General features: G+C 41.7%; 9 protein-coding genes and 1 long non-coding RNA gene across 40 annotated transcripts; 3 read left to right on the top strand and 7 right to left on the bottom strand.

The window, feature by feature from the left end:
* Positions 1-146,082: 146,082 nt before the first annotated feature.
* LOC127058975 (uncharacterized) lies at positions 146,083-147,720 on the bottom strand. The gene is made up of 2 exons (XM_050969538.1): positions 146,782-147,720; positions 146,083-146,281 (listed from the first exon to the last, which is right to left on the bottom strand). The coding sequence occupies exons 1-2, from the start codon at positions 147,679-147,681 to the stop codon at positions 146,261-146,263; spliced, it is 921 nt and encodes a 306-aa protein (XP_050825495.1). The 5' UTR covers positions 147,682-147,720; the 3' UTR covers positions 146,083-146,260.
* A 142,536-nt stretch (positions 147,721-290,256) lies between these two features.
* Positions 290,257-353,526, top strand: SLC39A10 (solute carrier family 39 member 10). Of its 5 annotated transcripts, none has more exons than XM_050969501.1 (10): positions 290,257-290,426; positions 313,635-314,699; positions 318,053-318,260; positions 326,350-326,465; positions 327,902-328,120; positions 330,541-330,703; positions 337,957-338,316; positions 339,787-339,867; positions 345,445-345,635; positions 350,262-353,526. In XM_050969501.1, exons 1-10 carry the CDS (start codon positions 290,271-290,273, stop codon positions 350,418-350,420), a joined length of 2,718 nt encoding a protein of 905 aa, XP_050825458.1. In that variant the 5' UTR covers positions 290,257-290,270; the 3' UTR covers positions 350,421-353,526. The 5 variants fall into 5 exon arrangements, with proteins under 5 accessions (XP_050825458.1, XP_050825456.1, XP_050825457.1 ...); XM_050969499.1 differs by having other exon boundaries at positions 290,258-290,426; positions 326,296-326,465; XM_050969500.1 differs by having other exon boundaries at positions 290,259-290,426; positions 326,296-326,465; positions 330,580-330,703.
* An 8-nt stretch (positions 353,527-353,534) lies between these two features.
* DNAH7 (dynein axonemal heavy chain 7) lies at positions 353,535-628,824 on the bottom strand. 8 transcript variants are annotated; one of them, XM_050969448.1, is made up of 64 exons: positions 628,715-628,824; positions 615,980-616,045; positions 614,223-614,331; positions 612,934-613,087; positions 610,464-610,557; positions 592,195-592,375; positions 591,713-591,788; positions 585,681-585,806; positions 580,009-580,128; positions 577,528-577,711; positions 576,066-576,245; positions 574,202-574,498; positions 565,361-565,488; positions 565,019-565,097; positions 561,395-561,619; positions 558,084-558,230; positions 555,648-556,333; positions 548,846-549,032; positions 539,553-539,746; positions 538,101-538,299; positions 533,602-533,742; positions 513,251-513,463; positions 508,973-509,082; positions 507,836-508,004; positions 507,293-507,395; positions 507,052-507,179; positions 503,680-503,892; positions 490,191-490,289; positions 487,694-487,942; positions 481,870-482,019; positions 480,390-480,572; positions 479,370-479,546; positions 478,926-479,057; positions 475,813-476,037; positions 472,117-472,314; positions 459,565-459,720; positions 458,729-458,897; positions 455,619-455,745; positions 449,971-450,190; positions 447,423-448,295; positions 441,723-441,952; positions 440,334-440,664; positions 433,987-434,333; positions 419,142-419,322; positions 407,211-407,396; positions 404,929-405,092; positions 403,668-403,822; positions 402,414-402,604; positions 397,570-397,703; positions 396,781-397,116; positions 390,250-390,376; positions 388,692-388,886; positions 380,087-380,179; positions 371,682-371,858; positions 369,338-369,499; positions 368,070-368,270; positions 366,785-366,946; positions 363,598-363,783; positions 362,635-362,772; positions 360,900-361,130; positions 356,863-357,015; positions 355,578-355,755; positions 354,370-354,473; positions 353,535-353,936 (listed from the first exon to the last, which is right to left on the bottom strand). In XM_050969448.1, exons 1-64 carry the CDS (start codon positions 628,727-628,729, stop codon positions 353,730-353,732), a joined length of 12,051 nt encoding a protein of 4,016 aa, XP_050825405.1. In that variant the 5' UTR covers positions 628,730-628,824; the 3' UTR covers positions 353,535-353,729. The 8 variants fall into 8 exon arrangements, with proteins under 8 accessions (XP_050825405.1, XP_050825404.1, XP_050825406.1 ...); XM_050969447.1 differs by lacking the exon at positions 610,464-610,557 and adding an exon at positions 595,417-595,510; XM_050969449.1 differs by lacking the exons at positions 610,464-610,557; positions 612,934-613,087; positions 614,223-614,331 and adding exons at positions 595,417-595,510; positions 597,887-598,040; positions 599,176-599,284.
* Positions 628,825-637,625: 8,801 nt separating this feature from the next.
* Positions 637,626-669,495, bottom strand: STK17B (serine/threonine kinase 17b). Its single transcript, XM_050969529.1, has 8 exons — positions 669,365-669,495; positions 662,831-662,997; positions 656,193-656,405; positions 648,723-648,867; positions 646,986-647,112; positions 645,300-645,348; positions 641,018-641,197; positions 637,626-639,086 (listed from the first exon to the last, which is right to left on the bottom strand). The coding sequence occupies exons 2-8, from the start codon at positions 662,950-662,952 to the stop codon at positions 638,813-638,815; spliced, it is 1,110 nt and encodes a 369-aa protein (XP_050825486.1). The 5' UTR covers positions 662,953-662,997; positions 669,365-669,495; the 3' UTR covers positions 637,626-638,812.
* Positions 668,783-674,905, top strand: LOC127058985 (uncharacterized). The gene is made up of 2 exons (XR_007776519.1): positions 668,783-669,012; positions 671,359-674,905. It is a non-coding gene; the product is annotated as an uncharacterized LOC127058985 (long non-coding RNA).
* Positions 674,906-692,075: 17,170 nt separating this feature from the next.
* HECW2 (HECT, C2 and WW domain containing E3 ubiquitin protein ligase 2) lies at positions 692,076-947,382 on the bottom strand. 4 transcript variants are annotated; one of them, XM_050969456.1, is made up of 29 exons: positions 947,182-947,382; positions 870,222-870,576; positions 815,965-816,072; positions 804,273-804,367; positions 798,142-798,217; positions 791,045-791,214; positions 788,819-788,961; positions 777,222-777,322; positions 772,868-774,223; positions 771,157-771,252; positions 766,397-766,547; positions 765,881-765,984; positions 763,936-764,060; positions 761,846-762,031; positions 751,460-751,594; positions 746,962-747,064; positions 744,846-744,942; positions 736,129-736,212; positions 731,625-731,734; positions 724,406-724,526; positions 721,343-721,456; positions 712,264-712,416; positions 710,072-710,170; positions 707,816-707,945; positions 707,229-707,375; positions 706,400-706,514; positions 705,342-705,427; positions 703,636-703,748; positions 692,076-694,855 (listed from the first exon to the last, which is right to left on the bottom strand). In XM_050969456.1, exons 2-29 carry the CDS (start codon positions 870,511-870,513, stop codon positions 694,744-694,746), a joined length of 4,722 nt encoding a protein of 1,573 aa, XP_050825413.1. In that variant the 5' UTR covers positions 870,514-870,576; positions 947,182-947,382; the 3' UTR covers positions 692,076-694,743. The 4 variants fall into 4 exon arrangements, with proteins under 4 accessions (XP_050825413.1, XP_050825414.1, XP_050825416.1 ...); XM_050969457.1 differs by lacking the exons at positions 870,222-870,576; positions 947,182-947,382 and adding an exon at positions 824,353-824,553; XM_050969458.1 differs by lacking the exons at positions 692,076-694,855; positions 703,636-703,748; positions 705,342-705,427; positions 706,400-706,514; positions 707,816-707,945 and having other exon boundaries at positions 707,266-707,375.
* A 36,781-nt stretch (positions 947,383-984,163) lies between these two features.
* Positions 984,164-1,028,941, top strand: CCDC150 (coiled-coil domain containing 150). Of its 8 annotated transcripts, XM_050969474.1 has the most exons (28): positions 984,194-984,261; positions 984,447-984,616; positions 984,857-985,077; positions 985,204-985,382; positions 986,743-986,811; positions 989,541-989,657; positions 996,279-996,408; positions 1,000,888-1,000,931; positions 1,002,074-1,002,166; positions 1,003,349-1,003,456; positions 1,006,135-1,006,259; positions 1,006,535-1,006,712; positions 1,007,178-1,007,246; positions 1,007,995-1,008,087; positions 1,009,737-1,009,820; positions 1,011,479-1,011,586; positions 1,011,693-1,011,755; positions 1,017,239-1,017,367; positions 1,019,173-1,019,342; positions 1,021,103-1,021,196; positions 1,022,029-1,022,198; positions 1,023,303-1,023,429; positions 1,024,101-1,024,295; positions 1,024,884-1,024,952; positions 1,025,039-1,025,200; positions 1,025,714-1,025,800; positions 1,026,940-1,027,059; positions 1,027,516-1,027,741. In XM_050969474.1, the coding sequence occupies exons 2-28, from the start codon at positions 984,471-984,473 to the stop codon at positions 1,027,642-1,027,644; spliced, it is 3,279 nt and encodes a 1,092-aa protein (XP_050825431.1). In that variant the 5' UTR covers positions 984,194-984,261; positions 984,447-984,470; the 3' UTR covers positions 1,027,645-1,027,741. The 8 variants fall into 8 exon arrangements, with proteins under 8 accessions (XP_050825433.1, XP_050825431.1, XP_050825432.1 ...); XM_050969476.1 differs by lacking the exon at positions 984,447-984,616 and having other exon boundaries at positions 984,164-984,261; positions 1,027,516-1,027,742; XM_050969475.1 differs by lacking the exons at positions 984,194-984,261; positions 1,027,516-1,027,741 and adding an exon at positions 1,028,091-1,028,941 and having other exon boundaries at positions 984,349-984,616.
* Positions 1,028,942-1,033,912: 4,971 nt separating this feature from the next.
* GTF3C3 (general transcription factor IIIC subunit 3) lies at positions 1,033,913-1,063,098 on the bottom strand. Of its 6 annotated transcripts, XM_050969504.1 has the most exons (19): positions 1,062,952-1,063,098; positions 1,059,532-1,059,634; positions 1,058,017-1,058,213; positions 1,056,826-1,056,949; positions 1,056,056-1,056,247; positions 1,053,068-1,053,233; positions 1,052,138-1,052,285; positions 1,050,914-1,050,986; positions 1,049,802-1,049,894; positions 1,048,619-1,048,722; positions 1,047,886-1,048,057; positions 1,047,072-1,047,274; positions 1,046,181-1,046,282; positions 1,044,927-1,045,062; positions 1,043,674-1,043,911; positions 1,043,016-1,043,206; positions 1,040,816-1,040,940; positions 1,035,220-1,035,372; positions 1,033,913-1,034,695 (listed from the first exon to the last, which is right to left on the bottom strand). In XM_050969504.1, exons 1-19 carry the CDS (start codon positions 1,063,051-1,063,053, stop codon positions 1,034,573-1,034,575), a joined length of 2,745 nt encoding a protein of 914 aa, XP_050825461.1. In that variant the 5' UTR covers positions 1,063,054-1,063,098; the 3' UTR covers positions 1,033,913-1,034,572. The 6 variants fall into 6 exon arrangements, 5 of the variants coding, with proteins under 5 accessions (XP_050825461.1, XP_050825462.1, XP_050825463.1 ...); XM_050969505.1 differs by lacking the exons at positions 1,033,913-1,034,695; positions 1,035,220-1,035,372 and adding an exon at positions 1,035,834-1,036,381; XR_007776507.1 differs by lacking the exons at positions 1,033,913-1,034,695; positions 1,035,220-1,035,372 and adding an exon at positions 1,042,240-1,042,309 and having other exon boundaries at positions 1,040,852-1,040,940.
* A 4,867-nt stretch (positions 1,063,099-1,067,965) lies between these two features.
* Positions 1,067,966-1,070,309, bottom strand: C10H2orf66 (chromosome 10 C2orf66 homolog). Its single transcript, XM_050969549.1, has 3 exons — positions 1,070,291-1,070,309; positions 1,069,744-1,069,884; positions 1,067,966-1,068,148 (listed from the first exon to the last, which is right to left on the bottom strand). The coding sequence occupies exons 2-3, from the start codon at positions 1,069,864-1,069,866 to the stop codon at positions 1,067,966-1,067,968; spliced, it is 306 nt and encodes a 101-aa protein (XP_050825506.1). The 5' UTR covers positions 1,069,867-1,069,884; positions 1,070,291-1,070,309.
* Positions 1,070,310-1,089,326: 19,017 nt separating this feature from the next.
* On the bottom strand, positions 1,089,327-1,150,312 carry PGAP1 (post-GPI attachment to proteins inositol deacylase 1). Of its 5 annotated transcripts, XM_050969494.1 has the most exons (27): positions 1,150,097-1,150,310; positions 1,138,630-1,138,783; positions 1,132,925-1,133,100; positions 1,132,118-1,132,289; positions 1,130,020-1,130,180; positions 1,128,269-1,128,321; positions 1,128,048-1,128,114; positions 1,123,109-1,123,214; positions 1,121,608-1,121,663; positions 1,121,442-1,121,525; positions 1,117,357-1,117,406; positions 1,114,963-1,115,014; positions 1,113,326-1,113,403; positions 1,112,219-1,112,294; positions 1,111,828-1,111,901; positions 1,111,677-1,111,728; positions 1,110,317-1,110,383; positions 1,107,520-1,107,628; positions 1,107,046-1,107,084; positions 1,102,218-1,102,311; positions 1,101,457-1,101,547; positions 1,101,002-1,101,199; positions 1,097,350-1,097,485; positions 1,096,392-1,096,442; positions 1,092,110-1,092,342; positions 1,091,549-1,091,653; positions 1,089,327-1,090,165 (listed from the first exon to the last, which is right to left on the bottom strand). In XM_050969494.1, the coding sequence occupies exons 1-27, from the start codon at positions 1,150,238-1,150,240 to the stop codon at positions 1,090,027-1,090,029; spliced, it is 2,817 nt and encodes a 938-aa protein (XP_050825451.1). In that variant the 5' UTR covers positions 1,150,241-1,150,310; the 3' UTR covers positions 1,089,327-1,090,026. The 5 variants fall into 5 exon arrangements, with proteins under 5 accessions (XP_050825451.1, XP_050825452.1, XP_050825454.1 ...); XM_050969495.1 differs by lacking the exon at positions 1,101,002-1,101,199 and having other exon boundaries at positions 1,150,097-1,150,311; XM_050969496.1 differs by lacking the exons at positions 1,089,327-1,090,165; positions 1,091,549-1,091,653; positions 1,092,110-1,092,342; positions 1,096,392-1,096,442 and having other exon boundaries at positions 1,097,389-1,097,485; positions 1,101,002-1,101,077; positions 1,150,097-1,150,311.
* Between the last annotated feature and the right edge of the window lie 3,121 nt (positions 1,150,313-1,153,433).

The raw sequence follows: 1,153,433 nt of genomic DNA, 5'->3' as shown, positions 1-1,153,433 counted from the left end.
TACCAAAAAAAGTGTGTTCTTCACTCAGGTTAGCTAACTCTAGCAGTCAAACCACGACAACTCGGCTTTTAACTTGGATTCACAGCTCGAGTTAAAGCCTACAGGGGAGTCCATGTCTAACCTGAGTTACCTAACCCAAGTTAACAACACACCTTTTTTTGGCAGTGTAAACATGCCTACAGCCTTGTGTGTCCCATTCAGTCATAGGGCTTCTAGAAGGATGTTCAAAGTTGTTAGTAAAGAATTTTAAAGGTGACAATCTGCCATTTTTGTACTGGTCTTATCAGGAATGTTACTTGAAAGCCAAGCCAGCTAAAACTAAATAGAAACAAACAAGAGACTCTGTAATAATAAAAATGACAGATGCTTTCTGGGTATCTCTTGAACTAAACAATCCCAGACCTTAGCCAAAGCTCTTGCAGCTAAACTTTGAATGGGAAGGTATCGTATGGGTAGTAGGAAATCTGTGTTCAAACAACTGCTATCAAAACACTTGTCATACATGTTAAGGAAGGAGAGGGGATGACTGGGTGTCTGCCTGACAGAATTCTGCCAAATGCTGGTCACAGTGAATCTCAAACACTCCTGGCAAACAAGAGGCATCTGATAGTTGTGTTTTTTTTAATACCTGATTTATTAAATATTTGCTCTAGAGTAGATTTTCCACAGTTGTCTGCTTTGCACTTGATACTGCTGTCTGACGTAGACACATCAAACTGTGTCCCAGCACACATGCTGCTCATCTGCCATATATACCCTTCAGCCTTCTTTAATTGAAGCAGAGTTTGCACTTTACTGGGATTCCACCAGGACAAAATATGGGCAGGCAAAATGCCAGGGCTATCCCCACCGGAAAGCCAGATGTTATCTTCATTGGCTGGTTTGCTGGTGAGGTTTGCCAAGGGGGGGAAGGGAAATTTGTGCCTCTTTCTTAAACCACATTCTGAGTTTCATTCACCACTAAGTTGTCAGCCTCAGCTTTTGAGTGCCTACTAGCTTCACTTTCCAGAGTTGGTCTGGCATATATGTGAAAGCAAAAAAAAAGTAGAGCCCATCAAAATAATTGCAAACCTGGGGTGGAAAAAAGAATTCCAGTGAAGCTTTAAACGCAGTCTAAAGTCCTTAGAGACGCAAGATGGGTGAGGTAATAGCTTACATTGGACCAACTTCTGCTAGTGAAAGAGACAAGCGTATGAGATACACAGAGCTCTTCTTCAGGTTCTTCAGGCTTCTCACTTAAGATGTTCTTAAAAGGCAAATACTGTTCTCAGAACAAAAAACACATGATGTTTGTGCTTGTTAATTGTGTTTGTTTTTCTTATGACTAATTTATTAAGGACAATTGAGAAAGCAGAAGCATCTCAACTGATTTTCCATTTGTTTGGCTATTAAAGTTCCTCTGTGAAATGTATGTTTATTTAAAGTATCTCCAGCTACCCACTTACAATGCATTTGTTAAATTAGTTAAGAGACTTTAATTGGGCATTGGGGATTAGTTGTGCTATTCCCAAATCTGTTTACTAAAAATACATGAGAACAGTGTGCAATTTATTTATAACCTTGTTATATTAGGTCATTACTAACATCAGAGTTTCCCTTACCATATTTTTAATGTACCATATTCATAATTCAAGCCATGTTTGCTCATGTTTTATATAGCGGCCTGCAAACAATTTAGAGTGAAATACAGTAGAACTACCTGTTGAATTTGAAGTGGGTTTCCAAAAAATGCAACAATATTTAAACTACAATAAACAGTATTGTCTTTCTTTCCCATTTTCACAGTTCCTATATCTGAAACCTTATTCTGGCATATGGGACAACATTATTTATTTATTTATTTGTTTGTTTGTTTTGTTTTGTTTAGGCCTTCACCTATCCCAATACCCCACACCTTTTGCAACACACAAAACAGATAATCTTCATGACAATATGGAGTGTTGTTATAGCCACGTCAGTCCCAGGATATCAGAGAGAGATAAGGTGGGTGAGGTAATATCTTTTATTGGACTTCTGTTGGTAAGAGACACAAGTTTTCATGCCACACAGAGCTTCTATTGGCTCTTTCACCAATAGAAATTGTTCCAATAAATAATATTATCTCACCCACCTTGTTTCTCCAGTATCCTAGGAAGAACACAGCTACAACTACACTGCATATAGTGGTTGATTTGATCAGTTCTCCACTCCCACAATCATATTGAGCTGCCCCCCCAAACCCCAAGAATCCAACTATGCCATTTCAGAATCTACACTCTCTGAGTTTATAAACCCATATGTCTTCCAAAAGCCTGCAGCAAGAAATAAGTCTTGCAGTATATGTGAAAGGTTAACAAATCTGGACTCTGGCAGACCAAGGAAGGAAGAAAAGGAGGTGCTATTCTGGGCAAAAATTAGGCCAGAGGTATAAAATGCAGATTCAGAGATGGATTTTGAATCTCCCCAGAGTTCAAGTGCTCTGGTTCAGCCTATTATGAAGACAGGATGTGACACTACACCCCATATTATCATGGGGGTATGATTATGATATGATTATCACATAATTATGATGCAATTTGTGCAGGATGAGTCATGTGAGGTGTCATTGGAATTTGCTGTGACTTGCTGAATATGATTATCCTATTTGTGTGCATATATAACTTTTGCATCTGAAGTTATGAATATTTATTATGTATTTGTATTTCAAATGTACTTACTCTGATAACACCCACAGCTAACCTTTCAGATACAACAGTGAAGAAACCAGACAGTGCTAATGGCTCATCAACCAAGATAATCGGCGGTGGAAAGACTTAGTCTTCCTGTAAACATTCTAACCAGCCTGTAAGTAATGGCTACTATGACTCAGCAAGGGCATGTCAACAGAACTGATGATACTGAATTCCATTTTGGGTACCTGTGTTTTTCCACAAACCGGGCTGGGAACTGTTTTTGGACCAAAGTGTTCCCACCATATGTTAAAGCTATATAAGGTGAAGTATGACATCATTTAGGGACCTCGCTCCCCACAAGTGAACTCCTGGAAATATCTCAGGAACAAAAACTGAACTGGGGGAAGTGCTGGTCCCAGGCTAAAAGGATTTCTAGCCTGTGTATGGTGAGAAATTGCTAATTCAGATCCAATCTATCTAGTATTTTAGGCTTAGTTTGTGTTTTATTTATTTGCTAGGTAATCTGCTTTGATCTGTTTGCTATCACTTATAATCACTTAAATCTATCTTTCTGTAGTTAATAAACTTGTTTTTTGCTTTATCTAAACTAGTGTGCCTTTGAGTGAGGTGTCTGAAGAAAAATCTCAGCTTGGTTCATACAGGCTTGTTGCATATCTTTCCCACATCGAGGGGGGAGTGAACTATTTATGAGCTTATATTGTACAGATCCATGGGAGATGCAAGATGGTATAATTCTGGATTTATACTCCAGCAAGGGGAGGGGAGCCTAGGGAGCTGGGAAATTGCCTGGTGTCTGGGTGAGTGGCACCACCTTCTGTCATGTTGAATGATAACAGGACCTGGTGAGGCTTGCGTGAAATCTCCCACAAAGCAGTGTGAGCAGGGCCAGCCCAGTTGGGTGGCTAGAGGGGTACAAGGGTTCCCACGGCTCCCAGACTGCACCCCAGGGATGACAACCTGTCACATAGGGATTATTTGCTGGATTCAGACTGGGATCTAAATTCAGATTTCTCATTAAAGCCTTCTCATAGTTTGGAGTATTTGGATCCAGGGTTTGGTTCAGACCCTCCTCTAGCCAATTCTTGTTCAATTAGAGTTGATTTTGGCTAGGGCAATGCTCCTAGAAGCATGAAACCCCCTTGACTTTTCATTTGAAAAGTAGGGGAGCACTATGGGAAATAGAGACATCCCTAAATATACTCTTCCATGAAGAAGTAGTAGCCTCTGGTAGACAGGGTAGGGGAATAATTTACCTTAAATGTGGAAAAGTGTATAACAAACTCATGGATGAATGTGTCATTTTAATCCTTAACAACAGACAACCAAATCTATTTTACATCAGCTACAGTTGAGCAGAGAATGGTAATTCTTTTTCACAGAGGATTTCAAAATTTTGAAATTTAGTTTTTGTTCCAAGATAGATGAAAAACAAAAAAATTGGACCTTCTCCACAAAATAGAATCAAGCAAAATAGTGTTGTGAAATGTCAAAATGGTTCATTTTGATAATTCCTCCTGGTAGGCTGATAGAGGCTTGGAGTTTGGAAGCTCTGGGAGCACCAGCTGAGCCAGAAGCTTCTTAGCTTGGGAACTGGTGTTCCCAGGGCTTTCATGGTCTTATCTCCCCATAAGCTCTCCAGGCAGGCTGACAAAGAAGCCTGGAAGCCTGAGCTCTCCACCAGCCTACCGGGCAGGCTGCTAAAGAAATGGCCAAGCAAGCTGGCAGAAGACAAAGCAAGAAACCACATAGGTTTCAAAAGCTACCTGTCAAGCAAAGTTCCATAAGAGCCCTACCTGGGTTCCATGAGAACTTTGTCAACCTCTAATCATCTCCTTGAAACATTTCTATTTTGATAAATCTGCACTCTGACAGAAAACAATTATGTCAGAGAATTTCCAACCAACTCTAACATCAACCAGCAGCAGTAAACTGCTCACCATCTGTTCAACTGGAGAAAAGTGCTTCGGGTGAATCCTGACCCTACTGAAGTCAATGGATTTCACACTTAATGTGTAGTTCAGGTAAATGTACTCATTGTTATACATGAAGTCTGCAGAAAACTCAGTAGCAATTGTGTTCCTTCACCCTTGTGAAGATCTGTATCTACAAAGTAGGCTGCACCTGGACCAGCCCAAATAAAAGCTTGCTGGATAGATTCCACTTTTCTCTGTAACTATAAAATTCAGAGGAGAAGTCATGATATAAAGGGAAGCTGAACTCATGGTTTCAGCTCTGATGTTATCTCACACAGAGACAGATTCATGACAGTTGTGGGGGTTTTTAAATGTATCTTTGCAGCTCCCTCTGGGATCTTAATATCCTTCCAGAGGGAGCATCCAACTCCTGATCCTCTCCAACACAGGGCCTTCATCTTGTAAGAAGCTCCAGGCAGGCAGATCTATGTATCCACACAGAGCCTAACTGAAGTCATGGGGTGTTGCATGGGAATAGAGTCCACCCACGTGGAGCAGCTTGCAGAACTGAGTCTTAAGAACTTAACCATTATAACTTTCCAGCACCAATTCCTTCTTAGTTTTGTTAAATCCAGCTCCTGCTGACATTGGTCTGCTATGATGTAAGGAGCGAATAAGTCTACAGTAGATGGCTGTAAATGTTAGCAAGGCATTTATTTGAACTCTATATAAATCAGATTGCTTTCTTCCAGAGGAAATCAGCAACGTGCTGTCTTGATATACATTTACTGAACATAACATTGGATGAAGCTTTGTTTAATTTTTTACAGATTACAGAAAGGCAACTTGTTATACAGAACTCTGTGATACCATTCTTCCAAGTAGTTTGATGCATTGCTAATCAAAGGGCCAAATCCTCATCTAGTGTAAATTAGCAGTGCTCCATTGAAAGAAATTGACCTGAGGATCTGGCACAGTTTATCCTACCTTTAATCAGCAAAACACGACTAAAAAAGCAGTATTATATACCAAAGCAGAGGAAAGGAGTAATGCAGTTAAAGTCATGCCAATAAAGTTTTACACCACCCCCACTCTTTTGTGTGTATACACACATACACAAATATATATACACATACACACACACACACACACACACACACAGAGCATCTATAAATGCACATAAATACATATTTGCTATATATGTAAATTTGTCTGTTTTCTTAAATGTTATTTTAGGGTTATCCATCACCTGTTCTGATCTGAGTTTCAGTTCTCATTATTCTTCCATCTGAGCTCAAGAGCTTAAACTTGTATGATGTAATTTGGTTAACTATGATGTTCCACTGATTAAACCACTCCACTTGTTTGTCTGTTAGCTGTTGTATTTTTCCTTTAATTTGGAAATACTGGAATAAATCAGTTTGCTTCCAGATCCTGTTCCTGCTGAAAGACTCTGAAGATCGTCTGGTACATTAGATGATTGGTTTGATCTTCAAAATGTTTTCAGAAAACTTTCACCCAGGCAAAAACCTTTATTTTTAAAAGTCCTCCAAGTGCAGAGACTATGAAATAAAAATGAAACAAGCCTAATGAGTCCTTTTCGGGTTTATGGCTACAATCAAAGAACAAGAGGCAATAAGGTGATTGATAGTACTGTATATCCTGGCATAGAGTATACACATAAGCAACTCATGGGAGAATATTTACTTGACTCTGCAGGAGGCTTTCAGTTTCTGCTTCAGCTAAATCTCCTCTACCCTCTAGTGCCCCAGGAATAACTTTTATGTGATTGTTCTTAACAGATTGTAGTCTTGTAAAAATATATCCTTCAGAGCTCTTGGAAAAGCTGGAGATTGATTTAATTAGCAAAAATGGTGATTAAATCACTGAGTGGAGTTTAAGTTCAACAGGTTGTTTTTTTTTCCTAGCTATCATTTTATATAGCTTGAAGCAAGTGAAACAGTCATGGTCTCAAAGCTTCAAACACTAGGCAAAATAAAAGGTGAAAATAATTAATTAAAAGTGGCAAACTCTGGAGACCTTAGCAGGGAGCATCAACAGAAGCCACCTTGGTGAATAGCAAGACCACCAACTAGCAACCAATATCCTTACAATGCTCTTGTGATAATTTAGCACTCCAAATCCTGACAGCCAGGATTCATACCCATCTGGCAATGCTGAGAGACAAACACTCATATATCAGATGTGCTGCAGAGCTAACATTCCCACACAAAGAGCTACAGTCATTCTGTTCTGATTTCAAACAAGCTCCAAATGTAGCGGATTTCCTGATGTTATTGTCCACTATGCAGTATGGAGATAGAAAAATTAAAATAAAAGGCAGCCATTCAGAACTGTAGGAAAAAATTAATAAAAAGCCAAGCTGCCCACAGACAATCTGCTGAAGCAGAGATCATGCCAACAGTACCTGAAATATCTACTGAGAACAAGAAAAGCATATTTCCTTCCTTGACAGAAATGACCAGAATTAAGTCTCTATTGTTGAGGACAAGCAGAGATACCATAAAATTGCAAGCTGCCTAAACTCAAAGTCCATTGAATGAATCTATAATTACGCGTGACTTCCACTGAAGTCACCCTTGCAGAAGAAGTATATTTTCAGTGGTGGGGGAAAAGTCTCCTTTATAATGTAACTGTCATTGATTATACTTTGGCTCCCTGCTATGTAATTTTGTTTCTAAACTGAACAACTATCAGTGCATGATGTAGTGTAGAAAATGTCCCTTCTGAGGGGGTACTCCAGCAACTGCACATGCAATTAAAAGAGATGTCTGTAGTTCAAGAAATGTACTTTGGGTGGGGCTGAACTGTTCACCCCTTCCTTCAAACAGGCAGCAGGAACGGTAGTGGCTCCTGTAGTTGGAGCAGATGACTTCTGGGGGTCTATCCCTGACTGATACACTCAGTTTATGACCATAGTGAAATCAGCCAGCACAACAATGTGCCTTTATTGTCCCATCTGTGAAAGGGGAATAATAATATTTTCCTCTCTCACCAAAGTATTTTGAGGCTTAGTAATTGGAAAGTGTTTTAAGACTCTCAGGTGAAAGGTGCCATACTTAAATAGATGCAAAGCAGTAATATAGTAATGATGATTATTAACGACAAACATAAATGGGGTAGTTGTGTCTTCATAAGAGTGTTGGCCACGAGTGCTTTACCATTTTATCAGGGAACTATAGTGTATAAGATTCATTTTAAAGAGACAAGATTTTTTTTTAAACTCCCTCAATGAGTATATAACAATAAATCACTACTTGCCATGGAAATTATCTTCTCTGATCAGAGAGTATGTATGTGAGGTAGAATTAGAATACTGGGCCTCATCACACTTTCTGGCTCTGTGCAAGGAAGTTGAAATCTGAGCCACTTGTCTGCCACGGCATACAAATAAGGAATGATACAGTCACAGAGAGGAACTGATTGATAAAACTAGATTGCATCTCTCAAAGGTTGCTCTTGATTTCCAGTTCAATCATGGTAGGGGGTCAACACTTCATGAGTAATAATAACCACTGCTAATTCAAATGACTGGTCTCACAGGTCTGTCATTATTTGGAGTCCTGCTCTTGCAGTGGGGGTGCGCATGTCCCCTTACAAATTCCGTGACTTGTCAGAACTGCAGTCTCATTCCAGTATCCTCCTAACTTTTGTTAGCAATTACCCTGTGTCTGGGGGCAATGTGTTACAGAAGGAAAATAAAAATAAATAGTCAGCAGAGACATCCAAGAAGGACGAGACAAGAGAGGTGCCCGTATAAATAACGCATACAAGCACACACACATTCAGATATACACATAATAACAGACTTCAAAAAGAACTAAAAACAGAAAACAGGGAACCATTTAAAAAGAAAGCATTGAAGACTACAGGAAACAAGATAGTCTGGGATAGATACTTAGTAATAGGAATAAAAAGGTAATTTGTTTTAATATGTGTATTTTATCAGTGTAATAAAAAATGTACCCAGCACAACCCTGCGAGTTCAGTCTTCTAAGCTCTACCACAATATAAAGAATAATAGTGATATGTCTCAACTCCAGATCTTGATTCATGTGAGTTTTTAAACTATAGAATTTACAGTTTTTTCATAGCTCCCACTTTTTCAATGCCCAATGGGATCATAGAAGAGAATATAATATTAAATATGCAGTGTAAATATGTATATGTGCATGCAGGGGTTAAAATACACTTGCACACTTAGGCCAAGATTTTTCAAACTTAAGAACCTAAAGATAAATACCTTAATCCATATTTAAGACCTGAAGAAGTGGCCAGATTTTCATAGGGGGGTCAGCTCCTGCACCTACTTTTTACTTCAATATTAATTAGTTCATAACAATGTATTTAGGTGCCCAACTTTGTGTCCATGTTTTAATTTATTATCCATATTCCTTATTTACAGCCACACCCACACATATATATACATGTACATGTACATACCACACTTTCAAATAATGAGCCTTCTGAGGTATACAAATGATTAAAAATATAAAACATCAAACTCTCAGCTTAACAACACCTCAGAGGGGAACGGCATGAGCAGGAAAATAACACTAGACCAAATACTCAGCCTAACAATTCCCCAGTGGAGTATGGCCGTCTAGGAAAGTATAATAATGAGATCAAATACAAATTACAATATGAAAAGTGAAAATTCAATATGCAAGTATGAATAATACAAAATTGCATTAGTAAGATGACATCTTCTATTAGCAGAATACCATACAGTACATGAAACCCCTACTGTAAGTGATACTTCCATGTTCTATTATTTTTCCCTGATTTCACTGCACTACAATATATCTCAAGCTAAAAGGTGTGTATGTATTAACGTAACAAAATACTTTATTGTAGAATATTAGGCCATGCTAGCAGAACCTCCATTTTCAGCTCTTTTTCTTTGAAATTCCCTTCAGATTCTCACAGAATTACCATACATTATAAATGTTCACTATGGGCTAGATTTGCCACCTTTACATTGAGTAGTACCTTATTTCACAAGTAATCCCACTGGACTAGATCATTGCCTTGCCTAAACAGCCACGCAGGGGTGTAATGTGGAGTAAGATACATACAAACCATATCCACACACAGCCTCCCTGCATGTCCACTGCAGGTACACAGAGAGGGGCAAGGAATAGGCACAGCTGGCTTCTTCCTCCAATGCATCAGCCACTACAGCTAGGAGTAGCAGAATGCTATTCCTGGAAGCCAAATTCTCTGGAGTTCTCCCTAGACAGTGCAGCCACATGCTGTCTCTTACACTAAACAAGGGGTGTGAAGATGTGAAGCACTCAGAAAGATACATCATTTTCTCTCCTCAGTGCTGGGTCAGCTCTATTAGCCCTCTGTCATGGAGGCAGGGCCACATGCACCTTTCCTTGCCACTCTTTTGCAAGAGGTCTCTCCCATCCCTCACACGTGCACCAAAGCAAGGGCCAGCCACCATTAGATCCTGTGGGATCAGAATAGATTTCACCTCTCTAGCCTATGCCTATCCTGCACTCTCCTTCTCCATCTCTTCCCTTGCCTCCAGAGGACCACAACAGATTTAGATATGAATTAAATGTGTTCTTGCAACAAATGTCTTCATCTAAATAAAGATAATTTAGGTTCTCCTGGTGTGGAATTATATATTGCAGAGAAACAGAGCTGAGTGTTCTCCTTTAATCTGATTTGTAATTCTTCAAAATGCTCTTTGCTGAATTTCCTCTCTACAAAAAATTAAATCAATTTTTAAAAATAATTCAGCTTTCCTGCAGATAACTTCTCAGGCTGACTTTTACCTGTGTATTTTTCTTCTCCTGATTGATATCCAGTATTCATTCCAATCACACCAGTTTAAATCGGTAATAATATTGTAGATATGATTGAAGAGAATGATTTGCCCCTTGCCTGCATAGATGCCAAAGAAGTCAAGCTTTTCTTCTACTCCTATGGTGAGAAGTTTCTGTATAGCACTGTGATGGTGTTCTTTGGTTTCTATGCTAATTCTCAGTCCTCATTTGTATTTCTGTATCAGACTCAACACTGCGGGAAATGCTCTTGAGCAATTTGTTTTCTTCAGTCATTGTCTTCTGTTCCATTCACCCCTAGAGATTGAAGGGAAGTCTTTGACAGGTAGACAAACCCCTATGGGGAAAAACAATCCCTAATGTCAGACTGAAGTCAGCAGGTAGTCAACTATAGTTAATGCAGAGAAAGAAGAGAAACAGCAAAAGGAAGATATCTGAGAAGTGTTGGTATTCAGACACAGTATATGAGACAACTGCGTATCAACTTACCTGAGGGTACCATGGGTCCTGGGAGACTTCCATATTGTTATCTATATCTCTTCCTAAAAATTCTGAGCTGCAAGGTGGTATTTCCTATTGAGATGTCAAAGCTACATACAAAGCTTTATTTACCTTTGGCTGCAGTAATTTATGCCATCCAAATAAAAACATTATCAAAGAAGGCTGCAGTCACTGATCTGAAGTTTACTCAGGAAGTTGAAATTCATGATTACTCAAGGATTGGAATAGCTTTTGTGTTTCATAAAATCATAGAAATGTAGGGCTGAAAGGGACTGCGAGAAGTCATCGAGTCCAGCCTACTGCGCTGAGGCAGGGCTAAGTAAACGTAAGGTACCCCCAAGTTAGGTGTTTTTCCAACCTGTTCTTATAAACCTCCCATGATGGAGTTTCTACAACCTCATGTGGAAGACTATTCCAGAGCTTAACTACCCTTCTAGTTAGTAAGTTTTCCTAATATCTGACCTAAATCTCCCTTGCTGCAGATTAAGCCATTACTTCTTGACCTACCTCAAATGGACATGGAGAACAGTTGATCACAGTCCACTTTACTGATAGCCCTTAACATATTTGAAGACTGTTATAAGGTCCCCCCTCCGTCTTCTTTTCTTAAGACTAAACCTTTCCACATAAGTCAAGTTTGATAAACCATTTATCATTTTTGTTGCTGTCCTCTTGACTCTCCAGTTTGTCCACATCTTTCCTAAAGTGTGTTGTCCAGAACTGGATACAGTACTCCAAATGAGGCCTCACCAGTTCTGAGTAGAAGTGGGACAATTACCTCCTGTGTCTTAAATGCAACACTCCATTAATATACCTCAGAATAATATTAGCCTTTTTTGCAACTGCATCACATTGTTGACTCATATTCAATTTCTGATCCACTATAACCCCCAGATCCTTTTCAGCAGTACTACCGCCTCACCAGTCATTCCCCATTTTGTAATTGTGCATTTGTTTTTTTGGTTCCTAAATACTTATTTTGGTTGCATTTCATCTTGTTGAATTCAGACCAAGTCTCCAATTCATCAAGGTTGTTTTGAATTCCAATCCTGTTCTCCTAAGTTCTTGCAATTCCTTTCAGCTTGGTGCTATTTTCAAAATTTATAAGAATACTCTTCACTCCATTATCCAAGCCTTATTGACCATATTGAATAGTACTGGACCCAGCACAGAGCCCTATTAACCCCCATAGACATGCCCTCCATTTTGAAGCAAACCATTCTGAGGGCAGTCTTTCAACAACTTGTGCACCCACCTCATAGTAATTTCATCGGGACTGTATTACCGTAGTTTGCTTAAGAGAATGTCATATCAGACTGTGTCTAAAGCTTTACTAAAATCTAGATTGTATCACCTCCACAGCTTCCCCACATCCACTAGGCCAGTAACCCTGTGAAAGAAAGAAGTTAGTTTGGCATGACTTGTTCTTGACAAATCTATGCTGGCTATGCCTTATAACCCTATTATACTCTAGGTGTTTATAAATTGATTTATTTAATCACTTGTTTCAGTATCTTTCCAGGTATCAAAGTTAGGCTGGTTTGGAATTAGTCAATCTTTTCCGGCTACTTTGATTCATCTCTGAAAGAGGGCCTGGTTTAAAAATATGTAAATAGGGAGAACCTGGAGACAGAAGCAAAAGGAATCTCAGCTTTTTTTTTCACCTATGGCGAAATTCAAAGCCCAACCATTTAAGTCCCAAGCTTTTATTTTGGCTGTCTCCAGATTTTCAAACAGCAGCATCCTGGACAGCATAAATACCACCACATCCATGGAAAATCCATAATGCCTGTGCTTTAAGCCAGCCCTGAACTCAACATACATGTGTATATTCAATAGCCTACAACTGGACACAGAATTGTGAATTTTTGTTTTTTCATAAATATGGTTAAAATGTTTTTTCAGTAAAGGTTTTTGCAAAATAAATGAAGAGAGACAGACACTATTAGGGCATGCGGTTCATCATGAGGATACATAGAAAAGAAGCAAATTTGTCTACATCAGAATTTGCTATTCGAAATAGAACAGTAAACCCAGAGGCCCTGATCTCTCCGACATTCAAGGAACTTGAATAAATTCCAGCAATTTCAAGTTTCCACTTCAGAAATAATATCGCCTTCATTATTTTCTAATTCACCACTTCTAAGCAAGAAGAATTTAGGTCAGTGTTGAGTCTGAGTTACTGCTGATAACTGTCACCAAATAAATCTCTGCCCCATATTCATTCTATATGAAAAATAAATGTTCACGGGGCCAGGAAATTGACAATCTTTCTGAGACAAGAATCTGTTAGCAAATGTATTTGCATTTTGAAATTACTTTTGAAGAAACAGTAATGGACTTGCCACATTGAGCCTGAGACACAGAAGACAGCATCAGAGGCCCAGCCATATTAGGTTGCTTTGGTCCATAATATCTGTACAGTGCGTGTGAAGTTCATCTTCAAATAATAGACAGGTGTGTTCAGTAGCTGTGGTATGACTTCAAATGTGCAGAACATGAGAGGGATCCTAAAAATTAAAGGGATAGCTAAAGGATTTATTAAATAGTTTAGGTAAACCCTAGTTTGTCATTTTAACCATTTGATTTATTAGTTTGCTTAAACCCTAGTTTGCTATTTTAACCATTTGTAGCTTTGCTACCATAGGTTCAGTTCCTTTTAAAATATGACTATTTTCTGTAATAGATTGTCAATATAACAGTAAAATATACCTAAGGAATGCTCCTTGAAATAAATTTAGGATATTGTAATGGTTCAAACCAGTGGTAAGCACCCTGTGGTCCATGGGCCGCACATGGCCCATCAAAGTAATCCATTGATGGGCCACAAGACAGTTTGTTTACTTTGACTGTCTGCAGGCATGGCAGCCTGCAGCTCCCAGTGGCCGGGAACAGCAAACTGATGGGCTGCGTGTGGCCTGCGGGCTGCAGGTTGCCCACCACTGGTTCAAACCAAGGCCAGTAAAGGAATCTGCTCTCATACTATTGAAGAGGGACTCTAGACTTTTAATTGTTGTTTCCAGTGTTGTAGTGTTAGAGTGACAAGGTGGATGAGGACTGTAGTATCTATTATTGGACCAACTTCTGTTGGTGAAAGAGACAAGGTTTTGAGCTACGCAGAGCAGTTCTTCAGAAGTTAGTCCAATAAAAGATGCTACTCACTCAGCTTCTCTCTTTAAGACTTCTAAGATGTTTATCCATTACCACTTCCTGATCAGCAAAGAAAACAAAAGAGTTAGTTGTTTTTGGAGTCTGGAGAGAGGTGGAGAAAGACGCCAATTCAGCCATCCATCTGTAATCATCACAGCATTTAAGCACATGCCTAACTTTAAGCATATGTTTAAATCTTTTTTAGGTCAAAAGGACATAGGGACATGCTTAAGTGATGTCCTAAATATGAACGGATACAAACATGTGCTTACCTGCTTGGCTAAAATGGGGCCTAATTCTGAAGTACATTGCCATGTAAGCCTTTAATTGGTATTTATATGTTTATCTCTCTCTTTACAGTCCATCACTACATTTTCTCTATTATATACAAAATATATAGTGGTTATATTATTATGCTGAGCTTGCCTAATTGCTCTTTCTGCATGGTTATTAAGGATAAAACATAAAAATTATGAAGAATATCTATGTTCTTTCAAGTGCACATCTGTTTCCTTTCAAGTAACAAAAGTGTCCAAGATACCCAAGTATATTAATTAATATTCAATTCATCATTTTTATATATTATTTGTTTGTTTGTTTCTTGTATTCAGAGTTCAGAACAATGCAGGGCTACTATTGTACCACTAGAAGGAGCAGTTTAGCAATGTAATTATAGACTAGTCTATTAGTTCTAGTATTTCTTTGTAGAAAAGAAATAAGCCAATATGACTCCAAAGGAGAGAAGGTAAGCCAAAGTATTTTGAACTTCCGTGTATATTTTGAACTGGCACAAAACAAATAAATGGTTTAACTTGAAAAATCTGTTAGATGTTCCACTTTGCCATACAAATTAATGTTTAGGATAATCTCCCCAATCTATCTACCTACCCACCCTTAGTGAAATCCTGGGCCCACTGCATGGGAGTTTTGTCATTGGAACCAGGATTTAGCCCCTAGTCTCCAAAGGGTTCAGTGTGGTCAATTTCTTCATTACCCAAACTAGATTTTTGACTTCTCACATTTACTCCCTTAATTAAATTAGTGACCATTCTTTTCAGTAAAACCAACATGGCTAGTGTATGATGTACTTTATACATTAAAGTAGCTACTACATGTACTTTTTAAAATAAATGCTGTAAAAAACTTTCCTTTTTATTCAGCAGTAGTAGAAGGTAGTAGAAATATCCAATTACCGGTATTTGCTTTTTAGAACAAATCATTAGTATGTTTACAAAACTGCCTTCTCAGTAATCACATTATTTCTTTTTTAAAATATACAAATTTATGCTTAATGTTTATTCCTCCCAGTTACACTACAACGGAAGCAGCCCTCACCCCACCTCTCCTTCAGCTAAGATGCAAATTGTCTAAGAAAGAAGTTCTGTCAAAAATGTGTGAAATCATTTGAATGTGGAAAAGGATAGTTCAGTTTTTCAAATTAGGGATAATTGAATGCAGTTTGTTAGAATGTCACCTAAAGGCACATGACCATGTGAATAGGCATATTTTTAGCTTCCTAAAGCAAAGCAATCCCTTGAATCATTTGAAAGAATTGATTTCTATGTCTTTTATTATCACAGAGCTGTAAAAGTTAGAGATGAAAAAGACCTATTAGTTCATCCAGTACCCTGCAGTATATTGTCAGTAATTTTTTCCAAGCCAATTTTAAATGACTCATGCAAAGACACTTCAACTCTTTCCCTTGGGAGGCTATTTCACAGTCTAATAGACCTTAATGTAAGGAATTTTTTATATATTTTTTCTTTCCTTTCACCAGACCCATCCCTTTACTTCTAGTCAATAATTCTGCTTGCTGCTTGGGGTAAAGTCCTGGCCCCACTGGCATCAATGAGAGTTTTGCCATCAAATGGGGTCATATAATAATTATGTGTAAGTATAGAAAGAATATAAATGTCAAGGGTGAAATTTAGGCTCCTTTGGTCTTTTATTTATAAATGTGACTTTTTAATAAAAGCTGAAATCAGATCACACTAAGGACTTGTCTAGATTAGGAAAAATTTTCACCAGTGTAACTAATTAGGTGCAGACCCCTAATGTAGACAAAAGGGAGCTTACAACAGTATAAATTAGCAGAGTGAGTCACACCTGCTCTCCACTAGAGCAGAGCCACACACATAGAGCCTTAAAAACACAGTGTTTTCATTCTCAATATTGAGGATACAGACCCCAGGGAGACAGGCCAGGAGATTTTGCTTTTACATTTTGTCCCAATGGCAGCTGAGAATATGTCTCCTTCACTAGATGAACAATACTCTGGGAAGCTGACTTTTTATCATGTGGAACTAAGGGCCCAAGAGAAAGATAGAAGGAAGTTGTGATGGCCATGACTGCTCAATAATGCACCTTGTATGTGTGGTTTGGAGTTTTAGGGAACTATACAGAATGTCCTGTGCTGGTCTTCTGAGAATGTTGGTATTGCACCATAGTGGAGAGTATTGTTACTTTTCCATAGACAGTAAGCTCATTGGGGCAGGGAGTGTCTTTTACCATGTATTTGTACATAGCCTAGAACAAAGGTCTAGGCCTTATCTTTGTTTGGGTTTCTAAGTGCTACTGCAATACAAATAACTATAGCGAATCAAAACATTTCAATCAAACTTGATTTTTAATGTGAAAAGGCCTTTGTTTGGAAATGAAAGGGTGTTTTTATTTTCTCAATGAAAAACTGAAAAATAAAACCTTGTATTTATTATTATTTTATTTTTTTAAGTTTTCGGTATGCCATAAAATAAAAACCAGAACATTTCCACAAAGTTTTGGGAAAAAATGAAAAATTGTCACTTCTTTCTAATGCTTTTTCTGAAAACACTTTTTTCATTACCAGCTCTTCAAATAACCTATTATAATATTAATAACACTGTTGCTCATTTCTTTAGCCAGGGAAATGACTAGGATTGCAGCAAGACTGTCACGAGACCCATATATATGGCTGCCTCAGACAAAGGCAGTGGTGTATCATGAATAGGATTGAAAAGGCCAAGTACTGTCGCTCTCCCATTAGGAAGTGCAGCCAGATATAACACAGTAATGAGAAGAAGATAATGTGCTTCATCCTAGGAAAAGAACACGTCATCTGCTTGGTGCAAGAGAGAACGGCATAGGACTTGCTTTGGGGAAAGCTTTAAAGTGCATGGGAAGTACAACTATGCCTCACTTCAGAAGAAGAGATTAAAAGCAGTTCATTATGTGGTGTGTAGAAAAATCTTCAAAAGGCTTAAAATTAGCCTTTGATATCAGCTTGATGGAAAAGCCTTTTTCATTGTATCTGCTTTGTAATCTTTCAGCTGTCTTTCTGAGAGGCTACGCTTCATGCCTTACTGGTATGAGGCTATAATGACACCTTACCATTGGCCATCAAGTAGGAGTGAACCTGTGATCAGAGCTGTGTGAGTAAGGAATTTTTGTTGTTCATTGGCAATTCTGAAAAATATGGGAGAAAAAATGTTTGGGGTTGAAATGAAATTGAATTTATTTAAAAGTGTCAGTGAATAGAAAAGTGAAAAGAAATCCATTTTGAGTCCAACAAAATATTGATTTCTACTAAAATAAAATGTGTTTATATTTTGCGTGTTCTTTTACACTTTTAATTTTTAAAAATAAATTTGAAGGGAATTTCCGAAGTCATTTTGAATCCAAAAATCAAAATGTTTCATCTTGAAAATGCCAGAACAAAATATTTACGCTCTTTCAGATTGTTTTGGGGAGAGGATCTTCTACTCAATGAAACCCAAATGAATTCATGAAATGAAGTTGCCAAATCTGCATTTTTTGTTGAAAAATAGTTTTGGATGAAAAATTTTGCCCAGGTCTACCTGTGACTTTCCATGCCAACAAGTACAGGCCTTTCATGTGAGCTAAAGGTGTGACTCCACTGGCTGTTCTGACAGATATGGCAATTTCCTGTAATCTCTTTGGGAGATATTATTTAATTACATTTAAGTGTCTTTGGAATCCATTGTATTATATGTATTATTGTGGGCCTGAATGATGAAAGGTTTATATTGAACAATCTGGCCCACAAAAATGAACTTTTTGGACAATACAAGTGAAGTGGATTTCCTGAGAACTATCTAGAGGGAGATGAATACAAATCCCCCACCCACTCCATCCTGCCACTGGCTATGCAAAAACTATTCCCTCTGACACTATGCCCTAAGGAAAGGGTGATTGATGATTACCTGGTCCCAGGGTTCCAAAATCAAAAGGACCAACTGTATAAAAGAATGACTTACAGATTCATGAGTGTTCTTGTTCTGAGCTAACAGCTATCATGAACTTGTAACCACAGAAAAAACCCTGTGTGGGGTTTGAAGGACTGATCACCTGCCAGACCCATCATTGGTGATCTCTGGTAATTAGCATGCATTCAGGAATTTTTGTAATAGTTTTTAATATGTTTTCTCTCTGATGCTTTCATCTTAAGAATAAATGTGCTTGCTTAGAAAGGGCTGTGTGGTAACTTTTAACTGTGGCAATAATGCTTTTTATAGCCTCTGAGGAAAAAGAAAAGCAGGCTACTTAGAGCAGCCTGATGTGCTGGGGAACTCCATGTAGGCAGGAAACTTCAAAGCAACCTGGAAAAACCCTGGTCAAGAGGGAGAGAGACATGGGTCTCCACCCAAGAAAGGCTGAGGAGCTCGAAGCCTAGAGTGGGTGTCCTTGGCAGACCAGAGAGGGGGAATACTGATATAGTTGCTGTGAGACTTTCTTGGGGCATACAAAACTGTAAGCCATTTTGTTCCCCTTCTGCCTCAGCAAGATATAGCTTTGTTGGAGTTTAAACTGTGTGTTATCTCCCTGCTGCTCTATTCTGTCCACCTCACTAGCAAACTCCTTGAGATGCTGCAGGCTTAACCTTGCCTTATAGGTAACAATGAGTGAACCCCCATTTCCGAACCCCCTGGAAAAGAGTTCCTCTGCAGTACCCAGCCCCTATCACTGAGCAATCCCAGAAATTACCAAATCCGCTGCCTCCAGAGAGACAGTGCACACACCAGCCTGTTAGTTTAGCTGAGGAACCACACTTTACTTTAAGATATACCGCTGACGTGATTGTATGGTAAAATAAAATAATAAATGTATTAAAGAACAGGGATTTACATGATAGTAAGCAAGAATAATAGAAACAGAAAACGGCTACAAATAAAACATGCTTATTAGTGTCTAAAATTTAACAGATTACAATCCTGGCCTCAGGCAATTTCTCAGTTACAGCCAGTTTTCATAGTCCTCAACCCAGATGGCTGCAGTGATCCACCATTCACAGATCCCAAAAGTGCTGACCGCTTTGTTCCCCAAGTGATGGATAACCTCAGTGTCTGTTACCCCTCTTCTTATAATTCAAGAAACCTTTGAAATGTGTTTGGGAAAGGAACCCCCCAGGCAAACTTCTTCTTTCATCCTGCTTGTTTCTCTGGGTGCAGGATCCAAGTCCCTTTTTCATCCTCTTGTCAATTAGCTTTTTCCATTGGTTTGATTGCTTCATCTTAGATGCAGCTGTTCTTTCATTGTCTCTGGCTTACAAAGCTTGACTCAGGCAGACTGATAAATCCACATTTCCTTGGCTAAGGCAAACCTGTTCATCCACTCTACTCAGATTTTTTGGTCTGAACAGATTTTAGACACATATTTCCAGCACAAATACATAACTCTTTACATACTAACCATAGATACATCACATAATAATATTAGTGACCTGAAACTCACCAGTTTTCATTTGATACCCGACAAGTTACTTTTTGGATAAAATTTATGACAACAGTGTAGTGTCAGGCCTTCTAAAATTTGTATTTACAGAACAGTGAGCACTTTGACATTGAGGGGTTGTTAGGGTCACAGTTGACCTGAACTGTGGCGGCTGGTAGCAGTGGTAGCTTACATCCTCTCTAACCCAGATGTAAGAGGAGATCAAAATAAATATAGTCACTTTGTTACACAGATTGTTTATGGAAGAACTGGAGAATAATAGGAAGTTACCTAAATTTAGTTCTGACTACCATAATGAATACAGACAATTGGACAAGTGGCTGGGAGGCAGGTGGTTTTCCTGGCTCTGTCACTAAGAACGATATTAGTAATATATACCTACCGTCCAGTAATATTGTAAGAATTAATAAGTGTTGGTAAGGTACTTTGAGATTCTTAACTACAAGATGCTAGGGAAGTGCAGAATATTGTCAGAGAAGCTCATATTGTTGTGCTCACATTATTCATACCCCCAGTGGAAGAGTAGGAATGGCAGATTGCATAAGTGGAAGTCAGAGATCTAGTATATTAAATGTCACTGAATTCCCCAGCCCGACCTTTCCCTTTGAGCAGCTCCCACTAGGCAAATGTTACCATAACCACTCTTCCCATCCATTTGCTACCAGTCTGAGAATATAATAGCAAGAGTGAGCTCTTAAGACACTGTTGAAGATTTTTGAAAGATTTGGTCTTCAAATTGCCCCCTTTCATCTGGCCTATAGACAGACCCTAAACACATTCTTCTCTGCTGGTTTCTAGGGCAGTCTGCATTTCCCTTTTTCTCAAGCTCCTCACTGACTACCAGCTTCCATTCTTAAATTAGCTAGGAAGCAGCTTTAAAAAAAAGACCAGAAAAGCAGAAACCATCAGTCAAATCTGTTGGGGCTTCCTGCAACTTAAAAACAAACATTGCTTGATTTCTACTTGCTGTAGCAGAAAACAGAAACACAAACATGTTTACCCAGCTTCTCCCTCTCTGACTCCTGCTTGGGTATTGCTTTAGAGTGAATGCATTCATTAGCAGGGTTGACTGACCATTTTCATCATTCACTTCAAATGTGCACTGATGTGTCATTAATTAGGATTAAACAGGAAATTGCCATATAAATACAAAGGCTATGGGAGCCTATATATGGCTCATTAAGCTAATATAGCTTAAGAAATTGACTGGACTTTCAAATGTGTTAGCAACTGTACACTGTAAGAATAACTGATTAAAACTCAACTAACTTACTCGCCAGCAAATAAGAAAAGACCACAGTATATTTTCTGCCTCAAAATATGATGAACAATGCAAAAACACAGAGAAAATGCAGAGCCAGAAGCCAAAAAATTGAGCAAAACACATCAGGTACCAAACAAAAACTATGAATTTTGCCTTTATTCTTTGCTTGTTTATAGGAGCACCCATAGTGTGTTAGGCACAATACATATCAAAAAGAAGTCAATGTCCCTGCCCCCAAGAGCTTACAATAAAAAGCACTCTGCTACTAGAAGGAGACATATGAGCTTCATTGCAAGAAGCACAGAAATCACCTCTTAAGGTGCATGATTTTGACAGATTTCAGTTACTAGGGGGTGGATCGGTGGTATGTTTTAACAATGGACGTTTTGGAGCATGAGCTTTCGTGGGTGAATACCCACTTCCTCAGATGCATGTAGTGGAAATTTCCAGGGGCAGGTATATATATGCTAGCAAGCAAGATAGAGATAACGAGGTCAGTTCAATCAGGGAGGATGAGGCCCTGTTCTAGCAGTTGAGGTGTGAAAACCAAGAGAGGAGAAACTGGTTCTGTAGTTGGCAAGCCATTCACAGCCTTTGTTCAATCCTGAGCTGATGGTGTCAAATTTGCAGATGAACTGAAGCTCAGCAGTTTCTCTTTGATGTCTGGTCCTGAAGTTTTTTTGCTGCAGGATGGCCACCTTAAGGTCTGCTATAGTGTACCAGGGAGGTTGAAGTGCTCTCCTACAGGTTTTTGTATATTGCCATTCCTAATGTCTGATTTGTGTCCATTTATCCTTTTCCGTAGAGGATAAACTGTCCAGTTTGGCCGATGTACGTAGCAGAGGGGCATTGCTGGCATATGATGGCATATATTACATTGGTGGATGTGCAGGTGAATGAACCAGTGATGGTGTGGCTGATCTGGTTAGGTCCTGTGATGGTGTCGCTGGTGTAGATATGTGGGCAGAGTTGGCATCGAGGTTTGTTGCATGGATTGGTTCCTGAGCTAGAGTTATTATGGTGCGGTGTGCAGTTACTGGTGAGAATATGTTTCAGGTTGGCAGGTTGTCTGTGGGCAAGGACTGGCCTGCCACCCAAGGCCTGTGAAAGTGTGGGATCATTGTCCAGGATGGGTTGTAGATCCTTGATGATGCATTGGAGGGGTTTTAGCTGGGGGCTGTATGTGATGGCCAGTGGAGTCCTGTTGGTTTCTTTCTTGGGTTTGTCTTGCAGTAGGAGGCTTCTGGGTACACATCTGGCTCTGCTGAAACCAACAGGACTCCACTGGCCATCACTTTCACAGGCCTTGTGAATACTGTGATATGTTTTTTTACAAGAGATGGTGTGCAGCCTAGTGAGAACATTGAGTCCGAGGTGCCAAGAGAAATGAAATGAAGATGTGAATCCCAGTGGCCCTCTTCTTTTCTACAGATGGAAAACATGGGTACACCTTCAAAATGAAACATTACCAAGTGGAAAGTCATATATATGGGCACTGCCTGTTTGTGTTTCCATTAAGGTTTTATTATTTTGAATTAAGGGCTTTTGCTGAGTGATTTTAATTTGCCTCTGCTAGTAAGTAGATTTTAAAAAAATCTAAAAAAATTACATCAAAAATCTGCCCTAAAATATTTAGTTTGTGATAAGGTTGTGTAGCACCAACTATAACTAATACCACCTCAAGTGCTATCAGCCAGTTTTCTTGATTTATATCCTCTGTAGGGATGGACACACAGGTCTGGATAAAATAAGGACTTTAGAAAGTTTGGTTTGGATAAGGATCCACAAGTTGGGATACTCATCTGAAGTTTATCTTTGGGTCTCTTGTACTAACTGGAAACAGATTTCCCATCTCAGCCAAAAATGCAGAGGTGTGAGAGATTGTTGACATTGGGCCATTATCATTGGGTCACTCTTCTTACTCTTCACTGCACCTCTCCCCACACCAAACCTGCAAGACTTTATCAGACAAATAAAGGTGGATTCTGGCAGCATTGCTTTCCTTTCAGGCTAGGGAGCCCCAGGGGCTGGTTCTCAAGGAGGTGGCTAACACAAGAACTCCTGAGAACTATGCTGCCAAGTTCACATTGTCTGAGTGGCTCATGACTGTGAGTGCCTACCTCAGGGCAGACTGTCAAAAAGAGGGGTGACACCCCAAACTGCTTGTATGTTCTGTAATTAGATTTCACCAACCCAGTAATAAATGTGAACTCCTGGATCACTATATCAGTCTTACCATGGAGTCACAGGCGGTCCTCTTAGGCTCTCCTGTATATCTGGCCACCCAGGAAAGCTGGACTTAGTGATAAATGGTCTCAAAAAACATTCAGGTTGCTTCCAGTCCCTAGAGACCAGCCACTTACCTCAGATTAATTGTTACTGTAGATCTTACAACAAAGACAATGCTTGTAGCCAATCCTGTAATAAACTATATAAAGGTTTATTAACTAGGAAAAGGATATAAAAGTTGTTTACTGGTTAAAGCAAGCAAGCATACACACACACGAGTTATCATCTATGGTTCCTAAAGATGACAGAGACGTGGTAATCTGCCAATTCAAAATGTCTTTCAGGGCAGACCCCGGGGTAGCCACTTGGGATCTCTGCCTTAGTTTAATGTCTCTGGCCCTATGAGACCTCAAGCAGCAAAGAGATGAAAAATTCTCTTGTGACCCTGTTTTATCTTTTACATTTAGGCTTTGTCTGCACTTTTGTCAACAAAGCTTTTGTTGGTCAGGGGGTGTGAAAAAATACACCCTGACCGACATAAGTTTCACCAACAAAAGCACTGGTGTGGACAGCGCTATGTTGGCAAGAGAGACATAGCTACAGCCGCTCATTGGGGGTAATTAAATTATGACAGCCGGAGAGCTCTCCTGCCAGCATAGAGCGGCTACACAAGAGACCTTACCATGGGGTAGCTGCAGTGGCACAGCTGTGCCACTGTAAGGTCCATATCACAGACACAGCCTTCATCTTCCAGTCTATGAGACAAGCTCCCTTGCACATAGCATTTCCAAGGTGTGATATGGTCACTCACCAATCCTCTCTGTTGCGATGTCCCTTAATGGCCTTTTTAATCTCACTAGGCCTCATGAATGGGAAGGGGGGGATGATGCCTGTTTTCACAAGTTCAGAACAAAGATTTTAAAAATTGTAAAGCAAAATGTACATACTTCCTTAGAGCATGAAATACAGACATTACAAGTGAGATTAATGCACGCAGCAACTGGCAAGCATTTCAGAGAGTCTAAACACTACATTCATTCTATAAGATCAATACCTATTTTGAACAAAACTAACATACAAGTGAGTTGGTTTGGTTTCTAGCTATGAGATTGTCAGTTCTTAGCTAACGCCTACGGGCTTGGCCAGAGCTAGCACTTGGTTTATCAGTGTCATGGGAGCCAAGGAAAGGCAAGTGACATTATGGAGGTACTGGTCCTCCACAGATAGCACAAGATCCTCTGGTTTGAGCAGATCAGAGCATGTCACTTTTACAGCAGCAGGAAAGAGCAAACCTTGTTCCCCAGTGGCAGCTGTAAAGGAAACCACATCGATGAAGATTTGAGGAGCTTTTTACAATGTACATGAGAGTAACCCCAATAGAGGTGAGCAGGCTACAATGTTATGTTCATCAGTAGAGTTTGGAGTTGAAAGTTATTCCATGTATCACGTATGAAAACATAATAACAGCAATAATTCTTGTCTGGACTGGTTTTCTGTTATTTTTGCTCTGCAACTGTCAATATGGGGGATTGTTTTATTGAAGGTGGCCCTTCTCAATTTCAGACTCAAAGACAGCTGTAACACCTCCCTGTTGAACTGAATACAGGACACTTTACAGGGAAGTCCATAGTCAACCACTTACATTAATGGGAGCATTGGTTCCACCCTAAAGAAGTTGACAAAATGGGTATTAGATCCTTTGTGCCAACAACAGAGACTGGAGCTACATCTGAGCACTCTGGCTGAACATGCCATTCCTCTCCCTAGCATCAGAACTGCCTCTTCTCTGCATTTGCTTCTTTCATTCCCCATCTATCAGGGGAAAGTCCCTGTGTTTTAATTAGTTGTGAAAATATCTGATGCTCTTTCCCATCCTCCACAGGCTACTTACTGATGATGTAGGATCTTATCACTATGGCAATTGGAGTCAGAAACCAGAGTTCCAACCACAAGGTGATGAGGGCAGTTTCTGTCCTGGAGTCATTGTCACAAGTGGGACTGCATTTCTATAAGTCCTTCCTGGCTCCATAGGGAAAAAGTTGCAGGGCGCACCAATAAACCTATTGGGCTCATACAGCTTTTTGCCAAACTTTCGCAAGCTCAGATTGATGAGGGTTGCAAGACTGATTGTCTGAGTCCTCTTTAGCGAGGCATTAGGGGCTCTTGTCAAAATTTAATCAACATTGGAATCTTTATCCAGTGATGACTGGTTTTCAGAATGCAGAATATTAAAATCATCACACTCCTGCTGTGTTAATCAGAGACTTTCAAATAGCTGCATTAGCATACATTGTTTGAATAAGTACTTTCTCTACATGACATTGGCCTTTCCAGTCTCGGGCTCAAAGATTCAGTAAGTTGTCTCAGTAGTACTGGTGATATTTGTGACAGAAGGTGTGTAAAGGCTGTGTGATATAATGGATTCCAAAAGCAATACTAATAGAAAATCTCACATAGAAACTCAGGTGACCCTACTACTTTAAGACGGAAGGTTAAAGGTGATTCCCTTTCAGAGCCAGCCAACTTGACTGATGAGCTACACTCCAGTACAGACTTCAGTGTAATGGAGAAAACAGGAAATAAACCACAAAAAGATTATTTGAAAATATAGAGTTATAAATACCATTAAATGCTATCAAGCCGTTCCTTTCATAGCTATTTCCACACATTTCAGAGGCCAGCCAAACAACGGGACCTAAGAAAATACCAGTACATTAGAGGATAAAAATCTCCACAGATAAGATTCTAAATAATTTGGTCTTTGCTGATATGCTATTACTCCTAGGGATACTGTTCATGGATAACAAAGGAATGACCAAAGCCAGTAGGGCTGCAGGAATACTATAAATCTATTTTAAAAGTTATACAATTCTCAGCTCAATATTTATTGTTTCACCCTCCATTAAATGGGAAATGCAAACACATCAGATATCTGCTATCTACGAGCATCTCTGAATTTTTCACCTAAAATGCAATTTATTCATCTTACTATGGTAAGAAGGGATGGCATAATCCATTCGTACAAAATAAGAATTGACGGAACCTCTGCCTATCCTTAGAATCAGGGCCTGATCCACTCCAGCTTCGCATCCATGTAGCTCCACAAATCCAGTGCAGTTGCATGACAATGAGACTGAAATTACATGTTATTGAGCATAGAAAAAAGTTCATTACCAAATATGCCCTGCCACTTGTCCACATCATTTTTTTTTGGGTCCTGGTTCTGCTCACGACTGAAAACAGAAGTGCCAAAATACCATCAGATAATTCCATGTTATCACAGGAGCATTTGCTCCTCTGCAGAGATACTCACATGTAAGGGACCGGAAATGCTACATTGTTTCCTTCGCATTCTCCCCTCGTAGGTGGGATTTGGCACACTCACGTCTGGAAATAACAGATGGTTTTCTCCCCAAAACCAGCAGATCCCCTGAAAGCTGCCAGGGTGGGCCTTGTACTTTGGTCTTATGTTTCTGGACTGTTTAATGTTGCTTTTTAATCCCCTCTGGCCTCTTGACACCAAAGTTGCCAACGGAGCAATGCTAACAGGGGTTCCTTCCTTGGCCAGTGCCTTAGAACCTGCCCCTGGGGGAGGTGTCATAACACAGAGAAGGGCATGAGTTAGTGGATGTTGATATGCTCAGCTATATCTCAGCCTCTAAAATCTCCCAGGGCAAGAGGGATAATGCCATCATCTTGGCCCAGCCTTCTCCTCAGCTGCAGGTCCTGACTCATACAGGTCCCTCACATGGTGGTTTCTGTAGATTGAATCAGGCTGTATACTGCTAAAGGGATTGAAGGAGGGGGACATCAAAAAGGATTTACCGTACCCTAATTATGATCTAGCACCCTCCGACACACCCCTGCCTGGCCCCCCTAGTATTTATAAGCCTGTGATCAGAAACAATAATGGGAGTAAACGGTGTTTTAGTTTTGGTAATGCTATCAGCAGTGAGTTTTCTTTTTTAATTATGAGCTAACAATGCTTTGGAAGATAAGGACTTGACCTTTATGGGACTCCTACCATTCCAGAGAAAACTGTTTGGTATATTCATTAATTCACTCAAGAGGAGGCTCATGGAGCTTAAATGCCAACTGAACATGTGAAATATCAGGCTATAAGTGAAGTTTGCACAGCTGCCATGCTGGGTTAGCAGGGAGCAACTAGCGCCGCAGCTCAGAATAATAGGTAAACACAAGCTGGAATCAAAACCACATTTTTGCTATTTGTCCCTAGCCCTGGTTCTCTCATTCCCATGTTTCTCTTTTCTCTCCATTCCTCCTCTTTTTTTATCTTCCCCTTTTCTCTCCTTTTTTTTGATGAAGTTAACCTGTTTATATTTAAATTGCCTTGAAAGAGGAAGTCAACTTTAGTTTAGTCCATTCAAGCCAGTTACAATAATAAAAATTTCAGATTAAACCTTTTTAAGCTGGGCTGGTTGTCCTATAATTTGATTTGTGAATTGATATGGCTTTTTAAACATTTCTAGTAAAATCAGAGACTGTTTACCCTTATCATAACAGCTGGAATGCAGAGACAGACTAAACTCTTGGATATTATAACTATGTAGGAGATATTACAGAGTATGTAAACATTTACATTTTTTATTTAAAAAACTAGAATTATATATAATTAACTTGGCACACATTAAATGGATTAAAAGCTGGCTAACTAATAGGGCTCCGAATGTAATTGTAAATAGGGAATCATCATCGATTGGGTGTTTTTCCAATCCTTCAGGGATCCGTTATTGGACCTGGAAGAAAACATAAAATTATTCCTGATAAAGTTTGCAGATGACACAAAAATTGTGGGAGTGGTAAATAACAGAGAGGACAGGCCACTAACACAGAGCAATGTGGATCACTTGGTAAACTGGACACAAGCAAATAATATGTGTTTTAATATGGTTAAATGTAAATATATAATCTAGAAACAAGAATGTAGCCTATACTTAAAGGATGGGGGACTTGCTCCTGGGAAGCAGTGACTCTGAAAAAGTTTTGGGTGTCATGGTGGATGAGAAGCTGAACATGAACCCCCGGTGTGACGCTGCAGCCAAACGGGCTAATGCCATCCTTAGACACATAAACTCTCAAGTAGGAGTAGACTGGTTATTTGATCTCTGTATTTGGCACTGGTGTAACTGCTGGTGGAATACTGTGTCCAGTTCTGGTGTCATTCAAGAATGTATGTAATTCAAGAAGGATGTTGAAAAATTGGGGAGGGTTAAGGGAAGGTCCATGAGATGATTAAAGGAACAGAAAACATGCCTTACATTGACAGATTCAAGGAGCTCCATCTATTTATTTTAACAAAGCGAAGGTTAAAAGGTGACTTGATTACAGTCTATAAGTACCAACATTCAGGGAAAATATTTTAATATGAGGTTCTTCAATCTAGCAGAGAAAGGCATAACACAATCCAATGTCTGGAAGCTGACGATAGACAAATTCAGATTGGAAATTAGATGTAATTTTTTAACACTGAGGATAATTAAACACTTGAAGAATTTACCAAAGGTCATGGTGGATTCTCTGTCACTTAAAATTTTTATATCAAGATTGGATGTTGTTCTAAAAGATATGTGCAAGGAATTATTTGTGGAGAGTTCCATGGCCTGTGTTATAGAAGAGGATAGACTAGATGATCACTATGATCCCTTCTAGCCTTGGACTCTATGGGTATGTCTACACTACGAAATTCGGTCTAATTTATAGAAGTCGATTTTTTAGAAATCGATTTTATATAGTCGATTGTGTGTGTCCCCACTTAAGACCATTAAGACCATTAATTCAGTGGAGTGCCTCCACAGTACCAAGGCTAGCATTGACTTCCGAAGCGTTGCACTGTGGGTAACTATCCCACAGTTCCCTCAATCTCCTCGACCCATTGGAATTCTGGTTGAGATCCCAATCCCTGATGGGTCAAAAACATTGTCGCAGGTGGTTCTGGGTACATGTCATCAGGCTCCCCCCTCCTTCCTCCCTCCCTCCATGAAAGCAATGGCAAACAACCATTTCTCGCCTTTTTTTCCTGGGTTATCCGTGCAGGCGCCATACCACAGCAAGCATGGGGCCTGCTTAGCTCACCATCACCGTACATCTCCTGGGTACTGGCAGATGTGGGACTGCATTGCTACACAGCAGCAGCTCATTGCCTTTTGGCAGCAGACAGTGTACCATTATGTTGGTAGCCATTGTCGTTGTACTCCTGGGTTCTCTTTTAGCCGACCTCGGTGATGTCGGTCAGGGGTGCCTGGGCAGACATGGATGCTCCTGACAGACCTCAGTAAGGTCTGTTGGGGTGCCTGGACATAAATGGTAGTGACTCCAGGTCATTCTTTTTTCAAGTTTTGTCTCCTAGAGATTCAGTCCTGCCTGCAGTCATATTGCACCATCTTCTGGCAAGCAGCCAGGAGACTACAATGGCTAGCAATCATACTGCACCGTCTGCTGCCAACCTAAGATGTATAAGAGAGATGGAGTGGATCAAAACAAGAAAGAGACCAGACTTGTTTTGTATCCATTTGTATTCATTTGTTCCCCCCTCCCTCCCTCCATGAAATCAATAGCTGACAATCGTTTTGGTGAGGTCTGTCAGGGGCACCTTGAAAAGTTTAATGGAGATTCTGTCCTGCCTAGAATAGTGGGAGAAGGGATAGCTCAGTGGTTTGAGAATCAGCCTGCTAAACCCAGGGTTTTGTGGGGGCCATTCTGTGTGACAGTTGTGTGTGTTTCTCCTTGATGCAAACCCACCCCCTTTGTTGATTTTAATTCCCTATAAGCTATGTCATCAGTCGACCCTACCTTGGCACTGCTGTGGGTCCCTGTTATAGCCTCTATCCTTCATGCCCTTGGAGATTTTTTCAAACGTTTGGGCATTTCGTCTTTTGGGACTGAATTCTGATAGCAAGGATTTCTCTCCCTATACAGCAATCAGATCCCACCTCCCATTCAGTCCATGCTGGAGCTCTTTTGCGATTCTGAGACTCTGTCATGGTCACCTCTGCTGATGAGAACTGCACCCACCTGCAGATTGCCACACTGGCCAAACAGGAAATTAGATTCAAAAGTTCGCGGACCTTTTCCTGTCTACCTGGCCAGTGCATCTGAGTTAAGAGCGCTGTCCAGAGCAGTCACAATGGAGCACTCTGGGATAGCTCCCGGAGGCCAATACTGTTGAATTGCGACCGCACTAGTCCATACTACCCCAAATTCAATCCAGCAAGGTCGATTTCAACGCTAATCGCCTCGTCGGGGGAGGACTACAGAAATCGATTTTAAGAGCCCCTTAAGTCGAAAAATATGGCTTTGTTGTGTGGATGGGTGCAGGGTTAAATCGATGTAACGCTGCTAAATTAGACCTAAACTCATAGTGTAGACCAAGGCTATGATTCTGTGAACACAAGCCAGTCCTGTACAATGGCTAGTGATACAAAAAAGCCACCAACAACACAGATGAATTGGTGCTGATTTGCTCTTAAATACAGTAGGTACCTAAGCAGAAAATCTCAATTTTATACCTTGAGCTCAGCACTAATTTTTAGCTTTCTCTGCTTCAATGTTAGGCTACTCATGTAGAAGGAGCTAGCACTGCTTTGGCAGTTTAAAAAAACAAACTGCCTACCTTGATCAGATCTTGAGAATTATCAGTCCACAGTGTGAGATCTCATCACCACTTGATTTTCATTATGCTACATGAAAAGGAGTCTTAACCTACTGAGCACCACAGATGGGACCCATTCAAATAAGCATAACGCTTCCCAGTAATCGATTTTGTAAGGCATAAAGACAGACAAGGACCGTCGAGCTAAATTTACAAACTCGGGTGCCTAAATTTAGGTACATGCCTAGCTATATCAATGCTCTGATTGTTGCAGGTTGTGAGCTCGCACATTTCACTTCAGTGAGAACTGTGCTTGCTCAGCCTCTCTGAAATGGGGCTCTTGGTTCACATTCACAGGGCCATGTGAATGCTGCTTTTCTGGACATGTCCTGAATGGATGAATGAATGAATGAAAGGAAGAAATTACGTGAGTTTTTAATACAAGCTAAACAACTGACACTGAAATTTTTGGAAGTATGTAGCTTTGCTGTAGAGGTGGTCAGATACCGTGGTGAAGAATACAGTATAAATACATATAGTAAACTAGGTGAAAGATTATCTGGTTTGTGACATGAAAAGAAATGACACACTGCAAGATTTAGAAGGTAATATAGAAAGGATGTTAAGGTAAACATTTGTTTATCCTTGAGGTTTGGTGAGCTTCTGTGCAAGATGGATGGATTTTAATACTGTTGACTGAGAGAGAGCATGAGTTCCTCTGAGTATGAATTTAAATTCATACATTCTTCTTGTATTGATTTGAAGGAAAAAAGCTAATTCTGGAACAAATCCCTGTAACTGTTCTTTAACAGAGTACTTCAAAATGAGGAAGTTCAAATTTTATACAAAGGTCAAATTTTATATACACCTTTCTGCCCTTGTGTCTTTAAAAGATCCTTTTTCCTGCTTTTTTTCTACACCTTTTCCCCTGGAAAGGTCTAGATGAAAGCTTAAACAGGCCTACATTACTCAATGGTATTTTGATACCTAAATCCCAATGAAATCAATCCATAGGAATAATTGATTTCAATGGGAATGAGGTGCCTAAATACATTTGAGGATCTGGGCCAGATAGTATGACCAAATCCTGCCAGTCTTACACATGCAAATTGTCCCATAGCAATAAAAAAGGACTTCTTGTGCATAGTAAGTAAAGTCAGAAAGATTGGTCTCTGTAAAATTTTTCCTCGTTTCTTTGCTTCCTTTTTCTTCTTTTAAATCTGTGACAATGGACACTTCAAGCTTAGGCTTCACAATCTGGCATGCAATTCAACTTTACATTACACAGAAATGGTAGAAACTAGTTTCTAGGGAAGTCTTTTCAAAACTGGATGCTTATGATTAGAAATTGAATCTAGAAAATTGATAAGGGAAGGAAAAGACCACAAGACATCCTCCATAACCGTCACAGTTAAGTACAATAAGGAGCTTTTTAAATATATCATGAACAAAAGAAGTCCTAGCAAAGGTACTGGTTCATTACTAGATGGAAATAAGAGCATTGTTAGTAATAATGCAGAAAAGGTAGAAGAGTACAATAAATATTTCTGTTCTATATTTGAAAAAAAGCCAGAGGATGTATTCATATTGCATGATGATGATAATAAAATACTTTCCATTCTAGAAGTAACTAAGGTCAATGATATACTTAGACATTTTAGATCAGTAGGTCTGGATAATTTGCATGCAGCAGTTTTTTAAAGGGCTGGCCACGGGGCTCTTGAGAGCATTAATGTTGATTTTTAATAAGTCTTGAAGCACTGGGGAAGAAAGTTAATGCTGTGCAAATATATAAAAAGGGAAAACAGATTATCCAAGTAATTATACACCTGTCAGCCTGATATTGATCCCCTACAAAATAATGGAACTGCTGATACAGAACTCAATCAATAAAGAATTAAAGGATGTTAATATAATTAATGCTAATCAACATGGTTTATAGAAACTAGATCTTAATATCTTCCTTTCTTTATAAAGTGTAGTTGTAGACATGTATGTCCCAGATTATTAGGATATCTTAAAATGTATCATTTCTTCATGAGATTGCAAGTTTTATTGATAAAGGTAATAGTACTGATATAATATACTGAGACTTTCTTAAAGTTGTGTCATAATTTGTATCACATGGCATTTTGATTAAGAAAGCAGTACAATGCAAAATCATGGCACATATTAAATAGATTAAAATGTCTAACTAATAGGTCTTAAAATGTAATTGTAAATGGTAAATCATAATCAAGCAGCTCTGATTTTAGTGGGATCCCACAGGGATTGTTCACAGCCCTATGCTAGTCAATATTTTTATCAATGACCTTCAAGAAAACATAAAATAATAATTGATAAAGTTTGCAGATGACACAAATATAGGGGGAATAATAAATACTGAAGAGGATATGTTACGGACACAAAGTGATCTGAATCTCTTGATATGCTGGGAAGAAGTACACAATATGCATTTTAATATGGCTGAAGTAAATGTGTATCTCTAGAAACAAAGAATGTAGGCCATAGTCACAGGATGGGGGACTCTAACTTGGGAAGCAAATACTCTGAAAAAGACTTGGGAGTCTATCATAACCTTAGTCCCAGATTTGGACCTTAGCATCCAAAATATGGGGGTTAGCATGAAAACCTCCAAGCTTAGTTACCAGCTTGGACCTGGTACTTGCTGCCACCACCCAAAAAATTAGAGTGTTTTGGGGCACTCTGGTCCCCCTGAAAAACCTTCCCTGGGGACCCCAAGACCCAAATCCCTTGAGTCTCACAACAAAGGGAAATAATCCTTTTTCCCTTCCCCCTCTCCAGGTGCTCCTGGAGAGATACACAGACACAAGCTCTGTGAATCCAAACAGAGTGACTCCCCCTCTCTGTTCCCAGTCCTGGAAACAAAAAGCACTTTCCTCTTCACCCAGAGGGAATGCAAAATCAGGCTAGCAAATTCAACACACACAGATTTCCCCCTGATTTCTTCCTCCCACCAATTCCCTGGTGAGTGCAGACTCAATTTCCCTGAAATTTCCCAGAAAAGAAAACTCCAACAGGTCTTAAAAGAAAGCTTTATATAAAAAAGAAAGAAAAAATACATACAAATGGTCTCTCTGTATTAAGGTGACAAAATACAGGGTCAATTGCTTAAAAGAATATTGAATAAACAGTCTTATTCAAAAAGAATACAAATTAAAGCACTCCAGCACTTATATTCATGCAAATACCAAAGAAAAGAAACCATATAACTTACTATCTGATCTCTTTGTCCTTACACTTAGAAACAGAAGACTAGAAAGTAGAAACTACTTCTCCAAAGCTCAGAGAAAACAGGCAGACAGAAAACAAAGACCTTAGACACAAAATTCCCTCCACCCAAAGTTGAAAAAATCCGGTTTCCTGATTGGTCCTCTGGTCAGGTGCTTCAGGTGAAAGAGACATTAACCCTTAGCTATCTGTTTATGACACGCCCCCCAAATTGCAGACAGTGGGGAAGCTCACTGGCGGCGATTTCCTTCTAGAACTTGAAAATAAACAGATTACTACAACACATAGACCTTTACATATACTACTAAATATATAACTAACAGACTTCTGCATTTTAAGAACACTTATTAACTACTGAATTCTGGGAAACTCTCACGGGAGAGTGCATCAGCAACTTTGTTAGAAGCTCCTGTGATGTGTTGAATTTCAAAATCAAAATCTTGGAGAGCTAAACTCCAACGAAGAAGTTTCTTGTTGTTCCCCTTGGCAGTATGAAGCCACTTTAGTGCAGCATGGTCAGTTTGTAGTTGGAACCGCCGTCCCCAAACATATGGGTGTAGCTTTTCCAGGGCGTACACAATGGCATAGCATTCCTTTTCACTGACTGACCAGTGACTTTCCATCTCAGACAGTTTCTTGCTGAGAAACACGACAGGATGGAAGTTGTGATCTGTTGCTTCCTGCATGAGCACTGCTCCTATACCACGCTCAGATGCATCTGTGGTTACTAGGAATGGCTTGTCAAAGTCCGGGGCCCTGAGCACAGGGTCAGACATGAGCATCGCCTTAAGCTGGGTAAAGGCCTTTTGACACTCATCAGTCCACTTAACGGCATTTGGCTGGGTCTTTTTGGTCAGGTCGGTCAATGGGGCAGCGATTTGGCTGTAGTGTGGTACAAATCGCCTGTAGTATCCGGCCAAGCCTAAGAAGGATTGGACCTGCTTCTTGGACCGTGGGACAGGCCACTTTTGGATAGCATCCACCTTGGCCTGTAGGGGGTTTATGGTTCCTCGACCCACCTGGTGCCCCAGGTAAGTCACTCTGTTTTGGCCTATTTGACACTTTTTGGCCTTAACAGTTAGTCCTGCCTGCCTGATGCGCTCAAAGACCTTTTCCAGGTGTAGTAGGTGTTCGGGCCAGGAGTCTGAAAAAATGGCCACATCATCGAGGTAGGCAACTGCAAATTCTCCCAGTCCAGCTAGTAGACCATCTACCAGCCTCTGGAAGGTGGCGGGTGCATTTCGAAGGCCGAAAGGAAGGACATTGAATTCATACACCCCCGCATGGGTGACGAATGCTGACCTCTCCTTGGCAGGTTCATCTAGTGGTACTTGCCAGTACCCCTTCGTTAAGTCTATAGTAGAGATGAACTGGGCACGTCCCAACTTCTCCAATAGCTCATCGGTGCCTGGCATTGGATAGTTGTCCGGACGAGTTACAGCATTTAGCTTACGGTAGTCCACGCAAAAGCGTATTTCCCCATCTGGTTTGGGTACCAGAACCACTGGAGATGCCCATGCACTGGTAGATGAGCGGATTATACCCATCTGTAGCATGTTCTGGATCTCCCGTTCTATAGCAGCTTGGGCATGAGGAGACACCCGGTAGGGTGGGGTTCTGATTGGGTGAGCATTACCTGTATCAATGGAGTGGTATGCCCGTTCAGTCCGTCCTGGGGTGGCTGAGAACAATGGGGCGAAGCTAGTGCACAGCTCCTTGATTTGTCGCCGCTGCAGACGTTCCAGGGTGGTTGAGAGGTTCACCTCTTCCACGCCACCGTCTTTTTTCCCGTCGTAGTAGACACCGTCAGGCCACTCAGCATCATCTCCCTGGACTGTAAACTGACAAACCTGTAAGTCTCTGGAATAGAAAGGCTTGAGAGAATTAACATGGTAAACTCTAGGTTTTAGTGAGGAATTGGGAAATGCTATGAGGTAATTTACAGTTCCCAGGCACTCTTGGACCGTGAATGGCCCTTCCCATGATGCTTCCATCTTATGGGCCTGTTGCGCCTTCAAGACCATAACCTGGTCTCCTACCTTGAAGGAACGTTCTCTGGCATGTCTGTCATACCAGGCCTTTTGCTCTTCCTGAGCATCCTTTAGATTCTCTCTAGCAAGGGCTAAAGAGTGTCGGAGGGTGCTTTGCAGATTGCTTACAAAGTCCAGAATGTTAGTTCCTGGAGAAGGCGTAAACCCCTCCCGTTGCTGCTTCACCAACTGTAATGGCCCCTTAACCTCGTGACCATACACAAGTTCAAACGGTGAAAACCTAAACTGGGATGTGGTACAGCCCTGTAGGCAAACAGCAACTGCTGCAACACTAGGTCCCAATTATTAGAGAATTCGTTGATGAATTTTCGTATCATGGCCCCCAAAGTTCCATTGAACCTTTCCACCAGGCCATTGGTTTGATGGTGGTACGGGGTGGCAACCAAGTGATTCACCCCATGAGTTTCCCACAGTTTTTCCATGGTCCCTGCCAGGAAATTAGACCCTGAATCTGTAAGGATGTCAGAGGGCCAACCTACCCTGGCAAAGATGTCTGTTAGGGCCAGGCACACAGTGTTAGCCCTGGTGTTGCCTAGAGCTACTGCTTCTGGCCATCGGGTAGCAAAGTCCACTAAAGTCAGTACGTACTGCTTTCCTCTGGGTGTCTTTTTTGGGAAAGGACCCAGAATATCCACAGCTACTCGCTGAAATGGGACCTCAATTATGGGGAGTGGCTGGAGAGGGGCCTTGACCTGGTCTTGAGGCTTTCCCACTCTTTGGCATACCTCACAAGACCGGACATACTTGGCAACGTCCTTGCCCATCCCCTCCCAGTGGAAGGACTTCCCCAACCGGTCCTTGGTTCTGTTCACCCCAGCATGGCCACTGGGATGATCATGGGCTAAGCTTAAGAGCCTCCCCCGGTACTTAGTTGGAACCACCAACTGTTTTTGCGGCTGCCATTCTTCCCGGTGTCCACCAGAAAGAATTTCCTTGTATAAAAGTCCTTGGTCTATAACAAACCGGGATCGATTAGAAGAGCTGAGAGGCGGTGGGGTGCTCCGTGCCGCCGCCCACGCTTTCTGAAGGCTGTCATCTGCTTCCTGCTCAGTCTGGAACTGTTCCCTTGAGGCTGGGGTCACCAGTTCTTCCTCAGACTGTGGACTTGGGCTTGGTCCCTCTGGAAGCAATGTAGGTGATGGGGTTGTTTCCGTTGCTGGTGAACCGCTCTCCGCTGGTGCACCTGAGGGTATTTCAGGCTCTGGCTGAGCCTTTTGGGTATGGCTGTCTGTTGCTTCTGCCAGTTGTGGCTCGCTGGCGCCCACTGGCGTTGAGTTTGAAGATGGGGTTGCAATCGCTGGTGCTGGTTGCTGTTCCAGTTCCGGGCCTGGGACTGGAGGTGCTGTGGCTGTTTCAGTGGTTGGCATGGAATCTGGGTCCACTACCTCTGTCTGGGTCTCTGGTAACCCAGACGGGGCGTCTGTGGACGGTTCAGGAACAGGAATGGGTCTGGAAGCTTGCCTGGTTTGGCTACGTGTAACCATTCCCACTCTCTTGGCCCGCCTCACCTGGTTGGCCAAGTCTTCCCCCAGTAGCATGGGGATAGGATAATTGTCATAGACTGCAAAAGTCCACATTCCTGACCAGCCTTTGTACTGGACAGGCAGTTGAGCTGTAGGCAAGTCTACAGCTTGTGACATGAAAGGGTAAATTGTAACTTTGGCCTTTGGGTTGATGAATTTGGGGTCAACGAAGGATTGGTGGATAGCTGACACTTGTGCCCCCGTGTCTCTCCACGCAGTAACCTTCTTTCCGCCCACTCTCAAATTTTCCCTTCGCTCCAAGGGTATTTGAGAGGCATCTGGGCCTGGGGATCTTTGGTGTGATGGTGGTGTAATGAATTGCACTCGCATGGTGTTCTTGGGACAGTTGGCCTTGATATGTCCCAGTTCATTACACTTAAAGCATCTTCCATCTGATGGGTCACTGGGCCGAGGTGAGTTACTGGAGACTGGTGAGGTGCAAGAGTAGGGTGTCTGTGGCTTTACTTGGGTGGTATGTGGGGTCTTTGGCTGTCCTCGGTTGTAGGGTTTATGGTCTGTGTGCCCCCTGGGGTATTCGTTCCCCTTGACAGTAGCTTTCTTGCTTTCTGCCACTTCCATCCATTTGGCTCCAATCTCCCCCGCCTCAGCGAGATCTTTGGGTTTTCCATCTTGTATGTACCGTGTGATGTCTTCAGGAACACCATCCAAGAACTGCTCCATTTGTATGAGGAGGTGCAGTTCTTCCAAGGTTTGAACGTTGTTTCCTGTTATCCAGGCCTCATAGTTTTTTGCAACGTAGTAGGCGTGTTTGGGCAATGACACCTCTGGTTTCCATTTTGGGTTCTGAAGCGCCGACGGGCATGATCTGGGGTTATCCCCATTCTGTATCTGGCCTTGGTTTGAAAAAGTTTATAGTCATTCATTTGCTGCTTAGGCATTTCAGCTGCCACCTCTGCTAAAGGTCCACTGAGCTGTGACCTCAATTCTACCATGTACTGGTCTTCGGGGATGCTGTACCCAAGACAGGCTCTTTGAAAATTTTCCAAGAAGGCCTCGGTGTCATCACCTGCCTTGTAGGTGGGAAATTTCCTGTGCTGTGGAGCAATAATTGGCGCCGGGTTGTTAGGGTTGGCTGGCACATGCAGCCCAGCTTTTGCCAAGTCCAGTTCATGTTTTCTCTGTTTTTCCTTCTCTTCATTTTCTTTTTGTTGTTTTTCCATTTCTCGGCGGTGGGCCACCTCTTCTTCTTCTTGCTTCCTTCTGTGGGCCAACTCTTCTTCTGCTTGTTTCCTTCGGTGGGCCACCTCTTCTTCTTCTAGTTTTCTTTTGTGTGCTGCCTCTTTGGCTGCCTGTTCTCTTTGGTAGGCTGCCAGTTTGATTTGTTCTTCTCTTTCTTTCATCTCCATCTCTTTTTGTTTTATTTCCAGTTGTCGCCTGTGTTCAGCTTCTTTGATTTGTTCTTCGGCCTCAATTTTTGCCTTAGAAGTCATGATTCCTGTTTTCTTGTGTTGGGGTGCCCTCCGGTGTTTATCTTCTGAACTGCAGGTTCTCTGTTGCCTCCTGAAGTCTGCCTAGCAACAGTGCCTTTAGCTAATTTTCAATGTTAAGTAAACCTGAAAAACCACTTTATTTGCATGCATATAGTGCTGGTACTGACTCTCAATGGGAGTGCTATTGTGTGACAAAAGACCCTTAACAGTCTGGTAATGGCTTCTTGCTTAACATGCAAGCCACAAACTGCCAGAGAGAGCAGAAAAAAAAATTCTCTCTGGTTCCCTTTTAAAACCAACTGTTTCTCTCTGCTAAAAAGCCCTTAGCAGAGAAAAGAAAAATATAATATTCCTACTGGCTTCTGGATTCTGTCTATCATCCCACCGCTGCTACTCATATCATAACCTTAGTCCCAGATTTGGACCTTAGCATCCAAAATATGGGGGTTAGCATGAAAACCTCCAAGCTTAGTTACCAGCTTGGACCTGGTACTTGCTGCCACCACCCAAAAAATTAGAGTGTTTTGGGGCACTCTGGTCCCCCTGAAAAACCTTCCCTGGGGACCCCAAGACCCAAATCCCTTGAGTCTCACAACAAAGGGAAATAATCCTTTTTCCCTTCCCCCCCTCCAGGTGCTCCTGGAGAGATACACAGACACAAGCTCTGTGAATCCAAACAGAGTGACTCCTCCTCTCCGTTCCCAGTTCTGGAAACAAAAAGCACTTTCCTCTTCACCCAGAGGGAATGCAAAATCAGGCTAGCAAATTCAACACACACAGATTTCCCCCTGATTTCTTCCTCCCACCAATTCCCTGGTGAGTACAGACTCAATTTCCCTGAAATTTCCCAGAAAAGAAAACTCCAACAGGTCTTAAAAGAAAGCTTTATATAAAAAAGAAAGAAAAAATACATACAAATGGTCTCTCTGTATTAAGGTGACAAAATACAGGGTCAATTGCTTAAAAGAATATTGAATAAACAGCCTTATTCAAAAAGAATACAAATTAAAGCACTCCAGCACTTATATTCATGCAAATACCAAAGAAAAGAAACCATATAACTTACTATCTGATCTCTTTGTCCTTACACTTAGAAACAGAAGACTAGAAAGTAGAAACTACTTCTCCAAAGCTCAGAGAAAACAGGCAGACAGAAAACAAAGACCTTAGACACAAAATTCCCTCCACCCAAAGTTGAAAAAATCCGGTTTCCTGATTGGTCCTCTGGTCAGGTGCTTCAGGTGAAAGAGACATTAACCCTTAACTTGGGAAGCAAATACTCTGAAAAAGACTTGGGAGTCATGTTGAATAATCAGCTGAATAATCAACCACAGCGATTGGACTTGAAGCAGGAATTAATTCAGGGAAGTTCAATGTTATGTAGGATGCCAGACTATATGACAGAATGGTCTCTTTTGCCTTACAGTCTATGACTCCATGAAAATTCATATTTAAGCATCTAAGTAAGTGGTCTGGTTTTTATAGGTACTGAACAGATGCAACTCCCACAGTATATCATTTTTGGAACTACATCCTGAGTACTTACTACCTCTGAAAATCAGCCCACTTACTTGGATACTTAAGGATTCAGATGACCAGGGACGGCTCAAGGCTTTTTGCCGCCCCACGCACGGCAAGCAGGCAGCCTTCTGTGGCATGCCTGCGGGAGGTCCGTTGGTCCCATGGCTTCGGCACACCCACCGCCAAATTGCCGCTGAATCTGCGGGACCAGCAGACCTCCCGCAGGCAAGCTGCCGAAGGCTGCTTGACTGCCACCCTCGCAGGGACCGGCAGGGCACCCCCCGCGGCTTGCTGCCCCAGGCACGCGCTTGGAGAGCTGGTGCCTGGAGCCGCCGCTGCAGATGACTCAGATTAGCCATCTAAATTTAACAGAGCTGTCTTGGATACAATAACCTCCTTACAAAAGTGTTAATGAGAGGCTGCCCTAGTGATGGTACTGTATTGTTACACATAACCTTACAAGTTATTTTTCACAGCACGCAAGAAAGTTTTTAGTCTTGGAAGAAAATGCTATGTTTTTGTGTGTTTTGTGATGCAGGCTTTGTAGAGGATCTGGGAAAAGCAGCAAGGGAGTTTGTCATCTGCTTAATCTCTCTAATTAGAGCTAATTCTTGAAACAGAGGAGCTCACTGGGAGCCAGAATTGTCTGACATCCCTGACTCAGAGATTGGTTGCATGCCGTTTGTGACCATCTCTGTTCTAGGAGTCATGTATGTACGTGAGTAAAACAAGTTGCACTAAGAATATATCAAACTTACCTGAGTACTCCTCCAATGGGAAACTAACATACAGAACCTTAACATCTGCTACCACTCAGCAGAGGCGTATGAGTACTATTAGCATCTTTTATCTGCTGGCATTTTTGCTTTATAAAGTTAAGAAACAAAAAGTAGGACAGGTGTCAATAAAAACAAAAACTTGGCTACAGATTTATAGAAACCAGAACTATAACAATAAAAGGCTCAAAAGGAGCAAAAGGTTTTGATGAAACATCTGCTAGACTTCAATAAGTGTGAACCATCCATTCTAGAGCTTTGTTCCCTTTGTGACTAGAGTTTCAGTTACAGTCAGGAAGTTCTAATATGTAAATAGGATATGACATGAAAACCTTTTTTGGAATATAAGAAATCCAATGGGTCTTGACATTCTTGCATCTCCTTAGCTGAAATCAAGCTGAGTCCATAAGAGGAGGAATGCAGATATTTTTGAAAATCAGTCTCTGCATGGGAAACTGAAGGAGACTGATTTTCTGCTGTCTTGCATTGTAGCCATTTACTTGTGCGCAGTGTACACAGCAAGTGTGTGCTCACTTCCCCACTCACTCTCATCATTGGTGGTAGTTTAGATCTTTTTAATACTTTAATGCAATCATCAGGGCACTGATCTTGCGTAGACTTACACAGAGGCTTCATTTTAAGCACACGAATAGTCCCACTTAGTCCTACAAAGTTAAGCATGTGTTTAAGTGTTTGCAGGAAGGGCCCATGTTCTCAAACCCTTTATTCATTGTACTGCTAATGTTAGCGCTTATAGGCACAGGAATAGTCCCATTGAATGGAAAATCAGACCCATATGGTCCAGAGCTATGGATGTGATCCAAAGCGCATTCAAGTCAATGGTCCTACTTGCATATTTAAAGTTTGTGATTAAGTCCTTTGCTAGGTCAGAGTAACAGGTCAGTGCCTCCAGTTCTTTGTATGTGTGGTGCTGGTAACAGAACTTTTAGGCGAAATAACCATATTAAGAAAGAATAAGAATAAAAATCCTTACCTTAAAAAATGTGAACCCAACCCCTAAAAACCTCAGAAACCAAAATGTAAGAGCTATTTCACGCTCCATAGTTCCTATATCGTTTCAGCATAAACATTTCGTAACGTGGGGGCCTAATCCAAAACCCAGTGAAGTTAATGGAAGTCTTTCCATTGCCTTCAGTGGCTTTGAATCAGGTCCATATTTATGGATTATACAGGCCTGATTCTCCACTCAGTCAATCCACTGATTTGGGTAGAGCTACTCCTGATTTACACCAGTGGTAACAACTGGAAAGTCAGGTTCTGGGTTCTGTGTTACAGTTCTATTCATCTCTATGCCCTGTTTGATTATGTATAAACACAACAAAAATCCACCAGAGTTTAAAACTCATAGATCACAGATGTTACAAAGGGTCACCATAGATCAGAGGTGCAGCCAGAATCCACAACTCCTATTCCACCTTCTCATGAAGACAAATTGTGTTTTTAAATTCTTGTAATGAAGTTACATTTATCACTTTCCTGCTGCCTTTTCTTTCCATCCTCTGCTACAATCCTGTCATCTTTACAGCTGATGTCATTGAACTTGAATTTTTCTTCAGTCATACTACCAACTAAGTGAGATGAATGAAATCAATATTCTTCCCTTTACAGGTGAAATGAGTTTAGTGACACATAATAGTAGTGTACCTTCTTCTCTTTCTCCATCTCCATGCTACTATCCATCAATGTGCTGAGCTTGGCACATGAATGAACATATGTTAATATGAGATTTCAAGCAACAGTCTCCTCTAATGTAATGAAATCTTTCAATCTTCGATCTCAAAAGCCTATTCCTGGATCTACACACCTTCCTCCTCCCCCAGAATTTATAGCTATTATAGTTACACTGCTCCGACTGTGCCCAAGTTGGTTAGTGTGTTCTGTGACTGATGAATTGACCTGGAGGCACTCTACACTGAAAGGGCTGACCACTGCAAAAGGGAAATGCCCCAGGGAATGGAAATGTAAAACTTGTAATAAAAAAGTATTTAATTTTTCTGTAGTCTGCTGGGTTTCATCCAGAGCTGTGCTCCATTAAAGGGAGGCCACTTACCACAGTAAATGAAGCCTTGCTATAGTCCTTGTCAGAACTGTGACTCATGTGACTCTGTTCTGAGAATGAATGTACCCTGTAGATTGACCAGTAGGGGACACTGAAGTGTCATGCCGCTAACATTGCTCCACAAGGACCAAAAATGCCACCTCTTTAGCTCACCCCTTCTCACTGGCTGCTCAGAAACTATGACTTCCATCAACTTTGTCTTTCCTTAAAGTTTATTGGATTAAAATCATCCTTGAACAAGGCCTATCTATGCACCACTTAACCCCCACTTAAACCCTCTTTTGGATCCTTAAGTGATGCCTATGCTTTGGGCTGGCCCTTTGCACTGGAGTACATTTCATCCATTACATATATATAAAACAAACCATGGAGTTTTTAAAAAATAAGTAAACTGCTTTAATGTTACATTTGTGACTGATGGTGATGAAGAATTACCTGTTGTCTGAACTTTGTAAGTTGAAAGCATGATCAAACAGCCTCTTTAGCTAATCACGATGCAGGATTACTCAAAAAAGTTTCAGAGGACCTTTGTTTGTGACATAAAAAAACATGTATGCTTTCTGTGGGTGAAAACATGCCAGCTGGAGCAAACTAATGAGCCCCCAAAAGAGAGCATCTGTACAGCTTGAGTTTGAATGTTATCCAGCCATTTGTCTTAGATTGACACTGTAACAGCCATGGTAATGGAAAGCCTCCCTCCGTGACAATGCAAACAGTATCATCCAACAGTAATTGGCAAACCATAAATGTCTAAAGGTTCCGTTCAGTTTGGAGAAGCACCCAAAAGTTCAGAAGCTTAATTAAATTGCCTAATCCACTAAGGTCTGCAAATTTCAGCCAGAAATAACATGAGAAAATGGCTTGTTTATAATAGTCAGTGCTGTTCTTGTGCTGGCCAAAGACAGCATGTGCATTGCTGAACAAAAATAATTTTACTAATCAATCCCTCTCAAACTTCTAAAAAGTCAAATTTCAGTCTGGGGCAACAGTTCAAATCTATTCATATTGCTCTGGATGCAGTTCATTCTTCTACGTCAGCTTCAATTCATTGTGCATTTAATTCTCAAAGACAGTTTTTAATTATTAGTTTTTATATTGATGTATGCAGCCTTGTACTTTAGATAAACTGTGCCATACAGACAATAGGAGACCTGCTCATATACTATACTCTGTGGTCCCAATCTAAATTCCACTGAAGTCACTGAAAAGACTCAGGCTGACACCCCTGGAAGATGGTCCAGGCCCTAAACGCCAACAGGAGGCACAGTCAAACAAACACAGAGTGCGAAATCTTGGTCCCATTGAAGTCAGTGGCAAAACTCTACTTGACGTCAACCGAGCCAGCATTGTACCCAGATGAGGCTTGATCTTTAAAGCTGTGAAGCTTCAAGGAAAAGATGGGACTTCAAAAGTGATGGTAGGAGAAGGAGGAAACCAATTGGCCACTATTAATTGGGAGGCTTTTCCAGACATAAGGGGATGAACTGGAAGAGAGCAGAGGCAAAGGAGACAATACAGATAGTAAGGATAAAAGCTTGAATGTATCAAAGAGACTGGAACAGGAAGTAGGCAAAGATGAGAAAGGAGACAGCAGAGTGCAGGAGGTCAGACTAGATAATCATGATGATCCCTTCTGACCTTAAAGTCTATGAGAGTTAGGCCTGGTCTACACTACGCATTTAAACCGATTTTAGCAACATTAAACCGATTTAACGCTGTACCCGTCCACACTAAGAGGTCTTTATATCGATATAAAAGGCTCTTTCAATCGATTTCTGTACTCCTCCCCGACGAGAGGAGTAGCGCTAAAATCGGTATTACCATATCGGATTAGGGTTAGTGTGGCCGCAAATCGACGGTATTGGCCTCCAGGCGGTATCCCACAGTGCACCACTGTGACTGCTCTGGACAGCAATCTCAACTCGGATGCAGTGGCCAGGTAAACAGGAAAAGCCCCACGAAATTTTGATTTTCATTTCCTGTTTGCCCAGCTTGGAGCTCTGATCAGCACGAGTGGCAATGCAGTCCCAAATCCAAAAAGAGCTCCAGCATGGACTGTATGGGAGATACTGGATCTGATCGCCGTATGGGGAAACAAATCTGTTCTATCAGAGCTCCGTTACAGAAGACGAAATGCCAAAGCGTTTGAAAAAAAAATCTACAGGCTACACAGTGCTGCGTGACAAGTGTAACAGGAAGCCAGAGACTCAAATGGACGCTCATGGAGGGAGGGGGGAGTACTGAAGACTCCAGCTATCCCACAGTCCCCAGAAGTCTCCGAAAAGTATTTGCATTCTTGGCTGAGCTCCTAATGCCTGTAGGTTCAAACACTTTGTCCAGCGTGGTTCAGGGTATAGTTCGTCAATTTACTCCCTCCCCCCACCACATGAAAGAAAAGGGAAAGAAATCGTTTCTTGACTTTTTTCAATGTCACCTTATGTCTACTGAATGCTGGTGGTAGACATGATGCTGCAGCAGTGAAGAGCAGTATCCGCTCTTCTCCCCTCCCCGGTGGCAGATGGTACAATATGACTGCTATCTGTCATCACCATCAGCCTGTGCTTGATAACTGCTGAATACCCCTGGCTGGCCTCAGGGGCGCCTGGGTAAAAATAGGAATGATTCTGGTCATTCTCAGTAGATGGGACAGAACGGCTGGTAACCGTCCTCATCATAGCAACTGGGGGCTGAGCTCCATCAGCCCCCTCCCTTTCCTGTGTAAAGAAAAGATTCTGTACTGCCTGGACTATCATAGCAGTGGCATGCTGGGCTCCTCTCCCCCGCACCGCTTAATGTCCTGCCTGGACTGTCATAGCACCAGGAGGCTGCCTCCCCCTCATTTTATCTCACTAACAAGTCATTGTTTCTTATTCCTGCATTCTTTATAACTTCATGACATAAATGGGGGGACACAGCCACGGTAGCCCAGGAAGGTTGGGGGAGGAGGGAAGCAACGGGTGGGGTTGTTGCAGGGGCACCCCCCGTGAACGGCATGTAGCTCATCATTTCTGCAGGATCTGACACGGAGCAGCTGTGCTGTCTGGTACACTGCTTCTCTAGTACACTTGCCCCATATTCTAGGCAGGACTGACTCTATTTTTAGAAACCATAAAGGAGGGATTGACTCGGAGAGTCATTCCCAGTTTTGCTTTTGCGCCCCCGGCCGATCTCAGCCAGGGGCACCCATGATAGCAGCAGACAGCACAGAAGGACAGATAACCGTCATCTCATTGCCAAATTACACTGGCAGCAGACAGTACAGGACGACTGGTAACCATCTCTGCTATCATGCAAAAGCAAATGAATGCTGCTGTGTAGTGCTGGAGTATTGCCTCTGTCCACGGCATCCAGTACACATACGGTGACTGTAAAAAAAAAAGCTGAACGGGCTCCATGGTTGCCGTGCTATGGCGTCTGCCAGGGCAATCCAGGGAAAAAGGGTGCAAAATGATTGTCTGCCGTTGCTTTCCTTGAGGAAGGAATGACGGACGACATTTACCCAGAACCACCCGCGACAATTATTTTTGCCCCATCAGCCACTGGGCTCTCAACCCAGAATTCCAATGGGCGGGGGAGACTGTGGGAACTATGGGATAGCTACGGAATAGCTACCCACAGTGCAAAGCTCCGGAAATCGACGCTAGCCTCGGACCATGGATGCACACCGCTGAATTAATGTGCTTAGTGTGGCCGCGTGCACTCGACTTTACACAACCTGTTTTATAAAACCAGTTTATGTAAAATAGGAATTATCCCATAGTGTAGACGTACCCTTAGTATATGGAGCCAACGCAGACTACGTTTTGTGTACTTGTGATGGGGGAGGGGGTTTTACCAAGTGCAGAAGCAATAAAGTTTGATGTGTGGTTTTGTTTTGTTTTTTTTACTCCTAATCATGCCTTTGGAGTATTTAATGCCTCAATAGACAGAAAAAACCCTAGGGTCCCATGCTCATTTCAATTCAATTAAAATATACAGGCTTTGCAAAATATACATCAATAGGGAGCCACATTTTGCAGAAATAATTGCTTATTCATGCACTTTTTAGCTCATTATACAAAGGCTCATGGAATCCAACTTTAAATAAAGACTGTAAGAGAACAAAATTACAATGCCATCAAGAGCCTTCATGAACTAGATACATTCGGTTCTATTAAGTTTTCTTTATGTACTGTGAATCAGCAAAGCATTCAGCCTCAGCTTTGAGCCATGATACTTACTGTAAATCCTGAAGGCAAGTATTTTCTGCCAGGGCACAATGTAAGTGAACTGTGGGTTTTAGTCTTCGCTCTGCTAACCCAGACTTGACAGAAGGTGTTTCTTGCAGCCATTTTGGATTTCCTTTGACAGCAACTATAGAGAACATGGGGGAAATGGCATGTAATACAGTTCAGTGCTACAGAGCATCATCAGTCCATGGGATATCCTTCCAGGGATATATGAATGTTCCTGAGAATTTTGTATTCAAACTAGAATGTATTTGATTATATAAATTTGCGTTGTATGCAGCAATTCTGCAAGGTGCTGGTGGACATATAAAATGTTCAAATGCCGAGGACGTGGGAGTGGAATTCTTTGCAAACAGCATGATTTTGAGTGTGATTATTCTCACTTCACTCTTTTGTATTTGTTTTTTCTTTAGCAACAACGGGGCCTGACAGTGATCAAGAGCTTGCGATAGACAAACACCAGAAATAACAGGTGTGATTTGCCGGTCAGAGAATCTAATCGATCACCGTCAAAATACACTACAGTTCTCTCCAGCCTCAGAATCTCAGTCCCAGCAGTTTCACTTTGGTGGAGCCATAAGATCTACTGGGACTTTATCTACATGTCCAGTCCCACACAGATGTCACTTAGAAGGTGAGCCTCTGTTCCACATTTTATCTGCTTTCGTTTCGTTTATGCTACTCACAGGGCAGGACACAAGAAGGCATTAGACATATCAGGGCCAACAGCTATGTCCTCACAGAGTAGCAGCAACTCTGGGACAGAGAGACAGGGATGCTGATGAATTTCAGAAGCCTTAACATACACCCACCTGTTTGCAACCAGGGACACAGATTCTGGACTAGACCTAACAGGTTGCTGACTGGAACGACCACAGTGGCTGCCAAATACAGAAATTTGGTTCAGAATAATCTTCACATTGTGACTGCAGGACAGCAATGCAGACAGTCAAACATACACAGTAAGAAAGTTGGAGGGTGGACTGCGACCTTTTACTACCCTCCATGGTGTAGCGGTTACATGGTTTAACAATCTAGATATCAGCTTGTGATGCATACAAATAAAAATGAACCAGCAGCTCCAGGGAGCAATTAATTTGCTGGCTAAATTTTTCCAGGCCTGTGGTTGTCTTTAAGGTCTAGCTCATTAGTTGACAGACTGTAGGCATTGAGCTATAGCCTGGAACTAGCAAGCTTACTGTACAGCGTGACCTATGAGAGAGCCGCAACGGATGGACTTAGGAGCGGTTGTTGAAAACGGACCTTTAAATGTCATCTCCAAGGTTTTCTGGGGTCAGTTTAGTTGGAGTATTGTTTGCTATGAATTTCAGACCAGGGTGATGACAATAGGAAAGGAATCTCACTTTTTTTTTTAAAGGTAAAGAAATAGTTTAATGATGTTGCAATTCCTGCAAAGGTCTGACAAAGTGCAACATAGATCAACAATAATATTAGTGATGCTACTGTTACCACTTATTCAATTATTAATGTATTTATTTATCTAGCCCCCCCAAATGATATAACAGAAAATATTGAGGCCGGTCCCTGGTATGAATTCCTTACACTCTCAACACCAGTAAACACATCTCTTTATACAGAGATATTTCTTAGCTCCAGTACTCAAGTTGACTCGTTTTGAACGGAGGATTGGGTCATAGTGAGAGACTTTGACAAATCTCCATTATAAATAATGGTAAATGATATTGGACTTGAGCTGACTCTCACTGAAGTCGGCAGAAAGACTTCAACTGATTTCAATGAAAGTAATGTATAAATAAGATTAAAAATATCTATCACATCTATCAGTCATGTGCTGCAGTGAAAGATAATGTGAAATCATTCAGGTCCATGCTATAGAGTCATTTCTTTGCCTTAGCTACAAGGTTACAAGAGCTGGAAGAGTTTTGTTTTGCTTTTCTTTTTTTACTTTCTCACAACCCCTCTAAATCATTCTGTGACGCGAGCTAGCTCCAGTATCTAGGTGGCTGTAATCAGCTCCAGCATTACAGTTAATATCAGAAAAAGAGCACTTCAAGAATCAACTGGGATTATTTTGTGGACAATTAAAGTGGTGTGAGCACATAGCCAATCTCGTCAGAGTGCTATCAATTATTCTTTCAGGATGTAGCAAAATGTAAAAGTCTTTCCCAGCAACACAAACTTCTGGTTTAATGAGATCTGCAAAGAAAAATGTCTACGGTCTTGTAACAACTGATTTCTTCCAGTATTCTGTGAAATTTTAGGAGGAATTTAAAAGAAAAAACAAATGTGACAGGTTAGTAAAAATAACATTACTTTTAGAGATCAAATATAGTGGGGACTCAAGTTAACTTTTCTTGCAGAATGAAATTTTGTAACATGCTTATCTGATGTATCACAAGTTAATTCAAAAGCTGGCATACATCATCGCTTTCAGATTCTGCTCAGAGAAATAATTTGGCTTCTCTGACAGCGATTAAACCGTTCCAAGCAGTTTGTATATGAACCATTTATTGTTAACAGTTTGACTGCTGTTACATATATGACGCTACATGAGGCTAATGGTATTTAAGTTCCTACCTTATATGGGCATTGTGAGGATTAATTTATTAATTTATTAATGATTGTAACGTGTTTTTAAGATGAAAACCAGTAGATTTGGGGTCGGGAAGGAATTTTCCTCCAGGGTGGATTGGCAGGGGCCCTGGAGGTTTTTCGCCTTCCCCTGCAGCGTGGGGCGTGGGTCGCTTGCTGGTGGATTCTCTGCAGCTTGAGGTCTTCAAACCAATTTTGAGGATTTCAATAACTCAGTCCTGGGTTAGGGGTTGTTATAAAAGTGGATGGGTAGGGTTCTGTGGCCTACCTTGTGCAGGAGGTCGGACTAGATGATCATATTGGTCCCTTCTGACCTATGAGTCTATGAGATTGCAAAAATGCTAAGATTGCTATTATTGCTTACTGTCATTAAAGTAATTTCCCAGCCAGATAGAGGATGTTGAAGAACTATATACATTTTAGGCTAGCCTTCTACCATGTTTCCTGCTTGGTGTTTATCATAGAAATTCAGGCTTTGTCAGCTCTGTAACTCTGTGGGCAGTTAGAGAGCATGTGGGACTAAGACATCAAAAGATACATGAGTGAAAGTGAAGCAATTGAGAGGGAAAGAGATTTTAATCAGTTTGCTTAAAATTTGAGTGTGGGAGAAGTTATTTGCTTTTGTCTGTTTATTTTAATACCTCCTTAACTCAAATTCCCAATAAACATTTGGGAGAAAAGATGTCTTTGCTAAAACTTCAGTGCCCACACCCCTGCAATTGGATTAAAGTTGTATTAGAAATATGATGAAATACATTTGAGACTTTCAGTGAGTTGTTCAGCAAAACCAGAGGAGATCAGACAGGTCATTCCTCAAATCACTAAGATAAAAGCACTCGCAGGAATAAAATAGCTTTTAAAAATAATCCTATTCACAAACCTTTCTGACTTTCTTTATACATCATAGAGAAGGAAAGAAAAGGGAACAAACCCAATTCTTTTCCCTTTGCAGGTCATCTGTAAAGATGATATAAGAACTCAACTAGTTTTTGGTGCTCCATTAACTTTCAAACAAAGATAGAGCAAAAAGAGGGCCATTGAGCTTGCCAGGAGTGCTGAATGCTTGGCAATAGTAGTTTAGAATTAAAAAGGCAGGCACCTTGTGTTTCAGACAATCCAGCAAGGAATGTTATTTATTTGAAGGTAGTGGGAGTAAAAATGTCCTAAATTATGGTACTGGTTGGTCTATAGTTTTTTTATTATCCTGTCATATTGGAAAATTCTGCTTTTCAGCATTTTAAAGTTAAGAGCAAAACAAATTTATTTCAGCATATCTGTCCTTTCAATGTTTTTCTTCCTCTCACTTACACTCAGGTTTCAGACTGAGTATTAATCATTTCCCATCTCATTTCTGAAACAGTGTGAAACAACTGTACACTCTAAATTCAGATCAAAGAGAGCAACTGTTTTCTACCTTGTGTTTGCAAATCTAAAATCACAAGAGATCAAAAAACTATTTAGTCAATGTTAATTTTGGTATCATTCTAGAAGAATGTTTTTGTAGTCTCTGACATTTGTCTACAAGTTAACTAGATTCTGTGGTATTTTGGTAATGGTGACCATCAATATAGTTTTTGATAGTTTTCATCTGTTAGGAGGACCCTGCAAACTTTGTTTATATTGATTCCATCCAACAGTCTGGTTATTAAAAACAAGAGTGGTGCCCCGGAAGCAATTTTAAACATATAAATACACACAGAGAGACATTAGTGAGCAAATTTTCATACAACCTATAAAAATGCCTATAATATTTGTGGGTACATTTGTTTACGTGTGCAAAGCCTTGAATTTGTGAGTGAACATCAGGTCATTTCTGCATGCAGGCCTGCCAAATTGTGTGTGCAGTTAACCAGTTGGCATGCATAAATTCCCATGTACATACACAGATGTGGGCAAACCCACTCTCCTGCAATATCTGTGAGCATAGTTTTAAAAGAATCTATCAAAGTTGAGCCCTATTAACCAGGGTTCGAATAATGTCCATTTGATTGGATTTATTAGACAGCTAGGGTACGTCCACACTACCCGCCAGATCTGCAGGTAGCGATCGATTTATCGTGTCTCATCTAGACTCAATAAATCGATCCCCAAATGCTCTGCCGTTGACTCTGGAACTCCACCAAGGCAAAAGGCGGAAGTGGAGTTGACGGGGGAGCCGTGGCCATCGATCCCGTGCCATGAGGAGGAGGTAAGTCAATCTAAGATACGCTATTCTCGTAGTTGAAGTTGCATATCTTAGATCGATTCCACCCCCCAGTGTAGACCAGGCCTTATATAGCACATAACGAAAAGGACATAGTTACCACAGTCCATGAGAACTTTTCCTCCAGCCAATGAAAAATCTTACCCCAGCCTCTCTGGTTCTGATTACTTACAGCCTGGTACAATTATACTCAGGATGTTTACGATTCACTTCCTGTTAGTTCATTGTTTTTTAAATACAGCCCTATATGAATTTCCAAACTTTCTGTTCATATTTCTTAAATTTGAAACTGCCTGTGTGGACTTCTGCTGCTGGCTCATTGTTTTTATTGTTAATACATTAGATTTACATATTCTTGTCTGTTATGGTTAGGACATTGCTGACTAAATCAAAAGAGCAGGGCACTGTGTTAAAAGTCACTATATCTTTCAAATAATAATTTTAGCAAGATGGTAACTTCCATTTCTTAGCATGACTGTAAAGCACTATGATACTTAAGCTCACCAGCCAGTCACAAGGCCTTATGAAAACAAAGAGGAGTCTAGCGGCACCTTAAAGACTAACAGATTTATTTGGGCATAAGCTTTCATGGGTAAAAATCCCACTTCTTCAGATGCAGTAAACTGGATTCTTTTACCCACAAAAGCCATTGCCCAAATAAATCTGTTATTCTTTAAGGTGCCATCAGACTTGTTGTTGTTTTTGTGGATACAGACTAACAAGGCTACCCCTCTGATACTTAAGGCCTTATGAGAGACTGACCCATCAGTCAGCAACCCATAAGAAATATGTGGGCTTAGAACTGTTAATCATAGGCACTGTGCTATGCTTGGAGGATAATACTTTTCCACATGTAGCTTCCACATGTAGCTTCCATTGCTGTTGTCTGCTAACTTCAAGAAATACAGTGCTTACAAGTTTGGGATATTAAAAAGATGAAAGAGTGGGAAATTTTTGCTTCATTTAACCTCTCTGTCCCAAAGTTTTTTCAGCTGTAAAAGCTGAGATTATAATACTTACCTACACAGAGACGTGTTAGCTAGTGAAGACTAACTATTAATGTTTGTAAAGTATTCGAGAGCCTGGGGTGAAGGGTACCAAATGTTATTTGTATGTCCTATATTATTTTTAAAAGCATATGCTAGCTATCTGTGCACAATAAGTATCTGTGATTTTAATCCTCAGTAAAAATATATTAACTCCACACATTTCATTTAGGCCAAACCCTAGCATGAATGGGACCAGGATCTCCTGCTTTTGAGTAACACACATTCCATCTCCTAAGTAAAGATTGCGTTTTATTTACTTAGTCTACATGCCCATAGTGCTACCATTCAAAGTAGAAAGTCTTTATGAATTGCAGTACGGTTAGCTCTTAGACAATATCATGTTTTTCAGTTCACAAATCAGCTTATCAAAAGGGATGTGTACAACACTGGAAAATACAAGGTTCTGATCTTCAGTATGCCAATAGAAAGGAGAAATGCCAAAAAGCCAGAGGGAATTTAGAGCCTAACCAGGCAGTGGCCCAGATCCACAATTGATTGCTGCTCCTGCTGAACTTGTTACTACAGTAATTAGGAAGGCACTGTCTGAATTGTGTAATTCCTGAACTCAATGGGATACAGCAGTTCCACTTGGATTATGGGCCCATGAACTTCTGCAAGTTTGATAAGTCTTGATGTTTCAGAAAAGAATCAGAGGTCGAGATAGACTCCAAGCATTTCATAGATAGACCAGCATCAGTATAATGTGGGTGCACTACAGAAAATTTCACCTAGAGGCACTGAGCCAAATTTATTCCGATTACAGCCCCACTGACTTGAATGAAGATTATGGCCCAGAATTGTAAAATGTATTTCAAATCAATGGGGCAGATTCTGCCTATGACTGAGATCCTGGCATAGGGGGCATGTCAGGATTGGAGTTGGGAGGAGCAGTGGCTAGAGCATCTTGCACCCTATTTGTTTCCAGCTGATGGGTAGCCCCTTCTACAGCAATTCATGTCCCCAGGCAGAGCCATAGCCAGCCAAACAAGTAGTAACTGGAGCTATGTAGAGGAATATTTCGAGGGCTCCACGGTCCCTTTCCTATAAACACCCATCTTGAGACTTGAGCAAAATGGAGACTCTGTATTGATCCAAAAACAGAAATGAAAAGGGTTATCTGGAGGCAAGATAGGGAGTTATTCCCTGGAAACCACTGTCATACGTCAGTGCAATTTCTTTATTTCAGAAAACTAAGACATTCCAGTGGGGAGCAGGCACTGGTGGTGCCAGATCCCTTTATGGGGAAAGCCAGTGGGACCCAGCTCATTCTGTCTCCATGAGGATGTATAGAAAGGACTTCTAGCGAGGAATCTTTTCTTCTCCTGTCATGTGTTGCTACTGCCCAACTCGCTGCTGAAAAGGCCGAGAGTCCCTGAAACTCCCCAACCAGGCACGGGCTTCTCCCAGTATTATCATTATTCTTTCTATTGCATTACATTAGAAGCAACCAGAGGAAAGAAGTATTAGTATCCAGCTTTTTATTCTATGTTGGAAAAGAGAGATCAAGGACTTGCCCAACATCACCCAGGAGATCTGTATCAGAACGAGGACTTGAATGCGGATCTTTTGGGCCAAGAGCTCACTCACAAAACCAGTCTTCCTTTCCTACCCCACTGCTCCCACTTTAGGCATCCTTCTCTGGGGAGTTTCCCCCCTAAGCACTAGGGAGGTTTGAGGACCCCCGAGCACTCACCCAGGCCAGAAGAAAGGAGGTGGATCTCTCTGTGTTATTGGCAATGGAGAGGGAGCTCTGGTTCTTTAAATCGCTGTTTATATATAAACAGTTCCAAGACCTTGTATGCCAAGCTTCAGGCCACAGTGAACTTGAAAGGTATTACAAAATAAAGACCTAAAAGTGGGTTTATAATAGAAACCTTGACAGACCTAATAGCAAAGCAATAAGCGGGTGCCACTATAATTAAGAGCAGTGACCCTTTTAAAAAAAGCGTTGCCAACAGGTAAATAAACTGCCGTGGTGCAGCTCACCTCATTAAACACGAAAGTTTGGGAAACGATTGGAGAACAGCATCAATCAGCATTACTCCAGACATCAGTTATAAAAGACAGCTACCTGCTGTGGGATAAATGCAGGGCATGTATTATTAAAAACAAGGTCTCTTTGTTGTTTACCTGCAGCACAAGTCACAAATCTAAACTGAAGAATGTCTACTCCATCTATAATCACAGGCTTTATATAATTTCTGGCCTATATTTCTTATTTTTCCCTCCAAAAATCTATAAGATATATTATTTACTAAGCACTGTCGATAGAGTAAGACTCAGAGAGCCAACCAGTGGAGCTTTGATCAGTCTGTCAAATAGGCCAGGAATGCCAGCATAATTCTGCACAGTCTCTCTTTCTGTTTAATGCTTTCCATTTTGCCACCACTCAGAATGTCGAAGTAATTGTCTCCTGTGAGCGTGCGGACAGATCCAAGCTCATGGATTATTGCAGTCTGTTAAAACTGTTTTGTTTTCTGTGTGGTGATGTGCCGCGTGAGCATGTGTTTCTTTCAGACAATTAGGAGACTGACTGCAGCACTGCGAAAAGGACCTGGCTGCTGTGATACTGACTGAGTCTCACTGAGAGCCCTGCCTCGCTCGAGGATTGTAGAAAACAAATAGTTTGCTTGGAAAAGATCCAGAATGCTTTTTTGTTGTTGTTTACTTCTCAGGATTGTCTGGTGCTGGTCACTTAGTTCACCCGATTTACCCTGTATGCAAGCTCTTTGGAGAGACGGGATGGGCTTGGGCTTCAGCCATAGGAACTGGAGTCAGGAGGTCTCATATTTATACCCAGCTCTTGCGCTGTATTCTTGGGCAAGTCACTTAATCCCTCTGGCAGCTCAAAGGGCTCGCAAGTGGCCTCTTGGGGATATCCTCTGAGCAGGCACAAGACCTCTACACTGGATCTGATCTCACCCTCCAATGTAAATAGCAGATCCGTTCAGAGGGTCTGTCAAGAGCATGGCCTGATAGCTCTGAACTAGGGCTATTCTCTGCTTCCAGAGCCCACAGGGAGCCAGGTAGGTGGCCCCTGCACAAGCCAAAAATATGTTAACTCCAAAGATGATATAAAAAAATCAAGCCCTGTGCCTCAGTTCCCCCATCTGTCAAATGAGGATAATAACATTTCCCTTCTTCAGGGAGGTATTACGTGGTTTAATTATTAGTTTGTACGAATCCTTGGATAGATCTTAGAAATTTCAGAATATTACATTACAGTACAACAAACACAGCAAACACAGGACACAGGATGTGCATATTCATTACTTAAGATGTATTCTCAAAAGTAAGTGCTAAATGTTACTGCAGCACAGGAGAGCCTTGTGCACTAATCAGTGATTTGAGTTTTACATTCATTCTATTTGCTCATTTAAACTAATGGGCCCAGGTTCTGGGCTGAGTCCAAGGAATGCTCAAAGCAGATTGGGAGGGAGAGGGTGTAATCAGGTGGCTTTAAGCTTCAATTCATATGCACGCATGCAGCCTTATTGTACTGTATTCATCAGCATCTGGACATCACTGAGAGGAAAGATAGGCCTCTTTGAAAATGAAGTGAAACAACTTACCACATTATGATGTCCAAACAACATATCACCACTGTTCCAAGGTGTTATCTTTAAACACAGGGTGAGCGAGCAAGCGAGACTGCTAAATCAGTATTAGGAAAGACGCAGCCCATTCAATAGCAAAAAGCAGTGTACGCCTTTACATGTGGGACCATGAGTCTTGGGCTAACAATAACTTAGTAATTACTATGTCTAATTATTCTTGTTAAACTGTATTATTATTATGTCTGCTTTTATAATTCATTTATGTATATAATGTCTGAATTGTGCTAGGCACTTTACAGGCACGTAGAAGGCAAGTAACATACCTACAAAGTATTCCTCTACTCTTGTTCTGTCATTTTAACTCATATCCCACCTGCAAGATTTATGCAGGCAGGTGAACCACATTGTCTGATAATCACATTTGCTCACAGGCAATCTGTTCACTATGATAAATGCTAAACTGATTTAAAACCTAGCTTGCCGCTGTTCAGAAAAGCTGGATTCACCTATCTTGTTTCTGCTGTCACTGATAAACACAGATCGTGCTATGGGACTCATGCTGCACTGTAACATTGTTCTGATAAACAGAGCCGTGGTCCATGTGGAATGCCACTCTTACTTCCTCCTGTGTCGAGGGGGGGAGGGGCAGGACAGAGGAAATAGTTGATGTAAATGGTGGGTGAAGGGATTTCCACCTGGACTGTGAGTCAGCATGCCTTCAGGACACAATCCTATTACCCATACCAGGCAAAACTCCCATTATGTCCCTTGGAATTGGTTTTGGGCTTATCATGCTGATTTTGCTATGACCTCACCCCTTCTTCTTGTTTGCTCTCACTCATCAATGATCTGTGGTTCTGAGTTTTCCCGTGCTTTCAAGCTTGGAAGATTTTGGGCTGGGTGCTTTCCTGTAAAGTGCTGAGTGCATCCATGAGGTACTGAGCACCCTCAGCTCCATACGCAATAGATTCTGCCCAGCTTAACTGCTTGATTTATTCTTCTTGATGGTTACGTCTATACAGGTTTTTGAGCTATCTTTTGACCTTAACATTGACATGAAAAGGAAAAAAAAGATGCCATTATGCCCTTTCTTATGTTTCGTTATGACGTATAAGTTTCAGATACTTTTCTGCTTATTTTTAATCTAAGGCCTTGTCTGCATTCAAAGTTGCCCTGCTTTAACTTTCGATCAGGTTGAGAACTGCTATAGTTAACTAGTGCAAAACCTATGTGCACACTTTTAATTCAGTTAAATCTGCCATATATCAATTTAGCTTAACTCAAAACCTTAAAGCTTAACACTTTACCCGCTGGGGAGAAGAGCCATCTTGCTCTGCAGGAGGATGGGGGATCCTTTGCACCAATTTCATATCCCTGGGTTCTTTGTTGAGGAATCTGTTCGTTTGGCCTGACACATAGCCAGAGGAGTGCCAGTCAAACCTGTGAACTCCACAAGAGGCTTATAAGCCTCAGACCTCGGATTATAGGCTTTGAGGGCAGAAAGAATTTATTTTTCCTGCAGGTTGCCACATTTTCAGATGGGATGGGGCACAGGCATCCTGCAAGCACTTTAGGGTGATGGGAATCCAGTGTATTGCACTGTAGCTCGCTGCAGATGCTGTGTTCCTTCAGCAAAATGGATGTATAGATTAATTTTCTTCAAAATAGCATCTATGAATTGATCAGTGTCCTTTGAAATGGCAGACTGGTTGATGCCTGTTGTGCTCTCTGCAGTGGTTTGAAAGGAGCTTGAAGCTAAAAAGCATAAGGCACTGTAATTTTGACCACTAAACAAGCAAAGCATAGCTTCCGGCAGGTTCACTTGCTTAATCCATTTTAACTCCTCACAGATTGCTTGTTTATCAAACTGGCTGCTTTGATAAAGCTGCTGATTGGTGAGCTCTGGAGCGGAGTGTCTTTTGACTTCAATTTATTCAATTCCAAGAATGAGGATATCTATTTCATCTTCCAGATCTTCACAATACTTTAATTCAGGGGAAACAAGTTACACTAGCAACTCCTTTCGCTTCTAGCCTGAGATTTCTTTCAGGCTTGTTGATTCATTATAAATCAGGTTAATAAATTAACCATCTTTTTTATTCCCTAACCTTGCACAGTTATTTAATCAATTGCACATTTTTCCCTTCTGGAAGCAAATAGTTAAGACGAAATATTTGAACCACTCCTGTTTTTATGTTCAGTTAGGGATGCACACTTTTGGGTCTGTATTGATAATGCTGGTCAACTACTGTTGCCAACCAAACAGAATAGTAGTCAGCATATGCAGTGAAACCCATTGCAAAATATTGTGATACTTTTAACTACTATCATTTGAATTCAAGGTGCAGACATTCAGGTACAGTCTCAGACTGACACCAGTTCAAGGGCTGATTGCTAATAGTCTCCAGGCACACTTCAGTGAATAAAAGAAAGATTTTATTTAAATAATCATGCTATAGATTTCATTTTCCAGTCCCTAAGAGAGATTTGTTGATGACTAACATTTCAGCATCTTGCCCTTTCTCAGAGTCCTTTGCAGCCAAAATTTGGATCAACATGTAACTATTACTAAATATGCACACACAGGGCTATACTGTGGCATTAAACCACAGCTCTGCATTGGGGATGTGCAAAGCTGCACCTCTGCAGCCAGAGCTCCAGGAGTCCCTGTGCCCCAGGACGTCTCACAGCTCTGAAGAAGTACAGCCACTGCATGCCCATTAAAAAAGATGCAGCATGTACTCCATCAGTGCCCAGACAGCTCTGCCCATTAGTAAAGAGCGAAGGCAGGTGTGACAGAGTGTGAGCGAGTCAGGGCCCTGTACCCCTGGCTTCCTGCAATTCACCATGACTCTCAGCCAGCCAGTAAAGCAGAAGGTTTATTTAGACAACAGGAACACCATCCAAAACAGGTTTTGGAGGCACAGACAACAGGAACCTCCCCAGCTAGGTCCATCTTGGGGTCCCAGGAGCATCATAGCCTCCTTGGGGGCGGGGGGAGTCAGAGCCCTGTCTGTGCTTCCCTCCATTCCCCAGCCAGCTCCTGAAAAAAAACTCTCTCCCTCTCCAGCCTTTGTCCAGATTCCCTGACAGAGGTGTCACCTGGCCTCCAAACCCATCCTGGGTTCTCACGTTACATGCTTAGGTATTTTCTCTCCAGCGAGTCTCCCATCCTCCAGTGCAGATCATCCTCCCAGGCCAACACCACCTACTCAGCATTCACAGACCACAGTAAGAACAGTCCAAGTTCGTCACAGCAGGTTCACAGCTCAGTCTCTCCTCCCTTTTGTGTGAGCTAACAGTGCACTAGCCTTGTGTACCCCTTGCATGACCATGGTGCCTGACACCTGCAAAAGAAGCCCAGAAATGGAGGAGAGCCCTTCTCCCCTCTCCTTACCTCGCTGTTTGTTGAGGAGAAGAGCACAATCCATTATATACCTGCCCCGCTTTGGACCTGCTTTGGCCAATCTCTATTTGAAGTAGTAATGAGTAAACACAGCAGGAATTTTCTTTTGAAAACCCAAAGCCAGATGATGTTAAAATCTGGGTCTCATCTCATCTGAACCTTCAAACTTCCATTGGCAGGAGAGGAGGAGTGCTGAATAAGATGATTCTGGCTTCGGCCAGCTTCTATACCTAGAGAATTTCTGAATTATCCAATGTTTTTTCTTATTATTACAAAATGACATACACTCATCTATGACCAGGGCAGGCTCCAGCTTTTTTGCCGCCCTAAGCGGTGAAGTGGAAAAAAAAAAAAGATAAAACCGATCGGCGTCACTTCGGCGGCAGCTCAATCACGCCACTTCATTCAGCAGCGGTGGGTCATTCGCTCCCTCTCTTCCTCTTCGGTGGCACTTTGGCGGCAGCTCAAAGAGGAGGAGAGGGACTGAGGGACCGCCAAATTGCAGCCGAAGACCCGGACATGCTGCCCCTTTCCATTGGCCACCCCAAGCACTTGCTTCCTTCGTTGGTGCCTGGAGCCAGCCGTGTATAGGACTGAGCTCACTGCAGGGAGTCACTGGGAGAGTTGTGGCACATGAGTCCCTGTTAGAGCATGCTCTGTGTACCATGTGCTCAGAGGCAAGAGCCGCAGGCATTCTACTCCAGACACTGGACTCTGCAGGACCTAGCTCTTGGCTAAACACTCACATCCTTTGAGTAACGAAAGAAGGATTCTTTACCAAGGTGGCAGAGAAGATGCATAGACCTTAAGAGGAATGACATAGATATTACAACAAAAGGTAAACATGCTAGCTCCTAACTCAGCCCTAGTGAGCAACTCAAGAGATGGTAGAAGGGTAACCATGCCCTTCGAGGCTTCTCAGATCTAATACTTGAGTTGCCCCTTCTCCCTCTGGGAGGAAGATTAAGGATTGGTCAGTCAGTCTCATGCTCATGATCAACAATGCAATCCCAAGTGATTCCCAGCTGGCCTCTTGGGGGCATATTTAAACATCTGGATCCTAAGTCCGGCCTAGCTCTAAATAAAAACTGTTCAGAACAACGAAATATCAATTTCTGACTGTATTGGGAACACCCTGGATTTTCAGACTCTATTGTGACGTGTCTGAGATGTGCCTGGTGCCATGAATGTTCTGTCTGTGTGAAAAGCACATTTGCCGAGTAGTGTAGAAGCTGACTCACAGGAAACTTTCTGTCTGTAAAGCAGCTTAACCCTTTAATTTAATTCAAGCAAATAACCTATTTGAATTTCATATGTCACACAGGGTTAATCCATTCTCCACAGTGAAGTGCAAAACTTTCAGACATAACATATTCTGTTCCACTGTCAGCCATATAAAATATTGTTTACACTCCAGGCCTATTGCTTCAGGAAATTATTGATGAGAGCAGCTGCTCCTTCACAAGAAGAGTAGAACATCCTTTCCTCTGTGACCAGGGGCACTTTCCAGCCACCTTTACTTTATCACCATGCCACAGAGGCATGCAAGATTGAATTTCAGACTGAATTTTTTTTTTAAAAGTGCTTAGGAAATAAACTTTAAAACTTCAGTTGGGAACCTCTGTGAGCCAGCTCCCTCTGCTCCAAAGGATTTGTTCAAAACAAAATGAAATTCAGAGCATAAGATATACAGTACAATCAGCATCCAACTTGAAATGCACCTCATTTCTGCTGAGCTGAACATTATAATTACAATTATAACTCTGCAATGCTTTATGCATAAATTATTCAAATTGGGCCACATAGATTATTCAAATTTTATCTCCAAAAAACACTTCTAAAAGCTCACTAACAATCATTTTACAAACTCATTGCTATCAAATGCCAAGCCACTAAAGGCTTAATATAAAAAAAAAATTTAGAACCAGTCCCTACACAATGACTTGACTTATTTCAAGCTGAATGAATCTTGGGCTTCATTTTTTTTGGTGGTGGTGGAGTTGTAATGTCTCATACTGGAGTTTAGTATAGCAAAAAGCTAAACCCCCTCAATCTTTCATTTCCAAATGGTCAAGTATGGTGCCCACACCCAACAGTGCACTTTAGAAATCAAATGCTTCTTTACAATTTGTGTATAAGATTCATATTGTCTCCCAACAATGCCCCCTGGGCTAGCTTGGAAATATGCAGTCACATCATGCTGCCATATGGAAGTTGACACCACACTGATGATGACACATATTGTCATTCAGCTGAGCCAGTAGCCACAGAGGAATAATAATATCACCATTCTGAAAATAGCTCTTTGAAAATGAGCAAAAAATATCCCTTAGGGAACTGCTAATTCCTTTTGCTTACGTTCAGAAGAGCTATTTAATTTCTCACCCAGTTGCAGTATAACTGTGGACAAAACTTGACCATCTTCTCTACTGTTATCCTCTCATTGGTACAACACCATCTAGAGGGTTTCCCTAACAACATATGAGGAGGATCCAATGGTTGCTCTTGCCTCGTGAAAAGCATTGCTTACTCAGTTACTGATAATACACTTAGGAGCACTTTTCAGCAGATGCCAACTTCCTGTAGTGAGCATGTATGCTTTACCTTTGCTACCACTGCTTGATTCACATGTGCTTGAACTTGTGGCTTGGTGTGATATTGCTTTTATATGGCAAGGGATGTGAGAGATTTTGGACAATGAATATAAGTCAATGCCTTTAGTCTTAGTCCAAGCTCTGATCATTGTACACTGCTCCACTAATAAAAAAGTAGTCCTACAACTGGTGAGTCTGACTCCTGGAGGGTTACTATTGGATGTCATACAGCCACCATAACAACCCCATGCACGACCACTCCTCCCAGCTGCCATGGGTAAGAGGCATGGCCAGGTTATTCAGGGGACCCTAGATGCTGTGCGTTCCTTGGAGCCATTGGTAACTGGTGCAGGATACAGCAGCATGTTAAGGGGGTTCCTCACCTGCCAAGTGGTTCCAATAGAGGGAAGGTGTAAAGCTGGGGTAGGCAACCTATGGCACGGGTGCCGAAGGCGGCATGTGAGCTGATTTTCAGTGGCACTCACCCTGCCCAGGTCCTGGCCACCAGTCCAGGGGGCTCTGCATTTTAATTTAATTTTAAATGAAGCTTCTTAAACATTTTAAAAACCTTATTTACTTTACATACAATAGTTTAATTATATATTATAGACTTATAGAAAGAGACCTTCTAAAAACGTTAAAATGTATTACCGGCACTTGAAACCTTAAATTAGAGTGAATAAATGAAGGCTCAGCACACCACTTCTGAAAGGTTGCCAACCCCTAGTGTAAAGGTTGCCTTCATATCACTCCCTCTGCAGCTGCTCATTGGCTGCAGCTCAGGATCTGACCCAACATGAATAAGGAGAAATCAATCAAGAGGATAGGATGAGACTTCTGTGTACAAAATATTTTCTTCAGCTTGTAGCATCTACATTTGCTGGTTATATTTAAAATAGGATTATTGTTAAAAGGTGTTGTATTAAGAGGTTATAAATTGGTTGTGTATGTAGGCTGAAATTTCTTTTCTTATTAAAATAGATTTTCAGCATATAAATTAAAGTGTCGTGTTAAACCTGCTCTGAATTTTCTTTGAAGGGGAAAGGAGAGAAAAAAAAGAAAAGCACAACACAACTGATTATTGTTTTCTTTTTCTTTCCCCTTAGGAATCCATATGAAGATTTTCAAAATACAGTAAGAGAACAGACAAGCTTATAACCAGTTCAAAATCAAATCTCCTCATAGCTAATGACTCATTGGGATGATGCAGTTGAGGGGTGTAAGTTTCATAGCCAACAGTACACAAAGGAGTGATGTGGTGAATGGTATGTCCAACCACCCTGGACTGCCCTCACCCAGGGGAATAGGTACCTATTTTGTAGCTGGATGAACTAGACCTTTCAGGGTGAGATGGAACAAGACGCAACTCCCCAGCATTCAAGATGGTAGTCAGGCACTTTGACTACACAGCCACCACACTCTATGCTGTTTAAATACACCAAAACACACAGCCAGCTCTCCAGAGAACATGCACCTGAACAACAGTGTGGTTAATATTGAAAACAGGCACAGTTCCCTTTTATCGTTATGTAAACAACCTTCAGCTCTGTTTGCATGTCAGCTCATTAATTCAATAGTTATATTTTCTTTTTTTTAATTCCCTCATCTGATTGCTGGAAGGAAGGAAGGAAGGAATTTCCAGACTGGATCATACCCAAGGTCCAGCTAGTCCAGTATCTTGTCTTTGACAATGGCAGATGCTTCAGAGGAAGATGTAAGAACCTTGCAGCAGCAGGCAGATGTAGGATAAATTGCCCTCTGCATAGGTCTAATCTCGATCTCTAATAATTGGAGATTGGCTTAAAGCCTGAAGCAATAAAATGCATGCACTCACTTAAGGCTGCACGTTTAACCTTATCTTTGGCATTTCCTGACTTTTGAGCACTTTGCTGTGGAACCTTAATATTGGATTTAAATACATTTTACATTTTGGGCTACATTGTAGTCCCATTTATGTATCCACAGAGGGGTATAAAGTAGAAGAGGCCCCTCTCATTTACACTGCTGATTGGCCTCCCCAGGCCTTGCTGGTGTACAGTGGTTAGGGTGCTACATACCCACTGCTCACCAAGTGGGTGAGGTATGGGCAGAGCTAAAGGAGCTGAGTTATTATTATTTATTATTTGTATTGCAGTAGCACCTAGGAGACCTACAGTTGGACCAAGACCCCATTGTTCAAACTCAGAGCAAAAAGATGGACCCTGCCGCAAAGATCTTACAATCTGAGTATAAAACAAGGGGCAACAAGTGGGGACAGACATATAGGTGGGGAAGCACAATGAAATAATTCGACCATATTAGTCATCGTGAATCATAATATACAGTAGTCTCAGCCTCCTAACCATTGCGATGTGTTTTGTAGGCATCACAGCAAAGGGAGTTTTAAGGAGGGATTTGAAGAAGGACAATGAGGTAGCTCTGTGGATGTTTACAGAGAGGAATGCAAAAGAGCCAGGTGACGTGACCAAAACCAGTGCTTCTCAAAGTCGGTCCACCACTTGTTCAGGGAAAGCCCCTGGCGGGCCGGGCCTGTTTGTTTACCTGCCACATCCACAGGTTCGGTCAATCGTGGCTCCCACTAGCCACTGTTCACTGCTCCAGGCCAATGGGGGCTGCGGGAAGGGCGGCCAGCACATCCCTCGGCCCGAGCCACTTCCTGCAGCCCCCGTTGGCCTGGAGCGGTGAACCACAGCCAGTGGAAGCCACGACTGGCTGGAATCTGCAGACATGGCAGGTAAACAAACCGGCCTGGCCCACCAGGGGCTTTCCCTGAACAAGCAGCGGCCCAACTTTGAGAAGCACTGGTCTAAGCAACAGGCTAGGAAAATGATCTTTGCAAAAGTGTTTTGAATGGCTATGAGCAGGACAAGATCGGGATTGCTAAAACCAGAGAAGCAGATGTGGCAATAGTCAAGACACAAGGTGATGAGTGCCTGGATTAGAATTTTGGCCATGTAGATGGAAAGGAAAGTCCAATTTTTGGTATGAACCAGTATCAGATTATCACAGCTCTAGAGCACAAAGCAAGTAGGGAGGGATTTGTGCCACTTGGAGGCACAATTCCTTCCCTGGGTTGGCTTAGCTGTGCATTGCTTCATACTCAGGGCAGATCATTATTACATAATTTAACCATTTATAATTATTCTCAAACAGTGAACTCTCCTTTAATTCTAAAAGTTCTTACTCTATACACATGAAAAGATTCAGGCTGCTACATTCCTGCTAGGGGATTTTATAAGCAATTCATTTGGGACACAAAACCTTCACTGTGTATTTTTTCAGTGGAATGTTGTAGGGTGATGGGAGGAGTCTTAAATATAAATGGAGAATAGAACTAAGAAATGTGCGCAGGCACTCATGAAATACCAGCCAAATATTTAATTGCACTGTGATATATACTCAGGCAGTAACATCAGTCTGATGTGAATTAAACAGGAATACCAGTTTTTCCCTCTGTTCTCTCTAAATTATTTGAAATTCTGACTTCCTGCTATGCAGGGTATAAATCCATTTGCCTGTGCTGCTAACCAAGTACGATCAGCATATGATTATAGTGTGAAACGTACTGTATCCAGCTATTAATATAACTATTAAGTTTCAAGGTCCCCTGCCTAACTACTAATATACCTTTGAATAAGAAATGTTTGAAACAATCCTAGGTTGGCCTCTATGTGCCTATGAATAATATGCACTTTAAATAATAACTATATTTTGTTTCAGTCTTTATAATCAGACTTTAAAACAATATTTATTCCATTTAGAGATTTCTAACCTGAACAGCAGGTAAAACATGCTAACATAAATCAGCATAACTCCAGTAAAGTCAATGGAGCAACGCCAATTTACACCTGCTGAGGACTGACACCAACACTGTCATCCTTTAAGTTTTTCACCATTTCATCTTTTTGTGCTTCTTATCCTGGGCTTCTATAAAATGAATTTGCAAGCTTTGGGTGGCAAAAAATGAAGTAATATTATCCTCATTTTACAGACGAGGAACCAAGATACAGAGAGAGATTAAGTGATTTGCATAAAGTCACACAGGACAGCTACATCAGAGCTAAGAGTTAACACAGATCTCCTGAGTCCTCATCCTTAATGACAAGACCATCTTGCCTTCTTCCATCCTCTTCCTTACTACCAAATACTTTTGCATGGTTCAAAACTGCAGAACACAAAGAAGGTCTCTATGGATCTCTAATGATCCATGGAACACAGTTTGAGAACCACTAATCTGAATACTGAATCATAAAAATGTTACATAAAACCACATCTTAAAGACCTTGGTTGTCCCTCTGAGCCAGATCCTGTTCTCACTCACCCTGTGGTATACCCAGAGTAAGTACACTGACTTCAGTGGAGATATTCCAGTTTAGATCAACATAAATGTGAGATCAAAATCCATTCATATGTATCCTCCTGGTTACTACTGCTGGTTCATCATCTGCTTTCTGATGTCTTATTCTGCAGTTACATTACTTGTATATATATTTAAATGATTATATTGATGCCAATATGACCTATGCCAGGCATTTTCTGTGATCTCTCTCCATACAAGCACCGTCTTTCAAAGTGTGAGAGCCCAGAATGCCCAATTAGGGTAATAAGAGTTGAGGTTTCTCACCATCTTGCAAAGGATGACCTCCCAAGTTTGGGCCCATGGAGAGAGAGAGAGAGAGAGAGAGGATGAACAAATGCCATCCCTTTAACCTGTATGTGTTTGTATCGTTGAGGTTATGCGGGATTTGGACAACCAAAAGCCATTGAAATGGGAATTCAGCATTCCAAAAAATTGCTGTAGTGATAAATAGTGACAAGGGGAATTCTACAGAGAGCTCTTGGACTTCTTAGAAAGCTGAGCTCATCTGAACAATATGCCTTTTAATACAGCAAATGATGTATTAAAAATATAGGTCACACCTGATATGGAAATGTACTTTGGAAATCAATAACTCTGAAAAGAATATGGTACTGTGGTGGATAATGAACTGAACATGACCACTCAGAGTGATTTTGTGGCTAAGAGTGCTAATGCAATCCTTGGATGTATAAGCAGGGGTATGCCAAACTGGAGTAGGGAGTTGGTATTTCCTCTGTATGCAGATTAGCAAGAACTTTGCTGGAATACTGTGTCTAGTTCAGTGTCCCCACTTTAAAAAGGATGTTGAAATATTGGAAAGAGTTCAGAAAAGAACTACAAGAATGATCAGAGTTATGGAAAACCTGCCTTACAGTGAGGGACCTAAGAAGCTCAATCTGTTTAATTAGGAAAAGGTTATGAAGTGATTTGGTCACAGAAGTTATGGCCAGGATGCAGGAATTTCTGAGTGTGGTTTGATGTCCTGTGTTATGCAGGTCAGGATAAACAATCATAATGGTCCTTTCTGGCCTTAAATCTATGAATCTATGATGTTCCTTATGTGGCTTTGAAAATCTTAATTTTAATGGCTATTGACATAACCCCTGAGTTTGTGTATATATCAAATTAAAAACTGGACATTGATATTTTATTCACTCATTATTTTGGCCCTTAATTTCTATCATGCTTACTTCACAGTTTCTGAAATGTTAGTGTACACCCATAGTATATTGCACCATAAATAAGCATCATTAAATAGAATTATAATACATGACTATAGTTTAATCATGGTGGAAAATTACTAGTTTATATTTCCTGAAACTATAGCAACTCCACAGGTGTAATTTTGGTACAAAAACAATTGTGTTTTACTGATCCAGCGTGACACAGATAGGATTAGAGTAGTGCTATTTCATCAGTTGCACCTTTTTAACTAATAGTATGTTGTTTTCTACAGGCATTTATTTGTAAACCTCTGTTTCAATAATCATTTTCCACTCCTTCCACTTAATCCTTGTTCACTGGGTGCAAACTGGTCTGGCATAGTGATCTAGCAACATACAGGGGAAGTTGTCCTGGACAGCAGGCCAGAAAGTGATCTGCCTTTGGTTGGTTGCTTGCTTGCTTATCCCCTACACAGTTATTTTTTAAAATGACACTGCTTTTAAAAAATGTTAATGTCGGCATCCAAGCACTGGAAGTAAATGTATACTAAAATACAGATGAAAACATCTGCAGTGGAGGCAAGAATGTTTATGACAACCACCATATTTTCATCTTTGGAAGAGGTTGTTAGAAATAGCAGTGAGAAAAATATATATTTTAAAATACTTGGAGGTGGTCCTGACTGCAACAAGAGTTCAGTCTGTGCAAGGACTGCAATTCCTATTCAGCAGTCCACCTCTCTTCAGCAAAGAACTTCAACATGTGCTTAAGATTAGGGATGGACTTCAGCAGATGCTCAAATGCTTTGCTGAATTAAGACCAGCGCGAGCAGGCTTCTAATGTGTTTGCAATTCTCAGAAGAGTCCATTTTATCCCAACATGTCTTTCCAAAGCTAAATTAATGAGAACATGATTTTAAGAGTGGGATTTTCAAAAGCATTTAGCATTACACAAGTCTGTTCCCATTAAAGTCAGTGGGAGTTCTATCATTGACTTCAGTGGAAGCAGAATTAAGCCAACACTGAATGTTGTTGAAAATCCCACACTTAAAATCTAAATACATTTTACATCATATTCTTATTCTATCACCTATTTTTATAGTCTCAAATCAAAAGTTGTACTGTATAAATATCTGCAGATTGTTTTTTAAAAGCTAGGAAACATTAGTTTCAAATAGCAGCTGTAGAAAATTTAGAACATACACAACCACACTTTAAAAAGTTAATCTCCCTTTCTGAGCAAATGATCCCAATGCAATTTTGCAGTGATGCTTGTTTACAGGCATGATTAATATCACTTTGATGCCTGAATCCATGACTGATGGCACAGGAAAGAAAGACTGCCTCTTCTAATAACCCCAGAACTATCAGAGGAAGGGGATAGCAGAAGATCCAGGCCACTTGGATTATGTATCTCTTAAATCACAGCCTAAAGAAAAATGAATATACAAACACATTCAGCTTCAATCTGTACAAAGTTCTCCATCGCAAACTGAATATAGGGTGGTCTATATGAGAATGATAATTTACATCACGGAGCTAATTCTGAATTTGGTTGCATGGCCTTGCAGGGGCGAAAGGGAAAGTATGAAATCTCCTTGGTCCCCTGTGTGGGCTAAAAAGAACGTGGGTGTGGGACTACATGAGCAAGTAAGGATACATAGCCACAACTTTCCCTAAGAAGCAGACAGGCAAGGAGTTAGCAATGACCAGTGTCCAGTACAGCTGAGCTTATACAGGGCTGTCATAATTTGTTGCTACTATAGGCCAGCAGCAAATTATTACCTTTCTTTCTGTGCATCACTGTGAGAGGCACAATTTCTTCCCTAGGCAGCCCTTCGGGTGGCACAACTATGCATCACCCACACACAAGGTTTGCAGCAATGCTACAGTCTAGGCCAAGAGCAACTGTTTTTTCATCTCATCTTCTGTGGAGAGGAATATAATAGTTCCTGCTTATAGATCTGGAGGAAGAGCCAAAGCAATACCTGCTGATCCTGGAGTGTCTGGCAGTGATGGGTGAACCCCAACAGCCATCTTATCCAAGCTATATGTGATTCTCTTCAAGAAATAGCATTGCATTCACTGCAAAGGGTCTGCAAAACCCAATATAAAAGCCAACAATATAAATCAGTTCAGATAATTTCAACTGGTGAACATGAGTTTTCAATTCCTTTGCAATAAAAGACGAAGGAAGAGAGCCAATAAAACAATAAATGTGTCCAACACTTTATTTTTTTTAAATATCTATCTCGGCCCTAAAATTTGTCTAAAACCATTTCACCATAATCCTGTAATAACTGTTTGTTATGTACAATGCTTTATAGATTCCAGACTCCAAATCATTTCAGAAAATTGAAAATAAACCTTAACTTTATATTCAAACTTCAAAGTCATTAGCCAAGGAAAGTAAGAGGCTTCAGAATCATCTCTAAGCACAGTAGAAAACAAAGCCAGTTCTATTCCAATCATAATGGCTAATGGCTAACTATTTCACGTATCTTCTTGATTCATCCAAAATTCCATCTAAGATTCCTTGAAGTAGATTGCAACCTTTCCTTTTGTATTCTTTAATTATTTATTCTGGACAAAACCATGCCACAATGCAGTCTGAATAGGCTATTAACCAGGCTACACTCAGATTTATGTTTCCAAGGGAAAAAGCTTCCTTGGCTGTATTTTTCAAACTCTCAAAATTCCAAACAAAGTGGGGAAGAGCTGAGAGCAGGATGAACACCCACCCAATACTTTGTATCCCTTGAATTCATGATAAATACTCTCAGTTTGAATTGTAGGGAGTTATTATACTCACAGTTATCTCAGACTATGGACATTTTGCACCTACTTTAAGTGCTGAAACTTTCCGTCATTCAGGATCTGACATTTACTTCCCAACAAAATTGTGTGAAGAAAATACTAACTCAGCTCTGAGCTCAGTCCATCTGCTGCACATTTTCACCAGGTAACACAGTGGTCTGCCCCTTTAAAGGGTCAGAGGCTTGGGGCCAGCCATCCCTGTTCATTAATTAGATGCAACTGATAGGACAAGTGTTCCCTGTAAAGGGATGGGCTGCCATTAAGGTGAAGGAAGAAGAAGCCCCTTGGAGAGGCTGCTAGAGTCCCCTGAGAGGGAGGCAGTGGGAACCTGTTGGGGAAAAGGGCCTCCAGGGAGAAAGCCCTGGGAGGCAGTGCTAAGCCAAAAGAGTAAGGAACAATTCTGCAGATCCTGGGAAGTAGGGGCAAAGAGCATTCTGAAAGAGTGCTCAGGGAAGGGGCACATTTATGTTTTATTCTGTTTAGTAAGGACACAGTGTGACCATTGTTGAAGGTTAGTGTAGAGAAGGAATTTTGGTGGTAGCAGAAGATCCTCTGTTTCTGATTTCTAGTCTAGTGGGTTTGGGCTCCGAGGACTTGATTTTTTTTAGACTTGAAAGGCTTCTGTTTGTCTTAATAAATGAGCCTGAACACAGGCATGATTGAAACAGGATGTTTGTGAAGTCCGTATTCAAGAGCCTGCGCAGGGGCAAACAGGTGCAGAGTGCACTTGCCACAAGGGAGCACTATGAGACTGGGGTATCTCATAACACACCATATTTCCATTTTCTTTTACATTGCCTTTCACACCAGAACACCCAGACTCTTGACAAACTGTTTGACTTTCACTGTAGTTGATTATATTATGTAAGAAGACATGATAAAAGTAGGTTTGTGTCCTGAGCACACAGCCTTCTCACTAATGCTAATAATGGTCCCAATTGTCACCCCTCCCTTACTCATAATATCGAGCAACAGTTCACACACCTACTCCTAGTTAAGCTGGTGAGGTCAGGCAGTAACTGCTCACCAGTGGAAGTAAGAGGGTCCCTGAGAGCAACTTGAGAGCATAACTGATCTTCATGAATAACATGAAGCAGGGGAACATTTTGTATGGAAACATAAAGGTGAACTTCCAAAGGAATAACTTAAAACTGAGCAAAAAGAGGTGAACTTCTCAGCCTCCCTGATTCCTCTTTACAACAAATCAGCACGCACTGCATCTGTGGCAAGCATTGTTCATAAATGATAAGCGCGAGCAGTTATCAACATTTGTCTCCAGAAAACAAACCCATTCACAACACACTTAAAGCACAGTCCTCTTCCCGGTTTATTCACTGTTATCATTCCTAGCCTTGTCAAATGACTTTCCCTCATCACAAGAAGCTTACAGGCTAGTTTTCTTGTAGTGTGGTTATTAGACAGTCAATCAGTAAACCTGTGAAATGCAAATGAGAGCTCATAACACTTCCAGCAGTCTTCCCAACATTGACAGCGAGCATAAAAGACATTTCTCAGGGAAATCAAACCAAATTCAGCTGAATGAGCTGTTTTCTTTGTCATTTACCTCTTCTTTTTAAAGCAGCAATGCTTTTACCATTGATTTTGAGAAGTACGTTTTTGACTAAACTCGTATCCTGCGGACTGACCTTTATTTTATTGTTCCTGTGTTTCTGTCACATTTTAATGTTTTGGTCTGTAATGATAGCCTTGAATAATGGAACCGTTTCTGAAGCAATTTTCTCTCTGAGGTTTTTAAATCAGTCCCGATTCTTTTAGATCATCAGAGTAAAGCACTTAAAAAAATTAAAGGAATTCTCTGTGAGCTGAACTAGAATTTGTATGCTTCTTCATTCTAACAGGTGGACAAATGTTTGTTATGTGCCAAATTTTCACATTACTGGTCATTAAAAAGGCTGTGCTAATGAAATAGCATCCCATAGCCACATATACATCTGCCCAAGAGACATCCTGCCTTCAAAGAACAGATTATATCTCATGTCCGACTGGCCAACCACACCACACAATTCTTTTTGCTGCTCCTCTCGATAACAGCAAAAGGTTAATAAGAACTATTGCAGATAGAAGCGCACCCATCTGTGAGACTGTGAACTAACCATGTCCTCTTCCAATTAATCACCCCCCTTTGGCCATAATGTACACGCTGCCACATTGACAGTTCCTAGCTCTTATGCATAATGGCAGGATGTCATGTGGCCATGCACAGATGTTGGCCTTCTGATTTATGGCATCTTTCTTCTTTTTTTCCCCTTTGGATATCTAATGGTAGGATTTTTGCCTGGTACATTCTAATGGAGGAAGAGAAGGTTTACAGTGAGAAATCTTTCTCAAAAGAACATTTGTCTATAAACAGATGGGGGTTTGTTATTTGTGTGAAACTGGCATGGTGGGTGCTGATATTTCCCAAAGGAGCGAATGTCTGTGATGGTGGATATTGGGGGACATTTAAAACTTAGTGGGCCTAATTCTCCATTGCCCTGTATCTTCTGCAGTCATTTATACCACTACAAAGTGAATGCAAGATCAGTGCAAAGCATTACCCAGTGACAAATAATGGTCCATCTCATTCTACACAAGGTGCAGTTCAAAGGAGAATCTGACCCATACATACAACAGCAATATAGCTCACATTTAACAATTTGTGTGCTTTGCAATACTGGGGAAATTCACTCCTTATTCCTGACCCTGTCTCAACTGCATTTGCATTACAATATGCCCCTGAAGATGTGAATTTGTCCTCTTCCCTTATTTCCTCCCAAGGTTTCCTTTAAGAAGTTTCCAGAACAAAACCAAATAAATCAAAGGTTTTTCCTGTAATGTCCCCTTCTGTTCTGCTGAGCTGACAGATTCCTGTTTGTATGTTTGCAGAGAAGAAACAGGAGTCTCTTGAACTTCCTTCATTTCCCAATATTTACAGCTGTTTCTCTCCAAAAAAAAAAAATGCACCTGTCATAACAAAAAAGATACTTTCTTTGAAGAAAAAAAATCAATAATAAATCAAAAAGAATGATAAATGAACTAAAGGGGAAAGCAGTTTTTTTTTTAAATTATATTCACTGATCTCCATCCAGTCTTAATGGAACATTTAAGGAAAACAGTTAAGGCTGTTTGCCTCTGTGATTTCATTATTTGTCTGTGTTCAAATAATAAAGAATCAGTATAAACCGTGAAATAAACCACTGACAAAAAAAATATTCAAACACCTTATGATAAATACAGTCTGTGTCCACATACTAACATAAACACAGTGACTAAACAAGGTGACACTCTTGACTGTGCCTTTGAAGACTATTATAGTGAAACTTTTTTCACTATTCAAATCAAATTAGACTTGAAAATTAGGGAAGCAGGTGAATTTGGGATTCCTGTATAAGGATGTGTGTACCATAATTTAATTTGTGGGTTGTAATTATCTGTCCCAGTTGGTGAGGTTTATTAGATTCCACCCCCAGAAGATTCCCTTCAATCTGTTTATTGGATATGTATTATATATCCAATACACATATGTATATTTTATATATATATATATGTCAATTTATCCACAGCCTAGAACATCTACTGTGTGGGGGTGGTATTTTCTCCATACTTAAAGTTGTAACCAACTTCCATTATAAATCTCTCTTTTGGGCCCCATCATAATTTTGCCTTGGGGAATTAGGTTTACTTGCAGGGCAAGGAAAAATGCATCTGCAAAGTCTGAAGAAAATTCAAGGAGTTTTTGAATTACTGGTCCTTAAAAAGCAATCCTTATTTAATATGTCCCAATGAAAGCTGAAGAAAGTGTTAAAGACTCACAGAATAGACATAGACTGTAAATGAATAGGAAAGCAAGGAAGGATTGAGAATTTTACACATTACGGGGATAAGGCTGCCATAAATCTGGCTAAGCAGTTCCTAATGGTTGACAACAGTCACTGTAAATGAGCAGATCTGAATCAGGGCGCAAGATAAAATTAGAGCAGGGACAAGAGATAACACATCAACTGCTGAGTAATGGAAATAAAACTAATTACAATTCTTCTGCTTTATAAGGAAAAAAATAGTTCCAGTCATTTAATCCCCCATTTTCCCCAATTCCTCTGTAGAAACAATTTTAAAATGTAAATAATGGACAGCTGCAAACATAGTTTGTCCTGTATTTATATTTCTGAAGCAAACAGTCAGCAACATATCAATATAAATCTTACAGTTTTGTCCTCCTTACTGATATATATTAGAAATGATGCTCAAGTAAAATTATAACAGGGGATTTTTACCTCACTTGCTACCCCACGAAGAGTAACCTACCATTATAAAAGCCATAGCAAATTAGTGCCACCCCCTCTCCCAGAAAAACACCCTTTCCAAAAAAAGCTAGATAAAAGATATGAGCTAGAAGTATGAGAGTATGAAAATAATTGTTTTTTTAAAACGCTCTTATGGTGCACGTGCTCTCTGATTATATGTAGATTTAGCTCTATGTATGTATTCAAGGACTCTAGATATTACAAACCTGCCACTGTGATTACCTCTCACATATTGTACCTATGTACAAAGTGGACAGGTAGACATCTCTAGCAGCCTGCTTGCTTTTTTTTTAATGGTAAAATATTGAACATGTGTTTCCTTTAGATGGGTGACAGTCATGCCACAACATATACTAGTATAGTAATCCTAGTATCAGGGGTCCCTAATATACACTCCTCAGAACCACATTTTCAAATCCCAACAACACACTGAGCCTTTTAGCCCTCTGAGACAGATACATTGAGTCCCAAGAAATAGGTGTCCTGTGTTTTCTGCTGTAAAGATCCAATGGGCCTTTTTATAAGAGCAAGTGCCAGAATCCAAGGCCAAAATTTCCCTGCCTTTTGCCAACCTTATGCAGGTGTGGTGTATGAGGGTTGGTTACTGACCTCCACTTCAGACAGGGCTGCATTTCAGTCATGTGATATCCCTTTATTAACACTCTAATAATATAATAATGATTAACATGTCTCTCCCACTTTCCAGCCAAGGTTGTCAAAGCATTTTACAAAAAATTAAGCCTCACTTGTTAATTAATTAAAGCTATTATGAAGTAAGTAAGTAGTAGTATCCCCATTTCACCAGTGGAATAGCTGAGGATGCATTTTTCCAGAAATGCTTTCTTGAGGTGGCCCATGAAGAGTTTCACATATTGGGGAGCTATCCTAGTACTCATGGCTGTTTCCACCATTTGGGCAAAGTGGTTGTTATGTGTACAGTTGTTATGGGTGAGGATGAAATGGTTGAATTGGGCAATGAGTTTGTATTGGATATCTGAGTGTTGTCCTTTGTCTTGTAGATATTTGAGGCATGCAGCAATGCTGTCATGGTGATGGATTTTGGTGTATAGGGAAGCAATATCCTTGGTGGTACGGATGTTCTTCTGAGGGAGGCTATTAACGTTGCTGAGTTTCTGGAGGAAGTCAGTTCTGTCATGTAGAAAACTTGTGTGGTGACTAGTCTGAGGATGGTTTTTATGATTCCTGATACTCTTTCAATAAGAGTACCATGGCCAGATACGATGAGCCTGTACTACAAAACCAGTGATATACCTGAGATACATCAATAATATTTTCAATCTCTGGACAGACAACCTAAATTCCCCCATCAATTTCCACCACAACTTCAACAGCCACCACTCATCTATCAAACTCTCTCAAGAACACTCTGTCACCAGCACCAATTTCATGGATTCCACGATCAGCTTCAATAATAGAATCCTACAGACAACTATATTCAAGAAACGCATGGATCACCACACTTGTATCCACAGTTCAAATAACCAGCCAGAGACACCAAGAGATCTGTTATCTACAGCTAAGCACTCAGCACAGCATATGCTATGAGGAGAAAGTCCAGGATACACACCTTAACACACTTAAAACTGCCTTCCCCAAACAAGAACCCTCCACCAGTGAAGTAGAACTCATCATGGAACAAGGCACTCAAATACCCCAAGAGAACTGGCTTCAATATAGAAAAAAAAACCTCTAACAACACATGGTTTTCACATACCATCCCACATTGGAAGCCATACTGAGTATCATTAAACAATTACAACCCATACTTTTGGGGGACCACATCCTGAAATAAATATTTCCTGAACCCCCTCTTCTGACCTTCAGACCATCCCACAATCTCACCAAGCTCATCATCAGAAGCAAGTTCTCCACAGGCCAGGACATACCAACTCAAAGCAGCACCAGACCCTTCCAGAACAGCAGATGCAAAACCAGAAGACATATCTTCACTGCTTTGATAAACAACATGCCCCACAACACACCTTTCAAGATACATGGGTCCTATATATGCCTATCACTACATGTGGTATACTTCATCCAGTGCATCAAATGCCCCAACAAAACCAATGTGGTAGACAATCCCTGCCCTCTCAAATGAACACACACAAGAAAATGATAGAAGACAAAACACCCTATCAACCAGGGATACATTTCACAAAGCATTCACTCCATATCCACAACACTTCAAAAGAAGAGCTTTAATTCAGAATTCTGTTAGATACTAAAAATCATGGGCTCAGCAGAAACACTGATATTATGAGTCATTATAACAATTTATAACCTACTAACCCTACTTTATCCTATGACTGCAGAGATGTTAATTGCCCACATAATTTAAATGGTTCCTTGCAACATGTGTTAACACCTTATGTTTAACAATCTGTCTCAGCTTGTATTTAACTCTGACTCTCTGGTTACCTTTTCCAGATCTGAAGAGCACCGTGAAGCTCAAAAGCTTGTCTCTTCCACCAACAGAAATTGGTCCAATAAAAAATATCTTACCCACCTTCTCTCTCCCATATCCTGGGACCAACACAGCTCCAACAACACCTACCACATTCTGAAATTTGTCATGGATATGGGGTTGCCAATTTTGATTGGTCATATTCCTGGAGGTTTCCTCACATGACATAATCTTTAATTAAAGTTTTAATCTTTAATCCCTGGTGACTCCAGGACAATCCTGGAGAGCTGACAACCCTGAATGGATTAAAAAAATTCATTCAAAGTTTCTAACAAAAGGAAAATATGTCAATTTCTTTCACCATTTTTGGCAAAATATAATAATTTTTTTGACCAATCTATCATTTCCCCTCTCTGTGCCTCTTTTCACACTTCCACCTTTGATCCATCTTTTTAAACTGTAAGCTCTTTCCAGCAGAGGCTGTTCCTTAGTATGTTGTGCCTGGCACTATCTCGGCTAGGGCTTTTAGTCACTACTGTAATGCAAAAAGATATACATGTACAGCTCAAATCTTAGCACCTTTCATTTCATATCTGTGGGACGAAAAGAGAGATAGTTTTGCTGGAGTAATTTCTTTCAAACAGTTGGGAATCTGCCTTTGGTATTATGATATCTTATACTCAAAAAACAATACATGTATATGTCATTCTAAATTACTTTTATTTCAGATTCAGGAAGCACAACAAAGAAAGAAAGAATAAATATAAATTCTCCAGGAAAAGAGAACATATTTCACTCTATAAGATGCTTTGCATCAGAACTGAAATACTAAATGGAAGCTACCCCTGCAGCCTCCTAGAATGTAAAGGTGCAGTGCCCAGAAAACAAAATAATAAAAGCTGCATATTTACATACTGAACAGTTGGCTTCATTAGAGCCAGCACTTATTTCAGTCTCCCGTAAGTCCTAATGGTCTGTGGCAGACCCAAGAAGTGAGGGCAACTGAAGAACTTTGCACCAGGAAGAGCAGGAGAGAAACAGTAATATTTTATTTTTCTTCTTTTTTTCTTTCAGGTTTGGTTCTATTTTATTACAAGTTTCTTATTTTAACAGAACTGACCTGGACCCTAGTGTGGGTCCAGTTTAACCCCTAGAGGAAGAAGTGTAAATGTCGACAAAGCTACATAGATTTATATTACCTGAGGATCTGGCCCTTTGTCTTCACTTCCTGATTTTCAACATTTCCATCCTGCCTCCTACATTTCACAAGTTACATGGGCCAAATCCCATGTTGTACCCTGAGAGCCCAGGAGATGATCACATTGGACACTTTTATGCCACCCTTGTACCCTTCCAGATTCTAGACTGTTGTGAGAGTCAAAATGCCCCCTGTGTAAATTAGAGCAACCCTTGTGCTGATTATGGTCTGCAGAGAAACTCAGAATCCCTTTTAGAACTTAATCCTGCGTATACTCCCCATAGCATCACCTACTGCCCCCAACAGTGCCTCCTGTGCTAGGATTTGCCAGGGTGTCATGGGACCATCTACACTGGTGCTACAGTGCTCCTGCATTAGGAGAATCCTTCCCCAGTCCCTTGTCTTCTACCACCCACACATCATGTACGGGCTGGAGTGGGAACCAGAATTAACACAAAATAAAATTCTCCAACCTGTGCCGCACAGAGAACATGTGCATTACATTATATTAGCTCCACAATATGCATAGAAAACTGAACTTGGTGTTGCAAGACTTTCACCAGCTTCAGGCAGTAGCGCTTTGATTCATTAGACAGGAGCTCAACCAAAGAAACAGGGAAATCGCTCATGTAACTCTTGATCATTTTAAGTTCTTTTTGAACACTAAAATAAAACACGATTCAGTGCCCTAGCAAAGAGGGTGGAAGATGACTATACACACTGGCATAAGCACAGCTGCATGTCTGAGGGGAGCCAGTGCAGCAGAGATGGGAACAGTGGGAGATGTGGCTTAATAGCAGCTTGCATTTAGAAAGATGGGGAATATTTATGAAAAGCCACTGAGAATGTGTTTATGTTAATATCCTGCTAGGCACCCGACTTGATCAGGTGCATGAGTTTGTCCTTTTCTCCCTCTATCTTGTTGAAATGCAGGGCTTAGTTTTCTCTCAGGCTTTTGTCTTACAAAGTGTATGGGGAGTTAAATATAGGGAGGGTGTGGGATTATTCTAGGACAGGTCTTTTTAGAAAGCGTTAAACAGTGTTTTTTTTTCAATTTTGGCCCATGTGCCAATTCCACTGCATTTAGGGGTTACAACAGCATTAGTAATTTAGCAAATTTCAGATCAGATCATCAGGAAATGTAAATTAGCGCAGCTCTGTTGAAGTCAATGAAGCTATACTTGATAGTATTGATCTATACTAGCTGACTTCAGTTAAGCTACATGGATTTACGTCAGCCAAGGATGTGGTCCTTTATGTTTTAAATAAATAGTTTCACTGTGGTATTTTTGTAAATTCCAACCAACCAGGTAGCTGTGGGGTAAATCCTTACATTTCAAGGGGGAAAGGTGTGAAAAATACAGGGCAACACATATCTTTCAGAGATATCCATTACAATGTTCTATTAACAGTACAGCTCATCCTCAATGCAAAATCACACGCAGTATTTGATCGCATCGAATGAGCCTCTGCATTTTTACTGCTGAAACATGGAACATAATATGACCCTTTTTAACTTAATATGGGTGTCAGGGCACTAGATAATGAACATCCCTTTACATAAGGAACAGGTGGTCACCATACACCAGATCCAGAATTGTTGTTGCCTTTATTTTTTGCTTTAAACAAGTATTGGAACTCAAAGGACAGCAGTGGGATCTTCATTAGCTCTGGCATTAACACAGCGCCACCCATACTGCTCTAGTTCCTTGCCCAACAATAGGGGATCATTTAAAATGCATTTCCTGCTTTGGATTTTGTACTTTTAGCATGTTTACTTATTGCTTTTCTGCATTGCTCCCATCTTACTTTTCTACTGAGCAAATGTGAAAGGCTGCCTCCTGCCTGCATCTGACACAGATTCTTCTAAGAATGGAGGAAGTTAGGCTTTTTAAAAATCTCCCCTGGATCAGCATGAGCAGAACAGAGAGGTGGATTCTTCAAAGAGGAAAGAATTACTTCAGATGTAGGTGGTGGAAAGCTGGCTTTTAAATGCGATCAGCAGGATGAAACACAAAAACTAAATGATAAATAATTCCTCCAGAGCAAAGGAGTTTCCTTCCTGTGCCCTCCTGAGGAAGGCATTTCTGAAAGTTCTGATGTGAACTCTTAGAATAAGGTTCTGATTTAATTTTTTATTAATCAAAATCTTACATGAAGCACATGCAATCCTGGGTAAGGGTTATAAAACGGTCACCCATAGCCACTTGCCATTATTCTTAGAACACTACATAATATGACCTCTGTGTCCATAGCATTCCCCCTAAATCCAAGGAACTATAGATTATTTTTTTATCTAAAGGGGAAATGTCGCCTTTTTATAAGAAGGACTGTTATATTTGTCCTTTCACATCCTCCTATTTTAATGTCCTGTAGTTTAGAATCAGTACATAAGAGCAGGAAGAGGAAAACCAGCTGAAAGCAAAAAATAGGTTCAAAAGGATAGTAAAGGAAAAGCAAGAAAATCAGAAAAACCCACAAAATTAAGCTTCAGCTATGTACAGCGAAGTAGAACTTCAATGCTATACAATATCTGGATCAGAGAGCTACACAAATCAATTCATGTAAAAGGGGTTATTTTTAATTAAAATGTCACTATATGGTATATGTGCAATTAAGACAACACTGATCATTTTTGAAGAATCCCTATTTATTCCTTCCAAGCTGACAGTGCTGTTGAATGCCCAATAGTTCTCACTAAGTGGATCAAAACCATCTCATATGTTTGATTTCTAATTCAAGCATATTTTTTCAGCTATGCCTCGTTGGAATGGATGTAAGTGCTTTTAAGACCCATAACAGAGGGACTGTTAAACCCTGCAAAAGAATTCCAAAAGGGAAAGGTGTCCCCTCTGTGGTATCATGCCTACTCTCCCTCACACTCTCAGGTCTGGGCATTGGTACTGGGGACAGGCCAGGGAAAGTATATGCATTACCTCATAGGGTTTCCATATATAGCTTACTATTAAGTCATTAATTTTTCTGTATGCCCCCCATAGGTGCTGGAATTAGAGGTGCTGGGGGTGGTGCACCCCGACTTGAAGTGGTTTCCATTATATACAGTATTTAGGGTTTGGTTCAATGGTTCTCAGCACCCGCACTATAAAAATTGTTCCAGCACCTCTGATGCCCCATGCATGCTCTGGAACAAACACATACCAGCCTCTCCCTACGCCCTCCCTCACCAGCTGGGTGGACATCCAGGGGCTATGGCCAGCAGGATTGTCCTCAGTGCGGTCCCATAAGAGTTGTTCTGCCAGGGAAGAGAAGTGGGCCAGGCAACCTGGAGCAGCTCTTTCCCTCCTCTCCCCCCAACCCCCATTCAGACAGCCCTGACCTCTAGCACATCCCTTGAGATGCATGGGTCTCAGGAGTTAAACTGCCCACTTCATCCTAATCATGGTGTTTCAAGTCTCTTAGGCATTTTGTTTCTTTTGTACCCAAAGGAGCCTACACAGCAGAAGCCCACATTCTGTGGCACGGATATGGGCCAACAAGAGGCACAGAAGCTGGGTCCAGAGCCTGGAAGGACTCAGATCTGAATCTTTGTCCCTTGTGGCTCCTAGCCAACATAACTTTTGACTGACCATCCTGTACCTCAGATCTGCTCTGCCTCAGGCCCACCCCCACAAAAGGGCTGCTGATCTGCCCACAGATCTGCCCTTCCCTTCTGCTCCTTGAAAGGCATGAAGAGTAGCATCTGAGAACTTTGCCCTTATTCAAGACAAGTCATAATGAATGTCAGTGGAAATTACAGGTCCTCAGACCTTTTTAGATTTTGACTATTTCTTACTCCATGAGCTCTCAACTTGCCAAGCCCCATTTGCTACATTACTTGCCCTTTAAAATGTGACACAGTGATGGACAAAATAAAAAGTAACAAAGGATGGCAAGTCTGATCTAATGTGAGGTTCAAGTCTTTAATATAGATAACACTTTCTTACCTCAGTCAGCATTCAGGGCTCAGTCCTGCAAGATACTGAGCAAATTTGACCTCAGTTTAGCAAAACACTTAAGCATGTGCTTATCTTTAAGTGTGTGAATAGTCACATTGGATTCAAGGTTCCAATCCAGGGAAGCATTTAGATGTGCTTAAACCCATCCCTATGGGAAGAATGTACATGCACTTGCTTAACTTCAACTTTAATGGGACTTAAACACCTGCTTAGAGTTAAGCAGGTATTTAAGCGCCCTTTGTGAAGACGGATGCTTTCCTGAATCAGGGCCCAAGTGGTTAAGCATTTTTTTTTATTGGGGTCAGAATACTCAGCATCTTGCAGAATTAAAGGCCTTAAAATACTTTTATTCCAATTATAAATCAGGTGTCAATTCCTGCCGTCTTTACTGAGGCAAAACTCTCACTGAAGTCAATGGAGTTCAGTTGCAATTGCAAGTGCTCAGCACCTCTGAGGATCAAACCCTTAATCTACTTTTAGCAAATTAAAATTCTCCTAGACTCGTCTGTCTCACATATGCCTTGGGATGCATTATCATAAAAAAATCTTTTAAATAAAAATGTAGAGTTTTTATTTCAGGTTTCATATGGGAATTGAATGTGATTGTTAAGGTACTGCAAGGTAAAACATTAGTGACAATCTGGTTGCAGTTTTCTGCAAACAGCTTTTCAATCAGAAAAATAAAATGGGATTTAGGACAGAAAATAAGGAAAAATAAAACCATTAAGAAAATGTAAAGGGACCATATGGAGATAGTTCATGCACCAAAATTTAAGGTTTGTTAATAAATAAATTAAAGTGTTTTTAGAAATGTTTTAATGATTATGTTATTTAAATGAGTATAGATCTTTTAGGATTTAAACCTTCCCCTAAAGAATTTGCAGGCCAAACATAATAGCCTTTTGCTGCAAGTAAAACTGACTAAAAGCTAAAAAGGAACGTATTAGCCTGTTTTCAGTATCCAGAATGAGTGAAATGCAAAATTGAGCACACAGCATGGGCAGTGAACATAAGCTACATGTTTATAGTTTGGTCTGGCTAAGAAAGCGTGACCCATTCTGTTTACACAAGGTCTCTGAACTAAGAAGAACCTTCCTCAACCTCAGAAAGATGGAGGCGGTTCAGCAACATAGGTTTAATCAGAAGTCATCATGTCCCTGTACAGTGAGTTCATTAGTCACCTTGAGAGGGCTTGGAGCTATGTGCTGCCAGTCCCTTTTAGGACCACCACTACCCTGGCCATATGTGCCACCAGGTCCTTCCCTAGAACCATGGGGGACACCACTGTTAATCTGCTGCCTCACATTGCCTGAAAGATTTACTCAATACCGTGAGGAGGGGGGCTACCAGTATACAACTTTCCCCAGAAAGAGACAGCAGGGAGTCTATGAGGCAGCACATTTCCTTTCACTGATAGTTATAGTGAACACATATACCTTTCATGGCTTGCATTACTCAATGAATTGTGTGTGTGTGTGAGTGAGAGAGAGAGAGAGAGAGACTCATTTGCATTTTATGTTCCTTGTGACCAGATTTTCTGGATCCTGCCATGACTTCTGTGTGCTAAGCAAGTCATTCCACCCTGCATTGTTTGAAAGCAGAGCCACTGAATCCAGATTCATCCTGGGTGAATAGGAAGGGCTCTGTAATATTATGCACACTATTCAGACTCATTCAAGAACAATTACAGACATGATAGTTGTAAAAAATCATAGGGCCTGATTCTCATCACACACCAGTCTTACACCAGTTTAACTCCATTGACTTCAGAATAAGTAGAGTCAGAATAAGGCCAATATTAATAATTTACCTCTTTGCCCTTTTTCAGGTGATAAAGGGCATCTCATTGAGAACCTGGCTCCAGATCTCCATAGTGAATCCTCAAACCAGGGCATAGTATAAGTACATCAGTGACCTCACATCCACCAGGTAGTCTTACAGTGGCAGTTGGCCTTCTCCAATGAGATTCAGATGTCAGATTACATCTTGAGTTGTAATATTACAAACTGGAGTCTTAGTACAATATGCACCCAAATAGTTTAGTGAATATTCCTGGTGTTGTGTATGTGGAACAACACTGTCTTAGGATGTGGAGTACCTTTGCTTGAAAGGACAGACACAAATGAATTCCTGAACCCTTCTAAGGTTAAATAAATTTAGGCATGAAGAGTCACTAAACCTGTATCATCAGGTGAGCCAAAACCTTTGCAATGAAGAAAAACACGGCAGGTTTCTTAGCAGGAAAATACACTGAGAAAATGGTTACCATGTTTGTTCCAGCTCATATGCTTATAAAGTATTTAACACTTTAACTTTATACCTGATGCATTTCAAAATGATTTGCCTCCAAGGGGAAAAAATTCTCTTTGTCATCCCACCACGATCCCTATTTCAAAATAGAATTTCAGATATACATCATACATTTATTTAAAATATGAATATTGTTCTGATTTTCTGCACCGGCCCTAGCAGCAGGATTTCACTCTAATTTCATTTATGCCCCCATTCCCAAAAATGCTTGATGTTTGGGGGTGAGGGAGGGTGTTTTTGTTTTGTTTGTTTTAATATAACATTAAAGTCAAACTCTTCCCGGGCTTCTGAGCTGACTGTCATTCCAATTCACCAATTAAAACTGACTGCAGTACAGAAGAAACAGGTATAGAGAATCCACTGACAGCAGCAGCAGCAATCTCATTCACAGGCATATAAGCCTAAGGGGTGAATGTCAGGAAACTTGCAATCTATTAAATGCATAACCTAGTTACGCAAAAAATATTTCTTACTACTTGTCTCTTCTACTAGCAGGTTGTGGTTTAAAAGAGGCCATTATTTTGTGAAATCTAATTTGGTTTACTACACAGAAAATGTATTAGTTGAACAGAGATATTCTTCTGCCTTGTCTTGGATCAAGTTACAAGGCTTATCAATCCTTGGGCTTCAGGGCATAAGCGGATCACCTTTTGGGGTGAGGAAGAGATTGCCTTCCATGGTGAAGCAATATACAGTATGGTGCACTATAAGGGACTAATTCTCCTCTCTCTTGCACCTTGTGTAGTTGTCTACACCAATGCACAGAAAGTGTAAAGTGATTGTAAAATGCACCATTCTGATTTGATAGCTTTTTACACTCGCTTAGCTTGGGGTAAACCACTGTACAAGGTGCAAGACTGTGCTGAATCAGCCACTGAAGCATTATAGTTTCCTTGAAGCCTTCAATATTGGCCACTGTCAGAGTCAAGTTACCAGAATAAATGGACTGTTGGTAAACTCCAGGATGGCAGTTTCCATGTTCCTGCTCCCATAAACAATCGCGGCAGAAATGCAAACACCTTGGGCTTGATTCCAGTTAGTGCACTGTAATTTCATTATGTTACCAAGATTATTCCTTTAACAGTTCTTCATTTGAAAGGGCTTTTTGTGGTTTGGTCTAGTATATGCAAAATATATTCTTTCAACTTCTTTAATGTCTGTATAAACACTTCACTGCTTGTATACAGTACCTACTAAATAGAGATGGACCTGAGCCACAGAATTTGCTTCTGGCTCTGGATTTTTAATCACTTCCATAAAGGATTCAGATCCAAGCTTTGGTTTAGTCCACTCTACAAATGGGGGCTAGCTACAAACTGCATAAACCAGCCCATTTCCAAAGTTTCGGTGTTTGGATCCAGGATTATGACTGTAGTCCCCTGTATCATAAATGCATGCACAAAAATGTCCACAAAGTGGCTGGTTCAGGCATAATACCTGAGAGTGTACTGAAAGTCCCTACTGCAATACCTACAGCAAGCAGGACACCTGGTGTTAGGAAAATCTGATAGTGCTAGGAATATCGTTACCATCTTCAGCTTTAATCCTGAGACGTGTCAGGGGGAAACACCACTAGTGATATGAAGGGATTCATAAATCCCTGTTACACTTGTATAGCATCCTTTCTGCGAGGATTTCAAAGCACTTTATAACTTTAATTAAATAAACAATTATTTCCATTCCACATTTACTACCCAGATAAGTCCTGTGTCTGAACCATATGTTTTGAATTTATGTCATTTTGCCTTCCACCAATCGGTCTTGTGACAGGGTGTACAGACTCTGTCCAGGAGAGGGCTTACCTCTCTCCCTCTGGCTACAGAAAAGAGCACAGGTGCTGGAGTTTGAGAGGGGCATGACTGGGCCAGCTGTAGGCCATTCATTCATTTCCCCATCCCCAGCTCTATAAGAGAGATTGTTTTCAGATGCAGGGGGTTTGGCAGGCTTTTCAGGGAGCGGCATATAGTTTAGAAGGGAATCAGAGGAGTTTTCTTCTCCCTGGCTGGGGCATGGCCCAAATAGGCAACACTTTAGATTATTGCTTTGGGCTTAGCTGGAACAAGTCATGGCCATATGCCTTTTCTTTGGCTGAGGGAAGCCCTGTTGTATTTGTGCTGTGCCCTTAATGGGGAAGGAGGTTGTTTAAATTTACTCTTCTGTTTTTTACAATAAAATTCACCCTCAAGATGTTTAAATTCCACCTACATGTGCAGAGACCCTTCCTTCCCAGACTGGCCTGCCTCAGAGCCAAATTCAACTGGCTTTACTGGAATTGTTTCTTCTTGAGCAAGGGATAGATCTGGCCCCTAGTCTCCATTAGTCAGTTCCATGCAGGGTTGTTGAATCCAGGAGCTAAACTATCCCCCAAAATGTGGTGAATTTTACAGGAAAATCTGAATCCTGTGATGATACCCACAGCTTTAACTGGGGAAAGAGGAGACCCCAATGCTGCAGCTCTCGCATGCGCACACACACACACAGACAAAACTCCCAGTGAAGTCCTAGACAAAGCTGGAACACAAAACACTCTAGCCCAGATTCACATGCACCGCAGCTCCCATGGAAAGACCTGAGGCTAAGCCTTCTATGTTTAAATTCCAGAAGCAGTGGCAAGGACCTTTCAATGGTGCAGCAGAATATGATTTTTTTCTTCAGATTATTGGGTGTAGACACTGCAGGCGGAAGTACCCTATACATCTGTCATAAACAGATAGCTAAGGGTTAATGTCTCTTTCACCTGGAAAGGAGTAACCTGAAACACCTGACCAGAGGACCAATCAGGAAACAAGACTTTTTCAAATCTGGGTGGAGGGAAGTTTTGGGTGTGAGTTCTTTGTTCTTTGTCTTGTGTCTGTGCCCTCTCGGCTATGAGAGTGATTTTTCTATCTCCTGGCTTTCTAATCTTCTGTTTCCAAGTTGTAAGTACAAAGATAGTAAGACAATAAGGTTTATATTTTTTTCTTTTGTATTTACATGTGTGTAGTTGCTGGAATGTGTTAAATTGTATTCTTTTTGGATAAGGCTGTTTATTGTCTGAACTGCTGGCTCTGTTGTCTCCTAGGGTTTGCCTAGCAACAGTGCCTTTTTCCCTTTCTTCCTCTAGCTAATCTTTTAAATGTAAAGTAAACCAGAAAAACCACTTTATTTGCATGTGTATTGTGCTGGTACTTGACTCACAATCGGAGTGCTATTGTCTGACAAAAGACCCTTTTGTCACAGCTTAAAGTTTCCTTGCTTAATATGCAAGCTACTGCCAGGAGAGAACAGAAAAAAAAATTTCTCTCTGGTTCCTTTTAAAACCAAACCCTCTCTGCTTAAAAGCCCCTAGCAGAGAAAAGAAAAATATAATATTCCTACTGGCTTCTGGATTCTATCTATCCCACTGCTAACACCATGTCATAACATTTTTCCCAGATCTGGACCTTAGCGTCCAAAATATGGGTGTTAGCATGAAAACCTCCAAGCTTAGTTACCAGCTTGGACCTGATAACGCTGCCACCAGTCAGGGATTTATACAGTGCCTAGCTCACTGTGGTCTCCCGAAAACCTTCCCTGGGGGACCCCAAGACTCAGATTCCTTGAGTCTCACAACAAAGGGGAATAAACCATTTCCCTTCCCCCTCCTCCCCTCCAGGTGTTCCCTCCCTGGGTTCCTGGAGAGATATACAGAAGCAAGATCCGTGAATCTAAACAGAGGGACTCCACCCTCCCTGTTTCCAGTCCTGGAAAACACAAGTACCGAGAGAACTAATCTCTCCTCCACCCCCTTCACCCAGAGGGTATGCAAAGTCAGGCTTAGTAAATCTAACACAAAGAGATTTTCCCCCTGACTTCTTCCTCCCACCAATTCCCTGGTGAGCTGCAGACTCAATTCCCTGGAGTCCCCACTAAAGAAAAACTCCAACAGGTCTTAAAAAGAAAGCTTTATATAAAAAGAAAGAAAAGGACATAAAAATGGTGTCTCTGTATTAAGGTGATAAATACAGGGTCATTTGCTTAAAAGAAAAAAATGAATAAACAGCCTTATCCAAAAAGAATACAATTTAACACATTCCAGCAACTACACACATGTAAATACAAAAGAAAAAAATATAAACCTTATTGTCTTACTATCTTTGTACTTACAACTTGGAAACAGAAGATTAGAAAGCCAGGAGATAGAAAAATCACTCTCATAGCCGAGAGGGCACAGACACAAGACAAAGAACAAAGAACTCACACCCAAAACTTCCCTCCACCCAGATTTGAAAAAGTCTTGTTTCCTGATTGGTCCTCTGGTCAGGTGTTTCAGGTTACTCCTTTCCAGGTGAAAGAGACATTAACCCTTAGCTATCTGTTTATGGCAACATCATATCCCACTTTCCTATGATATGGCTGTTGTTCCATGCTATGGAAAGATCCCTGCATGGCATCACCATTGGCACCATTTTTGTTCTCCCCCACATGGTAACATCTCTCTGGAATGTTTGAACGCTCTTGAAAGGGAAGTCATAATGTCACTTGCTGAGGGGGCTCACAAAATAGGACATGATACCTAATGTGCCTCAATCGTGACCTAGATCACCTAGTCTTGCGTTATTTCCACTTCTGATACTGTGTCTCCAGATCAAGCAGCTGTTTAGGTTTCTAGTTAATTAGCATGCAAGTAGTAAGGAAAAAACTGATCTTTCTGTGGCCTAATTCACCAGCTTCAGTTCAATAAGAGCTTGTAAAGTGCCATGCAATTAATAAGAGTGTAGAAAGAAGTAAAGGTCTCACTTTCGAGCAAGAGAGATTAATTTCACAGAGAGGCACTGGGTATAATTTTAGAAGTAGTTAATATGCACTCTGTGGCACAGGTACTTAATTGAGCCATTTCCCCCATGTTCTACCAGTGCGTTAGGACAAGAATATGTTTAATAATGTTTTCTTTTGTATTATGTTTCAGTGTGATTATTCATCAAACCTGAAATGACACCTAGGCCTAATTGAACTTTCCTAGATCCTCCAGGAAGTCAGAATTTGAATTATCTGCATTTGTTCTTGTTTAAGGGCAGAAGAAATTGATCATTTCCTAGCAGTAATAAAGATAGTTAAGAATGCGCGCACATACAAACACACACACAAACCTACAGTGTCTTTATCTTTCTATGGAGATACATGTTTTTCTCTGGAACTACATTTATGCACATCTGATATTTTCATGTTATATAGAATAACCAGAGATAATACAAATGTATGTGCAGATTTTATGGAGCATAGATTTTTAGGCTCAAGAGCTTTTATTTTCAAATTAATGATGTCTCTAGTGCTTCTGTTTGTGAAGAAACCCTTCAAAAACCACTTCACTGTTGTATTTTTGAGTCCTCAGCCATACAATCTCAGGGTCCTGCCTAACACACAGTTGGTCCTCACTGAAGTGATTAAGCACACTGATATCCATGGGACTACTCCCTTGAGTACACATTTGCAGGATTGGGTCTTGAAGAAGTGGAGCTAAGACAAGTGTAAATGTATTTCCCTCATTCATTTCAATGGAGTTTTGGGCAATGTGCAAACAGGAGAATGTCCTGAAGTCTTAGCTGTTGCCATTGTACAGAAGGCAAAGCCAAAGACACAGGAAGAGACAGAAGCTGCAGTGGTGCATGCAACTAGAAATATGAGACTGTTATTTCAGATGTCCCTATTATTCCTAACAATATAACAGAGCAAAAATTGATGTGTAGAAATATGTGGGGGCAGTGGTTGTTGCTATGTCTCTTTTGCCTCCCCATTATAGTCCCTGATCCAGCAGGAGTGGTTCCATGAATATTCATGCCTATGACTGAAATTCACACCAGCAAAATCTGATTGCATAAATGTGCACAGAAAGTGAATGCAAAAGAGGCAAGGAGTAAATTCATCTAAAAGTTCAAACAAATATTAAAGGGAAATATACTTCACTATTCACCCAATTCTGCTTGAAACACCTCAACTTCAGAATGTTCATGGAGCTCCAGGTGGAGTTTAAAAAACAAAAACCCAGCTTCATCTACAGTTTTCAGCTGCCAAATGTGTTCTAAGAAGTGCTGATGTACATTGGTCAGAGCCAACCCAAGGCAGGTTTCAAGTGTTTTTGGGGATCAGTCTGGACATTCTGCACAGCCCTACTGTTCCCATTGCCATCAGCTACAAAGACTTGAGCCTCCCATTATCCAGCTTGTGGGGCTTTGTAGGGCTATAAAACTCGATCCACAGGCAGCTGTCCACTTTACTAACCTAATAAATATTTTTAAATGACTCTTCTCATGTGTATATCTGCTGTTACAATATAACAGGTGGGCCAAATAGAACAGAGCGGAGAATAAAACATACAGAAATTCCATAGATTTTTAATTTTATTTTAAAGACCTTCATAAATTTTGTAGTTTAGGGGGAGGTACTTACAGAATTTGCTCCACATGTCAAATACCCCAACCATAATTATCTAGAGGCCAGATTTCAGCATTCTGGGCACCTCTTAGCAAATGCAAGGACAGTTAGGGATTTATGAAAATACACATTTTAAAGAAAATCACTCTGTATTTGGCATGATTTTAAGGGCCAAGGGGGAAATAATGAAGTCATCGGTATCACTTTGTAGAATTCTAATCTAAGCAGGGAGAATTTCTTCATTTTCTCTTTAAAGCAGTAGGCATAATTATAGCACTAAAACTAAATATTAAAAAAAATAATAAATTGATACTTTTTTTTATTTTATGCTAAGTCCAGTAGGCGTCTGGGAGTGAGTTATAGTTCTCATTCTAATACCATATTTTCCCTGCATCCAGACTCCTATCATATGCCCACTATTTCAAACCCTTTCTACCAGTACAGACACATGGATAGAGAGCAACCAGTGGAGCACATTAAAATCAATCTTTGATAAACAAATGCTGTTTTTCTGGCCTACTTGCTTTCCTTTCCCCTCTGCTCCCACACACTGTTTTCTGAGGGGTTTATATGGTTCTCAGAATGTCTTCATGCCCATAGCATTTCATTATAACGAGAAAAGCCAACCTCCTATCAACAGTCTGGCTGAAACATAAAAAAAACTCATGAGAGAGAGTTAGGAAACATTATTTGAAAATTATTTTTAGAAGTCATGTGGAATAATCTTCTCCCTACCACATACATTGGGGGGAAACACTAGCCCCACTGAAGTCAATGGGAGTTTTGCCAGGATTCCACCATATGACACAGATTCAGAGATTTGGCTGAAGACAGGATGCCATCTAACTGTGTGGTCCAACCCCCACAGAAATCAGTGGGGGTATTTTTATTGGCTTTGATGGGAATTGGATCCAAGCTCAGAGTGCAATGATAAATTCATTTTTATTAATAACCAATTAAAAAAAGATCCTGAGTTAGAAGGGAGAAAAAACTATCATAAAGCGATAATGTTTTTTTTTAAAGCAACTGTATATTCTCCCTACAATCATCTAAATTTCTTTCAATTTGTTTTAGCAGCCGTATCATGTATGCCAGCAACTGGAAACTCATCAGCCTGAAAAGCTAGTGGCTATGCCTTTATTTTGAGAATTAATATGATATATCTTGAGAAATGAACAAGACATGCCTGATTGGTTAAAAAGTGTGCATTTATGTAAAAATTTTCAGCTGGCTGAGTCTTTATGTGGGAAATGCCAGCATTCTAAAGTTTGATGTAAAGCTAATGTCATGGGTTGTTTTAATACAGCAATGTATCAGGGAATATTGTTTCGTTAGAAGAGACATTTGGAAACATTAGACAAAGTACAATTATAAAAAATGAAATATTTTCTATAGCACTTTCTACTCAAATGTTCATCTTCATCGTGCTTTACGGCAAAATGGCAAGCAGAGCTGAATAAAAGGCTGCGCACACTGAAATCCATAGGTACTTCTCATACGTTTGTGTGTTATATATTGTATTGTGACAATACTACAGCTGGATTCCAACTGCAGTGCAGTTTAATGTACCTTTATTGTGAAATATTTACTTGAATTATATGAAGCAATATGGTGCTTGGGTTATAGAAACATCCCATCTTTTTTCTTTATGCCATTAAAGAGTTTTCTCATCTTCTTCCTTTACATTTCCTCTGCTCAGGAAAGAAAATATTGCTGTCACTTTCAGTGGTGCTTGCTTTTCATCTCACTGCTATTCAATGGCTTTTCAGGTCTCTAAGTGGTATCCAATTTATTTGTATTCTGATGCCACTTCAGCGAAGCATACCTCTCTGTCAGCTGAGTGCAAGCTTTAGGTGTTTTGTACTTGGAAGATATGATATAAACAAATTGACAATATCAACTGCAGCCAATCATCTTGCAGGCAATTTCCACCTGTCTGCTGGAGAGCATTATTCCTCAAATTCATTCCGCACAACCATTTACTTTCATCCAAGTAGAGCTGAGGTTACTTTCTCTGGCTCTCTCAGACCCGGGAGCTTGATTTACAACCCCTTGGAATTGTGTGGAAGACTCACGTTAAACATGAAAGGAATTCTCTGGAAGACCCTATTGTCTGCATGACAAAAACACTGGAGACAACAATTGCCTTTACCCATTTCTCTTCATTTGCTCTTCTTCCTTTATATGAGGGGTTTTTCAGTGACTTCTCTAGGTTCTGCCCTGTTTAGTTGTTGAATTTTATCTCTCTGTCTTTATGGTCTAAATAATGCCTTCAGTTGAATCAGTGTGAGACCTTTCAAGTCATAGTCTTTGCACTAGGGTAACCGAGGGCAGGATTTGGACCTAAAATTGCATGTTTTCTTATTCGCAGTTTTCCACTGGGGCTTCCTGAAAAGATATGAAAGGTGATGATTTTGGACGGTCTCTCAGATTCTCAGTTATATGTACTCAATGTTCCTCCTCTGCCATTTATTTTTTATCTAAATGATAATGACGGACAGACAGCCAATAACCTTTCGTAACTTTTAACAATGAAGTACAAGAATTTGCACATTTCTGGAAATTCCAGTCGTTCTTTCTTGTGCATTACTGACTGACTGAAGTTGCCTCTTGGCAGGAGAATTATAAACAAAATGTGTGTTCAGACCTAAAGTTGGGATCAAGCAACAAGATTTCAGTTCAGATTTGAAGAACCCCAAGTTGTAGAAGCAGCAAAGAGTCCTGTGGCACCTTATAGACTAACAGACGTATTGGAGTATGAGCTTTCATGTGTGAATACCCACTTCGTCAGATGCATGTTGTAGGGCGGTCCTTTTCAGACTCAGCCCCAGCAGCCATCCCTGGACCCGGACCCAGCCCCAGTCTGGACCTACTGGGGCTGGGGGAGGGGTGCCTATCCTGCAGCCCCAGCCCTGGAGCTGCCACAGCAGGGAGAGGCACCTCTCCCCGCAAGCCCAGGTGCTGATGTGGGAAAGAGAGCTGGGGGGGGAGTCCTCTCTCCCCGCCGTAGCCCCAGAGCACCATCCTTTACCCCAAACCACTCATCCCCAGCCCCACTCCAGAGCCCATACCTCCAGCCAGAGCCCTCACCCTCTGCACCCAACCCTCTGCTCTAGCCCTGAGCCCTTATCCCTGTCCCCACCCTAAAGTCTGCACCCCAGCTGGAGCCCTCATATCCCTGTTCCCCAACCCTCTGCCCCAGCCCTGAGCCCCCTCCCATACTCCAAACCCCTCTTCCCCAACCCCACGACATGAATTTTGTTATGTGCACCAATATGAAGGTGATGTGTCATGCATCACCTCCATATTGATGCGTATAAGAAAATGCATTCCGCACATGGGTGGGAAAAATTAGAGGGAACACTGCTCCTGGTCCATGACTGGGGTTTCCATGTCCTACCCAATATCAATAAATAAATAACAATAGTAAAATAATTAATTATTATTAATAGTAGTATACTATAAATTTAGAACATTTGTTTTAGATACCCTTTTAATTTACCGAAATGCATTTATTTATGATTCAGTAGGAATATTATTTTTAATTAGATTTGTTGAATTAACTAAAACCTTTTGTATATAATATTATGATTTCTTAAAGCTTTGTTATATTATCAGTAAGATAGTATAACACTTAGACTGTAATATGCATATTTACAGGCTAGCTAAGTCATGATATCAATCAACTTTAGTAATATAGTAACATTAAAATAAAGTGTTGTCACATATTTTGAGATTTACTGATACTGAAAGCCCTGGCACTGTGTAACCAACTTTTTCAGATGTCACTGTTGAATTGTAGTCCAGGATTTGATTTTGAAAGAGGTTTATTTGTTTATGTTTCAACAGTTATTGCTACATTTCCTTTTTCAATACTTGTACAAACTTTTAACAAAAACTGCCAGCAATAAACACAATTTCTTCAGTCAAGAAGACAATCCTTTATTTTTCTTTCTGAAGACAAGCCTTAATTACAAAATAATTCTACAGGCCCCAGTGTAATCAAATATATATTTCATTAAGGAAAAGCCTTACCAGAACTTGAAATCCAGAGAGACCAAGGTTTTGTATGTATTTCTGGATAAACAAAATCCCACTTTTCAAGTCAGTGGGAGTCTCTCTTACTTTTGAAGCTTCCATTTGGAAGCTTGAGTGATGGTGCGGCTTTTCATATGGCTAATCTTCAGCTGCAGCCCTTTTAAAACTGAAGACACTGGTATGACATTGTCCTTATACAACAGTCACCTTAATGGAAAAGTATGAAAATTCCTGAAAGGCACAGAGACTTAATTCTGGAAGCATAAATTGTATGGCACTACAGTTCTACCTCAAAGATCCAGCAAATATGATTAGATCTTGTTTATGTATTGCCTTCATGAATGGCATGGAGAACAAAGACCCCAGAAGATGTCTCCTGATACATTAGTTTCATGTACCAAGATAAATATAAACAGAAGTCTATGATATATTCTCAGTAAGCAGAAAAAATGAGTGGACTAACAATATTATTAATTTGCATGGGTATTTTCATCAACCTCACTTTTAATCAATTGCAGATGAAGTCAGAGTGGAATTCAATTTTCTGGTGGTTTTATCTGAACCTCAGGATAGCTATATTCATCACACTTACACATACCAGCAAGGACTAACCATTAATCTGCCCCAGACTTTAACTGCAATGAGTAAGTAGTACAAAAGAATAATCAGCAGGGAGCACAAGAAAATCAGATTAGTTACTATCAATGTGAAGGTAATGAAATCTAGAATCTGCAATTCTGATACTTAAAGTTCACATTTAATCATGTACTTTCACACGTTATCTGTTGAAAGGTAATGGGCAGTGTCATGACATCCATATTCTAGAGAGCTGCAGTGAGCTGATTTCCAGAAATTATTTCTTCTGTTAAAAAGAGCATCCAGGTTTCTTGAGATTTCCCTATATGTCTCCTTCAGATTCACCTGAATTACATAAATGTAAACTATTTCAGGAGGCAAGTTCTACCCCCAGGACACAGCTGAAACTGCAGATTCCATGGGGTGAAGGAAGAATGAATCTTGAGCTGCAGAGTGGAAGTGAAGTTGTCCTTCTGCTGCTGCTGAAAGCTGAAAAAGCCATTAGAACTCCACCACCATTGCTTTACAGGAGAAATGGCCAATGGATCCCCAATGCAATGGAGAAACGTGGCAGGCTGTGGGAAGCTGTCACACAGTGTCCATACACTTTTCAAAGCATAGGTTCATGCAGGGCCGGTGCAATGATGTTTCGCGCCCTAGGTGAAACTTCCACCTTGAGCAGTCCCTCGTCCCTGAGTTCCCTCCAAGGCACCCACCGTGGCAGCTCCCCATCCCCCCCCGCCCTGAGGTGCTCCCCGAGGCAGCTCCTCCCCTCTGCCCTGAGGCACTCCCAGTGCCCCAGCTCACCCCTGCTTCACCTCTTCCTGAGTACACCATCGCTGCTTCACTTCTCCCGCCTCCCAGGTTTGTGAGGCCAATCAGCCTTGGTGCCGCAAGCCTGGGAGGCAGGAGAAGTGAAGCAGCCACGGCATGTTTGGGGAGGAGGCAGGGAAGGAGTGAGCTGGACTGGGGAGTTCCCCTGTGTGCCTCCCCCCTCATTACTTGCTGCAGGCGGCCCTACCTCCCCGCGCTTCCCTGCCCCAGCTTCCTCTGCCTAAATGCCGGCGGCGACCGGGGCAGCCAAATATCCGGCCGCCGCAGTTACTGCTGAAGAAAATGCCCCACCGCCCAAATCCTAGCAGCCTAGGCGACCGCCTAGGTCTCCTAAATGGTGGCACCAGCCCTGGGTTCATAGGGGGCTCCTCTGTCCCTCTGCCCCAGGGTGTATATGTGAGAGGTTAGGGACTATGCAGATCCAACAGCCAACCCGTCCATGAAAAGGAATCTTGGCACCAGCAGAAGCAACTGGCCTTCTGAAACTGTTCCATGACCTGAAGGATTGGGAGATATTTCTTCCCTTCTTCCCACTGATCCCTTCCAAACCTCTCTGTTCAGGTCTTGGATAAGCATGTGCTACTCTTACTGTTGTCAAAGGAAGCCCTGCACATGCATCTGAGGCCAGAATTTGTCCATGGCTGTGTTGCATAAATCAAACCAGTTAAGAAGAAACACTATTTCCTAATGATGTGACTGAAACCAGCAGGCAAGAAGAAAAAGGGGAATCACTGTGACTCAGACCTTCCATCCCCACCGATCTCACTGTGTAACTGTGACAATTTGGCAAATTTGTCTGTACAAAATATGAATTCTGGTTGATGTTATTGCAATGAAAATTGTTGTATCATGGAATGGATATATGTGATTGTGGGAATTAACCATTTGCTGACAATGCTGTAAGCATGTCTCTCCCAGGTCAAACATAAGGAGAGACTTTAGCCTTAATGACTGTGCTCTGAACTGAACAACTGGTAAGCTAAGTAGGTTGAGTGGAACTGGGATAAGCTACTTCCTCCATCTGTCTGCAGGGGGCTGATGCCTTGAAAAGTGGCAATACACCAGCAGAAAAACAAAGTAACCAGGTGTTTATATGTCCCCTGTACTAACTCTAGTCATTCACTGAGACAGGACTAGGAAGCTTTAAGCAGGAGAGAGAAAGAGATGGGCATGCTTTTGTAGCAAGAGAGTTCCAGTAGAGAAAGCTAGTTCAGCTGGAAAGACTCCATGATTTGGAAGAGAAGTCATGAGCTGCAAGGGAAGGATCCTGGATACACAAGAGAGCTCTGCCCAAGCCCAAAGAACTCACCAGAGTGGTGAGGAACCTGAAGCAGGGACATGCATATGGACTTATTTAGACTTAGAATCTCCTGTGTCTAGTGGCACGAGACAACCCATTTTCCCCATTGCTGTCTACCCAGAGCAAGATGTTTGACTCCATCTGAAGTTGTCTCCATGATGACAGCATCTTTACAATCATCCTGTGATAGGTCTTTTTTGTCCTCCATGCCTTCTCTTCCCTCCAGGTGGAATCCAATCTAAGACATACCTTATGCTTCAGCTATGGAGTAGCCTGATGATTTGGACAAACCACAGTAGCTGTCTCTGTCCAATTACTGACTGTGCGGTCTGCTGACACGTGTGGCACAGCACTTCTCATTGGTTACATGATCTCTCCAATGAAATCCCATAATTCTTCTTAAACAATACTGATGGAATGTGTTCAGCTTCCTGTTTTCTCCTCCTACCATCTGCCATGTTTCTGAGATATACAATAGCGTTGGAAAGACAATAGCATTGTGCAATCTTATTTTATTATCTTCTTATTCTTCCAGTGTTTGACAAATGGGAAAATGATCCATTGGTATTATCAATTCTTGCTTTCACTTCTTTAGTCAACTAGCTCTTAGTAGATATTGTACTTTTCACCAGATAGATGTAGCTCAAGTAGTCAGCCCTTAACTACAGTCTATCAGGGCTGGCTGGGGCTTGGGCAGAGCTCAGGCAACCAACAAACACACAGTCTCTCAGGGCTGGCTTTGGCCTGGGTGGGGCTCAGGCAGCCAGTAAACACAGTCTGTAAAGGTGAGTGGTAAGGGAGCTCCTGTCCTTGCACCGGGTATGGGGTCCACCACCCCAGGGTGGGGTGGCAGCGGGATGCGGGCCCACCCAACTTCACCGTGTCCCAGCCCAGGAACCTGGCAGGGGCAGGATTGGCTGCTCCTGTGTTGGTGGGGATCCAGCCTGAATATGCAAACTGAGCCACGCTGGGCTCTGCAGCCCACTGCTCCTGGCTGCCCCTGGGCTACTTCCTGCCTCCCTGGGGTTTGGTACCTGTTGCCTCCAGGTCTCTTCCAGCTCTTCAGGGTAAACTGCAACAGGTACTCCGGGCCAGTCATTGTCTATATCTGGGGATCGGGAACAGCCAGGCGCAGGCTCCTCTCTGGGCATCTGGAGAACAGGCCGAGTGTCCTCCTCCATTGCAGGCTCTCCTCTAACTGTGCTGCAGGGCCGGCCTCTTATACTCCTGGCCACACCTCGGTACTTCCGGCGAGGGTGGGGGGTGCGATCTAGGCTCCATCCTCCAAGGGACGTGTAATGCTCCCTCACTCTCCCGGTTGGAGGGAGGCCACTCAGGCTCACTACACTCCTTATTCAGCAAAACTCTCATTAACTTCACTAAGTATTGAATAGGCTTTCCAGAATTTGACCTACTGTCCAGAGGTATATCTGTTATAATAATGGCCGGAAGCCTGTAATCTAGCTGGTTCTGAATTAACTCCCACTTATAATAATGTATTATTTTCTGCTTCACCCTCATCACATCTTTTTTTTTTGCATTCAGATATGACCACAGCTGTAATGGCTTTAAGTCCTCAACCTTTAAGGAAATTTTAATTGGGAGATTTTTCTTCTTATCTCTAATTTATACCCTAGAGTCTTATTAAAATGCTGGTGCCACTTACAAACAACATCCTTGTGCCTGGTATTCACTGAATCACTTACACTTAACCTCTAACCTCCCAAATTTAACATCAGGCTGATATTGCCATAAATGAGACTTATTATATAAAAATACAGGTATGGTTGAATGTAGAATGGTTGTTTTTGCCACTTTTAAGGCAAGGGCTTTTTCAACAGTACATACAACCTATGACAGAGTCTCAAGGCCCCCTGTCATTTCTTCCCCTAGATATTTTTAGACACAAAGGTCATCAGCCATAAAGAGATATTGCTGTCAGAAACATCTTATGTATTAGTATATCCATTATGTAGGTTTGGCCAGCCGCCAGTCTTTTTGACAAAGGAAGGTATTGAATCTTATGTTACTGGTAAGGATGGGGAAAAAGCTTTCAGTATTGATAACTTTCCTGTTTCTCTAAAACAGAAAGCCCAATGTCATTAAGTAAAAAAATACAACGATCAGACTTCTTTTCTTTTACCCAGATGTTTACAAGGAAAAGACCATGGGCTAGATCCTCAGATGGTGTAAATTGACATTTATGAGGCTACCAGCATTGGTTTGCACCGAGGCCCTAATCCAGCAAAATACATAAGTATGTGCTTAAATTGAAGCACAAGTACTTCCATTGACTTCAAGTTGCACTTTACACACTTATAGTTAAAACACATACTTAAGTAATTTGATGAACTGGGATCCAGGTGATGATCTGGTCCCAAATAAGAACAAACATTTTATTAACCCCTTTTTCCTGACCGTGTGCTTTTCCATATTCACTCTGGGCTACTCACAACTCAGAAGATTCCCTCACTGTACAATGACTGCTATTATTTTTATTTCAATTGTGGTCCCTCTTGTGATTACCTCTTACTTTGCTATCTCTGTGCTCTGCAACTCTCTAATGTAGATTATAAGCTCTTCAGGAAAGGGAAAATGTGCGGGGGATTAAATCTGTATAAAGCACAGTGGAAAGTTATGCTTTTGTATAAATTAATTATTACTACTAGAGAGGTTCTGCCATCCCTACTCTCAGTGCTGAATGCAATGAAGACAAGGGTTCAGAGGGTCCCATTGCTGGCCAGACTGGAGTGGGATTCCCCTCCATGTCAAATACCTAGTGTGGAGGGGCCCATTCACCTAAGCAAGGCTTGTCACTGCAGAGAAAACTGCCATGTGAGTATCTCATATCCCCTCCCTAGGGAGCTGTGATGAATTGGGTGTCTCTGCAGACATTAAGGACAGGGTAGGTAGGGTGCTAATGCTAACAGTTTTGAGAAGTTTGAAAAACATGCTTTGTTTTCCTTACTCATTTTTCTGAAGTCTCTTCCGGGACCCAACAGTAAATGCAATAATTTGCATTACTCTTTCCTAAGAAGTCTCATTTCCACTGGACTAAAGTGAGCCTGCATGAGCAATGTGGCCATTGGTATGCAGAGCATGCTGCCGTCTTAGTGCCTTATTTATAGCACTGCAGCCTCTTTTAAAAATGTAAGCCTGAGTCTGAATGGAATTTATATCTCACAATGATGTGCTTTAAAAGATCAATTATCGCTTGCCCTGATGAGAAGTTAAGAAAAAAATACAGTGGGAGGAAATAACCTGTTGTAACAGGTAAGCAAGTTTAAAATGGCAAGCTCACAAGCTAATGCTCTGCATTGCAAGAAAATAGGAAATATTTATGTGTGTGTATCATTCATCACTTCTCTCTCCCTCGCTTTCTCTCTCCCAAAAAACACAGTGCGTGTTTGTTTTCCTAATACTTCCTATGTACGGCCCAGATTGTGGCTGGCTGCTGTGTGGGTTCTATTGTAGACATGATCTTTATATGCTGAAGCTCCCAGGAAATCCCATCGGTGCAAAGAGTGGTGAACCTTTCCACTGTCCTTATCCTAGGGTTATAGTGTAGTGCCTGATTCTGCAAGTTGCCAAGTGTTTCCACCTCCCATGTAACTCCTGGTAAAATTTTTAGGTATTATGCCCCACACATTAAACGAGATGTCCATGCTGAATGTTAGACATATCATAGCTCATGCCATGACCTTCTTTCATGTTCTGAGAACTAGAGATGTCCTAGATAGCACCTCACTGGATGAAAATTAGACAGAAATTGTTATATTTTTACTCAGGGATGGTCTACACTAAAGCTGTAAGTTGACCTAAGTCATGCTACTTCGGTTACATAAATTATGTAACTGAAACCAATTTAATTTAGGTTGACTTACAGCACTGTCTACACTGCAGTGTCAACGGGAGATGCTCTCTCGCCAACTAGGGTGACCAGATGTCCCTATTTTATAGGGACAGTCCCTATTTTTGGGTCTTTTTCTTACATAAGCTCTTATTACCTCCCACTCCCTGTCCCGATTTTTCACATTTGCTGTCTGGTCACCCTACCGCCAACTTACCTTACGCTTCTCATGGATCTGGAGTACAGAAGTCGATAGGAGAGTGTTCTGCCATCAACTTATTGAGCCTTCACCAGACCCACTAACTAGACACCACTGCATCGATCGCAGAAGTGCCAAGTTAGCCATAAGTGTAGACAAGCCCTCAGCCATTAGTCTTGGTTTAAGCAATGAAAGGAGGGTAAAATAAAACCAGGTAAGATACAAATATAAATTCCACATCTATAACTGGGTGTTTTTGAGCATAGTAAAGATTTATAGTTTCAGTTTTAGTTTTGGGTGCCTTTGCTTTCTGGTTCCAGCTGGGTGCTAGAAGTAGAAAGCTCAAACTACCATGATATAGGCTATTCTTGGAGCACATGTAATCTAGCACAAGCAAGGTAATATCCAACAGAGGCCAAGGAGAATTTGCTCCTGTGTAGATGCAGGAATCTGGTCATTTGGCATACTACAAAGAAGCAGAATATATAATATAATATAATATAATATAATATAATTAATATAATTTTATCCCATTTGGAAACTGTATCAAACACACTGAAATGAAGCAAACTACACAAAAATGTATGGAGATGTATAAATTACAGAAATCCTGAAGGCTGTCTAAAAATTTTCTACTTATAAAAGCCCAATTAAGGAAAATGAAGGAAGAAAACTAGGACTTCTGGACTTCTGAGTAGTGTAATAATACTGTCTACTCATGTAGTATCTTTCATGTGGGAATCTCAAAGTATTTTACGAACACTAGTAAAACTCCAAGTCATAATCCACCATAAGGTAAATAAGTGTTCATAAATCAATTTAATAAATTAAGAAACTTGACCTGAATATGCCTTGTGAGTGACCAGCAGGTGCTCAATAACTTCCAGGATTTGGACTAATAGAAGCATTGATGACACTTCCATTTAGCAAACTGATATTCTCTCAGTACTTAACAGGCTCTGAGGTTCAGACTGTCTCTTCACACTCTGTAAGCATAACTATTCCATGAATTACTACACACTACAACACAGCTTCCCTATTCCTAGGAGTGATGGTCCCATGTCACTCAGATCTGAACACCCCTGCAATTTGAGCGGAGTTAGAATATTATTCTAGATCCAAAATCTGCAGTTAGCTACTGTAGCCCAATCTATAGATGATGTATTAATTGCAGATCTTGAAGGACTGGCTGATTTGAGGATTGAGTCTCCAAATATTTCTACATGGAAAAAGCGCATTCCATCTCTTCCCCAACAGGAAGAATGCATCATAAACCATGAGTGCAAACCTGCAGAACTGTTCCTAAGCAGATGTAACATTAGGAAACATTATGGTCCTCTGTATACTAACTAATAAGCATTCAGTAATTACTTCTGTTTGAAACTGATCATGCAAATAAGCAATCTGATAACTAATAAATAAAAGAAGCCATGTGTTCTTACATAATGTAATCAGTTCCATCTTTCAGTACTGGAAGCCCTTCACAATCATATATTGCTACACATGAACTCACTCATATTTTAAACTTTCATCTCCATCTCACTTTGGAGTCCAACTGGCAAATGCTCAGTTTTCAGGTTTTGTGTACTGAGAGTAATGCTAAATTCAGAAAGCATGTTATAAACAAGTAAAGGGGCTAATGATTTTGCACAGTCCATAAGAACAAGCCACTTGTGGAGATTCACATAAAAATGTTTAACGATTTATTAGCTTGGAAACAAAAAATCCTTCACCCTCCTTTCTCTAATCCATCACAAACACACATACATACATGAACCAAATAGTTCTTTCATCTTTTAGAAAAGAGGGGCACTTTTTTTATTTCCTGGAATAATAATTTGGCCTAGTTGGCAAATCCATGTTGAACCCTGCAACAATTCATCTGGAGTTGAACTATAACAGGTTTTTGAAAGGCTACATTATAACAGATCAATAAAAATATAAAACATATTGGGTGAAATCCAACTGAAGTCAATGAGAAAACCCTCAACAGTCAACAGGAAATTGGAATTGCACATTTGCTTGATTGTTGGAGTTAATTCTGCAGTGGCAATGACCACAAGTCATTCATCCATAGTCCAGAGTCCAGAAAGGTCAGAATGCAAAACCGATTGGATAAATTAAACACGCTATTGAGGCTCAATTTAAGGTAGTTACAAAGTGGAGAGGTGCTTTTAATTTTATTAATACTATACTGTAGTGGCACAAAATAAATAACAAAAGTCTCAAAATACATGATTTGTTATCAACTGTTTCACCAGTTCTACGTACAAGACCATGTTCTTGCCAGTGCTAGGTAAAGCTACGTGTGTTCGCTATTGACCTCAAGAGTGTGTCAGCAAGAGCCTATGAGGAAAGAGAAATTGGAAAGGCCATTGCTATTTTTTACCATTACGCTAATGAGAAGTCCAAAAAAGACTTTTCCTGGGTAATTATTTAGTCAGCAGTAACTGCAATACTTTCTTGAGGAAATAGAGAGACAATGATGCATGGGTTTATGATTGGATTTTGGATTGGGTATGCTATACCTAGTGGTTAAAGTAGATTGAAACAGGAGCTGGCATGGGGAAGCACTGCACATCCAAGCCAGTGAGAGGCTTTCCCATGGCCGTTAGCATAGAGGAGGGAGTTGTGCTGCCCTCTTACTTTAACCTCTGTTTGTATCTTTGGCCGTATGCCTATTCACATTGAAGTCCATGGGAATATTTCCATTGACCAATTTTTTCAAAAGCACCTAAATCCCAATGAAATGTTACCCAGGGCTGGCTCCAGACACCAGCCAAGCAAGCTCATGCTTGGGGCGGAAGATTCTAAGGGGCAGCATTCCGTCCAACCCTAGGGCGACATGGCCGCCCTTTTTTTTTCTTTTTTTTTTTTTGTTCGCAGCTCTGGCCGCCCGTACGGGGTACCAACATGGAGGAGGGAAGTGCCTTTCTGGGAGCCAGCTGCACACTCCGTCTGCTCTAGCCAGTGCCAGGTCTGCAGCAAGCCCGGCAGCCCATGTCCTTTCCCTCCCCACTGACCAGAGCGGCACGGCGGGAGGGGCCGAGTGGTAAGTGCTCTGGCTGAAGGAAGCCCTGGCTGCCCCCCTTTTCTCTCTCCCCCCCGCTCCTGCCCCCTCCCCCTTGCTAGCCGGGGCATGCACTTCACTGCCTGGGGCATGTCTGCAGCACAGGGAATCCCGCTAACCGAATGTTTGCACCCTGGATCCAGCCAACCCACAGGTTTGTGGGTTTGGGTTTTTTTGCTTCGCTGCTCTAGCTGCCCTGCAGGTTTTTGTTTTGTTTTGTTTTGTTTTTTGCTTGGGGCAGCAAAAAAGCCAGAGCCGGCCCTGATGTTACCCATGAGATTCAGTGAAATCAGCGTCAGACCTTTTCATAATGGGTGGTCTCTCAGTACTTAATGGCAAATATCATATTAGTTTCAGTTTCATTCACACCTCCAAATGGGAGTTAGTTTAAATTTTTCAGATATACACATACATGTTGCACTATTGTTACTGGTTTTACAAGTCAAATATAAAAACTGGTTCTGGTATTAAGCTATGTCCCTTAAACAAGACCACGAGGGAGCCTCTAGTTAACACAAGATGGAAGTTGACATTACAATGCCTAATGGGAAAAAGAATCCTTTTCCTTAGTACTAAGTGGTTGTTCACTCAAATATGGCCACATTTCCCATAGTGCATCAGAAAAAACAGACTAATAAACAGTTCACACGGAGAACTCTCACAGCAAGGTCCAGATCCTGCCAGCACTTATACACCCTAACTTTATGCATGTCAGTAGACCCCTTGAAGTAAAAAAGACAAATTAAGCATATGCATAGCAGTTTGCAGGATCAGCACCTTCTATGCCAAATCCTGACAAATGCTAGCTTGATAAAAAAATGGAAAGACTGGACCAAATTCAGCCCCGGTAAAAGAAAGAGACACGACTCCCACTGGAGTGAATGGGAATTAACCTGTTTATGCCAAGGATGAGTTTAGCCTGTGCTGTGGTACAACTGTCAGATCAGTTCAGTATACATAATTTTAAAATGTCATCCATCAGCTAGACCTTCCTTTACAGCACTAGGATCTGAGACATATTTTAGAGAACCGCAATGTGATTTTGTGTTGTCAATGGAGCTGTCTTTATTTCCGAAGCAGTTTTTAAATCACAGGATTATCTCTACTTAACCATGAATGCTCAATCTCTTTTTCACTCACAGAACAGGGGTGAACAGCTTCTATCTAATTTGACAGCATTTGGTCTCCGTGTAACACTTTACTCTTTAACGTTTTGATACGTAATTATTTTTTTAAATAATATAGTGAACAGCGATATCTGTTTTGTTCTTGGACTGGGAGCATGTTTAGATCACTGTATTTGAATTCCCTTGAGAATTTCCACACATCTTTAAATTAAGAAGAAGGAAGAAATATTTTTCCTTGCCTCTATCATGAAGCAAATTTGCTCTCACTACACAGATGAATTCACACACCCCTCAAAGCAAATTAGCTACTGAAATATTATAAATCACCTGACTCCCCTCTCTGATCTAGCAATATCCTGTCTTAGGTGCTACCATTCATTATTGCTTTGGTTTTCCTGCCTTGTCACCATGTTCATTCCTGCAAATCAGTTTCAATAAACCAAAAGGGGCACAATTTCTAAGACAGACTATGCAAGAGTCTCCCCGTGACTTCTAATTAAAGGGAGTAGGTTCCAGAGTTATTTGCATTGTACAGCTATGTCATTTTTATTGATTTGAGGGAATGGGGGTTGTAATTTCCAAGAGTTTTCTATCTTTACTGACTGAGTTGTTGTAAAGTAGGAGAGGAAATGTTGTTTTCACCAGAACTGGCCTTTAGGCCTACAAAGCCTGTAGCATCTATTTGACTTTTGGCACTCTCTATATGGTGAGGCTAATCTCAACTTGTAAGTTTCTAAAACTTTTCATAACAAAGATGGCCTTGAAAATAAGTTCCAAGAGCTCTGCCTTAGGCTGTCCAGGGCTCATTGTTGGAGCCTGCAAATCCCATCTGTTATCAAAAAGGTACCACAGTTATTGCTGGTCTTAAATACGGGGAAAGCTGAGATAAACTTTGATTCCACCATGTGGCAACTATTGGGAAATTCTGAGGTTTTTTAATGGTGACCTCTGTAGTTAAATTACTGATTTACATTGTTTTGTTATATCTGAGGCCAGTAACAGAACAAAGAACTGTGGATGCACAGATAAGCTGAAACAGCATGATGTCCTGTTTTCTAGGGAATGTACAGATATTTCTGGTAAATATAACCTGCAGCAGAAACTAGTTTTTCTATTGGTGATTGTGAAGCAGTGTCTACAGCCAATTAATCTTGTGACAGGCTGTACCTGGAAAAAAGTCAAACCTGATAAGCTTTAATTGATGATGAAGCACAGCCTGGGCAGAGGCAGCTGGGAAGGGACAATATAAAACCAGAAAGTAGAGAACAAGAAGAGGTGGTAGAAAGGAATACTGTGGTCACTTCTTAGAGAGGAGGAGTGTGAGTAAGAGAAGAGGAGGAGGAGGAGGAGGCCGAGGCCTAAGTCTAGGCCAAATGGGAGTAAGCCCTGGGATCCTGCCTGGGAATACAGACTCCACCAAGAACCTGAGAGGGGATGAAGTAACTACTGGATGCAGGGGAAATTCAAGTGTTAATCCAGAGGGAGGCTAGAAGATACAGATGGGAGTAGAAAAGGAGTCCAAGGAAATAGTGACAGGGCCTGGGAGTAAACAGACTGTGGAGTAGTGACTGAGTGGGCCTGGGTTCCCCTACCAGCCACTGGGGAAGTGGCACGGCTGAGGCAGATTGTCCAGTGGGACTTTTGACACCCTGGAGGGGGAACATGTAGTGACCTTGCTGGAGGGCCCAGCCACAAAGAGGGAGCACTCTGAGTTATGGAGAGAGAGAGAAACAAACATGGGGCAAGCAACTAAAGGAGGAGTGTGTTTGGTTGAGAGCTAATCCCTGGAGGCACCACAGCGGTGTGTATCCTGTGACAGGGATATTAAATGAAATATTTTAGCTGTGTGTCGATAAAATAGGAGGCTGTGTTTCAGGAGACATGATAAACAAAACTCTGTTCCCACCCTTCCCAGTGTAAATGATAAACGAATTTGGTCCTTTGTTTTCATTTATACTGATCATACCAATCACTGGTGATGACCAGTGTTTTGCTTTGATTCACAGAATAAAAAAGCAGTGTTCTCTAGTGGGTAGGGCACTCAACTGGAAGTCTTGAAACCTGTGTCCTATTACATGTTATGTGAACTTGGGCAAGTCACTTCCCTTCCCTGAGCCTCTGTTTCCTATTCCGTCCTTTGTCTGTCTTCTCTATTTAAATTGTAAGCTCACCAGAGCAGAGACTGTCTCTTTCTATGTGTATATATATTACTTAGCACAATGGGATTCAGCATACTACAGCAATACAAAAAATAATTCCACTTCTCACTAGGAATGAAAGTTGGTTATAAGTGTATTTTTGTAACAATGTGACTTGAAGCTGCTCTAAATATACTGTGAAGCAGCCTGGTCCCTAAATAGTCCTAGATCCAGGGAGTTTAAAGATGACTTAAAGCCATGTTTGCCTACTCCTCCAGTCTTGTCCTACTGACAGCTTGGCTGGACTGAGGAATCTGGGCCCAGAACTTTAGTAACAAAAGAGTATGTAAGCCCGTTTGTTATAGAACAAAATAGTGACCATAACCTGCTGCATTGATAGTCAGGAAAAGGGTAATTACAATTTTTAAAAGGCCTTATTCTGTAAACATGATACTTCAGAATACTTCTGACTCTTGATCTTCTATTTAAATAGATCTTTTAGGAAACAAATAGCCTATGTTATCACTCCAAAATTTTCAGTCAAGTTCAGCTATATAGCCAATCCAAAACTACCCAATATTCAGACTAATTCAGTCTTTCAACCTCTGACAATCTTTGCAATAATACCTCAAAGATCCCAGCATCAGCTTCTCCTAGAAAAGTCTTGAAACCTTTTTCTTAAATCCTCTCTTAGCTAAAACAAGTTGGCAGAATCTAAGGAAGAAAAGTTTCTATAAATCCTTAACTGAGTAAAACTGTTTGGTGGTTGCAGATGAAAAGATGGGTTGGAGAGAGAAGAGAGGATTAGAAATAAATTCTTAGCTTTATTTTCCAAGACTGATGCTTTTATCTTCTTACCAGTTGCAGATCTGTCAGAAAACCATCAGTTTTGTGTATCTATGTGGGCTAGATTTTATCTGCATCCATCTTGCCTAAGGACACTAGAAAAAATACTTGTCAAAATGGTTGTACTTACTGCAGTATTTTTTCATTTGGCAAGATATGACATTTTTTAGATGAGACATAAAACTAAGGTCCTGACCACATATGATCTTTGAAGTTCCCTTGGCACTTTTTTGCAATGGAAGGAGTATTAATTCCACCCTCCTGGTCAAACTTTCAGTGTGAGTGTTAATAGTCTGTCTCCCTTAATTCCCTCTGCAGTTTTAAGTGGATATGATATTCATTTTCTTTCCCTCTTTATTGTCTAGTGTTGCAATGTGTTATTTGACAGGGGCCATATTCCATCCCAAAAGGGGCTGCATTTCTTGGATGGGTAAAATGATTCCTGTATTTGTAAAAATTTGTAAAGTGCTTTGAGATCCCTCTGAATTAATGAACATCATAAGTTTAAGCTGTTATTAAGGATACACTGAAATTCATATAGGTTTCCTAAATGGCTAATAGATGTTTTAAGCATGCTACAGATATTAGTATGTGTTATAGATAAAGATAATCATCTACATCACTTTCTACTGATGTAATTATAACTCATGGTTATAGGCAAGCTACTGAGCTGCTAGACTCAACTAAACAGTTGATTAACCATTTACTTAAAAACAAGTAATCAATTATTAACACTTTATACACATACCCTTAATATAAAGTATGACTCTCACATTTATTTCCAGTAAGGTCCCCCCATACCTGCCATCCTTAAATCTACAGGAACTAAGGACCATCATAAAACTCATCACAGAGCAAAAGAGGGAGTATTAAAACAGTCATTTCCCTAGTAGAAAGATACTTTTTAGTCTCTTCATCCATCATGGTAATTTTTTCCATAAAAGGAAATTTGCAGCAGCTCCTATTAAAACTGTATTTAACTGCTCACACATCAACATTTTGTATATATTTTGTGTCATAAGACTATTGTTACATCTCATCTTTACAGCAGAGAATATCAATATCTGGCAGAGTGCAGAAAAATTTGTATCTACTGCTTGTATTTTAAAGGGCTATTTTTCTTTCCAAGTATGAACCGCCTTTATTATTAAAACTCATATGTAGTTCTGGATGGAAGGAGTCATCTGTCTTCAGTGCCCCTCCCCCCCAATTTATGTACTGAGATACCCTACAAGAAGGTCTAAAAACTTCCCAGGGGACCTACTTAAAAGATAAAGTTCTCTTCTGCGTGGGATTTTTTTCCTCCATGCAATTTGCAAGAGACTTCAGAATCCCACAGCTTCAGTACTACTGTGAATGAGGGTCTTTCTTTAATAACAAGATAATGTACAATATCCTTCATACTTAAGATGTCTTATTGTGCTTTTAGTATAATTGTTAAACTTGTAAGAGAATGTAAATTTTTCTGAAGCTCAAAAGTGCTCAACCTGGGCCTGATCCAAAGTGAACGGGAGTCTTACTCTTGCATTTCATGGGCTTTGGATCAGGCTTGTTGAGCATATTTTTATATGGATTTTGGACAGGCCCATTGAGACTAAATCATATAATATTCTATGTAATATAATTTTATAAAATAAAATGAAAACAGTCCTACATCATATATCAGATGGTTGATGTGCAGAGTTTGATGGAATCAGATCTCATCTTCTCTACCTATTTTTAAAATAAATCACATACATGGAATTTTTTAACATTAACTTTTGGATTGTATGTATAGAAAAAATAAACTGAAATCCTCATTTATTCAGTAAAATTCAATCAGTGAAAAATTTCCAGTTATCTCTCTTTATGAATTTGTTCCATTGTGTTTTGTGGAACTTGAGTAATGTTCAAGATTGTTTTATTTATCTTATCTTTGGTTTCAATTCTGAGAAATTGTAATCTTGAACTAAGTCTGAAATGTGTCTGTTTTCTCAGGGATTGGTGGTGCCTTTCCATCTTTTGACTGGAACATCCAGCAGCTGAACAGTTATGTGGTCTCCAATTAAATGGAATCATATAGCTCTGGAAGAAGTGTTGGAGGTCCATGAAGATGGGGCCTTTTTAAAAAGAACTCTGTAAGGGGAACTCTCAAAGAGGAGAAAATTTGCTACTGAAATGCTAATGAATCAAGTCTCTAAAGGCAAAGTGATAGGTTTCACATATTTGAAAGTGCAAAAGTATTCAAATGTTAAACACAGGATGAGATGAGATAAAGGCATGTGCAGTGAGACGTGTCCTATTTTAAATCCTAGAGGAATATGTTAAAATATATTAATCTTCAAAGCATTTGGAGATCCAGCTGTGTACATTTGTTGCAGTTTCTCAGCCCAGAGAACTGTAGACCTCAGATTATGCTTGCAACATTTTAAAAGGCTTTGTGTACCTTTAAGACAAGATTCCTCCCTCTTCATTAATTGGAGCTAAATACAAAATTTACTATTTTTGAAAAATAATTTGTGCTTTGAAACGTGGGAGGCAAAAAACCACCCACATTAATAAAGAATTGAAAATGATCTAGCAGCAATGTCTTCCTTGCCCATAAAAGGGCCCTGATCCTGCAAATCCTTCCTCAGGAGAGCATTTCTTACATAAATACACCCATTGACATCACAGGGACTGCTAAGGGTTTGCAAGATCAAGTTTATTTCACTGTTTAATTTCAACAAGCAATGGTGTCTTGTAAAGTAGGGTTATAATCTGAGTCACTGGGCAAAGCAAGGAATTTGTTTTTTCTCTTTCTCATACTGTTCCCTACAAAGAAATTCGGGCTCTAGTTCAGTAAGGCAGCTAGGCACATGTCTAACTTGATAAATGTAGTAATAATAATTATAAATTAGCACTTTTCAGCAGTAGATCTCAAAACACTTGATAAATGAGGTCAGTATCATTATCCAGCTTTTACAGATGGGGAAACTGAGGCACCATAACATGACCTGCCCGGGCTCACCCAGCAGGCCATGAGCAGTCAGGAACAGAACCAAGTCCCAGTTCAGTGCTCTAGCCACTAAGCCACACTGCTCTGAAGGGAAACTGAAATGAGATGACTCACATGCTTAAAGTTAGGCTGTGCATAAGTACCTGGCAGAATCAGAGCCTCTAGCCTGAATAATACCTGCATGTCAAATTTTCAATTACGGTCTTTCAGGGTCTGTTCCAAAGCCCAGTGATGGGCCCAAATATGCAGCTTGTAAACATTACCACAAAAGCACCTTTTGTGTCACAGGATTAAGAACTTGAAATATAATTTGTCCTAGTTCCAAAGAAAAGACTCTCCTTAGCACTATGACAGTACTGACTTTAATTTCTATTCCTCACAGGGTTAGTTAACTAATGAGTAAAACTATTATTTATTTTTAAACTTATACTGCATTAGCAGGACAAAGCTGGGGCAGCAATGAGGAAAAATAGCTCTTGTTGTTATTTTGTATACAGGGGGGAACCTGACAGGTTAGCCTACTGGTTCTCAACCTATTAACCATTGTGGACCACATATGCAGCTCTCTATGTGTTATGTGGGCAGCATCCACACAATATGTATACTTCCTGTATGGCCCTGAGGATGTCACATGAGTCATAGCTGTCTGCTGATTGGGCTGCAAGCAGCCCGCAGGGCACAGGTCGAGAACCACTGGGTTAGCTATATGAATGGTCAAACTGATTAACACATAGCTAGATTTAACCTGATTCCCCTTAAAGATCCTAAAGCCGCTCATGAGTGTAATATGTGTTTAATGTAATATACTCTAATGTTCCTTTACATTTTTGTAAGTGCAATTGGAAAAACAGTATATGGCTTTAATTTATTTCTTTTACAAACCATCCGCATTTTTGCCAAGAGAACAAGGATTGAATGGGCATGGAGTCTGAACTCTCATCTCACTTCTAATGGCTTCATTCCAGATCAGGGCTGATCCACATGCGTTTTCAAAGGCATGTGAAAAATGAATAGAAGAAGCAAGCACCTCAGTCCCCCTTTGGGCCTTTGAATATCTTCTTCCATCTACGCAATACACAGCCCAAGGATAGAGGGGTGCCAATATGTGGCAGCTTTCAAAAGCACTAGATGCACATAAAATGTTAACATTAGACATGGTAAGATATAGGCCAAAATCTCTGCAGGCATAGTTCCGTTGACTTGGCTACACTAGCAGAGAATTAGACCCATAAACTCTGGCAATTATACTGTATATTGGGTTCCTTGGACTTCCCATGTCCAAAGCCATATAGAAAAATATCTTGTTTCTATTTTATTGATGAAGTAAAGGAGGAAACACAGTCTTGTGACTTTGAAGAAACTTATTTTGGGGCCTCCTTAATCTAGCTTTAAAATATATCAGTGCAACGTCTATCATGATGTGCCTTATGTAGCACAGAATACATTTTGGAGCATAACTTTTTCTGAGGGCTAGCTCATGGTCCATTAAAACTGTTCTCAAAAGTAAAAGTGACATCTGCCAAAAATGCCTATATATGGTATAACTAACTTTGATTCTGAATGTGCAAGGCTGGACCTCTGCCTCACAGGGAATATTTTTGTGGTTTTGTGGATGTATACGTGATTCAACAGCTACTCCACTCTGAGACTTCTTCAGTGCCTAGCCCAAGACCTTGATGTTTCTGAATATGTCGGAACTTGAAGAGCAAGTTCTCAAATCTCAAACAAACTAATGTTTACTCGTGGGAAGGAGGGAAAAATGATCCATGAAATTCCCATCTGCCTAGCAAAAGAAATATCTGTACATGGGCAGTGGGTGAACCGCTGGCTTAGGGAGGCTAGCTCCCCCAGTCCCACCCCTTCTGCCCGAGGCCCCTTCCCTTCCATACCCATCAGAGCCCAGTCCCTACAGTGGCTGCTGGCCCTTGCCCAGCACCCTCTTCCCCCTGTCCCGCCCCCCAGGCAGGCAGGCGGCTTTGCCGGAGTGCCTCCAGCCCCAGTGCTGGGCAGGCAGTGAAGTCAGAGCACCCCGAACCCCAGTGCTGAGCAGGCGGCACGATCGGCGCACCCCCAGCACTGGGTAGGTGGAGAGGTCCCAGCGCCGGGAGGACGGGCGGCATGGCACAGCCCCAGGGCACACCACAGCCCCCAGTCTGCCTGCCCCAGAGTCTGGAACAAAGGGAACAGCAGGCAGGATGGGGACTGGGGGTGGATCATGGGTGGGGACAAAAGCCTTCCCGTGCCTACAATACCCACCACCCATGCATTTGTAATATTCATGACTGGCATGAGTTCAGGAGAAGCAAAGCTTACAGTTAGTAATCTCTGGCCTCTGAAGTGGTAATACCTGTTGACCAGTAATGGCTATGAATCGCAGTTACTAGAGGCTTTACTGAAGGGTGGATTCTGTTTGTCAACATGTATTCTACAAGTAGGACTCCAAACATTTAACAGTTTTTTAAAGTTGATATGAAGGGCTAACATGAAAATTGAGCTAGTCATAGATATGTGCTGAATGCCATTAAGTGACCAGGCTATGAGGGCCATTCAGCGCATAAATAAATTCAAACTGGAGCCAGGGTCACTGTGTGCACAGCCACACAAGTGACTGGAGTAATGCATGTTTCTGAACAAGTTTGACCCCTCTCTATTATAAAACACCTTTTATTTTCTTATTCTGACCTCAGCTTGTTAAGCAACTATAAAATCTTTCATCATTCAAATGTGTGTGCTTTAATTTTCCTCTTTTGTTCTCTGGATTCCACAATGTTCTTTCCTCAGTGCCCCTGAACCAGCTTTATTAAAATGTGAATAGTAGACTGTATTGCAGTGGTTTCCTAAAACAAAGCTCTTTCCAGGATGGTACAGTAGATTAAGCAATTTACCATTCCAAAGGAAAGGTAAATTCCAGATGAAAGAAAAGGAGAGATCATGTGATTTCATAGGAAAGTACTTCTGAGAAATTTGTTAGCCTCTCCAAAAACTGAAGTGACAATACTGTGCCTAGCAAATTTAAGTGTGTCCTAGCAAAAGAACCTATGTCCAGGTGCTGGATCTACAGTAATGTACACCAGCAGTTCTCAATCTGGGGGTGCCGCAAGCAGGTTTCTGAGAGTCCATCAAAATAAGGCAGAAAGCTGGGCCAGCATTAGACTTGTTGAGGCCCAGGGCAGAAAGCTGAAGCCCAAGCTCTGCTGTCTAGGGCTGAAAGCCAAAGCCCAAGCAACTTAGCTTTGCCAGGTCTCCAGTGGTTGCTACCCTCTAACGCTAGCCCTGACTTTTAATCTGCTGGTTATGCAGAAAAACAGTTGATGTGGCAGGCACAGGTGGGCCATGGAATTTTTACATCATGTTGGAGGGTCTTAGAATGAAGAAGGTTGAGAACCCCTGATGTACGCCTGCTAGTTATATATATATATATATATATCACCAATTGGTAACATATTTATACCACTATACTTTGGGACATGCAGAGTCAGCAATAACTGTATTAGCTAAAATAGCTAATACAGTCATATTATAGTAGATAATATGACCAAAAATGACTGAATTGCTAATCTGGAGACAATGGGACAAATTCTCTTATGGTGTAAATAGTCAAAATACCACTGAACACAATAAAGATGCACCACTTCACACTAACAGAGAATTCAGCCCCAAGTTTGACAGAGCTTACAAAAACTTTACACTTAACTCGATGGTATTTATGGAACGTGATAACTTTTGAATACCACCTCTGTTTAATTTTAAAATGTCAGGGAATGGCCTAGGTATGAAAGATCAGAAGTTGACTGGGGAAAGGAGGAGATTAGAAAACCACAAAAAGGGAAATGGGTGGCAAATGTAGCCCCATCTATTTTTCAGTACAGTCACAGCCTCTACCACTTCTGCAATTTTCTATCAATCAAAGAACTTGTTGCTGTTACCTATTAACACTTTCCAGCATAACAATATCCTCCCTTCTCCCTGCTGATCCTCCTAGTAGTTTAACACACTAACATGCTGTATGACTTCTCTCCCAAGCAGAAAGAGACTAACAATGGTGGGTAGAAAGGAGGAGTGCATCCTGCCTCTGAACGTGAGGGGAGAATGGGAAACCCTGATATGGGGGGAGGGAGAATGGAGCACACAGATCCCCCACCCCCAGTATGGCGGATGGGGGGAGAAGGCAGGTGAGCGCACACAGCAACTCACATGAAGGGAAAGTGGGACTGGGGAAAAGGAGTTAATGAGGGTTTACACAGAGCCCTTGCAGGTGGAGAATGTGGGACCCTGCTGGGGAAGTGAGGGCACACAGAACCACTGCCCTGGGGGGCAGAATGTGGAAACCTGCTATATGAGAAGGGGAGCAGACAGAGCCCCTGCCATAGGGGATGCTGGAATGGGGAGGAAGAGAGGCGCACAGATTCCCTGGCCTGGAGAAAGGGGGAACAGGGAAAGGAGAGTGCACACAGTGGGGGAGAATGGGGACTCTGGTAAGGAAGGGAATGAATGGGAAGCACACAGAAACCCTGGCAGGGGAAAGATTGAGGGAACTGCAAAGAGCTGTTGAAATACAGGGGGAAGGGAGGGTGGCGCAGAGGGAACTTGGGGGGGATGAGAGGGATAAAAGGAACTCCTGGTAGCAGCAATTAGCTTGGTTTACACAAGCTAGTGAAACGTATGCCCTCCCCACCACCACCTGGCTATGGTAACCCTTTGCCATCACCCTATTGCAGCTCATTGTGCTAACTGTAACTTATATTTCTAGAAATGTCTTCTGTTGAAGATGTCAATAAGCCAGGTCCAATTAAGACTAATATTTGGTTTTGTAAAATAATTACATGTAAAAAACAACCATAATCTATACACTATTAATTCCTAGGCTTTTTAAAACAAAAGTAAAGTTACAGATACTCATACAGAGATAGCTGTTAATTTTTAAACAACTTCATATGAACATTGAAGTTATTTTTAAACATTTAAAACCCAGGAAATTAGAATTTGGAACCCTCAGTCTAAAAAAAACTACAAATCAGAAAATCTGGAAACACTGTTACATTCCCAACACCAGCCTTGATTGCTGATTATTCAAGTCAGAAGTGTAATGAGTAATGTATATGTCACATACCTGTGTTTTTCTTTTTTTTTTTGTAATTATTCTTAATCAAAATGGAGAACTACCAAACTTGTCTGTCTAGATATTTATTTTCTATGTTATCTTGTAATCTTTAAATAAATGCACCTTTAAGAACATAAGAATAACCATACTGGGCAATGGTCCATCTACTCCAGTATTCTGTCTTCCAACAGTGACCGGTGTCAGATGCTTCAGAGGGAATGAACAGAATAGGGCAATTACTGAGTGATCCATCCCCTATTATCCACTCCCAGCTTCTGGCAGTGAGAGGTTCTGGGACACCCAGAGGATGGGGTTGCGTCTCTGACCATCTTGGCTAATAGCCATTGTTGGACCAATCCTTCATGAACGTATCCAATTCTTTTTTTAGCTCAATTATACTTTTGGTCCTCACAACATTCCCTGGCAATGAGTTCCACATATTGATTATGTGTTGTGTGAAGAAGTATTTCCTTATGTTTGTTTTAAAGCTGCTGCCTATTAATTTCATTGGGTGATCCTTGGTTTGTGTGTTATGGGAAGGGGCAAATAACACTTCCTTATTCACTTTCTCCACACCTGTCATGATTTTATAGACCTCTAGCATGTCCCTCTGTGACAGAATATACCCCTGCATTCATACCGTACACACTATCCTAATAATCTAAAAAGTATGCCTTGTAAGGTATCATTTGAAAACTCAGATTTGCTGGGCAGTATTGTCCTGATAAACATGTGTGGCAACATTGTATGTGAAGTATTAAGATTCCCCTGCATGGTGTTATTAACACATGTTCCAAACCTCACAGCCCTGCTGAAGAGAAGTTGGCAAACAAGTCTGTCCTAAACAAAGGAATGTGTGCTTTGGTTAATTTGCATTTAAGAAGGAAACAAAGGAATCTCAAACAGGTGAGAAAAAAGCCAGCAGGGAACATCCTTCCATATAGACTCTTTGTCTCCTAGTGCCCCCCTGGAAATGTTTCTCAAGGGGGGGACTGACACTATAAAAAGAAGGATCAAACACACCACGGTATACCTCTCTCTCCCCCTGCCCATCACATTCACTGCACCTGAAGGGACAAAGGAAGCAGTCAGTGGACTCTGGGGGAGGGGTTCTGACCTGAGAGGTTGGTCGGTAATCTGCTGGAACAGGTGGTGAGAAACTTTGCTTTGATAAATTTGTTAAGTTAGGCATTAGTAAGCATCATATTTATCTATCTTTTAACCATTTCTGAGCTTTATGTCTCATTACTTGTACTCACTTAAAATCTATCTTTTTGTAGTTAATAAATTTGTTTTACTGTTCTATCTAATCCAGTGTGTTTAAACTGAAGTGTCTGAATAACTATTTGAGATAATAAATTGGCATGTTGTTCCCTCAAAGGAATAACATACTTAAATATTTGTACTGCCTAGAACAGGGCTGGGCAGTACAGGACATACCTTTCTGGGGGAAATTCTGAGACTGGGAATATATTGGGGCCAACCTGCAGTATAACCAGAAAGCCAGAGTGTAACCCAAGTGTGTCTGGCAGACTACAGTTATGCACAGACACTCAGGGTAGACTTGCATGCTGGAAGATTGTTTGTGAGCAGCCCATGTGGGAGCTACTTCAGCAAGGTATTATAAGGCTCCCCCACTGGTCTGGACTATACCCTGATATGTCACATGCCCCTTAATCACCTCTTTTCTAAACTGAACAGTCCCAGTCTTTTTAATGACTCCTCAGATGGAAGCTGTTCCATGATCCTGATCATTTTTGTTGCTCTTTCTGTACTTTTCCAATTCTAATAATCTTTTTTTGCAATGAGGCAACCAGAACTGCATGCAATATTCAAGGTGTGTGTGTTTACTGTGGATTTATATAGTGTCATTATGATATTGTATGTCTTGTTATCTATCCCTTTCCTAATGGTTCGTAACATTTTATTAGGTTTTTTGGCTACCACTGCACATTGAGTGGATGTTTTCAGAGAACTATCCACAGTGACTCCAAGATCTTTCTTGAATGGTAAAAGCTAATTTAGACCCCATAGTTTTGTATGTATAGTTTGGATTATGTTTTCCAATGTGCATTGCTTTGCATTTATCAACATTCAATTTCATCTGCCATTTTGCTGACCAATCACCCAATTTTGTTGAGATCCCTTTGTAACTCTTTGCAGTTTGCTTTAGACTTCACTATCCTGACTAATTTTGTATCTTCTGCAAACTTTGCTACCTTACTGTTTACCCATTTTTCCAGATCATTTATGAATATGTTGAACAGAATATGTTGAGGAGCACTGCTCTTTACCTCTCTCCGTTGTGAAAACTGACCATTTGCCTTTTGTTTCTTAACTTTTAACCAGTTGCTGATCCATGAAAGGATCTTCCTTCTTATCCCATGACTCCCTACTTTGCTTAAGAGCCTTTGGTGATGGACTTTGTCAAAGCTTTCTGAAAGTCCAACTATATCCACATGATTGCTGACACCATCAAAGAATCTAGTAGATCGGGGAGGCATAATTTCCCTTTACAAAAACCATGTTGACTCTTCCCCAACAAATCATGTTTATCTATGTGTCTGATAATTCTGCTCTTTGCTATAGTTTTAACCAATTTGCTTGGTACACAAGTTAGGCTTACTAGCCTGTAACTGCCAGGATCGCCTCTGGAGCCCTTTTCAAAAATCAGTTACATTACCTGGTGCAGAGGCTGATTTAAGCAATAGGTTATATACCACAGTTAGTAGTTTTGCAAATTCATATTTCAGTTCCTTCCAAACCCTTGGGTGAGTATCATCTGGTCCTGGTGATATATTATGGCTTAATTCATCCATTTGTTCCAAAACCTTGCGAGAACTTCCCTCATGTACTCTGGAGTGAAGAACGATGCAAAGAATTCATTCAGCTTCTCTGCAACAGCCTTGTCTTCTTTGAATGCTGCTTTAGCACCTCGATTGTCCAGTGGCCCCACTAACTGCTTGGTAGGCTCCCTGCATCTGATTTACTTAAGAAAAAATGTTGCTGATAGTTTTTTTGTCTTTTTCTAGTTGCTCTTCAAATTCTCTTTTGGCCTGCATGATTATACTTTTACACTTGACTTGCCAGAGTTTATTTTCCCTAGTAGGATTTGACTTCCAATTTTTAAAAGATGTTTTTCTGTCTCTAACAGGTGGTTTGTTTGTTTTTTGGTCCTCTTATTGTTTTATTTTTATTTGAGGTTTACATATAGTTTGAACCTCTATTAAGGTGTTTTTTAAAAGTTTCAATGCAGCTTTCAGGCATTTCACTCTTATGACTGTTCCTTTTAATTGCCATTTATATATAATTGCCATTTATATATCTTCCTCATTTTTGTGTAGCTCTCCTTTTTTAAGTTAAATGTTACTGTGGTGGGTTTCTTTGGTATTTCCCCCTGACAAGGATGTTACATTTTGGTCACTATTACTGAGTGATTCAGTTATATTCACCTCTAGGACCAGATCCTGTGCACCACTTAGAACTAAATCAAGAATTGCCTCTCCCCTTGTGAATTCAAGGATTAGATACTCCAAGAAGCAGTTATTATTGGTATCTAGAAATTTGATCTCTGCATCCCATCCTCAAGTGGCATGTTCCCAGTCCATATGGTGTTAGTTGAAATTCCCCATAATTATTGGGTTTTCTGTTTTGTAGCCTCTCCAATCTCCCTGAGCATTTCACAGTCACCATCACCATCCTAGTCAGGTGGTCATTAGTATAGTCCTACTGCAAAACTCTTTATTAGTCAAGTGTTGAATGTCTATCTATAGAGATTCTATGGCACAATTTGATTCATTTACGATTTTTACTATATTTGACTCTTATGCTTTATTTCACGTATCTTGCCACCCACCCAACCAGTGCAACCTCCTCTGTCATTGTCATTGTACCCTAATATTGCTGTGTCCCATTGATTCTCATTGGTCCATCAAGTTTCTGTGATGCCTTACTATATCAGTATCCTCATCTAATACCAGGCACTCAAATTCACTCATCTTAGTATTTAGACTTCTTGCATTTGTATACAAGCACTTTAAAAAAATGTTAATATTTAGTTGTCTGCCTTCATATGATTTAATTAAATGAGGCTTTTTTTCATTTGACTCTCTCTCTTCATTCTTACCTCTACTTTTATCAACTTCTATCCCCTCCTCTTTACTAGGTACAAGTATTTCTGAGATATGAGTCTGAAAAAAAATGTAACGTACATGTACCAAAGAGTCTCAGTTTATGGATTTTATAAACCACACTGGGTGGGCCTACAAATCTGTAATGTTTAAACTTTCCCTTTTTCCATTTACTTAATTCAATCTAATACACCGTTTTAAAAATGATGGACTACTTAGGCTTTTGGTGACTGCTGTTTTTGCCATTAAAGATGATGAGTTGTTTTAATGGTCGACACCATTTTCCTGGTAACACTAGTTTTATTGTTATGCCATATTGGGATCTGAGGGGAATAAACACATCATCATCATCTTCCATAGTATACTCATTTGCATAATCAACTCAATGATCAAAACAACAGGTTGAATGCACATTTGAATCAATTAGATAGACAATTCCAGCTGTTTTGAGTCAAAAGGCTGAATGCAGTTGTAAGTAAAAATGATAACACTTCCTCTGTTCAGTGGCTGCACCCATTGCATTTTACTTCTGCAGTTTCTACAGCAGACTGGCAATATTTTCTGCCCTTTGCTAGGATGATACCATAAATGTGCAGCCACATTGTACTTGTACTGTTACATTCCGCTGCATGGCATCACAACACTCTCAGATAGGGCTTGTTAAAGTAATTGATTAAGTTGACTCCTTAATGTACGTTTTGATGGTAGAAAACACTATAGTTAAGGCTACAAAACAGTTTCAATTATAGGTCTGTCTGCATGGAGCTCACGTCAGGATCCGGGCTATAGATCTTTTTCCGCTTATTCATAACCCTTTCCCCTGCTTCTGTACCTCTTGTCTATTTCAACTGTAAGCTCTTCAGGGCACGAAATGTCCACTGCTCTATTGTGCCTAGCACAATGGGACCCCATTCTTAGTTGGTCCTTAAGTGCTACCGTAATAAACACAATTAATATTAATTTATAGCTTTTTCCAAAATTTTCCATTGTGGCTGAAATAAAGGTAAGCTGATTTTGGAAGATTGGAGGGAACCATTCTGGGTTTATATGAGCATGATGAAAGAAGCAAAACCTATTTTCCCCCCACTTCAGAAAAGCTGTAAGCATTATTTTTTTCCAGGGACATAATACAGTAACTTCTGAATTCTGGAATGGCATCTTTGCACATCAGGACCCTCAATCGGGGTTACATGCTTTGTTAAGTTTGGAAAAACAAGAATGGAAAATAAAGTTAGTAACATAGAAAGTACACTGTGGGGACTCAGTATGCATAGCAGGAATTTCTAGAGTTCTGGGTTGTACTGTTTAGTTCCGAGTCAGCATGAAAGCACAGCTAGAAAGTGTAATAGTAAAATCCATAAGGCTAGACAGTAACTTACAATGTACCCTGAGCATGGGACATCATGTAGCTGCATTTCCCTAAGAGCTGACCAGAGAAGGCAAGGCACAATTCCTCCCTTGCTCTTTGGGAACAAATAAGTTATTTCACTCCTTTTTGCAGAGCATCTTACCGCCGTGGGGCTGGCCAGCTACTCCATGGCCACTAAGTTGAGGGGCACAGCCAGGAATCCACCTAGTCCCTGTCCTTCTCCACTCCCTGCCTGTTCGTTTCTTCCCAGTGGAAGGCCTTATAGGCAAGCTGCCCTTGCTCTTCTCACCGCAGCCAGGCCAGCCTGAATAGAGCTAAGCAGGACAGTAACCTTTACTTCTCCCTTCATCCCTGGGTGGCCAAGTAAGGGCTATGACAATCCAGCACAACTCCCGTGATTCAATCTGGTGATTAAAATGGACAAATTGTGCTTTACTAGATATTCACTAGTTTGTAATCTTTCCAGAACATTCCCTTGCCAATGAAACTTGACCCGTTTTAATCAAAAAATATTAAGGATAAGTTTTCGTAAAGTATGAAGTGAATAGGTTCCACCATCTTTGAGTTAAAACAAAAAATAAATATTTTTGGTCTCTACTCAAAAAAAGAAAAAGTTTAAATTTTTAATCTTGTTGGGCAGGTAGTCCTCACTGAGGAATAGAACCAAGAGAAAGTGGACGAAAATTGGGTTTGAAATTCAGAAGCTACAGATGTTTCTTTTTAAAAGGAAAGTAAATTACTCTTTTCCTTTTGAAAAAAAAAACACAATATTTCAAAGCCTGTGTTGCCCTTTCAACCTATTCTGCAAATCACGTCATCCAGCCATATCATAGCTGAAGCAAAATTATGAATTTCATCCCATGTTCCTCACTACCAACCTGACAAACTTATTCAACTTACTGAGATGTTAAAGTATGGTTTCAGTTAGAAAAATGACTACATGGAAATGATTTGCCTTATTATTCCACAGGTCTGCTTCCTGTGTGTTCTAAAGTAGATCTTTAGCCCCAAATAACATATACAAGGTTTTGTTATTGTTTTCTTTTATTTCTCATAGCAATGCATCCCCAACATAGTGTTAGCTGGATTCTTTGCTGGTTCTTGAATCATGAATAGGTTTGTTAAAACAAAATATTTTTATTAGTAATGTTACAGAAAGCAAAGAGAATACAGCTTGACTTACTATACCAGGATGAATTTGAGAAGTTGTTTTTTTTTAATCGTAAAAAGAGTCCATTTGTTATGGAAATCAGTGAGAAACAAAACATTTGTGGAGCCCATTTTTAAACAATCATGTTTTGGAGTAGAATTTGGCTTTAATTTCAAAGCCTTGAGTGGAGCATGTAAATAAACTAATGAAGAAAATAAACGTAATTCACTGATAAAAAATAGTTGCTAGGTTTGCAGAAAATTGGATGTCATTAGCCAATTAAGTAGCATTTACCAATTGTGTAATGAGCATATGCAATACAATTTTTGGTTAATTTCTACTGCAGGCTTCTTCCACGTGTTTAGAGATATATTTAAGGGATATATACAACATTGGTGTTGGTATTATATTAAATAGAATATTTAATGTTAAAATGCTAACATGAATAAAAATAATAATTAGCTCTTAGTGGGGAAAATGGTAGTCTGAGAAAATAGTTGCTTTCCAATGGAAAACAAAAAGAAAGAAACAAGGTAATAGAAAACTGGCTGGGAAAATGGTAAAATAAAAACTGGGATAGGAGAAGTTGGTATAAAAATAATATGTGGAAAAACTTGATTCTGTATCTTGTTTCAGAATCTTTAAAGCTTAGTAGATGCTGCATAAGCCTTGTCCCTACTAGTAATTTCTTGTAAAAAAAAATCCCCATCATTGCTAACACTAGTGCAGCTTCACTGAGCTTAGCACTTCTGGGAGCTCAGATGTAACAAGGCTCCCAAGATTGTTGGTATTTTTAACACCATGTTTATTGGGGTCTGCTCTAAACAGGTTTAGATAGCATGATGCTAAATGCCATGGAAACCTTGTCGGCACTAGGCTGAAAAATGTGCTAAGACTGGTGGAGTTGTGCAAGTGTTAGCAAGGACAGGAAACAATGTCTAGTTCAGTCAATGCTATAGATGACATCAAAAGGAGAACATGCAGCATCAGAAGACAACACAAAATGCATACCCACAGATGATATCTCAGAAAAGTATCTGTCACTAAAGCAACATGCCAAGATCTGATGATGTATCAGCACACTGCATGTATCATCACACTGTATGTTGCTGACCTGTCAAGCATGCTAGGCTGGTCTACACCGGGGGAGGGGAGGTGAATGTAAGATACGCAACTTCAGCTACAGGAATAGAGTAGCTGAAGTCGAAGTATCTTATTTTGACTTACCTCCCATCCTCACGGTGCTGGATCGATGGCTGCGGCTCTCCCGTTGACTCCGCTTCCACCTCTCACCTTGGTGGCATTCCGGAGTTGACAGGAGTGCATTCGGGGATCGATTTATCATGTCTAGATGAAACACGATAAATCGATCCCTGATAGATCGATCGCTACCCGCCGATCCGGAGGGTAGTATGGACACGTTATGTTAGGGAAAAATCATCCCACTCCAGGTACGTGTTCTACTAGTTTAGTACAATTCTCTGTAATATAGTACCAGAGGGGTAGCCCCGTTAGTCTGGATCTGTAAAAGCAGCAAAGAGTCCTGTGGCACCTTATAGACTAACAGACGTTTTGGAGCATCTGATGAAGTGGGTATTCACCCACGAAAGCTCATGCTCCAAAACGTCTGTTAGTCTATAAGGTGCCACAGGATTCTTTGCTGCTTCTGTAATATAGGTCAGTCACCAAAGTGCAGCTTTCACTAGTTACTTTTCATAAAACTGGGCCATTAGGTTGTATAATCTAACGACCAAACTCCCTCAATTTCCTGATTGAGTTGCTTTCATTAATTTAGCAGAACACTTTTCTAGTCAGATGGTTGCATATTTTGCTAATTGAGTTGCAGAATTTAATAATTGAGAGATAATTTACTGCACTTTTTTGTATATACTGTTAGTGAAGATGAATACTTTGCTGATTTAGTTTAATTTGTCACAGATCCGGGCACCTGCTTCTCTAGCTGAGCCACTGCATATCTCAGCTGTGGCATTTTCAAAGTACTTTGGCAACTGAGCTGCATCTTCACCCGTTGAATGGCATACTTCAGCTGCAAAGTTATTTACAAACTTTACTGATCAAGCTGCATATTCTAGGGCTGAATTTCCTATAGACAACACTTTGCAGATGGAACTGAATACTTTACTAATCATGGGAGGTGAATGAATTTATTTGATTAGCACTAATTTGCATTATTTGCTGATTATGTTCCTCAGTTCCCACCCTGAAGAGCTGTGTTGTGTTGCTAGCGCTAGTTAATCATGTATCGTGCTCCACTTCAGAGACGAAAGCATTTCAGTGATGGGAGAAGTGATCCTTCCTCTATCTACAAATCCTTCCTAAAAAACCCTCTCCTGCCATGTCATGCTCAAGAAGTGATATAAGTTGAAAACAAAACAAAAGCAAAAGATTGGTTATAATTTAACCAGCAAGATGAGCACAAAATAAAACTAACTATATTTTACGATTGTAACCTTTGTCCTTTCTCATCCTGCCACATATTTCTATTATTTTTATTTATATTATTTATCACTTGTATGAGAGTTGCAGTTGCAAGCCCCTCCAAGATTGGAACTCTCTTGTGCTAGGTACTGTACAGACACTAGCAAAAAGCAGTCCCTGCCCCAAGCAGCTTACAATCTAAACAGATAAGACAGCGGAACAGAGAGGTGCAGTGGCTTGCCAAAGATCACATGGTAGGTCAGTAGCTGAGCTCAGAGCTGGACTCAGGTATCCTGAGTCACAGACCAGTGCCCCATTCACTAGATCAAGCCGCATCTCTTTCTTTGGCCTTTTTATTTGTTCTTTAAAGTGCACAGCACACTTTAGTTGCTGTGTAAATAATAGAATACATGGGAGAGAAAGAAGGATGTAATTTCTCCTTATAAATATGTACTTGTCCATTTATGTATGCCATTTAAAGGTATAAATGCTGTAGAGAGCACCACAGGGTCTTGATGTAATGGATGAAATGTATCTACTGTAGTAAATAACAATTATCATCAACGGGCCAAATCCTGAATTCCTTCCTCAAGCAAAATGGGAGTTTTGTCTGAATAAGGGACTTCTCAGTACCCCAGTTGGAGTTGAGAGTTCTCAGTACCCCAGTGGGTCTGGCTTTTCATACACAAAATTTACATTTAATCAGGAAAGATTTTATACAATTCCTGGCATGAGAGAGAGCCAACAAATCAGCAAGACCTGCACTGACTGGCGGTTTGCATCAACCCTGCTCCCTCTCCCTGGCAGTCTCTTCACTTCAACATCACTCATCTTACCCTCTTTTCCCCTTCCCTGTCCTCTCCTAAGTAAATCCACCAAAAAGAAATCATGGAACTAACATGATGTTTGTAGCCATCACATTTTTCACTCTGCTTGTATGTTCTGTCCCTTCCTCTACCATGTGTTTGTCTTGTCTATTTGGATTGTAAGCTGTATAGAGCAGAGGCCATCTTTTTGCTCTGTTTCCACAGTGCATCCAGAGTGCCTAGTCCATGACTAGAATGGTGTCATAGCTCCGCATTCCAATAAGCCACGAACATTTGGCATTAGATCAGTGGGAAGGACTCAGAACCGTATATACAAACACAGAAACAGCTAAAATGTGAAAGTGGACAAGTAAATTGTAATTCATTCAGTCCGTTCAGGAAAGAACATAAAATGACAAAGCATAAAACTGCAAACAAGAAAATATGCAGTTTGATTAACAATACAATAAAATATGTAAATAGCTTCTGAACTACAAAGTATGCAACTTGATCAGCAAAATGCATACAGACTGAGCTATGAACATTTACAGCAGGCTAAAAATAAAAGGAAATTTATGGAACCGGAAAGACTTGTTACTTTCCTGTTCCTTGTCTCAGACAGCAAATCTTTTCATATCTGACTTTGGCTCCAAATTAAATCTCTCTCACAGCTCTGCAAGGAAATTTTCAACCAAAAACAGTATGTCACATAAAGATTTCACCAAACCAATGATGATTCCTTATCTGATGTAGGTCAGAGTCTCTTGTCATAATCAGAGTTTCTTAGTTTACAGAGAGGACAACATTATGATTCAGAAAAAGGTGAACCCAATCAGAAGTGAAACTAAATTAAATTTACTTCTCACCAACATAAAGGAACTGACTGACAATATGAAAATCACAGGCAAGTTTGGTGTAAATGACCATGATCTCCTAGATAGTGAGGAATGGACTCCCAGAAGTCAGTATTTTGTTTTGAAATCTGATATGCTTCTACTTCTAAGGAATTAAGAAATAAAGGGGCCTGATCTTGCACTCCAATAGTGTGACAAACCACCCATTTGTCATAAACAGATAGCTAAGGGTTAATGTCTCTTTCACCTGAAGCACCTGACCAGAGGACCAATCAGGAAACCGGATTTTTTCAACTTTGGGTGGAGGAAATTTAGTGTCTGAGTCTTTGTCTGTCTGCCTGCTTTCTCTGAGCTTTGGAGAAGCAGTTTCTACTTTCTAGTCTTCTGTTTCTAAGTGTAAGGACAAAGAGATCAGATAGTAAGTTATATGGTTTCTTTTCTTTGGTATTTGCATGAATATAAGTGCTGGAGGGCTTTGATTTGTATTCTTTTTGAATAAGGCTGTTTATTCAATATTCTTTTAAGCAATTGACCCTGTATTGTGTCATCTTAATACAGAGAGACCATTTGTATGTATTTTTCTTTCTTTTTATATAAAGCTTTCTTTTAAGACCTGTTGGAGTTTTTCTTTACTTCAGGGAAATTGAGTCTGTACTCACCAGGGAATTGGTGGGAGGAAGAAATCGGGGAGATCTGTGTGTTGGATTTGCTAGCCTGATTTTGCATTCCCTCTGGGGGAATAGGAAAGTACTATTTGGTTCCAGGATTGGGAACAGAGAGGGGGAGTCACTCTGTGTAGTTTCACAGAGCTTGTGTCTGTGTATCTCTCCAGGAGCACCTGGAGGGGGGAAGGGAAAAAGGATTATTTCCCTTTGTTGTGAGACTCAAGGGATTTGGGTCTTGGGGTCCCAGGGAAGGTTTTTCAGGGGGACCAGAGTGCCCCAAAACACTCTAATTTTTTGGGTGGTGGCAGCAGGTACCAGGTCCAAGCTGGTAACTAAGCTTGGAGGTTTTCATGCTAACCCCCATATTTTGGACGCTAAGGTCCAAATCTGGGACTAAGGTTATGACATGGTGTAGCAGTGGTGGGATATAGACAGAATCCAGAAGCCAGTAGGAATATTATATTTTTCTCTTCTCTGCTAAGGGCTTTTTAGCAGAGAGAAACAGTTTGGTTTTAAAAGGGAACCAGAGAGAATTTTTTTTTCTGCTCTCTCTGGCAGTTTGTGGCTTGCATGTTAAGCAAGAAGCCATTACCAGACTGTTAAGGGTCTTTTGTCATGCAATAGCCCTCCCATTAGGAGGCAAGTACCAGCACTATATGCATGCAAATAAAGTGGTTTTTCAGGTTTACTTAACATTGAAGATTAGCTAAAGGCACTATTGCTAGGCAGACTTCAGGAGGCAACAGAGAACCTGCAGTTCAGAAGATAAACACCAGAGGGCACCCCAACACAAGAAAACAGAAATCATGACTTCTAAGGCAAAAATTGAGGCCGAAGAGCAATTCAAAGAAGCTGAACACAGGCGACAAATGGAGATGAAAGAAAAGGAAGAAAGCATCAAACTGGCAGCCTTCCAAAGAGAACAGGCAGCCCAAGAGGCAGCACACAAAAGAAAACTAGAAGAAGAAGAGGTGGCCTACCGAAGGAAACAAGCAGAAGAAGAGGCGGCCCACCGCCGAGACATGGAAAAACACCAAAAAGAAATGGAAAAAACACCAAAAAGAGAATGAAGAGAAGGAAAAACAGAGAAAACATGAACTGGAGTTGGCAAAAGCTGGGCTGCATGTGCCAGCCAACCCTAACAACCCGGCGCCAATTATTGCTCCACAGCACAGGAAATTTCCCACCTACAAGGCAGGTGATGACACCGAGGCCTTCTTGGAAAATTTTGAAAGAGCCTGTCTTGGGTACAGCATTCCCGAAGACCAGTACATGGTAGAATTGAGGTCACAGCTCAGTGGACCTTTAGCAGAGGTAGCAGCTGAAATGCCTAAGCAGCAAATGAATGACTATAAACTTTTTCAAACCAAGGCCAGATACAGAATGGGGATAACCCCAGATCATGCCCGTCGGCGCTTCAGAACCCAAAAGTGGAAACCAGAGGTGTCATTTCCCAAACACGCCTACTACATTGCAAAAAACTATGAGGCCTGGATAACAGGAAACAACATTCAAACCTTGGAAGAACTGCACCTCCTCATACAAATGGAGCAGTTCTTGGATGGTGTTCCTGAAGACATCACACGGTACATACAAGATGGAAAACCCAAAGATATCGCTGAGGAGGGGGAGATTGGAGCCAAATGGATGGAACTGGCAGAAAGCAAGAAAGCTACTGTCAAGGGGAACGATTACCCCAGGGGGCACACAGACCATAAACCCTACAACCGAGGACAGCCAAAGACCCCACATACCACCCAAGTAAAGCCACAGACACCCTACCCTTCCACCTCACCAGTCTCCAGTAACTCACCTCGGCCCAGTGACCCATCAGATGGAAGATGCTTTAAGTGTAATGAACTGGGACATATCAAGGCCAACTGTCCAAAGAACACCATGCGAGTGCAATTCATTACACCACCATCACACCAAAGATCCCCAGGCCCGGATGCCTCTCAAATACCCTTGGAGCGAAGGGAAAATTTGAGAGTGGGTGGAAAGAAGGTTACTGCGTGGAGAGACACGGGGGCACAAGTGTCAGCTATCCACCAATCCTTCGTTGACCCCAAATTCATCAACCCAAAGGCCAAAGTTACAATTTACCCCTTCGTGTCACAAGCTGTAGACTTGCCTACAGCTCAACTGCCTGTCCAGTACAAAGGCTGGTCAGGAATGTGGACTTTTGCAGTCTATGACAATTATCCTATCCCCATGCTACTGGGGGAAGACTTGGCCAACCAGGTAAAGCAGGCCAAGAGAGTGGGAATGGTTACACGTAGCCAAACCAGGCAAGCTTCCAGACCCATTCCTGTTCCTGAACCGTCCACAGACGCCCCGTCTGTGTTACCAGAGACCCAGACAGAGGTAGTGGACCCAGATTCCATGCCTACCACTGAAACAGCCACAGCATCTCCAGTCCCAGGCCCGGAACTGGAACAGCAACCAGCACCAGCAAGTGCAACCACATCTTCAAACTCAACGCCAGAGGGCGCCAGCGAGCCAGAACTGGCAGAAGCAAAAGACAGCCATACCCAAAAGGCTCAGCCAGAGCCTGAAATACCCTCAGGTGCACCAGCGGAGAGCGGTTCACCAGCAACGGAAACAACCCCATCACCTACATCGCTTCCAGAGGGACCAAGCCCAAGTCCACAGTCTGAGGAAGAACTGGTGACCCCAGCCTCAAGGGAACAGTTCCAGACTGAGCAGGAAGTGGATGACAGCCTTCAGAAAGCTTGGGCGGCGGCACGGAGCACCCCACCGCCTCTCAGCTCTTCTAATCGATCCCGGTTTGTTATAGACCAAGGACTTTTATACAAGGAAATTCTTTCTGGTGGACACCGGGAAGAATGGCAGCCGCAAAAACAGTTGGTGGTTCCAACTAAGTACCGGGGGAAGCTCTTAAGCTTAGCCCATGATCATCCCAGTGGCCATGCTGGGGTGAACAGAACCAAGGACCGGTTGGGGAAGTCCTTCCACTGGGAGGGGATGGGCAAGGACGTTGCCAAGTATGTCCAGTCTTGTGAGGTATGCCAAAGAGTGGGAAAGCCTCAAGACCAGGTCAAGGCCCCTCTCCAGCCACTCCCCATAATTGAGGTCCCATTTCAGCGAGTAGCTGTGGATATTCTGGGCCCTTTCCCAAAAAAGACGCCCAGAGGAAAGCAGTACGTACTGACTTTAGTGGACTTTGCTACCCGATGGCCAGAAGCAGTCGCTCTAGGCAACACCAGGGCTAACACTGTGTGCCTGGCCCTAACAGACATCTTTGCCAGGGTAGGTTGGCCCTCTGACATCCTTACAGATTCAGGGTCTAATTTCCTGGCAGGGACCATGGAAAAAACTGTGGGAAACTCATGGGGTGAATCACTTGGTTGCCACCCCGTACCACCATCAAACCAATGGCCTGGTGCAAAGGTTCAATGGAACTTTGGGGGCCATGATACGAAAATTCATCAACGAATTCGCCAATAATTGGGACCTAGTGTTGCAGCAGTTGCTGTTTGCCTACAGGGCTGTACCACATCCCAGTTTAGGGTTTTCACCATTTGAACTTGTGTATGGTCACGAGGTTAAGGGGCCATTACAGTTGGTGAAGCAGCAATGGGAGGAGTTTACACCTTCTCCAGGAACTAACATTCTGGACTTTGTAAGCAACCTACAAAGCACCCTCCGACACTCTTTAGCCCTTGCTAGAGAGAACCTAAAGGATGTTCAAGAAGAGCAAAAGGCCTGGTATGACAGACATGCCAGAGAACGTTCCTTCAAGGTAGGAGACCAGGTTATGGTCTTGAAGGCGCAACAGGCCCATAAGATGGAAGCATCATGGGAAGGGCCATTCACGGTCCAAGAGCGCCTGGGAGCTGTAAACTACCTCAGAGCATTTCCCAATTCCTCACTAAAGCCTAAAGTGTACCATGTTAATTCTCTCAAGCCTTTCTATTCCAGAGACTTACAGGTTTGTCAGTTTACAGTCCAGGGAGATGATGCTGAGTGGCCTGACGGTGTCTACTACGACGGGAAAAAAGACGGTGGCGTGGAAGAGGTGAACCTCTCAACCACCCTGGAACGTCTGCAGTGGCAACAAATCAAGGAGCTGTGCACTAGCTTCGCCCCATTGTTCTCAGCCACCCCAGGACGGACTGAACGGGCATACCACTCCATTGATACAGGTAATGCTCACCCAATCAGAACCCCACCCTACCGGGTGTCTCCTCATGCCCAAGCTGCTATAGAACGGGAGATCCAGAACATGCTACAGATGGGTATAATCCGCCCATCTACCAGTGCATGGGCATCTCCAGTGGTTCTTGTACCCAAACCAGATGGGGAAATACGCTTTTGCGTGGACTACCGTAAGCTAAATGCTGTAACTCGTCCGGACAACTATCCAATGCCACGTACCGATGAGCTATTGGAAAAGTTGGGACGTGCCCAGTTCATCTCTACAATAGACTTAACCAAGGGGTACTGGCAAGTACCGCTAGATGAACCTGCCAAGGAGAGGTCAGCATTCGTCACCCATGCGGGGGTGTATGAATTCAATGTCCTTCCTTTCGGCCTTCGAAATGCACCCGCCACCTTCCAGAGGCTGGTAGATGGTCTACTAGCTGGACTGGGAGAATTTGCAGTTGCCTACCTCGATGATGTGGCCATTTTTTCAGACTCCTGGCCCGAACACCTACTACACCTGGAAAAGGTCTTCGAGCGCATCAGGCAGGCAGGACTAACTGTTAAGGCCAAAAAGTGTCAAATAGGCCAAAACAGAGTGACTTACCTGGGGCACCAGGTGGGTCGAGGAACCATAAACCCCCTACAGGCCAAGGTGGATGCTATCCAAAAGTGGCCTGTCCCAAGGTCAAAGAAAAAGGTCCAATCCTTCTTAGGCTTGGCCGGATACTACAGGCGATTTGTACCCCACTACAGCCAAATCACTGCCCCACTGACCGACCTGACCAAAAAGACCCAGCCAAATGCAGTTAAGTGGACTGATGAGTGTCAAAAGGCCTTTACCCAACTTAAGGCAACGCTCATGTCTGACCCTGTGCTCAGGGCCCCGGATTTTGACAAGCCATTCCTAGTAACCACAGATGCATCTGAGCGTGGTATAGGAGCAGTGCTCATGCAGGAAGCAACAGATCACAACTTCCATCCTGTCGTGTTTCTCAGCAAGAAACTGTCTGAGAGGGAAAGTCACTGGTCAGTCAGTGAAAAGGAATGCTATGCCATTGTGTACGCCCTGGAAAAGCTACGCCCATATGTTTGGGGACGGCGGTTCCAACTACAAACTGACCATGCTGCACTAAAGTGGCTTCATACTGCCAAGGGGAACAACAAGAAACTTCTTCGTTGGAGTTTAGCTCTCCAAGATTTTGATTTTGAAATTCAACACATCACAGGAGCTTCTAACAAAGTAGCTGATGCACTCTCCCGTGAGAGTTTCCCAGAATTCAGTAGTTAAAAAGTGTTCTTAAAATGTAAAAGTCTGTTAGTTATATACTTAGGAGTATATGTAAAGGTGTATGTGTTGTATTAATCTGTTTATTTTCAAGTTCTAGAAGGAAATCGCCGCCAGTGAGCTTCCCCACTGTCTGCAATTTGGGGGGCGTGTCATAAACAGATAGCTAAGGGTTAATGTCTCTTTCACCTGAAGCACCTGACCAGAGGACCAATCAGGAAACCGGATTTTTTCAACTTTGGGTGGAGGAAATTTAGTGTCTGAGTCTTTGTCTGTCTGCCTGCTTTCTCTGAGCTTTGGAGAAGCAGTAAATGACCATGATCTCCTAGATAGTGAGGAATGGACTCCCAGAAGTCAGTATTTTGTTTTGAAATCTGATATGCTTCTACTTCTAAGGAATTAAGAAATAAAGGGGCCTGATCTTGCACTCCAATAGTGTGACAAACCACCCATTGAAGAAAATGTGGACTTTTATGGCCCTATACGAAGCAATAAGAAGAAGTATTAATATAGACAAATGAAAAATCCCAAATTCAATTAATTCAAAAGACTTCAATAAAACAATGTTAGGAACGAGAGGCAGCCAATGTGTCTTTCTGAGGAGCTGCTCCACGGTTGCCAGCCCTCAAGGATTGTCCTAGAGTCGCCAGGAATTAAAAATTCATTTTTAATTAAAGATTATATAATGTGATGAGACCTCCAGGAATATGTCCAACCAAAATTGGCAACCTAGCCAGCTCAGGGACCACAGAGTAAATAATAGTCCTGTACTGAAACCTGAAAAAGGCAGAGGGAGCAAAGAAGAACAATCAAAGCTAGGCAAGGATTGTAGGTAAAATCAAAGGGTAGCTCTGAAGCGGAATTAGTTAAAAGTTGCTAAAGTGGGTAAGGAAATGTGTACTGAATGATTCAGCAAAAAAAAAAAATTAGGATCCTGCAAGGTCTTTTCATCAAAGGACAGTTTTTATTAAAAGAGAGCAAAATAGGAACCCCCAATCGCCTCACATTGGCCTTGATCTCAATCCCTTGTCCCTGGGTATGCAGCCCATCTTTCCTAAATGCATGCTCCTCCCTCAGCCTCTCAGGCAACCACTCTTAAACCTTGTGCTGAACATGTAACTGTCCTTGCTCAGGCTTTCAGCTAAACCGTGACCAACACTAGTTCAGCTGCACTCACTGCAGCCACACATTGTTGTAGTGGATTGTTGCAGTGTCACTTTAAATTTCAGGGGTTTTCCTGGTCCTGCTGCAAGTTAGGGGGCTCTGTAGAGATGTGTGTGATGTGGACTGAGCAGCAGTCAGCTTGAAGATCAACAGTTTTGAATAAGTTATGATCGATTACCCCTCTCTGTTTTATGTAGCAGCCTGCTTTTGTCTCTCCCTGTTTTGGGGTTCTTGTGTGTTATTTTTCTGAATTCTAAGAAATAAAGTAGTGTTATGTTGCAACCTACCAGCAAGAGTATTTATGTTTTTAGCTAACTTCTGTGTGTGTTTGCGTGCCCAGAACAACTGACAGCAATGACTGGATTTTGTATTATAGATAAATGGTGCACAAACTTTTCCAGTCACAACCCCTCTTGTCGCCCACCTCCTCCATGGCCACCCTTATTTCTGTGCTGCTGCTGCTGCTGGTGGCAGCGGTGCCTTTGGAGCTGGGTGGCTGGAGAGCGGTGACTGCTGGCCAGGGCATTCATGTTATTTGCAGCACGGGAGGGCTATTTTTTTTAATCCCACTCCCATCATGCCCTGCAATACCCACTCTATTTTTAACCTGCTCCCAATATTATGGCAATGGGTCCTGTGGGACTGTAGCAGGGCAGAGGTGAACCCCATAGATGCCCTGCTAAAAATGCTGGCCACACCCTGCTTCCAGGCACAGTGGCCAAGTGCAAGGGCCCAGACACTCAGCAGGGAGCCCAGCTGCAGGCCCTAAAGAGGGCAGGCTCAGAGTAATAGGCTGAGCCAATTAGAGACAGCTGGGCTGAGGACTATGAGGCCTATATAAGCATTGGGAAAAGCTCAGTAAGGGGCTAGCCTGGGAGGAGGCAGAAGGGCTGGATCTCTGCCTGGATACTGACTGAGGTGAGCCTCAGGGGCCAGAAGACCCTGGGAAGGGTCCATGGTGAGACAGCTGTTAGGGGAATTGGGGACTGCATGAAACACTGTAAATAAAGACATGAGGGTGCAGCAGTTGAGAAAGGCTTTGGGACTCTTTATTTGACCAGCCTGGGCACAGGCATGAGAGGGTGGAAACGTGTGCAGACCCTGTGATAGGGACCACAGGATCCCAGTTTCTTTGCACCCCTCCTGGGGGGCGCACAGCCCAGTTTGTGAACCACTGCTGTAGATAGTCTTTATAGTCCGTTCCCTAATCTGAGGTTAGACCTTTGTGCACCAGAGACCTAATAGCACCTCTGCAATCTGTCACTGGGAATAAGAGGAGCTTTTTACAAATATATCCAATGTAATAGGAGTACTAAAGAGAAGGTGGGGAATGAACTCAACATTGATCTAAAATGGCAGAGATAACTGCTTTTGTAAATCTGTCTTCAACCACAAAAAAAGCATTATTTACAATTAATGACAGACCTTATAAAGTAATAAAAGACTTTATAAAATAGCTATTTATAAAACAAAGCCAAAACAGTACTTGGAAAAAGTGACCATATACAAATTTGGGTACAATGACTCAGATGTTTAGAGATTTAAACAATGAAGTTAGTGAAAACCTCCTGATAATGATTCTGGAAGCCTCATTGAGACCCTGACCATATCCTTATCCACATTGGACAACAGAGCTGCCATGCACAGAAATGAACATCCATTTTAAAGAGTAGCATCTGTTCTACTGCAATGTGTGAAGTACAAAAGCCCAAGGAGGAATTTTGACTGATTCCACTAAAATTTGTTCCTAGATGTCCCCTGCTGCAAGGCCCCTACACACCTCCTTGTCTCCAACAAAAAAAGTGCACTTTACTGCACAGTCCAGCCTGAAATTTGTTGCCAAAGGGAAAGTATTATATTGGAAATTGTCATAGCTCTAAAATCTAACCTTTTTTAAACTAAAATTAAGAAACATTTTTGCAAACTAGATGATGAAAAGTTTATGGTGCCCCTAATGACAAAAAAAGCTACACCACACTAGCCCATGCTAACTAAGAGTAATAGCATCACACTTTATGTCCCAACAATAGGAGCCATTACTCAACCTACCTGCTAAAGTGTACTATTATCTGATGAGCCATGATGAATTTTTTAAAAGTTGGGGGCAAGTCAAGAATGGACCTTGACTGGAACAATGAAATTGCAAAAGTACATGCTCATTAAAAGTCAGATAAATGCTAGAGTCTGAGCTCAAAGTCAAAACAAAGAATTGGAGTCACTATCTGCCATATATTGCACATAAATCCAATATGATTGATATGCCCCAAGGTATTTCAGTGGCAATGGAAGCTGCCAGATTTATATTTTTAGGAACAGAAGTCCTCCACTCACAGAATAAGTACAAGATGGGCAGCATTCTGACATTGTCCTGCCAACTAGGCAGGAATAGGAAGTTCATTTTCCATGCCTATTCTAATCTTGATTTCTCTGCTGAGTCTGCCAATAGTATTAGTCCCAATCGTCTTGTTTTTTTCCAAAGTGTTTACCTTTTTACTAGGAAATTGGATTGAGACCTACCAAACAATGGGCGGAAAATAGCCCTTGGCTTATGATAATGCCTCTTGGCCCTGTAATCCAGGTCACAATACAAAGTCTCCCAGAAGGAAAGTTGTGACAACAGCAAATGGGTGCAAGGTAACTTCCAGTGGGTGTCTGCCTCCCACCCCTTCCCAGCAAAAGAACATGTTCAAGGCTGCCAGAAGACTTGTCTGGAGTAAGAACTCAGATTAGCAACACAGGCCCAGGAGTAGGACCCAAGTATATGAATTTGCAAGCACTTTTTTGAGATAAAAGCTATGTTCTCATCTACATATACATATATAGTATGAGCCAGATGCAAAAATCCCTGAACTCAATGGGACTCTTTCCATTGACTTCAGTGGGTTTTGGATCAGTCTCTAAGAATTGCATGTTCATTGAATTCATCTACAGTTTGATTATAATAGCAGATCCTGTGACTTTGGGTTATTTATATTGTCAGGTTATTTTACTGGAAAGCCCTTAGTATACCACAGAGCTTGAGATATACTATTTTACAAAACATTAGGAGAAGGTGAAAGGTAGTTTACTTCAGAGTGCATATGTTCAATGTCAAAACAGTGCATTTCAGAGACAGGGAAAAAGCATATGTCTGTGTAATTTTGCATTTTAAACACCAGGAAGGTTTTCAGACAATAGTTTCTTGATTGCAAAACTGCTGTAGATGGTTCATCCCTGTAACATAATTGGTCTGCTGGCATTACACCCATGTTACTTCAAGGGATGAAAATAAAATCATAAACTGCTGTGTGAACCTGAAATGGGCACCTTTAAGTTTAATCTTCCCCTTAATGTTGTAGAGTCCATAAAATATGCATTAATTCAAGTTTTTAATAGCTTTTATCAATCCATATTTCTTCTGCAAATGGTTGACAATATCTAATAGGTAAGGTCTCTCTGCAGTTTCATCCCCGTGATAAATCTTATTCTCTTCCTTTGTTTTAAAGTTACTCATGCAATGTTTGGTTGGTTGAAGCATACAAAGCGATTAACAATTGCAGCACTGCTGATGTTATCAGGGCTAAGGCAGTTAATAGACTACACAGGGGCAGTGAATAGTAGATATAAACTACTCCAGCCAGCTGACTATTAATATAATTACATTGAGAGCAAAAAAAAATGCTTTGTAAAATGTGAAAATATTGCCCTCAGAATCATCATCGTGTACTGCACATCAGTTAATGGTTTTCTACCAATTATGTACTGTTCCTTTTTGCCTATACCTTCAGTAATATCCTTCAGCTTACTGCCTCTTTAATAAACTTTCTGTATTATATTGGGGGAAATTTAGTGAAAGAAATTGCATTGAATATAATGAAGCAATCTGAGACATACAAATTGACAATCACAAAACAAAAAAAAATGACAACAATGAAAAGGTTTACCAACTGCAACTACAAAGATTCAGAATGTGGCCCAGGAAGTTAAATGTATCACATACTTTAGCAGTCGATTAAAAAAAAAAAAATTAGATGGACCAGATTATGGCTTAGATGACATGCCCAGTGGGGAAGTAAGAATTTATCCCTTGTGTGCTACCTGGATCTAAGTAGAGGCCTGCAGCAAACTGCTACCTTTCTCCTGAAGCAGGAGAGAATCAGGGAGGGAAATGAAGCTCATAGGAGCATGTGTGAGGCACAGTACCTGTCAGGCCTACACTTGGTGGTGCAGTTTCCATAATACCCTTTCCTCAGGACTGTGCCTAATGGCAATATCTAGCCTGAAGAGCTGAGATTCTACTGTAATCCAGGACTATTTTATACTCCAAAACTATTTCTTATCAAGCTTTTTCATTCTTACTGCAACTTCTGTAATAAAAGGTTTAACTGAAAAATAACCACCCCAATGAAATAGATGCAATTGATTAATAGTACACAAGGTGTAATTAGACTGTGGAACTCATTGCCACAATATATAATTTAAGCCAAAAAGTAGTTAAATTCAAAGAGGGATTGGACATTTATATGAATAAAAATAATGTTCAAAGTTATGACTTAATTTTAAAAAATGTGGAGGGGGGCGGGGAAGCATGCTTCAGTATTTCAACCAAACTCAAACTATAAGGGATTAGGATGAGACTTTAATTGGGGGTAATTGCCTGCTGTGGGGTTCTTACATCTTTCTCTGAAGTATCTGGTTCTGGCCACTGTCAGAGACAGTACACTAGACTAGATGGACCTTGGATCTGACCCATTATGGCAGTTCCTATATAGTAGAACCTCAGAGTTCAAACACTTAGGGAAATGAATGTTTGAAATGCTGAACAAAACATTATGGTTGTTCTTTCAAAAGTTTACAATTGAACATTGACTTAATGCAGATTTGAAACTTTACTATGTATGCAGATGAAAAATGCAGCTTTTTGACCATCTTTAATTTCAATGAAACAAGCACAGAAACAGTTTCCTTACCTAGTCAAATCTTTTTTTAAAAAAAACTTTCCCTTTATTTTATTAGTAGCTTGTATTTAACACAGAACTGTACTCAGGGGCATGCACAACGGGGGGAGGAGCAAGTAGGGGCACTGGCTCTCCCAATAATCATCAGAGGCACAAAACTCCTCCCAGCCCCAGGGCTGTGGAGGTGGGTGGGAGGGAAGAGTGAGCTCTTGCAGGAGCTGGGGTGAGGGAGGAGGAAAAATTGAGCTTCTGCTGTGGCCAGGGTGGCATAGAACATGCCCCACCAACAGGGGTCAAAGTTAAATTTCTGCACATGCCTCTGACTGTACTGGGTTTTTTTGTTTGTTTGTTTTGTCTCTGCTGCTCCTGATTGTGTACTTCTGATTCCAAATGAGATATGTGGTTGACTGGTCAGTTGGTAATTCTGGTGTTCGTAACTCTGAGGTTCTACTTTGGGGGAGTGTTCTCAACTTCCCCTGTGATGCAGCAGCTATTTCCCCAGCTGATCCTTGCTGAGTAGCTTAATTGCAATTATTGGACACCACTGGGAAAGGATCAGGGCAGTATTTAAAAAGAGAGAGAGCGTGTACTGTTGGAAGCTCCCTTTGGGGGGGAGGAGGCCTGACAGAAGTCTGGTGGAATGAAAAAGCTATTGCAACAGGCTTAGCCCCTGTAATGGGTCTCAACATGGAAGCAAGGCTCTAGTGAAGGCAGCCCTAGGAGTCAGCATTTAACTAAGGAATGGAGCATAGGAGAAACTTAAGAGGGATGAATGTTCAAGTATGAGGGGGGGCAGAAGTGATTTAAATATATATTTCCACTTTGTGTGTGTTAGGGAGAGCTTCAGGAAAGACCCCTGTGAGCCCCTGCTCTGGAAGAAGGGTGAATCTTGAGAGATTGGTGCCTAGAAAGACAGAGAGGTCCTGTACAAGAATATAGGTACATAGTGGGTCCAGGAAGAGGCTGTGGGGAAGATCTGCAGACAGGCTGAGATAGAAAGAAATCCAGGCAAAAAGTTGGAGAGGGAGGGGGGATGGTTTCTGAATAGACAGACCTTGTTTGCTTACTACGGGGTTCCTGGGTTGAAACCCAGAGAAGAGGGGGGAATTAGGTTTTCCTACAGGCCCACTGAGATAGGTGGGATGAAGACCCCAGTGACTAGAAGTAGAAGGATTAGTGAGTCTGTGAGGTCATTTAACTTTTGTTTGTTGACTCTCTGGTACCCCAGAAGGGGTAAGACTATAAAGTGACTCAGCTGGAGGGCTGAGTCAGGAGAAGATGTAGTCCATTGCATAGATGTCCAGAATGTTGACAAAGAGTGAGTTCTACATTGTACATGTAGAACACCACAGGTAAAATTCAGATGACTGCTGGGCCATCCCTCAATCTTGCAGAGCGCTCTGTATAGGCAGACTCCTTTGCCTGCATGAAGATGATTATGGATTGAGAGCCTTGATTTGTGATGGTGGAACTACTAAAAGATGGAGGTGTCTGATGTGTCACAGAAGATCTGTGGAATTTTATGGCCCCGTAACCCATTCTATAGGGAGTGAGGTAACCTTCCACCCCACCCACCCTTTGGCAGAACAATCAGAAAGGAATCATCAAAGATTCTGTGAGGCAATCCAACGAAGATTTGTTCCCCTGAGATTTTTGTGTTTTCTGTGGGAGGCTCCTGGGTGCAAATCAGGGTTTTGACTGTATGGTTTTTATGACTGAGCCACCGAGGTGAGAACCTAGAATCACTTTTCCACAATTAATTAGCATAACTGCTAATGGGCTAACATAACCGCGCACCTCCCTCTTTCACAGATGCACTGTGTTGTGGGAGTTGACATAAATATGCTGCAGACTTGCTGCTTGTAGTGTTGTTATTGCAATACAGACAGATGTGGGTCTTTAACACTAAAATAAACATTTCTACTGTCTTAAGCTTAGCTCGTTCTAAACGCCTAGGAGTACTCTGCTGGTTGCCAGTCAAGCAGTTAGTTTTCTGGAGAATCAGAATGCTAAAGAGTTAGTTTGATAGGGCCATATTCAACTCATTCCTTCTCCTTGACAAGGTAACAAATATCAGCACATCCATACTGAGGAGTATGGAAGGGAAAGTGCCAGCATGAACTCCCTGCTGGAGGGTGGGGGGAAGATGAACAGGTTCCAAGGGCAGAGAAACAAGGTTAAGGAATGGTTGTTCTGTGCAGCATTGTTCCTCCCTCAATCCTATACAGGTTCCTGTGTAAGCCTATGCTGCTGACTACGACTTCATCGGAATAACTCCAGGTTTACACTAGCGTAACCTAGAACAGAAACTGGACCCAAGGTTTAAAGGACAATATAAGAAAATAAGGCAGCCAGACTACAGTATCATCTTTCCCATGCTGCATTTTGACTGTATAAATGATATGTCCTATAAGATTGTGTGATTCAGAGACTGGCTTACCTGTGAAATAAATTTTCTTTAAAATATACATTATTTTTATCAAATCAGCTGGTTTCTGACAGGCTGAAGTTTCTTTAAATAAAAAAAAAGGTAAATAATGCATGACTCTCCAGCAATTCAACTGCTTGGCACAGATTTTATGTGGCAGAATTTTCAATGAATTAATTTACATTTATATCAATACACTAAGTTAGCTACTGAGGGCTGCTTCTACTTACAGTATATGTTATGAATCAGATGAAGTAGGAACAAATCAAACAATTGTGTTTAATGGCTCACGTTTTGCAAGCTACAGTGTAAGAGATTATAAATGGTAGTTCTCTTTATCTCAGAGGCTGCACGCTCTTTACAGAACATATCTGTACACATCCATCCTCTGGAGAATGGCTAGGTCATCTACTTGAATCCTAGAACATCTGAATTTTGTTTCCAAAATAAGGCTGGTGAAATCCTCCCCAGTCTGACAAAGTTCCTGCTGTCATAGAAACAGTTCTGAGTTGACCCAAACATGGGTTAGGAGTGACACCAAGTGGTAAGATATTATTTTCCTCTGTGAATTCCTTCTAAATATACCTCCTATTTTTGTTTTTGACACTTTGTTCTTTTCTTTAAAGCAAACAGCCCTGATTATAACATTTTAATTTTTCGTCTTAAAATTCAAAGTAATATAGTGGCTGGGAAACTAAACATCAGACGTTTGTATGTGAAGAAAGATAGACTAACGAATCATTATAAAGTCTGAGGACTTCAGGTCCATGTGATGCTATTAATATAACATTTCCCTGGAATAAGACAGTGACTAGCTGATTTTTAATTTTATGTATGTGGTAAGAGACATGGCATCATTTTCATGGATGAATCGTGGAATAGGAGGAGTTTTTCCTGTACTGGAATTCCATTGCTATAGAAATCAGTGACTTCTTTTTTTGTTTTTTACCCAGCAGCAAAACTTCTTGTCAGGGAAGAAATCTTCAGGCAAGAAATCTAGTAAAGTGAGGACAATGACAAATGCTCCATCCTTCTTCTCAAATGGCATCCTAACAGGAAGTCAATGGAATGTTTTTCCACAGCAGAATCTCTATGAATGGGAGCCCATCAGTAGCCTGCTAACAACATTTCTGAGAAACCCACAATTTTATACCACTGGATCAGATCCTGCTGCCGCAAAACTCTCTCTGTTCCTGGATGTAGGCAGTAAAATTACTTCTTTGTTTGTGGGTGCTACACACCCCTATATTGCCTGGTGGCTGATTCTTCACATTATTAACAGCAGTGGGTAATCAAGCAATAGTTAATTATTGTTCCTATGAAGGAGAAAAAAGACCTACTAGTATAGGACATATTGTCTCTTGGGGCAATATACCAGCATTAACTCTGAAGTGACTTTCTGACTAAGCTTCCTAGCTAAAAACAGTATGTAATGTCTACTCTCTCCTCTTCTGTGTATAAAGCAGGTAAGCCAGGAAGTGTTAGAGAATCAGAGAAGACAGGCAGGCAGATACATATTTGTATCCAGAGGCTGACCTAACAAATCAAGACTGTTATTCTGAATAGGAGTCATTGGGAAGTATCTGAATTAATGGCAAGTCCTATAACACACAGATAAATTAGCCGTTATGCAATTAGTTGCATTAAATTGAAGCCAAGAACAGATCATTTAAAAATCTGTGAATCACCTATGTAATTATTTCATTAATCGGTTGTACTTTCTAAAAATAGCACATCCAAATAGCAATTGTCACTGCAAACATGAGATTGCTCCCAGAGGGTGAATACTGGCATAGGTAACAAGCTCGCTACTTTCATATAGGACTGTGTGCTGCTGCTGCTGAGTTGGAAGGTGACCATGCTGTTTTAGATGATGCCCTTGTGTAACCCTTCTGCCCCTCTAGTTGGCAGCAACAAGGGCCGGGTTCAGTATCCAGGGGTTCCGTTTCAGTAACACAATGCATAACCGGCTCGAGCCCCCACCCAGTGACCTGGGACACTCACATACCACACCCCCCTGGGCGCCTCTAGGAGGCAATACTTCCCCTCTCGCAAGCACGGAGTCTGAGTGTAGCAAAATCTTTTTTAATAAAGGAAGGAATCAATGCGGCATCCCAGTGGAGAAACACCACAAACAGGGTTATAACACAAACCATAAACAAAAACCCACCTCCAAGTACGTTTGGCACTGTCCTTTTTCCGCTTAGGGTTTTAAGTCCAATCACCCCAAAGTCCAACAACCCAAAAGTCTCTGGTCAATGCCACCCCAGAGTTCGAGAGTCTATCTGTAGAGGTCCCTCCCCCCAGCCTGGGTAGAAAGGGGCACCTTACGTGGTCCAGGGCCAACTGCCCTGCCTCTCCGTGAGTTCTGCTTCCGCCTTCTCCATGAACTGCTCCGCTTTACCAGCCGTCCTCAGGAACTGCTCCGCTCCACCAGCTGCTCTGCAAAACTGCTCGGCTCCGCTCACTCTGTGGGCCGCTCCACCCGTCCCACAGCTACTCCGCTCTGCTGCCACCAGCTGTCCCGTGATCCGCTCCAGCTGTCCCCGCAACTGCTCCACTCCGCCAGCTGCTCTGTTCCACAGCATATCTTCAGGCTCCCCCACTAGTTAGCACAGTACTCAGTGCTCTCAGCTCAGTCATTTCAGCTTTTTTTGTGATTTCAACTCTTAGTGATCTCAGCTCTTAGTGGGGGAGCCCCAGTGCTAGTGCACCATTAGCCCAAAGTGAGTTCAGCTCAGTAACCTGTATTTAGATTCTTGAGGGAATAAAAAAATCAACTCTGACATTCCACAGTGGAGAGAGGAGGGGGTGCAACTGGTGCTTCTGGCTCCACAAGGAGACTGCGCCACCAGGCACAGATACCTGTCCCCAGCCTCTCTCAATTCTCTGGGTTTTGGAACCCATGTCCCATGTCTAGCCAGTACCACCCAACTGAGGGTGAGCAATTTGTCACCAAGCAGTCCCACAGCTTGGCAGTCTGGGATAGGGTGGGCGTGCCTATGCAAATACACTCTCTCACATTCTTTCCACCAGATGTCAGGGTAGAGCTTATCCTGACTCTGTTTACATCCTCCCCCCAGCCAAGAATTTGTCGTCCCGACAAATCACATTCCCTACTATACCAACTTATTGGTCCCCTCCAAAAGGCATTAGATAGCCCACTTTAGCTTTCACAAACCTGTGTGCTAAATGTATAGGCTCCTCACTAATCACCCCAGGTGCATCGTAAGTTAACCGTTTCACTGGTCTTATTACCCTGTCTCGCCTATTGAGAATCTCTGTTGCTATGGTAGAGGGGACATCCTCTTGAGTGATGGATGGGGAGGTTTCCTGTGAGTTCCCCTCGGGTACTGGCATAGGCCCCTGCATTTCTAGTTCTAACAGTGGAGGGTCGCAGGTGCTCTGGACATCCTCCATCTGTATGTCACCACTGTCCAATAGTCTGTGTAAGTCATTACACGGGGGTCCCACCAGTGGCTCAGGGATGTCAGGAATGGGCCTAAATACTTCTGCCATAGGGTTTAGGGTGGAAGAGGATGTGCTCTCTTCTGATTCAGCGGATCGAGACTGAAATCTTGTCTTCATCCCAGGATACACCATGGTTGTGTCTTCCTCCTCAGACTCACTGTCAGATGTGCCGAATAGGGGTAGGTTAGCTGCAGGAGGCCGGCTGTCCACATTGGAAGGCGGCTTTGGTACAGCACCTTCGTTCTGCCCAGTTGCCCTGTTGTGGCCCATCTCATAAGGGCTGCCTACCAATTCTCCCACAGGGAGCAAAAGGTTTCTATGCACGGTTTTGGTCTGCCCTGGACCCTCTTCAGGTTTTATCTTGTAGACCGGCAGGTCTCCTAGCTTTTCCATCACTAAGTAAGGTATTGCCTTCCATCTGTCAGCTATCTTGTGTTTGCCAGCAATACCCAAATTTCGCAGCAGGACTCTGTCCCCTGGCTGGAGCTCTTGCAGACGTACCCTAGCATCATATCGATGTTTGTTGCGGCCTGCATTCTTCTGAGCTGCAGATGTAGCTAAGTGATAAGCATCCCGCAGCTTTTCTCGTAGACGGGATAGATATTGCTGGTGAGTTTCATAGCTATCTCCATCCTCGGATACACCAAAGCACAGGTCTATGGGTAATCTTGGTTCTCGCCCAAACATTAAGAGATATGGGGTGACTCCCGTAGCGTCGTTCTTTGTGGCGTTGTAGGCGTGCACTAGAAATGCGACATGTTGGCTCCAGGTTGCCTTCTGCTCTGGCCGCAAAGTCCCTAACATATCTAACAGGGTTCGGTTGAACCTCTCTGGCTGAGGGTCACCCTGTGGGTGATAAGGCGTTGTCCTTGACTTTTTAATTCCTGCTATCCTCAGCACCTCCTTCAGAAGGTGACTCTCAAAGTCTCGTCCCTGATCCGAGTGTATCCGGGCTGGGAATCCATAAACTGAGAAATATTTTTCCCACAGTACTCGAGCGACGGTAGTGGCCTTCTGATCACGTGTGGGATATGCCTGCGCATATCGCGTGTAATGGTCGGTCACTACTAGGATGTTCCCAATATTCCTCTTGTCCACTTCTAAAGACAAGAAATCAATGCAAACCAGCTCCAGAGGTTTGTTGCTGGTGATGTTCTTCAGATATGCAGCCCTCGTGGGCAGAGTTTTCCTTTGCACACATCGCGCGCAGGTCTCACATTTCCAGCGAACATCTTCAGCCATCCGTGGCCAATAGAATCTACTGCGGATAAGTTCCAGGGTCCTCTCCATCCCTAAATGTCCAAAGTCATCATGCAGGGCCCTCATGGCCAGGGCTCTGTAATCTTTTGGCAGCACTAGTTGATTCCGTTGCTTTTGTAGAGGGTCTGTGGTCGTGCGGTGTAGCACTCCCTGAATCAGTTTTAGTTTGGTCCATTCTCTCAATAGTAGTTTGCCCTCTGGGGTAGGTGGGACAACCTCAGCGGGGCCTCGCCCCTCTCTTTTGGCAAGTAGTGTATCACGAATGTCAGCATCTTGTAGTTGGGCCTCTTGCCAGTCAGCCGTATTGAGCATGGGCAAGGGAGATTGGTCCAAAGCAATATAGTTCACTGAAGTAGAAGGCACGCCTTCAGGGGGTAGGCCCAAAGCTTCAGCAACACATCCATGAAGGCTCTCAGGGGCCTCCGGCTCTCGGCGACTCACACTGCAAATAGCTCTCACGCCATCCGTGGGTATCACAGCAACATCAGGTGCCTGCGGACGTCTGGACAAGGCATCTGCATCTACATTGCTCCTCCCTGATCGGTATTGAATGCTGAACTCATAGCTAGCCAAGGCAGCCACCCATCTCTGGCCTGTAGCATCCAATTTAGCACTTGTTAACACATAGGTCAGTGGGTTGTTGTCTGTCCACACCTGGAACTGAGCACCGTACAAGTAGTCTCGGAATTTCTCAGTGATGGCCCATTTCAAGGCCAAGAACTCCAGCTTGTGGATGGGGTAGCGAGTTTCATTGTCAGACAGTCCTCGGCTGGCAAAGGCTACCGGTTTGCGTTTGCCTTCCACTTCCTGATACAGTACTGCTCCCAGACCCTCCAAACTGGCATCAGTATGCAGGATAAACGGTTTGCTTGGGTCAGCAAAGACTAGGACGGGAGCATGAGTTAAGCGAGTAATGATTTCCCGAAAAGCTCTCTCACATCTTTCATCCCACCGCGGCCCAAATGGTTCGAAGGGGCCATAGTGTCTCTGCAAAGGCGGCTTTGGAGGCCTCCGCTTATTCTGGGTCTTAGATTTGTTCTTGTTGGACTGGTATCCCCTGGTAAGATCATTCAGAGGTTTTACAATCGTAGCATAGTTCTTCACAAATCTGCGGTAGTAGCCACTAAATCCAAGAAACGTCTTGAGTTCTCTGTAGTTAATGGGACGTGGCCAGGTAGTGAGTGCTTCTATTTTATCGGGGTCAGTACTCACACCCTCTTGGGACACGATGTGACCTACATACTTCACTGAGGTTTGGCAGAACTGGCATTTATCGATTGAAAGCTTCAAACTGTATGCCTCCAACCTGTCGAGCACTTTAAGAAGTCTTTCTTCATGTTCCTCCAGGGTTCTTCCAAACACAATCAGGTCATCCAAGTAAACTAACACCTGCAGTAAATTCATGTCTCCCACGACTTTTTCCATAAGACGTTGAAATGTGGCAGGTGCTCCAGAAATCCCTTGGGGCATGCGTTCGAACTGATAAAACCCTAATGGGCAGATGAAGGCTGTCTTCTCCTTATCTTCTTCACCCAGAGGGATCTGGTAGTATCCACTCCGAAGATCCAACACAGAGAACCACTGACTACCCAGCAAACAGTCCAAGGCATCTTGTACTCGAGGCATGGTGTACTGATCAACTGTAGTGCGCCTGTTTAGGGTGCGGTAGTCAATACACATCCGGATTTTTCCGCTCTTCTTATGAACGACCACAGTGGGTGAGGCATAGGGGCTTCGTGACTCTGTGATGATACCATTCGCGATCAGCTCTTGAAGATGATGGCGCACGTCTTCCATCTCAGAGAGGGCAATCCTCCTAGACCTCTCCCTGAAGGGTCGGGGATCTTGTAGCCTGATATGGTGTTCCACTCCCTTTGCACATCCCACGTCCCACTCATGTAGTGAGAACACCTTGGATCTCTCGCAAAGCTTCTTCCTCAGGCGATCCTTCCACTCCTCAGACAGCGGTGAGTCCCCGAAGTCAAACTTCGCAGGATCTATCATTGGAACTTCAGCTTCACACTGGGGTCTCACAACGCTTTCAGGCTCAAAAATGTCTGCAATCTTCTGCCCTGGTTTTACAAACACATCACGGCGTGTTTCATTAGCAACCAGTAACGTCACCTCCTCCTGGGCTTCAGCAGGTAGGGTTATGACTCCGCTGAGAACCAGCACTCCTTCTGGGAGCCCTCCCTTGGTTGGCTGCTCTACCACAGCTAATGTTCCCTTACTGCCTTTTAGGCAGGTACTCCTGACAATCACCTCCTTTTCTGACATGGCAGGCACCACTAAAGGGACCGGGCCCGCATACCTCAGTGCTCCGACTGGCAAATCAGGCATCACTTTTCTCATGTCCTCAATTTTTCTGTAAGCCTCGGCACAGTGTGTGTGTATCACCAAGGTATTCAGATATTGGTCTCCTGCTTGCTGTCTGCAGTAATCGGCCAGTATCCTAAAGAGGCTGGAGTTGGTCCCTATTAGCACAGACACATCAGAGGCTCCTTTGGGGTCAGGGCATATTAAAGCAGCAGTGTCCACCTCCTGTCTTACCCCAGCAATCTCTTCTGGGAATTCCAGGTGTACTATGACATAGCCCTGATAAGGGTATTCATCCATGCTGAGGCCACACAGACCAATGCCAGTCAGTGGCTGTATGGGCAGGTGCCTAAGCATCTGTTGGTAGAATGACTGAAATATAATAGTCACTTGAGATCCAGTGTCAACCACGGCTTTACACTCCGCCCCTTCAATCCTCACCATGACCTCTGCTCGAGGCCCTATCAGTCCTGCAGGGATCCCAGCTGGTTGGTCTCTTCTGGGGGAATCTTCAAATCCTCTAGGCCTAGGTGGTCTCCGTCCCTGGACCTTCTGGCAGCTACTGGATCTCTCCCAACTGATCCTCAGCTTTTCATACACTAAGGAGGGGTTCTCTTCCTTATGGCAGTTAGCAGCACTGTGCCCATCCTGACCACACCGGTAGCAAAAGAATTGTCCTTTCTCCATTCGGTGAGGTGGGACGGTGACTCTAGATACTGACTTCTCTATCATCACAGTCTGAGGCTCCTTATTCCTGGAAGTCTTAGCTCGGTCAATGATGCTTTGCAGCTCAGCTATCCGTTCTGTCAGGACCTGCATTTGTTGGGCAAGTTCCTCTGTGGTGCTCACCATCAGTACACTGGCCATTGGCGGTGGCGTCGTACTGGCTGGTTCCAATGTTTGGGCTTCCCAACACTCGCTGGCTGCCTGCCTTTCTTCTTCTTCCCTGACCTCCTTTATCAGCTGGGAGTAACTTGGGGGATGTTCCTGCCGTTCTCTTAGTCGGAGATGAAGTAGGATTGGGTTCCGATACTGAGTCCCTCTTACAACTTGAGCCAGTCTGGTCTGATCCATCTGCTCAGCAGTCACTGCTCCCCTCATAACAGCTCTCTGAAGTAGTCTCTCCAGCCTCTGTATATAGGCTGAAATTTTCTCACCCCTTTGCTGTCGGGAATTAATGAATTTACAGTAACTGTCCTCAGGGCCCTCTACGCTCCCAAAGGTATTATCAAGGGCCTCTAGGCAGTCCTTCACACTGACCTCAGGGTCAGTGAGCTTCAGGGTGTGAATTACATCTAATGCTGGGCCACTAAGGCTCTCTATTAGACATCGTCGCTTTTCTACATCGGGTACGGCCCACTCCCGCAGCATTTCAGTAGTATGCTCCGACCAGAGTTCAAACTCCTCTTCCCCATCAAATAACCTTAACTTACGACAAGAGTTTGACGTAGCATAGGCCAACACAATCTTTTCCAATATATGCCCCAGTGCTTTTGCCCAATCATAGGCTGAGTCTGCCGCCCCTGAGCTAGAGGCTGCAGGACTGGGGCCCAACAAACCCGACATATTAGCCATTATACAAACAGTAGTTTCCTCAAAATATAAACATAATTATTTCCCAATACAGTGGAACACTCAACAAGTGCTTGCGAGGGGTACTGACCCAGGGATCCCGGACGAGCCCCCAAAAATGTAACCCTTCTGCCCCTCTAGTTGGCAGCAACAAGGGCCGGGTTCAGTATCCAGGGGTTCCGTTTCAGTAACACAATGCATAACCGGCTCGAGCCCCCACCCAGTGACCTGGGACACTCACATACCACACGCCCCTGGGCGCCTCTAGGAGGCAATACTTCCCCTCTCGCAAGCACGGAGTCTGAGTGTAGCAAAATCTTTTTTAATAAAGGAAGGAATCAATGCGGCATCCCAGTGGAGAAACACCACAAACAGGGTTATAACACAAACCATACACAAAAACCCACCTCCAAGTACGTTTGGCACTGTCCTTTTTCCGCTTAGGGTTTTAAGTCCAATCACCCCAAAGTCCAACAACCCAAAAGTCTCTGGTCAATGCCACCCCAGAGTTCGAGAGTCTATCTGTAGAGGTCCCTCCCCCCAGCCTGGGTAGAAAGGGGCACCTTACGTGGTCCAGGGCCAACTGCCCTGCCTCTCCGTGGGTTCTGCTTCCGCCTTCTCCATGAACTGCTCCGCTTTACCAGCCGTCCTCAGGAACTGCTCCGCTCCACCAGCTGCTCTGCAAAACTGCTCGGCTCCGCTCACTCTGTGGGCCGCTCCACCCGTCCCACAGCTACTCCGCTCTGCTGCCACCAGCTGTCCCGTGATCCGCTCCAGCCGTCCCCGCAACTGCTCCACTCCGCCAGCTGCTCTGTTCCACAGCATATCTTCAGGCTCCCCCACTAGTTAGCACAGTACTCAGTGCTCTCAGCTCAGTCATTTCAGCTTTTTTTTGTGATTTCAACTCTTAGTGATCTCAGCTCTTAGTGGGGGAGCCCCAGTGCTAGTGCACCATTAGCCCAAAGTGAGTTCAGCTCAGTAACCTGTATTTAGATTCTTGAGGGAATAATAAAAATCAACTCTGACATTCCACAGTGGAGAGAGGAGGGGGTGCAACTGGTGCTTCTGGCTCCACAAGGAGACTGCACCACCAGGCACAGATACCTGTCCCCAGCCTCTCTCAATTCTCTGGGTTTTGGAACCCATGTCCCATGTCTAGCCAGTACCACCCAACTGAGGGTGAGCAATTTGTCACCAAGCAGTCCCACAGCTTGGCAGTCTGGGATAGGGTGGGCGTGCCTATGCAAATACACTCTCTCACATTCTTTCCACCAGATGTCAGGGTAGAGCTTATCCTGACTCTGCTTACACTTGTGATCTCTCTGATTACTTTGTTACATTGACAAGAGAAGACCTAATGCAGCAGAGCATCACTGTATGCCAATAGAGTTAGGAGAAGGAAGTAATTCCACAGTTCCAGTAGCGGCAGTTGGTGGGTGTGGGTAAAAGGTGAATTAGGACTCTATACAAAGGAATGTACCTCAGTTTTACAGAACTGTCCTAATGGCCAAGCTGATTTCAGTGTTTTAAATTTGGGATATTTCCTCCGTTTAATTTTTGGCATTTAATCTCATTTTTTTTGCAGTACATTTATTGTCTTATACAATGGCTTCCCACTGCTTTTAAATAATGGCTATTAGACATTGATCATTATTTCCATTTTCTTACCACAACCAGTTTTGTATCAATGATCAATATGAATTCGTTATTAATCAAATGGTATAGATTTTTAAACTAGACTTAATAGTCAATAGAAATTAATAATGTCTCACAGCAACACAGTGTCACTTTCTATCATTCAGATTTGTTATGATAGGCCATATATAGTACATTTGAAGTGAGTCCTTAGACATCCTGGGCCTCATTTTCCTACACAAAAATCTTAATTTGGGGAAATTGTCCATCCACATTAGCATTTGATTCATGAAGAATGAAGATCCTCAATCCCAATATTCCAGCTTTGATCATTGTTTGTGATTTGTAAGGCAACCACAACTTGCACTTCAATTGTCCAGAAAAGGTTCAGCAGCCATTTTCTTCTTGAATTGCCAGTCTCAATAGGACACCACTACAGTATAAGGAACTGGCAGCAAAAATCTTTGCTACAACAATGTCCAGAGCAGATGCTATCACTTCCAGGAGTGAACTTCTAGCATTTATCCATGACAGCCAGAAATGCTTAAGTTGGTGGGTTCTCCACAATTTTTTTAGTTATAGTCAAAAATTAAAAACCCTAAATCAACCAGCTGCCTCACAAGCTGACGCCCCACCTGCAGGTAGATCCCTTCACCTGTTCCTCCACCTTCTCTACCTTGAAGAAACCTAGCTGGTACGCTACTGAGCATTGGTGTCAACATGCTGGCCACCCATGTGCTGAGTAATTCTCCTACCTGTCTCTCTCCCCACACACATACCCCTCCACCATTGAATTGTGTGCGCATTACTGTATTCCAGTCAGGGCACTCACAACACCAAAGCACACAGATTCTTACACAGTTCTGGGCACTGTGGGGTTTGGAGTGTCCCAGACTCTGTCATAGTAGGTTTGACAAAGTTCAATATGGAGGCAGACGTATGGCTTGACGGAACCCCATATCAGAGGCAGATGGACCCTATGTTCATCTTTAAGTTAGGGAAGGTGCTCTCGAGTAGAGCTGGTTGACGCTTCGTTTTTTAAAAAAAAAACTACTTTGGCAAAAAACTGCAGTTTCAGGGATATCAAAATATATTTTTGCATGTTGATTTTTGTCAAATTGTTTTGATGAAAAAATTCTGACAAATGAAATGAATTTTCACACCGCATCAAGGATGAATCATCCTGCAACATAAACCCTAATTCCCCAAACCGTAGTGTGCGCACCAAAGGTTACTAGCCCACAGATATTTCAAACTAACTCTACCAAGTTATTTTGAACAACACTTACATCCAACCATTCTTCCTTTTTACTTTTATCTGTTTTCTTTGAGTAGCTACATTTGCTCCCAATTTTTTAAACTGTGGCTACTATAAACTATGACTAAGTTGCTGATTCAGTCCCCTTTTCAATCAATGAGTTCTCCTTGCTGGAAGACACACATGCATGGCCTAAATTTTCAAACGTGACTAAGCTGATTTTTGGGTACCTGTTTTTGAATACTTTTAAAGGGTCCGAATTCCCAGAACATACTGAGCACTTACCCTCTGACAGTCAGGCCTCTCTAAGGTGTTTAAAGCTGAGTCCCCAAAGTCACTAGTCCCTTCTGTGTAGGCAAGAAAAGAATCATGGCATAAATTTTCAGATCAGGCATTTTGGCCGTAGACGTTTACATTGTTTTACTACTGATTTAAAGGATTATGATCACATGGTGCATCAGCCAATGATGGCATTGATGTCAACTACAAACCCATTTCTAACCTGTCTCTTAAGTGCCCCTCATGTAGAGAAGCATCGCTCATTTTAGTCACAAAGTCACCTACTTTCCACACAAATGTAGAGTTCCCTCACTTTGATTGTTGAAAATGATTTACAACAGGAACAAGGAATCATGACACTAAGGTTTATAGAAAGAATTATTTACAGTAAAGGAAGGAAGTTCTACAACATTATTAGTTTCCCACATAAATAATCTCCCTAATTTTGGTTATCTACCATATATTTTGTTCCACATTTGGGCCTTGGCAGCTGAGGTATTTTAAGGACCTCTGACTGAAGGGGAGACCTCAGATATAGCACATAGAGAAAGGAAAGAATTGTGAGTATAAGGAATGATTTCTCCATTTCACAACAACAAACTACAACTAGTCCCCAATCTTTCACTTGAAATCTGTATCTCGTAGAAGTGAAGTCAGTGTGATAAGACCGATCAGCAAAAGTTTTGAGAGGATTCTATCTGTCTCCATCTGACAAAAGGGAGCAGATGTTTGTGTTTAATTATTCATAAGCCATCTACTTTAGCTTCTGGTTCCTGCATGTAAATATCAGGAGTATTCCAAGCCTCCAGGCAGTAGCCATTGGAAGACAAGTATTAAATCTGGTTGGTGTTGTAGCATAAAGCAGATCATAAAGCAACTTTAAAAAAATATTATCCGAGGTGGAGGAGAGCACACTCTGGTTTGGTTTAATTTTAATTTCAAGTCCTACAGAAATAAATTGCCTTCTGTTTCAAGATCCAGGCAGGTTTTGTGGCATAGGAGCCCTCATATGGTATATTTCTTCACTTTGAGGGTCACTTAGCACTTGCTGAGGCTGTTTTACCTAAGAGAGATTTTTGAATGTTTTCATACAGCTTGCAGAAATTATTAAAATATGTCATGAGACAGACTCTAAATCAACTGCAAGCATTTTTGAATCTCTCCTATATAGAGTATAAAGGCTGCGAGCTGTTTAATATTGGCTCAGATGCCAAAAGGTGCAACAACCTAATCAGGTGCAGCAGAGTAACCATGAAATTTTATAGTACTATCAAGCAGTTTTGACTGTCTCATGATTTTTTGTGCCTTATGTATAAAAAGTCCAATCAACCCTGTACATTTTTGGTAAGTTCTCCATTGACCCTAGCAAAGTAGATATGACACATGAAAATTTCAGTTATTCTTGTGACTACTACTCAAGTATCACTGGGAAGGTATTAAGAAAAACTCAGAAAAAATATGAAACAGTTCCTGGCTCCAGCAGGCACAGAGAGGATGAATTTTGCCAACAGGCTTTAAACATCAGCTTTTTATGGGGATAATATTCCATTGACAACATTTGCTGGCTTTCACGAACAAAGGTTGTATTCATCTCCCACCCCACCCACTATTGTTTTGACATGGAATTCTAAAACTCAGATTTTGCTGATGAAGAACAACTCTACGACCTCAACTCTTAAATTTTTAAAGGGTGGTGCAGGACTTATTCATGTGATTCATTAACACAACTGGGAATTATGTAGCTAGTTCCCTGGGCTGCTGTTTGAAACTTTGCACATGTCTTCACATAAGGCTTAAAGGAGTGTTCCTTGAAATGACTTAGCTAACATGAGAATGATATCTTGTAAAATACTAGGGCATCCAAGGCAACTTTGATGCAGTGGTAGTTTTACCTTGATGTGGCTGGTCAAAGGGAACCATTAGTTGGGGGCTAACATTTACCTCAACTAGTGACATCAAGGTAAAAGCACCACTTGCCTTCTCTACACTAGGATTTTGAGATGGCTACCTCATGTTAAGCTCATTTCAACGCAATACATATAACTGATTATAAAAGTTTTTGCCTATGTTAACACTGTCCCAGTGGACTAATGTTTCCTATTCCCACTCTCACTCATTTCAGGTATCATCCAAAGCTTTAAACTCTAGTTACAGGACAAGGAACATTTTGCCTTTGCTCTTCTTCTTTATTTTAAACTATTGATGGGTGGTTTTAGAACACAAGAACAGCCATACTGAATCAGACCAAAGGTCCATCTAGCCCGGTATCCTGTCTTCTGACTGTGGCCAATGCTAAGTACCCCAGAGGGAATGAATAGAACAGGTAATCATCAAGTGATTCATGCCCTGTCGCCTATTCCCAGATTCTGGCAAACAGAGGCTAGGGACACCATCCCTGCTCATCCCGGCAATTGATGGACCTATCCTCCATAAATTTATCCAGTTCTTTTCTGAACCCTGTTATAGTCTTGGCTATCACACATCCTCTGGCAAACAGTTCCACAGGTTGACTTTTCAAAGATCAGTACAGACTGCATCAATTAGACCCATTTCCCAGCAAAGCATTATAACATTGCTTTTTCTTTGTATTGCATAATCTGTCTTTACTATCTGGAAACAATATTATTGCCTCTCACATAGCTTAAGCCAAAGCTTTACGGTGTTCTGTGAAAATGCTCCATGTACACATGTAAAAGTCCCTTAAGGGGAATATTCTCAGGACCCTAAAAGTAGCTGAACATATTGAAACCTGACAGTAATAAAGTGTTATAAAAAATGAGAATGACACCCAAATTTCCATCTCAGTAATGCACAACAAATAAACGGTAAAGGCTAAAGTCCTCAATTAAGGGTGTATATATAGACAAAGCCTGATACTCGGAAGGGCCTCCCCTGAGTAAATCAATAACATGGCTAGCTGCTAGTCTGTTCTATCTCGGGGACTCTCTTTCTGCCCTGCCACCCCCACCAACATGATACAGTTCTGTGGCGATCTGGAAGCCTACTTCCGCCGTCTCCGACTCAAAGAATACTTTCAGGACAACACTGAACAGCGCACTGATACACAGGTGCCCTCCCACCAACAGCACAAGAAGAACTCCACATGGACTCCTCCTTAGGGTCGAAATGACAGTCTGGACCTCTACATTGAATGCTTCTGCTGAAGTGCACAAGCAGAAATTGTGGAAAAACAACATCGCTTGCCTCATAACCTAAGTCGTGCAGAACGCAATGCCATCCACAGCCTCAGAAACCACCCAGATATTATCATCAAAGAGGCTGATAAAGGAGGTGCTGTTGTCATCATGAACAGGTCTGACTACCAAAAGGAGGCTACCAGACAACTCTCCAACACCAAATTCTACAGGCCACTTCCCTCAGATCCCACTGAGGAATACACTAAGAAACTGCAACATCTACTCAGGACACTCCCTACACTAACACCGGAACAAATCAACATACCCTTAGAGCCCCGACCAGGGTTATTCTATCTACTACCCAAGATCCGCAAACCCGGAAATCCTGGACGCCCCATCATCTTGGGCATTGGCACTCTCACTGAAGGACTGTCTGGATATGTGGACTCTCTACTCAGACCCTATGCTACCAGCACTCCCAGCTATCTCCGTGACACCACTGATTTCCTGAGGAAACTACAATACATTGGTGACCTTCCAGAAAACACCATCCTAGCCACCATGGAAGTAGAGGCTCTCTACACGAACATCCCACACACAGAGGGAATACAAGCTGTCAGGAACAGTATCCCTGATGATGCTACAGCACAACTGGCTGCTGAGCTCTGTGCCTTTATCCTCACACACAACTATTTCAAATTTAATGACAATATATATCTCCAGATCAGTGGCACAGCTATGGGCACCCGCATGGCCCCACAATATGCCAATATTTTTATGGCCGACCTGGAACAACGCTTCCTCAGCTCTCGTCCACTCATGCCCCTTCTCTACCTACGCTACATTATATTCTGGACCCATGGGAAGGAGTCTCTGGAAAAATTCCACCACGATTTCAACAGCTTCCACCCCACCATCAACCTCAGCCTGGACCAATCTACACGGGAGGTCCACTTCCTAGACACCACGGTGCAAATAAGTGATGGTCACATTACCATCACCCTATACCGAAAACCTACCGACTGCTATGCCTACCTTCATGCCTCCAGCTTCCATCCCGGGCACATCACAAGATCCATTGTCTACAGCCAAGCACTGAGGTACAACCGCATCTGCTCTAACCCCTCAGACAGAGACCAACACCTACAAAATCTCCACCAAGCATTCTCAAAACTACAATACCCGCATGAGGAAATAAGGAAACAGATCAACAGAGCCAGACGTGTACCCAGAAGCCTCCTACTGCAAGACAAACCCAAGGAAGAAACCAACAGGACTCCACTGGCCATCACATACAGTCCCCAGCTAAAACCTCTCCAACGCATCATCAGGGACCTACAACCCATCCTGGACAATGATCCCACACTTTCACAGGCCTTGGGTGGTAGGCCAGTCCTCGCCCACAGGCAACCTGCCAACCTGAAACATATTCTCACCAGTAACTGCACACCGCACCATAATAACTCTAGCTCAGGAACCAATCCATGCAACAAACCTCGATGCCAACTCTGCCCACATATCTACACCAGCGACACCATCACAGGACCTAACCAGATCAGCCACACCATCACCGGTTCATTCACCTGCACGTCCACCAATGTAATATACGCCATCATATGCCAGCAATGCCCCTCTGCTATGTACATCGGCCAAACTGGACAGTCTCTACGGAAAAGGATAAATGGACACAAATCAGATATTAGGAATGGCAATATACAAAAACCTGTAGGAGAACACTTCAACCTCCCTGGCCACACTATAGCAGACCTTAAGGTGGCCATCCTGCAGCAAAAAAACTTCAGGACCAGACTTCAAAGAGAAACTGCTGAGCTTCAGTTCATCTGCAAATTTGACACCATCAGCTCAGGATTAAACAAAGACTGTGAATGGCTTGCCCATTACAGAACCAGTTTCTCCTCCCTTGGTTTTCACACCTCAACTGCTAGAACAGGGCCTCATCCTCCCAGATTGAACTACCTCATTATCTCTAGCTTGCCTGCATATATATACCTGCCCTGGAAATTTCCACTACATGCATCTGACGAAGTGGGTATTCACCCACGAAAGCTCATGCTCCAAAACGTCTGTTAGTCTATAAGGTGCCACAGGACTCTTTGCTGCTTTTACAGATCCAGACTAACACGGCTACCCCTCTGATGCTTTCTCCAAAGCTACCTCCCACCAAGCTCCCTTCCTCAGGGATGATGGAAGGGTTAAACCAGTACTCAGCCAATATCACTGCACATTACTAATTGACAAGACATAAATGACTATTCATTATTTTTCAATGTGATTGTGCATGAAACTTAAGAAAACCACTTACTGAAATCATCAGGGCTATGCATGTTAATACTAGCGCTGTTCCCTACTAGAGGGTGTGTATGAAAGAACTATTGAAGCAAGGGAAAATAAAATTACTTATCCCCTTCTAGAAATAAACTGTACAGTACAAGTAACCAGCAGAATTGAAGCCCATTTTTCTCAGTGCTTTGTTTTCTAACCACAGACTGGGTAAATTGAAGAATGAGCTTGACTGAAGCTGTTTCAACAAGTAGATCCCCACCTAATATAAATATTCACTACCAATAATTAAAACTGTCTTGCCCCCGTTAGGATTGAATCCTGTTCCCTTTTAGATACAGGTGCAAAGCTTGAAAATGAGTAGAAGCTCCATGCAGAGAGGCCACAAAAGTCTTGAACCCCCACTCCATATCATGGTGTAGGGCTCTGCCTTAGGCCTCTACATATTCTCTGTTAAATTCTACAGAATGATTCAAAAACACATAACAGTTCTCCTCATCTATGAAATTCTATGCAACGTTTTCATAAGGGACTTTTAAAATTGTGGTTTTTTTCCACACATCTACTTTTATTCACTAAAGTAAGAAGTATTGTGAATACCTTGCAATTTTCAATGTTAGCAAAACGCCAGTTTTCTCCATACTGTGTCTGCCAGAACTAAACCTAAATCACTCTTTTAAAATGTCTAAAAGCATCTCCAAAATTCCCTATGAAATCACATATTCACTGCAGACTTGTCCTTGTGACTGAACGGTACTTTGCATTCTGATGTATTTTAAGGAATGATTCATAAAGCCTGAAGACTAATTTAGAGATTTTTCTGTAACATTTTGTAAATCCTTCATTTGGGTTCCCGTTCAGCACTTGTGGGCATTTTTTTAGGCTGTGTGGGTGAATGTATGTTGTAACACTGTAATTTAAACTGATTAACATTCCTCTTCTTGTAGCAGTAAACCTTTTATATATTCAATTAAAAAACAGAAGACATGGCCAACTCCATGAAGCTGCCTTAGGAACGGAGTCTCAAGCAAGGATTATGAAATCAGTGCCTGCATTTAGACGCCAAAATTAAGGGAAAACGTTTTCATTTGTTCTGACTTCCTATAATGTGAAATACTTGGATACCTACTTGAACTACCAGGATCTTTCAGCGTGATAATTTCCTTTCATAAAAGCTACCAGACCTTCATGGTCCTCAGCACTGATAGACATTGGCCTAGTTCTGATGCAGGAGTGAAGTGAAAATGGAGGGTGTTTTGGCTGGAGAGAAAGAGAAATTTTAATTGAAAACAAAGTTTTGCAAAATATTCATTTTCAACAAATGAATACGTTATTTCATTTAGAAAAAATATGACCAGATCTACTGGTGATAGTGGTAGACAAACCCTTCAACTGAGGGAGCTCAGGAATTCTTAGGAATCACTCAGAACTTTGAGGAATTGGGCCCTCATCTTAGACAGTACAATTAAGCTGGTTGGGTTCACTTTCTGGTCATAATCAGTTTCATATTCAAATTCTCATCGACTAATACAATCTGGCTTGGTTTGCTTTTTTTCAACAGGTTTAAATTCAAGCAAAATCCCCGTTTTTCCTGAAATCAGTACATAAACATTTCTTGAAAAGTTTGTATTCAGGTTTTGTGTTTAAAAAACCATAAAATCTCAATCTCGGGCCAAAACTACTTACTGTCTCTTTAAATCCTGACATCAATCTCTTGTGTATTTCCCTCAGAAAAGCAACTTTTATAAGTAAATGCATCAGTGTGTGTGTGTGCTGAAGCTAACTTCAGCAGTTGTGGGGTTTGTCACCTTTCTTTGATTGAAGTTAGCACTATCTCAGCTAGGTTAGGCGCTCAAACAGCAGCGGCGGATTTCCATAGGTCTGTATCTTGAGCAGCTGGGCTGCACTTGGCTGCACAAGTGTGAATGAGCATCGTCTAGTAAAGGTAGAATTCCTCTGCAGGGACTTCACTTCATCATCTGAATACTTCAGCATCTTTTCTGTTGCATAGACTTGAAACAAAACATCATGGATTTTAAAATGTAGCTTGTTTTGTTTTAAATGACTTTTCAGCAGACTCAGAGAGCAGTTTGTAATAAGCATTTGCAATCCTTATTCACTCTGTACCACCAACTGAAAAGGCTCAAACTGAAATAGCTAAACACCTATACCAATGATTTGTTTAACTCCCCTTGTACCTGAAAACTGCTGGTAAAGGGACTGATTCTCTAGTCACAATGGTATAAATAAAGAGAAATGCCACTGAAGCAAATGGAATTATATCTGTGTAATACAGTGTGAGAGCAGAATCAAGGTAAAAGGAGTTAATTCTTACTAAATTATCACTGAAACCCATGAGATCAAGCTAAGAGAGCGAGCACATCCTAGAAACCTTTATTACGACTCTCAGCTGTGACAGGAGCAAATTCCAGTCTCCCTTCCAATGGTCTGGATCTGGGGTAAGTCCATTCACTCGAAGGGACTTATGGATTTAATTCAGCTTTACATTAATGTAACAGACATCAGAAGCCATCCCTCCATCCATGAGCACCCAAAATCTTATACAACACTCCTCTCACTGGTGAAATGCTGTGATAAGATCAAGTGAGCATTGTAAAACACATACATATAAATCCGCTAAAACCTTCATTAAAGGTTAAGCAAGTATCCTCCTCCTTGCATAAAAAAAATTATTATTCATTTCCCTGGAAGTTTGGCAGATATTCGGTTTACAAAATAGGTCAAACTTCCCAAGTTATGGGCATATTTCTGAATCAGGGTGGCCCATCTCTATAAATACATTTAAAAAAACATTTACACTTTTCATCCTTTTAGCCTTACCCTCAATGAAATGTAGTATCTCCCAAAATAATTCATTTCTTACCATAGGAGGTTCAATACTGCTAGTTTGCCACACACACACACACACACACACACACACACACACACACACACACACACACACACACACACACACACACACACACACACACACACACACACACACACACACACACACACAGAGCTTGCATTGGTCACAATGGAACATTTGCAGTCTGGGGCTCAAGAAGCTACCTTACCAATGGGCATCCTTTTGTAAACCAGCATGTGTGGTTTGGGTCTAGTTCTCAAATGAGAACTAGCAAAATTTAGAAACAAGCAAGTTGACTCCTCTAAAGCCACTTGTTCACCTCTCTGTACTGATTGCACAGTGTGCTGCATTTATCGTACTGATTAGGTGAACTCTTCAGGACCACCGATTTCATTCACACTGCAAAGCACCTCAGTGGCTGCACCTCAGTGGTGTTAAAGAAACTGTTGCTTTTTCCTACTGTGTTCAGGAAAACAGGACTTTGTGTACATTCTTTGTAAATATACATCCCATGTAAATCCTGTTCAGATTGCACTAAAGAAATACTCCATCAATTTCTCCTCTAGTAGAAACATCCCAGCAAGTCCCTGAATACTGGCTAACTGCTCGGGCCAAGGTGCAACAAGATTTATACAGAGACAACAGAAATCAGAGGAAAAAGATGAAACTGAGATTCAGAACCTTATGGCAGCTCTGCCACTGACTTTATTATCATTTATTATTTGTATTAGCTAGAATCCCTGTCTAGGGATCAAGTAGTAGGCAGTTCAGAGCCCATAACTTACCACAATACGGAAACAGTGTGGTTCTGCTCCTGTGGCCCCGGTACTTCTTGGGGTGGCTTAATAGAGTTCCTTTATTCCTCTGCAAGTGGCAGCAGGGGAAGAGCATGCAATATTTACCTCAGCAGCTGATGTGTATCTGCTTGGGTGAGCGGGCTGGGCCTCTTGCACTTTCCTCCTCCTGCCATACACAAAGATGTCTACTAGAATAGGACTGGTAGAGCCCCCCAATGCAGTGGGTCTTGGAGTTAACCAACTGAGATGCACAGGAAGCTCTTTCATCTGAGGGCTATTTGTGCTGTTTATGCCCCATCTCAAAAAAAGATGTATTGGAAAAGGTTCAGAAAAGAGCAACAAAAAATGATTAGGGGTATGGAATGGCTTCCATATAAGGAGAGATTAATAAGACTGGGCCTTTTCAGCTTGGAAAAGGAGATGACTAAGGGGGGATATGACAGAAGTCTATAAAATCATGACTGGTGTGGAGAAGGTAAATAAAGAAGTGTTATTTGCTCTTTCTCATTACAAGAACTGGGGGTCACCAAATGAAATTAACGGGCAGCAGGTTTAAAACAAACAAAAGGAAGTATTTCTTCACACAACACATGGTCAACCTGTGGAACTCCTTGCTAGAGGATGTTGTGAAGGCCAAGACTATATAACAGGGTTCAAAAATGAACTTGATAAACTAATGAAGGATAGGTCCATCAATTGCTATTAGTCAGGATGGGTAGGGATGGTGTCCCCAACCTCTGTTTACCAGAAGCTAGGAATGGGTGACAGGGGTTGGATCACTTGATGATTACCTGTTCTGTTCATTCCCTCTGGGGCACCTGGCATTGGCAACCATGTGAAATTTGTGTACAGTCGTATCTGTTGCTGCCCTCTGCCAAGCCCTGTCAGAGATGTTAGTCAGCAGAGAACCAGATGGTGCCATAAATCAAAGCTAATATGAAAATGTTAATGCATTCATAAGCAGAGATGGCCAGATCAGTTCAAACAAAATATAGACGGGCCTTGTCCTGTGTGGAAGAAAGTTCAGCTAAATTTTTCTTTCTCATTTTCACACACATCTACATGTCCTGGATCTGACTAGAAGAAGAGCACTGGAAATCCGGCAAGGAAACCCCAGTCTCATGAGTTTTCCAGTTATAAGACAGGAAGATATTTCACTTCCCTCTTCACTTCTTGGGCTGTGCAGCACAGAGGATGCTTTATTTCAAGCCTGAGGCTTTACAGCTTATTTTCCCAGCTGCAATCCAATCTGGTCGTACTAACATTTCTTTTTTTTTTTTTTCTCCTCTATGCTTGCTGTTGTCTTCCATAAACAAAGGGCAGCCATACATTTTTGGTCTGACTTTTATTTTAATTAAGGGGATGGGAGAGAAACACACCTAAGAAACAAAAGTAAAAGTTCCCATGAAGTATTTGTGTGTCTTCTGTAGAGCATACAGCTACAGTATAACATTGCAGTGTAGATGTTTGGGCTCAGGCTGGAGCCTGGGCTCTGGAGGCCTGGGGCCTTCCTGGAGTCTCAAAGCCCAGGCTCCAGCCTGATCCCAAATATCTACACTGCAATTTTTATCGCCCTGCAGCATGAGTCTGAGTCAGTTGACCTGGGCTGCTACAGGTGGTTTATATCTGAAGATATAGATATATATCTGAAGACACCGAGGAAGGAACTCTCACTCCCATCCCCTGCAGTCTGGCTGCTTAATGGTCTGTGATGATGCATATGTTTATATATTATTATGGCATTGTAAGTAATGTCTCCAGGGAGAAGACCTGACTAATGTAAATCCTGGAACAAGTTATGAGCTTCAAAGGACTATTTGAAATAATATTTACTTTTACAATTAAATGGATTTCTCTAGTACCCCCTACTGGGGAGGAGTATGCTGATGAAAAGTCCTCCAATTATATAAGAACTCAGCCTTTTGAAGCTTTGCCCTGAGGAAGGGACCCCTTGCACAGATCAAAAACCCAAACAATATAAAGAAATTACTCTCAAATTCATGGCTGTGCTTGGTCTGAGCCAAGGCAGTGATGAACTTGTTACCACAGGAAAAGCCCTTGGTGAGGTTTTCCCAAGAGAGATGATGGCTAGGGAGACAAAAGTCTAAAAATAGGTGTCCTTGCAGGACCATGAATGGAGAATACAGATGCAGGTGGCCTGAACTGTACCACAAGAATAAATAGTTCAATCCTGATTTGTCAGAAGTTGTGAGTATGTCAATCTCTAGGTGAAGTCAATGGCAGCCAAAATCAGTGGACATTCTTGAAAGTTTAGTTGCTACTGACTTGACCAAGACCATCGGGGGAAGTCAGAGTCCCAAGTAGAATATAAGTATCCCTTGGTCTTAACCCTGTGCTGAGTCCATCACACCACACTGCTTATCTCGCTATTGAAATATCCACCCCATGCCTTTCTGTATATGGCTAAGATTGCATGCACCACAGCAGGTAGGATGGACTTAAGTTGTGGGGGAGACATCAAAAAATTATTTTACAAGTCAAATTCAAAATACTAAGGCACATCACTGAAACCTTTATACTATATGGAGTAAAATGAAATGGACCAGTCTTGTCAGCATCTGAGTGCAGTGCACGACAGCTAATGTGATGAGAGGCAATTAACTGGCAAGCAGCAAGCACCTTAAAAAATTCATGAGGCTTCTGCCTCTCTCCTGGTCCATGTACAACAAGCAAGCCTGCAGAAAATGTTAATATGGGAACTGAAGCATTAAAAGTTATGTGCAAAAGGATCCAGTGCTGCTAATAAGGTGAAACCTCCCCTACTTTGTGATCTCTTTTATATAGAGAGCAGAAAGGGGTCCAGGCTGGACTAGTCATGTGCATCAGAGCTGGAGAGGGAAAAGATGGAGTGAGGATTAAGCACTGCAGCTGTACAAGCAACATTTCCAAGTGCTTTTGTTTTCAAGAAGGAAAAGGGGGTAGGCTGCAAATGTTAAGTAAATGCATTAGAATTGTCCATGAAGGATCAGAGCCGAATTAACACCCATGAAGAATGAAGTCTTCTTCCACAAGACCAATTTAGCACAGGCAGTAGCAGTGGGAGCTCCCCCACCCCCACACATAACCTTTGTCCCACCAATGTCTGAAATCTGAGCTGGAAGGAGCCGTTCAGCTTACCCACACTTATCCTTGGCTTTTCTGCTGAGACTGCTGACCCAAAAGGCCCAATATGATGATGGGTCTCAGTGATAGTTTTGATATGTCTCTTTCTCAAAATCGTCTCGGGGGGGTTGCCCCTTCCCTACAGAATGAAAAGGAAGACATTAGCCTGTACACCCATAGAAGGTATATGCCCGAAGACCACTCGAGCTGAGGCCCTGTGCCTCTGCATTAGTTCTAAGAGCCTTTGGCCCCCCACTTCAGCTGCCAGGCATGGCATATTGGCATTGTGCTACCAGGATTTCCTCTATAGCTGGCTGCTCTTGGAACTCCCCTAAACGGAGTTCCCACAGTATGGGAAGGTTTAGGGACACTATAAAACTAACACCCCCTGTAGTTCCTTTAGAGGGGTTGGTGGGAATGATACTTGTTTCCCCATTCCAAACCCACCCTCCTTTGACCCTTATTCACCTCCCCACCCATTTACAGATGGGTGGATCTTGGGCCGGGTGGAGTGGGGGTTGAGGGGAAGGCAAGTTATTCGATCACTTTATCCTCTACCAGTGGTGTAAAACACTGGAAGGGATCATACACACTTACAGGGCATGCTTACACACTTACAGGGCATGCTTGGTTATGCCCTGTAAGTGTTGGCATTGTGTCCCATTTTCCAGTGTAGTACATGTTGCTGTGTGTCCCCACTTTCACATGGCTGCATGCTGAGGAGCTTTGAGGAAGCTGCTCTGAATAATTATAATGGAAATGCATAAACTGACTTGACTGATGTCTGAATAATGCATACTGATTAGAATGGAAATCTGAATGCCTATGAATGGGATCTGTCCCTATCTAGTATTTGACAGAGCCTGGGTGAATGCCCAACTCATCCTCTTGCTGTAGTTTGGCTTTACTAGTAACCCAAAAATAAGAAACAGCAACAACTTCAGGCTAAGCTTTTTCCCTCCCCGAATATGGCTGATCCAAAACGTTAAGCTGCCAGGTGTACTCTGCTCCAAGGAGATATTCCCACCCTCTATATATCCTGATTGGAGCTGATATGATGCCCTTATACAATGCACGACTACCACACAGGATGGATCCGAAAAATGAAGACCAGCATTACACTGAGAAAGACGATGAGAAGGGCAGATATCAGCCCAGCATTTTGTCTCAGCTATGTGGGTGTAACTCTATCTAAGCCAGTCACAGAAAGCTAATAGCTTCCAGAAGAAGTCACACACAGGGGAAGCTGAAGTCCCATGGAGGATCTTCCATTAATTTCTGAACTTGTTCTCCAATTGCTAAAAGCCACTGGGGACCACATCAGCATCAAGCTAGTTTATTTAAACAAAAACAAATGTTTATCTATTCCTTTTTTTACATGAGAAAGTTAATAGTGCATGGAACAGGAGAACATTAAAAGTTAGAGTAAATGAACACATAATAGGTTTATATTATGCAAAGCAAAAATGATGCAAATTACATCTCCAAACAATCAACATTGTAAGAAACATGACAAAATAAAATTTAGAAATCTGAAGAATCTGTTCAACAAAATGCTGGCTACAACAGTCCTACTGACACAGCTGCTCTATTTAAAAAATAAATTTCTGTAAGAAGTTGTCTTTTACATAAATGGAATATTCATAAATCAGTGACTAGTCCAACCAAAGCTCTTCTAAATGCCTGGTTCATAGATTTACAATGCATCTTTTTCAATGTAAGTTACCATAGTTACAGCATAATTCTGGGTGGAATATCCTTTCATTACAAATTGTTACATATTATATACAAAGAGCTTAAATACATTTTTTTTCAAGCTCAGTCTGAGATTAGAGTGGCTTTAAAGCAGAACTCTGTGGCAGAGCCTGGAGTATAATGAGGACAAGCTAGACTGAGCCTGAGAGGAGTCAGCTCTGTGAATGGCATATACAGCTCTGCCATCCAGAGAAACCCGATTCCTCCTCCTATCTTGCTGCAGGATGGAGAGTACTTTACTGCAGCCCTTTTCAGGGCACAGAATACCTCCCTGCCTTGTGCCCAGCCAGCTCTGCTGATTTATATTTTGGGAGTGGCGTGCAACCACTCATTACCCACTTATTACTAACTCGCTCATAATGGGTTGCACAGCCCTGTTCTCTCCCTCTCTCCTCCCTGTCTTTTCCCTGATTCCCAGAGCCACCACCCAGGCAAGGCTAATACTGCCATACAAGGAAGTAAAGAATGAGGTCTTTATTCCCTTGCAGGCCCTGTAGTTCAAAGACACAGTAACAATACCACTGCATCTGACGAAGTGGGTATTCACCCACGAAAGCTCATGCTCCAAAACATCTGTTAGTCTACAAGGTGCCACAGGATTCTTTGCTGCTTTAACCATACCACTATAACCCTGTAACATTAGAGGATAGAAAGACCCCAGATAATAATATTCTTCAACTAACATGAAAGGATTTCTTCCATAACATAGATTCTTCTCTTCTGATGTGCACTAAAATACCAAAGATCTGAACTTCCACTGGCTGGACCTTTCTTTCTAATGAGCTATGAGCATGTCTCATTGTCTAATGATATGATTATCTGAGCTCTAAATTATCAGGTACATTTGGTGTTGCATGATAGGTTCTGTTCACAGGGATTCTACTGTCCTTTACATAGTAGAGGATCTGTTCCATTATTATATAAACTGGTAGATGAAATAATTTTGTCCTGTGTCATGTCTAGCCTATAAATTAGGAGATCCTCCCCTCACTTGTCAGTGTTGACCCTGAATGATTTGCCATTCTCTGAAATAACACTTCACACCCAAACACATATCCAATCATCTTTGTCAAACCCATCCCATGATATGGTCAAATTTCACGGTTGTCAGGATCAGGATAATACAATCTTTTCTCTTTTTGCAAGGTCATTTTAAGGAATTGAGGATTTTGATTGTGCTAGTAGGGTCCATGTTTTTAAAACAATGCTGAAATAGGGAGATAATAGTCAAAGACCTGCCACAGCCGGTTGCTTCACCTTATGATTTAAAGGACTTTTGGGGACTAAGGGAGGAAAAGAGCATTGCAAGATACCATTGTTGGAAGCTTTGAGCTGGCAACTCTTATGCAATGCTTTGCTTCCACAGACAACCGCCATTCCAGGTGTTTTACAAGCATTGGTTTCACTAGTTGGTTGCAGCACTGAAATCGACAGCTTGTGCTCTGCTAATGCTGAACTGGTGCATATGACTGGAAGCCACAAGCATTGCAAATGCATTATCTCAGCCAGTTCTCCCCATCCACTCCCACAATGCAGCATCTCTTTTCTGGAGATTACCCAAAAGCATCTGGTCCCAGCAGCACTGTTGGAACTATGGAAGGTTTAGGAGCCACCAACTGCCTTGTTATGATCACAGTTGCCAAGCACATTGTACTTTAGATGTTGCTTTTTTTTCTTCCAGGCCCCCAAAGTGACTAGGGCTTCATTGTGCTAGGTGGCACTGCACGGAATAAGAGAGGGTCCCTGTCCCAAAGATCTTACAAATCTAAACAATGTGTGACAAAACTGTCCCATTGACAATAACATGGCTGGATGAACAAGCCACTCTATTACTAGGCCAAATGAGAATCCTATTGCTTTTATAAAAGCAGCAAAGAATCCTGTGGCACCTTATAAACTAACAGACGTTTTGGAGCATGAGCTTTCATGGGGAAGTGGGTATTCACCCACAAAAGCTCAGGCTCCAAAACGTCTGTTAGTCTATAAGTTGCCACAGGATTCTTTGCTGCTTTTACAGATCCAGACTAACACGGCTACCCCTCTGATACTTGACACTATTGCTTTCGTAGTATCAATGTCTCTCCCGCAATGGTTTTTCGCTTAGTCTATGTGTGAGACGATACTGTCTAGAACACAGATATGCAGCAAAAACATTAGAGTTGTGCAAATCATTATGCACTGAAAAATTTTATGAACTAGGAAAATGTGGTCATTTCTCCACTTTTGTGCAATTACAAATCCAGTAGGGTTTTTATGATTGTGCTGTTGTTTTAAAGGAGCTGTACAAGGAAGAACAAGGAACGAGTATGACCCCACTCCTCAGCTATAGCTGAAGACTTCACAGCAGAGCTCTGAAGGACAGGGTCAAAAGCTTGCTTTTGGGTCCCCCTTGTATTTGATAACCAGGCGTGAATTAGACCAGACTGAAGGAGGCCGTGGTTCTAGGGCTACTCTACCACAAACTTTCAATATGTGACCTTTGGCAAATTAGGTAAGGTTAGATTTTCAGAGGCCCAAAGGACTGGTAGGTGCCCAACTCCTATTGAAAGTCAATGGGAATTAGGCACCTAACTGCCATTTGTGTTTTTGAAAATCTACTTCCATTATGTAACAGTACCAAAATTTCCACATCTGTAAAACAGGGAAATTCTTTGCTGATCTAAATGGGAGTAACTCCATTGACCTCAGAGGATTTTGCCCATTTACACCAGTGGAGTATCTGATGCAATAATACCACACCTACCTCACAGAAGTAGTGTTGGGAGGAACATTCACTGGTGTTTCTGAAATGCTTAGAGATTTTCAGATGGAAGGCACTGTGCTGATTGCATCTAAATGCAAGAAGAGCTGTTTTCCCAGTTGCAAAATGAATTTGCCTTTTGATCCTCTCAGTTTTCATTTTTAAAAAGCATCTAGTCAATTTCACTAGCAAAATCTGCTCTTCACTTACAGAAAAACTGGCAAAAACTTCATTGTATGAAATGTGACTTTCTGTGTGTGTGCGTGCATGTCCCTCTTCATATATTCATCAAAAAGTGAAATGTTGACAGTTTTGGTTAATGTACAATGTTTTCAGATTGCTCTCTAATCAGATTTGGAGACCAAAATGGAAAAAACTAAACTACTCATTAATCTCACTTGTGAACCCATCATTCATTGGCATTCTCTGTTTTCAGTACTTTTATGCCTTGCAGAATCTACCCACATAGAAGACAAGATTCTACTCGCATTATTTTCTTTCTTTATCTTTTAAAGCTCGGAAAATCTAATCTCTGCTTTAAAAAAAAATCTGTCTTTATTAAGTTACCTCTGTTTTATATAATTTACCATAAAGTTCATTAAAGACTTAATTAATTTTTCACCAATCTGAAACAGTCTTCTCATTGCTGTTTTTCTCAGCTGAGATATAATTAAATTGGTTCGACTGTTTAATTTGGGGAGCAAGTCATTTACCTGCCCTATCACCAGGTTTACAATAATTACATTTTGCTCTGTCAAATGTTAAATGATTCCCCTCCCCACCCCCATCAGTTCCAGTAATTAGGGTCCTGTATTTAATACTTAGCACATTTCAATCACTGTATTTTATGTTCTCACTGTCATAAGGCTAACTAGGTCTTTGTCCTTCATATAAGTTATATTTTAAAACTACAGTGACAAAGAAGCTTTCCATTGACCCGTGTCCTTAAATGTATCTCAGATAGACTAGTAATAACCAGTCCTGGAATTCTCTTGGTATTTGTGTTCCTTTCTCTCAATAGCTCAATGGCTCTATTTTAGGACAGGGATATCAGAATAACCTATCAAGCTATAATATATTTCAGATCACAAGTCAGAACAGTGATTAAGACAGTTTCATCTCTTGTGAAACAATTGCAGGTCAAATAGTGCTAAGGCCAATCCTGTAAAAGGAGACTCATGACTCACATCTGCAATGCCATTTCACTAATATGCAAGAGGTTTTAAAATGTACTATTCACACAGCAAAATCTCTGAATGCCAGCAAGTATCTCAAAGTGCTGAAATGCCATCATCGGAAGCAAAACAAAGCAATAAATTCTGAATTAGGAACACGGCACATCAGATGAGTGGTCTATCTAGTCCAATGTCCTTCTCTGGCCCCCATTCAGAAAGCATGCCCTGCCCCAAGGGGAATTTTTCTTCCTACCCACCATCTGTTAGTAGTTGTTTATGCCTTGATGCCTGAGGCTTTTTGCAAGCATTGCGTACATATAAAAGGGGTAAAAAACAAGTGTGATGTCATGGTAGGAGTCTATTATAGATCACCTAACCAGGAAGAAGAGATAGATGAGGGTTTTTTTTAATAACTAACAAAATCAACTGAAGTACAGGACTTGATGCTGATGGAGGACGCCAGCTACCCAGACATGTGCTGGGAAAATAATATAGCAGGGCACAAATTATCCAGCAAGTTCTTGGAATGCATTGGAGACAAATTTTTATTACAGAAGGTGGAGAAAGCAAGCAGGGAAGAGGCTATTCTAGATTTGATTCTGACAAATAGTGGGGAACTGGTGGAGAATTTGAAGGTGGAAGGGAACCTGGATGAAAGTGATCATGAAATAATAAAGTTCATGATTCTAAGGAATGGTAGGAGGGAAAACAGCAGAATAAAGACAATGCACTTGCAGAAAGCTGGCTTTACCAAACTCAGAGAATTGGTAGGTAAAATCCCGTGGGAAGCAAGATGAAGGGAAAATAAAGTTCAGAAGACTTAGCAGTTTTTTCAAGAGACATTAAGAGCACAAGAGCAAACTATCCCAATGCACAGGAAAGATAGGAAGTGTGGTTAGTGACCACACTAGCTTAACCAGGAGATCTTCAATGACTTGAAACTCAAAAAAGATTAATACAAAAAGTGGAAAGTAGGTCAAATTACAAAGGATGAATATTAAAAAAAAACACACAAGCATGTAGGGACAAGATTAGAAAGGTCAAGGCACAATACACAATTACACCAGCTAGGGACACAAAGGATAACAAGAAAACTTTTGACAAATACATTAGAAGCAAGGATAGGGGTAGACCCATTGCTCACTGAATAGGAAAAGACACTAACAGAACATGCAGCAAAGGCCAAAGTGTTAATGACTTTTTTTTTTCAGTTTTCACCCAAAAAGTTAGCAGTGATTGGACAGCTAACATAGTGAACATCAGTGTAAATGGGGTTGGATATGAGGCTAAAATAGGAAAAGAACAAGTTAAGAATTACTTAGGCAATTTGGATATCTTCACACTAGCAAGGCCTGATGAAATACATCCTAGAATAATTAAAGAACTGGCCGAGAAGATTTCTGAGCCATTAGTAATAATCTCCGAGAATTCATGAAGGATGGGAGAGATTCCAAAGGACTGGAAAAGAGCAAATAAGGGGAATAAGTCACCTTAACTGGTCTATAATAAGAAAGATAATGGAGCAAATAATCTATCAGTTTGTAAGCACCTAAAAGACAAAGTGATAAGAACAAATCATGTCCAACTAATATGCTTATTAGACAGGGCAACAAGCCTCGTGGATGGGGGCGAGTGCAGTAGATATAATATATCTCAACTTTAGTAAAGCTTTTGAAACTGTCTTATATTAACTTCTGTTGGAGAAAAACTCAGTTCTCCCTTTTTTGTTTGGGTGCAGCAAAATCAAATACTTCATTATTTCTCCAGCAATTGCAATAGAGGGAGGGAGTGCCCTAGGACACAGGGTCGCCCCAGTCCCGGACAGGTCTCTCAACAGGTAAAAATTACAGCAAGCATTTATACCTTTGTTACAGACAATAACAAGCAATAATACAGATAATAATAAGCAACAGCTGCATTTTGTTTATACATAGGCCATCCTGCTATCTTATTTTTCTCATTTCTAGAAGATGCCAGTCTACATATTTGGTTATCAGTGCAAGGTCGTGACAACTTCTCACACAGTTCTTTCCCACTCGCCTCACACCATCCTTGCTTCTACAAGTCACATGTCATTAGGGTTACAGCTGGCCTAACTCTTGTTAACTGCTAGCCTGACTCTTGCTAACAGACTGACATGCATTAAGATCCCCTACAAATCCTTGTCAATTCTTTCCCTACTTCCACACTTCTCATAAGCAAACTAGGGAAATGTAGCCTAGATGAACCTATTCTAAGGCGGATGCACAACTGTATTCAGAGAATAGTTATCAATGATTCCCAATCAAGCTGAAAGGACAAATCAAGTGGGGGCTTGCAGGGATCTGTCCTGGGTCCCAATCTCTACAGTGTCTTCATAAATTATTTGGATGATGGCAAAAAGAGTACACTTATAAAGTTTGCAGAAAATGCTAAACTGGGAGAGACTGCAAGTGCTCTGGAAGATAGGATTAGAATTCAAAATTATCTTGACAAACTGGAGAAATGGTCTGAAATAAATAGCGTGTAATTCACTAAGGACAAATACAAAGTACTACATTTAGGAAGGAATAATCAATTGCACAAATACAAAGTGGGAAATGACAACTGCCTAGGAAGGAGTACTGCGGAAAAGGATCTGGAGGTTATAGTGGATCAAAAACTAAATATGAGTCAACAGTGCAACGCTGTTGCAAAAAAAGCAAACAGCATCTTATGATGTATTAGCAGAAGTGTTATAAGCAAGACACGAGCAGTAATTCTACCACTCTACTCAGCCAGGGCCACCCAGAGGATTCAGGGGGCCTGGGGCAAAGCAGTTTCAGAGACCCCTTCCATAAAAAAAATTGCAATATTATATTCTCATGGGGGCTCCTGTGGGGCCCAGCGCAAATTTCCCCACTTGCCCACCTCCCCAACCCACGTGCGGCCCTGGGAAAAATAAACCCTCCGCATCTTGGCACAAACCCGGTTTTGAGAAAACTTCTTTACAAGGTATCACTGGTTCTCAGCATCAGCTAGTGCTAAAAGGCACTAAAGCTCATTCAAAGGGTTGGACAAATATTTTCCATTAAAACTTTTTTTTGATCGAAAACTCAGGGTTTTTAAAAAGCAGAAAAAAATCACAGACAATGTCTGCTTTCCTTCAAAATTTGTTGTGGTTTTTTTAATTGAAAAGCTGAAATTAGTCTGCCAAAACCTGAATATGGTTTGGGGTTTCAGCAGTGTGTGGCCAAATATTTGCTGCTTGCTGTGTTTGATTGTTTAAAGAAACAATAAAATTCTGCTTAAAAAAAATCCAAAACTTTTGAACCACCTCAGCTTGTGACCAAACGCCTGAGCCCACCCAGTCAGAGATTTTTCCAGGTTTCTAATACTCTGCTGGCTTCCTTGACTGGTATCTGTCTCCATAACTTTGGGTTCATTTAGGTTAGAACATAAGAACAGCCATACTGGGTCAAACCAAAGGTCCTTCCAGCCCAGCATCCTGTCTATCTACAATGGCCAATGCCAAGTGCCCCAGAGGGACTGAACCTAACAGGTAATGATCAAGTGATCTCTTCCTGACATCCATCTCCACCCTCTGACAAACAGAGGCTAGGGACACCATTCCTTACCCTTTCCGGCTAATAGCCATTAACGGACTTAACCTCCATGCATTTCTTTGTTTCCTAGAGACTGGCTCCATGAGGTCCCTCACAAACTGGAGACGGTTACTGTGGGTTTGTCTTTAGTACAGCTTATGTACATACTCCACGAACTGAGCATTTGAGCTTGTTCCAGAGTCTAGGATGAGCCTATGTTATGAAAACTGAAATGCTCAAAATAGCACATGCATGTGAATGGACACAGGGTGCTAAAATTAAATTAACCCAGTCATTCTCAAACTGGGGTCGGGACCCCTCAGGGGGTCATGAGGGTATTACTGGGAGTCGCGAGCTGTCAGCCTGCACCTCAAACCCCACTTTGCCTCCAGCATTTATAATAGTGTTAAATATATAAAAAAGTGTTTTCAGTGTATAAGAGGGGGAGGGTTCGCACTCAGAGGTTTGCTTTGTGAAAGGGGTCACCCGGACAAAAGTTTGAGAACCACTGAATTAACCCCTCTTAAGTATCAGGGAATGCAGGGGAGGGGGTTCTCCCTTGGTAGGGTTGGGAAGGAACTAGGTGGTGTAGGATATTGCTCTTCTCATGTGATCCCTCCTCCTGTGGCTAATTTTAAACGAAGATACCCTCCCCTGACATGAATCTCCCTAAGGCACTGAAATTAAATATAGACTATAATTTGGCACTTGGCAAGTGAAAGGGATGGTAGCCCTAATGGAAAACCTAACAGCTTGGCTCTTCTGAAAGCCTCAAACTGCTGAATGAGCTTTAGGGTAGGGAAGGCTGTGCCTCCCAGACAGCCTGGCCCTGCCCCCTATCCGACCCCCACCCACTTCCTTCCCCTCAACTGCCCGCCCCCTCAGAATCCCCGACCCATCCTGCTCCTTGCCCCCTCACCATCCCCTAGAGATCCACACCACCAACCTGGGACCCCATCCCTGCTCCCTGTCCCCTGACTGCCCTGACCCCTATCCACCCCCCCGCTGAGTCCTGACAGACCCCTGGAATGCCCACGACCCAACCCCGATGTTCCCTGTCACCTGACCGCCCCCCCAACCTCTGCCCACTCCCTGTCCCCGGGACTCCCTGCCCCTTATCCAACCCCACCCACCCCGGCCCCTTACCCCCGGCTCCCTCCTCACCCGGAGCCTCAGCGCATCCAGGACCACCCCTGGACAGATGCAGCATGGCTCTGGCAGGGCCCCTGAGCTCCTCCCACTCAGAACTGCGTGGTAAGGGGACGGGGCTGCGAGTTCCACCCTGAGCGGAGGGATCTCAGGCCCCGCTGGAACTCTCAGCCCCGCCCCTTGACCACGTGGCTCTGGGCGGGGCAGAGCTCAGGAGCCCCATTGGAGCCATGCTGCAGCACTATTCAGGGACACTGCTGGATGCGCTGAGACTACAGGTGAGGGGCGGAGGCGGGGTCCAGCCGGGGTGGGAGCCTCAGCCATTCGCTTGGGGGCCACTGCGGAGCCAGGGGCCTGGGGCAAATTGCCCCACTTGCCCCCCCCTCTGGGCAGCCCTGTACTCAGCACTGATAGTACTGTATCCAGTTCTGGGTACTACACTTTGGGAAAGATGAGGACAAATTGGAGAAAGTCCAGAGGAGAGTAACAAAAATGATTAGAGGTCAGGGAAAGATTGAAAAAAATGGGTTTATTTAGTCTGGAGAAGAGAAGACTAGGTGGGGAGGGGACATAAGTCTTCAAGTACATAAAAGGTTGCTATAAAAAGGAGAGAGATAAATTATTGTTCTTATCCATTGACGACAGGATAAGAAGCAATGGCTTTAAATTGCAGCAAGGGAGATTTAGGTCAGACATTAGGAAAAAACTTCCAAACTGTCAGGGTAAAGCACTGTAACAAATTACTTAGGAAGGCTGTGGAATCTCCATCATTGGAGGTTTTTAAGAACAGCTTAGAAAAACAGCTGTCAGGGATGGTCTAGAAAAATAATACTTAGTCCTGCCTCAGTGCAAGGGACTGGACTAGATGACCTACCAAGGTCCTTTACAGTCCTACATTTCTATGATTCTATACAGGGCCGGCTCCAGCTGTTTTGCCGCCCCAAGCAGCAAAGAAAAAAAAAAGAAAAACCCGATTGAGCTGCCACCAAAGTACCGCCGAAGAGAAAGCTTGGGAATGAAGGACCCGCTGCTGAATTGCTGCCGAAGATCCAGATGTGCCACGCCAATAACAGATGGAATGCCACCCCTTTCTATTGGCTGCCTCAGACACCTGCTTCCTTTGCTGGTGCCTGGAGCAGGCCCTGATTCTATGAAAAACCTGCTTTGTTTCTGGTAATTGCCACAGTTAGATATTCTTCCATTTGTCCTTCTTCATTGGTGTTTGTCCTTGTTCAGAACGCAATAAAACTACATTAAAAAGTTATACTAATTGGATGATTGCTGTGAGGCTCCCACCAACACAGTATTTGGAAATATAACAGACTTTTTTGTTCCAAAGAATATTTGTTAAACACAGAAAGTAGAATAATATACTCTGTAGACACAAAGACAGTGTGGAACATTAAGGTGAACTTTGCTTGCAAACAGGGTGACCTGAGGAATCGGTATATTCTCTAATATCTTACATTCAGTGGTTTTAATTCCCAGTTCTGCACTGTGTTTGACAGACCATTCATTTGAAGGGCTTCTGGGATATGCAGGTGACTCAAGTTCAGAAAGTTATTTTAAGGATATGTTGCTTGTGTTTATTTTTTAATGCAAAAGAGAACACACAGAGAGGAGCTAAGAAAGACCTTTCGCACACAAAGAAAATTATGCTTTCCAGAAGGAGAATGTTTTGACATTTAACTGAGTTTATTTTGGGATACATTTCCTTTAAACTCTAACATTGGTAACAGAGGTGTCTCAGTTAACACTACTTTTAACTTTCACTGAAGCAGAGACTCCTCTTGACAAGTGGAGAACTATTATTATAACTCTGATTGTTATTTCTTATTCTTGCTGTTATTATTAATAGCATTTTTCTCCTAGGTAGCATCTTTGATCTGAAAGTGCATATTTTTAACAGCGAGGATAATTACTCATCGGAACAATTTACCAAGGGTTATGGTGGATCATCACTGCCAATGTTTTAAGTCAAGAGTGGATGTTTTCCTAAAACGTGTGCTCTAGTTCAAACAGGAACTAATACAGGGAAGTTATGTGGCCTGTGTTATGCAGGAGGCCAGACTAGATGATCACAGAAGTCCCGTCTATGAACCTCAGACAGTGACAAAGTAAGAAACTAAACATAGGAGTCTTACCCTCTGGTCCCTTGAGCCTAACCATTAGAAACGTTGCCTCCAACGTTGCTTCTCTACCATATTCATAACCTCACCTGCATGGAAATCAGATTAGACTAGTCAAGGACTAAACAAAATGTCTAGACATACCTCAGATGCCCCTTTGTTTAGAAAAAGCTCAGTGTGTGTGTTTTTGTTGCAGTTTTCTTTGTAAGTTTTCTCTAATTTTGCAAAACTTCCTCAATAAAAATGCCAGGCAGTGCGCCATCCTGCAAGTGTTCTGCACAAGTAGACTCTGCACCTCCACTAAACATCATTAACTTCAATGCACACAGCTGTCTGCCTCTATGGAACAACTAAAGAATGGGCACCTAAGTGATATGATCTTGTGACAATATGGCTAAGATTACCATACTTAGACCCAGTTCTGCAACTGACTTCACTGGAACCCTGCATTGGTGCAGCAGTCCACCTGCTCACAAGAAGTTGCCGAACAGGGGTCTTAAGCTGTACTCTTAAAATGCTGCAGTCGCTAATTATAAACATAAATAAATAAGGCAAAGATGAACACAGAGAATAAATGAGTAAATTCTAGGAAAAGTTAGTTTTTCCATTTATTTTTTTTTAACAGCCTTTTACCATATGTCCTCTAAGTTACGGTCTTTTTGCCACTCTAAAGGTAACAGCCATAATATTACCTGGTTGACTCTTTGTTGTGCAAAATAAAAGAAAATCTGTAAAATAAACTGCAACAACAACAAAAGGTTTACAAAGTCAGAAATTTCACAACTGAACATCTAAAGGAGAATGAAGTCTCCTGCATAAGCATTAGGGTGCGATTTTCAGAGATTCTGAGCACTCCCAGCTCCCATTGATGTTGATGAGAGTTTTAAGTGCTAAGCGCCTCCGAAAATCAGATCCTAAGGACTTTAATAGCCAGAGGCCTTTAGGATAGTTTGAGGGGATTAGAGAAAGTTGGAGGAGCTGAGCAGGAGGCAGTTCCCAAAGGCATTGTCAGTAAATCAGAATGAATTGAGAAGCATTTGGGGAAGGTACATCTCTGGCTGCCTCTGTAACATTTCTCTCCACTCCCACTTTTGCTTCATAAACAGAGCTTGTGCTAGCCAACGTGCAGCTGCATGCAGTTCATCTTCTTCTGCTAGCCAGCACAATCATGCCTCCTAACCTCATGCCAGCTGGCCAGGTGCAGCTGAGGCTCCCCTGCTCCTCCCATTCCCCTGTCAGCCAGACTGTCTGCCTGTATACCACTTTCCTCATGCCACGCACTCCTCCAGCCACTGCTAGGTTCCCACTCCCTTCCCTCCCAGCTGCTCCAGCTTCTGCCTTGCCCCCTCTCCCAATACTCAGGTTCCCCAGTGCTTTCCTCTCGGCTTTACTGTTACTCCTATTCTCCCCCCAGCCCCCTATCCACCCAACAGTTCTGATATTAATCCAGTTCTTCCATCTGCTGCTCAGACTCATTTGCCTACAACCCACCTCACAACCTCCAAGGGACTCCTCCAGCTGCCAAACATTCCTCTACAACCTGACACTGAAAATACAGGGGTGAAGGGAAGCACATCCACAACTCCCAGTTAGCAGTAGACACTTTGCTTTGTTATCCTTGTTTTCCGGTGAAAGCCATCCTGGCAGAAGTGTACATGTGGTTTGAGCCAGTCCCTATGTAAGCTTCATCATACAGCTCTTCCGAGGCACTTCAGTAATGACCTGCTGTTCCACACTGGTTTGTTCTATGCAGAGAATGATGATCTGCCAAATCGCATGCTGATTTTTTTCACATAGACAAACATCCAGTAGGGAATAACATGAGTTCATGAATCTCTCTTACTAGAAAGATAGAAATCCAGGTCCCCAGAGGTGACAGCCTAGTGCATTATCCACTCCACCACCTGGTCCTCTAATAACAGGTTATTTCTCCAAAGAACAACTTCCTTCATGTTCACAAGGTTTTCATTTAGCTTCCCTTAATATCGTTATGAATATTTTAAACTGGCCTACACCAGCGGTACTTCTTACACACATTATTTTCCTGGGGACCAGGTTCACAATTTCCGTACCATTTATTTGAAAATATTTTAGTCAGAATGACTATATGCATCTGTAATCCACCTAAGTATTGTTCATTCTCATATACCAGTGCATTGGGCTACCTCTCCACTGCGTCTGAGTACCGTGGGAATCAATGTGCAGCTAAGTGAAAAAAGCTAAATCTGTCCTGCATCGAGTCGTGCAGATTTTCTCACTGCCTCTGTCATGTTGTTTTATATTTTAAGGTACTCACCTGGCACCATTTGCATTCCACATTCGAAAAAAAATATGCACTAGCTAGCCTAGGAAATCTGTCATATTTCCCCTTCTCCCTCCTGTTGTTTGTTGAGCCTACTTGCTATAGCTGAAAGCATATAATTGCACTTTAGGTGTGGAAAAAACATACCACTGACTCACTGGCTGTTATCCAAGTGATCTACAAAAAGCAGTACTAATACACTTCAAAAATGGGCTGAAGATAAATTGGTTTCTGGCCAATTGTCAAGTCATTTCAATGCTTAACATGGCTGTCATGAAAACACTTGACAGTATAACTGCAGTCATTATTTCGCTGGGTACTTGATTAATCCTTTCACTAGTAGTTTGGATAGCATAACTATCTCTGTTTTCACTGTAATTCAGAATTAATTCTCCAGACCAGTGTGTGTGTTTGTTGGTGTTTTGATATTATTTGTTTTGAAACAGCTTTGAGTTATTTATTCAACACTCTTTTTCTTTTTCTAATTTTAAGTAAATTTTAATTTTCATGAAAGGTATTAGGATTAAAAGACCTAGAGAAAGAAGTCCTCTGTGTAGTTATACTAAAGGTACAGCATCTGCAGAAGTAGTGCAAGATTCCTCGCACTGTTCTATCAATGCACTTCAGTCCTGTTCTGGATGGCTGGGGAAGAAGTGATGTCTCAGTATGTGCAGGACAATGGACAGTCAGCTAGTTGGTGACAGCATGGCTGTATAGCTAGAAGGTACTGCTGCCAGGCTCTTGCTCTCTAACAGGGGCTCTGATGGGCTCAGTCAGCAAAACCAATTGTGCTTTGTGTGGCCTTAGGCCTAGTGACTTATGAAAAATGAGAACAGGGAATGCTGAAGAAAGGGGAGGTTGGATGGAAGAGGGAACATGATGTCTTTCTGGGTACCCTGCCTTACTATGGAAAGCCAATTCCAGGAGAGCTGGGTATGGAAACTAGACCTCCTAGTTTATTTGGAGGAAGCTGCAGAACCCACACTATGGATACATTGATGGGGGGGAGCAATCTGGAAGTTAGGGCATGTATCAGTGGCTGCCAGGGCTTGAGCTAGGAAGGAGAGGTCTCTAGAATGGCAAAAAGATGACCAGGCACTTGGGTCTCCCCACTTTCTAACAGAGATAGGTGATGGGAGCCACGACGGTGACTGACAGAGTGGAGGAGATAAGGTGGCAGCAGATCGGTGTTGTGTTTCTACCCCAACATTCACTAGAATCCGTACTGGGTTTCTGCAGTTGTCCCAGGATTGTTTGTGTGCGCTAGAGAGAAGAAACTGTCTCTCTCTAATCCAGTCTTTTTAACATTTTGGTATATTTTGGAAACATTACTTGTGTTCCCTGTAAGAATTCCCTGTGTACTTTGATTAAAAGGAAGTGAGATGCTGAATTTTACACAAAAGAAAGAAACAGTTAACTCCCTGAAATTCTTGGCTTAACTGAATGCAGCAGCTATCTCTCTGGTGCTGCTTTTTTCAATTCTGCTTTAAAAGGGAAAGGGGAATGAGTTTAAAAATGTTAACATTTGTCCTGTGATGACTTTCTGCAAGCTGCTGAACAGGGTATTTTTCAAGTACTGAAAATTTCAGCAGGATTGCCTTCCATTCTAATCAGGTGAAAATGGGATACAGTCCTTTAAATGTGTTGTGCAAAGGCAAACTCTTTAAAATCTGGAGCCTAATGTATTGAACAGCAAGCAAAAGAGCATCTGAGATTTTTTTTGTAAATTATTGCCAGAAATGAAGCATGTGAGCATCTACATCAAAAAAACAGATAAGTGCTCAGTGGTAACTGATTAATTCTGATATTTTGATGCTACCATGCTATAAATTAAACCATATTTAGGACCTCAGCTTTCCCCAATGAAGTCAGTGATAAAGCTTAGTGGACAAAACTCAGGAACAAGCCCTAATCTCTCTGATTTGCTGTGTGGTTGCAGTTGCACAGAATAATTTTTCATAGATAATTTCACTTCATATTTTATACTCCAATCCTGCAACTCCCTCACTGTACCAAGTAGAGCCCCGGTGAAATCAACTTCAGTTCCAAATCCGTGCACTGCTTATGAAAAACTTTAACTATTGGTCATAATTATATGATAATGCACTTGCTGCAGAGCAGCTGGGAAGGATTTGTTCTCCTGGAAGAAGTTAATTCTTTGTTGGGAGAGGGATGAAAGGACACACTGAGACCAGTCTTTCCTAATCTATTTTTAGTTAAATGCCGCAGTTCATGTTAGCCCACCTTTTATCAAGGCAATATCAACAAAACAGTTCTAAAGATTTCAGTTCACAGCCCCTTTTTCAGAATTCCAGCAAGAGCACCTTTGAACATCTTTGCTTAGATAGCCTGTTTCTGTGTCAAAACTGTCTCAAGATACGGCTTTGTGTGGGTGTGTCCTAATCTCTGCCCAGAACTCATTAAAACTCCACGCACTTGGGTGGTTGCTACAAAAACACCTGGGATTTGATGTCGTTGTGTTTGAGGGTACAAAATTGGGGCCAAATTGAGACTGTTTGGAAAATCAGGGCCACAATATATAGTTATCAGCAACAACATAATTTCACATCAAACAGAAATATTCTGTACTGAGTGTATGAAATAGTTTCTTGTAGTTTTTAACAGCAGCAAAGAATCCTGTGGCACCTTATAGACTAACAGACGTTTTGGAGCATGAGCTTTCGTGGGTGAATACCCACTTCCTCAGATGCATGTGCAAAGTGGGTATTCACCCCGAAAGCTCATGCTCCAAAACGTCTTTTAGTCTATAAGGTGCCACAGGATTCTTTGCTGCTTTTACAGATCCAGACTAACACGGCTACCCCTCTGATACTTGTAGTTTTTAGTGCACTCTTAATTAGAAGTCCTCAAATTTTCTTACAGCTAATTGTTATTTTGATTATGCTGAATTAAGTAAAAAAGATCAAATCACATAGATTTCTTCTTCCTTTTTCTGGTCTTGATAATAGGCTTTTATTTTGGTTTTTGTATGGGAGAATTAAAGTGTTCAGCATCTAATTAATAAGTCAAACTATTACTGAATGCAAGAGCAACTTTTAAAATGTTGAATAATACACTTTTTAGCAATGGTACATAAAGAGAAGTAAATGAACTTAGCCAAGGAGTTCTGGCCCCCAAGCTGAGAAAAATAACCTATTATGAAGAAGTGGGCTTGAACTGAAAGCTTGGATATGAATGTAATCAAAATTTTGAGAAACATTGGATCCAGATCAAAATGTCTCAGCAAATGATTATTTTTGTAATGGCCTACACCAAAGCCCTAGATTTGAACACACCCAGTTGTGATGAGGTGTTCTCTCCACACCCCACCTAAAGGGCTTAAGATAGCTTGGAAGAGGCTAACCTGGTAGGCTGCGTCTGCGGGAGAATTAGGCTGCATAGACAAGCCCTAGTGGAAGATGAATCTCAGCTGAGCAGATGTAAGCTTATACAAAGCTAGGAAGCTGACAACAGAAGGGGCTTCAGGAGAAGTAGGCTTTAGTCACTTCCTAGGAGTTGGGAGCTTGAGTTTGACCCCATGAGTGGGCCAGAACATCAAAAAAGAGAAGCGAAGTAGGAAGGAGCACTGGGAAACAGCAGTGGGGCCTGGGAGCTAGCAGACCAAGGTTGCTAGATAGAGGATCCCTGGGCTAGACTCTGGAGTAGTTCGCAGGCCCAGATTCCCCTACTTGCCACTGGGAAGGTGGCATAGTCTTAGATTAGAGGAAGGCCTGTAGAGGTTGTTGGACAGTTGGTCTGGAGAGACTTTAATTCCACCCTGTCATGGAAGGGGAAAACAACCTAGTGACCTGGCCAGAGGGCCAAGCCACGAAGAGGGAGCAGCCAAACCCATGAAGAGAGAGCATGCTGAGTCCTAGAGAGTGGAGCTGCTGAGAGAGCAAAGGAAGGAAAGGGGCATTGGACATGGATGGAGCTAATCCCCAGAACAGCCAGGAGGAGCTGCCAGAAGGTGAGTGTCACCATGGCACTCTTCTGACAGATAGTTTGGGCCCATCTGTCCTATTACTCAAAAGATACTGTGGATTTTTTAGCATATAGGAGAAGAAATTCAAATCTATGAGTAGTGTGGGATGAGATTTTAAAATAAGTAGTAATCACATTTTTCCAGTATCCCATTTTATCTATTTTGCATGCCTTTCTTTAAGTGGAAATAAAATATTCAATATCCTATGATCAAACAGTTGCTCCAAATGAACAGTGTTTGAATAATGAATCTATTGAATTCAGTCTAGGAGTTATCATCTGTGACTCCCAAAAGTAAATTCTCAAAAAAAATTATTTATCTTTTCAATAGTACAAGAACAGTTTTATTCTAAAATTCACTGAGAAGGACTCTACCTCCTCTTAATCCTTCCCTAATAATAAAAACAAGGAAATCTGAACTGTAAGTGATAGTAATGTAAATTAAGAGCAATGTCCATACTTGTTTGTAATGTGATACATATTTCATATAAGTAGCTCACATACATACACATGTATCTTGCATCTAATACATATTTGGAGGTAATATCTATGTGATAAATTACAGAGCTATGTGATATATTCACTTATCATGCACCTCTGACTGCTTTGCCTGCCCAACAAATCTATCTCCCTGGGCCTTATTCTAAAGTCCCAACTACGTCATCCGTTTCAAACAGCCACCGTTTCAAAAAAATCTAGCCTACAAGAGAAATATTTCCACTACCCCATTGTGGAACTTCCCCTAAACTTGCACCTGCCTGCGACTCAGGATGGGCACTATTTAGTCCTGGACCAGTGATCGTTTTATTAGGCATAAAACTCTCATGACTCTAAAATCCAAAATCTCTGGATGCTTCCGGCCTAGACACATTAAATATAAGCCTCCCCAACCTCAAACTGGCTCCTGTTCCATCTGTGGATCCTGCTCACAGGAAAGACATCTCCAACCTGGCTACCTGCTCATGATGAGAAATCGTTCCCCACTGCCTCACAGTTCCTGCTCAGAGGAAAGCACCCCCTGACATGGCTCCTTCTTTCTGAGGTGCACTCTGACAGAATATCCCACATGCAAGCACCCTCCTGAAGGGTGGAGACTCCTCCCGTCTGCCCTACATGTTATTTTTTTTAAAGTTATATTGTCAGCTTGAAAAAGGAAAAAAGGGGATCTGAAGCAGGGGTAGAACCTACCCCGCTCTCCTCACTCCGAAACGTCTTCACTACAGGATTTTCTAGAAAATTTGCTTCTCCAGCAAGCCCTCTGCCAGATTTGCAAGTTGCTGCAACACCGTTACTATGGTAATTATATGATAGCAGCTCCCCCTGCTGCTAGCACAGAACAATACTAGTTTCCGATAAGCCAGTGGTTTCAATGAGTTTACTCAAGATTTATAGTAACTGACATCAGAGTTTGTCCCATTGTGTGTCTTTTGAAACAGTGAAGTTTATGAATGAAGTGAACATGAAATGAAAATTCCTGTCTTGAGACTGCAGATATTGCTGCACTTTGCTATAAATAATGAACTCTCATATCTCAGTGTTTAGCTGACTAAAAACTAAAACAATTTGCTTGCTTTTATGCAAATAGCTGTTTATTTCCTCCCCTTCCCCTCTTGCACATTTCACAAACTAAACCTAAAAATCCCTAAGAGCTTTAAGATTTTTAAAAGTTTTCAGTGAAACCCACTGGCAGCTAACATAGCAACTGAGATACTGCAACTAGACTCCATGCTGTAATCAAGGAAGTGGTTTGGGAAATAAGGAAACAATGTTTCATAAGGAAAAATTATCTTCCCATTTACTGACTCATCTCTAGTGACCAGTTCTTTCAGATTATCACAGAGAAAAGAGCTTTTGAGTGCCTGAGCTGCCAGAACCACTAACAGCACACACATGTCGAACAGTGAAGTAGCAATATCAGTAGCGACATTCCACATTGTGATTTTTAAATGTATGGAATAGGTGCCCAGAGCACAGATGGGCACCTATGGAATGGGGGGGGGGGGAGTGGAGGGTTGTGTATGGAATTTGAGAAATAAATAAATATGAAAAATATTTAATATGAATCTAAAAAAACACTTGAAACTTGCCTGTTTTAAAGTGCATAGTGCTTAGACAAACAGGCTGTGAGGATATATGTATTGTACCAATAAATGCATATAGAAAGCCAGGCCAAAAGAGGGCTGGAGAAGATTCCAGACAGAAGCTCTAGAGTGAAGCAGAGAAACAGAATAAAAACACAAGAATTTCTTTGCAGGATCAGGGGTCGCTGAAGCCCAATATCCTGCCTCCCACAGTAGCCAGTACCGGATGCTTCTGAGGAAAGTGCAAGAAACTCCAAAAAGGGAATAATCTGCCTAAAGAGAAAATTCTTCCTAAGACCCTCAGTAAAAAGTTGACTGATGTCCTGAAGCATGAGGGTTCATATTCCCTCCAAACTTATGGGCTAGTTATTTATTTTAACCTTAAATATATGCAGTGGTAGGTAGATGATGCTGTGAATATCCTTTCTCCCATAAACACTTGGCTTGTTCTTTCAGCGCTGTTGCTGCTGGGGTTTGCTGATAAAGTCAATCTCTGGGCCCTGCCTCCATGCCCTCAATTCTCTTCTACACACCTCATGTCCTTTTTGGTAAAGCTGGCAAAAAGGCTGCCAGTGGATTTACTAGCTGGCATTCTCACTGGGTGACTTAGATAGCTGCAGAAAGAAGACAATTCATCTCACCACAGACTTTTAGACTAGTAGTCAGCCCATTGTTTATATGTACTGAGAACCCACTAGACCAACTTTAGGAGAACAAACATGGACAAGGGGGTCACAAGGGAGCAGAGCCATCATAAAGTCTTCTCTCTTTCTATCTCTCTCTACTTTTCAACAGAATTAAATACCAATAAATTCCTCATTTCTGAGTCATTTGTAGCCCATTTCTAGTAACAAAAAGTGTCTTAAACACAAGTGTCAGATAATGATTAGCTGAGTATCAGAGAGATGAACAAATCAAAATCCTGGATTTTAAATACTCTCCTCCTTCCAAACATGCAAGCTACTCAATCTGAATCTACACATGGATCCACATGTAGTGTCTGGCCATTCTCTCTTGCAGTGGACCAAACCAAAACCTGGGTCTGAATACCTCTGAACTGGGTTGATATCCAGAGCTGGATCCAAATTTGGTGACTCAGTGTGTATATGGGAATCAAACAGCTCTTACAGACTGAGGAAGAGAGAACACTCACATTTTAAAGATGAAAACAGGAATCATTCTGACCAGCCTAAAATCCATTCTGCAGTGAAGTACTTGAAAACATGGTAACTCTAATCCTATGATTTCTCTTACTAATGAGAAATTACTAAAAACTAATCTGCCAAGTAGCTATCAGTAATATGTGCAGAATATTAGCTGCATGCATATGAAAATTCCCTTTATTCTGCTTTTCCCTGTTCTGCAGCTACCTTTTCTTATAGTCACTGGCAAACGAGGAATAGGAAAGCTAAACTACACAGTCTATGCAAAACCTATTTTGCCTTCTACTCATTTATTAGGTTGGCATTTTCATTCATAGGAAAGCACTGCAGGAGGCCGTGCATTTGTTTCCAAGCTTTCAGGCATATGAGTGAAACCTGCTATGATTATGTTAAATAGCTGTGTGTGCAAAGTGTTATGCAGTAGATCTCCATATTGTTTCTTTTCCCAGTTTCTATCTCTTACCTAATGTGGTAACGTTTTTTGTGGGAGGGGTTTAAACAAGTCAAAAATAAGAATTCTGTCATGTGGAAGTGAATTGCACGACAAACTGGGTCAGCACCAGCAGGGTTGGGACACTGAGCTCTACAGCACAGACTTTTGCCACTGGAGCTAATGGAGTGACTGATGGTGGTTGGCTGGTACACTTTACATAGCTCAGACACTAGAAGTGGGGGGAGGCATATTTTACCAGTGGGTTTTACAGCTATTTGCTGACAGCAGAAGACTCCTGAATTCAGTTCCAGGTTCTAGAGAGGAGTGTGCTCTACTGGTTTATAGACCCTTCTGTCCTCTCCCCACCCCAAGCCTGTCTTTGTCCCCCCAGCTCTATCTTTGCACCCTAGCTACTGTTCTGACCCCCTGTGTTCCTATCTACCTGCTCACCCCTTGGATCCTGCCCCTACTTGATAGCAAGGGAAAAGCAGTCAGCAGGCTCTGAATTCTTGTGCCTGGTGCCACATTACCCTATGATCACCAGGAGCAGGGCTTGTAGGAGAAGTGCTGCTCTGCCCCTGCAGCCCACATTGGAGCATGCTCCGTGCAGACTGAATTGTTAAAGAATTTAGCTGACATATTCCAACAAGTCTCTAATTAACATGCACAAACTGAGATTTTTTCAAAGGCTAATAACTTTGCCCCATGGGAGCCCATGCCAAATTTTCAGACCCTACTCCAAAGCCAAGAGACCTAGTGCTTCTGAACTAAACAGTTGTAAGAGTTCTTTTTAACATGGGCAAAACAACATATTTTCTCCTAATCTCATTCTCAGAAACAGCTGAATTGTTTTAGCTGAAACTTTCCAAAGACCGTTAGCCTGAGGCAGACACTCAACAAGGAAAATTTCACTCCAAATTAGTAATATTTGGCAATCTTGTAAGCAAATGAAAAGATAGGAGATAGTATCAAGCAGCTTGTATTATAGGCATCACCACCAGCTCCACCTGTCATTAGGATCACAGTTATTTTTCTTGGTTAAAAAAAAAATGGATAGTGCACACTACTTTCCCTTACAGCTCTAACCAGTTCAACTGGCTGATACAGAGAGTAAAAAGATAGAACCCCATTTTCTCTCTGCACCATTGAAATGCTAGGCATGGGCAGTCCTGAATTCAGGAACTGAAACTGTCTCTCAACATTGTAGGAAGAGCATAAGGCATGTGGGTGGTAAGGATTCTTGAACTGAACACCCACACAGGCTGGCCTTATATATAGTGATGTCAATGAGCTTTGAAATGAAATACTATGGTTGTCTTTAAGACTATTCTATAAAAAGAACGTTAAGGTAGGTAAGATTATTCCTGCAAAACGTGAACTCATAGCAGAGCCTGGAATTAGATTAAACAAACTGACAAGTTGCATATATTTCTTACACTCTTGACATTTATTTAACATTTGTGCTCTAGTTGGATTAAATCATGGACAGCAATGTCTTGTCAGAAAAGTGCACTGTGGTTAACATTGAGTAACTGCCCTTCTAAGTAACTTCTGTTACTTCTAAGATGATAGAAGTAGTTGCTTAGTTTCCATTATACAATTATTGGACTTCTAATTCTTTTATGGGCCATAATCTGACTTCAGGCCTTTTCCCATCCATAGCTATAGCTCTAATTGAGTTTACTAAAGAAGTGAATTATGCAGTTGTCAGTAAGAAAACTGACAGCCTAATTTTTCTACTTCTCAGAAGCTAATCATGCAAACAGCCATAATATCTGGCATAATATATTAGGGAACCTAGTTATTTGTCTGTCAGTTCAGTAGTTTATCTTCACTGTCTGTCCATCTCTACATTAATTTACAAGTTTAATATTCCTTCCTGAGAGTCAGGGAGATTCAGTAAAGGGAGAAGAGTTAGTGTCAGCAACAGAAACTGGTTTAGTTACCTGCACTAACTTGCAGGTAACTTGCAGATAACTTGCAGGGAGGATTGGGCCCAGTGTTGGGTCTGAGGAGCTAGGCTGCAGGGGAGGTGAAGACTGGGGCTTCTCAACCTGTAGCAGAAAGTAAAAATAGCAAAAACCCTCCAGGAGGACAAAAAGCATGCCAAAAGATTCCAATTCAGTTCTCTCGAAGAAGAATTCTTCTGGAAATCTCTTCCTGTGAAAAGTCTCACTTTACAGACGTTTCATCCCAGTTAGGGATTAATTATTTTTTAAAAACATAATATGTTTGGTGGCCAGCTCTAGGCATGCAGGGGTCAGGGTGCCCATGTGTGCTATCCCTGCCTCCAGCAAAATACTTTCTGGAGCTTGCCTGGGTGCGAGCTCCCTGACACCACCAGTCTGCTAGCCACTCAAACAGTCTCCTCAAGGCTCTGCCTTGCAGCTTAAAAATAGATGCACCTCAGTCCCCATGCTCCTTGGAGTGTTCACCTGTAGTATCCAGCCCCTGTTACTGGCTACTCACAAAAATACCAGGTTTGCAGTCCCAAAGGGGTCAGTGTACACATTAAGTTGTTTGATTCAACTGCGGATCAGCTCCTATATAACTGTGGCACTCAACCTTTCCAGACTACTGTACCGATTTGTCTTGTGTACCCAAAAGTTTCGCCTCACTTAAAAACTACTTAAAATGTCAGATGTGAAAATACAAAAGTGTCAGCACACAATTACTGAAAAAAATTGCTTACTTTCTCATTTTTACCATATACTTATAAAATAAATCAATTAAAATATAAATACTGTACTTATATTTCAGAGTATAGTATATGGTATAATATAAACATGTCATTGTCTGGATGAAATTTTAGTGTGTACTGACTTAGCTAGTGCTTTTTATGTAGCCTGTTGTAAAACTAGGCAAATATCTAGATGAGTTGATGTATCCCCTGGAAGACCTCTGCATACTCTCAGGTTGCAGAGAGAACCACTGCTGTATAACATCACAACACTGAGATATATTTATAGTGAAAACAAATTTATTATCAAAGATTAAGATTTAAGCAATCATAAGTAAGGATAATGACGAAAACAGAAATAGTTACATATTTAAAAAAAAACTCTAAACTGCAAATGTAGGTCTGCATTTATCAATGGTTACCTAATCTATATATTAAAAGAGATTTTTCTCCAAAGGTTTAGTCTTTTGCAGAGTTATCTAGTTTCAGACAAAGCAGAATCCAAGCACTTTATGAGGCAGGGGTTTTCCTCAGTGAATGGATAACAAAATGTCTCCTTGCATTCTATTCATACTCTTCAAAGTTCATTTTATGCCCACAGAGACAAGACAACTCCCTTTGGTTTAGTATTTGGTGTTTTCCCACCCTTGTTGACTTCATAGGTAAATTGGGCTCCAATTGTGTTGGCTTACAGTGTTTAATTTAACAGTGAACTGCAATAGACAGGTGAATATACATCCTAACTCCTGTCTGGAAGAAACCTGTTTTTCTCTTTGGTTGGTGTCTTTAAAACATATTTTCAGTACATATACACAACTACTTATTAAACATTAGTACATACAATGATTATGAGAATCAGTATGATATAAGATTTTATTTGAGACCTTACATAGATAAATACTATGAAAGCAGTGTGCTAGTTGTAGTGAGTTTTCCAGGTCAGCTAAGAGTTGCTGCTGTAGAACAATAAACCCTTTGCCAGTTGATACTGAGGGATTCTTAGGGTCACAGAGGGAAATCTTATGGACACAGGATGTTCATTTCTTATCTTAAATGCTTGTCTTTTTTTCACCAGGAAAACATCTCTCTCGCTCTCTTTCTTTCTCTCTTTCTTTCTCCTCTCTCTGGTTCAGGTTTAGCCAAATATTCTTCATCCAGGTGCTGATTACTCTCAGACACTGAGATAATTATAAGATGGTGTTATTAATGTGAGAGAGATTGCAACTGCATGCAATATCTTTGAGGACCATATTATACTGTATTTATGTATCCCTGTAAGCCAGGGATTGTAGGCAATTCCAGGGAGGAGGATTACCACAGCTCTTACAGGAACCAAAAAGTGTGTCGGGGGGGAGGGGGTATTAAGGCAAGTCACTGAGACTAAACAACTCCAGAGAAGTTCCATTCCTTGAGGTGGTTTGCATATACTGGTTCTAACTGGGTTTTCCGGAGGCTAGGAAACAAAGAAAGGGCTTTTGATATAAAAAGATGATCTTGAACTGACTCATGGTCTTCTTTCTGATCCAGCAAATGGAAAGGATCCTCTGGGGCCCTCAACCCTTGCAGAAGTATTGGAAAGACTTTGGACTACTAGGGCCCCATAAGACTGATGGGTCATCTCCGATAAGTTTTTACCAAGAGTATAGGAACACGTTTTTTTTATTGTTTTTGCTGTAATGCTTTTACCTTAAGAATAAATGTGCTTGCTTAGAAAGATTTGTGTTGTATCTTGCAACTGCTGGCAATGCACTGTTCATAGCCCTCAGAGAAAAAACAAAGCATAGGCACTGGCCTTTAGGCAGACTAGCTTGCTGATATCACAGTCAATAGCAGGTGGCTGAGCTGCCTTAAAATCCTGGTCACCAGTGAGTGGGACAAGTGTCCATGACCAGTGACAGGTGATGGCTGGAGACCTGATACCTGTATGGGCACCCTGAAACTATGACAATTAGCATTTGAATGCTGTCTGTGTGTTGCTCATACTTGAGCCAAACACTGATGCATGATCTCCCGCAATGGCATCATGCAAATGTTGAATAAAGCAAGGGAAAGAAGTGAACCTCATGGGATTTCAGAGGTGGAAACCCTAGAAGAAGTAGTGTAGTTGCCCATTACAACACTCTGAGTTCAGCCAAAGAGAAAAGATGGGAGCCATCTCAGTGTTCTCTTGTTCAACCCTGCTAAGTCTCTGAGGCAAGACAGACGTATGTGGTGGTGGGAGGTATCAAATACCGTGGAAGGCTCTATCAGAATGAGTTTAGATGTATGCCTTTTATCTCTGGATAAGGAGAGGTCACAATCTCCAATTAAAAACTGACCTTGACTGCTGGCACATCTTCAAAGTCTAGGTTCCAGTTACACAGAAGACAGTATAAAAGAATCCACCTTATGATATGCTTGCATGTCAATAACATTAATTATATTTCCACAACCACAGTGACAAGGAGAAGATGTGATGTCTTTTCTTTTAAATTAAATCCTAAAACTTTCATTTTGTTACAGATAAATCATTCTAAAAGAATTCTCTATTGATGACCACACTTTAGAGCTTCTGGTGCCCTAAGTAAGAGTGAATTAAAGTTCTGTCAAAAAAGTATAGGAAAATCAAACCAAGATTCCTTGACAAAAGAAAGTATCTCCACATAAGCAAAAATTAATGTGCCACAGGGAACTTATAGGGGGGAAATACACTTACAATAAAGCTGTGCAAGGAAAAGTAACTTTAAAAATAGCACCATGCGATATCATAGATCTGCTCTACTTGTATGACTTACAAGACAAATCTGCTCAGTCTACTAAAAAAAAGGTAAGTTTTAGATATTGTCAGCAACACTGCGGAGAGGACACTGGTGTGGGCAATAGAAACAGATTCTATTCTCCCTCATGCGTCATCCGCAAAACTGTTAGTTCTGATTCCAGAATCTTTTTCTGTTGATCATTAGATACAAAGAAAAAAAAATAATTTGATGTTCAGATACTGTCTTGGGTTTGCTGGGCTTACAGTAGAAAAAAAATCTTGTTCAAACTACAACTTTAAGGAAAACTGAACTCATTGACATTCCATATTTGTCATTCATCAACGTTTTACTGACCAAACTCCACATTAAGTGCTTATAATTGCCTGAATAGCCAGTTGCATGCAATAAAAATACAGGGTATTCTGCCAATAAAATTGTTACTTTTTACATAGTTTTGCCACATAGTTCTGTGGTCCAAATTCTGCTCTTGATTACACAGTTGAACCCCCATTTAATTTGAACCACTGTTGCAAATAACCATACTAAAGTTCTAACTAGGATAAGAAATTGTTATACTAAGGAGACCCACAATGATTAACATATAGTCATTCTCTAATTTAAAACAATTTATGTAGTGAATACTGAAGAAATATTTTTAAGTGGTGCCCTTCATTTAAAAATGTATGCCAGTGAGAAGGGCATTGTATCTAATTATTAATTAATTCCAATCACATGTAAGCAAATTAGGAATGTTCATTTTCAAGAGGGATTATGCTTTGTATTTTCTAGTAGTAGTCTGGATTTGACATTTGTAATATTGTCTTGCTCATGAGAGTTATTCAGGAGCTTTTAGGTGATCAACAAAGGAAGCCAGTTCCTATTCTGGTACAGTCATTACAGCTTTCTCCTTCTGTAGATCTTAGTTATTCAGATGAACTGTTTGTGTAACATGGCACCATAGAAAGGAATGGATTGTCCATATTGCTGAGTTGGTTTAAAAATAGGCTGTCAATTATTTCTTCAGAAGTTGAAGTTTCTGGTTTTGAACTCCAGAGTAAACAATTTGTGCCCTGACAACTGAGATTGGTATAACTTCAGATGGAAAAATTCAGTTTTGCAAAATGAGTATTTTCTGTCAAAAAAGCATTCTGACAGAAACTTCCCAACCAGCTCTACTCCCACCCTTTGAGCATCAAGGCAATCTGCTGCCTTCAGACCCCCTAGGGTATGTGTACACTGCAACTGAAAGTGAGCCTTCCAACCCAGGGAGACAGACTCATGTTGGGGAAGGAGGGGCTTGAGCTAGCACTAAAAATAGCTGTGTGAATGCTGCAGCACCAGGAGAGGCTTGGGCTGGCCCAAGCTCAGACTAACCTCACCCCTGGGTCCAAGCTCAGGTCACTAGCCTGAGTCTCCACCAGTGCAGATCCTGTCTTTCCAACAGGAATTTGGACAATTAAATATATTGGGATAAATTATTCCAAGGTTTGGAATTTCAGTGCAGTTTAGCAGGTAAGTACGGTTACAGTTGGGATGAATTGGGTCCACTATGTTTAGTACTGATTTGAATGGCATGGGGAAATTTGAGGGCAGCCTTAGGTTGAATAAATTCATCTCATCCTTCTGAGTCCCAGACAGGACTGAAACAGATCTTCTTCTTCAGCTATCCCTTGATGAGAGGATGATGTCTGCCAAGGGGGTCCATTGGTGGGTTTTTAAGTGGCTGAGAAGCCCAATTCATGCCCTGCAGATGTAATCTTGGAGGAGACATAGTTTTTGGCTGGACTGTTGTGCCCTTTCTTTCCTCCTTTGTCACTTCTCAGTCTCATGAGCATGTCAGTTCTCCTCAAAGTGGGCTGTGGCTTGGTGTACGGTGTGGCACCACTGTGTTCTGTTCTGAGCTGAGTCCTCCCAGTTTGTTGAGTTGATGCCTTCCTTTTTAAGGTGTGTTTTCCATATGTCTTTGAAGCACTTCTGCTGCCCTCCACAGATATGTTTAAAGTGTAATAGAAAGGCTGTTCTACTATATTTCTGGCCAGAGGATTGCAGGAAATATTGTAAATCTTATGAAATTTCCAGTCCAGTTTGGCAGACTCCAGAGGTTCAGATAAGCATCTGAACTTTGGGCTGTTTAACTCTGGACTCTGATACTGTAGGGATTCTTCTATCACTTATTTTCAGATAGGTTTTTGACCTAATGAGCCTTGGGGTTAAAACCCAATTTTAAAATATTCTAAATCATTATATAAAAGAATTAATTGGTCTTAGTAACAAGCACATTATCGCTTTAAACTGACACCTGGGCCAACTGGATATTTTCAAAAAGGAGCAGTTAGCAGCTAATACAAAGCACATACTCCATGCAGCACTTTGGAAAGCCACCCATTACAGGCACATTCTCATCACAGTGCTCAGGCAGTTCTGCAACGGCTCCCATTAACACACTCACAGGAGCAGTGCATGCAGCTCATACTGTAATGACAATTCTGCATGGTGGAATTCTGAATTGATGACCTAGTGTGACTTTGTTACTCTGTTACCAAATTCCTCAGGGAAACTTAACCACCTAAGTATTACTGTTGAAGCCCTTCAGAAGTCTGAACTAAGCCCTTTTTCTCCTTTGATTTGTGTGCTGCAGCATGCAAAGGGTTAAACACTGAGGTCTGATCTACACTAGAAAATTAGATCTGTTTAACTGCTTCAGTCAGGAGTGTGAAAAATCCACACCTCTGAGCAACACAGTTAAGCCTACCTAAGTACCCATGAAGATAGCCCTAGAAAATTCTTCCAATCCACCTAGCTACTGACTATCAGGGAGGTGGCTTACCTACACCGATGGAAGAACCCTTCCCATGATCCTAAGTACTGTCTACACCAGGGATCGGCACCTTTGGTGCACGGCCCATCAGGGAAATCTGCTGGCGGGCTGGGACGGTTTGTATACCTGCAGCATCCACAGATTCAGCCGATCGCAGCTCCCACTGGCGCGGTTCACCGTCCCAGGCCAATGGGGGCTGTGGGAAGCGGCACGGGGCAAGGGATGCCCTATCATACACAAGGAAAGCCAGGATTTGTGTATGCCCTAGCGCAGTGGTTCTCAAAACCGGTCCACCACTTGTTCAGGGAAAGTCCCGGCAGGCCGGGCCAGTTTGTTTACCTGCCATGTCCGCAAATTCGGCCAATTACAGCTCCCACTGGCCACAGTTCGCCGCTCCAGGCCACTGGGAGCTGCGGGAAGCAACACGGGCCAAGGGATGTGCTGGCCACCTTCCCGCAGCCCCCATTGGCCTGGAGCGGCGAACTGCAGCTGGTGGGAGCCGCAATCAGCCAAACCTGCGGACACGGCAGGTAAACAAACCAGCCCGGCCCACCAGTAGCCTGAACAAGTGGCAGACCGACTTTGAGAACCACTGCCCTAGCGTACACAAGGAAAGCCAGGATTTGCTCAAGAGCAACTTACTCCAATTTCAAGCAGGTATAATGTGCACTGGTGCAAATCAACACGTGATGAGGGCCAACTATTTACGGATCTTTCACACCCCTGGGTATAATGGACATGAACTAGAGGGCAAGCTTGGGTGCAAGGAACAGATACACCCGTAAGAAGATTTGGGTCCAGATCCTCAGAATACTTTAGCTGTCTAACAGGAGTTAGGTACCTAAATAATTTTGAGAATCTAAGCCTTGGGCCATAGCTGTTTGTCCTATCACTCAGGATATGTCCACGCTAAAAATGCTACAGCAGTACAGCTGCAGTATTTGGCTGGTTAGATTATGCCTACCCCACAGGATTGGTTTGTTTTTCTGCTGGATGTTTTACAAATACCCTAAGCCTCAAGGTTTTCTTATGCAACATTATGCCTGGTGTGATAAATTATGAGGTAACCACCTATAATGAGAGTGCTGGCAGCAGGATCAAACCCCATAAACAGTCTTCCTGTAAATCCATATTAAAAATCAATATTTCAGATAACTTTGTCAAGGATAGAATGAGAGTCAGTTTAAAAGCAAAGAAAAGAGCAGCAGCATGAGTGACAGCTTTACTAAGACATTAGGTTTCACCTTGGGCCAAAAGCTAGTATAAGTGAAATAAAATTGCCAGTAATCTTCTTGGTCATTAATGCTTAATTATGCATTTCATTATGTGAAGTTTTTATTGTAAAGGAGTTCATTAGTAACAATTAGCCTGCCTCTCTATTCTAATTTGTATGCACCTGTCCCTAATTACAGTGGAACCATATCAATACTAGAAACCACTTAACCCTTTTATGTTCTGTGGATATACACCGGGGTGGGCAAACTTTTTGGGCCGAGGGCCCCATCTGGGTATGGAAATTGTATGGAGAGCCATGAATGCTCACGAAATTGAGGGTTGGGGTGCGGGAGGGAGTGAGGGCTCCGGCTAGGGGTGCAGGCTCTGTGGTCAGTCCAGAAATGAGGAATTCAGTGTGCAGTAAGGGGTTCCGAGCTGGGGCATGGGGGTTGGGGTGCAGGGACCGAGGGCTTCGACTGGGGGTGCAGGCTCTGGGGTGGGCTGGGGATGAGGGTTTGGGTGCAGGAGGGTGCTACATGGAGTTGTGGCCAGGCAGCTCTGTTTGCTGCCCTGTCCACAGGCACCGCTCCTGCAGCTCCCATTGGCCATGGTTCCCGGCCAGTAGGAGCTGCAGGGGCAGCACGCGGAGCCCCTTGCTGCCTCTACATAGAATCATAGAATATCAGGGTTGGAAGGGACCTCAGGAGGTCATCCAGTCCAACCCCTGCTCAAAGCAGGACCAATCCCCAGATAGATTTTTGCCCCATATCTCTAAATGGCCCCCTCAGGGATTGAACTCACAACCCTGGGTTTAGCAGGGCAATGCTCAAACCACTGAGCTGTCCCTCCCCCATAGGAGCTGGAGGGGGACATGCCACTGCTTCCAGGAGCCACGTGGAGCAGGTCAAGCCCCCAACTCCGCTCCCCAACCGGAGCACCAAAGTGGAGCAAGCCCCAGACCCTGCTCCTCGGCGGGAGCTTGAGGGCTGGATTAAAATGTCTGAAGGGCCAGATGCGGACTCCGGGCTGTAGTTTGCCCATCCCTGATATATACTATACCAGTTGTGCTGCGCTGACATAGAATATACATCCTGCTACCTCTTGATGCTTTTTTGCACCATCAGATCATTTGCTGAATACCAGCTTCAACTAGAATTGCTAAGCAAACAATTCTTTTTGTTCCCAAGCCAAGCTGAATTAATTGTGTGTTTGATGTAACCACTGAGCATCACACTGAAGAGAGAAGGCATCTGAATGGATGTTTAGATCTTTCTAATCTATTTTAAATAAACTTAATATTCATGTTTCCCCTTTTTCTCTGAATATTATCTATCTTGCTTCTTGAGTTTGTGTTATTTTTATGTATCATGGCAGGACACAGTATATGTACCAGTAATTGGACTTGTTAAAGGCAACCTGTAATGGCATTAGAATTTAATTCAGACTGTGTTTGTGCCTCGTGAGACCCTGATTTTTATGCTAGGAATGGTAATAAGATATCGACAGTAATGAACCTAGACTCAGAAGTTATATGCGAGACGATAGTTATCAAAAGCAGCAGAGTCCTGTGGCACCTTATAGACTAACAGAAGTTTTGGAGCATGAGCTTTCGCGGGTGAATACCCACTTCATCGGATGCACGTAGTGGAAATGTCCAGGGGCAGGTATATATATGCTAGCAAGAAGCAGGCTAGAGATAACGAGGTTAGTTCAATCAGGGAGGATGAGGCCCTCTTCTAGCAGCTGAGCTGTGAAAACCAAGGGAGGAGAAACTGGTTTTGTAGTTGGCAAGCCCTTCACAGTCTTTGTTTAATCCTGAGCTGATGGTGTCAAATTTGCAGATGAACTGAAGCTCAGCAGTTTCTCTTTGAAGTCTGGTCCTGAAGTTTTTTTGCTGCAGGATGCCCACCTTAAGATCTGCTATTGTGTGGCCAGGGAGGTTGAAGTGTTCTCCTACAGGTTTTTGTATATTGCCATTCCTAATATCTGATTTGTGTCCATTTATCCTTTTCCGTAGAGACTGTCCAGTCTGGCCGATGTACATAGCAGAGGGGCATTGCTGGCATACGATGGCGTATATTACATTGGTGGACGTGCAGGTGAATGAACCAGTGATGGTCCTGTGATGGTGTCGCTGGTATAGATATGTGGGCAGAGTTGGCATTGAGATTTGTTGCATGGATTGGTTCCTGAGTCAGAGTTACTATGGTGCAGTATGCAGTTACAGGTGACAATATGCTTCAGGTTGGCAGGTTGTCTGTGAGCGAGGACTGGCCTGCCACCCAAGACCTGTGAAAGTGTGGGATCATTGTCCAGGATGGGTTGTAGATCCCTGATGATGTGTTGAAGGGGTTTTAGTTGGGGACTGTATGTGATGGCCAGTGGAGTCCTGTTGGTTTTTTTCTTGGGTTTGTCTTGCAGTAGGAGGCTTCTGGGTACATGTCTGGCTCTGTTGATCTGTTTCCTTATTTCCTCGTGTGGGTATTGTAGTTTTGAGAATGCTTGGTGGAGATTTTATAGGTGTTGGTCTCTGTCTCCAGAGGCAGATCACATCTTTCCCTGAGATTTAGTTATTAAAAACAAATTGTTCATCTGAATTTTCAAAAGTACTGTCACTTGATAGATATTGCAACTCTGCAAGCTAAGAAAATGGTATAAGGTAAGATGAAACCTCAGACATAAACAGGAAGTCTCATCACCTACAGGAAGCTAAAAGCATTTCAGGTCCCGGCACTTCAGGATTCCCTCTACATAAGAGAACCCAGTAGCATTAGGCCTCCCAGGTTATTGAAGTGGATTGTTTGTTATTGAAGTGGATGGGTGAGATTTTGTGGCCTGCATTGTGCAGGAGGTCAGACTAGATGATCATAATGGTCCTTTCTGACCTTAAAGTCTATGAGTCTTAGTGCACAGTATGGCAGCCAGAAAAGATCCTTATAGCTGTGACAGCCTGGCACAAGTGAAGTGCCAGCCTTTATACCTGGGAAGGGCAAAGGTTGCTTAAAATCATCCTTGCATCCAGCCCCAGCCCTGTGGTTGAGGGCAGTTCAGACAAACCAAAGAACTGGGCCCATTGTTTCAAAACTCATCCTGGTCTTAGACGACTGAAACTGATCTCCACAATTAAATGCCAGTGAAAATATGAAACTGCATTCTCCTCTTGCCAGCTCTGGAAATCATCTCTGTATTAACCTTTGCATTCAGGTTTAGTTATCATAGGACTTAAATGGAAAGGGCTACTCCAACCAAATCGGAGGGGGTCAGTGAAAATTATAGACAGCAGGCATTAACAAACAGGATGAGTATGTCATCCCCACCATCTGCTTTGAGACCAAGGGGTACCAAGATAACTTCTGGGCCACATAACATTTTTTTAAAAAGTCCTATCTACTGCCACTTACTTCATAGAATCATGTATAAATCCACCTCATCCCAATGCTCTGGGTTTCTTGCTGGGTCACCCACCCACTTTTTCAAGCAGTAATGACATTGAAGTGGCCTCAACATGAGGAAGATTTCAATATCGCCTTTCCCCTAGCAAGCCCACATTGTATTCTTCTCTGCTTTTAGTGTTTGACTGTGCAGAGCAGAGAGAGGAGTGATGGATTAGAGGCAGTGTTGCAGGACAAGACTGTGACAGTAGTGAAATATTAGCAGCACTCTCTCCAATATGGTTAGTCTGATAGAAATACCTAACTATTAAAATCTGGACCTGAGAAACTCTAGTAAACCTGAATACCAAGAATAATCCTCATCTCTCTTAGCAACCCTGATGAAAACACAGTTGCAGTTACCATTTAGAGATAGAACACACACCGGTAACAAATCTACAGTTGCTCATCTGCATGAGAATTTTCTTTATACAGATTTCTTTTAATCTATTCAAATTAAAATTGTATATTATACCCAAGAGTGGATATTCTCTTGAGCTCCAAACCTACACAAATTCCAAGTTAAAGAGGTCTATCTGTGAAATCAACTTGGGGAGAAAAGTGGAAAAATTGCCTTTCTATGTAGGAGATTAAGATACTCACATGGTAATGGAACCTCCAAGGAAGAACTGAGTTGTCTAGCAAGTACACGCTAGAAGCAAGACCAAATTCAAACACTCCCAAATTTAAGACAGCTGGGTTAGAATCTGAACTATGTAGCTCAGACCCATCTCTAGTAATCAAGAAACCATAAAGTAGTGTAAACCAGGCCTAAGACCTAAATTCTGCTCTGAGTTTAGAACAAGAAATATCCATTGGAGTCAATGGAGTGTTGGGTGTGAGATAAAAACATACCCAATAATGATTATTTAAGTGCACTGTGTGGAAGCATATTGTCAAATTTTAACTTTTTTCTGAACCCTTAGGTGCTGAAAAGAACAAAATCAAAGAAACTGAATAGTTCTCTAAAAGTAATGAAGAATTCCACAAACATTATTTATTTAAAACCTTTATTTAGGCAAACAATCTCCAAAAAGAATATTTTGTTCGCATAAGAACAGCTGCAAAAATTAATTCAGCACAGAATCACATTTTCCATATATGCGATAGGCAATTACAATTTATTACCACAAGAAAATATTTAAGAACAATTCAAAAAGTAGGAGAAGTAGTCACAGAATCTAGTTTTCGTTTGTTTTTTCTTCCTTGAGAATGAATTCAGTGTTCATGAAAGTGAGGGGGACTAATAAAAGTAGACAGTATTGGACAAGCATTCCCTGTTCTGTCACTGCACCTCCGTAGCGAGCTGCAAATATTCCCGCTATTCCAGTCCTGGACCTCATACTGAAATGTGTAGTGGTCTTGTGATGTGCACAAATTACATCTCAAGTCCCTTCTTCCTCTGTAGCATATCCCAGGGTAGTGATGCAGTACTAGACTTTTGTCTGGTTTTGGATCAATCATTAAGACTCCACTGCCATAAAGCAACTAGAGATGTTCATTAATCTTCTGCTCCAATAGTTTTATCTTTGATGAAGTAAAATTGATTTCCTTATCTCAGCTCATGAAGATCTGAATGTGTTTCTGTCTTGATTCCTTGCCCAGGTTGGGAAGTAATGAGGAGGCTGTGAAAGCATCAGCTTTTAGGGTTCCAGAAATGGCAACTTTAGATGCCACAGCTTCAGATTAACACGTGGACAGATTGTGTAATGCACAACAACTGGATAAGGCTAGGAAACTAAAGAAACCAGTTTTCTGTTGTGCAGAAATAGGGATTCTGTCAGACAATGAATACTCTACAATATAGAAAATTGAGCTCAGTCCTGGGGGTTAACTACCAAACAGATGCCACTTATCTGCAAAAGCAGCATTACTTCACATACTCCTATTCCTGCTGGTCTGGGATAGGAGTGCCCACAGAATCCTCACACAGCCATCATCCCAATAGTCAAACCAGAAACCCTAGCAGTCTAAGCAAAAAGGCGGATGCAATGGGGCTGTTGGAATGTCAGTGGCTATTCCCTCTATGAGCCCTAACCCTGCCCGGCAATTCCTTTCCCCAGCAGACCTGTGGAGTGTGAACTCCAATGTACGGATAATTGGGTGTTATTTTAAGTAATTGAAATATAGAGTGGGCCCAGGATTATTTTTAATGATTTCACCTTTTTCCTCTACATAGGTTACTTTTGTCTGCCTTGAAGTTTTAAGCAATCAATCACTTCAATGTATCTTTTATAAAGGTATTAAAAGATTAAACAAGCAGTTAAATTACTTTTAAGCAAAATATATGAATAGCTAATTAAACATAGTTTTCCTAACCTAATTTAATATAATAACAATACAATAGCAAATCAAGGTTATAATTGAAATATAATCAGTAAATCAATGGTTTAGTTTATCTGGCTCGCCAATTACTACAAGAAGTAATTAAATCAAATTGTAATAAATAATTTAAGGAAAACAGTTCTCAATTTTTCATGGGAAAGTTAAGAAGGGAAGCAGTTCTTTTTGATTTAAGCTGTTTAGCTAAGAGTCTGTTAAAGGCTGAGACCAGTCCTTGTCTTGGTTTTAAAGTATAGCCTTCAGGTGATTTCCTCGTAACTCCTTTGGCTGCTCTCTGTTCATAGAACTCACATCAAGCTTTTGTTTATCTAGTCTATATCCCATTCCCTCTTTAACACAATATCTGTTTCTTTCTGGCAGTCTTGCACAGATACAAAATGAGTTCTAGTGTCTCATTCTTGTAGCTGTTTTAAAATGAGAGTGGTTTAACCCAGAGATCTTACTATTTAGATAACAGACTTAGGGATTTTCTGTCTACTTCAGGGAACTGTCAGACACACACACACACACACACTATCACACTAATGGGTATTAGATACCGCCATCAAGAGTCCTCAAATTGCTCTACAGAAGGATTTTTACATCTTCTCAAAATCTTTAAACTCACGTGATTGGTCTTAGGGTATGTCTACACTGGGAGAGTTACAGCACTGGCAGGTACAGCGCCGCTCAGAGAGCACTGAAGGGAAACCACTGTTGTATGTTCACACTACACAATAGCGTGTTCACATTGCGGCACTTGAAGCAGTATTTGGAGCAGTGCACTCTGGACAGCCATCCCACAGAACATCTCTTCCTCTTCTGCTGCTAAGAGTTGTGGGAAGGTGGAGAGGATTGTGGGGCATCCTGGATCCTGTCCCAATGCCCCATGATGCATTGCTTCCCATCCCAGCAACCCCTGTGCTCCCATCCACATTTGGTGCCATCTTTCAATGGTTTGCGTACTGCATGCTCTGCCTCTTTGGTCTGCAGGAATGGATCCCGCACTGTTGAGCAATATGCTGCTTGCTCTCACTAACACAGCACGAGTTTCATTGGAGTTATTCCTTAGACTACAAAGGCAAGAGGAGTTTGACAGTGATCTCACCATGTGTACTAGCTACAACATGAGATTGCGTGTAGCATTCATGGACTACAGTGGAACGCCGCTTTTGGGCTTGGGAAACAAGTACTGAATGGTGGGATCACATCGCCATGCACGTCAGGGATGATGAGCAGTGGCTGCAGAACTTCTGGATGAGAAAAGCCACATTCATGGGACTGTGTGATGAGCTCACCTCAGGCCTGTGACACAAAGATACAAGAATGAGAGCTGCCCTGCCATTGGAGAAGGGCGTGGCAATTGCACTGTGGAAGCTGGCTACTCCAGACTGCTTCTGATGCTAACCAGTTCGGAGTGGGAAAGTTGACTGTTGGACTCATGTTGATGGAAGTGTTCAGGGCCATTAATTACATCTGCTCCAAAAGACCGTGACTCTGGGCAACGTGTGTGACATTGTGGATGGCTTTCCACAAATGGACTTCCCTAACTACGGAAGGGTGATATATGGCACGCATTTTCCAATTCTGGCACCAGACCATGTAGCCACTGAGTACATTAATTGGAAGAGATATTTCTCAATGGTTCTCCAGACGCTTGTGGATCACTGTGGGCATTTCATGGACATTAACGTAGGCTGGTCCAGAAAGGTGCATGACATATGTATTTTTTGGAACACTGGCCTGTTCAGGAAGCTACAAGCTTCTTTCTTCACGGACCAGAAGATCACCGTAGGGCAGGGGTTCACCATTCCCAGCCAGCGGGAGCTGCAGGAAGCGGTGGCCCAGCCCACACCACTTCCCGCTGCTCCCATTGGCCAGGAACAGTGAACTGCAGCCACTGGGAGCTGAGAGTGACCGTACCTGTGGACGCTCAAGTAAACAAAGCGTCTTACAGCCCACCTGGGGCTTATCCTGAACAAGCCACAAACCAAGTTTGGGAACCCCTGCAGCAGGGGAAGTCAAAATGCCTATTGTGATCCTGGGAGACCCTGCCTACCCTTTAATGCCATGGCTTATGAAGCCATACATGGGGCACCTGGACAGTAGCAAGGAGCGGTTCAACAACAGGCTGAGCAAATGCAGAATGACTGTTGAGTGTGCTTTTAGCCTTTTAAAGGCCTGCTGGTGCTGCCTATCTGGGAAGCTGTACCTGACCGATGACAATATTCCTATGTTTATAGCCACGTGCTGTACGCTCCATAATATTTGTGAAGGAAAGAGTAAAATCTTCACTCAGGGATGGACCACTGAGGTTCAGCACCTGAAGGCTGAATTTGAATAGCCAGAGACCAGGGCTGTTAGAGGGGCGCAGCATGAGGCCATAAGGATTAGGAATGCCTTGAGGCAGCAATTTGAAGCTGAAAGCCACTAATATTTGTTACTATGATCAGGAATGCAGTGCTTGTAATGCTGGGAGGTGATTGTGCAGACGATCCACTATGAAGGTTTAAGAAAATTGCCCGTTGCTTTGCAGGGATCTGTTTGCTTTCAATTAATAGAATGAAGATTGCTTTCAACCCAACACAATTCTTTTATTCAAAAACAACAACTGGAGGGGAGAGACAAACAAAAAAACACTTCAGCACATGCATCAGAGGGGATGGGGGAAAGGAGAGTTTCAGGAAGAGGTGGGGTCCTGGCATGGTTAAAGATTTGTGTATGTCCAGGTATCATATCCAACCTTCTCCTTTTGAGTACAATGCAGCGGGTACTGTACTTCAGCAGCGCTACACTGCAGAGGGACTGGTGTTGAGTGCAGTGGGTACTGGGAGTCTGCAGGGCTGGACTGTGACAGGGGAGGAGTGGAATGCCGCAGGCAGGGCTGGCTTTAGAAACTGCGGGGCCCAATTCGGCAGTGGTCCGGGTCTTCGGAGACACTTCGGCGGTGGGTCCTTCACTCGTTCTGAGACTTCCTCAGCACTGAAGGACCCGCCACCAAAATGCAACCAAGGACCTGGAGCGAGTGAAGGACCCACCGCCGAAGTGCCGCTGAAAACCGCCACTAAGTGAGTAAAAATTAAAAAGTTAGGCGCTCTTCCTTAGGGCGCGGGGCCCTCTTAGGCGTGGGGCCAATTCAGGGGAACTGACCCAAAGCCAGCCCTGGCCGCAGGTACAGAGTGGAATCAGGAGGTTGATAACAGTGTGTTGGAGGTGTTGGGGGGGCGCATGGGAAAGAGTTTTGCGAAAACAGCTGCAGGGGAGCGCGGGCACAGAGCTCCTCAGTTTGCAGTGCTAGTAGTGCCTGGAGCGTGTCTGCTTGGTGCTCCATAACGTGTAAGAGCCACTCCATGGCTTCGTTCTGTCATACTACATTCTTCTTTCAGTCCCTCTTCTTGCTGTCCCACAACTCCTTCAATTCTTGCTTTGTGGCCACGCAGTGCATTGTGACATCACACAGAAAGTCCTCTTTAGTTCTTTGTGGCCATTTTATAATTCTGCACAGCCATTTAGCTGTCAATAACAAAGAGGGAGGCTGGGCTCCCAAGGTCATATCTGTGAAGCCAAAATGCAACATTTTACAGCAGCAGTATTGTTTACAACACAGAGACCACTGATTCAGTGATTTAAAATACAGCCACTATTCTCATACCTGTCACTAACTGGCTATCCCCAGGCAAGCACACATGAACCACAAGACCCCCAAAATGGTGAGTAACCACAGGGGCAGGGGAAATCAGTGTTTCAGTGGGCATGTGGCTCTTGGGGAGATCCAGCAGCACTGTAGGTGGGGCCTTATAATCATTACTGTCTTCACATTTTCCACAGGCTGTGTTCATTATGGAAGATATCTCGCTGCTGAGGGTGAGCAGGGAATCAGGAGAGGGTCTTCTCCAAGCCTGCGGCTTCCACTCTGGCCCTTATGCAGCTTGCCTGTGTGCAGCAATGGTGTCCCTGCCCACCCACAATGATAGCAGAGTGGTGCAGGAAAGTTCCCCTTAATGAGGCAAGAAACAAAGCAGCTCTGCCAAAGAACCTGTGGCTTCAGATTGTCCAGTATCTCCATGAGAGTTTTCTGCCTCAGAGATCTCCAGATTCCTGTGAAGTGAGGGAGTCAATCAACACCCTGTTCCACCCCTCAGACTCGGCATGTGGTGGTACATGCATCATACAGACACAAGCCTATTTCCTGCAACCCTCCTTTCCCCAACAACTCGCTTCAGCGATTCCCAAAATCAAAGGGGCCTCCTCTCCTGTTTGCACATCGCCAAGCTCCGACATCTGTGACTGGATGGCCTCCTCCAGGGTAGAGAAGAGCTCCTGGCTGCATGCACCTCCAAGTCATCCTCTGCTTCTGGGTCTCCCTCCCCATCCACATCCTCATCTAAGTTTTCCTCCTCCTGGCTCTGTCCACTCTCAACTGGCACGCAAGCCACCAAAGTATTCACAGGGGCCTTCACAGTGGGGATGGAATCACCACCGAGTATCGCGTCCAGCAATTTGTAGAACCAGCAGCTCGTGGGTGCAGCACCGTTGCGGTGTTTTGTCTCCCATGCCTTGTGGTAGGCATTTCGCAGCTCCTTCACTTTGACCCTGCACTGCAATATGTTCCGATCATGGCCCCTTTTTGTTGTGCATCGTGAAATCTGTCCATAGGTATCATAATTCCTATGGCTGGAGCACAGCTGGGACTGGACAGCCTCCTCTCCCCAAATGCTGATCAGGTCCAGCAGCTCGGCATTGCTCCAAGTGGGTGATCGCCTGGTGTGTGGAGCAGGCATGGGACCACTGCACACATTCCTGAGCAAACAGGAAGGGGACTTTCAAAATTCCAAGGAATTTAAGAGGTGGGGTTCACAACTGGTCACCTGAGCAGGAGCGCCGCCAGCTTTTTTGGTGCCATAGGCGGCGGAAGTTCCCACCCCCAAAATTGCACCCCCAACAGAGGCGGCAGAAGTTCCCACCCACCCCCAAAATACCGCCAACGACTGGGGCGGCTGCCTCCCCCCAAATGTTAGCGTCCTAGGCAATCATCTAGGTCGCCTAATGGGTTGCACCGACCCTGCACCTGAGGGCATGACAGTGGAGTTCAAACCAATGACCAGAGAGGCGAGAACAGGCATTGTGGGACACCTGCCGGAGGCCAATCACAGCACTGTAATGGACCAGAGTATCTACACTGGCACCATGGAGCTGTAACCCTGGCACAGAAAGCTCTACGCCTCTCGTTGGGGTAGTTTTTTTGCAGCGCTGCAACTGCACAGTTTCTGTGCACTAAGTGGCTTGGCAGAGTGTACACCTCAGGAGTTACAGCGCAGAAAGCTACTTTACTGCCAGTGCACACAAGGCCTCCGTTTGGAACTAAGTTGACATTTACTGGTGTTTCTGTCAGTGACAGGATGAGATTGGAGCTTTTCACCTGCAGGGGTGTGATAGAGCTTGGTCTTTGCTCTCTCTCAGTTGTAGACTTCAGGCTTGACTTAAGCATTGGTCAGCATCTCTCACCTCTCCTCCTTTGGATAGCCAGTCCAGGGAAGAGAGTGGGATACAACTTCATATGCTGTTATTGTTGCAAGAGAGCCCCCACTTTCCTCCACATGGTTAGGGTCTTTTGTAGGGATTAGTGTCCTTTTACTCCATCTCAGAGGACACCCCGATATCTTCAAAGGCCAGTTAGGGGTTACAATCTGGTAGCCATAATCTGATGTGAGTTAATGGTCTGCGATCACATTGAAGGTTCCAGGTTAGTGTGTGTGTGTCTCATATCAATTCATTGATAACCATAAACAGATGTCTCTTGAAAACAGGATGCAGGAATGTGCCATGTGACAAGGAGCTGGGAGGCAAACTTCTGTTTAGAACCACAACATAAATGTCTTAATTGTTTACATGTAATTTATGACTTGTCAGCACTCTCATACCCACTCATTCCCATGCAGCCTTGTGACAATAAGTTCATTATGACACTTACTCTAATAAACTTTTGCCTACAAGCCAGAAAGCTACATTGAATATGTTTTAGTAATGCTAAGTTTCATTAAATAGTTACGCAGTTACTCCGGCCTAAATCTAAATATGGCCTATGTTCCGTACATCAAGTTTGGGGGAAGACAGATTTGACACAACAGTTTTGTCCCATTACCCAGCCATATGTAAAAAACAAAGGTAATTTGGAGTTGCCCCAAGATATTTGATTTGAGCCTTTCACTGGTGAGTAGAATAAAATAAACAAATCTCTGCACTCATGTTTATAATTCCCACTCAAGCAATCCAACAGCCATATCTACCAAGGTGAACATATGCAGGCATACAGTTTGGTTGACCTTGTTGTTGAATAACATGTAGCCAACACAATGATCTTCCCAGAGAGATACATAGGAGGAGAATATGCACACATGATATCAGAAAACCAAAACAGATCTCTCACTCTGCTACACTAAAGGTAGTCTAGTAAATTTTTCAGCTTGTAAAAAGAATGCCAGTTCTGCCTGGAGAATTAACCTGGCATTTTTAAACTTAATTCAAAATTAAATAAATCTGATATTTGGACAAAACTGCCAAAGGAGCTTCAGAGCTTCTTTTTATCTACAACCCAGTTTCAGAAAGCACTTAAACATGTGCTTAATGCACTTAAGCATGTTCGTAATGCCAATTATTTCTGTGGTGGACTTATTTGCTTAAGTGTGTATCTGGACTGGGACCTTGCTCTACAGTTTTAAAGGGACACTATGAAGATGTATATCATATTAAAAAAAATCCTTATTTATGTCACCAGTTCACTGTTTGCTAGATTGATTTTTGAGGCTCAGCTGGGCACTCAGTAATGCCTCTCTCAAACTATGATGTGATTACTGGTGTAAGCAGAGTCAGGATAAGCTCTACCCTGACATCAGGTGGAAAGAATGTCAGAGAGTTTATTTGCATAGACACGCCTACCCTATCCCAGATTGCTGAGCGGTGGGACTGCTTGGTGACAAATGATTCACCCTCAGTTGGGTGGTACTTGCTAGACAAGGGTCATGGGTACCAAAACCCAGTGAAGTAGAGAGGCTGGGGATAGGTATCTGTGCCTGGTGGTGCAGTCTCCTTGTGGAGCCAGAAGCACCAGTTGCACCCCCTCCTCTCTCCACTGTGGAATGCCAGAGTTGATTTTTTTATTCCCTCAAGAATCTAAATACAGGTGACTGAGCTGAACTCACTTTGGGCTAATGGTGCACTAGCACTGGGGCTCCCCCACTAAGAGCTGAGATCACTAAGAGTTGAAATCACAAAAAAGCTGAAATGACTGAGCTGAGAGCACTGAGTACTGTGCTAACTAGTGGGGGAGCCTGAAGATATGCTGTGGAACAGAGCAGCTGGCGGAGTGGAGCAGTTGCGGGGACGGCTGGAGCGGATCACGGGACAGCTGGTGGCAGCAGAGCGGCTGGCAGAGCGGAGTAGCTGCGGGACGGGTGGAGCGGCCCACAGAGTGAGCGGAGCCGAGCAGTTTTGCAGAGCAGCTCATGGAGCAGAGCAGCTGGTGGAGCGGAGCAGTTCCTGAGGACGGCTGGAGGAGCAGAGTGGAGCGGAGCAGTTCGTGGAGAAGGCGGAAGCAGAACCCACGGAGAGGCAGGGCAGTTGGCCCTGGACCACGTAAGGTGCCCCTTTCTACCCAGGCTGGGGGGAGGGACCTCTACAGATAGACTCTCGAACTCTGGGGTGGCATTGACCAGAGACTTTTGGGTTGTTGGACTTTGGGGTGATTGGACTTAAAACCCTAAGCGGAAAAAGGACAGTGCCAAACGTACTTGGAGGTGGGTTTTTGTTTATGGTTTGTGTTATAACCCTGTTTGTGGTGTTTCTCCAATGGGATGCCGCATTGATTCCTTCCTTTATTAAAAAAGATTTTGCTACACTCAGACTCCGTGCTTGCGAGAGGGGAAGTATTGCCTCTTAGAGGCGCCCAGGGGGGTGTGGTATGTGAGTGTCCCAGGTCACTGGGTGGGGGCTCGAGCCGGTTATGCATTGTGTTACTGAAACGGAACCCCTGGATACTGAACCCGGCCCTTGTTGCTGCCAACTAGAGGGGCAGAAGGGTTACACTGGATATATAAGAACATCACAATTCCATGCCACCTCAAAACTGCTTGAAGTGACACAAACATCATGAGACTTACTACCATCCCTAAAGATGCCAGGACACAGTAGACTACTGCACTAATGTTTAAAAATCCCCATGGAAACTGGGGGAGTTCTTGGCAGTCTGCTCTTCATTCTTCTGGTAATGCACTCGTGTCATATTTGACTTTCAGTGGTCATGGATATTTAACATGCTTATAATGGCCTTATTCACCAGATGGTTGTATCACTGTTTTGATGATAGGCAGTTGCTGGGACCCAGTATCTGAGATGCAGGTCAAAGACACTGGAAACTAGATTTGTGTTTTTTATGACACTCTGGACTCTCAGACTACACCTGTGATTCCCCCTCCACTCCTACTGGAAAAACATTGATTGTGGTGGCATGAGGAATACCCACATTTAAACCTGTGGGTAGGGAGTTTACCACAAACCTCTCAATGCAAAAGATACTCAGAGCTTGAGGATCACCTTGGGAAGAAGAAGAGAATGTGCCCCAACACCACCACAAATGGCTAGGACACATAGCATCAGGAGCTGCAGGATTGTATTGCATTGTACTCCACCCACAGTCCACAATTTGCAGGCACAAGCAAAGTTTGTTCAAAGGTATCAAAGAAAGACTGAGCAAGCTCCCCTGCCCCACTTAATTGTTTGGAGAGCAAAGTAGTCATCAGTGACCCCATCCCACAAAAGGGAAACCTTGAACTCTTTCAAAGAGGATGAGATGCTCCATTGGCTGCCAAATAAGGTGACATTGCTCACCGTGGAGTAGCTTTGTGACTTCAGCAAGTTCTTTTTGTGAGGTTGATTCTTTTTTGCACAACACACAATTTGTTCAAAAGTTTGGTTAGTGTTTTCTTAGTGATTTTTTAAAATTATACACTTAATTCTTCATATTATAATGAAATTTATTGTGGATTGTAAATCTATTTTTTCCCTAAAATAATGTGTATATTGGGCTCTCAGAGCCCACTGATGGGCTCGATGTGTTTCTCAGGAGCCCCTAGTTACCAGGCACTGAAGAGCTATATGCCTTATTTTGGTGTAAATGTAGTTTGCAATTACCACTGTCTAAACCCACTTTCATACAGTGTAATTGAGAGCAGACTCAGGCCCCCAGAGGACTGACAGTGGTGCATTGTGAATGAGTCCTAGGTCCACTTGTGGGAAAGAATAAAATAAGGATTGAACAGCTGTCCCATTCACTATGCATTGTCCAACCTATTCATTGAGTAAATTAACCCTAATGCAGAGAAGCAGCACGTTGCCGACGCACCATGTAAGATACATATAAGACCTCAAAATAAGATGTAGATGAGCCTAAATCAGTGCATAATATGTTGGCCCTCTATAGTGGGGTGAATTTCACTCTGAATAAGGCACAGATCTTATGGAAATAACAGCATGTGATTGAATATCACAACACGTATGTACAAGGGGACAGAGTTAGGGCTGCCTGAGAAACCTTAACTTTGGCATTTCCTATGCTTCATTTGCAACTGTAATGTTCCCTAACACGGATTTTAAAATAAATATATATTAAATAATATTAATACAGGACTAAAGCAGCAGTCCTTTATTCTGAAAATGTCATCAAAAATGAAGGTAAATACACCTACCAGTGCAAGAAAACTTTCATAGTTACAGGGAGAAATCAGTGAGCTGCAGCAGTTCTCTTAAAACCTTATTACTTCAATGGATCACGTTGATGAAGACACTAATAATTATAATACAAATACAGCACTCAGAACAATGTAAAATCACCCATCATATAATATTCAGTAAGTCAACTTTATTACTACACAGTTACAATTACTGGCATTAAATAGAGAAATATAAGACACATACAGAAAGTAATTGAGATAAAAGAGCACAGACTGGCATAGTACTGTGGAAAGTGATGAGCCACAATCATTAATCTCAACAATTACAAACACAGAGGGCAAACTAAGCTCATCTTATTTAAATGACGAATCATGTTAAAGTTAGTGGTCCAAATTCATCCCTGTGGTGCAACTCCACTTGGCCTTAATGCCTTCTTGATTTAAGGCATGCAGGATCGGCACCATAGTCACACCTACGAATGCTGTATCACAATTTAGTGAAATCTCTCTGTTTTTTAAATGAACTGCATTCAGATTCATTAATATACAGCCTGGGATTTTTTTGATTTCCTGAACCCATTGATGAGGAATCCCAGACAATAGTTTTTAATGTGTTTGGCTGAAGTCCCGAGATTCACAAAAGGAAATCTTTGGACTCTGGTGAAAGTCTGCGGGTGTGTGTTTAACAGTGAGTAGCCTCAGCTGTGAGTGAAAGGAAAGAGCATTATGAGGATGGGTTAGAGAGTTATTTCTATGACAGATTCATCCCTCATTGCTGTAAGGAGGTGCAAATTACCAAACTGGCTCACTGCACCCTGGGATTTCTGGATTGAAAGCTTGTCTCTCTCACCAACAGAAGTTGGTCCAATAAAAGATATTACCTCACCCACCTTTTCTTTCTGTGCTCCAGGAGGAATTCATCCACAGGTAAGGGCAGGCCTTGTTTCCACCACTACTCTTCTTCAGGAGTTAGAAGCTGCTCAGTGCATCTACACATCCCCTACCACCTTAGTCAGACCCCTTCCCCGGCTATGGCATTGCATTATTGGAGCTGCACTGGTTGGCTGTGGGGTGAAAATTGCATCTCTCTCTGTACCCCTGGTGATGACTCTGACCTTGGGTAAAATATTTCACAAAAGCAAAAAGAGCTTTTTTGTTATTGTGAGAAGTTTCTTTGTTCCTTGATGTTTCAGCCCAGCTTAGACTTGACAGTGTTAGTTTCTGCTTATAAAGCAGGAATCACTGAATGTAAAGGGTGAATTGTCTCCAGTATTCCCCTGAAGGAATAGGGCGATATTTCAAGAACATACTTACATCAATTTTGATTCAGACCAGTTAGCAGCATTTATTAGAATGAAGTCAAATCTGATGCAAGTTGACTTCTCATCCACTTCTACAAAGGATAAAATAGACCAACTCTTGGAGTCAGTTTTAGAGGACAATTTAGAAATGGTGGTGGTAAGCACTGCATACAAAGAGCTTCATGCAATAAGCTAGTTGCAGTGCACAGCAAAAAGTTGTACTGATCCAATAAAAACAAGGAATCATGCTGCAAATGCTTGAGTACCATCTGCTGGCACTTTATCCGTTACCTATTTACACATCTACAGATATCCTCGAGCACTTCTGTATCAGGTGGGGAACTGATTTTTCTGAGCACCCACAACTCCCAGTGCCTTAAATGGCAGTTGTGAGTGCTTAGCATTAGAGTTGGGAGAAGTGTGTCAGATGAATGGTTTATTCAATGAAAAATACACTTTTGGATCCAAAATCATTCGCAAATTTGGTGTGAATAGTTTCCCAAAATGACCATAGGCAGAGGAGGAGGCTGATGGTGCTATTTCTACTGCCCACCCACCCCGTAGCCCTACCCCTTTATGACTTTAAGCCCAGTGGTTAGGGCATTCTCCTGGGTTGCTGAAGAGCCAGGTTCACATCCCTGCTCTAGAACAGACCAGAAATTGACTTTTTCAATTCACCAAAAATTCAAAAAAATGTCAGATTTGGTTTGATTCAAACCAATTTTCATTTCAGGTTTCCTGAACTGCCACCAAATCAAAAAATCAGCTATTCGCCCAGCTATGTGAAGCATCTCTGAACAATCAGACTCTTAAATATGGAAGCAGAATTCCTGCTGGAATCAATTGCAGTTGCATGGGAGAAGCAAAAACAGAAGTATATCCTCTGAGAGAGAGCCTGATCTGGTGTCGGTAAGCACAGCTCCCATTACTTCAATGGAACTACACTGATTAATGCCCACTAAGGAGCTGGGCCAATTTTTCTAGGTCTGCAGCTTTTCAGGACAGGCAAGTCTTGAAATGAACAGAGTTCATTGCTCTTGGATTCTGAGTGTTCTGCCTTTTTTTCTTTTACATTTTAAATGATTGTGGGCTAAAGATATTTTTGTCTTTTTGAAAATGTGTTAACGTTTAGTTCATATAGTTCAACTGGCTGCTGCTATGTTGAATCAGGTCTCTGTAATACACCTGTATCAGACTCATGTTCTAAAGTGTGTTTAAACAATTGACCTATGAGTTAGAAAATGTCTGATGTGTTTGTTTTCCTTTTAGAAATAGTTAAGGAAGAACCTTGTGTTTTTTTTTATTTTCCCTCTACTTACAGCCTAATGGAGATATTTACAACTAGGGAAGGCTTTTAATTTTTTAAGTGTTGTGAATCCCTAGTTTTGTGATCGATTATTGTCATATTGGAACCATTGGGATGCTGATTGTTGCCCATTATGCAAATGATTAATAAAGAAATATATGAATTAAAAAGGGACACCCTCCCAGTCTACAGTAATGTTATAAAACTTTGTCCCAAGATCTGTGACGGCACATCTGTTAGGGTCTAATCCAAGATCCACTGAAGTTAAGGGAAACATTTTCATTGACTTCAGTGGGCTTTGGATCAAGCCTTGTGAGTTAGACTGATGAGTTATTGGGATAGAGGTACAATGTTACCAAATTCTCTGCCCATGGTTTTGAATTTGCTGGAGACAGAAGTATTAGTTTTTCTAACACTGGTCTTTCACAAATTAGCTCAGTCCCATTCTGTTATTGCAGGATAACTGATTTTTTTCTTATTCTACTTAATAACCAGTAACTGATTCGGGGACATAACTCTAAATGTGCTGCTATGATTGAGAGTTATTAGTTTATAATCAGATTATACAAATGATTATACACAAAGTTTTAGTCCCATTATGAGTGTATTTTCAAAGTCTTGGGTAAGAAGTTTGGAACTCCCCCACCCCCATTCTATCATTTGTAAACTTATTACATTAGTAACAAAACACAAAAAATAATTTTTACACTTCAAAGAAAATGTTAGAAATATTAAAAAAGTTAGACATTAGCATAACTCAGACAAGAAATTTCATGTAACAGGCTGCCAGCTTTATCAGCGTCATGTTAAATGATCCCATCCTCCATTTGCTTCATTGAGTCTTAATAACGTTTGCCTTTCTTCCTGAAATTAAATCATGTTAGCGTGACAAACACTAGAAAAGAAATCTCCTGGGTGATTTACGGGAATGATTTACGGGAACTTGGTACAATGGCTTTATATAACCCCTAATCCTGGAACCTTGGCCACGACCTTCATTAACCAGAGAACTTCACTAGTTATTAAAGAAGGATGAACTTCAGATGTCACGTTTACATAAAGAAGACATAAAATAAAGGGATGGCAAGAGAAGCAGAGTCAAGGAGAGGAGGTATGGAATGTGTATTTAGAAAAAAGAGGCTTGGAAACTAATTTCAAAAGCAAAATTGAGTAACTACTTAAGAACAAATTCTGGATGCTGTGCACAACCTGAAGAAGCAGGCTATAAGTGGGACGCTCCACTGGGGATGATAGGGATGGGAGAAAAGAATGCTCCCCATAGGTCACAAAGTGACAACAGAACAACTATGCAGCCTCTACTGAATAGTCCTCTTCTGGCAGGTGGAGCTAGGGAGTGGACCTGACAAATTAAAGTCTCTGCTGTCTTGGGGCCTGATCCTGCACCCTTTGAAGCCAATAAAAGTTTTGTGCCCAAGATCAGGCCTTTGGAGATAAAGGAACAAACACTATTGTCTCCAATGGGTGATATATTGAGTTTATATTAGATCCCCCCTCCACAGAGTGACTTGCTCACAGTTCTTTCCTTGTGTAACCTTAGAATGCAGTTTCTTTTACAGCCTGATACAACTCCAACTGAAGTCAATGGGAGCTTTTCTATTGACTTTAGTGAGAAATGGATCAGGCCTTTCCTGTCTTTCCTTGGCTATGAGTGATTTGTGCCCTTCTACTTTTATATTTGCTCTGTTTGGTTGTTTTCTTGCTATTAAAAGAAAAATGTTTTCAAATCTTTGGGTATGTCTACACTGCTTTTTGGAGCCTGCAGAAGCAAGCCTCCTAGCATGGGTTGACAGACTCAGGACAGTGGGCTTTAAAAATAGCGGGGTAGACAGCACTTTGAAGTTGCAGCTCTGGCTGGAGTTCAGGAATGAAGAGTAGGGGGGGAGTGGGCTTTGGGGCCTGAGCTGTAGCCTAAGCCAGACCTTCAAAGAACTGCTTACATAGTTATTTTGAATGTGCTATTATTTGCATGAGCATTATTAGCCCAAGTCTGTTAACCCGGGCTGAGAGGCTCCAAAATGCTGTGGAAATGTACCGTTTGTGACCACAGTACTAATTCCATATGTTGTTGTTTGTATTACTGTAATGCCTAGGATCCCGAGTCATGGATCAGGGTCCCATTGTGCGAGGCCACTCTTTTGCTCATGAGCCGCTAAGTAAACACACTGAAAACAAAAGGAGCTGCCTGTGTCTGCCATGAAATTCTTCTGGGTTATTCTGCAAGATCTTCAATGCCATACCAATCTTCTGGGCAGCCATTTGTAGCTGGTTATGCGCTATGCACAGAATGTGTACCGAGAATCCTATATAAAACATCTGTGGCAAGGATAAGATGACTATGTGAACATTATTTCTCGAATAGGGTTTTGTCTCTGAGCTGCACTGAAGGACATTCCCACTGTATTAGCAAATTCCTACTTTTGCATCCGACCTTTTATCATCAAAATGGAGAACAAAGAAGAATAAATTTTGGAGTAGAGTCAAACTTCCAGGCAAATAATCAGTGTGTACAGACTGGAATTGACAAGGCTGTGAAAATTATGTCTCTGAACTGTAAAAACTATTCAATAAGCTACAGTGAATATCACTGCTGAGTATCATTTTACGCTCCTAAATTCCCAATAAGCCTTATGGAAAATGTCTTTCTAATGTGGAATAGACAGAGCTTTTTGGAGAACTAAAACCCCACACACATGCTAAATTCTTCCAAAGTAATTCATATAGTCGGCTATGTGCAGTTTTCACAGCCTAGTGGATACAGTAGATACTTAAGGGATAACTAAACTTTAGCAGCTGTCTTGTGTTGCATCACATTACTCTGCAATGGAAGCAACGGCACACAACATATGACCTCTAAAATGTAAAAAACAGTACATCTTATTCTTGCTGCTGAGAGTTGGGTTTGAAGGTTGGTATCTAAGTCCAAGTTATGTTTCTTCAATCTTATAAATTAGACACTTTCTAGAAGTTAGATAAATTGCTCAGGAACATTTCACATCTAAGCATCAAAAAGTCCTTCCATGGCAGTCCCCCTTGTATTAAAAAAAAAATAAAGACTCCACTTACTGGCAAGAGACACATCATCCTTTGTCAGCAAACATGATGTTAATTACAATCTGTGTATTTCTCAGACTTATTATGTTAGTTTCTGAATAGAGTAAGCATGTTAAATAGGCTCTCATCAGATATTTTTGGCTATGGCAATGGAGGCAAGTCCCAACATGGGAAATAATCGCAAGCATTTCAAACTGGCAGATATGAAAAATCCCCAGGGGCTTACAATACCTGTTGAAATCCCATATAAGTAACAATAATTTTTAGTTAGGAAAAGTTCTGAATGTGGAATCTTCTTTAAGGAATTGATCCAAAGCTCACTGACTCAACAGAAGTATTTCTGTTAACTTTAATGGAGTTTGAATCATGTCTTAAATTTGTGAGATTTCATTGGGACCAAAATGGTCATGTCATATGTACTCCATGCTCCTAAATTTGAGTACCCTTAAAAGCTCTATAATCTGTCGGGGAAATGTCTTTCCCCATCTTCACTAGGAAATAATATTAAAAAACAAAATAGTCCATGCCCTTGAAATATTTATTCTCTTATAATGATCCACCCAACAGGAGTACAAAATCTATTCCCAACCAGAACTGTCCTTCAGCTATTGATGATATGCATGATACCAAGGAAATCAATGCACCAAAGCTATTAGACCTGGGCCAAACATGTTAAAATTTGGGATTCTGAAAACATTTTTTCATCAAATTTTCTAACTTCAACCAAAGGAAATGAATTTCTTGTGACAATGTCATTTTTCAAGCAGCTCTAAAACCATGCCGGCTGCTGCTCCATAAGGAACAGAAGCGGTAAAAGCAAATAGAAAAATGACAAAACATATAGGGAAAGAGCTTTCTTTCAAGCTTCTAACAAGGACTGGCTACTACAAGCTGCTGTTGGATGCTCTCATCTGGGTTCTCAGAAAGACTAGGCCTTGAACAAAACTGTAAAATTTATAAAGGATGTGACTGTGTTGTTTTAAACTGAGATATTGAAAAAATTACAAAATTGAGATTATATTTAGGCCTTGACTGGGCAATCTAATCCATACAGGCAAACCCTGCACTCAGGGAATTGATATGAAGAGCCAGATCAGGGAAGTCAATGAGGCTCCACACAGGAGCCGCCATCTGCAGATTGCAAGACTGTGGCTTAATACAATATTCAGCACTGGTGGGGAAAAATTCTGTCAGCAAAACATTTTAAGATGGGTAAAATGCCAAAAGCCTAAAAATTAGGGATGATTAACTTGTAGGAGGGAGGAGCAGGAACTGAGGTCATACTATGCTCAGTGCAGAAAAAATACCTTTAATCTCCCTGGTGAAGCGTGTGAGTTGAAAGGTATTAATTTAATGCATGTACAACTATAATTATAGTACCTCCACAAATGAACTTGTAAAGTACAAATTATTAAGGGAATATTTTTTGTTATTAAAAATTTTACAGACAAAGCCTCTGAGTCATACTGTCATAACTGTATACATAAATTACCACTTAACACTGGTGTCCAGTGAGAAAAATAACATTTGCAAAGGTCTTTAACATGAAATGAGGTGAGAATTTTTTTCAAAGATAGCCTCAGAGGCTGGTAGGAGTGGGAGGGGCTTGGGCCTATATAAACCAGACCCAGCTCATTCTATGGGAAAGAGAGGATAAGGTAGCATTCTAGCAGGCTGAAGTAGTGCTTGGGGGAGGGAAAAGAAATTACTCCAGAAAGGGGCAGGAGAAGAGACAAACACCTGCTGTGGAAAAGGTGCTGAGTTTGAGAAGAGTTGGGCACAGGCTGGGGCCTGCCTCCGCAGAAAACTGTGCTCTTGTTGTAAAGGTAAGAGGACAATGAGACTAAAGACTTCAGTTGTAAGTAATGATAAACTATATACTGCTCTGTCCCTTTTATAATTATTAGTATGTTAATGATAGTCTACCAAACTGCCTGGAGCTGGTGAAGATGCACTGGTTTATGTACTCTTCACCCACACTGTGGGCTAGCTGATTTAAAGGAGAAGTGCTAAGGTCTAGATTGCTTTACAAAATGGTGTGAAGTCTTCTATTAAAATCTCAAGAGGCTATTATCCTATTCAGTAAGGCTGGGGCATTAAGGCAATTCTTTCTATATGCAGCTGAACCACAGTCAGAAGGTGGTAGGGTCCCAATCAGCTTGCTTGCCGCTTCTGTAGGAAGTTTAAAAAATTAGTTACAGATTTGGCACCTTAGGGTAGTACCAGCAGCATAATTACCCTGTTTTTACTTACAAGTAAAAACATTCAAGGAAAATAAGAAAGTATCTAGTCAAAATTATTTTTAAGTAAATTTTAAAGGCTAGAATTTACTGAAACACTAGTAATTATTTACAACTACAACATAATTAATTACAAATATTCTTCTGTAACTTTTGTATTAATAATAACCACATACTTTACTGGTTTTTAAGAAGAGTCTTATTTCATGGCAATCACAGATTTTTATAGTACATGTGAGACTATCCCATCTTTAGTTTAAACTTCCATGGTATCTAACTTTTCATTTGAGTCTTCACAAGATCAGCACTCTTCTTCACGTGCCCCTATGAAATGACAAAGAGGAAGGCATTTTATCTTGTAAATGAACAGTTAGACATTTTGGAGTGATGGTTGAGGGCTGTACCTTGTTCATTAGCACAATTACTGACCTAGCCATAATTAAATGCACACTGCATTGGAAGTAATATGCTGTAAATAGCAATGTACCAGGGCACCTAAACAGCAATTTAAATGCATCCATTTTGGTGGTATAAGCATTTAAATGCATTTGTCATATTAGAAACAATTTCTTGCCTTACTCAGCATCTCTATATTTTATGTACTTATTTACTCTTATCAATACCACTGGTGCAATTTCTTATTCTAATGATAACATCAAAGTCACTTTACCAGGAATCTTATTTTCCATAATTGCTTCTCTGCATTAGAACTTTTCAGAAATGTATGGCAACCTGACATTATTTTGTGGGGTGATATTGGAAGTTGAGGAGAAATCTCCTAGTCTTCACCACCTCAAAAAAAATTACCTGAAAAAGATGGTATAATATTTTCATGTTGCTTGCAGGGGTAAATTTTCAAGTGTCTTTTAAATCAGGAATTGAGTCTTTTGAAAAATCAGAACTCTCCTGCGAAGAAACAAGATGATGCTATCCCAGTCAGTCCAGTGCAGGTAGTATGTAGGATTTTCCTGAACAAAGTTCATAATATTTACAGTAAGTACTGACATCAGAAAAAATCTCCTAATAGCAATGATTTAATATTCCATATCTCCTGTATCAGGTTCTGCTGCTTTTAATTCTCTGAACTGTCAGAATTTTGAAGGACTAGGATGAATGTGTTGTGAGGAGGAGGCTTGCTTTATCTGTCATTTACTTAGTTTAAGATGCTAGTGGTGGTCTGTTTGTGTTCACTGGGCCAGGCTCATGCTGTTACCACTAATGTAAACGCTGGCATGGAATGTTGGCAATAGATAGAGATTGTAGTGGTGGAAAGTCCTCTGAACAGCAATGGTTGTAGGACCCAGATCAGCCCAAAGAGTGGGCAGCAGCAGGGAGGAAGGCTATGTTGATTCAATGTCTCTCCTCAGCACCCTCCTCTGGTGGGGCACCATTCCCAGAACTGCCCCTGATTGAAAACACCAAGAAAAGACAATAGTAGTATGAACACCCCCTGCCCACTGTATAGGTAAATCTCACCTGAGGCACAAAGAAACTAGTTGGCGCAGGGTAAAAATGTTGTGAGATTAGAATCGGACCCAAAATGTATGGAGATACTTTCTCTGTGAATCGGTCTGTAGAGCAAACCACCCTACAAAGAATTGTGGAAGTATATCTTGGAAAGTTTGAGCTCACTCCAATATCAGAGGTTCTAAACTTCCCTACAACCTCAGATTGATGTTCTGAGTTGTGCCTCCTAGAGGGGCAGCTTAGAAGATGCAGCCCAGATAGTGGGGAAGGCAAAGTTGCCTTTATGTCACTTTTGCTCCATCAGGATTCTGGGTTACTCCAGGGACCAAAATTGCCACCAACACAAATTAGAGCAAGCCCAGGGATGCTCTAGTTTATAGCAGCTTCCTGAAGGCTGTCAGATACAGCCCCAAGCAAATTAGAATCACAGTAAAATCAAATACTATGTAGACTATCCTTCTTCTACCCCCAGCATGCCCTCTGCACCAGGTTCTTGGGAGAGGGCTCAGTATCAGGTCTCTTACAGCAGACTGAAACACTGCCTGCACCTGTGGAATTCTTCCCTGGCCCTTTGTGTCACAATCTGTTGCTGAGTCTCTTTGAAGCTTGCACTCTAGAGTTAAGGCCTAGAAGGAATGACCTGAAAGAGACCTGAGATCAAGATAGAAATGATGCAGCCACTTCAAAATCATTTGAATGTGAGAAATCCATTGGGCTGTGAGGTCCAGGGGGAAAGAACCAAGCAGAGTCTCTCCAGCAAGGAGACCAGATGCAGAACTCCTTTAGCCAGACACTGAAAATGGCACTCATTCATTTCAAATACATAGCGGGTTGGGGCTAGATAGGCACCCCCGGCCAGCTCTGTTGTAGGAAACATGGAGCCCTACAAGTTTACCATACCTTTGCCAACATTGAAAAACCTTTTGAAGAGGCAAATATCTAAAGCCTCAATCCTGTAAGTTACTCCATGCCAGTGTTTCTCAAACTGGGGCAGCCACTTGTGTAAGGAAAGCCTCTGGCGGGTCAGAGCAGTTTGTTTACCTGCCGCGTCAGCAGGTCCAGCCGATCGTGGCTCCCACTGGCCATGGTTCACCGCTCCAGGCCAATGGGAGCTGTTGGAAGTGGCGTGGGCTGAGAGATGTACTGGCTGCCACTTCGGGTAGCTCCCATTGGGCTGGAGCAGTGAACCGTGGCCGGTGGGAGCTGCGATCAGCCGGACCTGAGGATGGGGCAGGTAAACAAACCAGCCTGGCCCACCAGAGGCTTTGCCTACACAAGTGGAGGCCCCAGTTTGAGAAACACTGCGCTATATAAATGCTGGTGGTATTCTCGTGTGCCATTAATGGACATATAGACTACTATATACTAGGAAGTATGTTTATTTTCAGTGTATGATTCTTAAGTTCATGGTATCCCTTGAAGACTCCCAATATTCTGTTCAAAACTAAGATTGTGAAAAGTATGTCTTTTTCACAAAGATAATTAATTTCTGCAAGAAATGCATACACTGCTTTTCATATACAAGCTGGTAACACACTTAAAGGACAGCAGTACTTTTTGTAAAGATCTTTAAAGCAAGACCACATGAAGGTATAGGAATTGGTTAGGCACTTTCATTAGCCAGAGGTAGTTCAATGGCTTTTGTAAGTGGAGCAGTTATTTCATGATCCTTAGCTAGCAAGATGAACAGTACTGTTGATTTAAATGAAATATTTTATCATCTTTGAGTGTAGAAATACTCCATGGAACATGACAGTATATTTTTGCTGGTTTTTGAAAGCTGGTGTTCTAAAGGCATCTATCTTTAAGGCTAGTACCTAGCAAGGCTTTCTCTACTAATTAACAAAACCTGTATAGGCCTGACCAGCTCCTGTGGTTTAGCAGCTCAGGTGCTATAGGGCTTCTAAAAAGTGTAGAGTCTTTGCTTTACCTTTTAACCTATTTTATAATAGTTTAAAACTATATAATTTGAGACATAAAAGGAGTTCCCTGCCCTTGCTAGAAGATTTTTAACTTTATTCTAAGTGAAGTAGTAGCACCACTTCCTTTATGTAAGCACTGGGAAAAGAGGGGACTGGAAAGCAAGAGGAGAAGAGGCGGGACCTGTAAGAACTAGCACCCAGCATACAGACATCCAGGTAAGTATAATTTACATTCCTTTATTTCTTGAATAGTGCCCAAAAAAGTGGCTAAACTCTGATTGTATGGTTCCAGCAATGCATTAGAGCATGTATTGCAACAAAATACACTATTTTACTATACCAGCTTTAACTCTATTTGCAAGAATCCTCTGTATTTCATTTAGCTCACTGGCTGTGTTCTTTTCTTAGGGTCCAATCATGCGAACACTCACTAGTTAACATATGAGTGAGAATTATACTTGGTTGTGATTGCAGGTTTAGGACCTCTCTCTGTGTATTTGAGAGATTTTGTTTTCTGAATCATGATCAGATGTTTTTGTTCTTAATTGCTCGAAAGGTCACTTATTGAACATGTATTTTATTTGTAAGGAACACATAAGGAGTCCTCTTTTTCTTTTCTATTTTATGTATCTTTCTATAGTTCAATTTTCCTCTTTTACAAAGGTGGTTCATAGTAAACTAAATTATTGTACAGAGTAAAAATCATGCTAGAATGCTTGCGAGGGCATGTGTATGTTTGTTTTTATCAACACTTCTGAGATTCTTTTGGAGACTTAAGAGAAATAACAGTCCAGTAGTGTATTCATTTTATGTACATCAACAAACTATTAGCTCTGTCATAACAATCATGAAAGACTTAGGACACTCTTGCTGGAAGCAGGAACAGGATCATTCTTTGTTCCTCCATGACTGGTACTGGAACAATTTGTACAGTGGGGGTGCTGAACCATTGAACCAAACTGTAAACCTTGTATATGAGGGAAACCATTTGAAGCCAGGGGGTGCAGGAGCACCCCCAACATCCCTTGATCCAGCATCTATGCTCCATGAATAGCAAAAACTCAGTATGATCGTTGTCTGTTATCTGTGTTTCACTGCCAGAAAATCCCTTTACTTTCTGTTTGCCTGTTGACCATATGGAAGCAAGTGTCTTATGGGTTTTATGAAGTGTTTACCATGAGAACTTTTGCCTCTATCATGTTGGGAAAGAAACTTTCTGTTCCTTCTACTGCTGTAAATGAAAGTGTCTGTTTGCATTAGCTATGCTTTGAAAGCTTGTACTCTGCAAAAGTTCACCACCCAAAGATAGATAATTTTTAACAACAATCTTGAAATAACTCTTTCTGAAGTCTACTCTTACTGGCATATTAAACCCTGTTTGGTTTATGGTTTTGTTTTGTTTTTCTGTGTCCTGTAAACTTCCTCCTGCCCTTGCTATTTAACCTCGACTAGTCACAAGATATCTGCCTGTGGTCACAAGGAAGGCCCTATTGCGTAACAGCAAAGTACTTGAAGTTTTGAGGGATGGTGATATGAACAAACACTTTCCAAAATAGATGTTGGAAAGGAACTTTGTCTCAAATGTAAAGCATGCACTTTTTCATGCAGCAGATTTTGGGTTTTATTCAGCACCTTCCATACTCAAGGTATTCCAAATTGTTTCAACAGAGCAATGAGTTAGGATTGATTAGCCACATTTATACTGTCATATTTTACACATGAAAGTGTATGTACATAGATTAAACCTATGTTTACTGAGGAGATAAATATTTGCCATACTAACAGTTGTTCCTTACTCTTGTCAAAAGTGTTACCAGATCTCTCTCACACTTGGCCAATAGAGTTTGGTTCACTATCTAATCTAAAAAGACTGGGGAAACTAACAAGTCAGTGCATTTTCCCTGCCTTCCTTCCCCCCCTACTTAATATTTTACTGCAGTGCCAGCACAAGGTATGAGCCTAAGTTCTGATAGACAAATTGAACTCGAGTCCTTCTGAGGCTTCCTGCTCTGGCCCTTAATTGTTTTAGTCTAGAGATAACAGTGCTCCATTATGAGCAATACTTAATGGGACCCAGTCCTGCAACTGGATCCCTGTTGGTGGATATCTACATCTGTATGGTGACCCATGAAAGTCAGTGGAAACCCATTTGTTAAAAGAAGAGCTAAATCTTCTTCGCCCACCACCACCAAACAAAGCTCCTTCTTGAGTGTTGGGAGAAGTTTAAGCCTGACTTCTCACTTTGTATGGATAGCTGTAATAGACAAAAGATCCTGTTACCAAAGTATTCCCTAGTCAATGAAATATTGAGGGACTGGGGAGGAAGCTTGGAAAGATGGAGCTTTCAGAAAACTACCATACAGAGTCTTTGGATTAATGGAGGGCAGGAAAATTAATCCAGACCTCCAAACAATGCAGTTAAACCAATCTAACCCCCAGCATAGACAGCACTAGGTAATGGGAGAATTCTCCCATCAGCCTAACTACTGCCTCTTAGGGAGGTGGAATACCTACATTGACAGGAAAACCTCTCCCATCAGTGCAGGTAGTGTCTTCACTGACGTGCTACAGCAATGGAAGAGCAGCAGTGCTGCTGCAGCATTTTAAGTGTAGACAAGCCCTTAGATAGCTCTGTTAATGCTGGTTTTGGACTTAACTTTAAAAATGTTTTTTTAAATGTTTGTAGACATGCAAATGTATTGGAATTTCTACTGTTGCCATTAATTAGCAGTACTTAAACACAAAGTGGCCAGGCTGTGAGCTGGTATAAACCAGCATGGCTCTATTGACTTCAAGCCCCAGAGGAGGATCTGACCAAAGGCATGATGCACTGCTTTTTATTTTCTTTTTTTAATTAAATTACCCTCAATATTTAGTGCAGTAAGTGGGTTTTCTCTGGCAGATTACTCATCTAACATCAGACCTGAGCCAGTCTTTTTTATTTTTATTTTTAAATTGCATCTCAAACCTGTAAGCCTTAATTTTGACAACTCAGCAGCTGTGAAACTTCCCAGTTTTCTGCGCTGACACAGAGTCCCAGAGTCTGCAGTAGAAGTGGTCTTTCAATTTCACATTGACTCTCTTGATGTTTGTCATTTTAGAGCTTTAAGAAGTTTGCAGTGCCTGGATTCATTAGATAAGGGAAATGGGTAATCTAAATCTTAGCAAACCTTGGCTGCCACAGAGATTCACTACTGCAAATTTCTTTCAAGATTAAAATGGAAAGAAACCCCATAGGTCTCTGTCAGCACTGACTTCTGATGGCCACTGTTATAACAACTGCTGAAGCTGGTGTCTCGATTAAAAAGTCTATTTTAAGTTTCTGTATCTTTAAAAAGTGTTGTGTTTTTTTTTTTAATATATATGCTGAGTGCTGTGGAAATGCAGGAGGAAATGTGGATTTAAAGTTCAGTTTGCCAGTCACATGAGAAGAGATTTCATTTTAAAAGGAGCTTTTCTGGATGAAAAGGCCAAAATCTGCTCTTGTTAAAAGCAATGTAGTCTGGAATAAATCCCTTGCATTCTGTGTGTCACTCTAAATTTATACTGGTGTAATTTAGATCAGAATTTCTCACATAATGATTAAGAGCACAAAAAAAGTCTTGGGACTGACACCAGCTGCACTGCATGTGGCAGCTCTAGGCATCATGGTCTGTAAGTAGGTTGTTAGTTTCTTCACCATAATCTTATAAATAGACATGTATGTGGACTTTTAATTCTTTCTTCAAATTGAAGTGAAGGAGCACAAGCTTGTGGCTCTGTCAGTGGGCTTCAGCAGGTTCTGTGTTGTATATCTGATAAGGTTTTTTAAGTGATCTTTTGTCTATATATTTTATTTTTTAAAAAAAAACTTAAGTACTGAAGCTGGGATTAAGGAAGAGAAGTTTCTTGAATTTGAAGCCCAGGGTTGGTTGGTTGGTGGGTTTTTTTCATAAAACTTGGTTGATATTTGAAGTCAATTGCTTCAAATCAAAGTATGAACATCCTATCAACTGTAGACAATAGGCCAAATTCTAACTGCCCCTTAAACAACTTCCTTAAAGTCAATAGGATTGTATAGGGTGGGTAGTCAGTGCAGAGAATAGAGTGGTACTTTATATCGAGGTAGCAAAATATGCATCCCTTGCTCATTTTGCAAGGAAATCTATAGGGGATGCCTAAGAAGGATCTCTGTGCCTGAATTTCTCAACCTGTGAGAGCAATGGTGGGACAGCTAGCATAGATGTGGCCACCAGCATTTCAAGACTAATGTCATCTTAAACTGGCTCAGAGCAGGTTTACACAAAATGATTTAGATGCTGGCAGCTACCAACACCTTGTCTGAACAGATGCTCCAATAATGAATAGTGATAGCAACTCTTGGTGAGCTAATTTTTGGCCAAAAATTAGCTCACTTTAGACAAGGCCAAAGAGGAAGTCCCCTGAAAAGGTCACAGACAAAAGAAAGCAGTGTCTTATTCACATGGGGAATAGAGGCAGGAGGAGTAATATTGTAATGGTGATGCAAGGAAATTTAGGACAAACTGCTTTGGGACTTCTTTCCTGTGGAGGAAAAGGAGAGAGTGTTCAGGAAGCCTGAAAGTTTCTTCCCTCTCTGCCCAGAGGGAGGTCAAATCACAAGGAATAGAGAGAATGTTCAGGGCTGATGGAGGAGGACTCTGAAGCAGTGTAACAGCTGGCAATGACTTCAGAGCTGCCATGCCATTAGCATTCCTACAATGTAGAATTGCAGCAAGGTTGGTTTCCGAATGGAGAAAATATGAGAAATTTTAGTGCAGCTACTCTAGCTTTTTGTTGTGTTATCTAATGCTTAACGAGGGGAGAAGAGATAAATAGCAAGGTTTACATGGAGAAGAGAGCCTTTCAACAATGCTTTTGCAATGGGTATTTCAGGGAACAAAACTGTTGCATGTTGCCATCATCTGATGTAGGGATGTCATGGAATTGCAGGCAAGAGGCATCAAATCAGGACAGACTCTTGGAATGTTGGTTGGGTTTTGGAGGGTAGGTTTGTCTTTTAGGACACTGGTGAGCAAAATGTAGATGAAGGATCACTGAACTTTTATCCCTAAACTGAATACTGCCAGTTCACTGGAAAGAAAAAGCAAACTTTTCACTCTGGTAGTAAACCTCTGTCTTTGCCAGTAATAACTGAAGGGAATGAAGAACAGGTGATAGGAAGGAATGCAGTGGGAAAAAAGGAAACGCCATATTTAGTACATACAGTATCGGTGATTAAACTTGAGTCTCTTGCCAGTTCTGTTTTTGCCACTTCTGTTTTGGGATCTGAGTAAAACTGTGACAAAGGCAAAAGATTTTGAACATAAACACTAATTTAAAGCTCAGAAATCCTAAGGCAGTCTAAAAGATTGGATGTAACTATCAAGGTCAGGTGGTCCTCTTGTAACATACTGGCTCTGTGTTTTGTGTGGGTGACAGTGGTGGTTCCGCTCTAAGGGCTTGCCCTGTGGAGAGAATAAGTAGCCTACTTTTTCTTTTTCTTTAGTTCAAATAGTAATGACCTGAAGGATGATGGCGGCTTTTTTGGTTTCTTTTAGCCAAAGCCTCACTGCAATCTTACCTGGAAACAGACTTCGGTCTTCTGATTATGAATTCATCACACTTCCTCTTCTGTGTTTGTATGATCCGGTAACTAGTTAATGGACAATAACTATCAGTTATGTGATGCTCAAGGTGGCCTAGTACAATGAATCTGTTTGAGGTGAACATTGCAAATTGCATTGGCTGTGCTGTAACAAGTGACAAAACTACTTATGTTATTCATGCAACACAATAGTGTGGTAGTCCTAAAGCAATTGGGGTATACATGGATTCACTGTTATATTAGATCTTAAACCCTAAGAAGAAATTCTATTTTATAGTGCTAAAGGATGCTGTGTAAATCATCTCACATGAGCAAAATCAGTTATAATAGCTTACCATCTAAGAGCCTAATCCTGCAATTCATTATACTTCTGTGCCTACACAGAGCCCAGCTAACATGCAGGTCCTAATCCTTCAAGTCACTCATAGTCCAATGAGTGGGGATGACAAACTATATGGAGGGAATAGGGAAAGAGAGAGAGGATGAGGGTTACAACAATACTATTACATGGTTATTCAGTTCAGACTGAAAGGTATGAGGGCCAAGTCAGACTACACAGGACCCTGAGCAGCAGCTAGTAAGTATATTTTTGCTGCTACTTCAAAGAACACAAGAAACCGATATCTCCTGTGTAGCAGTGGTGGGCTGATAGAAATAGTACAAGGGGGGGAAGAAACATTTAAAACATCTGATAAGGTGGGACTCTCACTGGCTGTGCTTGCAGGATCCATTGAATGCCAGAAATAAAGTACATAAGTTGGCAACTTAAAATTATATCCAATACTGCAAAGTTATTTCTGTGACTCTAGTTGTTGGAGAGGGCAATCTGACACTACAGCAGAACTAATAACACTGGTCTGCAATTTTTGAGAAGTTGTCTGCTTCAGAGATAAAATGTGCTATTTATTATGTATTTTGATGTGCTGAATTCAAATATGACAATTAAAACTGGCTACTGTTTCTAAGATATTTAAGTTTTTACATTTTATGTATATGTATATTGTGTAGATAGTAGAGCTTTAATCATAAATTGTAAACCTAGGTCTTTTCATGTGTTTATGGTTGCTTTACATGATAATATTTCAGCTGTCCTGTTTATGTAACACTTTAAAAATCAGCAAAAGGGTTCTATAAATACAATTTATTATGAAACAAAAGGCAAAAAAACTATTATGTACATAGTTTAGTCCTATTCAGGGTCTACTCGGTGCTTCTTGGCTTGTCTCTCTTGTATTCATTAAATGGAGCATCTCTTATCACTGTCCAGCAATAGTCTGCAAGCATTGATGGGCTCCATTTGCCCTGATAGCCTGCCAGGAGATTCCACTGCTGTAGTCTGGAGCCCAACAGCTCTGCCTTACTCTTGGGTAGTTCCAAATCCCTGACAAGGTCTTTCAGTTAACCTTGTGTTAGGAGGTGTGCTTCAGAGGAGGAGGATGGGAGAAAATGTGGGTCCTGTGACATTGATGGTTCAGGACCAGAAGTTTCATCCTCTTCCTCTTCCTCGTCTGACTCAAGTGAGAATGATTCTGGTGCATCAGGAACCGGCAGCCCTTCTCAGTAGGGTACTGGGCGTATAGCTGATGGAATGTTTGGATAATGCACAGTCCACTTTTTCTTCTTTGACACACCTTTCCCAACTGGAGGCACCATGCAGAAGTAACAATTGCTGGTATGATCTGTTGGCTCTCTCCAAATCATTGGCACTGCAAAAGACACATAGATTTCTTTTTCCTGTTCAACTACTGGTGAAGATTTGTTGCACAAGTGTTGCAGCATATGTGTGGGTCCCACCTCTTGTCCTGATCTCCAATTTTGCAGCCAAAAGAAAGGTGATAGGCTTTCTTAACCATAGTGGTTATACTGCGCTTTTGTGATGCAAAAGTCACTTCACCACAAACATAGCAGAAGTTATCTGCACTGCTCACACAAGTACAAGGCATCTCTGCTCACTTTGGCTAAACAGAAATGTGTCCCTTTGCAAAATCAAACACTGACAAATAAGAGAGCACAACACTGTATGATTTCTAGAGCTGATATAGGGCAATTTGTTCAGCAGAGTGATGTAAGCTTCGTTATGATTGCATCATCCATGACTTCTAGGAATAACATGATGCAATTCATATCATGAATGATGCAATACCAGCTTCAGATTGCATCATTCATTGTCTTGCCTAAAAAGCAAGTACTGTCCAAACCCAGTCAAAGATTTATTCATAGATCCAGTCAAAGATGTATTTTAGTCATTTCTGGTTTAAATTGAGATCCCTTCCCTTTATAACTCACTTATCCTCCGCCATTCCCAAGTCAAGGGTCGTATATACTGACCGAGTAGCATATCATGAAAACTAGAGCCAATTAACAATTTTAAGCATCATTTTCGTTCTCAGTGACCCAGAATTAATAGAGTTGGACTACATTTATTTCAGAAGCATTTTGGCTGTAGAGCAGTGTAACATGAACAATTAATGCTCTGTTTATGGGCTGTGCTTGTATTTCTCTGTAAGATTTTGGACTTTATTCATACAAGGTGAAAACTTGAGTTCAAATAACAGATGTGTGTGTTTTCTACTTGTGTGACCTTGAGCTGCTATAATCCCCTATTTTTACTAATGTAAGGGCCCAATCCTGCACAGATTTATGCATGACACTAACTTTCAGGGTTGCTGGAACAATTTTGTATAGTAAGGGTGCTGAGAGCCATTGACCCAAACTGTAAAGCCTGTATATAATGTAAACCACTTCAGGCCAGGGGGTGTAGCAGCTCCCCTAGTTCCAGCACCTGTGCAACTTTACTCAAGTGCTTAGTCCCACAGAACTACTATGCGATTATTCACATGTACGAGGTACCTTGCGTGTTTGTGTTCACAGAATCAGGACTGTCATTACCCAAACTAATTGACAGTAGTGATTGTAGAATCTGACTGGCTCTTTCAGTATCCCACAGTTTGTCAATGGCAACATCAAGGTAAAACTTCCCTTGTTCTCCAAGATGCTCAAGGAAGTTTGTTCAGCTTGAGGTGGTCTGGTTTAGAGCATTTAAATGAACAGAAATGTCAGTTTACTTTCCTAAATACTTGCTTTGGTTTGTGCCTTCTCCTTAATCTCTACTACATTTTATTGAGCTCCTTGGCTGCTGTATAGTACCACAGTAAAAGCAGCACTGATAACTCAAATGCTGCTGCCAGCTTTCTCTGTGTATTTTTGCCAATATCTAGCCTTAAGCTATTGAACTCAAGGACTAAACCATGCCAGAACAAAGCACCTGGACATTTGTCAGCTGTGGCTTATTACCACTAACTTTGAGTGAGTAAACTGACATTGGTATACAAGAGGGTAAGGGGGTGGGGGAGGCAATGTAACTTATTTAGGATTGTCTCTGCATAAGGAAACTAATGTTTACAAAGTTGTGGGTTTTTTGTTTTTTTTTTTAACCCAAATACTGTCAAATATTTTGAAGCCTAGATTTAGCCATGGAATCTGTTTTTCAATATCTCATGTATTAGGTTTGAAGTGTTTTAAAGACAGACAAAATAAAAATCGCAGATCTTCTTCTCCAACCTCTTTCCACGAGTTACATACATGAAACGAGGGGGAGTTAACAAGGTTTGATATATCCCCCTCCACTTGCTCCTCTCGTTGCATCATATTTCTACACACAAGTTTGTATTTTATTTTTTTTAATTGAGGCAAGGAATGATTTTAGGGTTAAGGCACAGCCTCAAGTGGTACGACGCAGTTAGCAAAAAATGAACAAACTATACTATTTAAAACTACAAAAGAAACCCAGGTAAAGAACAGGACATCTTGCAGGGCAGATGTTAATGCTCTTTTTGGATCATACTATAACAATAGGGGGGGATTCTTTGAAGTAATTCTATCACAATCACAAAGAAATCTACTCTAGATGGAAGATAACAAAGAAAACTTAACAATATGGGGAATAACTTCAATGCTTTTAACAAGTATGCAGAAAATCTATAACCTCTCTTGCAACTTTGCATAGCTTTCCCTTATTTCCTCTTTGAGGTCCGTTTTAAATTGGTGTCCCTTATTTCTGAAGCACATGGAATTCAGAAGCCTACAGTGTTGAAATACAGGAGTTATTCTGTGAAATGGAACGAGACTGTCATCTGCTTTAGGAAATGAGGGCAGCTGATTTGATTTAGGCCCTCCAGGTTCAAAACACAAGAGGTGTACAAGCTCCAAGCCTAATGCCCGTGCTCCCCCATCCGGGGGATCATTCAGGACGGTGAGGCAAAGGAGAAAATAGAATGTATCCTATAGATAGGTGAGTGTGCATATCAACAGAGGAAGTTGGGGAAAAAACATGAAAGTTTCCTGTTAAACACTAAGAGATGGAAATCTGAAGTGCTCCAGCAAAGGCCATGATGGGAGAGGGGGGAGGCATCCTGATTCCCTGCTTAGGTTGTCACCTTTGGAGCTTGTATTTAACATAAAATAGCTCATTTTCTCCACAACTGGAGCATGAGCAGTGAAATGCTAGTGCAATCCGCAGTCTGTGCATGACCATCATTGGAGTCTCTATGAGCCAGGATCTCTGTGGTTGTAGGCTGAGCAGCATTTTGAAGACATATTCTGTCTTAAGGCAATAACGTAATGCTGAAGGGAAAGAAACCTGGACTTGAAAGACTGGGAATATTCATTCTGGATTTCCTGGTTTCTTTAAGTGAAAAATAACAAACTAACCATTGTGTTAATGTAGCGTGGAACTCGTATCAGTTCTATGTACACAGCACTAGCAAGGCTTGAACCCCTGTAAAGCTTCACCATTTCCACACTGCCGACACCAGAATTTCAAGGTTTAATTTGGATCTGTACTAAACAAAGCTACATCTTCCAGATAGTAATACTTGAGGCTGTAAATTGATGCTTTATAATTGAACAAAGCACACTAGGTATTCTTCCAGTGACCAGAACAAGTTAATAAAATCTTATAGGAAGATTTCAGGGGCTGTAACACTAGTCGGTGAAGACTATGGATACTGAGCCTTGTCATGAGACTGCAGTATTATAACTCTGACCTGTGACTGGGGCCAGGGAGTAAAGATCAGTCTCTTACCAGCCCTACTACATCACCTTCTTACCATGTCACTGAAGTTCTACTGTACCTCACATCTATCTACTTCTGGTTTCACTGTACTACATCCTTACTAATTAAAAGTGGTTGCTAATGAAAGCTACAGAACTATTACTTCCTTCTAAATTTTCTTCAAAAACTGAAAGTGTAATGTACTCTGGAAAAGCTATAGTCTTTAGTCTCAGCATTCTTTTGCTCATATTAGGATTTGTCCATGAACACATCTGCCTTACTAATGTGCATGGCCCTTTGACTTCAGTGGAATTAGGTAAGCAAGTAAAGCAAGCAGGATTTCACTCTTGGAGGTTTAAGGTTTTCTAACATGCTTTTTTGTCTCCGCTTTCTTAAGTGCAGCTGTCCTCTTAAAGTAATTGTTACAAAGCCTCATGGTGCTTTTTTTTAATATACATATGTACTTCAACAGATCCCGTTTTGATGTTGTCATTGACCAATAAAGTGGTGATGGTTTTTCTTCTGACTGCCAGCCCTGCAAATTTAACCTGGGATTTAAGAGTCAAGCTGAGTCCTTTCTTTCCTGTTCATCACCAATCATAAAGGTTGGCAGGCCAGATTAGGCCTACGTTGACAACTCAGTTAAACTTCGTGGAGTTGCAGCTGACTAGAACTGAGCAAATCGCTCTCCCAGTGAGGAGCAAGAAGCAGTCAAATCTGTAGCTCTTTTCTAGCTGTGTCTGATTCAATGCAGCTGATAAGAGTAAAAAGCAGTAAAACTCTGTAAGTCGTGGGAAGCTGATAGGATGTAAAATTCATTGAAATACTGGTTATTGTGAAGTATTTGCTTAGCAATATTAACTCCTGTCCTGGAAAAAGATGTGTCCTTTGGCTAAGTGGATAGAGCCCAAGAGGAAACCAAACCCAGTTGTTAACCTGGGGGTGGAGGGTGAATGTCTCGGGAATAGGAACAGGAAGTAATGTCCATACCTTTCTGCATTAAGCTCTGTTTGAAGTCCACGGTAGACAGGTGACCACTGTCCACTATCAGTGGCTTCAGACATCTGCTGTGATACATAGGCGCCCAGGAAACATCAAGCACCTATCCTGAATGTAACTGAGCCAGTCAGCCACAATAGAAGCTTGTCACACATTTGTGGACAGGACTCAAGTATTCTGTGCTGTGGCTTTTCTCCATGTCCCTCTGTCTTTGCTGACTGAAGTGCTCTGTCATGTGTGGTTGTTTCTTCTTTCTCTCTTTAAAGACACAGTGTGACTAAAACAATTTGCTGACTCCATTTTTTCCCTTGCCACAGTGGTGGTAGGTGGAAGCAGCCTGAGATACCAGGTGACCAAATACTCTAGCATGGATATTGCTTGCTATTGATGGCAGCCTCTGTATGAAATAGTACTATGGTAGTGTCTTTGGGGTTTGTCACAAATTATTATTCAATAATAGTATTCCTATATAGCACTCTACAGGTTGAGGTCTGTACAAACTAACCCTGAAGATCTATGAGGTAATTGGGGATTATTAGCCATATCTTAGCGATGACCGTAGGGGAAGAGTTACAGTAAAGATGATATGGTGGCCACATTCCTTGTTCAACCAGTAAGGAGAAACAGGATAAAGCATGTGAGGTTTGTTTTGTTGTCACTCCCTTCCCCCTACTCCCCTTAATTTCCCCCTGGCTGAGCATGTACCCTCCAGAGTCATCACACTAGCTGACAGGATTTTCTGGTGAACCCATTAGGCGCATGTATAGCTGTACCAGTATACGCTCTGTATAGATTCCAAAGCCTTGACTAAACATTTTATGCCTTAAAAAAACACTGTTCCTTATACACCCCATATTGCCAAGAGATCATAAAGAGCTTAATCCTTTTGTATAAGAATTTACTCCTTCATCAATATAAATGAAAACAGGGTGAAAACCTGCACACATTCTCACACTGTGTTTCCAGCAAGGATCCTAGTTAGGATGACCAGATGTCCCAATTTTATAGGGACAGTCCTGAGTTCAGGTCTTTCTTATATAGGCTCCTATTACCCACCCCCTCCCCACTCCCTGTCCTGATTTTTCACACTTGCTGTCTGTCTGGTCACCCTAATCCTAGTATACAACTGTTGGCTAGAGGGAAGCTTGACAAGTGGAACAGTTCCTCCCTTCTCTTGCCAGTCTCTCTGTTTGGGGGGGGGGGAGGAACAGGGACAGCTTACTTCAAGCAGAGATGTACAATACGACAAGCAGTGAGACAAAAAGGAGATGTTGAAACAAGCATATTGCAAGCACTAAATGCAGCTGTTCATAGTAATAAGCTATCCCTGTGTGTTATGTTCAAATATGTATTGGAATTGCAACTGAGCCACAGATGTTCTGTTTATAGATATAGTAGCAGGAGAATTTAGGTTACATTCAGAAAACTTCCCTCTTCAAAATTTCCCCCTCCCCTTTTTAGGAAGGGGAAGAAAAATAACTAAAACTAAATGAGCCCAGTACCAAAGAGAATAGAATTCTCAGCAAACAAGTATCATTGCAAGAAACTAGTGTCGAGCAGAGCTCAGAGCACTACTGCAATTCCACTGAAATTAGAATGTCTGAGGGTATAATCTGACTCAGGTAACACTGACATGAAACTTGCACAAGATGTCCTACTCTAGCTATGATTCAGTGAACAACACAAAATATAAAATACAAAACTGGAGGAAACATTGTCACTTAACTCCAGGGGAAAATGAATATCGGAGGGTGAATATTAGCAGGGTGGGGTGGCACCAATGTAAACCCATCAGCACTTGCAAATTATCTGTGGCACTGCAATTTTATTTCTCTTGTCAAAACCTGAGTCGTCATGGCATGATCGTATCTGTGACTAACACTGAATGTGAAACTGATCTTGCACTCTAGTAACCTCAGCAGCTTTTCTCTGGAAGTGAGTGAGGGCAGAGCCAGATCCAACTCCTGTATATCTGTTCATTTTTATCAGTAGCATATAGAGAGCCCAACTGAGATCATGGCCCCCTTGTGCTAGGAGCTGTGCAAACACAAGTGTGTCAAACATCGGAAACACTAAAATGAAGAAAACTTCTTGGGAATGTGCTGCTGGTTGCTATTAAATCTGTAAAAGGACAATAGATCTGTGCAACTTTTGCAGCTCTATAATGCATGTGAGATCCTGAAATTAGATGGGATTTTGTTCTTGTTGAGGTGTTTTGGTGTGTATTTGTATTGGATATTTTTGGGGGAGTGGGGTGTGTGTTTTCATGTAGCTGTCTCGGATGTGCCCAGTGAGCTTTCTCAGCCTTTAGGTGAAAGAATGGCAGGTTAAATTTTTATAAAAAGAGTAAGATCTTTGTTCAGCTAAACTGAACAAAGAGGGCCGAGGGATGTGCTGGCTGCCCTTCCTGCAGCCCCCATTGGCCTGAAGTGGCAAACCGCAGCCAGTGGGAGCCGTGAGCAGCCAAACCTGCAGACACAGCAGGTAAAGAAACCGGCCCGACCCGCCAGGGGCTTTCCCTGAGCAAGCGACAGCCCTAGTTTGAGAACCACTGTTATACATCTCTCCACTCTCTTTAACCAGCTAGATCTTCCATAGTTTCTATACTGAGGAACTGGTATCAACTGAAAACTTCTAGTTGTGTGGAATTTCTTTTGGTCCTTTATCCTGGTCACAGCCTGCCCTTCCTCATCTGCCTCAGTTAGACTGTGTGACCTCTCCTCCCAGAGGTCCTGTTATTTTCTTTAACTTTCTCATAGCCCAGCTGGAGCACCTCCTGCCTTACTGCAGCACTGACTTACATCACATTTGTTGCCCCCACCCTATATTACTTGTGATCTACAAGCAGATGATTACACTCCTGTCCCATCTGAATGGTATACAGGCCGCAGAAAGTAATTAAGTCCAGGGTCTCAGTTTGGGACCACACTGAAACATGAGACTAGGCCCACGTCCACACTACAGGTTAAAATCGATGTTATTAAAATCGATTTTATAAAGCAGGCTTTATAAAATCGATTTTGCGCGTCCACACTAGGGCTACTTACATCGATGTTGAGCGTCCATGTTCCCTGGCGTCCATCTTTTCCCTGAGCGTTGCACTCTGGGTACCTATCCCACAGTTCCTGCACGGGTCCCTGGCCTTTGGAATTATGGGTTACTACCCCAGTGCATGATGGGGCCAAAATCCCCATCGTGGGTGGTTCTGGGTACAGCCTCACCCCCTCCCTTCCTGTCAGCGGAACACAGTCACTTCGCGCGGTTTTTACTGGCTGCAGTGAGAACACCATTTTGCAGCAAGCATGGATCCAGGTCTGCTCTTATCCTTGATCGCGAATGCTGTAAATAGTTCACGCATTCTCGTGCTATCCATGCTGAACCATGAGTCAGAAATGCAAGAGAGAATGCTTGACTGCGGGGACGACAGTGATGAGGACTTGGAGAACGAGTTTTCCGACACCCCAGGCCCCTGCACTTTGGAGCTCCTGACGGTTATGGGGGAGGTTCTACCCATTCCGTGCCGCTTTTCGGCACAGGAAACAAGCACTGACTGGTGGGACCGCATAGTCCTGCAGATGTGGGACGATTCGCAGTGGCTGCAGAACTTTCGCATGCGTAAGAGCACTTTCTTTGAACTTTGTGACTTGCTTTCTCCTGTCCTGAAACGGCATAATACCAGGATGAGACCAGCCCTCACAGTGGAAAAGCGAGTGGCAATAGCCATCTGGAAGCTTGCAACGCCAGACAGCTACCGGTCAGTCGGTAATCAATTTTGAGTGGGAAAATCTACTGTGGGGGCTGCTGTGCTGGAAGTATCCAAAGCAATCATTAAGCTGCTGCTTCGAAAGGTTGTGACTCTGGGAAACGTGCAGGCCATTGTGGATGGCTTTGCTGCAATGGGATTCCCTAACTGTGGGGGGGGGGGCCATAGATGGAACCCATATCCCTATCTTGGCACCGGAGCACCAGGGCGCCCAGTACATAAACCGCAAGGGGTACTTTTCGATGGTGCTGCAAGCCCTGGTGGATCACAAGGGACGTTTCACCAACATCCACGTGGGATGGCCAGGAAGGGTTCATGACGCACGTGTCTTCAGAAGCACTACACTGTTTAAACGGCTGCAGCAAGGGACCTACTTCCCTGACCAGAGAATAACAGTTGGAGATGTTGAAATGCCTATAGTTATCCTTGGGGACCCAGCCTACCCCTTGATGCACTGGCTAATGAAGCCATACACAGGCAGCCTTGACAGTGCTCAGGAGTTGTTTAATTACAGGCTGAGCAAGTGCAGAATGGTGGTAGAATGTGCATTTGGCAGATTGAAGGGAAGATGGCGAACGCTTCTTACTCGTTCAGATCTTAGCCAAACCAATATCCCCTTTGTCATTGCTGCTTGTTGTGTGCTCCACGATCTCTGTGAGAGTAAGGGGGAGACCTTTATAGCGGGGTGGGAGGCTGAGGCAAACCACCTGGCCGCTGATTATGCGCAGCCAGACACCAGGGCAATTAGAAGATCACACCAGGATGCTGTGCGCATCAGAGAAGCCCTGAAAAGTAGCTTCCTCATGGGCCAGGGTACAGTTTGAATGCTGAGTTTCTTTTCCATTGATTACCACCCTCCCCATGTATTCAGTCCTGCTGCTGCAAGCTGCCTTCCCTGCACCCTTCCACAACTGCTTGCTTACGGTAATTAAAATAGCCGTCTGTGTCTGTGGAAAACATTGAATTCTTTATTAAGACAGTCACTGTAAGCAGCGCACCCTCCCTCTTGCATTTAGAAGCCTGGAATAGAATTACATTAATAGGGTTTTTTTGGGAGGAGAATAGTAAATGGCTAGGGTTAGGGAGGGATGTAGGAAGGAAAGACAAAGTCAGTTAAGGGAGCCCAGAAGTGGCTTCATGGACCAGGGAACGGTGTGATTGGTATGTTTATTTCCCTGTTATTACCTACCTCCCCATGTCTTGACTCTGGCTGCTGCAAACGAGCTTCCCTGCACCCTTCCTTAACTGCTTGCTTATTGAAAATAAAGTTACTCTTATTTGTTAAAGAAATTGAGTTCTTTATTAAAAATCAGACCCTTTCAGCAATCAATCATCATGCTTGCTGTTACAATCCTGTGCATGAAATTTCATAACTTGGGGTTCTCTGGGGAAGGGAGTGAGGGAGGTTTGGAGGAAGGGGGAGGGAGGTTGGTAAGAAGAAGGCGCATCAGAGAAGACATAACAAGATTTATCATGGACCATGGTAAGGTATGACTGCTTAGTTTATTTCCCCTGTATTACCCACCTCCCCATGTGTTAACTCCTGATGCTGCAAACTAGCTTCCCTGAAGCTTTCCAAAGCTGCATGCTTTATTTCTTTAACAACCCACCCTCACACTGCCTTTGAATAGCATGTCCTGAGAGTACAGTAAGTAAATGGTGCCAAGGGAGAGGTTTGGGAGGAGTACAGGAGGGAAGAAACATAACATTAAGGGGTTATCAATGTAATGACAGACTTCTGATTGGACTGTCCACGGGTGTAGTTGGCTGGTGCAGATAGCCTTCCCCCATGCGTTCTTACACGCCTGGTTCTGGAAGGTGTGGGACAGGGTGAGTACTGAGGGAGGTTATACATGGGCTGCAGAGGCAACCTGAGACCCCGCAGCTCTTCCAGCATATCGCGGAGTATGTCAGTCTGATCACGAAGAAGATCCAGCATTGCTGCCCGCCAGCGCTGATCTTCCTGCCACCTGAAATCATTTTTTAGCATCCCTCCTGTCTTCGCGTTGACTGGCTGCCTCCCTGTACTTTGCGACCAATTGTTTCCAGTCCCCCTGCTGAGCTCTCTCAGTACGGGTTACTGCCATAATTTCTGTGAACATCTCCTCACGCGTCCTCTTTTTTCTTAGCCTTCTTATGTGACCTCCCCGTCGGACAGGAGAAGGGAGAGGGAGGCTGGAGAAATGTGCAGCTGTGTGTGGGGGGTGGAAAGAGTGATAGAAGAATCATAAGAGACACATTTCACAGAACAATGGATACAGTCTTTCTCAGTGAACTGTGCTATTCACCGTACCTTGAACATGTAACTTTACCACAAGGTCGCCTTAGGATTCTTTTAATACTTATTGCTTGTGGCTGAGGACTGAGATTTCAGCTCAGACGCAGGTCAGGGGAGCACACAGACCGTGTCCGGAGACAATGGTAAGTTATTTGGTAGTGAACCGTGCAGTGGCTTGTAGTACCCTGCACCCCCTGCTATTATCAGGTAGCATGAACAGTATTGGGGCAAAGTGCTTTAAGGAACAACACTGGTTTCTTTTCTTAAGCCATGGAAAAGGTGCAGCACAGGGAAATACAAGTTCCCTCCCACAATCATCTGTGCTGCACTTTGGAGTTAGCTTTAATGCCATCTACCTAACCCCATCCCCCCTCTGCCATGGCAATTAATAGCGATGATTCATGCTGGCCAAATGCTAGGGGACACTGCCCCGTAGGAATGAATAGCTTTCTAACAACCACCACATGGGTCATTGTTTTAGGAAAGGTTTTTTCATTTACTGGGTCAGCACAGAAGAAAGGAATGAATGGTCATCTCTGTTCCCTTACTAAAAGTACATTACTTTCTAACAGGTGACCATGAACGATATCACTCTTCTGAGAATAACAGACAGAGAAAAAGAAATTATGCTTCTTGAATGCCAGCAGTCCCCAGGTCCATTTGCTGCTAGGATATGTCATGCAATGATTCCTGATTACGTGCTGCAGGCATGGCGTGGTAAAGTTTCATTTCATGGCGGACGGAATAAGGCCGCCCTGCCCAGAAACCTTCTGCAGAGGCTTTTGGGGTACCTCCAGGAGTGCTTCATAGAGATGTCCCTGGAGGATTTTCGCTCCATCCCCAGACATGTTAACAGACTGTTCCAGTAACTCTAATTCCAGCTACTGCATGCAAGCACTCATGGCAAATCACTCACTAAAAAAGGCTTGCATTCATTCAGCCTACGCTTTTAATAAAAAAAAAAGTGCACTCACCAGAGGATGATTCCACAGCATCATTTTCTGTGCTACTGGCTTGAGAGGGCTGGCAGGGTACTTCTGTAAGGGTTAGGAAAAGATCCTGGCTGTTAGGGGGAATTGAATGCTCTGTGCTCTCTGCTGTTTCGTCCTCCTCTTGGTCCTCATCGTGATCTTTGCCGCCCTCTAAATCTTCGGCAGTGGCAGAGATCACTACCCCCACCTCTGAATCCATAGACAAGGTGGGGGGGTTGTCGTTGCACAGTTCCCCAATATTGCGTTCAGCTCCTCGTAGAAGCGGCATGTTTTGGGGCCAGATCCTGACCTGCCCTTTGCTGCTTTGGTCTTCTGATACACCTGTCTGAGCTCCTTCACTTTCACCCTGCACTGCAATGAGTCTCTACTGTGTCCTCTCTGCCTCATGGCATTAGAAATCTTTTCAAAGGTTTTCTCATTTCATCTGCTGGACCGCAGTTCTGAAAGCACTGACTCTTCTCCCCATACTGCAATCAGATCCAATAACTCCTGTGTGTTCCATGCTGGAGCTCTTTTCCTATTCTCAGGAGATTGCATTGTTATCTCTGCTGCTGAGAGCTCCACGCTGGGCAAACAGGAACTGAAATTTCAGAGTTCCCGGGGCTTTTCCTGTTTACCTGGCTAGCAGTAGAGTTCCTTTCCCTGTGCAGAGCGGCCACTGGTGCACTATGGGATACCTCCCGGAGGCCATTAACTTCTGTTTCCGTCCACACTAGCATAAAATCGATTTTATAAAATCGATTTTAGGGTTACTCCGCTCATTTAGGTGGAGTACAGAAATCGATTTTAGGGACCCTTAAAATCGATTTACTGTACTCTGTAGTGTGGACAGTTACAGCTTTAAATCGATTTAAAGCTGTTTAAATCGATTTAAAGCTCTAGTCTGGACCTGCCCTAGGACTGCTGAATAATCAGCAGTGCAGTCATATCACACAGTTGTATGAACTCGCCACAAGGTAGAATTGCAAAGGACAGCACCTGGCTGCACATCAGCATTTAAACAGTGAAGTGTCATCCTGTCCGGAGGACCCTGTTGCGAATTATACCTATAGATCACGTGCAGTTTGTGTATAGGCTGAGACACATGAACAAATTTCAAGACTGCAGAGTATCCAAAAGTAATAGTTTTATTACGCTCGAGCATGGTACCCTCCTGCTAGTCAGAGAGGGGACCTAAAGCTCAGTTTACACAAAGATTATATACCTTTTAACAAAGCATGCTGCCCTTGTGCACCATAAGCTTTAGCCAATACACAAGCCTTTTTCTTATCTACCACCTATCACCTCTAGGCACATTCCCCGTGCTGCCTAGTGTTACAACTACTCAGGCATGCAGTTAGGTTTTTTCTCTAACTGTTGCCCTTATCTCCTTTCCTCCAGATGGCCCCCCCTTTTCTAGTACGTGATGTGCTCACTTCTAGCTAATGGCGGGCCCAGAATACAAAATGGAGTTACATGTGCTAACTCACATATGCTAACTCTCCTTAACAACCCAGAAGGATATACAAGTAAAGAGAGAGGCTAACCCAGTTAGCCAGCAAAGCAGCATGGGATATCAGTGGGAGGACTCCTTAATTGCATCTCTGTCCTAAAACCTACCTGCTTTGTGGGTAAACTCCATTCTGCCTCTCTCTTAATCCACTTCCAAAGGATTGAGGGTGTCTGTGGCTGTTTTTAAGGGGGTTGTTTTTAGTGGGAGGGGGGTTAATATCCAGATGCCCCAGGATGGCTCTCTTAATATACAGTAGTTTGCCTTCAGTGCTTAAAAGCTTCTGAAAGCTTGCAATAACTGCAAATAATAGCAGCAAAGAATCCTGTGGCACCTTATAGACTAACAGATGTTTTGGAGCATGAGCTTTCGTGGGTGAATATGCATCAGACATGCATCAGACATGCATCTGACGAAGTGGGTATTCACCCACGAAAGCTCATGCTCCAAAACGTCTGTTAGTCTATAAGGTGCCACAGGATTCTTTGCTGCTTTTACAGATCCAGACTAACACAGCTACCCCTCTGATGCAAATAATAGATACATGGTGGGTGAGGTAATATCTTTTATTGAAGCAACTTGTGCTGGTGAGAGAAACAACTTCTCAGCTGTGTAAGATTGTGTCTCTCTCACCAATGGAAGTTGATCCAAGAAAAGGTATTACCTCACCCACCTGTCTCTGTAATACCCTGGTACCACCACAGCTCCAACAACACTGAATATGTAGCAAATAAAAGATGCACCTCTGTACACTAAAGCAGGGGTGTCAAAGCTGCTTGGATTTTAAGTGCCTGAGGCAGAGTCTAGAAAAGCTTCTGAAAATGAAAAATATTCTTAATCTGATGTTAAGGGTTGTTTGATCTTTTGTAACTTGAAAAGTCAAAGAAGCCTCTATAGGTCTACAAGAGGCAGTAGCACAGACACTTAATTGATAGTCCATTTAAAAACTCCCATACGTCTCGACATTTGGCTATAAGGCTGGGATTTTCAAGAGACCAGATGCCCAAATTCCACTACATTTTAGTGTGATTGGAATGTTTAACTCCCTTAGGCTTTTTTGAAAGCCCCAGCCAAAGTGATGTTCCCAATTGGGAGTTCAAATCTAAAGGTATATCTGACTCTTGTATGCTAGACTAATGCAAGCTACCACTGTAATCACACATAAAGCCATAACCTTTTATATTGGATTGAATAATAGTCACTATTATTAAATAGCCATTTGAAGATAGAGTTATTTCATCTTCCTATTATGTCCTACCTTGATTTTTTTTTTTCCCCTTCCAGAGACATTAAAGATAACTAGCATGGGCCAAATACTGCCATTCCCATTCCCGTGTTGCAAATCCCAAGTAAGTGGGCTTTGCAAAGGAGATCTAAGATGGGTTTGGGGAGGAATCTCCAGTCCATCCCCTTCCAGTTATGGTGGATTGTCATGGAGCAACTGCACAGCCACCACTTCAACTCATAGATTGGGGGAATTGCTACAAGGGGATTTAAATTAGTGGATTTGCATGTTTGTGGATCTACCTACTCTTCCTCTAACCAAATGTGAAGGCTGCCAGAGCCATGCATGATATTTAGGTTGGGGAATTCCCCTGTATGGTAGAACAGTGGGAGGGGGGGACTTACTGTGTCTCCACTGAGAGGATAGGTACCAGCACATGTTCCTTTGTCTTAGTTCTCCTTGTACCTGAAAATCATGTACTTCCTCCACATGTACTATACTCTCCCATCAAGCACTTCCTGAAAGTAAAATTCTTTAAATTCCTACATGCTACCCTGTGCATATGCATGCTACTCTATTCCCTACTGTGCTAGCAAGAACTGCAGGCAGTCTTTGGGGCATGTAAACTGCTGCAGTCCCCAGCATTGTGACACTGCTGCACAGGACAGACTTGGTTTCCGTCCATCTTATAAGATAAGGTGAGAATTGCTGGAAGCGAGTAGGCCTCACTTTTTTTTTCTTATCGCTCCTCCTTTATCTCCATTAAACTGATAAAGCTCAATTTAACCCCATTTCCCCACCCAGTGACCCCTTCTGCAAGAGAGCAGGGGGATGGAGTGAAGGAGGTGGAGGGAGGGGAAAACTTTGAATGGGCTCAGAAGGGAGTATAGGGGAGTAAATAAGAGGACTGGCTTTTTTCCACTATCCCCTCCTCAAATGCGTTTTTTAAGGAATCAGTATTTTTCTCTTGCACATACCCACCCCTTGAAAGAAAGGTGTGTTTTAGGATGAAGTCCAGATCAGTCCACAATTAATTCCTGTTTGTGATAATATATTTGAAGAGCAGTACTTGTAAGTACAAAGGATGAATGTAAAACTCGGTTTAGATCCTGTAGTATATAATGTAAATGGCAGACATAGCACACAGATATCGCTCTGTATTTGCATACAGCAGAACCCCATCACTGAAGAGCAGTTGCATTCTTCTGAACCAGCCATTAAATTGAGACAATTGTTTAAAAGAATGCTTGTCACTCAATCAAGTGGAACCAAATTAAAGCTATATGTTGTTGTGTGTATGTAATATAACATCAGGGCTATAGATAGTTCTGAGTTACAAAAGTCTGATCCAGAACAATTCATAGTTAAGGGGCTTTTGGAGGAGGAGGCTTTGCATGGGGCCCATTTCTAACAGCAGTATCTACGCTAAATCAGGCTATACTAGTAATTCCCTGTACTGCCATTCACAGTTTACTCCTGAAGGAATTCTGTGCCTAACAATTCTGCACACAATATTTTAAAATTCTACAAATTTTATTTATCAAATGTGGAGGCTCCAGCATGGCAGTGGGTAGCATAGGCCACTGGGTGCATGGAGGTGGGAAATCACTCTGCAGTGCCCTCCGTCCCCCCAGGACACTGACTCGGTAGTGAAGCTGTACCCAAGCCTGACACAGCGCAAGGGCCGGGGCTGCCCCAGAAAAACCCCAGGGCCCTGTTGCTCTATGCCTGGTGCACCAGGTGTGGCCAGGCAGGCTCAGCCCAGCAGGAGCCAAGTGTGGAGGGGCTTAGTGGGGGGCAATCTGAATGCACAGGGGCTTGTTGGGGGAGGGGTTATGAGTGCAGGGGTAACAGGATGATGCAGGAAGTCCCAGTGAAAATGGTTGGAGCTCAGCAGAGGGGATCTGGGTGTGGGGGGATGAGGTTCAGCAGAGAGGTCAGGGTGTGAGGAGCTCGGCAGGGGGGTCCAGGTAAGTATCCTAAGTAAAAGGGGGTCCAGGTAAGTAACCTAAGTTAAGGGTCATGGTGCTTCAGAATCCTGGGTGTCTGTTGGCTCTCGCTATCATGTATCTCTGAAGAAAAACTATAAACCAGAAGGCTCACACCATCAGTGGTATCCTGTGGAATATGCAAGAGCTGCCCGAGGAACCCCTCATCTTCAGAACCCCAGAACCTGCACTCCGAGCTGGAGCCCTCACCTCCACCCCATAACCCAAATCCCTGCCCCAGCCAAGATCCTTCTCGTGCACCATGAACCCTTCATTTCTGGCTGCACCTCCAGACCAGAGCCCCTACACCATCCCACACCCCAACCCTCTGCCCTCTTCTGGAGCCCCCTCCAGCACCCCAAATCCCTTATCTGTAGCCTCACCCCAGAACCCACAGCCAGAGCCCTCATTCCCTCACACATCTCAATCCCCTGCCCCAGCTCGGTGACAGTGAGCAAGGGTGGGGGAGAGTGAGCGATTGAGGGAGGGGGGATGGAGTGAGTGGGGGCAGGGCCTCAGAGAAGGGGCGGCGCAGGGCAAGAATGTTCTGCAAATAGAAAGTTGGCAACCGTAGGGGGAGATGGCATTAATCTCAGAGCATAGTTATTTGGACTATGCCCACTTCCAAGAGTAGTGGAAGATAGGAAGACTGCACCTGGAAGATGTGTTTAGAGGCTCAGATCCAGGACTGTGCCTAAACTCATCCGTGCACCTAGCAAGTTACAGGTAGGTGGGATGCAGCCTTTGGATCCCCTCAGAGTAATCTAGAGAGTGTCCAGGGAGACCTCAGCCATAACCGTGACACCAGAGGCACCGCCTGCTTTTGGACTAGTCTCTGCTTTTATCCTTAAAAGGGCTTCTAGGCCACACTTGATGCTGAGAGGGCCTTAAAAATGTAACATTTCTAAATGTAGGTTTGTCAGACTCCTTTCCTCCCCACCCCCCAAGTTATCTACTGCCCCTAATTTTGCTCCTCCCATACAGAGGTGGGCAAATAACTGACACTCTCTTCAGTTCACTGGCCTTTAAAAAAAAAAAATAAGTAGCTTAAGCTAAACTGAAACCAAATTTTCTAGTGAATCAAAAGCTTAAGTTTGAGACAAACACCATTTTGTTTGAATGAAATAGGTTGTTTTGAATCAGGGCACTTTTAACTTCTGTTTAAATAGAAGCAAAGGTGAAGGCTAGATTTACACAATGGGTTGCAGTTGTTGTTAGGCCAGCGAGTGAGACTAACTCTCCCTCTAGCCTAGTAGTTAGGGTATTCATCTGTGAGATAGGAAGAACTGGTTTTCATACTCACTCCAGAGAGGGGGTTTGAACTTGGACCTCACCTACATCCCAGTAGAGTGTTCTGAACTGAGGGGGGCTAGCACCACTTTTTGTAAATAGCACCTTAAGTCCACCTATGAATATAGCTCCCCCCATCCAAAAAACCCCTACAGTGGTAATTAAGAAACCAGCAGGGAGGGGTGGATGGGAAATCAGGAAAGAGAATATGGTAGGACAAGGGGGGTGAGGCAAAATACAATCTGGGAGTGAGCAAGTGGTGGAAAACAGGGAATTGGAAGTGAATTGGAGAACAAGTGGCAGAAGAATGGATGAGGTTGGTCAGCTATAAAAGCAGTGAGGATGAAATTTAAATTAAGGAATTAATCAGAAGGAAGGTGCACACATTCTAAACTAGCAAATTGTAATTATTTCTCTGGCAGATGTTCTACAATTTTGTGCAAGGGGGTGGGGGAGGGAGTGGAGAGTGTAAATGGGAAAGGTTCTCAGAGTGCTGGTTAACCACCTGGCAGAACGGTTATGCAAGTGTAACAGCAGCAGTAAGGGCCAGGTTCCATATATCTAGAGTCCCTCTTGACGTATAACTAAACTGAGTTGAGTCTTAACGCAGAAATCGGGAAAATTAAATGATCCTTCCCGGTGTCGCTTTAACAGGCAGAACTTCCCTACCTGCAGCAGCACTCTGACTGTGTACAAATGAGGAAATCTGTATGAGAGGCAGAAACAACAGAATATAGAGGCCAGTATAAAATATTCCCACCACCACCACCCTTTCAGTAACTTGGCAGTAGTCCAACTCCATTCTGACCACCAGTAATGACATTGACAGGTGGTAGTTCCTTGGATGCATCTTCATTAAGGTGCTGGATACACAGCACCTCACCAGAGTCCACTGCTCCTGTCCTCTGGGATGTCTCTTGCAGTGACGCCCTCATGGGAGAAGAACCAAGACCACTTAGTATCTCTGAGCAGACCCCTGCTGCTCAGAAATGAGCTCTCTGCTAACCAGTGCTCCGTGGGTTGCACTACCCATTCACACAAAATTGTATGTATAATTGTGACCTCCTGAGGTTTGCTAGATGAACTGTGGATAGGCAGCCCATGAAAAGGGAATAGAGCTTCATTTACACCCAAAAGAGGGCAGAGAGAGCAATTTAACTTGTGGGGCTTTTGCCCATAGGGGTCACACTAGCTGGCTGACTGTGCTGGATTTTGTAGTTCAATAACTGCAGCTTGGAGCCCGAGGTTTGTTTGGAGAATTGTCTCTTGGAATAAAATGTTATGCCTTGAACCCAGTACTGTCTTCTGGCCTCCTTTTCTTATCCTGAAAAGGAGATGAATGAGGAGCACAACTAATCTAATTTTCCCCATCTCCCTTGTATATAAAATGGTGCACTTAAGTTGGGGGGAGAAGGCAAAGAATCATCTTGTGGCTCATTCCAACAATCCAAAAACCTATTCTATGAAAAATGGTGTGATCAGGATTAACCAGTGTCAATGGAGTTGAGGGGAGGCGGGGAGTAACTGGAACCTTTGATAAAATTGTTCTGCAAGCTCCCCCTAAAATCTTGAAGGTTGATCCATGACACCTTCGCAAACAAGAAGAAATAATGAACTCTTCTTTTCTGTTGACTGTGCTTTGTTGATGGAAGAGTTCTTCCACTGACCTAGCTGCTGTCTCTCTCAGGGAGGTGGATAACTACAGAACCCCTCCCGTCACTGTAGTGAGTGTCTACACTGAAGCGCTACAGCAGCGCCATGGTAGTTTTTTATGTGTAGACAGACGCTCAGTGTGTCACCTTGAATAAGCTCACCCAAGAGGCTCCTACTTTGACTGCTCTGTAGAACACTGATGCCCCTAATCTATCTCTTACAGACACACATATGGAAGAATCCTTTTTCCTGTCTAAAAAAGGAGCTGACATTCTTAGGAGTGTTATCTTCACTGAAGGGAGATAACCTTGAAAAGAGAAGGTAAAACATGAAGACATGGTATCCAGGACGTTTCTATACAACAGGGGTAGGGAAATGTGGGGATCAGTTGGGCCCCCATTTGCCTCCTTTTTGGACTGAGGAAAGGAGGCCACAAGATGGTACTAGGGACAAGGTGTAACTGCTGCCAATGCTTCCAACATAAAACCTTTAGGCAGACTTTATATCCAAACTTTTTTCTTATTCCTCTTAATATAGTCAGTTTATGATTATGTCAATTTTTAATTCAGTAAAATAAAGATTGTATTAACAAGTGTAATACTTTGAAATCTGAAACATTATGAATGTCAAATATTTACGAATGGGAAAATCTCTAGAAGGTTCTAAATTTTATGCAAACTTTTTTAAATATGCTCTTCTACCTGCCCTCTCTCTTTGGCCTCAGGCTTATTGTACCCAAGGAACGATGATATCTTGGTATGAAACACCATTCTGTTGTCTTAGTTATTCACTGAAGAATTAAGCAATAAGATATTGCACTGTGGAAGTTCCTTCAGGTATAGAAAAATGGCTGGCCTTAAACAGACCCATCTCCTGCATTCTTTGATTCTCCTGTCCTCTTTCAGTTGGGAACCTGTTCAGAGAAACTGTATAACTATTCACTATTTCACCAGTACCGCAGTCTCTTCTTATCTTAAATCTTGCATTGTTCTTATTCCTGTCATACAGAGACTGCACAGTTTCATTATTTTAAGTAAAGATACTGATGTGATGTGCCAGATGCATTCATTTATACATAGCCCCAGACAATAAGAAAACTCCCCTTTTCAAGAATAGATTAAGTTGCTAATCCCCTTGTCTGCAATTTCTAGGCTTTTTTTAAAGCTGGTATCTCCTTCTCCTTTTGCAAAGACTGTCATCAACAAAATGGGGGAAATAATTTGGAACAACTAAGAGAATGCATGAATAATTGTTCAGCTAAATCATGCAAAATCTTGTAACTTTGCTCTTATTCATAGGCTCTAAGTAGTGATTGGACATGATTCTGCAACCCCTTATCACGCTGAGTAGCACTTATATGAATAACACTATGTGACTTGCTTGAGTAAATATTACTCACTGTGAAGTAATAGTTGCAGAACTGGCCCCACTTTCTGTAATCAATAATTCATTATATAGTATGCCAGACAATGTACTATGTCAGTTTCTCAGAAGAACCTTGGCATCTTGGCCGTTCCACTAGATGTCCCAGAAAAAGGAATCAGGAACTCTTACAATCCCAGGCTTCTTCAGCACCAATCCATCTTGAAAATGAAGGGAAGGACTTTCAGTGCTGCTGATAATCAGTATATTAACTAACAAATGCACACCTTGGAGGGCGGTGTTCTCACTAGTAAAACATGCAATAAAAACTAAACTGGATAGGCAGAACCTAATCTCTTATATTGGATTTTGGCAAGAATAATGATGCAAACTGTAACATGCCTACTCTTGCAAAAGATTGCTAATAACCATATATAGTCAGAACTTTGATCTTGCATCCAAAAAAGACATTTCCAGTGGCAAAGTACTCTCTCTTAAAAACATGCTGGGGCATCGGTTTAGTACAGACTCACAGTTTGTCATGGGATGCTACTGAATTACCCATGCTTCTTTCTGCAGCAGGATTGTCCTGAGACGTCTCCCATCCAAATACGTACTTAGATTTAATAAACTAAGTACTAACAGGAAAACAGCTCAAGGCTGTATGGCTGCTGCCACTAACTAGTGTCATGTCAAGCAAGCTCCTCTGCTGAACAGCTATTGTGATGACCTCATGCTGCAAGGAAAAAGACCTCAATAGTGAGGAGAGGCAGTGTGGTCTAGTGGACTGAGTGGAAGGGCTTAATCCCAGCTCTGTCACTGACTCTTTCTGTGGCCTTTGTCAAGTCATGCAGACCAAAGTTTTCAGACTTGGATTACTAAAACTAGGGGTGTTGATTGTCCCAAACACCCAGTGTGGGAGCTGCAGATTCTCAGCAGCGCTGAAAATCATTTAGGTCCCTACATGTGGATTTTTTAGGTGGCTAGTTTTATACATGTATGCTTGAACCTCTTTGCCTCCATTCCCACATCTGTACAATGGAATAATATGAAACAGGTAACCCGTTTTAATGCTTATTAAAATGCCAAGTAAATCCTAACATTTGTCCCACCACACTACAGTGGCTGGGACCCAGAAACCAAACTTCTTTGAACAAGTGTCCCCTGCAAAACTTTACTAAATGTTGGCAACTAAGTACAGCCCCCCAACAAAAAATGCTTGAGTGGATAAGGGGTTTGGTGGGGGGAAGAGTTCTCATAGGGAGGAAAAGCAGTGGTGGAACCCATGGGTTGAGGGGGAATAGAAAAAAGAGGAAAAGGTGGAGGAAAGACAATGATCCAGAAGGGGACAGATAAGTGTGAATTACAAACAACGCTGTATTGGAGTCGGTAGAAAGAGACCATGTAATGGGAAAGCAGGGAGGAGTGGTGGGGAACAAGGAATGGGATAAAAGATAAAAAGGTGAAAATATGAGGGGGGGGAAGCTGTTGCTCTTCAAGGAAATTATAGGACATAGGAGGGAGGGTGAAGGAAGAAACATGGAGACAGAAGAATATTTTAATATTCTAATTTTTGGGCATCTCTCACTATCCTACCTAAGCACTATAGCAAGAAAGGTAAGAGTGCAGTGGAAAAATTCTGAAAACCACATGGGAATTTACAAAATGCAAAGATCTTGGGTTTTAGTCACTGCAACTTTTATCTATGCATTTGGTTATTTCATTCAGAAGTAAAGTCAGTTTAGCAGAAACTTGCAGGGTTGTGTGCAGGGATTCAGCTAAACAGCCCATTAAAGTTAATGAGAGTCAAACAACTAAATCTCTTTGTACTAAAATATTGAACGCCTACCCCTGAAAGTCTGACTGCTATCACAGAGCTACTTAAAATTTTTCCCCTGTTCATATGATTAATCCACTGTTTTAAACTAATTTGGCATTCTAAAAGAGAAGTTTGCATAGAATAATTGCTCAATATTCTTGCTTCTGTGCATGCTGGCATATCGCCCTTCTATGTAGTCAAAAATGCTGTGCTTTTTTTTTTTTTTTTTTTTTTTTTTTTTTTTTTTTGCTTTTTATATAAAGCAAGGTCAAACTCCAAGGAGTTCTCATCTGTTGTAATGTTAGCCATTATAAAGCAAAAGCAAATTGCCAGTGCTTTTATACATTAATTTTCTTTATTGTTATGGTCTTAGGGCCTGTCCTTGTGATTCTTTTTGTGTGTGTGAGTGTTCTTTGTTTTGTTTTTTTAAAGGGGGGGAGGGAAAGATACCTGTTGTGTTCTTGATGATTCATTCCTCTTGCCAGGGAAAATAAAATGCAACAGGCATGTTTCCCTTCAGTATATCCTTACCTGGGGGATGCATTCTGGGTGACTAATTGTAGCCCTCTTTCAAGTAGCGCAGTGGTACGTTAATTACAACAAAGCTTGTTCTCAGATAAAAGAGCTAGTGGATACTTTCATTGTTTTTTATTGCACATTAAAATAGTTTGGCTGGATCAGATTACGCTTGCAATCTTTAGCTTTCATACAAACAGAATTCTGTTCACATGTATTTCTTCATACAAATCACTGAAACAGAAGAACTTTACAGGTAACCTTCAGAACAGTGTAAACAGATGGCTTCCAGTACTGAGGTATTGGGCTACATGGTGCTGTGCTGAACCAGCTTCTAAGCCTTTTTTTAAATTTGTGAATTAACATCTGCAGTGCCCTATCTTTCTATGCATCTGATGAAGTGAGCTGTAGCTCACGAAAGCTTATGCTCAAATAAATTTGTTAGTCTCTAAGGTGCCACAAGTACTCCTGTTTTATCTTAATAGAGACCACTCCAAACTTTACTTTTCTCTTCAGTGGATCTGTATCAGGTCCAGGAATGGAATATTTTTTTTGGGGGGGGCGGGTTTTGTGCTCTCTGGGTTGGGGTTTTATTGCAGGGTTCTGAGTTCAACCCAAACTGATACTTGCTTGGAAAAACTCTAGCTGAAGTGTTTCCATTTCAACTCAACATTTCCAAGACTATCTTCACAAGTAAAAAGGCTAGAAACTTTAAAATGAAAACTGAGATTCTGATTTACATTTCTAGATCCCCTAAGTTAGGAGAGGAAAGCTAGTTCTCTTTGCAATTACTTTGTCCAGCTAAATAGAATTCAACACAAGATGTTAAGTAAAACCAAAATTGGCTGATTAGCCCTTAAACACTTATTCCTGATTTTCTGGACTGAAGACTGTGTAAATTCAAAAAGGAAAAGAACCTTCCTAATAGATTATATAATAATGCTGCCAGACATAGGATACTTGTTCATTTCAGCACTGTCCCGGGACAATGAATGACAGATGCTTTTTAATGTAAACAGATGTAAATCAGTGAGATTGGAACAAAGAATAGATGTTTGCTGATCAGAAAGGTGAAAAACGCTTTAAAGCACAAGGGAAATAAAAACAAATTATGCATTCAGCACCATGTGTATCTGAAAGGGAAAAGTGGGTTGGAGAGAAGCTTACAGAAGGATGGGGTATATATACCATGCTAAGGAAAATGCAGAGTTGTTTTTAAGTCAAAGGAAATCTGATGTTTATACTCTTTAGACCTTACTTAACTACACAACATGCCTTTAAATGGTAACTTAAAATCCATTTTGTATTGTATTTTAAAACATAGCCAACAAAATGTTTTCTCCTATCTTAACATCCAGGAACTTCCAGAGCAGAACAACCTTACCATACAAGACCTGGATTCTGAAAACACTTAAGCATGTGCTTTGCTTTAGTATAGTGAATAGTTCCATGAGACTACTCAAACTAAGCACATGTGTAAGAGTTTTCCGGATTGGAACCTAACTTTCTTAGTAGGTATATGTATACAAAATTTTATATATATATATAAAAGATATATATATATATCTTATTGTCTGATTTTGATTATCCTAAATTTTTATTATATATATAATAAAAATTTAGGATAATCAAAATCAGACAATAAGATAAAGGAAAGCGGGAGAGTCAGCTGTGTTCCTCATTCACTTTATTGTATAAACTAAACCTTTTGAGATCCAGAAAATCTTTGTAACCTTTGCCTTACAATTTTTAATACACCCCAAAACAATTCTTGCATATTTGTGTATATAAATACAATATCATGCAAAGGAAGCAGTCATACAAGTACTGATCCAAAGCCCACTAACATTCCTAGAAAGTCTCCAGTTGACTTCAGCTGGCATGTAGCTTGGTCTTTAGACCTTCCTGCACTGGGGAACATCTCTCCTACAGTTTGTTTGCCAACGAAGTAAATGTAACCATCACAAAATGTACCAAATCCTGTATTGCCTGGCATTAACAGTAGTTTCTGTTTGCACTATTTATCAGATTACTGGAGCAGGGCAAAAGTTTTGGCCTTAGGGCCACATCTGGGTGGGGAAATTGTATGCAGGGCCATGAATGTAGGGCTGGGCAGGCGGTTGGGGTGCGGGAGCGAGGGTGTGTGTGGAGGTGCGATGTGCAGGAGGGGGCTCAGGGCAGGGGGTTGGGGTACAGGGGGCTCAGGGCAGGAGGGGTTCAGGGTGTGGGCTCTGGCTCAGCGCCCCTTACCTCAAGTGGCTCTGGGGTGGCAGCAGCGCACAGCAGGGCTAAGGCAAGCTCCCTGCCTACCCCGGCCCCGTGCTGTTCCTAGAAGTGACCAGCATGCCCAACAGTGGCTTCTGGGGGTGGGGTGGGGCAGGTGGCTCCGCCTCGTGCTGCCTTTGCCTGTGGGTATGACCCCCCGAAGCTCTCATTGGCTGCAGTTCTGTGTTCCTGGCGAGGGCAGCACATGGAGCCCTCTGCCACCCCCTCTCCCAGAGGACTCAGGGACGTGGTGCCGGCCGCTTCCAGGAGCGACATGGGGCCAGGGCAGGCAGGGAACCTGCCTTCGCCCCACTGTGCCACTGGGCTGGCAATTTTGCAGGCCAGATTGAAAGCCCTAAGGAGCTGGATCCGGCCCACAGGCTGTAGTTTGTCCTCCCCTGGATTAGACTGTTTGTGCACTGATATATATTATCAGCTGCCACTTTTTTTTAACAGAAGAGAACTGCAACCGTCACTTTCTGTGTGAGAATGTTTGTTTGTTTTTTCCATTGATCTCCAATTGATGATTATGGTGGTACAAATTGTATTATGAAAGAAATATGAAACCATATTAGGAGCTTCTGTAAAAAGACTATAAAATATGACCTAGAACAGCCAGACTTTAGCTTCCAACCATGTCTCTTCTAAAATGAGATCATAACTGCATATCATTAGAAGAGTTAAGATGATTAGCCCTTAAGAATGGTTTTGTAATGAGGGAAGTATAATTGGGTTCAGTTAACTGAACAAATCCAATTTAATTAAAATATCAGTTGCCTCTGTTTTGAAGAAAAGAAAATGTCTGTATTTAAAATAAAATAACAAAACCCAGATTTGTCTGTGCTTACTAAATTGCTTTTAGTATTTATTGCTAAGGATGAAAAATAAACATCCCATACACATAGGATACCTAACATGCATAGTTGATAGCTAGAAGTGATCATACTAATCCTATTTTGTAAAGTGCTCAGCTTATTCAACAGATGCACAAAGAATATTGTTAGCATAGCTAAGCTAATTAACCTGTAATAAGCTTGATTTTCAATAGTCAGGAGGTATAAATGCTAGGAAAAATGAAACTCCCTTGGCTGTTAAAGACTCAACATATTTCCCTCTAATGCAGAAGACAAGTTATTTGGTCCAATACATAAAGTAATTCACCACAAGGATGTAATACCTATAAAATTTAGATTTTGCTACGACAGGGATCAGTTTACACGGTGTGTAATAAGGAACGCTGCACCTCACCTACACACCTTGCCAATGGTGTGCTGAAGACTTATAGCACAGGAGCCGCAAAACAGCTGCTGGAATTCACAAAGGAAAAAAGGTTACAGAGGAAAACTTTGGCATTCTTGGTCTCAAGAATGTTCCATTTTAGAAGCTGGTACTAAGCAAATGTTGTCAGTTGTACTCTATTCAAATTAGTCTCCATCCTAATGAGCACTATCACCCTGTAACTGAGAGAAATTGGTGCCTCCCGATGACAGATGAATGGTTGTGGAGATCGTAGTGAATTCCACTGGCTTGCATGAAACTAGACACCTAAGTAAATGGTCTGTGATCCATGTGTTATACGTGCAGAGTGTTTGCTTCTCCTTGTACCCCAAATGGTATCAAATCAACTTCTGTGGCACTTCTGAAGGTGAAAGATGGCAGTCTCATCTGTATGCTTGACCTATACACAGGCTTGTGCATTAATCTTTCTCCTCCTCATCTGAGGGCAGAGTTCAGATTTCTCCTAGATAGATAATAGGCATATAATGGGAACTAACAAATTTCCTTCTTTTACAACTGCTGAGCAAACAGTTAGCTGTTGGACAATGGAATGATGACAGATGAGGCACAATAAACGTCAACAGAATTCTTAACTAAATCCAGTTGCAGAACCAGACCTTGTCCTTGCACCCTCCATTGTGATAATGTAAAATAATTGGACAGAGTAACTGTAACTGAGGGTGGAATTTTATCCATGGTGATTAGTGCAAGAACCACAGGCAGCTCAGCTTGCTTTTTCACACTTTCAGGTTGAGTCTGGGCCACTGTCAGAAAGGGAGGAAAAAAACATCTTTTCATTTGCAAACTGAGACAAAAACATGGAAACCCCAGAGGCCATTTTTAGAGGATCATGTTCCAGAGTAGACCTCCATTTTTACAATTACTATGGACTTGCTAGTAAAACATACTATAGGAACCAGTCCTTCAGTAATAGGAGCCAGACTAGATGACTATCTAATAGATCTCTTTCAACTCTACTTTATTTTATTTTGTTAATTCAGTAAAGTTGCAAGTCCCACTGAGCAACAAGATGCAATTTCCTTTTCGTAGCATATGTAAACTGGGTTTTGAAATTTCAAACTTGACTGAGATAGTATGCAACCTAGTTAGTAAATTACACAGTAGCTAAACTGAAGTACTTCACTTAGCAGTGTGGTATAAGTAGTTTGTAGCTTGGTCAGAAAAGGGTGTAATTTACCTTGCAAAATTGATAGCAGATCTTTACTGATCAAACTAGGTGATCAATACACTTGTGCATTCTTTCTGAAGTAGTGAAGATGTAGTTGAATCAGTGAAGTGTACATAACTGTGATGAATCAGAGACATGCTGTTATTTCTAATAACACATCATAGTCATTTGTCACAAAATTCATGCATTCAGAGATGAGGGCATATGTTCAGAAGTAGCTCAGAAAAAAACAACTAAACTATATTAATATCTCTTGACACCTATTCTGTGGAGTGATTTTACCACTTAAAGCACACAGTAAGCAATGTGACGCTGCAGGCAGAGTGGAGGAAGCATTAAATACCCAAACCTAATCTCACAATATTACAAATACTAAAATTTTTTTGAAAAGGTACAGTAGATTTTTTTAGACTTTTTTGACCATATTTTTTCTACAGTACATTTTAAAGTGTCAATGGATTAAGAAAGCTGTTAAATATTTCAGTATGAAATTATGTAATCACTCCAAGATCATTGTAATTTTTAAAATGTGATTTAGCAGGGTAGGTGGCTTAGGCCATGGCTACACTTACAGTTCTGCAGCACTGGTAGTTACAGCTGTGTTCGTACAGCTGTGTAGGGCCAGCGCTGCAGTGTGGCCACACTGACAGCTACCAGCGCTGCAGTGTGGCCACATTTGCAGCATTTGCAGAGCTGTTGGGAGTGGTGCATTGTGGGCAGCTATCCCAGCATTCAAGTGGCTGCAACGTGCTTTTCAAAAGAGGGGGGTGGGTGGAATGTGACAGGGAGCGTGGAGGAGACAGAGAGAATGGATTTTTGGAGTTGACACTGTTCTCAGCTCCCTGCCTTGCAAGTTCTAAGGACTGGAAGACACTGAACAGTGCCTACCTTCAATCATTTTAAAAGTTCTGACCCCCTTCCCCCACCCCTCTCTCATTCACTAAATGCAAATTATGCACTCCTAAATAGCCACCAGATAAGCATCTGCTCAACACGGGACTTCCCCCTCCCCCTCTGCCCTGTGAGCGTGCTGTTTCTCTCTTCAAGCAAACAGCTGTGAACATTCCAAAGTAATTCCCCTGCCTGCCTCCACTCGCTCAGCAAACAGGAGCTGTGGTTTTTTTTCAATAAGCAGTTTGGCTGAACTCCAAGCTCTCCCATTCTTCCGGTTTGTTGTGGACAGGAATTCTGGGATAACTCCTTATACCCCGGAGGTCAATAAAAGCGCTGGTGGGGTCCACACTTGCTGACCAGCGCTGGAATCGCTACACCCGAGGCTCGACCGGGTGTACAGCGCGCTGCAACCAGGGAGTTGCAGCGCTGGCCGTGCTTTGCAAGTGTGGCCACATCCTAAGTTGCAGCGCTGTAACCCCCTCACCAGCGCTGCAACTCTCTAGTGTAGCCATGGCCTTAGTATCCTCACTACTCACAGATCAAACAGCAAGGAGTCTTAGTGGTATGAGAGAATTTTGCAGCCTCTTTGCAATGCATACTTGTTTAACTCTTCATTTATTTGTTAAATCCCATACAAAGTTGTTACTTTAATACCATTAATTGTGTGTGTTAGAAAGAGAGAGAAATGCCCATTGGCTAGCCCTCTGAGGACTTTTGGGCAGATTTAAAACAAAAGCAACATTTCTTAACTTTAGACTCCTGTTAATCTGACTGTAAAGAGGATACTCCTCAAATGTATAACTATCACAGTTAAAAAAAAAATCAGAAGTAAAATCCCCAACCAACATCTGTCTCTGGCTCCTATGATCACACTATCTGTGTGGACTAGCACTTGGGACTGAACCAAGAATCTCCAGAATTAAATTAGTTTGTACAGTTTAAACTAAAAAGCCAGAGTCTGTAGGTGGGGGTTGTAACAGACTAGTTTCTCTGTGGATTTGGCATCGATGGGGGCATGTAACACATGTTGACTGATGTGTTATGTGAGCAGCTCTAAACAGAGCTAGCCTTTAATATAACATCCTAAGCAATTAGATGGACTCAGTACATTGCTGTATGCTGTTTAAATATTGCCTTAATAGTAAAGTGCAGTATAAATACAACATTAAGAGGATTTTGCTTAAGCTGTCTAAAGGTACAGAGTTCTAACCACATATTATTTAGGCAGCAGAATTCTGTACTTCCAGCAGGAGCAGGAGTGGGCCCTTTATTCTGAAATTCCATTTTCTGTGATTGTGGAGGGGAAATTTCAGAAGCACGTGAAAGTAGATCAGAACTAGAAAGTTTTGCTGGTATAGCTATGTCAGGTACGGGGGGTGATTTTTTTGATTTTTTTTTAATATTCCCACCCTGCATACACCCAAACATAGCTATGCCAGTAAAAGCCCAAGTGTAGATACAATTATATCTATATAAAAGTGCTTATACTGGTATAGCTTATGCTGGTTGTGGGAATCATACTTTCATATGGATACAACTGCATCTATATTAGGAGGATTTTGTGGGTTTCGCTATACTGGTATAACTATACCAGCAAAACCCTATTAGTGTAAACTCGGCCTGAGTCCTGTGTTCAGAAGTGATATAGAAGCCCAAGTCATTTTTAAGTGCTTTTGAAATTTTATCCTTTGCCGACATAGTGCCAAACTTTGTCCAGACTTGGGCCTGGTGTGATAAATTTGAACAGGTGTTACACATGCTCTTAACCAAGAGCATAATTTCACCAGTAATATCTGAATAACTATGATGTAAATTAAACCACACAAAGAATGTAGGTCATGATTCAAATCTTAAGTTCACCAGAGTCTTTCCAGTAATTTCCTTGGGCTTTGGATCAGGTCCTTGATTACCAAGATAAGTAAAATGACCTTAATTTGTCCAGAGCATTGCCAATGATTTACATACTAGCTAAATAAAATCTAATTTGTCCAGATATGTTTTAAAGAAAGTCTTACCAAAAAAATTAAATATGATTAAGATTTAAAATACTTACTTCTAAAGCTGACTTTTCACTCTAACTTATTTTCTTGAAGTATCATGACTTTCTTTCAACCAGTAAAATCAGCCCATTACTTTTCTTTTCCTATTCATTTCTGACATCCCTCTCCAAATTCCCTTGTGTTGTTTTTATCTCATATATGCATTTTTTTAAAAATCCATTCCTATTCATGTAATGTACCTCTCCATGTTTTCGGTAAGTGAGTATTCCAGAATAATTACTTCTCCCCTCACTTGCATTTCCTTTATCATCTTTTACTTGGCTCCGCTGACATTTCTTAGCATTGTCAATTATTGTCCTCATTCAGTTTTTCACCACTCTTATTTTCTATACTCTTTTTATTATTCTCTGACTCTTCCATTTGCACACTTATATATAATTACAAGTGTAGATGTTTTGAAGAAGCAATTGTCCCTAAATTACTGAATGCATTAGGCTGGGATTTAACCAACAGACTTTCTATTAAAGGAAGGACAGGCGTGTAGGCTAGTAGACAAAGCATGAGACTGAAAGTTAGAAATTCCAGGATATAATCGTATGTCTATCACTGAATTGATGAGACTTTTGACAAGCCACCTTGACTTTCTGTGGTTCTGCTCCCCTACCTATAAAATGGGTGTGATAATCTTAACGTTCATCACATGGGTGCTGTGAACCTTCATTGTTTATCTTTATAAAGCTTTGAGACTTGTTGATGAATGCTTTTATAAAATACAGATAATTATTCATAATGCAAATAGGAATGATGAAGTCATTGCATGCAGTATTTGGAAAAAAATAGGTATAGATGTTTGTACAATGGCCTAGCTAATAATAATAATAGACTTCTGCTCTTTTGAGTAGGGAACTATGCTAAACTATTTGTTCTTTTCTTCCTCCTTCCTCATCATTGGTTTTAAGTCATTTTTTTTACCTCCTTTTTACCTTTTCACTGTGGCATTCTCAGACATGACAGTGACAGAGTTGACTCTATTCTTCATCAGGTGGAAAGACAAACAATGATAATGCAGTTTAATGTTTGTTTGTTGAGACCTGGGCACCTCTGCCTCTAGTAATATGAAGTTCTGATTGATGAGTTTGGTAATGGGTTCGTTTTAAAGATAAAGTAGACAAAAGAGCTTCCTGAATTTTTTTTTGGCTGACAATGGATCCTATTCCAAAGGATGAGAATGCACCAAAATGTACTCTTGTATCAGAACTCTAATTTCTATTAATACATTACTTTATTCCAGAAAATTACCTAGACTGTGTTGCAGTCTCAGAATTACCCACTGACTGCTATCTGTGGAGGTTGATTGTTCCTTTTGGGGGTGAGGGAAAGGGAGAGGTTCTACTTCTGACATCTTGAGCTATGGCCATTAACATTTCTTGTTAACAAACCTTTAACTTCCTCAATGGTTATAATATCCACTTTTCTCTACAGTTGGGCTAGAATTCTTTTCATACTATTTTGACTACCAATGAGAAACTGAACAGAATTGAGGGTTTTTTTTTTCCCAATCCATTCCCTTCCCTCTTCCCCCCCCCTTTTTCCCCCCCACCATCTTCCCACCCCCCAGTCATTGCGTCGCCTTGGCTTGAGAAATAACAATGCTTGTACTAGTGCTTCTGATTGGACAGTTTCCAAAATACGTGTAAGGACTTGGTCAGGTTTCTTTAGTTAGTCATGGTTTAGTATAACTACTCATGAAGGTGTCTTGTTTAGTACTAGGTTATGTCACTTATGCCTTGATTCTGCATTCATATGTGGGTAGATGATTCCTTAGTCACTGAAGTTCCATGCAGGAGCAAGGTCGACCTGTCCAGCTCTGGTTGGAGAGGAAAAGGCCACAGTCTTCACCAAGTGGATGTTCCTCTTCCTGCAGAAGGGAAGAGGGGACTAGGCCTATATGGGAATATGTCTGAGGAGGAGTTCTGCTCCAACAGGCTCTTATCCTTAAGCAAGTGAAGGCTCTTCCATGCATACTCCACACATGTGAGGCTCTGTGGCTGCATCAACACTGAGAATTTTATTAAATTCTTCCACCATAGCGAGAACAACTTCCCAAGTCTTCTCAGAGATGCAACACTAAGAGAATGATAGGGGTGAGAATCGTGAGGGTGTGTTTGGGAGAGACGTATGTCTGTGACAAAAGAATATGACCATTCCCATTTCCTAACAGCCTGAAGATTTCCAAACTATACAGTAAGTTCCCTCAAAGCCAGAGAGACACAAACTACTCCATAGCTCAAGTCATCTTCCAAATTTGATCACATGCATCAAATGAGTCACATTGTACAGTGTTCTCAACAGCTTTCTTCCTGGCATTCTTCTGACTCCGAAATAGCCTCCGAAGCTTCATCGTAATGTGGCTTCAGCATATCTGCCATCCACCTTTCCAAAACATAAATTAGAAAGCAAAAAGCTTCTTGACATTGCCAGTTCCCTCAGGCGCTCTTCTCTGTTCTGGATTACTTTCTACTTTCTCTCTCTCCACCTGAAGCTTTTATTTTCCCATGATTAAAGCAGTGAGCATATAATCAGGTGTCATATCTAGCTCTTTAATTTTGTTTTTAATTGCTCTGAAATAATCTTGAGTTGTATCAAGGCTGTTGTGAAGCAAGCCCATACCATACCTCATAATTGTGTTTCTGAAGCAGAGCAGTCCTGCCTGCTAGTCCTCAGATGTTTATACTTCAGCTAAGTCCTAAAATGTTTCTGTAGTCAAAGAACTTCCCAACAAATAAATAAAATTAAAACTTTAATCAGAGTAGCCCAGTGTAACTTCATATTCTAACACAGGACAGTCAGCAGAATGTTACAAACTCAAGTCTGCAGAAATAAAATGAAGCCACAGCAATTTGTCTATCACCAGTTTGTGCATCGGTGCCATTTAAAATGTTTTAATCATTATTTTTAAATGGATGTATGTGTGTACATCAACACAGCCCTACAACCTGAATTACATGCAGGAAAGTGAATACAGTGACCCCAGAGGGCACTGCCACCAAGGTGGATGTAGGTTACTTGAGCTTTGAATCAACCCATGAAGAATTGCCAAACATCATCCCCTAAACCCCATCATCCAACCTGAGGAAATATGGTGCCTGACTACTGAAACCCCCAAGATGCCCTCTAGCTCTACATCTTCCTTTCCAAATCTGAAAGTACCAAAAAACAGAGGAGCTCTGCCTTCTACAAATGAAATGATGTCTGAATGAGCCTGATGGAACATAGCTGATGGCTGTACTACAACAGGTGGCCGCAGATAAAGCAGAACAGAGAATTTCTGAAATGGAAGATGATTTCAAAGAGAACAAATTACAGGTTTATGAACAACTGTAATGATATTAAGACCAAGCTAAAAATCTCAAAAAGCCACTCATGACAATGTAACATCAGGAGTGTGGGGTGCCCCTGAGGGAACAGAAAGGTAAAGCCTCCAAATTTGTCTCTAAACTGCTAATTAAGATCTGCCAGTAGTTTTGATACAGAATGGGCACATCAGACACTTGTCCCCAAGCCAGCTCCAGGATGTCAGCCTAGAGCACTGATTGTGAAGTTCCTAAAATTTACCACTAAGGCACTTAATGTTATAGAAATCCAGAGGAAAAAAGGAACTGTTATGGAAGAATAATAATTAAAATACTGTTCTTTCAAGATTATACCCATGTTTTGGTCGCAGTGAGGGCAGCTTTTAATCAAGCAAAAAAATTAGCCAGGAAGATGGACTTAACATATTTTATTCAATATGTGGCAGTGCTCTGTGTTAAGAATGGCAAGAAGATAGTATCATTCATTTCCCCTCAGGAGGCAGAAAAATACCTCAAAAATCTGCAAACTTCTCCCTCGCATCTGTGGAATGATCCAACTCTGTGGAATTTTATGTATTCCTCTCTGAGATCGGATATGGCTGCTCTAAACAAGAGCTCACGCGCTCTCTCGATCAGATTGAAGAATTAAAGGGTTATTATCTATTTACTTCCTGTTGCCTTAACTCATGGGAAAGACGCATCAGTGTAAATATCTATTATTAGATTGGTAATTATATATCATTGCTTTATTAGATCATGCTTCCTTATGGACTAATGTATCAAAGTTCTTTTGGCACCTAGAAATCGGTTTCTGCCATGAAAAAATGCAGAATTTGCATTTTTGTAGCAAATCTTTAGTTTTTACATTTTTGTGAAGGAAAAAACATAAATTTTACTCAAAGTGCCAATGTTATTTATTCAATTCATGCAACTTCCCCTTCTTGTGGTTGATTTTTTGAATGCGCACAGATAAGGACCAGATAAGATAATAAAAAATGGGAATAATCAAGAGAATTGGCAAAGAGCTTTGTATCCCTTATTTTAAGATTGGTGGGGGGGAGGGGGTACTCAGGTCCCAGCTGCTTGAGCCCCAGCTGCCTGGAACTGACCGTCTGAGCTGGTGGTTCTGTTAAAAAGGAGAGCTGGATGATGGAGGCTTGGATAAACAGGGTTCTATTGTATATCAATAAAACATTGTGTTTAACTGATACCTATATAACTAGTGGCTAGGGAAACTAAAGTTCAGCGTTACATTTCAATCATGGAAAAATGTGGATTTTTATGTTTTTTTTATCAGAGAATTTTGAGGATTTTTTATCATGGAAAACAGGGATGTTTCGTGATTACTATAATTGTAATGCTTGGGGGCCATTGGGGCTGTGAGGATCTCCAACTTTCACCAGATTCAGCCAACCCCCTCTGGGTGTAAAGTGTATCTTTGGACTGTTTAACAGATTCTCCTTTTTGATTGTGTGGTACTAATGTGCATTTCTCTCTCCACTATCTTTTCCAGTTTGTTTTTTAAACTTATTTAATTCCTCTTTTTGCCCCCTCCTGTTACTGTCTCATGGGAGTTTTCTTCTCACTACTCTAGAATATGTACTGCGAAGTGGACACATTAATCAATTTCAACAGTTTTATTCAAAACTATATTTAGCTGAAGAAGGAATCAGTAAAGATGCCTTAGATAACTTATTTAGTAGATTGTTTCTGCCACAGATCTCTAACTCTCAGAAAGAACTTTTAGATGCCCCTCTAGAAACTGCAGAACTGACTCAGATACAAAAGGAATGAAGGTTGAAAAGATCATTTTACAAAAGGTTCTCTGAAAATTGAACATGTAGTTTAGTGAACATGTTATGAGGCCAAGAATGAGTAAACTCTCCTGCCTCCTCTAAGAGAGAAGCTGTAATTTCCATTATTTCTAAAACTGGGCAAGACCTTGAACTATGTAGTAACTACAGGCCAACTTCTTTAATCAATTGTGACACTAAGATTTTTAGCTAAAGCTCTTGCTATGTGGCTGAACAAAGTTCTCACACGTTATACACCAGGGGTTCTCAAACTGGGGGTTGGGAGCTATAACCTCCAACCGAAACCCCGCTTGCCTCCAGCATTTATAATGGTGTTAAATATACTAACAGTGTGTTTAATTTATTGGGTGGGGGGGTGCACTCAGAGGCTTGCAATGTGAAAGGGGTTGCCAGTAAAAAAGTTTGAGAGCAACTGTTATATACATAAGTCAGGAAGGCTTTCTTCATAATACAGATGGCTCAGATAACTCACATCAATGGATTGATATAATTGCAAGAGATTCTGAAGAACATTTAGCTGTCATTTCTTTAGACTTTTGACTGCATAGCCTTTTGTGTTAGCAAAATTTGGATTTGGTAAACAATTTATTGCTTGGATTAAGCTTTTATACTCAACATTACCAACGATGTCAAGTATCAGAGGGGTAGCCGTGTTAGTCTGGATCTGTAAAAGCAGCAAAGAATCCTGTGGCACCTTATAGACTAACAGACATTTTGGAGCATGAGCTTTTGTGGGTGAATACCCACTTCGTCAGATGCATGTCATACCAATGATATTATTTCCACCCCATTTCCATTACAGAGAGGTATGAAATAGGACTGCCCCAATTCTTCTCATCCATTTGGTTTAGCTCTAGAACATTTAGTCATTGCCATCCAAGCAAATCAACATACTCATAGTATCAGGGTGGGCCAAACAGAACAAAATTATGGTTAATGCGGATGACGCTCTTGTATTTGTATCTAAGCCCGAGGTTTCCATTCCTAACTTTCTAGCCACTATTAATAAGTTTGGACTCCCCTAAGGATATAAAATTAGTTATGGTAAATCCGAAGTCTTAGGCATTAACAAAAATGCCCTAAAGGCCTTTTCTCAAACTGGGACTTTGAATGGCAATACTCTGATATGAAATATTTAGGAATACTGACTCCCAAAAAATATTCAGGACATCTCTAAGAGAAATATAGAACCAATTATTGCCCAAGTGGCTAACAATTTGGGGAGATGGAGTTTAACCATCAGTTTGTGGGGTACAATTAATATATTGAAAATGAATGTCCTTCCCGGGATCTTATTATTTCTATTCCTCAAGCTTATTTTAAGAAATTCTGAAAATACTATTGAATGTTAGTTTGGGGCACAGTAAGAAATCAGACTGCCTATGAATAAATTACAGCTCCTCCTATCTGTGGGAGGATTTCATTTTCCCTACTTGGAAAATTATTATATCTCCTTTTTGTTAAGCCAGGCATCTTTGTGACTATTAGCTGTGAACACACAGACCCCACCTTGGGTTCAAATTGAATGAGAACTGATACACCCTGTCCCGTTTCAGGCATTGTAGCATCTAATTATTATAGACTTGAGGGCTCCAGTGAGCTTCCATAATAACAGCTGTGAGGCAAGCTTGGTCAAACTTTAGAATCCATCCATTCTTCCATGTAGAGTTGGCCCTATGGAGCAATCCTAGTCTTTAAAATCAGTGGCAAAACCTTGATGCATATCCTGGCTAATTGACAATTGTCCGGATGCACTGGGAGCTCCAGAACTTCAAGTTGAAAAGCCTTGCTTGCTGCCTGTTGCTCAGCAGGAGCAAATGTGTGAGTATAACTCCAGATGAGTGACACTGCAAACACTCCGTGCACCGATTGTCCAAGTCTGCCTCCCCTCTGCTTGTGTTATGGGAGAAGAGCATCAGGCCTAATGTTACTCACTCCCCCTTTTAGTCCCTTTGGCACAGTTATCAAGCCTCTCACAAACCAAAGGATAAAAGAGGTGGCTAGGGCAATGAGGCTTTGCTTTTGGATTCAGTTTCAGTCCTCTGCTGAAAAGCACTGCTACTGCAGGAAAAGAACGCGCTGATACAGCAGGGAATTCAGTTACTCTGTGAAAATGGTAACTGAGTCTATCTACCATTCCTTTTCTAACAAAGAAATCGCTGCTGGAGTTCAAAACTGTCTTGACTGAAATCTGGAAAAGCACCTTTTTTTTTTTTTTAAGTGTACCACTCAGTCCAAAAATAAAACCAAAATATTCCAGTAGACTTTCAGTAGTCTGCTCTGATGCCCATACATACCTGCTTTCTGCTTCCCTTGCAGCAAGAGTTAGCTAAACAAAGAATATTTTGTTAATGATTCTAGTGCCCAAACCAGGCTCAGGCGTTATGTAACGTAGACCTTGGCTACACTAGCGCTTTACAGAGCTGCAACTTTCTCGCTCAGGGTTGTAAAAAAACACCCCCTTGAGCGCAGCAAGTTACAGCGCTGTAAAGCGCCGGTGTAAACAGTGCCCCAGCACTGGGAGCGCGACTCCCAGCACTGTAAGCTAATCCCCTCAGGGAGGTGGAATACCTGTAGCGCTGGGAGAGCTCTCTCCCAGCGCTGGCGCCGCGACCACCCTCGCACTCCAAAGTGCTGCTGCGGGAGCTCTCCTGCGGCAACTCTTTGGAGTTTCGAGTGTAGCCATGCCCTTAGTCATTATTAACCAAAACCAGATATGTTAACTCCAGATTAACTGAAAACACAGGAGCCTGATCCAATGCCCACTAACATCATAGGAAAGAACCCCAATAACTTCAGTGGACATTAGATCAGGCCAAAGGGAAGCAAAACAATTATCACCATAGGAGAAAACAAATTTTTGTGGACACGAGGAGGAATATTCTTGTGTATTTCTAAGACTGTACTAAAGTCAATGAAAAGTCACTTTTTTTAATTTACAGTATCCTTTTAAATGTGTGCAATGAGCAATGTTTTAGAAATGAAAACTTAAATTTTCAGAGACATGAAATAGTAGACAGTGCTGCCACTAATTCTCATTAATACATTGACTGTTGAAATCATTTCTAAAATAGATTAATGGATTGCAGAATTTGTACTCCCACTGTGTAAGAGAACATAGCTATTTATCTGTACTAATATAGATTACAATGTTAGCGTTTCTCAGGTTGATACCAGCAAAGTTGCAAATGAGGTGTGGCGTCACACATTGTTGACCTCTGTAGCCACTCTGCAAAGGCCAGGAACTTGCCAGCACAACAACCGATAACATTAAACATTACAATCAAAGGGGACAGAATCTAATAACAATGTCAAATTCAGTTTGACTGAGCTAAATAATTTCTAAGCATGTCTTCTTGTGCTCTAGCTATAAAGTTGTCCTCAGGGCATAGTTTGCTTTCTGCTCCTGCTGTTCTGTCTTAATCTGCTAAACCTCTGCCCCTAAACTCATTAGAATATTTTATTTCCTGGATATAAAATACTTGATCCATTCATTTCTATGCAGGACCATCTACTTTGTGATGATAACATATCACTACTGTATTGGATGCAGTGTGGTGTCTTTTTTGTGTTTACACAGAACAGTGTAGAAATTACTTTGACTGTGATTTATAATAGGGTGTCCAATTTTACCACATTAAAAGGAAATTGTACAAGTATATCCTTTTATTTGTGGGCTGGCCTCAAGAAAAGAGGTTTCTAATGGCTGTTTTGGTACTTGGTGTCTGTGAGGGTGGGACAAGTGTTCATTACAACTCTAATAAGGCCAGGAAACAGAAAGTGCCTCTGAACAAACTACTCTAAAGATGTAAATTTAAAGCCATTACATTTAGACCCAGATTGATTTTTTTTCCCCCAAGTTAAAGGAGTCTTCAGATTCCAGGTTTTGGTTTAGTCGGTTATTGGTGGAGAAGTGAACTGTGAAAGTTAGATTTGCATCTCGTTTCTGAATTTCATTTAAATTCATAGTTGTTCAGATCTAGGTCTTGGGGTTCTAGCCCAAGTCTTCTGTAAATGGCTATGATGTTGTTTTCCTCTGGCATGGAAAATGGAATAAAATATACTAAAGTTTATAAACAGACTTCCAAGGGATCTTACCAAGGTCAGACTGAAGTGGTGTGATCTAAACTCTGCTATGAAAATGAAACCATATGTCCATTATCAGGTCACAGTAAATTTTTTTGTTCTATGAAGGCTAAATTCATCCCTGTGTGGACCAGTATTGCTAAACTATTATCCCTTGAGCAAGAATACTAAACATGCTGTAACAGAAAAGCTATATGGCTCTATAGTGGTTTTCATCTAAGAATTAGAAGGAGGGAAGAGAACTTGGTTGAGTCTGTTCCTTTGGCTATCTTTTAAAGAAAAACAAATATCAAAAACAAATATAAAAAGACAACTTTATCACCAAAAAAACTTTTCCAACTAGATATAGGAGAAGCCCTTGATGGCTTGAGTTTTGTAAAACCACCTAGAAGTTTTTATTAGGGCTATCAAGTGATTTAAAAAAATTAATCACAGTTAATTGTGCGATTTTAAACAATAAGAGAATATCATTTATTTAAATATTTTTGGATGTTTTCTACATTTTCAAATATACTGATTTCAGTTACAATACAAAGTTTACAGTGCTCATTTCATTTTTTATTACAAATATTTGCACTGTAAAAAACAAAAGAAATAGTATTTTTCAATTCACCTCATACAAGTGCTGTGGTGCAATTGTTTTGTTGTGGAAGTGTAACTTTCAAATGTAGATTTCTTTTGTTATATAACTGCACTCAAAGACAAAATAATGTAAAACTTCAGAGCCTATGTGAATCCATTCATACCTACTTCTTGTTCAATCAATTGCTCAGACAAATAAGTTTGATTACAATTTGCAGCACATAATGCTGCCTGCTTATTGTTTACAATGTTACCTGAAAGTGAGAACAGGTGCACAGCCAGCATCGCAAGATATTTATGGGCCAAATGCGCTAAAGATTCATATGTTTCAACCACCATTCCAGAGGACATACGTCCATGAAAATGGTGGGTTCTGCTCAATAACAATCCAAAGCAGAGCGGACTGACACATGTTCATTTCATCATTTGAGTCAGATGCCACCAGCAGGTTGAATTTCTTCTTTGGTGGTTCAGGTTCTGTAGTTTCCGCATCGGAGTGTTGCTCTTTTCAAACTTTTGAAAGAACACTCCACACCTCATCCCTCTCAGATTTTGGAAGGCATTTCAGATTCCTAAACCTTGAGTCCAGTGCTGTAGCTATTTTTAGAAATCTCACATTGATACCTTCTTTGCGTTTTGTCAAATCTCCAGTGAAAGTGTTCTTAAAATAAACATGTGCTGGGTCATCATCCGAAACCGCTAGAACATGAAATATATAGCAGAATGTGTGTAAAACAGAACAGGAGACATACAGTTCTCCCCCAAGGAGTTCAGTCACAAATTTAATTAACACATTTTTTTAACTAGCATCATCAGGATGGAAGCATGTCCTTGGAATGGTGGACGAAGCATGAAGGGGCATCGTTTAGCATTTCTGGCACGTAAATACCTTCTGTCTGGGTTCGTTCAAGAAAGCATGTGTGGGATGTTAAAGGCCAAGATTTTTCAAAACTGGATGCTTAAATTTAGGCACTTCCCATTGAGATGTTGGCCCCAGAAATTTAAGCATATAGAAGAAGTATCAACTCTTGGTCTTGTCAGGGCAACACCTGAGATTTCCCGTCAAGCTCAGTCTTCTATAGGATAGTGCAGGGGTCGGCAACCTATGGCACGCGAGCCAATTTTTAATGGCACGCGGCTGCCTGCTGGGACTCCGCGTGCCATTAAAAAATCCTGCCCAGCCAGGCTCACTGTCCTCTGCCCTTCGCTGCCCCCGCAGGGGCAGGGAGCAGAAGCATAGCCGTGCGTACGGAGTGGGTAAATGGCCCCACTCTTCTGGCATGGCAAGCCCCTCCCCCGCCTTCTCCCCTCCCCTGGAGCCCTGCTGCCATGCGCAGCACTCTGTGGGTTGGAGCTGCACGCTTCTGTGGGGCAGCATGTCTAGCTCTGTGTGGAGCCTCATGGTAAGGGGTCCAGGGCTGGGGGGGTTGGATAAGGGGTGGGGGCACTCAGGGAGCAGAGGGGGTTGGATGGGGCATGGGAGTCCCAGCGTCTGTCAGGGGGTGGGGGGTGGATAGGGGTCAGGGCAGTCAGGGGACCGGGAGCAAGGAGGGTCCTGGGGGGGGCAGTTAGGGTGGGGGGGCGTTCAGGGGACAAGGAGTTGGGGGGGTTGGATGAGTTGGGAGTTCTGGGGGTCCTGTCAGGAGGCAGGGGTGTGGAGAGGGTTTGGTGAGGCAGGGAGCGGGGGGTTGGATGGGTTGGGAGTTCTGGGAGTCCTGTTAGGGAGCTGTTGGATGGGGCATGGGAGTCCCGGGGGTCTGGCTGGGGACGGGGGTGTGGATAAGGATCAGGGCAGTCAGGGGATAGGTAGGGGGTAGGGTCCAGTCCAGGGACAAGGAACAGGGAGGCTTAGATAGGGGGTGGTGTCCTGGGGGGCAGTTGGGGGCAGGGGTTCCAGCAGGGGGTAGTCAGGGGACAAGGAGCAGCAGGGTTAGGAGTTCTTAGGGGGGTAGTCACCCAGCCCTCTCCCCTGAGCCGACTCCCCCCACCACACACACACACACTGCCCTCTGCCCCGCACACACCCCAGGCCCCTGCCCTGAGCCCTGTACCTCCCTCATACACACCCAGCCCTCTGCTTGACTCCATCTTCCCCCACCCCCCAACAACTCTAGCCCTGACTCTGGCACCCCTACACATACGCAGGCTCCCCTCTGCCCTAACACCTGCACCCCCACATATACCCAACCCTCTGCCCCCAGCCCTCTGGGTCCCGGCCGCCGGCCCCACATGGCCTGCTGCTGGTCGGGGGTTCTGGCTGCCGGACCCTTGCCAGCCAGGGTCCCGGCTGCAGGCCTCGCTCAGCCCGCGGCTGGCCTAGGTGAACAGAACCCCAGACCAGCAGCAGGCTGAGCGGGCCGGCAGCATAAGATCAACATTTTAATTTCATTTTAAATGAAACTTCTTAAACATTTTGAAAACCTTGTTTATTTTACAATACAACACTAGTTTAGTTATATAATATATAGACTGAGACCTTCTAAAAAACATTAAAATGTATTACCGGCACGCAAAACCTTAAATTAGAGTGAATAAATGAAGACTCAGCACACCACTTCTGAAAGGTTGCTGACCCCTGGGATAGTGAGCGTTCTTTTACTTATTTGATATAAGAGTTCAACACCATATTTCCCAATAGTGCATGTGACAGAGGCTGAAATTCAGGAAGGGGTTTAAGCTTATGCCGAACTTTAAACATGTGAATAGTCACGTTGTCTTGAATGGAATTGTTTACATACTTAGTCAGTGGGACTATCTGCATGCTTGAAGTCTGGTACATGCTTAAGTACCCTCTGGAATTGAAGCCTGAATGAAGGTTTGTGTAGTATTCCTTTGCAAACTTGCTCGATCCTCATTTTCAAGGAAAAACTGAAACCAGACAGATTTTCACTGGGGCTTACTCAGAAACCACTGGAAATGACTGTTTCCAAATATGGAAACCAAATAATCATTTCCCACATCCTCTTGGAACTTTGATCAGCAGACTGATTTTCCTGACTTGTATTTATGGTTAGCTGAACAAGGTTTTGCCTCCACTAGAGAAAATCAATATAAGGATTTTTAACAGATTGGTTAGGTGGAGATTTTCTTTCCATCCTAGAGAGTTTGTAAATTTTCAGTAGATTGCAAAAAAACTGTTTCACTACTGTAGTTATTTCAAAATGGCATTGGGGAAAAAATTACAGTGCCAGCTTCCAACCATCATCCTCACTGTCATTTACGTGATTTGTTTTGTTTTAAACAAAGACAGGTGTCCAAAGTTGAAATAATTCTCCAAAAATGTTCTAATAGTCAGCTTTTGGGGGGGCGGGGGGGGAAAGGTTTGTGGTATCTACTCTGTCCTTGCTAAAATATGACAAATAAGAAATACATTGTTGCCTCTTCTCTTCCTAACCCTATATTACCAAAGTTTTTGTAAGAATTGAGTTCCAAGACAAACTTCTTTGGGGTTAAAACCTGACACATAATTTAAAGAAAAGTACAGGATCAAACTATCATGGAGCACTGAGAGGGAATTAACTGTAATGATGCTGCTGGGGACCATTGTAGTGTGTGACTATATATATACACTCTTTTTTTTGAGTAGGACAGTTTTCTAAAGCCTCCTAGGCATTCTATGAAAATTTAATAATCATCTTGGATTTAAATGTTAATATTATTACAAGTATAATGTATCTGTCACTGTACCTGGAGGTACTTTATGTAGGTTAGAATGGTACCAAACAGCTTCTCAAGGACAGAAAATATATACTTTGTTCCCCTCTGCAGCAGTGAGGACATCTCCTCTGAGAGGATCTACGGGAACAGATAGCAGTTAGTAGATTCAAAGGCCTGCAGTGGGACGCTTGAAGAGGGAGAGGTGGCTTATTTACTTACTTTCACTTAGCCCTTATCTACACCAGACATATTCTGCCTGTACAATCTCCTGCCATTGCTACCACTGCTTCAGCTCCACCATTGGGAGTGCAAGTATAGACAAGACACCACTAGAATCTTCCTAAAAATGGATTAAGTTGAGTTCTGACATAGGGTGACCAGATGTCTATTTTATAGGGACAGTCCCAATTTTGGGGTCTTTTTCTTATATAGGCTCCTATTACGCCCCACCCCTGTCCCAATTTTTCACATTTGCTGTCTGATCACCCTGATCTGACAGGACTGAATTGCAGAGGCAGTGGTCTTGTTATTGGGAGCACTTTCCTTCCTACTTCTTCGTGAATCTCCCCATTGGCACAGATAGCCATTGCATTTCTTCAGAGTGCAGTTTGCTGTGGGGAGGCATCGTGGAAGAGACAGGCTCTGAGATAATGGGGCCTACAATCAGTCATTCTTTTCCCACTGTTTTACTAAGGTTCTTGGAGTTCGAGAGACAGTAACTAGAACCCTGAGTTCCCACCCCTGCTCCCAACAAAGAATCTAGATATAATATGCCAACTTTCTCTCCTCTGCCTAAAAGTTGGACAGTTATAACTTGCACTAGCTGGTGGTTCCAAATGACCTTCTGTATTGACCCCGTTCAAGCATATTGCAATACGCTAATCTCACGTTAACAAAAGCACATGGCAAAAAAAAAATGCATGCTGGCTTGGTCAGCTGAAGGTGAAAGATTGTTTCTGGCTGCTGCTATCTGGGGGTCCAGATATTTGTATCAGGATCCCAAAATCATGAATTACTTTGACAATAGGCAGATAGGCACCCTTCCTTTAAGTTCTTGAAGATGTTCACCCATCTTCTGGCAGATATACAGACACTGACACGCACATGAAATGAACTTAAATTTAGGCTCAGTCTGGTAAAACAGAACTCAGTGAATGCCACCAACAACCTTGAATTGTTTTCTGCTGTGTCACTCAGCAATCTGTCCTCAAAGAAATTGCCTTGTCCCCCACTGTTGTGGTTGGTTTTGCTGCTCTGATGATAATGGAGAACCGTGCATCCTGTGTATTTGTAATGTTCACGAGGACAGTACAGAGCTCTGCAGGCCTCTGTACTTCTGTCAGAGATGACAAACACTGAACAGTGTCATGCGAGTTTGTGGGATCTTAAAAAAAAAAAAAGATATGCATGGCATTATGAGATGGAGAACATTACATGCTGGGAACTTGACCCTTAGCACCCAGGGATCCTTCAGTAAGTTATCTGTATCTCACAACACATTGCCAAAACTTCCCCAGAAGGTATTGCACTGGAGCGTGGTACTTAACACACTGGGATTCTTACCTGTTGTGCATCACACTTTGCATCAACACAAGAACTCCTGATGAGAACATATAGCACTTACACAAGCTGCCAAGTATGCATGCACAAGCAATGCATTAACTTCGGCAGCTGTATGCTGATGTCACTTGTATTGATCAAAGTTTGTGATGTAGATGAGGCCTATGAATGAGGGCTGATACAGTCATATCTGCATGGATGTGTGTCCTCTTATCTTCTGCCCACAGGAGACTAATGACCAAAATGAACATTGTTTCTGTGTTGTCACTTTGGCATTCACAAAAACTGAAGACTCTCACTCATTTTATTTTCTTTAAAAACAAAAACTATACTTTTTTAAAGCTAAACTTTAGGTGAAATTTAAAATTTTCTGCATAAATTCCTGGAAAAATGCCACTGCCCTATTCCCAATAGCTGTCAATTACACACTGCAATCAACTCATGGCTCAAAATGTTAAAACAGCTGTGAAGCAATTTTAACAATTGATCTTCTGTAAAAACAGCAAAACCGGATTCAGCATTACCATATTGTTTTACTAGCTCAAGGTTCAAATTCAACATAAAAAAGCTGTTGACACAACTCCTTCAAATACATTCAGTTACAGAAGGAGCTGCCTAGATAGCAAACATTCCAATGGAGGGAGGTGACTATATGGGGCAATGCAGTTCCCTGTAATCCAAGAAGAGGGAGAGAGAATGAGACAAGCCTCCTGAGCGGTGAAGTCTATATTCATATAACTTCGTAAGTGGATTGAGCCCTTCTGTATGCCTGAGTGTTAATATCAGGGATGCGCAAAAGTCTGATTCACAAGCCTGTAGTTATTTTCTGACTCACTGCATCAAAGGAGCTGTAGAAACAAATCTGTTTCTGTCTAAGCAATGATAGCCATAATATTGTTAACATCTATGTTCTCATTTAAGGCAAGTAGAATAGTTTTATAATGATAACAAATGTAACTCCTGACACAACTCTATTTCATTTCAACTGTTTCTCTATTGCTTTTATAAAAACTATGGAATAGGCATAGCCTAAAAATTAATGTTAACAAATAAATCAAGCTATTGCTATCTAAACTAAATACATTAGTGTAATTGGAAATGAGCTCAAGCTGAACTTCAGGATTTGAATTTTGGGAGGGTGTTTTCAGAATCTGAATAGTGATCCATGTCTGAATTTGACAATGGGCCAAACCAAAAACCAATGTGTGCACATGCAGGGGAGCATGACCTTCATTGTGGTTATCAAATGGTTGTATATAATGTTCCTATTCTAAACTTACTTTAAACAATGCAGTAAGTGCTGACTTGTAGTTTAGTTTGAACATCTGTTTTATTTTAGGAAACATCTGGAAGCCTACTGTTTTTCTCCTTCCATTCATCGTATGTTCATTCACTAAACTATATCACCTTGTCCGTCAGAAAACAATTATCAGCATTTTAGTCAACTGGAAATTCAACAGATTAGGCTTTGAACTGTATGCTTAAATTTCATTTGCAATTAACAAAGTGGCATTGTTTCTAACATTGACACCTTTAATCATAAAAGTGATTCTATGCTCGATTTCTGGAAAGGTAAATCCTTCAAAAAGTAAAGCCATGAAAAAAAAATAAAAAATACAGGTGTCACATTAAGCTCTTAAAGCACTATTTAGACCTTTTAAATAATCACAAGTTTTCAAAAGTGTTGAATGCCCAGCAGCTTTCATCCTAATTGAATTGGCCTCGTTAGCACTAACCCCTGACTTGGTAAGGCAACTCCCATCTTTTCATGTGCTGTATACTTATACCTGCTTACTGTATTTTCCACTCCATACATCTGATGAAGTAGGTTATATCCTATGAAAGCTTATGCCCAAATAAATTTGTTAGTCTCTAAGGTGCCACAAGCACTCCTCATTTTTACTAATACAGACTAACATGGCTACCACTCTGAAACCTGCTGGGCATTCAGCACTCTTGGAAATCAGGTTACTTGTATAGGTTCATAAACATGGATATAGTAGCTTAACAATGAGACACATCTCTAAACAAATCTGGGGCTAAAAAATTATGTAAATCCATGTCCATTTCCTTAGGAATATAAAATGGGAAAATTATACGTTAGGTATTATGCAGAGATGCGCTTTACACATTTAAAATAAATGCACCTGCCACAAATGTTACAAGGACCATATATGTTTATTAAAAGATGACACCATAAAGATTAAGTACCTTCCCACCCAAAGTCCTGAAATCTGCTACCACCTGGCAAAGGGGCAGTAGTATTTATACTTGTATTAATTTTCAATCTCAAATTACCTCCCTTAACATTTGTACAGCTTTTCTGGTGTACATTCAGGAATGCAAAACTATTATACTTTAATTTAACATTTTCCCTAAGAAGATTTGGAATGCACCATTTTTACCAATATGTAGTGCAAGTCTGGCTGATTTTATCTTCTTGAAAAGCCTCATGATGACTTCAGCAGAGCTGCTACTGAAAAAAATTATTATTCAGTTACGCAAAGGCTAAACTCAAGCATGAACCTCTGTTCTTGGTTGACTTTTATGATGAGATAGCTACTGAATTAAAGGAGGGAAGATTACAGTGGGAACATGTAGAGGGAGGGAAAGAAGATAAATGATGTGAATGAAATGAGTAGGTGGTTTCAGCCAAGTTCCTTGTGGACATGTGTTCACAACATAATTGACATAATTATTGGCAGTCTCAGAGGACAAGCTAAGAATTGATACTCACCTGTATGTATCTATAACATCCTTAATGCCTTCCTGTCCATTCTCTCTGTTTTTATCCTAGTAAACTTGTGGTTCTGCCTCATTTTCTTTCAGCTAAATGTTTGAGGCAAGAGGGCTTGGACCCAAAAAAAAAAAAAAAGCTTCTGCAAACATAACTCTGTCTCCTTCCTCAACTCAACATTTTGAACCCTGGCATCAGCCTTGACCTTGACCTTTGCTTCTTTTCCCACATCTCTGAAGTCGGCAAATCTGCCAGTTGTCAACTTCACCATTGTAGAAATCCTTCTGCATGGCTTCATCTTTCTTGACTTAATTGTTGCTACTCCCTTCTGTGGCTTCCCCAAAAGCTACCTCTCAACCTTGACATCTCAGGATAAATATGTGACCATACCTCCTGCCATCCTTAAGCAACTCTACTAACCCCACATTCATTTGAGGAACCTATTCAAAACTGCTGCTTCATTTGCTACAATGCTCTGTGGACTTGCTGCACAAACTTTCAGTGTTGTATCTATTGGGTGTCTGGGAAGTGGGCGGGCGAGGCCCGCCCACTGCTAAAGGATCCCCCCTCAGCCTAAAGGGAGGACCCACAGGACCACAGAACCCACTGAGTTCGGGGGACAACTAATAAAAGAACAGGGACAGGAGTGAGGTCAAAGGGTCATAAGAAGGGAACCTGACGGGGACACCGAGCAGAGAACCCCGGACAGCGCCCACTGCTCCTCGAAGGCGTCAAGGGAGCCAGTGGACGCCGCCCAGAGGAACTCCGCCCGGATGCGTGAACGGACCATGGATCGGAAACAAGCCCCACAGTCGCCGGGGTCTCCATCGGCCAACCTCCTCTCTCTGGTCGCGTGGATGGCCTTTTTTGCCAGGGCAAGGAGGAGGTTGACCAGGAGGTCCCGGGACTTCGTGGGGCCACGGATTCAGTGTTGTAATGGGGTGGTTTCCAAGGTGTGAGGCCAGCCAGCCCCGTTCATTTATCACACCCAGCTGGGAAGGGAGAAAGTTAATATAAAAGCTAGCAAGTGGCTAAATTGAGGGAGATGGGCTCCTGCAAGGGAGAGAGTGGGCTGGATATTGAAGGTAGAGGTATGGCCTCCTTTGGCAGTGAAAGAGACAAAAGGAAAAGCCTCATGGTGGGCAAAGGAACTGCTTCTTGTTTTGATGTTTTGCCTAAGTTTTTTACGTTGAATATAATTGTGTCTTTAAGGAGACACATAGGTCTATAAGTCTTTCCTGGGCTGGGGAAACAAGCCAGCAGTTTCAGGGGAGACTAAACAAATGTATGTAAGAGAAATTTGAGTGTGGGTCTCTTTTGTCATTCTGTATGATCCTGCATCTTGAATCCTGTGAGAGTCCTGTTGCTAAAAGAAGTTGTCTCCCAAAGTCCAATTAAAAAAAAATTGTAGTTACATTAGGCAAATGGGATTTGAAAAACAAGAAGAAAAAAAATTAACAAAATAAAGTTAGCACAGTGAGAAGATTTCTGTTCATATACTACCTCAAATCCCACTTACAAATAACAGCTAGCCCTGCAAACTCAAACTGGGTTCTTTCCAGCTTGCATATAACAAAGGCTCTATAGCACAAATTAGTTTCTCAGTTACACCTGTGTAACCTTAAATCTTCACTGGAATTTGCATAGGAAACTGATTGGAACATAGTAAATAATTCTGCTGAGGAACAAAATAGAATAGAATCTGAAGCTCACTCAGTTTAGCAGGGCTAATAGGAGTAAAAAGTAGCAAAAACTTAATTTTGTCACTATAGTGAACTGATCTGACTCTGAATAGATGTGGGGAGTAACTTGTTGAAGATGCCACTTTTACATAGTCACTTTTAAAAGTAGAATTTCACTTAAAAACTGATCACCAATAAGCCCTACTACCTCTGAGGCTCACAACAGTATTTGGAAAAGCAGCAAAGAGTCCTGTGGCACCTTACAGACGTGAATACCCACTTCGTCGGACAGTATTTAGGTAATTCCCAAACAGGTCACCAAACACAGTTCTGTGTATGGCTCTCTCTAACTCTATCCCCATCACTGCTCATTTCCTTGATGGACCCTCGACTGAAAGTTTACAACCACTTGTGCAAGCGGTCAAACGTCACGCTAGAGATTATACACCCTGAAAGCCTCCCACTGATATGAACAATTTTAGGGGGACTCCCTACCTAATCTGTGTCTAATGTCCTCTCCCAGCATCATTCCGACCGCGTACATTGTCAATGTGCATCACACTACCACAGTGGATGTTAGAAAGTGTAAATAAAACAACAGACCAAATACAGATACAGCAGAAAATACATAGAAAGAAAACTGGAAAACTTCTACCAGAACAGCATATTTCAGCTACAGGCCAGAAAATTATTCAGTAGGGTAGGGCGAATGCTTTATATGCTATCCTCTGCTATGCTACTGATCAGCTATTGTCTACTTACTTTTGAGCCAAAGCTCTTTTAACACTTTCTCATTTTCAAGCATTTTATTAAATTCCTCTTCATGCTTGGCCAGTGTGGCTTGAGAAGGCTACAGAAGTGTTACCCATGTTTATTAGGTTTAAGCTCAAGGAAACGATCAGATGACATCTCTGTGAAACTTCCTACAGTAGGCGCTATCTTCTCCTAGCGCTGGTGGGTGCCCCCCCCCGCTCCACCTCTGCCCCACCCCAATTCCACCCCCTCCCTGCCCCTATTGGACTCCTTCTCCAAATCCCCGCCCTGGCCCTGCCTCCTCCTGCGCGCACTGCTTTCCCGCTCCTCCCCCCTCCCTCCCACAGCTTGTTACGCCGCGAAACAGCTGTTTTGCAGTGTGGCAAGCACTGGGATGAAAAGCGGAGACACGGAGTGCTCAAGGGAGGAGGCAGAGGTGAGGTGAGGAGCTGGGGCGAGGAGCTTGGCTGCTTCACCCACCAATTTTTCCCCATGGGTCCTCCAGCCCCAAAGCACCCACGGAGTCGGTGCCTGTGCTCTCTAGCACAGCGGCTCTCAACTTTTCCAGACTACTATACTCCTTTCAGGAGTCTGGTTTGTCTTGTGTACCCTCAAGTTTCACCTCACATAAAAATGGACTCGCTCACAAAATCAGACATTAACATACTAAAGTGTCAAAAGCACACTATTACTGAAAAATTGCTTACTTTTCATTTTTACTATATAGCTATAACATAAATCAGTTGAATATCAATATTGTACTTGCATTTCAGTGTATAGTATATATACAGCAGTATAAACAAATCAGTCTGTATGAAATTTTAGTTTATACTGACTTAGCTAGTGCTTTTTATGTAGCCTTCTGTAAAACTAGACAAATATCTAGATGAATTGATGTACTCCTTGGAAGACCTCTGCATATCCCCTGGGTACTTATACTCCTGGTTGAGAACCACTGCTCTAGCAGGCTGGTTGACAGTGACCTACAGAAATTAAATATGTCTCTGATTTTTGGCTCAGTCTGTCACAATGAATAAAATACAACCAAAGATGTTAGTAAAATTATTGAAAATGTGGGAAAGGGCACTGCTACTTAGGGAACAGAAACAAAGAACTAATGTAGTATTTTATTTGAAAAAAAAGTATTCAATAGCTGTAAAAGGAAATAAGTGAAGGAACAAAAGAAGCATAGGAAGAAAGTTTTTGTAACAGCAAAATCCAATCTGTTTAGACTGCAACTGGTCATCTCTCATGTAAGCAAATCACAAAATTATTACAGTAAAATAAAGTCAAATTTTATAGAAACATATAACATTGCTTCTCAACTGCTATATATTTTCACTTAATGCTCTAAGAACAGCCATACTGGGTCAGACCAATAATCCACCTAGCCCACTGTCTGTCAGTGGCCAATGCCAGAATCTTCAGAGGGAATAAACGCGGAAGTTTTGATTGATCCATCCTTTTTTATGCAGACCAAGCTTCTGGCAGTTGGAGTTTTAGGGACAACCAGAGCATGGGATTGCATCTCTGACCATCTTGGCTACTAGCTATCAATGGACCTATCCTCCATGAACTTATCTAATTCTTTTTTGAACCCAGTTATACTTTTGGCCTTCAGAACATCCCCTGGCAATGAGTTCTGTAGGTTGACTTTGCATTGTGTGAAGAAGTACCGTAGTTCCTTATGTTTGTTTTTAAATCTGATGCCTATTGATTTCACTGGGTAACCCTAGTTCTTTTGTTATGTGAAGGGGTTAATAACACTTCCTTATTCACTTCTCCATACCATTCATGATTGTATAAATCCCTATATTCCCCCTTTGTCATCTTCTTTCCATTCCAAACTGAACAGTCCCTGTCTTTTTAATTTCTTCCCATATGGAAACTGTTCCATATCCCTAATAATTTCCGTTGTCCTTCTCTGCACCTTTTCCCATTTTAATATATCTTTTTTGAGATGTGGTGACCAGAATCGCATGCTGCATCCAAGGTGTGGGTGTAGTGTGGCTTTGTATAGTTGCATTATGAAATATTCTGTTTTATTATCTATCCCTTTCCTAATAGTTCCTAACATTTGTTAACTTTTTTTTGACAGCTGCTGAATATTGACTGCTAGTAAGACTTAATGCTTTTGTTTCTCAGTTTCTCTGCTCCAGTCAGCATTATCTAGCCATTGTTCAACATCTGGTCAGTGTTCTGTGTCATCCTCACTGAATCCAGGATGTCCGAGATACATGTTTACATATGACTATATACAAGAAAAATTAGTTTCCTTATAGTGAGGTAGTTACCTAATAACTAAAAATCCAATCTTTATAAATCAAATCCAGTACAAACCTATACATTGATTTATGAAGACTAGAGTTTTAATGAATACATTTGTTATATGTAGCTGAATTAAATTTCTTCCTAATACTCTATAGCAGGTGTATCCTTATGGCACTGTGTAAAATATTCATAAAATATTAAGTGATGTGCATAACACTTTGAGGGGGAAAATAAATAAAAATATATTCAATTAAAATGAAATTTTCCATTTTCTCTGGCTTTTTTTTTAAATGGCAAGCCTATTTTCAGTGTTTTTTCCCATCTTTTTTTCACCCTTAGACTTTTGGCTAGGCTGTCATGTTTCTCTTAAAATCAGCTTTGTTTTGTTAAATAATGTGACTTTTTTGTTTTTCTACCTGATTTCAGGTACAAATGAGTAATACCATTGACTTCAGCTTATGTGCATACTTCCCCCCCCCTCAAAATTCTCTGCATATTGATTAATATTTGATGATAAAATAGTAATCACTGACTTCCATATAACTATTTGCATGTTTAAAGATAAGCATGTACCTGAATGTTTGCCAGATCAGGGTCTAGTTTTACATGCATGATTACATGGCTGTGCAGTGAGACACATGCTGTCCATTTATGTGTCATAAATTTTGACAGTGGCGTAGCCAGGTGGAGGGAACAGGGAGAGTGATCAAAAAAAAAAAAAAAAAAAAGGGTGCCACCCGCTGCGGCGCTTTTACTCACCTGGCGGCACTCCGGGTCTTCGGTGGCACTTCGGCGGCGGGTCCTTCACTCGCTCCAGGTGTCTTCGGCAGCACTGGAGGACCCATCACTGAAATGCTGCCAAAGACCCGTGGAGCGAGTGAAGGTTATGTTGCCGAAGACCCAGAGCGCCGCGGGGTGAGTAAAAGCGCCACAGTGGGTGGCACTTTTTTTTTTTATTGCTCCCCGTTCCCTCCAGGTGAGTAAAAAATTAAAAAGGCACCAAGAAATTGATGATGTGCAACTTGTGCTCAGTGGGGGAGTGGATGCTGGCCCACTCCCCCCCAGCTACGCTACTGCTCATTGAAATCAATGCAAAGCAAAACTTCCATTGACTTCAATGGGGCCAGGATTTCACCCCATCTTTCAAAAATGTAGCCATACGTCTGCAAGAATATCTGGGTCCAAATTCCCCTAAACTTTGATGTATTAAAAATCTGATCCAAATTTTACAATTTGGGTCAATCTTTCCAACAAGATCATTTTTCTTTTAACTGTTTTTCATCTAATCTTTAAAATTTTTAAACTTAATTTAACCTTATATTGCAATAAATAGGGTTTGATATAATTTTTAAAGATTTCTAATCTCTTCCATGGTGGATCACTGTATGCTTTGCATCTTGTGTTTTGGGTGCCTCTGGTGGCCTACATCCTTTGTGCTATTATCATTACCATTAATATAATTATCACTCCTAATTTAAATGGAGGCATTTTTAGTGGCTATCGTATTGGTGTTTGCCACCAGTCATCTTATTACATGTGTATAGTTAACAGTACTATGTATTAGTACCTTCACTGTTAAAAGGAATACAAAAGAATAAACCCACTGCAAAGGACAGAGTGTAATCAAACTCGCTGAGTTCCAGTTTTGTTTAAGTATGGATGTACTGCATAGTTCTTGCTTTCTTTCCTAACTTGATGCCTTCAGTAACCAAGGAAAAGAAACAGTAGAGAGAGACAGTTTGTGCAGCTTTTGAATTTTTAATAAATCTTATTTGCATCCATTTTTAAATGAATATAAAAAGCCCAACAAGCCTTGGATGGTCAACCCTCTGTCTGCTGACAATGCCATTTCCAGTTTCAGTCCAAAGTGTGGCATTTTTTGCTCTTAAAATAGCTGTTTGGGACTGAAGCTGCTTTGAATTCAGTTAAAACAGCACTTTGAAAAGATCTTTCTAGTGTGTAATGGTTGTGTAGAGACTAGAGTTTCTTTTCAAGCCACTTAGGCCTTGGCTACACTGGCGCTTTACACCGCTGCAACTTTCTCACTCAGTGGTGTGAAAAAAACACCCGAGTGCTGGAAGATACAGCGCTGTAAAGCGCCAGCTAATCCCGATGAGGAGGTGGAGTACATGCAGCACTGGGAGAGCTCTCTTCCGGCACTGGCGCTGCGACCACATCTGGCAGCGCTTTGAAGTTTCGAGTGTAGTCAAGCCCTCAGTTATGGTTCAGGATGAACCAAGCTGCTTTAAAGGTAGCATATGCTTTAGCCAAACACCAACTGAGCTCAAGAGGGTGAAGTGGGTGAAACCAAATAACCTGTGCCATACATGAGGTCAGACTAAATGATTTAATGGTCCCTTCTGACCTTAAAAGCTACAAATACCTGTTTAGAAACTGCTGTAGTTAAACTGGTGCAACCCCTTACTGTGATGGCAGTCAGACTAACATAAAGGTGCTGGTTTAGTGTAAGCTTATGTGGGGTAAATCTATAACACTATACTATACCAGTACAGACTGACACCTTTATAGCAGCATAAACACCTCCACAGGGAGTTGCACCAATTTAATACATCAGTTTCTAAACTGCTAAATCAGTACAAAAACTGGTTGCAGACCACCCCTTAAACATGAAAGGACCTGTCCACATTTGGTATATTTGTTTCAATTTACCTAATAGGCTTTGACCTGTCATGATTTTTTCTTGTCTTTTTTTTTTTTAAAGAATGCTTGATTACCTGGACTTTAAGTGGAAAAGCAATCATACCCAGACAAAAAACTGTATCTTGCAATCACATACACATTGCAAATACTGAGTTATTGCCCAGTAACAAATTCTAATGTCAGGTAGCAGATATAGGATACTATTCTGCATTCCCTACTCTCAGTGGGCATTTTGGTCGCAGAAGGAAGATGGGACTAGGGCTGTAAAATAGCTTAATATCTATGCAATATTTAAACTAAATTTTCATTAAAGGACCCAATATTCTGCAGGTGTAAAAGGGCAAAACTTCATTTAACTCTATGGCGATGAACAACTCTACACAAGCAAACCGGAGTGTGATGGAGGGAGTTGCAGTGAGAGGCACAAATTAAGGTCAGAGCCTTGTGCTGTGGTTTGAACTGGTCTCCAGTAAAACCCGTAAAGCGGGTAACACTATTCTTCTCCTCCTCCTCCTCCTCAAAAGTACAGAAAAGCAGAAGCTGAACCAGTTTAATTTAAAGGGGTTGAACAACCGCTGTAGCTCACCTACCGCGGCTTTTGCCAGCGTAAAGCAGCTCTTTGGGCTCGCTCCCCACCCCTGGCCGGGGTAAGGCCGAGTCGCCGTATGCCAGCTTTAGTGATCTGCGCCGGAGGCGCCCAGCGGCACCCCTTCAACAACACGAGTTTGCTGAACTCGGGCTGCAGCCCCAGGGGCAAAGTCTCCGGGGGGCGGGCTGCAGCCTCGCGACGCTCCCTCCCGCTCTCCTGCCATTTCGCGCGGTGCCCATCACCGTGGCGCCTCCGCCCAACGCCAGCGTCTCTCCTGCGGGCAGAGGTGCTGGGCACGATCACCTCCCCCCACCGGCTGTACGGGGACTGCGGCTCCCTCTCCCCTCCGGGGCCGCGCGGGAGCGGGGGTCACGCGCACCCTACTCCGAGGGCGACTGCACTCATGCGGTCCGCAGCCGGCGCGCGCACACCGCACAAAGCAGCGCAGCATCCGGTGGAGCTGCCAGACTGCGCATGCGCCTCTTCCTCCTGAGTAAACTAGCGATGAGCTCAGCAGCCGCGGGAGGGAGGAGGCAGAGACTAGAGGAGGTTATGCTACGCCGTTTACGTAGAAGAGGGCGGGGGGAAGCCCGCATTGGCTCGGCTGAGCCAATGCGCACGGTTTGTAGCCGTGTGCGTCCAGAGCGCGGCTGGCACGGCGTAAGTGTGTTTGGTGAATGGCGTAGCGCGGCGGCTGCGGAGGAGGAGGAGGCGCCCCGGCGGTTTGGTACCGAGCGGAGAGGGAGATGCACACGGCACTCGAGTGAGGTAGCTATAAAACCCCATTTGTTTACATTCCCTCCCCCACACAACCGGCCGGCGCTGCCGAGAAGGCGGCGCTCGGGTCTCGGGCCGGCTGGGGAGGGTGGGGCAGCGGCCACCATCCCTGCGCGGGCTGCGAGGCTGCATGTGGGGGGCAGCGAGGCCGCCGCCGCCGCGCCTCATCACGTGGCGCCGGCAGGAGTGAGACCCCGCCGCCGGGGCCGCCTCAGTGAAGGGGCGCGGGGGAAGGGAGGGGGCTGCTCCATTGAGTCTGTCCCGAACTGCTTCCGGCCGCAGTGCGGGCTCCCCCCGCCTCCCCGGTTGCGGCCCGGGCACCCCCGGCCCAGCGCAGCAGCAGCCCTGTAATGGAGGGGGCGGGGGCGGGGGCGTCGGCGTCACACAGGATCTCTCGCTAGAGGTAACGGCCCGTATGTTGTGGCTCCGCTGAGCACGGTTTCTGCCGGCTGTGAACTGCCCCAGGGGCTGTACCGGGGGGACGGCACCAGGCTCAGCTTTGCAAGCTGTAGTGACCAGAGTTGGGGAGGATCCCAAATGGGGCTTTCAGCCCTAGCGCTCTCTGCACACCCCAGAGCAACAAACCCAGCTTCCAGCCAGGGCTGCATGGGTGGGCCTCTTCCCCTTCCCAGGGGAGCAGACTGTTTGCTGTTGGTCTCCAGCCTGCATATCCATTTTGTTATGCTCCCACCTCTGCAGCCAGGTGTACATTATAAACGTATCAGAGGGGTAGCCGTGTTAGTCTGGATCTGTAAAAGCAGCAAAGAATCCTGTGGCACCTTATAGACTAACAGTTAGTCTATAAGGTGCCACAGGATTCTTTGCTGCTATTATAAACGTACACCAGTATAGCTACGTTTTTCAGGGATGTGAAAAATCCACATTTGAGAGTCATATTTATACCAACCAAATCCAGGGTGTAGACAGCACTATGTCAAAGGGAGAGCTTTTCTTGTCGACAAAGCTGCTGTCTCTTGAGATGGATTAACTACACCAACAGGAGAAGCTTTCCCATCCACATATAGCATCTTCACTAATGTGCTGCAGCTGTGCCAGTGAAATGTTTTAAGTGTAGACCTGCCCTAAGTTAGTGTGTATTTTAGGCATTCCCAGCCAGCCATCATTATGCCTCATCTGCAGTATGTACTTTGAAGGACTACACATGGAGTACCTTCCTTAGAATGAAATAGAAGGGAACACTAGTTTGGGGTCTGAGTTAGTGCAACTTAAGTAGCATGTCTAGGTCATGTTTATTTGGGGAGCATGGTGAAGGTGGGTGATGCGTATACTTTTCAGTTTAAGAATCTTGGTTTGCTCTGTTATTGGGGAAACTTCTTATCTTGAGGTGCATCTCAGGTAAATTATGTGTAACTTTGAACAATGTCAAAAAAGCAAGAGCTAAGTGGTACTGCTGGAGGTGAGGGGAACTTGGTTGGCCACTGTCACTGAGACAGCTTCTGTAAAATCACCAGTCACAAGCAGTCTACAGGAAAGAAAAATAAGGTTAAGGTGTTACAGCAATTAAACAGCTGTTGCTAGCCTTCCCCCTCACAGGGTCTCTGAGCTGCAGTCCAAGCCTGAGAAGAGCTCTGTGTGGCTTGAAAGCATGTCTCTTTCACCAGCAGGAGTTGGTTCAATAAAAGATACTACCAACCCACCTTGTGTCTGTAATATTCTGGGACCGACATGGTAATAACTACACTACATACAACTTTTAGAAAATGTGGAGGGAATAAGTGGTTAAGCCTTTTCTTGTCTGTCTTGCCATTTTTCAGTGCTTGAACTGGTTCTTGAAGCAGAACTCCCTGATAGTAAATCATGTTGAGATGCTGTTTGGGATACAACTCTTTTAATAGTCTCTTGCCCCCCTCCTGCTGCCCTGTGCTTTTTTTGTCTTCTCAGTTTTATTCTCAGCTATTTTGTCTATGCTGTTTTTTTTTCCCATCTCCCTTCCACAACTCAAAATGCCACTCAAGGTAGATACCGTTTTAGCTTCTAACACTACAAACATTTCACACATTTAACCTAAATAATTACTCTTAATTTCCCCAGTAGACCACTATGGGCTTGTCTACATCACACAACTTTTAGCAACAAGACTGTGTCGACACAGCCCTGTCGCTAAATGTTGGCATGTGTAAACGCTCTTTATCGGCACTTTTGCCGACAAAATACTTCCAGCCCCACGAGCAGTGTTCACACTGCCACTTACTGCGGCAAAACTTTTATCTTTCAGGGGGAGGGGAATTTTTTAAAGTACATGTGAAAGACAAAAGTTTTGTCAACAACTTGGCTGTATAGACAAGCCCAATGCCATGCTTTTTCCGTGTGAGAGCAGCAGCCTGAAATCAGCACTGAAAAATACATATTGAAGGTATCTGGTTAGTGTTGAGAACTAGCTGCTCTTTTAAGTGACATAAGTGGTTCAAGGGAATTGTATGCTTTTTAAATTTAAAAAAATGTTCTTTTGGGGACTGACATGCAGAATAACTAATGTGATACAAGATGATTGGAAATAGATAACATTACATTTTCAAAGGGAATACACTCAATAGACTATCCAAGGAATTTTTTTTATTAATACGTTCTCTTTTGGAGACCATAAGAGGTTGCAAAACTGCAATAGAACACTTATTCCAAAGTAGGTGTCCATACACATACACAGACTAGCACCATATACAAATAACCAGCTGTTAATTCAAAACAATTTAATTATTTTGGTGCAGATTTTAGCATGGGCCAGCCCTAGATATCTTCATTTTGCATTTGAGAAGAAAAAGTAAACAGTATATTTAGTGAAAACTTAAAATTTATTTTCAGTAATCTAGGGATCCATTAGAAATGTACTTGCAAATGTGTTTTTAAAAAAGTTGAGTTCTTTAATGTTGCTTGTGTAGTCGCAAAAAACACCTCCATGAGGGGAATAACTACTAACACTGGGAGCTGTCCACACTGTCACTTTGAAGTGCTGAAAGTTGCAGTCCTCAGAGGTGTTTTTTCATACCTCTGAGCGAGAAAGTTGCAGCACTGTAAAGTGCCAGTGTAGACAAGCCCTTAGAGAAGTGATTTTGACTCCATACTGAGGTTCTACTTTCTTGTGTGTGTAATTCTTTTTAATATGGAGCTAGTCTGCAGTATGAATAAAATCAGGGATACGAAGGGAGAAATGGTTCTTATAACCAGCAGCACTTTCATCTTTGTTTTCTAACTGGCATCTTTAGGTCACATTTGCTTTACCACATTACGTGATAATCAACATGGAAAAAAATCTATTAGACCTCTAAAAACCAGAAACCAGTGGAAGATTGGCAGGAAAAACCCAGTGCCTCTCCCACTAGCGTCTGGAAGGGAGAGTCAGTGGGATTGTTTGCACGCTGGTGTATCTGGTCCATGCCCAATCTTGGTTATAAAGGGTCTAATTAGATTTAGAACTCACTCTGCTCCATTTACTAGCTGCTGCATTACCCCTCTGATTCCCACCTCTCCATGTCCCAACCTCTCTTTCCTTCTGACCTCCACCTGCTGTGAAGGAGGAACTACTTTCCTCTCTTTTCCCTCCAGCTGCTGGAAAAGAATAGCGAGTTCTAGGCTATGGCTACAGCGTATATCGGCTCGGGGTGAATAAACATAAGCAACACCGACATAAGTGCTTGTTTGCACAGCACCGTATTGGTAGGCCAGTGTAGCTTCTGCAATTCATAGAGGTGGTTTTATAATGCCAATGGGGGAGAGTGCTCCCATTGGTATAAACAGATGAGGTGCAGCTGCGGCAGCACTGTATATGTAGACATGCCCTTAGTCTTCCTCCTGCTATCACTTTTAATGTCTCTGCTGTGGCTTATAGCTTTCAGAGGAGCCTAGTGAATGCATTCGCTGCTTCAGGCCAATGGGAGCTGCTGGAAGTGGCGAGGGCCGAGGGATATACTGGCTGCTGCTTCCAGCAGCTCCAATTGGCCTGGAGCAGCAAATCGCAGTTAGTGGGAGCCACAATCGGCCGGACCTATGGACGCCACAGGTAAACAAACCGGTCCGGCCCGCCAGGGGCTTTCCCTACACAAGCGGTGTCCCAAGTTTGGAAAACACTGCTTTAGATAATATCTGCTGTCTTTTGTATTAATACTTGTACCTTCTTACCATTAAGCAACGTTTAAAAGAAATCTTTTTTTTAAAGATGTTTAAAACACATCAGTACTCAAAAGCTAGGAAAATCAGTTTGGGCTAGAACTGTGTAACTCACCTGATTATTCGTTTATGTTGTGCCTCCATAACCATTCAGCTGCGAACTGTTCTTAAGGGACAACGCTCAAGATCTTCAAATGGTGAGGAGACTTTTTTTTTTTTTTTTAACTAGTCATAACTGATATTTATTTGCTAGTCTACGTGATCTGAAATCTAGTGGTCACATTTTACTGGAAGTTGATGAGTGACTATGACTATGTTCCAAATATGTGACTGACTCACTCTTTTAGCTGAGATATTTCTAGACTTTTTGTGCCAAGCTGTAAGGTTAAAAATATCCTACTAGATCTTTTTAAATGATTAAAAATAAATATGTGAGGATTTTATTTATATAGAAGTCCAATAGGGTGTATAAAAATAGGTGCTTCAACAGAGGCCCGATGTCAGATTTTAGTCCAGGCTATAAACACTTTAAAAATAGAGATTTATAATGGAAACTGAAAGATCCTAGCTATAGCTGCTGGCAAATGCTGCTATAATAAAATATGAAGTCCACATAGACGCTGTTATCCTGTGAACATGCAATGATCACCCAGTTTGTAGTAGTTATGTAAACAGAACTCTGCTAGCCTTTCATTCAGGGCTATAGTGCTATGGTCACTGGTGCGTGGATTAAAATAATCCTTCGAGATATGCATGGTAACTGAAAACGTAATCTGATGCACTGCTGATAATTGATGAGTATCTAATAGATAGCTTTTCCCTTTAGTAGATCTAATTGCCGATGATGGTGCATGTAGTCATTTTTAGTATTGATAATCCAAGCTATATGTAGCATAAAGAAAATGTAACTTTGTTTAATTTTTCTTTTTATGAGTAGCGTTAGTGTGTCATCTTAATACTGGTTTTTCATTTGAAGTGGAGCTAAATAGCGCTATTTATCCAATGCTGTCTGGTTATAAAGTTGCTCAGAACGGTAGCAGTATGTCAGTTCTACAGCTTTGAATGTTATAATTAGCAGTCTTCTCTACTGGGCAATTATCCTGTGCGTACAACTGTATGTTTTCTATGATGATGGCTGGTAGACAATCCTCCAGATCTAGTGCAGAACAGTGGCATTTCCTCATTTCATACTGCACGCAAACTAAACCAGAAAAGCTTCCCTAAATGCTTAAACTGAGCACTCAGTATCTAGGTTTTTAATAAATAATTTTATTTTATAACCTGAAAACCCTACCTAGGAATTTACTCATGGAAGGTGCCAGATTGACAGTCATAGAAAGAGAAGTCTTCTACTTACTGTTGCCTCAACCCACCTGAGCATTGATCTGTAGGGGGACCACTTGTAGGGGTAAGAACAGGAGTCAGCAACCTTTTAGAAATGGTGTGCCGAGTCTTCATTTATTCACTCTAATTTAAGATTTCGCGTGCCATTTAACATTTTTAGAAGATCTCTTTCTATAATATATAACTAAACTATTGTTTTTAAAGTAAATAAGGTTTTTTAAATGTTTAAGAAGCTTCATTTAAAATTAAATTAAAACGCAGAGCCCTCCGGACTGGTGGCCGGGACCCGGGCAGTGTGAGGGTACGTCTACACTATGGGATAATTCCGATTTTACATAAAACCGGTTTTATAAAACAGATTGTATAAAGTCGAGTGCACGCGGCCACACTAAGCACATTAATTCGGCGGTGTGCGTCCATGGTCCGAGGCTAGCGTCGATTTCCGGAGCGTTGCACTGTGGGTAGCTATTCCGTAGCTATCCCATAGTTCCCATAGTCTCCCCCGCCCCTTAGAATTCTCGGTTGAGAGCCCAATGGCTGATGGGGCAAAAATCATTGTTGCGGGTGGTTCTGGGTAAATGTCGTCAGTCATTCCTTCCTCCGGGAAAGCAACGGCAGACAGTCATTTCGCGCCCTTTTTCCCTGGATTGTCCTGGCAGACGCCATAGCATGGCAATCATGGAGCCCGTTCAGCTTTTTTTTTTTTTTTTTTTTTTTTTTTTTTTTTTACAGTCACCGTATGTGTACTGGATACCGCGGACAGAGGCAATACTCCAGCACTACACAGCAGCATTCATTTGCTTTTGCATGATAGCAGAGATGGTTACCAGTCGTTCTGTACCGTCTGCTGCCAGGGTAATTTGGCAATGAGATGACGGTTATCTGTCCTTCTGTGTTTGCTGCTATCATGGGTACCCCTGGCTGAGGTCGGCCGGGGGCGCAAAAGCAAAACTGGGAATGACTCCCCGAGTCAATCCCTCCTTTATGGTTTCTAAAAATAGAGTCAGTCCTGCCTAGAATTTGGGGCAAGTGTACTAGAGAAGCAGTGTATCAGAGAGTACAGCTGCTCCGTGTCAAATCCTGCAGAAATGATGAGCTACATGCCATTCACGGGAGGTGCCCCTGCAACAATCCCACCCGTTGCTTCCCTCCTTCCCCAACCTTCCTGGGCTACCGTGGCAGCGTCCCCCCCCATTTGTGTCATGAAGTTATAAAGAATGCAGGAATAAGAAACAGTGGCTTGTTAGTGAGATAAAATGAGGTGGAGGCAGCCTCCCGGTGCTATGACAGTCCAGGCAGGACATTAAGCGGTGCGGAGGAGAGGAGCCCAGCATCCTGCTACTATGATAGTCCAGGCAGTACAGAATCTTTTCTTTACACAGGAAAGGGAGGGGGCTGATGGAGCCCCCAGTTGCTATGATGAGGACGGTTACCAGCCGTTCTGTCCCATCTACTGGGAATGACCAGGAATCATTCCTATTTTTACCCAGGTGCCCCCAGCCGACCTCACCTGAGGCAAGCCAGGAGCACTCACAGGCTGATGGTGACGACGGATATCAGTCATATTGTACGTCTGCCACCAGGGAGGGGAGAGGAGCGGATACTGCTCTTCACTGCTGCAGCATCGCGTCTATCAGCAGCATTCAGTAGACATAGGGTGACATTGAAAAAAGTCAAGAAACGATGCCTTTCCCTTTTCTTTCACGTGGGGCGGGGGGGGAGGGAGTAAATTGACGAGCTGTTCCCTGAACCACACCAGACAATGTGTTTGACCCTACAGGCACTGGGAGCTCAGCCAAGAATGCAAATACTTTTCGGAGGCTGCTGTGGACTGTGTTATAGCTGGAGTCCTCAGTACCCCCTCCCTCCCTCCATGAGTGTCCATTTGAGTCTCTGGCTTCCCGTTACACTTGTCACGCAGCACTGTGTAGCCTGTAGATTTTTGTTTCAAACGCTTTGGCATTTCGTCTTCTGTAATGGAGCTCTGATAGAACAGATTTGTTTCCCCATACAGTGATCAGATTCAGTATTTCCCGTACGGTCCATGCTGGACTCTTTTTGGATTTGGGACTGCATTGCCACCTGTGCTGATCAGAGCTCCAGGCTGGGTAAACAGGAAATGAAAATCAAAATTTTGCGGGGCTTTTCCTGTTTACCTGGCCACTGCATCCGAGCTGAGATTGCTGTCCAGAGTGTCACAGTGGTGCACTGTGGGATACCGCCCGGAGGCCAATACCGTCGATTTGCGGCCACACTAACCGATATGGTAATACCGATTTTAGCGCTACTCCTCTCGTTGGGGAGGAGTACAGAAGCCGATATAAAGAGCCCTTTATATCGATATAAAGGGCCTCATAGTGTGGACGGGTACAGCGTTAAATCGGTTTAACGCTGCTAAAATCGGTTTAAATGCGTAGTGTAGACCAGGCCTTAGTGCCACTGAAAATCAACTCACGCATGCCATAGGTTGCCTGCCCCTGGGTAAGAGGATAATTGAGCATCCTACCATCCTAATCATTGGCCTCTGCATGACACTTAATTAGTATGCTAGCTAGTTTCAGTTGCGATGGCTGTTTTTTGTGATATGGATAGTTTGCCTCACTAGATTTTTATGCTAAAATATAGTTCACTTATTTCATGTACAGCATGATACATTGGGGACACCTGTGACACAGCAATTAAACACCTGTGACTGGCCTAGGGCTTGGGCTGTGGGGTTGTAAATGTGTGCATGTTTGGACTGGAGCCTGAACTCTGGGACTCCACAAGAGGAAGGATCCTAGAGCCCGGGCTCCAGTCTGAGCCCAAATGTTTATGCTGTAGTTTTTAGCCCTGCAAGCCCAAGTCAGCTGACCTGGGCCAGCCCTGGCTGTCACTGGGTCTCTTATTCCAATATAGACATACCTATAAACCAAAGACTTTTGGTCACTACTAACCTGGGCTGCATTTGAAGTAGTTATTTAGAGGAGGCTCTGTATTTTTTTCAGCAGTCCTTGGATTATTCATTTGTCCTTTACTCTCATTTACTTGTACATATCTTCACTGAAGTGAATGGAATCTGAATACATAGACAATGAGAGAACTTAGTTTTTAATAATGATCTGCCCTTAGCTAATGTCTAAATCTGGGTCGGCAACCTTTCAGAAGTGGTATGCCGAGTTTTCATTTATTCACTCTAATTTAAGGTTTCATGTGCCTGTAATACATTTTAACGTTTTTAGAAGGTTTCTTTCTATAAGTCTATAATATATAATTAAACTATTGTTGTATTTAAAGTAAATAAGGTTTTTAAAATGTTTAAGAAGCTTTATTAAAATGCAGAGCCCCTGTGGACCGGTGACCAGGATCCGGGCAGTGTGAGTGCCACTGAAAATCAGCTCATGTGACGCCTTTGGTACATGTGCCATAGGTTGCCTACCCCTGGTCTAAATGTTTGTGAATATATTGTACATTTGGTTATTTTGTTCACATTTTCATAGCAGGGAAACTCTCTTACTTGGTTCTTGTATTGAGACTCAATACTATAGCATGAGAGGAGTGTACATAAAATAAGACAAAATATATTCTGTTACTAGAATTCATAGACTCTTAATCATGAGGAAGGTATATGCATTTCTGACTCTTGAAGTGTACAAATCTAAAATACCAACAGAGGGTCTTTTTTTGTTTAGTGGATTCATGGCACAATCCTTATGTCAAGTGACTTCACTGAGCGCATGATATGTTTGAATAATGCAGAGAGGAATGTGTAAAAGAGTTTATAATGCTTGGAATTAAGAAACTGCATGAATGCTCCTAGTGAGATGAGTTAAGGTAAAGAGATGTTTTCAGACTTTTAAAAATGACAGTAGCTTCAGCTAATTATTGTTAATTATATACTTAAATAAATGTTTTTATTTTGTACTTGTGTAATTAAATTAGTGGTATAAAATGATTGTATTACACCACAAGTAAATGGTTCTAGTTAAATGTTGTAAAAATACTTTATCTGTCTTCAAAAGACATTATTTGACTTCTGGCTCTCCTTTTCAGGGTTTCCAGTATAAAAGGGCTACATATGTTGATTTAACATTTTTCTTAAGAGAGCAAAGAATTATGGTACTTTTAATCTTTGGACAGGAATGTTGGCTCACAAAATAATAAAACTTAATAATTTATTAAGAGGCACTAATTTTTTATATGGTGTGTAGAATGTATTTTTTTTAGTAAGTGCTTGCAGTTAAAACATATTAAAATTGAACGAGGAAAGAAGCACAATTGCATTTTTGGAGTTAAAAACCAACATACTACTATTACATTTTCAATCTAGTAGTAAAATTGAAATATACAAAGTGTCATTTCCTCAGAGAGTGTTCTGGCAGCGTCTACTGAAATTTAGATTACTCTTTTACTATAACTTGATTGCTTACTATAAATTCACAATATAGGTTTGAAATTACCTTGTAAGACAAGATGTTAATTGTATATTATAACAAGGGGATTCTCAAAGAGAGAGAGACTTATTTCAATTCAATGAAGCAGCCATATACCTAGCTGTGTGTCAGATAAATATTAGACAAATACACAAGGGACAGAACAATTCTGGGATTGTTACTTAATTTTGGTCAGCATCATTTGTGTAATCTTGTGCTTTACAGTAGCTTCCAGTAGTGATGGAAGAACACCATGATGACCCCTGATGTATTATGCTTTTCACTGAGCACACTTTACAACCCTAGTCCACATACCCTTTTGGATGGGTGGGTAAGGGGGAGGTGGAGAAGGACATTTGAATTTCTGATGCCTTCAACAAATACTTTCCTTTGACTGCTTGGTAATGACCAAAGTGCTATCAAAGAAATTTTCTCCTGCTACCATGTACCCAGAAAGGTAACTATTTTTTAATACTGAATTTACTTTACCTGTAAAGGTGCAATCTGAATGATGCAGAAAATACAAACAGCTTAACTGAGAATTTCTTTGTTTAAATCATTAATGAGAAAATATGAGACAGTAAGAGAATCTGAGGTGTCCTTTGTCTCTTATTATTTTTTACATGTTGTATTTGATGCACTATTATGTTGGCTGAAGATATGATAATCTGCTAGGCATGTGAAATTACTAAAAATAGTAGTCCAACCATAACACAATTATCTAGGGCATCAGGTTATGGGATTTTTCCAAACCTTGGAGTCAAAGTCCAATTGAGGACTGAGGTCTCAGTAGCTAGACATTTGCTGTTTCTACTCCAAATAGATGACCTGTGCAGAGGCACAGGTTGTAACTTTAATCTGTCAGTGATGCAGAATGAGGAAAGGGACAAATTATCTGAGTGAACAGGTAGCACAAAAAGTTAATAAAGTGGCTCTATAATAGGGTGACTAGAATAAAATAACCTGTTATGCACTTTAATATGTATAGAAATCAGAAAATATGGGTGTGATACTCTCAGGAGCTGAGCACCTCCTACGAGGTGTTAAGCATCCTCAACTCCAGTGGAAGTTGAAAGAGCTCAGCACTTCTCAGGGTCAGACTGTAATGTCACTTATATGTAATAATTAGACTAAACGTTAGATGAGTGTGGACATACAGTAAAAAGATTCTTTATGTGAAACATTTGATAGCATCATAAATATTGACACAGGGCGGATTGATTTAAATCAAAGCAATTTACATTACCAGTTTTTATCATGATTTAAATCAGCAATCAGGAAACCTTGATTTACATAATCAGTTTTAATCATGTTTTACATTTGTACTTTTTATTTATTTTCCTAAAGGAAAGTTAATTCTCATTGGCTGGTAATCATTAAAATATGTTGATTTGCAATGAAATATAACCATTACATTAAATTTGGTGCTAACTTTTTGCCAGCCATGAGGATACACATTTATTTAAACAATTATATAACTTACCATACATTTATTCAGATTCCTAATTTTTACATTTTTTACTATTTTAGAAGAAGGTGAATAATGTGGTAATTAATTTTTTTACTTGTGATTAGTGTTAAGCTTGATTTGGATGGAAACATAAATTCAGTTGCACAAAAGCATAGTAATTGATTTTTATTAAATGAGCTGGAAACATAAGAAAAAACTTTATCAAAACTTTTTTGTATTTAAAATTAAGTGATTTATTAAATAAAGGAAATATTGCCAGAAGTTAGTGAATTGAACTGATTATTTCTAATCAATGTCCTTCAAGATTTTAGAAGCAGTAAATCTCATCCTTTCGCACTTAGTTTTTATTCATAGATTGGAAGAAGAAAACAGGCTTTTCTCCTTTTTTCAAATCCAATTGACTTCTTAACTTTGAGTGAACTAGTCAACTGAACTAGTTGAATATATTGAAATGAAGAAAATAATCTCTGCACCCTTGGAAGAGGGTTACTGCTGTAGAAAGTTGGTTTAGCACTTTCAACAAACTCTGGTTTCAGGTGTGTAGCCAGTGACTTCACCATTGTAGTTGTTTAACTTTCTTTAAAACTTAGCAGCAAATATGTACTAGATTTTTTTTGTATTTAATTTAAATGATTTTTAATAGATTTATGCCTTAACATGGGTTGTCAACTTCCAATCTAATTTTAATAGGCTTATTTTTAAAATAAACCTATATTTAACTTAAGTTAAAAAAAAAAGTTATCAATCCAGATTGAACATACCTACTTCAATTTCTTTCAGACAGATTTTTCCATGGAGTATAATTTTTGCTGATGCTGACCGGTTTGACTTAGTCTACCAATTTACTACTGTTGTTTGAACCATCTGTTTTACTTTTCAGTTGGCATTAGTTAATGAAATTATAGGCTTATATACAGTAGATGTAATCTGTAGGACTTTTCAGAAAGGCAGGACAGACAGACAATTATGTTTTGCATTTACCTTGGATAGCTTGCAATGCTCATAATCAAGTGTTTTGAATTTTGTAATAGCAAATAGCAAAATTACCATCAGATGCTACGGTTTACTTTAAACCATTGATTTAAAACACTTCTAAAGATGATTTGCAAATGCATTTGACACACAAGAGAACTGTGGTATGCTCTGAATAATAAGGGGAAATAATTAAGGGACAAAAAATAAACAGAAAACCCCTTCCTGTCTTTTATAAGAAAATCCATGATATCCAGGCCTTTCTGATTTGCTATTTGCAACTTGGCGTGACATCTCAACAAGATCTTTACTGTTTTCTGTTATCCTGAAATTGTAGTAGAGAAGAGTCTACCTACGGATTAATAAAAAAGTTTAGAATAATAGAAAGCAGTTAATGTTAAAGTTCTGGTATTCTTAAATATTCTTTGTTTAAAAAAGCTTTCAAATTATAATATTGTATTCAATATTGTAATAAATAGCACACATGCCACTCAAGTTATGATCAGACTCCAGCCTTTGCCAAGTTTCATGGTAAGTATGACATCAATGAAGAGCTTATGGGGATCTCTTTCAAAGCAGGAACTTGGTGATCCATAGTGTAAGTGATATGAAAACAAAAAGATAAGGCAGGGTTTTAAACATGGCAAATGTATGGAATATACCTTTGAAAGCTCCTGCTCACTTGGGGTATTTTTGCTCTGCTAACACATTTGACTCGTTTTTTAAATAATCTTGCCAATTATCTATCTTTTTAAAAAGAAGGAAATGAACTACGCATTGTACATGTTAATTATAACATGCCTTATGTTCTGCTGAAACAAAAATACTTGAATTTTTGGATTTAATTTCTGTCCAAAATTGTCAGGAACAGCCTGTTGACCAATACCTATTCAGTTATCATTGACTAAAATTATTAATGCAGGCTTTGCACTGGGAACCACTGTCTGGTACTGTCAAAGTATTGGAGACTTATTGAACAGGGGTCTTTCCCTACAGAACTGGATTAAATCACTAATAAAATTGTATGAAAATAGACTAGACATTTCATCTGGTCTTGGAGTAGGAGACAGAATCATGCAAAGTTGAGAGGAAAGCAGAAGTTTTCCCCAAAGCAGAAAATAATGACTGAAGTAGGGAAGAGACAGAGTTAAGTGGCTCTGGGAGTAGAAGAGGAAATATTTCCATGCAGTTACCATGATGACATGGAATCAGTTCAGCACATAGCTTTGGGGAACCAAAATCCTTTAAAAAATATGATCACAATGAAGGGAGAGGCAGTTCATATCTGGCCTTTGGACTCTTATCATCACGTGCTACCAGAAGCATTAAATGAATATACAGAATTGTAATTACTGTATAAGCCAGCCACGTACAATGGATTAAATTACATGCAGAAGACTAGACTAGAATAGATGCATCTAATTATCTTACAGATATTTCTTTCCAAATTTTTCATATAAGCTAGCTAATCATAATTAAGGCTACGATTTAGTCACGGATATTTTTAGTAAAGATCAAGGACATGTCATGGGCAGTAACCAAAAAAGTCTAAAAATACCGCTAACTTAATCTGGGAGGGGTGGGGGGGTTGCTCCAGCGGTCGTTGCTGCTTATATTTGTGGGGGCAGCCTGGGGTCCCACTGCCACCACACCCGGAAGGGGCAGCTCAAGGCCTTGTCGCCACTGCTCATGCAGGGGGGAGCCCATGGCCCCACTGCCACTCCTCATGGCAGCGGGGGGGGTGTGCATGGCCCCACTGCCACTCCTCCAGGTGGGGGGCAGCCCGGGGCCCTGCCACTACTGCTCCTGGACCGGTGCCTGGGGCCACCGGAGCAGTAGCCAGTGCAGCTGGCCCCAGGACAACCCCAACTGTTCTAGTGGCCCTGGGGTCAGCCACACTAACCGCTGCAGCTGCGGAAGTTATGGAGGTCACAGAATCCGTGACCTCCATGAAAGACTCGCAGCCTTAATCATAATGCATTGTCTAACATGCTTTTTCAAGCCAATCATGATGTGTGGCAATAGAATGTACAGTAACATGGTGATGGGCCCATGGAAAGTGCACATAGGTAGTTGCATAGTTAAAGAAACGCTCAACTTGAATGTTTTTAAATTGACCGATAGATGCTCTGTTAGGATTTTTCCCAATCTATTTTTAAAAGAAAATTCTTTTTAAAAATGTGTGTACGTTTCTTGCTTCACTGTTGATATTTATAGAGTTCATTTCAGAAAGGGAGATACTAACTATACAGGGAGAAACATTGAAATTCACCAGACCCAAAGTGCTCAGGTGCACAAAGTAAACACACTGAAAAATAGAGTTCTTTGCCATCTTTTGGCTACAGTAATCCTATGTGTTACAAGTAACTATAGTAGATATAGCATTTTCAGATGATGACTTTTCAGTTGTGTCCCTTCAAAGTTCTGTGTTCTGTTACTGAATATGGCAAGAAGTAACGTTTAAGTGAAGTTGCACTTGCATTGTGGGTGCATAGGGGCAAAGAACTGAGGGCAGAATAAACACTTGCCTCGTACAGTTCTAGCACAATCCTGAAATGGTAACCCTAAGGCTTTTTAAAATAATCTTCACTAAAATGGAGCTAGGAAGATTGAAGATATTTTACAGTAATCATATGGCCCTGGAAGTTGTCAGATATTGGGGTGGAATGAGTTGTGATTGATAAAGGTTTGGTACACAACTTTTGTAATAACCATCAGTCTCTACTGATAGGAGCTCCAGGATGAAATAATGTGATTCTTGTAGGATATAAGTCTTAGACCTGGATGGCAGTGTGTGAGGAGGCTTTTTTAGTGCTTTGATAACCTGTAGAGAAGAAAGATGTCCCAGTAGTTATGATTAAGGTGTTAGTCTGGGATTCAGAAAACCCAGGTTCAGTTCTTTGCTCTGCCTAAAATTTCCTGTGATTTTAAGCAAGTCAGCTTCAGTTCTCCATCTGGAAATTGGGGATAATTATACATTCTATCCCCACAGGGGTACTGTGAGGATAAATACATTAAAAAGACTGAGACACTCAGTACTATGATATAAAAGCCATACGAGCATCTAAATTCTGACTTTAAAAACTAAACTCAAAATATGTGGCAGTGATGTTAATTTTTTTTAATAAGTAGTAGAACCTGAGAGTTACAAATACCTCAGGAATCGAGGTTGTTCATAACTCTGAAATGTTCGTAACTCTGAACAAAACATTATTCCGTCAAAAATTTACAACTGAGCATTGACTTAATACAGCTTTGAAATTTTACTATGCAGAAAAATGCTGCTTTTAACCATCTTAATTTAAATAAAACAAGGACAGAAACAGTTTCCGTACTTTGTCAAATCTTTTTATAAACTCCCTTTATTTTTTTAGTAGTTACATTTAACACAGTACTGTACTGTTTTTGCCTTTTTTTTTCTCTGCTGCTGTCTCTGTACTTCCAGTTCCAAATGAGGTGTGTGGTTGACAGATTACAGTTCGTAGCTCTGAGGTTCTGCTGTGTATCTGTTGGAGCAATGAGGTAGTAGTGGTGGCTATAGCTTATACCCTTTAATTTGCAAACAGATATACAGATATATTGTACACCATAATCATTAGGAACTTACTGGATCAAAGCCTAAAGTCCCATTTTCAAAAGTGATTTTTGCACGTAGGACCCTGAAGTCATTTTTGAAAAATTTTCCTGAAGTCATTGGTGCTAATCACTTGCTTAAGTGCTTAGCTGGATCATGGTCTTACTGAATGTACAGTTATACAAGAAAATGTATTTAGCACTTACAGTCTGTAAGTCTTATGATATATATGAAGGTTTTGGTAGTGTTTTTATTCTTAAACTGCAACAATGGAGGCATGTAAAAATTAAACACATGCCTAAGACAGTGCTGCCTTTCCAGTGACATAATTCAACATGTACAACAGTTCCCACTACTGATGAGAAAATAAAAATATCTCCATTACTTTTTATAAATAGTGGCAACATTCATGAATCTAGTTTAGAATTAAGGAAAACTCTTTTCTGTAATCTTGAGTAGGAAACCCCTCTAGCATTGTTACTAATGTGGTAGTTATCACATACTGCAGTCATTCTGAAGTGACCATCTAACTCAAGGAACTGCTTTTAATCTGTATTGCTCTGTTAATTGATACAAATTATTTATTTACAGCACATATGTGGTTATGGTTCACTTTCTTAAATAACACATACATGAGCACTAAGCTTTTGATGGAGCATTATAAGACACTAGAATATTGACACTTTTCACTTTCCAATGTTTTAGCACTACAAGGCTACAAAGTATGCTTCCAAACACTATGTTAATTATTGTCTCCCAAGTATTTTCCTAATTAAACAAATATTCTTTTCCCACTTCACCAAGTATTTCACCTCACCTTTTTAACCTCTCAGTTACACCTCCAAGTCCATCTACTCATGCACAGAACTCACATTTGCCATACAAAATGGATAATTATGTCTGCTCAAAATTTTGTTCTTTTCTGGTAGCTGGTTTACTCTTCATAAATTTTAGAGGTGGTGAGGTCGTCTGGTGACTGGTGTACTGTAAAAGCAGGGTAAGTGCTAGATTCTCAAATGGTGTAGCTCCATCAGATGACCTAGTGGTTTTTTTGTTTTTTGTTTTTTTTGGAGTCGGGGGGAATATTCCCACAGTTAAGGGTAGGAAACTACAAACTTCACTTTTCCTTATCTGAAAGTATGAGTGCTCTGTTAGGATCTAGAAATTTGACTAATTCCATGAGAAATAATTCCTGTCTGGAGACAAAGCATCAATTTTGTGACAGTTTTAACAGCGGTAATAGATTATCTGTTTTACAGTACTCCTAACATGATCTTTGGGGCCTTTCGGAACTTTTGTTTATAATTTTACCAGTTATCTCTATATAAGAATTAATAAATGAGCCTCGGAGTAGCCTTGTTTCTAGAGGAAGCTGGTAGTAAGACCAGCCCCATAAATTATCTGTTAATGACACTTGTGCAGTGCAGATGTTGCTGGTTATATATGAAAGACTTTGAGACTCTAATGCTCAAATCAATATGCACAACTGCTAGTGGAAGAAAGAACTTGAAACAATCGAAAACATAACTTGCAGTTATTGTATTGTTTGAGTATAGCTCTAAGGGGGCTATATACTTAGTGGATTAATTATGGGTAATTTTTAGGTATCTGGGGTAGTTTTCTTTAATTAAAATAAAATGTAACAATTTGGGCTAACATTGCTGTCTGGATTTATTTAAAATCAGTTTTCTTGTGTGCTTGGGACACTTTACCTTTCAAATACTTCACATTTTAATCTTTTTAAATGTTCATGGCATGTTTAGTTATGCATAAATACTTCCTACCTGTGCTAGGTTTTATCTGGTATTAACATAGCAAATACAACTTGGAACATTTAGTTAGTGGCCTGTTCTTGTGAAGTCCAACTGAATTGTAGGTCTTCAAATGAATGAGTATTACATAAATCCGCAACCAGTTTCACTGAAAACAAGGGCAGAAAATGCAGGAGATAGGTGGGAAATAGAGTAAAATCAGATATAATATTTAACTGTTTTTACATCCATAGAAAATATTTTTTCCTAATGGTATATCCAGAAGTTTGTATCAGCCAAAGACTTCATAAATTAAACTAAAACTGTAAGTTAACTCATTTTAAATGAATTTCCTATAATGATTTTCAGTAGTAGTGTATTCCTTTCTATTTATAGGTTTTTTTTTTAAAATCACTTGTCTTCTGAATAACTAAGCCCTGGCGTGATACGAATTAATGATTCTGTCTTTGTTATAAGTTTGACATTTAGGAAGTTGAAAATAAGATCCATATTTGTTTTTGAAGTGTCACCCTTAAGAATCCACTTAAAAGCCAAAGAAGAACAGCAATATGTGATCTGAATGTGTCGAGAAATTGCAATAGTAAGATGTAGACTGACATTCGTTAGTGAAGTAACTTCTAAATATTTTCCTTTTAAATTTAGACATTAAGATTTTTTAATCTAAAACAATGTATATATAGTAATTATTAAAATTTGATTCCCCATCTCTCTTACCATGTGGAATGTCTCTGCTACCAAGCCAGATCCTTGGAATTGTATTGCCTGTGCAATGACAAAACACAAATGGAAATAAATGAGTGAGAACACACACAGTGAACTAGGTCATGGAGCAAACCCACTTAAACTGGATATAAACTGTTGAAGTGAAATCAAGTTTCTAGTTCCTACTAAGTCATCATTTCTTTACAATTATAAGGGATTACCATTTGATTGCTATGAGCAGTTTCCACAGTACTTTCTCTGTTTTTAAAGAGTCACAGTCAACTTTAAAAAACCACGCTAACAGAATTTCTGCCTATGACTTCTATAACTGAACAATATCAAAAACATTTGTTTCAGTTTGTTTGCTTTGTGCATTTATTTAACATCACTATTTGTGCTGAGATCTTGGCTAGCAGGTAGCAACCTCTTTCAGGTCTTTCTTTTATAGTCCATTAAGAACATTGCAAGATCTTTGTTAATTTGGCATAGAATTGTAAATTTCATTTTAAAATAATATTAAGAAATGTATCTCTATTTTGTGTAAACTTGAATTTGTTTTTTAATAGAAAAATGTTTTCCTACTAATATCTGCTTATCCTACAGTTATCTGTGCCTGTATTTCTCCTGTCCCTAAATCCCAATTTCCTTTTAGACAGCCATTCATAACAAATTATTTTTACTGTGGAGCCTAGGGACTTAATCATAAATAAGTTGCTGGAAGAATCCTGTACTGAACAATTTAGAACCTCTACCCAGAGGACGCAACCTAGGGTGTCATTGCCAATACAAAACTAGGGAGGTTAAGCCTACTCTGTGGGGGATGCCTAACACGTAATCACTTGTTACATTCCTGTACTCTAGGATAGGTGATGGAAACCAAATTTTATTTTATTCTGAACCTATTTTAGTTCAAGTCAGTCTGAATCATAAGTTGTAATTTTGCAATCAGTGTTAATAATGTGTCTGTTTTGGAGGTGTCCAAGGACTCAGACAGGAACTCTCCATTGAGCTTCTTAAGCCTATTCTTTCTTCCAATCTGTTCTCCCTCTCCTCCTCTCCCCCCCCCCCATCTTGTGCCCTTATACTCCTGGGGAGATTTGCAAACCAGTTTCAGTCAATTTTTCCGTGTTGGAATAAGCTAGGTGCACAGACAAACCCCTCCATCCCATTGAAATGTGTTAGAATTTATACATACTTTAGTATTATAGCATTTTATATATATGAACATATAACTGTTGTGTGGGGCTTATAGAAGCTGGGATCGGAGCATATTTTCTTTGATAAAAATAGGGCGTGACGGTAAAAACAACATAATTTTTAAAAAATTGACAGCTGCTGCTGTAAATAGACTGAAAATTTGGAACAGAATAAATAATCATGTATTTATGCTTGAGACTTGTAAGCTCCTCTCGTCCATGTATTGAGACTTGTACATAATATAAATACTTCATTAGGAGTTTTATTTTTCAATTGAGTATTTATTGATCCTGATTTTAAATAATTTTATGGTTGTCAACGCCAGGTGCTGGAACTTCAGAAATGAAGCAGATTTACATGAGTGATTTGGTGAGCTTATATTGGCATCAGGTTATGATCACAGGTCACTTAAACTGTTTATCTTCTCTGAATAAGGTACCAGTCAATACTAACCACCACCATTAGAGATGCATGACTTGCATCATGTATTGGTAGCACTGTATGTGATAGTCACATGAAAAAGGTCACAAGGCTGGGGAAAGGATTATGATCATGCTTTAGACGTGAATTTCCTTGTAGGAATATTTTAGTTTTGATCACATTTTAAAGAAAAGGGAGAGTTTTGATATCCCTTTGTGCTTTAATAGATAGACGGACTCTGATGGTAAACAAGAAAAAAATACTAATCACAAAGAGCCTTCTGCATTAATAGACTTAAACAGGCTATTCTTTGTTAGACATTATCTTCAGTTGTATATTAGATTTTCAAAACAAATAATTATTGAGGGCTTTGTTTTTATTTTTGCAAAGACTCCAGCTTGAGTAGAATGTGATTGCCCGCCTCTTTTCATCTTTCCTTGTCCTCCATTCCCTTTATTGGCTCCATGCCTGCCTTTGCTGCCTGATCAAGACCTTGGATCTAATCTTCAAATTTAACAGGTCTTGACTACATTAGCGGGATTGGGCCAGATCATTAGTTGGTGTAAATCCATTTAAATCAATGGAGCTATGCTGATTTACCTCACCTGAGGATCTAGCCCACTCAGATACACTTGTGCTTTTCTAGCTCAAAGCAGATTACAAAGTCCAGAATGAAGCATGTGAGAGCCAGAGTTAAAGCTTTCTTGGTTAAAGGATCGCAACTGTGAAATGAGCTTCTCAGGGAAATCACAGTAACACAAAATGTGACCATACTGCAAGCCTTCCTCGTTGGAAAAAACCTTTCCACTTGTCATAAACAGATGGTTTAAGGGCTAATGTCTCTTTTACCTGTAAAGGGTTAAGAAGCTCAGTGAACCTGGCTGACACCTGACCAGAGAACCAATAGGGGGACAAGATACTTTCAAATCTTGGTGGAGGGAAGTCTTTGTTTGTGCTTTTTTGTTTTGTTCGCTGTTCGCTCTTGGAACTAAGAGGGACCAGACGTGCAACCAGGTCTTTCTCCAATCTTTCTGAACCAGTCTCTCATGTTCAAAATAGTAAGTACTAGCTAGAAAAGGCGGATTAGTCTTATGTTTGTTTTCTTAACTTGTGAATGTGATTTTGCTGGAAGGATTTTTACCTCTGTTTGCTGTAACTTTGAATCTCAGGCTGGGGGGGAGGGAGTCCCTCTAGGCTGTGTGAATCTGAATACCCTGTAAACATTTTCTATCCTGATTTTACAGAGATAATTTTTACTTTTTCTTTCTTTAATTAAAAGCTTTCTTTTTTAAGAACCGGATTGATTTTTTTCCTTGTTTAAGACCCAAGGCGTTTGGGTCTGAACTCGCCAGGGATTGGTGGGGGGAAAGGGGAGGGCGGAAGGTTAATTCCTCTCTGTTTTAAGATCCAAGGAGTTTGGATCAGTGTAGCCTCTCAGGGTAACCCAGGGAGGGGAAAGTCTGGGAGGGGGAAAGGAGGGGGCATGGTTTATTTCTCCTTGTTTTAAGACCCATGGGGTTTGGGTCTTGGGTTCCACAGGGAAGGTTTTGGGGGAACAGAAAGTGTGCCAAACACTATATTTTGGCTGGTGGCAGCGTTTTCAGATCTAAGCTAGGTATTAAGCTTAGAAGGGTCCATGCAGGTCCCCACTTTTGAACACTAAAGTTCATACTGGGGGAAAAATACCTTGACACCACTATACCCAGAATAACATTTATAACAACTTATTTCTTCCCATGACTGTGGCCCCTCAATTCTTCCCCAAAACGAATACTCCAAGCAGAGCTTTCTGTAAATGGAGAGGGCAGAAGAGCCAAAGAAGCCTGCCAGAGGCATCACTTTTGCCAGTATGTTAACCTGAGAAAGTGCTTGGGCATCATTATGGTGGACACCAATACAAAACCTTAAATAGATGAGTGTGTATATATAGGGCATTAATGACACTTTTAAATGATTCTATGAGTCAGAAAGTTGGCTATGTGAAAATTACCCATCTTATTGACAGATTTGATCTCTGTGGGTCAGATTCGTCCCAGTGCAGGGATGGGATCAGAAGACAGATTGTTCCTCCCTAAGGGTTGCTGGAGGTGATTCTGGGCATTTGACCAAATGACTTTAAAATTGATGAGTATTTGATTAAATGACAGAACATATCATTCTAGACAGGTGATGGAACAGTTGTTTTATAAAATTCCGACTACAATTTATTATGAAGTTCTTAATAAAATTTTATTAGAACCAAAATCTGGAATCCCATTCTAATGCAGAAGCATCTTCCTCACGCATTTCCTTCAAACCCTATGGCTGTAGGTAGACTGGCATTATGTCAAATTTTTTGCTTCTAAAGCTGGAGCCACTGGAAGCTCTCATGAGGTTGAATCTTCACCTTTCATGTCTGTGGGGCTGGGAGTGGGGATTTTTCAGGGATTTCTGTGCACATGTATGCTCTGCAGAAGGCCACCAGAAGAATATCTTCAGTGTTTGCTGCATTATGCTCTGGCCGGGCATGTCTTTATGTTCTGCAACTAGATGGTGGAAAACTCAACTGTCAGGACTCCTATTCGCCACACTCCTTCTATGGGCATGGAAGCTTTCAGCAGTACTTTTCCTTTCTTAGAACAAGGCAGAATAGAACTGGGACTTCTGTGTCAGTGCTATAAGGCTCATGACGAAGGTTTACCAGGACCTCCTGGCTAAATTATTCTGTGGGCACTATCAACTAAAATGATCACTGTGGTTGCATACAACTTTGTATCTGTGCTGGTGGGTGCCCCATGTATCCTCATAAATGACAGTGAAACATATCCTGTGATTTGAAGGTGCTATGGTATAGAGGTGCATTCATAAATATGTGCAATATAATTACTGTTTTTGTCATTTTTCATTATTTAAATGCAGATATTTTTCTTGAAACCTCATCACTGTATGGACAGTATAAAGACTTTGAATTTCTGCTATATATTAGTTTTCAAATAGCCTATAACAAAGTAGGCTCCACAAATATAAATACATGCATGAGCAGGGCTTTCATAGAAAATACTAGAGTGTGTGGGTGTTTGTGGGTGTTTTGTTTGTTTTTTCCTAATTTTATTGATTTAAAGCTTTTTTATCAAGGTAAGATTTACATACAGGTATAGAGATGGTTGCATTGGAAATATTTAAATAGCTTTTGTTTTTTTCATTTTAAGTGTTTTTCTTTTGTGTTTTTCATAGGAAACAGAGATGAAGGTACACATGCACTCAAAATTTTGCTTCATTTGTTTGCTGACATTTATCTTTCATCAATGCAACCATTGCCATGAAGATGGCCATGGCCCTAAAGAGAGCCATGTACACAACCATAATGACTGTCAGATCTCGGAGGCACCATGTCTCCAGAATGGAGGGGCAGAATCCTCACCAAGTAGACTTTCAGTGCTGGAAGCTGAAAATAAACAAAAATACTACATTGAAAAACTTTTTATCCATTATGGTCAAAATGGAAGATTGTCATTTTTTGGTCTTGAAAAACTGCTAACAAGCCTTGGTCTTGGAGAGTTAAAAGTAGTGGAGATTAATCATGAGGATATTGGCCATGATCATGTTTCGCACTTGGATGCTTTAGAAGTACAAGAAGGAAAGCATTCTCATTCTCATAACCATCCTCATTCTAGTAGCCACTCAGGTCCAGAAAACCAAACTGTGAATGGTATATCTACAAAGAGAAACTATAAATGTGACCCTGAAAAAGACACGATAGAGTCATCGGTGAAACCTACCATTAAGCGTGTTCGTGACAACAATCGCCGCCGCCACCACCACCACCACCATCATCATCATCATCACCTTGACCATAATGGTACTCATCATACTCATAATGATTCAGTCAGTCAGAGTGAACATGGAGAGCCAAGTCATGAACCTTCAACAGAGACAAACACTACCCAAGAACAACCTGAGAGAAAACTACAGACACGTAAGAACAGGCGAAAGGGAAAGAAATTCAGTGAGACATCAGTAGATACTGCACAAGATTTTGCTCAAGACCATGATCCAGGTGATCAACATAAGCACAATCATGTTAATAAACATGATCATGTAGACGATGCATCTCACTCACATGTACGCCATAATGACCAGGCCACCGGTCATAGACACCAAGATCCTACTCCTGGTAACGAGGATGGACATCGCCATACCAGCAAGCGTGAAGCGCCTCATAAACAGATTAGTGTAAGAAACATCTTTTCAACGCATAGTCACAAGGATCACAGTGAGGATGAACATCAACGTGAAGAGGTGAGTATAAACCAGAACTGGTATGCACACAATTATTATTGTGACACTGTAAGAAGAGTAGTACTTACAGACAAAACTAGTACTAATAAATGAGTATGACTGTTATACACAATCTAAGTAACAGTATAAAAGCACTAATAAGTTTACTACTACAGTTTTGGCTCAACTGCATGATTTTCCATCCCCCGTTTTGTCTTTACTCTTATCTCCTCTGTCTCCACATTTGAGATGCTTCAAATATCCTAAATCTTCATGCTAAGTATGTTACATTTCATATATTTAGAATTATTTTTTCTTATACAGGTTTCATAAATATCATTTTACATCTCCTCCTAAACCTCTTACATCTGTAATGATTTTCAAAGACCTTTTTGACATAGATGCTTTTCAGTCTCTCCTCAACATGTTCCCAATTTCAATCTTTATGGTCATAAACTATGGCAGATGAAGTGAAGTAAATGTATCACTAAATAAAGTCTAGCTTCTATACCAGGAGTTGGCAACCTATGACACGTGTGCCAAAGACGGCACGCGAGCCAATTTTTAATGGCACACTGCTGCCTGCCAGGATTCCAGCGTGCCATTAAAAATCCTGTCCAGCCTGGCCCACTCTCCTCTGCCCTCCACTCCCACTGCGGGGGCAGGGAGCAGAAGCATAGACATGCGCACGGGGTGGGCAAATGCCCCCACTCTCCCGGCGCGGCAAGCCGTGGGGTCCACACTCCCGGCCGGAGCATCCGGCTGAGCGGAACAAGCCACCGGCTCCTTCCCCCTTCCTTTGAGCCCTGCCGCAGTGCACACAGTGCTCTGGGGGCTGGGGCTGCGCACTCCTGTGGGACAGTGTTTGGCTCCGTGGGGAGGCAGACACACTCCCCGCTCAACCGGAGCCAGGCTGCCACGTGCACAGTGCTCTGAAGGGCGGGGCTGCGCACTCTGCTTGGACCCTCATGGTAAGGAGTCTGGGGCCAGGGGCGTTGGATAAGGGATGGGGGCAGTCGGGACAGGGAGCAGGGTGAGTTGCATAGAGGGTGGGATCCCGGGGGTGTGGTTAGGGGTAGGGGTCTCTGGAGGGGGCAGTCAGGGAGCAGGGGGGTTGGATGGGGTATGGGAGTCCCGGGGTCTGTCAGGGGGCGGGGGGGTGGATAGAGATCAGGGCAGTCGGGACAGGGAGCAAGGAGGGGCCTAGGGGGTGCAGTTAGGGTGGGGGAGTCTCTGGAGGGGGTGGTCAGGGGACAAGGAGCTAGGGGGGTGAATGAGTCAGGAGTTCTGGGGGTCCTGTCAGAAGGCAGGGGTGTGGAGAGGGGTTGGGGCAGGCAGAGAGCAGGGGGGTTGTATGGGTCGGAAGTTCTGGGGTCCTATCAGGGGGCAGGGAGCAGTTGGATAGGCATGGGAGCCCCAAGGGTCTGTCTGGGGGCAGGGGTGTGGATAAGGGTTGGGGCAGTCAGGGGACAGGTAGGGGGTAGAGTCCTGGGGGGGCAGTTGGGACAAGGAGCAGGAAGGCTTAGATATGGCGTGGGGTCCTGGGGGGGGCAGTTAGGGGCAGGGGTCCCAGGAGGGGGTAGTCAGGGACAAGGAGCAGGGGAGTTGGAGGTTCTGAGGGGGGCAGTCACTCTGCTCTGAACCCTTACCCCCTCCACAGACACCCAGCCCTCTGCCCTGAGCCCTGCCACCCCCCAGGCCCCTGCCCTGAGCCCTGTACCTCTCTCATACACACCCAGCCCTCTGCCCCGAGCCCTGCCCCCCTCCCGCCCAGGCCCCTGCCCTGAGGCCTGTACGGCCCTCATACACACCCAACTCTCTGCTTGACTCCTTCACACACACCCCCATGACCCTAGCCATGACTCTGGCACCCCCAAACATATCCAGCCCCTCTGCCCTGACACCTGCACCCCCTTCACATGCCTCCAGCCCTCTGCCCTGACTCTTGCGCCCCGCCCCCATACCCAGCCCCCCCATGCAGCCCCAACATCTCCACCTCCAGCCTGAGCACCAAACGGGAGCTGCTGCACCCCCCCCCCACATTCCCACCTACTCCCCTCGCATCAAATGGGAGATGCCCAGGTAAATGCCCCACTCCCAAACCTCCTGCCCCAACCCTGAGCCCCCTCCCTCATTCTAGCTCCTTCACCTCCAGCCCTGTCCTCAGTTTACTCCCATCCTCAGCTCAGTGCAGAGAGAGGAAGAGAAAGGGCCAGAACCAGGGAGAAAAGTAGGTACGCACTGTATGTGGGCAGGGCCGGGACCCTAGGACTGGCAGCGGGCTGAGCGGATCCGGCAGCCAGGATCCCGGCTGGCAGGAGCCGGTGGCCGGGACCCCTGAGCGGCAGTGGGCTGAGCGGCTCAGTCCGCTGCCGGTCTGGGATCCTGGCCGCCGGCCTCACACAGCCCGCTGCTGGTCTGGGGTTCTGGCTGCCGGACCCTTGCCAGCTGGGGTCCTGGCCGTAGGCCCCGCTCAGCCCGCTGCCAGCCTAGGTGAACAGAACGCCAGACCAGCAGCGGGCTGAGCAGGCCGGCAGCATAAGATCAACATTTTAATTTCATTTTAAATGAAGCTTCTTAAACATTTTGAAAACCTTGTTCATTTTACAGTATAACACTAGTTTAGTTATATAGTATATAGACTTAAAGAGAGAGACCTTCTAAAAAACAGTATTACTGGCACGCAAAACCTTAAATTAGAGTGAATAAATGAAGACTCGGCACACCACTTCTGAAAGGTTGCCGACCCCTGTTCTATACTATATAGTGTATAGTTGTCTCTTCATACTCCTTCCCATTTTCATTTTTGCTTCTTTACCTCTCTCCAAAGGCCCTTAACTATTCATTCCCATTAATCCTTGATGTTAATCTTTCTCCTTTAACTCGCAAAAAAAGTTTTATTGATTTAAAGTACTAAACAGAACAATGCAATATGGACTGCATAATCAATTTTAGGATTACATTTAAAGTGAAAACACCAAACATGCAGCGGGGAGTTGAGAAATGATGGGATTCTTATTTCAGGGTTATGCTCTCTCTTCCCTATGGCAGGCATTGTTTGTACTGCTGCTTTTCATTGATCTTCCCATGTAATTGAAAAATGACATTTTATTTTCAGTGACATTAAATACTGCTGAACATCGGAGGCTGTATATTACGTATAGTTTCATAGCCTCTTCCCCCCCCCCCCCCCCGGTTTAGTATACGTCTGTGTTTCAAAGGTGATGTGGTGTTGGTCAACATTTCTCCCTTTTCTGTGCAAACCTTCAGAATGAATTTCTAAGCAGCAAACAAACTCTTTAATTTTCTACAGCTGCATATTCTTTAGTGAAATCACTACTACATATTTAATTTGTTGCTTAAATTGCTTTCAGTGTTTAAATGTCACTCAACTACTGTGGTACTATGGTCTTGGAACCAACTCCCCAATATCTCCTGACTTGTTTACGTACCTGTGCCCTGCATTGCTGTATCAGATTGACAGAAGACTTTGTATTGAGCATTACGATAATTTGCTGGTTGAAGACTTGAAGAAAGATAAAAGTGAAGCAGCTACGAATAAGGATAAAATAGGTGCATCAGGTAAGATAGTATCCATATGCTCTTAGAGAATGTTATGACTCTGTTATTTATTTGATTTGTATTATCATAGTGCCTGCAAGCCCCGGTCATGGACCAGGACCCCACTGTGCTAAGTGCTATACAAACTCAGAAAAAAGATAAATCCGTACATAGGGAATTCAGTGTTTTTTTTGTTTTTTTTAATTAGTGTTTCATTTTATTTGAATATCAATTCATATGACTTAATTATCACAGTAAAAGAATGGTTGAAACTTGACAAGTGATCTTGTTTTGTAAATTAAAATTGAGATAAATACACTCTCAGACTTAGGGGAAGTAGCAGTTGAGAGGAAATGTGGCTGGAGTGCAGCTGTGTTCTCCTGCTGCCATGATAAAACCTCTCTCCCCCTCCCCCCCCCAATATACCCTCATATCGGGGCACGAGAGTGTCTAGGGTACATGTGCAGTCCGGTGAACACTGCTGATGGGAAAATCTCTGATCAGTAGCGTACAGGCGTATGCACACCCTGATGTGGTGCACACATAGGGGGACACATCTCAAAGAACTCGAGGTACTGTACAAGGAAAGTAACCTCTCCTTCCACTTCAGTTCTAGCATTGATCTTATTTTGCAAAATCGACAATTTTGATGTAGCAAGCTGAGAGAATTTAATTGATGGTTTCTGGTTACAGTTTACACTTCTGTGATTTAATATCATTTCATAGTATCAAAATAAAATGTTTTTCATTTCATTTCACTGCTGATGTTTTTGTAATACATGTTGGAGAATTCCCCAATGAGATTCCTCAAAGGCATTTTTTTTAAATTCTTCACTTTACCTTGAGAAAAAAACAATATAGGCTTTTCTTCCCTTTTTTTGAAGGTAAGCTAAGTATCCCTTTTCTAATGGTTTTTAAACTTAAAAATACTTTAAAGTTGTAATCTGTTGTTTTGATGTCCTAACAAGGATTGTCTTTTTAATTAGGGTTTACTGTGGCCATTACCCATATAGTCTAATGGAACTGTAGTATTTCCAGTAGGCATAATTATCATCTTAAAAAAAATTGAGGGAAATTGCCTTTGTTTTGAAAATAAAGATATTGTCAGTCACAAGGTCTGGGCTACAGATATGCCAGATCTCACAAATTGAACATGAGAGTTGCAATTTCTGTGTAAAATTAATCCTCACTCATGATCTTGCGATAGAAGTCTCAAATGTCAGAATTAAATCCTAACATTTGAGAATGAGGCTTAATTTTACTTAGAAGTACTGTCAGCCGCCCAGAATATGGTAGCCATTTTATTAGTCACCTGTACACAGAATCTGAGAGTCCTTAGGTTGGCGCAGAGAGGCAAAAGTTAAGCTGTAGTCCATCCTGGCCAAGCCAGTCCCATGGTGACCTAGCCAACCTGTAATGGATTCCATTCCTGGCTCTGTCCCTCCCTGTCTCTCCCTTCGTTATCTCCGGTCTGTGTCACTGAGTTCCTCCAAAAGGACTACCCTTCTTCCAGTCACCTGATGCCTTGTTCTCCAGCTCAGTTTGCATGTCCCACTTGCTGGAGTTTCCTCTTTTTAGGTGTTCATTGTTCAGTCCTTGGGGCTTCCGTTTGTCATGCTGGACTCAGTTGATTTGGGTTGGTTTCAGCCAGTTACTTAATGATTCTATTCATTCTGTCCAGACACCAACACACCTACTGTCTTCTGTGCTGTTCCAGGGGCAGTGTTAATGCTTTTGCACTCACGTGGTAGCAATGCACAGGGAAACTGAGGCATGTTTAGGATTATAAAAAATATTACAGATTATTCCCACTTTTTCACAGTTACTGGTAGTGAATATTGGTTAGTTGATTGCAGGTGCTTATTAGAATGGTAAAAAAAAAATCAAGCTTGTATTAATTATGTCCTGATAGATGTTAATAATTGTTGGGAAGGGTGCCCTTCTAGTCATTATTTTTAATGACTGCAGCATCATTAAGAAAGGTTAACTTGTTCTATATAAATCTCCCATAGTGACACAGCTACTACCTCATTAACTTTGTTCAAAGATTGCTATAAACCAAATGTGCTATATGGTGGGTATGGTAGCAGATTGTTTGTTTCACAAGGTAGGCTCATTTTAGTCAGAGTTGACCCTAGCTTAATTATCAGGAGGGTTTGTGAAAAAGCCGCTGAGCATTTTCTACCAATTAAAATGTTGAAACAGTGTGGAAAACTGTCATCTTATACATGCTTTGAGCCAAGCAAATTACAAAGCTTCCATAAATGAGCGCTTCTTTTTGAAAGAAAGTATTTTCTATTTCAATAATAAGAAAGAGAGCTGATGAATAACTAAGCTTGAAGACCTTTACCATTTTGAGTGACCTAATTTGCAAAATAAGTGAAGCTCATTGCAAACATTTAGCACTTCTTATGGCATCTGATATCTTGAATGCAAATAAAACATTTTGCCAGTTGAATGTAATGGTCTGTGAATTGCTGGTTTGCAGTTGTCTGAAAACAAACTCCTTTGTCATTTGTAAAACCGTTTGGGCTTGAGGCAGGGCAGCTTGATTAGATAATGATGTGAAGCTTTCTGTTTGTCTTCTGTTTGTCTTCTGTTGTCTCATTCAGGGTATGTCTACATCTACAATTTTGCAGCGCTGGTTGTTACAGCTGTATAGGGCCAGCGCTGCAGAGTGGCCACACTTACAGCAACCAGCGCTGCAAGTGGTGTTAGATGTGGCCACACTGTAGCGCTGTTGGGCGGCTTCAAGGGGGGTTCGGGGAACGCGAGAGCAAACCGCAGGGAAGGAAACCTGCTTGCTCGGGGGTTCGGGGAACGCGAGAGCAAACCGCAGGGAAGGAGACCTGCTTGCACGGGGGTTCGGGGAACGCGAGAGCAAACCGGGGAAGGAGACCTGCTTCCCCGCGGTTTGCTCTCGCGTTCCTCGAACCCCCCTGCAAACCGCAGGGAAAGAAAACCTGCTTGCTCGGGGGTTCGGGGAAAGCGAGAGCAAACTGCAGGGAAGGAGACCTGCTTGCTCGGGGGTTCGGGGAACGCGAGAGCAAACCGCAGGGAAGGAGACCTGCTTGCTCGGGGGTTCGGGGAACGCGAGAGCAAACCGCAGGGAAGGAGACCTGCTTCCCCGCGGTTTGCTCTTGCGTTCTTCGAACCCCCCTGCAAACCGCAGGGAAGGAGACCTGCTTCCCCGCGGTTTGCTCTCGCGTTCTTCGAACCCCCCTGCAAACCGCAGGGAAAGAGAACCTGCTTGCTCGGGGGTTCGGGGAACGCGAGAGCAAACCGCAGGGAAAGAAAACCTGCTTGCTCGGGGGTTCGGGGAACGCGAGAGCAAACCACAGGGAAGGAGACCTGCTTGCACGGGGGTTCGGGGAACGCGAGAGCAAACCGGGGAAGGAGACCTGCTTCCCCGCGGTTTGCTCTCGCGGTCCCCCAACCCCCCTGCAAACCGCGGGGAAGGAGACCTGCTTGCTCGGGGGTTCGGGGAACGCGAGAGCAAACCGCAGGGAAGGAGACCTGCTTGCTCGGGGCTTCGGGGAACACGAGAGCAAACCGCAGGGAAGGAGACCTGCTTGCACGGGGGTTCGGGGAACGCGAGAGCAAACCGGGGAAGGAGACCTGCTTCCCCGCGGTTTGCTCTCGCGTTCCCCAAACCCCCCTGCAAACCACAGGGAAAGAAAACCTGCTTGCTCGGGGGTTCGGGGAACGCGAGAGCAAACCGCAGGGAAGGAGACCTGCTTGCTTGGGGGTTCGAGGAACGCGAGAGCAAACCGCAGGGAAGGAGACCTGCTTGCTCGGGGGTTCGAGGAACGCGAGAGCAAACCGCAGGGAAGGAGACCTGCTTGCTCGGGGGTTCGGGGAACGCGAGAGCAAACCGGGGAAGGAGACCTGCTTGATTACCAGAGAGGCTTCCTCAGGTATGCTGGGATACCTGCTTATTCCACGGAGGTCAAGAAAAGCGCTGGTAAGTGTCTACACTTGATTACCAGCGTTGGATCACCAGCGCTGGATCCTCTACACCCGAGACAAAACGGGAGTACGGCCAGCGCTGCAAACAGGGAGTTGCAGCGCTGGTAATGCCCTGCAGATGTGTACACCTCCTAAGTTGCAGCGCTGTAACCCCCTCACCAGCGCTGCAACTTTGTGATGTAGACAAGCCCTCAGTGTGGTGAGAGTGAGACTAGCACTAGGAGTATGTCTTAGGGTATGGCTACACTTACATTTGTGCAGCGCTGGGAGTTACAGTTGTGTTCGTACAGCTGTGTAGGGACAGCGCTGCAGTGTGGCCACACTGACAGCTACCAACGCTGCAGTGTGGCCACACTGACAGCTACCAACGCTGCAGTGTGGCCACACTGACAGCTACCAACGCTGCAGTGTGGCCACATTTGCAGCATTTGCAGCGCTGTTGGGAGTGGTGCATTGTGGGCAGCTATCCCACAGAGCACCTCGTCCCATTTTGGCGCTGTGGGTTGTGGGAAGGGGATGGAAGGGTGCGGGTCATTCCGCTTCCTGTCCCAATGCCCCGTGGTGCATTGCTACACATCCCAGCAGTTTGGCGCCATTGTGAGTCTGCAGCTCGATTTCTGTTAGAAATGGAGCCCGAGCTGCTGAGGACCTTGCTGATGAATCTTGCCAGCACATCACGTTTGGCAGTTGAGCTATTCCTTCAGCTGCAAAGTGACAGTGCGGAGTCAGACGATGATATTGATTCACCTGACGCGCAAGACACTAAATTGCTTGTGGCAGTAACGGACATGCTCAGCACCGTGGAACGCCGCCTTTGGGCTCGGGAAACAAGCACTGAGTGGTGGGATCACATCATCCTGCAAGTCTGGGATGACGAGCAGTGGCTGCAGAACTTTTTCGGATGAGAAAAGCCACTTTCATGGGACTGTGTGAGGAGCTCGCCCCCACCCTGCGGCGCAAGGACACGAGATTGAGAGCTGCCCTGCCAGTGGAGAAGCGGGTGGCTGTTGCAATCTGGAAGATGGCAACTCCAGACAGCTACCGATCGGTCGTGAACCAGTTTGGAGTGGGAAAGTCGACCGTTGGAATAGTGTTGATGCAAGTTTGCAGGGCCATTAATCGCATCCTGCTAAGAAGAACCGTGACTCTGGGGAACGTGCAGGACATTGTGGATGGCTTTACACAAATGGGTTTTCCTAACTGTGGAGGGGCGATAGATGGGACGCATATTCCTATTCTGGCACCACCCCACCTGACATCTGAGTACATTAATCAGAAGAGGTATTGCTCTGTGGTTCTCCAAGCGCTTGTGGATCACCGTGGGCATTTCACTGACATTTACACAGGATGGCCTGAAAAGGTGCATGATGCACGCATCTTTCTGAACAGTGCCCTGTTCAGGAAGCTGCAGGCCGGGACTTCTTTCCCAGACTGCAAGATCACAGTAGAGGACGTCAAAATGCCCATTGTGATCCTTGGAGACCCTGCTTACCCCTTAATGCCGTGGCTCATGAAACCGTATACAGGGAAGCTTGACAGGAGCAAGGACCGGTTCAACTACACGCTGAGCCGGTGCAGAATGACTGTGGAGTGTGCTTTCGGCCATTTAAAGGGACGCTGGAGGTGTCTTTATGGGAAGATAGACTTGGGGGAAAGCAGCATTCCCGTTGTTATATCCGTGTGCTGTATCCTCCATAATATTTGTGAAGAGAAGGGTGAAACATTCAGTAAAGAATGGACCTCCGAGGTTCAACATCTAGAGGCTGAATTTGCACAGCCAGAGAGCAGGGCTACTTGAGAGGCCCAGCACAGGGCTTCCAGGATTAGGGATGCCTTAAGGGAGCAATTTGAGGCTGAAAGCCAACAGTAATGTTTGGTGCCTTGCACGGGTATGAAATGCAGTGGTTACAATGATTTGCAGTGCCTGTTTTTCCCTTGGGGTACAGTATTTTTCACTTTCTGCAATAATAAAAAATGTTTTAAAAGCCAAGAAATCATTTATTCAAAATACAGTATATAAAAGGGCAGGTGGGGGTAGGGTGCTGAACTGTACATTCAGAGGTTTGAATATGTCCTGCCTGGATTGCTGTGCAATGCCTGCTGCACTTCAGGATTAATATGCTGCATGGTGATGGGGGTTGAGTGCATAGGGTAAGGGTCGTAGTTCTCAGGGCTGGTAGGTGAACGTACAGGTGTTGGGGGCAGCTGGTGGTGATAAGAACCAGGCTGCTGGAGAAAGGGGTTTTGAGCAAACACTGGGGCACAAGGGAGAGAGCTTTGGGAGGGGGGTGGGTTAGCACAGTACTGATCTGCCTGCATGGCTACGAGAGACTGCATACAGTCCGTTTGGTGCACCAGGAGGCTTATCAGCTGCTTTGTGCTTTTCTTGGTAGCCAATTCCTTTCTCCTGCTTTGTGTTTCCCTCCACTGATGCATTTTCTCTCTCCAGTCCTGCAGCCTCTTATTCTCTCTGGCATATGATTCATAACTGCTTTCACCAAATCTTCTTTTCTTTTCCTTGGTTTACGCCTCAAGTTCTGTAGTCTTTCAGCAGATAGGATTCAAGGACACTTAAAAAAAACAGAAATAGAAACATTTAATACAGAGGCTGCATTGTATATTATCACAGCGAAGGAGTTTGTATACTATCTGTAGCATCATTTACACATAGCAAACATAGCACAGTGAGGCCACAGCAGCAAAGACATGGTGAGTAATTGGGTGAGTGTTTCTGCCGTGACTCACCTGGGAAGGGGAGCTGCTTGAGTCTGGGCTCACTGGGGTTTCTGTCCATTGGTCTGGTAATTGTGCAGAACATTTCCTTCTCTCCCTATACTCCTAGTCCTGTCTTTCCATCTTCATTCCCTCCCTAAAATGTAATCAAGTGTAGTCTGCTTTTAGTTAAAAGATGAATTCAGGAGTGGCTGGGATTCCTCTCAATTTGAACAAATTGAAACAAAAATATATCAGTTATTCTGGGGGATGACCTATAGGTGAGGAGAGGGGGAAGGGAGTCAAAGGATATAATTCCCTTAAAAGCAAATTTCCATTTCAGCAATTTAATAACCCCATTTTCTTCCTTTTTTTATTTTTATTTTTTTAGTACTTTTGTCTTATGTACATCTTGAAGCTTTCCTGGCATCTTTATTGCTGGCAAACAGCTTTTAATTTTGGGAGTGGGATTAGAGTTAACTTTTAAATTTTCTCCCTCAAAGGCTGGGCCTTGTTTCTTTTTCATAGCTGAAAATTATATATATAAAAATAGTGTGTCAGATAAGGAGCAACCATCACGTGGCAGAGGAGGTGTCTCTCTATTCCACACAAATCTTGGATAAAAATCTTGTTAAAATTAGTGGCAGGTAGGAAATGTCCATAAAACATAGCCTCATTTCTTCTAGCTTACTATCTTTCTGCTCCTCTGTGTTTTTATATGTTTAATTAATGGACTAGAGAACCAAGCTTTTGCAACTCTGCATTAGGAAGAATAACTGAAGTCTAGTGCTCTCCTAGCAAATTGGCTTCTTTAATGCCCTCTAGCATGTTTTATTGTTGAAATAAACCTTTGAACACTGTTTACCTGTGTAACTAAAGATAAAGGGAATAAATACAAGATTTTATTTCTTTCCATGTTAAAATATTGCAGTAAAATAGATTATCAAATTCTCACTACTTTTGTACATGTAAAAAGTCTCTAGTCCACAAAGTATTAACTGCTTGCTAAACAAATCAGGGGCTAAATTCTGATTTCTTGCCCCAATATAATCTACAGTTCTTGGGGTGAGAATAGAATTTGGCCCTAAAACTTTCTCAGAGAAGTGAAAACATTGTTTAAAAGGTTTTAATAGACAAATTATAAAAGCCCTGAAAACTTGAGTTTGTAATGAGAAATAGTGATAGATGCTTAACTATAATGGTTCTGTATGGGCTTACATCTTACATTTTTAAGCATTTTGGACGTTTATAAAGGCACAATTTAGGTTGACAGATCACTTTCTTATCAGTTAATAGAATGTCATTCATCACTTACAGGAGTTGTCTTCATGTTCTGTTGATAAACCATTCTGTATTAATTTTTTCCCTCCTACAGCCTGGCTTTGTGGTATCATTTCTATCACTGTCATTAGCCTGCTCTCCTTGCTAGGTGTGATCTTGATACCCATCATTAACCAAGGGTGCTTCAGATTCCTTCTAACCTTCCTGGTTGCTCTTGCTGTTGGAACACTGAGTGGAGATGCACTACTCCATCTGTTGCCACATGTAAGTACCACTCCCACACACGTTTTAAAATTCCTAGAGGACTATTCACTATTAACATCAACACTGATTATTTGTTATGCTCATTGGTTGGGCTGTAGATTGGGACTGTAAAGGAAATTTTAAAGCAGCATTTTGTTAAGTTAATTTGACCTCTGTGTGTTTCTTTAAAAAACATGGGAGTGTTAAAACTACTGAAGTATCAAGAGTATGCTGAATTTTTCAATACGCATGATAAATGTTGTAGACCTTCTATTTTTGTTTCTTCTTGAAACTTCTGGTTTCCGAAATTTTGGAAAGGTACTTTGGGAGGATTCTGGTTTGAAAACTCATGAGGGTGGGTCACAAGTTACCAGTTCCCAACTGAATATTTTTTGTATGTGCTTTTAGTAACAAGGATGTAAACCTGGTTTTGGATCTTTTTTGTTATGAACTGTGCCCTGTCCTTATTTTGTTTGGGTTTATATGTTGCAGAAAATCTAATTCCTCAGGAGTGTTACCAGGAAATTGCTCATAAATCCAAGGAAAATGCAGTTTTAATGAGTTGCAGGATATTGACATTTATTTGAAAGGAGAAAACAGAGAGAATGTATTCTATTAATTTCTTTGGCCCTGGACTATAAAGTTCACATATTGTTTACTTTGCATAATCCATGATATACATGTTCTAGGGATGTATGTGTTGCTAAGAGTTTTTGGAAGTGTGTTTTGGGTTAGAGCTAAAGTTGTTGGATTGTTGTTGCTGCTAATGATGCAGGAACTGTAAGGATAATCGACTCTTGTATGTTAACTGGTTATTTTAAGCTTAGGCCTGGGCTACACTGGTGCTTTACAGCGCTGCAACTTTCTCGCTCAGGAGTGTGTGAAAAAACACACCCCTGAGCGCAGCAAGTTACAGCGCTGTAAAGCGCCAGTGTAAACAGTGCCCCAGCGCTGGGAGCACAGCTCCCAGCGCTGTAAGCTAGTCCCCACGGGGAGGTGGAGTACCTGCAGCGCTGGGAGAGCTCTTTCCCAGCGCTGGTGCCGCGACCACACTCGCACTTCAAAGCACTGCCGAGAGAGCACTCCCGCGGCAGCGCTTTGAAGTTGTAAGTGTAGCCATGCCCTTAGTTAATGAGCAGGGCCAGATTTACAGTTAGTTTGCTTCATACCTGAATGGTACAAAGGAGCTGAAGTCTGTCCTTCTAACTGCCTTGCTGAAACCTCTCTAGGGGAATGTTTCTATTGGTAGCCATTGAAGGCAGGTCTTTCAATGAAACAGTTACTATATTTGATGGACCTTTTCTGAAGGAAAGAGACTTTTTTTTTTAATGGGTTTTTGGTAGTATTTTTTTTTTTTTTTAGCAGCACAACATCATGCGTCATATGGACCTGAAGTCACTTCAGTTTACTGAAATTGCAAATTCACACTGTGCTTTTTCCCTCCCCCCCCCCAATAGTCGCAAGGAGGCCATAACCACAGTCACCATGAGGACCACGGTCATATTCACGAGCACAGACATTCTCATGGACATTCCCATGGGCATGGAACAGGAAATGAAAGCTTTCTGGAAAAATATGATGCAGTATTGAAAGGGCTCGTAGCTCTTGCCGGCATTTATCTTTTGTTCATCATTGAACACTGTATAAGAATGTTTAAGCACTACAACAAACAAAAGGTATGTGCCACATTTTCTCATTCTCCATGCCGTCATTTAAGATAATACTTGGTCAAAATGCATCCTATAAAAAAGCCAGAGATTTTCTTAGAAAGATAAATTCTTAAATACTCTACTTGGAAAGCGCTCTGAATGGTGCAGTTTGAATATTTTGTAAAAACTATTAGCTGTTACTCACCTATTTTCATTCTATTGATAGCATGTGAAAAACTTGACTGGACCCTTTACTATAAGGGATTGCTTTTCCAGCTGTAAATGACTCTGTTCTCGTCCACAAGATTTGGATATCTTGAATTGTCTCCTGCACATAACAGTCATAATAGACTAGCACTAGCCAAGATGATGGCTGAGGAGTGCTTAAGCAAATAAGGATCACAGCATATTGTTCCAGAATCGGGTGATCTGCTTGCGAAAATGTGAACTGAAGTATATGGAACATTCAGATACTACAGTAATAGGGGTCAGATCTGTACCTAGGTAAATAGGCTGACTTAAGTGACAGGCTGTCTTATTTTAAGAAGAGATATTACTGACACATTCAGCTGAGGGAGCTGTACTCCTTGTAGTGTATTCAGTTAATCTGGTAGTGCCTTGTCTGACTATAACGTGGTGGTGTACAAAATTATGAATCCATTTGCAAGGCTTCTGAATCATCAGGAGTTTCTCTCCATAAGAAAATATCAAGAACTACAGACCTTACATTTAAAACTTGACTAGCACTCTTTTTGTAACACTCTTTGTCTAAAAAGGATATGGTTTCCTCTCATAGTGCTTTTTCACATGAAAGGCATTTATTTCTGAGAAAATGTGGCAGAAGGGGATGAAAGTGGAATGTACTGAAGGGGTTGTGACCCCACCTGCCCTGCAACTTGGGTTCCTCACTATTCTTTGTGGCTGTAGCTTCCAACATGGGCCTCTCACAAAGGGGGTGTGTCTGTGTCTAGCTACAGTCCTGATCCAGCAGTTCTGACCCCAGCAGCCTGTCAGCTACACATCAGACACACTCTGGTTTCCAGCAGCCTTGATCACTACCTCCAGGATGATCCCAACATGCTCCAAGTCCTGGATTTTCCCCCAAAATGTGTATTCTGCACTGCCTGGTTCTTTCCTGGATAGATATTAGAGGTCCATTGCCCCTGTAAGGGATCAGTGGAAAGGTTTGCTGCTTTAATTGGAGTTACCAAACGATTCGGTTTAAACACAACACTGAATTAGTTTTGATTAAAGAATAAAACAAGTTTATTTATCTGCAAAGATATAGATTTTTAAGTGAGTACAGGTATAAAGCATTGAAGTCAGAAATGGTTACAAGAGAAATAAAGATAAAATGCTTCCTAGTAACTGAAACTTAACAAACTAGACTTGTTTCAAGTTAAAATTCTTACCGCATGTTCCCAGCAACATAGGGGCATCAAATTCTCAAGTCAGGATCTGCTCTCAAAGTCTGAAGGGCTGGTTTCTTTGTCATCTGAAGTGAAAGAGAGAGAGATAGAGAGAGAGAGAGAGAATACTTGGGGTGTTTTTGCCCTTCACTTTTGTAGTTCAGTAACCGCTTGAAATGGATTTTCTTGAGCATTACCCCTAGATCAAGTTCCTGCCTGCTGTGCTGATGCAGATATGGAGTCTGCTAGTGAAAGAGGTTCCATGTTGTCTTCTAAAATGCTGACTGATCTGTTCCTGCTCCCCTTCCCTGCCAAAGAATGACCACTTGATAGCTGATTGTCAGTAAACTTTGACATCTGGCTAGAGGCATCAGCTTGTCTTTTGTTTTTAAGAAACAGGTTTACCCCTCCCCAGACTTGTCTGGTAAACATATTTCCATCGTAACTTTATTTTATATTCATAACTTTACATATAATGTTGCAATATACATTTCAATATGATATTATTGACCAGCAAGTTATTAGTTTTCAAGTGATACTTCACAAGGTGTATTCTGTACAAAGTTTATTACAATTGTGCGTAGGCTATGAGTATAGGGTGCATGGATTTACATATATCTTCCACTAAGATTAATGAATTAAATCCTCCAAACTGGTGTGGAAAACCTGTGGTCACAGCCTGTAGTCTTGGTCATAAAGCACACCAAACAGGAAGGGAGCAAATTTTCTTCATTAAATGCAAATTTTAAACTTGAACAAATTAAACGAATGTAACAGTTCTGTATGGGAAGTGTCTCTTGGCTAATACAACAGGCATTGATGGTGTATTCTGTATATGAATTGTGCTAATTTAGGAAATTGTTATTTGATTATGTAGGTCTGTGGTCTATAGCAGAAAATTCCCATAATCTGTAGCAGTGATGATCTTCGTGAATATCTGAAATTCTGTAATTCTGAGATTCACATCAAAAGATAATCTTAATGAATATTGAAGTGATATGTATGACACAACTTCAGTGAATCTTCCTTTCCTTTCAGTTTTGTTACAAACTAGACACTGACAGTTGTGTGTTTCAGTCTAAACAGAAGTGGTGCAAGGAAAAACAGAAGACTGAAGAATCGCCAATTGGAAGGAAGCTTTCAGAACACAAACTGAATAATAGGTCAAATGCTGACTGGCTTCAGCTCAAACCCCTGGCAGGTAGACATTAATGTTGAGAATTTGTCCTTGACATTTGAGACTCAAAGCAAAGAGTGTCACGGCATGTAACCTATCGTTTTGTATATTGTCACCTCCTCTCTGTAAATCTTTGTTAATAAGACTAGTATTACCCAATCAACTGTCCTCATATGAGACTGCAAGCCCCAGCTATAGTTACAGAAACACTGAAACACTCTCTGCTATGACAGCCCTTGGTGTGTTAGGTGGCTTTACTTTCCTTTACTACAAGATGGGAATTTGACCTCTAAGGAAAAATAAAATATTCTTTTCACTTAATTGTCAGAGTGCTGATTTAGACAAATGAATTTGAAACCACCCAGTAAGTCTCCCCCACTACCGCCATAATAAAAAACAAAACAATTATTTTGTTTAACTATTATAGAAGCCTACATCTTTTTTTAATTGAAATACCATTGTCATTGTAAGGATCATCCCACTTAGATTAAGGTCCTTCTCTTGAAATAGTCTCAAAATAATATGTGAGAAACTGTCCAGTTATTTTTTTCTGTCTGATTTAAGAAAATGTCAAAGAACATTTAAGAGTTGCTTAACCCATTATTCTTCTTCGAGTGCTTGCTCATGTCGATTCCAATTAGGTGTGCGCGCGCCACGTGCACGTTTGTTGGAAGATTTTTTACCCTAGCAACACTCGGTGGGTCGGCTGGGCACCCCCTGGAGTGGTGCCGCTATGGCGCCGGATATATACCCCTGCCGACCCAACCGTCCCTCAGTTCCTTCTTACCGCCCGTGTCGGTCGTTGGAACTGTGGAGTGCGGTTTTACTGACCTCCACCTCCCTAGCTACTCATAGTTCTCTAGTTACTTTTTGTGTATATAGTTCAGTTATATAGTTATTGTTAATTCTTATCGTTCATAGTTAGTGTTATAGTTAAGAGGGGTTCAGGGATTAGCCCCTTCCCCGCACCCGGTGCCGGGGCCCATGCCCGGTTCACTGGGTTTCAAACCGTGCTCAGCCTGTCACAAGCTGATACCGACAGGAGAGCCACACGACTCCTGTCTTGAGTGCCTCGGGGATTCTCACCTGGCAAACGAGTGTCACATTTGCAAGGCCTTTAAGCCGAGAACAAAAAAGGAGCAGGATTTTTGGCTAAAACAGCTCCTCATGGAGGCGGCTCTTACCCCTTCGCCTTCAGCACCGAGCGCTGGACAATCGGCGGGCAGAAGCGCCTCCTTGGCACTGGACCGCCCGGTACTGCCAAGGCCTCTCGGCACGGCCGTCGCTGGCACCGAAGTCGACTTGGCATCGCTCCCTCTCCCTGAGATCGAGAAAGCCTAAGACTCCGGTGCAGGTGGCACGGAAGCAGCAGCAGCCAGAGAGCTCGTCTAAGTCCAATCACCTGGCACCGACACCTGCCGCGGCACCGACACCTGCCGCAGCACCGACGATGTCGATACCGTTGATTCCAGTCCCATAAGGGCTGTCGATTCCGGTGCCTGTCAGCTCCCCGGCGCGAGCTGTGGTTGAGCTTACTGTTCCATCCACGCCGGAGACATTCTCAACGGCGAGGGATCTGATTGCCATAACAGAGTCGACGCTGCCTCAACCCCCGGCATCGCCGGTGCAGGTAATACAGTCTATCGGCAAGCCTGCCTTGATAAGACCATCCTCTGTTGGCACAGCAGAGCGGCACCGTTCACGATCACGGTCCCACAGACATTCTAGGTCCCGGTGCCGCTCCTGCTCCCGTCTCCGCTCGCAGTCTCAGCACCGCTTGCAGTCCTGGCCCCATTCTCCTGCTCGGTACCAGTCGCACTCACGGCACCGTTCAGTATCCCGTTCGCCGGCCCGCTATTCTCGGCACCTCTCCAGCTCCTGGCACCGCTCCAGGCACCGTGACTCCCGTAGCTGCTCCCAACGTCGAGTCTTGAAATCTCGGTTGACCTCCTGGCACTGCTCTGGTCACAGGTACCGATATCGTTCCCGGTACCAGTATGCCTCCCGGTACTGGTCCCCGATGCCGAGTAGAGCAAGATCCGTTAGAGACAGAGAGACTGCCCAGGGCTTTTCAACCCCTCCATGGCCATCCAGACACACATCAGTGTTGTCCCACGCGGACAGCTCTTATGCACAGGACTGCAATTCTGATGTGCCCACCAGAGTCTTCCAAGAGACCCAGGACCAGGACCAAGGTCCCCATCAGTGGTCATCGTGGACACCTTGGGTGTACCACCAGGCCCAAGGCGTACCAGTAGTTCTGTCCCGCTCTGTCCCATCAGAGCACCGAGTGCCAGAGGTGACAGTTAGCCGTCCCCTTCCGACTGCTATGGAGGAAGCCCCAGTTCACCCTCCAGACTCCCAGGTTCCACTGGAGCAGGAGGTCGCCCAAGAGCAAGAGGCCACACAGGACCCGCTCATCCCCGGCATCTCCTCTTCCTCTTTTCCAGATGAGGCGGTGGCAGGAACATCCTCCTCGGGCCCTCCTCCAGTCTACCTGAGAGCCCATCAGGACCTCCTGAGGAGAGTAGCACTCAATATGAACCTCCAGGTGGAGGAGGTCCCGGAGGTAGAGGACCCGGTAGTGGACATTCTGTCGGCAGATGCCCCCGCCCCCCCCCCCCAGAGTGCCCTACCGTTTATTCGGACTCTCCAGGCCAATGCCAATACTATATGGCAGTCTCCAGCCTCTATTCCTCCTGCAGCCAGGGGAGTCAAGCGTAAATACATGGTGCCCTCTAAAGGGTACGAGTACTTATATGTCCATCCTCCCCCCTGCTCACTAGTTGTCCAATCTGTTAATGAGAGGGAATACCATGGCCAGCAGGCGCCAGCCCCGAAGTCGAAGGAGCCTAGGCGAATGGACTTACTCGGCCTCAAAGTGTACTTGGCAGGTGCCCTACAGCTCCGAGTGGCAAATCAACAAGCCCTGCTTAGCTGCTATAATTATAACACCTGGGCGGCGGTGGGTAAGTTTACGGAGCTGCTCTCTCAAGACTCCCGCCAAGAGTTTTCTGCCCTCTTGGAGGAAGGGAAAAAGGTGGCCAGAACTTCCCTCCAGGCTTTGTTGGATGCAGCTGACTCAGGAGCCAGGACTGTGGCCTCGGGTGTTGCCATGAGGCACATCTCATGGCTTCAGGTTTCAAGCCTCCCACCGGAGCTCCAGTATACCATTCAGGACTTGCCATTTGATGGTGAAAGTCTCTTTTTGGAAAAGACTGACTCGAGGCTGCAAAGCCTGAAGGACAACAGGGTCATAATGCGCTCTCTTGGCATGCATATGCCGGTGACCCAATGCAGGCCTTTCCGTCCCCAGCCTCACCGCCCATACTCTGCACCTACACAGAGACAGGACTTTGGCAGGCGGCGCGGCCTAGGTGGTCATAGATGACAGTCAGGACCCCAAGGGGGCCAAAATCAAGGTCCCTCGAAACCACCAGCGGGACCAAAGACGAACTTTTGAAGGCGCACCTGAGAGCGGCATACCAGTTACAGGCCAGGATCCTTCTCCTCCCGTCTCCAACCGTCTCGCCTACTTCCTCCCGGCGTTGTCCCAGTTAACTTCAGATCGCTGGGTCCTACACATGGTGGAGTATGCGTACCACCTCCAATTTATTTCAACCCTGCCCTCCCACCCTCCAATCCTGTCCCTCTTCAGGGACCCCTCTCACAAGCAATTCCTCTTGCAAGAGGTGCGGACGCTCCTTGCCATGGGAGCTATAGAGGAGGTACCAAAGGACAAAAGGGGCAAGGGTTTTTACTTCCGTTATTTCCTAATGCTCAAGTCGAAGGGAGGTCTCAGACCTATCCTAGACCTGCGAGAACTCAACCAGTTTATGACAAAGTTGAAGTTCCGCGTGGTATCCCTGGGGACCATTATCCTGTCCTTGGAGACTGGTATGCCTCCCTTGATATGAAGGACGCATACTTTCACGTCGCCATTTTTCCTCTGCACAGGAGGTACCTCCACTTCGTAGCCAACCATCAGCACTTCCAGTTTACGGTCCTGCCGTTTGGCCTTTCTACAGCCCCAAGGGTGTTTACAAAGTGTATGGCCATAGTTGCCGCCTATCTCCGCCGACGTCGGATACACGTTTTTCCGTATCTGGACGATTGGCTCATCCGAGGGGCCTCCGAGACACAAGTCACCCAGCATGTGGGCATCGTCAAGGACGTATTCACATGTCTAGGCCTGATGACCAATATAGAAAAATCCACTCTGGTTCCCATGCAGAGGTTAGACTTCATAGGAGCCATTCTGGGCTCCAATCTAGCCTGGGCCTGCTTACCACAGCCGCGGTTTCAGGCGATGGCAACTATCATCCGAGGTCTACAGAATTTCCCGACGCACCTCGGCTCGCACTGGGTCACATGGCTGCCTGCACGTTCGTGGCCAAATACGCCAGGCTCCGCCTCCGTCCTCTCCAAGCTTGGCTCAACTCGGTATACCGCCCAGGCAGGGACCCAATAGACACGATAGTCACCATTTCCCTGAGCACCCTAGGCTCCCTAGACTGGTGGCTGACTCCCTCCCTGGTGTGTACAGGGCTGCCGTTCCATCCGCCCCAACCCTCAATGTCCCTGACGACAGAGGCGTCATCTCTCGGCTGGAGTGCTCAGCTTGGACACGGTACTCAAGGCCTCTGGTCATCTCTGGAGCTGGCATTACCCCTAAATGTCCGAGAACTGAGAGCAGTCCGCCTGGCGTGCCAGGCATTCCAGCAACATTTACAAGGCCGTTTTGTCTCAGTGTTTACAGACAACACAACGGCCATGTACTACATAAACAAGCAGGGAGAGACACGATCGTCCCCCCTTTGTCAGGAGGCCATCCAACTCTGGGACTTTTGCATAGCCCACTCGATAGACTTGGTAGCGTCCTTTCTCCCAGGGGTTCGGAACACTCTGGCGGATCGACTCAGCAGGTCCTTCCTGTCTCACGAGTGGTCGATCCGCCCGGACGTTATTCATTCTGTTTTCCAGAAGTGGGGATTTCCCCAAATAGACCTGTTCGCTTTCTGCGCAAACAGGAAATACCAGATGTTCTGCTCCTTCCAAGGTCTCTCCTCGGGATCGATCTCGGATGCTTTCCTGATGCCGTGGAAGAGCCAGCTGCTTTATGCCTTCCCACTGTTCCTGCTGGTTCACAAGGTCCTGCTAAAACTCCGCAGGGACAGAGTGCGCCTAATCATGATCGCTCCAGCGTGGTCCAGGCAGCACTGGTACACCATGTTGCTCGACCTGTCGATAGCCAACCCAGTTACCCTGCCACTCCACCTAGACCTCATAACTCAGGAGCACGGAAGACTTCGCCACCCAGACCTACAGGCCCTTCACCTCACGGTGTGGCTGCTGCGTGGCTAAACCAGTCAGAGTTACATTCCTGTGCATCAGTACAACAAGTTCTCCTGGGTAGCAGGAAACCTTCCACCGGTCAACGTATCTGGCCAAGTGGAAGCGTTTCTCCTGCTGGTGCAAAACGCATAATCTTACTCTCACTGAGGTCCCGATTCCCTCTATTTTGGACTACCTCTGGTCTCTCAAACAGCAGGGCCTAGCAGTATCATCACTGAGGGTACACTTGGCAGCCATCTCTACCTTCCACCCAAGGGAAGGTGGCCGTTCCGTGTTCACACCCTATTGTTTCGAGGTTCCTCAAGGGCTTGGAGTGCCTATACCCCCAAGTATGCCGCCCAGCCCCGACCTGGGACCTCAACCAGGTTTTAACCAGACTTATGTCTCCCCCATTCGAGCCTTTCGCATCCTGCTCGCTACTCTACCTGTCTTGGAAGACAGCTTTCCTCATAAGCATTACATCGGCCAGACGAGTCTCCGAGCTTAGGGATCTTACGGTGGATCCGCCGTACACTGTGTTCCACAGGGACAAGGTGCAGTTGCGACTACACCCAGCATTCCTCCCTGAGGTGGTTTCGGCCTTTCATGTTAACCAGGACGTCTTTCTCCCGGTCTTCTTCCCGAAGCCACACTCAACGTGATGGGAGCAACAATTGCACTCCCTGGACGTCCGTAGAGCACTCGCATTTTATATTGAGCGCACAAAGCCCTTTCGTAAAACGCCCCAACTCTTTGTCGCGGTAGGAGACCGAATGAAAGGCCTACCTGTTTCCTCTCAGAGGAACTCATCTTGGGTGACGGCGTGCATCCGCACTTGTTATGATTTGGCTCATATTTCCCCCAGCCACATCACCGCGCATTCTACCAGGGCTCAGGCTTCATCTGCTGCCTTCCTGGCTCGTGTACCTATCCAGGAGATATGTCGCGCAGCCACCTGGTCTTCGGTCCACACCTTTGCTTCACTTTATACTCTGGTTCAACAGTCCAGAGATGATGCAGCCTTTAGCTCAGCAGTTTTGCATTCTGCAACATCAGACTCCGACCCCACTGCCTAGGTGAGGCTTGGGAATCACCTAATTGGAATCAATATGAGCAAGCACTCGAAGAAGAAAAGAGGATTACTCACCTTTGTAACTGTTGTTCCTCTCTCTCTCAGCTAGATTATTTTATCACTTCGACCTGAGCTAACACCAGCAAACTTATTGTACCTGGAACATGCTAAATACTTTCCAGAATTTGATTCACCTTTTTCCTTGTTCTTTGTTGTCATTGTGACTTCTGAGTAAAATTAGTTCTGGCACTCCTGTAAAACTAATCACACTGATCTACTACATTGTGAAATGAGCACTTATAAAAAAGGGTGCAGAACAAATGACTTTAAAGAGCTGCCATGTTCAGACACAGAGGTTGCTGCACTCCAGTGGTGGTCAGATTACCTGTGTGTGCGCATGCATACAGAAATAACCATGTAAAGTTTTCAGTGCACTTTGGCCTGTAAGAGATTTTATTATTGTATTCTTGACATATTTTTTTCTGCTTTTAACTCTGCTAAAACATGAGCTTTTTCTAAATATGTCAGTAGCAAATTATCAGGTACAAGCTAGGTCAGGCTGAAAGTGGTTCTGTGTACTGCAGATGATTTATTGTGCAGAACAGTTGCATTGCATTGAGATTTCTGCATGACCTGCAAACATTCCACAGTAAACAGCAACAAGAGAGAATCCTTTGTTACTCCAGCTGCATGCGGAAACAATGATCTTTAGCTTGGGAAGTGTTGGAATGTTTAATAGGCTTCTATGTTTTCTTCTTGTGTTTTAGCAAAGCAGTTGAGTATCTGAAAACATTGATATGCAATGGCATGCTTGCTCATGGTTTCTTACTTAAGAATAAATGCACCGTGTCTCTCTCTGGCTTTAATACAGGTGCCGATGACTCAGTTGTATCTGAAGATCGACTTAATGAAACTGAACTAACTGATCTAGATGGCCAGTTGGAATCCCCTCCTAAAAACTTTCTCTCTATAGAAGATGGAAACCATGTGCATCATTCTCACAATGACATCTCTCTCTCTGTTCACGGCCATGGTCTTCATGATGCAGAATATGATGACAACCATAGAGAGGATAAAACAGCTAGGAAACACAACCATCACTGGCATCACAAACATTCTCATGGTCATTGCCATTCTGGAAAGGACCTGAAAGATACTGGAATTGCTAATATAGCTTGGATGGTAATTATGGGAGATGGCATCCACAATTTTAGTGATGGTTTAGCAATAGGTAAGTAAATACAAGGTGTTGAGCATATTCTCTATGGCTGTACCTACCATAGGTAATTTTGGTAAAATTTCCCATTGGTAAAGTTCTATAGGTGATAGTAATATCAGGAGGACTAGTACAGACAAGGCTCCAGGTGGCCACTAGCATTTTGTTTAATCTTGCTCAGAGCAGGTTTGAGAACCTTGGTGTTTAAAAATGCCAGCACTATGGTGCAAGCCTTATATATACTAATTTCAGAAAGGGGAACTACACAAAAATGAGGAAGCTAGCTAAATGGCAATTAAAAGGTAAAGTCATAAAAGTGAAATGCCTGCAAGCTGCATGGAAACTTTTAAAAACACCCTAATAAAGGTTCAAATTAAATGTGTACCCAAACTGAAAAAAACATAGAGGATTCTTGTCAGTTTCTACACTACAGAGGTACTCCCAATGATGTAAGTTGCCCATTACATTGACTTAATAACTCCACCTCTGCGGGAGGCATAGCGCTTAGGTTGATGTAGTTAGGGCAACTCAGTGGCCTGATAGCTGGGTCTGTGTGCCCCCACCCCTGCCCTGAAGCTGACAGCCTGAGCTGTTAAATGGGTGCCGGGCTCACAGCTGGACATCCCTGAGCCCCAGCACGGACAGCCCAAGCTGTCAGCCAGGTGCCAGGCTCACAGCTGGAATCGCCCCCCTGCCCTGGAGCTGACAGCCCAGTTGTGAGCCCCACACAGGGCTCAGCTTCACAGCAGGGAGCCTACCAGCAGTGAAATTGACATTCTTGTCAGCTTCACAGCTGCTATTGTTTCACATTTTGTTTCTGGCTCCTGCTGTCAACCCTGGGGCCGGGGCGCCAGCTGTGAGCCCAGCACCACACTGACAGCCAGAGCTGGAGAGGAAATATGAAATAATAGCAACTGTAAAACTGAGAAGATTGTCAATTTCATTCCCGGTAGGGTCCCTGCTGTGGAATTCAGCCTCATGCTGGGCTCACATCTCGGTCAGCCCGGGGGTGGGGCTCTAGTTGTAAGCCCCCTGTGGCTATTGGTGCCACACTCTGGCTCTCAGTGCCCCACAATTCTCCACTTTAGTCGGTGTAAGCGCTTCCGGTGAGAATGTGCACCACCAGCAGAAGAAAGGCAGTGTGGATGTCAATAGTTGATTTAATTGCTGTGGTGGCTGTAGGTCGACCTAATTTAAGACAACCTAATTTTGTAGCATAGACAATCCTCTAGAGAGAGAAATTGGAACAGAAGTAAGCAGTTTTTATGGCTTTTTGGGTTCTGTTATAGCATCATCCATCCGGATTCACCCAGATCTTACTAGTGTCTTTGGAAGTAGAAAGTCCGCTGTTCTGAATATTTCACATGTATGCTGAAAAATATTGGAATCTCTGCAAAGGAAACTCAGTACATTACCTATCTATTGATTATTGTTTAGCATAGCCAATAAAATTAAAATACAATTATTTGCGTCTTATTTTTCCAGGAGCAGCTTTTAGTGCCGGATTGACAGGAGGAATTAGTACATCTGTAGCAGTGTTTTGTCATGAGCTTCCCCATGAATTAGGTAATTAATTCTGTAAACTTCAAATGTGGTTGTTTTTAGTCTCTTTGACATTGAATGAAAAGCTGCTATATGAAAAATATATCCACAGGTCATCACAGTAGTAATGAAGGTAAACAAAATGCAGTGTGAAAACCATTAGCGTGACCATTTACACCAGTAGAAACTCACAGAACATGATTATACAATTTACTATGCCATTTATTCAATGTGTATAATCAGAACATTAGTCTGTATTTTACTAGGAATCTAGTGCCATCAGTATACCATCCATTCTGCATGTGAAACTTTCAGAATGCATGTTATTAGAATGTTCTTACTGAATACATTTGAGTACATTGTTGGTTGGTGACATACTTTTGAATTTATTATTCTGTCAGGGATAGGAATCTGTGAATTTCATTCAGCTAAGAGCTCATAAGGAGGAACACTGTGTCCACTACCAGTCAACCCTGTTTGATATGGGGTCCTGCAAATAGAAGAGGTGTGCTGCATCACATTGCATATGTGATATTAGAGAAAAAAATTGCATAGGCAAAAAGGAAAATTTTATGAACATGACTTTTTAAGATGCAGCTATCTTGCTGCTGAACTGCTGTTTTGGCAGCCCTGGTGAGGGGTGGGTATGGATTATCAGGGTCTATACAATTCATAGTAGACTGAGTACATGGGAGAATATTTTGCTTCCTTGCAAATTAGGGCTTCCAGATTGCTATATGTATCTGAAATCCATTGACACTAAGACAGAATTTTTAAAGCAATTATTCTTTAAGGCTAGCATTAGCATTGCTGTTTTGCAGATATTTTTTGACAGTTCAGTGGGTAATGTTACAATCCCACTTCTCCTTGACTATTTTCCCTTGCTGAATTACAGCTCTGCTGTTTGCAATCTTCTCTACCCCCTAACAGATTTGTAACTGGAAGATCTTTTGAGGCACTATTTTCTGAGGCCATGGTTTCATTTCTAGAGATTTTTAAGACTGGGTGAAAGGATAAAATGATCATACTGGGATTAAAAGAATGTTGGCAGGTTTTCTCTCTTCAAAATGATGCTTTTGTCTTTGCTCTGTGTTTGTTCTTGCTGTCTCCAATACACCATACTTTAGTAGTAGAGATCACTTCTAGTGTTTCAAACAAGCATATCATGAATGACTCATCCAGCTAATGTCTGTTATTACCCAGAGAGGACCTAGCTGGGGCCTGGTTGTGCCCCTCCAAGAGAGGAGTAAAGCCACAAAATACTTGTAAAGCTTTTAGAGATCCTTGGATGAAAAGCACTATAGAAGTAAAATACAGATTTAACCTGCCACCATTTCTCTGAGACAGATAAGAGATTACAGATGGGGTATTGCAGAAGTTTTTAGTAGTATTGGACAACAATATTACACACAACAGTTTAGGACAAGAAGTGAATCTGCTGGGGAATTTAAGGAACTGGAATGTATGTTATTGGAGTTAGAATTTGTTCAGGATAATGAAATTAATTTAACACCTCCACTCTTGAGAGACGCAACTGTGAGATTTTACTTCACATGATCAGGACCATGGGTTTTGCATTTCATCGGAAAGAGAGGGAGGGAACCAGTGATTTAGCATTCTGCACTGGAGGGTCCCGGAGCAAAATTAGTGGAGAACAAGAGGAGATAACTTTATAACACATTTCCATGTTTGGCTTGGATTTGACTGAGTCCTGTATTTTGCAGGGGTTCACTGAGTGGCACTGAATCACTTGGATGGTCTGGCCAAACTCAGCCTAGGTGTAAACAGTTGACAGTCATTTTTGTGCTTTTACTTAGTTTTGTCTGTTCGCCAAATTCAGCGACAGACTCCAGAGATGACAAGTGTTCTGCTTCCTGTCCAGGAGGCTGGAGAAGGTTTGTCTAGGTGCAGGGTAATGGTTGGCTGATCTATCACTGTAGGGAGCCTCCTCTTAGAGCCCCAGCTCTGACAGAAGTGGAGGGCAAAAGACCTATACTGAGGTTTAAAAGATCACTCACAATTCGTTTCAGGCAAGCTGAGAGAGTTGCAGTCAGGATATGTTGCTTGTAGTGGTTCTCACTGGATGAGAGAGGAGACTTCTATATACACACTTAAAAAGGTGGGTTAAAAATTAGCAAATACTTTTGACCTACTTTTAAAGAATAATACTGAACCATTCCAGGTATGCAGAAGTTAGTTTAAATATTTTTCTTCTTAGTGACTTCATTTTACCATTTTAAGTACTTTCTAGACATGCATGTTATTTGTAGCCATTACTTGAATACCTTAAGGCCAGGTCTACACTACAAACAGGCTTAATGTGATCTATGAGCATTGGTTGAAGTGAAATTTCCCATTCTTCTTCGAGTGCTCATTCACGTCAATTCCTTATTTACTTAACATACAACAATAGTTTAGTTATAGACTTAGAGACCTTCTAAAAACGTTAAATGTATTACTAGCACGTGAAACCTTAAATCAGAGTGAATAAAGGATGCCGACCCCTGGACTAGATAATGATTCTATCAGTCTCGTATTTCTCTAAAGCCAAAAGATTTTTTGAGCCATATGAAGAATCATAATAATACCTAGCTGTTATATAGTGCTTTTCATCAGCAGATCTCAAAGCTTTACAAAAGAGGTCAGTTTTTTCCCTGTTTTACATATGGTGAAACTGAAACACAGGAAGGGAAAGTGACTTTCCCTAGGTCGCCCAGCAGACCAGTGCCACAGTTGGGAAGAAAACCTAGATCTCCTGAGTCCAAGTTCAGTGCTCTCTCTACCAGACTCCCTGTACAAACTTCAGTGTTATGCAAGATAAAATCTTCTTTTAAATCAAGGAAATACATACACTGTATATTTCCCTGTTTTCATTTTCTGTAAACAAAACATTCACCTTATTCAGATAACATAATCCTACCACAGTTTGTTACTTCAAGATGCACTTGGGAGATAAAGTAATATTAATAACGAAGTATAAAAGTCAGCATGACTGATATGCTGAGTAGATGAGAATTTTTAGCATCATCATGTGTTCAGCATCCTGAAGAAGGAAAGTAAGCTAATAAAAGCAAACACGAAACAGAGAAAATAAAGATTTTTAGCTTTTAAAGTAGGTGGAGAGGGAGCTAAGTGGCTTAGTATATGCCACGCTTCTGGCAAGAGTTCAAAACTTGAAATACAAGATGAGTCACACATGGAAAGGAACATTAAAATAACAGTTACCCACATTTCAGCTCTGCATTTGTTATGCTCAGGGGAGGCATAGTATGGTGGAGTTCTGGAAGAGCTATATAGGCAAACTTGTATAGCATCTGTCACTCTGTGGTTGGGTCACATCAGCATTTAGTTATTCAATTTCCCATTGCAGTCAGATGATAAGTTGGTGGTGATTGGATTTTTTAAGGCCTTTTGGAAGAAATGAGACCTAATTTAGAGGGGGCAAATGCAAGTTGGAATTTTGGATGCTCTAAGTAAAATCTAGGTGAGAACCATTCTCTTAGCTGAAGATCCATTTTTTACAGACTGAAATGCTGAAGACTTATAGCTATACCTTAAGGGTTCCACACACCTGTGTTCAAAGTTTTTACGATGTCACACTAACGTTCATGGTGGTGTCCTTAAAATTGCTGAGACCCTCTGCCAAATGCCATCCTCTATCCCTCCGACCTCAAAATGAGCCGAAAAGAAATACTTTGTCCCAGCTAAAGGATTTGAATACCTTTACACTGAGCCTCCCCCAGGATCGCTGGTGGTTTCTGTGGCCAATGAAAGAGACAAATGGGCATATAAGCTTGACCCCCAAAAATAAAGAGGCCTGTCAAGGTTTTTACCCCACTTTGAACTTTAGGGTACAAAAAGTGGGGACCTGCATGAACACTTCTAAGCTTAATTACTAGCTTAGGTCTGGTACGCTGCCACTAGTCAGAATTTAGTGTCTGACACACTTTCTGTTCCCCTAAAACCTTCCCTGGGGAACCCAGACCCAAACCCCTTGGGTCTTAAAACAAGGAGAAATTAACCATCTCCCTCCTTTTCCCCCCAGACTTTCCCCTCCCTGGGTTGCCTTGAGAGGCTTCACACCGATCCAAACTCCTTGGATCTTAAAACAAGGAGGAATTAACCATCCCCCCTCCTTTCCCCCCACCAATCCCTGGTTAGTTCAGACTCAGTCCCTTGGATTTTAAAACAAGGAAAAATCAATCAGGTTCTTAAAAAGAAAGCTTTTAATTAAAGAAAAAAGTAAAAGTTATCTGTAAAATCAGGATGGAAAATGCTTTACAGGGTACTCCGATTCATATAGATTAGAGGGACACCCTCCCCCCCAGCCTTAGATTCAAAGTTGCAGCAAACAGAGGTAAAAATCCTCCCAGCAAAAAGACACATTTACAAGTTTAAGAAAATAAACATAAGACTAATCTGCCTTGCCTGGCTACTGCTAACAATTTTAAAACATGAAAGACTGATTCAGAAAGATAGGGAAAGCCTGGGTGTATGTCTGGTCCCTCTTAGCCTCAAGAGCGAACAATCAACAAACAAACAAGCACAAAAAAAGACTTCCCTCCACCAAGATTTGAAAGTATCTTGTCCCCCTATTGGTCCTCTGGTCAGGTGTCAGCCAGGTTTACTGAGCTTCTTAACCTTTTACAGGTAAAAGAGACATTAACCCGTAACCATCTGTTTATGACAAGGCCAAACAATTGAGGGTCCTGTTTGGAAGAAAAATGAATTCAACGACCACTTTGCAGTTCCATGTGGCAAACCATCAGGCCCTCTTGGGCTGATACAATTGTAACTTAAGGGACTCCATCCATAAGTTCAAGGAGTCCCTCCTGCAGGGTTTGGCCCAAGAATTGGCACCCTGGCAGAGGAGGGCACTGTGGCTGCCAGGTGCTCCCTCGAGATGGCATGGGACACAGCGGACTCGGCAGCCATGGTGGTTGCGTTAGCAGTGGTAATGAGGTGTAGCTCCTGGCAGCACTGGTCTCTCCCAAGAAATACAAACCTCCATCCAGGGGGAATGGTCTCTTTTTGGACCAGACGGATGCGATGCTTCATGGGCTAAAGGACACCAGTGTTTTCAACTTCATATGCTGTAGCTCCCTCCTGGCACTAATGCCTGTTTGTCATCCTTATGCACATGCGAAGTAGAATCTGTCAAGATGAGAGGAACGCTAATAAGATCTGAAGGACTGGTCAAGAACGAAGCTGCATTTTTCATTAAAAAGCCAGCACCCCACTCTCGGAACTTCTCTCCTTTTGTACATACAGTCCTGACTGACTCCAACTGCACTGTACCTGGGAGGGCTGGATTGGGATCCGTTTAGAGCTCTGTTAATGCCCCTCATCAGCTAGTATGAGTCATGATTGCCTTTGAAACTAAATTTTAATCAAGGAAGGGATATGTATTGTAGGCTATGTAGTCATATACTGTTGCTCCTTTTCCCCTTAAAAAAAGCCTCCGGTATGTTTGCCACAGCGATAGGCACTTCAGTAGTTCCTTAGATAGATCAGATAATATAACTGAGGGCAGATGCATCTATTTAGTCTCTTGTGGGATTATAACAATTAAAAACTTTCATTATTCGATTTCAATTTCAGGTGATTTTGCCGTGCTGCTTAAAGCAGGTATGACAGTAAAGCAAGCCATTGTGTACAACCTCCTATCTGCTATGATGGCTTACGTAGGGATGCTGATAGGCACAGCTGTTGGACAGTATGCCAATAACATCACTTTATGGATCTTTGCAGTCACCGCGGGCATGTTCCTTTATGTTGCATTGGTAGATATGGTAAGATTATCATTTTGTATTACCTTATTCTGCATGTATGAAAACTGTGACTTTAACCCAACAGTGTAATTATTTTTTTGTATTGCACAAAATAAAGCAAACCACCTACAGGCAAATATCTAGACAGCCATTCATACGTTGCTGTCGCTTAAAAAATGTAGTCTAGTAAATTCATGGGGAAAGCCTCCAGCGTTTTGCAATGTCCCACCTGTTTGGGTTTTCATCTAACCAAATCCCTTCACTCTCAGGGTTGCATGTTAAGATATTAAAACTTGTTTAATGCCACTGGCTGCTCTCCCAATGACAAAGTCGTCATCCTAGCCTATCTTTTGGTTTTTGCTGCTGTGTGAGGATGTGTTTGGATACTCTAAGGCAGTCCATGATTGATTTTAAGTGGAGGTCAATCCTAAAACTGCATATATTTGGTCCCAAACAGATCCAATATAGATGTTGGTAAATATGCTGCTTTGATAGCTGTCAGGTTAATTCTTGACAGATGTCAAATTTAACAAATGTTGCTTCTTCACGTGATGATTATCCGTGGACTTCCAGTGGGGCCGGAGCTCTCAGCCACACGGGCAACAGGTGCTCTTCCCTCCCCTCCCCTCCCCCTGCACAGCAGGGTTCATTCTCTCACATACATCCCTCATGCTTCTGTTATCCCCTGTCATGCCCTCCCCCTATCTTTAGTAAAAGTCAGAGACAGGCCACCGGCTTCTTTTAATATTTTTTTAATTATTATTACGACCTGTCCCTGACTTTTACTTAAAATAATCGTGACAAAATCTTAATGTCAGTGATGATTGACTTATGTTCCACTCTTGATGTGGAGTCTTTTAGCCCATGTAGGCACCCTAAGTGCCCTCACACCCCTCCTCCCAAGAGCACAAAGGGTGGAGCAAGGACAACCTTCCCTCAGATCTTTATTATTGTACATGGCTGGAAAATGGAACTGCTATTAGTGTCCTTTACTCTAGAGCACCAGCATAGCTAGTGACTGTAGGCTAGTTTTAATACCGTATTGTAGATTGGGTTATTAAGCTCCCTTTTTAGTCTCTCTTTTTACTTTCGTCTTTGTTACCTGGTACCAGGTCTTTATCCTTTATGGTTGAACAAAAATCCCCCTGTTTTAAGTATTGGCCCTTATGCAAGATGACTATATATCTTTTAATGCTGGTCACTCAGAATGTTCATTTTGTTTAGGGGAGAGCACTTCACTAGCCAAATGTTCTATTTGATGTTCATTTTCAAAACAAACTCAGAGTAAGAGATGCTCATGCACACTGTTTCTCTAGATAGATCTCATACCTGCTTCTGATCCAGTACACAAGACAGACTCGGATCTGAGCAGTTTTCTTCCAAGAGTGCCCTGGCTACTACCAGTTTCCAGGCTCCAGCCACTGCATCTTAGTCCACAGAGGTTTCCATTCCCAAATCCTTGTCTGAGAGTTGGTGGGGGCTTATCATTGCTCTTCCGAAGAATAGATCACTGAATAGGACTCCCTAAGAAAAAAGGGCAGAGATAGCCTTGCTTAGCCTTGTCTTAAGGGTTGCTCAAGGCTTGAATATGAAGTTGGTTTTCCATGGCACCCTAGTACCCATATGTCAGTACTGACGTAAAAACAGCGCATATCATTCACCTGCACTGATGCTGGAGTATTTTTTTTGAGGAGTTCAGCAACAGTGCTTTCTGTATCAGTACCAGCTTCATCAGTGTCATTGCCATTGACACTGTCTGCTCCAGCCTTGAAGGTTTCTAATTTATTTTCATCAGTACTGGCTGTATCAACACTAAGCTTTGAGGTACTGAGGGATCTGGTGGTGTCTGAATTTCCTGAGTGTCATTTACTATCTTCAGCATTTAGAATACCAAGCTCTGGCAGGCTGTTGGCACAGATTGTGTGTACAGCACCGATAAGGGAGGTCCCTAAACAATGCTTAGGGACTGCTGCTAGGTCTGCTCCATTTCTACAGCAGGACTATGCATTCTCTTCATCAGTCTCAAGCAAGAGCAGGGAGAGTCTCTTCTCTGACAGGGAGTCCCAAGGGTGTATGTACAATCAAGACATTATAAGGAATGGTGTTCCACCTGGTGTGTGCGCACACATTTTGTAGACAACATGCCTGTGGCTCTCATTCCTGGTCCTACTATGCTCCTAGGGCTCTCCTCACTTTAGAAGCCCCATCTCCTTTATCCACTCCAGGGTAAGATCCCCCTCCCTTGTAGAGTCTGAGAGTTCAACCCAGCAGTAACCTCAGGACTTTCCTGCTCCACCACCACCACTTCAGACCACTGAGAAATATCTCCCCTCTTCCAAACTTGCACCAGCTGCCACCTCTTCCTCTTCCCCTGATGAGGCTGTAGTCCTATCTGCTCCATCGCATTTAGATGGCAAGACATGCCGGGATCTGCTCAGAATGGCCAGAACAGGCAGGTAGAAGTAGTGTATGAAAAATCACACAGTTCTGTTAGAGATTAAAAGAAGGAGCAGGAGGACCTACAGGTGGATTGAGCAAACGGGCTTCTTTATTGCGGTACTTGTTCCCCTCAACCCAATTGTGCAGTGAGCCCCGAGTTAATCACATCACACACTTTTATCTAAGTTAATATGTAAATACCCACATTTACTACAACACCCCCAGGACCCTTAGTTAGTAATGTGAATGCCCATATACTCGATATAATTATCCCCACCCCTTTTTATGGCACTAAGCATACGCTACAGACCTTTGGAATGTAGAATACCAGTGTTGTCTCTTTGTAGAAGTTGATTACAAAACTTGAATTATGGCTGCTTCTTCCAGATAGTGCAGATGTGGAAGAGAGAATTGGCAGTAGCTGTTCCCACACAATTCTCTGATTCGGTGTTTGTATTATTTGGTAAAAGAACTCACTTGCAATGGCAATTAATTTCTTTAACAAATCTTGTCTGCTAACATGAATAGGAGGTTTGTGATCTTTCAAAGTGTAAGACTGTGACTCATTATTCTTCATGACCTAGGATATCCTATAACGACACTATAGTGACTTATCGATAGCTGTTTGCTCAGCTGTCTAGCCTACTGCAGAGCTAAGTAATAAACATATTGATCCATAAAGTGGAGGGGGGGTGTTAAAGAAATTTAAGGTCTCAGTGCTTTTTAAAGTCACCAGATGCCTTGTGCAGTCTATTGCTACTAGCAGAGAGTTGTATAAGATGGATGGGCAATATGCATGTCCTGTTAGAGGCCACAGGCTTGACAACTTGTCACATTCTTTCCTGATACTTGTGGTGTATTCAGGTATTAAGAATAACCAATACACAGAAAAGCAATGCCTGTCATCCTAAGGAATTTATCAATGGGAATTCTGGATCAGCAAGTTTGATTTCTCTGTGGATTACTTAAGTCTTCTAACTAGAAGACAATTCCTTTATTGTATTTTTCTCCTGCATTATGCATGGAAGTCTCTTCTTGAGGTAAGGAGTTCCTTGGATGAAGGAAAGAATTGCTTTTATCTTTCCTCATGCTCTTCTTGTGCAGGGATTTCAAATAGCATTTAAAACAAAAATTCTGTTTATACACATGGTGATTGTACTAGAAAGTGTCCCATTTAATTTCAGAGCTTCCAATGTTAAGTTCATGATTCTTTTAGCTGCAGGTGTTCAGTACTGTTTGGCCTTCATCTCTAACGAGGCATGTCAAGAAAATCCACTTTTTTGTAACTGCTTATGTGGAATTTCTCTTGAATTGACACAATTACATGTTGTTTCCTATTACTTTTATACTTTAGAGGTAAATATATTGACTATAAACTAGTAATTAGTCATATATGGCTGTTAAACGTGAGTAACAGAGCTTTGGATGCACTAATAAAATTAGATTATGGGATTTTCTGAGAACTCATAAGGGGAAAACTTATCTTTCCTACCAGTAAGCTTGCAGTATGGCAAAAAATGGCAGAATTAATTACCTCAATCAGTATAATATCAACAGTGTATTGATAGCAGTTTAATTACTGGAGCAATATACAGAGCATGTTTACACTTCCTTTGTGATAGAGGTGTTTACCTCAGAGAGTGTGTGTGTGTGTGTGTGTGTGTGTGTTCTTGAATAGAATTATTTAACTTTTAACTCAAAGGAACAAAGCTCAATGGAAGTAGACGTGGTTCCTATCCTAAGGGTATGTCTACCCAGGGTGCAGCAAGCTGGGGTGTTTCAAACCACTGTACATTAGTGCACATCAGCAGGTCCATATGGATGGTCAGTGTGTAGCACGCTACACTTATGTCCTAACTTACCCCACAGTAAGAGTTTGTGTAGACATGCACTGAGGAGCTTACATTCAAAATAAGCAAGCAACGCAGTGGCCAAAAAAACGCATTTGAATGCCCAAAGGAGGTTGCTGTAGCCTGCTAGTTTCTTTCTGGAAAGTATATAATGGATTGGTGACAATGGTTTCATAAGATCAAACTCAAGGTCAGGATCAAGTGGTGTTTTATTGACTACCTCTAAGCATGCTGCTACTCCATCTGTACTGCAGTTGATCATTTTTCTAACTGAATCTCGGTATTGCTATTACTAAATCCTTGTTATTTCGCTTCCATCACAATATTTGTAAAGTATTGTAAATGTTTCCTTTTTCAGCTTCCAGAAATGCTTCATGGAGATGGTGATAATGAAGAACATGGATATTGTCCAGTGGGGCAGTTCGTTCTCCAGAATTTAGGCTTGCTCCTTGGATTTGCTATCATGCTGGTGATTGCACTGTATGAAGATAAAATTGTGTTTGACATCCAGTTCTGACCATTTCCAGAAATTGCTGTGGTTACGATGTTACTGTATGGCTTTGAGTCTGCACTGTTGTACTGTATGCACATTGCTCAGAGAAAAGGCAGTGACTTGCACTACTACACAAGTACAGTCGATTTGTTTCCACACAGATTAACTTTTGCTGCTTGCTAACTAAAATAAGACATGGTGCACCTACCGCACCTTCCAGATTCAAATGACAGAATTTAAGAAGGAAATGTGCATATGAAAAGACAAAGTTGTGTGTGCTGCACATGAAGCATTGTGCAAATGTTTACAAATCAGCAGGCAGCGAAAGACCTAGTCTCTTCTGGAAATGTCTTTTCACATTACAGTTGAACAAAATCTACAAAACATTAAAGGTGAAATCCATCCCTCTGCAATGGGCCTGCTATGTAATTCCCACATAAGGTTTACATGCCATAAATATCTCCTGCTGGCCCTCTGCACAATGATGGATGTTACCCTAAGACAATTAAATGCTACACTTAGCACCTGACTGGAAAAACTGTGTTTTTTGAACTTAAAAAAATCTGTTTAAAACATCTTGGTACATATTAAACTGCATTTCATCGTTTTAAAGTTCGTGTTTAAGGAGGCAGACTGTTGCAATATGCACAGGTCTGTGTAATCGGCTGCGAAGAGCTATATTCCATTGAGAATCAGTTTTCCTGATTTAAGATTTATTTGATGTTAGGTCCTTGCTATTGGTAGGAAAATAAAGTAGAGTTAGTATTAACTTGGGGAGGTAGCTCAATCGGTATAATATCAATATCAGAAGGTTAATGGGCTATTCCTGATTCTTTGTTTGAGAAGCTAAACATTGGGTGCCACTTACAACCTAAACTACTGATAAATTGTGGCTGTGAGTTTGTGCAAATGCACTTCTAACGAAGGATCCATAATGGAATTCCTCAGTTTTAACAGTTCAGTTTATTTTGGGATTCAATTTTTTTCTCCTTTTTACAGTAATATCTTCTGAAATCCAATGTACTGAACCCGGATACAAAGATTATAAAATAATAATAATAATGCCCTGTATATGTAGTACTGGTGGGTCATTTACAATGCTGTAATATCAGGTCTGAATATATTAATTCCATGCCTTGGCATCAGAGTTTATAGCACCAGCATTGCAGGCAATAGACTGTGTGCTAGAAGAGTCTCACTTCCAGCATAAAGGAGTTAATATTTTTTAACATTTGTTATCTTAGGTATCTAGGGTATATAAATGCAGCTGTCATTGAATTACCGGTACGTGAGAGTTGGGAGGATAGGGTGAACCATCCGAATTCTTAACCTAATAGAATCAGTTTATTGTTGCTTACTGCCGAGATGCTTGTATTGCCAGATGTGAATTAGTTTCTTTTCTCCCCTGCTGTCCTATTAAAATTGTGAATTTGTGCGATGTACAAGCCCTGTGAATTCTGCAGTCTGATTTGATAATCTAGGACCAATCCTAAGCATGGTGGTGGTCTTTTTTTAACTTGCTATTCTAGTTTTTGTTTTTATGTATGCTAGGTAAGCTGTATTTTGCTGTATACTGTCAAGTTTTGTTTCAGTCTGCTTAGCATCAGTGTCCTGCTAAAATTGCACTGGTTTAACATCTTAACGAGCCAGTCAATATCGTCATTCTGGTTTAAAATTAATCCCTGTTCCTGTTCCTCTTTACTTTTGACCCTTCACTTTAGCGATATAGTTGTTCCTTTTTCTCGGCCATTCCCTTCCCCCCAGGAACAGTCTGTACATTTTAAAGGTATAAGTTGACTCCTGCCAGTATTTGTTCCTATTGCAGTATCAAGAAACTGACATATACAGTATTAAGTGTTCATTCTATAAAAGGTGTGGCTTCCTCAGTGAAGACGTCAAAGTCAGGGGTACAATTCTGCAGTCCTTGGTGCACAAAACACACTGAACTCAGTTGGAATTTTGCACAGAAAAAGACTAGTTCAGACCCTAATTAGCACAGACATCATCTCATTTAATGTTTAGAGTGGATTTTTGTAACAAATATGCTAGGTAAAATTTTCAAAAGCAACTAAATGATGTAGGAGTATAAAGAGATGTCTACAGTACAGTGGCACAGCTGCACTGCTGTTCTGTAGACACTTGCTACAGCGATGGTTTTTCTGTCATTGGTAAATAAAGAGGCAGTGGTTAGGTCACCAGCAGAATTCTTCGGTCAGTCTAGCAGCGTCTATACCAGTGCTTAGATCAGTCTAACTAAATCTCTTATTTCACATCCCTGACCAACGTAGCTAGGTCGAGCTAAGTTGTAGGTGTAGACCAGGTTTTAGGAGCATAAGTGCCACTGAATTTCAATGAGACGAAGGTCCAGATACTCAAAGGTATTTAGGTGCCTAACTCCTATTGAAATTAGTGGGAGTTAGGCCCAGAGCCTCAAAGGTATTGAGTGGGCTAAGTGCCCAATTCACATTTGAAAATGGTACTAAGGTACTAACTTTCCAGAAGACCTTTTTCCCACTTGGAAAAACATGGTCATATTAAAGCATTAGATATTGCATTTTCCACTAAGAATGGAATTTGTTTCCTTGTTTACTACTGTTGTGATTGTGAAGAGCAATATAACAGCTGTGGCTTCTGTAGGTTTCCACCAGTGTTAATTTCAAACCAATTCAATGTAGTTTTATGTCAAGTTACAGACAATCTGAATTTCAGTATACTTGGCTTCAGCATTCCATTCTGCTTGAATACAGTCTCATTTAACATGTATTCGTTGGAGGGCATAAATGTTACTTGTATATTACAATGCTGTCACTGTGTGACATCCCATATGAATTTTGATGTAGATCACATTGCACTCAATCAGCAGTGATTATGCTTAGAAAATACTATAGTAGCTAGATGCAGTGTGAATTTTTTCCATTATGGTTTATAGTTTAAAAATGTGATTATGGTCCTACAAGATACTTGCTGAGCTATAAATCTTTTTTTGTTATAACTAAATCATTTAAATAATTTTTATAAAGCTGGGAATGATCAACTGCTGTTTGGTTCATTGTCAGCACTGTTGTGTTCATTTTATGTATGTTCCTTATTTATAAGGAGCTTCAGAAAATAAAATTATTCAAGGAGCAAACATACTGGTTCGTTTTTGTAAAGTTTTTTATTACACAGCTTTATTTTGTATTTTAGTATATTAAAAAATCTCTTGAAAGGCAGAAATGTAATGGATTGTTTAAATATTGTGATTTCACTAGACAGTAGTGTTTAAAAATTGAAATGCTTCTTACACAAATGATTCATCTCAAAAATAAGCATCTGCAAATATTCATGCTAAATTTAGGAATTAAGCTGGCATAATAGTGCCACCCCCCGTCCAATCCAGTGTTGTTCTGGTTTATCTGAGGGAAGAATCATTGCTATCACAAAGTTAGTAGAATGTCCCGTAGTGGAGAGGGTTCCTCTTCTCTCACTGGTCTTGTACACTGGAGCAACGTAACTTGGTCGTTGTGAAATGTCTGACCTCTTGCAAGGCTTTAACCACATCTATGATAAAGTACAGAATAAACCCTTTACCTTTCTGGGTAAAGTTTGTAAGACTTTAAATGTGATCACAACTCACTAAATACTTCCTAGGCCCACTGTAGTTCACCAGTAACTTGCGCATAATCCAGACAAGAGCTGAGTGCTCCTTCCCCTCCCTGCAAAAAGTCCTCCCCGGGTCTTCAGTATGAATTGTGGATGCTCAGTGCTCTGTTGCATACAAATTGCCTGATCCAAATTATTTTCAGTTCAGTATATGTAAAAAAAATATACAAGTTGCTACTTCATATTGGTTACCACACAGCCATGTGGAGACCGTGGCTAAGGTAGCTCTGATGGCAAAAGTTTTTACTTAGAAAAAAATGTGTTTTTTTTGTACTCCTTTAAAACATGATTGTTCGAAGCTAAGCCTGCCATGTTAGACTGTCATACTGACCACAGGTACTGTATCATAGAGGATTTTCGGATAAGATTCTGCTAGTTTCTTAGTTTTTCTGTCCCAGCGAGCTCCATCCAGGAACAATCCTCGAATGTAGACTCCTGAATTAAGCAGAAAGTTATAAAAAGATGTTTGGGTACAGAAACCAAATGTACTAGAAGTCTATGTGAAATTAGATCAGCTTTTCTTTTCATACACTGTTTAGATCATGCATGAGGCTATAGTGCAACTGAATAATACAGAAACCCATGTGCCAGTTTTTTGACCCAGTACCCCACAGGTGGTACAAAGGGAGTTGACACTGCCCATGTCCTCTGATGGGGGTAGCCCTGCTATGTTGGAGTCCTTAGTTGGAATGGGGCTGACTTTTATGCCTCCTGCCTCATAATCCCTGATTATAAGGCAGGATGGCTGTGGCTGTAGTTTGGCAATTTTCAGTTGGGTACGGTCTTTTCTTCATGTTCCCTTACTGTAGGTACTTAGTAACTATACTGTATCCAACGCTCTCTGAATGTTAGCTGGCAGTAAATAGCTACTCAAAAATAAAACTCAAGCCAGGCAGGGGGCCTTTACCCTAAGCCCCACCACCTAGGGCTACAGCTTCAGCCCTGAGCCTCAGTAAGTCTAAGCCAGCCCTGGCGACTGCCTTAAAACAGCGTCATGACCCACAGCTGGGTTAGTGAAATGTTCTAAATACTGGGGCATAGAACTAAAGTAATAGGGTGAAATGAAGGACAGGAAAATGCAGGCTAAATATCACTTGAAATATGTTAGATGGTGGAAAAGTGTCTTAAGGCAAGTGGTAGATACTGGGTAAAGCACTTGACTAGATCCTCAGCTGGTGTAATTGTCATAGCTCCACTGAGGATCTGCCCTAGTTAACATAGTGTATGAAACAATCCTGCTTCAGGTAGTCTACTGGCCAGACACTAGGTAGCCTGCATGGTCTTGCTGATATTTATTTTGTGGTGTTCTACTAGGATTATTCAAAAAGTATTTTGTTGAATGGTGTCATTTTTTTGCCTTTAATGTGCAAGCCTCCTTTAGTGACATTAGTGAATCACACTGTGGCCTATATTTTCCAGGATTCTGTGCATTAAGTGCTTAATGCCTGTTAATGCCAGGCATGTATCTACCTGTAACCTCTGAATAACACTTCCTACATGTACATCAGTGTAGGTGGCTAATAAAGCTTGTTTGTTTACCATCTTCTGGGGCATTTTTGTATTCCTTGTCCTCCAGCACTTCATAGTCAAACCCTAGTAGGTCAATTGGAATAGTGTATTTTCTGGCATAGTTCTGCTGGGCACCAGTTAAGAAGGCTTGAGTGAAGAAAAATCCTGAAAGCCAAAAGACTGGTGGAGTTCCATTTTCGTACCACAGCTACAGCAGAAAAAATGAGAAAAAAAAAGGTACCTTGAAATTATTAGGAGGCAAATAATAATTTAGAATAGTATTAAAAGACATATCACAAAAATTGTCTTTTTGCAGAGGCCACTGGTATTTTAGACAGCCAACAAAAACACTGTTTTATCGACCACATTGTCCAAAATGCCACTGGCTACTGAAAAAGGACAGTTCTGTTCCTCAATTAGCTTTTAATGCGAGCATCGGTTTAGAATTGATTGAGATCACATAATCATAGCAACCTGATAACATTTGAATCAGACTTTGTGAACCAGCAACCTAGAGGGGAAGGACTCCATAGTTTGTGGCTACTCCCCTCAGCCATCAGATTCCCACGCAATTTACTGTAAGGGCTTGGCTACACTCGAAACATCAAAGCGCTGCCGCAGGAGCACTTTGAAGTGTGAGTGTAGTCGCAGTGCCAGCGCTGGGAGAGAGCTCTCCCAGAGCTGCACATACTCCATCTCCTCGTGGGGTGTAGCTTACAGTGCTGGGAGCTGCACTCACAGCGCTGCGGCACTGTTTACACTGGCACTTTACAGTGCTGTATCTTGCAGCGCACAGGAGGGTATTTTTTTCACACCCCTGAGCGAAAAAGTTGCAGCGCTGTAAACCGCCAGTGTAGCCAAGGCCAAAGTACAGCATTTGGCCTGTTGGGTATTAGAGAGTGAGCATTACAATGATTTCTTAACTTCAGAAATTCAGTGGAAAGGCCCATCAACAGTATTTTTGTCTTATGCTTTAATAAGTGTTGTACTGTTGTTTATTAAACTTGACTGAACACTGCAACGTTGTGTGTGCCAGTAACAGCTGGCAGTTAAGAGGCCTTTAGAGAATCCACTGTGAGCACCAACATTGCCCATCTGTCATGCAGGAGTTTTAACAGCAGCTATCTTAATGAGGTGTCTGGTAGGTAACAAAGTTTAGTTGTTTATTACATGCACTGATGAGCACACTGCTGTGCACAACTCTGTGCAAAACTATACATTCACTGTGCAAAAGACATTGTTTCTATTCGCTTATGGTGTCATCTGAGACCAAGAGAAAACTCAGAGCAGAGTTGCATAATCAGTGTGTACTCACCTGTAAGAACTTTAATCTGGTAAGAAAGTCATTCACATAGCTGCCAAGTGGTTTGAGGCTTGGGTAAGATTTATTCATCCACATTCCTGGAATTCTGCCTTTCAAGATGCTGCTTACCACTTCTTCTAGTTCAGAGGACATCACCACCAATCCCTAAAGCAGATGTTGGGAAGGAAACAGTTACCCTGCCTTGTCTGCTCAGACCCCACCCCAAAACTGTAATAAAAAAACCCGTGCTCTTATTCCAATAGCTGTAATCCAAGTTTTAGCCACACCAGACCGAGGGAACTTAAAATCATAGGACTTGCCATACTGCATCAGCCCCAAGGCCGGCTTCAGGAAGTGCGGGGCCCAATTCAAACATTTTCGGCAGGGCCCTGGCAGGGATGACTTAAAAAAAAAAAGGGGGAAAAAAAAGCCTTTCATTTCTTCCATGTATTATTTACTTTCCATAACTATATAAATAATAAAATTATCTATTACGTAAATTGCATCATATATGCTGTTGATTGGTTATTAATGACTGCCGTTTCACGTGTGTGGGTTCCAGCTGCTCCCTGCCCCCCTCACTGAAGCAGGTGTGCAGGGTTACTGCCCTGGGAACTGCAGGGCACAAGTGGACATGGGGCTGGCTGGAGGCAGGGGCTGACTGGAGGTAGGGTCTGGCTGCAGGCAGGGCAAGGGGTGTGGGGCTGGTTGGAGATTGGGGGGGCGGGCTGGCTTCAGGCAGGGTCGCGGGGGGATGCAGCAGGGGTTGGCAGGGCTGGAGACAGAGGAGTGTGAGACTGGCTGGCTTCAGATACAGGTGTGCAGCAGGGGTTGGCTGGAGACAGGGCAGGGTGTGCAGGGCTGGTGCGGGCAGCAGTGTGTGTGGGGCTGGCTGACTTTGGGCAGGGCCACGGGTGTGTGCAGGGGTTGACTGGAGACACGGCAGGGGGTTTGACAGGGACTGGCTGTGGGCACGGGGTGCAGAACTGGCTGCAGGCAGGTGGAGCGGGGCTGGTGTAAGCAGGGCAGGGGGTGCAGCAGAGGCAGCTGGAGTCCCAGCCCTTTAAATAGCCCCCAAGTTCCCCACTATCCCAGGGCTTTGGGGCTATTTAAAGGGCCCGGGGCTCCCCAGCTTCTACCCCGCCCTGGATCTTTTAAATAGCCGCGGGAGCACTGGGGAATGCATGGGGGTGGCAGAGCTCTGGCAGCTATTTAAAGGACCGGGGTGGCAGAGGCAGGCAGCTGGAGCCCTGACCCTTTAAATAGCCCCCGGAGCCCCTCACTACCCCAGGGCTCTGGAGGCTATTTAAAGGCCCGGAGCTCCAGCCAGGAGAGCAGGGCCACGGGGCTTGCCGTGCTCTGGCCAGAGCTCCAGCCGAGAGAGCGGGACTTGCCGCGCTCTGGCCGGGGCCGTGGGGCTTGCTGCGCTTCGCTCAAGGGAGCGGGACCATGGAAAGCCCCTGAGCAGATCGCAGCAAGGGAGCCGGGGTAAGCTTAAAAAAAAAAGTGCCTAAGGAGCAGGGCCCTCTCAGGCACGGGGCCCGATTCCTGGGAATCGGGCAAATCAGCCTAAAGCCGGCCCTGATCAGACCAGTGGCCAGTATCAGAGGCTTCAGAGAAAGGATCAAGATGCCCTCATAGAATAAATAGCCTGTAAGAAAAGTGTGTTCCTACCCCCACTATGGTCCTGAAATGTGAGGGTTTATAGCCCTTCCAGAGCCCTAGTGGTTTTGGCAAGACTTATTCTGGATGTTCTCCTTACCAGTATCAATGTTCTTGCCTTTTCTGACTAGTCAGAAGTGCCACACCTATGTCTGGGACTAAGAAGTTCCTTTTCATTCACTTTAACGTCCTTTCAATTTTTGTAATGTCTGCTTGACCTTGTATTATGTGAATCCAAGTCCCCACTGCATCACCCCATGCCTTTCATTATTTTACATGCATTCATCCTGTCCCTGCTGACTTGTCACCTAGCTAAAATAAGATTTGAAAAGGGACGTTGATATAGTTGAAAGTTACTACGGCTAAGGGCCCAAGGTGATGCAGGGCTGAGCACCCTCAACTCTCATTTGCGCTCAGAGCACTCAGCAGCTTGTGTGAGGCGCCTCAGTGTTCCTCAGCAACAACTCAGTTGCTGTTGCATCCAAAGCTCGTTTTAATTTTTCTTGCCACAGTCACTAAATAGTGATACATGTTTTTAGACAAGATGTCACTCCTCCCAAACCCTTTGGCTGTCCCTGTGGGAGCCTGCAGTGACTTCATAGTGACTGGAAGAAATCACATCCATGTCCCTAGATAAAATGGTCAAAAGCATCTAAGTAAGTGACTTTGGAATCTAAAAATCCTATTTTCAACAGTAACTTTGGGCCAGATATTCAAAGGTATCACTGAGATTTTCAAAACCGCTGCTGCCTAACCATACATGTGCCTTAGGCCCATGTTTATGCTCGTAGACAGGCACAAAACCCTAAGTGCTGATGCCACTCCACAGCTGATAAGCTGTTCAGAGCACTTGCACAGGCTGAAGCCCTGGCAGCACTCTGCCAAGTAGGCAGTCCAAGACCTCCCTCCTTAATGGGGCCGGAGACCACAGGCATGCTCTGAAACCAGCTAAATGCAGCTGGGGGGGGTGGGGGTGAGTAAAGCAGGCTTATGAGGCTAGCATAACCTAGTCATTAGGGTACTCAGCTGGGACGTGGAAAACCTGGGTTCAAATCTCTGATCAATTTGAACCCAACCCTGCTACATCCCAGGTGAGGGTCCTACCCACCAGGCTATTGCCTATAATCCAGTGGGTTTTTCACTTTTTGTATACATAACTAGCCACTGGGCTAGCGAGACTGACTCTACTACGTGGTGGTTAGGGCAGTGATGTGGGCGATCCATTGCACTTGCCTGCTCCAATTAATATTTATTTATTCAAACAGGGTCAACAAGAGAGAGTCAGAGCCACCCACCCAAGCATAGCCACTCACCTGGGAGGAAGAGATGAGTACAAGCCCCTGCTCCAAGGCAGGTAGAGCAGGTTTTGCATACAAATCTTTCCCATCCCAGGGCAGTACCCTAACCTCTATGCTTTAATGGGGCGTGATGTTCCTTGTTTCTGCAAGCATGGTCTGGCTTTTAGGGCAGCTGCCCCAGTTTAGGCACCTAACTCCAGGAATGGATTCACAGGTGAGACTGGACTCCAGCACCCTTCTCGCTGTCTCTCTGCCTCCACATGTTTTACTATTAAAACACCATGGAACTGCTGAAACAGGAGCAATTGAGACACCCCACACTTTGATTAGGGTCCTCCCTGAGAGGTGAGAAACCTAAATTCAAATCTCTTCAAACAGGGACTCCAATCTGGGGCTTGCACAGCCCAGTTGTAACCTTTCAGCCAATGGTTTAGGGTACTCAAGGGCCCCTTCCCCTTCCATTCGGTGTGAGGGTGTGTGCCTGAGACTGCCAACTGGTTTGGGCCTGTAGGCCAGACACGTAGTGAAAAGTCTCATTTGCACATCCGGGCGGCAGGGAGGGCATCAGTGTCTAGCCACCTAGCCTGAGGCACTTAGGTGACAGTAACAGTGAAAACTCAAACACATGGAGATTTTTATGATCCTCCATGGTTAGGCAGCCGCTGAGCAGGGGTTCTGAGCTCAGTGTCACCTAAATCTTAGGTGGACTTAGCTGAAATGGAAGTTAAGCACCTACAGCTCATTTGAAAATAGGCCTTAGTGTCCTAAGTTGCTTAGGTCCATTAAAAAAATTACTCCAGCGCTATAACCTGCTAACACAGAAGGCGAGTGTGACTTCTCTGCACTACACAGGACAGTATTTCTCTCGTCCATTGTACATATAGACAACTGAGTGATACAAATGCCTTACAGCCATTTGGAACCTGGACTGTTGAGGAGCTGATACCATAGGAACTGCCACAGTGCATCAGACAAATGGCTCAATCCTGCAAAGTGCCATTAAATGCAACTGAAGTTGATGGCTCAGCAGTTCACAGGCTTTAGCCCCCTACTAATCCCCTACTAATTTTTAAGGTTTTTGCAGTGCACCTTGATTGCTTTCTGGATGTTAACACAGGAGTCTCTTATTGTCTGCAGTAACTTGTTAAATCGCCCCATCTCTTGGACAAGTACAGTGTTCATACTCTGCGTGTAGGTGGTCGGATATCTCCTCATTGCAGCCTCGATGCTGAAGTTTGAGGGAAGTTTGCTCAAGATGTCACCTGCCACTTCATTAACAATTTCATCTGTGGATTTTGCACCAACGCCTGTGGCTCGAGACTATAAACAACCGAAGATTAAACATGAGGTCTCCTTGAACAGACCAGTAAATATTTAAACACAGAAACAAATTAAATCAGTATTGTAAAAATTCTTATTGCTCAAAAAACAGTCCTGGGATGAAACAATCACGCAGTGCAATGCCCAAACTGGAGATTCCCCCATTGTATGTGGCATATATGTGACACCTACAAAAGGCTTAGAACACGCTCTGAAACGAAGGACCCCTAAGTACATTTAGGCAATGACCATTCTGATGACCTACTCCTTCTGTAGAAGTGGCAAAGGGGGTTTTCATTCAGTATTTTGGTGTGTTGGAATTACTCTAACATCACAACTCTCGCCCAGGATTGTTGATAGTCATGAAGGATCAAGCCTAGCGAGGTCAAGAAGTGACTGGGCACAGAGATTGAAAGGCAAATCTTGCTCCCATTCAAGACAACACACCCAGTGACTTGAATGAAAACAGACTGAGCCTCTAACCCAATGGGAGTCTGTCATATAACACACTGGCAGGGCACTGAAGGAACCTTACACAGCTGATAAATGCACATACTGCAAATGTTTTGTGGATAAACATGGGACTTGCTGATGTAAACATGAAGATTTTTATATGCACTAAAAGTAAGGAAACTGTGTAAGTGTGAGGCCGTGCCAGATTGCTACAGTTCACATAGAACAGAGCACAGCACATGGGGGTAGTCAGAACAGAACCCTTTAAAAAATATTTTCCTTTCAATTCCTCCCCAGACGGTACACATTATGTTCATTTGTCAGCATCCTAAATTTTGTGTATAAGAGCAGTCATACTGGGTCAGACCAAAGGTCCATCTAGCTCAGTATCCTGTCTTCCAACAATGGCCAGTGCCAGGGAATGAACAGAACAGGTAATCATCAAGTGATCCAGTCCTGTTGCTTAATCCCATCTTCTGGCAAGCAGAGGTTATGGACAGATTGTCATTTAATAGGATGTTTTTCAGTGTCTTCATGAGAACTTCAGTAACTCTATGATGCTGCAAAGGTAGCAACAGCTATTGTCCTGCGAGTAAAGCCAAGCATATGCTTAAGTCTAAGAAAGATTGGGGCCCAAATTAGTAACTCATCGCCTCCTGTATGAACAAAATGAAAATCACCTAAGAATCATTATTAAACCTGTAGGTTATTTATTATTATATTAACAATACTAAGAACAATAGTTAGGAATGTTCAGCTCAGCTAGTGCTCTGAGTGTTCTCCTTCAATCCTTTGAATTTCAAAGAAATAATCTTGTTTCATAATTTTGTGAATTGATGTTACAAAGAATTAACTGAATATCTTCCACAAAACAAAGCACCAGTAGAACAGTGAGTTTTGTAATCACAGTGGGGACACGGCGAAATGATGTGAAACTTCCTGGAACACTTTTAAATATGGTACAGCTGAACAGTAAACTTAAGTAACGTGTACAATAGGTAAGCAGTATCTTTAATGTACTGACTAACTGACACAATGGTTATTTACATACCTGAGTAAGAAGAATGTTATCAAAGAGCATCTGAGTTTCTGACTGATCTTTGGTAATATCAGCATTAGCATTCATCCCAAAAATCTCTGGGGAAGTGTTCAATGGAAGGGTCTTTGTGTAGTCGATGTAGCTTTGGTACTTAAAAGATCATTGACAGGAGGTTAAGAAGGGTCAGAAATCAAACAGGCACTCCAGTCTATGCCAGCTGCAGCTCAAACACAACACCCCTAAAGGCCCCTAATGTGATCAGTATAGTTTAAAAAAACAATTAAAAAAAAACCCCAACAAAACAAGAAGTATCTCCTTCTTGCTGTCCAGTCGTCCTAAGCAAATGGATCATCTAGTGCCAGATTTACCAAATGCAGTGGGCCTCAATTTTAGAGCAGAATTTTATTCTAATTAGTTTCTTATACCATGCCCATCATCATGAAAGCTGAGCACCTCAAACTCTGAGGTAGTGGCAGGATTCTAGCTCTGTCCTGTTTACACTAACACTTTTGAAACACCAAACATGCACTAAGGCTCAGCTTTTTTGAGATATTTCAGCACCTAGTGGAATTTTTCAAATGCATCTAGGTATCTAACACTCAGAGAAAAAAATCCCACTAGCCATATAAATACCTTAAAAAAGGTATCCTTAATTCTTATGAATTCAGTGTTTAGGTGACACAGTAATAAGCACCTTAGAAATATCACATATTAGATACAACACCCTTGAGTTACATTGCAGACTGTATTTGCCACATTTTACAGAAGTGGAAACTATGCTGTTAAGAAGGGCTTGTCTACATCAACATTTAGTTCATGGCAAAGTGCGGGGGTGGGGGAGAAGAATGTGTGTGGCGGGGGTGACTTCACCCTGCACTAGCTTACCATGCCTTAACAATCCATGTGGCCTCTGCTGCTGTGCATTAAATGTTCACTTTGGCTTATGGGTCAGTTCATTTATTTAAAAATACTTACGTCTCCTTCAGGTGGGGCAAAATAAAGACCACTGTTATCAAACTTATATTCTAAGTCCATAACAATTTCAGAATTGTAGAATTTGTTTAAAATGCTACGGAGCGTGCGCCGATCCCAATCATCAGTAACTCTGCCACCATAATTGCATTCTCCAGTCATATACCGTAAGGCATCATACGGCAGTTCCTGAAACATAAAACCAGAAGTCTGCCTGAATAACTGCTTAACATTTGTTAGCACCGTTATACTTGAGCTTTTGTAATTTATTTGAAAGATTTACAAAATTCTCACTTTAAATATTATTTTGCGGTTGATGTTTTAGGCTTCTCCACCAAAATCACCCCTTTCTCACCCACTAGGCCAAATTCTGCCTTTGAATAATATCAGTTGCATACAGTGGGGAGCAGAATTTGGCCTATGTACTTATCTTTGTACCCAACCATTGTTGGGTAACTTAAGCTGTGTTATAACTATGCTTTGTCAGTATCCACCCAATATACACTGGGTATGGCCCCTTTCTGTACAGCATAGTAAGACTAGACCAAGTGATGCAATTAAAATCTTCATCTATTAGTAATTTGGAACTTAATTCTGCTAGAGTTTAATACAGAGGGTTTGTTTATTTGCAAAAGAATTTTCTTGATTTGTTATTGTAATTTCAAGTCACAGCTTTCTGTAAACTTGCACTCCTGTCAAAATGTGTCTTCTGTGAGGCTGGAAATTTAAATAGACTCAAGTCTACTGGAATAACCTGAAATCAATGAATGCATTTCACTTCAAAACATTTACAGCCAACTAGTCAGATAGATGTTCACTGTGGTCAGTATCTGGGAATCGTTCAAGGTTCAGCAATTAAAACACTGAGTCACCCAACTTTATTCTCCTATAGGACTAAGAAAACTCAAGAGTTTCATTTATAATACATATGAAACTAACATATACGCAAGAGTGATTATAGCCTTTTGCAAACTCTTTAGCTATGCAAACTAACTCAGAGATTCAGCCATACTTTTTTTCAGCACAGTGTCACACATCAAGTCCAGCATCCCATTATATCCACCTGCTTTTTAACTGCCCAGGTAGAAGCTGACCGAGACAGTCATTTGGGCTAATTTTAACAACAGCCAACTTTACTTAAGTAAACACAAAGTGCCATAAAGTTTAAAAACATCTGCCTTTTTCACATAGGGGCCATAAACCAGTTCCAGTCTGGAACAGAGGGAAGGGATTTTATTCCAAGTATTTTCTGGTTCAAAAAAAAATGTAGAATGGAGATGAATATTAGATCTCAGACTTCACTACTGTGAAACCACGGAAATTCAGGATGGTAACTCTACAGCAATATAACGGTCGTTAGAGTCTGGGAATTGGTTTGTGGCCCTCAACCTTCATGATGTTTACTTTCACACCACCCTCCACTCCTCTCACAAGAGATTTCTTTGTTTCATAGTCTGCCAGGATCACCTCCAGTATCAAGAGTTCCCCTTTTCCATATCTCATCTGCCCAAGAGTATTTTCCAAAATCTGGCAATAGTATCTGCTCAGCTTCATCGGCCGGGAATAATAGTCTTCCTGTACCTTTACGACTGGCAGTTCACGGACTGGTCAGACCCTGAAGTCCTTTCTGCAGTACAGACATCCATGTTCCTGTTCTGCAATTTAGGTTAAGTTCTGGAATAGGCTTCCAGACAGGGCCTGGAGAATCCCTTTCATTGGAGGTTTTTAAGCACAGATTGGACAAACACCTGGCAGGGACGGTCTAGATTTACTTGGTCCTGCTACAATGCTGGAAGCTGGACTTGATGACTTCTCAGTCCCTGCCAGCCCTAGGTTTCCATGATATTTTTTTTAAATTCTGCAGCTCATTAAACATATAGGCATGCATAAAAATGCCCTTTATAGACCATGAAATAAGCCTATGTATAGGCGTTTTAGAAATACAAAACTAACAAGTTAAGGTTCAACAGAAGAGCAATTTTTTCATGGGGACAACATATGTACAAGAAGCTTCTAAGAGAGTGGCAAACAACTTCCAGAGTCAGAGCCTAAATGCTCAAAAGTCCAAGAATACTACAATTTGAAATTTAGTAAATTTTAAAAAAGCCTTAAAAATACTTCCAGATATTACACCAAGCTGTTGAGTTCCTCCATCAATTTTTCTGATTTTACAATTGCATTTTCCTATATTTTTAAATGCTTTTCTCTCTGCTGTCCCTGTTTGAAAGACTCACTGAAGCAAATGGGAAAACTAACAATACAAAACCACAGTGAAACTGACTATAACACAAAGTGCTCTCTAATGCAATGTAAACCAAGAGAAAACATCACGAAAAGTTTTTTCCCTGATCTAATCTCTTTTATAATAATAATAATATAATATCTAAATCTTATACAGAACATTTCATCCACTAGTCTCAAAGCACTTTTCAAAGGATGGTCAGTATGATTATCCCCTTTTATAGATGTGGAAACCAATGCACAGAAGGGGGAAATGACTGGCTCAAGGTCACTGAGCAGGCCAGTGGATCTTCTGAGCCCCAGACCAGAGCTCTTGGCCATATGAAATACTACTTCCCCTCACCCCCCCAAGAAAAAGAGGCTCAGAGAGTGGAAGTGACTTGCCAGATTTACACAGCAGGTCAGTGTCATAGCTAGGAATAGAACTCCAATTCCTAACTGCTAATCAAGGCCCCTAGCTGCTGAACCTGCCACATTTAGTTATAATCATCTTTGGAACAACATTTTCAGACACTAATATGATTATTGTGTTGGTAGCATCTCTTTAAGGCCTTTGGGGACAAGATAAAGGTGCCAAAGAGTGAACTGAATATGCAGCACAAAACCTGTTCCATTTTGCATGGAATAACATCTGGTTTGAATAAATTTGTTAGTCTCTAAGGTGCTACAAGTACTCCTGTTCTTTCTTCTGAATAAGTTTCTGGACTGGTATGAACTTTGATGGCCGTATAAATCCCTGAAAATACAGGCTTATAACAGAAATACTGACACCTTAATAATCACAAATAGAACTTTGTTTTTAATGATGTACTATCTAGTAAACTTTCTTGTGCAATCATTTCCATTAATTCTGTAGGAGCAAAAATTAATGAGAAGGTATTGTTGCATGCATTTACAGTGCCATACAGAGAAAAATGGATAACATCCTCTCTGTGATCCATTACTGTACCTCATATTGGTTCAGAAACATGTTCAGCTGCTGCACACTAATTCGCAGATCAGTCTCATTAAATTCATAAGGAATGTTCCAACCCAGTGGCCCAAATTTCCGTCTTTCTTGAGCCAATGCATGGAAGAAACAGAGGCCATACAGCAGCTTCTTGAATTCAGCCTTTTAACAGAACATGACAATAAGAATATAATCCATGGAATATGCTACAAACACTTTAACTTCCCCATAACCCATATAACAGCACAAAGAATCTCTCTAGCACACATATGTGTAGAATCCTCCTTTGCTGTCTCTCCATAACATAGACCCTCCACAGTAGTAACATATATTTCTGTTTTATTACAGACCTGGCCCAGGCACACCTTCAGAATTTAGCCATCAATTTGTTATATATATGCCTTTGTCACAAGCAGTCATTTTAAAAATTCTCTTAATCCTTCAAGTAACCTAGAATCCAAGTAACCAAGTAATCCAGTTACGACTTTTTATACAGTACATATGAGCTGCAGCAGTGTATATGTAATCCACACATAGTCCACCAATCTTATTTGCTGCTCTGGTCTTAGAAAAGCATTAGTTCTACTGTATTTTACTTTTTTATGATCCAGATATGTTTTGGTCCTGACATAGCTTTCAAAAAATCTTTATAGTTAAGAAGTTGTGTTTTTTAATTGAGAAAACTTAGCAAGGCACACAATCTCAATTAAAAGCAATTAGCTACAGTTTTTAATTATAACAAAATACTGCAAAACAATTTTAGGCCAAAACATTCACAAAGAAAAACCTAATTATGAAAACAGTAGGTGGTTTCCCAGTCTGACTAGTCATTCTAAAAAAGGCACTCATAATTCCTATCAATCAACCTGTTAAATCATTTGGTTCCCAGAGTTCTATGAAGGAAACATTTTTATGTTTAAGATTAACAATATGATTCTAAACAGCCTAGGCCTCAGTTAATAATTCTGCAACAAGGTTCCCTAACCTTGCAGATTTGTATCAGGAAATAACTTGCTTCTGGCTTCTTAAATAGAAAGGTATATCATTAATGGCATGCCACAAAATCTCTGCTGAGACAGAGTGAAACTGGTAGTAAAATAAAAATAAAATATCAATAAAATTCACTTCAGTTAAGTTACTATTCACAACCAACTTCACTGCAGTGCACGAAGACTAATATGGTAGTTTTTAACCCAGCAATCACATATATAACCACTAAGGTTTACATTAGCTGCTTTATAAGTAATAAAAACAGAGGTAACAAGGCTAATACTACTATACTAACAGGCTTCTTGCAACTGTTGAAAAACTCAGGGTCAGAAATTGGATCCATCAGGTATGAACGGATAATATTTGCCCGTAAACCTTTCGGTGCTTCATTGGTCATTTTCACTCCATTCTGAAGGACAGAGACGGGAAAATTTGGAGATGGGTAACTGGTCAGCCAAAGTCGGAAATCTGGATGTGTTGTATCAGGATTCAGCTCCTAAAAGAAAACACCGCACAAAAACAAAGAATGAAATCCAATAGGAATAATAAGGATTATATGTGTCAATGTTTGTTATTTAAGCAAGTCAATCTGTAAAATGTGAAAATACACCAGTGTAATGTTTATGAATTACTAGCTTGAAGCATAATTATAGTGGTAGCCACAGTTATGTGTGACAGTTACCATTTTAAAACCACTTTATTTTACTCATAACTCTCTGAATCATTGGTATTTCAGGCTAAAATTTTCCACGATTGGTCTCTATATAAAGGTAAATGATTATGGGATGTATGAGCAACAAACAGTTCAGTCACATATGAGTACAAGAAGAATATAAACAATTTGTACTTTCTCCATTAATGAAATATTCTTAAAACTTTATTTTGAACAGTTCTACAGTCAAAGTGGCTGATGGTAAACATCTGAAATTTGTATGAATTTGGTAAGATACTGTATGGTTCACAGGGAAGAGACCCACTCTAATACCCCTTTGCAGCTCTGTAACTGGGGAAAGGCGCAAACTTCCTAAACATCCCAGTTTCTGCAAAGACGTATGTGAGTGTTTAACCTTAAGCATGGTGTAAGACTTCACAGGATTGAGGCCAACATCTGCAGGAGATATGCTATCTCTTTCAGATGTGTGGGACAGAGAAAATGAGTAGGAAATCTATTTACCTCTGAGCAAAACACTGAATATGGTTTGTTTTCATAAGAATATTAAATGTGACTTTCAACACCAGAGACTACATCCTTAGCTGCAGCTGAAATACCATTAACGTATCTGGAGGAAGGGGGTACGAGTGGTTGCAAGCCTGAGGGCTACTCTAAATTTACACTCTGCTCTTTAGGGGATGCACCAGTTCCACACACTTTCTCCAGAAAGCACCTCCTACACCAGGAGTCAGGAGATAAGGACTGGTGCAGAACCAGTACGCAGGGATTCCTTTACATAAGGGGAATCCTCCAGCAGTAAGTTAAGTAGGCTTTCTGGCTGCTTTGCCCACCAGAGTGGATCTGAGAGTCAGGCACTAAGCTTTATAAAAGAAAATATGAGTGATTTTTACCTCACAGACTTTTTCCAGTGTTGGCATCCATGAAGTTGCTAGGTGGCAGTTTTGCAGAACTACCCAGCTGCCCTCCTTTACTGCCTTCTCTATCATCCGCATGGCTATAGGACCTTGGCCCTGTCCTAGAGATAGAGAGCTCAGCTTTGATCCACCATACCCCTGTACATAAAGAACACTTTTAGAGTAACAACATTTTATGAAAGACTATAGAAACATACCAAACACTGACACAATTAACATCCACATTTTTGTTTGTTAAACAAGTATAAAACCACATTAAATTCAAACTAATTCAATAACATAAATATATTAAGTAGTTTCTACACAAAAAAATTCTAAACTAGAAAAATCTTATCACGTCTGGGTAAGAAACCATCTCTTATTTAATATTTAGTTTGTTTTGAGCACAGCAGTTTTGGGATTGTAAACTAGATTTAATTTGATTTCTAAAGGCGAAGGTAAACCCTTCCTTTTTTATACTACTTCTGACAAGAACGAGGAAACCTGAGAGCCTATGCAGCCAAGAAGATGAGACAAGTACAGATGAATAAAGAAAGGTGAATATGTGAAAGAGAACCACAGTGACACATTTAGAGTAAAGGACAGATGGTTAAAGTAACTGAGCAGGAAATGGAAAGGAGACATCAAAGAAGCCAGAAATATCCAAAGGCTCTCCTTGTACACTGTCCACACCATGAAAATCTATAAAACTATATAGTCTGTTTTAATGTGCTAATTGGTGGTAAATTTCTTCTTTAAAATTCTACAAGGAAAATTCTGCCTCCCCTTCTCTCTTATACGAAATTAAAATTCCCCAGTTGAAGAAAGAAACCATATGATACATAAAATCTTCATATTAAGATAAATATCTTTTAGATTCTAAACTCTTCATGGCAGGAGCATGATTTCTATTACTGTATGTCTAGAAAGCATCTTGATTATCATGGGTGCTGTCATAAACAAATACCTAAAAATAATAATAGCAATTATACTTATTAAATTAGGGTGTGTCAGCCTAGCAGTGTAAATGGTCTCTGGAACTTGGATTGGCAGGACTAAAGGTGCTGGTCAGGCAGTGCATTTTGCCCTTGGTGTAAAGTAGAGTGTGCTTCACTTCACTCTGGTCAACTGAAAAAGTAGCAAACATGAAGCCTCCATTCTTCACTGGGAGGGAGGTGTTTGTAATACAAAGTCTTGAAGGGACTGAGAAAAAGGGGAAAAGAAGATAAGATTCTGGATTTCCCATCAACAAATGAGAGGGGAAAGCTAAGCTTGTGACTCACTTGAGTTTTTCAGGCCTATTCTTTTTTGGTAAATATGGAAGATGAGATCAAGAAAAGCCTGAAAACTGGTTTTTATAGTAAAACCATTTCATGAACAGGTATCTGATACTCAGGGAGATATGTGCACTGAAATGACGATTTACACCTATATATACATTTCTAACATTTAATTTGCAGTGTGTTTTAAACCCAGCTCAAATCTTTTCATTCCATTCCAGTTCAGTTTAATCTAATACCTGCCAGCCATTGGCTCTAGCTACACATCAATTCATTCCTGTACTGTAAAATTCTGAATATTTAAAAAGACTTCTCCAAACAGCCAATTATTTGAGGCTGTAGATATCCTACTACAAACTGCAGGATATATTTACAGCTTGTTGAGTGGGGATTTACAGTATGCCAGTCACTACCAATAGCACAGAATTCTGACGAAGTAATTGCCAAGAAATACAAGTCTTTCATCTTACTGGAAAACAGCAATTTTCTGGTATTACTACAATATTACGTTTTTTATGAGAACTTTTTCTTGTAACAATGTCGTGCTGCTAATGGCTAAATCAAATAATAATATATTCGGCTTCTGCGGTGTACAAGTCTACCCAAGACCATTGGACAAAACTTCTTTCTTTCTACATTACGTTTTGTAACAAAGTGGTTTTAGGTTAATATTTGCAAAAATTAACTTCAGTTTTCTGCAAAGAACTAATTAGAATTTCAAAAGATTTAAACCACTATTTTTGGCTCTATGTTCCCATTTTCAATTACAGATAACATAAACTACTCATTTTAATAGTTCTTAAAATCACAGTGGTGAAGAAGATGCAGTAAATAATGAATGTGTAATTTCTTCACATTAGTGAGCCAGTCGTACAACCTTCATTCATATAAAATATTCACTAAAGTTCATTAAGGACCACAGAATCAGATCTAATGCATTTGTAAGAGTTCAAAAGAATATTCTATGAACTTACTTGACACTTCAACATTTAGGGTTTAAAAAGTATTGCTTTACATACACGAGAATGTCATCAACACGAAGCTTAGAAATGTTAATATACCTGGTCATCAGCAAACTTGAGAAGAGCAGCCATAGGGTCTGCACCAGGAGACAGCACAAAAATCAATGGTGCACAGCAGTGGCTATCAGAAAATGCCTTTGACAAATCAAATGGAGGTGGTTCAATAAATGGACGGCCCAGCTTGTCAATGATAAATTCTTGTACCATAGGGATAATCTAGAAAAGCAAATATGTGCTGTATGAAATATGTGTGTTAAACATCAAGATTTGTCATTCTGAATATTTTAATACAAATGTCAAACAAGCTATTCCAATTTGTAAAATGATGCACAGGAATAGTCTCATTGAATTCAATGTGTAAGTCTCGGCAGGATCAAGGTTCAAGTGGCAAGATTCAGGAAAGAGGAGGACTAAATTGTTTCAAACAATGAACGATCTTATTTCTGGAGGTATTGCCTCTAGGTCAGCTATTAGGCAGATTGGTAGGTCAGTGTAGGAAGTTGAAATTGCTACTGCTCATGTTTTATTTGTACTACGAAGAGGATTCCAGTTTCCAGGGCTAATCAATCAAGCCCCTTTCACTAGTCCTAAACCCCAATCCTGTATGTTATTCTGCACAGAAGTCCCCTACACTGAAGTTAATGGGAAACTTACAGAAGCAAAGCCAAAGGTCCTGATCCTGCAAACACGTCTGGATGTGCTTCATGTTAATACCATGAGTAGTCCCATTGAAATCATGGTACTAGTCATGGTAGCAAAATTAAGCATGTGTGTACGGATTTACACAAATACAAACTAAATGTGGATGCAGACATACAAATCACAAAAATAGTGGCTAATTTGAAAACAAATATGACATACATTTAAACATTTGCTTCTGAGTATACATATTAAAAAAGATTTTCTTAAGATTTCAGTTTCATAATTGCCTGTGGCACTTTTGATTTGCCCATCTCCATTGTGCAAGAGATAAAAATCTTAGCACATCTCCAGAATGATGCTGTTTAAAACATATGCTAGAACATTTTAATATTTTTTCTTTTGTTGTCTTGAAAAGAACTGCGAAATCTTTTGCTAATGCATTATTAAAGTTTAAACTCTGAAAGAGAAACTGTCAAGAAATGCAAAAGTTTTTGATAGCAGTGTTAACTAAGCCACATTATGTAATACTTCTGTAGCATTTTTGATTACTAGTTAGATTGTTAAATGTCTGTATGAGCTCAGTATTAAAGTTACAAATTTAATCATTAAAGTATCAAGAAATACAAAGATAAGCTCCAAATATCTGTGTTAATTCAGTCACTTTGCACATACTATACACTAAGTTGTACATTTAACAAAGATACACCTTTGAGTGCTAAGAATGTGACAGATGCAGAAATTCCATTGTGACCTCACTTCTCTTATTCTGCTGCTCAGACTCACCTGCCTTTACTTAATTGAAGCACCCTCATGTTTACAGGTGGGAGCAATGAAGCCAATGAGTGAAGTGTCTTTAATATGAGAGGGAGAGGCACAGGATGAGTATTATGTTGGTTAGGGCAAGGATCAGACAACAGGTTTTGTTTGTTCTTCTTCTTTCTTTCAGATGGAGGCTTTTTTGAAAGAGCTTAATTTAGCCTGTAAGCATTTGATTGAGTTTAGGCACATGTATGAGTATGAGAATCGCATAAAAACCTTCACAGATTGGCCTTTTATGGAGAATTGCAAATGTACCCCTGAGCATGTAAGTCTGAAAATTTTGTCTATACCTAGGAACTATAAGACAAAAATAATAAATATATAAAATTTAATTAAAACTCCCAAATACTTCATTCTCTTCCCTGATAGACTATGTTCATTAAAAATGCTCTTAAACTACATGTTCAAGTTAAAGCAGAATTAGGAGTTTCAATTAAGCCTACAAAAGTCAGGAAAAAAGAAGTAAGTACTTTAATGTCCTCCATATGCTGCTCTGAGAGGACACTTCAGTGGGGTGAGTGGCAGTGTACAATCAGTCTGGAAGTTTACCTTTCAGGCATAAGGAAGATGGATTTATTTTAAAAAAACTCTTCTGTCTGAGCTCTACCTTTCCTGGAACTTCTGGATTAATTTGATGCTTGATTTCATGCTGTGCAGACTAAAGTGTTCCCTCACTCTTGTATATAAAGTTGCATGTGGTAGCAATGGCTACTCACATACATGCTAGAACTCCCTAAATGAACAACTCTTGCTACTTGGATTCCACTGTAGCAAGCTAAATTAACTACGAGAATATGGATATGGTGGTTTTTATTTTGTTTTTGAGTTTTTAATGAATTAGAAACCTGTAACTTTCACAGTTATTGACCAGCTTGACAAATGAGGAAGTCCCCACTAGAGATAGGTAAATAGTGGAATGTTTGGGTAGGAGGGCCAAATGGAAAAATTTGAAAAACTATTTAAAACTCCTACTAAAAAAAGAAAGTTTAAAAAGCTTTCAATCAAATCTAAAACACTCATTTCAAACGAGTCATAACACTTGCTAATATAAAATGAAATCTGTGAGTTGTATTTTTCTCTCAGTTCAACCATTTCAGGTGGCTGGTTGTAGTTGTTACCTGTGTGTGTTAAACTGGCCAAATTAAAGATCAAAATGCAGTTTCAAATTTGAAATGAAACATTTTGATTCTTTTCCCCAATTAAGATGGTTCTCTGAATTTGGGACTTCTGATCCTGAAAAATGCCTTTTTTCTTTTCTTTGCGCGGGGAGGGACAGGAAATAATTGGGGGTGGGATCAATCCACACAGATCTAGTGCTTGTTATCTAGCAGGAAGACTAAATAGCCAATTCATAGCACTTATAAAAATGAATCATTTAAAATTATTGTCCACTCAGTGCTTTGAACGTTATTGTAGCATTTGTATTGTACTTTGTATATTATGGCCCATAATGCTTTGAAACTGAAACAAGTCATGCGTGGGTACAGCTGCTGTATATCTTGAGGGTTACACCTCAGATGAAGCATACTTAAGAGTTATCTGAGCAGGTGTGAAGGAAGTTGAAACACATGCAGGACCACTTCTAAAGATGAGTAATTGTAGTTTTTAACTCTTTTTAGAGTTGATTTATCCATGTCTCTAATGTACCTATAGGAAGCTCACTATAATGAGAACTACAGAGTTCTAATTTCATGTTTGTGTGACTCTCTCCTTTTAATTGTGGGATTGCCTGGATATCATTATATTTGCAAATGACAGTTTAGTTCAACAAACTGACCTCACTACTGACTATTCCAATATTCCTGAAATATTTGAGATGACAATTTTCCTTTTTTTTTTCTCTAAGAGAAAACCTTGCATACATAGCAGTCAAATGTTGTTCTTAGCTTGCCGTTGTATTAATGTATGAATCTATGTCTTGCTTATTTCTGGATTACTGGATTCTGGATATTACTTCTAGTATTACTGTTCAGGCTAAAATTACAGGGTTTAGCCCTTGATTAGTTCCTGGGCAATATATTGTGAATATCTAGCTCTTACTGCAATGCCTATGGAACACTGCCAACTGCCTAGTCACTCACTATCAGCTGATAATCTCAAAAATGGGTACTTGCAAACAGCTACTCCATGCAAAACATGTTTATTGCCTTTAGCCTCTCTTCTCACTCTACAGCTTGTCTGTTACACCCTCTTGCTGGAAGACCCCAATGTTCATGAAGAGTGGTCTTGCAGGACAGAGACTTTAGACATAAACTCTCTGGGGCAAGGACTGTTGTCTCTTATTATATATTTGCACAGTGTATATTATACCAGGTCCCAACAAATCGGGTCCATAAGTACTATCACAACTAATTCTCCCCTGCAGATGGCCAGGGCTGGCTTCATCCACTGTCCAAGTGCAAATGAACCTGATGTGGCAAAGTGTTTCTTCTGCCTGATAGAGCTGGAGGGCTGGGAGCCAAATGATGATCCACAGTAAGCAGTAGTCTGCCTGTATACTTCCTCACTCTTTATGCTGTGAAATGAATCAAATTTCTTGAAACAGTCCTCCACACTATCTCTGGCTAACTCCCCTAATGTACTAGTTTGAGCATTATTTCCCCTCCTATGAGTTCTCTGTGTGTTCTGGTTTAGTTATCAAAGCACTCATGTAAACTTGACCAGCAGTCTTCAATTTTCCATTACTATGGAAAACATTTGTTTCTTTGTATTCAGTGTAGCTGTATCCTGAAAAGTAACATACTGTTATTGAGGGTTCTTTACCTCTTGATATTTCAATATGTCTTCCCCATTTTACAATTTGAAAAAGGTTGGTCAGCAACCTTTAAAATCTGAAACTCTAGCTGTATTCTTTCTGACTTACAATTGAAATATAACTCTATTATTGGAAGCTAGAAAAACTTAGCTCTTTAGCTGTATTGCCTCTGCAGTGCTTACATAAGTAAACTCACCTATCACTAAAATAAGCAGTTGATTCTGAATAAACACAGGTAGCAAAGTTGAATAAAGAGGTCCTGGTTTTTATATAGCCCATATTCTAACTAGGGCTACTGGAGTGTACATTTCCCTCAACTCATTAAAATTGTTTTGTCTGTAAATTTTGTGGTCTAAAAACTAATGTGCCGGGGTGGAGTATGGAGGGGGAATGGAAGAAATGAAAAAAAGTGCTTTAGGCTGCTTAATTTTGAAGCCTAGGTACCAGCTCTTGGGTTAAGTTTGTTAGCTATTCTGAAATATTCATACAGACCATAAAAGATGCTTGCTTTCCCTCTTGTTGAAATGAATATTCTGGAGTGGTGGGAATAAACATAGCTGAAGGTGGGGGGAGCACTAACTTGTGGGTTTCTGTCACATGTATCTTAAAGAATTTACTTCACCTCTTCCATCTGGTACTAGAGGAAAAGAGGAGTTTCACAACTCTCCTCTTGACACTTTATCAGTAAAAATGTGATCAATGCAGCTATTTAGGGGCAAAAGAGAACATAAAACAACCCTGTGAAAGTTGCAGAACATCTTTCATATTAGAAAATTGAGGAACTGTATCACTCTCTTCCATCTCCTCTGAAATGCTGTGGAAGATTAATTATTCCCAAAATGAAACTCCTGTGTTTGTGCTGCAGGGTAGAGCACTCCAAACGTCCTAGCAACTGTGGGTTTTTATCCCTTGCTAAGAACTTTGATGATCTGACAATGGAGGAATACTACATGCTGGAGATGGACCGGTTGAGGACTTTTCTTGTAAGTACTCTAGCAAATATTGTTTAATGGCTTTGGCTTAAACGGAGGACGCTGTCTGAATAAAAATTTGCCCCTTGGAGTGGTTTCTATATAGGAGAAAAGGCAGAAATCTCTCACTGAAGGGACCTGCCATGGCTGCAGTGTCTAGGAACTCAAGGCCAGATTTTTAAAAAGTGTTTGGGCACTTAAAGATGCAGATAATGGGATATTTTCCTCTAAGTGCCTAAACGCTTTTAAAAAATCTGGCCCTCTATGCCTAACTCCTTACAAAACTTCACTCCCCTGGATGTGTTTAATCTAACACTCAGAAGAAAGAGAAACTATCCCTTCTGTGTATAATATTAAAAACAGCCCTTGGAAGCACCACTGAGTATTAACCATACTCTGTCATCTTGAACTGACAGGGCTTCAAAGAGGACGTGCTAAACGTAGGCATAACTCTTGTCAAGCACTGTATCTTCCCCCTGCTTTAGTGTTGTTGTGCCAGCAGCTTTCTCATACAACTGCAAAAGACAAATTGGACCCCCCCACTCCGCTCACTAGTTCTGCAGTTATCCTGTTCACTGATAGATCATCTCTTTGGAATTCAAAAGAAAATGGCATTAATATCACACCTTAGAGAAGCCTTCCTTCTCTTGGGGTTACCTGAGCAGCAGCTGTCATGCTGTTGATGTGTATAAAGTGATAGCTGCCCCCCAGAACTGGACTGCTTTAGTGATCAAATGTCAATTTTTATTAGGTTCTATTAGTGAATCTAATGGGAGACTTAGAGGCTGTGCTAGTTCCTCATTAAGGTGGTAATCACTGACAAAAGTTCTATATCCCACTTTCTGGGTAGCTTTTGAGTGTCTAGGTCTAACACTTCAAACACTAAGTGAAAACTCTGGATTTACTTTAAGTGCAAAACCGGCAGAAGCACAATGAAGTCCTTTGAAGAAGAAGTTGATGCAACCAGAAAACGCCTCATTGACCACTTTGTCAGCAAACATCAGTACACTCCAGAGCCAAAGATGTCAGTATCAGAATCTCCCTCAACATCCTGATTCTACTGAACAAAGTTCAGGAAGCCACCAGAACCCCCAAATGCAGACCACTGGGCAAAAAAAGATAAGATATCCACAGACTTTCAGGAAGGTGTGTTCATTTTTGTCTAATTTTCACGTGGCTGTCCTAAACATGGATTTGATTGGTACTTGGAATAGATATCACAGATTCAGTTGTCTGAATAATAAAGTACTAATTTCTGTAGACACTTACAAAGTACATAATAGTCAATATGAACTCCTGTCTTTTGAGGTATATTTGATCAGTATGGCAGATGTGGACCAATACATCTCCCAATAAACTGGTGTTTGTAAAATAAAATGTACATTGACTTGTTAAGCAGAATACTTCTGTATGTTTTTAGATGGTCAAAATTTGTATTCTTAAATAAAGATTTACAGCTGATACAAGTGTGCACCTGACTGTGGTATACGCAAGCTTTGGGAATGTTCAACTCAACAGATTTACTGCTGGGCTTTTTGCTGCCTTTCAAGCAGCCATAGTATCTGTCATTTATCTATAAATATGTAGCTTCTGAAGGTGACCTTATCAGCCAGTTCCCAGTACCTGTCATAACCTTCAGAAGGACTTGGATAAAAGCACTATTGTTGGTGACAACTTACAATATTGTGGACTTATCACCCAGGTGACAATTGTGACTGAGTAGCTACAGCCAAGCTTGCCTTGAAGCACAAAAACTGCATAAACTCTCTATTCCTCTCATGACAGAGAACTTGATTTTATGTTCTAAATTCTAGTAGTGTGGTAAGTGAAATACGCAACATCTTGTATAGCTACATGTGGTAGATATATAAACCCTGTACTCAGATGAAAGGATATGAAGGCAGAGGCAACACTAGCCATTATTTACTTGACAATAGCTCACACTTATGAAGGGTAGAAGCTGATTATTGCTGTTGTCTGGTCAATATCCATGGTAGATACAGAAATGGACAAGAAGGCACTCTTGTCTAATGGTGCAGTCCCAGTATGGCATACCTCAGTGCAGCCTCTCTTTAGTTCCTCTCCCACATACTGGTAAACTAAGTCATGCACACTATTCAAAGTGGACTAACTACACAGGACTTCAGCCTACACCAGGAAACTGGTTTTTGGGCGGTTGCTCATCCTCGCTAACACAATATAAATTGCTGGCCAGGTGATCTTACAGAAACTAGTCTGTAAATATCTGAAGTGGTGAGGTTTGGCATAGATGCTGACTCTGTGGATGGTCTGGAGCTGGAGCACCCGGCGGAAAAATTGGTGGGTGCTCTGCACCCACTTGCAGCCAAGCTCCCCTCAGCACGCCATGGGCCCACTTCTCCACCTGCCTCCCAGCGCCTGCTGCAGCAAAACAGCTGTTTCGTGGCATAACAAGCTTGGGGAGGAGCGGGAACTTGGCATGCTCAGGGCAGGAGGCAGGGAAGGGGTGGGGATTTGGGGAAGGGGGTGGAGTTGGGCAGGGGCTTTCTGGGAGGGATTGGAATAGGAGTGGAGTCAGGACAGGGTCGGGCACTCACCGGCGCCAGCAGAAGTCAGCGCCTATGAGGTTTAGGGTTGCTAACCTTGTAATTCCCTGGACTAAATAAATATTCAACAGTAGTGATAAGTGTAATCTCATTTATGATTACAATGTGAAGTAAGTAATACAGATGTAAGTTGCTGAAGGGTACAATCCTGCTTACATTGAAGACAAACAAAGTTTGCTCTTGACTTCAATAACAGCAATATTGGGCTCCAATAGTGCAGTGCTATCTTTTTAATGCATACTCAAAATTAGCAGACAAAAGGAATTGTGCATACTTGAACAATTTGAACTTGCAGAGGAATCTGACAAACAACTGGCTTGCTTTCCACTTTCAACATGGAAAGACTAATCGGGTACTTTCTCACTTATATTCCTTTCCTGATAAATGGAAACTTCTACTTACAAAGAGGCAGATTACATTCTGGCACAAACTACAAACATGATCTGTTTCTTTTAAAGTAATCAGTGAATGCTTGAATAGCTTTGGAATGCATAAGCATCTGGCAATTCTTTGGTTTTAAGATCCACTTCCCTCAGATTATAGAAAAAAACAATTAATGGAGAGCAACAGCGAGAGTAAAATGGGGGAAAAAACAAACAATTTCTAAGGAAGGAGCAGTAGGCGAAACCCATGATACTGTCCAACAGCAAGTCTTTGCACTTCCACACTTACTTTGTCAGGCCTCAGGCAGCGAATGATAAGCATCCTCTGGAATTGGCCCAATTTGTTTTTCCACTCTTCAGGAAAATCCTCATGGTGGGGTTCCTATGAGCATACAGGCAGATTAGCTTTATTTAATTAGTACTCAAATTATACACTGAGACTAATCTAACTGCTTTACTTTTAGGAATCCTAGATAAAGGTGAGACTGCAAAAAATGGTGAATAACTGTCACAACACACTGTACAAATCAGTGTTTTGCACTGTGCAGCAACTGATACAGGTAGATTGAAATATTTAAAAAAAAATGGGACAACAAAAAATTCCTTCCATTCCTTGCTTTGGAGTAATTCTAAAAGTACTATAATTTCCTTTTATTTCCCCCAATATATAAATGTGTAACACTGAGGCTGGGATGTAAATATGGCAATGTTGCCAATTTATGATTTTATCATGAGTCTTATGATATTGGATATCTATCTTAAACCCACAGTGTCTGAAGTGATGTGATCACACACAAAAGCCAGCTTCAGTATTTTAAAACAGTTTTGCGCCCTCATGGCTGAACAGAAAATACAGACCCTAAAAACTCAAAGATCTGAAGGTGAATCAAAACAACCCAACATTTTCCAAAAGTCTTATGATATGATCTAATGACTACTTAAAGTGTCCATACTGTTATTGCCAAAAATACCAGCCTATCTGGGTGGGGGGATGGTTTGTTAAGGGATAATATGTGAGCTCCTAAAAGCAATACCAAATTACTGCTGCAGCTGAAAGACACCATCCTTATAAGGGTGGAGAGAGAGGGGGGCTTAATTGTAATGACTTCCTGGTAGCCTCTTCACAGCTATTAACCCCACCAACACAAAAAAACCATCCTGCTTTCACAGTTGTCTCTTTAGGTTCCTGAGATGATTTTTTTGGTCAATGTTCGGCGCTCTTGATATTATTACCTGTGTCTTTAGCGTATTCCAAAGCCAATAGTAAGTGTTTAGTGTTGGTTTGGTTTTATAACAATTGTTTTAACTAACCAAGAGCTGGTTATCTACCTTCCGCTAATTTTCATAGCAGTGCTTAAGAACGTAGCTGTGCAACTACACTGCATGTCAGAGGGAGTTGGGCAGTTAGTTTCTCCATACCCATTTGAAAATGTACCCTTTAGAATACTCTAAATATCCATAGCTCTTCCTTTTAGTTTTCACATCATTCTTTTCTATCTGGCTGGTAAAGCATTCTACATTGCAATACTAGAAACAGTTGCAAATGGACACCAGCAATGAAGTTTCAAATAGTAATAGGAAATGCTCCTTTTGGATCATTTAAGGTACATGCTGCTTTACCTCTAATGAAGATTTACAAAGCAAATTTACTTTTAAAATGTAGGGAAACAAAGGGCTAGATTCAGAAGGACTTAGGTGTTGCAATGCTAAGGATCCAGTGCCTAACTTTTAAGGACCCTGTTGATAAGTGGTATACACAACCATGAGTTAGGTGCCCATGCTCCCTATATAGTAAAGGGTGAGAGAGAGGTATTAAACAAGGAAGTCACAGAAGCCAGCACACTGAGTGGGGATTTGAAGATGTTGAAGTTAGCTAAGGAGGGAGCATAGCCTTATCCTCACCCCTTAAAGGGAGTTAGGAACGTATCTCTGCTTGGGATTCACAGACATGAAACCTTTCCTGGAGTCAGGGACTTAAGCTAGGTGAGCCCTTTCTCAAGAAAAATGGAAGCAGCAGAGGTGGTGCCCTTCCTCTACCCTTTGGCCTAGGGATTGGAGCACTCCCTGTGACACAAGAATCTCTTAATGCCAACTGTCAAAGGGATTACAGGCAGGGCCAGCTCTAGCCATTTCGCCGCCCCAAGCTTGGCAGCACGCCACGGGGGGGGGGGGCGCTCTGCCGCTCGCTGGTCCCACGGCTCCAGTGGACCTCCCGCAGGCAGCCCTGCGGAGGGTCCGCTTGTCCCGAGGCTCCAGTGGAGCATCCGCAGGCACGCCTGCAGGAGGTCCACAGTAGCTGCAGGACCAACGGACCCTCCACAGGCACGCCTGCAGGAGGTCCACCGGAGCCGCCTGCCACCCTCTCGGCAACCAGCAGAGCGCCCCCCCCCGCGGCATGCAGCCCCAAGCACACACTTGGCGCGCTGTGGCCTGGAGCCAGCCCTGATTACAGGACAGTCCTAAATCTGGTATGTATATTCTTGTTCACCAAAGTGTGTCGTGAGGATTTAAATGAAAACTGAGGTCACGCTGGTCATTACTATCAGTGTGAAATGTATGTACAGATAGTACATAAGGAGTTACATACATATATTGAAAATATGCTCTTAGAGTCTCTATCAAGGTATGAGTCACCAGCAGAGGTGAAAAAAAACAGCTTTTTTTTGTCAGACCATAGATGTTTATGTTTATTCACCAGTCTCTCTGTTGAGATGTAAATGAAGCATTATAAGCTAACACAATGGACGCCTATTTACATACAAAGTCAACAAAAAGATGTAAAGTCAACAGGGAAGCAGCACATAGAAAAAATAAGCCATGAGTAATTATCCTGTCTATGAGTACAGACAGCAAACTTTGGGACTATAAGTAGAAGGCAAAGAACACCCCCATCACCCTAGGAAGTTAATGGGTAATGCCTTTACACTCATCTTTGCCAGCCTTGGTTGAAAAGGTGCAAAAGATGCTGGGTGAGAAACTTTTTTAGACAGGAGATTAACCTGTTAGTTAAGTGCAGTCTCTAGAAAGTGTGTTCTGGTTTTGTTTTATATGTAACCTTTTGTTTCCAATATCCTAACTCGCTTTCACTTGAATCTTGAATATCTGATAAATTTATTATTGTTTTCACTATAAATATATCTAAGTGCTGTGATGTTAAACAAAGTGCAGAATCACAGCTGACTCTTACAAATTGGTATGTGTAAAATTTGTTTGAGGCCAGCAGACCTGGTATTTCTGTGAGTAGCTAGTGACAAGAGTGTGATGGAGTGTTTTGGGCCCTTTAAGACCCCAGAAAAGAAGCAATAAAGCTGGGTCCCCAAGGCCTGCCTAGAAAGGCTGCAGGGAAGCGGCAAATCAGAGCATAGCAGGCTCAGTTAAAAGACACTGCTGGACCTGAGTAGGTCAGTTCCTGCCTGGGACCAGAAGGGATAAGACAAAGAAATTCTTCAGACAAGGAAGCCTGGGAAAGACCCTACTCTAGCAGGGAACAGACAAAGAACCCAAGGACTGTAGCCCTAAGGTAATGAGACAGAGTGGGAGGTAGCCTAGGGAATGCAGCAAGAGTAGCTATTAAAAAAAGCAGCAATGTAGCTGCTATTTGTAGGATCCCTGGGTTAGGAAATGGAGTAGTGGGCAGGCCCAGGTTCCCCTGATGAGCTACTGGGGAAGTAGCCTAAAGCCCTAGGAAGGGGACAAGTTTAGTTTGGAAGCCCATAAAAAGGGCTGGATGTTTAAACAAGAACAGGGCTGAAGAGGGTCAACCATTTGTTGAACTTTACACTTTGTGGTTTCCCAGCTCTCTAGCTAGGTCACTTCTTAACTTCACTCCCCTTCTGGGTGGTAACAAAGGGTCTCCAGGAAAAGATCCCCCGAGGCACCATTTTATAACAGGGCAGGGACAGATTTAAAGCTAGCCCAGAAGGGGCTGAGAACTGAGCATAGAGGTAGGGCCATGGTTGAACCTCTGTTACCCTGGAAGGGTTTAATTAGTTTAGAATATGTGTGACTTGGATGGAGGGCTGAGCCACTGAAGACCTCACCTGATGAGGGCAACAGTCAACAAGGGGCACCATGAGTATAGAGAGTATGCAGGTTTGCACCCAACCAACAGGAGGTGCTCATGAGTGGCCGCCATCACATCAGAGCTGGCTATCATAGAGGAACATTTCAAAGGGACTTGGAGACTAGGGCATAACTCTTCTTAATCTGCAAGACAAAGTAAGGGCAAGCATAGCTCAGAGGAAGGTGCTTGATTGGCTAGGAGGCTGCCAGTGTTAGGAAGCTAACACCAGCTAAGCACAGGCAAGATTACTGCACATTGGTAGCACAGGGTAACAAGATGAATCTCAGTCTTGGGTACTCTGAGAACCATCACTCCCCCTTACATTCAAATCCTGCCCCCTGGCCTGATATGGAGCAGAGACTTGAATTCAGGTCTCCCACCTCCCAGGTGAAGGGTCTAGCCAGGAGGCTATGAGGTATTCTGGGTGGGTCTCTTTCAATCTCTCCTATTGAAGCTGCTCCACATCCTATGAAATATTTAAATGCTCATTGGGCAAGAGGAAAAGCAACTGCCTCTATAGCCTAGCTCACAGGTCCCAGTGGCTTTCCATGGGATTTGTGCTCCTGGGGCACCCAAGGTGGGATTTTCAAATCATCATACGTATTTTGCTCAATTGGAGCCTTAATCTCTTCCTGATAAACCCTAAGGACAATGTTAAAACATCCCTTGATAGATACAATTCATTTTTAAATACACTCTGGTTCTAGTAAACATTTACAAAGTGGATTTTATGGAGAAAACAGGAAACGGTTTAATACACTGAATGGCCTAGCACTCTCACTGTGTACTAACAAATACCAAATATGTCAAACCTGGGTCCAAATTCTCTGCTGATGTAAACTGGTACAGCTCCATCTCAGCAATGCTTCACCAATTTGCAACAGTAGAGAAATGGTCCCTGATTTATAATAAAATATTGCAGCCTAAGGCTCACTGCTGCAAAAGATTACATACAATTATACATGTGACTTCAGTGAGACTATTAATATATGTGCTTAAGTCTGTGCTGGATTGGAGCTAAGACAGTCACTATCTCCTATCCCTGCTATCAGTTAAGGTGTGTTTTGTTTTGTGTGGTTTTTTTTCTTTTTTTTTTCAAACTCCATATTAACCTCCAATGTTAATAGACTTATGGTTACTTGGGGTTCAAACATCTTTCGTCATCCCTCCCTCAACTCAGTTGTCACACATTTTTGTAACTGTGTCCTAAAATCTGATGACTTATTTTCCTTCTCCTATATTTGGCTTGCTCACTTTACAGTAGATGCGTCTTTTCCAATATACAACTAAGGCAAAAACTGCCTTTTTTTAAACTGTTACATATTTTGCAAAGGATTCTGATTCATTTTTGCAAACATTTGTTCTTCATTTTAAAATTAACAATATTGATAGTGTGGCTGTTTACAAGAAAACATGCAAATACACTAGAAAGACTGCAAATACAAGAGAACTTTGGAAGGAAAATTACTAAATATCAGTTTGAATAAACACTTTGAACTTTATTCAGCACAAATATACTCCTAACTTTAGCCACTACAAACAGTATGATTTTGCTGAGAACTAGGATTGCCAGGTGTCCAGTTTTTGACCAGAACACCTGGTTGAAAAGGGATCGTGGTGGCTACGGTCAGCCATTAAAAGTTCGGTTGGTGGCCGAGGTAGGCTCCCTATGGGCTCTTCACAACTCCTGAGAAGCTGCCAGCATCTCCCTGCTCCTAGGCAGAGGGACGGCTATGGGGGTTTGGTGTGCTGTTCCTGCCCTCAGCACCAGCTCCTATTGGCCAGGAACTGCAGCGGATGGGAGCTGAGGGGGCGGCACCTGCAGGTGCGGGCAATGCACAGAGCCACATGATTGCACCTCTGCTTAGGAGCAGGAAGGAGATGTTGCTGTTTTCCAGGAGCCACCTGAGGTAAGTGTTACCTGGAACCCTCACCCCCTCCAGCACCCCAACCCCTTCCCCCAGCCTGGTTAAAAGGAGGGAGGGAGGGGGGAATGGTGTGAATGCAGGGGTGGCCTCAGGGAAGGGGAGGGACAGGACAGAGCAGGGGAAGTGTGTTTGGTTTTCTGCAAATAGAAAGTTGGCAACCCTACTGAGAACACGTGAACTACACACCAAACCAACTAACCATCTTGCTATAAATTTGTCACTCATTTAAAAAATAGGCTCTAAACCCAACCTTTTACCATTCTTTTCATCAGCATTATTTCATCATCTCTCAAACTCCCTAATTTTGTTATAGATAGACTCTCTCAGCTGGCAAGTATTATGCAAACATGACAAATGTATGTCTAGCTTCATTAAGAATATTCTATCACATTAAATGGATTTCTTTGTGTGTTTGAATCTTATCAACAGCTGTTACATTTATCATAGCAAAAGGTATACAGAAACAGTCCAATATATTTGAATATCTATGTAGAACATTTCCTTCAGAGAAAGTTGATAGTTCTTTAACGTGTATATTAAATTGAGTAGTTATTTTTGAGGAATGGGATTTTAAAAAACAATCTCACTCTAAACACAATGCATATTACAATGGAACATAAGGTTTCTTCTCCCATGGTCATACTAGGGAACCTGTTAAGAAAACAACCATTCACACCAATTAGTTTATATCTAGATCCCCAGGCATCAATGGGAGACTAAACAGAAGTTGCCCTCTCATTTCCGTACTGAAGAGAAAGTTATATTACCTTGTCTATCTCTTCCTGGACCAACTTCTCTTGATGAGAGAGACAGGCTTTTGCGCTTACACCGAGCTTTTCTTCAGGCCTGCGTAAGCTCAAAAGCTTGTCTCTCTCACCAACAGAAGTTGGTCCAATAAAAGATTTTTACCTCACCCACCTTGTCTCTAACATGCAGGGATCAACACGCCTACAACAACACTGCATATAGTTATAGAACTCTAACAGATTTGGCTATATCTAGTCACAATATATATAGAATCAATTTAAGATACATTCTATAATTCTAGCACGGATGTCAATTAAATAGATAAATGGAGATGACTAATCAATAGGCCAAATGATGGCTATGCAGATTTTTACTGTGGGGAAAAAATATATTCTTGCATCAAAGCATAAGTAATTTTGGTAAATCCCATTTAAAAACCAATCACTATTATGTGAGCATAGCACTCAGAAGTTGAGGGTAAAATAGACCCCAAATATGTGCCAAAATCATTACCAAAAATACTTTCACTTAATGGCTGTTCATGGCAGAGTAGCTCACAGAATGCTTAATGACAATACAGCAACTGTTATGCTCTCAAACAAAACCACTTGCGCTCAGATTAAAGTAATTTTATATTATAATGTGACATTTTAACACAACAATGTTATTGTGTTATAAACTACTTAAGTAAGAAACAGGATACAGCAATCCTGCTAAAAAAAATCTTCTCTCTCATGGGTACTCTTACCTGATTTCCCTAAGGTTCAATTACTAGAATATCTGAAAAATCCACCCTATGGTGATAAATATAACATTACTAAAGCAAGATATGAGAAGGATACATTTTTGTCATGACCTCACTGAATGGCAGAACAACTTTCCCATTTTAGTGAGGGGAAAAAATATTAACTGTGTGCCTCATTCTGCCCTCACTGAAGTCAAAAGTTCTGCTCTTGATTTAAATGCTACCATTTAACAGGCCCTGTATCAGCAAACTGATATCCCGATTCTGCAATCATTAATAGCTAGCATTTTATTCATGGAAGTCCTTATTTACTTAAGTACCATTTGATAAACTAGATTTTTGGCTTTTAAGCCACAGTTTTGCATAGGCAGAGGGCCAGAGCCTCACAGTCTCATGCAGCACTGCTGCTTGTTATTGGGGGTAGCCTCTTAATCACCCTCTTTTCTGAACCACTTCCCCCCCCACTTTTCCAGGTGGCTTCTTCCCAGGTAAGAAAAAGGAACCAGCAATTCCTGTGCTTGAGGAGTGCCATTCTGAACTACCCTTTGAATGAAGGGTGAACTTTTGTCTACCTTCTATTGCTGTGTGCAGCATAGGGGCTGCTCACAGTCTGCCCCAATGAAAAGGGTGCAGAACTGGGCCATGGATTATTTTCTGTAATTTTTCTCATTGTGCATAGCTGACCAGATTAATCCAAGGTTTACAAATTAAAAATCCATTCAGTTTTTCCTTAACTCTTTTCATAATTTCCTACGTATTGGTGAATCAGGCAGTTAATCCTTAATTTCCTAAATGATGGAAATTACCAATGTCTAAAACGCATAGTCAACCCTTTCTAAATGGGTTTCCCAAAGTTCCTGTGCCATCTTTTTGATGACTGAATGTTGGTGATATATTCCACCATTAGAGTGGTAGCATAAAATAAAAATAGGGACAATTTAGCCTAGTATAACAGGTGCAACTTTGCTGGAAGTCTCTTAGCCAAATTCAGCACTGATGTCAGTGGTTGCATAAACTGCAAGTTAGGTGTAACATGGTCAGATATGTGTAAATGGCAAAGCAGTATATTTTTGCACCAACAACTAAACATGGTGAACAAATAAATTCAATATACATTTTGGTTTTCTTAAGATTAGCAGATTTTCTCCACACCCCTACTCATTTAAATGATTTTTATTTGTATTTGTTTAAAAATTCAATCCAAACTGTGACTCACTACATAAATTAGCTGACAAACTGGAGTACTGTACCCCTTCATAGCATTTGCCTTAATATTTACTACAAGAATGCAGCAGTGCAAAATTATATAATTTTCTTTGTTTTTCTGAATTAATATTTTAATGTGATCAGTTAAGCTAGAGAGACAAAAAATCAGTAATGAAACAGACTTCAGTTGTTTCTGTTAACATACCAAACTATCATACACTGATTTCCATCCATCCTTCAGTCGCATAAAATCCTTACGAATGTTTCTGAAGCCTGGCAAATCAGCTAGTCGACAAATTTCATCCCAGGCCTTCTGAGGAAGCCAGGTGCAGGGATTAGAGAAGGGATTGTCCAGGCCTATGCCACCAGTTAGTAAAAATTTCCACTCACTCTCATTAATCTGCAGTAAAAGAGAGCACCATGGGACAGTTTAACAATGAAACCTAATGAGCGGACAAATACCATATCAGCATATGAAGTATATAATTGATATACTTCTCTGAATTTCTCCAGTAAAAGTGGGTAAAGCATTCATAGCAGTAATATTGGAGGTACACCTCCAAAAGATTAAGTATTTGACTTCAATTGAATTAAAAATCTCATAGTCTGGAGCTGAATACTGTGTAATTGAAATTTTAATTGAACCTGGTTTACAGCAGATGTGAACCAACCCTGAACCTTATTTTGACTAGTTCTTTCTTGAGCTGACAAATGGATAACTGTAGCTGGACTTTTTGACAAACCACCTTTGTTAGACACACATGTTTGTGATAACTTTGATACTTTCTGGGAATCAAAACATAACAAGAGCTTTGTATGGAAGTTAATGTGCTTCAGACTCTTTGGACCAAATTTCAGTCTCCAACAAGCCCTATCCTCATGCCAACATTCTACCCAGTTCCAAATTAGTTTGAGGGCTAGAACTTGTAAGCCAAGGTCCCTGAAAGGAATTTTAAAAGATTGTCTGATTTAGTAGCTTTTCAGCTTTCTGCTCAACAAAAACTGACACTGCTTCTCCTAGTTCTAAAATCAAGTATATTTCACTTCACTGTATTCATTATTTCAAACATAGATTGTAGTACTATTCAAAATGTGCTAGGTGCTTTCTGAACAAAGTGACCCAGGCCCTGTCCCAAAGAATTTACATTCTAATATATTTTACTAATGATAAATTAATACCGTTCCGCAGGGGATATAAATTAAAAGGGCTGCATTTCCCTATCAGTTTAAAACATTCTGCAAAATGACCAGGTACAATTTATTAGCCTTAAAAGACACAATTGTGTCAAAAGGGTTTGATTCTGAGAAATATACATGTAATCTGTATTAAAGTAAACATATTTGGCATCATAAATGAATACGATAGGCACTTTTTCTCCATCACCGCAATTAATGAAGTGAAATGCTCCTAAAATTCATATTGTAAACTAGTCAATTTCATCTATTCTAAATGGATAAAAGCTTTACAACTATCTTAAAAAAAGTCAGTAGATAAATAACAACATTGCAAAATATTTACAATACTATAGGCTGGGTTTTATTTTGAATGAGATTTGAAAAATGGCTATCATTTACATTTGCTAGATCACTTTATATTTTATGCTATTGCTCTCTAATTGCTCACTAAAACATATAAAACCAAAACACACCCAATCATGGCTTTTTAAGTTGCATGTTATATGTTCCTTTTTCAGGATATTGGTATGTCACTTAATGGCTAGCTAGCTATAGTACAAAATAGCAAATAACTTCAAAGTACTGACCAATTTTTCATGCTGCAGGAGATTTACATTTAGACAAAAAGAGAAGAGCAGCTTGTCCTTTTCAAAGAGTGAGCGACAGATATTAACATAGAGTGAATAAGTAAAATGATCCTTGAGAATCTTCAGCCTGCAAGTGTTAGAGAAAGAGTGAACTTAAATTCATATCACTTTAAAGCCCATACACTTAAGCAACCCTATTGCAGCTCACTTAGACCTCTGTTATTCTAATAAACTTTCTGGTCAATTACCCCAAAACAATCAATGATCCTCATTAAACATGTACACCAATTTGTGAAGAAAACAATACAAAAACATTTCAACAGAATTACATTTTACTACTGACAGATTTTTTTTTTTTTGGAGGCTGTAGGGAGGAGGGGAGAGCTGAAACTTCCTGTTGAAAAAAGCAGGAATAATCTTTTATTTATACTAATGAATTTTATAAGGCACAGACAAAATAGACTATCTTCAGTGGTTGCGTGAAACAATTTTCCAGTGTTACAGTGTATTCCTCCTAGTACAGGGGTAGGCAACCTATGGCACGCCTGCCGAAGGCAGCACACAAGCTGATTTTCAGTGGCACTCACACTGCCTGGGTCCTGGCCACTGGTCCAGGGGGCTCTGCATTTTAATTTAATTTTAAATGAAGCTTCTTAAACAATTTAAAAGCCTTATTTACTTTACATACAACAGTAGTTTGTTATATATTACAGACTTATAGAAAGAGACCTTCTAAAAACATTAAAATGTATTATTGGTACATGAAACCTTAAATTAGAGTGAATAAATGAAGACTCGGCACACCACTTCTGAAAGGTTGCCAACTCCTGTCCTAGTACTATGTCATAAGAAAACTGTGCTGTATTACCAATTACTTCCTTTAAAAAAAATCTAATTTAGAGAGCCATCTATTATCAAAAAAATGAAGAAAAATCATGAAGGGACCAAAAATGTAGTATTTTGAGCTTCCAGAATTCTTTCACATTTTTCTGTCAGGGTAGAGGTTGGTGTCACATCCTGCTCGTTCCACCTAGTATGATCCTCCTACCCTCCAGATACCAGTGGAGGTCAGAGGTATTTCTACAGAGGCCCAATGACTTGCATTTCTGTCTAAGACCACTTTCTCTTGTCAGGAGAGCATCTTCTGGAGATGTGCCACAATGATCTCTGCCTGCTGACCAGGAAGAAATGTCAAACTCTATCTGTGTAATGTAGACTGGGCAATGGAGGGACATTGGATCGGATCAGGATTAGAGACAATGCATGCTGGAGAGCTGCTGCTCTTTCTGCATCCTTGGTTTCATCTGTTTTTGCCTCCTCCACTCACATAGCAAAGAAATGTCCATATCAAACACTAAATGTACCTATAAATCCTGACTTTTTTAAGTATCAGGTATTAATTTCCTGGCGGTAAATAATACAGCAGCAGTTCAACTCAAATTGATTCTATGCATGAAGCTTTGAAGTAAAGACAGTGCCAAAGGGCAAAATGTGATATCTTAATAAAAAGTTATCTTGTTTACATTAGAAAAGGATTATAACAATAATAATCTTATCACAGAGCAGCAGCACAAGAGTCCGCAAAGTTCCAGAATTGAAAATGGGGATTTGAATGAAGATCTGTTAGAGGAGAAGGGAGACAAGCCCCTGTTCTTTAGAGGTGGTGAGTGAGTTCTTGAGTGTGTATTTGTTTGCTGGTTTGTTTTCAGTTTGCAAAATCTGGGATGGGTCAGTGTGTGACAGAAGCAGACTGATTACAACTGAACCTTGATTAGAGGGCGGGTTTCCCTAATTAGCAGGCCTATAGGGCAGCGAAACAGCAGCCAGTGGCACAGGAGCAAGCAAACAGAGAAGTTTGGGGAAGGATATGCACACACACATGCTTTCGGAGGGAGGTAGGGGTGCATTTTCTTTCCTTCTTGACAGAAGCTTAGGAAGAAAGGCTATGATAGCTACAGATGCAGCAATGGTAGTGACCAGAAGAATGGCAGAGACAGTGAAAATAACTGGATGTGGAAGCTGCAGGATGTACAATGCTCTGGAGAGGGTACCTGAAAGGTGCTTCTTTTGTATGAACTGCTGCCTGATAGACCTGATGGAAAAGAAGATCCCAGGTTTGGAGATGCGGACAGAAACTATGGCTGTGTTTCAAAAAGGGATTTGAGTAGATGATAGAGGAAAGGCAAGAGAAAGCTGAAGACATGCAGATGCATGCTGGCCCAGAGAACTCTGAGGGGAGACTGCTAGATGAACAAAACAGGATCTGATTTGGATATAGATAGACCTCTGTAATATTTTTAACAAAATAAATATTAATGGGAATTTGTGTCATTATGACGGATTTTCCCAGATATTTATTGGACAACAAGTGCTACTTACAATGGTAGGGCCCAGATAGCCTAGTGTAATAGCTTACAGATTTCTTCACCAAATAGTCACTAAACCAACAAGAGGTGATGCCATTTTAGATTTAGTACTGGTAAGTAGTGAGGACCTTCTAGAAGAACTGATTTAAAAGGACAGCCACCTTCCCCCTTGGCTCCTGACTGGAACTGGGTGGCACAATGACAAAGCCCCTTCCCTGCTGGCATGATAGAGGGGCAGCTGGGCCAAATATAAGTGAGTGGTTTCATGACCTGGTACACAGGATCACAATGCTACTCAAATTTGACCCATTTTGCCCACCCTTCTGCTATACTCCCCAGACCTATCAGGCAATAGAAAAAAGTACAGAAGTGTTTAAAAGCTAGAGAAGGAGATGAAGTGTAGTCACTAGTGAGTGGCTATAAAGGTATGGCTACTGGATGGAATCAACTGTGACTGCATATTGAAGAGAAGAGAGTAGATAAAGCTCTCCCAACTGTTCATAACTCTGTTTAATGAATTTTTAGATTCTAGCAAAGGCGGAAAGGGTATCTGCTAATTGGTTTCTATAGAAAGTTGTCTAGTTCATTTAGCTGATATGGGACTTGGTGAATAAAGGAGGGCAATATAATTGATGCCAATCAACATGGGTTTAAGGAAAACGGATCCTGTCAAACTGTTTTTTTTGGGCAGGGGGGGGGATGTTTAGTTGATAAAGCTAACAGTATTGATGTAGTAGTTCTACACTTCTGTAAGGGGTTTAAGTTAGTACTGCATGACATTTTCATTAAAAAAAACTAGTACAATATAAAATTAATGACACATTAAGTTGATTAAAATCCGGTTAACTCAAAGGTCTCAAAATGTAATTATAAATGGGGAATCATCTAGTGTGCAGTTTTCTAGCGGGGCTCTTGTATTTTATACTTTTTTTTTAATTAATGCCCTGAGAGAACCCATAGAATCATCACTTATAAAGTTTGCAGATGGCTCAAAGTTTGGGCGAGTGATAAATAATGAAGAGGACAGGTCATTGATATAGAGCAATCTGGATCACTTAGAAAGAAGGCACATGCAAACAATATACATTTCAAGATGGCTAAAATGTAAAACTACACACTAGGATCAAAGAATGTAGGTCAGGCCTACAAGATGGGAGGGGAGGGGACTCTATCCTGGGAAGTAGTGACAAAGATTTGGAGGTCATGTTGGATAATCCGATGAACATAAGCTGCTCATGTGACACTGTAGCCAAAATGGCTAATGCAATTTTTGGATGCATAAACAGGGAATCTCAAGTATAATATAACCTCTTACTCATGTCTGTATTTGGCACTGGCGTGACGGCTGTTTGAATACTGTGTCCACAATTATAGAAGGTTGTTGATAAATTGGAGTTTGTTCAGAGAGAGCCACAAGAATGATTAGAGGATTAGAAAACATGCCCCATACTGATAGAATCAAGCAGCTCAATCTATTTTAGTTTAACAAAGAGAAGATTAATAGGTGTGTTGATGACAATCTGTACATACCTACATAGAGAACAAATATTTGATAATAGGCTCTTCAATTTAGCAGACCAAGGTATAGCAAGACGCAATGTCTGGAATCTGATGTTAGACCAAATCAGACCGGAAACAGGCATAAATTATTAACAGGGAGGGTGATTAAGCATTGGAAGGATTTACTAAGTCATGACAGATTCTCCATCATTTGCAACTTTTAAATCAAGATTGGATTTTTTTCTTTAAAATATCTGACATTGCAACTGCATGCAATATCTTTGACAATATTGTAATACGCTTATGAACAGTTTATATCTGATTGTACTGTATTTCGTGGAGAAGGGTTACCGCAGTTCCCACAGGAACAGTATGCAGTGGGTGATTAATGCAAGTTACTAAGACTAAACAACTCCAGAGACATTCCATCCCTGGGGCTGGTTTGCATGTATTTGTTTTGGTATAAAAGGATGAGTTTGAACTGAGTCATGGCTTTCTTTCTGAGCCAGCAAACAGGCAGGACCTTCTGTTCAAAGAAGGCCACAACCCCTGAAGGTTTTGAAAGACTTTGGCCAGCTAGAGCCACATAAGAGAGATGAACAACTCCTAGTATGTTTGGGTGTGTTTAAATCTGTTTTTTATATGTTTTGTCTATAATGCTTTTACTTTTAGAATAAATGTGCTTGGTTAGAAAGAGCTGTGTGGTACCTTTTTAATGGCAATATATTGTTCATAGCTCTTGGAAAGAATGCAAAGTACAGGTGCTGGCCTTTTTGCAGACTGGCTTGTTGGGGCCATGACAGTGTAAAGCAAAGAGTTATGCAACCTTAAATGAAGGGAGTGGGAGAAAGGTTATGGCTAGAGACAAGAGACTTGGTGGGAACTCCTGGAGTGGATTGTGGAGAGAGGAATAGAGTTGCAGTTATTCTAAAACTGTGACATGTTGTTATTCAAAGGGAACTATTTTGGAGGAGTCTATAGCCTGGCAGAACAGATGCTCACAGTGGTCCCTTCAGGCCTTGGAATTTATTCATCTTATTTTTCAGTCTTCACAGTGTTGAATTAGGGTTTACTAAAGAACTGATTTTCATTCTAATTGTAGTAAATGAGAAAACTACTGATCCACACTACAATGATTACCAAACATAAATGTATAGTCCCTTCTTTTGACACCAGTGTCTTGCAGTAGTTGATCTGTGGAGTATTGCAGGTTGGCTTTCAAGTTGATAACACGGAGGGTGACCAGATGTCCTGATTTGATAGAGACAGTCTCGATTTTGGGGTTGTTTTCTTATATTGGCTCCTATTACCACCCCCCTCCACATACACATACATACACCCTGTCCTGATTTTTCACATTTGCTGTCTGGTCACCCTGATGACATGAAAGCTGGGTATACTCTGTCACTTGCTTTATTTACACATATAAAGATCTCATTAAATGAGATCAAATAGCATTCAGGGCAATCTGTCTTCCCAGGAATCTCAGCTCAACATCAAGGGCCAGTTCCTAGGGAGCAATTTTGCCTCAGGAATGGATTCTAATCATAGCCTAAGTTAGACAAAAAACTTTCCTGAAGCTCTCACAGGTCCCTTTCTCCTGAAGTTGCCTCTACATCAAACTTTGCATATCCCCCAAACTAACCATAATTGCATATCTTCCCATGAATTAAAACTTGCTTGCACAATACGCTGTGTTCCAAGTTCTTTTGTCTTTTTTTTTGTAACACACCCCGCCCCCCATGGTAACTCTTGCCACGATAGTATAAATTTATCTGATGTGACATGCCTAAAGTTGAAGAAAATTATAGAAAATGAACAAGTGAATGGATTGAAATAATTAAAACTGACTTTTCCAATGTAAAATAAAGCATCATCAAAAGCTATTAAGCGGCAAGATAGAGTAGCTCACAGGTCACTTCAAAGAATGCAGGAAATTGCTTTCTTCAAGATCAAATGGGTCACTGAATGAGAATCTGTCTGTTGACATGGAAGAGCAGAACACTGATGAATTACAACCTTAAAAAGCAGCAAAGAGTCCTGTGGCACCTTATAGACTAACAGATGTTTTGGAGCATGAGCTTTCGTGGGTGAATACCCACTTCGTCAGATGCAATATTCTTAACATTTTGGCCACATGTAATTTGACACACAGGTCTAGAGTTTTGACTAGCCTAATAAGAACATAGGCTTGCACATGGCTTAGGACCGCCTGCAAATGTGCCAGGCACGAGTGGGAGAGCAAGCTGCATCCTAGTAAGTGATGAAGTAAATTATTGTCTGTTCAATTGCTATCTGCAAGCACAACTGTGAGTCACCATCCCTCTCTAGAGCTACTTGCGAGGCAGCTGCAACTCCATCATCTGTGAGGAACATATCTTGGCTGTAGCAGAGGGACTAGCCCAATGTGTGGATTTCATTGGTGTGATGCACTGGAAGCATGTGTGCAACCCACTACTGGTGACTGCAGGTGTGTAACTGAGAGTAGTAAACTTATTATTATTAGTTACATATTGACAAAAATTTGCAGGGCATTTTACAGACAACTACCGGTTCTATCCAAAACTGGGTTAAAATCTAAAAAAAAAAAAAAATGACAGACACAGTTGGCAAAAAGGATACAGCATGAAAGCAAAGTGTGAGAATGGAGAATTATCTTTCTTACCTTGTCTGTAACTCTTCTGATTTCTCTGAATTATCTATAGACATGACAAAAAGGTTAATAAACCACATAAGAGAATACTGGTACATTGGCTCAATGTTGGCTAGATCAGCAATTGAGAAAAACAGGATTGCTGAATGAATAGCAATAGGACGGTAACCCATTCGAGTAGTATCAATCTTCTTTTCTGTCTCTTCAGCTATAGCTTGCTTCTCAGAAATCTCATTAGCCAGAACTTTGGAAGAAGATAATATCTTAATGGAAGTTTCATCCTCTAAAATATTTCCTTCTGAAGCTGAAAGAACTTCTAAAATCTTGTCTTCTATTTCTTTTAGTTGTCTAAAATAAAATAAAAAATGTTCATACAACACATACATACATGCAATGCATATTCAAGATACGTAACCTGAGAATTAAAGACTTATTTTTGTTCTTAGCTTAATTTTTAAGAAAAATTATTTGTATTTTCTAAACACCGGTGGTCACACAGGACTCACTACTTCTTCTTACAAAGCAAAATGACTCTAGCCAGCTCTCCTCCAACTTTGCAGACTTCATGCTCTGTCTTCATGTGGAAAAGGGTCCTGTGTACATACCCCCCAAGTATAATCAGACAAATATGGCCCACAGTGAAGATTCATTTCTAAAAACATCAAGTAGAAGAACAAGTAGCAACCTTTGCCCCCAGCTCCTGCTCTTCCCAAAACCTGTTAAGACTCCTTAGAAAACAAAGCCACCAAGGGGACATTCAAAAATAGCATTGAAGGACAACCAAATAAGTTATTCTGATACCTTTTATTCTCAGCTCCTTGCAAGATTAAGGCTTGCTTTTCTTCTTCAAGATCTGGTCTCTCTCTTGCTACTACAATTCCAAGAAGCTGATCTTGCATTCCTTCTGGAGTTATCATGAAGTTCAGTAAGGTTACCTGTAAACGAAAGGTGTTACGAAGCACAACACAATTAGGGACAGATCAAACTAAAGTATTGTTCCTCTTCCATGCTCAAGAAGTCTGCAAAAGACCATGCAACAGCCTAAAGCAGATGATTCTGAGGGCAGAAAAATTGAGGCTGAGGTTTCTACAGTCCTCTGGGCTATGGAGTTTTTGTCCCATAATTACGATAAGTAAGAAAGAAAAAGTCCATCTTATCTGTGAATTTTCTTTTTCTGTCCTCCCTCCATGTAACATAGCCTTCATGATAGGACATTCCCCAGTTCCATGACAAATGGAAACAGACAAAAGACTGTGGCACTCAGTCTGGGCTGAGAATTGCCCCTCAAAAAAGAACTCTCCAGAATGATAGCTTTCAAAGTTGAAAAATACTAATTACAAAAAAGGTTAAAGTGCTATTCAACTCAAATCATTTGCAATAAAGCCTGGACAAGAAATTTAAGGATGTGCTAGGAGAACACGCTATTCTTCCAAATTACTTAACATGCAAGTAATAGCCAGAAAAACTATGGACATAATGCTCCAATAGAGTGGTCTCAAAAGAAATCACAGATAAGACAGAATTTTCCCTTCTTCATCCCCTCCCCTCTGCTTCACAGAGGAAAGCAGAAAACTGTAAATAACCCCTAGGAAGGGAGGAGGGATTCGACTATGCACAATTTGGATAGAAATTTAAAGGTTACAACAGTCTAACAAATTTTGCATCTTCAAAGGAGAGGCTGTTACAGTCACCTTCTGAAAAAGCGTGAATAGAAGACCACATACAGCAGATCTCATTTTAAGATGTATATGATATCTTCACCCATTAAATCACTGCTCCTTTCACAAAATGAGCGATAACATGCTAGGGAGGAGTTATACCCAAGCTTTTGAATGCCTGTATTATACGCACCTTTATTCACTTGATGGCCTGGTTCATATCCAATTTATGCCCTTCATTAGGATGTGTGGAATTAAACAGAATGAAAATACAACCTCCTACCATATGGTTATCCTGAGAAAAAAGTCCTTATTTCAAAGAACTTGATAGAACATGCATAACTGAGGTTCCACAGAGAGGTTCTCACTTCTTTGGATGCATAGAACGGAGGTTCCACAGAGAGGTTCTCACTTCTTTGGATGCATAGAACGGAACACACAGACAGAAGATATTTTGGGGTTCAGATATTGTTATGAGAAATGGATCAGCAGTGTAAATTAAAGTAAAAGATGTTCTGTAGTTACTATAAGATGTCCTGATCATTGGACTCTAAGATAACACTTTTTGGAAAGACAAGTCTGTGACTGCATGTGTATTGCACTGTAAGAAACCAAAGGAAATTGCTAATGCCCATTACATAACTGATACCATAAGACCACCATGCTCATCAGTCTTCCACGAGTATGCAGATTCATATCATGATATTGCCCTGTATGCTGCAAGAAATGATAAAAACCATCTTTCTAGCTTCCTGCAGTCAGTATGTCCCTCTCCTGTGTCTCAGTATCTTGTCTACTTGCCATCTGCTCGGCCAGTTGAATTTTGGAGCATGCCAAGCTCCAAAATTCAACTGGCCGAGCAGATGGCAAGTAGACAAGATACTGAGACACAGGAGAGGGACATACTGACTGCAGGAAGCTAGAAAGATGGTTTTTATCATTTCTTGCAGCATACAGGGCAATATCATGATATGAATCTGCATACTCGTGGAAGACTGATGAGCATGGTGGTCTTATGGTATCAGTTATGTAATGGGCATTAGCAATTTCCTTTGGTTTCTTACAGTGCAATACACATGCAGTCACTGACTTGTCTTTCCAAAAAGTGTTATCTTAGAGTCCAATGATCAGGACATCTTATAGTAACTACAGAACATCTTTTACTTTAATTTACACTGCTGATCCATTTCTCATAACAATATCTGAACCCCAAAATATCTTCTGTCTGTGTGTTCCGTTCTATGCATCCAAAGAAGTGAGATGTAGCCCACGAAAGCTTATGCTGAAATAAATTTGTTAGTCTCGAAGGTGTCATAAGTACTCCTGTTCTTTTTGCAGATACAGACTAACACGGTTGCTACTCTGAAACCTAGTAAGGTAAGACAGCCTGAAGTTTCTTTCACTGGAAGGAGGAAGAGCCTTCTCTCCTCAATGGTCTCTTGGACTGCTTTGTCCCTATGCTCCCTAAGGCAGAATATTTGGAAGGATGTCGTCAGAAGCAAGTGATCTCCAGATTCTTCCAAGCTGCTACATGGAGAATTTGAATGTACAGAAAATCTTCAATCAAGTGAAGCATTGGTCCTGAAAGAAGCTGCTACATAAATATAGTTTAAAGTAGATTTTATTTGGGTTTTTCCACAAAATTGTTCCAGTGGCCTCCCGTTCAAGATACGTCCTACAAAATAAGAGGGTGCTGCCAATACTATGATGGCTGAAGCCACTGCATTCAAGTTTTGTTTGTGATGATTCCATTCCCCTGGGATATTCATTCTTCACAGCTTTACACCAAGCCCCTCCAAGGCCTTCTTGACCGGAGACTTTGCCTGCTTTGGCAGGCCACATTCTGTCTAGCTAGAGTCTTTTTCTCCCTGGTATCTGAGGGTCCTCAGCAGGAAACTTCCTGCTCTCTGCAACCTTCTCCAGGCCTTTGCTGAAACTCTGATGTCTCAGTGTCAGACCTGCTGGCCTGGAGTCTTTTAAGCCCCTTCCAGTGACTTGGAACTCCAGCTAAGTTGTTTAATGAAAACCCACCCCTTCCAGGGTATACCTGTCCAAAAAGACACACGCAATAATCCCACAGAGTCTTTGCCTCAGACCTTCCATCCTGAGGATTTAGTCCATCTTCTACTCAGACGTTAGTTTTTTAGCCCTTCCTGTGTTCATTTTTCAGCCTCTCCCCATCAGCTAGGTGGGTCACTGCTTGCTCTTTTCTTGAGCAACCCCTTCCAGGATTTTCATCCTGGAGTCTTCATTCTCTCCCCCACAACCGTCTTCCCCCAGAGATAGAGTACCTTTGCTTCATCCTGTTGGAAAGATAAGGGGACCTAGGAAATCTTTTTTTACTGCATTTTAAAACCACAGCAGTGTCTCTCATGCCCGGGTCTACAGACTGGAACAGGGGTGTACACTCTAGAAATTCAAGTTTGGGCTGGAGTTCAGGCCAATCACCTTGTGGCAGGGAACCTTCATCTCTCTCCTCACTCCTTGACAATAAAAGGCCAGATATTCGGGGGGAGGGAGGTGTTCAGAGTCAATTACGCAAGAGTGGTAACTCTCTGTGTATGGAATCACTGAAGACTGGTGATGAATAGGTAAATATGATCAATTATTGACACAAGTGATAATGTGTAAAAGATTTATATATAACCACAGTTGTATATACAGATGAAGACCATTACTGAAGACAAGGAAAGTTTGGTTTTTTTGTATTAGATATAGGACTTGAGTTTCCACTTCATTACATGAGTTTGATGCTGGTATAACTCCATAAAAATCAACAGAATTCAACTATTATAAAACTGGTGCAACACAATGGAGATTCAGGGCCTGAAATATTTATTGTCTTATTTAACTTGTCATGATACATGTATCAGATTTTTAAACTTTTTGTCATGCAAGTCTTTTCTAAATTTATATGTAGCATAATAGTTTTTGGTTTTGGATGTTTGCTTTTTATATTTCATCTTTGCCTATTAACTTGTACCTACATATTTTCATCTTTGATAAAAAAAATCAATATCTGGGTTCTTTGATGTGTAATAAAGCGAAGAGATGTTCTTTATTTTCATTAATTTCTTTTTCTACCATTTCTTTCTATGTCAGTGCTCCTTGTCAGTTGGAAGTTAAGTTATTATTCCATTCTGCTGATTTTTCAAATTACTGTTAGTTTTAAAGACAAACTTTAGAACTAGTTTTCAGGGCTTCGTGCTCTAATAGATGCAACATTCAGCCTAATCGTATGTCTGTGACCCAATAACATACAAAACTCTTTAAAAGTAACAGTGAATAAAAAGTGTAATAGAGCTCTTGAGTAACTGCAAGGAGCAGGAAAACACTAACCTTATTCTATGAAGCAGGAAATATACCTCTGCTCCCTAACTTGCAACAACCACAATAACTCATTTAGATCCTTATAGTTTGATGATTGACAAGGGAAGTCTGATGTGAATGGTTAAAGCTACTTCTATCGTATTATAAAAATGTGGAAAAATTATATGGTGGAAACAGGAATAATTTTGTCACTTCTCTGTAAATTTGTATTCTTGTATATATCCAAGGCACAAAGCCTGGCACTGCTTGAAGTCCTGCCAACAGCAGTCACCAGGAACCACCTCTCTAGAAGATTTTAGAAGCCCAATTTGTAGCCTGTACATGCATAGGGCTCCAAACTCCCAGTAGATATTTCTACGCTGAAAAGCAAATCAGTAAAATTGGCACAGAAAGTCATGAACTGGGGAGGAAGTTAAATACCAGAAATTAATGTTTAGATTACATTATTCAGAGTATGAACGACTATTTTGTGAACAGTAATGTTTTGTCAGCTCTAATATCAGCAGTTAGAGATTACTCAGAGATGATGCCAATATTGTCAAAGAAGGAGAAGGAAAAAAACCAACAACTTAAATACCAGGAACTCTTCTGCCTGCAGCCTACAGGGAAAATAATGTGTTTTGTTTTAATATCAACATTAATTTTCAAATCTCTCACCTTAACAGATGTTTCAGGAAGATAGTGTGGGTTTCTCAGCTTGGTTGTAATATAAAAGCGAAAGTCAGGAGCATATTCAATGGTGGAGTCACCAAGACGGATGCATATACTACCAGACTGCTTAAACGTCTGTTTGAGTAGAAGTGGTTCTAGGATAGGGTCCAGTTCTTCTCCAACATTTTCCAGCAGCACTTGAACACAACAATAACTAGGTTTTGATTCATTTTCTTGGCAAGAGATATCTCTGTTAAATGTGTACTTATGATGTGCAAACAGGTACTACTTCCACAATACAAATATGGGTCTAAAAGGATGTGGTAGAAATATGGTAAAACTTTTTTAAATAAATTTTTTAAAAGTTCAAGGAAGCTTATATTTGCTTTGTGATATGTATCAAGTTTGAACAGGGCAATGAAGATTCTCTGAACTGTAGTATTGTTTGAGTATACTAGCGTTTCAAAGGGTCCTAAAAGAATCAGTCACTCAAATCTTATTGAATGTCAATGGCATTGGGGCTCCTAATCCCAATTTTGAAATCTATTTTTGTTCCCCCTTTAGCAGTGGTTCTCAAACTAGGTTTGACTGGGCCAGTTTCTTTACCTGCCACGTCCACAGGTTCGGACAATCGTAGCTCCCAGTGGCCGCGGTTCGTCGCTCCAGGCCCGGCCCACCAGGGGCTTTCCCTGAACAAGCGGAGACTCTAGTTTGAGAACCACTGCCCTATAAGGAATTTAAAGGATATATGAATTGTTTCTTTACTTGTAGTTAAATTTTTCATTAAAAACAACTATGGAAATGACTCAACTCAAATAGTTAACTGTAAGTAATTATTTTCTGATTCTGTTACCTTGGATGAGATAAAGTATACAGGAATCTCAGTAAAAGTAGGGTACACTGTATACTATCTATTTGTAAAATAAGCAGAGCCATGCAGGAACAGACAATTTGACAGACTCTGTTTATACATTTTTGGAAGATAAAAGTAGAATTATTGTAACATGAAAACAAGTATATGGCAAAATCTCAAACAACTAAAGGAGCCAAATTAAAGAGAGAATTTCAAATTGATATTTGAGATGAAAAATCTCACAATCTGCTGTGACTTCAATTACTAAAAATCTAATTTGATAACAAAATCTCCCTTTTTCTATGAATCTGACAATATTTGGTACTTTTATCATCCTTATTTTTGAGTTAATTGTGCCCTCTCCAGGTTTTTTCGGAAATCTACACTTTCATTATTCAATCACTTACCAGGAGTGCCAAACTGAATGCAGTTTTCCAGTGTTCTCACAAATTCAGGGTCATTGAGTTTAATTATGTGCAAACTATTAGTTTTTTCCATATTTTTTATCCATTTGTTTGCTTGGCCCTGGGGATCTATCATCAGAGGCCATCTTCTTGCATTTCTGGAGGGGAAAAAAATTGAGATAGCTCAACTTTTTAGAACTAGATTATATACCCTTAAAATGTTTACTGTAAGCTTGACTTTAATGCAGTTTACTTTATGGTGCCATTTAAACACAACCTTTTAATCTAATTTGTAAAATGCTCCGGGACAAATTCTTCCTTCAGATGCTCATGTGAGAGTCCCACTGACTTGAGCAGACCCTTTGATGTATATAAGCTTCATCTCAGCAAGATTTGCAAAATAGGTTTCCATTTGTCTGCAGGGTCTTCTATTGGTAGGAAAGTGTCCACAGTTGGTTCCCAAATAATTCTTTGAATTACAAAACTTTAGTTTTATATGGATTAGAGAGATACTTTCATTTCCACCCAATATTCTACTAAAAAAACTCCTGTACTTCAACTCAGCTTCTTCTCACCCTCTACCCTACTTTATTCACTGCTCACTACTTCCCAATAGCGATGAAGGAGGAGAGAAGCTGTGCTGCAGAATGCAGAATTTGTTATTTGATAATTTTCCATTAGAAGCTTCTCTCCTCATTCGACCCACCACGGTAGTCTGCTAAGTGATGAGAATGAAATGTGCAGCAAATTGAAATGTATCTAAAGGGAGAATTGAACATATATTTGCCTTAAGGTTCATTAATATATTATTGGTTGTTGGGGTATTTCTAAAGCTTCAGAAGAATTCTGCTGGTGACCTGAGGCATAGTCCTCGAGCGTTCAGCAACAATGTTGGACTGCCTCTGAATTCCACAAGTGCGGGGTATTAATCTATCCAAGATTTTCTTTGTTTTAATTACTGGTTGGTCATTTACAAGTAAAATTACTACATGTGTTCATAAAATGTAGTTTACTGCAACCTTCTAATATCAGAAATGTTCAATCTCTTTACAGCAACTCATGAGAATTAAGAGGGGAGTGAATCACTTTACACACTAGAAGCCTTGAAGAAAGTATATAGCAAAAAATAGAAACAGCCTTGTTTTTGTTTTGTTTAATTGTTGAACTTGCCATACAGTAATATGTGTCCATAAAAATAATAACTGAAAAGTATGCTGTAAGAAGCTATTTCATGAAAGCTAGCACGTGTGAATTTCCTACTTACGAGATGATGATACCGTTATCAATAGAAAACATGTCAGATGGTAATCCAGCAATGTTCCAAGCTCTGATTTTAACAGGTTCTCCCAAAGTATTTGTTAGGGAAAAATCCTCTGAGCAAGGAATATCTCTCATTTTACAGAGTGATGTCCACTCATTTGTTTGATTCTAGAAGGCAAATGTTAACAAAAGTTTTGTCTGTTCCCTATTACATTTACAAGATTTATAAAACTGTCAATACATTTATCTATATTTTTTCAACTCTTTCCCCCAAACCATTGCTACAGTAAAGTCATTTCTGTACTTGTCTAAACACTAAAAAAAACCACACATAAGAAATTAAAACAGTAACCACTATTCATGTAGAATATACAGGACCAGTTCCTTCAGCCAGGCTGAGCTGCACTCAGTGCAAGAAAGAAGAGATGAAGCAACATATCTGGCTTTAGGCTACATTTGCATTCCCCTGATCTTGGGGTCAGTTCTATACAGGAGGTCTTTCGGGCAGCTGAGGATTGCTATGGCGCAGGGATGCTCCAGACACATACCATAAAAGGGGTAGGTGAATGGATGATGTAGGAGCTGTTATGACAGCTTTTTGCCACTGGAGGATTTCCCTATGTAACAGGAACCTACTGGGTCTGGATCTGCTGGCATTTGAGGGGGGGGTTGTTTATATTTTTAAACAGAACATGTTTTAAATTTGTGCTAATTAGTCAAACATCACTTTGAGAGTACACTGCTTTCCCTAGGTACACATAAGATTTTGTTCCTAAACTAATCAGATTTTAATAATGGTCTGTGTATTCTCAGCTGAGGCAAACATTTTCAGCTAATGCAGATTTGTCAACTGCAGCCATCCAGTGAATACATAACAATAACACAGACAATGACAAAGAGGCCATATATATTAAAATAAAAAATAGCTGTCAGAAGGTCACAACTACTGTTCTACAAAGAAGGAAACACTTTAGTTTCATATCAGACAATGAGTTTCCACAACCAGCCCCATAAGGCTACACTAAACTAAACTACTTGAGTAAAACCAGTAAAAGTTAGTTATTGCTAAATGAATAAGAATATAGTTATATTCAGTTGCCTTTGCTTTTCAGGACTGGCATGAAGGATCCCCCAATCACCACTTTTCAGAACCCCCATCATCTTTTACCAAAGGTCTGATACCTAGCCATACTATATATGCCTGATAAATGGCTGCTTTCATCCAATATAGAATAACATGAGCTCAAAATTCAGTAACTGAGAACAGGAGAAAACTGCAGGCAAAATAAGATCTTGCAAAATAAAACACTAAAAAAAATGTCAAAATATGAAAATGGTGAACAAAATAAAGTTTGAGAGATGTTACAGAATTTTCTAAAGCAAGAATGATAAGAAAAGTACAGTAAAAGTAGATAAGTGGAGTTAAGGGAAAAAAAAGATTTAAGCTCAAATGTTAGACTCAATTTTCAAAAGTGGTCACTGATTTTAGGTGCTTCTATTTTTGGATGTCTAACTTGTGACAACCTGGGATCGATTTTCAGCTGTGTTGAGCAATCATTTCTTCAGCTAAAGCCTCGAGAGATCCAGCTGCTCAGAAAATCTGAACATAAGAGCAAAAGCGCATAAAATTAGGTATCCAAAAATGGAGGCATCCAAAATGAATAGCTAGTTGAAAATTTTGAACTCAGGTCCTAATCCTGTAATTATTTTACACACACAACTTCCATTTATATCAATGGAAATTAAACACACAAATTGTTTATGATATTATGTCCACTTTATTTCCCTGCTTCTCCTTGTTCTAGAGAATTATTGCACTTTAAATACATTTACACTTGAGTTGCTGACCAATGATTCTGCAGACATAGGTCCTGTTCCTGTTCCCACAGAACTTAGTGTGAATTTAGCCATTGACTAGAATGGTAGCAGATCAGGGCCATGAGGCATAAAGTTATTTGCAGTCACTTTACAGACATTTGAGAGAACCAACCACAAGGTTCATGTATTTTACAATTAACATTGTTAGGAAACAGTAAAGAAATATGAAGGAAGAGTTCCCGTGAGTTCTTCTAAGTGAAGTTCAAATTCTTATACACATGCACGCACACGCGTGCACACACACACACACACACACACAAAGAAAAACCTGTTTTTTCAATTCTTGAAAATTTTGAAGTCAATTTTTGAAGTCAATTAAAACGTTTTTAAAAATCTAAATATTTTAGCAGGAGAAAAAAATGTTTGGTTCAATACAAAAACATTAGATAAAACAACTGTATTCATTACTTGTCTATAGCTGGATGTGAAGGCTCCCAGGTAAGCCACAATTCCTGAAGAAATGAGGATATCTCCAGTCAAATTGATGTACTGCCTCCCCAGCTCCAGAGCAGTCAGGTTCCAGCGAGTTTTCTCACCACCAAGGCCTCCAATCAATTGTTCTGCTCTCTGTAGCTTTTTGCTGCACAGGTCAACCTCAAAAACAAAAAATAAATTGCATATAATGGCAGCACTTGTGCTGCAGATTATTTACATGTTTTGATATACGATGAACAGTCAGGGAACATCCTGAAATTATTTACCTGTATGCATTGATTTTTTAAAAAATTTCAGCAAAGAAAAACTTGATTAAATCTTTAAAAGTCTGAAGGAAAATAATCTGTGCGACAGATTATCCTGCTTACTTGCACAGAGACAAAGTTTAAGAGCTACTGTTTCCTCCAAATAAATTATGAAGTTCATATAAAACACTGAACTCCTAATAGCTTTGTATGTGATACAGAAAATATCAATATTTGAGGAAGTTATCCAGCGCTTATGCTCCTTCTCTCATAAAACATCCTTATGAATTCACATTCTAGGTTGTTTTTTTAATCAAGTAGTCTTTTAAAGTATTTTTAACGAGGTATGATTTAATAATTTAATTCAATTATTTTACATTCATTTCTTCACTATAGGGGGTTGGGGCTCTGCAGAATCCCCACCAGCCCCCAATTCAAGTTGTTTACAAGGTCCTATCTGGATTCCAAACGCAGGTGCGCATGCATGCCATGCGCCAGAGACGGAACTGTTCATAGCAGTATCCATGTGTTGGCCACATGGCGCTTCCAAGACTTTAAGAGGACGCTCCAGTTCCCTCTTATCCAGCAACAGAGGGTCCTGGAGCAGAGGGGAAGGAGGGCAGGATTGGAATCCAGATAAGGACTGCAGATCTTGAAGAACCTCTACTTACAGTAAGTAACCTTCTCTTCTTCTTCGAGTGCTGGTCCCTATGTGGATTCCAAACACAGGAGAGTAGCAAGCAGTGGTCAGGAAGGAGGTGGGAGCAAGGGCTCTTGAAAAGTTCACACCTGTAGGACAGAATGACCAACTGCAGCACCCATTGTTGTAGAGGAAGCAATGGTGCAATGAGTGGAGAAGTGTGGACAGAGGACCAAATGGCAGTTCAGTATGTCCTGCTACAGAATGTCCACGAGGAAGGCTGACATGGCGGCATATGCCCATGTGGAGTGGGCCGTAATTCCCAGTAAGAGTGGAGTGTCTGATAGATCATAGCAGGTCTCGATGCAGCAGGAGAACCACTTGGAGAAACATTGTGAGGAGAGGGCAGAGCTGCAGCAGCACTCCGCGATGGCAACAAAGAGCCTGGGGATGCACAGAAGGCGTGGGTGCAAAGGAGATAAAATGCTAGAGCCTGTCAGATGTCAAGGGAGTGGAAAGCAAGTTCCATGGGCGAGGCATGGGATTTGAGGTAGAATAGTTTAGGGTTTGGGAAGTGTATACTTCGGTTCAGGTGGAAAGAGGAAGCCACCTGGGATAGAAACTTGGGATGTAGGCGAAAGGAGATTTTGTACTTACGGAAGAGGGTGAACAGGGGGATCCACCATCATGGCTGCCAGTTACTGACATGGCATGCAGAGGTGATGGCCACCAAGAAGATGACCTTTATGGAGATATGGGTGAAGAAGCAGGTGGCCAAGGGTTTAAAAGGGGTCTTGTTGAGGGCCTAGAGAACCAAATTGAGATCCCAAGGAGAGGCTGGCCTTTGTACAGGGGGAAAAACATTGAGGAAGCCCTGGAGGAATCAAGAGGTCGTTGTGTGAGTAACGATGGGGAAGTCATCCATGGGAGGGAGGAAAGGACGGAGCGCAACTAGGTGAACATGGATAGAGGAGTGTGGCCCTGAGGATTAATCTGTTGGTCTGTATAAATGTCTTTCTTATGAATTTAAGTATTTGATGTAATAAGCTTATAGATTTATATTAAGAATAAGTTTGGCTGAAATGCAAGAAATCTACAGGTCAAACATCCTGTATGACGCTAAGGAAACTTCAGCACATTTTGCGACCCTTACTCAGAAAAGTGATAATAAGACAAAATACCTACGCAGCTGTCTGGAGACCTTTAACTGAACCAATAACAGTAAAGGGTGGAAAAAGGGGATTTTTGCCCACAAATCTAACAAGTACACCACAAATGCGTACATACCTGTCATTCATACGCACATACATGTTAGCCTATGAGGCAAACGTAGCCTAACATTTCCGTGGGGGAAAGATGAAATTTGGGCATAGGAGGAAGAATTTCCGACTAATGCTCTATAAAAAGGTGAGACAATTCACCCTTGAACAGGCGATACACCCATCTATCTGCTCCTGTCTACTCTTCATCGCCTCCACCCTCATTTACGCATCGATGTCACCCACCTACGATGCCTATTAACTATTAATAGGCCATAGTATTATTTCTTTTCAAAACTGTAAATGAAAAGGGATTCAATCTCCCTTACATTTCATTTTAGTTAAAGCATATAGCATATACAAAGTTAAATTAGAACGCAAACAATCTTGAAGTAACTTCCTCTGCCAAAGGTGTGAAAAACGCCCAAAGTGCTGCTGCTGCACCAAGAGTGTGAGTATTCAAGTTTGCATAAATCATAAATATATTTCTTAAAGAACTGTGATATTTTGTAACTTTGTAATCTTGAACTGTTTTACCATTTGCTTACCATTTCATTGATTTTAATAAAAGGTCTTTATGACTATATCTGTCTCAGTGTAAGCTCCTGTCATAACCCCGAAGTTCCTTTTATAAACTCTGTGAAGCCTGATTCAGGACGAACTTTATCTTCTGATCAAACATATAGGCGAGCCAAACCCATACTAATTAATATTCAATAATTATTAATATTAATTAATTTAAAAGTAATTAATCAAATAAAATTAAATTAAGTGGATAAATTACATCAACACCAATAACCCACCCCAAATCAGGCTACAGGAGTACGCTAGGCCCAATTGGTGGAGATGGAGGAGGTAGTCTCAGAGAATAGGAATGGAGATGTCTGTTGAGATGTGGTGGTGATGTGCCAAAGCAGTGAAGCTTCGCCACTTAGCAGCATAACAGGTGCAAGTGGATTGGTGCCTGCTGTTAGTGAGGATTTCGCAGATGGGCATAGAGCAGACCTGGTCTATATGTGATCCCCAACCAAATACCAGGCCGTGAGGTGAGGAAGGCATGGGTTGGGCTGTCACAGTCATCTGTGGTCTTGTGTCAGGAGATCTGGGATGGTGGGGAGGAGGATCGGGGGGTGAATAAAAAGGTGGAGAAGATCAGTATACCAGCATTGGCAAGGCCAGGAGAGAGCTACAAAGATTAATATTGCCTGGTCCTTGTGTAGGACCTGGGGGGGAAAGGGGAAAGGGTGGGAAGATGTAGAGAAGATCCGAAGTCCAGGGAATGAGTAGGGCATCGCCCTGAGATCCTGGGCCCACATCCTCCTGGGATCAGAACAGAAGCTTGCAGTTTATTGGTGTTGAAAGAGATCCCAGTATGGCAGGCCCCACTGATGAAAGAGAGACTGGAGAGTGGGGTTGTGGAGCTCCCTCTTGTGGTTTGTGTGGAAGGATCGTCTCAGTTTGTCCTCCAGAGAATTGTTGGTGCCCAGAAGGTAAGCCCGTAAGATGATCTTGTGTCGAAGGCACCAGTTCCAAAGGCGGATGGCTTCTGTACAAAGATCAGGGGACCAGGCTCCCCCCTGCTTGTTGATGTATATGACCTCTGTCATGTTGTCTGACAGTATTTGAATATGGTGGGAGTGGAAGGAGAGTAGAAAGGCTTGACAGGCAAGACAGACTTTCCATTGTGACCAAAGGCCCTGTGGCATGTGATTGCTGAGATGGGCACCCCAGCCCATCAAAGAAGCATCTGTAGTAAGGGTGATGGTGGGTGTGGGGGATGCAAACGGTATGCCTGCTAGGACTATGGATGGATCGCACTACCAGGTGAGGGAAGGACAAGCAATTTGTTTAGGTGGTCCAACTGCAGATCATAAACATTGTGGAGCCAGTGTTGAAGGCAACGCATATGGAGGTGGGCGTACAGCATAACAGCAGTGCAGGCCGCCATGTGGCCCAGGAGGAAGAGGCACTGACAGACGCGTGTGGGTGGACGGTGTCGGAGTGTTGCAATAAGGGAAATGAGGGCAGCGAAGCTATCCTTGGGGAGAAAGACATGGGCTGCAAGAGAGTCTAGGTGTGCCCCTATAAAAGTAAGTGTGCGGGTAGGGATGAGGATCGACTTTTCCTCATTGATGCAAATACCCCACTGTGGAGGAAGATGCACAGAGTCCGTATGGTGGCAAGGAGGCAAGAGCAAGAAGGTGCCATGAGAAGCCAGTTGTTCAAGTAAAGAAAAAGGGTAGGGACCAGTCAGCGCACGTGGGCCACCACAACCACAAAGATCAAAGTGAAAACACAGAGCGGGGGGGAGAAGGGGAGGTGGGGCAGCAGCGATCCCAAAGGAAAGGATGCAGAATTGATAATGGGCACCACCCACTATGAAGTGAAGGAATCTGTGATGAGCACAGTGGAGGTCTATGTGAAAGTATACATCTTTCATATGGAGAGACATGGGGGACGGAGGGGATAATGAGGGAGGCGTAACCATCTGGAAATGAAAGTTGTGAATAAACTTGTTAAGGGAGCGGAGGTCCAAGAGGAGGAAAAGACCACACCCTTTGTTCAGAATGAAGAAATAGGGGGAATAAAAGCCACGACCATGGTAGCGTCATGGAACAGGTTCTATGGCACCCTTGTGGTGGAGTGCGGTGGCTTCGTTGTGGAGGAGATGGTCTTGAGAAAGGTTTGGAGGGTGGCCACTGGGTAGGTGGCGAGGAGGGTAGGAAAGGAATTTGATGAGGTAGAGCTGATGGATGATGTCCAATACCCAACCATCAGAGGTGATTCTGCCCTAATTGTGGGCAAAAAGGGCAAGAGGAGCACTGAAGACAAGTTGTGGTATAGCTGGAGGGGCCAGGAACGATTCATGGATCTCGAGGGAAAAGTCAAAAGGGTTGTTTCAACGGTTGGTGAGAGGTGAAGGTGGCAGAGGCGGCAGAAGAGGAATGTCAGGGTCACTGGGAGCAAGGGAGGCAATAAGGTGGGTCAAGTGGTTGCTGGGGTTACCGTTAGTAAGTGGTCTGAGGGCGAGGGTGGAAGGGATAGATGTTGGTGTTGGCAGGTGTGGTATAGATGCCCAGAAAAGGGAGAGTAGCTCAAAAGTCTTTAAGGGAGTGAAAGGACTCATCTGTTTTGTTACTGAACAATTTGTTGTTATTGAAAGGGAAGTCCTTGAAGGTCATCTACGCCACTTTGTGTAAGCTGCTAGACTGGAGCCAAGAGTCATGACAGAGAACTATGCTGACAGCAAGGAGTGAGATGCAGTGTCCGCTGTATCAATCATGGCCTGGAGAGCAACCTTGACTACCAGTTTGCCCTCGTCTAGCAGGTGTTAGAACTCCTGCTGTCACTCTGGTGGGAGAGTGTCCTGGAAGTCTGCCAGCTTAGAGTAGGACAGGAAGTCATATTTGGCAAAACAACCTGGTAGCTGGCAATGCAGAACTGTAATCATGCTGAGAATAAACCTTGCAACCCATCAAGTCGTCTTTTTTGGCAGCGCATCGTAGGGGGTAGATTTGAAATGTTCTTGATGGGCACGTTCAGGGAGTTAGGTGGTGGGTAGGTAAAAATAAAATCAGTGCCCTTAGAGGGAACGACAAACTGACGTTCTTCCCTTTTTGGTGTAGGGGTACAGGATGGTGGCGTGTGCCACATTGCATGGCCCGCTTGTACTGTGGATGGATAAGGCTGTACAAGAGGGTCCAGGAGGTTGAAGGATGTCCAGGAATTGGTCGTGAGGTCCTGAATATCATCCACTAGAAGACTGAGAGCAGTAGCCATGCAACGGAGCAGGAACTGACACTGTGCATGGTCATCTGATGGTGACAGGAAAGGTGAATAAGGGCACTGTCCGGCAGGGGCGGCTCTATGTTTTTTGCCGCCCCAAGCATGGCAGTTAGGTGGCCTTTGGTGGCATGCCTGTGGGCAGTCCACTGGTCACGCAGATTCAGTGGCATTTCTGCGGGTGATCTGCTGGTCCCGTGCCTTCGGCGTACCCGCCACCAAATTGCCACCAAAGCCGTGGGACTGGCGGACCTCCCGCAGGCATGCTGCCGAAGGCTGCCTGATTGCTGCCCTCACAGCAACCAGCACCCTGGTGCCTGGAACCGCCCCTGCTGTCCGGTGATGACAAGGAGCCTGTAGGGACGATTGGTTCCAATGGTGCAGCCGGGGAAGATGGAGCGTGAGTGTCCAGAGGGTGTTGGTAGGAGCAGGAGCTGAGCGATGCAGATGATGCATACTGCGATGATGGTAGGGATTCCCTGAGGGCCAATAAGGCCAGGAGTAGGGGTCACCATGCATCAGCAGTGCCCGTGGATACTGGATAGATCAGCCACAGGACCACAATCTGGAGGATAAGGCCAGTGTAGAGGATCTAGGCTGTATAGGAGTGAGCCAGGGAAAGGACTGTGTCCAGGTTGGAAGACCAGTCAGACTCTGAAGGGTCCAGGAAAGGAGGAGCCATTGGCGCTGGCAGGACTGACAGTGGCAGGCGTGGAGCAGCACGGCAGTTGATGAGCAAAAGGGGCTTGTCTGTCACTGAAGCCAGAAGAGAATGATGAAGGATGAGGAGTTCATCGGCTGGAGAAAGAAGTCTGGAGCCAGTCGGAGGTCCAGTGCATGGTGGAATGCCTACAAAGGGCAACATAAGCTCTGACAATGGAATCAAAGGTGATAAACAGCCCGGAGTGCGTGGAACTACGTGAGTCAAGTCCAAGGGTCCCAGTGGAGTTGATGGTGCTAGGAGTGAAGCAGAAGGCCCCGATTTTGGGATAGAAGGTGAGGCTGATGGTGAGTGACAGCATTTGATGTGGTGCTCCATGGGCGCTCTCTTCAGGACTGGAACTGAAGTCGAAGCTGAATCTTCTGTTGTGATGTGCAACTTCTCACCCAACCTATCACAGCTCAAGGAGATAATTCCGAGTTCTGAGGCAGTTCCCATCAGGGAGATGCCTTTGTGCCCATGCTTCTTGTGCATGCAATGGGGCTTAAGTGGATGTAGCGCTCACTGCCGGTGATGGGCGCTGCTCCGGTGGTTCTGTCAGAGCAGAGTCCAGTTGCATACATGGGCGCATTGCCTCCTCCATTAAAAAATTACAGAAGAGAAGTTCACAAGCTGTTCAAGTCTGCGATGAGAATGAGTGGTAGATGGAGCAGCAGGAACTTATATGGGCGTCACCCAGGCAGTACAAGCAATGGGTGTGTTCGTCGCTCACTGAGAAGGAGCAAGGACACAAGGCACAGTTTTTTAAACTGATTTGATGGGGCATAGTCCCCAATGCCAGAAGTGAGGGGAAGTCCCCAAGAAGGAAAATCCACGGAGAGAACCTAACTAACAATGATGAATAACGGACAACTAACTAACTAGATAAGAAAATAAATACAATGAAAGGTTTGAACACAATACTCGTAGGTGGCTAAGAGCATGGAAGAACAGAGGGTTCCAGCTCTGGTCATGCACTGGTAAGAGGGAACTGGAGCGACATCAACTCGTGCAGCCTCTTTAAGCCTCATGGCCGATGCATGATGTATGCGTGGATCAACGGACACTACTATGAACAGTTCTGGCTACAGCACATGCGCACTCATGTTTGGAATCCACTTAGGGACTGGCACTCAAAGAAGAATGGAAGAATTATGCATTGTGTCTTGCTTACAATACTCCTACTAATACATCCCAGAATGATGTTTTCTTTTTTTGCAACAGTGTTACACTATTGACGCATATTTAGCTTGTGATACACTATTACCCCTCCCCATCCCTTTGTGCAGTACTCCTTCCAAGGCAGTCATTTCCCATTCTGTATGTGTGCAACTCATTGTTCCTTTCTATGGGCTTCAGAGACTAATCATGATTCAGGGAGAAATTTCTGCTGAGGTGATCTGCTAGATGATTTTGGATCCCAGGTAAATGATCAGTCACCGGCATAATGTTTTCCCCAGTAAAACACTGCCAGAACCTGACTGCCTCATGACACAGTACTTTGGCGTATGCTCCCCATATCTGTTCACATAATACATCATGGTAGTATTGTCAGTAAAGTCCTGAGTCCCTGACATGATCTCGAAAGGCCTGTCAGGCATTGTAGATAGCACAAACTTCCAGAACATTAATATAAAGAGAAGCTTCATGTTCTGCCCACAGAGTTTGAACTTTCAGCAACTCCAGGTGAGCTCCCCAACCTACTAAGAAGGCATCAGTGACAACAGTCCTGATTGCTGGAGACCAAGCAAAGGGCATGTCCTGGATACATTGCCCTGAACCGTCCATCAGCATAAGGAGTCCAGGATCAGTGGAGGAAGTCAGACAGTGTGTCCAAGACATGACAATTCAGATGACAGACCAACTTCAGCCACATTTGTAGAGACACAGTCTGGCAAATTGGACAATCTGTGTGCATGCAGCCACATGAACTAGCAGCCTCAGGCACACACGGGCTGTGGCTGAGGGTAGACACTGCAATTCCAGACATAGAAGGTGAATCGCATGGAATCAGTCAGTCAGCAGAAGTACTCTCAAACTCATAGCGTCTATCAGGATCCCAATGAACCTGATCCTTTGATTTGGGACTAGTGTTGACTTTTCATTGTTTAGGAGAAGACCTAGATGGTCTAGTAAGCATAACATGAACTGAACATGAGAGAGGACTTCTACTCTGAACTTTTCCCATCATAACCAGTTGTCCAGACATGGGAAGATATTAATTCCCTTCTTCCTGAGGTACACTGTCACTACAATCATGCACTTAGTACCAGGGAGTGGAAGACAAAAGGGAGTGTGGTGACCTGATACTGCCTGTCTGCCATGACAAACTGGAGAAACCTCTTGTGGGGCAGGAGAATTGATACATGGAAATAAGCATCCTGATTCCTGAAGGCCCAGGGTAGCAGTCCAGCCATTATGATTTAATGCAGGAGAAGAGTTGCTAGTGTGACCATCCAGAATCTCATGTATCTGATGACTTCGTTGAGGTCAAGGACATTAAGAATAGGTCCCAATCGTCCCTTGGGTTTGGGAACCAGAAAATAGCGGGAGTAGAATCTGTCCCCAATGCTTCAGTGGAACCTCCTGTACAGCCCCCAAAGCCAGTAGAGACTGAACTTGCTTGAAGAGCAGTGTCTCATGAGAGCGCTCCTGAAGAGGGATGAGATAGGAGATGGGGAGGAGGGATGGAGAAGAATAGTCTGGCATAACCTAATCTGGTGGTGCTTAGGATCCACCTGTCTATGGCAACTGAGTCCCAAACACTGTAAAAACAAGCCAGCCAAAGATGAGGAGGTCACCACTGGATCACTGCCTGGGACACACAAGTCAAAATGGCTGCTTGCTGAATGCTGGGGGAGGATGAACCTGCTGGTTAAATCCAGAACCAGAGGCCTTTTACCTCTGGGATCTATGCCACTTCCTGAGGCAGTCCTGCTGCCTTACAGGAAAGGGCAACTGCCCAGAGAAGTGCTGTGAGTGGTATCACTGCTGTTGCTGATGACCACTATAGTGGGGTCTCTGTACAGCTGAGTATAAACAAAGTAGCTCAGGAATCCTTAAAAGAGTGCAGGGTCTTGTCGGTCTTTTTAAAAAACAAAATCTTATAATAAAAAGTCAGTCCTCAATGATCTGCTGCACATTGGGCACAATACCTGAAATCTACAGCCATGAGGCCCTGCACATGGTCACAACTGATGCCAGAATTCTGGTCAAGGCATCCGCCACATTCAGAGCTGACTGTAACAGAGTCTTGGCTACCATATAGCCTTTTGCAACAAATACCTTAAACTCTTCCCTGGAGGCATCTGGTAAAGTGTCCGCAAACTTAGATGTGGCTATTCAATTAATAAAGAGTATTTAGAGAGCAACACCTGTGCATCTGCAGGGAAGAGGTATAAATCTTCCTCCACATCAAGTCCCGCCTTTTGGACTCTTTATCCTTACGGGCCCTCGTTGATCTCGGTGCAGTACTGGAAAGTGGTTAGGCAAACCACCCTTGCACTGGAAGGTGTATGGTACCTCCTCTTAAAATATGAGGAAGAATCTCTCCAAGGCCTGGAACAGTTCCAATTAGATTTTGGAACCTCTTCCTCACTGCACTAGAGAAGAGGAAATGACTCTTCTTCCTCTTGCGAGAGACAGCACGGTCTGAACATACAGCGACAACACTTGTCCGTTCCAAAGGCAATTGCCAATCAGACAAGGGCCTCAGTACTGAAGCAAGCCTCACAGCCTGCTCCAGAAGGTGCTGCTTCAGCCAGAAGTCTCTTGCCACCTGAATCCTCTTCTAGAATGACTTACAGATTGAGCACTGCTCCTTAATGTGTTCCTCACCAAGACACAACAAGCACCTTGTATGTGGATCAGTACTAGGGATTCCCCGTCCCCCAAACAACAGACAATGGCTGAACCATGGTGAGGTCATCACACAGGGCAGTCAACTACTCTAACACTAAACTAAACCTAAGATGCTTCTAACTAACTAATATCTAGAGCAGGGCAAGGCAACCTATGACACGTGTGCCGAAGGCAGCACACAAACTGATTTTCAGTGGCGCTCACACTGCCTGGGGCCTGGCTTGGGTCCGGGGGGCTCTGCATTTTAATTTAATTTTAAATGAAACTTCTTAAATATTTTAAAAACCTTATTTACTTTACATACAACAATAGTTTAGTTATATATTATAGACTTATAGAAAAAGACCTTCTAAAAACGTTAAAATGTATTACTGGCACGCGAAACCTTAAATTAGAGTAAATAAATGAAGACTCGGCACACCACTTCTGAAAGGTTGCTGACCCCTGATCTAGAGGAAAACAAACAAACAAACAAAACCACCTCAGAAAACGGAGACTGAACACTTGAAGTAAAAACAACACACCAAGCTCTGACTCTAGCCACGGGCAGTCAGAAGGAACTGAGAGGGGTCAGGGCAGTGCCATCCTTATATAGCGAGAGGAGGGGGTACAGCCACAAGGTGTGAATGTTGCCCCTATGGATACTGCTAGGAAAACTTCTTCAGTGGCTTCAATGTGCTGGGCATACATACACCTACATGGACTATATGGCTACATCTACTTGAAGAACTTTTGTGCTGTTGTTTAAAAATACGCATGTAAACTTCTTTTTTAAAGTGAGGACAGATAATTTTGTAAAGTATTGAATTACTGAAAAGGGAAAGAAACCAAGCTTTAGAATTTGGTCTTACTAGACAAAAGAGTACTGCATTCTAAACATTACCAGTTTCTATATCTGATGTCTGTTTAGTGACATTAGTGGACAAGCAATGAATTCACAAAACCCACAACCACATATGACATTAACTTGCAATGCTGAATAACTATGAATAGTTAACTATACTCACCTCAGTCTAGAGGTGGTCAGTCCAGGTTAATGTAAAGTAAAATTGCCAGGGCAGTGTTGAAAAATTTATCACCTAATGATTTCCTTTCTAGATCACCTGATGTTTTCATTTCTGTATTCTCAAGTCAGATATGACTGGAGATAAACAGGATATAATATAATGTGATATTTTGCATTTATGAGTCTCATAATTATCACATACTTATTCTCCAAGCCACGCCTACACTATGGTTTAATAACCAATATGAGAGTGAACAAAAATGATGGTAGCCTAAAACTGGGAGTTTTGTTTAAACTGTGGCAGGGTTGAAGATTAAAAGCAGAAATGTGGTGGGCAAACCCTCTTATTTTTAAACAACTTTTTCAATGCCCCAGTATTAGCAATAGTTTTATCTACGTCTATTATATACCTGATTCTCCAGATCAGCCTTCTCCTGATTCTTTGATTCCAAAGTTTGTTGGAGTATAGCCAATTTGTCCTGAACTTCCTTTAGGGCTGCTTGTTTTTTTCTCAAACCATCCATTGCAATCTTCAGTTCCCCTTCAGCCTGATTTAGCTTTATCTTTTTGGGGGCAACAACTTTTGCCACTCTAAATAAAATAAATTAGTAAATTAAATGTATCACAATTATACTGTGTATGAATATATCTCAATACCTATGCACATACACTCAGACCAGAGTTGCCATTAAAACCCCAACATGTGCCAAAATAGAGAAAACTGCAGTATACCAAATAACAGTTTGTCAGAAAATGTTAACTTTTTAAATGTCTGCTACCATAGATTTCATTATATGCTTCTATTTTTGTCAATCTTGATTGGCTAAAACAGCATCAACTGACTTAGAACAATTTTTGCAATATTTCCTGGAATAACCGGCAATTTTAAAAAAAAAAACAACAAAAATATCATTGCATATATTCATGTTCATCATATATCCAGAATATGAGATGGCTGAGGCAATATACACCTACAAATATTAGACACTTTGAGCCAATTTTTTAAAAGCCACTATAGATTTTGTGCCTAAAAATATTTTGCATTTACAAGATTATCTTCACAGGTGATTTACACATGCAAATAGATATTTGTGTACACAAATAAAGCAGTTAGTTTTTATCTGCTTTTCACACATAAAGATCTATCTGCAGGGACAATTTTTTTTTTTTAAGAACTGAAAATAATTGCACACACATTTTTGTGCATTTGTGCATTAGCTTGAAGACTACTGAAAATGTGGCCCTATAATTTTAAAAAACAATGGACAATTGCAAAATAAAATAAAAATGGACAAAAGTGATCCATGTATTTTCAAGTAATAGCTAGACAGTCAGTAGGTGGTATTTTACAACTATTCCCCTCAAAATCGTACTAAGTCAGATCCTCAGTTGGTGTAAAGAAGCATACGTCCATTACATACCACAGGCCTAGGACCTGGCCCATTGGTTTTTTGTTTTTGTTTTTTTTTAGCTAACCTACAGTTTGTCTGTAGACATTTATGACGTATACAGCTGTTCCTTGGTGTGACAGTATGTACCTGTATGTTCACTCCTTTTACAAAACTATCATACATTTTGTACAAAGAATGCCTTGGGAGGTATCATTTGAAAACTCATAATTTGTTGATCATTATTGTTCTGGTAAAATATGTGTGGCAAATATTATATATAAAGTTATAAAGTTCTACTGTATGACATTACTGAGACATGTTCCAAGAAAAGCAGCCACAAACCAGTTCCTCAGAGACAAAAGGCAAACTGATGCCTCAGCCAGGTGTCAAGAAAATCAAAAGGACCATCACCTGGTTAAGTGGCCATTCCTTAGCAGGAAAAAGAGTGTGAGCGAGAAATTTACATCTTGGCAAAGAAACAGCTGGAGGTTCCCATCCCCGCAGACTTTCTGTCTCCTGAACTCCAGCTGAAGATGATTGTCAAAGAGGAAGATGATTCTCAAAGTGTAAGAATGGGGAACAGATGCCCCAAGTTATTCCTCCCTTTCTTTCTACTCACAGCAGCCACAACACCTGAGGAACAAAGAAATAGCTCTGGACTGAGGGAGGGATCCTGTATGAAAGGAATTAAGCCAGTAAGACTACTGAAGTGTGTGGTGAGAGAGACTTTTGTTTTGAATTCACTTAGCATGTTAAGTTAGGTATTAGTTGCATTTTACTTTTATTTTCTTGTAACCAATTCTGACTTTTACGTCTCATTACTTGTAATGACTTAAAATCTATCTTTCTGTAGTTAATAAATTTGTTTTATTGTTTGATCTAAACTAGTGTGTTTGGGGAAACGCCATGTGAGATAACAGGATTTGTGGATATCATTTTCTATTAATAAAATGATGGACTTTTATGTTTGCTTGTGTTGCTCAGGAGGCGGCTGGGCAGTAAAACCCACATTTCTGGAGAAAAGTCGGAGACTGTGAATTTTCTGGTTTTGCTCTTCAGTGTAATTCAAGAGTGGCTGATTATAGCACTCATACAGGATAACTGGGAGTTATTTACATGCTGGAGGCTGTGTGTGAGCAGACCACCCAGAGAAGCAGAGAAAAGGTACCCAAGGCTGGGGAACTGAAGGAACACAGCTGTTCAACAGTCCAGATTATACCCTGGGGAATGTCACACTCTGATAGGAAGCTTCAGTAAAAAACAGTTACCTATCTTTCATAATGTTGTTCTTCAAGATGTGTTGCTTTTGTCAATTCCAAGTAGATGTGTGCATGCCACATGCACAGTTGCCTGAAGGTTTTCCCCTAGCGTTATCTATTTGGTTGGTTTAGACGCCCTCTGAAGTTGCACCTTCATGGCACCATATAGAGGACCTCTTCAGTTCCTTCTTGATGGATTACTCTGATAGAGGGATAGGTGGACGGGTCTTGGAATGAACATGAGCAACATGTCTCAAAGAACATCAGTTACGAAAGGTAGGTAACCATTTTTAATTCTTTGAGTGCTTGCTCATGTTGATTCCCAGTAGGTTACTCTCAAGCAGTATCATGGATTTTCTGACTGAAGCACTGCTCTGCCAAATGCAGCATTGTCTCTGGCCTGCTGAGTAATGGAATAGTGAGAAGTGAAGGTGTGGACTGATGACCATGTCACAGCCCTGCAGATCTCCTGGATCAGGACCTGCACCAGGAATGCCGCTGAGGAGGCCTGCACCCTTGTGGAGTGCACTGTCAGTGCAGGGACAGATATCTTTGCCAAATCATAGCATGCCCAGATATAGGACATGATCCATGATAAAATTCTTTGGGAAGACACTGGGAGGTCATTCATCCTGTCCACTACTGTGACAAACAGTTGGTTCGATTTCCAAAATGCCTTCGTCCATTCGATATAAAAGGCCCACGCCCACCAAATGTCCAGGGAATGGAGCTTTTGTTCCTAGCTGTTAGCATGTGGCTTAAAGTAAAAAAAAAAAAAAAAGGGAGGGGGAAATGTCCTGATTGGCATGAAACTGAGAGATGACCTTAGGAAGAAAGGCTGGATGAGGCTGAAGCTGCAGCTTGTCCTTACAGAAGATTGTGTAAGGAGGTTCGGCTGTTAGGGCTTTAAGCTCAGACACCTTCCTAACTGAAGTGATTGCCACCAAAAATGCCACTTTCCATGACAGAGTAGTAAGAATGTCTCTAGGGGCTCAAAGGGGGGGGCATTACTCTCGAAAGCACCAGGTTGAGGTCCCATGCAGGGATCGGTTGTCATACTTGAGGATATAACCTGTCAAGTCCTTTAATAAAATCAGCCGACCATTGGGTTAGCAAAGACTGATCAGCTGGCAACCACTGGGTGAAATGCACAAATGGCAGCCAAGTGAACCTTTATTGACGACACCAAGAGACCTTGCTGCTTCAGGTGCAAGAGATAGTCCAAGATAAAGGGTACTGATGAGTGCAGAGAAGAAGTGTGCTTCTGTAAGGACCAAATCACAAATCTCTTCCACTTGGCTAAGTAGGTGGCCCTAGTGGATGGCTTCCTACCGCCAAAAAAGACCTCCCTAAGAGGAACCGAGCAAGTGAGCTCCAATGGGTTTAGCCAAGAACCTTCCAAGCCGTGAGGTCGAGAGACTCAAGGTTGCGATGCTGAAGGCGGCCATGATCTTGGGTGATTAGGTCTGGAAGAAGAGGCAGGGTAAAAGATGGTTACTCACCTTTGTAACTGTTGTTCTTCGAGATGTGTTGCTCATATCCATTCCAATTAGGTGTGCACACGCCGCGTGCACGTTTGTCGGAGACTTTTTACCCTAGCAACACTCGGTGGGCCGGCAGGTCGCCCCCTGGAGTGGTGCTGATATGGCGCCTGATATATACCCCTGCTGGCCCGCCCGCTCCTCAGTTCCTTCTTGCCAGCTACTCCGACAGTGGGGAAGGAGGGCGGGTGTGGAATGGATATGAGCAACACATCTCGAAGAACAACAGTTACAAAGATGAGTAACCGTCTTTTCTTCTTCGAGTGCTTGCTCATATCCATTCCAATTAGGTGATTCCCAAGCCTTACCGAGGCGGTGGGGTTGGAGCGAGACGTTGCAGAATGTAAAACCGCTGCGCCAAAGGCGGCATCGTCTCCAGCCTGCTGGACCAGTGCATAGTGTGATGCAAAGGTGTGTACGGAAGACCAGGTGGCCGCGCGGCAGATTTCCTGTATGGGAACATGGGCCAAAAACGCAGCAGATGAAGCTTGAGCCCGGGTAGAATGGGCGGTAAGAGGACCCGTCGGAACATGGGCCAAGTCGTAACATGCCCGAATGCAGGATGTTACCCAGGATGTGATATGCTGGGAGGAGATTGCCATGCCCTTCATGCGTTCCGCCACTGCCACAAACAATTGAGGTGAACGGCGGAAGGATTTGGTCCTCTCAATGTAGAAGGTGAGAGCCCTTCGGACATCTAAAGAATGGAGCTGTTGCTCCCGTCTGGAGCAATGCGGCTTTGGGCAAAAGACTGGCAGGAAGATGTCCTGGTTAACATGAAAGGCGGAGACGACCTTAGGGAGGAACGCCAGGTGTGGTCGCAGCTGTACCTTGTCCTTATAGAATACAGTATATGGAGGGTCCACAGTCAGTGCCCGAAGCTCCGAGATTCGTCTAGCCGAGGTGATAGCGACTAGGAAGGCCACTTTCCAGGACAGGTACAGCAGCGAGCATGTGGCTAAAGGTTCGAAGGGGGGTGCCATGAGCCTGGTTAAGACAAGGTTCAGGTCCCAAGTAGGGGTAGGCCGTTTGACCTGAGGGTATAGTCACTCCAAGCCCTTTATGAATCTTGACACCACAGGGTGGGAAAAAAACTGACTTGCCAGCCTCGCCCGGATGGAAGGTGGATATAGCCGCGAGATGTACTCGTAGAGAGGAGATCGCCAATCCCTGCTGCTTGAGAGACCACACATAGTCTAGAATAGCGGGGACTAATACGGAATGTGGAGAATGGCCGTGCTGGTTGCACCAGTGGCAGAAGCGCTTCCATTTCGCGAGGTAGGTTGAACGCATGGAAGGCTTCCTGCTGCCCAGCAACACTTGCTGTACTACTGCGGAACAGCGCAACTCCGACTGGCTTAACCAGCCAGGAGCCATGCAGTCAGATGGAGGTACTGTAGGTCCGGATGGCACATCCTGCCGAAGTCCTGCGTGATCAGATCCGGCCAAAGAGGCAGGGGAATTGAGTCTTCCAGGGACAGGTCGAGCAGCATGGTGTACCAGGGCTGCCGTGGCCAAGCCAGAGCGATCAGGATGAGGTGGGCTCTGTCTCTCTGGAGCTTGATCAGGGCTCGGTGGACGAGAGGAAAGGGTGGAAAGGCGTAACAAGGACGTCCCATCCACAGGATCAGGAACATGTCCGACAGGGAGCCCGGGGAGCGACCCTGTAGAAAGCAGAACACCTGGCATTTCCTGTTCGATCTGGAGGCAAACGGGTCTATGCGGGGAAACCCCCACCTCCGGAAAATTGAATAAAGGACGTCCGGACGGATGGACCATTCGTGGGATAGAAAGGATCTGCTCAGGTGATCCGCGAGGTTGTTCCATACTCCCGGGAGAAAGGAGGCCACTAGATGTATAGAGTGGGCTATACAAAAGTCCCACAGGCGTATTGCTTCCTGACACAGAGGGGAGGACCGAGTCCCGCCCTGCTTGTTGATGTAATACATGGCCGTTGTGTTGTCTGTGAACACCGCAACACAACGGCCGTGTAAATGGCGTTGAAACATTTGGCATGCCAATCGGACTGCCCGCAGCTCGCGCACATTGATGTGGAGCGTTAGCTCCCTTGGCAACCAGAGACCCTGTGTGCGCAGGGTCCCCAAGTGGGCACCCAAGCCCAGCGAGGATGCGTCCGTTGTCAGGGACACGGAGGGCTGGGGGGGGAGGTGAAACGGTAGGCCCACACACACTTGGGAGGACGTTGTCCACCAGCCGAGGGAATCTAGAACATTCGGTGGAATCGTTATGATTGTGTCTATGGCTTCCCTGCCTGGCTGATAGACCGACGCGAGCCAGGTCTGCAGCGGGCGCATGCGCAGTCTTGCATGCCTCATGACGAAGGTGCATGCCGCCATGTGCCCCAGGAGAGCGAGGCACGTTCGAGCAGAAGTGGTCGGAAAGGCTTGTAGACTTTTGACCAGGGAAACTATGGCTTGGAACTGGTGCAGGGGTAAACTGGCTGTCGCAAGGTTGGAGTCCAGCATTGCCCCGATGAACTCTAAACTCTGTGTAGGCACCAGAGTGGACTTGTCTGGGTTGATGGTCAAGCCTAGACTCACAAACAGCTCCCTGAAATACCGGGAATAAAACCCCTTGCCCCTTAACTCTTCCGGCACCTCTTCTATAGCTCCGCTGAATAGGAGCTTGCGAATCTCCTGGATGATAAGTTGCTCATGAGAGGGGTCCCTGAAGAGGGACGAGGAGGGAGGATGGGAGGGGGGTGGAGAAATAAACTGAAGACAGTATCCAAACTCCACCGTGTGTAGGACCCAACGGTCCGAGGCCAGTTGGGACCACGCCGGCAGGAAGGGGTGGAGGCGGTTGAGAAAATGAAGAGGATCCAGGGAGGGGATTGGTATACTGCTCTCGGGCGCACCCTCAAAAGTTTGCTTTGGGTCCCTGCGGTGGTTTGGCAGACCCAAAATTGTTACCCCCTTGAGGACCCGACTGACGTCTGCAGTTCGGGCGGCCTCGTCTCCGGGTAAAATCCTGTCTGGGTCGAGGCGGGGGGTAAGGGCGCTAAGGTTGTGGGCGGAATGGCCGTCTCTGAGTCTGAGGTGTGTGCATTCCCAGTGAACGCATGATAACCCGGGTATCCTTCAGACTCTGTAGTCTGGGATCTGTTTTCTCAGAGAAAAGACCCTGCCCGTCGAATGGCAGGTCTTGGATTGTATACTGCAACTCGGGCGGTAGTTCGGAAGCCTGAAGCCACGATATTCGACGCATGGCTACACCAGATGCCAGCGTTCTGGCTGCCGAATCTGCGGCATCTAAGGATGCTTGCAGTGTGGTCCTAGCGACCCTCTTCCCCTCTTCCAGGAGAGCTGAAAATTCCTGGCGTGAGTCCTGGGGAACTAATTCAGTGAACTTGCCGACAGCCTCCCAGGTGTTGTAGCTGTATCGGCTCAAGAGGGCCTGCTGGTTCGCCACACAGCGCTGAAGGCCTCCCGCAGAGTAAATCTTGCTGCCCAGCAAGTCCATGCGCCTAGCTTCTCTGGATTTTGGCGCAGGAGCTTGCTGGCCGTGGCGCTCCCACTCGTTAACTGATTGTACCACCAACGAGCAGGGGGCGGGGTGTACGTAGAGGTACTCATACCCCTTGGATGGCACCATATATTTTCTTTCCACTCCGCGGGCTGTGGGTGGGATGGAGGCCGGAGACTGCCATATAGTGTCCGCCTTTGCCTGGATGGATTTGATGAAGGGGAGGGCCACCCTGGTCGGTGCTTCTGCAGAGAGTATGCTGACCACCGGGTCCTCCACTTCAGGAACTTCCTCTACAGGAAGGTTTAAATTTTGGGCAACGCGCCGCAGAAGGTCCTGATGTGCCCGGAGATCAATCGGCGGGGGCTCCGATGATGATGTGCCCGCTACCGCCTCATCCAGGGAAGAGGAAGAAGATACCCCAGAGAGGAGTGGTTCTTGTACGGAAGCCTCGTCCTGAGGGATCTCCATCTCTGGGACATCCTGCTGTGCCAGGGGATGCGCAGGGTCTTCCTCCGTACCCAAGGGGGGGAGGCCGGCTGACTGTGGCCTCTGGTGCACGGTGCTCCGAATGGTTGGAGCGTGCTGGGCCCAATGGCTCGCCCTGGGTTTGGTGGTAGGCCCAAGGCGTCCAAAAGGACCACTGCGGTGGTCCATGGTCCAGGTGGGCCTGTGCATCAGAACCCCCGTAGGAGGCGCCGTCCGCCTGTGGAGAGGAGGACGAGTGACGTGAACGCCACGGAGGAGCTGACGATGACTGTGCCAGGCCTCTGCACCCATAGATTTCGCCTCTACACAGTGCCGGTGAGCGGTACCGGGAGTCGTGGTGGTATCTCGATAGGGACCGGGACCTGCTACCAGCTCGGTGCCGGGAGGTCGACCGGTGCCATGTGCTGTCATGCCGGGAATGGCTGTGGTAGGAGCATTGGTGCCGCGATCTGGACCGGTGCCAAGAGTAGTACGACGGCGACCGGGATCTCGAGCGGTGCTGCGAGTACGACCGGTGCCGCGGGGAATGGTACCGGGACTGTGAGCGGCGCCGGGATCTTGAGCGACGATGCTGAGAGTAGTCTCTCGATCTGGAGCGGGACCGACGGTGCTCGGTAGTGCCCGGCGAACGCGGCCGCACCATGGTGGGCTTGCCCATCGACTGAATAACCCGCACCGGCGGTGCCGGGGGTTGGGGCAGTTCGGGCTCTGTGAGAGCGATGAGGTCGCGTGCCACGGAGAAGGTCTCCGGTGTGGAGGGCGCGACGAGCTCAACCGCAGGTCGTGCTGGGGAGCTGAGAGGCACCGGACTCAACGGCTCCTGAGGAGCTGGAATCGATGGTGCAGCGATACTCGGTGCCGCAGCAGATGACGGTGCCAGGCGGTCTGGTTTGGAAGTACGCTACGACTGTGGTGCAGTTGTAGGTGCCGCAGGAGCCTTGTGCTTCTTGCTCCTCGGGGAGAGGGAGCAGTGCCGGCTGGGGTGTTGGGCCGGTGAAGGGCGGGGAAGCGAAACCCTTGTTGGTGCCGGGCGGTCCGGAGAGGAGGAAACGCTTGGTCCTGGTGCCGGAGTCGGTGCCGACGATGGGGGAGTCAGCGCTGCCTCCATCAAGAGCTGCTTTAAGCGACTGTCCCGCTCTTTCTTTGTCCGGGGCTTAAACCCCTTGCAGATCCGGCACTTGTCCGCAAGGTGGGACTCGCCTAGGCACCTCAGACAGGAGTTGTGCGGGTCTCCTGTGGGCGTTGGCCGATGACAGGCCGCACAAGGTTTGAAACCCGGTGAACCGGGCATGGGCCCCGGTACCGGGGGGAGGAAAAGGGGTGAACCCCCGATCCTCTATAACTATATACAGAACTGTAAATTACTAATTTTAAACACTAACTACAACTACAATAAAAGAACTATATACACGATACTACACAGGAGTGAAACGCTAGGGAGGTGGAGAACAGCTAGCCGTGCTCCACAGTTCCAACGACCGACACGGGCGGTAAGAAGGAACTGAGGAGTGGGCGGGCCAGCAGGGGTATATATCAGGCACCATGCCGGCGCCACTCCAGGGGGCGACCTGCCGGCCCACCAAATGTTGCTAGGGTAAAAAGTCTCCAACGAACGTGCACGCGGCGCGCACACACCTAATTGGAATGGATATGAGCAAGCACTCGAAGAAGAACCAGAGCTTCCACTGACAATTCCAGGAGCATGGTGTACCAATGTTGATGGGGCCAGGCTGGAGCTATTTATATCACAGAACATCCATCTCTCCTCACTTTGTGCAGCACCTTGTGAATGAGTGGAATGGGTTGAAATGCATAGAAGAGAGAGCCCTTCCAGGGAAGGAGGAATGCATCCACGATTGAGCCCCAGCTTTATTCAGGAAGGAGCAGAACTACAGATGCTTCCTGTTGTGCCTCATCACAAACAAATCTTTCTGGGGAACTCCCCACCACTGCAAGATGTTGTTCACAATGTCCAAGTGGATGGACCACTCCTGGTTGTGAAAGGATCTGCTAAGATGGTCCACCAACTCATTCTGAGAACCTGGGAGGTAGGATGCCTCCAGGAGTGTTATACAGAGCTTCCTGGCATAGGAGAGAGGACTGTGCTCCACTGTAGGTTTATATCAAACACCACTGCTGTATTGTCTATCATTGATACACATCTCCACTTCAGGTGGACTTGGAAGGTCTAGCAAGCGAGACGAACTGATGTGGAGCGTGAGTTCCGCTTGGGACCAGAGGCCCTGAGTTATGAGCCTTCCAAGATGCACTCCCCACCCCACCACTGATGCATCCATGACCAGGGTTGTGGCCTGGAGAAAGATACTCTTGTGCACATGCCTTAGAACGTAAGAATGGCCTTACTCGGTCAGACCAAAGGTCCATCTAGCCCAGTATCCTATCTACTGACAGTGGCCAATGACAGGTGCCCCAGAGGGAGTGAAGCTAACAGGCAACGATCAAGTGATCTCTCTCCTGCCATCCATCTCCATCCTCTGACAAACAGAGGCTAGAGACACCATTCCTTACCCATCCTGGCTAATAGCCATTTATGGACTTAACCACCATGAATTTATCCAGTTCCCTTTTAAACGCTGTTATAGTCCTAGCCTTCACAACCTCCTCAGGTAAGGAGTTCCACAAGTTGACTGTGCGCTGCGTGAAGAAGAACTTCCTTTGATTTGTTTTAAACCTGCTGCCTATTAATTTCATTTGGTGACCCCTAGTTCTTATATTATGGGAATAAGTAAATAACTTTTCCTTATCCACTTTCTCCACATCACTCATGATTTTATATACCTCTATCATATCCCCCCTTAGTCTCCTCTTTTCCAAGCTGAAGAGTCCTAGCCTCTTTAATCTCTCCTCATATGGGACCCTCTCCAAACCCCTAATCATTTTAGTTGCCCTTTTCTGAACCTTTTCAAGTGCCAGTATATCTTTTTTGAGATGAAGAGACCACATCTGTATGCAGTATTCGAGATGTGAGCATACCATGGATTTATATAAGGGGAATAATATATTCTCAGCCTTTTTAATGATTTCTAACTTCCTGTTTGCTTTTTTGACCGCCTCTGCACACTGCGTGGACATCTTCAGAGAACTATCCACGATGACTCCAAGATCTTTTTCCTGACTCGTTGTAGCTAAATTAGCCCCCATCATATTGTATGTATAGTTGGAGTTATTTTTTCCAGTGTGCATTACTTCATATTTCTCTACATTGCGGGTTGAGCCACCATAAGAAAGACTCAAGCACAGCCAGGGAAAGCGTGACTATCTTATCCAGGCTGTCCAGGCTTGGCCAATACACCAATGCCAACCAAGCCTGGAGGGGCCTGAGCCTCAGTCTGGCATGTTGTACTACATACGTACAGGCACCCATGTGTCCAAGGAGCTTCAAGCAATTCCATGCCATAGTGGTAAGGTATTGTCTGAGACCCTCTGTAATGCCACAAAGTATCTGGAACCGTGCTTCTGGTAGGAATGCCCTGGCTTGTTTCAAATTTAGCAATGCTCTTATGAAGTTGAGGATGGCATACCAGTCGCTTGGATCCAGTGAGGGGATAACAGAGGACAAGGAGACCTTTTCATGAACCTGTTGAGGTCTTGGAGGTCCAAAATGGGTCTGAGACTGCCCTTGGCTTTCTGGATTAGGAAGTAATAGGAATAGAATCCCCTGCCCCTTAGTTCCCGAGGAACTTCGCCTACTGTCCTGGTTCTTAGGAGCATCTGCACCTTCTGCATTAGAAATTGCTCATGAGAAGGGTCCCTGAAGGGGGATGGGAGGGAGAATTGGAGAAAATATTCCAGTTCTACCGTGTGGAACACCCGGTGGTCCTCTTCGTGATTTGAGGCAGAGAGGCAGGGGTCTACCACAACATTTTAGTGGCGTCTTGAGTTGTCTTAATGAGTGGCAGCGCAATTTGGCATGGACCTGAGGGAGCTAGGATGTCTACCATGGGGTCCAAGGACTCGGCAGCTTCCTCAACCTGGAGTCCCAGGCTCTGGGACACTCTCTTTAGGAGCTGTTGGTGGACCCTGCTATCCTCGAGCACTGGAGTAGAAGACGTTCCTGCACTTACTTCATCCAGCGACAAGGAGAATGAGGCTCTAACAGGAACTGGTTTGTGCTTGTGCTTCTTCCTTTCCTCACTGAGAGGGTCACACAGTGCCAGCTCTTCCGGTGTGGTGACCGGTATGGAGTCGAGCAGCTGGTCCTGCACTGAAGAAGGTGGGGGAGGCGCATAGATTTCTGAGCTTGCTGACACTGACCTCCTGGAATAGGACGTTTGGGCTTGGTGGAACACTCATGGTGTCCAAAAAGCCATTGCACTTGCACCTGCCACTGTGCAGGCCACGGCATAGGGGAAACTGCTGTTGCTGGCCCATGTCTAACCTTGAGCACCTCCATTCTGACCTATGTTGGCTCAGTCTGGATACTGTGACAGGGTCAGGCCAGATGGCTACAGAAGAGTGATCCTGTTGGTATCCAGGAAGTAGGTGGGCTAAGAGTGATAGAAGGCAGATATATTAGTCCCAGATTAAGCAGATCCCTTTTCCCTAGGTAAGGTAATAGGGGCAGTTCCAGAACAAGCAGGAACTTGCTCAAACCAATTAAGAAGCTCCTAGAATCAATTAGGACAGGCTGGCTAATCAGGGCACCTGGATTTAAAAAGGACCTCACCTCAGTCAGTGAGGTGCGTGCAAGGAGCTGGGAGCAAGAGGCACTAGGAACTGAGAGTGGGAAGGCATATTGCTGGAAGACTGAAGAGTACAAGCATTATCAGACACCAGGAGGAAGGTCCTGTGGTGAGAGTAAAGATGCTGGGAGGAGGCCATGGGAAAGTAGCCCAGGGAGTTCTAGCTGTCATGCAGCTGTTACAGGAGACACTCTAGACAGCTGCAATCCACAGGGCCCTGGGCTGGAACCCGGAGTAGAGGGAGGGCCCAGGTTTCCCCCAAACCTCCCAACTCCTGATCAGACATAGGAGGAATTGACCTGGACTGTGGGTACCACCAGAGGGGAAGGTCTCTGGTCTGTTTCCCAACCCACTCAGTGGATCATCAGAGACTGCGAGGATTGTTCTTCTTTTTCCCCATGCTGGCCAGTGATGAGGTTAGCTGAGTGAATGGCAGATTTGAGCCATGGAAGTGGCCAAACTGAGGGCTGCCGTGAATCTCTGAGGCGAGCAAATCTGCCAATAAGCACAGGACCCACTAGAGCAGAGGAGGAACTTTGTTACAATGTGTACAATTCCGCCTCTGAGTCCAATGGAGAGGACTCACTATCTGAGGAGCATGGGGGAGTGGTGCCGGTCAGTGCTGGAGAGTGGTGCCAAGAAACAGGGGACTGGTGTGGCAGCACTGCTGGTCTGGGAGTGATGCCAAGGTGATGGTGACCGGCACGGTACCATAACCAGTTTGCCAAGGGATGGTGCCAAGCATCTCTGTGGTGCCAGTGTTCTCAGGCCCAGTCTCGCCTGGTTGGAGAAGATGGTGCCGTGAAGGCAATAAGCTCTCTAGCCACCTCAAAGGTCTCAGACATGAAGGGCAACTCTAAAGCCTCTCCACGGCTCTCCTGAAGAGGGGAATCCATCGGTCTCAGACTCAATTGACCCCTTGTTGGGACAGGAGTCAACAGTGCCAAGCTTAGGTGGTACAGTGCTTAGGTGGCCCGGTGGGAGTGGAACTGCACTCAAGTCCTTTCGCCTCAGTTTTGGAGTGGGTGAGCACCCTGTGTCCGACTTCTTTTTCTTCTTATGGGGCACTGGAGATTGGGAGCAGTGAGGCACGCTAGTAAGAGCCGAGCCCCTCTACAGAGAGCTCTCCCGGTGCTGAGAGTCTCTACTGGAGTCCTTTCTTAGCGCTGAGGCCTCCCTTGTCGATGCCAGCATGCTCCACACTGATGCAGACGTGCTAAATATCATTTCGGATAAACTCAGCTCCAAGCGAGGACAAATGGTGGCCTCCATCAGAAAAATTTTCAACTGTTGATCTCTCTGTTTTGAGGTCCTGGGGCAGAATACCCTGCAGATTTTACAATGGTCCTTCTGATGAGATTCCCCCAGACACTTCAGGGAAGAAGTGTGAGGGTTGCTCCTGGGCAAAGGTTTATTACAAGCTGTGCAGGGTTTAAACCCCGGAGACCGAAGCATGCCCCGGGGGGTGGGTGGTAGGAAGGGGATAACCCTGTGAACTACATATACATAAACTATCTATCTAGACAATTAGTACTATTATAACTATTTACAGGGAATGATCAGAAGATCACTAGGGAAAGGGCTTGCCAAAGCAAGAGAGAACGAGCGTTCCAACCAACTGTCACAGTCAGTAAGAAGGAACCGAAGAGGCGGTGGGTTGGCAGGGCCTATATACGGCACCATGAAGGCATGATTCCATAGGCTCCTAAACCAACCCAATGGGTACCACTGGAAAAACCTTCCGGCACACACCTACTTGGAATCAACATGAGCTAACACTCGAAGAAGAATATGTAATAATACATTAAATTTTGTTACATTTAGTGGAAAGATTCCTATCATCTCAGGCCTTTGCTACTTATTTTCAGATTGTAGGCTGAGTTTAGGCACCTAAGTGTGGATTTGATAGATTTATCCAGGCTCTGGGGATGTGTTATAGCGACACTGTAAATTGGTAGGGTGACTCAGCACAAATAAGATATGGCAGAAATCAGCAAGGTTTTTTTTCATCAGGGTAAGCAAATACAAACAAAACAATTTCCAATGTGGGGTTTAACCCAGTCCTCAGAAACTAAATGATGAGCCCTTCCTTCCCGCTGGCATTCTAATACCCTTCTGCTGAAGACCTGTGCCACAAGGATGGGGAAGAGAAATCAGAATTAACTCTTTGCTTACTGGAGATGGGATATTGCCTCCTTCATCCTATCCAATGTACCCACATTTGAAAATCAGACCCTATATGTCCTTTTAAATAGCTGCCTCATAATCTTTACCAGTGAATATGTCAGGCCAGTTAGAATTTCCAATGAACTTTAAATCCCTCTTAGTATTAGAACAGACTAAACTCACTTGGATTTTATTTTTACACAAATGCTTGCTTACTTACTTATCATAGGAATCCATGGCAATGACCCATTTGCACAGACCTTCCGCTGCTGTGGAAGCATTTCGAACCTTGTCTGGTACAAACTCAGGATTTGTGATATATTGTTTCCTGATGATGGCCATGTAAGCTGGAGGAATGTTGTCCTTATCATATTCGTGAAGCGACTGCAGAAATCTTATATCACCTAGAAGTCTCTTTGCTGGACCCCAGAAATCCTCTATTTTTTTCCCTGAGCCTGATGGATCTGGAATTTTATCTGATTTGATGCCTTTCAGGATGCATATAGCTTCCATAACTAACTTGACACCAGAAGGAGGACTCTTCATGGACTTCACAACTGTGATATCCTTAAAATAAATGACATAAATATTACTGCTTCAGAAATAGCATTAGACTCCTTTTCTAACATATCACAATCATTCTATGTATGTTACAGTACTATTTTTCCATACATGTTTGCTAGACTCATACTTGGTATTTTAAACTCAATGTGATCTCAGGATCACAGACAAAAATTAATGTACACTGTACAAATATACTATATATTAATTGTTAGTAGTATCTGCCTTTTAAATCTTTCATTTTTAAGTATAGGAAGACAACAGTGTTTTGTCTGTTTAGCCCCTTCTTCCAGAATATGCATTATGGCACTACATGGGTTGAAAAAAATACTGACATTTAAACAAAGATGATCAAACTTGAAATCTAATCAACAGTTAGTTTAGAGAATGAGAAATTTCTTACCTGAGAGTTTTCTTTGGATTAGCAGCTTCTTTCCTCATTCATCACTAATCCTTAATGCCTACCCACATACCTATGAAATTTAGAGGCAGTCCAATATTGTTGCTGGAGGCTCCAGGCCTAAGTTCCAACCTTTGGTTCAGGCCACCAGAAGAGTTATTCCAGAGACAGAAACATTTCAGCAACCTATTATTAGCACTAAGACAACAACTTGATATAATGTCTTAATTAACCTTAAGACAATTATATTTTTAAGTCTCTCCTTTGAGAAAAAAATTCTATTTGTATTGTGGTCACTTATCAGACTACCAGGGTAGGCTGAATGAGGAGAGAAGGTGCTAACAGAAAGAAAATTATCAAGTAAGAAATTTCTCATTCTTTAGCACAGCCTCTCTTCTCATTCATCACTAATGGGAAGTAACTAGCAGTGAATCAAAGAAGTGTAGTTGGGAAAGGAGCTCTGGGTCTGAACAATGGGAAAAAGACTTTCCACCCCTCCCCCGCTCCATAAGCTGGTTCTGCCTCTATGCCCTGGGCTGAGGTCCTGGCTGACAGTCTGCTTCCCGGCTGCTGGCCCTGTGCCCAGGGCCCTGCACCCAACCGTCCACTTTCAGGGTCCCAGATGTTAGCTCAGCAGCTGGGGCTCTGCTACTGACCTCACACACAGGATCCAGGCTGTGGGCCCCATGCCTGGGGCTCTGCTCCTGGCCTCATGCCCACCCCCAGCCTTTTCCCTTTATCCTTGTCCAGGTCCCCCCACTCCCAGAGACTGGCACTGCTCCCAGCCCTAGCTGGGGGCATCGCAGACAGGGGTATGGGGGCTGGGGGGACCCCCACTATTAAAAGGTTCTAGCGCCACTGATGGGCAGTTACCAATGTAGCTAATCACTGGTGGTGCTTAGGAAATAGGAAGTTTTACTTCAAAGACACCCAAGCAGCACTCACTCTCAAGAGGCTGGCAGAGAACTATAAAAGGAACTCTTGGGTCTGATCCTGTTATCTCAGATCTACTTAAGCTTTGCTGGAGAAAGTTTGAGTCACAAGACTGAGGTCTCCAACTCTAGTGTGGATCACCCTGATATTGGACATTGGACTATAACCTACAGAACTGATTCTGAAAGAACTTTTTGCACCTCTGAAGCTCACCATCTCTACTATGAAACTGACCTAAGAACTTTATTCATATCTGTATGTATAATGATCTTCTAACTTATGCTCGCTCTCTTTTCTTTTTTAAGACATTTTAGTTTAGTTAATAAGATATGGCTGTAAGTGTGTATTTAGGTAATATCTGAAATATTCATTGACCTGATGGGTAATGTATCCAATCCTTTGGGACTGATAGAATTTTTTGTATGATGAACAAGATTTTCAGTAATCCTCATCATATTTGAAGTGACTGTCTGGGTAGGAGCCCAAGGCTGGGTGGCTTTAAGGGAACTGTATTTCTGGCTTCTGGGTAACCAGTAAGGAATTGTAGAAGCTATTTTGTTGCTGGCTTGGTGAATAAGTATTAGAATAGCCACCAGTTTGGGGGATCATCTGCCCCATTCTTTGCAATTTGCCCTGATTGAGCAATCTCAGCATGGCTCCCCTGGAACTCCGGTCACAGACGCAAAGCAGAAGGGAATTAGGTAGTGGAAACAGATAGGGACCTCATATCTTGAAGAACCTCCAGTTACTCTATCGGAAGTAACTTTCTCTTCTTCTTCGAGTGCTGATCCCTGTGTGTATTCCACTCTGGGTGACTGAGAAGCACTACTCAAGTAGGAAGAGGCTGCAAGAATGCAAGCAGCTGAGCCATTTGAAGAAAGACCGTTCCAAAGGATGCATCAGTGGAGGAGTCCTGTGTTAGAGCATCATGCCTCAGGTCAGCAGAAGTAACTCCACATAGCTGCTTTGCAAATGTCAAGTAGAGGTACTTTTTAAAGTTATGTCATTGACGTCGCTTGTGTTCTTACCCCAAAAGGGGAGGGAGATGCGACATCTGATAGCAGGGTAAGATACAGCCTGAGATCGATTTTAGAGATCCTCTGAGAGGATAGAGCCTGACCATGGACTCCACTGTGGTGATAAACTACCTGGGAGATTTTCTGACTGGTTTTTCCCTTTGTAGATAAAGGGCTAAGGCTTGTCTCATGTCAATGGAATGAAGTCTCCCCGCCTTTTCAGATGCATGTAGTTTTGGAAAAATACACAGGTAAGAGGATTTACTGATTTAGGTGAAATTCTAAAAGAACTTTGGGAGTGACCTTAGGATGTAAACACAATGAAACTGTCTCTGTGGAATATGATGTAAGGCAGATCCCACCATCAATACTCCAAGCTGACCCACCCTTCTGGCTGAGGCGATGACTATGAGGAATGCAACCTTAATAGATGGGAGAGACATGGAACATCTGGTAGCTAGTGGTCTGAAGGGCAGCTTGGTGAGCACTGAAAGAACAAGATTTAAGTACCATTGAGATAAGGTTTTCTTACTGCCAGAAAAGTTCTAACTAGGCAATTCCAGAACCTGGTAGTCAGTGAGTGAGCAAAAATTGAGTGACCATGTGAAGGTGGGTGGTATGCATTGATTGCTGGCAGGTGAACCCATAAAGAGTTGATGGAAAGACCAGCTGTTCTGAGGGAAAGAATCAGGTTAACACCAGTTGGCTATGTAACATTTCCTAGTAGAATCCTTTCAACTTCTAGTAAGAATGTTTTGCATGGTTTCAGAGCATGAATGTTCTAGAGTTAATGGCCACCCAAAACTACCCCGAGCCAGAGTAGTAGGAGGCTGAGATGCTTGATTCTGCCCTTCCCCTTTGTCAGGTGATTGGAAAAGGAATGAGGGTTGATCAGTGACCAAGAGGACATATATAGGAGACTCGGGAACCAAAACTGTATGGGCCAGTTGGGGGCAAGGAGGATGATTGGGGATCCGGCAAAGGAAAGATGGCATCAGGTGGAATGTAAGACTCTGCTCTCCCTGGAGTGTGAGGAGGTCCTATCAGCCCAGATCAACAGAGCAGACATAGTTTGTGCCTCAGTTGCATGAGGCAGACCCAGTACAGCTGTTGATTGAAGCTTGCAATGGCTGCTTTTTGGTGGTACTGTTGGTTTCCAGAGTTTAGACTTAGTTGGTATCAGTGGCACCATTGCTGCCAGAGCATAGTCTGGTACCGACTTAGGGGTTTTTTGTCAAGACCCTAAGATTTAGGACGTTCTAAGTCTTCATGGGAGGAGCAGGAGGATTTGTTCAACTTAGGCAGGGCTGTATCTGACTTCTTTGAAGAAGATTTAGAGGAGGATTTGTTCTTGTGTTTATGAGAGTGCTCCCTGCCCTCATGACAAGTACCTAGTGAGGGATCTGTATGGCTAGATTTCCTCACTGCTAAGTCAGACCTTGCATAAGGAGGCACACTCTTTGCTGAGTCAGCCCAATATATGGGTGGGAGGGTACCCTGGCCTGGGTCCAAGTGCGGCCTCATGGCCTTCTCCATTAAGTGCTTCTTAAAGTATGACTGGGGAAAGAGCAGCAGATATCACACGTTGCTGCAATCTGAGCTTCCACAAGGCAATACAGGCAGCATTGATGGTTGTCACTGACTTGGAAAGAGCATGTGAAAGAAACCAGTTTTGAAGCCTAGAGTCCTGGCCATAGTCCAGTAACCATATCAAGATGTGTATGTGAGGGTGGAATTCCTCACAATGGAGAATCTATCAAACTGTAAAACTTAGCTAAAACTAACGGATAAAATTCTAAAAACTATTTTATAAAATATTTACATATATATTTACAGGTTGAAGAATAAAGGAAGACTAAGCTTCTGACACTGCAGGTTCCAACCCAAGCCATGCAGCGGTAAGAAGGAACGAGAGAGGTGGTCGGTCCACTCCGCCGTTTATCTCCTCAGCTGGAGACACAAGCAGAGCAAGGGTACATGTGCAGACTAACAAATGCTGCTTCAAAATTCTCTGATTCCAGACACATGGAGCACAAAGTGCACCAACAGTGGGATACACATAAGGACCAGCACTCAAAGAATAATGTTGTTTTCTTGGAATTATTCTCAGCCATATGGGTCTACTGTGGAAGGATGGCTTTCACTAGAACCTTTATATTGACACTGAAAGTAAGAGATCCTTTTCCCCACTCAGTCCACGGGGCAAAAGGTCTGGAGTGTTGTAAAGGGGCATGAAAAGACCCAGCTCTGGTTGGAAGAGGATTCCCCTAGCACAGGCACTGTGGAAGATTGGCCTCCAAGAGTCCTCGTGCAATTCCTGGCATAGTAAGGGTGTGTACTGGAGGCAGAGCCACTGCCTGTAGTGCTGTAGAAATGACAGACACAGCTGTGGCCATAGAGTGACTGCTGTCATTTAGACTGACACCCAGGCAGTGTTCCCTCTAATTTTTCCTACTCATGTGCAGAATGAATTTTGTTATGTATAACAATATGGAGGTGATGTGTCGTCTCCATACTGGTACACACAACAAAATTCATGTGGTGGGGTTGGGGCCAAGGGGTTCGGAGTGTGGGAGGGGGCTCAGGGCTGGGGCAGAGGGTTGGGTGCAGGATGTGAGGGTTCCAGCTGGGCGTGCAGGCTCTGGGGTGGCGCTGGGGATGAGGGATTTGGGTGCAGGAGGGTGCTCCAGGGCTCCCCCCGGCTCTCTCTCCCCACAGCAGCACCTGAGCTGGGGGGGAAAGGGGGAATGCCTCTCCCCTCCGCGGCAGCTCTGGGGCTGGGGCTGCAGGATAGGTGCCCCTCCATTGGCCCCAGCAGATCCATGCTGGGATTGGAGGAGGGGCCTGGGGAGGGGGAGGGGCAGGGGCACCTTGGCTGCGGTGGGGGCCATGCCGTGCCGCCCCGCCATGGCAGCCCCGGGCTACAGCAGAGTTGGGGCCAGGAGAGGGGCACCCCGGCCGTGGCAGGTTGGGGGCTGGGCTAGGTGGCCTCCTGAGCACCTGCGTGCTGCTAAATAGGCTGCAGCTGCGCAGCTTAGGGGGAATTTAGCCTGCAGGGTTATATAAGTTATGTCTGGGACCTCTTTCTTTCCAGCATCATAGCAGCTGGGTAGAGCATAAGGGTGGCATAAAGCCACCTTAGCCCTCAGTACCTCCCTTGGGCTGCAAGTTAAAGGTGCAGCACAGAATCTCAGCCTCTGTTTCTAGTCTGTGAAAGAACAGATATCTATGTGAATATGTCAAAACAATTACATGGTAAATATGTAGTTTTGCTGAGGAAGCAAGCAGGAAGAAGCAGATTCTTTTTAACTTGTCATTTGTTGATTCAGAATATTATGATGTTTATGAATTTTAAAATAGCTAGTGAGAAATGTTTGATTTTATACCTCCAGAGCATATAAGTGTTACAGTTCACTAGCTTATGTTATAGCTGTCCACACAGGGAATGAAAATAAAATAATGCCTTCGATTTTGAAACTAAATGTTTTAAGAAATTTCAAATGCTACAAAATTACGCAACTTTTAATTCAGTAATAACATGAAATCTGACAATTAATAGCCATGCAGCATATTCAATTTTTCTTTGAAGGCAGACATGCTACGTTTTTGTTAGTCTGAATACCTGGCCAATGTATAAATACGTAAAGTTAGCTTTACCTGTGCAGTCAGAGTATCAAGAGCAGACAGAGCACTTTCCAGAATCGGCAAGGCTTGTGCCAGATCAGCATCACATTCATCTTTGATTGCTTTTGCAGCCATAGCTTGCTCATTCGCCACAGCTTCATCAGCTTTCACTATTTTTTCAGTTTTAGCTACTTCCAAAGACTCCTTTTCAATAACCACCATCATCTCATCAACTTGTTTGCTAGCTTCCTTTAGCTGAGGCTGAAGGGCTTCCAGCTCATATTGCATCGAAGCCACCTGTGATGCAGCAGAATTCAGTTTCTCCAAGCCAACTTCATATCTTCTTTTCATTTTCATCACCTCACTAAAAGTAATGTCAAGCAATGCTTAATTTTACAGATATTTTCTTAGCCCCATTTCTCAAATTTCTAATTTCACATCATTCTTAAAATTCAAACACCATGCCATCTCGTTTTATTTGCCCATCAGATGGTGCAATATAGTACTCGTGTCTGAGTCTCATTTGCCCTCAGACTCCTTTAAGCTACTTCAGTAATGTAAAAGTGCCTTAAAGGTACAAAAAATGACAAGTGAGTGATCAAGGCTGGATTTACTGTATGAACAGATGAGGAGGTGGGGTGACAAGATAAAAAACAAAGGTGGGAAAGTAGATGGGTGCAAAGTTACAAAGGCCCTTAGGGATGAGAAGTTGGAATGTGATGTGGTGGAGGAGGAGCCAGTAGAAGGACACAGAAGGGGGTTACATGATCAGGAATATTATTTTAATAGCTATGTTTTATATGGAACTGAGGGGATAATCTGTGCATCAAGAAGGTGAGAGAAGAGGAGGTTGCACTAGTCAAGAGGAAATAATGAGGTTCTGGACAAGTAGGAACTGAAACTTCCTATTCTTTTCACTAAGACAAGAAAGAGTCTTCAGATGGTAATGACTTTCAATCACTACTGACCTAGGCACACTGGTGACCTAGAGGAATATCCCTAGATTCTGCATGACTATACTAAGTCCCTGAGTCCTTTTATTTTCCCTCAGCGCTTACATACAGTCTCAGAGACCTAAAACTCCACCCATCATGAAGGAAGGGAGTGTCTTTATACAGCAACTCAGTGGTATTCACCCTGCAGAACAGGTGTAACTTCTAGGGTCTGCGACTGCATCAAAAGAACTGATATTTTAAAGTATCAGTAGGCATCAACTTAATAATGAATATTAGAATAATGAATATTAGAACTGGCCTAATGGGATACCAAATATAAACTGGGTGCAGATGTATCCAAGAAATGGCAATCTGAGTATACTTTACTTTTTTATTAGATTAGCTACACAAATTAATTACATGTAGAAAATACTATTTTAAGGGAACTTTGGGCTCCCCTAGCAAAGTGCATGTTATATATCCTTACGTGCGTTTCTTTTCCAGTAAGGTTTTGAAAGTGGAGATTAATTCCAGGTATGAGGTAGGTGTAACATAATTGTGCCTTTGAAGCTCAGTATGGAACAGGTCAGACAAAACAATGGTAGAAGTGTGAAAGCTTTTACACATATCAATACAGCCTTCACGTGTTGCCTCTGACATTTCAATATCTTCCAAGAAGCGAGAGGCAACAGCTTGCAATGCATCTTCAGGCCATGTCTAAATTTAAAATAAACATAATATTACTTCACCTATCGTACAAATAGGTATTACATGGAGAGTTTTTCATTTCTACATTCACATAAAAAAGGAAAACCTAATATAGAACAACTCTAATTTTCTGAAAGGCCTTCCCTCAATATGAAAATTCAGAAAAATGGGGCTCCAAATAAGTAGGGTGAATGCAATGCAGGGTACACAGTGCTGCCATAAAGATCTGACCAACCTTTGATTAAATAGAAATCAGATATTTGGGGCTTTATTGTGAAAAATAAAAAGACTCAAATTCTGTCTTTGGGCATGATGGACAACTACCATTAAAGTCAGAGTTGCCAGGCTCAACAAAGGGCAAACTTTCCCTCAAATCGTCCAATACGCAGATGCACAGTAGGTTACCAATTTGTTAGAATTTTATTAGAATAAACACGTATATGCTTTCTTTCCATAAACTTTCCATATAAAGAATGGCTATAACATTGCCTAATGAAAGCTTATTTTGGGGACAAAATCCTGAATTTTGTTTAAACAAAATTTACCGCAGAGAAAAACTGCTTCATTGTTTCTATAAAAAGTAAAACTGTCTTTTAAAAACATATTTAGTTTAACATTTATTTCAAAACTTTAAAAGCTGGATATAAGGCAAATAAACAGAATTCAAATGTAAACTGGGGTACAGAAGAACTCTGAAATACTGCTGCACTTTGAAAAGTGACTCCATAGAAGTGTCATTGTGGGATTCTTGGTTAATTGTTTTTCACTGATTTCCATATTACCAACACTGATTTACAAGTAAAAAATTGTCTTTTTTCTAAATGCTAACACTACAAACTCAATTTGGGCCCTGCAAGTCCATTTGGGTTTTTTCCTTCTTGAACATCATTGTCTATAATAAAGATTTTGCTAGCCAAATTGGGCTCTCAGTAAACCCCATTTTTTTCAAATTACCTCTTTGCAACCTTTAATGGGTTTCCAGAGGTATCACCAACTGGAGCTTAGTAAACAATATTGCTGAGAATGCACAAGAAGGAATAATACTCTCTTAGTAGTTTTAACTCTTCATGGCTAAAAGGTGTAAAAAGTAGTACAATCTTATTTTAATTACTACAATCAAAAGATATGACTGACATATGGGGAAATGGCTTATTGAGTAAAGAGCTGTCATGTTTACAGTTACTTTTCAGAACAGAATCATACTTAAAACAGAAACTAACAACGGCAAAATTGCACAAGAAAATGTACACAATAATACTAATACATTCAGTTATTAGACTGAAATATGAAAATGTATTGCATTACACAAACATATGTCTTGCTTTCAGAGTATATTGAAGTTGGATATTAAGATTTATTTTTAATTTCATTATTATCATGAGAAAACTAAACTTTTAACTTTTCTAGATGGCCCAGTGCTTACCTAGCAAAATGAAGAATCTCAGAGGAACTTACCACGCTTATATCAATCAGTGCTTACACTTTTTGCTCTACAGATTGTGGAAGAAGGATGTGTGAATGATCACACACTATTTATGCCTCACTTGTATCTGCGTACATAGAATTTACAGAATTTTCTATTGCTCCAAACCTGAAAAGACTATCTGATATGATTAACTTTACACGAGTTGTTCCATTGATTACTCACATAGAAAAAGTTAAGTGTGTGTCAAGTAAGTCTTTTCAGGATTGTGGCCTATATGTGCATGCACCCTGCAGTCACAAGTTAAAGAGATGTAAATACTAAAAAGTATTTTGATGTGAATATTTAAAAATATGTTTTCAGTGGCAGATCTGCAAGACAAAGTTACAACAATCAATTCTGGATTACAACTCTGATTCTTTGCTTCTTAGAACACAGTAGGTGATAAATGAAGCATGTTGAGTTTGTCAGTATCCAGCACAGTACTCATTAAAAACATATTCAGCAATTTGTTTTTGTTGGTTTGCTTTTTAATATCACACATTTAAAAAATTATTCATATCCAAATATCAGTAAGCATTTTACAGAATTTCATACCTTCCCAAAATTCATAAACCACTTCTCAGATATTAATATGTGATTTATCAATTGACTGCAGGCTGGTAAAATTAATAATAATGATTTCAACTTAAGTGCACTCATCACTGTACTTGCTCTGTTCCTTACCAACAGTAAGACTTTGTGCTGGTAAATAGGATTCTGCAGAAAGGTCTATATATCTATGTGTGTAAATAACTGGTGCTAAAAACTGGAAAGATAAAGAAATATCTTCATTTTTATCCACACTTAAATTTAACTGTAGTAAACATCCTGAGTGTCTTTTTAATTACTCACCAAACTGAATCCATTATTTGATTCATTTTAAATTGTTTTTCACCACTTCAAAAGATACTTTGAAAGATAATTTGCCACTAAACTTTCTCTGGGATTCAAGGTGAAAGAATCATCCACCTCCAAATAAAAACAGGATTTTGATATTTTTGAAAGATTAGTCAAAAGCTGCCTAGAGTTTACCATTCCTCTCCCTTTGAGCTGTACAGATGTGTTACTATAACCCAAGGACGGGAGAAACTTCAGAAGGCTGCAGAGCTTCAAAGCTGGAGAAAGGGCAGGATCAGGCTAGAGAGCTGTGGAATGTGAAAGATGGGAGCTTATTTGCATGAGCTCTCTCCCTCCTCTAGCTAGCCTGGAACTCTCTCACATGTTCTCAAGAAGAGGCAGGAAACAAGAGCTGTATCTAGCCAGCCCTTCCTTCTCCTTCGACCCTTTTTGGGGGAGCAAAATCCTTTGCTCCAGGAGGGACTTGGTGGGGGAACAGAGAGGCTGAGTAGTTATATAACTCCTCTTTCTCTTCCGTCCAAATGCCACCAAAGGGCTACATGGCAGGGAGCAGGGACGGCAGCAGCAGCCCTACGTAGAGCAGTAAAGACGAAGAAGGTAGATCGAAGCTCAGGCAGACTGTTTCCACAAGCAGTTAAATGGGCTGCTGCTCTTGCTGTCCACTCCCTCCAGCCTCCCTCCCTGCTGGAACCATGGCATGTTTTTATGGAGTGTGGATGTTTGTTCACAGCCTCCTCCAAACAGATAAACAAGCATGTGAGAAGGGAGTTTTACCTGGCCTCATCCTATTTATCTTTTTGGGGATGGGTATTGGTGTTGCCCCCTGACTACTGGTCTTCTGAGATACACACATGGCTATCATACTGTCTCTACCCCCATTTCTGCTGGAAGAACACAGCCTTAATGGGGCCAGATGATCTATTACTGTGAGGAAGTTCAAGAGTCTTCTCTCAAATGTCATTAGAATGAAGTAGGGTTTATTTCTCAGAGGGGAACTATGGGAAACCTTCACATTCTTCCCTTTGTATATATGTACAGATACATTTTTTAAAATATACCCTTACTGGTTATGTTGCCCTGGATTTGAGGGATTTGTGTACCCCAGAATATGATCAAGCAAATTGCAACCCTATTATGTGCATTTTGCCACCATGAATTAATAAAATAGCTAAGGGTTAATTAGAAAGCAGACTTTTAGATGCAAGGTGAAAACTATTTGGCAGTTTCTGCTAATCAGTATTGGAGGATGAGAGAAAAAAGTAAATAATTGAGAATGAAAGAAGATAAGTGGATGAAAACCTTGCGTCTAGACGCCTCTGATATTAGAAGCTTATAGAAAATTAGAAAAAGAGATGCTCCAGTAGGGGTCATTATGACCTATGTTTTTTCTAGAAGTTAGCTATAAAAAGTTTAGATAATAGAGTGTACTTTGTAACAGTCCTCTGAAGCCATCTTGAGAGACCTTTTTCCTGACACCTTTTCTCCCCGGTGGGTGAGCAACTGGCCACTGTGAACCCGCTGTTAATTACTCAATACCGTGTGTAGCAGGGTGGTCACCCGCTTCTGCCTTAAAAGGCTTAAAACAGCCCAGGGAGAGGGCTGTGGCTGGGAGAAAGCAGCCTCGGCTGATTGGGGAAACAGCCACAGCTGTGGCCACGCCCCAATCAGGCCACAGCTGGCCTTATAAAAGGCCAGTGAGCCAGGAGCTGGCAGAGACTCTCTCTAGCTTTGAGAGGGAGGGATCTGGCTGCAACGATCTGAGAGAAGGTACCCACAGTGGAGCAGGGCTAGGGGATGGCCATTGGAGCTGGGGAGCTCTGGCCTGGAAACCCCTTAGGCTGCAGCCTAGTGGAAGGTCAATTAGGTACTGGTGTTGCAGGGGGCAGCCCACAGGTAGGCAGAGGCAGCAGATCCAAACCCCCCTTCCCTATGATGAGTGGCATTTACACTACAGTCTGCCCCAGTGAGCGGGGGCTACATGGTGACTGGCAGTAGCCCACGACTGAGGCAAGGTGGGGATAGAGGGTTCCCCTGGGTAGGGTGACCCTGAGACTGTGGAGGTAATGCCAAGGGCAGCACCCCAAAGACAAGGGGAACTGGGTCCTGGGAGGGACATGGGGGCCCGGCGGCAGCAGGACACTGGCCTGCAGAGGGTGCTCCGGAGACTGGAAACACTAATTCCCTGAGACGACCAGCAGGAGGTGCTGCAGGGGTGAGCCCTGCCCTGTTACACCATTCCAGATGTTGGGTAAATATCTGGGATGTTCTAAACCAATTGCTTATGTCTGTGCGTGCTTAAATCTAACAAACTGCAGATTTAGATAGAGCACTCTTAATTGCATGAATCTTTTATCAGATGGAATTGCTGTATTTATTTATTCCTGACACCGCCTGGAGTGAAATAGTTAAGTTACCACTGCTGGGGGTTCTGAAAACCCTTGGTAACAGTTCTGGATCAGTATTCACATTGCACTCCCCATCAGTACCTGGTCCAAGCCGGGGAAGCTAATGATCCAACCAAATTTGGTGATGAATCCCAGTCATGTGCCACCTGAGGCGCATTGCGCGTACGCTAAGACCAGTTATAACTTACCTTCTTCTCTTTAAAATGAAGCTCAGAATTATAGCAATGCATTTTAAGGGCAGCATAAGTCTGAATTTCCTAACTTGTGTGATTAAATTTTGAACCTTACCGTTACTATAATGTAAGTATTTTGTACATAACATATAGATAGATATAGTAGTTTGCAAGTTAGTAGGGATGAAGGTCATGCTTGGGACTAGGAGATTTCTCTACTTGTCCTTGCCAATCCATGCCAGACTCAATTTTTGGGGGGTATCTTGCAAATCATCACTGAGATTTTGCAAGCAGAGAACATTGGATAGTTCATTCTCTAATATCTACAGTTCTGTGTTTACTGAGATATTAATCTTAGCGATTGTGACAATCTTGCCCTTATTTACATCCTGCGCAACCCCTCTGAAGTCAGTAGGGCAGAGTACCATCATCTAATTCTAAATCCAGAAAACATTTTAACTGTTAATTAACAGATTTAAAGAGCAAATTATTTGACATGAAAAGAACTGAGGCCATATTTTGAATAATGCATTTGTGGTGTTTCCATCAGAAAATGTGTACATAGTAAATAACTGTACCTGAAACCAGTCAAGCGTGCAGCAGTTAACAAGAGCTGGAAATTTTCGAAGGCGATTACGAAAAGCATCTCCAATGGGACTCATTGCCAATACCACATGGAGCTGGTCTCGGCAGCGATCAATGAACATGTTAAAAAGAGCTATGGGGCTACCATCAGTTTGCTTTATTTTATCTCGCTGGCGGTCTATCTGACGCATTCGTTCACAAATTTCTTGTTTCTCATCTAGTGCAAAGAGGTTTGGTACCTCCCCTGCATTTAGTAAGTTGTTAATGTCTTCTAAAAATGACTCCTTCTTTATCTGAGAATCAGTGAATAAGAAAACTCCTTGCATCTCACCCTCAGTAGATTTCCTTAGGATGACTTTTAAGTCTTCATGCCACTCATTGTTACCGTAGCTCTTAGATATTTCAACCTGAAAAAGTGTATAATCAGCCATATGTGCTGCTAATCGAGTGAGGGACTGCCTGCCACTGCCTCCGACACCAACCAGAAGGGCATGGCTGCGAGGTTGTTTCAGGATCCGTGAAATTCTACAGACATGTTCAATAGCAAATCGGAACAAGACAAGTTGCATAGGTTTTTTACTCATGTTATTAAATTCTTCCAAGTGGCTCTCTACAACTAATCTCAATGTGTCCACATCATTGACCTCCCTGTAGTTGGTGTCCTCTCGTTTGGGGTCATGAAAGTCACAAAACATTAGGCTACGTAAGTCATCCTCTTCTACCTTGCCATCAAAATTGAAGTCCAGGCTCTGGAAAAGTTCGTGGAAGTCTTCATCTAAATGACTTTTCACTACTTCTTGGATATACCCCACAAGCCAGGCTCGATCTGCATTATCCACTAAGCGATCATAGTACACTCTAAGAACCTGCATAATAAATAATATAATAGGTTTAGTAGGTGATACTAGCATTCTGTTCATTTTATACTGACATTATATATATGTTTCACTTTGATTATACACACACACGCACACGTATGAAAAAATGGCTTGAAAGTGCAAATTCCCTTACATTCCAGTACAATGAACATTAAAATAAATGTTCAGAAGCAACTGGAACAGTTGATCCTTTTATCTTCTAAATGAAAGCTAAGCTCCATATGGGAAAATAACACACTTTGCACATACTGTATGCATACTTTAAATATATTTATTGTATTTTGAAGACATTTTGTAAAGAGTGGCAGGTATCGCTATCCTTACTTTTATGTAAAGTCAGAATAAATGAATGACAAGACTTGGTACATTTTTGCTTTTTCTTCCTGTAAACAAACAATTTAATACTGGTACACAGTGATGATGATTGTGAAGCTTGGTTGAGGTGGAGGAGTCAGAGGGTGGGATATTTCCCTTACTGCTAAATGATGAACTAGCAATTGGCTGAGCCCTCAAGGCTTAACTCTCTCACTTTACAAGGCGGCAGGAATGGAGGGAGATACACGCATTCTCCTTTAAGTACACTGCCTTGTTAATTAGATCAGCTTGCTGAGACCGCAGCTGCTGCAAGCTCCCTCCGTCCTGAGCTCTGGTGTGTCCCCCCTGCTCTATGGAAGATGGAGTAAGCGGGGTGCAGGAGCAGGGGATAGGGGGACGCCCTGACATTAGTCCCCTGTTTCCCCCCCCCCACAGCAAGCAGGAGTCTCAGGGAGCAGCTCCAAGGCAGAGGGCAGGAGCAGTACATGGCAGTGTGGGGAGGAACACAGCTGAACTGCAGGAAGCTGCTGCACAGGGAACTTAAGGGAGCGGGGAGCTGATAGGGGGGCTGCTTTTCCACCCTGGTTCCAAGCCCCCATGAGCTAGTTGCAACGGGCTGCTCTTCCTGCAAGTAGTAGACAAAGCAGGCAGCTGCCAAACGATGTTAGAAGGGAGCATTACACAACATTAAACGACCATGTTCCCTAATTGATCAGCAACGAAACAACATTAACCTGAATGCCTTTAAGTGAGGAGTTACTGTAGATGAGTTAACGCCAATCCCCTAATCATTTAACTTGTGATGTTATCTTTAGGGGAGAGGTAGTCACAAATACTGAAGACTCGGGAGTTCCTACCAAAGAGGACCCGCAGGGAGAGAGAACAAGACCATGTTCATTCCCCACCCAACCTTCCAATGACCCTGGCCCACTGCTGGCTCTCTCTCCACTGACTCTTTGTTCTGCCATTGGGAGGGAGAGGAGAGGAAATGGAGGTAGGTGCACTGTGGGATCACTTATGGCAGGAGATTTACTCTGGATAATTGTGAATGGAAGGAAAAAAGCCCACAATCCATTAAGATGTGGCTCACACTTCAAACAAGTTGGAGAACCTCTGCCTTTAAAGTATGCATAATTAAAATCCTATTTCTAGCTAGCAAAAATGTCACACCTTATGACTATGGCATCATTACATAGCTATTAGTCATAGCTCTTACATCATGGCTACGATATAAGATAATTCAACTAAATTATATTATTAAAGAAAAATAAATGTCTAAATCCAACTTTGGCTCTTCAATTATTTATTATAAATATCATGTAGAATTTATTACTAATATGAGATTTACCTCATGAACCCAAAGACGTTTTATCATTCCTACAGATTCTGTTGTTTCAGGTCTTGACAGACAAACACCTTGAATAACGCGGGAGAAATCACGGAGGTTGAACAAATAGTGAGATTTGGCTGGAGTGGGCAGCAGATTCTTCATAGCTTCTTTATACACCACCATGGTACCGTTAATAATTTGTGGAGTCAAGTCTAAATATTCAGATGTGAAGTTATAACTGACAAATTAAAGAAAATGCTAAGAATAAAATGATTTTCACAGTTCCATCATACTAAAACTATATACTTAAATACTGATTTCACTTTTCAATGCCAATTTTAAGTCTCAAGATGATACTTTCTTATAGACAGCCTTATAAATTCCACTGCTCTTGCTGGATTAATGGAGTTTCCAGTCGAGTTAGGTCGTGAATTAAAACTAATAATTGTAGAAAATATTGAGAATTCAACCACTTTCTTTTTCTTCTTCTTATTATTGTGGTGCTGAATGCACCATTATAATCAGGGCTTTCCCAAATTTACAGTACATCTTGGTATTTCAAATAGCACCTAACTGAAACTTTTATAAATTGCCCTGGAGTTTGAGACTTCAACCTGGGTTGTATATGTGAAAATCCTTTAAACTTATCAGATTCAAGGATGGTAACAATCTAATGAGCTTCTCCTCCCGGGAACAAAGTGCTCAAAGTGCCAGGGCAGCTTCTGTGCTGCTACTTCCAAGGCACCCAGCACAGAAAGTGCAGTCCTGAAGAAGCAGGCACCAAGTGTTTTTGAGCTCTTAAGAAACATAGAATATCAGGGTTGGAAGAGACCTCAGGAGGTCATCTAGTCCAACCCCCTTGCTCAAAGCAGGACCAATCCCCAGACAGATTTTCACCCCAGATCCCTAAATGGCCCCCTCAAGGACTGAACTCACAGTCTTAAGTTTAGCAGGCAAATGCTCAAACCACTGAGCTATCCCTCTCCTAAACAGGCAAATGACACCTACTATGATTATCTGACATCTCTCTGATACAACTAAGGCACCACTGGAAGTTATCAGGCTATTTACATGAAGAAAAGTAAATCTCACCTCCAAAATAATAAATGTATTTACTTGCTTATAAGGCAAAGACAATTAAAGAGAACTTTTAGAGGTAGAAAACTAGTGTATTTTTTTGAAAAATTCAAGATTTTCCCCAGAAAAACAAGTTTTCCATTTTAGCCCCAGAGGGTTATTTTTGTTTGTGAATATTATATATTTTCATTTTGCATCACATCTGCAAGACTGTGCAGTACCCAAAAAATAAGTTATTTACTTGTACAGATGTGTTGTCCATATACAGTCTCCATATCTAGTTGTACACAGATGACTGTATGCTCAAGATGAGAGTCTTTTGGTCAGCAGTGTCCATTGCTGCCACACATGTCTTTCTTGTGCTCTGCTGAGGGAATATAGAGTGGAGTAGGCCAACTGCCCCTCAGTTCTTTCTCCAACACAGAATCTGAAGGCTACAGGACTCAGAAGCAGGTGGCAAGGAGGGAACTTTGTGGAATGTTTATGGACATGGGAAACATCTCAAAGAACTCCAGTTACTGTACAGATAAGTAACTTTTCTTTCTCTTGTCCATATACACATTCCACTTCTGATGATTCACAAACACTAGACAAGAGATGGGAGCTTGGAGCCTAAGTGAATAAAGACCGAAGCACAGTTTTGCTGAATGTATCATCTAATCTAGAAGTTTCAATAATGGAACAACGTTTCATGAATGTGTGCAGACTCCCAGGTGGCTACTTTGCAAATATCTATGATGGAAATATTTCTCAAGGATGCTCTAAGAGCTATAGTGGCATGAGCTCTGAGGAGGATCCAATTTTGCCATTTTATAGATTCTCACACAGATTGACATCCATCTAGGTAGTCTTTGAGTAGAAACAGGTTTCTGTTTCATAGACTCATAGACTTCAAGGCCAGAAGGGACCATCAGGGTCATCTAGTCTGACCTTCTGCACATTACAGGCCAGAACCTTGCCCATCCACTCCTGTAATAGACCCATAACCTCTGGATGAGTTACTGAAGTCCTCAAATCATGATTTAAAAACTTAAAGTTACAGAGAACCCACCATTTACTCTCATTTAAACTTCTCTGCTACTGCCATGGATAATCTCAGTGTAGCCCTAAATGGCTTTGTTCTTTGCAAATAAAATGCAAGAGCCCTTCTGGTGTCCAAAGTACAAGGCTTAGCCTCTCCCTTGGAAGAGTGAAGCTTGGGAAAAAAATATAGACAAAAGGACCTGTTGGTTGAGACGAAAATTAGTGATGACTTCAGGAAGGCACTTCGGATGTGTTCTCAGAGATACCAGGTCTGCATAATAAACAGTATTTGGTGGCTCTGCCATAAAGACTTGAATTTCGCCAACTCTCCTCACTTATTTGATTGAAATTAAAATTCCAGTTTCATAGACAGGTGTAACAAAGCACATATTGCCATGGGTTCAAGTGGTGGGCCCACCTGGGCAGATAAAGCCAAGTTAATGTCTCATAGAGAGAGTAGTTCTCTGATTGACAGAAAAATCTTGACAAGACCCAACCCCTCAAAAACTTGTTCACAGTCAGGTGAACTGCCAGGGTTTTTTTCTCCCCGTTAATTCATTCTGATTCTACCTTTTCCCCCAGGAGCTTCACTAAATTCCCCTGGATCAACAAACATTGCAAGGAAGCATCCATGATTCCCCTTTGACACTTCCTTCTCACCTTTATAGCGACGGTATTTGTTTTCTTTTTTTTCCTTCCCTTACAGTCCGAGTCCATTTGCATAATTCAGCAAACCCACATTCCACCTTAGGGAAGTCTCATTTTATATGTCCTGGCCTTCTACAGTGATAACACACTTTTCCCCAATTCTCTAAAAGAATTCCTTTTGCCTCCTTCCTCTTCTTCTCTGGGTTTTTCAATTCACAACTCCTCCTCCTCAACTCTGGACCCATAAGTACCCAGACCTCTCTGCTGCACATTTACTGGGGATGTGCAACTCCACCAAACAAAAAAAATAGATCAAGTATGTACATGTTAATTGCACCCTTGCATGATCTGGGGGATTTAGGATTGGCCCTCTCTAACCCCTGGTACCAGGAGAGGATTTTTTAAAATTCCTCATTGAAAGTAAACCTATCAAATAAATTACAAATAAATAAGGTAGGCAATCTTACTAACTATGAACTGACTACGGCAATAGGAGTATTTACAAGTGTGACACTCTATACCTAGGGGGAGTGCTCTGTAACCCCAATAGTCATCATTTATATATAATTGTGATATTTCATATAAAGCATGACATGTAAAGTATCATGGGAAAGGTTATAATCTGCTGAAAGCCATTGTTCTATCTAAGCATGTATATTATATGAAATTATGAGACTGTGTTGTAAGGTTGTCACTAAAATATGCTTTGAGTTGGGGAATCACCCAGGTATTAGATCCCCAGATATAACAAAGGAGGTAACCAATGCTCGGGTGGGTGTCAAACAACCATCAACAGCCACTGTCCAGCAAGGGAGTTACAATTCCATGACTCACTTGCACAAGGACACACCAGGGGAATTGCTCAGCCTCGCCCACAAGACTCAGCAACGCCCACAAGACATGCCGGAACTTGTGTTCTCCAAGTACATGGAATGAGGATATAAAATAGAGGACAGAGGTCACATGGTTGGTCCTGTCTCTTCCCCCACGTATGCTGAAGGCAACGAGGATACTGGAGCTGAGCAGACTGGTCCCCAGGCTAACAGGGACCTTGCAGTATCCAGAGGAGTGAGCAAAACTGCTTAGTCCAGATATTGCATAGATTATTAAGGTTGAGAATTTAGACTGTGTGCTTATCTCTTATTTTCCTTCGGTAACTACTCTGACTTTTGCCTTTCACTATAATCATTTAAAATCCATCTACTGTAATCAATAAACTTACTCTAATGTTTATCCTTACCAGTGAGTTTGACTGAAGTGCTTGGTAAATCTGCTCAGGTTACAAAGGCTCATGTATATCCACTTTCCATTGATGAAGTGGTGAACCATTTAATAAACCTGCAATGCTCAAAAAAAGTCTTGAGCAGTGTAAGACAGCATATTCCTGAGGTACAAGGCTGGGAGCTGAGGGAATATGGCTGGTGCCTTGCTCTGTGTGATTTGTGAGTGGCTCTGGGAGCATTCATGCAATCTAGCTGGGTGTGGGGCTCCGCATAGGGTTATATTGAGTGGTAACAGCACGTGGAGGGGGTTGGTACTTGTCACCAGCAGGGGCGGCTCTAGGAATTTTGCCGCCCCAAGCACAGCAGGCAGGCTGCCTTCTGTGGCTTGCCTGCGGAGGGTCCGCTAGTCCTGCGGCTTCGGCGGACCTCCCAAAGCCGCGGGACCAGCGGACCCTCCGCAGGCAAACCGCGAAGGCAGCCTGCCTGCCGCCCTCACGGCAACAGCAGAGTGAGCCCCGCAGCTTGCTGCCTCAAGCACGCGCTTGGCGTGCTGGGGCCTGGAGCCGCCCCTGGTCACCAGTAAGGCATTGTGAGAGACATCCCAGATTAGTGAGTTAAGGGAGCACAGTGGTCCCACAGTCTCAGGTTGCACCCCAGAGATCCCGTCACAACAAGATTAAGGTAAGTAAGCTAGTAATTTGTAGGAAATGGTCAGCAAGCAGCTTTGTCTTTTAGCCTGAACCAATGAGAAGGACCTGAATGGCAGTTTGTCCACTCTGGTCTATATGCCCTTGACACAAGACACAAAGAGACTCAGCATGCACAGTCAACACTGACAGTACTGGCCAATAGACTCTGATCTGGAGCACACTGAGTGCATGCACACCACCAGAAGTGGAATATGTGTATGGACAACATATCTCAAAGGAGAACCCTCAATTCCCACAGAAGTGAGTGCTCAGGCTCAGGTCCATAGTGAAAATTGGTACTTAAACACAGGTCTAGTGTTAAGAGACCTGAATTCAATGAAAGAAGAAAAATACTTTCACAAAAAAGCCCCCCAAAAAACAAAACAAAAATCAATTTTTTCTAGACAGCATGTAAATGAGATACTAGTAGATTAAATTCAGATTCAAAAGTGATTTGTTATAGTTACTTTAATTAATCAAAAGGTATACTGTAATGACAATTAACAGATGAATTTTTCATTAGAATACTATTTTCCACCAATTGACTAACTTTCTATTTTTATTAACTTCTGACAGATACTAAAATATTAGAGGAAGAAGCTAATAGTATTCTAAGTTATAATTTGCTAAGAGTGGTAAGCAAAGGTGATGACTAGTATAATATATTACAGAAAATCCTTGGTTCTTAAAATAGTCACTAATATGGCTGTATTTTTATTTACTTTACATTGAAATAATATTTTCAAAACATCTGAATTAACTGAAGCAACATGAACAATTCTAACACACTGTGAGATGCTTAGGTTTATGAAACAGAACTATTTTCCAAAGCAGTTCCCTATTAAGAGGCCTTGTTCCAAGAAATACTGAAAACCTGTCAAATCAGTGGGACCCACAGATGCTCAATTCTGCTCAAGAACAGGGTCGTAGAAAAGTATTTTGGTAGATTCCCAAAGACAGTTTAAATATCTACTTTAGCCATTTGCAATATACAAAAGTTACTTACCAAGTAGAGAGATGCCAGTCTAAAATTCTAGAGAAAATCGTATACATGGAATCATCATCAAACTCATTAATAGTAACCGTATTGAAATGTCGCAAGTATCGAGGAGTTATTGGGTTTCGGCCACCACCTAAAATGAGAAAGCACAATTACTGAAAATAAAATGATGAAACTAGTATTAAACTATAAATATTTAACACTTTTCTACTAATCATCTTGGGTCAGTTTCTACCAGCCTGATTGACATTAAAAAGTATCTTAACTCCAAGAACAGTCCCAATGACCGCAATGGGACTACTAGCAGAATAAGGTACTATGCAACCTGAATGAGAGCATCAGAATCTGGCTTTCTGAAAGTGAGAATAGTCTATAAAATGCATATTGAAGTGGCTAAACCTGTCCTGTTCTAAGTAAGTTTTAAACTACTTTAAAAGGCATTTCTCACAGAATTATAGAAGTATAGGACTGGAAAGGTCCCAAGGCAGGACTAAATATTATCTAGATCCGGGGTGGGGAACCTCTGGCTCACGGGCCAAATCCAGTCCGCTGCTTAATTTAATCTGGCCCACAGCAAGTCTCTGCGCCGCGGGCCGCAAGCCCTGAGCCTGGGTTTCCCCCTCCCCCAGCTCCCGGGCAGAGGGGTGATCAGGGAAGCTCCGGGTGCTGTCCTCGCCCCCAGCATGGGCTCCGCAGCTTCCAATGGGACCTGCAGGGGTGGCAGCTCCAGGCATGGGCACCACGCACTGTGCAGAGCCCCTGGCCACCCTTCCACCCAGTGGATGGACACACTGACCACTTCTGGGAGAAGTATGGAGCCAGGGAAGGCAGGGAACCTGCCTTAGCCCCGCTCCACCAGCGACTGGAAGACGCCTTAGGTAAGAGTCACCTGGCCAGAGCCCGCACCTCAAACCCCCTGCTGCACCTTAACTCCTTCCCAGACCCCACATCCCTACCTACACCCCAAACTCCAGCTCTGAGCCCTCTCCCTCACCCAAACTCCCTTCCAGACCCTGCACCCCAACCACAACCCAACCTCCATCCCTGAGCCCCCTGGCATACTCAAACTCCCTCCCAGATCCTGCACCTCTTCCTGCACCCCAACCCCCTGCTCCAGCCCAGAGCCTGTTCCCGCACCCTGAACCTCTCATTTCTGGCCCCACCCCGGAGCCTAGCGAAACTTGCACCCCCCAAGGGGCTGTGTGTGGACCACAACAGATTATTTCTGTGGGTCAATGGCCCCTGATATAAAAAAGTCTCCTCACCCTGATCAAGACCACCCCTGACAGGTGTTTGTCTAACCTTCTCTTAAAAATCTCCAATGACAGAGATTGCACCACCTCCCTTGTTTATTATACCCCGGCAGGAAATATTTCATAATGTCCAACCTAAACCGCCCTGGCTGCAATTTAAGCCCATTGTTTCTTGTCCTATATTCAGAGATTAAAGATAACAATTTTTCTCCCTCCTCCTTGTAACAATCTTTTATACACTTGAAAACTGTTATCATGTCCCCCTTCAGTCTTCTCTTCTCCAGACTGAACAAACCTAGTTTTTTCAATCTTCCCTCATAAGCCATGTTTTAAAGATCTTTATTCATTTTTGTTGCTCTTCTCTGGACTTTCTCCAATTTGTCCCTATCTTCCCTGAAATGTGGTGCCCAGAATGAGACACAATACTCCAGTTGAGGCCTAATCAGCGCAGAGTAGAGCAGAAGAATTACTTCTCATGTCTTGCTTACAACACTCCTGCTAATACATCCCAGAATGATGTTTTATTTTTTTGCAACAGTGTTATACCGTTGACTCATATTTAAGTTTGTGATCCACTATGACCCCCAAATCCCTTTCCGCAGTATTCCTTCCTAGGGATAAGTACCATTTCAAGGTCACCGTCTAGCCCCTAAACCTGGTAATACTCTGACTGGGATAGAATTTCAGTACAATAATGTAAAATCTACTACATAAATTATAGAGCATGGTGTGCTTGAAATTAGTAAGACAAATTTAGAATCTGTTATATGAGTTTCCCAGGATATACCCGTTTATTTTTGCATGTGCTAATTTCAATTACTAATTTCCAGTATATACCTGCTAATCTCTGCATGCCAGAACACAGTGGCATCCTCCACACAGCATGACCTTGCACAGCAGGAAATTAGCCCTGTCTTCCTGAAGCAGTTTGTTCTTAAAGTCTAGGAACTTAAAGTGGTCCAGAAAATTATGTTTGGAGAGAAGGGCCTGATAATTTGAGATCTCTTTTGACTATGCCTATGAGGCTTAGGAGAACATAAATCCTTAAGGCTTGAATGTGAAGGCTCAAAAACAAACGGGGTTGGGATGGGTGTCTCAGAGATTCACTTTTGTGTTTGTGAGCACACCCTTTGCTCTTGTGAGGTGGGTCCTTTCCTCTGCCCGTCTTCTCTCTGGATTTAGACACAGAATTGGGGGATCCACTCTTGGCTGATTTTGGATGATGTATGGGGGCAGTGTCTCCCTGACCTAGATCTGACTGAGGTCTCATTGAAGGTGTTTTTGAAGTTGGAGCTCTCGCACCTGCCATGTTCAGCTGGGGAAGAAGCAGCAGATATTGCACTTGGCAGAGATATGCGCTGTCCAGTGCAGTAAACGCTGTAACTGACTGAAAAGAAGCAGGGCCAAGAAACACATTTTTGAAGCCCAGAATCCTGGATATAATCCAAGTCCCACATTGACCAGGAGTGTTCCGCAGGGTGGGGATTTTAACACTAGCCAAGTATAACTATCTATTAGAACACTAACAGCAAACTAGGAATAAAATAACTTTGAATATATTTATAGGATAAAGAGAAAGGAGAAGTTCTGGACAATGGAGGATTCTGACTAGGATCATGCGGCAGTAAGAAAGAACTAGAGAGGGGGTCAGTTCGCCCCACCCCTTATACTCTTGGTGCAGAGCAAGAGGACAGCTGGGGTGTAGGCAAGGACCAACGAACACTACTTGCAAGAATTCTCCAGTCTCAGACGTATACATAGTGCAACAAACATATGGACCAGCATTCAAAAAGTAACACATTTTCTCATAGGCACTTAGAATTTTATTCATGTATAAAAGAACGTATGATGCACATATCTTACCTGCTGGTCCCATTGCACACATAATTTGAATGTCCACAAGTTTAATCATAGAGCAGTCTTTAAGGTCATACCAATTCCAATGATCTAACCACTGGCGAAGTAACTCAACTGGAGGCTGAGCACCATAGACTTCTCGTGCTGGCATATTTACATCATCTACAAAGACAACCTGAAAATGAAAATATGAAGGAAATTTTCTTTTCTAAATTTCTTTTTAATATGCCCCCTAAACCTGTGGAAACTCTGAGATCCACATGGATCTTGAAGGATCCATCAGAACCCCGGGGCATCAGCAAAGAAGATTCTGGCCTTGATCTTGCTGCCAGATCCCTACAAACCCTGGACATCACAGCTCCTGCAGGAGTTACAGTGCCAGCAGCTGACCTGAACATGGATGACTCCAGAATATGCCTTTGAGGGTGAAGTTACACAGTGTGGAGGGGGAAACAATTCTGGGTACTGTGGATTCAGTTTGCAATTATTTGCACTGGCTACTCCTGTGGATGTGGGACAGAAAACAGCCAAGATATATATCACTCACCTGCTGCCCTTATCCTCCCCTCTCCCCTGCCATCCCTTCAAGAAGCTGGAACACTGTGAGAAAGTCTCAGGATAGGTGGAAGAAAGTAAGTACCTCTCTCCCTCAGTTTGGATCTGAGGACATAGACTCCCTTACATTTACATAAACAGAATAGGAAGCACAAAAGTCTAAATTAGGAGGATTAGAACTCTGTCACTCTAGAATTACACTATGTCAATTATTCCTGCTTAATTTTACTTGAGAAATAATGCATTTAAATATTTATTTTGGTAAAAAAAAAATAGATTTCAGTTACCATTCGCTTCCCAAGAGGAGGCCCAAAAACTCCCTTCCTCCTTTTATCCAGCTTTGACATGATAATATTCTGAGTCTGAGCTGCTGTAGTTTGTGCTGAGAAATTAATGAGGAGTGGTTTGTAGACTTCTTTATTCAAGTTATTTAAAAGAAAATGCTGAAAGGATGGTGAAGAGGAAAACATTAAACCACATAGGTACATAAATCTGACAAATTTTCCAGTATTTCAGCTAAGGCACAAGACTAAAATTTATTGTCGAACATCAATATGGGACAATTTTCACAACAACTTCACAAGTCACTGCTTAAAAATGATGGGATGATAACTCATCCCTGATCATTAACGTTCAGATCTCTTTAATTTTTTATTCCAGAGATAGACCAACATTCTCTGGATAATTCAAAGTCTTAGGACCCAATTTGTTAAAGGGAAAATATACACCTAGATCTCATCATATACATTTCACATTTTCTCAGATTGTCTATATACTTACAGTATATCACACAAATTCAGTACATGATCCTCTCTTTCCAAACACAACATTCCATAATCTAACTAGGTATGATTTGATCAAGTATTGCTTGTAGAAACCTAGACACTAATTCTGTAAAAGGAGCCACAAGTGTGGACCTTTATGCCTGCACGAAGTCTCTTTGGCTTCAAAGCAACTCTATACAGGCATAAAGATGAGTGCTTGCAGTTCCATCTGAAGAACCAACACCTTAATGTGAGAAAAGCAAGCATATCTAAATGTATGGTTTTACTGTTGGCATTAATAGTATTGTGATATATTCATCCAGAAAAGCCAACGCTATGGACTAGATGACCTCCTGAGGTCCGTTCCAGCCCTGAGATTCTATGAACAAAGTTGTTTGTCTCAGCGACTGGCTGAACTACAAGTAGGACTGATTGGACTTGTAGGTGCTAAAGTTTTACATGGTTTTATTTTTGAATGCAGTTTTTTTACATAATTCTACATTTGTAAGTTCAACTTTCATGATAAAGAGATTGCACTACAGTATTTGTATTAGGTGAACTGAAAAATACTATTTCTTGTTTTTTACAGTGAAAATATTTGTAATAAAAAATAAATATAAAATGAGCACTGTACATTTTGTATTCTGTGTTGCAATTTAAATCAATATATTTGAAAATGTAGAAAACATTCAAAAATATTTAAATAAATTGTATTCTATTATTGTTTAACAGTACAATTAATTGCATGGTTAATTTTTTTTTAATTGTTTGACAGCCCTAATCTATATATTTTAAAAAAGGATGGTGTGTGAGGACTATAATTATTGAAAAAAATGAATGAATCGATGAGAAACTATATCATCTTATTCTAAAACAATCTCTACTCATGCTAAAAGGAATTTGTCAGGAAATACATTACAAATTAGAATCTCTGTAACTACTGTCGTTAGACCATCTTAATTTCCAATTTTAAAATATATTATTATTAGAATGAAAATGCATGAAAACTAGAAAGTCAGACTTTACCTTTCTATATTGAATAAGAATTTTGAGGGTTGCATAAATCAGACGTATTCCTTCAATTACAGACAAACCAAATTTACTTACAAAACAACCTACTTTGTTTTGGGCGAAATTATGCTTTCTCATAGAAAAAGAGTGGGAAGCATCATGAGTTTTTACTTTCATAGTTTCCTCCTGAAAAGGATATACTCCTATATGAAACAGGCAGGTAGTGGGTGGCTTCCACAGAAAGCTATAACTCTAACGAGAGAGTACTACTTCCATGCCTTTCCTGGTGGAATGGCTCCTTCATTAGTCATGTTTACATTTATTCCTCACCTTCTTCTGCATCACAAACCCATTCTAATATGGTATTCTGAATGCATCAGAATATGTATCAAATAATAAGAGAACCTAGATTCTTTAACCAGAATATTATCCTTTTGACAAGGCAAGCCTCATTTTATCCAGGGAAATCCCCGGGGGGTAGGAGGGCAGAGGGAGAATGAAACCATGGTGAAAAGTTGTCCTAGGGTTCCACCTCTCAAGCAGCCATGCTTCTGTCAAAACTGCAAAGCCACACAAACAAAGATTGTGCATAGGGGCCTTTTACAGAGTCCAAAGAAGGAAAGGATAATGTTGTGTTTGCACAATCTCTTTCCTTTGACAAATGTGGTTAAAAGGAGCGGATTTTTTTACTCCTTTCAACACCTCCATGGGAATATAAAAGGACATAATCTGGCCCTTCGTAGTCAAATAATGCAAAAAACTATATTGCACATGTTTGCAATGAGAAATATAATTTTTTTGGAAGAGCCCAACCATTTTTTTTTGGTTTTATACAGCTTCATATGTCTGTTTTAATCTCTGCTAACAGCTATTAGACTTGTCAGATTATACCTTTTAGATCTAAATCATAATAAACTCAACAAAAAGAATATTTAATCTCTACTCTGGATGGAAAAATCTGAACTTCTATAAAGACAAAGATAAAAGATAACAGAGAAAATAGTTATCACAACTCAAGGAAACTACAGAGTATTGTGACTGAGCAGATGATAAACTTCATGCAGGGTAAGAACCATATTTTCTTTTTTCTTCTGATCATTTCAAAATTCCCAAAGGAGGAGGGCATACCTATCACTCTGTGGATACAGAACTAAAGACTATCTTTATCAGATAGAAGCTTGTCATATACTGCATTAGAGAGAGAGAGAGAGAGAGAGAGAGATTCTATGATTAACTTCTTTGTATTTCTGCAGTAGGTAGTAGCAGCATTACCTGCTCTACTTCAAAGCGTAGTCATCCCTACCCACATGAGCCTCAGCTTCAACTGGAGCACACAAAGGCCTCAGGGTAATGAATGAAGGCCAATGACAGACCCAGCAGATAAGGGCAAAATTTCCCAATGATGATGAAGGTGGATGGGATATGACTGTCGGTGCATGGATTGTACAAGGCAGAAAATGAACTGGATCTTTCAAATGGTCATTCACACCACCTAGCATTTGGCAGAAGAATTCCTGAGAAGAGGGATGGTTACCCCTCTGAAAAACTCCTCTAGGTTTCCCAAGACCCAAATAGGGAAAGCAAAACAAAGGGGCAGCCAGTCATGACAGCACAGAGTTAAAGCCCCTGTTATTGCCAGATCAGAAGAAGGGGCATGTTTCACATGCATATAGTGGGCAAGACCCAAACCCCACTTAGCTTATTTCATGTCTCCACATGGAACATGTTAACACTAAATGGTACTGAGTGCTGGACAGCCCTTGTCAAAGAGCTCACTTGCTAGAAGATCATAATCACTGGCATCATAGCTCACTTGCCATAAAGTGATCAAGTCACTGTGGAAGCAGCAACCTTCCTCCACTCCAGTAGTCCAGATAGTAGTCAAGGCGTGGCAGTTATCAGTCAACCTCTAGCACAGAACTTAACCACACAGAACCACATCTTCTCACGCTTACTTCCTGCTCAGTTTTAACAGTGCCATTTGTTGCGGTGGCCAACAGAAGATGCATCACCAGTGGAAAAGTATGCATTCTACCACCAGCTAGCAGCAAAACTCAAATTCCATCACATTAGAGATTTCAGTGGTGTAACTGGTTGTGGTTGAAAGGGGTGTGAAATCAATAAACGTCACTATGGTTTGGATTCCCCAAATGTTCACACCATTCAGTTTCTGACACTATGTGCTGTTGAGAGATTCTCTGTCACAGGCTCCTGGTTTAGGCACCTCAATAACCATTGCTGAGCCTGGATTTCAAACAATGGACATCCATGAAAGAAACTGACCACATAGTGAAATCTCACCAGCAAACTCAGACTGTTGACTAATTGCTGCTGAGCTCTCATTGCGTTATCTAACTCCTCACAAACCAGATGTCCACACACAGTAATCGTCACCATCTTTCCAAGCCCCCTGTTGAAGCCATAAAATATACACAGGTCATCAAAGATCACATACGTAATCTCGATGCCCTCTTGGATGACATGGAGATCGCCTGGAGTTGACATGTAATGCTATATCACATGCCACCACTGAAACAATCAGCTTCAGAGGGCTGTGCAGAAACCTTGGCTTTCTGAAGAGGCCTTTGATATATTAGCAAAAATTTCAGAACATCCAAGCAGGGAGATGTCCCAGAATGTAAGTGATTGAAAGGCATTTTTTAGACCATATCAAAATGTGACTGTGAAGTCTACATCAGTTCCTTGACCAATAAAGCAGAGGATGTGCCAAAGCACAATATTCTGCATCCTATCTACAGGGCTATCTCGTGTGTGGTTGACAGCCACAAACAGCCTTCTAATAGTCTCAAGATGAAACCAAATGGCTCTTCCTGCTCATCAATGGATGAAGTCTTGGGAAGATGGAAAACACATTATGAACATGTGCAGAACCATGCACCTGCTGATGACTGCCCAGAACAACGTGAACTGGCAAACTGTATGGCTAAAGACCCAGGGACAAAAACAGAGCCTCCATCACTTGAAGCAATATGAAAGGTCTTACAAAAGTTATGGAATGGCTGTGCTGCTGGAACTGATGGTATTCCATATGAGCAGTTCAAAGATTCCTTGGAATCAGTGAGCACTGGCCTGAATCAAATGTTTTCGAAAGTATGAGCATCAGGCATAGTACTAGCAGAATGGAAACATGGTATCATAATAAAAGGGTTAAAGATCTGACATCAAGTTTGGCAACTACAGGCCAATCTTGTTGCTACTCGTCCCCAGAAAGGTTTTCTTTACTGTTCTGCGTGGTAGGACATCACTTAACAGATATCACTGTCCACAGCAATCAGGTTTCATTCCTAGGTGGTCAACAATGAACGCTGTCCTTACCCTCTGGTTTCTGGTTGAGCTGCATTGAGAATTTAATTGCCTGCTTCACATGGCATATACAGCATCAAAGCAACTTTTTATTAGGCTTACAGGTCAACACTTTGGCTGTCACTGAAAGGATTTGATGTCCCAAATGTTCTGCTAAATCTAGTGCACTATCTTCACACTGGTACCAGTGCAAGAATGTGCACTGGTTCATGGCTTTTGCCACATTTCTATACAACTTCAGGTGTGTGGCAGAGTGTATTCTCACCCTGGCACTATCCTGTTGAGCTATTGACTGGATATTAGGGCTTGCCACTCCACACATTGGAATCAAGCTTAATCAAGAAGTGTTCACTGACCAAGACTATGCCAACAATATTGCCTTGATTGTGGAAAAGCTAGAGAATTTCAGCACTGTGCTTCAAGGTTTCCAAAACACTGCCCATAATACAGGGTTGAAGATCAAGGTCCAGAACTGCAGAGCTGGGCCACCAGAAACCTTGGTGCAGAAGAGATTAAGCACTGTTGAGAATGTTGAGGCATCTGTCTACCTCAGCTGCAAGCATCGTTCAAATTACTGCAGCAAATAAGATGTCCTATGACAATTAAGTATCACCTCCTCCTCCATGAAGTCCATGTCTCTCCTATGGATGCAAAAATGTACTGAGAAACAGTTAAGGGTCTATCAAACCTGTGTATAGCTTATATTGCCATTTGGGTCAGAAACTTGGACCCTCTTAGAGGCAGATTTGGAGAGGCTAAAAGTATTCCATATGCACTGTCAGCACTAAATCCTGAGCTCAAAGTGGTTCAACTTTGTCTGAAATTCCATAATCTCGCAGAGACATGGCCTTCCTCCAATAGCCCAATACATTCAAAAGTGGTGTTGCGCACTTTTTGGCCACGTTGCCAGGATAGACAAAAACACCCCAGCACACTGCGCTTTCAGACTCTCATTGACAAGTGAAGAAGTGCACACTTTGACCCTCCCTGGCATCACCATGGGGCTGCCCCAGAGATTTGTAGATTTGCAGGACTGAGCCAGATCTCAGACCTTCACTCTGCAGTGCCTGGTATGGTGCCATTAACTGTGGACACTCTGACTGGCACAATGGTCCTCGGTAGACTATGCACATTTGATGATGATAATGATGATGAAGAATTTCTGTAGAAAATATTGCTATGTACATTTCAAGAAAACAGTGGTGTACCCAGGTTTCTTTCCACTCTTAGCTTACGTATACACTGCCACAGTAAGTCGACCTACACTACACAATGTACATTAGGTCAAATTACCATGGGGGGCTGACGTGAGAAACTCTCCCATCAACTTACCTTACTCTTCTCGTTGGGGATACAGTACAGGGGTCAACTCGAGAGATTTGGTGGGTCTTCATTAGACCCACTAAATCGACTGCCGGTGGATTCTGGCTGTAGGGTAGATGTAGCCACAGTCTCCCTTCATTTTCACAAAAGTTCTTCAGTAAAGTTATTACAAAACAAAACTAAGCCATTAATCTTGAGGCAGGATCTTTTCATCATTTAGTGAATTTTATCATGCTGAGGGAGGATGGAGGGAGAAGGAGGAAAGATATAAAATTTAAAGACCATAAAACTAAGACTTCCCAAACACTGTTTCATTCCATCATAAAACTAATAACCCGTGAATATTTTTAATCACAGACTAAATACTACTGTAATTAACACCACAAGTATTCACTTTGTTCTTAAATATTAAAACAGATACTCACATTACAAGTAGAGGTTGTCAGCTTGGAAGGACATAAAGGACTTTGAAGACATCTCAAAGAAACTGATAGGGGAATGGGCATTGGAACTTATTTTAAATAAATGTGTTTCTATTATTTATGTCTCTAATTTCACGTGATAGGCAGTTATGTACTCAAAACTAAAAGTCCCTGCCTTATTCAGTGCACAGGAAGAACAGTGACCATGTAATGAATAGCTATTAAATGTTTTATCTTCATTTCAGCGTGCTGAGCGATTCCTCTGCCAGAAGCTGGGAAGGAGTGACAGGGGATGGATCAGTTGATGATTACCTGTTCTGTTCATTCCCTCTGGGCACCAGGCACTGGCCACTGTTGGAAGACAGGATACTGGGCCAGATGGACCTTTGGTCTGACCCAATAGAGCCATTCTTATGTTATATTCCTTATTTACTGCATATTATTCTAACCCTGCTCTGAAGACAGTTATTAATTTCCTCACGGGCTTTTCTATGACATTTATCACTATATACCTGAGTACTTCAGAAACATTAATTAATTTATCTTCACATCACCCCTGTGAGATGAGAGGCAGTAGCATCCCATTTTACAGAGGGGGAATTGAGGTACAGAGAGACTGAGGTCCAAAACATCCACAAATTTTGGGTGCCCAATTTGAGATACCGAGGACCTGATTTTCAGAGTCCTTAGCATTATATAGCTTTTTATATGTTCAAAACACAGCTCCTATTGACTTCAGTAGCAGCTGTGAGCACTCAGCACTTCTGAAAGTCAGACCCCAGGGTCTCAAGTCAGGCAGCAAGAAAATGAGAAATACTAGTTGGTTAGTGACCACCGGTGAAAAGTTTGGTTTAAGTGACTTGTGTGGCATTACACAGGAACTCTTTGGCAGAGACAGGGATAGAATCTAACTCTCCAGGGCAGTACTCAACTGCATTAACTGTGACATTGTCCTTTCTTTTCTTGCAATCCCCTGCCTTGTTCACTACACATTCCAACTGCTGCAACAAATGAGGCAGGGATCCTATTGATAATCTTCTCCACTATACATCTGTGATTCATCCCTGAGCAAGTCCATCCTGTGTACTGAGTGAGGCTGGGGTTCTGTGGGAAAAATACAGATCATGTAGCTGAAAACTGTATCATTAGGCATACACACCATGGGACATTTTGAAAATGTTGAGTGCTTGCCTCCTCATACAGAGACAGTGAGTGAGTGTATGTATCTGTTTTTGAGGTCTCAGTCTAGGCCATGTAATTCTAGTAAGTATTCCAGAGCTGCTGGAACTCCTGACTTCTATACTTATATCAGAAAGAAAGCCTGGTTCAGATGCTGGAATATTTGCTGAATAGAAAGAGGTTTTAAAAAACAAAGTCAGTGGAGCTGGATGAAAATCCCTTGTTGGCAGACATTTCCCTTTCAAAAGACAGGTTATAAAGTTTAAAAATTCTGAACATGAATGAAGTCCTTGGCTGAGAAGATCTTGTTTAACCAATAATAATAGAAATTGTGCTGATACTTCCACTAGATCCAAGAACTATGGTCATCTTGGCATCCTTACAGCGACTATTACTCTTTTGGTTAGTTTCTTCTTCATTTTCTGATTTGGGAAGACACATATCATGAGTTTGGGGCACTTGTGTAACAATACATGTATTTCTTTTGCTTCCAAATTCTCCTTCTCTTGAAATGTAGAGTTATTTTCCCTTGTAGTGAGCAGATCCAGCCAAGGGACTTCCAACTGTTTGATATTTGAAGGAACCTGCCTGGAAGGTTTGCTTTCTCTTTGCGTAGCCAGTCCACTTTACCATTTTTGATTTCTGTAAAGAGTCCTTTGGGAATTTAGATTTGCTTTGCATGATTTCACCTATTACTTCTTTATTTCAGTGACTGGATCCTTTCTCCTTCCTGTTTATGTTGGTACGCAACTGCTGAAGTGGTGTCTTCTTAGACAACATCGTTTCCTCCTTCTGAACGTTCCATGAATGCTAGAAGTGCTTTTTTTTTGTTGCCTTTAGCTCAAGGAAATGTGTTTCTTCTCTTCGTGTTTTGAGCAGTTTTCTTGATTGATTAGGTGTTTCAGGTAGGCTCCAATATACTTATGTGAACTATCTATTGTGAACACCTTGCATTTCCTTTTTGTCAAAATTCCTCCAGCCAGCAATCCTTGCTGTTGTGTCCACCAACCCAGAAATTCTAGGATTGGTGTGTGTACTTGTTTCTGTTTGTTAATTGTAGTGAAGGACTTCATAAGTATTTGCATCTGCTTCTATGTAGTCTTTCACAAGATGTAATCACAATGCAGAATAGATAAATGTAATAGTGAACTGAGGAAGGTCTGTTTCTCCAAACCTGACTTTGAAGTTCAAGCCTTTCTCATGGGAAAGAAGGACTCGGCTTTGGAGAGTGTTTATTCTACTCCCCCATATAAGCAAACCCATGAGCTGGAAATATGAAAATATTTCAAGTTTGTGATGTATCTGTGTTACTGAACCTTAGTTAATGGTCAGCAGTTGCATCCCTAAATTCCTGAGGTATAGGAATGGACAAAGGTGAATGCCATCAGCCCTCAAACTTGGCTATTATCACCACCAATATCTGTATGAACACTCTCAATGTAGACAAAAGAACAAACAGAATAATTTTGTACGGTAGTGTTTGTTACTGTGTAAAAATCACAGAAATAAGTTATGACATCTTTGTTGGGAACATGGGAAAAAGGATGGTTTTGCTATGTTTTAATTAACTCCTTTGGGGGTTTGGAGGTTTAAAAGACAGAATTTATGTATCCCTGCATTATCTGCTGCCACTCCTACCATGATTTTGTCAAATAACATTTAATTTCTGGGGATTCCTAAGTGAGTTGTTGATAACTTGGAAAGGGGATTCCCCTGATCTCCAGTAACCACTATTTTATCCTATAGGCTCAAATTGGAGGCTGTTGAGGTACAATGCTGCAGCCCCACAATCTGCTCTTCTAGCATCACATCATAAATTTTCTGCAAAGCATATAATATTTCAAAAACTTTTCCTTTATCTGGTTGTAAAAGATTAGAGTAGACAACCGACTTGTATTTTAAATTAATAAATCTAGCTGAATGTTCTCAATTGCACATATCAGACTTTTGCTTTTGTGTTCTTTCAAAATAGCTATGAAATGTGAAATGTAGTATCAAATACTACTGCTCCAATTTTAGTGTAATGTGTGCAAATACAACAGATTACTTTTGAGTTAATTAGCAATGTGGCTGAATAGATCCTAAATATAGTAATCAAATATGAATTTGTCAAATGTAGCTATGTAGCACAGCTTGTTAAAATTGTGGCTGTTCCTCCTCTCAGAATGCTCAAGTTCTAGTATTGATTTGTATACCTGTAAAATTATTTTCACAATATCATTATAGTCCTTTAGATTGACTTTCACCCCACGTAATTCCAGGACAGAATACACCTCCCCATAATTCATGGATAGGACCAAGGGGCTGTATCATTGGACATCTGTTGCTGCTATTATGGTCTATGGGATGGGACAATGGCCACCAATTCAGAGGTTTGCGACTACTGAATCTGAATAAGCATTCATCCAATAGCTCCTCTCCCAGCCCACTCTAATGGCCCCTTTGGTACTTATTCTGGGACTAGTGCAGAATCCCATCTCTACAGAGCACAGGGGGGAAAAAGTCCTCTCCTGGCTATTTTACCAAAGCCCCCTTACCATGAGAGGAGGGGTTTCAAGAGGTTTAAGTGGAGCAAAGAACATTAAACAGAGCTCCCCAAAATGAAGTGAATTTTACCCTTTGAAAGCTCAGTAAATTGGCAGGATTGTCATTTTCTACTCAGTGAAGATCCATCATAACAGATGCAGGTCAGGAATGAGAGATATTAGCATAATTTGTTTGGAAAAGCCTGAATTGTAGAAGTCAGCACTAGACAACAATACTACACTTCCATTTTCACCAGTAAGAAAATTTCAGCAACCATATTACAGAGATTTTAATTGATTGATTATTCAGTTACACTTTCCTAATATTTCATCAATATGACAACATAAAAGTTAAATTAAACAAAGCCCGCTATATTCCTAAATTGCAATTTTAATTTTCCAATGTTGTTAATGAATAGTGAGTTTATAAAAATCAGAATTAGCACTAATGAAAAGAGCCACTTTCCTGAATAACTCCAGTTCATCTAATCACAGATAGCACTAGCACAATGATTAATTGCATTAATAACACTTTAATTATGGTAGGGGGAGCGGACGAGAGAAAGAGAGAGAAATGTTTGTAGGTTGACAATAAATCTTCAGAGAATTTTAATAGAGGTTTGATTGGGATCAGAAAGACACATGTCCTAGATAATGAATCTATAACTTCATGCAACGTAGTTGTAGCTATGTTGGTCCCAGGATATTAGAGAGAGAAGATGGGTGAGGTAATATGTTTTACTGGACTAACTTCTGTTGGTGAGAGAGGCAAGGCTGTCTCTTTCATCAACAAAAGTTGGTCCAATAAAAGATATTACACCTCACCCATCTTGTCTCTCTCGAACTTCTCAGACATGGATAATTGAATTTAACTCAAAGGAGCTTTGCTGGGTAAAAAGTAATCCTTTGATATTTTTGTTTAGTACTTGCACTCCTAAAGGTAAGCAACACTATAGTGAAAATAATTCTATTTTTATATTTATCCAAAGCAATCATAATAACTTTTAGAGTAATGTAAAGCATTCTGATAATTTGTTTAAAACAAAATTTGTCTCTATACCAAACAAATTATGATATATATTGTAGTAGATATTTTCCACAGTAAACACTGACAGATTCTTCAAAGTTGAATATACTATACCAGTTCAACTATAAGACCTTACATTTTTTTCTTGAAACCATGTTTATTCTCTATTTTAAGCATTTAATTACAGAATCAGTGTGTGTATCATTATTTTGCCTCTCAGCTACATAAAATTTTTGACAAACGAAGCCCTGATAGACAAAGAGATACTGTTTTTACCACCTTGTAAACTTCCAATAAACAGAAAACAGACTTGTCAAGAAATCTGAGATATAATCAAGCACTATATAATTTACTAAAAATAATCCATAGGATTATTTTGACAAGGAACAAATCATTATAAACTGTTTTTGTCAGTCAAGTTCTCATTGGGTCCCTCATGTGAGCCTAAATGCCCAAAAATTATGTTAGATGGAATTTGCTGTCTACTGTGCACACTCACTTTACTTGGTGAATTAGTAAAGTCTACACAGTTGCACCAATCATACACTGGAATTTTAAAGAATCTTGTGATCACAATAATAAAAGGAAAGTTATAATAGAATAATACAATAGAAGCAATAATACAAACAAAGTTTTATCAGCATGTTCTGATGATGCCAATAAATCATGACACCAGAGCTTAAGGCCTCAATTCAGCAAAGCACTTAAGTATGTGCTTAACTTTAAAGTTGACAGGATTTAAGACATGCTTAAAGTTACGCATGTGCTTACATTCTTTGCTGTATAGCGATGATTTTCTGAATCAGAGTCTAAGTGGTGTTTTAGCAGAACGCCAAGGCTGAATGTTTTTGCTCAGAAATATTTTTCATAACATACTAGTATATTTCAACTTAAATTATATTTCTATATACTGGATTCACACCACATCATTATTATTTATCTCGCTGTCATTACAGGTGAATACCAAACTTTAAAAGCAGCAAAGGCCAAGATGTGTATCATGTATCAGGAGCAAACGATTTTCTTTTTTCCCTCACAGTTACACAGGATGAACACAGTACTGTTACTTGAACTTAATAAAAACTGATGAACTTTTCTGATCTACATGTTTAATAAATAAAACCAATATTAGCCATAATTTCACATCTGAATTTCCAGTAATTTGTTTCTCGATTTGCTTTTATCTACAATTTTGGCAGTTTAGTCTTCACCATACACATTTTAAACCATATATAGTTTCAGTTTAGAAAAACAAAACACTTACAATAATATAGATACTCTTTCCAGTTCCTGTTGGTCCCACAAATATAGAAGGTTTTTGATGCACTGTCAGCAACTCCATTAACGCAGAGTATCGAATAGTATCCAGAGTTGGAACAATGATTTCATTAAACATCATATCTCGAGGTATGGGAGGAGCTGATTTGAGTGTTTCCACCCAGGGTTCCCATAATCCTGCTCCCTGTTTTAAATTATATGAATATTCAAACATTTAATAGTAAGCAGTAAAACCAAAAAGGTCTGTATTAATATAGTGAATTGTACTATAGATGAACACTTATAGGATAATCACTACTAAAAGTTGTTATTTTCATGTTTGTTTTAGTATCAAAAATTGGACTAAACTTAACCAGTTTTGTGCTTTCAATTAAATACAGAGAACCAGCTGATGCTTATATGAGCAAAGACACAGAAATAAAGATTTTGTCCTAAAGAAAATAAACAATTACTGGAACTTTTCAGGACAATTTCTCACTAGAAAAATAATAATAAATTTCTTACCTGATAATTTTCTCTCTTTTAGCAACTTCTCTCCTAATTCATCACTAATATGTGATACCTTTCTGTGGAACTCAGAGTTCAGTGTGGCTGGAGTCTCCAGGACTAAGCCCCACCCTCCATCTCAAGCTGCCAGAAGACTTCGTTAAAGGTGCAGAAATACTCCAGTAACCAATTATTGTCATTATGACAACAATTTGTAATTATTGACTAGCCTTAAGGAAATTATTATGTGCAAGTCTCCCTTTAGAGAAAGATTTCAATATGTTAACAAATCATATTCCTGACATTTACCAGACTACCAGAGTGAGATGAATAGAGAGAAGTTGCTAACAGAAAGAAAATTGTCAGGTAAGAAATTTCTCATTCTGCTGCACAACTTCTCTCCTCATTCATCACTAAAGGAAAACACTGAATAGTGAATCACAGAAATAGACAAAAAAAGGATGAGCAGAGTTTTAATTATTATCAGAGTAGAATAATAGAAAGAAATATGAATTATCCCCATATAGAGCAAGATATTTGCAATTTAAGGAATTTTATGTGAAGCCACACGACAACACCTTTCTATCAAATGATGCCTCTGCAGAGAAATGGAGCCTACTTTGCAAACCTTTCCCAGATGAGGTTCATATACTTTTCCACACAGTACCACTGGGGAACTTATAGAGGGAGCATTACCTCCTTCTTCAGGATTCCCAGATGCTTACCATGCCAACTGGTGCAAGATTTTAACAGATTGTCTGCAACAACTTTGAGGCCCTCAGGTTCTGGCATTTTGGACACAATCAGTTGAAGAGGGTACAACTGGCAAATGTATTCCATACACTTGAGATATATCTTCAGAACTCCAGGAATAATTATTTATGACACAACCTTCTTAAGGGGTAGTAAGGATTGCTACTCTTAAGAGCTGGGTGAAACCTTAATATGGCTTGAGCTAAAACCTCTTTAAACTGATGCATCCACCATTTAAGTCAATTGTAAGAGACAGTTTAGGGGCCACACCTAAAACAAAGCCTAACAGAGTCTTTCCAGAAACTAGCAACAGTTAGGCAAAGGGTTCAACTGGGTATTGAGACCAGGTGGGTATAGGATTGGGATGGGGAGAGAATACACAGAAACTGAAAACAGACTGAAAGAGACACATGAAGGAACAGCTGAAATATGTGGCTAATCCTGGAAGAAACCTGGGGAAAGGTTTTTTGTGTTACAGTGTAGGCTGAAACATGTGTTCTTGGTGTAGTGAGCAAAAGAAGCCATTTCCTGCTACTTGGTTCAGAGACACAGAACTTTGTACATTATTTGTAAACACAAAACTGCATCAAAAATATCTATCACCAATTTCTATTCCAAACTGCTCAATTAGAAAAGGGTCAACAGTACAAAATGAGGGTCAACAGTATAAAATGATGGGAGAACTATTTTCCAATAATTGTGGAAGGAAGAATTTACCTGGAAGGTTTCTGGAACTATACACTGAAAAATTATGAATGTTTCTCTGATCATGGCACTAACTGACATTTTATCTATGAATGTATACATATGCATAACTTGTGACCTGAGCCTTGCTGTAACAACTAAGAACCTTTTCTTAAGACTCTGGATGCAGAAGATACAGCAAAGGGAAGAGTCTTGTATAGGAACTGTGAGCTCTCAGACACAAATGCTCTTTGTCTTTGTCATAATGATGATTTTGTTGGTTTGAAGGAAAACTTAATCTGGGTTTCTTTGGAAGTTTCTGCAGATTTTTCCCTTGGGTTAGGGTAAAGCTATCTTTTTAGATACCCTTGGAGTTAGTAGTTACCAAAGGATTGCTATGCTAGCTTTCATGGTGAGGGTTGAGGCTTCCTGCTATCTCAGCTACTAATTTCTCTACTGTTTCCCCAAAAAACTGCTCCCCTGCACATTTGGATGCACAAAATACCAGTTTAGGATGACTGATTGCTATTCATGGGTGTAGCACAGTTTTCTTACAGCTATCAATTTTTAGAAGCCATTGCTCTGGTTACAAATCACATCCATGATCTGACCAGGGCAGAATCCAAGACATCTCACTCCAAGCAAGGATCATACTTCCCAGATCAGGGGTAGGCAACCTATTGCACACGTGCCAAAGGTGGCACGTGAGCTGATTTTCAGTGGCACTCACACTGCCCAGATCCTGGCCATTGGTCCAAGGGCTCTGCATTTTACTTTAATTTTAAATGAAGCTTCTTAAACATTTTAAAAACCTTATTTACTTTACAAACAACAATAATTTAGTTATTTATTATAGACTTATAGAAATAGGCCTTCTAAAAAAGTTAAAATGTATTAACTGGCACATAAAACCTTAAATTACAGTGAATAAATGAAGACTCGGCACAGCACTTCTGAAAGGTTGCTGACCCCTGCCCTAGATCATGGCCACCACTTGCTTGCCATCAAGAAGGGTTCCCTTACCAAGTATATGAGAAACCTTTGCTCTGAATGGCTATATCTGATGCCCTCATTGAGACTTCCTATGGTGGAGTCATGGTTTTGGGTGGGGAGGTTGAGTCCCTAGCACAGCTTTCCAACTCAAAGCAGCATGACCTCGAAAAGGTTGCTGGCTTTTGGCAGCATGGCACAGTTCATCCTGACAAGCCCCATGGCCTGTCAGAGCAAAGATCAGTAGCTTGCAGTAGGAAGGCATAGCTCACCCTCTGAGGTTCCCAAAAAGCTATCTACAGCACCTCAAGGACTTGTTTCAATGTTTGCATGGCTTCTCTTCTGCTGGGATGAGGAGCAGAGAGATTCCACTCGAGCGGTACTGTATTGGAGAAATCAGAGGGTTAGAGCCTCAATATTCCACTGCTTCCTCAGCTGATGAGAGGCAGCAAAGATGCAGGAACTGAAATGAAGCCATTACTGCAAGAAAATGAATTAAAATTAAAAAATTATAAAATCAAGTGGTTGGTACAAACTGAACTGCTAACTTGTTCCACCACCAGAAGTAGAAATTCTGGTGACCTGAGTTGATGGGCAGAGCTTAGTCCTGGAGCAACAACAATGGACTGCCTCTGAATTTCACAGGTAGGAGGTATTGTTACCCATTCATAATGAATGAGAGAATCTGTGCGACAGAACTGATACCATATAATCTTCAAAAAAAGATTACTTCAGAATGGGTGTCCCCATTTTGTTTTGTAATCCTCACCTTTTTGACAAACCGATAGTCATAAATTGTTCCCTCTGTAGGAAATGGAACCGTGAAGGTCTTTGAAGATAGTTGGTCAATACCACTAAGCAATTTATATTTTTCTCTTGTTTCCTCACTAATTGGTCCATCAAGTATTTCTCGCACAATCTTGTCAAATTTTAGTCGATCATCTTCCTTACAGCTACCTCCTACAGACCAGATCAGTGAAAACAGGAAAATACCCTAGAATGGGGGTGGAGAGAATATAAAGTAGTTCTTGAGTAGCTGTGTATTACAATATGCCTATCCTTTGCCTACTGAAATCAATGAGATCTTTGCCATTGATTGCGGTAGAAGCCAACTGGGTCAAATGTCTTAACATATAAATTAACATATAATAAAAATATTACAGAAGTAATGAAATATGACAGGGAATGTATTACACAGATATGACAGCTCAATCTGTGTTCTCTTGTAGTTTCCAGTACTTGAGAAAGCCTTTTATAGGAATGCAACATGTGATCATATTTATTCATAGGCTTGTTCTTATAAAACAGCAATTCATTTCTTTATCTGCTGAAAACATATAAAGGAGCTTAGCTTTCTGACTCAAGGAGCTTACATTGTTAAATAAATAATACAATATCAATAGTTCACTAGATGGCCTTCTATGGGCCCTATTCATCATTGCCTTACTTCCCCTTTGCACCAGCTAAGGTCCCAATCCTGCAAACACTTAGAGATATGCTTAACTTTACTCTCATGATTGAAATCAATAGAACTACTCACAGCAGTAAAGTCAAGAGTGGGCATAATTGTTTGCAAAATCAGGCTTTCAGCGGGTGCAAAGGGGCTGGAGAGCAGGGTAAAGCTCCCTACTGGAAATATCTTTGGTGAAGAAGATCCCTGAATAGGAGAATGTCAAGCTGCTGCCCTTCTGTCCTGGACCAGCACCTGGCACTATAGATTTACCTTTGAAAACATTTTTTCATATTTTATTTTCAATATCAGACCACACTATGTATAATGAAAATTCTTTTGTTAGTTAGTTAAGGATCAATCATTCAAAGATCAATCTATATCTATCATCAGCTGGCCAAAACAATCCTTATAAATATTCTGTCAAAAATAAGTTACCATTACAGCTGGTTAAAGAATGTATTTTATTTTGAATGAAAAAATTCAAATTTTCATCAATTTTTTGGTGGGAGCTGGTAAAAAACACTTTCTGGTTTTTTTATTTTGATATTTCCATGAAAACCTGACAAATTTTGACACAGACAGAAATGTTCTCATTAAAATTTCCATTTTGTCAAAAGCCATTTTTTGTTGTAAAAAAGTTTCAATGAAAACATTTCAACCAGCTCTAATTACTACTGTGTAATATTGATAGCACACTGGGAAACTGGAGTAAATGATAAATTAAAACGTTTTCAAAAGATTCATCAGCATGACCACAAAAAATGTGTGAACTATGGGCCACATCCTCAGCTATCATAAATCAGCATAATTCCTTTGAAGTTAATGGAACTATGTTGATTTATATCAGCTGAGGATTTTACCCTTTGTCTACTACAACAATTGCATCTGTGTAAGCAACAAAGAAGCTCTATGGCTAGGAAGAACCTCATGCCAAAATCTTCAGTAATAGCGTCCAGTATCATAATCAAAACAATTTGTATCTTGCAAAATTGCTACTGTACAATCCATGTGTTTGGAGGTAGAGAATTGGTAATATTCACTGCACAATGTAGCACAGAACTGAATAGTATATGAACAGGTTCTTATCTACTTATAAATACAGTATCAACCTGTAGTTATATTTAGAATGTACTGAAAGCATGGAAAAGACACTATGGTAGATAGTGGTGATGTAGGTTTGTGATCAGGATTTGGGATGGAGAGGTGATGTCTCATTTTTGCACTGTCTATATGAGTATTATACCCACTCATCCCAAAGAATGCTTGCAGGGTTATATTTTCTCTGCCTCCACCAGCAAAGCAGAAAAAAGAAGTGCAGCAGATGGTCCTATTCCAGGAAAGATCCCCATGTTATTTTATATACTTCTTTCTGTTTAAACCTCCAAAATTTTGGTTCCAGAGAAGGAAAAGGAAGAAAGAGTGAACTGCTCACTAATGTGTAATAATTGGCTTGAAAAACCAAGAAATTACAAGGAAAGGAGAGAAAGCTAAACCAGTAGTTATGTCTACATTGCAGGATTATCCTGGGCTCACACTGAGCTTGTAACTAACTTCCCACACCACCCAAACCGTCTTCATACAAAACCCTTATGCCCAGGCTTACATGTGCTTTGAACTGGGGCATAGGTTACAGCCTAGATTGTCCTTTAAGGTAGGCTCTGAACACTTACTTTGAATTCAAGATGAAGCTAACGTCTGGGTAGCAAAGCTTAGGTTTTGATAGTCCTCCACAGATCTCAAGCCTGCATTTTCCTGCCCTTCTACCTACTCATTTCCCACTTCTTTTGTGCACTGGAAGCTACCTGCTGGTTTATATACACCTGATCAGTGTTTAACCCTTCATTCCACATGGTTTGCTCTATTTCTGCAGTATTCAGCTCACCTCAGCCAAACAGTTCTAGAAGCTTCCACCTCAGCATGCTGCTAGCTGGCCAGAAGATCATATCAGGGTTCTGGTTAACCTCTGGTGTGACTAAGCAAAGAATATGATTTTGAGAGATGTACTCAAAATCATCACTGGTATGAAAACATCTCAAAGAGGTTTGTTGAGGTGAGGCTCAAGAGGACTACTGTATAGTGAAGGGATCACATTAAAAACTTAAATATGGTCTACAACAAGGCAAAGGATGGGAACTGCAAGTCTGGCAACTCCCCATCTACCTGCCCTTACAAGGAGTCTGACCAGGTGCCTGCCACAGTCCCAAATATAGAGCCAGATGCTATATAACTTATTAATAGTTATTATAGTTATTATTTCAGTAAACCAAACATGAAAGACTAAAATTTGCATTAATTAAAAAGTACCTAATAAGGAGGTAACAATTTTTCCCAGACAGATTTTACAGGATGTTTATTTTGATCCATTCCTGGCTGTAAAGTTCAATTTGGGACTTACCAGTTTATGTGTTAAAAAGATGAATGTTGCCTACCTTAAGCCAAGAGAAAACATCACGTTCACTCATAGCCTTAATTTTGGCCTCGTCAGCAAACTCATCCATCATGCAGTCCATTAGATTCATCAAGGATCGAACTAAGTTTGCGTCTGAAGTAGGAGACAATTCCTGAAATAACAGAAATGTTCTCTATGGCACACATATTTAACTAATTGAAAATTGTACATTTATTTATTACTTAGTAGAGACATGACAATAATCCTCTATGGCGTATGTGCCAAAAACATATACTAGAGCAAAATAAAAATATAAATGAAAAAGACCATTCACAGGACAGAATTCCAAATATACATTATCTAAAAAAAAAAAAATAAACATACGCTGATAATGTTCCTTTGAAATCATTTGCCTGTTTGACACTTTTGAATTACCGCACTCATAAATTTGTTTTGCATCTCATAAAAGCATTCTTTACCCTACCTTTGCACATTTTCTAATGAACTCAATAGAAAGTGGGACCATTCTGTCAAACAAGCCTACTATAAATTCTTTATGCATAGAGTTGACTCCAGGTGGCATTAGATTTAGCCAAGACATCAACAGTGGTCTCCAGCCTAACATATGAGGCTCCATATAAATCATGCCACATCTAGAAACCTACAAAAAAAAAGAAGTATATCTATTACCTTGTGTTACCTCTGTAGTTTTTCCTGCTGAGAAGAGCCTTAAATAATATCAAATGTTGTACTATCCAGATTCTGAGGTCATTAGAAATTGGTTACAATTATACTATGCTAAACATAAAGATACATACATAGCACTCCTCTTGTCAGAGTGTGCTTTGGTGAATTCTTCACCACTGACTGACCTGGTAGAGAAAGCAGGAGTATTCGCTTCTTCAACCGATTTAGACCACAATAATCAATTTACAGCAGAGCATAAATCAACAACTAGTAGCACCCAGCCTGCTCTCTCATTGTTGATCTTTTATTTAATTTTAAATCAAAGTTCCTGATTATGCCAGATATCCTGTTGGGCCTCCAACATTATATGAGCTACAGCTGATTGCACTTGCAGACTGGCCATGAGGCGGAAGCTCACGCCTCCCCCTGTTATCCATCTGGTAGGTGCAGTTAGATAGTGAGCCAGAGGTCCATTGATCTTTGGTTTTACCAGAATTTGCCTGGTGGTTAATTTAAAGATTTGCTGTTTCTTTTTCCCTGTCAGAAATTCAAAGGAGCCTGAAAGCTCCAGGTATGCTTTAAGGGACGTACATAACTTATTTCAGATAACATTCTTTGTCATTATCAACAGCTTAAGAGTAATTGCTACAAAATGTTTAATTTTTTAAAAAAAAGTTGCATAAACACAAACTGTCACACAGGACATTGTTAATGCAAAGAAATTGGAAAAGACGCTCCTTCACAATATTAATTTGCCACAAGGCTTCCAAATATAATAGACTATATTTGATAACCACTTCCAAAAATGGATACTTACAGTAGCAGGGGAAGCAACTTCTAAATCCATTGGTTCAAAAATAAGGCTCATTTGCTGTGACATCTGAATGATCTCTCCACTCATGAGACATAGCTTCTTGTTATCATCCAGCACAGTATTCATATTCTCAATCCATACTGCATCTACTGGTCCATCAAAAATCAACCATTTCCTGTCTGGTGTCTGGTTTACAGAAAATATTTTGAAAGATTATTTAGCCAAGTAAATCTGGAATATTTTAGATCTAGTATATTTCCACAAATCATATTTCTCTGCAAAAGTGCTGAAAGCAAGGTTGTTACATTCAGAATTCATTCTTGGAAAATGAGCATAACATATGAATATTATGTAGTCTTAAAACTTTTACAAACATATACTCTGGTGGTCCTTAAAAGTTTGCTACCTTTAGGCTACATTCTGCCACTCTTACTCAGGCTGAGCAGTACATTATTCCTCAAGTAGTGTAACTGATCCAGATTCTGATATTTTTGCTAATGATGAGCAGCATCTTGAAATCAATTGAACTACTAATAGAGTGTGTTCGGACTCAGCATGAGTAAGAAGATCCCAGTCTTACACATAGGTGTCAATGGGACTATTTGAGGAGTAAGATATACTCAGTATGACTAAGTGTGCAGAATCAGGCCCATAGTAAGATACTACACAACATGTGTAAACAACCATGAGCAGTATTCAGGGTATTTCCTGTGGGAAGTATAGGGAAGTACAAAAAGCCCACTTCCACAAACACGTGTGTAACTTGACTCGTGAGTGAGTAGTTCCATCAACTTCAATAAGTTACTAATATGCTTCTGATGTGCTTAAGTTTATACAGGGTCAGAATCTAATATGGCAGATACTTGAGATAACCTGCTCTTCATGAGCCAGATCCACCTCTCATTGTAGTCAAGGCAAAGATCATGAAGCTGTTTCCACTGAGTCAACGGCAATACTTTCATTCACTTCAGCAGTGTAGGGGTAGAGCCAATATTTGGTAAAATTGCCAAAGTTTAAGGGATACCACGTATAAGACTTAAATATTCATTGGAATACAAATGACCATATATAACATCTATTAACATTCCTAAACAGCAGAGTTACTCTTAAGGAACAGTTTCTTCCTGGTTGCTAGACAGGTGTGCTCCCCATGGGAGGTGATGCAAGGAGCCTCCGACAGGAGTACTACAGAAGGAGTGCAAGAAGTACTTGCTAGGAATGTGCAGAACCAGGACAAATTGTATCACTGCACTCAATTCTTACAGTCAAGGGAGCACAGACTGCTCCTTCCAGCATGACCAATGAGGTCACAGGGCCATGTCTGGCTGCTCAGGGTGTACTAAGCTTCCATAACGGTGTGTAGCAATGTCTCATTACAGGTTATGCATACAAAGCACAATCAAGCCCCTACACATCAATAGTGTATGTCTATCATAGAATTTTTTTTTACATAGATCACAAAATACTTTAATCTTGTGCATACCAAGGAAGAAGCAAATGCTCTAAAGCTCACTGCCAGGATGCCATCCGACCATTCATGTGAGACTGGATCAAACTGTCCATACAGTTGCCCCATGGTTATAGACTTGGGATTTATAACAGTGATCTGAACCTTGTTTTCCTCCATCATCCCCTAGATACACAAAAATAAAATGTATTTGATTCATAAATAGTTTAATTTATAGTGTCATCTATTTTATTTTGGTTTCTCCTATTTTATATAATTACATCTTAAAACTCCTAGTGTTGGGGCCAAGAAGGACAAGAACTAATCTGTGCAAAGTGAACTTCAAAGATGATCTGAAAATATTTTAAAGAAAAATACCCTAACTGTATCATAAGGAGCTGGAAGTCAAATTTTGTAATTAAACAATATCCTGATAAACGAAACTTAAAGAACGGCAGTCTAGTCCAGTGAATGGGGCTCTAGATTGGGAGTTAAATTATCTGGATTCTATTTCCACACCAACTGCATGACCTTAGACAAGTCCCTTGACTTCGCTTTGCTCCAGTTTCCCCATCTCCCAAATGGGAAAATGGTGCCCTTCTTTGTAAAGTGTTTTAAGATCAACAGATGAAAATCACTATGTAAGGGCTAAGCACTATTTTTATTTAAAGTATAATAAATAATAATAAAAATAATAATAATAAAATAATATAATATAAGGAGCTCTAATTTTACTTTTGGTTAACTTAAGTTGATCCTTTTCTTCTGTCTCTGACATGATGTAAACAAGTATCACCTACCCACAAAAGGAAGCTTTTGCAGAGGAATGGAAGCCTATTTTGGAGGTAATAGCAATTAAAAAGGCCAGCCACAGGTCTGTCTAATCTATCATTTTGATTCCTCTTCACACCTGATGCTACTCAGATGGGAAGTCTAATGTGCTTATCTCTGGAACACCACTAGGGTTGGTTCCCATGTTTCTATGGTGCTTGTTAGTAACACTGTAATCAACCACACTAGAGAAACTTCAGTGCAGCTGAAATTACCAGAACTTTGTGATGATGATGATGATTTATTTGTATTATGGTATCATTTAGACATCAAGGCCCCATTGTTGTTGGCACTGTATATACAAAGAGACAGTCCCTGATCCAGAGAACTTCCTGTTTCCCCTCACACCAGAAATTAAATTTGACCAAATCAATTAATGTAATTTTCTGGTTGAGTTGTTCTTAGATAACAGAATGCATAAATGATGGTAATGAAGGCCTACAGAACTATACTTCTCTTCTGATGCCCAGGCTAATGTATGTGGTTCAGGTCTTCTTTGGGATTAAAAAGCAACAGGAGTAGAACACCTTGTCTCGGAATTCCAGGGGCACTTCCTCCACCACTCCAAGTTCTAGAAGGGTGTTGACCACTTGTTTCAACTTTATCTCATTAAAGGGGCCCTTATAAAGAGATGGGGAAGGAGGATGGAAAGTAGGAAGTGCTTGAAATTGGATAGAATATCTCTTGTTTGCAATTTCTAGGGCCCAGTGATTATAGGTGATCTTTTTCCAGGTCTCCCAAACATAAAGAAGTGGTTGCCAAAAGGAAGATGGGAGGTATAGATCCTGACATGGTTCTGATGAGTTCTCAACAATGGCATCAAACTTTCTGCTCTGAGATAGGTGCAGAGTGTGCAACAGAGGAGAAAGAGCGTGAGGGCTTCCTACACTGGAACCTCTGCTTTTTCCTCAGTAGTTTTGACAGTAGATTGTAGTAATAAGAGGTAAAGGTGAAGCTATGGCGTCTGATCTGCTTCCTCCTTGGAGCTTCTCCATATGCAGTCAGCAAGTGGAGAGTGGCTCTCAAATCCTTCATGAACATAAAGCTTCAGCAGTTCAGGAATTAAATGAGTCACAACCTTCAAATGGCATGTCCTCGATCGTTGTTTCGACCTTCTTCAGTATTCTGGAATATTGGAGCCATGAAGCCCTGGATACCTCAATGGAAGTGGCCATTAAATATGCTGCCATATCAGACACATCTAGAGCAGCATGTAGAGATGTTCAGGCCACTAACTGCCCTTCAGACATTAGGGAATTTAGCTCCTCCCTTTGATCTTGCGGAAGCTTCTCAATGAATTGTGACACTTTGTTCCAGTTTAGATGGTTGTACTTTGACAGAAGTGCCTGCTGTGATCTATTTAAAAGGCACACCTGGAGATTAGCTGAGGAGGAAATCTTCCTACTGAATAAATCACGTTTTTTAGTTTCCTTCTTCCTTGGAATCATTTTTGCAGGTGTATATTGTTTGGGCCTTTCAGGCATCAAGTGATCTTGGTACTAGATAACTGAAGACATGTTCAGCTCCCAGAGAAGGAACTAGAGAGTGTCAGTTTGCTTTCTCAGACACAGGTGCTACAGATGCTGGGGTCTGCCACAGATCTTTAGTCATTCATTGATAGGTAAGGCAAGCCTATTAAGCATGGAGGATGAAGAAGATCTACTACTTTGTAGGATTCTTCAACTCCCTCCATCACAATTACTAAGGGTCTGCCATGTGATGTAAAAGACATTAGAAAAATTCTAAAATAATCCAGCTGGCTAGGAGCAGAAGTCTCCTTGTCTGGACAGGAAGAGGATATTGCTGATGGAATCAGTCAATCTTCCATGTACTGCAAGTGGCTCTTCTTCACTGTCATAGAATCATAGACTATTAGGGTTGGAAGGGACCTCAGGAGGTCATCTAGTCCAACCCCCTGCTCCAAGCAGGACCAATCCCCAGATTTTTTACCCCAGTTCCCTTAATGGCCCCCTCAGGGATTGAACTCACAACCCTGGGTTTAGTAGGCCAATGCTCAAACCCCTGAGCTATCCCTCCCCCCAACCATCCTGTTGGTGCTACCTGTGACACTGTAGACACTGACCTTCTTGAGCAGACCTACACTGCCATGTAATGGAGGGAGATCAAATTCAGGGGAAGGTGGCAGCGGAGGAAGGTTTTCTAGTTGGTTGCAGACTCCAAGGAGCCCCATCATGCCTAGATTGTATGTGGTAAAGACAAGGGACTGAGGTCCATGGGAGTGGATACCAAGGTGAATATCCCACACAAGATCCCTGAGGTCTGTTCTTGAAAGGATGATTCCTGGATTCCCTATCAGACAGCACTGTTTGCAATAGTAAGGTGAATGACTGTAGAATACCTCCCCCTAATGTTCATAGAGGGAGGAAGGATACTTCTTTCCAGGGGAGAGCTATTCAGTCTGGGATCATAGAGTGCTCTCAAATCCCCCCTCAACAACCAGAGCAAGAGTGCTCATAGATACCACGGCATCAGTAGTGAGTGGAACTAAGACAGAAACACCATCAGTGGCCTTAGAAGAGCAAAGATGACTCTGGTAGTCATCTTTGCCACAAGATCATTCAGTACCAAGAAAGTCAATGCCAGAAACATTTGCAACATGGAGGCCAACACCAGACTCCTGAGCACTGAGGTTACTGGTACCAAGCATGCCAGTGTCACCATTACCCCCAGTACTAAAGGGTCAGTAATGGGAAAGTGCCAACTGCTATTTCAAGAGAAACCATGGGTACCATGTGACCAAATTGTGCCAAAGTATGGGAAGGACTTGATGTGAGCCATCAACTGTCTTTCAGCTGAGCAACATGAGATAATATAGCAGCATGGTGCACTTTTTGCATCACTTTAGTACAGGGGTGAGCAAACTATGGTCCACGGGTCAAATCCGGCCCTGTCTGCCCTGGCCCTGTGCCACTCTTGGAAGTGGCTGGCACCGCGTCCCTTAAACCCCTGGGCGGAGGGCAGAGGGCTCCATGTGCTGCCCTCACCTGTGGGTACCTCCCCCTGCAGTTCCCATTGACCAGGAACAGAGAACCACGGCCAATGGGAGCTTTGGGGAGGTACCCACAGAAAAAGGCAGCGCGCAGAGTCCTCTATGCCCATCCCAGGTGCCACAGGGACATGGTGCTGGCTGCTTCCAGGAGCGGCATGGGGACAGGGCAGGCAGGGAGCCTACCTTAGCTTCACTGTGCGCCTCTGCCACCCTGGAGCTGCTCAGTGTAAGTGGCAACGGGCCGGAGCCTGCACCCCAAACTCTTCCTGCACCCCATACCCGAGCCCCCTGCCATGAGCCCCTGCCGCACCCCTCCTGCACCCCAACTCCCTGCCCTGAGCCCCCTGCCGCTCCTCTCCTGCACCGCAACTCCCTGCCCTGAGGCCCCTGCCGCACCCCTCCTGCACTCCAATTCCCTGCCACACCCTACACCTGTCCAGTACCCCAACCCCTGACCTGAGCCCTCAACCCACTGCCCTGAGCCACCTGCCACACCTCACACCCTTCCTGCACCCCTTGCCCTGAGCCCCCAACCCCTTGCTCTGAGTTCCCTCCTGCACCCTACACTCCCTCCCACACCCCAACCCCCTGCCCCAGCCCTTCATTCATGGCCCTGCATGCAATTTCCCCACCCAGATGTGGCCCTCGGGCCAAAAAGTTTGGCCACCCCTGCTTTAGTAGATACCAGAATGGGTGACCTGTTCCTGTGCTTGCTCTTGGAATGATGTTCGTTCTTCCTTCCTACCCCTTTCTGATGACTGGGTGGAACAGACCTTGACTGCTTTGCTGGACTCAGTAGTTGAAGGGTTTGATATCTTTGATGAAGAATTAACCTAGAAGCTAATAATGCTGCAGCTTACAGGATCAGTAGCAGATGAAAACTGTTCAGGCATGATGGGATCTTTTTTCTCATGCTCTCAGGAGGCTCTCAATGAGCACTTCAGAAGAAAAAGCTTCACGTAGGCCTCTCACCAATTGCTGCCTTATGAAGGAGACATTTCCTTTTGGTTTTTTTGGAACCTGGAGTCTCTGGAGTTTGCAAGACTTACCTCTGAGCAGGCTGTAAGGCATTCCCAAGGAGAGGAGAACCCTCTTGTTCCTGGTCTAGCATTCCCATGGGAGAATCATAGCTTCAGATGGGGGTCAAAGCCCTGGCATGCCTTTCTGACTCTAAGCCCCATGCCCTGGCAGAGCAAGGGTCTGCAGCTCACAGGTGCTGGACCTAGCTCACCTTCTGAAGCTCCTAAAAAGTTGCCTGTGGCATCTGTTGGATGTTGCTCAATGCTTGCAGGGCTCCTCTGCTGCTTGGGGTGGCAGGCAGAGGGAGCCCGCTCAAGAAGTGCTGTGTCAGAGAAACCAAAGTATTAGAGCCTTGGTGCTCAGGTGATTGCTCACATCAAAAGAGGAGAGAAAAGCTATAACAAGAAACAAAATTGCTCCAATATAAGAGCAAATAAAAATTAAAGTTACAAAACAAAGTAGTTGGGAGAAACTGAAGTGCTCATTTGTTCCACCACTGGAAGCAGATATTCTGGTGCCAGAGTTGAAGGGTGGACTTAGTCCTTGATCCTTCCAGTAACAACAATGGAGTACCTCTGTATTCCACATATGAGAGGCATTACCCATTTGTGATGAATGAGGAAAGAAGCTGCCTCCCAGATGAGGAATCCTTGACAATGTGTGTCTATTGGAACCACATTGCCAGGAAGCCAGTGGCTTCCATACAGGCACAGGGCTTCCATACAGATGTGTTATTGGACTCCTGGTTTTTCCTAAGAGGTCAATTCTTTCTTCACCCAACCTGCAGGAACAAATTGGAGGAAACTCCATGTAGGCAAGGACATGGAATTTTCCTTCCACATCTCCCCTCCTGTGGGTATTGTGTCACTACCTTACTGCAAGTTTACAAGTACATCTGTTCTACCAAACACTTTCCTGTGTAAGTACTGAATATGCTATAGCATTTGCTTACTTTGAAAACTGTTTTGATCAAAAATATCTGGCAAAATATTTAGTTACCTTTTCACATAAGTCACCCAAAGCTGCTGCCAAAACTCGATAGGCACATGTTTTTCCCCCAAATGGTTCTCCCACTATCATAAAACCATGACGCACAATCATCATTTCAAATATCTGTAGGATCTTCTCAGCAAACATGTCGGTCATTTGCAAATTCATAGCTTCACAGTTCATTTTGATTGCTTCTAGTAAGTCATTGTAATCCGGTTTTGGCAGCTTCACACCAGGAAACAAATCTGAAGTAATGCCCTGCCAGAGAATGAATTACAATGTGTGTTTAACTTATCTTTATAGACATTCAGGATGCACTCCCTTTATCCTGTGACTCTAAACAGATAAATATGTACTTATACTCTTTGACTCAATCACAATACCTAGATACAGTAGTGTTAATTGTGCAATTCATTGCTAACAACTGAATGAGTAAAAATATTTGATTATGTGAAGAAGATGCAGTTCCAAAATATACGTGACCAATGGTTTGATGTTCTAACTCATTACTACTATATATTGCATGCATGCCACATCACATATTTAACAGTGTCAACAGAAAGGAAACTGGATCTATGAGATCATATATTTCTCTCTGATAAACATTAGCTTTTATCAGAGCAGGCTTAAACTAGTTGGTATGATATACAGTTTGAAGGTTGAGAAAGCAGTTATGTTTCTTTCTCAATACCTCATAGTAAGTGGAGAATTATTTAAACAATCATTTTAATGTAAAAGTGCAGATCCTACATTTTTACTTCTAGTACTTCACAGTACTGAAGCAAAACAAGAATGATGTTGAACATATTTAAGAGACAAAGAAAAAACAGATACTGCAGGCAATAATTTCATTCCTACAATGTCAATTTACAAAGTTTAGTGAAATTACATCTATAGAGAATCCAACCCACTATTTCAGAAATGACAATCTTCTTATGTTATACCCAGTCACAATTTAAAAACTCACTATTAATGATTTTAGAAAAGGAGCTATTGTGGCCTCTCTCTTTCACCATGTCCAAGAACACTGTTAGTCACTGATGTCAGGGTACAAACAAAGATATCATCCTGACCTGATAAATAATATAAATATACAGTAGCCTGTGCTACCAGCATCTGCTGTAGCAGATACCTGGTTTCAGGGACTGACAGTGACCAGTTTTCCCTCCTCACTTGAGCACAGCAGAATCTTGGGGGAGAAGATGAAAGCTTTCTCACTTAAAGACAATCACACTCCCTACAAAGAGAACAATTTGAGATATCAAGCTTCCCCCAAGGTGAATAGCTCCTCCTCTTTGAAATGTACTTCCCCACATTCCGACTCCATTAGTCATCTATCTCTTTGCTTGCTCTCCTGATCATCAGAACCAAAGTGTTCTGCTTGCCTTCTCATTGTATATTATAGTACTATGCCACTGGATTTTATAATTTAGATAACTAAAGATGAAGAAAAAATATATATTCTCTGTGCCTCAGTTTACCAGTGTTGCCCCCAAATTCCTAAGAGATGGCTCTGTCACACTTTCATACCTCCATGAATTCCCTACCCTGAAAACTTTCCTGTCTTTTTAATTAATTCTAAAATAATACAAAAGTAAGTGCTATGGGCCAAAGTTTGAAAATGCACCCACATAATGCAACCTATGCACTTACAAAATGACACATACACCTATCACAAACAGATAAAATTATATTTGCATCTGTATTTTGGATAATCGCATACAAATATCCATGTCTGTGTGTGCACACTCCCACTTTAGCACCACACATTAGCTCAGATTCTCTTTTCCTCTTTTAGCCAGGGGAGCTCTAGTCTGGTATAATTGCAGCCTGCTCCTGCACCAACTGCCTCCCAATACTGGTGTAGGGGCATGTGTAGTCGCATCACAAATAGAGACAAACATGCTTGTGCACTCCACTAATATTCATCTTGTGTGATCCCATAGGGACCACAGACAGACTGCGTAAATTAGAACAGCCACTAAGACACAGGGGCACAATAGCTCCACCCTGAGAAGGTTACAGCTAACTTGCTATGTCCCCCAACCTAGTCCTGCATCTCAGGGCAGGAGAGAATCTGGGCCACTGAATCTATTTGACTCTTTTCTCTATTCATTACACTAAAATCTTGGGTGAAACAATAAATTTCCTCATCTAAAAATGGGAATACTATTACTTACCTATCTTATATGATTGTTTGTAAAGTGCTTTGAAATCCTCGAATAGAAGGCATTATAATGTATTATTATGTTATCATTTTTAGTTGGAAAATTGTGTTGGTAATTTACATTAATCTAAACTATTAAAACCAGAAGCAGCATTTCCTAGAAAGAGGACTAAATGCATTGCCTGGGGGGAAACTGTTAAGACTAAATTTTAAATTGCTTATAGGTAAGATTAAAGTATTCCTTGGACCATTTGTTTGACATCCTTGCTTTATGCTAATCACATCAATGAGTATCTATAAAAATCTTATCGCATTACTAAAACTACTTTAACTTCTTACCTCAAAAAGTGGTAAATCATGGGACAAAAACTTAGGCAGGTTTACATCTATAATGGATCTTAGTAGCAAAATTTCTTCATTCTCTGACGGATATTTCAGCTAAAAAAAAAGAAATTACACTGATGCAAATATGTTCTTCATTTATTTTTATGGTTTCAGAAAATAGATGCTTGTTTTACAGGTTGATTCCTGTTGTACATCTTTGTATTTATTCATGACAGGTTTCAGGTCCACTGACAATACCATATGTTCCAGCTGTAGGTTTATAAACTTACATGAAGTCTTTACAACCTAACACTGATCTTATTGTTTGGGAACTGGCTGCCAGACCACTTTCATATTAACATTCTGTTGAGAGGTGATGATATGAATTTGACTTTGACATTCTGTATTGCAAAATGCATTCTGGGCTATGTGTCAACTACCTCCAAAGATGGGTAACTTACCATACTATCAGGTAAAGTTAAAGCATTCAATGCAGTGGACATTCTTATAAGCCTTTACTTTAAAGCAGCAGTTCCCAAACTTGTTCAGCTGCTTGTCCAGGGAAAGCCCCTGGCAGGCCGGGCCGGTTTGTTTACCTGCCGCATCCGCAGGTTCTGCCGATCTTGGCTCCCATTGGCCGCGGTTCGCTGCTCCAGATCAATGGAGCTGCTGGAAGTGGCATGGGCCAAGGGACATACTGGCCGCCGCTTCCAGCAGCTCCCATTGGCCTGGAGCAGCGAATCACGGCCAGTGGGAGTCACGATCAGCCAAACCTGCGGATGCGGCAGGTAAAAAACTGGCCTGGCCCGTCAGGGACTTTCCATGCACAAGTGGCGGAACAAGTTTGGGAACCACTGCTTTAAAGAGCTCTATCAAGCTATAAAAAAATCTAGAGTGAATATGTATGTACTTCTCTTTTGAACCACGACATATTTATTTACTATTTTTTCTTGTGTATTAGGATATACAGATAGCAGATTAAAAAAGGTAAGCCTGTTACTGAGTAAGTCTAAATATAAAGAGTCAGATTTACAAACATGGACACCTAAGTTATGCCTGCAAAATTTATGCATTCATGCACCGTACAAACCAAACCCACATTTGCACAAAAAAAAACCCAGTTACTAACGTTCCATAACTGTTGTTCTTCGAGATGTGTTACTCATGTCTATTCCACATTAGGTGTGTGCGCACTGCGTGCACTACTGCTGGAGATATTTCCCTCAGTGGTATCTCTCGGGTCAGCTTTAGCACCCTCTGGAGCCACGTGCTCATGTACTGGTAGAAGGGGTGCTGAGGGCCATGCACTCTCTCAGTTCCTTCTTGCCAGACAACTCTGACAGAGGGCTAGAGGGTGGGTCATGGAATGGACACATTTTGAAGAACAATAGTAATGGAAGGTTAGTAACCATTTTTTCTTCTTTGAATGCTTGCTCGTGTCCATTCCATGTTAGGTGACTCACAAGCAGTACCGCAGGAGGTGGGCTTGGAGTTCATGGACATGCTGACTCCAACACTGCTCTTCTGAATCTTGTGTTATCTCGAACCTGTTGGGTGATGGCGTAATGGGATGCAAAGGTATGCACCGATGACCAACTTGCAGCCCTGCAAATGTTTTGGATTGGCATTTGCATGAGGAATGCTGCTGAAGAGGCTTGAGCTCTCGTGGACTGAGCACTTAGGATGGTTGGCAACAGAGCATTTGCCTGCTCGTAGCAAGCCCAAATACAGGCAGTTATCCAGAACGAGATCCTCCACGCTGACACCAGAAGCCTCTTAATCCTTTCTGCTACTGTTTCAAAGAGTTGTGTGGATTTGCAAAAGGGTTTAGTCCTCCCAATATAGAAGGCACGGGCATGCCTAACATCCAAAGAATGAAGCCACCGCTCTTCAGAGTTCCTTTGAGGCTTCAGGAAGAAGACTGGGAGGAAAATAGACTGGTTGCTATGGAACCGTGAAACCATCTTTGGCAAGAAGGCCAGGTGGGGGCATAGTTGGACCTTGTCCTTGAAGAATATTGTGTACAGTGGTTCTAACGTAAAGGCCCTGATTTCAGAGACTCTATTGGCTGAGGTGAGCACCATCACAAAGGCAATCTTCTAAGACGGAACTAGAAAAGGGCATGATGCTAGCAGCTTGAACAGAGGGATTGTAAAATTTGACAGGACCAGGTTTAAGTCCCATAGAGGGATCAGCTCATGAACCTGAGGACAGAATCTCTCTAGACCCTTGAGACACCCATATTGAGAAGTGTTTCCATTTGGCCAGGTAGGTAACCCTAATAGACTGTTTCCTGCCAACTAGTAAGACCTGTTGAACTTTTTCTAAACAGGCCTGCTTCCCTGGGTTCAGCCATGTAACATCCATGCCATTAAGTGAACGGAGGTGAGGTTCAGGTGGAGCAACTGGTTGGGTCTTGTGAGATCAGGTCCAGATGGATCAGGAGCAGAATGGGGAATACTACAGATAGACTCAGTAGCACGCTAAACCAGTGTTGGTATGGCCATGCTAGGGCTACAAGAATAAGTCTCACCTTGTCCCACTTAATTTTCAGGACCTTGTGAAACAAAGGGACTGAGGGAAAAGCAGGGGCCGTGACCACGGAAGCAGGAAGGCGTCAGAGAGGGAGCCTAGACTGTGCCCACACAGTAAGCAAAACTGATGGCACTTCCTGTTCTGCTTGGTGGCGAAGATGTCTACCTGGGTGACCCCCATCTTTGGAAGATGAACCTGGCAATATCAAGGTGATGGGACCACTTGTGGTAAGAGAAAAAGGATCTGCTGAGGTGATCCCCAGTGCATTTCAGGTTCCCAAAAGATGTGACACCTTCAGCTGGACAGAATGCACAGACAGAGGGCCTTCTGACACAAGGCAGAGGATCGACCACTTCCCTGTTTGTTGATCTATAACATGGCTGAAGTATTGTCTGTCTGAACTTGCACTACTCTGCCTGAGACCCAGGAGAGGAATACTTGGCAGGCTAAGCATACAGCCCTGAGTTCCCTGATATTTATGTACAGAGATAGTTCTTCTTGGGATCATAGGCCCTGAGTCCTGAGGCAGTCGAGGTGGACTCTCCCGCCTAGGTCTGAGGCATCCAAGACCAGGGACACTGACAGCTGAGGGTCGACAAAAGGTATCCCATTATTATCAGCCTTGGGTCCTTCCACCACTCCAGGGAGGAGAGGACCAAGGGAGGAACAGTGAGCACCGAGTCCAGGTGGTGTCTGTTCAGGGAGTATACTGATGCTAGCCACGTCTGTAGAGGCCTGAGATGCAGCCTTGCATGCCCAACCACGTGGCCATGTGCCCCAGAAGATTAAGGCACACTTGGGCAGTTGTAACTGGGTATACCTTGACTTGGATACCAGGTCCAACATAGTCTGGGATCAAGCCACTGGAAGGAAGGCTCTGGCCTGGGTTGGGCTAAGCACTGCCTCAATAAATTCTATTATCTGAACCAGAAAAAGAGTCGACTTTTGCTCATTTATCAACAGGCCCAGTGCCCATAAGGTGGACCGTGCTGATGCTGTTCTGCATGTGAGTCTCTGACAGATCTTTGACCAGCTAGTTGTCATGGTATGGGTAGACATGGAGTCCTCACCGTCTGAAGAAGGCAGCTACTACCACCATACACTTCCTAAAAACCCAAGGGGCTGCAGACAGGCCAAAGGGAAAAGCAGTAAACTGGTAGTGGCACTGATTTACAAGAAATCTTCTGTGGCCACAAAAGATAGTAATATGAAAGTCCTTTAAGTCAAGAACAGTGTACCAGTCCCTTGGATCCAGGGAGACCATGTAGAACCTCAGTTTCTTGAGATATCTGTTGACGCAATGCAGGTTCAGAATGGGCTGGAGGCCCCCTTTGGGATTAGGAAATATCAGGAGTAGAACCCCTTCCATTTCAAGTCTTAAGGAATCTCCTCCACAGTTCCCATGCTTAGGAGGGATTGCATCTCTGGGAGAGGAGTTGCTCGTGAGAAGAGTCCCTGAAGAGGGACGGGGATGGGAGGTAAGAGAAAGGGTGTAGCCCATTGTCACTGTACTTAGTACCCAGTGGTCCAATGTTATATGGGACCATGTCGGGCTGAAATGGGACAGACAGTCCAAAAATAAAGAGGAGGCAGGATCTGAAGTGGGAACTGTTATAGTGCCCTCTGGTGCACCTTCAAAAGGCCTGCTTGGACCCCCCAGAGCATCTCTGAGACCCCAGCTGGGAGGCTGAAGTGGATGGGAGTGGTTGGCACCACTTATAACCTCTCTCTTTTCTTTTTTAGGGCTCTGTCTCAGAGGTAGTGCCAAGAAATGAGGTTGCTGTTGAGGCCTGAACTGCTTCCTGGAAGCAGAGGGAGAGTAGAGGCTCAGAGACCTGAGGGTGACTCTGGAGTCCTTGAAGCCATGAAGCCTTGTGTTTGTCTGCTCCAAAAATAGTGAGGAGCCTTCAAAGGGGAGGTCCTGAATGGACAGTTGAACCTTGGAAGGAAGTCCCAAGGACTGGAGCCAAGAACAACGCCTCATAGTGACAGCAGAGGCCTTTGTCCTCGCTGCCACATTTGAGGCATCCAGAGCCACCTGTAGAAAGGTCCTGGCCACATTCTTACCCACCTCCAACAAGGCAGAGAATTCCTGCCTTGAATCTTGAGGCAGAGTCTTTGAACTAGGACAAGGAATCCCACAGATTGCAATCATATCTCCCCAGCAAAGCTTAGTGGTTGGAGATGCACAGTTAAAGGTTACCCACTGAATAAACCTTTCTCCCATCTTTTTTTGTCTTTTTGTTTGGGGGTAGCTCCCATCTGGCCTTGCCTGTTCCACTCGTTGGCTTCTGACACAATGAGGGACCCTGGGGGAAGGTGAGAGTACAGGTACTTGAATCCACTTGCTGGCACATAATATTTCTTTTCTGCCCTCTTTGAGGTTGGGGCAAGGAAGGAATTTGCCAGAGGGCCTTGAGTGGACCCATTACAGTGTGATTAATGGAAAAGACCACTTTGGAGGGAGTTGCTAAAGCCAGAATTTCGAGCAGGCTGTGGGAGATTTCCTTAAGCTCCTCAATTTCCAGCCCCAGGTTAGCTGCTACCTGCTTCAGGAGGTCCTGATATGCCCTGCAGAAGCGAGCTACTGGGCTCTGAGATGGCCTCATCTGCAGAGGAGGCTTGCACCAGATGAGGGGCTCCTTCCTCTTCCTCAGCCCCAATGACATCCAAAGAAGACACATCCTGAATGTCATTACTGGACTTGGGGTCTGGTGCCGAGCAGAAAGGACCGGTAGCCTGCCTCTCCAAAGCCACCTAGTAGGAGCAGTGGGAGGGAGGACCTGGTATTGGGGAAAAACCCTAAGGGTTCCAGTATGACCATTGCATAGGCTCCTCCCAGGCTGGCCAGGTGCTGGCAGGTGGAACTGCACTGAAGTCTGGTAGCATGTGGGTTGGGTACCAAATTTGACCCTTAGGTGGCACGTAGGGATTCCCTTCTGACACCACCAAGGAATCCTCCCTTGCTGACCACAGTGGAAGAATACCCCTCGCTGCCTCCCTACGGTATCAAGAGTCCAGGGGGGAAGACTAGAGACGGTCATGACAACAATGGGATCAGGGCCAGTTAGCTCTAGAAGGTGCCAGTGGGCCTGGTGCCAGGAAAGAACTCCCTGCTCCCTCCTTTTTCTGTCACTGGAGCCAGTGACTGTCCCATCAGATTCGGGGAGACCAGGAGTGACAGTAAGTCCCTGGCCACTGTGAAGGCCTTTGGGGTTGAAGGGATAATCAAGCCGCTGGTACCGTGGTGGCTTCCAGGTGTCAGTGGAGGGTTCTGCACCGAACTCATGCTCTGGGCGGAGTCAACAGTGCCACCATGAGACCGGGGGTGGTGGACTGGCCCGGCGTGGGTCACACTGTGCTGCCTTCCCCATGCTTGTCCTTTTGCTGTACTATCGAGCGCCCTCTGTCTGTGCAGTACTTCTTGTGCTTTTTCCTTGGCACTGGAGATGGTGAATGGTGCTGGGAAGACTGCGGTGCCAGAGGAGCACTTCACACCAAAGCTGAAGTGCTCAGTGCAGAATCGGAGTGGCTTTGCTCTGAGTCTGGTCTGAGAGCGGCCTCCATTAGGATAGCCTTGAGCCATAACTCTCTATCTTTTTTAGTATAGGATTTAAAGTCCTTATGACAGATCTGGCACTTGTCCCTCATATGAGTTTCTCTCAAGCACTTCTAGCAACTGGAGTGTGGGTCGCTCATGGGCATAGGTTTGCCACAGAAGGCACAAGTTTTGAAACCAGGGACTGGGGCATACTGGCCCCTGGGGCAAAGAGAGTCCTTCAATGATAGGGACTAACTATATACAATAACTATTTACACTACAACTAACTACAATATCTATATATACTAAAACTATGTTTAAAACAAAAGCTAAGAAACAGAGTCCAAAAATCACTGAGAAGAAGCCTGGCCAAAGCAAGGGGGGTTGTTCCATTAACCATCACAGGCAGTAAGAAGGAACTGAGAGAGTGCGAGACCAGGGACATTCCTTATAATGGTGTATGAGCACGTGGTTCTAGAGGACGCTAGAGCCAGCACGACAGGCAGCACTCAGGGAAAAATCTCCTGCAACAGTGCATGCAGCACACACATGTCTAATGTAGAGTGGAGATAAGCAAGCACTCAAAGAAGAACAAAACTCTACACTGCACACACAGCTCTCCCCTTGGAACGAGGATGAGAGTGAGATCAAACCCACATGTGGTAGATGTTAGTCACATTGCTTAATGCACTACTGGAAGGTGCTTAGACACTATGGCAAGCTGGGCAGGATAAGAAACTACATAGCATTGAATAAAATAGAATAGAATAGAATAAAGTCTCACTCCCCAATACCTCACCAAGTCAGTGTAAAATTGGTTAGAGTCTCCTGCATGCATAGGAAGTAAAAGAACCAGCCAAAAGTGGACTGACCTAGTACACCCTGAATTGCTGTCATGGGACAAGTTCATTGTACATGGACAAAAGTCCATGAAATTTGTAAGGATAGCAGCTAGCACAGCCATAGACAAAGCCTGACTATAGTTACAGAGGAGTGTATTTTGCTTTCAATCAATATGCAATTCCCATTAGTTATGAGAGCTGTACATGCACATCAAAAAGTGATTAGCCCCTGGAATGATCACAGCAAGTTAAATTGTGCCCTGAAGTATATGCTCTCACCCCTAAATTTTCAGAGTCACACAGCATTTTAGGTATTTATATGATTGATATTAACAGGACTCATATGCATAAAACCCTAAATATCTATTTGAATATGTACGGAACAGTGTGAAAAGACGGTTACCACCTTTGTAACTGTTGTTCTTCGAGATGTGTTGCTCATATCCATTCCAATTAGGCGTGCGCGCGCTGCGTGCATGTTCGCCGGAAGATTTTTACCCTAGCAACACTCGGTGGGTCAGTTGGGCACCCCCTGGAGTGGCGCCGCTATGAGGTCGGATATATACCCCTGCCGACCCAACCGCCCCTCAGTTCCTTCTTGTCGGCTACTCTGACAGTGGGGAAGCAGGGCAGGTTTGGAATGGATATGAGCAACACATCTCGAAGAACAACAGTTACAAAAGTGAGTAATCGTCTTTTCTTCTTCGAGTGTTTGCTCATATCGATTCCAATTAGGTGATTCCCAAGCCTTACCTAGTCGGTGGGGTCAGAGTGAGATGTTGCAGAATGCAAAACTGCTGAGCCAAAGGCTGCATCATCTCTGGACTGTTGAACCAGAGCATAACGTGAAGCAAAGGTGTGGACCGAAGACCAGGTAGCTGCGCAACATATCTCCTGGATAGGTACATGAGCCAGGAAGGCAGCAGATGAAGCCTGAGCCCTGGTAGAATGAGCGGTGATGTGGCGTGGGGAAATATGAGCCAAATCATAACAAGTGCGGATGCACGCCGTCACCCAAGATGAGATCCTCTGAGAGGAAACAGGTAGGCCTTTCATTCGGTCTGCTATCGTGACAAAGAATTGGGGCGCTTTATGAAAGGGTTTTGTCCGCTCAATATAAAATGTGAGTGCTCTACGGACGTCTGGGGAGTGCAACTGTTGCTCCCGTCACGTTGAGTGTGGCTTCGGGAAGGAGACCGGGAGAAAGATGTCCTGGTTAACATGAAAGGTCGAAACCACCTTAGGGAGGAATGCTGGGTGTGGCCGCAACTGCACCTTGTCCCTGTGGAACACAGTGTATGGCAGATCCACCGTAAGAGCCCTAAGCTCGGAGACTCGTCTGGCCAATGTAATGGCTACGAGGAAAGCTGTCTTCCAAGACAGGTAGAGTAGCAAACAGGTTGCTAACGGCTCGAATGGGGGAGACATAAGCCTGGTTAAAACCTGGTTGAGGTCCCAGGTCAGGTCAGGGAGGCGTACTTGGGGGTATAAGCGCTCCAAGCCCTTGAGGAACCTCAAAACAATAGGGTGTGAGAACACGGAATGGCCATCTTCCCCTGGGTGGAAGGTAGAGATGTCTGCCAAGTGTACCCTCAGTGATGATACTGCTACGCCCTGCTGTTTGAGAGACCAGAGGTATTCCAAAATAGAGGGAATCGAGACCTCAGTGGGAGTAAGATTATGCGTTTCGCACCAGTAGGAGAAACGCTTCCACTTGGCCAGATATGTTGACCGGGTGGAAGGTTTCCTGCTACCCAGGAGAACTTGTCGTACTGATGCACAGCAACGTAACTCTGACTGGTTTAGCCACGCAGCAGCCACGCTCTGAGGTGAAGGGCCTGCAGGTCTGGATGGCGAAGTTTGCCATGGTCCTAATTATGAGGTCTGGATGGAGTGGCAGGGTAATTGGGTTAGCTATCGACAGGTCGAGCAACGTGGTGTACCAGTGCTGCCTGGGCCATGCTGGAGCGATCATGATTAGGCGCGCGCTGTCCCTGCGGAGTTTTAGCAGAACTTTATGAACCAGCAGGAACGGTGGGAAGGCATAAAGCAGCTGGCTCTTCCATGGCATCAGGAAAGCGTCTGAGATCGATCCCGGGGAGAGACCTTGGAAGGAGCAGAACATCTGGCATTTCCTGTTCGCGCGGGAAGCGAACAGGTCTATGTGGAGAAATTCCCACTTCTGGAAAACAGAATGAATAACGTCCGGGCGGATCGACCATTCGTGAGACAGGAAGGACCTGCTGAGTCGATCCGCCAGAGTGTTCCGAACCCCTGGAGAAAGGACGTTACCAGGGCTATCGAGTGGGCTATGCAAAAGTCCCAGAGTTGGATGGCCTCCTGACAAAGGGGGGAGGATCATGCTTGTTTATGTAGTACATGGCCTTTGTGTTGTCTGTAAACACTGAGACACAACGGCCTTGTAAATGTTGCTGGAACTCCTGGCACGCCAGGTGGACTGCTCTCAGTTCTCGGACATTTATGTGTAATGCCAGCTCCAGAGATGACCAGAGGCCTTGAGTACGAAGGTGTCCAAGGTGAGCACCCCAGCCGAGAGATGCCGCATCCGTCGTCAGGGACATTGAGGACTGCGGCGGATGGAACGGCAGCCCTTACACACCAGGGAGGGAATCAGCCACCAGTCTAGGGAGCCTAGGGTGCTCGGGGGAATGGTGACTATCATGTCTATTGGGTCCCTGCCCAGGCGGTTATACCGAGTTGAGCCAAGCTTGGAGAGGACGGAGGCAGAATCTGGCGTATTTGGTTACGAACGTGCAGGCAGCCATGTGACCCAGGAGACCGAGACAAGTGCAAGCCGAGGTCGTCAGGAAATTCTGTAGACCTCGGATGATTGTTGCCATCGCCTGAAACTGCAGCTGCAGTGAGCAGGCCCTGGCTAGATTGGAGTCCAGGATAGCTCCTATGAAGTCTAACCTCTGCGTGGGAACCAGAGTGGATTTTTCTATATTGATCATCAGGCCTAGACGTGTGAATAGGTCCTTGACGATGCCCACATGCTGGGTGACTTGTGTCTCGGAGGCCCCTCGGATGAGCCAATCGTCCAGATACGGAAAAATGTGTATCTGACGTCGGCGGAGATAGGCGGCGACTACGGCCATACCCTTTGTAAACACCTTTGGGGCTGCAGAAAGGCCAAACGGCAGGACCGTAAACTGGAAGTGCTGACGGTTGGCTACGAAGCGGAGATACCTCCTGTGTGGAGGAAAAATGGCGATGTGAAAGTATGCGTCCTTCATATTGAGGGCGGTATACCAGTGTCTAGGATCCAAGGACGGGATAATGGTTCCCAGGGATACCACGCGGAACTTCAACTTTGTCATAAACTGGTTGAGTCCTCGCAGGTCTAGGATAGGTCGGAGACCTCCCTTCGACTTGGGGATTAGGAAATAACGGGAGTAAAATCCCTTGCCCCTTTTGTCCTTTGGTACCTCCTCTATAGCTCCCATGGCAAGGAGTGTCCACACCTCTTGCGAGAGGAATTGCTTGTGAGAGGGATCCCTGAAGAGGGATGGGGTTGAAGGGTGGGAGGGTGGGGTTGAAATAAATTGGAGGTGGTACCCATACTCCACCATGCGTAGGACCCAGTGATCTGAAGTTAACTGGGACCACGCTGGGAGGAAGTAGGAGAGATGGTTGGAGAAGGGAGGAAAAGGATCCTGGCCTGTAACTAGTACGCCACTCTCGGGCGCACCTTCAAAAGTTCGTCTTTGGTCCGGCTGGTGGTTTCAAGGGACCTTGATTTTGGCCCCCTTGGGGTCCTGACTGTCATCTACGACCACCTAGGCCACGCCGCCTGCCAAAGTCCTGTCTTTGTCTAGGCGCAGAGTATGGGCGGTGAGGCTGGGGACGGAAAGGCCTACGTTGGGTCACCGGCGTATGCATGCCGAGAGAGCGCATTATGACCCTGTTGTCCTTCAGGCTTTGCAGCCTGGGGTCAGTCTTTTCTGAGAAGAGACCTTTACCATCAAATGGCAAGTCCTGAATGGTATACTGCAGCTCCAGTGGGAGGCTTGAAACCTGAAGCCATGAGATGTGCCTCATGGCAACACCCGAGGCCAGAGTCCTGGCTCCTGAGTTGGCTGCATCCAATTAGGCCTGGAGGGAAGTTCTGGCCACCTTTTTCCTTTCTTCCAAAAGGGAAGTGAACTCTTGGCGGGAGTCTTGAGGGAGTAGCTCCGTAAACTAGCCCACCACCGCCCAGGTGTTATAATTATAGCGGCTAAGTAGAGCTTGTTGATTTGCTACCCGGAGCTGTAGGGCACCTGCCGAGTATACTCTGCAGCCGAGTAAGTCCATTCACCTAGCCTCCTTTGATTTCGGGGCTGATGCCTGCTGGCCATGGCGTTCTCTCTCATTAACAGATTGGACGACTAGTGAGCAGGGAGGAGGATGGACATACAAGTACTCGTACCCTCTAGAAGGCACCATGTATTTACGCTCAGCTCCCCTGGCTGCAGGAGGGATAGAGGCTGGAGACTGCCATATAGTATCGGCATTGGCCTGGATGGTCTGAATAAACGGTAGGGCCACTCTGGTGGGGGAACTTGCCGACAGAATGTCCACTACCGGGTCCTCTAGCTCCGGGACCTCCTCCACTTGGAGGTTCATATTGAGTGCTACCCTCCTCAGGAGGTCCTGATGGGCTCTCAGGTCGATTGGAGGAGGGCCCGAGGAGGATGTTCCTGCCACTGCCTTATCTGGAGAAGAGGAAGAGGAGATGCTGGGGATGAGGGATCCTGTGGGGCCTCTTGCTCTTGGGCGACCTCCTGCTCCAGTGGAACCTGGGAGTCCAGTGGGTGAACTGGGGCTTCTTCCGTAGCAGTCGGAAGAGGACAGCTAACTGTCACCTCTGGCACTCAGTGCTCTGATGGGACAGCGTGGGACGGAACTACTGGTATGCCTTGGGCCTGGTGGTACGCCCAAGGTGTCCAGAAAGACCACTGTTGGGGGCCTTGGTCCTGGGCCTGGGTCTCTTGGAAGACTCTGGTGGGCACATCGGAATCGCAGTCCTGTGCACAAGAGCTGTCCGCTTGGGACGACACTGATGCGTGTCTGGATAGCCATGGAGGGGCTGAAAAGCCCTGGGCAGAGTCTCTGTTTCTAGCAGACCTTGCTCTACTCAGCACTGGGGACCGGTACTGGGAGGCATACCGGTACCGGGAACGAGATCGGGACCTGCGACCGCAGAGGTGCCAGGAGGTCAACCAAGATCTCGAGGCTTGACGTCGGGAGCGGCTATGGGAGTCACGGTGCCTGAAGCGGTGCCGGGAGCTGGAGCAGTGCCGAGAGTAGCGGGCCGGCGAATGGGATACTGAATGGTAACACGAGTGCAACCGGTACCGAGGAGGAGAACAGTGCCGGGACTGCGAGTGGTGTCGGGAGCGGGAGCGCCAACGGGATCTAGAACGTCTGCGGGACCGTGATCGTGAACGATGCCGCTCTGCTGTGCCAACAGAGGATGGTCTTATCAAGGCAGGCTTGCCGATAGCCTTTAGTACCCGCACCGGCGGTGCCGGGAGTTGAGGCAGCATCGACTCTGTCATGGCAATCAGATCCCTCGCCGTTGAGAATGTCTCCGGCGTGGATGGAATAGTAAGCTCAACCATGGCTCGCGCCGTGGAGCTGACAGGCACTGGACTCGACAGCCCTTGTGAGACCGGAATCGACGGTGCCGACGTCGTTGGTGCCGCGGCAGGTGTCGGTGTCGAGCGATCTGACTTAGACGAGCTCTCTGGCTGCGGTGCAGATGGCAGGGAAGCAGCAGGAGTCTTAGGCTTTCTCGATATCGGGGAGAGGGAGCGGTGACGAGTAGACTTCGGTACCGGCGACAGCCGGTGCCGAGAGGCCTTGGCAGTACCGGCACGGTCCCGGTGCCAAGGAGGCGCTTCTGCCCGCCAATTGACCAGCACTTGGTGCCGAAGGCGGAGGGGTAAGAGCCGCCTCCATGAGGAGCTGTTTTAGCCAAAAGTCCCGCTCCTTTTTTGTTCTTGGTTTAAAGGCCTTGCAAATGCAACACTTGTCTGCCAGGTGAGATTCCCCGAGGCACTTAAGACAGGAATCATGTGGATCTCCTGTCGGCAGTGGCTTGTGACAGGCCGAGCACGGTTTGAAACCCGGTGAACCGGGCATGAGCCCCGGCACCGGGTGCGGGGAAGGGGCTAATCTCCGAATCCCTCTTAACTATAACACTAACTATGTACGATAAGAATTAACTATAACTATATACCTTTGAACTATATACACAAAAATAACTAGAGAACTACGAGTAGCTAGGGAGGTGGAGGTCAGTAAAACCGCACTCCACTGTTCCAACGACCGACACGGGCGGTAAGAAGGAACTGAGGGGCGGTTGGGTCAGCAGGGGTATATATTCGACGCCATAGCGGGGCCACTCCAGGGGGCACCCAACCGACCCACCGAGTGCTGCTAGGGTAAAAATCTTCCAGCGAACGTGCATGCAGCGCGCACACACCTAATTGGAATCGATATGAGCAAGCACTCGAAGAAGAACAAATTCTTCTGCTATGAACATGAAATACGAAAGAAAATGCAAGAAATCTTTTACCTTCAAGTTACCAGCTGCAGTAAGCACTGACTTTACAGCTCTCATTCCATAATCGTAATGATGCTGGGAAGACAATTGCTCTGAACATAGACGATATGTAGCTACAATTTTCACTGACAGAGGTCGAGCAGTAACAAAACCACAGGAATACAAGACAATTTCTGCAATCATGGCATAATCAGGAACCATCATAGCTACTGTTCTAAAGAGAGCCTATTAAATAAACATTAAAAATCACATCAGCCATAATGACACACAATGCCACAATACTGTACTTTGTATAACTTCTTTTACACATACATAAAATGATGTAAATTTTCATTATACTGGCATCCAATTAAATTCCTGTATCAATAAGTCAGTGACTATACTATATGTTTTATTACTTTCCATAAATATTTATAAATGCCTAATGTCAGAGTGAAAATTCATTTTTGTTAGTTTTTTTTATTCAATATAAACCAGAAAAACACACAAAATACCACAAAGCTGCAGAAGGAATGACTGAAATCTTGGTGCAAGTGGCTTAATAAGCTGTGAAGTAGCTGCTGCCGGAACTGTTGCTGATACCATAATTTGGCTTACTGATATTACTGCTGTTTCTTCCCAAATAGCATCCAGACCTTTTGATTTAGCATAAACTTACTGCTGTTTTTGCTGTTCTATCAGCCATTTCAGGACATCTTTCACTTTCCATTTCTGTACAGAGGATCGGTTTTTTTTCATCCCATTCTAACACCACATGTAACCATATGAAGTTTCTATCCTGCTTTGAAAAGAATCTGCGAACACTGTATATAGCAGTAACTCAAATTACAATAACAAAACATAAGCCTCAGCATTCTCCCCCAATGTGCCAGTTCCTAGGGTTCCCGTAGGAATTGCTCTGATTCTCAGAGAGACACTCCAACTCCTCTTGTATTAACTTATATATCACCTGGTTGCATATTAATACCAGATTTTAAGATGGCTCAAAAGAGGAGTTCCACATTCCCACAAAGCTTTTAGAATGTGACATCATGTTATAATGACATTATTAATGATCATTATTAATGATCTGGATGATGGGATGAATTGCACCCTCAGCAAGTTTGCAGATGACACTAAGCTGGGGGGAGAGGTAGATACGCTGGAGGGTAGGGATAGGATCCAGAGTGACCTACACACATTGGAGGATTGGGCCAAAAGAAATCTGATGAGGTTCAACAAGGACAAGTGCAGTGTCATGCATTTAGGAAGGAAGAATCCCATGCACTGCTACAGGCTGGGGACTGATTGACTAAGCAGCAGTTCTGCAGAAAAGGACATGGGGATTACAGTGGACGAGAAGCTGGATATAAGTCAGCATTTTGCCCTTGTTGCCAAGACCAACGGCATATTGGGCTGTATTAGCAGAAGCACTGCCAGAAGATCAGGGGAAGTGATTATTCCCCTCTATTCGGCTCTGGCGAGGCTGCATCTAGAGTATTGCATCCAGTTTTGGTCCCCCCAATGCAGAGGGAATGTGGACAAATTGGAGAGATTCCAGAGGAGGGCAATGGAAATTATTAGGGGACTGGGGCATATGACTTACAAGGAGAGGCTGAGAGAACTGTGATTATTTAGTTTGTGGAAGAGAACAGTGAGGGAGGATTTGATAACAGACTTCAACTACCTGAAGGGGGGCTCCAAAAAGGATGGAGCTAGGCTGTTCTCAGTAGTGGTAGATGATAGAACAAGAAGAGATGGTCTCAAGTTGCAGTGCGGGAGGTCTAGGTTGGATATTAGGAAACACTATTTCACTAGGAGGGTGGTGAAGCACTGGAATGGGTTTCCTAGGGAGGTGGTGGAATCTCCTTCCTTAGAGGTTTTTAAGGTCAGGCTTGACAAAGCCCTGGCGGGGATGATTCAGTTGGTGTTGGTCCTGCTTTGAGCAGGGGATTGGACTAGATGACCTCCTGAGGTCTCTTGCAACCCTAATGTTCTATGATTCTATGACATTATTTGTGAAACCATCAGAAAAATGCACAATAAGGTTTTTCTCTTGCTTTAACGTTCATATCTTCTTGCTTGAGAGAAGAATACTTGGGCTGAAATACTGACCCCCAGTGATATCAATAGCAAAACTCCCCTTGACTTCAATGGGGGTTTCACAACTGGGTCCCACAGACTTCAATGGCAGTTGTGCATCCATATTCAAAGTAAGAATACGTTTGCTTATGTTTAGAAATCAAGTTATTTGAAAAATAATAAACAGTACAATTAATTCTGATTCTTAACTTGATATTAAAGCAGGATAGAAACTGGTTTGGAATTTCTCACATCAAACACTCTGGCTTCCTGTATAGCAAAACAAGTCACCTTTCAACAAGTAACAATCACCAGCAATAATCAGTTACAAACTCATTATTTACAAATATTGTTCACAACTTATAAGATGTGAAGTGTTCCTCTTACTTTCTGAACTTTCAGCATTCTGGGCTGAGGAAAATATGCAGCAACTTCCTTTATATATTCTGTTTCTTATTTAAAAGGGCTGTTAACACAGCAAGTTGTAAAATTTTGACAGAACATCATTCCACTAGAAAACGCCAATTCAATAAAAAAAATGTTTCACTACATATATATGAGATTCAACAAAACTTTTATCAAAACACAGGCAGGTCATTCCACCTCCCACTCTAGCCACCTGCTCCTAGAGATGAAGAGGCCCAGTGCCGGGCACTCTGCCTCCCAACCTGCTCCTTGTTCTGGCCATGGAGAGGCTCAGCACCAGGGCAGTCTGCCTCTTTATCTCCCATCCTGCTCCCAGTCATGGAGAGATACAATGCCAGGAGCTCTGCTTCCCTCCCTCACCACTTGTTCTGGAGGATGGGCAGCACCCCTCTCCAGGTCCCCAGAGCTGGGGATTAATTTCACAAGTGAAATTAATACCTTCGTAGAGAGCAGCTGGGAAGCGGAAAAATTCCATTTTGGCTCTCCTGAAGCAGAATATTTTTGAAATCCTTTTCCATTGAAATTTAATGATTTTGATGTTTTGTTGTGCTTCGAGACAATACTACTTTTCTCAAAAACACAAAAATATTTATGAAAATGGATCCCTCATTTTCTGCCAACTGTATGTGTTAGATCGTTCTCTTAAAACTACCACTTGACATTGACAATTTTTCTAATTATTGCACTGTCTTCAGGCTACTTTTTCTTCTTTGTTCCTCTTCATGGGAGGAGATAATAATAATTGGTTTGGCTATTGAGTTGAGAGCAGTAGAGGTTGATTTGATTAAATATTCTCAGTAATGTATGTATTTGATGAGAGCATTATTTCTTCTGTATTAACTTCAAAATTACTAAAACTAAAAGTGTAATAGTTATTCTAACTACTTTCTACAGTACCTTAAGATTATCTGGAAGCTCTGAACGCCCAGCATAACCTGGATTCATGGTTATAAAGACAGCACATGTGGGGTTCAATTTCAGTTCAGTTCCTTCAAATACTAGTAAGTCAGACCCTGAATTGATACCTATGGACAAATGAAAATTAATGTAATTGTAGTTACTAGTCAAATACTACTTTTTCTTACTCTTTATTTTATTCATATTTAGCATAGAAGATGTGACTAAAGCAATAAATTACCTCTTTGGATAGTAAGAATTTGTTGAGCAACAACAGAAAGTACTTCCAAATCAATTCTGTTAAATTCATCAAAGCAAGCCCAGGCTCCACAAGACAACAAACCCTGGAAGGGAATAACAGACAAACTATTCATTTATATTCATTATTTATTTTCATTGTAACAGTGATAAGTGAATAATGAATAATGAAAAATATGTATTTACATTTAGTATACAAAAATTACTACACACAAGCTTTGGGCATGTTAATAACTAACCAAACTCACAATTCATATAAGAACATTACACTATAAAAGGGATGCAACCCCATTCTCCAGGTGCCCCTAAACCTCTCATTGCCAGAATCTGGGACTGGATGACAGGGGGCTGATCACTCGAAAAACCTCTGGCACTGGCCACTGTCAGAAGATAAGATCCTGGTTAGATAGGCCACGGTCTAGCCCACTATGACCAACTTTTTATATTCTATGCTATTTCACATGCCAGAGTGAAATAAAGAGGACTTCGTGTAAATGAAAATATGTCCCTCAAGATTAAACCAAACCTTAAAGAATTTTCCTAACGCAAGGTAATCCAATCCATCAGAACAATTGAAAACCACACATTGCTTCGCTACAGCCTTTGCTAAGTCTTTCGTAGTTTCAGTTTTTCCAGTTCCAGCAGGACCTTCAGGGGCACCTCCCAGATGAAGGTGAAGTGCTCCAAACAGGGTTCTGAAATTAAAAAAAAAAGGAAGTTAATAAAAGTGTGCCATTTTCCATACTATCATTGGTAACGCATGTCATTTTTCCTGCTATTCCAGTATTTACAGGAAACTTTAAAAACTGCTGTTCAATGTCTATATATCCATATCCAACAAATTCTACTAGATTTCCTCCCAAAATATTCTTTACTACAGTACCGGCAGTTGGAGTCACCAACATTACAGTCATACAAGAAGTAATTTACCCAGAGTCCAAAATACTGCTTCCTTCTAGTCATTTTCTAAAATCTCAAAAATGGGGTTACAGACAGAAAAGTGATGTAATAAATGACACCAATGGATTACAATATTGATTTAATCTCAGATTTGTTCAGTTTACAATTTAAAATATAATTTCAAACTGGTGGCATTTTAACCTAAACTGGGGTCTGAAAACACAGCTGCATCACCTATAATAAGTGCCTCAGTCAAAATTTAGCACATACCGGTAATTTTGTTTTTGATTTATGAGGCAGAATAGCATCTAACAAACTCTACCTTAGCAGGTATTAGCTCTGAAATACTTACAGTAGTAAAAACATTTTTTGTTCAGTAAAATCCTGTCTAAGTACTTATATGGCCCTCATCACAGTGGTATCAGAGCACCTATGTCCAAGCAGAAATGACCTCAAGCCATAAAGGAAACATGTTGAATGAGAAACTGCCATTTTTATAGTTACTTTTGTAAGCACATCTGTTCTTTAAAAAAGGAATCTATAATAATTACGTTTTCTCAAAATGTTAATTATATCGCATACCCTAATCTAATCAATAAACAAAAAGCATACCATATCACCATGCCTAAAAGAACAATAGAAACAAGTAACAAAGTAGAATCATCCATTTCATGTTGGCAGACATCTATTCTGAGGACTCAATTAAATTATTTCAGTAACATAAATTCATGTCTCTAACATATTGACTAATTTGTGGTTTTACCTGTAACATCTGTCTGTAAGTGGAGTAATAACCAACCTTGGGGTATTGCCAAGATACTCATACCCATATTTCAAACCAGCATTGATCATCTTTGTTTGTAGATGTCCTTCCTATGGGAACAAAATATATATTTTATATAATGCAGGAAACTAAAATAAATAAAACTAATCAGGATTATTCTTTAAACTTGCAGCTAGGCATGCTGCTATTAGAAACAACTACTGAGCAGATCATTTATGGTATATAATGAAATGAATAGGCTTTCATCTCTTGAGCCTCTAAGCAAAAATCTCTTCGGGGCAGTGATTTTCTCTTATTTCTTTAGAGAGCACATGGCATCATGGAGGCCTGATACTGACTGGGGCATTTAGGTACTACAATAACACTAATAAATTTAAAGACAGACAGTAGTTTGACACTTTCAGGGTTAACTAGGAATAGAGGATGAATCACAACCTCCTGTTTACAGCATGAGGAAGCCTTGACTGTACCCACCACAGAAAACATGTCCAAAACTACCAACCGCTGGCAACACAAGCACTGCCACTTCAGGTTTTGCAAGCCCTGCTCTTTCCTGCTGCAGGTTAGCAATTTCCACACCCCAGCCCTTAGGCTCCCTAAGTAAATCCTTAGGTCAGAACAGAGACAACCTGTGGCTAAATCTATGGAAACAGTTAGCCACCCGAGCTCTGCTCTGGCCCTGAGGCACAGGCCACTCCAACCTGGCTGTACATTTCACTTTGTTGCACTTGAATGCCCAGGCCACAACTTCTGGACACAATGCACAGAGATTTGCTGCCTCCATGGATTTGTGCCCCCCAGTTCACCAGTCTCATTAGTTGAGCACTCTCCTTAGCACATAGCACTGATAAATAAGGTATTTCTCACCCAATGGTCCCTATAAAGCTTGTCCCATCAAGAGAGCTGGGATCCACTTTTCATGAGACACACACACTGGCATTGTTGCCTGCATAATGGATGCCATCTTGTGCCTTCTTTTCTCCTTTTATACAGTTCCATTCCATTAGAAGATAACCATTAATACTAAGCACAGGTATGGGGTCACCCTGTTTATAGTGCCTGGTTCCTTTCACAAGGATAGTGCCTAAGAGCAAGAGCCATCTGAGGCCACCAACCCTCATTGCACTGAGGAGATGTGTACAACCCGAGAGTGAATGTAGGGACAGAAGTTTATCTGACAAAGCTTAAAATAAAGATTCAAACAGAAGCAAATATAAGGATTGGAAATATATGGTTACAGATTAAAGGAAAACATACAACACAGTCTAGAGCCTATACTTATTAACAAGTTTCTTTCCTGTCTAATAAGGTATTTCTCACCCAATGGTCCCTATAAAGCTTGTCCCATCAAGAGAGCTGGGATCCACTTTTCATGAGACACACACACTGGCATTGTTGCCTGCATAATGGATGCCATCTTGTGCCTTCTTTTCTCCTTTTATACAGTTCCATACCTTTTGTCTTTTTTCTTAACCATGGCATTTTGTTAACTTTAGTTCAGCCCAATGGTCCCCCTATTCATAGTATGCTTGGGCTCTTTTGTGATGTGTAAAGACCCAAACCACCATTTTGTCCAGACTGCCAACATTTGGCTAGGCTGGGTCAAAAGATGTCAATTTTTCTCATGCTTGATTGCATTAGCACTGAAAGCCACGCCAGCTCAAGTGACCAGTTTCACTTCCAGCAGCTTTGGAACATAATATTCTACATGTGACATAACTCAAAATATTTTATATACCTATATCCTACAATAACCATGACAACCAGCAAGTTCTTAGCTTTCAGCAGAGACTGCACATGTCCCTCTTTGCAAAATATTGTGAAGATGGCGATCAGAAGAGAACATGCCCACCTGGGCATGTCTAATCATGTCCCTGGGTACAGATGTCTAATTGTGTACCCCGCTCTGTTGCCAACATGGGTCAACAGGGGCACAAGCAGGACCAGTGCTAGGGGTTTGAGCGCCCTAAGCACATGGCAATTTCGCCACCCTGCGCGCTGGTCCCGCGGCTCCGCTGGAGCTGCTGCAGTGGTGCCTGAGGAGGGTCTGGTGCTCCGCGGCTCTGGTGGAGCTGCCGCAGTCGTGCCTGCGGACGGTCCACCGGAGCCGCGCGAGGAGCCGACCGTCTGCAGGCATGACTGTGGCAGCTCCACCGCAGCCGCCTGCCGCCCCCTCGGGCAAAACGGCACCCACCAATTATTCTGGCACCCAAGGCGATTGCCTAGGCTGCCTAAATAGTAGCGCCAGCCTGGGCACAAGTGGTTCTCAAAATGTTAGCTAAGGAGCAGATCTATGTAGTCCCCAGAGATATTTTGATCACAATTGTGTTGTATCTGTCAATTTTCATGCAATAAGGATTCTTCCAGTTGTTCAGGGTTCTCAGAATGTTAAGTAGTTTTTCAATGAACTAAACTCAAAATCAGCCCTTCTCTGCACCCTGTTTCACCTATGTCTCTGTTGGATGTTTCTTTGGAATATATTCAGCAGTGACCAACTTATGGAGAATACCAAAATGGAGGGTAGCAAACACAAAAAATAAAACATGCCTGGGAGAAATTATATCTGTGAGAATCATTGGCAATGGTTGAGATTCAGTATCAATAAATGTAAAGTCTCACAACTAGAGAGAAAAAATAAATAGTACAGATACAAAATATGGAGATGTAAAACTGCACTAAAATAAACTATTTCACAATGTCCCTTTAATATTACCTTGATATTACTTATTCATAAAACCAAACAATGTAGTTACCACAGTGTAGGGTCATGTTTCGAAGGTGAACCCATAAGATCTATCTGCAATTACATGGCACAGTATGAAAATGTTTGAGAACTGTTCTAGGACAATAGCTCAGATATGACTCACGTGAGTAGTGGTAACTGATAGATATTGAATGACCTACACAAAAATAAGATACAGCCAGATTTTTGTTCTATTATATGCAAATTTCTCTAATTAAAAATGAAACAATAAACGTTAGCAATGCACATGATTTTACCATCCCAATAGTGGAAACAGCATTAGTACTGTTGACCTATCTGTCAGACTTCTATAAGACCTTATAGCATACTGCCAGCCAGAGTCCCATAATGCTCTGAGGTCATGCTAAGACAAGGAAAACAATACTAGCTTGCAAAACTTATCAGAAAAGATGTAGTAATCTTTGGAATATTTTTGCAAGAATTGCTAAGCAAGAAATAAATGTTTTTAGTAAGGTACTAACCACATAACTAAATAGGAGCTTGAGCTAAAACAAATATTATGCAGCTGGCAATGTATGAAAGTAACAGAAAACTAGGAAAGATACTACAAAAGATATGTCTGTATGTGAAAAAGAGGAAATAATGAGAATGAAACTGTAAACAACTCAGGTATAGAAGTGCCAAGTTGTAAGCAAATAAGCAAGCTGCCAGCACTATATCTGACTGTTATCTGCTGCAAGGATTGGTTCAACAGACTTTGGTAACGTATACTTCCTTTCTGTTATGCACTGACTAATCATTACCTAAAAAACTTGATCCAAATGAGTTATCTGAGATCTCTTTAGTTATGAAATAATTCAAAGTCATGAAACGTATCGATCATTATTGACTATTAATTTGTAACAGTACAGTGCATTTATAAATCTTATTGCAGCTCAAAACAGTTCATATTTAGATACAAGACGAACTGGAATTTAAAAAAATAATTTAGCACATCTTCTGACCAGTATAGTGATTCTAGTCTTCTGGTAACAACTGTTCCCAACAGATTTCTCTAATTACTGCTACAAGCTGCTCTTTATATTGGAACATTTCCTCCTGATGAATGTAATGTTTAAAAACATGGTCTCTGAGACAAATATTTAGACCTTTGCCAAGAAGTGTAATGCATTCTCATCACACAGAAATCTTGATAAGTCAGACTAAAGCTCTTAATTCAAAATTTAAGAGCACTAAAAAGTTCTCTACCTAGCCAGCAGTGTCAGGGAATCAAACTATACTCTTAGACCAAATTAGTCTTTATCTGTAAACCTGCAGATTCAACAAGTGCACTACAGTCAACAATGATGAAAAAAGTAATTTTAATTAAAAGCATATATTTATGGCTATTGGCCATTTTATCTTGCAATCAGCAGAATGACTAGATAGATATATTTTGTCATAAGCAAAAATTCTCATATTAGTGTAACTATTACCTGTGTCAGCAAGCAAGCACAAATTAAAAAGCTGTGAACAGAAATTCTCTTCTAATAGGATTCAGTGACATTACTTACCTCCCAGTAGTACCTAAGCTGACTTAACCATTCAAAGTCACTTTCATCACTGACTTTCTTGCTTACTAGAGATGCAAGAACATCCCTAGCATGAACATCCAGCACAACAAGTGCTCCAAGAGTCACTCGATTCTGCTTAGACAGCTTTCCTCGCACCAAGGTAACAATGTCATCAATCTGTCTAGTATTCTGTTCCAGATAATCCTTGAGTGCCTGAGAGAATTAAAAAATGGATTACATGGTTAGTCTAAGAAACTACCACAAATTCTGCTTATTTTACCATGAATTTTGTGTTTTTAAGATATACTCTGACAAAGAAGATTGTTAGTTGCTTTTAAATTTTACTTTTAAAATACATGTAACCCTCACTTGGACTTTGCCATCTCCTGGAACTCTGGACTCTAGACTGAGCCTCTAGTGGGTCCTACCCTGGGGTCTACAACAATAATGGGTACCAAAGCTCTCTGACACTATTTCCCAGCATGCTTGGAGTCAGGGGTGCGAGCAGAATGGATTAAAAGCTCCTGCTGAGGCCACTGTGGAGGTTCTACATTGGGAGATATTAACAAGCAGTTTGCTGGACCAATGATGAGCAAGGGCTGTTCACCCCCTAAGTGGATGGCCAGCCTGATTCAGAGACAATGTATATGTCTACACTGCAATTCAACACTGTCATAACCTTAGTCCCAGATTTGGACCTTAGCGTCCAAAATATGGGGGTTAGCATGAAAACCTCCAAGCTTAGCTACTAGCTTGGACCTGGTACTTGCTGCCACCACCCAAAAAATTAGAGTGTTTTGGGGCACTCTGGTCCCCCTGAAAAACCTTCCCTGGGGACCCCAAGACCCAAATCCCTTGAGTCTCACAACAAAGGGAAATAATCCTTTTTCCCTTCCCCCCTCCAGGTGCTCCTGGAGAGATACACAGACACAAGCTCTGTGAAACTACACAGAGTGACTCCCCCTCTCTGTTCCCAATCCTGGAAACAAAAAGTACTTTCCTATTCCCCCAGAGGGAATGCAAAATCAGGCTAGCAAATCCAACACACAGATCTCCCCTGATTTCTTCCTCCCACCAATTCCCTGGTGAGTACAGACTCAATTTCCCTGAAGTAAAGAAAAACTCCAACAGGTCTTAAAAGAAAGCTTTATATAAAAAGAAAGAAAAATACATACAAATGGTCTCTCTGTATTAAGATGATACAATACAGGGTCAATTGCTTAAAAGAATATTGAATAAACAGCCTTATTCAAAAAGAATACAAATCAAAGCACTCCAGCACTTATATTCATGCAAATACCAAAGAAAAGAAACCATATAACTTACTATCTGATCTCTTTGTCCTTACACTTAGAAACAGAAGACTAGAAAGTAGAAACTGCTTCTCCAAAGCTCAGAGAAAGCAGGCAGACAGACAAAGACTCAGACACTCAATTCCCTCCACCCAAAGTTGAAAAAATCCGGTTTCCTGATTGGTCCTCTGGTCAGGTGCTTCAGGTGAATGAGACATTAACCCTTAGCTATCTGTTTATGACAAACACCCATGGCTGGCCTGTGCCAGCTGACTTGGACTACATTGTTCAAGTTAAGGGACTGTTTAATTGCAGTGTAGATGTTCAGGCTTGGGCAGGAGACTGGGTTCTGGGACCCCCCAAGCGGGAGGGTTCCAGATCTCAGGCTCCTGACCAAGCCTGCACATCTACACTGAAATTAAACAGCCCCTTAGCCTGAGCCCCTTAGCCCAAGACAGCTGGCATGGACTAGCCATGGGCTTTTAATTGTAGTCTAGACATACCCAAAGAGACAAGCTTTAGTTTCAGTTTGAGCTTTGAGTTTGGGGGGAACTGAGAGAGAAAAGAACAGCTCAGGGAATCTCCGATTAACGCCCATGCCTTACAAAGGGAGCCTGAACTGCTGTGGGATCTAGTGTATGAGTCAAACAGTTCCAGCCCTGCAGAGACCAGCATCCAGAGTGGCAATATTCTGACCCAACACTGACTACTGAGGGCCAGCCGAGACCTAAACAGGACTCCAGACCACGGAGCTAGGAGAGGATCCTGCCCTTCCCCTGTGGGGGGAAGACATAGGAAGGGGGCTGTTTCTGTTTAATCCGGCCAACATTCACAGAGCTGCAGCACTTGTCTCAGGACTCAACCTCAGCATACCATCTGCTTGGAAAGATGACTGGTGGATCTGGGGGCTAGGAAGTGTTGTGAGTATTGGGAAGTGGGGAATAGGTTGATTTGTTAATGATATATTAGTTAACCCTGACCCTTTCCTTTCCCAGATTCTATTTTCCTATTCCCAGTAAAGCCACTCCTTTGTTATACTGTTACTTTTGGGCATGTCATCATGCATTTGCTGGGGTTTGTATTAATGTACTTTATTGTTTTTCATGTACTGGGCTGTATACTCTTTGCCAGCACTGGTAGCATAATTTATTTTCCCAAGGGATAACACTCTTTGTGTCTTGGACACAGTGAGGGGCCACCCTGAGTGGATGCATCAGGCATTCACAACGAAAGAAACCATGACCCAACCCACGTGAGAAGAGAGGAGAACATAAGCAGTAAGCACCAGGAAGGAGCTTGAGCCCCACATTATTACTTATAATATGTAAAAGATCAAAATGTATTAGAAGTATAAGAGCATCTATTATTTTCTCCTATGTATATAAGAAATGGTCCTTTTCATTTTGAAGGTTTTTATATTATGAAAATGCCAAGCCCTCTCTCAAAAGTTAAGTGGCATTATCAACCAGAAAATCACACTTGTGTCTGCAAATTTTATACCTACCATAGATACAAGAACTAAGATGTCTGTAACTAAAAGTAGCTAATGAGAAAATATTTTATTCCTTTTTTTTAGTTAAACAAACTTTAGTCTTAGTCAGTGTCACTGTTTCTCCTCTACGGAGTTAGTGTCTTTCTTGCTAAAAAGGCCTTAGAAAACATTAAGGCTTCCCCTGGTCGAGAATTTTTCAGCAGAATAATTCTGACAGAAAATGCCCTTTTTGCAAAAATTAAAATTTCTTCTCCCCCCAGCTCCAGACCAGGGAGGCTGAACATTCTGGCTCTCTGCCTTTCCGGTTCCCAGAGCCGGGGGAGAGGAAGGAATGTTGAGTGGCCAGGCTCTCTGCCTCATCTCTCAGATGTCAGTTTCACTGATGTTTCTGACCAATCAGCCCAAAAGCTGAAAACATTCTGTTTTTGGTCTCCTGAAACAGAATTTCTCTTGATGTTTTTGTCCCAGTTCAAGGGTAAATTTTTTCAGAACTGAAATTTTACATGGGAAGGTATTTCCATTTTCAGGCCAGCTCTAATTAAGGCCCCAACTGAGGAAAACACTCCTATTTAGAATGGTACTTAATATGTAAGTTCTTGACACTTAATTAGGAAGAGGACAATTAAAAAAACATTTTTTAAATTAGTTTTTTATTTTAATTTCAAGATATACTTTTAAAAGGTGCTCTGTCAGAAACATGATTTTTTTAATTAATCCATTTAAAAATGAATTCAAGTAACAATGTCCCTTTAACATCTTAAAGTTATGGTCACTAGAAAGTTTCAAGAAATAAGTTTGTTCTCTTGTATACAAAAAGCTGTGAAGATTATGCTTTTCCCCCACAAATCACCAAAGTAATTCTAGAAAAAAAAGATTAATGATTAATATAATGCAAAGTTGTCATTTTTTGGTTGTTAATAGTTTTAAATTTATAGAGATGTATTGATATTTACAGAGACAAGTTTTGATATAAATGTAACAGAGGAGATTTTTGCAGCACATATTAGAAATTCCTAAAAGAAATACATACTAGAAGATGCATAATGCTTTACTTTTTTGTGAAAAATTATCAGCTATGAACTCTCAATTATTGCGCTAGTAAGGGCCCAATTCTGGCCTCCACAGCAATTGGCATACCTGTTTACTGAAATCAATAGGAACTGCACATAGCTATGTGAGAGAAAATTTGTCCCCAACAATAATATCACAAAATTTAGATCCAGATTCTGATCCAAATACAAACATCTCCAAAGGCTGGGGGATGATAGGAATCAGTATTTCATTTTGGCCTGTTAGAGAGATTTTATTTATTTTATTATTTTTGTATAGGTTTTACTATGGCTAGTAACACCATAATTATCTTCATAATTATTCATGGATTTATCATCACAACATTCCTGTGAGGTATGAAAGTATTATCTGTTTTACGGATGGGAAATTGAGATAAAGGATTTGTCTACACAGTACTTCAGCCAACACCAGTGTGCCTTTCAAACAGTACTACATTCACATAAACTAGAGAACATTCAGTGTGCACCAGCCCAGTTCACATAGGCCAGTTAATGCCTGACATGCTAGTGCTGATTAAAATTTACACCCCTTCTGGTGCAGACAAAAGCACCACATACACAAACCCAAAGAGAGGTCAAATGACTTGCCTAAGCATGCAGTGTAGTTGTAGCCACGTCGGCCACGGGATATTAGAGAGACAAGGTGGGTGAGGGTCTATAAAAGATATTATTTCACCCACCTTGCCCAAGCATGAAATCTATGGCAGACCTGGGTATGGAACTGAGAAATTTCTTAACTGATCATTTGTTGCTAGTAGCTTCTCTCGTCATTCAGCACTAATATGTAACATATCCCACCAGTGGAATTTAGAGGCTGGCCAATATCATTGCCATAGGCTCTAAGACTAAGCCCTGACCTTCAACTCAGGGCAATTAAAGAGTTCTTCCAAAGCTGTAAAAACACTGCAGCAAATAATTATTAGCATTAAGACAACTTGATATAATGTCTTAATTAATCTGAAGACAAGATTTCCCTAAGTCTCCCTTTAAAGAAAAAATTCAATTTGTAATTTACCAGACCACTAGGGCAGGTTGAATGAGGAGAGACATTGCTAATAGAAATTTCTCATTTTCTTGCACACCTTCTCTCCTCATTCATCACTAATGGGAAGTAGTGAGCAGTGAATCACAGAAGCATGTGGGGTGTGGGTGTGTGAGAGAGAGAGCGAGAGAAACAGAGTTTTAATTATTAGAATAGAATAACAGGCAGGAATGGAAATTCCCCCCATAGATAGCAAGGAATTATGTGGCAGCCAACCCAGTACAATCTTACTACCAAAGGATGCCTCCACAGAAGAATGGAAACTTGGTTTGCAAATCTTTCTCAGATGAGGTTCATACACTTTCCCCAAAAACCCTCTAGGGACTTCTGTGAATAGTTTCCCAGATTCCTAGCATGCCCACTGGTGCAGGATTTTAACATCTTACCTGCAGCCACTTTCAGGCCATAAAGCCTTTGGCACTTGGGGTAGAATGAGATGAACAGGGTACAATTGGCATGTGTACTCCATATACGTCAGATATATCTTTATAGCACTAGGAATGCCCATTTATGTCACAACCATCTAAAGGAATGTCAAGGGTTAGAACAAAATGATGAGAAAACGATTTCCCTGGAACTGCAGAAAGAGGAACTTATCTTGAACAGAAAGTTTTCTGGAGCTATAAAAATACCCTTTTCTTCATGACAAGAGCAATGTGGTTCCTGCATAAATAGGGGAACAAATTCCTAAGAAAGGCCACCCATAGGTTTATCTAATCTGAAATTTGAATTAACCTTGGTATTTGATGATACTCAAATGGGAAGTCTGATGTGCCTTTCTACGGAACACCACTAGGACTGTTACCCATGTTTTACGATGCTTGATTGTAGGGGTACGTCCAGACTACCTGACGGATCAGCGGGTAGCGATCGATTTATCAGGGATCGATATATCGCGTCTCATCTAGACGCGATGTATCAATCCCCGAATGCACTCCTTCAACTCGGGAACTCCACCAGAGCAAGCGGCGGTAGTGGAGTCAATGGGAGGAGCCGCGGCCATTGATCCCGCGCCGTGAGTACAGGAGGTAAGTCGAAATAACGCTATTCCCATAGCTGAAGTTGTGTATCTTACATCGACCCCCACCCCTCAGTGTAGACCAGCCCTAGGACTCCAATCAACCATTTTGAAGAAACTCTAATGTAGGTGAGATCACCAGAACTTTGTGATTAATATTAGATTTGTATAGTGGTAGCATCCAAAGGTGAAGGCCCCATTGTTCTCGGCACTGTACACATAAAGAGTTAGTCCTTCCCCCAGAGAGTTTTCTATCTTCCTCCCACCAGAAACATTAACTTACTAGGCACAGTCAAACATTCATTTGACTAGATCAATTTACTGATTGAGATATCTCTAGATACCAAAATGTATCAGAGGCTAATGGAGAATCCCTGCTGAATTACACATCTCTACTGATGCTGTTAACTGTAGGTGTTCCTGGTCCAGATGAGGGAGTCCCCTCGCTGAAGAGGTCTGGTCTTTTCTGCAGGTGCAATGTGGGTTCCTTTGCTGTCTAGCAAATCCAAACTGAGCAACATAATTGCCCACTATGTCGTTTCTTGCATCTTCTTCTGATGCAGCTGGTACTGTCTCCTGTCCTAGACAGGAGATTGAACTCAAAGGATCAAAGACCAATCTTAAATGGCCATGTTTATGGGTTCGCTTTTTGGTTTTTGGTTTTTTTTGTTTTGTTCAGACACACCAGTGATATAGCTGTCAAAGTGAACTAAAGTATTTCTGACATTGAGATTTTTGACATTTGTCTTCCAAGTAAGCTTGCTATCCTGCAAGGCTTGCTTCCATAGTGAGCAGGCAAATATGTTTGGCTTTCAGAATGTTTCTACTTACCTGTCTACAAAGGGGCATTCGGATGTGATCTAAAAATGACTTTTAATCTTGCATTGAATCAAGCGTGGTTCCATGTTCTCAAATGGAATTTTTGCAGAAGCATTTTTGAGGAACCCACCCAGACAATAACACTGATACATAGCATCAGCAACCCACCCATTACAGATAATTAGCTGTGGATGATCATTCTCATGAAATGACTGATGAAATGAAGTTTTGGAACTTTACAAAATTTTACCATGATAGTAAAATTATGGCCAGCCCCATGCCTGGTTTGACCTCTGGGCAACCAATGCTCTGCATTGGATTCACAAGCTCATCTTGATTTTGAACTTGTGACTATGAGTCCTGGCTTGTTATGAATGGTCTGTTTCTCTGGACAGGACACTGATTGGCATGTTGTCTAGGTGCTTAGCTTGTGACCTATGTCTTGCTGTGACTACTACCAGCCATATCTGAAGATTCTGGGTGAGGAGAGTGGATCGGAATTAAGGATCTTATACAAGAATTGTTAGCTCTCATATACAAATTATATTTTCCCCTTTGTCATGCTGAAAATGTTTTCATTTGGACAGGGGTGGCTCTAGACATTTCGCAGCCCCAAGCACGGCGGCATGCCACGAGGGGTGCTCTGCCGGTCACCAGTCCCGCATCTCCGGTGGACCTCCCACAGGCGTGCCTGAGGAGGGTCCGCTGGTCCCGTGGCTCCATCGAAGCCACAGGACCAGCAGACCCTCTGCAGGCATGCCTGCGGGAGGTCCACCGGAACCGCAGGACCAGCAGACCCTCCGCAGACATTCCACCGAAGGCTGCCTGCCTGCTGCCCTCCCAGCAACTGGCAGAGCGCCCCCCGTGGCATGCCACCCCAAGCACATGCTTGGTGTGCTGGGGCCTGGAGCCATCCCTGCATTGGAGGAAATTTTATCTAGGTTTCATTGGATACTCTTGCTCCAGATGTTGCACTCTGTGACGGTAATAGTTTCTAATTTAACACCCTTGATATTAGTAAAAACAACAAGGAGTCATTGTGGCACCTTAGAGACTAACAAATTTATTTGGGCATAAGCTTTTATGGGCTAGAACCCACTTCATCAGATGCATGGAGTGGAAAATACAGGAACAGGTATAAATACATGAAAGGATGGGAGTTGCCTTATTAAGTGTAAGATCAGTCTAGTGAGACAATTCAATTAACAGCAGGATACCAAGGGAGGAAAAATAACTTTTGAAGTGGTAATGAAAGTGGCCCATTTCAGATAGTTGACAAGCAGTTGTGAGTAACAGTAGGGGGAAATTAGTATTGGGGAAATTAAGTTTAGATTTTGTAATGAACCAACCAACCAGTCTTTATTCAGGCCTAATCTGATGGCATCCAGTTTGCAAATTAATTCCAGTCCTGCAGTTTCACAGTGGAGTCTGTTTTTGAAGTTTTGTTGTTGAAGAATTGCCACTTTTAGGTCTGTTACTGAGTATCCAGAGAGACTGAAGTGTTCTCCTACTGGTTTTTGAATGTTATGATTCCTGATGTCAGATTTGTGTCCATTTATTCTTTTGCGTAGAGACTGTCCGGTTTGGCCAATGTACATGGCAGAGGGGCATTGCTGGCACATGATCGCATATATCACATTGGCAGATGTGAAGGTGAAAGAGCCCCTGATGGTGTGGCTGATGTGGTTAGGTCCTATGATGGTGTCCCTTGAATAGATATGTGAACAGAGTTGGCACCGGGGTTTGTTGCACGATTTGGTTCCTGGGTTGGTGTTTTTGTTGTGTGGCGTGTACTTGCTGGAGAGTATTTGCTTCAGGTTGTGGGGCTGTCTGTAAGCAAGGACTGGCCTGTCTCCCAAGGTCTGTGAGAGTGAGAGATCGTCCTTCAGGATAGGTTGTAGATCCTTGATGAGGCGCTGGAGAGGTTTTAGTTGGGGGCTATAGGTGGTGGCTAGTGGCGTTCTGTTACTTTCTGTGATGGGCCTGTCTTGTAGTAGGTGACTTCTGGGTACCCTTCTGGTTCTTTCAATCTGTTCACTTCACCAGGTTGGTATTGTAGTTTTAAGAATGCTTGATAGAGATCCTGTAGATGTTTGTCTCTGCCTGAAGGATTGGAGCAATGCAGTTATATCTTAGAGCTTGGCTGTACACAATGGATCGTGTGATGTGGTCTGGATGAAAGCTGGAGGCATGTAGATAAGTATAGCGGTCAGTAGGTTTCTGGCATAAGGTGGTGTTTATGTAACCAGCACTTATAAACACTGTCGTGTCTAGGAAGTGGACCTCTTATGTAGACTGGTCCAGGCTGAGGTGGATGGTGGGGTAGAAATTGTTGAAATCTTGGTGGAATTCCTGAAAGGAATGCTATGCTGCTTTCAATGCAACCACTCAAGACTTTACTCAGTACATCTCCAGTCATTTTGAACACAGGAAATGATTTCTCTTCTACCATTCTGTAATCCCACAACAGTGCAGCTTTCTGGGTAGTGGACTCTTCAAATGCCTCTATCCAGGTCACAGATTGCCTGAAAGTGCTCCTTATGCTTTAAGATGGACCCCGCCTGTGGCTCATGGGAGAGGTGGAAAAGTGGACCCTTTCCCAGCTTTCAGAATCTGAGCTTCTTTCCCAGGCGGAGAAAGGGTCTGTGAACTGAAAGCCAGATAGGAATAATTCCTATTACACAGCAACCTGAGTTAGGACTTCACAGGAGAGACTTTTGGATCCTTTCAGGGGGGTTTATCATTCCAGCCCAGGTCTACTACAGGATCTATCCCCTGAGCTGGCTGGATAGAGTCATGCTTATCTTCAGAATTCTCTCCTGAAATGTTCAGAGGCCCTTAATTGGGCTTTCCTGCACAGGAGTCGCGGCTCCTCAGGACATGGGAGATGAATCCAACATGCTGGCCAGACTCAGAGCTCCATGTTCTGGCAGCGCTAAAGTCAGTTAGTTGTGAACAAATAGGGTGTAATTTGCCCTCTTTAGGGCCTGTAAGTGCTGCCTTGTATAGGGAATACTGCTTAACTTTAGCCCAGTTTTGTAGGATAGAATCATAGAATCATAGGACTGGAAGGGACCTCGAAAGGTCATCTAGTTCAGTCTCATGCACTGATGGCAGGACTAAGTATTATCTAGATCATCTCTGACATGTGTCTAACCTACTCTTAAAAATCTCCAATAATGGAGATTCCACAACCTCCCTAGGCAATTTATTGCAGTGCTTAACCACCCTGGCAGTTAGGAAGTTTTTCCTAATGTCCAACCTATGCCTCTTTTGCTGAAATTTAAGCCCACTGCTTCTTGTCCTATCCGCAGAGGTTAAGAACAACAATTTTTCTCCCTCCTCCTCACAGCAACCTTTTATGTATTTGAAAACTGTTATCATGTCCCCTCTCAGTCTTCTCTTTTCCAGACTGAACACCCCAATTTTTTCAATCTTCCCTCATAGGTCATGTTTTCTAAACCTTTAATTATTTTTGTTGCTCTTCTCTGAACTTTTTCAAATTTGTCCACATTTTTCCTGAAATGTGGCACGCAGAACTGAACACGATTCTCCAGTTGAGGCCTAATCAGCATGGAGTACAGCAAAAAAAATACTTCTCGTGTCTTGCTTACAACACTCCTGCTAATACATCCCAGAATGATGTTCACTTTTTTTGCAACAGTGCTATACTGCTGATTCATATCTAGCTCGTGGTCCACTATGACTCCCAGATATTGAAGAGAACTGGACCCAGAACTGATTCCTGCGGGACCCTCCTCATTATGCCCTTCCAGTATGACTGTGAATCACTGATAACTACTCACCGGGACTGGTTTTCCAACCAGTTATGCACACACCTTATACTAGCTCCATCTAGGTTGCACTTCCCTAGTTTGTTTATGAGAAGGTCATGCGAGACAGTATCAAAAGCTTTACTAAAGTTAAGATATACCACATCTACTGCTTCCCTCCTCCACCCCACAGGGCTTGTTACCTTGTCAAAGAAACCTATCAGGTTGGTTTGACGTGATTTGTTCTTGACAAATCCACTGTGACTGTTACTAATCATCTTATTATCATCTATATATTTGCAAACTGATTGCTTAATTATTTGCTCCATTATCTTTCCGAGTACTCAAGTTAAACTGACTGGTCTGTAATTCCCCAGGTTGTCCTTCTTTCCCCTTTTATAGATTGGCACTATATTTGCCTTTTTCCAGTTTTCTGTAATCTCTCCTGTCTCCATTGACTTTTCAAAGATAATCGCTAATGGGCTTCAATATATCCTCAGTCAGCTCCTTGAGCATTCTAGGATGCACTTCATCAGGCCCTGGTGATTTGAAGACATCTAACTTGCCTGAGTGATTTTTAACTTGTTCCTTCCCTATTTTAGCCTCTGATCCTACCTCATTTTCATTGGCATTCACTATGTTAGATGTCCAATCACCACCAACGTTCTTGATGAAAACCGCAACAAAGAAGTCATTAAGCAGTTCTGTCATTTCCACATTTTCTGTTGTTATTTTTCCAGCTTCATTGAGTAACAGGCCTACCTGTCCTTGGTCTTCCTCTTGCTTCTAATGTATTTGTAGAATGTTTTCGTGTTAGCCGTTGTAGGCAACTATCGTGTATTTTAGGCCGCAATTTGTCAAGTCAGTCTGGAAAAATACTGGGACCCTTGCTATAATCATGTGACTGTCTGAGTTTTATCTGACCTTGCATAGTACAGTAAACAGGGCCTTTTATGGTGCCTACAGGATTGTTGCTTTGTGCATGCTGCGCGCGTGATAGTATGCTTTTGTCCAATTATATGATCAGTATGTACAACGTCAGTATGCATGGCTAGTCCTTATGTAACTGAAATCAACTATATAAGGAAGTAGAAGTGAAAATAAAGAAGAAGATTTTTTACTTGCTTACAGCTGTGTTGTGTGAGAATTTTCTGTGCTCCGCATTGAGACACCACAATTGGTGACCCCGACGTGATCCGATCCGGCAGGACCTGGTCGGAGTGCTCGAGAGAAGAAAAGCGGAGGTGGTGGCCGCGGCAGGAGGTACCGAGGGGATATCGGCTCCTGGTCGTCCGAGAGTGACGCTCGTGAGCTCACAGGTGAGCGGCCGCATATTATAAAGAAAATATGGGTTCTGCATTGTCAGTAGAGGAAAAGACAGTGCACGAATTTCTGCTGCGTACAGCAGAAAGGCAGGGAGAAAAGATTTCCCCTGAACCACTGTCCCGCCTGCTTAAATGGGGGCAGCGACGAGGATTTTTTATCACCCCGAACACTGTCTTCGACAAGACTGTTTGGGAGCGACTCGGATCAGATCTGTGGGAGTCGGTCGCCCACGGCAATAAGGAGGCTGTCTCCCTTAGTCAAATATGGTGCAAGGCAAAGAAAATAGTGGAGACACTCGCTGCTGAAGCAGGAGTTCAGGCCGCCGTGGAGGAGATTTTCTGATCGAAGAAGACGGACGAGCCGCCTGCGGTGCCGCCTGAGCCGCCCGCTGTGTCCCCGGCTGGGGATAAGGATGAGTCGTCTGTGGTGCTGCCCGAGTCACCCGTCGTGTTCCCGGTCGGAGCTAAAGAATTTTTTGCACCAGGAGAGGACACAGTTATCCCTACCGCACCTGGTTTTGACCCTGATGGGACTGGTATTGATCCTTGCTCGGTCCCTCTTCCTCCGGATTCGGATAACTCCTTTGGTAAAATGGATATCGATTACCCTCCCTATTCGGAATCCGCGGAATTTCGTGAGGAGATGAAACGGCAAGGATACCAGCTGCAGGAAATGCTGAATCACTTGTCCCGTATGGCGGGAGAGCCTGTCCCTCCTCAATCTCATCTTTTAAAGACTTTGCAGGACTATGAGAAATATAAGGCCCATAAAACTAAGCCACCGGATCCCACCTTGAATACGAGCGGTTACGCCGCTGCCTGTCTCACCTGTGGACGTTGGGCGTGTGGTATCCATGGAACTCCATCGCCGGATCCTCTTTGTCCTCATTGCGGTCGTTTGGGGTGCCGTGGAGAGTGTGGGTGATTACCAGGCCGACCAGCGCCGGGTCCTCTTTGTCTTCGTTGCTATCGTGTGGGATGCAATGGAGAATGTGGGCAACCACCAGGTCGACCTTTGGAACAACCACCAGGTCGACCTTTAGAACCTTCGAGCCACGGCAATCCTTTTCTTACCCAGCCACCCGCGGTTCCGCCGCGTCCAGCGACTGCACCTGCAGTCCCGCCAACTGCCCGGCCGGCGTATTCCTCTGCAGGCGCTGGAGCGGGCTCGCCTGATCCGGTTCGACGATGGCATGGACTTATAAAAGAAGCACGTATAGAAGGAGAATTTCTACCCAGTGCCTTTCCGGTTATTACGCCGGACCCAAATAACCCTACCCGGCGACAATGGGCACCATTGGACTGGAAACTCATTCGTGAGGCACAGAAGGCTATAATGTCTTATGGCATGAATAATCCATATGTGCAGTCCCTCGTGGAGCAAGTATTTGTTGGACAAGCTATGTGCCCCCATGATTCGTCAAAGTTTGCTGACATGCTTTTAACACCCACTCAACGGCTGTTGTGGAAGGATAATTGGTTAAAGCGTGTGGAGCTGGCTATACTACGAAACATCGAATTGGATATAAATAATCCGTTACGTCTTGCTACTCAGGATATGCTTATGGGAACTGGTGCTTATGCAGATCCACAACGACAAGCCCGCCTTGATCCTCGAATATTACAGCAGTCGCAGAGATTGGCTTTGGCTGCCTTTAAAGATGTGCCTCAAATTGGTAAACCGATTCCACAGTATGCAAAAATTGTCCAAAGCCCTTCAGAGCCTTATTCAACATTCCTTGACCGACTTCGAGAAGCAATAGATCGCTCCCCAAATTTAACAGCCGAGGCGAAAACAGCCGTTGGGCTCGATCTTGCCACGCAGAATGCCAACGCCGTTTGTCGCCGTATCCTAGCCACCCTGCCAAAAACTGCCACTTTGACTGAGATGGTGGAGGCCTGCAGCAGAGCGTCAATATATGAAGAAACAGATAAAGCAGAAATACATGCAAAGGCCCATGCATCCGCGTTGGCGGTAGCCCTTAAGCCTTTGGTGAGAGCCGGTAAGCCTTCCCGCCCGTCCGGAGTTTGTTTTGCATGCGGAAAGCCGGGGCATATGAAAAAGGATTGCCCAAATAAGAATGCGCGAGCGGGGACTGAAAACACGACAAAGGCTTTTGCGGGAACCTGCAACCGCTGTGACAAATTTGGGCACCGTGCGTCTGAGTGCCGGTCTCGTTTCAAGAAGGACGGTACGCCGCTTCAGGGAAACGGGACGCGGAGCGCCCGCCGGGGGGGCGCGAAGATACAAGTATCTCCCAACCCCAAGCCGGTTGTTTGGAATACCTCACAGGAGCCACCCGAGGAAGTGCCGGAGTGGACTTGGCCACAGCCGCCGATGTAACGTTGGACAACGATAAGGTGCAAGTCGTTCCCTCGGTCGTGAATGGCCCCCTGGGATACGGACTTAGTGCTCTTCTGATCGGCCGTTCCTCTATGTCTAAGCAAGGGATCTTTGTGCTACCTGGCCTTATTGATGCGGACTATACTGGAAACATAGGAATAATGGTCCGGGCCCTCTTCCCTCCAGTTAATATTGCAGCTGGCACTCGTATCACTCAGCTGATTCCATTTCGCAGTTCCGTGCCAAAAACTAAATTAACGGAACGTGGCCCTCATGGATTTGGCTCTACAGATTCTCCACAGGTAGCTTTTGCCATGACAGTAACTCAACGTAAACCTTCCCGGATGGTGTGTCTACATGGCCCTGATGGCCGCCAAATCCGACATGATGCCCTTTTGGATACTGGAGCTGATGTGACTGTTGTTCCGATTCAGTTTTGGCCCGACTCCTGGCCCTTACAAGATGCCGCAACCTCGGTTAGGGGCATTGGTGGAACCCAACCCACTCACATCAGTACGTATTATATCACAATTTGCGACGATGAGGACCCTGCTACAACTGCAAAGGTGCGTCCTTATGTTCTTTCTGCTCCCGTCTGGCTCTTAGGCCGTGACTGTTTAAGTCAGTGGGGAGTCGTTTTACAAAACTCACCTTTTGCTTAGCGGTCATTGAGGGGCGGCCGATCCTACGGTTGGAATGGCTAACCTCTACTCCAGTGTGGGTCGCTCAATGGCCGTTACCAGCTCACAAGCTCGCCCATGTACACGAACTGGTCCAAGAACAACTTGCAAAGGGTCATCTCGAACCCTCTTTGAGCCCCTGGAATACTCCAATTTTTACTATCCCCAAAAAGTCGGGAAAATGGCGTCTGCTGCATGATTTACGAGCAATAAATGCAGTTATGAAAGATATGGGAGCTCTTCAGCCAGGCTTACCCACCCCTACGATGCTTCCACGCAACTGGCCTCTACTCATAATTGATTTAAAGGACTGTTTCTTTACAATTCCTCTTCACCCTGACGACAGGGATAAATTTGCCTTCTCAGTTCCTTCCGTAAATAAGGCTGAACCTGCTCAACGATATCAATGGACAGTGCTTCCGCAAGGCATGAAAAACTCACCCACCATCTGCCAGTTTTACGTGGCCTGGGCATTACGGCCCCTTCATTGTGCACATCCCGACTGGCTTATTTATCATTATATGGATGATATCCTTTTTGCTGCAGCAACTCTTAATCCTGAAACAGCTATCTCGGAGATTACCTCTGTATTGCAATCGGCTGGCCTTACAATAGCTCCGGACAAGGTTCAGCGACAAGCGCCTTATTTTTATTTAGGCATGCGCATTACGGATTCCATCGTGCGACCTCAAAAACTGACTTTTAATCTTACCATCCACAACTTGCACGATATCCAGCGTCTGGTCGGCGACTTACAGTGGGTCCGTGGACTTTGCGGCATTTCTAATGAGGATCTTGCTCCCCTTCTTCAACTTCTTAAAGGAGGCCGTGATCCAGCTGAACCTCGATCCTTGCAATCGCACCATGAAGCTGCTCTTCGTATTATTGCCGATAAGATCACCCTTCGGTATTCCGGTCGTATTCTTCCGGGATCGCCTGTGTCCCTGGCAATACTCTCCAGAGATACCTCCCTGGAGGCACTACTTTTTCAATGGCTTCCTGATCTTCCTGATCCCCTTGTTTGCCTTGAATGGATTTTTCCCTCTTCCCAACTTTCCAAAACGGTTACCACTCGACTAGAGGCTATTGCATCGCTTCTTATGACCGCTCGCTCCCGTACCGTTGCAATTACGGGAGCTGATCCTGATGTTATCTATGTGCCTTTTAATGCTCCGTTATTATCTCACATTTTTGCTACTGATGTTTCTTTTGCTGTTGCCTTGTTGAGTTATACTGGTCGACTTACCAATCACTATCCTCCTCACCGCCTTTTATCAGTGACAATTCCTTTGGAAAAGGCAGTCATGCGACAATCTTCCCCTGTCCAGGGACTTACTGTGTTTACTGATGCAAGCGGCAAAATGGCTCGCGCCGCCATTTTGTGGTATACTGCTGGTGCCTGGCATCATGAAATGGTGGTCGCTGAAGGATCTCTGCAAGTTTTGGAATTTCAAGCCATTATTCGTGCCTTTGCTAAGTGGCCTACCACCCCCCTTAATATTGTCAGTGACTCCCTTTATGCTGTGGGTGTTACAAGCCGCTTGGAACGTTCTTTTTTGAAACAAGTGCCTAATCCTGTCCTGTGGCAGGCCCTTTTAAAACTTTGGCATTTACTTGATGCCCGTTCCTGTCCGTATTTTATTACTCATATTCGCAGCCATTCTGGTATTGTGGATGGTCTGGCCCAGGGCAACGCCATTGTTGACCAATTGGTTGGTTCGGTCCATGTCCCTGATTCTTTTGCTCAGGCTCGTCTTTCACATGACTTTTTTCACCAGTCCGCCCGTGCCTTAGCCAGACAATTTAAGCTTCCATTATCTACTACCCGTGCCCTTGTGGCCTCTTGCCCTAGTTGCCAGCAACATGTTTTGCCCCCTTCTCTTGCCTCCGGTGTTAACCCTCGCGGTTTGTCCTCCTTACAGATTTGGCAAACTGACGTCACCCTTTTTTCTGAATTTGGCTCCCTCAAATATGTTCATGTTACAGTGGATACCTTTTCCGGATTTATATGGGCAACAGCATTGACCAGTACTGGCTCCCGAGATGTTATTAAACATTGGCAGGTTTGCTTTGCTGTTATGGGCATTCCCACGTCCATCAAGACCGACAATGGTGCTGGATATATTTCTCGTCGTACAGCTCACTTTCTTTCTTTGTGGGGAATTTCTCATGTTACTGGTGTGCCTGGCAACTCCACCGGCCAAGCTATTGTGGAACGCTCTCACGCCTCCCTGAAACTTCTTTTGTTAAAACAGAAAGGGGGAGTTGCCCCCGATGCTGATCCATTGTCCCGTACACCCCATGCTCGCCTTTCAAAGGCTTTATATGTGCTTAATTGGCTACAGGTAGGACCCCATAATGTCCCACCAGTTATGCGGCACCTTGCTGGTGCCACGGGCCAAGATTGTCAATTGCCCCGTCCACAAGTCCGATGGTTTGATTATACAGATCAAAAGTGGCAAGGTCCCGCGGATTTATTAACATGGGGAAGGGGTTATGCTTGTGTCTCTACTGCTACAGGTCCTAGATGGCTGCCCGCGAAGTGGGTTCGACCGTGGCTTGCCCACAGTAACCCGGAGCAACCACCGAGTGACCCACCGAGTGACCCGGAGGACGCAAACCAGGACGACGATATTCCAGACCTTCGTTTTCTTTTTATTTGAGATCAAGATGTGTTGGATAATTGGACTATTGTTTTGCATGATTTTAATGCCCGCTGCAGCCGCGCCGGATTTAGAACAGCGCTTGCGCTATAATATTTGGGTGCGACTGGCTAATGTGCTTAATCAATCTGAATTCTGCTTAACTGTTGCACCCGATATGCATGGCTTGTTGGGCACATGCCTTGTGCCTGTTTGCAAAGCCCCTGAGGATTTACCTATATCGAGATCTTCTGGCTTGTGTAATCTGCAGTGGTATCGGACGGCGTCCAATAAATCAATGATACAATATACCTCGCTAATAGACTGGGGTACCCCCAGTTATTCTCTTCGCCCGGATGCTGTGCAACTTTATACCCCCTTTGTTGCTAATCATCCCAATAATACGTGTGCACGCATGGTAAATTGCTCCAACCACCGCCCAACAAAAGGCTGTCTATCTACTGGGCCAGCACGATGGAATTGTACAACCCTTCAAAATGTAACCAGTAATTATGCTCATGTCCCTTTGCCTAGTGGGTGGTTTTTTACCTGTGGAAGTCGTACGTTTAATTATGTTCCTGCCAATTTATCTACCGCTCAGTGTTGTCTTAGTCGCCTGGTCCCTATAATGCCTTCAGCAACTTTGCTTGATCGAACCACCCACTCGCGAGCTAAACGAAGTGCTTCCCCTTTGACCCCTGAATGTAATGGGAATGTGACCCTGCTTAGTAAGGCTGAATATGTTTCTTTAGCTGCTTCATTGGTGGGTCTTCCGGGCTTGGCAGTAGGATATGGGAGAAATTTGGCCGAGCTTGCCTGTCTATTGGCTAAAACCATTAATACCACATTTAGTGCTATTGGATTATTGAACCAGGAACAGCAGGAATTGCGGCATGCTATACTGGATAATCGAGCGGCTATTGATTTTTTGTTGTTGCAAGAACATTTGGGATGTGAAGCTGTAAAGGAAATGTGTTGTTTTAATTTGACTGACAATAGTAATCGTATTCAACAGCAAATCGCTATGCTTAAGGCTTATGCGCAAAGCATAAAACAAAATGATGATCCCCTGTGGGCTTGGCTCGCAGGTTTTGGTTGGCCCAGCTGGCTTGTGTCTTTGGCTCATACATTTATTATTGTTTTGCTGGGCATCCTGTTATTGATACTTTTTATTCCTTGCATAATTCAGTGTATTCAGCGCAGCTTGCAGCGCCTTGTAGACTCTGCATTTAATAAAAAGGGGGGAATTGTAGGCAACTATCGTGTATTTTAGGCCGCAATTTGTCAAGTCAGTCTGGAAAAATACTGGGACCCTTGCTATAATCATGTGACTGTCTGAGTTTTATCTGACCTTGCATAGTACAGTAAACAGGGCCTTTTATGGTGCCTACAGGATTGTTGCTTTGTGCATGCTGCGCGCGTGATAGTATGCTTTTGTCCAATTATATGATCAGTATGTACAACGTCAGTATGCATGGCTAGTCCTTATGTAACTGAAATCAACTATATAAGGAAGTAGAAGTGAAAATAAAGAAGAAGATTTTTTACTTGCTTACAGCTGTGTTGTGTGAGAATTTTCTGTGCTCCGCATTGAGACACCACAAGCCGTTACGTCTCTAGCTAGTTTGATCTCATTTTGTGCCTTGGCCTTTCTAATTTTGTCTCTACATACTTGTGTTATTTGTTGATACTCATCCTTTCTAATTTGGCCTACTTTCCACTTTTTGTAGGACTCTTTTTTATTTTTATTAGATCATTGAAGATCTCCTGGTTAAGCCAAGGTGGTCTAACATGACTGAGTGGAGCAAGGGATTTTGGAGACAAGACACTACAGTGGTGTATCCAGGTGGTTGAAACCACCATCCTGCCAAATTCCCAATTCAGGAGGGATGCAAGAGAAAGAAAGATAATAAGTTGTTATTGCACAAAAATCAATAAAATTTAAAGTTATAAATCAAATTGTTGGGAGAAATTGAACCACCAACTTGTTCCATCGCTGGAGTCAGAAAATCTGGTGACCTGAGCTGAAGGTTGGGATTTTGTTCTGGAGCCTTCAAAAACATTAGACCACCTCTGAATTCCACAGGTGGGAGTCTTTAAACTATTAGTGATATATGAGGAGAGAAGCAACCTTCCTCACATTGACAAACCCAAGTCACAAGTTCTGATCCAAACTTTCCCGAAGTTGAGGATAGTTCAAATCCACTTTGCTGTTCCAACCTTGTAGCTTGAACTAAACACTTTAAATCAGAGACAAGGTGTGGTAGATCATAAAGCTATGCCAGTAGACACCACCTGAGAATCTAGAACATAAAGAACACAAGAGCTACCGTACTGAGTTAGACCATAGTCCATCTTGCCTAGTATCCTGTCACTGACAGTGGCCTATACCAGAGCCTATAGGGGAGCGTACGGTATCAGGCAATTTTGCAGTGATCCACCCATCTTCCACTCCCAGCTTTTGGTAGTCAGAGATTTAGGGTCACTCGGAGCATGGGATTGCATCCCTGATCATCTTGGCTAATAGCTATTGATGACACATATCTGGCACATACACGTCACTCAGATATATGTTCAGTTGTTGAATCTCCATTCCAATATATTTTGAATTCTGAAGCATCATTACATATAGTAGAGAAGAAATATTTACTTCACATTCTTCCAAGGTAAAAATTCAGGTACACTTTTCAAGTGGATATTCAAAAACATAATAATTACACCCCAAATAGATAACTATCCAAATATTTCTGAACTCCACTGGTTTATACAACATGGGCCCAATACACCACTGTATTACTCCAGTTTTATGTGAGAGTAACTTAAATTGTTCTTATAAGCTTTAACAAATGTTTACCTGTTGGCCATTTCTAACGGATTTTTGTACCTCCGAAGTCCAGAAAATCTGGGATACACAAAGAACTGTCTGTCCCGGCCAGTCCCTCACCCAGTTAATACGTGGAGTTCTTGGATAGGCTTCTATTGCTTCTGCAATCACCTAGTCATGGGAAGAGAAGTGAGGGGGAAAACATAATGTAGAGTTAAGACACACAGGCAGTGTTCAGATCTTGAATCAGTTTATGATAGGCTTTAGTGTTGAGAGTTAGAGCCAAATCAGAGCTAAGATTCAGGTCCAAGCTCAGTTCCATAACATTAATTTTACAAGAAGTCTCTCAAAATTTCAGCCCATGACAGTGGAAACCTCAAGATATCAATCAACTGATCCAACAAAATTTCCAAGAACCTAATAGTGGGAATCTCATTAGATAATCTCATTGGATTCTGACATCAGGAACCAAACATCTTTCAAAAACAGCTTTTACTGCAAACTAAAACTGGAAAAGAGCCTCCCTCCTTCAATTTTAGATACAAAACAGAACTAAAATTGAAGGAATAGTTGTGCCTGGACATTTTAATCCTAAACCTGATTCTAAAGAATGAAGAGGTTCAAAGTTGAGGTTCATTTGGACTTATCTCTATCAGCTTCTTTTCTAATAATGGAATAATGGTCCTGATTCTCCTCTAATTTACACAAGAGTAATCCAACTGAAATCAACGTAGCTGCACTGGAGAGTACAGTCAAGGCCAATAGTTTTTTCCCCCATCAACAAAACTTACAAGCAAAGCTGAGGCCATTTGCTGATTAAATTGTTAATTTTTTTAGCATTCTGCAAGTGATCTAGAGAAAATGCAATGATAAAAAAAGCATTTGAGCTAAAGTCTTATTAGTTTTGTAGTTGTAAGTCCCAGTGACATCAACAGAAACTAAACACATAACCAATGGCAGAATTTGGCCCATAGATTTGACAAGCTTAACATTTAATTCATCTAAATAAAATATATGAACTCAAGTCAATGTAAAAACCAAGCATTACATTCAAAGAACCTCAACAAGCCACAACAGATTTAAATCTAAGTGAAAAACTGATCTGAAACTTTCAGCTTTAAGTTTGCTTCAAAAAATTGTGTTGATACCGAAGAGAATTTCAAAATAATATAAAGCAAAAGACTGGCTAGATGGGATTCTGAGATGACTGTATTTAAATTATACAACGAAAAGTCAGTGTGAGAATTACTAATTTTATCCTAAAAATTCAGCAGTTCTTACTCTCTCGTGTGAAAGCTGACTGTAACAGACAAAAGTTGGGAATGCAGATGTGTCCATCATAATAAGTGTATACTGCACCCAAAACTGAAAATTTTTGTGAATTAGAAGTGAATAACAAAACTGTTTAAAAAACCATCATAAGCTCCCAAACTAAGAATTGATCTTCTGCCCAGATGTACACATGCACATAATAAAAAAGTAGAATAGTCTATGTATTTGAGGAGACAGCACACTCAATGTTCTTCCACTGAGAAAATGATGAGGTTTGTTAAGATATTCTGATCTACATTATCTATTTTCCAAGATCACTCAAGTGGGGTGCAGCCATTCAAAGCAGGTTTTCATCTTACAGGATAGTTACTTGCATATCATCTACAGAAATAGAGAAGTCAATAACAAAATCACAAAAAACAATTTATACAAACTTCCACAAATACACTGAAGTAATTGACTCCTTCTGAATATGCATAAGTTCGGGATCTGGGAGAAGAAAACTTTGCAAAGTTCCTACTTGTGGAATTTCTCTTTAAGTGTTCCATTTTGGGTGGAGGTGCAATCTTGCAGATTGGGAAGAAGTTTTGCAGCCAAACCTGTGAATTTCAGGAATCCACAGGTGGCTAGATTCATCCCACACTTATCCTCTGGGCTTTTGTGCTGATTCTATAACCTTCCCTACCCTGCCTACGGTGCTCTTACTGCAGGGATCCATTAGAGTTGTGCTGCCAAGGAATCCTTAGCTCGCATTGCCTTTGGAACACCCTTCAAAGAAAGATTCCTAAGCCAGAGGGAGAGCTGTGAAAAGTTAATAGAACCAGCTGCCTTGACTTTACACTAGATTCTCCAGGGGCCTTGAGGTTATGGACTATGTCCACACTTCCAGGCCTAATCTTTCCACTACAGATTCCTGACCCAGCTGAGGGCTCTCCATAGAGGTCTGTTGTAGGCAGGGTGGTGCCACCAAGGTGAGCAATTTCCCCTACTCCACTAGGAAGGAGAGATCATGGCTGAAAGTCTGCTTCCCTATCAATGCTGCTCAGTTTTGGTGAAGAATCTGGCCAAGAATTAATAGGGAACTGTCAAGCTTCTTTTACACAATCCTGAGATCCAAATGTATCATTTAACACTAAAAACAGCAGATAAACTTATGATCCTCCAAGGAGGAATCTCTCGCCATAAAAAATGAATGTATTGCATTCATACATGTATATAGTTTTTTTTTCATCTGCAACAGAATATGGTTAGCATTTTTCATTTAATTCAAGAGTAATACATTCTCTATATTAATATACATTAAAACTATTTTCAACTGTATCTGTTTCAGAGCACCATGATAAAGTGAAACTACTCTGTAGCTATCAATAAGACTGCATCTGGGAATACAATGTGAAATTTTAAACATTAAAAAAGATATAGCAAAAATTGGTAAGATCCAGAGAAAGGCAACAAAGATGGTTAGAGGTGTGACAGAATTTGCATACGATGAGAGATTGCAAAACCCAGGATTATCTAGCCTGGAAAATAGAAGAATAAAATGGGTCTTTGCTGAGATATTCCTAATTAACAAGACCCTAATGAAAACTGGTCAGTCTCTCAGTTTAATTCAGTGGTCCCCAAACTCCATGGCGCACCCCCATAGGAACATTCAAGGGGATGTGGCAGGGTCTGGGCCAGCCCCCACGGGGCACAGGGAGGGAGCACCATCCAGCCCCACTCTGCCCCAGCTCTGCTCCAGCCACAACCCCAGCCCCAGCTTGGGCACAGGCCTCAGCCTAGCCCCTGCCTCAGATCCGAGGTCCACTCCCAGCCACAGCACAGTTGCAGCCCCAGCCCCTGGCCCCTGCCTCAGCCCAGCCCCGACCAAGGGCCGGCTCATAACTCTGGCTCTGCTCCAAGCTCCTGATTGCAGTGCCAGCCTCTCTCACAGCCGTGGTTCCCAGGGGAGGAGGCGTGGACAGGTTCCATTACAGGTAAGGGAGGGTGAGATGGAAAAAGTTTGGGGATCACTGATTTAATCCTCGTTGGGATTCGGTCAGACCTACTTCAAGAACAAGGAACACTCAAAATTAAAGGATAGTAAATTTAGAACGAATTATGGAAAGACCTATTTACATGGATAATAATTAACCAGTGGAATTCAATGCAGCATGAAGCACTGAGACAACTAATGTGATTGCACTAAATAGGTTGGATAATATTCTGACCACACAAGTTAGTAGAAATGCAAGCAAAATAATTATAGGAAGAATCATGCTTTAGGGCACGCACTGAACTGTGAATATTTAAAAAAGGAATCCTCACCTCCCTTTGCTATGTGCACTAACAACTTGCAAGTTTCATCTTGCCTTCCTCTGAAGTATCAAACACTGGGTACTGCCAGAGGCACAACACCCAAGGGCCACCCAATGAAATTATAGGCAACAGGTTTAAAACAAACTTAAGGAAGTACTTCTTCACACAACGGACAGTCAGCCTGTGGAACTTGTTGCCAGGGGATGTTGTGAAGGCCAACAGTATAACTGGGTTCAAAAAAAAGAATTAGATAAGTTCATGGAGGATAAATCCACCAGTGGCTATTAGCCAAAATGGTCAGGGGTGACTGAAGAATTTGAGGGTGTTCAGCATTGCTGAGCACCAGATACTTAGGGTGTGTCTACACTACAATTAAACACTCCTGGCTGGCCTCAGTCAGCTTAATCAGACTCACAGGGCTGTTAAATTGCAGTATAGATGTTGGGCTCAGGCTGGAGCTTTGGTAGCCCAAGCCAAAATGCGTAAATCGCAATTAAAGAACCCTGAGCCCAAGCCCTGCAAACCTGCCTCGGCTGGCATGGGCTAGGCCGGGTGTCTAACTGCAATGTAGACATACCCTTAGCATCTATACGTCTGGGAACTGGAGACCAGAAATGTCACACCAGTATTTCAGAGCACTCCTAGTAGAACCACTAGACCAGGTCAAAACGAAGTTGTCTCTATGTTGTGCTTAAATGCCCCATTTCAACAAAGCAATTAAGTACATGTTTAACCATAAGAATATAGTTAAGTCTCAGTGACTTAAAAGCACACTCTTAAGTGCTTTCATGAATCGGGGCCATGTGAATATAATAATTTTGTACTACATGTAATACACTATGCCATTTCTACACTGGATTACCTTGCTTGATTGTTCCATCAGGAATGTATCAGGAACAGTACAGACTGCATTGTCATGTTTTATTGTACACAGAATAAAACAGAATATATTTTATTACCTTGTGGATAGAATTTAGCATAGCTGCCTCCAACTCAACGAGCCACTTTTCAACTTGACCTCGAGCTTTAGATGTTGAGATTGTGTCTATGAGTTCCACAACCTCTCCTTCACTACTCTTAATATGTGTAATGTCTAAAACTTCAGTAAACTCAACACTTGCAATTCCTTCAAAACACTTCTTCAAGTGAGGGTTTACCCTGCAGAAAACAAAACAAAACATACAGAATTTAAGACTATATAAATAACCAAACTTTACTTTAAAGCTCAGGAAAACTATTTCCCATCAATACTATAAAAGAAAAAAAAGGAATGTACTTCTTAAAGGTATTTTTGAGGAATTTACTTTAGGAAAACATTTTTGACCCGCTAATGTTCAAAGATTTACACACACACATACATACATTTAAAGATTTACATACACACACCGTGTTTTTAAAGAGCAATTTAAATTTTTTTAACATTGTTCAGGTCCTCAGCAATTCAAACACTGGTAAGGCTCAAGCACAACTGGTGTAAGTGTTGATCTTCCTATATAATCTAAAACTTTTTCACTTAGTTATACATTCCATACAAAAAGATACATTAAAACAACACTGCAAGTGAAGCAATCAAATAAGTTGCAAGTTCAGTGATTAAACACAACCTTAATTCTGCTCCTTGTGCACATAAATTACAATAAAGTCTTTCATTGCATAATAGGATATTTCTCTCTTTATTTTTTTGTTCCCACAAAGTCTGCTGTCTCATTCATTGCACAGTATGTACACTTCTGAGTGAATGAGTCAGTTGTTCAACCTTCATTTTTATCTTCATGTTCAGTGAACAGACTTCTAGTACACTCACTGCACACTGCTCTCACCCACAACTGAATATCACCTTACTTAGCAAGTATTTTCATTGACTTAAGTGGAACTACTAGTGGGGTAAGATACTATTTAGTATAAGTGAGAGTTTCACAATCTTGCCATGAATGAAGCAGTAGTCCTACAACGTATGAAATCCATTACTAACATACAGTTTAAGCTGTGCAGAGGGCATTTGCAGACCTTTGCACTGGAGTGAACTGTACCCAGAACTCCAATGCTTAGTGTCATCAGAGGTCTTCCAGTCTCTACATCAAGTTCAGTCCTCCATAGGTAATAGCAGGAATGCGATGCTTTTTTTCTAACTTTCACTCTCTACCTTGACTCTCATTTTACTGAATTTCTCTAGTGTGCAACCAGGATGAACAGTTTGACAAAATATATTAAATTTAATTAATACCTATTTTAAAAGTAACCACTTTTGGTTTGGATTCTTCCTTGATAACTCAAGGCCTGTTCTTGTAGTTATTTCAGATGCATAAGTGTCAATGAATAAAATGAGAGTTCTATGAATGGAGCAGCTACAAGATCATACCCTTAAGATGCATGTATTAGGAGCCTCACACATATATCAAATATTACTGTACCGTGTAGGATCTTTGGTCTCTGAAAGAATCTCAAGGAGTTCATCATTAGATAAGAAAAAAAATCTGGGGAAGTAAAGACGCTTCTTTTCTAAGTATTCATTAAGTCCCTTAAGAATTAGTTCCAGCAATTCATTGCACTTTTTTAGCTTTTCCAACATCTTGTCTATCATCACCACTGTCAGAACATGTTTGTCCTGAAAAACAAAATGAAATTATTCCACTCAATAAAGGTTGATGTCATACTGAGTAGTTTGCCACCCTGACATGGGAATTAAAATCTGGAACAAAGTTACCTTTGAAGTCCTCTCTATTTTGTTTGAAATTTTGCTTTAACCCATAGCATTATCTAGTGTATATTTTATTATACATTTTATGTTAACCTTCTTTAATATCTGATTTTTTTAAAGAAGGTGGGTTAATAGAAAGTATTAAGTGAATTTTTGGATCATCCACATTTACTATATGAAAATACAATCCAAAACATAGGATCCAATCCTAAACTGATCTACATCACCATAGTTTCATTGACTTCAATGCAGCTACCTATATTCACACCAGCTGGGGATCTGGCCCATAATCTGTAGCCAGCCTATATAATTCACTAACATAGAAAATCAGACGGATGGCATTAGATGGATTTTTTAAGAAAAGCCTCTGGATAATTTTATGATCAACTACAGTAACTCCTCACTTAAAGTCGTCCTGGTTAACATTGTTTCGTTGTTACGTTGCTGATCAGTTAGGGAACATGCTCGTTTAAAGTTGTGTAATGCTTCCTTCTAATGTCTTTTGGCAGCCGCCTGCTTCGTCTACTGCTTGCAGGAAGAGCAGCCCATTGCAGCTAGCTCGTTGGGGCTTGGAAGCGGGTGGACCGGCAGCCCCCTATCAGCTCCCCCTATCCGCTCCCCCCTCTCCTAAGCTCCCTGTGCAGCAGCTGCCCAGCAGACTAGCAGTTGCAGCTGTCCCTCCCCCCACTGCCATGTGCTGCTCCTGCCCTCTGCCTTGGAGCTGCTCCCTGAGACTCCTGCTTGCTGTGCAGAGGGGAGGGGAGGAAGACGGGGCTAATGTTAGGGTGTCCCCCTCCCCCTTGCTCCTGCATCCCGCTTACCCCATCTTCCATGAGCAGGGGGGACACACCAGGGCTCAGGATGGAGGGAGCCTGCAGCAGCTGTGGTCTCAGCAAGCTGATCTAATTAACAAGGCAGTGTACTTAAAAGGGAAATGCGCATATCTCCCTCCATTCCTGCTGCCTTGTAGAGTGAGAGTGTTAACCCTGGAGGGCTCTGCCAACTGCTAGTTCATCATTTAGCAGTAAGGGAAATATCCCACCCTCTGACTCCTCCACCTCAACCAAGCTTCACAATCATCATCACTGCATACCAGTATTAAATCGTTTGTTTAAAACTTATACTGTGTGTGTGTATATATAATTATAACATAGTTTTTTTTTCCTGGTGAAAAACATTTCCCGGGAACCTAGCCCCCTCATTTACATTAATTCTTATGGGGAAATTGGATTCGCTTAACATTGTTTCACTTAAAGTTGCATTTTCCAGGAACATGTGAAAGTAGAATGAATTATATAGTAAGAATAGAAAGGATTAAAGAAATGTTGTCTGTACCTTTAAGCAAAGTTGTTGGAATGTTGCAACCAGGTGTCAGGAATACAGACATTAACATAGAACAATTGCACCGTTTAAGGGCAATTGGTGAAGCATTAGCCTTAGATCGATAACAGTTAGTAAGGAAATAGGATATGCATGCTGTGCCCCAGGTGAATTTTACTGTTTTGATTTCTTTGTCCCTTTGTCTAAATTCCCGCTCTTTTATCTGTATAAATAAGACTGTTTGGGCCTTGCATGGCCACTCACATATTCCGAATGTTATTGGCAGAGCGCTGCGCTAATAAACAGAGTGGTCTGACAAATTGTGAGTCCTCATTCTAACTTTGACAATTATAACTACAACATTAAGTGAGAAGTTACTGTATATTGATCATTACACTTTGTCACATTCTGTACCTCAAAGTCACATCCTGAAACCCTTATATTCACCATGGTGATATGATTATGATATGTTTTGTACAAAGTATATCTTGTGAGGTAACATTTTAAAAGTCTTGATCTCTTGGATTGCATGTACTATAATTGTTTGAGAAGTTATGAAGCATTGCTTCACCTCTACCCCGATATAATGCGACCCGATATAACATGAATTCAGATATAACGCGGTAAAGCAGTACTCTGGGGGCCGGGGCTGTGCACTCCGGCGGATCAAAGCAAGTTTAATATATCGTGGTTTCACCTATAACACAGTAAGATTTTTTGGCTCCCAAGGACAGCGTTATACCAGGGTAGAGGTATATGTGTGTTACTAAAATATGTTGTGAGGTTGAAGATGCTCACAGCCAAAATTTCAAAAAGTACCAGCCAGATGTGCTGATGAACCATTAAAGGGAATCCACTCTCCCATCCCAGAGACTTCTCAAAGAGAGCACGTATGCAAGAGCGACTGTTTAACCAATGGGGACTGCCTGAACCCCACATCCCAGCAAAGATCTTTCCAGTAAGCGGAAGAGAATATAAAAGAAGGGAAATGATATCATCACTTGGCCTCTCTCCACCCTCAACTCAACACCTGGAAGAATGTCTGGAGGATACAGACTTTAAACAGGGGAAGGGTGGTCCCATGCTGGAAAAGAGTCCCAGCCTGTGTATTGAGGATCTGTAACCTGCTTGTGCCATCCATCAGGGTGAGACTGCTTGATTCAAAACCTATTTAGTTTGTAGAACAAATTTATTTTTAAGTAACCAACTTTGATCTCTATGCTTGCTACTTAATCACTTAAAATCCATCTTTCTATAGTTAAGAAATCAGTTTTATATTTTACCTAAAACAGTGTGTTTTGGTTGAAGTGCTTGGGAAACCTCAGCTCAGTTTACAAAGGCTAGTGTGTGTCCATTCCACATTGAGCAATTGGTGAACTGGATAACGAACTTATACTGGCCAGCCTTCTGGCCAGCGCAAGACAGTAAAATTCTGGGTTGCATGGCTAGGGAGCTGGGGATAATTGGTTGGAGCCTCTATTGTTGGTTCATGAGTGGCTGGGAGAGCATTCAGGTAAAACAGTTGAATGTGTCCTTGCCTGTGGATGTCTGTGTAAGTGCAGTGCCGATCATAGCTTGACAACAGCATGACAGTGCGAGAGGGATATCCCAGGCTGGTGGGACAGAGGAATCAGCAGTCCCACAATCCAGGTTGCACCCTGGGGATCCCATCACACCCTATCTAAGGGGGTAATCAAATCAAACGGGTTTACAGCATCAATAGATTTCTGCACAGGTCAGAATTCCTTTTATCCCTTGTGTAAAACATTACATACACTCTGCCAGAAATACTGAGATGGGGAAGTTGTGGGTGGCAGGTATTTTCCTATCTGTGAAGGGTCAATTTGGTTAAATGTTAGAGTTAGAATACCAGATTTGATCACCCATTATTAAATATTAAAAGGTGCTGTTGCTTTTTAAAATATAAAACAAAGGGAAATATTATAGGTTTTTTTCACATTCCAACATAAACTGGATTTCTTATTATATATTTGTTCTGTATAGAAGATAAAATAATTCATGTCGGAAATTTTATTGAGCCCTTTCTAAATTAATCCAGAATTTCAGCAAACAAAATTAATTCAAACGCTTAGTAGAGCTACTGTAATTATCTAAGTGAGTTATCTAATTTACCGTAAATGAAAGAAAATGAGAGGTTTTGCAGACTTGTTAGTTCTAATGAATGTCATACTAATTGCAGAGAATGTGAAGTTGCTTGTGCATCAAGATCTACTTTTAATAGGTCTCATGGTCAATGTATAAGCCAAAATAGTACTCCTCAAATACCAGTCTTAAAAAGCAAATTAAAAATCTAAATAAAAAGTGTTAAAATTATCCCATTCCAGTTAGCAATTATTTTGACCAGACATTTGAGTACTTGCAGTCTACCTACCGATGAAACACTAGATTAGTTGGTTATCTAGTTGATTTTGTTAGAAAGCACACATGCCTAATACCTTATTATAATGTTCCCCTGTTAATGAAGTATTCTTTACATAAGCAAAAAAACCAAAGCAAAAAACCCTGAAATTACTTGGCATTCTGATATTTGCGCCTTTAATTATATCAAACCAGAACACAATCTGAATTAAATAACTATTCATGCTTTTCAACCATATAAAGATAAACTGAGCTGTCAAAATTCAGATATAGCTAATAATTGGTTTTATAAGACAGCATTTGAAAGTGCATATTTAAGTACACTCTATAAACTGTTAAATAATAACATCTCTGGTTTCCTTTCTTAGTATGTACATCATCAGCAATTTTTCTGAGTACAATTGAACTTGCAATTCAAAACTGAATGTTGCCAAATGTGAGAAGAGAGATTGTCCCTGGTTATGCTTAGATTCTTTTCATATGTGAAAAAGAGGTAAGACAAAAATAAACATTTCAACTTTCAACATGGATTTCCTATATACAGTTCTGAGGAAGCATCAAGAATAAATGAGAATGCCATTGTTCTTACACATTCAAAACATCAGTGTCACTTGTCTGTAGGGTGACCAGATAGCAAGTGTGAAAAATCGGGATAGGGGTAGGGGGTAATAGAAGCCTATATAAGAAAAACCCAAAAATCAGGACTGTCCCTATAAAATCAGGACATCTGGTCACCCTACTTCTTTGATCACTTGCAGGAAAAGAAACTGTATTACAAAGGTAGTGGTTCAGCTAAACTAAGTGTATCTAAAGAGACCTGTTACAATAATCATATACCAACAGCAGGAGTTCCTATAAATTACTTTTAATTAAGGCAACATTTCAGTCATGGGTATTGTTAGTAAAAGTCATGGACAGGTCCCGGGCAGTAAACAAAAACTCACGGGCCCGTGACCTGTCCATGACTTTTACTAAAAATACCCATGACTAAAACTGAGGGGGGATTGGGGGGCACCACAGGTGCTGGGGAGGGGGGCATGGGTGCTTGGGGGGAAGCATGGCCCAAGGAAGCACCACAGGTGCTGGAGAGGGGGGCGCACGTGCTGGGGGGGAGCAATGGCCCAGGTGGCATACAAGTGAGGGGAGATTGGGGCAGGCTCCCTACCCTGCTCTTGGGAAGCAGCGGCCCCAGCTCCCTAGCTCCACATGCTGCCTCGCTCTGCCCCAAGCCCTGGTTCTGCAGCTCCCATTGGCTGGGAACCACATCCAGGGGGAGCTGCAGGAGCAGTGCCTGGCTGCATGTGAAGATAGGGAATAGGAATTCCGCCCCCGCCACAGCAGGTAAACAGCAGCCCCAACCCCAAACTCTGATCCCCCCCAACACCCAAACTCCTACTTCTAGGGGGTGAGATGTCACGAAACTGCCACAGCAGCAGTCAGTGCGACTGAACCAGGAGCTGCCCGAGCTGCTCAGGTGGCTTCTGGGCCAGCCACACGGGGCTGCTGCAGAAGTCACAGAGGTCACGGAAAGTCATGGAATCTGTGACTTCTGTGACCTCTGTGACAAACACAGAGCCTTACTTTTAATCTACCATAGACTTGTCTTAGATGTTTTAGTAAAATCTTGAATTTCTTCCCCACTAAAAATTAACACTCCTTTTTTCAATTATTTAATTTATGAAAAGTAGAAATTAAATCACAAAGTAATTTCATTCTCATATGTCTTGCTTTAAAAAAAGATACGTTAAAGATGTATACTCTATAATTATTCAAATTTGTGATGAAAAGTGAGGCAAGTAAAAAAATCAGTTGTATTACCTCTCACATCAACTGTATAACACAATGGCATCTAAAGGTAAAAAAGCAAGGACCAGAGTCAAGTTTTGTGATTTAAGAAGAAACATTCATTCAAATTCATTCAAACTTTCATATGCTTTCTTCTAAACCATAAAATCATGACACTATATTTCTGGACACAGAGTGCCATCTTCTGGGAAAAGATTCCTTTCTGTTTATGACAGTGACACTTCAGAGGGGTTTGAATATTGAGTGGTACAATGGATTATCACAGTACTCTGAAAAAATACTAAATATAAATGGATGAGTATGATTTTTGTCATTGTAAAATATACTGCATTCCAATAGTTATTTATATTTGGTTCCCACCCTAGAACTAGAAATTGCATATGCCACCTGTCAAGGTTTCTTTCCCCACTTTGAACTTTAGAGTACAAAAGTGGGGACCTGCATGAACACTTCTAAGCTTAATTACTAGCTTAGATCTGGTAAGCTGCCACCAGCCAGAAATTCAGTGTCTGGTGCACTCCCTGTCCCACCCCCGAGACTTTCCCGTCCCTGGGTTGCCTTGGGAGGCTTCACCAATTCCCTGGTGAACACAGATTTAAACTCCTCGGATCTTAAAACGAGGAGGAATTAACCATACCCCCTCCCTTTCCCCCCACCAATTCCTGGGGAGTCCAGACCCAATCCCCTTGGATCTTAAAACAAGGAAAATCAATCAGATTCTTAAAAAGAAAACTTTTAATTAAAGAAAGAAAAGGTAAAAATTATCTCTGTAAAATTAGGATGGAAAATGCTTTACAGGGTACTCAGATTCATATAGACCAGGGGGACCCCCTCTAGTCTTAGATTCAAATTTACAGCAAACAGAGGTAAAAATCCTTCCAGCAAAAACATTCACAAGTTGAGAAAACTAACATAAGACTAATCCGCCTTGCCTGGCTATTACTTACAATTTTGAAACATGAAAGACAGATTCAGAAAGATTTGGAGAGCCTGGATGTACATCTGGTCCCTCTTAGTCCCAAGAGAGAACAACCAACAAAACAAAGAGCACAAAACAAAGACTTCCCTCCACCAAGATCTGAAAGTATCTTGTCCCCCTATTGGTCCTCTTGTCAGGTGTCAGCCAGGTTTACTGAGCTTCTTAACCCTTTACAGGTAAAAGAGACATTAACCCTTTACTATCTGTTTATGACACCATCAAAATAGTAATTTCCCTCAGAATTACAGGACTGGAAGGAACCTCAAAAGGTCACCTAGTCCAGTCCTCTGCACTCAAGGCAGGACTAAGTATTATCTAGACCATCCCTGACAGGCATTTGTCTAATAGAACTATAGGACTGGAAGGGACTTTTAAGATTGGATTTGTAAGATCAGGTTAGACAAACACCTGTCAGGGATGGTTTAGATAACACTTAGTCATGCCATGAGTGCAGGGGACTGGACTAGATGACCTCTTGAGGTCCCTTCCAGATATACAATTCTATGATTCCACAATCTCCCTAAGCAATTTATTCTAGTGCTTAACCACTCTGGCAGTTAGGAAGTTTTTTCTAATGTCCAACCTAAACTACACTTGCTACCATTTAAACCCACTGCTTCTTGTCCTATCCTCAGAGGTCAAGAAGAACAATTTATCTCTCTCATTCTTGTAACAACCTTTTATGTATCTGAAAACTGTTATTATGTCTCCTCTCAGTCTTCTCTTTTCCAGACTGAACAACCACAATTTTTTTAATCTGCCCTCATAAGTCATGTTTTCTTGACCTTCAATCCTTTTTATTGCTCTCCTCCCAACTCTCTCCAATTTGCCCACGTCTTTCCTGAAATGTGGCACCCAGATTGGACACAATACCCCAGTTGAGGCCTAATTAGCGTGGAGTAGAGCAGAAGAATTACTTCTTGTGTCTTGCTTACAACACTCCTGCTAATACATCCTAGAATGATATTTTCTTTTTTTGCAACAGTGTTATACTGTTGACTCATATTTAGCTTGCGATCCATTATGATCCCCAGATTCTTTTTCGCAGTACTCCTTCCTAGGCAATCATTTCCCATTTTGTATGTGTACAGCTGAATGTTCCTTCCTAAGTGGAGTACTTTGAGTTTGTCCTTATTGAATTTCATCCTATTTACTTGAGACCATTTGTCCACTTTGTTCCATCACTTCAGTCATGGGGGGAAACAAGGGGTGTTAACGTGTCACTTCACTATGAATGGTCACTTGAAATGTGTTAACTTCTTATGCTAAACAATCTGATCCATCTTGTATTTCCAAGACTTGAAGAAGAGCTTTGGGTAAGCTTAAAAGCGTGTCTCTGTTACCAACCAAAGTTGGTCCAATAAAAGATATTACTCAACCCTCTTCCCCCCGTCTCTCTAGATACCCAATTTTTTGACTTTGCCATCATTTGTAGACCTTATCAATATAACACAAGTTAAATTTAATGAAAAGATGGTGGCATGTGAGAGCATGATCATGAAAATTTGTAAGGATGCTAATATTCTGAACACCGTTCATATTGGGAATAACTTCAGAAGATGAATGAATGACAATTCAGAAAAGAGAAATATATCCCAAATAGAATTGCTGGGAAACTCAGAAAATGCCTCATTTTGTATATCATACTGCAAATGCTCCTCCCAAACTGTTGCTCAGAAAACAATCATTGGAGTTTCTGTATCCCTAAATTTTACACATATATCCTGAAAAAAGTGCAGATCAAAATATTTTTTAGACTATGATACATACATGTTAACATTTATCCTGATTATACAGTGGGTCTCAAAAAGATACACATAGGTTTTGCCAGATAAAAATGGAACTTCACACTTTCACCTCCAAGCAGTAATGTCACATTCAGCACAATTTTAATGGAAAGGAATGGACATTCATATATCTTTAAAAGATTCGACAATACAATGAATTTTTTACAGTCTACAAAGTCAGGCATTGGCGATGTCCCCATACCACAGAAATGATTAAGGCTGAATATAGATTTCTCTTTTAATTTATTATTTATTTCCTTATAGGTAACTAGTTATTTCCCTGATGTACCAAGTTCGTAAAGTATGTATTTTCTTGTTGAGCTACAGGGGGACTAAGACAGAATATCTGATGCAGGTTTAACATCTGGGGTTTTAGAGATAGAGATCTCTCTCCTGTTCATTATGCGATTAGATAAAACCCTTTAAAATGAGTAAATGCACAATTTCAGTAAACACTTAGGAATATTACAGCAGTCAGTCTTTTAGTGCTGAAAGAAGTGAATTGTTTTATATTATTTTGCTTTACATACTGTTTAAATTGTTTAATTTTACTTGTCGATATACTGTCCTTGTAGGTAGCTGAAATAAGTTTGACAGCCAACATTAACACAAAAAAAAAAGAATCAGGAAAAGAGTTAGTATGAAATATACAGGACACATTTTTATCTTGCCAGAAGCAATTTCCTGATTCATACTATAAACACACTCACTTTTTCTTATGAGAGTTGTCCTTACCTGTAAGACAGATTTCATTAGATCTTTCCAGGTTTTATCCACAGCAGTGAATCGCCTACTTTCCTCGGGCATCTGAGCCATAATGTCAGGAGAACTGAAAATTGGCTCCAAATATAACCAAGTAGCTTGAACCTTCAGCCATTCATCAAGGATTTCCTGTACCAACAACAGCTTTCCTTCCCATTCCCTATAAAACAGAAAGCATCGATTCATGCACTGTATTAATACTAACAGTAAATCTTTTTACTTAGAATGTTAAGTTCTTAGACTTTTTTACACATACAAATTACAATTGCTGAGGATCAGGAACTGGACAACATAAATAATAACTTCAATTTATAAAGTACTTTCCAACTTTATCAGTTTTTCTTCAAAAAGTACAATAGCTTTTTTTAACACAGATCTTTATTCCTCACTTCCCTACAATGCCTTTGCAGGCAGACTGGGGAGTAAGAAATATATGCAACCCTTAAATGAAGGATGTCATCTTTGGTCAAAATGGGTAAATAAACACTGAACTACAGTTTCCAACAATTAATTATTTGTGACATGGGTCCAAAACATGGGCCCCAAAACTGATGAAACTGAAATAACACAACTAGTGTAGTTTGGCTTCTAACTAAGGACTTGATCCAAAGCCATTGAAAGCCATTGAAATATTTCCATTGATCTGAGTGAGTTTTTGATCAGATCCTGAATGAGGATCTATGTACTTTCAGGAACGTTACATTGAACAGAACTCACAGTTAAAGCATGTGCTATTATACTTACAATAAGGAAAAAATAAGGAATAATGTACCCCACAACACACACACAACTGTATTTAGTCTGCAAATCCACCAAAAGTTTTTTTCTGTCAATATCATAAATCATTAGAGAATGAGAACTCAAATTCTGGTAATGTCACTGAAACCCTGTAATGGAAAAACAGCCTTTATCTATGTACAGAATATTTTGGGCGTGATCTGGAGCCTTTGCTCATGTGAGTGACGCATTGACTTCACTGGAACCACTCACATAGCAAAGCTACAGGAATTCATAGATCTCATAGATTTTAACGTTACAGAGGAACATTCTGTTCATCTAGCTTTCATACATAGGCCACAAAATTTCAAATAGTGATTTCTGCATCTAACCCGGTAACTTGTGGTTGAAGTAGATCATTTCTTTTAGAAAAATATTAAAAGTCTTCATTAAAAGAGTGGTGGAGAATTTACCACATCCTTTGGTAAACTGCTCCAATAGTTAATTATCCTCACTGTTAAATTTTTTTATTTTATTTCTAATTTAAACTTTGCAGACTTCAATTTCCAGCCACTGAACGTTGCATGCCTTTGTCTGCTAATGAGACTGCTAACATTAGATATTGTCTCCCTTTGTAGTACATATTGATCATAGTTAAATTCTTTTTAAATTTTCTCTCTGATAAAATAAAAAGATTTGAGCTCTTTTAGTCTCTCATTATATAGCATGTTTTCCAGACCACAGGTCATTCTTATAGCTCTTCTCTGAATTCTTCCCAATTTTTCAATATCCTTCTTAAAATGCTGAAACCAAAATTGGGTACAAAATTTCAGCAGTCATCTCACCAGTGCCATAGGAGATAATATTACTACTAGGGCTGGTTGAAACTCACAATTTCCATTTTGTGGGAAATTTTGACTTTTCAAACTTTGTTTTCATTCCAAATCAAACCAAAAGCAAAACAGTATCAAAATTTTCCACAAAATGGAAATTTTAAGTGTTTCCAAAATTCTATTGTAGACAAAATTTGATATTTTGTTTTTAAGTGAAATGTTTTTAAAATTTATTTTATTTATTATATTTACATTATTTCATGATGCCTGTAGTAGTGTACAATATGACAGTTAATATCATGTCATATTGATATAACGGCCAAAATATTTTACTTTAGTTTTGAACAATACACTAAGAGCAGCTGTTACTTAGTACAGATTGAAACATCTTGCCTTATTTTCTAGATCAAATGTCTCCTGTTTGTGTTGTAATTAAACAGTTTACCACTAACACAAAGATGTCAATCTGTACTAAATAGCAGAAGTCCTTGATGTTTTTAAAAAAATAAAATGTAAGAGTAAAATATGTTGACAATTTCTTATCATATGATCACTTGACATAACATGTCAGATTATGCATTACTACTTCTGACATGTCATGAAATAATGCAAACATAAATACACCTCTACCTCGATATAAAGCTGCCCTCAGGAACCAAAAAATCTTACCATGTTATAGGTGAAATCGCATTATATCGAACTTGCTTTGATCTGCTGGAGTGCGCAGCCTAGCCTCCCCGGAGCACTGCTTTACCGTGTTGAATCCGAATTCATGTTATATCAGGTCACGTTAATATCAGGGTAGAGGTGTATAAATAAAAGCAAAAAAAATTGGGAAAAAATGTTTTCAAATATAATTTGAATTTTTTCCCAAAACTAAATTTTCAAAACAAAAAAGCTTCTGTTTATAAAATATGTGTTTTAATGGGAAATTTCATCAAAATCAATATCATTTTGACACAAATCCTTTTTGTCACACTGCATTTTGCAAGTGTAAACTGTTTTGATAAAAACGCTTGATATTCCTGTTTCTCTGGCATAAGAGAGAGGAACACAAATGGTACTTATACTCTGCCCTATATATTGTGGGACCCAATGTAAAATGACATCAGTTTCTTTTTTCACCCTATACCATTGGCAGCTTTCTGCCTGTATATTACTTCTCACCTCCAAAGGTTGTGATAACCTCCTATTTCACCTACTCCAGTAACTTCTCCATCCAAAAGGTGGAGACAAAAATGCAATTTTGCAAGTAAAGAGTCAGGGAGAGCAGTTAAAAAATTCAGTCTATCACTGTTTGCTGCCACCACCATCAGACAGAACTGCAGGAGGATATCTGGGATTGTGCTCTGACAAGTGAGCCAGAGTTATAAATGTTTTCCTATATTCTTGGAAGAGTGGTGCTTTATGTGAGATTACTCAGGTCCTACAGACCTTAAAGTCTATACTACATTATTATAAACCTTGTCAATGTTATAAACACCATGAGATGGAATTACAATGTTATACTGTATGTAAGGACATTTCTCTCACAGTTGGAAGCACCACAGAAACACATTACGATAAACAGAAAACACAACACACGAGTCATTGGCCATCAACCTTTCTACACACTTCATGATCTTCAGAGCCTTGAGAAGTGCACCTTACTATACATGCCATCCAGTCAGCCACATCATCAAACTACTTGCTGCCGACATTCCCTGGATCTGGAACCAAAAAAGCTTGCTTTGGAAATCTTCCTCCATTCATCCAACCCATATGTCCCACAAACTCAAGTTTTCTTCATCTGATTGTCTTGATGATATCAGATATCATTCTGTTTATGCTGTAAAGTCAAATGAGTGCCTCCTCATTAGTCAAGTGTGAAATATAGCCAATGTGCAGCAATCACCTGTAACATTTCAATTTGAAGGTAGAAAGCCTGTTAACGACCTGTTTCCTTCATGTCTATGTCTCATCTGCACATCTGCTGAAGACAAGAAACTGCAGCAATTTCATTTTACACTTTGTGATAACACTTTTGCTTCTCCAAATGTCTGAGTGTCTCTAGAGCAGCAGTTGTGAGTCTAATTCTATGTCAGATCTCTAAGTGATGTTTTATGTCCCTTGTAATTATACCACCCAGGTGTTTGAAGTGCTCAACACATTCCAATGCCTCCTCCCAGATTTTGGGAGGAATATCTTCACTTCTTCAACAGAGATGTCACCACTGTCTGTGTATTTTTGCATGATACCTTTAGACCTAATTTGTCTACTTTCCCCGCACTCTTTCTACCAATTTTTGCACCTCTTCTTGCAATGAGCCAATTGGGTCACTATCATCAGTAAAGCACAGATGACTAATTTTTCATCCATGGATGGGGACACCATTCTGTAGGTTTTCATCAGTGGCTCTTCTGAAGATTTCTTCAAGATGACAGCTGAAGAGAGTTGGTGATAACTAAGCAGCTCTGTCTAACAACTATCCTCAAGTCAAACCAACTACTTTGCACATGCCTCACAAACAGTAAAGTCATCACACTTCTGAAGAGATTTTTGTATCAGACTTAGAACATTTTCACCAACTCCCACCAGCCAGAGGACTGCTCAAAGAGATTTGTGCCATATGCTGTCAAATACTTTAACTAAATCCACAATCCTTACAGTGCGTATGGTAACACCCATTGTTTCATGTTCTCTGTGTATATATATATCTTCCTGCTGTATTTTCCACTACATGCATCCAATGAAGTGGGCTGTAGCCCACGAAAGCTTATGCTCAAATAAATTTGTTAGTCTCTAAGGTGCCACAAGTACTCCTGTTCTAAATCCACAAAGACATGGACCACTTCCCATCATTCTCCAGCACTTTCTCAGACAGCACATGAAGATTGAATATTTGCTCCACTGTATCTCTTTCGTCTAAACCTGTCTTGTTCTTCAGTCAGAAAGGTCTCTACCTTGGACGCAATTCTCTACAGAATGATGCGCAGCAGTATTTTCTAGGTGTGTCAATAATGAGATTGTGCAACAATTTCTACAAACAGTTGAGACCCCCTTTTTAGCAATAGAAACCATCAGTAACTGTGTCCAAGTCTTGGACCATCTTCCAGATGCTGAAATCACATTGGAAAGCTTTTGGCACACCCAGATGAGTGCCTCTCTTTTAATTAGTTCTGATATGGTATCCACTCCAGTGACTTTATTGTTTCTCAGTGTTTCATGTTCGCATCAACCAACTTCTCCAGTAGATTTCCTCTGCCTCTTACACTTTCAGCTTAGAAGTCATTTGTTCATATCGTATAGTTCTCAGCAATATCTGCCACAAGTGCTGGGTGAAACATTATACACCTTTCAAAAAAGTGTTTTGATGGTTTGGTAGGCCTTCCTACTGGCAATTGACGCAAAAGAGTTCTGTATATCTATGCACGGTCCTTCAAGTCACTCTTCTTTTGACACTTTAATCAGTGCATCACTTTCTTGCGTTATACAGGAATATTGCTCTCTTGCAATTTCATTCATCTTCCTTTGTGCTCTTAGCTTCCTTCATTGACCACACAACTCAATAATTTTCTCCGTGATCCAAGGTTTCTTCTGTAGGATCTGTTTCCCCAGGAGTTTACTCATAGTCTATATTGCAGAAGAAGATGTTGTGCTCTGTCTTATCTACACTACCTGTGCTGAGGTCAGCAGTTTGAACAAAAGCTGCAATCATCTTCCTAAATTCCATTTGTGTTTCATGGATTTTCTGTTTGTCGACATTATAGCAGACTCTGAGGATACTTGCTAGTTATTTCTTGCTTCGCAGTTTGATCTTTATGTTGGCTATAACTACGTTATAATTAAATCCTAGGCCAGCCTTCTTGAAGGACTGAGTCCCCAGCACACTATAACACTATCTCATCATGATGAAGTTGATCTGGTTCCAATTCTGCAAAAACAGAATGCCAAAGTCCTTTGCCTTCACAGTTTGTGCTTGAACAAGGTATTCATGAATACTATGTAATTTCCAGTTGCAAACTGCATGAGTCACTGTTTGTCTGGCCATACCTCAATTTCTAACACAGCTGCAGCATTCTGGGTAATTCTTAGGACCAATACTGTATGCACTTTTTGATATATGTAATTATAAATAATTATTGTTTAATATATTTCAGTGGAAATTTTCACTCTTCTGACATTAAGAGAGAACAACCATTATATTGCAATAAATCAGGACTGACATGATGAATATTTGACATTATATATATTTCTTGAATGGGTCAACTCAAACAACATTTTTCAATTTCATATCGAGTAAGGATGCTCAAAGATTAGAAGAGTCAATTTACATTTAAATATTTAATATAAATATATCATTGTAAATGCAAGATTTTCATGTTTTTTCCAGTGTGGCTATGCCTGCTGGCTTTAAGAACAGAGCAAACTATTTACTGAGGAAACCAGGTAGGAATTAGGGAAAAACCAAGGCAAGAGTGTAAATAATGTTTACTTGTTTGTCTTTTTCGTTTTCTTCATTCTCTTTATGTAGTTTGCTGACTCCAATTTATTTAATATTCAGAAAGATTACAATTTAGGTAAAGATAACACTTTTTCTATTGGCCCACTACTTCCCCAATTATGCTGCCATTATTTATTATTAGGCCTTGTCTACACTATGGGGTGAGATCAATCTAAATTACACAACTTCAGCTACATGAATAACATAGCTGAAGTCAATGTACTTAGATCTACTGACCGCAGGGTCCACACTATGCTATGTCAATGGGAGAGCATCTCCTGTCAACTCCCCTGGTGCTTCTTATTCAGGTGGAGTACAGGAGTTGACAGGAGAGCGATTTGTGGCTAAATCGACTGCCGATGCATCAATCACCACAGGTCGATCCCCGGTAAGTGTAGACAAGCCTTATTCTGTTGAAATAAATGGAATGCTAGGCTGCACCTTGTATATTTGGCAGCACAGCATGTGCATCCTAAATGAATATACTAAAAACGTCCCCCAGCTATCAAGTGGTTAAGCAGTTCCCTCACTTTTAATTAACTGTAAAAACCAGCTATGTGGAATTAAATACTGGTACCAGTAAATGGTTTTAGCTCTTTTAAAATGAGATTACCACCCTTCTTAGGGAGGATTACCAAAACACACAAACATTCTATTCCAATCATATCTTTAGATTAAGGAGAATAACTCATTTTTGACTTGTTAAAGTCACTGTTGCTTTCTATTAGTAAAAACATTTTACCTTATTTTTTTTTCATAAGGCTTAATGAACGGAGATCCTCTCATGGTTTGTGTTTTGACAATGTGGTCATCCAATAACATCTGAATATCATCCACTGATGACAAAATATAGGTTCCTGTTTCTCTATAAGAAAGGAGGATAAATTCCATTGCATCCCATTCAGATATCATTTTAATCATGGCCTTCTCAAGTGAATGTTCTTTGCTGGCTACTTCACTGATAGCCTCAAATTTATCCAAGTATGGATCAAGTTGCATATCAATATATAAAGAGACAGTTGAGTCTTCTGAAGGCTTCAGTGAAAACCCAACAATTTCTGACATGGCATCCCAGTGCCGTTCTTGCAAACCAGGGTTACAAATCACCTGGATTAGAGGAATGTGTTCTTTGAATTCTTCCACTTTTGCTTTAATCTTTGTTGTCACTGATAATGCATTTGGGGAATCATGGAAGGTTTTTTCTAGTTTATATAGTCCACGCCAATAGTTTCCTACATCTATCTCTACTTGGTCTGGATTCACCATTGTGAATAATCCCTCCATCCAGTTTCTGTGTTTGGTAGTGAACTCTACAGTCATATCATAGAGACGAAGATATGGGTTAAGAGTGTCTTGGATTTTTTTACGCTGAGGGTACTGAGAAGCTAGCCATCCAAAGGCCTCTTCTTCTGCATTAAACAGATCGATCTGTAGAGGCAAAAGTGAGGCATGAAATATAGAACAATTTGTCCACACCACTAACCATTTTTACATTAGTATTTATACATATATATTAATAGAAAACATCTAACTGTATATTACAGAAAATTAAGATGATACAGAAGCAAATATTTTTTAAAAATCTAAAATACAAGGACATGCCTACCTATATAAATAAAATCACAATATAAATTAACAAACAACCACCCTTAATCACCTCTCTCAATCCATCACCATCAGCTGTTCACAAAAATAGAAACATGCTCTGAAGGTCAACAAATTCAGACTCAGATGCAAGACTAAAGAGTGAACAAGTTCCAGAGTCAAATATCTTTCATAGAAAACGCTCTATCACCAGCCTCTTCTCTTTTAAAATGAGACTGTCAGCTCAAGCTTTGTATTTCTCCAGTGGGATGACATAAAACTGGCAAGGCTAGAGCACACAGCACATCATCTGATCCTTAGCTGGCAGAGCAGTCGCTAGGAGACAGTTTAATATGAACAACTTTAAAAAGCCGTTAAAGAGCAACTTTAAGTTGCTCTAGATTATACTGAGGGTCATTTCAGCCCCTCTCAAGCACAGCATCAAGGAACCCATAAAGATGGCACACAGTTACTTTTGTGTGGCACAGGTCAGAACTGAGCCAACAAAGAAGGATGCCATCTGCACACTAGAGAGGCTCTTTCTCACTATGGGCCTGATCCAAAGCTCAAGCCCATAGTCAGTCTTTCTACTAACTTCAGTGGGCTATGAATCAGGCACCTACAGCCCAATTCTATTTCCAATGAAGTCAATAAACATTTTCCCATTAGTTGTAATGCAAGCAGACTATGACACTCTTAATGGCCCAACATACATGTTGGGCAGAAAGGAGACTACATAGATCAATACTGTACCCTGCAAGAGATGAGCACCCACCCAACACTAACTTCTGAAACCTCTCAGAAAGACAGAAATGGCAGTTAAATGTTACTCCTTCAAACCCTGCTAGGGACCATATGTGTGTTACCAAAACCTCATTGTCAATAGTACTGAAGCCAGCTGACAGATCTGAAAAAGATCTAAAAAGGAGTCAATATAAATACCTGGGTCCAGATCCTAGGCCCCTGAAAAATCCTTTGTGCATCACAGCAGTTATACTTATCTCCTTTGTTAAGCGCTCTGAAATCTTCATATGAAAAGCACTACAAATGGGTTAGAGGTATTATTGCTTGCTTTGCCTTCACCTTGCACCATTAACAGGAGTTGGTAGTACAGGTTCATACAGCATATGTGACTGGCACAACTTTTACAAACCAGCTGGCCAGGCCTGATGTTCTTGGTTTGAAACTGGAGTTTTTCTTCTCCTGGTTGGACTGCCTGCCACAGGTAACAAGCCCCTTGGCCAGACAGAGGCACAGAGAAGTGACTTGCCCAAAGTAACCCAACAGGTGACTTAGCCAGAAATGGAACCTGAATCCCACTCCAGCCTCCTCTCCATTGCCTCCACCAAGGTAGGTATTATTATTATTAAGGTAACAGCTGTTCATTCCCCAACAATTACCACATTTGCCAGCACAAGTTAGAATACCCATGATGCTATAATAATGGGTCCCAGAGGCTTGTTCAGACCCTTCAGTGTCCAAGATCAGGGAAAACTGGTAAGTTTTACTACTTGTCAATAATTGTTCACTGTCAAAGCTTTTCATTTTATACAAATTCATCCATTTATATTTAGGACAAATTTGAAATCTCTACCTTATCAACAGCCACATCCAACTTCGCATTCAATGCCTGAGCTTTTTTTAGATATCTGTTGACTTCCTGAATGTCTCCAAATGTGTAAAATTCTTCAACTTGCTTAGAGTAACTCTCCAATTCCTCAACAAATCGTTCACAACGTATCTAATAAAGTGACAAACAATGTTATACACTTGGGTTCAAAAGGAATTCTGCCTCCCTCCCCGCCCATGTATAGCATTACAACATTGAATAGGGCCCAGATGTTTAAAAATATTTAGTTGTTGCTCCACACAGCATTGCAAGGTTTATGCAGCATAGATGGCTAAATCCCATTTTCAAAAGTGATATAAGCACTTAGGCTCCTAAGACTGAAAATCAATTGAAAGTCAATAGCACTTAAATCCTAAGTATCTTGGTCACTTTTGAAAGTGGGACTTAGCTGTCTAAGTCACTTAGGCATTGCAGTGCTGAGTGAAGAACACCTAAATATCATTAAAAATCTGAGCTTTGGCATATGTTATGTTAAAGTATCAGTACAGGTCACAGATGCCTGTGACAGATTATAAAATTATATGGACAAATTACCTGAACATGTGTAGTAAATTCTATGCCACCTTCTGACTAATTACATTTTCTTAATTTTTGAAAAACACCAACCATATATGTGAGAAGTATGATACTAAGAACTGATTTTCAATTTTAGAATCAAGCCCTGTGCCCATAATGCCCCTTTCCAATTTCATCCAGATTCCAACTAGTGGTCATCGAGGCTAAGAGTTTGCATCAGGCCATGCAAATTCTTCAAGTACTCCCACTGAAGTCAGTTTGTGGTCCACACACAGGTTTACCAGACACTGAAGTCAAGTGGATTACTACAACGGGTAATGTTTTGCAGTCTTTGTGAACATACAAATAATGCACCCACTGAAGCAATAATACAATTGACATAAATTAAAATAATCGTACTTACATTAAATACTGATAAATAAGACATTCACTGTTCACTTTTATGTGAAAAGGTTTTCCATTTCTAACCTGCATTTATCCGCTACAAAAATCAATGACACCCTCCAAAACTATAAAATAGTATAAAGAAAAATATACTAGAGATAAATACTATATGTAAAATATAACTGATTTTTTTAAGTACAAATAAAATAAATATAGTCCACAGTAAATCTACAGTAACAAAATTGAATTATTTTAAAATGATCCTAGAAGCAATATTCACTTTTGTTAGTGAATGTAGATAACTTTCTTGTCAGAACTACATTAGCTTTTTATTAGATCTGGCATATTTCTGTTGATGTCAGTGGGGCTACTCATATGCTTTAAATTAAGCAGATGCACACATATTTTCAGGATTAGGACTTTAAAAGTTTCATACATATAACTCTTATCAACATCTATGGCAGTCCTGTACAAAGAAGGCTTACAGAATTGGGCCCAAATTGTGAAACAAAAGAACATAAGAACGGCTGTACTGGGTCAGACCAAAGGTCCATCTAGCCCAGAATCCTGTCTACTGACAGTGGCCAATGACAGGTGCCCCAGAGAGAGTGAACCTAACAGGTAATGATCAAGTGATCGCTCTCCTGCCATCCAACTCCATCCTCTGACAAACAGAGGCTAGGGACACCATTCCTCACCCATCCTGGCTAATAGCCATTAATGGATTTAACCTTCATGAATTTATCCAGTTCTCTTTTAAACGCTGTTATAGTCCTAGCCTTCACAACCTCCTCAGGTAAGGAGTTCCACAAGTTGACTGTGAGCTGTGTGAAGAACTTCCTTTGATTTGTTTTAAACCTGCTGCCTATTAATTTTATTTGGTGGCCTCTAGTTCTTGTATTATGAGAATAAGTAAATAACTTTTCCTTATCTACTTTCTCCACACCACTCATGATTTTATATACCTCTATCATATCCCCCCTTAGTCTCCTCTTTTCCAAGCTGAAGAGTCCTAGCCTCTTTAATCTCCCCTCATATGGGACCCTCTCTAAACCCCTAATCATTTTAGTTGCCCTTCTCTAAACCTTTTCTAATGCCAGTATATCTTTTTTGAGATGAGGAGACCACATCTGTATGCAGTATTCAAGATGTCAGCGTACCATGGATTTATAGAAGGGCAATAATATATTCTCTGTCTTATTTTCTATCCTCTTTTTAATGATTCCTAACATCCTGTTTGCTTTTTTGACGGCCGCTGCACACTGCGTGGATGCCTTCAGAGAACTATTCACAATTATTTTTTTCCTGATTTGTTGTAGCTAAATTAGCCCCCATCACATTATATGTATAGTTGGGGTTATTTTTTCCAGTGTGCATTACTTTACATTTATCCACATTAAATTTCATTTGTCATTTTGTTGCCCAATCACTTAGTTTTGCGAGATCTTTTTGACGTTCTTCACAGTCTGTTTTGGTCTTAACTATCTTGAGCAGTTTAGTATTGTCTGCAAACTTTGCCATCTCACTTTTAACCCCTTTCTCAGATTCATTTATGAATAAGTTGAATAGGATTGGTCCTAGGACTGACCCTTGGGGAACACCACTAGTTACTCCTCTTCATTGTGAGAATTTACCATTTATTCCTACCCTCTGTTCCCTGTCTTTTAACCAGTTCTCAGTCCATGAAAGGCCCTTCCCTTTTATCCCATGACAACTTAATTTACGTAAGAGTTGTTGGTGAGGGACCTTGTTAAAAGCTTTCTGGAAATCTAAGTACACTATGTCCACTGGATCCCCCTTGTCCCCATGTTTGTTGACCCCTTCAAAGAACTCTAATAGATTAGTAAGACACAATTTCCCTTTACAGAAACCATGTTGACTTTTGCCCAAGTATTTATGTTCTTCTAGGTGTCTGACAATTTTATTCTTTACTATTGTTTAAACTAATTTGCCCGGTACTGACATTAGACCTACCGGTCTGTGATTGCCGGGATCACCTCTAGAGCCCTTTTTAAATATTGGTGTTACATTAGCTATCTTCCAGTCATTAGGTAAAGAAGTCGATTTAAAGGACAGGTTACAAACATAGTTAATAGTTCTGCAACTTCACATTTGAAATATGGCTTAGATTGTAGAAGTCATTCATGGTATGTGCAATCAAATTAATAAGAAATCAATACAAATAAGTTAATATTATATTTTCTGATATGTAGTGAGTCATGTTTATTTAATGTAATTAATTGTGCATTGTTTTTAAAAGGAGCGGTATAAAATTAATTTTAAAAGATTATGCCCATCAATATGATTTTTATGTCAATTGTGTTATTTAAAATATTAAAATAAACAAACGGTTTTAAAACACTTTCATTACTAACCTTAAGTCCCTCTTGAAATTGCTCTGTTTTTTCTTTAATTATTTTTCTGTGCTCTTCAAAAATCTCTGACATTCGAGCATACCACTGAAAAACACTATTATTCAGTCGAATATCTGCTGGTGAAAAGTTTGCACACTCTATCAGAAAAGCAAGGTAATTTTTAGAGTCCACCAATTTCTGTTCCAACTCAAACATGTCCCGTGTTTCCACCTTCTGTATATATGCCTATGGGAAACAAAATTAAACAACATAAATGTCTTCTCATCAAGCCCCACAATTTCTTTAATCTGTCATATTAAACATGAAAAGCCTGTGTTCAAGATGAAGTGGGCAGTTAATACATCTACAATCATAGGACAAAGGAGGGTTAGTAGGTTACAGATCACTGTAATGAACCATAAAAATCCAGTGTCTTTATTAACTCCATGATTTCTGGTGTCTAGCCAAGTCAGAACTGGCACACCTTCAAAAGATGAGCCTGGAAACTTAAATTCATAACTCTGCTAGACACCAAAAAACATGGATTTAATAAAGGCACTGGATTTATGGCTCATTACAATAATCTGTAACCTATTAATCCTTCTCTGTTTTAGGACTATAGAGGTGTTAACTGCCCACTTCACCCTGCATGGTCCCTTATTTTTAGAGGTGACATTCTGAGTACCTTTCCCAGACCTGAAGAAGAGCTCTGTGGAAGCTCGAAAGCTTGTCTCTATCACCAAAAGAAGTTAGTCTAATACAAGACATCACCTCACTGACTTTGTCTCTCTAATATACTGGGACCAACGTGACTATAACACCACAGCAAAATTAATTCATGTGATGACACAAATTTATCAATGAAATAATACTTAGAAAGGTATAATCTGTCCAGTAAAATGTACGATACCATTATCTTTTAAACAATAGTTTATATCCAACAGAATATATTAATGGCTTCTGGCTCTGGGGAACACTGGTCTTTTCAAAAAATAGCCTATATAAAAACTGAAATAGCTTTGTACCTAAAAGGAGTTATCAGGAGGGATTTGACCCCAGTGCATAATAATAAGCCACAACTGGAAAAACTTAATATGGTGTTTATCTGACATAAAACTGCAGTTAACAGAGATTCAATACTTTAAGATGGTACACATTTCACGTCTTTTAAAGCTTTCTTTTTCACTTGCAAAAGTCTCAGAGTGTTGTCATTGTCCAGCTAGACTTTCAGAGTAAAAACAAAGCATTTAGATTCTGATTCAGTCAAGCATTCATTTGCTTGATTAACTTTAAGTGTACACGTATGTTCCACTGACTTAAAATTAAGCATGTGCATAAGAGCTTTGCTGAATAAGGATGAACTTAAGCACATGCTTAATTTTAAACATGTGTTTGAGTATGTTGCTGAGCAGGAGCCTGAGTATGCCAGAGAAGCCACTGGGACTCAATCATCACACTGGTATCTATAATGTGGCAGGATTTCATAGTTACTGAGATGGATCATCACACACAAGCCAGACATCTAATTTTAAATAACATTTTAAATGACAGCTCAATACATGATTTATAAGTAGAAATACTTTATATATAAATTACAGGCAGAATGCTTTTGAAAGTTTTCTGTGCAGTACCAACTCTTATCTAAGTTCTAATCAGACACTTCTCTGGTTCCCTGGAAGTTCATGTATCTGACTAGCTCAGGATATTGGGAATGGGATCCAGTGTATTTCACCTCTAATAAACTGTCTGAATCCAGCCCAAGTCAGTAATGGCCAAAAGTTTTTACCATTTGATCACATTATCTGTTCAAAGGCTTGTGTGATGTTGTCTAATTAAAATATAACCTTGAAAATCATTATTGCTACCATTGTTTTATAATTGCAACAAATCTTATACAAAGTATAACACCTGGCCAGAAAGAGTTAAACAGCTTGTAGGCTAACTAACCCAAAGCCAAAGTTTAAAGACATGTTAGAAAGGGCCATTCTATGGCTAGAACTTTGAAATGCAAACTTATATTGTTAGAAGTTAGAAGTTATTCTAATTGTGTGTATCTTAGATGCTACCCATGTAAACAGACAATTCCTGTTTGTCACTATAGCTACTAATTCAGAGATCAAAAGGGAATATTAACATTCAGATGAATCTTGGGTGAAATAATGTCATTGTCTATATGTCTTTTTGAAGTTTGTGATAGGCTGCCTAATGGATAAATTGCCCTATGTTAATTTGTGTAACTAATTACTGGTGGTGTTTAAAAAACAGAAGGTTACATCAAAAGCCTATTGTTTACCCAGGTCAAGTTGATGATAGAACACTATATAAAAAGACCCTTGGGTTCTGATCCTTTTTATCTCAGATCTGCTTGAGGTTTCATGCAGAGGAAGCCTAAGCCACAAGGACTGAGATCTCAGTTCTGACTGGACTGCCTTGAAATATAAACATTGGACTATAACCTACGGACTAATTCTAAAAGAACTCTTTGCAACTACAAAGCTCATCATCTCTGCTATGTATCTGAACCTCAAGAATTGAACTCATGTCTGTATGTATATTGATCTTTTAAGAATACTTTCACTTTTCTTATTTAATAGATTTTAGTTTAGTTAATAGAAATAGTCTATAAGCATGTATTTGGGTATGATCTGGAATATTCATTAACCTGGGAGGTAATGTGCCCGATCCTTTGGGATTGGTAGAACCTTTTATTTTATATGATGAAATAAGATTTTCATAAATCATCATATTTGACTTGGGTGCCTTCAAGGGAAATGTGCTGTTGGTTTCTGGGCAACCAGGTTCAATAAAGAAGCTTTTTTGTGCTGGCTTGATAAATCTAAGTATTAAAATATCCACTAGCTTTGGGGATTGACTGCCCGCACTCTGCAGTTCACCTGAATTGAGTGACCTCAGCTGGCCCCCACTGGGACCCCGGTCATAGCCTGTAAGAAAGAAATTATGTTCTCAATCCAGTTTTTGATAGGCATGTTCTCCATAATATATAAATCACTATTGGCACCTACTAGCACTAACTGGAAGGGCATAGGAATCTAACTATCCATTTATTAATAAAAATGGGGTGTGCAATCTTGGTCCCATTGAGATCAGTAGCAAAACTCCCACTAACTTATAGACTCATAGGTTTTAAAGTCAGAAGGGAACTTCATGATCATCTAGTCCGACCTCCTGCAAATTTCAGGCCACAGAACCTTGCCCTCTCACTCCTGTAATTGATCTATAACCTCTGACTGAGTTACTGTAGTCCTCAAATCATGATTTAAAGACTTCAAGTTATAGACAATCCACATTTACACCAGTTTAAGCCTGCAAGTGACCCATGCCTCATGCTGCAGAGGAAGGCAAAAAAAAAAAAAAAACAGCATCTCTGACAATCTGACCTGGGAGAAAATTCCTTCCTGGCCCCAAATAAGGCCATCAGTTAGACCACGAGCATGTGGGCAAGACCCACCAGCCAGACAACTTGGCAACAAATTTTCTGTAGTAACTCAAAGTCCTCTCCATTTAGTGTACCATCAGGGCCATACATGAGGCAACTTGGTTAAGCTTACACTGTCGTGTATCCAACAGCAGACCAAGACATTGGTAATTATACCTTGCTTGTAGTATATTTGAAGAAATGTATACCTTAAGTTCCATTAACTCCTGTGTATTTGATGGAGTGGTAAGAGCTTTCTCGGCTATCTTCTCAAATTCATCACATAAACTGAAATATATAAAAGAGAGCCAACGTCTGATGTGTCTATACGTGTAATGTGCTTCTCTGTCTAAATATTCAAATAAGGGCAAAATTTCATTAGTTTTTTATTCAGTCTTTACTTAACGTACAAATAACATATCTTAACATCTCCGTGCAATATAGATAATAGTAAAAATATAGATTAAAGATACTTTACAAGTGTTTACAAAATTTAGCACTGGAAATAAAATAATGTACATTCACTTATGCAATTTTAATTTGAGATTTACCTCAGGTTTATATCTTGATGATCTTTGAACATTTTGGCAACAATTTTTCCAAAAATTGCATCTGCTCGCTTTGCCAAAGCCCTAATCAATTCATCACAGTGCAGCTCAAACATTCCTAGACGAATGTTCTAGAACACAAGTGTAAAAATTAACATAACTGACACATGGCGTATGAAAGAAACAATAAATTATCCTAAACAGCAGTATTCATAACACTTTCTTTGTTGATCTGTTACAATCTTATGGTACCAGTTTTTAATTAATGAGGAGTACATAAGATGTGGAGATACTGGCACTCTTTTCAGTGAGAAAGTACTAGTCTTTTGCTCATGGTACAGGGAAAAGATTGTTAACAAGGGATGCCTACTACCATTAATTGTAGAGGGCACTTCCTGTATGCCTTTTCACCAACGCCTCTAGTAGCAATGGTTTTGATTCAATTTAAATTTTGCTCTCATTTACAATAATCCAGAATAACTCCACTGACTTCACTGGAGTAGTAATGTAAGCAAGAGAAGCATCAGGTCCTAAAAGTGTATACTCAATTCCTACCCACACACTAGTGGTCAAATAAATCTGTAGTGTAATTCCATTAACTTCAATAGAGTTACACATGGAATGAATTTGGTCTGGCGGGGGGGAGCAAGAGAAGGATCACACATTTATGCTCTTCAGTAGGGAGTATTTAGAGAAAGCTATTGTAAAATTTTATTTCAACCTCAGTTCAAATGTTGCTAGAATTAACTCTCCAAGCCTAATTCTTCTATACCTAAAATTGCCAAATAAAAAGTTACATAACTGTACAGTAACTGGAGTCCTTTGAGATGTGTTGTTCATATGCACATTCCACTAATGGTGATGTGCTTGAGTTCAGAATCTTTGAGCCAGTATCGTCCATATGGCCACATGCAGTCTGAGAGTCCCTGTAGTCCACATCAAGGGCATATAAGGCAGTGTCTGCTAACACCCATTCACTTTCCTCTCCGCCACAGAATCCAAGGTGTAAAGGACTCTGAGTAGAGGGGGATGGAGGGAAGTGGTGAAATATGCATATGGACAACACATCTTGAAGAACTGCAGTTACTGTACAGGTAAGTAACTTCCCATTCTCCCTTGGGTGATTGCCCACATACACATTCCATTAATGGTGACTCCACAGCAGTGAACCTCTGAAATGCAGATGGGAGCTCAGAGTTTTTAGAAAAACAAAGACTGCAGCACCACTTTGCCGAACACACTGCCGAACACATTCTCGACCGCACTGTAGCCACTAATCTCAAGGTGGTATGGACCATGTCAAGGGCCACCTGAAAGCTGATTTTGTCCACCACAGAGTCATAGAGTTCAAAGCCAGAAGGGACCACTAGATCATCCATTCTGACCTCCAGTATATCACAGGCCACCACCAGCACCCAGGACCCACATGCCAAATCCAGCAACTGAAATGAAACTAAAGCATTACAGCCCATGTGAAACTAGACTATTATATGCTATGGGAGAGAACAGGCGGGACCAAGGGGAACCAGACTCAAAGCCCTCACAATGACAGGGAATGATTAAGTGAGATATACCCAGATAATTCTGGCAAGTAACCCACACCCACATCCTGCAGAAGAAGTCATAAAACTCCCAAGGTCACTACCAATCTGACCTGGGGGAAAATTCCTTCCCGATCCCACATATAGCAATCAGTTAGACCCTGAGTATGTAAGCAAGAACCAGTCAGAGCATCTCAAAGAGAGAATGCTTGGTGCCACCTCAGAGACCTGGCCACGCTACCAAATGACCATCTGTAGGCAAGGTTATTCCTTATGCTTCAGAGGAAGGAGATGAAAAAAACTCTTCTCGCATACGCTGGGGGCAGGGGGAATGCCTTCCTGATCCCTAACTGAAACACTGAAGCATAAGCTTTAGGAACATAAGACACAAACCAGAAGTGAGCCCAAGGGCTGCTGAGCCCTGCTCCCTGCCATTGCAAGAAAATCCATTATAGATTTGTACTCAAATTTGTCCAGTTCTCTCTTTAAACCAATTAAGTTGTTTGCCCCCATGACTGCTATCAGGAAGCTGTTCCAGAACCTGCCATCTCAGATGGTTAGAAACCTTCTTCTATTTTCCAGCATGAATTCGTTGATTGTCATTTATATCCATTTGTTTTTGTGCCAACATTGTCCTTTAGCTTAAATAGCTCTTCACCCTTCCTAGTATTTACCCCCTAATGTATTTATACAGAATAATCATATTCCTTCTCAGCCTACTTTTTCTTGACTAAATAAACCAAGCTCTTTCAGTATCCTCTCATAAAATAGGCCGTCCATTCCTTTGATCATCCTAATAGTTCTTTATTCTCTGCACCAGTTCCAGTTTAAATTCATCCTTCTTGAACATGAGTGACCAGAATTATACACAATATTCCAAATGAGGTCTTACCAGTGCCTTGTAATTAATACTTTTCTATCTCTACTAAAAATTAATATGGCATCAATACTTCTCTATCCTTACGGGAAATGCCTCACTGAATACATCCTTCAATTTCATTTGCCTTTTTCACAGCTGTATCACATTGGTGGCTCATAGTCATATTCTGTGACTGACCACACATTCAGGTCTCTCTCCTCCTCTGTTGCTTTCAACTGATGAGTCCCCAGCTTATAGAAAAAATTCTTAGTATTAGACATAAGTGCAGATATACTTTGTAGTTCTGAATTTCATCCCATTTTAGTCTTCAAGGTCATCCAGATCTTTCTGTGTAATATTCTGACCCTCCTCTCTTTTGATGATGCCTCCCAACTTTGTATCATCAGCAAATTGTATAAGCACTCTCCTACTTTTTGTGTAAGGTCATTAATAAAAATATTGAATAAGATTGGTTCCAAGTCCAGTTCTTGAGGAACTCCACTAGTAACCTCCCTTTAGTCTGATAATTCACCTTTCAGCACAACCCATTGCCTTCTCCTCTTTCGCAAATTCTTTATCTACCTTACATTGCTAGTATTGATCCCCACCTTCCCTAATTTAACTAATTCCAAATTTTCCAATATGGCATCCAGGAGAGCACCTATGAATTCTATGCGCTGCACCAGAACCAATGTCAACTTGGCCTTGTTTACTAGGAGGCCTAGGTTGGCACACATGGCCAAGAGCAGGTCCACATGGTTCTGGGACCGCGAGCTGCCCTTGAGCAGCCAGTTGTCAAGATAGGGGAATATCTGTACCCCTCGGCATCTGAGCTAGGCTGCCACTACCACCATACACTTTGTGAATAACCTGGGCGCGGTGGACAGGCCAAACGGGAAGACCGTAAATTGGTAGTGGTCCTGTCCCACTAGGAAACAGAGGCAGCTTCTGTGCCCCTCGAATATATGGACATGGAAGTATGCGTCCTGAAGGTCCAGGGCCACACACCAATCGCCAGCGTCCACAGCGGGTATGATACATGCCAGAGAGACCATGTGGAACCGACATTTCACCATGAACAGATTGAGGTCTGTAGCGAGGTGGTTACCCCGCTCCTGCCCTGAAGGGCTTAAAACAGCCCTGGGGGAAGGTAGTGGCTGTGAGCTCTAAAAGATGGGCTGACTGGGGAAGCGGCTGCAGCTGGGCCACACCCCAATCAGGCCACAGCTGGCCTGTATAAAGAGGCTGTGAGCCAGGAGCTCAGACAGACTCCCTCTAGCTTCTGAGAGGGAGGGACCTGGCTGCAGAGACCTGAGCAAAGTACCTGAGTGAAGCAGGGCTGGGGACAGGATGAGGAGCTGGGGAGGCTCCAGCCTGGAAAGCCCCAGGCTGTAGCCTAGCAGAAGGCCAACAGGTACTGGGGGTTGCAGAGGGCAGCCCAGAGGTCGGCAAAGGCAGCAGGTCCAAACCCATATCTGGTGACTGGTGATGTATAGGCTGATACTGCAGTCTGCCACAGGGTGCGGGGACTAGACAATGACTGACAGTAGCCATATCCTGAGGCAAGGTGGGGATAGTGGGTGGGGGTTCCCTGGGGAAGGGAGACCCTGAGACAAAAGGGGTTACTGCCAAGGGGCAGCACTCCAGATAACAGGGCACCGGGTCCTGGAGGGACACGGGGGCCAAGCGGCAGCAGGACACTGGCCTGCAGAGGGTGCTCCAGATGCTGGAAGAGTTAATTCCTGAGAAGACCAGCAGAATGCACTGCAGCGGTGAGTCTGGGTCTCGCAAATCTACGATGGACCTGAGCCGCCCTTTTGCCTTGGGGATCAGGAAGTAACGGGAGTAAAACCCTTTCCCTCGGAACTCCCATGGAACCTTTTCCACAGCTCCCAAGCTGAGGAGCCAACCCACTTCCTGTTGTAGATGTGACAAGTCCCCCCTGCTGTCCATGGGAGGGGGTTGGGAGGGTGGGGATGAGACACCTTGTAGTGTGTATCCCTGGGAAATGGTGTTGAGGACCCACTGGTCTGATGTTTTTCAGGACCATTCCACAAGGAATGCAGATAAGCAGTTGCTGAAGGCAAACTTCATTGGTAGGAGGGTCCTCTTGGAGGACACCTGGGTACCCTCCTGCAACCAGTCAAAATTGCCTCTTGCCCTGCTGCTTGCCCCTGGAGGGCCCAGGCTGTGGGGCAGAGAAAGACTGCCTCTGAGGTTGCCTCTTTTGGGTTTTGGACCTCTTGTAGGCGGGATCGTATCTTGGCTGGGGTGCAGGGACGGAGGCCTGCGTCTTAGGCTTTTCCTTGGGTGGGATGTAGAGCCCAAGGGTTTGAAGGGTAGTATGAGTCCTTCATGCCATGGAGCCTCACATCTGTTTGTTCTGCGAACAGGTCCTTGCCGTCAAAGAGAAGATCCTGCATCACAGACTGCACCTCCATGGAGAGCCCAGACAGCAGTAGCCACGATGTCCTGCACATGGACACGGACAAGGCCATGGACTGAGCAGCCGTGTCAGCTGCATCTGACACCGCCTGCAGAGTGGCCTTTGCGGTGGCAGCGCACTCCTCCACCAGTGCCTTAAAATCCTTGCTTTCGCGCTCCGGAAGGGAGGGCTGGAATTTCGGCAGCGACCTCCACAAGTTAAACTCATATCAACTCAGGAGTGCCTGGTGATTGGCCACCTACAGCTGGAGGCTGGCCGATGAATAAAGCTTCCTGCCACACGAGTCCAGTCTTTTAGAGTCTTTATTTTTGGGTGTGGGTCCTGGTTGACCCTGTCTTTCCCTATGATTTACGGACTCCACCACTAGGGAGTTGGGGACCGGGTGGGTTTTGGGTTTAAAGGTATTTGTGCCCCTTCATGGGTACGAAGTATTTGCACTCTGCCTTTTTCGACATTGGGGCAAGGGAGGCCAGCGTTCGCCAGAGGGCACTGGAGATGTTAGCCTCCCCTTCAAGCAGTCGGAGGGCCACTCTCCCCGGTACCGAGGATGAGAGCACATTAAACAACAAGTCTGATGAGCCCTGAAGTTCTCCAGCAGTGCGGAGGGGGGTGGGACTGCAATTTTGTCATCCGGCACTCTGAACGTCGGCCAGGGCCACAAGATTCACTTCTTGGTTGGACTCCTCATGCGGTGCCGAGGATCTGTGACCCGCCGATCTATCCCTCTGGGGTCTGGATAATGCAGCTGAAGGGTCCTCCGATGCCCCTGGTATTGACCGAGGGCCTTGCTGAGCATGCACGAGGGGCCAGGGGGTCCACTGGCACCACTGGCCTTGCCACAGGGGCCCTTGACATTGACTCTGCTGCAGCACCAGTGGCACCAGCTGGTCAGGTTGACCCGGCTGAGTTGCAGGGCGCCGCATGGAGGTCCAGGTTAGGGTTATCAACAACCTATCAGTGCCATGGGAGCGGTACGAGTGGTGGTACTGAGAGCGACGTCTTCCACGCGACTGGGACTCTGACATCGACAAACAGTGCCGCCTTGAGCTGGTACTCCTCAAGATGCTTCGACACCTGGATCTGCGACAACACAGAGCTGGCGACCCCTGCCAGGAAGCATGGGCACAATGCTGAGAGGTGAGAGAGCTGGAGAGTGACTGGTGATGGTGCCCATGTCGGGAGCAGCTTCGGTAGCTCCTCCGAGAATGGGAGCGTCTATGGCATCTGCCCCATCCCACCAATACTCTGTACTTGGCATGGAGCGCTGCCTAGAACTCTGCTCTGACGGCACCCGACCAGACAACCTGTTGGGTGACAAAAGCAGAGGCTGGAGACTGTGTCCTGACAGGACACTGAGCAGTGAGTGGGCCCAAGAGTGATCCCCTGACCAGGATCTGCGTTGGGTCAGTGTTGACTGTTGAGAGCCTAGCGGCAGCTTGCCTCTAGAGCAGGGTCTGGGTGCCGTCGGTACTCTGGGCACCTGCAGAGTCACAATGTCTTTGGCCGCCTGCAAGGCCTCCGGTGTCGAAGGCCTGAGTCGACGCAACCAGGTTGCTCCACTCAACCTGAGTCGGAGCTCTAGAGCCCAGGGGGAAACTGGGGCTGCCTGACACGGGTCTAGCCTCACCCCTTGTTTTCTCTCGATGCCTTTGAGAGGCCTTTCTCTGCTTCTTGGACGGGGAGCGGTGCCAGCCACTGGAAGGTGCTGGGAGATCGCTGCGCATCAAAGACGAAGTGCCCAGTGTTGATTCCGCTCGGCGCACCAGGGTTGGAGCCAGTGCCGACTTCATGAGAAGGGCACAAAGTTTAATATCACCTTCTTTTTTAGTTCTGGGTTTAAAGGACCTGCAGATCTTACAGCAGTCACTGATGTGAGATTCGCCCAAGCAGCAGAGACAGTTGGCCTGCGAGCCATTTCTAGGCATCGAACACCTGCAAGGCTCACACGATTTAAACCCTACGGCCCGGAGCATGCCCCGGCCCAAACACTAACTAACTAACTAAGCTGAAATGTTATCGAACTAACTAACACAGGTACTACTAACAACTAAACCAGTTCTGGGATGAGATGCGGCAAAGCTCGAGCAAGTAGTCCCAATGCACCATCAGTGGCGGCAAGAAGGAACTGAGGGTGGAGGGAGCACATGGCTCCCCTTATAGCGCGCTATAGAGGCGCTACTCCAGGGTTCACAGCAGCGCTCCCCCTACGGGTACTGCTGAGGGAAAAACTATCGGCACTGGTGCACGTGGCGAGTACACACACCTACTGTGGAATACACGAGCAAGCACTTGAAGAAGAATGTTGGCTTGCAGGAGTAGGATTCCATACCACAGAGTGCCAAGTAGGGCCATAATTGATAACCATATGAATACTAGACTGATGGATCCAGGGGAGGATACCACATAGGTCTGTACCTTATGAGACTCATGCCTTTTACTGCTCAGAGAGCAGTCTCTTGAGTTTCTCCCTAATTCCTAATGTGACAACCATTGTAAGAATGCTTGATACAGGTCTTGTAGATCTCTTGTATCAAGATCTCTATCAAGCATTCTTACAACTAGAATACCCACCTGCTGAAGGGAATAAACAGATTGACAGAGCCAGAAGAGTACCCAGAAGTCACCTACTACAGGACAGGCCCAACAAAGAAAGTAAAAGAATGCCACTAGCTGTCACTTTCAGCCCCCAACTAAAACCTCTCCAGTGCACCATCAGGGATCTACAACCTATCCTGAAGGATGATCCCTCACTCTCACAGATCTTCAGAGACAGGCCAGTCCTTGCTTATAGACAGCCCCCCAAATCTCTAGCAAATACTCACCAGCAACCACACACCACACAACAGAAACACTAAACCAGGAGCCCATCCTTGCAACAAAGCCCATTGCAAACTCTGTTCACATATCTATTCAGGGGACACCATCAAAGGACCTAATCACACCAGCCACACTATCAGAGGCTCATTCACCTGCACATCTACCAATGTGATATATGCGATCATGTGCCAGCAATGCCCCTCTGCCATGTACATTGGCCAAACCGGACAGTCTCTATGCAAAAGACTAAATGGACACAAATCAGACGCCAAGAATTATAACATTCAAAAACCAGTAGGAGAACACTTCAACCTCTCTGGTCACTCGATTACAGATCTCAAAGTCGCAATACTCCAACAAAAAGACTTCAAAAACAGATTCCAATGAGAAACTGCAGAATTGGAATTCATTTGCAAACCTGACATCATTAAATTAGGCTGGGAGTGGATGGGTCATTACACAAAGTAAAACCTATTTCCCCATGCTAATTTTTCCCCCTACTGATACTCATACCTTCTTGTCAAGTATTGGAAATGGGCCATCCTGATTATCACTACAAAGGTTTTTTTTTCTCCTGCTGATAATAGCCCACCTTAACTAATTACCCTGGTTATAGTCAGTATGGCAACACCCATTTTTTCATGTCCTCTGTGTATGTATATCTTCCTACTGTATTTTCCACTGCATGCATCTGATGAAGTGGGTTTTAGTCCACAAAAGCTTATGCTCAAATAAATGTGTTAGTCTCTAAAGTGCCACAAGTACTCCTCATTCTTCTTGCTGATACAGACTAACAAGGCTACCACTCTGAAACCTGAGTGTGTAAAAGAAGCAGACACTGCCACAGCCCTGGACAGCTAGAAGGAACTGAAGGACATTTGGGCCCACTCTATCATTTATGCTCTCACGTGAAAGAGGGAGCACTAGGGCTGCAGGAGTGGCCCTAATGGACACTGCTGGCCAAAACAATCCAATCACACATGCACAGGGTACATGTACACCAGAAGTTTGTCCATGTGGACAATTAGCCGAAGAATCACCAGCTTCTTCTAGGAAACTGATGAGATCCAACTCACTCTAAGTACTGCAAATAATTATAAATTCTGATAAGCAGCATACCTAGTACAAAAATAACTTTAAAATAAACTCAATGTCTTTTTCTGAAAATCAATATAATTTACCTTCCTAGAAGTGTACTGTATTTCCTCACTGAGGTTTTGGTATTTGACAGCTTCTCCTGTTATTTCTTCAAAGTTATGTTCCTCTGACAGGAACTGATCAATATCCTCTTCAGCTTGTTTGTTTATCAAGAAATTGTACTTATCATACAGTTTGAGATGCTCCATAGGTGCAATGCTTTCTTTGGCAATCTCTTCTTTGATCCTTCTCTTATGCTCATTCAGGATTTCATCGAGGATAATAGGTTTCAAATTAGTGGATTTAGACTTGCTTTCCGGCTTTGGAAAAACACATTGTTTCTGTAACTTGTTTTACTATGTTTATCTCATGAACAATAAAAATTGCACAAAATAATCAATTAAATGTTACATAATCATGCAGCTTTCTAAACGGAATTTAGTTATGTAGGTCTTGTCTAGACAAACAGTTAGTTTGTGAAAACTGGAGTATAAATCTACAGAGCTCCAGCATGCTTCATACTAAATGTCTACGTCGACTCTGCATACTAAAAGTTCCCTAATGTGTTCTAACCTATGGCCAAAGGACAGTTAGTATGCAGCACGACAACTCACCATGCATAAACTGTTCATCTACACATGTTCAAAAGATATTCCTGTTGTATGGCTACTCAAATTCAGCATCAAACTCCTTTATGTCCTAGTTTATAAAATGGTACTCTGAAAAGTCTCACTGGCTATCAAGAATATAGAAATGTATCATTCAGATATTGTTAGAGAATGTCAATATGCTATTTAAAAAACTAAAAGATGTTTATTGCTATTTCAAATTTAATCTATATTAATTTTATTTTATCTGGAGAGTCACAACAACTTTAGTCTAGATAGTCTTGCTATCAACTGATCAATCAGTGATGTTCAAATAAAACTGACCAACTTCCTGCAAGTCCCTAATGAGCTTTCAAGCTTGGAGGCACACTATTTATATTCCTTAAAAAATAATCTTAATTTTATCCTTTTCCAACATTCATTCTAAAAATGAAAGGAATTATATTTGGCAGTCAGCCTCTTAATAAACTGATCATCTGTTCCAAAGACACGTTATTATGTTTTATTTGTTTGTCACCTGATAGCTCACTGAGTAGAAACCTGATTCAGGAAAGTATAATTATTCAGGATAGCACTTTAAACATGTGCTTAACTTTAAGTATATTGATAACATTGAAGGCCATATTGTCTCACTTTCTCCCCTAGCTCCACTATCACAAGTCTCTAGAACCAATCAGAGAGAGGAATGAGGAAGAAGCATCAGAAGGGAGCTCTGTTAACCTTTGCCAGGTTATGAATTACATCCTTAAATTGTAAGTAAGATGCAATCAAGGTGGAGAAAACTAATTAAAATAGCTTTTTATGGTTTTGTTTAGCGTTCTCTAGCCTGGGTTACTTTCCCATTTGGGCTTTTATTTAAATTTGCTTCATAACATTTGGATGATTAAAACAATTTAAACTCAGTGAGTTCCTTAAAAGATATGCTTTTAACCTCTATTAGTAATAATCAGTTCACAAGAATTTATATTTAACACAAGACTATCTTTGCATTACCAAAAATGAAGGCAGTTTTCATAACATTAAGGTCAGAAAAGTTTTAAGAAATACAAACGCATTACCTGTTTTCTACTCTATATTTAGAAGAATAATTACAGAAAGTGGATTTTAAGAGACTAGTTTAAATGTCTTAGATTAATAAGATTAGAATTGTTTCAAGTGTTCTATGATGTACTAAAAGAGCAATGTTATACTACTGTGAAAGATATAAAAGGAGAATTATTAATCAAATTACCTATGATCTAAATCTAGCAACAACAGAGTGAGAAAACAAAAACAAAGTTATAAAATAGTAATTTCTTACCCACTTAGAATACAATTTGGTCTCAACTCTTGGCACAAGATTGATAGCTTTAATCATAACATTATAAATATTCAGAAATATAACTTCATAATCATTAAACTCAGGTTCAAACTTAATACAGTCTTTGTCAAGGATCAGCCTCATGATGAAACCTGAATGCTCATAGGCTCGAACAGATTGCTAACAAAAACAGAATGAAATATATTAGTTACCTCAGCTCATACAGGAAAAATAAAAAAAACATTATTTCAAAACCATTACAGCTTAAGCACTGAAATCCTTAAGGGTGTTAATTGCAAATGGCATGCCTTACATAAGGTAAGCATGATAAAAATTACACGTAAAAGTGCTCTGAAAAAATTTATGAAACATTGGCATTCATTAAGACTACATTCAACTTGTTATTTTGTCAGTAAGTGGCAGTATACTATATACTACACCAAACCAGAACTTTATAAAGTTGGTTATACAAGTCAAGGTTGTAGCAGCTTTACATTATTAGCACTTACACACATAACACCACATGCAAGGTGAGATTCTGCTCTGAGTTGCACAATATAAATCCATTTCCTTTAACAAAGCTACTGCAGATATACACTGGTGTAATGTAAGGAAAATCTGATCCACAAAAATGAACCTGAGAATATTATGGGGATAATATTTGCACCACAGAACACCAGACTACTCTTTTTTCCCTGTGGTGGGGCTTCCAAGGAATCCAACCATGGGATCTCTAATACTGTATTAATCCCTGATGAATTCCATGGGCTTTTCACCACCCCTTCAAATTTGGAATCGCTATCTCTTTCCTGTTAAAACTCTTCTTTCTTCTCTCTGTCAGACTGCCACCATTTTAATAACATATTATAAATATGCTGAAATCACCACTATGAAGGGATATATATTTAATTGAAATACAGATAAAATTATCCATCAGACAACAAATATCACAATGTATGAGCAGACAAAATAACAGGAACAGAGGGGAGCTGGATTGGGCACAAATTGTGAAGGAAAAAGAGGATCATGCCAGCTTCATAGCATGCTTCCCTGGGATCCTATGGAAGTTCCTCCACCAGCATTCTCTGGGAGTGGGAGGTCCATGCAGATTTGAGGGCAAGGCGGGGGTCCGATGGAACAGAGAGAGGGAACAACTACACTCCGCAAGGTTTGGATGCACATCAATGTCTTCCAGTTATAAATCTAATTGACTACAATTACAAATTATATTTTTGATTGACTGGATCCAAAATATGTTAATATTTCCCTTTTCACTTGACAAAAATAAAGGTGCTTTTGCTTTATTTTTCTTGGCTATTTTAACAAGATTGTAGCTTGCCATTACAATTTTTATGACTTCTTTTTGATAAATCTTTTCAGAAAAAATAGTTTAAACATGGAAAAAGTCATTTTATGTACATGGACTAGCAACAATGCCTTATTAGTATCTAATCCTACTTACTGGAGGCTGCACAATTAAATCCGTGAAGTCCTGTATTGAAAGTAAGGCTAAGTTTTGCAGTTGTCGAGTCATTAAAGTAGCAGCACAGTCAAAGAAAGATTCTAATTTGGCACTGCTGGCATTTGTAGGCACCTGCTTTCTTTTATTACCTTGGTAATAGATATTTTGCACTTCTGGAAACCACCTTGAAAGAACAGAAGAGGATGTTTTAAGTGATTAGAATGAACAAACTCTAGTTTTTAAATAAATGTTTATATTATACCTCTTTTAATAAAGTCCTAAGACACTGTAGTATATCTGAGCAACTATAGTTTAACTTGAGTGGTGTCATATTGCTGAGTGACTTAAACAGGGAATGTTTACCTGAAAAGTTATCTTCTATTATGGAATCAAATTTCAAATATAAAATGTGAGAGAGCTAAGTTTGTTATCTTGTTCTGGTCTTTTATTTCTCAGGCAGAAAGAAACAGAAGTGTTGCAGAAGCAGCACTCTCAGTCCCTGGAAGAAACAGTTTCTTGTGTCACTTATGAGTGACCTCAGTAAGTATTAATAAAAAGAACTGACAGAGATCCAAAGGGAATTCTGTCCAACTGTTGCTGGCCATGAGATGGAGCCGCATGAATAGGGAAACATAAAGCACAAGCACAAAAAAGTCCGTAACTTGAGGTTCTGCCAAGGATGCAGAGGAACCCTCTCCAAGACGTGGGTGGAATATATGAGAAGCTAGCTCAGTAAAACCAATATATAACAGAACTCATTGTAAGATATAACATTTAAAGTTGATGACATAAACTCAGTTTTCATTTTAAAGACAAATCTAAGAAACTGCTCACTCTGGAATGTGTAGATAAACATCCAGCACTTCAAATAACAAAAAAGAAGGCGGAAAGTTTTGACAGAGTTTCTTTATATAAGTAAAAACCAAAATGATAGCAAAAATATTAACAAATGATTGCAGGAAGCCAAAAAGCCAACAGATTATAGAATGGTCACCAATCTGGGGTACACTGAAACAATATAGCCTCAAAATAAGATTTTCAAAAATGAAAAAGTAACTTTGGGTACTACAACAGAGACCCCATTAGAAGATTGATTTCCAGAGAGTACTGAGTATTCACCCTCTGAGAAACAGGCGCTGTAAAGTGTCTCATATTGAACACCAAAAAGGCACGTCACTCAAAATCATTGCTCATTTTTAAAATCCTGGCCTTATACCAAGCCTCTTTAGGTCTTCAGATTTTTGTAAATACAATATTCCTTAGATGATTTATTACTGAAACAACTACAGAGCTGAATGTGTAAGTAATGAAAGAACAAATTCAACACTGTCTTCAGAGACAGTGCCATTAATGCTACAGTAAACTAATCTGAGTTATAGACCTATATTTTTACTTGAATCCACTCAAGAGTAACATGGTTAGGGCCTGATTCTTCTGCCAAAAAAGTAAATGGGAAAACTCGCTTTGAGCTCAGTGAGAGCAAAAGTTGGCTTTATTGTACAGTAGAAATGTTTAAATGCAAACTACAGATTTTTATCTTAAATTGTCATAACTTATTTACTAGGCAGTGACAATAGATATATTTTTTCCTTTACTAATCTTGCAGTTCTTCAACATTCAAAACTGACTTCAGTAGGAAGCTACAAGCATAGAACAAAGACAGGACTGGGCCCACTGAAGTGTCTTGCAAGAATAATATTGCCACACTGCTCAACAAAACTTAAACTGAAAATCAAAGGAAGCAAAATATTAAAAGGTAGGTCTTCATTAGGTTAAAATTGCTAAACAATAAATTATACTCATTTTAACCCTGATCCTTCAATGGGGCTCCACAGCGGGTCTGTGCTAATGAATCCCATTGCAAGATTAGGGCCTTCTATAGGAGGGGTTCTAGATATGAAACTTTGGTTTTTCATCTATACTCAAGCAGTATAAGAAAGGCTGCTTCTAGAGATCTGTAGTACTGGAATAATATGTGGCTAATGTGAATTAGTATTCAAAGCCTATCAATAACAATGTTTTTATGATAACAAACCAAAAACACAGACATTTTAAACGGATCCTGTAATCGGTATGTTAAAAGCTTACAGTCTCCACAGAATGACAACCAAAATAAGCGAGCAAAGTCAACTATGCCAACTTCAAGTACAGTTTCTCATCATTGTCTAAAATCCAGAATAAGCATTATTGCATAAATCAGTATGATATACTTAGCATCTATACGGCTCTCTTCATCCATAAATCTCAAAGCATTTTACAAAGGAGAGCATCATTATCCCTGGTTTACACAACAGGAACTTAAAACAGAACAACACTGATACATTTTAATTGTACATATTAGAGAAAAAGATGCCACTCTTTCTCTTTTCCCAAAAAAACCAAAAAGGCAAACTAATAAAAAAAACCTTCCAAAGATATACAGAGCAGAAGTTAAAGATTTCTCCCTGTGCAACTTAAACATAAAGATATATTTGATCATACTTTTTAAGAAGAACTTCTTTGGCAGATTCCATGTGCTTCAGGGCAATATTCTGGAAGAATGAGAGTTCCATTGCTTCCTGACGATTGTGAAATGTTTCTTTATCAACTAAGCGTAAATTTCTATAAGACAGCCATAAAATGAATATTTTAAGTATATATACTTTTCACTTTGTATTTCTCTCTCTGAGTTATTGTTTATAAAAGGAAAATTACCAAATTACATAGTTAAAAATTATAACTAGGATTATACCAAATTCATGGTCCGTTTTGGTCAATTTCATGGTCATATGATTTTTTAAATCATGAATTTAATTATTTCAGCCATTTAAATCTAAAATTTCATGGTGTTGTAGGGGTCCTGACTCAAAAAGGAGTTATGTGTAGGGGGGAAGTCACAAGGTTATTGTAGGGGAGGTTGCGATCAATGTTCCCTCTAATTTTTTACATCCACGTGCAGAATGAATTTTGTTATGTGCACCAATATGGAGAGTGAGAGCTCTGGCTGGGGGTGTGGGCTGGAAATGAAGGGTTTGGGGTGAGGGATGGGGCTATGGGCTGGGGAAGAGGGCTGAGGTGCAGGGATGAGGGCTCCAGCTGGGGATGCAGGCCCTGGGGTGGGGCTGGGGCAGGGAGAAAGGACTCCCCCTAACTGTCTCTCAGCATAGCAGCCCCAGGGCTGGGGCAAGAGGAGAGGCACCTCTCCCCAACAGCAGCAGCTCCGAAACCCACATCCCTCAGAATGGGCTACCCCAGACCACTAGGGTGCCAAATTCTGCTGGATAAGCAAAGAAGGCCATCTTTACATGATGGTAACTGCTACTGGTGGGAAAATGGGCCAGTTACAGTTTGTGCCACTACACCAGCAGCAGCTCCAGAGCTGAGGCGCCTCTCCCTGCCACCAGCAGCTCCGAGAAGAGGCACCTCTCCCCGCCAGCAGCAGCTCCATCAGGATCCCCAATTTGAGAAACACTGATCTCCCCAGTGAAATCTGTATAGCATGGGTAAAAGTACATGAAAGACCAGATTTCACAGTTGGTGACATTTTTCATGACCGTGAATTTGGCAGGGCCCTAATTATAACCTACTTCTTAAGTTTGAATTTAAAATGATTTCACATCCATGATTTTAATTAAAATAGCAAGTTGCTATAAGATTTTGCTAATATTAGTCTAGGAAAACAAAATCTAAATGTAAAATAAATATTGCAATATTGCCTACAAGTTTTGCATATGCTTCACATGTGCAGTGAGATGGCTGGGGTTTCAGAGAACTTTAAATATGATGGTAAGTTGAAGATAAGGGAACTACTCACATGAATAAATGTTTGCAGAATTGGAGCCCATGTGCAGGTGACCAATTCTACTTACATTCAGGAAAAATAACTTGCCTGTGCTTTAAATGGTTCCCTTCTAGTAAAATTCAACTCAAGAAGCTTCACACATATACAAAAACACAAATATAAGACAGAAATAACATTTTAGTAAATTTAGTAATGTGAGTCAGCTAGCAAAATTGCCTTTAACATTTGCAAGGTATTCAAAGCCAAATAAATTGGGTGCTTGTCTGATACTTAGCAAATATAAAAACAAACATGTAATCTACTACTGCAATTGCTTTCTGGTTCGCAAGCCACTGTGGATGCAGTGTTGATTCAGTCTTCTGGTGTCAGTTAAAAAGAGCAGGATCATGCAATTTTGTCTACTCTGAGAAGCAAAAAGGAAACTCTGGGCCAATTAACTGACTGAGCAGAAATAATAAGGTGAATGAGGAAGAGGGTTGAGCAAAGAGGGGAAAAATACCTGCAAGTGCCCTGCTGAGCAAGATACTAACTCTTTCATAGTTGGAAACAATCCTAGTGCAGATTGACTGACTGAAGCATCCCTCCTCCAAATCCTACATCAACTATTGTGGTCAGGTTCATATGAAGGTGCTTGGTGAAAACGTGGACAGAGCTCCAGGTGACTACTCTGCAAAAGTCCATCCATTTTCAAACACAGGGCTGGACCAAGAGAAGCTTGTATGAGGACCTCTCACAATTTAGGAAAAAAGGTAATTCCACTTCATCTTGCTGTATGGAAGAGGTCTTATAGGACTGAGTAATATGAGAAAAGGTACAGGCATAATTGTCTGAGAAAACATGCCTGGGGCATCTGCAGAAGAAGGGGGAGGACAAATTGAGAGGCAGGGGTGATAGGCAAAGGTATTGGGCCCAAATCTCACTTCCTCTCTTCAAGGGGTCTGGTATAAGGGGTATGTGATAATTGCCTTCAGTTGCAAAGAACTCCCTAGAGGCTACAGAAGAAGAAATGGTGAAAAGAGGAACTCATTGAGAGGAGGATCAGTTTAAGAAGTTCCTTGTGGGGGACAGAGGTTTCATGACCCTCGAGCAGAGAAACTGTGTATATTCTATGACTCTATGATTCTATTGACTGAGGTAATGACCTAAGGTATAAGGAGCTCTTCTTCTCATACAGAGAACAGGGAGTCACTGAAGGGTGGGCCTGAAAGGAGTCTTCCAACTGCATTCTTTCCCCTTTACTGATGATCTGGCTGTCCTGTCTAAAAATGGGCAGAGCAGAAGTGTTCCAAACTAAAGTGAGGATGCCTGGTTTGAGTTTACTCCTAGTGGCAAAAAAGCTGGGTGGAGAGAACCACAGAGCTACTGCTTAAATGAGTATTGTAGGTACACTAGCCATGAGATGGGTGAGAAGAGGGAAACCCCACATACAGGGCACCTTCCCAACATTTTTATTTTAAACAACAGCAAAACAGGCTTGCAGATGGTATCTTCAGTGGCTCCTGAGGCTGAAAAGATCATTTGATTCAGTGCAAGGGGCTTTCTGCCATCCTCAAAACAAAGCAGGATGACTGAAATTTAAGAGAACTCCTGAGAGGGGAGGAAGCTGAGTGATAAAACTGCTTGTGCTAAACAGGTTCTCTGATGACTGTCAGTAGGGGAGGAAATCAACATAGCGTCCTCACTGGGGAGCCAAGCCACAGTCCAGCTTTTCAAACTTAAAGGCTTGATCTCCAATCATATTACAACAAATACTAAGATAATTTTTCTACAGAAAATTTATTTGGTATGAGGACAGAGGAAGATGGGATACACAAAAACTGGAGATTTGATATGCATATCAGATAATCTCCATTTAAATGGTAAGAACAGGAACTTTGGGGCCTGATGCTGCACTCGCTGTACAGTCAATACTCCAGCAGACTTACAGAAGAGTTTTCGGTGCAAAAACTGCTTTCAAAAACTAGTCATAACTGACCCAGTTACATATGGTTCCATTTTGTTGTTTACATAGAAGCTTAATCATGTTCCACTGCTAGGCTAAAGCTAATGAAGAAATTATTTTATCACCTTAAATAAGTATCTCCAACACCCAGATGGGGACTGGTCTCCTCTCACTGAAGTAGGTGGGAGTTTCTGATCAGGACCAGAGTTCCCAGTGACTGAAGGCTAATGTTTCCAAAGAGGAGACCCACTGCCAAAGCCAGGGAGTGATTTAACCAAGGAGAGATCCTTGCTGGTGATGACCAAAGCAGTAAAAAAAAAATTAAAAAAAAAAAAACACCACAAACAACAAAAAACTGGATATGATCATATCAAAGATGCCTAGGAGAAATCCAGAACCCAGACAGATGCACTCTGTCTTCCCTTCTTCAACAGAACCCAAAAGAACTGGGAGGGCTGCCTCAAACTCCTTCTAATGAAAGAAGCTCTGAAGACTTATTTGACTGAGACTGGAACGGTCAACATCAAGAGGCACCTCAACTCTGAATACCCAATAAACATGGCTATATGCATGGCAAAAGTAGTGTCAAAGTCCCAGGCCAAAGAGGAACATGAAGACTGATGCTGAAGGCTCCTCACTGCTAAACCCTGCAGATTTGAGAACAGCTTTAAATGATTTTGTTCACTAGAAGCTTCCAAGATCATGTGACAAGGGCATATATATCCCAACAGTTATCTATACAGAAAATTCTCAAAGCAGAACAACATCAATTTCAGAAGCCCAAGATAAAGATTCTAAATTATGCACCCTATTTGCCAGAGTATATGAAATTTAGTAGATAAGTGAAGAATATTTGACAGAAATAGTTTATTGTCCCTTGATTAGTTCCTACAATTCAACAAAAATGTATATTTAATTAAATTAATCAGTTTAAGATCTTTAAAAGGAGCATCGTATTTTACTAAAAAGGAATCTTACTAGAATAGTTTGCTTTTCTGATTATTACAGAATCTGATTAACTATCAAATGCTGCTTAGTGGGTAGCTGAAGAAGTCACTGTCACAGAAATTTGGACTGTCCCCTCTAGTCATAACTGTAGATTTAGAAGACAAACCTAAATTTGACAAAGAAAACCTTTTACATGTTTTTTTTTCCATTGTCTTTTTCTTGGCTGTAAAAATATACATTTTAAAATTAATTGGATGTCACATCTGAAAATTTTCACTTGGAAGTTGATTTAATTGAAGATTCAAATTAATGTCGCTGTTATTTGAAGGTCCTGAATCATCAGAAACAGAAATAATATCCTGCTCAACCACAAATTTCAAAATTTTTAAAGATAATTCCCTCTGACAATACAAAGTTACTTCAGGAACTATCTAACCAGAATCAGCTACACTAATCAAGTAAGAGGATTTTTCTTTGCTTTCACACTTCCTACACAATGAGAATATGTATATGTATATACTTGATCATAAGCCGGTTTGTTTATATGCCAACCCCCCAAGACGGATAAGTAAAAATGGAAAATTTTTATAACCCATTAATAAGCCGACCCTATAATTCAGGGGTCAGAAAACTTTGGCTCCCAGGCCATCAAGATAACCCGCTGGTGGGCCAAGATGTTTTGTTTACCTCAAACATCTGTGGGACTGCCATACTTGCATAATTTTCTCAATAGCTCACATGGTATTCCTTCAACTGTTGATTATATCCCACAAGAATGGGAATATATGAATTCCTCTTTTCTTAGCCTAGCAGTTAACACTGTTGAGAGCCTGAAATATAACATTCTGAACTATGTATCCATTGATAGCAAAATATTCTGAGAGTCCTGCATAAAAGGATGTCAAGGCAGCCATCAGACAAATGTTATAAATTTGTGGGGCTAGATAGCTGAGATAATAGACACTTTTTTCCACCCTGGAATAAGCCTTTTCGCATGCTCCTTTTCTGAGAAATCTTTTTTTTTTTTTTAGGTTATTAAACATTTTTCTAATGCTGAGTTTTTGCTTTTCATTATAGACTCAGTGGCTGTTCTTCTGGTCTCCTACTTCGTCACAATGATAGAAGCAGAAAAGTAACAAAAATGTGTTTGGAATGTCTGACTGGTTCTGGGCCATTCTTCATAACCAACTTTCAGATTTAGCAGAAGTGAATCAAAATAGTTCCATTGCCCCAGCAAAAACATGTAAGTCAGTGCAACTTCAAAATGAAAGGAGGCAATGGTCTTCCCATGACATGGGTATATAATCATTTCCCTCACTTTCAGTCCCAACCCGCGCACTGTATCAGGAATGTGGCCAGCTATATAGAGTCAACAATCACTTGGAAGAGTTCCTTAGTAGCCTTAAATCCTAAGATGACAAAGTAAGTAGGTTTGCACATTTTCTGTCAAAAGAGCTTAAAATCTACAGGGTCCACACTTACTTAAAAGAAGTCTCCCATAAGTCCAGAACAGCCAACATTGTGGGGTTCATTGCATACAAATTTTCCTTTATGTAACTGCAAGCTGACAAGAAAGACTTGTTCCAAGGTTTTGGCACAACTTCCATTCTAAACAAAACAGTAAAATAAAGTCTCCAATTAGTCATGCTAAGAATCCAAAAGATATGTATATTTCCTTAATAGTTATAATTGTGTCGCATGCCACTGAGATTTACAATTTGGGAAATAAAATTAATTTCCTCTTTCACTCTTCAGAAATTAAAAATATTGTCCTAGAATATTGGCGAGTACATATAAAATTAAATATTGAGATAGAATTTTATGCTAAAATTTAAGCAGAGATATGTAACTCATTCATGGTCCCTTATGACTTCTTAGAGCTCATCAAACCAATTAGATAACATGCATGCTGCTTATACAGGTAATTAACCAATATTTTTTTTCAATGATCTTGAATATGTAATAGGTAAGGCCGTATGTTTGTCACAACCATGATTTTTGTTACAAAATCCATGCATTCTAAGGTCTTTTAATAAAATGTGATTGCCTTTTTCACCTCAGTCTGCCTGCTACTAAGTACAATTTTCATGTATTTTTACATATTTGGCACTTTGTGGTATCCTGCTAACTTTGAATACGTTAAAAACTGTTGATCATAGTTATTTAACACTTTCTAATGGAAAATAGATTTAATAGTTAAAATATTTTGTGTCATGACTTTTTAAAAAGCTAATATAACAAAAAAAAATTTGTGACAGAGATTAACCTTTCTTGCCTGTAACCAGAGTTCTTTGAGATGGACTCTGCATGTTCACATTCATGAGATGTGCTAATGGTGCGGCTCTGATGGTGGAATATTTTGATAGCAGTACCTGTCTCTCTATTCACTGTTCCTGAATGTTGTGAGGACCAAGGTACAGAAGGGGACATGGTATTCCAGCCACCTCATTTCCTTCCAACAATCCCCTCAAATCTGAGTTTGGAATTAGGACTCGGAGAAAGAAGGGAAGATGGTCTGAAAGTGAGACTAGAAAGAGTGTCTGTAAAAGAACTTAAGTTATAGGTAAGTAACCTTCATTTCTTCTTTGAGTGGCCTCTGATTATTCTCATTCATGAGATAGTTTTACAAGCAGTATTGATCTTGAAGAAAAGTGGGACATGGAGTCCTAATTAAAGAGGGATTGACATACTGCTCTGCCAAACTGAGCATCTGATCTAGACACTAGGTCCAAAGAGCAGTGTTTTGTAAACATATCTATGGATCTCCACATTGCAGCCCTATAAACTTTTGTACGTGGAACATGTCGAAGGCATGCATAGCTGTGGTGGAGTGAGGATAGGGATGGATGCTAATGTGTAGGCTCCTTATATGCATAGCCTAACCCAATTGGATAATGCCTAAGAGGTGATCACTTAACCTTTCTTATTATTAGCATAACGTGAATAGATTAGGAAACTTTCTTAACTATTTAAATAATAAACTCAAGCCCTTATTGCATCGAAAACTAAATTACAGAATTTGTTTTTCACCTGCATGTGCATGTGAGCTTGGGAAAATTACCAGCAGGTTAATTGACTGATTAGTATGAAATTGGGTTACCAGCATAATAGAAACCTGTTGGTGACATAGTACCACTTCATCTTTTTGGAATACTATAAATTGCAAGTCAGCCATGAGAGGCTGCAGTTCACTCACTTTTCTAGCTGATGTTACAGCTATGGTGAAAGCTGTTTTAATTGAAAGGTAAAATAAACAGTATTCTCCCACTGGCTCAAAGGGAGGCTTCATAAACTGTGTTAGGATCCAATGCTGGTGAAGGGTTCTTGACTGGTTGGTAGAAGTTCATCAACCCTTTCATAAATCTCTTTACTGTCCCATGTGTGAAAACAGATTGTTTTCTATGAATGATAAGTCAATATGGTTGCTAAATTAACTTTAATCGATAAAGAGACTTGAAAATTTCAGCTGTACCATGTATTCCAATATAGTCTGAATGAAAGCTGTGGTTAGGACTATATTGTTACTCTTTGCGCAGAGGAAAAAAATCTCTTCCACTTGAGAATATACCATTTATGGGATGATTCTTTCCGATGAGTTAATTAAGACGTGTATCTCTAGTGAGAAGATTTTTCTAATTCTTCTCGAGCCCTATAGCCCAAGATAGCAGGCACTAACAGGAAAAATAGATATGAGTAATAATCCATTCCATGCTGTAGAGCCAACAGATGTGGAGTGAATGGAAAGGTTAGTAAATTCATTTGAATCACTGAAGGAGGTCTGGGAACCACTGTTGCCTCAACTATTCTGGGGCAACCAGAATTACTTTATCTTATTTCATCCTCCTTATTATGCTCTGGATGAGGGGAAATGGAAGAAAGGGATAAAGAAGATCTTGCCCCCAGTTTATGAGGACTGTTTTTTAGATGGATTGGCTGTCTTTTCCTGTTCTCGAGCAAAATCTAGGAAATTTCATGTTTTTCTTGGTTGAAAAGCTGTCTACATGTGAATGACCCCATGATTGTAAGCTCTTGTGTACCACTGATGTTTTTAATGACCATCCATGGACTTCTGTCCTGTCCCTTCTCACTTGGCCCACAAGGCAGCTAGGTGCAGAGCTAGAGCCCTGTGCAGATACAAGATTTATATCCACGGATGTGGGTATACACAGAGCTGCAGCACTCTACCAGGAACCACAGCGGCGACAGCAGCAGCATGTTGGGCCACTGCTCACAGAAGTCAGTGCCCCACGCCAGCAGCTCCTCCAGCGTGGCTGTACCGTCCACAGCCCTGGCCCCGCCCCAACTCAAGCCCCACCCATTAGGGCAGGCACCAAGAGCATCGGCAGCTGTCCCTGGTCACACTGCTCTGCGCAAGTGACTCGGATGCTCCTGGACAGCAGGCCCTTTCACACAGTGGTCTGTCTCTCCAGTCCAGGGGTGTGCGAGCTGGCTGCACACAATAGCACGGCCAAGGACAGCTGCTGGTGCACCTAGTGCCCACCCCAGTGAGTGGGGCTGGAATCGGAGCTGGGAGAATGCAGGAACCAGCACAGGGCACTGCCTCCTGCATGTGGTGGCCTGACATGCTGCTGCTTTTGCTGCTGTGGTTCCTGCTAGAGCCCTGCAGCTCCACGGATATAAATCTTGTATCTGTGCAGGGCTCTATGTAGAGCTACAGCAAAGATCTTGTGCTCACTGCACCATTCCTACAGAGCCACTGCCTTCCACAGCTCCAGGGAGTAAGCTCCAACCTATTTTTTACATAACTTACTCCTATCATTTCATGACAAGGTCTCACACTAAAAGCTCTTAAGCAAAGTAAGCAGCCATTGGGAAGAGGGAAGGTCCTCTCATGGATCTGTAACTGGTTAAAAGATAGGAAACAAAGGGTAGGAATAAATGGTGAGTTTTCAGAATGGAGTGAGGTAAATAGTGGTGTCCCCCAGGGATCTGTACAGGGACCAGTACTATTCAACATATGCAGAAATGATCTGGAAAAGGGGGTAAACAATGAGGTGGCAAAATTTGCAGAGGATACAAAATGACTCAAGATAGTTAAGTCCCAAGCAGACTATAAAGAATTACAAAGGGATCTCACAAAACCAGAGAACTGGGCAACACAATGACAGATGAAATTCAATGTTGATAAGTGCAAAGTAATGAACCCTGGAAAACATAATCCAAACTATACATATAAATTGATGGGATCTAAGTTAGTTGTTAGCACTCAAGAAAGAGATCTTGGTGTCACTGTGGATAGCTCTCTGAAAACATCCACCCAATGTGCAGTGACAGTCAAAAAAAACCTAACAGAATGTCAGGAACCATAAGGAAAGGGATAGATAATAAGACAGATAATATTGTAATGCCATTATGTAAATCCATGGTTTTGCCACACCTTGAATATTGAATGCAGGTCTGGTCACCTCATCTAAAAAAAAGATATATTAGAAATGGAAAAAGTGCAGAGAAAGGCAACAAAAATGATTAGGGGTACAGAACAGCTTCCATATGAGGAAAGATAAAAAAAAGACTGGGACTATTCAGCTTGGAAAAGAGATGACTGGGCAGGGGATATGATAGAAGTCTATCATGAATGGTGTGGAAAAGGTAAATGTTATATACTCTTCTCATAACACATGAACCAGGGTCTCCCAATTAAATTAATATGCAGCAGGTTTAACACAAACATAAGGAAGTACTTCTTCATACAGCACACAGTCAGAACTCATTGCTGGGTGATGCTGTGAAGGCCAAAAGTATAAATGAGTTCAAAAACAAATTAGATCAGTTCATGGAGGATAGGTCCGTCAATGGCTATTAGCCAAGATGGTTAAGGACCATGGTTTGGGTATCTCTAAACCTCAGACTGCCAGAAGCTGAGACTGGATAACAGGGGATAATTGCCCTGTCTCTGAAGCATCTGGCACCAGCCACTGTCAGAAGACAGGATACCAAGCTAGATAGACCATTAATCTGACCTAGTACAGCCATTCTTATGTTGTCCTTGATGACTTGAACCACCTTGTGATGAAGATGAAGTAGAAAAGATTTGGAAACCCATTGTATTGCTGTCAGCTCAGATAGCATACTACTGTATGTTTGCTTTTCCTGGGAATTCCAATGACTATGAACTATCCATTTATTGAAGTGTACTCCTCATCCCACACCAGATGTTTCTGAAGTTACTGATGGAACTGGAGGGTTGAAAGTTAGACCCTCTTAAGAATATTGTGACTGAGTCTCCCATGATAGAGACAATTGCAAATTCTTTGGTATGGACGTTGTTAGAGACATGCCGGGTAAATTTCACTTTGAGCTGGGTGTAAGTTATTGCATATACAGCTGAGGCTATTAAGCCCATTAATTTAAGAAAGAATATGGCTCTCTGACATGGTAGTTGGTGTAGTAAAGCTATGGCTAACTGAATCTTTGAAAACCTCTTCTGGAAGAAGTGCCCTCCCTACTTGACAGTCCAGAATTATCCGTGAAGGGGATCATTTGAGTGAGTAGCATGAGCAACTGCTCCAAATTTATCCTAAGTCCCACCTTCTCAACCAGATAACCTTAGGATACATGGTTCTGGATAGATATTCTTCTAGCAATGGTTTGAATAGCAATTTAATAGTCATCTAAATATGGGTATCCATGCATCTATTGTCTCTGTAAATGCACTACAATAGCTGAGAGGCATTTTGTAAAACTTCTGGAGCCAGCAGAAAGACCAAACTGAAGGACCTTGAATGGGAAATTACCTTGCCTACTAGAAAACAAAGACGGAGTCTGACTGAACTATGGCAATACGCATCATTCATATCAAAAGCTGCAAACCAATTCTGTGTTGAAAGGGAAGGTATTATAAATGCTAGGGTCAGTATATGTAAGTGGCACTTTCTGACAAAAGAATGTTTTCTCAATTCTAATATAGGTCAAAAACCTCCATCCTTTTTCAGGATTAGGAATTATCTTTAATAAAGTCCTTTTCCTCTGAATTCCCTTGACACCTCATCTATGGCCACTGTTGTCAAACCAGACAGAACCTCTGATCTTATGAGAAGGGTCCCTGAATAGGAATGAGATAGAAGGTATACTTGAACTAAAACTTGTCGAGATGGTTCCTTAGCCGATGTAAATTGGCATACCTACACTGAAATCCATGCAGACTGCACACTAAAATCAATGGAGCAATGTCAATTTACATCAGCTGAGAATGTGACCAATAATCTTATGATCATTTGCTGTGGGACTACATCCAACCTTATCATCATTTATAAATGTTAAATGTTACAACAAGAAATTTGTTCTCAAAATTTTGTCAGACTATCCACATATATTTCAGAGCTTTAATACGCAACTATATGAGTTTATGCAACAAATAGCTAATATTTCTTTTTAGTGATATTTAGCATGCTCCAGTTTGGATCAATTGCCTTTGTCTAATAAGGTTTCCCTACGTACAGCATTCCCTCCTACTGCTGTCTAATCAGTGTTCTTGAAGGAATATGTTTTCTTACTCTGCACGATGAGGTGGAAGAAAAGCTTGCTTCTTGTCTTCATCTTTTTCCCTGGGATCTCTTAAAACAAAGTCAACTAAAAGAAGATATAAAAAAAGCCAAAACATAAATATGCTTAGCAAAGGAAAAACAACACTACACTAATGGATCCAAACAGTTGGGCAACCCCAATGAAGTGAATGATGATGCATGGGTGTAACTGTACAGGGTATGTAATTCAAAATAATTTTATTTAAGTGACATTTACAAAATAAAAGCAATTTTTATGAAACAGCAAAAGTGTTGAATGATGCCATATTTTTCCCTTTAGGGGAAAAAACATGAAATCCTGTGGAACTTTCCTATTAAAAATATGTATCCAACATCTCAGTCATGTATAAACTTCTAATTTATTTAATGATGGTATTCACAATGAATTTATGTATTTCAATAACTCATAATATTCATACAACTAGAAAGAACAGACATCATCATCAATTTACCTATAGCTTTCTTTACACTCAGAAGATAGTCTTCTCTCATTTCATCAGACAGTAAATATATACTTTCGCTGAGTACTTTCAGATGCCGTGGAACTAAATCCAATACATGCTCCAGCCAAGAGTCTTCCATTGGAGCGACATGTTCTGTATCAATTCCATGCTGAATGTAATAGTAGTATTTCTGTACATTAAAGGCATTAAATAAGTTGGCTCCATTTGGCATTATAACAAAAAGATAAAGATGTCATTGCTAGTGCTGCTTTTGATGGAAGCATAAGTACATTTCAAGGGTACTAAGGGTTGTTTTACATTATAAACTATATATAACTCTAAGTTTAATTTTAGCTTTTATCTGATTTCTTAATGCGTTTATTAAGTGAATCAAAATTATTTCTAAAAGTTATAAAGATGGTATAATTGCATTCAAAAATATCATGTCATAATCCATATTAAACATTGATAACAGTGCCTCTACAGAGCACTAGCTTTCCAGTCAGTAATGTGGACACTGCCACAACACACACATACTGAAAGTCCTAACAAATTGCACTCAGAGACCTTCACTGTGTTGTAGCAGCATTCACGTGGAACTTTACAGCACAGCTGGTGCACTTTAGTGTCATATCCTGACTTGCTGTGCAGTAGTTTGCCATGTAAACCAGTTCTTTGCCAATATATAACAACCATGCTGAAAATTGTGTAGACACAGAAAGAGGAGTCAGAGATGGAATATAAACCTTAACTTTGAATTTGCTTGTTTATTTGGTTTAAAGCTGATTTTTGAGATTAAGATTTTCTACTGTGGGTGCCAACATTATTCTCATATAATTAGCATATACATCTGTTGGACCCACAAACCCACAGTTGTGCATATCAATCAGACAATTGCATCACTAAATTGCAAATGCAACTTAGAGTCCTCTATCTGATTAATTTCCTAATACGTTCTCATGAGAAAAGAAAATATAATCATAACAAGCACATTTTAAAAGTGATATTTTGAATTAATTTGTTTTAAAACATGCAACAAATTCCTAATGATTTTTAAATAACTATCAGAAACACAGATTAAAATTATATATATTTTCTATCCAGCACATGTTTTCTTCTTTTTATTTGGGTTTTACTAGTCCATCTGTAGGATCTGATTAGCTTTTTGTTTCATTTTATCTTTAAAAAGTTAAGCAAGTTAGGATGGAACTAATTAGGATGGAACTAATTAGGATGGAACTAATTTCTACTACAAGATAAAACAGACAGCTGGGTAAGACTGAAGGGGAAGCACTGGTGAAACTCAAAGCCATCCACCATGCTGCAAAAAAGGAAAATGCAGTTTTTAATCTTCAAAGGAAAGCCATGGATGCGGATTTCACCAACACTTAGTTTCCTCATAGTCCAACAGGCATGTCAGTTTTATTTTGTATTACCAAAACTACCTCAGGGCATGAAGCAGGATAACATTTATTTTTTTAATAAATTTTGAAATAGACAAGCTAATCAGACTGCAGATATGAGGTAAAAGTATAATTATAGGGAGGCTGGAAAAAGGAATACTAAGCAGTGAAGGCAGGAACAAAGGACAAAATGCTATACACTCTGCTCCATGGCCCTAGTAAAAGGCAAACAGCAGAAATCCGAGTAGAAAACAGACCTAATTTGCAGAAGGCAGCTGTCGTAGTTCCACCATATGTTCCACCCACTCTGCAGAAACCCCGCTGTGGTACAATCAGAGGGTTAGAATTCTATGGGGTTTCAAGAAGCATTTTAGGCTTACAGTAGATCATCAGGAATAAGCAGCAGCCGCTGCAATGTAAGCTTCTCTAAAAAACTGTTAGATGTTCAGGATATCCATGTAAGTTAATTCTTCTTCTTGCAACATTAACTACTGCTCTACACTTTCATCCTTCTTGGAGAGGGGATTAGGGAGTGGAATATGTAAAGGCACAAGAGGTAGAATGTTGCTCCAGCAATTTGTTCCTTCACAGAGGTCCAGAGACCAGCAGAGTGGCTAGCCCTTTCTGAAGAAGCTCCTAAGATCAGTAAGGATGCACCTAGGTTTTCCTATCAATTCTCTGTCTCCATGTGGTTTGAAGCCCATGATGCCCACTCCTTCAGCATGGCCTTTAAAGGTCAGCATGTTTGGGAAGCATCTTCTCCCTTCACAAGGGTTATTCTGGGAGGGAGTGAATAAAGTGCACACAATGGAAGAAGAGGGGGTCGGAATAGAGTGAGAGAAAATACAGATCTGTGCAGACTGATAGGAGAGACAGTTATTGCGGAATATAATTTACTAATATCACAGGGGAAAAGAGCTGTTGGACTCTGTTTGGAATGCCAATCATTAAAGGGGAGAAGAAAGAAAACAAAGATCTGTTTTAGCAGATTTTAAAAAATTAATTTACCATCTAAATTAACCAGATAACAAAGTTCTTCATAATAAAACTCTTTGCTGTGATCTTTAAAATCTAGATTTTAGCAATTTGGTAATATGGTAATTAGATGATCTATAAACACGTAGGACAGGCTGTCAGTGGCTTGATTCATATGAATAGGTATAGTAATAAATCAGTACCTAATTCTGGCCAAAGGAAGGAAAGCGGCATAATTTCTCCACTAATAGGCATGTTTTTATGTTACAAAAGCAGAAATGACATATAATATTTTCTAACTGAAACAAACCCAAAATATAATCCCCTTGTGAATTCTATTCCTGCTAAAAGTAGAAATAACTTATGAGGGTAGAACACATTGCTTGGTCTGAGTAGATGCACGTTCTTACATACATACTTGTGTCTCTAACTCGTTTCCCACATGACAACTCCCCTTTATACTCCTCACAGATATTAGTCAGAGTATCCAAAAAGCAGTGTCTTCTTAACTTTCTAGTAGTGAAACAGTAAGGAAGGTCAACTCTCTCAGCATGCTACTGCCTGCAGGTTTTCCATCACACACATACTTTCATTGCCAAAACTAATATGGCCACTTACAAACAAAACAAAAGAGCAAACTCAAATTTATTCAATGTAGAGGATTTGCGACCAAATTATTAAAAAAAATAGTTATTCTAAATTCTCAAAAATAAAACCTTTGTACTGTATGCCAAAATAAATCTAAAGTACCTACCAGCATACAAATTCTGAATATTAGTCATCTTGTTACTATTTCAGTGAAATAAAAAGCAATAATTTATAATAATACTGCAAACAACACTGTCTTAATTACCAAAATGTCTTTCTTTATGGGCGTGGGAGAACCCGTTCTTGGAGACTGGGTTTCATGTAGTGAAACAGGCTGTTGCAGAGTAAAGTCTTGCTGCCTAACAAAACAAAAATGACATAATATGCATTATGCAGTGTTGTTGTAGCCATGCTGGTCTCAGAATATTAGAGGTACTATCTTTTATTGGACCAACTTCTGTTGGTGACAGAGACAAGCTTTGTGTGTCTGTCATCAACAGAAGTTGGTTCAATAAAAGATAGTACCTCACCCACCTTGTGTCAGTACTATGTTCTTCAGAAAAATTGTACTGGCATCTCTAAAAGATACCATATCATATCTCATCTCAGCAGTGGTCAAAAGAATGATGCCTGCCACCAACTGAATCAAAAGTATAATCAAGAATTCTGTATGGACCCAAATATTTTTCCAGACAATGGAATAGTTTACTAAACACCTTTTCTTTAAGGTTTCACAGGTATAGTGCTCAATTCTGCCTTTAAGGTGCATAGGGAACTGTTGTGCCTATTGACCATAGTTTGAAAACAAATCTAATTTTAAGATTTAAGTAGGAAATACTTCGAGAATATCAGTTAAGGTATCTTTATTTAGTAATTTCTTTCAAATCAAGGGACTAGTCATATTAGCAAGGACTATTCATGTAGGTAAAGTTGGCAGACTCAAACCTATGGTTTGTGAAAAAATGGTCTTACACTTATGAGAATGTTAAATATATTCTAACAAGCCATTTAAATTAGTCCATTACAATTAGTTGACAATATTAAAGAAAACAAGAAAGCTCCTCAAGAGGAGATATGTCCCTAATTATCCAACATTGCCACAACTTTGTTATTATAATTGCACTATGCTAATCAAATTTTTTTATATTTACAGTTAGTAAATTCTAACTCATACATTTTTGTTTGTTTATTTGCTTTATGCTAAACTACAAGATTAGATTCTTTCTGTTTTAATGAATTTGTCAATATTTTCGTACCAGTATTCAGCTGTGAAATAGTCCATCTCATACTCACCTTAGCAGCAGAAACACATAATGAAGAATATATTCAGTTAGAAAAACTAATATTTATAATATATTTAGTTTACAAAATTTCCAGATTATGTTAAGAAAAAGGATTTATCAAACCAGTTCTTTTCATTTGGGAGACTGGTTTATCAGAAGGATAGTTTTATTCCACAGTTTATTATATAATAATGGTTCATTTATGGCAATAAAATATTGTCAGTCATGCTGTAGGCATTTCTGCATCTGTGCAGCCAGATAAAAAATGGTCAATGACCCAGGAAATTCTCTCCACACTGCTAAATATTTAAGAAACAAAACACAAAACAGGTTTTTTATAAACATCTTCAGGGCATTGTAAAGGTTGAGGTAGTTACCTAAGAAAGAAAAGATTTTGGAGTAGCACAAGCTTCAGGGTATCTTACTAAGATTTTTAAATAACTTTAAAATATTTTAAAGATCCATTTTAATTATAGTGACACATCCTCACACTAAAATAACTTAGTAATTATCTTTTTTTGGAAAATCATTTCTCATTAGAAAATAAAAATGACAAAACAAATTTAAAAATCTTCCAGATTCACGAACGGCTGATATACAGACATTTTCCAGACACTCCTGGATATCACTCCTTGCTGTATTATAAAATACCAAGTGTGTCTTCAGTTAGTCAACTGGGAATATTCTAAATGCAGTTTACTAATCAGTATCAGGGGGTAAGCCGTGTTAGTCTGTATCCAGAAAAACAATGAGGTGTCTGATGGCACCTTAAAGACGAACAGATTTATTTGGGCATAAGCTTTCGTGGGTAAAAAACCCACTTCTTCAGATGCATGGAGTGGTGCCACTGGACTCCTCATTGTTTTAATAATACCAGTGTCCACAATCACAGCTTTCTGTCCAAGTTATGAAACTAAGGTGGAGCTCAGCTAATAATTATGCGTAAAAAGTGTCACATGAGCAATAAAAAATGTCAGTATGTGCATTTCTGGGTAATTTTATCACACTTCAAATAACATTTCAAATAGGAGTGAACAAGCACTTTCTGAAAAACTAATAAGCAGCCTGAATCCATCACACATTCCCTGCTGAATCAAACCCAAATCTTAAAGATTTTGATCACCTGATAAACTCCAGCTGCCAAATCTACTCTTCATCTAAATTATAATACCTGCCCTTTCGTTCCCCAAAAGAATAATATGGCTAAGTCCCAGTTTGCACAGTTCATAAATTACTCTTATAGCCTCCCAATTTTAGAGAAATCAAGAGAAGTGTACAGAAGAGCATCTTACCTGGTAGTTTTTATTTCTTAAACGGGTCATTTTTTGCATTCATATACATAATCTGCTACTGTCTTGCAATCTTGAACTTTTTGTTATATTAACATTTTTTTAAATTTCATTTCAACTTTGAAAGGGAAAAATGCATTTATACAAACACAAGAAAACTCACATGATGATGTTAACAAGAGTACTTCTGAAATTTTCACGATCTTTTTTTGGATGATAGCTGCTCCATGCTTTAGAAGTTGATGTTCCAGCAACTGGTTCATTAACCATAGAGCCCTGTATCCTGCGTCTCTTATTCCTCTCCTTCAAATATTGTCCTTGCATGAAATAGATATATGCAAGTTGCATACTATGAGCCCAAACATGGAATGTGCTGAGTACCCTCTAAAGATTCTGAGAGTTCTCAACTCACATTTATTTCAATGAAAGTTCAGCTCTCTCAGCATCTTTCAGGATCACGCCCTACATCATTTGCAGCAAAATAAATGAAACAAAACTAATACTTGCTTGTACTGTATAAACTGTTAAAGAATATTTACATAAAATCTATTTAAAGATCTGTAAAGTTACTATTTTAAAATATTTCTTAATTTTATTTCCTGTGAATGGGTCCACGTATTTTTGACCTGTGTCTTTTTTTTTCTATCATAGATACAGAATCCCATTTCTGTTAACTGCTAAAGTAAATCTACATTCTAACTATATTTCTTTTGTAGTTTTGGGGTGAAATTCTGGCTCCACTGATGTCAATTGAAGTTTTGTCACTGATCTCATTGGGGCTCAAATTCTGTCCATTGACTGTATGCAACATTTCACTGACTACTATACTGATTACGATTAAGGATTTCTAATATTCAGATATACAGTACTAAAAATGAATCTGACTTTTTGGAAACTTACATTATTGTATAAACTCTTTTTATGCTAGATCGCAACACAATCTTTTAAGTGAAATATATTAAAATATGCAAATATTGTAAGGATTCTCTTCGCTGTTTGACTAGTTTTATGGCAAACATTCCATTTCCTAAACTAATGGCTTTTCGGTAATCTACAATCATACGCTAGCAGCTAGAACTATGTATTTTCTGATAAAGAAAATGTTAAATGAACAATGTTGTACTAAACAAGCAAATCACTTTTCCAGACCTAAAATACTAATAAAATAATAAACAATATTTTGCACTTCTACAGCATTCTTTATCCAAGGCGATTATGGCACTTTACAAACATTAATAAATTTACCTGCACCATCTTTGTAAGATAGGTAAGTATCATTGCACCCATTTCACAAAGGAAAAAAATGAGGCACATAAAGATTGTGACTTGCTCGAGATCATATAGGAAGACTGCAGCAATTTGGGAATAAAATTCTATTCTCCTAACTCTATAATCTTGTATTAACTCAACTTTAAACTATTTTTTTCATTAAATACTGAGTGGTATTCTTACCAGGTGAAAGCTCATTTTTGACAATAAACTGATCTGGCTCATCATCTTTCTGCTCTTTTCTCAGATGAAATGAAGGAGAAGCTTGCTGCCACTGTGGCTTAGAGCTTACCTGAAATAAATATTTCATTCTTTAGCTTTATAAAATAACAATAACAAGAGATAGCTACATGTCTTTGACACACTTAAAAACACAATAAATTACAAAAGAAAACAGCAGACCCATAACATATAATAATGGTAACAAAGCAACACAAAAATAAACAGAATTCCCTATTTTTCTCTAAAAACAGGAGGTAATCATTCAGAAACTCATTCCAAAAATTAGTAATAATTTATAATAGGCATAAACATAATATTTTATTCTAAGTTAACAGTACAGTATATACCCACTACTAAGACAGACGCCAGACATTTATGAAGATGAGATTGATATGGAAAAAAAAAGCAAAAGCTACGAAAACAAGGGAAAAAAGAGGTTTAACAGAATCTTTTTCTGGTTTAGTATGATAGATATCAACTGTTTCTCCCAGTGAAATCTACAACCAATTTATGTAACTGCTGCTCCCCAAAAAATATGATTTGGGATCCAGAGTACCTATCCCCTTCAATGTTTTTGTTTTGTTGCTTTTTTAACACAAACAAAAGGCTTCCCTCTTTGAGGGTCCTAGCTCCATGGCAAGATAACATAATGTACAATATTCAGCCATCAGTAGCTTAGCAAATCTCATCCTGCTTACAAGAATCCAGTACTACCTTTCTTAAGTATAACTTATTTAAACAGCTCCTTCAGCCTAGAATCTTTTTTTATTATTCCCAGGTCAATGTCCCTGGAAATATGTTTGTAAAGGAAATGGCTTCTCAGACTTAACTACACTGACCCCGCAATTACTCAAAAGCATTGCCCTTATCTTTTCAAGGGGCAGCAATATTCAAGAATCAAGAAACCTTATTAGTGAATGTTTACACTGCAACTGGGAGGTTTGATTTCCAGTGCAGATAGACAGATATGCTAGCTCACCTTGAGTTAGCACAATAAAAACAGCATTGTGGACACTGCAGCATGGGCAGTGATTCAGGCTAGTCACTCAAGCTTGGACCCAGGGAGTGAGGCGGGCTTGGACTTAGGTGGGTAGCCCAAGCCACTGCCTGTGCTGCAATGGTCACACTGCTATTTTTAGCATGCTGGCTTGAGCGAGCTAGCACAAATCGTTCTACCTATGCTGGAAATCACATCTCCTAGACAGTGTAAACATACTGTGACAGAGTACTGATAGCCAATAGCTAATTCCCCACAAGCTCTGATGGAAAGGTAGAAGACGAATTACCTAATCAGGCTGTCGGCTGATGAACTAAGGGGTTAATTATCCCATCAGCTGAGAAGGTAGTTAAAAAGCACAAGAAGGAAGTGAAAAGGGAGAAAAAAATCTTCCTAGCCAGAGTCCCTTTCTTTTCCCTGGAGAAAGGGCTGAGGATTGAAGGATGCTTCAAGTAGAAGATACAGAATGAATTATATTCCAATTTTTCTATAACATTTATTTTATAGCTTTCGTCTGTAGCTTTTATTCTTTTCAATATTTTCTGCTCATCTAAGTTAACTAGTCTGTTTTCCTAATATTTCTTGTACATATATGTAAAGCCTTTTTGATTCCAATGTATACATTGCAATGAAGTCCAGTTTTCTCTGTGGGATCCCCCATGCTTTGCTGCACATTTGAAAATAAAAAGTTGTCAAAACAAAAAATTACAAAAATATTACCTGAGCCAACTGTGGCAAAAATTTTACAGTCGTCTTCAATAATTTTCCTTTCCCAGTTGGTCTGGGCTACAAAAAAGAACAAAAAGAAAATAAATTGTATAAATATTTAAACTAATACTATTAAACTGCAGCAAGAGACATTTAGGTTGGACATTAGGAAAAAGTTCCTAACTGTCAGGGTAGTTAAACACTGGAATAGATTGCCTAGGGAAGTTGTGGAATCTCCATCTCTGGAGATATTTAAGAGTAGGTTAGATAAATGTCTATCAGGGATGGTCTAGAAAGTATATGGTCCTGCCATGAGGGCAGGGGACTGGACTCGATGACCTCTCGAGGTCCCTTCCAGTTCTAGAGTCTATAAACTTCTAAGCATGCTAAAACTTATGCTTTATACTATAATTTTGTTTTTGTTTTCTGTCCAATAATTTTCACAAATATAATCACTTCATTTCCCCTATTCTCTGTAGATGATGGTTTCAAAAGATATGACTACACTGTGTCTGGGAGCATACATACAGCTTGGAGCCTGGGTAGACAGACTTGTGCTAACTCTTCTAAAAACAGCAGTGTGGCTGCAACGGCTAGGGTTATCACCTGTCTGGGTTTTCCCGGGATTGTCCCTTTTTTGAGGTAGCTATCCCAGGAAATCCTTCAGGATGTTCAGTACACACTACTGGCTATCCCATGAAATAGGTAAGGGTGCTCAGTACATCATGCCAGCTGTGCAGTGTTATGGATTCTGGATCATCCCATATATCCTGGGGTTTTTTGTACCTGAAAGGTGGCAATCCTAGCTGCAACATAGGCAGAGGCTCGGGTTAGCCACATGAGTCAAAGCCCACCTGGATCTGAGCTCAGGTCTCTAGCCAAATTGCCACCCATGGCATAACATCCACATTGTATATTTTTAGCATGCTAGCTCAAGCAGAACTAGCACAAGTCTGTCTACCTAGAGCTGGGAGGTACACTGCCAGCTGTACTGTAAACATACCCTTAAAGAGTCACTTTGTACCAGCAAGCATTCATAATAATATTTTGTCAACATATACACAACATACCTTTCTGCACACAAGATAACAGAAACAACCCTATGCTGTCTTTTATGTTTACCACAGACTCTCAGAAATGTGGAGCTGCAAGGGGCCTCAAAACAGAGGTGCTGACTTTCACAGTTCCCAGGGGGTGCTCAACTCCCACTCCATCCCAGGCCTCACCCCTACTCCATCCCTTCCCCCAAGCCCCTGCAACTTCCCTCTGCCTCTTCCTGTCTCCCTCCTCCCCCACACCACTGAACTGATTTTTCCTTTCTAAGTAGAAAGTACCATCCTTGTCTTTACTGAATTTCATCTTGTTGAATGCAGATCAATTCTCCAATTTGTCAAGATCATTTTGAACTCTAATCCTGTCCTCCTATAACTTGGCCACCCCTCCCAACTTGGTGTTATCTACAAATCTTATAAGCATACTCCCCACTCTATTATCCAAATCATTAATGAAAATATTGAATAGCACTAGACCAAGGACTGAGCAAACAGGACTCCACTACATATTCCCTTTCAGTTTGACAATGAGCCATTGATAACTGCTTTCCGAGTATGGTCATTCAACCAGTCATGCACCCACCTTACAGTTATTTCATTTAGACCACATTTCCCTAGTGTGCTTATGAAATTGCCATGCAGGACTGTGTCAAAAGTCTTACTACAATCTAGATATATATCACATCTGCTGATTCCCCCCTACCCACTAGGCCAGTAATCCCGTCAAAGAAGGAAATTAGGTTGGTTTGCATGATTTGTTCTTGACAAATCCATGCTGGCTATTCCTTATAATCATATATTCCTTCAGAGATTTACCAATTGATTGTTTCATAATTTGTTCCAGTATCTTTCCAGGTATCTGTGACACACTGTGCCCCATGTTCACCTCATTATATGATTATGATATATTGTGTACAAAGTATGCCTTGTGAGGTATCATTTGAAAAAACACATCTGCTGAATATTATTATCCTGCTGAAATGTGTGTAACATCACTGCATATAAAATTGTAGGAGTTGCCATGATTGTTAGCGAAATATGTTGTAGTTCTAGGTAACATTATCAGACCATTTTCTCAAAGACAAAGGCACACTGGCATGCCAGCTAGGTGCTAAAAGACCATTATCTGCTTAATTGGATATTCACTAAGAGGGGAATTGTAAACAGGAAATTTACAATTAATCTGAAGGACAGTTGGCAGCTCACATATTCCATGGAACTGCCTGACCCCATGACCCAGCAAAGACTTTTCCAGGACAAAGGGTTAGAATATAAGAAGGGGAGAAAATGCCTTTAGACCCCTCTCCTCCCCCCTCTCTACTCATGGCAGCAAGATTTCTTGAAAGACAAAGGTGCATCACTGAACTGGGGGAGAGTGGTCCTGGCCTGGAGGTCTTTTCCATCCAGTACAGACTGTTGGAAGCTTTTGGATGAGAGCAAACTTTTTTACTTTTAAACATATTAGCCTTGGTAAAGTTTAGGAAATCGCTTGCATGTTTATCTTTTTATTTCTTTTGTAACCAACTATGATTGTTATGCCTTATCTCTTGTAAATCACTTAACATCTATCTTTCTCTAGTTAATAAATTTATTGTTTTATATAAACAAATGTATTTGGATTCAAGTGTTTGGGAAGCCTCCACTTGAGACAACAAGGCTGGTACACATTTATTACACTTTATTGGAATGTTGGACTAATTTATGAGCTTCTGCGGTCCAGTGGGCTACTGAACAGTACAAGATGCACATTTCGGGAGCGGGGGGGGGCAAGCCTGGGACTGAGGGATATGTGGGTGTTGCTTTGTATCTATTCATGGGTGGCTGGGCATAGAATTCATCCCCTCAGCTGGGACTGACTTTGCATGCGAGTGGCTGTGAGTGATCAAAGCCTGGATAGGTTTGCTATTCACTAGCAATGCAGTGTAAAAGGCATCTCAGGCTGGAGAGGTAAGGGGACACAGCAGTTCAGGTTTCACCCTGGGGAATGTCATAGTATCAAAGTCAGGCTGACTGGTCTATAATTCCCCAGGTCCTCTTTGTTCCCTTTGTTAAAGATATGTACTGAGTTTGCTCTTCTCCAGTCTTCTGGGACCTCACCCTTTTTCCAGGAGTTCTCAAAGGTAAGTGCAACCAGTTCCAAGATTGCTTCAGCTAGTTTAGTTCATTAAGTACAGTAGGATGAATTTCATCAGGCCTTGCTAACTTGAATACCTCTAGCGTATCTAAATATTCTTTAACATGTTCTTTCCTTATTTTGGCTTGCATTGTTTCCCCTTTGTTGTTAATATTAATTGTGTTGAGTATCTAGTCACCATTAACTTTTTTAGTGAAGACTGAAACAAAATAGGCATTAAGCACCTCAGTTTTCTTGATGTCATCAGTTACTAGCTCTCCTTCCTCAAAAAGTATCTACATTTTCCTTCATAATTCTCTTTCTCCTAATGTATTTAAAAAACCTCTTATTGCCTTTGATGCCCTTACTAGGTGTAACTAATTTTATGCTTTACCCTTTCTGATTTGTTCTTACATGTTTGTGCTATTCTTTTGTACTCCTCCTTAGCAATTTGTCCATAGCTCCACATCCTGTAGGATTCCTATCATAACCTTAGTCCCAGATTTGGACCTTAGCGTCCAAAATATGGGGGTTAGCATGAAAACCTCCAAGCTTAGCTACCAGCTTGGACCTGGTACTTGCTGCCACCACCCAAAAAATTAGAGTGTTTTGGGGCACTCTGGTCCCCCTGAAAAGCCTTTCCTGGGGACCCCAAGACCCAAATCCCTTGAGTCTCACAACAAAGGGAAATAATCCTTTTTCCCTTCCCCCCTCCAGGTGCTCCTGGAGAGATACACAGACACAAGCTCTGTGAATCCAAACAGAGTGACTCCCCCTCTCCGTTCCCAGTCCTGGAAACAAAAAGCACTTTCCTCTTCACCCAGAGGAAATGCAAAATCAGGCTAGCAAATTCAACACACACAGATCTCCCCCTGATTTCTTCCTCCCACCAATTCCCTGGTGAGTACAGACTCAATTTCCCTGAAGTAAAGAAAAACTCCAACAGGTCTTAAAAGAAAGCTTTATATAAAAAAGAAAGAAAAAATACATACAAATGGTCTCTCTGTATTAAGGTGATGAAATACAGGGTCAATTGCTTAAAAGAATATTGAATAAACAGCCTTATTCAAAAAGACTACAAATCAAAGCACTCCAGCACTTATATTCATGCAAATACCAAAGAAAAGAAACCATATAACTTACTATCTGATCTCTTTGTCCATACACTTAGAAACAGAAGATTAGAAAACAGAAACTACTTCTCCAAAGCTCAGAGAAAGCAGGCAGACAGAAAACAAAGACCTCAGACACAAAATTCCCTCCACCCAAAGTTGAAAACATCCAGTTTCCTGATTGGTCCTCTGGTCAGGTGCTTCAGGTGAAAGAGACATTAACCCTTAGCTATAACAAAGACCTCAGACACAAAATTCCCTCCACCCAAAGTTGAAAACATCCAGTTTCCTGATTGGTCCTCTGGTCAGGTGCTTCAGGTGAAAGAGACATTAACCCTTAGCTATCTGTTTATGACAATTCCTTTCCAGTTATTAAACAGCTTCTGATGGAGCCATACTGGTCTCTTCCTATTCTTCCTTCTGTGATGCTCTGTACCTCAGGAGAACACCCTGCACCCCCATGTTCATCCTTATAATATGATTGCATGGTATCCAATGCAAAGTTTGTCATGTTGGGTATCTTCGGAAGGCTCATGATGCACTGAGCATTGTTGTTATAGTAATGTTATAGGTTGTAATTTCATATATACAGTAATGAAGCTGACAATGTGTCCTCATGGCTTAAAACAAGCTCAGGAAAAACCCTCAGGAGCAGAGGGGCAGTTCACACCTCATCAGGGCACATATGGGACAAACCCAGCCCAGTCTCACAGGAAGAAAGGACACTGGCCTAGGCAGCAACAAAGGATCTGCTGGACTCTTAAGTGAGTCACCCCACTTCCCTTGGATAGTTTGGGACTATGATGAGGTAATGCTCACCTGACTCTGAAGGGGGGGGCAAAGCCAAGAGGGAAGAAAGAACATGATAAAAGGGAGAGACACTTGCCATGGTCTCTCTCTTCCACCTCCATCTACAGACACCATCACCAAGCGACTGAAGAGCTGATCAAAGGGGGAGCCTGGCTGAAGGGCAACCAGCCAGCTGTGGTGAGAAGCATCTAAGTTTGTAAGGGCACTGAAGGTGTTAAGATCAGCTTAGAATGCATTTTCCTTTTGTTTCATTTGACCAAATCTGGCATGTGCGTTGACTTATAATCACTTGAAATCTATCTTCTGTAGGTAATAAATTTGTTTATTCTACCTGAAGCAGTGCATTTGGTTTGAAGCAGGTCAGAGACTCCCCTTGGATAACAAGCCTGGTACATATCAATTGATAAACTCATATAAGCTTGCAGCATCCAGCAGAAATAACTGGAAACTGCAAGACAGAGGTTCCTAGTGTTGTGTCTGGGACCTGAGATATTGGTTAGTGTAATTCAGTTGCAAAATCCAACCAGCGGCTGGCCAAAAGTGCTCACTCACTTACATGGAGCAGCTTACATGCTAGAGGCTGTGCATGAACCGCTCAGGAGTGGGGGTTCTTACAGCAGACCAGGGTAAGGCTGGCTCCCAGAGTCAAGGCTTGGAGTGACCTAGCAGATCACCAGTCTGTACAGACATATAAGATTTTGAGCAGATTCCCTCACTGATTTCCCTCTTGTTGCTTCTATGACCCTACTGTTTTTCATGTCTTCCCACAACATCTAAACCTCTGTTAAGATCACCTTTTTTATATTTGCCTGTGGGCTTTTGTTACCTCCCCCATTTGACACCACTTAATCCAATTATCATCATAAACTTGTGGTCAAAATATTTCATTCAAATCTTTTTTGATGGAAAATGGTCTTTTTTCTAAACCAAAACTCTTGCAGAGTACTTTCAGTTTTTCCCAAATGTTCTGATTTTACATCAGAACATAAAATGATTTTCCACATTGGTTACCCCCTTTATTTCCCTTTTTCCACTGAATGCTATCCAATTAATGATGGGCTTTTTTCCCCTCACTTTTTCTAGTTGTTTTTTGTTGTAGAGTGAAAAATTGAAGAACAACAACATTTTCCAAACCTGGAGAAGCTTTTAAAAGGACAGAATAGCAAAGGAAAAATTACAGAATGAAAAAAAACAATTCTTCCACCACAGGACTGGATTTTTCACCCTAGACCAATACAAGTAGCTGATGGTTCACTTATGAGCCCTTGAGATCCACACAGATCTTGCATCTGCACCTCTTCAACACTGTTGTACAGCCCCCAAGTTTTGTTTCAGCCTTGGGGCAGCAAAGTTTCCATGAGCCATGCTGTCAGCCAGCTCCTCCATCTACAGGAACCTCCATGAAGGAAGTTACCCCTCTGCATTATGAAATCAGCACAAGTTACTGCAGATTCTTCTCCCATAAGTTTTGTGTGGGGAAAGACAGTTACCTTTTCCGTAACTGGTGTTCTTCAGGATGTGTTGCTCGTGTCTATTCCACAATGGTGTGCTTGCTCACCCCGTACACCTGTGTCTGAAGTTTTTCCCCGAGCAGCACCCATAGCAGAGCACCCCTAGCAACCCATGGAGAAGCGCCTCCATGCTGCGGTATAAGAGGCGCTGCACGCTCCCCCCACCCTCAGTTCCTTCTTGCCAGACAACTCCGACAGGGGAAAGAGGGTGGGATGTGGAATAGACATGAGCAACACATCTTGAAGAACACCAATTATGGAAAAGGTAACTGTCTTTTCTTCTTCAAGTGATTGCTCATGTGTATTCCACAATGGGTGATTCCAGGCTATATCTGTTGGAGGTGGATAGGAGTTCACAAATTCTCGGGACGGACCACAGCCCTGCTGAACCCAGGATCTTCCCTGGTCTGGGAGACGATCGCATAATGCGAGGCGAATGTGTGAACTGAAGACCATGTGGCAGCCCAGCAAATGTCCTGAATGGGGACATGGGCTAAAAAGGCAGCTGATGAGGCTTACACCCTAGTCAAGTGTGCCCTCACAACTGACAGCGGAGGGACTCCCACCAGGTCATAACAGGTACGGATGGACGAGGTGATCCAGTTGGAGAGTCACTGAGTTGAGATTGGCCGATCCCTCACGTGTTCAGCAAGGTGATGAACAGCTGCAAAGACTTCCTGAACTGCTTAGTCCGCTCCAGATAAAAAGCCAGAGCCTATCTCACATGCAGCGAGTGGAGGCGGCGCTCCTCACTGGATACATAGGGCTTGGGACACAGGACCGGCAGGAAAATGTCCTGATCTATGTGGAAGGCTGAGACCACGTTCAGAAGGAACGAAGGATGTGGGCGGAGCTGGACCTTATCCTTATGGAACACTGTGTATGGGACCTCGGATCGCTACCAGGAAGGCTACATTCCATGAGAGGTGTGACTAGGAGCAAATAGCTAGCGGCTCAAACGGGGGACCCATCAGCTGGGCCAGCACCAAGTTCAGGTCCCGCTGTGGGACCGGGGGCCTAACGTAAGGGAAGAGACGATCCAATCCTTTGAGGAATCAGTCATAGCATGGGAGAATACCGTGTGCCCCTGCACAGGCGAATGGAAGGCCGATATGGCCACCAAGTGCACCTTGATGGCGAGGGCGCCAGGTGAGGGAGGTAGTCCAAAATGAGCTGGATTGCGGCAGCCACAGGGGAGACACTCCATTCAACCACTCATCAGGAAAACTGAGACCACTTTGCTAAGTAGGCTCAGTGCGTGGAGGGCCAACTGCTTTCCAAGAGGACACACTGAACCCTTTCCAAGCACATCCTTTCCTCCCGGCCTAATGATTGAGCAGCCACACCATGAGGTGGAGTGCCGCTAGGTTGGGGTGGAGGAGGTGGCCCTGGTCCTGAGAGAGCAGGTCCAGGCAAGAGGGTAACGGCCGAGGCGGGACGACCACCAGGCTCGTGAGAGTCCCGTACCAATGCTGCCTGGACCATGCCGGGGCAATCAGGAAGACCCAGGTCCTGCCCATCTTCATCTTTTCCAGGACCTTGCCACCAGTGTAAATAATTACACAAAGAGCAAGGTAGTACAGAATATTTTTTTATGTAAAAAGTTAAACTGATAATGCCACCAGAGAAGTGCTGACAGTGCCATGCATGGGCTAAATCCAATGCGCAGTTATAGTGAAAAAAAATGTATGCCTCACTATTCCTTATCCAGAAGTCCCTAAATATGTGGGTTATCTTTCTATTTAATCTTGATTGTGTAAGATGATCTTTAACAGCTATTTAGGTATATAATTTCACTATGGAGCCACCTGCTAACATTCATAGCTGAAGTTGCAAATCAGCACTCCATTACATATGCAGTGTTTATACCCTGCATAATTCTGAAAATAAATTTAATCTTAAACTGTTCATGCTCCCTCCCTCATATAAGAATTCCCTATATGCAGCAAACTGTACCAAGCTACCGTTGAACTTGCTTCTGCAGTTTATAATACATTTTATAATGACTTTAGAGAAAGCTCTGCCCCTTAAAAATCCTGTGAGAACAGCAACACAGAAACAATCATTAAAGGGGAGAAGAAAGAAAACAAAGATCTGTTTTAGCAGATTTTAAAAAATTAATTTACCATCTAAATTAACCAGATAACAAAGTTCTTCATAATAAAACTCTTTGCTGTGATCTTTAAAATCTAGATTTTAGCAATTTGGTAATATGGTAATTAGATGATCTATAAACACGTAGGACAGGCTGTCAGTGGCTTGATTCATATGAATAGGTATAGTAATAAATCAGTACCTAATTCTGGCCAAAGGAAGGAAAGCGGCATAATTTCTCCACTAATAGGCATGTTTTTATGTTACAAAAGCAGAAATGACATATAATATTTTCTAACTGAAACAAACCCAAAATATAATCCCCTTGTGAATTCTATTCCTGCTAAAAGTAGAAATAACTTATGAGGGTAGAACACATTGCTTGGTCTGAGTAGATGCACGTTCTTACATACATACTTGTGTCTCTAACTCGTTTCCCACATGACAACTCCCCTTTATACTCCTCACAGATATTAGTCAGAGTATCCAAAAAGCAGTGTCTTCTTAACTTTCTAGTAGTGAAACAGTAAGGAAGGTCAACTCTCTCAGCATGCTACTGCCTGCAGGTTTTCCATCACACACATACTTTCATTGCCAAAACTAATATGGCCACTTACAAACAAAACAAAAGAGCAAACTCAAATTTATTCAATGTAGAGGATTTGCGACCAAATTATTAAAAAAAATAGTTATTCTAAATTCTCAAAAATAAAACCTTTGTACTGTATGCCAAAATAAATCTAAAGTACCTACCAGCATACAAATTCTGAATATTAGTCATCTTGTTACTATTTCAGTGAAATAAAAAGCAATAATTTATAATAATACTGCAAACAACACTGTCTTAATTACCAAAATGTCTTTCTTTATGGGCGTGGGAGAACCCGTTCTTGGAGACTGGGTTTCATGTAGTGAAACAGGCTGTTGCAGAGTAAAGTCTTGCTGCCTAACAAAACAAAAATGACATAATATGCATTATGCAGTGTTGTTGTAGCCATGCTGGTCTCAGAATATTAGAGGTACTATCTTTTATTGGACCAACTTCTGTTGGTGACAGAGACAAGCTTTGTGTGTCTGTCATCAACAGAAGTTGGTTCAATAAAAGATAGTACCTCACCCACCTTGTGTCAGTACTATGTTCTTCAGAAAAATTGTACTGGCATCTCTAAAAGATACCATATCATATCTCATCTCAGCAGTGGTCAAAAGAATGATGCCTGCCACCAACTGAATCAAAAGTATAATCAAGAATTCTGTATGGACCCAAATATTTTTCCAGACAATGGAATAGTTTACTAAACACCTTTTCTTTAAGGTTTCACAGGTATAGTGCTCAATTCTGCCTTTAAGGTGCATAGGGAACTGTTGTGCCTATTGACCATAGTTTGAAAACAAATCTAATTTTAAGATTTAAGTAGGAAATACTTCGAGAATATCAGTTAAGGTATCTTTATTTAGTAATTTCTTTCAAATCAAGGGACTAGTCATATTAGCAAGGACTATTCATGTAGGTAAAGTTGGCAGACTCAAACCTATGGTTTGTGAAAAAATGGTCTTACACTTATGAGAATGTTAAATATATTCTAACAAGCCATTTAAATTAGTCCATTACAATTAGTTGACAATATTAAAGAAAACAAGAAAGCTCCTCAAGAGGAGATATGTCCCTAATTATCCAACATTGCCACAACTTTGTTATTATAATTGCACTATGCTAATCAAATTTTTTTATATTTACAGTTAGTAAATTCTAACTCATACATTTTTGTTTGTTTATTTGCTTTATGCTAAACTACAAGATTAGATTCTTTCTGTTTTAATGAATTTGTCAATATTTTCGTACCAGTATTCAGCTGTGAAATAGTCCATCTCATACTCACCTTAGCAGCAGAAACACATAATGAAGAATATATTCAGTTAGAAAAACTAATATTTATAATATATTTAGTTTACAAAATTTCCAGATTATGTTAAGAAAAAGGATTTATCAAACCAGTTCTTTTCATTTGGGAGACTGGTTTATCAGAAGGATAGTTTTATTCCACAGTTTATTATATAATAATGGTTCATTTATGGCAATAAAATATTGTCAGTCATGCTGTAGGCATTTCTGCATCTGTGCAGCCAGATAAAAAATGGTCAATGACCCAGGAAATTCTCTCCACACTGCTAAATATTTAAGAAACAAAACACAAAACAGGTTTTTTATAAACATCTTCAGGGCATTGTAAAGGTTGAGGTAGTTACCTAAGAAAGAAAAGATTTTGGAGTAGCACAAGCTTCAGGGTATCTTACTAAGATTTTTAAATAACTTTAAAATATTTTAAAGATCCATTTTAATTATAGTGACACATCCTCACACTAAAATAACTTAGTAATTATCTTTTTTTGGAAAATCATTTCTCATTAGAAAATAAAAATGACAAAACAAATTTAAAAATCTTCCAGATTCACGAACGGCTGATATACAGACATTTTCCAGACACTCCTGGATATCACTCCTTGCTGTATTATAAAATACCAAGTGTGTCTTCAGTTAGTCAACTGGGAATATTCTAAATGCAGTTTACTAATCAGTATCAGGGGGTAAGCCGTGTTAGTCTGTATCCAGAAAAACAATGAGGTGTCTGATGGCACCTTAAAGACGAACAGATTTATTTGGGCATAAGCTTTCGTGGGTAAAAAACCCACTTCTTCAGATGCATGGAGTGGTGCCACTGGACTCCTCATTGTTTTAATAATACCAGTGTCCACAATCACAGCTTTCTGTCCAAGTTATGAAACTAAGGTGGAGCTCAGCTAATAATTATGCGTAAAAAGTGTCACATGAGCAATAAAAAATGTCAGTATGTGCATTTCTGGGTAATTTTATCACACTTCAAATAACATTTCAAATAGGAGTGAACAAGCACTTTCTGAAAAACTAATAAGCAGCCTGAATCCATCACACATTCCCTGCTGAATCAAACCCAAATCTTAAAGATTTTGATCACCTGATAAACTCCAGCTGCCAAATCTACTCTTCATCTAAATTATAATACCTGCCCTTTCGTTCCCCAAAAGAATAATATGGCTAAGTCCCAGTTTGCACAGTTCATAAATTACTCTTATAGCCTCCCAATTTTAGAGAAATCAAGAGAAGTGTACAGAAGAGCATCTTACCTGGTAGTTTTTATTTCTTAAACGGGTCATTTTTTGCATTCATATACATAATCTGCTACTGTCTTGCAATCTTGAACTTTTTGTTATATTAACATTTTTTTAAATTTCATTTCAACTTTGAAAGGGAAAAATGCATTTATACAAACACAAGAAAACTCACATGATGATGTTAACAAGAGTACTTCTGAAATTTTCACGATCTTTTTTTGGATGATAGCTGCTCCATGCTTTAGAAGTTGATGTTCCAGCAACTGGTTCATTAACCATAGAGCCCTGTATCCTGCGTCTCTTATTCCTCTCCTCCAAATATTGTCCTTGCATGAAATAGATATATGCAAGTTGCATACTATGAGCCCAAACATGGAATGTGCTGAGTACCCTCTAAAGATTCTGAGAGTTCTCAACTCACATTTATTTCAATGAAAGTTCAGCTCTCTCAGCATCTTTCAGGATCACGCCCTACATCATTTGCAGCAAAATAAATGAAACAAAACTAATACTTGCTTGTACTGTATAAACTGTTAAAGAATATTTACATAAAATCTATTTAAAGATCTGTAAAGTTACTATTTTAAAATATTTCTTAATTTTATTTCCTGTGAATGGGTCCACGTATTTTTGACCTGTGTCTTTTTTTTTCTATCATAGATACAGAATCCCATTTCTGTTAACTGCTAAAGTAAATCTACATTCTAACTATATTTCTTTTGTAGTTTTGGGGTGAAATTCTGGCTCCACTGATGTCAATTGAAGTTTTGTCACTGATCTCATTGGGGCTCAAATTCTGTCCATTGACTGTATGCAACATTTCACTGACTACTATACTGATTACGATTAAGGATTTCTAATATTCAGATATACAGTACTAAAAATGAATCTGACTTTTTGGAAACTTACATTATTGTATAAACTCTTTTTATGCTAGATCGCAACACAATCTTTTAAGTGAAATATATTAAAATATGCAAATATTGTAAGGATTCTCTTCGCTGTTTGACTAGTTTTATGGCAAACATTCCATTTCCTAAACTAATGGCTTTTCGGTAATCTACAATCATACGCTAGCAGCTAGAACTATGTATTTTCTGATAAAGAAAATGTTAAATGAACAATGTTGTACTAAACAAGCAAATCACTTTTCCAGACCTAAAATACTAATAAAATAATAAACAATATTTTGCACTTCTACAGCATTCTTTATCCAAGGCGATTATGGCACTTTACAAACATTAATAAATTTACCTGCACCATCTTTGTAAGATAGGTAAGTATCATTGCACCCATTTCACAAAGGAAAAAAATGAGGCACATAAAGATTGTGACTTGCTCGAGATCATATAGGAAGACTGCAGCAATTTGGGAATAAAATTCTATTCTCCTAACTCTATAATCTTGTATTAACTCAACTTTAAACTATTTTTTTCATTAAATACTGAGTGGTAATCTTACCAGGTGAAAGCTCATTTTTGACAATAAACTGATCTGGCTCATCATCTTTCTGCTCTTTTCTCAGATGAAATGAAGGAGAAGCTTGCTGCCACTGTGGCTTAGAGCTTACCTGAAATAAATATTTCATTCTTTAGCTTTATAAAATAACAATAACAAGAGATAGCTACATGTCTTTGACACACTTAAAAACACAATAAATTACAAAAGAAAACAGCAGACCCATAACATATAATAATGGTAACAAAGCAACACAAAAATAAACAGAATTCCCTATTTTTCTCTAAAAACAGGAGGTAATCATTCAGAAACTCATTCCAAAAATTAGTAATAATTTATAATAGGCATAAACATAATATTTTATTCTAAGTTAACAGTACAGTATATACCCACTACTAAGACAGACGCCAGACATTTATGAAGATGAGATTGATATGGAAAAAAAAAAGCAAAAGCTACGAAAACAAGGGAAAAAAGAGGTTTAACAGAATCTTTTTCTGGTTTAGTATGATAGATATCAACTGTTTCTCCCAGTGAAATCTACAACCAATTTATGTAACTGCTGCTCCCCAAAAAATATGATTTGGGATCCAGAGTACCTATCCCCTTCAATGTTTTTGTTTTGTTGCTTTTTTAACACAAACAAAAGGCTTCCCTCTTTGAGGGTCCTAGCTCCATGGCAAGATAACATAATGTACAATATTCAGCCATCAGTAGCTTAGCAAATCTCATCCTGCTTACAAGAATCCAGTACTACCTTTCTTAAGTATAACTTATTTAAACAGCTCCTTCAGCCTAGAATCTTTTTTTATTATTCCCAGGTCAATGTCCCTGGAAATATGTTTGTAAAGGAAATGGCTTCTCAGACTTAACTACACTGACCCCGCAATTACTCAAAAGCATTGCCCTTATCTTTTCAAGGGGCAGCAATATTCAAGAATCAAGAAACCTTATTAGTGAATGTTTACACTGCAACTGGGAGGTTTGATTTCCAGTGCAGATAGACAGATATGCTAGCTCACCTTGAGTTAGCACAATAAAAACAGCATTGTGGACACTGCAGCATGGGCAGTGATTCAGGCTAGTCACTCAAGCTTGGACCCAGGGAGTGAGGCGGGCTTGGACTTAGGTGGGTAGCCCAAGCCACTGCCTGTGCTGCAATGGTCACACTGCTATTTTTAGCATGCTGGCTTGAGCGAGCTAGCACAAATCGTTCTACCTATGCTGGAAATCACATCTCCTAGACAGTGTAAACATACTGTGACAGAGTACTGATAGCCAATAGCTAATTCCCCACAAGCTCTGATGGAAAGGTAGAAGACGAATTACCTAATCAGGCTGTCGGCTGATGAACTAAGGGGTTAATTATCCCATCAGCTGAGAAGGTAGTTAAAAAGCACAAGAAGGAAGTGAAAAGGGAGAAAAAAATCTTCCTAGCCAGAGTCCCTTTCTTTTCCCTGGAGAAAGGGCTGAGGATTGAAGGATGCTTCAAGTAGAAGATACAGAATGAATTATATTCCAATTTTTCTATAACATTTATTTTATAGCTTTCGTCTGTAGCTTTTATTCTTTTCAATATTTTCTGCTCATCTAAGTTAACTAGTCTGTTTTCCTAATATTTCTTGTACATATATGTAAAGCCTTTTTGATTCCAATGTATACATTGCAATGAAGTCCAGTTTTCTCTGTGGGATCCCCCATGCTTTGCTGCACATTTGAAAATAAAAAGTTGTCAAAACAAAAAATTACAAAAATATTACCTGAGCCAACTGTGGCAAAAATTTTACAGTCGTCTTCAATAATTTTCCTTTCCCAGTTGGTCTGGGCTACAAAAAAGAACAAAAAGAAAATAAATTGTATAAATATTTAAACTAATACTATTAAACTGCAGCAAGAGACATTTAGGTTGGACATTAGGAAAAAGTTCCTAACTGTCAGGGTAGTTAAACACTGGAATAGATTGCCTAGGGAAGTTGTGGAATCTCCATCTCTGGAGATATTTAAGAGTAGGTTAGATAAATGTCTATCAGGGATGGTCTAGAAAGTATATGGTCCTGCCATGAGGGCAGGGGACTGGACTCGATGACCTCTCGAGGTCCCTTCCAGTTCTAGAGTCTATAAACTTCTAAGCATGCTAAAACTTATGCTTTATACTATAATTTTGTTTTTGTTTTCTGTCCAATAATTTTCACAAATATAATCACTTCATTTCCCCTATTCTCTGTAGATGATGGTTTCAAAAGATATGACTACACTGTGTCTGGGAGCATACATACAGCTTGGAGCCTGGGTAGACAGACTTGTGCTAACTCTTCTAAAAACAGCAGTGTGGCTGCAACGGCTAGGGTTATCACCTGTCTGGGTTTTCCCGGGATTGTCCCTTTTTTGAGGTAGCTATCCCAGGAAATCCTTCAGGATGTTCAGTACACACTACTGGCTATCCCATGAAATAGGTAAGGGTGCTCAGTACATCATGCCAGCTGTGCAGTGTTATGGATTCTGGATCATCCCATATATCCTGGGGTTTTTTGTACCTGAAAGGTGGCAATCCTAGCTGCAACATAGGCAGAGGCTCGGGTTAGCCACATGAGTCAAAGCCCACCTGGATCTGAGCTCAGGTCTCTAGCCAAATTGCCACCCATGGCATAACATCCACATTGTATATTTTTAGCATGCTAGCTCAAGCAGAACTAGCACAAGTCTGTCTACCTAGAGCTTGGAGGTACACTGCCAGCTGTACTGTAAACATACCCTTAAAGAGTCACTTTGTACCAGCAAGCATTCATAATAATATTTTGTCAACATATACACAACATACCTTTCTGCACACAAGATAACAGAAACAACCCTATGCTGTCTTTTATGTTTACCACAGACTCTCAGAAATGTGGAGCTGCAAGGGGCCTCAAAACAGAGGTGCTGACTTTCACAGTTCCCAGGGGGTGCTCAACTCCCACTCCATCCCAGGCCTCACCCCTACTCCATCCCTTCCCCCAAGCCCCTGCAACTTCCCTCTGCCTCTTCCTGTCTCCCTCCTCCCCCACACCACTGAACTGATTTTTCCTTTCTAAGTAGAAAGTACCATCCTTGTCTTTACTGAATTTCATCTTGTTGAATGCAGATCAATTCTCCAATTTGTCAAGATCATTTTGAACTCTAATCCTGTCCTCCTATAACTTGGCCACCCCTCCCAACTTGGTGTTATCTACAAATCTTATAAGCATACTCCCCACTCTATTATCCAAATCATTAATGAAAATATTGAATAGCACTAGACCAAGGACTGAGCAAACAGGACTCCACTACATATTCCCTTTCAGTTTGACAATGAGCCATTGATAACTGCTTTCCGAGTATGGTCATTCAACCAGTCATGCACCCACCTTACAGTTATTTCATTTAGACCACATTTCCCTAGTGTGCTTATGAAATTGCCATGCAGGACTGTGTCAAAAGTCTTACTACAATCTAGATATATATCACATCTGCTGATTCCCCCCTACCCACTAGGCCAGTAATCCCGTCAAAGAAGGAAATTAGGTTGGTTTGCATGATTTGTTCTTGACAAATCCATGCTGGCTATTCCTTATAATCATATATTCCTTCAGAGATTTACCAATTGATTGTTTCATAATTTGTTCCAGTATCTTTCCAGGTATCTGTGACACACTGTGCCCCATGTTCACCTCATTATATGATTATGATATATTGTGTACAAAGTATGCCTTGTGAGGTATCATTTGAAAAAACACATCTGCTGAATATTATTATCCTGCTGAAATGTGTGTAACATCACTGCATATAAAATTGTAGGAGTTGCCATGATTGTTAGCGAAATATGTTGTAGTTCTAGGTAACATTATCAGACCATTTTCTCAAAGACAAAGGCACACTGGCATGCCAGCTAGGTGCTAAAAGACCATTATCTGCTTAATTGGATATTCACTAAGAGGGGAATTGTAAACAGGAAATTTACAATTAATCTGAAGGACAGTTGGCAGCTCACATATTCCATGGAACTGCCTGACCCCATGACCCAGCAAAGACTTTTCCAGGACAAAGGGTTAGAATATAAGAAGGGGAGAAAATGCCTTTAGACCCCTCTCCTCCCCCCTCTCTACTCATGGCAGCAAGATTTCTTGAAAGACAAAGGTGCATCACTGAACTGGGGGAGAGTGGTCCTGGCCTGGAGGTCTTTTCCATCCAGTACAGACTGTTGGAAGCTTTTGGATGAGAGCAAACTTTTTTACTTTTAAACATATTAGCCTTGGTAAAGTTTAGGAAATCGCTTGCATGTTTATCTTTTTATTTCTTTTGTAACCAACTATGATTGTTATGCCTTATCTCTTGTAAATCACTTAACATCTATCTTTCTCTAGTTAATAAATTTATTGTTTTATATAAACAAATGTATTTGGATTCAAGTGTTTGGGAAGCCTCCACTTGAGACAACAAGGCTGGTACACATTTATTACACTTTATTGGAATGTTGGACTAATTTATGAGCTTCTGCGGTCCAGTGGGCTACTGAACAGTACAAGATGCACATTTCGGGAGCGGGGGGGGGGCAAGCCTGGGACTGAGGGATATGTGGGTGTTGCTTTGTATCTATTCATGGGTGGCTGGGCATAGAATTCATCCCCTCAGCTGGGACTGACTTTGCATGCGAGTGGCTGTGAGTGATCAAAGCCTGGATAGGTTTGCTATTCACTAGCAATGCAGTGTAAAAGGCATCTCAGGCTGGAGAGGTAAGGGGACACAGCAGTTCAGGTTTCACCCTGGGGAATGTCATAGTATCAAAGTCAGGCTGACTGGTCTATAATTCCCCAGGTCCTCTTTGTTCCCTTTGTTAAAGATATGTACTGAGTTTGCTCTTCTCCAGTCTTCTGGGACCTCACCCTTTTTCCAGGAGTTCTCAAAGGTAAGTGCAACCAGTTCCAAGATTGCTTCAGCTAGTTTAGTTCATTAAGTACAGTAGGATGAATTTCATCAGGCCTTGCTAACTTGAATACCTCTAGCGTATCTAAATATTCTTTAACATGTTCTTTCCTTATTTTGGCTTGCATTGTTTCCCCTTTGTTGTTAATATTAATTGTGTTGAGTATCTAGTCACCATTAACTTTTTTAGTGAAGACTGAAACAAAATAGGCATTAAGCACCTCAGTTTTCTTGATGTCATCAGTTACTAGCTCTCCTTCCTCAAAAAGTATCTACATTTTCCTTCATAATTCTCTTTCTCCTAATGTATTTAAAAAACCTCTTATTGCCTTTGATGCCCTTACTAGGTGTAACTAATTTTATGCTTTACCCTTTCTGATTTGTTCTTACATGTTTGTGCTATTCTTTTGTACTCCTCCTTAGCAATTTGTCCATAGCTCCACATCCTGTAGGATTCCTATCATAACCTTAGTCCCAGATTTGGACCTTAGCGTCCAAAATATGGGGGTTAGCATGAAAACCTCCAAGCTTAGCTACCAGCTTGGACCTGGTACTTGCTGCCACCACCCAAAAAATTAGAGTGTTTTGGGGCACTCTGGTCCCCCTGAAAAGCCTTTCCTGGGGACCCCAAGACCCAAATCCCTTGAGTCTCACAACAAAGGGAAATAATCCTTTTTCCCTTCCCCCCTCCAGGTGCTCCTGGAGAGATACACAGACACAAGCTCTGTGAATCCAAACAGAGTGACTCCCCCTCTCCGTTCCCAGTCCTGGAAACAAAAAGCACTTTCCTCTTCACCCAGAGGAAATGCAAAATCAGGCTAGCAAATTCAACACACACAGATCTCCCCCTGATTTCTTCCTCCCACCAATTCCCTGGTGAGTACAGACTCAATTTCCCTGAAGTAAAGAAAAACTCCAACAGGTCTTAAAAGAAAGCTTTATATAAAAAAGAAAGAAAAAATACATACAAATGGTCTCTCTGTATTAAGGTGATGAAATACAGGGTCAATTGCTTAAAAGAATATTGAATAAACAGCCTTATTCAAAAAGACTACAAATCAAAGCACTCCAGCACTTATATTCATGCAAATACCAAAGAAAAGAAACCATATAACTTACTATCTGATCTCTTTGTCCATACACTTAGAAACAGAAGATTAGAAAACAGAAACTACTTCTCCAAAGCTCAGAGAAAGCAGGCAGACAGAAAACAAAGACCTCAGACACAAAATTCCCTCCACCCAAAGTTGAAAACATCCAGTTTCCTGATTGGTCCTCTGGTCAGGTGCTTCAGGTGAAAGAGACATTAACCCTTAGCTATAACAAAGACCTCAGACACAAAATTCCCTCCACCCAAAGTTGAAAACATCCAGTTTCCTGATTGGTCCTCTGGTCAGGTGCTTCAGGTGAAAGAGACATTAACCCTTAGCTATCTGTTTATGACAATTCCTTTCCAGTTATTAAACAGCTTCTGATGGAGCCATACTGGTCTCTTCCTATTCTTCCTTCTGTGATGCTCTGTACCTCAGGAGAACACCCTGCACCCCCATGTTCATCCTTATAATATGATTGCATGGTATCCAATGCAAAGTTTGTCATGTTGGGTATCTTCGGAAGGCTCATGATGCACTGAGCATTGTTGTTATAGTAATGTTATAGGTTGTAATTTCATATATACAGTAATGAAGCTGACAATGTGTCCTCATGGCTTAAAACAAGCTCAGGAAAAACCCTCAGGAGGCAGAGGGGCAGTTCACACCTCATCAGGGCACATATGGGACAAACCCAGCCCAGTCTCACAGGAAGAAAGGACACTGGCCTAGGCAGCAACAAAGGATCTGCTGGACTCTTAAGTGAGTCACCCCACTTCCCTTGGATAGTTTGGGACTATGATGAGGTAATGCTCACCTGACTCTGAAGGGGGGGGGCAAAGCCAAGAGGGAAGAAAGAACATGATAAAAGGGAGAGACACTTGCCATGGTCTCTCTCTTCCACCTCCATCTACAGACACCATCACCAAGCGACTGAAGAGCTGATCAAAGGGGGAGCCTGGCTGAAGGGCAACCAGCCAGCTGTGGTGAGAAGCATCTAAGTTTGTAAGGGCACTGAAGGTGTTAAGATCAGCTTAGAATGCATTTTCCTTTTGTTTCATTTGACCAAATCTGGCATGTGCGTTGACTTATAATCACTTGAAATCTATCTTCTGTAGGTAATAAATTTGTTTATTCTACCTGAAGCAGTGCATTTGGTTTGAAGCAGGTCAGAGACTCCCCTTGGATAACAAGCCTGGTACATATCAATTGATAAACTCATATAAGCTTGCAGCATCCAGCAGAAATAACTGGAAACTGCAAGACAGAGGTTCCTAGTGTTGTGTCTGGGACCGGAGATATTGGTTAGTGTAATTCAGTTGCAAAATCCAACCAGCGGCTGGCCAAAAGTGCTCACTCACTTACATGGAGCAGCTTACATGCTAGAGGCTGTGCATGAACCGCTCAGGAGTGGGGGTTCTTACAGCAGACCAGGGTAAGGCTGGCTCCCAGAGTCAAGGCTTGGAGTGACCTAGCAGATCACCAGTCTGTACAGACATATAAGATTTTGAGCAGATTCCCTCACTGATTTCCCTCTTGTTGCTCCTATGACCCTACTGTTTTTCATGTCTTCCCACAACATCTAAACCTCTGTTAAGATCACCTTTTTTATATTTGCCTGTGGGCTTTTGTTACCTCCCCCATTTGACACCACTTAATCCAATTATCATCATAAACTTGTGGTCAAAATATTTCATTCAAATCTTTTTTGATGGAAAACGTTCTTTTTTCTAAACCAAAACTCTTGCAGAGTACTTTCAGTTTTTCCCAAATGTTCTGATTTTACATCAGAACATAAAATGATTTTCCACATTGGTTACCCCCTTTATTTCCCTTTTTCCACTGAATGCTATCCAATTAATGATGGGCTTTTTTCCCCTCACTTTTTCTAGTTGTTTTTTGTTGTAGAGTGAAAAATTGAAGAACAACAACATTTTCCAAACCTGGAGAAGCTTTTAAAAGGACAGAATAGCAAAGGAAAAATTACAGAATGAAAAAAAACAATTCTTCCACCACAGGACTGGATTTTTCACCCTAGACCAATACAAGTAGCTGATGGTTCACTTATGAGCCCTTGAGATCCACACAGATCTTGCATCTGCACCTCTTCAACACTGTTGTACAGCCCCCAAGTTTTGTTTCAGCCTTGGGGCAGCAAAGTTTCCATGAGCCATGCTGTCAGCCAGCTCCTCCATCTACAGGAACCTCCATGAAGGAAGTTACCCCTCTGCATTATGAAATCAGCACAAGTTACTGCAGATTCTTCTCCCATAAGTTTTGTGTGGGGAAAGACAGTTACCTTTTCCGTAACTGGTGTTCTTCAGGATGTGTTGCTCGTGTCTATTCCACAATGGTGTGCTTGCTCACCCCGTACACCTGTGTCTGAAGTTTTTCCCCGAGCAGCACCCATAGCAGAGCACCCCTAGCAACCCATGGAGAAGCGCCTCCATGCTGCGGTATAAGAGGCGCTGCACGCTCCCCCCACCCTCAGTTCCTTCTTGCCAGACAACTCCGACAGGGGAAAGAGGGTGGGATGTGGAATAGACATGAGCAACACATCTTGAAGAACACCAATTATGGAAAAGGTAACTGTCTTTTCTTCTTCAAGTGATTGCTCATGTGTATTCCACAATGGGTGATTCCAGGCTATATCTGTTGGAGGTGGATAGGAGTTCACAAATTCTCGGGACGGACCACAGCCCTGCTGAACCCAGGATCTTCCCTGGTCTGGGAGACGATCGCATAATGCGAGGCGAATGTGTGAACTGAAGACCATGTGGCAGCCCAGCAAATGTCCTGAATGGGGACATGGGCTAAAAAGGCAGCTGATGAGGCTTACACCCTAGTCAAGTGTGCCCTCACAACTGACAGCGGAGGGACTCCCACCAGGTCATAACAGGTACGGATGGACGAGGTGATCCAGTTGGAGAGTCACTGAGTTGAGATTGGCCGATCCCTCACGTGTTCAGCCAAGGTGATGAACAGCTGCAAAGACTTCCTGAACTGCTTAGTCCGCTCCAGATAAAAAGCCAGAGCCTATCTCACATGCAGCGAGTGGAGGCGGCGCTCCTCACTGGATACATAGGGCTTGGGACACAGGACCGGCAGGAAAATGTCCTGATCTATGTGGAAGGCTGAGACCACGTTCAGAAGGAACGAAGGATGTGGGCGGAGCTGGACCTTATCCTTATGGAACACTGTGTATGGGACCTCGGATCGCTACCAGGAAGGCTACATTCCATGAGAGGTGTGACTAGGAGCAAATAGCTAGCGGCTCAAACGGGGGACCCATCAGCTGGGCCAGCACCAAGTTCAGGTCCCGCTGTGGGACCGGGGGCCTAACGTAAGGGAAGAGACGATCCAATCCTTTGAGGAATCAGTCATAGCATGGGAGAATACCGTGTGCCCCTGCACAGGCGAATGGAAGGCCGATATGGCCACCAAGTGCACCTTGATGGCGAGGGCGCCAGGTGAGGGAGGTAGTCCAAAATGAGCTGGATTGCGGCAGCCACAGGGGAGACACTCCATTCAACCACTCATCAGGAAAACTGAGACCACTTTGCTAAGTAGGCTCAGTGCGTGGAGGGCCAACTGCTTTCCAAGAGGACACACTGAACCCTTTCCAAGCACATCCTTTCCTCCCGGCCTAATGATTGAGCAGCCACACCATGAGGTGGAGTGCCGCTAGGTTGGGGTGGAGGAGGTGGCCCTGGTCCTGAGAGAGCAGGTCCAGGCAAGAGGGTAACGGCCGAGGCGGGACGACCACCAGGCTCGTGAGAGTCCCGTACCAATGCTGCCTGGACCATGCCGGGGCAATCAGGAAGACCCAGGTCCTGCCCATCTTCATCTTTTCCAGGACCTTGCCACCAGTGTAAATAATTACACAAAGAGCAAGGTAGTACAGAATATTTTTTTATGTAAAAAGTTAAACTGATAATGCCACCAGAGAAGTGCTGACAGTGCCATGCATGGGCTAAATCCAATGCGCAGTTATAGTGAAAAAAAATGTATGCCTCACTATTCCTTATCCAGAAGTCCCTAAATATGTGGGTTATCTTTCTATTTAATCTTGATTGTGTAAGATGATCTTTAACAGCTATTTAGGTATATAATTTCACTATGGAGCCACCTGCTAACATTCATAGCTGAAGTTGCAAATCAGCACTCCATTACATATGCAGTGTTTATACCCTGCATAATTCTGAAAATAAATTTAATCTTAAACTGTTCATGCTCCCTCCCTCATATAAGAATTCCCTATATGCAGCAAACTGTACCAAGCTACCGTTGAACTTGCTTCTGCAGTTTATAATACATTTTATAATGACTTTAGAGAAAGCTCTGCCCCTTAAAAATCCTGTGAGAACAGCAACACAGAAACAAAATGTCAGTTTATGTTTACATTTCAAAACTAATTTTAAAATTATATGAACAGCTTCAAGGAGGATTGTATCACTTTTGAATATCTCATTTTAAAGAATTCAGAGCGCAGACACTGCACTTCTGTTTTCCTAGAAGAGGATATCATCCTGCAATCAACTTTCCACTAATGAGATGAATATGTGAAAGTCTCCTTCAACAAATATGGTTATACCACCTGATCTGTTACTCAAACAGTATGCGTGTTTAAGTAAATGTCAGAGAGGAAAAACAAGTCATTTCAAAAAATTTAATCCAGTCTGTTTACTTAAGACAAAATATAAAAAAATTCCATCCAGTTCAAAAGAAAACCCCCTATGTATGTGAGATTAGCATAAATATAAGTAACAACTAGCCTGAAACCATACATAAGCAAAATACTGAAGTAAAAGAAAGCCCTCCTCTGTTCAAAAGTATGCACAAATTCTGCATATGTTGCTATGATTCTATCATCAGGCTATTTGAAAAACAAACACTCTAGGTTTTATATGGAGTTACCAGGTGGAGGGGAAGAGGTAACAATACTCCCTGTGGTCCTGATCTTGCAAAGACTTATGCATGTACTTAACTTTTGCACAGTGAGTAGCAGTACTATTGATTTTAGGACTATTTACACTGGTAAAGTTAAGCCCATGCATAAATCTCTGCAGGATGAGGGGCTATGTGTACAACCCTAAACCAAGCACCTCTTCGCTCTTCCTTAAATCCTTAACACCTTGTTCTCCATAGCTATAACTCCCTTCGCTCTTTCCCACTGGTACCCATTGTCTTCCCTATCCTAAACTTTTAGGTGTAGGGCACATGTCTTATTCTATTTGTAAAATATCAGGCACATTTACTCTGTTTTAAAAAAAAATCTGATGAAGCATGGCAACATTTGATTACGCACTGAAATCTCCTCACATTTGGGTATTGTGATATAAATGAGATAGTGAGAGTGATATAAGCCTGGCTGAAGTGATTTAAAGATAGAGGCGGTGACCAGTACGTACACAGGAGCATGAAGGGAACAAGGTAGTAGTAGGTAAAAGTAATGCCAAGTGGTGCTGGCAGTGGGCACAAGAGGTCACCACAATAGCGGTGGTGTGCACATATGTTCCTCGAGGCTGCAGCAGCAATAACAAGGTCATTACGGTAGCAAAGGGATCACTGAAGTAGGTTATTGCAATAGCAGGGACATAAATCATTGTGGAGTGGAAGGGGAAATCAGTGCAGAAGCAGAGGGTAGGGAGAAGGTAAGGGGATGTCATTATGAAGCAGGGAAAGAGCTGTAGCTGGCACAGGAAGGTCAGTGCAGGATGGGGCAGGTCAGTGCGGGGCTGTCTCTAGGGACGCTGGGGGAGTGCAACATAGTGGCAGTGAGGGAGCTCAGTGTGGCGCAGGAGGCGGGCAGCTGGGAGGCCGGGGAGGGCAGCAGTCAGTAAAGCAGGAGGCCAGTGCGGGGCCAGGTGTTACGTTGGTGGTCGGGGAGAGCAGTACAGGTCGAGCGGTCAGTGTGGGCTGGGGGTCGCTCTGGGGTCAGAGAAGAAGTCAGGTGAGGTCAGTGGCTGTAGCGGAGCAGGGGGGCAGTGTGGGGGAGGGGTTGCTGTGGGGGGGAGAGAGGTGGGGCAGTCGGTCAGTGCGGGCTGGGGGTCGCTCTGGGGTCAGAGGAGAAGTCAGGTGAGTGTGAGGTCAGTGGCTGTAGCGGAGCAGGGAGGCAGTGTGGGGAAGGGGTTGCTGTGGGGGGGGGAGGCCGGGCGGTCAGTGTGGGGGAGGGGTTGCTATGGGGGGGGAGGCCGGGCGGTCAGTGTCGGGGAGGGGTTGCTGTGGGGGGGAGGCCGGGCGGTCAGTGTCGGGGAGGGGTTGCTGTGGGGGGGAGGCCGGGCGGTCAGTGTGGGGGAGGGGTTACTGTGGGGGGGAGGCCGGGCGGTCAGTGTCGGGGAGGGGTTGCTGTTGGGGGGAGGCCGGGCGGTCAGTGTCGGGGAGGGGTTGCTGTGGGGGGGAGGCCGGGCGGTCAGTGTGGGGGAGGGGTTGCTGTGGGGGGGAGGCCGGGCGGTCAGTGTCGGGGAGGGGTTGCTGTGGGGGGGGGAGGCCGGGCGGTCAGTGTCGGGGAGGGGTTGCTGTGGGGGGGGGAGGCCGGGCGGTCAGTGTCGGGGAGGGGTTGCTGTGGGGGGGGGGGGCCGGGCGGTCAGTGTCGGGGAGGGGTTGCTGTGGGGGGGGGGGAGGCCGGGCGGTCAGTGTGGGGGAGGGGTTGCTGTGGGGGGGGGGAGGCCGGGCGGTCAGTGTCGGGGAGGGGTTGCTGTGGGGGGGGGGAGGCCGGGCGGTCAGTGTCGGGGAGGGGTTGCTGTGGGGGGGGGGGAGGCCGGGCGGTCAGTGTGGGGGAGGGGTTGCTGTGGGGGGGGGGAGGCCGGGCGGTCAGTGTGGGGGAGGGGTTGCTGTGGGGGGGAGGCCGGGCGGTCAGTGTGGGGGAGGGGTTGCTGTGGGGGGGAGGCCGGGCGGTCAGTGTCGGGGAGGGGTTGCTGTGGGGGGGAGGCCGGGCGGTCAGTGTGGGGGAGGGGTTACTATGGGGGGGAGGCCGGGCGGTCAGTGTCGGGGAGGGGTTGCTGTGGGGGGGGGGAGGCCGGGCGGTCAGTGTCGGGGAGGGGTTGCTGTGGGGGGGGGGAGGCCGGGCGGTCAGTGTCGGGGAGGGGTTGCTGTGGGGGGGGGAGGCCGGGCGGTCAGTGTCGGGGAGGGGTTGCTGTGGGGGGGGGAGGCCGGGCGGTCAGTGTCGGGGAGGGGTTGCTGTGGGGGGGGGAGGCCGGGCGGTCAGTGTCGGGGAGGGGTTGCTGTGGGGGGGGGAGGCCGGGCGGTCAGTGTCGGGGAGGGGTTGCTGTGGGGGGGGGAGGCCGGGCGGTCAGTGTCGGGGAGGGGGTTGCTGTGGGGGGGGGAGGCCGGGCGGTCAGTGTCGGGGAGGGGTTGCTGTGGGGAGGGGAGGCCGGGCGGTCAGTGTCGGGGAGGGGTTGCTGTGGGGGGGAGGCCGGGCGGTCAGTGTGGGGGAGGGGTTGCTGTGGGGGGGGGAGGCCGGGCGGTCAGTGTCGGGGAGGGGTTGCTGTGGGGGGGGGGGAGGCCGGGCGGTCAGTGTCGGGGAGGGGTTGCTGTGGGGGGGGGAGGCCGGGCGGTCAGTGTCGGGGAGGGGTTGCTGTGGGGGGGAGGCCGGGCGGTCAGTGTGGGGGAGGGGTTGCTATGGGGGGGGAGGCTGGGCGGCCAGTGTCGGGGAGGGGTTACTATGGGGGGGAGGCTGGGTGGTCAGTGTCGGGGAGGGGTTGCTGTGGGGGGGAGGCCGGGCGGTCAGTGTCGGGGAGGGGTTACTATGGGGGGGGAGGCCGGGCGGTCAGTGTCGGGGAGGGGTTACTATGGGGGGGAGGCTGGGTGGTCAGTGTCGGGGAGGGGTTGCTGTGGGGGGGAGGCCGGGCGGTCAGTGTCGGGGAGGGGTTACTATGGGGGGGAGGCTGGGCGGCCAGTGTCGGGGAGGGGTTACTATGGGGGGGAGGCCGGGTGGTCAGTGTCGGGGAGGGGTTGCTGTGGGGGGGAGGCCGGGTGGTCAGTGTGGGGGAGGGGTTGCTGTGGGGGGGAGGCCGGGCGGTCAGTGTCGGGGAGGGGTTGCTATGGGGGGGGAGGCCGGGTGGTCAGTGTGGGGGAGGGGTTGCTGTGGGGGGGAGGCCGGGCGGTCAGTGTGGGGGAGGGGTTGCTGTGGGGGGGAGGCCGGGCGGTCAGTGTCGGGGAGGGGTTGCTATGGGGGGGGAGGCCGGGTGGTCAGTGTGGGGGAGGGGTTGCTGTGGGGGGGAGGCCGGGCGGTCAGTGTCGGGGAGGGGTTGCTATGGGGGGGGAGGCCGGGTGGTCAGTGTGGGGGAGGGGTTGCTGTGGGGGGGAGGCCGGGCGGTCAGTGTGGGGCCGGGAGTTGCTGCGGGGGGCAGGGGAGGTCCGTCGGGGTCAGGGCTGGGGGGTTGCTGTGTGGGGCATGAGGCAGGGCGGCGATGGAAGCCGCTGAGTAGGCGTGGGGAGGTCGCTCCCAAGGCCCGTCCCCCTCACCTGCTCGCTGCCCATATCTGCGGTTCCTCCCGGCTCGGGGGCTCCGCTCCCACGCAAGCTCCTGCCAGCTCCCCCGGGGCCCAGTCGCCGACGGGAAGGGGAGGGGCTGTTGTGTAAAGGGAAACCCCGTTGCTTAGCAGCGGTTCGGGCCCAGGCTCCGCCTCCGTAGCGAGACGCAGAGCGAATCCCAACGGTCCCCGCCGGCAGTGCGCGCGCCTGATTGGCCCGGAGCTTGGGGTGGCCCTAAAGCGCTGTGACAGCGGCTCTGGGTTGGGTATTGCGGGTGAGGCGAGAGCAGCCTCGCGGGGGCGGGGGCGGTTACATAGATTGAGCGAGACGCTCTTGTAGCCCCCGAACGCCTCCAGAGCCCGTCGCTATGGAGCTAGGGGGTGGCGGAGGGTTTGTTTTCTTCTGAAGCAGCGATAGCCGCTAGCTGTGCACTACCGGCCGTGCCACCGCGAGGTTGCTGTCGCCGTGATAGTCCCTGAGCGGGACGTCTAAGGGGGCTACTGCTTGGGAGCATAGCTAGGGGGCACTGCGGGGATGGGAGCCGCCCGGGTCCAGAGGCACCGGCTTTAGGGGCCAGCAGAACACGCCTGCCCCTGCTGGCGGCCCCAGGAACACTGCTGGGGCCGCTCGAGCAGAGGCTGGCGTGGCTGGCCCTGGAAGCATGTGCTTGGGCGGCGCTGGGGTCAACTACACTGGCCCTTGCAGGAGTCACACAGGTTGTAGAAAATCATGGAACCTGTGATGCCTGTGACAAGCATAGAGCGCCTGTTGTGATGGTGAGGGAGACTAACTTGGGAGTTTAAACAGACATTGAAGAGTTCTGTGAAAGCTTGTCGGAAGCTGGTCCATTAAAAGACATTGCTTCACGTCAACGAGTATTGTACCTGATAAAATATCCACCTCTATAACAGCACCTAGTAAACAGTCACCACAAAAACAAAACAAAACTTGCTGCTGTTCTGCAACATTCAAAATAATTTTTCTACTGATATTGAAATGGTTTCTAGAAAGTCAAATAGAGCAAACTTAACACATTGGCCTGTTAATTGCAGGGAACACTAAGAGGAATAAAGATTTTCTTATTTAAACATAGTATTGTGTAAGTTCTTAACTACACATAATTTCCTTGATAACTGCAATAGCTTCTTTTGGCCACTGAGGGGTGTACGTTCAACATTGAAACTGAAATGCTATGCCAAAGGAAAAACAGGATATTCAGCAATGTACACCAGAAACATGACAATGTACTCCTTTGCTAATGATTTATAGTTACAATTTTCATTGTCCGACTACACCACAATTCAAGTATTAACATGTGAAGAAGTAATCTCTGCTTGGTAAGCTTGGGGTCTGGTCCTGCTTCCTCTGAAGTCAATGGAATGTTGCCATTGTCTTCATTGAGGTTGAGGACAAAAGTGACAGTCACACTGGTCTATGCACACAAATTGCACCAATTTATTCAAATCTGGTACTAAATCAATATGGCTAACAATTCAAGTCTTCTGTGTGGACATTCTTACATCAGTTTATATCTACACAATTGTTGCACCCATTAAACTAAATCAATTTAGAATCCACATGTAGTTCAATTGGTGCAATTTCTGTATGTAAGCTGAGAACATGTTTTGTTTTAAATAAGATGACAAAATAATTTTATATTAAACATAACCACACATTAAAAGAAAACGAATTTCACATATACTTGCTTTATATCATTTTTCTTATACTATAGTTTCTATAAAATCATTCTTTTGAACATTGTGTGTTCTTGCTTATAGTGATATTAACTGAAAGTCTCATCCTTAGAAACAGGATGAAATGGATTTTAATGGAGCTATGCTGATTTATATCAGCTGAAGATCTGGCTCTTCCTTTCTTAAACAGCAAGGAAGGATCTAATCCTGTGAGTTGATGACAGTCCCCAAGACTCAGTGAAGTCAATGGGTGTTGTAACTTGCAATACGAGTCACCAAATTAGGCAGCTGCTTATCAAATCAATACACAAGAGGATAGGGCTGAGAGTACTTCTCCGTGGAAACAGGTCCCATACGAGGAGAGGTTAAAGGGGCTAGGACTTTTTAAACTTGGAAAAGAGGAGACTAAGGGGGGATATGATAGATGTACATAAAATCATGAGCGGGGTAGAGAAAGTGAATAAGGAAAAGTTATTTACTTGTTCCCATAATATAAGAACTAGGGGCCACCACCTGAAATTGATGGGCAGGTTTAAAACAAATAAAAGAAAGTTCTTCTTCACACAGCACACAGTCAATCTGTAGAATTCCTTGCCTGGAGAGGTTGTGAAGGCTAGGACTGTAACAGGGTTTAAAAGAGAACTAGATAAATGCATGGAGATTAAGTCTATTACTGGCTATTAGCCAGGATGGGTAAGGAAGGGTGGCCCTAGCCTCTGTTTTTCAGAGGGTGGAGATGGATGGCAAGAGAGAGATCACTTGATCATTACTTGTTAGGTTCATTCCTCTGGGGCACCTGGCATTGGCCATGTTGGTAGACAGGATACTGTGCTGGATCAGCCTTTGGTCTGACGCAGTATGGCTGTTCATATGTACTTGACTTTCAGCTTTGTATATCAGGCATCTGAAGTATATGTATTCATTTGACCATATTTCAGTTTTTATCAGGTAAGCAAAAAGTTATCACCTTCTAAGTGATAGCTATGACTATCTAAAGTCATACTTCATCCTTTTATTTGCCCAGTAAAACAGCTTATCATGTATCATTAGTCAGTGGCCTCCTGGTTACCTAACTGTATTTACATTATTGCTTGGGGCAACAGAAAAACTTTCCTTATTTGACCTGCCACCTCTTTAGAAAGTGTTGTCACTATATCAGCAACCAGTTCCAATTTGACAAAAGGTTACAAGTGTGAAACAGATCATGTAGTCTGAACATTTCAATTAGTAGAAGATTTTACCTTAATAATTACAGTAACCTTGTAAGTAACAAGTGACATTTTCTGCGCTTTCAATGATAAAGTATGTGTGGTCATGAGAGCAAGTCTCAGTTGCAAGTACAATTTATCAAGTGGATGGCTCAACATAAAGAGGAGGGTGTGGAACCACACATTCGAGAAAGGCTCAGAGCTAGATCCACAAAGGTTTAGGTACTTTCCTAGACACCTAAGTTTCTGCTAATAAAGTCCCTGGTTCCTAAATTTCTGTCAAAGTGCATGCACAAAACTGTCTAAGCTGCTTGGTGCTTAGCTCCTACCTAAGTCCGGGTGGCATTTACAAACTAGGTGTACCCGACCTATTTGTCCTCCAGGTCCTGATCTGCTGCCCTGAGTAAACTGTCAAATGACTTGGTGCCTGATTGTGAGAGATGCTGAACACCTGCATTTCTGACTGAAATCTACTGAAATTCTGCAGGTTCAGCACTTTGAAATCAGGCCCTTTATCTGCAAGTGAACATCACAGATGCAACATAATACAGCAAGCGAGTTTATAAAGGGACAAAATAGGTCTGCTTATCTAAATCAGCAGCAATATAGGGCAATAACCCAGCCAGCATTTTAATGCTAGTGATTTAGTCAAGTATGCCATTAGATTTTACAGGGTTTTATTCTTTGACCTGTGTTACCACACTGGTTCTGCTGGATCTCAAAAATAAATGGCAAAATAGTCACTGCTGTTACTTTATCAGCTTCAGTAGAATTACACCAGCAATTAATTGCTCAGTATATATTTGTCTTCATGCCAGTTTTTTTTTTAAAGCAACTTTGTAAAAGCATCTCTGAATTAATTCCCTCATATCCTTGCATCTGTCAGGCTTCTCCCTCCACCCCCATCTGAACTCTGGGCTACAGATGTAGGGAACCACATGAAAGACCCCCCCATCTTATATTCTATCAGTTTAGGTTAAAACTTCCAAGGCACAAATTTTTTTCCTTGTCCTTGGACAGTATTGCTGACACCAGCAAGTGATTTACACAAAAATTCAACGAAGGATCACTTGGAATCCCTATACCCCCCAAGTCCCTTCACCCCCTTTCCTGGGGAGGCTTGAGACTAATATACCAAACAATTGCCTTAGCAATGTGAGCACAGCCCAGACCAGACCCTTTGTCTTCAGAAAACTGAAATCAATCAGGTTCTTAAAATAAGAAAAAAGTAAAATCACACCTGCAAAATCAGGATGGAAGGTAACTTTACAGGTAATAAAAAGATTTAAAAACACAGAAGATTCCCCTCTGGGCTCAATTTCAGAGTTACAAAAACAGGAATAAAAACTACTTTTGTAGCATAGGGAAATTCACAAGCCCAAAACAAAAGAGAACCTAACACATTTCCTTGCCCTACTTATAATTTCTGTGGTTTTAGATGGATTATTCCAGGTATAGTTTCAGGAGATATTGTACCTGCTTGGCTTCTCCTTCTGTCCAGAGAGGGAACAACAAAAGAGAACAAACAAACAAATCCTTCTCCTCCCTGGCCACCCCAGATTTGAAAGCATCTTCTTTCCTCATTGGTCCTTCTGGTCAGGTGCCAACTAGCTTATATGAACTGCTTAACCCATTACAGGTAGGGCAGTTGCTACCCTTTCCTCTATTTTAATGACTGCTGCTTGCAGCAATAGAGCAGAAAGAGAATTAGAAATAGTCCAAATGGCAAATATGAGATGAGATGAGCCCTACTAGAGGTTGTAATTACCCAGTAAATCCCTAACATTACATACATTATGTTCACACAGAAGAGAATATAATGTGAAAAAGGTTTTAACAATATACATTTGGAATAGTTATATTACATAAGTGGCTCACAGGCTAGTGAAAATGACTAGAGAATTGGTCAGATAATCATTCATGAGCTAGGGACTGGGCTTTGGTATGGAAATTGAGTGCATATGGGCACATATGAAATGTGCACTTGCAAAATGTAGGAGCATGGTACTGGATTTTAAGGTAACTGTCATTAGTATGGTGCTCAAGATTTTCATGTCCGTTCGTAGTTTTCCCTACTAGGTGCTGTAGGTTAAATCTACGGAGATTAGGAAGTGGGAGGAGTGCTCCACAGGAAGGAACTGGAAAGCTCAAGAGGCTAGTTATGGGATATAGAACTTTCCATCTCTAAATTGTCAGCTCAAATCCAGGCCAACTTTCTCAGACATTTCCTCAGACATAAAATTCTCTCAGAAGGTACTGAACAATTACGTCACTGCCTTCAGCACAATGCAAATCTCTCTTTGCAACAGCATTTCCACAGTATACTCCTCCCATGCACCCCCGCCATGCTAGTAAAGGAGAATAGGAAAAGACATGGAAGCTTACTTACATAATTCTGTCAAATATGCTGATACATGATAATGTTCACCATAAAACTACCTAGAAAGTCAGTGCCAACATCTCTTAAAAATACCCATGGCTATTTGGATTGTGATTAGATAAAATATAAATATCGAACTGAGACTAGGATGTACACTTGATGGTAACCATCTCAACAGGAATTTTAGCTTGATCATTGTGGCTGAATTCTGCCCTGTGATAATGAATGTACTCATGGCCAGAGAAGTTTTGTGCTTTATCCTCTTCCCCAAGATTTCAAGGGTAAAAATCCTTAACCTCTGAGGTCAATAGGAGTTTTGCTGGTCTTCACTGGGGGGTCAGGAATTCACTATGTTTTTCCTTCTTCTCTAAAAGCAACAACAATTTGAAGTGTTGTCACAGCAAAGGCCTGATCCTGGAAACCTTATTTGGGAGGAGTTCTATTGACTTACTAGAGCTAATCATGTAAAGGTTATGTTAGTTTTCTGAACCAAAGTTTTCTAAGCTATATCTTACACATTTCCAGTTTGTCATTGTCAACTCAAAACTATATTTATGGATTTTTCCATATTGAAATTAATATGGGAATGTTCCTATATACTGGCTTATCAGTACAGCAGCCTATTTGTCTAATATACAGAGCTGGCAAAGAAGCACTTCCAAGCCTGATAGCTGGCAAAAATCAAGGCACAATTCCCCCCTCCCACCCCCGCCTTCTTCCAGCACAGAGGCCAACAAACTTCTTGTCCAGTTTTCTCCGCTGTGAGTTTCTGAAAAAGTTATACAACTAATTTCTAGTTAGGAAAACATTTGTGGTTGAATTTATGGAGTTATCAATTGATACCTAGAACAGACATTTTTCTGCTAACATCACATTTCTCAGGGAGACCAAAATCAGAGCAGAGACTCATCATTCTTGTTTTATTTCGAAAAGGGCTCTACAATGTTACTAATGGGGGAAATGAGTATTTAATAAATAGAATTTTTTTAGTATATGTAGCACACTGGATAAAAGTTTTATGGGCAGAAAATTTAAGAGATTTAAAACCCTTCTGAAGTGAATACTGCAGTAATGCCAAAACAAATACATGGGGATACTGTTCCTTTCACAGAACACACGGCTCAGTCATGAAGTTCTAACCACAAACAGAATGACCCTTTTGTCAATGGAATCTTTATGTAGCAACTGCAGTATTCAGCCTGTATTAGTGAATTACTACCTATTTATTACACACATAATATATGAAGTTCTCTAGAAGAGTATACATTTATTTTTAGGCCATCTGCCTATTAACATTCAACTTAACTTTACGGAGTTAACTGCCTTTAGAAAGGACAACCATCTGCTAAATAAACAACATGGATATTACATACCTGTTTATCTTATGCTGTTGAGGAATGCAGATCACCACTGGGTTAGTGTTTTAAGTCAAGACACTTAATATTTGTACTGGCCCGTTTCATATTTTTGACTCATTTTGCTTCTTATCTTCCCTCTTTAGCTGGTTGGCAAAGCGTTGGTTCTACAGCCTCTACAGAGAGACTAATGAAACCTGAACACCAGCATTTCTTTCTTATATAATACTTTAAAATGCCTCTCCTTTCCTCAAAACATTTTGACTAACATTAAACTACAAAAAGACAAGAGTTCTGGCCCTCAACGTACATAAAGCAGAAACATCTTTTTCCTCATAGATTTAATCTAGATTCAATTGTAAGCAGCATTCCAGATATGAAATCAATAAGCATAAGAATGTGGTGGCATTTCAAAAAGCTACATTCACTAACTTATCAGATGAACTTTACAAAGAGCATAGGACATTAGCTGGAAAGCCTCTTTTTCTGACTAGAAAATACTAAGTGTACAAATTGTTGAATAAAGTCACATTTCAATACAAAACGTCTGTTTATACAAAATAATTCAGGAATTGCATAGAAATTACATCACTTATCTTAATAAAATATTACTATGACCATTTACACCTGTTTTTGCTAATCCCCAATAACATGACACTAAGCACAATGGGCTACCAAAAAACAATTGTACCTTAAATGAAATTACATATGTTAAAGAAAATTATGGCATGCACAATACAAAATTTGTATAAAATTAAACATTTATATTAATCCAAACAATTTAAAATTCTGGCACCAGTTATATTTTAATTTACATACAAAAATACAGATGTCTACAAAATTTGAAAAAGCTCCATTGGATAACACCAAAATTCACTTATTCAAACTTAAAAGGTAACTTAAGACCAGAAAAAAGCAGTAAGAAATGTAAACATTCATCAAATACCATGGTGGAAAGTATCTTTATGGAATATTTTCTGTATTTTGTTTAGTTAAAGTGCTGGTATATATGGTTATGACTTCATATTTTGCATAACCTGTATCATATGTTAAAAGAAATAGTAATATTAATGTGAGAGAGCTTCCAGTTTTAAAATTAAGAATTTAGCAGTAATTTGGACATCTTAAATTATATTACAATTATTTCTGTAAACAACCTTTTATAGCTGAATCTGTTGTACTCTTTTGACATTTCCTCTCTTCATCTTAAGTGAACTTTCATTTCTGAATGTATAAAAATATATTTATTTTGATACGCTGTAATTATATTAAAGTTCTTGTGAAAAGATGGTCATTTTAAACAAAGATATTTCTCTTGGGTAAAGGGACTTCCAAAATTAAAAAAAAAAAAAACAACTCCTAACTTGTCTATTAACTGCCTCCACAAAGTCTACTTACTTCTTGTTATCAATTCATAGAAAAGAATAATGTATACATTACATTAATATGTAGAGATCAGATACTGGAGTCCCCTAATAACTAGGTAGCTCAGATTTTTCATGCTTGAACACATACTGATATTAAAAACAATATCACATGGATATCAGTCTTTATAAAGAGAACAGAAAAGACTGGATTTTAACACATAAAAGGTTAAGGCCTGATCCTGCACACTTTACTCAGTTGGCACTTCCATTCAGATCAACAGGAGTATTAACCAAGTAAAGAAAGCATTATTGGACTCATTTGTCTGTTAAGTTGGATTTACTATACAAATTGCTTAAAATATTTTTTATTCCATCCTTTTGTTATAAAGGTATTTAAAATACAACAACATTTTACTATATATTAATAAAATGAGCATTTACATTATTTCAATGTTTGGTATTTTCTCTTGAATATTAACTAGAAATTGTTTAAGTATGACAGAGTCCAAATGCACATTTGAGGAAGCATCTTGCAGTTAACTAAATATCACTATTCTCATTATGCAAGACAAACGAGACATCCACACTGAGGAGGATTCAATCTAAGCTATGCAGACTCGAAGATCCAGGGAATAGTTTAAAGTGCCATTTACTTTCATAATATTTCAAAGAGCTTTAATTACTTCCATTAAAAAGGCTCTGATTTTCACACTATTAGTGCTACTGTGGATATGATAGCTTGTCAGTATTTTCAGAATAAACTTGGTTTAGGACCTGATCAACATTTGCTCCAAGCTGAAAAACTTGGCATAATGAAGTGTTTTTTTCAGAGTGTGGGAAAAAGAGGAATACAAAACAAAACAAAACAAAAATCTAAAAAACCCTGTCTTTTGGGGGGGAAGAGGAGGATGGAGAGTCCAAAAAGATAGATGTGAAGGTTTTCAAAAATTGATAGATTTAGATTACCAAAAGAGCTCTGAATTTTAATTCTGAAATTTTGCAACCAATTTCTCAACATCAGCATAAGTAAGTACTTCAAGGAAAAATAGTTTGGTTGGAAAAATTACTATGCAAGCTAATTAACACACTCTCCATCCCACACCTATCAGCTTTTTAACACATCCTTCACGCAGACGCATGGTAGCTGCATGGGCAATAAATGCTGCAATTAGTCTCACCATCTCTGATGTTTTTAAGAGGTATGTACACTAAACTATTATGGGAATTGGACTATTTATACTGTGCAATCTGTATTTCAATACAATCCAGATATATATGGAGACTAAACAGCTTCTTTGGAGCAAGTACATTTGTTTCAATATACACTTTGGTGCAAAAATTTTCACACACTTACAATTAGATTTGTTTATGAAACAAGGATCTTCAGCAATAAGACTGACAACCTACCCTTATTCTATTCTAGTATTCCAGAAATATTCATGCGAGCATACTAAAAGTACATGCCACATGCAGTACACTATCCAGGTGTAACCAGTCAGCTAAGGCAGAAAGATTATTCTTAACCACAGCTAAACATTCTAAGTAAACAGTATTTGCTGAATCCGTTCAATACATCCCAATATTCTCCTGATTTTAAACTCAGTTAACAGATGGCACTGTCACTGCAGTGAAAGGCTGTCAAATTATTAGTTTCAATTTCTCTGCTTCAATCCATTATCAAGTCTTAAGCACATTTTTGTGACTATGTTATTAGATCACTGTCTTGAGCACTTCCATAAGCTGTTTAACTAGAGTCTGTTTATTAACATTCAAAAGTTTTTATATTTTTAGTCTCTATTATATTAAAGTTTTTTGGACTAAAACTTGAAGAGTGCAAATATATTCAACTAAATCGCCTTCAAAACATAAGGCTCTCCCCTGATGCCAGAACTCCAGTTACTCAGGAGTAAAAGCCATTGCCAGCAATGGACACGAAAGGAAGTACCACATAAGAGGATCACTCGAAAGTGCATTTCAGTATAACCATGGTGCACGAATGGACAAGCCATTATCTCACAATATTCACCACTGGAATAGATTATAATCCTAAATTCAGTTCAGAGGACCTGCACAGGCAGCCATGTGTTAACATACTAAGTCTGTCATGAAGTCTTGCAATGAATCATCAAACCGAAAACGTTTAGAGACCGTACTGCTGTCTTCTGGAATGTTCTCTTTATCTGCTTTGTCACCACAGGTACCATTACAAATTGATTTAATATTCCTTTCCTCTGAACACTTTGTTGTGTGTTCCTGTCCTTCTCCAATGCAGGAAGATTCTTCAGGACTACGCAATAGTATGAATTCTCCCTGTTTCAGCCAAGAATGAGAGAGACAGGCTTCTGCTGTTGGTCTTTCCCTGATTAAAAAGAAACAAACAAGCTGTTTTACTTAAATAAGTGAAAGCATTAACCTCTTATATGGAATGCACAGCTTATTTCACAAACATTAAAAAAAAATCACGAGTTTGGACATGTGAAAGATGGACAGCCTTTGAGAGTCAAGTCTTAGCCCCACAAAAGATATTAATAAGGGGAACAATTTTACAGCGTCCTCAGATCATTGCCTTCTTACTACTAACACAACTACAGTAATTCCTCACTTAACATTGTAATTATGTTCCTGAAAAATGCAACTTTAAGTGAAACAATGTTAAACTAATCCAATTTTCCCATAAGATTTAACGTAAATGCAGGGGGTTAGGTTCCAAGGAAATTTTCGGGGGACAGACAAAAGGCATTATATACTGTACATTACTATACTGTACTGTGGTGGGGAGGTGCCCCTGGCTTACCTTTGCGGCTCAGGACTGGGGGTTCAGCATCTGGGAGGGTGCTCAGGGTGGGGATGTGGAGTCTGAGATGGAGTTAGGGTACAGGAGGGCGCTCAGGGCTGGGCAGGCAGGAGGTGCAGAGGGAGCTCCTGTTTGGTGCAGGGGGTGTGCAGGTAGCTCTATGCAGCACGGCACCGCCCCCATGGCCATGATTCTGGCAGCCGCAATTCTTGGAGCTGACCCCCCCCCCCCTGCAGGCAGGGCCACATGGAATGCAGAGGCTTTAGGAGCTGCAGGGCCCCGGAGCCCTGGCCTGCAGCTCTAAAGCTCCTTTCAGAATGCGGCCCTGCGAACACGGGCCAGAGGACTCAGGAGGAGCAGGGGCAGCCACGCAGCCAGCTGCCGGAGAGAAGCGGCGCTTTCCCCTTCAAAGCGCCGCTTCTCTCCAGCTGGCTTTGAAGGTGAAAGCGCCGCTTCTCTCCGGCCACTGGCTGCGCAGCTGTCCCTGCTCCTCCTGAGTCCTATGGCCCGTGCTCACAGGGCCGCATTCTGAAAGGGGCTTTAGAGCTGCAGCCCAGGGCCCTGAAGCCCCCACGTTCCAGGTGGCCCTCCCTGCTGGGGGTAGGGTGGGGAGGCAGCTTCCCCTAGCTCTCTCCCTCCCTCCCAGGAAGTCCTAAGTGCTACCAAACGGCTGTTTGGTGGAGGGGGAAGCACTGGGAGGGAGGGAAGAAGGGAAGGGGAGGAAGCCGAGAAGAGAAACTTGTGCAATGATCTCTTGTAAAGTCAGCCAAATGACGTTATAACTGAGCACTGTACAACTTTAAACGAGTATGTTCCCTAATGGAACAGCGATGTAACTTCGAAACAACGTTAAGCAGGACGACGTTCAGTGAGGAGTTACTGTATAAAGGACTGCTTGGATTCAAGTCTGGCTCAGGCTTCAGAGTTGCTAACCAAAATGCAAATGCAATGTCAAACTTTGCCCTCTGCATCTTAAGATCATTTACTTATAGGTGAAATATGGCCAGCTGACTAATATTTACAATGCACAAGCAAAAACTATATTTAACACTGAGTATGCAATCTGGCAGTTAGTTTATTTGCAAACAGAGCAAATTTAATTTGGAAGCCATGATGGCATTTTTTTGACATAAAACAGCTTTTAAGCAAATTGCATCTTACTAAGCGGAAAAATCAGTTACAAATGGACATTACTACCAGTTAATCTGATATAAAGTCAGACTATCTGATAATTTTACAATTCAACATTTAAACAGAATTTCCATTATTGGGATCTCACTAGGCAAGTCAGATTTTCTATCTGAATCCAGCCCATTCTAAATATTTACACTACATAGAATTTATACATATCATTTAACATAAAAATGTTGGTTTTCATAACCGGTCTTATCACATTTATACTACAGTAGCACCCAAAATCCTCAATCAGGATCAAGGCCCTGCTTTGCCAGATGCTTATAAACAAACAAAGATGCACCGAAGAATCTGGTACCTACTCTGGGTTTTTTACAAGAAGTTTTTGAATGAAGTCTCTGGCCAAGTATGAAACTGATGCAAAAGTTTCCTCTGAATAATCCACATTGATTTGAGAGATATTGAGGAAAGTTTCTTGATTATCTGCACCCACAAACGGAGATTCTTGAATTAGCAGCATATATGAGATTACACCAATATTCCTGAAATGAAAGAGATATAATTTAGGATGAAAGATAAATTACGTCACTGGTGCTATGGTCAATATTCTGTGTTATTTCACATTCCACGGGCAGCAAAAGAACCAAAAAGTATGCCACAGTTCTAAGCAATTTGATTACATATACATACAATACCTGATGTGTGTTTCTTAATGAATCATTCAGAGCATTAAGTGATTTTGCTGGTATGCGACTTGCTCTTCCTAGCAGTCAAGAGTGAAAGTTGCTCAGCTACTGAAATCTGCTTCAGCCATTTCTTTCTTTCATCACTCAATTACCTTCTACTTTGGAGGGTAGGCTAGAGTGTGCTTTCCAAAACCAACATTAATGCTTTGTTTTGAATTCCTCAATACAGATACACACAAAGAACGTGGTTAGCAACCCACCTGATGTCCAGACAGATCATTCCACAGTTATGTCACCTTTATCCCAATAGTACAAGAAAGCACTAAAGAGAATCAGGAGCATTCAGTCTCCTCAATACAAAAGTTATTTAGCATAGAACTATACTACAGCTGGGTAATAATGTCTTTCAGTTCTCTAGCAACCCCTATTAAAAAAAAGTTTAGGTTCAGGTCAAAAAAAATAATTCAGCAAATCAAAAAACTCAATGTTTGGTTTGATCTGGCTCAGTTTCTCCTTTTGAATTTGGGTATTTTAACAAAAAAGAAGGGAAGACTCACAAATCAGCCAAAACCACTAACCTATAAGAGTCACTCTCAAACTTGCTCATGCACAGTGACTATGAATTGCCACTATAACAAGGTTTGAAGGTCAAGATTGTCCCTACCACAAAGCTGAGTCTTAGTGCTGTGGAAACAGAATGCCTAAAGGAAGCTTCTTCTTGACTGGGTAATACTACCACTACTTTCTACCCCAGGTTATTGAGCAATTCCTCAGTAGTTATGATATTGCCTTGCCAGAAACTGGATATTCATTTCCCTGATTCAAAAGGACTGTGTAGCTGAATTAAGAAATTGCTACAGAGCCAATACCCTACCATGTTTAAAAGATGCACCTATTTTAAAAATACCTTGCAGGAAAGAGAAACTTTTGCTCTTTATTCTTAAGATAAGAACAATTTCCTCTTTTTTTTAATCTCCCCATTCTAAACACAATTTTTACAGCAAATTGCATCCCCTTGTAGTTCACATTTTACAAAGTTTTGTAGGATACAGTAAATTCATTTAACCAATAGCCAGCTTCTGTTCTGGCATAGTATGCTGTTAAAGGCAATCTGTTCCTACTGTTCTAGTACACCTTTTCAGGCCCTTTTGAAGCACTAGAAGCTCCTGATAGTGTTGTTGCTGTCCTGGGATCCCCATGAACTCCAGCTCCAAGGCAGAGGGTCTCACTTGGTTCCAAGGCACGGAGGGAAGCTGCCCTCTTCTAAACAGACTTATAGAATGTTTTCCCCTCCTTCCTGTCTGGGGGTCTTCTCCTTATCCTCATCTTTTGAGAGGAGTCCCTGTGTCTGCTGGAGTGTTCCGTCCGGGCACTGCTCAGCAGCTCCAGTCGACGAGACAGGGTGCAGTAAGATCCCAAGGATTCATGATGAGCTCCATCGGGTGCTTGCGAAATCTGAACTCCTAGGACTGCTTGTTGCAGGGACAGGAGGAGTGGCAGATGTCACACCTTAATGAGATGCATGACTCCCCCAGACATCAAAGGCAGCTCTCATGTGGGTCACTTACTGGAATGTCCCGAGGGCAGGAAAGGTAAGTCTTGAAGCCTGGACCTTGGGCATAAGTGCCTCAAAATTTGGGGGATTAGTGAAGGTGGGAGGAAGAACCTCTGATCTCCATGATTTAAACGATGACTATATGCTAAATATGAAACTTAACTAACAAAACTTAACTATACACAATATTTTTTACAAGAAAGTTGAACCAGCAACACTACAGGAGGTTCCATCCCAGACCGCCAAAGATAGAAAAAGAACTGCAGAGGCAGTTGGTCTGTGCTGCCAATGAGGTCCTCGGTTCACAGCAAAAGGTGTAATGTTCAGGTGCAGAACAGACACTGCCATTGAAGAACTGTCAATCCAAAGTGCATGGAGCATGTGCGCACCCACAGAGACCAGCTCTTGAAGAAGGGCAGGTACAAAAATTTTAAGAATCCAGACTGCAGAAGCATAACATTTTTAAGTTTGTGGTAGCAGTGGAAACCCATACTGCAACAAAGATGCACATAAGATTCCCACGTTGTTATTCATACAAATAGAAAAAATAAACTTGTTTTTCCAGTTTCATGGAGAGCTGTGGAGAATGTGGAAGATGGATACTTACTCACAGAGACATATGCTACAGTATCCTATTGTTGAGATACAATTTGGGCCTGAGAAAGTAAAGTTGAACTCCACACTATGTAGTTTATAAGAAAATTAAAACAGGTGAGGTTTCTTGGTGTGAGGAAAGACTTCTATGCTAGGGCATATTTGGAGTTGCCCTTTAAAAAAAAAAAAGAAAACCTCACAATGAAAAATTGTGAGGAAAAGAGGTTGTTATTGCTGCCTTTAATGTGCTCCAAGCTCAGGAGCAAATTATAGGTAAAATAGCTTTGCTATCTGTTATTCTTCTGGAGTTGTGGAAGGAGATCAAAATAATAAGAACTTCTTAATATTCATGAAGATGTGCAGATTCAGTTAGCTTTCTAGATTAAGAACTTTGAAGAGAAAGAAGGGGAAGTGGGTGGAAGTAAAATTCACAAACGTGAGATTTTTGGTACACATTCATGGGCAACCTTCTTTCTTTTGGAAAACATTTCACATATATAGGAATAAGTCTGATTTGAGATATGACTGTTTACTTGGTTCACTGTGTTCACGCCACCATTAATCCACATTTTTAGTAGTTATAGCATGTTTTATAAGATACTAGATTGTTCACTAGTTTCAGTGTTTGATGGGCAATGAAAAAATTAATGTAGGCCTGAGAGGCCAATTACAAGTGGGCTGTACCTGCCAGGTGGGTCAGTCTTAACTGATGATGAAGCCCACCTGGAGAAATGCTAAGAGAGGACTATAATCAAAAGATGTCTGTAGCAGAAAGGAGCTGTAGCTAGAAAGTGAGGAACTCTGCAGTCACGCTCTAGGACAAGAGAGGTTGTGATGAGAAAGTTAAGGAGATGGCTAGCCCTAGGATCCTCTCCCAAGTAGAGAAGTCTAGGAAGATGCCTGGGTAAAGATCCACCAACCACCTGAGTGGAGTAGGTTCTGGAGTGGAAAGCCTTGACAAAGACAGTATCTGGACTTCCATGGAGAACACCCTTGGAGATGTTCAGCTGTTGAACAAAGCAAGGGAAAGAGCAGAAGAGAGACAGGAAAGATCAAACCTGAGGGCAGGAATAGGTTTGAGTTTATAGTTTTAAACTGGGATTTATTGGGGGAGAGCCTTGCAAAAAGGGTGAGATTAAAGAGGCTACGGAGAGATCTCTTGACAGGCTCAGGTAGGTAGCAGGGGTTGAGTTTGAATATAGACACAGCTATACTTATAACTATAGGGTCCCTGTGCTGAAACTCAGAGGAGACGGAAGGCCCAGGTTCCACTATCAAACACCAGAGAAAGTGGTGTAAAGACTCTGAAAAGGAGATAAGGACAACCAGAAGGGTGTGATGATCATGAGGTGTAAATGTTGGGGCTGAAAATCTTTTGTGACAACATTAGATATTTATTTGTTGGACTCTCTGTATCCCAGAAAGAGCGGAATTAAATCATGACGTGACGAGAGAGTTGATTCATGAGACAGACAACAGAAGACCAGAACGATCATTGAGAGGGGGTACTAGGCAAGACTGAGCTGCTACGCCCCCACACCCAGCCACAAGACGTGCACTCTTCTACACAGCACTACAAGGTTTATCTTGTTTCTGCAGAGTAACTTTTAAATGCAACAAATATACAGTGCTTTAAATGTAAAGAGTGGGGAAAATTAACATTTAGTTAAAGTGTTCCTTCCACAGCTGATAATGATGGAAAACTAAAGGATCTGTTAGGAAAAAAAAGTGTGCAAGAGTAGCTGATACCTGAATTAGTGTCCAATTTCTTTAAGCTTAGTTACTATTATCTTTAGAAGAGAAACTTACCACATATCTGTAGCCGTGGTAATAGGATCATAGTTTAAGATTTCTGGAGCTGGGGGAAAAAAGTGATAATCTTGAATAAACGATTAAAAATACATAATATGGTATGTCCTATCCAAACAACAGGTGTCAGTCTGAATTTTTGACAATTTTATACTAAACTACAAGACTGTAGGACTAAACATGTAGTTTGTATAGTGAAGTTTCTATTACTATATTTAACTACAAGACGGAAGATGAAGGAAATAAATGGCATGTCTCTGAAGGGCACTAAAATCACTTATGGATTGGCAGTTGCTTACACACAGCAGGTTTGGAGTTGTAAGACTAGACAGGAAGCTTCTTTTACAGCCACCTGACATTTACATTTAGACAGTTCAATTCTTTGCTGAACCAGAGAGATGGAGCAATTTTAAACACAAACATGTCAGTGCACTCCCACTATGATGCTACTTGCTAAATCAGTTTGTGACCTGTCCTGTATCCACATTAGTGCTGTTCTAAACCAGTTCAGCTGCAATGCCTTCTAGGTGCCTATACTAAAGTCACTGATACAGCTCCCAGAGCCAAGTACTCTATTGATACCAAAAAGGTCACAACAAAATAGTGTGGGACAGCAGTAAGGAGACCTGATTGACACATATCAGCTTGCCCACAGCCACAATAGCATTGAATTGGTTTCTAGAACTGCTGAAAATCTAATCTACTTCAGCCAATTCTTAGAACATTTGTAAATTGGTTGAAACATTTTTGTTGACACCAAGTATTCCAAAGAGTTAAACTGATTCTCTAAGTGATAATTTTTTTCCTTTTACATAAGTAAGATTTTAGTCTGAACATAAAAGGACTGGCCTATACAAGGGAGTTTCAGATATTCTAACCAGTTTTAAAACTGGTATAGCTAAAGTGATTTTTAAAGTTAGTGAAGCCACAGCATAGAATGGGATCCAAGCAGCCTTAACTGTTCACTATAGCTTCACCGAACCAATTTTAAAGACAGAACTTGAAGGAAGTTTCCTCAGAGAATTAGCTCTAAAAAAATCTGGTAATTTCCCCTCCACTTCCTCTCCAGAGGATAGTTTAATCTTACTTATCAGCTTCACTAGAATGTACACTGAACATAAAAAGTTGTCCATCTTTCTCCACCACAAAAATTTAATAGCAGATGCTTCCATCCATCTCATATTAAGATTTTTAAAAGATATAGTAAACTAGTAGTGCACAGTAGAATCAAATTAGAGCTAAACCCCAACTGACTGTATCTATAAATTACATTAATCTTGTTTTATTGTTTGCTCAGTTTAATGAAAATTTTGTATATTAGCATATATTTGCATTGGGCCACCTAGTCATTAAAGAGAATTAGCAAGGTTCTAACTATGTAATTTCTCAAAATTAAACACAATTTTAATAAGCAAACAGTATGACTATGTTTTCAGGGCTCAAATATTTTTAACTTTTAAAAAGAAAATGATCAAGTCTCACCTGGTCTACACACTACTTTAAAAAAAAAAAAAAAAAAAGCCTCAAAATACAACATGCGGCTACCATTAGCAGACACAAGACATTAGGTAAAAAGACTTAGGACACTGAGCTTATATAGCACTGTATATGTCTAGCTTTCAAATTCAGTGAACTACTGTTTTCATTTGCATACAGGAATTTAAAAAGGAAATGGCCCCTCCATACCTAGATATTCTGTAGTCCCTATGATTTGCCGCAGTTCACTAGTGTTCTCGATCTTCCGAGACATACCAAAATCTACAATTTTTACATCACCAAGAGGATTGAAACTGCTCAGCAAGATGTTCTGGGGCTAAATGGAGAAAGATGAATATTTAGTCTTTAAGGCATAAATACGCAAGTATGATTTAAATGGTAAACAGTGTATACCACAGTGACATTTAGGTTATATTTAAGCATTCTGTGTTTGTCGCTAATATTGCCTTTTAAAAACAGAATCCACAAAAAGCATTTGTGATGCCCATCTGTAACATTCTCTGACCAAAGCCAGACTCTGACATCTGCAGCTCTTATGCTGTTGCTAAAAAACACAAACGTGAAAGACTAATATTTTACACAGATAGTACAGTCCACTCCAAAAAGTCACATTGTCTGATCAGGAACAGGAGAATAATCATTTTCAAGAGAACACTGAAATTGTGGCATGCTCAGAATCCCTCTGCAATTATAGCTGCATTTTCCATGTTTTGTCAGATAATATGTATTGTAAAAGTTTCTTTCAGTTGCCAAGATAAAGCCATTAGAGCGTGAACACATGCTGTTGCCCTGTTAACCCAGCCTTGCAAAAGACTGTCTCAAATAGTAGCAAAAGGTATTAATTCTCCCCTTGCAGATTCTGTTCACCTCAGTGACATACGAACTTCAGAGGCCTGACTGGGTCCATTTAAATACTAAGGTTAAGTACAATTAATTTAATATAAAAAGGGATATATATAATGAAAAAGACACTACATTACTGAAGAGTTCAGTTTTCACATTGATAAAATAGACAGTTTGGAAATACACCTCTACCTCGATATAACGCTATCCTCGGGAGCCAAAAAAACTTACCACATTATAGGTGAAACTGGGTTATATTGAACTTGCTTTGATCCACTAGAATGCACAGCCCTGCCCCCACAGAGCACTGCTTTACCGCGTATATCTGAATTCATGTTATATCAGGGTAGAGGTGTACAAGCGCTAGTTCCTACATCAGTGTTGACTTGATCAAGATACACCGCCTGTAAAAACCAGAGTCACCGAGACATTTATATCTGGGAGACACTTGCCCAGAACTGCTTAAAATGGAGTTTAGTCCTACGTGAAGTCCTTGCTTGCCGACAAGCCAAAGAAGACAAGAGGTGCAGGAGGAAGGAGAGACTGGTCTCCAGTCATGGTCAACAGCTTCCTGCTGAGCCTGAAAACATCTGCCCTCATTGTAATAGAACTTGTGGTTCAAGGATTGGCCTTATAAGCCACTTGAGGACCCATAACTCCCATGGAAGATGATCATACTCAGTAACAAGTGACCACCCATCATCATACAGCCTGTTTTTGTTTTTTAATCACAATGTATTAACTGGAACATTTAACAAGAAAATATTACATACAGTAAAATTAACCGGGCTATATTGAACATAAGAACCTTGACTCTGCATAGGATACTATCATTATGTGCATGTCTAAGGTGCCTATATCTATTGTACATGCACTAAGATGCAAGTAATTAATCACACCCTAATACACATCTTAAAACTGCAACAGTTATGCCAATGTACTTCCATCACATCTTCCAAACTGTTTTGATGTAGCCATATTCCACACCTCCTTTTTGTACAGACTTGATTTTGGTGCTGACACATTGAACCAACCAGCAGAACAAAAAAAGGTAAGTTACTGGAATACCATGTATAATTTTACCTTTAAATCAAGATGCACAATATTGTTTTCATGCAGACAGCAGAGTCCTTCAAGTATTTGTCGAATAAGTCTGATAATATCATTTTCTTCAATTCTCTCATCTAAATCAGGGACACACAAATTAAAGATTTCACCTCCAGCAGCACTGAAACAAGAAGATAAATATACATAAGCCACATTAGATGTACTAAGCTTAATCTTTTTGACATAAAATGTCAAATTTAAGAAGAGTATTAGAGTAGTAAAACTGTCCAAATGTCTTTACAATTCAAATTATTGCACATTTAAAGAGAGGCTGTTGAGAAAGTTAAAAATCCTAAAACTTCATGGTATTTTTTAATGTATTCATCAGCCTGTTGATCTACAAAAAGAATGTTATAAAATGCAAACAGGCAATGACAAAAAGGAATTTCATAGTAGGAAATGTGTGTTGAGATTTCCAAGTGGAAGGTGCAGCTAAATTCCTTACACCAATATGAAAATTTTAACCCAAGTTTCTAAAACCTTCACACCAAGTTGCAGGATGATCATCTTCAGTTCTCTTCTAGCCCTCCACAAAGGATTTACTTCACTGAAAGTCAAAACCAAGAGTCTCCTGAACAAGGCAAAAGCGTCAATTAAACCAGTTACTAACGCTAATCCTAGCGGAAAACAATAATAATATTGCTGGTTGAACTCCTTCAGGGGCAAAAATACTGCTGTTAATCATTCAAAAATACATTCAAGAAGAGCCTCTAATGAAACAGAAGGAAATCTTCGTGGTAGAAGTAAGTGAAAAAACCACCACCCGTGTTGGGCTGCTGGTCCCGCCGAGAAAGAACTAGAGATAAAATTCTATCAGCAGGAAAAGGGGGAAAAAAGAAAAAAAAAAAAAAAAAAAAAAAAAAAAAGGAAGAGTCACTAGGAAATCGGTCTAATAATGCTGTGGTACTGGTGTGAAATCTTATTCCTTGGTCAAGGTTGCTCAAGGTCAATGAACTAGCATCCTCGCTGAGAAACCCAGCAAATAAAGGCCTAGAAAAGAGGGAGTCAATGAAAACATGACTGAAAACTGACAGCATAAGGCACCTCCAAAGCAGAGGATTTTTTAAAATAAAAAAGATGAAGTGATTTTTCCAAAGCTATAGTGGGGATATCAGCAAGCAACATTCTAAGAAAGCTTATCTAAAAGGAAGATTCATAATCCTTGCCATGCCTTAAACCATTCGTCTAAAGCCAATGACTTCTAGCAAGAGCCCTTATGCCATGTGGTGCTCAAATATTCTCACTATGGATCACTTTAGAAGATCTTATCCAGACATCTAAAATCTGCAACTGTACAATGCCTGTGTGCTACCACCACCATGTTAAAATGCTTAGGTATACTCCATATATTTTTCTGGATTGCACACTATTTAAAAACCTGAGATTTTGTCAGATATAACGTTTATTTAGGTTTTGGCAAACTAGATCCATGCTTTCCCTGAAGCAACTATACCACTTTGTTCTATGAAAATAAAACCAACCACTGGGATAGCATAAAGGAAACAAAATGAAAATAAAGTTCAATAAATGTGATGCATGTAGTTTCTTGGTTACAGCATACACTTTGTATCTGTGTCATTGTTTCCTTTTTCATGCATGTACAGCTTGAAATTAGCCCTGAATCTCTCCTCCGTCCCCTCTGTTCTACCCTCTCTAACTTCAGATGATTAATATTTAAAAAAAAAAAAGAAAAAAAAAAGATGGATTTGAGGATAAGCCTCTATAGCTGCCAGGTGCACTCTAAGTAAAATTAAGTAGCTCAAAAGAGAAAATTGAGGAAGATACAGGCACTTTTTATCTGCTGTTTGCTTGTATTATTAAATATAATATTAACAGATGTATATGAATGATACACATTGTAATATTTTAGATAATATAGCCTCCTTCCTAGATTCAGAAGATCTTGTAGCACCTAGAGCAAAAACCTGAAGACGGGCATATCATTGGCTGCCAAAAACTACGCTGCTAGGTGAAGAATTTGGCTCCACTTCCAAAACGAAAGGTCCAGGCACCCTGGAAAGAAGGATAGTGTATTAAACACTAAAATTGATGATTCCAAGCCAGGGTCTGGAGACAAGATGAGCTTCACCTTTCTGTTGATTCAAAAATATAAGGGAAGGCACATCAACACAACTCCAGTCTAATATGAATGCTTCTGTCAAAACGACTGGACCCTGTTAACACTTGGGCAGCAGAGAAGAGATGTGGTGTTGTCCCTGAAGGATAAAAGATCCACTCTGGATGTCTCATTTTCTCAGTATGATGTTCATGAATGAAGTTACTCCTCCACTTGTCCACCATTTGCAGAAGATGCCTTCTCTTTGGATGCAAAGTGGAAGAACCTGCCAATAGATTTCCAACATAGATGACAAGACTAATGACCCTGCTGCAAGGTTGTTGAGGAAACGTTCAAATCCCTGTTACAGCACTCTGTAAAGGTTGCCTAAGAATCAGCATTTCCTTCTTTCTCTATTTGGAGTGGAGAGGGGAGAAGGTAAACACTACAGCTCAGTGTATAGTCCCATGCAACCTCAATATTCAGGTTTTCTGAAGACTTTTCCAAGATCCTCCAAAATAAAACCTAGGACCCTCAGGGTATGTCTACACTGCAATTAAACATCTGCGCCAGCTGACTTGGGCTCGCAGGGCTGTAAAACTGCAGTGTAGACATCCAGACTTGCACTGGAGTCTGGGCACTAGGACCCTATGAGGAAGACAGGTCCCAGAACCTGGGCTCCAGTATGAGCCCACACATTGCAGTTTTATAGTCTCACAGCTCAGCTCGGATGACACCGGACAGCTATGGGTGTTGACAGTGTAAACAGGGTATAGGCACATTCAGACTATGTTTATACTGCAATTAATGTAAGCCCAGGGGTAGAGGAATTCAAAGGAGTAGAACCTAGGGTTCAAGTGTCTATACTCAATTGTAATCCCAGATTAGGAATTCTTGAAATCTGGGTCCCAACCTGGGACTACTTTCTACACAGCATTATGCAGGCCAAAGTCCAACCACCCACATCTACTCCTGGAGAGATTCTGCAGGATTACATGCATGCAGAAAATGCCCCATCTCACCCCGCAGAATTCCTGTGCTTCCCTGCAGAAAACAGCAGGGGAAGCAAAGGAAAGCCGTGCAGGGAGGGGAGGTGGTGGTGGTAAGGGGGGACATGACTGTGCGGCACAGTTTTTTGGGAGGATTGCTCCCCTAAACAGAGGTGAGGCATGGTGGGCACACAGGGTTACATACCACTGCCCTCCCCGCATTTCTGCAAGGACTGAGTTGCCCAGCTGAAACAGGTTGTGTCTCCGCTGACTCTGCAACTGAATGCCACCTCCTGGATCCTAATGCCAGTTGTGCTCCCCTTCTGTGTGCTGGAAGCTTTCCTGTTTCTGTGCAACAGTGAGTGCCTGTGGTGCAGCTGGGTAAGGGTGGGGGGAAATGAAGGAAGCAAGGTGAGGAGAAGAGGCAGTGGGGAAGGAAGACAGGTGAAATAGGGCAGAAGCAGAGGAATGTGAGTGTGAGGGGAGGGGGATGGAAAAGAAAAGGGGATAGTGGAATCATAGGGGGAAGCGGGAGCCTGGCATGCAGTGCCCACTTAGCTGCAGATGGGAGTCCCCTGTTAAGCAGGTCCATCAAACCCTCACCCTTACAAGCTTTACCCCTACACCTGGACCCCTCAGATAAGCCCCTGACACCCAGAACCCCACCCCACTGAGCTCCAACCAGCTGCACATGGACCCCCACCCCATCAAGCCTCACTCCCGCAGGACCGGACCCTCCCTCTGAGCCGCTCCACACCCGAACATCCCCCGCCAAGCCTCATTTCCCCACATCCAGACCCCCACCCCGCTGAGTCCAACCACTTTCACCAGGATCCCCTGCAGAATCCCCCCCAACGAGCCCTGAGCATCCAGATCTCCCACTGAGCCACCTGCATTCAGACTGGTGCAGAGGGGCAGACCCAGCCCTTACATTGCGTCAGGGTCAGGTGCAGCCCCACTACCTATTCCCTGTACCGGGGAGGTGGGGGCATTAGGATTATCTCCCATTTCAATGCAGACAGTGGCCTGTGCCCCTCACTGCCATCCTGGAGCCACATTAATTTATTGATCAATAAAATTTGCAGGATTTTACAATATTGTGCAAATATTTTCAATTTTTTGGCACAGAATTCCCTCAGGAGTATATATCTCAGACTATCTAGCTTCCCCGCCCCAAAAAGTGTGTCCACTCTAGCTCTGCTTGTGGCACAGTGTGGGAAAACTTGATTGTCCAGAGGACAAAGACAGTTGTCCCATGGGATTGTGGAATACGTTTGGCAGAATCCGAGAGTACATGTCCAGTGGCACTACATTGACAGTGCAAACCAATGGGGCTTGGACCCTCCAGTCTCATGGGATCCTGGGACTCTAGGTCCAAGCACTGAGTTAGCACAATGTGTGCAGACAGAAGGCTCAAATCTGAGTTTGAGCCCTGGGCTTACCCTATGTCTAATCTCACCAAACAGAAACTAGAAAACTTAAGAACAGTCTGCCATAAAACAGTATGACTTTTGCTTTGCAGTTTGTCTGTGAAAGAACTGTCAGAGTTAAATGAATGAATGGACATGTACTTAACAAGATACCATTTAGTTCTACACTAAAGACTTCACAATTAAAAAGTGTAAGCAGCTCGTCATCTCAAAAAATTAAAGAAAATAATCAAGTAAGATCCTGAAATTATTTAAAAAAAAAAAAATGAACTAAAGGCTGCTGAACACTTATAAACACTATAAAACAGCCAGTTAAGATTAACTCTTCTTACCAGGAGTACCTTGTTGCAGCTCATTAGTGATATATGTAAAACAAACAAACAGTTGTTGAGCTGAAATATAAGCATAAAGATAAAAAGCTAGGGAAAGCAGAAAGTCCAAAATTTGTCAGGACTTTGTCCCTACTTCCAGTTTGACTGATTAAGCTACTTGAGCCATCAAGATGTATTGGGAAACAGTCTGATAGAAAAGGCACTCGCCTTTGACATCCAGCAGCACAGTTTCATACAAATTTTAGAACCTACATTAAATGAGTTTGGCGGTCTTGACACACTGCACCTTGGAAAAACATTAAGAATCACTGAAGCTACTAAAAATAAAAAAACTTGATTTGCTCAGAGAAACTTAATCTAGTTGGTACCATTTATTTCACACCCTGGACACTACTGTTTCTATAAAAGTGTGTTTTACATACACTAGCAAGAAATGATAATTTTGATATCTGAAATTTGTCATCGACATCAGCCACCATTTTCAGACATGGGTACCTACAATAAATGGCCTGATTTTCAGAGGTCCTGAGCAACCGGAGTGTTGGTAATGGGAGGGGATGTTCAGCAGCTCTGAGAGCAAACCCACTAAACACCAATTGCTGTCAATAGGTACTGCAAGTGCCCAACACTTCTCAAAGTCAAGAACAAGGTGTAAAGAGGGTTACTAGCAAAAAAGCATGCATTGAGTATGCTAGTGAAACCAGATCTCTTACACAGGATCAGTGTACATTTTCTCTCGGTCACCTGACATTAAAAAGACTGTTCTAAGAAAATGATTATATATTAATAAAAAAAATCTACTTGCACAAACACCAGTTGAATTTGATCTAATATGATTATACAGAAGATTTTACAAAACCTGATTACCAACAGAAATACCTCTTTTGTGTATTATAAATTGACTGGAGTATTTTTAAACAAAAAACATTGCCGCTACAGTGTTTGCAACATTATGAGTGCATGAAAACCTGAAAATAATATTGATCAGAATCTGAGACAAAAGCGGAAATGACTAATGTTCAGCCAGGAACTGACAACAAAAAGGATCTACTTCTCTTAGCTAGATAGGATGTGGCCAAAACACAGCAAAATCTAATAAAAGCAAGCAGCATAGGAGGATGGGCGGGGGGGAGGATGAGTCATATTTAAAACTTTTGGTTTCAGAAGTCTGTTCTTCTTAATATAGGTAAGGAATTTTGTCATCCCCCCCAGATAGAGGACATTTAATCTGAATATCTATATTCAGCAATAAGTGAACAGTCATTAAAAAGCTTCAACATTAGGGTCTCTCCACAATTGTGTCTTAAAGATGTCTGTCACAATATAAACATACGTTTCCCCATTAACTTGAATTATGAAGAAAAATGTATCTATGCAAAAAAAAAAAAAAAAAAAAAAAAAAAAAAAAAAAAAAAAAAGGCCGGCGAGGGATGACATACTCCCCCCCCTCACCTCCCCCCCACACGACTCATTCCTTCTCCAAACTGATCCTCTGAAAGGGATTTATCTTCAAAACCTACTTGGGTTAAATTTAAACATTATATATTAAGAACCAGTGATTTTTTTTTCCCTTTAGAAATTAAAAAAAAAAAAAGCCAAAATAAAAGATGCAAAAAAGTGAAGGTCCCAACACCAGTGTTTTCACAATCATTTTCTACTCTTGTTTTTCTTAGTGAAATATGTAACTAGTGCTGTTTGTGTCCCAACATGTATACCATAAAATACAGAAGTTACATAATGCAACCGTTAATTCTGTCACTTAAATCTTAATTTTTGCATTTCTGAACACAGTTTTAAGTGTGCACGTTCATTAATTATATTCATTTATTTTTGAACTTCAAGTATAGCACTAGTACATATAGTTCAATTTTCTTGATTTATGTCACCATAGCATTAATTTGTTTCTGCAATATTTATCTCATATTAATTATTCATAATTGATGATGAGAAATTGCTATTCACAAAACAAAAGCATGTAAATTAACTGATATATTCATGTCAAAAGATGTATTGAAACTAAATCATACATGGAAAATTCTAGGACACAAGGGAGCATAAAAAGGCAATATTAACTACCCGTATATACTCGTTCATTAGCCCGTTCATTTATAAGCCAACCCTCAAATATGGATAGTAAAAATAGCAAAAAATGTATAACCCTTTCATAAACTGACCCTATATTTCAGGAGTTGGAAAACTTTGGCTCCCTGCCCATCATGGTAAGCCGCTGGCAGGTTGAGATGTTTTGTTTACTTGGAGCATCTGCAGGCAGGATGTGGCGAGCCACTTCCTGCAGCTCTCATTGGTTGGGAACTGCAAACCGTGGCCACAGGGAGTAGAGGGCTCCATGCCTGCAGATACTCCAGGTAAGCAAAACAACAATGTATTAGATATTCAATTCAATGATTCCATTGAGTTTAAAATCATCAAATTTTGGTGTAGACCCATTTATAAGCCAACCCCTGATCTTTGATGCATCACTTTTTTACCAAAAATATTCGGCTTATGTATGAGTATGTACGGTACACTGTATATACGCTCATATGCTGTTCTCCTGATTACTTTCAGTCAACTGATACAAACAATGAATGTTAACAAATCTATTATACAATAGTGAAGTTGACGTAATGCATACTTACTATTCCAACACTAAGATGATTTCATTTGTCATTTCATAGACTTCATGGAGATTAACGACACGAGGACTAGACTTTGTTAATTCAAGCACAGCAATTTCATGTAAAATTTCTGCTTTGCAGTCCTGTCCTCTTCTCCTCTTCTTTAGGAATTTAGCTGCATATTCTTGACCTGTGGATTTAGCTATACATTTTCTAACCACAGCACATCTTCCTCTGCAAAGAGAATGAAAAAGATTTAAGATTTCTTTAGTGAAAATTATGACAATTACACAGAAGCTTAGATATGGGCACTTCACAAATACTTAAGATAAATAGTTGTTTGAAGTGTTGCTGTAGCCATGTTGGTCCCAGGACACAAGAGCAACAACGTAGGTGAGCGAATGTATTATTGACCCAATTTCTGCTGGTGAAAGAGACAAGCTATCAAGCTCCAAAGACCACTTTTTTGGGTCCTGAAGATAAATAAGCTAATATTTTTCTCCTACATTAGTTCCCAAAGAGAATTACGTGTTCAAAAAAAGTAGTTAGGCAGCACCTATATAGCATGGTTTCACTGTGAGCTACAAAATCAAATGGCAGGTTCTTTCAGGCATCTTGGAAACTATAACTGCATTTCTTCAGTGTTTATGTATTAAAACATTCTCAGACATAAACCCATGGTAATACAATATTTAACCAAAAATGAAGGTTCATATGCAATCAGGTTGCAGTAATGAATTAAAATTAGTTATTTTTCCACATAAGCTGTTGTTACTACAGAGAGGTAAGTCTACAAAAGAATCCCTTCCACAGGTTGGACCACATCTCAATAGTTTGAGAACCCTGGCTAGTGTACTGTTTCTTTCAATAAATCAACACCATCATTTCAGCAAACATTGGATGTACTAATCTTATATTAAGATTAGAAATCACTTCCATCTATTAAGGGGCTTACAATGTCTAGTTCAAGTTAGCTAAAAAAAATTACATGTGCACAGAAACACATTTTGCATATGTAGGGTATCTGATGCCAATATCTCAAAGTGCTGCACACACTTAAGATTCACTCCCACTCCTGTGACACGACTTAATAGTTATAAAAAAGTTTCTCTATTTGTCATGTTTATTTTTAGACAAATTTATTTCTAATTTAGGATTAAGTGATTTGTGGGAATTACAGATAGCCTCCATTCAATTATATTAAGGTTTCACTAAAAGTGTGCCTTATTGGGAAGAAACTCCCATTAAGCGTAAGAGATTTTCAAAGCCCATAAATTCCCTCCATAAACAATTCTCAAGATTGCAAACAAAAGCTTCAGCTTTTGTGCATTTTTATAAAAATCAATTCTTACATGTTTTGTTTATTTTAAAAACAAACTAGAAAGCTGAGTTACAATATAAACTTTTAGATGGCTAAACTCAGGCAAGGAAAAGCAAGAGACTTGCCCAGGTTTGTGCAGCAAGTCAATGATAAAACCAGAAATACAGTCCAGTAATCTTGTCACTCAGTCCTATTTTTTAGTTGCTAGACATCATTCCTCTTCTTGAATATAGTACAAAGACAAAGCGTTCTGTTTCATTTCCTTGACAACTGTTAAGTATAGAAGCAAAAATATGTTTTGGTAAAGACAAGTTTTTAGGAGAAAGCCACATACTGTTTCTAAAAACCAAGCTGACCTTTTAGAAAACTAGAAAAAAAATGTACTCCCTAAGCCAAGTTATAAACTCCTGAAAAAGCAAGGTTTATGATCATGAGGACATTTCAACAGAGCCTAGTTTCATAATTATGAAGTATTTTCATAATCAAACAAAAATAGAATGGACTTTTAAGAACTGAGACAATGAAATAAAATTAAAAATTTCAAATGGTGTAAATATGAAGAACTTTTCTAGAGTTTTACATACTAAGATCAGCATACTGTATATTTTCAGAATTCATATACATCAATGAATGTGCAGATGATGCCTTGCCACATGCAAATTCTATCACCTATTCACACATGCTAGAAAAGGTCATGTGCAACTCTGGATTCTGAGTTGAGGCCCCTATTGACGTCTGAATCAACCTCTGTACACAAAATATATACCCATCTTGCTTATCAAAACAGTTTCCATTTGCAGGTAATATTAAATACACCTTCCAATTAGCATAAAGCTGATGAATTACAAAATGGAGTAAAATTCCACAAGTTTCTAGTATTTATTGTTAAAAAGATTGATTAAATACTCCCTCACTATTTTGCAACAGACCAGATAGTGAAATAACTAAGAACAAAATGTTGCTTTAAAAGAAAAACCAAAACCACATGCAAAGTGCAGAAACAGATGGGGAGCATATTATGTAAAAGTCAACACATGAATTAGTTAAAAGAAAGAGGTAGAAGAATGTTATTAGCCTGAGATGCACACCCTCTTATGCCAGATAATTTCAAATGGCTAACTGCTTTCCCAGCTCTGAAAATGCTTTGCAGTAATCTGTTTAACATGAATCAGATGAATTCTATAACAAATAATAAAATTTGAAGATAAAATATATTTTGGTGGGTATTTGTCTTGCCCTACCAACCACAACTTAAATTTTTAAAGAAGAGGAATAATTTAAGTTTCATGTAAACAGTCAGAGCTTTCCTGCTAATTTCCTGAACATCTTCCTTCCACTTAGAGTGAACACTAGTTTTGAAACGTCAGTGATAGTATCTTATGAAGACAAGATATATGAATTATTACTAATAAAGGTTATTGCTTTTTATTTGCAATGCACTACAAATTTAAACTTGTGCTAATTAAGAAAAAAACCTGTAAGATGAGCTAATACTGAAACAATAAGAACATAAGAATGGCCGTACTGGGTCAGACCAAAGGTCCATATAGCCCAGTATCCTGTCTACTGACAGTGGCCAATGCCAGGTGCCCCAGAGGGAGTGAACCCAACATGCAATGATCAAATGATCTCTCTTCTGCCATCCATCTCCACCCTCTGACAAACAGAGGCTAGGGACACCCTTCCTTACCCATCCTGGCTAATAGCCATTAGTGGACTTCACATCTATGAATGTATGCAGTTCTCTTACAAACACTGTTATAGTCCGAGCCCTCGCAACCTCCTCAAGCAACGAGTTCCACAAGTTGTCTGTGCGCTGTATGAAGAACTTCCTTTGATTTGTTTTAAACCTTCTGCCCATTAATTTCATTTGGTGGCCCCTAGTTCTTGTCTTTTGGGGACAAGTAAATAACTTTTCCTTATTTACTTTCTCTACATCACTCATGATTTTATATACCTATATCATATCCCCCCTAGTCTCCTCTTTTCCAAGCTGAAAAGTCTTTACTCTCTCCTCATACAGGACCCCGTTCCAAACCCCTAATCATTTTAGTTGCCCTTCTCTGAACCTTTTCTAATGCCAGTATATCTTTTTTGAGATGAGGAGACCACATCTGTATGCAGTATTCAAGATGTGAGCATACCATGGATTTATACAAGGGCAATAATATATTCTCCGTCTTATTTTCTGTCCCCTCTTTAAAGATTTCTAACATCCTGTTTGCTTTTTTGAGTGCCGCTGCACACTGCATGGACGTCTTCAGAGAACTATCCACAAAGACTCCAAGATCTTTTTCCTGATTCGTTGTACCTAAATTAGTCCCATCATATTGTATGTATAGTTGGGGTTATTTCTTCCAATGTGCATTACTTTACATTTATCCACATTAAATTTCATTTGCCATTTTGTTGCCCAATCACTTAGTTTTCTGAGATGTTTTTGAAGTTCTTCACAGTCTGCTTTGGTCTTAACTATCTTGAATAAATAAATATATCAGTAGGTTCAAGGAAAGATCTTTTTTTAATCAAAAAGTATCTGTAGAAAGGCAGGAAATTCATTATATTTTAACAACGAAATACAAAAATGAATAGTTAAGATAATCCCTGGTAAATCACCACTATGCACACAGGGCATGCAGAAATACATTTAATGAAGTTTCATAATATTTACATCAGGGTCTCAAACACGCAGCTCACAGAGTTATTTCCTGCAGCCTGCCATAGACGCTGACTCCACTGGCAGCCAAGCTCCCCCACCCCTCCCAACAGCACACCACATCCCTGCTCCTCTGCCTACTTCCCAGCACTTTCCTCCGCCAAACAGCTGTTTGGCAGCACTTAGGACTTTCCAGGAGGGAGGAGGGAGGAGCAGGGACACAGCACACTCAGGGGAGGAGGTGGAGAAGAGGCAGGGCTGGGGCAGGGATTTGGGGAAGGGGGTGAAATAGGGGCAGGGAGGGGGCGGAGACTTTGGGGAAAGGGTTGGAAGGGAAGATGTTGTTAGCTGGATCAGCAAAACATACCCCATCTCTGGTCCTGCTGCTGCAAGCTCCCCTACACATGCTCTGGGGAGGAGGGCAGGCAGGCAGGCTGGCTCTTGGAGCTGCTATTTAAGGCACTGTTTACAGTCACTCTCGCTCTGGGGGTGGGGATGTCTGCTGCGTGAATTTCAATGAGCCATTTCCACAGTTCTCTGAAGTTTTCCCAAGTCAAACTGCCCAAGCTTGACAAACAGCCTTGCTGCTCCTCGCACCAGATCAAGCCATTGAGCCTGCTCTTCCTGCAACCCCAATCCTTCCCTCCAGCTATACCGCAACTCACACCAACCCTTAGCCAGCCCCTTCGCCACTCTTCAAATCTCCCCTCCCTCATGGGAGGGCCAAACACACCACCATTGAAATCCTCTCCATTGATCTCATGTGCAGTGTGAAACACTGGGGGAGAAGAGAACCGGGAAAGCAGCAGCCGGTCACTGGAAAAGGTCCTTGTCCTTTAACACTGGGAGGGAGGGAAGGGGAAGGCAAATCAGAGAAATATCGGGGTGAGGGGAGAGAACAAGGATCTTGGATCTTCCAGTTTACAAAAGCCAAGCCTTTTCCTCGCGCCTCCCACTCTCAACAATGCCTGGGTGGGAAAGAAATCCCCAGTCCTCCTAGGGGATGCGGATGCTTCAACACAGGTGCTGACTGCTGAGTAAATTCGCTCAATAGAGGCCTACAATTCCCAGCATGCTCTCTACTCCACCTTGCACTGAGATGCTGCCTTAGAGATGGAGTAAGGCATGCTGTGAGTAGTTCGTTAAGAGTGTCAACGTAGTTTCTATGAATAGTTACTTTTAAAAGTTCTTGCCATTATGTTGATAGACTGTTAGTGTAGAAGATCATCATCAGTGTTACTGACCACATAAGGAATAGTTATAGGTGTTTATATTTTATTAAAACCCCTCTCCGCATTAGAGTTTTTAAAAAGTTAATATATTGACTTTTAATAGCATCCTATATTATTCTCCATTTTTTACTATACTTTTGTATGGTTGTATGAAAAAGTTTCAGTGATGTGTCCCTCAGGCCAATGTACTAGTCCTCATGTGGCCCTCATGGTGATTTGAGTTCGAGATCTCTGATCTACATGAATGTACTGTCACATTTGACATGTGAGGTAGGAACATTTTTCTAAAGACTTCCTGCTGAATATGCCATTTCTTCATTGTCCTTCTGTTAACACCTTCGTCACGTGTGCCGAATAGTGCAGCCTTCTCCATCTCTCATCTCCCCACTCCAAGCTGTCTAAAACATGACTACTGGGATCACACTCTTCCTCTGCTCCAAGCATATCACCCCATCCTTGGAATCCCTTCATTGGCTATGTGGCCCTTATCATAAATTCAAGCACTTCCTCACCTACAAAACCACACATTCTACATCTCCATTCTTAACTCCTCCTTTCATCTCCTTCCTCCACTTGGCTTTGTGCCTCCTACCATGCTGCTCCCAAACCTTAGAGCAGATCAAGCTGTCTTTCTTCAAGCAATCACACCAGTGCTTCCCCCAAATGTGAGCAAAGACTAGCAGGGGGAGGATGGAAAAAGAGGGCAAACAGGCCTCTTGCTTTGTTCTCCAGATTTTCAAATTGCATTTAAAAGAGTAAATCTCTAGATAATGGGATTACAAAAAAACCTTTGAAAATATGATCAGACTAACCGGTGAGCTATGTTTGTCTGAGATTCCAGTATTTTACTAATACATAGAATGTATAAAAGGAGAAGTAGTATCGTACAGTGAAGAGCTAGACGGTCTACTTCAAGTGACTGTCCATTTTGGGTAGCCCTTTAACACCACAAAATGGTAGGGTTGAAGGTGGAACTTAGCTTTCAAATGTTTAGGAAATGATGTCTTTCACCTTTCCTTATAATTACTCCTCACACTATCCATCTTTTGAAATTTTTCCATGTCTTATTTAGATTATAACCTCTTCAGCATATTTCTGAAGCATGTGTATGTAAGAAAAAAATCATGACCCCGATACACATGTAGAGGAGATCCTGTGTACACAAATCTACACACATGCGTGTGGAAAGGACTGGCAAGCCATCTACACGGCATCTTCCCCTAGATACCACATAGACCTTTCCATTTGTCTGGGAATATTAACAGAGGAAGAAATGCTTTTCATTTCCTCCGCATGCTCCACCTTCTGGAGTCTACTAGAAAAGATAACACAGGCTGGGGTTATATTACTCTTTCAACAAATACCCCTCTGCAGCTGGGATTTCTTTTCCATGTGAAGTTACACCTCTTACCCCCACCCCCAAACCATCACATAAATAGGATGTTCTTACCTTCCTAGTTCTTTAGGTTCAAGCATGTAAAAATTGTAAAAATTATCCATCTTGATTTGTGTCTGAAGAGATGTGGACAACAAGCCTAAAAGGCTTTTGCTTTCTGACTTTCTCCTGGACATAATTAACACGAGGTCTTCTCTCCTCTGCTGGTTATCTATTTTCACCTGTCAAAACAATATGTATTTAAACATGACCAATACTACAAAAATCCCACTGCTACACAGCAGGAAGAGTCATCTAATAAAGCCATGTCATCAAAAAACAGCTATTTTAACACCTTTGGTTTTTCATCTCTCTTAAAAAGAATGAATAGAGATAGCAATAAGAATAAGGATTGCTTATGAACGGAAGTCAATGGATAACAGGCTGAGCTATGGCCATATAAAAACCACATGACATTTCTTAACATAACATCTAAAAGAGCTTCCCTGTTCTTACCATGTCTATCAAAATTGCAAAGAACATAGGAGAGCAGAGGAATATTTTGTATAAGAATTTCATAAAAATAAGTTATTGTTAAGAGTTGCGGTATTCCTTTAATATACAACATTAAATCAGTGAATAAATCAGCACACCTTCTCCAAACTTATGAGTTACTAGCTATGTTCTTATAATTAGGTGAGGCCATTTAGAACGTACTGATGTGCATGTATTATCTCAGCTCTGTTACCTGGGTAATATGCTGCTACACAAGTTTAGTAAGATACACCATGCAACATTATCTCCATTAGCTGCCTATAAAACAGCAGATTATAACCCAGTACTGCACTTTTCATAACCTGTGTTTGTGTAGGCCATAGCTATATTCAAAGTCATCTCTTTGGGCCTTGTCCTGCACTTCCATACTATGTGCCTTAGAAACCTCACCATGGTGGTACCTCTCAGTCATGTCAACACTCAGTGGGGAATTTCTTATTAAAATCCCTCAGATTAAGAAGAGTGATACCATGGTTTGGAAGGCTGGAACCAAGAGTCTTCATGCTACTCTGGAGGATCTCTGATCCATTCCCTGGGAGGGGAAAGGTAAGGAAAGGTATCAGGCTGACTGTGGCTCAATTCTAGGTCAAAGCATAGACTGAGAGGGCTTCCAGTGGTGAGAGCAATGGCTTGATTAAGCAAATAGCTCAAAGGATGAGACATTTCCTGGAAAACCAGTAGGTGTTCAGGAGGAAGTTCAAACTTCTCTGGTGAGATTTATGTTACTAGGACAATGGGTTTATCCATTTTCTTTCCTGGAAAAGGAGAAGAAAAAACCAACTGCCACCCACACTATTTGTTCTTTCCTTTAAAAAAAACAAACAAACAAAAAAAAAGTACTACATATCCAGTGCTGCACAAGGGGCAGATTCAGATGAGGCTGTTCCAGTGGCTTGATGCAATGAACCTGAGCCATCACAGTAACTATGGTTCCAGTAAGAATCAATGGCTCTAAAGCAGCAGCAAGCAATTTAAAATGAGGTTTCAGGCATTGAACTGATGGCCTTGAATCTGGGGCAGGGTATGGTTCCATAATATGGCCCTGGACCTTAATGTCACCCTTTGCTGTAGCTCTGATTTCTGGATAGGATTGCTTTTGCAGTTCAATATGAAAATCTAGGAGTGCCAGAACATTAAGGATATGCTCTCAAGGACTGGCTCTTTCATCTGACACATGTGAGGCCAAGCTTTTATGCTCTGCCACAGCCGATCTCCGCCAATTCACAGTGACCACCACCTTAGACTCCTAGGCTTGGGGCAAATCTAACAGTTCTGGAACCTTGCCAGACTTTTTAACCTGGGGGTCAGAGCTGAGGCTGGTCTTCCAGCACTTACATAGACCTGTATTTCAGACCTGGAAAGTTTTAACCACTGATGGTTCCTACAACAGCATAGGTTGGAAGAGATTCTAATGCTCCTTTCTGGTCTCAGAGTCAAAAGTGTTCCATATGAAACAACAAGAAACTAGATGACCTTCCTCCACACCAATACAAGCAGGCCAGATGATGCATGTGCGCATCCAAAGCCGAAAGAAACAGCAAGGCAAGAGGCACATCTCAAACTCTGGTTTCTTTGTCTCCAGTCCCAATGTATAAGAAACAAGCACTCATGCCAGGGTACTAATAGCCTTAGACAAAAAACAAAAAAACAACAAGAAATACAGAGAGCTAGCTAAGTAAAACCTAGCTAAACTAAGACAGACATCACTGGGAACACTCCATTCTGACAAACCTGAGTCCATGAACCTGGTACGGTTTCTGGCCTCTTTGCTACTGCAGCTGGAAGAGACTGAGGCAGCCAGCGCTCAACCCATTCCCTTTTGTGTAGCCCATCCTTCAAACTGCCCTTCCTAAATTTTAAAGACAAACATCCAGCCTATTTCAGGGGAAAATATGTTCTAAACCATGCAAAGCAGTGTAAATGCATGCAATAAAAGTCTCTGACATAATCTGAGGAGTTATTGCAAACAAGTTTCTATGTTACTCTGAATATCTTAAAGTTTGGTTTTTAACAGCTGAAACAAAAATTTAAGTTGAACATGTAAATCCTGATACTGCAATCAAGTCTGCACAGGCTGACCCTTGCACCTGAGGGGAATACCAAGAAAGGCAAAAGGGGTCAGCCACATGGATCCAATTGCAGTAGTCAGGCCTCACTTTGAATTCAGAAGTCTTTTATATAGACATCAAGGTTATTGAAATGAGGGCATCTGAGATATTCAGGCTGCACTAAAAGAATAAGTCTCTCAATTACTCACTGCTTGTTGAAGGATACACAGTTATGCCAAAGGCATAGAACAGCAAGTAGTGATCTTGCATCACGCTTACCATACTGTATGAAAGATCTGAACAGAACAGAGTTACTTAAGGACAATAGCAAAACAAACAAAAAAACAAGTAAAGTTAAAACATGATTTTGAACAGTTAAAAATGTAAATCAATAGAAATTTATAGAACTATTTTTTAAAGTTCAGTAGTATCCAGTGGTGTCTTGAAGGGGTCTGCCTTGAGTCCAGTACACCATTTGATATTTTCATTAGGACTCAGATAATGGGGTGGAGAATATGCTTAAAAAAAAAAAAAAAAAAGTGTGTCTGGGAAGAGTTGCAAGCACTTTGATAAAAAGGATTAGAAATCAAAATGACCTTGACAAACTGGAGAATTATTCTGCAATCTACACGATGAAATTCAATGCAGATATGTGCAAAGTGCTACACTTAGAAAGGAAAAAAATCAAATGCATCGCTACAAAATTGAGAGTAACTGGCTAGGTGGTAGTATTGCTAAAAACAATTAGGGTAATAATGGCTCACAAACTGAATGTGAGCCAATAATGATGCAGCTGCAAAAAAAAGAAAAAGAAGAACTAACATCCTGGGGTGTATTAACTGAAGTGTCATGTGTAAAGCACAGAAGGTAATTGTCCTGCTCTGTTCAGTACTGTAGAGGCCTCAGCTTGAATACTGTGTCTTGTTATGGGCACCACACTTTAAGAAAGATGTGAACAGACTGGAGAGAGTCCAGAGGAGAGCAACAAAGAGATAAAAACTTTAGAAAACCTGACCTATGAGGAAAGGTTAAAAAAAATTGGGAATGTTTTAGTCTTGATAAAAGACTGAGCGGGTAGCCTGCCAGTCTTAAAGTGTGTTAAGGGCTGTTATAAAAAGGACAGTCAGCTGTTCTCAGTGTCCACTAAAGGTAATAAAAAAGCAATGGGCTTAATCTACAGCAAGGAAGATTTAGGTTACATATGAGGAAACTTTTTTTAACTAACTATCAGGATAGCTTAGTACTGGAATAGGTAACTAAATGAGGTTGTGGAATCCCCATCACTGGGAGTTTTTAAGAACATATTAGACAAACACCTATCAGGGATGATCTCAGCACATTTGGTTCTGCTTCAATGAGGAGGGCTGGACTAGATAACCTCTGTAGGTCCCTTCCAGCCTTACATTTCTATGAATAGATGATTAAACAACTTCAGTGTCAGCAGTTTATCTTCCAATTTCGGGATGGAGAAGGGAAAAAACAAAAGAAATATCGTATCTTCATCTCCTTCAAACTAGTTATCGTTCATATCTAACACATTCACACCAATAGTGTGAAATCACCAGTTCTCTGAAATTATACATTCATAATGGAACTATACCTCTACCCTGATATAACACGACTATGATATAACATGAATTCGGATATAACATGGTAGAGCAGTGCTCCGGGACTGCGCACTCCAGTGGATCAAAACAAGTTCGATATAACGCAGTTTCACCTATAACACGGTAAGTTTTTTTGGCTCCTGAGGACAGCGTTATATCGAGGTAGAGGTGTACTTTGATTCATATTTATTGGCTATAAGAAATAACACTAGTTAAATCTAACTTGTGGACTCTTCAAAGAAGTCTGTGTCATGGTTTAAAAGTTGACACATTTTTTAATTAAAATATAAAGGGAACACAATTTAGGCCAAACACAACATATTAAAAGACAACTTCAAAAGTGTTATGTTATAAACAAGTCTTTATTTACCCATTTTAGTAATAGCAACTTAGATTATGAAAAAGAAATAATATTGAGAATCCAATTTGTCACTAACTTATACTGGGTTTAACTTTAATAGACCAAATGGAGCAAACCGTAGTTTCACTTTTAGGTGCTTAGTACTACATTGGTTTGGTTTCAAACTTGCAGTGTGAATTTTTTCACTAGAATTTTATAGACTGTAGAGACATATCTATAGTTTTGTGAATATATTTAGGATTAAATACTTTTTAAAAAGTTAAATTGTGCCAACTTTGGCATTCCTTTTACACTGTTATGGCCAGATAACAAATGCAGCTTTTCCAAAAATAACAGTTACTTGAGAATATGAAGGGGAAAAAAGCACACCATTGTTTATGTAAGACTAAAAACATATTGTGCTCTGCTCCTGAAGAGCCAGTGGGCAAACACAAACTAAATTTAAAAAGGAAGCCACAGAATAATGCCAAATATCATCACATGATATTGGTACAAGAAAACAGATGCCACACGATGGCCCAAATCTGCATGTGTAGGTGTGTGCAATCACAAATGTCATGGAAGTGTAGGACCTCAATAGGTCATCTTGTCCAGTCCTCTGCACTCAAGGCAGGATAAATATGCAATGTGTTCACAGCATCAGGTTCCCTACTTTTTTAAATTCCAATGAAAACAAAGGCAGTTACGTAACGAAAATTTCTAATTCATATATATTTAATGTCTTCAAAAAGAAAAACTGAGTAACAAAACATTAGAAAACAAAGGTTCAAGCATTTCATTTTTTTTTTGCTACAGTATTAGACATATTTCAAGCATGAGTTGTGGGCACAGGTAAAAAAACTGAGAAAAAACAATAAAGTGTCATTTATCCAACTAAAACTAATGAAAGGAGTTAAAAAAAAAGGCAAAAAAAAAAAAGCTATATCCAGAGCTAAGAAGCTGCAGTTTCAGCAGAGAAGAACCCAGGCATTTGTGAACTACATCAGGACAGCATATGAAATGGTATGTCTAGAATTAGAAGAGGGTGTCGGAGTGCATTCTCAAGGGAGTAAGAAGTCTGACCCACAACGCCCATAGCCTTAAAATGATGTCCAGAACTCACACAGGCAAGGGCTTCTCTTGCTGCGGTGGAGGACTAGGGAATTTCGGTTACAGAAAGCTTCACAGATGGTAAAGCCATTAACCCTGCCTCACACCAAGCTCCATCCTCTGCTAAGTTTTGTTTTACCCTTTATTTTAGGTCTGTCTGTGCTGCCCACTTCACGTGCCAGTAACGAAGTTAAACACACAGGAGTATTCCTGGCTGGAAAGGACGGAACTAAGGATACAAGAACTCCTCCAATTTTCACAAAAAGAACAGGAGAACTTGTGGCACCTTAGAGACTAACACATTTATTTCAGCATAAGCTTTCTGGGCTACAGCTCACTCCTTCGGATGCACAGAATGGAACACGCAGACAGGAAGTTACTCTGGGCAACCTCTCTCAAATACCGAACATTAAGAGTGCTTAACCCCTGACCGCCCCTCCTCTTACCTAGGTCTGAAGCCGCCAGCGGCTCAGCACTCCCCAGCCTGGACAACGGCCTAGCAGGAGAGACACCAAGCCCGGAGCTCGGCCCCAGGGAGATTCTTCCTTCGGGCCGCCTCTCCGAGCCCGCTGCGGGCCCGGGGCACGTCGCACGCAGGTGGGCACTGAGGGGGCAGCGCGCGCAGGAGAACGGCCCGCCCGGCTGCCCTCGGCTAAGGAGCCCCCCTGCCGGTCACGGAGCCTGCGGCGAGACTCCCAGCCCCCCAGCGCGGCGAGCGTTGTGCCGCCGGTTGCTGGGGCGGGTGCCACCCCCCGGCAGGGTGACAGGGCGGGGCGCCACTCGCCCCAGGCTTAGCGACGCTCCGGCTGTTCCTTACCCGGCGGGGGCTCCCCCAGCCGCAGGAGGAAGGTGCCACCTTCGCCGGTGGCTCTCGGGGGGATACCCCGGCCGGGGGCAGCACGGAGGCGCGTCCCACCCTCGCAGTGGCCAGGGTCTCCCGGGCACTTACCGCGAAGCTCCCCGCGCCTCACGCGTCCCCACAAACGGACGGCGCCGCCCTCGCGCTCAGCTCTGCCCGGCGCCTCGACCGCAGCCCCCACAGTTGGCGTTTGAAAAGCGCAACCCGGCAGCTGCGGCTGCAACGGCGCCGGCCCCACAGCCCCGCCCTCCGACCTAGCATAGAGCCAATCCGCGCCGGCTGTGGGCGGGGCCTTCCCTCACTGATTGACAGGAACTCCCTCGCATGGGGAAGGACACCGGCAGCCCCTCACTTTCGGAGACACGCGACGGGAAGCCCTAGGGGCAAGGGCGGGGGACAGAGGGAGGATGGGGAAATGGGGGCACGGGAGAGAGGTCGGAGCACACTAGGCCAAAGGGCCATTGCAGCACCGGCAGTGCAACAGTTTCGAATCAGCTCTGCCTCCCTGGCTGGGAGTTACTGGGCCCAGGCAAGCTGACCCACTGCTCACTAGGGGCCAGAGCCAGAGGTGATGCTGCCGCTGGTGTCACAACAGTCTTTGCTAGGACACAGGACCATGGTGTAACTAGGGCTGAGTGGGAGGAAAGGCGGGGCTAGGACTGGAAAAACCACCAGCAGCTTTGTGGAGGGAGGGGACTTGCCCGATCTTAAATCTTCCCGGTGGATCCTCTTTCTTCCACCCTTCCTTCACCACATTTCTATGTCCCCACCCCAGTTTTGCCCCCACCACAGATAGCTCCCACGTGCCGTCATACCAACTCACTGAGATTTACATTGTCATGTCATGTCATCTCTGACATTGGCCCTACACCTTCAGGGAAATATCAAACCCGCTCAGTAACTAATCAGGAAACAGAAAAATCAATAAAAAACTAGCTGCAAATGTAGCTTTATTAACCTGCAGTTTGCTGGCTGGGGAGACTATCCCAAGAAAGATAACACTACATCATGAGCCTCTCCATTTACACCCTCAGAGAAGAAATGAGCCACTTTAAAAACTGGAATTGTTTTTTAAGGAATTTAAGACTGAAGGGCAGTACCCCGAATTACTGTATATTGCTGTAGCTTCGTTGACTTAGTGCCTGTTGATTGGGTGCAAAGTCTTTTAAAACTTTATCCACCACTTTATTTCCCTACTCTCGTGGAGGGAAGTTGAAGACAGTGACTGCTATACATTCTTTCCTTTTACTTATTTACCTTTTTTATTGGTTACACGTGTGCAAATGCAATAGCTGAGGGCCACATTCCCAAAGCTTCTGGAGATAAGGCAGAAGAACTGGTAACTCCTCCCCACCATACTTGCTATGTGTATAGTACTAGATTGGGGTAGGCAACCTGTGGCATGCGTGCCAAAGGTGGCAGGCGAGCTGATTTTCAGTGTCACTCACACTGCCCAGGTCCTGGTCATTGGTCCTGGGGGCTCCGCTGCTGGCCTGGGGTACCGGCCGCCAGCCCCCTGCCAGCTTGGGTTCCAGCTGCCGGCCCCGCTCAGCCGGCTGCCAGCCCTGGGTCCCAGCCACCAGTCCCGGGGATAACGCTGCCGGCTTATGGTACTAGCCACTGGCTCCCTGCCAACTGGGGTTCCGGCCGCCGGCCCCACTCTGCCAGCTGCTGGCCCCGGGTCCGGGCCACCAGTCTGGGGGACTCTGGTGCTGGCCTGGGGTCCCGGCCACCAACTTGGGGCTCTGCAGCCGCTCCCAGCTGTGGCCCACTGGCCCCAGCCTGGGGCAGTGAGGGGCGCAGACAGTGGCAAGAGGGGGCACACCTCAGCACCCCCACCTCAAAAATTGTTCCAGTGCCACTGTGCTGGGATATTTTTAAGTCCTGATTTGCTGCTTACATTACTATCACACCACGTGGAACACTGCACTGTGTTTGACGTTGAGATTAGAATGTACATGCAAGAACTGGAATCAGAATATTCTGACAGATTTCAAGATTTCCAGCGATTTGGCCCTATGCTTTCTTTTCTAATTAAACCTGAAAAGTTCAATGAAAGTGACTTGGATTTGTCTGTATTTCAGTAGCTGGGTGTTGAAGATTTTGAAATGCAGCTCATTCAGTTAAAAAGCTCAGAAATTTGGGCATCAAAGTTTGGAGATCTGTGGAGTGCACTTGAAGTTGCCAAGAGAGATCATGGGGCCTCTATTCTGACCTGCTGGATGTCCCTGCCAGTGAAATTTAACTGTTTGAAGAAAATTGTGTTTGCAATGCTTTCAACATTGGATCCACATACCTGTGTGAACAGTTTTTTTTCACACATAACATCTGTCCTCTGTCCCTCTCAGAGCCAGTTAACAACTGATCACTCAGAAGCCTGTGTGCAGCTTAAAGTATCCAAATATGTGCCAGACATTGGAAAACTCAGCAAGGAAAAGCAAGGGCAAGGATCACACTAAACTGAAAAGATCCGCATTTTAATTTAATTTTAAATGAAGCTTCTTAAACATTTAAAAAACCTTATTTACTTTACATACAACAATAGTTTAGTTATATATTATGTACTTATAGAAAGAGACCTTCTAAAAATGTTAAAATGTATTACAGGCACGCAAAACCTTAAATTAGAGTGAATAAATGAAGACTCAACACACCACTTCTGAAAGGTTACAACCCCTGTACTAGATCTACTAAAGTACTCTTCCCATACAGAGGGATTACCCTGAGGCGGCTATTCGAACAGTAATACAGATTCACATGTGTGAAGAAGAGGAAGATCTTCTATTCTTTCTTACTGGACAAGAGGAGATTGATGAAGCCTGTAAGAGGATAAAGCGTGAAATTGATGATTGATATTTACTTCATGCATATGTATCATATATTCCCTTGTGAGTTAATCATTTTTAATCTTAACATTGAATTAGGTTTAACAATATGTACACAAATGGTAGCTTTGGAGTCCTAGAACTTGGAAAGAATAAAAAATGACAATGTTATGGAGGAAATATTAGGTGAAGACCACTAGAGGATGCCAAAAAGTGCATAGCACACCAGTTGAAGGTCATATCTTTTGAATTATGGAAGGTCAAGTCTAGGCAAAATCATTCAGTATTGTGGACTGGAAATGTTCTTACCTGATCATTTCCTTTCTGCAAGCAGTGTCTCCCAGAATTCTGCAGCATATGGACTATTCCCCTCCTGTTTCAGATTCCAGAGGCAATTCAAAGCTGTATCACAGTCTGTGCTAGCCACACCCCCTTCTCCAGCCTGCTGCCAGATGATGAATGCCAAAGCTGTGTAAAAATTGATAGAAAATAATTAGTAACAATAATTCCAATGCTAACCAAGTAACTACGTACAGCAAGTCCTTGTTTATATGGTAACTATCCAAATAGTTGGAGAGCTCTCCAGGGTGGGTAGAACTGTGGAAGATGCTGATAGCAGAAAGGAAATTATTGGGTAAGAAATTTTTCATTCTGCAACCTAACACCTTCCACAATTCTGCTACATGTGGGAAGTAACAAGCAGTAGACAGTAATGGGGAGGGATAAGAGAACAAACAAAGAAAATAAACCCTTCAGGACTGCTCAGATGGCAAGGTTATTACTGGACCACCACCTGCAGTACCCTCCTGCCAAAGCAGGCCTCAGGAAGACAAAAAATCCACTTAATAGCATCTGATTAAGGTGTTAATTGATGTCCAGGTTGCTGCTCTGCAGTGATGCTCTTTCGGCCCCTGAGGTTGCCATGGGATTTTGTGAAATGCACCTTGATTCCTTCTGGAACAGCCACACTGGATGCCTTCTGGAACTCAAGGACACAGTCCGATCCATCTGGCCAGGGTTAACTTGGGTTACTTTAAGGCCCTGACACCTTGAGTGAAAGGAAACAAACTCCCTATGGATTCTGTGTGCTTGATATAAATCTTTAGTGCTCATCTGACATTCAAGGTGTGCCATAGCTTCTCAGTTGGTTGCTGTGGCTTTGGACAGAATGAAGAGAGGAAAATCTCCTGCGAGGCATGGAAAGGATAATTTACTTTAGGCAACAACATTACTGGAGATCTTAGCAACACCTTGTCATCATGGAATGTGCAGTAAGGTTCCTGCATAGATAAGGCATCTAGTTCTGAAACTCGTCTGGTGGATGTGATGACGACCAAACCAGATTTTGATGGAGAGGTAAAAAGGTAATACAGATGTTAGAAGTTCAAAGGGATGGGTGGTTAGAGCTTTCAGCACCAGTGGTAGGTCCCACTTATGGAAGCTTGGTCTGACTGCTGGTCTGGCCAGTCTGTCCGCTCTGAGAAACCTGGACAGTTCAGGGTTCTTGACCAGGGAGTCCTAGGATCCTGCAAAACAGTATGCTACTAAAGGCTGATACCTAGTGTGCTATGGTGCTTGGCTGATGTCTTTTAATTACTCCTCCTTGAAGGAAGTCTAGAGTAACTGGATTTAGTCTGTGCTCTTGACATCAAGCACTGAATTTGGTCTAGATGAAATAACAGGCTTTTAGTATGGAAGCTCTCTTAGAAGACAGCAGAATCCCTATCATGTTGGAAGATAGGCCAAGCACAGCTAACACTTCCCTTCCAACAGTCAGGCTGCCAGATGAAAATGGTCTGGGTCCAGATAGATGAACGGTCCAGGTCCAGATAGGCAAATGGACGTCTGGCCTCACAGTAGCTGCAGTGGTGGTTTCAGCTTTGAGTTCTATGATATCAGAGAACCAGGGTCTCCTTGGCCAGTGCAGAGTTAGCACTATCACCCTTGCTTCTTCTCACCTTAACTTTTTGATTACTTTCTTTATGACAGGTAAGTGCAGGAAGGAATATAGCAAGCTTTGAGGCTATCTGTGTGACGGCATCTGTGCCCACAGACTTGGGGTCTGCAAGGTCTGATGAAGTATTTTGGTTGTTTTGCATTCTTGCAATTGGCAAACAGCTCTACTGAAGGAAGACAGTGTCTGTGGTTTAGGCACCATTCTGAGTTGTTGATATTGCAATGATTGAGCCAGTCTGCCTTTGGGTTCAGCTCCCCCTTGAAGTGGATCACCTTTAAGAAAGGAAGAGTCATTTTTGCCCACTCAGTTTTCTCCATTGCTTCTGCACATAGACATACTTTCCTTGTCCTTCCTTGGTTAAGGACATAAGACTGGCCATACTGAGTTAGATCAATGGTCCATCTAGCCCAGTATCCTGTCTTCCAACAGTGGCCAGTGCCAGGTGCTTCAGAGGGAATGAACATAACAGGGCAATTATAGTGTGATCCATCCCCTATCATCCACTCAAGGCATCTGGCAGTCAGTAGTTTAGGGACACTCAGAGCATGAGGTTGCATTCCTGACCATCTTGGCTAATAGCCATTGACGGACTTATCCTCCCTAAAAAAAATTTTTTAACCCAAATATACTTTTGGCCTTCACAACATCCCCAGCAGTGAGTTCCATAGGTTGACTGTGTGTTGTGTGAAGAAGCACTTCCTTATGTTTGCTTTAAATCTGCCTTCTATTAATTTCATTGGGTAACCCCTAGTTCTTGTGTTTATGTGAAGGGGTGATTTTACAGACCTTTATCATATCCATGGTCATCTCTTTTCTAAAATAAACAAACAGTCCAGTCTTTTTAACCTCTCCTCATATGGAAGCTATTTTATACCCTTATTTTTGTTGTCCTTCGTTGTATCTTTTCCAATTCTAATATCTTTTTTGAGATGGGGAGACCAGAACTGCAGGCAGTATTCAGGTTTGTATGTGCAACTGCTGCCATATTGACTGACTGGACCACAATGTGGCACTTGCACATGGCTCTAGAATCTCAGAAGAGCTAGTTTGACTGCTCTGAATACTTGTGGTTCCTTTCCCCCAGGGGTCCAGATACCCTGCACCCTCTGGGTCCCAGAGGTGCTCTCCATCCCTCAAGACTGGTATTGATGGTGAGAACCTGAAGGTCTAGAAGGTTTATGGAGAGATCCCTGTGGATGCTGCCCAGGACTGTCCACTGTCTCAGGGAGTCACTGACCTGGTTCGGGATCAGTACCTGATCTTGAATGTGCTCCAGGGAATGGTCCTATACTTTCAGAAGCAAAGCTTGGAGGCAGTGGAGGTCTGATCTCACCCATGGGGTGACCTCTGTGCATAAGACCAGAAGGCCCAGTAGTTGAAGGCACTAAGCTATGGTTGGGCTCCTGCACTTAACTAGCATGAATATCAGATCCCGAATCTTCTGGAATGTGTCAAGTGATGGATAGATCTGTGCTACTGATGTGTCTATCTCTACATCCAGGTGAATAATCCTTGTTGAGGAAATCAAGGAACTTTCCTTAGTGTTATCATGAATCGGTGCACTTGTAGAAGATTCAGAGTCTGGATCGTGGCACTGGGCGCTGTTGTCTGGCATAGGATTCTGATTAGGAAGTCACCCAGAAAGGGATACAGGTGAATACCTGGGATCCGAGTCTGGCTATGGTCACTACCAGCATGTTTGTAAATACCCAGTGGGCTAACGAGAGACTGAACGGCAGTGTTCAGTGCCGGTAGTAATCTATGTTGTAAGCAAATTTCAGAAACCTGCAGTAGCAGGAGTGCACTGGATTGTGGAGGTACACATCTGCAACATCCACTGAGATTAGGAAGTCCCCTTAAGACAGGGACGTCACTATCAAAGCTAGGTTCTCCAGCTGTAACTTTGTTTTCTTCATCCATTTAGTGAGTCTTTTGAGGTCAAGGATGACCCTGACTGCTCTGGTGCACCTCTAAACAATTACGAAGATGGAGTAAAACCCTACAAACAATATGCTGCGGGAACGCCTATCACTTCTCTGTCCAGGAGATGGGAGAACTTGTTCTGGACAAGTTTGCACATGGCAGGGTTGCTGGTGATGGGAGACTGGATGAAGAAGGGATGAGGTGGAGCCCTTACCTCATGGGAGTAGCCCTGATACATTATCCCTCACTGTCTGTGGTAGAAGCAAACCAGTCATCTGGAAAGTGGGAAATTATGGCTCCCAAGCTCAGATCTGGGCAGACTCGGCAGAGACACATTCACCCATTGTCATAATGAGCCCTTGGATGATGCAGGAGTATCTCTAGGTTTTCACTCCTCAATTCCAAAGTTTTCCCTTGATATATCTTTTCATCTTTCCTTTGGAACTTCTGCGAGTGTGTCTGTCTGACAATGGCTTTGTAATCCCTTTTTAAAGCTGTCATAACCTAGTCCCAGATTTGGACCTTAGCGTCCAAAATATGGGGGTTAGCATGAAAACCTCCAAGCTTAGTTAGCAGCTTGGACTGGTAAAGCTGCCACCACCCAAAAAATTAGAGTGTTTTGGGGCACTCTGGTCCCCCCAAACCTTCCCTGGGGACCCCAAGACCCAAATCCCTTGAGTCTCACAACAAAGGGAAATAAACCTTTTCCCTTCCCCACTCCAGGTGTTCCTGGAGAGATACACAGAAGCAAGCTCCGAGAATCTAAACAGAGGGATTTCACCCTCTCCGTTTCCAGCCTTGGAAAACAGAAGTACCGAGAGCTAATCTCTCTTCCCCCCTCACCCAGAGGGAATGCAAAGTCAGGCTAGTAAATCTAACACATACAGATTTCCCCCTGACTTCTTCCTCCCACCAATTCCCTGGTGAGCACAGACTCAATTCCCTGGATTTCCCCACTAAAGAAAAACTCCAACAGGTCTTAAAGAGAAAGCTTTATGTAAAAAGAAAAAAAATACATAAAAATGGTCTCTCTGTATTAAGGTGACAAATACAGGGTCAATTTCTTAAAAGAAATAAGAATAAACAGCCTTATTCAAAAAGAATACAATTTAACACATTCCAGCAACTACACACATGTAAATACAAAAAAAAAACATATAAATCACTATCTGATCTTTTGTACTTACAACTGGGAAACAGAAGATTAGAAAGGCAGGAGATAGAAAAATCCTTCCCATAGCTGAGAGGGAGTACAGGCAGAAGACAAAGAACTCAGACACAAACTTCCCTCCACCCAGATTTGAAAAAGTCTGGTTTCCTGATTGGTCCTCTGGTCAGGTGTTTCAGGTTACTTCTTTCCAGGTGTAAGAGACATTAACCCTTAGCTATCTGTTTATGACAAAAGCATTAAGTGGAGAGGGGAGACACAGTTTATGTTTGGGCACTATGTTTGGGCTATGTTCAGCCACTATCTTGTCCAATTTTTTTCCAAAGAGGAGAGATCTTGTTAATTTAGAGGAGCACAGGACTTGTTTGGAGTGAGTATCTACGTTCCATGGACAAAGTCATGTGTGTCTCCTGGCTAGTGATCTACAGTCTATGGCCCTGGCAAAAAAACCTCATAGCATCCATTGAAGCATCAGCCACAAATGCTGACGATAAGGAGGTTTTCTTATGTATAGGCTTAAAACTGGGTTAGTCTCTGCCCCTGAGGGCTTTAAGGTCCTCCAGTCATGTGGCTTGAACAAAGCACTTGGCTGCCAGAGATGCTCTGAGGGTGGCTAAGGAAGCACAAAGTCCCGTGTAAGGGTTACTTCAACCTTCCTATCCATTATGGGGGAAATATCCCCTTTGGAAGGAATAACCATATCCTTTTCTAGAAATGCCACAGCTGCATCAACCTTAGGCATATCTCTGATAGCATACTTTGGATTTTGCAGCTTGTAGAATCTGAGAACATATCTATTAACATGTTTACCCTTTTTAGGAAATTCCCACTTCTCCCTGATTACTTCCTCAAAGATGGGTGCAGGGGAATTGCTGCCTCAGGAGAGGTTTGGAAGGGAGGCATTTGCTCTGAGGCTTGGAGCTGGATTGGGGATACAACTTTTTCCCCATGGTTTCAAACTGCTAGAGGATGGTGGTGGAAAAATTCTTGTATTTTGTCTGTATCCTGCTCAGAATCAGAGTCTGATAGCTCTCCTTCCTCGGCAGAGGAGGATGTATCTTAGTCAGAGAGCAAATACCTTTTACTTTTTTTATACTTTTTCTTACTCTTTTTTATTAATGATTATTATTTCATACGTGGCCTAGAGACCTCAAGAAATTTCTCCCCTGTACACTCCCAGGTTGAGGGATGAAGAGTGTCAGAAATTCCTGACTCAAACTGGGAGGAAGGGAACTGACTGTGAGACCCGCTTCTCTCTTCAGAGCACTTAGGACCCATCTCAGGGCTTGTGGTGGTACCAGAAGCCCTACTAGGATTTTATTCTTGTGCTCCTGAGTTGCCACAAGATCTACTCCCAGGGCTGGCTGAATCCTTAGAGCAGAACAGGGAGAAGCTCTGTGTATTCTGGTCAGGCTTTTCTGTGGTAGAGTGCAGCTTCTTGGGAGGGATAAGAGTACCAACATACCTGTCTGACTCACAGGTCCATGCCTGGGCAGTACTAGAGTCAGCTGCGGAAAACAGGCAGGGCATGATTTGTCCTCTGTAGAGGCTGTTAAAGCTGCCCCACAGATGAAGCATATTTTAAGTTTAGCCCAATGCTTGTGTGCCTGTGTAACACCGACAGACCCCCTGTTGTTGGTGGGCAGAATTGAACCAGGGACCTCTGGAGCTTAGAACATGAGCCTTTACCTCATGAGCTACCTGTTAGCTAAGGCTGTGGAGCAGACTCATTAATTGCTCTCTAAGTGGTCTTGGTGCCACTAGATGGGACAGACCACCACACCCAAAAGGTGTGTGGATTATAGCTGCTCTGTCATCCCTGAAAGGGGCCAGAGGAGCTTGGCAGAGAAGTGCTGCAGCAGGGACTCTAGGTGACTTCAGCCATGTGCTGCTAAATACCTGGTCAAGGAGTAGAGGCGAAAACAAAAAAAGACTGCTTCCTACTGTCCTCAAAAGGGAAAAAAAGGTGGAGGAAAGATCAGGTGCAAAGACAAGTGCCACTGACCGATGCCACAGAGGTAAAAGATCTGCAGCAGGCTGGAGAATGGGGCATGGCTCGCACACGCTGTGCTACAGCTTTGAACTGCCTCCTGAAACTGTGGACAAGAGAGAAATAGCCCCTACACATAGGGTGACCAGATGTCCTGATTTTATAGGGACAGTCTCGATTTTTGGGTCTTTTTCTTATATAGGTTCCTATTACCCCCCACCCTTGTCTTGATTTTTCACATTTGCTATCTGGTCACCCTACCCACACAGCACAATTATGGGAGTTGCAGGGCTGCAGAAATGCACATTAATCTCTTGAGATACAGTAACTCCTCACTTAAAGTCATCCTGGTTAATGTTGTTTCGTTGTTACGTTGCTGATCAATTAGGGAACATGCTCATTTAAAGTTGTGCAATGCTCCCTTCTAACATCATTTGGCAGCTGCCTGCTTTGTCCACTGCTTGCAGGAAGAGCAGCCCGTTGCAGCTAGCTGGTGGGGGCTTGTAACCAGGGTGGAATGGCAGCCCCCTATCAGCTCCTCTCTCCTCTAAGTTCCCTGTGCTGCAGCCGCCCAGCAGGCTATCAAGGCATTTCAGCTGTCCCTCTCCGCACTGCTATGTGCTGCTCCTGCCCTCTGCTTTGGAGCTGCTTCCAGAGACTTCTGCTTGCTGTGCATGGGCAGGAGGGAGGGCTAATGTCAGGGTGTCCCCTGCCCCCCTGCTCCTGCACCCCGCTTGTCCCTTCTCCTTATCGAGCAGAGAGGGGAAACGGACGGAGAGAGACAAGGAGAGCTTGGGGCAGCAGCTGCTGTCTCAACTTCCTGATCCACTTAAAAAGACAATGCACTTAAGAGTGGGTCAGCTTACTTAAAGGGGTAGTGTGCATCTCTCTCTCCCACACAAAAGGTGTGTGCCTGTCTCTGTCTGCTATGCTGTCTCCCCTCCCTTGTGTTCGTGCTGCCCTGTGTGAGAGGCTACATTAATAACAATATGTTAACCCTTGAGGGCTCAGCCGAGTGCTAGTTCATCATTTAGCAGCAAGGCATTCTCTGGGAAATATCCCTCCCTCTTCCACCCTTTAACTTCACCACCTCAACCAAGTTTCAGGTACACTGTGTGTATATCTAGATAATATATAGTTTTTTGTCTAGTGAAAAAAATTTCCCTGGAACCTAACCCCCCCACATTTACATTAATTCTTATGGGGAAATTGGATTTGCTTAATGTTGTTTCGCTTAAAGTTGCATTTTTCAGGAACATAACTACAACATTAAGCAAGGAGTCACTGTATTGTATACAACACAGAAAACACATGCCTGCAACATTCTCTTCCTTGTCTAGTTGTAATGCAGTTTCTTGTCAGACAAGACATTCAACCCATAACTATCAGGTGGGGACAGGGCCTAACCATGTCAACACTAGTTGTATTAGATTATGGTTCTCTCACTGTGTTACAGGCTAAAGAAGCCATGTCACTGAAGAGTCATAGTCACAAGAATTACTCAGTGGTCTCTGACAATTTATTCTAGTGCTTGTATGAGTGAGCCCAGAACAATCTGCAGGACCTCATTGGAATAGCACTTGGATCTGCACATTTCGAAGAGTGAGAGAGCTATTACTTTGCATTTAGTAATCGTCACATCAGGAGATAACCACATAGGAAAGACCCAGATGAATAATAATTAAAAAAAAATTACGTGGTGACTATTCAGAGCTTTATAGCTCATTGCTGGGGAAGACTGAAATAAAAGTTGAAGATATAAAAGCTTCATTTTGGTTTCCAAGAGTTTTTCTGAGGACATACAGTGGCTCTAAGGGCTTTTTGAAACCAGTGGAATCTTTTAACAGTTCTAAAATGTCTGTGACTGATTTGATTGGTTGCCAAGTTGAGTTCCCTTTGTGAGGAGGCAATCTAAGCAGTTCTCTAGAATTTGCAGAATTATTTTTGTTCTCTCTTTGGTGTAAGAGCAATAACATTCATGTAATCTGAAATTTTAACTCCAGTGATAAATGGAGTTTTCATTTTTTTGCTGTAGTTTATTTTCAGCAGCTGACTATTATTGGAAACTTATTTGGCTAATGTTATTTTTTAATTAAAGCATGGGACTATAGAATGAAATGACAACCATCTACTCTGGGATAAATGATTGTTATATCAGAACTTAACAAATAAGGCAACAGAAGTAAAATGCATGATTTTGGTAAGGTGGAACCATTTCTGAAAAACGTAGAATGCGTTATATCACTTGGTTGTTTGAATGTACATTTTAAGAATCAGAGTCACATTTTACATCATAACTCACTCAGGACCATCCATCTAGATTTTAGAATTGTAAGTAATAGAAATTTTTCACTATTACAGTCTTAAATCTTTACTAGGTTCTTCTCATAGAGCTATTACCACCATCCTATGCACTTAGTTCATTATAAATAATTTCAAGTAGCTTTGACAAACAAAATAGAAATGTGCAAGGCATGGAGAGATCCATTTGGTTAGGAGTGCTCTCTGCACAGTATGAAAAGTAAACAGCATTCCAAACATACCAAATGGTCCACAAGATGAAAATTAAAAGATGGATGCAATTAAGAGACAGTAGGTTATTATAGAATGTGGTACCAAAAAAGTAAATAACAGTGCTAAACACACACTTAAAAAGCCAAGAGATATGGGAGTACTGTTGTAATATTTAATATTTATATCATGCCATGGAGGCATGCATGGCACTTTAGAGAAAAATATAATTGACAGGACTCTGCGCCAAGGACTTTATAATTTTAATTAGATATAAACAGAGGGTGGGGTAGGAGGAATGGGAGGATGAAGGTTACAATAATGCTGGATCATGAAATATGCTTATTGTTATCTATGCATCAGGTTAGTTCATTAAAAAAATAATATACTATGATAAAATCTAGGGTGGAGGTCTTGAATTGTCAGGTACTATCCTAACTGCCTGAATAGAAATTCTGCTTATCAAAAGCATCTTTACAGACTCCAGGGACCAGTACAGTCCCTCCATTCCTTCGTGTCCATGTCTTGTTCCTCCATTAAGCCCAGCCTGGTCAGGCCCCTGTGTATGATGTCCAGCCATCTAGTCGATGGTTGACCTCTAGGCCTTCTGATCTTATCATCTGTTTGTCTCTTACAATGTCCCCACTATCATAATATTTTCAATTGTAACCAGTCTTATACCCTTATGTCACATTCTAGTCTCCTTTTAACTTCTTCCCCCAGCTTTGTTTGGTGCAAGGTAGCATAGCTGGCTTGCCAGCACAACACATACTGGGCAGGGCCAGGGCCTGACTGACTGAAATGTGCTAATTCAATGTATCTCCAGTTGGAGTTTAAAGTTGCCTTCCTCTGGGATGACGCCCTACAATGTGGCCATCTCCACTATCACAGGGGCTGAATCTGGCCTTTGGATTCTGTAAGGTCGAGATGGGGGAATAAGTTCTAGTCAAGGGACTTCTCCCAGCTCCCAAAAACATCTGGGGTGTGTCAGAAGCACCCAGCTATTCTCAAATCCTAGGTTAAAGTAGAGAAATACTCTACTTAAGTGGGCAGTTACATTTTGCACCAGGACACCTGTGACGAAGTGGGGGGGAGGGTGTTCTGGATTTTTCCATGTTTTCCAAGGGGTTGCATGCAGAGGGAGTGGGACTCAGTGTCCCCGGGTGTTACTGGTTTAACAAGGTGAGGAGAGAGGGAGTTTGTTGTTACAGAGGACTTGAGGGAATGTGGGACCCCAGCCAATGGCCTGGAGGATGGATACTCCAGTGACCCATGACCTGGTGACCCAGATACCCAGCTCAGGAGTCACAGCTGGTTCTGGCCAGTGGGAGGACAATAGGCTGCAGAGAGAAGACCCCGGTGACCTGACCAGCCGGTTCCAGCCAGAGGAGGGCTGAGAGGAGAGGAGACCCAGGCCATCCTGTTGACTACCTGTTTATTACCCTGTTACCCTGTTTACCTGGAGAGAAGACAATGGACAGAGGTGGGGCTTGGGGCCAGGGATATTGGAGGCCCAGCTGGAGAGAGGGAGCAGGCACAGCCCACCTGGATGCAGACCGGGATGTGCTTTGCTGAGGGAGACCAGGCCTGAGGCCCTGGGAGTTTCCTGTGCTGTGTTCAACCCTCAATAAACCCTCCTGTTTTACGCTGGCTGAGAGTCGCTCTGGTCTAGAGAACAGAGTTGCATCAACCCCTTCGGGGGGTGAGGAGGCCCGGGGGGTCCAGAGCGAGTGGACTCACTGAGAGGGCCCACGGCGAGAAACAGGTCTGCTAAGGCTCAGAGAGGTGAGGCTCTAGGAAGTGGAGAGGCCTGACTCCGAGAGAGAGTGGACTCCAGAGAAGGGCTGTCGCAGTGAAAGGGGCACCCCCCACGGACTGCACGGGGCCAAGAGCGGGGACGACCTGTGAGTCCGTGACAACACCACAGCCACTACGTGATTGTCTGCTGGGGCTGCAAGTAGAGCACACTGCAGTAATCTATTCTGTAGATGACACGTTTATTGATAACTGCAGTGAGGTGCATGTGCAAACTTATATATCACAACATCCTCACCAAACACAGATAGTAAAAAGCATTCTTGAAACAACAGAAGATCCAACAAGACCCTCACACTGTAAACCAGAGTAACAAAAGGTACACAAAATTCCTCAGATGAGCAGACAGATATGACCTTTGTATTTCATCCAGCTGTTGTACCCAACCTGGCAGCATCACCTTGGACTGAACTTTATCCGAGCCTCAATCTTGGCTAGAAATTGGGAAGAGGGATCAATTCTTTAACACAGAAAGTTAATTATCATTTATTTAGATCAAACTCTTTCATGATAAGTCTGAATGATAACTGCCTAGGAAGGAGCACTGCGGAAAGGAATCTCGGGATCATAGTGGACCACAAGCTAAATATGAGTTAACAGTGTAACACTGTTGCAATAAATAAATAAATAAATAAAATAAAAAGCGAAAATCATTTGGGGATGTATTAGCAGGAGTGTTGTAAGCAAGATGTGAGAAGTAATTCTTCTGCTCTACTCTGTGCTGCTTAGGCCTCAACTGGAGTGTCATGTCCAGTTCTGGGCGCCACATCTCAGGAAAGATGTGGACAAATTGGAGAAAGCCCAGAGAAGAGCAACAAAAATGATTAAATGTCTAGAAAACATGACCTATGAGGGAAGGTTGAGAAAATTGGGTTTGTTTTAGTCTGAAGAAGAGAAGACTGAGAGGGGACAGAACAATTTTCAAGTACGTTACAAGGAGGAGGGAGAAAATTGTTCTTCTTAATCTCTGAGGATAGGACAAGAAACAATGGGTTTAAATTGCAGCAAGGGTGGTTTCGGTTGGACACTAGGAAAAAGTTCTTAACTGTCAGGCAATTTATTCCAGTGCTTAACCACCCTAGGGAGGTTGTGGAATCTCCATCATTGGAGATTTTTAAGAGCAGGTTAAACAAACACCTATCAGGGATGGTCTATAATACTGAGTCCTGCCATGAGCACAGTGGACTGGACTAGAGGACCGCTCAAGGTCCCTTCCAGTCCTATGAGTCAACAAATCCAAGAGCAACAGCAGAAAACTGAATCTAAAATGACAGTATCCCACCATTTCAACACCATTGGCACACAGACTTCTCTTTAATCCTTTAGACTAGCTCTCTTCAGGTTTCCTTTAATACCTAGACCCTGTAATACCAAGAATTCTTTCAAAAGAAATAATTTCAAGGTAGTAAGAAAATTATCTTAACACTAAATGATAAAAGTTATTGTATATAAGGTGTTACATAACAAAGACGGCAATGTTCTTATCAAACCATTACAGAAAGTGGGCTATTACCTATTTCTGACATGGCAGAAATATAGAATTGGCTCCAATAAATAACGGACAATATTTCTTGCTAGAACTAGCATAACAAATTATAAAAACTGCTTGAATTCTTTAGCAGCAGACCATTTATTTTTATTATGTTGGAAGCCAGTTTTTCAAGTGCCAATAATCTATAATAATCTATTGATTATGGGGATTTAAGAATAACAATCATCATGATCTTAAATACTGGAAGAGAAGTGCATATTTTCCCAAAGATTTATGCCTGTTAAAATATCATGCTATCACATCATAAGCCATTGTCAATAAAATGTACCTTTGCAGCTTTTGATCCTCCGTAGAAGAGTAGACATGGAAACAATTTAGTGAATTCTGGTCACTTTCCAAGAGGAGATTCCAGGGCATTGTCCTTTGTTAATTTCATTTATCATAGCCTTAGTTTCAAATGTGGTTCTTTTGCAAAACCTGAGGCAGAGTGTTGCAAGAGTCTTTACTTTTTGTGTTGCTGAAATGTTGTTCCTTTTAAGATACGTCATTTTCCAGAACACAGGGCAATTAACGTAAGATGATGAAAGTGTCACTGAGATGCTCTAAAAGTTTAAACCTACTAGCTAGGATTTAGAACAATTCATATATGAGAACTAATCTCTTTAAAAAATTAGACCAAAATACTTTCAGATGCATACAGAAAAGTTAATTTCCAAAGTTATTTGTAAGAAGATTTATTTTGGATTAAGTGATTTCATGATGGAACAAGGTTTTAAATAAAATAGAGATCGGTATGAAAATAAAATAAATTTTATACAGTAAAACTCTTTCCCTCAACACATTTTTGAATAATAAGAAATACAACACAAGGTGTTCAACTGAGTAGATAATTATACAAATCTGCAAGCAGCCAAGCATTTAAGTACATTCCTCACGTACAGGCACTATGTAATGCCATCCATGTAACATACTCAGCTGCATTATCTGCTCTTTCTGCCTTGAAGCAAGGTGACATATAGCTGATGCAATGTGAAATGGAGAAAGAGACATACATCATCCTAACTCGAAGTATATTCCCTCACTCCACTCCTCCCTCATTTTGTCTCTTACGAAAGACATACACTAAACCCAGATGAAACAAACTGGCTTGTAGAAGGTAGAAAAAATTGGTATTGCATTTGATACACAGTCTTGTGGACACTCTCAACTTAAAAAAGCATGGAAAGGCTTAAAAATATATATACCATGTGCCCTACTTAAAATTTAGAATCTGTGCTCTTTTTACAGTGCCTGAAATTTTTAAAACAAAGAACTAGTATAAAATTAGATCTGGTAACACTTTGTCAAAAGTAAGGGAGATGCATGTATATACCTGTTTGGTTCTGGATGCCCGCATCCCCATTATAAAAACTTGTAATCTTATGTGCTTGTCCCCCATCCCATCCCAAAATACATATAAACAAATAAAATCCATCACATGGAGTTTCCCAGATAAATACTGAATAAAAGCGGTGTTAGAACTTTAAGATTTAGACCATCATATCTAAAACGTAAGTTACTATCTGGAACAATGGCTTAAATAGCTTCTTATCCAATACTATTTCAGTTGCAAATATATCCAGTAATAAGCATAACAGTTATTACTTGTAAACTAAAATAAAAACCTACACATTGCCCTTTATACAAGGCTCCATTATCCTGATAACAGTTCAATTAAAAGAAAAAAAAAAAGGTGTGTAAGCTAGACTTCTGAATTTCCAGGTCAGACTACGAAGACTTTTAATGCTTCTTGGCTAAAATAAGTCTTACAAGTGCAGGAAATATGAACTAACTTATTTATAGATGTATGGTACTTTTCCATTTATATGTATTATTTGGTGCGGATATTCAAGCAAATGCCTCACTTCATAATGCAAGGTTTCCTTTTGTTATTAGAACTGCATGTGCACTGCATAGCATACTCCCCAACACGATTCACAAAAGTCAATGTCATCTCTTCCTCTCCACTTTTTGTTCCTGCCCTTTCAGTTTTGTTTTCACTCAGTAGCATTACTCCATGGCTGCTGTTGTGTTGTTCAGCTCCCACTGCATTTTTCGTGTCATGCCCACTGTGTGTGATTACCATACATTATGGTAACAGCTGCTCAGCAGCTACAGTTATATTCCTGAACTGGCATGACTCAAGAGGCATCAGTAGTTACTTCTCTTTTAATTTATTTATTTTTTAAATATCCACCTTCAGGCCCCAGTGGGAAACCAGGAAATCAGCAGCCAACAGTACAATCAAATCCAATGTCTCAGGCAAAATTTTCATATTGTACCAGTCACATCTGTACAGTTGGAGAACATGATACAGTCCTAATATACCTACCTACCTACCTATTTAAAGAATAATTTTCATGATGCAAGGTAAAGATGCTTAACTGCTGACGCAGTGGAATGTGCCAACACCTGATTATATCATCAAACAGGAAATGGAAACATGGGAGGAGTGCTAGAATCCCAAGCTGTCCTTCTAGAAGATCCACCTTTAAGTACTTTATGGGCAATGTACTCTATCTATGGAAGGAAATATTTTGGCTGGAATCATATATATCACACTTTCCCCAGAAATCTCGATCAGTATTAACCTATGCCCTGGTAAGAGCCTTTCACTGATATCTTAGCCAAGGGTAGATGCACTTAGTAGCAATGCTTGGAGGTGAGAAAAAAAATTAAGCATGTGCACACGCACACACATGTCTGTCCCTGGGGCGGGGGTGTGCAGGGGTCTTGGGCAGAAGTGACAAATCCGTCACTTACAGGACTGATGCGTCACTTCTGGGACCAACTGCACCAGCCAATCGCACCGGGGCCTGGAGCGGTTGCTCCAATTCACTGTACCCAAGGGACAGTTCTGTGTGCAAAAAACCTGCTAACTTCAAGAAACTAAATTAAAAAAAAGCATTTAGCTACTTGGATTAGTGGAGCTAGACTTGTAGCAAAGGAGACATGTTTAATTCCTGAGGAAAAAGTGCAGGATGCCATAATCTTAGCTTCACTATCCCGACTCTGACACTGCAGTATCAGACGGTTGGTTGCTCTTGTTTGTTGATTGTAGGTTGGGTGTGGCAATAGTCCAAATCATATGCAACTCAAGTGGGAGAAGAGGGTTGCTAGGAGGCTGCCTAAAATAAGGAAGTGAATGAAAGCACAAAGAGCTCATCCCCATTTTAAGAGTCTTGTAGTCCCATAGATTTTAAATTAGAAGTTCCCAGTGGAGAACTCTGGTAAATTAGTGGCATAATATGGCTCTTAGTTATTATTTATGGGGAGGTTAGGACTTTTTAGTTGTGGATGAATGAGAAATTCCTGTCTGTACAAAGAAAACCCCCCACGATATACTGAACAATGAAGCAGTACTTCCATTAGAAACCTTTTTATTAAAGAAGTTTTAGGGGATGATAATTGAAAGAAACAAAGCTTGGATGCATTTTGCCTTCATCACAATATCAAACAATTTCTTAGAATATTTTTCAGTGGCTATTCTGTGATGTGCTCTAATTACATTTGGTATTTAAAGAAAGTTAAAATTGGCAGTGTATTGATTCAACATGGGGTTAATTCACGGTTACAGTAACTTTTTGCAAATTTCAGAAGGTGTTTTATTACATTTTAAAAATGTACAGATATATTACACAATATCTGTAACAACCCCAAAGGAGTCTTTACAATGTGTTGCCATCTTTAAACTGCAGCCAGACTGTCTAGTCAAGGGGAGTTTTTCTGAGTACTGATGAAGAGTCATATGATGCCACTGATTTTGAAGCAGATCTTCCCAATGAAATTAATCATGAGTTCAGTTTAAAACACGCAGGGTATATCATGGCGTTGACAAAGGCCTGTTAGGATGGCATCCCTGATTTTTTAAAGGGACATAGCCAGGCAGTTTAGTCCCTCAAATTAGGTTTCTTTAAAATAAAATATGTAAAAAAAAATTAGAAATATTTTAATAAAATTATAAAAAAAATCACTAAGCTAGTGCATGAGAATAGAAAGTGCAATTGACCAGAAACTGACCATAAGCAACACCAAACTGACCACTCTACTTGCATTGTGTATCTGGAAAAATATGCAAAAAGTAAAACAAAAATTGCAAAGTGTATTTAATTTTATATGCTTAGTTTTAACAATCGAAAGTGTTATTAGTAACTGAAAAGATATTTTTTAAATATAGCTCTGAATCTGACAGTATCCATTTAAATAATATATATATTTTAAATGCCTACGTAATCTATATTCATTTTTCTAAGAGAGAAGAGCAATTTCAAATCAGCTTTTGTAGTCTGTATTTTATGTTAAAAATATTTAACCAAAGGACTAGACTAGTTCTAAAACAGCCATTGTGGTCGCTCAGATACACTTTTAAAGGCCTTTCATTTGCAATCTGTTAACAAGGCATCATTGAAAATTTCTGCCACTGCCCCTTGGATTATTCAACAATGGTTGGTCACCTGGGAAAAATTTTAAAATCAGGTGTCAGTAATCATTTTGAAATTTTGTTCGGGGTGGAGAGGTGCTGGAGGAGGAAATAGAAAACTCATTTTGGGGTGATGGAGTGGGATTTAATTAAAAACAGGTCCTACCTTGTATGACTGATGTTAAGACAGATGTCTATTGTCTCTTCAAGCAGATATTACTTAATGCTTAATTCCCATTAGTGTTACTAGGAGCAAATTTTCCTCTTTCCCCAAATCAATGGCAAGATAGATAAATATGAGCAACAGTTCTAAAAACTAGCATAATTCAATACAAACAAATTAAAACCTTTAAACGTGATTCAAACTGCTTTGTATTACATTATGGAAATAAGCTTATAAAGACTAGTCAAACACAGTTAATATAGATTTACCATTTGTGCATAAATTCTCTCATTCCAGAACACAGTCTCTGCAAACATCTCAATGATTATCTTCCAACAACACTGTAGAGATTCATTAATACTGCAGAGACGTCATGGCATCTGCAATTAAATACTGCAGAGATTACTTTAGCAACCATATGATACCAGTCTTAATACTCAAAACTGAAGCCATTTTGGACTTCTAGAAGCACTGAAAAAGCATAGGAAACCACAAAAGTTTTTAAATTTCTGTAATCTAAAAACAAACAAACCACCAGTTCAATGTTCTCTGCCAGTTTCCATCATTCCAGACACTTTCTTTTAGATGCTCTGCCAGAGTGCTACTGCCTGGATCTTCAACTTCCTTTGAAGATTATATATTACATACAGTATAACCTCAGAGTTACGAACACCAGAGCTACAAAGTGACAGTCAGCCACACATCTCATTTGAAACTGGAAGTACAGAGTCAGGCAGCAGCAGAGACCAAAAAAAGGGAAATACAGTACAGTACTGTGTTAAACATAAACTACTTAAAAAGTAGCATTTTTCTTCTGCATAGTAAAGTTTCAAAGCTGCATTGTCAATGTTCAGTTGTAAACTTTTGAAAGAACAACCACAACATTTTTTTCAGAGTTATGAACATTTCGGAGTTATGAACAACCTCCATTCCCGAGATGTTCGTAACTCTGAGGTTCTACTGTATATTCACTATATACCATAAGATCTGGGGTGAACAACTTTACCGTGAGGCTTATGTGTTGCATAGCTGGCTCTGAGCACTGAGATGATTTCACTATAGATGCACTCTATCTCCGAACAATATTAACACCTTTATTTAGTATGACCCTGGTCCACAACATGGATAACGAAAACAATTTATTTAACTATGAAAAGTTAATTTTTTTTATTGTGAAAGTGTAACAAAGATTAACTGGAAAAAAGAAATTGTTGCCTCCATTTTGCAGAGTGACAGTTATGTTACACATAAATTTATTTTGGGCTGAGAGATTCCTTTAATAAATTAATATACAATCTGCTGCTGAGGGTATTTCTTATGAGACAGCTTTCTGTTATGATGAGTTGAGTGGTTGAGAAAACTGCTATAATAAAGTAAAAGGTTCCTACATACATACCTTGAACAAGAGACTACACATATCATAATAGGCATCTGTGCCTCTGATAGTTGGGACGTGTTCATTAATTAGATGCTATTCCAACGTATTTGGCACAGACAATGATTACGTTCACTAGGACTGTGCAAATCACATCCCACCTTCCCATTAGGAGAAGCTGTGCTCCAGGGCACCCAAGATTGTGATTTACCCCAGAAGAAGAGAAGAGACCCCTTTCCCTAGCAGTTCTGCCAGGGGAAGAAGTCTACCTGCACCACTTGCTTTCTGTGTAGTGCTTGCTAGCTCAGAGTTGCCTGTCAGAGTAGAGGACGGGGCTGTAGGTGCCTTAAATCTGCTGCTGTGAGCAACCATCCAAGTAGGCTTTCCGCCAAATAAGGATACTGGGGATTATGTTGGCCCAAGTCAGTATCATGCAGTGGCTGAATGGGGCCCATTATTTCATTCTGCTCTGCTAGACTTTCTGTTTCCTCCCCAGAAGGAAAGCGCCTTATCAGCCAAGTAAGATATTCTAAATGATATACTGCTTTAAACCAGGGATTTTCAAACTTTCTCCCCATCCACAACCCTCACACCAGCCATTGTCTCTTGTTATGAGTTCAACCCCCACCCCTACAATCCTTGTATTCACACCCTGCAATCTTCTGCAGGAAACCAGGGCTGGCTTTTGTGGGATGGGGTGTTGAATTGGCCCTGGTGCTGATGGGTGACTGCTGCTGCTGGTGGGGTAATGGGTGTATGAGGCTGTTAATGCTTCTATGCTTCTTCCCTTTCACTCCCTTTTTCAGGGAAGTATTTCTTAAAATACAGAAAGAAACTAGCTGAGGGCTGTGAGCAGAAGGGGCTGCAGCCTCAAGGCAGCCAGCTGCCCATCACCTTCAGGTGTCACTTCCCTAGAGTCCAGTGTGGTACAGGCAAGACAGGAGGAGGGAACAGAACTTTTCCCCTCCCCTTAGCTTGCTCTGCCTGGATCTTAGTGGTCGCTGAGTTATGTCTTTTTGCTGAGACCTGCCACCTTGGTGAGCCTGCTGGAGCTCTGCAGAGTCCTGGATGCTCAGCAACTGATGAAAAGGGTGGAATACAGAACAAAAGTAAGTAGTACATCTCATTTTTAAAATAAAAGATGACAAATGCATTTATTACTTTTGGTTTGTACAAAAGCATAGCTTAAATGCAGCCTGATGTAAACTTTTGTGTCAAATATTTAACACTTTTAATTCCAATGAGTTTCTGGATTGATATTTGTAGATCTGTTCTCCTGCAAGGATCTCTTTTTAAGAAAAGATACTGTAACATTACAAGAGCTAAATTCGATGGTTCTTAGCCAATCTAAAGTTTCATTTGGCTCTAAGTGACTAGAGTGTCAGATACTTAATGAATTTGATCACATGAAATATGAGCCATGCTGAAATGACCTGCTCACAAGTAAATTTATCTACTGTGTATCAGTTCTTTGATACAACACATGCATTAGCAAACCCTGGACCATTAACAAGATATCTTAGCAAACATTGATAAACTTGATAAAAATAGAATAATACAGTTTGACATTTCTTTGCCACTTAGTACAAGCTAGGAGCAGTTTAAGAAAACTCGTGTGATTCCCAGATGTCATTGTTTTAGGGAGGAACCCATTTAGGGAGGAACCCATTATTTGTAAAGTCAAAAGATATTTTCATTTTATTTTTGACAATGGCGTTTCCTCAGTTATCTGAATACAGGCATTATTTCCTATATCATTTGGGGAATGTGGGGGCGGGGTGGGGAGAGGGATATGAGGCAACTTACACTTACCCAGCACCCCGCTCCTACCACCACAACAGCACCTACTTTCTCACTGTGAGGGTGAAAAAGTAGTCTTTGCTGACAGCATCTTTATTGCCATTCCAATGTTCACTTGCGTGGATGGGTGCTTCCATTGTTATGAATATGGAAAATAAGCATATCACCTCACTGAGACCCCTATTCAACGAGAGTCCCCAGAGTGGGAATCCTGAGGCTACTCCTAAACTTAGTTCTCCCACAAAGCAGGTCTTGAAATGCTTGAGTGCCATCAAAAGGAACACAAAGAGCTGTATTTCTGTTCTTGCCATTTAACATCCAGCTGAAGTTTTCTGGAACTCTGGCACGATGTATGTAGTACTTCTTAATGGCTGTACAAGTGCACAGATGCAAAATTAATTTAGAATTAAAGATAGTTATGAGGAATGGGTGCAAGTGACCTCTGTGCACTTTGGCAAAATTACACATAAGTAAATTGGTGGATTCATGCAGTTTTTGATATACCATTGAAAAGGACTCCATTTTAATTAACATTGATAAGAAAACTACGCATCAGTGAAAATGCAATTAGAAAGACATTACGAACAGTTTACAGCTTGGAAGTTCACTGATAAGGGAGAGTGGAATCATTACTATTAAAGGTTCATCCTCTTAAGTGTCGCAAATGGTTTCCCCTATAAGCTAGTGTGTTTTACGGTGCTGTACAAATAAAAGTTGCTGGGAAAATATGAAACATCTGTATTACACTCAATCCTTTAAAGGTTATTTGATGGATGAAAAATGAACCAAATGCATTTAAAATAAATGCATATTACAATATCACTTGTAGTGATTTTTACAAAATTATTACTTATGTGCACAGTCCTGATATCTATAGACATAGCACTGTGAAGAAAGCTCGGTTCTTCAGAAGTTATTTTCTAGATACTTGTAAGAGTGATGCAGTTTGCGGTCAGTCTGATCATAATGTCCCTTCAACTTTGGTACATTCAGTGCAAAATATTTTTTGGGAATTTCGTACTCATATAAAAATAAAAGGCATTTTTTCCCTTGAGAGTGCTTAAAGAATAAAACACTAGCACAATGTCTGTTTATGCATGAAAAGTGAAATGAACAGAAATAGCATTTAGTATGCTAGTTTCTTATTTACACTCTGAGGAACTTAACATAATGAACCTATAAAAATAAAGAGAAGTCACTGTGTAAGTTTTTTTTCCTGATATGCTGTGGTAAATTGATACTTATTTTTAAAAACAGTTTCCATGCAGTATAAAGCATAAAATCAGTCATTATTAAGTTCTCCTTATAACAGCTCATCATTTGCCATACACGCACCACTTGCATATACATTTTCACAAACCTCCTTATTGCAAGCCATTGTTGTGACATCCCTTGTTGCTGATTTTCCTTCAAATTCACTTCTGCCCCAGGAAGCTGCAACCTATGATGCACACCATGCAGGCACTCGTCGTCTTAGGTATAGCAAGTAATGGATATTCTGTTATAGTATATGGCATAAAGTAATGTATCTTTAGGAAACTTTTTTTTTAATAAAGAATTCCATAGTTTGATTTTAGCTAATTTAGGGGTGGGCTAAACGATTTCACATTTTGACTTGAACTTGACATTCAAGGACTTCATCTTGAAACTGGATTTCACCACTTATCAGATTTAGCCACCTTGCTGATCATGCATGGTCACATCTTTTGCTTGGCCCATAACAAACATGGCAGTCAAGAAAAACTGTTTATTGCAAGACTGTTGGTTTTCCCTGCACACCAGGCACACTCCAGTATTACCGTAGAATACTCTGCCACTATCACAATGCTTGTAACTGCTTCTGAGGCTAGATTTACTCATTCATGGAAATCTCATTATCTGAATTGCATTGTACAACAATTTTCCTCCAAGAAATCCAATACAAATGTTCATTCATTCTTGAGAGGACAGATCCACAAACGTCCAAAGAGCTGGGCACTGTGGTTTGTGTATCACTCAAGTCCAAAGGTACTTGTCTCCTCAACTGCTGTCAACAGTTTCTCACAGAGCATGGCGAATGATGGGTAAGGAGGAAGGTCAAGACGATTGAAACATGTATGAGCCCTGCAAAAAAAAAAAGTGGCAAATAAGCAAATATTATTTAGAAATTCAAATGAAAGTAACCGAAAATTCAGGTGCGCTAGAAGGTACTTTCAAAATACCATGCTTTGTGAAATGATATTGTGTTACTGAACACTGTTATTTTCAAGTTAAAAAAGAATTGTCAAAGATTGATACCATAATGTGGATCACAAGTAGTACCCTAAATTTTGCCTGTAAAATGTGCACACACAAAATGTGTAATTTAGGGGCACAATTGAGGCAGTCTGTTTTGAAAACTGGGCTTAAAATACATACTTTTTAAATTAGTATTTTCTATTAATAATTAGTGATATTTGAATACCAGGTCTGTAATCATGAGCAAGCTATTTCTGAAGAATGAATGCACATAAATTAGATAAAGTTAGTGAAATACTAGAAAATACACCTAGGGAACAGTCCTACTGACAGGAGATAGACTAGTTAGCAAATTAGGTCTTTCCCATTGATAATTTCTCTGGGCCAGAGCCTCAGCTGGTGTAAATCAGGGTAGCTTCCTTGATCAGTGCAGGTATGCTGATTTACACCAGCCGAGCATCTGATCTTGGTAATCTATTACAGACAAATATATTTAGTAGTTAAATGAATGTATGTATATAATTCTCAAACACATTCTGGCTTTCCTGACAGGATAGGAATATATTTCCTCCCCCCGCGATTTCTATAATCTGCCTATTACAATCTCTATGCACATTGTGGAAAAGTCCTAAAGATCCCATCCTCTGACTAGAGGAAGGAACAGAGTTGCCTGAGTTTGATATAGGGATTTATTGAGTAGCAGGATAATTCCATCCTGCTCCCACTGAAATAAATGGCACAGCTCCAAGTGACTAATGCAAGTAGGATCTTTTGGGAGAGGGGTTCTGAGATGAAAGTGCCAAGGACTTTTCATTTCCTCTTCTTCTTTGAAAGATGACTAACCCTTTCGATCTTTGTTTTGGAAGATAAAAGTCCTTTTGTCTTTGGGTTTGGCCCTTAAAGGGTCAGGACTTTCTTTACATTTACTTTTTCTGTTTGCAATCACACCACACTGTTGTTTAAACCCGTTCCCGTTGGCAAGCAGAAACCTTTTCTGCAGTGGCCTGCCTGTCAGCACTTGAACAGCAAACATTTAAAAAACACGCAGCGTAATAAATTTAAGTGTATAATGTCAGGAACTCTCCCCTCACCAATTACTGAGAGTCCCTATTCAACATACCCCATTCAGCAGTATTCAGAATAGCTACACTAGATTTACAGTGAGCCCTCGTAAAACACAAAGGTGCCCAGCCCCCAGATGAACAAATCTAGGGACCATCATCTTAAGTGCCAATCAGATTCTAACTACCAGGCTGGAACATGAAGAGAAGAGGTGAGTCATTCTAGCTTGTTTATAAACACAGAAGCTAAAGTTCATTACAATTCCTCAGTGAAGGTGAAACACGGAATTAGCAAACAGCATTGTAGTGTCATAAAAATACCAGGCTTTGGGAAACACACAGTATGCAGGGCCAGATTATCATTATAAACATCAGACCAAACTTCAGGCGTACTGCTGTAGTAGAAAAAATATTGTATTTTGCTCCATCCAATTATTGTAGACATAACAGAACTCTGTCAGAATAAGAATGTTTTTCAGCAGGTAGAGTTAACACCCCATGAGGCTGCTTGTTTTCCCCCTTCTTCCCTCCCAATCCACTAGAGGGATCAACCTTTGCCTGCCTGGAAAGGGAGCAGGTCAGCAGAATCTGTGGACTTCTCTTCTCTTCCCAGAACATTGTGGAAAGCTACCTGTGGGATCCAGGAAGTGTGCTTTGAGGATCTAACCTTCCTGCAGAGTTCCTCCGTGCTGGGGACCTTTCTTAAAGGGTGTGTGGGGGAGGTCAAAGACAGTAGGAAGGCTTACAATTAGAGCAGTGCTGTCAGGTAGCTAGATGGCCCTATTTATCCATCAATTCTCTGGGTTCAGTTTAGATCTTGGAAGATCCATGGTGGCCTAACCTCCTGCATCTGGTGGGTGGGTTCAACTGATTCCCTCTCTTTAACCCTCTGCAAGGAGAATTTGGAGGAAACACTATGAAAGAAACTTCATAGAGCTTCTCTTTCCATCAGGCCCACAGGAGGGGAATGTGGACCACTGTAACAATCTTCCTGGCATCCTCTGGCTGCTCACACAACCAGAAGAATGATTTCCTCTTGCTTCTGAAAATTAATGCATTCAGAAAGGGTGTGGAAGGAGAGGAGTTTCTTCGAATCAGACATCCACTTGTTCGAATTATGCATCATGCTTAATGTGGGCTGTACAACCACAAATTATAAAAACCATGATGCATGAATCAATAAGGGATTCATTGCAAGCTAACAATCTTGCATCTTGGTTTAACTGATTAGCAGGAAGACAAGTTGGGTTTTCTTTCAGTTTTTGAGGATGATTTTGTCATAGTGAATTGAAAATGTGATCATAATTTTCTTTAGAGAGCTGACTCATTTTTAAAAATGAAGATATTAATCCTGTTGAGGAAATGTGCTCTTTTTCTACCAGACAAAGGACTCTGTCATTCTGCAAGGAGAGTGATTTTACTGTGAATACTGCTTTCCCAGGACATTTCAAGCTAACTGTGTACTACGTTCATCTTTCTGCTCTCACATTTTCTGATAAAGGTAAACGTATCTTAGTTCCTGGAGTCTTGACAGTCAATCACTCCCCCTTTCACTGACGTTCAAACAGTATTACAGACAAATGAACTTTTAAGTCCAAAGTCCAGTACCTTAGCAATAACAGAAGAATGCTGTTCGCGTGCAAATGTTTAGATATGCATTATCACTAGCTGCTATATAATTAACACTACCAACGTCTAAACATTTAAGAAACAAAGAGCAAGAGTTCTCCTAGTGATATCTGATTTAGCCTGACGTACAATAAGTTAAACAAGCTGGAAGTAAAAGTGGTGACAGGGACAGCAGGGTCAAAACTAAACAGGTAATAACTAATTTTTTCAGTGCATTCACATGCCACTAACATAGAGGGCAGTGACAGAATCCAGGCAACTTGACATGAAAGTTACAGAAGTTTCATTGTTCTGGTTCAATAAGGCAGAACTATGGAAGCTATGGAATCATCTAATCAATCTGTTATCTGTATTAGCCTTCCTCAGCTCTACAGAGCCAGGAAAAGGGAATGGCTACTACAAAATTTTTTCATTCATTTTTTCTTGGTAGGAATAAAAAACCCCAAAACCTTGACTTGTAATTTGAGAGCCACATTTTGCCAGTAATACCAGACTCCACAAGTGGTCCCAGTGAAATCGGTCAGACTATTCACAAAATAAAAACACTAATCACTGCAAGTGAGGGTAAAAGAATTCGTCCCTAGGTTAATACAAAATCTTAGAATCATTAGGAATCAAAGAGCTTCAGGGTGAAATTTTCAGTGGGTGTCCAACAATTCCTCCACATCTGCAGGATCTCTTTTAGGAGCCTGCTGAAAGTTTGCCATTCAGTGTCTTTGTTAAGATAGTATCAGAGGGGTAGCCGTGTTAGTCTGGATCTGTAAAAGCAGCAAAGAATCCTGTGGCACCTTATAGACTAACAGACGTTTTGGAGCATGAGCTTTCGTGGGTGAATACCCACTTCCTCAGATGCATGTAATGGAAATTTCCAGGGGCAGGTATATATATGCTAGCAAGCAAGCTAGAGATAACGAGGTCAGTTCAATCAGGGAGGATGAGGCCCTGTTCTAGCAGTTGAGGTGTGAAAACCAAGAGAGGAGAAACTGGTTCTGTAATTGGCAAGCCATTCACAGTCTTTGTTCAATCCTGAGCTGATGGTGTCAAATTTGCAGATGAACTGAAGCTCAGCAGTTTCTCTTTGAAGTCTGGTCCTGAAGTTTTTTTGCTGCAGGATGGCCACCTTAAGGTCTGCTATAGTGTGGCCAGGGAGGTTGAAGTGCTCTCCTACAGGTTTTTGTATATTGCCATTCCTAATGTCTGATTTGTGTCCATTTATCCTTTTCCGTAGAGACTGTCCAGTTTGGCCGATGTACATAGCAGAGGGGCATTGCTGGCATATGATGGCGTATATTACATTGGTGGATGTGCAGGTGAATGAACCAGTGATGGTGTGGCTGATCTGGTTAGGTCCTGTGATGGTGTTGCTGGTGTAGATATATGGGCAGAGTTGGCATCGAGGTTTGTTGCATGGATTGGTTCCTGAGCTAGAGTTATTATGGTGCGGTGTGCAGTTACTGGTGAGAATATGTTTCTGGTTGGCAGGTTGTCTGTGGGCAAGGACTGGCCTGCCACCCAAGGCCTGTGAAAGTGTGGGATCATTGTCCAGGATGGGTTGTAGATCCTTGATGATGCGTTGGAGGGGTTTTAGCTGGGTGCTGTATGTGATGGCCATTGGAGTCCTGTTGGTTTCTTTCTTGGGTTTGTCTTGCAGTAGGAGGCTTCTGGGTACACGTCTGGCTCTGTTGATCTGTTTCCTTATTTCCTCGTGCGGGTATTGTAGTTTTGAGAATGCTTGGTGGAGATTTTGTAGGTGTTGGTCTCTGTCTGAGGGGTTAGAGCAGATGCGGTTGTACCTCAGTGTTTGGCTGTAGACAATGGATCATGTGACGTGCCCGCGATGGAAGCTGGATGCATGAAGGTAGGCATAGCGGTCGGTAGGTTTTCGATATAGGGTGGTGTTAATGTGACCATCACTTATTTGCACCGTGGTGTCAAGAAAGTGGACCTTCATCATCTGGACCCATGGGAAGGAGACTCTGGAAAAATTCCACCATGATTTTAACAGCTTCCACCCCACCATCAACCTCAGCCTGGACCAATCTACACGGGAGGTCCACTTTCTTGACACCACGGTGCAAATAAGTGATGGTCACATTAACACCACCCTATATCGAAAACCTACCGACCGCTATGCCTACCTTCATGCCTCCAGCTTCCATCCCGGGCACATCACACGATCCATTGTCTACAGCCAAGCACTGAGGTACAGCCGCATCTGCTCTAACCCCTCAGACAGAGACCAACACCTACAAAATCTCCACCAAGCATTCTCAAAACTACAATACCCGCACGAGGAAATAAGGAAACAGATCAACAGAGCCAGATGTGTACCCAGAAGCCTCCTACTGCAAGACAAACCCAAGAAAGAAACCAACAGGACTCCACTGGCCATCACATATAGCCCCCAGCTAAAACCCCTCCAACGTATCATCAAGGATCTACAACCCATCCTGGACAATGATCCCACACTTTCACAGGCCTTGGGTGGCAGGCCAGTCCTTGCCCACAGACAACCTGCCAACCAGAAACATATTCTCACCAGTAACTGCACACCGCACCATAATAACTCTAGCTCAGGAACCAATCCATGCAACAAACCTCGATGCCAACTCTGCCCACATATCTACACCAGCGACACCATCACAGGACCTAACCAGATCAGCCACACCATCACTGGTTCATTCACCTGCACATCCACCAATGTAATATACGCCATCATATGCCAGCAATGCCCCTCTGCTATGTACATCGGCCAAACTGGACAGTCTCTACGGAAAAGGATAAATGGACACAAATCAGACATTAGGAATGGCAATATACAAAAACCTGTAGGAGAGCACTTCAGCCTCCCTGGCCACACTATAGCAGACCTTAAGGTGGCCATCCTGCAGCAAAAAAACTTCAGGACCAGACTTCAAAGAGAAACTGCTGAGCTTCAGTTCATCTGCAAATTTGACACCATCAGCTCAGGATTGAACAAAGACTGTGAATGGCTTTCCAACTACAGAACCAGTTTCTCCTCTCTTGGTTTTCACACCTCAACTGCTAGAACAGGGCCTCATCCTCCCTGATTGAACTGACCTCGTTATCTCTAGCTTGCTTGCTAGCATATATATACCTGCCCCTGGAAACTTCCATTACATGCATCTGAGGAAGTGGGTATTCACCCACGAAAGCTCATGCTCCAAAACGTCTGTTAGTCTATAAGGTGCCACAGGATTCTTTGCTGCTTTGTTAAGATAGGGAGCTTCAGCCAGTGCTACTCATTGTTTGCACAGTAAAGCCTTTGAAGCTGGTGGGGCTTAGGCTGAAGCCGCTCTGCACACAGGAACTGGAGATGTTAGAAAAGCAAACACATAGTTTACATTCTGCTCAGAGCTAAGTTTGAGAGGGACGCTGTAAATCATGCATTTCCTATGGGATAAGGGTGCCATGTCTTGAGCACTGGGAGTGGCTGACTGATGACAAATAAACTTGTGTTATTTGGCTCTCATGTTTGTAAAAATATCTTAAAACAGTAGTAAAGTTGTGGCCCAGTGTCGCCAAAGCATGGGAATTGAAAGTTAAAGATCAAGGGCCATATTCACTGCCATGGGCAAAGAGGCAAGCAGTTGGCACCCTCTCTGCACCCACTGGACTGAACTAGTAAAGCGGGTCCACTCTCTTTCTCCAGAGTGAAGCAGTTTTATTTTACATCTGAAACTACACAGTAGCCCTGCCAGAAGAAACTCCCTCAGTGAGGTGCTGAATCTCCTAGCTTGTCCTGCCCCTTCCCACTGTGTAGACTGTACCCGCTGGCTCTGGTTTCCATAGCAGAATGAGCAGCTTACAGGAGTGTGTCCCTGTTCCAGGTTGGATCCTTCTGCCTAAGAGGTGAATTTGGTCTCAAGTCTCCGTATCTATGCACAATAAATGGGTAAAGTGGGTTCATCGGTTATATTAGTGGACAGCTAGTTTGAGCCTTCCCTTTGAGTTCTCCTGCTTTGGTGGGTTTATATGGGTTCAGAATACTATTTTAATGGAACTTTCACAATTTTCTTTCTCCCATTTTTAAATTACTTTAAATTCCTTGCTGAACCTCTCATTAGCTGTAAAAGTAAATGTTTTGGGGGGTATAGTGTTGATGATTTTTAATGAATTAATTTGTCACGTTCCTCCTCACAGTAGCCAGATTATCAATCCTGGAAAATCTGATTTCCAGTTATTTGTGCCTCCCAGGCCAGCCTCCTGCCAGACTGATCAAATATGTATTTTGCATCTACTTACATCTAGCTTTTAAGGCCCCGATCTTGATGACATATACACATGTTCTTAACTTGATTACCAGGAGTAGCCCATCAAATCTAATGGGACTCCTCATCATAGTGAAGTTAAGCAGGACTGAGATCTTAGACTGCAAACCTTTTGGGGCAGGAATTGTCTTTTTGATGTGAAATGTGCCCAGTGAATGGTGCCCTAATCCTAACTGGGACCTTTTATTTAATAATAATATTTCAGTACTGCCTAAAGTCTGTCTTAGAGACCGAATATTAGAAGATACAAAAACTACAATAATCTCTTTTCCTACTTAAGTATCGGTATAAAATGGAATGGCACTGCTGAAGTCCAGGTTCATTCAAGAAAACGCAATCGTTTATATTTTTAAAATGCTGTAGGAACATTATCTATTTCTCATTTCAGTAACGATCACTCTCTGAGGCATGCCTAGGTGGCTGACACACAGAATACCTTTTGACCCTAAAAGATACTACAGAAATTATTTTGAAATAGAAACTTAGAATTCTCTTACTGTATCTTTGACCTTCAGCTGAGTGGCTCCCATTTATACTCTTAACTGACAATGTGGTTTTGTGTTAGAGCTACTGACTCCACAAACTTATACACTGGGTCTGTGCATTTCAACTACATAGTACTGTTTATACTTCGACTTTCTACCTGGTAATCAAAATTAGTAATGTATCTATTTCCAACCAGCGTAACTTCCTCTAAATGCTACAGAATTGGATGATGGAAGATCTTCTCCAAATGTATTAATCTGCAAAACTGACCTCTTTGTAGAGAAGTTCTTGTTAATACAGAGTTCAGTCAAGACGACTTCTCAGATCCTGGCTTATATGTCATCAGTTTTTGATACAGTAGATCATTTAAGACCACAGCTCTTTTCCTGGCATCGCAAAAGGAAAAATGAGGAAAGCAATTCCTTCTTTACTTTTTCCTCTTGCCACTCTGATCATGTCACTTTTCACCCTGAATTCTTTCACTGACTTCCGCTTTTCAAGGCCTTGGGGAACTCCGCTCTTCCTTACATCCAACTCCCCTTTTCAATTGGCCCAAACCTCTCTACTACTTGCTCCCTTTACAGTCTTCACCCTCTCTTATCATCATGTTTTGCCTTTTTCTGTCGCAAGATTTCTACACAATGCTGAAGTCATGCTGGCCCTCCTAGGGACTGAACTAGACTGTAAATACATTGGGTCTCTTTCATCTAGAGCTGATATCCATTTTCTGGCAATGACCAATAACTTACCTTTCAGAGAATATCATATATACTATTTTAGGGAAGCAACGCCTGGTTTTATGACAAACAAAAAAACCATAAATTTTAGAAGAGAAGTTGTAAACCTGGTAAAGTAGAATGAATTGAATTAAGGTACGGACTACTAAGCACAATTAGTTTGCCTTTCCCACCACGCAGGGAAACAACCTCTTCAGTACAAAGAAATACAGATATGTCAGACACACTGGAACAACTTGGGAGCAAAGCTTCCCCTGTAGCAGAGCAGACCCAGTCAATCAGTGACAGCTGTTTGTTTCTCAAGCAGCTTCTGCATAACCCCAATAGTTAGCAGCAGGGGTAGTTGAGAATATCAACATATCTATTGTGACTGGCTCACAGAGAACTGAAGTCTATCCAAGTAGTTCAAAATTTATTTAGATTAAAAAAAAACAACCCAAAACATACACAGACACTTTTACCTGGGAAGAGCAGTGATTTTCCCCCATTTTTCTACACAGAATCTTCTTGGCCCATTGCTTCCTCTTAGAGATGCAAACCCCTCATAAGGTATGCTGGATGTGCCTGTAACAAACTACCAACACAAAAAGAATAATATGTATGACAGATATACAACCTGAGGGTCCTGTGAATGCTTGTGCATAAGTAACTACTCACAGCAGTGTTCCCACTCAGTCAAATTGCTCCTGTATAAGAGTTTGCAGGATCAGGCCTTATTTGAAGGGGAAGCAGGAGTATTAAAATTCTGTTTAAAATGTAGGGGAAGGAAAGTGGTATATTTCTTGATTAGCACTCTAGGAGGGACGGCTTACTAGCCTAATTTCTGTTACAGATTTCATTTATAGACAGCCAGTATATAAGAGTAACTATGATGCACAATCAATGTAGAATTAAAGTCACATTACTAGTATCATCAAGATAATAAACAAAAAAGTGAGGAGAGAGAAAATAAAACACATTTAATAAGGTTTAAGAGGGACTAACTAATAAGTAAATTACCATATATGATGTTACATTTATGTCATGCCTTTCATCCAGCTGGATTTCAAAGCACTTTACAAACTTTGCTAACTGATATAAGCTAAGAGTCAAGTTCTGCAGTTCTCGTTTAGGTAAAATTCCCATAGATTTCAGTGATAATTTCTTATGATATTGTACAGAGCAGATTTGACTAGAACCATCCATTGATAAGAGAGTCTTGTGACAAACACAACCTACTTATTTTTAATGACCTATATAAAATATTTTTTGACCTGCAGTTGCAGAATCCCTACACTGTATTATAATTACAAAGGGAAATCTTAGCAATAAAGTTACACAGCCATCTATGGTCCTGCATCAAAAGAGTCACCTCAGTAATGTTTCCCACACAGCATTTACACAGAGCCAGCTGTAACAGGAAAAAGGCATGTTAGTGATACAGTGAACATGATGATCAGATGCCAGTTTTGAAATGTTTAAAACAATGGATTTGAAACCAGTGCAATTATGTGGCAAACAGATAAAATCAGATCTGGTCCCTTCTAAAGAATTTGGTGTGCTAGAGGTACCTGTATTTGATTACATGTAACTCTGTGAAAAACCCATATGCATTAAAATTCCTCTACTGCCTTTAGTGTTGTTGAATCCTTCATCAGGTAAATGAATTCCATAGGTGGACATATTGCGTGAAGCAGTGTTTCTATTTGTTTGTTTCTAATTTACTTGCTATCAACTTAGTGAAGGCCTCTTGTTTTCATTTTATATGAAAGGATAATAATGGGGGTCTGGAACAGTTTTCAGTATCATTTTCATAATTTTGAACTCCTCAGCCAAGGCCTCCCTAACTCTTCCTCTGAATAATCTTCAAAGGTACATACTGTCATGTCTTTTTCCTCTCCTTGGAATACAAAATTTTGAGGATTTTTTTTAGTCAAATAATAAAAATCACCACCACCCAATACTCATACTGGTATTGGTAACTTTCTACCAAGTGAACTTGTGTTTTTAGTTAGTTCTGACATTTCAATTATTGACAGTAAGCATCTGGAGACTGCTGAGTTACCAGCATTCTCCTGTCTTGACATCACACTATCTGAAGGTTTCATTGTCCGAAACTTATGAAGTAGTTTAACATTTAATGTGAAATGGTGGTATATATTTTTATACAAATCTACTGATCTCTCACCTGTAATAGCCTGAGCCGTTGTTCATTGTTGAATCTTTCTACAGCAGCCCAGAACCACCGAATTACAATGTGATTGTCATGGTAACCTGTTAGATCAACAACAAAAAGCCCCATTACTTTTGACTCTTTTAATATTAAGTGCTACAGAAGTGCAGGAGAACACACATGTGAAATATTAATCATGAATGGCCTTGCCTTCCCCAGCTCAGTCTTAATTACAGTCTTAGCCTCCATACTTATAATCAAATATCAGAAAAAGACAGCAAGTGAGACTAACCCAGGGCTCTTATTAGAGTCATTGCACATTGCTCCAAATGAAAGGCAGACATTCAGTTTCCCTTTTGTAAACACTTAAACCATTAGCAAGTCACTCATCCGAGTAGCCAACTCTTGTGGACATCAGGTTTTTGGTTTTTTACATTTTTTTAAAAGCTGCTCATGATGCCAGTAGCAATTGCAGCCACCTCACTCAAACCAGCTGTCATCTCTTTGTTCTTGATGGGACTGAAGCAGGACTGCACTCAGACAGGCTCACTATCAGTTCCAGATAGCCTTTGGAAATGGAAGTGAAGTGGTCCTTACTAAAGATGGCTGCCTTACCACTCTCTTTATGCAGTCAGGCAGGAGAAAAATCAGAGGACAGTTGAATGTAAGAGCAATGAGAAAGACTGAGCGTAATGGGGATGTGAGAGGGGTTTGGAGTCACATGTAACATGAACCTTTACCTGCTGCTGTAAACAAACTCCAAGAACACCTTTATGTCAAAGATTTGCCTACTCACTTTCAGATGCCATCAACCTCTCTGTAAATTCAAAATATAAACATGCTCTTGCTGTTTGGGATCTTACCCCTTTTATCAACTAAAATGACAGCTCCTAATTCAAAAGCTAAACAGAAAAATTAAGACATTCCAAAATTAGTTTAAAATGGGCTCAAACACTTATTAAATTGACATATTTCATAGAATAGCTTTAGGAAAATCTTAGACACAGGGCACTTCCAGGTTCACTCATGCGGAACCAGAGCTAACTTTGACTAGAAAAAAAAATCAATGTCACCTCCTCTATACTCTGTGTTGTTTCTCCAGTCACTTAAGTCAATTTCTGCCGTGCCAGCAATAACAAGTTCCAATTCTCTTGCATCAAATACAGACACCAGCCTAGCGTCAACAACCTGTGAAAGGAAACAAATTACATAGAAACATGCCCTCATTGTTTCCGTTATTTTTGCCTCCTACTAAACGGACTCCCCAGTTACTAATGCTGTATCATTTTACAAGTAATGTTCTGGTTTGTTCAATGAATGGTGAGGCTTAAGGTTAAAACATTTTTCAAAAAATGCAAATATGGGGACTATTCTTCCACTGGGTTTCATACTCTAGCTACATTCAGTTTCATTAGAAACTCATAGTATTTAGAAGGAAAATTATTTAGACAAATAATACAGAAATACCTCCGGGGCAATAAGGGTCAATATATTCAAGGTCCATGTTCAAGGTGGAAAATGTAAAGGAAAACATCTTGAAATATACTCAGCCAATTGTGTAATGCTGGACATGGAGTAAAAAATTCCTTCCTGAGTTCAACTCTCCTTATTATCTGAGTTTGCACTGCTGCTAATGCAAATAGTGGTAATAATGTTTTCCATTTCTTTAGAATGTAGTCATGTTATTTGACTCAATGACCTTCAACAAGTGACCTCCACATAAATAATGCAACATTTGATTATTATGAAATACATTAGGTCTACTGTAGGATATATATGATTCTCACTCCTGATTTTACCTATGTCTTCTAAATACTGTGTGGTTGGGTTTATTAGAAATGCAAGTATAGAGAAAGCTAGGTAATATACATATGGGAACTAGAGTTGAGTAGGATTTCTTACCTCATAGAAACCTCGAACTAGACTTTCTGTTTGCTGCACAACCCCTCTTTCAATTCTCCATTTCACCATTCTCTCTATGTATTCTTTTTTGTTCTTCTCTGTGACTGGGATGTTGGCACCCCCTGGTTTCAATTCCCGTTCAGTGATCTTAGAGGAAAACCATCACCAAAATAATATAAAGACAACAAAAAATATATTATAAACTCAAGCTTTTTGTTAAATATGTAGCGCTAATTCCCCAATATCATAGGCCAAGCACAGATTGGCTTAACAGACTGGAGTACATAAACTCAGACAGATGACATGAAATTGAAATCCGCGTTTTCACCAGACCATGTCAACTACAAAGTAAGAACAAGCAGCTTCAGAATAAGAGATACAAACCAGCTCCTGCATTCTCTAGGTATTGCATTGGTAGGTAACGAATGATAATCTCTCTGTAGGTTTTTCAATTGTTCATATCAACCAAGATTTTTATTAATGAACTCAAATTAGCTGGGAATGGCATCATTTTTCAGTCTAAAGAAACAGTTACCTAACAACAGCATATAAAGAGGAAAGGAAAGGAAAGTAGCAATCTTGCACACCTGCCCAAAAACTTCTTCATTTACAGTGAATGTGAGATCTAGGATATCATGTATATCGTTGTCTTTCATCCACTGCAAACTCTGGTGGAACTCCTCATCAAGGTATTCCAAGTCACTCAGGTCACAGAGTCTAACATAAACAAGAAGAAAATATACAAATATAGCTGACAGCAGTAGTGCATGCTCATTAACAGAGCTGAGACAGGACAGCCCTACAAAACAAACTGAGAATAAAGGGAGCTCAGAGAAATCAACAGAACAAAGAACAGTGGTTACTGGATTCCTTTGTGCTGACATTCTTAAGTCAAGTTAGTAGAAACTATTCTGAATCTCTATTCGCCTAGCAATGGTACAAGCAACTACTTGTGTAACTCATCTCTTTGTTGTTAAACTACAAAACCCTATATTTCCATTTTAAAGACCTTTTGCTTATAAATTTCACTTTATTTCAAATTCTAGCCACTTGCATCGTATTTCAATGACTAATATCATATTTCAATGACTTATTTTGACCATGGATTACAAAAAATGTGATTAATTCTTGTTAAGTGTAAAGATCCATCAATATGGGATAGGTAATTCATCTCATAAAAGAAATAGCACCTTTTTATTAGTACTAAGCTCTGCAATAAGGAGGATGGTCTTAATCTGTCGCCTCCTGCTCTCTCCATTTTGCCAGTGGTGCCAGCCTGGGTGATTTTGCCATAAAGCCCTTAAACATAGTATGCCCTTCCAAATTTGGTTTGTGAGCCAACTGCCCTCCTCTCATTCAAACACCTCCTTACCACTTGTGTCTTCCATGATCCCCACAGGAAGTCAGTCAACAATCATAATTATTATTACGGGATCAGAATCTGTCAGCCTTATTTACTTGAAGCAGAATCTTAACCTGTGAACAGCCTTACATTTAGGATCACCCAGAGAATAAGCTGCTACTCCACCACGAGAATTTATTCTTGCGCCCACTCTAGGGCTGGTGCAGGCACATAGGGAAGATGGTTAGCATCTTCTCTAGCTAGAGGGTACCGGGAGTGGTCTTGGGCTAAGGTTACCTTAACTTGCATCCTGCAGCAATGGCCCTTAGCAGCTGTGCAGAATGGCTGGGACAACATTCCCCTTGCTGAGCCAGGAATGCCCCATGCAAAAGTGCCTCCTGCAAAGATGTGTGCAGAGCTCGTTTAGACCCCTGAACTGTGGAGCTGCAGATCCAGGAGGGAGTGCATGAGCAGAGGTATCCATAAAGCTGCTTTGTAGAGTCTTTCTGCAGGCCAGGCCACAAGGGGATCATGAATCAGGCCCTCTGTTTGTGAAGGTGGCAGAATCTGGCCCACAGATATTTAAAAAACTCCTAGCAAGCCACCATGACCAACAGATAACTAAACTAAATAACCACATGATATTACTGCTGGAGTCCTTGTCTTTCACCCCCCACCCTCTCCATATAGTTTTATTAGTCTCCCCCCCAGCTCTCCTGTCACATCACCTCTAACTTGGGACTGTCAGCTCCTTGGGAGTGGGACCAGGCCTTTTTTAAAAATAATTCTGTAAAGCACCTACTACAGTTTTGGCTGCTGTAAAAATAAACTTGTATTATTTTCACAGCACCATAAATGTGAACGGTGCTTTACAGATAAACGTAAATTATCTTTGGAAATTCTTAGATGTGGCTTCCGATTTTGAGCTTCCCTTTTTGGGCCCTAAACTTGAGATACATTAGATCTGATTTTCAGTGGTATTGAGCAACTGCAGATCTTATCGTCTTCAGCTGAGCTGTGGAGATTCAATACTTCTGAAAATCAGACCCAGGGTATCTCAAGTTAGGCATCCCAAAATGGAGGCAGCCAAAAATCAGAGACTACTTTTGAAAACACTGATCTTAAAGTCTAAATAAGGTTTGATTCAGATCCTTTCCTATGAGTCATTGAAGACAAATGAACAAGTACTCTATTAATATCTGATGTTTCACTGTCGGATTTGAATAGCATGTTTTTATAGAAGGAACTGGTGATGTAATTGGCCGGCAGGAATCACAAGGTTTTGATACTGATAAGCAACATCTTCAAAGTCATCAAGTAACTGGCTAGTACCAAAAATGGGCCTTGATTTAGGCAACTATATTTTAAAGTAAATCTTGGATTAAAACTAAATGACCAGATTATATTGACCTATCTTCTTGGAGTCAAGAACCTGACATTTATTGCTGGTCAAAAACTGCATTTTCCATGAGAAAAAGAAAATCAGAACATTTCTACTCACATTCGAAGCAGGGCTTTATAAAAGGGCCGTGTAAAGAAGGCATCTAACAAATACTGATGTATCAGAGCAAGACCAAGGATTCGACCACTGAACCTGAACCTGAATGACAAAGGAAATGAGTTATAACCAGTACACTCAGACTTTGTGGTTTGTGTGCTGCCCTATCATTTATCTGTGTACCAAGTTTAACAGTATATTTAAATCAGATAACTATAACTGTATTGTGGTAGCTTGATTCTTTTTAGTTCTCAGTAGAATGGAGTGAAAAAACAAATCTGCAAGGCATGGAAAGTACCTGGGGTTTCAAAGCTGAAGTTGCCACTTTTCAGCTCCTGAAAGCTAAACTGAACTCATTCTAACCCTACCAAACTAGGTTCTTTTTTCAGACCCTGGCTTCCAACATGACAGCTGTTTTCTGCCCCTCCGTCTCCTCAGGCTCCCTTTCTGAGCACTGAGAGATTGATTCTGACAGATGATTCTAGGCATCCTTTTCCACCTCGTGGGTGGCTCCATGCTCTTTTTCATGACTGGTGGATATTGGGCTCCATGTAACCTTTTTTGAGAGGTGGCTGGGAATTATCACCCTTACCATTCCATTTCCCTCAGAAAGTACCAACATGATTTAAACTCCCTTGTGCACTCATTGCTGCTGGAAGATTAGAAATTAGGAATGTGGCAACTTTGTTTGCAACACTAGGGCCTTCACATAGACTCTTTTAGACACTAAGGGCACAATTTTTTATTTTTATTTTTTTACCAGGGGAAAGCGCGAACGCAGTCCCCCACTACCACAAATTATGCAGTCGAGTTTCCTGCAGTCAAAAATAATGGTGCATGTTGCAGAAGATTGTGAAAAAAATCATTAAAGAAACTAGGCATGCCCTCCATGTATCTGAAAACAGATTCAAGCTCTCTCTGAAAGAAGGTCAAGTTTCTAGACTTCCTGGTAAGACATATAACTCAGAACTACTTTACTTGGGAAAAATTAAGGCTTTGTTATGCCTGGCCCTACGCAGGGTGTGCAAGATGGGGAAGAGACACACAAAGCTTCTTCCCTCTTGCACAGTTGCATTCTTTGCACTCTCCCTGATGCTGACGCTGGCACTAGTCTCTCCAGAAACAAATGGGTCATGCCCCACTCACTCACTGGACAGTCCTCTAGGTCCACATAGCTGGGGATGGGGAGAAGAGGGCAATGCACAGCCCTGCAGCTTGTCCTGCCAGACTGTCATGCTTCTTCAGATGGAACATACACAGTTTGTTGTTGCTGAACTTCTGTATCCAATCTTTTATCAGAATCCAACAGGTGCATTGCTTCAGTTGATGTGCAGTGCAGCCAGCCAGCACTTAATGGGGTAACTCTCAACTATACTTCATCGCAATGACTCGCCATCATTTGAGACCCTAATTTGCCTCTGTCCTACACAGACTTGCAGCTGCCACCCCATTACTGTAATTTAAATCCAGATTCTCAGCTAGCGTAAGTGACATGACTCCACTGATTTCGCTGGAGATGCACTGATTTATACCATCTTAGAATTTGGCCCGTAATCCTGAAATTGAGATTATGTATATATATAAAAAGATACATTTTATGGATATATATACACTGATCATCATTTCAGGTTTTTTCCTCCGTTGTTTTTCGGATTCCTCATAGCACATCTTTTTCACAGATTTTAAAGGCTACTATCAGGTATATGGACCTTGTTTAAATAGCAAAAAACCAAGAAGAGATATCTCACTAGATTTTCCTCCATCAGATGTGGACTGCCTTACTGGGAACAATCTATATTCATGGGGAAATCCCAAACAAACAAAATGCAATAAAAGCTGATTGAAATCTCTCACACATTGAGTTGACTGCAAGCCAATGTTTAATATAATCTGCTTTTCATGTACAAAGGACTGACAGTGCTTTGGTGAAGCAAATGTTTGCTCTTGTACAAGAAGTGTGGAGTTTCATGTAGTGAGCCAAACCCACAATACATATGTTCCAAATCTCATCTTTGCTGACTTTGTGAGAAACAAGAATATCTGCTACAACCAACTAAAACAAAAATGAGGACAGTCTAAAGAAATGCAATTATTTTACTGCTGGTTAAAAAGATCAAACTCTGTGTTTGAACAAATATGATGGTTCTCCACAAGTGGAAACAACAGATAAAAGAAGATTAGAAATTAATTCTTACCACTCATGGTGATTGTCTACAAAAGCAGACATGGGACTTATTTGTACTGTGTAGGTATCATTGGCTGAATATTCAAATAAACCATAATATGGATTGAAGAGCTCTCTGGACACCAGGAAAAAAAACTCTCTTGAAGGTCCACTGTAATCCAGCCTTTAAAAAAAATCAAGTTAATTTATTACTGAAGGTTTATTTGATACAACAACGCTTGTCATAAGAACATAAGAATGGTCATAGTGGGTCAGGTCATCTAGCCCATTATCCAGTCTTCCGACGGTGGCAAATGCCAGGTACTTCAGAGGGAATTAACAGAACAGAGGCTCAGAGCATGGTGTTGTATCCCTGACTATCTTGTATAATAACCATTGATGGACTTTGTAGTGGGGTAGTTGCCCCCTTCTGAAAAAAAGGGTAGGCTGACTGGGGAAGCAGCCACAGCTGGGGCATGCCCCAATCAGGCCACAGCTGGCCCTATAAAAGGGCCGTGAGCCAGGAGCTGAGTCAGTCTCTCTCTTGCTCTGCCTGGGAGCTCAGAGTATGGAGCAGGGCTGGGGAAAGGCAAGGAGAGCTGGGGAGCTCCAGCCTGGTAAATCCCCAGGCTGCTGGCCTTGCTAAAATACCAAAACAGGTACTAGGGTGCCGAGGCTGCAGCCCGGGGTTAGGCAGAGATAGCTGGTCCGACCCCACTTGCCAGTGATGAGTGGCCTTTTACAGACTGCAGTTTGCCCCTGTGAGCAGAGGCTAGATGATGACTGGTAGTAGCCACTGAGGCGAGGTGGGGATAGAGGGTTAGGGGTTCCCCTGGGAGGGAAAACCCGGACTGTGGGTTACTGCTGGGGGCAGAACCCAGAGGAAAAGGGGCACTGGGGTCTGGGAAGGACACGGGGGCCCTAAGGCAGGCGAGACACCAGCCTGCAGAGGGTGCTCCGGTCTGGCCAAGAGCTAATTCCCAGGATAACCAGCAGGAGACACCGCACCAGTGAATCCTGCTTCACTACGGACATTCTCTATAAATCTACGTTCTTTTAACCACTGCATAAGGTTTTTCTAAGGCGCCTATCACTGTGGTGTTTAAATCCTCGATCCCGTGAGAAGTGTCATGTAGGTGAACTCCTATGCCCGCATGGAGCCTAACTGAAGTGGAGTAGTTTGCAGGATTGGGGCCTAAGTGACACACAGCCTTCATGGAAGACCCTTGCTAAGTCTATATTGGTCTCTTGAGAATAACTTGATCAATGGTATCAAATCAAGTCATTTTGGAGAAGCTAAAGGGAAAGCAGAAATCCCTTCTTATATACAGCACACAACAAAAGAGCTATCATTAAACCTACACATATAAGCATCTGACAAGTCAAGGACAGAAATGAAAAACCAATCATATTATATCCTTGCAGAGGGGAAGCAATTCAAAGTTATATTCTCCTTTAGAAAGAAAATCTCAAATTACTTTAATGCTTCATCTTTCTCGGACTCTCTCTCTCCTTTCAGGACTTTCACCCTATCAAATTAGTTTGTTTTTCATTAAAAAAGCTGGGAGTTATTTAGATTCTTTATTTATTAGAAACTATAATTTTGAATTAGTAGAACCTGAAGGAAATGCATTCTCCAGGTGACATGTAATTGCACTCAAATTGGGAAGACAGAAGCCTCATTGCTGAAATAGTATTGAGACAAATTACTGTCGTGCCACTCCTCCCAGGGTCACGAATGAAGTGAATCAAATGTAAGGGGATGTCTACACTGGAAACGTCAAAGTGCTGCTGCAGGAACGCTCCCAGTGCTCCTAGTAATCCACTTCCACGAGGGGATTAGCTCCAAGTGCTGGGAGCCTGTCTACACTAGCGCTTTAAAGTGCTCAGACTTGTTGCGCTCATGGGGGTGATTTTTCACATCCTTGAGCCAACAAGTTAGAGCGCTATAACATGTAAGTGTAGACAAGCCCTAAGACTAATACCGCTATAGCAGTGAATGAAAAACTGGGGAGTTTCCCACTGGGAAGAGACATTATTATAGCCCTAAAGGAGAGATATAAAGCACCTCTATAGCCTAAGGATTTCAGACACTGATCCTCTTTAGTCTTAGTGTCAGGATAATGTAGACATAGAAAGGCAAGAGACTAAACTTGAAAGGACAATCTGTATGTCTTACGATAATTATCCAATGCACACAGTTAATATACAACATCTAACGTATAGAATATACTTCATCTAATCTATAGAATGAGACATGCTTTGCACCGTATATGTGTGTGGGGGTTTCCTCTTATTTTGATTTAATACCTAAAATATAAAAATGTACATATCCTTGCCTCTGGGCATCTATGTCCTTTTTTCAAATATACAATAATAAATTAACATTTAGCAGGATAATGCTTCTCAGGCACATAAAAAATATGGGGATGGTAGTTTAATATAAAAAGAGTTTATATTAAAATATATAATATTCCACCCTTTTCCAAAAATGCTGGCCATTCTATTCCCTTGTGCAAAAGCCTGAGCAAACAGATCAGTTTTTAATGTGCTCAGAAGCTCAAACAATTGGTTATATTTTAGACCAAGGTGTGGCCTGGATTCCAAAGATGAGAGGCCCCTGAGAATGCCCTGCCAGCAGCTCTTTCTCATTCAAACTGAAGGAGTGTCACTGCTCACTGTAAATGTATGGCACAAATAGAGAAAAAGTCTCTGAAACGGGCAATTCTCTAGACTGGTCATTCAGGGACTTGTATGTCAAAATTAACATCTTAGTATCTCACCTGGAAAACCAAAGAGGAGCTCACGCAAATCACAGAATCATAGAAGATTATGGTTGGAAGAGACCTCAACAGCTCATCTAGTCCAACCCCCCTGCTCAGAGCAGGACCAACACCAACTAAATCATCCCAACCAGGGCTTTGTCAAGCCAGGCCTTAAAAACCTCTAAGGATGGAGATTCCACCACCTCCCTAGGTAACCTATTCCAGTGCTTCACTACCCTCCTAGTGAAATACTGTTTCCTAATATCCAACATAGACCTCCACTGCAACTTGAGACCATTGCTCCTTGTTTTTTCATCTGCCACCACCGAGAACAGCCGAGCTCCATCCTCTTTGAAACTCCCTTTCAGGTAGTTGAAGGCTGCTATCAAATCCCCCCTCACTCTTCTCTTCAGCAGACTAAACAAGCCCAGTTCCCTCAGCCTCTCCTCATAAGTTATGTGCCCCTTCCACCTGATCATTTTCATTGCCCTCTGATGAACTGTCTACAATTTGTCCACATACCTGAGCACTAGTATAATATGTTCACAGTGCAAAACCCTGCTTAGTGAGCAGGCTCCCATGTTCTGCCCTAGCTCAGTTTCTGAATGGATTTAAGGTGTGAGCCCACTTTGCAGTGTGCACAGTGCACTGCAGTAGTCTAAACTCAAGATGACAAAGGTAAAGATGATATTGAGAAGTCCATGTAAGAAAGAAAAGGTCACAACCACCTTGAATGCTGGCTGATACCTGGTGGTTAAACATCAGTTTCACATCCTCCACCATACCAGGTTTGCTTTCTCCCCACTATTAATATCCTCTCAGTATTTTCTGCATTGAGCTTCAGCCAAGTAGCTCTTATCCATGCCCCAATCTCCACCAGACAAAGGGCAAAACACTCATTCGCTTCAGCTCAGGAAAAAAGATGGCCTTGTACTGACACTTAGGTGATTGAGGTTCAGTTCCTGACTGTGACATAGATTTCCTATGTGACTTGGGCAAGACATTTAGCCCTGGTTCCCCATTTGTAAAATATGGAAACGAATACTTCCCTCACAGAAGGGATTATGAAGATAAATTCGTCGAAGTTTTACTTCACCAAAGATACTATGATGTTGAGGGCCATGTAAATACCTACAAAGATACAGAGCCAGGTGACACGAGTACACTGAAGACAATGTAACCAAGGTGGTTTTGTTTGTTTTGTTTTGTTTTTTACTAACCGTCCCAATAGCCTCAGATACTCATTAAATAAGAAGTGTGGCCAGATAGACCCCCCTGTAGTATTCCACAGGAGAGCTCCCGCTCACGTACTAATGGTGCAAAACAACACTTTGGGATTTGACAGAAAGTAATGGACACCTATTCCTTAGAGTCTTTGTTTCTGCTAGGGTTCCATGGATGTCTACACTACTTTACCACCAAGGGTTACCAAAGGCAGCTGACAGACCTAATATAAACCGAGGCACTCAATCCCAGGAGGAGGGATAGCTCAGTGGTCTGAGCATTAGTCTGCTAAACCCGGGGTTGTGAGCTCAATCCTTGAGGGGGCCACTTAGGGATTGGAGCAAAAAATTGGTTCTGCTAGTGAAGGCAGGGGACTGGACTTGATGACCTTTCAAGGTCCCTTTCAGTTCTAGGAGCCTGATATATCTCCTATTATTATTATCCCTCACTAGGAGATTTCATCCATCAAAGCAGTCTCCACGTTATGCCCAAGCCTGCAACCAGATTGTCAAGGAAATCTGAGGGATCTAGATACCATGCGAGTTTTCTTGCCATAGCCTTTTCAGTAATATTACACAGAAATGGAAGATGAGATAAAGAACAATAGTTAGCAATGACGGTTTCTTGAGCAATGGATGTACAAATGCTTTCTTAAGGTAGGCAAGCAACCCATCCTCCCTAATTGAAACTCTCAATCTCCACCAGCAATTGGCCCAGCTCTTCCCCACTGGCCTTCCCCAAACAAGAAGGACAATAAGAGTTGTTTGCAGTGTTATTGTAGCTGTGTGGGTCCCAGGATATTTGTGGCATAAAGTTCCCTCCATTACCTTAATGAGTGACACTGACTGAAACCCAAGCACAGAAGTCCTTAGTCCCCATCAACGTACAACTCCAGCCTCACAGATGCCACCGGTTCAGTATGAACCTGGGCAATTTTGTCCATCAAGTAATGTAATTTTTCCTCACAATGGGAGGAACACAATACAGTTAGCGAGCAAGGACAGCTCAGACTATCTGCATCGTTCAGCACCCACAAAAAAACTACTAATGAAGATGATGCTGATGCTATCGCGGCAGAGACTCTCCTTTGCCTCCTACACATCCACGTCACAAGAATGCAAAAAATCTATTGCACAAATCTTCAGTAAAAGACATCTGCCATTAGCACTCTGCCAGTCATCTCTACAACTTCAGTTGTTGCTTGCCATCTATAAGCCCAGCGTATGACCTGTGGGGATGAAGTTGGGAAGAGAAGGTTTACAGATCACTGTCAAGTTGAGAATGAAGCTATGAATGCTCTTTCTGAAGGAAAAATACTCTCTCTCAGTCATTTGGAAGCATTTAGGTTCCATTAACATCTTAGAGTGGAGTATCAAAGCTGGTTTCTCACATGGATAGGAGAGGTGTGTCCACCCTCAAATTGTAGAAGGAAAGGATAGTTCCATGCGATGGGCAAATTTCCAATTGCTCGATCTCTAATCCCAGCCCAAACACCCGATCAAGAATATGGTCAGCTATAGGAGTTGGGCCTCTAAATTTCTGAGATAATATCATGGCAGTAGTAGCCATGAAATCCCAGGATAAAATATAACTTTTGTGTTTTATCTAATTCTAGCATTTCCATCCAGCTGCTTTCATATATAAAGTTAATATGACTCATATCAGATAGATCATTCATTACATTCCTGTTCTGTCAGTCAGGGTTGACCCACAACTAAAGACTTGGCACAAGAATGAAAAAAACTCCATACAATAGTCACTCAGCCACACAACAGCTGCAACCAGACGCATTTGGGTATTCAAATGTAGAAGTACTGTGGTTGGCAGCATGTTTCAGTTCTCTTGGGGAGGAGTGTTAGGCATTTTAAACTACCACCCTCTCATGCAAGGCAGCTGTTTGATATGCAGAACAGACTGTAGCAGCAGGACCTTTTGATATAGTTAGATGCTTGTTATTTTCAAAGTCACCTTCATCAGTGCTAAATAAGCATTGACGGTATAAATGCAAAGAACAGCCAGAGAGTAAGAAATAAAGTAAAATAATTTGTCATGTTATGATCTCTTTAGACTAAACAGTTCTTTGAACTTAAATCATGGGTGAGATTCTGTGCAGTGCTTCTAACAAGAGCTGGGAATATTAAGTTAACTTTAAGCCATCTGTGCACCTTCCTAGTCCTGGGCTGTCAGGAGACTAATTTAGACAGTCCAGAGGGCCCTTCTGAATTACGGTAGCCTCCTGGGCCAATCTATGGACCACAGTGCTTCCCAGAGCCTTCACAGTCATGTATACTGCGGCCTGGCTCGGGCACATCCTCTGCACCAGGACTTGCAAAAGGATCTTGGGAGTCAACCTCCACAGTGTCTGCACCAAGGGAATCCACCCCCCGCTGCCACTGGGGCTTTTATGGCTTGTTTATAGACTGATGATACTGTTGATGTCGCTATTGATAGCAAATCCAGGCTCTAAAACTATTCCGTTTTAAACTATCCCTTTTTTACCAAGGCCAAATATTAAAAAAAAAAAAAAAAAAAAGTATCTGGCCCCAAAAGCCAAATGTTTGGCTGGAAAATCATGAAATGTAAAAAACTAATCTATTTGGGGTTTATTTTATTTGCTTTGAGATTTTGATTCTTTCCTGCAACCATGAGGACTAGAACTTACTTTAAAAAAAATAGTAAAATGGAGATTCTCATATTATCTCATAATTCCAGGAACTGGGGCTTTATAAGAAAAAACATAAAATATTGTAAGACTCATGATAAAATTGTCTGAATGGCAACAGTGCGGTTTAAATTACCCCAAGCAGAGTTAATCAAAATGTTCTCATATACATTCATTGGGGACTTCATTACCTATTTCTTTATGACTTATATTTACAGCATTACAAATGGATGAGGAACAGAAATATAAAACCAAATTACTGTCCAATTATCAAACAATAGTTTAGCCTGCATTTAAAAAGAGAGTGTGTGTGTGGGGGGAGGGGGGTAGAACATGCTTCTTTCAAAATTTCTCCTACTATTTCTTTTCCTTCCCCCACAGATGCATCCTCCTATATCTAACTGAATGAGCCGTTCTGCATGGTTCACATCCTTGCACCTTCTGTGCTGAGAGAGTTGTTTGCATACATCCTCTCACCACTCAAAACTGGATCAAATGATTGTATAAAGTTGAGATTAGTCATTTTGATTTGATGTTACTCATAAAATAACTCATTCTTTTCCTCAAAGAAAGGCATCTTGCACAGAGGTGGCCATCAGGGGAGAAAGGAATGGTGTGTGTAACGTGCTTTCCTCATCCAGGCCACTCTTCATCTTGTCATTTTGCATTTTGAAAAGCAAAAACCTGACATGATCTGATCTGGAAGAAGACAATCTACTGACTTTAGTTTTATTTTCTTATTGTATTTTTTCAGCTCTTCCTCTCCCCTTCTCCCACTCTCTCATGTATGATTTGCAATCATTTTTCATATATTTCAAATTTGGGTGAAGCTGCTAGTAGTAAAAACAAAGGCTGATATAAGCTCAATCAAAACACCTTAATCCTGCCATTCCAGTTCTGGGTTTTTCTTGGATCAAGAGTACCTATCAATCTGAATGGTGCCAGGCAGTACGGTGATATTATGTATGTGAACAAGCCCACACTTGCAGCTAGGGTGAGACCCTACCACATTTTACCTGAAAACTTTGACTAGGTCATATTAAAACTTGGCCGTAGAGGATGAACTTTAAACACACTACAGAGTTTAGAGACCTATTTTGCAACAGCTCCCTTAAAGACAGTGCAAAAATCTCTGAAATACAAATGAATGAAATTCAGTGTATGTTTACAGTCATTACAGTTTTAATCATGTTCATAAAAGGTCAGACATGAACAACTAGTCATGTTCAAGCATGTTTCCAATAATTGTGTGTACACAAATCAGGTCTGAAAATTCAAATTAATCTGCATGTTTTGCCATTTGAAAATCAGACCTTTGGTTAAATCGTCATGCCAGCACCTGGCCTAACAGCTCGGCAAGGCAGAGGTCAGGTTGTGATGTGGCTGTGGAACCTACTTCAGTTTATTGGCTGAAGCAGCCCTCTATGCCCCTTACACATCACTACCACAACATGAAGGATAAACAGAGGATCCACAAAGTGGCAAATCCTCTGGATATGCTCTCCCACAACCTACCTCCTGCCACCACCACCTATCTTCTGAGTACTGTCATACCAGGAGCCACTGCAATGCAGGGCTTGGTGCTGAGCATTAGATATGCATTCCCTTCCACAGCTGAACTGTGTTGGATTACACTGCCAGGAGCCCCTGGGCAGTGGTCAAGATTTGTCTCTTTGTGTCTAATGAAATAATACATTATAAAAGGCTTTAAGAACTGATGGAGGGGAAGGGGGAAGAAAAAAGCAATACATTGTTCAAAGTTTCATTTGGATAAAGGAGCTCTGACCAAATTCCTAACCTGGCCTCATAATGCAAACCACGTAAATGTTACAACATATCAGCATTCAGTCAGCTGCAGGCTAACCATTTGCTGCATGGCTGTGGAATATTAGAAACACTTGTTTATTTAACAAATAGCAACAGACTAGTTGTGTCTGAAAGTTTTATTTGCGACAAAGGACCTGACTCTGATAGGTGGCCATGGCTCTTAATTCCCGTTGATTTCAATGGGAGTTGAGGGTGCAGAGCAATTGGAATGACTGGCCCTTTAGTCCATCCTGTATTTAACTCCCACCAATCAAAAAAACCTCTTATCTTGCGGCATGCATAGGAAAACACTGGTAGAGATGAAAGAAATAGAAACTAAATGACAACTAAGTTTGGGTCTGTTTGCTTCCTTAGTGACACACTGAAGTATATACTGGTTACAGCAGAAATGCCACATACACATAGAGATACACGCTAAAAAAAAAAAAGCTGCATGACCAAGAGCATCACAATGAATGATTTGGCTTTGTGAAGTGTGAACAGCTGCAGGTTCTAGGCTTATGTATGTGGCATTTCCTGATGACAATCCTTCCTCTTTCCACTCTAGACCGCAGCAGTACGGTAAAATAGCCAAGCACAGCTGCAAACATAGTTGATTAATGTGTTCATGCCCACTTCCCTGTTCTACTCACCCTTCTTCTCCAACAAATGTGACATAGAGTTTACTTCTCTGCAGGTCTTTTCTTGAGTAACCCATAATCTGATTGAAGGCATCTTCCAGCAAGTGGTCTCTCCTGATGATTAATCTGCACAGCGAGATAAATTTTAAACACAGTAATTCACAAAGGTGAACTGCAGATGAAAACACATAGTTACACTGGATGGTAACTGTGCAGGATAATGGATACAAACAATATTTAATCTCCTCTTTATACAACCATTTGATCCAGATTTAGCAGCTAATATCTGTTAGCTTATGTGATTCTTGGATATACTTTAGAATTCAATACAATATCTCTCACATAAAGAAACAGTATTTTACATTTTTCAAGTCCAGTTCTCATTTACACAAAGTCTGCTTTGCACCATTCTGGCTGCATGAAGCGGTTTTGAAGTGGGCATTTAAATCCACTCTAAAAGCTGTTTACCATGCCAGGGCTGTGTAAAGTGCCCTTAAGGAAAATGAGAATCTGGCTCTTCAACTAAAGCAATATAGTGCAAGGCAAAAGGTAAAATTTGATGGAAGGGGCTGCATTGACAGCCCCGGAGTTTAATATCCTGTATTTATGCACAGAAGAGGTACAGCTGGACAGCAAGCAATGCCAATTGGAGTGGCAAATGGTCTTCAGAGCAGAATTTGGTACTAAATGAAAAAAATGTAATGCCTTAGTTACTGGAAAATTTGTAGAAGAAAAACTCAAGGGTCTGGAATAATGGCCAAAGTCCTACACAGAACGGAACATTTATGTCCATGGCCAAAATATGTTCATGAAGCATTGGATTCCCCTAGGGAGAAGAGGGGGAAGAATAGGAGGAAATATAACCACCTTAAATTGTGTTACTAATTATTCCTACCTGTCATATCAAAGTGGCTATAGTAGTATATTATTTGCAAAAGTTCAAACACCATAGAAACAACATTTAATTACAAAGTGGCCTATTTGTATAAAAATAAACTATTGTTTGGTTTCTCTTGCTTAAAACCTCATGGTATGATGGTAAATACTATCAGAAATATACCTGTAGTTCACAAACCCAGAAAAACAAGGTAACAGGAGCATGTATATATCATAGACCTTATAGCTAGCAATGGCTACCCTCTTGCACAAGCTATTTGCCAAACTGCTCTGTGCAGCACTTTTTTACAGCTTATTTTTTAGTTTTTAATCCATTACATTATAGGTGAGCACTTCCATTTAAATCCTTTTTCAGTTGTTGATAATTTTAAGAAATGTTCACCAGAAATGATCAGGGGCTGGACTCTGCCCAAAGGTGAAAATTTTTGGAAAATTTACATAAGAACATAAGAAGAGCCATACTGAGTCAGACCAAAGGTCCATCTAGCCCAGTATCCAGTCTTCCAATAGTGGCCAATGCTAGGTGTTCCAGAGGGAATGAACAGAACAGATAATCATCAAGTGATCCATTCCCTGTAGCTCATTCCCAGCTTCTGGCAAACAGACTAGGGATGCTATCCCGGCCCATCCTGCCTAATAGCCATTGATGGTCTATCCTCCATGAACTTATCTAGTTCTTTTTTTTGAGCAAAAATGGTTAAGTGGCAAAGAAAAATACACCTTGCCCTTCCTAAATGCAGTGATTTAAAAAAAAATAGCTCCAGTGCCACAGTGATTGGAGCTAGAAAACTAGAATCAGGCAGGAAGATGGTTCTTTGGGAGAAAGTTATCTTTTCCACTAAAAGTAGGTTTTTAGTTGGCTAACTTATGGGAGTTTTAGGATCACAGTTGGTGCATGGCACAGAATTTATTTTTAAATCAGACAAATATCATGTGATGATTATCTCTTAACATAATAGTTCTATCACACGGTGGCTGGACCCAGTACATGATGTAGGTCCAATCTCATGTATGCCAAAGCAGGTGCCCAATTAAGAGGGCAGCAGCTGGGGGCTATAAAGGATTAGGGAAAGACCCAGTGAGGGGAAATCCCAGTAAATTAGAGTAAACTGGTTCAGTCAGGACAGGAAGATGAGAGCTACTAGAGACCCAGAAACTAGAGGAGTCCCAGAAGGAAGCAGAGGGTGGTTCCCAAGAGAAAGTTCCTGAGCCAGGGCTGGAGAGGGTTGAAGGCAGGAGGAGCAGGAGCAGCAGCAGGAATTGCCTGCTGTCTCTCAGTCGGACAGCCAGAACCAATGGTCGGAGAGGACTGAAGGCAGCGGAGCTGTGGAGGAGCTTACCCACTGACATTTCCAGGGCTGGAGAGCTGAACCCATTTCCAGGAGCTGTGAGAGGGCCAGTGGGAGTGAGGGAAGCTCCCCTGGCAAGGATGTTCATAGGAGAGAGGCTGTGGGGGTTCCCGCTGGGAAGAGCAGGGTTGCACTCGGGTTGGAAGGGCAGGGGCGGCTGTCCTGGTACAAGGACAGGAGAGGACTGAGAGCCCTGACACCATCAAAGGTGCCAGTGTGTGGTATGGGGGAAATTGAGGGATGAAATGTCTTGTATTTTAATAACTACTTGCACTGGGGACTTCATGTCTGGAACTTCTGTTATGGATTATTTGGTTTTACATTGTTGTAATAAACCAGCCCCAAGAAGTTTCAAATTCTTTGGAATGCAATAATATTTAATTATGCAAATTCTGCCCAGTAAAGATTCTGTATCTACACAAAGATGAATCATATGAACCTACATTTATTTTTGTGGCTGGGCAAGACAAAAGAATATAGAGTTATTTCAACTTGCCCCACAGTGACTGATACAATGGAAGTGGCCCAACTGTTCCCTGTTTCTTTGAGTGCTGCTCTTCAAAGGACTTTCTGCCACTGCAGTAGCATTAATGTGCATATGAAGATACTACAGTAGGAGGTAACATGGGGAAGAGATGCTTTAAATGTGCTCTCTGCTGTGAGTGAGATGGCTTTGACTGCCTTATAACACACTTCAAATTTAATTCAACGAGTGCAAGAATCCATCATGTTACCAATGGGATTCCCAGAGGAAAGAGGTTCTTACACTGGCAAGGAAAGAAGTTCTGCCTCTGAGATAAACCCTATTTGATAAGATGCTTCTACATACTTTAATTTCCCTGGCCCTTGTCCATATCCTTTAGTCTCCAGCTTCCTGTAGAAGTTCCTCAGTTTGGCTTCAAAATCTCTTTTATAAGGTGCTGGAGCTCTGGCATTAGCACGCTGAGTACCTGCAGCAAACAACAAGCAGAAAATGAACTGCAGCTATGCAAAGGATCACATTCCAGCTCTGACTGAAAAGAAGGTTCTTTGCTGACCGAAAGCATAGACACATTTGGTTTCTTTTAAAATCCTAGTTTATAAGCTGATAAGAGATCCGTGTCTCCATGCCTGCTGTAGGGTTAGCTGTTTTTGATTGCTCTTTGTTTGTCCAACGGCTTCACCACTTTAGAATAAGTCCTAAAACGCTGAAGCCATCCAAAGCACCCATCCCCTCACCCCACCCCCACAAAACCAAACGAACAAACTGGAAGAGACCCAACTTTTGTTTAGCATATGTACATTTTATGAATACCGGTGTTTGACTACTAAAATGATGCATCTTCTTTCAATGCATGGAGTTTCTCACTTTACTGAGGAGAGGATACTGTGGAAACATTTACTCAGAGAAGTACAACAAAGGAGAAGAATACCGGGAGAGAGGAAAGACTGAAGACCTTTCTCTTCATTCAAATGTCTGCGTCAAATGAATGGCTCTACTAAGCTTCTTTCAGATATGACTCTAAAAGGTGAATTCATTTTTTGAGATACAAGTTTAAGGACCGGTTCTTTAAAGAGAGACAGATATCTGTATGCCAAAAAAAAAATTGCATATCCACCTACAGTTCTATGCACAGTTATTGCAAATTGGGCAAATAAATCACTGATACTAATGTGACAGGCGGGGGGGGGAGGGATTTATCTCACCTCCCTCCTAATTGAGCTGTGTAGCCAGGGGTACCTTCTTGTGTTTAGTCCAGTCTAGTTTTAAACATCTCAGTCAATGAACTTCCTCTACTTCCCTCGAAAGACTATTCCACAGCCCAAAAGTTTTCATTGCAAGAAGGTGCCCTCAGATTCAGCCTACATTTTGCCTTTTTAATTTCATTCTCATACCCCATCTTACTTAAAACTTTAAATAATTCCTCTCCCTCTTTGGCTCTAGATCATTGAAATATATAGTTCAAAATATACCTGGAAGGTTGACATTTCCTACACCTAAGAATATGGCTAGGCTCCTAACTACTCATTTGTGAGTAAACTGATGTGTGCATGCAATTGGCTTTAAAGCTATTTATAAGTAAAATATCAGCTAGTTCAGTATATCACTTTTCTTTTCTCTCCTTGTATAAGGCTAACCCAGCAGAGGGGGTGTCATTACTGTGGAGGCAATGTGCCTGGCTTTCAGCAAGGGAAAGGGGGAAGAGGAGGAGCAGGGAGTTTGCTCAGATTCTAAATGGGAGGGGGCTGTGCTCAGAGACTCTGACAAGTAGGCTGGGGTGAGGAAGCAGCTTGCAGGGTGGAGTGGATGAGGTAGCATCCTCATCCTCTGGGCCGGAACTGCTGGAAGAAGCTGTGTACTCAGTCTCTGGGCAGCTGTGGGAGAGGTAGAGGAAATTGTTTCTCATATCGGTCAACAACTAATGCCATGCATGGGTCCCTTAAAGAATCCCAAGTGTTTCCCTGTCACCAGAAGGATAGTGGTGGGAGTAGTGCATGTGAGAGGAATTCAAGCCCTTCAGGAAAGTTTATCAGAAAGCTGTGTTTTTGTAGTCCTTCCCTCAGCCACTCAACCTATCAGAACTAATAATCCATGCCCCATCCTCAGAAGCCAGGCAGAACATGTGTGTGTCCTGAAAGTCAAAAGACTGGACTCTGAGGGAGAACACTGCAGGAGATCTTTGGAGTTCCAGGAGACATGTGCAGAACATCTCTGGAAAATTAAACCATAGACATCAAATGAACCTCCTGTAGCTGTTCATATTTTAATGAGTATTCCAGGTGCTTCCTGCTGGACCTCTCTGTTGAATACTCTAAAATATGTAGCCATTTAAATATATACAGTCCATTAACTGATGTCCTCCCCATCATTTGTTTATTTGGAGATTATTTTGAGGTGGTTGGAGGGAGGTACAATTATAGCTCACCAAAGAACGTGACAAACCCATCCTTTCATCTGCATTGCGGTAACAGCCCCCAAAGGAAACTTTTGCTAAAAGATACATCATGGTAAATAAATAAAACTGGTAACATATTGCTTCATGGTTCAAAAATTACCAAGAAATTATTCTGTCAGCACATGACAAACTCTCACTGCAAATCAGCTGCAATTGCCAAGAAATTCCTGGGCAATTATAGCAATTACTTCCACCCTGTGAACCAAAAGTGTTAGGGGAGGGGAAGGGCTACAAAAACCACAAATGATATGGGTAATCAGGCTGAAGTCTCAAACAGATTATAGTCTCCAAAAGAGATAGAGAGAGTAATTTCGTGACTATTTGTGTCCTTTAATGGAAGAGCACAGTAGCTGAAGAGGTCTGTAACTAAGGTTACTGATCAAAACACTGACTTGATCCCTATTATAACTGTATCCTCTGCATTCAGAAATCTTCTTTTAATTTGACACCACCACATTTTAGGATACATGGATATTAATCAAGTCCTATAAAGTTAAACATCACATTCACAGCAAAGCCAGCAAGTTCAGCCTGATTAGTGTCACTGCAAGAAATTCAAAAGGAATTAAAAAAGATAACCCCCTTGCTGTACAGAGTAGCTCGTCTGGCAATACAAAACAGATAGAGCCCCAGTAGAAATGATGACCTGTTTCAAAGATCTGTCCTTAAAAAGTCACAGGGTGTCATCCACAAAAACAAATGACTGATAGGCCCATTACATGTGTTTTCTATTTATCTTTTTGCGTTTGTTAGAACAGAGATTGCAACTGTAAGAAAAATTAATCTAAAATCTTCACATTTCAATATTTAGGTCTCAGTTCAGGAAAGCAATTAAGCATGTATTTAGTGCTTTTCTGGATAAGGATGACAATAATTATGTGTTTCACCTTAAACAGGTGCTTTATATACTTTGCTGAATCCGGGCCCTCATCAGGGTGTTTGGTGAAATGAGAACTGAGAGGCTAGAATCCCTTCTGATCATAGTTTGCAGCAGCAATAAGGTGCATGTATATGGATGTTCATTTTTTCTTGCTTCTTAACAAACAAGAAATAGCTTCTACGCGAACAGTAGCTGCCACAAATGTAAGCAACAACAGTAACACTAGCTGTGGATGTACATTTCACAGCTGTTCAGAACAGAGTAGTTATCAAAACAGTCATGAAAAACTCAGCGCAAACTGCTGTCTTGCCCTTCACAGGTGCATGCCATGGAGTAGCGTGAGAAAGAGGGATGTAGGAGCAGCCTCTATATCGCTAGTGCCCTTTTGCCAATGCTGAATACTATACAGGTAAACGCTGATTATCAAGATTCTCAGGATACAGACAAAGCTTTGGATAAACAGAATACACATTTCATATGAAATACAAATAACATGTGGATAATTGGAATTTAACTGTATTGATGTAGATACAAATGTAGCCTGTCATTCTCCATAGCCCTAGGATGGGAGTGACAAGTTAAAATGGGGGCATGACCAGACTTAAGTGTGCCTGCTAGTCACCAGCAGCAGCAGGCATTTTTGAGAGCATGCACCGCTCCTCTCTTTGGGAGGCAAGGGAGCAAGATACTCCCCATTGCACTCTTGAGGTGTTCTATTTTTGCGTATTCTGAGGAAGCCAAATGCCTCAAAGCACCTTCGCTCGGACACTACAGCTCCGTACCTTCACTCCCCAAAGCACGTCAAAGATTTCCAGTTCGATCACATCACTTTTTTTTGTTGGGGGGGGGGCGGGCAAAAAGCAGATTTTGTACATCCAGCTCTATCAGGGCAGATTAGGACCCATTAACAGGTCTGTTGGAAAGTTAGGGGGCCTTATCCATTGCAAACCATTTAGGATTCCTAAATCCTCTTAGAAGATTTTATTAAAACAACAAAATCTAATGAGAAGGACCCCCTCAAGAGAATTTTACACCTATTATACCCCTCCTGCCAACCCAGTTCATGGACTGTGTGGAGATATCCAGCACTTAAATTTGTGCCAGAGATGATCCCCAGCACCTCTGGGCTTGGCAGTTCATAGCCCCATCACCTCTGGCTCACCACATCAGTTATGAAAGTGTAAAAAAAAAAAAAAAAACCTGCTTGAGCCCCGGCACCTCTTTCATTACAAATTAAAGACTGGAGAGTAGTAGCATTCGTTCTACAGCAACAAAATCCATATTAAGAGTGAAATGAATCACATTTCATGATGATCACCTGGAACCTTCAGATAGTGCAGCATGCAACAGCCTGCCGGGTTAGCAAAACTTCTTGCAGGGAGAACTTTATGACCGTGCTCTGTGACCTGGACTGGCTTCTGACTGGGTTCCACATAAGTTCAAGGTATTGGTTTGAGCTACAAAAGGCAAATGCTTCAGACCCTTGCTGTTTTAGAGATCACCATTCTCCCAGCAGAACGCCACCATTGAGATAGGCTGAAGAGCTCAGGCTGACAGCGCCCTGCTGGAAGGGCAGTGGTAGCAGGATGTTTTCAGTAAAGAGTCCCCACCTTGGGTCCCACAGAACCCAGACTTTTGACTTTTAGGACACACACATGCTACCCTAGGCTTGTGAGAATGGGGCGTGGATTATTAGTTCTGTTGGGATGAGTGCAAGACTACAAAAACACAACATTCTGATCACCTTTCTTATGGGCTTGAATTTTCCAGGTGTGGTCTTGTCTCAGCCCACATTTTTCATCTTACTTATTTATCACTATTCCTTTCCAATAAAATAAGGCCAACTATATCTGAAAACATCAAACTGCTGTATGTGGACCTCAGAGGAGAAAACAGGCTTTGCTTCATTTGAAATAATTTAGTCTGAATTAACTAAATTATTAATCACTATTTAAACATGCACAGATATTGTCACTAAGTTCTAAAGTGTACGTTTGCAGACAGATATATTTAGTGTGTGCACAGTCATCTAGCCAAGTGATGGCATCTTCAATGGCATGATGCAGTTCTTCTAGGCCACCGCCGAACCTAGTCAGCAGGCATTCATTGACAGTGTGTGTCATCGTCTGTGTTGTGCCGCAGCTGCATAGAGGGCTGTCACGAAAGCCTCAGCAATACTGGATGACTGCACAGAGACCTTGCCCGTTTGGAACCTGTTCAACAGGGACGATTGGCAACGGGGCAGGTCAAAACCAGGCGGGCAGATTGTAGGGTTGGCGATGAGGGACTGATTGGGAATTATGACAGATCCATTCCTCTCGCCAGAATGTTTCCACCCTAACATCCTGGCATGGCAGATGAGACCATAATGGGCGACGTGACGGCAAATGTGCAGCTGGTAGTTTCAAACGATCATTGTGCAGCAGCAGGCTTGAGTTGCACTATGCACACTCTTAAACACATGGTAAGTGACAGCAGTCTGACTTTGTATAACTGTTGTCACCCCCCCTTATTCCTCAGCCCTCTAGGCTTTGGTGCCCCAGTGTGAACCCTTTCAAATCAGTTGGAAACAAGTTTTGCCAGTTTGAACACATATTTTTCTTATTGTCAAATCTCATTGTGAGCCCAAGACAAGTTTCCAGTTTGAGAGGTTCATGCCCCAGCACGCTAGTTTGCTAGAATCAGAAATAGGATTAGGCCTTAGTTCTGCTGCAGCAACAGAGCTCTGATCTCAAGAAAACTGGGATATAATTATGTGAAGCAAAATGTAAATTAATAATGACAGCAGCATTACAAAAATACTGTAATGAGATTATTATAGTATTGTGATGAAACTAATACTTTGGGGGATTACAACAGTTACTAGGCCACGGTGTGCTGTGTGCAGTAGAAATAAAATTTTCAGAGGTGCTAAAATGACTTAGGTACCTAATTCTCATTGCTAAACGATGGCACTTAGGTTTATAAGTGCCTAAGTCCCATTTTCAAAGGTGATTCAGGCACTTAAGAGCCTAAGTCATGTGTTTTGAAAAGGTTATCCTTGTTAATAGCAGGCCTATGAAATGAGGCTGCCATACAACTATTGTATTTCAATTTGTTTGCAAAGAGAATCCCCAAACCCATTGAAAAAAAATTTACAGCAGTATTAAGTAAACTTACCATGCCTTGCAAGAAAATAAGAAGCAGACCTATCAGAATAGTGTACTATTATTTCCCCTTTAAGAACAAGAATACCACCAATGAATTTTTTTTAATTTTCCTTTTCAAAAATATGTTTCCAACAATGTTTTTAAAGTAAATCTTAGTGCTCATGAAAGATATTATACTGACATCCTTACAGGCTGTTCTACAGAATGTGGACTGCATGGGCAGGGGCAGTGTAAGCTACAGCACACTTTCCAAGACCCTGAACTGGAAAGATCATCTCTCAGGGTGACAGGGTATTTTAGTTTCCTCATTTGTGTTGTGAAGTCAATGGGACTACTCACATGCTTAAAGCTAAGCTTGGGCTTAAGTGCTTTGCTGGGTCAGGACCTCAATCTCTAACTACTCTGGTGAAAACGCTCACAAGAGTGCCAATTACCACCACTTTCAGTGGTGGGTTTTGTGATGAGGAACCCTACCAGAACTGGACTGAGAACACCAACTTATTTCAAAAGGCCACCAAGACACTATAGTCTGTAAAGAATCCATCAAATAAACCTCTGCAGTCAGATCAGCAGTGCTACGACCTCCAATAAATACAGTCATTTAGACATTATTTACAGACTAAAGAGCAATAATCATGGAAATTAAACTCCATACACATAGCTATATGTTCCTACTGCATATGAAAATGAGACTACACTCTTCAGAATTGGAGAGTAAATAATAATGTTTCATTTACATTATTTGTATACTTTTGTTGTGTAACTTCAACCTCTGTTGGACTACAGTGGATTCTCATTATCTCCCTGTCTAGGACCTCATCATCTGGAAAGACTTTCATGTTTTACAAAAAAAGGGCTCTTCTGAGAAACATCATGCAGAACTAAATCTGTCAATATAATGAAGTAATTATAGAAAAAGTTGTCCAACAGCCAAAGAATTCCTTTTCTGCTTTTGTTCAGAGGCTAAAATCCTGGTCTCAGTGAAGTCAATGACAAAACTCTTATTCCCTGGTCTTATTGGTCCACACTAAATATCTGAAATTGCTCTATAAAGATCCCACTGTAAACGTCAACAAAATTTACCTGGAGAGTTCTGAGGTGAGGATACTGGAGAACCTCTTGGGGACTGGCAATAACTGGGATGAAGTAAGGCATGTGGCGGCACGTATGACATTATTTCTTCTTCGAACAAACTGGTAAAAAGGAGCAAAGAGGAGAAAACAGAAGATGTTTATCTGAGCCAAGGATATTTTCTACTTTCTAGCAATAGCTGTGGCCTTCAAAGCCAGCCTGGTTTTTAGAAAGTCACTCACCTATCTCCCATGTGCATGCTCAGAATGCAAAAAAGGAAGGGGTTTGTTGCCCTTCTTTCAATGTTATCTCCGTATAACAAGGGCTGGAATCTTGCAAGTGACTGTGAAGTCACAGTTTGTAGTGTTGTGTGTGACATCTCAATGTGATGATGTGTATTTGTTTTCAAAACTAAGGCCCATGTATTTAATGAACCCTTTAAAAGTTACATTGTTGTATACTTCTGCTTACATATTTTCCCTGCCAACACACCATTAACATTCATGGCACTGTCCTGTACAAATATGTGTAATACTGTACATAAGAACAGAGACAAATACTCTGAACTTCTCGTGTAATCAATCGTGTGAATTGGCTTAGTGAACTGAACAATATACACTTTAGTCTACTAGAAATAAATGCTTCATTTATTCTTACTAAACACGTCAGGCACAGAGAAAAATGTATCATATAGAGTTTTCACCAGGTTAGGCTTCAGTATGCCTCACCATTTTTCTGTGATTTTAAAATGTTTTCTAGGAAGTACAGTGTAACTTTCACAGCCTGAAACACTGAAATATCTCTAATTTAGATACCATTTAATAGTTCATAGTGGTGCTGTCAAACAATTAAAAATAATCACAATTATTTGCGAGATTAAAAAATAGTTGTGATTAATCACTTTTAACTGCATTGTTAAACAATAACAGAATACCAATTTAAACTCAGTATGGAAGCATATCCTCTAGAATGGTGGTCAAAGTATGAAGGGGCATATGAAAGTTTAGAATACCTGGCAAGTAAATACCTTACAACACCAGCTACAACGTCATGTGAATGCCTGTTCTCACTTTCAGGTGACATTGTAAATAAGAAGGTGGCAACATTATCTCCTGCAAATGTAAACAAACTTGTCTGTCTTAGCAATTGGCTGAACGAGAAGTAGGACTGAGTGGACTGGAAGGCTCTAAAGTTTTACATTGTTTTGTTTTTGAGTGCAGTTATGTAAAATAATAATTTTACATTTGTAAGTTGCATTTTCATGATAAAGAGTCTGCACTACAGTAGTACAGTAGAACTGAAAAATATTATTCCTTTTGTTTATCATTTTTACAGTGCAAATATTTGTAATAAAAATATAAAGTGAGCACTGTACACTTTGTATTCTGTGTTGTAACTGAAATCAATATATTTGAAAATGTAAAAAAATCCAAAAATATTTATAATAAATTTAAACTGGTATTCTATTATTGTTTAACAGTGGGGCTGTCAAACGATTAAAAATAATCACAATTATTTGCGAGATTAAAAAATAGTTGTGATTAATCAGACTTTTAACTGCATTGTTAAACAATAACAGAATACCAATTTAAATTCAGTATGGAAGCATGTCCTCTAGAATGGTGGTCAAAGTATGAAGGGGCATATGAAAGTTTCGAATACCTGGCAAGTAAATACCTTACAACACCAGTTTAAAACGGCAGTTAATCACAACTATTTCTTCAAATAGCATTAATCACTTAAGTTAACTGCAATTAATTGTAGCCCTAATTCATAGACAATGTATGGAATGTTTGCATATCTCTAAATCTCATTGATTTTTCTCAAATTGGCAAGAACATAACATCCAAAGCAGACATGTTTATAGTGTTTTTACATAATATGGATAAAAAATAAAATATGAAATAGCATAGTTGTTGAATTTACCACAACACATACACATTGAATCAACTAGTTAAATGACAATCTTTATTTTCAATTGTTAGACTGTACAATACATCACTGTCTTGTGGTTCTCTCATTTCTGAGTGATATAGTAATCTAACTGGTTAAAAAAACATAATTAATATCAAAATTGTTCATTACTGATACCAGCAATAGTTCTTTGTGAATGGTTGGGGGTGGTGGTGGAATGGATATTTATTGGTAATATTTTTGCACTCCTAAAAAATCATCTGCAGTTTATAATATGTTTTTTCACAGAAAAAAGTTGAACTACACTCTTCAAGTGTGGATAAAATCTGAAAAAACTGGTTCAATCTGGGAATAAATTAAAAACCTGATTGTGTTTAAACTATCAAGATAAAACTAGAACTGCATAGGATACAACCTAATGGTATGTTTACAAGCTCAAAGTGCAAATTATCTCTTCCTAAGAACCCCATCTCTGAAACAGAATATTGTGTTACATCAGTTATTCTCTGGCTATTTTAACTAAGGCACCTTCATTCCCTCTATAGAAAAAATGTTTATATTCAGCTGAAATTTGAGTTTTATTGATACATGGTAGAAAACATTTTACAATTTGTGTAATGTTCTCCAGCAGTAAGAAAATTCTCCAGCAGTAAGAAATTCTGAATGAAGTGAAGACAAGGATGCATAGAGAAGCAGCCCAGTCTTGCTCCTGGTAGAACATTTTATAATTTGTTTTTCCTGTTTAACTCTAAAATAAGAAATCAGGTACACACACTAAATTACTGTTTTAAACTACTCAATCTCTGCTTTTACATCAATATTTACTATCACCCTATAGCTAATTTACCGAATAACTCAACCCAGCTTAGTAAATTCTGAGGTACACCACTGAGGCTCTTGAGAATCAAGGGAAACACAGAAATCATATATTCAATAATGCATTTCCTGAGTACAATGATTATTATTAGGACTGAAAAGAGGGCTAATCACTGATCAAATCTCTTAATAGTTAAACTAAGAGAAAGTCATTGTAAACATATGATTTTAAGAAGTGTGTTAAGTAAATAAAATCTGAAAAATCAGATATTTGGTTTTGTACATTTTTGTGGTGGTGCTCTTTGTCTTTAATTTTTTTAAATTATGTGTGTTTATAGATATCAATATAGAATCAAATTATTGCATTTCCATTATAAGAATTACTTGAAGTCTTTGGTATTAGCAGAATTTACAGATTAACAGAAAAATACATTCAAGCAGCCATGACAAAATGATTTATAGCATGTCTATTTAAAACAGAAATAGAACTGAACCTCGGTTTCTCTCTGTAAAACTTGTGACCTCTTCATGTATTATGTACCAATAAAAAATCTTACAGTTTTGTTGTTGTCTTCTATTCTTTTTATTTTTTCTTTAAATAGCATCAACATAGTTTCGGACTAAAATAGCTTTTAATTAATTCACAGATTTTAAGGCCAAAAGGGACCATTATGCTCATGCAATGTCACCCCCAAATAATAATTATATTAATGTGGACACTTCATAATTTAGATTATTTTTAACATTAAATTTAAAACTTTTTTCTAAAGACATATTAGATTTTCCCTGAAAAACAGTTTTTTCTCTATCACATTTACACCCTTAATAAGAATACAGTGTGTCGGATATAAGAAAGACGCAACTCTCAGCTGCCTATTCTTCTGGGTATGCAGTGTTGTAGCCATATTGGTCCTAGGACTAGAGAGAGAGAGAGAGAGAAGATGTGTGAGGGAATACCTTTTATCGGACCAACTTTTGTTGGTGAGAGAGACAAGCTTTCAAGTTTATACAGGTCTGATGACTTAAAGAAGAGCTCTTAAAAGTAAGCTTGAAATTTTGTCTCTCTCACCAACAGAAGTTAGTCCAATAAAAGATATTACTTCTCCTTTGTCTCTCTTTTCTGAACTAATGCTGAAGTGGGAGACACTAAAGGGACAGTTCCCCACTCCTAAAAAGTGATAACCAATCATCTCATCAACAAAGTGAGCAAAAACTGTCAGCATAGTTGAAAGACAGACAGTGTAGTGTTTAGCTCAAATAACAGAATAATATCTAGTGCTAGCTTCCAAAAACTTGGTACTTGCAAATCACAGAGCTAAATAGAAAATATACTTGAAGGAGCACATAGCAGGGACTTTCAAACTGTACTGATCTATATAAATCTCTGTCCTTCTAACGATGACTATAACTGAACAATTTAGGGCAATCAGGACAAGCCCATTTATTCTTTTCCTTGCAAGAGATTCATATAGTAGCTTAGACTGTAACTGGGTTTAAATTCTACTTGCAGAATTGTACTCTTTTACTCCCTCCTTCCCGCAGGGATAATCATTTTTCTGCACTGCTATGAAAAATGTGATCTCCCTGCTAATAATCGACATCTGGAATCTCAGCACTGGAAAATCAAGAGTCTGAATCCTCTGCTGTAGCTCCCCCAGCTGCAATTCTGAGAACTGAAGGGAAGACATTTAGGTCACCTAGTCAGTACACACAATACACAGAAAGGCATTTCACCAGCTGTTCACAGCATATTCCTAACCGTCCATTATGAAGCACTGCTACCTACCTTAGTAACATGACAAGGTCTGCATCACTGGATAGACGCACTAGTCCAGGTGTTCCCTCTGTCCGGATAAACTGGATCTTCTCCCTGTTTAAGCAAAGGAAGAGTTCCAAAACATCGTTTGCAAACAAGGCACCAATGTACACCAGGGCAACAAGAAAAAATGCTGGATATATCAGGTAGACCTCTGGGTTATGCCTCTGTATTTCAGACACCATTTTTCTCCCTGCCACACCATGTCCATGTGAGCAATAGAATCTTACAACCAAAAAAAGAAAAGCCAACCTAATTTGTTCAGAAGAATGATTCTCCTGTTGCCCTCATCTGTAAGACGCTCAGGCTGCTTCAGGTAACACAGCCACCCAACCAATAAAAATCAATCCCTCAAGTTAGTATCAGTTGTGGCCCTGAATTCAAAGCAGCAGACAGAGCCCTGTGGGAGGACATTGCTATTCTGAAAGCGAACTGCTTAAAGTAGTACTCTCTGACTCCGTTCCTCTCCCCTTCCCCTTTTAGTACAAATTCAAGCTGTATGTTACAGATCATCATGCTTTTTAAGGTAGGTTTTATGAACAACCCTGCACTTACAGATCTTCCAGAAAGGCCTTCTGCTGTGTGTATGCATGCATCTCTCTCTTTCTGCCAGCCTTCCCCTTGCCCCCCTAGCCCCACACACTTCCCTCCCCCACCTCCCAATAATTCAAGTCAGTCACTACTCTGTGTTCTATGCATGCCCGTGATTTTTTGGCTGTACGCAGATTAAAATCCCCAGATGCATGGCTTTGAATAAAAACAACTATTGGGGGATGGGTGAGTGAAGTGTATGTGTTACTTAAGTGCAACAGAGTCAGGAGAACAAGACCTTGAACCAGTTTCAGAAATTACACCTCTCTATACCAGTGAAATCTGTTGCATTCTGAGGTAAGGGTTCACCACTGGCCTCTCCTGGAGACTGGGTGATTGAGTTCGCAGCAAGCTATTGATGGGATGTGCTGATTCTGCACATCCCCAGCAACCTTAGCTACATGGCCACTTTTGGGGTTGTGGTGGCCTCCTATGGGCCCCTGGTGGGAGAGAAGCTATAGATCAAAGGAACTGGGGACCGTCAATAGGAGAAAACAAGGGAAGAGATTTCACCAGGGAGATGGAGGGATCATCAACATAAAAGCTGAATTTGTTCAGAATCACCAAAAAAAAGAACTGAGCCAGGATGGAAGATGACAACAACTTGAACAGTAGTAAAAGGTTGGCAAGATGGACCTGAAAAGAAGAGAAGCTGTTGGAAGGAGAAGGGGAAAGGAGATTCTACGAATCTGTCAGAGGATGGCCACAGAAAGTCAAAAGGAGACAGCTAGATTTAAGTGAAGGCAAAGAAAATAGAGGGAGGCAGACAAGGGGGCTAAAAATGGCAGAGAGAGAGAGAGAGAATGAATGAATGAACACAGCTGTTGAGAAGGAAGGGAAAAGAACAAAAGGATGGGAACAAAGTTAGGTGCATTAAATACGGAATGCAAGGGAAGGAGATGGGATTGAAGATGGGAGAACAAGAATAAGGGACCTAGGAACCTGTATAACATCTGAAGGTGACAAGGAGCAAGGCAGAGGAGAACGAAAAGTAAACACATTTGGGAGCATAAGATTTATAAGGGCTGGGAGGAAAGGTGGGAGGAAATAGAAGGGAGGTGGTAGGAAAGAGAATGAAGTAGTGGTCACATGACCAGAAATGGGGAGGAAGAGAAGCAAAAGTTGATAAAGGGATATGGTGAGGCAATCAGAGGGGAAGATGAGAAGGAGGTCAGACTAGATGATCATAACGGTCTCTTCTGACCTTAAAGTCTATGAGTCTATGAGAACACTGGAGATGCAGAGAAGAGGAAACAAGATGAAGCCATAGCAGTAGCAGCACTAGAAGTCAGGTCAGAAATAAAAGAGGATGAAATCCTAGCCCTCCTGGGAATAGGAACTTTGCCTTTGACTTCAATGGGGCTGGGATGTCTGAGCGAGCGAGCGAGCAAGTGTGCATAGTTAAAAATAAAACAATTGCTGTACCTTCAGCAAGCAACAAAAAATCCCTCCAGGAACTATCACTTCCTCAGAAAAACAACAGTAAAAACTTTCCAGCAGTAAACCAGCACATTTCAGACACAAACAAATTAAAAGCCACAGACAAGAGAAGAAATTCAAACCACAAGAGCTGTTGCCTCCTACTACGACACACACGGGTTGGCCCAAAACGCCTCCTCAAAAGCCCCAACTAAAGCAAAGACACCAGGGAAAATACATAAAACGCAGTTCAAGCTCTGCACGTCTACTAGGGAAACACCAGAGAAAGCCCAGTAATGGCCTGCCACCTCCATGAGAGTCCGAGACAGAGAATCCAGCCAATCCAGAAATGAACTGCTATACAACTGGAAGTAATTTATAATCCCTGCTATGGAGACGTGAATGTCAATAACAATACGCTCAGTTATTTACATACTGTCCAACTGTGTGCACACGTATTAAAACAAAGGTAATCCAAGATCTGATTTATTTTTAAACTTCCATAAGAATTTAAACTCAACATGCACCTTTGATAATAGAACAAACAAATACAACAGAGTCCCAGGAGTGCATACTGGCCATACACACACACTATTAAGCATCACTGAAACTTGGTGGGATAATACACATGATTGGAATGTTGGTGTGGATGGGTATAGTTTGCTCAGGAAGGATAGACAAGGGAAAAAGGGAGGAGATGTTGCCTTATATATTAAAAATGTACACACTTGGACTGACGTGGAGATGGACATAGGAGACGGAAGTATTGAGAGTCTCTGGGTTAGGATAAAAGGGTAAAAAACAAGGGTGATGTCGTGCTAGGAGTCTACTACAGGCCACCTAACCAGGTGGAAGAGGTGGATGAGGTTTTTTTTAAACAACTAACAAAATCATCCAAAGCCCAAGATTTGGTGGTGATGGGGGACTTCAACTATCCAGATATATGTTGGGAAAATAACACCGCGGGGCACAGACTATCCAATAAGTTCCTGGACTGCATTGCAGACAACTTGTTATTTCAGAAGGTTGAAAAAGCTACTAGGGGGGAAGCTGTTCTAGACTTGATTTTAACAAATAGGGAGGAACTTGTTGAGAATTTGAAAGTAGAAGGAAGCTTGGGTGAAAGTGATCATGAAATCATAGAGTTTGCAATTCTAAGGAAGGGTAGAAGGGAGTACAGCAAAATAGAGACAATGGATTTCAGGAAGGCGGATTTTGGTAAGCTCAGAGCTGATAGGTAAGGTCCCACGGGAATCAAGACTGAGGGGAAAAACAACTGAGGAGAGTTGGCAGTTTTTCAAAGGGACACTATTAAGGGCCCAAAAGCAAGCTATTCCGATGGGTAGGAAAGATAGAAAATGTGGCAAAAGACCACCTTGGCTTAACCACGAGATCTTGCATGACCTACAAAATAAAAAGGAGTCACATAAAAAATGGAAACTAGGTCAGATTACAAAGGATTAATATAGGCAAATAACACAGGAATGCAGGGGCAAGATTAGAAAGGCAAAGGCACAAAATGAGCTCAAACTAGCTATGGGAATAAAGGGAAACAAGAAGATTTTTTATCAATACATTAGAAGTAAGAGGAAGACCAAGGACAGGGTAGGCCCACTGCTCAGTGAGGAGGGAGAAACAGTAACAGGAAACTTGGAAATGGCAGAGATGCTTAATGACTTCTTTGTTTCGGTCTTCACTGAGAAGTCTGAAGGAATGTCTAACATAGTGAATTCTTATGGGAAGGGGGTAGGTTTAGAAGATAAAATAAAAAAAGAGCAAGTTAAAAATCACTTAGAAAAGTTAGATGCCTGCAAGTCACCAGGGCCTGATGAAATGCATCCTAGAATACTCAAGGAGTTAATAGAGAAGGTATCTGAGCCTCTAGCTATTATCTTTGGAAAGTCATGGGAGACGAGAGATTCCAGAAGACTGGAAAAGGGCAAATATAGTGCCCATCTATAAAAAGGGAAATAAAAACAACCCAGGAAACTACAGACCAGTTAGTTTAACTTCTGTGCCAGGGAAGATAATGGAGCAAGTAATTAAAGAAATCATCTGCAAACACTTGGAAGGTGGTAAGGTGATAGGTAATAGCCACCATGGATTTGTAAAGAACAAATCGTGTCAAACCAATCTGATAGTTTTTTTGATAGGATAACGAGTCTTGTGGATAAGGGAGAAGCGGTGGATGTGGTATACCTAGACTTTAGTAAGGCATTTGTCTCGCATGATATCCTTATCGATAAACTAGGCAAATACAATTTAGATGGGGCTACTATAAGGTGGGGGCATAACTGGCTGGATAACTGTACTCAGAGAGTAGTTATTAATGGCTCCCAATCCTGCTGGAAAGGTATAACAAGTGGGGTTCCATAGGGGTCTGTTTTGGGACCGGCTCTGTTCAATATCTTCATCAACGACTTAGATGTTGGCATAGAAAGTACGCTTATTAAGTTTGCAGATGATACCAAACTGGGAGGGATTGCAACTGCTTTGGAGGACAGGGTCAAAATTCAAAATGATCTGGACAAATTGGAGAAATGGTCTGAGGTAAACCGGATGAAGTTCAATAAAGACAAATGCAAAGTGCTCCACTTAGGAAGGAACAATCAGTTGCACACATACAGAATGGGAAGAGACTCCATAGGAAGGAGTATGGCAGAAAGAGATCTAGGGGTCATAGTGGATCACAAGCTAAATATGAGTCAACAGTGTGATACTGTTGTAAAAAAAGCAAACGTGATTCTGGGATGCATTAACAGGTGTGCTGTAAACAAGACACGAGAAGTCATTCTTCCGCTTTACTCTGCGCTGGTTAGGCCTCAACTGGAGTATTGTGTCCAGTTCTGGGCACCGCATTTCAAGAAAGATGTGGAGAAATTGGAGAGGGTCCAGAGAAGAGCAACGAGAATGATTAAAGGTCTTGAGAACATGACCTATGAAGGAAGGCTGAAACAATTGGGTTTGTTTAGTTTGAAAAAGAGAAGACTGAGAGGGGACATGATAGCAGTTTTCAGGTATCTAAAAGGGTGTCATCAGGAGGAGGGAGAAAACTTGTTCACCTTAGACTCCAATGATAGAACAAGAAGCAATGGGCTTAAACTGCAGCAAGGGAGATTTAGGTTGGACATTAGGAAAAAGTTCCTAACTGTCAGGGTAGTTAAACACTGGATCAAATTGCCTAAGGAGGTTGTCAAATCTCCATCTCTGGAGATATTTAAGAGTAGGTTAGATAAATGTCTGTCAGGGATCGTCTAGACAGTATTTGGTCCTGCCATGAGGGCAGGGGACTGGACTCGATGACCTCTCGAGGTCCCTTCCAGTCCTAGAGTCTATGAATCTATGAATCACCCCCCATAGGCCTTAACTGGTAATTAGGCATGTGCCTAACGTTAAGTGACTTCAGTGGCACTACTCAGTGTCACGTGTTTCAAATTAGGCACATGCTCAAGTATTTTGCTGAATCAGAGCCTTAAAGAGCTAACTAGGAAAACGGGTAGCAGCACCTTCATTAAAAATAGGCAGTGATGTGATGGAAGTGTTAGTCCTATAAAAACGGGGTGAGATACAGTTTTAAAGAATGTCGGAGTAGGGGCTAGGGAGAGAAGGAAGGCAGCTAATTCTTAACCAAGCATCATAACTCCAAGGAGCAAGAGAGCAAAGATCTGGCCATGCAGTGTACCCTCTCAAACCAATTACACTGAGCAAAGCATCATGATCCTCTATTCAATAAAATCCTCCATCCCTCTGGTAAGGCAGGTAAGAGTCAGACACATTTCTTCAATCCAGTTACTATAGGGATATCAGCAGGGACAAACTGTACCTAGTGAGTAATGGATTCTCTACTGGCATATACTAACACCTTTTCTACTCTTGGTCTGTAATTTTAAGCTGTAAACTAACTGATCCTGGCAAGGTCCCAGCTGCTAGCTTGCTCTGATGCTATGATCCAGGATCCAAGATTCTACAAGAAGCATAATCTGATAGCGTCAATAATCCTTTGAACATCTTCTGATTTGCAAACTGAGTAAAACAGGGCAGAAATTAAGGGGAAAATAGACATTGGGGCTGTTGCTGTTGGAGTAACTGAAGTCAAGAACCTCAGGGAAAAAACAGACGTTGGTTTTATTTTATTACCTGATGGACTGGCTTGTTCACGTGTTTAACACAATTCAAATGAGACCGGCTTTCTGCATAATAATACGGGTACAAACAGAAAACATTTTGACAGGCTGAAATTTGCAGGGTTTTAATTTTCCTCCTCCCTCAATTTTCTGGAAAGTGTGAATTCTGTTGGTACTTGATTTCAGGGTTGTCAGCCAGGACTTATTCGAGGATAAATCAGTCATCGGTCTGCTTGTTAGGGCACGAAGCTCAGGGAAACTGCAAACCAGGATAGCTGGCTGAGTTTTGAGAACCTGCAGGGCGTGCAGGAAGTAGGGTCACTAAGAGCATGTCTACATTACAAGAAGAGGTTTGATTGCTGCATGTGCAGACATACCTGAGCTAGCTTTGATCTAACTAGCTCGAACAACAACAGTAAAGCTGCGGCAGCATAGGCAGCATCACGGGCCAGCCACTCAAGTGTTACTGCCAGTTACTTCAGCTACATGTGCTACAGTCACACCTCTAATTGCTGTGCACTCAGACCCTATGTATCACTGCACAGAAAAGGAGGCAGATAAGTAGTGGGAACTGTTGAGCCAGCACATACTGATCAGGCTGTTAGAACACGTGAGTCTCTGACTCTGGGAAGTGAGAGCACTGTATTGGCAGCCAGAGTGTATGAGATTAAAATCTACATAAACACCATAATGATAGATGTGCAGCAATGAACTAACACATTTTTCAACAATAGCGTGTCCAAGATAGTCCTGGAAACATACATTTGAACACCAATTTCTAATTCCCATGTTAACAATGAGTTAGTTTTACAGCTAAGTAACATACACTTGAATTACAAAATAGATATACCCCAAGGGTGAAATTCACTCCTGTGAAAAGGTTCAGCATAAGACCTATACAAGACCAGCATTTTTATGAGGGATTTAAAGCTCAGTCCTGCAATGTGCTAAACCCTTTGACTTCAGTCCAGCAGAGCACTTAACTACATGCTTAATTTACGCATGTCAGTAATCCCAATGACATCAACAGGACTACTCATGCTCTTAAAAATTAAGCACATGTGTAAGAAGGACTTAGTGGCTTTGTGCTGACCCTCTGCACAGGGGTGAATTTCACCCTGTATCAGTTATAGTCTACCTGTGCTATATAATATCGTAATCACCATATAATATTATAAAGCATCTTTCATAACATACTATGTATCTCATGGGGCTGTGCAAGAACTATACTGGTCTGTTCCTAAACCATCTGTGCAACTCTAAACATGCTAAATAGATATTGCTGCTTGAACTTATCCAAAAAAGCAGGGCCAACTCTAGGTTTAGGAAGACCCCTACAGTATACATCAAGAAAGATAAGCAGGGCCCCAACCAATGCCTTTCTATCTGAATGCTTCACCCCCCATGGACCCACATACTCAACAGCACCAATGGCCACATCTTGCCTGCCTGCCTGCCGGCGAGATTCTATGACTTCTGGAGATATCCTATGTCAGTAGCTCCAACCTTTTTCCCTCCTAGATACTCTGTCTTTGTAATGGAATGGCAGGCTGGCAACATCCTCTTCCCCGTTCCCCTTGCTCCATGCCCCAGCACCCTGAATTGTCCATCTATGCTCACTTTCTCCCCTCCCTACCTGCCTAGCATGGGTTTGCTCATCCCATCCCTTTTTGGTTTCATTATTCTCTTCTTCCCTGTTCCTCACTGAAAATTATTATTCGCACACACACACTCTCTTCCCACTTCCTTGGTTGCCCAAGGCTACATGTTACTGGCGATGGCAGAGTTCATTGGTGGCTCTGGGAACCAGGCCACATGCACTAATGTGGTTAGGGAGTTAAGGGAGCAGAGAAGATGAGACCAGTTTGTCAAGCTGCAGTTTAAGAACAGGGGGAGGAGTCAGGTACCTTTTGAGGAGCTGTGGTTTGCACAGAAGTGCCCATGGCCACATTTGCAGTGGGGATCGGGGGAAGGAAGGAAGAAGGACAGATCCAGGTTCATGTATTTTCACCTACCCCTACTATTCCTTTTCTTTCCCCTGCATCCCTCCCCAGCATAGGAAAACTTGCCCTACTTGGACACCAGCTGACAATGGCTGAGGAGCTGAGTAGAGAACCAAATGAGAAGACATGGAGATGAGACTGGAGTGCGCTATCTATGGCCTTACAGCTGACAGGCTGGATGCATGTGTGGAAGATCCTGAAAGAGCGTAACTGCACTATTGCAAAGGTCCAGGGCCACTATATAACAGCACATTGAAGGAAAGTTTCCTACAATTCTTTGAGTAAGCTTGTTTCTGACAAGCTGAAATTACAGAAGATTTGGGGGATTTTTTTTGTGGGGGAATCTGGGGGAGAGACAGGGAGGGAGGAAGGAGAGAGTTTAAGTTTATAAATGACCAACGGACAGCCAGCCAGCAAGCAATGTGCTCTTTTATTTAAAACAAAAAATACTGCAAACTTTGCCAAAAAAAGAGAATACTAATTGATTGTCTGATCTGAAATGGGACAGTCAGTCGAAACTAAAGCTGGAGAACAGAATCATCATCATTACCTGAGTGAATGATTCCTGGTAAGATCTGGTTGACGCTCTTGTAGAATTTCAAAGATATTGGGCTGTCGCAGAAATGCGACAATCTTGTCATTGTAGGCTGTAAGTGGCAACCGAAAACAGCTTACTGCAAACAGGTGCATTTGAAAAATAGCATCATATTTTTGTAACTTCTGAATAATGATGATAATAATGGAATTATGTCTTTATACTCATAATCTTTTCATTTACTACATTAATACAATCTTTTCATTACATTTTTAACCTAAAGGCTGGTGCTGGTTTTTGAATTTGGATATACCTGGCCAGCTTTATTATGAATAAAATTTTAGATTAAAACAGATGTTAATGTGCCTCTTTTAAGAATTCAGAGTATTATAATATTTCATCACATACACCCTCAGCTCATGTAAACTAGGAACATATATCCGCATGAATGAAGTGTAGAGGGCCTTATTTTCTATATTATTTTATTTCTTAGACTTACGGGACAAGGTGAAAACATAAGCTCACTGCTTAATAGTAAATTACACGTGCTTCTTATTGGCTGCACATTAATGCGCGGGTATTTTTGTTTTGCTTTCTCCTCTCCCTGCCTCCTCTATCCTGAAAAATAATTATTTGTTTTACTCATATTAAGGATCTGATATAATCTCACAAAAGTTATATCTTCACACATAAGGCTGAAAATCTAGGCTTCCATGCAGCCTTAACTCATGCCACTTTGCCTAGGTATTGTCATTGTGTACCATAAGGGTTTAGAATTACAAGTGTATTGGTCAGCTCTTCTGCCTTAATGGTGAATTTCCTTATTTTTGCTTTCAAGAGAGACTCAAAGCTTCATAGATTTTATTCCTCTTCATTTTTTGTAACAGACTGAGAAAGGAATAAAATTATTAATAACAAATTCATAAGAACACTATCAATGTTGGTATGGCAATATCTTCACGCAGTTTTATCTGGCAAGAAATATTCTACTATTATCATATGCTTTTATAACTCCCCTGTTCTGTCACAGGGAACGACTTCCTTCTTTCCCAATACCCATGATTATGATGTGTTGCATTACAACATAGTGCATCATTTTCTCTTCCTGCTCTGCAGCATGTATTTGAACACACATGGTTTACGCAGCTTCACACATTTCTGATGACAACAGCAATCCTACTGCTGGACAGATTGGCAGACAACTTGTATTGTGCCATACAGGAGTAAAATGCAGTCACTAGTGAAACTTCTAAGAAAGTCTGACAAATATTACTGTCAAAAGTAATGAAAAGCTATTGAAATGTGGTTGGCAGTGACCATCTCTTCATTTATGTATTTATTTTTACTGTTTATTCTATCAAAGAAAAGATTACTTAAATGTTTTATATTTACTCATGTCTCTAAAGTGGTTCAGTCTATGAAGTGAGGGCCCACTCAAAGTGTTTGTGTCCGTTCCACTGTCAATTATTAAACAGCAATTAAAAGCATCTTTGTTCAAAACATCACCAAATGCTGAACCTGAAAAATAGGCAGTGTCCATAGCAAGGGAAAGAAGTTTAAATTTGTGGTGATTGTCAAGTAACCACACCACTGAACAAAGATCAAGCAGATTAATCAGTCATGATTTTTTGCACAATGCCTGTTAATTCAGTGCACTAAATTATTTTCTTAGTGGTGCTGATGTCAAAAGGCTTGTGTGTGTGCATGTGTAACTGAGAACAAAATGCAGGCTATTGACCAATTCAGAGGTGACTCACACCTCACGGAAGCCCTTTGAAATAAAAGTCTAATATTTATATTGAAATTAATGGGACGACATAGGGTCTAGGTCAATACAGAGTCTGGCCCTCTATTTGTAACTCTTCCAGTTACTTCTGAGGGAAAGTTAATTAGAAAATTTAATGCAAAAAACCCTTTGCATTAACTAGCAAACATTTTGCTATTAATAAATTGGTCATGCCTGGAAGTTTTTCACTATTATGCACACAAATTGAAATTCCATGATAGGGACTGATAATGGATAGAGTTAGCCATAACATATAGTAAAAGCAAAAATAAGAAAAACCCACACTGACATGCACAGTTAAATCAAAGTACACTTCCCTCAAGAGAACTCCGAGTCCTGACATACCCACTGGAACCATGTCCTGGTACTGAGTCCTGCTGACTGTATTAAACGTGCTGGACGGTCTTGGTAGAACTGGTGGTCCTGAATGCCGGGAATCCTCTCCTACCTAAAAGTACAGTAGTAATTATGGTCCTTCATCATGATCTAGCAGACTGGAAACAATTCTCATGTTGACTTAGAAAAGCACTAGAATCCCGCTCACTCTCTTTTAGCTGTGTGGGTTCTGCAGGGTACACACGAGTAAAAAGCACTAAAATAAAGCTTATTTTGTATCACCAAAGACAGCAGATAGGACTCTGAACTCACAGAAGGAGCAAGAAGGTGTTATTTGAACAGAATTATTTTTCACAGAAAGAGATACTTTAAAGCAATTCCTAGTAGTCACTATAATGTCAGAGCAATTTCTTCCATTTTCTGGCTTTTGTGGGTTTGATCTTGTTGCATTACCATTCTTTTTTGCTTTTAATTATAATTACTACTACACCATTTGCTCAATCTCCTTTTCATCCCAGTGAGCCGTTATGTGTACTGCTGAACCCTTCCACACACAGATACTGCATCTGACTGTATTCCCAAGGCCTCACTCCCTAAGACCAAACAATATCAGTGCTGCATTACCGTGCTGTGTCTAGCCTCTAGAACCATAAAGTACTAAAAGCCCTGAGATTTCTCCCAACATTTTTGTGCTTTCTGAATAGTACTCTCTCCATGAGAAAAGGAAAGACCTTTTCATTTGTAGATACTGAATTGCTGGAAAGAGTGAAGTTGAGTTGTCTTGTGAGCACCAGCTCAGTGTTCTAGTTCCTCTTCTGATGAAAAGAATTTCCTTAAAATATGTTTTTGTTTTAGAGGTTCTCAATCTAAAACAAGATCGGATGTTAAAAATCAACACTTTTGGATAGACAAGACAAAAGAAAATATTTTGAGGATTTTTTCCATTAAGCATTAATTTTCCTTCAACAAGGATAGTTTGCTCCGATGTGAGATTAGATCCTTGATGTAGTGGTTTTCAGAAGACAAAGATACCTGTAAGAGCTCTTGATATTGCCTGTGATCCTCAAGTGGGGATGGAATAATGCGTTGAAGATGGAATAACGTGGGAAGATTGAATAATTGCCTTATTTGGAAAGGAGGGAGGAAGAGAGAGCCCCATTGGGACCATCGGATCCATCACAATCTCTCCTCCCTCATACGCTAACAGATCCGACTAGTGTCAGTTAGGAGAAGGTAGGTAAGATTCTTGGATGGATCTTCTGTGTAATGTAAGGATCCCTAAGCCCCAATTATGCCAGCATGAAGGATCAGCTGATCAGGGGCAACACCCCAGGGTATTGGGTACCAGTCCTCTGAATGGGGTGGAACACAGATCTGCCAGAGCTTCTCTCAGGACTAGCCTCTCTATGTGAAGGTGATGGTTTGTCTGGAGCCTCCAACTCTGCCGATGAGAAGGCAGGTTCCTGTTCAACCACTGGAGCCGTCAGTACCTGTAAACAAGCAATCTGGCTCTTGGAGGTAACAGGGGATCAACTTCATGTCTTTGATGTAGTTTCTTCCTCCAGTGTGATCCTGTTACTGAATCAGGTCAGGCCCAAAAGGAGAGGAGATTGAAGATGGGGAGCGTGAAGATATTCTCCAGGGAGACATAGGCCTTGCACCATCCCAGAGTGTGGGGCATATTGGTGGATGGGACTGATGGATCCGGCAGCTCCCTGGTTATAGCGGACGTTGAGTACATCTGGAGATGGGCCAGTATTGGTGCAGAGTTTAGTCTGGAGTTCTTAGACTGTACCAGTGGGTGCCAATCCTTTGGTTTATGCATCAGAACCAAGGTCAGTACCAAAAAAAGACATGCGTCTGATGAAGTGAGTATGCACCCACGAAAGCTTATGCTCCAATACTTTTGTTAGTCTATAAGGTGCCACAGGACTCTGTAACGTTTCACCAAAAAAAATATTTACTCCTTCACTCATGTTGAGGAGAATTAAGCAGACCTAAGTCCTTAGTATTTGCACTTAAAGACTCACCCAATTTGGACAGAGTTGGGGAGAGATCTTTTCTTCTAGGAGCAGCATTTGAAGAGGATCTGTCCTTATGCTTCTGAGAGTGCCCTATGCTCTAATGAGACTCCAGGAAGGGACTCTTTGGTCTTCGCAGTTGTTGCCTAAGCTCCTGAGCTCGTGCCGGAAAGACCCTGCTCGTCTACTTAGTTTGCTGTACAGGGAGGTCTACCCAGGGCAGATCTAAATGAGGTCGCATGATCTTCTCCAGGAGATGCTTTCTTACCTATGCTTTCAATCCTCACAGGTTTGGGGAGGGAATGAGTAACAGATGCTGCACTAAGCAGAGATGGTGTTCGTTGTTCACTGAGAAGAAACAGGGGCAGATGATACAATTCTTAAACTCTGGAAGTCTGAGCATCTTCCTTGTCTGTAGGGAAAAAGTTCCCCAATGCCAATGCTACTAAAAACCATCAACACTAAAATGCGGAGACTACTCAGAATATATATTTTACAGATTAAGATGAAGAAGCTGTGGTAGCTGTAGACACAGAAGGGAAGGAACTGGAGAGGTTTTGATCTGCACTGCCACTTACACCCTTGGTTCAGAGCACAAGGAAAGTGACTGTGCAGGTGTTTGCTAGAAATCTTCAATTTCAGAAGCATGGTGGGCACATGTACCCACATATGAAAAACACATAGGGATCAGCATTCGAAGAAAAACCAAGGCCAATATAGGGTAATCAAGAAAACCTAGCTTTAAGGGCATCAGGATAGAATCGTGCCAATAAAAAAGTCAAAGCTCAAAATATTTTTCTAAAGCAAATTCTCTCTAAAATACTGCATAAATTAAACAATGATGTGTAGTGCTATAAATATTGTATTAGTACTACTTCAAGGTGACCTGCATAGCCACTGGGTTAGCCACTTTTGAGAAATGCCCAACCTGGAGCTAATAAAACATTGTATCACCAAATATTTTGTATTCTGTCTATAACAGGTACTGTATAACGACCCATCCTGCAAGATGCATAGACCCTAAAAGGGGTTGTAGTTGGGCACTATATACCAAAGACTAGGTTAAAAAAACATTGCAAAAATCAAGTACCCCAAAATTAGAAAATGCTAAAATTAACATTGTTCATACAACTTTAATTCAGTTCCCTTATGCATATACATTATAACAGAGTCTTGCCAACATGACAGAGTAAGTCTGTGGCAAAGTCAGGATCAGATGATCCTGCTCTCAGGAGTCCAAGTCCAATGCCCTAGGCATAAGTGAAAAACGTAACTTCTTGCAATTCTTTGCCTTATTCCTGCTCCATTATGTGCACTGAACAAATCAGGGGAGAACAAACAGTTTGTGATAATGTAATTACAGACTGTATCATATTACCAGAGATTGTATCAGAGTGTGGCAGGCAGAAAGCTGTCCTAAAGAGGGAGCACAGGTTTCCCCCTCACCCCCGCAGGGGAATTCTCAGCTCGTTGTCAGCCATCCCCGAGTAAGGTATGTCGGGGTGGGAAGCAGGGAAAATGCACTCTAGGAGTAAGGAAGCATTCCAGCAGATCCTCATCTGCCACAATTGCTACTCACAGACAGCATGAATTAGAGCACCCCTTTAGCTCCTCTAAATTATGCTGAGTGCAGTGTTGGTCCCTGACCAGATATAAATGAGGGGAGTGGAAAGATAGCTTAGAACCACCTTCCCCACCCCCTTCCTTAACTGTAGTGATGGTAAACTCAGTACAGTCAAGGAACAAGCCTACAGTATTTGCATATGAATATAAACATAAAAATATCTTATAGTCAGGACATAATTGACTCAAAGCCTTCTAGTGAAAACAATACAGTTCAAGAGTTTTGTAATCAGAACCCAATTACAAAACTTCTTTATATTATAGATAAGGGGTTTTAAGCATTTCTACTTAGAATCAATGTTCTAAAAAGGTTATATTATTATTACTAGTGTGATGTCATATGGACCATAAGATTTAACTAGCTGACATTCTATCAGTGGTAAGAAGAATTTTTACCTTTCTTGGTCTATAGTACCATAACATATATAGGAAAACAGTATAATATTTAGGTGTGCATGCACACAAACTTGTTTTTCTAAATTAAATCATCTACTTGCTTTGATACTTCCCTAGTTAGTGTAAATTGCTGTGGTAAAAAACAGTAAAAAAAACAGGCTACTGTTGTTTGGTGAAGAAATCTGTATTCAAGAGCCCTCCTGTGGTTTGATGGAGTTACTGCTATTTAATAGCAGCAGATAAAATCCTATCAGATTATTAGCATAATCAAATCAGACCTTTCCTTGTACAATAAAGACCATCATTGGCTTTTCAAAAGGTAAGAATGTCTTTTGATTGCAGGTGGATACCACACCGGTGGAACCATTAAACTATTGACAAAATAAAGTTTGAATGGAACGATGTGAAAACTGGATGATCCTGAAATCCTTGTTAGCTAAGTAACAAGAGGAGCAGTTCAGGCTTACCTCACCAGCACTGTGGCTGCGCTGTCTGGTTAAATGCTGTCGATGCACCAATGCACTAGTGGGCCTGCTACTCTGCAAGGGAAGCCGTGGGTCAATAAACGTGGTGGTGCGGGAATTGTGGTCAACAAAAAAAGCCTAGAAAAGGAAACAAGATTTCAGAGTCAATACTTATTGTAACTTAGGAAGGTCCTAACTACACTTTCCTGCAGTAAGTAAACTGGCGGGAGAGAAAGTGTAAGAGAGTTAAAACACAGGAGGATCTGGGTTCCAGTCCCTGCTTTGAGACTCTAGGAAATTACATCAGTGTGCCTCAGTTTCCCCTTACGTAAAACAATGATAATGTGTGTCTGTCTCACAGGAGATTTATGAGACTTAATTCATTAATGTTTATACATCATTTTGAGATTCTCAGACAGACCACAACATAAAAATACCACGACAAATCATGATTGTTCTTCTAGAAAAGTGGACTTGAATGTCTAACAGAAGTTATGTCAACGCATTCACCAGTTAATTTCATCTGTATGCATCTAAAAGGAGGTCACTTAGTGGCAACAACACTGCACTTTAACAAGCTATTTATCATTTCATTATAAATATAGATGGGGTGTGTACATATGTCAAGCATATGATTATGTTCTAGGACACAATGTGATTATAGGTTAAAAGGCATGTTCACCATCCTTCTGCTAGAGCTATTCTAGGTAGTCCAACTTAAAGAGTCGACCAGGGATACAGAGAAGATGATGCCAAAAATATAAAAGAATTCAAGGCAGGCCCAATGGTTTCCTGGGATAAGAAGAAATGACAAGCATTGACTGGTTAGCCATTTGCTGAGACAAGGTCATGTGATCATGGGTCCTAAACCCCAAAAGCCTCAAGCTGCAATACAATTAGAGCAAAAAAAACCTCTCAATTCCGAGATATTTAAACTTGTTCCAGTTTTAGTGTCACACTTGGAAAACATTTCCTTGCCATGCTCATGGGAATTTTCAGACACTGTGAAAGAGACACGTGGCACAACAGGGGGAGAAGGATATCTAGACTAAGCATCCACCCAGGTGATCCCAAGGCAGGTATATCAGCTCCCAAGGGACGCAGTCTCTCCTGTCTGTTCAATGTCACTTCCTGGCCAGGAGCACGAGTAGCTGCCTTGTAGTTCAGACAGATGGCCTGTGCTCGTGCTTCAGGCCCTGCTACTGCACCTGGGCACAATCCCACTCCACCCTGCTCTGCTCTAGCTCATGCCCCTGCTCCAGCCTGCATCTGCTCCTGTCCAGCTGCCTGTCCTGCATTTCTGACAGGCTTCTCCTCAGCTGGGAGTTTTGGCTGTTGAGGAGAAAAATGGTTACTTATCTTCTCGTAAATGTTGTTCTGTGAGATGTGTTGCACATGTCCATTCTATTGTGCACCTGGGTGTGGAGGAGATTTCATGAACCAGTGCCAGAAAGTTTTCCCTAGCGGTAGATGTAAGGGTAACCTGGCTTCCTTCTGCCTGGATCTGAAGATATAAAGGGTGGAACCCACTCCCCCACCTCTCCTTCACTTCCTTTGCATGAGAACCACATAATGATAGACTTTGATGTGCTGGCGAAGGAGGGTAGGTCACAGAATGGATACATGGAACATCTTGAAAAGCAACAGTTACAAGAAGGTAAGTAACAGTTTTTCCCTTTTCAGGTGATTACATATGTCCATTCAAGTGGAGGTGACTCCCAAGCTGTTTTCAATGGAAATGGGGCTCAGAGTCTCATCTGAAGAGGGACTGTTGGAATGCTTCCCCAACATTTATGTCACTCCTTGAGGCAGTTATAATCTTATAATACACCTCTACCCCAATATAACGCTGTCCTCAGGAGCCAAAAAAAATCTTACCACGTTATAGGTGAAACCGTGTTATATTGAACTTGCTTTGATCCATAGGAGTGCGCAGCCCCACTCCCCAGAGCACTGCTTTACTACATTATATCCAAATTCGTGTTATATCGGGTCACGTTATATCAGGATAGAGGTGTATCTAGCAAAGGTACATACACCTCAATACTCTATAAATGTCAACAATAGGATCAGTTCCCACAAAGCCAGTAGATGCCAAATATGCTCTAGTTGAATGCACTGAGTTTTCAAGATGTGTCAGAAGTTTGGCATTATAGCACACAAAAATGCAGCTAGTAATCCATTTAGAAAGTCTGTCTCATCACGGGATAAATTAACTAAAATAAATAGAAATGTATGGAGATATCCTATCTCCTAGAATTGGAAGGGACCTTGAAAGGTCATCAAGTCCAGCCCCCTGCCTTTACTAGCAGGACCAAGTACTGATTTTGCCCCAGATCCCAAAGTGGCCCCCTCAAGGATCGGGCTCACAACTCTGGGTTTAGTAGGCCAATGCTCAAACCACTGAGCTATCCCTCCCTCCAATGACCTCTCATTCTCTCTGCATAGAGAAACAAAGAGCTGACAAGAAACCTGAAGGAGATAAAAAGACAGACCTCTGCACACATCCAGAGTATGCAGCTCTTGTTCGTTTTTCTAAATGTGTGGCTTTGGAAAAAAGACCAGTAAGTATATTGGCTGATAGGGGAGGTGATGGCTACTAAGAAGAGTACTTTAGCCAAAAGATGTAACACTGAACAAGAGACTAAGGCAGGGGTCCACAACACAGTGCCCGTGGGTGCCATAGCGCCCGCCAGGGCATTTAAGTGTGCCCGCTTACTGGCCAGCGGACAAGCATCCGCTGAAATGGCGCTGACAAGCTGCCTCATCCAGAGGCATCACCGCCGAAATGCCGCTGATTTTTGGCGGTATTTTGGTGGCTACGCCTCTGGATGATGCTGCTTGTCTGCCGCATTTCAGTGGCGATGCCTATTGATGTGGCCACTTGTTGGTGGAATTTCAGTGGATGCTCATCCACCGCCATCGTCCTCTGTGGCTCTCGTCTGACGCCAGCCAGACAAAAAAGATTGGGGACCACTGGACTAAGGACTCGAATGGAAGCCCCATAAGAGCCTAAAGAATTCAAGTCCTAAGGCAGGGCCAAATCCCAAATAAGTGGGCAAAGTCTATTCAATCATTTCAGTAATCTGGTTGCTATGGAATTAGTGAATGTAGCCCTTCCAGCAATACGAGAGTGACATGCAGGAATTGCAGCCAGATGCACCTTGATCAAGATGACTGCCCGATCTGACTCTTAGAGAGACAAAGTGGGTGAGCTAATATCTTTTATTAGACCAATTAGAGATGTAAATATTGTTTTAAAAGTTAACCGTTTAAATTATTAAAATATGTGGTTTAAACGGTTAAGCAAGTGGGGCCAATCCTGCCAGCCAGTGTGGCTGGGACTGGGGCTCATCCACTGGCATGGCAGGGGCCTTTCTGGCCGGGTGGTGCTGTCGTGCCAGGTGGTGTGGCTGGGGCCACTCGAGTCAGGCGGTGCAGATCCGGCCGGGCGGTGCAGCTGGGCCTGCTCCAGACAGTGTGGTGCTGCTGGTGTTGGTGGGCCGGCTGGCCCAGGGTTAACGGTTAAGGCAAGTTAACCTTTTACATCCCTAGGACCAACTTCTGTTGGTGAGAGCCACACAGAGCTCTCCTTCAGGTCACAAAAGCTTGTCTCTCTCATATCCTACATGGTTATAACTACACTGCATACAAATCTGACACTTTCAGAAGTAGAAAATATTCCAAAATCTTCTAGATTGAAAGATTAAGAGATACATAGTGGTGGAGAAGTGTTTCCACTTATGGTAAGTAAGCTATGGTCTGGAAGGTTTTCTACAATTCTTGAGCAGAATATTCTGGATCGCTGCTGAACAGCATGTCACTTCTGGCATTAACCAACAAGAAACCAACATTTGAAGTGAAGCATTTGTTGAGTTCAGATGCAACACCTGACTGTGGTTTTATAAGGCACAGCCTGTGCAGATGAAAATACAGGGTTGCCTTGGCCAGGCTGGGGCTATGAGGATCATCCTTCCTCTGTATATTTGAGTTTCAATATCACTCTGGGAATGAGAGGTATGGTGGGTAAGCATCTAGTATATCACTGTTTCATGGAAATAGGAACATGTTTGATATGGAACCCTGATTGTAACCAGCTTTGGAGCAACAGTGAGGGCATATCCTCTTCTGTCATGTGGCAAACAGATCTACCGTAGGAATCTCTCATATGATGAAACTCTGAGCCCCATCTCCATTGAAAACAGCTTGGGAGTCACCTCTCTCAATGCCTTGGGGCATCCACCAATCCAGGGATGACAATACTCTGGCTGGGATGCATACCAACTTGTCCAGGTGGTGTACCTCTGGGCACTAGACACATTTTAGCCACGCCTGCATACACAAGAAATGGATCTTGGCTTGTGTGTCGCATATGTACAAGTGGCCATGTGCCCCAGAAGCCTGAGACAGTTTTACACTGTGGTTTGCAGCTGCTTCTTGAAGGCTACACAAACTCCCCTGGTCCTGGGCAAAGCCTGGAGAAGCCAAAACAATTAAAAATGAACTTTAAGGAAAAAAACAAAAACAAACACCCAACTGGATGAAAAAATGAGTACCACTAACTACTATGGACAATTATACACTAACTACATACACATTTAAAGGCAAAAAACTACCAAAGTACAACAACATGCTCTGACCATAGATGGTAAAAAGGGAAATGAAGGAGGATGGGGTGGCTCGCTCCACCCTTTATATCCTTGACTCCAGGCATGAGGTAAGGTAGGGCGCCTGCCTGCCCACCCCTATTATGGAAAACTTTCTGTGGCCAGTGCATGAGACATGCACATCCTTCCCCTCCCCGCCCCCACAGTGGAATGGACATATGCAATCACTTTAAGATGAAATCAGAGTTCCTCATATAAGCTGTATGAAAATAGATAGACAGAAAACGAGTCATGCTATAGAAGAGATAAGTATTATTATTTACTATGATGGCGAGCGTATGTTCACTTCCGGGAAGTTCACATGACTCAAAGGAGAAGCAAAAGAAGCTTCATACTATGGCATGGGACTATGATATCAAATTGTCCTTTTAGGTCTCAGGACAATGGGTTTGAGGAGTGAAAGGTTTGGAATTTGGGGGAGGGGTTGTATCTGTCTACTGTCCCTATTGTGACTATAATTTCTGGTTACTGTTTTAAAGTTTTCATTTAATAAATGCGAACAGAAAAGAGACTGAGGCTCCACCATACTGGGACTAGTCCAGCAGAGGGCACCAAAACTCTTAAGGACCCTGATTGTCAAGCTGCTATCTGGTATCTGGAGCTAAATAGAGATATGCCTTACAAGTTGGTGTCTGGGATGAGACAAACTTTATAAAGGAAAACTATATACATTTTGCTCAGCTGAGATATCTATAAATGTATAAATTAAGCACAACGTCTCTCTGTTCAATTTTGAAATGTTTTTGCTAATGGCAACGTTTGAGCCTCGGGCTGGTGGTGTCCACCTGGCCAAATAGTGATATCAATTGTGATACTGGCTATACAGGATCCAGGTATTTGAGAAATCTAAACTACTCTGTTTAGTAGGATGGAACCTGTTTTACCAATTTCAATATTGGCTTTTTGAATTTCTGTAAGGAGGCAGAGTGGATGGGCCATGTCATCTTTGGTATCTATGACCCAGCTAATAGGTTTAATTCTCTTACTAGCAAATGTCCAGTAATTCTTTTTCAGGCGCTGATATCTATTTTATCCAACTCTATCTATCTGTATTTTGAAGGAAGCAAGGCAACCTTCCAAAGGCTGACTTCAATGTACTGACCTTATAATAGAGTATACTTAGAAAAACAAACTAAAACAATGATTCGTAACAAAAAAAGTTACTTGTTTAGAGCTATATTGCAGATGCACAATTCTCTGATTTAATGCAGTCATCTAACAGCACGTAACGCTTTTTTGTACCCACTTAAACTATGCCTAAAGATTATATTAAGGGTGATCATGTCTTATCAAGCATGAATGCTTTTAGGCCAGCCAGCAGCAATCTATAATAAAGCACAGATTTACTGCTCTGAAGCTTCATTAAAGAAAATCATTCGAACTTCAAAGCTCTGGGCTAATCTGGACACTGGTTCCATTGCTGGAAACTGAAACTCCTATCACTGGTCCTGACAAGGTATAGCCAGGAAACTTATAACAGTTGTGCAAAGTGACAGTTTTGGTTTGACCAAAAATTGAATCCTTTCCCCCTCAAAGAACTATACATTTTTAAATAGACGTTATTTCAAATAAAGGCGGTGAACGCTTGTTTAAATATTTCATCAATGTTCAACTTTATTTTAACATCCCCCAACACATACTATTTATATACTAGTTTTCTGTTTATACACTGATTTTCTATGTATGATTTGCTTACAAATCCAGGAAAGATCTATTATTTTAAATGAGACGGTTGTTTAGTTTAGAGCCAGGCATTTCAGAACAACCTCTGCCTAAGCTTCTCCACCGAGTTCTACCAATGGACCTCAGTTCACAGCCAATTGTGCAGAGGTAAGAAACATCAGCATATACTAGGGAGTAAAGCCCACTTATTCCGTTCTTTGTCTTTTTGTTCTAGCTGCTGGTCTGTGAAATAAGACAAGTTAATCTTCACTGCCACTGGCCTAATAATTTGTGTTATCAAGAAAAATATCCATATTCCCTCTAACTGGAAGAGTCCCACTCAGTCATTCATCTTCTATATTACAAGATACATTAATCCCAGAATTCACTTGTGCACATGAGATGTGTTGATTTTTATTATGCTTTAACATATTTGTAAGGTGACAGCGGGTGAAAAATGAAAGAGCATCTTCTAATTGCAGCACAACAGAGATGAAGTATGGTCACCATCAACACAAGTACTAAGGCACACAGAAGATATATTTATGCATTGTGGCACAAGTACTGGACAAGCAAGGCACACTGTACAATTTAGGCCAACCAAGCCCTCATTTAGGTCATACACATGCTACAATTCCTCTACTGTACTGAATAAGTTTTTCTACTGTTACTCATCTTCCACTGGTCACTAAGGAAGCAAGTATTACTTGTGGAAAAGACAATTCAAAAGGGTGAGAACCAGCAATCCTGAGCTAGGGCACAGAAAAATATACACCGCTACCCCGATATAACGCAGTCATGGGGAGCCAAAAATCCCTACCGCGTTACAAGTGAAACGCTGTTACATTAGAGTAGCAGCGGCAGTGCTCTAGTGGTGATTTAAAGGGCCCAGGGATCCCCGCAGCAGCCCATGGCCTTTTAAATGGCAGGCAGGCCCTGCTGCCATAGTCCCGGGGTAGCGGTGGCAGGGCTCCAGCAGTGATTTAAAGAGCTCCGGGCTCCGGTCGCTGAAGGGAGCCTGGGCCCTTTAAATGGACAGCCGAGCCCCACTGCCGCAGCCCTGGGGTAGCAGCAGCAGGACTCTGGCTGTCATTTAAAGGGCCCTGGGCTCCCCGCAGCAGCCAGAACCCTGGGCCCTTTAAAGCACCGCTGGAGCCCCGCCTCAACCGCGCTATACGTGAACCCGTGTTATATCGGGTCGCGTTATAGCGGGGTAGCGCTGTACTTCAAAATAAAGAGCTTCCTATGAGGCTTTGTTCAGTGCTTCCTCTGTGTCTTATTACAGCTGCATTAATCACAATCACCAAGAACCACACACAGAAATCCAGGGTTTGATTCTCTCTCTGGAGGATATGAGTAGCTTCTACTGACCTCGAAATGGAGTTACTCATTCTTCAGGGAGAGAACTGGGCTCCAGGAAATTTAAGGGGAAGAGCTCAGTGAGACAAAGTGGAAGATGAAGAAAGAGGGAGACGGGAAAAAAAAAGATATTAAAATAATTGTATCTGCCCCACCATTTTTACACAATCCTTTCCTTAAAGCTGCAAAGTAATAAATCCAAGAAGACAACATACCTCAAGCATATTTCCTGCCTTCAGTTTAGAGTCTGTTTGTATTCCCTTCAGGTGTCAAGTACATTATTCATGTGGACACGCAAACATTCATGGCTAAACATAGCCAAGAATTATAGACATAGGCACTTATTGGCTTAGTCAGACTATAGTCCTAATTGTTGCATGCAGTTTTGTTGAAGCTATGTTGGTTCCAGGATATTAGAGAGACAAGATGGGTGAGGTAATATCTTTTATGGGACCAGCTTCTGTTGGTGAAAGAGATGAGCTGTCAAGCTACACAGAGCTCATCCTCAGGTTCTGGCAGGGTCTGGTGCTGCTTTGAATTGGTGGGTCCTGGTTTACAGGAAGCCTGCTTCTGATGATGAGCTTGGAGAGGTTGCTTATAGGTCAGAAGAGGGGGTTCAGGAAAGATTTATGTCAGGATGTGCTCCCCATCAAGTATGGTCTATACTCGTTTAATGATACTTCCTACTGGTTCCAGAGTGGGGTCAAAGGTCACAGCTAGGGTGTACAGTTAGAGGGAGGTTTATTACACCCTTTGTTGTCACCTACCAGCTCATACTGGAGCCCATATAAAGTATCATTAAACAGTTACAACCTGTACTTGACGACAACCACTTTCTGAAAGAAATCTTTCCTGAAACCCTTCTCTGGCTTTCAAACAACCCCCCACCTCACCAACCCCATCACCAGAAGCAAGCTCCCCATAAACCAGGATTCAACTCAAAGCAGCACCAGACCAACAGACGCAAAACTTGCAGACATGTCTCCATTGCTACAACGATCAACAGCCCCAACACCACACCTTTCAAGATCCATGAGTCCTACACATGCCTATCACAGCATGTCATGTACTTCCTACAGCACACTAAATGTCCTAACAACAACTATGCAGGTGAAAGCAGACAATCACTATGCTCCTGAAATGAACTCGCACGATAAAAGACAAAAACACCATATCACTTATGCTTACATTCATAACTTTGCTAGACAATAAAAATCATGGCTTGAATAGACACACTGGATTTATGGCTTATTACAACAGTTGATAACCCACTAAAGTCCCTCCCTTCCAGATTTCCCCCTCCCCCCATGTCTGGTCATTTCACCTTGAAAGGTCCCTTGAAATATGTGAACTGCTTATGCTAAACAATCTGTTCCACCTCGCATTTAGTTGTGACTCTTTGAGTACATTTTGCAGGCTTGAAGAAGAGCTCTGTAAGCTTGAAAGCTTGTCTCTCTGACCAACAGAAGATGGTCCAACAAAAGATATCATCTCCTCCACCTTGTCTCTCTATAGTCCTAATTACCATTTATTTCTCACCCAAATAGATATCACTATCACTCCTTTACATGTTAATTCTAGCATACCTTTATTCTTTCCTATACCTATGCAAAGGGGAAAATGCCACTCTAGGTAGCACTATTACCATGTAAGGCCACTGAAAATTCCCAACTTACTTTTTACAAGCTTCAACTTACTTTAAAAGGCAGCAAAGAATCCTGTGGCATCTTATAGACTAACAGACGTTTTGGTGCATGAGCTTTCATGGGTGAATACCCACTTCATCAGATGCATGCTGCTTTTACAGATCCAGACTAACACGGCTACCCCTCTGATACTTAAGTTACTTTTAGTTTACTTAGTGTATTGAATATAAAAATTTAAATGTCATGGTCATACAAAAAGTAACTAATTGCCCCCTCCTCAATAGTATTCAATAATATCATTTTCCCCAAGGAAAGAAGCAGATCCAATATCACACCAACTTTAAAAAAAAAAAGGAAAATTAATGTAGGAACCATAGAGCAAATTTAAACTCTTATTTTTGAAATAAATATAACTTTTCTGACAATGAACATTTCTAATTCAAAGGATGAGTTATAAAAAGGTCCTAATTCTTTTAAAGTGGCCAAATTATAACCTTAAATCTAGAAGGCTTTGCAATGCAACCATGCCAAACAATTAATTTCTCCCAGTATTTATAGCCAGCATTGAATCACACAGAACCCAACTTTGAGATATTCCCTAAGGTCAAGCTGGTCTGAATGCATCGAATCTCATCTCATCTCCAAAGCCGATCAATAATCTGTCTATTTGGTACTTGGATGGCTGATCAGATGGGAACACCAGAAGCTATTAAGAAAGAAAAACTAATAAGGGATAATGATAAATTCCATTATATAGAAGCTTTAAACTACCATATGGAATCTAATAGTGACTAATGTAGAAAAGTTATAATTCTCTACTAAATGTTTTTCCATAATGGTTAATGTTACTCAGTCTCTCTTCCCAACAATGCTCCCTCTGCACAGACAGGATGTATTACTTTGTGCAGGGGAGGGGAAGGAAAAAAACCCAGCCAGAGTAGTACTCCCTCTTCTTGGAGAATCATCTGCATCTCTGCTCCTTTTAAGAGCAGATGCTTCAATACCATCATTACAAAGACAAAATCCACCCAGCATTACATGTGTGTTCCAGGTACCTTGCCCTGATGGTCATGCTTCATTTCCCAACCTCTCGGCAGCTCAAGCTGTTTGTTAGCAAACATATTGAGGAAGCCCACCAAATCTCGATTATGCTGGTAACGCTCAAAATGGTGGGTGTCCCGCCGGACTTTGGTGATCATGTGCTTCAAACACGTGTTGTTTGTAAACATGCGGTAGGCACTCTGAAAAATTCATAATAAAATAATTTCAGGAAAGGACATTAGAAGTTAAATGTCTACATAGACAGACCATCAGTTCAACAGTTGGATGAGTGACTTATGTTCTAATGAGTGGATAATAACTTGAACCCAAACTAGCAAAGCACTTAAGCCTGAGTTCAATGGGCACCGGTCCTTGCCCAAGAGCAGTCCCACTGAAATCAACAGGACTGCTCACATGTTTAAAGTTATGCATGTGCTTTAGTGATTTGCTGAACTGGGGCCCTGACAATTAAAGAAAGAGTCAGCAATATGGGAGAATGGACATTAAAGAAAGAATAGCAGAGTGGGAACCAGTTATGAAACAAACACTTCCCAATATATTTGATCATAAATGTTTTATTCTTGCAGGCATTTTCTGAAGTATCTATATTTTAATCACACAAAAGTATTTAGCTCTTTCCCTGCAAATGTAGCCTTCCTAATGTAAATGTATGGCCTGCAGCTCTAATAAACTTTGAAGGAAACTGTTTCTAGCTGAACAATAGCAGCAGAAAAAAAGCCATGAAGTCTTCATTGCCTGACTCTATTCACCCACTGAGGTGTAAGCTATATTTTCCAGCATTCCACTACACTGATGTTGGTGTAGTTATGACTGCTTCTTCTAGCAAGAAAATTGGCCAAAACTGCAGAGACTTCACAATGCCCTTCCTAAGCATTCTCTTCAGGGTAATATGTATAAAATAGCGTCTCTTCTCTAGCCTAGTTTGGCACTACATTTTTTAAGGAAACTCACCAGGGATTTACATTAACATTGTTTCAACCTACTTGGATTCTAAAAGGACACTTGCATGTTTGATTATAGCTCTACATAAACAAAAAGAATGAAAGACAGAAATACACATGCCTTTTTTTCAATCAAACAAAATGGGCCTATACCTTATGAATTAAAGATGCAGCTGTGCAGGCTAGATTCCATGCAGCTGATTGGAACAATACACATACCATACAATTAAAACTAACACTGCCCAGTAGTTTTAAAGCCATTGAATTATTAACAGGAGAAATAATGTAATGAATATTTCACTGCCTGCAAGTACTCCTGTGACTGGGCAAACAGATAAGCAAAAAGTAAAAACTGAAGACACTGTAATACCTCCTGGGGCAGTTTTTATATCACACCCAGCTCCAAAAGAATGCACTAAAGCAGTGGCATTTGCTATATCTGCCCAAATACACTTACCAGTGTATACCGTAACCAGTCATTCTGTAGATTGTACACTATTCAGGGCAGAGATTTATTTGTTTGGCACCTTCCCTCTATTATATAATGTCAAGTACACTTACAATGCTGTATACAGTAGTAGCCATTACAAAGTCAATATTTCCCACCATTACTAGAGCGATAACTGATAATGCAAAGAGTCACTGTGTGTAAAGCAGACAATAACTGAAGTATCCCAAATAACACGGAGGTAAATGGGTAAATATTGGTTCTTTAACAGTTACCACTGTAAATAAATAAATAAAATGCCAAACAAAACAAAACAAAAAAAAAAAGATTCCCCATTGCATCACTCTGATTTTCTGGACATCTAATGTAATGCAGTGATGAATCAGGCCCATAACAAATAAACGCTGCAGTTCCTCAGCACATATGAAGTCGAAAACCTTGACATGAGCCTTATGTTAACAGCCGGTATGTACTGTCAATTTTCCACAGTGTTTTCATGGACATGCACAATTTGAATAGTAAAGTAATAAATCCCCCACATGGAGTAGCTCATCACATAGTTTCCTTTTTCACATCTTAGTCTCAAAATATTGAGTAAGATTTTTCTATATAAGAAAAATACAGAGACCACAGATGTGCCCATATTTATCAATGTATATTTATGAAATTGCATGTCGGTACACACTATACTCACAGGGTTAGAATGCAGCACTGTAAAGAACTCTGGACTGATAAGGAATTTCACCGGCGGAGACTGTAGCAATAAAGTAAGCCTGGATCTGGAGGTAGAGTGAGGCAGCACATTCTCCCTTCGAAAATCTAACAACAAAGTGAGTGACAAAGACTGCCAGTAATAACCTTAAAAAAAACCCTCACTGCAAACAACTACACTGATTTGCCTTATACAATTATGATAATTCCTTGATGGACATTTCTCTCAGGTTCTTAAAACGTTCTCTATATAAGTGTACCTTAAATAATCCTAATTTATCAATTCATGTTTGCTGAAGATATCTGACATTTCCAGGGTAACAGTGTAGTAAGACTTTTTAATTGTTTCTGATGTAAGAAATACATAAGTGCCACTCTTACAAACCAAATGAGCTCCATTAGGAAGAACACTATACTTTAAGAAACTAGAATATACAACTTAATAGAGGAGACTGGGAGAGGGAAAGGACAGGTGTTAAGTGGGAATAAAACCTGAGGGAAGAACAGGGACTTCAAATAGGGGGAGTGATGGGAGAGAGACAAAAGAAAGAAGGAAATGAGGAACACAAATGGAGAAAGACAGGGAACATAATAAAGGAGGGGAGAGTGGGAAACAAAGGTAATATTTGAAACAAATATAGAGAAAAATATTTCAAGCATTGAAGGAGTTCTTAAAAATGGAAGAGAAGAGAGATGAATAAGAGGAGAGAAAATGTCACAATAAAATCCCCTCCTCCTTGGGGTCCCCTGGGTAAGCACTAGCGTTGTATATTGCTATTGCCTTTATATGTATTGGAAAATATCTTGGGAAGGGTTGAAGGCGTGAGTGTGGAGTGGAAGATTCCTTTGCAGGTTACAAGAGGCCAAAGAGGGAGGAAGGGAGAAATGAATGGGTTAACTCAAGGATCCAGCTAGGCCCAAAGATAAGGAACGAAACTGCAGACCAAGACCAGCGCACACAAACAAGCTCTCTGCTGCCAATGGCCAGCCGTAAGAAAGGAGACAGAACTGAAGGGGTGCAAAACTTGTAAAACTGCGAAAGTCAGTGAGTTGAAAAACAACAGTCTCGCAACCCTAAAACCGGTGTGTTTTGGGGAAACTAAGGGATTGGTAACATAAATCTGTTACAAAAGATACTCACAACTACTGCTCATGCAGTACTTCCCTCAATTCCTCCCACTGTATGTCCATCATGGGGATGTTGCCTTGTTCTCAGATGACATTCTCCTCACTTTTGTGAAAGTCAGTAGTGTAACATTTAATTAACTTCTTGGCACCTCCAGCAGTCCCTGCCCTCCCCCTGCTGTCAATAATGAAATTATGCACAGAGATACCCTGATTGTTGGTGTCAAGGGGTTAACTTTAACAATGGAAAAGCCTTCATTAAAGAAAAACCTCACTGAATTTTAAACTTAAAATTGCCTGACAAAATGGAGAATTCAGGTTACTTCCCAGGTATATAATTCTGCTGGTTTAATTCATTCAAACTGCCATCTAAGCTCATCTTCCCTTATATTAGCAACAGAAGCAACATTGAAATGAGCTCAGAAGTCAAGAGAAGAAGGAGAAATTCATATTAACAGAGTAAAGGAATTGCTACAGACTAGCCTGGTGTTCACTATATGCCACCATTAATAATCATAATAACTAAAAGTTGGCAGCCGCAGAACATTTTTATGCAAATGCCCTACATTAGCCATTTACATAGCTTCCTAATGTGAGAGAGTAAAGAAGCTGAAACACACACACAATTCAACACGCTGATTGAATAAGTCCTAATAAGCTGAGCCATAGCAGGTAGAAACAGGACAGTAAATGACAGCAAACGGTGATCTGGTTCTATGCAAACAGAAAGTGAGGTTCTCCTTATCTCACTCAATGGCTGATGGGCTGAACTCTCCACTGACTGACATCAATTTTATTTTTACCTGCATTAGAATGATGGAAGTCAGTATCCTCTCCAGCTCCATCAATGGCATGTGGGTGCTCTTCAGGCCTATCATTAGTCATTGTTCGACGAATACTCTGATATCTAGAATTACAAGACTGAATTTACACACACTATAGGGTGACTACACCCTACAACTGGCACTAGGAAACCCCAACTACTGAAGCTGTTTTAATTGCTTTTTCATCCGTGCACCCTAAAATCCACAGATGTCTGATTATTCATAGCCTTCTATGGTCTGACTTTCTGTGGTTCCTTACCCATTGTTTTTGGCCAGGTTGCCATTGAACATTAATGGAACATAGATGCTAGTAGCCGCATCCAAATTCAGGGGGACATTCAGAAGAACCACACTGGTTCACAAATCCACTGGTTCACAAACGTTGGCACAGAGCTACTTATGGTAGCAGCTGGGACCTAGTCCTCACATTGGCTTTAAAAGGCCAAGCACACTTTTGGTACTATAAACTTAATCACTGACAACAACAATTCTCACCGGCGATTCAGCTGCTCCATTTGCTGTATAGAATTTGACCTCTGGAGGATCTGTGGGGCTGGAGGAGCAGTGGGTCGCTGCCATGTTGTTGTTCTGTTTACATGATCCACATAGAATATCCTCCCATGGCTGTCGATTCGGGCCTCCCAGTCTGAACAGCAATAAATCGTTATGAGGTATGACTTTTACTTTACATTTTGCTACTTTTAAAATTACACCTGTTGTCCTGAGTTTCTATTTCTCTTCTACAAGAGTCCTTCAATCCAGCACTTTCTGATTGCCCTCTATCTACATGACTCATAGGTAAAACCCCAAGCTTCTCTCAGATGTTATTCTGCAAATCAACCTCCCACTGTACTGAGTTTTTTACAGAATTCACATCTAATATGGATTATCCAATATGTGCTGATGCTCCACTGACTAGGGAGTGTATGACCCTAGGCAGAATCTGTGTGTTCACACCCTACACACTATGCAATGATGTTTTGTACAAAATATGCCTTGTGAGGTATCATTTGAAAACTAACACCACACTAATCAATAATATCATTGTAAAATATAGGTGACAATGCTGTATGTGAAATTATGGATACTCACTGACATTATGCTTTAAAGTCTGTGACTAGGTGTTTAAACCAGCATAACAGGTGGAGTGGATTAACAGGTTTTGTCCAGAAAAAAGGAAAGAGGGTGATACCTCAAACCAGGTGTGGCCAAATTCAGAGGGCTATTTATTTGTATCATAGGTGTAAATAATTTGCACTTTAGCAATCACCAGCAGAGGAGGAACCAGCATGGAGCCTTACCCTCCAGAACCCATGACTCCTTTACTCAGCATGAACTAATTAACTTTATTTGGGAGAAGCCTTCAAAAGAATACATTTCAGAGGTTCACTGGACTATATGAAAGGGGGAGCAAACCCCTAAATTATCCTTCACTTTATGGCGACAAAGAAACAAAGTGATTTGATCTCTATGATGGGTCCTAGCCAGGCCAGTCAGTAAAAATTTGGAAAGAAGACTGTGGGTGAGAGAAAGACCTTCTTGAACAAAGACTGTACCTTGCTAGATGAGTGTTTTCACTTTTATTTGCTTTGTAATCTTTATTTTCACTTGATATCACTTAACCCATGCTCTTCTATGCACAAATTTGTTTTACTTTTAATCTAAATGAACCCAGTGCTGTGTTTGAACTGAAGTAATGGTTAACTCTGATTAAAGTAATAAGCTGTACTTTTGTCTCTTTAAAAAAAGCAATAAACCTTACTGCTTCCTTAAGTGTTCCAGAGCAGGGCTGGATGCTTCCAGGCAGCCAGACAGTTTTGGGAAATTCAGGACTGGAGTGTATGAAAGTAGTAACCACAGCTTGTGGAGACCAAGATGGAGCACAGGCTGTGTTGTAGGCAGGCCACTGGGGTGAGAGTGCTGAACCAAGGCAGTACAGCACCCAGACACAAGGGAACTGCATGCTTGTCTGCTGGTGCCCAGGATATGAGCCACAGCAGCAGAACATTTAAGGCACTCAGGATTATAGGCAGACAGTGACAACCCCTCAGTGGGTTTGTACCCCAAAACGTTATAGAGTGTGAATCCCAAATTAAACAGTTCAAGATCTTTGGGTTCACTCACTTCATCTGCAGTATGCTGTGATACAGTCATTGAAGTTTACGGCAGGCCAGAAGGCCAGCTCAAGTTCCACACACCAACTGAGCTCCTTTCAAACCCAAAATTATAGATTTAAGCAGAACTTCAGTGGTGTATAGGCCCCTCTCAGCCCTCTGAATTGTACCTTTATAGAACAGAGGTGACCTTTGTAAATCTTAACTAGTTGTTTTGATTTTGGTACCTAGTGGTCGGTTTTTTCAGCTGTCAACAACAACAACAGTAAGGCATATTAGTTAATGATACATAATGTGTATTTCACTGTGATAAATTACTCTTTAGAGAGGAAAGATTATATTAAATGCTCTTCCAGTGCTGCAATGATAAATGAAAAACCACATTCACACACACACAGTTGAGTACTAACCAGAGACTGTGGAAAACAACCAAGCTCATTCCTAGGGAAAGCAACAAATAAATGGTAGGAGACAACCTTGATTACTTACATAGACACTCATTTACCTCTCAGCATAGGCACAGCCAATTGACCAAAAGTAATTAAGCCTGGTAAAACTAAATTTTTTGGAGTGCTGTAACCTCTTACTTGGCTTTCCAAGAGGACTGCCAATTTCAGAGTATATAGAGATTTTATATTCTGGTGGAAAAGGCCTTTCTAGAGGGAAATTTGCCTCTACTTAGCACATATTCTCCACTCCTTTCTTCAAATCAAGTCCACAGCTGAACAGTGTAATGCAATAAGCTCCCAATCCAGCAAAGCACTTGTGCACATGCTTAACTTTGAGAATGTAACTAGTCCCATTTTCTTCAAGTTAAGCACTGGCTTAAGTACTGCGATGCATTGAGACCTCAATGCCATCACTGAGTAACTACATAGATTACTGCCACCTTTAATCAATTAAACTGGATACAAATGTGTTTACAAAAATATATTTTTAAAACTAAAGCTTGAAGGTACAGTGCATTTGCACAGTTTCTATGCAGTTAATCAAGGTTTTATAGTACCAGGTCATCTGTTTTTTGCATTCCCTATTAACATAATGAGTAATTTGTAAAATCAGCATATGGTATATGTATATTGCATAAATAATTTTTTTTTAATTTTTGAACATAATCTATATGGCAACTGGAATAACTATCTTTTCCTCTGTCTCAGCCTGATGTAACAAACCTAGAACGTATTCCAAAGCACCTTGAGACTGTGGTATGCTGCCCACTTTAGACCGAATAAGCATGTTCCATTAGTGAGTGTTTTCCCCAGATAACATCACAATATTAATAATGTAACATTCAAGCACATTTTCAGACAGAAAAACTGAATCCAGATGGTGTTCAGTAATTTTTTCTGGTTTAAGTTTTATTCACAGTAGTAGATGGATGATCTGTATAAACCCTTGCACTGTGCCTTGATTTTTTCTCCTTTCTAAATATTTATACAAGTATTGGAGTGTGTGAGGTGGAATATCAGGGCTCAATACTGGGCACAAACACACACACACCCTCATAGTAAATGACAGTGTTGGAATATTATATTGCAACACAAAATGTAAATATTATGAGATTTTTTTAAAGGCAATTTATAGCAGACACAGCTTATGAGAAAAATAAGCAGTTTCTATATACAGTATTAAAGCCACCTCTCAAATGTTTCTAATTTATTATATCTTGACCTGATCTCATCTAAATATTTCCTGAAAATGTTCTCTATCCTGTCAGTGAGAAAAGTGATGAAAGTGCCAAAAGTACCTATCTCCCCCAGGCAGGACTCTGAAAAGAAATACTGTGTTTGAGAAATTTTAAATTAAGGTGTAGGGTGCTAACATTCTCTTTGGCTGACCTGGTAGTTGGGGATTTTTGAATGATAACTCTATCATGACCATTTGCTGTAATAGAATCAAACCAGAGCAAGAGGATAATGGGCTTAATTCAGCACTCCTGTGTGGTCTCATTACTATGCCAACACAATCCTATTCCAAATGGCAAGATGAATATCCTACTTTTTATTAAATTCAATGGGCAAAATCCTGATCCCTCTGAAGTCAAAGGGAATTTCTTTTCTGCTGTTTGACATCAGTCTTCAAAACCACCTGCCTACTCTCACCACTCCTTGTGAAACAAAAAATAAAAAGTCAGGGCTGGTATAGGTTAGTGATTGTCTATGAAGGGGATGTTCGTAATTGGCCTCCATATTTTTTTGGGGGGCGAAGTGGGGGTAAACAGTGTTTCCTCACTAGCAGTGTACAGATAGATGCTATAATCCTTCCCCTTCAAATATTTAATACTGACTGGGTTACAACTGGGCCAGGGTTATTCATATGCATTAGTCAAGTAATTGAAAACAACATGCTAGCCACATACACAATACTGAGTAACTATCTCTAAGCCAATTTAGAGGCATCCAAATTTAGTTTAACATCTAGGTTTACTTTATGTCCAGAGTGTCTTCATTTCCTTCACAGAACAAAATTAATTAAAATAATTAAAAATAAAAGAATTAAAATAACAAAATGTCTTAATTTCTTTTTACACCTAATTGTATCACCATTCCACTAATGATCACTCTCTGGATCCCTCAACAATGACAAAGTGCCAGGCCAGCCAAAGAGAACATTAGCACCCTAATTCTACTGTATCTCATGCATTTTACATAATAAATATAACCCATGACACAGCAGCTGAAAGCAGGAAGGCAAAAGCTTCAAGCTCTAGCTTTCCAGCTGATCCTGGAACTCCAGTTAGCACTGTGTGTCGCAGAGTTATGTTATTTCAGTGTAAATCTCCACCAGCTTTGAAGTACTCCACAGCTTCCAGAGTCCTTGGATATCTTTGCTTCCTAGCCCCTACCACAGCACATCACCCCACATCGCTACTCATCTGGATCACAAGTTGAAAAGGCAGTTTCTTTCCCCCCTAGATCTCTATCAATTTCATTTAGTGGACCACCACAAGAAGTTTAATCAGCATAGAACATTGCAGTACTTCCTAAACCAAACACAGTCTGTCTTACAAAAGATTTCATAGCCTTGTTCCCCACACAGAACTCCTCTGCTGATCTTAGTTCCCGTTGAATTACAGGGCCACATTACTCCTAGAGTAGCTTATATCCTGAACACTTGGATTAAAGTAAAACAGAATCTCACTTGGTGGCAGAGCCTCATCCACTCTCTGATATCGGCTAGCATCCTGACGTACTGACGGTAGTGACCTCAAATTCTGGTGGCCATTGGCTTGAGAACCTAGGATTAAACAGAGAAGACATTCAGCTATTTTTTCATTCAGTGCTAAGAAGCTGTTGACTGGCCTCTGAATTGAATAGCACAGTGAACATGGATTCTGTCTGTAATTTCAAGTCTCAGAGTGGGCACCAACTCACAACTGGCTCCTCAGACAGCATACAGACCACGTGAGACCATTGTGGAAACCCAGTTCAAATATAGTAACTGCTGCTTTAAGATCTTAAGGCCAAATTCTATATTGAGGTCCATGGCTGCAACTCCACTGATTTCAGCAGAATTACGCAAATTTACACCACAAGGAAATTTGGCTCTTAGTGGCTGGATAATAGGACAACAGAGGTCTATTGACAATACTTTAACAAGACTGCCCACTAAAATAATTTCCTTTAGTTGTGTAAGCAAGGGGTGAGGCTGCTCAGTAAGAGAAGGAATAAACGATTCTACTTATTGGTTTGTTCCCTTAAATAAAAGTTCATACTCATAACCGATGGGAAGAGACAACGCCATTTGTCAAGCTATCTTATATTACTAAGTGCACTTCACTGGAAAGATTTACACATTGTTGCTGAAAAATATACCAACCATATTGAAAGTATACACAACTTGTACACTCTGGGTGAAATCCTGGCACTACTGGAATCAACGACAAAACTTCCACTGACTTTAATGGGGCTGGAACTTCACATTCTGTGTAGGTGACGTGTGAGGATTCTGAGAGAGTCTGGGAATATCATTCCCAGGGATATTTTGGTGCAATTTGGTACATTCAGAAGTCTAAATGTTGCTCTTCAGCAGTATTTGATGTACTTGAGATAAGCCTTCACTGGCACGGATGACTTACTGTAGCAATATCCAGCATGTGATCAACTCCATCCCAGGCAGCCATGCCAGGCCTCCTCAAATATGGTGATGAAGGGCTACCAAAGAACTCCCAAGAGTCCCCCCTTCATCACCAGAAAAAGGAAGTGAACGAATACATGGTAAATTGTGACTAGGGGCAAGTTATTTATTATAATATATTACTACCTATGCTGAAGTTAGCTATGACATACAATTTTTAAATCCTAAATTAGCTTTACAAGTAATTGTTGTAAATAGAACGAATGTATGAAATCTTTTCCCATGGAGAGACATGCTTGGGCAGGTCAGAATTGGTGAATGAAAAGGGAATCAGCTGTAAATCTGATAAATAATTATTCAAAAAATAGAGCTTTTGTTCTCTTTGCACTTTATGATGCACAAAGATTTGTTTTCCCCTTTCCACAAAACAATAAAAGTGCCAGGAGCTCAATTTATTATGTATTAGTTTTCTGATTTGTTTTTTCCCCCCATTAATAATTTTGATTAGCCAACACAGTAACATGATCTGATTTCTTTTCCAAGATACACCACTTTCCATTCCAGTTTTTTTTCAATTGGATTTTCAAAACCATAACAAATTGATTAAAATACTATTAAAATGTTTTTTTTTAAATCAGACTATTTCAAAACCCACCAAGAACAGAACTATTTTGAAATTTTTATGAATTAAGTATTTTTAAACAGCTCTTCTAATGACTGCAGAAAAGCCTTCTCACTCAAAAAAAGTCTCATTTATTGTTTCCACAATAATTACCTCCACTAGCTCCTTCAACTTGTGAGGCTCCCTCCTCGCAAGCAGCTTGGGTACCTTCAGTTTCTTCATCCTGACACTGGCTACTTGCAACTGCAGCCTGCAGACTCCTCCTCCTCTGCCAAATTTCTTCTGAGTCATCTCTATCCTGTAATTCACCTCCTTCAGCTAGCTGCCGAGCCTCCTCTTGACTGCTGGGTAACCGCACCACAGGTAAAGAGCCAGGAGTGCACACAGAGTCCTGTGTTTCTGCAGCAGGCTCACTTCTGGTCACATGGGTGGCACAAGCTCCCTCTTCCTCTTCCTGAGAAGAAAAGGCAGGAGTCTCAGAAAACCTGGCATTTTCAAAAGAACACCGAGTTTTGACTGAGGAGAGACATGTAGTCACACTTTCATTGCAAGAACTGTCTGCCCCTTCCACATCACTCTCTCCTTCTGGTCTGGTACTGGCCTCACTGACACTTTCTGTGCGAGCAGGATCGCTGTGCTCAGTTTCTGAGGATACCTGGGAAGGTTCAGATCCTTGGTCAATGGATTCTGTTTCACTAATACCTCTTCTGCTACCAACGGCAGAGTCTGAAGCTCCCGTGTCTGCACTGCTAGTAGGCTGCTCTGCCGCCTGACAGGCACACAATTCACTGCCAGCCCATTCTACTGACAGATTGTTCTGAGAATCTGGCTGGTCTTCACCATCTTCTCCTGCTAACTCTGATGGTGGAAGCCCTTGGAGAGTCTCCTGCTGGTTATCAGAGGGCTGCAAAGGAGTTTCGAGGGCTGGCACTTTCCCATCCTCTGCAGGACCTTGCATTATCTGATTTGACAATGAGTAACTTAAAAAATTTCCTTCAACATTCCTTGTAGCACCATTAAACATTACTAAACCACCCTCTTCTTCCAAGGAAGACTGAAAATCCAGATCTTTATGCAGCTCATGCTCCTCTTCATCTGAGTCAATGTGAAGCATAGCATTAAGTCTTGTGTCAGTAGGAAAACTGCTTCTTAGTTTTGGGGATGCCCCAAGTGAACGCTCACTGCAGGCAGATGTCCCAGGTCTAGGATGACTATTGTGTTCTATTGCATCCAAATAGTCATTCAGTGAGTCCTGGCGACCTCTGTTAGGTGATGACCTTGCAGCAGTAGAGGTTAACTCCTCCTGATCCATTTCTAGAGTTGTACTAGTCCTTAAAGAATACGTAAGGAGTGCATTTCCAACAGATTCCTCAAGGATTGGGCCATTTAAACAAACTGGAAGCGTGTCATGGTTCCCTGCTGGCATGTCCTCATCATCAGAAGGGCTTCCTAAGTCTTCATTCACAGAGTTCACTTCTAGCAAAGTACCAACTGTTTCTGGTGAAGCATCTGCAATGAAACACAAAGACTGGGAATGAAACACATGAATACATCCATTCAGTTCATTCTAATATCTATGCACAACATGATGCTATAAAAACACACTTCTGTTAAGATACCCATTCGCTGTATACAAACAATGAAGTGAAAAAAACTCTACGATAATAATAAAAAAAATCTATACTCCTTGTCATAAACAAATGGTTAAGGGTTAATGTCTCTTTTACCTGTAAAGGGTTAAGAAGCTCAGTAAACCTGGCTGACACCTGACCAGAGGACCAATAGGGGGACAAGATACTTTCAAATCTTGGTGGAGAGAAGTCTTTGTTTGTGCTTTTTGTTTGGTTCATTGTTCGCTCTCGGGACTGAGAGGGACGGGACGTGATTCCAGGCTTTCCCAATCTTTCTGAATCAGTCTTTCATGTTTCAAAATTGTAATTAATAGCCAGGAAAGGCGGATTAGTCTTATGTTTGTTTTCTTAACTTGTAAATGTGTCTGTTTGCTGGAAGGATTTTTACCTCTGTTTGCTGTAATTTTGAATCTAAGGCTGGGGGGAGGGTCCCTCTAGTCTATATGTATCTGAGTACCTTGTAAAGCATTTTCCATCCTGATTTTACAGAGATAACTTCTACTATTTTTCTTTCTTTAATTAAAAGCTTTCTTTTTAAGAACCTGATTGATTTTTCCTTGTTTTAAAATCCAAGGGATTGAGTCTGAACTCACCAGGGATTGGTGGGGGGAAAGAAGAGGGGGTGGTTAATTCCTCCTTGTTTTAAGATCCAAGGAGTTTGGATTGGTGTGAAGCCTCTCAAGGCAACCCAGGGAGGGGAAAGTCTGGGGGGGAAAGGAAGGGGATGGTTAATTTCTCCTTGTTTTAAGACTCAGGGGGTTTGGGTCTGGGTTCCCCAGGGAAGGTTTTGGGGGAACAGAAAGTGTGCCAGACACTAAATTCTGGCTGGTGGCAGCGTACCAGATTTCAGCTAGTAATTAAGCTTAAAAGTGTTCATGCAGATCCCCATTTTTTGTACCCTAAAGTTCAAAGTGGGGGAAAAACCTTGACACTCCTACCCATGCAGGACCAACATTTATAGAATTTGCTCAATATAAGTTTAACCTATTTTATCGAATAAAGGAAACACAATATGCATGAAGTATCACTATGAAGGACTCCCATCCTGCTTTTATATATTCAGCACATTGCCAAAACTGGCTCTTTTACAAAACATTCAAAGCAAGGTAAAAACCAGTTTTCTAAAGTCTGTGTTCATGTTCCTAAAAGCAGGATCTGCACCGAACCTGAGACCGACATTAACTGCAACAGTCTCCTTATGAGGCAGCCACAAACTATACAAATATCACACTCTGTACAGAACAGTTTTATATTTACTTAGTTTTTTTTCTCTTTAGAAAAGAAGGATCTAAAGTTCATGGACAGTAAGGGTATGTCTACACTTCAAAAATGACCCACAACAGCAAGTCTCAGAATCTGGGTCAACTGACTCAGGCTTGTGAGGCTTGTGCTACAGGGCTAAAACCAGCAGTTGAGATGTTTGAGCTGGGGCTGGAGCCTGGGCCCTGTAATCCAGGGAGGGAGGAGGGTCACAAGCAGATGTGAAGGTAAGCTCCGGCAGCGCTTTAAAGGGCCTGGGCTCCCCGCAGTGGCAGGAGCACCAGGCCCTTTAAATCCCTGCCCGAGTCTGGCCGCCAGAGCCCCAGGGCCCTGGCAGCCGGGTTCCAGCGGTGATTTAAAGGGAAGGGGCTCCCCATAGTGGTAGGAGCACTGGGCTCTTTAAATCACCACTGGAGCCTGCCACTGCTACCCCATCCCTAGCCCGAGCCCTGCCGCCTGGGGTAGCGGCAGCAGTGCTCCCGTGGTGATTTAAAGGGCCCGGAGCTCCGTGGCGGCCGGAGCCCCAGGCCCTTTAATGCTCCCCTGAGCCCTGGGGTTCCCAGACACTCAGCAGCTGGTAGCTCTGGGGTGATTTAAAGGCTCTGGCTTTTTCCATTGAGGCCACGCCCCTTCCAGTTGAGGGCCTGCCCCGCTCAGGACTCTGCTGTATCCATAAGTCCTTTAACTTACCCTGTGACCAGGGATGAAAGTATGTCTAGACAGCAGCTAGACACCCTTGGCTGACCTGTGCCAGCCGACTTGGGCCTGTGGGGCTTGGGCTGTTTCGTTGCTGTGTAGACTTCCAGGCTCAGGTGGGAGCCCAAGCTCTGGGACCCTCTCACTTCTCAGGGTCCTAAAGCCTGGCTCCAGCCCGAGCCTACACAGCAGTGAAATAGCTCCACAGCCCACGCCCCATAAACCCGAGTCAGCTGGCAGGAGCCAGCCATGGGAGTCTAGTTCCTGTGTAGACATATCCTCAGAGATGTTCTTACACTTTAGTTGACCTCATATATCCTTTTCAATTCCTAATCTCTCTACAATGAAAATACAGTATGCTAAGGACATTCAAATATATTAGCAATAATAAAAGCAGAAAATAAGTAGGATAAATTAGTATTTAGCACAGGAGTCAGTAACCTTTCAGAAGTGCTGTGCCGAGTCTTCATTTATTCACTCTAATTTAAGGTTTTGCGTGCCAGTAATACATTTTAATGTTTTTAGAAGATCTCTATCTATAACTCTATAGTATATAACTAAACTATTGTTGTATGTAAAGTAAATAAGGTGCTTAAAATGTTTAAGAAGCTTCATTTAAAATTAAATTAAAATGCAGAGCCCCCTGGACCAGTGGCCAGGACTCAGGCAGTGTGAGTGCCACTGAAAATCAGCTCGCGTGCCGCCTTCGGCACGCGTGCCATAGGTTGCCTACCTCTGATTTAGTAGTACTACTACTACTACTAATAATAATCTTTGAAACGTTTGGTCCATCACTTTCACACAAACCTTTTCTATAATACAGGCACTATACACAACAAGATTAGTATTTGTAACAGGCAGTCATAGTATATAATGATTTCTCTACCCAATCACTAGTGTGCACAGGTTTTAAATCTCACCTTCATGAATGGAAGATGTAATCTCAACTTTGAATTGGAGATACCCACTTACATGGTCAGCTGGGAGCCGTCTGCCAAGGTTATAGCTGAGAATCTGGTCTCTGCAGAGAAGAAAAAAATACTGTTCTCTAGACTTTTAACTATTATTTTAATTTTCAAATGTTTTACATTACAGGTTCCTGTCAGAGAGATGAGACATAATAAAAGGTAATAGAGAATAATGAATTCATAAAAGTGAGCATCACATTAGCTTGTGTAACAGAGCATGCAGACTGTGCACTTCCTAAAAGACAATTAATTACCAGATAAAGCAACATGTCATATCCATCAACTATACTTTTGTCCTTATTCCAAATATAAATTGTGCACTGGCAACTTCCATCCACCCACAAATCTTCTCTTAAGTGAAAAACAAAAAAAATGTGTGCACTTTAAGATTACAAAACCTTTTTATTTCTGAAATCATTCTGCCCTCTGGTGGTTTTCACTGCACAGAAATTATTTGTAATTTACCTGAACAAGAGAGACTATAACTTTTATTTTTAGGTTCCAATTCAACAAAGCACTTATGCATACACTTATATTTAAACATGTGCTTAAGCCCTAGTAACTTCAATGGGACATAAACCAGTGCTTAAGTGCTTCCTGAATTGGGTTTTAGGATGAGATTCTGAACAGCACAGAACTCACAGCCCGGGGTCCTCTCCAACATAGTTTAGACAGCTGTGGGGGCCTTGTCTAAGGCCTTGTTTACATGGGGAAGTTTTACCATTTATACCAGTATGGTTATACTGGTGTAACTCCCCATTTGAACATACTTATTCCAACATGAGTGAGACTTTTTTTGGTTCAGCTTAAACCCCTTCCCAAACGACAAACTAAACCAAAAAAAGCTACTTTTATACCAGCATAAATGTTTCCACATGGGGGCGGGGGGTTAGAGCTAGTATCAGTATAACTATAGTGGTTTGAATTCACACCTTTGGATATATATAAAAAAAAAACTTGTGTAGACAAGGCTTAAATTGCTGCAGCCTTTCCTGGCTACTCTATGGGTCACAGTACCAACTGAAATCTCCACGTGGCTGCATGCTGCAGCCCTGTCACAGACACACCACTCCTGTCCTCAATCAGGCATGTCCTCTTTGCCAGGGCATAGGAGGGGATCCTCAGAAGACAGCCTTTCGGCTATCTTTCACAGCTTCTGTGCTGGCATAATCCTCCTCCAGAGGGAAAAGAGCTTTTAGAGCTTCTTTATGCTACTCTTGCCATTTTACGCTGCATAAACGGGCCAGAATGGGGGGTGAGAATCACACCCTTAGTGCCTACATTAGGACAGGCCATAACAACATCTGCTTGATATTCATATAAAAAAAAGTGTCACTAGCACTGGCTATGTTCATATTTTCCACAACAGCTACACAAAATTCAAAATGTGTTGGCATTATAACTACACAAATATGCAGAGTATTGTTGCTGCCACACAATGCCAGAAATCAGGACTCATATCAAATACAGACAAGGCCTAAATTAGCAAGTTTCTAGCTTCAGACATTCCATTACATTCCTATGACTCAAGAGTAACATCACTGACATGGGAAAAAAGCCTGAGCCAGTAATGCTTATTTATGGTTCCTGTGTACAAAATGCAGTATTCCTACTGTGCTCCTCAGACCAAAGCAAATTTTGTTCAACAGGGCAACCACACTGTACGTGCATTTTGTGTGTGAAAATAAATCCTGTTTATTCAGTTGATTTGGCACATCTGGTAGAAAATTAGATCTGAGTGGATGATCAATGCAAGAATCTCTTTAAACAGCATTCCATTAAATTTACAAAATAAGGGTCTGATTCATCACTGTGTTCCTCTGGTTTTACGATGGTGTAATCTATTGGAGTAATTTAGTAGTGAATCAGGACCTTAAATGTTTAAACTGGAAAATGGCCAAATTGCTTCATCCTCAGCACATAACAGGAAAAAGCCCTCATGGGAAGCAAGTTATCCTTTTCAACAAACACGTCTAGCCCCTTCCACCACTCAATACCAGTGGCTAGATCACAAGTTATCCAGTTAGAGACAAAATACACTTCTATAATAACATTATAATACCGTTTGTGAAATCAGAATACGTTTCACCAGTGTAAATTGTGGCTTTGCTTGTGTCATAAATATAAAGGAAAGGGTAATAATCCTCCTGTATACAATACTATAAAATCCCTCCTGGCCAGAGGCACAAAATCCTTTTACCTGTAAAGGGTTAAGAAGCTCAGGTAACCTAGCTGACACCTGACCAAAAGGACCAATAAGGGGACAAGATACTTACAAATCTGCGGGGAGCAGGGAGAAGGCTTTGTTTTGTCTGTTCTTCGTCTGTCTGTTCTGTGTGCTTGTCGGAGACAGATCAAGAAAGCAAGCAATCCAACTCCATTAGGATTAGTAAGTACTAGCCAGGGAATGCGTTAGCTTACTTTTATTTTGGCTTGTGATTTTCTCTGTGCTGAGAGAGAGGTGTATTCCTGGTATTCTTTTTGTAACTTTCAAGTTTTGCCCAGGAGGGAAATCCTCTGTGTTTTGAATCTGATTGCCTTGTGAGATTATCTTTCATTCTAATTTTACAGAGGTGCTTCTTTTACCTTTTTTCTTTCTAATAACGTTCTGTTTTTTAAAGAATCTGGTTTTTTTAGGATGCTAGGGCCAATTAGGGATCAGGGGCAAAAATCTGTCTGGGAATTGGTCCTGTTTTGAGCAGGGGGTTAGTCTAGATGACCTCCTGAGGTCCTTTCCAACCCTGATATTCTATGATATCTGTCTAGCACCTAGCCAATAGGCCCTTGATCACCAACTGGTGCTCCTAGGCCAGGGGTGGGCAAACTTTTTGGCCTGAGGGCCACATCTGGATATGGAAATTGTATGGTGGGTCATGAATGCTCACAAAACTGGAGGTTGATGTGCAGGAGGGGGTGCAGGCTCTGGGGAGGGGCCAGAAACTCAGGAGCTCAGGGTGCAGGAGGGAGCTCTAGACTGGGGTGGGGGGGCTCTGTCTGGGGGCACAGGCTCTGTGATGCGGCTGGGGATGAAGGGTTGGGGTGCAGGAGGGTGCTCTGGGCTGAGACTGAGGGGTGTGGAGGGCAGGAGAGGGATCAGGGCTGGGGCATGGGGTTGAGGCACGGGAGGGAATCAGGGGTGCAGCTCTGGGCGGCACTTACCTCAAGCAGCTCCCAGAAGCAGTGGCCTGTCCTCCCCTCCAGCTTCTATGCAGAAGCACGACCAGGTGGCTCTGTGCGTTGCCCTGTCCGCAAGCGCTACCCTGCAGCTCACATTAGCCACGGTTCCTGGCCAATGAGAGCTGCGGGGGCAGAGCTTGGGGCAAAGGTAGTGTGTGGAGCCCCCGGCTGTCTCTACACATAGAAGCCAGAGGGGGGACATGCTGCTGTTTCCGGAGCTGCGCTGAGTGGGGAAAGCCCCTAACCCTGCTCCCCAGTGGGAGCTCAAGGGCTGGATTAAAACATCTGGAGGGCTGGATGTGGCCCCTGGGCGGTAGTTTGCCCGCCCCTGTCCTAGGCACTACTGCAATAAAAATAACAGTAATTATTTTTGAGAGGTCAAAAGAATTTTTCAAGACTGTTTTAAAGTAGTTCTAATGCTAACACATCACCAGATTGCATACCCACCCATTTTCAACCTGTGCACTTCATGTTTAATCCTTCCTCCTCAGAATGATTTAAGAGAATATATATACACCACTGAAATACAGAGACTGCAAATGTCTTCCAGAATTTTTGTTTGCAAAACATACAGAAGAGAACTCCCTGTATATGGATAAGCACACCAAAATCACTAAGGTAGTCTCCAGACTTCACACAAAGCACTGCTATGAAATAGAGAGCTAGAAGAATATTCTGAGCATCAACGTGGAAATGAACACATTAAGCAATATTCTGACACTCATAGAGTCATTCCATTCTTCCAGTGTTGAGCAGTGTGCAAATTTATTAGAGTAAGCCTCTTATTCTGATGTACCATAATTTATTTAAACTGAGATCTGAATAAAACTATTGCAGTAGAACAAATATAAGTATCAGCATTTAGAAACCAAACAATAATTAAAAAAAAAACCCACATTGCTTGTTAACATAGCACTTCTTAGGAAAGTCAGTTTATAGATGAACCTGGGCTACTCTTGATATTATAATAAAGTGTATTGGCAGACCTGTTTAAAACAAAATTACTCAATAGAATGCACCACTAACATTTTAATGGTATACTATAGCGGTAGGGAATATCTAGGCTGGATATCAGGAAACACTATTTCACTAGGAGGGTGGTGAAGCACTGGAATGGGTTACCTAGGGAGGTGGTGGAATCTCCTTCCTTAGAGGTTTTTAAGGATAGTGACAGGCTCTGGCTGGGATGATTTAGTTGGGGATTTGTCCTGCTTTGAGCAGGGGGTTGGACTAGATGACCTCCTGAGGTCCCTTCTAACCCTGATATTCTATGATTCTATGATACATTTTTTTAAACTTACCTGTATAAATACCACCTTAAGAGACTTACAAATTAGAATTGTTGGCAAACTGAATTTGTCTTTTTCCATTTCTTATTTTGGTGGCAATACCTATGAAAAATAGGGAAATTCATCTTACCTTAGCCCAAAATTTCCTTTCTTCTAGGGGAAAAGTCCACAGATCCAGTACAATGGGTCTTATTCCTGCTTGTAGCTTCGTGGACTCAGTAACCAGACTTGTCAATCAGTAAGGCTGGGAGTGCCCACACTCCCGAAGACCCAGTCAGCTAGCCAGTCCAAGATACTTCCAAAGCTGTTTTGTAGAGCTACGTCCTTTAAAGTTTAATTCACAGGTTAATCAAATAAAAAAATCATACAAACATTTCATGCTGCAGAGCAACGTGAAAATCCACCCCAAATACACTGTTCCCACAAGTAAAAATTCCACCCCAAGGAAATATACATATTGTGCCCATAAAGAAAATGGAGGAGAGTGAGACATGAAGCCTCTCTCAGGACCATAATCCTTGCGCTGGGTGGGTTTGATCTGTGGACTTTTCTGCTAGAAGAAAAGAAATTTTTGGATAACGAAAGAAATTTTCCTATTCTTCTTTATAGGGAAAGTCCGCAGATCCATTACAATGAGATGTCCAAAAGTAGTGTATAACCAGGGAAGGAAAACAAAGAACAAACAAGGAGAGAGCACTCTCACTTTTTTTTTTAAATATATTCCAGGGTGAACGTATCATGCAGACCCCTCCATTCAATGGGAGAGGTTGAGGAGATCTGCAAAACTTTAAATTTGTAAAACGTAGTTAAGGTGTGAAAAAAAATGACCAGATAGCCACTGTACATCTGTATTTGTATGTTGCATGTATGAATCTTCAGGTCAGGAGGATTCCATGGATCTGAATAAATGAGCACTTGTTCTTTTGACCCACTTTGCATTGACGCGATCCATCCAGGCTTACAATTTACCACTATGCTATACATATAATCCAGCCCCTTTAGATGCTCTGTTTGTAAAATACCTTATCAAGGCTAAAAGAGAAGTGTGTTATAAACATATCTGAATATCCTATTTTACTTGATATAGCTCACATATTGTGTATTTAGTTAGATTTAATTTTCTGGCCTTGGGTGCAGAATTTTGTCCTTGGGAGCAGATTCTTCCTGTAGAGGTTGCCACTTGAATTGGACATGAGAACCAGAACTTCCCTTGGCAATGTAGAGCCAGCCCCCACTCACTCTGCTTCTTGTGGTTGTCCTGGAGTATGTTATGACACACCACCCACTCAAAAACACAAACAAAACAAACAAACAAACAAAAAGTCATGCTTTTGGGCCATGAAAGAAAGTGAACAATTGCAGCTATGGCCTATTAATTTCTTCATCTGGAACAACACTTCAGTTTCTTTGCTGGGTTCTGGATGCAGATAGGCCCATTGACAGACAGGCAACTCAAGGCTGTCTCTCCCCTTGAAGACATTGGACTATAAACTCCATTTTCCTGTATTTTTCTCTTTTGCTTTCTTAACTGATGCTATGATATTTATTTCCTCTCTATATGAGGTGCTTGAGTATACAGCAGATTTCTTTTTTTTTCTTGTTTTTTTAAATATGCACCCAAGAACAGAGCTCACAGCCACACTGAAGATCTGGCACCACCTTATTGATAAAAGCCATTGCTGAAGTGCTGTAAGACACCACCGGTATATCTTAGCTGGTCAGGACTGGACTCTTAAAACCTGGTTGCTCTGTTGGAGGTCTCATCTGCCATTATCCTTGGATAAAATGGTTCCCTCAATAAGGTTCCCTGTTCTTGAAGCTGGCATGGACTTTCCTCACCAATCCTTTCTGACTGAAACACGCTGTGACTTTCCAAGTATTCCTTGGCACTGGGGCAAGGGAAAACAGGAATGATGGGTACAACAAACTCAAGATATTTAGAAATTTGTGGAGAAAATAACCCACATGGAGTCTCACTCTTAACAGAATGTTATTGCTAGAGCCCTTCATTCTTATCCCAGACATCAGAACCATGATCGATGTGACTGGAGAATGGGTGACATTGTGACTTCTGAGCACTGGCTTCTGAATCCTGACCTCTGATAGAAATAAATGCCTCTGGAAGCTGATCTCTATGACTACTCCCAGAAGTAATATTGATTGCATGACATCATCTGGATGTTGGTGATATTCCAAAAAATATGTTGTTCCAAAAAATCTGAACTGTGTAATGGCTGCTTTGTGGGCCTTTTCCAGGAACAGTAATCTGATGGATGGGACACCTTATGCGTATATGGGAACCCTTTCCGCTTGAGAAAAAACAGCATTGACGTGCATTTTAAAAAGCACCCCTAAAAAGGCAGGTAGGCCCAGGAATAAAGAGGTATAGTTGGTAACTTTGTTGTATGTCATACTGGTATCTCCTCTGAAAGGGTCACATAATAGTATGTAAACAAGTGTTCATCAGATCAATTATTGATGGAAACTGATGCTTTGGTAGAACTTAAGGTCTCCATCCTGGACTGAACTGTGGCTTTTGGAGAAAATCCACTCAAGAATTTCCAGCTGAGACTCCCTGTCTGGAATTTGGGCACTAGAAAGAAGACAAAGCAGAAGTGTAAGTCTTCTTGTTCCCTGGGAGATCAATTTTGAAGCAGATGAATACTGCATTTTAATTGGTTGGAAGAACAGGATGTCAGTCTTGGTTTGGAATGCTTTTAATTCTCAGATGTAAGCCACAATGGATATCTCTGGTTAAGACTTATTCTTCTGACAGCATTGATACAACACTTGAAATTTCCTGTTCTCTATTTGGGAAACCACTTTAAACTGAATCAGCCTGTCGTCATACTTGCTTGAAAAAACGCAGAGTGTTGTCCTGCAGTATCTCCTCTGTCTCTCATGCCACTTTGTGTATTCAATAAGCTCAGCTAGATGGACATACCTCCTATAACTCATAACTGGATCAAAGATTGCCAAGACCCACAGTAAGGTCTGTATTTCCTTTTGATCACAGTGCCTTAGATTATGTTTATTTTTACATTATATTATTATTATTATTAAAGGAGGATTTCCCTGGTATTGCCATTTATAGTCGCTGAAGCACCTGTCCTCAGGATACTTAATAGTAACAAATACCTGATTTGCCTCGGGATTGGATTTCTGGAAGAATATACAGTCCGCATAATACTCCTGAGAATGGTTTCAAATTGCTCCTCAAAAACCGACTCTGAGGTTCTTCCTCTGAGGGCTCTAGCCCAAAGACTGGAACAGGTCTCGCATAAGTGAATATGAGGAGACTTCTCTGCACTTTCTGGGCTCTTTCTTGTCCCTTTCAGAGCCTTTACTCTGGGAAGATTTGCATTACAGCAAGGTAAAAGGGGAAGAAAGTCCCTGCACCTCTTTTTCTTCTGAAAATCAAGCCTTAGAAATTTCCTTTGTGGAGGGGTGACTCCTGTGGCCAGAATCTGTAGTATGCCTTTATCTTTCCTTGCCAATTTGTCAGAGTTATAGGGAGGGAAAGTGAGAGAAATTAATCTTGAAGTCCAGCTACCAAGTGTACCTTGATTTATGGAGTTTGCCACCCCCTAAACGGTAGGACAAAGAGAGAGAGCTCTGCCTCTATCGCCTATGATAACAGAATATCATTCGAAAGGGACCCTGGAGGGAGAACCTGCAGCTGTGCTACTGAAATAAGAGTAACATTTGTAAGGTTCACTCTTTTGAGATGATTTCTTAGTACGGTTCCTTAAACTTTACAGATGCTCCCTAAACCCCTACTTGAGGCAAGGGCACATGGCCCAGCCCTTTTGTCTCACTGGATCCTGCCGTGAACCAGGCAGTCTTACACAAGATGCCGCATAGCACAGTCCTTGGTCCGAGGTGGACCGATTTTAATCAGCAAGCAAAAACGTTGATTTAAATAATTTTAAATTATGTTTTGAATCCTAATTTAGCAATTTTCCTAAAGAAAGGCTGAGTCTCATGTGTTGGTAACCATTACAACATGTTGACCTGCAACTAAATATAGTTTTTACACTAAATTCAGTGCTTTTTTTTTTTCCTGTGTGTGTAGGGCTAACCTGGAGGATACGCTATATCCACACACATTTAAGCAATATTATCGCTTAACCTACATTTATTCAGATTCTTAACTTTCACATTTTTATTATGATTAGAAAATGGTGAATGATGCCATTTCTTATTTACTAGATGATTAATTTTTACTTCTGATTTGTGTTAAGATCTATTTGGATGGAAACGCAAATTCAATTAAAAAGCACAAAAAAGCACATACATTAAAAAAATAATATTACTAACTTAAATGTGCTGGATACAAAAGAAAAAATTTTAAATGCAAAAACACATTTTGATAAACTAGCAATTATTAAATAAAAGGAAGACTTATCTATAGTTAGGGAACTCAGCTAATTTTGGCCCCTATGTCCTTCAATGTTTTAGAATTAGTAGATCTCATCCTCTCATGTCTACTTTTTGAAACTGCTTTTTCAACTCCCAATTGGATTCTAAACTTTGAATGAACTAGCCATTGAACTGTGCTAGCTGAATAAACTGAAATGAAGAAAATATTCTCTCTGCTCCTGCAGAAGAGGCTCCATGCTGTCAAAAGCCAGTTTAGCACTTCAACACACTCTGGTTCTAGATGCATAGCCAGTGACTTCACTAATTCACTAGTCTGACTTTCGTTAAAATATGACAGCAAACATGTATTACTTTACGTTATTTTTGATATTTAAATTATTTTAATACATTATGTTAAGGCTTAAAGTTATAATAAGCTGTCAAATTCAAACAGTTTTTTTAATAAACCTATATTTAATTGAGATTAGAAAATCTGATTTAAATTTTTTTTAAGGTTTTAAATTTTTTTTTAAAATCATAATTTTTTTACACACTGAATCCTATATTAGGCCCTGCCGTGCTAAACAGCAGCAGTCCTTCGTTTCACTGAATCCCTCAGTGAGACAAGCAGAGCTGCACAAAAGCTGCATGGCATGGTCCTTTGTTTCAATGGATCCCTCAGTGTCAGGCAGACTTCCAGCAAGGCTGGCTTACACCTTAAATTAGTCAAAAATAAGTGTTGTTCCAGTAGCCCCTTACCACCTGCTTGTTCCTCCATGTCTGGGCTGCTCTCCCTCTCAGCCCTGGCTATACTGGGATCGGTTGATTCACAGGGAGCATGGTCCCATCAAACCCACTGGTGTGGAATGTCTGACCCACTACACGAGCAGGGTTCAATTAACCTGGTGGCTGTGGCACAGCTGACCACAATAGGGCCTGATTAGCCCAGACAGTTTTGCATTCTTTTCTGCCATCTTCTCTATTCCTCTTATTGGCTGTGAGGTGTTCCACCAGAAATGCCTGCCCAGACATGTTACACAGGAAGATGCTGCAGGCAGTGACCTCAGTATAAGAAGGGAGTTTCCAGCAACCCTGCTGCAGACCCTCTCCCACCCTGCCTCGCCACTCCTGAGGCTAAATAATAGCACTGTAATGCTTAGAATCCTTTTTGGTTTTGTTTTCTTGTTGCTCTAACCAGGAGGTCTGGTAAAGTCTTCTAGCAGCTGCTGGAGGCAGGTCAAACTGGCTAGCTGGCTGGATCTTCGTGGATATGGTCACTCCCAGCCTGCCTGATTGACAAGTCTGGTTAATGCCCCCAAGAAGCTGCAAGCAGGAGTAAGACCCATTATACTGGATCGGCAAACTTTCTCTGCAAAAGCCGCTATTTGTTTACATCCTGGTTGTCACGCAAGAATATTATGTTACTCTCACGCCATTTAACTTCCCGGGAAGAACATATGCACTTTTTGCTTCTGCTTCTTATGGCCTGATCCAGAGCCTCCCTGAAGTCAGCAGAAAGACTCACTGACATCAATGGGCTTTGGATCAGGCCCTAAAAGAAGAGTGTTTGACACAGTTCAACTCCTCCCATTGTCTTCAGATGTGTGAATATTAAGAGAAGTATTATTCGTTGTCTATTCCTAGTACTATTAAAATGCACTATATGAATTTTAAGATCCTGATAAAACAAAGCACTGTACTGGATTATTTCTTAATTGATATTTTAATGTGTCTACATACTATTATCTATCTAACAGGCCCACTCTTAACCTACAGCCATCTTCCTCCTGAGCCACAATGCCAGGCCCCAGTGTTCCAGCCATGATCCTTTGTCTTCATCCTTTCCTCCTTGCCCAACTATAGAATTCCAGAGCCTGTCCAACCATCAAGCAAGACTGGACAGAATTTCCATCCCTATCAATGGTCACTTTGGTTATCTGAAAACTTGTCTTTTTTTTTTTTAAAAAATAGCATCGAAAGCTAAGAAAAAGTTTTTAAAAGCACAATAGATTAATTTTGGGGCCCATCAAACCTTTATTCAAAGTGAAAGTCAATTTCAATTTTGTGGTATTCCCGACATTCAGAACAATAATCAATTACAATCCTTTCATTTCTACTCAGTTAATTAACCCATTGTGAAATCTTTCTCACTCTAAGCTAACAATTAGAAATGTTTGAACTATAAAAGAAACAAGACAATAAAATCTGTTTGTTCTAAGTTGGCACACTACTATATATTGCTGGCAGTAGCTATGCCTTACTTCTTGATTTATTAGCAACAAGTTAATTTTTCTTTGCCTCAGAAACCTGAAAAAAATAAGTTATAGCAAACCACACACACACGCTTACACACACAAATTTAAAACAGACTAAGAAATGCAAGCATATTCGTATCACAGGTTGTAAGGTTACAGAGATATTAACTTCCTGCTATGGCATGTCTGTGGTATATGATCACAAGTATACTAGGGGGAGAGGGATAGCTCAGTGGTTTGAGCATTGGCTTGCTAAACCCAGGGTTGTGAGTTCAATCCTTAAAGGGGCCATTTGGGGATTTAGTCCTGCTTTGAGCAGGGGGTTGGACTAGATGATCTCCTGAGATCCCTTTCAACCCTAATAATCTATGACTTCAATTAAGTAGCCAGGAAAAGGTTCCTTTTTGTCACTATCGCAGATGTTGATTTGATCTTCCCAACTAATTAAATTAACAAGTTAGTTTACCCTATTGCATGCCTCTCCAATAGTCTCTGGACTGGTATTGTTAACTTCCCAAGAAAGCGCTTGATGATAGGACGACTCTTGGCAAATTTGTCTTTAATTTCAATTTCCAAGACGTCTGTCAGAAGTGCAACAAAAGAATATTTCTGAAAGAAAGAACACATTCAGTTGTGTATCATTACACCATTATTCAACATATATGTAAATGTACACCACGCATTTGTGACAGGAAACCCAAAGCAATGATTATTGATGATGGCAGTCACTTCCAGATTACACAATGATGCTACAATCATTAAAAACAAAAATGTTTCTTCCTTCCTCCTCCTTAAGAATAAATGGCTTTTTCATGTCTATATTACGATGATGTTTCAATCAAAAATGAAGTTTGGTGAGGCATCAATTTTCTGCTTGGAACAGCCTACATCAACTAGTTAGACTGCCACTAGCCTTCACCTTTCGGATTTCAGTACAAATCACCACCTTACCAGAATGGCTAAAAACAGTCTGGCTGGTTGGCTAAATAATTCTCAACAGGGAACAAAACTAGAGGCTACAGTTCAACTTTGATACACACATCAACCAGACAGGTTCAGATCTTTGTACATCTGGCAGACTCAAATCAGCAAATGAATGAGTCATGAATAAAAACAAAAATTCTCATCCTTGTCAATCAGGGCTGAGTTTCCTGTGAGGAATGGAATTTAAAGGCTGTTAACCTTAAGATGGTATTGTCAAAGCATTGCTACAGGGAAATACAGCAGTTAGAGCACACGGATATAGTTTGTGGTCCAATGAACATTGCACAATACATTATCATTTTAGTAATAAGTTGCAAAAATAAGAGACCAGAGAAGAAAGAGGAAATAGAATAGAGGATTGGTGGGGGGGGAGTTAACTGGCTATTAGAAAGAAAGACAAGAGACTCCAACTAAAACTCTTATTTGAAGCTTAATTGTGGGGGAAATCTGCATGACTGTGAATGATGCTAGAGTGACATCACTGGGGGAAATGCCCTCTATTTAGCCACAGAACAGCTAGACTATGAGTAGTGGCAGTGTTAACAGTGACGTTACACTGTCTTGCTTTGTTGCTAATCTACTTCAACCATGCTCCCACTCAGTCCTTGACCTCTCTGAGTCTGAAGTCAGACACCAAATGTGGTGGAGGCATATGTACACTAGAGTGTAGACGCAGACCATCAATTCATTTCACAAAAACAAAATGAAACTGTGAATGGCCATCAAAAGGTTACAGGTTTTGGTTACAAAGGCCTGGTCTATACTGGGGAGGGGCAGGACTGATTTAAGTCACGCAACTTCAGATAGGTGAATAACGCAGCTGAAGTTGACATACTTAAGATCGACTTACTGTGGTGTCTTCACCATGGTGAGTCGACTGCTGCCGCTCCCCTGTTGACTCCGCCTGTGCCTCTTGCGGTGGTGGAGTACAGGAGTCGACGGGAGAGCACTCAGGGGTCGATTTATCATGTCTAGACTACACGCGATAAATCGACCCCCACTGGATCGATTGCTGCCCGCCGATCCGGCGGGTAGCGCAGACATACCCTAAGAGGTATTCATTCTAATATTATTTCCAGTTCAGTGGGTTTTTTTTCAAACACACACTTTTGCCATTCAGCACTCAAATGCATATGAGAGGGTGTCATTTCAGTGTCAATTCCAACACCAAGACAGCCTTCCCTGTGGAAACAAATCTGAAAAGTTGCCTTTTGTCAAGCTACATACAATAATTCAAAGATCATACCCCCTGCTTGATGACAGAGAAATCTTTGAACGTGCCAATTGCTATGCACTATGAAAGAGAATAATTTCTCAATGAACTATAGTCAGAATCATTGCTCAGGCTGAGCCCAAACATGAATGTTAACTTCCTGTGCCTTTTTGTAACGATTCTTCTCACAACATATAATCCATTCTAATTAATTTATTCCTGCTATTTCAAGGAATCCACGGGGCTATTAAGCAATTCCAAAACTTGCTATCAGAAGAGGGACTGAAGCTCACAGCATATGGTTCAAATGTGTTACAGAAGACAACTGTTCCTACCCAACAACAGGGTTCCTACAATTACTGCAATTTCCATGTCAATTTAAATAACCAGCTCATAGCATCAGACATTAAGGACCAATACATAAAAGAAGGAAACCGTATCCTAGTGACTTATTGCACCAGCCAACTGAAGGAGTTCTTAGAAGGCATACATTACCTCTCTGTGCCAAACAGGATTAGTTGTGTTACTGACGATAGTAGACCTTTTCTCCTGACCATGATGGGCAAATGTAGGAAACGTGCTTTTCTTTCCTGGCTGAATGGACATCTTTAGATAAGGATCAGGATTGAAGAACATCCCTTTCTTTAACCCAACTGCTCTAATATCTTGAAAGAAAGAATGAAAAGGAACAAAAAGATTAAAACAAGAAATTCACAAATTAGGTAGTCCTAAAATATTACCTCGGAATCCAGTTTATCACAAAACTGTTAAAAAAAAAGTAACACAAACTATGATTAATTAGATCTAGTGAATGGAAGTTGCCTATGGCACGAATTCACTCTGTTTTCCTGAGAGAATAAACAGAGACTAGACCAGGCTCTTGATTTACATTCTGGTCCCCAGTTATTTCTAATATAAAATACTTTGCACACTTCTGACGCTGAGTTGCAGAATAGTTTTTCTTCGGTACCTCATGTATTTGCATTCAGAGAAAAAGCACCCAATCCCCACTCCTTCACATGCTGTGGGATTTAATGAAGTAGGATAATGAAACAATGTTTTTCAGGACTGATACACTGATGCATAAAGATTACCCTAAATATTCTGAAAGCAAGATGGTGATCTTGGCTGGGATGCACATGCTCTCAGCCCAGAGGAAGAAAAGCCACTCCCAAGAGAAGAGATGCAGAGTTTTTCTGAGGATGTTTCTTTCTTTACATAGAGCTTTTCCTGCATGGAAACAAAGTTTGGCAGCCTTGTACTATCTGCTGTATGATGGAGTAACTCTGATGCTCACTGGCCAGAAGAACTTTTGCTCATATCCTCAGCACCTGCTTAAATGCTGGGGCCATAAGCCTCAAATAGCCAGGGTAAGAGGAGTACTTTCAGTACAATAATTGATTTTAAAATTAACTTTCAAGTATTTTTCTTTTCCAGTTCCCTGAAGCCACTGATTTCTGGGTCCTTCTTCATGAGGTATCCTGGCATGTAGTGTGCAGTCTCCAACCTCAGTGAAGCTGGCACACACAAGGTCAGATGTGCAATTTTGTATGTAGTTTTTGCACACACAGAAAAAGCTTAACTGTACTAAAATGAAACACTGAACTTGGATTCAACCTAAAAACCCCAAGCCAATGATCAAAAGTAACCACTGAGGGTGAGGACACACTAAAAGTAGTATATAGGAAATATCATAAAATACAAACTAAACCCTTTTAAGAGCAATTTCTTCATAACTGAAATGTCAGAGAAAGAACACTACAGTTCTCTATCATGCACTTCTCATCTGAACCAGTTAGATACACTCCTTCTCCAGGCAGAAACACAGTTATGCTTGTGAAAGAAGCAGCCCTCTATGCCTCTTTGTAAATGGTTATCCACAAGCCTTGAAAAGCAATTCACGCATAAAGAGACAAGAACTCATTAGCAAGCAAGAGAGACTAATGTTTTCCCCCACTTTTTAAAATATATCCACAGAACTTAATTTTAAATTATTCTGAATACATACAGAGCTTAAGAACATGTAGGATCCTACAGCCTAAGGCAGATATATGATTTCATCATGCAACCCAATTTTGTGTTGAATATAATAATGTACTGCATTATATCACTAATGCTTTCTGACATGCACTGTCATAGCCTATAAACAGCAATGGTTAGGGAGGTTCAGCCACTCAGCTTTCTAAGTATTCTCAACTAATTTTAGAGACCTCTTTATAAAAGCCACCTATCCTTTCATCATCTTTAAAGGCCAGCATTTTGAAATGGGAATCTGAACATAGTTAATTAAAGTGCTTTTAGAAAAGATTGGAGAATGAAAAAGAGCAGGCTTTTTAAAAAAAATATGAAAGACACCTTCATAAAAGCAAGATTAAAACCTGACCTTTCAAACAAAGTTGGTAAGTCAAGATGGGAGCACAGTGAGGAATATTTGCACTATGTTTTCTATTCATTTGTTTTCCAAATGTGTGTGAGATCCAGTTCTGTTCACACAATAGTCAAGGAAAATGAGTTCTCAGTCTGTAGCCAAAATTTGTTTCATGATTAAATGATGTTAGTTTCACAACAAAGCAGAAGTCGTAGACCTGTTTTTCCCAGTCAGTCTGCCCAAAACATGATTGTTGTTTCCATACTCTGCTGCTAGCAGAAGTGCAAGGACAAATCTACCCTGACCATGCACCTGTTTTGATATCCACTGGAGACCGTGCAGAACCTAAGTTTGTCTTCTTTGGCAGACTGCTTTCTTCACTACTTTCCTCCCTTGGTAATCAGAGTGCTGATAAGCAGTAAAGGTATTTATGAATGGACAGATGCTTAGTTAGCACCAAACATGGTCAAGCCAGTTGAAATATCATATTTATCCATGTTCACTGATGGGAGTGTTAGCAACCCAAGAATGGATCATAGCATTGCCGCAGACAGAGGGGAAAAGGCCATTCTGGTGCAGAAAAGCATTCTGAGTGAGTGAATAGATGAAGACAGCTCCTCCCCACCATTCCCATACCTGCAAATTAGGTGCTCCACTGAGCAGCTATTTTGGGAACAACAGGCAGCATATTCAGCGATCTGTCCTGGAGGGACTTCACTAATAGAAACTTTAAGCTCTGAAACATTAAAATGAGCAGAACAAAATGCTATCATCTGTAATTACTTTAACTGCTGGAGTTAAAGGCTGAGTTTTCAACTTGAATGAGAAGGAAAGATGTGGATACACAGGCTAGATAATCTAGTGACCACTTCTGGCCTTAAAACACAGTTTCATTCACTTCAGCTTCACTGAGTGTTCAATCGTGGAACTAAACTTTTACAAAGAGTTCGTGTTCCGTGGGTAGGGACAGTTTTCAGAACTACCAGGCTTCATGGACACAGTATGCGTCATCTTGGAGTGAGCTGACCACGCTTCAGGGGTGGGGCAGTGTCATAAACAGATAGTTAAGCGTTAATGTCTCTTTTACCTGTAAAGGGTTAACAAACAGGGAACCAAACACCTGACCAGGGGACCAATCAGGAGACAAGATACTTTCAAATCTCGGTGGAGGGAAGCCTTTGTTTGTGTTTTTTGGGTTTTGCTTTGTTCTCTCTGTGCTCTGAGAGTGACCACACGTACCTACAGGCTCTCTAATCTTCTATTCCAATTTTGTAAGTACAAAGGTAGAAAGGCAGTATAGTCTTTTTATTTGTTTTTTCTTTATTTGCAAATGTGTATTTGGCTGAAAGTATTTTAAATTGTATTTCTGCTGGAGGAGGCTGTTTCTCCAATTTCTATAAGCTGACAGACCCTGTAACTTTTACCATCTAAATTACAGAAATAACTTTTACCTTTTTTCTTTCTTTTTTATTAGAAGTTTTGCTTTAAGATCTGTCTGATTTTTTCCCCTCGTTGAGGCTCAAGGGAACTGAATCTGTACTCACCGGGGAATTGGTGGGGAGAAGGGAAAGGTGAATTTCCTCTTTGTTTTAGATTCATGGAGTTTGAATCTGTATTGCCTCTGGGTGAAGGGAAAAGAGGAGGAGGGGGGGAAGGTATCATTCCTCTCCGTGTGGTGATTCAAGGAGTTTGAATCACGGTGATCTCTTAGTGTATCCAGGGCAGAAAGGAGCTGGGAGGAAGGGAGGAGGGGGAAGGAAAATGGTTTATTCCCCTTTGCTGTGAGACTCAAGGAATTTGGGTCTTGGGGGTCCCCAGGGAAGGTTTTGGGGGAGACCAGAGTTTATCAGGCACTCTACTCTAAGTCCTGATTGGTGGCAGCGCTACAGGATCTAAGCTGGTAATTAAGCTTAGGGGAATTCATGCTAGTACCCATATTTTGGAAGCTAAGGTTCAGAATTGGGAATTATACTATGACAGGTGGGGAGGAAGAGGAATGTTCCCAAGGAGATGACTGCATATTAGGGTGAAAGGGCTGTGGAGCAGAGCACACTCCCAGAGGTCTGACTGCATGGGTGGCAGGTGCATGCTCCTGGTGACAGCAGCCTGAGAGGTACATGAAGAAGACGAGCAACAAGGCAAGCCCTTGATGGGGGAAGAAGAAGAAGACCTGGAGGCCAGCACTGCTGGTGCTGCTTTGAGACTTAAATTTCATTCACCACTACTGCATCGTGTTAGTAGGCCAAAGCTAATTCTGAAAGGCCTAGATTAGGAGTTTGCTCCCCAGAAGCTGCCAGGTTAGGAGACATCCTACTCCCAGGGGAGGATTTTGCTCCCTTGCAGTAACACATAAAAGAGTCTATCGCATCATTCAGAGATCAGCAGATGAGAGCAGACGGGTGGGGAAAAGCACGCAGAAAGAGACAGGGTTCCCCACCCATCACTTGATAACTGGGGAGGGGAGGAGCTACTACAATGTCTTCTCCCAGAAGGTGTATCACAATAGGAGCAGCTCTGGGCCACCGCAGATAAGAGATGACAAGGTCTCCCAATACTCTCTAGGGAAACCATCTGGAGAAAAAAATCAGATCAGGAATTGGAATGGGTGAAGGGGTGTTGGAGTGAGATGAGGTGAAGAAAGAGGGAAGATGCAGTACTCCAGGAGAATTGGAGGAAGAACTTGGGGATCTCTTGTGTGAGGGTCATAAAATAAAGATGGAAATTTTGGGGCAAAAGGAGGGTCAGATAGGAAATGTAATGATAAGCCATCCAAAAATGTTAAGTCATCTCTGGCTCTGAAAGCCAGAGAGCTAGGGAAGCAGAGATAGGGAAAAAGAAGACAAGTGAAAGGAGACAGCGGTTTGAAAATGAAACCAAGACCAAACTTCACTGCTAGGTGATCCCAGGTGATCTGGATCTCCAAGCAACTGAGTCTGAGATTGTCATTCTGTTCATGCAAAACACGCTTTTGGCCACTCTGACAGTTGATATGAAAGAAGTATCTGATATTTTAAGGCAAAGGGAACCTTATTGAAATAGGATTTCACTCAAAAACTCTATTGGAAGGCTGAATGCATCAAGTGAGATTGTACATTTCTGACTACTACAGTATGGCTCAAACTTTCAAAAATTCTCTCTGACATTAGGTGCCCAACTTAAGAAATCTTGGACCAGATTTTCAGAGGTGGTAAGTACCTACATTACATATTCATTTCAATTGGAGTTGTGGATGCTTGGGACCTCTGAAAATCAGGCTCAAGTTAGGAACCCAAAAGAACTGTCTCTTTGAAAATCTTGGCTTATGCCTGCTGGAGCCTCTCTGATCACATTTTCCAGGGGTTCAGACAAACGGATATTAAAGCACCCCTAGTCCTTTTCACCATGAACAAACTGACACATGCTTTAAAGATTATAGCTAAAAGGTGTAGTGAATTAAAATTCACTCTTGTGCTAGAGATGCACAATTGCTATTTTAATTTTTTTCATTCAATCTCTTCTTCTCCAGGGTTTGCTACTATAACTGACCTTCCTGCTTAGGTAGGAGAAGATGTAGCATACAATTTAGAATGACATTTTAAAGTCATTTGTGTTCACAATTTTTATTTGTAAGTATCAATACAGAATTCTTCAGCAACTTGGTTTTTCCTTTCCTCTGAGAGAGTCCTCCATTAGGGCAACCAATAGTGAAAGTTATTCATGTAATTTTTGAAAGGATATTTTCTCCAGTCTGCCTGATCATCTAGTCTGACCTCCTATATAGCACAGGCTAAGATCATCCCCACACTAAATCCAGCAACAAAAATTAGTCCAAGGTATTACAGCCCTCAGGAAACTAAGCTATTATGTGCCACAGGCAGAGGATAGGAAGTTCCAAAATGGACCAATCCTCAAGGCCCCTGAACTGGGAGGAAACTGATTAAGTGAGATGAACCTAGACGATTCTGGCAAGAAACCTGCCCCACACCCTGGAGAGGATGGAGAAAAATCCCCAAAGTTGCTGCCAATCTGACCCGTTGGAATATTCTTTTCTGACTCCACATATGGCAATCAACTAGTTCCTGAGCACGTGATATTTCATTGTACCACCAAACCCCTATGAATATCTAGCAGCACGCCATCTGTAGCAAGAGATGGACTGTACACACTGCAAGCGATCGGTCCTGTGGCGAATCACTGTTGCATATGTTCTTTGTAGAGCTACACCCCCTTTATGCCACCTTTCTGCCTCCTAGCTAGATCAGTCTCATATCTCCTGCTTGTGGGTCACTTCTTTTGTAGGAGATACAAAGCTCTGCAAAAATGGATATTTCATCAAAATATTACATAGTAAATTCAACTGTCCTCTGAAGCGATATTATACCAGTGTTGGAGAGTAATGCAATCACTTAAGTATGAAACAGAGGGATTTGGGCCATGATTTAAGTGTAAATTTCAGTAGTGGAGTCACACTCTACAGGTTTTTAGAGTGATTTTTATCGAATGCTACTCATTTTCTATAGGCTTTCTTGTGTTTTTCCCCATTAATTCCTACAACACCATTCTAAAAGGCAGCTTTAGTGCGTTCTAGTCCTACACAGAGAGAGAAATCTCTCTGTCTTCAAGATTTAGGGACCAGATTCTACATCCTTTGCTCACATTGAGACACTTTACTCTCATGAGACCACATGTAAAGTAAACACTAATCAACATGAGTAAAAGTTTAATTCCCTTTCTCTGTTACTGTTGGAAAAAAAGTGTTCAAAAAGATTTCACTCTTTACAACCCTTGTTGTTCTGGCACTCCGTCCATCTCTCAAAGCAATGAGACTAACTTACATTTCATTAGCCCTTTTCTACGTGCAGAAAAGCTAGCTTTACCACTACTCAGTTTGAGATGGATGTTCCCTCGGGCACACTGAAAATTTCTTGAAGACTTCTCATGCTAGATCCATCAAATCGGTTTCATTCACTTCTGGATATAAATGAATCTTGCCTGCTTTCAGCATATACATGTTCTCAATGAAATTATATCATTTGAACCACTAGAGTGCACTCCTAAAGAAGAGAGATGTAGCTGAGGAGGAAATGTTTTCCATCTTTGGGTATTTTAGCTCAGTAATTTTTTTTTTAATGTACATTTGCTTTGCCATAGTACAGTTGGAGTTAATTCCGACTTTCAGTAATAATCTAACACAAAACTGGTGCCTGTTTTAGTGGAATAACGCAAGATACTTCTGAAATCTTACCTGATAATGCAAAGCTGACTAGTTTCCGAGACTGTTGAGCTGCAGAAGCACCTTCATCCATGCCTTCCACCCCCATCTAAAGAGGGAGAAAAAAAATGAAGCGTATCATGGCATTTTTCATTTGTTTTTGTATGTTCATGAGGATGATTACGAAGTACTCAGGAGAAGAATATTACCCATAGACAAAGCTACAATCTGAAGACACCAGTTTCTGTCCACCTCAAGTTCCCTGGAATTTCATGAATACTGATGACTGTCTGTGCTATGTAGTGTCAATATTGCTATACTGAGAATCATCAGAATATACTGTGACAGGGTCAGGCCAGATGGATACAGGAGAGTGTTGGAGGGCGGATATATTAGTCTCACATTAAGTAGATCCCTTTTGGGTAAGGTAAAAGAGGCAGTTCCAGAACATGCAGGAACTTGCTAGAATCAATTAGGATAGGCTGGCTAATCAGGGCACCTGAGTTTAGAAAGAACCTCACTTCAGTTTGTAGTGTGCATGCGAGGAGCTGCGAGCAAGAGGCACTAGGAGCTGAAAAGGGGAAGGCGTATTGCTGGAGGATTGAAGAGTACAAGCATTATCTGACACCAGGAGGAAGGTCCCGTGGTGAGGATAAAGAAAGTGTTGGGAGGCCACGGGGAAGTAGCCCAGGGAGCTGTAGCTGTCGCGCAGCTGTTCAGGGAGGCACTATAGACAGCTGCAATCCACAGGGCCCTGGGCTGGAACCCGGAGTAGAGGGCGGGCCTGGGTTCCCCTCAAACTTCCCAACTCCAGATCAGACACAGGAGGAATTGACCTGGACTGTGGGTTCTACCAGAGGGGAAGGTCTCTGGGCTGTCCCGTGACCCACATGGTGAATCTCTGAGGCAAACAAATCCGCCAATAAGTGCAGGACCCACCAAGACAGAGGAGGAATTTGTCACAATACATAATGCATGGACTATTAGGTGTGTGGAGGTATTAACTGGAGAAAGTGAAAGCACTTCTTCCTCCACAGGTTTTTGTGTCTTCTCAAAAGAATCAATAGTGCAAATTAGCATCTTATACATAAGCATGAGCTAACCACAGACACTGTGCAGTAAGTACTTCCATGCATCATTTATTACCTAAACACAAAATACATGGCTTACTGAGGGCAATCAAAAGAGAAGACTCAAAACATTTAACATCTATGTGACAAAATAAGGCACATCAGATTTCTAAGTATGATATTGATTTGAAAGCCATGCTCATACTTGGGAAACTTTCACTGAGGTTTATTTGTACTTTCCCTGATAAGGGCTTTTTTGTTTGTTTTTGTAAGTTTCACTTCTTAGAAATAAATCTGCCCCATTTCTTCCTTCACAAATGGAGATTTTGCAAATGCATCAGTAGGAGGAGCTTGCCTTTTTTCTAAGAGTGACACGTATCCAGCTAAACAATCTATCACAAATCATGGACTATTAGGGTATGCCTACACTGCCTCCCCAGCCGAGTAGAGACACTTGTGCTAGCTCCAGTCAACCTACTGCACTAAAAACAGCAGTGTGGATGTTGCAACATGGGGGGCAGCTCAGACTAGCCACCCAAGTCCAAGCCCCCATGACCTCCTTGGTCTGAGCTTGGATGGCTAGCCCATGCCGCTGCCTGTGCTGCAACATCCATACTACTATTTTTAGCGCACTAACTCCAGAGGAGCTAGCACAAGTCTGTCTATCCACACTAGGAGGAATGCTCCTAGCTTCAGTGTAAGACATACTCTTACTTTTTGAAAATATAGGGTTTTTGTTTTAGGACAAATTAATTTAAAAGGAAGCACAGCATTCTCATCCAGCAGGGAAAAGACAACGAATTGCTAGGATAAGGTGAAGACAACCTGTGGAAATTCTTACTAGATTGTAAGTCTGATAAAGCTTGATATTTGGACACACTGTAAGGTGTACACTGGGGGTATGCATCTCTAATAAAACAGTGTTATCAAAGTGATTTTACATTTAAAAAGAGAAAAATATGTTGCAGAAACATGCATGTAAATGAAGGGTATAAAAAAAGATACACAACAGAAAAACTATTAAGTGGTCTGTTTCCAAGAATATAAATCATAGTGGGGATGTAAAACACTGAGAAAAGTACTACAGTCCAGCTGCATTTAGCCATATGTTAAATCTGTGAAAGATAAGACACCTCTTTACATCAAGACTGGATAGCTTTCTAAAAGTTAGGCTATTACTCCAACAGAAGTGATGGGCTTGATACAGAAGTTACTGGATCAGGTTCAGCGGCCAGGAGTTCGAAATACATGTTTGGAATAGCCTCTGCTGGCCTTAACATCTTTAATCTATGAAGAAACTCAGCTCCAACTCAATATAAAGTGTAATGGCTGTCTTTTCAAACCTGTTTTTTTAAAAACAAATAGATATTGCGATCTGTTAATCTGACTGCCAATGCCAATCATCATGGAATGTATCTGCACACTAAACTAGCGCAACAACAAAGCAAGACTAAGTGATGAGGATTAATCAGCATCCGAAGTCTAAGAATTTCCTCATTAGCAAAATTCTAACATTTAGCATAATATTTAACAGAGATGAAGAAACAGCAGAGATGAAGAAAAAGCGATGGCACTCTTGTCTGAGGTCTCCATGGGCCTTGATTGTCTTCAGAAAGGATGCACAGTGACAGGAAGTTACGTTGTTCACATCTCAGCATATTTCATTTTGCATGAGTACTACATTCATGATTCACCGTTTCTCATGCAATAACATTTCTGAATAAAGGTGTTCTGCATTCTGTCACATGTGTATTGACTATGAAACTGTTATTCTAAATGACTTCATAAAGGTAAGTCACCTGTGATACTATGCAGCAGAATGACCTGGTCTTCCATGGACAATGGGTTAACTCCATCTCAGCTTCCTCTATCCTTTGCAAAGGTGCTTGGAAAGCAGAGCGGGGTATAGATATCTTTGGGACAGTTGGGCTGAACACCAAGGGTCATAAGAACTGTGGAGTTTTCGGGGAGGTGAGGTGTTCAGCTGTTAACTTATTTTGATTTCTTGTTCCAAACATTCTTCATTAAGAAAAGGTCTTGCTGATTCTGTGTATATTTTTTCTGAGGAGTCACTCCATCAGAGAAGACCACATTATCATACTAATAAGTCATGGCAACAAACTGTCCACATGAGCAATACTTTTTTTTAAGAACAGACAAAATGCCTCCATTCAACTCAAATATTATAAAAGTAAAAATACATCAATATTACAGCAGCTTCACTGCAATGGAATTTACATTAAGGCTGGCACTTTGCTGGCATACAATCTAACACAATGACAATGAAATACAATCTTAAACGCTCACATCTTTCACCTATTTATTGTATATACCCACACAGTACAGACCTCCTTAAAAAGGAGTGCAAGTTCAAGAAAATACTAATGACATGAAATAAATTACAACTTTCAGTATCCACAACTGTTCAGTCACCACAGGATTACCTGGCTACACACTATATTATGTAAACTGGGTACATAGAGTGATAAACTGAAATAAGTACAATACAAAGCTGGGAAGCCTTGCAGTACATATAATAATGCATTTATTTAATGGAACTGAATTATTTATTTTTAACGATTAAAACTATTTACTTAAAATAGTATTTCACAAGAGTGTGTTCAGCACTGGGATAAATAGTAATTATTTGATGTTGAGAAGAAAATCTAAATCTACTGCACTACAAGATGCTTATGGAATAGTATTGAAAATTCAGTTTTCAGGTATTACCAGGAATTTTTGCATCTACCATGGTAATTTCCATTCTAGTCAGTGGGCAACTCTCAGTAGTTCTACCTACTTTTAATAAGTAATTAACAGTCCAATAAATTGGAGTTTTAATAATAGATGCATAGATCCATAGATTCTAGGACTGGAAGGGACTTCAAGAGGTCATCGAGTCCAGTCCCCGCCCTCATGGCAGGACAAAATACAGTCTAGACCATCCCTGATAGACATTTATCCAACCTACTCTTAATTATTTCCAGAGATGGAGATTCCACAAGCTCCCTAGGCAATTTAATGCATCTCAAGCTTGCAATATGGATAGGACCTTCTGTTAATTGGTCTGTTTTACATATACATGGAGGTTTAGATTGAAGGAAGCTATTCATATTTCTCCTTAGTACATCACTCCACAGGAAATAACTCAGCATACACATGGAATCATGCCCAGTCTGTTCAGTTCGTTACATCAGCATAGCTAGGAAATAGCTGTAAGTAGACAGTACACTGAATTGTAGGTATTGCCAAACAAATGAGCATCAAGCATTGCTTATTATCGCAACAAATAATTTGCTAGAGCAGAGTTTATTCAGGACACATGCAAACAACATGCATGTGATGGCACCTTTCAAGATCAAGACAGTTAGTGCTAACTGCTGCTCTGCAAGATGTTGAAGACTCTAAACTCCCACTGGAGATGCTTGGTACCTTGCAGGATTAGGCTCAAGCCACGCAGTTCCCAAAATATTATCAAACAACTTAGTGTGTTTAGACGTATGTTCTATTGGATTTCCCATATTTCTTATTCTGTTGTTCAGGGCCCTTGCTGTACTACAGCAAACTCACTTATCAACCAATTAACAGAAGATCCTACTTAATAGGAAAATTACATTCATCAAATGACTTCACACTGGATTTAATACAACTGCATCCACTTACTGCCAAGTGACATTAAACAGACTCCTGTTTAAATTGTTTTCTTTTAAACCCCTGGTTTTCTGTTCCAAAAAGCATTTAATGTTGATTATTGTATGCATCTCAATAGAGTTCTCTGTATTTTGACTAAATATGTAATCTACAAATGAAAACTCATTTTAACTTAGTTCATTTTGCTTAGTTGTATAGTTGTGTGTGGCTGAAAACTAGGTAAATCTGACTGGACTGAAATACAGTTCAGTTGCGTGCAGTGACTAAAAATGGTGTCATGGAGGTTCCACGTTTATTGTGTTTTCCTTTCTGTGTTAGGTGTGCATAGTTCACAAGAAAAAAATTTCTAACTAACCAGATTTTCAGTCTCAACTTGGTACCTCGGAGTGAAATTGGGCTGTTTCCATCTCTTGTACAAGGATACTGAAGAACAAATTATTCTCTTAGTCTACACCTGTGCAGTCCTATTGTCTTCAAATAACGTCTTCAGACGCAACGGTGTATTTCCATTAGATTTCAACAGCAGCGCACAATTACAACTGAGAATATAATGTAGCTTTCTGCATGCAATTTAAATGAAGAGGTTGCAGACTTAAAAAAGTGATAGCAATAATAGGTTGTCATTCTCTATGCAGGCCAGTCTCTAGAGGAAGATAAGGCAAATATTTGCCAGTGGGCTGAACAGCTGATTTGAAGACAGGAAAATTTAATACTAAGACGAACAAATCCTGGGTTCTACTCCAAGTTCAAAAGGGAACATGCTTTAGTGATTGCAGACCCTTCTGCCCTGTCTCCCCGTCCCCACTTCTTTCCCTGGTCCCTCTACCTATCCTTGACCCAGCCCTCCCTGATCACTTTTCCCAGCCCCCTCCAAACCCAACTCATTGTCCCAGTCTCGGCCCTCCCATACTTGGCCCCACTTCCCAGTCCCGCCTTCTATTGAGCAGGCGTAAATGGAGATTTTCAAAGTCTCATGACTTGGTCAAATTTCTGTGGATTTCTACAGGGATGGCAAAAGGCCCTTCTGCTAAATTTCAAGTCATTGTGCTTCTCAACAAAACAACTGTTTTGCCCATGCTAAATATGCATATTTCCTAACCTCATTTTGAGGAACAGTTAAACTGTTTTGGCTCATACTTTCTAAAAAGATTCAGCCTGAAGTAGACACACAGCATGAAAAAATCTCAGCCCAACCAGTTAAAGTCTGACAAAGTTATAAGCAACTGGAAACCAAGTCTTATAATTAAAAGTATTGGGCAACCTTAACAAGAGCTATCACTTCTATGCGGCCTATAATACAACTGGATTGCATCAGGTAAGATCACAAAAATCCCAGTTAAGGGCAAAACCAGGAGATTGATGTTGATATTAAGAGGACTTGACTGACAGGTTAAACCATCTCCTTACAGATAAATTACAAACTAATATAAAGGCTCCACTTACCATCACAGCAGGGTTTTTCACAGTGATACATGGGGTAGTAGCTCGCAGGGCTCCACTAATACCATGGTAGTATTTAAAACAGATCTTTATTTCAGCTGGGAAAACAAACAAACAAACACTCATGTGCAATCCATACATTGTTTAAGTGAGACAAAACAGGGGCAGCCTCACGCTTCTGGGGAAAATCAACTGAATCATAGTTCACTCTTCTGGAAACGAGTGAAGGGCTGTTTCACCAATATTATTTATTAATCTATCCCATCTCCAGTATAAAGGCATTTCAATGGAAGTTATGATCTATATTTCCTCCTAAATTCTGGAAACCTGAAAATCTTTCCTTCTTCAAGAGGAAAGAGTCAAATCCTGAAATCATTTCAAAGCCAGTAAAAACCTGGTGGCCTATTTACAATAATCACTTGACAAGAAAGATGATAAATTTCAGCATGTGGTTTTGTCCACATGAAAGCACCAGCCAAGACAGATAGTGACCTACTTTTTATACATCTTTTGGAGCCAAATAACAGGGAGACACGATCACTGAATAATATATTTAGTACTGGCATTGATGTGGAGGGAGCTCCATTTTACTCTAAAAAGTAAAGGTGAATTAAAATTACTTAAGATCTTCATCAGACCTAGAAATAGATTTCTTGCAATGCAAGAGACCATATTGTATTGCATGCAAATTGTTTTATGCTTAAAACTATTTTGTCATATAACTATTAAACCCTGGAAATGATATAGCCCTAGATATAGCTACTTTTCAACACTTGGCCAGTTTAGTTGAAGATATTTTGCATCTTGATATTTTATGCAATAATTAAGGAACTGACTATTTGGCGTCTCAAGGGGAAAATATGATACAAATATGCTAAGATTAATACATTAATCACAGTAAAAAGCACCAGCACGCATTATACTAAGATGAAAATTTAACCAAGAGGTAAAAGCTGAGGCTCTGTCTAAATTGCATATGAAAACTTCTTTTTAAATGTGGATACTGTTCTGGAATACAGAATGGGTATTAATTCTACAACAACTGTGGTTATCCAAGATGTCAGTGTGGATCCCACTGTAGGTGTGCATCCGCCTCATGCACACCAGAGTGAAGTATTCTGAATAGCAGTGCATGCTATGGTCACGCATGTTCCCTGGGCCTTCTCGTGCTCTTGTATGAGGACAGAAAGGTTAGGGCAGCCACAGGCCTCCTTCAGGTCCCTTGGAATTCTTAGCCCAAGGTTGGCGAGGACTCTGAAATGTGGGGATGGAGGATAGGATGTGGAATCCACACTGTCTACAATATCTCGTAAAACCACTGTTACTGTAGGGTAAGTAACTGTTCTTTCTTCAGGTGAAGGTACACAGAGTTTAAGGTCAGAAGTTACCTAGTCTGACCTCTTGTATATTACACGCCATTGAATTTCACCTATTTATCCCTGTATTGAGCCCAAGAACTTAGGCACTATTCATACACAAGTTGTAATTGACTAAAGCAGGGGTGCCAGAGGAGCCAGAATTTACCAATGTACATTGCCAAAGAGTCACACTAATATGTCAGCAACCCCCCCATCAGGGCCCCCCACTCCAACCTGCAGTGCCTCCTGCCTGCCGGCAGCCCCACCAATCAGTGCCTCCCACTCCCTCCCCATGACTTCCGCCTGCCTCAATCAGCTGTTATGCAGTGTGCAGGAGGCTCTGGTGGGAAGGGGGGAGAGTGAGGGCATGGTAGGCTCGGGGGAAGGGGTGAAGTGGGCGCAGAGCCGGGGGTTGAGCACTGAGCATTCCCTGGCACATTGGAAAGTTTCCATCTATAGCTCCAGCCCCGGAGTCGGTGCCTATAGAAGGAGCCACATATTAACCTATGAAGAGCCACACGCAGCTCCAGAGCCACAGGTTGGCCACCCCTGGACGAAAGCCTCTCTCTTCCAGAAAGGAACCTCATCTTGATTTGAAGACACCAAGAGATTGAGAATCCACCACTTCCCTTGGGAGTTTGTTCCAGGGATTAATCAGCCTCACTGTTAAAAATGTATGCCCAATTTCCAATTCGAATTTGCCTGGTCTCAGCTTCCAGCCACTGGCTCTTATTATGCACTTCTCTGCTCGATTAAAGTGCCCATTTAGTACTTGTTATTTTCTCCCAATGAAAGTATTTGTACACCATCATCAAGTCACCAATTTTTTTTGAAAAAGCTGCAGACGTATTGCACTTCAGCTATAACAGTGTGGAGGCCCTTCAGCACTGTACGTACAGATCCTCTTATGAATTGGTGGACGGCGGGAGAAACTCTTTCACAGCACTCTTCACTGACAAATCTCTTAACTGTTGGATGCAGTCCAGAGTTCTGCATATACGTTTTCAGCAATACATAAGGGTTTCTATAATCTCTATTGATTTTTCCCAAATTCGAAAAACAGGAATAAAAACACGTAAAAGATTACTTACATAGAATGCTGGAAATTTATTTTACTTGTCCCTTTGCAACAGATTAGATTGTTCTAAACAGAAGTCCACAACTTAACCATTTAAAAAACAAACATTTATAAAATAAATGTTTGTACTTTAATCATAAGCGGTATTACTACACATGTTTCCAAGAGTTTGAGCTTTGATATCCCAGGTATTCACAACATTTCACTTGAAGACATTCTCCCATTCAGGCCCAAGCACCAAAAATATAAACTCATCATGGAAATACTTCCTTTTAGAACACAAGGCTCAAATCACTAGTTTGATGCCATCAGGATTTAGCTAAATAAGGTCCAGTCTGTGGTCCTAACTCTCCAAAGCTATGGCAGCCATGACAGACCAGTCAGCTATGGCTTCACACTACTATGCCATTCCTCCTGGCCTCTCATCAAGTAGTTGGGTCCTAAGACCCTATGAGACAATATCAAATGTGTCTCAACCACTTCCAGTGGGTCCTGGAGATTCAACGTCATTCCTTAGGAAGAGAACACTGGTCAATGTGTCCCCAAACATAAATGCACAGCACTTACTATAAGATAGATATCATCAGCTGGAAAGTTGAGAACTCATGTTGAAATTAAACTGATCAGAGAAAGAAAAGTTTCTAACTGATGGGGCCAGCCTTAGATCTCATGCTGTCAAGAACAAAGACATTTTTGATGCTCCTTGTTTTCTCCTTCACCCTCTTCCCCTATAGTTCTCTCATCTGTTTCCCTCTACTGTCTTTTCCTATCATTTCTTTCTCTCTGGCCCCTACATCATTATGATATTGGCTTTAAACAGCTATCACAATAGATTTCTCATGCAAATCACTTGATTATTCCACAATCGTTACTGAATGTCCACTCATGGTTTACAAGGGTTCATGTTACTGGTCTGAGTGAAGGCGAAGTATATTTACCCAGGGAGCGTACATCCATGGATCTGTGCCTCCTTTACTGAATACATAAAATGGGGCCTGTAAAGTGTTGAGATCCTTGGATAGACTCTAAGTGCAAAAGATTATTATACACAATCATCTACACTGCATATTAAGCTCCAGTTCAGCAAAGCACTTATGTACATGATTGATTTTCAGCACAATTAGTCCTATTGTCTGTTTTGTCTTAGTGAGATTATGGAGATTTGCCATATGTTGTGAAAATGAGACAAAAGGTTCTAAAAGTTTAGGTTGATTCTGACACTTTCAAAAATAGTGGTTAAAGGGCACAGATTTAAAAAAAAAAAAACTAACAAGAAAATTTCTAAGGAATCCCAAACCATCTTCAGCAGAATACTGAATGCTGTTAAAAACAGTTTATAAATAGTTTGGGTACAACAATCATGCAGAAATGAGATAAACAGTCCCCAGATGGAACAATTAAAGGACATGGATTACATAACAGCAGAACAGCATTCCAGGACTCTGGAGGTGCCATGTCATTCTCTTCATTAATCAAAGCTAATTCAGAATTTTGCTGCTTAATTATTTACAATATACTCTAAACTTCCTAATTCTGAGGTGACCCTGATGGGACTAAGAAATATTAAAATATTTATCTTGTATTTCCTCTGGTCTTAATTCTGCCACCCTTACTCATGTTGAGTTGTACCTTATTCCACAAATAGTCCCTCTCCCATTAATTTCTTGCAAAGTAAGGTATGTAAACAAGAGTCAGGCCCTGAGAATTTAGAGGGTTAAACGAGCAAAAAAATTAGGAATATTAACATTAAAATGGATACAAGCAATGAATATTTGATAGTCAACTTGCAATATATATTCTTGGTCAAAACAACTTCTCATTGATGTAACTTTGTGAAAACACTGACCTTTGCATTCTTATATCTCTTAATGCTTTTCCTCCATCCCTGCCAACTTGCCATAGCATTAATCCTCAAGGATTTATGGTATGCTGAGTTCAGCTTTTAAAACAAATATTTAAAAAAAAAATTATCTGAGTGGAAGGACACAAAAAAATGGTCACACATAAAAATTTCAAATTCTACCGCTCACTAAGTGAAAATAAGCCAAAAAATGTTTTTAAATCAAACTCAAAGGGAGATGGGGTCAGTAAAGCTCATTTTCCAATGAAGTTTCACTCTCGAAGAACTATTTTTATCAAAGTTATAATTAGTTGAAAATAGAGCTTGCATATAGACACCTTATATATCAACTCTGACTGTAACATCAGTACACCAGCATGATGCAGATAGTATACAAATGTACCATATATCTATCTATCTATCTATATACAGATATATATATTAATTACATTCATTGAACCTATGTCACGTTCCATTCAGGCCTCAAACTGAGATTTCTATCAGTACAAAATACAAATGGTCTATACGCACAGATGGTGAGCTAGAATGTCGTACTGCAGTGGCAGTAGTAATTTACCCATAAATATCCCAGAGGTGATTCAGAGGTGATTGATGTGACAAGACTTGGAGTATCAGAAAAAATCCCAACAGCAGCTACCATGTGTTACTGCTCAAGATTTAAACCTGTAGTATCAGCACAACAAATACATGCAAATCAACATATTTCTATAATATTTATAGAAATAAACATAATATAGAATATATATATTTGAAAAAATAGGACATTAAAGCTAAAGTTAAAGGATTTTTCTTGGAGAGAAATTTTGAAGTTGACATTCACCAGAATGAGATTATGGACAGTATAGTACATTATTACTTTAGAGCCCCATTCCACCAAGTGTTTACTTCTGAGAGTAATCCCATTGACTTCAATAGCCTTTGTCTGTTGTATAAAGCTGAAGATAATGGAGTAAGTAGTATGCCCAGTGGCAAGTGCGTTCACAGGACTGGGCTTTTATTTTGTAGCCTCTTTCATACAAAATGATAGAGAAGTGAGATGCAAACACTATCAGTGCAGATGTCTGTCTATTAGCCCACTTGTCTATGAACCCCAAGACTGACCTTGCTTTTTCTGCTCTTTCCTGAGAGGTAAAAGTAAATCTCAATCTCTCTCTCTCTCTCTCTCTCTGACAGAAAGACATTTCTAATCATCTTTCTTACACTCTTGCTACAATAATTTCATATTCAGAGAGAATTGTTAATAAATCACCAGGTGGTTTTGATGACATCTGTAGACACTCCATTCAATTCTACATTATAGGTGCACAAATTAATTTTGTCACAAAAGACATATGGAGAGTCTTCAGAACAACTTTATGAACATAGAAAGGAAGGCTGGTCCAGTGGTTTGGGCAGTAGCCTGGGACACATGGGTCAGTTCCTTGCTCTGACACAGACTTCTTGTGTGACCCTGGGCAAGTCACTTAGTCTCCACGTGCCTCAGTTCCCCATCTGTAAAATGGGAATAATAGCAGAACTCTACCCTACAGGGATGTTATGAGGAAAAATTGTGAAATAATCAGGTGTAATGGTAAAAGAGTATTATAAACAAAGAAAAATCAGAACAGCAGCAACTTTTGCAGCAAACTGGGTCTCCTAATGTCTTCTTCTGGGATATTGTTCTATTCTATTCACTTTATGTGAACATGGAATGTCACTTGTGTATTTGATAGTATATTTCAGGAGTATTTAGGATCCCTAGAATGACAAAGATAAGGGTTGGAGACATTCTGGCTGTTCCCCAGTGTACAAAGTGGACAGGTTTAAAAAATAAAAATGATAAGAAAAAACAACAGACGAGACTGACTACCTCTCTGCTGCTTTCCATTTCAATGGATAGTGCAGCACATGGTGGAGATCAGGCCCTGTAATAGTTTCACAGTATATCCAGTTCTCTACCTGCCTGGAGACTTTATTTCCCTAGTATCTGATGCTGAAAAGCTGCTTCAGGACTGAACACTCAAGGTTTTGACAACAGACATTTTTGGCATCCCTGAAAATGATTCTAGGTTTCATTGATTCTAGGTTTCAAGACACTCTATGGCAGCTGAAAGATATACCTCACTGTCCATTCATGCTTACAAATCTGTTCAGCAGTAAAGAAAACCATAAACAAGGTGGTAGCTACCATCTTGTCCGGGTTGGTCTCCCTGAACTTCCAACTTCCTGCCCCATTACTCCATGAAATAACCCTATCCTTCCATAGGAATGAAATAGCATTTAGGAACTGCAGCAACGTAGGAACTGGGTCTCTAATCCCATGCCTTCACAAAGGGAGGTTAGGGGTGCATTTTTTATGCTATTTCCCTCCATATCTCTTCCACTGAACATTCCTGCCCTCCAGTAGGGCATCATCAGGCCCATTTCACACTGGTCACAAGATCACTGTTTTTCCTGAGTCACATCATTGATGCAGAACAGACTGCCATTATAAATCAGCCCTATGGTGCAGGAGCAGAAGCCCTTGGCCACGTTCTGTCACATCTGCAACAATGCCAGCCTCTGCTGGGCTGGGGACCGAAGGACCTGGTTTGAGCAGAACCCAGAACAACCTAATGGCATGATCCCCAGAATGGACACTCAGAACCTTCAGTAACATTCCAACGCATCTCAGAATGGTCTGAATACATTACACTGTACTATACCTGCCCAATATTGCCACCAGCTCAGAGGACAACTCATTGAACTGGTCTTTTTATTTCACGGAGAGCAGAGAGATAATCCCTTCATGGATCTTATGTCATTTAAACAATCCTTCCTGAATGCATACAGCAGCTTAACTGAGATGACTAGTGAATCACAGCTTTTAGCCTCGCACCATACCTCCCTCCCCCAAAACAGGCAGCTCCCATTAACTTGTATTAAATGACATAAGTAATGAAATATTTCTGTTTTTAAATATCAGGCTGCTATCTCAGTGATCTCACAGCTCAATTTTGCTTTGTTGAATTTCTACAGCTACAGAGTGTTACATTTCATGCTAACATCACACTTTTGCCCTTTGCCTAGGGACCGGAAGAAAGGAACACCTGCCTCTGTTATGGCTGGTGCTGCAGCATAAAGTCAGCCCCTTTGTCTGGAGGGGACAGCCTAAGGGCACCAGCTATTTGTGAGGTGAGCAGGACATTGTACTCAGGAGGTGCTTCATTTCACCCTTCTTTTTCACCCCCTGTTCACTCCCATCCCTACTGGTTGTGGATATTTTTGGAGCATGTTGGTGTGTGCACAATTATTATTACTTTTGGTCTTTGTTTTGATTACTAGTTAGAGCATTTATTTAGAAGGAAGTCTTTTCAGGCTGTTTTGTTGACTTTTGTATCAGGATAGTGAGTTCTCCTTGATCATCTTTGTTTTGTTCATTCTTCGGGGGGCGGAAGGGAGTGTATTTGGGGGAGTGAATGAAACCGTTTGTATCTGCTTTTTGTGGTTTGTTTGAATTGAGGGGAGGAAAAGAAGAGTTCTTCCTTTGTGTTTGTTACGTGTTTGGCAATGGGGTGAATGGAAGATGGTTCCGTAAGTGGAGGTTATAGGATGGGAGAACTGAATGGGTGGAGGAACAAAATTAAAGGGACTGAAGATACCATAAATCAGGGCCTTACTAAACCATGTACCTAACTTTAAACATATAACCAATCCAATTGACTTGACTGGGACTACTCACATACCTTAAAGTTAAGCAGCTTTCAGAATCAGGGGCATAAAACGTAAAATGCCTCTCTGAAGAGGATGTAAGCTTTGGGGATAGAAGCCTTTGGCCCAATCCACTCAACTCCCACTGATAAAAGCTAACGTGATGGAATTGGGCATTCCAGATTCCTTGTAGACCATCTTGATTATTTAACACATGGTGTGGCTGTGTTACCACTATTAACAAGTATTATGAACACCTCTCTTAATGAGTATGCTGGCTAGCTTTAGACAAGAAACCTTCTCTTCACACTTGAGTATTTGTCACTTATCACCAAGTCTCATACCTACACCATTTGAGAAAGAGAACTGAGAAAGTAGCAGCTACTCAACTTCAGGTGCACTGGAATACCAATACTTCCAATTTGATTACCAGACTTTGACATTTAGGCTATGCTTGTCAGGGTCACAAATAAGTCTCGTGCTGGTTTTGGATTGTGGTCAACTAGTCATTTTGTTCATGCTGGGTCCTCAGTAGCATTTGACACACTGATTATGGATGGTAGTTTCAGCAAATAAAGGACATTGCTGTGGTACCTGGAACTGTCTTTTAGTTGTTCCAGTCATTCCAAGAAAAGAGCAGTAATATGGTGCTGATGGAAAATTATGTGTTATCACTAAGATTTAAATACGGCAAACCCCAAAGATCAATACTATGACCCATATTTTCAGTTACATGGAGTCTCCTGGTGAGTCCATTTCTAAACACAGGGTAGAGTATCACTCGCACACTGATGAAACACAACTATATAGTTTTAGCTTGATGGCCACTGCTTTGGAGGAGCGTTTGGAAAATATTAGGTCTAATGCATCCATCTACCACCTTAACTTCAACCCTAGAAGAACACAAGTCTTGCAGAAGGAGAGCTGTCACCTACATGACATATCGTTTATGCTGACTCCCTATTGTAGGAAGTTAGGCTAATAGTAGGGTGTCACTTGTGGTCATGCCCTCAACGGAAACGCATACTACTAGTAGCATATTCATCCCGGGACACATTGCAATAGGAATAACCTGTGCTCACGAACACAACATTAGATTGACTTTCCCTTGTTCATAATACAGTGGCACAATTATTAAACGCCAAAAACAACAGTGATCACATTACACCTGGCTTGCATTCTTTATGTTGGCTGCCTGTGAAGTGGCTGGCTGATTTTAAGCTAACATTGATGGTTTTTAAAGCCCTACCCCTGGAACCCAAGTATATCTGAAATATCCACCTTGACTCTGATCTTGACAATATGTTGTATATGCACAAAACCAGCCATTTACGGATCCAAACATTGCATCTTAGGTCAGCCGGCAATTGTACATTTTCTGTGATGGGCCTAAGTGTGTTCCCCAGACATCCATACACATCTAAAATATTGCTGAAACAATTTGATGTTTCTCTTGCCCCCAGTGTTTATTAGCTTCCTAGCCTATACTTCTCCTCCACCCCACACACTGCTTTTATTTTAATGGATTCGCTGAATTAATATCATTTTTATTCTATTAGGATGTATTATGTTTCTATAATGTTTCTATAATGTTCTATTGTACTTTTAGAATTATGTTATGAAAGGCACAGACCCTTGACAGGATAGATGGGTGTTCTAAAAATAAAGTGTATTTTAATACACTTAATAAAGGGTATATATATACACACACACTAAAAGGTACATAACACTTCTTGAAGGATATGTACAGCGGTTAGTCATGGTGGAAAAAAGTTTTGCTTTTTCTCCCTAAAATTCCTCCTGCAAATATTCAGTCTTTTAATAAAATAAAATAAAACAGAAAATGAATGACTGAAATAGAAAATTTCCACAAAAAGTTTCATTTAAAAAAAACAGAAAATTTTAAAGCAGCTCTAACCTTTAACTTTTAAGTCAATTTTTTGTAAAGATCCCCAAAACCATATGTATAAATATATGTATTTATATGCATTTACAAACATAACATGCATATATTTCATTATTTACACATTTGGATTTTTACTACTCTACAATAAAAGCCCCCATCCGCTACTGTGACGAGATGTCCCGATTTTATAGTGACAGTCCTGATTTTGGGGTCTTTCTCTTATATAGGCTCCTACTACCCCCACCCCCATCCCAATTTTTCACATTTGCTGTCTGGTCACCCTACCATCCACTACTCAGGACACCCTTGAAAATTGTTTAAAAGCACATTAACAACCAGATTTGCCAATTACATCCAATCCAATCAAATCAAATCCTCTAGCAATAAAATAGATACAACAATCAATCATCCTCCCCACACAACCACTACCCAGCCCTATCCAACTCTCGTTTCCTGACAGGAAGGTGTAAAGAATGAGTTTTGCACCAGGATATCATACTCTAGCTATACAGAGAGGGAACAGGGAAAAAGTTTTAAAGATCTAGGGTCAAAACACCCTACCAGCCACACCCTCTCTTCATACCCATGGGCCTTTAGCTCCGCTCACGAACTCTTGCTGATTTATGTAGTTGGACACCAGCAAAGAGAATAATGATGACAGACAGATTATTAACACCTTGGGGGCAGGGACCCCATTTTCTTACAACTTTTATCTAAAGGGCCAAGCATATGTATGGTGCTACATAGAGAAGTATCTTTTCTCTTACTATAAACTAGGTCTCAGAGTGGAAGAACATTCCTGGAGTAAGAATGCATACCTTTCTTCAGCTGCATGTCTTAGAATGCACCCAAAGGATACATACCCTTACCTCCTCTATACATAACTGTGAGGGGAAGCATCAGTTCTTCTCTGCCCCCAGCTGGAGGAGTTGCTTTCATGACCCACCCTGCTCAGGCCAGGCTACCAACAAGACTTAATCTCACAGATCTAGAAGGGCCAGGAGGAGACAGTGACTAATCAGGAGAAGGCAGGTCAGTTAAGGAGGCTTGACTGCTTCTTCTCAGTCTCAGAAGCAGAACTGAGTGAGACTGGAACAGGCGAGGAGTTTTCTAGTGCAGCCCCAAGTCCCAGGACCAGGACTAAGTGCTTGCCTTTGAGGTGTTGTTGTTTTTTTTTTTAAAAAGCACAGACAAGCAAACTCTGAATTTCTTATTCTATTTGACTGTTTTTAGATACTGACACCGAGTTGATGGCAAGGACCATCCTGCTCCAGCAGCCACTAGGGATGTAAATATCCATTTAAAAAGTTAACCATTTAAATGACTAAAATGTCATTTAATCGGTTAACCAATTGAACGGAATGGGGCTTGGAGTGACCAGCTGGCCCTGGGCTGCTAAGCTGGCTGGCTCCAGGAATGAAGGTTAATGGTTAGGGTCGGTTACCTGGTAAGACTAATGCTTACTGGTTAACCGTTTAATATCTTACATCCCTAGCGGCTACAACTTCTAGACTAAGGCAGGGCATGCCTATAGTGCCATGCCTGGTGCTGCAGGGGCCCTACAAAGCAGCCCCACATGTGGCAATAACTCAACACACTCAGGGAAACTCTAGGGTCTGTTCAGTTTTCCCTTCCAGTGCATGGCTCTGTGTAAAAACAGCTAACAGAGGTGATTTCAAAATGCTGTCAGACATGGAAATATCACTAACCATAACCTGCTTTGTTTAGCCGACTTCGACAAAAAGTCAAAGCAACTAATAACCCCTAGGGACTGCTGGTTTCCACATCCATGTTCACCCTGTATTACACACATAGGTACTTACGTTCCATAAAATAGGGGCCAGGTTCAATTCGCCATACAATTTGTCCTTTCTGCGTGCCCGTCACTCCCCGGTTCTTGGAATCCCAGAAATTGGCAGGAGAATTCTCATCTGGAACAGCAAAAAGAAAACCTTTTTCTGTAAAATGGAAATTAATATTAGCCACTAACATCAGTGGATTCTGCCCAGGATGTAACCCAGATATATGTCAGGTGACAGTAGCCAGGGAATGACTAGCAACAAGAAAGAGAGGCCTTAACATTATTTCACATTTAATAATTTACAGTTCTTTGAGTAAATAACCCCTTCTCTTTATAATCTGCAGGTTGGTTTGTTTGTTTGTTTTGGGGGGAGGGAGAGTTAGAGTATCACATTAAACCAAAAGACCATTAATCTTGGATCTTGCACAAACTAGAATGCTTGTTTGTGGTTTCTTGTCCAAACTGATGGAGATTAAAATAGGAACTTTGAGTACTCAGATTAAACGGTCAATGCTAAATGGCCTTTCACTTCACTGCAGCTCTTTATATCCATTTATGCAAAGAGAACAGACAGATATATAAATATAGTAAATGTATGGCGTCTTGTAAAGGGTAACCTGCAAAGTATTAAATTACAAAGACTTTACTTGATGTTAATTTCAGTATCTAGGCTAATGGGAACAAGCAGCATGTTAAAACTGAAAACACCGCTATGTTTTTCATTTTAGAGGTGCCACATTGTACATCCTCATCACAACGGCCCGGCTTGCCAGGGGCTTTTCCTACACATGCAGTGACCTCTGTTTGAAAAACCCTGCCTTAAACATTACCTGAACGCACATCACGGATAGTTTATGAACATTAATTAGTGACAAGCTTTCAATAGAGACCTTACATGTTACCCTTTATGGACAAATCCCCTGTAAGCAGTGTGTTTGATGACGCAAGTTTGTCAGATCTGAGATGAGAGTTGTTTGCAAAGAAGAGGGGACCCTTTGCCAAGGGGCCTTTGTGTCATCCACTAAAGTCATTGGGAGTCTTTCCATGGGCTTTGGATCAGGCCTTAAATGAAGAAACTGCACAAGGTGCAAGCTGCCTCTGAAATCTTGAGTAGTTGAGAAGGTTCCAGATTTTCCTAACACTTCAATTTGTTTAGTCAGGATGTAAAACAATATCCTACATAGTTAGCATCCTGTTTCTCTCCCCTTTCATCAAAAACACTGCCATATCTAACCATGCTTCTAAATCAAGTATAGTCAGCCTTGGTGCTTCAACTGCTCATATAACAGAGAGGTGGGGAAAATTAATAAAAATGACAGATTTGCAAGACAGCTCAATCCACATAATTTATGTTTGTTTGTTTGGAGGGCAGGGCAATTTTTTTTAATATGGCTATTTCCTATTTGTGTTATGTCATTCAACTAGAAGAATGATTATCAGTAGGAAGATAATTTAAAACTTCAATGCATGGATTTAAACAAAAAAAATATTTTCCTTACACACCAATAAAAATGAAAACTAAACTAATATACAAATATACAAAAAAAAATCTACCTATGGACTGACTCTCTCACTCGCACACACAAACACACATAATTAAAACTCTGAACTAAAGTCTCAGAAACTAGTTCTTTGGTCCTTGGTCAGCTGAACTGAAGTCAAAATGCGGAAGAGGGCTGGAAGCCACAGGCCAGGATTACTGCATTCATCCACAGGCAACTTCAGTTTTAATCAATCGTAGACCTTCTTTTGGCAGTTAATCCAACTGCTATTTGTTCAGCTGGCTGAACGAGTTGGAATCTGTGCCAAACAATTTGTCTAAAATTAGTAACCATAACATACAACATGCAATAAAATACAATCTTCATACATCTGTAATTTGCCAAATCAAATTTCTGCTCTAGCAATGCAAGATCCCCAAATTCCTGTATGTGGTTACTATCTCTTTGCCTGGGTGGAAAAAAACCTTAACAATGTTCAATCAGTTACAACAAGCTCTAGAAATTAACAATTGCTACATAATGATTAGTATCATTTGGTGGATGTGGGATTAAGCTAAATTCTTTTAAAGTCCCGATCTACTCCAAAAAAAATGACTTGTTCAAATAGTATCAAGTGGTTCCATGTTTACCACGTCTCTACTACTTCCAGCTCAAACTGTTCAGTTTATGAGTAAATTAAAACAAACAAACAAAAAAAACAACCACCACCACTACTAGCCCTGTAAACGAAACCTGGAATCTGAGAATCAAGATGAATTTTTTTCTTCTCCTGCCTCATTATCAATAATAAAAGTTCTTCAGACAAATTAGGCTCTCATATCCACCTGTGTAACCTGATGTCCTCAAATTGTGTCTTCCGTGACAACTGTGCAAAACTACTACTGCCCACAGTAGTAGTTGGACTACTACTGGCCGGACATTAGTGAACAATCCTGTGGACAATGCGTAAAAAGGAATAGAAGCCAACACATTTTTCCTTTCCATTGTTAACTCTGCAGGGATACCTAGAGTAAAAACAAATTTGCGTCATTGCTGTCAACAGACATAAGCTGGGATATGTATAGCGAACGCCTTGTTGAGTAAGAAGGTGCCATTTTTACAAATTCACTTTTCAGACTCTGCGCTATTCTTATAGTTCTTACTCCATTTTCTACTATAGTGCTAGCTTAGTCATGCTGTCTCAGCTTTTAATTGCTGTCTTTTTACTTTGTTCACTTGGATAAACAGTTTTTACAGTAACACTGAAAATATATTCCCTGTTCAGCCACCAGGCATTCTAACACTAGTGAACACACAAGCCATTATTGGACTGAATTCCTGGAATTACCCTTAATCCTTGGTGCCACAGTCTTGCTGAATGAGCCAACAGAAACGGGTTTTCTGTAGAGAGGATGGCCTCAGCCGTCAGAAGAAATGCATCACTCTGGTGTGGTCTTCCTGGCTAATTAAGTAGTAGTACTTGCGTACTTTGAATGGGTCTGAGGCTAGATGGTCACAGCGAAAGATCTGGATGAGGAGATCTATATCAAGGTGAAATGGAGGAAATCTACAGGGCTTGAATGGAGAAAAAACAAAACAGAAATTTTTCTTTCTTCCACAGAAAAGTCTCCAGAGACCACCTGATTCTATTCATGGCCCTCAGTCTGCACTGGTAGCATTTCTATGGCGCCCCAGAGTTTAAACCTGCTCTCCTATGGCAGAGAGCAGCCATCCTGCCTGCATCCCCATCCAAGCTGAAAACCTTGCTGGTAGAGCTGCTTCCAAGCACACAGGTATGATGAGAAATTAAACACCTTTTTGTTTGATGAATCAAGCCCAAGTCTGTATGGTCAGAAATCCCTACAACTATGTATCCTGGGGACCAGATAAGATTTGACATACAGGTCTCTCGCAACTTATGCGCATTTGACATGCGCGCTGGAGTGGGGGCGTGGCCTCAAGTGGGGGGGCATGGCCTCAAGATTTAAAGATCCTGGGGCACCAGCTGTGGCTGGGAGTCCCAGGGCCTTTAAATCACCTAGGGGACTCCCAGCTGCAGAGGTGGCTGGTAGCCCCTGTGGCTAACTAAAGGGCCCGAGGCTCCAGCCACTGTGGAGGTCCGGGCCCTTTAAATGCCAGCCCCAGCCCAGCTGCCAAAGCAGCTAACAGGATTTAAAGGGCTCCTCTGGGCTCCCCACCGCGGCGGGAAGCCCTTTAAATCCTGCTCGCAGCTCCGACGGTGGGGCCAGGGCCAGCATTTAAAGGGTTCCACCAGGAAGCCCTGCGGAGCCCTTTAAATCCCGCCCACAGCTCCGATGGCTGGTGGAGCCCTTTAAATGCCCCCCCACCCCCGGCCCAGCCGCCAGAGCTGCGGACAGGGTTTAAAGGGCTTGGGGATATAATTTCAACTATATGCGGTTTACGCGATAATCACTGAACGGAACCCCCGCCTAAGATAAGACTTGCCTGTACACGATTTCGAAGAGGAAAACCTTTGAAAAATAATTTTTAACAAAGTTTGTGTTTTTAAAATTTCATTGATTAAAAAACACCTGATATGATTTTTGTTAAACTTACAATTTGATTTCAAGATACCATTATGGAGCAGCTCATTTTTATATGCAAAGATTATGGCAGACATCCAGTCAAAACATATTTGACTTTATTCAATATCATTTTAATATGCAAAATACTAAAGAGCTGTAAAAATATCATCTGGGATTTTTCCCACATTTACAAAATCATAATAACAGCTACATTATCCAATGCATGAAATATAATCTTCTAAAAAATTAACCACCTTGGAAAAAAGGACTTTTTTGATTGGTTGGCAATCAAAGATTTTCTATATTTGTTAAATCCATGACTAAATATCTCAAGAGAGATCCATGGTTTCATGTCTCAAATTGAGAGAGACGACTAACGATAGCTGGCATATAACTGCAAAACAGAAGGCTCTCCCTTACTTGATAATTCTTGCTTTGTTGAAAATATATTGATTGTCTAGGAATGATAGAATAGGGTACACTGCAGTAGTTTTACATTCAACTGTGAAATTATCAGTAGGGGTTAGGTTTCTCCTATACTTACAATAAACTCAGGCATGAAGACTTAAAGTATAGAGCAGAGGTTTTCAAACTGTGGTCCGCGAGCTCCGTTCAGATGGTCCGTAGACAGTTCCCTTTCAGGTGGGTGGTTGCACACAAGAGAATGAAGGGCCACCCATCTAATTAGTGGAGTCATGCAGGTGTGGCTCCACTAATTAGAGAACAAAATTTGTATTTGTAGAACAAAAAATCATGTATTATTATTACATATATAGCGCTTTTATCAAAGGGCTTTACAATAGTTAGCCAAAGGTAAAAACAACATTTGAAAAGATTATTGAGTGGTCCGCTGAGACTTTCAGCAATTTTGAAGTGGTCCGTGGCAAAAAAAAGTTTGAGAACCACTGGCATAGAGTCTTTTCAAGTACATATTACTGCCACTTCATCAAAGAATGCAAGCTTCAACTGCTCTTGTTTTCTCCTCTTTCTTCTAATCAGCTGAAATTGTAAACTGGGATTTGAAAATGAAGTGTTTCAGCAAAATATGAATCCAAGTACTTAAAGGGTCAAATATTTTCAAAGGCTGATAGTTTAGTAAGCAGTGTTATTGCTTCTGAGTCATACTTGCCACATGCTGGCAGACCTCCTCAAATGTATTGCCATTTATTAGCATCTCAACACAGGATCTGCACTGCCGCTGCAGGGGGAGTATCTGACAGAAATCCTATAGCATCTAATGAGGAAAAGAGATTTATTAAACTCTGTGTGTCATCTTTTTTGCTACTCTGCCCCAGGAAAAGGATAAACTCCCTAAAATATACCTCCTCAGAAGCAACTTGTATAAAATACCAACATGATAAGAATTAAAAACAGAATCTTCTAAAGACATTACAGAATTACCAAGTCTGAGGCTAGCCTGATAGTAACAGTGCTGTGAATGGCCATGTGCAGATCCATGCTCATTTTCTGGCCTCAGTTTCTCTGGCCTGCAGCATCCAAACTGTTGAAAAGTATGAATGGGGAAAGGCTTTCCATCACTCAAGAGCAACTTCCCTAGTCAAGTAAGAAGCCACATCAAGAGGCTCAGGAGTCGTCTTGTTGAGTCTTCCTTGGCCACAAAGTTAGTGCCCATGTTACTAGGTCTCTCTGATAGCGTTACATTATGATCATTGTGATTACTTGATCAATCAGAATGGATCCTTCATATTGTTTCACAAAACTCATAATGAAAATGTGTTTTTATTTAACAAGGTTCTAAAGTGAAGGTCCTTCCTATGAGGTTCTTCTAACTCACCTAGTTTGAGAATGCCCAGAATCTTTAGTTAATAAACATGGAAGCCAGTCTTCAGGCTTTGAAGTGTGCACTTTGTAAGTGAGATGTTGTGGTGTTTAGTCTTACAGTTCTTTTCTTAAACACCACCGATGAACAGCAGGCACACCCCCTACAATAGCCACGTAAGGCAGCCCCTCCTTGATTATCAGAACCAGGGGCAGCTCTAGGTATTTTGCCGCCCCAAACACAGCAGGCAGGCTGCCTTCGACGGCTTGCCTGCGGGACGTCCCCAGTACCACAGATTCAGTGGCATGCCTGCAGGAGGTCTGCTGAAGCCGCGGGACCAGCGGACCCTCCGCAGGCAAGCCGCCGAACACAGCCTGCCTGCCATGCTTGGGGCGCCAAAATGCCTAGAGCCACCCCTGCCAGGAGCCGCCCCTGATCAGAGTAACACTTAAATGGAACCAACTGTTACCTGAAACAGGGTTATACATTCTCACCTTATGTCAGGGAACCCATGATTCTGTTTGGATAATAGGAAAGTCTGGATTAGTGTGGAATGAATATTCAAGGTTGCACTCTGTTATCTCTGAATTCACATAATTAACAAATGCATTGCTGCTGAAACATTATTTATAAAGATGGCTCTGGCTCCCAGTGCCTAAACTTGCAGATAATGACACACAGAGACAAGACAATTACAGGCTTATAACATGTGTCAGCTAAACTGAGTACAAATTTAGAGAAATATTTTGTCCCTTTGAAAAAAAAAAATTCTAAAAATCATACTCCAGCACTGAACCTTCATGGAGGACTATTCACATTGTGAAAAAGAAAAATATGCTGCCCATAGCTGTTTAACTACTTAAAAAGTTAGTATAGATCAATTCCTTTACTTTAGTAGGTTTAAAAAGAGTTTGTGATATACAGCGTAGAGAAAAAGTGATCTCAAATACATTCAGTCGCTGAATGTCTTTATTTACGAAAAAAAATTATCTTTATTATCATTCATTACTTTAGAAGGGTCTTGCAATCTAAAGCTCTTCAATAACATTCATGCAGCACAGCCTGAAAAAGATCGATCATGGTGCTAGCAACATTGTCCATGCTTTAATCTATTACCTTCCTTTGGGATTTACCTCTTAATCTCTTTTTCTGGAATTTGTTTTACTTTATGTGAAGCTTTCTGATTTGTTATGGCTTGTTTTGTAGCTTTATTTTTTTAAATAACTGTTTGTGTTCTTTAGACTTAATTTAAAACAATCTTTAAATTACATTTTTCAAAACTTTAGGGCATTCAGCATTTCAGATGAATTTCAATAAATTATTGTGCATTGAAGGCTACATACATTCCAAATCTATTTATCGAGAGAGCGGTAAGGGGTGGTTTTGTGCACTGATGTATTACAGAAGCTATTAAAGTGGATCTCAGACTGGGGAAGGTTTCAAAGCTTCCTTCTAAGACAAGTTATTACTTCTGTCAGGTGTTCTCTTAAAGTAAGTGTCACCCGATATGCGGAAATTGATGTGCAGCGAGTGTGTTCTTTAACAAGTGTATTTTTGTCTCAAGGAGTTTCACTGACCTGACATCAATTTCTCTAGTAAACATACTACAAAGAACGATCTGCCTCTCCTCCATTTTACTCAAGTTTGAACATTTTCACTACATATTTTCTTTTTTACTAGACTGTTAGTTAAATTGCTTGTTTTCATTATTGGGCAGTGATGCAAATCACCAGGACTTAATTTTGCACCAATCACCGGTAGACTTCTAGGCTGAGATTTTCAATGAAATGCTGGGGATTTAACATCCATTACTTTTACAGCACTGCTTTGAAAATATCAATCCTATTTCTTATTGTGATGCTCGTAGGTGCCCTCAGATTTTTATTAAACACAAAGAATTCTAACAACTGAAACAAAGAATATTTGTTGTAAATTTCATTGATTCCTTGTTGTTTCAGTTGTTAGAATTCTTTGTGTTTAATTAAAATCTGTATTAGCTTTACATGGTTGACAAGGCACACATTTGTCCCTACCTTCTCACGCTGACAGTTTTCACTTTGATACACTGTAAAAAGATGCATGGTTTTGCAATATTAAAGAGTTCTGTGGGCACCAATAAAAGAAGCATCACATAATTCACTGGAGAATCTTGTGTGTGTACTTTAAACAGTGAAACAACCTCATTTCTCTTCTACATCAGCAAAAAAACATGCTTAAAAACAATCAAAAGTGGTATCAACACACATAAAGGGGAGAAGGCAAATTTAACCCCGAGGCCTCACTCCTCCTCTTAAAGTTTAGCAAGCAAATTAAAATCTTGTGAAATAAAGCATCCCCAGAAAGCAAGTCTCTAGATAAATTGTATTAAAGCAATTCACTTAAAATGCACTAAATGCAGTTCAGAGCCTTTTTCAACCTTCCTCTACTTCCAAATGTTAACGACTAAGTGTGATTTATACTCTGATAAAAGTCAGAGTATAAGCCGACTATGAATGTTTCACAGGCTTTCCGGAGGGAAACAATTTTAACACAGAACACGGATTTAATACAATCCTAAAGTTGCCTGTAAAGGATCCACACTTCACTGCATGTTCTAGCCTTACCTCACTACTGCAAAGGATCTCTGCTGATCCTAAACTGCATCCTTCATATCAGACCCAATTAATGAACTGGAGAATCAGAAAATGAGACAGACATTCAACAGGCGGTATTCTGCATGATTCATCTTATTCATGCGTCAGTCCTGTTTTCCAATGATATGTAATAAATTTTACATAAGTTGCCTTCTGGAACCAGACAGTGCAGCTCAGTGTTGAAGAACTAACACTATACTATCAGCATTGTGTAATCTTCACTTCAAAAAGGTGATTCTGCATTTTCTCTCTTCCTTCTGTCATTATAAGGAAGGGTTTAAGAAGGATGTTCTCAAACTCCTAAGGAGTTTCCACCAGTTACACACAATTGACTGTTCTCCTTTAATCAAGGGCTTATCTAGGTGCAAACATCCTAAGTCAAAATATATAAAGTATTACGTCCTTCAAACTAAGCTATTTGTGGCCACTCCCCTCTAAAGGGTACAGGATGCAATAGCTCCATCCTCCCTCAGCTTCCTTCCTTTAGTTTTCCATGGGAGAATTCCAAAGAGCTAGTTACATCTCACATGCAGTTAAGCAGGCTGATGTAAACAGGAGGACTTTAAAATCCCAGAAATGACAGCACGTCAGTCACAACAAAGAACAGTGGGGAGCTCACTGGGAAAGACGGCGTTTGTTTTCCCAGTATTTCACCACACTGTATGATTTCCCTGCAAAGCCATTTATTTTAGAGCAGTTCAGGTTGCTCTGTGTCATTCTGCTGGTGCAAAGATGCCATAAAGCTGTTGTAGCCAGCCACTGGAGGAGTCCTCAGCACAAAAGTATCAATGGGTGGCCAAAAACTGCTTCTACTAGGCCACCCCTTCCTCGAAGGCAACATAGGCGGCAGGGGCAGAAAAAGGCAGCATGGTTAGGGGTCCCTTATACCAGCTGATCTGACTGCTAGAATCCCTACTTGTGGCCACTGGCAGCTGGCATAAGGCTTCTCTAATTTATGCCATGGACCATATCTGTGCCAGCATGGCCCCAGGATCAGGGGAGCACAAAAGTTGGTTTACGGCTAGTTTTGCAATATATTCCTCTTCCTAAATGTCATAGAGTTCTTCAGTCATGCTCAGGATCTGGTCCACAAGTTCCTCACCAAGCCTTGTTTTACCGTATGCTTGTAAAGCATTGCATAGGTTTATAGTGCTAAAAAAAATTTGTTATTTTGATAATAATTAGGTAATATTGACCAAAACTGGACCCAAAACCGCACAACTGCCCACAGAAGTGCTCATTCATACTTGAGAGAACTTTCAGTAAAGCACTTCCAATCAATCAGGTGAGATGAATTTGCTGCAAACAGACTTGGTAACTTCTGTATTATTTCCATAGTGCCATTAGTAGACATTTTTACGAACAATCAGAGATGCAATCCCTGCCTCAAAGAACAGTGATAGAAAAAACCTGAGAAAGATATGATAAGGGAGATTTAAAATACAGTATAGCAGAATACTGAGGGCCAGATGCTGCTCCCACTGAAGTCAATGGCAAATCTCACACTGAATTCTATGGTCAGCATCAGGCCTTAAGGGATGAACAGTGCAACTCTTATCCGTGTAAATAATTCAGCCTGATGTGAGCAGTTCCACAGTGACTCAGTTGGATTTTCAGGATCAGTCCCAGGCACTTATTGGAAGACTGACTTTAAACTGAAACAGTCAAGATAATAGCTACAATTAATTTACCTATCCTGGAAACAGAGAAAACTATATTGTAACTTCAAAGCACACATGTGCTCTCTAGAAACACAGTAGGTGATTTCACAGGTTGTAAGAAATACACGAGGGTTTAATTATTTTCAAATCAAGCCCCATTAATGTTTTAAGAAGAGCCAGATTCTTGATCTATTTAAAAAGACTGCCTTGCAATTTACTTATGCTACTGGAGATTCTAAAATTTTGACTAATAAAGACACAGCAGTTAAGTCTACAGGTGGCGTGCAGAAAGAGACAAATATAACAGATAGACTCACTTAAAATCTTACTACTTTACAGGGGAGAGAAGTAGCCATCCTGGTTCCTGCCCCATAAGACACTTTGACAATATGTGATACACACAGGGATATGGTGCAGTTGTGCATCACCACATGATGGGGAGGAAAGCATTTAACAGCCTGCCATGAGGCTATAGGTCAAAGTTCTGGACTCTAACATATGGGCCAGGTACTGGCCTTCTGCAAAATAGTAGTGCAGTCCCTCTACAAGGAAACACAAGTAATGAGTATGCTCAGATTTATACACCACAATCAGAGATTTAATGTTGCCATCCATCTCTTTCAGACTTGCAGAGTGTGTATTTGCTCCTAAAACTCTAGCTTTCATATGCTGGCAATGTGTTTTTCTGCTTAATCGCAAAGGAAAATACATTTAAAGCCTTTTCCATGACAAAAAAAAAAAAAGGAAAAAAGAAAAGGATTCCACTTATACAGGAAGCCAAACTGAGGTCATCTCTGACCAATGTTCTCCACAGGGAACATACTAGACGACAACGCCATTTGAATGACAGCCAAAGTTATTTGTGCTTATTATACTGTGTTTGTTTACATATTAGGAAAGAGGATTAGCACTTTTTAGCCTACTCTTTCGATCCACAGGATTTTCAGGAATGAACTGCATACTTCTCCAAATCATAGAATCTAAGGCCAGAAGGAACCATTTGATCGCATAGCTAACCTCATGTATATCACTGGCCAATAAATATCATCCAGAGACCCCTATTTTGAGCCCAATTACTTTAGTTGAACTAAAGCATTTTAGTCCTTAGGAGCATAAACTGTTGTGTGCCCAAGGCAGAGAACAGGAGAGAGAGAGGTAGCACCAATACCAATAGCTCTGAAAATGGCAGGGAATTGATTAGGTGGAATATGCCCAGATGATCCCAGCAGGTGATCTATGCTTTGCAGACGAAGGCAAACAAACAAAAACAACAAAACCAAAGTACCTTCCTGACCCTAAGGATGTAGGGATATTAAAGAAGGTACTAACAGTGATTCCCCCAAGTGACAGTGACCCCCCAATTTCATCAAGTACAAAAATCTTTTAGTTCTTCTGTTAAAACTTGTAAGTTAATGTCTGCAGAAACCATTGATTGTATCTGTCCTGTGAAAGATACTCTATTACTATGTAAAACTTACAAACAAGTTAATTGACAATTCTTGAAGTAAACACTATGCTAGCCTTAAACTGTAATTGATACAATGTAAACAAACAGACCCCCACCCTCTGTGATTACCGGGCTGGGAGTCTCATAGGAATTAACACACACCTCGAAAGTGGTGGAGACAGTAAATTAAAATATGGTTAAGATATGGAATATATGTTGATGAATGCTTGATCTGCAGGAATGGTTAGGGAGGTGCCAGCCTAGAAAGGATCCATCGGCCGAAGAATGTGTCAAGTGGACCACCAGACAACCCTCGGAGGGTAAACTGGGATCCACCCCAAACACCTGGAAGGAATGTGCCACTTTAAACAGTGTGGAGCCACCAGGAACGTGCCATTTGCTGATTGAGTCAACAACAACAGGATGAAACAGCTCCCATAGACTAACATAGGAATTAATTCCTATAAGAATGAACTCCAAAAACTGAGGACTTTGAGTCTCTGGTTCTGCTGCCAACCTCAAGGAGCATCAGGTGCATCTGATACAGACTCGACTCCATCCTCATGACCAAGATACCTGGCCAGTAACTTGGCATGAGCAACTTCTAGGCTGGTAACTATAACACCTATACAGAACCTGAATGAATGATTGTGTAAATGAATATATATGTGTGTGTGTGTGTGTGTAGTGATAGGAATAAGTAGTTAAACAACGTTGTTTATTTTATCTTTTGCTTTAATAATATATTTACAATAAATATAGTATCTTTGCCTTACCCCTCTTAATAAGATCCTGCTGGTTTTTATTATATTGGTATAACAACAAAGAGTCTTCTGTTTTTTCCTCCACTCAGGGTACCCCCAACTATTTAGCCAGGGTGTGAAATGTGTCCAACAGGTGAACACATTCATCTGACCCAGCTCGCCCTAGGAACAACAAAAAAAAAAAAAAATTCATCCAATGCACTACTTGGTTTAGTCCCGCTGACCGCACCACTGTCCAGTGTAACTTTGCACTGAATTTCAAAGCTGCACAAGCTACTGAACAGCCCATGGGCAAAATAAAATTGCCTCTCAAAACAGAAATCCAAAAGGTAAAAGTCCAATGGGTGCACCGGCAGTAGTTGGAAAGCAGGTATCACATTTAGCGCCTCAGGGCCACACTCCCCAATGATACGAACTGCTTCATCAATGGACATATAGCGTACAGCACATAGTGCCAGGTCTTGTGGGCATGACAGCTGATGGATTAATCAGTATGTCCCCAGGGTCTTCTTGGGGACCAACCCTGGGGGGGAAACTCTCAAATGTGCTATAGGTAAATAATCAAATGGCCCAGCTATCCTGCCCTCCTTTAATTCTTGTGCAATCTTTTTTTGACAATATGTCCCATCCCAGCTACTAACTTTAAATTTGACATCAAATGAGGTTTATTTCCCAAAAAAGGGAGCCGAAATCCTGTGTAAACCCCTCCCACAAATATACCCCAACTGCCCTGTTAGGGTAATCCCACAGGAGAACCCTTAACACATCCAGTTTAACTGGTATTGGAGCCCGTGCCCACTGCAACACCGCCAGCTCGTCCCCCTTCCCAGCTTGTGCTCTGAGTCCCAGACCCAGTTCCACCTGCGCCAAACCTGCAGGTTGGCACTTGCACCACACCCATTCTTGTTTCCTCTCTGATCTTCCTTTCTCCTGATCGGTTACACTCTGAGCATGTTAGCAAAACATCACCCAGGCATCTAAGAAAGAGGATTTTCTGAGCTACCTCAAAGTACTGGTCCAATCAGGCCAGTGTCCTATCTCCAGCAGCAGCCAATTCCTAAGGTTTAACAGGAAGGTGAAAAACAGAAAAAGACCAAAGCGACCCCTACTTTTATCCCCCCCCAAAAAAACTTTTCATAGATTTCAAGGGCAGAAGGGACCTTTATGGTCACCTAGTCTGATCTACTGTACAGCACAGGCCATAGAACTTCCCCAAAATAATTCCTAGAGCATATATTTTAGAAAAACATCCCATCTTGATCTGAAAATTGCCAGCAATGGAGAATCCACTACAATCCTTGGTAAATTGTTCGAGTGGTTAATTACCCTCACTGTTCAAAATTTACACATTCTCTCCTTCTTGAACTGTGAACACCAGAACTGGACAGTATTCCAGCAGCAATCACACAAGTGCCAAATTAGCAGTAAAACAACCTCCATACTCCTATCTCATTTATGCATCCAAGGATCACATTAGCTGCTTTGGCCACAGCATCACACTAGGAGCTTATGCTCATCTGATTATCCACCACACCCTAAAATCTTTTTCTGAGTCACCGCTCTCCAGAACAAAGTCCACCATCCTATATGTATAGTCTACATTCTTTGTTCCTAAATGAGCTGCCATATTCCTCCAATTTTCTACTAGTTTTGCTCCAGATGTTGCACAGAAGTGGAAACCCCAAGAAGTCTCCAGTACTGCACCCAAACTGCAAGCTTCAAATATGTTACATTACGGAAGTTTAAATTAGTTGAGGGGTGAGGAAGGCACTAGTCTCTTGTTTTAATGCAAAGCTTTATCGTGCCTTGCAGCTCATACCAATATATTTCCCTCCCTTTCAAAACCCCCTTTTTCATCATCATCATGGACATTGACATTTTAGGTCATTATTAGAGTGTGTCTCTGTGCTGTACTATGCAATATGGGTCCTTGGTGATATTGGATTCACAGCAGCGGTTCAGTGGGTTAATTAACTGGAACAAAGGGCACGAGAAAGACACTACAAAAACAAAAAGTAACTCCTTTCAGAAGTGTCATAGAATACAGTGGTGAGGAACTGAGAGGAAATTCCACATTTCAGTATTCCAAGTCGACATCATTTAAATTCAAAGTATTCAAAGACAAAAATAAAGCCCTTCACCCATCACACTCTGGCAAAGATTCAAGAGTGCAATAACAGGAAGGAAATGACCTCAAGATTAAACTCGTTCCTGAAGATCTCATTAATCCCACTGTAAAATGACGTGAATTTCACACTCATCTACATCTTACGTGCATCCTTTTTATACATTACTTGAGTGTCACAGCACACGTCTACATTTCTTCTGCAATCTCTCTTGGAGTGAATGGTCTCTAATGTGCGATACAAACGCCAGGATATCATGGTCCATGCATACATATCTTATACAACACAGCCTGAATTTCTAGAATATTGAACCACAAAAGGCAACTAGAATCTAAAAACAAACAAGGCATTACGTGCTATGAAAGAAATATTATTAAAATATTTTTCTTAGAGAATAACTGTCACTAAATTATCCCTTACCTAAATCACAGGTGTGTTGTGAGGTACTGGCAATTAAATATTTTAAAGTGTTTTGTCATCTTCACATAGAAAGATACCCTATAGAAATGCAAAGTATCGCTATATCTTCCATCATTTAGCTTTTGATAGGTAAGTATTTCAAATTTTTAGGGAGCAAATAAGACAAAAATAGCAAGTAAGAAGAGAAATACTGTGAAAAGAGTAGGTAAGAAAAAAGAAAACTCTGTTCATGCTGTCTCTCTCATTCTTTTTTCCTCCCCACACAACCATTTTTGCTTCCTTCTAACTTTTAATTACCATATTACTTTATCTCAGCTTCTTATATCAACTATAGTTTTCCTGTAATGTTCAATTCCTAATCTACACACATAAGCTTGCAACATAGAGGAGGTACAAATCAAAAGGAGTGGTGGTAAGGAGCTCTCTTTTTCATCCATTTCTTGACTAGTCTGTACATGACCACAATAGGAGGTAGGTATTAAAAGAGGTTTACAAAACTGCTACTATAATGTCAAAGTGTGTGCCATTTAAACAAGCTTCCTAATATTTTGTAGATAGTTAACATTATTGTACTGTAACAGTCATTAGGAAATGTATAACTCTGAATACCTTATTCATTTTTCTTCTAAAAAACACACAAAGTGGGCCAAACCATTTTCATTTATTTCTTACTCTCCCCAAACTTTGATCAAAGTCAAGTGTAGTTTTAGGAGTCAGGTGACAAGTTTATGGAGGGAAATGTTAAAGTCTGAAGGCCACATACAATATCATTCTGGACAAAGGATGATTACACAACATGCTGGTGGACATGTTGTGTTGCATCTACACCGCTAGCATCATGTATTATCCACTTCTGAGAAGGCCTGCTTTAAAAAGAAAGACAAGGGCAAGCTGCTGTTACATGTGTCTTTTTTAAAGTGTCTGGAGATTTACATTCTCATATGGTTAGGAATTTTCTATGAACTTAATCGGATACTTTACTGAAGGAAGCAGAATGTGTGTGCATATAATGGTTTTCTTTGGCAATACTTCAACTACTCTGTTTAAAATGAACAAATAAATGTCACCGCTATTATTTTCCACCTTGTGTTAAGACACTGTGTACATATCCTGGCTGAGCTATCCGGGCTATTGAGTAAAGACGACATTCTTCCCTCTCCATGTTAAAAGGTGTATAGGAATGATAGGCTTTATCACAGGAGACCCTCTGCTGCTCCATGCATCATCCCCTTTTGGGTGGCAGAGTGAGGTGCACTGTAGAAGGCAGGTTTGGCAGTTCAAATGGAAAGTGGAGATTGAAAAAGTACAAGGCATGTTCCTGTTGAACTAGGCTCAGAAGCACTCCGTCCCAGGACTGCTGATTATGTCCCCTGCCACACTGCTTCTGGTCGATGTCCATTGCTAGCCAAAGCCTGTTAGTTCCTTTCCAGTTTTTAAAGCCAAAACTATTTTCTTTAATCTTGTATCAATCAATGTTAAAAGAACGGCTACCAATGGAGACTCAAGTCAACAGAGGCTGCTGCTCAGCACTTTTGATGATCCAGTCACTGACTTAGGCACCTGAATAAGGACATAAGAAAGTAACTTTAGGCACCTATTTTTGAAAATCTCAGCCTTTGCACAAAATTAGGTCAGCATCTGTATCAGCACCATTTCAAGTAACAAGCACACCACAATACCATGACTCGTAACACTGATGTCTCTTACTTTTTACAAATACGTATCATATCGTACTTCACTTTACTACTACAAAGACCTCATCTTGAAAAAGGCTGAAGTTTAACTTTATAGTTAAACTTTATGCACTGAATAGTCCCATTGATTTCAAAATACACACAGTAGTATAAATAAAGCTCTTGAAAGTTTAACAAAAAACAAAAGAAGCAGAACATTCTCTACAATATTCAAATTCCTGGTTTTCCCCCCCTTTTTTTAACTTTTCCATAGAAGAATTCCAAAAAGTATATGTCAACTTGAGGATGATAAAGCATAGAACTAATAGCAAAACAGTCATAAAGAGGATACTATTATAGGTTCACTAACCTAGGTTTCTTGTTGTTTTGTAACTAACTGCCTTGCATTTAAATCTCTAGGACCATATATGCAGTTTACCTCCCCCAACACTCATATCCATAATGAAAAAATGCTGAACCAATGAGCTTTCATGCTTAAAAAGGAATCTCATAAAAATACTTTCAATAAAAGGAGATGCATTTGTTAGTTGCCACCTATTCAGAGATTAGCAACTACAGCCTGTGTACTCAGTTTTTATCCTGGCTTTTATCTCTAATGAACTGGACACACTTATTATTCTGTCTACAATTAATCTATCTGAACTGCAAGTTTAGATGCAACGGAGTGACTTTACAAAGCATGTTGGCTATTTATTTATACCTTATGTCCCACAAAAAACACAAATATGTATATAAAGAAATACAAACAAACTCAAAATATGGCTTCCGTGCTCACACCACCTGGCATAAGGACTTTCCAAGGGAAGAAATGCATTGTGTGACATTAACCTGCAATCTAAGCTTGTTGTAGAAGGTTTTGCATAATTTCCCCTCTTAACGGCTGTCACGTATAGCATCAGGTATGCATTCTTTACTGACAGCACTTCGGCTATACTGGTAAAACACTCCTAGTGCTACATGTGGTTATAGACAAAAATCCACATTATGAGTATATTATACTGGAAAAATGATCCTAGTCTGGATGCAGCTAATAACAGCAAAACTGCAGTTTTGTTGGTATAGCTTATTCCAACTCCTCTGAGATAAAAAAAAGCTATGCCAGCAAAAGTGCAGTTTTGCCAGCATAACTTTATCCACACTTCGGGTTTTTCTGTCATAACTATGTTGCACAGGAATCACACCTTTCCATATTCCTGATGGACATAGCTATTCTGGCAGAAGTCTGTAGAGTAGACATGACCTAAGTATCTGACAAAAAGTTATGCTGCATGTTGTGTAGTATGAATGGAGGATTTTGACCTTGACATAAGTGACCTATTGCTTGCTTAAAGTTGAAACTCTACTGGGAAACAAGAATTCAAATGGTGAACCAGGGAAAAGCAGTAGAACCACCCACAATCCATGGAGAGCTGCCAATAGGATGGAATTTGTATACTATAAAGGGTGTAACTGATTAATTATTTTAAAATGAAGCAATTATAGGACTATGTGTCTGAATAGCATAATGCAGCGAGAGATGTTAAACATATGTTTTACACTTATAATTTCTGCGGGGGGAGGGGTTGATTATTATGTATTTCAGGGCTCCCAAAGTTTCAGAGAGCAATCCTCCACTGCACCGAGACACTCTACAGCAGGGGTAGGCAACCTACGGGAGCTGATTTTCAGTGGCAATCACACTGCCCGGGTCCTGGCCACCTGTCTGGGGGGCTCTGCATTTTAATTTAAATTTTAAATGAAGCTTCTTAAAAATTTTAAAAACCTTATTTACTTTACATACAACAATAGTTTAGTTATATATTATAGACTTATAGAAAGAGACCTTCTAAAAACATTAACATGTATTACTGGCACACAAAACCTTAGATTAGAGTGAATAAATGAAGACTCAGCACACCACTTCTGAAAGGTTGCTGACCCCTGCTCTACAGTATGATGCGTGCTTTGACTTCATACACAGCAGAACTTCACTCAAGCATAGAACTATCCAGCACATGGGGATTTTTGTACTGTAAGATTAAGGATACAATAAAGCTGATGACCAAAAGGGTGGAAAATAATTTTTATAATTTAATGAAATCCAAAACAAATGTACATGCAAGAGAACTGCATATAAGTACAATCAAACCTTGAAGTTCATCAAGATCAGCAGCTGCAGGCCAATTACTGTCTACAAATACATTTCAAAAATCAAACATATCCCGAACAGGAACTTCAGGCCCAATCCTGCTTTCATTAAGTCAATGAGACTTTTGCCACTGATCACAATAGGAGCAGGAGTAGGCCCTTGGATCTTGTGATGCTCGTTGAGACCATCCAAATGGCAACTCGCCGAGCCATCTGCTTATGAGCTAACATTAAGTACCTTCAGTCCCACATACATATCTCCCATACATAACTCACTCTTCAAAAAGTCTTTTATTTTTGTGAGCAGACAGCAAAGAAGAGTGCTGTAAGTGAGAGACCTTAAAATAGATTCACAAATGGCCGCATTCTACTTTCACATTGTTTACTTGTAAATCTCTAAAAATATCATTTTGAAATGTTATGAAACATACATCTGCCCTTTAAATGTTGTACAGGGTTTACTGAAATGTGTCAACAGCACAAGAGGCTGGTAGAGATCTTTGTTGCTGCAGTATGTTTTTCTAAGCTTAAAATGACTGACAAATTGTTCTCAATTCTTTTTATTATTAAAAATATCCCAACAAGTATAATCAGATATACATCAACAGAATTACTTGGCAACTCTACTAATATTTTGCTTGGATACATTAATATAATTGCACTACCAGCGTGTTAAGCTTTTCTCAGAACTTCGCTGTAAAATGTGACTCATGTTGGCTAGCTATGAAGCAGGGTAGGGTATTTCCAAAACCTACTTCCCACATCTTTGCTATTATAAATCTGGAGATTTGCAGAGAATAATTTTCCTGTCTCCTTCCTTCCTGTTCTTCTGCCTCCTGTCCCTTTCCTTGAGCATTAGCAGTAGAACTGACTGCACAGGGGACTACCCCACTAGATAAGCACCCTCTAACACTGCTGGTACGTTGTTGTCAGAATATCCTGTAACTGACAGGCATGAGCCATGAAGGGACTCAGACATTACTGAAAAGTTTGTCTCCTTAGGCTGGCTTTAGAGAAAATGCACTTCGGGTTTTATATTGATGAAGTGCAAAGGAAGGGATTGGAAAGGTGAGACCCATGAACCCTGACCCGGGGGTCTAGCTGGAATACAGCCCCCTGGGCCATTTTAATAGGATATTATGGGCACTGGCGCCACGTGAGCCTCCTCAAACTGGCCCATTCTCTGCTCTACCCAGCTACACTGAGCTAGGTAGGCTGTCACCGAGATTCTCCTGCAGCCTTCAGGGAGTGTAAAAGCTGCACAGCTGTTCCTGTGGTGAATCTTACATAAAATGAAATGGAATTTTGGGTATTTTAATTTTCCTTTTGGTGAAGAGTTGGCGCTGACTGGTTTGTTAGTGAATCTTTGACATGAGGGTTAGGATTCAGAGGCTTTTTGGAAGAAGTATGTTTTCAGACGGGTCTGAAGGAAGAAAAAGTGGGGGAAATATGTCAGGCTGCATCAAAAGGTGAGTTCCAGTTGTAGGGACTGCAGCAAAACAAGCCCACTCACGGGAGTAGAATGGCTACATTCATAAAAAGAAGCTATGTGGAATACACAATACTTCTGAAAGTATCGATTATAATCAACTACATGCACTTACACTCATTTCAAAAACAACCAAAAAAACCTCAAGATTGATAAAATCCGTTCAATGTTTTAGTCAACACAGTCATATACCGAAATGTTCTGCTTTGATTAGAGGGAGTCGCCCCGATTCCCCTGGCCTCACAACTCCTTGATAATACGTATTTCAAAGAACATTTGCACTGATTTTAGGTTAATGATCAGATACTGCATCTTCCTATCCCTAGAGCCTGGTGTGCTGATCCTGGTTTATTACATCAATCTACAGTACAATGAAAAGGGCTTTCATAAATAAGTTTGAGAGATCAAAAACTGCAATTGACGGCAGAAGGCCTCAAAACAACTACCAAAGCAATGTTAACTGCTGATCACACTAACATGTCAATTAAAAAGAGAATAAGGGTTATTTCTACCCCTATTAGAATTGGACAAATGCCTCAAAAGTTTTCTACAACTATTTGCTAAAAAACTGAATTCACTTCTGTATTGTTTGTGAAGCTTTTCAGCTCATTTCCCATTAATATTTACTGGCAGAAGTGTCTACAGAAAACAGCAAAATTATTAACAAATATTAGATAATATTCATGGAAAGCAAAGTATAAACGCAAACACTCTTTAGGTCAGGGATGGTCTCTCACTGTGTGTTTGTACAGCACATAGCACAATGAGATCGCAATCTTGGTTGAGGCCTCTAGGCACTACTATGATACAAATTAAAACACACTCTGGAGTACTGGCACTTGATTTTAAGAGTTCTGTTCATCAAATGAAGAAACACAGACAATACCATGTGATCTGTATGTACAATCACAACTACCCAACAGAGTTTGAATTTCAAATATTGAATGCATGTGACAACATTAAATAAAAGATCTACAGACAAAGACACATTCAGTAAAGTTGTTCAGAAAAGAATGTTGAATGAACTTTGGAAAAAATCACTCTGCTTACATACATGCTGCAAACAAAAAAAGGCTAACTTCATCAAATAAGTTATTTGCTACACATTATCTACTCCGCTCTAGCAACAAGAAGATACAGGTCAACAGGTTAAGAAAAATATTTCTTGACAAAATCACTACTCAAGTAGCACTAAGAGGCTGGACTAGCTGAGAATTCCCCTGATGTGAAGCCAGTTCCTACATCAAATGGTCTGCCTCACTGCATTGGGGACAGGAGGGGGTCAGGTGGAAGGCAGAATGCATCTGTGCATCACCAATTACTAAATGGCTTGTGGTACACCAGCTGGAAGAGTAATAGTCATGATGACAGTAGTCAGTCAAGTAGGACATGCTCTAAATTCTGTGGCTTGAGAATCAGGGATTCATAACCAGCTCTCTGACTACTCTCTCAATCGCTCCTATGAGGAGCAGATCTTGGTGCAAGAGAAAACCAGGCCAGTGTATTCAAGAGCCCATTCTGTGGATTTTTGCCTTTTGAAAATGAATTCAGTATTTTCAGAGGTGCAGAATGACAGCACAATACCTTCTGGATCACACTGATTTACAGCAGCTGAGGATCTGGCCCAGTCTGTGCATGACAGAACAGTGGTTTTCTTTTAGTTCTGTGTCCTGTGTAAAGCTAGCAGGCTTTGAACATTTTATTTGTTTGTTTTTTTTAAATAACAACGCGCACCTGGGTTCCCAACAGCTAGATTTAAATTTTTTCACGAACCAACAGTGAGGAAAGCCAATGCCAGGCACACTCTCCATGGCTCCTGTTAAGATCAGTCTAACCTTTCACTTACGTCCTGCTGTTTCTACTGTTGATTTATATGAAGTTTGCCAAAATCAGCTGTTACATTTTTTTAAGTTTAAATCTAATGCTGGTGAAACGTGCCAGAGTAAAAGCCCTGCAGACTGTCCACAGGCAGATATATTATGGGAACAGCAGTATGAGTTGCTCTGCATTGACCCAAGGGGATCACTTTTAGAAAAGACAGAGAAGTTAGATCAGTTTGTCCCCCCATTTAGGGCATTATCCCACTGCTGAAGTCAATGGGACCTTTCTCAATGACTTAAAGGGAAACAAGAACCTTCAGTTCTTATTTTTCCTGAAAACGCCAAGAACCCTATCAGTTGCGATGGTGATTTCTTGGACTGTTTTAAAATTTGATACATAAATAAATCAATTCACTGCCTTCAACCAATTCTGAAGGGTGTTTGACATTATGTAAAGTTCTTTTGTTGATCTTTTTCTGTTAGCAATCACATACAGAAATGTCATATTGAGCAGATAAAACTACTTTCTGCAACGACATGTTATTTTAAGAGACTATAATTACATATTTTTCACGATAGTCAAACAAATTTGTTTTTGGAACAATCACAGAATGTTCAAATTGCTCAACAGAACAGTGTCATATTGCACACCTTAACATTTTAAAAACTACTCATGTTATCAGAAACCCATGCTTCAGAACAATAAGAAAGAACAGTATCCACTGTCATTAGAGCACCTCTAAAGAAAACAATATGGAGAAGCATCTTATTAGGAGACTGAAAATCAACACAGCCTTAGGCTTTGTATTCACTACTAAATGTGGTAGCTGATGCATGTTAGATACCCCCCCGTAAAATCCCAGTACACACAAGGCACTGTAGATTTACCATGAGGTAAACTGGGTAATGACAATGACAGCTGGTTGATGTATAGTGTTGATCTTACCTAGAGACCTCATGGTACACACAAGTGCCTTGTCTCCATTAGGGTTTCACAGTAAGGTAACTATTGCACATTAGTACACACCTTTATGGCAGTGAAGAAATAGTCTTATTAAACAGGGGAAGTGTTTGGTTCCCCAGTAGACTTTGCTACGAAACCGGCTAAAGAGCTATAACCCAATTAAAATTGTGATTTTCATTTTTTAATCAATGCTCACAATAATAGCGTGTACATGGTGAGATCAAGTTCAATTATTTATAGATTTTAACCCAACAATATTATGACTATGAGATCTACATCAACTCCCTGGCCGACGAAGCAGAAGACGGCCTGCAATACAACAATCTGCATCCTGCCTTCAGAGCCACCACACGCCTAGGTGGCATCTATAAACAGCCTTCTAACATGCTTATCACAAAACCAGACAGCTCTCCCTGCTTATTAATACACAAGGACCCGTACAGATGGAAAACGCCTTACTAAAGCACGGTGAGCCATGCCCCTGCTGATGACTACCCAGAGCTATTTGAGCTGGCAAACTGTACAGCTGCAGATCCAGGAACGAACAGTAATTCTCCGTCACACGAAGAAGTATGAAAGGCCATCCAAAAGTTACGAAATGGACAGGCTGTTTGACCAGATGGTATTCCCTATGAGCTGCTCAAACATACTTTGGAATCAGTAAGCACTGGCCTGCATCAACTGTTCTTAACAGTGTGGACAACAAGCAAAGTATTAGCAGCACGGAAAGATGCCACCACAGTGCCCTTGTACAAAGGCAAACAAACACTCTCGAACCAAGTGTGGCAGCTACAGGCTGATCTCATCACTAGTGGTCCCTGGAAAGGTCTTCACTCATGTTCTTCTTGGCAGGATGCAGCAGCTCCTTAACAGACAGTGTCATATACAGTAGTCAAATTTTCCTTTTGGGTGATCGACAAAGGACACCATCCTTCGCCTCTGGCTTCTGGCTGAGCTGCACTGAGAATTTAGCCACCTGCTTCATGTGGCGCATATAGGAGACATCAAAGCAGCTTTTGATTCAGTTAGCAGATCAGAACTCTCGCTAAATCTGGTACGTGATCTTCACACAGGTACGAGACTTCTCCTTCAAATTTCTCTCCAGCAGAGACAAGCTGGCCAGCAGACAAAATTGAGCAGTTTCTCAGAGTTAGAGCTACACTTGCCTCTGATTGACAGGTTTGATCTGCCTTCAAGGCTGCATGTACCCAATGTCATGGATCTGTGGACCTCATTACAAATAAAGAAGAAAATTTGATCAGTTTTTATAAGACCAACTACACACCATAAACCAAGTTTTAGCTTCTTACTGGTAGTAACATTTCAGTTAATTCCAGTTCTTTCAAAATCAGAGATTTAAAATATTTTGTAAAAGGCTGTTAAATGTCCAGGTCATGCATGATAAGAGGAACAGTGATTATTTTCTGTTATTGCAATAAAAATATTTCATTTTCACATATGGGAACAGGAATCTCATGTTGAAAATTTAACACCTAGGGTCCAATCCTGCATACACTGTACACATGCAAACTGTGGACTGTGACCTTAAAAAGGCATTTTTAGCTGCCCTCTGGTTTTTGTGCAGGCATATTTGCATATGTAAAACTCACAATTATTTGCGCAAATGGCTATTTGTGAATAAAGACTAGATGCCCATCTCATTTGCACAAAGGCCTTTTTTTTTTTTTTGGAACTGGTAAGCACATGACAATACAGTACCAATCACTAATATCAAAGGAAACGCTACAGACATCAGAAACAAGGGGAAGGAATGTGTGAATAACTCTGTTCTGTCCTTTTTAGAAGCTATTTTGTTCAACAGTAAAAAAAAAAATCATAACATGGTTGCATATATTAAAGTCAAGCAGAAACAGTACAGCCCAGAAATAGTTAAGGGGTTTTGCATATTCTGAACTTCCAAATGCACTTTCAAAGATGTTATTTTTCCAAGCCAGGCATGCACAGGAAATTTTATTAGTTCATTTCTATTTCAGTGCCTACACATTTGTACTGTCCCTGACCTGACACTGGCTATTGGACTGGAGCCAGCGTTTTGCATAACATGTCTTTGAGAACTTTGCCAAGGAGCCAAAACACAATAAGTCTAAAATGTGCCCAACAATTTATCACATAGGTTAGTACGTGGCTGGGTGCACCCAACTCTGCTCTGTATTCTGTTTGGACCCTGTCCATGTATGCCTCATCCCTAAGCTAGAAGCAAGAAAGTATGCTGACCTGCAAGTCTACTGTCTCATTTCAAACATGTGTTATCCTTTTCCTTCCTTCTTTCAGAGCATATTACAGCTCAAAATTTCTCTAAGTTACACAAGCACTTCTGCAAACCCAGTGCATTTGCTCTTTTAAAATGACAACCAGCACTCTTTCATTGCTCCCATTTCCAGGGCTCCCACCATCTTTCCCGCATCTCCATCCACAGCCATTGCAGCATCCAATCTCCAAAAGAATTCAAAATAATGAAATAAAAGCCTTAAGGTTGCATTCTTCTTTATGAAATGAGGTAAATTGTTATTACATATATTTACTGGGGTACACTTTCCATGGCTTAAAAGTTATTAATAATACAAATATATAGGCCAGAGCCCCGGATACCTGCAGCTTTAGGGCAGAGCATAGAAAGGTACTGTATCTAACTTCTATGAAGAGGAATCCTCCATATTATGAAATCTGCAAACACAAACTTGTAAAATATAAATCTTCATTTTTTATAAATGTGGTCCCCTACCACTGCTGCAGACGCATGTGACTGCTGCTTTCTTCATTCAGCTGTTTTAAGAAAGATTAATAGATATTAGTGCAGCCTCTTCATAAATACTTAAACAGCATTAACCACCAGGACAGAACTGCTGTGGGATTGGCAGCTGTAGCTCCTATTGCCTACTGCTGCTTCAACTCTAAAGGTCAAATTAAAAAGCTTATGAATCAAACTTTCAACCTGATCTCTGTATCTATCCTTGGAGTGCAAGTTCCAGGCATGTGAATTTGCTTCACATGATTATCAGTCACAGAAAAAAAACTTGAGACAATGAGAATACCAGAAGAAAAAGTATGCATTATCTTCAAAATAATTTCCCAGCTATATCTGCTGGGGATTGCAGGGGGAGGGGTACAACCCATAAACACACCCTTGCAGAGACACCAGCTAGAAGGAATAAGTGGAGTAGTTATGCACAACCTTGCGATACCTAGACACGTGTGCGAGCCATGGATAATTTAGCTAAGTAGGAAATTCTCCTCATTAAAGAGCTAAGTGTTCCAACATTGCCGACGTGAGACAGAAGCCAGCAACCAACTGAGTGAGCTGTTTCACAGTAGGAGTGTTCCATGAGGAAGCATTACTGCTCTGAAAAGCATTTCTTCATCATTGGATGTTTTTTCTTCTACATGATGCTTCTTATTTTCTTCATTGTGGTGACTCGCCATACTCATTTGGGACGCTCCATGCATTATTTTAAGCAGCCTATGTTAACTTCTTATATGGCCTATCTACTTAGGATGACATTTACACTCAAACAGTGGACCAACACAACAACAATGCACCACTTGAGTCCCACTTCAGCCATCTAAGTGCATAGGGATGAGTGAAATTTACCCTTAACAAATAAAGGGTAAAGGAAATAATAAAAAAATAATTAAATGCTGCAGGGCTTTCTACAGATCAAAAGGTATGTTGCTACATACCAGCCCATCCCCACTCTGCATGGTTCCTGACACAGGCTGTTCATAACATTTGTTTCTGATGAAATATTAGAAGTGCTACAATACAAACAGTTCAAGCTTCTAAGTAGCAGCAAATCTGATCAAATTTGCTGTACCTCCCAGCTACAAAAATATTTAGCCCTTGGATTTTAATTCATCTTGCTGGAATGGATTGGAGTTTAAAGGCAGTTAAAGTGTATATGGACTTGACTCTTTACAGGAAGTACGGCACTTTAACAAATATGTAGCTATATCACACACAACTCCAATAATATAAACCATTATATATGATTAAAATGTAGAGAACAGTTTAATTAGTACAATTAAACACTACATGCTTTGTAACTCTAGTGATTAAAGCAAAATACATGGAGGGCATGAAACAAAAATGGAAGAGAAAGGCTTTAGGCTCATATTTTATTCCTTCTAGTTTCCTTCTTGCACTTTATCTCATATGCGGCTAAAAAGGTTATTCGTAGCCTTTTATCCTTAATAAAGGTTGATTTATCTGCTTCTTAGTCAGTCTACCACAACTCAGATTTGCAGGTTCTTGATTTGGGCTAAGTACAGAGCAGTCTCTTACAGTGTAACCTCCAAAGTTATTGTATCTAAAATATCCACACTAAAGGAAGGAAAATTGTTATTTTGTTTCTGTACAATTATAGCTCTGAGAGTTGGGGGTTATTTATGATGATGCTTTCTGTTACTGGTTCTTAAACCACAGTCCTTTGACCAAAGGCAGTCTGCAGAGAAGAATGGAGTGTTTACATGGTTCTAATTTATTCTTTCCTGTTACTAAATCACATGAAAAACAGCTAAATACTTTTCTAATACTTCCCCCTGTAAACAACTGCAGCGACTACCACAAGGATGCTGTGCCACTGTGAATGGGAGGCAAAATGGTCCACAGGGAAGCCTCTATTTGTTGTCTGCCCCATGAAAAGGCTTGAGGAGCACTGTTTTCTGTAAATAACTGAAATTATTAAATACTGATCTTGCTCCGCAGAGTTGCGTATATGTATTCATAATGAAGTTTAATTTTTTTTAAAATCACTACCACACCATTATCATCTACAACCTCTGCTTCTTTCATAAACTATATGCTGAATGTCTAAATCTGTAAACTACTTGACACATCCCTTTCTAATTTATAGTGTAACTTTCCGGGGCCTGCACCCATACCATCTGAGGTTGTGATCTCATAAGCAAGGACAGTCCAGTCTCATCCATAGTGGGAATGAAGACTTACGTGGAGAACCAAGATGTTGCAGGAAATGGTGCTGGCAGCTCAGTATATAATCCTTCTCTCTCAGTCAGTCCAGAGTCAGTTCTCCAGTATGATAGCAAGAAGCATCATGCAGTTTCAAGTACTAAGTTTTGGATGAGACTTATAACCTGAACCTTTGTGATGAGTGTTGCAAGAGAAGGGGAGTCCTGACCAAATTCCAATGTGATTAATTGTATTTGGCTGATTAGAGCTCCCAGCACTTTTGTTTGGACACGACATTCAACCATTGAGTAATGCAGTTATGTACCATTAACAGCTGCCATGTTTCACATTTGAGATAGCAATATTTCCATGGCAGTATTTCAAACAATAAGTAAAAGGACTTCTATTTATACTGCATATGGCTTATAAAGGGTGTAAAACCCTTTCAGATTTTTCTAGATGAGAAAGGTATAACAACCTAACTATAACTATGTGCAATAAATATAACATCAATAAATAATACTGCCTCCTTTTGCACCTGTCTCTAGAGAAATAAATGGAAAATTACCGCATGTTCATCATTTATCTTTTAATTCCACTCATGCAACAGTGTTTGTCCGCCACCCACAGGAAATGCAAATAATCTTTTCTCCTCCCATTGTTTTAAATCTCTTACAGAGAAAAATATTGGCTGTTTGGCATTCCCTTCTATTGTTCTACCACTCGACATACAGGAGATAAAGCTTGCACTGGGAACAACTTTTAAGAAGCCAAATATGACGATGGGGAGTTGCCTCCTTTGGCATTATTCTGCACTTTCTTCTCTCTTGTAGTCTCACATTCCCTACATAATTAGGGAATCTGGAAAAACTAGCAACGAACAGATGGGATCCCTCAGTGTTTTCTATTAGTTATTTTAATCATTACTACTTTTCTTTTCCTTCTTTTGGAAGTGTTTTTGGACAGGGCACATATGGCACAAAATTCCCTTGTTTGTCTCAAGTATTTTCCTTCACTATCACCCTGTCTGTTAGCTGGGGTTGGCAGTGCACACCCACAGAGCATGTGAGACTGTCACAAACAAGCTGGCTGGACCTGATGTTCTTGTTTTGAAATCAGAGTTTTCCTCCTTCTATGTGGTCTCCCTGTCACAGCTGATGAGCCCCACCTGCCTGATAAGAAGCACAAAGAGGTGAAGTGACTTTCTCAATCAATAACTCAGCAGATCAATGACAGAGTCAGGAATAAAACCCAAATCTCCAAAGTACCAGTTCCGTACCTGCTTCCCTATGCCACACTGCCTCTCCCACACACACACACCCTGTTTTGTCTCTAAAGAAGAAAATAATTTAGATCATTTGCATCACAAGCTCTTGGCCTCTCAGTTGACTAACACGCCAGACAACTGAAAATTTGCTCACACACTTCAACAATGGAAATGCAGGTCAACATTTTTGTAATGAAATGTTTCTTGCTATCATCATATGCCCATCAGACCATAGCAAGCTGGTGAATTAGCAGTGGATGTGCAGGTCACAAAGTCCAGATCTGGATCCAGATCCCAACTTCCCAAAAGTTCAGCAGCACTCAGATTCTGTATTATGGTTCGGCTCAGGAGGTTTGTAGCTGGTGTCTCATTAGATTCCACCTCTAAATGTTAAAGTTTGTTATCTACTCAATGCATAACATGAAACATACATTTTACAAAAATAGTATTTTCTCATCTATTTTTAAACTAACTACTTATGATTGTAGTCAGATGCCAACTCAGTGACTTGGCAGCATGCAGACACCCACTCTTGGGGTGTTTGCACCTCAGGATGGAAAAAAGAGTATGTTGTGTGCTCTCTCTCAGAGGACAAACACGTGTCTGCCTTATACTATTAGAGGATATATGGAATGTCTTCTGAGGACGCTTAAAAGCCTAAATATATGTATTTAGCAAGTGACAAAATGACTAGTGATTACAAGTACATTGCATCTGCAACATTTGAGCGCCAAAACTCAAAATACTATATTAAGGACACCGAGTATGCAACTATGCCTCTGTATTTACATCACACCTCTTAAGCCATCCTGATGTCCCAAATTTCATATCAGAAATTCTCCTGGTCTCTTCATAATCTGCAGCTTTCACACATTAGTGACTGGAACACTGAAATCAGACATTAAATCAATGTTCTAAAATGAAGCTCAGAGTTTAAAATATTTTTCCAAAGCGATTTCAACATATGGAATACAATACTATTCTGAGTCCTCACTACCTTTTTTCAAAGAATAACTGAATTCATACCCATGGAGCATGCGATTCTTGAATTCAGTATCTTCAGACTAGTACGTGGTTTATTTCAAGAGGCTGACTCACTTCCTTCAAGTTTTTACAGCTATCTATGTGAGTGAAAAAAAGTCAGAAAACTTAGAAGTACTCAAGGAAATGAGCCAACATATCCTGGAAGAAATACACCAATGCGCACACACAATGAGATAGATAACCCAGCCTAAGACTCATGAAAAAATGAACAGGAGGAAGAGGTTTTAAAATACCTTAGACACTTCATCCAGAACAGCAACTTTTGTTTCCCTGAACATACTGCATTCAAGAATCATATATTCCATGGATGTTAATGATAATGTGTTTACATCCATACTATTTCTATATGCCCTACAGACTGTGGAAAAAAATAAGGAATTTTTCCCAAGGAAAATTTTAACTGTGTCCTTCACCGCCCCCAAAAAATACTGTAATCTGAAGTATTTCAAACAAAATATTTCAATACAGAAATGCCACCGCAGTGTCTCATGAGAATTCTACTTCAGATACCCCATTATGCTCCTATTAGTCTCTATAGGCTGGAGTGGTCCCTGTTTGGGCTGTATCTCCCATGATCCACCACAGTCTCACTTATTCATGAGGGTAGACTGTGCATCACGGGAGTCCCATGGCTGCAGGATACCATGGGAATTGAAGCCTAACTGAAGATCCTGGCCCATATACAAGAATGGGAACACGAGGCAAACAAACTAAAACTCCAGTGAGGCTCTTCCATAGCATATCTGAAAGAAAATATATCGGTTTTCAGATGAAAATTTTTTAGTTTTTGGACAAAAATCTACAATTTTCCACAGAAAGACACTTTTCATTAAAAAACTTCATTTAGTCAAAAACCCAATTTTCAATCAAAAAAGTTTTGACCGAAAATTTTTGACCAGTTTTAATATGCACCTTTCTAAGCATCACTCACTCTCCCAGGGTTTCATGCCAAAACTGAGGTCATGAACAAATGTAAAAACTAGCCTTTTCGTATTCTTAGATCCTTATACTAGTATGAGTAGTGTCCCAAGCAGCAGTGAGTCAGTGTCACATCAAAATTAACTTTCAATCCAGCTGCTTAGAGTGCATCCAGAGAGTGGATACAAAAATGTACATTTCTGTGCCTGTGTCCATACAGGTTGGAAGTCCTCAGTGCAGAGTTTAATAAAGTCATATATCTTTAAATACTTTATCTAAATGGTCACTGGTAGAGACATAGATAAATGTTTCCAACAGGTTGGGGAACAAAAGAGGGGAATATGTATGTCTTTTTTATTATTAATTATTCCTTCAAGAAGACCTGAAATGTTATTTCTTTGTGTTTTCCCCCTATTTGTTTTTACCTTTGAAATATCAGAGAATCATAGAAATGTAGGGCTAGAAGGGACCTCAAGAGGTCATCTAGTCCAGTCCTCTGCGCTGAGACAGGACAAAGTATGCCTAAAACCATCCCTGACAGGTGTTTGTCTAACCTGTTCTTAAAAAACCTCCAGCGATGGGTATTCCACAACTGTCTTTGAAGCCTATTCCTGTGCTTAGCTATCATTATAGTTGGAAAGTTTTTCCTAATATCTAACCTAAATCATAGAATCATAGACTATTAGGGTTGGAAGGGACCTCAGGAGGTCATCTAATCCAACCCCCTGCTCCAAGCAGGACCAATCCCCAGATTTTTACCCCAGTTCCCTTAATGGCCCCCTCAAGGATTGAACTCACAACCCTGGGTTTAGTAGGCCAATGCTCAAACCCCTGAGCTATCCCTCCCCCTGCTGCAGCTTAAGCCAATTAATTCTTACCCTATTTTTGGTGGATACGGAGAACAATTGATCATCGTACTCTTTATAAGAACTATTAACATATTTGAAGACTTATGTCCTGGTGTCAGTCTTTTCTCAAGACTAAACACATGAGGAAGATTTTGTTTTTTAAAAACTTCCTCATAAAAGATTAAGAAAACAGGATCTATCATTTTTGTTGTTCTCTTCGGGATTCTCTCTAATTTATCTATGTCTTTCTTTAATTGTGGCCCCCAGAACCAGACACAATACTCTAGTTGGGACCTCACCAATGCCAAGTAGATTGGGACAATTTCCTCCCATACCTTACATATGACACACCTGCTAATACACCCCAGAATGACACTAAGAACATAAGAACGGCCATAGTGAGTCTTCTAGCCCAGTATCCTGTCTTCCTACAGTGGTCAATGCCAGGTGCTGCAGAGGAAATAGAACAGTTAATGTTGCCCACTCCCAGCTTCTGGCAAACAGAGGCTAGAGATACTATCCCTGCCAATCCTGGCTAATAGCCACTGATTGACCTCCATGAATTTATGTAGTTCTTTTTTGAACCCTTATAGTCTTGGCCTTCACACCATCCTCTGGCAAGGAGTTCCACAGGTTGACTGTGTTGTGTGAAGAAATACTTCCTTTTGTTTTAAATCTGCTGCCTACTAATTTCATTTTGTGATCCCTAACTCTTGTGGTATGTGAAGGAGTAAATACCACTTCCTTATATACTTTCTCCACACCAGTCATGATTTTATAGACCTCTATCAGATCCTCCCCTTAGTCATCTCTTTTCCAAGTTGAAAAGTCGCAGTTTTATTAATCTCTCCTCATATGGAAACCGTTCCATACCCCTAATCATTTTTGTTGCCCTTTTCTGAACCTTTTTCAATTCCAATATATCTTTTTTTGAGATGAGGTCACCACATCTGCATACAGTATTCAAGATGGGGGCATACCATGGATTTATGGCAATATGATAATTTCTATTTTATTATCTATTCCTTTCTTAATGATTCCCAACAGTGTTAGCTGTTTTGACTGCTGCTGCAAAGTGGATGTTTTCAGAGAATTATCCACAATGACTCCAAGATCTCTTTCTTGAGTGGTAACAGCTAATTTAGATCCCATCATTTTATATGTATAGTTGAGATTATGTAGGGTGACAAGATGTCCCAATTTTATAGGGACAGTCCCGATTTTGGGGGCTTTTTCTTATGTAGGCACCTATTATCTCCCACTCCCGTCCCAATTTTTCACACTTGCTATAGGGTCACCCTAGGATTATGTTCTCTCACGTGCATTACTTACCATTTATCAAAACTGAATTTCATCTGCCATTTTGTTACCCACTCACCCAGTTTTGTGCTTTTTGATACTAGACTTTTTTTGCAACTGAATCACATTGTGGATTCATTCAATTTGTGATCCACTATAATGCCCAGATCCTTTGCCTAGCCAGTTATTCCCCATTTTGTAGTTGTGCATTTGATTTTTCCCTCCTAAGCATAATACTCTGCATTTGTCTTTGTTGAATTTCATTTTGTTGAGTTCAGACCAATTCTCTAATTTGTCACAATAATTTTGAATTCTAATCCTGTCCTCCACACTATTAGTAACCCCCACCCCAGCTTGGTGTTAGCTGCAAGTTTTATCAGCACACTCTCCACTCCATTATCCAAGTCATTAATTAAAACATTGACTAGTACTAGACTAAGGGCAGACCCCCTGTAAGACCTCACTGGATATGTGTCCCCTGTGCCCAGTTTGACAGCAAAGCTACTCTGAGTACGATCTTTCAACCACTCTTATTGTAATTCACCTAGACTGCATTTCCCTAGTTTGCTTATGAGACTATCATGTGGATACTTCAGAAGGCTTTACTACAAATCAAAATATATCACATCTACAGCTATTAGAAATATCTGGTCTGGATTTCTCTCACTTTGCTGGCAGTCATCTAAAAGGAATCAGTTAGGAATCTGGCACTCTTTCAATTGCTAATTGAAGGAGCAGTGTTCAGACTTTAACTAAACAGTTCTCTTCACAAGACATCTGCATTAAAAAGATATTTAGCAGAAACCACGACCAGAGTTTTAAACATGATTACATTAACGTGAACTAAGTACCTTTTTGAGTGAGCCACCAGGGTCTGCAAAGGACAGTAAAAGGCCAGTACAGTGTGCTTTAACAAATTACACTCCTCCAGCACACTTTGCTGCACCATATAGAGAAGTGTAAGGAATCACTTCCCTCTTCAATTACTCAGGTTCCACTTCCTTGGTACTCAGGATGTCATAGTCCTACTAGTTTAACAAGCTTCCAAGAATCCTTCCAAGAAAAACAGTCCAATTAAATTAGATAACTGATTGCATCTATCATGTAAAAAGCAAGCAAGCAAACAAAAAGTTTGGAAGAAGCTGTGAGGGAGATTCCAAGCCTCCTTCATGCTTCACTTTTAAGTCATTCTCAGAAAATTAACTCTTGGATTGAAGTTTCTCAAGCTTTCGAGCCAAAAAGCTATTTTATTTGTGCAAAGTTTCAGAATATTCACATGACCATTTTTGATCTTTGATTCACTTCTTGATTTTTTTGGGGGGTGAGAGAGCAGGCTCCAAAGTGTGGGTATCCCGCTTTATGTGCTCCACTAGCTTGAAACAAATAAGGGAGAACTGCAGTCTTAACTGTGACTTTTCTTGTTCTCCTGGATCATGTCAAACCTTACAGTTGTTTTTAGGTTAATACATTTCATATTCACTTACCAAGATAAAACCTTAATTTGCTGGCAGTGCTTACTGTTTCTTTGCAAGCAAGTATCCACAAGATTACACTGGCATAAGTAACCAGCCTTACTGTAGCAGAATGTACTCTGTGGACTACTCCTTGGTTAAAGATTGTTTTCTACTGGAAATTAAAACGGGGTTTTGTAAAACCATTTGGATTAACCAGATCTAACTGCACAACATTCCCAAGCAGACAGACATTATTCAAGCAACAGCAATTTAATAATGCATCTGACATTGCCTTTTGGGCAGCAGATGAAGACGATTGATAGGATCCTGGGCAATCATCCAAGCTCCTTTTTTCAATCTACTTTAGCTCCATGACACTATTAAAGAGGGAAATTAAATTTCCAAGATAAAGTAGATCTCCTGTTATGCACCAACAATATAAAGAGTGTTTCCCCACACTTTAAAAATACCAAACAAATTACCATCATTGCTTCAGCACCATATTTTCATTTCCAGGTCAGCAGCACCAGTCAATAAACGGCATCTTGTTTCATAAATTCCCAGGATCCTTTTCTCTAGGCTTCTTCTGTTTTACCATGGTTTGCTAGACTGCTGGGTTACGCTTTGCCACTGTAAAGAAGGTCAGCAGCAATAGATTCTGCTACTCTTAACCTCCACAAGCTCAGATCACAAAGACAGTAGCAGTGACCCAAACCCATCCTAAAGAGTGTAAACTGGATGTGAAATTTAATCTGTTAAAGAGAAAGGCTAAAAGAAACAGAGCACTTGCATTTGCAGTTTCCTGTTACAAAAGAAAATATGGACCTTTCTTACTAAAAAAAGTTGCCAGAGAAGTGATGGAGTTCTTCTTCAGGAGTACTATCATTTTTACTGAGGAACCACAGGTCAGAGCAAGGTACTTTAAAATCATTACTACTAGCAGGAGAGAAAGGAGGAGATAAAATGTTCAAGAAAAATAATTAAGTGAAATATAATAAAGTAACAGGTTCCTTCTCAACCTCACCTCCTAAACAAGAAAAAGAAAAAGAAAAACAAAGTGGTTCAGTCAAAGGAGAGCAGAGGAATTTTTGCACCTCTCCTCCATTTCCCCTTCTTTCACAACAATATCTCTTTCTCTACTATGCAGGCCACTCTTGCTGATGCAGATGTAGCAGGATTTGTGCCTGAAGTGCCATCTCCACAATAATATCAGGATTTACTAGCCTAGAAGTGCAAGTCTCATGGTTGCGCCCAGCCTCCAGTTTCCTGTGTGACAACAGATCCAGCCAAATCACTGGGGCAGTTAATTAGAGCCTCTGAAGTAAAACAAAGATTTGCAGCTCAACCTGTAGACTATTGTATGTCACAAGCACAGTATATAATAAGCTTTGAGGGTCGAAACTCGAGAGACGCTGAGCAACTGGAACTCCCAATATCATCAGTGAGAGTTACAGATGCTCAGCAGATAGGAAGCACGTTGGGGGATTGACCAGAGACAGATTCCGAAATTATAGTATTTATATAGTACGTAATAAACACCATGGGCGAAATACTGGCCTATTTGAAGTCAATGGCAAAACTCGCAGGAGTTTAAACTTGCCACATGGTATGCTTTTATGCTTTTACAAAACCTTTAGGGGGAAAAGAAAAAAAAAAAAGAATGGACATATTCCCACGGCAGCATTTGCCCCCAACCATTTGGGCATGCTGCCAGCTAGAAACAAAATGAAACCAACTAACCTACTCCCATGAAACAACTGGAGAAAGATGCAAAAAGTGAAACAGTAAGTTTGATTTTTAACATTGTTTATGGTTTTAATGATCCAACGTATTATTTAGCAACATAGGAAAGGATGAGATGTGGGGGAGGGGGGCTGCTCAACCCTTCCCCCATCTTCTGCATCAATAAACTTTTCCTCTTAAATTTACAGTATCCATTCTTTACATCCAGCTACTCATTTTTATTAAATGAAATCATAACAATGCTGGCAGCTTAACATTCCATTCACTGCACAATAGCAAGCCACTGTGTACGCACTTTAGCAAAGAAAAACAGGAAGGAAATACTTTAAGTTGCAAACTTACACAGAATTCTTATAAACAATTAGTATAAGAATAATTTTAGAGTTCTGAGAAATACTTGTGTTGTTTCAGAGTGGCAACCGTGTTAGTCTATATCCGCAAAAAGAACAGGAGTACTTGTGGCATCTTAGAGACTAACAAATTTATTTCAGCATGAGTTTTCGTGAGCTACAGCTCACTTCTTCGGATGCATAGAATGGAACACACAGACAGGAGATATTTATACATACAGAGAACATGAAAAGGTGGAAGTGTGCATAAAAGGTTTTTTTCTCCTGCTGATGATAGCTCATCTCAATTGATTAGACTCTTCCTGTTGATATGCATACTTCCACCTTTTCATGTTCTCCGTATGCATAAATATCTCCTGTCTGTGTGTTCCATTCTATGCATCCGAAGAAGTGAGCTGTAGCTCATGAAAACTTGTTTTGTGTTGTTTTAAGCTGTTAAGAAAACATGAAAGGCAGGGTGCCGTCCTATACTGTAATCGTGATTTCCTGTTCTCCTAATTGGGATAACTACCTACGGTTTTATCAGTAGCACTTCTATTTATTAGTATGGATGAGATAGCATGTTTTAATTTCTTTTTCTCTCCCAGGCTCCTCTGCTGGCAAAGAAAGTCCAGGCATCTAAGCACACTTATAGACATTATATAAAAATTCTCTCTCCCCCGCACCCATCACCCCCACTTATTTAGGAATGAAGTGTGTTGGCTAGAATATTGAATATACTAGACATCAATACTTATTGTGAGTGATGTGTATTTCCCCAAGTATGCTGAAAAAGGTTCAGCAGATTTTAATAAAAAAAGATCACATTGTATTGAGATACATTTACATAAGAAGTGGGCTTTGCAATTTTAGTTCATATTTCTCTTTCTAGAAAGTAGTATTGGAAAATTGAAAAGCTTCTTATAGATAAAGGTCCAGATTACTTAGATCAGAGGCTCTCAAGCATGGACCACCATTTGTCCGCGAGCTCCATTCAGGTAATCTGTGAATAGTTTCCTCTAAGGTGCGCACCTGGGCAGCCGCACAGGAGAGAACGAAGGGCTACCCACCTAATTAGTGGAGTTGCTCAGGCACGGCAGAGTACCGATCATACAAAACACATGTTCCTGCCTCAGTTTCCTCACCATTCCAGGACATTCTTTGAGCTGGGATCCGAGTCCCTTAGATTGTCCTTGGGGCCATCTGGACTCAAAAGAGTGGGCAGGGCCACCCATCCCTGTGAGGCTGCTACATGCTGATTGACCTCTCCTTCCCAGAGTCCCATCCTCCCTTCTCTCCCTCCAGCTTCTGTGACCGTCATCTCTCTCTCTAGCCCCAACCTTCCTCTCTCTCCCTGGATTCCTCCGCTCCTGTATGTTTGTATATTTATCTAAATCTCTACTAATCACCTGGTCTCTTTTGTTCTACTCCTCGTAAGTGTCCACTTCTCCTACCTTCACCCCTCCTTTCACATAAGTCACATAAACTGGTTTTGTAAAGATGCAGTTCACCCTTTGTTCCCAGATGTTTGCACTCAAATAGGGTAATTAAGTCATAAACACCCTCCATTGCAGGGGCAGTCAATTTTTTTCCCCTCAAGTTCAAATATCTTGGTCAAGGTATAGTCAGGGTCCAGACACCAGAGAAACATTTTACATACCACAATAACTATACTTATAAGTAAATAAAAACATTTTGTGGTCTGCTCAAAAGCGTCTGGTGGTCTGGATTTGGCCCTGTTGACCACCCCTGCTCTATTGTATCTGTCAGGTGTGTCTCTGTTACAAGACCTGTCAGCAATGGTGGGTCCAATTACATAAGCACATATGATAAGTTTTATTATGAAAAATTGCTGTAACAATATCAATCAAAATTTATAAATTGTACAGACAGCTACCCAAATCTGCACCCCACCTAGAGCACATTACAATAGTTTAATCCTGAGGTAACAAAAGCATAAGCAGCAATGTCAAATCCTACAACCTAAAGAAAGGGTGGCAACCTCCCAGCCACTGAGATTCTCAAATCAACCTTAAGTTGTGAAACCTAGTTACTAATGGCAGAACTTTAGTGAGTCATAAAGATTCTCCGCTTCACTGAGCTTCCACTTGGCAAAGCAGTGATGGACATTCACAGCTCTCTGATCTTCAGGGCAGATCTGCACTTCTCTGGGCATCAGAGTATGCTAGAGCAGCTTGAGGACTCCAACTTTAAGCAGCTGTCTACATTCCCCAAGGACACTGGACACCAGCGGAGCATACCCAGTGCATAATGCACTCTGGCCACATCCCCTCCCCACACCTAAGTTTCCCCTATATCAAGGCCACGCTAGCAGGTGGTACAGGGGTTGGGTATACCAGCTCTGCAACCACCAGTTGCAAGCTCTCTCAGGCCAGCTGAAAATTCTGCCAGCTCCAGCTGCTTTAAGGATCTTTTACGCTGCTCATACAGGGGCCATATAACACAAAGGAGAATCTAGCACAAAATGTTTTGATTTGTATTTGTTGGTTAAAAATTATTAGAAATGTATTTGATGATATTTTCAGTAAATTGCCCCAGTTAAAACTTAAGGTCTTAAATATCCAATATTAATCCTATGCAGCAATTGTACATAAAGTATGACTACTAGCTTCAGAGTCCTACAACACATACTTCTTAACCTGCCACGTGACTAGCCAAGAGTGCTGGTAACACTGCCGTTAGAGTACAACATTCCTTTCCTAAGCACGAGAGAGAGAGAGAGAGAGAGAGAGAGAGAGAGTGTGTCATAGTAGCTATGATACCCAATACAGCATCTCTGGGTACGTCTACACTACAAGATTATTCCAATTTTACAGAAACCAGTATTTGGAAACAGATTATATAAAGTTGAGTGCTCGTGGCCACACTAAGCACATTAATTCGGCGGTGTGCGTCCATGTACCAAGGCTAGTGTCGATTTCCAGAGCGTTGCACTGTGGGTAGCTATTCCATAGCTATTCCATAGTTCCCGCAGTCTCCCCTGCCCATTGGAATTGTGGGTTGAGATCCCAATGCATGATGGGGCAAAAACAGTGTCGCGGGTGATTCTGGGTAAATGTCGTCAGTCAATCCTCCCTCCGTGAAAGCAACGGCAGACAATCATTTCGTGCCCTTTTCCCTAGATTGCCCTGGCAGACGCCATAGCATGGCAACCATGGAACCCATTTAGCCTTTTTATTCACTCTCACTGTATGTGTACTGGATGCTGCTGAGAGACACGTACTGCAGTGCTACACAGGAGCATTCAATTGCCTTTGCAAGGTAGCAGAGATGGTTACCAGCCCTATTGCACCATCTGCTGCTTTGGAAATTGGCAATGACGGATACCAGTCATATTGTGCCGTCTGCTGCTGTCATGGGTGCTCCTGGCTGGCTTCTCTTGAGGTCAGCCGGGGGTGCATGGACAAAAATGGGAATGACTCCCCAGGTCATTCCCTTCTTTATATTTTGTCTAAAAATAGTCAGTCCTGCCTAAAATATGGGGCAAGTGTACTAAAGAACCAGAGAGGACAGCTGCTCCAGGTCAGAGCCCCAGACATCCTGCAGAAATGATGAGCTGCATGCCATTCTAGGGGGTGCCCCTGCAACAACTCCACCCATTGCTTCCCTCCCCCACCCCTCCTGGGCTACCGCGGCAGTTATCCTCCCATTTGTGGGATGAAGTAATAAAGAATGCGTGAATTGAGATAAAATGAGGAGGAGGCAGACTCCAGCTGCTATGATATTCCAGGCAGGACTGAATCTCCATTAGACATTAAAATGGGGGGGGAGGGAGGAGAGCAGCCTCCAGCTGCTATTATATTCCAGGCAGGACTGAATCTCCAGGAGACAAAAAGCTTAAAGAAGGGAATGACTGGGAGTCATTCTCATTTCTGCCCAGGCGCCCCCGGTCGACCTCACCGAGGCCAGCCAGGAGCACTCACGGGATGATGATGACAGATATCAGTCATATTGTACCATCTGCCATCGGGAAGGGAAGGGAAGGGAATGCTGCTGTGTAGCGCTGCAGCACCCCATCTACCAGCAGCATCCAGTAGACATACAGTGACATTGAAGAAAGGCAAGAAATGATTTTTAACCTTTTCTTTCACCGGAGGGGGGGAAGGGGGGCTAACAACATATACCCTGAATTACCAGCGACAATGTTTTTGACTCTTCAGGCTTTGGGAGCTCAGCCAAGAATGCAAATAGTTTTCGGACAGTGCAGGAACTGTGGGATAGCTAGAGTCCTCAGTTCCCCCTCCCTACCTCTGTGCGCATCCATTTGATTCTTTGGCTTTCCTTTACGTTTGTCACGCAGCACTGTGCCGAGTCCCTGCTGTGGTCTCTGTCTATCATAGCCTTGGAGATTTTTTCAAATGCTTTGGCATTTCGTCTTTTGGAACAGAGCTCTGATAGAACAGATTTGTCTCCCCATACAGCGATCAGATCCAGTATCTCCCGTACAGTTCACGCTGGAGCTCTTTTTGGATTCTGGGACTGCATGGCCATCCGTGCTGATCGGCATTCCACGCTGGGCAAACAGGAAATGAAATTCAAAAGTTCGCGGGGCTTTTCCTGTCTACGTGGCCAGTGCATCCGAGTTCAGATTGCTGTCCAGAGCAGTCACAAGGGTGCACTGTGGGATAGCGCCCGGAGGCCAATACCGTCGAATTGCGACCAAACTAACCCTAATCCGACATGGCAATACCGATTTCAGCGCTACTCCCCTTGTTGAGGAGGATTACAAATACCAGTATTAAGAGCCCTTTACACTGATATAAAGGGCTTCGTTGTGTGGACAGGTGCAGGGTTAATTCGGTTTAACGCTGCTAAATTCAGTATAAACATGTAGTGTAGACCAGGCCCCAGATGCACACAACTAATAAAGAGCCTGTGAAGATGAAGGAACCAAAGACTACATAAAAATTTTAACTATGAATTTCCAACACTGTGCACAGAGGAGACGTAATCCATAGCCTATTATTTGCACATATATACACCAATAGGTAATGCATGTGACTGCTTTTTCAATCCAGTTGTCAGCAATTGAAATACGCTACATTTTCAGAGTTACTTTAATAATATTGCATATCATGTAAATTTGGTGATCGGAAGTAGTGAGATAAACAGTGCAATGTTAACTACATATCTATTTAAAAAGCAAATAAAACAAAAACAAAAAAACCACAAGGCCAAGGCCAAAAAGAAATGAAGAAGTGACTGATGCTAGAGAATGCTGAATTAAAAAGGCAGTATGGATTCAGGAGCGTACAATTGGTTTGCTTTATAGGTATCAAATATTTCTTTTGCCATTCTAGCCATCACCTGGAGCAGCCACTTGCATCACAAAAGCAGGATGGAAAGAACATTGGTTTCTATCCAAAGGATCATATAGATATAGATATATTAGAAGTTTTTGCAGTGGAAAGATACTGACAAGTCACACAACTGAAAGTGCACAGTAGAACTCTATAGTTGCTGTCATGACCAAAGCATCATTTGTTTAGTTTTGAAGACAGCGATATCTTAATAAACATTAAACATAAAATAAAATTAAATGAAGCATGTGTCTCCTGACAACTCTCCAGTCCCAGCTGGAGCTTTCCCCTGCCATCACAGTCATCCTTACAGTCTAGATCATGGACGGGCTAACTACGGCCCACAGCCCACATCCGGCCCATCAGACCATTTAATCTGGCCCTCAGCTCCCGCCGAGGAGCGGGGTCAGGCTTTGCCCTGCTCTGGCACTCCAACGGGGGAGCAGGGTCAGGGGCTTGCCCCACCCCATGCAGCTCCCAGGAAGCAGCCGGCATGACCCCCTCCAGTTTGACCATCCTCCGGCTCCTACATAGAACGCAGAGACGTGGCCAGGTTCCCGGCCAATGGGAGCTGCAGAGGTGGCATTTGTGGACAGGGCAGCGCGCAGAACTGCCTGGCTAAGCCTCGGAGAAGTAGAGGGGACATGCTTCTGGAAGCTGCTTGCGGTAAGAGCCGCTCGGAGCCTGCACCCCTGAGCCCCACCCCCACCCCACAACCCCCTGCCACAGCCCTGATCTCCCTCCTGCCCTCTGAATCCCTTGATCCCACCCCAAAGCCCCCTCTTGTACCCCAAACCCCTCATCCCCAGCCCCACCCCAGAGCCCACACCCCCAGCCAGTGCCCTCACACCCCTCCCCTCTACCCCAACCCCCTGCCTCAGCTCTGATCCTCCTCCTGCCCTTCAAACCCCTCGGTCCCATCCTGGAGCACTCTCCTGCACCTCAAACCCCTCATCCTCAGCCCCGCCCCAGAGCCCTCACTCCCCCTCCCCAACCCCAACCCGGAGTCCCCTCCCGCACCCTGAACTCCTCATTTCTGGCCCCACTCCATAGCCCTTACCCACTCCCATACCCCTACCTCCAATTTTGTGAGCATTCATAGCCCACCATACAATATCTATACCCCAATGTAACCCTCAGGCCAAAAAGTTTGCCCACCCTTGGTCTAGGTCCTTGATTAATCAAGGATTTCATTTCATTCTCACTTTAAAATAGATATTTAGATATCCACTGCTGGCAGTGAGACTACACAGAAGAGCACCTTTTATTTTCACTCCGTCTACTGTTGTGATGCAGGGACCACATATGGAAGGCATCCCATTGTGATTACACTGCTTTCTGAGCAGGACTCTACTAAATTAAAAAATGGGAGGCGGGAAGTATCAGATTTTGTGGTGGGGAAAAGTTGGCAGCTATACCAATAGCCATAAATCAGGTTCAAACTCCATTAGGAAGCGAAGAACTAGCATTGAAAATAACTGGAGGAAAAGCATGGTTTGTAAACACCACCATCAACCTTTATTAGCGACATTTGTCTTAATCACTGTGGGCCCCTGGTACATGCGGTTTTAGGGTGTAGGATTTTTTTTAAGCGTAAATGTTGCCATAACTGTTTATTACTAGTGTATATTGGCTTTACAGTAAGTAGCACTAGTGTCTTGGTGTTGTGCAGTCATATAGACAGAATGCACACAGAACCTTCTAAACGCAAAGGGCTCAATCTTTCAAAACTTCCCTCATGTGAAAAATATTTAGTTACTTGAGCAGACTCCACTGTAATCAGTGGGAATCCTCATTTGAGGATGGACTTCTCACATGATGACATATGGATCAATACATTCAGCAAGAAATTAAGGTAATTAAAAGTGCTATTTATTTAGACCAAACATAGCAGTGGCTGTGGGTTGTAGGTAGAAGAGTTTCCAAATTTAACTGTGGAACAAAATGAGATACTACAGTGATGGCACCACAGAATAACCTAGAATACACAGATCATCATCTAAAACCACAGAACTGCTCCCCTACTCCTGCTGAAGACAGTATCAAAGGGCCTATTGACTTCTAAGGGACAAAACTGGGCTTTTAGTGTGGGAATCCGTTTTGCCCTGCTATGCACAGATCCAAGCTCTAAAATGATACCTCGCAGATGTTAGCAGTAGCGAAAAAAAAGTGACTACAAAATAATCTCTTGCAACTAGTGACTAGCATATTTTTAAAAAATAGGGCAACAATAACAATTTAAGAGTGTAGACAAATAACCAATGCAATCAAACAGAAAGGAAAATTCATCTGTAGCACAGAACATTTTGCTACTTCAATATATTATACAGAAGTTGAACATGAAAAACCAATAATAATCATGCTTTTCCAGGACGTAAAAGAGATATTGGGTCATATGGTTTTTGTTACAGGGGTCAAAGAAAGCCTTTGAGGAGAGGATAAAATGTCTTTAATTTTTTTAATCTCTCTGTACAATCTGAATTGCTATCTTAAATGTATTAAATCCAGCGTACGTGAAAGCTTTTTCTTTTTAATCTTGTCTGACCTGAAATGGAAAGGCTCCAAAACTCTCCATCCCTACGATCTCGGTTTATACTAAACCTCCTATCTAAATTGTCCTCAATAGTTTTCCCAGTCCTTATGAAAAACATGCTATTGTGAAACCATGCTGTATATATTCAAGAAAGTGTCAACCAGATTGTGAGAAATAATATTATGACCTTTGATTTTCAGCATTATAAATGTGCTCAGGAGCTCTAGTGTAAAAGCCCTATGTCTCAGAACCGGGACTCCATAAATTAGGACAAAAATAAGTAACCTGGGCAATTTGGCCATAGAAGAAAATCTACCAATGACAATGTGTTTCTCAAACCCAGCACCACCCCTTTCTTTCTTTTGCACTTTCTGATTTCCTAAAAACAAATTAAGAAAACCCCAACATTCTTAAATAAGTACATAAGTAGAACCATTGAATACAACAGCAACTGTGGCTCCTGACTCCAAGGCTGAATTTAGCCCAAGCTATTCAAAAATTAACTCACAAATTAACCCTAGCCTGGCTTCATTCAGAGTTTCAACAACAGTAGTGTTTTTACAATCAAATCCTTTACATGGTCGAACTGCCAATTCAGGCCATTTCTTTCATTTTTCTTAAATTCTTAATTTCAACACGAATTTTTAATTCCTTGTTACCAAATGTATATGAAGTTCAACAGTATGAACACTCTCTTCAGTCTCTCACTGCTGCTGCTTGTCTCTCTCACATACACACACAAGGGAGGTGAGGTAATATCTGTGCAAGCTCAAAAGCTTGTCTCTTACCAACAGAAGTTGGTCCAATTAAAAAAATATATATCTCACCCACCTTGTGTCTCTAATATCCTGGGACCAACATGGCTAAAACAACACTTCATACACACACAGGCTCTCTTTAAGTGTCCAAAGAAAGCTCGGCAGTACAGGATAATTTCTCTCTCATTCACTAGAGATAATGACAAGTGCTAAAGCTAGTTTCTGCTCATTGCAAAATGTTTTAAGGCTTTCCTCAAGGACTACATTAAAACATTTTGGATCGTCAGTTCTTTCTAGAATTGCATGGTCTTTGGGACAGTCTTTGTATCTATCACTGTTCTGATACAGGACCTAACACAATGAAGCCCAAGACTATGACTGGGCACTCTAGGTGCAGCTTAATAACTAATAATATTCCTATAAAGTCTGATCCACTGCTGTTAAGGTTTTTCCCCCACTTTGAACTTTAGGGTACAAAAAGTGGGGACCTGCATGAACACTTTTAAGCTTAATTACTAGCTTAAATCTCATACGCTGCCACCAGCCAGAAGTTAGTGTCTGGCACAGTTCTGTTCCCCCAAAACCTTCCCTGGGGAACCCAAGATCCAAACCCCTTGGGTCTTAAAACAAGGAGAAATTAACCATCCTCCTCCTTTTCCCACCCAGACTTTCCCCTCCCGGGGTTGCCTTGAGAGGCTACACAGATCCAAACTCCTCGGATCTTAAAACAAGGAAAAATCAATCAAGTTCTTAAAAAGAAAGCTTTTAATTAAAGAAAGAAAAGATAAAAATTATCTCTGTAAAATCAGGATGGAATATGCTTTACAGGGTACTCAAATTCATATAAACCATAGGGACCCGCCTCCCCCCAACCTTAGATTCAAAGTTACAGCAAACAGAGGTAAAAATCCTTCCAGCAAAAGCACCATTTACAAGTTGAGGAAACAAACATAAGACTAATCTGCCTTGCCCAGCTATTAATTACTATTTTGAAATATGAAAGACTGATTCAGAAAGATTGGGAAAGCCTGGAATGATGTCCCATCCCTCTCAGTCCCGAGAGCGAATAATGAACCAAACAAAAAGCACAAACAAAGACTTCCCTCCACCAAGATTTGAAAGTATCTTATCCCTCTATTGGTCCTCTGGTCAGGTGTCAGCCAGGTTTACTGAGCTTCTTAACCCTTTACAGGTAAAAGAGACATTAACCCTTAACCATCTGTTTATGACAACTGCCCATTGAAGTCAACCCCTGATTTCAATGTGAAAATTGGATCAGGCCACTAGAGTAGGTTAAGCACAACTTGTATTTAATATATTTACTTTTGTTATCTCCTAGATTCTTATACAGTACTCATCACCATAGTATTCAGGCATTTCTTAGCTGTAGAGAAGGGATTTCTCCCCCTCTTCACATGCTAATTCTCCATTCAGCACCTGACCTCTTTTCTGAAGAGTAGTGAGTACTAAAAAGGTTTAAAATGTATGCAAAAAAAAAAAAAGAGAGAGAGAAAGACCAAATTTATGCCATACCATTAAAAACCATCTCTAGACAGCTTATTGTTCAGCTGAGCCCTTTGCCTGTTTCCCCCAGTAGTCATTTCTTTATTGAACGTTTCGCCAACCAACATCTACTAAACGGAATCAGAAACGGCAAGAAACTGATATTACATCATGTATGCATGATGCATGCTATATTTACAAGATGGGGGACTATATGCTGGGCAGCAGTGACTCTGAAAAAGATTTGAGAGTCATGGTGGACAGTCAGCTGAACATGAGCTCACAATGTGACTTTGCAGCCAAAAGAGATAATAGTCTTGGGATGAATAAACAGGGGATTCTCGAGTAAGACTGATGATGTTATTTTATGTCTATATTTGGCACTGGTGTGACTGCTGCAGGAATACTCTGTACAGTTCTGATGCTGACAATTGAAGAAGAAGGTTGATAAATTGGAGAGGTTTCAGAGAAGAGCCACAAGAATGAATAAAGGATTAGAAAACTTGCCTTATAATTGATTGATCTCCCTGAGTCCATATAGTTAGCTTAACAAAGAGCAGGCTATAGGGTGACTTGATTGCTGTCTATAAGTATCCACATGGGAAACAAAATATTTAATAATGGGTTCTTCAACCTATCAGAGAAAGTTAAAACATGACCCTGTGATGGGGCATGCATGGCCCACACTGAGACTACAGGGGTTAATTCCTCTTTTTGGGCTGAGGAGACCATGCCCTCTCGACCCTACTGGGCATGCTCCAGCTGGAGGCCAGTTTTTCTAGTATCAAAATAGAAAGGCTTTCTTAATGCAGGCAGACTGTTATATATACACATATACAGATTGAACACTGTGGCATTGTTAACTGAAGGAAAGTTGTTACAAATGTAAGGGAGCACAGTACCCCAAAATAAGGTCACTAAGTAGCACAACTGTGTCAGTTTGGGGAAAAAGAGGAGGTAGAACCCATTTAGTTCTGAGTGAAACTGTTTTGTGTGCAGAAAAATTGCTTATTCCTTCTTTTCGAGGTGGGCGGCAGCGAGAAGGAATGGCCGTGCACGGCAGAATTAAACACAGGTACAATATCACTGCTATAGAGACCAATTCTCTTTTCTGGCTGCCACCAAGCACTGTCATTTTTAAATTAGGATCTTAAAAATGGCTACCAACCAACTAAAAGAACCCAACTCTAACAGAAAAAGTCAAATTCAAAAAAGGATCAGGTATGCAAGGATTATTCCATACCAATCAATATCAAACTATTAATAGAAATGGTCTAGATTAATTGAAGACGAGTTAGCACTTCTGGAAGTGCACTTTTCCATCTCCTGCAGTCCCCAATGTATAATACAGTTGGCCATCTCCTCACTTTTCTACAGATTTATACTCTGTATACACTGCAATTCTTCTCTGAATTAGAATGCTATAGTGTCAGAACTTTAGGAACATGATGATTTGCAGAGCAGGTGTGCTGCTATTGAATCTCTAGTTCATCACAAGACAGAATAACTTAGAAACAAACTTATTCTGCAAACAGCAGCAATGACACCTGCAATTTTCCTCATGTTCCCATCATTTGCCAGGAATACACCAATAATAAGAAAGACCCTCATTATTAACCAGTTACTCTACAAAGTATTAATCTGTTTTATTTTTTATCTCAGCTAAAATCTGAGGAAGATATACATATAGTACCAGGGACAAACATAGCAAAACTCACACAAGTACCTGGAATCAGGCATTAAACATATAAACAAAGAAATAAACTTTTTTTAAGGCAGTAAAAACTAGTTACGTATTATTTAAAATCAAAACCATAAACCATACATGCTATCTTATACTATATACAGAAATTCTGATTACTAGCAGTAATACAAGCAACAGGCTGGTTTATGCTCATCAATACTTAATGCAGGTGAATTCTAGCGTCGATTCACATTATGTCACCTAATAACACAAATAAAATAAGTTTGTCAAGAATTCCTAATACCCCCACTAACTTTCGCCATTCAGTAAAACTCAGACTAATAAGCATTTAAATAACTGTTCACTGGTGACTGAAAACTAGTGAGACAATTAACTGAATTAACGCAGGAACAAAGAAGAAAGTCTCTGTCAGTTTCCCTCTGTTACTAGGAAGGCATTCTATAAAATTTTTTAACGTACAGTAAAGGTCTACCGGGGATTTAAAAAAAAAAAACTTTCTTTCACATCTCAGAAACTGAGAGCAATAAAGCAGGATATTATAATGCACCAGATTCTCTGAACTAAATCAGATGTCTCCAGAAAGACAAAGGAAAAAGACAGAGTCCCATGACACCTTATAGACTAACAGAAGAGTTCTGTGGCACCATATGCGTCAGACGAAGTGGGTATTCACCCACGAAAGCTCATGCTCCAATACTTCTGTTAGTTTATAAGGTGCCACAGGACTCTGTCGCTTTTTACAGATCCAGACTAACAGGGCTTTCCCTTTTTCTTTTATCAGAGGGATAATCTTAACATCACTCTTAACATTTCCCACTAAAAACACTCTAACGCAACAAAGTTCCTCTCTAATTTACTCTTTGACAGACCTTTCTATTAAAGTCTGAGCCAGAATGATGCTCGTTTTCAGAATTCTCGTATTTTCTCACTGTGTTAATCTGTGGAATGAAAAACCACTTCTTTTTTAGGAATGATCAATTTTTTTTCTTTCGTGAGCCCATTAAATTTCATAATCAATGTAAATGGGAAAAGAACAGGGTTGTGTTTTGTTTTAAGCTAAGAGAGAAATATTTTCCTTTGTCTAATGATATTTCCTTCAGAGATTGTACTGAACTTGGGGGAGGGGAGAGTGGTAAATACAACTACTACATTATGCTGGCAAAGAGCCAGTGAGCTTTCTTAGTTTATGTGCAATTCACTAACACGTATGTCAATAACGGAGGAAGTGCCAAAGGAAAATGGTTGCATAAAACAGACTAGTTTAAAATAAAAAACAGGCTGGCTAAACCCAATAAAATATTTATAATCCTTGCACTGCAAATGAAATTATGGCTTTGTATGTATGTATAATTACACACACAGAGAGACATGTATTGGGTGAAGTGCTGAATGACCTCAACTTCTAAAGTTTCTGGGAGTTGAGGATGCCTTGTATTTAAGGATGTAAAGAACTGAAGGTAGTGGGATTACTTATATACACCACATCTTTGTAATGTCCTGAGATCAATCAACAACTGCATCCTAAAATAAGTGGAGTGGGGAAGGTCAGGGTCAGCCTCAAAGTTGTTTGTAGAGCCTTGGCTATGGGTATTCTGACTTTCAAATGTCTGTGTACAGTAACTCCTCACTTAACGTCCTCCCGCTTAACAGGAGCTGCCCCAGCTAAGTGTTCTGTACCTCCTGCCTGCCCCAGCCCTGAGCCTTCTCCCGCACCCCACCCGGAGTGCTCTCCCACACCCCAACTCCCTCTCAGACCCTGCATCCCCACCCTGAGCACCCTCTCACACCCCAACTCCCTCCCAGACCATGCACCCCCACCCTGAGCGCCCTCCCACACCCCAACTCCCTTCCAGACCCTGCACCCCCACCCCAACTCCCTCCCAGACCCTGAACCCCCACCCTGAGCGCCCTCCCGCACCTCAACTCCCTCCCAGACCCTGAACCCCCACCCTGAGCGCCCTCCCGCACCTCAACTCCCTCCCAGACCCTGCACCTCCACCCTGAGCACCCTCCCACACCCTAACTCCCTCCCAGACCCTGTACCCCCACCCTGAGCGCCCTCCCACACCCCAACTCCCTTCCAGACCCTGCACCCCCACCCTAACTCCCTCCCAGACCCTGAACCCCCACCCTGAGCGCCCTCCCACACCCCAACTCCCTCCCAGACCCTGTACCCCCACCCTGAGCACCCTCCCGCACCCTAACTCTCTCCCAGACCCTGCACCCCTAGCTCTGAGCACCAGAAGGAGAATGGAGAAAAAAAGAATGAAAAATGGGGTGGGATAAGAGAGAATGCTCCCCCCATAGGGGGCCCCAAAAATGAAGCTGAGCACAGGGTTCCACTAACTCTAAATCTGCCACTGGTGGGAGGGGGAGAAGTGGGGAAGCACCGCATCTCCTTTGCAGCAGGGAAGCGCTGGGAGGAAGGGGGAGGCCCAGGGACATGGCGTGCTCCGGGGAAGAGGTGGAGTAGGGGTGGGAAGAGGTGAGCCTGGAGTGGAGTGGGGACAGGAGAGGCAGGCCTGAAGCATCCCCTGGCAAAGTCAGCACCTGTTCTTCTGGCAGGAAGCTGCTGCTGTGCAAGATGTTTCCTGGTGTACTTGCCTGCCTCATTGTCTGCAGCGGGCTGTGCCTGTGTAGGGTAAGCCTGGGGCACCTCCCCACCACAGTACAGTACTGTACAGTATATAATGCTTTTCGTCTGCCCCCCAAAAATTTCCTTCGCACCTAACCCCCCACATTTACATGAACTCTTATGGGAAAATTGGATTAGTTTAACATTGTTTCACTTAAAGTTGCATTTTTCAGGAACATAACTACAACATTAAGTGAGGAGTTACTGTAATTATAGTCTTAACTCTGAATTTCCAGGCCTTCAATATTACGAGAGTTCAATATTCTAATACTGTTGTTTTAGTTAACTGACATGTGATTATCTTAAGTGACATTGTGAATTTTCTTTCCCCACACACAAAGAAATTTTAAAACATTTATGAGAAAACTATAAATACCAACATGGTGAATAAATATTTCATATTTTCATAATAATGGGCTCTTCAATCTACCAGAAAAAGGTAGAACATGATCCAATGGCTGGAAGTTGAAGCTAGACAAATTTAGATTGGAAATAAGGTGTAAATTTTTGACCATGAGGGTAATCAACCACTGGAAAAATTTATCAAGGGTTACTGTGGATTCTCCATCACTGGCAATTATTAGATCAAGATTGGATGTTTTTCTAAGAGATCTGCTGCTATGGGAATTATTTTGAGGAAGTTCCAAGGTCTGTACTACATAGGCAGTCCAATCAAATGATCACAGTGGTCCCTCCTGGCCTTAGATCTATGAATTTATGACACTAATGGAAGATTTCCTGAGGGTTTTCCCAACCCCCCTCTCCCCAAAGAAATCTTAACATATTGATGAGTGAAGACTAACAGACAATTAGTATATTTTCCACAGCATGGAGTCCATTTCGCTTAATTACAAATGTGATGTAGAGCCATCATAATATCCACAATGAATACTCTGCTGGTGATGATTTGGGGCCTGATTCAGCTCCACTTGGAGTCAACGGAATGTCGTAAGAGCGTTATCCAGCTCTTTAATCTCTTAAAGCTGACGCTGTTCAGCTGATGAATGGGTTTACTCCGTGGACCTTTTGTGAGCACTACAGTCCACTGGAACTTAATGAAGCATTGGGAAGTTTCAAAATCTATAGGTATAATTCCTGCACCCTACCATCTGAAAAACAGTCTCATTCTCAGCTAGGCCTCATGACAAACAAATTACAGCTTTCTAGCTCATGCTATTAGAATTACTGTTTATGTTTTTTTAAATTACATTTCTTTAAAAAAGTCTCACAGTTTATCCAAACTACCTCAAACCTTCCCTCTCCCCCTAAAAGTATTCTGCAATCAATAGGAAACACACACATGCCAAATTTCAAGTCAAAGGGTTTTTTTTCAGGTTCAAATAGATTCATAACAAGAGTTACAATGGAAAGCAAGTTACAGCCTTATCTATATAAAGAGTAAGAACAGTGACTCCATAGCACAAAATATAAACAAGTTTTAAAGGAAAGATTCTGCTAAGATCCTGCTTCTGTTTTAATAATAGCAAAACACTCTCTGACCTCAGTAAGGAGCTGCATCCAGTGCTGAAAGATTTAAAGTGCCAGAAAGGAGAACGGTTTTAAAAAAAAAAACAACAAAGAAAGTAGCTGGACCTCCTCTCACTTTTAACACAAGCAGATAAGAAATCCATGATGGATATTGTACACTATTGCACTACACTGTAACATGCTGGGGTTTTGAATTCAGAGGAGGCAATCTGAGTTTGTTTGCCCTCTCAGCAGAGGCTAGAGCCAGTCTGTGCCTTTGTTTTGCACTTTGAGAGGCTCAGCAGACACACAGCAGAAAAGTTCTTTATTCCAGAGCCAGATTGAAATTGCTCTTTGACCATTTTGGGAGACAGCTGAATAACTGGACGGGAAGATGGAATAGTTTAGGGCTTGATACTGCTGCCACTGAATCCAATGGGAAAACTTACCAACTTCAATGAATGCAAGATAAAGATCTTATTTAAATAACATTTCATTGGTGAGGATATTGAGTGAGATAAACTGGTGTTAGTTCTAAGATGGACACGGTTCCAGTTTTCAGACATGTTTTCTCTTTATTTGATTTGTGATTTAACTAAAATGGTGGCAACATGGGATCCAGCAGCTAGATCCTTGTCTACACCACATTTCCCTCCCCGGCTGAATACTATTAAAAAAAAAGGGAGTAACATGAGGGAGGAGCGGGAAGTAGTGATATTTATTTTGGAGGGGTTCTGAAGGATATGTCTTTCATGAATAAAAGTTATTGTTTATACAGATGTAATTCTTTACATTTTAGTGTGCAACAGTCAGCTTCAAGAATTTATACAAAATACATTTTCACAAATGCTGAAAACCCACCTGGCCAGAAGTAATAAATTACTGTTTACAGGTCTAAGAAAACCTTTTCCTGTAAAACCATAAAGATGAATCCTGGAAGAAGTCATGACTGACTACTTATAAACATTAAAATGAAAAAAAAAGTGCTAGACATTAGGCCTAGTGGTAGAAGTATTTGGCACACAATGGGTATTTTGTAAATACCAAGTTACCATTAATTTGTCACAGTTTCAGAAAGGACCACCATGCTAATGGGACAATATATCTGAAATTCTTTGAGTAAGATAAAGAAGAAGTGACTCCTCTGCACCTCTTTCGAGTTTATGGGAGAGTGGCACAGCTAACAGCTTTGTTGATTGTGCATCTCTTTTGGAATATTTATTGGAATACGTAAACCCACTCCCTAAATTTCCAAGTCAGTAATGCAGCCACCAGTAATGCAGCCAACAGTAATTAAAGATAGAAATAGGAAGATGGTGTGTGCATAGAGCCTCTGCTGTCTAAGAAGACAGCATTCCACCATCTAGGAGGTAAGTATGGAATCCAAGATCTACATTAACTGGTTACACATTTTCACGCTTCATTGAAGCAAGAGGGAAAGACAAAGCTTTAGAATAATTTTGAACAGTCTCATCTCATATTTTATCTTTATGTGCACCGCTGGACATAATGAAAGTCAAGAAGAGGTGGCAAAGGACCAAAAACCACAGAAAATTAAGAAATGGTTCTGACTCACCTATATGATAAAGTCCTATCCAGTCTGTTGGGTCAACTTCTTCTTTAATATCCCAGAAAATAATGAGGTTCTGAGCTTGCCCCAGGGTGTATTCATACATACTCGCTGTCAAACTAGAGCGACTGTCAGAGGTCACTAGATCAGTGTCACTGTTGGCACGCTGTAAGTTCATGTTCTCAGGTATGGTGCCCGGAGATGTCAGACTCTGCAGGTTCTCTGGGCTCAGAGTATACCGTAGCTGAGGATTACGTCGTCGCACAAAAAGCAGATGTTCTCTGGCTGAATTTGCCATTGTGAGTGTCTCTCTCTCTCTCTTTCTTGTCAGTCTACAGAAAAAAACTTCTCACTTAGGAATCTGCAAAGAACAAAGAGAGGCATGAAGTGTTAGAGCTGAAGGACAGGATATTGGATCAAGCTCCACATGGAGACAACTTAGTTTAAAGGTTTCTTCATCTGGGATTGACCCTACAGTAGTCTCATATGGACGAAATAAAGCTCATAGTTCATTAATCTACTACTACGGCCATCTAAATACACTACTGAATACACTGGAACTGAGGCACATTGCACGAACTACTTGTGGCAGCCTTGCTGGCATTCAAAATCTAACATACACCTTGTATTAAAATTTGTATACCAAGAAACAAACCAAGAGCTGCTGTGCACAGACTAGAAAAAAGCAGAAACTTTAAAAAAAAAAAAATTCTTGATCCAGCAATGGAGGTTTAGTACTAGCCCCGATAAATAAGTGGATTAAGTCTGACACAGGCTCAGAGTACATGGAGATAATGAAGTCCTCTTTTAGCTAAGCAATTAGCACAGTATTTCTTTATTTAGAATAAATAGTTTCTAGTAGTATTTTATAAAGTTTTTTTTTTAATTAAGGAGTCAAAATTAATACAGTTCCACAGTAATATAGACATTAGATAGGATTTCTATATAGATTTAGCAAGCACATAGCACCATAGCGAAGTAATACAACAAAATTATTTTGTAATAAAAATAATTTTTAAAAGTATAGAAGAATCTAAGAGGGAAAAATATGGGTTCTAAGATTTCTCTAGATCATGCACAAATATGCCAATTCCTTGAGTGAGGTATTCTAAGGGTAAGGGCTGAGGTTCAATTAGCCCATGTCACTGTATCTGCCCAATTCATTTTTTTTTCCCCTTTTGACCAGGTCTAAGAATAGACACCTCATGAATTCAGTGGTTCCCATCTGATCTGGAATAGATAACAGAAGGAGGTCTTCTCCACAAAGGAGATGTCCAACATGGTATTAACCCAGTTAAGATAAAAAAAAAGCCTGCACACTAACAAGAACTCAGCTATGCAATATTTTGCAAGTTAAGAGACACAGGTTACTTCAGTTTCAGTTAGAGACTGTGAAAGGAACTGCAAGTAGGCTGTGTCAGATATTCCTTTGGTGATCATGACCAGAAGATACTATATAGGTCTACCTCCTGGCACTGACCTCTAACACACTCTGAATGGTGTTTGGGTTAAACAGAGCCAAGGTATATTCTTTGCAGCATCTTACATTACTCGAAATCCAAGATTTGAAGAGGCATTTGATAGTTGTAAGAATTTGTGATTTCTGTATCAGGTTATGTCTGTTAAAAACTGCCTGGTAAATGAATAGCTAGTAAGCAAGACAGGGCTGCCTAGTTCCATGAGCTTCTTCTCATGTCTGGCTCTCTCTCCATAGACAGTCTCCCTCTTCACTTTCACATTTCTTCATACAATGTAATACTTCCATTTTGTACAATATCAAAACAACATATTGGCACTGAACAACCAACCAACCAAAACTTTGTTTTTCAGAATGGAATGAAGCACACTGCATTTATCTGAGTAAAAGGGGTTCTGTGTAAGCAAGTGATTTATCAATGCAAATGATACATATAGATAGATCCCCTGTGCAGATAAAAAATTTGTATCTGCATCCAATCCACGATCTGCAAACATGGTCCGTGGATATCCATTAGCTTAAAATGTTCAAAGTAATGTAATAAAATTGCAACAGAATGGATAATTTCAACCAAGCAAGGATTATTTTCATAGTGGATACTAGCAATAAATAAGTTTCTTTCCACCAGGGAAAGACAGTTTTGCAATGAAAACAAATTATTCCATTAGAAGAAAACTGAATGTATGCTAACAAAAAGGATTATCAGTCTAACAATTAAGAATTAATGTAAAGTAGTCTAAAAGGTGCTGCACATCCATAAGGCAATGAACTAAAATTTGCGGTCCTTATTTTTTTAAAAACCCAGACAACTACATAGTCTACCGTGCACAAATTGCGGTGTGAATTTCTCACACTCTTTAAACAATCACAGCCACTATGGCAAGGTATCTGACCATTTTACAAGTTAGCCATAGATAAGGTCAGTTGTATCACAGTTGTGTCCTCTTTGAAGGACGTCTGCTGCAGGCAGAATAGAACAGATCTCATCATTAATTTTAAATGCATATATTTTGAACACGTTTACAGATATCTGTGTATTATTCTTGAGCTTTTGTCCCGGTTTCATACCTCTAGCCTTAAGCTATCCTATATGGGTGTTTTTGTTTCCTTAAAATAACCCAAACATTTCCTGGCAGTGCTGAATATCACCTGCTGTGATTTTCCCTGTTTCCAGCAAGTTTTTAATTTAAAATGAGGTAAAGCTCATTGGAAATGGACTATGATTGTTGGCCATCTCCCATAGTATTATAATTATGATTAGACCCACAGTATGCTAGCCCTCACTCAAGTGTCTTACAGCTGCATTATTAAACTCAAACTCTCTCTAGTAGTCAAAGATGTAATTATTAAGCAAAAAAAAACAAAACACAACAACAACAACACAGCTAGAGCTCCAGGCTTTTTCACAAAAGCTTCTGGACGCTTATTAAAAAAATGAAGAAACTACATGATATCAGTTATAACAAAAGTAATATTATTTTACATTTTTTTACCACAGGATTTTACAAAACATCACAAAATACTATCCACATTGATACTTCTTCACTTAACACTAAAATGCAGTCACCTGTGAGGTAAAGTAAAGCAGCAATTCAACCACACTATACAACACTTTAGGACAAGAGTTGAAAAATATATATTCTATTAAAACTTCAAAGGGTGAATGTAGAATAGATAAATATTTATATCCACATTAGAATTTGGCTATGACTAGAACTAAACAACTTGAAACTATGACTTGAAACTCCCTCTGCACCTCCCCCAAAATGGCTATTTTTCAAAGCCAAAAACTATTGCCAAAAGTTTTGTTTGTCAACAAAATATTTTTTTAAACAGAGATTTCAGATTTTAAAGTTTTTTTCCCCCACATTTCCAAATTTCTTATTTTTGTTTTTTCCTATTTCTCATCCCGTTTTTCCTTTCATCCACAGAATGCATTCCTTCCTCCCACCCCCACTAATTTTTGTTTTTCTTTTTTCCTTTGGCCACCTGCATTTTCAAAACTTCCTCAACTTTGAAAAAGTTTCAGATTGGCAGAATTACAGTTTCTTTTTGCTGTTCGCAGCTTTTTCAAATCTTCCTCAACTTTGGGAAAAGTTACTGGAATAGGAAAGAGTAAAATTTAAAAACAAAAAAGTGAAAGTATAAAAAGAAAACCTAGACATCATGCATTGTATTGCACTCAGTATCAAAAGGGGTAAGATAAAGATATTTAATAACTCTGATCTTTGTTTGTCTTACTCAAAGATTTTATTGTTAATGGCATGAATCAACAGATTTCACTGAAACATACATGCGTACTCTGCCTCTGACATCAACAAGGTAAAATAATTTTGTATCTGTATGCATTAGTGAATGTTAGGAAAATTAAATAATTTGCCAAATGTCTACAAGTAAGGGCAGGTCTACACACTACAAACTTGCATCAGTACAGGGGCACCGAAGCAACTGCATCACTATAGCATTTCTGGTGAAGACGCTCTAAGCCTACAAGAGAAAAAACTCTCCTGTTAGCTTAATAATTCCACCTTTGCGATAGGCAGTAGGTATGTTGGCAGGAGCAGCTCTCCCACTGACATAATGCTGTCTACATGCAGAGGTTAAGGTCGGTCGGGGTGCAGCCCCATTCCCAGCATTTGGAGACAGGGATACACATACCTCAAACTCCTGGGTGCTGAGGATGGGGCGACAGACAGACCGCAGGTCGCAGCAGGGTACGCGCCGCAGCTCGAGCCCAGCATGGAGAAGAGGGCTGGGCAGCAGTGGGAGAGGCGCACACCACGCGACCCCTCAACAGCCGCCTGCTGAGTGCTCATGAGTCGCGCTAGTACCTCCCTGGCCCACACCAAGCCAATGGGAGTTTCGCCTGTGGGTGTGGCAGCACGCAGAAACCCCTGGCCGCCCCCAAGGCTAGGAGACGGACATGCCAGCTGCTTCCCAGCCTGGGAGCCACACAGCACGGAAGCTAGGAGGGAGCCTGCCAGACCTTCTGTGCGGCGCAACGGTGCTGCTAACCAGACAGTCAACAGCCTGGTCAGCAGTGCTGACCAGAGCCACCAGGATCCCTTTTTGACCGGGAGTTCTGCTCCAAAACCGGACTCCTGGTCACAACTAATGGAAGGGAGTTAAGGTGCGGGACAGGGGGGCTTGAACTGGGGTAGAGGGTTGGGGTGCAGGCTCCGGCCAGATGGTGCTTAACTGAGGCAGCTCCTGGCTGGCAGAGCAGCAGGGCTAAGGCAGACTCCGTGCTTGCCCTAGTTCCACGCTGCTCCCAGAAGCGGCCACCACCATGTCCGGCTCCTAGGTGGAGGCGTGGCCAGGCGGTTTTGTGCAGTAAACACTACCCACGTCCGCAGGTGCCACCCCCACAGCTCCCATTGGCCCAGCCAATGGGAGCAGCTGAGCCAGCGCTGCGGGTGGGGGCAGCGTGCAGAGCTTCCCTGATCGCCTCTCCACCCAGAAACTGGAGCTGGAGTGCTGAGGTTTGGGGCTTCCGGCCATGGCGCGGAGATTTGCCACACGCCAGGTTCCCCACCCCTATTATAAAGCCTTGGCAACAGAGATGGCAGAAATTTGTTTGAAGCAGGAGGAGGAAGTCCACTGCTTTCTACAATAACATTATCTTCTTACGACAAACTACCAGTAGCACTGATACTGCTGGGATCACTCAGAAAATCTATACATGGTAGATAAATGTGATATATAAATATTCAAAAAAGCTTTAACGTGTATTCTCTATGCATTATCCCAGCGATTGTGAGATAAAGACACAGATAAAGCATGCTGGGAAAAGTAAACTCATGTCCTTTAAAATTGCCAAAGTTCCTCTAATCCTTGTTGTTCTAGTAAAACATCTGTAAGTAAAAAACAAAACAAAAACAAAACAAAATCACCACCACAAATTAAAAACTTGGTAGTTTCTCTGATTCAGTTCATGCACCCAAGAACTATAGGTGTTGTAAAGTCTGGACTTAAATAACAATTCCAATAAATATTGCAATTTAAAGTAATCAAAATCAATTTGCAACAGACAGAAAGCTTCACTTGTAAATGAGCCCCTATCCTCAAACCAAATACTCTGCCAAAAAAAATAAAATAAAAAAAACACTTCTGAACACATGCTTCTATATCTTACCCTTTACACAGTTAGGCTGTTATTAAAATTCATTCATCCATTTTGCATAGAATGACACCAAGAAGTGGCAGATGATGCATCAAAGAGCTGGATACTGGTGAACATTCTGCCACTGAGATATATGTGGCAGGCTGGGTAGATTTTCATTAATGTGACTTGCATAAGGCAACCTGAATCTCACATTTATTGTCCAACAAGAAAGCAAGGTTGTCCCAAAACCAGAACCGTGACAAGTACACATGCCAGAGGTTGAGGAGAAAGGGTCACTGCTTTTGTTCCTCATGGAATAAAAACTCAATCTGAAATTGAGTAGAGACGCACTTGTGCATTTTCCCTCCCTCCAAGAGGAGCTGATGACCTTTCTTGTACTTTAAAAATCCCAGGAGTACTGATTCATCAATACATCCACATAGAGGCTGAAAATAAGAATTATCCTCCCGTTTCAGTTTTCTTCTAAATGCCACTAAACAACAGTTGCACTCCATACTGCCCATGAGGACAACATATATAATTCACTGCATGAGTTTTCCTTTACGTGACATGTGGAATACCACTGTCTAAGAAGGACCAGAGCAGAAATTTTATTAAGTAACAGGCCAGGGTGGACAAGTTATTTATTCAGCTATCAACAGATCAGAGAGGGAGCAGTGTTTAGTGAAGCCCAGTCTCAGTGTGGAAATAAATTTCACATGCTTTTTATTCTAAGGCAACTGAGAAATTAGCAAGGACTAAAACCAGCTGCATGTTTCACACTGGTTTTCAATTAAAATTGAAACTTGTGTAAAGTAGCATCAACGCTGCTTATCTGACTATCAATGTCTTCCTAAATATTTCACAGAGGATCAGAAAGAAGTAGGATTGATTTCTTCATAAACTCCCCTGGGACAAATTCAGGATTATAGCTAGATTTAAAACAACATCTAGGGTATAAACATAAGCTGCAATTACTGACCGTGAAAGGGAGCAATTTGGAATAGTAAAAAATTTTTAAAAATTCACCTTCGTATGTAAAAAAAAAAAATGGACGGGGAAAAGTTATCTGATTTAGTTTTCATAGCAAAGGAAAGTCATATACTAATGTCTTTCCACATACAAATATTAAATAATTAAAAAAATATGAATGGAAGACTGGGAATCTCAAACCAGATATATGACTGAAGAGAAAACATCAGTAGAATGAACAACAAACAAAAAAACCTTTGAGTTCACATACTGCCGCCTTCATCTTAGTCATAACAGTGAATCATTTCTTGTTTATGTAGGGATCTCCTAGGCGGCTTAAGGCCGTTGGCAGGACTGCAGATTCTTCCCACAGTTGTTACTCAAAATATATTGTTGAAGTGCTGGCCCAGAGATGCAGCTGGTCATCCTCTGAGCTACCATATAAACCTTCAGTATGGAAACAACTGTGAGAAACTCTCTGGGCTGATGAATGGTGGAGGAATTGCAGAAGTGAAGATTAGCCCATTTAATTTTTCACTTTCCAATGAACAGAACAACGTCACATACAGAGTCAGCATGGAAGATGATGAGTAAAACAGCATTCTGAACCCTAGGTACAGTGAGGGGAGGGTTCTCCATTCTCTAGAACAACTTCATCCACAACCAGGTGCTTCTGTGTTTGAACCTCATCAAGGAACATAGGTGACAGACCCCAAAAAAATGATGTCTGGAGTCTCTCACTCCCTCTCCCCCCACCTCTTCCCTGCCACCAAAGGATAAGCAAATGCAAATAATTTTAGAGACAAGGAGTCACAAATACAACACACAGAGCAAAATACACATGCTGGCTTCTGTACTGTAAAATGTTGTTTTGCCTAGTACAAAGATTTATCGGTGGAACAGCAGAAATTTTAAGTAAAAGGGCCATGCTAGGGTATGAATAGGGCTGGCAGAAAAATGTAAACATGTTTCCAGGGAAAATACAGAAGTTGTTGTTTTTCAGTGTTTGAACCAGACCGAACTGTTTTCGTAAAGTTTTTTGCAATTTCTGCTCAATATTTTTCCTAAAACATTATTGAAAATGTTACCAAAATGTTTTTTGAAAATTTTTCTTTTTGATAATGTTTTTGATAAAAAAAACCTATATTAGAAAGAGGGCCGAGATTCATTGCAAAAAATGAACTTCTTAGCATCATTTTTGCAAAAAGTTTCAGTTTTTAAAAAAGCTTTTTCAAATTAAAAAAACCTTACATTTGAAACATTACAATATTGATTAAATATTATTTAAACCAGGCATTTTCTTTCACTTTCCCGGCACCCCTGAAGCCAGCTGGAATAGGAAAAGTCTGGGGATCCTCTGAATATTTTCAACTCCACCCTCAAAATGCTGGGTCATGTCCACTGCCATTAGCAGTCATTCTGTTCCTTAATAAACTGGTGGTAGCTGCTGAGCTTCCTCCCATCTGGTGCTAAACAGATCATCCCTGCAGCACAAAAACCCTTTTCACTTCTATGGACATATTCAAATTAATATACAGTACTGTAACAAATATTCATTATAAAGATTCCACTTCCACTGATTTCTAACAGAGCAGATAATTCCTCTTTCCTATCTCTTCTGAAGACATCTGGTTGACCTCCGTGTTTCCATTCTTTGGCCATGACTATTGCTGCGGCAATTCTCTTCACAACCAACAATGGTGCACGGCTGTCCATGCCATTGTGCAATTTTTCTGGCACAATATCCTTTCCATACAGGCAACTCACAATCCCACGTCACTCTCAGGGAAGGCTTATAATTGTCACCAGCCATCTCATCCTCTCCCAGTAAAATTCATCACATGCTATGTAATTATTTAGAGGATCTAGATTCTTATTCAAGTGAAGCTTACATAAAAGTTTCTTTTCCTTGCAAATGTGTCTCAGAAATAAGGGAAAGAAAAGACACATATGTTCCTTGGTCTCTCTCTTCGACATACCTGACGGCACATTTTCCAGTATTTTAACCAGACCAATTTTCAGTGTCCCAAGTACCTGAATTTCCACTATTTTCTAAGAAGCTATTCTAAGGTTTAATACATCTCATTATCAGGATTCTTTCCCTGATAGTCAGCCTAAATTTTCCCTGATTTTAAGCTGACACTTAAGTTCACAAAATAAGATGCTTCCTATCCAACCAAGTATGTAAAAGCAAGATATCAAGTGAAAAATGGTATCTCATTACTGAGATAACAAGAAAGATTAGCTATTTACAACCCCCAAAGAATTGTCCCTCCCCCAGTGTTGATCGAGCAGCTAGTTGTATTGGCCTTTCCACCTTGGTATAGCCATGATCTGATTCTTCTAGCCTGATATAACCTGTGACTTCCCAATCCAGTATCCAGAAACGGCAATTTTCATATTATAATGTTAAAATGTAGGGCTCACTTCTGAGATATGGAGGTTAAAGGGTTACCATTGCAGTTGACAAGACAAAGCAGCACTGGGATATGTGAATGGATTGCAAGTACCATTAGTCAGTTCATTCTCTCAGATTTCTAAATGTGAATGCTCTTTAAGTCTCCATCAAGCTGGCACAAGTATAAATTGCAGCATAGCTGCAGTAGCATGGGTAGCAGCAGTGAAGGCGCAGCTGAGCCATGCCAAGTATACAGCCATTGTTTTCCAGAGGTATGTACTCAGCACAACTCAGCCCAGCCAGGCCTGCACTACTGCTACCTGTGCTACCTCAGCGATGCTACTATTTATACTCATGCCAGCTTGATGAGAGGTAGCCTGATTATGTGTACACGAGCAGAAGAAACACACCCCTACTTTGTAGTATAGTGTAGACCCATCCACCAGAAAACCTGTCACATCCAGTCACATGACTGCATCAAAAGAATCTGATAAGTTTGTATCAACTCTTCTTGATACAGGAGAGAAGGAATCACCCCCTACAGTAAAGGAGGAGAAGCCTCGTACCCCTAAGGCTGGGAGGTCTGCTGCCACCACTGAAAATAGGAAACGTAGGGTAGTGGTGGTCGGAGACTCTCTGCTGAGGGGGACGGAGGTGCCCATCTGTTGCCCTGACATTTCATCTCGGGAGGTATGCTGCCTGCCGGGGGCCCGTATCTGAAATGTTACAGAGGCATTCTCGAGGATTATCCGGCCTTCTGACTACTACCCCATGCCGCTCATCCATGTGGGCACAAATGATACTGCGAGGTGTGACGCTGAGCAGATCAAGAGTGACTACAGGGCTCTGGGAGTACGGGTGAAGGAGTTTGGAGTGCAGGTGATATTCTCTTCGATTCTTCCTCTCAAAGGTAGGGGCCCGGGCAGAGACAGATGCATCATGGAGGTGAATGCCTGGCTGCAAAGATGGTGTAGCCAGGAGGGCTTTGGCTTCCTCAACAACGGGATGCTATTCGAGGAAGGACTGCTAGGCAGAGATGGCGTTCACCTTTCGAGGAGGGGAAAGACCCTATTTGCACACAGACTGGCTAACCTAGTGAGGAGGGCTTTAAACTAGATTCGACGGGACAGGTGAGCAAAGCCCACAGGTAACTGGGGAACATGAAGACCTGGGAGATGGGTTGGAAATAAGAGGGAGCGTGGGCTATAATGGCAGAGAGAAAGGAGGGTCAGGACAAAACTGGGAGGCAAGATCAAACCAGTATCTTAGATGCCTATATACAAATGCAAGAAGTATGGGTAATAAGCAGGAAGAACTGGAAGTGCTAATAAATAAATACAACTATGACATTGTTGGCATCACTGAAACTTGGTGGGATAATACACATGATTGGAATGTTGGCGTGGATGGGTATAGTTTGCTCAGGAAGGATAGACAAGGGAAAAAGGGAGGAGGTGTTGCCTTATATATTAAAAATGTACATACTTGGACTGAAGTGGAGATGGACATAGGAGACGGAAGTGTTGAGAGGCTCTGGGTTAGGATAAAAGGGTAAAAAACAAGGGTGATGTCGTGCTAGGAGTCTACTACAGGCCACCTAACCAGGTGGAAGAGGTGGATGAAGCTTTTTTTAAACAACTAACAAAATCATCCAAAGCCCAAGATTTGATGGTGATGAGGGACTTCAACTATCCAGATATATGTTGGGAAAATAACACCGCGGGGCACAGACTATCCAATAAGTTCCTGGACTGCATTGCAGACAACTTGTTATTTCAGAAGGTTGAAAAAGCTACTGGGGGGGAAGCTGTTCTAGACTTGATTTTAACAAATAAGGAGGAACTCGTTGAGAATTTGAAAGTAGAAGGAAGCTTGGGTGAAAGTGATCATGAAATCAGAGTTTGCAATTCTAAGGAAGGGTAGAAGGGAGTACAGCAAAATAGAGACAATGGATTTCAGGAAGGCAGATTGTGGTAAGCTCAGAGCTGATAGGTAAGGTCCCACGGGAATCAAGACTGAGGGGAAAAACAACTGAGGAGAGTTGGCAGTTTTTCAAAGGGACACTATTAAGGGCCCAAAAGCAAGCTATTCCGATGGGTAGGAAAGATAGAAAATGTGGCAAAAGACCACCTTGGCTTAACTACGAGATATTGCATGACCTACAAAATAAAAAGGAGTCATATAAAAAATGGAAACTAGGTCAGATTACAAAGGATTAATATAGGCAAATAACACAGAAATGCAGGGGCAAGATTAGAAAGGCAAAGGCACAAAATGAGCTCAAACTAGCTATGGGAATAAAGGGAAACAAGAAGACTTTTTATCAATACATTAGAAGCAAGAGGAAGACCAAGGATAGGGTAGGCCCACTGCTCAGTGAGGAGGGAGAAACAGTAACAGGAAACTTAGAAATGGCAGAGATGCTTAATGACTTCTTTGTTTCAGTCTTCAGTGAGAAGTCTGAAGGAATGTCTAACATAGTGAATGCTTATGGGAAGGGGGTAGGTTTAGAAGATAAAATAAAAAAAGAGCAAGTTAAAAATAACTTAGAAAAGTTCGATGCCTGCAAGTCACTAGGGCCTGATGAAATGCATCCTAGAATACTCAAGGAGTTAATAGAGGAGGTATCCGAGCCTCTAGCTATTATCTTTGGAAAGTCATGGGAGACGGGAGAGATTCCAGAAGACTGGAAAAGGGCAAAATATAGTGCCCATCTATAAAAAGGGAAATAAAAACAACCCAGGAAACTTCAGATCAATTAGTTTAACTTCTGTGCCAGGGAAGATAATGGAGCAAGTAATTAAAGAAATCATCTGCAAACACTTGGAGGTGGTAAGGTGATAGGTAATAGCCAGCATGGATTTGTAAAGAACAAATCGTGTCAAACCAATCTGATAGCTTTCTTTGATAGGATAACGAGTCTTGTGGATAAGTGAGAAGTGGTGGATGTGGTATACCTAGACTTTAGTAAGGCATTTGATTCAGTCTCGCATGATATCCTTATCGATAAACTAGGCAAATACAATTCAGATGGGGCTACTATAAGGTGGGGGCATAACTGGCTGGATAACCATACTCAGAGAGTAGTTATTAATGGCTCCCAATCCTGCTGGAAAGGTATAACAAGTGGGGTTCCGCAGGGGTCTGTTTTGGGACCGGCTCTGTTCAATATCTTCATCAACGACTTAGATGTTGGCATAGAAAGTATGCTTATTAAGTTGCAGATGATACCAAACTGGGAGGGATTGCAACTGCTTTGGAGGTCAGGGTCAAAATTCAAAATGATCTGGACAAATTGGAGAAATGGCCTGAGGTAAACCGGATGAAGTTCAATAAAGAAAAATGCAAAGTGCTCCATTTAGGAAGGAACAATCAGTTGCACACATACAGAATGGGAAGAGACTCCATAGGAAGGAGTATGGCAGAAAGAGATCTAGGGGTCATAATGGACCACAAGCTAAATATGAGTCAACAGTGTGATACTGTTGTAAAAAAAGCAAACGTGATTCTGGGATGCATTAACAGGTGTGTTGTAAACAAGACACGAGAAGTCATTCTTCCGCTCTACTCTGCGCTGGTTAGGCCTCAAATGGAGTATTGTGTCCAGTTCTGGGCACCGCATTTCAAGAAAGGTGTGGAGAAACTGGAGAGGGTCCAGAGAAGAGCAACAAGAATGATTAAAGATCTGGAGAACATGACCTATGAAGGAAGGCTGAAAGAATTGGGTTTATTTAGTTTGGAAAAGAGAAGACTGAGAGGGGACATGATAGCAGTTTTCAGGTATCTAAATGGGTGTCATCAGGAGGAGGGAGAAAACTTGTTCACCTTAGCCTCTAATGATCGAACAAGCAGCAATGGGCTTAAACTGCAGCAAGGGAGATTTAGGTTGGATATTAGGAAAAAGTTCCTAACTGTCGGGGTGGTTAAATACTGGAATAAATTGCCTAGAGAGGTTGTGGAATCTCCATCTCTGGAGATATTTAAGAGTAGGTTAGATAAATGTCTATCAGGGATGGTCTAGACAGTATTTGGTCCTGCCATGAGGGCAGGGGACTGGACTCTATGACCTCTCGAGGTCCCTTCCAGTCCTAGAGTCTATGAATCTATGAAACACAACCCCCTATAAAGAGACTTATCTAGTCTACATATTCTAACAGCCATTAAGAAAAGAGAAAGAACATTTTTTTAAAGTAGGCAATATATTTCAGCGGGAAGAGATGATTAGGAGTCAGAAGTACTGGGACAAGAACTCACCAACTCTCTACGTGACAATAATCGTAAGTGTGAACTGTCCCATTCAGCTCAAATCAAGACACTGTGAATATGCACCCAGGGAATCTGAAATTTTTCCAATGCACCATAGAATCCAGGACCTCTGCCATGGAATTGGCCATTTTGCTAAAGTCAGGAGCCCAACATTTTGCATTCTGTCTTCCTGCCTTGCTGGGATGAGCCTCTTGTTCTCCAAGAGGGAGTTAATTGGATGATAACACAGGATTTCAACCTAAATTCACGACTCTACAAGTGTCAAGAGTTCACAGGCACCATGCTTTTCCCCACATTGCTAAATGGTAGTGGGATCCCATCCAGATGTAGGGTGCAGGGTGGGCTCGGTATGGAAAAAGGGGGTCCCCAGGTATGGAAAAGATTAAGAACCACTTTATTATATAAATGCAAAGTACATGGGAGCAGATGGCAGGTAGAGAAATAAGAAATTCTCAGACTAAAATATGAGAAAGAGTGAACAGTAAGTATTGGTTAGAAACTACTCCCTGAGTGTTTGCGAAGAATATATCCCAAACAGTCAGATGTAAAAGGCATTCTAAACACATTTGGGAATCATACACAGTTATCAGCCCATTTGTGGCAAACAGAAATGAGATTTAAAAAACAGACTGAATGGTTTATCACCCCCCTATCATTACTGCATGAATTTCCAGTAACAGGATTCTGTATTTTAAACACGTTATCCTGTTGATTTGCATACACAAGACTAGTAGCCATGACACACTGGAACTAAAAAACATGATTGTGACAACTCTATGGAAGCCTGAGAAACACTAATCATGGAAAAATGAAAGATGTCATCAATTTAAAAATGGCTTCTGTATCAAAGTTCTTTATCTAATGTTGTTAAAGTAACACCGAAGATAACCGGAACTGAAAGCTATTAGAGGGAGAAATGTATTTCTCTATTTTTTCCAGTTCATTTTGTGCCTCTGATAGTAATTTGTGCTTGGTCAATTTCATCGTTTGCACTGAATAGTCAGTCCTGTTTCTTCTGTTATAGAGCAGTAAGGGAGAAGAAAAAGATGCTGAGATAGGAAATCTTAACCGTAAACTTCAGAAATTGACAGGGAGTCAGTGATAGATGAAATACTTTAAACTGCTTTTAATTCTTTTTTAAAATGGACTAAATTTCAAGTTACATTAGTTGAAAGATAGTAACAATTGTTTTGAAATATAAATCCTTTCATCCAATTCCTCAGTAGACAAGCCAGTTAAATTCAAGAACTATACTGACTGGCCTGTTTTCCCTCCAATGAACCCAGATTTGCTTATTATAGGACATGCCACGCACTGCTTGGAGCTGCCGAGAATATTCAAGACAAGACAATTATTGGCATATTGTTGAAAAGCAGTCTAGCCCAAAAGCTATGCTTATTAAAGAGCCCAATAAACCTGCTATTCTCAGAAAAAACTATCAGCATAAGCCAAATTCTTTTTGGATGAAGGAATTTCTAAGTATGTGGAACTGAATGTTTTTCAAAGCACCACCATGTGTTCTTTTTTTAAATCTTTTGATTATAAAAAAGCCTGTAAGACAGAAATAAGCCAATAATATTCTATGTGTGCAAACAATCAATATTATTTGATTTAAAAACTATCAGCAAAATGGTCTTCTATTAAGAACAGGACTATACGATCTTTTTCATTAATTCTTTTAATGAAGGAGACAGAAAAATCCAGTGTCTAAGGGAATAGCATTGGCAGTCTGGAGACACAAGATCTATTCTTGGCTCTGGCACTGATTCATTGTGTAACCTTAGCAAGTCACTTATCAGCTCTAGCTCTGTAAAACAGTTTGTAAAACAGGGATAACAATTACTTACCTTTTGTGAAGCACTCTGAATAATAAACACTAAGTACTATTCCTACTGCCTCTTACTTTAGTACTTACCGATGTATAGGGAAGAGGTGAAGAGTACAGCACAAGCAACATGAGATGATTGAAGTAAAACCCATACAGAAGTGTGCTGGATAAGTCTTGCCCAGGACACAAAACTGCAGCGCAAGTGGAGAGCTTCTGTCCCTGACAAAAGTGCTAACGTTAAATGTGCTTTGTAAATTATGGCATCCCACTCTCTGCTGATTTAAATTACTCAGCTGCTCCAAGAATAGTGCTGTTGACACTTTTCCTCCAAAGCCGGTACTGAACAGTGTTCCAATGTGCAGTTAGAAGGCACAACGATGTTGGAACAGCCTCTACCCACCCAAAGCATCTCTCCCCAAGGTGAACAGGAAGTACAGAAGGAACTAAAGTAACACTAAATTTCCAAAATGTTATCTTTAGATTAACCTTTCATCCAAGTGTAGCTTGAAGTATGACATTTGCAGGGCCATGAGGCGATGGTCTGAGGTTGCCGCATCACATGAATGGGGAACTGGACCACTGGATACGTATAATAATGAATTCTGTTGCCCTTCTCTTAGACAATGCCTATTACCATCCTGCATGTTGGTCTGTGGAGAGCTGGCATGGAGATTCCATCACTAGAGCAGAGGGCATGGAGAATTCCCTGTGTGAATATTGGTGTGTTTCCACTGTACCATGGCATTTAAGATGAGCAAAGGGACTTATCAAAGTCCTCAGTGCAATGGCAAATTTCTCTCTAGGTCATTTAATGCAAGCAATCCAGGATGAACTTTACTGCATCCATCAAATCAGACTGTCTTGACTTTTAATTTATCCCACTCTGCAAATTAAAACTAGACTGATCTATTCAGCTATTTATGCTGAACAAGTCATTCAGTTAAAGTTCTGTCTTTTTCAGCCCCAATAATGAGTTACAGGTTTTCATTTCATCATACAGCAGTTCATTTGAAATCTGGATATTGAAGTGAAGTGGAGTGTGCTAGTAGTTTCAAGATTACAAACAATGAGAATCACAATAAATACAAAAAAAAAAGCTATAAAAATATTTGACAGATGGTCATTTAGTGAGGCTTAAGAGGATAGCTCAAGTGACAGGGCTACTCCACTCTCTAAAGGCACCCGAGATAGGGTGTATAGGTCCTTCAGTGCCCTGAAGCTACGAAGCACCATGCCCCAATGCACCTAGGAGCAGGCCCCCAAAGTGATTTGCAGGTAAAATGCCAGACTTCCCCTTGAATGTTTGGTAATCGGTGCAACTGAGCCTGCACCAGAAAAAAGAGTCTGAGCTCTTTTCATAGAAATAAAAAAATCTTTAACAGCCATCCTTGCATAGAGAGACAAGGTGGGTGAGATAATATCTTTTATTGGACCAACTTCTGTTGGTGAGAGAGACAAGTTTTCAAGTTTACACAAGCTATTCTTCAGGTCTGGAAAAAGTACTCAAAGTTTGGGAGTAACTCAAAGTAACACTGAATTAGTTTCCCAGACTCAAAAAAGAGCTCTGTGCAAGCTTGTCTCTCTCATCAATGTAAAATCTTTTTTTGGACCAGTTTCTCTCACCCACCTTGTCTCGCCAATATCCAGGGACCAATACACTACAATGTCCGTGCATGGAGGCAGTGCAATGACTTAGGGCCTGCACCCAGATAATGCTGGTTACAAACGGGTCTGTGGGGATCCACTAGTTCTGTGCATCAAACTCTACACCACCTACTGAATACTTTTAATGAAACAATGACTGAAAACTTACGGAGTTTCATGTAAGCTTTTCCTGCATAGGGGTACAAGGGAGACAGTTTGGCTCTGTGTTTGCAGAAATACTGAAAAGAATCTAATGATAGGCTTTCTGCAGTTAAATAGTTAGAAAACAGAAACCATGGTGGACATGATACTGCGTTCCTTGATAAGCAAAGTGAAAAAACCATAATGAAAATTTATCACGCACAAAAATCGATTTGCGCAACCTTACCATGATAACAGTGATGGTAAAACTAAAATATTTTACTTGCCTTTTTAAATAAATTAATTGTACCAGGCAAATAAAAGCAAAATTTTCCAAGGGATTCCCCAATTTCTGGTCTCTCTTTTTGATCTCCTGGTTTTAAAACATTTCTTCCTCATTTTACTAGTGTCCTAGCCATTTTACCCTTTATTCTGTACTTTTTATTTTCTTCTCATCTTTTTTTACATATGAGATTGCTTTTTACTCTTCATTAAACTAATGTTTTTCTCTGTAACGTGTTCTCCTTCTGTTTGGCTATAGCTTTCCTTTACTATAATAAAGCAAAGTCATTCTGAGTCACTCTTCACAACCTATCTAGGTGCCTCCCCCAACCCCCTCTCTTTTTCCTCTGTCAATCTGAAACAGAACAGGGGAAAGCTATCCATACACAATACAGACACAGACACACACACTTTCCATCTCTCTCTTTCCCAACTTCACTCATAATACAGAGGACGTGGAACAGCTGAATATGAATAGGCAATAGCAACACAGAAGTACTATTTTGTCTAAATCAGGTCCATTTTCTTCTGTTGCTTTCACTCTGAGGTTTGTCTCTACCACTGAAAAAACAAACCATGTTTTCTGCCTGCTGACTCATCTTCTCAGCTCTTTAGTAAACGAAGAATAACATTAGAATTTACTTCTGGAAACCCCCTCTGGATATTTTAAAATAAGTTTAAAATTACAGTGTCAAAGTTTTGCTATAAAACCATAAAGATTCCATAAAGCAGGGACAGAGAGATCCTGTTTCCTTCAGTTCTCAGATGACATGAGTTTTATGACTCAGCTCAGATGTTAAACACCAGCCCTCATTACAAAGCCACCATATAATTTAGACTGCCTGAAATTTTCTCCTAAGGGAAAAGCATATTGTACAGCAAAAATATATACATGTGTATTTAAAAACCTATCTATTGTGACAAAGTTCCTCCTTTATCTTGGTGGGTCCTGTACTTATTGGCGGATTTGCTCACCTCACAGATTCGCCCTGTGGGTCAGGAAACAGCCCAGAGACCTTCCTCTCTGGTAGAAGCCACAGTCCAGGTCAATTCCTCCTGTGTTTGATCAGGAGTTGGGAGGTTTGGTGGGAACTCGGGCCTGCCCTCTACTCTGGGTTTCCCCCAAACCTTATCAGTGCTTTTGGTATTCACAGAGCAGCTGCACACGGTAGACCAGGGGTGGGCAGACTATGGCCCAGGGGCCACATCCAGCCCTTCAGACATTTTTAACTGGCCCTCGAGCTCTCGCCGGATAGCGGGATCCAGGGTTTGCCCTGCTCTAGCGCTCTAGCCAGGGACCAGGGTCAGGGGCTTGCCCTGCTTTGCACATACCATGGCTCTGTGCAGCTCCTGGCAGCAGCAGCAGCATGTCCCCCCTCTTGCTCCCACACATAGGGGCAGCCAGAGACTGCCCCAAGCACCACCCCTGCAGCTCCCACTAGCTGGGAACTGAGGCCAATGGGAGCTGTGAAGGTGGCACTTGCAGACAGAGCAGCACATATAACCTCCTGGCCGTGCCCCCGCATAGAAACTGGAGAGGGGGACATGCTGCTGCTTGAAGTAAGCATTGCCCAGAGACTGCACCCCAAGCCCCTCCCCCGCCAAACTCCCCTGCCCCAGCCCTGATTCCCCTCCTGCCCTCTGAACCCCTCAGTCCCAGCCTGGAGCATTCTCCTGCACCCCCAACCCCTCATACCCAGCCCCACCCCATAGCCTGCACCCCCAGCTGGAGTCCTCACCCTCACATACACCCAACCCGCCTGCCCCAGCCTGGAGACCCCTCCCGCACCCTGAGCTCCTCATTTCTGGCCCACCCCAGAGTTCACACCCCAGCCAGAGCCCTCAGCCCCTCCCACACCCCGACCCCCAATTTCTTAAGTATCCATGGCCTGCCATACAATTTCCATACCCAGATGTGTCCCTCAGGCCAAAAAGTTTGCCCACCCCTGCAGCAGACCGTCACTTTGGGCAGGGGCAGCTCCAGGCACTAGCACGCCAAGCACGTGCTTGGGAAGGCAAACCACGGGGGGCGCTCTGCCGGTCGCCGCGAGGGCGGCAGGCAGGCTGCCTTCGGTGGCATGCCTGCGGAGGGTCTGCTGGTCCCGTGGCTTCGGCAGACCTCCTGCAGGCTGCTGCCGAATTCACAGGACTGGGGACCTCCCACAGGCAAGCCGCCGAAGGCAGCCTGCCTGCCGTGCTTGGAGCAGCAAAATGCCTAGAGCCTCCCCTGACTTTGGGTTAGGGAAACAAGCAGTGACTGGTGGGATTGCATTGTGATGCAGGTGTGGGATGAAGACCAGTGGGTACAGAACTGGGGTACAGTGGGTACAGAACGTAAAGCAACCTTACCGGAGCTATGTGCTTGGCTGTTCCCTGACCTGCAGCGGAAGGACACCAGAACGGGAGCTGCCCTTTCAGTAGAGAAGCGTGTTGCAATCGCTGCGTGGAAGCTGGCAAATCCAGATGGCTACCAGTCAGTTGCAAGTCAATTTGGAGTGGGGAAGTCCACTTTTGGGGCTGTATTAGTCCAAATGTGCAGGGCAATAAATCGCATCCTGCTGCGGCGGACCATGACTCTGGGAAACGTGCATGAAATAGTGGATGGCTTTGCAGAGATGGGTTTCCCTAACTGTGACGGGGCAAGTGATGGCACACGCATTCCAATTTTAGCGCCAGACCACCTTGCCTCTGAACACATCAATAGGAAGGGATACTTCTCTATGGTGTTGCAGGTGCTTGTGGATCACCTGGGGTGTTTCACGGACATCAGTGCAGGCTGGTCTGGAAAGGTGCATGACACATGCATCTTCAGGAACAGTAGCCTGTACAGAAAGCTGCAGGCGGGGACTTTCTTTCCAGACCACAAGATCACAGTGGTGGATGTAGAAATGCCCATAGTAATCTTGGGAGACCCAGCTTAACCCTTACAGCCCTGGCTCATGAAACTTTACACAGGGCACCTGGATAGCAGCAAGGAGCATTTTAACAACAGGCTGAGCAGGTGCTGCATGGTAGTCGAATGTGCCTTTGACCATCTGAAAGCTCAGTGGAGGTGTCTCAATGGCAGGCTAGACCTTACCAAGAATAATATTCCCATGGTCATAGCTGCGTGCTGCACTTTCCATAATCTGTGTGAATCTAACGGTGAAACGTTTGCTCAGGTGTGGAGCCCTGAGGCAGAGCGCTTGGCTGCACAGTTTGAACAGCCAGATGCTAGGGCTGCCAGAGGAGCCCACAGGGCTGCTATTAACATCAGAGAGGCTTTGAGGAACCACTTTGACAATGAGGGGCAGTAACACATCTGCTTTGGAGTTGCTTCCCTGGTGCATCCATGAACAATTTTGAGGCCCAAGATCCATGCAAGAAAATGCTTTAGAAGAGTGAATTGATTGCTACACGCTTTTGTAGAACACAGAATAAAAAACACTATCATTAAATACCTTAGCCTTTATTCATTGTGAAAAAGGGTAGAACCTCACAACTGTGTGTAGCTCTAGCTATCATTGTGCAAGCAGGGGTGGAGTGACGGGGAAACTCAGGAGTGCTGTGAAGTGAAAAGGAATGTGTGGGCATAGACGGGGGTGGGATTGGCAAAGAATTGTGCATCTTACCCGGCGTCTCATCTTCTTTCTGCTCCCCGTAGAGCACTTCTGGAGTGGAGAGAAGTTCCTGGCTGCCTGCCCCACTGGGTGACCCTGCTGGGAGCTCCACATTCTCTTCCAGTGCCACTTCATCCAGAATTTCAGCCTTTGGGTTACCCCAGCTCACCTCTGCTCCGCTCCCTCCTCGAACCCTGCGGCAGCTCCCCACCACCCTCCTCCACCCTGAGGCACCCCACCCATAACAGCTCCCCCCCAGCCCGGGGAGCCATTGCTGCTCCACTTCTCCCGCCTCCCAGGCTTGCAGCACCAATCAGCTGTTTGGCGCCACAAGCCTGTGAGGGAGAGAAGCAGAGCGGGGCAGCATGCTCAGGGGAGGAGGCGGAGCAGAGGTGAGCTGGGGCAGGGAGTTCCCCTGCGTGCTGCCCCCCACCTTACTTGCTGCAGGCGGCCCTCCCCGCACCCCCCTGCCCCAGCTCCCTCCACCTAAATGCCAATAATGACCAGGGCGGCCGAAGATAAGGCCGCCGCGGTTGCAGCCGAAAAAAATGCAGCCCCCCAAATGGTAGTGCCCTAGGCAACCGCCTAGGTCGCCTAATAGGTTGCACCAGCCCTGCCTCTCGCACCTTATGGTACGCCTGCCTCAGCTCCTTTATCTTTGTTCTGCACTGCTGCATGTCCCGATCATAGCCCTTATCGCACAAGTCTCGAGAAATTTCCCCATGTGTGTCCCGATTCCTACAGGTCACTCGCAGCTCATAGACTCACAGACTTTAAGGTCGGAAGGGACCATTACGATCATCTAGTCTGACCTCCTGCACAATGCAGGCCACAAAATCTCACCCACCCACTCCTAACAAACCCCTAACCTATATCTGAGTTATTGAAGTTCTCAAATTGTGGTTTGAAGACCTCAAGCTACAGAGAATCCTCCAGCAAGTGACCCGTGCCCCACGCTACAGAGGAAGGCGAAAAACCTCCAGGGCCTCTGCCAATCTGCCCTGGAGCAAAATTCCTTCTTGACCCCAAATATGGCATTTAAGATGAAGGTTCAGTTCAGGTGATAATAAAATCAGACCAGAGTTCATACAAGTTTTCTGAAGTTTAGAACTCAATTTTGGAGGGGAACTGAGACTATAAGGGTAATTTCTAAACAGTATTATAAAAGCCACACCACCATCTGTGACTGAACAGACTCCTCTCCCTATATAGTCCCCAGAGCGGCAGCATGGGAATTGTGGGACGCTTTCTGGAGGCCAATAAATTGAAAAAATAAGATGCGGTGTCTACACTGGCTGTTTGTTGGCAATAAAGGGAGGAGAAAAGACAAAAGTCTCTCACAGGGGTGGAAGTTTTTGTCACCAAAACTGGGCATTTTTTTTCCACAAAAGTCCCATTGCAGTGTGTACGCTACCGCTGTGTTGCCCCCAAAGGTGGTTTTTGGCGACAAAACTTGCCAGTGCAGACAAGCCCTAAATGAAGCACATACCACTGTAACCCAACCATCTAGATCAGTTATATAAGTATAGAAACACTGCCTGACATCTTCATGTTCTTATATAACCCACAGCTCAGGATCGATGTGTGTTCCACAAAGGATGAGAGTCTGTTACAGCTCTCAACAGCCTGGCTCTTTTGCTCAAGTATTTTCAGAACTGGAGGTCTCCAGCGTATCAGCTGTCACACTCACCAGATAAATGCTGCACAAGTGGCAAGAATAAACTGGAGACAAGCAAATAATATACCCTGAAATTCTTGAAAAACATCCATTTTATGAATTGAAGTTATGACTGTATTATAATTATGGTGTTTTGCAGTAGCCTTATGCTGTACAAACACACAGCAAGAGATTGTCTCTGTAGGCAGGAACTGTGACAGATTAGCCACTGGGCCCACGGGCCCTGGCCAACTGCAAGGGCCCCCAGTTTCTGTCACCCAGCAGCTGGGCTGGGGAAAATCCCTGTGCCCTCAACCCCCTCCCCGGCAAAAGCCCCCGGGTGGGGAAAGCCCCCCCCCAGTGGTCCCAACCCTGTCACCAGCAGAGAAAGCCCCCAGTGCCCCTACCCTGTCCCCGGCAAAAGCGCCTGGGTGGTAAGGGAAGCCCCCATGCCTGATTCCGTTCTCCGGCAGAAGCACCAGGCAAGCGTGGCAGGAGAGGCCCCAACACCCTGATCCTGGTCCCCTGCAGAAGCCCTAGGGGCTGCAGGGGAAGCCCCAGCACCCAGACCCCCGCTTGTGGGGTGGGTGGAATAAGGGGGACCCTGGGTGAAAGAGGGGCAGGGTGCCAGGGAAGGGGCAGAAAGGGGTGGGGCTCTGGAAAGGGCCACAGACAGAAGAGACAGAATATGGACACAGCTGCAGGCAGAAGGGGTGGGGTGGGGTGGGGTGGGGAGGGCCCCCTCTACTTGCTCCAGCCCACCAGGAAACCTTATTCTGCCTCTGTACAGAGGTTAATATTTGAACAGACAAGACAAACAAATGGTTTAGTGGGGAAACAGTCACGGAGAGGTGAAGTGAAGTGATCTATGACTGTAGCCACCATGTTTAAGCCTACATTTCTCTTTAAAGTTTCCTGGCAGAGTGTTCAGTTGGTATCTTGCTTCCTTAGGGTGTCTTTCACATTTCCACCAATAAAAATTCCTTTACTATTAAATGGCTACATTTGACCCTTCATGCATCTACTCCACACAGAATTATTAACATGCTCTACCTCGGATAACGCACCCTGTAGCAATGACACACTCAGTGTAATACACTTTCACTTTAAAAATCAAACCTCTTGCTACCACAGATTTGACGTACAGTATTCATGACATTGAAAAGCACATTTGTATAGTTGCAGTGAACTGGTTGTGCTGCAGAATTCCCCTGCAAGTACTGATGCTATTGCCCTCAGTTTAGCATTTTGATGCTAGGTCACAGTCTGTCTCAAATATATCCATCCCAAGATTGCTATTAAGGGGATGAAAAACAGAAAAAGAAACCAGCATGTGAGGGTATGATGCCGTAGGCTGGGAAAGCACAAACTCACATTCAATATAATCATTTTTTTACTATGTATCAACTGTTGTATGGTCCTATTGACAGATTTTAGGGCTCAAAAGGAGCTTAAGAGAGGCCAGAACAAAAGGATAGCATTCTACTTGCTCATTAGAAGTAACCCTAGGAGCCTGCATACACTCACTTGTGTGGAATCCTTCTCTGCCCCTTTCATTCTTCCCTCCCAAGGAGCTTAGATCACAGGGCAGGGCAGCTGTGAGTAGGAAACAAAGCTACCAGAGAAAAGGAGAGGCCTAAGAAGCAGTATAAAGGACTGGCCCTCCTAATTTCTAAAAGCAACAGGAGTTCTAAGTCACTGTCAGGGTATTTGCTGCCTCCTACATTCCCTGCAACTCCCTCCTACTTTTTAAGGGATGGCACCTCTGGAACTCCATAAATGTCTACTCAGAGCTTCCCAAATAACTTTTCTACTCTTGTGGCTTTTTCTACCGGAAGCGATTATGAAGACTGATATATACCACTTGATGGCAAAAGAGCAGCTCAACATTTCTCTCTCCCCGTCTGGCTAGAAGAAATAAAATGCACAGCCATAAGGAACGGAGGGCAGTGGCACTGAGGCAGCAGTTGGAGACTAGCTAACTGCAGAGAAAGTACTTAGGTATTTAAAAAACATGAATGGCAGATCCAAAAAGTGTAGTTTGCTTTTTAAAACAATTATTTTGAATGAATGAAAATAGTAATATTATTTACTACTTACTACCAGAGTCCCTGATTAGTCCCTGCAGCCTCATTTCCGACTGCAGGTAATCAGTTGTGCCAGTGCAGACACTGCTCAGGAACAGTGTTACATACATGAATGGTAAACAAATTTTATTGCCATTTGAAGGAGGTGGATTTAAGTGAAGTTCTTTGGCAGTTATTAAAATGTATTTCATATGGAAGGTTGTAATCAAAGCTAATTTATTTTTATCCAATTGCAAATTGGACGTACAATTCATAAATGATACTCAGGTGAATCCCTTCAATAGCCAATAAATACAAATCCAACTACCTTTGTCTCCACAATTCAACTTTATATCTGATACTATCATCCCCATTATAAGGTTTGAGAAAACTCTGGCCACATGGTCTTCCATAAAGTACGCATTCCAATTGACCTCATCCACTGAAAATTATGTTTGATACCAGTGCGTGCTCAAACAAGCATGGAATATATTCCAGTAGGGTTAGTGGGCTTCTGATAGTTGGTGATTTCCACATTATCAGGATGTGCAGGATTCACTTGTCCTTTCCACAGGTGTAGAGTCTGGCTTACTTTCCCTACATTATTTATTTAATTTCTGTTTCAAAAGGGACGCCATCAAGCTGAAAAATCACATTGGTCTGAAGAGTTCATTAAAAGTGACAAGATTTCTATAGCAGAAAGACTTCAGATAGAAAGAACACTAATTTTTCCAACTTGTTTACTTGTTGGCAATAACCATGAGTCCAAAAACCAATGATGCCCATACAAATATATGAAATCCATACTACAAATAAGCCCTATACTGCTAAAGCTAAGATTTTGTTATGGATATTTTTAATAAAAGGTCACAGACAGGACACAGGCAATAAAAAAAATTCATGGAAGCCCATGACCTGTCCCTGAGTTTTACTAAAAATATCCATGATAAAATGGGAAGGGGCTGGGCAGATGCCAGGTGGCTGGAGGCTCCAGGCACACACACCCTTCCCCCTGCTGCAGTGGGGAGCTGCTGGAGTCCCTCTGCCCATTGTGGTGCACAGAGCTGTGGAAATCTCCCTGCAACCAACACCGTCGACCAAGGAGCTGCGGGAGAGCCACGGGGGTTCCCCCTGCCATCAGTGATGGCTGCGAGCTTGGGGACACGCTATCTTAGGCAGCAAGGGTACCTCACAGCTCCCTGCCGTTGTGGGACCCTGCAGCTCCCAGCCACTAGGGCTGAAGTCACAGATTCCGTGACCTCTGTGACTAAATAGTAGCCTTATATATTGCAAGTATTACTGATTCATCCTGCAGATACACTGCATCCATCAAGAAACAAACCCCATACCTGTATTAATATCTGCTGTGGTCCCACATGTGAAGAGTTAAAAGGAACAAATTAAATAGGCCTGGGGGTGTTGCTCAACAGGCTTTTTATTTCTCCTGACTATCCCCACAAGAGATATTTACAAAGACTAATTGGCAATTAGCATGTCTCATTAGTCCACTATATTGAAAGTAAAGGAAGAGAGGTTTTCAACTTGTGCAGTAACTAAAGTCCTTCAAAATGGGTGCTCCACTTAAGGTGCCCATGTGCTCCACTGCAGCTTAGATCTAAGATTTTTGGTAGAAAAATGCCTTTTCAGTCCTTGGATATGCTCCAGACATCCTGCCTCATAATGAGGATATATAAAGCTGCATGGGTGAACTGCCCTTAGCGCCTCCTCTATCACAAAGCCCAGACAGACAGAGGGGCAGGAGGGTGGGTAGTGGAGGACTCAGGGGATATACATCTCAAAGAACTCCAGTTACGGCACCAGAGGAGTAAAATTCTTCTTCTTCGAGCAGTGCACGTATAGATGCTCTACTTCAGGTGACTTCAGAGCAGCATCCTCAAAAGAAGGAGGCGGTTTCAGAGTCAGTTGGAATACTGAAGACAAAACTGCATTGCCAGCCACAACATCTGACCTGAAAGCATGAACCAAAGCATAATAATATTTGGAGAAAGTACATATTGAGGACTCAGTTGCAGCTATACAAATTTCAGCATCTAAAACGTGTCAAAAATGCCATAAATATAGAGGTAGATGAAAAGTCGAAATAAGTGAGTGATTACTACTTGCATGATCTTTGGCTTCTCATCTGCCCCCAAGTATATTCTCAAAAAGCACTTGATACTGGAAGTGATGTTTCTTTGTTTGTTTGACAGTCAGCAAGCCTCTTGTGAGAGGGGTGAACTGCAACATGAAAATGTGTCCTCTGAAGGAGGAAGGCCTCAAACTAACCCTCAGAATGTAACAATGGAATCACAACTGTGAGAGTCTCCATCCTCAGTTTCTGCAATCTCACAAAGGTGTTTAGGAGTCTGAGATCTAATGTCTGTCTCCATCCCCATTCCTTTTGGGGACCAGAAAATATTTGGAATAGAATCCCTTCCCCCAGTGCCGGAATGGAACCGCTTCTACAGCGCCTATGCATAGAAGAAAAATGACTTCCAGTCTCACCAAATGATCATGAGATGGGTCCCTGAAAAGGGACAGTGAAGGGGTGGTAGGGTAGCAAGGATGGAGGTGAAATGAATGGAACTTGATATTACATTCTCCAAAACCCACTGTCGGATGTAATCTGCTCCCAGGTAGGTCAGAAATGGGGAGAAAGTCTCCAAAGTGAGGGATGTGGGTGGGACGGCAAAGCTGAAGATTTTTGGAGGTGGGGATGTTCTGCGTCTTCAACCAACCCATCAAAATTGATGCTTGGACAAAGATGACGGTTGTACCAGTCATGGTAGGTGGTCTTTTCTTTTGGAATCTTGGCCTCTTGTTAGGTGGCTCAGAAGGCCCAGGGTAAGTAGAGAACTGGACCAAATGAGCTCTCTATGCCATTTGTGACCTGCTTAATTTTTGTTTGTTTGCAAGGATGCATATTCCAAGGGACCTGGCAGTGGCCCTGGAATTTTTCCAAGTATGAAGAGATTTGTCAGAGGACTCAGAGAAAAGTGTAAGCCCATTAAAAGGAAGGTCTTCGATGGTATTTTGGCGCTCCCTTTGGAGACCCAGACTGCTGTATTCAAGATGCACTGTGCAGGACAACTGTGGTAGAAATGAAGCAGGGCTACTGTGTCAGCTGTGTCTTAAGAGACTTGCAACAAGGTTCTTGTTAGGAGTAAGGCTACGATTTAGAATACAAATGAATAACAATAGTTAATGAATAGCACTAACAAACCAAAGAAGGTGACATGCAAAGATGATCAATTATGAATTTATGTTTATTAAATATTTCTGAAGTTACTAGTAAGTAGGACTAAAAACAGATGTCCATCAGCGAATTTCTCTAGCTGTGCAGTTCACATTCATTATTATTTTGCAAAGAAACCCTTTTTAATAGCTGACCCCTTGCTACTTGGGCCAGAGCTGTGCATTTTAATGCTGCTGCATGTGTCCCCAAATCTTCTTTACACAAGGGGAGGGGGAGCTCCAGGGGATTTGGGGCACGCGCAATCTTCAACTCCACAACTGCCAACCACATAGCAACAGTCGAACTGCCTTGCAAACACTGGCTGCAGCAACTGCTATGATAATTGTTCCTTCCTATGCAGGTGTTTGTAGATGCAGATCTGCATTTCTCCGAGCCCCATGCTTTCACCAAAACACAATGTGCACTATAGCCATGATGGAGGTTACAGAGCCCTGAGCTATCTCCTATTGGCCTGCATTCAACCCTCATACAGGGCAACACCTCACCAGTTCTGCTGAATTGAAGGTCACATGCTTCTACAGAACTAGGGTCAACCCTGAGGCAATAGAAAGAGAATCCTTTGAAAGCCACTGTAATTCGATCCCAATATTCATATTCCACAAATGACTGTATTCCAGCTTGTCGCTAGAGCACTTTCATCCAACAATGGTGTCCCCATTTTTGGACCCTCTCAATATGGACAGGCAGCAGAGATGATCAAATAGTTTTGCACTGCCCAAACAGTGCCTAAATATCACATGTAAACATAATACAATATTCAAGAAAAAATAAGGTTACAGTCTTGGTGCAAAAACAGAAACAACAAAAAAACTAAAATGTGGTAACTAAAGCCTACTTTTCATGTTATTGCTTTCTGTGGGATGCTTTCATTAGCACATGGGAGGTGGGGGGGAAATCAACAATCAACTTTTGCATCATAAACTTAGAAATCAGAACTGGTACAATACCAGGACTGGACTGGACATTTTTTGTTCTCTGTGCAGGATCTAGCACAGTGAGGTCCTGACCCATGACTGGAGCTCATACATGCTACAATAATACAAACAAAAACAACATGAATGTTTAATCATTAAGCAGCAATGCTGTTCAACCTCTACACTGTATTCAGGCCATACGTCTGTTTACCATCCTCTTCTTGTTCTTCTCCAGCCTGAACTTCCAAAAAGTTTTCCCACATGGCCATCTCAAGCTAGAATTCTTTCCATGATCTGGTCCAATACCCGTTCACCTTTTCCTTCAAATACTTCTTTAAAGCACATTTCTTACAACCAGCCTATAAACCCCAGTGCTCAATAATGTGTTAACCAACAAAATAATGTGTTAACCAACAAATTATTATTAACCAACAAAACATTACTAAACTTCCCTTCCCTCAAAATTCGAATTCAATGTCTTAGAACTGACATGACACATACTGCACTTCACCACTCAGTTAGCTTTCTGTACTAGATCCCAATCCCAATCTTCAACTGTACACTGGTACAATGTCTTTTTAGACTGTACATTCAGACTGGCAGGAATTGTATCTTCATATTTGTCTGTGAAACATCTAATACACCAAGTCTTAAGTAAACTAATTAAACCACACGAATAATGCGGTCAAGAATATCTGAAAAATCACAATTGTCCCTTTGCCAGAGGCCAGTTAGAAGGCACTCACCATTTCAGATTTTATGAATAATATTAACTTTAACCACAACACAAACACATTTGTACAAATAACTGGGGAAACATTAACATTCTCCATAAATTATCTGCCTGTGAATCTTCAACTTGATCAAACCAAGTTTGAAAATACTAATATTTTCACACAATATAAAAGGTGTAAGTTGGGGAAGGGGTTTTCAGCAGTACTACTGCCTAACCAGTTATTCCCCATTTTGTAACTATGCATTTGATTTCTCCTTCTGAAGTAAACTACTTTATAGAATTTCATTTTGTTGAATTCAGAGCAACTCATCAAGGTCATTTTGAATTCTAATCCTGTCCTCTAAAGCACTTGCAAAGTGCAGCTTGGTGTCACTTGTAAATTTTGTAAGCATACTCTCCACTCCATTATCCAAGTCATTAATGAAAATATTGAACAGTGTCAGACCCAGGACTGACAAGTGCGGGACCCCACTAGATACGCCGTCCCAGTTTGACAGCGAACCATTGATATCTACTCTGAGTGCCATCATTCAACCCATTTTGAATCCCCCTTATAGTAATTTAATCTAGACCACATTTCCCTAAGATCCTTATGAGAACATCATGTGGCACTGTGTCAAAAGGCTTACTAAAATCTAGATACATCACGTCTACTGCTTCCCCTATGTTCAGTAGGCCAGGAACCCTGGCAAAGAAGGAAAGTAGGTTGGTTTGTTATGATTTGTTCTTGATAAATCCATTCTGGTTACTCTTATAACCTTATTATCTTCCAGGTGCTTACAAACTGATTGTTTAATATTGTTCCAGTATCTTTCCAGATATCAAAATTAGGCTGACTGAGCTATAATTCCCCAGGTCCTCTTTGTTCCCCTTTTTAAGGACAGGTACTATGTTTGTCCTTTTCCAGTCCTCTGGGACCTCACCCGGTCCTCCATGAGTTCTCAAAGATAACTGCTACCAATTCCAAGATAAAGCAATCTAGTTCCCTAAGTACCCTTGTGACAAACTGGGAATGTTCTTAATGTTTTCTCTGAATACTGTGTTGGTGCCTCAGTGTCCCCTAGGCAGTTCTTAAGTATCTGGCAGAGCAAGGGCCAGTGCACCTAAATGCCTGGCACTCTGTCTCCTAGCAACTGATGGCCTGGGCCCCTCCCCTGCAAAGGTGCCAGCTGAAGTTGTTGGAGACAAAGGGATCAGGTGACCTCCTGGCCCGGGAAAGGAGCTGAGCAGAGAGGAGGGGCTGGGAGAGGTTGTTAGTCTGGAGCTGGCTGGGGACGAGGAGTGAAGTGCAGACGTGGGGGGTCTGGTTCACTGCCCCCCAGAATGGACCCAGCCGAGGGGTTCGGTTTGCTGTATCTACAAGCTCTGTTTTAGACCCTGTTCCTGTCATCAAATAAACCTCTGTTTTACTGGCTGGCTGAGAGTCACGTCTGACTGCAAAGTGGGGGTGCAGGACCCTGTGGCTTCCCCAGGACCCCGCTGGGGCGGACTCGCTGTGGGAAGCGCACGGAGGGGCAGAGGATGCTGAATGCTCCAAGGAGAGACCCAGGATGTGAAGCCATGTGAGATTCTTGCCCTGAACAAGTCTGCTCCAAGGGAGAGAAGGCTCCCCAGAGTCCTGACTGGCTTGGTGGGGAGCAGTTCCAGAGCATCGCCCGGTGACTCCGTGACAACCCTAGATGAATTTCATCAGGCCCTGCTGATTTGAATATATCTAAATATAGTATTTTTAAACTGTTCTTTCCCTATTCTGACGTATGTTCCCTGTTCTTTTTTGTCAGTATTAACTGTGTTGAGTAGCTGGTCACCGTTATTGAAAACTAAAGCAAAATAGGCATTAAACGCCTCAGTCTTCTTGGTGTCAGTTATTAGATCTCTTTCCCCACTAAGTAGAGGACCTACACCTTCCTACATCTTTCTCTTGCTCCTAATGCATTTCTAGAGCCCATTTTATTGCCTTGTGTGTCCCTGGCTAGGTGTAACTCTTTTTATGCCTTAGCCTTTCTGATCTTGTCTCCATACACTCGGTGCTATATTTTTGTACTTCTCCTTTGCAATTTGTCCACATTTCCACTTTTTGTAGGATTCCTTTTTGATTTTCAGGTCATTAAAGAGCTCCTGATGGAGCCATGTTGGCCTCTTAATATTGTTCCTCTCATTCCTTTGCATCAGGATAGTTTTCTGTTGTACCTTTAATATGGTCTCCTTGACACAAAGCCAACTCTCCTTTTCTCTTAGATTATCTTGTACTATGATATGTCCAGCATTATATGGGAATTGGGTAATTTAGAGTAACTTGACTGTAATAATAGGGTCACTTTGATTATTTTTATCCTTTAATTAATAATCAAAGTGACCCTATTATTACAGCCAAATTACTATAATTACCCAATTCCCATTACATAATTACAGTAGTCCTGCAACAAAAAAACATTAGATTTGGAAAAACATCCCTCCACTAGGTCCCTTAGTAATAGGCTTAGGTTTTGTTTGTCTTTCTTAAATCCTGACAGCCTAATAATGTGTAGCATGCTGTCTTGCTGGCACTTTATTAACAATCCTACTCCACACCATCATGTATGCAGAAATCTTGCATGACAATACAAATAAACAAACAGAGCTGCTGGCATCACATACTTAGAGAGGAGGTGGAACTCTAAGAATACTAGTCAGTGGACAAAGTAGTAAAATTGTGGAAATAACCTGTAAGATTAGTTCAGAATATGCCTTCTAAGCACAGGGATGGTCAGAGCCAGGGTTTTAATTTAGTCCAATATTTTTCAAGGGTTTAATATATTACTGTTTATCACAAATTTAAGAAACATTTAAACGATAGAAAGTTGGAAAGAGAAGTCTGATTCTGCAGTTTACTACAATCTTGAATTATCCAGGAACCCTTCCACAACGTAGTGCATAGACACAAACTCAAATAGCAATTAGCTATCCTTACCATTAGCACTAAGGGCTTGTCTACATCACAAAGTTGCAGTGCTGGTGAGGGGGTTACAGCGCTGCAACTTAGGAGATGTACACATCTGCAGGGCATCACCAGAGCTGCAACTCCCTGTTTGCAGCGCTGGCCGTACTCCCGTTTTGTCTCGAGTGTAGAGGATCCAGCGCTGGTGATCCAGCGCTGGTAATCAAGTGTAGACACTTACCAGCGCCTTTCTTGACCTCCGTGGAATAAGCAGGTATCCCAGCATACCTGAGGAAGCCTCTCCTTCAAGCAGGTCTCTTTCCCTGCGGTTTGCAGGGGAGTCCGGGGAACGCGAGAGCAAACCGCGGGGAAGCTGGTCTCCTTCCCCGGTTTGCTCTCGTGTTCCCCGAACCCCCCGTGCAAGCAGGTCTCCTTCCCTGCGGTTTGCTCTCGCGTTCCCCGAACCCCCGAGCAAGCAGGTCTCCTTCCCTGTGGTTTGCAGGGGGGTTCGGGGAACGCGAGAGCAAACTGCGGGGAAGCTGGTCTCCTTCCCTGCGGTTTGCTCTTGCGTTCCCCGAACCCCCGTGCAAGCAGGTCTCCTTCCCTGCGGTTTGCTCTCGCGTTCCCCGAACCCCCCGTGCAAGCAGGTCTCCTTCCCTGTGGTTTGCTCTCGCGTTCCCCAAACCCCCGTGCAAGCAGGTCTCCTTCCCTGCGGTTTGCTCTCGCGTTCCCCGAACCCCCGAGCAAGCAGTTCTCCTTCCCTGCGGTTTGCTCTCGCGTTCCCTGAACCCCCGAGCAAGCAGGTCTCCTTCCCTGCGGTTTGCAGGGGGGTTCGGGGAACGGGAGAGCAAACCGCGGGGAAGCTGGTCTCCTTCCCCAGTTTGCTCTCGCGTTCCCCGAACCCCCGTGCAAGCAGGTCTCCTTCCCTGCGGTTTGCAGGGGGGTTCGGGGAACGGGAGAGCAAACCGCGGGGAAGCTGGTCTCCTTCCCCGGTTTGCTCTCGCGTTCCCCGAACCCCCCTTGAAGCCGCCCAACAGCGCTGCAGTGTGGCCACATCTAACACCACTTGCAGCGCTGGTTGCTGTAAGTGTGGCCACTCTGCAGCGCTGGCCCTATACAGCTGTACTAATACAGCTGTAACAGCCAGCGCTGCAAAATTGTAGATGTAGACATACCCAAACAGTAAGATAAATGACAGTTCAGGCCTGCTACAGAAATATAGCAGCATAAGGTATGCTGACTAGTTAGATCATTCATTTTAAGACCTCTTCAGTTACAACTTCTTTCCTAATAGTCTGCTAGAGACCAAATCACATCAGTGATGCCAATTGCTGTTTAGAAATCAATAAACCATTTAAAAATAAGGCTGCTGAAAATGGCTGAGCAAGCTTCCAACACTGACCCAAAGCAGATTTTATTTATAAACTAAAAATGAATCTTGTATCCGCTGGTCTGAGAAGTTGGGTCAAGTCCAGATGTCACAATCCTGGATCATCACTTTGCTATTAATGTTAATGTGTAAAGTTACCGGAAATACCTAGGTCTTTCTGGTACTGACTGTGGGGAAGAGAAAGGAGAATATTTGCTAATGGTATCAATGCAATAAATAAAATAAAAATCCTGCTCCTCCATAAAGAGAGACAGGAACAGGCTAATATCTCTAACTGTCACAGCATCAGATGCTGTATCTTGCGGAGTTTCAGGTAATGGAAATAGAATTTCATATTTTAAAAAGTTACATTAAGTACATTAGAGAACACATCAAATACTTCTCCAATCTCTTTGAGAGTAAGTTTATCAGAGAGAAATTTCTTTGCAACTGCAGGAAGCAATAGCTCTATAGATACATTGAGCATAATTCTGAACTGAAAGCAGATGTTCTCGGTTTTTGCCAGGTATGTCAATAAGCCTTGTGATCTGACCATCTGTGTTCTCTCTAACATACACACACTTTAATGAAACTGTCTCTAAATTATTGCCCTCATTCCCTGGCAACACATACCTTTGTTAAAAGCAGAAGTGAATTCACAGCCTTAGCAAAGCCAATCTATGCTGCAGTGTTAGGCACTGTAAAATCTGTCTCATCATTATGATGATCTATTTTCCCTACTGTCATATTTCACGGTTACAATTCCTGATGTGACCAAAAGAGTCTTAAAGCAGGGCTGGGCAGAGGGTTGATGTGCAGGAGGGGGTGAGGCCTACAGGTGGCACTTACCTTGAGGGGCTCCCTGGAAGCAGACAAATGTCCCTTCCTTGGCTCCTAGGTGGAGGCGTGGCCAAGTGGCTCTGTGCCTTGCCTCTGTCTACAACTGCCATCCTGGCAGCTCCCATTGGCCGCAGTTTCTGGGCAATGGGAGCTGCAGAGCCAGCACTTGTGGCAGACGCAGCACACAGAGCCCCTAGCCAAGCCTCCACAGAGGAACATGTCACCGCTTCCAGGGAGCTGCGCAGAGCCAGGTAAGGAGCATGCCAGCCCCGTCAAAATACCCCCCAGCAGCAACGGGGGTCCTGGGCTCCTTCACACACACACAGAACCCACAGCACCCCCAGGCTGCCCCCTTCCTGCCCTCCCAAGAACCCAAGATTTAGTCAGGGGTATATAGTACAAGTCATGGACAGGTCATGGGCTATGAATTTTTGTTTACTGCCCATGACCTGTCCATGATTTTTACTAAAAATACTCATGACTAAAATGTAGCCTTAATTATAATAGACTCTCAATTCTTCTGGTGCAAATGGAAAGCACTAACCTAACAAGCCATTCCTTAGCTCAACAGCTGTGACTATTTACTTTGGAGTAAATACATACCGGATATTGGCACAAATATCCAGTGACATGTAATACAAGAATCAATACTTTTCATGGCACTAAAAGTTAATGTATGAACATTCCATGATAAGTCAATAAACGAAATTACAAATTTCAACGGCAATTCAAGAAGATAGCTAATTATGCAGGCCCTAAACCAGGCCCAGCAGCAGTACCCATCTACTGTGTGTGAACAGCCATATATGAGACATGCTCAGTCTGGCACTATCTTCATGAAACCAGGAGCACTGTTGGCATCTGCTGCTGTCCTACCAAAGCTTAAAATTGACCAGCAGGAATAAAGAGGGTAGGTTACACATAAAACAAAATCAATCGACAATTAGAATGTGTTAATAGCACATAATAATAAAAAAAGATCATTATGCAAAGGGAAAAGCCTGGTAAATAAAAGATGGGAACCACCACATCAGGGCTGGATTTACACCTTACACGCCCCTAGCCACAGCATCTTCAGTGCCCCCCCTGCCGACAACTGACCTTCGTGTTTTCCATAAAAGAAATGAAATGAAAAGAAATATAAACATAGCCTCCCCGGAAAGGCACAAGACCCTCTGCCATGTATGGTGCTCCCAGTCTGAGCCGGGGCGCAGCCAACCTGCCACAGGCGAGGCACGAGGAGGAGACTGTACCTCTCCCCACGTGAGCAGTTCCCGGGTGTCTTCCGTCCATCCCACAGCCCAGCAGGGCAGACACACTCCGGCTCTGCTTGTGCAACTGTGCAGCCCAGCATGAGGCAGAGATGTGGCCAAGATTTGGAAGGGGGTGGGATGCTCTCAGCACCTTCAGCAGCCAACCAGCCCAGCCGCAGCTCTCAGCGCCCCCAGATGGGCTGACTCCAACGCCCCCACATGCTGGGAGGCCAGCAACCCACGCCAGGAGCCCAGACACCCGCAGGGGAGATGTATGTATTAACGTTTTAATTTTTAAACACATTTTAACTTTTAGACACCCCTAGAATACCGGCACCCCAGGGGCATGCCTACATGCCTAATTGGAAATCCAGTCCTGCACCCCATCATAGATCCATCAGAGAACCTTCAGCAGGTTTAGTGAACTATTCCATACAAATTAATTATTATGTTACCAGCATTCCAGAGAAAGCAAGCAGACTTGCATGTGCAGCTCTCTATTTCAATTTTCATATAGCTAACTAGCTCAAACAACAGAGACTACAGACAGCAGAGGGCGTCAAATCTGATGGCAACAAAGCCCTGGTTTCCATGCAACAGAAATATATCCTAAGAAAAGCTAACGGACCTACCTGACAGAATATGTTACCCAAGCAAAACATACTATCTGCATCAGTTGGTCGCAAGTATATTTTAACCCACATCCAGACACAGATAGGCTAGGAAATGTGTGGAGATTTTAAAAAAATTATATAAATACTTGTAATTCTTTTAAACCCTCAGGGTAGCTCATTCTGTTACCTATACATGGACTATTGGTGTGATTTAATTAAACAATGTATAATATGACAGAAAATCAGGGCCGCCCGGGGAGGGAGTGGAAGGGCATGGGGCAATTTGCCCCAGGCCCCGCAGGGGTCCCCCCAAGAGTTTTCAGGGGCCCCCATGAGAGTCTTCAGCGACATGTCCTTCAGTGCCGCTGAACACACCCAGAGCGAGTGAAGGACCCGCTGCCAAAGACCCGGAGCGGAAGCAGCTTCGGCAGTGAGGGCTTCTTCCACTCCATGGCTTCGGCAGCAATTCAGCGGTGGGGACTCCTTCTGCTCCGGGACCCGCCACCGAAGGACCCCTGCCACTGAAGGCCCCAGGCCCACTGAATACTTTGGGCAGCCTTGCAGAAAATAATTTCTGAGTGATTACAGATTGCCACAGATAGTGTCATATGGCAGCATAACGAAGGTCAAGTGACTTTAATAATCTTAGATCTGAAATTTCTGACAGACACACTGCTTGGAGTGCCTTAATGCTTCTAAAAATAGAATTTGTACATAAACATGAGGTAGGGTTGCCAGGCATCCGGTTTTCGATGGCTACGCCCTGTCGAAAAGGGATCCTGGTGGCTCTGGTCCGCAGGGCTGACCAGGCCATTAAAAATCCAGTTAGTGGCACAGAGGGCTAAGGCAGACTCCCTGCCTGCCCTGGCTCTGCACAACTCCGAAAACAGATGGCATTTCCCTCCAGCTCCTAGGCGGAGGTGTGACCACAGGGGCTCCACAGCTTCCACTGGCCAGGAATCGTGGCCAATGGGAGCTGCAAGGGTGGCACCTGCGCACGGGGGCAACAGTGGCTGTGCTTCTGCCTAGGAGCTAGAGAAAAATGCTGGCCACTTCCAGGAGCGGTCTGAGGTAAGCGCCACCCGGAGCTCACACCCCCCAGTCCTCCCACACCCCAACCCCCCGCCTCAGCCCTGAACCCCCTCCCACACCCAAACTCCCTCCCAGAACCCTCCCCCTCCATACACAGCCCAACTCCCTGCCCCTGCCCCAACCTGGAACCCCATCCCACACTTGAAACCTCTCATTTCTCACCACACCCAGAACCCTCACTCCCTAACCCTCTGCCCAGTGAAAATGAGTGAGTGAACGAGGGTGGGGGAGAGAATGACAGAAGTAGGGAGATGAAGTGAGAGGGGGCAGTTTTCTGCAATCAGAAAGTTGGCAACCTTAACATAAGGAAAACAGTTAACCTGTACATTTATTGGCCATTTTACCTAAGCAGATGACAACAACCAACCAGCAAGTTCCAACTTTGTCAGAAGTTCTTAAACCTCCTTTTTAAAATCTATATTATTTTAATGAGTTGAAGTATGCAGATGAGCATAAACAGAACACACCGGGACGAATCCAAAGCCCTCTGAAGTTGATAGGAATCTTTCCATTGAATTCAATGAGTTTTGGATCAGGCCCATACAAAATGATATACATTTGCACAGCCATAAGGATCCCCACTAGTAGAGTCACTCTCTGGTGCGAACAGATTTCTTTCAAATGCTATAGTATCATTCTCATGACGACAAAAGTAGTCAGCAGATACGTCTTTCCTTTACATTTCTTAAATCATGAACCACATAAAAACTATGAAAAGCATTTCCTATAGCCAATTATCTTTGACTTCTCTTTAGACATCTCCCTGATTTTCATTTTGAAGCTTTTACACCTTCAACATAGTGTATCCCACGATTAACACTAGACTATTCTCAAAACAAGCATGAGAAACTAAGTCTGTATGGTCTTTTATTAGTACAAATGATCCTATTAAAAACATTCCTAAATTGTTCTCTTATTAATAGGTGTACAATGGAATGTTCAGTGTCACATAAAAGACCTTCCATTATTCATGGTAATTTATAAGGCTGTTTAAGCAAGAAGGCATGATTATTTCTGAATATTCAAACAAAAGCTCAATTATATATATCCTCATTTTATTATAATAGACAATTATTCTGTTCAAACATGAAAACAGAAAGCAAATACAATACTGGAAATGTTTATCTTTATCTCTGACAATACTGTTTTATAAAAAGTATGTATATTTTTATCTATGATTAGTGACAAATCTTGTTTGCCTTTTCCTCTCAATATAGTGTAGGATTTATGAACCACATTTTTGGGGAGTGGGGGACTGGCCAGAGATAAATTTTATGTGCATAATGAGATTCCTGGGCATAAAACTCTCATCCATTTATTCTGGACTTTTTATGTGAACATCAGAACTAAAAATGGGCTTTCAGTTTTAAAGCAGGCAGTCCACAAGTATCTGAGTGTGGACATGCTCTCCCTCCTCTCCTGCTTGCTCCAAGAATCTCTGGCAAAGCATGTGCCAACAGAATCCTTACTTGCCCATGACATTTTTTCATATCACAGTAATCGAAACCTAAACCAAAATTTTCCTCCCAACACCTTCATTATAAATAGACTTCTAACGCTTTCTCACCTCTGCCACACAGCAGTAGTCAGTATAGCTATACTAAACAATGCCTCACATGGTACGTAGCCTTATCTGAGATGGCAGTGTCACTCCAAAGAACAAGAAGAGAGTCATGCACAGTTTAATTTCTGATATTCCTCTCTCTTTTTGTTGTGATTAATTGGTATAATAATTTCTAGTGCTGTTGCCACAGCACATCACAGTAGTAAAAAAGTTAATGTTTAATGGTAGTTGATGTTACCAATAATTTGACATCTTTTGTACCTATCACTAGGACACTGGAGTTTTACTCAAAGACAAGCAATTGTGTAACAGAATCCTGCCATGAATACTATTATCCACAGCCATGTTTTATTTAAGAGGCAGGTTGTCCCACTCCCAACAAACTGATAATTGTATTAGCAAGCTGCTTGTTAATTTGTACTTTTTGTGTGTATTCACTGAATCAAATGGATGAATTTACCTTGTGACTTATAATTGCATTTTTAGAAAAGCATAATATTCATAATGATTCACTAAATACTACATAATTACAAAAGACTTTGAATTTAAAAATTAAGAGTGAACATGCCATTAATAAGATTAGATGATTCTAACCTACTGCCTAATAAAGAAAACTTGTCAAGGAACAAAAACAGCACACTCCAGGTATGACATTTTAAAGCAGTGAATCCATTACAATATAGGAATATGTTCTGGTAGGAGACATTTGTTTAAAAAAACACAGTGGGATCAAGTGTTTCCCTTTGGATAAAATTAACAAAAAAGTAAACACAGCAACTGAAAATGTCTGAATGAACACTTCAGGGACAAACATTCACATTAGAACGTAAGTTATTTCCTACAATGCAAAGAATAGAGGGGGCAGTTGGGCTGCAGAGAATAATTTGGAGGGCCCTTTGTTAAGACTATTTCACACAGCTTTTTACCACCACGTCTTACTTATATTACTGAGCACTCTCCACCCGTATTAAATTTATCCAGATTGATCAAGATGACCATCTAACCCAGCAGAAGAGACAAAGGCCCATGTTATTATTTTCAAGGTATATATCTGAATAAAGCACAGATCAGGGAGTCTGTCCTTATTGCCTCTATTTTCTCAACTAGTATAAAAATATTTCCCCCCGCCCTCCCCCAACAGCTTGCAGGCTGTTAAGGTACAATGGTTTGAGAGAGAGAGAGACAAGGTTATTCTATCAATGACTCTCAAATCTTATTGCATGAAGCAGAGAATGTGCAATTTGTTTTTAACTTACTTACTTGGATTTAACTGCTGTCAAATATTTTGGTTCTTTTGAACAGATCACCAGCCCCATAGTAAACAACAAAGCAGTGAGTCACTATGTTTAGACCAGTCTCTCAATCAACAACTCTTTTCCTCAGTCCTCTTGCCCCTAAAAACTGGAATACAATGTGACTGTATCTAATGTGTTGGCCTTTGTTTGATAAGGAGGTGGGATCGTAGCCATAAAATGTCAATATTTTTGCCTAACTCTCACTCTTACATCAAAGATGCTGTGGGTCCTTAACACATCAGATTATATAACTATACCCATTATATCACATGAATTATTTTGTATATTTATAATCCTCCCCAAACCGATTTGCCTCCTCTCAAAAGTAAATAATCTCAGTCATTTCACATTCTCTCCATGTGGAAGTGTTTCCATGTATCTAAATCACCAGAGGCTACTGAAAAGGTAAAATGCATAGAAGAGCTCACAGAAATTGCACTCTGTTCCTGAGACCCCACAGAGCTCTTAAAGTTTTGGTTTTTTTTAAACAAACTACTAATCACCCAACCTTTGCAAAAACAGTCATCTAAGTCACCATATCTCACTGAGTAATAAAGTAAAATTAAAAATTTACTATTTCATATGTCAATCATTCGGAGATGGGACCTTTCAAGAAAAAAAAACCCTGAAAGTACTTCAGATTTTTCAAACTGTTCTCTCTCACAAAGAACAACCCTCAGACAGAAGTATTCATGAAACATCAACTGGACTGGTTCACTGCCGGCAAAGATAGCCAATGTTAACAGAAGACTAAGCACTATATCCCAATTATGGAAAGACTACCAGCTCTCCATAATAAACAGCTTATGTTCTATCTTTTGATCCCAATATTCTGTACAATTATTTCCCCAATCTATACTGAAGATTTTTTTAAGAAGAAAAAAGATTTTGCAAAACATTTAAAAGTGCTGTATATCAGATTAAAATATGTTTTTCTAACTGGGTAAAATATGATGTTTTAAACAGCAGAAGTATATTTTCAACCTAGTGCAACATATGTATGCTACAAATAACAGACTTTGATTTCTGCATCATTTTCGTTTTCTTCTTAGATCTATCTTTTCTCTGGGGTGCTCTCTTTTCTGTCAGACTGTTTGGTTTTTTTTAAACGCAGATTAGCACAAATTTATATCTATGGTACTCACAGATGGGTCTCAACCCCTAGTTGAGAACCCCTGAGGTAGACCACTCAGGGGGTCACAGGGTTATTAAATGGGGGTTGTGAGCTGTCTGCCTCCACCCCAAACACCACTTTGCATCCAGCATTTCTAATGTTGTTAAATATAGAAAAAAGTATTTTTAATTTATAAGGGGTGGTTGCACTCAAAGGCTTGCTACGTGAAAGGGGTCACCAGTACAAAAAAGTTTGAGAACTACTGGTCTACCTGTCCTAATAATGGGCAAGTCAAAACAGATAACTGGGGAAGAAAAGGAAGGCGAAAAAAAAGAAAAAACCCAACAACTTTCCCTTCAAATCCTCCACCACAAGCCAAAGTTCAAAATAAAATTCCACTAGCTAGGACAGCTGTCAACAAATGTGTAAAGCACTCAGATTTCTGAAACTCTACGCTTATGAAAAAGCCTAATGAAACCTGTTTACTTTCAACATAGTTGTATGGTAATAAATTTAATTTTGCTCAGAATTCTTGACTGAATTTAAAAAAAATTCTGCCAAAAAATAGTAAAATGAAAGAAAAACTAACATTTTATAGAGAAAGATTATTTTTTATATATCTGGACATACTGGGTTAATTTCTGCCCTGACATCGAGCCAGGCAACACAACTGACTTTTGAGACTGAAATGGGTAATATGTTGGGACAGAATCTAGCCCACTAGTTTTAAACGTGATTTACCCTAGTTTCTGGAATAGTTTCTCACCCCCAACACTGGAACAGTAAAAACTTTGCCACCTTTCTCCACACTCAGACAGAGATTGCAGAAAAGCATGTGGTCAAGTTATACAACCAACTCCAATTATTTTGTACTGCTGCTGTTTTTAATTATTGACAAAACAATTTCCCAGCAACTTTCCCCAGCCTCCCTTCCCCCAGAATTACAACCACAACACTTAACAATGAGGCTTTCCCATCTCAAAGTCTCCAAAGAGCAGAATTCATAATTACTTTTCCTTGAGAATGTGGAGAAGGGATGACGGACAGGAAAAAAAATGACTCTTTTTTGTACACTCATGTATTTCCCCCTTAAAGGACAGTACCAGAAACAGATGCCAGCTGGTGAGTCCACATCAGCACACTTCAAATGAAGTTGCATTGCCAGGGAGTCAATGCAGAGCTGCAGGAAGTTCTGACTCAATGGTGAATTGAAGCACAGGGCCTATATGTGGATCGTCTGTGCCCCACTTGGATCCTGTGGAATAACACCTGTATTGTGAGCCAGCCCCAATTCTTTCACAAGAGAGTTATGTCCTGAAAGAATTCTCAGGTGCTCTGCCGAATGGGACAACCTAACCCCATGCAACATCAATAAGGTATCACTGGGGATAGCCTGATCACGAAAGGCAATGTTTCCTGAGTCCTGAAAAGATAAGTGAATTATGAAAAAGAAAGGAAGGAAAACAGATTTGCCCTGTGTACTCTAACATCCTCTATTTAAGACACCAAGGATATAATCTTGCCCCATTAAAGTCAGTGTGAATTTTGCAACTCAATTTAATAGGTCTAGGATTTCACTCCATGCCACTGTATAAACTATAACACTTCATCCTCATTCTCTCTCTGACACATTTACTTTTAAAGGCCAGCTCCACTTGGGGATTGAGCCACTGAGATTCCCATAGACCAAGCCATGGTCTACACTACACAGATATAAGCTGTCGTATGTCAACCTAACTATGTCAGTGTATACACTACAGCAGGGGTAGGCAACCTATGGCACGGGTGCCGAAGGCGGCACGCAAGCTGATTTTCAGTGGCGCTCACACTGCCCAGGTCCTGGCCACCGGTCGGGGGGGGCCTGCATTTTAATTTAATTTTAAATGAAGCTTCTTAAACATTTTAAAAGCCTTATTTACTTTACATACAACAATAGTTTAGCTATATATTATAGACTTATAGAAAGAGACCTTCTAAAAACATCAAAATGTATTACCGGCATGCGAAACCTTAAATTAGAGTGAATAAATAAAGACTTGGCATACCACTTCTGAAGGTCGTCGACCCCTGCACTACAACCTTCTTCTGCCGATGTAAGGGTATGTTTACACTTACTGTGGATTGATGCTGCAGTGATTGATCCACTGGGGGTCAATTTAGTGGGTCTAGTGAAGACCCGCTAAGTCTGGGGTTCTCAAAATGGGTCAAAACCACTCAGGGGGTCACAAGGTTATTACAGGGGGGGTCGTGAGCGGTCAACCTCCACCCCAAACCCCGCTTGCCTCCAGCATTTATAATTGTGTTAAATATATTTAAAAGGGTGTTTAATTTATTGGAGGGCGGGGTCACACTCAGAGGCTTGCGATGTGAAAGGGGCTTATGTTGATGTAGTTAGGCTGAGACAATGTCCACGTAGACCAGCGATGGGCAAACTGCAGTACGAGAGCCACATGTGGCCTCTAAGGGTAATCTGATTGTGGCCCACCAGACATTTTGCAGGCATTGACTGCCCACAAGCACGGCCCCTGGAGCTCCCTGTGGCCTCAGTTCGCCATTCCCAGCCAATGAGAGCTGCGGGAAGAAAAACTAAATATATTGTATCAAGCTGTTTAACAGTTTCATGCTTCACTGAATAATTTGATTTACACTGCAATCAAATCCTCCCGTTTTTGCAATTTATTTGCCAAAAAATTCAAGGACCAGAGAAAAGGTTTAAGTAATTCTTCTGTGACATTAATATTTCAAAAGCAGCTAAGAGTCCTGTGGCACCTTATAGACTAACAGACGTATTGGAGCATAAGCTTTCACAGATGAATACCCACTTCATCACCCACGAAAGTTTATGCTCTAATACTTCTATTAGTCTATAATGTGCCACAGGACTCTTTGTTGCTTTTTACAGATCCAAACTAACACGGCTACCGCTCTGATACTTGACACTAATATTTCAGAATCCTTATTTTATCATGCTCCTAAAACATTAGTCACATCCAGCTAACTAATTCTAGTTAAAAAAATTTCTAAGAGTAACAAAACTGACACGTAGGAGAAGAGACAGAAGCAACACAGCAAGAAAAGTGTCTTTTTGCCTGTTTTTCCTGGAAATATTTAGCAATAAGTCCATAAACGGATTTCAGCTGTCACCACCAGTTAATATTGGCTTAACTGCAGAACTCAGATTTGCATCCTGGAGGATGATCACACTTTTGAATAATTTGTATTAGTGAAGTTATCATCCTCATTGTTTCTATTCTTAATAATCTCTCAATGTTGTAGATTCAGTAAACTCATCTTCACCACAAACAAACCAACCCCTCCACAAACTCCTAGCATACTGGAATTGCTTTATTGTATTTAAAATCATTTCAAGAAAATTATGGACCATTTACACAAATGTTTTCAATGCACTTCTATTTCTGTTCTACTACAGCTGTGTTTTAGAAGTCTCACTCTATTCTTTAGTAATAGGAGAATCTTATGAATTCCCTTCCTCTAGTCCAAGAGAAGGGTTGAATCTATGAAGCAAGACAAAATCAACAGTAATTTAAGTCCACACTACAGTAACGGTTCTATGGTTGGTAGGGTAGATGAACATTTTATGCAGCAAATCACCTGTGGTTCGTCAGAAGTTTCTCTTTGGCTCAGTGCTTTCTCAGTAATGAAACAAATTTTACAGGAACACTACAATAATAAATTAGTTTTCCAGTGCTTTCATGATTTCTCTTTTGCAGTTTTTAAGGAGCAGGCACAGCATTTTTGTTGACATGCTTACAATACATGAGAGAATGGAAAACAGCATTTCCATGACATTTTGTTCTCGTTACCATTTTTTTCTGGTCAGTCATTGCGTGGTCAATGACTGGCTTGGAAAATCCACTCACCAGTTGTTTGCAGGACATTTTCCTGGTGAATATGGATGTGTGTCATGTAACTTAAACTGATGAGACTATGTATTAGAAATGATGTAAAGGCCAGTATTGGAGGGAGTATGCGAATGTGTGTACTAAACCTCTTGGCATTCCCAGTGGGAACTAGAGGTCTTCCACAAACTTGAGCAGAGTCAGAGTGATATGAATCTTTAAAGAAAAAAAAAAAGCCCCATATTCTCTTTCCCATCCACATGATTCATGAATACTAACTAAATAATAAAAAGATGGAGGTTAGGCTATAAACCATCAATTTCTGCAGAATATGAGCTTCATCTTAAAAAAAAAAAGTACTGTTTAAGATATGAAGTTCTATCTTCCTCTGCTTCTGCTCACAGCTGTCATAAACAGCAGCAGAGTGAAATTAACAGGATTCTGGTAATCTCAGATACTTTTCAGAACCCTATTGACAGCGTGAAATTGAAAAGAATCATGTCAATTTCATTATGGTCCTAGTGGGGAAACCTAGGAGTCAGCCTGGCAGAATTCCATTTTTATATATAATTTTGACAGATGAAAAATAAATACTGATATTGTCTATTTAAATTTTCACCGCTGCAGGAAGTTATGTGGGAATGTCAGACAACAGGGCAGGTCAGAATTATCTAATTTTAATGACAGTAGACACTGATTTCCAAAAAGTTAAAGCTTTATAACCATTAAAATATTGTTAATATTAAACAATATTAAATAATATTAAACAATGTTAAATAATATTAAATAATACTTAACTCAAACTCAAATTAGTTCTCAAGCAGCATTTTTCTTATTTTGCCTACCTATACATTTCAATAATTAATGACAAATATCTGTGAGTGTCAGTCTGTGGGGAAATTGACATTTACTGATAAAAATCAGATCCTTCCAAAACTATCAGCAGAAGCAGCAGCATTGGCAGGTACTGGAGCTGTTCACAGGTAGGAGAATATGAAAAATGAAATGCCTGACATGGGAGTAGAGTATCAGAGACCTCCCACTTCTCCAGCGACTAGAAGCCTGAGGAAGGGATATAGTACTCAATGGTCAGGAAACTGGAGTGTGAGTGAATAGAAAGAATGTGAGCAAATAATTCTGAAGCTATCAAAAGTGTACTAAGCTTGAGGCTGATATGAGTGATGGGGTCCCCAACCTGGGCTAAGGAACAACTCCCTGGGAGGCATCTCAGCAACCACTCCTTTTTAGCACTTGGGAATGAGGGGAAAGATTGGGGTTTTAACAGGGGTGCTATTCCTGGATATTGCAATGGTGCACTCCTCTCCCTCATTCTTTCATATGACTCTTTAGCTTTTCTAGTAGATATCTGCTAACTTTTCCAAGTCCTGAATTGAGCAGTATTGCCGCTCTCTCAAGAGATCAAACACCATGAGTCAGACCCCTCAAACCACTGAGCGGTTGGGGAGGGGGGTTGGTTATATTTTTTAAGATTATATTGTAGTTTTTTGGTCTGTTTGGTTTGATTTTTGAACTCCTCTGCCCATCCTGTGAGTGAGAGTAACTATCCCAAAGGTAATTTTGGCCCTTGCTGCAGGAGCTCTCACTCCCTCTGCCTGCCCCTTGCTTAGCAATTAATCCTGTCCTCCAGCCCCCACATCACTTCACCCCACTGGCCTCCACCCCTGATCAGTCTGTCAATTCAGCTCCATCACACCCTCACCTCTGCTCGTCCTAAGGTTTTTCACCCCCCTCTCCCAGGCCTTGGGGAAGGGAGGGGAGTGCACTGCAGCAGGGTCCCCTTCTCCTTCCCTGGCTGGGGGGTGGGGTGGCCTGCTTCAGGGGGTCTTCATCCCCTTCTGCCCCTTTCCAGACCAGGTGAGGAAGGGAGGCGGAAGAGGGAGCAGAGTTGAGCTGAGCTTCTGGGCTGTTTGCTCCCTCCTCTCCATCTCGCCTCCTATGAGAAATGGCTGACAGAGAGGAGACTGCTGAACTCTGCAAGGAGGCCAGAGCTTCTCAGGCAATTGCAAGAAGAGCTCCAGCAGCCTCTGAAATTTCGTCATTCGTGATAAAAACCACAAGAGCTGGCAATACTGATTACTGTACTTCATTTATGGCATACTACATCCCCCCACCTATAACACTGCCTACAATCTACTAAAATATGGCCTCATCCACATTTGCCTGAAAACCAAGCTTCAAACAGCACGCGCTCTGCTGCACGTAAATTCAGTTCTAGCCCTGTGTGGCTGGACACTGCTCACTTAGCCAAACTGTGCTGAACCACATTCTATAGCAGAGCCCAGAATCTAAACTAAAACTCAATTGCTGAACTCAGTAAAAAACAGCCCAGTCATATGCATGCTGGTCATTCAAATCACATTACAAGGTACAGTGCCAGTGATTCTTCTCTACAGCTAAACAGAGTTTCAAACAGGAATGCTTACCAGTAAAATAAAGTTCCTCATTATAAAAATCAGCTCTCCCACAACCATTAGCAATACAAGCAACAAAACCCATACACTTTCTTTCTTCATCAATTCTGGAAGAATTAAAGCAAGATTCCAACACAAGGCCATCAGTGAGTCACTTTAGTCCTATTGCTGGTGTAGTTAATAATGTTAAAGAAAATAAGACAAACTGTTTTCACAAAGCCACAGAATATATAACCACATTTTATATTGCATTTAGCATATACTGCAAGATCCAGCTGCATTTAAACCCTTTATAAAAATGATGCATCCCACCTTCCTTCAAAGATGCTTTCTCGGTATATATAATTTTTTTTTTGGGGGGGGAGGAGGAGGACTGAGGGAGGTGTAATCATTTTGTTGACTGATTGAACTATATCACTGTAACATCTTGAATTTGTCACAGTATCATGGTCTTTTATATTTCCAAGTATCCTTTGATCTAAGTGCTGACCTGAAATATTCTTGATTCTTGAACTAAATGAGATCAGGCACATTCAGGATGGGAAGCTTGACCTTTAACGTCCTTTATTCTCAGCTATTTATATTTATAGTTTAAAAAAGTATTTCTTGACCACAGAAAAAGGGATCCATCTAGCTTTATATCTGTTTTGTGCATTGGTGCCTACTGCCCTGTGCAGAAAGAAATCCTTACTCTGCATTGTTCTTAAATTATGCAGCCTTCCCTGCTGTGAGTAGTAAATCATTCATAAGTTAGCATTAGTGAATAGGCAATAAATTATTAATAGCAATGTGCTCCGAGACCTGTATGCACTGAGTGTGAAACATTTTGAAGAACAGGGACTTATTCATATATTTTTCTGTTTAAATAACACCTATGCAGGGAGTGGCATGGAACAGATTTACCCTCAGCAACAAGGGCAATTTAGTTGAAATGCAGCTAAATTGTCTTATTTCATTTCTGGATTTTGAATTTTTCTGTAGTAAAATGGAAGAGTTGCACATATATAGGGAAATCAGTATACCTGAAGCCAAATTTTGGTTTTAATATTTGGGATATTATGTTAAAAAAAAGTAAATATATTTCACCACTGATACATTGTCATAGGAGGTTCTTACCTTTTCTATTAGATTTTTGGTCTGGGCAACATTTATTATTCTGAGATGGGCATTAGAGAAACTGGGACACTATACAACAAAAATAGTTGACATTAAGAGTCAAATCTTACAGTCCTTACTCAGGCAAAATGCCCATTAAATGATGTACCTCAAATCAAATTCAATGGGAGTTTCACTTAATGTAGTGTAGCAGAGTGGGTCTCTGTTCCGGCCCGGAAGGGGTTAAAACAGCCCTGGATAAGGGCTGGGGCTGGAGAAAGCAGCCTTTTAGGCTGGGCTGATTGGGGAAGTGGCTGCAGCTGGGAGCCACGCCCCAAACTGAGCGACAGGGCCTAATAAGAAGGCCAGGGAAGCCAAGGGCAGATGGTCTTCCTCTGTTTGTAGATGGAGAAGGGCCTGGCTGCAGAGAACTGACAAGGTACCTAGAGTAAAGCAGGGCTAGGGAAAGGCAGCGGAGTTGGGGAGCTCCTACCTGGAAAGCTCCAGGCTGTGGCCTAGAATTAGGCCAGGAGGTACTGGGGTTGCAGGGTGCAACCCAGGTGTAGGCCAAGGCAGCAGGTCCAACCCCCTTTGCCAATGATGAGGCTAATACTGCAGTCTGCCCCAGGGTGTGGGGCTAGCTAATGACTGGGCAGTTGCCAAGACACTGAGGCAAAGTGGGGATAGAGGGGTGGGGGGTTCCCAGGGAGGGGAAGCTCCTAAGAAAGAGGAAGGGGTTACTGCCAGGGGCCAGAACCCCATGTAAAAGGGGCACTGGGGTCCAGGGAGGGACACAGGGCCAGTAGCCAAAAGGTGGATCACTGGCCTGCAGAGGGTGCTCTGAGCTGGACTGTGAGCTAATTCCCGAAGCAACCAGCAGGAGGTGCTCTGGGGGTGAGTGATGCCTGTTTACATGTAGTAAGAATTGTAGGATTTAGTACTAAATAAACAAACTAATGTACTGAAGAAGGCTCACAGAGGCTTAGAGAACTCCTGTTACAGTCCAGGCACAAACTGAAGTGAAGATTGGAAGACTTCCCTCTATCTGACAGGAAACCCTTCTCTGGATGCAGGTAAATCATCCCTTCTGGACAAGACTTATTTCTAGAATTCATAAATATACTTGTAAAAAACAAAGGTTTTGGCTTTGGAATGCAATAAATGTCAATATATTCAAAGCACTTCCAGGGAGAAGGTAGCCCCTTATGAGTTCTTCACCCCTGCCTACCTGTGATACTGTATTATTAAAGATGACCATTTATATCATTGATATTACCACTGTTTTACAACTGCAACAAATTTTGTACAAAGTGTATCATGTAAGGTGTCAACAGAAAAGTTGCAATCTATTGAGTATAAGCAGCAGAGTGTCCTGTGGCACCTTATAGACTAACAGACATATTGGAGCATGAGCTTTCATGGGTGAATACCCACTTTGTTGGATGCATGAGTGTATCTATTGAGTATGATTATCCTGATTACATCCATGCATCATCTTTGTATCCAAAGTTATAGATATTGGCTATGTATCTCCAGCTTGTTTTGCTCCTGGATAACACCCTCCAATCAGATTTACATCAGAGCTAGACAGCCATGTGTTGATGGCCCATTTAGGGCATGGCACTCTCACAATGAGTCATGTAAGAAATTCATCCCACACAGTAGGTCTCCCTGCGGATGCCTCAGATAGTGAGGAGCCAATGGCCACCCCCCTTGTGATTCAGCAAAACATGTAAGGGCATGTGATATGCTCCTCTGACCCTGGACTCCACCTTGAGCAAGAAACTTTCCATATACAGGGATTGTGGGTTTGGTTTGGAACAGTACATTTCCACGCACATGGCAAGGGAAATAAAAGACCTCTGAGACTCCTCCATTTTGCCTCTTTCCTGCTCCAATCCTCTGTACTGTGAATTTACAACTTAAAAACAAGTATTTTGAACTATGGACTGAGAATTTTCCAACCTTTTGGAAGTTACTAGAGAGACTTTTGCAAGCCAGACCTTCAGTTACTCACAGGCAGAAGTGGTAAATGTTGATAAAATGATTAACACAACATTAAGAACGAGGAGTACTTGTGGCACCTTAGAGACTAACACATTTATTTGGGCATAAGCTTTCATGGGCTAAAGTCCACTTCATCAGCCACGAAAGCTTATGCCCAAATAAAAGTGTTAGTCTCTAAGGTGCCAAAAGTACTCCTCGTTCTTTTTGCTGATACAGACTAACATAGATACCACTCTGAAACCTAACAACATTGCCTCTGATGATCTACAAACTAACTGTACTTTCATTACCACTTTGTATTTTTCTATATATTTGTATTAATTCTGACGTAATTACATTTTTATAAGATCACATTTATTAGAGGGAGGGGGGAAAGCCATTTATTGGCTGACTTTATATGCACTTAATGCTGACATGCCTTTTACTGACTGTTTGCCAGTTTGGACAACAAAACTTGCTATTATATTTCCAAAATTGTTTCACCTTGAAACCTATGTCTGCATCCTCAAAATTTGTATCCATCACTAATAGAATTACAACACAGATTGGGGGGTGGGGGGATAAGACAAATTTAGTTTCAATGCTGAATGGTTGCTATCTATTAAAAATTAAGTATCTTTTACTAACAATCTTTATTTGCAGAATACGTCCCCAAATTATTGCAAACAGAATACATTTTCATTGTCTTACTGAACTATAACTTTTCTTTCAAAGCTTGAATGGCAAAATGTTCTTTATGGGGGAGATATCACATTCTGAAAATGATACAATACTAAAAATTATAAACATCCCATTGTATATAAAATTCTTCCCACGTAGTCTGTGAAAAACAAGGAAATCTTTTTAAAAATTCCTTTTGCCTAGGCCGCTAAAGCATTCAAAGGCTCTTAGCTCCTGCGGCTAGAGAACACCTTGTCACCTAAACCTCAGTCTCTAACAAATTAACAACTTCGCCAATGGTGTCCAATATGAATACAATCAGCATGAATGCTGGCACATCAAACAGAAGTTACCAGGAATAAGGGTCAGCACTGAAGTTGCATTTTGCCTTACATTACACAGCACTACAAGTATTTAAGAGAAGGAACTTCAAGGCTAGGAATGCACAAAGAAATAGGGAATTCTGCAGGGCTCTTAGTAAGACTGGTTGACAGCTGAATGGACCAACAGAACAATCTCCAAAATCAAGAATACAATTTCTGCATGTAGTTCATTGTGACTACAAAGAGTCACTGATAGCTTCTTAGCCAGTAAGCTTGAACTCAGCCCATTTATACCAGCTGAGAATCTAGCCTTCAATCTTTTAAAGAAAGATCATAGTAGAAAACTAACTCTCAGATAGCGTAATACATTACTGTCTGACTGCCAGTCTCTGCTCAAGAGACTAACTCAGGACCAAATTCTGTCTGGATGCACACATCGTAGCTCTGGTAAGTCACTCTTAGCCCTCAGAATTTGCATGTATGGCTTCCATTCAGTAATTCATACTACAGGCCAAATTCTGACAGAGTGCTTATTGCTATTATGATGTATTATTTTCATTGCAGTAGCGCCTAGAAGCTCCAGTCACAGACAAGGACCTCACAGTGGCAGGTACTGTGCAAATATATAATGTACGGTAAATATAATCCTAGCCCTAAAGCGCTTACAGTCTAAGACTGTTTATTATTTGAATTATAAGCAGTGTCTGCAGCACCCAAGCAGGGTACAGAGCCCTTTTGTGCTGGATCCCGTGCGTGCGTACACGTACACACACACACACACACAGCCCCTGCCCTGAAGAGCTTACACTCAGCATAGACAAGACAGAGTGGGAAGGGGAATGATAGAAACCAGGCCTCCCAGTGCAGTGCCGAATCACTAGCCGAGTGGTTCTCAAAACGTACTTGCTTGTGCCCCCTCTCCCCATGCCGCTTTGTGTCTGTAGTCATTCATCCCCTCCCCCCAGTACATATACCACCACCCACCTCTGAAGGCAGCACCACGCCAGCAGCATAAGCACAGAAGGGTGGCAATATCATTTTTCACAGCAGACTTGGCACCCCAATGCCACCTTTACTTCTGCCTTGCTGCTGCCATCCCAGAGCTGACAGCCAGAATCTTATTGCCTCCTAGTGAGGTATTGGGGACGAGGGAGGAAAGCCTGAGCCCAGGCTGCCTCATGGTGAGGGATTGAGGGTGGGAGGAGAAGGAGAGCCAGAGCCCAGGCAGCAGGGCTCTGGCTGTCCCCTTTATCCCCACCTCTCAGGTATGCATGGACCTTCTGCACAAGCCTTAACTACACAGGATTTACAGCAAGAGCTCTTAAAAGAAATAAAAAAGCAGCACACAGCTACACCTCCCTTGACACATTACCCACCCCATAATCTGAAAACCACTGTGCTAGACCATAGTACCTCATAGAATCATACACTTTAAGATCAGAAGGCACCATCATGACCTCCTGCACATCACAGGCCATAGAACCTCACCCTCCCACTCCTGTAATCAGGGTTTAAATTTAGCCAGAGCTGTCTGGAGCTCTGCTCCAGTAAATATTTTTCAAACCTGGACTCTAGCCTGATGCTACTGAATGATGTAAACCAGCAGTTCTCAACCAGGGGTCCATGGAGGTGGGCCATGAGCCAGTTCTGGGGGGTCCAAAGGGCCTAGGGTGACCATATGTCCCAATTTTATAGGGACAGTCCCAATATTTGGGGCTTTTTTTTTTGCATGGGCTTCTATTACCCCCACCCCCACTGTCCCAATTATTCACACTTCCTATCTGGTCACCTTAACAGGGTGCCGTGGTTGAAGTCTGGACAGCCAAGCCTCCCACAGAGCAGAAGCCTCAAGCCCTGGTGCCCCATAGCTGAAACCAGGAGCCCTGCTGCCCTGCAGGGCAGAAGCCCCTAGTCTAGTCCACCCCACTCCTCAGCCCAGAGCCCCAAGCCAGTCACCAGAGGGCAATGTCAGCTTCTGTAAAATCTCTTGTAAAGTGCACCAATATCATACCAATAACATCAACCGAATGTCAACAGGGTTTCTCACACATGAACATAATCATAATCCCTTTGCAATCATCTCTGAAAGTGAAGACCATATCAAAATTACTTTTCATTAACTTGGTAGAACTGCCTCTCATGATGTTCAATGCTGAGCCATTGTGATATCCTGGATCGGAAAAGGCAGACACGCTGCAACGGATCTCAGGGAAGAAAAAAGGGTCAGGAAAGAAAAAAAAGGTATGAAAACCTCATGATACAGCTGTGGAGCCTCCTTGAATAGTTTTTTGTTTGTCTGAAAGATGGAGAATTAGGGGGCGGGAGGGGGAAACGCAAGAGGGGGGTTCTGGGAAATACTCTATAAGAAGAGATTCCTAACCTCTGGCTAAGTTACTGATGTGTCTTCAAATCATGGTTTAAAGACTTCAGGTTACAGAGAATCCACCATTTACACTAGTTTAAACTGCAAGTGACCTATGCTGCAGAGGAAATCTCCCAACTGTCTTACGATGCACAATTAATTCCATGGGAGCCACGTATGTGACTCAGAGAGCAGAATTTGGCTCACTGCGCTAGCAAATGCTTTCTCTCAGAGCTAGTGCAAAGCACTACCAATATGTCACAGGCTGACTCAAGCTATCCCTATCCAATCTATTTGCCTTCCCTCTGGCCTGAGACACAGGATAGTGAAAACTGATCATGACTGATTCTGTTCAGCTAACAAATGGGTGGAAGTCCTACATTTTCTCTTAACTCTCTATGGAAACTGAAAGGACCAACACTACTGACACTTTCTTAGTCCTCAATAGCCAAGCAACTCTCTGGTGCTCAGTAACTTTACAGAAGGTCTGAGCATCTTGTAAAACTGGACAGCAAAAGCACATGTGGCTATTTGTACAAAAAGCTTTAGTTTCACAGCTTCTAGAAAATATGTATTTTTTATTTTTTTAGATGATCACAGTTCTGAGTGGTCAGAAATGTGCTACAGAAGGGTTTATACAGCTGGTGGGAGGCTGGGGTCAGGATTTACAGGGAAAATAATTTGATGGGGCACAGGATTTTGACAAGGAAAGATCCAGAGAAGCTTCCACAACTAGTAAAGGACAGATTAGTTGCCAGGAATATGTGAGAGGTCTTGGCAGCCGGTACCACAAAATTGGAAGACAGTACAATTTGTATTAGACATGAGTAGAAGATATACAATTTGGAAGGTGGGTGGGGAAGCTTAGGGGCATCCATGACATTGACTCAAAATACTTGTATTCTGAGACATTAAAACCAATATTCGGGGGGGCCCTGATCAAGGAGAATAAGCTGGTTTCTGACAAGCTCTCACCAGAATGTGTTTTCCTGTATGCTCTGGGTTTGCAGGACTGCAGCGTATCCCTCAGAGACAACAAAGTCTGAAATAGATGGTTGGGAGGTGCCATGGAATGAAAGCCAGACCTACATCATCCAAAGGGCTTGCACTATTTAAATCCCTGTCAAAAACACCAACATTTATCTCACACACAGTAAAGGCTTACACATATTTTCATGCAAGGAAAGAAGTTGGGAGGCGGGGATGGAGAAAGATGCCAGAAGCATTTATCTGGTATCTTGGCCACAAGAGAGCAAGCAGAATATGCTCTACTTCTAAAGGAAAAAGAAGCCAAATAACTGACAGCAGCAAAAGGCATATCCAGTGCAAGAAAGCCTTTGATGAATTTACCATAGCCTGGCTTCACTATTCATGAATGCTTATGAATTCACAATGGGCTGCAATCAAGAGCACTCAGTTAAACCTGACTCCCCAGTAGAAAACAGAGGTCCTCTCTTTGCAGCTTTTAGGTCCTTCCTAGGAGAACCCTGAGACACCAGTGCTAAGAAAGCCAAATCAATGATTATGGAGATCTTTAATGCTTTTTTCTCAGCAGGACCAGCTGTGGAGCAAGTCTAGTTTTACTGGGAGCACTAAAACAGAAAAATAGTTGCCTTTTCTTCCTTTATGCAGGCTAGTTACACTGCATCCCTGGGCAAATAACACAAGACTGATTGCAGTTTTAGTGTCTATTTGCCCCAATACTGAATATACTCAGATATTTCCCAACAGTGTAATTTCAAGAAAATCCAAACAAAGCGGCTGACTGAAAACAAATGTACTCATTGAGGTTCCTAAAACGTTCTCTTTTTATCAGAATAAAGGATTAACCAAAGCTTTTGTTAATCTTCAGTCACCGGTCCTGAATCCTGTCAATTGACCAGAAACAAACAAACCAAACACCTGACATCCCATAGGAAAGATGTGGAGAGAGGAGAAAAGAAAGGAGCCTCCAATATATTTACATTTTAAATATCACTGATCTAAAGCTGTAAGGATTTTATTGAAATTAAGCTCAAAAGATGTTTGTAAGCTTGTTTAAAAAAGGATGCCTCTCCAAAAAGTAATCTCAGATTACACTTCATACTCAGCTATCCTGCATTGTAGTGCACTTCTCCAAATTTTAATTCAAATTTCCTCCTATTCCAAAGTTTTGTAGGGTTTTTTAAAATAGCTTTATGTATCCCTATTTTTATTCACCATTTGTAACTTGCCTTTATAAACCATTCAATTCTGACACTTAAAAATAATTTGTCTTTGCACTGAAACAAAGAAATAAATGCATACAAATATGATGCTCTGGACTGAACAGGTTCGGTACTAACAAGGGGCCTCATTCTACTCAACGATGTTCATTTGATTGATAGCAAATAAAAATGTTACAAACTTTAAGAAGTCACAGTTCATAATGATTTCTTAAACCAAGACATTCAGGTATAAATCACAGAAGAGAATTGTAGGGTGTAGCCCTGAGATATAATCTCTAGCACCCAACAGTCCGAGATGACCCACGACCGAGCTGAACGGTAGGGATAAAGATGGTTGAGGAAAGAATGAAGTGGATCCAGGGAGTTGACTGGGGCATCGCTCTCAAGTGCACTCTCAAAATAAATGCTTCTGGCCCCCGTGATGCTTTGCTGGGCTGGGTTGCGCAGGTGTGCGCAAGGAAGAAGGGCGACAATGACTAAAACTTGTGTCTCTAGCCCTTCTCCTTGCAGGCCCTTGTCAAGGCCGCCAAGGCCTTGGGGGCAGGAGCAGCTGGAACTGCTTCCTTGCCAACTATGGTGTATGCAGACCTAGCGATAAAAGGGTGGCCCAAGTGTCCTTCAGACTGTGTAGCCTACCATCGGTCTCCTCGTCAAAGAGACAGTTCCCATCAAAGAGAAGATCTTCAATCGAGGCCTGCATTTCTGAGGACAGGCCAGTGGTCTGAAGCCAGAAGCTGAGATTCATGACCAAGGCTGACACGACCACCCAAGCTGCTGGATCGGTAACATCGCACATCATTTGGAGGGAGCACCTAGCTGCTGGACCGAGTCCTGTGGCAGGGACTCCTTGAACTTACAGAGGGAGTTCCATAAGTTAAAGTTGTACCTCCCCAAGAGAGCCTGGTGGTTAACCACTCAGAACTGAAGGCTGGTCATTGAATAAATCTTCCTTCCAAAACGGTCAAACCTCTTGGCCTTCTTATTTTTGAGGTCAAATTGGTTTGCCCATCTGTCCTTCTCGTCGGCCACAGAGATGACCGGCGAGCCTGGAGGCGTGTAGGTATACAAATATTTAAAGCCCTTGGCTGGGATGAAATACTTTTTCCCGGCCGTCTTTGAAGTGGGATGGAAGATGGAGTTTCTTTTGCTGTTTTTAGGACCCCATTATGTACTGGTAGCATGACACAGGTGGAGTAGATGCAGCCCAAGTTCATAGCCACTCCATGGCCGGTGTTCTTTAAAATTGTCTGGCGGGCTGGCACAACAGGGATGACAACAATGACTGGATCACCAAGAGAGGCCTTGGGGCATCATCCCCTGTGAGGGAGGAGGGTTTCAGGGTGGGCGCTCGCTCCTCTACCTGGCTTCCAAGTGCATCTCGTGCCCCAAGCCCGGTGCTGCTGGTACCATTGATTGTTCCTTCCAGGCGATGGCCAAGGAATGGATGGAAGGAGGCATCAATATCACAGACATGCCCCATGTGCTCCAGTAGGGCCATTGCACCGGCCACTGGCCTTGCTGCCATGATGGCATAGTGGTGGTCAGTACAGCCTCAGGCACCCAATCACACCAGTGCTGTCCTGGAGATGGGCTGAATTCCCTTTCCGCACAGGAGGAATCACCTTCTGGTTACCACAGAGGGTCCATCAAAGCTTGTGTCTGACAGCTAACCTTTGCCACGGGTGCCTTGAGTAGGTGGATCAGTGCCAAAGGCAGGAGGATCAGTACCATGAGGGAGACTGCTCCCACGCTCTAGGAGATGGGGATCTGCACCAAGACAGCCAGCCAGCAGGATGATCGGTGCCAGTGAGATGGTGACCGATGCATCCCTTTATGTGATATGCATCGAGAGGGCAGAGACTTGGGACATGGAGACAGAGACCAGTGTCATTTGCCCATCCTCTGGGGGGACCTTTACGGCTGGCTTGCCCTTGCAGGGAGGGAGCCTTAGGGCTGGTGGCGCAAGTAGAGGCCTCTGCTATCTGGGGGCTGGGAAAGCCTGGGAATGCGTCAGCCCTGCCACAAATCTGCATCCCCTACTGCTCCCAGGAGAGAGTGGAAGATCCCTCAGGGAGCTAAGGGGCCCCATGGGGGAGAGGGGCGCATCCCCATGTGGCTCTAGTGTGGGCTGGAAGCCTGAATTGGGTCCTTTGCCTGAAGTCCCTTGGCCCTTCTTGCTTGATGCCAGGGAGTTGTGCTTCTTTGACTCCATCTTAGGCACAGGCGACGGGGAGCAGTGCCGGGTGGAGCCAGTGCTGGGGGTGAGCTGCGCACTGAGATCGAAGTGCTAGGGGCAGAGTCCAGCCCTGTAGGCTTGGATGCCGAGTGGAGAGCAGCATCCATAAGGAGGGCCCTCAAATGACTGTCGCCCTTTCTCTGAGTTCTAGGACAAAAGTTCTTACCGATACGATACTTGTCCTTCACATGTGATTCCCCCAAGCACTTGAGGCAGCTGCTACAGGGATCACTAACAGGCATAGGCCTGTTACAGTCAGAACAGGGCTTAAACCCCAGAGACCGGGACATGCCCCGGCTTGGGCAAAGTCTCCCTTGGGACTCTATTTCTAGTTACACTACTTACTTACTAACTAAATACTGTAAACAGACTATTTAGAAGGCCCTAGGGCTCCAAGGCTGAAGTAGAAGAACCGCTAACACTTTTCTAGGCAAGGAAAGGCACTCCGACTAACCACCATGGGTAGCACGAAGGAACTGAGGGCATGGCTACACTTGCAGATGTAGAGCGCTGTGAGTTAAACCAGCCCTCAGAGAGCACAGTAGGGAAAGCGCTGCAGCATGTTCACACTGTCAGATTCAAGTGCAATGGCGTGGCCACATTAGCAGCTCTTACAACGCCAGAGAGAGCAGTGCATTGTGGTAGCTATCCCAGCATGCAAGTGGCTGCAATGTGGTTTTCAAATGGAGGAGGTGGGGTGGAGTGTGACAGGGAGTGTGTGGTGTGTATGTGGGGGGCTGAGAGAGGGTCAGTATGCTGTCTTGTAAGTTCAGACAGCAGCAGACCCCTACCTCCACCCCGCCACAACAAGCAGCATTTCACACTAATGGTTGCTTTGTCCCAGAGCAGATAAGCATGCCAGCTGTCAGAAACAGAGCTTTGAAAGGCTATATCAACATTCCTGCAGCCGATTCCAAAACAATGACAAGAGTGGGCACTTGACTTAAAGGGATTATGGGATGTTTCCAGAGGCCAATCATAGCTCAGTAATTCAACACCTCATTCACACGGACACTGGGGCGTTTCAGCCGAGGCGCAGCAAGTGTTATACTTCTCGTGGAGGTGGATTACAAGGAGCGCTCCAGCTGCAGAGTCCAGGCACTCTAAGTGCCTTGCCAGTGTGGACTGGTCATGAGTTAAGGCGCCTGGAGCTGCTTTAATGAGCTCTAAACTTGCAAATGTAACCAAACCCTGAGAGGGCGTAAGGCCGGCAGCATCTAATATACCGACACATGAGCATAGCACTTAAAAGGGCACCATGGCCGACCCTACAGATACCACTAAGGCAAAATCTCCAAAGGCCGCACACATGGACACCCACACCTAGAACAGAATCAACATGAGCAAGCACTTGAAGAACTGTTGCTTTTCTTCACTTTTGTTTTTCTGAAAACAAAAAAAAGTTAGCAATTTTTTGATGTAGACAATTTGCAACAAAATTCCCACCCACCCATTATTTTGTGGAACGATGAGTACTTTCATATCAGAATTCAGCCCATTATCTCCGGCGTCTTCCTGAAGTACTAGTACTTTAGGTGAACAAGCAATCATGATAAAAATCAAGTGCAAAACGGTTCAAATTATCCATGCCTGAGTTTTCTACCAAGTACATTTGCTATTCGCTACTTTTTACTCATCATTGCTCAGCTGGATTTAAAAATCACAAAATGATTGTTCTCACTAGAGTTCTATCCTAACCCCGCAGTACAAATCCAAAAATAATTCAACATACTGTAATCAGTTATCCTTTCTAGTCTTTTCCAAGCTTATCCTTAATGTATGCAGAAGCAATTCAAAACAAACCATTTCTTCCACAAAAAAGCATATAAGGATGTACTATACCATAAAGCTGACTGAATTGCAAGAGAATGTACTTCAGTTGAATGGTACACATTGTCAAAAAAGGAAAGCTTATGAGATCAGAACTAAAACGCCTAATAAATATTCTTAAAATGATCACCTTTATCTTCTTCTGGAACAGAAACAAACTTCTCTGTACTGCTTTTTCCCCATTAGATAGCCATGAAGGGTAACAAGGACCTTTGCACCTTTGACCTTGCTCTAGCCTCGCTCAGTGCACCCCTCCATTACTTGACAGGCCCTGTATTACAGTGGAATCTCAATGCTGTGATTCTCTGATTCTCACACTGGGGGTATGGCTACATCTGGAATTTCAAAGCGCTGCCCCGGCAGCGCTGCGGGAGCGCTGCCGCGGCAGCGCTTTGAAGTGTGAGTGTAGTCAGAGCAGCAGCGCTGGGAGAGAGCTCTCCCAGCGCTGCACGTAAACCACATCCCTTACGGGTGTAGCGTGCAGCGCTGGGAGCCGCGCTCCCAGCGCTGCTGCCCTGATTACACTGACGCTTTACAGCGCTGTATCTTGCAGCGCCCAGGGGGGTGTTTTTTCACACCCCAGTTGCAGCGCTGTAAAGTGTGAGTGTAGCCAAGGCCTGTGTCTAGGTTACTACACTCTGTGTGCTAGCAGCCGAATGGGTTTGAGCCCTGCAGCTCTTCCCTTTAGGAGCAGTGAGCTGTGTGCGAATAGGCTGACATCAAACAGCCTTTACAAAACAAAGGATTGTTTAACCCCAACAGTAGGAACAAAGCATAACAAGAGCAAAGGGTTATTAACACGACAGTCTACACACACATGTATATTACCTAACTGGATTTACGCCAGTCTAACTCTATTAATTGCATTGGAGTTACTCCTTATTTATATTGGTGTAAATGACAGGAGAATCAGGCCAAAACAGTGGATGAAAGATTTTTCTTTCCCTCACAAAATTAGAGAGGCACACAGTAGTGGTGTGCCAAATATTTGGAAGAAGATGCAGAGCTACTTAGAACTCTGGAATCAGCAAAAACCAAGGCCTGACTTTTTTATCTGCCTCTTTAGAGTCACTAACAACAATACATTCACTCTGAAGGCTATAACATGTTCTTATAAAACAGTAAAGAGCAGAAAGCAACTAGCCAAAAAAAAATATGGTTATCCTTACAGATCTAGTCTTCTTCTGAATCTTCTTTAGATACCAGGATCATAGAATTTCTAAGAGGGACAATATGAAAGTGTCAGATTACCTCATCAACATGATGGAGAGAGAACTGAAATACAGGAATGCAAGCTATATGAAAAACAAGTTATATTTATTTTATGTCATGTATCATTAAATGGCTATTTCCACATTCAAAGTACGGCTTTTCACATTTCACTCAAAAGTGTTCATAATTTATCAAAAATTTCTAAAAAACACACACACACCCAAGCCTATTTTCACCTCACAACTATTAAACATCTTTGTTGTTATATGTAAATGTTCCTCAATCTACTACAATCATCATCATAATCCACCTCTATCAAAGAATTCATTTTAAATTATCTAATTTAAATAAATATGGATCTTGCATTCCCACTGTCTGGACTACACAGCTAACAATTATTTCAACAAGTGCTCCTGAATTCCTATTGATTTAGATGACAAATGATTTAATAAATACCAATGTAATATTTTAAGCCTGTCGTTTAATATGCAGAATCTACTGATGGCAGAATAGAAGGAGCCAGTTATTTGAATCACTAGATTTTTATGACAGTGTCCCTCCTCTGCTATAGAAAGAAGAAACAGTACCTCCAGGTGTATTGTGGCTGCCAGAGGCGCAAGGTTAGACATTGTGATTCACAGCAGTACCGCTGCTAGAAGTTACAAGATTACAACTCATCAGAGGGATTAACTGAAGTTATAATTTTTATTATTTGGCACATGCAATACGGTCAATCCAAGCCACAGCATTCTTAGAAACTATAATGAAACCGGACAAGCTATCCATCCATTTAAATTGAAGGGGAGGAAGGCAGAGGAAGAAATAGTAACTGTGACTAGATCAGGAAACAGCAGAGAGAAGGGTCATTTATGAACAAGTTTAACACAATTCTTAATTTGGTATCTGACCAATGTGAAGGTAGTGCAGTGGAAATACCAAACAGATGAGACAAATGGAGGAAAATATAAAGGCAATGGGGAGAGTGCCTCATATCATTGCTTTGGTGGGTTTTTTCTTTTTATGGAATCTCCCTTTCTGTACACTTGTGTGTTGCATGGTGAAGATCTCTGTATTTCTAATGATTAATTTGACACCAAATGTTGTCGACTCAGGCTATATTGTGATTATATTGTATATTATTTGTTTATTCAACTAGTGATGGACATACATTCCACATATAGAGGACATAAACTGTTGGATTCTTTTTCCAGACAAATGAATTTAGCCAACTTCACAATTATGATTAAATGCTTAATTGAGTTATTTTTATCATACACAGGATACATTGTTCTCTGGATTCCTTTCTACAGAATGTATTTAACTTTCATCTGAAGAGAAGGCTTCTGAAATTCAATTAATAACAACTCTTGATTGGCCATTAGGTGCAACTGAAGAGCAAAAAGTGGCTGGTAGATCAGAGCTGCATCAAATATTTACAATGAAACAGATTCTCACATTTCATTTTTCATCCTCCATGACACTGCTTGCCGGCCTCCAGTTTTCTGTAATAGAGAGCATTTCAGTTCTACTAACTGCTCTTCTTTATGAACTTAGACACATAATTTGTTGTTTTACAAGTATTGAAAAAAAGGCACGATTCTGTAGACCTTACCAATGCAAGACTCCTATTAAGTTTAATGGGAATTTTGCAGGAATATGACCTGATTATCTGGGCCCCAAATGAGACAGACAGCACTGGAGTGTTATATCAGAATTCAAACAGAATGAAAGAAGTACATAGTTCACTGCTACAAGTTACAAGCTGTAAATGAGTATTACAGGCTGTTTTTAAAATTATTTGCCACGAGTTATCAGAGGTGAAAGTAAGCCGGTACGGAGGACCGGTAAGAAAAGGAGACTGGTTAAAGGGGGTGGGGGAGAAGCCTGCCCCCTGCATAAGAATAGTTTAAACTCAGCTATTCCCTGAGTGGTTCAGCCCTCAGGGTTAGGAGAGGTTTCTGGCATCCTTGTTAATTTCATTCACAGTAGCTGGGGAGAGTGATGAGGGTGTGTTTGACCAAGGCAGGGTCAGTCCTTGTCTGCCCCCAGGGATGAGGGGATCTCTCTCCAATACTAATATACATAACAAATACAAGCATTTGGTCGCACAGCTTAAATCCAGAGCTAATAAAAGCAGGTGGAAGGGGAAAACTCACTGTCACATTGGTTTCTCATCTCCTCCCTCCCCCTCCTCCAGCCAGGCTGCAGACAAGGCTCTGCATTCCTCCCCCGCCCCCAGCAGGGGTTCTCCTCTAGGCTCTAGCTTGCAGTAGGGACACTGGCTGAGATGCCTGCTGCTGCTGCCTGCATAAGAACAGTTTAAACTCAGCTGTTCCCTGTGCAGTTCAGCCCCCAGGGTTAGAAGCCGTTTCTGGCATCCTTGTTAATTTCACTCCCAGTTGTTGTTGGGGGTGGGGGGGGGAAGAGTGTGTGTGTGTGTGACCATGGCAGAGGCAGTTCTTTTCTGCCCCTGGGATGAAGGGATCTCCTGTACACAAAAAACACAATCAATCAGGAACCATTTCCAAGTTCAAATCTATCCCATTCCCTCTCCAGCAGAGGATCATAGTTGTGATGTCCAAACTGCTTGCAGATCCTCTTTGAAATGTTACTGAACTGAGCAGGGAACAGCTGAGTTTAAACTGTTCTTATGCAGGAGGCAAGCTTCTCCCTCCCTCAGCCAGTCTCCCTGCTGCAAGCTAGAGGGAAGCCCCTGCAGCTGCTACTCAGTGCCAGGCAGGGAGAAAGCATGGAGCCTAGTGTCCACAGCCTGGTTGGAGGAGGCGGGAAGACACAGAGAAAAATGTGACAGAGAGTTTTCACTTTTTCAGGCTTATTTCAATAGTAAAGTTTTATTACAGACAGTACCGGTAGTAGTAATAGTAGCTTTATTTTCTCTATCTATGTCATGCAATGGGAGGGATCCATGAAGTACGTAGGAGAGGTGGGTTGCTTGCGATTGGACCAGATGGGTAAGAAATGTAAATTACTTTCACCCCTGCCCAAACCCCAAGGCTCCCAGCTGCCTCTGGGGGTGATTTAACGGGCCCAGCCCCTAGCTTCAGCTGAATCCCCGAGCCCTTTAAATCCTGATTTAAAAGCCCTGGGATTTAAAGGCCCCACCTCTTCTGATAGAGGCCACGCCTCTTCTGGTTGAGGCCCCTCCCCCTCCGCAGGACTCTGGAGTACCAGCAAGTCCTTTAAGTTACTTTCACCCCTGCGAGTTATGCATCCTAACCAGAACCCAGGATCTGAACAAACCCAAGGACTGAGGATCAAAATTTGGAAGCTCAGGACCATCTCTACATTTCATTAGATTCAGTGACTGAAAGCTGGGTCTCTAGGAGTGCAGCCCACACTCACACACAATGATGATATTCATAGTACTCAGAACTAGCACAACAAATCAGAATACAGTAGCTCCTCAGAGTTACGAACACTGGAGTTATGAACTGACTAGTCAACCACACCCCTCATCTGGAACCAGAAGTACACAAGCAGGCAGCAGCAGAGACCAAAAAGAAAAACAGGAAGGCAAATACAGTACTGTGTTAAATGTCAACTACTAAAATATAAAGGGAAAGAAGCATTTTTTCTGCATAGTAAAGTTTCAAAGCTATATTTGGTCAATGTTCAGTTGTAAACTTTTGACAGAATAACCATAACATTTTGTTCAGAGTTACTAATAACCTCCATTCCCGAGGTGTTAATAACTCTAAGGTTCTACAGTATAAGGAGTTCTGAGCAGGGCCACCCAGAGGATTCAGAGGCTTGGTTAGGGTACGGCTGGGTAGAGTAGGGCTGGGTCTTCAAAGGCAATTCAGCAGCAGGTCCCTCTCAGAGGAAAGGACCCGCTGCCAAATGCTCCCGAAGAATGAAGCAGCGGCGGTAGAACAACCTAAGTGCCGCCGATCACGGCTTCTCTTCCCCCTACCCCGCCTCTTGCAGCACTCGTACTCACCGGGCAGTGCTCCGAGGCTTCGGTAGCACTTCAGCGGCGGGTCCTTCACTCGCTCCGGGTCTTCCGCTGCACTGAAGGACCCTCCACCGAAGACCCAGAGCAAGCGAAGGGCCTGCCGCCGACGTGCCACTGAAAACCTGGAATGGCTCGTGGTGCCCCTGTGGGGCCCTGGACCTGGGGCAAATTGCCCCATTCCCCCCCACACTCCCCCGGGTGGCCCTGATTCTGAGAGAGTTTATAAATCAGGGTGTCACTATCCTAACAAAAAAAGGCAGTCACTACTGAAGAGCCTTTGTAGGCACTTGTCATAAACAGATAGCTAAGGGTTAATGTCTCTTTCACCTATAAAGGGTTAACAAACAGTGACCCGCAAACACCTGACCAGAGGACCAATCAGGAGACAAGATACTTTCAAATCTCGTGGAGGGAAGCCTTTGTTTGTGGGTTTTGGGTTTGGGTTTGGCTTTGTTCTCTCTGGGTCCTGGACGGGACTAGAGGGGCAACCAGGTTTCTGCCAATCTCCCTGCTACAGTCGTTTATCTATTCAGAATTGTAAGTAAGAAAAGGCGGTCATAGTCTTTTAATTTGTTTTTTTTCATTTACATATGTGTACTTGCTGGAAGTAGCTTAAATTGTGTTTCTGCTGGAGAAAGTTTCTTTCTATTGTTTATAAGTTAAAAGACCCTGTAACTGTTTACCATCTAAAATGCAGAGATAAACCTTTTACCTTTTTTCTTTCTTTTTTTATTAAAAGCTTTGCTTTAAGACCTGTTTGAGTTTTCTCCTAGTTAAGGTTCAAGGGAATTGGTGGGAAGAAGGGAAGGATAAATTTTCTCTTTGTGTTAGATTCACGCAGCTTGAATCTGTAGTGCCTCTGGGTGAGGGGGAAGGTAACACTCCTCTCAGTGTGGTGATTCAAGAAGTTGAATCAGGCGATCTCCTAGTGTTCCCAGGGCGGGAAGGAGCTGGGAGGAAGAAGGGAGGGGGAAGGGATTGGTTTATTACCCTTTGTTATGAGACTCAGGGAATCTGGGTCTTGGGGTCCCCAGGGAAGGTACTGGGGGAGACAAGAGTCTATCAAGTGCTCTACTCTAAGTCCTGATTGGTGGCAGCCTATCAGATCTAAGATGGTAATTAAGCTTAAGGAAATTCATGCTAGTACCCATATTTTGGACGCTAAGGTCCAGATTTGGGAATTATACTATGACAGAACTACCTGTGAGAAAATCTGTGCTAAGAATAGGTTGCTTGAATCTACTTATTACTCGGAGCACAAGTTTAAAATAAAATTCTCTTTCAAAGTTAACAAAACATTATTGACCAGTTACCTGAAAAATGTTATTCTGGAATTACAGGTACACAAAAAAAAAAGTCCTAAAAACAGCCTTTAGGGCTCAAATAAATTTGTTAGTCTCTAAGGTGCCACAAATACTCCTGTTCCTTAAGGGTATGTTTCTTTTAAACTCAGTAATGGCTTTGATGCTTTCCAGTTTTTGTTAAAACTAAAATTCACTTTCAGGTGACACTCTGTGTGTGCCTACACACTTTTAGCTTTTCTCTGAATCTGTAAGAGATTTTAAAAGTGCTGTGAAACAAGTTGTGGTTGCTAAATATTTCTGTGTTTAGTCCTGCTCCTAGGCTTTATTTCCTGTGACGGAGTTGGAGGAAGACCAATAACAGCAATTTCTGTTTGATAAAATACATGCACAGGCAAAGCCTTTAAAATACTGTCTAGATATTTTTCATAGACCCTAAAAGTTCTGTGCTCCCCCTGCCTCACGCACATGGTAGAAGGGAGCAGCCATGGTGAATGCACCTTCTCTAAATAGCCAATTTTTCCAATCCACAAAACATGTTCCTGGAGAGGCAGGTTAGGAGGGGGAAGCAAAAGCTAGGAGGCAGCATACCCGTTGCAGGGATATGGGAGATCAGCAGCAGTATTTGGGGAAAGTTAACATAAACTGCCAGTCTCTGAGTCAGAACACAAGCAGAGCTTGGCAGGAAAGAGAAGCATAGTTACTAACCCTATCCAGACCCTACTACCATGGCTAGACTCTAACACAGATGGATCGGTGGGGCCAAGATCCTACATACATATCACATACATCATTTTCTGGTCCAAACTCCTGGTTAATTTACAGGTTTCCAGTCCCCCAGACTGGAAGGGCAGGGGTTGGGAGGAGATATCTGGAAAAGTAGCAGCAGAAAGATGCTGAGAAAATGCTGGTGGAAAAGAAGGACAACCAGAGATACAGAAGTGAGGGTGGGAACAGAGCAGTGGTTAATTAAGTGGCCATCTTGACAGAAGTCTCAGAGACAGATTAAAACTATGGAGAAAGAGCACAGATGACTGAGACAAAAATCAAAGAGAGAAAAAATTAGTGGAGGAAGGCATTGGAAGAGAACAAGCTCCAGGGATGACAGGGGAACACTAAAGAAAGTAATCGACAGAATCACTAAAACATGGTAGAGAACTGATATTTTCAGAATGTTTTTAAAACTCAGTTTCTACATGCTGTATTTAACTATGGAGTATGATTAGAAGCATATAACGGGGATGTTTAGTTAAGAGATATAAAGTATCAAAATGCAGTATTGCATAAAATTGCTTGGACTCTTAAAATGCACACGTTGAGCTTAAAACTACCAGATCTGTGATTTGGAACATCATAACCAAATGGGGAGACAGTTCCAAGTATTGCTCTTTATGGGATATTCCCATCTTGGGGGACAGAGCGTGTGCTGCAGAAAGATAACAGTCTGGGGGCTCCATCTTCCCACCATGAGTTTCATAAGGACAGCGGGAGGACAATGCATTTATCTATCTATCTGCAGGTTTTATGCTGCCACGCATCACTGTAATATGTGAGTACCTTCCACATAAAAGCAAAGCAATACCAAAATCCCTAGTGAACTTCACGGATTCTCAGGCATTTCTCCCTTTTGGGCATCAAACTCTGCTTAGGATAGAATTTTTTGTTTGTGTTTTGGAGGAGGTTTTTTGGAGTAGAGAGGGAGCTGGTTGGCAGGAGGCTCGGGGCAGAAGCAGCATTCATACTGTGAGCACCACTTACGGTGGAAAGGCTTTGTCAAAGAGGAAAGTTTTGCAACATTTCCTAGATGGACAGACTCTGGATTTATCTAATCTCCACTGGAAGACTGTTTGCTAGCCAGATCCCCCTGACTGGAAATGTTTTGTTCCCAGGTGTCACATGCTTTGTGACCTGGTTTGTCCCAGAGGAACACAAATGTCAAGATTGCTCAAAAGCCTGTCCCTTCTTCCCCCTGTGAATTTCAAGACAGGGCCTGTTGCATAGTCTGGGGTGAACACTACTGTGCAGACAACTAACTTCCTCCTCCCTCACCCCATTGGGGGCAGGGAGTCCTCTGTGTACATCGATGTAGGATGAAAAATCTACTGTTTTTCTGTGTAAACACTCCCTGTACAAATTATTTTCATTGTCAGTTGCCATATAAAATACATTTAATAGTCTGATCTTCTCAATACAAAACATCCCAGGCACATCAACAACTACCTGTAGATGAAAATGTGGTCACAGAACTAAAATAGCAAGCCACACTGCAGAATATTAATACTCCATAAGTTATATACCAACTATGGCTAATTCCAGTCAATGGATTGACAAGCATGCATTGTACTTCTATGGTACAGAAATGCAAAATATTATGTATATTTACATTTTAATGAGAGAAAATATTTTAATTCAAGTCCTAATAGACTGTACTGTTTTAAGGTTGTTTTTTAAAGTCCAGAAAAGAGGAGACTAGCTATAACAACAGAACGTCCCAGTAATGAAACTCTTCATAGGAAAGAATAAAAAGATATAACATATATATTATAAAACATTTTGGCTGTATGTAACAGTGTGAATTCCATGTTTGTTGAATGCAATTTATTTTGATATTTTCTCTGTAGTAAACTCCCAGAGATACTAACCATATCGCATAGCATTTTTAAAGCAAGTTTGCTATTAAGGAAATACATTCTAGTGTCTTCAAAAATCATAGAACAAAATGTCGAAGAAAAAGAGAATTGGTACATTACATCAAATCACACTGGGTGATACTAGTCTGGTTAATAACTGAAATTGGTCTGATCATGAACTATTGTAAAGCTCCAGAAAGAGCTAGGTCAGTTTACATCAAGTGAAAATCTGGTTTATTTGTTTCTTTCTTCAGCAAATGTTATGTCTAGAAAGGCTTGAATTTAAAAACATGACAATGTGAAACACCAACAAAACATACACCCTCTTCTTCCAAATCATCTCTATAGATCTGAATTGAGACCACTAACTTATTTTTCACAGGCCACAGAACAGCCATTAAATGGTTAAAACTTTTCATCACTAGTAACAGGATTCAAATGAGCAACCTAAAAGTGAAAGCTTCATTACCAAAATCCCAGCTCATCCAATTAATTGTTTTTAAATGTATGGTAAATTTAGGGTCATTCAGAAGACTGTAAAGAATTAAAAAAATACATGAATTTACCCACATGAGTAAAAGTGAAAGATCAGTCCTGCAACAGCAACGTTTCTCTTTTTTCCTTAAGTGGAATTCTTTATTAATAAAGAATCCATTCTGAATAAAGAGTTCAGTTCTGAATGGAACTATTTGCAGGAGAAAGCATTACTCAATTTAAGTAAGGGCTGTGGACTTGGCTCCAAAATAATTATTTGACAAATAAGACCCATTACAGTTGAACTACAGCCCACAGGAGAATGCACTAGGCTGATCTGGCTGAAAGAGAAATGTTTTACTCTTTAGATGTTGCTTTTCATCTTTTGAATATCAACCACACACACTGAGTGTCTGTGAGACAGCTCCAGCCAATTCTTTTTCCCCTTCAGCACTGAAGTTCAAGCTCCAGGCTTTTTTTAATTTCCAAGGCATTTGGAATATCAAGCTCTGCAGAATTACCGTTTATGAAAGTAAGCAATCTACTCTATTTAGAAAAAAAAGATGAGCCTCACATATCTATAACCAATGTATTCTTTAATTAACTTTAATATATGGATATTGCACCTAACAATGTCTCATTTGCTATTAAAGGGATGCCATCAACTTAAGAATCACATTTGTCAGAAAAGCATTTAAATACTATAGTTACTTGTAATACCTGCAACTACTACAGATGAAAGACTAGAAAGGAAAATATGTTTCTCTAGTTTTTTCCAGTTTAATGCTTTGTGCATTTAACAACACTTTGTGTGTATATGTAGTCAGTTTCTCTGCTTTCTACATGTGTGTGAAACTAACTGGTGTTTTTTAAATGACTAGATTTCAAGTGGATGGTATCGCTTAGAGCACCATTGGAAAGATCAATTTATGTGAGTGAAAAAGACTAGTATGAGGGATTCTTCCTTGTCAGAACCAATAACCTTTTAACATACTAATATCAAGAGTATGCACTATTTATTTTAATTATTTTCCTTATATTGATTTTCTTTACACATATAGGTTTTATCAACAAATGTGAAAGAAATCAAACTTATCTACAGAAGCAGAAAACAAAGCTTGTTAACTTAGTTTTTATTTACTAATTGTTGCTTACTGATGGATTTAAAGGGATACTAAGGTAGTTCATGCCTAAAGTTCAACCTACTATATCTTAACACTGTTTTAATATGGGGAATGCATAAGCAAGTTGTGAAACAGGCAGGATTGTGCCAAGGTAAGACATTGTGGCCCTCTCAGGGAAAGGTCTCCAACCGTCAACACTCTGTCTCCTTTGTGTAGGGGAAGGTCACAAGTTACGGCTTGATGCTTAAAATCCATCCATCTCCCTGTCCTAATTTCACCGTTGTGTCCAGATCAAATGCACCCTCTCTTGCCTCAACAGGCTGGGGAATTTGATGTTGCTGGGGCTGTTCCCCTTCACCACCAGCTCCAAGGGAGAGACACACACAATGAAGGACACTGGGTAGCTCCTCTCCATCCTACTCCCCCCACCCCTGCCTTGTAATCTCTGGAACCCATTGGCGAGTTGGTGGGTAGGAGTGCTAGTTGGCCTTCACACCCTAGGTCCAAGGATATAACCAGAGGCCGTGTGGAGCCTCTTTCGGCTGCATTTCAGCACCTCACCCTACCCACACTGAACTAGTTAGGGGAAACCAAACTAGCAGATGCTGCAGGTCTAGCTGATCTCCTGTTCGGGATCAAAAAGGAATTTTTTCTCTCACAAGCCAATTGGCAGAGGCCCAAGGAGTTTTTTGCTGTTGTCACAGCACCTTCAGCTCAACCAAATACTAATGAACCTACTTAGTACCTAACTGAGGTACTTGGTTGAGTTGTTAACTTGTCATAATTTAAGGCCAATTTCCAGTACAGTTAAAAGGAAAAAAAATAAAAGTTGCCAGAGGTAAGAGACCTGGGCTTTTGCTGATAGGCTTTGGGCTAATGGGCTAGGACTACCAGGTCTCACCCTCACAGGCCAAAGGTCCCACGCTGCTACACCCTCAGTCTCCACTGTGGGGCAGGCAGCAGAGTTGTAGGAATCATGAGCTTAGTCCTGGGAGTTAAGCTGAGGAGATCCAGACTAGCCTGAGTCATGGGTTATATAGCAGTAGCTCTGTAGCCCCGCAACCAATATTTTTTCTGATATTCTATACAAGTGACCAAATTAATATTACAGGTACATGACAATGTTATTAGAGGTTGCATGGCTAAAATGCCACATGTTGAATTTTTTTTTTAAACGACAAAAATGTGTGTCCAATATGTTGATTCACAAACAGAACACTATACATGTTTTTTCTCAACTTGGAATGGGCTGTAGTTGGCTCCAAGAGAGACTTAACAGCTCAGCTGATCTCTTTTCATATCCCAATTGTTTATTCTTTACTCAGTTCCCAAGGGGTTTCCTCTATTGTGTTCCAATAGCTGTATAAAGGTTAGAGAAACAAGCTATTTATTAGGTGAAGGATCACCAAGTTACTTCCCCCCCAACCCCACCCCAGAGAGCAAGCAGCTCAGATTACCCATCAATCAATTATATTTTTCAGGTATTTTACATGGACATGTTGTGGGGTGTTTCAAATGCCAGTAACAGCCTCTCTGTACAACAGGTGTCCATGTTACATAAACCTTCACCACAGCTGTCAACAAAACTGACCATCTCAGCAGAAAGCCATGAACTGAACAGGAACAGAGACTCAACCTGTCTTTCCATTAGAGGTAGCCCTCCAGATCAAGAATGAGACATATTGGAGGTAGCAGCAGAGGAAGCTTGAACTACACCTCTACCTCGATATAACGCTGTCCTTGTGAGCCAAAAAGCCTTACCGCATTATAGGTGAAACTGTGTTATATTGAACTTGCTTTGATCCACCGGAGTGTACAGCCCCGCCCCACCCCTCCTGCCCCCCAGAGCACTGCTTTACCGCGTTATATCCAAATTCGTGTTATATCGGGTGGCGTTATATCAAGGTAGAGGTGTACTTTCAGTTTCCAGAAAAGTTGATCTGGCATTTTACTCAGGTACTAAATTCATATATTAAAGTAAATAATAACAACATTTAATCATATACTTCTCAACATTGCAAGGGCACTAATATGACTGGACAAAAGCCTCCTGTGACATTAGCTAAAAAGCTTAATGAACTAGCATATGCTGCCAACATTTGCAATAGTTCTGCCTTCTACAGAAACTCAGTATCAGATCTAGCAAATAAACCTGCACACCCTCCCAAACACCCACAAACCTCACAGTGGACAGCAACCACTTCTTACCAACAGTCCTCTATGCCCTCTTTCGTTGAATAAAGGTATATGCATAATGCAGGCAAAATCTCATTTTCCTGTTAAGTTTGAGGACTCATCCTATGTGCCTTTATAAAGCATTCAGGGCAGTAATGAAGAGCACAATTCACTTCAGGCCTAAGCCTGTTTCAGATCCTCTCTCTAGAGCCTAGTACCATAGAACAGCTCACTGGATTTTATTAAGCTTCTTTACCCGTTGTTCTATATTTTGGGCATTGACGTTAACTTTCATCTTGGCATATGAATAGTTGGAATGCCCTCCAACCCCTTTGCCATAACATTAGAGAGTTTTCACCATGAATAGGGGACATGCAGACAAGTACACCCCCTTAGTACAGAATAGTCGATTACTTTTTGTCAAGGTCCAAATTTTTTGGTCAAGTTATAGTCAAGGTCTAGACTCCAGAGAAACATTTTCCACATGGCAATAACAATAATAAGTAACTAAAAAGATTTTGCGGTCCGTTCAAAAGCACATTGGTGGTCCAGATTTTACCCGCAGTCCAGCTGTTGACTACCCCTGCCCTTAGTGAGAACATCAAAATCATCAACACAACTATACTCTGCTGAAGGCATTTTCTCATCCTGTGTTATGAAACCCATCAGTTCCTATGTTCTGTGGCCCCAACTCAGCAAAGCACTTAAACATATACTTAATTTTAAGCACGTTTAAGTCCCATTTAAGTCAATTAAATAATACTTTGACAAAAATTGATTAGGAAAAATGATTTTCCTTATGTCTGTGCAATTACACTGTAGTTAGTGGAACTGAATGGATATAACAGATCAAACATGTTAGTTCTGTCTGATGCTCACAGAGTTTAAAAAAAAAACAGAGAAATCTGGATTGGATTAAGATAGGAAACATGGAAAATTATTTACTTGATATTATTTAAAAGCATGATGTGCAGACTCAGTTTCTTCAATTCAGTACTCGAAAAGCTTCCTATGCCATATATCACACAGCACATCATCCTTTGGCAGCTTCCACATAATGAAAAATGTAATAGTGTATTCCTTAAATGTTTTTAAAACTGCTTTACAAAAGCAATCATCCTTTTTTTTTTTTTTAAATTCAGTATGACCATTTAATCTTGCAAAGCAAAATTTGTTCCATTTCTTCTCAGGAAAGCTGGCAAAACAGCATATTGTTCTGGCAGACAGCTACCATAAACGTCATAGAGGGACTCACTGAGCTTCTTAAAGGGACACACCATCCTGGATTTAACAGGTTTGAAAATCACTGTAAATGTAAAACAATAAAAAATTTCTCTAAGAGAAATCAATTTTGAAAACAAGCAACACCATGGTAAAGTATCCTTTAAAGAAGCCAGGGGGTCCCTCCAGTGATATTCCATGGCTCCAAGCCAAAACAAATGGTGTAGTAATATTACAGCCAGACTAAAAGATATGCCACAAGTTTGTCTTGAAGTTGTGATTAGACTGTTCGGATTTTTTTAAAAACAAATGAACTTGAAGGCCTTTAAAGTATAACTATAAAGCATGACTTATTAAGCATAATTAAACATTAGTTTTTAGTCAATCACAAGGATTGTTATGCATGCCCACTGTCTAGTTTAAGGTGACTGTTAAATTCCAGTGCAAGCCTGTAAAGATACACGGATCCTGTTTTGCTAGATTATGTTGTAAATCAACAATTCACTGAAAGATTAAATATGAAAAGTAATCTCTAAAATGTGCAGGTGAGTTTTGTCATCGGTCACTTCAAGCCTACTCATCTTTTAGAATTTTCGATCCTATACAACGGTTTAGATTGGAAGGGAGTATTAGTATGTTTCTTTGATATGCTAATAATGATGTATTTTATAGTCATGTACATCAATCATATATAATCACTCATTAAGAGAGACTTTTCCAAAAGGTTACAATAGAGCCGTAGAGGAGGGAAAATTTCCATTTGGGTAGTATGTTAGTAAGAACTTTGTTTATCTTATCTACCAATGCCATCAATTTCAGTTTTTCAGCACTGCAAGGATATTCTATGGAAATATTTACAAACTAACAAAGATTAAAAGAAATGCATCACTCTTGCAAACAGAAAACAGGAAAAGCAGCTAAGAACATACTGAAAGTATCTCTAAAGTAAAGTAAAGTAAGGACCTAATTCTCTATTGCTTAAGCTCATCAATGGGAGTTTGGGTGCACAAGGAATTCAGGATTCAGCCTTTTGTGAAGATTTTGTATAGTACATAGAGACTACTTTTACATAGCTTTCTAGCAAAGGAGAAAACAAGGTCTGCCTTTTATTTATAAACAAGCTATACAGGCTCCTGATGACAATCCAAGATTAGACTAACAGAGTACTAAATTAGGTAACCAATATTGTCCCCACATAATAGGCTCCTATAGTTTTTACTGAGACCATAAAGCTTCTTAGAAAAACAAATGGCTCTTTCCTTTTTGAAAAGCCCTCTTTGTTTGTAACGGTATCTGTCCAGGAGAAATCAGTCATGCCAAGAAAAAATAATCTCCACACTACATAAGAAAATAACCAGAGTCATAAGAAGACTACAAAATACAATAACTTGGTTCTTATTCTTTTAGATAATTAAAATATCATTAACATGAAAAATCACTAGTTCCAGTACAACATACCAAGAATTTATGTCAATCCATTCACTTTTCTCCCATCCCAGAAACTAGAGAAAATCTTGGGAATCATATTAAATAAATATCCTACTAAACAGTGAGAAACACTGGAGGAGATAAATGCAATGCACAAAGTGACAGACAGAAAGAATGTTTTCTGGATAGAAAACAGTCACAGTCATAATTAAATAGACAAAAAGCCTAAGGACCATTTTTATAGTGGGGCTTATGCATCAGTTAGCTGCCTATGTCCTTCATATGAAGTTATCCTGAATTAGTGTTCCAGTGACTGTTAATCTCCACCATTTAAATTTCCTTCCAAAAACATTTATTTTGCATTTTAAACTTTATGGTTCCAACAACCACTTTCACTAGTTTACTGCAAATGTATACCTTAATTTTCCCCCCAAATCCATTTTTTTTCTTTCCCTGCACAAACAAATCCATGCAGCCTTCCTCCGCACAGGCACACGTGAAACAGACGAGCCTGGAAGAGATAGGGAATAAAGGAACTTGACACATCTGCCATTGCACTTCACACAGGAAATGTATACATCCAAGCCTGCAGTTCCAGGTTACTTCATGCCATAAGAAACAGTTTCATCAACATATTTAAAAAAAAAACAACTGAGATAAGCAATGCAGCTTTTAACCGTCTGCATATGATGAAGGGCTGACACTGAAAGAATATTCATCAAATAGGCTCATTTAGAGTTTTAAAAAAAATCTCCAACAGCCTGTGTACCAAAAAAAAACCCGAAGCGCATCGTAATAATGAGCAGAACAGCCGCGGAGTCGAACCAAAGCAGCTCATTCTCCATCCACCTTTCTACCTGCTACACCAGCAGAGACGGTGGCAGGGATGGGAACCCAGCAAATAATCAGCAGCAGCAGCAGGCGACTCCGCCTCCAACAAGCGCAGCGAGCAGGGTGCACGTACCCCAATCCCCCTACCTCGCACACACACACTGCAGCCCCCTTTCAGCTTACCACCAGCGGCGTCTGCAGACGGGATCCCGGGGAGGGGGATCGCCGGCCAAACTGCACGTTGAGGACGAGGATTCCTGCAGGGCCCCTCCTTGTCCACGCACCGGCACCTCCCTCCCCTCCAGCAGCCTCTGGGTCTGGGAAGGGGGCGGACTGCAGCGAGGCGAGGCTGCGGGAGTCATGCAGTCCTTGCAGCAGGCAGCTGCTGCCTCCTAACCTACCACTCTGCCCCACCCCGCAGCCGGCTCAGTCCCCCCCTCCCGCCGCGCTGAGCCCCGGCACCTTGTCTTCCAACACAACAACAATGGGGATAATGAGCGGTCCTGGGGGCTGGCCCGGCCCCTCCTCTCCCCGCCCCCCACCTCCTCAGAGGGTTGAGTCAGCAGCTGCACTGGGGAGACCCGCGGTGCCCTCCGCAGCGCTGTCTATTGGCGCCGGCCGGGAGCAGGGTGACTGACTCCTGAGCTCTGCCAGCCGCAGCACAGCCCAGGGGGGATGGGGTGTCACTCCCGCCAGCTGCGCTTCCCCCGCGAGCGGGAAGAACCCCACAGCCGCCCCGCCTGCCCTGCCAGCTGCTGCCCGGGCACGGCGGGGCCCCTCCGCATCAGAGCCTGGCAAGGTGCTGGAAGGAATTGTGGGTAGCTCCGGCTGCTTGTTGCCAGCTCTCCCCTGCAGCAGGCTACGTCCTGGCAGCCTGGTCGCGGGTCCCAGGCACTGGGCGCTCCCCGCTGCAGGGGGGTCCATCATCAGGATTCCCAGGGTCTTCAGTCCCTTTCTAGCCCCCTCCTGGGGAGATGGGGGGATTGGTTGTGGGGGTGGCTTCAAAAGGACCAGTGGGGACAGGGCTGGCTTTAGGAAGTGCTTGGGGCCCAATAGTTTCGACAGGGCCCCGGCAGGGATGACTATAAAAAAAAAAACTGTAAAAAAACACCTGGAGCTTGTACTCACCAAAAGGTGCTCTGAGTCTTTGGCAGCAGGTCCTTCACTTGCTCCAGATCTTCGGAGGCACTGAAGGACCTGCCACTCAAGTGCCGCCAAAGACCTGAAGCGCTGCCAGGTGAGTAAAAATTAAAAAGGCGCCTCTAGCCAGGGAAGAGATTCTCACTGGGTGCAGGGCCTTCTTAGGCGCGGGGCCTGATTCGAGGGAATTGGTGGAATTGGCCTAAAGCCGGACCTGAATGGGGAAAACAGCAGTCGTAACTCACCTGCCACTGGTCTTCAAGTTAACCAGTCTCAAAAGCCTACTCTTGCCAAGTGATTATACTCCAAATGAGGCTTTTCTCTCTCCCTCCACCCCCATGTGAGCATGATAATAATGAGCCACAACTATGAAACCACCATTGCACATTTAGCAAGCATTTGGGCAACCATTTGGGACTGGCCCCCTCTTTTTTGTTCAGTATATAGCAGGACCCTGGTGCAGGGCTAGTTTCCCACAGAATTTCAGAAGGTAAGGTAATGCAGGGGCTCCTTTTTTATATTAGCTTAAAGGAAAGCATCTGTTTACAAAAATTAGGTTTCTGTCTGAAAGGTTTTACCCACTGTTGTTACTACCAGTAACACCTGTCCTTCATATTAGTTAAAGAAGATCATCTCTATTTTTCTTCCAATTGGTTTACTTTGTGTATTTAACAGCACTGAAGGTATAGCCATTTTCACTGTTTCCCCTTTTAGTCATTTTCCCCTGTTCTTTGTAGTGGTCTTTCACTCTGCACTACAGGAGAGAAAAATATTTTAAAATAGGAAAATGTGATTCTAAACCCACACAAATTTCCAGAGTAATACCTACAAATATTTTAACCTTTCAAAATAATTTATTTTTATATTTCAAATTGAAAGGTATCGCTTTTATTGTTTGTGAAGGGTTGCTGAGGTAGTAAGAATTAGTATGATTGTTTTCTGGATGTGTACCATCCAATGACAGTGCAGTTACAGGGTGGGAGTTTTGTCTAGTGGATGATGGAACAGTCTGGGGGTTAGAGCTTCTGTTCTGAGTTCTATTTTCAGCTCAATGACTGACGTACTTTGTGACCCTGAGCAAGTCATTTAACTTCTCTGTAGCTTGGTTTCCCCATTTATAAAATGGGTATTACAATAGCTACTTATCTCACAGAAATATTGAGAGGCTTAATATTTGTAAAGCACTTCTAGATCCTCAGGTGAATGGTGTTATAGAAACACTATTTTTTCATAAAACTACAGCAAGTACATGAAGAATAGTTAACTTTGAAATTAAGTCTTAGTCCTGTCTAACTCACACTCCCTGGTACTTTTCATAAAGGGATTGCCAAAATGTCTCTTTTCCCTCTTGTGCAGTGGGCTATAGGACAATTGACCATGTCCTTACACTATAAAGGTTACTCCACTTCAGTGTCTATGTTTTGGTAGTGTGCTTGTGTATTAAAGTTAAACATTACATGTCATAGATAGACATAAAGATCTGCTGTCTTCCTCCATTAGAAATCAGTCCTCTCTTTCTCCTGTTCCTGACTGAGAAATCCTACCTTTCTCAACACCTCTTCATTGTTTTGATTATCCAATGTAAGCCATCTTCCTTTTCCACCTAGCCTCTCCTGCTTGAGTTCTTCCTCTCGTAGCATGCCCACCCATCTGGGATCTTGTCGACTTCTTTTACAAGAAAATGGGCAGGAGCTCTCGTTCTCCATCTTTCCTCCTGACCTCCTCAGATTTTGTTCTCTGAACCCTGTGTCCTACTCTGAGATCTCTAATCTTCTATTCACTTCAAACCATTTGATTGTCAACCTGAACCTATTTCCTTACACCTGCTAATCTCCATTTTTATCGCCTCCCCCCGCAATTCATTTCCGGTCTCTTATGAATCACTCTCTTCTCTTCCCATATATATTCAAACATGCCATTTCTCCTCTCCCAAAGACAGCTAACCTCAAACCCAATTCTTTATCACCCACATCTCCCTCCTTTTCTTGATCTCAAAGCTTCTTGATGGGCCTGCCTGGCCCTAGTGCCTGTGTTATTCTCTCTGTCTACGCAGAGTATATGGTAATACATGCTTTACGTAGTAATTGTACAGTCAGGAATTTGGATGCTGTCTTTTGGGTGTCCTCTGGGACGACCACATGCTTACATTCCAAGGCCCTGATCCTGGACTGTGATGCAAACAAGCAGACCTCTGCATCTGTGGGAAGGCATATTAACAATGGGGCTCTACACAGTGGCAAGGTTCTGACCACATGCATCAAATTGCAGGATCAGGACCCAAAATTTAACTAACAATACCAACTACAAAATAAGTTTGTTTTACAGACTTATTACTATAGGATTCAATTTCTGGGCATTACTACATGACAGCATCTCATCCCTTGATTTTCTTTGATGTTGCACACAGTTGAAACATTGCCTACAAAACAAACTGTGGCAAAGGGCAAAACAGCTCAGACTTTTTATTAAAATGGTATGTTAGTTGAAATGGCAAGTGATCTTACCATACTGGTAACTAAACTGCTAATTAGGACAAATCACTCAGTTCCTTTGGATTGTATTAAAAAGCACAGCTAGTGATTTAGTCAAGCAAAAAAAATAACCTGGCAATGACAGATTAATTTAATGTATTTTAAAATAATAGATTCTATGCAGTCTCTAATCATTCCTGGTGACCTAAGTGAAATCCTCTCTATGGAAATCAATGACAAAGCTTCCATTGACTTAAAAAGAGCTAGGATTTCACCCTCAGTATGTGGCCCATCTGTATGATACCACATAGAGTGCTGCTGATGCTGGCATTTGTGACTAAATTCCAAACTAAGTCAAGTTATGAAAGCCAAGTAAGTTCCTGACTCTGCGGCGTGTATAATTTTTTACTTTTTTTTTTAAACTAACCACCAATTATGTTTTCGATGTATTGTGTGTGTGTTGGCACTGAATCTTACTCTCTAATTGGAGCATTCTTAGTATGTGAATGAGCAGTCTAATGCAAACTTGCCATTGGCTCTTAGGAGCTGAAGGTTGTCATGTACTGGTATATCATTCAAAAGATAATTTTCCCTAGGCTTGCAATAAGAACTCAGACTTGAATTATGACCACATCACCGTTATTTGGGCATTCTTAAACATATCCATCTCTCAGATACCATTTATGACTAGTGACAGTACTATGATGACTTCTCTCTTTTGGTTTTGTTAAGAAAGGAAAAAATATGGAATGCTATGACTGTCATAATATTTTTATAATTTCTTGTGCTTTCTTTATGGTTGTGATTTTTTAAAATCAAAAGGAGAAATATAGGAGATGAAAAGTGTTAGCTAATGAATTATTCCCACTGAATTAACAAACAGAGCCCTTTGACTGACACTAGTGCACACTGTTTGAACTAAGACTTCTGATTTATCACACTCAAATACCACATAAATCTCATACTGGAATTTTATGCTTCACTCACTCAAAATAGATTTTGAGAATGTCCTTTACACTATACTGGGAAAATTTTATTTGCAGTGGGCAATAAACTTTAGTGCACATGAATCTTTAAAATCCTCTTGATTTCTCCTGAATATACATGGTAGCAATAACAAAAAAAGTACTGCAAAAAGTATTTATAGAAACCAAGCATTATATTTCTCTCTCTGCTTTTGGTAGTCACAATCCTATAGGATTCCTAACTATACTTCTAAATTCACATCACAAATATATGATAATAGCATGTACTGATTTTTCTATTAAACTTCTCCTACCTTGTTTGGTATTTCATAGGACTGCTTGCTGTTCTTAGTGTGATTTCAGTTGCTGGAGAGCTATGGCTGTGTGTTTGTCTTAAAATATGAAGCCATTTCAGAGAGATTCCCCTACTCCTGCCCCCACTCCGGTCTTTTTGCTAAGTGACTACTTTACTCCCTCTAAAGACATCATGCAAAGAGGAACAGAGGGTATATATCACACATCTTTTCAGAACCATGTCTGGAGCACCTTCAGCATTGATATCCTTTCTAAAACCAGGGATAGAGAAAGATGGCCTACTGCTTCAGATCAAACACTTACCCTCTCTCCCACTCAATTGTTTCTTTCTTATGTGTCACTCCCCACCTCACCTTTGCTGGAAAAGGCACCAGTCCTACAATTACTTAGGCAGAGGACTAACTTCACTCATGTGAGTATTCTCACTGTGTTCTGATCATGCTGGTACTATTTGCAGTTACTGGGACAGATGGATCTAAGCTCCCTACTCCACTTAGAAGGAAGAGCTGCTCTACCCAGATCACAAGTGAGTACTGGGGACAACAAATTAAAAAAAAAAAACAGGGATGGGAGCAAAGGTTCAAGGTTAACAATCAGGAATTCAGAGGGGGACACTGAGCAGAGACCCTCCAACAGGCAGCACCTACTGCTGCTCAAAAGGTGTTTATGGAGTTAGTGGACACTGCCCAAAGGAACTCCATCAGAAGGTGGGATCAGATGAAAGACCAGAAATAGCCACCTCTCCTCCCAGTCGCAGAGTATCCCCACATCCACCTTCTTCCTCCTGGTATGATGGATGGTCATCTTGGCCAACATCAGGATGAAGCTGATGAGGTGGTCTCGCAACTTTGTGGGGCCATTGATGGGGTGTGTGTGTGAATTAGGATATGTGGGTAGAAGTGCAGACAGAACCTCAGTAAGAGGTTATGGAGGAGTCAGAAGAGGAGCTGGAACCTGATGCACCCTACACAGATGTGCACCAGGGTCTCCCTCTCATCGCAGGAATAGCAAGTGTCAGGAGTTTGCTGGTGTTCCTAGGGGTATGATGGCTCTCTGTAAACCAGACCTGCAGGACTTCAGAGATCTTGAGCTTTCTGCCACATCTAAAATGCATGCTGGGAACCTCTGAGCTGAGAAGTTATTTTCTGTGGATCTTATGGTCCACGAGATTAAGGTTATGATATATCTCAGGCCAAAACTCTTATTCGCTGGATGTTATAGAAAACCATACTAGCTCCACAGGGAATGTGAGACCTGAAAAATACATAAAGTAGAACTACAATACTGAAACTACATATTCTTAGGCCAAGGATTCAGTAGAGGAAAAAACAAATTTAAATTATCCCACAAAATTATTTAAAACCAACCAAATCTAATATTGGCTGGATTCCATGAATCCCTTTGTCACCATTCTTTAATGGATCATAGGTCTCACTTCACTGTCCTGAAGGTACTATATGTGATGAGAAAGTTACAAAATAAGGTCATAAAGATGTATATTAGAAAGGGAATGCAAAGATATTGTAGCTGTGTACGTGGTTGAGATAACTGAAGAGAGCTTCTAATTTAAAATAATTGATTAGCCAGCATTAATATTAATAAGTTACAAGCACATGGTCTGGCAAGATTTTTTCTGATTTCCATACCCTACAATAGCACTAAAAGTATTCAAATATAAATAAATAAAGCAAAAATGAGAGAAAGTAAAATGGAACTCTAATACCTTCTCTTCCCATTCTCTTCTCTTTGGTTATTTCCTATAGCAGAATCTAGCATAGATAAAAGATAAATTGGCAAAACAAGATCTCAATCTAGCCACAAGTGTAATAAGCAAGAGAGAGCTGGGAGGAGTAATGGCCTACAGGGAGACATCATCCCTAAGCAACAGGCAAAAGTGTTGAAATGTAAGAAATAATTCTGTAGTCTAACGACTATGTCTTCTCCTGGCAATTCAACTGAATTCATGGGAGTGGCCAGAGATAAATGCCCAAAATGAGAGTTTCTATATTATGACTCGTATAAAAATGGGTAAAAGTATCAAATAAAGACATATTCACATGATGTGGAAATGACGTTTCACAATACTTCTGGAAAGATTATTGTGCAGAAGGTGAAAGCAATGACTGAAAGAACAATCTAGATGCCAAAAGCTGCAGGCCACATTCTCTGTCCTAGCCTGCCCTGTTTGTGTTGCACAGAGAACATAATGGGAGTGGAAACCATCTGCAATTTCCCAGCTCGGGATTTTTCTGACATAAGGGAATTCTAAGTGGGCATATAATTGTCATAGCCAGTTCTTACAGCACACATACACCTCTTCAATTACAGCAGAAGGGGCAAAAAGCGGGAATGGCTGAAGCCTGCTGCACTCCAGGCAATCTCCAGTAGGTAAATGATCCCTTGGGAACTGTTACCATGTGTCAGACAGTTACTTTGTTGGGGCAGGCACATATCCAGCCAGAGAATCAGGGAGCTTAACAGATAGCTCTGCACCCCTCTTCTGTGCCAAGTAGAAATTCAGTGCGCCAAACCATCTGGGCTAGTCCGTTTGGGGCTTGAATCTGCAGGCCTTACTCTGACAAAGCTTCCATCTTAAATCAGTGTTTTACCAGAATGTGCCTTACAGGGATTGGACCAGATGAATATTGGTAAATTTAACAAACAAAAAAATCTGACTTCAGTTTAGAGAATAAATAAAGCAATTTTAAATAATAATAACACAAAAACTAAATGCATCCTCCTAACAAAAGAATTGTAATTCCTGGTTATAGCAAATATAATGAATTACAGTACCTAGTGCTTCTAAAGAAGCAAACTGAATGTGAATGAAGATCACCAAGTGTGGGTTAAAGGTGAGATGACCAAAAGTAATTGTCAATTCTTCTTCGTGCTTGCAGAGATAAATTTTAGAGCTTTACCCATAGGCAATGGATGTAGAGTTAGCTCCCACAAACATTTCATCTAAATTTGACTGTAACCATCTTTGTATGTATTTTCTGTTTGACAGTAGAAGTGTAGGTCAAATCTGCAAAAGAAAGCTATTTTGTGCAATTTTCAGTAGTAATGCATTCTGGGTAGCCTGTGTTGTAGAGATGTGCTAAAGCAGTGGTTCCCAACCAGGAGTTTGTGTACCCCTGGGAGTACACAGAGGTCTTCCAAGGTGTACATCAACTCATCTAGATATTTGCCTAGTTTTACAACAAGCTTCATAAAAAGCACTAGCAAAGTTAGTACAAACTAAAATTTCATACTTGTTTATACTGCTCTATGTGCAAATATACTGAAATGTACGTACAATATTTATATTCCAATTGATTTATTTTATAATTATATGGTAAAAATGAGAAAGTAAATATTTTTTTCAGTAATAGTGTGCTGTGACACTTTTGTATTTTTATGTCTGATTTTGTAAGCAAGTAGTTTTTAAGTAACTTGGGGTACCCAATACAAATCAGACTCCTGAAAGGGGTGCAGTAATCTGGAAAGGTTGAGAGCCACTGTGCTAGAGTACTGATGCACCACTGTTTGTGTGACAGTAGAGCGCTTCCACTACTGGAGAAGGAGTATACGCTGTTCACTGAGAATACACTTGCAGAAACATGCAAAAGGATTTCTGTGGTGATGCAGCTAAATGGCATGTAGGATGGGACACATGATACAAAAACTGAAGTTGTGAAGATATGAAGACACTGGTGGAGCTGAGAGGGGATCACAAATCTTAACAATGTCAGGAAAATTCAAAGATAGACACATTGGGCCTGATTCTGCACTAATTACAATAGTGTATATCAGGAGTAACTCTGCTGAAACCAATTAAGTGAGAGCAGAATTAGGCCAACAGAGGCAACGAAATACCATCCCATAGAAATACAGGTGTGTTATCTCCAGAGAACAAACAAATCCTAGAATGCTTATTTAGACCCCCTATTTACCTTACTTTACACTTCTCTAGACAGTGAACAATGGTGAGATGTAGGCCAAATATGTAATTCAACTGATTGCCAACCTGGCCTTTTGATTGACAAACTCCAGTCTAACACTTTAGGAGCTGCACCCTTCCCACAGTAGTAGCAGTTGCCATGTAGGAGAGGCTTTTTAAACATTACATTTGTTACTAAATAAATAGCATGCATTAAGTGAGCGGGCTATGCCGTAAGTTATATAAAGAAAACAGTTATTTCCCTGGCATTTAGGCATAAGGTTATTTTAATGATGTTCATTCTTTTTAAAGGTAGCATTGAGTTGATAATGGAATGAACAGAGTTGAGAAATGCCACTCAGGCCAAAAGAAAAATGAGAAACCTCACACTGCACATGGAACCTTCTATTCAAGAGATGCTTGCACCTCACTGTTCCTGTCAAACAGGGTAATGTGCTTATGCATTTCACACAGAACCATTAGCAACAGAAATTCAACCAAGCTATGCAAGAAAGCTGCCAAACATTGTAATGGCATTCATACTGCATAAGGAAAATAAACAATGCCAGAAAAATAAACCCATTCCATCAAAGAACCCTGAAGATTAACCAAATAAGCATTCTTCCTGTGCAGGCTCCAGCTAATCCTTCTTTAAGTTCTGGTAGAAGCAGTTACGTTACATGATCTTCATCCATAGTATTATATTTAGCCAGGAAGCCCATTTCAGCATAGCTGGCTGGTTTCAGGAAAGAAGTGCGTATCTATAAATCAATACAGATGCCTAAAACACAAGTGCTGAAAATGTCACTTAGAATGGTGAAAATGGCTAGGGAACAAATGCATCTGCAACAGGATGGTGTGGGGCAATAGCTCTGCCAATCCCTGCATTAAATTTGCAGTGAGAGGGCTCTCCTCTGATGACTGCATACCTCAGAAGTGTTGACAGCCCTATCCTCAGTGGAAGGAACCTTCAAAGAGACAGTGACCATTTCACCACTTGCTCAGAGTTGTCCCCATAATCTGGCAAGATCACAATGGTGGGAGGAACCTTCTGGCTATCCTGCGTATGATCTCATTCACCTTCCCCCATTTCTGCTCAAAACAAAAAGGAGGAGCATGAGATATGATGGGTGCAACCTGTCTCTGTTATAACTTGTGTCCCATATAGTGTACCTATAAATGGAGAAAGTCCTACCCTACAGCAAAGGCAGCCATTATGTGTTCAAACACAGCCTGCTATAGGCCAACCACAGATTGTATGCTGTCTCATGGATGGTTTGCTTTAGTACTTTCTTGTTTTGTTGCTCTCTTAATGTCAAGTAAAGGTCATTCTGATTGACCGTATTATATGGTTGCTTTTGGGGGGGACAGGGGACCCAACAACAACGTTACATCACTATTTTGTGGTGCAGAGCTCCAAGCTGTAAAAACAGCAAGATACCTAACAATGTTACACCCTGCCTCCTCTCCTTCTAGTATGTACCTGTCTACAGTTCCTGAATAAAAGGTAGTAAATGGTATTAGGGGTAGATGAAAAACTGCCTTGTCACCAGATTTATCAGGGAATTCCACTGTGCCCTGAAAAGACAAAGCAAATGATGGTGGAGACAGCACATATCAATTAATACAACTTCCTTTTCTTGTGTAGTGGACTGGGCTAATTATTATAAGAATGAACAGTGGTGAACAAAAACATTGCAAAATCTCTGAAAAAACCCACTATCCCAGATGGATAGTCCTTGGGAGAACAGAAGGGCTGAGTACAGGAAGAAACCTCACCAGTGTCTAGAATATTAGACAAATCTACCACATAAAACATCTTCATACGGACAAAAAGAACAAACAACTTCTCTAAAAAAACCCTGACATTCATTTAAAGAATGAAGGAATTCACAATACAGTACGCAGGAATGAACAGCCAAATTTTGCCAAGTCTCAATGGGATCGAAAGTGCTCAGCACCTAAGACTGACCCCTAAATAAGCTACCAAGAATTTGTTACAAGTAGAGCACTCTTTCTCGTAATCTATTCTAGTGATGAAATGGGTCAGCAATGCAGAGGAAGGACACACTGCTGTGTGCTACAGTAACTCATATTTATGTAACTTGCATGACAGGCTAAACTGGAGACAGGTGTTGAGGCCTTGCAAGTGCTTTTCCACATTTAAAATTCAAATGTGGCAAAAAAAGGAAGAATTTATAACACCACCACCTGCAACTCAGTGTAGATCAGGGGTTCTCAAACTAGGGGGATCATGACCCCTCAGGGGGTCGCAAGGTTATTACATGAGGGGGTTGCGAGCTGTCAGCCTCTATCTCCAACCTCTGCTTTGCCTCCAGCATTTATAATAGTGTTAAATATAAAAAAAAAAGTGGTTTTAATTAATAAGGGGCGGGTCGCACTCATAGGTTTGGTGTGTGAAAGGGGTCACCAACACTAAAGTTTGAGAACCACTGGTTGCAGACAGTGGTGGATTAGCCACTGGGCACATGGGGCCCATTCCTATGGGCCCCAGCAAAAATCCACAGGCGGGGTGAGGAAGGGCCCCGTGCCCCAACCCTGCTCCACAGATGCCCCCAGGCAGGGGAAGCCCCCTCTGCAGACTTCATCCCTGCAAGAAGCAGCCCTGGAAGAAGCCTAGGGACAGGGGAAGTCATCCCTCTCAGTGCCTACTGACCCCATCCCCAGCAGAAGCCGTGGTACAGAGCAAGCACCCCTATCACCACTGCCCTCCACTAATCCCCAGCAGAAGCCACAGGGCAGCAGGGGAAGCCCTTGCGATTGACTCTGCTCTCCGGCAGAAGCAGCTGGTGGAGCAGGAGAATTCTCAGTGTCCTAGCCCTGGTCCCCCATAGAAGCCTGGGGGGTGGCGAGGGAAGCCCCAGCACCGAGACCTCCACTGTGACCCTGGGACTGGAGGAGCTCTTGCTCCCTGGGGCTGTGGCGCTTCTCCGGTCTTGGGGCCACGGGGGCAGAAAGGAGGTAAAGGGGTTGCAGGGCTGCAGTGGGGGATGGGATGGGGGGAACCTTGGGTGGAACAGGGACAGGCCCGAGGAAGGGGTAGCAAGAGGTGAGGCTGTGGGTGGGGCCACGGGTAGAAGGGGTGGAATGGGGCGGGGCCACAGGTGGAAAGAGTGGGGAGGGGCTTCCCCATTTGCTCTGGCCCAAGGCCCAGGAAACCTTACTCAACCTCTGAGTGCAGACTTTCAAAGAATCATTACACTATTACAACAAGAAGTACAGTGGAGCAGATAAAACTTCTAGGAGCATTTACAGCTGTCGATGTTCTGCTATGGAGGTGTGAGGATTCTAATGATATTTGGAGTCGCAGTTAAACATATCAAGGTCATTCCTACACTGGCACACTTGGATCAAGAATACTTGTCAGACTTCAGCTATATTCACAGGAGCGTAGCAAGGAAATACCTAAAATAAAAAAATCTGTAAAAAAAATAATTGGGTTAGAATGTGATTACATAACAGGAATACAACATTACAGTGTTGTAAACATTCCAGCTGTCCCTTTCGGGGACCATTCTGGAGCCAAAAGGAAGCTGCCACAAGCTCTTAAAAATCTCTGTTCAGCACTTTAAAACTGCATAATGAAAAAGAAAGAAAATCTCACATGTCCATATCACAAATTTCAGGTCTTTCTCAAGTAATTCAGATCTGGGTGCTCCAATAAAAGCTGATTGTTTACAGGGTAATTACAGTAAGAGGAGAGCAATAAGTACACTCTACTTGATCCTGAATTCCTTATTCAGGCAAAACTATGGAAAATAGGAGATTTTTCTCTATAAAGACATCCAGTATAAGTCTTTGCCTTCACTGACGCCATTTTTACAGCTTGGTAAGATACCTAACATGTGAGTGATCACACTGTAAAATTCTAAGTGGCGACAAAGCACCTGTAGTGTTTACCATATGATAGCTAGATGAGGGGATCAGAACTATATCCCTACCTGAGGTTAGCCTCACCTAGGTTAGTTCACCGTAAAACTTGAGTCCCTTGTCTCCACTATATTTAGCTAACACACATTAGTTATCCCTCGGTAAAAACATACTTTTTTTTTTGTTTTTTTCTTTTTTTTGGTCAGTGAAGACATTTAGTCCCACTATCTTTAACGTATTCTCTAGAGGAACTTCAAAAGCTTAAGATTTCACATAGTAAATCATGTATTTTATCCCAGCAGTAGTATTAAAAAGTTTGCAACTTTGCTCACAAAGGACTTTTTTCCACTGGAGTTGCCTTGAATAAAGCATACCTAGTGCTCACTTTTCACTAGAGCAACGATCAAGAGCAGAACTGCGTGCAACTTGGATTTAAATTTTGACAAGCTAAGCACAGATTACAGACATTACAGAACTACCTACAACTATAGGGCCAGACTGAATTGGCCCTATTCTTGGAATATATAGGCTTAATTTTCCATTGCCTAGCAACATGCTACCCTCCCATTTGGGGTGGAGAACCAAGCCTGAACATGGTAGGTGTCTCATCGTTAGAGATTTTTAAAGCTAAATTCGACAAAGTGCAAGAACTATGCTGTAGGCAACAATCCTGAACAGGCTCAGAGATGCTCTACACGACAAAAGTCTTTTATCTTTAATGTCATTGATTCTGTTAACATAGTGCACATGACTGAACAATGCACATTGCAGGCCTTTGATCATGTGAGTTTGGCAATGTGAGCAAGCTGGTCATCATGGTGAGGTCACTGTTCGTAGCTTATCATTTGAGAAAAACTGTATTTCATGAAGTAGTAGAAAAAAATGGAAAAGTCGGTTCTAATCAAACTAGAATGACACTCTTTGTTCCCACCTTATGCACCCGATTAGACTCACTGATGTGATTACATTTAAAACCTTAGTGAAGAAGCTGAAAGCAGCAAGTAGAAAGAGAACAAGTAATAAATAATTTGGTATTGCTGGTTAATTCATGCTACTTTATCTCCCCCCTTATCAAAGGTATCATCTGAATAACTCCAGTAAAATGCAATGATATATCTCTACAAAAAGTATCACCTGATACTTGGTATTTCTATGAGTAAAACTATTAAAATGTGCTCACTGAAGCTCTATACCATGAGTCCTCATCCAGCTGGCCAGAAGAAAAGGGGTTGTTGTCCCTTTAAGGAGTCCCCTTTCAATGAAGAGGTAATAAAGGGGGAGATTGTATGCAGACAGAGTAGCGAAGAGTAAGAAGCTGGACCAAGTGGAGGAGGGGCGGCCCTGCCCTTCCTTCTGACTGGAAGAGTGTGTGAGGAAGTGGTAATTATACCCTATGCAGCCCTGCAGAAGCTCTTTTTTATCTGGATCAGGCTGCAGCACCCACTCATAAAATTTGCTAGAGAACAAGGCTTCACAACCTGCTGTGGGAATTTTGCTAATTGCCCTCATTTCCTTTGGAGCTGGGAAGGAATTTTCTCCTCACTGCCACATAGGCTGAGGTGGGGTGGGGTGGAATGGGTTTCCACCTTCCCCACAGCAGGTTTCAAGCCTGGTGGGATGGGGTGGGCTAGGTTATAATGTCACAACTCAGTACATAAATCTTGTGTCAGATGTCCAATGCAGGTATGGTTACCCAATAAAATAGATTGGAAAAGACTTTGAAAGAAAGCACTCTTAAGGGAGCTGAGGAAGGTGTTTTGGGCTCCTACATCTGGTACAGCAGACACCAAAGAGCTGACACCCATCCTTTTCTAGCCCCCTTTATCCCTCATGCAAAGGAGAAGTGGGAGGTTCCCAATCATTCCACATTGGGGATGATGTGGAAATTATTAAGGAATTTATGATCTACGCTGTACAATTTCTAGCTGGGTACTCCCAGATTTTAAGTGAATAAAGTTGAGACCTAATTAAACCACATCATTGCTTCCTTTCTTTCTTCTGTTGTGGCCAGATAACATCAGACTATCACTTTTGGGCTAAACTATGAAAGGCCTCCCAAAATCAATTCCTGACATAACATTCAACACAGTGGCACATGGAAATTCAGAGATAGGCTGGATATTCCAGATAATACAACTACCTTCTGGATGGAGCTTGGTATGTCTCAGACAATATCACAAGCATACAGTTGGGAAATCTCTTAAATTTAGTCAGTCCAACAGTACTGCACAGGCTTTGGCAGAGCAGGTTGAAATTAATTTGTACATACAGAGAACTTGCAATATGTGATGCATTGCAAGTGCTAGCTCCATTTGTTTCTGAGAAATGCTAGAATGTAGCGTGAGCAGAAAGTATCAGCATAGAAATAGTGATCCTGCAACTGAATGCACACTTGGGAAATCTACTGAAAAGCTTGAAGTGTACGACAGGTGCTAGCAAGACAATGTTTTGCCAGACAGCTGCAGATTTTCTTTGATCTGTACCATATGTTTGAACCACAAGTAAGCTAGGACTGTTCTGTATCCTGATCGGACATGTCCAGTTTACAGTAGCTTCTGTCACAAAACCAGCGGGCTAGAGTTAAATATGCGGTTTCCTGGGCACGCATGAAGGTCTTAGACTGAGGTAGAACTATACTAACTTTTTTTACTAACTAGACTATTCGCCCTTACATCTAACTGCATGCTTGGGGAGGCTGTAGGACTAGCTTGATATAAGTAACTTGCCTCATTTCTTAGTAGGCATGATTGGTAAGGTGAACAGAAGGTTACATTGTCATAACAAGCAGTATGCTGGAGTCAGGATGGCTAGCTAAAATCAGCAGGATCATCCTGGTATTAGTAAACAAGTCCAAATGTAAGATAAAACAGAGGTCAGATTATGCATGAAAAGCATATGAATAGAGCATGCTGTAGAGGGACTGGTTCCTACAAAGTAACCAAGCCAATCCCAAAATGTATGATGTAACGTAACTGTAGACATATGGTATGCCCTATACCCGTGCCCTATACTTGAATCTGGTCATCTCAGCATAACTTTGCTATATGCCAAGTAAAGCAAAATTTGAAGTCAAACTGAGGCCTTGGAAGGAATCCTAACAGAGGCTCATTCATATCACACTGTGTCCAAATACACCTAGCAAATAGGTGCAAAATTTCAAGAGAAACACAGAACAAAAGCCTATCACTGTTTGTTTTCATAGACTTGTTTAGTTCATAATCTGACATATTCCAAAATCCTCATTTAGACAAAACTCTTAAAACCAATGGGTCAAATCCAGCCCACCTGACTGAAAAGAGTAGCTGCATTGACCGTAATAGGATGGCTTCTAGCCCTAAGGCCATCAGGGTTTGGTCCAATGAGATTTGAAGGAGAACTGAAGAAGAGCTTAAGCATTACAGGAGTTTTGCCCGAGTAAGTATTTGAGAAAGGAAAGTGAATAAGGACTTCAAGATTTGGAAGCTGAAGAATTGTGTCACTGTACGGAAAAATAAAGGACTAATTAAAATGACTGTAATTCTGTTAAGCCTAGGGATTTTTTAAATATAATTGTGTCATTTACAGTACAGTGGCACATACATCCTCGTTCAACATTAGTACCTGTGTGTGTGTCTTTTTTTCTTTCAGATTCTTTGAGGCAGTAGAAAATGTGGGCGAAAAGTCAGGTACTCTCTAAACCTTGCCATAAATTTGCCAATAATGAAGTTGGCCAATCACTGAGCTTTTTAGGTATCACTGAAAGGGCCTATTTTAAAACTATATCTATCTGAGACTATATGGTCAAACCTAACCTAACACTGCTTTTTTAAACAGCTGGTGGAATCTTATTTGAATTTACTTGATTGCATCTATTCAATGCACTGAAAAAATTGGAAATGCAGCTTAGAAGACTTTAATCCATGAAGCTTAACTCCTTGGCACCAGCTGTTTCTATGTGGCAATGGATTTCACGAACAAAAATATCCAACACAAAAGGATTAATCTTCAACAGTTGTTTTTGGTAGCTGAAAAAAAAAAATATTATACTCTGTGGTATTAGTCCACTCATTGCATTTGTGAGGGGGGTTTGTCTTTAATAATTTTCATCTCACTGTATTTTTATTGTTGGAAGTTCTTGGACTACAGCTTTTCTACCAAAAGAAAAATCTTAAGTAGTTTCAGGACTCCATCTACCTCTAATATTATAACACTCTTCAAGGAGGACCTAGTCTTTATCCTTCCCACTAAGGTTCTTCTAAACAAAAGTCTAAAGACTTAGATAAATCTCTACTATTTTAAAATATATGAACGCTGGCAAGTGGAAGGCAGATATTACAAAAATTGTTTACAAACTCCTCCTCCTGTAAATTCAATAGCAAAAGTATACTTTAAGTTACATTTAAGGCATTCAAGTGTTGACAGGTTAGTGAATAATGTGTGTACTGCAAATAATTGCAGTTTTGCATGACCTTTCCTAACGTGAGATACAAGGTGGATGAGGTAATATCTTTTATTGGACCAACTTCTATATTAATATGCCTAGTAAGAAATCTATTTATAAAACAAAAAAATTACTTAACCCCTTTTTGGGGGGTCTGTATTGTTACTAGCATACTTGCCGACAGGTATTTTCAAATAAATTACCAAAATAATTGAAACTAGCATGATAATATAGTTTTGTTTTGACAAAGTAGGCAGAATTTTAAAATAGTGTGCAGAATTTTTAATTTTTTTTTGGCATAGAATTCTCCCAGGAGCAAAATTAGCAGCATCGCACTAGGGAATCTGACCTATTATTTTTTCAGTACAATTGTGGCAGTAACAGATGTCAGATGCCTCTTGTAGTGGGGTGGTTACCCACTCCTGCCCTGAGGGGTTTAAAAAGCAGTCCTGGAGAGGGGTGCAGCTCTAAAAGCCTGGGCTGATTGGGAGAAAGTAGGCTCAGCTGGGGCCATAAGAGACAGTGAGCCTGTAGAGGGAGAAGGGCCTGGCTGCAGGGTGCTAGAGACAGGATACCTAAGTGGAGAAGGGCTGGGGTAAGGTTGAGGAGCTCCGGCCTGGAAAGCCCCAGGCTGTGGCCTAGCATAAGGCCAACAGGCACTGGCGGTTGCAGGGGGCACCCCAGGGGTAGGCAAAGACAGGAGGTCCAAACCCCTTTGCTATGATGAGTGGCTGATACTGCAGTCTGCCCCAGTGAACAGGGTCTAGATGTAGACTGGGCAGTAGCCAAAACTGAGGCAAAGTGGGGATAGGGGGTTGGGGGTTCCCCAGGGAGGGAAGACCCAGATTGGTGGGGTACTGCCAGGGGGCAGCACCCTAGTTAAAGGGGCACCAGGGTCCAGGGAAGGACACAGGGTCAGAGGACAGGCAGATCACCAGCCTGCAAAGGGTGCTCCTGGCTGAAAAAAGAGCTAATTCCCAGAAGTCACCAGCGGGAGGCGCCACAGGGATGACATCGCATGTCTACACATCTAAATATTTGGAGTTGTAGACTTGGCCCTGGACTACACCAGGGGGAAACTGATCTAAGTTATGCAACTTTAGCTATGTGAACAACATAGCTGAAGTTGACATACTTAGATCAGCTTACTGCTGCTGTTCCTCATCAACTCTGCTGGTGCCTCTTGCAGCACTGGAGTACAGGAGTCAATGGGAGAGCACTCGAGGGTTGATGTATCATGTCTAGACTAAATGTGAAATTGATCCCCGCTGGCTTGATAGCTACCCGCTGATCCAGGGGGTAGTGAAGACATACCCTTGAATTTATACTATAACCCTAATACTAGTAGCCAAATGCATCTCTCTTTTGAACCTTCTGCAGTTAATGAATCTATTTAAAGATTGTTAATATTGATCACTTATTTTTCATTGTTGTTTTGATTGGTGTTGCTGCTCTTCTGTAAAAAAAGAAACTAAAGCACTTAACTCTGTATATAAACAATGCAGTGCTCTCTAATTTGCAGCACGGTATTTCATAACATTAAAATATAGTTCCATCAATGCTGTCAGCTTTTGTTTTAATTCTTTATATCTTACTAAAGAGATCATGTTCCCTGCTCAGAAGTATCAGTAACTAGTGATATTTTCCACTCCTATGCATTAAAAAAATACATCAGTATTACTCTGATCAAATGTGCTTCAACAACACAGCCATACCATAAGACCAACTATTACCACTGTAAGCAATAACTCCACAGTGGGAGAATAGAAAACCATAATCTATGTTAATATTAGTAAAGATGGAGGACCTATTGATTGGATATAAGCATGCTCTGCTATTTTGTAACAGTATATACTATTTTGAAGTCACAGCCTGCAGTCTTACTTCAATGGGTGCTTTTCTTAAATAATGAAAATGTCATTCCTTATATGGTTCACTTTAAGGAAAATTTTACATTTGTGAAGTTTGGGAGCAACACCTATGAATGAGATTTACTGTATTAACAAAAGGGGAAATGATTGAAATAATGCCCAGAAAGACTGTATGATGCTCAAACGACAGACATTCCTTTTTATTTTTAACGACGGGGTTGGAAGGATTGGAAAAGCTAGAGGATGCCACTTTCATATGGCACAGGCAAGATGTATGCATGGAGAGGTTTATCCATGTGTGGATCTTGGTTGGGGCGGCTCCAGGCCCCAGCATGCCAAGCGTGTGCTTAGGGTGGCAGGCTGTGGGGGGCACTCTGCCAGTCGCCAGGAGGGCAGCAGGCGGCTCCAGTGGACCTCCCGCAAGCATCCCTGTGGAGGGTCCGCTGGTCCCGCAGGTTCGGTGGAGCATCCACAGGCAAGCCTACGGGAGGTCCACCGCAACTGTGCGACTGGCAGAGTGCCCCCTGTGGCGTACCGCCATGCTTGGGGCAGCGAAATGGCTAGAGCCGCCCCTGATCTTGGTGACACCATCTTGTCCCCTATACTTTGTACCTCGTGAGGTGTACCAATCACTGAAGTCCCAGTTCAGCAAATTGATCTTTTAAGTAAACAAAAAAAAAAAAACACCACAACACAAAAACACAGGTAAGACATGACCCTATGTGGTCACCTGCCTACTTATTGCTTTTTGATGTGCAGTATGACAGTCAAAAGGACTGACTTTTTGGAATCTTAATATTCTGTTTAAGTTTGAATACAGGGGGGTTTCTTTAATTGACTATGAGAAAAATAGGATGCAAACAGCCTGGTTTCTATGCTTAGGCTTGAACTAGACAATTGCAAGTAGGCAATGAAATGGTCTGAAAACTAGAATCTCTGCTAAGAGAAATACAAATATCTTTTGCCTAGTTGTTATTCATTATAAGAGATTTCCAAATCAAAGTGAATTATAGCATCCTATGCCAGCTTTTCTGGCAATCTGGGCCTCTTATCCTCTTTGCCTGTGTTGAATGACTTAAAATGAGATTCATCTGATTATGAAAATATAAATCACATTCAATAGGGCAAGCCAAGATCAGGCCATTTAAGACAATCACACAGCTGAAATCTTTCAGTAGACAACTGATAATGTGAGAAATACAGTGATCCTAAACTTTTGATAACATATAAAATATAAGGTGACATGCTGGCTTCATTAGAGTCAATGGCAAAACTCCCATTGAGTTCTAAAAATCTAGCCCCACAGTATAGTAGATTTTTATAGTATTGCAATATGGCATTATCTGGGCTAAAACATCTTATTCTGTATGAGTGACGAGTCAATATCTTGATTGCTCAGCCATCTAACCTCCGCATCTGACACAGGGCACCTCTGTCAATGGCACTGCCCAGCCGCTTTGTGGAGTCTTATGGTCACAAACAAATATCAGGTTTTTACCCTTTCACTAAGGGTGTGTTTATATTGTAGTAATTAGTCAAGGAAGAATAATTCAGATTTACAGCAATAAAGACTTCCCTGCAGCCTTCAGTCCTCAGCCTAGGCTCCCTCTGAGCTCCCTTGCATCCTGCTCCTTCCACTTCTGCCTACTTACATCATTAGCCCAATGTTTACCACCTAGGTGCTCATAATCCCAACAGAAAGTGTTTCAGCTGTGAGCAATTAGAGAGCAGTCTCCTTCATGTAACATCAGGGCCCAGAGTGCTACTAACAGCATCTCAAGGTAGCACGGCACTGCAGTCCACCCAGAGGCATTAGAACACAGGCTTGCATCCTAAGGGATTGAAACAAATTGCACACAAGAATTTTGATGAAAGATATACACAAAACACTAATTTTAGAGATTACACTCTGGTCCAATAGAAGTATTTAAATGACAATACAGAACTGCATTTCCTGCACCTGTCAGAACCAGTGCAAAGGCTTGCGGGGTGGGGGTGCGGTTGGGATAACAGAAGCTGAGGGAGAGGAAAGGATCCTGGAGTGAACCAAGAGGGTTGGTGGGTGGGAGGAGTATGGAATAGATTTTGGGAGGGCAGGAGGAAGATAGGATTGTTAGGGAGTCTCCCCTATTCAGACCAAGCTCTCCCATACAGTCAGGCATATCTGCCCTTGTCCCTGCACCTCCTTCCTCATGGGGATGGGGGAGGAGGCTGCAGAGACCCAAGTATCCCAGCAGCCCCCCTCTCCATGTGGCATTGCACATCCACTCCCATTCAGCCCCCGACTCAATGCTGTTACCCCACTAGCTCCTGAGTGCACACCCCAGTCTGTCCCCACTAACCATTCTGAACCCTTCCCCCCGCAGCAGACCCATGTGCCCCATTCTGTCCTAATCTGGCTCCGCGGGCAGGGTGCTGTGATAAACTTCTACTCCTGGGGAAATTCTGCAACTCTGCACAATAGGGTGACCAGACAGCAAGTATGAAAAATCGAGATGGGGTGGGGGAGGGGTAATAGGTGCCTATATAAGAAAAGGCTCCAAATATCAGGACTGTACCTATGAAATCGGGACATCTGGTCACCCTACTGCACAAGCACAGAATTTTTTCCCTGGCCACAGAAAATACATTCTGCTTAGAAGTGCTGCAGTTCCCACCAGAGCCTACTGTGGTGCTAGAACTGCCAGCTTCCTTCATGCTGCCGGCTGTTCTGGCACTACAGTGGCCTCTGGTGGGAGAAAGGCAGAACTGCAGTACTTTTTGGACATTGCAGGAAAAAAAATTTGTACAGGACACATGAATTCTGTTCATCCAGAGTGGTGAAGAATTCCCCCAAGGGTATGAATTGCACTAAACTGTGGTGAAATCCTCCAGTCATGGGAAGATTATCCCAGTGCAAGGTGGACACTGATGGTACAGAAGCTCCTATACCACTCTTCTTCCCTGCTGCTGGCATGGTAGGAGGGACAGGACCCCCTAATCATGTGGCTTTGGCCCACTGGTGTTATTAGCATATGAGTCTGCTCCAACATAAGAGCTGTTTTAACTCACACAGAGAAGATCTGTACACAGTATAGTCCAGGAATTTAGAATTACAATAGGTAAGTTCTATGCCATATTTGCAGACAGCCTGGTTTATGTTTTGTGCAGATCTGCCAGACTCCAAGGATTTGGCCCAGCCACTCAAGTCCCTGGCTAGTCACAAAGAAAGGCCATAACTCAAACCAATGAATGCACATTTCAGTTGAAACATTACAACATGGTAATGCCAGGTCTGTTACACAAAAACCCAAAGTTGGCACAGTTTATGTCACAGGTACAATCAAGATTTTATTACCATTGTATGTTTTAAGTTTAGAATTGTTTAGGTAAGCCTGACAATACACTTTTATCCCATCCAAGTGGGGAACTTTTTCTTTAAAATACAGAAACTTCAATACACTTTTTTTTAAAGTCACATGTTTAAATCTCTGGGGCTGTGTCTACTGAGACAGATTAGCAATTATGGTACGTTCAGTTTGGTGCAGATTATAAAAGGGACACACCCTGCATGCTCTCTCAGGAGACTAGTTTTATTGTTCATTTATTCTAAAGTAAAGATCATTCTGAAATAATCTGTTCTTTGTGTATGAAAAACATTACACAACCAAAGAGCACAGATGTGATGTAATTTCCTTACCTCCAACAATCAAATTGATATAGAACAAAATGGACACTTCAGTAGAGGCTGACAAACAAGTTTAGTTTAACTAAGAGCCAACCCAATCCATCACTTAACATTTTATGTTACACTACATTATTTTGTGCCTGTACTCATCCATTCCTTCACTTCCTGCATCAATACTGAAAAGCAAGATCAAAAAAGAAAAACTTATTTGGACAATTCTGGCATGACAGGAGCCAAGTATTAGTGGAAGTCTCACAAGATTAGAGACTCCCTTGGGAAGTTTCCAGGATTTTTTTGTAAATCCAAAGTGTTTAGATAGTATGGATAAGGTTTTGCCTGTTGCTAGCTTTGGTCCTACTCTTAGGCCACGTCCACACTACAGAGTAAAATCGAAATTAATAAAATCTATTTTATAAAATCGATTTTACGCGTCCACACTAGGGCACATTACTTCAGTGGTGTGCGTCCATGGTCCCAGGCTACCATCGATTTCCAGAGCGGTGCACTCTGGGTAGCTCAGTAAAAGAATGGGACCAATAACTTCGATTTCCGTCCACACTAACCCTAAATCGATATAGTAATATTGATTTTAGGGTTATTCCTCTCGTTGAGCAGGAGTACAGAAATCGATTTTAAGACCCCTTAAAATCAATTTTAAGTGCCTTGTAGTGTGGATGGATACAGCGTTAAATCGATTTAACGTTGTTTAAATCGATTTAACGCTGTAGTGTGGACCAGGCCTTAGTGAAGCTACTTTGACACTAAATTAAATGGGAGCATAACTGGGTCTTTAGTGACCTAAGTATTTGGAGTGAAATGCCCAGGCTCCCTGGAACCACAGGTTAAAATTTTGGCAGCATTAGTTCAGTTTTTCAAGGCAGCTACGGTATCATGTAGTTCATTTTGTGGAAGTGATTCAGATAACATTGAAACTTGAGGCCAGCACTTTCACATGCAAGGCACCCGAAGTCATATTTACCTATATAAAAGCAGCCTGATAAATTAAAGCTCAGCATCTCTGATTAAGTGAAGTTTACATGAGGGAAGCTTATTGACACAGGATTTTCCCCCTCCATTTAAACCCCCCAAAACCAATTAGGATTTACAGCTTTTACCTTTCAAATATGAGGGTAGAAATTAGATGCATTAATGCTCAAGTAACAGTGAAAGTTTGTGATATCACTTGACAGTATTATTTCATAATTTTATGAGATGAGGGATTCTCAACCAGGTGAGCCCTTCCATACTACTAAAGGGAAGGGGAATCCCAGTGTGGAATAAATTGACAACCAAAATGTAAGTACACTAGTATTAAAATACTTTTCACACAAGGATCAGTAACCAACTGCCCCATCAACTTGCATCTCCAGTGGGGGAGTGGAGGGAGAAGGTAGAACTATGTAAAGATCAAGAATGACTGCCAATCTGATTTTTTTATAATGTTCTAAAAAAAGTTATACAATTATTTCATACCTTTTTGAGTGCCACTCAGATCCAAATGAAGGGTATAACCAGGTGTGGTAGTGCTAATTACAGTTAGTTATGCCCTGAGAAATAAGTCAGGTTATTATAAGGTCTAGCAGAACTCACTGTCCTTGTAAACTGAAAGGTTTGCTTGTACAAGGGGCATTCAGAAAGTGTCTAGCCTGACAGAAAAAGACCAAAACAAGTCATCTTCAATTGTTTATTTTTCAATATAATCCCTCTTGACATCAATGCACTTGGTCCAACACAACTGGCTGACTATGCCTGGCTTGTAGGCATCACTGTCCAGCACATCCATAAACTCTTCAACTGCTGTGATCACCTCATTATCATTGAAACTCTTCACACAAAGATCTTCCTTCATCTTGAGACACAGAAATGTCAAGGAGCCAAGTCTGGTGTCCAGGCTGCATGGGGGAAGGTATGGCAGCACTTTGATTTGTCTTGGACAATTAATGAATTCTTCCTGTGATTGGTTCCCCAGGGGTGCCACCTGGAACTGGGGTACCACTGAGCCCCCAACCCACCAGCCTGGCCTCCCTCACACTATACCGCTGTGACAAGTTGCAAAGCCTTCCACCTGCACTTTCACCAACATTCAGGTAGGGACACATTCAGCTGCAGTTACTCGCAGGTTCTCTAACCACCAGCTTCCTAGCCTGGGACCCCAAAGCAGTACCAATCACTCTAGTCAAAGCTCACTGGTTTAGATAACAAGTTTTACTAAAGATTGATCTTTTAGATTTAAAAAAAAAAAAAGCAGCAAGACAGATTACCTAACAAATAAACAAAAAATGCAAACTAAGCTTAATATACTAGATAGATTGGATATGAATTAGCAGATTCTCACCCTAAGAGAGGATACAAGCAGGCTGCAGATTCTTAAGAGGCAAGCTGTACTTGCTTTACAGCTTAGAATCTTCCAGGTGTTTCATACACAAGCTAGAAATCTCTTTAGCCTGGGTCCAGCACTTCCCCCAGTTCAGTCTTTGTTCCTCAGGTGTTTTCAGGAGTCTTCTTGTGTGGAGAGTGAAGAACCACAGATGGGTACTGCTGGGGGAATTCTGCAACAAAAAGTAAAAATTGTGCACAATTTTTAAATCTGCATATTTTATTGTCAAAAAATAATCACACCAGTTTCAATTATTTTTGGTCATGTATTTTGAAAAAATGTCATCAAGTATGTCTGTAACAATACATACAACAAAAAAGATTCAGGAAATGTTTTTTTACAAATAAATTCCTTGCTAGGGATATTAATACAGAACTCTGAGTAAGCAATCATTTAAACTACAATACAGAACTGTGTTTCCCACACCCCTCAGAAGCAGTGCAAAGGCTTGGGGGAGTCAGGGGTAACAGAGGAGATGAGGGAGAAGGAAGTAAATTGCTGGGAAGGAGCCTGGGTGTGAACTTGGAGAGTTGTTTTGGGTATGGGTGTGAAAAGTATGCAACAGGTTTTTTGGGGGAGAGCGAGGAAGGATTGTTTGGAGCTTTCCCCATGCAGACTCTAGCTGACCCCTAGCCTCTCCCATTCAGTCAGGCACATCTGCCCCTGTCCCCATGGGTCCGGCCACCCACATCCCAACAACCACTCTCCCCATCTCCATGTGACCTGCACCCCTCCTGGCAGCCCAGTACCCCCACCCAGCCACTTCCTGTCTCTGTGTGTTCCTGCACCCCAACCCCCATCATAGTGTGGCCCTCCCTCCCCCTTGTGCCTCCACCCCCATTCAGCCTCTGCCCCAGTCTGTCCTCCTCACTAGCCCTTATGAGGCCATCTGACTCCACAGCAGCCCCATGCTGTCTGTCTCCTGACCTGGCCTGACAAGCACTGTGAAGAAGGTAGGCTCTCTTCCCTTGCTGGCCAGGTGCTGCTGCTGTGTCGTCATCACAGTACCCTCGGGGGGGCAAAAGGTGGAACTGCAGCAACATTGCAGCATCAGCTTTTCTCTGTGCAAAAAAAGCACATGGCTCATTAATTATACATGCACATAGAAGCACAGAATACTCCCAGAAGTAATGTAGTTTTTGCATATGGCAGGAACCCTAAGTTCCAAAGCTTGGTTCCCCGACCACTCTGCTGAAAAAATACTGACATCTCAAGATGGCATCCAGAGACATGTGATCTGATCACATGTCCTTGTAGAGTCATAGCAGCCATTACTTACAGGCTGTTTGGAGCCTTCTCAGGAAGGCTCACCAGGTGGGAGATAAGCTTTTCCTAAGGCCTACTGTTCTTTCTAATGGCTCATTGAACCAAATAGGCACTTCCCACCCAGCTGACTGAAAGCATCTTGCTTAGTGGGTGTTACCCAGGTGTAACTACATTTCAATATTCATAACTTCACATAATGAAAGATACATGCATACAAATAGATACTATTCAGCAAATCATAACTTTCCCAATGACACAGACAAATACATAATTATGCTATAGCCATATCATAATAATGTCACTGAGAAATATGGGGTGCTTGTCACACCTCCCACTCCATGAAGGAGGCATTTGCCTCTGAAAAGCAAAAAGGTGATGAGTTTGTACTGTCATGACTGGGCACTGAATGGCAAACCCGTAAAGAAGATAGGGGGTAGAACTGTCAGCTGGGTTAAGTCAGCCATGTATATCAATGAAAGCAATGGAACTATGCTAATTAAAGCAGCTGGCCCATGGTCAATTTAGTAGTAAAGGAGCTTAGAGCTGACCTTATTAGCCACAATAGTTCAGATGTGCCATTTAACAATAAACTTCCAAAGAGATCTGGTTGAATCTCAAAAGCTATTCTCTTTTACTGTGACAGGGAAATGAGACAGATAATTTGTTTAAATGATGCTGAAATATGGTAGTACAATGGATCCTGATTAGAATAAGGACTATATTATACCAAAAGTACCAAGTTATGTTATTGTCTCAGAAATAATGATAGAGGCCAATTCTGATATCACCTATACCAGTGTAAAGCAGGAGTAACCCTAATTAAATTGTGGAGGTACACTGGAATTTCATTAACAATAGAAATTAATAGCTTGCCTTTCTAAGTCTCTCAGTTTTATACGCATAGGTTAAAAAAGTGAAATACTTGCACTGAGATTCTCAACTACCTGCAGAAGAAATTGAGTATCATGAATAGAAATAATTAATAGGGCTGAAACCTACTGTCACTGAAATCAAGGGGAGATTCTCAATTTACTTCAATGGAAGGAGGAAAGGTCCCACACTTTGTAGACTGGTCAGACAGAAGACAGACAGCTGTTTGATATTGATTGCCCCTTGGTCAGGTGCCCTGTAGCCTAATTGGCTACCAAGAGCTAGACAAAGGGTTATTTGAAATCAATACACCACTTAAGTAGTTTTTTTTTAAGTTGGATTTCTTCCTGGAGTGACTGAATGTGTTAGTTTGTTATAAACAGAGTGCTAATTAATTAGCATATTTTCTTATAAAGCTACCATATTTTGGACAGAAATTGTTGGCTATTCACTGGGAAATTCCTTGATCTCAGCATTTTGCTAAATCAAATATATTGACCATAGCAATCTTAAAAAACACTGCTGAAAACATCATCAATATGTGCTTATAGGAATAGATTTTTCTTTAAGAGAGATTAGATTGGACAAGACATTCTAGTGAATTAGTTTGGATGTCCTGAAGAGCATACTTCAGCTAAGCAAGTCTGTCTTCCATTGTATAACCCCACCCCCACCCCAACCATACACAGATTTCCTGTGTTTACTTGGAACAACAAGTATTAGTTTGCATGACAGGAGAACTTTTTAAGATGTGAGGTCTGGGAAGAGCCTCATTAGGTGCATCTGCAAAGCAGTAGGGAAGAGGCTGACACACACATTTCCCCCAAATAACTAACACAAGGAGTACTATTATCCTTGAATAGAAGAACGTCATACATGACCTATACAGAATGTTCAGTTTCAAACATTTAAGTTTCATATTAAAACAAAACAAGGGAAAAAGGCAAAGTCACATTATGGGAAATTTAAACTGGAGATTTCTTATGTGCCTAAAAAGTAAAAGGTAAGCCCATGCTTCAACATTCAGAGCCAGATTTCAAACACCTCAATGTCGGCTATTGTCCAGATCTGGAGTTTTAATATGGGTCTATTTCAGGGGTGGGCAAACTATGTCCCGAGCCATTTTAAGCTGGCCCCCACTCCAGCCAGGGCACTGGGTCTGGGGTCACACCACACAGCTCCCAGAAGCCACAGCATGGCCCCACTCCAGCTCCTATGCATTCCAATGGGAGCTGCAGAGATGGTGCCTGCGGATGGGGCAGCATGCAGAGCCACCTGGCTGCACCTCCATGTAGGAGCTGGAGAAGAGACATACCACTGCTTCCAGGAGCCGCTTGAGGTAAGTGCTACTCAGAACCTGCACCCCCTGAGCCTCCCCCCACACCCAACCCCCCTGCGCTGATCCCCTTCTCACTCTCCAAACCCCTCAAACCCAGCCCAGAGCACCCTCCTGCACCCCAAACCTCTCATCCCAGCCCCACCCCAGAGCCCACTCCCTTATTTTGGGACCGTTCATGGTCCACTATACAATTTCTATTCCCCAATGTGGCCCTTGGGCCCAAAAATTTGCCCACCCCTGGTCTATTGTAAAGATAAATACAACTGGGAAATTCATATCTGGATTTGTACTAATCTTAGTGTCACAGGGCGCTCTATGCACCCCTAGATGGCACCTCCTCTTGGCCACTGTGAGGATTAGCTCTGCAAGGCTAACACCCCTTCCCGTGGTTGCATCCCATCTCTCCATTGCTCTCTCTGTCTGCAGCCCCTCTCTCATTCCAGGAGTTGCTGCTACTATCTCTTCATGACTTGGCCCTCCAGCCAGGTCACCATATGGTTTACCCTTCCAGGGTATTCTTTCAAAGTCTCTTTTCACCCACAGTGGCAGGCAGCCCTCATGCCTACTGCCCTAACGCAGCCACTCTTGGAGTGACACAAGCAATCTTCCAGTTCACTGCCCTACTGGGGCCATTTCCTCAGTGGCCAATAGGGGAACCCTTGCCCACCTACTCCAGGCTCCAGCTGAGACCTCTAATCAGCAGCTAATGTCTATTCCCCTTCTAGACCTCACTGCCACTTTCCCTAAGCCTTTCCTACATAGCTGTTTTTTTCCCCACACCTTCTGCGTTTACCAGCTTCCTTCTCTCAAGAAGTAGCTGTAGGCTACTTACCTCTGTAACCTCCAAACACACCTCCCATCTGCCAGGAAGTGATTGCAACAAATTTCTTTACAGTCCCCTTTTGCTTGGAGCTTCTGGGCTATATACAGGCCTCTTCTTCCTTCACAGGTGAGCGTCTCCAAATTAGCTCCCTCCACACATTTAATTGTCTGATTGGGTTCACCTGGCCTAATTAAGCCCTTAGAACCAGTGTCGGGAGAGCTCGACGTGGGGGCAAAATGTGGAGCCTAATGGCCCCCCGCTTAGGAGTTGGACCTGCTGCTGGCTGCTTCTGGAGTTGTGTGGTGTCAGAACCAGTAGGGACTAACCTGCCTTAGCTGGGCAGCACCACCAATGGGACTTTTAATGGCCCAGTCGGCAGTGCTGACTAGAGCTGCCATGACCCAGTGCCTTATATTCTGTGACCCAGAACTGGGTCACAACCTGCAGTTTGAAAACCACTGATCTAGGCTGTGCAGGGCCTTGAAAGTGAAGAGAAGCAGCTTATGTTTGATGCAGTAGAGAAGGGGGAAGCCTGTAGGAGGATGGAAAGATATAGGTGACGTGGTCAAAGAGACAAGCTAGGAAAGTGATTTTATAATATTTCATAACTGACAACATGCATCACTCTCTCCTAAAGTATGAGTTATCAGTCATTGCAGCATGTGAAACTAGATGGACAAACTGATCCAGTTTGGCAGATTTTATGTTCTATCTACCATATTTAAAAAAAAAAGGCATCATTCTTTCCTACCTTCCAAGTGCGTAGAAATACCACTTGCCATTAGAACTATGTGCTGGCATTTGTTCCCTGAAGTGACTTTACAACAAAGATTGTTTTATCAAAAGAGGGTTAAACAGGCAAATAATTGGGTGAGCTGAGAGGAAGAAAACCCTACAGACAATAGTTGTAGGGTACTAGCAGTCAAGATTCCACCTTGAATACAGAGTTTGGCTCTAGGCATTTTAAATAACAGAAACGAGTAGACCAATTGGAGGGAATTTAGAAAAGAGCAACAAAAATATTAAGAGAATACAAGATTTTATATATGCAAGAAAGATTAAGAGGAGTCTATATGTAAGGGGGGAGGGATAGCTCAGTGGTTTGAACATTGGCCTCCTGTAACTACCTACAATTAAATTAAAAATGTAAACAAGAAGAGAGAGGAATTGTTTAGAATAGTAAGGGATGGTATAACTAAAAGCAATGTGATTACAGTAAAAGGAAGTGTAAGCAACACTTCTGGACCATGAAATTATTGGACTTTGAAATAGTCTCCCAAAGGAAATAGTAGAAGCCCCATTGTTTGAGGCATTTAGAACTGGACTGGACAAACCACAAAAAGAAAGAAAACCGTTGAGAACAAAGTTGCCCTACCAGGGAAATTAACTAGATAACCAGCATTTTTGTCTCCAGCTTTTACAATAGCACCCTTAGACTTTGTGATCTGTTGTGAATGCAGAGTGAATCATATGCACCTTTGCCTGAGAATGCAAGGAAAACAGAATGTTCAAAGTGAGAGGCAAAGTGTTTGGCAGAGAGGAAGGAAGAAGGGGAAGAGGCATGAAAATGTCTCCCTAGAAAAGTCAGATCTCAATCTAGCATTACTTATAGAGCCTGGTTTACAATATGCCTCTGCTTACAATTTTTTGTGCATTGCCATCCGCATGCAACTCTGATGATTATCAGATGCACAGGTAGATACTGTATAGGCTTTGTGTAAGGGGACTGTTATCCCCTTACTAACATTCAGTGGGGGTGTTTTGGTTACTAGCTCCCAGCACTAAAAGGGATGGGATCGATGGCAAATCAGGACCCTGAGACTGACAGTCCCCAGGAACAATGGCAAGAAGCCAATGCTCCAGGTCAGCCTGATTGACAGGGCAGGCAGGCTAATCAAGGGGACGGAAGGCCAGGGTGGGTCCCATCCTCCATGTGAGCTGGAATTGCCTGGGTCAGACGGAGTAGGGGCCCAAGCTAAACTGCTAAGAGCAGAGCTGCAGCCCAAAAAGCCAGAGCACAACCCAGAGAGAGCAGACCTGCCCTGGGAGGAGAGCTGCAGCAACCAGAGCCAGAGGGGCCAGACAAGCAGCCCAAGAAGCAGGTGAAAGCTCAAAGCAGAGTCACAGAAGCAGCCTGCAGAGCAGACCTACCCTGGGAGTGGAGCTGTAGCAACTGGAGCCAGAGAGGCCAGAGAAGCAGCCCAGGGAGCTGGAGGCAGAGCAGCAGCAGCAGCCGTGCTGAGGCAGTCTGGAGCTGGGGAGAGCAAGGAGGACCCTGGGCAGTGGGCCCAGCACAGGGAGACGCCTCAGCCAAGAGGCTCTGCAGGCCAGACTTGGAGGGGGATCATAACCCTGACAGAGCGGGGGTGACACTGGGGAGAAGGGTCCTGCCACCCAGAGCCTGGGAGTGTGTGGCCACCGCCAGAGCAAGTGTCCAACCCGCAGCGTCCCTGCAGCACAGCCAGGGCCTGAGAAGGAAGCCTGGGACCTACAAGGAACAGACTGAAGTTCCCTGATGTCCAGAGACACTGTTTGTGATAGTCCCTAACACAGAGCGGGGTGATGTGTTTTTCTTTAACCTTTCCCAATTTTCCTTATTCTTTTTTTTTAAATTAATTGTTAATTAAATAACTTGTATTTGCTTTAAACTGTATGATGTGATCAGTGGGTCAGGGAGGTGCGCAGTGGGGAACCTTAGCCCCTGTCCTAGGTAACCACAGCAAGGTTGGGGATTGAGCCCCCCCGGGAATCCTGGGCCCAGTCTTGTTGGGGTTATGAGGACTCTACTAGACAGGAGAGTGGAAGGGGGGTCCCCAAGGGCAGGGAGGCCTCTGGGTAAAGGAAGTGGGAGCGAGGACTCAGATCCTTTCGCTAGCTCACTTCACCGGGGTAGTGCAGAAGCCAGGAAAGCTCCCCACAATAGCGGGACCATTCTCCTGCTTACATTTGCACACAAATGGAGACTGACATTGAGAACACAAGTTAAAGAAAACAATCCTTTATCATCACAGGGCCTTGTCTCCTGCATCGTTGTCTATGCAGAAGAGCAATTTTAAATTAATAATCACAGTTTCAGGCTCTTTTAAAAGTCTGAAGTGAAACTCTACTGTGTAAGGATATCTGGGATTCAAAGTACATCAGACTGCTTCATCTCAGTCCTCACAGTTAAGTGCTTTGATCAGATTATTCTTTTGAGAAGTTTAACATAGATAACACCTCAGACAGGTTGACTTATGCTTTTTACTCCTGCCGTTTTGATGTGACGTTACTCTTGCACAGTAGCTTTTGAAAGGAAGATCAAGAATGTGAACAACAAGTTCTGCTCAATCATTTCTTTTAATGCAAACTAAACTGGAAATCTGATCTGTTTATTACAAAATTAATACTGTGCCTTCAGGCTGAGATATCTTTTGTCAAATATTGTCCCCATACAGCAACTTATGAAAGGATCTAATTTCAATTTAACCTACATATCAGTTGCCCTTTTTATATGTACACCTCAGGTATATGCTGTTCTTCTGTATAAGGGGAATTTTGCACAAACAATTAAAAATTCTGCACACAATATTAGGACACACCCGTTTTCAGCATCACCCTTTGGTTAGCTTAGGTGGCTTCTCACCTAGGGTGCTGACTTTTGCTGATCGCACTCTCAGGCACCTATCTCTCCCCATTCATTGTGTAAGGATCCTAGGCAACTCTCACAGCCTTTGTGAACTGCAGTGTTGTTCCTGAAATTTTTTTTTAGGCACCTAAAAGTTAGGTGTTTTGACTCTGTGTCAAAATGCTTAAATCCCTTTGTAAATCTAGCCCAGAAGCCTTAAATTAGCAAAAGCCTTCTAGTAAATTTTCATGTTAGGATTCATCTATCTGGTTTCTTTTCATATTACTCCGAAGGGTAAGAGCACAATCATAGTGGAAGGTAGTAACAAAGATGATAAATTATAAATTCAGTGCTTCTTAACCAGTTTCTATTGTGTAGAATGAAATATGGTATTAAAAGAAGGTCTTGTGCTGTTTTTAGATATGAAGCAATCCCTGGACCACTGAATGGGGAAATATTTGAAAGAACTTGTCAGAAACCACAGAGAGCTGTAGATGTAAGTCTATTGATAGCTGCCATTCATGGTAACACAAATCAACCAAACTGTCATCATGATCCCTTTTTTGGATAGCACAGATGTCTAGAGAAAGAGTATTAAAATAAAGCCAAAACCAATCCAGTATACAAGAAACTGTATAGTTTAATGTATTGCTCATACTTTCATAGAATCATAGAAATATTCATGGCTGGAACAGACTGATGTCATCCAGTTCCTCCCCTCAACCAACCTTGCACTGGGGGAGGATTAGATATACTTAGACCATCCTTCAGAGATGTTTGTTTAACCTCCAGTTATGAGGATTCCAGTTTGATTCTGTACATTTTGTTTTCCTGCCTACAAATACGGACGAAGCCTATATTAAGCCCAAAAATCTTTTACAGTATCAACTGTAAGTTACAATTGAACTTATTAGCCGATTTGTTACAAATATCATATCATTTATGAAATCTTAAATTGAAATCATTAACACAAATACTAGAACAACAATTACTAATAGTTATCCTACTTAAGCCTTCTTTTGTATTATACCAGAAAGCAAGAAGTCATTTGTAGTATTAGTCTCTCCAATAATTACCATTAAAAATTTAACAGGAACCGTCCACGGGTTTAGATTCCAAATTCAAAACAACGAATGTGATTTTTAAGTACTCTGTCTGCAACTCTTATTTCTGTAGTATTTGATTGAATTTTTTTATTCTTTTCAATATTATTGCATAACCACCACTTGCAGTTATGCAAGATATTATAAGATGCATAGCCATCTCATTAGGACTACTGAATCTTTTGATAAATAAGGATGTTGAAGACCAGGTGTTGCATGGTGCCCAAACTTGTACTATCATGGCCCATGATAATAATTTGCCTGGGACCTGAAAGAGATACATAAATCTACATATAAACTGACCTAAATGCTTATATTAAAAATATATATACAAAACACCAAACTATTTCTTGTATTGTAGTCTTCTGGATAGCTTAATAGAAACTGTATGAGATCTCATCAACACAAATCTGCAAATACTTCAACCGGCTGCTACATTGATAGGCTGTGTTCACAGACCATATTTTGTGCAGGGGTTAGCAAAAACACACAAGTCTAAGCCTAATACATTAAGAAATTGGTTACAGATAATATCTCACCCTCAGACATGTTTCAGTAAGCTTCTTTCATAGACTAGACTCCTTCCTAGTCTGGGCTCCATCCTTTCCCCTGGTACAGTTCTTGTTGGTTCCAGCAGATATCTTCGGTAAAAAACAGGGGCTTCCTCATGACTGGCAGCCCTTTGTCCTGTTTCACCTCCTTTGATAGCTTTGGCACAAGGCAGGAATCTTTTGTCTCTCTAGGTCCCCGCTCCTCCTTCTAAATTGAAAAGTAACAGATTTAAGATGGATTCCAGTATCATGTGACATGGTCACATGTCAGTGCAATATCTCATTCTTCATTACCCATGGGCTGGCCCACACATACACAGGAAGGCTTGCAGGTAAATAAACCATTTACAACCAATTACCTTAGTCTAGGGGTGACCAACCTGAGCCTGAGAAGGAGCCAGAATTTACCAATGTACATTGCCAAAGAGCCACAGTAATACGTCAGCAGCCCCTCATCAGCTCCCCCGGCCCTGGTCCCAGTGCCTCCCACCCACCGACTGATCAGTGCCCCCCCCCCCCGCTCCTGATCAGCTGTTTTGTAGTGTCCAAGAGGCTCTGGCGGTTAGGGGGAGGAGTGAGGGCATGGCAGGCTCAGGGGAGGGAGGGGGAAGGGGTGGAATAGGGGCAGGGCCTGTGGCACAGCCAGGGGTTGAGCAGTGAGTATCCCTCAGCACATTGGAAAGTTGGCACCAATAGCTCTAGCCCCGGAGTCAGTGCCTAGAGAGTAAATCCTCACTTAATGTTGTAGTTATGTTCCTGAAAAATGCAACTTTAAATGAAATGATGTTAACCGAATCCAATTTCCCCATAAGAATTAATGTAAATGAAGGGGTTAGGTTCCAGGAAAATGTTTTTCACCAGACAAAAGATTATGTATACACACACACACATACATGCACACAGTATAAGTTTTAAACAAACAATTTAATACTGGTACACAGTGATGATGACTGAGGTGGAGGAGTGAGAGGGTGGGATATTTCCCTTACTGCTAAATGATGAACTAGCAATTGGCTAGCCCTCAAGGGTTAACTCTCACTCAGTGGGGAAGCAGGAATGGAGGGAGATATGTGTATTTCCCTTAAGTAAATTGCCTTGTTAATTAGATCAGCTTGCTGAGATCGCAGCTGCTGCAAGCTCCCTCCGTCCTGAGCTCTGCTCTATGGAAGATGGGGTAAGTGGGGTGCAGAAGCGTGGGCAGGGGGAACACCCTGACATTAGCCCCCTCTTCCTTCCCTCCCCCCTGGCACAGCAAGCAGGACTCTTGGGGAGCAGCTCCAAGGCAGAGGGCAGGAGCAGCAGATGGCAGTGGGGGAGGGACATAGCTGAACTGCAGGCAGCTGCTGGACAGGGAACTTAGGGGAGCTGATAGGGAGCTGCTGGTCCACCCTGGTTCCAAGCACCCACAAGCTAGCTGCAACGGACTGCTCTTCCTGCAAGCAGTAGACAAAGCAGGCAGCTGCCAAACAACATTAGAAGGGAGCATTACACAACTTTAAATGAGCATGTTTCCTAATTGATCAGCAACAAAAAAAAGTTTACCAGGATGACTTTAAGTGAGGAGTTACTGTACAAGGAGCCGCATATTGACTTCTGAAGAGCGGTACATGGCTCTGGAGCCACAGGTTGGCCACCCCTGTAGTCAATGAGAGCCATCAAGATTCTAAACCACCATTCATGGCCCACACTTTGCATAATTACAATAGGACCTCAGAGTTATATTTCATATTTCTCATTTCAGATACAAGAATTAAACATTCATACAAATAGGATGAATATATTCAATAGGTTATGACCTTTGTAATGATACTTTATAAAAGACCTTTTGCATAAGGCATATTCTAATTACATCATATTCACATTCATAAGCATATAAAGTGTCTCTCCGCTTTTTGTTGTGAAAGACAGGTAACTTTGGGACTAAATGAGTGACATTCCTCAGAATGAGGAGGGAAACTGAGACAGATTATGAGGTGGGACAAAAAAGATGGTACCAATTTTGCCCAGCTCAGCATTTAAAAACTCTTGGCCCTCCCAAAACCCAGTGAGATAGATCGGAAGGAAAATCCATGATATGTTTTGTTTCCTTTTTATTTCCCTTCTGGGTTTTGAACATTTAGAAACCACATTTTCAAGGTTTTTTTTTCTACACCCAAAAGGCCTAGAAACAGACTAAAAAAATGAACGCTGAGATTCTTGTGTACTCATATCACTTTAAGAGCTGGATCTTAAAACAAAAAAACCCTCAAATTTTGTGACAATTGGATTACTCACAATACCTGGAAACTAAAGCATCAGGTCACCTTAAATACCATACAGAAGGAGAACCAACAGTGCACTACCAACCCTCAGTTCTCACCACTACACCAGGCTGCCCCACGTTGCTCTGTGCTGGCATAGCGAGAGACCGAAACTACATATCCCAGCATGACCCGCTGGGAGGTTCATTGCGCGTGCGCTTTCGGGAAGAAAAAATCCCAGGTGCCTCTCCGGCGGGCCGGCACTGTTTAGCTCCGTGTCCGGGTGGCGCGGGAAGGACTACAAATCCCGGAGTGCACCGGAAGCTGGGCTCGCGGCGCGTGCGCACGATGGGGTCCGCTGAAGCCGCGGGTCGGTTTGAAGCGGGGAAGGAGCTCCATGGAAACGGGGCCGTGAAGTGTCAGCGAGCGCGGTAAGGGGTGACGCTGGCTGGGGGGCGATAGAGTGCAGCCCCCAGCGCCCGCGGGGGAGGCGGCTGGGGGCGGTGGGGGGCGACCGAAGGGCCTGCCCCGTACTGGGGCGGCAGGTCAGCCCGGCGCCCAGCTGGGCGGGGTCCAGCTGTTCCTTCGCCCCGTGACATGGCCGCGTCGCCCCCAGATAACGGCTGAGTGCGGGGCAGCTATGGCCAGGCCGACCATCGCCCCCATGAGCGTCAGTGCCACCGCGCCCGAAGCCTTCGCCGTGCTCCGCCAGAGGATGAGTGTGGTTGAAGAACAGACCAGCGCGCTGGCGAGAGACCTGGAGCTGCTCGGGGTGAACGGACAGAGGTACGGTTGGGACTAGGTCCTCCTTTTCCTGGGGAAGGCGCAATATTTTTTTAGTAACTTTTCCTCGACTTGTTCCACTTTTGTCTGAGTGAGCTGGTATCGTGTCTCGGCCTCTCGGGGGAGTAGCAGCTGCTAGCAGAGACACATGCTGCAGCCATCAGGCATAGCAAGAAACATTCCAGCGGCATGAAACAAGATTTAATATATATCAAAATAGTGCCACATGTTCTCTTCTTTCAGCCTTGATCTCTTCCATTCAAAGCCCTTAGAGACACCTGGGAGCCACCAGCCTGTTAGCCCTGTTCGGGCCAGGGTAGCGTTTGTAGGTGAAAGTGACATGCTGTGGAAGAACTGTGAATCTCTAGTGAATCGAATGTGTCGGCTGGAGAGTGTTGTGCAGACCTTGAAGCTAAACCTCTTCCGGTTGCAGACTGAAAAGGAGCTGAATCCCAGGCATGCAGGTACAGAAGTAGAAAGCTGTTTTTTGTGTTGGTAGCAGTTGTCCTCATTCCCTTTCAGCCCTTCAGATGCATTTTTTCTGCATTCTTCATAATGACCATTTTTGATCCTCTCTTGCTGTCTGGCAGTCCATCTGGAACAGCGTATGAATGCAATGCAGGAGGAACACTTGCAGGAACTGAAGGTTGTACAGCTTGAGGCAATGAAGTTGCGCCAACAGCTAAATGAGGCAAAAGAAGATGTAGAAAAGGCACAGGAAGAAGTTCAGAGATTAAGTGCTGCTTTGGAAATTGCCACAGCAACCAAGGTACAGGAGCTAGCTGTGCGTGTGCATGGTGGTGTGTTGATCTATGTTCCCTCTAAGCTGCACGGCCACGAAGCTGCCTATTAAGCCCTGTGCAGGGGCTCAGGGCCACGGCGGGGAAAGATGTCTCTCCCCCAGCATGGACCTGCAGCAGCAGGGAGAGGTGCCCAGGGGTGAAAGTAACTTAAGAGTCTTACCGGTATGGAGGCCCGGCTCTGGGCTTCTGGGATGGGGTTCAGCTTTCCCCAGCCAGCCCTTCAGCACTGCCTGGCCTGCACTGCTTGGGGCTTCAGCGGCAATTTAAAGGACCCAGCGCTCGCTGCTTTTGTAGTAGCAGCGATGGCGGCCAGGAGCCCAGGGCCCTTTTAAATTGTCAGTCTCTGGGGCAGCTGCCCCTTCCCCCTCCAGCAGCCTAGGGGAGGGGGGCAAAAGGGGCAGCAATATTAAAGCACTGCTGTGGGGGGAGTGCTTTAATGTCAGCTGTGTATGAGCCCATACCAGTGGCCACTTCATACCGGCCTACTTTCACCTCTGGAGGCACTCTTCCCTGCCGGCCTCAGCACGGACCTGCCTGCACTTACCGTGGCCGAGGGAGAGGGGCCCCTCCCTTGGTCTGGCCCTGCCTTGCTAAAGCTGTTGCAGCTGGGGAGAGGCACCTCTTCCAGAGCCCCAAGCTGCTGTGGCAGGAGGGGCTGGGGGAAGTCCTTTCTCCCACCGCAGCCTGGGGCAGCCTGCACCTCAAACCCCTCATCCCTGGCCCCACCCCATAGCCCGCACCCCCCTGCCCTCGTCCCAAGCCATTGCCCTAGCCCTGACCCTCCCCCCTTCATACCCGTCATCCCTTGCCCTCCCCGAGCCTGCACCCCCACCCAGAGCCTACCTCTCCACCCTTTGCCCCAGGCCCATGCCACACGCTGAACCCCTTGGCCCCAACCCCACCACATGAATTTTTGTTATGTGCATCAATATGAAGATGTCACACATCACCACCTTATTGGTGCACATAACAAAATTCATTATGTTCATGGGTGGGAAAAATTAAAGGGAACATCTCCATTTTTTCCATATATTCTTTGGGTCCCACAGCTGGGCTACCATCCTTCCATCTGAAAAGGACTGTTCTGGAATCTGTTACCCATCTTCTTAATAGTCTTAAGTGGTTGCTGAAAAGCAATACAAGGTGTTTGTCTCTTTAAAGTACCAGACTAGAACTAGGAATCAAACCCAGGTCTCAGCATGACATGTAAATAAAACAATAGCAATGGGTTACTGGCCAGCCTGATTTTGAAATACTCTTGAAAGTTTTGCTGCAGTTATGAGGCTTAAAAAAAAATTGTATTTTATTTTTTTGGTCCTCATTTAGACAGACGTAGCCATTGCAGCAGAGGAGCTGAGGACAACAAAACACATAATGAACCATAGACTTCAGGAGGTAAGCACAAAAGAAGGTTAGAAGGAAGAGTGAGGTGATAAGACTTTTTTTTTGGGGGGGGGGGGGGGCGCGCGGAAAGAAGCCTGGATGGTGATCTGGGTGTGAATCAATGAAAACCAGGAATGGAATATTGACATCTGAAAGGAGGCTGCTGAACATGCCCTGATCTACAAACCTAAGACAGAATGTCTTTCATGCAAGATACAAAATGTGTTAGTTGAAGTTACTAACAGAGACCTGAGTTCCATACTGTGGAAGTAGGTTTTACCCTTAGCCTACAATCTTCTAACTGCTTTTTGCAATCATGGAGAATGACTTTATTGCATCGAAAAATGGAACTGGTGACTTAATGTCTGCTAGCTAGTGAACAAGTTGTAGCATATACCTTGTTATGGACTAATTAAAGAAATAGAGTGTAGACATGAGGCATCTTATTGTCCTGATGAAGTAGGGTGTGAGCTTCTGAAAATATGTCCCTTATATCATTTAATAACTTCTCAAGCCGAATGAGCAGCAGTTCTGAAAGACTTAAAAGGGATCCTGATCATGTTTTGGCCAGAAGGATGCTTGATGCAATATGAAAGCTGCAATGGTGGTAAGCCTTTACCCACCTCGCATCCTTTCTGTTCTCTAATGGAAGCAGTTGGTGAGATCATTCAAATCGCTCCTTCCATTGGGAAAATGTATTTCCTGCCCCCCTCCCCCTCCAGCCCACCTTGCTCCATAAAATGGGAGGGAAAGAGAAGATGTTTCCCCTCCTTAGTTAAAAAAAACCTAAGTGCTTTATGGGAGTGCCAAAAAGCTAAGTGCTTTCTCTCTGTTCTTGCAAGCCTAATGCCTCAGTTATCAAAACCTCCAACTACAAATACAATGTGGATATTCTTTGTCAACATAGGTCACACTGAAAACTTAATCATAAAAGTGAATATCAAAGTAAGTAGTACACTTACGTGTAAGTGAGTGGCTTCTCTGGCTTCTGGTGTGGACACTCCCATTCACAATCACACACAACACCATCAATTGATGATTAAGTCTCTTGTAGCAACTACAACAATTACTTTCCTGGCATTCCTCTTCTATGTATTTTCAGGTTCTTCTAATAGCTGGAAACAAGCAAAGTTATCACTGTGTGTAACTGACTAGATTTCCTCGATCACTGGTCTAGTACAGAGATTTTATCACTCACTTTCATTTAATTATTAAATAAAATCCTGTTTTTAAAAATAGTTGACTTTGCAATAGAACTTCCAGTTTGCTATGCTGGAGAGAGGCTGTAGGCCTTGCAGTAAAATTGAGGTTCAGGTTGCCCTGAAGTACATGTGGCCCTTGTTATAAGCAATGCATTTAGGTACTTGTGTTGTACTCACTGGAGGATGACAGATCTGAAGCATCATGTGGAGTCTCTTCAGATAATAGTAGTCACACACCAAGAGAAATGTTTAAAGTTGTATATCTGATACTCTCTTCTTATAGTTCAGAGGAACAGAGGTATCAGTTCCCAGATACACTAGCTCACATGTTTAACATTCAGTATTTTGGCAGTACTCATGACCAGCATGGAGCTAGGCCCCAGTTCTAGGCCCTATTTCAAATTGGTGCTGGTTTCTCTGCAACAAACTGAAGAAAAGCCTCTTCTCATAACCTAATTTATTAATGTTTGTCCCTAGGAATTCTTTTCTTATTGTGGGCTCTTATTAGTAACTTGATATAAATGTCTTTAGCGAATCAGGCTTCAAAGTAATCTACATGTTCTGTCAACGCCACCTGGAGATAAGAGAAACGCTCCTGGGTCCTAGCTTTTCCTGGGGACACCAGAGATTGGAATCACCTGTTTCATAGGGTCAAGAGAATATTGTATGTGATTTGCTTTTATAGAAGGTTTCATGCTAAATATATCTAAAGCTTGTAGTTCCAGTTACAGAAAGCTTTCACAGAAGAATCTTGCAGCAAGAAGTTTTCAGTGTATATAAAACGCGTGTTAATAAAATGATAGATTCCAACCTGGGAGATTAAGCTGAATTGGGTTTTGGGGGAAACAGAGTTGCTGCTTAGTCCTTATTGAATAGCAGCTATCCCCTTTTAGCAATGAACCCAAGAGTCTCATAGTAACACAGTATGCTACCCTGCAATGAATTGAACTTTGAGTCTTGAGTGTGGTGTGGAGACTATATATGCCTGATTCTAGTCTCAATTACATTGATAGTCAACTGGAATTGCACTGATATGAGAACAAAATCAGGCCCAGTGTGTTAGCTCAGTCCCTGCAGTGGAAGAAGTGCCTCATCTCTGCAGTGACTCTTTCCAACATGTTCAGAAGCAATGTTGACTCAGTCCAGAGGAAGACAGACACAGCAGGCCCTTACATGGAGGAATGGTAATGTGGCACAAGAGCAGTAAGATTTGAGGCAGAGAAAATAGTTGGGTCTCTGAGCACACTGTAGGGAGTAGAATTGCCACTATCAGTAAACACAAATTTTGGTCCAGGTGCCAAATCTGTCTTGTTATTAATACATTTTCCATAGCTGAGTGGGTTGTTTGGTATTGCTTCCTTGCTTTACCAGCTCCATGAAATACTTACTCCATAGTGTTACATCACCTTTAACAAATCACTGGATATTACTAATAATGGCTGCTTTGCTGTATTGAACCTCTATCTGCTTCATTTAATCTTCAATTTTTATGACTTAGTGCTGTCTCCAGCCACATACCCGGTGTTTTGTCTCTTGTAGCTAAGGGAGCAGCTTTCCCAAGAGGCAAGCCTGCGGGAGTCTTTGGAGGAATCCCAAGCAACCATGCTGAGACGTGTGCAGGATATGGAGATAACAGTAGAGGCGGAACGGGAACAGGTTGGAGAAGCACAGCACCTCTTGCACTTTTTCTTTGTCTCTCGCTTATTTTTTTTTCACCTCCTAGCAGGAAGAATAATAAGAGGTTGGAGTGCTCTTCCTAGAGAGCAGTTAACATATCTTTGTAATCACTCAGCTTCAGTATGCAAGGGGTGGAAAAGGAAATCTTGATTATATAATGAGATGTTAAAGGTCTAAAAGTTGACAAGCAATTCAATGTGAATGCGCTGCAGAGAAACAGATTGGCAATTGTGATTTCTAGCAAAAGTAAAAATAATGCAAGCAGAAAGTCCTGCAGCAGAGTGAGCGTGATAGAGTTTATTGGACTGAATGCAGCACATATGATTACCTGCCTTGTGGGTGGATGGCATATGTGTGCATTCAGTGCAAACACCTCATGGTCCATAGAGACAGAGTACAGGCGCTTGACATCAGAGTGGCTGAACTGGAGGAGCTAAGGGGGACAGAGATAAGACTTTACTGAACACAGTAGAGCAGTCCTGGCCCCGCCTCATAGCCCCTGTGCTGTTGAGGAGGATGAGCCTTGGGGAAGGAGAACATCAAGCTGAAGCAAAGGGAAACAATCCCATAGTTGGGATCCTCCTTCCAGATGTTGTCACAGTATCTGTGTGACAGATTTCTTACCAATCTGCCTGAGGCATCAGGTGATCAGGCTGAGGCCATAGGATTGTTTGGGGAGGAGATGAAGAAACACACCAAGTGTCTAAGTTTTAAAGCTTTATTAATAAATTACTAAAACAACAGTGGAGAGTGCTGCGGTGGGGGAGGGGTTCACCACATCACTCAGAGGAAGGAAGGAAGAAAGTGTTAGTGCGCCAAGCCCTAACCCACTTTCATGCTCACACCCACACAACCCGCCGCTGGCCAAGCCTGGGTGTAATGTAAGAAGAAGAGGGGGAGAGGTGGATGGGAGTTCTTGTCCTGGGCCTAGGTTGTCTGGGGTCCACTGTGATCTTGGAGTTGCTCCAGCTCTAAGGAGGGTTTTAAGTCCTGGATTCCTCTGGGGGTGTTCCGTTCAGAGACCTCTGCTCCTGATGCTCTTTGTACCAGTCAAAACCGGCTCTCTGTGGTCTCCTTAACTTTCCCAAAACACACTGGCTAGACTTTGTTGTCCTCTTTGTTTTTCTCTGTGCTGGCCTTTGCTTGCCTTGCTTGTTACGGGCTAGATCTGCAAGTCTGTTCAGCTGAATCTTCCTTTCTCACAGCTGGTCGATGGATTCCGGGCCCTCCTCTTTCTTGGCAGGCAGCCGAGAGTCAGATGTGTGCTGTCTGTGGCCTGGAGTTGGCTGGAGTCAGCATCATATTTTTGAGCCTAGCAGGAGCGTGGAGTTAACCCGTTCTTTGCTCTCTTCCTTCTTCCCCCTCTAGCCTCTCACAACCTGCAAAAGAATCTTCCATTCCACACTCACTCACACCTTTGACCCTTCCCAAAACGTCCTGCAATGCTTGCAATAGTGTTAGCAATATACAATGCTGATCTGCCTTCTCCAGGGGCCCCCTTGAGGGAGGGGGCCATTGGGGTGTGACATCCTCTCCCACAAAGCATACCTCTCTGGGGAGGAGATGCCTGTTATTAGGAAGAGACAAGTAATAGTAATGGGGGGGATGCAGTTAATAGAAATATAGATGGGTTTGTGATGACCAGGAGAACCACACTGTGAATTGCCTGCCAAGTGCAAGGGTTACTGACTTCTTGCAACATCTGTACAGACTTATGGGCACTTCTAGGGAAGAGCTGATGGTCATGGTACATGTAGGTACCACTGACATAGGGAAAGATAAAAGAGGTCCTGGAGGCCAAATTGTGGCTGTTAGATAAGAGATTAAAATTCAGGACCATCATTGTAGCACTCTCTGAAATGCTTCCAGTTCCATGTGCAAGGCTGGTTAGATAGGCAGAGCCGCAGGATTTTGAATGAGACGATGGTGTTGGGAGGAGGGATTTAGGATTATTAAGAACTGGGGAATCTCTTGTGAATGGAGGAGCCTATATTGGAAGGATGGGCTCCACCTAAACTAAAACAAAACCAGCTTACTGGCATGTAAAATTAAAAAGGTTGTAGAAGTGTTTTAAGCTAAGGGTTGAAGGTAAGGCAACAGGTGCAGAGGTGCACACAATTCAGGCCAACCCACCCATCCCTTAGGAGAGGATTTATTAGAGGGGATACTCCATAGCCTAGTAAAGAGAAGAGGATAGAAGTTGATAAAGCAGAGGTATGGACTGAAGAAAAACAGTCAAATGGAAAAAAAAGTGCTATTCAATTACACAGCGTGCAGGCAGACAACTAAATAATGACAAATTTTGTAAGTGCTTGTATACAAATGCAAAAAGTCTAAATGCTAAGATGGGTGAACTTGAGTGCCTGGTATTAAATGAGAATATTGATATAATAGGCATCACAGAAACTTGCTGAAATGATAATGTGACATGGTTATACCAGGGTATAAAATATATAGGAATGATAGAGTATCAGAGGGGTAGCTGTGTTAGTCTGTCTCCATGCATCTGAGGAAGTGGGTTTTTTACCCACAAAAGCTTCTGCCCAAATAAATCTGTTAGTCTTTAAGGGGCCACTGGACTCCTTGTTGTACTGGTGGAAGAGTGGCATTATATGTGAAAGAAAGCTTAGAGTCAAATGTGTAAGAATCTTAAATGAATTTAATGTCATGATATCTATATAGATAGAAATTCCATGCGTGAATAACAACATTAGGAATATACCACTGATCACCTGACCAGGAGGGTGACTTTGATTGTTAGACACTCAGGGAGATTAGAGAGGCTACACAAACAGAAAACCCAATAGTAATGTGAGAGATTTCAACTATACCCATATTGAGTGGGAACATATCACTTCAGGAGGGGAGGCAGAGATAAAATTCCTAGACACTGTTCATTACTGCTTCTTGGAGCAGCCAGTTCTGGACCCACAAGGGGAGAAGCAATTCTTGATTTAGTTATAATTGGCACACAGGGTTTTGTCCAAGAGGTGAATATAATTGAACAACTTGGTAACAGCAACCATAATGCAATTAAATTTAATATCCTTGTAGGGAGGAAAACCAAAGAAACCCAGCAGAGTAGCATTGAACTTCAAAAAGGGGAACTACACATAATGAGAAGGTTAGTTAAATGGAAATTAAAAGCAACAGTCACCAGTGAAATGCCTGTAAGCTGCATGGGATTTTTTTAAGCACACCATAATAAAGGCTCAAAACTATATATATGCCCTAAACTTAAAAACAAACAAAAAAAAAACAATAACATGCCACCATGGCTCAGAAGCCAAGTAAAAGATGGCTAGAAACAAAAAGACCTCTTTTAAAAATTGGAAGTTGGAGCCTAATAAGGAAAATAGAAAGGAGCAACAATCTGGCAAGTCAAGTATTGCCAAAAAAGAATTTGAAGAGCAACAAGCATAAGACACAAAAACTAACAGCAAAAAATTGTTTAAGTACATGAGCAGCAGGAAGCCTGTGGCACCACTGGATGATCGAGGAGATGAAGAAAGCACTCAAGAAAGACAAAACCGTGGCAGAGAAGCTAAATGCATCAATCATCATTACAGAGGATGTGAGGGAGATTCCCGCCCCTGAGCCATTCTTTTTAGGTGATAAATCTCAGGAAATATCCCAGGTTGTGGTGTAAATAAAGGAGGTTTTGGAATATACTGATGAATTAAACAGTAATAAGTTACTAGGACCAGCTCGTATTCACCCAAGAATTCTAAAAGAACTCAACTAGGAAATTGCAGAACTACTAACTGATGTGGAACTTCTCTCAGCTCCTATAGCAGGTGACTGGTGGTTAGCTAATGGAATGCTGAAATTTAAAAAAGGCTCCTGAGGCCATCCTGGCAATTACAGGTCAGGAAGCCTAATTCCAGTAACAGGCAAATTGGTTGAAACTATTGGAGAGAACAGAATTCTGAGACACACAGGTGAACATGAGTTTTGGGGAAGATCAACATGGCTTCTGTAAAGGGAAGCAATGCCTCACCACTCAGAATTTTTGAGGGTGTCAACCAACATATGAACAAGAGTGATGCACTGGATATAGTGTACTTGAACTTTCAGAAAGCCTTTGACAAGGTCTCTGACCAAAGGCTCTTAAACGAAGTAGACAGTCATGGGATAACAGAAAAGCCCATAAGACTGGTTAAAAGATAAGAAACAAAGGGTGGGAATACATGGTCAGTTTTCACAGTGGAGAGAGGTAAATAGCAGAGTCCCCCAAGGATCTGTACTGGAACTAGTTCTGTTCACTATACTCCTACTTGATTTGGAAAAAGGGGTAATCAGTGAGATGACAAAGTTTACAGACAATACAAAATTATTCAAGGTAATTGAATCCAAAGCAGATTGTGAGGAGTTACAAAGGGATCTCACAAAACTGGGTGACTGGACAATAGAAAGGCAGATGAAATTCAGTTTTGCTAAATGCAAAGTAATGCACATTGGAAAACATAATCCCATGTTATAATGTACGTACAAAATGATGAGATCTGACTTAGCTGTTACCACTCAAGAAAGATCTTGGTGTCATTGTGGATAGCTTTCTGGATACATCTGCTCAATGAGCAACAGCAGTCAAAAAAATCAACAGAATGTTGGGAATCATTAGGAAAGGGATATATAAAGCAGAAAATATCACAATACCACTATATAAATCCATGGTACACCCGCGCCTTGAATACTGCATGCAGTTGTGCTCACCCTATCTTAAAAAAAGAGCTTTTAGAAGTGGAAAAAGTAGGGGGGGAGGGGAGAGATGAGGGATATGAAACACCTATGTGAGAAGAGATTAAAAAGATGGGGATTGTTCAGTTTAGAAAAGAGACAACTAAGGGTGGGATATCTCGGAAGTCTATAAAAGCATGAATGGAATGGGGAGAAATGTGTTTGTTATTTACCCCTTCACATAATACAAGAACCAGTGCTCACCCAATTAAATGAATAAGGCAGCAGAATTAAAACAAACTTCTTCACACAATGCATAGTCAACTCGTGGAACTCATTGCAAGGGGATGTTATGAAGGCCAAAAGTATAACTGTTTAAAAAAAAAAAAAGTTCATAGAGATGGTCAGGGACACAATTCCATGCTCTCGGTGTCCCGTAACCTCTGACTGCCAGAAACAGAGATTGAACAACAGGGGATGGATCACTCAATAAATTGCCCTGTTCTATTCATTCTCTCTGAAGCATCTGGCACTGGCCACCGTCAGAAGGCAGGATACTGGGCTAGATGAACCATTGGTCTGACCCTGTGTGGCCATTCTTATGGAAAGCCTCTGTATGTATTGTGGTTGTATTAAGGAATCTACATTGATATTCATGACACACCAGAAGGTGAAGGAAGTTAATTATGACTGGTTTATCCTAACTTTTCAGCTGGCAATTTCTCTAATTTTAGTTAAGGGTTTTGGGTTATTTTGGTCTTTTCAATATTATCAATAGTACAAATGTTTTCAGTGTTTTATAAGTAACTAAACAATATTGAACTTTAAAAAGAAATATGCATAGTTGTATCAGCTAGCAAAGTACTGGTACAGCTTTCTGCTAGAAAACAACATTTCTGAAGATTTTACATAGAGTTCTTAAACCTTCTGGAGTAACAGTGTTTTCCCCAGGAATTCCTACAATAACAAAGGTGACTTTCAGTTCACAAGTGCCTTTGCAATATGAAGCCCTTGTGAAGCATGAAGGAGGTGAATGCAGAGAGTGATTTAGTTATACTTCAGATAAACAACAAAAAATCCAGGCAACAAAGGCTGCCTAAACATTTCTAAATCCACAGCACTACAACAGGACTACAAAACAACAACAAAACAGGTTGTGAGATTTAGTCACATTTAAATTAATCAAATGAGCAAACAGTGATTTATTTATGTATTTTGTCAATCCTGGGAAAATAGGTTTTGGGCTGTCAAGCATCTACTTAATTTCTGTTCCTTCAAGGTCCCTTCTGCTGCCTCTGGAATTGTTCAGCATACTGTTAATAGAAATTTCATACTTTCTCCTTTTCCTAGCTTTTGTTAGTTATCATAAGATTCTTGCAGACTTCAAGTTACACAGGAAACTAACAGTGAATGAGCAAAACAAGATTGGATTAAAAGGAGAGAAAATGGTTTAATTTAATCCATCTCATGCTTTCTGATGGTTGTATTTATCACAATGTCCAGTTTTGATAAGTAGTGCGAGAAGAGACAGAATGGTTCATACGTTTAGACTTTGCTTATTTAACAGTCTGCCTTCGGGCAGATCCACAAAGCCTGTCTTTCTGTGATCCTTGGTAATGCAATCGCTGGCCACCCTGCTAATTTGATTTCATGTATCTTATGATATGTATCTTTATTATCTCTAGCTCCACCTGCTTGACTGCGTAAAATAAGCAGGTAATCGGGACCCTTTCTACAACCTCTGATACCCCACTACCTGCTTTTTGTGATTCTTCTTTAAAACATTATGCTTGAAACAATCTGATTAGCTTTTTCTTCTCCAATAGGCTAACCATTTGGATTCCGAAATTTGCTTACATGCTCATGTTTTTATAAAACTCTATATCCCAGAGACAAGCTGATTGTGTGATATCCCTATAGGTACAGGTGCTGCAGCAGGACTGCCATGGCCTGCACAAGGATGTCCAGCTTGCCCGAGAGAGGTTACAGAAGGAGGAGGAGAGAACTGCACAGCTGGGGCAGGAGTGTACACAGCTGAAAGCTGACCTGGGTATGATAGCAGGTTCTCAGCTAGGACTGAATATTGCCTTTTTTGTTTCAGTTTTCACCAAACAAGTTAGCAGTGATTGGACAACTAACATAGTGAACATCGGTGCAAATGGGATAGAATCTGAGGCCAAAATAGGAAAAGAACAAATTAATAGTTACTTTAGATAAGTTACATATCTTCAAGTTGGCAGGGCCTGATGAAATACATTCTAGAACACTTTTAAGGAACTGGCTGAAGATATTTCTGAGCCATTAGTGATTATCTTTGAGAACTCGTGAAGGACAGATGAGATCTCACAGGACTGGAAAAGGGCAAATACAGTATCTATCTATAAAATGAGGGATAAGGACAACCCAGGGAATTATAGACCAGTCAGTTTAACTTTGGTACCCAAAAAGATAATGGAGGAAATAACCAAACAAGCAATTTGTAAGCATCTAGAAGAAAACGGGTGATAACAAATCCATGTTGACTGTTACTTAAGAACAAATCATCACACATCAACCTAATATCCTTCTTTGACAACAAGCTGGTGGATGTGGGGATGCAGTAGATGTGATATCTCAATATTAGTAAGGCTTTTGATACTGACACACTTGACCTTCTCGTAAACAAACCAGTGATATATAGCCTAGATAAATCTACTAGAAGGTGGGTGCATAACTGGTTGCAAAAACAAAACAGAAAGTAGTTATCAGTGATTCACAATCAAGCTGGAAGGGCATATCGAGTGGAGTCCTGCAGGGACATCTCCTGGGTCCAGTTCTGTTCAATATTCTCATAAATGATTTGGATAATGGCACAGAGAGCATACTTATAAAATTTACGGACAATACCAAGGTGGGAGAGGTTACAAGTGCTTTGGAGCGCAGGATTAGAATTCAAAATGATCTGGACAAACTGGAGAAACGTTCTTAAATAAATAGGATGAAATTCACTAATACAAATGCAAAGTACTACACTTAGGAAGGAATAGTCAGTTGTACAAACACAAAATGGGAAATGACTGCCTTGGGAGGAGTACTGCAGAAAAGGGATCTGGGTGTTAAGTGGATCACAGACTGAATGAGAGTCAACAATAAAATATTGTTGCAAAAAAAAAAGCGATTATCATTCTGGGATGTATTAACAGGAGTGTTTTAAGCAAGACACGAGGAGTAATTCTTCCATTCAACTCAGCACTGATAAGGCCTCCTCTAGAATGATGTGTCCAGTTCTGGGCATCACACATTGGAAAAGATCTGGACAATTTGGAGAAAGTCCAGCAGAGAACAACAAAAATGATTAAAAGTCTAGAAAACATGACTTATGAGGAAAGATTTTAAAAACTGTGTTTGTTTAATCTGGGAAAAAAAAGACTGAGGGGGGACACGATAAGTCTTCAAGTATATAAAGGGTTGTTACAAAGAAGAGGATGATAAATTGTTCTCCTTAACTACAGCAGACAGGACAAGAAGTACTGGGCTTAACTTGCAGCAAGGGAGATTTAGGTTAGACCAGGGGTCAGCAGCCTTTTGGAAGTGGTGTGCCAAGTCTTCATTTATTCACTCTCATTTAAGGTTTTGCGTGCCAATAATACATTTTAACATTTTTAGAAGGTCTCTTTCTATAAGTCTATAATATATAACTAAACTATTGTTGTATGTAAAGTAAATAAGGTTTTTAAAATGTTTAAGATGCTTCATTTAAAATTAATTAAAATGCAGAGTCCCCTGTACCAGTGGCCAGGACCTGAGCAGTGAGAGTGCCACTGAAAATCAGCCTGCGTGTCACCTTTGGCATATGTGCCATACGTTGCATACCCCTGGGTTAGACATTAGGAAAAACTTCCTAACTGTAAAGGTAGTTAAGCACTAGAATGAATTACAGAGGAAGGTGAACAGGTTAGACAAACACCTGTCAGGGATGGTCTAGATAATACTTAGTCCTGCCTCAGTGCTGGGGACTGGACTAGATGATCTATCAAGGTCCCTTCCAATCCTACATTTCTATGATTCTGATTTGTTAGCCTTACAACACCTTCCCTACCAGACAGCAGAGGCTTGAGTGACTGAGGTCCATCATTTCAAAGCTAGTAGCGTCCTCCTGATAGGCTACAGCTATATTGGCTAATGAGAGGACTGCTAATTATGAGGTGATGAACTCTTGAAGAGACTTCTCTTGGGTTTTATCTGAAGCCGCTTAAACTTTTCCTAGCTGGAGGAAAAGTAGCTGCAGTAATAATAGAGAGAAGGGAATAGAATGATGGCAATTTTCTTAATGGATTTCATCAATGCGAGTCTCTTACAGAGAAGATTTGAGCTAGTGAGTAATCATAGGACTTAATTCTTGAACTGATATTTGGCTATTATGCTGGTTGCTAATGACTTGGTCTTTTGGAGCTATGGGTAGTGGTGTAAGATAGCACAGCATGAAAAGTTCCCTGACCACTTTTCCTTTAGATAATTTGGAAGATGCTGTGAGAAGCACTGTGAAGCAGGGGAGGGATTTAATGGGAACACAACAGCCTCTCAGAACAAAGATGTCAGTGAATGAAAATTTAGTTGATCTGATCAGGAATTCCTGCTTCAGTGAAGTACGCTGGTGGAAGTTCCACCCAATTTCAAACAAAAGTTACACACTCGCACAATGAAAGGACCACGCCTCCTGGGATCTGCTTTTTTCTTTAAAAATAAAATCCCTGCCCCCCATCCCCAGAAAATCCTCAATATTGTCTAAGTGTTCTTCCTAGGGTTTCTTCCCTCAAGGCCTGTCTGTTCCAGATTCTAGTTTCTTCTGCCAGAGAGCCACTCCCTCTTCCTTTATATTCAGGGTGAAATTTAATGAGCCATATCTGTCTCAATGAGATAGCTATAATTAACCTGCAGCTTGCTTAAGGGTTCTAACACCCACTAGTTGGGTATGAAAACAGAATCTTGCTATGCTGTTATAGTAGGATTGGGTGGGTGGCAGAGAGCTCTCTTCCTGTACAAACACAGAACAGTTTCCTTTTCCCCCAAACAAAAATCCATCTGTTACCCAAGTGACAAATTTGGGCTGAAACTTAGTAAATTTCTAGTATGCACTAAAAGATTAAAACCTGATACTTGTCACCAGTGTTCCCTTTAATTTTTCCCACCCACATGCAGACTGAATTTTGTTATGTGCACCAATATGGAGGTGATGTGTGACACGGCGGGGTGGGGCCAAGGGATTCGTAGTGTGGGAGGGGGCTCAGGGTTTGGGCAGAGAGTTGGGGTGTGAGGGCTCTGGCTGGGAGTGTGGGCTCTGGGGTGGGGCTGGGGATGAGGTGCTCAGGGTTGGGATAGAGGGTTGCGGGGGGGGAGAGGCTGAGGGCTCTTGGGTGGAGCTGGGCCTGAGAGGTTTGGGGTGCATTGGTGTTCCCTGGGGCTACAAGGGAGAGAGAGAGAGGATTCCCTGCAGCAGCACCTGGGCTGAAGCGAAGCGCCTCTCCCCCAGCCACAGCAGGGGTGGGCTGAGTTGAGTTGGGGCCAGGGATGGGGTGCGTGTCCCCTCAGCGGGGCCTGGCTGGGCTGTGGGAGGGGCGACACGGTAGGTCCAGGGCTTGGGGAGAGGCATTTCTCCCTGCCGGAGCCCTGAGCACCTATGCAGTACTTAATAGGCAGCCGAGTGGCAATAAGAATTTAGAGGGAATTTAGCTTGTCACCAAGTACTTTGATACCTTCCCCACAGATTGAATTAGGAAGAAATGAAATGGTATTTTTCATTTAATTTTTTTTCCTTTAGCTTCTCCAAAGGGAGTTTGCTTACTTCTGGGGGAGAGATTAATACGGAAAGTAAAAGTGAAATTATCCTTCTTATTAAGGCTTTCTTCCTTTGTTATTTAAAATATCTTTTGACTGACCTTTCCACAATGTACTTTGGATGTTGTAACCAAGAATCTTTGATTGGCTTCATTTTTATATTCTTTTCATTCATGTATCTCTTGTCCTCTTCACGTTTGTCAGTATCTCATTCAAAAGCAGTGCAGAACTGGAAGAGGCACGGTATACAGATAGTTCATTCAGACCAACACAAGTGCATTCTTTTTGTACCTTGTGTGTGTGTTCAAACTAGGGGCCTGAGTTTTTAGACACAAAACATATATGGTATTGCACATAATCTGTGTGTACAATTGCCACATAATTCAGGTTATGAGCACAATTACCCAGGATGCATGTGCAATCACAGTAATTGCATGCATAAGTGAGAGGTACAATAGTGTACTTTCCTCTTAAAAAAAAATAGTAGTAGTCTTGCCTGTGATTAACAGGAAGGAAGGATGTGCTCTACAGTGATCCTGCTGAAAGGTTAGATCCATCAATAAAAGTGTTATCAGACACAGCAGCATGTTCATGGAAATCTTGCACGTTTGTTCCATATTCAGTTACCTAAGCAACGCACTTTAATTAAAAAGGTGACATTTTGATTTACAACCATATAGTTTCATGGCTTTGTTTTGCTTTTGCTCTGCCTTAGATTCCAGAAACTGCATCATTTCCCAGCTCAGTGAAGAAGCAAAAGTAAGTTGTAAACAACTGTTGGAGGGGGGGAGGAGTTAATTTTTCTCCTTTTTCTAATGTAAGAAGCAAAATACCACTGTACCTCAGTCCTGACCTGCAGACCCTCTGTTATTCCTCTCATGTACAGGGAGTGTTATGTGGATAAGATTAGATAGCGTCTTTTTTATGTGAACAAATGCCACCCAGAGACTCAAGGCTAAATAAAATGAAGTCTGCTTTAATTCTGAGTAAGAATGTCTACACAGGGGCTTAATGTGGTTCAACTAATCCATTTTAAATTCACACGTTTTAGTTAGTTTGGATTAATTTTTCTGAATTCCCTGTGTAAGAGAAGCCCTTAAAGGCTACTGAACAGTTAGCAAAACAGGAATTAATGTCACAAATTATGTGCCTAATCTAGGTTTGTCTTTGATTTTTGGGGGTACTGTATTTACTACTATGGGGAAGGGTTCCTATCAGTGAAGAATCCAGAGCTGAATGCAAAATTCCAAGTGTGGCTGCAATAGAAAGAAGCTATTTACTTTCTAATCCATTATTATTTATTTTGTGTATTATGGTAGTGCGTAGGAGACTGAGTGATGTAACAAGACCTCCTTGTGCTCAGCACTGTACAAATACAACAAATAGTCACTGCCCCCAATGAGCTTACAGTCTGTATGCGGTCTGTGTATATGCAGCCCAAAGCTGTGCTTGAAAGCAAAAAGGTTTTAGTGATGTCAAGGCTTGGTATACATAAGCAGTGCTGCATCAGTGGTGATAGATGAGCAGATGTAGGATTTGTGGCAGGAGGAAAGTTTAGGGTCAAGGATGATGCCAAGATCGCTGACAGTAAAGGCAAATAGGTGTTTTGAATTGATATGAGGTTGTGCTTGACTATCCAAATAAATAAAATACACATGTAGAAAAGGCTAACTGGCGTATCATAATCTTGGCTATCCTTGTCAAAGGAAGTTTATATTAATGGAGCCCAGGCTGGCATCTACAGGTGCTTAAGTAGCACTGTTACAGGCTAACCAGCTCTGTTAAACAAAAGGTGAGAGACAAATGTGAAATGCCCTGAAATTCTTGGCTGGATGATGAAATACACTGTGTCTGTTTTCACCTTTTCTCATGGAGAAATGCTGTTTGATTCTTCCCTTTAGAATGCACAGCTGTCTTTCAGCAAAGAACATGAGGAAAATGTGCAACTGCGATCTGAAATAACAGCTCTGCGAGAGACAGCAGAGAAAGTACAGGTAATGAAAGTAGCATCTCTTACCATATCACAGAGCTAAAACATAGGGGACAGGATCTACAATGACTAATTGAGTGTGATTCTCACATCTTGGTATGCCTCCCTGGTCTGGAGTAAAGCTACACAATGAAAACTGCACAGTCTGCTTGCTGAGCTGGTGACAATGAAGAGTCTTCAGATACAGATGTTAAATATGATGACTTAGTTTCTTTATGTTGTAAATTTGAAATCCCAAAATATTCACTTTAGTTTATGGTCTCTGATTTAGCCACAATTCTAACATAGGCTTCCAATCTTGTGGCTGCTTTTATTGATATACTTAGACTTCTAAGAAGGCGCAAATTCTACATATTGAAAGGGCTGATTCTCCATTACTTGAAGACTTTAAATCAAGACTGGATAGTTTTCTAAAAGAGACGGGATAGCTCAAACAACGTACTGGCTTGATGTAGGATTTACTGGATGTTGTTATGGCCCGTGTTAGGCAGGAGACAAGATGATTATAATGGTCCCTGCTGGCGTTAGAATCTATGAAAGACACTTAATTGCTGCTTTAGTTTTTCTGTTTAGCAGCAGCTCTCCAGTGAAGTGAATGGATCTTTAGAGTCTTGGCATTTCTGCAGCATTGCTGTAGTGTAAATTGTAAAGAGATGTCCCTTACAAAAAAGCATTCTGTAATGATTTTATCACAGAGCTGAGAATAATACCTAGATCTCCTGATTTCCAGTCCTGTATTTTTGTCACAAGGCCATCTTTCCCTTCCTGGAGAAAGGCAAAGGGCAACCGGCATTTAGACAGTCCTGCAGTGACTGGTTCTAGACAACGTATTTTTTAAACTATAGAATGGAATCTGGTCCTTTGGTCTTGCCTTTGCTATTTCAAATACTAAGTGTCATTGAGTGAATCAGGGTAGAGCTTCAGTACCATTAGCATTGCTGATACTGGTTTGTGCCAGTCTTACAGTATTTTTACAGCAGCACACTTTTTGACCCTTCCCCTGAAAATTGGTGTTATCTGAACACTTTTCTCAGTGGACCTGGTTATAGCAAAGGTCACATTGACCTTCAAAACTGCAAGATGATGGGGGTAGAGGAAATATAAAAGAAATTGATAGGTTTGTAAGTGTTTTTATTTCTCCTGTAGAAAGTCTGAAATAAAAACTTGTGTGTTTTCCCCTCTGTAGATCATTAATGACCAGTTGAACCAACAATGCTCAGAACTGAGTGCTACACTTCGAAGCATTTCCATGGAGAATGCTAAACTCATTTCAGATCATCAGGCCATGCTTAAGGTATGCAGTTCAAAATTAGGCTAGTAACATAGCCAATGTGAAGCATCTGTGGCTCAGAGACCAGGAAGAATAGATGAGGGGAAAGCTCAATAAACCAGTTACATCCTGTAAAATATTTTATGGATTAAGACTCCGAATTCTAGTCAGCTTGACATAGTTGGTTTTGAACACTTGGTATCAAACCTCAATAAAATGTAAAACCATGTTATGTTATAATTCTCCATCCTCCTCCTGCTCAAATGACAGGCAGTATCCTTGATAAAATGAAAATTAATGTGAGAATAGAATCAGTGCGCAGTTTGGTAGCCAGGAGTGTGTTTAATTGACTTGATCCAATCTCTCCCCAAGTCACTCATTCTAATATGTATCACCTTCTGGAATTTATTCTTTCTTCTCTGGAGAAAAGAAGAATATTTCTCTTATACTCTCCTTGCTCCACACAGTTCCTGCCTTTTCATCAGTGCAGAACTAGCCCCTGCTCATTCTGGCATCTATAACTATTTTTCTGTCAACCAGTTGGTGTCATCAGAGAATGGCACAGAGCATTCTTCCCTTGGAAAAGAGAATTCAAAACTTAGACTGATAGCAATCTTCTAGACTTCACTATTTTGGTTTGATGCATCTAGCAAGTATTTATTTAAAAGAGACATCATCAGATTGATGATCTTTTTAATTGACTAAAGAAATTCCAGTTTATGGTTGGATACCCTTTAAATAGCAAGTACAGATTTTTAATTTTTTTTAAAAGGGTGTTTATGCTGCCTTGCATTGCTTAGAAGGGTATTTTGGGCAGGCCCCAAAACCCCACCAAACATTTACATTATTTAATATTTTTGTGAATGACCTGGAAGAAAACAGAAAATCATTGCTGATAAAGATTGCTGATGACACACAGATTGGGGGAGTGGTAAATAATACAGGCTAAACAGGGCACAAGCAGACACTGTGTTTCCATACAGCCAAATGTAAGGTCTTCTAAGAACAAAATATAAGTAATAGTTACAGGATGGGGGACTGTATCCTGGAAAGCAGTGGCTCTGAAAGAGATGTGGGGGTCGTGATAGCTAATCAGCTAAACATCAGCTCCAGGTGTAATGCTATGGCTATGCGCTTATGCAATCCTTGGATGTATAAATGGGGATATCAAGCAGGAATAGAGAGATTATACTACCTCCGTACTTGGCACTGGTCAGGGGTGGCTCTAGGTATTTTGCCGCCCCACGCACGGCAGGCAGGCTGCCTTCGGCGGCTTGCCTGCGGGAGGTCCCCGGTCCTGCGGATTCAGTGGCATGCCTGCGGGAGGTCTGCTGAAGCCGCGGGACCAGCGGACCCTCTGCAGGCATGCCGCCGAAGGCGACGTGCCTGCCACCCTCACAGCAACCGGCAGAGCGCACCCCATGGCTTGCCACCCTAGGCACACGCTTGGTGTGGTGGTGCCTGGAGCTGCCCCTGGCACTGGTGCAATCTCTACAGGAATACTGTGTCTAGTTCTGGTGTCCACATTTCAAGAAAGATGTTGAAAAATTGGAGCAAGTAGTGTTATACTATCCAGTAATAAGACAGATACAGAAATCCCTGAACTGACCAGGAGAGAACACTTTGGTTTAAATAGTAGCTTTGTGCCCTCTACCAGTCTTTTTTTTTGCTGTAGACCAGGGGTCGGCAACCCAAAGTACGCGTGCCAAACACGGCATATGAACTGATTTTGAGTGGCATGCTGCTGCCTGCTGTGGTCCCAGCCCCCCTGCCCACTGCTCTCCCTTGTGAGGGCAGGAGGCAGAAGCTTGATCCTGCGGCAGCCAAGCTTGCTCCCTCCCCCAGCGTGTTGCTTTCCTGCCCCATCTCCTCCTTCCCTGCACTGATTAGCTGATGGCCCTTGCGAAGGGGAGGGGGAGAGGGAGGGGGGAAGAGGAGAGGGAGGGGGAAAAGTGGCAGCGTGCTCGCTGCTCTGTAGAGGAGGCAGAGAAGAGGTAGGGACAGGGCATATCCCTTCCAGCCCCCTGCCTTGAGATGCTCAGGGCAGGGGGCTGGGAGCACCCCCATGAGCCAAGCACCCCAGCCCTCTGCCCTGAACCCCCCCCACAGCCCTCTGCCCTGCACCCCACACACCCCCAGCCCTCTGCCCTGACCCTTAAACCCCTCCACACCCCCAGCCCTCTGCCCTGCACCCCTCACCCCCCCAGCCCTCTGCCCTCATCCCTGTACCCCCCCATACACCCAGCCTTCTGCCTTACACCCCCACACCCCTACTGCCCTCTGCCCTGACCCCTGAACCCCCCGGTCTGGGGTCCCAGCTGCTGGCCCCTTGCCAGCTGGCATCCCAGCCGCAGGTCCCACTCAGCCCGCTGCTGGCCTAGGTAAACAGAACCCCAGGCTGGCAGCAAGCTGAGCAGGCTGGCGGCGTAAGTCAGCATTTTAATTTAATTTTAAATGAAGCTTCTTAAACATTTTGAAAACCTTGTTTATTTTACATACAACAATAGTTTAGTTATATAATATAGACTTATAGAAAGAGACCTTCTAAAAATGTTAAAATGTATTACTGGCACGAGAAACCTTAAATTAGAGTGAATAAATGAAGACTCGGCACACCACTTCTGAAAGGTTGCCGACCCCTGCTGCAAACTTTTGCATAATCCTTTGGAGTTTTCACACTGACATTTCCTTTCCCTCTTTAGGCAGAACAGGAGAGGATGACTCAGAAACTGCTGGAACAAGACTTGCTGCTGGATGCTGCCCGTGCCAACATTATAGGAGAGCTGCAAAGCATGCAGAACGAAAAAGCCCAACTTCAAAAAGAGCTGTGAGTGAAGAATATTCTAAATCTTTATCCTTTGATCTCTTCTCCCTTGCATACTAGCAGTCTTTGGTGTGTCCTGGTCCCTGTATCTATCCAAGCCTCCTACAGGCTCTACTTATTTCCTGCTGGCTGATACTTAATCGGGACTTTTGAACACAGTAAAACAGGTACCAATAAGCATGTCTGGTATATAACATAAAATCCATTTTCTGTTCACGACATCTAAGATTGTGAGGTATAGAACTCCAACTCAGATGTTTCCTGTCTCACTTACACAGGGAGGCCTTGCACACAGAGCATGCTGGCTGCAGACAAAAAGCATGCCTAGCTGAGGAGATGACAACCACACAGAAGGTGCTCCTGGAGTCTACTATCGCTAGACTTCGAGGTGAACTGGAGACAGCACTGAAAGAGAGAGGATCTCTACTGATGGAGAAGGAGAGTCTTCAGCAAGAAGTACAATGGATATTTTACAGTCTCTTACTTTAAAGATGTATCATAGAAGACATTTCCATCTACTTTGCTAAAATTCCCATCCTCCCCAGTATTGGTCCCATGGTGAAGTAGTATAGTCTCATATTCTCTGCAAATGTGGAAATATGGGTTGGAACATAATCTTTGGCCTCCTCCCATTCTGAGGCTTTAGTGTCATGGCAGACAGCATTGGTGATATGTCTAGTAGTGCATGGACATAAGAGAGTAGATTGCAATGTAACAGTTATGATATTGCTTTGCCCTGTCAGGGAAGGGAACTGAGGAAAGTGCCTTGTTTCTAATTTCTGGGTTGGTCTGTGACCCCTCTGTCTGAGATAAAGGGCTACATCTCTCTGTTGGAAGTATTAATGGATCTCTAGGGTGGATCTAGTAGAGTCGCTTTTTGGCTGATTTTAAAAGTGACTTTATTTTAATTTCTTATTGCAGATGAAGAAAACAGCAAGTGATGTAACACAGGAGAGGAACAAACTGGAAGTGGAACTAACTGGGAACAAGGTACTACCAAGTATGCATGGCTTTGCTCTGACTTCTGATTCTCTCCCTTCTTTTGGGTTGGTATCCATAGTACAAACAGTGTTATCTTAACTGAACCTGTGACAGGGAGGTGAGAGTTTTTCTTTAGCACTGATGGTAGTGATGCTAGATGGCTTGTAAAGGACACATGAATCTCTGGACTGGACTGCAGGATTGCATCTGCTTTAGCAAACTTTACTGCGACAATTTACCATTGGTGCAGCTCTTTTGACTATAGCAGTGATTGTAGCTGTGATGAGACAGAACTCAGTTATTTTTACAGCTATATAATCCGTGGTTAGACTCATGTCCACACTACAGCTTCCACCATTGCTGGAGGTTGATGGTCACATGAGACTCTTGCTGTTCCTTAGGGACTGAATGCACCACCTCAACAGTATTTTCAGCCCTCACTGAATTCTGAGGTCATATGTACTTATCTTCTGTGTAGCACTCTCAAACCTGCATAGCTTGGAGAAATTAAATGTTGGATTTGTGATGTATCTTCAGTGTGTTTGCAGCATAGTTACTGCTGAGCTTACCTGACAGGTTAACTTTTTGGTGAAGGCTGAATCACTAGTGCTGAAGGGAAGGTAAAAGCAAGTAGCTCTAGGTATGAGGGCCTGTGAATAATTCACACACTGGGGGTTGAAATTTGGTCCATTGATATATATTGTATCCAAGACACTTAAGGAAAAATCCAATTGCAATCATGTCTTTTGTTTTGAAGCTAGAAATGGGTGCTATGAGATCTACACTGCAGAATCTGGAGAAAGAGAACAAGAGGCTAATGGATCGCTTGGTGGCACTGGAACACCAGCAGGTAACCTGAGATTTTCAGTCAGCTTTTGTTGACCTGTGTACTCTCGCCTTCAGTTTGTTCTAAAATAGGTAGGTAACCCCAGTGTTGACTGGTGAGTAACTATGTCAGGAGTCAAGCTACAATCTGAAATAGTTATCCTGATCACATGATATTTCTGTGCCTAGTTTCCATACTAATGGAATGTGAGAGAGGAGAGACAAAAGCATAAAATAACGGCTACATGTTAATTTTGTTTTCAGGTTTCCATTTGAATTTGTTAAAGAGTAAAAATGTTCATGCTGTGTGGGAGGGATTTTAACTAGCTGAAGGGACCACTTATGCTATGGCTACACTTGGAGTTAGAGGTGTGATTCCAAACTTGTGTGGATCTACCTGTGCTAGCGCTCCTCAAGTTAGAGTGCTAAAAATAGCTGTGTAGCTGGGGTAGCGGCAAGCAGTGACACAGACTTAGCACCCCGAGTATGTACCCATGGGGTCCTGAAGTACAACTATATCGGGGATTTTCCCATGGGTATTCTGTTCCATTATGTAGTGTAGGTGGGACTTTAGCCTGTATACACCATAACATAGAAAATAGCTAGATACAAGTCAGTTAACACTTCTGTTGGTACTTGGAGATGTCATTTCTGCTGTCTATTTTCCTGTCCTCTCTCACTATTGCTGTAGCACTGAAACTTGACCAGTGCTAGAAACAGTGGAAGTGTTAGTGCAGACCAGCTGCAGAGCTTTTACCACTGTGTTCTCCAACTGTACTGAGCAGGTCCAGGTCTCATGGTAGTAAAAACTGTCTACGCTATTTGTGTCAGCGTGAGACTTTCAGAAAAACACCACTGTAAATAGGTCCTCTAATCAGGAAGCTAGAGAAAATTCAGCTGAAACAGCTTATGTCTGTCTGTCATGTGGTGGTCAAAATTAATTATAAGATAGTTAAGTTCTTTAAAGTTTCATAGATTCATAGACTCTAGGACTGGAAGGGACCTCGAGAGGTCATCGAGTCCAGTCGCCTGCCCTCATGGCAGGACCAGATACTGTCTATATTATTAAAATATAATAAGTGACAATTTACCATCTCCCCTTCACACACAAAATTAGCTTCACAATAATTAATCAGTCACTCATAGGAGTATGAATCAACAAAATGTTCTGAAGCTTAAAAATAGTTCATCTCCATAATTTTCCAATTCTTTGTTTCTTCTGGTACCTGCTCTCACTCTGAACCATTTTTTTGCCTATGACTCTTGCCTTCCCCACTCTCTGTCTTTTGCCAATTCCTTTTCTCCTCCTTTCCCTCTTGCCAGAGGGCAGGTTCTTCTGCCATTCACTTTCTTGCTGCCTGTGCTTGAGGTTAGGCTCTATGATCCAGGGATTGGTCTAGATGGTTGAGAACCAGTGTGTGCCTGCTTCTTCCTATAGGCTGGCATGGCTTATGGTGGTATGACTACATCTTTCTGCTGCTATGTTGTTTCACTTGGTGAGAACTCTTGACCTCATTTTTAAATGAAAATCTGGACAAAACAGGAGGACAAAGGTAGTTCTAAAACTTGAAGGGAAAAAGGACTAAACCTCAGGGAGAGACAAGATGCTTAAGCCCAAGTTCATTTTGGCTTGTTTTTCCTAGGAGACAGTGACCTCTGCTCTTGTTTTCCCAGTATGCTCAACAGCAGGTCGAACAGGTTCTAGCAGAGCTGACTGACAGTAAGAATAAACTGGCCTACGACAAAGGAAAGCTTCAGGTACCTGATTTTTGCCTTTATTTCAGATTGTTTAGAGCAGGGAGAAATCCTTCTGCCCAGCTGATCCAGGATTATTTAACCAGACCTTCACTATTACAGTTGGAAGGAAGTTCTTGTATTTCCTTCTGCAGATGTCCTCATTTGTGCAACAGCTGCCAAATATTTTTAAGGCGTTTGGGATTTAAAACTGTCTTTGATCCTAGTCAGACCATTTATTGCCTTTAGGTAAAAGACTGGGTTGAGATGCCTCACTTATTACAGCTATAGGATTCCGGGTAAACAAGCTATTGGATGTATGAAAATCATTGAGTAACAAGGAAGGAAAGGGGGGCATTTTAAAGCAACACACATGTTTAGAAACCCTTGTCAAAGAGAGCCTGGGAGTTTGGGGTGTCTTGATAAGCAGGTTATTCCAAGGGGTAAAATAAGAAGGGAACAGACTGCATGGTTATAAATATAGATAAAATTAAAATAAGTGCACAATAGAAGGGGATGACGAAAGCGAGATATTTTCATTTCTGAGTTGCAGGTGGGTGCCTTAGAATTTGGGAAAGGGGTGCATTGATTTTGGGCTGCTTGTGAAAAAAACAGCATAGAAAGGGTCAATAGAGAGAATGGTGGCTATTTACATGGTGAAACAGCTGCATGTTTGTGTAGTGTCACTACGTCTGGTGATTATTGTGGAGGCTTTAAAGTCTTGATAGACCAGCACGAGATGAACAGCTATTCAATAGGTGTGCAGTTTTCTCAATCTCACTGCAGCTACACAGAGGTCTGTTCCTGAGTCCCTGGGGTGGTTATTTGCTGCACACCTCACCACTCCACATCTGAAATGGTTGAGTTTGCACCGGAGACAGCATGGCAACTCGAGGCCAGGAGTCTCTTGTAAAGTGCTGAGTGATGAGGGAGGAGTTTCTTACAGGGGGAGCAGCTTGTTCCTATTCTGCTCGCCACAATGTGATGAGATGGTTGGTAACAAAGTCCATATTGGTCTTTTATTGATGAGTTGGTGGCAAGCACCTCCTATATGTCTTTGAAAAGTGGCAGTTGTAGTATCTCCTGGATTGTGTCGAAGAGGTTCTCTCCTGCAATATAAGGCCTGATGTTAGGAGGAGATGTATTAGGAGGCCTGACGTTAGGAGACCGGCATCCACTTAGGTTTTGTGCTCTCATGGTTCCGGTTAGTCTCATCGTTAAATTCAGTTGTACATCAACTAGCTTTGTGTGGGGAGAGTTTTTGACCACACAGGAGCACAGTAGTCTCTAACTAAGTAGCAAAGAGCTGTGCAGTGTTTGCGCATTAGCTTCCCAAGCTGAGCCTGCAAGCTTATTGAAGAAGCCATTTCTTTTCTTAATCTTCTGAGCTACCTTCGAGAGGCAAGTGTGTGAGCTAGAATTACTCCTAAATATACTGATGATAATCATAGGTGAGGGGCCAAGACACTATATTGAGCTTTGTATTAAAATGATTCATCCTGTTTTAATTTTGCCTTTCTGTGAAGATAAAGTGAAATGACTTTCTTGCTGTTCTTCATATTCTGAGACTTTGCTCAGTGTTAATTTCTTTTAGGTTTACAAACTCTCCCCCTCTGCTTCTGTGGCTGTCTCAAGCTCATTCCTTCTCTTCACCGTGACTCTGTCTCTGCTTTTTCCTTTAGACCAAAGTACAGCAGCTGGAGGAAGAACTGCAATCTCTTGCAGATGCACATTCAGAGAATAGCCACCTTCGCACGCTGAATACAGCCTTGGAGACCAAATACACTCAGGTACAATCAAACTCAGAGGATTCTTCACTTCTCAGCACTGAAGTTAAACTGCTCCCCTCAAGAACGTCACTAGTTTAATACTAACTTTTATTGTTATAAATTACAGGTGAATGTAGAACTTGGCTCTGTCAAGATTAACATGCAAAGGATGGAAGCTCAGCTGAAGCAGGTACCAAAACAAAAGGCTATTTTCCTGCAAACGTACGGTGTGTGTTTAGGGCTGTACCTTGCCAAATCGGTGGGATTGTAGGAATTTTTATATCTTTCTACTCCTGGCTCACAATAGAGTGTATAAATTGTCACAGATTATTTGGTTGCTTTTCTGGGAGAGGAAAAGGAAGAAGACATTGAATGTTCAGGCTAATCTGATCTAGATCACTTATTCAGTCTTGCTGGGAACAGCACAAAGAGGGGTTATGTTGTGCTGGGCAGAGGTACCAAGCTTGCATGTTTTATTTGGTGCACTGGGCTACGTTTTCTGCTAGTCTTGTTTCGGTGTCTGAGAAGAAACAGAAGTCTGTGAGTGCCAGTTTAATATTGCAAATTAGTTCTTGGTCAGAGAAGGAAATCCTTTAGATTCATAAAGAAAATTACAGGTTATAGTAACTGCCTTAAAGTGTGTTCTGTTGGGCTGTATTGCTCCTAGAGGGTGAAGGAAAATGCTCAAGTTGTAGGATATGCAAATTTATAAATTCTGTCTGGTAACCAAGAGATAGTATGTGCCACGCTAGTTTGCACTACAGATGAGAGAGACAGGATGCAGCAGTGATTTGGATGGGATCCTGTAGCGCAGTAGGCCTTGGTTCAATTCCCTGCCCTACCACTTACCTCCCTAAATCATCTAGTCGTCATACCTATAACAACACTGCCTGACCTCACAGGGATGTCGGAAGGATAAATACTGGAGCTGGGCAGAAAAGTGTTTCCTTGTCAAACAAACATTTTCTCATCCTGAATTGGGATAACTATCTCAAATTTTCGAAAACCAAAAATCCAACAACAAAAATTTGGTTTGGGGCACTCAAAATGTTTAGAAAAATCAAGAGTTGTTTTGAACTTGAAAACCAGAATTTTCAATTTTTTTTTTTTGAAAAACTGATTTGAAAAAATTCATCTAACTTAACCCTTTCCTGCAAACAGTTTCACTTTTGACAAATGGGAATTTTTTGACAAATATTTCATCAAGCAATTCCCAACTAGCTTTGGCAGATACTTTAAAGATTGTGAGACAGTCTGACATTGTGGTAATGGGAGCCATAGATCCACACCAAAATCTGAAAGCCCTCAAACTTTGGGAAAGCAATTTACAAAGATAATAAGTTATCTCCATTCTACAGACGGGGGAAAAATGGAGACACAGAAAGGTCTCACAGCAAGAGGTTGGCAGAATCATGACTATAACCCTTAGAACAGGAGTCGGCAACCTTTCAGAAGTGGTGTGCCGAGTCTTCATTTATTCACTCTAATTTAAGGTTTCACGTGCCAGTAATACATTTTAACGTTTTTATAAGGTCTCTTTCTATAAGTCTATAATATATAACTAAACTATTGTATGTAAAGTAAGCAAGGTTTTCAAAATGTTTAAGAAGCTTCATTTAAAATTAATTAAAATGCTGATCTTACACCGCCAGCCTGCTCAGCTCGCTGCCAGCCTGGGGTTCTGTTCACCTAGGCCAGCAGTGGGCTGAGCAGGGCCTGCGGCCGGGACCCCAGACCTGGATGGGGAGGTTTCAGGAGTCAGGGCAGAGGGCTCGGGTGGAGGGGTTCAGGGATGAGGGCTGGGGTGTGTGGGGGGTGTAGGGCAGAAGGCAGATATGGGGGGGGTCAAGGGTCAGGGCAGAGGACTGAGGGTGTGTGTGTGGGGTGCATGGCAGAAGGCTGAGTGTGGGGGGGGATCAGGGCAGAGAGATGGGGCTGTGGGGATGCAGAGCAGAAGGCTGGGTGAGTGTTGGGGTGGGCGGGGTTCAGGGCAGAGAGCTGGGGGTTTGGGGGTGCAGGGCAGAAGGCTGTGTGTGAGGGGTTCAAGGGTCAGGGCAGAGGGTTGGGGGGTATGGGGGCTGCAGAGCAGAAAGCTGAGTGTGTGAGGGGGTCAGGGCAGAGGGTGTGTGGGGCTCAAGGGTAAGGGCAGAGGGCTGGGGGGTATGGGGGCTGCAGAGCAGAAAGCTGAGTGTGTGGGGGGGTGAGGGCAGAAGGCTGGGGGTGTGGCGGGGTTCAAGGGTCAGGGCAGAGGGCTGAGGGGTATGGGGGCTGCAGGGCAGAAAGCTGAGTGTGTAGGGTGGGTCATGGCAGAAGGCTGTGGGTGTGGGGGGGAATTCAAGGGTCAGGGCAGAGGGCTGGGGGGTATGGGGGTTGCAGGGCAGAAGGCTGGGGGTGTATGGGGGGTCAGGGAAGCAGGCTGGGGGTGTGTGGGGGGAGTTCAAGGGTCAGGGCACTAGGCTGGGGGTGTGTGGGGGCTGCAGGGCAGAAGACAGTGGGGGGGGGATTAGGGCAGATGGCTGGGGTGCTCCCAGCCCCCCACCCTGAGCAGCTCATGGCAGAGGGCTGAAAGAGATATGCCTGTTCCACCCCCTTCCCCAAGGCTCAGTCCCTACTTCTCTCTGTCCCCTCTAGGGAACTGCCTGCACGCTTTTGCTCTTCCCCAGTCCCCCTCCCTAGGGCCATCAGCTGATTGGCGTAGGGAAGGAGAGGGGGCAGGGCAGGAAAGCACCACACTGGGGGAAGAAGCGGGGGAGAGGGAAGCTTGGTTGCCGCAGAACCAAGCTTCTGCCTCCTGCCCCCACAGGGCAGAGCGGTGGGCGGGGATCTGAGTGGGGCTGGGGGCCAGGACTGCGGCAGGCGGCTGCGTGCCGCTCAAAATCGGCCTCGCGTGCCATGTTTGGCACGCGTGCCACAGGTTGCCGACCCCTGCCTTAGAATGTTCTGCCTCACATGACACAAGATTAAGTTCCAAATGATGATCTGTTACATTCTGCTTGGTGAGGTCACAGTATATAGTATGATAAGAAGGGGAAAGGCATAGTGACACTGCATATAGTTCTAATGCTGTACTAGTGAGCAGTGATGTCTCAGTGCTAATAAGATATAAAGGGAAACCACAGTGATTTAGCTTTCAGTTCATGCCCGGTCTACAAAGTATTAGGAAAGAAAACTGAAAACCCACTCAAATTAATCAGAAATAGTAAATGATGCTTTAAAATGACTTACAAGGTCTTTATAAAGTAATGCAGTGCAGGGATAAGATGCAGCATCTGTGAATGTGGCCTCTGTTGTGTCTTCAATGGGATAGATATTTTGGGAGTAGTTACCTTACTGTGTGCTCTTCTGGTTTTCTTTATTTCTTCCTCTTTCCCTCCTCCCACCCATTTCTGTCTACTTGGACTGATTAATTTGTTTTGTAGCAACAATGCCACCAAGAAGAAGAAAATCCCCAGAGAGGCCCTGGCAGCAGAAGCCCAGTGTTCATTACTTTAAGTCAGATATGGGTGATTTGGGAGAGGGAGCTGCAGGCTTTGGATCGCATGCTTCTACTGTCCATTGCCCTTCACACTGGGTTCATTTCATGCCGGGTCTACATTCAAGGAAGTCTGCTTCTGAATGTGGTGGCTGTCCTAGAATCTCTCTGAGGACTTTGTTAAATGCTATTAAGACCATGGAGGAAAGATTGGAGGATAAAATAGATATCCTTGCTCCAAGGCTATTGAAAGCTGAATGGTCTGCCGAACTTAGTGAAGACGATGTCCTGACGGTGAGTGAAGACTGAAACAAACTAGCAGAGTTGCCCAGCCTACAGCCTACCAGAGCATTTCAATACAATCTACTAATGGCCGATTCACTAGCATTTTGTCATCATGTGTACATCATTTTAGTTTACACAGGTGTATAAATAGATAATACTATACACAGAAACAATCTATCCAAATACACACAAAAGAAGCTGAACTTAAAATACAAATCAGTACAGGTGACTTTAAATCTTATTAAAATAGGTAGAATCTGTTTGGCCAGTACAAGTTTGTGCCTAGGTTTATGTGGCCCTCCTGTGTAATAATGTTGGGCACCTCTGAACTAGATGATGGAAACTTACGGCAGTTTCTGGGGGCACTAATAATTAAATTGTTAGCAAAAATGAGGAAATACTGGAAAATACCAAATACAGGTGTCTTTGGGAGCTTCTTGTTTAGAAAGGTGCAGGCTCAGTTAATGAAGTCCACTTAGAAGACAAAGTTTTCAGACTGAAATTATTTCTGATTCTAGACTTGAGATAATGTAGTTGTGGTCCTGTCTGAACTGTTGATGTAAAAAGGCCAGACCACCTTCTGACTGATGCTATATATTTAGTTTGTTGGAAGACAATCAAGTTTGGTTTGTAATGGGATTGGGACAAAGGAAGCCCTCTGTGTTCTAAATTGTATCTCGGTAGCCCAGCTGAGAAGCTGTGAACTTGATTTACAAGCAGAAGTTTCAAGGAACAGGTAGAAACAAACTTTGAGTTACCCTGGCTGACACAAAGTAGATCACCTTTGATTTTGAGAAAGCCAAAAGTATTTAAGCTTTAAAGTGTTTTTTTTCCTTAGGAAGCAGAGATTGGAGAATATTGTGTACCTGATACTCAGAGGACATCGCTAAAAGTTATATTTTTGGAATACAAAATAGCAACTGGCTTATTCTGGTTTTCATTTTTTAGACAATATGTCAGCAGTTTGGCTAAAATCTCTTTCTTTCTGCCATCTCTTTTTGAATTACCTATTTTGTGTTCTCTTTTAATATTAAAACAAGTGGTATACCCAGAGACTTGTTCCTATGCCTAGAACTATTGTTATGGCTGGCAGTATCCAGAGGAGTCTCATGAAAAGTGGCCTTTGGATTTTGCAAACAATTGACTTGTCCCTCCTTCCTCTCTGTTACAAACTCTGGATTATAAGGATTGTGTTTATTGGGAGATTAGTGAGCGTCGCTCTTTTTTTGCTTAGTCTGAATTTCTTATTTCATCTGATTTTAATTTTGTCAGATGTTATATAAAATATTGCAGATCTCTAATGATAATAAATGTAACAATTAAACAGTAACATGCACTAAAATGAGGAAATGCTTGAAGTATAGATGATCTTCAGTGAGAAACCATAAAGTAATGACTATTGATAAAGGAAGCACCCGTGACTCTGTACATCGTAACAAATATTTAAAAATCCGTTAAACTAGAAGACTATTCTCTAAAAATAAAACCAAGGAAATAAATCCTATCAATAGATTCAGGAGAAAACACAGTTGCTTGTTTCACTGCTGCTCATGTTTAATTTATTTTCAAGCTTGGATTCTGAGGGAAATATTGGATCTTTGTTTCATAGAAGTCAAGAAGAGGGTTAATGCCCCCTGAAGGAAACTACTGCAGCCCCTACTGAGGTTGGAGTTTCCAGTTCCATCTCTTTGTCTCCCTCACAGAGGCTGGATGAGGGTTGGCAATTTCTTTATAATGCTTGTTTTGAAAAATAAAATCTCTTGTTCTAAATACCGAATCAAGGAGTCTAGATTTCAGGACATCTGGACCATTTCGCTGGTAAAGTCCCTCTACCACCTTAAATTGTAAACTATTAGAACCAATTCCTTTAATTTGGAAAACTAGAATTCTCCTTCTTTCCCTGTCTCTTTGCAAAGGCACAGACCACTCTTGAACAGAAAGAAGAAGAATTTTCTATTGCAATCAAGTCCCGTGATGAGGCATTGCGAGAAAGTCAGAAAATTAAGGGGCACATGGAAGCCATGGAAGAGAGGGAGAAGCAAAAGGCAAGGAAACAGGATTTTTCTTTAAAGGAGACAAATCTGATATAGTCTGGCTCAGATTCCAGCACAGCAAATTTAAACATCAACATAAGTCTTATTAGCCTGTTGATGTCTACATGGACAACAGTGCTCCAATACTGGTTCTGGAATGAGTGTATCAGCAATTGGGACCTGATTCTTCTCTTACATGAGTGTAAATCAGGACTTAACACTTATGTAAAATGGGTGTGAGGAATCCCCAATTTTATATTTAATGTTTGGCCCTAAACTTTTGAATAAGGGTGCAAAACGGAGTCTGGCAGATGCAACATAGTCAATGTGGACTTCATAGTGGACAGTACCACAACATGCTATTAGAGTTTGTATTCCACTCTTGCTTGTGCCCTATGCTGATGAGAACTGAATGCCACAGAGGCAGCATGTTCAACCAGTGTTGGTAAAGTTAAAGGGGTTAAGGCTGGCCCTCCTTAGCTAGAATGACAGGTTCCTCTGATGATTACACCAAAGGGTGGGTGGGAAATGGAGAGGAATTCTGGAGAACTTTTCTCCTCCCGGCACACCTTTAAATACAGGCTGAAATGGATGTTCTGATAATTGGCCCTACAAATTTACCCTAATTGTGAAGTAAACTGTAAATAGTAAGTGAAAGTTCATAAGATGTCACAAATCATAACAAATGTTGACGGGAAAAGACAGACTGAATGAGTCCATTAACCACTCCTTTTTGGAGGCCTTAAAGTGACTTTAGAGAAAAAAATTGGCTACTGGCTGCCACTCGCACCATCTCTTGGGACTCTGTCATCCTGATCCTGAGAGATGTCCTGACCAGGCCAGAGAGAGGGAGCCAGGTGACACTGCCACTGGCTCCAGCAGAATCCCAAATACCACTTGGGATGTGAGACGACTTCTCCTCACCCCGCCCAAAAGTATGTGCTTTTCCTTCCCTGCCTTATTTCTTCTTTCCTATCCCCCCTCCTTTTTCCTTCTGTCTAATAAACTCTGGCTTAGCTGGCCAAGATTATATTTTGTAACATTGGTAAGCCTGTGACCAGAAAGAGGCAGCTAAATGCAGTGCCCTCCAAAATATGCAACACCCTTGATGCGGGCACACATTTGCTAGGTCTCGGAGTGAATAAGATCAGATACTGTGCCTGTGTTTTTCCAGCAGTGAAGCTGCAAGTGAAAGACAACACTATACACAGAAACTTCATTTTCTATCTTTGCTGTTCTTTTCTCTCTCCTTGTGTGTGTGTGTTTGTCTTGTTTTATCTTTTAGGTAGTGGAATTGGACTTTAACAAGAAGAAGAAAAAGAACTGCGCATACCCATCTTTACTTCTTTTCTTTTCCTCAAAAGGACAATTATTACCATCTAAAAAAACTATCAGACAAGGGTTTTTTTTTCCTTTTCTAAAAGGAAAGGAAACAAGGGATGTTGTTGAAATGAAAACCGTATTTAATACTTTTCATTTGAAATGCTTTAACTGTGTTTCCTTCTTTTCTTTATCTTTAATACAAGGCTAAAAGGATTTTTAATTGTGCGTTTGCCATGGTACTAAGCAGGCTGAAATCGCTATATACCAAACCCCAAAACTTGTTTAAAACTGTTTAATGTTGGACAGTGCCTGGGTTATGTTAACACCTTTAGCCCATACATTCCATCTAAATTAATTCAACAAAGACAAGACCAATCTTCCCTGAGCCTGCAGGGGTGTAGCCTACTTATGATTTATATAAAGAGTATGATCAAAGTGGTTTTTATTGGAAGTCAACCAAATTTCCCCCCTCTGCCTGCTTTCTTGTATTTTAGATGGCAACCTTAAAGCGCCAACTAGAGGAGGCAAAGGAAGATAACGACAAAGTGACAGCTGTGCTGGAGAATGTGCTGGCTTCTCACAGCAGGATGCAGGCAGCTCTGGAGAAGGTGCAAACTGAGCTGGGGCGCAAGGATTCTGAGATCACAGGGCTCAGAAAAGACAGGTAACTGTGCTTGAAACTTTCTGTATCTGCAATGTAGTGAAAAACTAGACAAGCCAGACCAAGGAATGGCTTGATCACTAGCTCTTTTCCTAGGGCTCAAGACCATTATCTGCCTTTTGGTAAGTAAGCAGATTGTATAGGACCAGATAAGGTAGTTCCCAGTGAACCCAGTTTGTTTTTATAGTCCCTGCAGGTAGTTTTTTTTCTGCAATATTGGGAGAATGGAGTCATAGCAGTGAAGCACCAGCTGATCTGCCCCTCAGGTACACATGACCAGTTCTGTAAGGGTTGTAGTTGAGAATAAACTGCCTTCTCTGTTAACCTATCATTCTTGTACAACAGGCACACTGCAGTTACTTCATAAAAATATCTCCAGAAGTCAATCATGTATAGGGATTTATAACTGGGAATAGTGGGAGTCAGCATCCAAAAACCTTTTTCATACTGTTTTAATACCGTTAACTAAGGGATTGGCAACCTTTGGCACGTGGCCCATCAGGTTCGCCGCTTCAGGCCAATGGGGGCTGCAGGAAGGGCGGCCTGCACATCCCTCAGCCCGCGCTGCTTCCCGCAGCCCTCATTGGCCTGGGGCAGCAAGCCGTGGCCAGTGGGAGCTGCGATTGGCCAAACCTGCAGACGCAGTAGGTAAACAAACTGGCCCGGCCTGTCCGGGGCTTACCTTGATGGGCCACATGCAAAAGGTTGCCGATCCCTGCCTTAACATATAACATTTTTCCCCACTGAGGTATAACTCCTTGAGTATCTCTGCAAATTTCAGGGTGCATATACCCTGCAATGTGTCTTACTTTGTGTAGTAACTGTTGATCGTTTTAAATTTTAGGAGAAGTGCTCTGTTATTATAAGGCCAATATCTGATAATTAAATCCCTGTAGGAATTTATGTAGGCATCTAGCAGAGAGGAGATTGTAGTGTAAATGTAAATAGCATATTAACTGTATTTTTGTCTCTGATCTAACTTGACAAGCGCATGGAAAGACTACTCCGTTTCCTGTGAGGACAGAATTTATTCTGTATTTCTTTGAGATTTTTATTCTCGTTTGAATCAGTTAACATCCTGGCCCAAAAATCTCACAGGTCAAAGATATCTGAGAATTTACAACACTTTCTTCCTTATGTTTGTGGACTCTGTGTAAACTGTAAAAGAAAGTTTCAGATTAATGAGTTGGCAGAACATGTAATTACAGTTGTGATGTGAGCCAGTGAAGCATGTCAGCCACATGTACAAAGGTATTTATAGGCAGGCAACTCCTGTCAGCTATGTATATAGTGCCAGTCATGATACTATAGGCCAGCAATCCCTGTGTGGCAGATTTTCATAAATGGGAGATGACTGTACATTGTCTCACAGCAAATCATAGTGCTGGAAACTCGATAATGCTATAAAATTAAAACTGATCTTGGATGCCTAGACCTATGGCTATACCAGTTAGCTAACATTAATGTCATTTGGCCTCTACCTTTACATGCTGCTTGGGAATACACCAGGTGGTATGATATCAGTGGCTGAAGCCAATTCATAGTCTCATGTTGTGCATAAGAAAGGGGGAAGAAATTGGGGGTTGAGAGAGAAGATGGACTGAAATTAAAATTCAGTTCTAGTCCAAACCAAATACTTTGAAGGTAGAAAACTGAACTGTGATATGATCTCTGCTCAGCAGGGGAAAGGAATGCATAGGTAGCTTTGCTGTTAACCATGCCCCTTGACCGATTCTTTATTCTCTCACTCCTTGTGTTTGCAGGACCCAGAACCAACAAAAAATCCAGAGGTTAGAGGTAGAATTGGAACAGTACCAGGCCAAACTGGTTGTCGTAGAAACTCAGCACAATAGTCAGGTAGAGACCAAGTTTTTCCAATGATAACAGGTTTAATTAGTTCTATGGTACTGAACCATCCTGCTTTTTTGGAAGATGGAATGTGGGAGATTACCTGCTGGGAAACTTACAAGGCAAAATCTGTAAACATTGGGGTAGATCATTTTCTGGAGATTATAGAAAGGAAGTTTTACTCCATCCGGAGATGCCTTGAGAGAGGTAAACTTCCATCTATCTTCAAAAGGGAACAGAGAATGTGGACAAAATGTTTCTGAAATGTGCATTTCCTTCTCATGAATACCTTTATTTTGTTCTTCACATTCTCCTCTTTACCTCTTTTTTGTGGGGGGTGGAGGCGGGGGTGGGAGCACTGCTGCTTGTGTTTAAACTTAAAAATATTTAGTTTACTCTTCTGGTTTTTGCTGGTGGCACTGGAGGCATGTCTTGGGCCATGTCTATACCAGGAGCAAATTAAAACAAAATGGGTTTTAAATCACAGTTCTAACACTTAAAGACAATTTTGCCCTTAACATAGAGAGGGCTGCCGTTAGTGTCAGTCATGGTTATGGTGTCTTGTGAAGCCTTGATGGAAAGCAGGATGTGATGCTTGGTCTTCTGAAATTGAGTCTGAGGATCTTTCCTCTGGCAAATACAAATGGTGTGTTAGCAGCCTCTGCTTAATGACTATCAATTGTGGGCAATTGGTGGCCAGAATTCCAGTCCAGCAAATTGACACTGACTGAGAAGAAAACCCCTTCTGTTCTTACGGGGAGGTGGTGAGGGAAGGAGTGTTTATACAAGTTCTTTTCATTCAACTAAATATAAAGTAGATCTCTCTCTCTTTACCCCGGAGGTGGACCCACTTTGTAAAGCACTAGAAGTCGCTAGAGCAGACAACAAGAAACTTGCTTTGAGTTTGGAACAAGCTCTGCAGGCCAATAGTACCCTGCAGAGCAAGCTGATACATACTCAGGAAGAATTGGACAGGAAAGGAATTGAGCATCAGCAATTGATGGCCTGCAGGTAAGAACATGTGCAAGGTGCCGTGGCCGCGGAACACTTTGCTTTTCCATTTCTAACTGCAGAGCTTGTGACCCTTTCCATCCTTTTGTCAGTTATAGAATATTGTAGTTGGAAGGGACCTCAGGAGGTTATCTAGTCCAGCCCCCTGCTCAAAGCAGGACCAATCCCCAGACAGATTTTTAACCCAGTTTCCTAAATGGCCCCCTTAAGGATTTCCTCACAACCCTGGGTTTAGCAGGCCAATGCTCAAACCACTGAGCTATCCCTCTCCCTCAATTGCAGCAACAATCTCTGTGGTGTGGCTATTGAGCCAGCAGCTTGGTGGGTTGATGGACTGGTGCAAAGCCACATGAACAAGCTGTTTGCCTGCTGATGCAGGGACTTCTCCAGGCTCCTCTGCAGTGTTGGAAGCCTGAAAATGGAGCCCAGTCTTTCCTCTGGCTGTATGTGTGGCACAGCCCAGAACGCAGGAGCACTATGCTATTGTTTGAGTGAATAACATGCCTGCGTGGCTGGCAGCACTTGCCACTGATAGCCTTGCAATATGGCTATTGTTCCTGTACTGCCAGCAGGGGATTGGTCTTCAATCAGGGGAAGGAGTCTGCCTCCTGGAAACTGCAGGCTGCTTGCTAATGGAAATCCTTCATGATTTCCTTAGAGATGAGGAATGCTATGAGCTGGAGCAGTCCACCTCATTCTCCTGGGAGAACTCTGCAGGCTGGCCTACAGCAGCCACCTGCTGGCTCTGAGGGGAAAGCCTCCCTCAGGCAAGGAGAATCTGTCTTATATTGCTATTTGGAGCTGTTGTTGAGGAAATAAATGTGCTGAACGTGCAGCTGGATGAACAGATTGAACTGGCCTCCTGGACGGCCATGGTTCAAAAGCTAAGTCAAATCTTTGTGGCGCACATAATGTGGCAAAATGAGGCCCAGCTAAGCAGAGGAAATATTTTTGGACCATCACTTTTTTCTGCTGTTTTCCTTTTGTGGCCAGGTCGTCCCACTCGTAGCGTTTACGAATTCACTCAGTATGACTCATAGACTCATAGAATTCACTCAGTATGGTTTATTTCCTATAGCTTGTGTCTTCCTTCTTTCTTAAAAGGGAGCAGCTAATTGAAGAAGCCACAATGGAAGAAAGGCTGTATACCGAACGCTTGGAGTCCTTGAAGAAGCAGTTTCAGACCGAGCGAGAGGCTATGAGGAAAGCAGGTCACAGGGAATCTGCTGAGGTGAGGCGGGACAGAACTGCAAGATTCCTTCCATGGTCAGTGTCCTGAGAAGAGCTCTGCTTCCCAACAATAAGAAAACAAAAAAGTGACACTTCTTGTCCCCCTTTTGTGTTGCAGTGTCACTTGGTAGCAACATAGATTGTTTTGGCCTGCAGTGGACAAAGTGACGCTCTGGTGGCTGTAGCATAGTTAGTGATAAATTTATCATGTCTGTCCCTCCCCTTTTGTTTTTTGTGCAAACCTAACTATTTCTGTCTAGGGCCTATGGAATAAACCAAAGATTAATTAGAATATGGTTTCCAGGAAGGACCAAAGGCTGTAGTTTGAAGGTTGCATGATGTTTGATAGCAGCATCCAATTACTACAAAATCCTTGTCATAACTTGGTATATGGAAAAGAAGAGGCGGTAAAACAGTCGTCTCTGCTTCTTTGGTCTGTCGTAGGCTATATTCTTTCTATAATCTGTGTCCTCTGACCATAGAAGTATTCAGAAACCCAGGGGTTAAGCTGTGTATTCTTTCATTCCCTATGAATAACTGGAGGATCCAGCTTACCAGCTACTTACCAGGCACTCTTCCTGGTGATGTTCACAGGAAATACATGTCTCTGATTACCCTAGCCAGACATTTTGGGGGATGAACATGAACTAACCTCTTCTGTATGCCTCCTAGCTGAAGAAAGCCCTTGAAGAGGCTTCTTCCAAATCTGCTGAAGTGTCCCGGGCTAACAGGGAGCTGCGGCAGAAAATAATGGAGTTGGAAAAGTCCCTGGTCAGTTACAAGGAGAAGTTAAAGAGCCAAAAAGCTCAAATCAGACACTACTTGGCTTCCAAGGCTAACAACATCCAGAACACAGAAAGGATAAAGGTTTGTGCTCTAAAAAACCCCGTTCATACACCATCTCTCCCCAGAATGGGAAGAACTACTGCTGTCACTGCAGCGGGGCCAGGCCAGAATGCTGCCATTGGGATGGAAAAAACCTGGTGCCAATAGGAGTCTGATAGTGTCAGTAACAGCTGGGAAATGCTTGTCCTTAGTTTCTTTTTTTCCTACATTAAATGCTGCTTTTGCTATGGGGTCAGTTTATAGTTCGATAGATCACTTCATGGCAGTCCTTTGTTTCCCAGTTCAGTGGATTGAATAAGGCATCTTTTTGCCAATGGATCATGCTGAAGGGAAGGGCCTGCAGCTTCTAGCCACCTTTGTGTCCTTTTATAAAAGAGTGATTTCCAGTCAGTAGAACACTGCTGGGTGCTTGTGCCTCCCTCTTCCTGTCTTAATGACGATCCTCTGTGCTGGGCTCCAATTACACTCTGCTGCCTGCTTGCCCTCAGCAGAGCATGTGTTACTCCAAACCTCAGTCACATAGTAAGGATGGGGTCTGGAGCAGCCCAAGCTCTGTCACATGAAACAGTTTCACTGGAGCTTCCTCTTTTCATTTAAAATTATTTTCAGGAGATTGAATCTGAGCTGAGGCAAATGGAGGTGATCAAGGAGCAGTATCAGAAGAAAAACTATGAGCAGGTGGGAGCTCACTGTACAACTTCCCCTTTGCATTAGATTAGAATCTGCATGCGGTCACTGAGATCTCATTTTCATACCATCCCTAGTCACAGAGCATCCAGAAATTCATGACAGAGTTAACAGGTCTTCAGAGTGAGATGCAGACCTTGGCCAAAAACCAGCATGAAGTGGCAACACGGAACAGGCAGCTGGAGAGCCAGCTGGAAATGGAGCAGAAAGTGCGGCAGCACCTAGAGAACCAGTGTCAGGTACCAGGTTTCAGCGTGGTAGCCGTGTTAGTCTGTATCAGTAAAAAGAACGAGGAGTACTTGTGGCACCCTAGAGACTAAGCCACGAAAGCTTACACTCAAAAACATGCTAGTCTCTAAGGTGCCACAAGTACTCCTCGTTCTTTTTAGTGTCAGGTAAAATGCTCACAGCCTTGGAAATACATGATCCTGTCCTGGGGGCTGAATGCTTACTGTCTCTGACCATGTTGCTGAGCCACACCTGTAGGGTCCTATTGCCGGTAGTAGATGCCCATTCCCATGCCAAGGGGGCTTTTATAGCTTCTTTATAGCTGCTTATTGGAGCGTGGCCAGCAATGTATGGCATGTGCTTTTATGGAACTTAATATTTGACCTACTGGGCTGGGAGTTGTTATTCTACCAAAACTTTCCAGTCCAGCTTCCTGCTCATTCTGTTATATAGAAATGGGTTGTGTTATGTCCTGCATGAGCAAAATAAAAAGAGAGGTCTGGGTGTTATTTTTCTCCCTCTAGAAGCTAGACGATACAGTCAAACACTTAAAGAAATGCAAAGAGGAAACTGAGCAGAAACTGAAAGAAGCCAGTGTAGAATCGGAACAGGTGAGTACAACAGTGGGAAAGAAGAGATCCTCTGGTACAAAGCTAGAGTTATCCTCCCTTGAGGATGACAGGATTTGTTTGTGGGACATGCACTGGGGGGCCTTTTAAACGTTAAGAGCAAGCCTTTGAAGAGGTGGGAAGTAAGGTGCAGCCACAGTCTATTTCTCCCCATGGCAATTGGCTGGTGCTTATCCCAGGCCCTTCTTCTGTTAGAGCTCTTAACAGTCTCCTACACAAATTATTATAGTTCAGTTGGGCCTGCAAGAGGAAATTCTCTCCATATCGGTCAGTTTCCACCTGGTTCAATGGCTGGTGTGTGTCGACAGGTTTAAAACACCTGCTCCATAATCTGTCCTCTCCATTAAGCAGTGTGTGAGCTGCTATGTTGTACCATTTTGAATGACATTACACCAAACCATGTCTGTTAAAGGTGTCACATATCCCCATGCACCTCATCGCTTACTGAAAGCCGATGGTATTGCACAGTAATAGTCCAAAGCACGATACCTTACAGAAGTGTTACTACAGTAATTTGGTTCCAAATGTACAGTACTGTAATTACTTTACAAGGGAGGTCTCCAGTGTAGGTAAGGGAGGAAGGTCCTTTCACTTCAAACTCTACAGTACTTTGTAGCATCTGCATATAGGATTGTCCTTAACAAGAGTTCTTGCTAACACAGGATGTGAAATAACTTGCTAATACAGTGGGAGTGGTAATTTTACAGCATTTGTTGTTCTTTAAATGATCCTGGTGCCAGCACATTGCGAAGCAAAGGCCAAGCTCTCTCCCCTCGTTCTTCTGTGGCTTGCTGTAATTAGCCTTCATTTTACTCTCTTCCTCTACCACCTTCTTCATGCTTTTCCCTCTAGTTAGAATTGTCTTCTCTTGGGTTAGTGCCAATGAGAGGCCCATTAGTTACCCAATAAGGGGGTAACAGCAGTGCAGTGCGGACCTTTCCACCCCCTCTACAATGTTGCAAGAGGAGGCCAGGATAGCCAAGGGGCATGCTCTATGCTTACACGGAGGTGGGAGATTTAAAGAAGTGTGGCTTTGGAATTCGGCCTGTCCGGTGTGCAGCCCAGACATTGGAAATGCTAACAGTTCTCTTTCTGACTCTAATCACTACTCTCTTCCTCAGATCACAGCTAACCTGGAGGAAGCTCACCACTGGTTCAAATCTAAGTTTGACAGCCTGCAGCTCGAGCTAGTGAAAAACAAACAGCAGAATATCCCCAGCGAAAGGAACTACGGCAAGGAGGTAAATAAAGGGAATTGCTTTTACTTTCAAGGTAGAGATGCATAGTTAATGGGAGGATGAGAAACAGGGAACAGCCTGTAGTAGAGTTCCCTGTATGTGTCAGAAGAGCAATGGTATTAGTGCAGCCAAGCAGTGCTGTTGCAGGGAAGAGCGCTGGCACTTGTCGAAATGAAAGTAATAGCAAGGTCATGCAGGACTGTAGCAGGGGTTTCCTATACAGAGGTGAGTACCAGTGCCAGAAAAAAGCCAACACTATTTTTTTGGATACATATAACATGGGCAGGAGACGGTTTCTGGAGAACTATAAGAAAACTCTGTCCTGTTGTGATGTTCTGCTGTATGCAGAGCAGGAGCAGAGAGGCGTGATCTCCAAACAAAAATTTCCCCACCTCAAGTGAGGGGAAGAGCAAACCTCAGACCAAAACTTTCCCCCTCTTTTCTATCTCATTTCTTTAGGAGGTTAAAGGTGACAATCAGAATTTTGGTTTCTTAAGCCCTGTTGACTTCTGCAGTTCCCATCAGCCCACACCTCTCTCAGCCCAACTAGCATCTCCTTGGGGCAGGAGAACACTCTCAAAGGAGTAAGCCCCTGGACAAAGGTTTAAAAGTTTAGTTTGTTCTCTCACTTCTTGCTGATGTTTCACAGGATATGCTTATTTGGTGGGCAAATGACATTTGTTTAACCTACTAGGGCAAGATGGGGACAAGAGAGGAAGCCCCTTTCTCTCCATCATCCGTGTCTTGCTTCTCTCCAGCTACATTTTATTTCTGATTAAGCTCCTATCCAAAAAACTGTATTGAAAATGAGTGGCTCTAGCGTGCCTTCCATGACTGCTGCCATTCTCGCCAACACTCATCCAAACAGTTCTGTAAAGAGTTGTCCTTACCTTGTTTTGTATGGAGATCTCAGAGCCTTTGTTACAGCTGTGGAAATTCCCAGATAGCTGTTTGACCTGCCTCTAAAGATGTATCTTGAGCTGCTGCAATCTCTGTATTTTCTGCTGTTGTTCATTGGGAATGTCCTTTAACAGATGGAGAAGGAAAAAGCTGTAAAACTCCCTAGCCAAGCCTCCCTGAATCGCTGGGAGACCAAACAGCAGCTCAAACTCATCTCCAGGAAGTACCAATCAGAGCTAGACAGGAAGTGATGTCATCTAACCCAGGAAATTCCGGGCTGCCATACCACCCTGCAGCTGTGAACACTACAGTTCAGACCAGTTCTTCACATGCTGGAAGATGAGCCCTAAGGCTGAAGTATCTTGATCTATAAGCATCTGCATATTTCAGAAGATTTTTAAGTGGGTATAAGCAGAGGTCCTGTATGAACTGGGTCTGCTCTGTATCAGTGAGGATGACCCTTCAAATAAAATGCACATTGACTGGCTGGCTGATAGACCAGTGCAGACAGGTTTTGGAATATTAATTTAAATTGTGTACTCCAGTTCAGCTTAGCTAATGAGTCTCGTCTGACACATACTAGAATGTATCATTTTGTGAAGCAGATGTCCATTTCCCCCATCCAAACGGTCTTTGAGTGTGACTAGTTTGCTTAAATGCTTCATCATGGAACCACAATTTATAACAAAGAAAGTATTCCTCCCTACAGCTTCCTATACAAGTAAGTTTATGTTCTGGATCTTTGTCTCCAGTCACATCTCTGATTTGTGTTTTAGCAGCGCAAGAGGAGGGTAGTGGGTTGGAATGAGCCCTGCAAAGTGAGGAGGCATCATTATTATTGAGAGCTCAGATTGCTGTGCAGGGATTCTGCCTATCTAGAGGATGGTCTACTGGATTCCTAGGCTGGTGATGGTAAACTTGCTGAAACAGGACAGTTGTCCACTGTTGGATACTGACGGTTGCCTGACCAGTACAGGGAGGATCCCTTCTTAGCTGATGGGAGGACGGGGTCCAAGGCTCCATTGCTGGAAGGTGCTCCATGTGGCTGTGAGAGGGGGCCAGGTACAACAGCTTGCACCATTGGTAACCATGTGATTAGCAGAGTTGGTTAATTCTGCCCCACCATGGAACAAGCTACCCAAAGGGCAGGAGGTGTCCAGAGCAGGTGCTATACACCCATAGTTGCAGTGGGTTAAGACTACCATTCCCTTACGATATAGAAACGAACAGTTTTCATCCACTGTTCAATTAATGAGCACTTATGAGTAGCTCAGATTCCCTCCTTAAAACTCCATCTGCCTCGGCTTACAGTGTAACCCAGTTACATCAGATGTGCTGTTACACACCTAATTAATAATTGCAGCACTGTTTCCTAAGCGTCCTCCAGTTGGCTGATCTATTTGTTTCTGTGGAGCTAGTGTGACGCTCTGTGGGGCAGAAGCCATCCCTTCCACTGTTGTGTCTACAGGACCAAGCATATTGCTGGGACTTGGCAAATAACAATCATTCCACCCATTTTATATCCCTACCGCTGTAGCATAATTAGGTTTATATGACAACAGCCTGAACCATTGTTTTAGGCCTGGTCCTGCCCCTATTGCTGTCAATGGGTATTTTGCCATTGACATCAGTGAAAACAGGCTCAGACCCTTAGTGATTAAGCACTTGGTTGGAAGCCCATTGAAGCTAATAGGAATCTTTCATTAACTTCAGTAGCCTTTGGCTCAGGCCCTAAATCCTAAAGAGTTACGTTCCTGAAATTCTTAAGCAGCAGAAGCCTTCAAGACAACCTTATGTTCCTCCCCCCACCGGCGAGCTGAGTTTCTGCATACCTCATCACTTCTGAGTGGCGGGATTAAAATTAGCCTGTGTGTAGGATTCTGTTCTAGAGCCCTGTTCTCCTCTCAGGTCAGTATCAGTAGTGTAGTCTAACTCTGCCAACTTTAGCACCAAGCTGTAGGCAGAGCCTGAAACCAACCTAGCGTGGCACTGGCTGCCTTATCTCACACTGCATCTGTTTGTCATTAACAGTTAGTTAGCCACATAGCTAGATCAAAACACGCTGCCCTTCGTCTAGAAAGAGATGCTATGCAGTATGGTAAAGTGGCAGGGGAAGACAGCTTCAAATGCTACCATCCAGTTTCCTTTCTTTGGAGTTGTTGCTACCAAGGAGCCGCTGTTTTAGTGATTCGTGGGCATGGATTCCTTCTTTCAGCAGGCCCTCTTTTCACAGAGACAGGGCACTAGCGTGCTGTGTGTACAGATATCTAATTTGCTGACTTTGTATTTAAATAGTCATTAAATCTGCTTTAAATTACTACAGTATTTGCAGTTTGTCATTCTAATCCATGGTGCATGAAACCTATTACTTCTTTTAAAGAAGTCCACAATAAGCACTTGTCCTGAGATGTTTAGGATTGAGTGTGGTGAGACTTAGGTGCAGTCTAAGCATAGAGTAATACTTATAGTGCTTTCCATCCTAACCACTACCAAACTATGGGCTATATACTTGCCTGCTACAGTAAAGCCCAGAGGATGGGACAAAGGACTGGGAAAATGCCTTGCTGTTCACTGAATATGCCCTTCTTCGTGGTGAGGTTTGGGGAGTAGCAGAAGAGGTAGTAAGGGGGAAGGGAGAGCTCAGTGGTTTGAGCATTGGCCTGCTACCCCCAGGGTTATGAGTTCAATCCTTGAGGGGGCCATTTAGGGAACAGGGGTTTAAAAAAAAAAAAAAAAAACTGTCAGGGGATTTGTCCTGCTTCCAGCAGGGGGTTGGGCTAGATGATCTCCTGAGGTCCCTTCCAACCCTAACATTCTATGATACAACTGCATAGAAAACTGATAGGCAGAATGCAATTACCTGAATTTTACAGGCACAGTATGGTTAATGCTGGTCTTACAGACAGCACCCTGAGCTTAGGCAGGAGCTCTGTTTTGCAACTGAATCAGACGACGGGTGCTCCTAGTACCATGCTGGGGCACTGATAGCAAAGGAAGAATATCAGTTCCAGAGTCACCAACCAGCCTTTCCTGCAGGGTACAGCTATTCCCTGGCAGGCTGCCACCCTGCACTGACCTGCCATCGCCTTACTTGGCTTCTGAACCCTATAGAATTAGAGCAGAAATAGCTAGGACTTCACTTTTGACAGGTTCTGGGCTGGGTGATCTCCATATTCTGGATTCTCAAGGAGGGAAAAAACAGCTTTTTTCTTATTAGGTACTGTCTCAAGGTAAACAGCTACAGAGTGGACTTTCCCATGCACTTACTTAATGGAGGTAGGAGCACAAACGCTGTTGAAAGCCAGGGGATGTAATCTTTTAACTCAGTTTCATGGGGTGGGATTTCCAAATGCACCCAACTCTTTCTAAAAACTGTGAAAGAGGACAACACGACAGCTGAAATCGCTTTATTTTCATTGTAGCAGGCTGAGTTAAAGTCAGACCTTAACTTTACCACCATACTGGTAGGAGTAGATAGATGTACACCTTTCACTGACTCTGCCATACTGTCAGTCAATGGATAATCAGTCAATTATAGGAAGTGTGAAATTTCTACTAAATAAACATTTTCTACCTCAGTAATATTTGGCAAAACTGAATAAAAAGATGCTCACTTATAGAGCTATAGTATTACACATTGTTAGCCCTTACTCTGGATCTACAGCCTTCAACGAATGTACAAACATGCTGACAGCAAGCAAGCAGCTTTCTAATGGTCACTCCCAGTATCACTCAGACAGAACACATTTGTGGTTAGGGTTTGAGGACAAGGAGCAGACACTTTTGTAAACAAGTTTCTAACGATGTCCAAGCTACCCGTCACTACTGTATCTAAGCACACGCTAATAGCGAAGAACAAGAACATCTAGGTAATTAAGCTCAATATTGTAATAATTTATTATGTGATACAGAACTGTCTACAAGTTATTTTCTTACATTAAACTGGAAAAGGAATGTCAGAACTGGCAGCAACTACAGTTAAAGTTGCTTAACAATTTTTTCCAATTTTGCCACCTATTAATTGCTTGCAACTTGCCAACCATTAAAGTTAAAGGTTTCCACCTCTGGCTGATTTTTTTTTTTTTTTTTTTAGTTTTAGCAAAAGCAGTTTGGCCATTTACAAGAATACATTGTTTTTCACAGGTTAAAATCTTAACAAGTTTCTCTAAGAAATTTCCGTGCATTCATGTGTTGGATCCAATTAATTCCTTGAATACCATCCGTCCTGTGCAATGAATACAGTTGTGGAAAAAGCAGTATCTGATCATAAAATTAGAGACTATCATACTGTCACAAAAAAGGGAGCCAAATTAAGGTTGCAAAGTCTAGCATTCAAGTTAGAAAATAGCAGAATTAAAGCTGACTTTTGGAGAAGAAAGTATAATATGCGGGATACTATAAATGCTGGTCTCTTATGACCTATCCTCCAAAACACAAGTCATTTTCTCTTATCTTCAGCACATTAGAAATCCACAGATTGTGAGATTTCTGTTTTAATGTGTTGATTAGTGAACAGCAAACTTTCAATAGCAGTATGTATGTGTCATCATTTTGTCTGATCATTTGATCTCATCATCTGATCTAATATAAACAAATTATATTTTGGTTCCTCAGGAACAGAGAATTTGGCAAGACCATTGTTCCAATTTTCTTCAAGAGCTGTAACAAGTGGCTGAGATTTAATGCATGATAACACAGTTAGTTTGGTGGTATCTAATAGAATTAGTGTTACCACTAAACTTTAATTAGTTGGGCCAGCTCAAAGTACTACACATACCAAAATATAGTGTTGTAATGCTACAAAGGCTTTTAAAACAAATCTTACTGAAGACAAGTTTCAGAGATAGGGCTATTATCATCATCATCATCACTTCCAGCATGAAGTAATCTGCTGGATAAGAGTAACATATGACACCTGTATAATTGGAATTATCATTCTTGATTAGCAAAGCAATATACAGAATTTGCAGCACCTCTCTCTCAATATTTAATTATTTCTTACAGGAAGATAATGGGCTGAGGGTTATTACACTAACAAATGGTTACCCCATAGGACTGCTGAGAATGAGTTATTTAAATGATTGTTGATTTCATAAATAACTAACTTTACTAGACCAGTTTGCAATACTCCAGAAAATGGATACCTTTTACTGATGTGACACTGATTTAGTAATAAAAGAAAATTACTTTTCTTAAACAAACACAGCTTGCAATGAAATATTTTTCCAGGAATCCTTATCATCCTTTCAAAGTACTTTAAAGGTCTTGCAATTGCAGTTATTTTTAACATTAAGTCTCTCAGGAAAAATTCTCCCAGGAATCCAAGAGCATCTATTGTCTGGGTCGGGGGGAGGGGTGTTCGGCTTATATCTCGCCCCCCCCAGCCCATTTCTTCAGTCTTCCCTTCTATATACAGTGAAAGCCCGCTATAACGTGATAATTGGGGTCCAAAAAATTTGATCGCGATAAAGGCAGGGTCGCGTTGTAGCAGGGTTACGAAAATTTACCATTTCAAGCTGGTCAATTTCTCTTGGGCAGAAAATGACTTGCATTTGCAAAATGTCCGTAACGATAACTGAAAGGCTATAGCAATAATTAGTGACAGCATAAGCTAATCAACCTATTAAATGAGCCAGAACCAGCCTGAGACTGGCTGGTTTTTTGGACTTTGAAAACCGGAGTTTTGGGACCTTGGCAGACTGGGGCTGGAGCGGCTCTCAAGAGAACTGTACAAAGGCGCTCAGCTGACTCCCCTCCACTCAGAGAGCCAATTGCAGCGTTTGACACTGAGGAGTTGCTGATAGAGCAGAGTTTGTGCCACTGTTTCTGCAGCATCCCTCCCAGCTGTCAGCCTGCTTCAGCAGCGATGGCTCTCAGCCATGCAGCGAGAGCACTTGGGGAGGAGAACGGCTCCTCTCGCCAAAAGGGAGGGGAAGCAGCTTCCCCTTTTGGCAGTGGGGAAGGCACATTTATTTCTTTTTTTCTTTGCTTCGGCAGTGCTCCGGCCACTTTCTTGTTTTGCTTGGGGTGACCGGAGCCACCTTATGATCGCGTTTTATCCTAATTCGCATATCGTGGGGTGCGGTATAGCGGGGTTTCACTATAATAGTAACAATTTTGTACAGTACACGGCAAATGTAACCAATTGCCAGAATTGAACTTGGACAGTAGCCAGTTAAATTACTTTTTAAAAATCTTCTCCAAAAAAAATGTGCGCATCATTTTTAGTCCTTTATTCAGTTGAGAATTCTGTCTACCAGCACCAACTTCAGGCATCACAAAAACTTATCAATAAGGTGCTCGACCTAAGTATGTCTGGAGAATCTGCTCACAAAAGCCTGCTTGTCAAACTTTGCTTGTATTGGGGCATTTTACAGTTCCAACCTCAGGAAATACAAAAAATAGCTCAAACGTTCAAGAAACAAAATATATACAGTAACTAACTCCTCTGATCCAATCACATCTAGATCAGTTTAGAAAAAAATATGTACGTATCTTTTTGAATGGATCTCTCCATTGGTATGTAATGCCTGAGATCCTCAGTGCCCCAGTGGAAATGACAAATGTTATTTTCCCCATGCTACCTCTTAGTCACAAACAGGTGCCACAAACTCCATCATACGATTCCATATGTATACAATAGCTTTCGAGCCATTCTTAAATTTCCACTGCTCTGATAAATTAGTGACAAGTTGAAGGCAACATCTCTTCGCAAGTCTGTCTGATCAGCTTCTATTCCCTGGAAAAATTAAAAAATCATTTACTAGCTTGTATGAATACTATACCATAAAATCAGTGCAATAACACACACGGGCAAGTTCTTCATCATCTAGATACTCAGTTCATTCCCACCACATTCAGATAGTTACACTGGAATTCTGTATTTCTATACTAAATCTTCATACTCATGAAACAGAAAATGCCAGTTATATTTAATATTATTCTGGCTTTTAAAATGGACCTTATGTATGCTTCTTTATTCAGGTGGCAAAATTCTTCAGCACCCATTTTCTTACAGTTGCTACACCCAACCAGATAATAAAATAAACTCGACCATCATTACCAGAGCAATTTGAGTTATACATGTTCATAAATACAGCTCAGACGACAACTCAAATGCTTTCTCTAGTGCCTATGAAATTATATTGGGGTTATTCAATGTAAATATACACTAGACACTCATACTCGTTTTACTTCTGGTTAAAACATAGTAATGCTGATCTGATTTTACTTTTATAGTTCAAATGTTTAACCATATGGTACCTCTAAGATGAGAGGAGGAAGTTCAAGTGCCTTTTGGTAATAATGGATTGCCATATGCACTAATCCCAGCTGATGAAGGCCACGGCCTAGGTTATAGAAAGATTCTTGGCACGGTCCACGGAGGCCCAGGTACCGGTGAAGGAAAGAGAATCCCTATGCACAAAACACACATTGGAAGCTTTATTTTTTGTAAAACAATAAAGCAGCATGTTTTAAATGTGCAAAAAAAGGGGTTTTTGCCCATAAATATAACAGCCTAATTTAAGACCAAATGCAAAAATAAGCCATCCACTTTCCATGACACACTAGACCAACAGAGGGGATGCTTTGTGGCCTCAGCATCCTCACACGGTGAAGACAACAGACAGATCTTTTGATAAGCTGTATTCAAAGTTGTTCAGAATTATTACTATTTCTATAGCACTCAACTTTGGTAGATACTTTACAGACATGTAAGACCAGGCCCATGCCCTGAAGAGCTTACCATCTAAATAGAGAGATGAAAGGGAGGAACAAGGGATACAGTGAGATTGTTTGTTTAACCCCATACGATTACACTTTAGACCACCACCTCATCTACTATTTGTTTTAAACACTTGCCCATCCCACCCCCCTTTAGCGTTATTTGAATTTGAACCTGCTGTGATGTTACACCCCATATTATTTATGGAAATATGCTTATGATATGGATATGGCATAACAGATATATCTTATGCAAGATGGACCTTATAAGGTATCAGCGGAAAGGTTATAACTTACTGAATGTGATTATCCAATTTATATGCACGTATCATTTCTGTATCTAAAGTTAGGAATATTGACTAACAGTTACAACAGTGTGTGCATTTGGGAGTCACCCACTGGACAACAGGCCATCACCCTTGATGGCCTGTTAGGAAGAAACGATAAGATTTTTGAAGATACTAATCTCTCTCCTTCCTGAGAGGCATCCTGGGACTAGCTGTGACATTACTAGGTCAGGCGGTCCTGTCACCTGGTACAAAACACCATCTTGGACTTCTAGTAATTTTCCACTAAAAGGAAGGGGAGGTCAAGAGTGGGAAACAAAAGATTCTCGCCTTATGTAAATCTTATTTAAGGGTGGGGTTGATCTTGGATCACTCTTCACTGAATCCCCACCCAGGATGCCTGCTGGAAACACCTAAGGAACAAAGGGAAGGGGGAAGAGTACTGAACCCAGGCTGGAAAATAAGTCTGTGAATAAGATACCTAATGATTTAAGCTGCAAGCAGGGAACTAACCTTCAAGAATTTCTGCAACCTGCCCCAAAAACAGCATTTAGAGTGAGAAGTTACTTCTTGAAACCAGTTTCTTTAAGATGTTAAGCTTAGTATACGTGTTTTGTTTTATTTGCTTAGTACTTCGCTTTGTTCTGTTTGGTATCCCTTATAATCACTTAAAATTTACCTTTTATAGTTAAACTTATTTCTTGTTTCTAACATAACCCAGTTTGTGCAATTCATGGGGGGGGAGGGGCAAGAAGCTGTGCATCTCTCCACATTGAGGGAGAGAGCGAATTTTTATGAGCTTGCGCTGTGCAGATCTTTCTATACAGCACAAGACCATATTATAGTGGGTTTACAGGGAAAATGCACTTGAGTGCTGGGCAATATCCTAGCTGAATCTTCCCATAGGGAGCTTTTTGCAGACTCTATGTGATTCTACAGCTGGTGCTCCCTACCCGTGTGTGTGCTCAAGAGACCAGAGAGCCTGATTCAGCAAGACAGGGAAAGGAGGACCAGGCTAGTGAAGCCTGCGGGCTCAAAGAAATCCCTGTACATCAGGTGGATCCAACCCGACACACCTGCCCTACATTAATCTGAATTACTATTTCAGAGCTCTTCTTTTCATAGCATCAAAGACAAAACAGTTAGATAAAGCCTTTACTAGATGTAAACCCTTAATACCTCACAGTACTACTTCTGGAATACAAATGCATTCCTCCCCGTAAAACTCCTGCAATACCAGTTAACTTCACACAGTTCCCAGTTACAGGCAGATGAAAATCTGCAACTTAGCCAATAAAAACCATTAAAAGGGCAGGACAAACAGCTCAGGGTGAAGTAATGGACAATTCACATATCCTAAATAAAAAGACAAAGGGTCTAATCATGCTTCTGCTGAGTCAATGAAAGTTTTCTCACAGGAACCCAACTCTGGCCGAGCTAAAACTTGTGATTCCCCTTCTTGAGGTTTGGCCACTTGACCAGTGTTTTTCAGAGTTCAGGTTGCGACTCAGTACTGGGTTGCCTTGCTCAGCACCCAGGGACCCTAGCAGCTCTGGTCAGCACTGCCAACCAGGACGTTACAAGTCCCGTTGGCGGTGCTGCCCAGCTAAGGCAGACTAGTGCCTACCTGTTCCGACACCACACTGTGCCCTGAAAGTGGCCAGCAGCAGGTCTGGCTTCTAGGCGGGGGGCCACGAGGCTCCGTGCGCTGCCCCTGCCCCAAGCACTGGGTAATTCCCCTTGCTCTTCCTCCTATCCCTCTGCCCCCCCATTCAGAAGGATCTACTGCCCCATCCCTACCACCACCTCTGCCACTGATTTGCTATGTAACTTCAAGTCATTCAGTCTCTGTGCCTCAGTTTCTCATCTATAAAATGAAAGATGATACTCTTGCCTGCCTCCCTCCCTCGCGTCCTGGCCAGTGGTGGAGCACCCGCCGAAATGCCGCCCAATTTCTGCGGCGTTTTGGCAGCAGCGCCTCTTGATGACGTCACTTGTAGGCAACAAGTGGCGTCATCGAGAGGCGTCGCCACCAAAACGCCGCAGAAATTCGGCTGCATTTTGGCAGGTGCTCCAACGCCGCCACAGTGCTTCATCTGGCGCCCGCCAGACAAAAAGGTTGGGGACCACTGAGCTATTGTCTGTACAGTGCAATAAAGGTGAATGGTGTTAGGACCTGAGTCACCTCCCAAAGAGAGCACATTCAACACAACCATTTTCAGATTAAAATTCACCAGACTATTTCTCTTTTTCAACTTGAAGAGTCTTGGGAAAAATCAAATCGGGTTCAGGAGGCGGCGGAAAATGGAACACAAATTACATGACAAGAGTTATGTCTCATTTTGATGTCACACAGGAATGTGCAGCCTCTGCTGTAACCAGAGGGCTTGATTTCTACAGCCACTATTGATAATCAGAGAAGATAGCTCATTCAACAGTAAGGAATTAGCTCAGACTCTAACAGCTAATCATGATAATTAGGGTCACCACGATGTCACTGTCTGGGTGAACTACTGAACAAACTAGAAGCAAGCAAAGATTAAAAACCCTCAACATGGGTGAACACGAAATGAGAAAAGCAGAGACACAAAAGGAAATGCATCTTCGGAGGGTGACATTTTCCAAGTATACTCTTAGGAGACTGTCCACAACAGAGATAGAAAGGAAGGATTATTACACAGAAAAAAAAGTGGTTAAACATGTTTAAAATTAGGCCAAAGTATGCAAAGGGGAATGCCTAAAGCTCGGCATCTAAAGAAGTGCTCTGATTTTAGAGTTGCTCAGCACCTGCAACTCCTGCTGAAATTAAAGGGAGCTGCAAATGCTCAGCACTTTAAAAAAAATCAGGACCCTTATTTAGGTGCCTAAATTTATGCCCCCAAAGTGGGATATGTTGGCTCTGGCTCTTAGCCTCATTTGGTTCACTGAAAGGTAAAGGGAGAAGGAGTAGAGGGAATAAAATAAAACCTAGATTTTCCAAGGAAGGGATTAGAAATAGTGGAGAAAATCAAGATCGTGCCAGCACAAGAAATAGGCCTGATCCACAAGCCCCCAACTGTCTGGCAGGTGAGGACATGAAAAAATGGGACTGGTTGAAGGTGGAAAAAGATAGAGTGGGTTGTGGCTGGAGCGGCAATTCAAAGAAGAGAGGCTCTGGGGGCCATGCAAATCCAGGAATCCGTGTAAACCTTCAAGGTAATTAACCTAAATTTGAATACAGGGATCCAGGAGAAATCAACAGAAAGAACAGTAATTAGCACTTTCAAATGTGTGTGATATTTTAAAAACAGACAGTAGCTGAAATCTCTTCAGAAAAAGTGTGGGTTGAAATTTGACTTATAAGGTTGAAAATCCAGATACAAATTAGTTTGTTACTTTTTTTTAATTAAATCAATGCAATTTTCTTCAGGGGCTTAGGTTAAAAAACAAAATTTCATAGGTAATTTGTCCATAATGATCTTATGCCCAGCTGATTATCCACACACTTTCCTGTACAAAATTTGCAAGCCAGTTATACAACTGAGGCGAGTCATTGCAGTATATCAAAAGTTAAATCACTTTAATACTATTATGCATAGGCACCAACTTTCCCCGGCGCCGGTGGGTGCTTGCACATCCCCCTAGCCCTGGCCCTGCCCCACCACCACCCTTTCCCCACCCCCATTCTAACCCCTTCCCCAAAGTCCCCACCCCAACTCTGCCTCCTCTCTGCCCCTATTGAATCTCTTTCCCAAATCCCCGCCCTGGCCCCGCCTCTTCCCCAGCTGTAAGAAACAGCTGTTTTGCGGCGGCAAGCACTGGGAGCTAGGAGGAAAAGCAAGCACATGGTACCCTCAAGGGAGGAGGTGGAAAGGAGGCAAGCTGAGCGGGGAACAGCTGGTTCCCAATGGGTGTTCCAGCCCCGGAGCACCCACGGAGTCGGTGCCTTTGCCATTATGCCATGGTCACTAATGCCGTCAGGATAAACAGCACAAGACTTCCTCACTTGGATCGTTACAGACCAGCCCAAATCATTCACAGGGCCCAACGCTGCCTCAATGGGAATTGAAGGCACTCAGCATCTTGTAACTCAATCTCTTAACGAGTTACTAGAGACTGCTCACTGATTAACACTCCCCAGTGCATTACACATCTATCTCAATGTGCTCAGTGAAGAACTGTTATTCGACTCTCAGCCCTACTGTGCAGTTGGTAGAGCTGTCAAACTATTATGCTCTCTAAGAGTCAGCCTGTTTTGCTTAATGAATCATTCATGAATCAGTCAGAACGATGATCTTCCCATGAGCGTCCCTTCATTTGTAGGTTTTCAGCAAACATTTTGGACAAAATTTTCAGCCTATGGTTATTTGTGAACTGTTGCTTCAGCTACATTATTTATGGTTAATCATCTAAGTCACTTGGTGGTTTTCCTGCTCCCTGTTTGGGTAAGGGACTCTTGTTTCTAAAAACCAGAGCGGCGAAGGCTTCACTTCCAGCAGAAGGGTCAGATGAATAAACATCTGTACTAAAGCTAGTCAAGCTGAAATTAGTTATATTTTCATGAATACATGGCAGCTGCCTAAATATATGCAAATACTTAAAGATTCCCCAAGCCACAACAAAATGAACTGAATTGCTTTTATTCACAAAGGGGAGATTTTCAAGAACTGAAACGACTTAGGAGCACAAGCTGACTGTCATTGGGACACATGCTCCTAAGATACTTGGAGGGTTTTGAAAATTCTACCCTAAATCTATTTTTTAAATGTCAGTCAGCTCTAATAATGTGCCAGAGCTGTAACTGTGTGAGCCATGACAGAACTAAATGACACCGCATGCTATGCACAAAGAAAAACAAAATAACTCACCTGTACAAGAAGAGCATGTCTTTTTAACACATACTTCTGAGATGCCATATGGATGAAAGTTAAGCCTATGCAAAAGCTGTACAGAGGTTCCTCTGGGTTAGTACGGAAGGCTTGCACGTATTGTCCTAGGAGAAACAGGAGTAAATAATCTGACACACTCTCTCTCTCTAAAACTGGGTTTCTTTTTTTCAAAAAAACCCAACACTTTTTTGGAAGTGCGAACTGAAAAAAGGAAGGAAACAATAAAGAGAATCAGATTTCAGAATGACTGCATCAAAACAGGAAAGAGGGAGAATATGAGCAGCTCTCAGATACCACACTTATCAGAATAAAAACAAAGACTTACTGAGAGAGGAGAAAGAGGGTCTTGTTGGGGTTGGAGCTCAGAGTGGCAAGGTGCAACAGCAAAAATATCTTTTGAAACATCATGAATAAATTCTTTAGATTTTTGGTGTATACTGCTTTCTAATGTATTTTCTTTTGACAGACCTGGGGCAGATCCTCAGCTGGTATAAATTGTCAGAGCTTAACTGATGTCAATGGAGCTATGATCATTTACACCAAGTGAGGTTCTGCCCCCTTGTTTTTGCACCATGGTGATGAACTGGTTGCTTCTAGCATATTAAAAACAAAACATGTATAATAATAAAGATCTGTATTATTTAAAAGCAGAAAAGAAATTAAATAGTATGTACTGAATGTGTACAATGAACCAAGTGTGAAATTAACTAATTTTGTTATAGAGTTCATGGGCCAGAGCCCCAGATGGTATAAACTGATTTATACCATCTAAAGATCTAGGCCTCTCCTGCATATTTATTTTAAAGCCTGGTTAATGCTCTTTAGATGAAAGAGTAAAGATGATCATAATTCAGAACATGGTCAGTGTTTCTGATTGGGTGCCTTGTGGTTACTTGACAAGAAAGAAACATCTTATTTTCCTGTTGTCATTTTATAAAGAAACTGCAACTTTCTAATGGAACACAAATTTTAATTTCAAAAGGTTCATTCCGCACGTTTTCTTTTTCTTGAATATTACTGCTGAGAAAGATGTCAAACTGTCAGCCTTGTGAAGAATAAAGAATAAGAGGTGAAATACTGAAGTCAATGGCAAAACTCCCATGGACTTCAACAAGACAAGGATCTCACCCAAGACGTTTGAAAGAGAGTAGCTGATTTTGGGTGCCTAACTTTAGATATGTTAAAGGCATCTGATTTTCAGAGAGTGGGTGCTTAGCACTTTCTGAAAATCAGACCCATTTGAAGTCTCTCAAGTTAGACATCCAAAAATGGAGGCACTCAAAATCAATAGTTACTTTGAAAATTCTGGCTGCCTTCTATGGTTATCCACAATACAGGTAAGACATGGATAGTGGCAATGCAGATGCCCCACTTGACCACCTCCAGTGTGCCTCAACACTAACCTGAGGTACCACTCTTAAGAGTGGGAGGGTGGCTTCAAGCTCCAGGATTAGTCAGTCCTTGGTCACTCTACTGAGAATTACAAAAAGGAGAGCCAAACAGGATGGTGATTTTTTTTTACGTGGACTCCTATTCATTAAAAACCGTGCTGAGACCACCAACTAATTTCACAACTTTGGACTTTGAGTGGCTGCTATCAGAACCTGAAATTCCTCTGCCCTAATCTATATAAGGAGACTGGCAAAATGGCAACTTCCTGTTTATTTTATTTACATTGTTAGTAACTTGCTCTTCTCTGAAACTGCATAGGCTGATGACGTCTCAAATTAACCCTGCAATGTTCCTTTGAACAAACACTTGAAACTTCACATTTGCCATGTACTGCTGATTAAGTGGGCCTGTTTCCTTCTTAGTGTCATCATTTAATTATCTTTCTTGCAGGTTAGTTAGAAAACTTCTAAATCACGTGTACCATCTACATTTTAAACCAAATATTGAAACATTGCCAGTCCATTCAGTAATGCTCAGAGATTCTGTTACCAAATGGTTAAATAGTATGAAAATGCCTACTAACACTAAGAACTGTACTTCATTTATTGAAGCAGGAAATAAATACTCTGTGATTTTTTTTTTCCTACCTGAAGGGCACATTCACTCTACTTTGAAAAATACACTCAAAATGAGAAATTTGATGGTGAAAATAAGTACAGGAGATTAACATTTCACCCCCCCAAAGGTCATACTTTTTGATATTAGTACAGTATAATGATGGCCTTACCGAGAGCATGCTTGAAACTACCAGATACAAATGCATTATGCCCATTTAGGACACACAGTGCATGATTATCAGGATTTTTCAGCATTAATCGAAGACAAAAGCGATGATGTCGTACATCCTGAGAATGCATGGTGACTTGATTGAAGATGTTCCAGAGCTGCGGTTTATTAACATTTTCCATTAGCATTATCCTAAAATGTGAGTGAAAAGCATTTATTGACTATATTGTACGTAAATATGCAATAAATCAGTGAGAGAACAGTCTATAGGGGAAGCCACAGGAGCTACAATTTGCTTTAAGACTATTCTTCCACTTTGGACTTCCCAGAAGTGAAGGTTAGATCAGTGAAAGAGACAAAACTTGGGATAAGAAAGCTTGTAGAATACTAGCTAGCTACTGTATTACATTGCTTTGCATTTAAAGGACACCAAAGAGCCCCATTGTTTCAGTCGATGAATCTGCTTTTCAGGCAAATTTAAAGTAAACGGTATTGTTTCTTTTAGAAACAAAAGATCAGCCCACCTGCAATTCAGAAATTAACTATTTTACATCAACAGCAAATGTTCTCAGCAATGTAACTACAACCTCAATGGAAAACATTATACAGACCATTAAAAAACACAACGCTGTGATCAGCTTCAGTCCAATGCTTCTCACCTGATATAGTTGTAACCTTTTCTGAAGTTCTTGTCCAGAATTGCAGCTGAAAGACCAAAGTACTCCAGCTCTTTGCGCTTTTGCCTATCATCATAAAATGAATAATATTCCAGCGAGGAATCCACCAGCAGCTCTGCCTCCTCATATCGGGAAAGGTCACACAAAGAGTATATGGCTTTCAGGAGGAGGTTCCACCAGTCATCTTTTGTCAGTACACTTGTGAGCACAGCAAATATTGCTAAAATGTGAATAAACACAATCAGTCAAGGAAATTAAAGCCTTAAAGGGCTAAAGACTTACACACACACACGCTTTTTAAACTTCAGCCTAAACTTGTATTTATTTTTTTAAACGAAGAGTCTTTTCCATTAAGAGTGGAATGCCTTTCAGTGGTATTTGAAATCTTTCATAACACAATATAAATTTATGAAATGCCTGGTTTTTAAACAAACCCATAACCATTAAAGTGAGAACTTCAGAATTGCAGGGCATTTAAAAGAGCAGCAATTCAAGCTGCTCCAGTATTACACAAACACACATTAAAAACCTCCCCATTCACCCGTTGATGCTAAATAACTACAAGTGTGAATCAGTCACAGTTTGGATCTAGCTGGAAAACAAAGCATTCTGTTTTGTTTTTAAACATTGTTATGCCTAAAGAGACTTTTCCCCTAGCAGCAGTACTGACTATACTATCTGCCTGTCAGATTATATTAGCTTGCTTTTAAATGAGGGGAAAACATGATTTTCTTAAGCCCATCAATATAGGCTTGTGCAGTCCCAATGTTTGTGGCAAAGCTTGGCTCGATGGAAATAGCTCATTCGTTAATATACTCTCTTTCATATTAGCAACAAGATTTTGCAACCTTTACTCATTCAAGTAGTCCTTACTTACGAAAGTCATTTCCTTGGCTTCAATCAGCCTATTCATCTGAGTAAAGACCGTAGGGTCAGGGCCTAAATTAGGCACTGTATGCCGGACCAGCTCTAGGCACCAGCAAACCAAGCACGTGCTTGGGGCGACAATTCAGGGGTGGCATTCCGGGAGGGTGGGTTTTGTTTTGGTTTTTGGTTTTTTTTGGAGCTTGGGGCAGCAAAAAACCTAGAGCCGGCCCTGACTGTATGAATAAAGCATGGGGATGAAACAGATCTAATAAATGTACATTTGAATAAGGATTTGGAATGTAAAGTAATTCCAGGATTTTTTGGTATGTAGGAAATTAACATGATTTATTTTTTTTAAAGTCTGTTACCTTTTGCATCACAGTTTGCTGTCTCTTGGTCATCATTGTCTGAAATTTTATCCCTAGACACCTTCATAAGGTAAAGGTGTCTCTCCCCAGATTTGGAGCTAGATATCAAACACACCTGAGCTCTGTTCATTGCTACCTGGAAACAATTATGAAGGACAACCATTCTAAGTTTCTGATTATATGAATACATCCTGTTGCCAATACATCTTGCTCTAGCTGTGTTCAAAAATAGTTTTCAGATCAGTTATGCCATAATACGCAGAAGCATACTTTACTATTGTTCACAAACAACAACATTGTATTTAGCATTGTTTGATGTTCCTGTTTAGACTGAGTTATCCAAAAGAGAAGGATAGAAGATCTCCAGAGAAGTTGAATTTTATGAAGGTTGGTAGACTTCTGTTTATAACTGAATCAAAACTTCTTTCCTAGAGGCATAATAAAAAAGATGCCATGCTATCAGTATCAAGATTTTAGAAACCGGTGGACAGTCAACTATCCAATTGGTACAGTGACTGTGACCCCAAACTGTAACAATTTCGGGAAAATGGAAATCTGAATATAACAAAACTCAAACAAAAAGTAACAACAACTTGTAAACTAAGTAAATTCTATCTAAAAATAGTTTTTGTTATAATATGAATAAAACAACAAGAACATAAAAGGGAAGTTATTTAAATAAATAAAATGATTTAAAGTGAAATTATGTGGCTTGTGTAATTTACGGTAGCTATATGTGAAACACAATACAGTCTACCACAAAGACTAAAAAGTGATTCTATGTTCTGATTGTTCTATGCATAGTCAGGAATAATATAGAACCTGAAACAATCTTGAAATCATCCATAAAGACCTTAGTGTATATTTCATTTAACATAACATATGCAGACACTTGTGATAAATACCAATGAAAACATGTCACATACAAATAGGCAGTATCCATAAAGAAGGCATATCAGTAGTTTAACATATACAATAGTAAGTTCTGCTTATACAGAATAGAGCATTATTTTGATTAAAAATGAATGGCCTAATTCTCAAAAGGCACCTAGTGGCTTTGATGGGGGCACCTCTGAAAGACTCAGGTATACCAGATGATGATACAGGCATATTAAACTATGGTATTTCATATACAAGACATCTGTTTACAAATATTTCTATAGATTTCTAATACTTTTGCGTACATTTATCCTTTGGCTTAAACAGGACATGTCTGTCCCATCCAGTAAAGCTTGGCTACAAGAATTAACTTACCTTTAATAGCATTGCTAGCATGGTAAGCAAAGTGTCCACATAACCATACATTTTGCCTTGAGAATACAACAGCGTTGAACGATGAAGCAGTAACTTTAATTCCTAGACAACATTGAGCAGAGTTAATTAAGTTGCCAACTACCACTACCTACACTTAGTGTTTTTATAAACATTACTTTTCTGGCTGCTAGTATAGTATTAGTACCAAAAAAGAAAACAACAATACTTAGAAACTGTAGTAAAATCTTAATGACTGCACAGGAAAAATCAAAACTTCCCTCAGATAATAGCTGTTTTGTTTCATCATATAAAATTTAGAAGAAAATCTGCATAGACCTTATTCGATGGAGGAGCTATTGGAAATGGGATACAGAACCTATCAAATATGTCACCCCTTACAATCAGATCAGTAATAGACAAAAGTTAGCGTCTGATGCTGTTGGACAGCTGATGTGAAGTGACTGGTCTTTAGTCCAGTTCTTACTGGACAGGTGGTCAATACAGCACACAAAAATCAGAGTCAGAATTTAGATACTGGGAGTCGGGATTAAAAAGACATGTAGAGTGAGATACCCTCTTGACCCTAGCGGTGGTCCCTCTAGAGCACAGTAAGGAACATTTCACCACAACCCCTATTGTGACCTGTGCTGTAGATAGATGGACCACAGTCTCCAGTATTGCCAAGCTGGCATCTTTTACCAGCGTTAAAATTACAATGTGTCTTTACAGAGTATATAAAATCACTCTAAATACCATGGAGGAAATTTACCAAAAAGAAATGAATTTAGCAAAACATTCTTGCCATAACAGAATTATGGACACCAAAACTGTGGACAAAAGAGTCAAGACACAGAAGAAGAAAAATATCGCAGTATATAGCATTTCACCTACCTGCTGGGCAGCATTAGCATCTTGTGCCAATGTATCTGGATCATACATTGGTTCCAGAGCCTCCAGAGCTTTCTCAGGCCAGCCCAGCTGCTGCTGAAGTGTAGAAAGTGAAATTCTTGCATCCAAATGCAATGGCGCAAGATCAACAACTTTTGCATAGCTCTCTGCAGCACGCTCCATATATCCCAAGGCTTTTAGACATTCTAGAAACACCAACAAATACAATATGCTTATATGACAGAAGTGAGACTGCCTATTTTCATACAAACCAGACTAGTTCTGTATCACACACCGGCTTTTGTTGTGCTCTACAAATAGAACTAGACTGAGCACAGATTATTAAAATAGGAACACACAATACAGTATCTTGTACCTGAGGAATAACAGTGTCATTTAACCTGCAGAATCTTAAAAGTAAAAAACACTGTTAAGTTGAACAACGGTCTTCATTGTTAAGAATGAATATTTATGTTGAAATTGTTTCAATCAATCTGAACATTTTTGGACACACTTGAAAAAGACCTCCATAAAAGAAAACCTTCCACCACAAGGATAAATGTGTTACTCTCTAATCGTAACTACAGTATGGTAGACACTTATGGCAATTTACCACATGAACTCTCTATCCAATGTTCAGACATTCTTAACTGATGGTCTAAGAGATCAATGGGACATGATGGTGGTCAGCACTGTAAAAGCACCTATCAGTTTCAGGCCTTTAAAGCACTAATGTCACCAGAATGTTATTAGCATCATATGGAATGAGTTTCTACTCTTCAGTCAGAAGTGTTAAGCAGTACTGCAATGTCGTTACCTGCATGCCGGAGCCAAACTACAGCCAAGTTATATCTTTCAGAACAAACTAAGGCACTCAAGAGTGGTAGTGCTGAATTGTATTCTCCAACATCCAGAAACGCCTCTGCAACATCCAGGTACAAGTCCCCCATATCCTCTGGATTTTGCTCCACTAGAGTAGTCAAAAGAGGCTTCTCCCCAAAAAAAATAATAAAAAACAAGTAAAAATGAAATACTAAGACCAGCCACATACATAAACAATTATTGTACTAACCCATTGTATATTGGGAGGCAATGGAATATTTACATTTTCTATTCAACATCTGAAATAATGTGCATAGGTGGTCCATCCTGAAACCTGAACCCTTCGTTTTTATGTGATTTCAAAGGGGAAAAAAATGAGATCAGTATTTCAGGATAGGTTCCTACAAGAATGATGTTATTTTGGCTCTGACAGAGGAAAGGCAAACTTCACATCCAAATACCCTTGTAAAAGCTCCATCAGAATGGTGTGTGAGAGGTCTTGAGATTATATTATAATTATGATTTTTAAAATCCACCCTACATGCCTCCTGTAGTGCTGTTGTGATGACCTTCCTAGCTTTGTGGCCATTTTTAGAAAATGAACAGTAAAAAAACCAAACAAAACATACTGTCAAACTGAAGTCCTCACTCATGAGAAAGCAAGAACACCACATTACATGATTTACCAAAATTACCCCCAATTTATCTATGTATTAGTTTTTACTTACATTGAGTGGCTCTAGGATGTTCAGGTGAACCAGGCACACCATTAGTTTTACTGTGATGTCTATTGGAACTCCATCAGGTATAGAGCAGCTAACTTTATCTTCAGCTACAAAAGACAACACTTAGCTCTGAAACCACAGCTTTTAACAGTGACACCACATCTTCAACCTTTCTATCATATCCTCTTACTCATTACACTTCTCCACAATCTCTTCTCTGGTCCCGATTCAGCATCACGAAAGTCAATGGAAATCTTCCTATTGATTCAATTAGTGTTAGATCAGGCCTTAACTGATTCACTTCTTTCTTGCTTTCCCTGATGTTTGAAGCAACTTCCTACTCCCCGTGACCTAAGCACCTGTTCCTGCAAAGTGCCATCAATTTTTACTGACTTCAGCAGTAGCTGAAGGTGCTCTGCACCTTGCAGGATATACTCAGCCCCAGAGTCCTTAGTGCCCTCCCTCTCCTCCTCCAAACTCTCTTCTTTCACAAAGCCTTCCTACACTGACCTACTCAGTGTCCCCAGCTCCTTTACTATTATGTGAACTGTAGTCCGCAAATGCTACTTTTCCACATTAGACCATAAGCCCTATAAGAACAGGGACTGACTCTGAATTTTGTAACACACACAGCACATACCTACAGAACTCTCTAAATAATACCTACAAAGATTGCAATAAGGAGAGAATGGCAAGTGTGCTGTACATGTCAAAGAGGTTACTCTTGTTAACTAACTACTAAATCATACAAAAATCCCACACTAAAGGTTCATTAATTTGGGTTTACGGTTGCTCAAACGTACTTCCTGTAAATGCAAATCACTAAATGTCAAGGAACACACCAAATCTGGATCAACCTAACGTGCCTCACCATTAATCAACATGAAACGCAAATACTTTCACAGACTCCTCAGGTCTACAATAAACTCCATTTTAAAATCATCAGAAAACTGCAGTTTCAAGGGGGATAATTTCTGGAAACTGGATGTTTTTAAAATGTGAAGGTAGACTGGGTAGGAGGCAGTAATTTTCAACCAGTGAAGAAAGGCAGATCAAGAGTTTTTTCTAGACTAAATCCAACATCCCTGCTGTCAAAAACCTTCACTGTTGCCCAGATTTTCAAAAGCTGAATACTGATCATGATCAGGTTTCACATTTACACTAGATTCCGAATTAAATTACTTACAAACAGTGCTCGATTCAGCTGGAAAATCTTGATAGTCAATTACTGCCACTTGACTCTCCTGAATTTCCACAACAGCCACTACATCTTTCATGTCTGACAGGAAACAAAAAAAATCAGATTAAACTCATTAGCAGTTTTCAGTGAATCCAAAACCATTTAATTTGGTGTCTACATTTGATTAGTAGCTTTTTGTTAACTACTGAAAAGTAGTTCATCTTTTTAAAAGATGGCACAGTGACAAGGGCTTTAAAACACAGAGAGAGGAAAAAGGGAAATTAAGCTCCTAGCAGACTGTATAGGTTTGTCCTAATAACTATGTGATCTGGCATGACATAATAAACTGCATTTATTTTTTGATTCATAATAGTTTTGCTCCTCATTTATGCTCAGTAGTGAAGATTTTTCAGGACTTTTGCCAGAAAAGGGAGTGCAGGACCAGCTCTTATATTTGCACTGGGTTTGGACTTCACTGCTAAACCAACTGATCAGCCTCAGACAAATACTACTGGCCTGGGCTAGCTTTTTTTTTTTTTTTTTTTAATAATCTTTTTTTTCAGCTTGACAAACCACTTAAAAGCACGGCAAACATTTTCAGAACCAAGCAATGGCTTTCATGTGGAAGCAAATTTATGATCCCAAACTAGTATTTATATATCTGCATAAACCAAAAGACTTGAATTTGTAATTGCACAGGTAGGGTTTATAAAGAGCATAATTAGTTTTATCTCATTTAGTATAAAGAAAGATATTTGAGTCAAGGTGCTATTACATTAGTGTTTTTCAAAAGCTATTTATCTAAAAGAAGTAAATCGTCTGATCTGAAAACCTCAGTGGGAGTTTTAGCAATTTAACTAGCCACCTATTATATTATACCATAAACAGCAACAGCCCATGGGTTTAATGAGTCACCACATCAAAGTGGACAACTGGCTTTTATGGGCAAAATTAAATTTACTATAAAACGTTTAATAGACCATGTGTCACTCAATACAATGAAGAGCTTTGCAAGAAAAATCCAGAAGTACTGAATAGCTCAAAAGAACATGCACTACAAGGGAGATGGTCTATTACACTGACAATGGCATCCTACTAGCTGCTTGATTGCCAGTTACCTTTATTCTCCTCAGAAGGGCCTTGTTCAGTCACTTTCTTTGAAACTACAATTCCTGAAAAATCCGTAATAACCTAAAAATGGAAGAGCAATTCATGTCCTATTAGAAACAATAATATCAGCCCCATAAAATAGCTGGTTTAGGTAAACAGCTTCACAACGTGGTCATTGCCAGAGTAACCCATGTAAAAAGTAGTCAGTACAGGGTTTTTCAACCTTTTCTTTCCAGAGTCTGGACCACATCTTAATACAGAGACTGTCTTGATGTAAAATTTAGACTTCCAAAGAGAAGTAGTGAGTAGGAGCAGGAAAGTGATTTCACCTCTGCATATGGCATAGACTGATACTGATATAATGGGTAAAATTCTGGTTTCCACATTTTAAAAAGAATTTTGAAAAAAAGAGAAAAGTTGAAGAAAAGAGCCACAAAAATGACAGAAGGTCTAGCGAAAATGCCTGAGCAGTCAGAGACAGAGAAGCGCTCAATCTGTTCAGCTTACCAAAAAGAAGAGGTGCCTTGACTACAGTGTTTAAATACCTTCATGGGAAAAAAGATAACAGGTACTAACGGGCTCTTTCATCTAGTGGGGAAAGGCATAACAAGAACCAATGGTGTGAAGCTGAAACCTAACATACTCAAATTAGAAATAAGGCACAAATTTTTAACAGTGAGTGATTAACCATTTGAACAAACTATCAAGAGGAGTGGTGTATTCTTCATCTTGGGAGGTCTTCAGATCGAATCTCTCTCTTTCTGGGAGATACGCTTTAGCCAAGAACTACCTGTATTTGACTAAACCATAACTTATTGGGCTCAACACAAGAGTAACTGGGTGTAATGAATTATAGGTCATAAAGATGATCTAATGGTCCCTTCTTGCCCTAAACTATGAATGATCTGTGCTGATGTGTCACAGACACACCGATCATGACTCATTGGCTTCATCAGGCTACCCAGATCAATACAGCTAAGAAAAAGAAAATCACATTTTTAAACCTTCCCCAAGAAACAACATACAGATCTTCTGTTGCCTCTTACCGAACAAATCAAACTTGATTTCAATGCTAATTTACTCACACACTGGAGTAATGAATATTAACGTATCTGACTTGCTGAACTATCACAAAACTGGAAAAACTATATTGCTTAAAAACGTCAAGATAAAATCTGTCCTTTTAAAGGGCACAAAATGGTTAAACTGACAAAAGCATTTCATTCTCATACCGCCATAGCTTTGTCATACTGTTTATTGGAGATATACAGTTCAGCTGCTATATTTATATCTTCCATGGCGATGAGGCTCTGATGTTTAGTAAAGGCTTCTTCCATTATCTCAATAGCAGAGGTGACATCATTGGCTTCATAGTAACTCCTATAAAAATATGGGTATGAGATATTAGTCACAATTTTCAACGCTACGCATATTATGAAAACTAGTCAACTAAGAGACTCACCAAAAATAGTGCAGATACTGAACACGTTCCCTTGTTCTCTTCATTTGTCTTCTCTTCCTTATGAACATTTTTATTAGAGCAAGTCAATTTTTTTTAAGTGAAAAGGGACAGATTTTTCAACCTTGTGACAATTTTTTACCAACTGATTTTTATCATTAGTTTCTTTCTTTTTTTTGGGTTTTTAAAAAGTTTTCTGCTGCTTTCCTCCCTCACACCAGTAACCAAGTTTGCAGGCATTATTGTATTAAGGTACTCTCCGGTGAAACTCTAATAGTGTTATAACACTAATTTGCATATATACACATCACCTCCCGTCCACGGATCTCAAAGAGCTTTAAAATTATTAAAGAAGTAGCCTGCCTGGGGCTCTGTGAGATGAAGTAAGTTATTCTTAGCCTGTTTTGCAGATGAGAAAACTGAGGCACAGAGCAGTAACTGACTTGCTGAATAAATCAAACAGTTGATTTTGGTGCTAATTATTGGATATGTAATACTGTCCAGAAAAGGCTTCAGTCCCTGATTTCAGGGATGGCTCCTGAACAAACTAGGTTCTGCAGAAAGAGCATTATTTTAAAGGCTGTAGAAGTCACAAGAAGAAATTCTAAATGATTTTTCTAAAGGGCAAAGGGAATAAGCTTAAATTAATCAGTTTTCTTTCAATCTTGGAAAATCAAGTTATGCTATTGGCAAACGAACTTACTTCGCCATGTCCCTGGCCAACTGCATAAAGCGTTCTCCATCAAAAGGGGACAGAAGATTTAAGATACGTCTATAGCCATCCATTGCCATTTTATGGTCTCCCATCTGCTCATACAAGCTTGATCTCTCCCACAGATAACGCACATTGGTAGGGTCATACTTCAGAGCTACAACAAGAAGAAGAAGAAGTAGTAGTCAGTACTGTACGCGGCTTAGATAAACGCAAGTCTGGGCTCACTATGCTTGCTTGATTATCCACCTGAATGACACATAAGAACATAATAAGAACACAAGAATGGCCATACTAGGTCAGACCAAAGTCCATCCAGCCCAGTATCATGTCAACCGACAGCAGCCAATGCCAGGTGCCCCAGAAGGAATGAACCTAACAGGTAATGATCAAGTGATCTCTCTCCTGCCGTCCATCACCACTCTCTGACAAACAGAGGCTAGGGACACCATTCCTTACCCATCCTGGCTAACAGCCATTAATGGACTTCACCTCCATGAATTTATCCAGTTCTTTTTTAAATCCTGTTATAATCCTAGCCTTCACAACCTAAGGATAGAACAAAAAGCAATGGGCTTAAACTGCAGCAAGGGAGGTTTAGGCTGGACATTAGGAAACAGTTCCTAACTGTCAGGGTGGTTAAACACTGGAATAAATTGCCTAGGGAGGTTGAGGAATCTCCATTTCTGGAGATATTTAAGAGTAGGTTAGATAAATGTCTATTAGGGATGGTCTAGACAGTATTTGGTCCTGCCATGAGGGCAGGGGACTGGACTCGATGACCTCTTGAGGTCCCTTCCAGTCCTAGGATCTATGAATCTGTGAACCTCCTCAGGCAAGGAGTTCCACAAGTTGACTGTGCACTGTGTGAAGAAGAACTTCCTTTTATTTGTTTTAAACCTGCTGCCCATTAATTTCTTTTGGTGGGCCCCTAGTTCTTATATTAAGGGAACAAGTAAAAAACTTTTCTTTATTCACTTTCTCCACATCACTCATGATTTTATAAACCTTTATCATATCCTCCCTTAGTCTCCTCTTTTCCAAGCTGAAAAGTCCAAGCCTCTTAAATCTCTCCTCATATGGGACCCATTCCAAGCCCCTAATCCAGTGGTTCCCAAACTTGTTCCGTCGCTTGTGCAGGGAAAGCCCCTGGCGGGCCAGACCAGTTTGTTTACCTGCCGTGTCCAGAGGTTCGGCCTATCGTGGCTCCCAGGGGCTTTCCCTGCACAAGGGGCAGAACAAGTTTGGGAACCACTGCCCTAATCATTTTAGCTGCCCTTCTCTGAACCTTTTCTAATGCTAGTATATCTCTTTTGAGATGAGAAGACTACATCTGTATACAGTATTCAAGATGTGGGCGTATCACTGATTTATATAAGGGCAATAAGATATTCTCCATCTCATTCTCTATTCCCTTTTAAATGATTCCTAACATCTTGTTTGCTTTTTTGACTGCTGCTGCACACTGCGTGGACGTCTTTAGAGAACTATCCACAATGACTCCAAAATCTTTTTCCTGATTAGTTGTAGCTAAATTAGCCCCCATCATATTGTATGTATAGTTGGGGTTATTTTTTCCAATGTGCATTACTTTACATTTATCCACATTAAATTTCAATTGCCATTTTGTTGCCCAATCACTTAGTTTTGTGAGATCTTTTTGAAGTTCTTCACAGGCTGCTTTGGTCTTAACTATCTTGAGCAGTTTAGTATTGTCTGCAAACTTTGCCACCTCACTGTTTACCCCTTTCTCCAGATCATTTATGAATAAGATGAATAGGATTGGTCCTAGGACTGACCTGGGGGAACACCACTAGTTACCCCTCTCCATTCTGAAAATTTACCATTTATTCCTACCCTTTGTTCCCTGTCTTTTAACCAGTTGTCAGTCCATGAAAGGATCTCCCCTCTTATCCCATGACAACTTAATTTACTTACGAACCTTTGGTGAGGGGCCTTGTCAAAGGCTTTCTGAAAATCTAAGTACACTATGTCCACTGGATCCCCCTTGTCCACATGTTTGTTGACCCCTTCAAAGAACTCTAATAGATTAGTAAGACATGATTTCCCTTTACAGAAACCATGTTGGACTTTTGCCCAACAATTTATGGTCTTCTATGTGTCTCACAATTTTATTCTTTATGACTGTTTCGACTAATTTGCCCAGTACCGATGTTAGACTTACTGGTCTGTAATTGCTGGGATCACCTCCAGAGCCCTTTTAAAATATTGGCGTTACATTAGCTATCTTCCAGTCACTGGGTGCAGAAACCAATTTAAAGGACCGGTTACAAACCACAGTTGTTAGTTCTGCAATTTCACATTTGAGTTCTTTCAGAACTCTTGGGTGAATGCCATCTAGTCCCGGTGACTTGCTGCTGTTAAGTTTATCAATTAATTCCAAAACCTCTTCTAGTGACACTTCAATCTGTGACAGTTCCTCAGATTTGTCACCTATAAAAGCCAGCTCAGGTTTGGGAATCTCCCTAACATCCTCAGCCGTGAAGACTGAAGTAAAGAATTCAGATACGATAAAGCCTGTAGAAAGTGTCAGTATCATCTTAGAAGATAAGAAAAATACTACAGAAAACGATATTGGCAGCCTGAGGAAAGGTCTCCTATAACAGTCCAAATCCAATAGACTTATCTAGTATGTACATTAGCTACTAATGTAATGCTTTCAAATATGTAAGTTTATTATGTTTATCTTCTCCCAAAACACAGCAGAAGGGGCTGCTCAATCATCCATAGATATTTAATGCTCCCACACACTTTTAGTAAGAAGGAAACACTCTCAGACCTCGTAGAATGAGATATCCCCACACACAAAGATCAAATCAGTTTTAAACAATGATACTACAATCTCAGTGAACAGGAAACTGAACGGGATAGCTAAAGCAAATCAAATGTTTATATCATTATATTACCAAACAACATTACCACAAGTACTAAGGAATAGTAAAATAGCCATTACATTACCTTTTGAATAGCAAAATATGGCCTGTTTAATATTGTCCTGCTCTAGTGACATTTCTGCCAGTCTAACCCACTCCTCAGTGTCGCTAGGGTTTAAATGAGCTGCAATCAACTCAAATTGCAATGATTTCTCCATATCACCTTGGTCTTCATAGATCATGGCAAGAGTAGAAAATGGCTCATAAGCAAGAGGAGCTATTAAAGACAAAAATTCTCATTAAGTTTTAAACTTTTTAACCAACCTGAAAAAATTTAGGCTTCTGTAAATAATGCACATTAGAAGTATATGAAATATTCAATTAATTTGTTAAAACAAAGAAGAAACTTTCAGACAGACAATCTCCCAGTTTATTTTATGTGTAATTAAACAAATTGACTAAACTTTACTATAACCTTATATAGTGTTTTATCCATACAGCAAATTATTTTTACAAGCCATTTAAACCTCAGTTCTGCAAAGTTAATGGCATTTAAGTACTTAAAGCTAAGCAAGGGCCTAAGTCTTTGCAGGATCAGGGTCTTAATTTCTTTTTACAAACAACAACACAGAGCGCGCGAGAGAGAGAGAGAGAGCTTAAAGATGAGCTAGGAGTATTCATATCATTAATTTGGTATCAGGACCATTTTCAAATAGCCCAGTTCCTGATGCTGCAGTATTTGATATTAAATGAAGCAACACAGTTAATTTTTAGTTTCCTTGATGAATACTATAAATTCCACATAAATCTTATTCCTTTTGATGGCTCACACTCTCCGACGAAATATTGAAGTACCTTGTCTTATGATTTCCATGCACATCAGTATAGCCTCCTCATGCTCCCCTCGAGCAAACCTAATGTTGGCTTCTCCCATGAGGCCTCTGAGGGCTCGAGGAAGTTTACTGCGAGGTCTTTTCTCCTAAATTGAAAGATTATAATAGACACAAATATAAATATACCATAATAGGCTTGGCAAGCGGATCAACTGACCTGTCAAACAATATCAAATTGACCGCCTATTATTTCACAAGGGTCAAACACTGGCAAATATTCTAGCAAGAATGCCCTGATGTAGGCAGTGGCCTACCTTTTAGATTACATCATGGTGTCATTATCTCTTTTTTAATAACCTCATTTCATTGAGTTTTGCATTTTTCAGAGATAAAATAACTGTTAAGTAACTTGGTTGTTGTAATTAGGCATAAGAATCTAAGGCTAAGCCTACTGAAGATCATAAAGCCTTGCTCTTTTCTGTTACTGTTCTAATAAATTAGCGCTCTAAAATATTTGACCATTTTTGGCTTTACTTCACTGGTCAATTTTCCGATTATTTTTGGACTGCTCAAATGCCATTCCTATGCTATTATTCAAATTCAAGAGGAATCAATCACATCTGTAATTTTTGTTAAACAAATATAAAATAATTTAAATTTGTTTCAGTACCACTGGTGCTGATACAACTGTCAGAAATAATTTTGGTAGCTCACTGTGTAAACATCCATTTATAAAAGTTTAAAATCTAATTACAGAAAAACTAAAAATTACTCCCCTATTCTTTAACCAAGTGCCCTTATACGAGCAGCCCCACGCTGGGATAAAAGAGGAGGACTCTGCAGCTGAATTTGTGACTTAGGTGAAATCTTACTGCAACAAAAACAGTTAAGTAAAACCAAAACGTGAGGATGGTAAGTGCTCATGGAGCTCAAAACCCAAGCATGACAGATCTCAATGACAGCTGAAGGAAGCTTATAATAAAGTGCAGTCGACAAACCAACTCAAGAACCAGCAGGAATCTTTTAAAATATACAGACATGTAAACAAATCGAACAGTTAAAAGGGATCAGGAGACATCATGCATAACATTTTCAGTTACGTTTTCAGATATTAGCATCATGTCTCTAAAATGATGCTACAGAAAACATTTATTCACTGTGCTTCAGAGGTATCATGCAGACTACATAAAGATTTTTAAATACAAATACTTGCTTTCATCATTTTCTTGGTCTCTCGATTAAGCACCATCTCCAATACAAAAACATCTCCTGCTGTGGGTTGCTCAGGGGTTTCTTCATCTTCCTCCTCCTCTTCCTCTTCTTCCTCCTCCTCCTCCTCATCTTCATTTTCCCCAAGCATGGAAGCGAATACCCGATGGACAGATTTACTGACCCCATCTGTCGTTTCTCCTAGTTGAAGAGAGTCAGAACAGATTTACAATACATCCTGATGAATCAGCATGTGTTGATGTTAAAGTCAGGTCTAAAATACTGCTGGTAGTACAGATGGAACTGTAACTGTTGTTGCTGTCCCCCTCAATAATTCCCCCAATTTCTCCCTATGATTGCCTCAGCCTGCCTCTTGGAGATACAGGGTAACCACCGGTGCAATGGCAAGCTTGGATATGATAGAGAACAAACATTTCATACTTACATTCTCTAACTGAACAAACTGTAAACTGTTTTCAAAAGTCACTGTGATAAATGAAGGGGGGGGAGGAGGGCTACCTTTTATGGACACCCAGCCAGCCACTTAGCTATAAAATCCCTGTTAGTAGCGGTTCCCTACTTGCTTTACCTGTAGAAGGTTAAAAAGTCTGACTGCATGCATAGGTAAAGGGAAGTGAGCAGGCACCTGGCCAAAAGAGCCAATGGGAAGGCTACAGCTTTTTAAAATTGAAACTAGACTCTCCTTTTTGTCTGTTATTCTCCAGGGGGGAGGGAGGACAGAGCAAAACAGGGCTGAAGCTATGCTGTAAAAAGCTGTGAACCAGGTATGGAAACCACCATACCTAAAACTACTCAATTTTAAACCCCAGATATGTAAGTAGATCAGAAAACGTCTAGAAAGACGCGATTAGGTTCTCTCTCTCTCTCTCTTTTTTTTTTTTTCCCCTTATTGGCTTGTGGACTCCTCTGTGCTAACCCCAGGTGCTTTTGTGTTGCTTGTAACCTTTAAGTTGGACCTCAAGAAAACCATTCTTGATGCTTAATTATTATATTTGCTCTTTTTAAATCTAGCAATAGCCTAAGTTTTAGATGTATTTTCTTTCTGTTTTTAATAAAATTTACCTTTTTTAAGTACAGGATTTTTTTGTGTGTATCTCCTAAGAGGTTTGTGCACGTTGTTTAATTAGCTGGTGGTAACAGCTGATTTCCTCTGTTTTCTTTCTCAGCTCTTCCTCGGAGGGGGGTGTGAAAGGGCTTGAGGGTACCCCACAGGGAGGAATTCCCAAATGCACCTTCCCGGGTAAAAAGGGTTTTTTTGCATTTGGGTGGTGACAGCATTTACCCATCCAAGGTCAGGGAAAAGCTGTAACCTTGGGAGTTTAACACCAGCCTGGAGTGGCCAATAATAATTTTTAGAGTCCTTGTGGGCCCCCACCTTCTGCACTCGAAGTGCCAGACTGGGGAATCAGCCTTGACAGTCACCTATCAACGAACACATGGTTTCAGCAACAAAAGACTGTGATTTTTACACTTCTTAAGCCAGCATACTGACACATACCTTCTGTTTCACTGCGACTCCGGGATTTACCAGATCCTTTTCCAGATGTAGATGGAGCATCTGGGTCGAATGTATTTTCCTCAGTAGGTACACTTTCTCCATCCTAGATATCAATAAAATTAGTCACAAGGTTTGCAATACAACTACTAATTTAATTTTACTGTTCCACCTGCGTTTATAGTTACTGGCATTTAGACTACGGGTTTCTGGCTTTTTGCATTGCTGATGGAACAAATGCTATATTATTCTATTAAAGCAGGCACCAATATTGATTTTAAGAAACTCCTGTTCTCGTCAGTGTAAAGTGAACTCAAATTCTGGCTGTTCACTGTTGTCCTACATTAGCTCTGAAGGAAGTCTCTTGAAGAATACTGCTTGTATTGAAGTACACTGGAATAAGATTACATGGTTCCCAACATCTTACAAAAAATGAACAAAATTGTAAACAAGTGAACAAAATTGTAAACAAACATGAATATTTTAAAAAGCTTGCCTGCCTTGTCTAAAATTAAATGCAATGCTGAAACCACTACATGGTTAGATGTTGCAATTAATAGTTTCGGGAAACAATCTGTTATACCTTTAAAACAAAATGGATAAAAATGGTGTAATGCTCTCCTGACCAGTAAAGCCTCCTCTGGAGGAACAAAGTATTTTTTTTGTGGAACAGCAATTTCAGTGGCTCACAGCAATGGCTCTCCTATTTACTGTAGTTGGAATATAATGGAAAATATATAAATAAATGAAGAAATGAAAAGAGCACTTCAATAATCTTTGAAGGAGTTGCTTCTGGTGTCATGAAATTACATAAAGGAAAAGAAAAGATCAGATATTCCAAATTTCCAACATAGTCTAAGTTTCTTTTCACTAACTAAACAAAAATTGCCCACAAAATAAGAAGGGCAGTTTTTAGTTTACAAAAATAGCACGTTTATAAAATAAGACAACTCCTGCTAGCAAATCTAGAAACATCTTAAAAGCTACAGTTAGGAACAATGAATCAAAACTAAATCTTTGTGTATGTACAAAATTATATTTATCCCATTATGGGAATGAAAAATGCTTGGCCTTCATGTTCCCGAGGGAACTTTGAGTAAAATCCTCATATTCTCCAATTTTATCCCCCTCCAAACTCTACAGTGTGTCTGCATTCCTACCAAGGATGCCAAGATTCTCTTCGGAGCCAGACACCGACCCACTCTGCAAAAGGAACTGCCATTCCTTATGGTGTCAGGTTCCGTTCACCAAGAATTTCTCTTGTCTTTCTAGAAACACGGCAATGTATAAGAGTCCTATCTTAACAGTATCAAATAATAGTAATTTCTCACATGAATCTCATGATCATAAATTAAGTTCAAAATGCACAAAATATTTCATGGATTAACAATGTCCACATGTAGAGCACAGACATTACATGCATAGCTACATGCCTTGGTGAAAGTCAGGCTGCACTCACACTTGTCACTGCAGCACATACCTACACACCAAAGTGAAAGGCTATGAAGGCAGGAAAGTAACGGGGAAAGACTACGGCAGTAGGGGAACACAGTTCCCCACTGACAGAGCCTTTCCCCAAAGCTGGGGATGGTCACTCTAGCATGGAAAAGATCTGGCAGCAGGGACACAACACTGCAGACACTACACTGCCAAAACCAGCAATGTAGATGTGATAGGCACTGCTTGGGCATGTAGTGATGTGTGTAAGCTACACACCCAGGAGTGTTAGGAACATAGGGCACTCTATTTGCCTAAACCGTTTCACTGTCTACACTGCTATTTATACCCTGCTGGGCATCCTCTGTCTGTGCCCTGCCTGCTGTCAGGAGTGCAGCGGATCCTAAGACTGAAGTTTAGGAATTTCTCCGCCCATCCAGAGATTGCCAAAAACTCGACGTAGCCTGGTTTTGTCGTTAAAACAGCCGCCCTGTGCATTCCAAGGCCATTGCCCTGCACCTCCCCAGCCATCACCCCAGGCACCCCTCCCTCGGCCATTGCCCTGCACCTCCCCGGCCATCACCCCAGGCACCCCTCCCTCGGCCATTGCCCTGCACCTCCCCGGCCATCACCCCAGGCACCCCTCCCTCGGCCATTGCCCTGCACCTCCCCGGCCATCACCCCAGGCACCCCTCCCTCGGCCATTGCCCTGCACCTCCCCGGCCATCACCCCAGGCACCCCTCCCTCGGCCATTGCCCTGCACCTCCCCGGCCATCACCCCAGGCACCCCTCCCTCGGCCATTGCCCTGCACCTCCCCGGCCATCACCCCAGGCACCCCTCCCTCGGCCATTGCCCTGCACCTCCCCGGCCATCACCCCAGGCACCCCTCCCTCGGCCATTGCCCTGCACCTCCCCGGCCATCACCCCAGGCACCCCTCCCTCGGCCATTGCCCTGCACCTCCCCGGCCATCACCCCAGGCACCCCTCCCTCGGCCATTGCCCTTCACCTCCCCGGCCATCACCCCAGGCACCCCTCCCTCGGCCATTGCCCTGCACCTCCCCGGCCATCACCCCAGGCACCCCTCCCTCGGCCATTGCCCTGCACCTCCCCGGCCATCACCCCAGGCACCCCTCCCTCGGCCATTGCCCTGCACCTCCCCGGCCATCACCCCAGGCACCCCTCCCTCGGCCATTGCCCTGCACCTCCCCGGCCATCACCCCAGGCACCCCTCCCTCGGCCATTGCCCTGCACCTCCCCGGCCATCACCCCAGGCACCCCTCCCTCGGCCATTGCCCTGCACCTCCCCGGCCATCACCCCAGGCACCCCTCCCTCGGCCATTGCCCTGCACCTCCCCGGCCATCACCCCAGGCACCCCTCCCTCGGCCATTGCCCTTCACCTCCCCGGCCATCACCCCAGGCACCCCTCCCTCGGCCATTGCCCTGCACCTCCCCGGCCATCACCCCAGGCACCCCTCCCTCGGCCATTGCCCTGCACCTCCCCGGCCATCACCCCAGGCACCCCTCCCTCGGCCATTGCCCTGCACCTCCCCGGCCATCACCCCAGGCACCCCTCCCTCGGCCATTGCCCTGCACCTCCCCGGCCATCACCCCAGGCACCCCTCCCTCGGCCATTGCCCTGCACCTCCCCGGCCATCACCCCAGGCACCCCTCCCTCGGCCATTGCCCTGCACCTCCCCGGCCATCACCCCAGGCACCCCTCCCTCGGCCATTGCCCTGCACCTCCCCGGCCATCACCCCAGGCACCCCTCCCTCGGCCATTGCCCTGCACCTCCGCCACACATCACCCCCGGTCACCCCCCCACACCACGCCCCCCACGGCCATTGCCCTGCACCCCCTGGCCATCCCCCCACGCACCTCCCTCCCCAAGGCCACGGGCAGCGCGGGCGGAGCCTCCCAGCGAAGGGGCAGCGGGGCCAACGAACGGCGTGAGCCGCCTGAGGAGCGCGGCCGGGCCCCTCACCTTCCTCTCGCGGCTCTTGCGCTCCTCTCGGCGCCTCTCGAACTCCTCGAAGGAGATTTTCCCCTCCAGGTAATCGATCAGCTCGGGGTTGAAGCTCGACATCGCGCCGCCAACCCCGGGTCCGGCGGGGGTGTTTCGCGCACGGACTCGGCGTCCCTTGTTAATCGGATCCGACCGCAGCTCGCTGCCGCCGCGCAACAGTTCCGGGCTAGCGCCCGCTGGTGAACAAACTGAGCTCTGAGCATGCGCGAAACGGCTGCGAAGCCGCCGGCCTCCTGGGCACGGAGAGAGCGGGGCTGCAGGGGGTTTGAGGCTCCGGGCGATAGTAGAAGGGGGTTGGGTGGGGACACAAGGGGCGGAGGGTGGGGGCAGGGTCTGGGGCCGCTCTGTGCTGCCCCCTCGGGTAAGTAGTTGGGCTAAGCAGTCTGAGCCCGCTTGGCCCTGGGTGCCACCTCGAGCTCGTCTCTCTCCCCAGCAGAAGGTGATTCAATAAAAGCTAGTTTACCTGCCTCACTTGTCTCTCTAATATTCTGGACTGACAGGGCTTCACTAACCCTGCATCCATGGGGCACAGCTGGCAGGGTGGGCCGGTGAGTGTACTGACTGCTGTGCGTCGCCTCCCAACGGATCGGAAATTAAGCATTTCCTATGCTCACTTTACCCAACAACTTTCCTAAGCACTAAAATTACCCCGCCAAACCACTGTTTTCGTAATAAACCCATATTTCCTGCCCAATGCTCTGTACGGGCCCGATCCAAAGTCTGTTTCCATGGACGTCTTTCCTTTAACTTCAGTGGTCGTTACATCAAGGAGGTACATATTAGACTAATAGATTATCAGCTTGGCAGGGATCTCAACCCCTGCTCAAAACAGGACCAATTCCCAACTAAATCATCCCAGCCAGGGTTTTGTCAAGCCTGACTTTAAAAACCTCTAAGGAAGGTATTGATAGTTGAAAGGGCATCTCCCATTCCTTGTACTGTTTTAAGTGGTTGAAAGAGCATATTAGACAGGAGTTACTGAATCCTGACCAGATAAAGAAGTGAAGGACTATGAATAGAACATAAACTATAGTATTGGTGTATTAGAAGGCAGGGCACTCAGAGGATTCAGGGGGCCTGGGGCAAAGCAATTTCAGGGGCCTCTTCCATAAAAAAAAAGTTGCAATACTATAGAATACTATATTCTCGTGGGGGCCCCTGCAGGGCCCAGGGCATGGGGCAAATTGCCCCACTTGCTCCCCTCACCCCCATCCCTCTGGGAAGCCCTGCTAGAAGGGCACAGATAGATTAAAGAAATGGATGCAGCCATCTAGGAAAGAACAGATGTCTAACTCCCTAATTTATGAAGGTACCATTGGATGTAAACATTTATGGACATCTATATTGGGAAAGCACCCTAGATTTGCTCAGGATTAAGTCAGATTCTTGTGCAGCACAGTTCAAAGTACGTATGAATTATAGGACTGAAAGAGACTAGTCCCCTGCACTCATGGCAGGACTAAGTATTAAGAAATGCTATGAAGTCGTAATAAGAGCAGTTTACACCCATGTTGCCCTCACTTTGTACTAGTGAAAATGAAAGGCAGTATTGGAAGAGCTCCTAAATTTTTTCAGGAAATACACAGACGTTAAATGTATATTTAATAACTCAAGTTTTACTGATTATATTGATTCTTTGGAGGAAAGACATCTGTAGTTTTTCTTTTCATCAAGTAGAAACAGAGTAGCAGAACTCTTAAAATTGAGAAACCATTTCTATGACCCATCTGGAATAGGGCAGTGATTAAGTTTCTAGAGCAATTATTGTATTATAAAACAATGATGAAATCACTTATAGATATGTATTCTAGCTTTGAGTTCGCATTAACTTACATCGATGTCTATAGGCTTTTCTAAATATGCTAGTCAGTCTCCTGTTCCTAAAAAAAAAGTCTCCATTTGGTGGGCTAGATAGATCCAGACTACATACCTGTACTAGTTTATAAAATAAAATCCTTTCAATACTAACAGCTAAAGCAGTTTATTTAAATGAAAGATGCCTGTGTTTTGAAGCCAGTGGCCTGCCTTCTTGTCCCGGTTCTACAGGTGCGCAGGTATAGCTGGTGAGCATGTCAGTACTGAAACAACAATGGAGCTATTACCGCCATATTTCATACCCATTATTAAACAAGAGGTTAGGCCTTGATTCTGCAAAGACTCATCCATGTGCTCCAGTTGGTTGATCCTAGTGAAGTCAATGGGACTTCTGCCATTGACATTAATTGGGCCAGGATTTCATCCTTTAACTTCAATCAGTAGGACTACTCACATGTGGAATATTAAGCATGTGTGTAAAAGTCTTCTCAGGATCAATGCAGTACCTTCCAAATGAGAAGTAACTGTGGTAATCTGAATACAGGATTTCCTGATGCCATTTTAAAATATGGCACTGGAAATCTGTAATGGTTCAGATACATAAGGAATGGTCAGAGCAGAAATAGTAAGATGGGCTCTTATGAATAATTTATTAGTTTAATTACTAAATTGTGGGAATCATAGGGATTCTTTACTATGAGATTCCTATCAAAACATAAAAGCCAAAACATTTAAGTACTCTGATGGCTATAGTGTATCTGAATGAGACCTTGAATATGACATTAATAAATGTATGTGTTAGGACTTCACAGGGTTTTTCTTATTTCCACATTTATGGAGGCTCTTGTATTATCTTCTGCCTTTTTCAGTAGGATGATCTTGGGATCTCTCTCAGATGTATACAGCTGATGAGTCTATCTTTCTTTCATGAAGATTTAAAAGGATTAATATTTGTATTGTGGTAGCTCCGAGGACCCCCAGTCAGGGACGAAGGCCCTTTGTGCTAGGTGCTGCACAAACAGAGAACAAAGAGATGGGTTTCTGTAATGACTGAAGTGGTGTTTTTTTTTTAAATTCCACACATCTCCAAACCAAATACAAAGCACTGTAATGAAGACTCGGTAAAATTCAAGAAAACAGTTATCTAAAACCTAGATGTAATCAATTTAAAAGATAACATTTATTTACATTCCTTGACGAAGACAATTAGGAATAGTCAGACATACTACATCAGATTGAAATTTTCCTTCATTTACATTTCAACAAGTAAAATCTTGTCAGACCAATCTTCACAACCATCCATACCTCACCACCTGAAAAGTGAGCAAATATGGCAATTACAGCAAGATGTCAGATTTGAATATGTAAAGACTCAGATGCTGAAGAAAATGTTAAATTGTCAGATACTAGTCAGAAACCCCAAAGCAGTAACATTTTTCCATGTATGCTTCCAATTCACATGAAGTCCAAAAGTAACCACCTGAAAAGAAAAAAAATAAAAATAAAATAAGGATGGTAAATAGGAGCATTTAAAAGCACATGGGGTCTGATCCAAAGCCAAAGGACCCTAACTGAAACACTCCCACTGGCTTAGAAGGGCTAATAAATCCCAAATTATTAGCATGAGCATTGTTAAACAGTAAATTATCTTTTCTGACTGGGAGTAATCTCTGTGAGGGTCAGGGTGAGGAATAGATTCCTTAAGGCCATGGAGTGTCAGTGAGGCTACTGTGGTTGCTTGTTTCTGGCCACTCACCTTTCATAGGATCAGCTACTGGCTGCATATGCACAAATACACAATTTCCATTCTTACCCATCTCCCTGCATGATTATGGCATAGACACCTTTGTGGAATACAGCTCCGTGGTGCCTGAGGACTGGATTTCAAATCCTGTCTCCACCTAGAGTGGAAATGTACAGTTCTGCTGTGTTTAGCACATTATGTGGCTGCAAGACTGATAGGGTGGAGAGATTAGGAAGTTGTAACTAACTGGACACAAACCCTGGTTAGAATTAAAAAATGTTTTAAAATGCCCAGTCTTTCAGCCCCTAAATCTTCCTCAAGTTAACAACAGAATCTCCAGATATTTTGGGGGCCCAGAATCTGATCTTATGTGATGCAATATTTAGACGACAGAGTAAATCAAGGATAGGGGAGCACAGTTAATTCTGCGTTTCTAGGTCTTCATCAGTTTGTGTCAAACATCAGTGTTGTTTATGTTCCTTAGGCCCTAGACCGTGAGTTATCCTCTGTGTGGCTGATGCAGCAAAACACAAGTGTCCAGAATTTAGTAATTTCACAGTAAATATAAACTATTTTGTAAGAACACTCAGAGCAAATATTTTCATTTATGAAGAGCCAGAAATTTATGTTCAGAAACCATCTCTTACCAAGTCACTTAAGACCTGATCCAAATCCTATTGAAGTTCTTACTGTTTGTAGAATGGGGGCAATAATACTTAGCTACCCTCATCATGTTGTCATAAGGAGGATTATTATTTATATAGTATAGAAAATAAAATAAGCAAGTTCCCTGCAGTACATTTGGCCATGGATATACTAATAGTGCAAGCTTGATTCATATTATAGTATAGACATATGAATCAGTTTGCACACTATTTTATCCAACCTTCACTTTTAATTGAAGAAATAAAAACATTTACAGAGATTTAAAAGGCCAATTACTCTTTGTTACTGTAATGTTTTCTTTTTTAAGTCTGTTTTTTCCTTGATGTGCACATATCATGGGAGGCTATCAGCCTCCATTAGAAAAATTTCGATTGTACTAGGTTTTACTTGATCTCTTGAAATCTTTCCCTATTTAATCCAGCAAATGTCAAGTATGTGTCTCTGGAAATAAATTAGAGGCATAAGCAGTGCATAAACTTCTGACTTCAGAATACTTCTTACCATGCATATAACTCCTGTTATTCCAGAAATAAATTAACTCTCCAGAAATTTCTCCTTAAATACATTTCAATTACCTTTCAGTGAGAGTTAAAATACCACACATTTCTGATGTGTTATCAAGAGCAAGTTATTTTTTATTCTTCATATAGAAGGGGAAATTACCGAAATCCAAATCTGTAACTCAACCACATATAACTGTCAGCACAGAGGAAAAACAATCACTTTTACCGTGGTCAGCAGCTTCTTTCAGCCTTTGAAGTAATTCTGAAATAGTTTTTTCTTTTCTTCATAATCTGCAAATGCAGAAGCAGTAGGATCCAAGTAGATAGCTACAGGCCGGGGTCTGTCATTATTCATGGAGAAAGTACCTAGGAACTTTCTCAGATCAAGACCTCTTCCCGAAAAATAAGCCTGGAGCGTTCTGAAAAACTGAAGACAGTTTACATTTAAAAAATGTAAAATGAATAATCATATCCATTAAAAGAAAGTAAATATACTTGTGAAAGGAACTGGATAGTAATGAAGTCCTCTATTTTACCTACAAACATGTACAGCACAAGCAGTGGCAGAGCAAGCTGTTCTACTCTGCTTTCACAATGTGTTTTAAGTGTGAACTGGAATGATTACACCTAGCAGTGATTTAGTCATATTCATTTGTTAAGTACGGTCAGTCATTAGCCCCTGTGATGGGACTGGCCATACAGACCCAGAAATTGTTGCCAGATTCTGACATTGAAGTTAATGGGATTGCATGTGGAGTAAGGCACTTCTCATCGTGAGGAAGGGTGTCAGAATCTGGCTTTGTGATATAGACACCTGTCCAAAGACCACCAACCCATTAATCAGTGAAGTCTCAGCTGAGCTGCACCAGTCCCACAATGTGTATACTTCTGACACTGAGAATATTAGTAAAATATATTTGTTAGCTTTGGTTTTCCAAATAACAGGTGGCATAAATCAGGAAGATTAAAGCAGACTGCTTCAAAGGTCTTAAATTATTTCTTCAGATCTCTAGGCTTTAAGGATTGATTAATGGGGTAGATACCCAACTTTTTAATGCATGCCTTTTACACACCAAACATACCTTAACTGTGAAGCTTATTAAACAGTTTACAATATCTGGAAGTCCCTCAAATTGACATGTGTTCTAAACTATACAAGAGTATAGTTTATGTAAAGCCTTTAAGAGCTTTACAAGAAATGTGATTAGAGTATTATGCTGCCCAATTTGCTAACATTTTCTTTAGAAAAAGCGCACAGTGAAACCTCCATTAAGAGCAGCCTCTAGCAACAGCCAGAGTAGCCTCAGGTTTTCCAGTACAATTTTATTTATCCTAAAAGTCACCTGCAACTGATTTGAGCTGATCCTTTGGCTGGATAGTCTGTGTTATATTTCAAAAATATTAGGTTTTAGTTAGTATTTTTTAAATTTCATATTTGGTCACCTTCCAAACAAGTACAAACATTGCTGCTAATCACTGACATGTTTCTCACAACTTTTGCATAAGATCTTATAAATAATCCTTTGTGGTTGAATATTCTCTTGTTAATTGTCTGTCATATCTTAAACCATTCAAGGTGCAGTGTCAGATACGAATATATTTGTGTTTTCAAACCATGGTTTACCATTTGACTTAAACAATATTGTCTATACAGTCAACAAGAACAGGACTAGGAGAATACTCAGAGTGCCCCTATTCTGTTGGATAAAATGAGTTGTATTTTCACAGATCAAAACACATCTCTTTAAATTAATGTGTATTGTACATAGGTATGATGAAGATCCATGTGCAGTATATTAAATTGAAAGTGTTTCTTCAAGTTAGATTAAAGTATATGCAGGTAGCTGCTGATACTGACCATACAAAGCACATCAGAGTTACTAACATTAGCTAAGAGGGTCCCTTTTCACTCTGAAGTTTTTAACTATAACAGGTAAGAAATTCTTACAAGAAGACACCTAAATATGAGAAACACACACCAAGTTTGGCTTCGTTACAATGTTTCCTGCAGGGTTTCCTTACCAGATCTCGGTTTCTGGGATTGTCCAGAGGTTTCCATTTTTCTTCTGGCCTTAGCGGAGCTCCCTTTGCCAACCCCCTCAGAGTAAGCATAGTACACAGAACCAGAAGTGCCACTTTCCACATGCTGGAGAGATGAGCAGGCTGCACATGAGAGGGGGAAAGAACAAGACTGCATGGATTCTATAAAACGTGCACCACTGACACATGAAAGCAAGCATTTCATAGAATTAATGTGGATAAATGGTTTAAAACAATCAATCCATCCATGACAAGGAGGATCTACCTATGGGCGGGGGGGGGGGTGGGAAGAGAGAGAGAGAAAGAATGTGTGTGTGGGGGGGGGAGGGTGTTTCTCCCACTTTCCCCTCCCCGACTTTAGTGTATCTTGAGGAACAGATTAGTCCTAAAGAAATGCTTCCCATTCCGTTGCTACCTCTGGGACACTGCATCCCCTCTCTATTTCTATCATATAATAGTTCTAAAATAGCTAATCATTTGGTTACAGCAGCAGATCTTTGTGTGCCCTGAGGAAATAAATAAAGCTTACCTGTAAGTTTGGCTCTGGCTTGCCCCTTCCTGGTTAGCCTGTCTCTATCTGCAAAACAGACTGATCTCTCCACTTATATTGCTAGTGGACTGGCTGTGGGTGGGTGCCAATGACGTTGGTAGTATTGCAGTAATGATTCCATTTCCATCCATGACAAAGACCCTTGAGAATCTCATCCTCAATACTCTTAAGGCCTGTTGCTACTAAATCTTGCAGCACACACTGCCCTCCCTCCTCATCCAGCCACATTACTGAAAATTTGTGGATGGCAAAATAAAGAAATTTCCTGCGGGGATGGTGGAAGCGTAATAAAATGTTACTTTTAAATCAATTTTATACATTTGTTTTTCAGATAATTATATCTAGCAGAAGGATTTCCAAGATGAGCTAGATATGGAGGAATTTCCTGGTGCTAGAAGACAGCAAGGTGAGGTCTATTTCAAGATGCAAAATCTTAGCACCTTAATGAAAGTATTGACCTGATATCCTTATGTTATATCTGCATTAATTTACAGATTGCATATGGGGATACTAGAGTGGATGATTCCAAGGTATTATAGACAAAGATTCTAACAAGGACTACACTGTTTAACTTGTTCTTATTCAATAATATCAGTTCAAAATTGATATGACATTTGATCATAGTTCTTCTCATATATTTTTCTCCTGACAATTTAAAGAACATTTTAGTTACAGCAGTTGCACCAAACTGTCACTTTTCAAGTTAGGAATCTTGGTCATTCTTTTATCATCACCAGTCCATTATTAATTATTATTATTATTATTAATAAATATTTGTATAGAATGCCATGCCAGTAGGTGTGTATCTTTATTTATTGAGATTTAAACTTTTTAAAGACACTGATCTATGGCTCCAGGAACCCTGACATCGCTAACACAAATAAAATTCCAGTTGCATTATTTTGCTATCTATAGTAGTGTGTGTACCTAGCACATAGATTATTCTATAAGGTTACACTAGGAGTTATTGTAGTATTTAGACTAGATTGTTTTTAATTGCTTTGTTTTTGTTATCTGCGGGCAGCTTGGAGACATTGAGCTCTCAAGTACATGCATTCTGGTTTTCAGATCAGCACCGGGGACAGCAGCAACAAGAGAAACAGAATGAAGGGGAAAAGGCTGAAACTTAATGGGGTTTCAGCTATTTTAAATTGACCAGTGTGACAGAATAAGCTAGTCACAGCACACAAACACACTCCACATACTTTACATGTCTGTCAAGCAGATGCTTCTCATATAAGGCAGGTGAAAGTTGGGAAGGACCTCAGTGTCCCCTAGGGGGGAAAACTTCAGGTTTCATGCCAGTTCCAGGACATTCACCAAGTTTCACTCCAGCAATTCTGTTTGTAGAGTTTCTCTTTTTAGACACAGAAGAGGCTGTGTTTGTCCTGGAGGTTTATGCAGATTTCAGTGAAACCTGAAAGAGAACATAAGCAGACCCAATAATTAACTCATATTTGTCTTTGCTATTTACTTTCCCCCCATAGAAACAGTTATTAAAAAAGTTAACTGGCCACCTTGCATGAAGAAAAAACCTTTTGCTCCTTGATTAAGAGATCTCAGTACTGGAACTCTGGTGATCTGGATTGAAGGTCTGGCTCTGCCATTGGCTTCCTGTGTGATCATGGGCAAGTCACTTCATCTTCGTGCCTCACTTCCCTGTCTGTAATATGAGGATTGTCTTATTTGGAGATTGTAGGGGCTTCAGGCAGGGATTGGCTTTTTCTAAGCATCTGTACCACACCTAGCACAAGGCCCTCCCCTCCGTTGAGGCCTCTGTGCACTACTGTAATACAAATATTTAAAAAATATAAACAAGTGAGAAAAATAATTAGAAGTAATGTGGAAAAATGAAACATTTCTGATATGTTCTGAAGAAGTATCTGTACTTAGTTCATCTCATTTTTCTAGGACCTGCTGCCGCAGAAGCCATTATTGCTTTTCTGTCTGCATTCACTCAAAAAAGCCCACAAATGAACAGACAAAAACATATGCTATCTAGATAGTTCTTCAAAATAGCAGCAATTTCAGGTGTTTTATTTTATTATCTTATAATGTGGGCATCTTATCTACATGATATACTGGCTGCAGACTAAATTGAATATGACTAATAAAATAATTGAATGATGTGTTGAAAAAAATCTTTTTAATTTCTATGTCCATTATAAACAGATGTTTTATTTAATAAACATCTGAAATTGCCCATTACTACTTTTGCATCAATCAACTTCTGTACTATAATTTAGCTTTCTAATCTAATATCTCACATTTTTACTCCTACCAGTCCCTACTGTTGTATAAGTCAATGCAAATTTCTCTGACCTTAATGGCAACAGGAGCGAGTTCAAAGGTATCCACTTGTCTCAGACTTGAAGAAATATTTAGTGGTTTGTTTTGGCAACGAGGGGAGTGGAAGGAGACACTGTTTTTCTGCCTGCAATAACTTGCTGTTACATATTTATGTTGGCCTGTGAACTAAAATCATTTAATTCTAAGAACAGGAATATAATCAGAGTCAAAAATATCCCATAAAAACTCTCAGTACCTGGACCAGGAGAAAATAGTTGCTTCTATGGTCAGCTAAAGCAAAAGGCTCATTGGGTCTTATCCCTGGTCTACACTGTGAGTTGGCTGAATTTAGGGGTAGCGTGGATGCAATTCGACGGTATTGGCCTCCGGGAGCTATCCCAGAGTGCTCCATTGTGACTGCTCTGGACAGCGCTCTCAACTCAGACGCACTGGCCAGGTAGACAGGAAAAGCCCCGCGAACTTTTGAATTTCATTTCCTGTTTGGCCAGTGTGGCGAGCTCAGAGGTAACCATGCAGATCTCATCAGCAGAGGTGACCATGGAGTCCCAGAAGAACTCCAGCATGGACTGAATGGGAGTTACTGGATCTGATCTCTGTATGGGAGAGAAATCCGTGCTATCAGAACTCTGTTCCAAAAGATGAAATGCCAAAACATTTGAAAAAGTCTCCAAGGACATGAAGGACAGAGGCTATAACAGGAACCTGCAGCACTGCCACGTGAAACTTAAGGAGCTCAGGCAAGCCTACCAAAAGAATCAGGGAGGCAAACAGCCGCTCTGGGTCAGAGTCCCAGACATGCCGCTTCTATGATGAGCTGCATGCCATTCTAGGGGGTGCCCCTACAATTACCCCAGGCCTGTGCATGGACTCGGTCAATGGATTCTCACATAACAGGGATGCGGATTTTGAGGATGAGGAAGATGATGATGAGGAGGAGGAGGTTGAAAATAGCGCACAGCAAGCAAGTGGAGAAACCATTTTCCCCGACAGCCAGGAACTCCCGGACTCCCAGACCTAGAAGGTGGAGAAGGGACCTCTGGTGACTGTACCTTTGTAAATATAATACATGGTTTAAAAGAAAGTGTGTTTAATGATTAATTTGCCCTGAAGACTTGGGATGCATTCGCAGACAGTACAGCTAGTGGAAAAGTCTATTAACATGTATGGGGATGGAGCAGGACTCCTCCAGGGACATCTCAGTGAAGCTCTCCTGGATGTACTCCCAAAGCCTGTTAGCCATGCGGTGGGGGAAGGGGTGAAGCGATCATCCCAGAGAATTGGGGATTGTGTGTGGGGGGGAGGAGTTAGTTGGGTTTGTGCTGCACATTAACCTGAAAACCACAGCTCCTCCTTTTAAATGGCCAACCCAACAGGTGCTTGCTATGTGAAATGAGGGCACTGCTGTTTGAAACCATTCCCACATGTTATGAAAGTTAAAGAAGCCAAAAGACTGTGGCTTACCATGTCTGCCTTCAAGCCGAATTCTGTTGCCCACTGGCCTTGCGTGTGTGATCTCTCACACCAAACTAGCAGGCCCTCAATATAAGAGGCAAAACGCAACCTTGTAAAGAAAGCACACACACTATGTAATGTTAACAGCTTGGTTCACTGTGAAAGAGCCTACCCATTCTTCTCTAAAATGTGTCTTTTTAAAGACTATTCTCCCTTTTTTATCTCCCGCAGCTGCAAATGCTTCAACGCTCCCCATATCATCTCCGTCTCAGAGGCTAGCAAAGATTAGAAGGTGAAAAAAACGCACTCGTGATGAAATGTTCTCTGAGCTCATGCAGTCCTCCCACACTGAAAAAGCCCAGCAGAATGCGTGGAGGCAGACACTGTCAGAGTGCAGGAAAGCACAAAATGAACATGAGTACAGGAGGGATGCGTGAAAGGACAGGTGGCGGGAGCAAGAGGAAAGGGGGCGGGATCACTATGATAGGTGGCGCTAGCATGATGAGAGGAGGCAGGAAGCAATGCTTAGGCTACTGGAAGATCAAACTGATACACTCTGGCATATGGTTGAGGTGCAGGAAAGGCAGCAGGAGCACAGACCACCACTGCAGCCTGTGTAACCAACCGCCCTCCTCCTCAAGTTCCATAGCCTCCCACCCAGATGCCCAAACGTGATGGGGGGACCTCTGGGCACCCAACCATTCCACCCCCGAGGACTGCCCAAGCAACAGAAAGCTGGCATTCAATAAGTTTTGAAGTGCAGTGTGGCCTTGTCCTTCCCTCCTCCCCCACCCCAGCCTGTGCTTTCCTCCTCCTCCACCCCACCTGGGCTACCTTTGCAGTTATCCCCCCATTTGTGTAACAAATTAATAAAGAATGCATGAATGTGAAGCAACAATGACTTTATTGCCTCTGCAAGTGGTGATCAAAGGAGGGAGGGGAGGGTGGTTGGCTTACAGGGAAGTAGAGTGAACCAAGGGGGCGGGTTTCATCAAGGAGAAACAAACAGAACTTTCACATCATAGCCTGGCCAGTCATGAAACTAGTTTTCAAAGCTTCTGTGATGCGCAGCGTGCTCTGCTGTGCTCTTCTAACTGTCCTGGTGTCTGGCTACGCGTAATCAGCGGCCAGGCGATTTGCCTCAACCTCCCACCCCTCCATAAACATTTCCTCCTTACTCTCGCATATATTGTGGAGCACACAGCAAGCAGTAATAACCATGGGAATATTGGTTTTGCTGAGGTCTAACCAAGTCAGTAAACTGCGCCAGCAAGCTTTTAAACATCCAAATGCACATTCTACCACCATTCTGCACTTGCTCAGCCTATAGTTGAACAGCTCCTGACTACTTTCCAGGCTGCCTGTGTATGGCTTCATGAGCCATGACATTAAGGGATAGGCTGGGTCCCCAAGGATAACTATAGGCATTTCAACATCCCCATCAGTTATTTTCTGGTCTGGAAAGTAAGTAGCTTTCTCCAGCTGTTCAAAGAGACCAAAGTTCCTGAAGATGCGAGTGTCATGTACCTTTCCCGGCCATCCCACATTGATGTTGGTGAAATGTCCCTTGTGATCCACCAGTGCTTGCAGCATGATTGAAAAGTACCTCTTTTGGTTTATGTACTGGTTGCCTTGGTGGTCCAGTCCCAAGATAGAGATATGCGTTCCATCTATCACCCCACCACATTTAGGGAATCCCATTGCAGCAAAGCCACCCACTATGACCTGCACATTTCCCAGGATCGCTACCTTTGATAGCAACAGCTCAGACATCATGTTGGCTACTTGAATCACAGCAGCCCCCATAGTAGATTTGCCCACTACAAATTGATTCCTGAGTGACTGGTAGCTGTCTGGCATTGCAAGCTTCCACAGGGCTATCGCCACTCGCTTGTGAAGTGTGAGGGCTGCAAATCACAAAGTTCCATGAAAGTGCCCTTACGCATGCGAAAGTTTCGCAGCCACTGGGAATCATCCCAGACCTGCAACACCATGTGGTCCTACCAGTCTGTGCTTGTTTCCCGGGCCCAGAATCGGCGTTCCATGGCATGAACCTGCCCTATTACCACCATAATATCCAAATTGCCAGGGCCCGTGCTTTGAGATAAGTCTGTGTCCATGTCCCCATCACTCTCGTCACTGCGCTGCCGTCGCTTCATTGCCTGCTTTTGAAGTTTCTGGTGCTGCATATACTGCAAGGTAATGCGTGTGGTGTTTACAGTGCTCATAACTGCTGCGGTGATCTGAGCAGGCTCCATGCTTGCTGTGGTATGGCATCTGCGCAGAAAAAAGGTGCAAAACGATGTCTGCAGTTGCTGTCACGGAGGGAGGGGTGACTGACGAAATGGTTTACAGGGAATTAAAATCAACAAAGAGAGCGGGTTTGCATCAAGGAGAACACACACTCAACTGTCACAATGAAGCCTGGCCAGTCATGAAACTGGTTTACAAAGCCTCTGTGATGTGCAGCGCGCTCTGCTGTGCTCTTCTAATTGCAAACAGCCTAGTCAGCAAACAGCGCCAGCGAGATTTTAAATGTCCAAAGGCACATTCTACCACCATTCTGAACTTGCTCAGCCTACAGTTGAACTGCTCCTTACTACTGTCCAGGCTTCATGAGCCAGGGGACCAAGGGATAGGCTGGGGTAGGTGTGACCGCATGGTGCTGCCGGCTGGGAGAGCAGCCTGAGGCAAAAGTCTCCAGCTTGCATGATATTCCAGGCAGGACTGAATCTCCATTAGACGAAACTTAAAAGAGAATGACCTGGAGTCACTCCCATTTATGTTCAGGCACCCCTGACTGACCTCACTGAGGCTGGCCAGGAACAACCAGGAGACAGCAGCAGACAGTGCAATATGGCTGCTAACCGTCTTTCCTAACTTGCAAAGGCAAGGAGCTGCTGCTGTGTAACACTGCAGTACTGCATCTGTCAGCAGCACCGAAGAGACATACGGTGACAGTGAGCTGAACGGGCTCCATGCTTGCTGTGGTATGTCGTCTGCACAGGTAACCCAGGAAAAAAGGTGAGAAACGATTTTTTGCCATTACATTCATGGAGGAAGGGAAGGAGGAAGGGAGGGGGGACTGACAACATGTACCCAGAACCACCCACGACAATGTTTTTGCCCCATCAGGCATTAGGAGCTCCAATGGGCAGCGAAGACTGCAGGAACTGTGGGATAGCTACCACAGTGCAACACTCCGAAAGTTGACGCTAGCCTCATTACTGTGGACGCACTCTGCTGATTTAATGTGCTTAGTGGGGACACACACAATCTACTATCAAATTGATTTCTAAAAAATTGACTTCTATTAAATCAACTTAATTTCGTATGTAGACATACCCTTAGGCTTCATACTTATCCTATATTCTTTGTCAATGATTTTTATTGCTTCTTTAAGCAAAATTACAATTACAGAATTATTAATCAAAGAAAACCAAACAAGAGTTACAGGGTTTTGATTTTACAAAACCCCAGTATAAACCACATCAGAGTCCATTAACACAGCACCAGGTGTTTGAAGAAGGGAAAGAAAAGCCTTAGGAATCCAAATAGACTTTGGGGTTCTCAACCTGGGGACTGTGATAATTTTCCTCTTTCTTTAGATGGGGAATACGGGAGTGTCACAAAAGTGCATTTTGTGTTGCGTGGTCATGGAATGGAAAACGTGGAGAACCTCTGAAGCAAACATCAAAAGAAGAAAACTTAGCATTTTGTCATGCAGTATAAAATGTGTGTAATTAAGGTCATTTGCATAGAAATATCTTTTAGTTATTTTTAATTTTTTTTCAAATAAATATTTACAATTATACAGAAACTTGGAACCCTAATGATAAGAATTAAAGGCAGGGTGCCACTCATTTTTTGTCCTTTATGTTGAGCAATTCTACTTATATCAAGGAAAATAAAGATTTTGTATTTACAAGTTGTATCTTAACCCATGTATGTTCCTGGTCCAAAGACCATGGCAGTCACTGTAAACATTCCAGAAACCCTCAATGACACAGACAGTGGTTTAGTTATAAAAGATTTAAGAGATATACAGAATGTAGAATACTCAAGTAGCTGATTGACGAGATATCTGAGCCATTAGCGATTATCTTTGAAAATTCATGGAAGATGGGAGAGATTCCAGAAGACTGGAAGAGGGCAAACACTGCCCATCTATAAAAAGGGGAATAAGAACAACTAATGGAATTACAGACCAGTCAGTTTAACTTCAATAACCAGAAAGATAATGGAGTAAATAATCAAGCAATTAATTTGCAAACACCTAGAAGATAATAAGGTGACAAGTAATAGTCAACATGGATTTGTCGAGAATAAATCATGTAAAATCAACCAAACTGGATAACAGGCCTTGTGGATGGGGAAAAAGCGATAGATGTGCTATATATTGACTTTAGTAAGGCTTTTGATACTGTCTCACATGACCTTCTCACAAATAAACTAGCCTAGATGGAGCTACTATAAGGTGGGTGGCATAACTGGTTGGAAACAGTTCCCAGAGAGTAGTTATCAGTGGTTCACAGTCAAGTGGAAGAATTTATCAAGTAGGGTACTTCAGGGATTGGTCCTGAGGCTGGTTCTGTTCAATATCTTCATAAATGATTTAGATAATGACATAGAGAGCACATGTATAAATTTTGTGGATTATACCAAATTGGAAGGGGTTGCAAGTGCTTTGGTTGATAGGATTAAAATTTAAAATGATCTGGACAAACTGGTGAAATGGACTGAAATAAACAGGATGAAATTCAATAAGGACAAATGCAACATACTCCACTTAGGAAGTTACACACATACAAAATGGGAAATGACTGCCTATGAAGGACTACTGTGGAAAGGAATCTGGGAGTTAAGAGTGGATCACAAAGCTAAATATAAGTAAACAATGTAACACTGTCCCCCTACACCCAAAAGTGAACATCATTCTAGGATATATCAGCAGGAGTGTTGTAAGCAAGACACAATAACTAGTTTGTTCACTCTACGCTGTGCTGATAAGGCCTCTACTGGAGTATTGTGTCCAATTCTGGGTGCCACATTTCAGGAAAGTTGTGCACAAATTGTATAAAGTCCATAGGAGAGCAACAAAAATGCTTAAAGGTCTAGAAATCATGACCTATGAGGAAAGAGTGAGAAAATTGGGTTTGTTTAATCTGGAGAAGACTGAGGGGAGACCTAACAGTTTTCAACTATATAAAAGGTTGTTACAAGGAGGGGGGAGAAAAAGTGTTCTCTTTAACCTCTGAGGATAGGAAAAGAAACAAGTGGCTTAAATTGCAGCAAGGAAGGTTTAGGTTGGACATTAGGAAAACCTTCCTGTCAGGTTAGTTAAGCACTAGAACAAACTGCCTAGAGAGATAGTGGAATCACCGTCATTGCAGGTTTTCAAGAACAGGTTAGACAAACACCTGTCAGGAATGGTTTATTACTGAGTCCTGCCTTGAATTCAGGGGGTTGAACTAGATAACCTACTGAAGTCCCTTCCAGTCCTACACTTGTATGATTCTATGCCTGCACCTTAAAACTGAAGAATATTTTAAAGCATGAATATTTTGTATACATGTGTCACTATTTTTCCCCTTTGCCACAGAAAAAAAGAGGCGGGTTGATAATTTGAGATACATTGGGTTTGATATGGGGCATCTGTTTTTGAACAGGCTCTGTATTATTGTATGGACAGCTCAAGAAGTATGTTGACAATTAGTTTAATGTACATTTTAAAACGTAAAACAAAGCAAATCAAATAATTTAAATTTGATTACTGCTAATTTTCAAAGAGTAATCCATGTTACAAAGGACTGTAAATTAAATTTTGATTATATTTTCAATTTGCAAAGGGTAGTTGACAATAATGCTTTAACCTTAGACTTCGAGTCTACTTACGTTTAACCTACTGTTCTTGTATACACCCCACAATGATTCTTTCCGAGTAGGAAATATAGCTCTGTAGTTAAATGACCTCTGCTGGAACTATGGGAAGGAAAAAGGAGATGATGCATTTCTTCTGACTCTGCCTTCCCATACAACACTTTTGTGATGAAATCAGGTCCCATCTGAAGAAATAAAAAAACCCTAAATAAGCTGCAAAAATCTGTCAAGGAGTTGTCTTTTGTACTGAACCACATTATCCCCTGCAAAAAAGCTAGGAGCCCGATAGCCAAGGTGACCCCACAGAGGAGTTCTCAGACTCAGTTGTACTTGGATCACATGATCAGATAGACCAAAAAGACATCCATGCTTTGTTGGAGTAGGCAGACTGCTTTTAGAGCAGAGAGAGTAGCCCTTGAAAATGTAGTTTAATTTTAAGGGTCCTACTAATATAACCCCAGAAATTCTGAGAATCAGTTTGCTGCATGAGAATGTGGCAAGACTGCTGGAACGCCAAAAAAATCCAAACAAAATACCCCTAATAAAACCAAAAACAAACTACTTTTTAATTAAATCTTTTCACTTTGTGTATATGAAACACACATCCCAGAAATGCATTCACCAAGTTCAAATCAGAAAAAGCTGTTATGAGATACTCTGATAATCAGATGCATTACATTAAGAAAATGAAAGTCTGAAAGGGATTGCAGATATCTGATTGATATACAGAAATGAAATCTTCAGTGAATTTGGAAGATATTTGAATAGTATGAAGAACAAAGATTTTGATTAAATTGACATAGGTTAGGGGTTTGTTCCAGGAGTGGGTGGGTGAGATTCTGTGGCCTGCATTGTGCAGGAGGTCAGACTAGATGACCATAATGGTCCCTTCTGACCTTAAGTCTATGAATCTATAAGTCTTGTACAAATATGTAATCTTCATGATTGTTTGCATACCAAGTTGCTTATACGTCTTCATTCCCCTATTTCCATTTACTTTTTTAAAGTATTTCAGAAGGGAGTGAAATCTTTCTCCTAAAAGTATATTTTTGACATTCTCAATATATTCTAATAGTAAATATGCTGAGAACTAATGTGAATTTAAAAAAAATTACATTGCTTCTGGTGGAGCCTATGCTCCATACAACTGAGTTTAACAGAAACCATGAACGTTGGGTGACTGATGATGTAGGCACAAACATGAGAGAGTCAATTATTTTATCCTTGTTGTAGGTTCTCTTTTTAATTCAATAATCTTTTATCTGAAATTATGTTTATTACTGAGCCAAAATGAAGTGTGAACAGATTTAGCACTGGCTTCAATACTGGGACTCTGTTTTGGCCAAAAGCATATTTTTGAAAGATAATTCAACTGCAGCCTTTTCAGTGAAGTAAACTCAGACATGAATAGTACACATTCAGAATTGAGTACTATTAGTGCAATTATACTCATTAGACAAAATTACATCCTTCTATGAGGAGATGGTTGGCTTCACAAATGCTTGCCACCTAACTATCAAAATGTGCCACTTCAAAGGTGTCTAAATTCAGATTGTGCTTTTCTCAGCAACTCTATCCAAATGGACACATCCCTGCCAAACTGAAGATGGTTAATTACATATACAGTACATCATAATATGAATATTAATGTGTATCTGATAGTTAGATAACAATTCCTTAAACTAAGATAACACTTTCAGATGATAAGCCTTAAGCCCCAAGCAAGTCACTTCTATATATCTTTAACCCCCACCCACCTCCCCACTGGAACACCAAAAAAATCCAAACAAAATACCCCAAATAAAACCAAAACCAAACTACCTTTTAATTAAACCTTTTCACACATCCCAGAAATGCATTCACCAAGTTCAAATCAGAAAAAGCTGTTATGAGATAATCTAATGCATTTGATTATCAGAGTAAGAAAATGAAAGTCTGAATAGGGATCGCAGATAGCTGATTAGTACATAGAAATGAAAGCTTCAGTGAAATCCAAATAAAAAAAAATTAAAAAAACATTAGAAAAACCCACCAACCCCAACTGTTCTCGAGCAATGATCATGGGGGAAAAAAAAAAAAGAAAAGAAAAGAAACCAGACCAGGTGGTGTCCTGGAGAGAGCAGAAAGATAAAACACCAGGAATGTGGTTTAACTAGTCTGAAACTTTATTAGGTAACATATCTGGGAACTATTTGGCAATAGTGTGCCCCGTGCAGTCATACTCCTTTTGTATTCCATTCCATCATGTGAAGGGATGCTGGCAGCTCCCCACCCCATTAACCTGGTCCCAGCACCACTGATGAGATCTCATACCCTCCCCCTTGAATGAGGGTTAAAGGGGGATGAGAAAGAGAGGGTTGTCTCCCCACTGTACCAATGGTTAGGAGCGCCTACCCCATCCCCTACCTTCTTTAGGGGTTGCTTCTCCTAACGCACTTCCAATTCCAGTTTGTCAGGGAGCCAGAGTACCTACCGAATGAGTACCTGCACTGGGCAGCTACCAAACTGTGACAAAACAACTTTGGCAACTTAACTTACCCACCAAGTCCCAGGGCTGCTGAGAGAAAGGTGAGAAAACTACAGTTATACTGATGTACAAGAAAATACTATGTGAAATATTAACAGTTTGGGAAAGAAGACAGACTAGAGGTGAGGAAAGAATAGTTAGATTTTTCAGCAAGCATCATCTCATATTTTCCCTTATGAGAGTTAGGCAGATGATGCATGCCTACTAGCTGAGCATAAATTAACGTTTTGGAATCTACTCTATATGGAGTATAATTACTACCTCCCGAGTCCCAAGTAAGTCACGTACTCTTTAGGTCTGAACACACAAATTTTAAAATTCCCCAAGTAATGCTATTAATACACACACTTCTTTTGTTCACTATTTTTATTTTCTTTTTATTTTCCCTTTCGAATACTTAGAATACCAAGTATTACAATTTAGAAAGAAAAGCACATCAATACCTGAGCAAAGACCAAAGGCAAATATTCACCACTATGCCCAACAGCGTAGGTAAAAATACAGGTAACAACATTCACAACACTCTGCACACAGTATGACTAATAAGTGACACTGTTTGTGAATTACAACCACTAACAATGCAAGTGTTAGTGTACCATACAAAAATTATACACAAAAATAAGATGTGTATTTAATACAGTATATATAATTCTGGACAAAGTACTCGAATAGTCATGCATATTTGTGTGGAAAAGACAAGTACAAATTAAATTTGGAGTACGTACTGCAGAGATTAGACACGTCACACAGTATATGAAGGTCCCAAGCGAGTTCCTGTTCAAATCTAATTCTCACTGATGTCAACAGAAAAAGGACTGGTCTTCAAGAGCAGAATATTGTGATGCCGGGAGCTCTCACCTTTCTGATTTCAGTAAGGTACTCAACATCTTTCAAGGAGTGTTCAGCACCTCACAGGATCAGGCTCTAAGTATATTTATCATATATTGCATAAAATGTATTTGAGAACTCAATTACAATCGTTTTTATAAAGAATGATAACGGATTAAAACCTCAACATTCACACAACTTTAGTTAAGACCCTGTCAACAGTCTCTATAAACCTGTCACTGCTGGAGTTAACTCCACCAAAAACCATTCACACCACATTTCAACTGACCATACGAGATCTCAAACTGTCAGAAAAAAATTACAAAAGTCAATTAGGCTGTTTGGAAATAATAAAAATTCCAAAATTGTTTGTGGCTTCCAACATTTTTAAGAGCTCTCGTAATTTACTTTAAAGCAGCATGAGCTGATATTTTGCAGAGGCAAGACTCCATCATGGCATTTGGAGGAGAATCTAAAAGATGATCTGCAAAAGAAACAAATTATTGGGCTTGTTCAATTTTTTTGATTATGACATATAAAGGTGCTCGCAACATTGGTAGGTGGTATGTGGTGGTATTTGTTTTTTAAGGTTTTTCATATTAGAAATTCAGGCTTTGGCTAGCCTGGAAAGGAACAATGATTGGAACTAGGAAATGACAACAGCTGAAGAGTCAAGAGAGTGAAAGCTGAGTGACTGATAGGAGAAGATTTTTACTCACACCCTTTAAACAGGAATAAATAAAAATAAAAGTTTTGAAATCCAATGACTACTAAACATTTTGAAGAAAGGGCATCTTTGTTCTAGATTCAACATCCCTGCCCCTTCAATTAAAAAGTGAGGGTTAACAATCTTCTGATATCAATTAAGTCCTATAGCAAGAGCCAGAAAAGCCACCGTTGACTGTCCTCATATTCTTAAAATAAAATAAAATACCAAAATTAACAATAAAAGGATCTGAAAGGCATTACTGTATCAGAAAGAACCAAAATATGGCATGTCTATTTTGTAAAGTCCTTTGCAGGTTATATGTAAAATAATTTTTCTTCAGAAATATAATTCACTATACAATGCTTATGTGGCCACTACAGCATTATACACTTTTGCTTTTAAACAGGCCGATATATTAACTGTTCATTGTTAAATACAATACTTTCTGTGGTCTTTACAGTTTTAGGTGAAATTTCTAGAGGAAAAAATAAAATCTTACTATAATTACAATTAATTTCTATAGAAGATTAGGATTGTGACACAAAAAGTAACAAAAGCCAAGACACACACCTGAAGCTTATACACCTTGTTTTGTGTGTGCGCGCGCACGTGTGGTCACAATAGAAGTAGTTCAGGAATTAATGTAAACAACAATTCTTAATTTCCTGATTTTAAGGTTTGGATTGAAAGCAACCAATGTGAAGAAAATTTAGTTGTATTTAAAAATAGTGGAGGCCTCCAAGAATGCCAGAGCTAACACAGAGTGAGTAAGAAACTAACATCCCCCTCTCTCCTGGTACTCAATCAAGTTGCAGTTATGATCCATACTTACAAAAAATTATTTGGCCAACTTCATATGGACTTTCACAATGTAATCAGAGGCTACAGATGTTTACAGGCGAGAACTGCAGTATATTCATTTAATTGTTTAAAGCACAATGTTTTGCCCCATAAAACTAAATGCTTTAAATCACAGTGAGAAACTATTATGTCATTTTCATTTTGGTTTGGCACTCTAATTGTGTGTCAAGTATCAGAGGGGTAGCCGTGTTAGTCTGAATCTGTAAAAGCAGCAAAGAATCCTGTGGCACCTGATAGACTAACAGAAGTTTTGGAGCATGAGCTTTCGTGGATGAATACCCACTTCATCAGATGCATGTAGTGGAAATTTCCAGGGGCAGGTAATTGTGTGTGTCATTTTTATTCTTTGTAGAGTGCTGTAATGTTATAGTTGTCCGTTACTGAAGTATCTCCAATATTGTTCTCAAACTGCAGTTACATAATTGAATATTAAAGTTTTAATTTCCACCATAATAAAATTGTTAATAGTCAAACACCACAAAAGAAATTAAAAACTAAATCAAAATGCTTCATACATTTTTTCAGATTTACAATAAATACAAACATTTTCTCACTTGTTTCAGAAAATGGAAAGAAATTCTTGTTGGTATTTTCATGAACCCACAAAGCTTCAATACACTGATTTCTAATGGACCAATCCTGCATAACTTAAAATGCTAGTTATAGCATTTATTACTGTGAACACACCGCTTGACAGTGTTTGCACAAATATGCCTTAGGGTTAGGGAATGATATTGCAAGCCTTTACTGACATAAGCCCTTATAGACTATGGTACTGGTGCTGCAAGAAGCTCCACACAGTCAGGCCTTGTGCCCATGCAAATATGCTAGAAAGATCAGAGTGTAAAGTAGGATTACTCATGAGTCAGGACTACCTATGTAAGGGTTTGCAGGATCAAGCCCTAAGTCTGAATCCAAATAAAGGGCCAAATATCACAATTCTTACTTAGGCCTTAATTCTGGTAGGCACATGCTTAAGTACCTTGCAGAATTGGGGGCGTAGGCAGATTTGCCTGACTAAAGAAAGGCTGCCGAATGTTTTCTAAAGTAATTTAAAAATTATGAGAAACACAGAAATACTGTAATAAGCATTTTCCAAGGTACAAATTGATACATTTTATCCAGTTTAAGCTTTAAAACACACAGAACTCTTTAAAATAAGAACTTTGATTCCATTCTTTCATTATTAAGAAAATATATCAAAGTACTATCATTCTAAAAGGTTTTCAAGAAAGATTTTAAATACTTATTCATTTTGAATGCTAGCTTAAAGTTTCAAGTTTTTCTACTTAATTTTTTTTAAAACCTGGTTTTATTTAGTCCAGTATGGATTTGTCTGTTAAATGTAGATCATTTGCACAAATATCAAGAGGTATATAACAGTTACATATAGCTTTTGTGGCAAATGTGCATGTTTTGCTAAGGTAATGAAGTTTTTGAAACAGTTTACAACACAGTGCTAAACGTTATATAAACTAGCTCACTTATTTTCCAGAAATGGGATGTAAAAAGTCTAACACTAAAACTGAACAAATGTCTAGCATTTAACATGAAATATAAAATGAATCTCAAGATTTTAGGCTGTTCTGTCATTAACAGTTCTCTAGTAGTTTAACCATTTATAAACAGCAGCAGCATTATTATATAAATACACACTCAAAAGAGGACATCACAGTTCTATTAAGCTGTAGGATTTTATGTCTATAAAATGTCCACTCTCTTTTCTCTCACCACAAGCAAGACAGAGGTCCAAATATGCAAGTAATCTCTCATCATTTTACTGAAAGACATCTGATCATCAGATAGGTTCTTCATGAATGTTTAGATCTGTTCACAGACACTAGAACTGTATTTATACTCTTCTGTCAAAATTTAGAAAGCAGATATATCAAAAGCTATTAAATATAATAAATTAAATGTCACTTGGCATTTGAGAGTTTATTATTGGCAATGGAACAGAAAAAATAGACATATCATGTATGGTACTGATAAAAGCAGTAACTTTTTAAACCCTTAAATAAAATATATAAATCTGATTCATGTTGTTATCAAGACTATGATTTTTGTTCAATAGCAACTTTTAATATGACAGTTCGTCTGTAGCCCGGCTGGGTTAACTTACATTTTGTTCTGTTCCATGCAGATGCTCTATTATATTTAATCACATAGTGCTCCCAATTTCTCCTACTTTGTGTTATAAACAGAATTTTTTTAGTTTATTTCTCAGTCCTGTATTACTATACCATTCATTTTGCAATGTGTAATAGCTTGCTATTTGAATCAGCTCCATAAATAATAAAAATTGAACTGTGCTGAATATTAAAAATAATTCTAAATGAAATGTTAACACAATTATTTTTAACCCCCCCCCCCCACACACACACTATTTAGGATGATGCTGACACCTAACTTACAGAAGTCCAGTTTTGTTTTGAATAAATATGATACCACGCCTTGTGGTCAATATTAATTCAATTTTGAGGTACATTGGATTGAAAAGACCAAGCTAACAACAGAAGTGGTATGAGTTCTCCTTTCCATCATCACACATTATGGTCACATGATGAATTGGAAGCTACAGAGCAGATACTAATTTTATTCTAGTTTTCATAATGTCTTAATATATGCTATGTAGATGTCCATTTATAAAATAAAAATTTCATATGTACCCACAGAAGGCCATAATCAACAGAAATAAGCCTAAAGACAGGTTTTATTCTCCTCATTTACAGAAGTGTTTTATGAACAGGGAAGGAGGTGACTTGCCTTTTGTATAAGGCACTGGTGAGACCACTGCTGAAATACTGTAGCTAATTCTGGTGTCCATAATTTTAAAAGGGTGTTAAAAAACTAGAGGAGATTTGAAGAACAGCAACAGGAATGATTTGTGGTCTGGAAATCTCATTTTCTAATAAGATAGAGTAAATGAGTTCAATTTAATTTATTATATTCAAAAGAATGTTAAGAAGCAATTTAATCTTAGTCTGCAAGAATTTACACACAACCCTCTGATAGTAAGTGGGGGGAGGAGGTCTTATTTAGCAAACCAGGACATAAAAAAGTTAAATGAGCAAAGTTCAAACAGGAAGTAAATATTTAACAGTGAGGATATCTAACCACTGCAATAGTGTAAATGGGTCTATTTGCAGAACAGGGTATTACTCAGTGGTCAGGGTAGCAAAAATCAAGCCCAATGCTAGAAGCACAGTACAATATGCAGCAAGGAAGACCAACCTAGGATAAATAGCTTTCTCTTGATTGTAATGGCTTACAGAAGACTCTACATGGCTCTGCTACTCTCTTGGGTTACACAATCATCCTAAACTAGACATATTATTACTCTACTCTATATTTGAATATGAGATTTTAGGATAAAGAACTGCAGAATTTGGCTGTAAATACACACACAGCATACTATGAGTGTTTGTTTCACTGTAGCATACATTTAGGTAGAAATCAAATTTCAGAGTGTAGTTTGTTCAAAGACCTTTTCTCATTTACAAAAAACTATGAATAGCCTAGCATTATATAAATGTTAAGATTAGAAAACCAGCATATACAATCCTGATAACGGTAATGGTGACACAGTTAGCTACTGTTATCTTATACTTAAAGCAGTCTTAAGGGTTCACTGATAGCTTGGAGTGCTGGCTTGTTTATGAGCTGACAAAAGTAAGGTGCTGCAGTTTGTCATGTCACCTCACACTTTCAGTTTGGAAAGTCACTGTATAAACTTACAGAGTCTTCCCAGCCAGCTCAACTAAATGGCTCTTAAAAACAAGCCAGAATTAACTGAGGCACTTCAGGCAAGAATGATGCAATACAATAGAACAAATGGGTTTAGGATCTACTGCTGCATGGAGCATATGCTGTAACTTGACTGTAGGTACTGGATTTCCTCAAACTATTCATAAGAAGAGAAGAAGATCAGAAAAAAAGAGCTCTCAGATAGGATCAGTGCTTTGACATTAAGGTGATAGGTGCCTCAGAAATATAGAGATAGATAAGATACATAGAAATGAGTAGACAGTCCATCTCTGTTTAGAATCAACCAATCAGATTTACAAGGATTATAGATCATTTTATCTTGATGGACACAATTTTTGTTTGTTTTGTTTTAAAACACTTATACAATGCCAAGTAAGAGATTTCCCATACATTACAGATATCTGTCCTAGGTATTTCAATAATGCCAGTCACTGCAGGATCGAGGCAAGATGCTATTTTACAGAGTTGATTCGTATAATCAGTATTTCCCACTATTACTGAAATTCTGGCACAGGTTTTTCTAAGAATTTGTCAATGTTTTAAAACAACATTACAGAAATTGTGTATGAATCTATGATATCCTTCCTGAATAGAAAGCAACATAAGAGTGTATATATATGTGTGTGTATGTATATATGTATATATATATATATATATATATATATATATATATATATATATATATATATCAATCACTCTTACAAAAGATAAAGTTTATAAGCCACCAACACTTTCAATAATCACACAAATGTGCCACAGGCACTGATAAAAATGTTTGACTTGTTAGAAATGAACAGATCAGTAGATACAATACATTCTAGTTTGTATAGATACAAGAAAAAAAGAAAATTGTGACAGCTTGCTAGTGTGGCATAAAATGATTAAAAGTATTCTTGGCTATTTAGTTTTTGTGAGACAGTGCACTTTCAATCATTTGTGAATTTTAACCATCAGATTTTAAAACTCAAGAACAAGATGTAGGTTCAATACTACACACAGGAAGGTAACCATGTTTCAACAGAAAACCAAGTGTCAACAGAAATATCAAAATGTCTGCAGTGTGGATACAGAATGGTCTGCCTACTGAAATCTAGAACACTGAAGTGTTATGCTAATAAGAGAGATTTTTGTGTCCAGAGAAATATTGCAATTCTTCCATCAATTTTTCAAATTAGTAGACTAACACCATGAGCAGGTTTCTGAGATTTCCCAAACACCCCAAACTTCACAAGAAGTGTTCACAATTCTGTCATCTTCTCCAAATGATGTTAATTAGCAGTTACACTGATCTGGACATTTCTTTGTTCAACTTGACATTTTTTTCCAGCATCCATTTCTGGGCCACACTGCTTTTCAGATTTCATCTGGGAAACGAAAGATTTACAGAATACAACATAACACATGTAGAAGAAGAGAACAGATTACGAAGTATGGTACTCTGTATAAATGCATTGGTCCAAAGGCCACCACAGCTACAGACAAAGGGAGAGGAAGTTGTGCGGCAATTTTCGACAGTTTACTGTGAGAAGAGAGAAAAACAGTTTACCTTTTTTGTAACTGCAAGCCAGATAGCAGGAGTCAAAGTTGTGCAAACACACTGTTGAACTTTATTTTAAGAAAGATGTATTGATTTTAAGGTTTTGGGATTTTCATTTAAAGAAGTTACCTGTTTCCCATTAAGGCTATTCATCTAAAAGCAAGATCATCATCATGAAGGGTAAAAATAATCTTTTAAAAAACAATTTTAAAGCCACCTTAATGTGCATGTTTTTAATATTAGGAAAAATAGTATTTAAAAATAAATGCTCTATAATTGTTTTACACCTAAAGAAAAAACCATGCTTGATGTTTTACAGTACAATAGTAATTGATAGCTTTTGCATAGAGGCCAAAAGTTCTAATGGGCCTGGAAAGGACAGAGGTATTTTGGTGCAAACACACTCACTGTTGCACTTGCTTTTAAGAAGAATGTATTGATTTTAATGGGAAATGGGTAATTTGGAAAACTTTGTGCTGTGGCTCTCTGCACTGTACCTGTACTCTGGATAAATAACAGACTTCATCTACTAGCATTGTCAACTGAAACCATTCATGGAGGGCTTCACTCTGTTGTTAAAGTGACTATTCACACTGCGCTATTTTGCGCAACAAAGTAAAGTAGATGATTCATGTGCAGTAAGTTTTTCATGAAATTTTTTTTTTATTAAAAGCTTGCCTCTATGGAAAATCTTTCCAGTTATCCTGTCCTAATTATATGATGCAACTCCCTCATGTGGAGACACTCATTTTGGAATAAGAGCTGATTTTTTTTAAGTTTAACTTGAACATCTTCCAAAGCAACATGAAGTAAACCAGAAAAAGACATTCTTATCCCAGAATAAGTGTCCATTCAGGGAATTAACACAGTGCAACAATGTGGGAGCTTAAATTCACATCTTTACCTTACACAGATATTACTTTCCCATGTATATAAGGCCTTAGACTCACAATGACCTGCTAAGAATAAAGCTCTGAAGGATTCAATAAGGTCTGAATGGAAAGCTAAAAAAATAAGTTCTTGATCTGACAGATTGTTTAGGTGTCAAATCAATATTACATTCATGTCCTGGTTCGGGAATACAAATGATCTATTGCATTTGACTAAACTACAGCTGATCTGTGTCAATTTTTAAATGTAGTTTGAAAAGATATCCACTCAGATACCTGGATCTCCATTTCCAGGTTTTATAAAACAGATGTCATGAATGTTAATGAGAGGTTACAGTTAAAAATGTGTGTATCACAAATCAAGTTTAACCACAGAAGTGGAAAAGGACTCAAGAGTAAGAATTAAACAAGACGACAGTTATATGGTCTGCAAGAGGACTGGAAATAATTAATAATAGAGGATTAGCTAGCATACCTTGATTTTACTTTAGTAGTACTTGAATTCATGAGAATTCCCAAAGTGGATACAAGAATAATAGCCATAGTTCTACATGGATCAGGATCAAGTCTAATATTGTACCTACAAAATAAGCAAATTGTGCAAAGACAGCATATTATTCCACCCTTTTTTTTTTTTTTTGAACCACTATAAACCACACAGAAGTTAAACAATCAAAAGGACAGCCTGGCAACATGTGAATAGCTAATCTCATATGAATGAAAGAAATTAGGGTGGAAGCACTCTCAGTGTAAGTCACAGGGAGCTAAGATTTGGCCCTGCCTATAAATCCCTTATGAAATAAGTCTCTTTATCATATAATTTGATTTACATAATAGCTAACCATAAACAATTACACAAAACTGATGTGTACAGATACCTGTTATTTAAATCATTCGATTAAAGCCTTTGGGTGCTACTATAAAGTAATAGTAATAGTCAGAGAAAGCTTTGTAATTTTGAATCATCAACTATTTTGAAGATAAGTACTAAGCAAACTATAATGCTGTTTTTTTTTCTTGGCAGTTTAAAGGTTACCTGAGATTTTTAAACCAATAAATTAAAGATGGTAAACTGAGTAGCACAATCCATGTGAGTAAATTGATGATTGTAATATGTATCTTAAGACTGTTTACAACATTGTCAATAGCTGTATTGGTGGTGGGTGATGCTGCTGCTGCTGCTGCTTTTGTAATGGTCTCTGCTGAATCACAGTTCTTTACTGTCTCTTTACTGGAATTATCTGAAGTTTCTTTTGAGTGCTTTGGATCCTGTAAAGAAAATAAATGAAAATATTGGTAGAGTAGATAAGACTAATAAAATTAACTAGGGCTATCAAGCATTTAAAAAAAATTGCAATTAATGGCACTGCTAATAGTATTTTTGATGTTTTCTACATATTCAAAATATTGATTTCAATTACAACACAGAATACAAAGTGTACAGTGCTCACTTTATATTTATTTTTATTACAAATATTTGTGCTTGAAAAAACCAAAAGAAATAGTATTTTTCAGTTCCCCGATTGCAAGTACTGTAGTGCAATCTCTTTATCATGAAAGTTGAATTTACAAATGTAGAATTATGTTAAAAACCTGCATTCAAAATTTAAACAATGTAAAACTTTAGACGCTACAAGTCCACTCAGTCCTACTTCTTGTTCAGCCAATCACTCGGACAAACAAGTTTGTTTACATTTGCAGGAGATAATGCTGCCTGCTTCTTGGTCACATCACCTGAAAGTGAGAACAGGCATTCACATGGCACTGTTGTAGCTGGCGTCACAAGATATATATGTGCCAAATGCTCTAAAGATTCATATGTCCCTTCATGCTTCAACCAGTATTCCAGAAGACAGGCATCCATACTGATGACAGGTTCTGTTCAATACCGATCCAAAGCAGCGCGGACCGATGCATGTTCATTTTCATCATCTGAGTCAGATGCCACCTGCAGAAGGTTGATTTTCTTTTTAGTGGTTTAGGTTCTGTAGTTTCCGCATTGGAGTATTGCTCTTTTAAGACTTCTGAAAGCATGCTCCACACCTAGTCCCTCTCAGATTTTGGAAAGCACTTCAGATTTTTAAACCTTGGGTCAAGTGCTATAGCTATCTTCAGAAATCTCACACTGGTACCTTTTTTGCATTTTGTCAGATCTGCAGTGAAAGTGTTCTTAAAAACAAACGTGCTGGGTAATCATCTGAGACTGCTATAACATGAAATATATGGCAGAATGTGGGTAAAACAGAGCAGGAGACACACAATTGTCCCCCAAGGAGTTCAGTCACAAAATTTAATTAATGCATTTTTTTTTAAACGAGCGTCATCAGCATGGAAGAATGTCCTCTGGAATGGTGGGCAAAGCATGAAGGAGTATATAAAAGTTGAGCAGATCTGGCACGTAAATACCTTGAAATGCCAGCTACAAAAGTGAAAACGCCTGTTCTCACTTTCAGGTGACATTGTAAATAAGAAGTAGACAGCATTATGTCCCATAAATGTAAACAAACTTGTTTGTATTCGCAATGGGCTGAAGAAGTAGGACTGAGTGGATTTGTAGGCCCTACAGTTTTACATTGTTTTGTTTGAGTGCAGCTATGTAACAAAAAAAAAAAAAAAATCTACATTTGTAAGTTGCACTTTCATGACAAAGAGAGTGCAATATAGTACTTGTATGAAGTCAACTGAAAAATACTATTTCTTCTATCATTTTTTGAGTGTGAATATTAGTAATAAAAATAATAATATAAAGTGAACACTGTATACTTTGTTCTGTGCTGTAATTGAAATCAGTATTTGAAAATGTAGAAAAAAAATAAAATTTTTTTTAATAAATGTCACTTGGTATTCTATTGTTTAACAGTGCGATTAAAACGGCAATTAATCATGATTCATTTTTTTTAGTTAATCACGTGAGTTAACCTCAACTAATCAACAGCCCTAAAATTAACATAAAGAACCCTATTAACATAATAGCAATGTGCCATATCTGATCTAGGAAGATAAACAGATTTGCAATATACTCAGATCTAGCCAAGGTTAAAGGACCATCATCTTGGATTTCCCGAAAAAAAGCCATTTTTAAAAGAAATATTCATCTTTTAAAGCTTCTAATTCAACCAGTCTCTCCTTTTAGAGCAATGGCTTCAGGACTCCAAGACGGAATGAGAACAAGGATGGGGAGTGGAGGTACCTCAGGGAGCTTCTGGAGGAAGGACATGAAAAAAAACAAGAACAGAATACAGGGGACAGTAAAGAATCTACGTGAAGATCAGAGATGAGAATGCAGAGAGAAAGGAGGAAGATACCATGAGCAGGGCTGGAGACAGGCAGCAGGAGTGAAAGATGAAAGATAAAGAAAGGGGATGCTGATTTTCAAAAAGACTAATAAAAGAAAAGAGAAGACAAATGGCAATGTTACGGAGATGGATAGAATGAATTAGAGATAGAAGGAAAGAAATAAGACAGGAGAAAAAGATTAGAAAAAAGCAAGAAAAAGTTACAACTTTGAGGTTAGTGAATTAAAGATGTATTTTATTTCATTTCCCTGGCATATAATTCTAAACTTGGAAAGTGATGGGTAGCTATTCTGAGCACATATATTAATATACATACCCCTAGATGCTATTGTTAAGTAATGGGAGAAAGAAGCTGTCACAAACAGATAGTTAAGGGTCAAAAGAACAGGAGTACTTCATGTCTCTTTTGACTGTAAAGGGTTAACAAGTTCTGTGAGCCTGGCTGTCACCTGACCAGAGGACCAATCAGGGGTCAGGATACTTTCAAATCTTGAGGGAGGGAAGTTTGTGTGTGTGCTGTTAGTGTTTGGTTGTTGTTCACTCTGGGGGATCAGAAGGACCAGATGTGCAACCAGGTTTCTCTACAATCTCTTTGATACAGTCTCTTACATGTCCAGAATAGTGAGTATTAGGTAGATAAGGTGAGTTAGGTTTATGTTTGTTTTCTTTATTTGCAAATGTGTATTTGGCTGGAAGGATTTTAATTTGTACTTGTATACTTAGGCTGGGAGGGTATTCCCAGTGTCTATAGCTGAAAGACCCTGTACTTATTCCATTTTAAATTTACAAAGATAATTTTTACTGTTTTTTCTTTAATTAAAAGCTTTTCTTGTTTAAGAACCTGATTGTTTTTTTTTATTCTGGTGAACCTCAGGGGACTGGGTCTGGAGCCACCAGGGAATTGGTGGGGAGAAAGGAGGGAAGGGGGAGAGAAAGGTTATTTTCTCTCTGTGTTAGGATTACTTTCTCTCTCAAGGAGAGTCTGGGAGGGGGAGAGAGAAGGAGGGGGGAAGGTGGATTTTCCTCTCTGTTTTAAGATTCAAGGAATCTGAATCACAGTAATCTTCCAGGGTAACCCAGGGAGGGGAAGTCTGGGAGAGGCAATGGTGAGGGAAAGGGTTTACTTTCCTTGTGTTAAGAGGGTCTGGGTCTTGGGGGTCCCCGAGCAAGGTTTTGGGGGGACCAGAGTGTACCAGGCACTGGAATTCCTGGTTGGTGGCAGTGCTACAAGTACTAAGCTGGTAATTGAGCTTAGAGGAATTCATGCTGGTACCCCATCTTTTGGACACTAAGGTTCAGAGTAGGGAATTATACCATGACAGAAGCAGAAAATATTCTAAATGTTCCCATGCATGAAGCTAGTCTAATATTGACTTTTTCATTCATTCTTAACAGCTTCCTGGCCAACAGAATTTTAGTCAATATCTCCCCGCTCCCCTCCGCACAAGTCCTTACTAATTAAGTCCTACTACCTCTCCTCTTGTATCCTACCATGGTTAATTCCTGAGCTAAGTATTTACAGGCAGAGCACAGGTTATTACCAGCCTATACAATTAGACACAAGAAAGAACATTTTCTCTCGATTATATACAGGGAACACAAAAGGAAAATTACACTCAGGAAAATGCCAAAATAATTAGCTAGACAAATAATTACTGTTACTTCCTATCCTAAGATTAAAGATTTCTTACCAATAGCATCAAATCTCAGGTTATCACCTCAGTGATTCTCTCAGAATGAGAGAATAAAATAGACATCAGTGCTGACACAGGCTACTCAGGAGTCTGCTTTTTCCTCTTCTACTCCAATGAACCAAAGAAGCCATTACCTCTAGTGCTAGTTTTAGACCCTTCTAGTCACCAAACCACCGACTAAACTTATTTCCTTTTTAAGTTACCAAGTCTGGGTAAATCACAGCTGTCAACGTTGCTTACCACCAGACATTGTTGAGACATGATAAACACATAACCCCATATGGGGTGCTGATTGTTCTCTATCATCTGTAGTATTAAATAGACTTACCATATTAAGAACATTTTGCTCTATTCTTACATTCGAATGTAGTTTAATAACCTGTGAGAAGACAGACATGTTTATTTTTTTACATAGGTTCTATATACAACAGCTGCAGTGCCTAAATAAAAAAAAACCACTGTGCTGGCTCTAGAGTCTTCTGTCCTGACATTTTTGCTCCTTGGGAGCACAGCTTAACTGAAGCTGTAATGAAAAGGACTTCCCCAGAAATGTCCTATGACACCTTTTCCTGTTCTCAGAATGGAGGGTGTATTAGCTTCTCTGTTTTTTCCACCGAGTTTGACATTTCCTTTCATTCCATTTCGCCTTCCTCAGAATCCCTCAACAAAACACACAAGAGATGCCTATTTTCAGAGAATCTGCTGCAGTCAAAAAGATGTGCGTATGTTGAAGGGCTGTCAGCATGGAGGTAACATGCAGATGGCCCTAGCCCTCCTGTGGATCACAGAGAATACCGGTAGTTTGGAGACCAAACTGCTACTCATTTGACAGTGTGCACGCACACGTCCCCTCTTTCCCTACCCCAGAAAAATTTTGGGAAAATTCAGTGATGGAATCTTTGCAGAATTTTCCTCCTATCAAGGTCTCTTCCCATTACTAAAATTTCCATAAAGGGGCAAGATCAGGCCCTTGGTTTTATAAACCTGGGTTTGAAAAGTAGACTCACCCCACTAGATACCTGTGCATAATATCACTTTACAATAGACACACACAGATTAAGTTTGTAGTTCCTTCAGGAGGACATGCTCAGAGGAGTAAAAGATTTTAAAAGTATCATTGGATTATGAAGCACACCAGATAAGTATGGATTTTAAAGGTTTCTGCAAATAAGTATATTATCCTGAAAAGGATAAACTGTTCTATATTTTCCCTTTGGTATTCATCTACTATTAAAATACCTGAAGTTTAATTCAGATATTGACTCATTTATTTATTGTTTTAATACCTTGAACATGTAGTGTAGATAGATAATTAATATAGCAAATGCCCCACAAGTGGTACAGCTAACAAAAACCAGAAGAATGGCCACAAATGCTCTCCTTGGTGTCATCAACTTGCTGTCTTTAGGAAGTCCAGAGGGTCTACAATGACAAAACTACTATCTGTTAGAGTTCTGAGACAAAAATCCACAATTACATAGAAGGAAAATAGTTTCTGGTTCAAGAATAAACTTAAATCAATTATGTAATAAGTTGGGAACTAGCTCAGTGATTTTCAAACTTTTGTACTGGTGACCCCTTTCACAGCAAGCCTCTGAATGTGACCCCCCCCCCTTATATATTAAAAACACTTTTTATATATTTAACACCATTATAAATGCTGGAGGCAAAGCAGGGTTTGGGGTGGGGGCTGACAGCTCATGACCCCCATGTAAGAGCCTTGTGACCCCCTGAGGGGTCCCAACCCCCAGTCTGAGAAACCCTGAACTAGTTACTGCTTACCTTCTCAGAGGCCCATAAGCAAGTTTAGAATATTGTTAACCAATCAAATCACATGCAAATTATGGTGCCTGAAATACTCTTCAGCTGTCAGTTTGTTACCTCATACTTCCATTTCTTCAAGAATGTCAGGTATTTGAGTTAATAAACTCATGGCCTCTTAAGTGTCTGAGACTATATGTAATAAATAGTTCATAATCGGACTTCCTGTGTGCATGAAAATCAAATATTTTTAAACACTGGCCTAGGTTTTGCATCAATCATTAAATCTTCATGTTTACCTAAGAAGAAGCCAATAACTGGCCAAGCTTTAGTCCTGCAGAAAAGGATCTGGCAGTTATAGTGGATCATGAACTGAATACGAACTAACACGAAGATGTAATTGTGAAAATGCACGGAAATAGATTTCAAGGGAGGTTCTGGAATCCTGTCATTGGAGTTTTAACAAACAGGTTGACAAACACCTGTCAAGGATGATCTAGTGCATGGGCTGGACTAGATGACCTCTCGAGGTCCTTTCCAGTCCAATACATTTCTGATTCTATCTGCTTCTTATTATTGTAGTAGTAGATCAATACACAATGGTGCTTTTTATTAGCAGTGTTAATGAAATGTAATGTTATATGACAGTACAGAAGCCATAACAGAGTGCTAAAAAAAATTCACATTGTGACACACATTTTTCCTCAAATAGATACTATTTCTTGCTCAAAGTCTCAGAAAGACAGGAGCAGATATCCCAATTCTTTGGATATTCAGTTGACATTACCAAAAGTCAAGAATTAGTTTTTGAGATGACAAAAACCAGCTAAAAGGAGGTATTTCAGCAACAAAATGAGTGAGTGGAAAAATGAAAATCCTAATGAAAAGTATGTTCTTTGTGGAAATACAGTGGGCATTCTGATGTTAAAAATATTTCAAAATAGTAATCTTAGAACAAAAACTGAAAATAGAAACAAAAGCTATCTGGGCTGACTAAGCCGTGAAACTGAACACATTGTGCTTACTGGTAAAACTGGATGTTGCTGAAGAAGCTCAATGATTTTTTGAGGATCAAAAGAAGATATTAGATATCAATAGTCCATCTTGAACTTTAAGATACCAGCTGAAGTTAGAATTCATGATGTTATTTCCTAATAAGAAAAATGTTTGGTCTGAGTGGAATTGAGGCACAGAATGGATGAAACAAGGCAAGAATTCAACAACTTAAATGTTCGCAATGACCAGAAAGACAGCAAACAGGTTAGTTCTTAAAAAAATAAAATAAAATAAAGAGACATTCTATTATGTAATACTTAAAGATGAGACAAGGACATGACTGAATGGAAGAAACATCAACTGAGAAACTTTTCCAGTTGAACCAAGGTAGTCTGATATGGAAGATGTGCAGTACGGATTCAGATCAGGAGGATAGATAAAGTATTCACAATGCGAAAACAGGTTTGTATTCTGGAAGAGACAGAGGAACCCGAACAGCATCTGAAGTCTATTGGGGGTGTGGGGGAAGGATGCCCAAATGGACAGGAATTTCAAACAACAAGAGAAGCTAAGACAACTAGAGATCATGGATTGGATGGCTGTGTTGGAGGATTAAGATGACAGGACTTCTACCCTTTTCTCCAAGTAGCAGCACTCTGACTAAGGGGACATTTATCATTTTTACTTTGTGCCACAATGCACCCATTAGAGGCATCCAAGACATCATACTTCTTTCAAAGCATTCATTAAAATAACATTGGTACTAGTGATGTAAAAACCACCCATTCAACTCAATGTGGGCAAAAATTATAATCTAAACAGGAAAGCAGTCTGTAAAATATGGACTGCTCCAAATGAAAAGGTTTAGGTCCAAATAGTGAAGACAGCTACACAGGGACCCTGGCCGACAGTATTTAAGAAAGAATTCTACAGAAGGGCCCCGACACACAAATCCACTGCTCCTGGCCTTAGCACATCACTTAAGTATAGACAGCAACTCTCAATTGCCTTCTAGGAATTCATGGAAAGATACAATCAATCACAAATTTCAGGACTAGACTACTCCAGTCTTTAAAAAAAAAAAAAAAAAAAAAAAAATCAACAAAACTCTGAATGAAATCTGTTGATCTACTGGCAGCCAATGCAAACTGTGGAGCATGAGTATTAAATTTCTTTACCCTACCCTGAGTGTTCTCAGAGTTAGCATGCAGTCACGTTGCTCAGTCAACACAGAACAAGAATTGGGCACCTATAAGAGAAATCTATCCATAGCAGGATTTTAATAAAAATATCCTCAAACTGAAAAGTTACAGCTTTATCACTTCAGCTAAATTCTATTAGCTTTCAGCAGTGATAAAGAGTATCTCAGCTGAAATGTGACAGGTTGTGTGCGCACTATATGCATTATTGACACCTACTTGATGGAATGTCAAAAGTGCAAATGTGTAGAAAAGGTTCATCTGGTGGATCAGCTCTTTGCTCGGAGAGTAGAGAGATTGAGTTTCTGGAGCTAAAACACTAAATTAGTTTGGCTGTTTTCACATAGAAATTATTAAAATATGATTAAATATATAACCCAATTTGGCTAATGTAGAGATCCATTCTTTCAAAAAAGTCTTGTTAGGCTTCTTATATTTTAATAGTCTGTACATACAAATAAAAATTGAACATTAAAGTGTTTTCAGATACACCTGTAAAATACATGTTTTCTGTACACTGAAATGTGTCGCTGTACAATTCTTATTGTACAGAGTCCTCAGAGTTCTGTAATTTAGGGTATCAGACACTAATAACAGATTATGAGTTTATGGCTTGCCCTGGGCAAGGGTGCATGTTATTGTGCTGCCCCTGGAGCAGTCTGGGAAGGAGATGGTAACTCTGTCACTGTCGTCCTCCCAGATTTCCCAAACCAAAATGACAATATAGGAAACCAGCACAAGAAAGGGGGCCCCTTAATGTCCCATTACCTGGGGGTGTAGTACAGGCCACAATCTGGCCCCTTATATTGCTTTTGTATTTGGTGGTGGCAAATCCTGATGATCAATAAAAAGGAGTTTATTGTAACTGTATTGTAGGATCTCATTCACCCAAGTATTCCCAATCTTACAACTGCTACGTTTCTCTGATTTACTTATGATCATTGCAGTCATCTGTAGGAAGATAAGTATTATGCTGCTTTACCTTGTCAAAGATAACCACAATGAAGACAAGAGCCTTAGAGATGAAGAGAAGAGTATGCCACCCCAGTAGGCAATTCCTGTCCCAAAAAGAAATAGAATCAGGGACACAAGGGGGAACCACATATCCTGCTTATTCAGTAAAACAGCATCCAACTCTGGCAAAAACAATACATTCCATATATCTTTAAACCAGTTAAACCTGCCAAAATATGAAAGAAATATTAGTTGTCTTTTGTGGTCACTGTTTCAACTCTCTCTCTCTCTATATATATATATTATTCCTGACACTACAGCCTTTTAATCAGATCAACATCACACGGCAAAATATGCCTCTGAATCAAAGGATCACAAAGAAAATAAACTACTACTACTTTGTTTTTAAAAAACGTATAAATAAAGCTTCTACACATTGGAAACTGCTACACAAAATTAAAACAAATAAGAGAAATAACCTACCCCAACAGAAATTTAACAACATTCACAAAAGGGTCCACTTTGTAGGGTTTGGCTGCTCTAGTCAGTGCAGAAACAAAATCCGAACAGTGGCCTAGAAAAAAAAATATTATAAAGACACAATTCAGACCTTGCCACAAAGTTCAAAACAAAAGCACAAAAACAGAAAGTGAAATTAAACACAAAGCTTCAAAAGTGAAAATAAGAATGATAACATACTAAGACTATTACTGTACAATAGCAAAGCTCTTGTTCAAAATCCTTATTAATCAGTTGATTGCTCAGAAACAGAGGTCATAGGACAACAGTTTTAGCTAGATAGACATGATAAAAAAAAAGTATGTGAGCGATACTAACATCACCTGAGCTTGAATAAAGATGCTTTTAGTGAAGAGATTACCAGTTTCCTGAACACATTTCAGTTTATTTTTAAGTCTTTCAAAGTAAATTCTACCCCATAACTATTTTTGTTCTTAAATTTCTGACAAGGGCAAAATGTCACTAGAGGAGGACACTAATGGGGAAAAACACTGTGCTCCTTTTTCTTTGTTTGTTTGATATCATGGCCCAACTCTTAAAAGAAGAAAACTCTTAATTCTGAGGGATTAATATATGATCATAAACCACAAGAAAAACTACAGTGATGTGTCCATATGAGGAGAATATTAATATGGTGGTTTCTAAATTCACAATGTATGAAGATATGATTACTATACACACAAAAAAAAAAAGTATGGCTAACAAATCTTTTTACACAATGTTACCTGTTGAAATTAAGGTGCTTAATTGTCCTCCATATGCAAGAAGCATATTAGAAATAACATATACAGGAAGGGAAACACCATGAAACCTTATTACCTAGAAAACAAGAATGTTATACAGTTAACTTGAGCATGCCAAAAAGGATTAAAAGATTAACATGAGTTACCTCATGGAACAATAATGAAATTGTTTTCATGAGGTTCAGGTTCTGCTTTCCCCTTGATGTGTATGCTTCAATAACTCCCATTAGCAATAAAAGTTATACTTGATAAATATCCACGAACCATACTCCTGGATGGCCACCTGATTGTGTTTGGTTTTAGAAATAAAATACCAAATCACATGCCGTTCTGATAAAGTATTTTCCAGTCAGGATAAAGCATGGAAAGAATACTGTTGCATCTGAATTATGTATCACTGATAAAATCAAATATATTTAACAACAAAACTTAGAAATCAGTTTGAGATAATCATTTGTCTGCAGTGCCAGGAAGTATGTAGCCAAGGAGCTTTTCAAATTACAGTTTTAGACATTAGTTAGAGTTGATATGGAAACATAAAAATACTTATAACAAGTGACAGAGGAAATAACTGTGAGCAAAACGGACAGGTCTGATTGCTTAGTGAATATTTTATTCCTTTTTCATTAACAGCATCAAAATTTAGTAAAAAACTAGGATAACAGGAGAGTATAATTCAAAGACTCCATGTTAACTATCCAATAAATCAGTATTTCATGACACAAAGCTGTTTTATTTTGCCAAATCTGTGTAACTGATATCCTAAAATGACAGATAATTTTTTTAAACGTACACCGTAATACAGAGACACCTTCAGGGAGGCTAGAAAGGTGGAAATATTTTAGAGTGATGTATACATTCTGGAGATGCTTGTGAACAGCATTCCTAGTTACCGGTACTCTGGTACCATGAAGCTTCAGATGGCCTGTCTATTTCTACTGACTCTAGCATGGAAATGCATCCTTCCTGTATGGCAATGACTACCGAAGAAACAGATGACGACTCTAATTCGAGTTTTTTTTGCCATTAGAATAAGTTATGTTCACCACCAAGCAACGTGTCCTAAATGTAACAAAATTAGTACCTGGAGGCACGGTGAAGAACACCCACTGCAGCACCCTTGTCAGAAGTTTAAGTCTAAATATGTGATTGAGGACGGGCATAACTGAGTCTTACCCCTCACTTGGAACTGAGGAATTTCTGCTTACATGGCAAGTCCATCATTAGCACGTGCCAGTGATCTGTAGTGTAAGATTTTTCTTGTTCAGTGCTCCATTATGCTATTAAGACACAGCCCATCACTGGGTCCTGCACAGGTGCACTGTCCCAACGGCTGCTCCTGGAGGCATTGTGCCTGACTCAAGTACAAACCCCTCCGGAAGCTTCAGAACTGTTTGGCTGCTAGTTTACATTTTAGCATCATCTGCATTAGACTCTTCCTTATAAAGTCTCCCACAGTTGCTATCACCATTTGAAGTCTAATAGTGGGAACTCTGGCATAGATAAGATCCTGATGTTCGTTGGTTCTCCTGCAACCATATAGTCTAGACCTGTTCAGAATCCTTCTGGGTCCTCTGATTGTGCCCTACTTTTTTGGGGGACACAGTTAGGTCTGAAGTAGGCAAAAGATTCCTTTTATGTTTCCATAACCCTTTTGCACTCATGTAAATACAAAGGGTTTGATTTCATGGCAACAATTAGCTTGAGTTACTATAATAGTTCAGGGGTGGGCAAACATTTTGGCCTGAGGGCCACACCGGGGTTTCAAAACTGTATGGAGGGCCGGGTAGGGAAGGCTGTGCCTCCCCAAACAGCCTGGCCCCCAACTCCATCCTCCCCCTCCCACTTCCTGGTCCCCGATTGCCCCCCTCAGAATCCCTGAACCATCCAACCACCCCTGCTCCTTATCCTGACTGCCCCCTCCCGGAACCCCCTGCCCCTAACTGCCTCCCCCAGGACCCCACCCTCTATCCAGCCCTCCCTGCTCCCTGTCCCCCCACTGCCCTGACCCCTATCCACATCCCCACCCCGACAGGCCACTACGGACTCCCACGACTATCTGCACCCCCCAGAACTCAGCCCATCCAACCGCCCCCACTCCCTGTCCCCTGATTGCCCCCCGGGACCTTCTGCCCCTTACCCAACCCACCCACCCCCGCTCCCTGCCACCTTACCATGCTGCTCAGAAACAGCAGGACTGGCAGCCGTGTCATGCTGCCGGAGCCAGCCATGCTGCTGCGCTGCCTAGCAGGAGCTTGCAGCCCCGCCACCCAGAGCACTGGCTGTATGATGAGCTGAGGCTGAAGGGGATGGGGGACAGCAGGGGAGGAGCTAGGGGACAGTCTCCTCGGCCAGGAGCTCAAGGGTCCGGGCAGGATGGTCCCGCGGGCCGGATACGGCCTGCTAGCCGTACTTTGCTCACCTCTGCTCTAGTTAGAGTGAGTGTGTTGGAGTGAGAGTGACCATACTGCAAAACAACACTTGAGGTACACAGAGTGACTGGATAAGCAGCTGATGAATTGTTTTAATTTGAGCTGCTGCATCCCCGTTGCACTCCACTCAAGCTTCACCCATTCCCATGCCCTAGCATGTTAACTAGCTCAAGTTTAAAACACTACTTTTAGATTCATAGATTCATAGACTCTAGGACTGGAAGGGACCTTGAGAGGTCATCGAGTTCAGTCCCCTGCCCTCATGGCAGGACCAAATACTGTCTAGACCATCCCTGATAGATATGTATCTAACCTACTCTTAAATATCTCCAGAGATGGAAATTCCACAACCTCCCCAGGCAATTTATTCCAGTGTTTAACTACCCTGACAGTTAGGAAATTTTTCCTAATGTCCAACCTAAATCTCCCTTGCTGCAGTTTAAACTCATTGCTACTTGTTCTATCATTAGAGGCTAAGGTGAACAAGTTTTCTCCCTCCTCCTGATGACATCCTTTTAGATTCCTGAAAACTGCTATCATGTCCCCTCTTGGTCTTCTCTTTTCCAAACTAAATAAACCCAATTCTTTCAGCCTTCCTTCATAGGTCATGCTCTCAAGACCTTTAATCATTCTTGTTGCTCTTCTCTGGACCCTCTCCAATTTCTCCACATCTTTCTTGAAATGCGGTGCCCAGAACTGGACACAATACTTCAGTTGAGGCCTAACCAGTGCAGAGTAGAGCGGAAGAATGACTTCTCGTGTCTTGTTTACAACACATCTGTTAATGCATCCCAGAATCATGTTTGCTTTTTTTGCAACAGTATCACACTGTTGACTCATATTTAGCTTGTGGTCCACTATGACCCCTAGATCTCTTTCTGCCATACTCCTTCCTATGGAGTCTCTTCCCATTCTGTATGTGTGAAACTGATTGTTCCTTCTTAAGTGGAGCACTTTGCATTTGTCTTTATTGAACTTCATCCGGTTTACCTCAGACCGTTTCTCCACTTTGTCCAGATCATTTTGAATTTTGACCCTGCCCTACAAAGCAGTTGCAATCCCTCCCAGTTTGGTATCGTCTGCAAACTTAATAAGCTTACTTTCCATGCCAACATCTAAGTCGTTGATGAAGATATTGAACAGAGCCCGTCCCAAAACAGACCCCTGCGGAACCCCACTTGTTATACCTTTCCAGCAGGATTGGGAGCCATTAATAACCACTCTCCAAGTACGGTTATAGTAGCCCCATCTAAATTGTATTTGCCTAGTTTATTGATAAGGATATCATGCGAGACAGTATCAAATGCCTTACTAAAGTCTAAGTATACCACATCCACCGCTTCTCCCTTATCCACAAGACTCGTTATCCTATCAAAGAAAGCTATCAGATTGGTTTGACATGATTTGTTCTTTACAAATCCACGCTAGCTATTCCCTTAACTTGTCCACTTAACTTGTCCTAAAGATTTTTGTGCATAGATGGGAGACAGGGAGTGGGAGAAAAACTTGATTTATAGCTCAACGTGACAATGCAGTAAAGACAAGCCCTTAATGTTTATCATTTGTTGTAACTTTGCCTACTGAGTTTATAAAGCTGGGTGGTAAGTGGAATGGAGGAAGGGAAGTGACCCAAGCTAGTGCTAAAAACACATTGTTAATATTTAAAAGAGTCTTAATTGTAACAAGTCACTGTTCTTACTGATATACGAACAGTTTATATATTGCACACTAACTGGTTCAATTTAATTTGTTGAAACACCTTGTAGTCACAGTTAATCAAATTACTAATTCTGTTGTTATTAAAAATTTTAAATGTTTGTTTTTAGTACAACTTGCCATGACAGAATCAGTGCAAAATATATTATAACCCATCCACACACACACACACACACACACACACACACAAATAAAATAAAAAAAATAGACACACATCTAAGGAAAGCAAGAATACTTTTTATAATTCTTTAAAAATGTAGGGCAACATCTATCCTGATGTGTTGTCTTGCAGAGTAAAAATACTTTAATCTAACATTGGATGGTATCTTACAGTCACACGCACACTCTATCTTGAGAGAATGCAAGAAGGGTATAGTAAAACAGCTAGTTTTAAAATAACATATACATATTTAAAAGAAAAAAAAATATCCGAACACTATTTTTGGCAGAACTTTGGGTTCCATACATCACTCTTTTGAAATATTGCTTTTATAGTCCACATAATTTTCTCAGATACCAGACAGACTTACTTCACTCGAGACACAGTACCTAAGAATGTCACATGTGCTTTCATTTATGTTTGTCATTAAGCAAGAGGGCCAACCACAGACTTACACTAGTGATACACAAAACAAAATTAAACATTAAAAGGGTTTCCTTACTTGCCCAAGAACTTGTGAGAATGAGGTCTTGATGGTTACCTAATTGAACACATATATTAAAAAGAATTTTAATATTTTGTCATATATTACTGTCAAGTGATGAAACTTTTGAATAATGCTAAGCACAAAAAATAGAAAATTAACATTATATTTTATCTTTTGGTGTCTGAAAGAAAAAAATTCCTCTGTATCAGCAGCAGATCGGTAGTTGAAATGTACATCATATCACCGACACACAGGGAAAGCTCAAGTAACATTTTAAAAGATTTTATTTGTTTGATGACATCAGCCCACCTTTAAGAGCCCTTCACCTGCTCCAAACTACTTTTAACTGCACTACGTAAATAAAAAGTGATTGAGAATATTAAATACCTTTAGATTTGATGAGTAAGAAATAAATTAAATTCCTCAAAATATGCAGAGAGAGAGAGAGAGAAATTATATATGGTAAAGAAAATAACCCCTGTTACTTACTTCATATTGACAATCTGAAGATGAATAAATATTTAATACTGCAACAGTGCTGTCATTTTCAGGTTGTGCAATGTGCAGTTTTGCAGAAATCTCAGTAAAAGATGGAACTCTGAAAGGAAACAATTAGTAAATGCTCTAGTTATAATCAAAAGATACAGAAATATTTTAGCGTGTTCAATATAAGTGGCTGCAAAACACTAGCAACATACAAAAGCATCACAGCAAGGACCAGCCTGATGGCATAGTGGTGGTGATTTATACGATCATGAAGAACATCAGTCCAAGTCTCTTTTTCTCTGAGCTGGCACGGGCCAGGGTACTAACAAAGGAAGACTTCAAGCTCAATCCTATAGGGGAGGAGGCCTCATAATACTCATACGTGAGCTGAGTGAGTGATGGGCTCTGATGACTCAAAAAATTCAATTCCGTCCTCAGCAAGTAAACTGTCACAGAAGCACAGATTATTAGGGTTGGAAGGGACCTCAGGAGATCATCTAGTCCAACCCCCTGCTCAAAGCAGGACCAATCTCCACTTCCCTAAATGGCCCCCTCAAGGATTGAACTCGATTGGGGCTTGAGCCTTCAAGAGCTGAGGAGGATGAATATGTGCAAAAAAGGGAAAGTGAGAGTCTTCAGAGCTCTGAAATGAACAGGGAAGACTATTTTCAAAACCTTAAATCTAACTGTAACCTGCAATGTATTACAATTAATCCTATTTCAAACCCATTTTATATTCTAACCTCAAAGCCAACAAGCTTTTGATGTTGGCCAGAGCAGCTGGTTATTTATGAGAATCATTAGAATAAATTGTAGACACTATTTTAAATACACCTCTACCCCGATATAACGCAGTCCTCGGGAGCCAAAAAATCTCACCGTGTTATAGGTGAGGCCACGTTCTATCAGGGTAGGGAGAGGAACTGCTCCCTGTCCCAGCTCACATACGCTCTGCCTCCGCCTCCTCCCTGAGCATGCCACCGCCGCTCTGTTTCTCTCTCCCTTCCAGGCTTGCCACGCCAATCAGCTGTTTGGCCTGCCAAGCCTGGAAGGGGGGGAGGGAGAAACAGAGTGATGGCAGCGCACTTAGGAGAGGAGGCAGAGATGAGCTGGAGCAGGGAGTGGTTCCTCTGCGCCCCCTGTTACTTGCTGCAGCCCTCCCTGGGGTCCCCCACCCCAGCTTATCTCCATTCTGCCTCCTCTCAAGAGTGCGCTGCGTTATATCCGAATTTGCGTTATATCAGACCGCATTATATCGGGGTACAGGTGTATTTAGTGGTTAGCAATAACCTAATGACAATTATACTTTTATGCTCTCTTAAGCAAGCACATACACCTCTACCCCGATATAACACGGCCCGATATAACACGAATTCAGATATAATGCGGTAAAGCAGCGCGGGGGGAGGGAGCAGGGGGGCTGCATGCTCCAGCAGATCAAAGCCAGTTCAATATAATGTGGTAAGATTTTTTGGATCCCGAGGACAGCGTTATATCAGGGTAGAGGTGTACTTGGATCAGGGACAATTCTATGTTGCCCATCTGCTCTCCCCTTCACGTGGCCTGCCCTCACACCCTAGAAAGATATTTGCCTTGGCTTAAAGCTTGGTCTTCCTCTTCACCACATTCATCTCCATGGACTAAAAGAGTATCCCGGAGGGGAAACGAACCTTTCAAGCTTCTATGGCTCAGGGTTATCATGGAAAACGAAGAACTGAATTTTTTTCTGGCTTTTTTCCCCCCCTCTGGCTTTTGCCCGTTTTAGTTCAGATTATCTTTTTGGAGGATTTGGGACAGTGCTCATTTTTAGGAAATGAGTCTCCTCTTTGCCTGGTGTTCTATTTTAGGCTTTATCTCAGGGTTCTGAGCCCTGGTATTCACTCCTCATCCTCTGAAATATCGCTGGAAAGGAATGAGAAGAACGTCCAAGATACCTCAGATCTTCCTCTTAGGCAGACGGAGAGAACGAAATTGCACGTGCATGAGAACTACCTGTGCTTTAAGTGGATAATTGTGTCGTTTGGTAAGATGCCAGATTCCTTACCAAATGATTCAATTATCCACTTAAAGCACATGCAATTGAACCATGAAGCTTTTCCCTTTAGAAGTGGTCCAGACCCAAGACTGTGGGACATTTTAGATTTACTACTGAAGAGCTGTCAATCAGTGAGGAAGGTCCAGTTTGCTGAGTCCCAAGGGCTGAAGAGTACTGACTGATCAATGCCAGAGGACAGAGAAAGAGAGCGTGTGTATGTGTGTGTGTACAGAAATCCAGACACACCATAACAAGCTGCCCAGACTCCCAAGCCCCCATTCCCGGCAGGGTGAAGGTCAGCATCCCTCCTACAGTTTCTGGAAGGTTTTCCTGCACAGATATTACCTCAAACTTCAGATTGTTGCAGGAGTATGGTCTGTCTACACTGATGGGAGAGGAGGGAGCACATAGAGAGAAAGAACAGCAGGAAATATTGGCCCCTTAAGTGACAGGAGTAAAGATTTTGCTTGTTGCTTCCCCTAAATCAGCTTTACAAGCAAAAATTTGCAACGTGTAAAGAGAGAGCGCTGAACTACTCATCTGTCTTCACTGGTGGATTTAGAGAATCCGGTGCAAGCGATGCAGCCAATCCCCTGAATCTCATGGACCAATCTGAACTATCTCTGGTATTTAGAGGGAGAGAGTGGCAGCCCAAATGTCTAAAACTGAAATCTAATTCCAGAAAGTTTACTCTTCTAATATGTCTGGGATGTAAACTCTACTTTAAAAGATAACAAGGAAAAACAGAATCTCAAAACTCCTTACTTAGAGACAGTTATTGAGTCTTCATGTGACCATGGTACGTGGAGTCTGTAAACACTCGTTTTTCTTGCTGGAAAGGAATAGAAGTAAAAATGAATTATGAAACATTATTGTATGAGATTAAAATTACTGTAGTTCATTCACAGTTCAACGCAGTGGATAACACGACTATTGGATTATTTTTACATTTCAAATATTGCAACAACTGTTACAATTTTCACTTTTAAAAATCTCTACTGATACTTTGTAAAACAAGAATAAATGGAGAATATAGACAATATCAATCTGTATGGAAAGAAATCTAAATTGAAAGCCATATAATAATATATTGAGAGTTCAAATTTGGTTGACAGTATAAAGTTTGGAATACCGTGTGTGAGATAGATATATCTCAATCTATCTATACCTATCTATCTATCACCGTTAAGAGTGAAATGTGTCAACCATCCTCCAATAAGCAGAGTAGGAAAGCTTAACAGGCACACCAGTGTGCCTAGATCTTTTTGTGTCCTTCTGCCACAATCATAGATTTTTCCAGTGTTAGGCATATGATATGGCCCATTTTGTAGTCCTTGCAAGATCTTCTTTGGTGCATGGCTCCTTCGGGAACCTAGAAAATCCTTGCTAATTATTTTCATTTAGAACCACTCTCCCACATACACAGTGATACAGATTATGGATTTTTATTTTGAAACATGTATTCACAACAGATTTTTTTTCAGTTTTTGTCTAAAAGAAGTGTGTAAACAGATTGAGACCCGTGCAAAGATGATTTGGGTTCATTATTAAAAGCCATAAAAAACTTCTACACCAAACTGAAGGGTCCAAATGGTACAGGAGAGCAGTAATAAGACACAGAGCGTCTCATCCCTAAGTCAACAATTCAGATTTTACTTCAGTCAATAGCAATTGAAAGCCCTTACCATACAAAGACTCTAGAACTCATAGTCCAGATCCTAACAGTGTCAACCTAACCAAAGCCCACTAATATAAGTGGCACCTCTCTTTGCAGAGACACCAAGGATGGAATAGTTAAGGAGTCCAGACTACTTCCCTCACCTTTACGAATGGTCCTTCTAGAAAGAGAGGTGAAGCACACTGACAGGGTTGGGAAGCTTGTACAGATACTGCTCATATTTTATCTGTTCATTGGACAGAACAGAGGATTTCAGTCTCCAGAGCGCTCAGTCTGGCAACTTTCACAGCAAAAAAAATTATATAAAAAGTAAAGAACTTGATAGCACTCACATTACAGTATGGAACATGAGATTGCTGGGAGGCAGATGTACAACAGGAAAAAAAGCTGTCAAAATATATTTTACTGCAATCATTTATGTGCACTTCAGGAAAACATTAAATTTACCTTTGTGTGGTTGGCAGTGGCTCTCAATGTAGATTTTAAAAGCTTGGTATATCTAAACAAAACAAAACAAAAAACAACAAACCTTTATTCACTTGCATTTCCAAAGGAACTAGTTAGTTAATATCAACGTTGTTTAATTCAGTATTTTTACCTGGCCAAAGTGCTGGAGCTGTACATTGTAAATTAGACCAGTTGAATTTAATACAATTTTGCTTGAAGAAAGCCCTGTAGAAATGACAATCCTATATTATTTCCAATTAGTAAATCTAGAAAAGTAAAGGATGAGAGACTGATTTGCTTGAAAAATTCACTACATCTAAGGTTTTTCTTGGAAGTTGAGATACTTTATATGTACATCCGATATACAATATTTATGAAATCCCTAATAGTAAGAGGGTGAAATAAGGCTTGCTTAATGGGAAATTATCTTTGAATTTCACTCCAAAGATCAATCTTTTAGTATTTTAAGACCAAATTTATTACTCAAAATATGCCAAAAAATGCAGTTTTCAAGTTTTGCAAGAGCAGTGCATTATACCTACCAAAAGAAAAAAGCTGTGTTACAGGAAGTTGTACCATTCGGGAATCCTCTTTAAAGAATTCACAGTCCACAGTAAACTGCAACATAGACATATTATTTTATTGCATAGATCTGAAATGAACATAAAACTAGAGTATTGAGTCTGGCCATACTCTCATATGACGACAACGTTCAAAGGTTGCTGCAAGTCACATTTCCATGCTTCATTTACAGTGGCTGGCTGGCCAGCCATTGGTTCAGCCACTAGTACAAGTCAGAACAGCTTTAGAGTAGCTTGCTCCGATTTTCACCCAGCTGCAATGTGTTGCAGCATGGTCAGAGAGCTAGTATCTCTAAGTCAGTGCCTCCTGCTCTGGGCACAAGAGGGTGGTATATAGCAGCCTGTCCTCAAGGATTCCCACACACAAGAAGAATATTTAGCGGAGCAATGATGACAGCTTTATGCTTTGTGCCCCTGGAGCAGCACAAATGGACTGAGCTGAGAATCTGGTCCACAATCTATAAAATATATTTAGTTCATTTAAAACTATTCTCTCACTTCACCTTAAAACCAGTATTTCTCACTTTCCTTTATAGAAGTGGTTTTCAAGCTGTTTATAGCTTGAAAGTTATAAGTTAACAGAAAGATGGTCTCTCTATGAACAATCTCCCTTCTTATTCATGATTATACAGACCACCTACTATCACATTCTCAATCACAAAACATCTTTGTTACAGCTAGTGCAGCTGCTTACATGAAAACGTAGTACTAGGAAAGTATTAATGTATATTGAGCTGTCTTAAAAATAAGCAGATAAACAGAAGGAAGAGACTAGAACCACAAGTAAGCAGCAGTTCGAAAATCACTGCTCTATACTTTTGTGAGTAAATATACAATTTGTAACTCATGTTAGAATTATAGCTAATTTCAGTAGACTAGATGTTAAATGAGTTGAAAAATCTACCTTTGAATCACATACTGTAGGACAGAACTATAATTTGTAAAAGATATTTAGTGCAATTCTCCATATTTAATACATTTTCCTTGCAACCAATAAGGACAAAATATAGTAGTTGGTTGTCTTTAACAGATGCTGAATGAAGTGTTTTTAAGTTTCATCTTTGTTACCTTATTGCCATTAATAGCTGGTACATAAACTACAAGATCGGACAAAGAAGGATATTCCTGGAGTTTCAGAGTTACAATCTAAAATAGGAAAACAAAAATTACTTACAGTAAAAGTATAATTTGGTTCACTTAAAAACCTCAGGCAAGAGCCTCACTCTTACTTCAGCTCTTTTATGTGGGGTAAGGGGCGCTAAAAACCTGATATCTGGCCAGGGGAGAAACTTGCAAGCCCTGGTATTAAGGGGGTATGCCAGGACAGGGCCAGAGCCCACAGTGCTACTGAGATTCCAAGAAGCAATGCAGGCCATGGGGCTGCCTCAGGAGGCTGCTGACACTGAGAAAGGTTCCCAGGGCTGTCTAAATTATGCCAGAGCCTGCTCCAGCCCCTACAGATGATTGGGAGTGCTCAAAAGAAGACTTAAAGCTAGCATTACACCCCACACAGTGCCGGCACCAGATTCTGTGCTGTGCCTCTTGAAGGTACATCACAGAAACTCTCACCTAAATGTGAACACTTATAATCATTGTAAGCTTCACAAATAATAGCAGTTACAATTAAGGAAAAAAAACAGTTCATATGCAAGTGTCCTGCATTAAAAGAGTGCTGTGTACTATAGTGAACTACCTTGTGCGCCACATCATGTACTCTACTGAAGTTTAATGTAAATGTTGAAATACTGTACACAACTCTTTAGAGATGGCCCAATCCTGCTCCCATTAAAAAGCCACAGGTAAAACATTTCATTATGAATTTCCAGTTACAGATTTCAGATACAGTAGGTGCTGAAGGAATTATGATGAGATACATCCTTAAATTGCATATATTTGGACAGCAGTTGAGAAATGGATTACTATAACTACCACTCTTCATGTACTGTCACTCCCCATGGATTATTAACTTAAATATTCTCCTGCTATGATGAATGTGTATCATTGAAGTTTCATTAACAATCGCATATCACACAATATTCAGTCTGTTTGAACCCTGTTGCCGTCTTTATTTATGTGGCTACAAACTGCTATCAACTTTAGAAGTGAAAGAAAATGTCTGCCAATAGAGGAGAACTTTAAAGTCTACAAGATGTAAAATACATGCTAAGCCTTCTGCTATAAGAAAGGGAGTGAAGGAAAATCTCCCAAGAGTAGAATGACAGAAGAAGGTACTGACTTTGCCAATAATAATAGAGAAGTCAAGTGCATTCGGGAACAACTCAAACACAATTTAGAGTCTATTTGTTTCCCTTGATTATAAACGCAAGATGCTTTTTTAAAACACAATTTTATTGGTATAGTTTTAGTAAACTACAATGTTCTTTTAAGTTTTATATAGGCTTAACAATGAATTAGCCTTTTGAAAACTTCAGCTTTCTTGCTGGACTTCTGACAACCAAGTCATTTATATGGAATAAATATCACTTTCATATACCCTTAAAAATGGGGAAGAAGCTGAATTTTTAATTAAGACGTTTCCCACTCCCCCCAGTAGCATATATCCCAAAAGGAAACCTGGCTTAGAAATCATATCAATTCTATACAATATGCGAATATATTAAATTATTCACAAAGCCACACAAAACGTCTTCACATAAATGCTCACTCCAGTTTGTTGCAACAAAATAACGTATAGTACAATTTACCTTAACAGTTGGCAGTAACTCAGCTTTCCAGGATAAATCAAAAACTTCCAGGCTGTAAAAGTTAAAATATTTTAAAGTGCAACTATACAAAATGCACATATTCATTATGAAAGAAGCTAGCCAGTAACAGTGTATTATTAATGCACCAGCCTCTCTCTCTCTACCTCTATAGAAATGCACAAGGTTAAAAACAGGACACAGATCTAAGTCTACTATAGTTAAGGTTCCGTGTTTGTCATGGAGGTTACGAATTTTGTCACTGGACCTGCCTGAGCAGCTCGGACACTCCCTGAGCCAGGTTCACTGGCCACTGCTGGGGCAGTCTCAGCTCCCCATCTCACCCCCCAGCAGGAGTGTGGGTGTGGGGGTCCTCGGGGTTGGGCAGATGGGTGGTGCTTACCGGGGGGGGGGCACTTCCCAGAAGGGCAACAGCAACTCCCCTCCTTCAGCTCCTAGCTCCGCATGCTGCCTCTGCTCACAGGCACCGCCCCTGCAGCTCCCATTGACTGCAGTTCTCAGCCAAAGGGAGCTGCAGAACTAAGGCTTGGGGCAGAGCGGAGGCAGCACATGGAACTAGAGTTGCCAATTTCCAGGAGTTGGGTAGAGAGTATTCCCCAGCCCCACCAACACCCCCCTCCCCAGCACCTGCGGTACCCCTCTCCTCAGCACCACCACACCCCGGCCACACACCACTCCCCAGCACCTGTGGCACCCCCAGGGCCGCCCTCCCAAGGGGTCCCTCTACAAGTTTTAGTCAGGGATATATAGTAAAAGTCATGGACAAGTCATGGGCCATGAATTTTTGTTTACTATCGTGACCTGTCCATAACTTTTACTAAAAGTACCAATGACTAAAACATAGCCTTAACTATAGTTAACTGAACGATTATCCACATACCACACATTATAATTTAGCAATCTAAAGTAATTTACAACTCAAATAGCAGAGATGTTGCAAATCTGATTTCAGCCAGAGCTGTATAGGTATCAATATCACTGCATTCACAACATCTGGGTGTTATTAGCCTCAACTTTTTGAAGCATAATGAAAACACTTAATGAACTGATATCTGCATTTGTACTGAAGTAATGCACAATAAGTAAAAGCATCCACTGGTCTCACAGCTTAAGGGAATTTATAAAAAAGTGTATCATGTGCAACATCAGCTTTGCCTATTGGTGCAAACCTTTCAGGTGGCAGTTCAAAGCGAGTATTGGATTAATGATTATCTGTTAATGAATTTACTTTAGGTCAGCTATACATATTTTAAACAAAATTCCAGACATTTCTCAAAAGATGCACTTTAAGAACAAGATTAATAGATTCCAAGGCTAGAAGGCACCACTGTGATCATCTAGTATGACCTCTTGTATAACACAGGCCATAAAACTTTCCTAAACCAATTCCTAGAGAAAATCTTTTAGAAGACCATCCAATTTTGATTTAAAAATAGTCAGTGATTGAGAATCCACAACCACATTTGAAACTGCTCCAGATCTCTTTAAATGGTGCTGTTTGAATAAATGGACTTAACTCACAATTAAAAAAAGATACTATGTTTAATTAGACTTAATGGCCCCAACTCCATGTAATGGCAGAGCTTAATGCAGATCTGGAGGGTGTGCAAAGGGGTTATAAAGACACCTTAGTGGTTCCTAATCCAATGCAGGTCAATTATAACACCTGGGTAACAGGTAGTCAGACAAGCACCCTGGCCATGTTCCCTTACTTCTGGGACAGAACACAGAGGCATAGGACCTCTACACTGACCTTATGCCAAATGGAGACTCTCCTAACCCAAGCAGTAGATTAAAATTTGCTTTAAGACAGCTCTGAGCAGTTGGAATGCAACAAAGCAGATTTTAAAAGGCTAGTGAATCTGGCCCTAAAAATAGTTTCAATTTACATTAATTTGTTACAAATTCCAAAATGTATCAATTAAACCTAATAATCTAATTTGCTAAAATAAAGTTGCTAAAACAAGCACATCCATTCCCAAATGTCCTCAAGTGACAATAAATTCATAGTAGTAGTTACGGAAGATGATGATCATTCAGTCCATCCTTTGCATACAATGGATACAGTCCCATGACAAAGGACTTATTAAAGTGATATTACATACAAGTCAGGGACAAAATAAGTTACACTGCCATAAAAGTTAAGAGAGTTATCTTTTTTCTTTAAATACTAGGTCACTTTTTACTGCTCTGAATTTATTTAAATGTTAAGAAAGCTGATTGTACATTATACCAGATAACAATGACTTTTAACAGTAATCCTTCTTAAATCCCTATAGTTCTTCCTCTTAAATTGCTCTGTGTTACAAGACTGAATGCCCAAAATTGATCTTATAGTAACTAGTCAAATAAATTACAAGAAACCTTTATACTCACCACATAGATGAACTACTGTTTAAACAGCCATAAATCCAGCTACTTGTATCCTGTTAAATCAATACCATGTGAAAATGTGCGTTACTACTTTAAAATTTTAAGTGGGAGTTTCTATATAAAAATATTAAACTTCACTCCAAAAAAAAATGTAGAGTTAGTGTTGATGATCCACTCTTAATGTATACCTGCCTAACTGTGACACTTCATCAGACATCGCCCACTGTTCTAAACCTCCTGCAACACTTATATACATCAAAGTCTATTAAAAAGACAAGACTTCAGACTTCATTTCTCTATTCTTATCTATCACACATTTCTATAGTGGCCCTCATTAAAACCACCAAGTGCTCCTAAGAGGGACTTTACACACTCAATCAAAGCACAAAAATACAGGTACTTATGAAGTACGATTCATCTCCTGTTTCCTTAGCTATTTATTTGAAATCAGTAAGATTCACCATCTCTTTTTCTTGATCCGGCAGAGTGTTAATGATATCGTGTCTGCTGCCAAGAAGCTAGATACCACAAACTGAGAATTATGCGATGAAGTAGAATAAACAGCTCAAAATACAAGAATGAGAATCTTTGGCTAGGCAAGAAATATGTTTCATAAATTTCCCTTTGTCGTTTTTGCTAACCATGAAAATGAACAGAAGATATTGCACTTACTATTTCTTATGAAAAACAAAACTGAAGTGTACAGAAGTCTCAAAGAACTCTTCTAAAAAGATTGGGTGGTAATTCCAGCGTCTGGGTAGTTATATTGTGCCTGCCTAAATCCCTCAAACATAATGTGGTGGTGATCTTCATTTCTTGTCCCAAACTGTTGTATAAAGTTACTGTATTATTATTATTAAATCGACTGCTGTGGTGGCAAAAGTGTTCCCTCTATATTCCACGCCAACCTCACAAGCAAATTGCAAAGTAAAGTATTTGGAAAACAACAGATCCTCAGATATGATGATAATGACAGAGACTGTACAAAACTAAAGTATTATTTATATACTTGTGTAATCAACAATTCTAGTTTAAGGACTTATGAAAAACAACTACTGAACATGTACTGTAGTTATACTACAAACAAATTTTTTTGGCAATCAGCAATTGTTTTTGTCAAAATTCTGTAAGCAATTAGTATATCTTATAAATGAGATGAAAAATTCAGTTTAGTTAGAAATTAACCCTTGTTCAAAATACCCAAGGAGCCCAAGTAAAATTTATATTCTTACCAAGCAATGTTGTGTCTGATTTAAAGAACTTGAGTTATTTTACATCATATAAAGCAAATTCCATTCTGGTGCAAGAATCAGACAAAACATTGCTAATGATTAAAGCTCATCAAAAGCCAGAATTTCTATTTTACAGAAAATGCCAATATTCGGGGGTGGGAGGAGAGGGGGTGACGGTGTTCCCTTTTGGAACAGAAAGTAGAATTTCCAAAATTTCCCACAGAAGGGAACATCTGAAAAAAAAATCTTATTGATATAATCAAAACATTTTGTTTAAAATTTTTTGAAATGAAATTGAACCTGGGAGCCCAAATTTTGAGGTCTCTGGCTCAGCTGCAGCTCCCAGGCAGAAGGCTCCCAGATGGACTGGGAACTTAGAAGCCCTGGGGACCATGGCTGAGCCAGAAGTCTCGAGACATGGGAGCCAAAGGCTTTTGGTGCCTGGTTCCATGGGCTAGCAGCCTTGAGAACCACACCTCAAGCTGGGTCTCCCAGTGTTAGCACACCTCCCAGGTTCCTGGCTCTGCAGCAGGGAGCAGGCTCCAGCTATACCTATGTCTCCAAGGGCTTCTAGGCTCCTAGCTCTACAGCAGGGCACCTAGAAGCCCTTGGGTCCCCAGCCATGGGGTAGTTTTTATGTCTGGGCTGCCCCAGAGCCATGGACCCTGGAAGCCCACTAACTGAGCTAGCAGGAAGCCAGGCAGGGATCCATTAGATCCCTGTATGAACTCAAGTAAGTCTGAAGTGATGCTGGTGGGAAGGGGGAACAATTATAGGAGCTAACCAAGACACTGACCTCTCCTTTCACTAAAGGCATCTACCCTCCATACACCAAGGTCGTATGAAATCTTGGAGTCTTAGTGGACTCTTCACTAATCTCGAATATCTATGTAGTAACAGTGGTGAGAAATGAATTCTTTCACCTTCAGTTAAGAAACTGCACTCCTTTTCAAATGAGGAGGTGAGTCAAAGTGATCTATGTGTTTGCCTTGAGGTTAAACTACTGCAAATCATCATGTTTCAGGCTGAAAGTGGAAGAAACACAAACTCCAATTGTATAGCACACAGCAGCCCATCTACTCAACAGGAAAACAGCTGAGAACACATCAACTGGTGATGCTCCATATCCTCTACTAGATCCCAGTTCATTTATATTGTGCTGGGTAAGGCCCTTACTAGAGCCCCATTTTGAGATAGACTCCCTATTCAGGAAGGTCACTTAAGCACATGCTTTCCTGAATGAGGGCATAAGATGAGGCCTTGCTACACTAAAGACCTACTCTCCATTCACAAACCATTGAAACAGCTGCACCAGTCCTTAAGGACACTGCAGTCAACAGCAACAGAGACTAGACCAGTGGTCCCCAACGTGGTGCCTGCGGGGGCCATGGCGCCCACCGGGACATTTACGTGCACCAGCAGGGGAGAGAAGCCGTGGCCCTGCGCCTGCTGGGGACAGAACTCCGGGGCTATAGGCACCAGTGTTCTCGATCCCTGGCAGGTGCAGGGCTGCAGCTTCTCTCCGGCTTCTGCGGGGCTGCAGACTGCAGGCGCTGGTGTTCTTGGTCCCTTGCAGGAGCGGGGCCGTGGCTTAAGCTGGAGAGAAGCTGCAGCCCTGCGCCTGCTGGGGATAGAGAACTCCTCGGCTGCAGACTGCAGGTGCCGGTGTTCTCTGTCCCTGGCAGGCGCAGGGCCGCAGCTTCTCTCCGGCTTCGAGAGGCCACTGCCCCGCACTTGCCGGGAACAGCGAACTCCAGGGCTGTGGGCTGAGGGTGCCAGCATTCTCTGTCCCCGGCAGGCGCGGGGCCCACCTAGTGCCCAGCAGGGGAGAAAAGCCAGGGCCCCGCACCTGCTGGCAATAGAGTACTCTGGGGCTGCAGGTGCCAATGTCTTCTGTCCTCCTGACTTCTCTCCAGCTTCTTTCTGCACTGCCAAAAACTGCTGCCAAAAAAACCCAAAACAAAACAAAACAAAAAAATGCTGTGACTCTGCAGAATGGACAGAATGCTGCCCTGGGGCATGTGCTGCCCCAGGCACATGCTTGTTCCACTGGTGCTTGGAGCCAGCCCTGCATTGTGTCAGTAATTATTGGTGCCTGCCACACTCTTCTGAAAACATGAATGTGCTACTGGCCACAAAAAGGTTGGGGACCACTGGACTAGACAGAAGGGAACCAAAGACAAAGGGTCCAGGAATCAATGGAATGTGCAATGGACTAATGGAGGAGACAGAACTGTGCTAAAGGCTGATCATTTTCATACCACGATTTGCATGTCAAATTACCACAACAGAGAATGGGGTTGAGAAACAGTTGCTCAGCTGCTGAAGTTTGGAGTGGTGAACTGCAAAATCTATTATAGGCAACTCTAAGTTTTAGGGCTTGTCTACAAGAATAATTAGACCACAGCAAGCGGATGTGTGAATCCACCCAACACTAGCCTGCCATGGTCTAACTGTTCATGTGCTGACAAGTGTTAACAGTTTGTTAAAATCTTAAAATATCCTAACAAACTCTTAATACACAAAGACCTCAGCAGGATAGTGTGGGGTGGATTCACACCTCAGGTTGTCGCGGTCTCATTGTTAATATAGACAAGGCCTTAGTATATATATGCAGTACTCAGATACTATGATAATGAACACACCAGAAATAACAAATACCAAAACACATGCACCCCTAAATAAATAATAGGTTGGGATTACAGTAAATAAGCTGGAGCTGTTCAATAATTACTGTATTGGAGAAGTTATCTTAATACAGCTTTTTAAATGGAAACAATAATTCAGTTTCATAAATTTAAAATCAGGTAACAACAGATATATTTACAAAAATACCGAAAGCACGTATTTTCTCACCAACATACTGTTTTGACAGTGGACATGACTGTAGGTTTTTCTGTGGTTTGAAAGAGGAAACACGAAATATTTTCCATCCGATTCCTTAAAAGAAAAAATATTGCTTATTAGAAAAAACACAGAAATAACAAAATTGAAATTAGAAAAAGAAATTAATGCTACTTACATTGTAAACTGTATAGGTCCATTTTGAGGATTTGATTTTCATCCAAATCAAAGTTCCTAGAAGTAAATTATATGCTTTAATTTGCTCACTTGTGTGTGATAAAAAACCTTAATTCTAGTTGTATGTTACTGCAGGAATTGCCTATAATGTGTAATATAATCTTCAGCAGGCCTTCACAAAAATATCAAGCATATTTTAATCAACTTCTTGTTCACATCTCCAGAAGTTAGGACATAGGAACATTAAAATATGTAATCCAATACTCACAACTGCGATTCAGAATTGCATACAATGGTTAAAATCAACTATCTGTATAGCATCCCAAGGAACACTATTATTACTTGCAAAATGTATTAATAAGTGCTGCTACTAAAATAAAAGGTCTCAAAAGAAAAATAGCGTTAGCAACTGGTGGGCATCTATGTCAGTATGGGGGCTGAGTACAGACAAGAGTGTTGAAAATAGAACAGCACAGCATACTTTCTTTGCCCCTACCACACTTTCAGTCTCACAGGAAAGGAACATAAAAAGCCCAAATTCAGGCAGCAGAATTAGGAGCAGAAGACTCGCTACAAGAAGAAAGTATGAGCAGAAAGAAATAGAAACAGATTTATTAGACACACAAAACACACACACTCAAATTCACCCTTACTGTAACTCCTTTGAACTTAATGGCATTACAGCATGGATAAATTTAGCCAAGTGTCAAAGGGAATGAGGAGAGACGAAAATGCAATTGAAAAAAATTGCACATAAATATACTCCAAATTGCTATTGAACTTGGAGGGTGGGGAGGGAGGGAATATCTGACTAAATGATTAATGAAAACTAAAGAAATGCAAAGATATTATTCACCTCCTCCTAGCCTATTTCAACAAAATTAAGCCTTGGTAGTTACTCCTGGGCTCTACAGCCATGGCTTCTCCTTGTTAAACTTCCTAGCAGCCAAAAAATGCCAAATAAGTAATTCTGCAGATGTGCCAACCCAAGAGAGGAGCCAATTCTTTATTGTAGCATGGGTCTCTTTGCCCTGCTCTGTCAAGGGAAAGGTGCCATTGAATCTGCATATCTGGGCACCGAGGAATTCCCCAAGCAGCCAGAATTAGCATAGCGGCTTTACAATACATACATACCAACCCTCACCAGGATAGGGGATGGACCTGGGAAAGGCTATAGTCAGAACATCTGAGCTCCAGCTACTCCTGTGATTGCTGGAGATCAGTAAGCCAGGCCTAAACTGGAACAACTTTTGTTTCCTGGCTATTCCCCAGAAACTAGGGAATACAAAAGTGGCATGTCTTTGCCCCACTATGGTCCTCAACCAAGCCTAGTTCAGCTAGAAACAAGAATCAAGACCATAGTTTGTCACCATGCATTCCAAATGGTGTTTTGAGTGGTGCCTAAAGAAAGAGAGTGTGCTTCAGCAATTTGGTAGTGAGAAGATTAACTCTTAGACAAAATGTGTCCCTGGATCCTGGTCAAAGCAATTGGAGTTGCGTACCTTTAAGTTCAGTAAGTGTTTCAGGATCTTCCTCAAAGAACTTTGCTGGGTGCCTCACAAAGTGATGATTCAATACTAACATTCTCTTCTTTGGATCCTCAGTTATCTAAAAATACCAGACAACTTGTTAATAATCTGCTTAGCATTTTATGTGATTTACAAGAATTAAGCCAGCAACACAGCTTTACTTGTAGTAAAAGTCAGAGCTCCAAAAAGGCAGAGGATAATATGGTTTCTAGTTTCAATTCAAAAATAACTGGAGCTAATAAAAATACTCAATTCATCTATATCCAATTACTGCTATATGCAAATTGCACCTGCTCAAACTATATAAAAAAGTTAAAACTACATATACATAAAACCAAAAAGCTTTAGCTATATATATATATATAAAAATACAGAGACAGACGCATGCATCGTAAGGTGATATCTATGTGATAAATTGCTGACTCATGTAACAAGTTAATTTTTCATGCACCTATAAATAAGGCTAAGATTTAAGCACAGGTATTTTTAGTAAAAGCCATGGACAGGTCACAGGTAATAAATAAAAATTCACGGCCGGTGACCTGTCCATGGCTTTTGCTATATGAATACCCTTGACTAAAAAAACAGTTACTCACCTTTTCTGTAACTGTTGTTCAAGATGCGTTGCTCATTTCTATTCCAGTTGATTGTACACGCGCATCGTGTGCACAGATATCGGAAACTTTTCCCCTAGTAGCTACCCGTCGGGCTGGTTGCGGAGCCCCCTGGAGTGGCACCGATAGGGTGCTCTATATATGAACCTGCCGGCCCGACCCCCCTTCAATTCCTTCTTGCCGGCTACTCTGACAGAGGGGAAGGTGTAGGGGAATGGAATGGATATGAGCAACACATCTCTAAGAACAACAGTTACAGGAAAGGTGAGTAACCGTTATTTCTTCGAGTACTTGCTCATATCAATTCCAGTTAGGTGACTCCCAAGCCTTACCTTGGAAGTGGGGTCGGGGCCCAAGTATTGCAGCCTGAAGAATTGCCCTGCCGAAGGCCGCATCATCATGAGATTGGTGGACGATGGTGTAGTGCGACGTGAAGATGTGCACCGAGGCCCATGTGGCGGCCCAGCCGATTTCCTGGAGGGGTATGTGTGCCAGGAAGGTTGCTGACGAGGCCTAATCCCTTGTGGAATGAGCCATAACAACAGGCGGAGGACATTTGCCAGGTTATAACAAGTGCGGACATATGCGGTGATCCATGAAGATATTAGCTGGGAGGAAACCGGTGCACCTTTCATTCATTCTGCGATGGAGACGAACAACTGGGTTGTCTTGCAGAATGGCTTTGTCCAGTCTATGTAGAAGGTGAGCACCCGTCTGACATCTAGTGAATGCAGCTGCTGTTCTCGAAGGTCGGCATGTGGTTTTGGGTAGAAAACTGGCAGGAAAATGTCCTGGCTGACATGGAAACGGGATATAACTTTTGGTAGGAAAGCTGGATGAGGTCTCAGCTGAACTTTATCCTTGTGGAAAATGGTATAAGGTGGTTCACACATGAGAGCCCGTACCTCAGAACCCTGTCATGCTGAGGTTATGGCCACTAGGAAGGCGACCTTCCAGGAGAGGTAGAGGAGTGAGCAGGAAGCCAGTGGCTCAAAAGGGGAACCCAGATCGACAGATCCAAGAGAGTGGGGTACCAACACTGGCAAGGCCAAGCTGGGGCCACCAGTATGATGTCCGCCTTGTCCCTGCGGACCTTGAGTACCTTGTGGACCAGAGGAAATGGCAGGAAGGCGTAAAGCCATTGGCTGGACCACGGGATCAGGAAGGCATCCACAATCGAGCCTGGGCTGTGACGCCGGAAGGAGCAGAAGGCTGGGCATTTCCTGTTGGTCCACAAAGCAAATAGATCGATTCGGGAAACCCCCAGCTGCGGAAAACTGAGTGGATGATGTCTGGATGAATCGACCATTCGTGCGTAAGGAAACGTCTGCTCAAGCTGTCCGCCAGTACGTTTTGGACACCCAGCAGGTATGAAGCTTGAAGAAGGATGAAGTGGGCTAAACAGAATTCCTACAGCAGAAGGGCTTCCTGGCAAAGGGGAGATGACCAGGCTCTGCCTTGTTTGTTCAGCTAAAACATGGCTGTGGTGTTGTCCGTCAATACTGCTACACAATAGCCCTGTAGGCAGGACAGGAATGATTGGCATGCGAGGCGGATCACCTTGAGTTCCTTGATATTGATATGCAGGGTTAGTTCTTCTACCTGCCATAAACCGTGTTGTCAGGCTTCCGAGGTGTGCCCCCTATCCCAATGCAGATGCGTCCGTTACCAGGGTCAGAATGGGCTGAGGAGGGAGGAACGGAACCCCAGTGCCCACCATGTGGGGGTCCAGCCACCAATGCAGGGAATCGAGAGTATGGCTTGGGACTGTGAGCACCATTTCCAGGATACACGGACACGAATCACGTCTGTAGGGGCCTGAGCCTCAGTCTGGCGTGCTGTACCATGTAGGTGCAGGATGCCATGTGACCCAGCAACTTGAGACATTGTCTTGCTGTGGTAGTGGGGAATCTGTAAAGGTCGGTGATTATGTTCGCAAGGGTCAGACGTCCTTTGGGAGGAACGCTCTCACTTGGTTTGCACCCAGGACTGCCCCGATAAACTCTATTGTTTGGGCTGGGGTGAGGACAGACACTCAGCATGATGCCCAAGCATATCTGTGAACATCTGCACCTGAGACTGAACTTCCTGACGAGATCGGCCCCGTATGAGCCAGTCGTCTAGGTATGGGTAGACATGTATGTGATATCAGCAAAGAAAAGCTGCCACGACCGCCATACATTTGGTGAAGACGCGAGGGGCTGTGTATAGGCCAAATGGGAGGGCTGTGAACTGATAGTGTGTCTTGTTCACCACGAAACCAAGAAAACGTCTGTGGGACGGGGTGATTGAAATGTGAAAGTAAGCATCTTTCACATTGAGGACAGCGTAGCTGTCTCCCAGATCCAATGAGGGAATGATTGTAGCCAAGGAGACCATGCAGAATTTCAAGTTGACAAAATGTTTGTTGAGCTCTTCGAGGTCCAGAATGGGCCTTAGGCCTCCTTTTGCCTTGGGGATGAGGAAGTAACATGAGTAGAAACCCTTGCACCTGAGCTCCCGAGGCACCTCCTCCACTGCTCCTAGGGCGAGGAGTGCCTGCACCTCTTGAATAAGAAGTTGCTCATGAGAGGGGTCCCTGAAGAGGGACGGCAAGGAGGGTGGGAGGGCGGGGTGGAATAGAAGTGGATAGAATTACATAGAGATAAGAGATAGCTAGGGAGTAGTGGAGCACTTGATAACAAGAGACCACTGTTCCAACAACTGTCACAGGAGGTAAAAAGGAATTGAAAGGGGGTCGGGCTGGAGGGGTCATATATAGAGCACCATATCGGCGCCACTCCAGGGGGCTCCACAGCCGGTCTGACAGGTAGCTGCTAGGGAAAAAGTTTCTGACATATGTGCATGCAGCGCGCACACACACCTAACTGGAATAGATAATGAGCAAGCACTCAAAGGAAGAACATAGCAGTTCCTGGCGCTCCGGGCGATACTGCTCTGGGGGGGCCTCAGGATACTGCTGCTGTGGGGGAGGAGGGGCTGAAGGCTAGCCTCTGCACTGGCTCCAAGGCCCTGGGGACTGCTGCTTTGGTGCTCCCTGGGGCACTTCCCAGGGCCAGTTGCCCCGGGCTGCCTGAGCAGTGGTTGGAGCAGCTGGCCCCAGAGCTGCCCCTGGGACTGCTGCTCAGGCGCTCCTCAGGGCCAGCCATCCTGGGACCACTTGAGCAGCACCTGGTGCAGCTGGCTGCAGGGTACCTAGGGCCAGCTGCTCTGGCAGCCCTGGGATCAGCTGCACCGGCCATTGCAGCTGCAAAAGTCACAGAGGTTGCATAAAGTCACAGAATCCATGACTTCTGCAACCTCAGTGACAGAGTCACAGCCTTACCTATAACTGATTCACTTGCTTGCACCCCTTAATCCAACTTCCTGGGCCCAGCTCACACTTCAAATGTCTGAGTAGCTTCAAACCTACGCCATTTCTTTTTTTAAAAAAATCAATCTCCCAAAGTAAGTTTCCTCCTACTTCCTGCAAATATAGCTTTGCCATTTCTGAGTATTACAGTCATCCCCAATGAGTTCTGAAAATTTTTACCCCCAACAGACCAGTTAACTTCCCTATATCCAACTGAACAAGCTTCAGAGACCAGTGAAGCCCTCAAAGAACGACAACCTCTCAGTCTTGTCCCCAGTTCTTCATTTTTATTGCTGTAAAATTACACAAAGCTTCAGGAATAAGATGAAATATGGTGAAAGGTTCTTCAAATAGTTTTTCAAAAGAGTAACGTGCAGCGGCAACATAACACTTAAGCAGGTAGAAAAGAAAAATGAGACCGAGGGAGTTAAAAGATTAAATAAATAGGAAGAAAGAGAAGAAAAGAAGAAACACATCAGCTTTTCCCTTGGTTTCCCTTAAGTAGGCATTCCAAATTTACATAGAGGGGTTTTGTTTTGTTAAAATAATTTGCAACAGGACACTATATGTAAGCAAATTTGTATACCTTGTCACAGTACAGCTGAGCAGATTTGTTCAGAATCGCAATGTCCCAGGCCTGTTCAACTAATTCTATCACAGTGAGGTCAGGGTTTTAGCCCAGCTATAATTAACTCATCCACTCAGCCAGCAGCAAAAACTGAAGCATTGTCACATTCTTCACAGAACCCAACACACAAGATTCTGGAGCACTAGACATCAAAAAGCCAGTAATTTTTTCAACATGATACAGAATTATCAGAAAGTAATATAAAGTATTTGTCCCTGACTATTACAATGGTAGCTAAAACATCACTTTGTTGAGGGGAGAAAATCCCCACCTTCCTCCTAGTATTTATGGGGCATGCAGGAGATGGGAACTACAAACCTGTTTGGTGGTTTCATCAATAAGATCAAAAAATGCCCTAATGGTAGCCAAGATCAATTCTTTACACCTAGAACAAAACATAAGGAACACTATATTTAAAAATGCAACACCAAAAAGGGTATTTTCAGAATATTACACTCTGAAATTAAATTAATGTATAAAAGGTGATGAAGGTAAGATGGAGAAAGATGTCAGGTCAATTACTTAACTTCTTTACTTACCATACTATGGAGAGGTGGTCTGTTGAGGCCCAAGTTCTAGGCACTGCTGAGCTCTGTTTGGGTGTGAGGAGAAGGGAGGAAGAAATATATTAGCTTTTTGGGGATTCAACATTTAAACATTAGAAATTTGAAAATTTATTTGTGATTTATGTCTGAATATTTATTAATAAGATGGGCTTTTATACATTTAACAAAAGCTTGGTTAGCCTTAAGATAAAGCTGAGGAAAAAACCTTATCACTTCAGGAATGGACTTTGAATTGTCATGGTTAATTAATTTATTTATTTTAAAGAAAACTACATCATTTTTCTCAAAGCTAAGATTAGCTTCCTGAAAAAAATAATTTTTTTCTCTCAACTTATTTAAATTGATTCTATTATCCCATGTTCCCAATTATCCATCCACATCCAAAACCTGGGAAAGTAGGACAGTCTTGCAAAGTAGCCTGAATGTCACCAATTCTGGACTCTGACAGACCCAGGGTGGAACAGAGGGGGAAATGGTTCTGTTATGTTCCATCTGGTACCAAGACACACACCTATACCTCCCACCTCCAAAGAATATTAATCAACTGTACATTTCAACCATTTAACCTTTTAGCCTTAGAGCATCACAATTTCTGTCCTACCACTCTGGGGGGAGAGTTGAACTTGTAAAAGTCAAGATCCCATTTAGAGCTTTGCAGGTTAAAACAAACATCTTAAATTTCAACCAAAAGTCAACTGATAGCCATGGAAGACCATGGAGCAGAACTGCAAAGTGAGTGAAAAGCCAGTTAAAGTGCCTTTATGTTCTGCACCAACTGCAGTTCCCTAATAATATAAAGACAGAGTCTCATGTAGAACATTTTTTAATAGCTCAGCTTTGAGGTGAGAAAGGCATAGATCTCCACTGTGAGGTCTGCACCAACTCTAAAATCATGCAAATTTATTACCAAAAAAGATGATACTCCTGACTACGGCTACCACCTGGATACTCAGAATCAGGTAGGAATTCAACAAGATTCACAGGCTGCAAACCTCAAAATGAATGGAAAGCACCTCTCAACAGACAGGGATTATTTCGAACTTTCAATGTAATCATTATAGCATGGGGTAAACAGCAGTAGGGAAATAATTCACTTGTCTGGGTTGAGTTTCCAGTCACTAGCCAACACCCAAATTTCCATTTGACTCCAGGTAAATCTCTCCATACCTCCAATAGGGTTGGGGGAGATAGAAATATAAATCTGGGTGTTATCAGCATAACAAAGATGCCATGTACCATTCTTCAATATACATGTTGTAAACTTCTGGTACCTCGTGCTCAGCGTATGTATACAAGACCACCACTATGGAACAGCACATGAAAAAGTCTTTGTTGAAAATAACCATTGTCCAATACTACCCTTTGGTTATGCTCTTAGTTACTAGCCAACTGAGTTCTGTTACAAAGCAGTTTAAAGAAAACAAATTTCCAGTTATTTATTACTAGTGACGCAAGTTGCTTTAAATCCACCGTGTCTGAGGATTATGAAGCAGAGTGGAAAAAGTAACTGCAAAATGAAATATTTTCTCCACCTCACCTTTGCGCTCCAAAGTGAAATTTGTATACAGCACATCTCATTATCAGATGTGTTCTTTCAAACCAAGTAGTATTGCAATAAGAATTTATTATACTACGCCTTACATACTGTATTCAGACACAGGTACATACAGCCCCATAACAGTTAACATAATACCATTAGAAGACAATTAAAAAATATATTTTACCACAACAAATAAGGCACGGCTATGTTGGCTTAATCTGGGCAGAAAAGCGAGTCCTGAACGAACTTGGTAATCTCTGAATCCTCCCGCCACAGAAAGAGTAGTTAGATTTCTTACATCTTGGGCCTTTAAAATCCAATGATTGTTTACAGCTGTATAAAAATCTTTAAAAAAATTGAAAATAGATTAAAATTCACTTTATACAAAGAAACAGTGGAAATTTTTTCACAGCATTTAATAAGAACGTTTTTTGTGAGCTATGCTGGCAGCCCACCCAGCAGTCAAGTTTCCATTCCCATTTTTGAGTCTTGTGTTAGAAAACAATACTGTATTTCAATGCAAGGGTGATGATGTAAGTCAGCTGCAACTATGCTTTTTTACACCAGCTGAAGATGCGCTTCCAAATATTTAGTCTCATGATGAGAAAGGTCAAGACATCAACCGCAACACACAACGAAACCCTGTAATGGCCCGTACATAGTACTGTAACAGTGATCGATAAGAAAGGCCAAATGGAAGTATGCATTTGTGATATCAGTCAACAGTACAAGGAGAAATTAATAGAAAGGCAGCAGTGACAAAATCAAGGGGATAGGAATCACCCATGCTTAGCTGCCAGAAAAACAAAAACAAAAAGATAGAACACAAAAAATTCTACATATAGCAGCACAATAAAATATACTGCTGCACAGTTAGGGTTGCCAACTTTCTAATTGCACAAAACCAAACGCCCTAGCCCCGCCTCTTCCCTGAGGCCCCGCCCCCCTGCTCACTGCATTTCCCCCCTCCCTCGGTGGCTCACTCTCCCCCACTCTCACTCAGTTTCACTGGACTGGGGCAGAGAGTTGGGGTGTGGAAGAGGGTGAGGGCTCTAACAGGGGGTGTGGGCTGTGGGTGCAGGAGGGGCTCCAGGCTGGGAGTGGGGCAGAGGGGTTCAGGGTGTGGAAGGGGGCACAGGGCTGGGGTAGGGGCTCCCGGTCACCAACAGAGCTAAGGCAGACTTCCTGCCTGTCCTGGCACCACACTGCACCCCAAAAGTGGCTAGCAGGTACTGCTGCTAGGCGGAGGTCCACAGGCAGCTCTGCGCGCTGCTCTTGCCACCAGCACCACCCCTGCAACTCCCATTGGCCGCAGTTCCTGGCCAATGGGAGTGCGGTGCCAGTGCTTGGGGCAGGGGTAGGCATGGAGCCCTTTGGGCCCCCCACCTAGGAGCTGGACCTGCTGGCCACTTCCAGGGCGCAGCACAGTGCCAGGACAGGTAGGGACTAGCCTGCCTTAGCTCTACAGCACCGCCAAACGGTCTTTTAACACCCTGCTTGACAATGCTGACCAGAGCAACCAGGGTCCCTTTTCGATCGGGTGTTCTGGTCGAAAACCGGACACCTGGTCACCCAATGCACAGTACAGATTCATAACTTTTGAAATGTGCATTCTTATCAAGTCTAACTTCATAAAAATTAAAATATTGTAGGGTATTGATATAATGTCAATACAGTAATTCTTTTCTCCTTTTGGGCTCTGTAGATTTGTATGTTTTACGCTATCTTCAAACATTTAATCTCAATTAAGACCAATATTTGTATTTAATATTCTCACTGCCCCACCCAAATACCTTTGAGTTCACTGAGTGGGCAGGATGAAACTTGGCAAATTACATAAAAAGTAACAAAATAACTAGGTATTCACTCAGAAGAGAAGATAATTTTGAATATGAAGGTTTAACACAAAGAAGCATTAGCTCATGGAGGAAAAACAGGAAATTGCTTTGAGCTGTAATTTACAAGGTTCCAAATTACTTCTATTTTCTGTGCAAAATGCTGGAAATTAAGTAATCCTCCTACTACACCAAAGGTCAAGTTAAAAGCTGAAGGACAATATTTTGATATTTATGTGATATAAACTGATGTTCTTTTAGTGTCCCAGTTCTGTCAAACAGGAAAAAGAGAGTGGAAGATTAGAATATCTAAGAGCATCTCTCTTTTTCCATAACAATGTGTTTTCAGGTCACAGTAATGCGGCAGATTCTCTCTCACACACACACACTTAAGCATTAAGAAAGAAACATAGTGCCCAATGCAACATTTAACTGAAGTAAACTTACCAGTAAGATATTTGTCTAAAGGCATTACAGGTGCAACATGAGGTGTGGCGTGTGTAATGAGGAGGTTCATAAATTCAGGCTTAAAATTCTTTAGAGTGGGCAATGCTCTTGCAACAAGACCACCCATGGAATGACCTACTATTGCAACACTGCTTGGAGCAAATTCTTGATCCTTCAGAAAAAGAAAATAGCAAATCACTCAAAATTAGAATTTGAGAACATTCATTTGAACAAGCAGATGAAACTTAGGGTTTGTCTACACTTACTGGGAGATTGACAAGTGGTGATCATTGCATCGGCGGTTGATTTAGCAGGTCTAGTGCAGACCCACTAAGTGGACCGCAGGTCACTCTCTCATCGACATCGCCTAGTGTGGACCCCACAGTAAGCAGATGTAAGCTACTAGAGTATTCACGTATCCTATTCAAGTAACTCAAATTACGTAGCTTAGATCAAATTTCCCTTGTAGTGTAGACAAGGTCTTAGACATTGACCTATCATTTAGTTAACAGTTCTACATTTTTCTCTGAAATCAATCATGTTGCTCAAAGAAAACAGTCTGGTTTAATAGTTTGACAAATTGTTACTAACTGACCCATATTTTAGATGCTTTGGTCTTCCAAAATCACTAAGGAGTATTTTTCTCTCATCCACATAATTTACACCACATAATTAATAGCCAATATATCTATTACAATTTAGAATTTCCATCCCACAATTTCTCACTGAACAAAAATCCCATTCCAGTTTTTAGGAGAAAAGGAAATGAACTCAAAATACTATTCATGTGGATACGTCACATCTTACCTTGTACAGCTTAAGAATTACTTTAATGCACTCGTGCACAAATCTGGTTTGTCTTTGCAGACTACCACCATATAGTGCAACCAGCTCCTCATTAAAATTGACAGTGAAGAAATTGAAATGGTACTTGAAGTCAATGTCTTCTGCTTTTCTAAGCGCTATAGAGCCAAGAGAACGTACTAGGAAAAGAAATTGCACTAGTTAATCACAGAAACATCTTTCTTCTAACTGTAGTCAATGCTACTACTCTCAGTTGGAGTGTCCAATACAAACAAGTCACTATGTAGCTGGTCAAAAACAAACGTTATCTTACTACCACTGGATATTCAAGTTCTATAATCTTGACCAGTGTTCACTTAATGCAAATCATTTGTATGCATCAAAAAAGAGTGGAAAGCTTTCCTCTTTTACCAACCTATAAGTTTACTTCCCTTGTTTTAAGACATACATACATACATGAGAAATTCGGATGAAAAATATCAGTTGATAAAAAATATATATATATTTTCCATTTTACAGAAAAAAAGCATTCAAAGAATACTGAAAGTTTCATATCAAAAAACTTACCAAAAACAAAAAAAAAAAAATCACAACCTGATAAGAAAGAGGAGGGAAACTTTATAGATAAATTAACTACAAAGTAGTGCCATACTCATTGCAAGATTAAATCAGTTATCCATATAATAAAGCTCCATGACCACTGAAAAGAGAGTTTGTTTGGATTATATACAATTTGCTCAAGAGCATCAGATTTGACCACAGGTGTTAAATCTCCTCCAGATCTGGTTTTCTCCTCCTTACCCATCAACAGCACAGCCTAGCAAGGGGAATATATTAGCCTTATGGTAGATGCACTACCATTGCTAGGGTCTTCCAATTAGTTCTTTGCAGAACCTGGGACCTGGGCAGCTTGACTTCCAAACTACATGGAGCCATGGAGAAAGCACTTTTCCCTTAATTTTCACCACAAGAGCAGATGTGTTTCTCCCACTCCTTTCTTCCCCAAATCTTCAGTCTTGCAGAGATAAAAATCCTACTTTCCCTGTCCAGCCCTGGCTGCTACTGAGCATGGCCTTCTCACTGTAATGCTGACACTCAGTTACCACTGAGAGAGGAGGAAACAGAGGGAATCACTATCAGTAGGGGCTGCAAATATAGCTCTTAGAAACTGCACAGTTAGTTTGCACTGCAAATGACTAGTTTGTGAAGATAGTATAAAGCAGGGCTGTCAATGAATCACAGTTAACTCACGTGATTAACTCAAAAATTGAATCGCAATTTAAAAAGTTAATTGCGATTAATTGCATCATTAAGCCACAGATACCAACTGAAACGTATTAAATATTTTGGATGTTTTTCTAATTTCAAATATATCGACTTTAGTTACATCACAGAATACAAAAGTGTACAGTGCTCACTTTATATTAATTTTTATTACAAATATTTGCACTGTAAAAATGATAAACAAAAGAAATAGTATAGTGCAATCTCTTTATCATGAAAGTGCAACTTACAAATGTAGATTTTTTTTTTTTTTTACAGAACTGTCTCAAAAACAAAACAATGTAAAACTTCAGAGCCTACAAGTCCATTTAATCCTACTTCTTGTTCAGACAATTGCTAAGATGAACAAATTTGTTTACATTTACAGGAGGTAATGCTGCCTGCTTCTTATTTACAATGTCATCTGAAAGTGAGAACAGGCAATTGCATGACACTGTTGTAACTGACGTCACACGATTTTTTTAATCACTTGACAGCCCTAGTATGAAGACTACAAGGAAGAAAGCTTGAGCATGAGGACAAGTCTGTCTGGGGACAAAATGCCAGTCTCTCCTATAGAGCAACACATTTTGAGATCTAGATCCTGCTTTGTCTTTATTCACCCCTGGAAATATCCTCTTACTGCGGAGATTCAGTTATTGAACAACCGCAACGAGCGCTGTTGGAAAAGCTAAACACCACATTCAAAGCACTGAACAGATATTAAATAATTCCCACAGCACTCTGGTAAGACTAATATATTTTAAGATCAAAAGGGACCATAAATCATCTAATCTGACCACCTGTATAATACAGGCCATAGAATTTCATCCAGTTACTTTTCTGTATTATATTGAGCCCAAAAACTTGTTCTTGACCAAGGCATATCTTCCAGAAAAAAATCCAGTCTTGAATTGAAGACTTCAAGAGAGGGAGCTCCATCACTTTCCTTGATAGTTTGTTCCAATGGTTAATCAACTTCACTGTTAACTTTGTACCTTATTTCTAATACAAATTTGTCTGGCTTTAACTTCCAGCCACTAGTCTTTGTTATGCCCCTCTCCCCTAGATTAAAAGAGATCTTTAGTACAGGATATTTTCTCCACATAAAGGTACTTATACACTTTAACCAAGTCTCTTCTTGATCTTTTAGCCTCACGGTAAGGTATTTTTGCAGCTATCAAATAATTTTTGTGCCTCTTCTCTATCCCATTTTTCAATATTCTTTTTTAAAATGGGGACACCAAAACTGGATGCAGTATTCTGTTAGCAGGCTCAGAAACGCCACATATAGTGGTAAAATCACTTAACTACTCCTCTGTTTATACATCCAAGTATTGCATTAGCATCGCCCTGGGAGTTTATGTTTGTCCACTATGATCCCTAAATCCTTTTCAGAGTCACAGCTTTCCAGGATACAGTTCCCTCATTCTGTAGGTACAACCTGCATTTTTTGTTCCTAGATATATGACCTTCAGTTTGGTTGCAATAACATACATTATTAAATGTTTTACTATGTCATTATGACAAAGTAGGTATAATTTCAGTCAAAAGAATTAACAAAGCACCTTTGAAGGTTAAAAAAGTCAGCATAAGTTATTCATTGGCTAAGTGTGTGCAAGGCTTATTTATTCATCTGTGATGAACTTAATGTTTTCTCTGAATACTGTGTTGGTGCCTCAGTGTCCCCTAGGCAGTTCTTAAGTATCTAGCAGAGCAAAGGCCCAGTGCACCTAAATGCCTGACCCTCTGTCTCCTAGCAACTGATGGCCTGGGCCCCTCCTCTGCAAAGGTGCCAACTGAAGGTGTTGGAGACAAAGAGATCAGGTGACCTCCTGGCCGGGGAAAGGAACTGAGCAGAGGAGGAGGGGCTGGAGGTGGTTGTTAGTCTGGAGCTGGCTGAGGGCGGACACAGGGGTCCGGCTCACTGCCCCCCAGAATGGACCCGGCCGAGGGGTCCGGTTCGTGGTACCCACAAGCTCTGTTTTAGACCTTGTTCCTGTCATCGAATAAACCTCTGTTTTACTGGCTGGCTGAGAGTCACATCTGACTGCGGAGTGGGGGTGCAGGACCCTGTGGCTTCCCCAGGACCCCGCCTGGCTGGGCTCGCTGTGGGAAACGCACGGAGGGGCAGAAGATGCTGAATGCTCCAAGGAGAGACCCAGGAGGTGAAGACGTGTGAGCTTCTTGCCCTGAACAAGTCTGCTCCAAGGGAGAGGAGGCTCCCCAAGGTCCTGACTGGCTTTGTGGGGAGCTGTTCCAGAGCATCGCCTGGTGACTCCGTGACATCATCTTAACAAAGATACTATTTTGGGGCATATACTAATTGTTTACAAAAGCACAGAGTTTTTTAACATCACCATTAGAGCGCTGAGTAAGTCTGTTTCAAAGCACTTTATAAAACGAGTAATGGTCTAATGAAGAATGACTGTCTTCAGAATAACACTCATTATGCTATATTTAAATTAGTTAATGGTTGCACAGCACTTTCAAAAACATAAAGCACTACTTAACTGCAAAGTACTCACATATCTTCATTTTCCTCTACAAATGTACAACTATTACTTCCAGTCTCTGAATGGAATGAAGTACAGCAGGAGATAATGAGTTTATCCCGAATGTAGAAACAGGCTACATTTAAGACTTGGAACAACATGCCAAGGTGGAGCCACTTGCCCATCAGGTAACTAGCAGGGAATCCGAAACCGCTTTTGTAGATGGGAGGAGTTGAAGCTTATTTTTAAGGTATCTAAAACTAGATTTGATATCAAAGACCTCAGAATTCTCCAGTAGCTAGTGAGTTTTACCCCTTCTTCTAATTCAGTTGTGCTTTTATTCAATATGACCGTTTTAAAATATCCTTCAAGTCAAAATCAATTAGATGTTTGCAGGTCACCCAGGTTGCCAATAATGGTTTAAAATAAACAGACCTGGTTTGAGTAGCAGCCTGTGGGTTTTTCCTGCCTACGTTAGTGAAATTTAGAGGAATTACAGAGTGATCCCTGTGGGAATCATACAGAGGTGCTGCGTTCCTAAAGCACAAGTACCTTTTAGGATGTATCCACAATAGTGAAAATAGGACCCCAAACTCACCACTGGAGCCCACGAGTGGTAGCAATAGTGAAACTATGATTTAGGGGTATTTTCACACCGGGTGCCTGGACTGATCTGAACTCATTTACATAAGAGCTTCCACCAGAGGGCAACAATATGGGTCCTATTTTTGCCAGTACAGAAAGGGTTGCACTGACCCTAGTCTCAAATGAGGCTGCTTTCCTAGGGTAGAGGACAAAGAACACTTTGTGGTCAAGTGAAGAAAATGTAATAACATAGTTAAGTTAATTTAAGACAACTAACCTCACACAGAACTGTGTAAAAATTTTTAGTTAAATCGTTGGACAGATAATATACATGTATCAAACAGAGTGCATTATTTCAGTTTTACATGAAATCAATTTGATTTCAATGGACTTACACTGGGGTAAAGCTGGTGTAAGACTGGGGGAATCAGGCCCAGAATTAAATCTGTAATCTTAATAGGTTAAATAATAATACATTCTATCGAGTCAAGTTATTTAAAGTTATGCTATTTCTTTGCTTTTGTTTTACTATATATTTATTCATGAAGTGTTAACAGGTTTACAAATCCTTGTCATGTAAATCTCAAAAACACAAAAATAATCATAGAATTTGTTGAAAGAGACATTATACAGGAATATAATCATCAGCTCTCTATTGATTACAGTGTTACTATATTACAGATAGCATATATAAAACACCTTTGGCGTCATTTCAGTTATTTTATTATGAGTGAAATGTCTGATTACATATTTTTAAACAGACTATACACGTCTATCAAGAGTTAATATTAAAGAAAAGGACAGGTGTGCTTTTTTAGGGGGAGGGAGGGGACAGTTAAATGTTCTTTGTCTAAGTATTGAATAAAAGGTAACCAAATTCTTACTATCTTTTTGTCCTCTGTCTACTTCGCTAGGTATGTAATTGGTATGTTAATTCTCCCATAAAACCAACCTCCTGTACTTTTTAAAATCATTTCTCTACAGTTGGATTATTTTTCTTTTTGCAATGGGAGGCTGAGCAAATATGTCTATGGCTTTATGGACTTCAAAAACTGTGAAGTCTCGTTCCAGGTAAACATCTTCAACTGGGTTCTCCGCTGGTGAATAGCAGCATAGCTTCACTGACTTCAACTGAGTCACATCAATTTACAGCTAAGAATACGGCCCCTTATTCCTGGACACTGTACATAAGGAAAGTCTCCATTACTTATACTTAAAGTAGCAGCAATGAGGCATTTGGATATCATTCCTGTAGCAGCTTTGACCACTAAAAGTGTCTGTCTTTGGTAATATTCCAGAGACTAAACTCTTCCTGCCTTTAACTAAAAAAGATAACTCTGTTTGTACAACTTTCAACATTCTTACCTTGTTTGTAACTCCCAGCATTCCCAGGAAGGAAGAGAACTGGAATCCCTGTCAATATCAGATTTTTGTTTTCTTCAGCATAATTCCCTTCCCCATAGAGATAGAGCTCATAGGCTGGAAAACGTCTGGATATTTTCTTAGGTAGTTTTATTTTCTGTAACAACAAATACATATGGTTAAACCTACAGTATCTGACTAAAATTGAAGGATCTTTAGCAACTCCTGAGAATTCAAGATACTTGGGCTCCTAAAATACAAATTGAGAGTAACTACAAAAGAAGCAATTTGCATCATTACAGACGAAGTGGATCTAGCCTCAGTAATGCCTATGCAAATTTACAAAAGGGAAACAAAAATTCTTATAATTTGTAAGTGAAGGAAATAAAAAAAATTGAGACCTATTCTGTATGATGCAACCAGAAAAAAAAAAGTGTTATATACTGCAGCCTGTGGGTCTCTCCAGCTAATACTCTTTTCTCTGTACTACTTTTAGTAATTTAATTGTAACTTTAATCAATTTGGGACTTGCATTTTCTGTAACACAGAAGCTCATTCTCTTGACTAACAATTGCCTGGAAGGGTGAAATACATTCGCTTCTGTTTGCTGTTTCAGCTTCAGAAGAGCAAGTGCATATATTGTAGCAAACAAAAAGTCATACTGTGTGTACAGCAATGTATTGTACCTTATGTATTACACATTGCTTTATCTTTATATTTTGATGGTGTACAAAATGCACCACTTAAATGGGTTTTGCTGTAAGGACCTACAAAAAGTTACTAAGATAAAACAAAAAATTGGTAGTTTTACTTATTAGTTTTGCTACATATAACCAATCTCAAAAGCTGAAGCCAACAACAGGCAACAGTAGCTGAATAATAAGATCCTAATCCAAATTGCACTAATGTCAATAAACTCTCATTGACTTGAGTAAGCTCTGAATCAAGGTCTGAGTGAACTGCAATAATCATCTTCCAGAATTATAAAACTACATCAAAGTAAAAGGGAAGAAATATCTGTACACAAAATAAAGATCCAACCTGATTTCTATATCTCAAAGGAAAAACAGCTTTGTGGAAATCCTTGTCACAAAGACCATTAAAAATTCCTCCTGAGGCATCAGGAGCATAAATTGGGGCCTCGTCATTATTCCCAAATATAAAAGGCTCCAGAATCATCCTGGTGCAAATATTGTTCTACTCTGAAACAGGACATGAAATTTTACCTGACTTAAAAGTTAAAACCCTAAAATGCAATTCTACCTGAAAAGTGTTTCACCTGCTTCCAATTCAAATGTACTCCATTTACAAGCAAGAGGTTTTCTTCACACTCAGTCTGAACTCAAATGCAACCTGGGTTATTTTCTTCTTAATGATCAACACCAGTAATAAGGAGCCTGCAGGCTAAATTATGCCCTCAATAGGACTACTAGGTACCTCTGTCTTCAGTGGGTTTTTCACAAATAAAATTGACTGGATATGTAATTAGAATTTAGCAAACAATTCAGATGGTGATGCACAAGACAGAATAGAAACCAGCTCATTTTGTCCTAAATGTGTTACCCATATAAGCCTGAAAGGAGTAAAAAAAAAGTCTTATTTTTTGTCACTAGTCAGAAGATGTGACTCTGTATACACATATCAGATATGAATTGAGTAGAGACTCATTTTACAGTCATCCTTTAGACTAAAATCACATTGAGCTCTGAATGAGGTTTGATTTTGTTTTTTAATAAAAGCAGATTTCTACCATGCTACAGATGCATTTCCTCCAGACAGTCTGAATCTTGGAAACAGGGTCTAACTAGTGAAATTTCTTGGGAAAGAGTTACGAGTTATCTACACCCTCAATTCAATCTCAGTTACAGAGCCAGGATCAGTGAGCCCATAACTAACTAACCAGCCAACCAACCTGCACGCACACACACTCCATCCCCCTTGTACTAGTATTTTTTGTACACGTCCTGGGAAATAGAACTGATTGACTAAAGTAAAAGAAACCTTTACAAGGAGGACAGAAATGGCAGACTCTTCTTCCCTTCCTAATTAAAAGAAATGTGTTTCACATGGCAAAGCAATACAAGAAGGGAATTTACATCAAAAATGCAAGACAATGTAGCAGACATGAGCAGAGCTATCCCTCCCCAAAATTAACTGAAATGTCAGTTAAAATGATTAAAAAGACAATTTAGTGGAAAATATTTTACTCATACTCCTTACAAGGTTCTAGATCAAGGGTCAGCAACTTCTGGCATCCTGGCAGGCCAGGCCACTCTGTTTACCTGCCGCGTCCGCATGTTTGACCGATCGCAGCTCCCACTGACCGCAGTTCGCCGCTCCAGGCCAATGGGGGCAGGAGGAAACCGTGGCCAGCACATCCCTTGGCCCGCACCACTTCCTGCAGCCCCCATTGGGCTGGAACAGCAAGCTGCGGCCAGTGGGAGCCACGATCAGCCGAACCTGTGGACGCAGCAGGTAAACAAACTGGCCTGGCCTGCCAGGGTGTGTACCTGGTGAGCCACGTGCCAGAGGTTGCCAACCCCTGTTCTAGACTAATTGTACCATCTCAGAAAAAAGGACCTGAACATCATTATGGCCAGCTCAATGGAAACCTCTGCTTAATGTGCAGAAGCAGTCAACAAATGCAGTTATTAACAAGCATAAGAAATAGGATGGACGATATGAAAAATGTTATAATGGCACTGTACAAATTAATAGTATACCCTCACCAAGAGTACTGTGTTCAATTCTAATCACTACAGCAGAATTAGAGGGGGTACTAAGAAAGTGGAAAAATAAACCATTTTAAAATAAATATATGGACTTCGTAAGGAAGCAAAATATTCATAATTTTGAGCATTACCCTAGCAACCTATCTACGACTTCTCACCATACTGTTACTTAGAACCAGAATATAATGTACAAAGAGAAAAAAAATCAAAATGCTATTATTTCAAAGAGACTGAGCTGCAGAGAACTACATCACCATTCACTTAAAATAATTCAGAGAAATTCTCAATATAGCAATTAAATATAATATTACTGAGAACAAACGTAGCACTTTTATCTTCCAGTTCTGTACAAATATGTCAATAGAATCATAGATTATCAGGGTTGGAAGGGACCACAGGAAGTCTTCTAATCCAACCCCCTGCTCAAAGCAGGGCCAATCCCCAACTAAATCATCCCAACCAGTGCTTTGTCAAGCCTGACCTTAAAAACTTCTAAGGAAGGAGATTCCACCACCTCCCTAAGTAACCCATTCCAGTGCTTCACCACCCTCCTAGTGAAAACATTTTTCCTAATATCCAACTGAGACCTCCCTCACTGCAACTTGAGACAATTGCTCCTTGTTCTGTCATCTGCTACCACTGAGAAAAGTCCTCATTATCCTACTTTTACAAATGGTGGAACTGAGGCACTGTGGTTAACTGACTCATCCAAGGTCACACAACAAATCCATGACAGAGATGAGAATAAAACTCTGACCTCCTAACTCCCAGTCCACTCACACATTCAATAGGCCATACTGCTTTAAGACAGTAGAGAGATGAATTAACAGTCTGGGAGCAGCACCACTTGCTTGAATGTTGGAAGGTGATGGCAAGAGGAGAAAATTAAGGGTCAGGCCAGGTCTACACTACAAACATTTGGTGTCATAACTATGTCAGTCAGGGATGCAATGAGGTGTAACACAGGAAGAAATTCCCAAGTGCGTTTTCCTGGGTTCTCAAAGGGGTTTTGCACTTGGGTGGTAACAGCACCTACCCATCCAAGGTCAAAGAAAAGCTGTAACCTTGGAAATTTAATACAAGCCTGGAGTGGCCAGTATTAATTTTTAGACTCCTTGCAGGCCCCCACCTTCTGAACTCAAAGTGCCAGAGTGAGGAAATCAGCCTTGACAACCTGTGAGAAGTGAGCAAGGAGAAAGAGAGAAAATCAGGTTAACATAACCAGAAAGATACATATGAGACTTATTGAGTAACTGAACGAAACAATTGTTGCACTGTCATTCAACTCCCCTTCCCTCTTGCTTTTTTGGTCCACTTGTGACACCCCTTCTTTCCCGTAACTTGTATTAATCAAACAAGCAAACAAAACAGCCCTACCACAAACTAAGTTTAGATTCCAAACAGAGAAAAATGCTAGAGACTTCCTGACACCTACTAGGAATTTTGCTACTGATTTTAGTGAAAGGCACTCAGATACTATGGGTACGTCTACACTACAGGATTATTCCGATTTTACATAAACCGGTTTTGTAAAACAGATTGTATAAAGTCGAATGCACGCAGCCACACAAAGCACAATAATTCAGTAGTGTGCGTCCATGTACTGAGACTAGCATCGATTTCTGGAGCGTTGCATTGTGGGTAGCTATCCTGTAGCTATCCCATAGTTCCCGCAGTCGCCCCCACCCACTGGAATTCTGGGTTGAGATCCCAATGCATGATGGTGCAAAAACAGTGTCGTGGGTGATTCTGGGTAAATATCATCACTCATTCCTTCCTCCGTGAAAGCAACGGCAGACAATCATTTCACGCCCTTTTTCCCTGGATTGCACTGGCAGACGCCATAGCATGGCAACCATGGAGCCCGTTTTGCCTTTTGTCACTGTATGTGTACTGGATGCCGCTGACAGAGGTGGTACTGCAGCGCTACACAGCAGCATTCATTTGCCTTTGCAAGGTAGCAGAGATGGTTATCAGTCGTTCTGTACCGTCTGCTGCTGTCATGGGTGCTCCTGGCTGACCTTCGCTGAGGTCGGCCGGGGACACAAAGACAAAAATGGTAATGACCCCCTGTCATAAACAGATAGCTAAGGGTTAATGTCTCTTTCACCTATAAAAGGGTTAACAAACAGTGACCTGAAACATCTGACCAGAGGACCAATCAGGAGACAAATACTTTCAAAACTGGGTGGAGGGAAGTTTGGGGGTGAGTTCTTTGTCTTGGTTCGGTGGCCCTCTCAGCTCTGAGAGTGATCTCTCTATCTCCAAGTTTTCTAATCTTCTGTTTCCAAGTTGTAAGTACAAGGATAGTAAGACAATAGGTTTATATTGTTTTTTTGTAGTTACATGTGTGTAGTTGCTGGAATGTTTTGAATTGTATTCTTTTTGGATAAGGCTGTTTATTCATTTTTTCTTTTAAGCAATTGACCCTGTATATTGTCACCTTGATACAGAGACCATTTTTATGTCCGTTTCTTTCTTTTTATATAAAGCTTTCTTTTTAAGACCTGTTTGAGTTTTTTCACTGGTTACGGCTAAGAAACGAAGGGAGGGGGAAAATCTCTTTGTGTTAGATTTACTAAGCCTGACTTTGCATACTCTCTGGGTGAAGGGAGGGAGAGATTTGATCTCTCGGTACTTGTGTTTCAAGGACTTGAAGCAGGGAATATCCTAGAGTACCCAGGGCGGGGAAATCTGGGAGGAGGTAAAGAGGGGTAAGGGAAGTGGGTTATTTCCCTTGGTAGTGAGACTCAGGGCATCTGAGTCTGGGGGTCCCCCAGGGAAGGTTTTGGGGAGACCAGAGTGAGCCAGACACTGGAATTTTCTGGCTGGTGGCAGCGATATCAGATCCAAGCTGGTAATTAAGTTTGGAGGTTTCCTGCTAGCTTCTCATGTTCTGAACTCTAAGGTTCAGTTCTGAGTAGGAAAGTTATGACACCCCCGGGTCATTCCCTCCTTTATGTTGTATCTAAAAATAAAGTGAAATCATGCATCATGTCAAGTGACACACAGACCGAAACAATGTTAATGTCAGCTTTTGCCTTTTGGCCCAGCTCCCTGGGTAGGAGCCCTGCAACCCCGTGGCCCCGCTCAGGTGGCCGGAGCCCAGCAACCCCCCCGGTCCCGCTCCCCAGGCTGGAGAGCGGCAAGTCCCGTGGCGGCCCCGCAGCTCCGCTTTCCCAGCCGGAGCCCCACAACTCTGCGGTCCCGCTCACCCAGCTGGAGCCCAGCAAGTCCTGTGGCCCCGCTCCCCAGCCAGAGTCCCGTTAGGCAGTTAGTCCTGCCTAGAATATGGGACAAGTGTACTAGAGAACCAGTGTATCAGAGAACCAGAGAGCATAGCCACTCTATGTCAGATCCCACAGAAATGATGAGCTGCATGCCATGCAGGGGGTGTCCCTGCAACAACCCCACCCGTTGCTTCCCTCCTCCCACAACTCTTCTGGGCTACCATTGCAGGGTCCCCCCATTTGTGTGATGAAGTAATAAAGAATGCAGGAATAAGAAACACTGAGTTTTTAGTGAGATAAAATGAGGGGGAGGCAGCCTCCAGCGGCTATGATAGTCCAGGCAGGACATTAAACGGTGGAGGGGAGAGGAGCACAGCATCCCGCTGCTATGATAGTCCAGGCAGTACAGAATCTTTTCTTTAAACATGAAGGGGGATGGGGGGCTGATGGAGTTCAGCTTCCAGTTGCTATGATGAGGACGGTTACCAGCCGTTCTATACCATCTGCCGGGAATAACCGGGAGTCATTCTTATTTTTACACAGGTGCCCCCGGCCGACCTCACCTGAGGACAGCCAGGAGCACTCAGGGGCTGATGATGAGGAACGCTACCAGTCCTACTGCACTGTATCATCTGCCACCGGGGAAGGGAGGGGAGAGGATGCGGCTGTTCATTGCCCCAGCACCGTGTCTACCAGCAGCATGCACTAGACATACGGTGACACTGAAAAAGTCAAAAAACGATTTTTTTCCCTTTTCTCTCACGGGGGAGGAGGGGGAGTAAATTGACGAGATATACCCTGAACCACCCCGGATAATGTGATTGACCCTACAGGCATTGGGAGCTCAGCCAAGAATGCAAATACTTTTCGGAGACTGCGGGACTGTGGGATAGCTGGAGTCCTCAGTCCCCCCTCCCTTCCTCCATGAGCGTCCATTTGATTCTTTGGCTTTCCGTTACGCTTGTCACACAGCACTGTGCTGTGGACTCTGTATCACAGCCTGGAGATTTTTTTCAAATGCTTTGGCATTTCGTCTTCTGTAACGGAGCTCTGATAGAACAGATTTGTCTCCCCATACAGTGATCAGATCCAGTATCTCCCGTACGATCCATGCTGAAGCTCTTTTTGGATTTGGGACTGCCTCGCCTCCTGTGCTGATCAGAGCTCCATGCTGGGCAAACAGAAAATGCAATTCAAATGTTCGCGGGGCTTTTCCTGTCTACCTGGCTAGTGCATCCGAGTTCAGATTGCTTTCCAGAGCGGTCACAGTGGTGCACTGTGGGATACCGCCCGGAGGCCAGTACTGTCGATTTGCGGCCACACTAACCCTAATCCGATTTGGTGATACTGATTTCAGTGCTACTCCTCTCGTTGGGGAGGAGTACAGAGACCGGTTTAAAGAGCCCTTTATATCGATATAAAGGGACTCGTTGTGTGGACGGGTGCAGCGTTAAATCGGTTTAATGCTGCGAAAATCGGTATAAACGCGTATTGTAGACCAGGCCTAAGATGACTGGCAGCACTATAAAACTCTAAATAGATAGTTTTAGGACCTTCATATTTTGTCATGTTAAATTTAGGTTGTAAGTGCCTCAGGCTATGTACCATGTCATCATTTGTTTTTGTGAGGTGTCTAGCATATTTTTGGGTGTTTGAAAATAAGAATGCCAATTAATAGTGAACGTACCTTTTGTGATGTGGATACTTGCCACTTAAGGTCAGGCTAAATAGCTCTGACATACACCAAATTCTCGTCTCATAACTTTCCGTCTCTGCCAGCCTTCGTTACATTTAGACAGACACTTTAAAGATAAACGGCAGATGGGTTTTATTCTGTATATGTACAACTCCTGAGAGCTACAGTAAACAAGCAATAAATAATAGAATACAATACCTAAGCCATCCAGTCTACCTCATTTTCTTTCCCCAAACTTCCCCCTCCACCATGCCCCAAATCAACAAAAGCCAGATACTTGGAGACAGAATATTCTGTGATGTTGTCCCTCTAGCTATGACTTCAGGCATATTGCTAGGGAAGTGTGGGGAAACTTGGACTATCACTGCTTGTTCTACCACTGTACTGTAGATTGACACTTCAATCTTGCACCTTTCACCACCACAAAACTTGCTTATAAAGACAGATAATGAGAATTTTAGTGCTGACAATCAATGAACAGAACAGTCATGCTGGTGAGTGTTAAATTTAGACAACTTCCAGTCCTATAAGCAAAACAGAGATTTTGTCAATTACTTGTAAATTGGTAGTACTATATAGATTGAAGCTAAAGTAGGTTTTAGCTACAGGTAGTTCTGAATATTATATTTCTAAAGATCCTAATCACTTATATGATTTTATTTAATGAAGTGATAAGCAAGTTAGCCCATGTATTCACATTAAGTAAGCTTTCACTTGTGCTTTCCTTTTCTAAAGTGATAGTCCCCAAGTTAGTAGATCCTGAAATTAACTTGCTGCTTCGTTACCTGTTTAGAACATGCAGTGCAATACTTTGTTTAAAGAAAAGTGCTTTACTGCTTTTCCCCTCCACAAACAACGCTCCCAGTTTTCATCTCATACCCACCAAACAATAACTGACCACTAGCTGGAAAAGTGATTTGCAGTACAGTATATATAGGATGCTTAAATATCAGTTTATTATAGTGACTTATTTCTAAAAGTTATTTGTGTTGGGAAACATTTGATTAAAAAAAATCAGCACTCCATCATTCTACACACTGCAACCACTGACAAGTCATTCAGCAGATCAATAACAGGATTTAGGCTAGTCCCTGCCAAAGATCTAAGTTCATGAAGGATGTGGATAGATAAAACATCCTTGAAGTACAAGGCATAAACCATGTCTACATTAGCACTTTTGTCAATATAACTTATGTTGCTCAGAGATGTGAAAAAACACTCCCTGAGCGACAAATTACACCAACAGAAGCGCTAATGGGGACAGCAGTATGTTGGCGGACATTCTCCCACCAACATAACTATCACTCTCGTTGGGGGTGGTTTAATTATGTTGACGGGAGAGCTCTTTCCCGTTGGCATAGAACGGATACACAGGAGATCTTACAGGAGCGCAGCTGCGTCAGTACTGCTGTGCTGCTATAAGCTCTCTAATGTAGACATGGCCATAGTTGTTTTGAGGAGGGACTATTTTTACAAAAAGCTCTGTACTAGTACAGAACGTGTGTGCATACACACCAGCTCTCTTCCACAGCATGGCTTCTCCTATTACTAGATTCTGCAATTAAATCATAATCCTGTGTTTGAAAAATGTTTGTCATCGTAAAGGATAATTTGCAAAGCAAATTCAAAGGAAAATAGCTATCTTCGTTTGATTCAGGGCAAAGTGGTCCTTATAACACCCCCAAAATCTTTCTATCTTTCACTAATAAAACTAAGAAAAACAGTTATCAGATTTTATTGTTCAAATTAATGTCCTACACCATATGAAAGTGTCACTTTAGATACTTCTTCTTGTGTCCTTGGCACAAACTAGAGGTTTTTCCAGAAGCATGCACAAGAGATGGCTCTTTCTTTCACCGCAGCGAGATCCTCCTTTGTATAGATTTCCCCAGAGTTAGCAAACATGTAAGTGCTCCATGGTCTGCATCTCACTGCACTCCCATATATTCGTGTCATTAAAGTAATCCCATTTTATATTAGTCTTTAATCTGCCAGTCTGCGTGCGCAGGCAGTTCAGGCACCGCCACCAGTCTGTATTGGGCTTTCTGGAAAAGTCTTCCTGGGGTGCCAGATCTATTTCAGTGCATCCAGTTGCACATAGTCTTTCATTCCATAACCTCAGTCGTGCCTTGCCAACTGTCATATCCAAAGGCACAAGACTGGTTATAAATCTTTCATAATACAAGGCATTTGATTATTCCTATATGATCATATAATGAATGCCTTGAGTTTCATTTGCCATGATCTTTCCCTTTGACTTGTTACCTTCCTCCTGATATCAGGTAGTGCAATGCCAGCCAGTCAGGACAGGTTATCCTTCGGTGTTGGCTTCAGACATCCTGTTATTCCATGACAACTGGACATGCATACTGTATGGAGTAGCACAAGGTGATAGCAGTGGTTTGCAAAGTAACTGGATTGGCTCCCCACTTTGAGGAGACCAACTTTCAGAGGATATTGTTACAGGTGCTAACTTTCCCTGTTTTGAAGGAAACCGTCTGGTCCAATGTCACTCCCAGGTAGACAGGGTTCAGATGATTAGCCAGTGGGATTCGGTCCCAGATGAGGTTTAGTTTCCACTTGGTTTTTTGGTGTTGATGAAAGGCCGTCATCTGCATCTTGCTCAGGTTGGCACAAAGCTGGTTCTTTGTGTAATAAATTGTGAGGTTGCTCAATGCACATCAATCTAGTCTCGACAATGGCAAAGTCCTTCTCCTGGGATGTGATGCATAGATTATTGACAAATATAGCTAATTATTACTAATGGAAAATATTTCTCTCTGAAGTTGAGTTCTTTACTCTTTTAAATACTATTTGTTATTTCATGTTTAGATAGAAACAGGGAAAATGCATTAGATATAAGTAGGATAATACAATAAGAAATCTATCATAAGCTTTTAAAGAAACACTGAGAGATCATAATCTGGCCCCAAATTTTTGCTTTGTAAAATCTTAAAGGTTCATCTGCCACTCACAGATGAGAGATGGAATTTCATTTGTCTTAAAGTTTTGTCCTTACCATTGCTACAAGTAGAAACTAACCTGTTTATAACTGAAAGTTTCCAGAAAAAGCACTCTTTTTGGTTTGTTTACGTTATGTATATGAGACAGCATTCTGTGCAGCATCACTTTCACAAACATCCCCAGAAAAAGTCAGTTTTTACCTTGCTGAAGAGAGATTATATAAGATATACTACTAGCAGCTGCTTTGCAAGCTTCTCCACAGCATACAAACTCTTAATACAATTTTAAGTAGATTTGTTTTAAATTGCATGACACACCATTCAGGTGGTGTTCTCTTCAAAACCAGAATTACAAGGAATCAGCTCATTACAGAAAAGTAGCGCTCTAACAGTCATGCAACTGCTTTCTTGATAAGAGTTTTTCAGTGACCAGAGTGCAGGGTGTGAACACCACCCACTGGTGACCCACAAGCCAGGCTAAACTCTCTGCACAGGCGCTAACAACTTAGAGGCAAACACAGGTTACTGGCCTGACTGCAGGGCTTGCAGCCGGGGGGATTCAGTGGCCTGTGGGAGACAGGACGGTCAGAGCAGAGGAGCTAATGGCCCCTCAGGACTGAAACCCAGGGGACGTTTGGACTAAAACAGAGCAGCCGGGTACTGACAAACGCCCTGGGCGTGGAAGGGAACCGGAGAAACCGGTTTGCTAGTGACACGCCAAAGGCAGGTCTGACCCCTGTTACATCCACTGTGGGGAGCGGCCACCTCACTGAGCGGGGCGGGCAGGTGCCCAGGCGCTGCGCCCAGGGAGAAGCAGCCGGCCCCGCTGCCCGCGGGCCCCGCACTCACCAGGTACTCGGGGTACTCGTACATGTAGGTCATGCTGCACTGGTTCTCCTCGTACAGGAACAGCACGTCCCGCACCCCCAGCAGCACCAGCGCCGCCACCGCCCCGTAGAACAGCGCGGCCGCCACCCCAGGACCCCTGCCCATCGCCCACGCCGAGCGAGCCCCCGTCGCCCGCCAGCGCCACCGGCTCCACACGCGTCTCCCGAGGAGAAGAAGGGGCGGGGGCGTGGCCGGCGCACAAACCGGGGAAGAGGTCCGCCATGATGGAAAGGTCCGAGCCTGGAGGAACCGGCCGGCCATATTGGAGAGGTCAGGACCTGGAGGGGCCCGTCGGCCATGTTGGGAGGGTCGGGCTCAGCGTTACGTAAGGGTGTGTCCATTCCGTTCGGGAATTACAGTCGGCAACACGCGCCTGCCATGTTGGGAAGGTCAAAGTGCAGGACAGAGGGAGCAGCTCTACCGGCCACGATGGTGTGGGAAAGCTGTGCGGCTGTGGGAAGAACAACCTGAGAGCCTGGTCGTAAAGGGACCCTAGTGGCTCCAGTCAGCACCCGCCGACTGGGCCATTAACGGTGCGGTCGGCAGTGCTGTGGCACGAAGACAGGCTAGTCCCTGTGTGTCCTGGCGCCGCGCTCTGCCCCAGAAGCAGCCAGCACGTCCAGCTCCGAGCCATGGGCACCATGGGGCTCCCCCCACTACTCCTGCCCCGCAATCCCATTGGCCGAGAACTGCAGCCCAGGGAAGCTGCAGGGTGGTGCCTGTGGGAAGGAACCTGCTGGGCGCCACATAGACACGAGACCTGCTGGCCGCTTCCAGGGCACGGTGCGGAGTCAGAACAGGCAGGGAGCCGGCCGTAGCCCCACCGTGCCGCTGACCGGGAGCCACTAAGCGGTAACCCCGTGCCCCAAGCAGCTGCCCCAGCCTGGGCCCCAAACCCAGAGCCCCCCCTGCACCCCAACGCCTCAGCCCCACCCCACAGCCTGCAGCCTCCGCTAGAGCCCTCACACTCCCCAACCCTCACCCCCAGCCCAGAGCCCCCTCCCACACCCTGAACCGCTCTGCCCCATCTCCCGGGCTGGAACCGCTCCTGCACCCCAACCCCTCAGCCCCACCCCCCCAGCCTGCAGCCCCCAACCCTAACCTCCAGCCCAGAGCCCCCTCCCACACCCTGAACCGCTCTGCCCCATCTCCCGGGCTGGAACCGCTCCTGCACCCCAACCCCTCAGCCCCACCCCCCAGCCTGCAGCCCCCGCTAGAGCCCTCACACCCCCAACCCTAACCTCCAGCCCAGAGCCCCCTCCCACACCCTGAACCGCTCTGCCCCATCTCCTGGGCTGGAACCGCTCCTGCACCCCAAACCCCTGTCTCAAACTGCAGCCCCCTCCCACATCCTGAACCCTTCTTGTCTGACCCCCAGTCTAGATTCTGCACCCCCCCACCTCAAGCCATCACACTCTGCCCCAGCCTGGAGTCCCCTCCTGCACCCTGAACCCCTCATTTCTGGCCCCATCCCAGAAGCCACATCCCCAGTTAGAGCCCTCACTTCCTCCCACACCCAACCCTCTACCCCAGTGAAAGTGAGTGAAGGTATGGAAGAGGGAGCCACCGAACAAGGGGGAATGTATTGAGCAGGGGGTAGGGCTTCAGGGAAGGGGTGGGGGAAGAGGGCATGGCCTCAGGAAAGGGGCAGGGGAAGTGTTACCTTTTGTGCGATTAGAAAGTTGGCAGCCCTAGGGGCCAACAGCAATAGATTCCTAGGACTGGCACAGAACTGGGGGAAGAATGGTAAACAGAACCACCTGCCACGTGGGCAAAGGGCCCAAACATCCCAGGGAGGAAAAAAACAAGGAGGAAACACTGTTAATAGGCACTGTCTGGTTTTCCAAGCCATTCTGTAAGAGTTACAGAGCAGAGGGGCCAAGGACAATTTAGGATCTTGAAGGTAGCAATGAAAATACATAGATAAAATGAATAGCTTGAGTTTCAGAGGATGCATTTGGATTTGATGAAGACATCAGATCTTTCAAAAACATAGCAACTGAACAGAAATATTTGAGGTTTTTTCCAAAATACAATGGGGCATTTTACTTGAAAAGTGCTGAAAACTCTATGAAGGAAAAAAACAAAACAAAACCAAAGCTTCCTCCATGGTAGAGCTGTCATACCAATATGTAATACAAAAGATAACTTGAGCAGAAGATCCATAAAGGGATATTTTCCTTACCTGGTGTTTATTTTTCAAGGACTTCTCTATCAATCCAGACACTTGGGTCATAGTTTCTCCCAGCAAATATGTGAAGACAGAACATTGACACTTGGCCTTTTCCAAAAAGAAAAAGAAAAAAGGAGGTATAGTGGCATTTTCTCCCAGGCTCCCAACCACCTTGCAGGTTCAGAAGGTGCCACAAAGCAGATTCTCAGGACCGTTGTTCTGCACTTATCTAAGGGCTTGCAAGGGGGAAGGAGTAGAGCTGCTGCTCTGGAAGAGGGCTGCTGGGGTTTAAGTGTAGTCATTTGGCTGGGCAGCTCTTGCACTAGATTGGAGAATCTTGGGAGAAGTTTTTTACAAGGATTTGTATGTTTACAGGACTTCCTTAGGGGAGACTCCTCCCTAGTCACCTCTTCCAAGTCTGAACTGCCCCTGGATGCCAGGGAGAATGATCTGATTGAAACGAAGTCTGGCCCTCCTCCTAACCTGGACTTGGCTCTGATTCCCTTATGCGGCCAGTTATAATGGATGTCTCTAAAGGGTGGCTCCCCTGTTGCATGCGAGACTGAGCCCTCAGGTTGTCAAGTGCCTCACATACTGCTAGGGGAGCTTTGAGTCTTTGAGGCATGTTCTTCTCTCCTGCAACAGGGTCTTCTAAGGACAACGTTCTCTATCTTACAGTCAGAATCAGACAACAGCTCAAGGCAGAGAGATATCTTCACATAGAAGGATCTTGGGTGTGACATCCTCAGGCTGAGAGGAACTATAACCCCAAGTATCTGCCATGGTATAAATTATGTACAAACTCCAAAAGAATAGTGTGTGATCTCAGGAAATAAGAGGAACTACGGTAAAACCATAATACTGCTTATGCTACCGGGCAATAATAAAAGTTACTTAGGGTATGTCTATACTACCTGCTGGATCGGCGGGCAGCGATCGATCGCGATCGATCCAGCAGGAGTTGATTTATCGCATCTAGTCTAGATGTGATAAATTGACCCCTGAGGGCTCTCCCATCGACCTCTGTACTCCACCACCTTGAGAGGTGCAGGGAGAGTCAACGGGGGAGCTGCAGCAGTCAACTCATTGCCAGGGCCAGTGCAAGGATGTTTTGCGCCCTAGGCA

Source organism: Gopherus flavomarginatus, chromosome 10, assembly GCF_025201925.1.
Source record: "Gopherus flavomarginatus isolate rGopFla2 chromosome 10, rGopFla2.mat.asm, whole genome shotgun sequence".
In the NCBI taxonomy this organism is placed as follows: Eukaryota; Metazoa; Chordata; order Testudines; family Testudinidae; genus Gopherus; species Gopherus flavomarginatus.
The sequence above is the reverse complement of the archived record's forward strand: the minus strand, read 5'-3'. Positions and strand labels throughout refer to the sequence as shown.

Bases quoted from the DNA above. Each gene is read 5' to 3' on its own strand.
- CCDC150 (XM_050969474.1), top strand. From the start codon at position 984,471: ATGGCCAGGCCGACCATCGCCCCCATGAGCGTCAGTGCCACCGCGCCC. The intron at 1,007,247-1,007,994 runs GTACTACCAAGT...TTTGTTTTGAAG, and splicing joins TGGAACTAACTGGGAACAAG to CTAGAAATGGGTGCTATGAG. The intron at 1,025,201-1,025,713 runs GTACCAGGTTTC...TTCTCCCTCTAG, and splicing joins ACCTAGAGAACCAGTGTCAG to AAGCTAGACGATACAGTCAA.
- PGAP1 (XM_050969494.1), bottom strand. From the start codon at position 1,150,240: ATGGGCAGGGGTCCTGGGGTGGCGGCCGCGCTGTTCTACGGGGCGGTG. The intron at 1,121,664-1,123,108 runs GTACGCAACTCC...ATTTACTTCTAG, and splicing joins AACACTTACTGAACTTAAAG to GAACTTTGATTTGGATGAAA. The intron at 1,121,526-1,121,607 runs GTAAGTAGCATT...TTTTCTTTTAAG, and splicing joins GGACCTATACAGTTTACAAT to GAATCGGATGGAAAATATTT.
- SLC39A10 (XM_050969499.1), top strand. From the start codon at position 290,271: ATGCGCACGGTTTGTAGCCGTGTGCGTCCAGAGCGCGGCTGGCACGGC. The intron at 326,466-327,901 runs GTAAGTACCACT...CCCCCCCAATAG, and splicing joins TACTCCATCTGTTGCCACAT to TCGCAAGGAGGCCATAACCA. The intron at 328,121-330,540 runs GTATGTGCCACA...CTTTCCTTTCAG, and splicing joins AGCACTACAACAAACAAAAG to TTTTGTTACAAACTAGACAC.
- C10H2orf66 (XM_050969549.1), bottom strand. From the start codon at position 1,069,866: ATGTGGAAAGTGGCACTTCTGGTTCTGTGTACTATGCTTACTCTGAGG. The intron at 1,068,149-1,069,743 runs GTAAGGAAACCC...AACTGTCTTCAG, and splicing joins ATCCCAGAAACCGAGATCTG to TTTTTCAGAACGCTCCAGGC.
- GTF3C3 (XM_050969504.1), bottom strand. From the start codon at position 1,063,053: ATGTCGAGCTTCAACCCCGAGCTGATCGATTACCTGGAGGGGAAAATC. The intron at 1,048,723-1,049,801 runs GTAAGTAATTTA...TGTCTTTTGTAG, and splicing joins AGCTGAATCGAGCACTGTTT to CTGAAGATAAAGTTAGCTGC. The intron at 1,034,696-1,035,219 runs GTACCATATGGT...TAATTTTTCCAG, and splicing joins TTCCTCCTCTCATCTTAGAG to GGAATAGAAGCTGATCAGAC.
- DNAH7 (XM_050969448.1), bottom strand. The intron at 558,231-561,394 runs GTTAGTAATGAA...TCACTTTATTAG, and splicing joins AATTTCAAGAGGGACTTAAG to ATACGTTGTGAACGATTTGT. The intron at 539,747-548,845 runs GTAAGGACAACT...TTTGTTTTTCAG, and splicing joins TAATGAAATCTGTCTTACAG to GACAAACATGTTCTGACAGT.
- LOC127058975 (XM_050969538.1), bottom strand. From the start codon at position 147,681: ATGTTTGGGCGAGAACCAAGATTACCCATAGACCTGTGCTTTGGTGTA. The intron at 146,282-146,781 runs GTAATAAGACCA...TATTCCCTCAAG, and splicing joins TTCTCAATAGGCGAGACAGG to AATCTAAATACAGGTTACTG.
- HECW2 (XM_050969456.1), bottom strand. From the start codon at position 870,513: ATGGCAAATTCAGCCAGAGAACATCTGCTTTTTGTGCGACGACGTAAT. The intron at 798,218-804,272 runs GTAAGTGGAGCC...CTCCCTCTTTAG, and splicing joins TGAAAAACCCTGCTGTGATG to ATGGGGGTGGAAGGCATGGA. The intron at 712,417-721,342 runs GTGAGTAGAACA...TTTTTTTTAAAG, and splicing joins ACATTTGTTGGAGAAGAAGG to GCTGGATTACAGTGGACCTT.
- STK17B (XM_050969529.1), bottom strand. From the start codon at position 662,952: ATGTCCAGGAGAAAGTCAGAAAGCAAAAGCCTTTTAGGCTTGTTGTCC. The intron at 656,406-662,830 runs GTAAGAACATCC...TTCTCTTTGCAG, and splicing joins GAACCTAAAGAACTAGGAAG to AGGAAGATGTGCTGTGGTTA. The intron at 647,113-648,722 runs GTAAAATTATAC...TTCTCCATTTAG, and splicing joins TTGTGCATCTTGATTTAAAG to CCCCAGAACATCTTGCTGAG.